We start from the raw sequence: 906,194 nt of genomic DNA, 5'->3' as shown, positions 1-906,194 counted from the left end.
AAATAAACTTTGTCTCTGTATAGTTTGTTTTAGATGTTATTGTAAATAACACTCTGGAAGTTAACTGTATATACTGCTTTAATGAGAATATGTTAGAGTGTTAAAAACAAAGGCAAATCCTCCTAGATGAGTCCTTGACTCCATGAGGTCTTGTTTAATAATAATAATAATAAAGGCAATGTTTTTATCACCGAAGCTGCATGTAATAGATCTACATGGCGGCATTAGAAAGGCTTGCAGGCTCTAAGTGTAAACATCTGTTAAGTCAGTCAGAAAGGTTTAAATAACTTTCTGATGGCCAGCAACTTACAATTAAAAGAAAGTGGAGGAGAACAAAAGGCGTGCCGAACTTGAAACTTAAGATGAAAGAATCATACCGATTCTTTGGGGGGGTTGCCAAACTTCATGCAAGGTCTCAGAGGAGGCATAATAAAAAGGAACTGAAGCAAACAGAAGGGGCTGCCCGGATCCAGAGATTGCTGCAGAAGTAGAGGGGGCCCAGTTCCAGAGATGTCCACAGAGAGACAGGAGAGGCTGCTCAGTTCCAGACGCTGTCAAAGAGGAGGCGCTCAGTTCCAGACATTGCTAAAGCTTCCCGGTCCCAGATGTTGCCGAAGAGAGACAGAGCTGCTCAGTTCCAGACATCATCAGAGAGCATCACAGATCCAGACATTGGTTGAGAGAGTTTTCCGCTTCCAGAAAGGAGCTTCTCGGTTTGAGACGTCGCTAGAGAGAGAGAGAGAAAAGACTTCTAGGCCACAGACAGGGCTTTCAAATTGCCAAAAGGAGGTCTCAAATGCCATAGAAGAGAAAAGTTTCCAGTCCAGAGAGGGATACTGATTGACAGTTGATGGCAGTTTCATTTTTTCTTGGAGGCGGCATTTTCAGTTTCTTAGAGGCGACAATTCAAGCTACTTGAGACGGCAGTCATCCAGGCATTTTCGGCGAGCCCAAGTAGAGGAGAAAAGGCAAGACAAATTTCCCGAAGTACCTTTACTCATAAGTTTTTCTTTTAACTGTGGGAGAATAACATTTTCCTGGATCTGTACGAGTCCTGCTACGCTCCCGATGAGATATAGCTGAAACCAAAATTCCAGATGAAGATCTGAGAGGAAAGAATTGCCATAGAACTTTTAGTGAAAGACTTTTGACTGATTGTGAGATACAGAGGCTTTGTAAGTTCAAAACTTTTATATAATTCCTCTTATAGTTGTATTAGAAAGACTTTTAAGATATATGTTTATTAATGTTAAGAAGTGTCCTTAAGAGAATCAATTGGCATGTTAGAAGTTGATATCAAATTTGTAAAGATAATTTAACAGAGAGAGATTTAGGTAACCTCTTTGCGAGTAAGCTTGGAGTTTAAAGTAAAATTTGTAAACTGAGAGTAGATGACTTTTTGTGTTAAAGAAAGTATTTAAAGTTGAAGAAAAAAAGGTTCTAAATTTTGATAAAGAGTTTTTATAGAAGGATAGAGAAAGCAATCTCCCTAATGTTTAAATTCGTGTACATTTCATAGTAATGTAAATAAATGTTATTTGACTTTCTTGTAAACATATCGCGTAATAATATAAAGAGAGATTCTGAAAGAGAGAGAGAGAGAGAGAAAGCACACACAGCTACATTAGAATAATGGAGAATAAAGTATAAAGTAAAGAAAAAATACATCACAAGTAATTAATAGAAATTACAAGTACATAAAGTTAAATAATAATAAAAGTTTACAATGTCGCAGGATAGCAACAGTAGATTAATAACAGTAGGCTACTGACAGTAGCACAGTGCAGACTATTGTCTCGTCTCTGTGTCGTGTTGTGTAATAATTTCTTGTGAGTATTAATATCTGCTTCTTTCACAGCGTCATGCTGTGAAAGAAGCAGATATTAATACTCACAACTTGATAAAAATTTAAAAAACAAAACTACTATTGATTGCCAGACTCAAAGCATGTATGTAATGGAAAAGAAACATTGGACGAGTGTTTTAGAACGCTTGATTGAAATTGTAAAATTCGTTGGTAGCCAAAATTTAGCTTTTCGCAGATCATCTGATAAATTATATGAAAGGAATAACGGCAATTTTTTAAAATTAGTCAAACTGTTTGCGAAGTTTGATCCCGTTATGGAAAAATCATGTTGAAAGGGCCCTACAACGAATACATTAGGGTACACTATTTGAGTAAAGACAGACAAAATGAAATATTGGAAACTTTAAGTAATGCAATCAGGGATGCAATTTTATTATCAATTCAAAAATCTAAATATTATTCCATAAATTTAGACTGCACACCTGATGCAAGTAAAACAGAACAAATGACCATTATTATTCTCTTTTTTTTCCCTGTGACAATGGAATTATCAAGATCAGGGAAAACTTTTTAGGTTTTGCAGATGTATCAGATTCCATAGGACGTGGTTTATGTACAACAATAATGGAAAAATGGAACATTCCCATTGAAGACATGCGAGGTCAAGGGTATGACAATGGGGCAAATATGAAAGGGAAAAAATATGGGCTCCAAAATTTGCTTTTGAACAAAAATCCTCGAGCTTTTTACATGCCATGTGCTGTTCATACTCTAAATTTAATCATTAACGATGCAGTGAATGCAGATACAATTAGTTTCTTTGCAATTATTCAAGAAATATACAATTTCTTTTCATTCTCTTATAAACGTTGGGCAATCCTTTTAAAGTTTGTAAAAAATTTAACATTGAAACAGCCATCAGAAAATGCGATGGGAAAGTAAAATTAATGCAATCCGCCCTCTACGATATCAGTTAGGAGAAATTTACGATGCACTTTTTGAAATTTTAAATAATGAGAATTTTAATAAAGAAACTCAACATGAAGCACAAACATTATTTGCTAAAATAAAGGACTACAAATTTATTTGCCCTTATAATTTGGCATGATTTACTTAGTCTTGAAGCATTTTACTCGCAGAATAAAGCCCATGAGTAAAATGCTTCAAGACAAAAATATGAACCTTACACTTGCTTTAGAATCTATCGAAAACTTTAAAATATTCTTACAAGAGTCAGGGCCGGCCTTCTCTATAAAGGGACCTGGGTGCAAGAAACCTTTTGGGCCCTAAAATATTTTTCAAAGATAAAAATTAAAGGATTCGAAATAAACGTATTGTAAAACCTCTTATATGCAAATGATTTTGGCACAGAAAAACCAAAAAAACACATTCGAAATATAATATGTTTCCGCAAATGTGTACCGACTGCGCCCACTCGATCGTGGGGCCCAGGTGCATTGCACCCCCCGAGATGGCCAGCCCTGACAAGAGTATCGATCAGTTACAAATTTTAAAGAAGTTCTAAAAACGGAAAAAGAGCTGAGGTGAAGAGGTTGATGGAGAACAAGAATTTAAAACTGGTACGGAAGTTCGACGACAATTTGACTACGAGCATCATGATGAAACGCCGAAATCGCCAGAAGATAAAGTTAGAATGAATGTGTTTTATACACTTCTAGACGTTGCAATGTGTTCGTTAATAGAACGTTTAGAACAACTAAAAACATATTATGATAACTTCAATTTATTGTATAGATTACTACAAATTAATAACGAAGATTTACGAAAAAATTGTGACGATTTAGAGATTCTCTTGAAGGACAGTGACAATAAAGACGTAAATGCAATAGAACTATATGACGAGTTATGTGCTTTCTGGGATATTTTTTGGAAGGTTAATTTAAATATTCAAAACCCTTTCGATATTCTTAATTTTATTGTGTCCAATAATTTATCTTTCCCTAACTTTTCAATTGCTTTAAGAATACTATTAACCTTACCTGTTAGTGTAGTGATCGGTGAATGTTCCTTTTCCAAGTTGAAATTGATTAAAACCTACTTAAGAACAAGTGTGTCACAAAAAAGGCTTGTTAGTTTGGCATTAATAGCTATTGAAAATGATATATGTGTGGAATTAGACGTTAAGACCATTATTTCTAATTTTGTGAATATGAAATCAGGAAATAAAATTTTTAAAAAAATGTCTAGTATATTTATGTAAATTAATTTATTTTCTGTTATTCTGTAAAGATTTTATTTTTTGAATACTTACATTAAATGTTCTAATTATTTCTGAATTCTTTTCTTATTTTCTCATCTATCTTGAGTTTCTTTTATATATTTTCCTAAAAGATAGTTCCACTTGTAAAAATTTTTTAATAATTTTTTTATAAGTTACTTTCAAATAATTAAAATTTTTATTATCGTAGAAGAACCACACACACCTGGATTGTTACAGGGGCGCTTAGATAGAAATTGCATGCGGGTGGCAAAGACCCTAGCACCGGCACTGTGTGTGTGTGTGTGTGTATATATATATATATATATATATATATATAACATTTATTGGTTCAAATATTTCACCATTTGTTACAAGGACATATTCCGAGAGCATATAATGAGGATAGTAAAAACAACATTTAAAATGTGACATGAGCAATGCATGACACACCATTCAAGTTTTTGTCAACTATATGAGAAATAGAACATCATTAGAGTTCAGAAGAACCAATGAGCGATCAATGAGTATCTAATACAAGGATTATGTATATGATAATATTCAGTCAGGGTTTTTTTCAGTCCTTATATTTTGCCATCCTTAATATTATTTATTAAAACACTTAAGGAATAAGTGTTTTGTTCTACACTTAAGGAGAAGTGTTTTTATTAAAACACTTATTTTTCAGCCATCCTTAATAATTCATTTGTGAAAAATACTGCTTTCAGATATGAGATTCCATGGTATTGAGAAGAGGGTATATTTGTCCTCATAGGATTTTTACCTAGTATCCACGTTTGGAATTGTTGAAATCATCAGCCTTGAAGAAGCCGTTAATTGAGAATTTATGTTTCTAGTCTAGTATGATTCTTCAAGTGAAGATAAATATCTTCACTTCAGTTTTTTTTATTCTTGGCATTTAAGTTTGAAAGCAGGCAGCTTCAAGTCTTGAGGAATCAGAGACAGGGATCACTTTGGCTTCCTTTTTCTGTTTCAGGTTTCTTTGCTTATAGATATAATTAGACGTGTATATTTTTCGGCCTAGAGTTCACAAACTCTAGGGTTCGTGAGGGCAATAAGAAAAAAAATATTATGAGAACAAGCATTATGAGCACCATAAGAAATATAAAAAAGTATAAGAATCAGGAAATAAAGGATCATCTGTTGGAAGATTTTAAATTAAGAAATGAATAATAATGCAGGGAATTGATGTGGATTGGAAAACTGCTAATAATTCATTCATGTCCAGCAGAACTAGAACATGAGGATGTGGTTTGAAGATTAGCATATACTAGGGTTAGTGGGACTACAAAAAAAAATAAATTCTAGTTTCCAGAAGTGTGTACTGGCATTGTGATATTAATGATATAAAGAAGGGAGTGCTAATTACTGTAGATGTTGTTGGGCATATTAATTGTTAAGGACTTTGTTATTAGTTATTTAACAATTTTGAAACAAAACAGACTAGTTCTACCAACTCCCACACTGGTGGCTTCTTCAGGTTTTGTACATAAAGAAATAAATAACAACAGATAATGTTAACACTGAATAAATCATTAGCCGAAACAAACGAATTCATATTAACACAGTTGCAATATTTTATGGCACAATGTCTGCTGTCACTCGGTAGAGTTTGCAGATAATTGTTGGAGAAATTATTGCCATTACCATTATTTAGGCCTCCAAGGTGTCCAAAGACTCATTGCAGGAGTTCCTTCCTAGGAAACAAAGTCTATCATACCACTCCTTAAACTCATTGACCGTTCTCGCTCTCACCACTCTTATCAGGCAATGCATTCCACGGTTCAACCACCCCTCCATGCAAAGAAACCACTTCTCACCCTCTTGCTTACAGTTTCCTTTCATAACTTCCAGGGATGGCCCCTTGTCATCACTCCTTCCTGCTGTTCAACAAGCGAAAGAACTCCCAGTGTCAACCCTATAACCACCTCTCAACAGTTTAAAAGTCTCAATCATATCACCTCTCCTTCTATCCACCAAACTCTGTAGTCCACATTCCCTTAGCCAATCCTCATAACTAACATTGTACAGTCCTAAAACTGTCTTTGTTATCTGCCTCTGCACCCTTTCCACAGTTAATTTATCTCCTTCAAATCCTGGGAACCAAATCTGAGAACAATAGTCTAAGTGCGGTCTGATTAGGGTCTTATACAATGGAATGATATTGCAGCAATCCTTTGTGTTACCTTCACCACCTTTGCAATATGTCCCTTGAATTTCAGGTTTCTATCAATCATCAACCCCTGATCTCTTTTCTTCCCTACTTCCTCCAGTATATCTTCTCCAATAGAGTATGCAGCATTCCATTGATGTGTCCCAAATCTCAAGACCTCACATTTTGCTGCACTGAACTGACCCCCCCCCCCATTCATTTTCCCATCTGTCTAGCTTATTCAAATGAATAAGAAATGAAATCTGATATGCCAAAAGGTATATGAAAGGAACAGTATGACAGGTGTAATGAAAGATTTTCAGATGTCATTTAAAATAAGTCATTGTTTTCTATTAAGAGAACATTGACTGAATAACTATCATAGATTCCCCCCCTGATTTGTCTAGAAAAGAAGTTTTCTCAGATTTTCTAAATAAGACATGGTGAAGCATCCCATTCAACAGGTTGATTAATAGTTAAAAGTATGGTAGGCCAGACAAAATTTTTCTTTTCTGTGCTACATCTACAACTGTTTTTTCTTTTGTACCTTGGAACCACGACTTGTCTGCCCTATAAGCAAGACAACATGAACATGGGCTGTAGATCTCTGGGTGCTTTTAGAAAGGGATCCAAGGAGACTATAAATGGTTTGAACTGTATTGAAAGCTATTCTCGTATATGATCTTTGAGAAAAGCGGCACTCTTAATAGATAGTTTACCAAGGTATGGAATAGAGATCAAATCTTTGTATTGGATGTTCTAGTGTTGGAATAATGCCTAACATTTTGAGAAGGATGGTGAAGGTGAAAGAGGTTTTCCTATAGCATTCATTGTGAATGCTATGGAAAGCCTCTAAAGAAACACAGGTGTCAGGACCTCCATGATTAGGACCTCAGAAAGGAAAGTTTACCACATTTTTCTAACTCTAACGTAAAATTACTATTAGGTTTAAACAAATTAGGAGAGTGAAGAGAATGCTGTAAGTTTGAAATAGTTTGCTATAGTGATTTTTTTTTTTTACCATACTGTTGTGTCTTTGGTGCTTTGTTCAGGACTTTTTAGTAGTTTGTTATAGTGAGAGTGAGTTCATATTATCAGTACTAAGAGAGTAAATGATGGACGTAAGAAAGAAGAAAGTAAGAGTAAAAAAGGTCAAAGGGTAAGTATCTATAGTAGTATGCTATATAAAATATATATATGTTACTGCTAAAGTGCAGAAATCAGTTATTCTACAGATTATCTAGGTATTGTGCAGATTAACTAGGGTGATCCGTTAACGTTCGGAAAATTGTTTCATTTCTCAAATTACCTAGGTAATCTGCAAATTACCTACTAGGCACTCGTTAAAGTGAAAATAAGATCTTTGCTGGAACAACAGCAACGTTTCTGTACGCTTAAATTACCATAATATTATTTATTTATTTTTCGACATCTAAAGAATCAAGTTAATACAATCGATCAACAAATTAGTTGATAGAATCAATCAATTAAAAAACTATAATACAAAGAATCAAACGGTTTAAAATATTATTACAATTAAGGAAATGAATTTGCAAAACATATGATAAAATTATGTTTACTTATTAAAAAAAACCAAACTAAAAGTAGAGGGAGAGGGGGGAAAGAGTAGGGAAAGGAAATGAGAGAAACAAACTTTTGAACTTTAACGATACGGAAGCCGTTAATGTGCACATTACCTTGATAAAATGCGGAAAACTCTTGATTCCGCAGGTTAACGGAGCAAATCAGTTAATCTGCAGATTAGCTAGATAATGTGCACATTAACGGCTTTCGAGCTTTAGCGGTAACGTGTGTGTGTGTGTTAAAGATACTAAGGAATTTTACGAATAAACTTTTCTCAAGTAAGCAAACAGACAAGTAAGTCAAGTTTGCACCTGAACATAGTTCAGGTCTGAGGCAACTCGTGGTAAAGGTGGAATAAGCTCTGTATATGTTAACATATAGTATACTCAAGGTAGAAAACTTTCTACACACACACACACACACACACACATGTTGGACCATAGGGAAAAACTTTACAGTCAGCTTTTGAGATAATTATGGCATGTTAGTTACCTCAAAAGAAGGCAATTACTACATCTCATCTGATTTTTGTACTCATATCTGATCACTGGAATTTGAAGAGGAAGAAGAGAGGGCACAAAGGCAGGTAACAAAAATGATATCAGAACTGTGGAATATTGGTTATGAGGATGCAATGGAATGGGTCATATAATCTACAGATCTGGTGTATGGGAGAAGAAAAGGTGATGGTACGATTAAGACATTGATAGGTATTTACAGTGGAAAATTTTTCATATGGTAGAAGGGGAAGGAACATGGACACAGAACTATCCCTAGAAGTTGTAAAAAGGAGTGGTAAGAGTTTGGCATAACGTTTTTTTAGCAAGGAGCATGGAATGCAGTGCTGAAGAGTGGAAGACAAAAGGAGCAGTATGACAGACTTTGTGTTATCTAAACCACAGTTTCCACAGTGAGTCTCATGACTCAGTGGAAATACCAAATAATCAAAATAGTAGGAAACCAGACTTAGTTATAATTAAGAATCAGGAAGGAATTTTAGGGATTGAAATCAGATAAAGGGTGGCAAAAACTAATGAGAACCATTTCAAAACCACTGAAATCAGATAAAGGGTGAAAAGTACAATTACCTGCATATCATAATTCTGTTATGGGTAACATATTTTTCCAGTATAAGAGGAGAGAAAAAAATGTGAATATAAATATAGAATCGCCAGGGATGGGGGGGGGGGAGAAAAAATGATAGATTTAATTCTAGATGTTGAGCAGAATTTTTAGACATATTTTCAATTAGTTACCAAATTGATTTTTGCCACAGGCAAGTAGCTTTTTTAACCCAGCAACTCCAATAAAATCAATCCAAGAACTTGCACTGTTTCAGACAGTAATACCACTTAGGATTTAGGAACACAGTGGTGGTATATGTCTGTCACATTCTCATCAGCTGCATAAAAAAATCATTAGGAGCAACTCTACTACCAATCAGAAGACACTTTCTGATACATAAGATTAGATACATGCTACCTACCAGTTTCCAAAAGTTGAGGCTAAAAGATTTTGGGCTACTCCATAGAATTGCATAATTTTGGAATTTAGAAGGCTGAGACAGAGAGTACAGTAGCTTTAACCACGCTACCGGCCAAGACTTCAAAGTTATCATGGATGCAAAGTGCGTATTAAAATTTTAATACCATTGATATTACATTGAAATATATGATGGATACGAAGCATATGTGGATGCGTATTTGATCCATAATGACCGGTAAGATGGTTAATTGTACCATCTTAGAAAAATTCACCAACTGTCAATGGGATGATAGAATATGTACTGTCAATTCACGATACATAGTGATGAAGCCATTATGAATCTTTGTATGCATACTATCTCTATCTAATATAATGGAGAAAATACTTTTTTTTAATATCTTTATTATATGGATGTTAATTATATGGTGCATATAATTTAATCATAAGAGAAGACAATCTGTATTGAAAACACAAGCTATTTCCTGTCCTCTAGGATAGGAGGAAATTCATTTAATTGGCTAAATGGATAACATCTCTACTATCCAACCAGCTGACTGCTTCTTCATATCCCACTTTGTGAAGTGATATTTGCTATTCTTTAAATATAGATGATTTTCATTGTCTGGCATGATTCCATCACGATGCATATTGGAGAACTTATCTAATTAACATTAGTAATTTGCTCTAGGTTTACAATCTTTTGTGTATGAAATATACATTACAAAAAGAAGAAGAAGAAAAAAAAAAATATATACACACACACACTGGTATCCAAAACCCAAGGACAAACACTATTTTTGAAGATTACAACTGCAAATTCAGATGAATCATCTTGTGACAAATTGTATAACTGACGATTTCAAGTAGAAAGTGGGTACATTCAAATTTTTGAATCATGCAGAAAGGAGTCACGTGGTAGCACTCAATAGGGCAAAAGGCTGTGTTAATCAAATTGTGTTTGAAGGAAGCTCTTGTCAAGGAATAAAGCTGCAAACTTGGATGTCTTGTAATGTCTCAAAGGTATCATCTAGATCAGTGTTTCTCAACCTGTGGTCTGTGACGATGGGACAGGTGGTCTGCAGGTAGACTAAATATATATTTTTTAATTATCCAAACAAAACAAATTAAAATTGAATAAGTATGCAAAAATTATTGAAATCAAATGGAGATTTAAAAAAAAAAAACTACAAATAGCATCAGAATGTTCAACAGCGGAGGCAATAAAACTATATTATTGTTCACTTCACCCCTCTTATTAGTCATCATTCTGCTGCTACAAATTTAGCAAAAATTATTTGGAATTCGGGTTTACTTGGTGTGGAGATGAAAACGAACAGAAACTTCAATGTTTTGTGTTATGAAGTGTTGTCGAACGAGTGCATGAAACCTGCGAAACTGATGACATTTATAAACTAAACATTGTCATGTGAAAAATAAGCCAGGTGAATTTTTTCAGCGACGCTTAGGGACATTAAATCATGGGAAAGATATAATTACGGCCATGGATTCCATTAATAGCAAGGCACTGGAAGCATCCTATCTCTTAAGTTTGCTAATAGCGAAAACAGGGAAACCTCATTCTATCAGGGGAAATTTACTACTTATAGTTATAAAAGATGTGGTAAAAACTATGTTTGGCAACAAGTTACTAAAAGATGTTGATTTGATTCCTCTTTCAAATGACACTGTAGATCAAAGAATTAATGATATGGCAGGTGACGTAGGATCTCAGTTAATAGAAAGAGTAAGAAGAGCCCTTATTATGCGTTACAAATTGATGGGACTAATGTTACAAATGATGCACAGTTAATATGCTATGTAAGATATGCGCGTGATAACATTCTGTTTTGTAGAACTATATCATCCCGAACAACTGGAGAAGAAATATTTCACACTCTCAATAATTACATAAAGGGATCCAGTGGGGAAAATGCATGGGCTTCTGTTAGGATGGAGCTAGCGCCCTTACAGGCAGGCATAGTGGGGTTCTTTTGTATGGTCAAGGAAGTAGCTCCAGATAAGAATTGGGTACATTGTTTCATACATAAGGAAGCGTTGGCCTCCAAAGGAATGCCACCAGAATTTAAAACTGTCCTATATAACGTTAAAAAACGTTTAATTTTCTTGACCAAAAAGTTCTGGAAAGACTTTTAATGGGATTAAATTGATCAAGTGCATATAATAAGTATGTTATACCAACTAAGGCTGTTGGCATCTTCAGGGCACCGTACATAACTGATATAAGGCACTAAAAAGTAAAAAGCTGTTACAAACTATAATCAACTGATTCCAATTATATTAAAGAACAGAGCGCATACAATACATGCATAGAGCGTGCATGATATCACTTGTTATTTAGGAACGTTCTATAGTTGGCACTATAATTCAGTTCTGGCGAGTTGAAGGATCTGATGAGGGTCTTCCAGATCACGGGCAAGATTAGTCCTTGGTTCCTGTTAAGGATTTGTATACAGCGAACAACTGTTGTGTCCTCCTTAAAAATTCTTTATTTTTAAAATTTTTTATTCTTAAAAATTGTTATTGACTTCACATAAGTGACATCAATAATAACAGAGAAGAAAAATCGGGGTTAGCTTTTCATTTCTCAAGAACGAACCATACCGTAGAGTGGGATAGAAGCACAATTCCTTACATGGAGGAGGACTTCCGCTCCCGAATTTTTAAGGAGGCCACAACAGTTGCCTGCTGCATACAAAACCTTAACAGGAAAACCAAGGACTAATCTTGTCCGTGATCTGGAAGACCCTTATCGGATCCTTCAACTCGCCAGAACTGAATTATAGTGTCAACTATAGAACGTTCCTAAATAACAAGTTATATCATGCATGCTCTATGCATGTATTGTACGCACTCTGTTCGTTGTTTAATATAATCGGAATTGGTTGATTATAGTTAACAGTTTTTACTTTTTAGTGCCTTACATGTTATGTACCCTGAAGATGCCAACAGCCTTAGTTGGTATAACATACAGGGTGTTCGGGATAAATTTGACAGTTTCGTAAGGAAAAAGAAAATCTTCTTTGTATCTATTAAATTTAATGAATTGACAAAAAAACATTACAGGCAGAGTTAATTACAATACTATCAACAAGATTTACTCAAAATAACCACCATTAGCATCGATCACAGCTTCAATTCTGCTTCGGAACCTCGAACAAGCTGATGCTACAGTCTCCCTGGGAAGGGCCGCAAAAACTGTTTTAATTTTATCCATTAACTGGGCTTTTGTATTACTGGAAGTGCGATTGGTGTCTTTTTCAACTGCGCCCCATACAAAATAATCCATGGGGTTAAGGTCTGGGGAGTTTGGAGGCCAAACATTTGGACTGGTGAAGTCGTAGAAATTTTCAGACAACCATTTTTGACTTTTCCCAGAGGTGTGGCAAGGGGCCGAATCCTGCTGCCATACATACGGCCTACCATTGGCTACCCTTGTTATCCAGGGCTTGACTACAGTTAGCAACTCCACGAACAAAGCCCGAATTCCAATGCCAGGGTTCTTCAACACCTGTTCCTGCAGATTTGCGAGGAATTCTGCTGTACGAACGCAATCAGATCGTCTGCTAGGGATCTTTCTTCTTGCTACATCCTCGTAGTCACCATTGCAAGTCTCTAGTTCATGCCTGATTGTTTTTACTGTATTCAGGGAGCATTGGGCAGCAGTCGTAATATCCTTATTTTGATGGCGGGCACGAATCATCATGATACAAGTTATTCTCTTCCATGATTCAGGTGGGTTCCAGCTATCCATCCTTTCTGACATCTTGTATATGAATGAAGAAGGGTCCAAACTTTTAAATGAAGAGAAGTGTGTGTTAATACATGTAACTTACGGAAAAATATAATTAATTATAAATATGTCAAATTTATCCCGAACACCCTGTAGTTGTTTATTATATGCACTTAATCAATATAATCCCATTAAGTCTGTCCTATACAACGCTGTCAAGCTAGTTCATTTTATTAAAGCACGCCCGTTAAATAACAGGTTATTTTCAGTACCCTGGGATGAAATGGGCAGTGAATATATACAACTTTTGCTTCATTCTGAAATTCGCTGGCTTTCCAGAAGCAAAAAAAACTGACAAGGTTATTGCAATTAAGGCACGAAGTTTTATTGTTTGTAAATTCTGATTTTGCATCACTCCTTGTTGACGAAGCATGATTATCAACACTATCGTATCTTTCAGACATTTTTTCGAAATTAAATGAACTACCCGTATATTATCGCGTATAATGCGAATAATTTATGGTAAAAAATACTACTTAAAGTTAGGGGTTCGCATTATATGCGGATCCTAAAAAATATAACACCTTATTAAACTTGCACACACAATACATATACTACCTAATGCCTATGCAACCAAATCTACTTGAATCACTCGCATTCGGCGACCGAGCGCGCATCGTAACTATGCATAAAGCCAGTAATGTAAGTAGCTTTATGCGCAGATACGATGCGCGCTCCGTCGCCGAATGATAGAGCACAGTTCATTTTAAATATTATTCGTTAAACAAAACTTGCCTGAAAATGAGCCAACAGAAACGTAATCGTTCATCTTTTGAAGCAGGATTTAAACTGCGTGTCGTGCACTTTGCAGAAGAACATAATAACAGTGTTGCTATGAGAGAATTTGGTGTAGCAGAGAGTAATATTAGACTTTGGCGTAAGCAAAAAGACAGTATTGAAAAAATCCCCAAAACGAAACGTGCCCGTCGTGGAGATGTAGCATCATTTCCAGAACTCGAAGAAGAGTTAAATGAATGGATTCTGACGCCACGACAAGATGGCATTATAGTAACAAGAAATGCAATTCTTTTTCGAGCTTTACAACTCAAGAATGGGAAATTCAAGGACATACCAGGTATTTCATCTTTTCTTGCTTCGCCTGGGTGGTGCAACAGATTTATGGAACACAAAGCATTAACATTACGACACCGAACAAAAATTGCCCAGAAGTTACCAAAGCAGCTTGAAGAAAAAGTGCAGTCCTTCCATAAATTTATCATAAAATTACGGAAGTGTCACAGATATGAACTTTTCCAAATTGGCAATATGGATGAGAAACCCATCTACTTAGATCTGCCTGGGAATCGAACAGTAAACTCAGTTGATGAAAAGGGTGTCTTCATGAAAAAACGCATTTTACCGTTGTTCTAGCATGCATGGCAGAACCAAATTGAAGCCAACAGTGATATTTAAAAGGAAGATAATTCCGACGCATATGAAATGTTTATTTTTGAAGTAAAATTCTAATACCAACATTCTGAAATGTTATTTTTCTTAGTTTTTCTGTTCACAGAATCGTCTATGACATTGTCCAAGTCTATTTCATCATTCAGTTTTATAGACAGTATGACAAGATTTTATAAACTCCAAAAAGGTGCCGCCTGGGGCAGATCCCCCCCCCCCAGCTACGTTTCTGTAACAGTGGTCTGTAGAATTCTTTTAGGCATTTTTCTGGTCCTTGAGCTTAGAAAGGTTGAGAAATGCTGATCTAGATGATTTCACGTGGGGGAAAAATTATTGGAAAGCTTGAAGAAGAACGCAGAATTACTGATATTGCCAGAGAGTTTGGAATCCCACATAGTGTTGTATACAGGCTCTGGGCAGCACTTCAAATCAAAGGAATGTGTTCCAGACGTTAGCTGAGAGATTTCCATCACTCTACCACAGAGAACGAATGATAGATTTTTGGTTATAACAGCAAAATATAATCAGTGCACCATGGTAGGTCAGCTTCATAGATATCCTAGATGAGCCTTTGACTCCATGAGGTCTTTAATAATAATAATATATCTCGACAAACTAGCAAGATCTTTGCAACAAGTAGGCCTGTACGTCCAAAAGCATATAGTCTGTATCCTTTTATCCACAGCTCATCATAGGGCATGTTGCTGGTGTTGTATCCATGAAATTAGACAAGATGCCAATGAGTTAATTTAAAGATGAAAATAATTTTAATCATTCATCCAATTCTAGATGACACTTGATCAGGGGGTGAAGGTGGTACTGTTTACCATTGCATGATTGCTCTTGAAAGGAATAGATATGGCAGTGCTAGGGTCATCGTGTGGAGAGGCATTATGCTGAATGGCGGCACCAAGCTACAGGTGCTGGAAAAAGGGACCATAACTAGTGAATGGTATTGCAATGAAGTTCTTCAACATCATTTTCATGGATGACTATGCCACACCATCGTACAAAAGCAGTGGAGATACCTCTGGAGAACGAGGATATTAATTGAATCGAGTGTCAGCATGCTCCCTAGATCTCAATCCATACAACATGTTTGGAATGCAATAAAGAGAGATGGATTGCTCCTCAAAATTCCTCTCTAGAAACCAAACGAGGAGTGGGCCAGTTTGCCTCAAGAACTTCAGAATCACTTCCTGCTTAGCATAGTACAACATTTTGAGAGCTGCATTACAGTTCAAGTTGGACATTCCGTACTGAAACATCTCTCTCTGCATAGTTTTCTGTAAGCATTGTACATTAATTCCTTAATTACATCCTTCAGAAATTTAACTTTTGCCAAAAAAAGCATTGCAATTTAAGGAAATAACGTCAATCTGTGGGTCTCAGAATTACTACTTAGAACATCGGCCGGGCAATGCCATAGATGCGAAAAATTTTGTCACGTCCAAAAGCTGTGCAAGGCTGACTATAGCTGTTTGAAATGTGATGAAAATCATCCAACCAACTCCTGGGCCTCATCATGCCTCTCACCCATTCGTCAACCCTTATCAATCGTACTGATCATCCTCCAACTCAAACTCTACAAATCAGGAAGGAAAGCTACTATTGAACAAAACTTACTCCAGTGCGCTGCGTTTCGAGAAATCGACATGCCATGAACAAATAGATCCCGACCAAACTGCAGTTATATAACCGCTTCACTAGCTATCATGCCACAAGATTTAGCAAATCCAGCCCATCACGGATTTCTGCAAGAAATCCATGATGGGCTGGACTCACTGTATTTTAACTACGCTTAGTAATAGATAGATCGAAATTCTACTAAAATCTCTCCTGATCACTGCTTGGAATGCGAACGGCCTCGTCAATAAAATCCTTGAACTGCAAGAACTCGCACCCAGATACAACGCATGTGTAATTTTAATCAGCGAGGAGCTTCTCAACCAGCAAACACTTCAAAATCACGAGGATACACTCTGTATAAAAATGATAGACGATTCAGAGGTGGTGATACTGTCATCTACATTAGAAACTACTTTAAACATGTTAAAATTACCACCAAACCAATAATATATAGAGATAACAGGCATTGAAGTATATAACAATGCTGGAAAACTTAAATCTATGCAGCCTAAACTTCACCGAGCAAAACTTTACTGATGACAGTTTTAGACTCCATCTTAGGTAGCACCGATCCTACTGTAATTACAGGTGATTTAAATGTCGCAATTAGAATGGAATGGCAAAACGACCAATAGAAATGGTCGTATACTGAACTTACATGAGGTTCAAGAGATGATGTTATGAATCTAATCATAGAAAAGAACACAGACAGGAAAAGACATAACACACGTACTCACTCCACAAAATCGAAAACTCCTTAACGAATTGACCAATCTAGTTACAGAAATCAAGAATGGGAAAACAAGCTAATATCTCTTAGTCCTGAAGATCACTCAATTTGGAAAATACTCTCCGAAGCAATCTGGAAAAGCAGTGTAGTCCAGCATATGAAAATATAACAGCCTCGTCTACAAAGTTCACCAGCATGTCAAATGCCCTTTAACATGTTCATTTCCAATCACGCGGGATGCGAGTTCTCACCAAAGGGCCGATCACGCATTATCGCGTTGACGTCGCTAACTAAATAAAAAAAAATTTGGCCACCACACGAAATTCCAATTTTCAGTTTGGCAATGAACGATATCACGCGATGCGAGTTCTCACCAGACGGCCAATCACGCGTTATCGCGTGGACGTCGCTAACTAAATAAAAAAAATATAAAAAAATTGGCCACCACACGAAATTCCAATTTTCAGCTTGGCAATGAAAGTGTTAAGACAACCCCAAAAGATCTGAGAACAGATGAACCCTACTTCTCCAGCAAAATTAATAAATATAATCAAACATCTCAACAACAAAAAAACACCAGGTCCAGACAGTATCAAAAACAAAATCAAACCACTCCCATGCAAAGCTATAGTGAATCTTGTCAACATCATAAAAGCAATAGTAAGAGCATAGTATTTTCCCGCAAAGTGTAAAATTGCCGACATTATTTTAGTACACAAACCTGGTAAAGATCCACAGTTTCCCCAACAGTACCGACCCATCAGCTTACTATTCAATCTATAAAAAATTACTGAAAAAAATCATTCTCTCCAGACTGAAAGAATCAACAGATAAATTAAACATCATTCCAAATGAACAATTTGGTTTCGGACGAAGTCACGGTACAGTTCAGAAAAACCATCGACTTGTTGACCATATTACAGGATACAAGTGGAAACAGCACACTGGTGCTGTATTCCTGACATTGCAAAGGCTTTTGACAACATTTGGCACCAAGGACTTCATTACAAACTCATTAAACACATTTACCATGTCTATTTAAATCATACTTCAGTAACATAACAATGTACGGGAAGATTTTGAGAGAGATGATTCCACCAAACATAATATTTTAGCTGGAGCTCCACAAGGCTCATTGCTGGCTTCGCTTTTGTTCTCGGTCTACATGGCAGATATCCCACAAAATCCTATGACGACTATCACAACTCTATACGCAAACGATACTGCAATATTTACAAGATTTCTCCGTCCTTAACTGGTAACCAGAAAAGTATAAGCCAGTATATAGCTACTCTGAAAAAAATGCTTCTCTGATTCGAGGCTTCAAGCAAATTCTCAAAAAAATCACAGCCATACTCTTCGCCAGAAGGCTAGTATCCCCCAAAGGAGATATCCAACTCTTTAATATTGAAATCCCATAGTAAACAGAAACTAAATATCTTGAGGTACAATTAGATAAAGGGCCACGATTCAGCAGTCATATCAAAATCATCTGTAGGAAAGTATCCAAAGCAATCTCTCAATATTACCCCATGATTTGGAAGTAGGGCCACGCCAGCGTGGCGCCCTACTTCAAAATCTAACATACTGAGACTACAGCGAATACTAAACGAATGTTTAAGGAAAATACTAGATGCCCAGTGACTCATCAGAAATAATCAGATTCACCATAATACCAATATTCCATATGTATCTTCTTTTCTTCACTTACTAGCAGTAAAGTTCCTCTCAAATGTGGCCATGCATCCAAATCAACTGATCAAACAAGCTACTGACTACAGTGAATTTGATCACTAAAAGTACAGAAGACCTAAGGCAATTCTACTATCCTCGGAGTATATTTAATCCAACAGCACCTTTGAGAGAGAGCTCAAAGCTCCCAAACTATTACTACTACCATGATTTCATACTCAGATAATGGGAAAGAGGAAAAGTGGTTCACCTGTTATATCAGTAATATTGTTGTATTTGAAGGAAGCTCTTTTTGTGAATAAATAAAGTAGTAAACTTGGACATCTTAAAGACATCTAGATGATTTCACGAAGGAATGAATTATTGGAAAGGTTGGAGAACACCGCAGAATTACTGATATTTCCAGAGGACTTGGAATCTCATATAGTGTTATATCCAGGATCTGTGCAGCGTTTCAAACCAATTAACTGTGTTCCAAAAGCTGGTTAAGAGGTCTCCCTCACTCTAGCACGGAGCATGAAGAGAGATATTTGGTTAAAATAGCAAAATCACCGTTTGTCTAGACAGATGTCTAGACAAATGGTGGGAAGACGTCTGCAACAAGTAGGCCCATTCGCCCGATAGCTTGCAATTTGCGGCCCTTCTGCCACAGCTCATCGTAAAGCACGTTTTCGGTGGCGGTGTATCCATGAGCACCCATACTCTACAGATAATAGTCGTTTGTCTTTCCTCCGATTCTTGATCGAGTTGGACATATTCCATACTGAAACACCCCCGCATTTTCCTGAAAGCACTGTATATTATATCCACAAGTCTCACATGGATACTCCATACCATCATGAGAATGTTCTCGAAAGGGATAGATACGGTTGTGCTGCAGCCATGGTGTTTGGTAGCATTACTTGGCGCTCGAAGTGCTGGAAAAAAGACCTATAACTAGTGAACGATATCGTAACAAAGATCTTCGACGTCATGTTCATGGATGGCAATGCCACACCATTGCATATGGTGAATTGAGATATTTCTGGAGACCTAGGATATCAATAGAATCGAATGACCAGCATGCTTCCCAGATTTCAACTACATAGAACACGATTGGGATAACAGACAGACGATTGCTGCTCAAATTTCCCTCCAGGAAACAAACTGGTGCTAAGCATAGAACGACGTCGAGATAGGCTGACCATATTTCCTTGAGACAAAAACGGGACAGAGGTTACATAATATTCTGTATTCATGAAAAAAAGTAAGTACTGCATTACTTTGCCCAGTATGTTTGATGATAAAACGTTGGTCATTATTGCTGCTGATTTGGTACATGCTGAAGAAAATTGTGGTTCATAAATTTTATTTATCACTGTTTATTAATCACTAGCAGTCATTTGTGCGAAAACTTTGGCCATGACGCACAGTATGATAAGCAACATGAGCTTCACTTGCTACAATTTTATCGTTTTCACTATCCTCACGTCTCTCCATAAACGAGCTAATGTTTTTAACTGAAGCCAGAGTCTTTTCAGCATCCTTATGTTTCTGGCTATGTAAATGTTGGTCGATGTCACTTCTACCTCCATGAGCAAGGGAAAAATGATATTAGAATGTTGGCATACCACTTTTGTTTCATCACTACACAGCTCGTTCAGTTTAATAAATTTGAATTCCTTCTGGAGATCATCATTCAAGATGCAGTTTCACCTCTTTGCCATTGCAAGGATAGAATTAAAGCTTTAAAAAATACGAAATTTAAACCAACCGCATTGAATAACAAAGCTCGGTTAGCTTAGAGGCAAAAAGAAAAAAAAAACACGTTACAGTAGAACAGACGCGCAATAAATAACTGCAGATATCGATATTTAGTATCGAACAATGCAACTCCATGGTTATACAAATTGCTGGTCTCCATGATATTGATATACAATTATAGGTTATGAATAATAATTTATGATTGACCAATATTAAAGTATATTTAGTTTTTATTAAAACGATGGGACAGCCGGGAAATATAAAAAAAAACGGTAGTCCAGTTCAAAACGGTACATACGTTCAGCCTACACCGAGAGCATCAGTTGTTAGACATATTCCATACTAAAACACCTCTGCATATTTTTCTATAAGCACTGTATATTAAATCCACAACTACGTGCTCAGGAAATAAGTAATATTTGCCAAAAAACGTATTGTAATTTAATTTGTGCGAAATTTATACCACATTTTGGTGTAATATAACTTACTATTATATACTGGCAATATTTGTCCACATTTGGCAGTAGTTATGAATTGCAGGTATAGACTTCTGTGGCTAATTGGTTCAAAAGATATAATTTCGGTGATTAGTGCGAAAACATTATGGAAATGTCAAGATTCCTACATCCACCAAAACCACCTCATCATTCTCTTAAAAAACCAGGAGTCTACAAAATCCATTGCTCTTGCGGGATTTGCTACGTAGGACAGACAGGAAGATCCAGAGAAATACGCATGGCTGAACACCAAAAAGACGTACAATACAAAAGAGAACAAAAAACGGGTCTTGCTTTCCATACCACTGCCACTGGACACAATGTACTCTGGCAAAAAACGACGATGTCACACAAAGAAAACAACAGTTATATAAGAAAATTTAAAGCTGCTGCTAATATGCTGAAAAAGCCAACCCAATGCAATAAAAATCAAGGTTTAATTCTCCATCAAGTGTGGTCAGCTCTAATAAAAAATCTACCTCAATCTGAGCTCGGACTGTATGCACGAGAACAAGTAACATCTTCCAGTATTGTTCAATATCAATAACGTTATATATCAGCATTCTGTTATTTGAGTTTATGAATAGCCAGACAGTTATGATTTGTATTTATTAATTCTCTTGTTTAAACTTTAAGTTATACTATTAACCCCTGAAGATGTAAATCCTATGATTTACGAAACTTGTCGGGAACTATTATTTCAGTATTTTGTATAACCGAATAATAAAAAATGTGGTGTAATCACTGAAATATATCTATTGAGTAGTTATGAAAATTTTTGATGTTTGCACACCACAGCGCTTGACCGCACGAAGGAAGACTTCTTGGTTTGTAATCTAGTTGGCGACTAGAGGAACTTTTTTAAAGCCTTTTTTCGACCGGTTCTCGAGTCAGTCAATCTCTGGCACGGGTAAGCGGGTTTTTTCTCCCAGAATCTGTTTTTCGTCCAGTAAACTCAAGAAAATAGATCGTGGAACCGACACTATCAGACATGAAATATATTGTTAGAGCGAGATGGCGGCACTTGTTGAGCCCTCTCTTCCTCTTCACTGCATGCCACTTAATTAGTGATAGCCTTGGGCCAGCTACCTCTGATTGGGTACCAGTGGAGACTGAACTGCCCGCTCAATCTCCAAAAGTTAGATAGAGCTAAAAAACTTGCCTTCTCCCTATACGGGAATAAAAAGGCATGAGGTGATTTTTTTGACAAGGGAAAATGTAGTTCGTCCTTAGCTTTTGCATACCAGTGTATTACACTAGAACATATTACATTTTAAACAGTGCAGATTTTCATAGCATGGAATGTTTTTGGCACCATAAATTAAACACGCCAAGAAATTATATTCTTGATTATATATATCCTTCATCCAATTGTAAGTGAACAAAATTTGCACATAAAGTAACATCACGACTGGGCAACTTGCATATAGATATAGAGGATAATGACTTCACATCACTTGCCTTAGTATCCTATAATGCAAAGCACCTATTCTTAGACATGTATGTTATGCATTATGGGAGGGTGTTACTACCCAGACCGGTTTCGACCTTTGAGGTCTCATCAGTGGGAGCCAGACCCAGATGTAATATCAAGGTTAAAGTAATGTAGAAGTCATTAGTTACTAGTGGAGTACCTCCAGGTTCGGTACTAGGACCACAACGCACTTTTTATTAATATCAATGACAGGGAAAAATTTAAGAGGGGATATTCAATTGTTTGCTGAAGATGCAAAACTGGAGAGAGCAAAAATTGACTGGCATTCTGGGCAAAGAATTGTCAATCTAATGTTGCAAAATGTAAGGTTTTGCATTTCAGGTTGTATATGGTGTATCATATTGATGGTATTGGATTGCAAGAAAAAAATGACTAGGGACTTGAGGATAATGGTGGACACAAAGAGTTGAAGTTCGGCGGGCATATTGCAAAAGTTGGGTAAATAGCTCAACGAATTACTTGCATATTAAAAAACATGCTAACAAGTAAAGATAAATTATTATACCTCTTTATAGGGATGAATTGGCTACCTCATGACTACTGCACACAGATTTGGACACCTTGGTTTCTGGGGGACCTGGAAATGATCAAGAGGAAGTTGGTGACAGATCTGTGGAATACTCCATACACGGATAGGTTGAAGGTTTCTGAGTTAGAAAGTTTGGATGGAGAAGAGGGGGACATGATAGAAATTTTTAAGGTATTAAATGGATTTTATAAAATTGATTCAAGTGAAAATTTTCAATATATGACAAACAGAGAACTAGGGGCCATCTGTGGAAGTTGTGTAAAAGTGTAGTGAGCAGGAGTGTGCTGACCAGATTTTTTGCATGGAGAATTTGCAGAATTGGTTGCGAGTTCCCTGCCTGTGAATGGATTCTTAGGATATGTGTGTATGACGGTTGATATGGATCTCCCACAATGCATCTCTGTACTCCAGGGAGATGAAGTAAAATAATAATGATAATATCTTTCAATATGCTGAGCACATCCTGTTCAGCTATTTTAATTCAAACATGTCTCTATCACATAAGCAACTGCAAAAATTGATTATTGAACTGATTATTTTTATAGTGCAATGAAGTCAGGCGTTGCTAAACTAGAAATGCAAGATGTCTTGCCTAACACACTCTTTCTCTTATTTTTATCCAAGTAACGAAAATGGAAAGGACATTCCATTGGAAGTGACAGCAGTTATTTTTTTAAAAAAGCAGACACGAGACTGCACGCTGTCACAAGGGATGCGAATATATATTATATATATTGTAAAATAGTTGAATGACTTAAACCGAGTTAGGTAAAAAAAAAAGAGGGGTTTAATAGTAAAACACGACTAGTTTTGGCTTATAACAGCCTTCATCAGGTAGCATTATAAAGAAAAGCACTAAACACCGAAGATTAAAAAAACTACGAACAATAGTCTCTATACATAATTAGCATGAAAACGTTGTATTTAAAGCTGTTCTTTCGTTTGTTGCATTGTCGGGAGAGTGCGTGCTTGCAGCATCATGTGAACGCCAGTACATGATTACGGCTGAATGACTATCTGGGAAGTTGTAGCTTAAGTTATTTAGATGTTCAGGGTCGAGGATGATTTCCTTAGATTCTACGATTTTTCTTTCCAATTCATCATGGCGACGAAAGATGTTAGCAGATCTGTCCCAGTGGACTGTATGACTTGGGTTTTCATCATTAGGATCAGCCGAGAAAAGGATATGGCTTGATAAGTCACTGGCTCGCTGTCTCTCTTGTAAGCAATGTCCCTCATGTGTTCCTCCATATGTAATTCGATAGATTTCTCCATCTGGCAAGAATAAGGAATATCATATTCACACCATATTTTGTACACACCAGGATATTTAAGATGATGACATGGTTTTGAGCGGCTTATTAGTATGTGTGTGTGTATATATACACACCCCATGAGCAAGGTGCATCGTACCATGTAACGAGTAGTTAACTGTTCGTAGCCTGTATAAATTGGAGGAATATGAAGCTCCCAAGTCAGTGCAAACATGTCCGGATGAAATGGCTGTGAGAAAGGAACTGATGGAGCATTGTGAAAGGATGCCATGTTGTAGGACTATCTCTTCAGAAAATTGACAAATTGGGCTATCGCAAGTGAACAATTAATATCATAATGTAAGATTTGTGAAGCGTTTGATAGAATTAAAAAAAAAATAGCAGTGAAGAGGCGGCCATTCATGGTCCCTAACACAATATATTTAATATCTGAAATAGTGTGGGTTCTACGGTCGATTTTCTTGAGTTTACTGGACGAAAAACCCGCTTGCCAGTGCCAGAGATCGACTAACTCTGGAACCGTCGGAAAAAAAAGGCTTAGAAAAATTTCCTCTAGTCGCCGACTAGATTCGAAACACCAAGTCTTCAATCGAGCAGTCAAGTGCCGTGGTATGCAAATGCCAAAGAATTTGTATAATGCTGTTAGACGGCATCTAAATGGTTTTCAGGTTAGGTGCATAGAGAGAAAGCTTTGTTCACCAAGCATACTTTATTGCAAATTCAGGAATACTTGGTGAAAGTAGGCGAGTTTGAAAGCAGGCATCCATGAGAGAAATGACGAAGTGTGGAATCTAGTCTCTCAAGCAAAAATATTGAATACGATAGTCAATTAAAGTTGGTTGGCAGGTCTACAGGAATACATCATGTTTTTACACTCTCTACCAATAATTATCCGGACACCGTTGTTATCTGAAGTTATGGAACATTCTAGGTTTATTAATATCATAAAAACTGGTGTACAGATAGCAGGAAGCAGTATTTCATCATAGCAGTTGAATACAGATGGTACGTAAACTCAATGACTTCGAGAGATGTCATTGCTGATCGGTCACTGACATTTGCAACACAGATGTTATTTTGTTCAGTTTTGAGAACAGAGGATACGCTGCCCATTGTTGTAATCGTCTTGCAGGCAATTTTTATGACAAGTCACAAAAATTGCCATGTTGCAGGCCTATCTCTTTGGCAAATTGTTGACAAATAAACAGGGTCACCTCCAGGTTAACAATTAGTGAACCATACTGAGATGGAAGTGCAGGGAGTCAACTGCAAGTGTGCTACCTGCAGTCGATGACTCTCCATACTCACCGAATGTGGCTGTAGGCTACAAAGGATAATATGTAAAAACCGCCATTCATCAGCTGACATATTGAATGCATGTTGAATGGACATTTACTGGAACATGAATTCGCACAATAAAAACATTCAGAACTAAGACTCAAATCACGGTACCAATGAAACATGCAATCCCCATATTACTTGAACCAGCATGCAGCATTGTCTTCAGCAGTGGTGCAAAGAGCGTGTACAGTGAGGCATGGAAGCTTGGAGAGATGAGTCACATTACACCCTCTACCAAGCAGATGGACAGGAGTGGATGTGGCAGATGTCTGGTGAACACCTCTTACCAGAGTGTGTAACCCCAACAATGAAATTTGGAGGTGGTGGTGGTGGTGGTGGTAGTGTGATGGTATATTACTGTTTTTCCTATTTTGGCCTTGGACATGTTTGTGGTGAAACAAACACTGAATGCTGAGAGGTATCTGAACATTTTGGATAATGCAATGCTTCCTACTGAACTGACCACTCTCTTTCAACAAAATGCCCCACCATGCCATACGGTTGCTAATGTAACTGTGTGGTTTGTGGACTGAACAAAAAACACTTTTCTGGCCTCCAAAGCCCTAATCTTGACCTATTGAACATCAGTAAGATGAACTGGAGCATTGGGTGAGGTCAAGAGATGTCTGCCTCACAACAGTCCAAGACCTCATTACATGTCTACAGGAAGAATGGTCCAAAATTCCCATAGATTGGTATTGTACACATGTAGAAAGTATGCTGTATAGGAATGCTGCAGTCATTCGCAGCAAAAGGAGGTTCTACATCTCAAGTAGTGTATCTTGAGATTATTGCACATATGGACTAGTCAGCCAGGTCTCCTGGCTTCAATACCTCCCCAAAATCTTGAGGGACTTTGGGCAGCTTTGTAGAAATAATGGTTGTTATTACCAAATGAGCTCCTAGACATCATTACATAAACAGCATGAAATAACGTTTGAGGACTGACCACATTCCTTATTGAAGAACTTTGATAATCTCATTGTCAATCATGTTTTTGACCATTTTCTTCATGTTTCTATTTGCTAATGAATTATAAACTATTTATTAACAATTTTTGTGGGTGTTTCTTTTACATCTAAAATCATGTTACTTTTCAGTGAATTGCACAAAAATTCATTACACAGTTTTTGAGTTATTGCGATTTTTCTCTCTGGTCCTTAATTTACGAAAATAGTGTATTAACAGTATCAGTAATTCAAAAACAAATCCAATGATTTTTTTAAATACAAATATAATATTTTCCCTACAATCTCACCCCTGAACATTGTGAGAACAGGAAATGATGACAAAAAAGAAATAAATAACATTTGAAAATTTATTTTTTAATCAATAAAAGCACTTTCAATTTATAAATAATTTTATTGTGTAAACATTGTCAAGAGCATATCTAAAACAACTCCTGGTAAACCAACATCATAAAGAAATATTATAAATGCCACTGTTAGCACCATCTCTTGATGAGGAACTGAATCAGTTATTTTTCCAATGAATTTTACTGATAAAAATGAAATGTCTTGAAAATATTGCTGAATGACAAACTAGTCTTAAAAGGTTAATACTTTTGTTTTAATTAGCATGTACCAAATGCTATTTGGTACATGCTAACTGCACAACAGTTGACTATTTTTGCTCAAAAAAGTTTTTTTTAAAGAAATACACCTGTACTAATAAATAAAACAAGTAAGGGTTTCTATGCAAGCTAAAAATTACATTATAACTTTTACAAAATTAAAAAAAAATCCTGAATCACGATTTTTTTAAGTCAATTATCTGAATATTTTATTTAAAGTCAAACTACAATACATTCTCTTCCAATCAGCAAACAGAGATGGAAATTAAATGCTAGTTTTTAACTCGTGATCCTGTGTAACCAGTGACAAAACAAACACACATATACATATATATATATATATACACATACATACATATATATACATATATATATATATATATATATATATAGAATAATAATAAAAGAACAGAATAAGAAAATCTTAATAATCTTAACAACTCACAGAAGACACCACCTTTCTATTAGGCTATAATCATACATTTCTTATGTGCTCGAGAATGTTTTTCCCCAAGAGATTAAAAAGACAGTGCACCATACAGTTCATATAACCTTCTTTAAGGTCAGGAATGAAACATTCATGAGGCACCTTTGTTAACTATTAAGTCCCAATATAATTTGTTATACAATACTCTCAACTACATATTTAAAATGTGTTACATGATTGGCCATTACTTATAAAATCAACTAATGATACACAATAATACGTGAATGCATATCTAGATAACAAAACAAAAATGGAATGTTAAGTTAACGATGCAGTACCATGGAAAATGATCAGAATGGACTACATTAAAAATGGCATTTTATATGGAATTCTGATGAGTTAACAATTTTTTTTCTCTTTTTTTTTTTTTTTGTACAGAACAGAAAATAAAGTCAGTAAAATCTAAAATCAAGAAGCTCAAAGGGCTCTGGTCCATTAAGTAGTGATAATAATTGATCAAGTAAAGGCAAATCAGTCACACAAGTCAAATTCAAGCTAATTTCATGTACATCAATAATAGCTGCTTTACAACAATAGTCCAACCATTTAACAATAAACTGAAAGATAAAAAATGCTTCTAAAAGACATACAGCAGAATAAGTAAAGACTAAAGAAAATGTCTATAATACATAAAACTTTAAAGAAGTCTTTTTTCTAAACCTAATAAGAAACTGACCATTATATTCGTAAATGCAAGACAAAGGCTCTATTTTCAGTATATGAAACAACTTCACTGGGTTTCTTTAAGGATTGTAAATAAAGTAATGCTCATCTTCAAGCAATTATGAAGGAATAGCAATCAAAACTTCACGTGGTCCTACATTCATTCTGTATCCTGAGTTTCCAAGAAATAGGGAAGGAATGTCTACCACAGCCAGCAGTCCCTCACCAAAAATAGTGGCAGGAATTCTTAGCAAAGCTACTATCAGTATACACACACAAATAAAACTGAATTAAAAAAAAAAAAAAAAAAAAAGAAAAGAAAAAAGAACTGCCTTGTACGCCGCTGTGTATTCTCAATTTTGCCATTACTTTTTTTTCAATGTGAAGAAACCTCTTTTTTTGTGCTCTTCTTTTTTCTCACCATCGCTCCGGGCTGGCAGTGTTTGTGATCGTGAAGGTCCTGATGAGCCTTCTTCACCAAACGTAGACTGAAGTTTTTGGATCCATGTATTCACCTCCTCCTGTAAATAGCAAATGAAAGGATATGAGAGAAATTTATTAAAAGAGCACTGAGAAACATGAAAACTACATATTGATTAAAATGTTATCAAATTATGAATGATATGCTGTAAATATATCATGACCTTTAAATGAGCATTGATTTTTTTGTACATTTTATACAATTTAAGATCACATTTCTTTCCTCACTCCTCAAACAACACATAGTAATAATATCTAGCGCATGAGTTTGAGGCCATCTGGTGTGAAGTGGAAGTGAACAGAATGAAACGTATGGTGGGTTGTGGTTACAGACCCAGGGTCATTTGTTGGCAGTGAAGAAATGCAGCATTGCCAAATTACCCTGATGGATATTAAACTAGTAATTATTATGAGTGGCTTAAGTTATCAGATTATCGATTGGGTAGCAGAAGAAACTCATGAACAAAGGAGAATTTATTGAGCTGGTGAGAAACAACTTTCTCAAACAGCTTGTGAAAAAAGCAACTCAAGAATAAAGAGTTCAGATTTGATCATAGTGCTGAAAGGTGTCTGAAACCATTACTTGAGTTAAGGAGGTGACTATTTCAACAGTAGTTGGTGGCAGTGATCATGCAGCACTGAACTGGGAAGTAGACTAGTCAGGACAGGCTACAAATCTGGAAATTATGATCAACTCAGGAAAATACTATTTTTGATCCATTGGTATCAGTTACTGAATGGAAAACTTAGAAAAAAGTATTTAAATGAGGCAGTATCTGAATGTGTGCTTATAAATCAAATAACAAATAGGCTGGGAGTGAAATGTATGTCCATCTTATTAAGCAAGAAATTTATAAGAAGAACACTATGTGGCAGGAATAGTGTGAGAATAAAAGTGAGAGGAGTTATGAAATGCATAACACAAATACAAAGCACAGGTCAAAAAAGTTAAAATTGTGCAAAAGACTAAATCTGAGTAGGAAAAGTAATTGGCCGTGCAGGGTATAGGCATTCTGAAAGAATTTTATCATTATACCACAAGTAAAACAAAGAATGAATGTGGGAAAAAAAATACCACTGAATGCAGATGGTATGAAGCTCTTGTGTATGAACATGGTACATAGTAGACGTGCACAAGAAAAAGATTGAAGATTTGTTGCAAAAGCTCGATAAGAATTTGACAATAGGAACAGATATACTACACACTGCTTTAATTATTTATAAGATATATTATTATTGTATGGGCACCTTCACGGAGTCTGAGGACTCATCACCCAAACTATCCGCACAATCTATCATCTCTCTCCTTGAAACCACTAACAAACAAAGCACTCACAACTGATTCAGGCAACCTATTCTATTCATTCACTATCAAGTGAAAATTCTAGTCCTCACACCCTTCCTAACAACAATCTTAAACAACTTTCAGGAATGACCTTGTCTTGTCCCATTAGCCAAGTACTGAAATATTTCCATTGTATTAATCCTATAAACTTCCTTAACTAACTTAAATGTTTCCATAATATCCCCCTGACCTTTTTTGCCTATCAACTAACTTTTGCAGCACAAACCCTCCTCATAGGGAGCATTCCATAAACCACTCACCATCTTGGTCACTCTCCTCCTCTGGATCCTCCCCACCACCTCTTAATCCTAAAGAAACCCAGGTGATAAGACCTGAGAATAGTCAAATATGGTCATATCTTCTTGTTGGTGTATTCCTCGAGAATATATAAGGAAGTTATCATTCTTCTTTATAAAGCCTTCATATGACCATATTTGAATACTGTTCTCAGGTCTTGTCACCTTGGTTTCTTTAGGATTAAGAGGTGGTGGGGAGGATCCAGAGAAGGAGAGTGACCAAGATGGTGAGTGGTTTATGGAATGCACCCTATAAAGAGGGTTTGTGTTGCAAAAGTTGGTTGATAGGAAAAAAAAGGTCAGGGGGATATTATGGAAACATTTAAGTTAGTTAAGGAAGTTTATAGGAAAGCCTATCTACAAGATAGGCTTTCATCAATGTTTTGCCCATACTGTCAGCCTATTTAAATCATCCTGAAAACTCTCTACATCACCTTGATTAACTGATACCCTACCCAAACTTTGCATCAGTTAACTGAATATCTCCTTTCAAATTATTTCCTGCATCATTTATGTCCAAGCACAGAGCCCTATGGAATGCCACATGCCTTCTCATGTATTCTGCAATACTTTTTGGTATCTGTCCATTAATCACACTTTTATTCATCTCACCAATTCCACATCCATCTCCATTTTTTGCAGTTTGCCTAACAGAGTTCCATATGGTAAGCTGTCAAATGCCTTTGCAAAAAAATCCAGTAGTATCATTGTGCAGCCATTTCCTTTATCCAACTAACCTGTCACTCTATTATAAAAAGTTAGTAGATTACTAAGCATAACCAACCCTTCACAAAGCCATGTTGCTCCTCATAGTGTATCCTATCATTATCCATCCATTCCAGGATGCTAACTGATCTACAATTTGCTACCACAGACTTAGATTCTCCTTTATGCAAAGGCATTATTTTGCCCTTCTTCCAGATCTTGGGACTTTGCCAGAGCTGAAACTTAAACAGCCAAGTCAAAGGCATTGCCAGTTGCCCTGCACATTCTCTTAAAACATGAGCCAATATTCATTCTAATACCAGACATGTACTTGCCTCTATTACCTCTCTACCACCAACAGTCATTAAGGTTATTCTTTCATAGTCATTCTTCCTTTTACTTGCCACATAGTGAAAGAACTCTTTAAGATTTCCTTTGACCAGCTAAGCTAGTTTCATCTTGTAATCTGATTTTGCTTTCCATACCATGCTGGTCACCTTTCTACTTATATATCCTCCACAGTATTTTCTTCTTCTTCTGCAGCTAATGTTAAATGATATTATTCACCCATTTAACTACCTATTATCTGACCCCCCCCTCCTCCTGACCTTAGGTAAACAGCATGATACTGCTTCCCCCCAGATACCCTATGAATTTCCCCACGTGCACTGTGAACATGCTTCCATTGAAGATCTATATACCATGATACTGTTTCAACTTGCAAATTTCACTTTTTCCTACTTACCAAGTTAAGTCAACATACCACTTTCTCAAATTAGATGCAATGTAGTTCATTTAGTTGTGGATATTTCTTCTGATCCTATAACAAGATCCAACACACTCGTATCCTAAGTCTTCTGCATGACATTCTGCTTAAATTAATTATCTTTCATTAATACATGAATCCCATTTCCTTCCTGCCACAATCTTTTCTCCTTCCAATCGATGTCTCAAAAGTTGAAGTTCCTTATAATAATTACTCAACTTGCACTCACTATATTTATCTGCTGATAAATGATGAACTCACCAGAAATGCTTTGGGAAGGAGTCATGGTTATAATACAGGATACAGCCAAGAAGTATCTTCGCGCAATAAGACGACCAAGGATATCAGATTCAGTGTGGGATCTAATCGAAAGAAGGCAGTTGGAAAAAACAGACACACAGGGAATAAAGAATTTAAGAGATTACACAGAGAAGTAAGAAGAGCCATCAAGCAGGACAAGAAAAAGTTTTATACTAATAAATGTGAAGAGATGGAGTTCCAGATGAGAAGGCACAATTATAAAAGGATGTTTCATGTAGTTTGTGACTTAAAGCACAAGTTTAAGCCGATATTGAATGTCATCAAAGGCACGAATGAAGTAGTAATAACAGAAGAACTGGAAATCGAAATAAGATAGAAAGAATACTGTGAGGAACTGTACAACAGAGAGGATAAAGAAAATTTGGAGGAGCCCCTCTCACCAGGAAAATTTCAATTTTTTCAGATGCCATGGTAAGAACAGTTAAACAGCTTAGTAGCAAATAAGACCCTGGGTGCATATGGAATCCCAGCAGAGTTAATTAAGGCTACAGAGGATGGAGGGATAAGAGTTTCTTATAGATTGATGACAACAATATGGGAGACAGGTTCATGGCCTACAGACTGGAAGATGTCGGTTTTCATACCGCTACATAAGAAAGGAAATATGAAGGATTGCAAGAACTATTAGTTTAATATCTCATGCAAGCAAGATTTTTATTAAAGATCATTCTAAATAAAATTGAGGTCAAAGTTGAGGCAGGGATGTCTGAGATCATAGAAAAGCATAAAGAATTTAGACTACCTATGGTAATATGTTTCATAGACAACTCAAAAGCTTTTGACTGTGTTCATCATGTGAAACTGTGGGAAGTAATGAAAAGAATGAGTTTTCCTCAACACATTATCAGGCTTATAGCTAACTTGTATAGGGAACAATATGCCATGGTAAGAACAGGTGTTGGATTAACTGATTGGCTTCAGATTGGAAAGGGAGTTAGGCAAGGATGTCTACTTTCTCCTCACTTGTTTAGTATATATGCTGAGGACATCATGCATGTAGCATTGGATGAGCTCAAAACAGGAATTAGGATAGGTGGCAGATCAACCAGTAATCTGAGGTATGCTGATACAGTACTCCTCTGTAATGACAAGTAACAATGAGGAAAAATTGGCGACAAATTTAATGAGATCAGTATGAACAAAGGACTTCAGCTCAATCCTAGCAGGACAAACATTATGGTTCTCAAAGGAAGCACAGACAGGGAAGCTCAGGGAAGAAACAAGTGTATCTTAACGGAGAAAGAATTGAGGAAATCAGCAAGTTCAAGTAACTGTGATCCATTATTAATGTAAAAAAATTGCTGTTCAGACAATGTCAAAAGAAGATTAGGAATGGCTAAAACAACAGTTAAAGATTTGTCTAAAATCTGGAAGAATGGATTTATCTACATGTTGAGGATTTTGGATGCAGCTGTTTTTCCAACAGTGACTTATGGATGTGAGACTTAAAACCTAAAGAAGTCTGATAGGAAAAGAATAGCTGCTTTTGAGATGTGGTGCTACAGAAGGCTATTGAGGATATCACATACTGAAAGATGACAAATGGATGGGTGCTAGAAATGATTAGCAGAACTTTAAAGCTCCTTAAAGATACTGACAGTAGAAAGTTGAAATACTTTGGACACACTGAAAGGATGGAAGGAGGACTTCTCAGAACAGTAATAGAAGGTAAAGGTAAAATTCCTAGAAAAAGAGGAAGGGAATAGAACGTCAATAAGATGGATGGATGGATGGCAGAGTGAGACATCACTGAGCATCTGAGTGACCATATGGCAGGGGTGTTCAGCCCGTTGATCGCGATCAACCGGTTGATGGTGGAGCGATTTTTGGTCGATCTCTTGTGTATTCCTCCTCACTTACAAATTTAATTAAAACATAATATTTTATTTATCATTATTTTGTACTATTTTTAATTCGCTTTAAGTGTATTGCTATTGTTTATTTTTTGTTAAAATTGTCAAATCAGTAATTTTCTTATTAGTCTGGTTAAATGAATTAATTTGGATCAGTGGAAGTCAAACAGCGAGGCGAGTGAATACGATTATAAGCAAAGTGTAAAAACTCGATTGTAGCTTCAATATTAAATATTCCAAAGCACGTTACATCGATTTTTTACTTTGGTTAAGTATCATGTGAATATTGTAAAAAAATAAACTTTGTTTGTCTCAGTATAGTTTGTATTAGACGTTTTTGTAAATAACTCTTTTGAAACTAACTGTATATACCGCTTTAATAAGAATAAACAAAGGCAATGTTTTTGTCGCCGAAGCTGTATACATGGTGGCATTAGAAAGACTGTTATTGAAACTTGTATGTATGAGAAAGGCTTGCAGGCTCTAAGTGTAAACATCTCTGAAGTCAGTCAGAAAGAGTTCAAACAACTTTCTGATGGCCGGCAACTTACAATCAAAAGAAAGTGGAGGAGAATAAAAGGTGTGCTGAACTTGAAACTTAAGCTGAAAGACTCATATCGATTCTTTGGGGGTTGCCAAACTTCATGAGAGTTCTCAGAGGAGGCCACCTGGTCCAGAGTTGCAGTCAGAGAGAGGAGTTTCCTGCTTCCAGAAAGGAGCTTCTCAGTTCGAGACATCGCCAGAGAGAGAGACTACTTCTAGGCCGTAGACAAGGTTTCAAATTGCCGAAAGGAAGAGTTCCAATTGCTGGAGAAAAGTTTCCAGGCTAGGTTAATGTCAGACATTCACCAGTGTGTTGCTTTTTCATTACAATTTGATGAATCAAACGACTTCACTGATATTGCTCAGTTAATGGTATTTATTCACATGGTATTTCAAGATTATTCAAGTAAAGAAGAACTTTTGAAAATTATACCATTATTGGGAAGGACTAGGGGAGAAGACATTTTTTCAGCATTTGATGAATTTGTGAAACAACACAAACTTCCACTTTTTAAACTTGTGTCTATTACTATTGATGGTGTTCCTGCAATGATAGGCAATAAATCAGGCTTCATTTCATTATGTAAAAATGATGACAAATATCCAGATTTTTTAACGTACCACTGTATTATTCACCAACAAGTACTGTGTAGTGAAAGATTAAACACAAAAGATGTTTTGGATATTACATTTAAAATTGTAAATTCTGTTCAAGGAAAAGCCCTGCAATGGCGGTTATTTAAATTACAGGCAGATGATGATAGGGAACTTCTGTTATACAATAATGTTCGCTGGCTCAGCAGAAGTCAATTTTTAGAAAGATTTCTTGTATTAATTAATGATATAAAAGTTTTTCTTGATGAAAAAGGAGATATTTATCCACAATTGAGTAATAAAAGTGGTTGTTACACTTATCATTTTAGTAGATTTCTGTAAGAAATTAAGCAATTTAAATTTAGAGTTACAAGGTAGAGATAAAAATTTAATTGAGATGTTAAGTTCAATAAAAACTTTCCAACAATACTTACTTTTATTAAAGAAAAATATAAATGACTGCAAATTTAGACATCTCCCATATTTATTAAAATTTTTTGAACAAAATCAAGAAATGCTTCGCTATGATTTAAAAGAATTTATTCGTGAAATAGAATTAGTTGAGGAAGAAATAAATTCAAGATTTAAAGATTTTAATAAAACTGAAATAACTGTATCTTTTATCAATAATCCATTTCAAGAAAACTTGAACTTCACAGAAATTTCAAATAAAATTAGTGGGCTGTTTGACATAAACCAAGCTGAAGTAGAACTTGAGATAATAAACATTCAGAATAGTTTACATTTAAAATCAATAAACAATGAAGTCATTTGTAAGTATGCACATGAAAAATTCCCAATATTAACTGATATTGCACGAAAAATTCTGTCGTGTTTTGGATCGACACACTTGTCAGAATCCGCTTTTTCAAATATGACCGTCATAAAAAATCAATTACGAAACCAAATTACAAATGATCATTTGGATGACTGTCTGCGATTGACCACTTCTTCATATCAACTTGACTATGAAAATATTGTGAGGTCCAAACAATGCCAAATTTCACATTAACTTTATTTATATTTTTTTTTTTAATCAATCAGCATTTGCTGTAACTTGTGAGTTTGTAATCAATCTGTTTTTTTTTTTTTAACTTTAGTTTTCCAAAATAGAGAAATAAATTTTTAAATACCCAAATAAAGTTTTTAGTTGTGGTATTTTTTTTAGTTGTTTATTTGTGCGTAATCAGATATCAGGTTCGGGGAACGTGATATATATAAGAGAGTAGATCGCCGAATAACTTTTTATAGAAAACAACTAGCAATGTTCCAACATGCATATACAGTAACCAATTTAACATTTGTATTCTGGTTTATCAATTATATTTAACAATTGTAAAGTTATCAAAAACATTAAATATGTATAATTAATTGTTAATAGGCTTTTGTTGTGTAACTTTCATAGACCACTATCCCTAATGATGTAAGTCTTACAATGTACGAAAGTTGTTAGGTTTTGATTGCTTATTTTTAATACACTCCTTATTTACATTATGTGGTCTGAATACCGAAAACTTCCCGCAAAGAAAGATTACTGATATGTTTTTTGAACAACTGGGGGATAGCTCAGTGTAAAATGCATATGGATGACTGTTCCAAAGCAAAGAGATAGAAGAAATGAAAAGGGAGGATGAGAAGTTGGCTTGGTATCGTGGAACTAGAAAGTGAAGGAATGCTGACTAGAAGATGCTTAGGTTTATTGGCTGGAGGGAAAGTGGTGAAACTGTGTCAGTGTGATAAGTGCAACAGCACTCATGAAAACACTTGTAGAAGAGAGTAATAAGAAAGAAACAATACACAAATGTGATAGTGATTGGAGTGAGTCTATGAGAGAAGGGATAGCTCAGTGTAAAATGCATATGGATGACTATTCCAAAGCAAAGAGATAGAAGAAATGAAAAGGGAGGATGAGAAGTTGGCTTGGTATCGTGGAACTAGAAAGTGAAGGAATGCTGCTGACTAGAAGATGCTTAGGTTTATTGGCTGGAGGGAAAGTGGTGAAACTGTGTCAGTGTGATAAGTGCAAAAGCACTCATGAAAACACTTGTAGAAGAGAGTAATAAGAGAGAAACAATACACAAATGCGATAGTGACTGGAGTATGTCTATGAGAGAAGGACAACCAATTAACTGGATTGTACACTAATAAAGAATAAAGCATTTCCAAAAAGTTTTTTTTTATGTACCACCCCAACAACATTCTAAGGTGGAGCACATCTGGAATTAATAGTGTTAGAAGTTGTAGAAGAGATTTCTTGAGCAGAAAACAACACCCGTTTTTTGAGGATAGAGGAAGCTACAGACAACATGTCCATTTTGCTATGAGAGGCTAGAGGATTTCAGTCAGTCCAAGGAGAAATACACTGGCTGGTTTCTAGAAATTGAGAACAAAGAAAAAAAAACATAATAATTCAAAAACTGTATGATATAAGATGTGAAAGAAACACCCAGAAATATTGTAAATAATTTAATTCATTAACAAATGGGAACATGAAGACAATGGTCAAAAACAAGAGGTCAAAATGAGATTGTCAAAAGTGCAGCAATACAGCACTCACAACAATGTTTCATACTGTTTATGTTATTGTGTCCAGGAGTTCAGATGGTAATAACAACCACTGCTCCTGCAAAGCTCTCCTATGTCCTTCAAGGTTTTGAGATAGGATGAGGGGGGGGGAAACAGCAACATCTATCTATATGTTAAACATATCTATCCCAGATATGCTCAACAGGATTAAAGTCAGGAGAATTGGCTGGCCAGTCCATATGTACGATAGTCTCTTCTTGAAAATGTTGGTCCACAAACTTCGTCATGTAGGATAAATGTCTTCTATCACACCTGTATAAGGATGAACATAGGGGTCCAGAAGTTTATCTCTGTAAGTTCCAGCATTCATGGTTTTGTTAGGAAGCGCATACAAGTTGATGATCCACCCAACGAGATGCATCTTCAAACCATTACACCATGTCCACCTTAAGTGTCCTTTCATGGATATTAGGGAGAGGATATGTGTCCCTGGTTCTCTCCAGAGTAGAGCATTTGGTATTGCTTTGTAGAGCAACAGAGACTTGTCTGTATACAACCAGTTGATGCGAAGACTGGCCCATTTCAAACATTTTCTCCAGTGGCAAGGGGGACAGGGACATGCACACTACTGTTCACCTAATACACAGACCATGTTACTGACGCTTTCTGTGCACAGGAAGCAGATACTAATGTATCTGAAGCCGTTCCTGTAGCTAATGCAAAGTAAGATCATAGCCGATTCAGGGTAGTACTCCTATTTTGAAGAGAACATAACAAAAAATATCAGTCACCCACTGCAGCTGTAGCCCATGGCTTCCTTCACTGTATCTCTGGAAAGCTATTTGTGACTGCTGCAATTGGTTCCACAATCTGCAAACCAATGAGAGTGCATACAACCATCTAGCCACCCCTGCCTGACTTCATCAGTTAAACGATGTCTTGCAGTCATATCCAAGAATTCTGCTATCACAAATTGTCTTGTTCTCACATTGAAGACACAAAATGGAAAGACACTGCAAAACACCTGTTTTCATGCTGTGGCTCATTTGCATGTACTTCTGATCTTCTTATCTTCCGTAGTCCTAAATGGACCATTGGGTCATTCATGGCTGGTAGGTGATATTCTTTGTTAGCCTTCTCCAATCATTTCAGTCTCTTGTTCTTGATGTCAGTTGAGAAAGGGAGGAATTTGTCCATTTTTTGATGTTATCAGTCTATTTTAATCGAGGTTGGCCCCTAACCCTTGATCCCGGAACGATTCCTTCTAGCGTTTGCTTTGGAATGCCATTAGTCCTTTCCACATGTACTTCTGATAGCACCCACTTATTGTATACAATAATTAGACTCAACATCACTTTTTATATAACATACTTGACTTTCACATGTTTTCCCCCTCCCAATTTATAGTAATTTTTGTCTTTTTTCCCTTAATTTATAGAAACCAGCATAAAATCCTAAAGTCAGAGGAATAAAATGAGAGGTAGGGGGCAAGGTGGAGGAACTTATCTAGTTATGAAACCTGAAACTATGTATAAAAGCTTACCTCATCTTTAGCTTGAAAAAGATATTCAGCACCATTAGAAAGTCTGGAAGAAAAGGTAAAAAAATTTTTCTCTCTCTTTCAAATTATAGGCAGGGTTCATTTTCAATTTTTTTCTTTTAAACATTATTTTAAGAAAATAATTTAAATATGCATATTTCAAGGACTTGACATTAAAGACAGCTAATATGTTAAAGAATTTATCCCCCCTTACTTTAGTCTGAAAACATGTTTTCTTTTAGTATAATCAATAGCAACTTCCACACTACCACCACGTAGTTTCACTGGAGACTCATTGCGATAGTAGGTCTCTGGTTCCTAAAAGTAAAATAATTTCATATATGACAAAGTAAGCTAACAATATTAAAATAAGTAAGAATTGTGAAATTTGAATATAGAGTGTTATGACATTATTATATATTACTAAACTGATTCAGATGATTATAGAATGTCAAAAGAAACAATCAGTGAGCGAGTTTTTATCAACATTCATAATTTTTTAACATCAAAATATTTTAAATTAAAGATACCAAGAAATTATATACTTGGTTTAATCCTTTATCCAAGTATAAGCAAAAAAGTTTGCGCCTGAACTATTTTCAGGACTGAGGCAATGCATGTAAAGAAGCTCATGACTTCACATCACTTGCCTTAGTATCCCATAATGCAAAGCACATCTCCTTACAGACATGTATGATGCTATGCATTATGGGAAGGGCCATCATCCAGACCGGTTTCGGCCTTTATTGAGGTTTCATCAGTAGGAGCCAGACCAGTCCACAAGGAGATGTGCTTTGCATTATGGGAAAGTAAGGTTAGTGATGTGAAATCATGAGCTTCTTTATATGAGTTGCCCCAGTCCTGAAAATAGTTCAGGCATAAACTTTTTTGCTTACACTTGGATACAGAATTAAACCAAGTATATAATTTTCTTAACAGTAAAAAGTGCCTTAGAAGACAGAAATATAACACCTGATAATATTGGAGTCTTGACATTTAACAGACTGATTTGGAGGAAAATTGTAGATAGGAAGTTAGCAATGATGTAAATTTTTGATGTAGTACTATCATATCCTGTACACCCCTTGAGGGTATATATCAGGAATTTGATGATATAATTTCTTGGTATCTTTAATTTATAGTATAACCAAGTGAAAAAACTTTCAACAACTTTCTCTAATCCAGAGTATTTTAATAATAAGGTGTGACAAATTTTGACAACTCATATATGAAATGATGAGTTCTGCACGACTTACCCTTAGTATCACTAAGGGTAAGTTGTGGGTAGTGACCCCTCCCATAATGCATAGCATTATACATGTCTGCACATCTCAGGAGATGTGCTTTGCATTATGGGATACTAAAGCAAGTGATGTGAAGTCATATCACCTTTAACACGAGTTGCCCCAGTCCTGAAAATACTTCAGGTGCAAACTTTGTTTGCTTACTTACACTTGGATAAAGGATTAAACCAAGTATATAATTTCTTGGTATCTTTAATTTATAATTGAAGTTTCATCTATGTCACCTGAATAGCCTTCACCCTAGAATCCAATTTACAATGGAAAAGGAAACTAATAATAGTCTGGCCTTTCTAGACACCTTGGTCACCAGCCTTTTTCATTATATAGAAAACTCACTCACACAGGCAGATACACATTCACAAATTTTCCCATCACCCCTCACTCTTAGCAATATGATGTCATAAAAACACTAACCCATAGAGCTTATAGCCTTTGTTTCAATGAGACTTCTCTTGAAACAGAACGCAATCATATATATATACCACACTTTTCTATCTAATGGTTACAGTTCCCACAATATCAAAAAAAAATAATCAGTCCTTTTCCCTGTCTGAAGCAAATCAGAAAAAATATCCAGAATCTTAAAGAAATACAATCTTTGCACTTTCGAGCCCTAATTAAAACTAGCTACCCTTATCTGCTGCACTAAAGACAAATTCTCTCCCCCCTCAGTTCTAGGTGTATACAGAGTTCCTTGTTCCTGCAAATTGGCCTACTAACGACAGACAGTAAAATCAGCTACCATCTGAAGTGAAGAACAAAAAATACATCTGTAGTCATGACTATGGTCAATCTGGCTTTGCAGGTCATGCTTTGGATACAGCTCACAGAATCAATTGGAAGAACACCATCATGCTCCATCACAGTAAATTTAGAAGAGAATGAAGTTTTTAGAATCTGCTGCTGCTCTTAAAAATCAGCCTAATTTAAATAAATATGGTTGCATAAACCTTCCCAAAATATGGGAAACGTTAATACTTCAAGATCATAGTTTTCTAGGTCACTGGCAGGTGTCCATAGAGGGAGTCTCACTTAGTTAGGCCTCTTGTCATTAGTTTATGTGTGTTATGCCTCATTTTGTACTCCTTGATATCTCTGTAACTGAAATGAAATGCTGCAAGCATTAAATACTATTTTTAATCCTATTAAACTTTTATTATGACTTAAGTGTGGGCACAAAATCTTATAAACCAGTTCAAAATTCAAAGCATTTTAAGATCTCTTAAAGGTTCTTGCAGAAAGGCTTATAATAGATCATAATGTGAAAAGCTGAGATTTTGAAGAATGAGTACTGTAGTGATTGCTAGCAATCCAAGAGATAAGTCAGGACTCACTGCACATACCTCTGCAGTAAACACAAAATGGACTGGTCTATGATTTTAATGACTTATCTTGAAAATGACTTCCTGTCTTATTATCATTTCATGAAATTAAAGTAGTATGAATGCATGGCAGCCTGAACAGAAACCAGGGTCTCGTTTCGTTTGAGTTTTGGAAATTACTTATATGGCTTTGTAGTGTGCTGGATCTATGTTATGCCAACCACATATGATCTATGAAAAACAACAAAGTGCATGGCAACAGATTCATCATGTGTTGAAACTGTTAAGTGTTAAAAAAAATCTTATCATTTTTTATAAGTTTTAGATATTTTTATGTTTGTGATTTCTGTTTTTTACACACAGATTTAACCTGATGTCATTAAAAAAAGGGAAACAGGTAGGTGTTTAGTTTAAATAAGTGAAAGAATTATGTCTTGATACACTGGTTTTCCTCATGAAAAAATTACTTCAAAACTAAATCTTTATTCACCACAACTTGTAGGCAAAACTTGAACATATAAAATTTGATTTAATCTTTACTCTACCAACTATAAGCAACTGAAAGAAAATTTCAGGCTTCTACATGGAATGGATTAGTTCACATGCTGGGAAATATTGATATCATATTTAATAATTAGATGAAAAATCACATTTAATATCAAACGATATTTTTACTAATTTCTCACCTGTTTATAATGTTTCTGATCCTTATAGAAGAATAATAAATTGCCACGCAACACAATATACAGTTTGTCCCAAGAGCTGAAATATAAATTGATATTTATATAAAAAATGCAGTTTATCAAAACCAAATGTCATACCTGATAAAATACTTTAGAAATTTTCAACACACATGAAATCAAGAAGAATCTATTTTACCGGTTAGTGGCTTTTTTAGTTGTTGACTCCCAGTCATGTTTCCTCACTATTGCACCTTCAAACTGAACTTCTTCTTCAGGAGAAGCTACTGTTGGACTTGGTTTTTCTGTGTACATGAAAAAAAAAAAAAAAAAAAAAAAAAAAGAAGTCTTTATTATTATTATTTTATTTCCAACTGTTTTTTCTTTGGCAAGATAAAGCTTTAATATCATGATATAAATTTCAGACAGATTAATTCTGAATTCCTTGAACATAATACTGATTCATATTATTAATTATATGGCAAACTCAGTGATCAAAGAAATAGATTCTTAAAGTGTTACATTCAATTTCTTTAAAAGCATCAAGTGATTGAATTTGTTATGACAGTTGACAACAAACTAGAAGTAGCAATACTGACAATAAAAACAAGTATATTTCAACAGCATTCTTTGACTCACGTGTAACATAATTTTGAATTGTTTTACCTAATTTGTTCACTAAGATGTTCAAATGAAATGAAAATTTATGACTAGAGTTTTAGATTCTAAATACCAAATTTAGATTCCATCTGGTCAGCCATACTTGAGGTATTATATCATGTACAGATGGAACAAAACAAATTTAATATGTTGTAATGAATTTTGTAAAATACAACTAAAATCATTGAAAAAATAAAATAAAGAAATATACATACTATAACTAAATTATACTTACACATAACTGTTTTGAAAGTTATATTTACAGAATTTATAAATAAATTTGGGTTTTAGGAATTTTCTAATGCTACAAATTATACTAATGTAAAGACAACAGTCAAATATTTGATACAATGGCAGCTCCTTGAGGACTCTTGGCATTCAATGTTCAACCAAGCTGTATGGCAAAACCAGCTTTTATAATGTGATATGTACTATTGGTGTCATATTATTGTGCAGAGTCTATTGAAATCTCTAATATGATGTGGTCAGCAATAGTACTATAAGGTACTCTGCTACCTCTCAAAATTGATATTTCAAAAAATGATTGATGTATCCTTTCATAGACACTTTCAACTTGTAGCAGTTAAATATATTTTTCAACTGAAAAAATTACAATGTTATAATAGAATTCTGAAGACTCAAGTTTTAGAACTTGATTTTGCAGCTCATTTTTGTTTTTTATTGTGCATCAAATTAAAAAATTATATCTTCTACATATGAAATTAAAGAGATCATTCTTTCAAGAAAAAAAAATGTATTATTTATGTTTACTACATGAGTAATTTTCTTACTGGCAAAAATTGTTTAATATTTTTTTAAAATAATAATTGTTTAATAATTTAAAAATAGATTATGTAAAAGTGGTGATTTTTATCTGTTTTTATTGGATTTTTCCCTTAGAAAATTAGTGTAGATTTTTATGGTTTTAATGTATTTAGTGTTTTATAACATATTTTTGTTATATATTGCGATAATAAATATAGTTTAACATGCCAAAAATGCACACGAAACATAACTCTAAGAAGAGCAGCAAAGTCGAGAACAAGAAGGCTTGCTCTGCTAAGGAAGTTACTGAAAATGAATTAATCTCCAAAATAAAATAGCCAAATTAAAGCAGGTTATCAGAGAGACAACACAGGAATTACAGAAAGTCGAGAGGTGTTTAAATGAACATAGAGAGGAAAGAAAATTAAGCAGCAAAATAAGAAACAAAGCACGGAATCAGGCAAGTCAGTAAGTAACATTGTTATTTACTGACTTACCTTTTTGTAAAAAGAAGGATGTTATATGGTATGTTATGACTACCATAAAACATATTGTAGATGAGTGAGTTATAACTTCGAGTTTCCAAGAGCAAAAATTAAAATCTAACACAAACTGTTCAAAAACAGAAAAGAAAAGTAAATGGGATAGTAATTGTAGTAGGTACTAATGACTTAACTAGTGATAAGTTCAGTATGAGAGAGAGAGAGGACATGAAAGGGTTGATGGAAGAAGCAAGAGTAAAGAATGAGAAAGTGAAAATAGTAAGTATATTACCTAGATATGATAAAAATGAATTAAGAAGAAGGGCTATGATGGCAAACAATTCGATGCATAGGCTGTATAGAAGGAATGGATGCAAGTTTTTGGATGTGTGGAGTGAGTTTGAGGGAAAATTAGATTTGTAGAGGGATGGCTTACACCTGCGTTTGATATCAGGAGTCTTGAAAAACTAATAACTGGCATGAGACCTAACATAGTCAGGAAAATTAAATTAGAATTGGAGGAATGGTGAGAATATGAGTGTAAATTTTGAAAACCAAAATTGTGCTAATGATGGGAATGGGCATTATCATGGAAATTATTACAAGGAGAGAATGATTTTGACTTTGTGTTCATTAGGTTCGAGAACCATCAAACATGTGCAAAGATGCCTGTGTGACAGACTACCGACAAGAGCATACAAAAGAACATGCAGGGAACTTATTGTGTCTGTACATGAATGCTAGGAGTATCAGAAACAAGGAGCAGAGTTTGTTGCCTTGGTCAATATGTTGGGACCTCAAATTGTAGGCATTAGCAAGACCTGGCTATCAGAATCAGACATACTAACTGGTCTTGATGGAAGTTCTGACACTTCAGGAGCAAACTTTGTTTGCTTACACTTGTATAAAGGATTAAACCAAATATATAATTACTAACTGGTATTGAGTGTAAAGAGTACAGCATTTTTAGAAAGGATAGGAGAGGAGGGGAAGTGCTGCTAATGATATCATATGACTTGAATCCTGTTAATGATGAGACCTGTGATTATAATACTAGTAATGGTATTTCACGTGTAAGTGAATTTGATGTCATCTGGTGTGACGTGGAATCTAACAAGATCAATTACATAGTGGAGTGTTGTTACAGACCTGGTGGATTGGTTACTAGTGGTGAAGAAATGCATCAATAGAGATAGAGAGATGATGGGTGAAAAAAGAGTAATCATAATGGGAGATTTTAACTGTCCAAATATGGATTGGGTAGAAGTAAAATTTTATGAGAAGAATAAAACTGAATTTATCAAGCTGTTGTGATACAACTTCCTCAAGCAGCATGTGACAGAAGGTGTTTAAGTTAAAGACAATAATTCTACCTCCAGTTAGTGACAGTGATCATGCAGTAATCGCTTGGGAAGTGGTTTATGTTTATGAATGTTCCATTCAGAAAAGGTTGCATGCTGAACTACAAAGCAGGAAATATTCAGTTATTTGCTGATGATGCAAAATTAGGTAGAGTAATAATTAATCAAGGCTATGTGGAGAGCTTACAGGATGATTTAAATAGGCTGTCAGTAGGGCAAAAGTTAATGGGCGTCAATTTAATGTCGAGAAATGTAAAGTTATGCATTTTGGATAAATAGATTACAAGCCTTGTATCACATTCATTACTCTGTACTCCAGGAAATAGATGAACCTAGAGATATAGGGGTAATAGACAGAGAGCTAAAGTTTAGAAGACATATTGCTAAGGTATCCCATAAGATTACTTTGGCTATTGAAGAACACATTAACAAGTAGAGATAAGGAACTAGCCATTCCCCTTTATAAGGTCTTGATACACCCACACCTGGATTACTGTGCTCAAGTCTAGTCCCCTGGGTTATTTGGGAATGATGAATCAGTGGAGAGGATTCAGAGGCGAATGACCAATATCGTGAGTGGCCTGTGGAATGTTTCCTATGAGGATAGATTGAAGGTGTGTGGATTGCAGAAGTTGGTTGAGAGGAGAAAGAGGGGTAATCATAGGAACATTTAAGTTGCTTAAAGGGTTTTATAGGATAGATGCAGGGGAAATGTTTCAGCACTTGGCTAGAGGGACCAAAATAAGGAGTCATTCCTGGAAGTTAAATAAAGGTGTGGTTAGTAGGGATGCGAGAACTAAATTTTTGGCTTGGAGAGTGGTGAATGAGTGAAATGGGTTGCCAGAGTCAGATGCGAGTGCTTTGTCTGTTAATGGGTGCAAGGAGATGTATGATAGATGTGGAAAGATTGAGTCTCCCGTGTTGAGTCTCTGGACCCCATGGAAGTGCCAATATAATAATAATAATATTGAGTTCATCGAAATGGTATAGACTGCTGGATGGGAAGAATATCGACCGTGCATGGGAAGCATTTAAAAAATACTTATATGACATATCAGAATGTGTCCTGAGAGTCGGAAGAATAAATAGGGTAGGAGTCAAATACATGGGTAATCTTATTAAGCATACGTATGAAACGGATGATGTGGAAGGAATACCGCGTGGTGAAAAAGGATGATGTCTGTTATGAAAATTACAAGCAGCAGGCTAGAATAGTCACAACTGTTCTACTGAAATCTAAGACTGAGTATGAAAAGAAATTGTCTTTGCGAGCTACAGACAACCCATAAGAATTCTATCTATATGCTGTAAGTAAAAGAGAAAATGAACATGAAAGAATAACTCTTCTGAATGCAGATGGTGTGAGAATGACAGATGCAGAAGAGGCTATTCAACTAATGAGTGCCCATTTTGCTAAAAGCTATCAACCTGGTGTATGTAACATTCACTGCTACCTCTTCACTGAATAAAGAAACTCAGGTATATGAAGTATTAGAGCTGTTGCACAAATTGAATAACAATTCAGAAGTAGGGACTGATGGAGTATCTGCACGGGTGTTAAAAGGGTGTTCAGCTGAACCGCTATTCCTTTGAGCAGGCTACATATTTTGAGTCTCAGAACAGGGAAGATTCTGCAGGAGAGGAAAGAATGTATGGTAATCTCATTCCACGAGGGTGGTGCAAAGACTGATGTATCCAACTATCAACCAATCAGTATCTCAGGAGAGGCATTGAAGATTTTCAAAATTGGTTAGGGCTTGCATTCAGAAATGGGTTGACAGAGAATATACTTTGCAATGAACAGCATGGGTATACTAAGGGAAGGTCATGTTTTAGCAACTTGCTCACATTATATAATAATGTTACCATAGAATTAGACAAGGGGAATAGATATACCATGATACTTTTGGATTTTGCTAAGGCTTTTGACAGAATACAGCATGGTAGACTATTGCATAAATTGGAGGATATGGGTTTGGATTATAAAATATTAGCATGGATAAGAGGATGCTGACTGACAGATATCAAAAAGTGGTATATATGGGATGTGAGTCTGCAAGATTTAAGGCAACTAGTGGTGTACCCCAAGGATCAGTTCTTGGTTATTCATTCTGTACATTAATGATATTGGGAACATCATCAGCAAATAGATACAGCTATTTGCTGATGATGCAAAGATAGTAGGGTAATCAGGAATGATGCTGATATGCAATACTTGCAGAATGATTTGAATAGGCTGGAATTGTGGGCATGGGGAAATGGGTGTCAGTTCACTGTCAGTAAATGCAAAGTCATGCACTTCAGCATGATTAGATATCCAATGTCATATTATATTGGTGGGATTATGCTAGAAAAAACTGATCAGGCTAGGGATCTTAGAAAGTTGGTAGACAGGAAGTTGAAGTTCAGGGGCAATGTGGCAAAGATTGGAAATACAACTCAAAAGATAATAGCAATGCTGAAATGAACTTTCATATGTAGAGAAGCCATTTTGCCTCTTTTCAAGGCCTTGATAAGACCTCACTTGATCAACATATTTTGCACTGGACTGGACTGGTCTCTGTTGTGATTCTGATACAGCGGAGAGAGAGTGCAAAGGAAAGTGTTAGGAATGGTATCAGGATTGTGGAATACTGATTATGAGGACAGATAGAGAATTTGTAGACTACAGAGACTAGCAAACAGGAGAAAGAGGGGAGATATGAATGAGACTTAGAAATTTCTGAAAGGGTCATACAAGATTACAGTTGATAGAATTTTTCATTTTATGGAGAGTTGGGAAAGGACAGGAGGGTATCCTTGGAAGCTGAGAATGAATGACTTTAAGAAGGGGACAAGGGCTAGATTTTTCTCTCATAGGGTGGTGCATGATTGGAATGGATTGCCATTGGATGTTGTGTGTGCAAGCAGTGTGAATGAATTCAAGAATAAGTATGATAGCTGGTGCGTGTAGTATATGGCCTTCCTCGATGAGTCCCTGACTCTCTGGAGGTCTGTCTTAATAATAATAATAATATGAAAACTTTTACGTTATGAGTTTAAATGTAAGCATACTGCATCCAGAGAAGTATGAATCCTGAAAAGTTAGAATGCTGTATGAAAAGCACTGCATTTGATCAGGTTATCAATACTTCGAATCTAAATCCAAACACTATCATGGCCAGCAACAAATTTTGAATATGTTCTTAAGACATTCTTATGCAAGAAAATGGTTGCTGAGGGAAGATCTGTAAAAGCAATATTTAATAATTATGATAAAATTTTTTTGGTAATTTGAACCAGCTATGCTAGAGGAGGATGAACATAGACAATGAAGAGAAGGAAATTAAAGGCACATACTAAACTAGCCAAAAAACATGGTTTCTCTAACATGAATTCTGTATATCTCTATAAGGCTACAGCAAATTGTTTTTAAGGGAAAAAACTATATTTCTGCTACAGTGATGACTTTCCATATCTCAAGACTGACAATGAACCAACTTGCTTAGGTTTAGATGACAAAGAAAGACATCAAGATTTTTTAAAGATTATAGGTTTTCCAATTCATCATGCAGTCTTTAGGTCTGCAAGTTTCAATATTTCAAATTGGTGAAAATAGATGTAGTCTACTACACAAACAAATATATCCTTCTCATCTACTTGCTCACTTTTCTTGCTTTATCTTGAGGTGTATCTATAGTTATTACACAAGTGTGTAATATCTATAGTTATTACACAAGTGTTCCTATTGGTGATCATTAAGGTTTATTAATGATCACCAATAGGAACATGGTTTATTAAGGGTGCAAATTAAACCCATAATAAACTATGTATGTGTGTGGAATAAACAGCATCAGAAATGTATTGAACCAATGTTTATATACCTTTGTTTTAAATTTCACCTTCAAATCAACAATGAATTTTGAACTCAGATATGAGGTGATGTGCTGCAGATATGGCATATGAGAATAACTGCAACATGTATAAATAAATCTACCTATTTATGTAGATAGATTGTAATATAAAATTATTTATATATAGTAAACATTAATAATTAATATTACTAAGTTAATGCAACAAAACTATCAACAAACCAATGCATGCAGGTCCAATCACAGTTGTTGATGTAATACAAAATACATGTCAGCACACTTTTTTTTAAAGACTATGCCAGGTAACTGGGTGAAATGTAGTTGGAGAAAGATGGGAAAGAGAAATGAACTCTGCAAGTTGAGTAGGCATATTTAATGAATTCAGTTTTTTGCTGAGTATTCAGGTGTTTGCTGATAACACAGAACTGAGGAGGAGGACAACAATTAATAAAGGTGATCTAGAGAACCTGTAGGATGATTTAAATAAATTGGCAATGTGAGGCAAGGATAACGATTATCATTTTAATGTGGTAAAATGTAAGTTTATAACTTTGGATTGAAAATATTATGCACTGCATATTACACTGATGATACGTGACTGATGAAACTAAGGATTTGGGAACAGAGGCAGACAGAGTTGAATTTCAGTGAAATGATGCCAATGGAAGTACCTACTGAAAAGAAAAAGAAGAGACAGACCATCTAAGGCAAAGTAGTTGGATCGGTAATCATTCTCTCACACTCATTCACTTTTGAACTGTATCAAAAAATGTTAGGAAACTTTTTTGGTTCAAAATTAATTTGAGATGCTCCACCAATTTTTGGTGGATCATCTCAAATGTGACAGTAGTATTCTAAGGTTGGGTGGACTTATATATACAAAGTTAGTAGCTGGATAGGTGAAAAGTAATGTCGACTGGAAAAAAGTATACCAAGTTTTTGGAGGGTAAGGGATCTGTAGATATGTTTGTGTATCTCTTAAATTATGTAACATGCATAATAATTAATTCTATGCACATCAGCATAGAAGCCTTAAGATCTAGGTATTATGTGCATATGCTTCAAGGAAATCTCCAGGGTAAATTCCTAAGATCATCACTTTATATGTGATGACATTCAATCTCGATCTGGAATTTGTAAAGCACCCAGATATTCAGAAAATGGCTTGCTGATTATTTTCAGTAAGGAAAATAACTAATGGTTGTAAATCAAGCTTATCTCAAACTTGTTTTTTTTTCTAAGTAAGGCTGAAGGTGACATAAAATGTATGTCTTATTTCAGTAATGTAGTAATGGCATAAATACTTGTAAACAGTTTACAGTTTTATTTTTAGTTTTTCCTACAGAGCAAGAGCATTTAATTTTGATGCTCATTTTTTTTTTAAGTAAATTTTGACTGTTATACAGTATTATATTTTTATTTTTCAGTATATGATTTTCTATGTCTTTTTATCTGTTTAGGGGTTTAATGAAATCATTCTGATCAAATTACTAGTTCTGCCCCCCCCCCCTTTTATTGTCACACACTAATCTCCCCCCTCCCCACCTTTAGTAAGCACTGTTCAAAATGGATTGTGTTTGTTTAGATATTTTTAGGCCATAAGCACAAGAGCATATTCCAGCCTCTATCTCCCATCCTAAGCTCATGTGTAAATATACAATAATAGAACCAGTAAACATTTTTTTTTTATGTCAAAATATTTTTCTTTAGAATTTTTGACTCAGTAACATTATTCATTCATAATTTCATTTTAATATATTTTATTTTTCAATGTTCAAAACTTCAGAGTATTTAATTTTTGTTCTACAAATGTACTTTACAAATAATTTTTAATGACCTTCATTAAAGGGAAATGACTACTCTTCTTCAGCGTTACTCACTGATAAAATAAATCCTCTAATGCATTTTATTCCCAAAGGGAATATGCAGTCCTTCTTTAACTATCTTTTTAACATAAGGTCTCCACCATTCTGCAATCACAGACAGCTGAGCTCAAAGCTATCAATGAATCACACTATCAAGATTTTTAGGATAAGCGTATGGTCCTAAAATTCTTAAACTTTTTAATTCTCTAAAAGACATCAGTTCTTAAGCTAAGTTAGTTGTGTATTTTGTGAACATTTATTCAAGTAAAATACTATTAGTAGGTGGTCGATGACATAATAAGTAGATGGAGGATTTAAGTAGTCTAGATGGTGAATTGTGTTGCAGTGAGTCCTTGGACTCCTTAGAAATCTGATATACTAAGTAAAATATACACTACTTTAATTATTTATGAGATATATTATTATTGTATGGGCACCTCCATGGAATCTGAAGATTCATCATCCAAACTATTCAGACAATCTATCATACCTTTCCTTGAACCCATTAACAGACAAAAGTGCTCACAACTAACAATGGCAACATATTCCATTCATTCGCAACTCTCCAAGCGAAAAATCCAATCGCACACTGTACACATCTTGTATGAATACAGGTGTGGATATTCTGCATCCTCTAGCCAAGTGCTGAAACATTTCCACAGCATCAATCCTATAAAACCCTTTAAGTAATTTAAATGTTTCTATCATATCTCCCCCCTCCCCAACTTTTTTCTCTCTGTAGTTCACATCCCTCAATCTATCTTCATAGGGAACATTCCACAGACCACTCATCATCTTGGTCACTTGCCTCTGAATCCACTCCACCCCCCCCACCACCACCAGAAACCCAGGAGATCAGACCTGAGCACAGAAATCTAGATGTGGACATATCTAAGCCTTATAAAGAGGAATAATAACATCCTTATCTCTACCATCTATCAACAGCCAAGTAATCTTATGAGCTACTTTAGCAATATGTCCTCTACACTTCAACTCTCTGTCTACCAACATCCCTAAATTCATCTATTTCCTAGAGTATAGTTCCATCAATCTGGTACTGTAATCGATTTATCCCCGAATGCATAACTTTACATTTCTCCATATTAAAATGACATCCATTATCCTTTGCCCATACTTATTCAAATCATCCTGCAAGCTCTCCAATCGTTTTGATTAGCTATTACTCTTCATTTTATATATTTTTATATCTTTATTGTAATGCATACTGTATTGTGAAATACTGATAATATGAAACTGACTAAAAAGTGATGTAAATCATTTACAGTGTACGTGTCTGGTGTTAGGTTTACTGTTGTCAACATCTCAACATAGCAACTCTGAAACCAAAAGTAAGTTCTTTATTGTGTGGAAGATTTTAGATGCAAGAAAATATTGAAGAAAAGTTAAAAATAATGTTTTAGATAAGTTACAAGAAGTTTTTTCCTCTAAGCAAAGATACATAGGGACAGTGATATCAGTAAGCATTGGACTAAGGAACCTATATGACATCATGCAGTGTATACTAACTGAAGCACAAGAGAACACTAACAAATAACAGCTGGGAGAAGACAGCATAGAATGAGGGAAAAAGAAAGTTTGATGTTGTCGAGTAATAGGAATCGGGTGGGACTTTCCATAAAATTAATGAATAAAATGGAAGTTCTATTAAGAATTGCACTGACATACAGCCTGTTTCATCAATTAAAACAAAGAAAAGAAACACCTTTAAAGTAATTCTTTTCTTGTTTCTTTAACTGACAAAAGCTTGAAATTTGTAATGGATTAATATAGTGTCATTTTGGATTATGTTTTTCGCATTATGAGTTTAATTATGTAAATTAGTTAAGCTAAATACACAGTTTTACTTATTACACAGTTTACGTTAAATGAAAGTATGTAAGTGAATGAATTATTATTAATTTATAGTGGAATGGACTTGTCTCTACATGTGGTCCCCAACTTCCACAGATTTATACTTGCATTTATTCTAAAAAGGCCACGCAACAAATACAAATTATAAAAGTTTTACTTACCACACATATATTACTCATATGCTGCATAACAGCAGTGATCTACCGACAGACATTATGCAGTGCATGTGTACACTTTCCTTACTGTTTAAACATGGATGTACTGTGTATTTGTATTTGCACGCTTTAACAATTTTCAGTGTTTGGTGCACTCAGAGGATAAAGGAACACAAGCATAAAAAGTGAATCTATGCATAAATGCACCAAAATTGATCTAAAGATGAAAATTGTAAAGAATAAAATAATTATATGGTACTTGTCTGATAACTATCTTTTAAGAAATTCTGTACCAGGTGCATAATGCTGCCACATATTTAGAAGTTGATTTCTGTGTCATGGCAAGCATTACAAACATCTTTACCATAAGTTACCCTTGCTGTGTGTGTATGCAACACTACTGAATGTGATGCTTATTCAGGATGAAAATTTTTGGATGATGCTGGTAAAGAATATGAAGGGGGACAAAGCCAAGGAGGATGCTGGATCCTAATGCCTCATGGTCTTAAAAGTAAAAACAAATACATACCTTACATACTAAAAGTATGCAAGAACATTACATACTTTCAGTATGTTATTGAAAGCTTTATGAAAAGAAACAGGCCACTGTTCAGTCATCTCTTCATAATTTCATGTGGAAAGTCAAACAACCAAATTATTATTTTTTCCTATCATCTTATACCATTTATATTCATTATATTCTTGCATTAATAATTACATATTAAAATATGTGTGTGTGTATCCTGTGAATAAACTAAGAAATAACCTTTAAAATATGTTAATGCATATGTTAATAAATAAATTAAAATCATCAAAATAAATTAATAAATTAAAATCAGAGTACTGATGAAGCCCTTTGGTTGGAAAAACCCGGTGAGTTAACTAGTCTCATGGAGACCGGAGGGATCTTTTCCCTCCCTAAAACTCAGGTTTTTTGGTATCTCTCAGATACAATTTACTATCAAATATCACTTTCACATTCCACTCTATCATTCTCATCATCGGACTCGAGTAACAAAATTGCTGAATCTCTTCAACATCTGATGGATTATCCAATCAATGTATTTTTCCAGGCATTTTCAGCAGTAAATAAAAAAACAACTAAACCAATACCATACTGACATTGGAGGTCGTGGTATCTCTCAGATACAATTTCTATGAACTATCGCACACCTTTACATAACATGTGTTAAACCAAAACTGACCAGATAAACAGGGTGAAATATCACTCGTAATATATGCATGCGCAACTACTCATGACTCCAAGCTGTACACTGGATATGTGCAAGAATATTTATATTAAACAATATAAATTGTATCTGTCAGATCAGCGCGACCTCCGCAGGGTTAACCATAAAGAAGCGTCATGATACAACATGATAAAATGTCATGCTGGATAAGGCATCACATGAATAAACAAGACTGCCACAGCATTTTGCCAGTAATTATGGCAAATGCTGTAGAACAAATTTACTATTTACAGCTATTAGAACAAATTCACTCTCAGTAGAACTAATGCTAGGCATACCAATGTGAGAAGTATTAACTGTTAGAAGAATTAGAAAGTATCATGTTGACATAATTTGCATAACTGAAACTAAGAAAGTTAAAAATAGTAAATAAGAAAAATAAGACATTTGAGGAAATATAATCAGCAAAAGGAAGGAGTAATGGTAGTATCCAATGCTAAACACACAGATAAACTTCTTGAATGGTAAGCGGTTTCAGGATTTGACGTCGACAAATTCCAACACAGGAAATTAGGCACTGAAATATTTGCGCCTATGGTTCCACAGAAGGTTCTACTAAAGAAGAAGAGTTTTACAGATGATTGGAGAAGGCAGATAACAAAGAAGAGTTCTGGTTTTGATTCAGGACTACTTATTACTAACATGTTTCAACATGTGCAGTAATGTATAATAAATTTAGTTTAATCCTTTATCCAAGTGTGAGCAAACAAAGTTTGCGCCTGAAAGTATCTTCAGGACTGGGTTAAGGTGGTACACACCAGGGCAACTCGTTGCAAAGGTGGAGCAAGCTACCAACACTCCTATCCTAATATCTCCCATAATGCAAAACACATCTCCTTGCGGATATGTCTATTGTTATGCATTAAGGGAAGGGCCACTACCCAGACCGGTTTCGACCTTTATTGAGGTCTCTTCAGTGGGAGCCAGGCCCAAGTCGAGATATCGACTTGGGCCTGGCTGGTCGAGATAGTTTTGCATTATAGGAGATACTAGGATAGGAGTGTTGGTAGCTTGCTCCACCTTTGCAACGAGTTGCCCTGGTGTGTACCACCTTAACCCAGTCCTGAAGATACTTTCAGGCGCAAACTTTGTTTGCTCACACTTGGATAAAGGATTAAACTAAATTTATTATACTCTAACCAAGTGGAAAATAAACTTTCAACATCTTTCTCTAAATCCAGAGTAATTTATTAAAAAAGGGTGGCACACCAATTGGCAATTCCTATAGGTGGAGATGACCTGCAAATGCTTCGGCCTGATATCTCGACTTGGGCCTGGCTCCCACTGAAGAGACCTCAATAAAGGTCGAAACCGGTCTGGGTAGTGGCCCTTCCCTTAATGCATAACAATAGACATATCCGCAAGGAGATGTGTTTTGCATTATAGGAGATACTAGGATAGGAGTGTTGGTAGCTTGCTCCACCTTTGCAACGAGTTGCCCTGGTGTGTACCACCTTAACCCAGTCCTGAAGATACTTTCAGGCGCAAACTTTGTTTGCTCACACTTGGATAAAGGATTAAACTAAATTTATTATACTCTAACCAAGTGGAAAATAAACTTTCAACATGTGCAGTAATGTAGTTTACTGCATGTACAGCTCAAGTATTTGTTGCAGATATAACGTTGTCTGATAAGATGGCAGAAGATCCCACTAGTTCCTCCATTTTGAGCTGTGAGTTCGATGAGCACTGTTGATAGACAACAGGAGGAGTGGACAATTACAGTGACCTGCTGAAAGAAAAGCTGCATACTGACATGCATGATTGCTACGGTGGAATTGTGTTTGATGGCATCTGAGCTATGTTGTAAAAGCTCTAGAAAGCGTCAACCAGAGTTTTATATAAAAAGATCATATAACAGTTTGTCGTGTGTCGTAAAGCTTCTCCCATTATGGAAGAAAAATAGTTGGACATGTGGAATGGTCTGGCAGGGATTTTAATTTTGTTGCAGATAACAAAGACAGCTGTTCTTTGTATTTATTCTGAGGCAGATGATCAAAAAATACATGGAAGGACAAACGCTACTACATGTCATTTTATAAATCTAGAGAAAGCATATGATGCAGTACCTAGAAAAGAGATATGGAGGAGTCTAAGAGAAAAGAAAGTACCAGAAAAATATGTTAGAGTGATACAGGAAATGTGCAAGCAACAGGAGCTGTTTGGGAATAACCGAGAGTTTTGAAGTAACAGTTGGTTTACATCAGGGATCAGAACTCAGTCCTTTTCTCTTTAATCCAGTATAAATGCTGCAAGTCAGAGAGAGAGATAGCACCTTGGAGTAAGTTATATGCAGACAATATTGTACTGCGCATGGAAACAAGAGAGGAAGTGGAACAAACACTGATAAGATGAAACAGAGTATTAGAAGAAAGAGGACTGAGAGTTAACAGAAGAAAAACTGAATATCTGGTGTGTGTGGTCCAAATGTTGACACTTGAAGAAGGTGTAGTGTTGAATAGAGAGGTCATCAAAAAAGTAGATAAATTCAAATATCTGGGTTCAGTAGTGGATAGTAAAGGTGAAGTGGAAAGGGAAGTCATAACAGAATTCAGGCAGAATGGAAGAACTGGAAAGAAATGTCAAGAATTTTGTGCGATAGAAAAGTTCCAGTGAAAGTGAAAGGAAAAATATACAGAATGGTAATGAGACCTAGGTTCAGTAAAGATCTCTTCTTGCATGGGAAACCAGGGCCTGGGACATAGAAATCCAAGAGGAGAAAGATTAATATAGTTCTACGAAGAAAACAATCTGGTAATAGCAAATACTTTATTTAGCCACCCTCCTAGAAGACTTTACACAGGGAAAAGTCCCGGAAACATCAGTAGGAACCAGATTGACAATATAATGATTAAAAAAAGATTCCGGAATAACATCTTACAAGTCAAAACATACCTAGGGGCTAATATTGGATCAGACCACAACCCTGTGGTCATTAAAGCAGCAATAAAATTAAAGAAACAATGAAACCTCTAAACATAGAGAAAAATATGATCCTGGCTCCCTTAAAATTCAAGAAATACAAGATAAACTTGTAAAGGAAATGGCACAATCCATTGCTATTAATGTTCCTGATCCTGCCAAGTATCCTTACCCTAAAGATGAGATTGAGGATAGATGGTAGAAATTTAAAGAGGGCAGTAAAACAGTTCCCAAATTTGTGAAGAAAATGAGTAAACCCTGGATGATGATAAGATACCGAAAATTATGGAGGAAAGAAAGAAACACAAAAATCGTCCTGAATACAAGAACTTAAACAAGGAGATCAGGAAAGAATGAAAGAATTGCAAAAGAACTATGGCAACAAATGCAAGGAAATTGAAGTTCTCCGGTTTTGTGCTTTTTGACAAAAAGCACAAAACCAGAGAACTTCATGAAAAAGTTAGGGAGCTAACTAAGAAATCTTGCAAAAGGGCAGGCTCTCATTACATTGAACATACCAAGTGGAAACATCCTAATGGAGAAAGACAAAATAAGGGATAGATGGATAGAGTATTCAAAGGAACTCTAAGATAAGCCAATGAAGATTTTCCATTCTTCATTGGCTTATCTATTCTACATGACAGAATAGATAAGCCAATGCAAGAAGATTTAGAGGGGCATACTATTCTTACCTGGGAAGTAACAAATGCTATTAGGAAACTGAAACCAGGAAAAGCTCTAGGAATGGACGGAATTATGGCAGAATATCTAAAGGCTTTAGATGATAAGGCTATAAGATCACTCACTGACATATGTAACAAAATATACGAAACTGGACACCTGCCAAAAAATTTTAGGCACTCAACATTCCTACCAATACCTAAAAAATCGAAGACTATCAAATGTGAAGAATACAGAACAATCAGTCTGATAGCAAAAGTTATGTTATATATTATCCTAGAAAGAAATAAACATAAAATCAAAATGAAAATTAATGAAACACAATCTGGTTTCCAGGAAAATAAAGAAACTAGAGAAAGACTCTTCAACATTAGAACTATTATAGAAAGATATCTAGAGAAGCAGAAAGAAGTCTTCTTCTTCTTCTGCAGCTTTTCCCGCTTAAGTAGAGTCGCTGTTTGTAGCGAGTCGCCTCCACAACCTCCTGTCTTGGGTTGTAGCCCCATCCAAGTTCTTCATCCTCAAGTCCTCCTTCAACCATCTCCTCCATCTCTTCTTTGGCCGCCTGCGCTTCCTCCTCCCCTGCATATCCATCTGCATGACCTTTCTTCCAACATACTCTTCCTCCCTCCTAATCACAGGACCAAACCATCTCAACCTTGCCTCCTGTATCTTTGCTCCTAAGTTCGTAACTTTCACTGTTCCCCTTACATAGTCATTTCTCAGACAATCCTTTTTGGTCATACTGCACATCCACCTAAGAATTCTGCATTCTCATCTCTGCTACCTCCATCCTGCTGATGTTATTTTTCCTCAGGGCCACAGTTTCCATAGCATACGTCATAGCTGGTCTCACTACTGTCCTGTAGATTTTGCCTTTTAGATTGATCGGCACCCTCTTATTGACTAGCACTCCAGCCATCTCTCTCTCTCCAGTTCTTCCATCCTGCTTGTATCTTGCATCCCACTTTCTTCTCAGTCTCACCATCCTCTTTCATTGGTGAACCTAAGTATCTAAAGTCACTGACCTTCCTGATGACATTTCCTTCCAGCTCCAGATCTGTCTCCTGGCTGCCATCCACTTTGCAACACATATACTCTGTCTTACTTCTGCTCAGTTTCATACCTCTCTCTTCCAGTACTTTTTTCCAACTTTCCAGTTTAACTGCCACTTCTCTTGATTCTGCACACAGCATGATGTCATCTGCATACAACATAGTCCAAGGCGTGTCTTCTCTCACCCCCCCCCCCCCTCCGTCAGTCACCATCTCAATATTAAACAGGAATGGATTTAATGCTGACCATTGATGCAAGCCAACAGTAACTGGAAAAATTTCTGTCTCTCCCAGGCAGGTCCGAACTCTTGTCTTCACATTTCTGTACGTCTCCTGCACCAGCCTGACATATTTCTCCAGCACTTTCTTCTCCTTCAGACACCTCCGGACTTCCTGCCTTGGCACTGTATCATATGCTTTCTCCAGATCAATAAATACCAGATGTAGCTCCTCTTGCTTCTTTCGAAACTTTTCCATCATCTGTCATAACCCAAAGATAGCATCTGTCGTTGATCGACCAGACATGATGCCAAATTGTTCCATTGCAGTCTCCACCTCCTTCCTCCTCAGTCTTCCATCAAAAACACTCTCTAGGATTTTCATTGTGTGGGACATCAACTTTATTCCTCTGTAATTCTTACAGTCTTGTGCATCCCATTTACTCTTGTAGATGGTGACAAGAGTACTTTCCCTCCATTCCTCGGGTATATTTTCCTGTTGACAAACTTTTATTAACAGGTCCCACAGCAGGTCAATTCCCTCTTACCCCAGTACCTTCCATGCCTCCACTGGGATCCTGTCAGGGCCCACCGATTTTCCATTCTTCATCCTCTTTATGGCCTCCTTCACTTCCACTCTACTAATGTTCTGCACCATCCCCCTCATAAGGCTCCCCATCTTCTCTGTGAGTCCTTACATTTTCTCCATTCAAAAACCCTTCAAAGTATATTCTCCATCTGTTTCTTATATCCACATCCCTCATTAATACCCTTCCTCCTGAGTCTTTGATCTGCCTCACATATACGATGTCCTTTGATGCCTTATTTCTACATTTTGCCAATCCATAAATCTTTCTCTGTCCTTCCTTTGTTTCTAATTGATCATAAAGATTTTGATATGCCATGGCCTTTGCCTGTGCAACAACTCTCCTGGATTCTCACTTTTTCTCTCTGTCCTCTTCCCCTCTTGACTAGTCCCACTTCTGCTTTGGCTTCCTCTTAGCCGTCACTGCTTCTTGTACATTATTATTCCACCACCAACCCTCCTTCTGCTCTCTAATCTTTCTGGATGTTTCATCAAGCACCTCAATGGCACAGCTTAGAATTGCTTTTGAATTATGTCTCCACCAATCTTGTACACTTTCTAGTCCATCCGAAATCCTCTCTAAAACGGTTCCTCACACTCTCTTCTTTTAAGTGAAACCACTTAATTGTCTTCCTCCCATGGCTTCCAAAGGTTCTTATCTTCGACTTTATTTTAAAGTCTGCACATAGCAGCTGGTATTGCTGTGCCACTTGATCTGTTGGAATTGCCTTACAATTTGTTACCGCCTTAAGATGTTTTCTTCTAGTCAAAATGTAGTCAATCTGTGTTATTGCCACTTCTAAATGTTATCAAATGCTCTTACAGAAAAATGAGTTCATAACTGCCAGATCAAACGTTACTGCAAAGTCCAAAATCCTCTCTCTTTCCTGGTTCATCATTCCCACTCCATGGCCACCATGCACCTTTTCACAGTCCCTATTCTGTCTCCCTATGTGTCCGTTCAAGTCTCTTCTGACAATCACCATCTTTCTTCCAGTTCCCTGATTTCTTCATCTAGTACATTCCAGAATTCATTATTCTCTTCTGCTGTACAACCAACTTGTGGGGCATATACACATAAGATGACCAGTAGCTCTTCTCCAAGACCCAGTTTCATTCACATGATCCTGTCATTCCTCCTACCCAGTTCCAGAACTTCACCCTTAATTCTGCCAACACCACAATTCCGACACCATTTCTTTCCTCTTTATTCGCTCCAGAGTAGAACAATTTATACCTGTCTCCTAGTTCCTTCGCCTTTTCCCCCTTCCACCTTGTCTCCTGCATGCATAAAATGTCCAACTTCCTCATCATGTCTGCCACCTCTCTTCCCCTTCCAGTCATTCTTCCAACATTCCCACTCGCAACATTCTCTCCACTTGCTGGGCTCGCTTCTTTAACCGCACCTGCCTTTGATGTGGTAGCCCTCATCCACTTCTCACAGCTGTAGGGCGATGTGGCTGCGAGTCACTTAAGAAGTATGCCCTAGCCCTTGTATCACTTTCTTTTCGACTTAGTTGATCATAGCTAAAGACATTAGAACTATTATAGAAAGATATCTGGAGAAGCAGAAAGAAAGTCTACTTATGTTTTATTGACTACACAAAGGCCTTTGACAATATACAACATGAACAACTAATCAAATGCATCATAAATTTAGGAGTAGATGGTAAAGATACCAGATTACTGATAAATCTATATTGGGAGCAAACTGCCTCAATAAAAATATCAGGAAAAATCTCGGAGGAATTCCCAGTAAAGAAGGGTGTCAGACAAGGCTGTGTTCTTTCTCCTATATTGTTTAACTTCTATACTGAAAATATCTTCCAGCAATTAGAAGAATTTAAAGGAGTCAGCACAGGAGGAAGGAATATAAACAACTTAAGATATGCGGATGATACAGTACTACTAGCTGAAAATAAAAAAGATCTTCAAAACCTACTGGATGAGATGCTGAAGCTAAGTGAAAAATATGGACTTAATTTCAACTTAAAAAAACATGCTGGTAAGAAGAGAAAATACCCTATATAAATATTAAGATCAAGTAGAGAGTTATATATATTTGGGTCGACTAATTACAGAGAATGGAAAGTGTGATAAGGAAATATTAAGAAGAATAGAAATTGCTAGATCAACCTTCATTAGCATGAAAAACATTCTAACCTCAAGGGAAATTCACACAAAAACAAGAATTAGCCTGTCCAAATGCTACCTATGTCAACACTGCTACGTGGAGCAGAAATCTAGACAATATCAAAATATTGTGAAAATAAACTAAAAGTCTTTGAGATGTGGATCTTCAGAAGAATTCTTAGAGTCCCATGGACTGCCAAAAAAAATAATTTAGAAATATTAGAGATGAATGAAGAAGATAGCATCTGTTGAAAACCATTAAGAAAAGTAAAACCACCTATCTTGGTCACATACTAAGGCATGAATCCCTACAAAAAACACTTCTAGAAGGAATGATACAAGGGAAAAGAAGAAGAGGAAGACAAAGAACAGAATTGGATGGGAAATATTAAGGACTGGACCTTTTTGTCCTATGAAGAATGCAAAAAGAAGCACAAAACCATACATGGTGGAAGCTCATGGCAGTCAACCTCCTGGAAGGAAATGACATCTGATAAGAGAAGACAATGAGACCTACAATGTTATATGATGAATGGAGACAGTGAATATGAAGAAGTCCAATGAAAGCAAGATTAGTGCTACAGAAATGAGGATGCTTCGATGGCTGTGTGGAGTAACAAGGAAAGATCAGGCGAGGAATGAACATGTCAGAGGTACTGTAAAAGTGGCTGCAATTACAAACAAAATATGAGAAGTGTGATTAAGATGATATGGATATGTAATGAGGCAAAATGAAAAACATGATGGACGAAGTATCATGAAGATGGAAATACGAGGAGGAGGAAGAAGAAAAAGAGGAAGACCAAAGAGGTGGAATGATAATGTAGAAGATCTGAAGGAGAAAAACCTGAACAAAGATGCAGTCTACAATAGAAACCAGTGGAGAAAACTCATCAGAAACAGCGACTCCATATTGAAATGGGAGCAGCCGAAGAAGAAGAAAAAGAAGATAATAAAGACAGCTGGTGATGAAGTAACAAAGGTGATTTGTTTGCCTCAACATACGGACTAGGAATAGGTGACATCAGAAATGCACCAGTTGCAATTCTGATGGCTTGATAGCAAATAGGGTCTAGCCATCGCAGTGTACTACTTTTCCTGGCAGATGCAGACTTGAAACATGTAGTCAAGTTTTGATCTTATCAATGCTTTGTACAAGTGAAGCAAAGAACATCTGTCAGCACCCCAGTGGGTGGAAGATAGCGTGTGTAAAATGTTTATTGTTTTAGCTAGTCTTGTAACGACACGTGAGGGAGGAAATTGAATTTGTTGTCAAATATCAGTCCCAAGGACTAGGCTTCTGGTGCAATTGAGATTAGTGATTTTCCTAGATGGAGTTCTGTGCAAGGATGATGACCATGCCAGTGGCAAAAGTGCACACAAACTGTCTTCTGCTGTAAAAATCTGAAGCTATTTGTAATTGCCCATTTTGAGAAATGGTTAACGGCTTGTTGTAGTTGGCTTTCTATTCATGCACTCATATTACAAGAATGATAGTAGATGGTGAAGTCATCCACAAAGAGGGTATTACTTTGTGAATGACTTCACAAAGTAATACCCTTTGTAGGTAACGAGTTGACCTACCTTGATTGCAAAGCACATGACACTTAAAACAGAACCTTGCAGGACTCACTCCTCATGGCTATAGGGAGGAGAAAGGGCAGTTCCCACTCAGATTCCCTCTAAGACCAAAATTATGTAAGCCCTTCAAATATTCCAATCTCCAAGCAGTGTCACATGTTTTTTCCATATCAGCAGAAAAGTAAACCAATACCAGATGATCAGCAGTAGAATGATATCTTCAGAAGCCATTAGAATGCCAATAACAACAGTTGAATAGCATTTAAACAAAGCGGCTTTCATTTCTTGTTTCGTGGGAAGTTTTTAGTATTGAGACCACCATATTATAATAAAAATAAGGAGATTAATAAAAAAATAAGCAATTAAAAACCCGTTTCGTACATCATAAGATTTACATAATCTGGGGTAGTGCATAAGTTTTATACAACGAAAGCTTATTAACAATTAATTACACATATTACATGTTTATGATACCTTCCCAACTTTTAAGTATAATTGATAAACTAGAATACAAATGTTAAATTTATTACTGTATGTTTGATAGAACATTGCTAGTTGTTGCTATCACATTCTGTGGTATGATGTGTGCCATATCCTAGGTCCATGACAGTTAAATTTTTGCAATAAATATCTTTTACAATAAATATCGAGATGTAGGAATCTTGATATTTATTGTAAAAGTAAAAGTAAAAAAAGCCACTTTTATGTTGTATTCACAGAGCAATGCAGCCACTTTATCTCTGACATTCTTGAAATCTTGTTTAAGTAAGGGAGTTGCAGGAGATGTATTAAGAATTTTTCTGATCATCTTGGGTTCAAAACCACGAAGTGCAATTCTTCATTCCTTTTAATTGATGTGCTTGATATATTGTATACCCTGTCTTGTAAAGTTTTAATTATGCCTATCTTTCGCAATGGATGGTGGCGTGAAGTGGCATTTAAAAATTTTCCCGTTGTGGTAGGTTTTCTGTATATGGAGAAGGATAACCTTTTTTCCTCTGTGTTTACTTCGACAAGGATGTCAAGGAAAGATTATTTTTTGTGCTGTTCTAGTTCAAGAGTGAATTTTATATTAGGATGCAAGTTGTTTAGATAATCTTTGAAAGCAATCAACTCATCCACCGTTCCTGACCAAATGATGAAAATATCATCGATGTAACATAATCAAATTTTTTCTGATAGGTTTTTAAGCAGTAGTTTCAAAATTTTCCATAAACAGGTTGGCTAAGGTGGGAGAAAGGGGGTAACCCATGGCAAGTTGCTAAGATGTCTGAAAGTACTATATTTATATCTTTTCAATAAAATGTAAACTATTTTTTACAAATGATTATGTTTTTCCTATTGACAGATATTTTGCTAAGTTGTTGGGGAAACTTGTCAGGTTTTTAACTGCTTATTTTTTTATTAAACTCCTTATATTTATGTTATAGTGTGGTACCAAAAACCTCCCACAGAAATTTGCATGTATAGCAGTGCAGTTTGAAGAATACTGGATTTATTGTTTTTCTGCTTTTTGAGGGAAGGGCAAGGAACCTAGGGGGAGAGGAAGATGCTGCTGATGATTTTGCAAATATTTCCAAACATGTTGGCAATTGCTGTTGGATTAGTAATTATGCAATCATTGAAAGTTTATTTTTCACTTGGTTAGACTATAATAAATTTAGTTTAATCATTTATCCAAGTGTGAGCAAACAAAGTTTGCGCTTGAAAGTATCTTCAGGACTGGGGTAAGGTAGTACAACAACGGGCAACTTGCTGCAAAGGTGGAGCAAGCTAACATCACTCCTATCTCAGTAGCTCCCATAATGCAAAACACATCTCCTTGCAGTTATGTATAATGTTATGCATTAAGGGAAGGGCCACTACCCAGAAGTGGGAGCCAGGCCCAAAAGTGGAAATACCAGATAGAAGCAATAGCGAGGTCATCTTGACCTATAGGAGTTGCCAAAAGGTGTGCCACCTTTTTATTAAGTTACTCTGGATTTAGAGAAAGATGTTGAAAGTTTATTTTTCACTTGGTTACACTATAATAAATTTAGTTTAATCCTTTATTCAAGTGTGAGCAAACAAAGTTTGCACCTGAAAGTATCTTCAGGACTGGGATAAGGTAGTACAACACCGGGCAACCCGTTGCAAAGGTGGAGCAATTTAATAAAAATTTAATAATTTAATAAAAAGGTGGCACACCTTTTGGCAACTCCTACAGGTAAAGATGACCTCGCTATTGCTTCTGCCTGGTATCTCCACTTTTGAGCCTGGCTCCCACTGAAGAGACCTCAATCAAGGTTGAAACTAGTCTGAGTAGTGGCCCTTCCCTTAATGCATTACATTATACATATCTGCAAGATGTGAGAGATACTGAGATAGGAGTGATGTTAGCTTGCTCCACCTTTGTAACGAGTTGCCCGGTGTTGTACTACCTTACCCAAGTCCTGAAGATACTTTCCGGTGCAAACTTTGTTTGCTCACACTTGGATAAAGGATTAAACTAAATTTATTATGCAATCATTGTGTTCAATGATTCTCAGACTTCTTTAGTGCTGGTATGATAGATGTATATTGGATCCAGGATTCTTTTTGGCTCTGATGCTATATGAATCCTGCTTGGGCATGTTTGAAATCAATTAAGTTTGTTGCAGTGGGGTATCTTGAAAAAATACCACAAGCTTTGTTCTAAGCTTCTCTGATTGCCATACAATCGACATTCCATCCTAACTTAGGGGAAAAAAAGATACTGACTAGATGTTTTAACAATTGCAGTCGTGGCAGCTTGTATAATACATTGTCACATGATTCACTTCATTGCTGATGGAAGAAGCACTCGCCATTGAATCAAATTCTTCTAATGATGAAAAGGTGAGCCAGTCAGCTTGCTCAATTTTCCTTCTGATATCTGTGATGGAATGCATGATTGCCCATGCAGGAAGGTAGATATCAGAGGAAAGTGATCACTTCTAAATAAATTTTCATCACTATTCCACCTGAAGAGTTGGAAAAGGGAGGATGAGCAGATAGTTAAGCCCATGGCAGTGAATGTTTGGGTAGGGATATGGAAAACATTGTTGCTTCTTGTGTTTAGGAGGGAGAGTTTGTTGATGTCAAGCATATGCACAGTTGTCTGAGCATAATTCTTCCTCTGATGTTTGTTCAAGTACTACACCAAAGAGTGCTGTGTTTATTTAAATCACCCACTAAAAGTAAATGGGTGGCAACTGCAATATGACATCATCAAGGTTATCTTGAGAGATCTGTTCTGTCCTTATAAATGTTGGTAGTATTTTGTAACATTGGATAATCTCTCAGCTTTGGGTATGTTTCTTGCAGGCAGAGGCATATTGGTTTATACTTCTGCAAGAGGAACTTGATGCCACTGATGTTTTGTTGAAACACACAGCAATTCCATTACAGGAATGTTTTCATTATTATTATTATTTTGGTGGTATCATCTGGATTCCTACACCAAGTACTTTTGCTTTCATTAGCCTTGGATTTTTTGCTTTTTATAGAGAATTGAGGATGGCCAGTAGCCATCCTCAATTCTCTATAAAACGTTATACTTCATCAGGAAAAATATCTAAGACATCGTTATATTGTACTCCTTTTAGGAAACTAGGTAAGTGAATTATTTTACTTTCAAGGTGAACAGAGGTATTCATGCCATCTGAAGATAGCCCATCTACTACAGGGTCTTAAGACATGTCTTTGATCCTCTGTGGTGCATGTGGTCCATAACACCAACTGGTTTTCCTCTTCCAGTTGTACAGCTCCTGCAGGCAGAGATGCTGAAATATTTACCATCACCAACGACCTTACACAAATAGTTCACAAGCTGACCAGAATACCAGATAACCCAAATCACTCTCCAAATACCATAGATCTCTTCCTTACCAATGACCCTCTAAATATATAGTGAATCTACGTAGTGAGCCCCCTGAGTAATTCTGACCATAACCTTGTGCTCACCTGCACAAGAGTAGTCTGGCATTATAACAGTGCCAAATCGGACAGCCTCTGAGACTACTATACTTCATTCCCTTGGTTGGGCTATTGTTTGCAGTCTTCCAATCCAAACATATGCACCGAACACATCACCAAAGTAATCCTCACTGGCATGATAACATACATTCCTCACACCAGTCTGAAATGCCGTCCCTTCCAAACCCTGGCTCCCCAAAAGATGTGCCAAGGCTCTACTAATGAAAAACCAGGCATACCACAACTGGCTCAAATTAAGAACTCCATCCTCCTTCAGTGCTTATACTGAAGCCCGAAACAGATGCAAAAATTTATCAATGATTCCAAAACAGAATTTGAACGGGCAAAAAGCAGGAAACTTGCAGCCTGTCCTAGTGGCAGCCATGCCTTTTGGTCTCTTGCAAAGCAATTGGTCGCAACTTTTGCCCTACACTACTCCCGCCCCTATCATACCCAGGATGATAGGGGGTGGGAGTAGTGTTCTGTGGGTGATGGCTCAATTGCGACATCACCCACAAAAAAAGCTAATCTCCTGGCTTCACACTTTGCATGCAATGCATGCATAACAGACAATGGCAAATGCTCCCCCAGTCATTCTAGCTGCCCAATATACAATGCCCCCCCCCCCCCACTGTATCCTTTTGCCAGAAAGAGATCATAAACCTGTTGTCAAAATTAGACAAAAAAAAAAAAAAGCCCCTGGCCCTGATGGCATTCCTCCAATTATCCTGAAGGTCTGTGCAGCAGAACTGACTCCTATCCTATGCCACCTGTACACACTATCTTACTCCACTGGTATATATACCAAAGCCTGGAAAGTGGCTTTGGTATATATACCAAACCCTTTGGTATATATTCAACCCATTCCCAAAAAGGGAGACAAATTGCTGTCATCTAACTACCGCCCTATCTCACTCACCTCAATCGTATCTAAAGTGACGGAGAAAAACCATCAATTCTCAACTACTACTGTACCTTGAAGGTACCCAGCTATTAAGTGACCACCAGTATGGATTCCACTGATGCCAATCAAACAGGTGACCTGCTCTCATATATCACCCATCTCTGGACATATACCATGGAAAAATTTGCCAAATCCCAAGTAGTTGCACTCAATATCTCTAAAGCCTTTGACCGGGTCTGGCACAAAGGCTTATAAGCAAACTTCCATAATTTGGACTGTCTCAGGACTTCTGCAGTGGACTGCCAGCTTCCTGTCCGGATGCACACTATGTGTAATGGTAGATGGCTCCCTATCCTCCCACTATCCAACTAATGCTGGGTCTCACAAAGTTCAGTTCTCTCACTGACCCTCTTCCTTTTATACATCAATGAACTATTTCAGTTGACCTCCAACCCAATACACAGATTTGCAGATGACAGCACATTGCACTCCTCCCATTCATTTGATAAACCTTATCCTACACAACTTGCTTCAACCCACAGAACATCAACCACAACTTCTCTAAATGCAGACCTCCAAAACATCCTCCGATGGGGCTCAGATAACCTCGTCAACTTCAACGCTAGTAAAACCCAGGTCTGTCTTATTTCCCACAAAAAACCATTTTCCCACAGTATTATTTTTGATAACACTCAAATTCTCAGACAAGATGAAATTTCTCTTCTTGGAATTACCATGACATCAGGCCTCTCCTGGCATAAACACATCACAACCGTTGCATCCTCAGCTTCCAAAAAATTAGGCTTTCTCTTTCACTCAAGACGTTACTTCACTTCAAAACAACTGTTAACTTTATACAAATCGCAAATCCGCCCAGCAATTGAATACTGTTCTCATATTTGGAGTGGGGATCCTAAAAGCCCCCTCAAAATGCTTGACTCAATACAGAGGAGAGCAATTAGACTGATAAATAATCCATCTCTTACTGACCCACTCCCCCCACTTTCACATAGACGTTTGGTCACTGCAATTTATATATTCTACAAATATTTTCATGGAAAATGCTCATCTGAAACAACATCAATAATTCTCCCACTCTGTAGTAAGTTGGAACATGTACAGCCGCCTCCCAAAATCCCTTCATAGTACATCTTGAAACCCACAGAACAAGTTTCTTTTCCTCCTCCTTCATCTCTGCTACTGTGGTACTGTGGAACAGTCTTCCCCTTGAGGTATTTCCCAAGGAATACAATATACAGTCTTTCATATCAAATGTTAACAAGTTCCTCCTTTCCCATCCCACTACCCATATACAGTACTAAAGTACTATAGGTTGACCAGCCAACTTCTCGTATATGGGCCCGACATAAAAAAAAATGTTCGTATCTTTTTTATTAGTGAATTTTTGTGTAGCAGGACCATCTTTGGCATGTCCTCAGGAGTGAATTGATACTAACTGTTCTCCTTCATTTGCTCAAAAGAGATGGAAAGCAGGAATTATCATTCAGAGATGTTATAATTGTTTGAAAGCAGTATCAACATGCAGCCTTGGATCCCATTGACTTTTTTTTTTTTTTACAGCTGCCTTCTTGGTGTAAGAGAGCTTACCAGACATTGCTGCTACTTTTATGGTATGTCTCTTCACCTCCTTATAAGTGATGCATTGCACTGTTTTTATTTTCTGTTTCTCTTCATCCTTCCACTTTTGGCATGCTTGAGAACAAGTTAGATAGTCTCCCTCATAATCAGGACATTTTAGTGTTTTGCTCTTGCAATATTTGTTTTCATGGTTTTTACTGCTACAGAAGGCACACATGGCAGTGTCAATATAGGCAGTTTGAGAAAAACCATCATTTTGACATTTAAAGCAGCAAAAAGAGTTTGGAATGTAGAGCCTTACTAGGCAGTTGAGATAGCCCACTTTTGAGAGGTGTTGGTGGTTTTGGTGTTAAATGTGAAGATGATGTTCCTAGTGAGAACCAGGTGACCATCCCCTACATATAAGTACTCTCCTCAAGACTGTCACTCCCTGATCTTTCATTTTGGAGCAGATCTCTTTGGTATGTTGAGGAGATACCACTCTGATATTATGCCTCTGGAAAAGTGTAGTTTTGTGCATGTGTGTGTGTGTGTGTGTGTGTGTGTGTAGGTACCATAACTGGTGTTTCTCCCAACAAATGTTAAGCAAAGTAACTTTTCTGATTGTCTCTTAGTTGATGCTTCGATAAGTATATCTCCTGAATGCTTCTTTACAGACGAACATCTTGCCAACTCTTCCAGACCCTTCTGGATGAAGGAGGGTGACATTTTCCAAGAGAACACTCCCCTCTTGAATGTATTATTAAAAAAAGTGAGTATTTACTAAGCTAATAAGCCGAAAGGCTTATTAGCTTAGTAAATACTGGCTTAGTATTAGCTTGGCTAATACTAAGCCAGTACTAAGCCATGCATGACTAATGCATGGCTTAGCTTAGTATTTTACTGGCGAATTTGTTAATTAAGAGGGAGATGTTAAATCCCGTTTTATTTTATAGCCGGGTACAAAACTCGGGTCGAAATCCATCGACATCCACAGAGTTTCAATGCCAAAAAATAAAACGGGATTTAACATCTCCCTCTTAATTAAAGTGAATATTTATTGCATCTTCTGATGTTTTCTACTTCTTATTCTGACCTAACCCTAACCTTATTCTGACCTAACCTCTAACCATGTCGCCATGTTTCCATGGCGACATGGTTAGGGCTTGTGAAGGCCCCCCCCCGATAAACAAGTGGATGAAGAAGTATTCATTCTCAGGAAGATTTTATATCAGCACTAGAGCTCCCCACCACCACAGAACCACACACGGATGTTAACTCTCTGCCAAGCAGTGACTGCACTCAAGAGTGGAACGTTAGGGCTACCCCAGATGCTATATGAGCATCACAGCAGGCCTTGAACACTATTCCTAGGTCATGGGGAGGGGGGGGGGAAGAAGATCCCTTGATCCTTGCAGGCAAGTCCACTAGCTAAATGATCCTGGTCAGACCACCCAGGGCTGCTTGTCTTGCCAAAGCAGTGTGAGACTATCAGGATTCCTCTTTCTGGATGTTCAGAGGTCACACTGCATGGCAAACATGGTAACAAGATGTCAGATCCCAGTGATGGTGGTCTGTAAAACAGGATAATAATAAAGACTTGGGAGAAGTAGAGCAAAGAATATAAGAGAAAAGCATTGATAAAGAATAAGAACAAAAAAGGCCGGCTTACTATCAATTAATGGCAAGATGAACTACTTCCAAACATCTGAGTCCAACTGCCAGATATATGCATATCACAGTTTCAAACCAGTGAGTGCATTAGTGACTCAGGAAATATAAATCAGAAACATGAAAAGGACTCACCCTATAAAATTTCAATTCACAGAACTGAAAGGGAAGGGGGCTGTGTCTTTCAGTGCACCATACATACCAAAGAACTATACTTATAAGAAAAAACAAACTAGAAATTCTAGTTACAACTGCTACAAGCCAGATCTTGCTTTACACTGAATATGTCTCAGTTCTCTAGCAAATTACAGGTTTTTGCTATTAAAAATTTCATGCATGTCACTAAAGCTTCTTCTGTGGCAGGAAATCTAAAAGTTTATAATAATTTTCTCCTTGCATCCAGCGCTTTTTTTTATAGCTCAATGAGACATCCCTGTTCCAAAACTGTCAGTGAATGTCTAAGCATATTTTCTTTTTTTAATCTCCTGCTTACTATTTAATTACCTACTTTCACCAACCAAGTGGGGAGTAATGTATGACAACTGGCTGACACACATATCATAATTTACGCTTCTGCATTAATAGCAATAAATCTAATTAAATGATATTTTTATTTTTGCTATGGTTGCTACCTTTGCCAGCATATGGCACTATAAGTTTTAAATTATGGATGGGTCATTATTGCATTTTTATATTATAATAAAAAGAGATGCTACATGTTTGTTTTCCACAATTATTAATATCTGGTAAATTCCAAAATCAGCAGTAAATTTTAATTTTATTTAATCTCTGAACCATGTTTAGCCATTTCTACTTAAAATTTGTTTTAATACATTTTTAATTATTTAAATTTATTTATTTACACTTTCTTTAACCATTTCATAAAAATAGGAAGGAGAGAATTAATGATAAATCGATGCACAGAGTTTGGGAATTCGGGTAGTTTATAAATTATGCACAATATTTTTAATGGGCATATATCCAATTCCTAACAAGTTTCAAAAATGGACTGACAATATTCACTAACCCAACAGGAGTGGATGGATGGATGCCTTGATTTTTCAAAAAACATACATAAATATCTATAAGCATATGTCTATTTAAAGTATTTATGCATAACATGCATTTCAGCTTGTCAAACCTAACCAATTTATGATATAATATGGTATTACATAGTTATCAAAAACTGATTTAGAGGAGAAAAAAAAATCTAGAGGTACACAAGTATTTATTTTTAAGTTGTTCCCACTCAAGAAAGGTTATTTGCAAACCTACAGTATGAGTAAATATGACAAATGAAGGAGACAGGGTTTTTGGTCACTGAAATACTCTGACTGACTTGATGAAAATTTGAGTTACAAAAGTTTGACATCTTTTAAAGACCTATAAATTTATTTAAAGAATCTAGAAATATGTACAAATAAAACCAACAATTAAAAAATAAACATAAGAAAATCATATTGCCTATCTCACAAAATATCATCCATTATAAAACAACAACAACTAAATAACAATGAAAATCAAATAAGCAAGAAATCCACGATAGATGTAAATAAATTTTTACATACCAATAAAATACATTGCCTCTGCTTCTTCTGTTACTGGAGATTTCTTCTTTCTCCAACTACTGAAAGGAGACTTGGAACGAGAACGCCTCTTTTTCTTGTCCTTCTCAGGGGACGGTGCTTTTAAAGAGCATGCAGGTTATTGTCACATGCAGCAAGTTAAGTAAAGAAAACTACCTACCATATTCCTTACCTTTTATTCCCTGTTTCAAATACTGGTATAATATAAGCCCAAATTATCATACTAGGTGTCCCATAAGTCTGTAGCAAATGAAAACTTGATTACAGTTAAATCTCCTTACAGTAAACTTACAGGGACCAAAGGAATGGGTTGTTATAGTGGAGATGCTCTAGTTAATTTCATTCAGAATAGCACTGTCAATATTCTTTAGAAAAGCAATGATGTTATGGGGCTTTAGTTAGGACTTTTTCAAAGTTTTATATAGTGGGAGCCGAGTCATTTAGAAAAATTAAGAGGGAAAAGTTACGAATTATATATTTCCTATTTCAAGTGTTGGAATTATTTACCTGAGATAAGCCATTATGGTGATACATACTTCATATATCAACAGTAAAAATTTGGCAACAGGGCCAAGTTTAACAGTATTACAACTGATATAATTTTTATAGTGATATGTCGAAAGCATACTGCCATAATGGCTCATCCTAAGTTTAAAAAAATCCCACCAACGAGATTTGGTTTGTGATTTGGGACAATATTTTCTTCTTGCATTTTCTTTATCTACCAAATAACCAAGTTCTTAAACAGCACCAGATTTAAGGGACATCATTTTCAAGATGCAGACTAATTAACTAAATATAGGTCAATTTCACTAAACTAAAAGTAACTAAAAAAGAGAGTGAAACTAAAATAAACTAAAAAAGACAGCACAGCACCTGTCTGTTATGCTCCACTATGAATGAACATAATGATTAAAAAAAAAAAAAGCTTGTACATTATCCTAAAGTCTTGGATGATAGTTACAAACCTAGAGTTCATGATTATGTAATTCATGTAAATTAGTAACTGCAAATCAGGTTTATAATAATCTGATTTTAAACCAAAGTCTTTAAAGAGTCCTAGGTTTAAAAAAATTCCACCAATTAAACAGGCAATATGGGGAAAGCAAAACTATCTTTAAAACCAAGGGCTTTGCTTTTCTGAGAAAGAGAGAGAGAGAAATTAATGAATGTGTGTGTGTGTGGGGGGGGGGGGGGAATGGAAACCCAATAAGAACCAGGCTTACAAACCTGTCTCATAGTAGGCACAGGATTTAAAAGAAGAAAGTAACCAACAAATTTAGTTTTACAAGACAATCATTTTGTCTGTTCTTGGGCTAATTCATGGTTTTTTGCTGAACCTCCTCTTTTGCCAATACAATTGATTCTGTGAATTGTATTAGATGATTTGTGGTTTGTCTGGAGGGCATGGTGTAGTAAACTGTTGTAATGTAAATATTTTACACATTATTGATGTTCCTTACTGCTGCTGCACAATCAACTATGGAGAATTTAAGATACATAAGATGAAATATTTACATAATAAAAAAAGTTATTTACTGTGGCATACATGCTATTCTATAGTTACAGAGAATTTAGATTTCACAACATTATTATTTATTATTATTTTATTACGTAACACCTCCAGGGAATCCTAAGACTCATCGAGGGAGGGACACCTACTCCACAGCTCTACGTCTCCACCAACTGCATCTATCTTCATCATCTACAACAACGCCATCTACTGCCCATCATCAACACTATTTTCACAGAGAATAACAAATCCATGCCCATGGCGGCATTCGAACCCACAGCCTTCTGGCTGGAGAGCGGATACGCTAACCACTTGACCAACCAAGCCAGCTAAAAAAAATTTGCGACAGCCGAGAATCGAACCTGGGTCAACTGCTTGGAAGGCAGCTATGCTAACCACTATACCATTGTTACAACATCTAGTAGGAAAAGCTGGAACCTTCTTAGAAAACTGGGGGCAGCCTCTATGACTACACCTCAAAAATATCAAATCACAGCAAATAGTATAGCTATGTGCTTACTGGAAACTAAAAATAAAAAATAAAGCCCAGCAAAAACTCCAAAAGAAAAATAAGACTCTGAGGAGCATATTAGCCTCAAGTCAAGAATAATCTCACTGATCAGATCACAACAGAAGAAGCATTAAAATTAACTAAAAATAGCCATGCCCTGGTGTTGATGGTATCCTTCCAGAGTTTCTAAAATTCTGGAAGAATGTGCATGGGCTAGCTTGCAGCACTTTATTCCACAATAATTCAATCTGGCAAACTTTCCAAAAAGAATAAAAATCCTGGCCATTTTAAAACCTGGAAAACAGCTTGATGATCCAAAGAACTTCTGATCTATTTCTTTTCTTTGCACTTTATACAAACTTTTTGAAAGAGTGATCCTCAGAAGAATTACTCCCATCTTGGAAAATACTTTATCACCTGAACAGGAGGGTTTCAGACCTGGACGAGACTGTTGTAACCAGGTCCTCTCAATTGAAAAAGCATTCGAGGAAAACCAGAAAACAGGAGCTGTCTTCATAGATCTTACAACTACCTATGATACTGTATGGAAAAAAGGACCTGTATTTAACAAGAAAATATCCTCCAATGCAAAAAAAAAAAAAAATAATCTTCTAAACTCAATGCTTTCAAATTGTAAATTCCATGTGCTTGGTGCAAGAAAAAGCAGTAAGTACAAGATTCTCCAAAATGGCCTCCCCAGAGACTGGTCTTGTCCCCAGCTCTATTCAATGTATTTAATGTTTATATATCAGACTTACCTTCTATAGATTCCAAAAGTTCATGTATACTGACGACCTAGCTATCATTAGTGATAAGTCTATTTTGGCAAAGTGGAGAAATCCCTTGACAATGATCTAATTTAACTGGAAAGTATTTCAACTCCTGGTACCTAAGACCTAATCCAACAAAAACTGTCTCATCTATGTTCCACCTGCTCAATTCTAAAGCTAACTGCAGACTAAATCTTAATTTCTGTAATAAAGTCATAAACCATGAAGATTATCCAAAATATCTAGGAGTCACCCAAGACAGAACTCTCACCTACAAAAAGCATATACAACAACTGGGAAATAAGACTGAAGCTAGAAACAATATTATCACTAAACTGACTGGAACTGGCGGGATACAGAGACTTCACGCATAGGGTGTCTGCCCTGGCTTTGGTCTTCTCAACAGCAAAGTACTGTGTCCCAGTCTGGAGTAGAAGCATTCACACCAGGTTAACAGATATAAAAATGAACCAAACCCCACATATTATCTCAGGTATTCTGAAATCAACTCCTCTACCATGGCTTCCTGTCTGAGCAAATGTCACCCCCGCCAGATCTTAGGACTGCAACTTTGAAAAATATAAAAAAACTCAAATCTGATTCTCTACGACCAGGCTCAAATATATTAAACAATCCACCACAAACCTGACTCAGAGCACATACTTCCTTTTGATCTGAGGGACAGTTATTGGAAATTCACATTACTCCTCAGGAGGAATCACTGGAACAATTCTAGCATTAACACGTTCGCTGCCAACTACGAGTATACTCGTAGTTGGTATATGAGCCTCACAAGCCAACTACGGATATACTCGTATGTTGAGTACCGACCTCCTATGCCAAGAACGAGTCAACCCGTAATTTGTAAATTAAATTACGAATGGTACACTTTAAAACAATTTTCCACGCACGATGGTGGTTTTTCTTGGCACACAGAATAATAATGTTTCCCGTCATTTATTTATGCGCTACGAGATTACTCATAGTTGGCATATGAAACAAAATTCTGTCTGATAAGCCGGCTACAAGATTGCTCGTACTGACCTTGAAGAAGTGAAAGTGCTTGGCATGCGGTAACAAACTATGCCCAAGGAGCGTGGCAGCGAACATGTTAACAATTGATCGCTTATTGAAGATCCCTATTCTAAGACTCCTGGATTTGATATGCCATGCAAACAATGGTTCTTCTTAAACAGGATAAGGACGGGCCATGGAAGATGTAAATATCTACTTCATGAATGGAAAATTGCCAATCAGCCATATTGTGAATGCTCTGCAAACCATGCCTCATATAGTGGATTATGGGGAGGAAATGTAGCAAAACACTTATTTCTTTAAATTTCCCATTTCCTGGGGGAATAGCAAAATTACATCAGGCTACAAAGGGAGCAGTGCAAAGGTTGTCCAATTTAAAACTTGATTTGTAATAGATGTAAACAGCCCTATTTTCTGTATTTAACCATACGAACAAATAACTAAATACAGGCATCCCTCAATTAACGCGGTTAATTAATCCCTCGATGTTACCATGTATATCAAAATCGCATTAATCAATGGTAAAAATTACAATTCATCCATGATCGATTACTATTAATAATTTGTTTTATATGGTACTCATTTAGGAAAGAAAAAAATGAATGCAAAGTAAATGTTTAATAAATACTTGTACCTACATTATTTACTGCAATTATTTTATCAAAAGAAATTATCAAGAGTCATTTGAACAGTTTTAGTTTTTTTCTTATCAGCATAAATTCTACGATAACAAGCAAAATGACTCTCTAGACCTGGGCAAACAAGCAATAAAACAAAGAAAAAACACTGCAAATATAATACATGATGGTACAAATTAAGTGGATATTGAATCCAACATTATCTCATAGCTGAATATAGAAACTACAAGAGTTTCGTGTCAAATATATAAAAACTAAAAGTTTTGGCAGATACAAGCATAAGCAACCTTATGGGTAACTCGTAGTAAAGGTGATGCAAGCTCCAGATCCCTTTCCTTAGTATTTTCTATAATGTAAAGCACATCTCCTAGAGGATATATATGATAAATAAGCCTTTGGCTCTCTATTTCAGTAATACATAATAGTTTATTTTCAGTTACAATCTAGAAATTATTGAATTAAAAAAAAAATCCTACTAAACCATACTATACTGACATCGGAGGTCGCAGTATCTCTCAGATACAATTTACTGTCAAATATCACAAACCTTTATATAACGTGTTAAACCAAACTGACAGCAAAAAAACAGTGCGGAATATCACTCGTAACATATGAATGCACAGTTACTCAAGATCTCCAAACTATATACTGAATTGTGTAAGAATATTTATATTAAATATTTTGCATGCATCTGTCAGATCAGCTGCGAGCTCAGCAGGGTTAAAGGTGCGTTAATTAAAACTCTTGCCGCGTATATCAAGGGATTGCCACAATTAATTTTGCAGCGTTAATCAAATCCTGCGTTAATATATTTTTAAAAAAAGTTTTATACTCTGATTTCATGGGAATATTTTCACATTATAAATGTTCTTTAGTGGAATTTTTTTGATAAATCAAGGGATTCCAAAGATTTATTTATTAATACGGCACTCACATTTAAAATATTATATGAACAGGTTATTAGAAGTTTAAAAATACAATTCAGAATTAATTTCTTCTTCTTCAGTTGATAATTCACTTTATTATAGTTTTTTTCCCTTATTATTATTATTTACATGAGTACTTCATGGAGTCATGAGAGATTGCAGGAGGCGCACACTATCCATTAACACAATACTTATCATACATCTCAAACTTATTCACTGTTGGGATGCTCACAACCAAATCTGGCAATTCATTCCACTCATTCACCACTCTCCAAGTAAATAACCTAGTCCGCACACCCTTACTAACCACAGTCTTAGATAACTTCCAAGCATAACCTCTTGTTCCCCCCCCCCCCCCTGCTCCCCACATATTGAAAAATTTCTTTTTTGTGTAAAGTTTATAGAATTCCTTTAGTAACTTAAGTTTTTATCATATCCTCCCATCTCTGTTTGTCAGCTAAACCCACAGACCTTCAATCTATTCTCACAGAAAACATTCCACAGACCTGTCATGAGCTTGGTCATTTGTCTCTATATCCTCTCTCTTTCACCTCCCAGTCTGCTAGAAATGCAGGTTACCAAATCTGTGCACAGTAGTCAACATGCAGCCAAATCATAGCCTTATAAAAAGGGATAATAACTTTCCTATCTTTACTTGTCAATGTGTTCTTCAACATCCAAGTAATCCTCTGAGCTATTTTACAACTCCTGCTATATGTTCTCTGAATTTCAAATCTCTATCCCCCATCAACCCCCAGATCCCTAGCCCCATCAATATGATACAAAAGATGTCATATTTTCATCCCGAAGTGTATTGCCTTACATTTCACAACATTAAATTGAAATTCTGTTGTCTTTTACCCATATTGCCAATTTATTTAAATCATTCTGCAGGATAGCTACATCACCTTTATCAACTATTGCCTTTCCCAGTTTTGCATCATCTGAATATCCCTGAACAACTGAATATCCCATCTTAAATCTTCTGCAATAACTTTAATGTACTAATTAAAGAGTAGTGATCCTAGTACAGAGACTTGGAGCATTTTACTAGTCACCCTCATTTGTCTTGATTCCACTCAACATACACTACACTCTGATGTCTATCAGCCACTCTCCTCCTATTCATACCACAGCCTCATATTCATTCCCATTTGCTCCAACTTCTGTAATAGTTTTCCATGAAGTATCATTGTGCAGCTATTTCCTTTATCCAATTCTGCTGTCACCTTATTATAAAAATGTGAATAAATTACTGAGGTGGGACCTACCTTTTACAAAGCCATGCTGCTTCCCCTAATGAAAAATCATATTCTTATGCACCCATTCCTGAATTTTACTTTTAACCAACTTAAATATATAAACATGAAAGGAATCCTGAAATTTCGAGATGACAAAACCTCAATGCAAGAGTATATACATAAAAAAAATCCACAAGATATTATACTTAAAAATATAGGCTGTTGATATTTAGTATTAATGCCAAGAAAACTAGATTGTCCCATTCCCTACTTTAATAATACTGTTAATACAAAAAAAAAATTAATTTAGATATTTGTTTCATATGCCTAACTAAAAAAGAAATAAATGTACGTAGTATATTCTGAGCCAATTTATTAAGCCACACAATAACTAAAAAATAATTTTTTTTTTCTCTACAAATTATTTTAAATTATTTATACATTATTTTAAAATATACTTACTGCTAGGAGCCGACTTAGATTCCTGAAGAGAAGATGAAAAACTCTCCAATGGTGCTGTTTAAATTAAGATATAAATTAAAGTGATATTTGCCTTGATAATAAGAGTTTAACACTTTTACAGAAAGAGGTAGTACAGTACTACTTGAAAGAAAATGCAGTACTATAATTACATATATAGACAAAACACAGCAAAACAGTTCTAATCCTTGCCTACATTTAGATCAATGATAATTTGGCTTAACCATATTTCTTATTGAAAATGTTATTAAGTGAAATTTTACTATAATAATAAATACTAGATGAAGAAAAATAAATTATTCCATAATTTTTCTAGCTGAAATAAAAAAAAAAAAAGAAAAAAGGTAGTTATGTACGTAGTTGAATAAAAGAAGGAAAAACAATAATTACAATTATTTATTAATTAAAAAAAAATGTATGCAATGCCATGCTATACACTAGCATTGATGTTAAAGGTGCTCAGCAGGCTGGTTATATTACAAAATGAACCTCTACCATAAACTGCAAAAGAAATAAATTCAAATTTTTATATTCAGGAAGACTTTTCCTGCAATACATAAAACATCAAGAAAACTGTTCACACCAATATGATTTTATTTTCAATAATAAATCCAAGACAATTTTTTTTAAAACCTAAAACAGCCTCAAATTTTGCACTTGAAACATGCAGATTTCAAAAATATGCAAAAACAGTTCCATCTGTTTGTTCAGTGCAATACCCATGCCAAACACGATTCATGTATAAAAATGAACAACCAACAACTTTTTTTTTCTGCTAGAATCTCCTGCATTTTTGTATTATGCCTTCATGATAAGAAGCGAATTCCTTGTCAGATAAACACATATAAATATTTATTTTATTTTGTGCATGTGTGTGACTTCTGCTCATAAAAGATCATCATAAACCTATAACATACCAGTGCTATAGGTTTACAATTTCCTTAAATTTAAAAAATATTTTTATTTTATTTTAATTTACATAATCTGGAAAGCCTGCTCTAAAGACCAAACATGAAACTTTTTCAAGCCACTTCAAGGCCACCAATGAGCAAGGTGGTGATGATCACAGACACACAACAGTGACAAATTTATCTCCCAGCTGAAGGCATTCATAAACATCCATGCTCACCACCGTGAGCATGGATGTGAACATGTTATAGGATAAGTGCTTCCTCGGAACTTCAACCCAACGGTCAAATATACTTGGTCTACTCCACTAAGATGCATTATGAGACTGAAGTATGCTTGTTGCCATGGTTCGGCCTCACTTATACAATGCATTGTTTGCATGTTAAGTTTGTATATAGTTTCCTGATGAAATCAATCTGACTTTGTTGAAATATCAGAAATATTAATTGCCTTAAAAATACTGTTACAAACAGCCAACATGTAAGCCTTATCACCAGACTAACATTAAGGATAATGGGGAAAGATTACTGCAATATAAGATCACCAAGGTAGTTAACACCAGGTGGTAGACAGATGTGGCACACTGTAATAAGAAGTTGTATGAGAGGCAAATGGCAGTTGTTTATATGTCAATACTCATTGGAATGGGATACGGATGGTCAAAATGATGGCGGCTCATCTTTGGGTAGACCCATGCACTATCTTATGGATGATGATACTCTGTAATGAAAGATCAAAGCAGATTCGAAAAAAAAAAAAAAATCCCATGCAGACAAAAGCACACTGGTTTATGCTTCTGTCTGATATCATCAATGCTTTGGAAGTATCCACAACAATTCCACTATAGGAATGTATCAATTATTTATATTTTGTGGATCTATCTGGCTTCTAGTTTTGATTTTATGAGGTTTTGCATTTGTCCATCCCAGATTTTTCCTTTTATGGAAAAAATTGTGAACAGTCAGCATCCTTATTTCCTTTTCTCAGGATCAAAGAGGACATAATCAAACTGAACCCTGAGCCAGATACTGAACATCTTAAGTATTTTGGATTCTTCTACTTTTCTGAGATATCTGGAGGGGTTTCTCTGATTTGAGGTGCACATGCTATTATTATTATTTTTATAACTACAGAATTTTCATGCAGAGGAATAATTTTTTAATGTAGTCACCTCTTAATCGATCATGATTAAATTATGCAAATTCAATATAACATGTGGCAACCATATTTATGGAAAGTGCCATGAGAGACCAGTAAGACAGCTCATTATTTTTTCATTTTGTCTGGGTGAAGATCGCCGAATGGGGTCATCTATAGGAAATGCTTTTTTTCTTTTCTTTTGTGCTTATTTTTACTTATTTTGTGTTTATTATTACCCTTAGCTATTAAGCATCCTCACAGTTCTAGTGGAAGTGTTGGTCAATACTCGAGGAAATCAATTTTGCTTGAAGTGAAACTCATCATCATCATCATTATCAAATTCCTGCCATGCACCCTCAAGGGGTTTACAGGATATGATAATACTAGATGAAAAAATTACATCATTACTAACTTCCTATCTACAATTTTCCTCCAAATCAGTCTGTTACCTATCAAGACTCCAACATTATCATATCTTATATTCCTATCGTCTAAGGTACTTTTTACCGTACCAATCCACCTATATCTTGGTCTTCCTCTGGGTCTTTTTCCTGCCGACCTGGCAGAGAACACTTGTTTTGCTAATCTTTCCTCTCCCATTCTGTTTAAGTGACCATACCACCTGAGATTAGCTCTGCTAACGCATTCCTGGATGCTGACAATGTCAAGTTATTTTCTAATATCCTAGTTTTTAATATGATATTGCCATTGATGCCATCTATTCATGCCCCTAATCTTTCTCAGGACTCTCATATCTGCAGTCTCTAGTCTTTGGTCAAGTGTTTTACTTCTGACCTAGCTCTCAGAACCATAAGTTAAAATTGGTTTGAACACTATCTTTTACACAGCTAATTTCTCCCTTATTCTATATAAATTTATTCAGTTGACTTCCTACCATACCAGCTTTGTTGATTCTGTTGTCTATTTCCATATTTAATTTACCATCTTCACTAAAAATCGTGCCTAAGTAGCTGGAATGTTTCATTACACTTGTTCTATAGGTACTCCATTCACAACACAGTTGATATTTTCATTGTCTTTGTCTTGTTATTGCTGACCTTCATATCATATCTATTACAACAGTTATTCAATTTAGTCAGGGAATCCTGCAGACTTGTAGCAGATTTATTTAGAAGTATAACATCGTCTGCATAAAGCAAAGAGCTGACATTAACATCTCCAATTTTGATATCAGGTTTAATACCACTTTCCTTCATAATGTGATCCATATAGATAATGAATAACAGAGGGGATAATGCACATCCTTGTCTGACACCAGATTTAACATTAAACCATCCTCCTGTACTTCCTTCAATTCTGACTTACAACTGAAATAAAGATTAACTATTCCTTGATATAATGGCAGATTGACACCATATAAATGTAGCATATTGAATAACTTCTCTCAGATCTACAAAACTTAAATACAGTTCTTTGTTATATCCCCATGATTTCTCAACTGTTTGTTGTAAACTGAAAATCTGATCCTGACAACCTTTATTTGGCTGAATGTAGCTTGTTCTTCACCAAGCTTCTCTTCCACAATCCTTCTCTACTGCTTCTCAAGTATACTTGCATAAATCTAACCAGGAACACTCAGTAGGGAAATATCTATATAATTCTCACATTCAGTTTTATTTCCCTTTTTTATATATGGGTACTATGAGAGCTCCACTCCAATCATCGGGAATTCGTCCCTCTGTCAGGCCTTCTGAACTATGCAGTGCAGTCACTGTAAGACTTTTATAACCGCCATATTTAAGCATTTCTTGTCAAATATCATCTACTCCTGCTGCCTTTCCACATTTCAGGACTTTGATGCTTTTTCTACTTCAAGCATGGATATGTATTCCTGACTGCATGTCTAGTGAGTATTTTTCACCACTGTGCTATCACTGCTTGTTTCATTTAGCAATTTTTCGGAGTAATTACTCCATACTTCAAGGTTATCTTTTTCTCCAGTTTTCATGTCACCTTTATCATCTCTAATTCCTTTTATGGCACTCTTTCCTCCATTTCTGAGCTTCTTCAACAACCTCCAGAATATCTTGCAACCTTCTTGATATGACTTCCCATGACTTTTGTTTAGTTTTCTTACATTTGCTCTGTATTCTCTAAGAGTACAAGCTGACTTATTTGCCAGGAACGTTTGATATGCTTTTTTCTTTTCCTTCCCTGCCACTTTCACTACCTGTGTCCATCATGGAGTTCTGATTTTTCTATCCTTGCACACAACCTCACCCAATGCCTCTCTGGTTGAATAAATCATGCAGGATTTGCCACCGAATCTCCAAGGTTTGGTTCCTGTTCTCAAATTCTTTCATTTTTTTTCTTGAAGAATGTTATTTAAGTCTACAGTTCACATCTGATAGCAGCTCAATTTTTATTCGCCTTAAAACTTTCTTTCATGTTTCTTTTCATATGAAATTCAATTTTATCCTGATCAAGACTAAATGGTGATCAGTTCCAATTTCAAATCCTCTGTACACTCTGTATCCTGCACCAGTGAGAAAACATGAAAATCAACAATAACATAGTCAATGAGACTTTTCTTATTGATTGCCTCTTTTCTCCATGTCAATTTACGCACATTTTTATTTAGGAACATTATGTTAGTAATAACTGGTCCATGTCCTGAGCAGAAATACAACAGGTATTTGCCATTATTATTAGCTTTGCTCTTTTCTCCAAATTTTCCCAAAATATTTTTGTATGTCTCACAATCATTTCCTACTCCGCTATTTAGATCCCCAACAAGGACCAACTTTTCCTTTTTCATTGTGTCAGTTGCTTTCTCTAAAACCTCAAAAATTCTTCCACTTCTACCTTAGTAGAACCTTCTGTGGGACTATAGGCACAAATCAGTCTCATTGTCCAGTTTCCCCATTCTGATATTTGCCCACATCACTCTACTCGAGACTGCCTGCCATTCAAGAAGATTAGCCTCATATTTAGTGTTGAATACTATGGCTACTCCTTCTTTTCCTTGATTGTCATTGCCTGAATATAACATTTTGTATTTACTGCGCAGAAAGATCCAGTATCCAGCTAGATACTTAACAGGGTGCACCACAAGAAGATGAGGATTGGACATTAGGTCAGAAGCCCTGATAGGTTCTCTGCATTCCTTTAAAGACTATGTGGCGGTCTCCTCTCAGTTATATAGCTTTGATCCTTAAGCGCCCCTGAAATGAGAATGGAAGTGTTTAAGTGCTACAAATGAAGCAAGAGCACAGCATACATCAAACATGCTCTAAGTCTGACAGAGAATAAATTATGTACTATTTGAAATAGTGCTCATGAAGCCACTGTATTTTCAAGAGTGAAACCACAATCACTATTCGCAATTTCTTAGATCCATTCTACTGAAAAGCAAACAAAATCATTATGTTCAGCGATGATGTAATGTAACTGTGAGAAGGTGGGAGAGAGTCATGTATATCAATGTTGCCAAAGACACTTTTTTTTTTTTTTTAATAATGTCTTCTCAGCCTTAAGAGGATTTTATGCCAGATATTGTGATAATCTCTGTAGGATGGAAAGACTCAAAAGTCTTTCTCATCCTACCACCTTTGACATGTCTAGAGAAAGCTAGATGGTTTTTCTCACAATTGATGTATTTGGATGTTTTTCCATGTGCAGGACTTTGTTTTCATGCTTTTTACTAGTACACACAGTACAGATGGGAGTCATAACAGGCAGTTTGAGCATGATAGTATTATTGCACTTGATGCATCTCAAAGGATTTGGAAAGCAAAACCTGCAGATAGAGAAGATGACAGAAAGTGCTTTTACAGATGCTGGACATTTGGGAGTGTTAAGTGTAAGAATGATACTACTGGCTGATATAAGATTACCATTCTCATGCACCAGGATTATCTGATGGTTTGTCACTGTTTGATGTTGCAATTCAAAGCAAATCTCCTAATCTTGAACATTGGAAGTGATCCCATTCAATATCACTCCTCCATATTTTATGGAAGATAACTGTCATTAATATTCTACCAATAGATGCTGCAACAGGGACTTGATCGGAATGCTTCTGCGTTGTTGTTTTGACTAATGTAACAATTGAGTGCAATTTTTTTAAAGATTTTGGGGAACCTACCTATGTTTCTAACACCTTTCTGGATAAAAGGAGATTACATTTTTGCAACAAGAAAGAATAGTATATTAGTAAGCATCTCAGAAGTTTGGACATTAAAATCTAACAAGTAATGACTGTATACAAAAGTGGACCTAGGGACAAAAGTGGACTACAAGATGGCACTAACAAAGTCTTGGAATATATCCCTGGACTGGAGGAGAGGGAGTTTGGAGCAATACTGAACCACCACTGATCCTTTTAGGGAAGCCTGAGTCATCTGAACTTAACTATGTCATCCAGGTCCAACTACATGACTTATGGTTTATTGGTGCAAGGACAGCAAAGATCATACTGAACCATATCAAAGATTACAGCAGTACACAAGGTGCTAATTAACAGTCATAAAGGAATAAATAAGCAAATAATATGTTATGTACAAAAAAAAGTTATGCAATGCAGCACCTACATATAAATAGAATTTATAATCAAATGTATTTGTATGAATTAATTCTTTGTAAAAAGTTAAAAATGTCATGCAATTTGTTCAAGTCTGATAACATTCAGCTGAGTGTACAAGTATATGACTCAGCCATGTTGCATTTTTTGCACATAGGGTAGAGTCATCAGCCCTCAATAAATATGAATGTGTAAGATAACTATGACCTCTGTGGAGCCTAGCAAGAACAACTTCCTCTATTTTGTTACTACATTGACTAGACTGGCAATGATAAATTCCAGGCTTAATTTCTTGAAATCTGTCAGTGCTTCCTGCCATGATCACTGCCATTAAGTAATTAGCTTTTTCTTGAAAGTTTTTTCACTTGGTTATATTATAAATTAAAGATGCCGAGGAATTATATTCTTGGTTTCATCCTTTATTGAAGCGTAAGCAAACAAAGTTTGTGTGTGAAGTAACTTCACAACTTGACTACTTGTATATAGTCAACTTGTGAAGTTACTAACGACTTTACATCAATTGCCTTAGTATCCTGTAATGCAATGCACATATCCTTACGAACATGTATAATGCTATGCATTATTGGGAAAAACCACTACCCAGACATACCGTCAGTTGTATGAAAAAAAAAGAAACAGAATGTCCACCAAACTATGTTAGCTCAATTCTTTGTTAAGAAGTAGAATAATAAATTTATATTCTGAATATTTTTTATTGCCTTGCAGTTTCATGGTTTCCCTTTAACTAGGCCCCGAGACATACTCTAATTCTTTTATAAAAAAAATTAAGGGTCAAAAAAGAAATTTGAGAAATAAATTATAATTTTTCCCATAGGTTAAAATATTTGATAAGTGCATTTTCAATTAAAACACCCAGACATACCGTCAGTTGTATGAAAAAAAAAAGAAACAGAATGGCCACCAAACTATGTTAGCTGAATTCTTTGTTAAGAAGTAGAATAATAAATTTATATTCTGAATATTTTTTATTGCCTTGCAGTTTCATGGTTTCCCTTTAACTAGGCCCCGAGACATACTCTAATTCTTTTATAAAAAAAATTAAGGGTCAAAAAAGAAATTTGAGAAATAAATTATACTTTTTCCCATAGGTTATAATATTTGATAAGTGCATTTTCAATTAAAACACCCGTTCTAAAGAATGCATTAATCAAGGGGATTGCTGTACTGCATGTACTATCATAGTATGTGTTTCCCAAAAACTTCAATCTCCAGCTCAACACGCTTCTTTCTCAATTCTTATCAATTAAAGTACCTCACATATTAATAATAAATTTATATTCTGAATATTTTTTATTGCCTTGCAGTTTCATGGTTTCCCTTTAACTAGGCCCCGAGACATACTCTAATTCTTTTATAAAAAAAATTAAGGGTCAAAAAAGAAATTTGAGAAATAAATTATACTTTTTCCCATAGGTTATAATATTTGATAAGTGCATTTTCAATTAAAACACCCGTTCTAAAGAATGCATTAATCAAGGGGATTGCTGTACTGCATGTACTATCATAGTATGTGTTTCCCAAAAACTTCAATCTCCAGCTCAACACGCTTCTTTCTCAATTCTTATCAATTAAAGTACCTCACATACAGTACTGATGTGCTATAGGCTCTTGTCATGTGTAGGATATTAAAAAAAAAAAAAAAAAAAAAAAAAAAAAAAAAAAAAAAAATGAAGAGTTCACATTATTATAAACAATTTTCCTAGAATTAGTCTGTTATTTGTCAGGTCGAAATATTCTCAGATCTTATACTTATGTCTCCATCTAAATCATTGGGTTTTTCTCTTGGGTTTTTTCCTGCCAACCTGGAATTAAACAACTACTTTCATAATCTTTCCTCTTCCATTTGTTTAGATGACCATATCACACATGATTAGCTCTGGTGATCACACAAGTTCTTTCCTTGTCTTTATTTTTAATATGATTCTATACTCATCTGTCCCCAAGAACTCCAATATCTGTGGTCTCTATATTTTTTAAATATTTTTTTTTTTTTAACCCAGCTCATTTGAACATGCTGCTGCTATTTTAGTGTTCTAGCTAATAACTTTCTCATTCCAGATAAATTTATTCAACTGCCTCACCAACATACCAGCTTTTCTCATTCTATTTTTTTTACCTAATTTTCCATCTTCATTAAAAATTATGCAGATGAAATGTTTCACTACAGGTTTCTCATTTGGTATGTAGTTGATCTGGTAATGTGTCCAGTGGATGACTGGACACTGATTTTCATTCATGTTGATATTAAGAAGCAAATATTTCAGCTTTGTCACCAACACAAATGCACACTGTGTCACATCATCAGGAAATAATGTGAATAAAGTAAAAACTAGAAAGCAAGTAATAATAGTTAACAGTTCTAGTGAAAAATATTTGAAAATGTTTAAACATGGAAAGCGTGCATTCACTATTATGCTGGCTGACTAGTTCGTGGGTTGCTGTATACTACTGGTAGATACAAGTGTGTCTTGTTGGATTAAGGAAGATCAGACTTGATATAAAATCATCCTTTGTTTTGGTTACACTGTAGATGATGCTTCACCATTTCAGCTGATTCTTTGAACACCCTTGAGTAAAAACAGTAATCAATGTGGAGCATTCCAGTTTGTTGCTATTCTACCTGGTGTTTTGTTTCTGTTATGAGGCCAGCCCTGATTTTTACTTTCTTTCATTCTTAATGCCCTTGAAGTGTTCCAATCAGCATATCTCACCAGAGCTACCAGTCTGTCCTATGTAGTGTAGATCACAATTGCAACTGATCTCATTTTTTTTTTTTTTTTTTTTTAAATGGTAAATGTGGAGGTTTAGGAGGGTTCAGGTTTTTTGTTCACTAATGTAGAAGGCAACTTTTAAGTTTTGCTAGCGAAGCAATCGTGCTACTTTATCTGTGATTGATTGTGTGTATATATATATATATATATATATATATATATATATGGAAGCACCACTGATCCTTAGTATTCCTGGTTTTGTTTGTTCTTCTGGTTGTTTTGGAAGTTGAAACAATTTTTTTTTTTTTTTTTTCTAATGTTCTGTTGTACCAATTTTTTGGAAAGACAGAATTAAGATAATGCAGCTTTTGGTTTCTTTTATCTATGTTAGTGGAAATTCTGTAGGTTCAATCACATAAGTAATGGATCATGTCTATTTTTTATGCTGGGTGGTGATGAGAAGTTGCATGTAAGTAACATCCTGTGTTAGGTGGTTTCGTGTAGACTGAGAAGTTGAGTGCATTTTGTTCTGATATCTAAACTAGTCTATCTAAAAACAGTCAAGACCTATTTCTTTATTCTAATTCAACTGTGAATTTAATCCTCCAAAACAATCACAGATAAAATAGTGAGAGTGCTTTGCTAACAAAACTTAAAAGCTGCCTTCTACCCAAATAACAAAATCTCCGAACACCAGAGGCATATCGCTAAAGTAGCCAGGATATCTCACAGGATTACTTAATTATTGAAGAACACACTAAGAAGCAGAGAAAATGGAGTTATCAGTTGTCTTTATAAAGCCATAATACAACCACATCTGGATTACTGTGCTCAGGTCTGGTCACCTAGGTTTCTTGGGGATGAAGAAGTGGTGGAGTTAAGGATCAAGAGGTGAGTGACCAAGATGGTGAATGGTCAGTGGAGTGCTTCCTATAAGGATAGACCGAGGGTTTGTAAATTGAATTTATAAAGTTGGTTGATAGATGAAAAAAGGGGGGATATGAGAGAAACATTTAAGTTACTTAAAGGATTTTATAGGACTGATGCAGGGGAAGTGTTTCAGCACGCAGCTAGAAGGAGCAGAAAAAGAGGTCATCCCTGGAAATTGTTTAAGAGTGTGGTTGGAATATGAATGGAATGGGTTACCTGAGGTTGTGAGTGCTTTGTCTGTTAAAGTTTTCCAGGAGAGGTACAATAGATATTGTATTTGTGGTTTGAGTCTCCCACAATGAGTCTTAGGACTCTATGGAGGTGTCCATGCAATAATAATAACTTTATTGAATACAAATTGTACCCTTGTGTCTGAAGCAGATGTGATAGCTCAAGTAATGAGTGCTAAACTTTGCCAACATTTATCAACCTAGTGTATGTAACTAGTGACAGGACTACCATTGCCTTCTATGAAAAAATAGAAGTGCATGAGAATGAGTTTCTAAAGCTGTAGCATAACCTGGATAATGATTCAACATAAAAGACAGATAAGATATTAGCATGTATGCTAAAGAAATATTCAGATGAACTGCCTAGGCCCATGACAAGTTCGTATAATTTGAGTCTTAGCTCAGGAAAGATCCCGCAGGACTGGAAAGAATGTATGATAATCTCATTGCACAAGGGTGGTGAGAATACTAATGTGTCTGACTGTCGACCTATCAGTATCTCTGGAGTGATTGTAAAAATTTTAGAAAAGTTGGTAAGAACTTGCATACAGTAACAGGTAGACAAACAAGCTATACTTTGCAAGGAACAGCAAAGGTTTACTAAAGGGAGGTCATGCCTGAGCCATTTGCTAATATTTTATAATTATGTTTGTGTGAGTTGAATAAAGAGAATGGATACACTATGATACTGATGGACTTTGCTAAGGCCATACCACATTAAAGGATGTTGTATAAACTAAAGAATATGGGGTTGGAATATGAACTATTGGTTTGGATAAGTGGGTGGCTGACAAATATAAAATGACCAGCAGTGTGCTCTCAAGATCAGTCGTTGAACCATTGTTCTTTAATCTATATAATAATGATATTAGAAAGGGACTGATAAGCGTCTTCAGTTGTTTGCTGATAATGCAAGATAGGCAGAGCAATCAGAGATGCCACTAATATACAGATTTACAGGGTCATTTGAATAGGCAGAAGTGTGGGCAAACAATAATGCCTGTCAATTCTACATCATTAGGTGTAAAGTTATGCACTTTGGAATGATGCAATATCCAACTGCACATCATATTGGTGGGATTATGCTTGGAGTAAGTGACAAGGCTAGAGATCTTGGAGTTATGGTGGATAGAAAGTTATAGTTCGAAGGTCATATAACAAAAACTGTAAATACAACTCAGAGAATAATCATGATGTTGAAATGAACAGTGATATGTAAGGATATGGAAGTTATTTTGTCCGTTTTACTAGGCCTTGATATGACTGCATCTTAACTACTATGCAAAGATTTTGGATCTCCTGGATCCAAAGAGATAACGATGATGTGAAAGGCTGCAAAGAAGAAGAGTACAAAGATAACATTGGGATTATGGAATGTAGATTATGAGTAGAGAATGAGAGTATGTGGGCTGCAGACACTGGTAGACAGGAGAAAGAAGGGAGATATGACAGAGATCTATAAACTTTTGAGAGGGTGTTATAAAATATCAATTGATAGAATTTTTCATTATATGGAAGGTGGGAGGACAAGGGGGTATTCATATTAAGCTTGTGTGGTTAAGAAGGAGAGAGAGAGCGTTAGATTTTTCTCTCACAGAACCACCAGTGAGTGGAACAATTTGCCTATATTGATATGGATTCATGATTGTATTCCTCATGAATATTTTCTACAACTGTTCTGTCATCACTTCTTTCATTTAATAACCCTACAAAGTAATTACTCTAGACATCTAATATACACCGTTTCTTCAGTTTTCATGTCATGTCTTTTAAAGTACTCTTTCCTCCATTTCTAAGCTTTTTTTTTTTGCCTCAAGAACACTTTTCTTTCTTTGCCTGTATTCTTACAAAAGTTCTCATGACTTGTTTAGCTAATTTTACACACGGCTTTGTTTTCTTACATTTTTCTCTGCACTCTCTCTCTCTCTCTCAGAGTACAAGCTTTTATTGCTAGAAACTTTTGATAGACTTCTTCTTTTCCATCACTGCTGTGTCCATCATGGAGTTCTAATTTTCCTTTCCTTGCAGACAACTTCACATTTCTCTCTCTGATTGAAACAATGTTTTCAGAGTCGTCTCTGAGGTTTTATTATTATTTTGATACTCTCCTTTTCTTGAATAATATTACAGTGCTCCCGTAAGATTGGTGATTTTTTATTTTGATTGATTGAATGTTTTTCTTATATTAATTGCTGTATCTTTAGAATATTACTGCAGTTTTTTTTTAGTGGATTTAACAATATAAATGTGGAATTAATGTTAGTTTAAGACAGTCATTTTTTTTAAAAAAAATATGGCACTAAAACTCTCATCAAAACAAAGTGGTCTTAAAAGCACAAGTTAATGCAAGCAATAGTGAAGAAAACCTTGTCCCCCTGAGCAGAAGCATAGCAACATTAATGTTGTTAATATAAGTGAAGACAACTTGATATTTGAAGTATTCTGATTAAAACAAATTATTAGACAATGGACCAGAGAATCAGAAAAGTCAAAAAGGATTTAAATAAACTTAGACAGGATATGAAAAATAATCAGAACAAGAAGAGATAAGAAAATACTGAAGATGATGGTAATAATAACAAGTCAATTATAACATAAGAAAAAAGAAGTAATATGGTATGATGATTCAATTATAAAATTTGAATTTGCTAATGGAGTGAATATTTAAAGTAGATGGTACTGCTGGTTGAAGCTAATGATTTAAGTAGCAACAAATATAGCATGAGAAAGGATATGAAACAGCTGTTGGAAGTGAGAAAGAAAACTGACAGAGTGAAAATATTTGATTTATTACTGATATATGACAGTACCAAGTTGAGGAGGAGGGCTATGATAGCTAATGGGTCAATGTGCAGGCTGCATAGAAGAAAGGGGGGTGCGAGTTTTTGGATCTGTGAAGCAATTTTGGTAGAAGAAAAAAATTGTATAAGAGAGATGGCCTGTACTGAAATGGATTTTGCATCAGGAGCCTGTAGAAATTACTTAATGAGCTTAGACCTAATGCACAGAGTCATGGAAACTAGATCATCATGGGAAGAAGATGAGAATGTGTGTATAAGTTCAGCTATGGTATGCAAATGTGATAATGATATGAATATCATTGAGCATGGTTATGTATCTGGTGAAGGGATGGAAATGTATGCTTCAGGGTTGGAGTTTTTGAGCATCTCTGAACAGGGAAAAGAAAAAGTTGCCTAATTGTGCCAAGCACACTGCAGATATAAATATCAGAAAGAGCTCAAATGGTAACTTGTTGTCTATATACAAATGCCAAGAGCATGAAACAAAGGGGTTCAGTTTGTTGCTTTTACAAATACATTGTGGTCTAAGACTGTTGACATTAGTGAAGGCCAGGCTGGCTGTCAGAGTCAGATATTTTATTAACTGGGATTGAGTGTAAAGGATATAGTATTTTTAAGAAGGATAGAACAGACAGAAAGGAGAGGTGTATGTATGTATTACTAATGCTATCTGATGATTTGAGTCCAGTTAGAGCAGAAATGCCTGAAAGCAATAACAGTAATAATGTTCCACGTAGTGGTGAGTTTGAGGCTATCTGGTGTGAAGTGGAGGGCTAACGGTACAACATATGATGAGGTGTTGCTACAGACCTGGTTCAGATGCTGGGAATGATGAATTGCAGTGCCAAATTGCCCTTGTGTTTCTAAATGAGTAATCATTATGTGTGACTTAAATTATCTGAACACTGACTGGGCAACAGAGCAAAGGCATAAGAATGAAGAAGAATTTATTGAACTGTTGTGAGAAAACTTTCTCAAGTAACATGAGGTCAAAGAGTATTAGATTTGATCACAGCATCAGAGGTTTCAGTTAAGAATGTGACTGTTTTGCCACCAGTTGGTAACAGTGATCATGCTGTTCTGACTGATGTTCCAGTTAGGATAGGGTGTATGTTAAATTAAAAACCTGAAAATTATGACAAACTCAAGAGAGTACTATCATTCATCCCATGGTATCAATTACTGAATGAGAAAATGTCAGCAATGCATGGGAAGCTTTGAAAAGGTACTTAAAGGAGACAGTATCTGAATGTGTCCCTAGAGTTGGAAGAACAAATAGGGTGGGAGTGGAATGGAGGTGCAACCCTATTAAGCAAGAGATCCGTAAGGAAATGATGTGGAAGGAATACTGTGCAAAGAGTTATGAATTACATAAAGTGCAGGCCCAAATCATGATATGAATATTGTATGAAAAGCTAAATCAGAGGACAAAAGAAAATTAGCTGTGTAGATTAAAGACAACCCAAAAGAATTTTATCACTATGCTGCAAGTAAAAGAATGTGGAAGAATACCTTTATTGAATGTAGATGGTACACTAGTGTCAGAAGCAGATGAGATTGTTCAATAACGAGTGCTTGCTTCACTAAGATCTATCAACCAGGTGGATCTAACATAGTGCACAGCACTACATCTCTATCAGATGAAGACAACTTCATCTGATAAAGATGCAGAAATGCATGAGAATGAGGTTCAAGAACTGTTGCTTAATCTGGATAAGAAGAGGGAAAGATGGCATATCAGCATGTAGACTAAAGCAATGTCCAGCCGAATTATCTGGGCCCTTGACATGTTTGTATAATTTGAGTCTCAGCTCAACAGGAATGGAAAGAATGTATGACAGTTCTGTTATACAAGGATGATACGAGAACTGACTTCTCTAACTACAGACCTATATGCATCTCTGAAGTGATGGTGAAGATTTTAAAAGTTGGTAAGAACTTGCATATAGAAACAGACTGTCAGACAAGCTGTACTCCGCAAGAACAACGTGGGTTTACTAAAAAGAGGTCGTGTTTTAGCAATTTGTTCATATAAATGTTAAAACTGAGTTGGATAAAAGCAGGATACATTATGATTCTGTTAAGACTTTGCTAAGGCATATGATCAAATATGACATGAAAGGCTAGTGCACTAGCCTTTCATGTGGTATTCTATCAGATTGACAGACAGGTATCAGAAAGTAGTATATGGTGGGTGTGAATCTACCAGATTTAATGTGGCCAGTGGTGTACTCCAGGGATCATTCCTTGGTTCATTGTTGTTCAATAATACATTAATGATATCAGCAAGGATCTGACAGGAGATATTCAATGTTAACTGAGGATTCAGAAATAGACAGGGCAATAAAATATGTTACTGATATTCAGCACTTACAGAATGATGTGAATAGGCTGGAAATATTGGAAAATGATAATAGTTATCAATTCAGTCTTAGCAAAGGTAAAGTTATGCATGTTGCTGCATAACTTGGTGCAACTGGGGTGTGCTAGGGATGTGGGAGTTATGGAGGATAGGAATTTAAAGTTCAAAGGTCACATAGCAAAAACAGCAAATATAACCCAGAGGATAATTGGAATGCTGAAATGAACATTGAAAGGTAAAGATAAGAAAGTCATTTTGTCTCTTTACAAAGCCTTGATAAGACCATGCTGGACTACTGGTGCAGCTTTGGTCTCCTGGGTTTGCAGGAGATAAAGAAGATATGAAAAGTTTGCAAAGAATAGTTACAAAGATTATATCTGGATTATGGAATGCAGATTATGAGAACAGATTGAGAAAATGTGGACTGTAGATAGTGGGAAGCAGGAGCAAAAGGTGTGATATAAAAGAACTTACATTATATAAGTTAATAAGCTTCTGAACTGGTGTTATAGGATATCATCTGATGAAATTTTTCATTATATTGAAGGTGGGGAGAGAGAACATGAAGAATGTTCATGGAAGTTAAATGTGTGTATGGTAAGGGGTAAGAGCTAGATTTTCCTCTTATAGAACAGTGAGTGAATGGAACAGTTTGCCAGTTGTAGTGAATGCATCTGGTGTGAATGACTTTAAAAGAACATGCAACAGGTGATGTTTGGCCTCCCCTGATGAGTCTGACTTCCTTGAGGTCTCAGATAATAATAATCATAAATAACAATATAATTAGCAGCTTTCAGAGGTATCTAAACTACACCTCTGAAAACTGCTCGATTTTGATGCTTTTTAAAACTTTCTTACATGTTTTTCAATATGATGTTCAATTTCATTGTGCTCAAAGCTAAATGGTAGGATCAATTTTCCAAACATTTAACTCCAAATCTATTCAAGTACAATTTATCACCAATATGCAAGTCCTTCCATCAAATTCACTCAATGTATTCAAGCTGCACAGCCCATGCATTGTCTTATTTGTGATTATGCTCCTTCTCAATTCATCTCTATCATATTGGCTCATCAACTGGAAAAGTCTATAGTTCGATTCTCATGATGATCTTTTTATGGACTTTTCAAACTGAAAGTGAGTTCACTGCTCTCATACAGAGGCAGCAGAGTTTTTTTGCCTGGGAAATTGTGTTTTTGATCCCACACACAGGCAAATCCACCAGTTTACAGATGCAAGCAATTAACAGACAAAAATACAATTAGTGGATGATAGATGGCACTGTGTATAGTGGATTATGAAGTGAGTGTAGACAGTGTAAAGTGCTGCTCTCATAAAGAGTCCTTGGACTCTATGAATTACATTCATAGGTTCCTCTGCCAAGGAACCTATGAATGTAAAGTGCATGTTATAATCATTACATCAGAGTCTCTTTTACTACCTCTTTCACTTCCCCTCTCTGCATCCCAATGGCCTCATTAACATTCTTAATCTGTGCAGCCAACAAACAAATGATCATAATAATATCATGCTTTCATCAAGCACTCCTCTTATCATAGAATCATCATATGAATATATCTGCTTACCCCCCCCCTCCTTTGCTTTTTCATACTGGTCTCTCTTCCCTCTCACTTCTTTTTTTTTTCCATTTCTCTGCTATACCATTTAGATGTTTCTCCAGATATTCAAAAGTTTCAAATTTTGTCTTATGAAAGACTGCATAAAATAGTCAACCATTTCTTTCTTTACTACCTTGTCATTTTTTTCATTTTCCACTGCTTAATTCATGCTATTATTCATACATTGTTCATCTTTACTCATTTCTACCAATGTATTTTCACTGACGATCTTATTCACATCAGTAAACAACTTCTTTTCCCCTAAATACTAAACAAGCAAACTCAACTGCACACATACTCATGAAAGCAGGAAACCACTAGAAATGAACCTAATATTGTTTATTTTCAACAACAAACTTATCGTTAAGATTTGTGATTTTCTCATCTCATCTTGTTCCTTTTACCCTCTTTACCTTGCGGTGTCGAGGGTTTATTAATCATCGGACCTCAAACCGTTCACAGGATAAGGTGGTCAAGCCCTATGCCCTGTAGTGTTGAGTTCTCAAGGCCGGTTTTGCCTGAAAAACCCCAGGATAAACTGAGGTAAAAACCTCACTATCCATGCCCAAAACTGGCTAACTTGGCTATGGCTGAGGAAGATCCTTCAGCTCCTCACGTCACCGACGGGAATCAAACCTAGGACACTCCTTCCTCAGACATATGGTTGCAAAATGCACAGCCACTAGGCTAATTTTCTGTCACTACTAAATGAATCATTGCTTACTAGTGTCATAGTTTAATTATTAGGTTTACGATTTTTAAAGCCTAAAAAATTATGTGAAGTGCAATTTTAGTTCTAATGAATTTAAACAGGAAAGAAATGGAAAGGCTGGAAGCATCATTCCTCTCAGCGCTGAAAAGGCAAACAAAAAATATGAACAAACATTGCAAATTAAAAAAAAAAAAAAAACTATGAATAGGAAATTCCAGTCACAAAGTGATAAATAAGCAAAAGCAGTATTCAATGCTAATGATATTAAAGCTAACAGAAGAAAAACAATGAAATGGAAATAAGTAAAAGTGGTAACTCAATGCAAATAAAATTAATGCTAGCAGAAGGAACACAATTTGTTAAAAAAATAGAAATAAAACACTTGGTAAGCACCAGTCTAAGAAAATGAAGATCAGATATAACTTGCATAAAGATAACAAGGTAATAATGAATAAAGATAATAATGAACATGTAAAACTTCTTTCAATTTATAGTATGAATTGTTTCTAAGTCAGAAATAGATAACATTAACACATTATAGTCTATAATTAAAGTTCCTTTTTTTATGTCTAAAGATTTTTATTTGTTCTTTCCTTCTGTTAGAATTTTGCTTTTTATGTTCTTGTTAAGTTAGTTACATTTCAAATAATACACACTATAAGAATTTTACAAATAAAGTAGTGAATAGAAATCTCATTAAATATAAATCATAACTATTTTTCCAGACTGACAGGTGACAAAAACAGCTGAACTTACATTTCAAACATATAGTCCACTAAATTTTTTTACTTCATTTTAATGAAAATATACAGGCATTTCCCCCTCCTTTGAGACTAACAGTTTTTATCAAGACAAATATCAGCAGTGAACAGGCAAAATCAGTATAAAATATTAGTAAGCCATGCAAGGTTAATCAGCAAAAAATACTTATGCCTTACCTTTTGATTAAGAAGATGCTATCTGTACTAGAAGCCTAGTCCCAGTCATGAGTGCCAATGCATATTAGTATACTACATATCCAATTCACTATCTGAAACACACTCATATAAAACACTTTTCAAAAGAACCACAACCAAGATATGATACATAAACATAACACCAATACCATTAGAACCAGATACTTGACTCTTTCACTCCAGAATCTAACTATCTGATATAAGAATATAATGAAGCAGGAACAGTGGTTAGTTCGGAAGATATTAATCCATGTAACATCATGTTATGTAAGTATTCTAAATTTTCCTGTTCAATGATGCAAGATATTTATGATTAATAAAATATTATTGTATAGGCATTGTCAATGAAGGTTTCTAATTGAGAGGAATACTTTCCAGGTGGAACAGATCTGCAAGGTCATCCCATATGAAAGCATAAGTGGAGGGAGCTGCATACATTTGATATTGATGAAAGACAGTTTTTCTGTTACACAAGCCTTTAGAGAGAGGGAGAGAGAAGAAAAAAAAAAAAAAGCCCCCCCCCCCCATTAATTGCAGTGGCCATTTATTTGGAAGATCCATTTTTGAATTTTCATAATTTTAAGGAATTTTAAAATTAATCATTTTAAAATCGGTTTAAGATTGTTGTATTTCTGATTTTTTGCTACCATTTTAATGCTCATGATGTGCATGTACATTTTGACTTCTTATTTGCATTTCCAGGAGAATAATCTCCCCCCCCCCCACCAAGATAGCAGCTCTTTTCCTGCTCTCCTCCCCCATTTTGTATACTATTCTATAGGCCAGTGGTCTCAAACTGGCAGCTCGTGGGCCGTATCTTTAATGATTTCTTTTCTAAAAATGAATGTTTCTAACAACCTGCAGGGATTAAAACAGAAAAAATTCAAACTTCTAAATATTTTATGACAGCTTTAAACAAAAGTAAAACTTATTACTACAATTCTTTGTACCATGTTTCTATCATCAAATGTTGGAAACACTGAATGGAAGTTACTTGTCACGCAGCCATTTTAAGCTGTGTGACAATGTCAATAAGTTACAGGTTACCATTGCAATATGATAGTGTGTTAATAAAAAGTTATCTCAATAACTTATATTTTTTTTGCCCATAACAATGTCTGAATTTAAAGTTAAAAAAGAAAAATAGCTCAAGAAGGCAGAACTTTTCAAGAAAAATGGGAGAAGGCATATTTCTTTGTGAAAGTAAATAATATTCCAACATGTTTGATATGTAGACAAAGTGTCACCATGGTGAAAGAATAGAGACCTTAAAATGCCATTATGAAATAAACCATAAGAACTGTGATAAATATACAGAAAAGATGCATGATGACAAACTTAAAGATTTAAAAAATTAACTGAAGTTTCAACAGAGGATATTTTTGGGTGTTGTCACAACAAGTAATAGTGCTGTTAAATGTAGTTATGCCATAAGTGAAAAAATTGCTTGTGCTTTGAAAACTTTTACTGATGGAGAATATTAAAAATTATTCCACTCATGGATAAAAGATTCTAGATTAAATGGAAATACTTCATATTGCAACATAAAACAAAAAAGCAGATATTGACATGTTAGTAGAGGAAAAGATGTCAGGTTTCAGGATCAAAATCAAATTAAAAAAAGGACTCGTAGATAAAAATCTTTATTTTTATAAGTCAAAATTATGGCATTTAAATCATTTTCTTAAAGTATAAATAAAATGTACTTGAACTTATTAATTTTCTAAAATTGTTATATTTTAAAATTTTTTAAATAAAAATGGTTATAAATTTAAAATTTAAATGATGGTGTAACTGTTTACGTAAGTCGTAAAGGCCTGGCAACAAAAGGGCCTTTGTTAGAGCTTTTCTTTTTTTAGTTTATGTTTTGGTTCACAGAATAATATTGAATATGGCCAGCATCTGATATACATCTAATTGACTGATCCTTCGCTGCACTTGAGACCCCTGCTATAGGTTAAATCAAGAAGTCTGATTTTTTTGTATATTTTATGTATACATGTAGTGGAATATGTAAGTAAAAAATTATCTTGATTAAAGCCTTTCTATGGGAAAAAAAAATGATTATTATTGCATAGGCACCACCATGGAGTCCAAAGACTCATCGTGGGAGATTAACTAGCAACATAATATCTATCATGCCCCTACTTAAAACTATTCACAGATAAAACATTCATAACTGAATTCAGCGTAGACAGCCTTTTGAAAAAAAACAGAGGTTGTTGCATTTTTCAGTGCACCTAGTGCATCTGCTTATCAGTAGATAATTATCTTCTGATAATTTCTCAAAAGGATAACTTGTCTGTTTCAATCTCCATGGTAAATTTAATACGAGGATGTAAGGAATTGATTTTGGCTAAAAAGGAAGGGTAAGGAATCTCTGTTGTGAGGCCACACTGAAAAGATGTCATCTATATATCTAACCCAAAAGGATGGTTTAGGGAATATAGATAAAACAGGACGTCTTCTAGATGTTCCAAATAAAAGTTGGCTAAAGCAGGTGAAAGTGGACTTCCCATGGCCGTTCCTTCCACTTGGTTGTAGAATTTGTTTCGACACAAGAAATATCCAGGATGCATCACAAAATCGAATAATTTTACAATATCTTGTGGGAAGATGTCAGCAAGTAATTGTAAAGTCTCTTTGAGAGGTACATTAGTATATAGAGATTCTACATCGAAGCTCATCATAAGATCAGTAGGGTTGTAATGAGATATTCAATTTATTTAAGAAATCCAAAGAGTTTTTCAAAAAAAGAGCGTGATTTGCCTATATGATAGAAATGATAGAAAGGTTAAAAACACATTTTTCAAGACCTCCTAGATTTTATGGTCTACCAAAAATTCACAAGACAGACATTCCTCTCCGTCTTATAGTTGACTGTATTGATTCACCTACTTATTGCTAGCCAAATATTTAGCGAAATTATTGAAATCACATATAGGCAAATCATGCTCTTTTTTTGAAAAACTCTTCGGATTTCTTAAATAAATTAAATATCTCATTGCAACCTACTGATCTTATGGTGAGCTTCGATGTAGAATCTCTATATACTAATGTACCTCTCAAAGAGACTTTACAATTACTTGCTGGCATCTTCCCACACGATATTGTAAAATTATTCAATTTCGTGATGCACTATGGATATTTCTTGTGTCAAAACAAATTCTACAACCAAGTGGAAGGAACGGCCATGGGAAGTCCACTTTCACCTGCTTTAGCCAACTTTATTTGGAACATCTAGAAGACGTCCTATTTTCATCTGTATTCCCTCAACCACCCTTTTGGGTTAGATCTATAGACAACATCTTTTCAGTGTGGCCTCACAACAGAGATTCCTTACCTTCCTTTTTAGCCAAAATCAATTCCTTACATCCTCGTATTAAGTTTACCATGGAGATTGAAACAGACAACAATTTATCCTTTTTGGACATCCTCCTCATCTGCTCACCTTCAGGTATTCTGACAACAACAGCTTACAAAAAACCCACTTTTACTGGACGTTACATTCTCAAACAATTTGCCCATCATCCTTATCAAAAAACAGGAATCATAAAGTGTTTAATTCAACGAGCTAGAACTAATTGCTCAACTCCCCATGAATTACAGAAAGAACTTTCAACTATCAAACATCACATGAAATTAAATGCTTCTCCCAAAAAAAAACTACACATCTTTTCGATTCCTACAATCCAATCCAATCCAGAAAAACAAAGAATCAATATGCCGAGTTCCAATTCCATATATTTCCGGAATTTCAGAACCAATTTCAAGAATTCTGAAGAAATATGATTTAACAGCCACTTATATCCCTATTAACAAAATATCCATCTATTTCCTCTCTTTTATGGGATAGAGACAAGCCACAACATTCTCTCGTCCGAGACTCGCCTTCTACACAGATGTCACTATAAATTCGAATGCCTATTCAAAGAGAGTGCTGAGGGCTTACTTCAATTCCCTAACTTGAATTGAAATGACTGTATATCCTTGTCAAAAATATGGGAAAGTTTAATCTGGATAACACAGTAAAAAAAAAAATTTTTTTTTTTTTTAAATTGAGACCATTAATTCTTACATTAATCTAATGTTATCTTTAATTGAATTTATAAATTAAGATTGTTATATGAAATTTTGAATTAATACCTATAATTTATTCATCACTGATGAAATTTACCTCTCTTTAATGCTTAGCAATGTAACATCATGCAGCTCGTTCTACTTTTGAATGATCAATTGTTTGTATTCCACCTTGTAAAAACTGTTCCTATCAAGCCACTGAGGATAGTCTGTTAGTTTCAGACTGAAATATTTGGCAAACATTAAAATATTCTTGTGTTAACGTGTTTATAATTCTTAATTTAATGTCACAAGTGTCTCTCAAGAATAGAATTCTGTTCCTTTTTTTAATTGCTGAAAAATTCAAAATGTTCCCTTTTTTTTGTTTTGAAAATCTGGTCACCCTATTGTACACCCCTTCAGGGTATATAATAGGAAATTAGTGACGATCAATGATTACGGATTAAATTAGAATTCCTCTGTTTAGACATTTGGCCTTTTAAAAAAAAAAAAAAAAGAATTCATTCATTTATCTTTTACTAATCCATTTGCTATTGTCACATGGCATGCCATGGCACTTATGATCTTTAAAAAAATCATACTGATTGGGATAAATACTAAATATGCTGAAAATGCAAGAAAAAAAATTGTGTTTTTATTTTCAAAAGGCTGTCTAGGAGGAAGAGATGAAAATAACAGAACGAGGCCAATTTTGCTTTATAACCATCTATTAACAGTTAATCTTATAAAAAATTTAAAATTTTTATTTGCTCTCCTTCACGTAACTTTTTTTTTTCACTTCAAAGTTTACTGTTCTTAATTATTTTGCAAATTTTTAGGCACTTTTTCAAAGATGAAATGTCTGAATCAAGGTGATTTTGAGCATACATATTCCACTATGTGTATAAATGAACACAAACACACAATCAGATTAGTGGATTCATCCTAGGTCACCAGGGTACAGTACAGTACAAAATGGGGAAAAAGGACACTGAGAAAACCTAAAGTCTGAAAATGAAATCAAAAAGTGCCCATGAGCATTAAAACTCGACAGTAAAAAATCAGAAGTTAAACAATAAGAAAATCATGAAAATGAACTACGATCAATACTTCAAAAACACTGTTAAAATTCTGCAGATCTATTGAATATACATGGTCACCATAACAGGATGGAAGGAAAAATCTAGAAACAGTACCACTTTCATGCCAGATCAATTGTCACCTAGAATCGGAGGAAAGACTAACTGTTAAAATTCTGCAGATCTACTGAATATACATGGTCACCATAACAGGATGGAAGGAAAAATCTAGAAACAGTACCACTTTCATGCCAGATCAATTGTCACCTAGAATCGGAGGAAAGACTAAAATGACTCATCTGTAAAGAGAACATTAGCCTACTGGTGTATTGTCTAATTTTTATGGATACAATACAACTGAAAACATGCTCTACGATGAGCTGTGGATAAAAGGATGCAAGACTACAGGTCTACTTGTTGCACATGTCTTGCCCAAGTTTCTCGAGATATCCACATACCTGTGCTTAAATGGAACTGACTTGCAAGCTGACCTCCCTTGTTGCATTGATTACGTTTTGCTGTTATTACCAAAAATCTGTCTTTGTGCTCCATGGTAGACTGAGGGCGATCTCTTAGCAAACTTCTGGAACACATTCCAATGGCTGCCCAGAGCCTGGATGCAATGCTATGTGATATTCCAAACTTTCTGGCAATATCAGTAATTCTGTGGCCTTCTTCAACCTTTCCAATAATTCTTCAACATGTGAAATCAACTAGATGATGTCCTTGAGACATCATCTAGTCCAAGTACAAGATGTCCAAGTTTGCAACTTTATTCCTTCATGAAAAGACTTCCCTCAAACACAATATGCTTATCGTAGCCTTTTTTATCCTGTTGAGTGCCACCACGTGATCCCTTTTGCACTTGATTTGAAAGAAAGCAAGTACACATTCAAATTTTAAAATTTGAATGTGTACTTGCTTTCTACTCAAAATCACCAGTTATACAAATTGTCACAAGCTGATTCATCTTAATTTGTGGTTGATCTTCATAAATAGCATTCTTCCTTAGGTTTTGGATACCAGTGTATATATGAGAGAATCACTGCTGGTGTCTCGGTTTACCTGTTCATCTAATTGTTTCGGAGGTTGACGATGGATTTTTTTTTTTTTTATTAATGTTCTTCTGTAGCATTTTTTTTTTGTTAGGATTGAACTTGTGTATTGTAACTCTTAGTTCCTTTTTTCTAAGTTTGTGGAAATTCTGTAAGCCCCATTATGTAGGGATGATGTCCCATCGCCACCCTGTGCTAAAGGGATGTGATATGTAGGTAATGTCCCGAGTTCGTTGGCTTCCTATAGACTGAAAACCTGAGTGCGTTTTGTTTGAATACCTCAACTATCCAAAAACAGCAAAGTCTTATCTATAATTCAACAGTGAATTTACAAGGGCAAAGATTGTTGAGATAAGTGATGAAATCTTCTAATTCTAGCTAAACACTGTGTTTTCTAATTCTAGCTAATCCTTCATTTCCCAGGTTTTATCCTATATCACTTCTGTACTGGACACATGGCTAAAAGATGATGTAAACTAGATCCACAATTGTTTCTGATCCTGAAGTGTAACATGATATCCTTTGGTCTGAGCATATTTAAAAGTTATGAGATTTGATTCAGTAGGGTATTTCCAAAATATATACCCCAAGCTTTACCTTGATCTTTTTTTGGCTACTTGGCACTCAGGGTTTGATATTGAAATCAATATGGTTTTGGAAATGTGCAGTTGTCAATGCTTGAACAATAAAATCTGTTACCTATATTAACTGTGCTGTTCATAGATGTTTAAGTAACTGTCTCAAGATTAAATTTTATAAGGTGGGAAATGGTATTCCCAGTCAGCATAGTCAATTTTCCACCTGGGAATCTATGAAGGAGAACTAGTGAAGATATACTGAAAAACACAGGAAAGCAATTGATTCCATATATGTTTTCTTCAACATCCTACACAAACAGTGGAAGAATGAAATGTGAGCAAATTGAAAGATCTATTGCAGAAAATTAATGGATAAGCATATGAAAGAAGGTATTGTTGTCAATTATTAAGAACAGAGAGGATGTTATGATCAAGCATATGCTCAGCAATCCAAATGACAAACCAGCAGCAAGACAGAAGTAAAGAGCAATGGGATATTTCAGAATCTATGGATACATCTGCTAAGGAAGATGTATTCATAAATTTATCTACTGCTGGTCATCATCCATATACAGTTATTCTTCAAATTTATCAAATCAACTCCTTATGCTTTTATTCCATATTCCCTTGTTCTCTGAATTAGCCTGCTCTATAATCATTTCCTACAAGAACAGCAAACTACAACTGTTCAAGAAATACATTAACAGAATCCTTAATTATTTGCCTTTACAAAGCATCTGCTGCATTATAAGTTTTGCAATCTCTATTGCATGGAGTTGATATACTTTTTTTTTTTTTTTTGGTATTATGGATCTTTAAAAAATCTTGTTAAAGATATATAGGTATGTTAAAGAAAACTTAGCATCTTGACAACATATTTATCTAACATTTCCTCTAATAAGCATTGCATATAGTCATGCAACCCTGTCAAAAAAACACTAGTGCTATCATTTTCCCATTGCGAATACCTGCTTTAACAGTAATTCACCAACTGATTTCTGAATAAGTCTTCAATGCAAAGGGTTCCTTGGCTCAAAGTTAATATGCATAACAGTAACATGAACTATGCCATTAAAATGAAATTATGCTTTGTCACTGACTTACAAAATTTGATTCAGCTATAACTGTCATTTGCACATAACTCTCCAACTAGTGAAATTTTGTGCAGATGGAAATGATTTTTCATTTTTCCAGTATTAATGCAATAAACATGATTAAAATCCACCTCTTGAGCAATCTTTCTGGTCCTCTTAGGGTAATTAATTTCAGCTAAGTCTAACCTCTTTCATCAGTTGTGGCAAAAGAGCACGATCAGAGCAAGACCTATTTAAAAGAGATCCAGTTTTTCAAAACTTATTTATTTTGGCAAAATTTTTCATTTCACATTCTATCTAAGTGGCTACATCACCATTAGTTCAGCTCTGATGTGTCTCTCGCTCTCTCTGCTATACCTCACTTTATGAGCAGTATTTAGTCTTTGATTCAAGTTATTTCTAACTTTCTTATTCTAATCTTAGATCAATATATTAAAATTGGTTTGACCACTGCTTTGTATGCAGCTAGTTTGGAATTTCGTATCTCTCTCTCTCTCTTATTATTTTATTCAACTGACTCCTCATAATACCTTGCAATTTATCGACTTATTAAAAAAAAAGTTTACCTTAAATACTTTACTGTAAACCTACCTTCTAATACTTTAGTCTCTACTGGCATTTCCTCTCCATTTACAACAGGCTGTGGTTCTTTCTCAGGTGAAGATTCAACATCCACTCTGCCAGGAAAAATTATAGTTACTATATACCCCAATAAAAAATTAAAAGTAAAGTATCTATAACATAAGTAGTTACTGAATAGTAAACTGACCTTTCAACTGAAGATGGTTCTTCAGGTGGAGGTGGCTGTATTTGTGCTAACCTGGCTAATTCTTCTTGCCTTCTCCTTTCAGCTTCTTCCTCTTCCCTTTGGCGCATTTCTCTCAATTCAAACTAAAACACATACATACATATATCAAAAAAAAATTACCTAAAGATAGAATTATGATTTCTGCCAAAGATTTATAAGTTATTTGGAAACAAGTTTCAACAGAGGAGTTTCCTCTTCTACTGAATGAAAAATACTATTTGCTCTTTAACATGGTTCATGAATTGAACTCTGGAGGGGGGGGGGGGGTAATCATATATTCTCTACATATTTGGGGTGGGATTATCTTGGCATTGAAAAGTATTACAAGAAAGGATAATATATATACATTATTATTTTATAATAGTAGCAAAAAAATATGCTTGAAACTTCATCATACGTATCAAGGATTTAGGCTAGTATAGCCTGTTCTGGCCTTAGAAGTCATCATTGAATCATTTAAGAGGACGTCCTGGTTTTCTTTTTCCTAATGGCTTGTACTTTAAGGCTTGTTTTGGTAATCTTCCTGTTTTCATTCTTTGAACGTGTTCCATCCATCTATGTTTATATTTTTTAATTTTTTCAATTACTGGTTCTTGGTTTAATTCTTTCATAATATCTTTGTTTCTTTTGTGATCAAATAGGGTAAACTTTGCAGTTTTTCTCCTAAACTTCATTTCTGCTGTTGTTAATCTTTGTTTGTCTTTTTGTTTTATTGTCCAGATTTCGCTTCCATACATTAAGACCGGTAGGGCTAATGTATTGTATACTTTTAGCCTGGTTTGTTTTTGAACTAGGTTTGGTTTAAATATAGAGTTAATTACTCCTGTTATTTTTAAATATTTTGCAATTTTTATGTTTATATCTTTTTCATTTTCATAAGTGATCATACATCCTAGGTAGTTTAATGAATTCACCTGTTCTAAGATCTTGTTATCTAATACTATTTCAGTTCTTGCTGGATCTTGTCCTTTAAAGGCCATAGTTTTTGATTTTTCCGTTGATATTATCATTCCATAATCTTTGGATATCTCATTTAGATTTAAAATAGCTTTCTGTAAGTTATCTTCAGAATTTGTAATTATTATTTGGTCATCTGCAAAGAGGAGAGTGTTTAAGTTAACTGTAGGTGAAAGTTTAATTCCTTGATGTAAATTTTTACTCCATTTTATTAAAGTAGATATTAAAAAGAGTTGCTGAGAGGGGACATCCCTGTCGGACCCCTTGGTTTCTCTCTCTTGTATATGATAGCTCATGATTTAATCTTATTTGTATTTGATTATTTTCATATATATTTGTGACAGCTTTTAGGATATTGTTTGGTATTTGTCTTTCTTTTAATATGTTAAATAATATGTTTCTTTTAACTTTGTCAAATGCTTTTTCAAAGTCAATAAATGCAATATGTGTTTCTAAATTATATTCTCTTCTTTTCTCTATTATTAATTTTAGGCAGAAGGCTGGGTCTATACATGATCGTCCTTTTCTAAATCCATTTTGTACCTCTAGAATAAAGTTTTCGGAATATTTCATTAGTTTGTTATTTAAGATTCTGCTGTATATTTTGTAACATAAATTTAGTATACTGATACCTCTATAGTTTTTTAGGGTCATCTCTATTACCTTTCTTAAAGATAGGAATCACAATTGCTTTTTTCCATTCTATTGAGGGGATACCAGTTGAGTAAATTTTATTTAAAAATAATAAGAGTCTTCCTTTGAATCTTAAATTCAAAGGAAGACACGTATTAGTTTTGAAACTTAAAGTTTCAAAACTGACAGAGCATATGAGAATACAATCTTCAGAAAAAAAATGCCATCTTGGTATGGCGCTATGTAAAAGAGGAACTCTGTGTAGCAGTCCATACATTTTTCTTTTTATTAGAACTTTTAATAAGTATTAATTGCCTGAGAACTGCTCTGAAGTACTGGTGATAATCATAAGTCAGAATCACATTGGAAGAGAACTGGGCTGCATTTTAAATGTGAATGTCCTGCTATTCCCCACCCCCCATTCCTCTTTATCTGAGACAATTTCTATTTGCTCAGGAAGAGAAGCAGTGATATTTAAGATATACAGATTCAGTATTCCTTGTAATCACTTTTGATTTACCAGAGTGTACATAATTTTGTCTCAATCCAAAACAGTATGCCCACCTAAGTTTTTTTTAATAAGTTGGATGCAATGGTTTCAGTGATATGGATATAGTAATATCTTATATAGGGGAGTGAAAGGAACTTTATATGTTATATTGTTTTAAAATATATACTATTCTATTTCATTAATAAAGTAATAATGATTTTTCTTCTACAGAGAAATGTTCTATTAACTGGATCTCAGATGTAATTCAGATGCAGGAACAGTACAGAAAAAGCCATTAAAAATCATTGAAATATAACTGACAATCCATTGGACTGGAGAAAATGTTAATTTTTCTCAAGTTCAACACTAGTGAGGTCACCTTCCTTGGAGAGTTTGTTTTTCACAATTTCAACCTGGTTTTCTTTTTTGAACTGCATACCAAGCAGGTAAATATGCCAAGATATTTGCTATCACCAATGATTTTACACAAATTATTTACATGTCTACAAGAAATACCAGATAATCCTAATTACTCTTGATCTCTTTCTCCCTACTGACTCCTTTAACTACACTGTAGCTGTTGTTTGTTTTGTTTTAAAAACAAAACAAACATGGATGCTTATGACATATGTACCAACTTAGAAAAAAAAAAATCTTGCTGATAGTGTTGCCATCTATGGTCGATGCCGAGAACTTTTTAGACACACCTCGTGGTCTAAAAGGATCACCAAAGAGATGATCTTACTGATTTCTATGCCTCATTTCCTTGTTGGATTGATTACTGTTTTTGGTATTCTAATCCAAAAATTTACAGAAACATATCATTGAAGTAATTCTTATAGGAATGGAAACACTTTAAATTATTCTTTATTGTAATCTAAGCTTTGGTTCTCCAATAAGTGTGACAAGGCTGAAAAAGAAAAGAACCTGGCATACTGCAACTGGCCTTCATTGAGAGCTTTATATTCCTTTTCTGTTTACACCAAAGCTCCAAATGCAGGCAAGTTATCAACACATTCAAAACTGATTTCAAAACAGCTAAAAGCGAAAAACTTGCATCATATCTAAATTTTCATAATCTTTTCCTCAAAAACTAACCCAAAACCAAATGTTAAACAACCAAATCTTCCTAAAATTCACTTTCACATCCACTTGAGTAACATTCATGACACAAACACTAACATAAATGTTATCACTTACAGACATCAAACCTGATATCCTATGGCTGAATTCAAAATTGCAGTTACAGCAAACTAGAGTCCACATAAACTGTCCACAACACACTATATGATCCTTCTATCATAAGGGTAGCACTTGGGCCTTCATTGCAAGATATCCTGATTTTGACCTCCTCTGGCTTAAGGTTTTGGCACCCACAATTTCTTCACATTCCATTGGAATGTCATTTGTTAGAACATGATCCGGATCTGCCCAAAATCTGTTTAGATTCCAAATGCAAGTTCACCAAACCTGTTTCTCCTTGTTCTGCTTTATTCCATCTACCTCAGTTCTCTGAAACATCCTTCCTCATCAAGTGTTCCCCTCTTTGCTATGGAGCTGGATAAATTCAGCTCTCTCTCTGACTATATATATATATATATATATATATATATATGTATATCATTTCATTAGAATGGGTTCATCTCTTTTCTTCATTCATAAATTGAAGTGATATAAAGCATTCATTAATCGATAGTTTTGCATTTTGCAGAAAACTGTATTTGGGGGTGATTTGTTGCAAAAATTGCAACAACTACAGTTCCTGCATATGCAAAAGTTTTTTTATGATTATCCCATATCTGAAAGGTTGAAATATGAATGGACAGAAAGCAAGTTGAGGAGAAAGAAGAAACTTATTAATATTGGATTGCTGTAGACTACTTTTCAGGAAATACAATCTACAGGTTATTTGGAATCTATTCGTGTTTTCATTAAAATTTACTTGATACCTGTTCAGTATAGAAGAGGTGTTTGTCAATGTAGAGCTGGTAGTATATATGTACATATTGTAGGATTTGAAGAATCTCACAAACATGTGGCTGTATGATGGGAGTAGTCCACAGATGGCAAGTATTTGCCACTTTTAAGAGGGTAGTCTAAAAAGTTCTCGGCATCGACCATAGATGGCTACACTATCGGCAAGATTTTTTTATTTATTTTTTCTAAGTTGGTACATATGTCATAAGCATCGATGTGAAATTGCAAGTCATTCTATGAAGTAGTTTGTTTTATACAACTGTCTGAAGCAAAAGTGTTGTCTATCCTTTGAAAGGGATAAAGTTGAGTATCGTGCAGTTATAAAATTCTTTCTAAAGGAAGGTTTAATGGCAAAAGAAATTCATTTGAAGTTCATAAAAGTTTATGGGCACTCTTCTCCTTCATTTTTGAAAATGAAGAAATGGGCTGCCGAGTTTAAACATGGTCATACCAGCCTTGAACATGATCCATGTGAAGGACGTCCAAAAAGTTTAACAACACCAGAAATCATTCATCAAGTGCATGATATAGTATTGGATGACTGCTGAGTCAAAGTGCTTGAAATTGCTGAGATATAGGCATTTCAAAAGAATGTGTAGGATACATTTTGCATGAAGAATTGCAAATCAAAAAGCTTTGTGCAACACAGGTTACTTGCTCACAGCACATCAAAAGTGCACTGGCATGAAAATCTCTGAACATTACTTGGAGCATTTTAACAAGAATAAAACTGATTTGTGCACTGATTTATTACTATGGATGAGACTTGGATTCACCATTACACACCAGAATCCAAACAGCAGTCAAAACAGTGGACAGAAGCCAGTTGTTCAGCGTCATAGAAGACAAAGTCAGTTCCATCAGCAGGAAAGGTCATGGCATCGGTGTTTGGGATGCTAAAGGCATTTTGTTTATTAATTATCTTGAAAAGGGTAAAACAATAACTGGGGAATATTATTCCAATCTTTTAACCAGACTAGATGAAAAAATTCATGAGAAAAGACTCGGTTTGCAAAAGAAAAAAAATCATCTTTCATTAGGACAATGCACCTGCCCACAAAAGTGTTTTGGCAATGGGAAAATTAAGGAATCTGCACTATGAATTGTTGGAACATCCATCCTATTTCCCAGATTTAGCTCCTTCTGACTTCTATCTCTTCCCAAAACTAAAACTCTTCCTCACTGGTCAGTGTTTTTCTTTGAATCAAGAGGTGATTGCAGCTATAGATCTTACTTTTGCAGATCTTACTGAGAACCACTACAGGGATGGGATAATAGTGCTGGAGCATTGTTGGAATAAATGCATTAGTCTTAAGGGAGATTATGTTGAAAAATAAAAATAATTTTGAAATCATAAATCCCTTTTTTCATTGTTAGGCCGAGAACTTTTCAGACCACCCTCGTATATATTTAGCATTGAAAATGTCCTCCCTGAAAATCTCCCTCTTGTTGTAAGCAGCAGCTGCTTTTGACAATGCAGTGTTTGATCTAAATATTCAGTGTTGAGAAATGGGTGAACATAAGTTCAGTATAGAATGTATTTTCACCAACTATTTTGACATACCAAGCATACTTTTTGATAAAATAGTTTGTTCTGTGGAGAAAAGAATGCAGGAACATCAACCATTATCTGGCTTGACAAACTGAAGATTAGGGAATGTGTCAGGCATAAAATCCTCTAGAACAAATACAAAATTTCACACAAGAGAATTTACAAATATGAAAATTATACAAAGTTTTGGTGTGGACTACAATGATGGATGAGTGTTTTCACAAAGTCTGGGAAACTTATTTTTGTAAGAAACATTCATTTCTTGTTTTATTTAATCAATTCAAACTTTCACAAAGGATTCTAACAGGCATTTGTCATTACAACATTCTTGCACATAGCATTTGTTCTGGGATGGATAGACTTCATTTTCTTGCTCATAATGAAGATTAGATGTGGGATCTATTTCAAAATATGTTAAGGCTTAAGTGCTGGGAAGAACTCATGTGGAAAATGATGTACTAAAGAGTACACCGTCCCCAATGTCTGAGGCACATCAGAAAAAATAGGCAGAATCATAAAGAAATACAACCTTTGCATAGCTTTCAAGCCCCACATGAAACTACTATCCTTATCTACTTTAGTTGGCTCCTAAGGACGAACTCCTTTCTTTTTCTCAGTTCCTGGTTCCTGCAAGTTGGCCAACTATGGACAGACAGGAAAACTGACCACCATCTGTATAGAAGAACATAAAAAATACATTTGCAGTTATGACTATGGTCAATTGGGCCTTGTAATGTGGAAAAAAGAATGCAGGAACATCAACCATTATCTGGCTTGACAAACTGAAGATTAGGGAATGTGTCAGACATAAAATGCTCTTTGGATATAACTCCTGGAAATGGATAATCACATTCCATCACAGCAAACTTCATTTAGAACAGAAAGACTGTTTTTAGAATCTGCATGTGCTTGCAAAAACCAGCCTAATTTCAATAAATATAATTGCATAAAGCTTCCCAAAATATAGGAAATAATAATACTTCGAGATACCAGTTTATACCCTAGGCCACCAACAGGTGTCCATAGAGGATGTCCCACCTAGTTAGGACTTCTCTTTAGTCTCCATGTTTCACTTCGTTTTGTGTTACAAGTCACATTATGTATTCCCTGATGTCCCACCTAGTTAGGACTTCTCTTTAGTCTCCATGTTTCACTTCGTTTTGTGTTACAAGTCACATTATGTCTCTGTGAATGAGACAAAATACTGGAAGAATTAAATAGTATTTTTAACTCTTTCTCAGTGCTGATTCACTTCATTAAGCCTTCAACATGAGTATCTCAAAATATTTATGCCATATTATAATCAATATTAAACTACATTTTTATTCTAGTATGTATGTCCCGGAACATGTATCGTTAAAAACACGATTGTATATTAATTTGATGTTGTGACTAATTTTTCCTATTTTCATGGAAATTTAAAAGCTGCTATACATCATACCAGGCTTATATTTTCTATTTCTACATTTAAATATTTAGCTGAAAATGAGTTAGTTGATATCATAGGAAGGCTGAAGAGGTCTATTTCAATCTCCCCATCTGCAAAAAGAGGAAAACTGAATGAAGAATGTCATTATCAACAAATTCCTGATATGTACTCTCAAGTGGTGTACAGGATATGATAGTACTGCATGAAAAACTTACACCATAACTACCTTCCTATCTGCAATTTTCTTCCAAATCAATCTGTAACCTGTCAAGACTCCAACATTGTCAAATCTTATATTTCTATCGTCTAAGGCACTTTGTACCATATCAATCCACCTATATCTTGATCCTCCTCTGGGTCTTTTTCCTGCCAACCTGGCAGAGAAAACTTGTTTTGCTAATCTTTCCTTGCCCATTCTGTTTAAGTGACCATACCACCTGAGATTAGCTCTGCTAATGCATTCCTAGATGCCGACAATGTCAAGTTCTTTCCTAATATCCTCATTTTTAATATCATATTGCCATTGATGCCATCTGTTCATGCCACTAATCTTTCTCAGGTCTCTCATATTTGTAGTCTCTAGTCTTTGGTCAAGTGTTTTACTTCTGACTCAGCTCTCAGATCCATAAATTAAAACTGGTTTGAACACTGTCTTGTATACAGCTAATTTAGTGTTCCGACTAATTTCTTTCTTATTCCATATGAATTTATTCAATTGACTTCCTACCATACCAGCTTTGTTGATTCTGTTGTCCATTTCCATATTTAATTTACCATCTTCACTAAAAATCGTGCCTAAGTAGCTGAAATGTTTTACTTGTTCCACAGGTTCCCCGTTCACAACACAGTTGACATTTTCAACAATTCTACCTATTTTCATTGTCTTTGTCTTTTTATTGCTGACCTTCATACCATATCTATTACAACAGAGAAAACTTGTTTTGCTCTTTCCTCACCCATTCTGTTTAAGTGACCATACCACCTGAGATTAGCTCTGATAATACATTCCTAGATACTAACAATGTCAAGTTCTTTTCTAATATCCTAGTTTTTAATATGATATTGAATTGATGCCATTTGTTTACCCCCCAATTTTTCTCAGGACTTTCATGCCTGTGATTCTCTAGCCTTTGTTCAAGTGTTTTATTTCTAACCCAGCTCTCAGATCCATAAGTTAAAATTGGTTTGAACACTGTCTTGTATAGAGCTAATTTAGTCTGTTTGACTAATTTCTCTCTTATTCCATATAAATTTATTCAGTTGACTTCTACCACACCAGCTTTATTAATTCTGTTATCTATTTCCATATTTAATTTACCATCTTCACAAAAAATCGTGCCTAAGTAGATGAAATGTTTTACTTGTTCTATAGGTTCTCCATTCACAATGCAGCTGATATTTTCAATGTCTATGTCTTGTTATTGCTGACCTTCATACCAATCTATTACACAATTTATTCAATTGAGTCAGGGAGTCTTGCAGACTTGTAGCAGATTTCTTTAGAAGTATAACATCAACTGCATAGAGCAAAGAGCTGAGATTAACATCTCCAATTTTAATATCAGGTTTAATACCACTTTCCTTCATAATGTGATCCATATAGATAATAAATAATACAGGGGATAAGGTACATCCTTATCTGACACCAGATTTAATATTAAACCATCTTCCTGTACTACCTTCAATTCTAACTGCTGACTTATAATTCAAAGACTAAGTATTGCTTGATATAATACTCCATTGACACCATATAACTGCAGCACTTTGAACAGTTTCTCTCTTAAAACCCTGTCATATGCCTTTTGCAGATCTACAAAACTTACATATAGATCTTTGTTATATTGCCATGATTTATCAACTATTTAGTAACATGAAAATTTGATCCTGACAGCCTCTATTTGGCCTGAATCCAGCTTGTTCTTTACCAAGATTCCCTTCCAGAATCCTTCTCAACTGTTTCTCAAGTATACTTGAATAAATCTTACCAGAAACGCTCAGTAGGGAAATACCTCTGTAATTCTCACATTCAGTTTTATTTCCCTTTTTATATATGGGTACTATGAGAGCTCTTCTCCAATCATCGGGAATTCATCCCTCTGTCCAGGCTTTCTGAACTATGCAGTGCAGGCACTGTAAGACTTTTATACCTCCATACTTCAGCATTTCTGGTCGAATATCATCTACTCCTGCTGCCTTTCCACATTTCCACAGTTTTATTTCCCTTTTTATATATGGGTACTATGAGAGCTCTTCTCCAATCATCGGGAATTCATCCCTCTGTCCAGGCTTTCTGAACTATGCAGTGCAGGCACTGTAAGACTTTTATACCTCCATACTTCAGCATTTCTGGTCGAATATCATCTACTCCTGCTGCCTTTCCACATTTCAGGCTTCTGATGGCTTTTTCTACTTCAAGTATTATTATTATTATTATTATTATTTCGGGCGGCTCCAGGGGTCCTTAGACTCACTGAGGGAGGCCCTAAACATCATGTCTACACAAGTATACGACATTCTCACAGTATCTATCATACCTTGCCTTGAACTCGCTCACCGTCATAGCGCCCACAATAGACTGGCAGCTTATTCCACTCATTTACCACTCTAAAAGTAAAGAACCCAGCTCTAACACCCCTGCTAACCACACTCTTGTCCAGCTTCCATAGGTGTCCCCTAGTTCTCCCACCACCAGTCCTGATCTCAAAAATATCCTCTGAATTAATCCTATAGAATCCCTTTAGCAATTTGAATGTCTCAATCTTATCTCCCCTCCTCTGCCTATCAACTAGTTTCTGCAACCCACAAATCTTCAACCTGTTCTCATATGGTTCATTCCATAGACCTGCTATCATCTTAGTCACTTGCCTCTGGATCCTCTCCACCTTCTCCCCATCAAGAAGGAACCGAGGTGACCAAATCTGGGCACAGTAGTCGAGATGAGGTCTTATCAAGGCTCGGTACAGAGGTACAATAACTTGCTTCTCTCTGCTCAAGGTATTTTTCAACAACCAAGTGAGTTGATGAGCTGATTTAGCTACTTTTGCAATGTGCCCCCTAAACTTCATCTCCCTATCCACCAACACCCCCAAGTCCCTGGCCTCATCAATCTCCTGGAGTACAGTTCCACCAATGTGGTATACTGCTGCTAATCTTTTCACCCCAAAATGCATAACCTTACATTTTGTCACATTAAATTGATATCCATTCTCCTTAGCCCAGAACTCCAATCTATCCAAGTCATCCTGCAAGATTTTGACATCTGCATTCACTATCACCCTACCCAACTTTGCATCATCAGCGAACAAATGAACTGTTCAACCTTCCCTATATCGTTAATGAACAGTTTAAACAGCAGTGGTCCGAGAACAGAACCCTGCGGCACACCACTAGTCACAGGCCGTCTTTTGGACTCTACTCCTGAATAAACTACTCTTTGATATCTCTCCATCAACCACCCACCTATCCATCTCACCAACCCTATATCCATTCCCATATGTTGTAGTTTGCAGATTAGAATTCCATGTGGTATCCTGTCAAACGCGTTTGCCAGGTCCAGCAGTATCACTGTAACCCCATTACCCTTATCCAGTTCAGCCGTCACCTTGTTATAAAACTTGAGCAAGTTACTGAGGCATGATCTACCTGTTAAATTGTGAATGAAACTATGTTGTGTAATTTATTTTTTTTCATTCACATTTAACATTGCATGATTTGTATAAAAACTATTTATTATTCCTTAATTTAGGATTACTATTTAAATATTTATTCTAAACTTAACCTACTATTAATTTATTAAGCAATAATATGTGCAAAATTTATGATAACTAAAATATATATGATGTAACGAAAAGTATTATTATAATTAATTCTATACGTAATGAAAAAGCTGATTAAATAGCTCAATTATTCTGTTTATTCTTATTTGTGAAAATGTAACGTTATGTAATCACTCATGTAGTAGTAGAGCATTGTATTACATTAGCGAAATGTTTGCATTCATTTGTTGTCATGGAGACGCATGAAATAAACAAGCACGAGTCAAATAGAGCGTGACCTTCGGACTGAAAGGAGAGAAAAGAGATGGAAGATTTTTAATTAGAGAGAAGAGAGGAAGTTTTTGCGGAGCGGGAAGGAAGGTAGGATACAAGCAAAGGAAGTGGAAGAAAATTATAAGTTCTCTAGGGCAGAAATTCATGAGAATAGTGTTTAGAAGTGAGCCAAAACGTAGTGAATCATATACTTAGCTGCAAGAGAAATCAGCTGTGTTGTAAAGGAAAATTAATGCCATAACCGGATAAATAAAGAACTGGACATTCAATGGAAAATTCTGATTAGTTCCAGTTAGTCTAGGATTACGTCTTAATTCTATGTTGCCCAGAGAAGAATTATATTGAAATTAACTAGTTTGAGAAAAGTAAACAAGGAGAATTATCAGTGCCTTATTGATGTTTTTTTTTTTTAGAGTAGTGAAGCGCGATTAACAGTAGTTCAGTTAAATCGTTGGAGAAATTTTATTAATGTGTTCTGCTAACGTAAATAAGTTAATTCATAAGTGTGCTCACAATTATTTGATGTATTGAAGATTGTATCTGGTAAGAGTAGTCATACTTGTTTGTTTATTCTAACATTAACATATCTTCGAAGTTCAAAGTCCGAAATAAGATTGCTTGGAATATTGTCTACCTTGATTAGTGCTTCCTGTGAATTTAAACATTAAGTACAGCTGATAGATATTTGGAGACTGTTTAAATAAGAAGTTTCGTTTTACTAACTTGAGTTAAGAAAGCTTGTGATTTTGAAACTGTGAATTGTATGTGAAAGTTTAGAACATTGAATTGGCATGAGTGACTTAGCAAGATGTATTAAGTTGATTGTATTGTTTCATTTTTAAGCAGAATTCTTGTATTTGTTATATATATATCATATATTAAATGTTTTATTTTGTTAATCTAAATATTGTGTTTGCCTGAATTCCTTTTTATTGCACCATTCATAAATATTCGAATCTTGCAGGAACCCCAAGTGGAATAGTAAATAATTCAGCCTAATAAATGAGGAGACTGCTAACTTGATTAAAAATTGATCCTACTATTTTATATAGACTAATCTAAAAATAGGGTGGCGCAGTATAATTATAAATTTCCCTACTTTTGGATCGGTGATCAATTTGCAATTAGTTGTTATATTGATAAGAGTGACTTGAACCAAGATGGCGGATTTAGAACATAACATGAAAATAGAACGTCATGACATACCCTTTCCAGTCTCTGCACACCAAGTCAATTTAAATGCAGGCCATCCATCTTGTATGCATCCATCTTAAATGCAGGCCATCCATCCTTTCGCCCATCAAACTCATTCCACACGTCCACGAATTCCACACCACACCTTCTGCATAACCTACGCATAATGTCATTTGCGATTATGGCCCTCCTCCTAAACTCCTCTCTGTCATACCACGGCAACAGACTCACCATTCTAACTCTGTAACTCTTTCGCTACCTTTAACAATACTTTCAAGTCCTCTCTCATAAAAAATTTATCACCTTTCAATTCATTCGTACCTGCCACAACTATTAATTCTCTCACCCCCTGTTTTTGCACTCTAATACTCTCACTTACATCCTTAAATTTCGCACCCAGTAAGTATGATTTAGTTACACTCCCATCTATTACTCCTCTTAATAACGAGTCACCATACAACACTCTTTCCTTCATTTCAGAAACTCTCACACTCTTACGCTGTTTATTTATGATAGCCGAATCACCCTGGAAAGAGTTTTGCAGGTGCTCTAATTGCCGCTGTGCATTTTGTATCACAGCATGCAACCTAGCGATCTCACTTCCTACAAATAATTCCTCATTTTTTTTATCATTCAAACCATTTTCTCTCTCTGTATAGTTGCTTTCACTCTTTCTTTGATCACCGCTCTCATTGCCATCTTGTACATCGCAATTCCCTATCAAGCCACTATTTTCACTCACATTCTGGCTTTCTTCAACCATAACTGTTTCACAACCTGACACATACTTCAACTCCTCACTTTGCTTACACTTTCTGCACATTCTCCCACCACTATCACTTTCAATCCAAACTCCAGCCTCATTCGGGAATGCATACATCCCACGCACATCACAATGAACAAACTCTCTCACATTATAGTTTTTGAACAATGGCGTCGTATTTTTGGACGCCATTATCTTACGTCGCATTGGCGCCATATTCAAATCAATGAAACGTATCGTTAAATACTAAATTAAATAACTGAATTCACACCAAAATCACACAGACACAACAAGCTACCAAAATTAGACAATATTACGTTATGATTTTAACCTATATTCTAATTCTAATTTTCACTCAAAATTATACTTAGCTTTCGGGAGCTCTCTGAAAGCATGCCTGGTCAGTTTTTTTTTTTTTTTTTTTTTTTTTTTTTTTTTTTTTTTTTTTTTTAAATCACTGTTCTATCATCACTGCTTGTTTCATTTAGCAATTTTTAGAAGTAATTACTCCATACTTCAAGGATATCTTTTTCTCCAGTTTTCACGTCAACTTTATCATCTCTAATTCCTTTTACAACACTCTTTCCTCCATTTCTGAGCTTTTTCAACAGCCTCCAGAACATTTTGCCACCTCCTTGATATTTATTTTCTATTTTTTTACCAAAGTCTTCCCATGACTTTTCATTAGGAAATTAAATTCACCTCTCAATTAAAGACAATCACAAACATCCATGCCCACAGTGGATTCGAACCTGTGACCTGTTAGTTGGAGAGCAGGTATGCTAACCACTAAGTCAATCAGGACAGCATTTAACTTAACCTATCTTGGTTGCTCTCTTGGCTATTCCGTAATCCTGGCATCAAACACTTTTGATGTTTGATGAAATTTGCTAACTTTTCCTCTCCCATTCTGTTTCAACCATACTACTTTAGATTAACTCTGTTCACACATTCTAAATGCTAACAATGTCAAGTTTTTTCCTATCTCAACTGTTTTATTTTTAACTTAGCCCTCAGGTTTATAAGTTAAAATTGGTTTGAATAATATCATGTATATGTATATAGCTAATTCAGTGTTTTGACTAATTTAATCTCTCTCTTATTCCATATTAAATTTATTTAGTTAACTCATCCACCCATCATCAACCAACTTTGCTTATTCTATTGTTTGTTTCTATATGCAATTTGCCAGTACTAAATAGCTTAAAGCTTTTATTGAAGCTTGAAGCTATTTAGTAGTGATGGGTTTTCCATGGGGGGGGTGTGTGATTTTCATAGATTTGTTGCAACAGGCATTCAATTTAGTTTTAAGAAATCCATCTTGCAGATTTGTACTGGATTTATTTAGGAGTGTGACATCTGCATAAATTTGGTGCCACTTTGCACCATAAAGACATATAAGAATAGAGCACCTTGTATGCACACCTGATTTTTATATCAAATCATCTTGTATCTCTTTCAATTTTGTCAACTTGCAACATAAATATAGACTATGTATTGCTATATATTGCTCTGTACACCACATAATTGTAGTACTAAAAGCAGCTTTTTTTTTGGCATCTTTTTCAGTCATAGAGACAAATCCTTGTAATATTCCCATGATTTCTCAACTATCTACCTTAAATGGAAAATCTGATCCTGATAACTCTTATTTGATTGGAAAATAAGCTTGTTATTCTCAAGTTTCTCTTCCACAGTTCTTCTTCTCAGCCTCTTTTGAAGCATTTTCAGCAATGTTATGTGATTTAGTAGAGAAATTCCTCTGTAATTCTCATTGTTTTCTTTCCCTTTTTTATAGATGAGTACTATGAGAGTGCTAATCCAATCATCCAGAATTTGATATTCTGACTAGGCTTTTTGAATAACACAGTGCAGCTACTATAAATCTGTGGCTTTTCACATTTACTGTTATGTACTTCTGACTGCAATTCTCTGGAATATTTTCTATCACTATTGTGTCACTTCTTGTTTCATTTAACAATCTTTTGAAATAATTATATCAGACATCTAAAATATCTTTATCTTCAGTTTTTATGTCACATTTGCCATCTCTGATTCCTTTTAAGGGGTGCTTAAGGGTCAAAGCTGTATAACTGAGAGGAGACCTCCACATAGCCTTTAAAGGTTAAAGGAATGCGGAGAACCGACCAGGGCTTCTGACCTAATGTCCAATCCATACCTTCTCGTGGTGTACCCTGTTGGGTATCTACTTGGATACTGAGCGAACGAGGATGGGCTGGCAATTTGGGATTTAGCCGACCAAATTGTATGCTTATTGGTTAAACCAAAATAAAAAATGATGGTACAACATGACAAAATTTCATGCCGGCTGGGGCATCGCTCGGTTAAACAAGCTCCCCAGTGTTTTTGCCAGGGAACCAGGGCGAACAGCAAAAAGTCAGCTACTGGAACAAATCTGAAAACAAACCCCAACTCAACATCACCAAAGTTAAAGATCGGCACTATCAACATAAGAAGCCTGAATGGCAAAGAAATGGAGCTAGCTGAGGAATTAGATAAGTACCAGATTGACATAATAGGGGTGACAAACAAAAAAGACAAAAACTGGTGAGATCTTTCTGAGCAATAAATACAAAATGTTATATTCAGACAATGACAATCAAGTAAAAGAAGGGGTAGCCTTAGTATTCAATGCAAAATACGAGGCTAATCTTCTTGAATAGCAGTCAGTCTCAAGTAGAGTAATGTGGGCAAATATGAGAATGGGGAACTGAACAATGAGACTTATTTGTGCCTATGGTCCCACAGAAGGTTCTACTAAAGTAGAAGTGGAGGAATTTTTTGAGGCTTTAGAAAAAGCAACTGACAAAATGAAAAAGGAAAAGTTGGTCCTTGTTGGGGATCTAAATAGCAGAGTAGGAAATGATTGTGAGACATACAAAAATATTTTGGAAAAATTTGGAGAAAAGAGCAAAGCTAATACTAATGGCAAATACCTGTTGGATTTCTGCTCAGGACATGGACTGGTTATTACTAACACCATGTTTCAACATAAAATTGTGCACAAATTCACATCGAGAGAAGAGGCAAGGAATAAGAAAAGTCTCATTGACTATATTATTGTTGATAGTGATGTTTTCTCCCTAGTGCAGGACACCAGAGTGTACACAGGATTTGAAATTGGAAGTGATCACTATTTAGTCTTGAGCAGGATAAAATTGAATTTCATATTGAAAAGAATAACATGTAAGAAAGTTTTAAAGTGAATAAAAGTTGAGCAGCTCTCAGATGTGAACTGTAGACTAAAATACACAAAGATCATTCAAGAAAAAATGAAAACGTTGGAGAACAGGAATCAAACCTTGGAGATTCAGTGGCAAACTCTGAAGAAAACATCGATTGATTCTGCCCGAGAGGCATGCGGTGAGGTTGTCTGCAAGGATAAAAAAATCGGAACTGGTGGACACAGGAAGTTAAAGAGGCAGTGAAGGAAAAGAAGAAAGCATATCAAAAGTTCCTGTCAAATAAGTCAGCTTGTGCTCTTAGAGAATATAGAGCCAAATGCAAAAGTGCTAAACACTGTGTAAAACTAGCTAAACGAAAGTCATGTGAGGACTTTGGCAAGAATATAGAAAATAAATATCAAGAAGGTGGCAAAATATTCTGGAGGTTGTTGAAGAAGCTTAGGAATGGAGGAAAGAGTGCCGTAAAAGGAGTTAGAGATGATAATGGTGACATGAAAAAGGGAGAAAAAGATATATTTGAAGTATGGAGTAATTACTTTGAAAATTTGCTAAATGAAACAAGCAGTGATGACAGCACAGTGATAAACAACACTGACCAGGCATGCAGTCGGGAATACATATCCACACTTGAAGTAGAAAAAGCCATCGAAGGCTTGAAATGTGGAAAAGCAGCTGGAGTAGATGATATTCGACCAGAAATGCTGAAGTATGGTGGTATAAGAGTCTTACAATGGCTGCACTGCATAGTTCAGAAAGCCTGGACAGAGGGACGAATTCCCAATGATTGGAGAAGAGCTCTCATAGTACCCACATATAAAAAGTGAAATAAAACTGAATGTGAGAATTACAGAGGTATTTCCCTACTGAGTGTTCCTGGCAAGATCTATGCAAGTATACTTGAGAAACGATTGAGAAGAATTGTGGAAGAAAAGCTTGGTGAAGAACAAGCTGGATTCAGGCCAAATAGAGGCTGTCAGGATCAGATCTTCACTTTACAACAAATAGTCAAGAAAGCATGGGAATATAACAGAGATCTGTATTTAAGTTTTGTCGATTTGGAAAAGGCATATGACAATGTGCCAAGAGAGAAGCTATTCAATACGCTACAGTTATATGGTGTCAATGGGACATTATATCAAGCAATACTTAGTCTTTGAGTTGTAAGTCAGCAGTTAGAATTGAAGGAAGTACAGGAAGATGGTTTAATGTTAAATCTGGTGTGAGACAAGGATGTACATTATCCACTCTGTTATTCATTATCTATATGGATCACATTATGAAGGAAAGTGGTATTAAACATGATATCAAAATTGGAGATGTTAATGTCAGCTCTTTGCTTTATGCGGATGATGTTATATTTCTAAATAAATCTGCTACAAATCTGCAAGATACCCTGACTAAACTGAATAACTGTTGTAATAGATATGGTATGAAGGGTGAGCATTAAAAAGACAAAGACAATGAAAATAGGTAGGATTGTTGAAAATGTCAACTGTGTTGTGAACGGGGAACATGTGGAACAAGTAAAACATTTCAGCCACTTAGGCATGATTTTTACTGAAGGTGGTAAATTAAATATCGAAATAGACTACAGAATCTACAAAGCTGGTATGGTAGGAAATCAATTGAATAAATTCATATGGAATAAGAGAGAAATTAGTCGGAACACTAAATTAGCTGTATATAAGACAGTGTTCAAACCAGTTTTAACTTATGGATCTGAGAGCTGGGTCAAAAGTAAAACACTTGACCAAAGACTAGAGACTGCAGATATGAGAGTCCTGAGAAGGATTAGAAGCATGAACAGATGGCATCAATGGCAATATCATATTAAAAACGAGGATATTAGGAAAGAACTTGACATTGTCAGCATCCAGGAATGCGTTAGCTGAGCTAATCTCAGGTGGTGTGGTCACTTAAACAGAATGGGATTAACAAAACAAGTGTTTTCTGCCAGGTTGGCTGGGAAACGACCCAGAGGAAGACCAGGATATAGGTGGATTGATACGGTACGAAGTGCCTTAGATGATAGAAATATAAGATCTAATAATGTTGGAGTCTTGATAAGTAATAGGCTGATTTGGAGGAAAATTGTAGATAGGAAGTTAGTAATGATGTAAATTTTTCATGTAGTACTATCGTATCCTGTACACTCCCCCCCATTGAGGGTACATGTCAGGAATTTGATGATCTTGGAAGAGGGTATTAGTAATTATTAGTCCATGTCCTGAACAGAAATCTAGAAGATGCTTACATTATTATGAAATATGTTCTTTTCTCTGAATTTTTTTCAAAATATTTCTGTTTATATGGTTTTCTTTCATACTTCACTGTTTAAGTCTCTAACAGGGGACCGACTTTTATTCATACCAGCTGTCTTCTGTAATGACTAGAAAAATTCTTCCACTTTTTCGTGAGAAGAACTTCCTGTGGGACCACAGGCACAAGTCTCACTGTCCCATTCCCCATTTTGATGTTTCCCCATGCTATTCAAGATTTACTGTGTTTAGCATTGAACACCATAGCTGCCTCTTCCATTCACTGATTACTGTTCAGAATATAACATCTTGTGGTTGTTATTTAGAAGAATCTTACTTATTTTTGTCTTGATTTAGATAAATGAAATCAATAATGACAATTACTGATAATTCTCCAGTTCTTTTCTGTCAATACACCTTACATTGATTACCTAGATTTAATTCTACTGAGGTTAAGCTTGAGTTTGTTTTAGTGGCTGGCTTTTCAGTTTGCCTTGGTTCTGCAATGAAAACATCAGAATACTTTAAGTGGGCAATGCCCAAGCCATTCTTTGTTCAATTCAATATCTAATTCTTAGTAAACCTACTAATATCTTGGCTTCTGCTGCTACTAGAATGATACTTTCTACAATTCTTAATGGAAGATCTGGGTGAAGAGAGCATTTTCTGCAGAAGTGTACACATGCTTGTTTGTGTTGAAAACCTGAATCCATTATTAAGAGCCCATGAATAAACATGATCAACTGATTTTTGAAGTTGTCTTTTAATTACTCTCATGTTACAAGAGTGACAATAAATACTGAAATCATCAATATATATAGCATTACCAGGAAAGCACTGTTCACAGCAAAGAATGTCACACTTGGAGCTATGGAGGAACACCCACTTCTTGATGATATGACTGAGATAGAATACTTCCAACTTGGACAAGGAAGACTCAGCTAGATAACATTTTAATAAATACAGGATGGTGTCCTCAGAGATCTAGGTTAAAGAGATCTTTTAATATGCCATATCTCCAGGCTGTCATAAGCTTCATCCATGTCAAAGAAAACTGAAACCAGATGTTCTTGTTTCAGGAATGCATCTCTTACATACAAGTTTCTACATGGACCAAATAGTTCAAAGTTAAATTATGTCTACGAAAACCATATCGTGTACTAGTGAGAAGATCAATGCTTTCTAAATACCAGAAGTCTGGTAAGAGCAAAGGTCGATAATTATTTGCTTGTGTTGGATTCTTTTCTAGTTTTGGGACAGCAAGGACAACTGACTAATGCTAATCAACTCTTCCTCTGTAAGTATTCTGTTGTTTATTAAGAGAAGGAGAATCATGGAAGATGTTTTATCAGTTCATAATGGATGCCACCAGGACCCTGCAATGGGGCAGGACAATGAAAGTCTTTTAACTGTCACACCATCTCAGTTATTTTTTAGTAATTCCTTAACAAATGGCTGATTGTATGGCTGAAGCCCACTGGTAGAAAATTTTATCTGCTTTTTCTCTTGTTGCTCTTTCAATATTAAATATTCAGGGCGATATGAAGCTGTTGCAGAGATGCTGCAAAATTTTCTCCCAAAATGTTTTCAATAGTTTTGGGATCAGCAACAACACATCCACTGTGCTACAGAGTAGACAAATGGTATGTTCTAAAATCTACCTTTCATTTCTGAATTTTATCCCATACAATTTTAGCACTAGTTGTTTGACTAATTGGATCTAAACTGGTTTTCCTATTATGTCTCACATACTGTACTTTGGCCTGATAGTGTGTAAAAGATATTAAGTCTATGTGTTGGGGTATCTATGAAATATAGTGTCTTGATCTTTTTTGACTGCTTGGCATTCTGGGTTCCCTGAGGCTTTGGACAGATTAGAAATCAAGGAGATATTTATAAAATTCAGGCTGTTGCTGTCTGGATTATTAAAGTAAATTAGCACCTCATCATGAAATACTAGTGCTCTCTTTCCTAGATATTCAGCTAAAATGAAATTCATCAGTGAATGGAACGATACAGCTGAATTCCTTGTACTTTGGGGTATTCCACATAATATTTCTGCCATTTGGTAGAAAATGCAATTACTATACATGCGATCTTCCTTTCTCAGAGGAATCTGAAAATAACATGAATTTAGATCAAGCTTTGAAAATGAATGAGCTATGTCAAAACTCATTAACCATTAATCAATCTTATACAATGGAAAGTCAATTGGATTCATAACCTTATTCACTGCTCTAAGATGAATAATAAGTTTTCATTTGGCTTTTGAATTAGAAGAAGATTTATCCAAAGATACCTGCCTTTTTATGTCTCATATCCAAATTTCACAGACTAAAAGATTGTAAGCTAATGGACACATTCGAATTTCTTCACAGCGAATGTTTACAAAACCAACCAGAAGCAAGAAATAACAGGAGCCACCAATCGCCTGCAGGTAACAGTAATGTAGTTAACCCATCCAACCACGCCTTAAACAAAGATGAACTCTCGCTACTCAGTTTAAATTTTGCCGTAGCACCCAGATTGATGAACAAACCGGATTTTATTTGTAATATTGAGAGGCTTAAGATTCATCCCAAATAACATAGCAGACAAAATACGTTTAGAAACCGCCAACATTTTAAATATAAATCATAAGAAAACAATAACAAGCAACTTAACAAAACACGAATCAACAACGGTGAAATCGTTAAAATCAAATTCGAACATCGTAATAACTAGAGCTGATAAAGGAAGTGCCACCATTATTCTAAACTGAACCACTTATTGGCAGGGTTGTTAACTACGACCCAACCAATAGAATAAAAAAAGAAAACAGAAAAATTACTTAAATCAATTACTACATGGCCCAAAGATACAGTCAAAAAATTACTTCCGCACTATGCTCGTTCCCTGAGAATTTACAGTATACCAAAGATACACAAGCAGAACACACCACTCCGGCCGAAAGTATAGACAGCCCCAATTATCACCTAGCCAAGAAATTAGCGGCAACACTCAATGAGTTGGTAGTTCATTCCCCCTACTATATCAGAAACAAACAACACTTCATAAACATAATCAAAGACATTACATTAGAAAAAGATGATTTATTGGTCAGTTTTTACATCTCTGCACTCTTTACAAATGTCCCAATCAATGACACAATCCTTCTTTTACAGAACAAATTCCCTCCAGATATCATGGCGCTCTTTGCGCATGTATTATGTTTTGATTATTTTGCATGGCACAATGCTTTCTACCTACAAAAAGAAGGCACAGCTATGGGCTTGCCATTATCCTCCCCATATTGCTTTTTATATGGAACATTTTGAGCAACATGCTCTAGATTCCTCTCCTTTAAAACCCAAAATCTGGCTTAGATACGTTGACAATGTTTTCACGATCTGGTCCCATGGCTGCCAGACACTTTCCTTAGCCACCTAAACAAACAACACAAATGCATACAGTTCACAATTGAGATTGAAAAATAGAACACACTTCTGTTTCTAGATACACTTGTCACATGTCTTCCTTCACCGTGTACCAGAAACTGACACATATTGGGTGTCATTAATACTCCAACAAACAGGGCTTTGAAGATATCTGCTCCAATAAACAAGCACTGAAAGACGAATTTAAAGTTATCAGCAATACTTTTCTAAAAAATGGTTACAGCCAAAACACTATTAACAAAATTCTCTACAAGACCTCAATAAAAAACAAAGATAAACCAGACTACAAAAAAAACTATAACCATTCCTTACATTAAATGGACATCAGATAAAATAAACAGAATACTACAGAAGCACAACCTCAAAGCCACCTTTAAACCTACTGCAAAATTAAAAAGCTTACTCAACTCATCCAAAGACCCACTCCCTCCGCTAGCCCACCCTGGAGTATACCGTATTTATTGCACCTGTAATCTATAATATATATATAAGGGAAACAAGATGCACAATTCCTATCAGACAAAAGGAACATAAATGACACATTAAATATAATAACTATGGTGAAGCTGCCTTTCTGATCATGCCCAGAACACTTTACATAGAACCGACTGGAAGAGCACCAGTTGTTTACATCACACCAAAACATGGTATGAACGCAAATTTAAGGAAGCCTGTGAGATTCTTATCAACCATCCCAATCTGAACAATAATGATGGTCTAAAAATCCCAAGCATATGGAAGGCACATATTCTACCCATGGAACCTTTCTCCCTAAGAGTTAACTATAAACAGGACTGTAAGTAATCCAGAATCCTAAATCTAATATAACAATAGTAATGTTAAAAATAGGACATCATTGTTACTGTAAGAAAACTTTATAAGAAAGAATGTTTCTCTCATGTTATCTTAAATAGAATTTAGCTTTGATGTAGTTTCTAAATAATTAATTAATTTGTAATTTTAGTGCAGGTGGCTACTTTGAACCTGATTCGCCAAGATAATGGATGACTTTCCTGTTGTCACAGATACTTACATTTTCTTGTGCAATTCTTTAGTTGAACTTTAGTCATTGGCTACTAAGGTTATCATATTTCTGAAAGGTGGCATATTTTCTAAGTTAGTGTGAAGATTTAATTTAATGTGTTTGTGATTTTTTTTTTATGTTTTTACGTAATGTTGTGTAATAATGTTGATTCATTTGTTATTTTAAGTGGTGTTTGTAATGGCTTCAAGAGGTTGCAAAAATTCACCTAACAAAGAGGATACATCAAATACCCATGCTTTTGTGCAAGTGGGACAGCCGAGATCGAGAGCAACATTGCATCAAGAAGGAATGGCCAGAAAGAGTCACATTAGAACCCGGAAGTAAAATGTGTAAAGTAAGTAATTAAAGATTAATCTTTAGTACATACTTTATATTTCGTTGTCATGTCTTTTTCCTTCAAAGCTTCTTTTTGAACTTTTTCTGTGAAATTCTTTTCCCAGGTTGTCTCTGTGCAACACCCATTAATGGTCTACCATCATGTTGACATTCCACCTGCCCTGATACCTTCTTTCCATCTTCTTGATGTCTTGGTAGAATCGCTCTCCTTGCTCTTCGCTGACAGTTCCCAGATTCTCAGGAAATAGTCTAAATGAGAGTTGAGAAAGTGCACTTTTAAGTTCATGAGCATCCCAAATCCTTGAATTTCTGTAACATGTCTTCCACAATCATTTTATAGATTTCATCACCTCTTTCAAAGCTTTCCATGCTTCTTTTTCAACAGTTGCCATTTTTTCTTCAAACAGTTTATCCTTCATAAGTTTCCTGATGTCTGGACTGATAAAAATACCTTCTTTCAATTTTGCTGTAGATAATCCCGTAAATTTTGCACAGATGTATTTAAAACACTCTCGTTCTTTCGACAAACCCTCGACAAATTGCTTCATCAATCCCAGCTTAATGAGAAGTGGGGGTAAAAGGATTTTTTCCGAAGAAACCCCTTGGTCCCCCCCCCTCCCCTGGGCTACTGAATTAGAAACCATTATGCAGGTACACGTGAAAGTCTCTTATGCAGCATATATGCAAAATAATTAGTCATGTGTGTCACCATAGTAAACTATTTCAGAATGCTGCTGGTCAGTAATCATCAATACAGTTAATCGCAATGGGAAAAAGAAAGGATCTTTTGGAGTTTGATAAAGAACTAATTGTGGGTGCCTGTCTGCCTGGGGCCACGATTTTGAAAATAGCAGAACTGACTAGTTTCTCAAATGGTTAAGATATCCCAGGTATTTAATCAGTGGAAAAATAATAACATTGGTTGTCTAGGAGGCATAACTATGGTCTTAAGAAAGTCTATCAGGAACAAGATCACCATCGCCTGAGAAGGCTCGTACAGACAAACAGAAGTTTTTGTGTGCAGCAATTGACTGAAGCATTTAATAAAGGCTGTTTCCAACCAATATCTCATTGAACTATGTGCAGGGAATTGAAGAGGATCAGTATTGGTTATATAGAAACCACTGATTTCTGCAAAGAACTGGGAGGTTCATCTATAGTGGCATCAGGAACACCATGACTGCACATTGGAAAACCAGAAAAGTCATGGTCTGATGAGTCAACAATACACCTTGTTCTGTACTGATGGCAATCAGAGAGTTTAACAGGAACCCCATGAAGCAATGAACCCAGCTTGCCTTATAAACACAACTCAAAGTTCTGGAGGTGAAATGATGGCATGGGGCATGTTGGTACAGAACCAGCCCTCTGATATTGCTGGAAGGTTGAGTGTCTTCCAAAAAATATCTGAACATTGTTGCTGATCAAGTCCATCCTGCAATGTTGACTTTTTATCCACCAGGTGATGGTTATTTCATGGAAAACAATGCTACTGTCCATCATGCATGGGACATGTTAGAAAAACAGATCTGGGGGCAAAGTCCTCTTCCATCAAATCTGAGACAGCTAAAGGTAAACACCTGGTATGTTGAAGACATATATGCAATCCAACACCTCGTAATATCTATGCCAAACCACATATGTGCTGTAATTTGGGCTAAAGGAACTCTAAAATGGTATTAAATAAAAGTTTCTAATTCAGTGGACAGTATGTGTATATTAGATCTTGTCATAAGAGTCAACAGATATCAGGATTTTCTCACTTGCACTTGACACATAGTACTAATATACTTATGGGTTCTTTGATTTCTCATGTATGAGATCAGCATAACACACACACACACACACACACACACACACACACACACACACACACACACACACACAGAGCTATCTGTGTGTGTTAATTGCATTAATTTTAACATATATAATGAACTGTGTTTATTGCCCATTGATGCATGCAATTCATCAGCTAAGTAATCTATACAAATTCATGTTTTTCACATGAAGATAAAAAGTTCAATAAGTATTTCCTCTTTTATATAAACCTTTCTTTTTAAAGATTTTTTATTCTTTCTGTTTAATTTCTATTAGTAAAAGAATGAAACCTTCTCAGTATGCAGATTTCTCTAAGTTCATGTTTATATTTAAAACAGTTCCATATCTAATGTTGTAGTAAGTCTCAAGTTTTTCAGTTGGTAAAGTGAATGCTCAGCTTTATAAAGTAAAATAATTATGGCATATACATATCTAAGATAATTTTGGAAGATATGTGTCAAATAAAATTGGAACATTTTATAGGTTTATAAATGTGGAAATAATGGTATAAAAATATAATATTCAATAAAGTGACAATACATAATCTTGGAATTTGACAAGTTTCACCAGCAAGTGAGTACACTATTTTCTGAAGAATAAAGCTACAAGGTTGAAGTATATACTCAAATTCACGATTTAAACAAGAACTACCTGAACTACTATTAAAACTGATTGTAATTACCGTTGTGAGACGTTCTAAAGCAGCAAATCGTTCCTCTTGTGCAGCAGCTGATTTTTCGAATGCTTCATGCTTTTTAAGTAACTGCTCAACATCATCTATTGTGTGCTATGAATAAATAAACACACACACATACATACATACATATATATATATATATATATAAAAACACACACACAGTATATGCACACATACAGACATCAGTAAACATTCTTTCATAAACTTTTAATCTCTTACACTCAATTTTCAACATAACAAAATCTTAAAATCGAAAAGAATTGCTTATTATGAGGAATTTTATTTTTGAGTAACATTACTGATGTCATTTTAGTAGCAATTTTTTAGTGGCTTGTTCGAGTAAATGGATTCACTATAATGGTGTGTTATTATGAAGGTTGAGTTAACTGTATCACAAAATTTGTATCATGTATTATATGATTATAAATGATTCTATCAAGCCATTATTACTTCAATGGCTAAATGTAATAATAATAATGAAACTTAAATATATATGCATCTTAAAATACATTACAGTATGTCTCCTCTAGCAAAATGAAATATAAAACTTATGCTGGAATGGGGAGGAGGGAAAGGACTAAGAAATTCTTTTGTAATGATGACAACTGGAACTGATCCTATATTAAAAATGAAAGCTTAATATAATCTGTACATTTATTTTAATTGTTTAGCATATGGGGGAAATACAAGAATTTGTTGAGCAAAACTATATAGAGACTGACAGCTCAGTTAACCAGTCAACGGCACTGTCTGCTGGGAATAAAGGCAAATTACTGAGGCCTACAGGAAAGTAGTGTAAGGGGCAGTCAGTGATATAATGTATAGTCTGCATGGCACGCACACACACAAAGGGTGACTAAAATTCCCCACAGATGTAGTAAGTGGGCAAAGTGGCTTTGTCCAGTCCTAAATCTGTTTAGCTGATGTCAGAGGTGTCGAGGTAGATTGAGTCCTGGAGATTTGATGGTTGGATCTGTGATCAGGTACTTGCTTGCAGTTCATTTTAGAGTCTTCTCCACCAGTCCTATGAATCATCATCATCTGGTAATTTCACAAGCCATATGGGAGATCTGAAGCAAGGTTGCATGTGGAGGTGAAGAGATATTTTGATAAATATGAAGATATGTTATTTCTGATTGTCATTATTTCTTTGATGATAGATTCTCTTCTGAAGCATGGAGGAGTGATATGGGGAAGAACAGGTAACCATGGGAGAGGAGTAGATCATAAGGTACCAGAAATGTTCTCAATGTTATGTTAAGCTATGTGTCTACAATTCATGTGGTGACTTCGGCTTCAAGCTGGTGAACAATACTTGACAACAGGGAAGACTAGAGCCAGGGCTACTTTTCTAAGATTTGAGGCAATAAAACCCCAAGTTGTTCCTGTCAGCTTGTTTATGATGTTGTTCCTGGCAGATATCTTCAACTTAGTTTTTACCAAATGTTTTCAGTAAGTTAGACTATGTTCGACTGTGACACCAAAGTAACAATCTGTACATATAAAATATTGAAGTGATATAGCATGCAGTATTCATAAAAAAACTGAACACATACCAAAAATAGGGGAATTGTGTGTATACTAAGATGATAATTATAGTATACTACAGATTCAAAAAATTCAACAGGACTGCATAAGATTTGAAATATTGAATAGAACATGCAAACCATGGTAAAAGAGCACTGCTATGGGTATTTTGAAACTCAATACAAACATCACAGAAGGAGAGGAGGGAGACAGACAGTATAATCATAGTTATCATTCTGATGATATTCTTTTTTCATTATTTTAATATGAAAGAAAAGAAAGATAAAGAAACATTTGTTCTTCATGAGCATGAAGATGAACTGTGAAGGGGAAGTGAAGAGCTGCTACACGTATTAATAGATTTATTTTCATGGATAATGATGAACAATGTCTATAGAAATATTTGTAGGAAATGCAAACAGCAAAAACTGAATAATATGTGTGTGAAAGAATGGGGAGTGAATCACACAGATATTCAGTTTTTGCTGTTTGCATTTTGATGGATCAATGATCAGCCTAAATTACTCCCTTTTGTAGTGATTCAAGTATTTATAGGAAGCTCTTAGGAGTGCACTACCAGAAATTTGCATTATTCAATAGTTGGAGAGATCTGTATAGGGATAAAAGCCATTCAGAGATGCCTTGAGCAAAAGAGAAAATGCAATTTTTCTGGATGACAGGAAGGCAATGTATAATATGTTTAGTCTAAGAGAGAGTAAGTCCAAGAACAGAAATCTCATCTTAGTCTACAGATTTGGAAGTTGTTAAAGTAAGATGATGGAAGAAAAGGATTTTTTTGTAAGAAATAAACCAGAGCTGAGTTTTATCATAACTCTAGAATGACTTGGAGAATTTAAAACTGTAAAACCCTTTAAAATGATGTTGTTAAATATTATATGAGAAAATAAAAATCCACATCAGGTAGTGTGATCCAGAGGGGAAAAATACAAGAAATTAATGAACAAAACTATATAAGATTGAGAGTTCAGTCAACCAACTGATACACTATTTGAGAGTAAGTGCAAGCTCCTATGGCCTCCAGGAAAGGAGTGAAGGCAGTTATGAGTGGTATAATGCATAGTCTGCATACACAGTGACGTGTGCAAATGGGTGACTGTGAAATTCTCCACAGATTCAATAAGTGAGCACAGCAGGCTTTCCTGGTCCTAAATCTGTTTAGCTACCTTCAAAGGTGTTGAGAGAGATTGAGTCCTGGAGGTTTGATGGTTGGATCTGTGATCAGTTACTCTGAAGTTCATTTCAGAATCTTCTCCAATAGTGCTGGGGGATATCATCTGTTATTTTCACAAGACAGATCTGCAATCTGGAGATAAGATCGCAAGTTTGAGGTAGGGAGATATCTTGATGTATGGAAAGCTTGATGTTATTTTATTTATTTTTCTGATAGTAGCTTTTCTCTTTTGAAGCATGGAGAGTGATGTGATAAAGGAGAAGCAACCATAGGAAAAGAGCAGACCTTAAGGTATCAGAGATAGTTCTCACTGTTATGTTGATCTGTGTCCATGAAAGTTGTGTGGTGACTTTGGCTCCAAGGATATGTACTGTATTGATGGAGCTGTACTTCAGGAAGTGGACGAGATTCAGGATCTTGGAGTGATGATGGACAGTGGACTGAAGTTCTGAGGGCGCATCACACGTGTTACAAAGACTGCACATCATATTACTGCTATGATAAAAAATACATTAACATGTAGGAATAAGAAGGTAGTAGTGCCTCTATATGGACTATTGTGCTTAGATTTGGTCACCTAGTTTTTATTATGATGTGGAAACACTAAAAAGGGTCCAAAGATAAATAACCAGTGATATCAGGACTCTGGAGTGTTCAACAGCAATATAAAGCACAAGCAAGAAGGTGAGTGGTATGGTAAAACAATGAAATTAAAGATGCCAAAAAATTATATTCTTGATTTAATCATTTTTTTGCCCTGTCCTGAAAATACTTCAGATGCAAATTTTATTTGTTTACACTTAGATAAAGGATTAAATCAAGAATATAATTTCTTGGCATCTTTAATTTATGAGAGGAGGTGCTCAGCACATTGAAAAATATCATTGTGAATACAGCAGATAGCATCAGTCCATGAGAATGTGCAAGAAAACTAGCAGTGCCCCTGACAAAATTGTTTAATCTAAGTCTCAGCTCTGGCCAAGGGAGTGAAACCCTGGAGCCACCTTTATATAGTTCCATTATATAAAGGTGGCTCCAAGACAGAAAAATTACAGACCAATAGTATCTCTGGAGTATTGGTTAAGGTATTGGAAAAGTTACTTAAAGGTGAAATTCAAGAATGTGTGGAGAGAAATATGATACTCTATGCTCCTGCCATAGTGATTGATTCAAATATTATAATAAAGTGACACTGAAATTGGATAAAGAAAATCGTTACTCCATTGTACTATTAGACTTTGCAAAAGCATTTGGCCGAATACCACATAAAAAGCTATTATGTAAGTTGGAGCAAATGGGAATAAATATGAAACTGGTGGCATGGATAGGAGGATGGTTGATAGATGCCAAGATATTTGGTGGAGTAGAATCTAGACCATAGGTTTCCAAACTTTTTCAGGCCACCACCCACTTTGCAAGACATAAATTTTGTACCCCCCCATTATAACAGTTTTCCACGTTCAAGCCGTTTGATATTTTTGACGTAAATAGCAACTAATGATACATTACTGCTTATGCCATTAAATTTCTAAAAAGAAGTGACCAATATGTGCTTCATCTTGAACAAAGTTATTGCTATACCGATTTTGGTGAAATGTAGCCCATATGTAAAGATTGTAAAATGTATGCTCGAATAACATTATGCACACTTTCATCTTCACGGTTTAAATATGAAAATGTGGAATACAATTAAGAGATTGCATTGCATTAGTAAGAATCTTATTGTAATAATTAAAACACCATTAAATATATTACAAAATTGTTTATTTCTAACTTATAAAGTAAAAATACAAAGCAAAAATAACAAATTAATGTGAAGTTTCATACAATGGTTTAAATATGAAAATTCAGTATACATATTAAGAGATTGCATTACATTAGTATATAAATGAATTAGATGGTTTATTTCGAACTTACAAAGTAAAAATACAAACAACAAATAAATTAATGTGAAGGATGAGCCTGGTGCATTTTTAAAAGTTTGTTAATATCGGGTTCAACTTTCGTTAAAAACAGTCGTAAATCACCACGCTCAGTTATATGCAATTGGTTCCTTTTCTTAGATAGTAAATTCACTACAGCACTAAACCCACGCTCAGCCAAATAAGAAGATGGAAATGCAATTAAAAATTTCTGCACTATTTCCCATAATCAAGGGTACAGTGTCGGTATTGATTTTTGAAGCGAGAACTCTTGGTATCCAGTTTTGAATTTTATTTTTAGTTCTTCATTTGTTGCGAGTTTTACGAGTTCCACTTCTAAATTTGATGATCCATGCTTACATGTGAGAAAGGATCTAGAACCCAATTTGGTATATTCATGTTTAGAATATCCTTGAATCGCTCATTGAAATCAGCATGGAGAACCTCCAAGTGTTGGCAGTATGTAAGTAAATCTTCCTTTTTGAGAGACACTGCTGATAAATTTGAAAAGTGGCTGTATTCCCCTCGGCCCACTTGAACAGAAGAAGTTTCCCTACAAAAGCGGCAATAACGTTTTTTGTTTTAATTAAATTCAATTCATCACCTTGTAGTTGTAGATTGACTTCATTAAATATTTTATAGAGGTCTGTCAAATAAGCGATGTCATTTTTGGATGTAACCAGGTTGGCCCGCAATCCGTCGTCTCTGTTTTCTAGGAACTCTAGTACTGAATCAAACAAATTGTAAAATCGATTCAGACAAATATCTTTTGAAAGCCAGTGAACTTCTGTGTGAAGCAGCAAATGATTGAAATCTTCATCATTTTTCACTACAAAGTTGGCTAAACAATCTGTCACTCAATGAATTGCTTTTAATCTTGTTGACTACTCTAATAACGTAATGAAGCGACGTGTGCAGGCGTTCACTTAAATTTTTCGCAACCAAATGTTGACGATGAAGAACACAATGTATAGCGATTACATTTGGTACTGCTTGTTTCAAATGCGCTATGAAACCCTTGTGGTGCCCTGTCATTGCTGGAGGACCATCAGTAGCAGCAGACAAAATATTACAAATAGGAATGTCTTTCTCTTGAAAAACTTATTCATGATACATAGATTCTCCCTTTGTATCTGCTTCCAAGTTTTTAGCAAATAATAATTCTTGACAAACTTTTTCTTCTTTTATGAATCGTACGTATGATAAGAGTAGTGGTTCATTATTTGGGAGAGTTGATTCATCGAGTTGAATGGAAAATTGGCATGTGTTCAAATAATCGCACAATGATTTTTCAACGTCTTCAGCCATTTCATCAATTCTTCTTTGCACTGAATTATTGCTCAAAGGAATTTCCTGATGATATCCGACGCTGGCTTATGAAGCACAATGTTTATTACTTCTTTTACTGCCAGTAAGATTAATTCATCACCAATTGTGTGTGGTTTTCCCGCTTTTGTGATTAATAATGAAATATTATAAGAAGCTTGAATCCGTCATTATCTTGTTTAGTGGACGACGTAAAAAGTTTTGACATAGTTAGACGTTTAAAATATTTTTCTTCTAGTACTTGAAAATAGGACAAATCTTTATCCTTTTTGTCAGCATGCATTTTAGTCAAATGCTCTTGTAGCCTAGAAGGCTTCATTGCTTCATTTGAAAACACTTTTTGGCAAATCAAGCACATGAGTAATAACTGGTTTGTAGGAGACTGAATAAAACCATATTTCAAATACTCAATACTATACTGTAGACATTTCTTCTTATATTCAGACATAATGAAGTAATAAAATTTGCTAAAATATTCACAAAATAAAATATTTAATTTACACTTTGTATGACTCCACTTATCTATCACACTTTCGACTGATGATTGCTGGCAAAGCACACAAAAAATAATGAAACCTATTCCTAAACCACTGCTAGTCCGAATCGACTTGCATGCATTGACTTGTTTGCGATACCATCGTACTCATGCTTTGAACAAGTCACTGCAAGCACCCATATTCCTGTCAGAACATGCTGAATTGAGTGAATTACCTACGTAATAGTTGACCGACATACTACTAGTTAAGACTCGTCTGTTGCGTGGATAGACTAAAGCCTGTATGGCACGATCAATTTTTACAATGGCAAAAAATGAATAAATTTTTTAAGTATATAAAAAATAGAAGTTAAAATATCCTGTATGACACTTTCAATTTTTTATTTTGCACGCAAGCGCATTTTGTTTGTCCAACCACGACATTATCTGAATAATTATAAATAATAATTAATAAGTAAAATAATTACACAAGACATAAACAACAAACCTACAAAATATAACCACAGAAAACAGTATAATAAGTTTCGAATAATATTTGCTTTGTTTTTTCCTCTAGTTAGTAATATAAGTTAGTACTAACTAGGCTAACTAAAATTTACGATTTTATTTCTTTCTTGCCATTATTATTTTTATTCATAATATTAATTTATATAAAATATGGTTTATTTTTGTACAAATCAATTAGAAAAGTGGTTTTATATATTTTATATATATTTTGAAATGAAATATAACGAATATATTTGCTACTGTAAACATAACCTATTATACACACATATACACATGCTCTATTTTCTCATTGACATAGAAAATTGACATCTATTTCTATCTGACATGGTAAATTTTCAAATGATTAAATAATTGAAATAGAAAATTGATAAAAAAATTTATTGTGTAAGACGGGCATAAGATGAATTAAAATGCAATATTTAAATTTTAAATATTATCTAATCGCAAAATCACGAAAATAATTAATTTTTAAATATATATTATTAATTTCTTCTATAAAGAGCCACCGCCCCCTAGACTGCCCCCAAATGCTTCTGATCCCACTATAGCCCCCCCCCCCCTAGAAGACTTCAGCGCCCACTTTGGGAACCTATGATCTAGACGAATGAGGATGATGTGGGAGTATCTCAAGGGCCACTGCTGTTTAATTTGCATATTAATGATATAGGGAATGATTTAAGAGAGAGATATTTAGTTGTTTGCCAATGATCCAAAACTGGAGAGGGCAGTAGTCAATATCCTGCAGAATGATTTGAATCAATTGTAGTGTGGGCAAAGGATAATGATTGTCAATTTAATATCGACAAATCTGGTGTCATGCACTTCAGGACAAAAAGATTACATACTGTGTATCCTGCTGATGGTACTGGAATTTCAGAAAACCAATGGGGCTGATGGTGGACAGAGGGTTTATTATAAAAGTTGGCAAAATAGTTGAAATGATTACTTGAATGTTGAAGAACACACTGATAAGTCTATGATTTGGCTGCATCTTGACTATTATGATTCGGTCACCTTGGTGGTAGACAGGATACAAAGATGAGTGACCAAGCAGGTTATAAGTGTGTGGAATGCTTCCTGTGAGGATAAATTGAAGGTGTGTGGGTTGCAGAGTTTAGCAGAGGTAGAAGAAAGGGAATTATAGACACTTAAGTTACTAAAGGGGATCTATAACAATGACACAAAAGAAATTCTATACATGATGAGCAGGGAGGGAACAAGGAGTCAACTCTGGATGCTATGTAAGAATGTGGTCAGTAAGGACGTGCAATCTAGATTTTTGCTTGGAGAATGCTGAATGAGTGGAATGGATTGCCAGAGGTAGCTGTGAGCACCCTGACAGTGAATGAATTCCTATCATATGACATGAATACATATCATACATAGTGTAGGCCTCCTGTGATGAGTTTTCTGACTCCATGGAGATACATAATAATTATACTTTCATGCCATATTGACCAATTATAGTATTGGTCAATATGGCATGTTATTGTTATATATCTTAAGAAAACCATAAATTCTTAGGGAACAGGTGTAATGGTGTTAAATTAGATATACCAAGAAATTATATTATATTCTTGTTAAATCTTCTTGAGAGTGGCAAATTTTTTTTTTTTTTTTTTTTTTTTTTTTTTTTTAAACAGCAGACGATAGCCATGAATCAACGCTAATTAAATAATTCTATGCTTTTCTTTTTAGTCTTCTGGTTAGTTGTTGGATTAAATTTAACAAGTTGATGTGTTTTGTTCTCAGATGTATTAATTCAATTTTTGTAGGTATATTGACAAGTTTGAAACAACAGGTAGCACTAATTTTTATCTGTAATCACATTATCATGATTTGAAAGCTGCCAGTTCTGTTTTGTTGAGGATGCTAGTTGCTGCTTTGGTATTATTTATAATGTTAGAAGTTTCTAACTGAGTTACCGAAAGAAGCAAAAAAGAAGCGAGAGAGAGTGAACATTGTAATTTGCCTGCCATGCTATGATAGAGGTGAACTGAGAAGGCACTGATAGCAAATAAAATGATGTCGAATCTGTAAATAGACCTATGGTCTGAATTTTACGGACAGAAGAACTGCATAATGTTGATGGACTTACTCTGCACTTAATGGATGCAGAGTAAGTTGTCTAGAGACAGCTTGGTCTCCAAGAGTGCAGAAGCACAAAGGCAAGGAAACTAAAGCAATTAGAGTGGATGAATTCAAGTTAGAGGGGTGCAGTTAGTAAGGGTGTGAGGACTAGATTTTTTGTTTGCAGAGTGAATGAATGAATGGAATGGATTGCCAGTGTTGAGTGCTCGGTCTGTTAACGGTTCAAGGATAGGTATGACATTGTGTAGATGGTCTGGATCTCCCAGAATGAGTCTTCGGACCACATGGGATGTCTGTACAATAATAAAATGAGTTGGGGGAGAAATTTTATTTCTTTTGTATGGGATACATAAAATTCAATTTTTAAACTGTTCTTGGCAAAGTTTAAGTCATAGAGCACCTGCTTTACGACTCTCCATCTCCACCACTCCACCAACCGCAACTACCTTCATCATCTATCGCCAACCACTATTTTCACAGACAATCACAAACATCCATGCCCATGGCGGGATTCAAACCTGCAGCCTTTTGGCTGGAGAGTGGATGCACTAATCACTCGGCCAACCAGGCTGGAAATTTTTCATATTGATATGGCTGTTCACTGCAGGTAGTTGATTGTTTCCCTTACATGTTTGTAGATAGCTGCTTCTAGATTCATTCACTAGTAAAGAGATATTCAAATTTATTACATTTGTATGCTGTCAGTTTAAATCTTGTTTCAGTTTGTAAAAATGGCTATAAGATTTTGTTTAATTTTGTTTTTTGCAGTATAAAAAAAATACTGTGAAACATCCATAATAAAAGTTGTTCATTCCTGTGGTCCTTATGCATTTGTTTTAGTGAGAGCCAACTGTATATTATATGTGGTCTCTTAATTTCAACCTGATGTGAAAAGATCCATAGGTTTTTCAATTAGAAACTGAAATTTCAACTGATTATTCTGCATCATTCATCTAGCTTTTTCCAGTTATGTGCTCTTTGACTCATTTCTCAAAGGTCGTGGTATTTGAGCCATATCACATCAGATAGTTTCTAACTTAGAATCTCCTCTAGATAATCTTCTTTGGCTAAAAATCCCTGCATCAATCTATCAAAATCATACACTCTCTCTTTTGCTTGCTTAATGTTCACAACTCCAAATAATTTTTCTTCTCCAACTGCATTGATTCAACAAGCAGAGATGCAAAGGTATGTGACATTACTAATGATCTCACAGAAACTGTTCACATGCTTAACTGATACATTTAACTATCAAATACTAGATCTCTTCTTCACTAGTGAAGAAGAGAAGTCAAGTATACTGTGGATATTGATTATCCCATACCATCTTCCCTTTCATGTAAAGCTCATGACAGGTCACAGTCAAGTAACTTGGTTTTTAATAAATCTGCTTGCTTAGTTATCTAGAGTAGTTGCTCTAGATATCACTAAAGCAACTAATCATACTTATCACAAAAGCCTATTAAATAAGCTTCCATCATACAGACTGTCTTCTACAAGTGGGTTATCAGCTTTTTCTCTAGTTGCATGTGATGGTGTACAAATCTTTCTTCTTCAAATTTTTTTAAAACTAATGCCAGGGTTAGACTAAATTCTCTGACATCCAGTCCTTTGTTTTGCGAATCACAGCACACTGCAGTTCTCTTCCTACTTTGATAAACCTTACACTATACAAATCAACAAAATATCTACAATATTCAGAATTATAACACTAAATTTTGATCTCTACACCATTCTTTAATGGTCTGATATGGATACGTGGACACTGTTATCACTCATAGTGCTCTTTAATTACATTTTGAGATAATAATTACTAACTAAATTTATTTAGTTAATAAATTATTATGCTACTGTTTCACCTTTGCCACCACGGCATCTTCGTGGCCACAAAGAAATACAACAAATTCACCCCATTATTTTTAAAACATATATTCGGTTTCCGCTGTTTGCATTGATTATAATAAATCTTTCCAGAGCAAGTGTTCATTATGATGAACACTTGTCCTCCCTCATAGATCAACTCTAAACTCACAACAACAATTTTTTCTTCCCCTTCACTTTGTCTTTAGGTGATAGATGATTTTCGTTACCCAGTGAAAGGACAACCATATTTACTTCAGGCCTGAAGCAGGAAGACTGGGTTAGTTAAGCTTAGCAAAACTACAGTATTAAAAACTGCATGATCCGTATATGATCTTTTCATGGATGAAAGTCACATTAAAAAACTGACTATACTGTACATGTAAAAGAGTAATGAACTAGAGATGGATGGGTCATTAAATAACTGACCTGCTCTTTTCAATATGAATCAATAATTTTTAGAAAATTTCTAGAAGTGCTGCTCCAAATATCCCTATGGTGTTCCCTCTTCTCATACAGTAAAAATCTGATTTTTACTGTATGAGAAGAGGGAAGAATCTAAGGAATATTTGGAGCAGCAGACAAACACTCTTCATATCACCTTGAAACATTGTATACTTATTTTCGTTTACATTTACTGAAGTTATTACTTCTTAGCAATTCTTCTAGTATACTTGCGTAACTCTTGCCAGGAATAATCGGTAGAAAAATACTTCTGTAATTCTCATATTCAGTTTTATTTTCATTTTTTCAGATGGATTCTATAAGAGCTCTACTCCTATCGTCCAAAATCTGGCAGGTCTTCTGAATTATACAGTGCAGCAACTATAAAACCTTTATACCTCCATATATGAGCATTTTCTAGTTGAATTTCATCTACTCCAGGTGCCTTTGCACGTTTCTGGTATTTAATGACTTTTTCTATTTTCAAGCGTTGATATGTATTCCTGATTGCATGCCTGCTGCGTGTTTTCTACCACGAAGTGTCATTGCTTGTTTCATCTTTCAGAGTATTTCAGAGTAATTTAATTCAGAGATCAAGATATATCAAGAATATCTTGATCTCCAGTTTTCTGTCACTTTTATCATCTCTTATCCTTTAACAGTACTTTTTTCTTCTGTTTTTAAGCTTTTTCAATAACCTCCAGAATATTTTGACACCTTCCTGATATTTATTTTCAATGTTCTTACCAAAGTTTTCGCATGACTTTTGTTTGGCTTGTTTCAGGTGCATTCGTGTTTTTTTTTTTTTTTTTTTAACATTCTATGCATTCTCTAAGAGCACACAATGATATACAAGAGTGGTTCAATGAGTTTCTGGCCTGACTAACTTTTAGAGGTGATAGAAAGAAAACAAGTGTGTCAATTTTCAACATAATCTCCCTTTACTTGAACACACTTTTCACATCTTTGAATTAACATTTCTATGCACATAAAAAAATAGTCTGCACCTTCGTCTGCAAAATGGCCTAAAACTACATCTTTCACTTCATTGTCATCTGCAAAATTTTCTTTCTCAAAGGTCTTTCTTCAGTTTTGAGAAGAGGTGGTAATTACTGGGTGCTAGATTTAGGCTTAGAGTTCAATCTCCAAAAATCCACAGCCCTCCACTGCAGCCTCTGCAACAATAGCCATATGGACTAGACCAGTGATGGCGAACCTATGACACATGTCAGCACCGACACACCTTGGATGTTGAAAAATATTGGTATTCTGATGAAAAAACTGCGATAAATCGTGTAAGATTGCTCTCAGTTAAGGCAAAGGTAGGTTTCAGTTCATTGAAAGAATTATATTTTATAGTTAGCCTATTTCTATTTTATTTTGTAGTTAGAGCTAAAGCTCTTCTAATAATTTTCTCTTCTACATACTCTTGTGAAACTATTTTCTGCCTTAAATAATATCAAATCAAAAGGGAGAAATAGACTGAGCAATGATATGAGCGCTGCCTGTGTAGCATTAAAAAGTACACAATATAGCCCTTCTATAAAGCAACTTTCTTCCAGTACTCAGCAACAGAAATGTCATTAAATGTAATGTAAGTTTGTAATTTTACTTTATTAAATTAATTGTATAATATGAATTCATAGATTTTATATCAATATCAATATCATATTAAGCTATTTATTTATTAAATAAATAAATAGCTTAATATGATATGTATAAGTCACCATCTATGATTATGTAGTTAAATTTATATAAATAGCAATATGATATGTATAAGTCATCAATGATTATGTAGTTAAATTTATAATGCATGTATGCAAGTGGCACATCAACAACATCAATATTTAAAAAAAAAGATGTTTGACACACCTGGGTAAAAAGGTTCGCTATCACTGGACTAGACTATTGTTGTGAACCAGGCAAACACCATGACTCAGCGTTCATTGTCTCTTCTCCTTTATGCCATCACACAGTTTGTGCAGGAGTGAAGCATAACATTCTGCATTTACAGTGGTATTCCTTTCCTTTCCTTGAAGTCAATCAAGAGAATTCCCCTAGCAATCCCAAAAAATTGTTGCTATGATCTTCTTGGCAGACTTGGCGGTGCTTCAACTGGTTTGTGTCACTCCATGGATTCCCTTTTGGAAAGAGAATCATGGTTTCATCCCCAGTTACAATGGATTCCAGCATTCTCTCTGATTTCATAAGCAAAGCTCTAAAAACTTTCAGGAACAGGTCACATGATGCACTTTCTGAAATGAAGAGAGAAGTTGGGGCACCCACCTTGCACTGACCTTCATCACGTGAAGCTTCTCATGAATGATGTGAAAGATGGTTGTTATAGAAAGTCCCAACCTTGCTGAGATTTCTTTGAGCATCTGTCATTGAGCAGTTCCTACTCAACAAGAGAGACATTTTGCTCAGTCATCACTTTCACAGGCCCACCATTAGGAGCCCATTCCTTGATGGCAGAATATGAAGAAGCTTCCTTATAAACACCATCCAATTGCTGTTTGATAGCACTTAGAGAAAGCTCTTCTTCGGTGAAAAACTATCACAGTGCAGTAATCAATTTTTAACATTACAGCCATTTAGCGTACCACATGTTAGACAAACGAGTGCCTCCAACTAAATGACGCAGGTGGAGAGTTGAAACTGGTACTAAGCTCCACACAGAATGGTGCTATCTGTCATGCATGGCATTTTAAAATTGGCTCGAATTTAGTATGTCATGCCAGACATACTGACTTCACCATGGAGTTCTGATTTGTCTCTCCTTCCAGACAACTTCACTACATGTCTCTCTGGCTGAATCAATCGATGTTTACTTCAGCATTTGCCACCAAATCTCCAGGGTTTGGTTCCTGTTTTCAATCTCTTTCATTTTTTCTTGAATAATATTTGTGTTTACTTTGGAGTTCATATCTGAAAACTGTTCATCTTTAATTTGTTTTAAAACTTTCTTACATACTCTTCTTTTCAGTATGAAATTCAATTTTATCTTGCTCAAAACTAAATGGTGATCACTTCCAATTTCAAATCCTCTGTATGCTCTAATGTCCTGAACCAATGGGAATACATTGCTATCAACTATAACATAGCCAATGAAACTTTTTATTTCTTGCATCTTCACTCTATGAATTTGGACATTTTTTAATGTTGGAACATAGTGTTAATAATAACTAGTCCATGTCCTGAGCAGAAATCCAGCAGGTACTTCTCCAAATTTAAAAAACATAGCATTAGTAATAACTAGTAAATGTCCTGAGCAGATACCTCTCCAAATTAAAAAAAAAAAAAAAAAAAAAAAAAAAAAAAAAAAAAAAAAAAAAAAAACATTTCTGTATATCTAATAATCATTTCCTACTCTGCTGTTTAGATCTCTAATAAAGACTAACTTTTCCTTTTTCGTTGTGTCAGCTCCCTTCTCAAATGCCTCAAAAAATTCCTCCATTTCTTCCCTAGTAAAACCTTCCGTGGTACCCGAGGCACAAATAAGTCCCATTGTCCAGTTCTGCATTCTGATATTTGCCCACATTACTCTATTTGATGTTGCATGCCATTCAAGAAGATTGTCTTCATGTTTAATGTTGAATGCTATAGCTACTCCTTCTTGTTCATTATGACTGAATATAACATCTCGTATTTGTTATTTAAAAGGATCTCTCATGTTTTTGTCTTCTTTGTTTCACCTATTATGCTGATTATATCAGTTCCACTTCTTTTTCATTGATGACTAATGCTACAAATCTTGAATTTTGCTAATTTTGAGTTGGAGTTTATCCAGTAACTGACTTTTCACTATTCATCCTCATTCCCTGACAAAAAACAGTAGGAGTCTTGTTTAACTGGAAATGAAATTCTATCATGTTTTGTTATCATTTTATTCTGGTTTAAGACAATAAGAATACAATCCCAAATTTCCAGCCCATCCTTGTTTGTTCAGTATTCAGGTAGATATTTATAAATGGAGTGCACCACAAGAAGGTGAGGATTAGACAACATCAGGTTAGAAACCCAAGTTAGTTCTCCACATTCCATGAAAGGCTACATGGAGGTCCATCCCAGTTACTGAGCTCTGATCTATAAGCACTCCAGATATACTAAAGGATGACTGAAATGACTGGCAGTATGGTCCAAGGATCAGAGCAGCCAATTAAATGGCCACTTTAATGTCTCTTGTGATCTCTTCTTGCCAATACAATTTGGCAAGAGACAGAAGTGAGTCTCACAGTGTTGAGCGTTTTCAACACAAATATAAGTTAAAACACCAAAATGTTTGTCTGAGCATATGTTACATCATGTGATAATTAAATGTAATCATGATTTATGATTTTCCCCCCTTTTTTTAGAAACTAATTAAAAACTTACATTAAGAAATTATTTCAATATTTCAGGAATTTTATTCATAATTATAATTTGTAAACCCTTTTGTTATATGTATGTATATATATATATACTGAGTGAAGAAGCAATATTTTGTTTCATTTTTACTGATGATCACTATCCAAAGTTTATCGATAAATATGCTAAGGTATTTTTGCTATGCAAGGCTTATTTAATAAAAGTTAAACTTCATGTATCTGTTTCAGTTATGCATTTGGTAATTTAATCAGGTGCAGATTTTCTCATTTAACACTACATATTATTAGGTATCACAGACTAACATAATGCACTACCAGATAAAGGATAAGATAATATATATACATACATACATACACCATATAACTATATATACATTTTATCATTCTACACTAAAAAAAAAAAAAAAAAAAAAAAAAAAAAAAAAAAAAAAAAAAAAAAAAAAAAAAAACTTACTCCCATTTCTCTACTTAACAGATAAGGTTCTTGAGCAAGAAGCCATGCCTCAGCAACAGCAGCATCTCTAGCAAATTGATAGACTTCCAAAACTGGGAAAAAAAAAGAATAAGTAAAAATGGATAAATTTACGCTTTGTACTTATGAATATACAGAATGATAAACTTGGAACGACAAACAAAGAACTGTAAGTCTTTGTCCCTTCTCACTTCAAGTTTTGTTTAAGAATTGCCTGTTTAATCAAGTTTACAAGTTATTGCTTCCCATTCAAAATAACCATGTACAAATTGACTCAAACTAGTTAGCACAGCTGTCTTCTCTCAAATGTCAGACTCAGTTACTTCTATGGCCAACAAGAAACAAAAGTCCCACATTGAAAATTTATTATATTACAAAATGTATTCAAAATATGTCAAAAGGATATAACAGACAATTTTCAAGACTAAAAAATAAAATTCACTGCTTTCCATTTAAAAATGTTGGGAGATAAAATTATATTCATGTTTTCATCTCTTATCCAAGCATGAGTAAAAAATTTGTATATGGAGACAGGTAACTTGATATAAAATTACTCTAGTATTCCAGATCACACAGAAAATTTCCTTTGGAAGTATTATTCCTTTGTTATTCCTAACTAATAATGGATTTTGCCATTTTTTATCTTGTTGCTAGAATACCATGCCTACTGCTGAGATTATATCACTTATTATGAATATCTTTCTCTATGGCAGCATAATTAGCAATCGTTAAATCGATGCTTTTCGATGTTTTATGCTTAATTAGTTGTTTACTTAAATCTATCCTTTCTTACCTAAAACCTTATACAATCAAAATCCTACCGGCTGCCCTATTGTTATATATTCACCTTTCGTTATTTATTCTTTCTTCTCTTACTTTAATTTTATTCTTATATCTAGGATTGTTTCCTCTTCGGATACTGGCGAATTTATATTTTGCTGCGCCAGCCAGTATCCTATAGTAGAAAAGATCCTTACTCAGGGAAACAATACTAGATTCTTAGCTTTCTTACACAATATCCTATTTAAACTGCCGTATAGATTCAGATTATTGCAGTTGTGACCTAAATCTATATTTATATTCACTCTCTAAATCCTTCCCGCCAAAATAGGTTCTATTTTTATAAGTAGTAAGTTGGAATTGTAATCAGGCATGATTCAGGCTCAGGTAAATACGACATGTTTATTGGAATATCTAAAACACAATACAAAATTCATATACTCAATTATGCTCAATACTAAATAAAACTCGAACTAAGAGATTAACACATTCTAAACTAATTAAATCTTATAAGGCATGCTAAACACAGTAATTGCACATTGGGATATAGATAGCAATTGATATGAAGTTAAGCTAAATTCCTTTCAGTAGTATTACTCGTAAGAGAAAACTAACAAACATTCTAATGTCACTAAGATGCTAAATTCTACTATTCTTATTGCATTAAGTTAATCCTATCACATACAAAATTACAAAAGATCTCTTCCAAACAATTTTTCTTACTCTCAAAGGAGGTTAACTTTCTAAATAGAGACTGTCCACAGAGTTCTTTAGAATACAGTTCTTAATTTCACATTCGTAAACAATCTTCTCTCTTCTAATGAACTTTCACACAAAATTAGAGTAATTGCACCTTACCGAGCTTTTTCCGCATCGTTCTACACCACGTGTATGTCTGGATACTTCTCATCTATTGGCTGTCCATAGGCCAATGTAGGGGTTACGTTATCTTCATTCCTTCTGCCGAAAACGGACTCAAATCTTTGCGTTTCAGGAACAGTTCGATGGGACTTTTCAGCGACGGCTTGATTCTGGTAGGACTGGAATTTTTACCTTCAGCTTTGCATGGAATCCTACTTCATTTTAAGAACGCTCACAGTCCGACATCTTATCACAGACTTCACCCCCCCCACGCGAAACCGATACTGGCTCAACCCCTTATATTCTTCTATAGAGTGCCCTCTTTTCTCAGTCTCCTTTTTTGCACACGGCCCTTATCTTTTCACCCCTTTGGGTTCATCCTTCGTTTTACGACGCTGTTATACTTGGATTCACAGAATACATGGCAACGTAATTTTCCGAGTAGGCTATAGCCGCTAGTGTTACGCTGTACATGTGCAGCTTTATGCCTTCCAAGAATTATTATTTAACAACTTTTTAGATGACTCACAGTAAATTTTACATAGCTTAAGTGAGGCTTAAATTTAAATCAGATTATCTCTCTTTTCGGACATACTTAAAAATGAAATCTTAATATAATCACATCAGCTTAAATATAAGGCACTTGAAATAAAGAATACAAACTTTACATAAAGTGAAGAAGTTTCACTTTTAATTACAGCTGATGTGCAGGTATTTTTCTTTGTCAGCAAGTTTTATATGTTAGATTCCAAATGAATGATTTCTTTCCAAGCTTCCTTCATTTAGGATCTAACACAATGGAATTATTTAATCACTGTGCTTAAAAATTCTGCTACAGACCAATACTTTTTTTTAAAACCATTTTTGGTTATAGGCTTCTCCATTTCGCTCTGTCAAAAGACTATCACCTGCCACCATTCTCCAACCATCTCCACTAGGTCATCCCTATCTTTTCCCTGAAGTATTCCTTCATATGGTGTCACCAAAGGATAATTGTCATTGTCCAGTGATCATTTTTATTCATGAGATATGGCCTGTCCAATAATTTTTTTCTTCATGCACATCCATTTCTATTTTAAAATCTCTTCTATATCCATCATCTTTGTTTCTTATATTTCATCCACTTGAAGTTTAATATTTAACAGCATTCTCCATCTTGCATTCAGATTTTCTCATTTTTTCTACTATTTTTTGATGTTACTGGCTTTGCCTCTGATCCCCATCTCATAACTGGGATTACAAAATGGCTGAAAATTAAATTAAGGATGCCAAGAAATTGCATCCTTGTTTAACCTTTTATCGAAGTTTAAGCAAACAAAGTTCACATATTAAGTATCCTCACGACTGGGATACTTGTATACAGAGGCTAATGACTTCACATTAATTGCCTTAATATCCCAGAATGCAAAGCACACATCCTCCAGGGTCTAATGAATGTGAAGTCATTAGAATCTATATACAAGTAGTTAGTTGTGAAGATACTTTGCGTGCAAACTTTGCTTGCTTACATTTAACTTTGACCAGATCTCGCTTGAACTATCGTGTGTGTCTGGTCTCCTAGTTTCTATGGTGATTCTGATATAGTGGGGAGAGCGAGTGCAATGAAAAGTTTAAAAATGATATCAGGATTGTGGAATACAGATTATGAAGACAGGTTAAGAATTTGTGGACTGCTAACAGGAGTAACAGGGGTAACATTGATCATACCACTGATTGTTAATATGACTGATCCAGCTTCCTTTAATGCCTAAAGTTCAAAACAGCTACAAGCAAATTATCAACACAATCAAAATTGATTTTGACAGGACTGAAATCTAGATGGGTAAAATGCAAATAGACCACTAAATGAAAGATCTTCACTGCCTAATGGAACATTACCTTACTTACTGGAGGCTTAAAGTGGATAATACTGGTTTCCAGAGCAGAAACTACTATTTTCCCCTCTCTTGGATATGTTACACATACTACTAGATTTAGAACCTCTCCAGATCAGGGGTACAGCACTAAAGCTGTATTCATTAATGGGAGCGTACTGGGCAAGCATATACAGAATACTAAGTATTAGTATTCAGCTAGATTAATGTTCTGACTAATTTCCCCTCTTATTCCATATAAATTTATCCAGTTGACTTCCAACTATACTATCTTTGCCAATTCTGTTGTCTAATTTCTGTCAGAAGCATCCATGTGAAATGATATTTCACATGGATGCTTCTGACAGATGTATCAACTTAGAAAAAAAAAAAATCTTGCCGATAGTGTTGCCATCTATGGTCGAGGCTGAGAACTTTTCAGACCACCCTCATACTTGGATAAAGGATGAAAACAAGAAATTAATTTTTTGGTATGTTTAATTTATAATATACCCAAGTGAAAAATTTGTAAGCATATATTATAAAGTGATAAGTGGATTAGGACTGATGTACAAATGCTGTCACAATGGAGTACAACCAACTATGTTCTGAACTATGCTTTGCTAAGTATAGTGGCATGAAGCATATAGCCATGTGAAACAAGGATCAGATTTACCCCACATAAATAGTTTTTATATATAAAATGAAATTAAAAACTTTCCTGATAATCAAATAAAACAAAAATAGCACTTGATGTTTGAAACTTAGCAATTTCACAATAAATACTTAGGAAAATAGAAAACAGGAAACAGCTTACCAAAACTTAAAGAAAATTATTAATTTTTATTTTTAGTTATTTTTCAAAATAAAATAAAAATAAAGAAAATGAATGATTAAAAAATGCCCTAAATAAAATACTTACTCAACTGCAGGTGCTCCCATCTTTCTTCCCACCGGTTCATCATACATGTGCGTTGCATCGTTAAAGAGTATAATTTCTCTTTGATCTACAAAAATATTTACCCAACCACTACAACATTAAAACTGTGTAAAAAAAAATAACTGCTAATGAAAATACAATTAAAATAGTGAAACATGTCTGAGGAACTCAAAAATGGTTTGTTAAATGAAATTATGCATAATATCATTTACAAATATTCAAAATAAAAGTACAAATTTAATGTCTTTTTGTTTATCAATTATTACATGACATTATATGGTATCACAAGAATAAACTGTTATGTCGGAAGGGGGGGCATTATAAATACATACTGTCTACAGCTTATTACTGATGTTTTTAATTATGAAATTTCATCAATTCTTGTTTCTAAGTTTACCTTATTATATTCCTATAAAAATGCCTCAATGAATTAAAAAATTTTTTTTAAATTTCATATCAATCCCCATAGCATGATTGGGCATGTTTAATAAAGTAACACTTTTCACATTTTTTTTTTTTTTTTTTGTTATAATTTGAGCCACAAATGTCTTTCTTCTTGAATCAAAGAAAATTTTTTAAATTATTAGCAGCCATAAATCTGTCATTAGAAATGTTGTGATCAAGCATTATGATGATGACAGTAAACAATGAAAAGAAAAGTTGACTGAATATAATAGCTACAAGACATAGAAGCGATGGTTTCTCCCGATCTCATGGAACTATTAATAATTTCTATGTTTTGTTACCCAGAAATCTATAAAGGAAGTCAAGCCCCTAAAATATGTTAAATAAGAGGCAATACGCAGATCTCAATATAAAATCACACCTATTATAAAAGTTCCATTCTGAGATGACTATTGTACCAAAGGTAGCCAGTGTTTCTACAAAAAATCTAACTTTTGGAGACTGAGTGGGCAGTTCAATCTTCACTGCAGCCAATCAGAGATAGCTGGCCCAAGGCTATCTCTGAGTTAATCGCCATGCAGTGAAGAGATGGATAATGAATGCCATCCATCTCGTGGTCCCCAAACCTAACACAATATTTATGTCTGAAAATAGTGCGGGTTCGATGGTCAATTTTCTTGAGTTTACGAATCGAAAAACCCGATTGCCTGTGCCAGAGATTGACCTAGGGAACCGGTTGAAAAAGGCTTAGAAAATGATTCTCTAGTTGTGCAGTAGACTTGAAGTCTTCATTAGCGCGGTCAAGTGCCATGGAGTGCAAACATCACTTCCACTGAGCTACACGGGCTCTGTCAGTGCTTCTAAATGATGATATTTAAATAACTGAAAATTTTGCTTTAATCTATAAGCATTAAACCCACTTAACGGTCTTTAAGTGGTTTCAGTCTGGTGATGATTTTTATAATGATGGATATATACTCCCAAATAACCATATATTTACTAAAATAAGTTTTAATGCTAATACACTAATCTTCATTAATAAATAGGAAGACACCTTTTTGTTGCTGTTGCTTTTGTTCTAAATTGAGCTGGCTGACATTCATAACTGAACAGCTTGCAGATTATCACTTCATGTACCACTTTTCTTTTATGAAAAACACTTTTGTTTAGTTATTGCTATGCTCCCCTACTTTCTTTTATAGTGCAGTGGTATTCAACTTAGGCATTTTGTCATAAGCTTCTGGCAACAAGTTTTTTTTTTACTTCAATCTTGGTATCACTTCTAGGTCTCGCTCCCACTTCCTGTAAGGATATGTACTTTATATTATGGAATACCAAGGCAAGTTATGTGAAATCATTAGCCTCTATATATGAGTTGCTCAGTCACGAAGTTACTTCACATGCAAACTTTGTTTGCTTATATATCGATAAAGGATTAAACCAAGAATATAATTTCTTGGCATCTTTATGGTATAACCAAGTGTAAAAACTTTCAACATTCATTTGATGGGTGGCCCTAGTCAAATATCTTAAACTTTTCATAAATTAATGATGAATTACTTTGTTAAGGTAATCTCACAGAGTTGCTTAAGAGTCAAAGACAACTAATGCATTATCTCCATAACCTGTAAGAAATGTGAGGTGCTAGTTTCTGATCTGAAATTTCTATGGTCCTCACTTTTCAGTGGTATTACCAATCACATATCTGTTTGGATTGATGAATGAAAGAAGAAAATCTGACAATTTGGTATTTGGTTAACCAAACTATATTCTGTACTTGAAACTACTACACATTATGATGTTAACACAGATATCCTGCCAGTGGTGGAACTACCAGGTTTCACATTTTCACCCAAGAATTTTATATGTGAACTAGGACAAACAATGGGAAGTCAGACATTCAACTGAATTCAAGATAGGCATCGTCAATAGAAAAGAGGGTGGAGGTAGCAGCAGAATTACAAAAATTCTATGCTAGCATTACCAAGGAAACCAAGTAGAAAAGGTTTTTCTAAATAATAAGTATAAAAGAATTTATTCAAGAAATAGGAGGAAGCAGCTGTAACATTCAACTCTAAACAAGAGGATAAATTTCTTAAATGGGAAATTAGATAATGCAAATTATATGTACCTATGGTGTAGGTAGAAAAGTGGAGGAACTTTCAGAGAAGATCAGAAAAGACAGCTGAATAAAGATGAAACACAGACTTACTGTTTAGTCATTACTAACATACTCCAATAAAACATGTATACATTTATAGAGAGAGAGAGAGAGAGAGAGAGAGAATGTATAAAATGAGAATCTTACTAATTGCAATATATGAAGAAAAGAAGACTAACTGATTCAGCCAGGAAAGCATATGGTGAAGTTACATGAAATAATGAGAACTATGTGATGGACACATGAAGTTAAAAAAAAGAAGTGCATTAAAAAAAAAAAACAATTCCTGGCCAGAAAATCAGTATATGACCATAATGAATTTACAGAAAAATGGCACTGAGGAAAATAATACACATGCAAGAAAACTGATTTATACAGAGACACAATAAATTATATTGTGTCTCTGTTTAAATTATAAATAAAAAATAATGTAATCCCAGAAAGTTTTAATCTAATTAAAAATGCTATTTTTGGAAATCAGCTTATTATTTATAGGTGATTGTTGGAATGACTGAGAGCTGATAAAATTAAATAAGTAACTTCCAAATGTCATGCTAATTCAATAAAGCCATGCATTCTATTAAGAACAACACTGACCAAAACAAAGTTGAGCTGCAGTCCATGACATGATTACAGTAGAACATATGTTAAATTGCATTTATTTCTTTATAAACACACCTTTCCCAAAAGACACCATAGTGTATAGTCATAAGCAAAATTTTGTTGAGCACTAAAAACAGTTCCGCACGAGACATGGGTATGCCATAAATGTGTTAATATATATATATATGAAATTCAGTTAAAATTCTAAAAATACAAGGGTGGTCTGAAAAGCTCTCAGCCTAACAATAAAAAAATGAATTTATAATTTCAAAATTATTTTTATTTTTCAAGTTAATCTCCCTTAAGACTAATGCATTTATTCCAGCGATGCTCCAGTAACACGATCCCATCCATGTAATGGTTCTTGGTAAGATCTGAAAAGCACCCCCCCCCCCCTCTACAGCTGCAATCATCTCTTGATTTGAAGAAAAAAGCTGACCAGAGAGGAAGAGTTTTTGTTTTGGGAAGAGATAGAAGTCAGAAGGAGCCAAATCTGGGGAATAGAGTGGATGTTCCAACAATTCATAGTGCAGACTCCTTAATTTTCTCATTGCCAAAACACTTTTGTGGGCAGGTGCATTGTCCTGATGATGAAAGATGATTTTTTTCTTCTGCAAACCTGGTCTTTTCTCAAGAATTTTTTTATCTGGTTTGGTTAAAAGATCGAAATAATATTCCCTGGTTGTTTTACCCTTTTCAAAATAATTAATAAACAAAATGCCTTTAGCAACCCAAAATACCGATGCCATGACCTTTCCGGCTGATGGAACTGACTTTGTCTTCTTTGGTGCTGAACAACCGGCTTCTGTCCATTGTTTTGACTGTTGTTTGGATTCTGGTGTGTAATAGTGAATCCAAGTCTCATCCATAGTAATAAATCAATGCACAAAATCATTTATTCTTGTTAAAATGCTCCAAGTAATGTTCAGAGATTTTCATGCGAGTGCATTTTTGATCTGCTGTAAGCAAGTGTGGCAATTGTTCATGCAAAATATATCCTACACGTTCTTTTGAAATGCCTATAGTCTCAGCAATTTCATGCACTTTGACTCACCAGTCATCCAATACCATATCATGCACTTGATCAATGAATTCTAGTGTTGTTACACTTTTTGGACGTCCTTCATGTGGATCATGTTCAAGACTGCTACGGCCACGTTTAAATGAGGCAGCCATTTCTTAATTGTCGAAAACGAAGGAGAAGAGTGCCCATAAACTTTTATGAACTTCGAATGAATTTCTTTTGGCGTTAAACCTTCTTTTACAAAGAATTTTATAACCGCATGATACTCAATTTTATCCATTTCAAGGGATACAGACAACACTTTTGCTTCAGATAGATGTACCAACTTAGGGAAAAAAAATCTTGCCAATAGTGTTGCCATCTATGGTCGAGGCCAAGAACTTTTCAGACCATCCTCGTGTGTGTGTGTGTGTGTGTGTGTGTGTGTGTGTGTGTGTGTGTGTGTGTGTGTGTGTGTGTGTGTGTGTGTGTATATATATATATAAAGTTTTATGTAGAAAATATCTTAAGACAGTGAAAAATGCAAATTTCATTAAATAACTAAGCTTATTTGAATAACAGATAAGTTAAAAAAAAAATCACTGAATATTACACATTTTTAAATGTATTGCATCATTCAAGTATGTCATCTGTCACTATTAATAATGGTTCTGGTACTCCACACAGTTGCACACTGCTCCCCCCCCTCCCTCCCTCCAAAAAAAAAGAAACACTGCTAGTATATATTCATACCTTGATAATGGATAGGATTCAATTAAAATCAATCAAAAGTTTGATTATGACTCTGATCAAACAACTGAATAAAGGCAAAGCAAGGAAGATAGATGTGCACTCCATTCCGCAGAAGATAAAGTGCAGAGGATATTCAATGCACTTTTCTCCGCTGTCGAATATTTGCAAGAAATGGTCTTAAGAAGCTGGCTTCTGTTCTTGCTGGGATAACAGTTTGTCCTATCCTTAATTCTGGACCTGGGTGAAGAGTGTATTTTCAGTAGAAGTGTACACAATTTTTATCCTAGAAAACTCAACCCTATTATTATTAAAAGCCCATGAAGGAAGTTGCCTTTCAATGACCTTCATGTTACAAGAATGACTGTAAATTGTGAAGTCATCAACACAGAGAGCAATGCCTACTCTAACAAAAAGTTTTCACCGATTGAGTTTATTTTGACATCAAAGAGTGTCACAATTAAGACAGAGACATGGGAAACTACTAGATCCTTGGTGATAAGAGTGCAATAACATGCTTCTTAATTAGAAGACTTGGCCAGAAAGAAAGAAAAAAGGAAGACATCCCTGAGACTTAGAATATAGAGGTCTTTTAATATGCAACATCCCCCCCCCCCATTTGTGTCCTAAACTTTTTTTTTCTTTTTTTCATGGCAAAGAAAATTGAAACTACATATTCTTCTTTTAGGAAAGTCTCTCATATATATTTCTGAATGAACCCAATAGTTCAATGTTGAACAGTGCTTATGAAAGTTCTTGGAGAGAAGGGCACTGCTTTCTAAATACTAGAGAAATGTGGCTCTACAATTTTCTCCAATATCTTGCACATAAATCTGGTCAGAGTGATAGGTTGATAACTGTTTCCTTGTTTAGGATCTTTTCTTGCTTTTTGTGATGGCATTGACAATTTGCTTATACTCTGAATTTGGAAAGACCTCCTCAATAAGTTTTCTGTTGTAAGTTAGAGAAGGAACTCCATAGATGTTTTATCATCTTATAATGGATGTCACCAGACCTCCATTATGAGATAATAAACTGCACTGCACTGTTATGTACTCTTTAATAAAAATACTCTTTTTAGTTCCTCAATGAATGGCTGATTATATGGCTCTAATCCAGTTATAGAAGTTGAACAGTTGTCCTTTCAAGATGTTGCTGATAGCCTAGTAAATTTATCTTTCCCCTAAAGTTTCTGCAGCTGCCATGGGTTCAGCAACAACATACATTACATTGTAGCTGGCTTTGGTTCTAGAAGGTTTAAAAGCTATGAAATTTCATGTAGTTGGTATCTATAAAATACGCCACGTCTTGATCTTTTTTTTGGCTGTTTAGTACTCACGGTTCTACCATGGCTTTGAGAGAGAGAAATCTTGGATGTTGTGGAAACCATAACTATGTTTTTGGAATTGCAGTTGTTGATAGACAATACAATATACAGGTAACCCTCGTATAACGAGGTCTAAAATTGTAGTAACCCTTGTTGAATGCGGTACTTATACAACACGGTCTACAAATTGTAGTAACCCTTTATCTTTTCATATGTTTTTCACCGCGCGACTTAAAAATCAAATTTTATCTTCGTAAATTTGTGTCTGCCTGTATCCTGCATGCAATTATAAGTAGCAAATTTATATTAAGGGAAATACCCTTTAGCACGCACGTACCTCAATTGTTTACTGTATAAAACGTTTATTGTTGAAAATTGTCCTCGTTTGTGTCAGGAAAGTGCATTAAAAATCATAAGTGTGTTCATCTCAAGCTGAGCACTTTTTTTTCTGGTGAGTTACATACAATATGTAATGGCTATAAACTGCAACGAAAGGGAAAACCAACATTGAAAACACAAAAATTAATTTCTCTCGAAGAAAAATATTCAAAATCTTGGATTGGTTGAAAAACCAGGATTTTTTGTCTTTCAATGTAGGGACTTTGAATTTAAATGAATCAATAATTCGAATAATCAAACAAAATGAACATAAAATCCGAGAAAGTGTTTATTGCTGGGTCAATTGATAAGCGCAAAGCGTGTTGCTCGTGTAAGCAATATTCTAATGGAAAAATGGAGAAATCTCTAATGATTTCAATAGAAGATTGCCTGAAAAGAATATTCCTATGGATGGAAATCTTATTAAACAAAAAACTCCCAAAGTTTATAAACATTTATAGTGCAGACCAGGTGTTCAATGAGGATGAATCCGGGTTGGAAAAAAGTGCAAAAACGCATCTATATTTCGAAAAATGAAAGATCAGCTCCTGGATTCAAAATTTCCAAAGATAGAATTACTCTACTGTTTTGTAGTAATGCATCAGGTGATTACATGACAAAACCAGTGTTTATTAGCCAATCCTCAAATCCTCGAAGTATGAAAGATTAAAATATGCACTATTTTATTTTGCCTAAAACAGTTATGCATTATGTACAATGAAGTTTAAGTACAATTTGTAATTTTTAAACTTTTATACTATGTATTTGTTTCATAGTTTATATGTTTTCTTAACTTACCTGAATTAAATAAAAATATATTTTTGTTGGATATGTCATTGTTTATATAATTTAAAAAAAAAAAAAAACGATTTCATAACATAACCTTACTTTTTCTATGTGATCTGAGACTCGCATAACGCGATTTATATAACACGGCATTTCTGCAAAACCTAACATCCACATTATAAGAGGGTTACCTGTATTACATACATCATTGTTTCCATGATAGGTATTTAGGTGACTCCTGCAGCATTAAATCATATAAGATGGGAAAATAAATGTATTCAAGTCACCTGATAAATTTTCCACTTAGAAGATCATATAGGAGGGCATCATTCCTGTGAAGATATACTGCAAAACACAGAGAAATGACTGTTTCCATAAATACAAATTCCAGGAGGACTAGAAAAAGTTTGTTACAGCATAAGGTTTGTTAAATTATGCTTGCTAAGAAATCATTCTTATTTAATTCTCTACCCAAGTGTACAAACAAAGATACTACATGTACTAATTTGATGGCAATTAATTTCATAACTAAGCGGGAAAAAACTTTCTATGCCAGGTTTGTTATAGTGAATTTAGGAGGGAAAAAGAATCTTCCCCCCCTCCAGCACATACATTCACTTTTCATTCCCAGGAAATAAAGGATATAACAGGAAACAGAACAGGAAATTGTGCACTGAATGACAGAACACAAGCAAGTATTGGCAGGAACCATGCATAAAGCACACAAAACAGCATGAAAGAGACAATTACATGTCGATTTGTTTGCCCTATGTACAGTTCCTAAAATTCTTTTTGTTCTGTCTTCAGTATGTGATTAACATTAAAATTTCAAAATGTTATCTAAATTAATGCCACTTAAAGTGAATATATATTTATTTCATAGTGAACTAAACACATGTGCAGTCTGTACCATTAAAATCAAAAATAATCTGAAACTTCTCATAGAAAGGCTTAGACGTTGTTATATGCTTATTAAATAACTTAAGGAATTTACAACGTACAAAGGATATAAATTAAATTAAACTTTAATCGATATAAGTTAAGGGATATTACATCCCATATTGTTTCTTAGCCGAACAGGAAACTCAAAGAGTTTCATGCAGTGTTGCACTGCCAAATGGATCAGTTGTACTATCCAGGTATTTGCTTACGCTTGGAATCGCCAAACTTTATAAATTGAAGCCTTTGGCTCTTCATATTATCTTTAATCTATATTTCCAATATTTCATACCATCTTCACAGGAACTTAAAATAAAGACACGTGCACGCAGGCAATACACACAGTAAATGAGGATGAAGCAGGAAGCTATTGTTTCTCCTAAAAGTCTTGATGGTACCCCTAGCGGGCTATGTAGTATTCTTGGCCGTTGGGCTGAAGGTCTTCTGATGTAAATCTCCCAAATTTGGGGCAGTCTCATGCAACCAAATTTCTTGAGGTTTGACATGTTTCTTAGGGTTGAGGCTGATTCCATGAATGGCCTTTCAAATTTGAATTTACTACAGTGTATTACCGTGGCTTTTTTCCACCGTGTTCTGTGGCGTGTATCCAGAGCATGGTCTGCAAGACCATAGTGGCTGTACTGGTGAAACTGGATGTAGTCCTTGTGTTCTGAAATTCGCTGTCCTGCCTGTTTGGCCAAAGTAGGACAGCTTATAGCTGCAAGGGACCTGGTATACATCAGGTAGGTCTAGGGGAAGTGGTTGGTCTTTAGTGGAGCGGATAAGGGAAGCCAATTTTCTATATGGTCTGTAACACAAGGTCGTCACGTTTTTTTAGGATTTTGGTAATTTTTTCTGAGGTGCCTCGGATGTAGGGAATGGTGATGGATTTAGAGTAATCCTTGTTGTGAAGGGGGGGGGGGTTACTGATTTCAATATTTTTTGGACTTTTTTGGGCTGTAGCCATTGGCTGAGAAAGTGTTGAGGATGTGGTTTAGTTCTGTAGTTAGGGCACTGTCATTTGAACAGATAAGTTTAGCCCTGTTGTGTGTCTTAATAACTGCATATTGTTGTGAGGGGGGGAGGGATTGTTGGTGAATGTATCAGCCTGTATGGGTGGGTTTTCTATAAACTGAGAAAACCAAGGTTCCATCAGGCTGGTAGGTGACTAGTGTCTAAGAAAGGGAGGCTGTTGTTTTTCTCTTTTTCTAGAGTGAACTTGATTCTGGATGTTGGTTGTTTAAGTGAGTAAAGAAGGAGAGGAGTGTATCAGAGCCATGTGGCCAAATAGCGAATACATCATCAATGTAGCGGAGCCATATGGTTGGTTTTTGTGGGGCAGAGTTTAAAGATTTCTTTTTTGAATGTCTTTCAAATGCGATTCAGATGTTAAATTTGATCGGAATACTGTTTTGTATACGGCTAGTGTTTCGACTAATTTTTCTTATTCCATATAAAATTATTCAGTTAACTCTCTACCATACACGTTTTAATAATTCAGTTATCTATTTTCATATTTATTTTGCCATTTGCATTAAAAATGCACCTAAAACTGCTCATACAGAATGCATTTTTAATGTTTATTATTATGTGACCTCTAAGGGGTCCAAAGACTCATCGAGGGAGGGCACCTACTCTACAACTCTCCATCTCCACCACTCAAATCCACCAACTATAGCGAACTCTCATCATCTATACCAATTCCATCTACTGGCCACCACCACTAGTATTTTCACAGACAATCACAAACATCCATGCCCACAGCCTTTTGACTGGAGAATAGATATGCCAACCACTCGGACAACCAGGATGGCAATGTTGCTACCTATTTTCACACTTTTTGTCTTTTTATTGCTCTTTCATAACAAATTATCACAGCGGTTATTCAATTTAATTAAGGAATCCTGCAAGTTGGAAGTGGATTTATTTAAGAGTGTAACGTAACATACACTGCTTGGACCTAGTCAATAGACACTCCATGGGCAAGGTGCATAGTGCAATGCAAACAGTCATGTGTTTGTAGCCAGTATAAGTGGAGGAATATGATGCTTCCAAGTCAGTGCAACTGTGTCTGGGTGAAATGGCTGCAATTCATGGAGTTTGAAAGAGGTGTTGTGATAGGATGCAATGTTGTAGGCCTATCTGTTCAGTAAACTGTTTTACAAATTGGGCCAGTCCAGGTCATCAAATCAGGGCAAGCCCTAATTTAACAGCAGTGATACCATACTGAGATGGAAGCTCAGGGAACCAACTGCAGTGGACAATCCACAACATTCACTGAATGTGACTGTAGGGTGCCTATGAAGTATAATATGTAAAAGCTGCATTCATCAGCTGACACACTGAATGTGGAGTTCCAGGCATTGGTGCAATAGAGTGTATAGTGGGATGCAGAAGCTCAGAAAGCTGTGTTATGGAGCCCAATCATGCTACACCCTCAACCAAGCAGATGGATGGGTGTAGCAAATGCCTGGTGAATTGCTCTTACCAGTGTGCTGAGCAACCACAACTATGAAATTCAGATGTGGCAGTGTGATGGTATGGTCCTGCTTTTTCTGGTTTGGCCTCAGACCTCTGTGGTGCCACAAACATTGAACCCTGAGAGGAATCTGAACATTTTGGACAATGCACCGTATCAAAAGGCTGCTGCTGAAACTGCATGGGTTGTAGATATGAACATTACCACTCTTGATTGACCTCTACAGAGCCCTAATCTCTCAATCCCATCATACATATGTGGGATGAAATGGAGCATTGTCAGGTGAGGTCAAGGGACATCTGTCCTACAACAGTCCAGGGCCTCATTACATAAACACATTGATCACTATTGTATGCATGTGTGGAAAGTATGCCCTGTAGGATTGCTGCATTGCAGTAAAAGGAGTTCCCACATCTTATTAAGTTGGGCACTATGGCTGTTTGTTTCTCACACTATGGTGTCCAGTCACTTTTTTTTTTTTTTACCAAGTGTGTATCTGCATAAAATAAGAGTACAGTTGAATATCTTCAGCTTTGATATGAAGCCTAATGCCACTTTTCTTCATAATATGATCCATATAGATGAAGAATTGTGGAGTTAGTGTGCATCCTTGTCTCACACCTGATTTAACACAACAATATCAGGCAATGTTTCTTTCATGAAAATTTCAGTAAAATCTTACTTGTAAAATTAGTATTTATGAACTGTCTTAATGAAAAGCAAATCTCAAATGCAATTCAAACGAATTCCAAGTTTTATATATATATATATATATATATACACACATCTTCATTAAAAAAAATTCACTCCTTTTCATAAAATGTTTTTGTTTCTGCATCCAATGACTGCATTAGAAACAGCTGCTACCACATATTTTCTGCAACTGAAATGAAGAGAATGTGAGGACAATATATTTAGTTAGATGTTGTGTTTTGTGTTGCAATAAACTTTGTTTCCTGCATGTGCAGTATAGTGTCTGTGGGAAGGTGTTTTTTATTATGCAGATATTTTTTTTTTTATTATGCAGATATTTTTATTTCAATTGTCCTAATAAGTTTATAGTGCATAAACCAATACATGAGAGGTTGGTTAATCAACCTATACTACATTAGTACAGTGTATGAGTAATGTGTTGGGAAAGGAGAAACTTGTTTACGTTTGAAAAAGCCTGTATGTTGTATTCCTTGGGAAACACATTGGGGGGGGGGGGGGAGACTGTTCCGCAACATAGCAGGGATGAAGGAGAAGGTAAAGAAACTTGTTCTGTGGGTTTCAAAGTGTACTGTAAGGGATGTTGGGAGGCAGCTGCATATGCTCCAATGGACTTAGTGCTGAGTTGGGGAATCTTTGATACTATTTCAGATAAACATTAGCCATGGAAATATTTATAGAATACACATAATCTAATTGCTCTCCTCTATATTAAATCAAGCATTTTAGGGGAGCTCTTAGGGGGGCTCCACTCCAAATGTGAGAGCAGTATTCAATAGTTGGGTGGATTATTCAGTAATACATTAAAACTACTTGTTTTTCTGTCATCTGCAGTACAGTGTCCGTTGGGTAGGAGTGTTTTTCACTATATGAAAACATTTTCATTGCAGTATTCGGAAAGAAGACAGTGAGTAAAAATATATTTCTGAATAAAAATGAATTATTCTATATTTTATACACATTTTGTAAGAAGAAGACTGTGTCTGGATCTTCAACAAATACTAACATATGTGAGATATCTATGAATGATAAGATAGAGAGCAACTGACAAAAAACCCAAGTGATGAAGGCAAAATTTCCAGCAGGTAGATAATTCTGATGATGATTATCACAATTGTCTTTTATATTCAGAAAGTAGTTCCTAATCTGATGAAGAAATCCGCATTAGAAAGTGAGGTATCTAATTGTGAAAAACAGACATAAATACATATAACAAGCACAATAATTGTACGAGATAATTTGCTGTTCCACTGACCCAGAAAGTATTCCTGCATTGCTTAGATGGATCATCTAATTGACATCATTAGTTCATCCCCCCCCCCCCCCACCACCACACACACACAGCTAGGTTATTAAGCTACCAATGGATACCACTGTTGTTTATCATTGGTTAGTTATATCCTGATAAGTTTAATTATGCCCGTAATAAATGCAAATATGTCTAGAGGTCACAAGGACCACACATAATTTGTCCCACCTCTGCAACTTATTGGGCATACACATATATATAATACCAAAACTATTATTAGTAATTCATTTGCATCTAATGAAAGTATTTCTATTTACACATGTTCTTTATATCATTTACATCTGTCTGCCAATCATTTCGTTGGTTCTCATATTGACATCTTTTAGTGATTTCAATACCAAAGAAATATAGGATTCTCCTTAATTATTTGTTTCTAACATATCCTGCAACCAATGCATTCCTTCTTCCTCTCAGATTTAGTTATATTTGAATAATTCATCATGAGGTGTGGCACATCTGCTGATACATGAACTGGAAGTAAAAGAAAACAACTCACTATCTGACGATTAGGTCACAGTCAGTCCATGAAGTTTCTTCTTGCCTCAACATGAACATGTTAACAACCAATTATCTTCTTTCCCCCCTTTTAATCCTGTCAACTTACAACTGAAATACAAACAAAGTACTGTTCAATATATTGCCCTATTTATACTATATAATTTTAACATTTTGAACAACCTTTCCATTGGAAACATGTCATATGCCTTTTCCAGATCTACAAAACTTAAATAAGATCCTTGGTGTATTCCCATTATTTCTGAACTATTTGTCTTAAAATGAAAATATGATCTTGTATGTTTAACTTCTGGTTTAGACCATATTACACAAATAGTAGAACTCCTTGAAAACTCTACTAATTTCATGAGTCAACAGGTTTACTTCATCCAAAATTATATACTGTACTTAATTTAATCCTTTATTCAAGGATTATTTTATTTTCTTGGTATCTTTAATTTATAGTACAAGTGAAAAACTTTCAACAACTATCTATCTCTAATCCAGAGTATTATAATAATAAGGTGTGACACCTTTTGGCAACTCGTATATGAAAATATGACTTCTGCATTACTTCAACCTTGGTATCACCTCTGGGTCGGGCTCCCACTGATGAGACCTCAATGAAGGTTGAAACCTGTCTCGGTAGTGACCCTTTCCATAATGCATAGCATTATACATGTCTGCAAGGAGATGTGCTTTGCATTATGGGATACTAAGGCAAGTGATGTGAAGTCACACCAGGTGCAAACTTTGTTTGCTTGCACTTGGATAAAGGATTAAACCAAGTATATAATTTCTTGGTATCTTTAATTTATAGTATAACCAAGTGAAAAACTTTCAACAACTAAAAATCTCTAGAATTGAGTTTCTTAACAGATTTTGGGGATCCAGCAAATCCATTTGAACTCCTACCACTGGATAAACAAGAGAGACATTTTCTCAATTAGACATCCACCTCTGTTGCATGTGTGAATAAAAATGATATCTTTTTAGGTGTCCCAGATTTTTTTATTCTTTGTTTCAGATGATGTGTCAGTGATTTCTATAATGGGTTGAAACTTTGAATGGCCTTTACAATGAAATAAAATAACCATACTTAAATTGAAGGAAGATTCAACAAGAGCTCCCCATCCACTACAGACCCACACATGGATAACCACTATCAGGCCAGCAATGATTACACTCAGAAATGGAATGATACATCTGACAGAGCAGAGCAAGTCCATGAACCACAGAGTAGGACACTTACTACAATGTCATCAATCCCTCCACTAGCCAAATTATTATGGGTAGTCAAGACAGGCAGTCCTGTATAATTACTACACAGGACTGCCTGTCTTGTTGAAGCAGGGGGTCAAAGCAGTGATTGCATGCAGGCTACCAAGATTCCTGGATATTCATGAGTCACAATACATGGCAAACATGGTGGCAAAGCATTGGATCATATGATGGTAGTCTGGAAGATAGAGTAAAACAGGAGAAGTAGATCAAAGAATATAGGAAGAGAACAGGCACAGATAAAAAATGAAAAGGGCCAGTATCAACACTGGGAGATCCCTTCCAATACAGCTGTTCTGTATGGAGCAGTTTATTAAAAAAAGATTAAGAGATTGCATAAAAAAACATTGTATTTGTTATAAGTGAGTCCTGTATTGAGAAAGTAGGAGCTGGCAAGTCATTACTTGGCTGACAATGTTTAAATTGTGAAGAATATCAATTTGACCGTGAAGTTAGCAATATCATAAGAGCAGGAGTAATACAAAACCACAAATAATGGTAGTATCACTTCTAAACTACAGCAAATCCTTGCCTATTTAATCTTAGTTCATTTTCTACAAGTTTTTTTTTTTTTTGGTAAATGCTACAACTTTAGGTTTATGTACAAACAGCAAAGTTATTTCAACAAACAATAGCTGTTGACACACTTTTACATATGCTATTCAAAAGCAAATATTGCAGGATGTGAGAGGATTTTCAGTATCCAGTGTTATTAACTAAACTTTGCTAACTAGAGGCTTGAAACAACATGGTAAAATGTTTGGAAGGGTTCCAAGTTTATCCAACCTGCAATAGAAATGTACTATTAACTTCCCATGAGACTGCAATAAAAACACTCACTCCAAATGTAATTAAGAATTACTTATTCAATAAGGTTAAAAAACGTAAACTGCTACATTAATAGATGAAAAAATCAGATCAGTTAAAATATACAGGCAAATGTGTAATTACCTCAACGGAAGCATAATGATTCCTTTCTAGCAATTCTTTACCTAAGTTTATACAAGCAGCTAAATTGTCTTCTCTTGCATCTATTTCTGCTTTTAAACTCTGGTGATTGTTCATTAATAATTCCACACCTGACACATCCCTAAGTAAGGAAAATAAATGTATTCATAAAAAAATAACTTCTGAACTAATCAGGAAATACTGCACTGAAATTTCACTATTACTATAAATTATACTAGTCTTGAAAATTTTCATGATGAATCTACTGAAGCCCTTCCTATCCTCAAATGCTTTTTATTCCTAAAGGAAGTAGGCAGAGTTCTTTAAGACAACTTTCTGAAAGAAACAACTTTCTTTCAGAAAGTTGTCTTAAAACATTGTTTAAAAAACAATGGGCAGCTAGTTGCCAAACTTGGATGAATGGATGTCACTAATAGCTTAGCCCATGGTTATTACTGATGATTTAATAGGCATTGGAGAGAGAGTATGACCGACCAATCATGACCTTGAATTCTAATGGATATATATTACTCACTGAATGGCATGAGTTCTCTGGTCAATTTTGAATAGAAGGGTTAAAAACCCAAGATTCTGAAAAAATCCTGCTTGCCTCTGAAAAAGATATCTACTCAATGAATGGCTTAAAAAAATACAAGTCAATGACTAGAAACAAACCTATAACAGTCTTTTTTCTTACAGTCTAGCATGATGGAAGCAGAGCTATTTGCAAAACTCACATAGGAACCTCTAGCATAAGCCTTAAAATAAGTTTATGGGATTATTGTTTAAAGAATAATTGACAAGTAAAATACACTGACTCTTGGTCAATTGAATTCACAGAGACCAAAGGAACAGTTTGCTAATTCATTTAATATGGAAATGATATGTGTTCAGGGATTTGTGGTAGTATCATTTTAATAGTGAGTGAATTCAAAGTAGTTGTCTTTACTATAGTTAAGTTATTTAAGGATATGAGTGATTTTTAATAATGTTATACTTAATTTTGATTTAAGATTCTAATCATAATACATATAGCATGTTATAAAGATCATAAAATCAACAGATATGCATCATTAGTAAAAAAAAGTGTGGTACAATCAGGAACTAAGAGGGAGTATATCCTCAACAGTCATCTGTTGTTGTCCCCATTTAGCCACTGTATAAGAAGAGATGACAACTGAGAGTACAACTACAACATCAGCAGCTGTGGTAGGCACTGCAACATCACAGGACACTAGTAGCTGGTCTCATACAAAGGAAGCAGGGTTTACCTCCCAGAAAACAGGCAAACTGGCCATCAGAACGCATGCAATTAACAGACATAGCACGTGGCTTCATAGCCTGAGTTGCTTCAGCAGTAAACCCAAAATCACAAACCAACTGGGCACTAGAAGACTAGAAAGCCACATGAGAAACCAAGGGAAGGGCTTGGTTTTCTGAGATTTTCTCTCGTGACTGTTCTGGTTCCAGCCATCATTCTCCATTCGAAGTCACGATTTTTCCAATTAATCAAACACATGAACACAGATATGGCTTATTCAGAGTCCAATGGCAATCGCATCATAATCATGTGTTACAGATGAATTCAAGTTTTCTTAACTATCATTCAGTTATATCTTTAGCATTATAAGACATGGATGTGAAATGCATGCTATTCTTCATGTATTATTTATGTGATAATCCAATACACTCACGACATAAGATAACTCATCATCATCAAATTTCCGACATGTACCCTCAAGGGGGTATACAGGATATGATAGTACCACATGAAAAATTTACATCATTTCTAACTTCCTATCTACAATTTTCCTCCAAATCAATCTGTTACCTGTCAAGACTCCAACATTGTCAGATCTTATATTTCTATCACTTATTACTGTATCAATACAGATATATCTTGCCTCTGGGTCTTTTTCCTGCCAACCTGGCAGAGAACACCTATTTGCTAATCCTTCCTCTCCCGTCCTGTTTAAGTGACCATACTACTTGAGATTAGCTCTGCCAACACATCCTGGATGCTAACGATGTCAAGCGCTTTTCTAATATCCTTGTTTTTAATATGATATTGCCATTGATGCCATCTGTTCACACATCTATTCGAGGGGTGGGCAAACTGCAATTCACTAGCCGCATGCGGCTCCGGAGACAATATTTGTTTTCATTGCCATTTTTTCTAAACTTTTATATTAATAATCTATAGTAGTATAGTATGTAGTAGTAGTATAGTATATACAATATTACAATATTTTATTTCGAAAATGCTTTAAAGATAAGAAAAAAACATATTTTGAAACTTGACAATTTTAGCTTTTAAATGGTACTGCCAAAAGGGTTGTTAATGTGGATTTTATTATCATATTTGGTTGGTAAAAAGTGTTTTGACATTTTATGGCCTGTGTCGCTCCCACCAAAATTAGTTTCAAAAGTGACTACTATAATAGCTGCATTACCCACCGCCTCTGTTGCCTGGAATCTGCATCATCACTCTTCATGCAGTACATGCAAGTCACGAACTTGTGGTGGTAGTGGAATAACTAGTGAATTTTAGTTTAGATAAGTACTTTTCTGATTAATAAATAATTAAGATTGATTTTAGTGAGTTATAAAACCCTTGTTTAAAATGACTGAGCAACAGAAGATTATAAAACGGAAATATGAACAAGAAATGACAGTGTTTGACCAACAATGGGAGAACAATTTTAACTGAAATAATACGAAGGATTGTTTCAATACTGTTTCAGTAAACTGAAACAATATGAAGGAAACTTAGAAACACTTTATAATGATTTCGAGAATTGTTTGAGAAACTAAAAAAGTTAAAGTCATGTTTTGAATTTCTTGTGAATCCTTTTCTGATTGATGTCATCAACGATGGATGTCCTGTTGTTGCACCTTTTACTGCGGATAGAGACAGAGCTTATTGAGCTGCAGGAAGATGTGGATTTGTAGCTAGTACATAAAAGCTCATCTGTAACTGACTTTTGGAAACAAATCCCAGAATCAGTGTATCTCAATTTTCAGAAAACTGGTTTCCAACTACTCTCTGTTTTTTAGGACAACTTACTGCTGTGAATCTCTCTCTCTTCTCTGTAAAGAAATTTGTCAAATCAAAACATCGTGCTATCCTAACTAATAGCCACCTCACTGAGCTTCTTAGAAAAGCTTTGACATCCTACCAGCCAGATTTTAAACTACAAACTGCACAAATGAAGACACAATCAAAGCCTTCAACGAGTAGAGATTAGACATATTCTTCATTGGTGAGTAGGACTACTACAGAGATGCATTTTTTATTATTTATAAATACAATTTTAAAATAATATTTTCTGCGGCTCTTATTACCAAAAAACTTGCCCACCCCTGATCTAATCTTTCTCAGGACTCTCATATCTGTAGTCTCCAGTCTTTGGTCAAGTGTTTTACTTCTAACCCAGCTCTCAGATCCATAAGTTAAAATTGGTTTAAACACTGTCTTGTATATAGCTAATTTAGTGTTCAGACTAATTTCTCTCTTATTCTATATAAATTTATTCAGTTGACTTCCAACCATACCAGCCTTGTTGATTCTGTTGTCTATTTCTGTATTTAATTAACCATCTTCACTAAAAATCATACCTAAGTAGCTGAAATGTTTTACTTGTTCTATAAGTTCTCCAATCACAGTGCAGTTGATATTTTAAATGTTTCTGCCCATTTTCATTGTGTTTGTCTTTTTAATGCTGACCTTCATACCATGTTTATTACAACAGTTATTCAATTTAGTCAGCATAAATTCAACTTTTCTTTATAATGTGATCCATATAGATAATAAATAACAGAGGCGATAATGTACATCCTTGTCTGACACCAGATTTAACATTAAACCATCTTCCTGTACTTCCTAACTGCTGACTTACAACTCAAATAAAGACTAAATATTGCTTGATATAATGCGCCACTGACACCATACAACTGTAGCATTTTGAATAGCTTCTCTCTTGGCACCTTGTCGTATGCTTTTTCCAGATCTACAAAACTTAAATAACGATTTCCATGACTTCTCAACTATTTGCTGTAAAGTGAAAATCTGATCCTGACAGCCACTATTTGGCCTCAATCCAGCTTGTTCTTAACCAAGCTTTTCTTCCACAATCCTTCTCAACCGTTTCTCAAGTATTCTGACATAAATCTTACCAGGAACACTCAGTACAGAAATACCTCTGTAATTCTCACATTCAGTTTTATTTCTTTTTATATATGGCTACTATGTGAGCTCTACTTCAATCATCTGGAATTTGTCCTCTCTCCAGACCTCCTGAACTATGCAGTGCAGCCACCATAAGACTTTTATACCTCCATACTTGAGCATTTCTGGTCAAATATCATCTAATCCAGCTGCCTTTCCACATTTCAGGCTTTTGATGGCTTTTTCCAACTTCAAGTATGGATTATGTATTAATTATTGCATGCCTGGTCAGTGTTTTTTTACCACTGTTCTGTCACTGATTGTTTCATTTAGTAAGTTTTCGAAGTAATTACTCCATTTGTAACTCCTTTTACAGCACTCTTTCCTCCATTTCTGAGCTTCTTCCACAACATCCAGAATATTTTGCCACCTTCTTGATATTTATTTTCTATGTTCTTCCCAAAGTCTTCCCATAACTTTTGTTTAGCTAGTTTTACCGATCAGGGTTTCTCACCTAATGTCCAATCCTCGCCTTCTCGTGGTGCACCCTGTTAGGTGTACCACAAGATATTCAGTACCTGGATACTGAATGAACGAGGATGGTTTGGCAATTTGGAATTTAGCTGACCAAATTGTATTCTTATTGGCTTAAACTACAATACAAAATGATGGTACAACATAGGATAACTGGATTACCTTATTGCCAAAGCTATGTTCTAAGACAGTATTCAGTCAAATGGTGAAGACTATTTAAAGCCAGATAAGAAGATTGCATTTTTTCTATGACTTCATGAAATGTTCTACCAAAATTTAATGAAAATGTCTACATATTTTTGACAAATACTTTTGTGCACTTGCCAGAAAATGCTGCTCTGTGTCTGAAAGCAATAAATTCATCAATTATTTTATCATGTCACTAAGAGTTAATACCATTTTGTAAAATTCACTGGCCTAGGGTGGCCAAGTGATTAGTATATTTCTCTCCAATTAACAGGTTGTAATTCCTGTCATGGAGAGCTGTGATTGTCTTTAGGTGGGAGAAGAACTTCGCTGATTGGTGTGAGACCAGTGTCCTACTTATTGGAGGTATGAAGCAGCTTGTAAATGTTTTAGTCTGTTTCCAGACTCTGTAAAAAATAAAGAAAAAGACAAAAAATATAAAATTAATCTTCTCCTCAACCAACTGGTTGTTGGATAACATAGGATAATGACAGTGGTCTTCTGTTTTGTAGATTTAATATGACTGTTTGGTAACTTTGTCCATTTTGATGTCACTTATGTATTTATTGGGTTATTGATCTCCCTCCATCATTCTCTCAATGAAATGTCATATCGCAGTATTTCTCTTTTTTGTTTTTAAAATTCCTCTTTATTTATGACTCTTTCTGTCCTCACAACTTCAGAATTTATAACCAACACCACATTTCGAATACTAAGTCTTGATTTGTCTCTTGTAAGAGTCCACATCTCTGATCTGTAAAGGGCCACATTCTAGACAAAGCTTTTAATAGTGCATCTTTTTTTCTCAGTGGCATATTCTTTGAAGTTAATAATGTTCTTTTCTTATTAAATACCTTTTTTTTTTTTTTTGCTTGCATTTGTTATTAAGCATTTCCTAGGTAGGTAAATTCTTTTACTTGCATTAATCTTTTCTCTATTAATGAGTTTTATAATTTGCTCTCCATCACTGGTACATTTCATTACTTTCGTTTTTTTTCTCATTGATTTTCATCCTGTAAGATGAAAAGTGATTCTTATAGTTCTTTATTTTCAGTTATTAATCCGATATTGTCTGGAAAGCTGTGTTCTGTCACTGCACACACTGTGCAAAGGATGCAGTTTGTGGCATACTGGGAAGAGTAGCACACTGAGCAGTACAGCCCATGAATGCATAATGGAAGTGGATAAAAATTGTTATTTATGCTTTTGTCGTTTTTTTTCCTTCTTACGCACACAGAAAAATTACTACATCTCTTTTCGAAATTTTTAGAATTCTCCAGTTGCGTACATTTGACTGATCAATTTAAATGATTCACCTTTTGCTTCTTTAGCTAGTGCTTGTAGAATTTCTCCTAAGATTTGGTCCATTCCTGGTGTCTTATATTGTTTCAATTCTTTTAGAACCTTATAAAATTCTAACTTTAAGAGAGGAGGGCCTTTCTCATATTTTTTAGGCGATTTATCTTTGATGCATAACATTGATCCTTGATTTATTTCATCTTCAATTAGCACTTTTATCCTTATTTTTCATCATACTCAATATCTTTATTTTTCTGAAATATTTTTGTATATCTCTGTATGCCTGTTTAAGTCGTATCTCTATTTATCTTTATTTCTATTACCTTGCACATTGGTTCAATCCATTCTTCTGCTTTCTTGGCTTCTCTGTTCACCGTGTTTCTATACTCTGCTTGATTTACTTTTTTGTGCTTTGTGTCATTAGCTCTATCATTTCTTCAGCAACTTTTATTTACTTCTCTCTTTAGATTCCCATTTTTGCACTTATTTCATTTCCATGTAGCTTTTGAGATTTATTAATTTGTCTCTTTCTTCTCTAAAGTCTTAATAGGAGTTTTAATATTTTTAATTTTTGTATAGTTTATTTATAAGTAATTTTTTAAATCGTAATTGACTTATTATGCTTAGGATATGGTTGCCATTAGCATCTACTCCAGAGTAACTTTTACATAAGTTTACCTGTAATTACAATTTTTTTTTTTTTTTTAGTACACATGTATCTTCTTTTTGGGTGTTTAAATAGAGTATCTATTATGATTAAACTGTTCATAGTGAAGAATGTATGGAGACACGTGTAGGAGTAATTATTTTACTTGCACTCACAACTGACTTTGGCAACCAATTCCACCCCATTCACAGCTTTCCAAGAAAAAAATCTAGTCCTCACATGCCCTACTAACCATACCCCATACCTTTATTCAACTTCCAGGGATGACCCCCCCCCTTGTTCTGGTCCCTCTAGCCAAGTACTGAAATATTTCCCCTGCATCTATCCTATAAAACTCTTTAAACAACTTAAATGTTTGAAAGTTTTTGAAAGTTTCACCTTACCCCAGTCCTGAAGATACTTTCAGGTGCAAACTTTGTTTACTCACACTTGGATAAAGGATTAAACTAAATTTATTATAAGTTAAATGTTTACCTTCTTTTTCTCCTATCAACCAACTTCTGAATTCCACATACCTTCAATCTATCCTCATAGGGAACATTACACAAGCCACCCACTATCTTGATCACTCACCTCTGAATCCTTTCCACTGCTTCCTCATCCCCCAAGAAACCCAGGGGACCAGACTTGGGTACAGTAATCCAGATGTGGGCATAATCAAGGCCTTATAAAGAGGAATAACAACTTCCTTATCTCTACTTGTTAATGTGTTCTTCAATAGTCAAGTAATCTTGTGGGCTACCTCAGCAACCTTAGCAATATGTCCTCTAAACTTTAACTCTGCCTACCCCGTCCCTCCAAATATCTAGCTTCACCGGTGTTGTTATGAAAATAATGCTCGACATTTCGACCTCTGTATTGAGGTCATCATTAGGAAAACATACATACATATGACGGACACAAACTACATGACAATACAAAAAAGCAAGATAAATCTAAATACTTTGTTAATCATTTACCCTAGCCTGACCTCTGGTGAAAAATAAATAAATAAATAAATGAAATATATACAAAAATATAAATTAATTAACAAAATAAATGTTTATACATATCAGTATAATCATATACAGATGACAGAAAAAATAAATCTTTACATAAATAAAAATAAAGTTTTATAGCAGAACTACATTAAACATCTCTACAGTCTTCTTATATTTCTTGTATTGGGGTTCAGCCATCATGTATAGCATGCATGTTTTGCATGCTATACAGGTTGCAGATGGGTCCTGCATATTCTTGGAATTACTAATCCATCATTCTTGTTTAGATTCAGAGGATGTTTCAAGCATCTCACATGCTTCCTTACAAATCAGGTTTTGGTGCAGTGTAGGGACTTAGTGCCTTCCCAGTGGATTCTATGACATGTTTGAAGTGCATGTCTGATAGGCCTGTTTTAACATAGTGGAGGAATTTAATGTGGCATTTCTGTTCATCTTTTCTTATTGGGATGGTGAGCCCTGTTTCCCCTATGTAGGGTAGGTTGTAGGTCCAATGAATTTTGTAAATCCCTGAGTGAGCAAAGGTAGGGAAGGAGATATTTAGAAGAACTGAGTACGAGGAGTTACCCAAAAATATCCAAATTTATATATATATATTTTTTTATTTTACTAAAATTTATAATACCATATTCTAGTCTCCTTCAAAGTACTCTCTATGTGAATCAATGCACTTGTCTCAACTGCATTGACTTTTTTTTTCATCGCTGGAAACAATTCTGGAACTGTTCAACTGGAATATTGTTTATGGTCTCCAGTGACTTTTCTTTCACTTTGTCCACATCAACAAATCACTGTTCGTTGATGGTTTTCTTTATCTGTGGGAATAAAATCGCATGGAGAGAGCTCAGGTGAGTGGGGAACAACAGCCATGTTGCTTTTCGTGAAGAACTGTTGGACAGATAAGGCCATGCAAGCTGAGCATTGTCGTGGTGCAGCAACCAATCTCCACTACTCCACATTTCTGGCTGTTTTCATTGCACACTATCATGCAGTCTTCTCAAAATGCTGAGATAAAAATGTTGGTGAACTCTCTGTCCAGGAGAAACACATTTTTTGCATGCCATTCTATTAACATTAAAAAAAAAAATAAAAAATAAAAAAAATTCTTGGGTCTCAGTCAATTCGCATGTTTCCCATTGGCTTGATGCTTGTTTTGTTTCTGGATCATAACCATAGCACCAAGACTCATCCCAAGTCACAATTTTTTAAAGAAAGTTATGGTCATTAAGAACTTGCTCTCTCAAATTGTGGCAAATGAGATACAAAGTTAGCAGACACGTTTCATTTGCAAATCTTATGTTAAAACTCGGTGGCATGAACTCCATGACAAATTCGTTTCTTTAGAAACTTGCTCAATGGTCTTTCAACAATCTTCATTGATTGCCTGGAAAACCTTAATGTTTTCATCATTTCTACTTGTCAAAGGTCAGCTAGATCATGGTTTCTACTGACATACCTCCATTTTTGAAATGAGAAAACCACTTGTAGATCTGCATTTTATCTAAAGTGTCATCCTTAGACTTGCTGAGACATAACAATAGTTTTGGCTGCAGCTTTACTCAAAAGTAAACAAAATTTCACACACATACACACACACACACTCTGTTCCTTATGGTCAGCTACCACAAAATTGCCAAGCTTGCTTGTAAGCACTAACAAAAAAGCAGCCATGACAATGAACTAGTTCACACAAGATAATTCCACTTGCCAGACTGGTGTGGAAAACTGCACACTCACGATGCTGGTGGCATCACTCACAACTAGAAAATGAGACAATGCATGTATGCCAAGTTTAGATTCTGATTATTTTTGGGTACCCACTCGTATACTTTTTAATTATGAAGGAGGCTTGAAAGTTGCCTTACTGTAGAGGATCTTATGAACTATTTTTTTTGTTGTAGCCATTTAATACAAAGTTGGCTAATAATTTCATATACTTTGTTCAGTGCCTGCTCATTGGAGCAAATTGTTAGGGCTCTATGTTTGAGGGTGCTGATGATCCCTAGTTTTTGTGTTGGATGGTGGTATGAATTTTTATGTATGTATTGGCCTGTGTGTGTGTGTGTGTGTGTGTAGGTTTGCAGTAGACCATGAATAGAAGGCAGCCTGAGGGAAGATGTATGACAAGTGTGTCTAGAAAAGGAAGAAAGTTATTGTTTTCAATCTCGATGGTAAATTGGATATGTTTATATTGTTTGTTCAGGTGGCTTAGAATGTATTTAATGTTTTGCTGCTATGGGAGCAAATAGAAAAAATATCAACGTATATGAGCCAGACTTTGGGCTTACTGAATCTAGAGCTCATTGTTCGAAGTCTTCTATGTAAAAGTTAGCTTGGGAGTTGGGGGGAGCCCCCCAAGTAGATATTATTTTGCCACATGAAATACCCAGAGCAAAGAACATAGGCAATGAGGACTGTGATATCGGGTGGAAATATGTTCTGTATGAGAAGATTAGTATCATTCATTGAGAAATTAGTGAAAAGGGCAGCTTTGTAAAAACTGACTAATAAATCTTCATTGCTGGGTGCGATGTTTTTAATTTTATTGATGAAGTGTTGTGTATTATTTATGTAAGAGAGGAAATGATCTAGATTTCAAGGAAATTACCAATTCCTTAAGTGTAGGGGGGAAAAAAAATAAAAAAAATCCATGATGAATATCCTGAATGATGAATGATTCAGGATGAATATCCTGAATAACAGAATTATTATTATTATTATATAACACCTCCAGGGAGTCCAAAGACTCATCAAGGGAGGGCACCTACTAAACCATTCTCCATCTCCACCAATCCACCAACTGCAACTACCTTCATCATCTACACCAACACCATCTACTACCGACAATCATCACTAGTATTTTCACAGACAATCATATACATCCATGCCCACGTCAGGATTCGAACCCACAGCCTTTTGGCTGGAGAGTGGATACGCTAACCACTCATCCAACCAGGCTGGGAGAATGATGAATATCCTGACATCAATAGAAACAAGCAAAAAAGAAACTAGATTTAGAATGATTAAATACATTATTTGGTCTACTTTTTTCTATGGAGCAGAAAAATGGACAATATTCAAAGAAGACAGTAGAAGAATTGATGCTTTTGAGGTATGGATGTACAGAAGAAATGAAATTTTGGAAACGATATATACTAAAATGGAACTGATAAAGAACACTAAACCATTCATATATATAAAAGACAATTTCAAACCAATTTTAACTTAGGAATTTGAGAGGTGGGTTAAAAATAACAATGAATGATCAAAAACTGGAGGCCTCAGATATTAGTTCAGAAAAAGATTAGGGGAATGAACAGATGGTATCAATGGCAGAATCATATTATAAATGAGAATATTATTATTATCATCATTACGGGCAACTCCAAGGAGTCAATAGACTCATCAAGGGAAGCCCTAACATCATGTCAAGAACAACTATTCAACATTCACACAGTATCTATCATACCTTGCCTTGAACTCATTCACAGTCATGGCACCCACAACAGACTCTGGCAGCTTATTCCACTCATTCACCACTCTCCAAATAAAAAACCTAGCTCTAACACCCTTCTTAACCACACTCTTGCCCAGCTTCCATGTATGGCCCCTAGTCCTCCCACCACCAGTCCTATTCTCAAAAATATCTTATGGATTAATCTTATAGAAACCCTTCAGTGATTTGAATCTCAATCATATCACCCCTTTTCTGCCTATCAACCAATTTCTGCAACCCACAAATCTTCAACCTGTTCTCATAAGGTTCACTCCATAGACCTGTTATCATCTTGGTCACTCGTCTCTGAATCCTCTCCACCTCCTCCCCATCAAGAAGAAACCCTGCACCCATATCTGAGCACAAATGGTGTCTTATCAAGGCTCGATACAGAGGAACAATAACCTGTTTGTCTCTGCTTGTTAAAGTATTTTTCAGCAACCAAGTGATTTGATGAGCTGATTTAGCCACTTTTGCGATGTGCCCCCTAAACTTCAACTCCCTATCCACCAACACTTCCAAATCCCTGGCCTCGTCAATCTCCTGGAGTACAGTTCTACCAATGTGATATACTGCTGCTAATCTTTTCACCCCAAATGCATAACCTTACACTTTGCCACATTAAATTGACATCCATTCTCCTTAGCCCAGTCCTCCAAACTATCCAAATCATTCTGCAAAATTTTGACATCCTGTGCACTCACTATTGCTCTACTCAACTTTGCATCATCAGCAAACAAATGAACACTTCCTTTCAGATCCTTTCTTATATCGTTAATGAACAAATTGAACAGTAGTGGTCCAAGAACAGAACACTGCGGCACACCACTAGTCACAGGCCGTCTTTTGGACTCTACTCCTGAATAAACCACTCTCTGATATCTCTCCATCAACCACCCTCCTATCCATCTCACCAACCCTATATCCACCCCCATATGCTGCAGTTTACTGATTAGAATTCCATGTGGTATCCTGTCAAAGGCCTTAGCAAGGTCATGTAGAATCACTGTAAACCCATTACCCTTATCCAGTTCAGCTATCACTGTTATAAAATGTGAGCAAGTTACTGAGGCATGATCTACCCTTCACAAAACCATGCTGTCCCACATACAGTATCCCATTTTCATCTATCCAATCCTGTATTTTCCTCTTGACTATTTTCTCCAAGACCTTGACAACGATTCCTGATATGCTGATCAGTCGGTAATTTACAACAGCTGTCTTGGAACCTCCTTTATGCAGTGGAACAATTCCCCCTCACCCTCTGACTAACCCAGACCCGAGACTCAAATTAAACAAAATGGTCAAGGGCACTGACAATTCTTTAGCCACTTCACGTACGACACGAAGCTGGTATACCATCCCATCCCACAGATGTTGACATTGAGGTTTTGTAATAAACTATTCACCTCCATTTCATTCACCACAATTCCTGCATAAGCTATTGATTCATTCATTCCTGCAATGCCTCCACCTGGATGAGATACTCTTGCAAAGTGCTCGCTCAGTAATTCCACTATATCAACTGATTCGGTTACCTCCCTACCATCAGAATTCTTTAAAATCAAACCAATTTTAACTTAATTAGGATAATATTAGGAGGGAAGTTGACATTGTCAGCAACATAAGTTTTTTTGTTTTTTGTTTTGCAAGAATGACAGGAAATTGACACACAATGTTTTATAATATTGGTATCTAACAGATAATATGGAGGAGAACTGTTGATAAAAAATTAACAATGATATACCACTAGGATAATATTCTGTACACCTACTGAGGATACTATCAGGAATTTAATGATAAGAATTAACTACATTTTAAAATGCCGGAATGAATGATTTAAGTATTCTTAAAAGGTATTCCATATCCTTTTATTGAACTCCAATAAATAGAAGTTTATTGAACTCCTCAAAGGCAAGTATAATAATGAATCTGTAAGTGCGTGCACGCGCGCGTACACACACACACACACACACACAGCTTTTCCTTGAACATAACAAAGAATTCAAATTTCTGGATGCAGAGGAGGCAATAACTGTGATATGTTTGTGCCAAGGGAGATTTGAGTTTAGAGTTACCCCAAGAAGGTAAATTAATCTTGTATAGAGATTTAGGTATTGTCAAGGGTAAGACTGGAAGAAAAGGGCTCCTTTTTTTTTGGTGGGGAAATAATGCAGAGCTGTGTGCTTACAAGGTTTTCCGAACCCTATCGATGAATGTTTTCCATCCACCCATTTACTCATTGGAAAAAATTCACTCCTTTTCATGGCGATGTTCTACACCAGTCCTTGTCAAGTGGTGAAGAACATCTCATCGAAGGCATTTCCTCTTTTTTCCAGGAACTTTACCTTCTACTACTGTTTTGAGAAGTCTTCCTTCCATCTTTTCAATGTGCCCAAAGTACAGTCATGGAACAGAAACCTCGACTTACGTCAAGGTTCTGTTCCATCAGGAAGGAAATAAGTCAATTCGGATGCAAGTTGATACATTAAATCAACAGAGTTATATGGGTTAGGGACTTAACAGTAATAAGTACTGTCATTTTAATTTTTAAACCTTATTATAAAACTGTATTGTGTGTTACTGCCACTATAAAACAGGAGAATAATCACCCAAATCTTCCTCCACAATCACACTTTCATTACCTTCCCTATGTGAAGGACCACACTGCAGCTCTTCTGGTGTAATCTTTAACCCTTTTTTTTTGATGAAAATGTCCAATGTGCTTTGATTATTCCTCTTTTTCTTTTCATCATATGTTTATAGCAAACAAACATATCATGTAGTTTCCTTTCTATTAATAAGTAGCGTTCAACATTGGGATCCATGTCTTCAACCATTTTGAGAACATCGCTAACTGTAGAGAACATTTCTGCAAGATCCTTCACTGTGAACTGAATGAACTTAACTACTTCTCCTTGTTTCTCTTTTTCCTCTTCCTCTTCTGCAACATGTTGTTCCTCCAGTTCGACCAATTCTTCATTGGTCAACTCTTCAGGGGCACTTCCTATGAGTTGAACTATGTTGTCATCATTCACTTTGAGATTCAGACAATGTTTGCTAGTCCCACTATTTCTTCACTCAATTTACAAACGTCGTCATTTTTTTTCAAAACTTCCAAAATCGTGCACAAACCTTTTTAATGCCTTTTTTTTTTTTTTTTTGCATATGCCACTCATACATTGAGAGATCACTTAGTCCCAAACTAAAGCAATATTTTTAATAGTATGATAAATACTGAATACTTTTCAAAATTATATGAGTCTGGTCGTTTCCTTCATTAGCAGAAATGGCTTGTGAAAAAGTTCTCCATAGATGATTTAAACACTGCAAGACCTCCCTGATCCATTGGTTGGATCAATGAAGTAGTGTTTGGAGGGAGAAACATGACCTTGAACTTGGTGAAGATCACCGATATAAGACTGATGACCTGGAGCATTATCTACAATTAATAAAATTTTAAATTCTACATTTTCTTTTATAGAATAGCTTTCCATTTCACTCGCATAACAGTTGATTAAGGCATCTGCAAACAATTTTTGAGTCGTCCATGACTTCTTATTGCTCTGCTAATGAACTGGAAGAGTATGCTTCCTAATGTTTTTGAAGGCTCATGAATTATCACTGTGCCATATCACAAATGGTTTCAGTTTATATGCTGCCACATTACCCCCTAGCAGAATCGTAACACGGTCTTTAAGAGCTTTGAAACCAGGCATAGATTTTAGCTTTTTGTGATGAATTGTCTGCTAGGGCATTTTTTTTCCAAAACAAAGAGGTCTCATCCATATGAAATATTTGCTGTGGCAAATAATTTTCCTCCATAATAATTTTATCCAATTTCTCTACAAATTCCTTGGCAGCCTTCTCATCTGAACTTGTGTATTCACCATACATTTTCACATTATGCAGTGCAAAACATTGCTTGTATGTCATGAACCAACTGGAAGAAGCGTTGAATTTGTAGTCGCAATCAGGCCCTGCTTTCTCCCTCAACATGTTGGAGACTTAGTGCCTTAGCAGTTATGGTCATAGTGCTGCTAAGCAGCATGCACTTTTGGTTCAGATCCACTACATGATAGAAGTAGCTTTTCCAATCACTGATAGGACCTTGTCATTGCTTTGTCACTATTGTCAATTTAATGGAAGCAAATCCTTTCACAGCCTCTAAGATTTTATCCTTATTTTTCAAAATGGTCATCACTATAGAATGAGACCATCCGAAATCATGTGTGATCACACTGACTGACTTACCAGCTACATGTTGATTTATAACTTGCAACTTCGTTTCAAGATCAATTGCTCGCCTCTTTTTCTGTGATTCTTCACTAGGTTTTTTAATTGGGCATGTAGGGCCCCATGTTGTACAAAATATCGCGAAATGATTAACGATAAATACACAAATAACATATTTTTCAAACACAAAATCAACAGAGGAACTGTTGAAGCCAAGTGCGGACTGCCAAGAGAGGTTGCCGCTGAATGTGCTGTTGCCACTGCATTATTGCTAAATAAAACCCTTTTTACTCTACGCTAGCTTGCATCTTGTTCAAAAGTATAGTCAAACATGTTATTTATTCCCTTATGGGATCACAGACGTATCTTTGAAAGGATGTAACTCGAACAGATGTAAGTCGAGGGATGACTTTATTTCAGCTTTCTTTTAAGGAGCCTTAAAGTTTTGTCAATCTTTTCTAGCACCCATCCATTTGACTGCTTTTGAGTATATGATATCCTCAACATCTTTCTGTAACACCACATCTCAAAAGCAACTATCCTTTTCCTACGGACTTCTTTAGGTTCCAAGTCTTACATCCATAAGTAACTGTTGGAAAAACAGCAAAACCAGAATTTTCTAAGCAAAAGTCATGGAAAGACTTTGGTAATAACATAGAAAATCAGGAAGGTGGCAAAGTATTCTGGAGGTTATTGAAAAAGCATAGAAATGGAGGAAAGAGTAATGTAAAAGGAATCAGAGAGGATAAAGGTGACATGGAAACTGGAGATAAAGATATCCTTGATATATGGAGTAAATATTTCATATATCTTTGACAGCATGTGGGAGAAAACACTCAACAGGAATGCCATCTAGAATATATATGTGTACTTGAAGCAGAAAAAGCTATCACAAACCTGAAATGTGGAAAGGTAGCTGGCAGATGATATTCGACCAGAAATGCTCAAATATGGTGGTATAAAAATTTTACAGAGGCTACACTGCATAATTCAGAAGGCCTGGTCAGAGTGTTGAATTCCAAATTGGAGTAGAGAGCATAGTACCCATCTATAAAAAAAAAAGAAAAAGGGAATAAAGCTGAATGAGAGAATTACAGAAGAATTTCTCTACTGAATGTTCCTGGTAAGATTTATGCAGGTATATATGAGAAATGGCTAAGAGAAATTGTGGAAGGGAAGATTGCTGAAGGACAAACCAAACAGAAGTTGTAAGGATCAGATTTTCACCTTAGTAGTTGAGAAATCGTGGGTATATAACAAGGATATGTATTTAAGTTTTGTAGATTGAGAAAAGGCGTATGAGAAGGCACCAAGAGAAAAGCTGTTTAGAATGCTTCAGATATATGGTGTAAATGGGAGACACTATATCATACAATACTTAACCTACATTTCAGTTGTAAATAAGCAGTTAGAATTGAAGAAGGTACAGGGAGAAGGTTTGATGTTAAATCAGGTGTGAGACAAGGGTGTACATTATCTCCATTGTTATTCATCATCTATATGGATCACACTATGAAGGAAAGTTGTATTAAATCTGATATCAAAATTGAGGATGTTAATCTCAGCTCTTTACTTTATGCAGATGATGTGATACATCTAAGTAAATACAGTACAAGTCTGCAGGATTTACCGAGTAAACTGAATAACTATTGTAATAAATTTGGAATGAAAATCAGCATCAAAAAGACAACGACAATGAAAACCTCAACTGTATTCTGAATGGTGAACCTAAAGAACAAGTGTCCGCGTGGTTAGCCTAGTGGCTATGTGCTTCGCAACCATATGCCTGGGGAAGGAGTGTCCTAGGTTCGATTTCCGTTGGAGACGTGAGGAGCTTAAGGATCTTCCTCAGCCATAGCCAAGTAAGCCGGTCTTGGGCACGAGCAGCAGGTCCCCCCCCCCCCAGTTTATCTGAGGTTTTTCATCCCACAAACAGTCAAACTGGCCCTGTGCACACACACTGATATAGACAGGAATATTGCACTTAGGGGATGCAGCAGAGGAGTGGCAAACCAGCTGCATTAATACGCCAGTAACCACCTCATTAGATGGGGACTCAACCCATCCTAGACAGATGAGAAAGGACAGGACAGATAGAACAAGTAAAACATTTCAGATATTTGAGAAAATTTTTTAATGAAGATGGCAAATTATATTTGAAAATAGACAGCACAATTAGGAAAGCTGGTATGTTACAAAGTGAACTAAATAAATTTAAGTGGAATAAGAAAAATTAGTATAAACTCTACACTAGCTGTATATAAGACAGTAAGTATAAGAGTTTTAGCTCATGGATCTGAGAGCTGGGTTAGAAATATAACTCTTGATATCAAAGACTGAAAATCCTGAGAAAGATTAGGCATCTTAATAGATGGTATCAGTGGTAGTATCACATATAAAAATGATGATATTAGGAAAGAGCAATGTTAGCATTCAGGAATGTGTTAGCAGAGCCAATCTCAGGTGGCATGGCAACTTAAACAGAATGGGGGAGGAAAGGTTAGTAAAACAAGTATTCTCGGCTAGGATGGCAGAAAAAAGAAAAATCAAGAATAAGACCAAGATCTAGGTGGATTGATATAATAAAAAAGTACTTTATAAGACAGAAATATAACTAATGATATTGTAATATTGACTGATAACAGATTAATTTGGAGGAGAATTGTCGATAGGAAGTTGGTAATGATGAAACTTTTTCATGTAGTACTATCATAATATCCTCTACACCCTACTGGGGATATATGTCAGGAATCTGATGATGATGATAGAATGAGGTCGAGTCATTTTTAGCCAACAGAGTCAAAACTGAGAGATTCCAGGTTGAATACTCTTTGGTGGATTACCAGAATGAATATATATATGTATATATATATGCACAAATCCCACCTCTAAAGCAAAAGCAGTCAAAGAGCATGTAGTTGGGAAAGTAGAGATGAACTGTTTTTGAGTAGGTTGAGATTTGAGTGTTTGTCAGGAAAAGTATACAAGGTTTTGCATACTGGAGGCCAAAGTAACAGCATTAATGTCAGAACTGAGACCACAAGTATTTCAAAAATCGATTTGGAAAGTTGTGTGAAGTTTGGTGTTAACACGTTCGCTGCCAACTACCAGTATACTCGTAGTTGGTAAACTAGCTACACAAGCCAGCTACGAGTATATTCGTATGACGCTTACCACCGGCAACGAGATTACTGTACTGACCTTGAAGAAATGAAAATGCTTGGCTTGTGGAGCTAGCATCAAAACTGTGTATTCCCATAGATGGTATATGCTCTGCACAAGCCAACTACGAGTATATTCGTATGATGCTAAACGCTGGCAACGAGATTACCGTACTGACCTCGAAGAAATGAAATTGCTTAGCGTATGGGAACAGACTATGCCAAAGTAGCGTGGCAGCGAACATGTTAACCACACAAGTTCCTTATGCAGTCTGTTTTGGTTCAGGTTTCCACACTGGTTATTTGCATAATAATTTGATTTTCTCACTAGTTTTCTTTCTTTATCATTGAACTGTCCATGCTTTGTCCCCACTTTGATGTTTCTCTTCCAGCTTTTGTGACAGTCATCTCTGCTCCTACTGCAGACAGGTCAGATCTGGCTGGACTTGTACATGTGATAAGGGGCTGTTGGCTTTTGACTGATTGTTCACGGACGGTATGAATGCAGATCTACTCGTTGGGGGGGTATCACAAGTCAGTTTTATCAAGAGCGAAAAGTTCGTTCCATCTCTCTGTGCAATCATGGGACCAAAGCAGCACCACCTGACAATTTTCTTGAGGTCAAAACCCTTAAAATGCATAAATCTTACCAGGGAAATGTCTGTGTAATTCTCGCATTTAGTTTCAGGAGTATAACATCTCCAGTTTTTAAATCAGGTTTAATAGCACTCTTCTTCTTAATGTGATCACTATATATGATGAATAACAGTAGAGATAATGTGCACTCTAGTCTTACACGTTATTTAAAATCAAACCACCTCCCTAAACCTCATCCTATTCTAACTGCAGACTTACAACTAAAATATAGACTCATAATGCCCATATAATGTTCCATTTACACCATATAACTGAAGTGTTTAGAACACCTTTTCTGTTGCCACCTTGTCATATGCTCTTCCTAGATATACAAAACTGAAATACAGATTCTTGTTATATTCCTACGATTTCTCAATTAATTGTGAAACAGAGGTTGTCTGATATTGACAATCTCTGTTTGGCAAGAACCCAGCTTGTTCTTCTCCAAGCTTCCCTTCCACAATTTTTCTGAAGTATACATACCTACATAAATCTTGCCAGGAGCAATTAGTAGGGAAATTCCTGTGTAATTTTCACATTTAGTTTTATTTCTCTTTTTACAGATGGGTTCCATTAGAGCTCAACTCACCGATGAATTATGCATTGAAGCCACTGTAAAAATTTATACCTTCATATTTGGGCATTTCTGTTCGATTATCATCTATCCTAGCTGTCTTTCTACATTTCAGGTTTTTGATGGCTACTTCAAGTATTGATATATATATATATATATATATTCCATATTATATTTTCGTTGAGTGTTTTCTATCACCGTGTCACGTTTTCTATTACTATTTTTTTTTTCATTTAGCAATCTTTCAAAATAATCCCTCCAGTCACCTGCAAAATACACGAGAAATCTCCATCACGCAAAATGAAAGTGACAATTTTTTCCTCTTTGCTATAGAACAGTAATTTTCAACCTTTTTCATTATATGGAACACCTAGACTAATTATTAAAATTCTAAAATATATTCTTTTAATTTTTTGACGATCTGGCAAAAATAGGCATTTTGATTGATTTACACACACACACAAGGCATTAATAATAATAATTACTTATCCTTTTTGCTCCAAAAAATTTAAACCATCTTTTTGACATTTTGAGTAAGAAAAACAATACTCAAAATTATTTTTTCAAATGAATATTAAATGCTGAAAAAAAGAGAGCCAAAAGGCTTCACTTTGGCGATGCAAAATTATTAAAATTAAGTGGATATTGAATTCAACATTATTTCAAAGTCAAATAGAGAAACTACAAGAGTTTCATGTCGAATATATATAGAAACTATAAAATTAATAACGGAAAAAAATAACGTACAAAGATTATTTAATAGTATAATTTTTCCTGTGTGTCACAGGCATCTTCAATACATTAAGCTCAAATGAAACAATAACTGACAATTCCAAAAAGTGCCACCTAAGTGGCTGGTGTAAGATAACTAAAAAGGTCAATAAATTTCCTAAAAAAAATAATACAAAAGACTAGCTGATTTGTAAAGTACCATCTCCCATAAAGGGGATAGATGTAAGCTGTCAGATCTGTTTAAGTTAGATCGGATCCTACCCGGAGTCAATTGAAGAGACTTAATTCTCTTATAGATAATGTATCTATATGGAATGAAGATCAAAAGAAAAAACTTAAAACCTTCTTTGGTCATCCACCTAGATTGTATGGTCTTCCAAAAGTTCATAAACCAGGCATTCCGTTAAGACCAGTTGTAGATGGTATAGGTTGCCCCACTTACAAATTCTCAAAATTTTTATCAAATTTACTCTCCTCTTCAACTAGAAGAACTGATACTTATATAAAAAATACTTTGGATTTCAAAAATAAAATTTCAGATCTTCATTTGGACGTTTCTGATATCATGATCAGTTTAGATGTTGTTTCTTTATTTACAAATGTGCCTTTTTCGGAAAGCATTGAATTACTACAACAGGAATTTCCTTCAGACATTGTAAACGTATTTGATTTTGACTGGTTATTTTTCCTTGAAAAATAAGTTGTATCAATAAATTGAAGGAACAGCAACGGGTAATCCTCTTTCTCCTGCTATCTCCAATTTCTTTATGGAACATTTTAAACAACGTATCTTTGACAACCTTTCTCCCAGACCTACTCATTGGTTCAGATATGTCGATGACATTTTTGCTGTATGGAATGGCTCTTCTGATGAACTTCAACAATTTCTCACTAAGTTAAATGCATTTCATCCTAGGATCAAGTTTACCCTAGAAGTAGAATCAAATAAGCAGTTAGCCTTTTTAGATCTTCTAATTCTTCGCCAACCAGATGGTAACCTACATTTCTCAGTTTATAGAAAGAAGACTCATACAGGCCATCATATCCATGCGGAATCTCATCACCATTCCAGTCAAAAGGCAGGAACTATTATAACACTAGTTCATCGGGTCTACTCCTTTTGTTCTTCAGACGATCTTTTACAGAAAGAACTACAATATATAACTTCTTCCTTTCTATCTAATGGTTATAAGAATTACTTCATTAAAAGAACTTTGAGTAGTTTTAATATGTCTTCCTCTTCAAACACAGAAGAAATAACGCGCATTCCTATCCCTTATGTACAAGCCATCAGTGAACGTATAGCAAAAGTTTTAAAACCATTGAATATTTTTGTTGACTTTCGACCGTTTAGAAAAATCTCCACCTTTCTCGCTTCTCCTAAGGACAAGAGGACAAGCTTCCACATCTTAATCATCCAGGTGTCTACCAGATTCCGTGCTCTTGTGGATTATCTTATTTTGGACAAACGGGAAGATCTGCCGCTATTCGGCTAGAAGCACACCAATCTTATACTGAATACTTTAAACCTGAAAAGTCTGGACTTGCAGAACATGCCATCTTCACTAGACACAGAGTTCATTGGAGAAAAACAAGAGCTCTTCACAAAAGTCAGTTTCTCATGGAACGGCTTTAGAAAGAAACATGTGAACCTCTACATCATTCTCCTAACTTAAACAGATCCGACGGCTTACATCTATCCCCTTTATGGGAGATAGTACTTTACAAATCAGCTAATCTTTCCTAACTTTTTATTGTATTAATTATTATTTATTTATTTATTTATTTATTATTATTATTTTTTTTTTGGAAATTTATTGACCTTTTTAGTTATCTTACACCAGCTACTTAGCTGGTGTTTTTTGGAATTGTCAGTTATTGTTTAATTTGAGCTTAATGTACTGAAGATGCCTGTGACACACAGGCAAAAATTATACTATTAAATAATCTTTGTACGTGAGTTTTTTCCGTTATTAATTTTGTATCGATATGTCTACTCACGGTATACCTCTTTTAAAACTTAGAACCTATAAAAGTTTCGGCAGATCCAAGCATAGGCAAAACCTTTCATGACAGGGGCAACTTGTAGTAAAGGTGGAGTAAGATCTGATCACTATCCTTAGTATTTCCATATTTCCAATAATGTAAAACACATCTCCTAGCAAAAATGTATGATGTTACATTGGGGGGGTCACTATCCAGACGGGTTTCGACCTTTGTTGAGGTCTAGTCAGTGGGAGCCAGGCCCAGATGTAAATACTCAAGTTGAAGTGATGTAAAACTTATATACTTGGTAATAAGCATAGGCAAACCTGTCAGGAAAGGTTTGCCTACGCTTGGATCTGCAGAAACTTTTATAATTTCTATATATATATATTCGGCACGAAACTCTTCTGTAGTTTCTCTATTCGGCTTTGAAATGATGTTGAATTCAATATCCACTTAATTTGAATAATTTTGCATCACCGAAGTGAAGCCTTTTGGCTCTCTTTTTTTAGTAATTCTTGGTGCCTTTTGTGATCTGACACCTTTTTTGGCAACTCGTATGATAAAGTATATAAGTTCTGCATCACTTCAACCTGAGTATTTACATCTGGGTCTGGCTTCCACTGAATTCAATATACACTTAATTTGAATATTAAATGTATTAAATAATATACATACTTGCAGTTAATTTTAATGAGATATCTGAGCTTGATGTTGTTTCAGAATGTCTTTTGTGCGAGGTCAAATTTTAGACAGGCATACTCTTAAATCATCTTCCAAGGCTTCCAGCCATGATCTATTTTGTTCTTAATAACATTCATTGCGGAAAAGCTTGATTCGTACAAATATGATGTGGAGAATGGAAGAAGTACCGTATTTTCCGGTGTATAAGACGCACCCAAGAAATTTAATACAATTTTCTGGAAAAATCCTAAACTTTAAAGTATGATTTAAAAAAAAAAAAAATGGATAAAATAATAGGTAATTTTTAATAGTAAACTGACCTTTTAGAAACTGCAAAACCCACGTCACTGTCATCTGACTCTTCTCTATCATCATTAATTTCTTCTTCCTCTTGTTCTTCATCATCATCTTCATATAAGAAATGATCTTCACTTCCATCAAGGGCGTTGCTAATTCCACATTTCAAGAAAGATTTAACAAGAAAGATTTTTGTTGAAATGGCAATGCCATTTTGCCGATTTTCTTGCACCCATTTCAAAACTTCGGTCTCTAGTTCTGGCCACCTCACAATTTTTCCACGTTCCGCGCGCTTTTCATTACGCAAATTGTACAAAATCTCCTTCTGACCACGCCAAGTTCTAATCATTTTTTCTGTAAGTGGAGGTCCAAAATGTCTTTCAACTTCCCTATTCCCGTGTTCTTCTGCATATTTTACAACCTGCAATTTGTAACTTGAAGTATATGAATGTCGCCTGTTTTTTTCCATCACTAAAATCTATGGGGAAATATCAAACTGAACACAAAATATCTCAACACGTTAATTCAATACTGATAAACATCGGTAACTGATTACTCGGATAAGATATTATGAAACTTGAATAGGGCTTCCCCGTTCTTAGCGAATGATGCGCTAGAAGTCACGTGAAGGTCACACATCAATTTGATTGCACCATTAACCACCTACAAAGATCTTGGAACATAAAGGGAGTGCGTATGACTTTGAAAAGAGGAAACAATCTTTACCTTCATTATATAAGACGCACCCCATTTTTAAGATGAATTTTTAAGGTAAAAAAGTGCGTCTTATACACCGGAAAATATGGTACTTCTATTGATCTTTTGGTAATATTGGGAAATTCACTTCTTAGAGATAATCAAAACGAAGTAGTATCTATTGTTGAATGTTTTAGTTTTAAACCTCTGTCATTTCTTTTCTGCTAATTCATCCTCTTCTGTAATCTTTAAATTTCCCAATTTACAAGCACTTAAGATAAACGGATCTCTTATCCAATTGAAGGATGTTTAGCATATGTGAAGCAAGGGAAAATATTTTTCAATATTTGTATTTAGTAATCTTAAGGTTTGTAAAATTAGATCTCTTAGATTTTCATTCAGTTTGCACTTTTTCATTAGTTCAAACATATTTACTGCATTTTCTTTTCTGATTCTTTCTTCCCAAAACATTAGTTGTTCCTTGAATGCATTAATTTTGTCAGTGGAAGTAAGGATGTTTTCACAGTCTCCTTGCATACTTTTATTAAGTGTATTTAAAGATTGAGATAAATCAGCAAGAAATGCAACCTTACACCATCAAAGCTCATTGCTAAGAAAATCTGATAACTCAGATTGTTGAGTTGACAAAAAAATTAGAATTTCCTCTTTTAGTTCATAAAATCTTGATAAAACTCGTATGGGGGATAACCATCTCACTTCTGTATGTATTAACAACTGCGTGTAAGAAGCTTCCATTGAGGAGCATAGTGCTGCAAACAATCTTGATTGTAAGCCTGGCTTTTATATAATTGACGATTTTGATAGTCTCATCTAGTACTTTTTAAAGCTCAGGTACCAATGATTTTGACGCTAGTACTTCTCTGTGGAGAAAACAATGTGTAAAAATAATTCTAGTGAGATAGTGTAACAAATCCTTTTATATTTCCTTGAGCAGGCATCATCCATGCAAATACTGATGCAAGAATCTCAAGACAAGTTATGGCAATTAAAGTAATTATCGACAACATCAAAAATATCTTGGCCCTTCGTTGTTTCCAGGAATGGTCAACAAAATAACAACTATTCTATAATATTAATTTAATAAGCCGAAAGGCTATTTGGGCCTGCTGATAGTTTTTTTCGGCATGAAACTCTATGGATTTCGATCCGAGTTTCGTACCTGGCTATTAAAAACATAAAGAGAGTTTCCATCCCCCTTTCTATTATTCTATAATATCTTCCTTATAAATAAATCTACTGAAGGCCAGAAGTTGAGCTTTACCAGTTACATCAGTTGATTCATCCAACAGAATAGCAAACATATCTGCTTCTTTAATGGGAGATAGCACTTGCAACTCAACATCTTTGGCCAAATCCTGAATACGTCGATAAACGGCATTATCTGACATAGGAATTTTTAAAATGTCCTTTTCATATTCCTCACCAAATCACTGATTGCAAACATGATATTAACAATTTTACAGCATGCTGGCAGAATTACAGATTCTGCAATTGTGTGAGATTTCATTTTTTAGCAACAATTTCTGCGAATGCATAACTGGCTTCTTGGGCTTTTTCAAACACAGTTACAAATTTAGTCCATCTTTTTGCTTGAATAGTTTTATCCGGTACAAGTCTTAAAATATTCAGCTGGTTTTTCACTCAAGTGAGAATGTTTAGATTGTAAATGTCTTTTTAATTTACTTGGAACCATAGCATTGTTTGCTAATTTTTCGCCACAAACTACGCATGTAGGACGTGGCGGATCTTCTTGGCTGGAAATAAAGCCAAATGACAAATAATTTTTGTCGTAATCGCGAACATTAGTTTTTAATTTAGTTTTAGAAGAACCAGTACTAGATATGGTATCAGCTGCTGATGTGCTGGGCAAAACTAACTTCACTTTCTTCTTTCTTTCTTTCGACGTACTAGCTTCAATTTCTTCATTGTCTTCAAATTTTCGTTTTTTATTACAAATTTATCCATGTTAAAGGAATACTATTGAATAAAATTAACTGAATGAAAAAAAAAAAATAAATAAATAAATAAATAAAAGAACTCTTACTAGTTACCTTAAAAATAAAAGAATTAAATGAAATTATTTGTGAACACACTTATCTAAAGATTAAGGCTAATTAACACACAATTTTAAACCGATTCACCAACCATAAGTTTCATACAATATAAATAAGGGAGCTTCAGGTGCGGATGGAAGACCAGACACTAATAAATATATGCCCAAATTACAACATTTATATACACTAGCCCATAAGTTTGATGCTGCTGACTTAGGTTTCCCTTATACAGTGGCACTGTTTTTTTTTTTTTTTTTCCCCCGGGCGCAAGTCGAGGGATGACTCTATTTAGACATATTAGATATGTTTGACACTTTTTTGAAGAAAGATATAGATCAAGACAAGTACAAGACTAGTATAAAGAAAATTTCAAATGCAAGAGCTGAACGCTCATTTTCACTGTTGAAACGAATAAAAAATTATTTAAGAAGCAACTTGCACCAAAATAAAACAAGTGACCTATCGTTATTATGGATTGAATCAGATGTAATGGACTAGATTAATTATGATGTTCTTTCAATTAACTTGTTTTCACAAATCTCGCGGCACACTGGTTGAAAATTGTGCTATAGAAGATCATCATAGAACACATACAGTATTATAAAATATGTGTAAGATGGGTGCTAAAAATGTCACTGATCACAAAATGCATGCACAGTGGCAGCATTTTGTTTTGTGAATGGTATCATAATGAAGGAGACACATTTTTGAACTACATAGCGACAAAAGATGAAACCTGGATTTCTCGCTTGATACCAGAGAGTAAGCAGTAATCAATGCAACAGCAACAGCATAGTAGATCTCAAAAGGCATAGAAATTCTTCCTGAACGAAAACACACACACACACTTTTTTCTCCCCCCATATGGAGCCTATAAAATTTTCATGACAATTTTAAAGTTTCTTTAATCTACTCTTAATAGAAAAATATTATTATTTATTAGCAAAGATCTCTAGGGAATCAGGACTCATTGCTACATATCACTCACACAAGCTGTCCTATCTTTTCTTGAACTCATTTCCACTACTTACACTCACTGCTTCCAAAGGAAAGCCATTCCAATCGTGCCCTTTCCTATGAGAGAAAAATCTAGCTCTCACCCCTTCTTGACTACATTCATTCTCAACTTCAAGGGATATCCTGTTGTTCTTTATCAATGCTCCATAAGATGAAAATTCCAATATGACCCTTTCAAAAGTTTGAAAGTCTCTATGAAACACTCTTTCTCCTGTTAGTGTCTGCAATCAACAACTTCCCGATGTCATGATCTACATTCCGTAGTCTGAATATCATTAACACACTCCTTTGCATCTGCTTCACCTTGAAACTAAGCGACCAGATCTATGACCAGAAGAAGGATCGAAAGACACAAAGTAAAAATATATCAGCATCCATTGATTTTGAAAGAATTTAGTTGAAATAATATCTCATAATTTATTTAGCTTTATATATACAGTTGGTCCAAGATCTACAAAGGCCATCCCATTAACACATTCACTGAATACCACATTACTCCTGTAATCCATACACAAGGATTGGCTTTAAGGACAAATTATTTAAGATACTTTTACTCAGGCTACTGCACTGTACTAAGAATACAGATGAAACATGGAATGAAGTGACTGCAGAATGTATGAATGGTGTTTGGAACAAGCTGCTGAAAATGTATTTAGATTTAAAAATTGAGACAAGTAGAAGACATTAGAAACAGATGCCACGTTACATTAATTTATTATTTATTTTTGTAGAATTTTCAGTTATGTGTCGATTTCAATATAATAGGAACAGATAAACATAAAAATAAACAACAGTTAAATTGAAAGTGCATGATATTACATGCACTATACATGTACTGATACATTTTAGGGAATAAAATAAAAATAAAATAAATTTCAAAACCACAAATGCATAGATGGTACACCATGATGAGATTTCACAGTGGCTGGGACTTCACACAAGGTCCTCACTGTTTTCATCACGAAACAACGGTAAACAGTGAAAAGAAAGTCAGCTATTGGAACAAACTCAAACTCAGCATCTAAAAGAAGAAGAAGAATAAACCCCAAAACAAAAGATAGGAACCATAATTATAAGGAGTAGGAAAGGAAATCGAATTTGCAATAAAACTGGAAAAGTACCAGGTGGACATAATTAGCATTAGTGAGACATATAAGACAACAACAGGTGAGATCTTATTAATAATAAGTATCAGATGTTACATTCAGGCAATAATGATCAAGGAAAAGAAGGAGAAGTGATAGCATTCAATACTAAACATGATGACAAACTTCTTGATTGAAAGACAGTTCCAAGTAGAGTTATGTGGGGAAACTTCAAAATGGGGAAATGGACAATGAAACTTATTGTGTCTATGGACCCACAGAAAGTTCTTCTAAGGAAGATGTGGAGGAATTTTTCATTCGCTTTTCAATCATTAGAACAGGCAGATGACAAAGAAAATGGAAAAAGTCCCTGATGGAGATCTGAACTGCAGTGTAGGAAATGAATCCCACAAAGCATATAGGAACATTTTCGGAAAGTTTCAAGAAAAGGGCAAAGCTAATAATAATTAAGTACAGCCAATTCTCCATTTACATGGTGGATTGGTTCCAGAAAAATTTGTGCAAATGAAAACCGTATAAAAAAGAATACAGTGCATATGAAAAAAAAAATAGAAGAATGGTTCCAGATGTGAAAACCAGATATGAACAATAAGTTATTTTCACACAAAACATATATACAGGCATCTCTTAAAGAAAATAGTGTGTCACTAATAAAACAGAAATTCGACAAGGTCCAAATATACCCACACATATGGTTATCAGTTAAATTTTATTCGCCATCACTTTCTGACAATAGCCACATTCTTTTGTGTGAGGGTGGAATTAAATCATTTCCATCACTTGAAACACTTTGGCCATCCTGTTCATACAGCAATGGTGAAAAAAGTTTTCTTCAGTAAAAGAAATTAAATGAGCACTAATTTCCAATAATTCTGAAGGTTGATTTTTTTTTTTTTATACCACGAACTCTGTAATTAATCGTAGAGATCCTGTTTTGACTAGATCTTTATAATTCTTCATATCGCACCATATGACTTCAGTTCACGTTTAAGCTGTTCAGCTCATTCAGTATTTGGAAGAAAATGACTTTGCAATTTACTAGCCATTTGAAGCCCTTCTTTAATTAATCCTGCAGTGAGTAGAATCTCTTCATCATCATTATTTTTTCTTTTTCATTGAGATTCTCAAAGACACCTTCTATTATTTCGTCATCACTAACAGCCTTGTCAACCATCAATTCTTCAATATCTGCAGACAAAAAATAATCAAATCCTTCTCCACAACCAGTATGTGCTAATCTGATGATGTTGGGATATTCAGTTGTATGCAAAGATAGTTTTTCTTTTTCACACATTCTCATCAAGTAGCTTTCCAGTATGCATTTAAAGTTGATAGGTTCAATTCTGATAATGCGAACTTAGCAAGATTGATGCAATCCAAAATAGAAAATTTCCTCCTCACGTCAATAATTCTCAGTAAATTATCCTTATCTAGTTTATCCAAAATGTATTGGAATCTTCTTCTTATGTAGTAAGTTTTGAAGGTAGCGATCACACCCTGGTCAATACATACAATATCCGTAATACAACCCTGGTTGTATTACGGATATTGTATTAGGTGGCAGAAAACAAAATTCTACATTCGGGTGTTCTAAAACAGGATGGACAGGCACATTGTCTATAATCAATAAAACTTTAATGTCCAGATTTTTTTCCATCAAATAACGTTTAATTTCTGGAACAAAACATTGATGGGAGCATTCATTCAAAATATATTTTGTAACCCAACCTTTTTTGTTTGCCTTCCAGTGCACTTGTAACGAGTTAAAATCCGCACCTTTCATTGCCTGTGGCCTTAGGAATCGATCAATGAGTAATGGTTTTACTATACGATCTCTTGAAGCATTGCTGCAAAATAATAGTGTCACACGATCCTCAGCCACCAACACTTTTTTGTGATATCACTATAAGTTCTACTTGGCATTTGTCAACATTCTGTAACATAGAGTAAACCCTGATATTTAAAACACCATGGGGATTCTCCAAAATTCAAGTTTAAGTACATATGTACCATACTAGGAAATGATAATTATAATGGAAATACCCTTTTTAACAGAACTGAATTCAAAGAGAAATTTTAAAGTGCCATTTGAACAGTGTTAAATCAAAATATACAGTCTAAAAAGAGAATTGCTTTTGTTTTCTAAACCATGTTATTTCGAAATCGTGTAAAAAAAAAAAAAAGAAAAAGAAAAAAAAAGTTGTGTAAAAAGAGAATTAGCTGTATTTGTGGGATTTTGCTCAAGACATGGACTAGTCATTACTAACATCATTTTCCAAATAAAGATGTGCACAAGTTCACTTGAGAAGAAACAAGAAAAACGAAAACCTCACTGACTATGTAATTGTTGATGGTGATATCTTCATGCTGGTTCAGGATATAAGAGTGGACAGAAGATTTGAAATTGGAAATAACCATTACTTAGTGCTAATCAAGATAAAAATGAATATTGCATTGAAAAAAATAGTATGTAAGAAAGTTTTTAAAAGAATTAAAGTTGAGCAGCTCTTAAAGGTAAACTATAGAACTGACTACTACACAAAAATTATTGATGAAAAAAATGAAAGATTGAAAAAAGAATCAAATCTTCAAGTCTCAGTGACAAACTCTGAAGAAGATGCTATTCAGCTAGGAAGGTATGTGGTGAAGTAGTCTGCAAAGAGAGAAAAATAAGAACCTCATGGTGGATACAAGAAGTTAAAGAAGCAGTCCTGGAAAAGAAGAAAGCATACCAAAACGTTGGCAGATGCCTTAAAAGCACTTAAAAGAATACAGAGAAAAATATAAGAGAGCTAAGATACATGTAAAATAGCTAAACAAAAGCCATGAGAAGACTTCGGTTGGAATATAAAAAAATAAATATCAGGAAGGTAGCAAAATATTCTGGAGGCTATTTAAAAACCTTAGAAATAGAGGGAAAAGTGCCATAAAAAGAAACAAAGATGATAAAGGTAATATGAAAACTGAAGATAAGGATATCCTAGATGTCTGGAATAATTACTTCGTCAGAAGGCAAATTCCAGATGATTGCAGTAGAGCTCTCACAGTGAGAAAAAAAGATAATAAAGCTGAATGTGAGAATTAAAGAGGAATTTCTCTACTTAGTATTCCAGGCAAGATTCATGCAAACATACTTGAGAAGTTGAAAAAGATTGTGAAAGAGAAACCTGAGAAGAACAAGCTGCATTCAGGCCAAACAGAGGTTATCAGGATCAGATTTTCACTTTATGACAAATAGTTGAGATATGGGAATAGTCATATTCCCATGATTTGAACATAAGGATCTGTACACAAGTTCTGTAGATCTGATAAAGGATTATGACAAAGTGCACAGAGAAAAAAGCTTTTCAAAACACTACAATTATATGGGGTGAATGGAACATTATACAGAACAATACACAGTCTATATTTAAGTTGTCAATCAGCAGTTAGAATTGAAGGAAATACAGGAAGATGGTTTGATGTAAAATCAGGGGTAAGACAAGGAAGCACATTATCTCCACTCTTATTCATCATCTGTATGGATCACATTATGAAAGAAAGTAGTGTTAGGCCTGATATTTGAATTGGACATGTCAAACTTAGTTCTTTGCTTTATGCAGATGTTGATGATGTACTCCTAAACACATATAGTTCATGTCTCCAGGATTCTAAAACTAAATTCAATGATCAATTCAAAAACAAAAATCAATTAGCTGCAAGAAATTGGTATGAAAATCAGCAATAAAAAGACAAACTATGAAAATAGGGAGGGGCATAGAAAACTTCAGCTGCATTCTGATATCCTATAGAAGAAGTAAATTATTTCAGCTATTTATGCACAATTTTTAGTGAAGATGGCAAGTTAAATCTGGAAATAGATAACAAAATAAGCAAAGCTGGTATGATGGATAGTCACCTGAATAAGTTTATATGGAATAAGAGGGAAATTAGTAAATAAAATACTAAACTAGCAGTATACAAGACAGTGTTCAAATCAGTTTTAAGTTATGGAACTGAGAGTTGGGATAGAAATAAAGCACTTAATCAAGGATCACAGTCCACAGACATGAGAATTTTCAGAAAAATTAGGAGAGTGAACCGATGATATCAATGGCAGAATCAAATTAAAAATGAAGATATTAGAAAGGAACTTGACGTTGTTAGCAGAACTAATTTAAGGTGCTATTGGCCACTTAAATAGAATGGGCGAGGAAAGATTAGCAAAACATGTGTTTTTTGAAGCCAAGATCGTAGGAAAGAGACACAGAAAAAGACCATAGTGGTGGTGGGGGATTGATTCAATCACAAAATTCCATTCATACTTAGAAGTAGGAATGGAATGTTAGATATGACAATACTGGAGTAGTCACAAGTAACAGACTAATTGAGGAAAACTGTTGATAGGAGATTAATAATAATGTAAACCTAATCATGTAGGGTTGTCAAAGTAATAATATGAACACTCCTTGAGCATATATATCAGAAAATTGATGATGTAATTTCAAATTTAAATAATTAATTATAATTTTTATATGACACAAGAGTGATGAATATTATTCAGGATAACTTCCCAAATCTGACAAAGTTTAGTGCAATTATTTTTGTTGAGGGTTAGTACTGCAATGCTTAACAGACAAAGTGTGGCGAGCAGAACCAGATTTATCAGGCTCTTTCAGTAAAATATATTCTTGAAGACAAATTTGAGCAAAACAATCAGTCTGTTCACAATAACAGAGGCTGCAAGAACAAGGGATTCTGTAAAATCCAGTATAAAAGAGAGAGATGAGGATATTTGTCTCTTGGAGAGATAAGGAACTGGACGAATATAGATTTGTAGGTCAATCTTGGGAATAAAATGTTATTTTATTCTTTGAAATCTATTAATATAGATTTATCCTTCTACAGTTGATAGCACATATAATATGATATGGTTTCAATTTAACTGTTGATTTTTATGTTGAATTGAAACTGTATTCAAATGTAGTGTATTGAAAATGGCCACGAAACAGTCAAATCTGCAAAAATAAATAATAAATTAACATAAGTAGCATCCATATTTATTTATTGTTATTCTAATGCTGAAATATATTCAAACATTCACGGGATTCAACAACTTACAAGAGAATGGTGCCAGTTAAAAAAGATGGAGTTGGAGGTTGACAGTAAAGATGCAGAGCAGTTAGTGGCTGCTATGGAAGATGAACTCTCAAATGAAGACCTTATTTAAGTATAGAGCACTGCAGAAGAAGAGAATAGAGAAAAAAAAAGCCAAGTTCCCAAAAAAGTTTACAGTGAAAAATATTGGCTGCATTTGCCTCTGTTAATAGACATTTTAGTTATTTAAGGAAATGGACCCTAACATGGAGAGATTTATGAAAGTAGACAGAATGATGCAAGCTGCAGTCACTTGCTACAGAGAAATTTATGGAGAAAAGAAATGGCATACTGTGTAGTCTGAGTTGGATGTAATATACAAATTTTAAAAGAAGCCCACATCTGCTGTCCCTTCACCCCTTTGAAGATGACACAAGACCTTCTGCAAGTTATGCATCTAGTGAACCATCCTCAAAATGCTGTGTTGAAATTTCTGAATTTGAAGAATTGATTGTTGATCATCTACCTCCCCTATCTTCTCCAATAACACACACAGAGTAATTCTTAGCAGATTTGAATATGACAGTAAATATTCAGAGTGGGAAATATGATAAAATATTACAAGTTTTTAATAAATACCTGGGTTTTTCTGAAGTGTTCATTTGTCTAACGACATCATCAATCCAAAGCACTAAATCACGAACCATATTGAGGAATCTGAAGAGATCACTTGTATCAGCTAATTTGTAGCGACGAGCTTCACATAAACTAAGAAGTGTTTTCCAAGCACCGACAACTTCAGCTTCACGGTTAGTGATTTCTTTGGCCTTATCACCAGCATAAGCAGTCTGAAGATCATCCGATTCTTCTTGTATTTGCTGAACCTGAAAATAGTATCACATTAAAACAAAAGTATAACTAATTGCATGCATTCTTCAACATCTGTATAGCACTAAAAATGTAAAATAATAACAAAACTTATGTTTTCCTCTTTTATATTAATTATATTAGATAATCTTTTAAAACTTATATATGTCAATCAAATAAACCTTTCCAAAAACAAGTAACAGAGATAAACATAGCAAATTAATTTGAAAAATTTCATTTATGTTTAACAAGATGTTTAATTTACTTTCCCCCAACTTTCCTTAGCTGTCTGTCTACTGCTCAGAATATGTGAAAATACCTTAAAAATTTAAAACTGTACAATTCCGACATAGACGATGTCATTCTCTAAAATTTGCAAGCGACTAATCAAATTACAGTAATCATTAAATTATTCTCTGACCAATTTGCTGCTATAAATTCAACTACCAAAATATAAACCAAAAAGAAACAGTTCTGAAAAGATATGGTGTAAGAGTGGAACATGTCAGTACTTCCAACAAGTTGCTGGGATAGAGCAATAAGGGTCAAAGCTATATAACTGAGAGGAGACCTCCACATAACCTTCAAAGGAAGGCGGAGAACCGACCAGGGCTTCTGACCTAATGTCCAATCCTCACCTTCTCGTGGAGCATCCTGTCAGGTATCTACCTGGATACCGAATAGACAAGGATGGGATGGCAATTTGGGAGTTAGCCGACCAAATTGTATTCTTATTGGCTTAAACCAAAATTTCAAATGATGGTAGAACATGACAGAATTTCATGCTGGCTGGGGCGTTGCCCGGTTAAACAAGGACCCTGTTGTTTTCACCAGGGAACCAGGGCAAACAGCGAAAATTCAGCTACTGAAACAAATCTGAAAGCACACCCCATCACCAGAGTTAAAGATTGGTACCATCAACAAAAGAAGCCTGAATGGCAAAGAAATGGAGCTAGCTGAAGAATTAGATAAGTACCAGATCGACATAATAGGAGTGACTGAAACAAAAAAGACAAAAACTGGTGAGATCTTTCTGAGCAAAAAATACAAAATGTTATATTCAGGAAATGACAATCAAGGAAAAGAAGGAGTAGCCATAGTACTCAACACTAAATACGAAGCTAATCTTCTTGAATGGCAGGAAGTCTCAAGTAGAGTGATGTGGGCAAATATGAGAATGGGGAACTGGACAATGAGATTGATTTGTGCCTATAGTCCCACAGAAGGTTCTACTGTTGGATCCTACTTGTTCTTAATCTATACCTTGGATCCGACATGATTACAATTACGATGTGCTTAACTAATTGATAAGTTGTGAGTTGATTTCTAATTCAAATATAGAGAAAATTTATATTTAAAGACTGCGCCACTCTATATCTGAATTAGTTCAAGAATTGAAGAAAAATCAACCTTCAACTATTTCTCCTTAAAATATATACTGGCCGAGTATATTTGACTTACTTAATTTACCCGCTTTGGTTCGAATATCTTATGAATGGTGCAGTAAAAGAGATTCAGGCAAAATACAACTTTAGATAAACAAAAACAAACATTTAATTTAGAATCACAAATTATACACATAAGTTCAAAATCATTAATTAAGATATTACAAATGCTGTAGCTCTTCTGATAATACAGTCATACAAACTCAGGCATTGGTCAGTTATCTGAAATACAGTCTTCACACAGTTCACTTAACACTTAATAAAGCTTAATGTCATAAAATTCCTTAGTGATCATTCACATTAACATCTCATAGTTTTTTTTTAGTTTCAAATACAATTTATTGGTGGCAATACTTTTTCACAAGCTTACATTTTGAAATCTACGCTTTAGCTAACCTCTGCAACAGTTACTGTTAGTATAGGGATATTCTAGGAAGAAACACACTCATATCTCTGCATAGGAACATTAATGGTTGGAATATTCTTATCAACAATTTTCCTTCTTCATATACTTATGTGCGAACACTTTTTGTAACTGTATACACTTTAATCAATTAACGGCACTCATTTAAAAAAAAATCTTCTTAGAAATAACTGGATTAATTAACGGTCACAATACACACAATCAATCATTCTTGCATAGATCAAACCGCTTGCACTACATTTGACATCACTTAACTAATTCAGTGTTCTACCAACAACTCTTGTACTAAGGTAACACACAATAATTGCTTAACTTGAAGTTTAATATGCACAGTTGCCTACTCCTTCGATATCAATTTAATCCTTTAGGTACCATAATTCTTAACACTGCTATCATTAAACTCAACTTTGTTGCCTCTAATTATTCTCTAGTTACTTCATGCTATGCTTCAAGTTTCCGTGTGTCCTTGAAAGGTCGGCTCTGAAACTAAATCTCAACTCAAGTATTGCTAGTCTATTTAGTAGTCACTCAGCTGTTTTCCATAGCTATAATTGTTATTCTACAACTTATTAGTTAACTGCCTCTCGACTAGTAGACTTTATTTAGCTGCTTGAGTGACTTGCCGACTCGCTATTATCGCACTGTGATTCCCGAATGCTCCGATTTCAACCTAATGCCAATCTCTCTCCTATAAATCTCTAATGCTCCTAATTTCCGCGTTCATTGCTTTTTATATTCATTCTTCCTGCCTAAATTCTTCTCGTGATTTCTTTCTAAACTCTTTTCAAGAAACCTCATGTGGTGTTCCAAAACGTGCTCGCTCACTTACATATGTTTCCATGACAACAAAACAAAATATAATAAAATTGAGCTATTACATAACGTTAAACTTTACAAACAGGAATAAAGAGAGAATATTTACAATTCAAATAATGCACAGTTAAATTATCAAATACAAGTTCTTATAATATTAACATAATAATAATTAAAATAGCTTAAAAATATTTAATACAGTCTTTTCATTATTAATACATATATCTTTGATTAAATAATTAAATATTAGACAAAATTAAGGTAGTTATATGAATATTAAATTGTAAAATAAGTTGTTTACATTAAATAATATTTACACAAGTCTTGCTTGGTATATGGTATATTATGTTAAATGTGAATGAGAAAAAAAAATATATATACCAAACAATTTCATTCACAGTTTAATACTACTAAGGTAGAAGTGGAGGAATTTTTGAGGTTTTAGAGAAAGCAACTGACACAATGAAAAAGGAAAAGTTGGTCCTTGTTAGGGATCTAAATAGCAGAGTAGAAAATGACTGTCACACATACAAAAATATTGTGGGAAAATTTGGAGAAAAGAGCAAAGCTAATAATAATGGCAAATACCTGTTGGATTTCTGCTCAGGACATGGACTGGTTATTACTAACACAATGTTCCAACATAAAAATGTGCACAAATTCACACGGAGAGAAGAGGCAAAGAATAAGAAAAGTCTCATTGACTGTGTTATTGTTGATAGTGATGTTTTCACACTGGTGCAGGACACAGGATTTGAAATTGGAAGTGATCACCATTTAGTCTTGAGCAGGATAAAATTGAATTTCGTATTGAAAAGAATAACATGCAAGAAAGTTTTAAAGAGAATAAAAGTTGAGCAGCTCTCAGATGTGAACTGTAGACTAAAATACACAAATATTATTTAAGAAAAAATGAAAGAGTTTGAGAACAGGAACCAAACTTTGGAGATTCAGTGGCAAGTCCTAAAGAAAACACTGATTGATTCAGCCAGAGAGGCATGTGGTGAGGTTGTTTGCAAGGATAGAAAAATCAGAACTCCATGGCGGACACAGGAAGTTAAAGAGGCAGTGAAGGAAAAGAAGAAAGCATATCAAAAGATCCTGCAAATAAGTCAGTTGTGCTCTTAGAGAATACAGAAACAAATGTAAGCGCCCTTATTAAGCAGCACCTCACGGTGCTGCTTAATAAGGGCACTCACTCAGCCGTATTATGGCAACAAGATATTTTACAAAAATACAGCGCTTAGTTAACAAATAAAAAGCCGCCATTTCCCATTGACAGTTAAATATCTGCTTATTATATTTTATTAATAAAAAAATTAGTCATACATACTAAAAGTAAACATTTTCGAACCCACTTATTCGATACTTAAGGAATCAACCCATAAAGTATTATACGATGTGAATTTCATAAACTTTAATAGTCCATATATAAATATATATCTATTAAATTATATTATGCATGAATTCTCCTACTCAAACTGCGGGTTTCTATCTCCCCAAATTTCACACTTGAGCGATAATTCGCTTCCTGCAATAAACAATACGCTATCCCTAACAGCCATTATACTGCAGAAACACTAAAACCAATTAGTTTTATCATGTCACTGGATAAGGTTCACAGACATCATTTGCAGACTAATATATATTTCTCAACAAATAGTGCAATTACAGACAAGTGGGAATATAAAAACTACTAATGAATGACATATTCCCTCTAACTGAAACTGCTATATACAGCAGGTGCAACATATGGTTTTGCTTGACACTACCCTGTCATGAACATGTTAAAACTAAGAAATATATAGTGAATGCATTTCAGATATTATGGAAATCGGTTTAAGAGAATTAGCATTTCAATTCAATTGTCAGCTTGTTTTGTTTGGGTAGCTCGATCTTTTGTTAATACTGCACCAATCATATGCACTTCTTAATAGTGGCTTTTTCTCTATTATACTGGCCTACAATTGCGCACATCTTTCACTTCTCATTAGTAATTTGAGAAGGATTGTTCATTACGTATCTCAAGTCTTAAATTACTGGTAATTTTTGCTTGATATAATGGGAAAGAAGATGACTCCATTTGGGTAGTTAACTGATTGCACACAAGGAAACCGCTCTTGAGGACAGAAGAAGTGATGGAGAATAGAAGATTCTTGGTAAGTCATACCCATTTTCAGTTTTTTTTTTTCTGAAAACTTTAGTTTCTGAAAATTCCCACATATATCTCGCAGCAAGATTTTTTAGCTTTAATTTTGGGAAAAAGTGCGAGTTATAGTCGAGTAAATACGGTAATTTTTTTAGCTTTCAAATTGTTAAGTATGAATCATTGGTTAAAGACTGGATTTATAAAACGCACAAAAGAGAGCAATATAGCAGATATAGAAATAAACAATTTCACTCCTCTCATTGATGATAAATTATTTATATTAAGTAAAAATGATTAGTATCTTTATAAATTTTGTTCTATTAAAAATAAATCATGTTTTTTTTTATTTAATGTACATCTAAATTCAAATAAAACACAGTTACAATGAAATATATTTTTATTTATTTATTTATTATTATTATTATTTTGATAAGGGTATTTTGAAAAGGTACTTGGTAATAATGAAAATTAAAGAAGGGTACACGGATATCTGGAGTTTCAGAAACACTGATCTATCCAAAAATATTTAGTCTGAAACATAAATGTACATTACGATGTTTGTTTTCTTAAATTCCGCTTCGAATCTGAATAGACGAAATAGCGTCTATCCAAACACACACATTTTTTTCGGAGTCATTTCAATTTTGAATGTGAAACATATTGAGTGTATTGTGTATTCTGTGTTTTGGACAATGGACAATTTGACTTTGAATTTAATTGTGTACTTATTTTTAGAATTTTGATAGACAAATAATATTTTAAAGATAATAGTTTATAAATTATAAACATATTAATCAGCTGAGGGAGCTTAGCTAAAAATCCCGTATATATGTGGGATAGACTATCGGCGCATCAGGCTGATGCGGCTTGAATTAAATTAATAAACATAGGTTATTTATGAGCTATAAAACCCTTTAGATGAGCTTTGTTTACACATACTGCAATTGGCCCTTTCTTGATAATTTTTGGTGTATTTTTGCATCATTTCATTTTGCGCATTACACTAACAGTGTTACTGTGCAGTTGCCTTTTGTTTTATAGAATATATTTATGGTTGTTTAGTAAATTTTTTGTGAATTTGGATTATTATTCATGTAAAGTAAGTATATCTATTATATTTTTGCTAAGTTTGAAAATCAGTTAAATTGTTTAATTTTAGTTAATTATCTTATTTTGATAATTACAAAACAAAACAAAAGATTTTTATGTTATGTTGGGTAGACGTCTAGAAAATATATAATTTTCAATAAGAGATTTATTTATATATTTGTTCTTGTTCTGGTTGGAAGACATTGGGGGTTGGGGTCCTTTTACTGATTTCTTTAATAAATAATTTTAATATTCTAGAAATTTCTTAATTATTAAACAATTACCAGAATGTAAAAAATATTAAATAAATATCACTGAGAAATCAATCTGTGGCTAATATCTCTACATGTTAATTTTCAAAAAATACCTAAAATGTAAGCATATTTATTATTCAAAACATCTGAAAAATGAAATAATAGTCGGTTAAGGGGTTAAAAAATAAGTTGAAGGGAAAATTTCAGAAATTATTATTTATTTTGGTGGACAACTTTTAACGCTCTTCTTATTTTAAACTCTAACCAAGTGTGTTAACCCTTAGATGTCGAAAAAAAAAGCCAAAGAAGTTATCTGGTGTACAAAACAGGAAAAGACGATTGCAGCAAGTACAACTGGAACATAAACTGGCTGGATCGCTGAATAAATTTTTTTAACTTCAGGACCACATAAAAAACGAAGAACAGAAAGTTCTAACGAAGCAAGTACTCCAGGTAGCTCTACTCCAGAAAAAGAGAGGACACAAGGTAACTATGAAGAAACAAATGTTACATGCGAAAATGAAACTGGACTGTCTACAGAAGTTGCAGCAGAAGAAATATTGGATTCCGATTCAGCGAAACACGAAACTTCAAATTTTAATGTTAATGATCCAGGTACTTGGCTGAATCATAACTACCAAAGTTAGTGATTGTTTAGTTGAGCATTGCCCGCGTCAAGTAGTTAATAAAGAATTTCCCAAAGATGAATCTGGCCGCAAGTTTTCCGATTCATACTATCATCAAACTTTAGCAAATGGAGAAAAACTTTTACGAAGTTATTTAGTTTATTCAGAATCGCGAAATTCGGTTTTCCCAACTTTACTAATGAATATGGTTGTAACGATTGGCAACATTTGAGTCATATACTAAAAATACACGAGACAAGTTCCACGCACATTAAAAACTGTTCAAAATACAGCAAACTTAAAATGTCGTTGATTAAGAAATGCACTATTGATTGCACACAACAAAGATTATATACGAAACTGAGAAAAAATATTGACAATCTGTTATAGAACGGTTAATCTACATAATACAATAATTATCAAGACAGTGTATAGCTTTTAGAGGTTCTTCACAAAAACTTTTTGAAAATGATAACGGCAATTTTTTGAAGTTAGTAGAAACTGTCGCTAAATTTGATTCGATAATGGCAGAACACTTGCATCACATCCAAACATCACAAAAAAGGAACATTGCTCATTATTTAGGTGATAAAATACAAAATGAAATCATCCGTATAATTTCTGAAGCTATAAAACAAAAAATTTTAGAAATGGTTAAAGAAGCGAAATATTATTCATTAATTCTTGACACTACTCCTGATATAAGCCACACAGAACAATTATCTATTGTTATTAGATTTGTTAATCAAAATAAAGATACAAACATAGCAGAAATTCATGAACATTTTTTGGGTTTTCAATCTGTAGAAGATACCACTGGGCAAGGACTATTTAAAATTATTGAATATTAACATTTCGGATTTACGCGGCCAAGCTTATGACAACGGTTCAAATATGCGAGGCAAACATAATGGACTGCAGAAAAAAATCCTTGAAATAAATTCAAGGGCTTTTTTTATTCCGTGTGCTGCTCATTCATTAAATTTGGTAGTTAATGATGAAGCTAAGATATATTGTGAAACTGTAAATTTTTTTGGGATAATACAGGAATTATATAATTATTTTTCAATATCTGTGAAACGTTGGGCTATATTAAAAAAACATATTCGTGTTTTAAATTTGAAACCACTTTCTGCTACTAGGTGGGAAAGTAGAGTAGAAGCAATAAAGCCACTTAAAAATAATATCAAGGAAATTTACCAGGTTCTTTTTGATATTACGGAAGATGAAACTAAAGATATCGATTCTAGAGTTCAGGCAGACAACTTAATTTCAAAGATTTATTCGTTTACATTTATTTGCTCTGTTCATGTTTGGTATGAAATCTTAAGTCTCGTAAATGTTGCAAGCAAAATAATGCAGAATCCGACATTTGATATAGGAAAAATTACAGAAAATCTTGATTATGTTATACAAGAATTAAATACTTGCCGAACAGACCAATATTTTGAAAATATTATTAGAACTGCAAAAGAAGTAGCAAGCAATCTTAATATTGATCCTATTTTTCCAGACATTTGCAAAAGAACAAAAATAAAAAAAGTTTGGTTACAAAGTATCAGATGAGACAATGCATGATCCTAAACAAAATTTTAAAATAATTTTTTTCTTTGCGATTTTAGACACAACAATAATTTCAGGCACGGAAAGATTCATGCTCTTAAAACAACATAGCGAAGACTTCAAAGTTATAAGAGACATTAGCAAATTAAAAGATTGGAGCGATGAAGATTTAATGAAACATTGTAAAGATTTGCACTTAAAACTGAGCTACAATCAAGATTCCAACAATCGCGATATTGATGGTATGACTTTATTTGAGGAATTAAAAACTTTGCAATGTTTTATTAAAAAAGAGTCTGCTCCTCAGGATGTTTTAAATTATATATACGAAAATAAATTACCCGACACGTTTCCGAATACTGTGATTGTGATGCGTATTTATTTAACATTACCAATATCCGTAGCATCAGGGGAAAGAAGTTTTTCAAAACTGAAACTAATAAAAAATTATTTGCGGTCAACAATGTCTTGAGAGCTTATAATGGATTTATCAATTATATCAATTGAAAATAATTTGTTTATATATATATATATATATATATATTCTGTTGTATTTATATATTAAGGAATAAACATTTTTGAAAATGTTTATTATTAAAAATTTCTTATTTATGAATTTCAGCGATTACAATGTTCTACTACTGTTAAATAAAATTTATTTTTATATATGCATATAAACTGTTTTGTACTTTTAACAAAATTAAATTTTTTGCAAAATTTTTCATGGAAACTTATTTTATGGGGGCACTGAAAAACGTTTTGCACAAGGGCGCCTCCTACCCATGGCACGGCACTGCATAGCACTTCAGTCATATCTCTTTCCAGTTCCTCCAACCTGCTTATATCCTGCATCCCACTTCCTTCTCAGAACCTCCATCTTCTTCCACTGTTGAACCTAAGTATCTAAAGTCTCTCACCTTCCTGATGACATTTCATTCCAGCTCCATATCTGTATCCTGCCGCCGTCCACTTTGCAACACATATACTCTGTCTTGCTTCTGCTCAGTCTCATACCTCTCTCTTCCAGTACTTTCCTCCATTTTTCCAGTTTAGCTGCCACAAAGTGGCAGCTAAACTGGAAAAATGGAGAGAGGCATGAGACTGAAAAAATGGAGAGAGGCATGAGACTCAGCATCTACATATAGCATAGTCCAAGGAGCGTCTTCTCTCACCTCCTCCGTCACCACCTCCATCACAATATTAAACAGGAATGGACTTAATGCTGACCCTTGATGCAAGCCAACTGTTACGTGAAAACTTTCTGTCTGTCCCAGACAGGTCCGAACTCTTGTCTTCACATTTCCGTGCATCTCCTGCACCAACCTGACATATTTCTCCAGTACCTTCTTCTCCTTCAGACACCTCCAGACTTCTTGCCTTGGCACTCTATCATATACTTTCTCCAGATGTAGCTCTCGTTGTTTCTCTCAAAACTTTTCCATCATCTGCCGTAACCCAAAGATAGCATCTGTCATTGATCTACCATTTATGAAGCCAAATTGTTTCTCTCCACCTTCTTCCTCAATCTTCCATCAAGAACCCATTCTAGGATTTTGATTGTGTGGGACATCAACTTTATTCCTCTGTAATTCTTACAGTCTTGTGCATCCCCTTTACCCTTGTAGATGGGAACAAGAATACTTTCCCTCCATTCCTCGGGTATATTTTCTGTTGGCAAACTTTCATAAACAGGGCCCACAGAGGTCAATTCCCTCTTCCCCTAGTGCCTTCCATGCCTCCACTGGAATCCTGTCTGGTCCCACCGATTTTCCATTCTTCACCTTCTTCATGGCCTCCTTCACTTCCACTCTACTGATGTTCTGCACCATCCCCTAAGAAGGCTTCCCCATCTTCTCTGTGATTCCTAGCATTTTCCTCGTTCAAAAGTCCCTCAAAGTATATTCTTCATCTGTTTCTTATGTCCATATCCCCCCATAATACTCTTCTTTCAGCATCTTTGATCTGCCTCACATGTAAGATGTTCTTTGCTGCTTTGTTTCTACATTTTGCTACTTGGTAAATTTTCTCTGTCCTTCCTTTGTTTCTAATTGATCATACAGATCTTGATATGCCATGGCCTTTGCCACAACTCTCATGGCTTCTTGCTTTCTCTGTCTGTACACCTCTCTGTCCTCTTCCACTCTTGACTTCCACTCATCCCACTTCTGCTTTGCCTTCCTCTTAGCTGTCACTGCTTCTTGTACATTATTATTCCACCACCAACCCTCCTCCTGCTCTCTAATCTTTCCAGATGCCTCACAGAGTATCCCGATTGCACAGCTCAGGATTACTTTTGAATTATGTTTCCACCAATCTTGTACACTTTCCACTCCATCCGAAATCCTCTCTCACACCCTCTCCCTAAAACGATTCCTCACACTCTCTTCTTTTAAGCGAAGCCACTTAATTGTCTTCATCCCATGGCTTCCAGAGGTTCTTATCTTCAATCTTATTTTAAAGTCTGCACACAGCAGTCAGTGTTGCTGTGCCACTTGATCTGTTGGAATTACCTTACAATTTGTCACTTAAGATGTTTTCTTCTAGTCAAAATGTAGTCAATTTGTGAACTGTTGTTACCACTTCTAAATGTTATCAAATGTACTTCCCTCTTGCAGAAAAATGATGCTAGGGGTGCTGAAGGATTAGAAATATTTAACTGGAGAACTCTCCATAGCATGTAAGGAACATGAACTGGTAAGGGATTATGACTGATGCCCAATTCTCACCCCTTCCTGTAATACATCCATTATTCATATGTTCAGTATCCACCTGGATACTAAACACATGAGAATGAATTGACAATTTGAGACATAGGTGATCAAACTGAATTCTTTATTTGCATAAATTCTACCCAATATGATGATAAAAGATGAATAAATCATAATGGCTGGGGATGTCAGCTGGTTGAATAAAGATCAAGACAAACTGTGGAATTTTACTGGAAACACCAAAATCAACAGAATTGAAGACAGGCTTCATTAACATTACAAACACCAATGAAAAAGATGAGAGCTGACAGAAGAATTACAGAAGTCATCAATAAATGGTGTTACAAAGATGAAGAGTAAAAAAAAAGTGCAATATTTCTAAATAATAGACCTATTATATTTGGAAAAATAGTAATCAGGGTAAGGAAGGAGTAAATATAGTATTTTACAACAAACATGAAGATAAAGTGCTTGGATTGCATACAATTTCAAGTAAAAGAGAGTGGGCAAATTTAAAATGGAACAATGAACAAGACTTATTTTGTGTTTACGATCAAATAGAAGGTATGACCACATGTGTGTGTGTGGGAGGGGGGGGGGGACATAGAATAGAATTCTTTGAGTTAATACAGAGGAGGGGACAAACAAAAAAGAAAAGCCATTATAGCTGAGGACCTAAATAGCACAGCAGGAAACAAATTTCACAAATACAGAAATAGTTTGCAAAAAAATTGAGGAAACTGCACGTCATTCTTTATCTTTCTGAGAACCCAAGAGCACTGACGAACATCATTAAATCTCAACTTCCAGTAAATGTTAAGAATTGTAATCAAAAGGCATAGGTAAAATTTTTCATGATTAGTTGTGAATTATTTTATTATTATTATCACATGGGTACTTCCATGGAGTCCAGAGACTAATTGTGAAGACCCAAACTATTCATACAATATCTACTGCACCTCTTCTTGAATCCATTAACAACAAAGCACTCACAACTGATACTGGTAAACCATTTCATTCATTCACCACTCTCCAAAAATAGTCCTTACACTCTTCTAACCACATATTTACCCAATTTCCAGGGATGACCCCTTGTCCTGTTTACTCTAGCCAAGCGCTGAAATATTTCCATTGTATTAAATCCATAAATTCCTTTAAGTAACTTGACCCATCTTCCTCCCCCATCAACCAACTTCTGCAACCACAAACCCTTAATCTATTCCTCACAGGGAGCATTCCATAGACCATAGCCCCCCCTCTACACCACTTCCTCATCCCCAAGAAACCCAGGTAATCAGACCTGAACACAGTAATCCTGATATGGTCATATCAATAACAAGTTAATCTTGTGCGCTACCCCGGCTCCCTTAGCGATATGCTTGCCCTCTAAACTTCATACCAGGAGCACAGTCCCCTCAATGTGGTACACAGCTTGTAATCTGTTTATTCCAAAATGCATACCTTTACACTTTTTCACATTAAACTGACATCCGGTATGCTGTGTCCCTACTATCACAGCCAATGTAAATCATCTTGTAAGCTCTCGACATTATTTTGATTAACTATTACCCTATTTAATTTTGTTGATCTGCAAACAACTGAATGTCTCCCTTTAAATTATTTCCTGTATGATTTATATACAAATTAAACAGTAGTAATCCTACCAAAGAACCTTGTGGCACACCACTGGTCACTCACTTTCTACAGGATTCTGCTATTCCATTTACTAATTTTTGATATCTTTCATCACCCACCCTTATATCCATAACCAGTTTTACAACCATCCACATTTGTTCCAGTTTTTGTAACAGAGTTCCACATGGTATCCTGCTGAGCACCTATGCAAAATCCAGCAGTATCATTGTATAGCCATTCGCTTTATCCAACTTGGATGTCACTATCATAAAAATCCAACAGAATAGCAATATTGTCACACTGAGAACCTACTAAAGAAGGTTTTACTATCTATCAATAATGCATCAGCTCTTAACTTATAACTGTAATATTCCACAGGATATACACAAGTCAAATTTTTGTCCCCTGAATACCACCACATCATTAATTTAATTATTAGATTAAATTAGATTAGTTATTAGAAACTGAAGAAGCCAAGCTAGGATTAAAATTCTGAAAGTCATAACATCAGCTATAATACTTTGTCTTGTCAGCTGGAAATCCCATGTTAGCAGCATGGAAAATATGGTCCCAAATTGTGCCTAATTTTGATGGGTTAGGATCCAGCCACCAAAAGTAAACCAGACACAGAAGTGCCATGACAGTTTTAATCAATTTTTTTGTGCCTTGAAATGATATAAGATGATGCAGAGATCACAAAAGAACTCACAATGCAAAATATGAAGGAAATTGTTGATAATGCACTGAAACTGAATTCATTATTGCCTTCATTTGATATGATTCTGACCATGACAGAGTATTCAAGACTTGTTTAGGAATTCTTTTTCATATTTAGCCATATGCATTTATCCAGAATCAGATGTTGAAACTAATACATGAAAAGTGATTATTTATTTATTGAGAACACGATTTACTCCTCCCCACCTTCAGAGGAAGGTAAAGAACCCTAATAGGTTCTTTACCTTCTTTTGGGATGCTTAAGCATCCCAAAATATTTACCTCTTTGTTGCAGACCAATGACATCAGGAGAGTGGGAAACTTCTTTGACTTTCTCTCTTCAAAAATAAGCAATTCCATCCCTAAAGCAACCATGAAAATGATTGAAGAACATCATCAAGGAGTAAAACTCAAATTCATTTACAAGGAATGCTCTCTCTGCCCATTTCACGGAAGGTATAGCACTGTTCAATAACTTGATGAACTGTGATTTCATTATATGGGCTGTGTTTTGCTTTAAAACAGGATCCCAAAGAAAATATTTTTTCAATAAATTTATTTTTTTATAAATCTCCACTCTCTCTCTCTCTCTCTCTATTTTTTTTAATTAGAATGTAACAGATATTTGTGATTATGTGAATGTGTTAATCTTTTTACTTTTAGAGATTTACAAAAAAGACATTTCACATTTAAATTTTCGGTCATTTTTTATTTTTTTTTAAAGCCAAAGCATAATTTAGTATTTAACATATTTTCATGAAAAAGGACATCCCCCCTCTCCATATAATCTTTAGTAGAACACTATCAATATATGGTATTATTATAATAGTAACATAAAGGGATATTTAGATAATTTTATAGGAAGAGGGAAAACAGTCCATATTTTTCAACATTGTAGGAAAGTAGCATTAAACCTAAGATCGAAATCAGGGATATTTAACTCAACTCTTTATCGTACACAGATGATATGTTGTATATAAATTCGGTACAAGCTCTTTAGGACTAAGTAAACCAAAAAAACTGATGCAACAAATTTAGTATGAAAATCTGCAATTAAAAAGCATCCAGGAAAACAAGCAGAACAATAAAAACATTTTAGCCACTCAGGCACAGTTTTTAGTGAAGAGGGTAAATTAAATCTAAAAATAGACAACAGAATAAGCAAAACTGGCATGGTATGGAGTCAACTGAACAAAACACAAAACTTGCAGTAAATTTTCAAACCACTTTTAACTTATGTACAGAGAGCTAAGTTAAATGAACATTTAATCAATTTACAGCAGACCACATATATGACAGTTCTGAGAAAAGTTAGGAAAGCAAATAGATAGCACCACTGGCAGAACCATATAGAAATAAAGGTATTAGCAAATTTCTAAAGTATAATAGTGTATCCATCTTGTTTGACCCAAATGTTACATTATCATCAAATGTGTTTACTCAAACTTGATCTTCTCTTAGTAAACCCATGTTCATTGCAAAGTATAGATTCTTTGTGTCAATCCATTTCTTTATCTGAGCTCTTATCAACTTTTCCAAAATCTTCAACACCACTCAAGAGGTACTGATAATAGCTTTGCAAAGATGGAGGAATATGATGCTCTCAAGTCAGTGCCACCATGGAAGCTCAGGGAGTCAACTGCAAGTGTTACCTGCAACAGACAACCCATCACACTTATCAAATGTAACCGTCGTTATCTTTCGTAACACCCTACATAATACCCTAATATATTATAATATGTAAAAACTGCCATTCATCAGCCAACACCTATTGAATGTTGAGTTCCAGGCATCGACTAGAACAGAAATCTGCACAAAAACATTCAGAACCAAGGCTCACAACATGAGTTTCCATAGTAGGACTGCAATATGCAAGCCCACATTACCCAAACCACCATGCAGCATCATCTTCAGTGGTGCAAAGAGTGTGTACGATGGGACATAGAAGCTTGGAAGGCTGTGTTTTCAAGTGATGAATCACACTACACCCTACACATTACAGATGGATGGGTGTGGCAGATGTCCAGTGAATGTCTCTTACCAGAGTGTGTAACCCAGTTGTGAAATTCGGAGGTGGCAGTGTGATGGTATGGTCCTGTGTTTCTGGTTTGGCATCAGACCTCTGTTTGTAGTGCCATGAACATTGAACTCTAAGGGGGTATCTGAACATTCTGGACAATGCAATGCTTCAACTGTGGTGTATTCCTCCAGAAATGATCCAGTGCATTGTCAATCAACAAGACACTGCACTGTGTCATAAGACTGCTGCTGTAACTGTAACCACATGAATGTCACCACACTTCACTGGCTTCCAGAGAGCCATGATCATAATCCTATTGAACATTTGTGGGATGAACTGGAGCACTGGGTGAGATCAAGGGACATCCACCCCACAACAGTTCAGGACCTCATTACATGCCTACAGGAAGAATGGCCCAAAATTCCCACTGAATGCTATTGCATGTCCCGTAAAATTGCTGTGGTCATCAAAGCGAAAGGAAGTCCTACACCTTATTAAGGTGGACACCATGGCTGTTTGTTCCTCATACTGTAGTGTCCATTGACTTCTTTCCAAGCAGTGCATATCAGTCTTTGCTCCACTTCTTTGGAATCTTCCCGGTACTGAGACTCAAAGCATATGGCCAGTTTAAAGGCAAAGCAAGGACAAAGACAAAGCAAAGCTTTAGTACCCCTCCTCTTACACATGAGTTTCTTCATCCAATGTAGAAGTAGCAGTGAGATTCATATTGCACATGCCAAGTTGATAGCTCATAACATGGGCACTCATTAGTAGAACAATCTCTTCTGAATCTTCCACCCACATAACATCTGCATACTGTAGTTATTCTTTCACATTCATTTTTTCTTATACTTGCAGCATAACAACAGATTTCTTTTTGGGTTGTATTCAGCTTCCAGAGCCAGTTTACTTTCATACTTGTACTCAGCTTTCCTTATTATCCTTCTAATTCTCTTATCCTATGCCTTATAATTTTCTTACCTGATGACATCCTTTTGCACACTGATCCACAGCATATTTTTCTGAAATTCTTAAAAATATGCTTTAGAAGCATGTTTCAGAATCTCTTGCTTAATAAGAGATATGTATTTTCACTCCTACCCTATTTATTCTTCAAATTCTAGAGACACATTCTGATATTGCATCATTTCATTATTTTTAGTGCTTCTTATGCAGTGCTGATATCTTTTCCATCGAACAAGCTTTTGGGTGTGAGTGGGTGGGGGATTTGTATAAGAAAGCAAACATACATTGTTATCAACAGACTGTGAACCACAACAGCTACTATATTCTCTTTTTAAAGAGGATATAATTGCTTATTTCCATATCTTAGAATGGTCCTGAGCATTTTGTGGTCAACTACTTTCTACAATGACTTAGAACAAGTACGGTGGTAGCAGGGTTTTTCATCCCGCACACATACAAATCGGCCTTCAGAACACACGCAATTTACAGACAAAAATTACTGTTGTTGGTGATGGGTGATAGATGGCGTTGATGGTAGTAGTGTCATAGTTGGAGAATTAAATTGCAGTGAAGAGGATTAGATGTATTTAGCGAAGTAGAGTAGTGTGTACCCTCCCATAATGAGTCCTTGGACTCCCTGGAGGTGTCGCGTAATAATAATAATATCTTCAAATAGATAATTTTTACTGCCTCACACGAGACCACCATATCCTACATAATGAAGTCCTGAAGTAGCTTGAAAATGGACTATGAATTGGTTTCTGGATTATATAATCTTCAGCTTGCTCAAAGAAATAAAATAATATAAACAGCTTCCATCCTTTTTTGAAGTAACAGAGTCTTTTTTAATTTTTTTTTTCCTCCATGCTGAAGACATCAAATGACATTTGAATATTCATGGAAGTGTGACTGTAGAACTGATTTTGTTGAAATAATCCATAAATAAAATTCTAGAATAAATTTCAAAGGATGATCGGTTAATGAACATAATCCGTTCAAAGACGATGTTCGCTACCTGAATTGTTCGTTAACCGATCATCGATTTACCATAGATTTTTATGGGAATTTGATTAATTTGTTCTGGAGACCCAAAAAAATAAATAAAAAATTATATAATTTCTTACTACGTTTATTATTTATTTATAATATTTATTATAAATAAATAATAAATATTTATAATATTTATAATATAATATTAAATATTTATAATAACAATACATACATACATACACAGTCTTGTATTTTCATCAGTCATGTTTTTTTTTTCCCGTTTGTGAGGCATTAAATCTGTCCGATGTCAATTGCTTTTCTATCCTCTTCAGGATTTTTCAGAAGTGATTAATAGCATTGTCGTTGTAGAGATCCCCAAGCCTATTGACCTCAACCTGGTTTGGGTGCCATTCTAATTACATCCTCCCACTTCTTCAAAAGATCTTTAATAGCAGATGTTGACATTGGTCCTCTTTCGTCTTCTTCTTTTTCAGAAGAAAACACATCTCACTGAGTTTCTTGGTGTTCTTCTGTTGTCAGATCATTTTCATGTTCCATTATGAGCTCTTCAATGTCATCTTCATTCACCTCCGTTTCAAGATCTCTAGCAGTTGTCACAATTTCATCCATAATTTCAGGGACATCATCTCAGTCTGCCTGAATGCAGGATAAACACAACTTTTGCCAAGCAGAATTCAACTATCGTTGAGTTACTTCTGACCACGCCTTTTGAATGAGCTGGATAGCTTCAAGAATATCAAATTTTTCTTTCCAAAACGTTTTTAATGTCATCGTTGAGGAGAACTGACATGCTTCAAAACACTGACGAAACAGCACGCAAGTGTACAATTTCTTGAAACCCACAATAACCTCCTGATCGATTGGCTGAATCAACAAAGTGGTATTTGGAGGCAGAAACTGAACTGTCAGCCAGGGAAAGTCTTCCAGCAAATTATCTTCAAGGTCTTTTGGACAATGCACAAGGACAATGTCCTCTTGCATTGTCCAATAGCAACAGTGCTTTCAATGGCAATTCACTGGTCTGAAGGTAATCCTTGATGCTTGGGGCACAAACTTTAAACAGCCCTTCTTTGAAAAGAATCTGCATGACCCATGCCCCTTTCATTTGATCTCCACATCACTGGCAGTCTTTCTTTAATTATGGAATTTTTGTTAAATGCTCTAGGGTTCTCAGAGTGATAGACAAGAAGCAGTTTAAACTTCATATCACCACTAGTGTTAGCTCCCAAAAGTAAGTCAATCGGTCTTTCATGGGTTTATGCCCCGGAATATTTTTCTCTTTTGTCATGTAGGTACAGTTCGGCATGCGCTTCCAAAATAAATCAGTTTCATCACAACTGAAAATTTGTTGTGGTCAATATCCTTCTTTTTTTAATGAATTCTTGAAATTTGAGACAGAACTTCTCAGCTTCTTCTTTATCTGCACTAGCAGACTCACTGTGCATTACCACATGTTAATGCCAGATCTCCTTCTAAACTTTGCAAACCATCCATGTATCTCTTCATGTGACGAATGTGGAGTTTGTTTCTTCAGTTCTTCAAAAATTTCTCTAGCCTTCTCTTGAATGATAGTCATACTAGTTACATCTCTTTTCATTTCCCTTTCTTTTATCCAAACTAAAAGCAATCTCTCCATTTTTTCATGGATGGCACATCATTGTTTCTCAGATGTGATTTTTGTTACTCCTTTAGCTGCTTGAGTCTTCTTGATTATATCTTTCTTAGCTAAGATTGTGCCTATTGTAGACCTGTTCAAGCCATACTGCCTAGCAACATCAGCCATCTTCTACCCACTCTCTACCTTGGCTATTATCTCTTGCTTGGTTTCTATGGTGAGCACAGTTCTTGACACTCCACTCTTTTTAGGCCCATAATATTATCAGTTTTTTTTTTTTTTTTTAAATAAAAATTCAGAGAACAGAAATCAACTAGCGCACAAAAAGGTTATGTATACAACTGTCAAAGTCTCGTTCCAGAAACCATTCATAGATGGAAGTAAAATACAGTTCTACAAATCTTACACACAGCGTCACTTCTTCTTGTGTTTGATCTGTGAGGTGTTCGTTATCCGAACATAAAATTCTTTCGCGAAAGTGTTCGTTGTCCGATTTGTTCACAGTTCAAAATGTTCTTTAACCGATCACCTACTGTACTTATTAAATTCAATGCAATATCTACTCCCATTAAAAAAAGAGAAAGCATTTTATAGCGCCTACATACATCATGTCTTATGTTCATAAGACATAAGACATGATGTATGTCTTATGTTCATATTTCAATGTCAGATGTTATATTCATGGTTTGTGGACCTTTAGCAAAATGGGATAGGAACAACTTGGGATTTAGCAGTGTCAAAGTAACCAGCTATCTAATAACAACATATTTTTCATATAAAATCAGTATACAGTGAACTCTCACTATAACAAACTCATAGGATCCACAGGAATTATTTGTTCATGTAGACAGACTGCTATAATAAATTCCCTCTAGAACAGCTTTATACTCAGAGCAGTGGTTTTCAAACTGTGGGGCACTCTCCCTCAGTGGATGAGACTTTTTTTTTTTTTTTTTTTGGGGGGGGGGGGGCACAAAGCAATTGTCAGCATTATTGTTTATTTTTGAACACAACTCCCACATGTACTCAATATTCTATCCACTTATTTTAATTTAATATAGCATTAAAAACATTTAAAAACACTTGAAATGCTTAATATACTAATTTAGAAATTTGCAAGTTTAATTTTTAGAATAAATATCTATGTCTGCTATTTTACTTTTAGTATGGTTTGAACTATAATTGTATAACATCAAAAAAGCTGCAAGAACATCTTAGTTTTACCAGAATAAAATATACATGCTAAGAAACAATTGATGAGTATTGTGTTATGTAAAGTTGGGAGGGGGAGAAGAATTTTTTAGGAGGGGAAAAAGGGGAAGGGTTTTCTTTAAGAAGTTTGAAAATCACTAGCCTAGAGCACTCTAGTCAGTAGTTTTTTTTTTTTTTTTTGGTAGACTGTTAAAGTGAGTGTTATACACATTCATACTTACTGCAGTTCCCAATGTTTGAAGATCATTTTCATAATTCACATGTTTCCTCTGCAAGTTAGACACACTAAGTGCATCTCTTCCTAGTTCGTCTGACATTGAATTTTGCTTTTCCTGTACATAAAAGAAAAATCAATTCTTAATATATATTAGATTGTATCAGCTTTAAGTATCATGTTTCATGCATGTATTAAATTACTCATTATAGTCTTAGCTGTTTTTAAACATTTTTTACTAAGCTAGGTTAAATCCTATCTTCATATTCTCCTGTATCTGCCAGTTGCATGTTGTTTTGAGGGGGAAAGGCCCAGTATCAAGAAGGGAAAAACTTTGCTATCATACAGAGACTGACAAACTCACCTTCACATGAGGAGCCCTTATACTGGATTTCTTAAGAGAATAGAAATCATGATTATTTTTAGCCAAACGACACACCATTCTAACAATGGTGCCTATTACTGTTATAAAAAAAATAAAAAAAAAAACATTTCAAAGGGGTCATAGGATACAGTCTGTTGGCAGATAAAATAGAGCTGTTAGACAAATATGACCCTCAAGGCCAAAAGTATACTGACAAAAAAAAAAAAGTAATTTCCATCATTGTAGCTAATTTCCTGAGGATGGTCAATTTACATAACTAATATTCATTAAAACAATTTTGGTAATGACATGAGACACAGTAACAGCTGAAATATATTTTGAAAGGTACAGAAGTTTATAAAGAGAGGAAGCAGACAGAGTGAGCTATAGATAAAAAAGACTTAAGGATACTAAAAACCAAATGAAGGAAAGTAGATCAAGACACCTAATACACATCTGGATATCTCATTTACAACTTGAAACAATTTTCTCTCTTCAGCTTTCTTTATCAGTGCAATGTCAGAGTTTCTTCCCCTATCAATGTAATGAATTGATAGAGGAAAAAACTTTCTCTAATCAATTTCCCATCCAATCTAATCAATAGTCTGCTGATAGCACACCCCATTCATATCCTTGACTGATAAACCTTGACTGAAAAGTATTCAATTACTCCAATCTTTGACATTTTTCATGACCAACGATTTAAATTATCTCATTCCTTAAAGGGGGTGAAGGCAATTTAGTGAACTTAAATGTATGCTAGAACACAGTTTTCTTCTCTATTATAAAAAATGTAAATAAAAAGAAATTAATAAAATTCTTGTCTCTCTTTATACATTTGATTATACTCAGCTGCTCAGAGAAGATCAGATTTATCTTTGAAGTGATACTTTCTAGCCTTTCCTGGCACAAATATACAACATCCAAAGCCCCCTCAGTCACCAAAAAACTTAATGTCTGTTACTTCTCAAGAAATGCACTTCACGATACTCTCCAGAAAAAATCAATTTGGTTAATTAATGACCTTTTTCTTACTGACTCACTTCAATCACTGCTTCCCAAATGATTTATTTCATTTATGCTTTATGCCTATTCATAACTTATTTTAATGGCATTACAACACCAAACAAAAGTAATTTATAAAAGGATGTTTATTAAATGGAAGAAAATAGAAGACTATTTTTAGCATCAGCAATGGTAATGAAGTATCATAACCTTAACAAGTTTAGTTGCATTAATCTGTCAAAAACTGGGAGAGTGTCATTTTAAGATCAACTCCTACTCAACTGTAATACATCTTTTATTCAACATTAGAGGATGCCAACTTAGGTCTTTAGATTTTTTTGTGCATTACATTTGAATTGTTTCACTTACTGACTGTTACATGTTCTGGCACAAACTGTAACATGTCATTTTGCTCTGAAGATGGTTAGTTTGAAATTCAGCAAAATTTAAGCCAATTAATAAATCCTTTTATAAATTAGTTTTGTTTGGTGTTGTAAGACTGTTAAAATATGTCATGAATAACATCCAATACCTAAGTTTGTTAATTTGATTGCTTTACACCTATTCTACAGGTAATCCCATTAATGCTGTTCCAATGAATTGGCATCTATCACTACTCTGATTTCTTTTTGTGGTCCAAATACAACCATAGCTGTTTCACAAATGACACTGATTCCACACATAACACTAATGTACCACAGTCATCCTTTCATGTGAAGTGGGACAGATATAAATTAAAAAACAAAAAAAAACTATAGAATTAAGAGTAACATTCTAAAAATATATATATATATAAAATGAATGAAGGTAATTTAGTATAGATCAATTGAAACTATGTGAAGTTAAGATTTATTGTGCATGCTAGATAAAATTAAAGATGGAGGAAAGGAGAGAAAATAGCATCAAAGAGTAAACCCTATTTTGTATAGCTATCACATCATAATAGTATGGAAATTATTAAAAAAAAAGAAGCCCTTTTAGGCTATCTTCTCTTCTCCCTTTCCCCAAAATGCAAGATAAGAGAAGAATATAACAATATATTTAATAAGATATTTTGCATCTCACTATAATTCCAATAAAATAAAAATATGAATGCCAGGAAGATTTGATTTTAATCTTCCATTAAGTAATAGTTTTAATTATTCTTTTAATTACTGTTATTCATTTGTTCACTTATAAATGTAAATAATTTGTTACTTAAATATGAGTTTATTTAGAAAAGATTTTAAATCCTATTACAGCATTAAAAAAATTGCGTGTATATAAGTTCATGTAACTTACACACACACACACTTACCAGAATACGCCCATATAGATCTTTGCAATCATGGAAGAACTTATATAACTGCCAAGAGGCTGCCAGCATTTGAGAACGGGTTTCAATTAATTCAAGTAAATCTGCCCAAGAATCATTGACTGTATCTTTCCATTCAGCAATAGTTGCACTGTCTGAATGTCCTATGGCAATCAACTGATCTGCACTGCTGTTCACAACTGCTACTCTTTCTGTGCCAGTCATCTCAGTATCTTGAGCAAATGCTTTAAACCTTTCACGAAGCATCTATGTAGAAAACACATTAATTTAAAATTTTAATTATAACCTTAAACCACCAATCCATGCATGATGGCATCTCCAAAACAGATAACATCAAATTCACAAAAGAATAATACATTATTATTTATATGAAGCAAAAAAAAAGCAATGGTCAAAAACTGATTTATTTTTTTATTTATTTCTTTGACAAAATTAAGTACTCCGAATAAATTTTAAGATGCTGATTACAAAAATAATGTTGATATTTTCCAGCCATTTCTAAATGATATCATTCTAATTTCATTTTTTTAATCTTGATCTATAATTGATGGCATATTTTTTCCAAAATCAACAATGGCCACAAAATATATCATTCATAAAAATTTCATATATTCTATTTAAGCATAATTTAGAATCAGATGACTATTTCAAAAATTGTGAATATTTAAGTACAACTAAGACTAACAGATTTTCAAATTTTATCATAAGAATGAAAGCATATACTGTGTGTCACACTTGACAATAATGAAAAAGAAAAGAAAATTGAAGGAGAAATTCCTGTAAAGAAAATCATAATTAAAACTGTTCATCAAAAAAGTCACTTTAAATCCAGTGATGAAACCACTTCATTAATCTTTTCTCCAATATGGAAGGAAGTTGGTAGTGTTCGTTGAGAGCTCCTGATAAGATAAGTGTCATTTTAAGTTATCATTGACAGATTTACTTGAATATTACGTAGTTTTGTTTGCTTTGCGTATCTTAGTGTGTCTGTTTGTGTGTTTTTGGTGTTTCAATTATTAATTTGATAAAGTACGATAGAAGCGAGTATGGCTCCTGTAAGAAGGAAAATGGCGGCTAGTAATAATGGTTCGCCATCTTTATTCAATAACCGTAATATAAAGGAGATTATTCAGTGTATTATCTGTGAAATGTATGCTTTGCGGAGTGCGGCTGGCATATGGTTAGATGATAATAAAGGAGTGAATGTGTGTAGAAAATGTAAAAAAAATGAGGAATTAAAGTGTATTTCAGGTCGTGAATGTGATATTTTTGTCAAACTTCAGAATGAAGAAAATGCCTATTTCTTGTCATATCATTTATAATGATATGACAAGAAATGGCAAGGTTGTACCAGAGAACTGTGAGGGCGTGAATATAGAAAGTGTGAATGATGGTATTAATACAGAGCAAATTAATGGTTTAACAGAAAATAAAAAAGATGAGATAGATGCTATGAGTGAGATCGTGTTGTTGAGAGGAGCGACACAAAGAGCAAAGTGGCAGCTAGAACATATGAACAAAAGTCTAATGGGTGTACCAGCCAATAATAAAAAGTATGATAGGAAAAATATGAGTGTGAACTTAAATAAAATGAAGGAGAGAGTGCTGTATGGAGATGCATTAGTACGAGGTGTGTTAGTAGAGGATTTGACAAAATCGTACCAACCTGGTGCGACAATCAAGGACATAACTGAGTCTATTAGAGAGCAAAAGGAAAGGGTGAGAGAGTTAGGATGATTAGTCTTTTGCTGCGGTATGACAGTGAAGTGTTTAAAAGGAGGGCCATAATTGCAAATGACTTTATGCGTGGGTTATGTATGACGAGTGGTGTGGAATTTGTGGACGTGTGGAATGAGTTCGATGGGCGAAAGGATCTATATAAGATGGATGGCTTGCATTTGAATGGATTCGGTGTAAGGAGACTTGAAAAAGTGTTGTTGAATGAAGTAGATGTGCAGAATCAGGGAAACTAGATTTATTAAGGGGGGGGGGGGGAGGAGTAGATATGCAGACCTTAGGGAGGCAGTTGAGTGTATGAAAGTATAATATGCCCGAGCGAGTATGAAGGACAACAAATCAGAATGGGATAGTTAGTATAAGGCATCAAGGTAGGGATGGGGCTAATGGGGGGTCTGAAATTCATGTACACTAATGCTAGGAGTATTAGGAACAAGAAGGAAGAATTTCTGGCCATGATTGGTATTTCCAGACCACAGGTTATTGGCATTAGTGAAACATGGCTGACTGTAGATGATATAGCTAGTGGGATTGAATGTGATGGGTATAGTGTGTTCAGGAATGACAGAGAGAATAAAATAGAGAAAAGAGCACATTTGAGGCCATTTGGTGTGAGATTGTGGCTAGCAGAACAAAATATACAATTAGGTGCTGCTATAGACCAGGTGATGGAAAAGATGGTGGAGATAGTATGCACAAGCAAATAGAAGAAATGAGTGGAAGGAGGGAAATTATTATGGGAGATTTCAACTATGGTCGCATTGATTGGAGTGAGGAGAGAACACATGGGAGGAAGGAATTGGATTTTATGCGGTTATTATGGGATAACTATCTGCGACAGCATGTAATGGAAAATACTAGGGGTCAGAGAGTGCTTGATCTAGTAATTGCATCTGAGGATTTCGCTGTAACAAATATGACCACATTGCCACCAATTGGTGAGAGTGATCATAGGGTCTTGACTTGGGAGGTGGCTAAAGGTGTGGAATTTATAATTAAGACAGGGTACATGTGGAATTATCGGGCTGGAAAGTATGACAAGCTTAGGAGTTTGATTAGTTCAGTGCCATGGCATGTACAACTGCAAGGCTAGAAGTTAATAGTGCATGGGAGGCAGTTAAGAAGTGTTTGCATGAAGCAATGGCTGACTGTATACCTAGAGACCGAATAATAAATCAAGTAGAGGTTAAATGGATGAATAACACCATTAAGCTTGAGCTGCAAAAAAAGAAACAACTATGGGGGGGAATTTAAGGAGAAAGGTGACCGGCAGGCAGGCACATGAACAGTATAAAGTGCAGGCCAGAAGGGTAACGAGTGTGGTAAGAAAAGCAAAAAAGGATTACGAAAAAACATTGGCCATGCAGGCTAAAGAGAATCTTAAACAGTTTTTTCGATAAGAATGATTTTAAAGAATGCCTATGGTAGGGAGGTAACTGAATCAGTTGATATAGTTGAGTTACTGAGTGAGCACTTTGCAAGAATATATCATCCAGGTAGTGACATCGCAGAAATGAATGAACCAATAGATTATACAGGAATTGTGGTGAATGAAGTGGAGGTGAGTAGTCTATTGCATAACCCCAATGTCAATACATCTGTGGGATTGGATGGTATACCAGCTCGTGTCGTACGTGAAGAGCGGCTAAAGAATTGTCAGTACCCTTGACCATTTTGTTTGAGTCTCGGGTCTGGGTTAGTCCCGAGGGGGTGGAAAGAGGGGAAAATAGTTCCACTGCATAAAAGAGGTTTCAAGACTGCTGTTGTAAATTACCGACCGATTAGCATATCAGGAATCGTTGTCAAGGTCTTGGAGAAATTAGTCAAGAAAAGAATACAGGATTGGATAGATGAAAATTGGATATTGTATGGGGGACAACATGGTTTTGTGAAGGGTAGATCATGCCTCAGTAATTTGCTCACGTTTTATAACACAGTGATGGCTGAAATGGATAAGGGTAATGGATTTACAGTGATTCTACTGGACCTTACAAAGGCCTTTGACAGGATACCACATGGAATTCTAATCAGTAAACTGGAGCAGATGGGGATGGATATAGGGTTGGTGAGATGGATAGGAGGGTGGTTGATGGAGAGATACCAGAGAGTGGTTTATTCAGGAGTTGAGTCCAAAAGACGGCTTGTGACTAATGGTGTACCGCAGGGCTCTGTTCTTGGACCACTACTTTTCAATTTGTTCATCAATGATATAGGAAAGGATCTGAGAGGAAGTGTTCACTTGTTTGCTGATGATGCAAAGTTGGGTAGAGCAATTGTGAGTGCACAGGATGTCAAAATTTTACAGGATGATTTGGACAGTTTGGAGGACTGGGCTAGGGAAAATGGATGTCAATTTAATGTGGCAAAGTGTAATGTTATGCATTTTGGGTGAAAAGAATAGCAGCAGTATATCACACTGATGGAACCGTACTCCAGGAAATTGATGAGGCCAGGGATTTGGGAGTGTTGGTGGATAGGGAATTGAAGTTTAGGGGGCACATTGCAAAAGTGGCTAAATCAGCTCATCAAATCACTTGGCTTCTGAAAAATACTTTAACAAGCAGAGACAAACAAGTTATTGTTCCTCTGTATCGAGCCTTGATAAAACCCCCATCTAGACTACTGTGCCCAGATATGGGCACCAGGGTTTCTTCTTGATGGGGAGGAGGTGGAGAGGATCCAGAGACGAGTGACCAAGTTGATAGCAGGTCTGTGGAATGAACCTTATGAGAACAGGTTGAAGATTTGTGTGTTGCAAAAATTGGTCGATAGGCAGAAAAGGGGTGATATGATTGAGATTCAAATTACTGAAGGGTTTCTATAAGATTAATCCAGAAGATATTTTTGAGAATAGGACTGGTGGTGGGAGGACTAGGGGCCATAGACGGAAGCTGGGCGCAAGAATGCGGGTAGCAGGGATGTTAGAGCTGGGTTTTTTACTTGGAGAGTGGTGAATGAGTGGAATAAGCTGCCAGAGTCTGTTGTGAGTGCTACGACCATGAATGAGTTCAAGGCGAGGTATGATAGATACCGTGTGAATGTCGAATAGTTGTTCTTGACATGATGTTAGGGCCTCCCTCGATGAGCCTGTAGACTCCTTGGAGTTGTCCAGAATAATAATAATAACTCCTGTGCACTTCATAGTGAGAAATGGGATAAAGTGATAATATCTATGTTGTTTAAGAGAAGCGCATCAAGAGAAAGCATAGAGGAGAGTGACTCCATATAGTCATAATATTACCGAGAAAATGTTTATTTCAAAGAGGAGAAAAAATAAACAGCAGTTAACTCCAAATTGTAAAAGCTTAAATGAATTTTAAAAGCATACTTTGGTATCATATTGTTTCAAAACAAGAAACATTTTATATTCTATTAAAAGAAGGTTTCATTAGTCAAAATATACATTTGGCTCAGAAGAGTTTAGAAGGCAAATTTTTCTTTTAAAAATATTTGAGGAAAACTGCATTTTGTTTGCATTCATAATCTATTCATTTTGCAAGAAGCTTTATAAAAAAAATGCATTTGATCTAAGAGTATGGACAAAAACGTCAATGTAGATTAAAAAAATACCTCAAGGGTATCTTTAATTCTAATAAATCTCTCAGAATCAAACCATGGAATATTGATTAATCTATATTAATGCTCTGCTGATACACTTAGATGAAATAATACAAAAGATAAATATCAGATAGCAACATAGAAGACAATATCAGGAAGACAGCAAAATGTTCTGGAGGTTATTAAAAAAGCTTAGAAATGAAATAAAATATTAAGGAATCAAAGATGATCAAGGTAACATGACAAGAAAACTGAAGACATTCCAGATATTTGCAGAAATTACTTGACAATAATGTTAAATAAAACAAGCAGTGTAGAAATTATTCAAGAGGTATGCAAACAGGAATACTTATCAATGATTGAGTTAGAAAAAGCTATCGAAAGCCTGAAATTAATGGCAACTAGAAGATATTTGACCAAATATGCAAAAATATGAAGATATAAAAGTTTTGGAGGCTATACTGCAAAATTCAGAAGGCCTAGTCCAAAGGTTGTTTGGGCTAGACAATTGGAAAAGGAGAATAAAGCTGAATGTGAAAATTACAGAGGAATTTTTCTATTAATTGTTCCAGATAAGACATATGCAAGTAAATTTAAAGAAGAGACTAGGAAACATAGTGGAAGAGAAATTAGGAGAAGAAGCTAGATTTAGGCCACATAGAGGTTGTCAAAATCAGATTTTCATTTACAACAAATAATTGAGAAATCATCAGAATTTAAAAAGGATCTGTACTTGAGTATCTATGTAATTTAAAAAAAAAAAAATTCTATACATATGATATTCCAGTTCTAACGAGCATAAACTGGAAAAAGGACACAATGAGGTGCTAAGAGAAAAACTTTTCAAAACACTATAATTATATTGGGTAATGGAACATTATACAGAACAATACATAGTCTTATATTTAATTTGTATGTCAGCAGTTAGAATTGAAAAAAATACATGGAGATGGTTAGATGTAAAGTGAGTGTAAGACAAGAGTGCACACTATCTTCACTCTTTATAGATGATGAATAAGAGTGGAGATACTGTGCATCCTTATCTTACACCTAACCTACTTTGTGTATTTCTGTGAATTCATTATCTCCACTCTAATTAATCATCTCTATGGATCATAATACAAAGGAAAGTAGCATTAAACCCAATATTAGATATGGGAGATATCAAACAAATTTAGTTCTTGGCTTTATTCAGATGATGTACTACTCATATTGATATGAGTAGTACATCATCTGTACAACTCAAATAGAGACTATGTATCGCTTCATATAATGTCCCATTTACACCTTATAACTGGAGAGTTTTGAACAGCTTTCCTCTTGGTGCCTTATCAAATTCAGTGGACATCTGTGTGAAGGGGTATCCAATGCATGGTCTGGTATCCTGACTTGCCATAGTAATAGCAGCAAATATATTTTTTTATGTTCTTCCAGGTGGATGTTAACTGATCTTCCTGTTCACCCATAGTAGGCCAAGTCACAGGGAACTTCATACACTCCAGGGTGTGCTAGAGGGTGAAGTTTATCCTTAGGTGAGCAGATCAGAGTTCATAGTTTAACATGAGGTTTGAAGGCCATGTTTCATCAGTACTTTGGCTATCTTTTCTGATGATTTCTATTCCCTATGTCACAGTACCTGTGACATAGGGAATAGAAATGGTAATGTTGTGTTCCTGTGTATTAGGGGGAGGGAGAAGTAATGGGGCTATGGAGTATTTTTATCTCTATTTTGTAGGGATTGTAGCCGCTGGCCAAGAACGTATGGCACAGATATTTGAGTTCTGTGGACAGAGCTATATCATTAGAACAAATGGCTTTTGCTCTGTGTGTAAGTGTCTTTAAAATGAGCCAGAAGTTTTATTTCTGAACCAGCTCTTAGATCCATAAGTTAAAATTGGTTTGAACACTGTCGTCTATACTGCTAGTTTAGTGTATTGACTAATATCTCTCTTATTCCATATAAATTTATTCAGCTCACTTCCTACCATACCAGCTTTCCTAATTCTGCTGTCTGTTTTCAAATTTGCCATCTTCACTAAAAATTGTTCCTAAATAGCTGAAATGGTTTACGTGTTCTGTAGGCTCACCATTCAGAATACAGTTCAGGTTTTCAATGTTTTTGCCTGTTTTCATTGTTTTTATATTTTTAATGTGATTTTATAAATTTATTACAGCAGTTATTCAATTTGGTCAGGGAATCCAGCAGAATTGTCCTGAATTTATTTAGGCGTATAACATCTATATAAAGAGCTAAAACATCACCTATATATAAAGAGCTGATATTTCCAATTTTGATATCAGATTTAATACAACTTTAATTCATAATGTGATCCATATAGATGATGGATAACAGTGGAGATAATGTACACTCTTTGTCTCAACACCTAATTTAACATCAAACCATCTCCTTGTATCTACTTCAGTTCTAACATCACAATAAATATTTGATATACAACTCAAATAGAGACTATGTATCGCTTCATATAATGTCCCATTTAAACCTTATAACTGGAGAGTTTTGAACAGCTTTCCTCTTGGTGCCTTATCATATGCCTTTTCCAGATCTACTAAATGTAAATACAGATCCTTATTATATTCTGATCCTGAAAATTTGAAATCTGATCCTGACAACCTCTGCTTGGTCTGAACCCAGCTTGCTCTTCTACAAGCTTTTCATTCATAATTTTTCTTATCTGTTTCTCAAGAATACTTGCATAAATCTTACCAGGAACACTCAGAAGAGATATTTGTGTGTTGAGGCTTAAGTGCTGTGAGGACATCATGTTGGAGACTTAATGGAATATTTACAGCACTGGGAAAGGATTAAAACTAATTTTAATGCTTCCAATAATTCGTATCAGTCTCTGAGACCTCTTCATAGATTACAAATAACTTTTGTAACAACACACTCAAATACCATACAATACTAAGTGAAACATGTAGGTGGCAAAGTGGGATCTCTGATAATTAATGTTTCTCAAATTTTGGGAAATTTTATGCAATCTATTTATTTAAATTCGGCTGATTTCTGAGTGGCACCACAGATTCCAAAAACCGTCTTTCTTTTCTGAATTTACTATGGTAGAGCATGGTGGCTTTTATCCAGGAGAGAATAATCTCAATTTTTCGATTACATTTCGTGGCATTATCCTTATTCGCAATGATGATGATGATGATACTTCTCTTCAAAAAGATCTCACCATACCCTACATCTGTGGCACATCATAAAAAATGGACAGGTCCTTAAAAAGGTACAACCACCACACAGCTTTTAAGCCCCACAGTAAACTTACTATCCTTATCCATTCCACCAAAAATCAGCTCCCTCCTCTCTCAGTGCCAGGAGTATATAGAGTACCCTGTTCATGCAAGCTGGCTTACTTGGGAAGGACAGACAGGCAGGCAGATCAGCAACCATCTGTTTAGTAGAACACAAATCATACATCTGCAATCATGACTATGTCAATCTGGCCTTGCAGACCATGTTTTGGAAACAACCCACAGGATCCTCCTAGAGAAAACCACCATGCTCCACTACAGTAATTAAAAAAAAAAAAAAAAAGAAAGACTTTTTAGAATCTGCAGTGGTACTCAGAAATCAATAGAATTTAAATGTGGTTGCATAAAACTTCCAAAATTTGGGAAACATCAATTATCAGAGATCCCACTTTACATCCTAGGCCACCTATAAATGCCCATAGAGGGTGCACCACGTTGTTACAAAAGTTATTTGCAATCCCTGAAGATGTCTCACTGACCGAGACAAAATATTGGAAGCATTAAAATTAGTTTTAATCCTTTCCCAGTGCTGTAAAGAGAAATTCCTCTGAAATTCTTGCATTCAGTTTTATTTTTGTTTTTTATAGATGGGTCTATGAGCACTCTAATCCAATCATCTGAAATTCAACACTCTGACAAGGATTTCAGAATTATACAGTGTAGCCACTGTAAAACTTTTATGCTTCCATATTTTAGCATTTCTGGTCGGATATCATCTACTCCAGCTGCCATTCCTGTGCAGTGTTTTCTACCACCATGCTGTCACTGCTTGTTTAATTTAGCAATCTTTCAGAGTAATTACTCCATGCATCAAGTATATCTTTATCTTCCATTTTGATGTCTCCTTTATCATCTCTAAATTTTTTTTTACAATACTCTTTCCTCCATTTCTAAGTTTTTTTTCAATAGCCTCTAGAATATTTTTACCACTTCCTTGATATTTATTTTCTATGTTCTTAACAAAGTCTTCCCATGACTTTTGTTTAGCTAATTTTACAATGCTTTGCTTTCTTACATTTTTCTCTGTATTGCCTAAGAGCACAAGATAACTTACTTGCCAGGAACTTTCGATATGCTTTCTTCTCCTCCTTGACTGCCTCACCACATGCCTCTCTGGCTGAATCAAAGTTTTTGTTAGAATTTACCACTGAATCTCCAACGTTTGGTTCTTTTTTCAAACTCTTTCATTTTTTCTTGAATAATGTTTGTGTATTTGAATCTACAGTTCACACCTGATAGCTGTTCAACTTTGATTTGTTTCAAAACTCACACACACACACACACACACACACACACACACACACACACACACACACACACACACACACACACACACACACACACACACACACTCCTTTTCAATATGAAGTGCAATTTTATCCTGCTCAACACTAAATAGTGATCTATTCCTATTTCAAATCCTCTGTATACTCGTGTTCTGAACCAGTGAGAAAACAGCAGCTGGCAATAACGTAGTCAATGAGACTTTTCTTAGTTCTTGCATCTTGTCTCCATGTGAATTTGTGCACATTTTTATGTTGGAATATGGTGTTAGTAATAAATAGTTCACGTTCTGAGCAGAAATCCAGCAGATACTTATCATTATTATTAGCTTTGCTCTTTTCTCCATATCTTCCCAAAATACTCCTATATATCTGGTTATCAAATTAATGATTACCAGATATATACACAAATCAAGGATTAAACCAAGAAATTATATTCTTGGTTTAATCCTTTATCCATGTGTAAGCAAACAAGAATCTGCACATGAAATAACTTTACAACCGGGCTACTTTTATATAGAGGCTAATGACTTCATATCAATAACCTTATTAGTAAACATTAAAACAAATGTCTGGTAATCATTTCCCACTCTGCTGTTTATATCTCCAACAAGGACCAACTTTTCATTTTTGTTGTGTCAGCTGCCTTCTCCAATGCCTCAAAAAATTCCTCCAAACTTCAGTAGAACCAATTCTGATATTAACCCACATCACTCCACACAAATTCTATTATGTTGTACCATCATTTTGAGTTATGGTTTAAGCCAATAAGAATACAATTTGGTTGGCTAATTCCCAAATTGTCAGCGCATCTTCATTCATTTAGTATGTAGGTAGATACCCAACAAGGTACATCATGAAAAGGTGAGGAGTGGACATTAGGTCAGAAGCCCTCATCAGTTCTCTGCATTCCATTAAAGGTCACGTGGAGGTCTCCTCCCATTTATCCAGCTTTGACTCTTAAGCATCCCCTTCATGTTATTTATTAATTACAAATATTTCATTTTTCACATTATAAATCATAATCAGGTGAGTTGAAGAACAATAATGGAAATCTGAATATAAATAAACAGAAAAATAAAACATTCATTACCCCAGATCCTTTTAAACATGCAGTTATGTAGAAGAAGCTAAAACACTGTTGGGATACATGTGTGAAGATTGTGTGCATGCATGTGCACACACATGAATGATTTAATAAACTGAAGATAACAATTTCCCAAACTTTTAGAATAGAAAGGCAGTCATTTATGATTTAAGTTAGGCAATGGGAGTAGGACTTTAGCACTTCTTTTGAATCAATGTGGAAATTTATAAGTAGGGTTATGCAAATGGCAGTACTATCCAATTTTTAACCCACTCCCCAATAGTGTTTTACTTTAGCTACTATGTGCCTGTATGTTCAAAAGGATTGTAAAATATCCTTTTGAATTGTAATGTAATGCATGCATTTCTCTATTATTCTGCATTCAAATTTCCATTACTGTCCTTCAGCTTGCACTGCTTATGTTTTATGAGTAAAATGGAATATCTGTGAATAATAATAATAATAATAATAATAATAATAATATGTAGAGTGTTTTTTACATTTGGTATATTATATGGTAAAGATACCAAGAAATTATATACTTTGTTTTAATCCTTATTTTTTTTTTTCCAAGGAAGCAAAACAATGTTTTGCACTGAAATATATTTGCATCTGAGTTACTTGTATACAGAGACTAATGACTTCCTATTACTTGTTTTGCTTCTTTGGGAAAAAAGGATTAAAACCAAGTATATAATTTCTTGGTATCTTTAACAAACACACACACACACTGTGTGTGTGTGTGTGTGTGTGTGTGTGTGTGTGTGTGTGTGTGTGTGTGTGTGTGTGTGTGTGTGTGTGTGTGTGTGTGTGGACTATGTTTTGTACATTAATGGATGATAATCCATAAATGTACAAGATAAGCTCAAAGTCACTCCAAAAAAACATTTGCACTAGGTAATAAATAAATACAGCATAATGTAACAAGTAATACTACTAAGAGGCAACAGGCTTTATGTTGGACTTAAGCAGGGCTTGCTAGAATTCGGTCTAATTTCGAATAATCATTATTATTGCTATGTAAGACCTCCAGGAAGTCAAGGACTCATTAAGGGATGCATACACCACCCACAGGTCATACCTTCTCTTAAACTCATTCACACTAGATGCATTCACTACTTCAACAGGCAAAATGTTTCACTCACTCACTGCTCTGTTAGAGAAAAATTAGCTTTTATCCCTTTCTTAACTATGAACAAAACTAAGTTCTGTCGATGCTACCCACCACCATCGCTCTACCTTTCATATGTAATGAAATATTTCCTCAGCCTATATCCTATAATATCCATTAAGAAGTTTATAGACTTCTATCACGTCATCTTTCTTTCACCTGAGATTGCAGTCCATATACTCTCAATCAGTCTATAATCCCAATATAATCTTTGTATATTATTATTATTATTACCTGACACCTCCAGGGAGTCCATGGACTCATTAAGGGAGGGCACTTGCTCTACAACGAACCGCATCTACACCACCATAATCTATAGCTCACCACCAGTCTTTTCACAGACAATCACAAACATCCATGCCCACAGCAAGATTAGAACCTGCACCCTTCTGACTGGAAAGCAGATATGCTAACCACTCAGCCAGCTACTATACATTGAATATGCAGATATATTATATAATATGCATATATTATACAAAGATTATATATGTACACCCTTTCCTCAGCTTCTTTCCCTTTCGCAGTAGATCAAACCTGCAAACAGAGTAGTCCAGATGCTGCCTCTAGCCTCATTTTCTTGTAGCATAATCTAATCAATATAATATGCAGTTGGAAATCTCATGTCAAAGTATATAACTTTCCACTTATTAACACTGATCTGATAGGCATTATCATTTCCCACGTGTACTTCTAAAATGAGTTTTCAGAAGCACTTTTGTCATAATGAATATACTTTTAGCATATAAACACAATAAATGCTAATATTTTATTTACAAATAATTCGGCTTGAAACTAACAAGTCATCCTCAGTAAGAACAGTTGAATAAGATAGAATACTAACAAGAGATTTTTTTACAAAAAATATTATATTGGTATTTTGATTTAGTCATATGTTAGATGCAAAGATAATATATTTTTTTTTTTTTTAAATAATTCATTTGGCATTCGAAACCTTGTTCAACCATTCCTACAGTGTGGATGGCTTGTTAATTTCAAGCTGAAATATTTGTAAATAAAATATCATTATTGTTTCTTGTGTTTTCGTATTAAAAATACACACCACCCTTGGCTGCCCTGCCTATCTTTGCATCATCAGCAAATAATTAAACACATCCTGTCAAGATCCTTCCAATACCAATAATGGTCCAGGGACTGATCCCTACTAGTCACTTTAAATTTGGTAGATTCACATCCATTATATACCACTTTCTGATATATGTCCATTAATCATCACATATCCAAGTGAAGAATTTATACAGCAATCCCTCGATTAATGCACTCTTTAAAACATGCACACTAATCGAATATAATAACCTATGGGAAAAAAGTATAATTCGTTCCTCAAATTTCTTTTTTGACCCTTAATTTTTTATTTTTTTATATAAAAGAATTAGGGTACATCTCAAGGCCTAGTTAAAGGAAAACAATGACGCTGAAAGTCAATAAAACATATTCAGAATACAAATCTATTATTCTACTTCTTAACAAAGAATTGAGCTAACATAGTTTGGCAGGCATTCTGTTTCTTTTTTTCATACAACTGACGGCATGGCCCTATTGCTTCTTGTACTACTTCTGCAAATTTTACTGCTTCTCTCTTCATCAGGATCAGCCTCTAAGCATTGCTGCTTAAAACTTCGATTGTACGAAAAATATTTTCATATTGTTTCTGTGAAATCTTTTTGGGCTTGTCAGTAATTAACTTTCTTCATATTCTTCAGGATATTCCCGGTATCTAAATTTAGCAGGTCGGAATCACTAAATTTCTCAGAATGAGATTTAATTAACTTAGATTCATTTGAAAAGTCACTAAAATTATTCGCACAATGTGGAAGAATGTGCTTCCAAACGGCTCACATATTGCTAGTAGTAATTTCATTTGACTTTGCGACTTTATAGCCAGGATGAGATTTCTCTGATTTGGCCAGAAAAGTCTTGGAAGGCATTCACTATTCCAAAAAGGCCGGTTTCATCGACATTAAACATTTGTTGCTCAGAATAGCCCCCCCCCCACGCCCTCTTCTTCCACAGTTTTCTTCAAAATCTCTGGATAATTTGCGGCCACCTCCTTATTTGCACTTGCAGCTGCTCATGTGATTAAACATTATGTAGGCTATTTCTCTTTTTTGAAATGCTCAAACTAACCAGTACTGGCATGGAATTCTTCTTTTCCATCATTGATAGCCCATTCTTTCAAGGTTGCAAAGAGACTTAATGCTTTTGATTTAATAAGGTCAGTGCTTAGTGGGATCCAGTTTTGGCTACAATCTTATAGTTGATTCTCAATGAAATTACTTTTCGAATAATTTTCTTTTTTTTTCTCTCACTAATTCTTTTACTCATGATTAAAGGTTGTCGGAAAATATTTTTAAAATAAAAAAATAAGGAAGACAACTACAAAGGAGGCATGAGATATGATCAGTAAAATGGTATTGTAATTAGCAGATGACATACATTTTGGCAGTAAAATAGGAACATACTGTAGTGTACATGGAAACAGTGTAGTATGCCATTAAAAAATAACTTTGTAAAAGTTATTTTTTAATGGCATACTAGTAGTAATTTCATTTGACTTTTGACATTTGAAGCCTTTGGCTCTTCATATAATTAATAAAACTTTGTAAAATGTTTTAAATCGGTAACTAAATTATTTCATCCTGGAGAGTGATTTTTTTAAAATAGTTAGCCATAAAAAAATGTATAGATAGAAAATTTTAAAAATCTGTAACATTTATTTTTAAGATGTATATAGGCCCACTAATCGAATTTGGGTATAGAAAAATAATAACACACTAATCGGAGGTGCATTAATCGAGGGATTGCTGTACTCTAATCCCATATTCTCCAGTTCATGCAACAGCCTTTCATGTGATATTCTATTAAATGCCTTAGCAAAGTCCAACAGTATCACAGCATTTAAAAACTTTCATGGCTTACACATGTAACAAAAAATATATAGAACTGTATTCAATAAGATTTCATCCAAAACATTCTGAAATTATATATGAAAAGCCAAGCTAATTTTGATAATGCAGTGCCACATTTTTAAAATTATCCAACTACGTTATAGAGATGCTACATAAATGGGATTATATTAATATATATATCATCATCAAATTCCTGCCATGTACCCTCAAGGGGTGTATAGGATATGATAGTACTATATGAAAAATTTACATTGTTACTAACTTCCTATCTACAATTTTCCTCCAAATCAGTCTGTTACTTGTCAAGACTCCAACATTATCTTATATTTCTATCGTCTAAGGCACTTTGTATCGTATCAATTCACCTATATTTTGGTCTTCTTCTGGGTAGTTTTCCTACCAGAGAACACTTGTTTTGCTAAGCTTTCCATGCCCATTCTATTAATTTGACATTTTGCGTGCCACGCTTGCTCACAGCAGATCAAAAACACATTTGCATAAAAATCTCTGAACAATGCTTGGAGCATTTAACAAGAAGTGCCAAAGTAGGTTCTATCAGCAGGAAAGATCATGGCATCGGTGTTTTGGGATGCTAAAGGCAATTTGTTTATTAATTATCTTGAAAAGGGTAAAACAATAACTGGGGAATATTATTCCAATCTCTTAATCAAACTAGACGAAAAAATTCATGAGAAAAGACCTGGTTTGCAGAAGAAAAAATCATCTTTCATCAGGACAATGCACCTCCCCACAAAGGTGTTTTGGCAATGTTAAGGGATCTGCACAATGAATTGTTGGAACATCCACCCTATTCCCCATATTTGGCTCCCTCTGACTTCTATCTCTTCCCAAAACTAAAACTTTTCCTCGCTGGTGAGCATTTTTCTTTGAATCAAGAGGCGATTGCAGCTGTAGAGGGATATTTTGCAGATCTTACTGAGAACCACTACAGGGACAGGATAATGGCGCTTTAGCATCACTAGAATAAATGTATTAGTCTTAAGGGAGATTATGTTGAAAAATAAAAATTTTGAAATTATAAATTAGTTTTTTCATTGTTAGGCCGAGAATTTTTCAGACCACCCTTGTACATGTCAGATGTATTTATTAGCTTTACTCATATTTTGAGATCAAATGTCTAGAACAATTAAACATCTTATTAGAAACCTACATGAAATTTTAATCCAATTTTAAAACAATTTGTGAGTGATTAATAAAATTTACACAGAAACTCTTACAACATGTTGTGTGATGATTGAAGGAGAGTGGACTTCATGAGAAAACAATGATCACTGGTTTCAATAAAAATGAGTTGTTGCAAAGAAAATGGCCATCAGTGGAAGATAATGTTGTATAGTTTGAACCAGGCAAGAAGAAAAAGAGCTATTTATGAAAACAAGAATGACTCAAAGTCCACTATAACTGATATTTCCAATTTGTAACTGAAAAATGAAGTGCTGAGTATATAAATGTATAATTAATATGGAAATTAGATTTTATTTATAATATGTACATAACCTTAAATATAAAGAGCCAATAGGCTTCATTTCGGCGATATAAACATTATTTAAATTAAGGGGATATTAAATCCCACATTGTTTTAAAACCGAATAAGAAACTCAAAGATTGGAATCAGAGAGTTTCATGCCGAATATAGTAAACTATAAAAGTATTGGCGATTACTAGCGTGAGCTAATGCAAGTAGTCCTAGTACGTAGTTCAATCTTGGGCAACTCGCAGCAAAGTAAGGTAAAGTTCTGATGGCTATTCTTGGTATTTTCCATAATGTAAAAACACATTTCCTAGGAAATGTATGCTGTTATTACATTATGGTGGGAGGTCACTATCAAGACCGGTTTCAGCCTTTTTTGAGGCTTCATCAGTGAGTAGCTAGACCAAATAGATACCAAAGGGTATAGCGAAAAGAACTTATATACTCTGCAATCCGAGTTGTCAAAAAGGTGCAACCATTAAGTTACTTAAATATAAAAAGCCAACAGGCTTCATTTCGGCGATATAAACATTATTTAAATTAAGGGAATATTAAATCCCACATTGTTTTAAAACCGAATAAGAAACTCAAAGATTGGAATCAGAGAGTTTCATGCCGAATATAGTAAACTATAAAAGTATCACTGATTACTAGCGTGAGCTAATGCAAGTAGTCCTAGTACGTAGTACAATCTCGGGCAACTCGCAGCAAAGGAGGTAAAGCTACTAGCTACTCACTGATGAAGCCTCAAAAAAGACTGAAACTGGTCTAGGTAGTGACCTCCCACCATAATGTAATAACAGCATACATTTCCTAGGAAATGGGTTTTTACATTATGGAAAATACCAAGAACAGCGATCAGAACTTTACCACCTTTGCTGCGAGCTCACGCTAGTAATCGCCGATACTTTTATAGTTCACTATATTCGGCATGAAACTCTCTGATTCCAATTTTTGAGTTTCTTATTCGGTTTTAAAACAATGTGGGTATTTAATATCCTCTTAATTTAAATAATGTACATAATCATTATTTATAATTTAATATAATAACAGCTCATCAACAACTAGCTTTATTATTCAATAAAAATAACTACAACATTTATGTCAGGTATTGACATTGTACTGACTAATTTACCACTCACAGATTTAAGTTATTTTAGTGCCAATTATATAAGCTTCATCCCAATTTTAGACAGTCAATTTCAGAACAAAGTGAAATTGATATAAAAAAAAAAAAAAAAATTAGATCTCAAAGAAATCTTGCTCCTGTCCATTTTAGGAGTATATAAAAAATTAAAACGAACACAACGTAAACAAAACTTACAGTGACATGCTCATAGTCTTGACCAAGTTCTTGGGAGCTAGCAACCACTTCTCTCTCAGCAATCCACTGCAAGAGATCGTCAACTTCACGGTTCAGTGAGAATAATTTCAATGCCTCATCCAATTTTCCTCTGCGTTCAAGAGCTAGATCCTTCAAACCTGCATATAATTTATCTACTTGGGATTGACGAACTGCTATCTGATCACTAAAAAAAAAAAAAAGTTAATTTTGTTCATTAAAATATTTTAGTAAAGAACATTAAAATCGATAACTATGAGCCAAGGAAAGCAACACAAGTAGGAACTAAGAAATGAAGGCAATGTATGATTATTAACAAAACTGCATTAAAAAACCTATTTTCCTCCCTCATCCTCAAGCGTGAAACCCTGTTAAATGCCTTAGCACAATCCAGAAAGACTGTGAAATATCCATTTTTCCTTATCCGACTCTACAGTCACTTTGTTAACAAACTTTATTATAAAACATGAGGAAATTTCTAAAGCAAGATCTTGATTTAACAAAACCATGCTGTTCTCTATGAGTATCAAAGTGCTATCAATTCATCTCAGGATGAATATCCTAATTAGCTTAAATGAATACTCGAGATACAAACTGGGTGCTTTTATCCTAGCTTCACCCTTGTATAATAGATATATGCTGGTTTTCCTGTCACTCATTAGGAACTTGTCTTGTGAAGTACAGTCTTTTCTGTTACAAAACATGGTTTTGTTCATGTGCTGCAGATAAACAGTGGGGAAATCACCAACATGCAAGATCATGTTAGCTCATACGTAACTTTTCACAAGATGATTATGATTTGTGCTAGTGAGTAATACCAGGTGAATGTAAATGTTGAAACTAATACACAAACCTCATCTCTCTCTCTCTTATACCTGTTTCTCCATCTCTGTTGCATTACAAGTGGATATCATGCTATCCTCCTGAGTTTCAGCAATTTTCTTGATAAAAGCCTTTAATACAGCATCCCAAACATGAATAAAGAGTTTGGTATAGAGGAGAAGCATGAAATAATATAATAAACTGTTCTGAAAGAAATGAGAGGATGTGTAACACTGTGAGAGAAAGACCAAAAGAATCCATATTGTGCACGATCAGAGACAATGCTACAGAAATAAAAGAAACTGCTTACGAGGAACAACTACAAGTGATGGAATATTGATTACAACAAGGCCTTTAGGATTAAAAGAAATGGAAATATTGTTGAGTGTATGTAGATTGATAAACAAAAAAATAATCAGGAAAAAGCTGTCTCACAATTAAAGATAAAGCATTAGCTCTAAATTAGCTCTGAATACTTAAGAAACGTCTCCTTTGAGAATTTAAGATTTGTCTAAAACTGTGTAGCTTTTTCATTGGATTTTTTTTTTTTTTTTTTTTTGGATGGTATGCAACAATATGGCATATCGATACCTTTATTGACAGTGACATGTAATGTGTAGATGTGGTACATTTAGAAATTTGTAATATTCACTAATATGTTTACAAGTTTCTCTAGTATTCAAATTAACTTAGTTATTTAATGAAATATGAATTCTTCATTACATCTAATGTTAAGATATTTGCTATATAAAACATTTTTTATCCCTTCATTCATAGTCACACGTTGATCAGCATTCATTCTTAAAAATTATGGAAACAACTACTGTGTTATAGCAGAACTTCAGTTTAATATAAACCAAAATAATCACTCCAAAATAATAACAGGACCTTAACTTTTGATGTATTAAGATTGCCCCCCCCCCCCCAGCAGAGGTGAGGGCAGTAGTGTTAACTTGGCCAAATTACCGTGACTTTAGCATACCATGTAGATTGTGACGTAGCTTGTTTCTTCGTATATATGTGTATACTCCATATGATGATCTTGATATGAAGGTTGAAATGTCAAGGATTATTTGTTTATGCTAAACTGAAATTTTACTATAACATGGTAGTTCTTTCTATAATTTTTTAATAATGAAAACATTTTTTATATTTGCTACGCAATCTTGTACGTACCATATATAAAAAATGTTTTATACCGTAACATTAATCATAATAATGTAATAATATTACCTATTATTACAATATATAATAATTAAAAAATTATATTACATATTTTTTTTAGGCCTGTGTAGCTCAGTGAAGTGGCATTTGCATCCTCTGTGCTAGGCAAACTGAAGATAGACTTATGTTTCAGTCTAGTTGTCGATTAGAGGAACTTTTTCTAAGCCTTTCTTCAACCAGTTCCAAGTTAATCAATCTCTGGCATTGGCAAGCAAGCTTTTTCTCCCAGAAAATCATGGTTATCATCCCTTAAACTTTCATCACTCAAGAAAATTGACCATAGAACCTACACTATTTCTAACAATAATATATTGTGTTAGGAACCAAGAGATGGCAGCACTTGTTTGCCAGTCTCTTCATTGGCTGCCACTTGTAATTAGTGATAGTCTTGGGCCAGGTATCTCGGACTGGCTACTGGTGATGATTAAACCTCTAGTTGGTCTCCAAAGAGCGATAGTGCTAAAATGGCCTCACCTGCTCCCTCTAAAAGAATAAAAGGCGGTAGCTGATTTGATTTTTTTTATATTATTTTATTGAATTATATTATTATTATTATTAAAATTATATATAAAAATGTTTATTTTTCAGATATAATTGTAGAATTATATGTGAAACTTTGTGCAACTCTAGATCTAGCACAACCAAAAGAACAGGCAGGCTTTTGAAGGGGTACAATGGACCATATTCAAGTTGTACAGCAGATTATTGAACAGTGCAATGAATATCAATTACCACTATGACTTGGTTATATCAACTATGAGAAAGCCTTTGATTAACTTAAAATTTGTGCAATACTTAAAGCATTACGAAAAACAAGTAGAAGAGCCATACATCAGGATCATCAAATCAGCATACACCGATGCCACAGCTGCAATTAATTTCAGTGGGAACATCTCTACCGTGGAAACACAGAGGTATAAGACAGGATGACACAATCTCTCCAAAATTATTCTTCACAGCGTACCTAGAAGAAATATTCAAACTTCTTGATTGGGAAGGGAAAGGTCTGAAGATAAATTAAAGATATTTAAGCCATTTACACTTTGCAGATGACATAGTTATCTTTACTTCAACTGCACATGAATTACAGACTTGCATCCATGAACTCCAAATTGCTAGAAAAACAGCTGGCTTAAAGATAAACCTAGAGAAGACCCAAGTTATGTTCAATAGCTATGTCCAACCAGAAATAATAAAAATCAATAATGATGAAATTAAACAAGTAGATCATTACATTTAATTAGGACAACATATATCAATGGAGCAAAATATCTTGGACGAAATTAAAAGGCACACGATGCTTGGAGGTGTAAAGCATTTGGAAAATTACACTCAATATTCAAAAGCAACCATTATGCCTGAAGAGAAAAGTTTTTAACCAGTGTATTCTTCCTATATTAACATATGGCTGTGAAACATGGACACTAAATGCAAAGGAAATTCAGAAATTCAGAACAACACAATTTACTACGGAAAGCAGTATGCTTGGTATTACAAGACTGGATCACAAAAGGAATACGTGGATAAGAAACCAAACCAAAGTCGCTGACATCATAGGAAGAGTAAAACAGCTGAAGTGGCAATAGACTGGGCATACTGCTCGAAGACAAGATCAACAATGGACAAAAGAAGTACTAGATTGGATTCCACGAGAGGAAAAACGACCACGACACTGACCTAAATTATGGTGGATTGATAATATCATCAGATTTACAGGAGTGACATGGAAAAGGAGAGCCATGGACAGACAGTTTTGGAGTAATCTTGGAAAGGCCTTCATCCAGCAGTGGATCAACAACCGCTAAGAATGATGATGAATTGTAAAATAAATTTATGCTTAATAAACTGTGTATTATATACTTTATTTGTTATTCGAGTTCCAAAAACATCACACTTCTCTCTCCTCAACTTATTCATTGGCGTGTAGCTGAGCTGTTGATAGCGGACTTCTATTTTGTGCCATTAATTTGACTATTTAGTAGATTTGTCCATTTTTGATGTCAATCGTGTATTGAGTTTTTGGTATTTGTCTACCAGGTCTTCCCTCTACCATTCCCTCAATCAAATTTGTAGTCTAGCCTGAGTGTTGTAATAGGTGTCCTATCATATTATTTCTCCTTTTTTTCTAATGTATGTAGTATGTCTCTTTTTTCTTCTGCCTTGATTAACTTCTCCATTTGTAACTCTTTCCGCAATGCAATCTTCAGCATTCAATACCACATCTCAAATGCTAGAAGTCTTGATTTGTCTCTTTTTTTGGAGATTATGTCTCTGATCCATAGAGGGCCACACTCCTTAATAAAGTGCTTGTTTTTCTTTTCTCAATGATATATTCTTGGATGTTAATAGTGTTCTTTACTTGCGAAATGCCTGTTTTGCTTTGCCCATGAAGTAACCTCACAACTCGGCTACTTGTATAATAGAAGCTAATGCAATTACTAAGGTAACTGATGTGAAGTCATTAGCCTCTATATACAAGTAGCCCAGTTGTGAAGTTACTTCATGTCAAACTTTATTTGCTTGGATAAAGGATGAAATGGAATATAATTTCTTAGCATCTTTTATTTATAGTATAACCAAGTGAAACACCTTTCAACATCTATCTGTAATCCACAGTATTTTAGGAATAAGGTGTGACACCTTTTGGCTATTTGTATATGGAAATATGACTTCTGCATTACTTCAACTTTGGTATCACATCTGGGTCTGGCTTCCACTGATGAAACCTCTGGTGAGATAGGAAAACTGATAGCCTTTGGCTTTATTTGGCTTCACATCAGTTACCTTAGTAATTGATGTGAAGAATTTGGCTATTTGTATATGGAAATATGACTTCTGCATTACTTCAACTTTGGTATCGCATCTGGGTCTGGCTTCCACTGATGAAACCTCTGGTGAAATAGGAAAACTGATAGCCTTTGGCTTTATTTGGCTTCACATCAATTACTAAGGTAACTGATGTGAAGTCATTAGCCTCTATATACAAGTAGCCCAGTTGCGAAGTTACTTCATGTCAGACTTTGTTTGCTTGGATAAAGGATGAAATGAAGAATATAATTTCTTAGCATCTTTTATTTATAGTATAACCAAGTGAAACAACTTTCAACATCTATCTGTAATCCACAGTATTTTAGTAATAAGGTGTGACACCTTTTGGCTATTTGTATATGGAAATATGACTTCTGCATTACTTCAACTTTGGTATCACATCTGGGTCTGGCTTTCCCTGATGAAACCTCTGGTGAAATAGGAAAACTGATAGCCTTTGGCTTTATGATAATATAAAAGAGCTGAGGCCTTTTCTCTATCTCTCATACTATCTACCTGTATTTTCTTTCTCCTAATACTCAAGCTCTCTTGCACCCCTATACTACTACTCTAGGCCTATGATGACCAAACCATTACTTTTTCACCTCAATAAAAGTCAAAACTAGTCTGGGTAGTGGCCCTTCTCATATTGCACAGTATTATACTTGTCTGCAAGGATATGTGCTTTGCATTATGGGATACTAAGTCATCTGATATGAACCCATTAGCCTCTATATAAAGTAGCCCAGTCATGAAATTATTTCATGCGCAAACTTTGTTTGCACATGAAATAATTTGGATAAATTATTTCATGAATAAAATTTTATTGTAACTAAGATTTGCCTTATTTTGGACATATCAGCCATTCCATTTAAAACATATCTCAGAATAATAATCTTCTATCCAATTGATAAAATGTCATCTCACCTTGAAGAAGAGAATTAACAGGAGTAACAAGAGGATACTTTGGAATGATGCAAAGTTGCTACATAGAAGCATCTATAGGTTGGAATGTCTCTTTAAAGAAAAAGCAGCGGGCTCTTTTATATCATCCCAAACTCAATGATGGACAAACAACGACCACAATTTGGGAAATTTATTAGCAAATGAATTATATAATTTTATAGGATCCTAATAGTGTGATAGTTTACAACTGAATTTTCCTTGTTTATTTTTCCTACAAGTCCTTGATATACAGTCAAAATTATCTCCAGTTTAACAGCATAATCTCAGTAAAATATCTTTATCATCTTTGTGCTTTCTTTTATTTCAATGCACTACCTACAGTTATTGCTCCATCAAAAAATTCATTGAAAGATAAGGATGCATTTGTGTCATATTCTATCATTTCCAAAATATCGTTTTGCTTTCAAGAGATATGATTATATTCAAAGGTAAATTAATAAAAATTGAAAGAGTTAGCCAGTTTCTGAAATCTGAATAAAATTTAAAACATAGACAACCCATAGCATAATTAATGACTAGTGTATTTGTTTAAGACCAGTAATATACATGCATAAATAAGTTTTTAGATTAAGATAGTAAATAACAGTACTCCTTGAACTATGCTTGAATAGAAGATTAAAATAAAAATTTCAATGTTAAGATAAATTCATAAAAATAATGTCACACAAAGACGAATACACAATCCAAATAAAAACTGCATGTAGTTGAGTTTTAAAAACAGTATATAATTATATATATTGTTGGAATGTTTGAATTCAATGAGCAATGAAATATATTGAAAGTAATTCAATATATTTCATTATAATTATATAACATGATTATATAATTATATAACATGATTATCAGATATGTATGGAAGAGGGAGATTACAGGAACAAATTACATACCTTTCAGGATGTTCTTCTGATATCAGTTGCTTAGCGGTTTCTCCTAATAGCCTTACTGTATCCGCATAATCTTCAACAGCATTTTCCAAAGTTTCATGCTTTTTCATCAAATTTTGAGCAGATATTTCATCCTTACCACGGTCCTCTACCATCATATACAACTCTTGTTCACTCATCCACGCTTCTGCTTCAGAAGTATCAAAGTAATACTGAAAGAGGGATCAAAATACTTACATAAGAATTTCTTGTCATTAGTCACTTGTGATTAGTGAAATTCTAAATAATGCAATTTAAAAATAATGCGGTTCAAAACTTTATTATATGATCTATAATGACAGCTGACCACTGTATGACCCTGGAAAAAATAAATAAGTCTAATGTATAACTTTTAATATACTGCTCAAAACAATTAGGGGATATTCTTGTTGTTATTCTTGTTAAAATTATTTCATGCTAAAATGTATAATTTGTTAAATTTGTAATAAATATCAATTATTTAAACAATATCTCATCAATTACACCCTATCCATAAGTAAGAAATATTTATTCATGTATAAAGTAACCAATAGTTATAATTATTGGCAGAAATTTATAATTCTCTGACAGAAAATAAAATATCCCCTAATTGTTTTGAGCAGTGTATTATGCATACTATGAATAATCCAAGACTAATCAATGGCATTTTGAAATATATGAATATTTAGTGTAAATGCAGAGGCTTATTTTTTCAGTATAAATTAATTTCTCATATCACAGGAGAATGAAGCAAGGAATGAAAGAAGATAAAAACAATGTTTAAAGAACAGTGTGTGTGCATGAGAGAGAGAGAGAGAAAGGGAGATGGCAAATTGGGGATCTGACAGTACAGAAAGAATGATGCAGAACATGGAAGTCAAGGGGGGAAAAAAAAATGTAAGCAAGATAAAGGAAAAGCAAAGCACTAATTTTATGCAGGCATAATATAGCCACAACTGTGCCCAAGTTTGACCTGGATTACTAAATCCAGAATTTAGTAACCCAGGCCAAATATAATGATAATTTACTACATGAGTCTTATAGGATTGATGCGGACAAGTGTCGACACAGAACAAGAAGGGATCAACCAAGGAGTCACTCTGGTCTGGCTTATTTAGATTTACAGCCGAACTAACTAAGATTATAAGGCCAGTGTATTATGTAAGTTAATTGCAAATTGCATGTTCTAATGGCTGGTTTGCCTGTTCTGGGGATGTAAACTTGAGTTTCCTGAAGAAAAAACCCTCTACCTCCATATGAGAACGGCTAACTCACTTCAGTTGAAAAGCCCTAATAAAGGTTCTTAGCATCCTAGATGGGATTCAAACCCAGGTCTTTCCAACCAAAGGGCATCGTTGAAACCACCTGGAATCACTACAGAAATTGTATAAGACTGTGGTTAGTAAGGATGTGAAGAATCGATTTTTTTTTTTTTTTTTTTTTTTTTTTTTTTTTTTTTTTTGCTTGGAGAGTAGTGAATAACTCATTAGAAGTGATTATGAGATTGCTTTGACAGTGAATAAATTTAAGGAGAAAAATGATACACATTGTGCAAATAATGATTAACTGAGGGCATCCTATGATGAATTTTCAGACTTGGAGATGCCCATGTAATAACAACAACATAAATTTAACTTTCAGCAATCCCTTGATTAATGCGCCTAATGCAATCTTTAAAACAGGCACATTAATCAAATATAATAACCTATATGAAAAAGTATAATTCTTTCCTCAATTTTTTTTTTATAATTTTTTTTTTTTTTATAAAAGAATTAGAGTATATCTCAGGGCCTAGGCTAAAGGAAAACAATGAAGCTGAAAATCAATAAAACATATTCAGAATATAAATTTATTATTCTACTTAAAAAAGAATTGAGCTAGCGTAAATTGGTGAGCATTCTGTTTCTTTTTTCATACAACTGACAGTATGGCCCTATTGGCTCTTCAACTCTTCTGGAAATTTTACTGCTTCGCTCTTCATCAGGATCAGCCTCTAAGCATTGCTGCTTAAAACTTCGATTGTACGAAAAATATTTTCATATTGTTTCTGTGAAATCGCTTGTCAGTGATTAAATTTTCTCCATATTCTTCAGGATCTTTCCACTGTGCATCTAAATTTAGCAGGTTGGAATCACTCAATTTCTCAGAATGAGATTTAATTAACTTAGATTCATTTGAAAAGCCTCTAAAATCATTTGCACAATGTGGAAGAATGTGCTTCCAAATGGCTCGCATATTGCTAGCAGTAATTTCATTCGGCTTTGCAACTTTATAACAAGACTGAGATTTTTTTCTGATTTGGCCAGAGTATTGGAAGGCATTCGCTTCCAAAGATGGCCAGTTTCATTGACATTAAATATTTGTTGGTCACAATACCTCCCCCCCTCCCCCACACACACACACAATTTTCTTCATAATCTCCAGATAATTTGCGGCAACCTCCTTATCTGCAGTTGTGGCTGCGACTGCGATTAGAACATAAAGTAAGCTATTTCTTTTTTTGAGACGCTCAAACCACCCAGCACTAGTGTGGAATTCTTCTTTTCCATCACTGATAGCCTTTTCTTTCAAGGTTGCAAAAGAGACTTAATGCTTTTGATTTAATAATGTCATTGCTTAGCAGGATCCGTTTTGGTTACAATCTTCGATCAATATAGAAAGAAGTCTCTCTAATTCAATCATTATAATACTTTGATTTTGAGTGGTCTGCATGCATGATGAACTTGAAGCAGCCTTACCGTTCTCTTTGTATTCAGCAGCTTTGCTTAAAATTGCTCTTATAGTTGATTCGCCTATTTTGTTCTCGTCCTACTCATGATGAAAGGTTGAGAAAATATTTTAAAATAAAAAAGTAAGGAAAACAACTGCAATGGAGGCATGAGAAATTACATCAAAATGCTATGTAATTAGCAGACGACATAAATTTTGTCCGTAAATTTGGAACATATTGTACACAGAAATAATGTAGTATGTCATTAAAAATAACTTTGTAAAATGTTTTATAAATCGGTAACTAAATTATTTCATCCTGGTGAGTGATTTTTTTAAATAGTTAGCCATAAAAAATGTATAGATAGAAAATTTTTAAAATCTCTATCATTTATTTTAACAATGTATATAGGCGCACTAATCGAATTTGGGTATAGAAAAAAAAATGATGCACTAATCGAGGGATTGCTGTATATATATTATTATTGTCGTTGTATGGGTGTCTCCATGGAGTCCGAAGACTCACCGTGGGCCACCCAATCTATCATACTTCTCCTTGAACCTATTAACAGACAAAGCACTCACAACTGACTCTAGCAACCCATTCCTTATGCAAGGGATTTATTTTACCTTCTTTCCACTCCCTTGTAACTCTACCAGAGCTGAGACTTAAAAAGCCTAGTCAAAAGGCATTGTAGTACCCTTGCACATTCATGCAAAACCAAAGCTGATATCCAATATAATCCCACAGCTGGATTTATATTGCGTAAATGATATTCAAACCCAGATCTTTCCAATCAAAGGGTATCTTCAAACCGACTGGAGTCACTCCAGAAATTGTGTAAGACTGTGGTTAGTAAGGATGTGAAGAACTAGATTTTTTTCTTGGAAGTAGTGAATGACTTGCCACTTGTCATTAGTAAGCACAGCTAATCTCAGGTGGTATGGTCACTTAAACAGAATGGGAAAGGAAAGATTAGCAAAACAAGTGTTCCTTGCCAGGCTGGTAGGAAAAAGTGTCTTAGAAGACAGAAATATAAAACTTGATAATATTGAAATGTTGACACACAACAGGTTAATTTGGAAGAAATTTGTTGATAGGACATTATTAATGATGCAACTTTTTCATGCAGTGCTATCATAATATCCATTACATCCAACTGAAGGTATAAGTCAGGAATTGGATGCTGGTGTGTCATCTTCTTCCACATATTACTCAATTTGTTATTAATGAAGAAATTTGTTAAAATTCAATACTGATTTTCAAATATACATTCAGTACATTAAAACCAAATGATGAAAGGCATGCAGATTTGAATCGATTCCAGTATATGAATTCATATAAATATATATTATTATTATTATACAGGCACTTCCATGGAGTCCGAAGAGTCATCATGGGAGACTCAAATTATTCACACAATCTATCATATCTCTCCTTGAACCCATTAACAGACAAAGCACTCACTAGCAACCCACTCATTCACAACTCTCCAAGAAAAAAATCTAGTCCTCACACCCCAACCAGGGATGACCTTTGGTTCTGACCGCTCTAGTCAAGTGCTGAAACATTATACCTCTTTTTTTCTCCTATCAACCAACATCTGCAATCCACACACCCTCAACCTATCCTCATATAGAACATTCCACAGACCATTCACTATGTTGGTTGCTTGCCCTCTGAATCTTCTCTGGCCCTTCTCATCTCCAAGAAACCCAGGAGACCAGACCTGAGCAGCGTAATCCAGATGTGAATGTATTAAGGCCTTATAGAGAGGAATAACAAATTCTTTATCTCTACTTGTTAATGTGTTCAATAGCCAGGTGATCTTATGAGCTACCTTAGCAATTTATCCTGTAAACTTTAACTCTCCATTTACCAACAACTCTAAATCTCTAACTTCATCTATTTTCTGGAGTACAGTTCCATCAATGTGATACACAGCTTGTAATCTGCAAAATGGCACCCATTAGCTTTTTCCCATACTGACAGTCTATTTCCTATATCATTTATGTACAAATTAAATAGAGTGGTCCGAACTGAATCTTACAGCAGACTACAACCATGTTAGGAATGATTATTTTAATTTCCCGACGTTTCTACCTTCATATGAAGGTCATCATCTGGAGTACACACACACACAAAGACAAGCTACATTACATTTCTAACAGTGAGTCAAAGTGACAATGATTTGATCAACCGTTATTCTACTGGCTAACCTCTAATGAGAAAGAAAGAAAAAAAAACTATATTCTATTCTATTCATCAAAGCTATATTCTATTTATATCATCATTCATATAGAATAGCTTTAATACAACGAAGTAGTAGCCTAATCCATAATTTAGCAAGAGTGTTATATTAGTGTTACGATACTGGATTGCTTACAGTCCTAATTACGATAAATTCTTAAACCAAAAGGTTAAGTGGGTAGAATATGTGCCATCCATATTCTTGGGATTGGATAAGAATTTCACAGGCCTTCTTAAATTACGCTCACCACGTTTTGGTGTTAAAAACAGGTGCCTTTCCAGTCATTTCTATATAGAGTATATAGGGTATGATTAAAAAAGGCCAGTACCACAGCTATTAAATTTAATATACTATTTATGATCCTTTTTTCTGATAAGAATTGTATATAGGGTATATTACAGGTGCAATGAATACAGTATACGAGGTGTGGCTATTAAACAACGAGATAAGGTGGGCTGTAAATCCTGTATTCACAGCAGTGCACCGTAAATAACCTTGAAAGTTCTAGAAGCAGTTGAGATAAGCATTGTTCGCTGTTGCTCATAGTTGGTCTGTAGGCAGTTATAAAAGAAACACGTGTGAAGTCACTTGGCCGGAATAATGTTTAACGTTAAACTCGATCAGGACATTAATCTCAAATTCCTTGTGAAATTGAAGAAATCGCTGATTGAGTGTTTGAAACTGTACAGTGATAATGTAATGTTGCATGAATGTTTGAATGGCACAAACGCTTTGCTGAAGGTCGAGAAAATGTTGAAGATGACGAGACCGGGTCGCCCTGTCACGGCAGCAACCAAACAAAACCTTGTGAAAATTAATGAAATTGCCCACAACAATAGCTGATTAAGCATTCGGATGATAGCAAACATGGTGAACATTGATAAGGAGACTGTACGACAAATTTTGCATGAGCAATTGAACATGAACAAAGTCTGAGCCAAAATCGTTCCCAAAAACTTGAGTCAGGAGCAGCAAGACATCCGGAAACAAATTTGCACCGACATCATGGAATAGCTGACAACAGAGCCAGACTTGCAGGAGAAGATCATCACATGTGATGAGAAGTGGATTTTCCAGTATGATCCAGAAAAAGAGACAATTGATGCACTGGAAATCTCCCACATCACTGAGAATGAAAAAAGTAAGAATGAGCAAGTCAAAACTGAAGGCAATGCTGATCGTTTTTTTTTGTTATGAATGATGTGGTAACAGTTGAATGGGTACCAGAGGGTCAGACAGTTAACCAACATCTTTACCTTGAGGTTCTGCCAAGCTGTGAGAATGAGTGAGGAAGAAGAGACCCTGATCTGTGGACGAACAATGCTTGGATTCTCCATCAGTATAACGCTCCAGCCCACGGAGAACTGTCTGTAAAGCAGTATCTGGCTGATAAGAAGATTCCCAGTGTTGGACCATCCACATTACTCGCCGGACTTAGCTCCATGCAACTTTTACCTTTTTCCAAAGTTGAAATCTTCATTGAAGGGCACCTGTTTTCAGTCGGTGGATGAGATAAAGGAGAAAACAGCAGCGTTACTGAAGCAGATAACACCTGCTTCAGTAGCGCTGCTTCCAACAATGGAAAATTCATATGCAATGGTGTATAGATAGAGGAGTGGGGTATGTTGAAGGGGGATAACAATTAAGTTGTACATTTTTGCAACCAGTCTCGTTATTTAATAGCCACACCTAGTACTCCAGGGTGAGCCAGTGGAGGAAGTGGATCCTTGAATGAGTTGAATAAGATTTTTAATTTTGAAGGAGGTTTAAAGGTGGCATTAAGGTTGTATTCTGTTTATTTTATCTGATCTACCTTTAATGTATGGTATGGCTGCAGTTTTATTGTAACCTGGTTTGTTCATAATCCACTCCTACCATTGTTACCCTACATTAACCATTGTTCTGATTTGTGTAACAAGTTCCATATGGTATTCTGTCAAATGCCTTTGTAAAATCAAGCAGTATCACTGTGTAGCCATTTCCTTCACCCAACTCAGCTGTTACTCTATTATAAAGTCAGTAAATTACTAAGGCATGACCAACCATTCACAAAGCCAAGTTGCCTCTCATACAATATCATATTCTTATCCATCCATTCTTGACTTCTCTTTTTGACCAATTTTCCGGTAGTTTTATCATCACACCTGAGATACTGATTGGGCTATTATTTGCTACTGCACTTTTAGAACCTCTCTTATGTAATGGAATTATTTTGCCCTCTTTCCATCCCCTTGGAAGGAACTCCATCAGAGCTGAGACTTAAATTAAAGAGCTTACTCAGAGGCATTGTCAATTCACTTGCACATTCACCCAAGCTGATATCCTATATCTAACTCAACAGCTGTATTTACATTGAGATTCTGAAATATCCTATGAATCTCCAATTCATCGACCTGTTCCCACATCAGTCTCTGTCACATATGTTACAGCAGTAACCTCACTTGGATGATATACCCTTGCAAAATTGGTCACTCAACTCAATTTACCTGTCACCATCAGTACTCATTAAGGTTAATTTTCCATGGTCATTCTCCTTCTTACTTGCCACGTAACAAAAGAACTTTTTGGGATTTCCTTTGGCCTGTTTGGCTATATTCTTCTTGCACCCTGATTTTGCCTTCTTTATGATGCTAATCACCGTTCTTGTCTGAACCTTGTACTGTTCATGATTGTTTTTCTAGTCACCATTCTCCTTATATAATCTCCACAGCATTTTTTTCTTCTGCACTTATCTAACTCCTACCTGATTAACCCTTCTTATCTCAGCTATAAAATTTAATACTGCTTCCTCTAGATCAGTGCTTCCCAAACTTCTGGATATCAGGGCCCCCTTTGGAAAAATTCAAATATTTCACGCCCCGCCCCCTCGAAAAAAATCGCAATATAGACATATATTATATTATTATAATATTTATTGTATTTATATTCAACACAAAAAAAAAAGTGAATATTGCAAAAATCAAATGCAAATAATATATTTTTAGCATCTTACATACACATTTCACATGGCATATTATCTCATATTTTTATATAGATAGATGCATATATTGTTATTGTACATTTGCAGCACAAGCACATGAAACGTAAAACGATTAATAATAAAGAAAGAATTAAAAACATAAAAGAAGTTTAATAACAATTTAATGTGATGGATGTGTTTCAATACTGCTATACCAATATTAGGTGAAATATTTGAAACTGCAATTCTTAGATTTCTGCTTTGAAATGAAACTTATATGAATAAGCATATATTTACTAATATTCATTAAGCGGCGAAATATGCAAGAAGCAAAATTTGTGAACCCGCACCTGTGTGTGATTTTTTTCCCATTAAAATATAAAACATAACAAAAATGAAATAGTAAAAATTAAATACGTTTCTTCTAAGATAAAAAAAAAAAAATCTACTTAGTCTTAAAAGATTTGAAATTCGTTTTCATTATTTCACGCCTCCAAGTCGGCCACAGTTTGGTAAGCGCTGCTCTAGATGACCTTAACTATCTCTCCACTATCTCCCATGCACTGCTAAGATCCTTCCCTTGCTGTGTTTTATGCCAGGGCACAGATTCAAGCTTCCTCCTAAGCTTGCTATAATCACCTGTGTTGTAGTTCCAAATACCCCCTCCTTGACAGAATATTCCTCATATTGTACAATCTCCCAAGTCAAGACTGTATGTCTTCCAGATCATCCATGACTTTGCCTATAGCAAAGTCACAGATTGTCCTCTGGCATACATCAGCAACCAACTGTATATTTTGTCTTACTGGCCTTGATCTCATATCTGACTGCTTCAAATGAACAGTCCCCCTCCTGCCTATCTGCTATTATTTTTGGCTGCAATTCATCCATTATCATTAGCAGTACCCCTTCCCCATCCTATCTTCTGTATCTACTCTGATAATACTAAACCCTTCACATTCCTTCCCTGTAAGTACATCATCTGCTGTTTGTCTAGTCTCACTAATGCCTATAATTTTTGGCAAGGTTGGACTAATCAATGCTAAACCCCCCCCCCCCCTCTCGTTCCTGATACTTCTGGCATTATTATATAGAAACTGAGGCATCCCTTTAGGATTTAAATCACCCTTACTTATATAAACAAGGAAATTTAAAAAGAACTGATTTTCTTGAGTTTCACTTAAAATATGCACAATATGATACAACTTCTGAAAGAGACTCAGAATAAGTAAATCATTCTAGTAACTGCTAACCACCTTATGCAATATGTAAATATTTTGTGACAGTGATATCAATGAGGTTAAAATTATGTTAAAATAATTCAGCTAAAATGATATTATAATGATTTACTTATTCTGTTTCTAAACTTTCATTATTAAAATCACACAATCTAAAGAAATTTAGATATTTTATTTATTTTTTACTTTGCTACAACACAGAGAATAGTAAAACATCACAATAATTTGACTTACTTGCTGAGCCTTCTCAGATTCTTCCAGCTTATTCTTTCTGAAGTCAATTGCTTTCTTCAGATCTGTCCACATTTCCCTCAGTTCATTTATTAACCTTCTGAATTCTTCTGCATCTTCATGATCCTCATCAATTAATTTCTGTCCATCTTCACAAACACTAATTATCCTTGGTTCATGATTATCGATCTCTGTTCGCAGAGACTGCAAATGAATTAGGAAAAATATTTTGGATTTTTGAATACAGGTAAGAAAAAATTTTAAAAGATTAAAATTCTCCAAGTATAATGATTGAATAAAAAATGCAGATGACAGTTTCAGAGGTCAAATGAGAAGCCTGCACTTTGCTGATGGATTCCCACTACAGTACAGGAGTTTGTGAAACTTAATAGATAGCAGATGATTGCTAATGAGCTACAAGCCTTCAAACCTTTCAAGGGTGCAATTGACAATTACTGTTATTTTTATTTTTAAAATTTTTAGTAATTTGCTACAGTAAGTGTCCACTTATTGTAATTATCTGAGATAAAAAAAAGTTACTGCAAGTGAATTTCATGATCGATAAGCATAAAAAATAATGCCCCACCCTAATTCACTTTTTTCTTAAGTTCACTAAATGATGAGTTTTGGTATTCAAATCTGTAAACTCTTCTGCATCATGCTTCCTTTTTTTTTTTTTTTTTGTGAATGACTGATAACTAGGTTATTAACTCACTAATTCAAATAATTATGCAGAATCACTAAAATTTGCTTTTAATAATGCAAATTGTCAAATATTCTGAAATCCCAAAACAGCCAGGACATATATGCTTATACGTATATTATCTGTCCAACAACTTGACTTCTGCACAACAAATGACGACAATGCTTTATTGTTTTTTTTTTTTTTTTTTTTTTCAATTTGGTACTACTACTAGTATGGCATATCTTACAAATCAAAAACAAATCAGACTAATTGGCAAGCTTGAAAAAATACACTGAGTCATGACATCCTGTTGGTTCAGTGCTTTACTATCACAAGTATGCACTTGTCACTACTTGTTTAAAATTTTTCTTTTGAAGGTGTGGAAAAAATTGAGTGTTACAGAAAATCATGTTGAAGCAGATTTGATTATTTTAAATGTATTCCATAAGAAAAGTTATAGTAAGGCAGCAGATATCATAGTAAGAGTATACCTATTGTAATGAATGAATTTTTGCTGACTGACTTTTTTTTTAAAAAAAAATTCATATCAGTCAAGCAACAGCAACAAGGAAAAAAACACCAATTTCTATATTATATCTGATTAAATTCAAGCTTTTCAATGTAGATACAGTAGACACCGCTTATTTGTGATCACTTTGAGACAGTCGCTTTTTGATAGCAATAACTGGCTGATAACAATAAGCAAAGGATATAAAAAATTGCATCATTTATTTCAATTTATTGTTATGAGCATTATTTAATTTATTGTTATAAACAACTATTTAATAAGCAACAACATAAAATTTATTTTAAAAACTTATCTAGTGTTGTCTTGTGTCTTTGAATATAGCAGTTCATGGATAAATTGCTCATACTAAATGCCTTTCAAAGCTTGTCGCACTCTGCTGCATGCCGCAATGAAGTATTCATAGAGCTTCTTGCATCTGGGCATTGATTGGAGGAGCTTCTAAAATTTGTTCTTCTATACTTGTATTAGGTTCTCTTTTTTCTATTAATTTAAAGTTCTCATTGGAAGCAGCATAACATATTTCTGACACTGTCATTGTAGCCACCACTTCAGCATTCTTATCAATATCCAACCAATTTTAAAATTCTTCTTTTGACATAACGTCTGGGGTTTCATCAAAAATTTCACTTGTAAGATATTCAAATTCTTTGGAAGAAAGAATTTCAGAGTTTGTCTTAAAAAATTCACCTTTTTGGAAGCAGTTTTCAATAGTCTTCTCTGAGACTTGCTTCCATGACATTGCTACCAAATGCAATGCATCAAGAAGGGAAATCTTTTTTGCACTTGCATCAGATTGGATTGCTGTTTTAAATAATCAAGTTCAGCTATAATTCTCGCACAAACTTCCCAACGATAATAAGCTTTAAAAGCTCGTATGATGCCTTGGTCACATGGTTGAATTAACGATGTAGTGTTCGAAGGAAAGAAAATTACTCTGATGTTCTTTAACAACAAATTATTTGTGTGTGTAAGTGCAGTTGTCTACTAACAAGACAATTTTTTGCTTTAAGATCCCACTTAACTAATCAATTGTTGAAAATGTCATTAGTCATCCAAGCATTTGCACTAGCAGGCAAACTTTTGACACCTTTAAAACACCGAGGGTTTTTACTTTTTCCGATCATTAGAAGCTCACCTTTCATATTAGCACAACAAATAACTATCACTTGCTCTTTTGGAGATTTAAATCCTTTAGTACTTTCATTTTTAAATAAATAAGTATGCTCAGGCATTGCACAAAAATAGAGTCCTGTTTCGTCTGCATTGTAAATATCCCCAGAAGAATATTCAGCAATAATTTTTGGCCACTCGGTCTTAATCCACGCATCAGCTGATAAAAAATCAGCACTTTTTTCTTCACCATGAATATGCTTGTACACAATATCCTCTCACTTTTTTCCACCTGTTAAACCATTCATCAGTTGTGGTGAAATTTTTTTTGACCATTGAAATTTGCAAGTTCTGCTTTTTGATGCATCAAAGGTCCATTAATTGAAGCATTCTTTTCACGAACATTACTAAATCAAATTTTTAATGCTGATTCAACTTGAGTATCCTTACCAGATCAGCTCTCTTCTGATCCATTCTCATTACTAAGTGATGAAGTTTCAATGTTTGACCTGTTTTTTAAGATTTTACACAAGAGTAGTTGTGAAAATTTTAAATGTACAGCATCACTACACTGACTCATTTTGGGCAACTTATCATAGCACTCCAAAATTCTTTGCTTTTTTTGAAAAGATAAATCTTTACATTTTTTACTTGCTCCTGCCATAATGCTAAGGGCTGTTTTAACAAGCACTTAAAAGTCAAATTCACTTACTGAAAGAGAGCATGAAAATAAACTCAAAAAATCACAATTGACTGTATTTATATCCCTCTGCATTTGCCTGGAAGATTTATGGAAGATTAAAATTAAAAAAAATTAAGATTGCCCACCTGCATTTGCCTGGAAGATATAAGACATGTGAAAGAATAAGATTAAAGGAAGATTAACAAAAAAAAGTCAAATTTTGATGATTGTTCTCCTGATTAATCTGAGATGCAAAAGGCTAAACATTTGAGGATTTTGATAACAATAACCATCATTTTTTATTTATTTTGGTTTAACCAATAAGAATACAATTTGGTCGGCTAAATCCCAAATTGCCAGCCCATCCTCGTTCGTTCAGTATCAAAGTAGATACCCAGCAGGGTGCACCACGAGAAGGTGAGGATTGGACATTAGGTCAGAAGCCCTGGTCGGTTCTCCGCATTCCTTTAAAGGCTATGTGGAGGTCTCCTCTCAGTTATACAGCTTTGACCCTTAAGCACCCCTACAGAGGTATTTCCCTACTGAGTGTTCCCTACTAACTACAGAGGTATTTCCCTACTGAGTGTTCCTGACAAGATCTATGCAAGTATACTTGAGAAACGGTTGAGAAGAATTGTGGAAGAAAAGCTTGGTGAAGAACAAGCTGGATTCAGGCCAAATAGAAGCTGTCAGGATCAGATCTTCACTTCACGACAAATAGTCGAGAAAGCATGGGAATATAACAAAGATCTGTATTTAAGTTTTGTCGATTTGGAAAAGGCATATGACAAGGTGCCAAGAGAGAAGCTATTCAATACGCTGCAGTTATATGGTGTCAATGGGGCATTATATCAAGCAATACTTAGTCTTTATTTGAGTTGTGAGTCAGCAGTTAGAATTAAAGGAAGTACAGGAAGATGGTTTAATGTTAAATCTGGTGTGAGACAAGGATGTACATTATCCCCTCTATTATTCATTATCTATATGGATCACATTATGAAGGAAAGTGGTATTAAACCTGATATCAAAACTGGAGATGTTAATGTCAGGTCTTTGCTTTATGCGGATGATGTTATACTTCTAAATAAATCCGCTACAAGTCTGCACGATTCTCTGACTAAATTGAATAGCTGTTGTAATATATATGGTATGAAGGTCAACAATAAAAAGACAAAGACAATGAAAATAGGCAGAATCATTGAAAATGTCAACTGTGTTGTGAATGGAGAACCTGTGGAACAAGTAAAACATTTCAGCTACTTAGGCACAATTTTTACTGAAGATGGTAAACTAAATATAGAAATAGACAACAGAATCAGCAAAGCTGGTATCGTGGGAAGTCAATTGAATAAATTCATATGGAATAAGAAAGAAATTAGTCGGAACACTAAATTAGCTGTATACAAGACTGTGTTCAAACCAATTTTAACTTATGGATCTAAGAGCTGGGTCAGAAGTAAAACTTGACCAAAGACTAGAGACCGCAGATATGAGAGTCCTGAGAAAGATTAGAGGCGTGAACAGATGGCATCAATGGCAATATCATATTAAAAATGAGGATATTAGGAATGACATTGTCAGCATCCAGGAATGCGTTAGCAGAGCTAATCTCAGATGGTATGGTCACTTAAATAGAATGGGAGAGGAAAGATTAGCAAAACAAGTGTTCTCTGTCAGGTTGGCAGGAAAACGACCCAGAGGAAGACCAAGATATAGGTGGATTGATACGGTACAAAGTGCCTTAGACGATAGAAATATAAGATCTGATAATGTTGGAGTCTTGACAAGTAACAAACTGATTTGGAGGAAAATTGTAGATAGGAAGTTAGTAATGATGTAATTTTTTCATGTAGTACTGTCATATCCTGTACACCCCTTGAGGGTACATGGCAGGAATTTGATGATGATGATGATGATAACAATAACTAGAGCTTCGATTATAATAGATGGACTATTTTTAATTCATTTTAAATGGTGTGTTTCGGGACTGACTGATTTTGATAACAAGAGCCGACTGATAATATTATTCATGATCACAATAAGCGAATTCTACTGTACTTCATTCATAAGTTGAAATTAACAGAGAAACTAATGATCTGTTAACATTTTGCACATGACAGTTTCTCCATGTGTATACCGCTGGTGGGTTTATGTTTATGTCAAGTATGTACTTCTCGTGTCTGCACGATTAGTCTAGTGGCTATGTGCTTTGCAACCATATGCCTGGGGAAGGAGTGTCCTAGGTTCGATTCCATCGGAGACGTGAGGAGATGAAGGATCTTCCTCAGCCATAGCCAAGTTAGCCAGTCTTGGGGGTGGACAGTAGGGTTTTTTCCCCAGTTTATCCTGGGGTTTTTCATCCCGCAAAGCAGGCAAACCGGCCTTATGAACTCAACACTACGGACATAGGATACAGTGGGGGACATAGTGCCGACAACTTATCCTGTGAACGGTTTGAGGTCGAATGATTAACAAACCCTCGACACCACAAGGTAAAAGAGGGTAAAAGGAAGATGAGATGAGATGTACTTCTCGCTACTCATTGTATCGAATTTCAAAATATATCAAAATCATGGTGAAGCAGATTTTATTATTATTATTTTTAAATGTATTCCATAAGAAAAATTATAGTATGGCAGATATCGTAGTATGAATGTACCTATTGTGTTACTAAAAAGCATAAATTTTTGCTATTTTTTTTTTTTAAATTCACTATCAGTAAAACAACAAAAAGAAACTGATTTCGATATTATAACTTATTAAATTCAAACTTTTCGATGCAGATACTTCATTCATAAGATGGAATTAACAGAGAAACTAATGATCTGTTAGCAAGTTTGGACTGGACAGTTTCTCCACATGTGTAAACTGCTGGCAGGAAATAGCTTCAGTGTATGTATGCTGTGTTGGGTAGTCGCATTTTCACAATCCTTATACGGCATGTTAGTTGCAACTTGTTTGGCATAATTTTACTTATAAAATTGGCATTTGTGAAGTGTCCTGATGAAACTGAATATATCAAATGAAGTAGAACTGTTTTCAATTTATATATATTTTTTCATATTCATCTTTTTCTTCTTCTTTCTCTCTTCCATCATTTATGCGGATGATCATAACTATTTCCACTTTTGTGTGTCCCTGGAGAGTCCGAACAATTATCCAGTTTAGTGTGGCTCATTGTGATTTGGTTTTCAAACAACTTTCCTCTTTTATTTTGTCTATCCATCTAATTCTCTGGGCTGCCCTTTGGATCTTTTACCATCCTTTGCCATATTACAGAGCTTTAGTTGGTAATCTATCTGTTCCCATGGCCAAACTATCACAGTCTTCTTTCTTGGATTTTGTCTATTATTGTTATTTCTTGTTTTAGTCATTTCCTAATATCTTCGTTTCTTAGTCCATACAGCAGAGATACTCCAAGTGATCTTAGCCAACCCATTTCAGTAGTTAATAATTTTTTCTCTTCAGCCTTTTTTGAGATTCCAGCATTCACTTCCATAGAGAAGTATTGGAAGGACCATTGTCTCAAAGATTTTTACTTTTGTTACTTGCTTGATGTCTCTTGACTTCATAATTTATTAAGTCGTCCAAAAGTTTGGGATGCTTGACTGATTTGTCTGTTTATATCTTTTGTAATTTCACCATTGTACTCAATTACTACTCTGAAGTAGGTGAAGTTTTCTACTCTAGATTCTTAGTATCAATTTTAATTTTCAGATTTGTGTTTCTTTTTCCTATTTGTATAATTTTTGTTTTGTCTATATTTAGGTTTGATCCAAATTTTATACATTCTTCCTTTATTTTATCAGAAAGTCATTGTAGATCTTCCTCCATGCTTGCAAGTAATGCAATGTCATCTGCAAATTTTAAATTTGTTATATTTTTCTCATATATTTTGATTCTGGAGTCTTCTTTGTTTAAGGCTTTACTAGTTGCTTCTTCCAGTGTAAGATTGAACAGGTCCAGTGACAAATTGCATTCCAGTCTTACTCCACTCTCTGTGTGGAACCAGTTGGTTAAGGCATCCTCCACTCGTACTGCACCTTCAGATTTCTCATATAGATTCTTTATTATTCTTATAGTTTTGTTGGGATTTCCAAATTTTTTCTTAGTTTCCCATAGTTCTCTTCTACAGATTGAATCAAATGCCTGACAAAAGTTTATGAAAGTTATATGGCAACTGTGGTTGTACTCTAGTATCTTTTCTATTAGTTGTGTTAAGGTGAATAGTTGATCAATTGTGCTTCGTCCTGGTCTTAGTTCTATATATGGCTTAATTTGTTTTTGGAGTACTTTCGTAAAAACCTTACTTGGAATATTGAGGAGACTAATGCCTCCTGTAATTAATGCATTCTATTTAACTCCTTTTATAGGGGTTATATAACTGATTTGGTCCAATCAGTAGGTAGTGCTTCATTTTTGTAGATCCTTTCAAATAATGTTTTTAATAGTTCCAAAAGTTGTTCCTTTCCTGCTTTTAAGAATTCCGTGTATATTTGATCAATACCAGGACTTTTCCTAGTTTTAAGTTATCTATGCTGTGTGCTATTATTTCTTTGGTATAGATATTTGTTTCCTTTTCCATTTCAGTGACTGGAGTAGTAATATCCTGAGAGCTGTTTTTATTATGTAAATCTCTAAAGTATTCTTCTTTTTTAAGTCTTTTTTTTTTACTTTCAATCAGTTGTACCTCTTCGTTTTGATCATTATTTTTGTTGCCCGTATCTTACTAATTTGGTCTGTTTGTTTATATAATCCATGGAGGTTACTTTTTTTTTTTTTTTTGATAGCTTCTCCGCCATTTTGCATTTTTCTTCTAACCAGCTTAACTAGTTTTCTAATTTCTCTGGTTAATCTATTATATTCATTTCTGTTATAGTTTTGTTTTAATTTCATGCTTTTCCATTGATCGCTTAACCTTTTGTACTTCATTCGAGATTGAACTTTCTCTTTCTCTGTGTAATGTATTGTATTTTCGGCCAATTTTAATATTATTTCCTATAATTTGCACCAATGTTATTCATCTTTTTGCTTTAGATAAATTGTGTGCTTTCTGTATTCAATGACTACATTATAAAGAGCTTTTATATGCATTTTCTCAAACTGAAATTTGAAAGAATATGTTTGGACAAATATGTTTAGTTAGCTGCTTTGTTTAGTACTATAATAAATCTGTTTTGTTACATGCTGCATGCAACAAAACAGGAGTCTTGTGGAAGGGAGTATTTTTCATTATGAGCGTCATTCTAGTTGTCACTAATTGCACTCATCGTTGCTAAATATAGTACATGGACTGTAAATGTCTCTGTACTGTATTTAGCGATAAACAAAGCTATTCGTTTTTCCTTCCTTCTGCAGCATAGTGTGTTGAGTTTGCAATGTTTTTCATGGTATAGGAGCATTTTTATTCCAGTCTTCAGAAAGAGACATAGTAAAAATTTATCTATTCATGAAATAAAAATAAATACTTCTATGCATTATAAGAAGTGGTTGATCTACAATTAAATACTAGTATTGGTATGTTACAAAGAGTAGCTAATAGGCAGAAAAGAGGGAATTAAGGGATTTTTTTTACAGTAGATGCTAATACAATTTACGGGCTAGCAATATGGAACTTAAACAACCAAATTGTATTCTTTATTGATTTAAACCACAAATACATATGATGGTACAACAATGATATTTCATGCCAACTGGGGAGTCACCCAGTTAAACAAGGCCCCCACTGTTTTTTTCATGGAACTAGAGCAAACAGTGAAACGTCAGCTACTGGAACAAGCTCCAACTCAACATCTAGAATAAGAAGAATAAACCAAAGTTAAAAGAACTGAAGATAGGAACCATCAATATAAGGAGTATTAATAGAAAGGATATCGAACTGGCAGAAGAACTAGAAAGGTACTACATGGACATAATTAGCATTAGTGAGACAAAGATGACAAAAACATGTGAGATCTTACTAAATAACAAGTATAGGATATTACAATCAGGAAATAATGATCAAGGAAAGGAAGGAGTAGAGATAACATTCAAGACCAAACATGAAGATAAAAATCCTGATTGGAAGGTAGTTTCAAGAGAGTGATGTTGGTACACATCAAAATGGGGAAATGAACAGTGAAACTTATTTGTGTCTACTGTCCCACAGAAAGTACTCCTAAGGAAGATGTGAAGGAATTTTTTTTTTTTTAGTCATTATAATAGGCAGCTGACATAAAGGAAATGGAAAAAGTGGTCCTTATAAGCAGTGGAGTAGGAAATGAATCCCACCAGGCATATAGGAATATTTTGGGAAAATTTTGAGAAAATAGCAAAACTAATAATAATGGTATTTGTTGGATTTCTGCTCAAAACAGTCATTACTAACAACATGTTCCAACATAAAGATATGCACAAGTTCACATGGAGAGAAGACAAGAAATGAGAAAAGCCTCATTGACTATCTCATTGTTGATAGTGATATCGCCATGTTGGTTCAGGATACAAGAGTGTACAGAGGATTTGAAATTGGAAGTGAACACTACTTTACTAAGCAGGATGAAAATGGATATCACATTAAAAAGAACAGTATGTAAGAAAATTTTAAAAAAGAATTAAAGCTGAGCAGCTTTTAAAGGTAAGTTGTAGACTCGACTATACAAACAGCATTGAAGAAAAAATGGAACAGAGTTTGAAAATAAGAACCATATCTTGAAGTCTCAGTGGTAAACTTTGAAGAAAATATTGATTCAGCTAGGGAGACAAATGACTAAGTTGTCTGCAAGGATAGAAATATAAAAAATGCTATTGGGGATGCATTACTTAAAGAAGAAAGCATGCCAAAAGTTCTGAGCAAATAAGTTGGCAGATGCCCTAAAAGAATACAGAGAAACACATAAGAGAGCTAAGCTATGTGAGAAAGTAGCTAAAAGAAAAGTCATGGGAAAACTTCATTAAGAATACAGAAGGTAAATATCTAGAACTTGGCAAAATGTTCTGCAGGCTATTGAAGAAACTTAAAAATTGAGGAAAGAGTACTGTAAAAGGAATCAAAGATAATAAAGATGATATGAAAACCGAAAATAAGGATATCCCAGATGTCTGGAATAATTACTTTGAAATTTGAAATATACACAGTTAAGCAAACCAAGCAGTGACAGAACCATACTAGAACATTTTCAATAGGAATGCAAAGAGGAGTACATATCCATACTAAAGGTAGAAAAATACATCAAAAACCTGAAATGTGAAAATGCAGCTGGAGTAGATATATTCAAACTAGAAATCCTCAAGTATGGAGGTATAAAAGTTCTGCAATGGCTATACCGCATAATTCAGAGGACTTGGTCAGAAGTTTGAATATCCAGTGAATGGAGTAGAGATCTCGTAGTACCCATCTATATAAAAAAAGGAAATAAAGCTGCATGCGAGAATTATGGAAGAATTTCTTTACTAAGTTTTCCAGGTAAGATTTATGCAAGTATACTTGAAAAAAGGTTGAGAAAGATTATGGAAAAAATACTTGGATAAAAACAGTAGGGTGCAGGTCAAATAGAGGTTGTCAAGATCAGATTTTCATTTTAAGACAAATAGTTGAGAAATCATGGAAATATGAAAAGAAACTGTAGTTAAGTTTTGTGGATCTGGAAAAGGCATACGATGAGGTGCCGAGAGAAAAACTTTTCAAGATACTACGATTACGTGTGTTGAATGGAATATTAGACAAAGCAATATATAGTCTATATTTAAGTTGTTAAGTCAGTATTCAGAATTGAAAGAAATACAGGAAGACGAACAGATGTACGAGGGTGGTCTGAAAAGTTCTCAGCCTTAACTATAGATGGCAATACTATCAGCACGATTTTTTTTTTCTAAGTTGGTACATGTCATAAGCATCCATGTGAAATTGCAAGTCATTCTATCAAGTAGTTAGTTTTATACAGCTGTCTGAAACAAAAGTGTTGTCTATATCCCTTGAAATGGATAAAATTGAGTATCGTGCAGTTATAAAATTCTTTGTAAAAGAAGGTTTAAAGACAAAAGAAATTCATTCTAAGTTCATAAACATTTATGGGTACTCTTCTCCTTTGTTTTCGACAATTAAGAAATGGTCTGAAGTTTAAACGTGGCTGTACCATGTTTATCAGCCTTGAAGACATCTTCAATGACAGCCTTGAAGATGACCCACATGAAGGATGTCCAAAAAGTGTAACAACACCAGAAACCATTGATCAAGTGCACAACATAGTATCAGATGCCCGACGAGTCAAAGTGAGTGAAATTGCTGAGACTACAGGCATTTCAAAAGAATGTATAGGATATATTTTGCATGAAGAATTGCAAATGAAAAAACTTTGCACAAGATGGGTGCCACGCTTCCTCACAGCAGATCAAAAATGCACTCGCATGAAATCTCTGAACAGTGCTTGGAGTGTTTTAACAAGAATAAAATTGATTTTGTGTGTTGATTTATTACTATGGATGAGACTTGGATTCACCATTACACACCAGAATTCAAACAGCAGTCAAAACAGTGGACAGAAGCCAGCTGTTCAGCTCCAAAGAAGATAAAGTCAGTTCCATCAAAAGGAGAGGTCATGACATCGGTGTTTTGGGATGCTAAAGGCATTTTGTTTATTAATTATTTTGAAAAGGGTAAAACAATAACTGGGGAATATTATTCCGATCTTTAAACCAGACTAGATGAAAAAATTCATGAGAAAAGACCCAGTTTGCAGAAGAAAAAAATCATCTTTCATCAGGACAATGCATGTCCTGCCCACAAAGGTGTTTTGGCAATGGGAAAATTAAGGAATCTGCACTATGAATTGTCGGAACATCCACCCTATTCCCCAGATTTGGCTCCCTCTGGCTTCTATCTCTTCCCAAAACTAAAAGTCTTTTTCGCTGTTCAGTGTTTTTCTTCAAATCAAGAGGGAATTGCAGCTGTAGAGGAGTATTTTGCAGATCTTACAGAGAACCACTACAGGGATGGGATAATAGCGCTGGAATAAATGTATTAGTCTTAAGGCAGATTATGTTGAAAAATAAAAAATAATTTCGAAATTATAAATTCGTTTTTTCATTGTTAGGCCAAGAACTTTTCAAACCACCCTTGTAAAATACAGGGCAAAACAAGGATGCATATTTTCTCCATTCTTATTAGACATCTATATGGTTCACATTATGAAAGAAAGTGGCATTTGGCCTGATATTAGAATTGGAGATGTCAAACTTAGCTCTTTGCTTTATGCAGATGATGATGTTCTCTTAAATACATTTAGTGCAAGTCTCCAGAATTCTCTAACTAAATTCAATGACAGTTGTAACAAATTTGGCATGAAAATCAGCAATAAAAAGGCAAATATTATGAAAAATGCAGGAGCATAGAAAACTTTAGCTGAATTCTGAATGAAGATTCTATAGAACGAGTAAAATACATGAGCTATAAGGCATAGCTTTTAGTGAAGATGGCAGGTTAAATTCGGAAGTAGACAATGGAATATGCAAAGCTGATATGGCAGGCAGCTAGCTGAATAACTTTATATGTAATAAGAGAGAAATTACCCAAAAAACCATACTAATAGTATACAAGACAGTGTTCAAACCAGTTTTAAGTTATGGATCTGAGAGTTGGGTTAGAAATAAAGCACTTGATCCAAGACTAGAGACCACAGATATCAGGTTCTGAGAAAAATTATGGGAGTGAACCAATGACATAATCATATTAAAAACAAAAAAAGGACCTTGACATTGTTAGCATTCAAGAATGTGTCAGCAGAGCTAACCTAAGGTGGTATTGCCACTTATATAAAATGGGTGAAGAAAGGTTAGAAAAACAGGTGTTTGATGCCAAGATGGCAGGAATAAGACCTATGAGGAAGAGCAAGGTCTAGGTGGATTGAATCAGTGAGAAGTACCTTAGAAGCACAAAACGTTAGATACAATATTACAGTACTCAGAAGTAATTAATTGATTAGGAGAAAAATTATTGATGGGAGATAATAATAATGTAAACTGAATCATGTAGTGCTGTCATAGTAACCTGAACATCCCTTAGAGGTAAATAATCAGAAATTGATGATGGTGATGACGAGAGAGAGAGCAAAGGCCAATATTGAAAGTTGTGTATGAGCATAGTTAGCAAGGGAGGAGAAAATTTTTTTTTTTAACTTGCAGATTGGTTTGCCTTGTTTCCCCTATGTATGGTATGTTACATGTGCAATCTATTTTGTAAACCCCTGGGTGGGCTAAGTGTGGCAGGGGATCCTTGGAAGAACTGAGTAGGTGCCTTAATTTTGTCGGGGGTTTAAAGGTGGTTTTGATTTTGTATTTCTGTAGTGTTCTGTCTATTTTTTCTGAAATGCCTCTAACATATGGTATAGCAAAAGCATTCTTGAAATCTTTTTTGTTATTAGTGGTATCTTTGTGGAGGATCTTGTGAATGGTTTTTATACTGTATCCATTTTTTTTATAAATGGCTGGTTTGATGATCTCATATTCATGGTAAAGAGCTTGTTCATTTGAACAAGTGGTTTGAGCCCTGTGTTTAAGGGTATTTATGAGCCCTAGTTTTTGTGTTGGGTGGTGATAAGAAGTTTTGTGTATGTACTGGCCTGTGTGTGTATAGGTTTGCAGTAAACTGAGAAGGAGAGACAGCCTGAAGGAAGACGTGTGAAAAGTGTGTCTAGGAACGGAAGAGAGTTGTTTTTTTCAATTTCAATGGTGAATTGGATGCATTTGTGTTGTTTGTTCAGGTGGCTAAGGAATGTATCTAGTGCTTGGCAGCTAAGGGGCCAAATGGCGAAAATATCCACCTGAACAAACAAACGCATCCAATTCACCATCGAAATTGAAAAAAACAACTCTCTTCCATTCCTAGACACACTTGTCCCACCACGTCTTCCTTCAGGCTGTCTCTCCTTCTCAGTTTACCGCAAACCTATACACACAGGCCAGTATATACACAAAACTTCTTATCACCACCCAACACAAAAACTAGGAGTCATAAGCACCCTTAAACACAGAGCTCAAACCATTTGTTCAAATGAACAAGCTCTTAACCATGAATATGAGACCATCAAACATACCTTTATAAAAAATGGATACAGTATAAAAACCATTCACAAGATCCTCCACAAAGATACCACTAATAACAAAAAAGATTTCAAGAATGCTTTTGCTATACCATATGTTAGAGGCATTTCAGAAAAAATAGACAGAACACTACAGAAATACAAAATCAAAACCACCTTTAAACCCCTGACAAAATTAAGACACCTACTCAGTTCTTCCAAGGATCCCCTGCCACATTTAGCCCACCCAGGGGTTTACAAAATAGATTGCACATGTAACATACCATACATAGGGGAAACAGGGCAAACAATCCCAATCAGAAAGGATGAACACAAACGTCACATAAAATACCTCCATTTTGGAAAACCGGCCTTTCTGACTACGCACTCCAAACATACCACAGAATTTACTGGAAAGGTACCAAGTCCCTACACTGCACCAAAACCTGGTTCGAGTGGAAATTCAAGGAAGCATGTGAAATGCTCAAACATGATCTGAATCTGAATAAGAATGATGGTCTAACAATTCCAAGAATGTGGAGGACCCATCTACAACCTTCATAGCAACCACGAAGAAAAATCTCAATATAAGAAGACTTGAAGTGTTTTTTTTTTGTTTGTTTTTTTCCTCCTGAACATTCAATAGCAACCTGTACTGTACAAATCCAGAAGATAATTGTAATATAACAATATACACTGTATAATTCCAGAAGAATCCTAGTATGTGAGGACTTTAGCAGAGTTTATTGTAGTTTTTATTTAATTTAATTTTTTTTTTTTCACTAGAGGGCAGGCTAAGAAAAAAGATTAGTTAACAATGTAGATGTAATTTACTTGTATAGAGTGCAACAGCATGTAGCTTGTTCTTATACACATGTATCCTTCTGAAGATGACCTCAATACAGGGGTCGAAACGTAAAGTCATTATTTTATTATTAATCAGTAAAATAATCTTTTCAACACGCGTGTTTGTGATTCATAAATATGAATGACTTCCGTAATAATAATTGTTTAGTAGTATTTTACTTATATATAAGTAAATATAAAAAACTTATATGAAAATAAATACTTTCTTGAGATAAATTTCTGCTCACATCAATAAATGATTTATTTTTGTGTAAGTTACCCAGAGTGAGCTATATTCATGTCATCTTATGTTACTATTTTGAAAATAATCTTATATGCTTTTGCCTTCAATTTGGTATTGAAAAATTCATGTTAATAGGTACAGTCATAAAGTTATTCAATGAATCATATATAATTACATATTCAAGAATGTCTGGTTCATCACAACCCTTAAATCTTGCAGTAAACTATCACGTATTAACTGGAATGGCTAGTCTGACAAATAAGAGGGTGTGTACATAATTATTAGGCACGTATTCGCAAGAATCAAAAATAATATGCCATCATTGGTGCAATTAGCATAATCACTTCACCATGTGAGTATGCTGCTGAAATAATAATGGTCCATTAAGTTCTGGCTGAAATATTTGTGATAATAAAAATTATTATTCTTTATTCTTGTGAGTAGGTGTATCTAATAATCATTATTATGTCATGAGTGCTATTAAAAACTTGGTTATGACCTAATTTACAGAAGTAGATGAACAGTTAAGTTCTGAGGCTTGAGACCTGCTATATATACGATGTATTAACCATGTTAAAAATCAGGGAGATTCCAAACCTGAACTGCATTAATTAGCTGTTTCCAATCCCCCCCCCACAATTTTATATATATTATTTATATATTAATGATGCACTTAAAGATTTCAGCAGTTTGATAGCATCATCCCTGTCATACAACATTATCATGAGTATTATAAGCTGTTAGATGAGTCGACTTTTTATTCTCCACAAACAGCTAATTGCATTGAGGAAACGAAACATTCATAATAATAAGTTATGATTATATGATACATGTGTCTAGTATAATAATGAAGATGGTTTATGTTATTTGATGGCACTATGAATGGTTGCGATTATAAAGTAAACAGTATGGAGAGACAGCACAAAGCAAAAAAATCTCACAAATAAGTGGGACTCCTTCAGTGAATCCTTGGGCTACATGGAGTGCTCAAATAATGTTTCTAGAGAGAGAGTACAAAACAGAAATTCCAGCCAAACCAACTGCAAGCATAATTTGCTGGCAAATGTTCAGACTGAAAAAAATTTTTTTTCCTTATCTCCCACAAAAGCAATATCCCATAATGGATATAAAAATTCTGTTGATTTCAAGAAAAAGAAAGTGAAAACATAATTTCTAAAAATAATGTACTCATAATAAACTTTGATGTTAGTTACATCTCTATTTACTAAGATTCCTTTGAGAGAAGCCTTAATACTGTTAGTGAAACATTTCCCTTGAGACATTACAAATAATTCAACATCACTGTTTATTTTGGTTATTGCACTGAACTACACATAAACAGATATCTATGACTTTCATTTCCACCTCTTTTAGCAAATTACAGGGGAGTGTGAACAAAAAATGTTTTTTTTCTGTTTTCCACAGTCCTACATGATTTGCAGAGGACATGTATGTATGTACATATACCAACCACTGAATTAGAAACTTATTTAATACCATTTTGGACCTCCTTTAGCCTGAATTACAGCATATATGTATTTTGTCACAGATTCCACAAAGTACTGGATGGTATCTATGTCTATGACATAGATGCAATCACTGTTTGGTGAATACCATACCAGGCATTAACCAGACATTTTAAATGGCTCAGATTTGATGGACAGGGACTTTGCTCCCTGATCTGTTTTTCTATCATGTCCGAGACATTCTCAATGGGGTTCAGATCTGGGCTTTGTGATGGTCAGGGAAGATAATGGAAGTCACTGTCATGCTTACTGAACCACTGCTGAACAATTATTATGCAATGGACAATAACATTGCTGTCCATGAAACAACTGTCATGACTGGACTTGATTGACAACAATTATCAGATATTCTTTGGAGGATACCTGACCTTCCAGCAATATCAGGGGACCCATTCTGTATGAACAGAATATGCCCCACACCATGACTCTAGAACTTTGGACTTAATTTTAAATATCAGTAAAACAAAAGTGATGTCTTCTGGAAATTTGGGATGAATTTATGATCAGGTGAGATAACATAGAAGTTTGAAAATGAAATTAAGAAGGCTAGTTATAGGGAAAAAAAAGCTATGCTGAACTTTTACAAAAATTATGAAAGAGCTGTTACTAAGACCCATGAAGTTGTGTTTACAAGACAGCTGAGTTCATTGCTTCATGGGATTCCCACCAAACTCTCTGCCTATCATCAGTACAGAAAAGGTGTACCATGACTTGTTGGACTACATGCTTTTTTTTTTCCCCCAGTTTTCCAGTGTCCAGTCCCAGTGGGACACTACCTGAACCAAGGAGGTTTTGTCCATACAAGCTTTCTCAGATGACAGCAATCTTGTTCCTGACAGACTTCTTAGAACCACAGTTATGCTTGTTAGACAAGCAATGTGGGCTATTTTTCCACTGATTAAATGCTTGGGATATCTCACCTTTTTAGAAACCAGCCAGCTCTGCTGTTTTCAAAATAGTGGCTCCAGCCAGACGAGTACCCACAATAAGCCCTTTATCAGACTCCAAAAGATCCTTTGTTTTTCCCATTGGGATCAACACTACTGACAATTACTGACCAGCAGCATTCTTAAATAGTTGCCTAGAATGTGATGCACACGACCAAGTATTTTGCATATATGCTGTAAATGACGTTTACATCTACATAAAGTTTTCTAATTCAGTAGTCAGTATGTGTAGTAGAACTCTGTGACAACGTTTGCAATATGCTCCTAACACATAAAAGACTTGGATTCATTCTTGAAAAAAAAAGAATAAGCTGCATTAATCTAAGAACCAAATGGTAAGCAGTTTAAGTTTAGAAAAAATCTACTCATACCAGAAATTATATCCATAAAGACTCTTATATATATTCAATCTCAAAAGCTGAGGGGAACTGAAACCTGATTGACAGAACTGAATTTATTTAAAAAAAAAAAAAAATTTTTTTTAAAAAAATAGCTGATCATGTTGTTATAAACAGAAGTAAATAGAAGAACACCAAAATACACTGCAAAAGTAAATTCAGCTGCAAAAAAACTGCTCAAATAAAATGTTGAGGTTTTATTTCTTCAAGATGACATGTAACAAGACTGCAAAATAATGGCTAGCAAGCATTCGTCCACTGTATTCATTTTAATTCTGTAGCAATGCTGTTATGTTATACCCTCCCACACACTTCCTAGTAATTGCTACTGCAAAATGCTAACAAAATTTCGAATCACAGTCCACCCTCACTACCATAAAATTTCAGGCACCACATAAATAGCCTGTTACAGTAGATAGTTGCTGCAGTAAATTTCTTTTATAATAACATTGTTCCCATGGGAATATTGTACATGAGTAAATTTAATACTCTTCCCGTGGGAAGAGTATTGAATCTACCAAAAAAGTAGCTTTTTCGGTAGATTGTTAGTGTCAGAATCAAATGTTAAAATATAATAATAAAATTTACTTTAAAAGTATTTATGACTTTAGAATTAAAAATTAAGTAGTATCAATTTCCAATTTTGTAAAGAAGTTACCTGGTTTTTCTTTTTTAGAATTTGGACACTAAACAAACTATTTCCATAATCAGAAGAAGATGCAAGAGGTATTTTTTCCAAAATCCACAATTTTTCATCTTCAACATCTCTCTGAAATTGATAAGCTTCTTTTTTCTTCAGCAGCTGAGCTTTACGTTCTAGGAGAGGAGCTTGCAATCTCTGAAATCTAATTATATGAAATTATTACACTGAATACAGTACACCTGAATATATATTTTTTATGCATGAGTGTATGATATGTGTGGACATGCATAAACAATGATATACACATTAGGCTTTTAAAAAGTATGCACATTCATAATGAGTCATCATTTATATGAACAGTATAAACAGATGTTACAGAATTATAAGTAATAAAAAACTGTTATTTGGGATGACTATCATCTTGAGTAACTTTTGACCCCTAAAATTCAACTCTGTTGACCATCACTCCTCAGTCTCATCAACCACTTATTTCCATCAATGTAATATTCAGTCTATAATGTCCAAATTGCATATGCCTGCACTTGGCAAGCATTGAACTGACACTCATTATCATTAGCCCATATCAGCAGACCATTCAAATCATCCCACAGATATTGTATCAGAACCCCCCCCACCCCCAAGCTTTTGTCATCAATGGCAAACAATTGGTTTCACTCTTCAGACATTTTCACCATGATTAATATGCAAGTCGAACAGCAAGTCAAGAGTCCTAAAGTATAATATATCAACTTCATACTCTTGTTCTCCATATAATTTTTTTTTTTAATACTAATTGTCTAAATTCAAAATGAAGCTGGAAGAAGTGAAAAACATTCTCTATACTTTTGTTTAAATGCTGACTATTTTTGTTTTGCAGAAATTCTTTACATGTTACACTTTCTTAAGGAAAACTTTAAGACATAGAACAAATGAGCATATTAAAAAGATGGCAAATTCGATCAATGCATATGATACTATCAAAAAACTAGAATAAAACACACTAAACAGGATCAAAAAGTTAGAGACAACTTTAATAAATTCCTAAACCCTGATATCCTAATATATTAAAGACAATTTGGAATGAAATGGTCTATCATGATGTCAGAAAGTCTAATAATTTAATTCAACTTAAGAAAAATATGGAAAACAGGTTAAAAAGTTGATCTGGCTAGATCATTTGTTACCAATAAGTCAAAAAAAACAAACAAAAAAAAAACGTGATTATTATTTCAAATAATTTATAAAGACACATATTATATTATAGCTGCAGAACAAAATGTTGCAGAGAATATATAAAGAGAAAGGTGATCAGCATGGCAAAGGAAGGCAAAATCAGATTATGAGAAGAATCTAACTGGGCAGGCCAAAGGAAATACCAGAGTTCTTTAGTTGTGTGGCAAGTAAGAGGAAGAACAACTATGGAAAATTAAGCTTAATGAGTAATAATGATTACAAGGTGACAGAAGCAAATAAAATAGTCTAGTTACTGAGTGACCACTTTGCAAGGATATATCATCCTAGTGAGGTTACTGCTTTAACATATGTAACACTTTACATATGTTAAAGCAGTAACCTCAGAAGAACCTTGGAGGTTCTTAGGATATTGCAGAATCTCAATGTAAATACAGCTATGGAATTAGATGGAATATATCGCTGGAGTTTGATTTGAAGAATATGCAAGGGAACTGGCAATATCTTTGACTAGGCTCTTTAATTTAAGTCTCAGTCTGATAGAGTTCCAAGGGAGTTGAAAGAGGACAAAATATTTCCCTTTCATAAGATTCTAAGATTGCAGCAGCAAATTATAGAATAGTCAATATCTCAGGCATGGTGGCAACAGTACTGGAAAAATTGGTCAGAGAATTCAAGAATGACTGGATAAAGATATGATACTGTATGAGGGGCAACATGGCTTTGTAAATTTTTGGTCATGCCTTAGTAATTTACTAACTTCTTATAATAGCTATTTTTATAAAGCTGTTATAGAGTAACAGCTGAGGTGAATAAAGGAAATGGCTACACAGTGATACTGTGAATTTTGCAAACGCATTTGACAGAATACTACATGGAACCCTGTTATACAAACTAGAACAAATGGCGATGGATATGACACTGGTTAAGTGTATAAGAGGGTAGCTGCTGGACAGATATCAAAAAGTGGTATACGAAGGAGAGTCGAGGTGAAAACAGGTTACTATTGGTGTGCCGCAAGGTTTGGTGATGGAACTATTCCTGTTTAATTTGTGCACAAATGATACAGGAAATAACCTCAAAAGAAATATTCAGTTGTTTGCTGATGATGCGAAATTAGGTAGATGTGAAGAGCTTGCAGGATAATTTAAATAGGCTGTCGGTATGGGAAAAAGATAATGGGTGTCAATTTAATGTGGAGAAATGTAAAGTTATGCATTTTGAAATAAACAAATTACAAGCTGTGCACCATATTGATGGGACTGTACTCCAGGATATAGATGAAGCTAGGATTTTAAGGGGTGGAGTAGTGAGAGTGTTGAAGTTTCGAGGACACATTGCTGTTGAAGAATACACGAACAAGTAGAGATAAGGAAACTGTTATTCTTCTTACACAAATTGATATGCCCATATATGGATTACTGTGCTCAAGTCTGGTCTGCTTGGGTTTCTTGGGGATGAGGAAATGGTTGCAGAAGATTCAGAAGCAAGTGACCAAGATGGTGAGTGATCTGTTGAAAGCTCCCTATCTGAGGGTGTGTGGTTTGCAGAAGTTGGTTGATAGGAGAAAAAGAGGGGATATGATAGAAACATTTAAATTGCTTCAAGGATTTTATAGGATTGATGGAGGGGAAATGTCTCAGCAGTTGGCTGGAGGGGCCAGAACAAGGGGGTATCTCTGGAAGTTGAATAAAGGTGTGGTTAGTAGGAGTGTGAGGGCTAGATTTTTTTGCTTGAAGAGTTGTGATGAATAGAAATGGTTGCCAGAGTTAGTTGCGAGTGCGTTTTCATAATAAATGGCATTTTCTTAATGGTTTCAAGGAGAGGTATGATAGGTTGTGTGGATAGTCTGGATCTCCTTCTATGAGTCTTTGGACTCCATGGAGGTGCCCCTACAATAATGATAATAATAATATATGCATATTCTCAGTAACAATTGAAACTATTAACTACATTTTGTTTTACTGATTACTTCTGTATCTCCTGGATTACAAGTTGCAAAGTGAAAGCTTTAGAATTGCTTTTTATGCTTTGGCCAAATATTTTATTTATATATAAATATATATCGGATGTGCTGAAGTTCGATTTGGCTTAAGCACTGAATATTTGGTTGAAGTATACTGAATTAAATTTTATAAAGAAATGTTTTTTTTTTTGGGGGGGGGGGGAATACACCCATTAAAAATTTATCAAATTTTAAGTGAATGTATTTTTTTTTTTTTTTGTTCTAAACATTTCTTTATAAAATTTAATTGTGCTTTGGCCAAATATTCAGCATTTCACTAAAATTGCAGAAGTATTATTACACATTAAAAAATGTGTAATAATACTTCACCTAATCATTTGATTATAAATAAATAAATACAGACTTATAGAAGCTTGAAAGTTTTGAAAACTGACTGGAATGTTTATGACAAAGTTCATAAACATTGGAGTTGCCTCAGCTTGCACTACTATTAAAGACACAAGTGGAGTTGAGGCATCTGCATATTTGTTTTTTATTAGCTCTTTTGATTAAGGCTTCTCTGGCCTGACAGCTGTCTGATCTCCATTGATTCTCAATGGAGATCATGGAGAAACCTTAAAATGACAAGAACCTTCATTCAGTACCATAGCAAATCTGTTTCAGAGAATTGTATTTTTTGTAAGGTGAACAGCAATTGGTCCTTAACATATTCATGTTGAGCAATCGTAGCTTTATCGCTGTCACCCTAATTAACTGATGAGGTGATAGAAAACACTGTGCCCCCAGATACTTGCATTTCAGCAACATGCTACATATTGTGACATTTTTTTTAATCGTAACCAAATCTGTGTAGAAGGGTGTGTGTGTGGATGTTTGAGGATGATATTTGTTTGAGGATGTATTAGAAAACAATAATGAATTTAAAAAAAAGAACGTTGTGATCATTTTGCAAAGGTATCATCCGGGTTGAGATTTCATAGTCACTGATGTGACAGATGCAAATTAAAATTGAACTAGAAAAACAGGAGGTGTTCAGTATATTGAAAAATATCAATGTGAACACAGCAGTAAGACTGGATGGCATCAGCTCATGTACTACACAACCGTGCAAGAGAAATTGCATTGCCTCTGATGAAATTCTTCAGTCTTAGCTCTAGTGCATGGTTCAAGGGGAGTGGAAAGAGGGGTAAGATATTCCATTGCATAAAGATGGCTCCAAAACAGAAGTAGCAAACTACAGACCAATTAATATATCACGAGTGATTATTAAAGTATTGGAAAAGTTGATTTAAGGTAAAATCCAACAGTGGGTGGATGGGAATAAATTTTTTTTTTTATAGTGAGCAGCACGGCTTTGTAAAGCGTAGATTCTGTCTTTGTATTTTATTCACATTTTATAATAAATGTGACAGCAGAATTGGATAAAAGAAATGGCTGTACCATGACACTGCTGGGATTTGCAAAGGCATGTGACAGAATGGAATCACGAATAGTAATAAAAAATTATGGAAGGTCCCTAAGTCAGCAAAGAATAATAAAATCCCTGGAGAATATGGTATATTAATAGAATACATAAAATCAGGAGGTTCACATTTTCATAAGGTCATACTAGATTTTACCATTTCTAATTTTCATCTGCATACATCAAGTTTGTAAACTATAAAAAATTATTTATATAATATTAAATGTAACTATGTGTAAAAGTTAAAAAACTTAAAATAAACAGTACTGCCAAGGAGTCACTAATAATTTCATTTGAAGACTCATCGCGGGAGACCCAATCTATCATACCTCTCTTTGAACCCAGCAACAAACAAAGCACTCACAACTGACTGTGGCAACCCATTCCACTAATCAGCTCTCCAAGCAAAAAATCTAGTCCTCACACTCCTACTGACCACACATCTATTCAACTTCCAGGGATGACCCCTTGTTCTGGTTCCTTCAGCCAAGTGCTGAAACATTTCCCCTGTTATCTATCCTATAAAATACTTTGAGCAGTTTAAATGTTTTTATCATATTACCTCTTTTCCTTCTATCAATCAACTTCTGAAATCCACACACACCTTCAATCTATTCTCATAGGGAACATTCAACAGGTCACTGCCCTCTGAATCCTCTCCACCACTTCCTCATTCCCAAGAAACCCATGGGAGCAGACTTGAGTACAATAATTCAGATGTGGATGTAGCAAGGCCTTATACACACATGGACAAAGAAATTAGCACACCTGGAAGAAAACATGGTACAACAGCGAAACTAAGCAAATAGCTAGAGTGCAGGGTGATATGCAAATGAACCAAGTTTGGTGCGATTGCACATGGCCACACACACTCTGTGGTGGCACCGCAAGCACGAACTGGTAGCATTATAAAGCCGCCGTGTAGTCGATAGCCAATAAAAGCAAAAAGCACCGGCCGACGCAAGATAGAGTACAGAGCGACAATAATGCCAGGTAGACACCAGAGACGTTGATTTAAGCAACTTACGGACTTTGACAGAGGCATGATCATCAGCCTGAAAACCGGAGGGTAGTCAGCGTGCCGTATAGGCGTTCACATGAACCATTCTGATCATACGGACTGACAGTGTTGGGAGCTGTGGACATGTTCCGGCACTGCCAAACGGCAGAGCGGCACCGGTCGGATCATGCGGCAAGCAAGGAGGGATCTCATGGTGACCCAGTACACTGTACAGGCAGATGTAGGAGCTCCTGTGTGCCCACAAACCATTTCCCGACACCTCGCAGAGGCGAATCTACGATCCCAGTGCCCCTTATGTGTACTCCCATTAACACCGCAACATCGCTGACTCCGTTTGCAGTGTTGCCAGGCGAGAGCAATGTGGAATGCCACAGACTGGTGCCATGTGGTCTTCAGCGATGAGTGCCGCTTCGTCTTGGGGACAGATGATTATCGTGTCCGGGTGTGGAGGGCACCTGGTCAAGGACACAATCCTGACCTTGTTATCGAGCGCCACACCTCCCACACAGCAGGCATTATGGTCTGGGGGGAGCAACAAACAAAAGGGACGACATCCTATGGCCCCACGTTCTCCCATTCCTGGCTGGGATACCAGGAGCGCTATACCAGCAGGATAATGTCCGCCCGCACATGGCTCGGGTTGCCCAGGTCTGCCTACGTTGTGTACAGACACTTCCATGGCCTGCCCGCTCCCCGGACTTGTCCCCTATCGAGCATGTTTGGGAGAAGCTGAAACGCCAGCTCCCACCGTGCCGCAACATCCAGGATTTGGAGCACAGCGTCCAACATGTGTGGGCCAGTCTGTCACAGGACAAAATCAGGCGTCTGTTCGTCACCATGCCGGACCATATTGCAGCATGTAACGTTGCACGAGGCGGTGCAATGCGCTATTGATGATGACCGGATTGCATACCACAGATACCTTTGTAATTGCCCTCAGCTCTGTTTTTGCCATCATGTGCATCACTCACCGGTATCATTACACCAATAAAATTTCAGCTGAATCCTATGCTTCCTTCTTGGTGCACTAATTTCTTTCTCCGTGTGTGTATAAAGAGGAATGGCAACTTATCTCTACTTATTAATGTGCTCTTCAAGAGCTAAGTAATCTTATGGGCTACCTTAACAATATGTCCTCTAAATTTTAACTCTGTCTACCACCACCCCTAAAAGCTCTAGCTTTATCTATTTCCTGGAGTACAGTGCCATGAATATGATACACAGCTTGAAATCTATTTATCGCAAAATGCATAACTTTACATTTCTCAACATTAAACTGACACCCATTAACTTCTGCCCATACTGACAGCCTGTTTAAATCGTCCTGTAAGCTCTCCACATAGCCTTGATTAACTATTACTCTACCAAATTTCACATCTTCAGCAAACACCTGAATTTCCTTTCAGATTATTTCCTATATCATTTATTTACAAATTAAACAGCAATTGTTCCAGCACTGAACCTTGTGGCACACCTGTTTTGCCTCTATTCTGCTCCACCATATACCATCTTTTGATATCTGTCCAGCAACCACCCTCTTATCCATTTAACTGGTGTCATATCCATCCCCATTTGTTCTAATTTGTGTAACAGAGTTCCACATGGTATTCTGTCAAATGGCTTTGCAAAATCCAGCAGCATCATTGTGTAGCCATTTCCTTCAACTAACTCAACTGTTACTCATCATCATCATCATCATCAAATTCCTGTACTACATGAAAAATTTACATCATTACTAACTTCCTATCTACAATTTTCTTCCAAATCAGTCTGTTACTTGTCAAGACTCCAACATTACATGACCTTATAAGGGTCAAAGCTGTATAACTGAGAGGAGACCTCCACATAGCCTTTAAAGGAATGCAGAGAACCGACCAGGGCTTCTGATCTAATGTCCAATCCTCACCTTCTCGTGGTGCACCCTGTTGGGTATCTACTTTGATACTGAACGAACGAGGATGGGCTGGCAATTTGGGATTTAGCCGACCAAATTGTATTCTTATTGGTTAAACCAAAATAAAAAATGATGGTACGACATGACAAAATTTCATGCCGGCTGGGGCGTCGCCCGGTTAAACAAGGCCCCCGTTGTTTTCGCCAGGGAACCAGGGCGAACAGCAAAAAGTCAGCTACTGGAACAAATCTGAAAACAAACCCCAACTCAACATCACCAGAGTTAAAGATCGGTACTATCAACGTAAGAAGCCTGAATGGCAAAGAAATGGAGCTAGCTGAGGAATTAGATAAGTACCAGATCGACATAATAGGGGTGACTGAAACAAAAAAGACCAAAACTGGTGAGATCTTTCTGAGCAATAAATACAAAATGTTATATTCAGGCAATGACAATCAAGGAAAAGAAGGAGTAGACATAGTATTCAACACAAAATACGAGGCTAATCTTCTTGAATGGCAGTCAGTCTCAAGTAGAGTAATGTGGGCAAATATGAGAATGGGGAACTGGACAATGAGACTTATTTGTGCCTATGGTCCCACAGAAGGTTCTACTAAGGTAGAAGTGGAGGAATTTTTTGAGGCTTTCGAAAAAGCAACTGACACAATGAAAAAGGAAAAGTTGGTCCTTGTTGGGGATCTAAATAGTAGAGTAGGAAATGATTGTGAGACATACAAAAATATTTTGGGAAAATTTGGAGAAAAGAGCAAAGCTAATAATAATGGCAAATATCTGTTGGATTTCTGCTCAGGACATGGACTGGTTATTACTAACACCATGTTCCAACATAAAAATGTGCACAAATTCACATGGAGAGAAGAGGCAAGGAATAAGAAAAGTCTCATTGACTATGTTATTGTTGATAGTGATGTTTTCTCCCTGGTGCAGGACAGGATTTGAAATTGGAAGTGATCACTATTTAGTCTTGAGCAGGATAAAATTGAATTTCATATTGAAAAGAATAACATGTAAGAAAGTTTTAAAGCGAATAAAAGTCGAGCAGCTCTCAGATGTGAACTGTAGACTAAAAGACAGAAATATTATTGAAAAGAAAATGAAAGAGTTTGAGAACAGGAATCAAACCTTGGAGATTCAGTGGCAAACTCTGAAGGAAACATTGATTGATTCTGCCAGAGAGGCATGTGGTGAGGTTGTGTGCAAGGATAAAAAAATCAGAACTCCCTGGTGGACACAGGAAGTTAAAGAGGCAGTGAAGGAAAAGAAGAAAGCATATCAAAAGTTCCTGGCAAATAAGTCAGCTTTTACTCTTACAGAATACAGAGACAAATGTAGGAAAGCTAAACAGTGTGTAAAACTAGCTAAACAAAAGTCATGGGAGGACTTTGGCAAGAATATAGAAAATAAATATCAAGAAGGTGGCAAAATATTCTGGAGGTTGTTGAAGAAACTTAGGAATGGAGGAAAGAGTGCTGTAAAAGGAATTAGAGATGATAAAGGTGAAATGAAAACAGGAGAAAAAGATATCCTTGAAGTATGGAGTAATTACTTTGAAAAACTGCTAAATGAAACAAGCAGTGATGACAGCACAGTGATAAAAAACACTGACCAGGCCTGCAGTCAGGAATACATATCCATACTTGAAGTAGAAAAAGCCATCAAAGGCTTGAAATGTGGAAAGGCAGCAGGAGTAGATGATATTCGACCAGAAATGCTGAAGTATGGTGGTATAAGAGTCTTACAGTGGCTGCACTGCATAGTTCAGAAAGCCTGGACAGAGGGACGAATTCCCGATGATTGGAGTAGAGCTCTCATAGTACCCATACATAAAAAGGGAAATAAAACTGAATGTGAGAATTACAGAGGTATTTCCCTACTGAGTGTTCCTGGCAAGATCTATGCAAGTATACTTGAGAAACGGTTGAGAAGAATTGTGGAAGAAAAGCTTCGTGAAGAACAAGCTGGATTCAGGCCAAATAGAGGCTGTCAGGATCAGATCTTCACTTTACGACAAATAGTCGAGAAAGCATGGGAATATAACAAAGATCTGTATTTAAGTTTTGTCGATTTGGAAAAGGCATATGACAAGGTGCCAAGAGAGAAGCTATTCAACACGCTGCAGTTATATGGTGTCAATGGGGCATTATATCAAGCAATACTTAGTCTTTATTTGAGTTGTGAGTCAGCAGTTAGAATTGAAGGAAGTACAGGAAGATGGTTTAATGTTAAATCTGGTGTGAGACAAGGATGTACATTATCCCCTCTATTATTCATTATCTATATGGATCACATTATGAAGGAAAGTGGTATTAAACCTGATATCAAAACTGGAGATGTTAATGTCAGGTCTTTGCTTTATGCGGATGATGTTATACTTCTAAATAAATCCGCTACAAGTCTGCACGATTCTCTGACTAAATTGAATAGCTGTTGTAATAGATATGGTATGAAGGTCAACAATAAAAAGACAAAGACAATGAAAATAGGCAGAATCATTGAAAATGTCAACTGTGTTGTGAATGGAGAACCTGTGGAACAAGTAAAACATTTCAGCTACTTAGGCACAATTTTTACTGAAGATGGTAAACTAAATATAGAAATAGACAACAGAATCAGCAAAGCTGGTATCGTGGGAAGTCAATTGAATAAATTCATATGGAATAAGAAAGAAATTAGTCGGAACACTAAATTAGCTGTATACAAGACTGTGTTCAAACCAATTTTAATTTATGGATCTGAGAGCTGGGTCAGAAGTAAAACACTTGACCAAAGACTAGAGACCGCAGAAATGAGAGTCCTGAGAAAGATTAGAGGCGTGAACAGATGGCATCAATGGCAATATCATATTAAAAATGAGGATATTAGGAAAGAAGTTGACATTGTCAGCATCCAGGAATGCGTTAGCAGAGCTAATCTCAGATGGTATGGTCACTTAAATAGAATGGGAGAGGAAAGATTAGCAAAACAAGTGTTCTCTGCCAGGTTGGCAGGAAAACGACCCAGAGGAAGACCAAGATATAGATGGATTGATACCGTGCAAAGTACACTATTTGTCGTAAAGTGAAGATCTGATCCTGACAGCCTCTATTTGACCTGAATCCAGCTTGTTCTTCACCAAGCTATTCTTCTCAACCGTTTCTCAAGTATACTTGCATATATCTTACCAGGAACACTCAGTAGGGATATACCTCTGTAATTCTCACATTCAGTTTTATTTCTCTTTTTATATATGGGTACTATGAGAGCTCTACTCCAATTGTCTGGAATTCGTCCCTCTGTCCAGGCATTCTGAACTATGCAGTGCAGCCACTGTAAGACTTTTATACCACCATACGTCAGCATTTCTGGTCAAATATCATCTACTCCTGCTGCCTTTCCACATTTCAAGCCTTTGATGGCTTTTTCTACTTCAAGTATGGATATGTATTCCTGACTGCATGCCTGGTCAGTGTTTTTTATCACTGTCCTGTCATCACTGCTTGTTTCATTTAGCAAATTTTCAAACTAATTACTCCATACTTCAAGGATGTCTTTTTCTCCCATTTTCATGTCACCTTTATCATCTGTAACTCCTTTTACAGCACTTTTTTCTCCATTCCTAAGCTTCTTCAACAATCTCCAGAATATTTTGCCACCTTCTTGATATTTATTTTCTATATTCTTGCCAAAGTCCTCCCATGACTTTTGTTTAGCTTTCTTACATTTGTCTCTGTATTCTCTAAGAGCACAAGCTGACTTATTTGCCAGGAACTTTTGATATGCTTTCTTCTTTTCCTTCACTGCCTCTTTAACTTCCTGTGTCCACCATTGAGTTCTAATTTTTCTATTCTTGCAGACAACTTCACCACATGCCTCTCTAGCTGAATCAATCAGGGTTTTTTCCAAGGCTTGCCACTGAATCTCCAAGGTTTAGTTCCTATTCTCAAACTCTTTCATTTTTCCTTTAATAATCTTTGTGTATTTTAGTCTACAGTTCACATCTGAGAGCTGCTCAACTTTTATTCGCTTTAAAACTTTCTTACATGTTCTTCTTTTCAATATGAAATTCAATTTTATCCTGCTCAAGACTAAATAGTGATCACTTCCAATTTCAAATCCTCTGTACACTCTGATGTTGCACCAGGGAGAAAACATCACTATCAACAATAACATAGTCAACGAGACTTTTCTTATTCCTTGCCTCTTCTCTTCATGTGAATTTGTGCACATTTTTATGTTGGAATATGGTGTTAGTAATAACCAGTCCATATCCTTAGCAGAAATCCAACAGGTATTTCCATTATTATTAGCTTTGCTCTTTTCTCCAAATTTTCCCAAAACATTTTTGTATGTCTGACAATCACTTCCTACTCTGCTATTTAGATCCCTAACAAGGACCAACTTTTCCTTTTTCATTGTGTCAGTAGCTTTCTCTAGAGCCTCAAAAAATTCTTCCACTTCTACCTTAGTAGAACTTTCTGCGGGATCATACTCTATTATAAAAAATTAGCTTCACCAAGCCATGTTGACTCTCATCCAGTATCATATTTTTAACTACCCATTCTTGAATTCTCTTTTTTACCAATTTTTCTAGTACCTTTACAGCAATCTACCTAAGCAACCAGGCCACCACACCTGAGATACTGATTTATCTATAATTTGCTACTTTAGTCTTAGAACCTTCCTTATGCAAAGGAATTATTTTGCCACCTTTGCACTCCCTTGAAAATCTACCAGAGCCAAGACAAACTGTCTAGTCAAAGATATTGCCAGTTCCCTTGTGCATTTTTGCCGAACCCTAGCTGATATCCCATCTAATTCCACAGCTGTATTTACATTGAGATTCTGCAATATCCTAAGAACCTCCAATTCTTCCACCTCTGTTCTTGCATTAGTGTCTGTCACATAGGTTAAAGCAGTACCCTCACTAGGAAGATATATGCCTGCAAAGTGGTATCTCAACTCACTCAACAAAGTGGTCAGTTGTTACAGTAACTCAACTATTTTATCCACTTCTGTCTCCTGATGACCATCATAACTCATTAAGATTAATCTTCCATATTCATTCTTCCTCTTACTTGCCATACAACAAAAGAACTCTTTGAGATTTCCTTTGGCCTGCTTGGTGTAGATTCTTCTCATAATTTGATTTTGGCATGCTAGTCACCTTTCTTTTTATATACTCTCCACAGCATTTTCTTCTTCTGCAGCTTGTGCTTAATGAGATTACTCATCCATCTAAATCCTACCCGATTAACCCTCCTTACCCTAGGTATAAAATTTAATACTGCTTTGTCTAGATGACCCATAACTACATCCCATGCACTACTAACATCCTCACCATGCAGTGTATTATGCCATATTACAGATTTAAGCTTCTTCCTAAGCATGTCACAAATACCCCTTCTTGATAGAATATTCCTCATGTTTTACAATTTCCCAAGTCAAGACCACATGGTCACTTTCACCATCTAGAGACAATGTTGTCACCTAGGTTATGGATAGCTCTTCTGATCAGGTTCAATACTCTCCCATCCCTAGTCCCCTCCACCACATGCTGCATTAAGCAATTATCTCTCAGCGGGTGTAATATAACAAAATATATTACAAAGAATCCAAGATAAAGAAATAAACAAACAGAAGAATCACACAAAAACAAAGCATTTTGGCTGTATAAAGATTATCTCTTTTCAGATTTACTGTATGCTTATAAATGCTATTTAATATATGCATTATTCCAGTGTTTACCTATGAAGTGACACATGGGCCTTGGAGAGATGAATGCTCCAGATAACAAGGAAGGACAGAATTACAAATAATAGAATTAGGGGGTGACTGGAGTAGTGGATATTATGAAATACTGTGAAGCATGTAAATAGAGATTGGCAGGCCATATTAGCAGACTGACAGATGAAAGTGAACGCCACTAATGAATGAGTGGATACAAAGTGAAAAAGGAAAAGTTGCCAAAGAACAAAATTGAGGGATCTACACAGATTTCATATGAGATGATGGACATTAGCTAAAGACAGAAGGAATTGGAACGTTAAGGGGGGGGGGGGTGCCTATATTCAGAAGTGGATGGAAACTGGATAACGAAGAAGATAGAAAAATGACTATCAAACCATGTGATCAACACCCTCCATTCAGTAAAATGTATATAAGCGTAAAGAGATATTTTAGAAGTTAACTATTTTGGCGATCAGTATATGTGCTACAGATTTTTTCTGACTGAAAGAAGTTTGGCTACAAAGAATCAGCGATTTGGAATAAAATCACCTTTGCTGAAAGCAATAACAAAACCACAACCCCTCTAACCAGAACATCAAACCTTGCTTGTATATTTTGTGGTCTTATTCAATTCTGTATTGTGCTTTTAGAATCAGATATTGATTGCTCTTTTAATAATGCTGTTAGAAAATTAGCTATTACAATGAAAATTTTACTGATTTATCTTTTGATACATGACTTTAATAAATTAAAGATACCAAGAAATTATATACTTGGTTTAAAGAGCCTGTGTAGCTCAGTGGAAGTGGTGTTTGCAATCCTCAGCACTAAACCGCCCGAAGATAGACTTCAAGTTCAAGTCAAATCGCCGACTAGAGGAACTTTTAATTAAACCAAGTATATAATTTGTTGGTTTCTTTAATTTATAATATAACCAAGTGAAAAACTTTCAACTACATGACTTCAATATTTATGTATCTTGTTATAAATCACTTTCCACTAAAGGAAAAAAAATAAAAAACAACAACAAACCTTTCTTCAACACATGATTTTTTTGACTTGATTTCTTCTGTCTTATCAGGATCCATCTTTTCCAAATGTTCTGCTTGACTCTGTAATTCTGTAACCTGTTGTGCCTTTATTCCCATTTGGGTTTCTATCATCTATATAAAAATTTTATGTTTCAATATATTCCGTTGGCGGACATAAAAGATAGATTTCACAAATTAATTTTTAAAAGCACTATCTCCTTGTCATGAATCTTAATATTAATATTTCTAAAGATTAGTATGTTTGTATATCTGTTTAAGATTGGCTCGTTCATCATCAGTTGAAGAGCATATAAAGGTTCCTTGTGCCCTGGATGGGATTCAAACCAGGTCTTTCCAAATGAAGGGTAAAACAATGTCTATTTACCATCTAAAGACATCCCCAAATATCCATGACAAAAAAAAAAATAAATAAATAAATAAATAAATAAAATACAAACAAATTCTGTAGACTACAAATAAGGCTAACCACATCAGCTATCAGATGGTGAAAGTTCAGTGCAAACACAAAAATTAGAATATTAAGTTTATATACAGTACAAAATTCCATCATGATGACTACTTAAGCATTTTATCAGGTGACTTCATATACTTTGCTTCCTCACTATGATTGGCAACCTTTAGGAGAAGGTTGCCAATCAAAAATTACATCTCCCATTACTCTTCTTGCTTACACACATAACATCTTTAAAAGCTTGTCTAGCTATGCTAGTCCCTTTTATTTTCTTGTAAAATTCTGAGAAATGAAGTAGCCAGAGTGGATGACGAAATTTAAGAGATAAACAATATATGCAGGAAAGTTCTCAAATTAACTGTAATATTTCAATGGACAGCAATGCTTATGTCTAAGTTTCAGATAAATTAGGTGGGGGTTTTGAAATAGAGAATCTGTACCTGCCACTTTGAAATGAAGACAGCTGTCTAAAGGAATATTACATAGATGCTTATTTATTGTAAGGAGGGAAAATTCAATAAATAAAATCAATAAATCAATGAACCATTTTAGGCAAAATGACAAAATCAGGACATTTGGATCAGGCATTTATTTCTTCTGTAGAGAGAGATTGTCCAAAAATATTAATTATTATATCAATAACAATTTTATCACGGTCTCTAACAATAGAAAATATGTATAGTCGTAAAAAAATTATCTTTTAGAAGATGCTGTAGATATAACTTTAGAACATTGCACAACTCTGGAGATAAATTATATTGTGATTAATTCATCATGAGTTGACTGGATATTTCTATTTATTAAAGCTAGGTATTTTTTGGCCTCAACATTAAAATTAAGACTTGTTTTGTCTGAATACCAAGACTTTCTCACAAAGATCAATGGTGATCAATCCATGCATATGATTTAATCCCAAAATTGAAAATGCATTTCCTTCCTAAACCTACTTACAATTTGTCAATCAGATGGCTGCTTTAAGTTTTCTGTTTTTAGGAAAAAAGAAAAATTGACACTGGATTTCACATCTAGTTTCACATCCTGGTCACACATCATCCTTGTCAAAAATTTAATGCCATTAGATCTCTTATTCATCAAACTCACTTTTTCTGTGCTCTAATGAGGTATTACTAACACAAGAAATACAATTTTCAAAACCATCGTCTTGTCTAACAGCTACACTGGGTCTTTTCTAAACAAGGTCATTAACACCTTGTTATTAACAGTTTCTCCATCAACATTCTCCCAAATAATCATTTAATTCCATTTGTCTCAGAGTGGCATTTTGCCTTCTTTTTAAGCTCCACAGGACAACTTCCTCCTTTAGCCTACAATGGTATCTATCAAATGTCTTGCAGTCGTAGTTTATCATACTTGAGCCAAATCAACAGATCTGTGGATGTTCATGATGAAGAACATCTACACTATATTAGATTCCATAAGATAGAACAATCTGGACTTGGTGAACATGCCATCTCCTCCAAACATAGGACGTAGTGGATAAAAAAAAAAAAAAAAAAAGATGTAAAACCTTGCTCCTTTGCCCCAATCTGAATAGATATGATGCTTAGGACTGTTATTTTTTAAATAGTCCTCAATAATTAACTTTTTCATTTATTTTTTTTCCTATGGTATAAATACGAATTTTGTTATTTTGTGGAGTTGCAACTCAAGATAGACACAAGTCTCCTGATGGAAGGCCAATAACAACAACATATATAAAAATATTGTTAGAACTTAAGAGCAGTTTGGACCATTCTACTCTATCTTATTCATGTGAGGTTAACAAGTTCTCATTGTTCAGTCTGTTATGTTATTTATGCCTTGTTTAATTTGGAATTCATACTGGTGATATCCTTACTTGGGTAAAAGTTTTATGTTATTAAAACATTCTAACAAGCGTTATATATAATTAGTTTTTTAAATTATACAAAGAAATGTTACTGGAGAAAAGAAATGAAAGAAACTGAAAAGAAGAACCAATCTTGAAGATGTAAAATTGAAAGTAAACAAGGATTTAACCAGGAATCCATCTGCAAATATACAAAAATCAGAACTTTGCAGTGGATCTCAAGGAATAAGTGCAGTCCATGCTATGAAGAAAAGTTATTGCAAGTTCCTGGCATGCAAGTTTGCCTATGCTCTTTGAGGATAGAGAGAAAAATGCAAGAAAGCTATATGTAAAATTAAACATCACAGGAAGAATATAAATATCAAGAAGGTGGCAAAATTTTGGTTTAAATGTAAAAATGTTACTGATTTATTTATTTATTTATTTTAATCTTTTGTTACATGGCTATTCAGATGTTAGAAAGGAAGCAAAGAATAAAGGAATTAGAGATGTTTACCATCTGATTCCTTGATATAATAACTTGCAAGGTAATGCAAAAACTACAAATAAGAGTGTCAAGTTATGCTAGATGTACAGAGTAGTTAATTTTAAAGATTGTTAAAGAAGAAAAGAAATCACAGAATACTGGTATAAAATCTCAAGCAGAATGCAATCGTGGATACAAAATCAGTACCTCAGGTAGAAAGATTGGAGTCAAACTTTTATGTACCTATCTATGAAAGGTGACATAAACTGAACATGAGAACAGGAACAGTTGTGGGAGAGAAACTTGGAGGGGAGTAGGTTGTTGTATTCAGAAGAATAGGATATATGTTAGGATTAGTTTTTTTTTTTTTTTTTTAAGACAAATAACTGAGAAAATCAAGGAATCTAACAAGGAATGGAATCTAATAAGGTTCTATATATCTAGAAACAGCACAGATGCGATGCCTTGAGAAAAGCTGTTTACCCTGACACAAAACTCCGGGCATTCATATAGGGACTTGATGGCAATTAATAGTTGGCCATCCACTCCACACTCCTGTACTACTTGCCAAAGCTTATACCGAGGAACCTGGTCATATGCCTTCTCCAACTCCACAAAACATGTGTAGACATTCTTGGCATATTCCCAAGATTTCTCAAAGACCTGCCTAAAAAGTGAAGATTTGGTCAGTTGTTCTTCTACCAGGACGAAAGTCACATTGTTCTTCCTGGAACTTTGACTCAACTATGCTCCTGCACCTTCTTTCCAAAAACCTAGCATATACATTTTTGAAAATTATGGAGACAACTACCGTATTTGAATAAAAGCTTTAATTTAATATAACTAAAATCTACATTCAATGTTTCGAGCTTTATGTCAAGGTCATCTTCTGGAGCATACAACTATACACAGAAAACAAGCTACACTACAATCAAACTGGTTTGTTAAAGACACTGACCAACTGCTACAACAATTGTTGGACTGACCTCTGGTGGGAAAAAAAAAATACATCAACGCTCGAGTCCTATTATTAGTGTTATCTGTTGGTTGTAGAAATACATTGGGCACAACAACAAGTATCTATTTACATATATTAACATCATGTACATTCCAGCCAGTTGGTATGGAATGGTTTCTAATACTAGCTGAAGATTGGCTAGAGTCCTGACTTATGCTGGATCTTATATATTAGGTAGGATGAATGTGTGCCATCCAGATCCTTGGAATTTTCATGCCATCTTTGTTGATATTTGGGTGGTTTATCAGGATTTCGCAGGCTTCCTTAAATTTCCTTTCTTACCAGGTTTTTGTGCAGTGTAAAAAGCAGGTGCTTTTCCAGTTGATTTGGTGTAAGGTGTTGAGTGCGTGGTCTGAGAGGCCTGCTTCACCATAATGGTTATATTTAATGCGTCTAATGTGTTCTTTCTTGTGTATAGGGATTGTCCATCCTGTTTCACCAATTTACGGTAAGTTACAGGTGCAGCAGATGCAATAGACTCCAGGATGGCAGAACAATAGAGCAGCATCAAAAGGATAAGGATAATGAAGAACCCATAAATGGGAAGCTTCATATCGATGACATAAATGAAGAAAAATTAGCATGTGAAATTTCAAGATTAAAAGGAATTATTTGAAACCAACCATGGAGTTGGAGAAAGCAGAGAAAAAGTTTATAGAAATAAGACAGGAAAAGAAAATAAGGAGAACAATAACAGGAACTGAATAACAAGATTAACAAGGTAAGTCATTAAAATTATAAGAAAAGAGATTACATAGTATGGCGATTCAATGATTAAATTTACACTTGATGCAGTCACTATATCAAGAGTCTGAGGTGCTAAAATAAAGGATATCAACAAAAGCAATAGACAAAAAGAAAAGAAAAAGAGATGGTACTGCTTGTCAGAACTATGATTAAAGTAGTGATAAATATATAGTATGAAAGGCTTGATGGAATGAGTGAAAAAGTAAAAATGGTTAGTTTATTACTGTGACAAGATAGTAATGAGTTAAGAAGGTTTGTTTTGATAGCAAATGATTCAATGCACAGGCTATGTAGAAAAAATGGGTGTGAGTTTTTGGATGTATGGAGTGAGTTTGATGGTATAAATGACTTGCATAAGAGAGAGAGAGATGGCCTACACTTGAATGGATTTGGCATCAGGTGACTAGAGAAATTATTTATTGGAATGAGACCTAATGCAGAAAGTCATGGAAACCAGATCATCTTGGAAGGAAGCAGGGGATGTGTATGTAATTAGCTAAAAAGTGCAGATGTAATAGTGACACAAATGTCAGTGAGCAAGGTTTTGAATCTGCTCAAGAGATCGACAATGCTTTGGATTCAGGCATTTTGAGTGGGAGGGCAAAGAGAAAGTTGCCCAACTGAGCTAAGCAGACAGCAATATAAAAAAGTATAAGAAAAAGTTAGGAGGTAACTTGTTATGTTTATATACAAATGCAAAGAGCATTAGAAACAAAGTTGAGTTAAATGCTTTGGCAAATAACTTGTGGCCTAAAATTGTTTGCATTAGTGAAACCTGGCTCTCAGAGTCGGATGTAGTAACTGGAGTTGATTGTAAAGGGTATAGTATTTTTAGGAATGATGTAAGAGACAGGAGAGGAGGGAGAGTAATACTAATATTGGATGACTTGAGTACAATTAAAACAGAAACTTGAAAACAATAATGGTCATAATGCCCTATGTAGCAATAAGTTTGAGGCTATCTCCTGTGAAGTGGAGGCTAAGAAGAAGAAATATATGGTTGGGTATCACTATAGATCTGGTGGTTCATTTGCTGGGGATTAGGAAATGCATCACTAAATTATTCTGATGGGTACTAAAGGAATAATTGTTATGGGTGACTTAAATTATCTGAATGTTGATTGGGTAGCAGAGAAAACTTATGACAAGAATGAAGAATTTATTGAACCACTGCAAGACAACATTCTCAAGCAGTATGTGAAAAAAGCAACTCAAGGACAAAGAGTGTAAGATTTGATCATAGTATCAGAGGGTCTTAAGGATTTGACTATTTTGCCACCATTTCATGGCAGTGATCATTCTATACTAACTTACAAAGCACACCAACTATATGGATGTTAAAATCAGGACAGGTTACATGCAGAAAATGTTCGATACTATCTTTGGTTCCATTAACCAAAGATAGTATTGTTCTGTTACTAAATGGGAAGGATATCAGCAATGCATGGAAAGCTTTGAAAATATGTTTCAGTGATGCAGTATCTGAATATGTCCATAGAATTTTGAGAATAAATAGGATGGAAGTGAAATGGATGTGCCATTTCATTAAACAAACATTAATTAAACATTGTTTAATGTTCAAATGAACATTAACATGTAAGGATATTGAAGTAATTTTGCCTCACTACAAGGCCTTGATATGACTGTACCTGGACAACTGTAAGCAGATCTGGTTTCCTGGGTTCCAAAGCAATAAAGAAGCTGTGGAAAGGCTGCAAAAAAGAGCTATATATAGGGATTATCAAATGTAGACTACAACAGTAGACTGAGCATATGTGGACGGCAGACACCAGTAGACAAGAGAAAGAGGGGCAACATGACAGATGTGTATAAACTTTTGACAGGGCATTACAGAATATTGATTGATAAAATTTTTCACTATATAGAAGGTGGGGAGAGGACAATAAGGCATTCATTTAAGTTGGTGTGTGGTTAGGAAAGGGATGAGAGCTAGATTTTTCTCTCTCACTACTTCAACAGTCTGCCTGTTGAAGTAGTGAGTGCATCTAGCGTCAATGAATTTAAGAGAAGGTATGACATATGGCCTCCCTCAATGAGTACTTGACTCCCTGGAGGTCTAATAATAATAATAATAATAATATGAGGTCTGTTCATAAAGTTCCAGTACAATTATTATTAGGGAGAAACTCGGCATGCTAGCACACTGTAAATATGTATGAGTGTTGTTTGAAAAGTTTGGTAAATTTCCAATAGACAGCAACACAGTTCATTCATTCATACCAGTGTCGGCATGTATCATCTTCTTCATGACCTATGGCAAAATTTTAGCCACGTGCAATGCATAGTTCTCGTTTGGCAAACATTTAAAATGACCGTGTTCACATATTTCATGAAAATGGAGGAAAAACGAGTTTCATGCAGTGAAAACACATTTTATTTGAAGTGGTGGATGACCGTGCAGATCAAGGCCAAGTTAGATGCAGTTCATGGGGACTCTGCACCAGCATTAAAGATTATTTATTATTGGATAAATGAGTTTAAACGTGGTCATAAGTCCATCGAAGATGAAGCACGCTTCAGACGTCCAAATGGGGTCACTATGAAGCAAATGATTGACAGAATCCATGGTATCATTATGGAAGACTGCCAAGTGAAAGTGCGTGAGATTGCTGAGATTGTGGGCATCTCAACTGAAAGGGTGAATAATATTCTGCACGAAAAATTGCACATGAAAAGCAGTTTGTGTGATGGGTGCCGCAATTGTTAACTGTCAATCAAAAATTCATGTGAAAAGACATTTCAATGCAGTGTTTGATGATGTTTAATTGCAATTCACAGGATTTTTTGTGTCGATTCGTGACTGTAGATGAAACTTGGATTCACCACTACACACCTGAGTCCAAACAGCAGTCAAAACAGTGGACAATGCCTGGTGAAAGAGCATCAAAAAAAACAAAGACTGTTTTGTCAGCTGGGAAGGTGTTGGCCACCACTATTTTTTCGGATTCCCAAGGAATTATCATGATAGACTATTTGGAAAAAGGTAAGGCAATAATATAAGTCTATTATGCGTCATTGTTGGACCATTTAAAAGAAGAACTGAAGAAAAAATGGCCAAGGTTGGGCACAAAAAAAAGTGTTCTTTCATCTAGACAATGTACCGTCCCACAAATCAGCCATACTGCATGAATTGAGGTTTGAATTGGCTCCACATCCACCGTATTCTCCGGACTTGGCCCAGTGTGACTTCTTGTTCCCAAACTTAAAAATTTGGTTCAGTGGGAAAAACGTTTCTTCGAACGAGGATGTCATCAAGGTTGTCAATGACTATTTTGCACAATATGACAAATCGTACTTTTTAGATGGGATGAAAAAATTGGAAACTCACTGTACCAATGTGTAGACCTCAATGGAGACTATGTTGAGAAATAAAGGTGATTTTTTCCAAAAAATTTTTAACTTATTTTTTACCAAACCTTTCCAACAACCATCACATACAGACACATCCTAACATGCCAAACAAGCCTGAAATAAACTCACCTCAGTCACTTGAAATGCTTTGATTAACGAACATGACTTTTTTTTTTTTTTTCTTTTTTATTGAGTTCCACATGTCATGTATTAATGAGCAATATATGTGCATCAAGGTTTGCATTAACTTTGGCAAAATAGCCACAGACACTTATCAAATGCATAAAACAGCTTTTGGAGGTAATGCCTTAAACTGCTTAAAGACATTCAAGTGGTGCTGAAAAGGTTTAAAGATGGTTGAACTTATTGAAGATGACGCTCACACTATACAACCAGCAACACCCCAATCCCACTCAACATTTGGTGGCTTACATTTGTAAAAAGTTGTACATCAATGTGATGATGTACATTTGTTGTACATCATCAACAAATTACTGTTTGAGAATTAGTCTGTGAAATAGAAATCTCAGTAGTATCCTCCCACCAAATTCTGATGGAAGATTTGGAAATCAGGAAGATTACTGCAAGGTTTGTGTTAAGACTGCTAGTTTCTAGCTTAAAAAGAATGTCAGTTGTACCACAACCACACCCTATTCACCAGATTTGGTCTTGTGTGACTTTTTATTCCCTAAGCTTAAATTTTATACTAAATGGATGAAGGCTTCAAAGGCATAAATGAAATTAAATAGAATGGATAAATCCACTCAGTCATTCCCTTAGAATAGTTCTTCCAGAGACACTTCTGAAGGGGGGGGGGATGCTGGGAAGAACACTGTATTAAAGCAGGAGGAGAACATTTTTAAGGGGATATGTTCCCATAGCTCATAAACGTTTGTATATATTTTAAATAAATTATGTCCCAGAATATACTGAATAGGCCTCATATATGTTGTAATGAATAATATATAACATAATACAGCCAGCAACTTTTATCACCCTCATAACTGGTAGCTTTTGGTTACCAGTAACACAAAATGCAAAGAAGTACAATGATACAATAAAAAATAGTTTACAATATAAGTCATGGAAAACAAACCATTGAACAAGAGAGTCAAAGGTTTGAACTTGGTTTACTAGATCAGTGATCCACTCATCGATAACTGGAGTATTACAACATCTGATATGTAACTTAGTTTTCCAAATAATATTCAGATTTATACAGAAAAGTAAGATTACAAGGCTGCTCAAAAGACAGGTAGAGAAAACAGAAGAATTATTTCAGATGACAAGCAGCAAAAGATTGCATTATCTAAATATAATGAAATATGTTTTAGTTGGGTACCACTGTTAATAGGTGCAAACTAAAAACATCTAGCAGATAGATGCAGTAATACTAATAATTATAATAAAGCAGTTGCTTTATGAAGTTGAAAACTTTTTAGTATGCTTTAAATCATTAAAAAAAAAAAAAAACAACTGCACACACACACACATATATAATATGCATAGGCAAACTATTAAATAATTTTATATTAAACATTAGATGACAATGAAATATCATCATACCTGTTGTTTCTGCAGAATCATATTTACACTTGTTAAATCTTGACCTGTTTCTGCTGTCAGAACTTGGTTTTCTAGATCAGTGATCCACTCATCAATATCATCACAAGTCTGGTCATACAGTGCTTGTCTGTTAGCATCAAACAAGTTCTCACCTTTCTGTGAAGTTGTTTGTTCTAATGCTTCAAACTGTTGAGAAAGTTCCTCCAATCGGGGCTCGATTATTGGAGACAATTCTGGCTTTTCTTCTATTAATTTAGAGCCACCCTAATAAAATAAAAAAAAATTTTACAAAAAAGTTGAAAAGAAACAAATGCAATTTAAATTGAATAAATTAACTAAATCATAATCAAACTGCATATTTTTCTAAAATGCTTAATAAAACCTAGACAATAATTACAAATCTAAGAGACAGATTAATCTAATTTGTATTTTGCTTACTTATGTATCAGCAAAAATAAAAATTTTAGTTTATTTTTTTTAAACATAACTTTTAGGTCTGTTTTCTGTTTATCTTAAAGGCAGTTTCAGATAAAAATAGTTTAAGTTAAAGCAGCAGAGGTTTATCTGATCAGTCACAACGTTTCTATTTTTAGGTGTTCTTTATCACAAGACAACACAGGTCAAATGTTTTTTCTCTGATTATATTAACCTTCGGAATGACTCAAAATATGATGGAACAGGAAGAAGTTATGGATGACAATTATTAATTTCACCACATAAAACAGAATTTTCATAAGAAAACACGTAGGTTTTAGTTTCCTGTGATCCTCAGAAAATGTATGCAAAGTGTGCATTATGAAAATAGTACAGGAGAGTGAATCAAAAATGAAATGTTAATATTCAGTAATTCACTAAATTTTGTATTGTTAAAAATATATTGAATTTTTGGACCAGGAATTGTCATTACTAGCTGCCTGTTCACATGCTGAGAATACAAGTGGAAGAAAAAAACAACAACATAGTTGATATTGTTGGTAGTGACCATTATATTCAAAGTCATAAAAGAATTGGCATTTCTCCTTTCAGCTGTGAACTGCAGTTTCAATAATACTATTACTGTTAGATTACAAATGAACCAATTAATAAGACTGGTTGGTTGGAAATTACAACTGAAGTCACTAAAGCTGTTGAAAATGTCAATTTAACTAAATGCTCTCTGGCTGATTTGTCTCTTCTGTGTGTGTGTGTGTGTGTGTGTGTGTGTGTGTGTGTGTGTGGTTGGGGTGAATCCCCATCACCTCTGCATGTGCTAGCTGATTCAACTTGAGTTGAAAATCATTGCAAAACATTCTTAGTGTTCTTAACATGATTCAAACACCCAAATTCAAGAGCAAATGCAATTGCACTGAAGGTGCTGGTTGAAAACAAGGAAAGGCAAATCGCAGGGATTAAATGGCTGAATCTGAATTAAATTGCATAATATGCTATGCGATGTTCTCAATAAGTATAAAAAGCAGACTAGGAAAGTTAAAAAACTAAACTTACCCCTCCCGCTTAGATTTTTGAACACGGCATTCAGACAATGAGTTAAAATATAATACCCTGTTTTTGGGATATGACAGGAAGATATCTTTAATATACTTTACTCTTGCTATAGCAAACATCATTAAAACTTACTTGTCAGCAAGGAAGTTTTAGAAACCAAAAAGTCTCAAACAGTCCCAACACAACTCTTTTAGCTACAATGCTAATATAGAAGGATTCAACTACAGCAAACTATTTAATATTACAAACTATTCCTGTTGTAGCTACAAGCTTAGTATAATGAAATTCATTTTGATAAATTATGGAGACTACTAATATTAAGAATAATTAGTTTTAATTTTTATTTCCTGATGTTTCTACATTCATATTAAGGTCATCATCTGGAGGGAGGGAGGGAGAGAGAAAGAGTACAAAGTTACATTACAGTACAAACAGTATACTAAAGTGAAAATGATTAGATCAACCATTATTCTACTAGCCTCACCTCAAATTCTATTCTATTCTATATCTCTAGTGGGAAAAAAACACACATCAAAGTTATATATTATATTTTATATCATCATCAGAGAACAAATTCATATCTTTCAATACAGCAATAGTGGTAAAATTATCAATAATTTAACATGTGTAGTGTTTAAGAAGTGTAGTGTTTGTTATATTAAGCTAAGATCCTGGAGTACTATACTCCTAATTATAATTTATAATGAACTCTTAGAACAAAAGGTTATGTGGGTGAATGTGCACCATCTATAAGGTTATGATTAGGAAGATTGATTAAAATTTACAGTCCTTAAATTTACTCTCATACTAAGTATTGCTGTGATTGTATTGTAGTAGATTTTCATGGAATTTTGTACACATTTCTCTTAGAAATAATACACAGGAAATGCCAGAATCTTTCTAGATCCATTTTGTTCTTTGGTGATCTTTCCTTTTCTTGGTATATTTGAGTTATTTTTGAATTTTTTTTTTTTTTTTCCATCTGTTAATCTGCTAATATGGCCAATCCATCCATCCATTCATTCATTGGACATCAACAGATGCCGGGTGATGTGTCACACTGGTGCTCACTATGTGGTCCCATCCACCCATCTCATTGACAGTCTACCACCTTCCTCTTTTTCCAGGAACTTTACCTTCTGACTGTCCTGAGAAGTCCTCCTTTCATCCTTTCAATGTGTCCAAAGTATTCTTCTGACAGTATCCTAAAGGAACTTTGCTCTCTCAATGACATGGGAGAATATATTATTAAATGCCATATTTAAGTATATGAATAGCATAGGTCTCATCTCGCTGCAGTTTTTGTTCTTTTTTTTTTTTTTTTTATTTGTGTGTATGCATTTTCTTAGGTTGCTTTAAATAGAAAATAAAAATTCTAAAAAAAAACATTGCCACTACACAAAGTCCATGTTAATATGAATGGATTTTTACAAGACAATGAATTTGAAAAATCTGAGCAAAAGACATAGGCCTATCACCCAAATCTCGAATTCCCCCCCCTCCAAAATTCTATTCTATATCTACATCTTTTCACATTTGATTTCTAACCCATCTAACAGTGTGGCAAATTCAAGGATTTTAAGATTTCATGTAATAACTTTTCCAAAGAAATATGAAATAGAACCTTTACAAAAGTACATTTTCATTTGACCATAGAAACTATACTGTAAAGTAATCCATTATACACATTAGCCCTGATGTTTAATGATTTCTGTCTGGTTTTCAAATGATATATGTATTTAAATGATATTTTCAAATCAGCCTCTCATCACACAACGGGCTACTCCAGTTGTGTGATGGACAAGTACTCCAAACTTGTCACTTTTGATGAGTTTCATGATTGGTAATCAGTAATAATTGTCACTGCTCTTTTTGTCCTATGACAGTACCTGTGTTAAAAATGGATAACTAAATTATACTGCATTTAGTTTATTACTACCTAGAAAAATGGAATCTTACTTGAAATTATATAATTATTTTTTGGTATAGTACTATTTTTTTTTTTAATTAAAAATTGAAACCAGGTTCTTGGAGAATAGAAGGAGAGTAAGATAGTACTGGTGCATAAGGTGGCAGTAAAAAAGAGGCATTAAACTATATGCCTGTTTGTATTTCTTCTGTAGTTAAGAAATACAAAATAGATGAGGGCAATATTATGTATGCAGGCCAGTAAGGATTTGTTAAAGGGCACTCTTCTTTTAGTAATCTGGTAACCTTTTCTAATAGAGTAACAAGAGAAATGAATGAGGGTAAGGCATATGCTGGCTTTTTTTTCTTTTAAACACAAAAGCATTTGACAAAGAGTCTGCGTATGTTAGTGGAAGTGGTGTTTGCACTACTCAGTGCTATACTGCTCAAAAAAAGAGCATCGCGAGTTTGATTTTTTTTTTTGCAAGTCTTTTTTCAGCCGATTCCTGAGTTAGTCGATCTCTAGCATAGGCAAGTGGGTTTTTTTCCCCAGAAACTCAGGATTTTCATTCTGTAAACTCAAGAAAATTGAACGTAGAGGCCACACTATTTCAGACATTAAAAATATTGTCTCAGGGACCATGAAATTGTGCCACTTGTTAGCTCTCTCTTCATGCGTGCCACTTAAATTAGTGATGACCTTGAGCTAGCTATCTCTTGTTACCAGTGGAGATTGAAATGCCCACTCACTCTCCAAAAGTTAGATAGGGCTAAAACGGCCTTGCCTATTCCCTAAGAGGGAATAAAAAGTGTTAGCTGATGACGATGCCTATTTTCATTGTCTTTGTATTGTTATTGCTGATTTTCATACCAAACCTATTACAACAGTTATTCAATTTAGTCAGGGAATCCTGCAGACTTGTATTGGATTTATTTAAAAGTATAACATCATCTGCATTAAGTAAAGAGATGAGATTAACATCTCCAATTTTGATATCAGGTTTAATACTGCTTTCCTTCATAATGTGATCCCAACAGATAATGAATAACAGAGGGGATAATGTACATCCTTGTCTGACACCAGATTTAACATCAAACCATCTTCCTGTACTTTGTTCAATTCTAACTGCTGATTTTCAACTCATCAACTCAAATATAGACTAAGTATTGCTTGACATAATGTCTAATTGACACCATATAACTGAGCATTTTGAATAGCTTTTCTCTTGGCAGCTTGTCATATGTCTTTTGCAGGTCTACAAAACTTAAAGTGACCATACCATTGGAGATCAGCTGTGCTAACATATTCCTGAATATAAGGCAAGTTATTGTTGTTATTATTATTATTATTATTTTGACACCTCCAGGGAGTCCAAAGACTCATCGAGGGAGAGTGTGCCGACAGCATCGAACGATTGGCCCCCTTCCAACTACTAACCGCGCTCAAACTTACCTAACTGAGCTATTAGTAGCAGAGGCTCTACCAATCGACCAACCTTTGCCGGCAAAGTTCTTTCCTGATATCCTCAATTTTAATATGATACTAACATTAATGCAATCTGTTCACTCCATAAATCTTTTTCGGAACTCTCATATCTGTGGTCTCCAATCTTTGATCAAGTGTTTCATTTCTAACGCATCTGTAAGTTAAAAATTTTGAGCACTGTCTTGTATACAGCAAACTTAGTGTCTTGACTAAAATCTTTTTTATCCCATACAAATTTATTCAGCTGATTTCTTACCATACCAGATTAATTAACTCTGTTGTATATTTCCATATTTAATTGGAAATCTTCACTAAAAATTCTTCCTAAATAGCAGAAATATTTTGCTTGTTCTATAGGTTTTTCATTCAGGATGCATTTGATGTTCTCAATGTTTCTACCTGTTTTCACTGTCTGTCATTTTCCTGCTGATTTTCACACAAAATTTATTAAAACAATTATTTCATTTAGTTAGTCAATCCTGCAGACTTGTATTGGATTTATTTAAAAATATAACATCATCTGCATAATGCAATGAGCTGAGATTAACACCTCGAATTTTGTTCATCATTAATTTCATAAGATGTACTGTCAATAGGTGTTGAAGCTACTATCACGGCACTACATGATTAAGTTTACATTATGACTAATCTCCTATCAACATTTTCCTCCAAATTATTCTATTTCTTTTCACCACTCCAAAATGATCTGTCATATCCAACACTTCTGAATGAATCAATCCACTTAGGTTTTCCTCTGGGTCTTTTTTCCTGCCTTCGTAGCATCTAGCATCTGTTTTACTAAACTTTCCTCTCCCAAACATCCTGCTCACACATTCTTGAATGCTTACCATGTCAAGTTCCTTTCTAATATATTCGTTTTTAATGATTCTGTCATCAATGCCATCTGTTTACTCCCTTATTTTTCTCAGAACTGTCATACCCATGGTCACTAATCTTTGTTCAAGCACTTTATTTCTGACCAAGTGCTCTGATCCATAATTTAAACTTGTTTGAAAACTGTCTTCTATACTACTAGTTTAGTGTTTAGGGCAATTTCTCTTATTCCACATAAATTTATTTAGCTGGATATCCACCATGCCAGCTTTGCTTATTCTGTTATCTATTTCCTGATTTAACCTGTCATCTTCACTAAAAACTGTACCTAAACAGCTAAACATTTCTGTGTTCCTTCCTATTTTTACAGTTTTGTCTTTTTATTGCTGATTTTCATGCCAAATTTACAGCTGTTATTCAATTTAGTTAGAGTATTCTGCAGACTTGCACTGGAGGTATTTGGGAGTACAACATCATCTGCATAAAGCAAAGATCTTAAATTCTGATATCAGCCTTAATGCCACTTTATTTTATAATGTGATTCACAATATCTCCACTCTTATTCATCATCTATATGAATCACATCATGAAAAAAAAAACTGTGCCTGATTTTCACATCAAACTATCTTCCTATGTTTGCTGCAATTCTAGCTGCTGACTTACCACTTAAATATAGACTGTGTACTGCTCTGTGTAATGTTCAATTCACTCCACACAATTGTAGTGTTTTAAAAAGCTTTTAAAATTCCCCTGGGCACCTTGTCACATGAGTCCAAGTACAAATGTTCAGTTTCTTATCATGATGTTCTTTACAGATGCATTACCTAGAAAGTACGACCCATCTCACCTCCCATTACATTTTATCATTTGAGATAAAGTGCCCATTTTAACCATGACTGCTATGACCTTCAATTCTGGCCATCTCCATTTCTTTAACAGCAGTAGGGATATATTTAGTCAATCCATCCTTCCATGCTGACCAGACATCTTAGAATACAAGCCTACACAGTAAGTCAAATATGTGGGAGAGAAAACAGACTTCCACTACCCAAGTTTAAAAAAAAATATTAAAATAGGAAGGATTCACGCATAGTCCTTAAAGTATTTAAGGACTATGCGTGACCATTTTCTTCTTGACCATTTAGCATGATCAAGAAGAAAAGAAACAAAGAAGAGGTTAATTCATTGATTTGGGATTTTATGGTGCAAGGACAGCAAATATCATACTGCACCAGGACATAGCTAACAGCACTACACAGGATGTTGATAGGGAAATAATTAAATAGTTACAAGGACATAAATTAGTGAATAAAAAATAAAATAATATACATAAATTAGTGAATAAAAAATAAAAATGTACCAAGTTATAAGAAGATAAATGAGTAAATAAAATATATGTACAAAGTTTGGTATCAACATATGAACAAATCCATAATCAAATGTCTTTGAATAAATAAATGTTTTGTAAAAATTTAAAAACATCATACAATCTGTCCAAGTGTACAGGACTCAGTCAGATAAGTAAAAATATGTCATTAGCCTCTCGGGAAAAGCTTGCACTCCACCAAATATGACAAAAGGTAAGATGCTGTTGCATTTACCATGCATAGGTGGATCATCAGCCCTCATTAAAATAAGAATGTCTGAGATGACTATGACCTATACAGCCACCTACATTGACTAGACTGCTGGTGCTTAATCTCGTGCAGTTTGTTAGTTAGTGCTTTCTGCCAGGAGTATTGCCAATAGGCAATTAACATTAATTTTATAACTTGTGTGTAGTCAGTATAAGGAACCATCATACAACATGGCGAAAAAGTATCAGCTGATGTAGCAGCTGCAGCTGCAATACCATTTCCGATAATTCCAATGTGGCTGGGAATCCAACACAACCGAAGATTGAAATTAAAGGTCTTTATTTTGTACAAGAGTCGAAGCACTGGATGTGGATTATACACCGAAAGGAGACAGCATGTAAAGAACTCAAAGAGTCTGTATAAATTATACATTTCTGGTAGGAGTTGTCTTTGATATGTGCAAGTGTGAAATGAATGGCATGCAAATCTTCTGTATAGTTATTGCAATCCTGTGTGTAAGCCTGCCATGCTTGCCACATAGAGAAAAGACTAGTCCATGTAGGATGATCTGAAAGGGACTTTATTTTTAGAGCATAAGGGACAAATGTTTTCAATAAGTGATAAAAGGATTCCTTTGATTTAAAAAAGCAGTGAATGGATGATGTACAAAAAACACCAGTAGCTAACTGGATTCCCTGATGATGGATCAGGTTTAACCTCCAGAGCGTGCTCTCTCTCTTGCAGAACTGTAAACCAAGGACCCATAGTTACGCTTTGAACATACAAGTGCACAATAAATGCATAGCAAGGAACATCAAACAGCACCCCATTCTGTAGAGAATCGAGTGTGGAGGATGTTCAATGGCTTTTTTGCACTCATCCCAAAGATGTGTAAAGAAAGTTTTCTTTACACATTTCTATCAAAAATAAGTCAAATTTGGATTCTTCAACTATGGGGATAACAGTTTGTCCCATTCTGAAATCAGGATATAGGTGGAGAGTACATTTCTGGCAGAAGTGTACAGAGATGAGTTTTTCTGGCAGATAACCTAAACCCATGATGAAACATGATCAATTGCTTGCTGATATTGTCTTTCAATGATTCACATATGGCAAGGGTGGTAGTAAATTGTGAAATCACTGACATGGAGAAAACTAACTTCTGTAGGAGGAAGCTGTTCAGTAACTGAGTTTACATTAACAGCTAAGAGGTTCACAGCCTTGAGGAACCCCCCCCCCCCCTCTTCTTGATGATATGACCAAAGTAACATGCTTACCAGTTGGTCTTGGAAGACATGGCTGGTTATAAAGTTCTTAATAAAAACACAAAGATACTTCCCCCCCCCCCCCCAAACACACACACACTAAGATTAAAGAGGTCTTAAGTTAAGGGGATAAATCCCTCATTATTTTAAAGCCGGATAAGAAACTTGGAGATCGAAATCTAAGAATTTCATGCCGAAGAACTATCGGCGAGTCCAAGTGTAAGACAACACCTGGGTAATAACAACACTAGGGAAATTCGGAGCAAAGGTGGAGCAAGATCCATCACTATCCTTAATATTTTCTCATAATGTAAAATGCAGCTCCTAGGAGATGTATTACTGTTTTACATTATGAAGAGAGTCACTACCCAGACCGGTTTCGACCTTTATTGAGGTCTCATTAGTGAGTAGGTAGACTTGGAATACCAAGGTTTAAGTGAACCGAACTTACATATACCCCTACTAACGAATTGCCACACCGGTGTACCCATATATTATTATTACTATGATAAAGAGCCAAGAGGCTATTTTTCCGGCGGCGTAAATTAAGTTAAGGGGATAATAAATCCCTCATTATTTTAAAGCCGGATATGAAACTCGAATTTTTTTAATGGAAAGAATGTCAATTCCGGAGTATTTTAGCAGTCTTAGAGTTGAACACAGTGTTGTAGCATTCAGGAACAATCTCAGCTTTTGAACCTTTATAATCATTAACTCCAAACAGGGGGAAGATGAAAACCCAAGTAGTACCAGAGAAGGTCTGGACATGTATGATTAGTTTGCAATATTTTATGGATTTTTGAAGCTGTATTGCTTAAATAGCAGAATTTTAAGACTGGAAGTACAAATCCTCCATGCTTTGTTGATAGTTGAAGAAATTTCTTTTTAACTTCTTGGTATCGGCGAGACCAAAAAAATTGCAGAGGTTTACTATATAATTGCTTTTCTTCAGCTTTTGTGATGTCTGTAATATTTATTATGTACAATTGAGCAGGAAAGATTATGGTTTTGAGTACTATGACTTTAGAAGAAAAGGAGAGCAGCCCTATTTTCCAGTCTTCTAACATTTCCAAGTTCTTGTATATAAGTTCTTGGGCTGGTAATATTGGGTAAGTGGAGAATGGAATTCCAAGTATAATGATGGGTTCTCTTTTTGGGGTTAGTCCAAAAGGAATGTCTCCAAGATCCCACTTTCCATAAACTTTTAATTTTTTCTTGTTTGCATTAATAATTAATCTGCTGCTTTTGCTGAATTTTTCCAAAATATATATATATGGAATCATTATCCTTCAAAGTTCCCACTACATCATCAGCATATACTAATACCTTATTTTCCTGTTTAGTTGAAGGAACTGTTATTCCTCGCACAGCATGTGTATTTGTTGACTTGTTGTAAGAAAGGTTCAAGGACCAATGCAAAGAGCAGTGGACTGAGAGGGCACCTTACTTGACTCCTTTTTGAATTTTTACTGGGTCTGACAGGAACCCATTAACTTGGAGGCAGGTGGTTGAATTAACATAGGCTCCTTTAATAACAAATAGCATTTTTTTACTTACACAAATTTGCTGGAGGATGTGGAATAGAAAGGGATGCTGAACATTATTGAATACTTGAGTAAGGTCTACTGATAGCACTGCCATCGACTGCTTTTTCATGTTAACTAAGCGGATTAGATCACGTAGCAGAAATATATTAAATTCTACTGCTCGACCTGGTAATGATAATGTGGAAAAATATCTTGTAGTCAGTATTAGATAGAGAAATAGTTCTCCAGCTGCTGATTAAGGTGTGAACGCTATTAGGTTTAGGAATAAGGACAGTATGGCTTGCTACAAATTCACTTGGTATGTGTCCTGATGTGAGAAAGGAATTAAATAGTGTAACTAGAATGGGAAGAATAAAATCCCAGGCCTCACAATAAAGTTCTATCCCCAGACCATCAGGCCCTGGGGATTTTCTTGTCTGGCATTCTTTATAGGCTGTGGTAACTTTAGATGCTGCAATGGGGATGTCAAGCCCATCTTGGATATGAACAGGAAAGCCATTAATGTTGCAAGAGTTATAATTTCCAACAGTACTATTATCTTCAAACAGATTTTTGTAGTGTTTATGAAAGGAGTCAAGGATGTCTTTAGTGGTAGACATGTCTTCTCCATTAACACAGATTTCAGTGATAGTCCTCTCTTTGCGAAATTTTGTAAATTGTCTATTGAAGAATGCAGCTGAAAGGCTATCTGCTAAGTGCTGTTGTACTCTTATCTTAAAATTTCTTTCTTCTACTTGTTTTTGCCTTTCCAGTTCTATCTCTATGTTAATGTTTCTAATGATGTTGCTACATTCTATACCATCATGTTGGTTTGTTACAAACCAACTTCTCTCTTTATACAGATCTTTAAACGTTTTCCTTTTGAGGAAAGCCTGTTTCTTTCCCCATTCCATCATATTCTGCTTGTTTGAATTTTAACCACATATCCAAATTCCAGGTAACATTATTCCAATTCAAACAGACGGTCTGGAATTTAGTTGAAAAGATCAACGGAAAATTCGACCTTTATTGAGGTCTCATCAGTGGGAGCCAGACCCAAAAGTGATACTAAAGTTGAAGTGCCAAAGTCAGAATTTCTTATACAAGTAGCCAAAAATGTGTCACACCTTATTATTAAGATATTCTGGATTAGAGATAGTTGTTGGAAGTTTATCCACTTGGTTATACTACAATATAAATTAAAGCTAACAAGAAATTATATACTTGGTTTAATCCTTTATCCAAGTGTAAGCAAACAAAGTATGCACCTGAAGTATTTTCAGGACTGGGGCAACTCGTATATAGAAGCTGATGACTCCACATCACTTGCACTTTACTAAGGCAAGTGATGTGAAGTCACTTGCCTTAGTAAAGGCAAGGTCTGGTAGTGACCCTTCCCATAATGCATAGCATTATACCTACCTGTAAGGATATGTGCTTTGCATTATGGGATACAAAGGCAAGTGGTGTGAAGTCATCAACTTCTATATACGAGTTGCCCCAGTCCTGAAAACACTTCAGGCATAAACTTTGTTTGCTCGCACTTGCATAAAAGATTAAACCAAGTATATAATTTCTTGATATCTTTAATTTATATTTAATGCAGGATTGTTTTTGACTGTGATGTCTCACATAATGTGTTTTTGTCTGAGCATGTTTAAAAGCTATTAAGTTTGTTGTGATAGGATATCTACCTACAAGATAGAGCATATTGTAGATATCTATCTTGATCTTTTTTTGGCTACTTGGCACTCTTGGTTCCACCATGGCTTTGGACAGAGTGGAAATCGGTGTGATTTTTTTTTTTTTTTTTGAATTACTGAGGTGGCTGAATGGACGATAATCTCTGACATGCTTCACTGCTTCATTAATAGATGTTTGGCTGATTGCTTCAGGATAAAATTTTGCAAGATGAAAAAACGTATTCCAGTCAGCCTGGAATGCACTAGCCTGATCCATTTTCCACGTGGGCATCTGTGTAGGAGGACATGGTTCCTTTGAAGACATACTGCTGATAAGAGGAAAATGATAACTTCCATAAGATATATGTGAAGTTGCCCAGTCCTGAAATTACTTCAGGTGCAAACTTTGTTAACTTACACTTGGATAAAGGATTAAACCAGGAGTATCATTTCTTGATATCTTTAATTTACCTATTATTTAGGCTTTGTAGATGGTTTCCAGGAGATTGTGGACTTGTCCTTATCAATTTGTATTTCTCATTAGATTTTTTTATTGGATATTTGATATTGGATATGTATTGGATATTTTTCTAGAGGAAGTATGGACGACCAGTGTCCATCTCTTCCTCTAGAAAAATATCCAATACATCTTCAGATGTGTGTCAGGATCACTAGGCAAGTTCAAGTTGCTTTCAATGGATACTGAAGTATCCATTTTTTCTATGGAAGTGTCTTGGCGGTTTGTCTTCAGACGATAACTTGAAGTAATTTTTTTTTTTTTTTTTTTTTTTTTTTTTTTTTACATACAAGTTGGTTCTTATTGAAAGGAACTATTTTCAGATTGGGATCATACATTGTGGGATTAATGTGCTCAACAGAGAAACACTCACAATTATAAAGTTTTGGTATGGTGAAATTATCAAATGGTGGAATAGACATAAGAGTTTCAGTTGCTGTTGATATCTTCTTAATTTTTACCTTCCCAGCATAAGAGGATCCCAGAGTAGGTGTGGTGGTGGCTAATTTTTGTTTCCTTTTTTCATCCTGATATGAAATGTTTTCTTCTGTTTTTATTTTTGTATTTCTTTCTCATATTTCTACTTCTGACATTCACATGAGTACACTGGATGATCTCCCTGAAAATTTATACGATTAGCTTTCTGGACGGAGCAAGATTGGTTTATCATTTACTAATACTAAGGACACAAGTGGCAGATTCACAACAGGCAGTTTGGGCATGTCCATATTACTGGCATTTGATGCATCTTAGTGGATTAGGTATGTACAGTCTAACAGGACAACTGAGATACCTGCTTTAACAGATGTTGTAGGCTTAGTAGTATCAAAGGTAAAAAAAAAAAAAAAGAAGTATGGCATGTCCCACATCAGATACTTGAGTTCACCTTTCCCATCTTCACTAAAATGAGTCTGATAAACTAATAAAAATATAAAAAACAATGGCATCTAGTTAACAAGATGAATTTTTTTATTATAACATGATGTATACATATGATCAGATTATATTAGAAGGTAACGAAGAAGACAATATTTAAAAATATATTTAGATATTGTCTAAATATTAAAAATATTTAGACGATATTTAAAGACAATATATAAAAAATGATAGGTGAAGGAGGGGTGATATGATTGAGACATTCAAATTACTGAAGGGTTTCTATAAGATTGATCCAGAAGATATTTTTGAAAATATGACTGGTGGTGGGAGGACTAGGGGCCATGCATGGAAGCTGGGCAAGGGCGTGGTTGACAAGGGAGTTAGAGCTAGGTTTTTTACTTGAAGAGTGGTGAATGAGTGGAATAAGCTTCCAGAATCTGTTGTGGGTGCTACGACTGTGAATGAGTTCAAGGCAAGGTATGATAGATACTGTGTCAATGTCGAATAGTTGTTCTTGACATGATGTTAAGGCCTCCCTCAATGAGTCTGTTGACTCCTTGGAGTTGTCCGAAACAATAATGATAATAATAAAAATCAGTGGTTTTTTTTTTTTTTTTATATATATATATAACTCTCATCCATGAAAATTCATAAAATCTGTAATACACTGGCACTTGCTGGGCTATGGATCCTATTATTTTATTTTTATGCAGTCTGAAAACCCTGCTCTAGAAAACATCATCATCATCATCAAATTCCTGCCATGTACCCTCAAGGGGTGTACAGGATATGACAGTACTACATGAAAAAATTACATCATTACTAACTTCCTATCTACAATTTTCCTCCAAATCAGTCTGTTACTTGTCAAGACTCCAACATTATCAGATCTTATATTTCTATCGTCTAAGGCACTTTGTACCGTATCAATCCATCTATATCTTGGTCTTCCTCTGGGTCGTTTTCCTGCCAACCTGGCAGAGAACACTTCTTTTGCTAATCTTTCCTCTCCCATTCTATTTAAGTGACCATACCATCTGAGATTAGCTCTGCTAACGCATTCCTGGATGCTGACAATGTCAACTTCTTTCCTAATATCCTCATTTTTAATATGATATTGCCATTGATGCCATCTGTTCACGCCTCTAATCTTTCTCAGGACTCTCATATCTGCGGTCTCTAGTCTTTGGTCAAGTGTTTTACTTCTGACCCAGCTCTCAGATCCATAAGTTAAAATTGGTTTGAACACAGTCTTGTATACAGCTAATTTAGTGTTCCGACTAATTTCTTTCTTATTCCATATGAATTTATTCAATTGACTTCCCACGATACCAGCTTTGCTGATTCTGTTGTCTATTTCTATATTTAGTTTACCATCTTCAGTAAAAATTGTGCCTAAGTAGCTGAAATGTTTTACTTGTTCCACAGGTTCTCCATTCACAACACAGTTGACATTTTCCATGATTCTGCCTATTTTCATTGTCTTTGTCTTTTTATTGCTGACCTTCATACCATATCTATTACAACAGCTATTCAATTTAGTCAGAGAATCTTGCAGACTTGTAGCGGATTTATTTAGAAGTATAACATCATCCGCATAAAGCAAAGGGCTGACATTAACATCTCCAATTTTGATATCAGGTTTAATACCACATTCCTTCATAATGTGATCCATATAGATAATGAATAACAGAGGGGATAATGTACATCCTTGTCTCACACCAGATTTAACATTAAACCATCTTCCTGTACTTCCTTCAATTCTAACTGCTGACTCACAACTCAAATAAAGACTAAGTATTGCTTGATATAATGCCCCATTGACACCATATAACTGCAGCATATTGAATAGCTTCTCTCTTGGCACCTTGTCATATGCCTTTTCCAAATCGACAAAACTTAAATACAGATCTTTGTTATATTCCCATGCTTTCTCGACTATTTGTCGTAAAGTGAAGATCTGATCCTGACAGCCTCTATTTGGCCTGAATCCAGCTTGTTCTTCACCAAGCTTTTCTTCCACAATTCTTCTCAACCGTTTCTCAAGTATACTTGCATAGATCTTGCCAGGAACACTCAGTAGGGAAATACCTCTGTAATTCTCACATTCAGTTTTATTTCCCTTTTTATGTATGGGTACTATGAGAGCTCTACTCCAATCATCGGGAATTCGTCCCTCTGTCCAGGCTTTCTGAACTATGCAGTGCAGCCACTGTAAGACTCTTATACCACCATACTTCAGCATTTCTGGTCGAATATCATCTACTCCTGCTGCCTTTCCACATTTCAAGCCTTTGATGGCTTTTTCTACTTCAAGTATGGATATGTATTCCTGACTGCATGCCTGGTCAGTGTTTTTTATCACTGTGCTGTCATCACTGCTTGTTTCATTTAGCAGTTTTTCAAAGTAATTACTCCATACTTCAAGGATATCTTTTTCTCCTGTTTTCATTTCACCTTTATCATCTCTAATTCCTTTTACAGCACTCTTTCCTCCATTCCTAAGCTTCTTCAACAACCTCCAGAATATTTTGCCACCTTCTTGATATTTATTTTCTATATTCTTGCCAAAGTCCTCCCATGACTTTTGTTTAGCTAGTTTTACACACTGTTTAGCTTTCTTACATTTGTCTCTGTATTCTGTAAGAGTAAAAGCTGACTTATTTGCCAGGAACTTTTGATATGCTTTCTTCTTTTCCTTCACTGCCTCTTTAACTTCCTGTGTCCACCAGGGAGTTCTGATTTTTTTATCTTTGCACACAACCTCACTACATGCCTCTCTGGCAGAATCAATCAATGTTTCCTTCAGAGTTTGCCACTGAATCTCCAAGGTTTGATTCCTGTTCTCAAACTCTTTCATTTTCTTTTCAATAATATTTCTGTATTTTAGTCTACAGTTTACATCTGAGAGCTGCTCAACTTTTATTCGCTTTAAAACTTTCTTACATGTTATTCTTTTCAATATGAAATTCAATTTTATCCTGCTCAAGACCTTCTCAATTCCCCCCCCCCCTGTATAAGACTCCCCATGTATAAGACGAACCTTACTTTTTCGAACCCAAAATTAAGAAATCAATATTTTAAACATAAAACAGAACACATTTGATATTTTTTTAAATATTCAAAGTATATTTAGTAATTAGGTAATATTTTTAAGATATATACTAAGAAATTATTCATCACTCTCAGTTCTGAGCATATCATTTTCTTCATCACTATTAGTGCTTGAGTCTCTAATCAAATTGTCTCTCTGAAGTTCTATTTCCATGTGTTCTTTTGCATAATTGATGACTTTTAACTTGAATTTTGAAGAATGTGACAAGAGTTTTTTCCCCGAACATTTTTATGGGCTAGTGCTCAAAATATTGTTAATGCATTAACTTACCCCGCCAATGAATTGCAGATGTATGAATGCTTTCAGAGTTCTGATTGGTTTATTCAGAATCAGCCAATAATGACACCACTCGACAGAGTTAACAAAGGCTAGATTTGTGAAAGCCTGTTCACGGAGATAAGGTACCGGCAGTTTCGCCATGGCAACCATGGGTCTCTCAACCGGTTACCCCACCACCCATGTATAAGACGACCCTCAATTTTTGGTCTAAAAATCTTAGAAAAAAAGTATCGTCTTATACACAGAAAAATATGGTAAGTCCTTGATTTCTGTTTTAACTACCATGTGAGAGAAAACTACTTTGCCAGACACTTTGGAGTAATGAAACAGGAAGCCGTATATACAACAAAAACTAGAAAGGAGTAACCAGAAAATATCCAGACTTAGTGAAGGAATAAAAATCACACATTTTTCAATGCAGTTCAGAAATATGAAAAATTAGTTATAACAAACTTAAAATTACTTACCTGTTCCACTTCATACAGTCTGTTTTTATTAGAAGCTACTTCGGCAGCAAAAGCTTGATGACGCATCCACTTACTATGAATTGTTTTAGCACTGCGATATGTTTCATCTTGAGCAATAATATATTTTTCTTGAATCCATTCTGATAACTATAAAAAAGGCAATTTTCATTCCTGAATACTGATTTCAATACAACAAGCAAACTGCAATTAAAGTATTCACCAGGATGATATGAAAAGCAAATTTCAAAAATTTAATTAATGTTCCAAATATCACTATCTTTACAAAAATTATATAAAAAGTTCATTCTTTCTTTGACTATTCAAATACTAAAATAAAACTATCATATCCCTCTGTAAAATACATTTGACTTAATGCAGGTGATTAAACAAAAAAAAGCTTTTTTTTTTCCTTTCTTTTTTTTTTTTTTTAAAATCAACCCTTAAGTGCTTAACATATTTACAGAATTATTAAGAAAAATAACTACAATTATTAAAACTATCATTTATTAATACAAATGCTGAGAAGCAGACAATTATTTAAAAGTAACTAATTATAGTGTTTTCACTGCATTCTTACAATTCACTTTCTTGTTTTTCTCTTCTAACATCAAGTAGCAAGCATGAAAGACTGGTTAGTTGGATTATGATTTATATTTATTTACAATACACAAGGTAATAAAAAATAATAAATTAGTAAATAACATGTTATGAACAAAATGTTTTAATGTGTAATTTTTAATGATAAAAAATTAAAAATTACACATCTACACATATATATATATAGCAATTTATGATTAAATGTGTTTGTATAAATGAATTCATTGTAAAAAAGTTAAAAACTCAATGCAATTTGAGTCTGATAAGATCTGACCAGAGAGAATATAGATCAGGAGTGAAATTTTTACTGATCTACTATTTCAAGTGAAGTGCAAGCACTCTACCAGAATATAGCAAATGATAAGATGAGTGGCACACTGTTTACCCATTGATAGGTCATCAGTCCTCAAATGATAAGAATATGTAAGATGACTTGTGTCCTCCTATGCAGAGCCTAGCAAGAACAACTTTCTCTCTTGCTGATTAGACTGTGAATGTTTAATTTCAGGCTTAGTCTCATGAAATTCTCCCATGCTTCTTGCCACAATAACTGTCATTAATTAACTCTGATCTTATTAAATGTTTGTAGTCTATATACGAGATTGACGAACAGTGCAAGGAAAAGTATGGACTAACCTAGCAGCTACACCTGCAGTCTAATTCCCTTGATTCCAAGGGAATTAGACTGCAGGTGTAGCTGTTGCTGGGGATCCAGCACAATTGAATATCAAAATTAAGGACCCTCAATTTTATATAACTCTTGTTTAGGTATACAGTGCAAGCTGAATGGCATGCATCTCGGTAGTATAATTACTGTATTCATGGTGGATCAGAGTGCATAATAATGTGGACAGGAAACACAGCACAACCAACAGAATACAAAATCTCAGTCTATTAGTAGAGACAGGTAAGAAATCATGTTTTTTTAGAGAAACATGTGCCATAACTCTATAGAATATGTCCATGAAAACACAAGGTAAAAGTATTATTTATCAAACAATATATTCTTTATTTAAATAATAAATAAATAACGATATATTCTTTTTTAAACATACAAGTAAATCTCCTAACAAATAATCTATGTACAGTCAAAATGCCTTGCTTCCTTATGTGATTCTTCTATTTATTATCTATTTTTCCCCCCCATAAAACTAACTTTCTGAGGCAAACATAATCATCCACAATTTCAAAAGGATTATCTACAAATTTTAGTTTAATCTAATCTGAATTTTTCACAAGTTTTGTTTCAGTATGTTAATTTCATATCATGTTTCCTTCTTTCATTGTTAAGGTCATTTACATTTTCTGAGTTTCTTCCTCTGAATGATCCACTGTCAAAAGGTGTCTACAGAAGTCATGGTGTGTTGGAGAGAAAATCATTTCTGGTTAAATGCCAGAGAATCCTAGCATTTATCATTTTCTCCAATATCTCATAAAGCTACCTGGTCAGAGTGACAGCCAATAACTGGTTGCTTATGTTGAAACTTTTTCTAGTTTTGGGATGGCAATGACTATTGACTTATGCCATGAATCTGTTAACTTCAGCTTTCAGTTGTTAAAAGTCATTTTCACTTGGTTATAAATTAAATTAAAGATACCAAGAATTACATTCTTGTTTAATACTTTATCCAAGTATATAGAAGTTAAAGACTTCACATTAATTGTCTTAGCATCCCATAATGCACAGCATTATACACACCAGAAAGGATGTGTGATTTGCATTTTGGGATACTAAGGCAATTAACGTGAAGCCATTAGCTTCTGTATATAAGCAGTCTAGTCATGAAGATGCTTCATGTGCAAACTTTGTTTGCTCATACTTGGATAAAGAATTAATCAGGAATATAATTTCTTGGCATCTTTAATTTATAACAAGTGTAAACATTTTTCAACACCTAGCTTTAATCGAGAGTATTTCAATAATAAGGTGTCAAACCTTTTCACTATTTGGATATAGAAAATATGTAATGCCCACATTACTTCAACCTTGGTACCTCTTCTAGGTCTGGCTCCCACTAATGATATTTAATAATGTTTGCTCTTTGGGGTTGCTTGTTTGCTTTCTGGAGAGCAGAGCAGTTCTGCTTTGGTGGTAGGTTTTTGCTTGCCACTGAGTGGAGCCACGATGAGTGACGAGTTTAGGAGTGATAATTTTGGGTCACTCCGTGAGATTTAGAGTGATCTTGTTGATCACTCAAAATTTTTGGGAGAGGTACCCCTGTACCTTAACAGTTCCCTCAATGAGGGTCAACACCATCTGGGTAGTGGCCCTTCCCATAGTGCATACGATTATACATACCTGAATATACATTCCATGTGAAGAATCCTCATGATCAGAATATTTGTAAGTAGTGGTTGATGACTTCCCAATTGGATCAAAAGGATTAAACAAGAATATAATTTGCTTCCTAACCAAGTGAAAAACATTTCAACAACTGTTTGGAGAAGGTTTAAAGATTATGAAATTTTTTGATTGCTTAGCTCTCAATATTCCACCATACCTTTGGATGTTGGGAAAATCGAGATTTGGAATTGCAGTAGTTGGTTGAGGACCTTTTTCTCATTATGGGAAGGATCACTAACCAAAGTGGTTTCAACCTTTATTGAGGTCTCATCAGTGGGAGAAAGACCCAGAAGATAATACATCAAGGTTGAATTAATGCAAAAGCCATATATATATATATATATATATATATATGTGGCGATTAGTTTTTACTCGGTTGTTATACATTTCAAAAAATAGATTTAATGACTCCAAGATTTTTAATGTATTTATCATTAAAATCTTTATATGTTATCTCGGTCTTGGAGTCATTAAATCTATTTTTTGAAATATATATATATATATATATATATATATAAGTAGAAAAAAAGGTGTATTACCTTATTATTGAAATTCTCTGGATTAGAGATATAAAATGTTATTTTTTAGTTGGTTGAAAATTAAACTTGCCAAAAAGAGAGGGTGTTTCTCCAGGCTCTCTCTATTAAGTGTGACACTCTTTGCTACCAAAGTTAATTCAACCATTGAAGAGCTTCTGCCCAGAGTAGGCAATGCTTTTTGTGTTGGTGACCTCACAATTTATGATCACTCATGTAATATGGGGGTAACAGAAAGACAACTTCAACAAGCAAATGATTGCATTTCTTCATGGGCACTTAGCAATGGGTTCAGGTTTTCAGCAGAAAGAGTGTGTGTGTGTGTGTGTGTGTGTGTATACACCTCTGCCAAAACTGTGTACACTTCACCCAGATCCTGATTTAAGAATGAGACAAAATATTCCAGCAACACTAGAGGCCAAGTTCTTGGGATTCGTATTTAGCAGAAATCTTCCTTTCACACATTTGTCATATTTGATGAAAAGTGCAAAAGAGCAATGAATATCTTTCACACTCAATCTTCTGCAGAATGCAGTGCAAATCGATGTTTCTTTCTCCACCTTTATTGTGTACTTATACAGTTAAAGAGTTTATGGATCCCGAGTATACAGTTCAGCAAAGGTGAGGGCACTCCAATGGTGGGACTCCATCATCAGGCTATATGAACAACTACTTATGCATTTCATGCATCACATGTTCGGTCTTTCTGTCAAAACAAAGACACACATGTTGCTTTGATAAAAACAACTGGCTCTTAACTATGCCCTAAAATTAGTCTATTCCAGAACATCCAATATGGAGTAGTATTTTTTCTCTATGTTGGGAAGCTCAATATTATACACATCAGACTGACTTATGTCCCTTTGGTGTGCAAGTAAGAGATTATGCACGCTATCAGCATAAATGTTCACAATATTACCAGCACTGCACGTTATATCATTCCTCCGTGGCAGGTTTACAACCTCTCACTCTATTTCTGAACACGAGGACTACATGCAGTTCTACTAATACAGCCACTCAAGACTTGCTAACCATGCTTTGGACACCCTCCACAGGATACGCTAGAAAAAGGCTGCTCTCTTACACCACAGTAAATATAAATATAAAAGGCTATTCCTCGAATCTGCTTCAGCTCTGAAAAACTTCCCAAACCTCAATAAATTTGTGCACATGAGATATGCCCAAAATTGGAAAGCATTCATCCTAAGATCTTCAGCCCAATAGCCAAGACTACCCAATTTAGCCCACTAGGAGGGCACCGTTTAGGACTCTAGACCCAATTTGGTTAGCTTTGTTCAGCCTCATTTGTCCAATGTTGATCCTTGATGATGGCAATGTAATGTTGCCGAAATATAGGAAAGTATTAATTAAAGTTTTTATAATTAATATTTTAGTATATGCTGTTGTTTCCTGAAAAATAATAGTTATGAGTAACCAACACATAAGCCTATTTACCAGAAGTATTAAATATCTAGTTTGCAGAATTCTCATTTCTTTCACAACAGCATTTTAATAAATTAAGAAGTTTTATGACTAAAAAGAAAACATAGAACATAGGAATTTATTAATTTTTACCGAAATAAATAAATGACACTGACTAGTTGAACCACCTAAAGGAGAACTGGTGGCTACTTCAGAGCTAGACACATCAAAACAGATATAAACACAAAGGTTATGAAGTTGATTAAATGCTGAAAACTCATTATAATGCAAATAGGCAAGTTCATGCTAGACAGAAAATGAAAAAGCAATGTGGCAAGCTTTAGTTGGAATTTCATTAGCGACAGAAGGTGATTGTTGGTAAAATTTAAATCTCTAATAAGTGAAATATTTAATGAGATATTTCCATATATCGCTTAGTGTCAGTCCTTCATTTTTATTCAGTAATTCTTACAAATGAATGACTGCAATTTAGAAGTTTTCTTCTAAATAAGGCATAACTGAAAGGTTCCAATCAACTCATGGTTGGTATTAGAAGTTTGGCTGGCTAAACCAGACCAGTCTTTTTTTTCATGATCAATATCTGCAACATGCTCCTCCTTTCTCACCTCAAATCCACAGTTGTGCCTCTCCTATATACCCCCACACTACATGAGAATGGAATCATATACATTCTCAGGTATTTGTAGAAAGGCGTGCTATCCTTAGGTCACCTCAGGAGGTTACGAACAGTTCAAATTGGTATAAAAGGTACTCTGATGTTCTTTGAAAAGAGATGCTATTTCAACTGATAAAACTTCCAACATGTGGTATTGTGATGGAGTCTCTGTATTGGATATTCTGGTTATTGGAAGTCGATAGAAATAAAATTTATATCAACTGTTTTCTTGGAATAGTCACTGAGAACAAAGAAATTAGAGAAAGTCTGGAGTTCTGTCTTGAGTTAGTCATCATTTTGTATAACAGAAACTGCCCTATTCTTTAGTGTGTGGATTATGCCTAATATTTGAGAAGGATGGTGAAGAGATGAGGGAGAAAGATAAGCTCCTGTATGCGACGGTATATGATACACATCAAGCGTAACACCAATTTCAGGCAATTTAGTAATAAGACCATCAAGGAAAGGGAGTTTCCCATCTTTTTTCAAGCTCTAATATAAATTTAACAGTAGGTTTGTAAGAGTATAAATAACGTAAAAATTGTTGGAGGCCATGCGTAACAAATAATGAAGATGTCATCGACATATCTCCAACATACTGTTGGTTTTATACCCATTTTTGTTAGGAAAGTCTTTCCAGAATTCTCCATGATAAGGTCACTACAGGAGGAGAGAGAGGGAGAGGCTACCAATTTTTTTTTTTTTTTTTCATTACCCGTGTGCTGTCATCTACAATTAGTTTTTGTTAAACAGCTTCCATCTTCCCTCCTCTGTGTGTGTTTACATGCGTACGTACACACACACACACCATAAGTGTGATGAAATAGTAGCACGTAATATGATCCTTACAGAAATCTTCCACTCAGTTTCTTCACAGACACTGCTTTCAGCTACGAAGTGAAATACCTGTCCAATTTTTTATGCTGTCTATCCAGTTTATTCTGCCTCTATATCAAGTTCCTGGAATAAGTCCTTCAAGAACTTGCATTTGATCTGCTGATACAACCAAGCCGCATGAACTGTTTCCTTTAAATCTTAGTTATGATGTTATCTCTTGAAATGGCAAAAACACTAATTCTTTGTCTTGCTTCAAAATTTGTGAAGTGTCAGTGTATGGTATCTTTAGAATGGAATCATCTACAGCACCTCATTTAAAATACTAGCAACCTCTTTTCATCATCTTTTAGGAGGGTCCATGTTACATTTCTGATTTTTGTAATTTTTGTTCTAATATTTTGTCTTGATCTGTTATCTTTATTGAAGATATTGCCTAGGTATTTAAACTGATCAAAGTCTATTAGTGTATCCTCAAGTAGAGTTGGTAAGGTAGGAAGTCAGCTGAATAGATTTATATGGAATAAGAAAGAAATTAAATAAAACACTAAATTAAATGAATAAAGACAGTTTCAAACCAATTTTAACTTAGAGATCTGAGAGCTGGGATCAAAATGATGAAAGAGTGGAAATGTCTGATATGACAGTTCTGAGAAAGATTAGTAGTGAATAGATGGCATCAATGGCAGTATCACATTGCTAACATTCAAGAATGTGTTAGTGGAGCTAATCTCAGGTGGTATGGTTACTTAAATAGAATGGGAGAGGAAAGATTAGCAAAACAAGTTCTTTGCCAGGTTGGCAAGAAAAGACCCAAATGAAGACCAAGATGTAGATGGATTGATACAATAAAAAGTGCCTTGAAAGACAGAAATATAAGTTCTGATAACATTGGAATTTTGACAGATAACAGATTAATTTGGAGGAAAATTGCTAATCAGAAGTTGTTAATGGTGTAACTTTTTCATGTAGTACTATCATAATAATCCTGTACACAACCTGCACGTACCTATCAGGAATTTGATGATGATGAAAAAGATGTGTGCTTTGCATTATGTAATACAAAGGCAAATAATATGAAATCATTAGCCTCTGCACACAAGTAGCTTAGTCATGAATGTACTTCATGTGAAAACTTTGTTTGCATATACTTTGATAAAGGATAAACCAAGAATATGATTTCTTGGTAAAAACAGACCATTAAAAAGAAAGTTATTAACATAACTATGAAAAAATAGGGAAAGCATATGATAATGATACACTTCAAATGAGGGTTGAGCCAAAAGAACTGAAATATATATTAAAAAGCTTAGTTGTAATTGATTATCATATCATTTATTTTATGGTATGAACAACATTAAGAGAGGGGGGGGGGAATAAATTCATGTATTGAACTTACTAACATATCACTATATCTTCAGAGCACAATTTATAACTATGATAGGCACTAAACTAAATATTAGAAACAATTCAAAACTGTAACTGGAACAGAACTAAGGTTTTCAAATGGCACCTTCTATGGGCTAGATAAATAACCATAAAACTTAATTTGGAGGCTATCTGGCTATCTCAGAATGACTGCCTCCAAAATCTTTGGCAAATTAATGCAACCATGTTTGTTGAGGTTGTGGGAGTGCTTCATACCAGATGCTGATTCTAAACAGTCTTTTTAACTTGTAGCAACTTTTGTGTAATTCTGATGTTTCCTTCCATTTAATCCTAGGTTAAGGAGTATCCAGAGCACGGTTTATTAGTGACAACTTTTGTGTTCAAAGTGGATGTTAACTGAGCTACCAGTCTGTCCAAATTAGGCAAAATTGCAGTCACACGGAACTTTATACACTCCAGGATGCACAAGAGGAAAGTTGATTTTTAGTAGAGCAGATAAAGGAAGCTAGCTGCATATGTGGTTTAAAAGCAGCATGGGTTTCATATTTGAAGAGAACTTTAGCTATTTTTTCCAATGTGCTCTTAACATATGGAATGGGAATAGTTTTGCTGTGATCCTGTGTGTTGGCTGTAAGAGGGATGGGATGCATTGAGTATTTTATTTATTTTACAGGCTGTAGCCATTTGCTGAAAAGGTGCTGCAAGGGTCTTTAAGCTCAATTTCAAGGGCTGTGCCATTTGAATAAATAGCTGTGAAGGACTATTACGAATAATCAACAACACCTAAGTCTTTCATGTATATACAAATTCTGCATGGAAAAGAGGTGCATGCGAAGCATGTGATTTAGGCAAATGGAAACTAAAATTGGCAAGACAACTCAATTGGTTTGTGCTCCTTAATAGATGCTAAGACATCGACACTATTCTTAATTGTCTAAAATTAAGACAGAAATTCGATGCAGAAAAAGCTAGAAGTATTTATATCCAGACAAGCTCAGCCATTATCTGAGAAATTTTCACATGTTTCTTTATAAAGGCGTTCCATGAGGAACCGACTTTTGTGAAGGACTCTTGTCTTTCTCCAATGAACTCTATGTCTAGTGAAGATGGCATGTTCTGAAAAGTCCAACTTTTCAGGTTTAAAGTATTCAATATAAGATTGGTGTTCTTCTAGCCGAATAGAGGCAGATCTTCCTGTTTGTCCGAAATAAGATTCTGTGCTCTTGTGGATTATCTTATTTCGGACAAACAGGAAGATTTGCCTCTACTCGGCTAGAGGAACACCAATCTTATATTGAATACTTTAAACCTGAAAAGTCTGGACATGCAGAACATGCCATCTTCACTAGACATAGAGTTCATTGGAGAAAGACAAGAGTCCTTCACAAAAGTCGATTCCTCATGGAACGCCTTTATAAAGAAACATGTGAAACTTTACTTCATTCTCCTAACTGAAACAGATCTGATGGCTTACGTCTATCCCCTTTGTGGGAGATAGCACTTTATAAATCAGCTAATCTTTCATAACTTTTTATTGTATAATTTTTTTTTTTTTTTTTGTTAGGAAATTTATTGACCTTTTTAGTTATCTTACACTAGCTACTTAGGTGGCGCTTTTTGGAATTGTCAGTTATTGTTTAATTTTGAGCTTAAAATGTACTGAAGATGCCTGTGACACACAGGCGAAAATGATACTATTAAATAATCTTTGTACGTGAGTTTTCCGTTATTAATTTTGTATTCATTAAGTATGAAAGTAGTTTTGTGATAGTTGATTTCTGCAGGGGCATAGACTTCTGTGGCTAATTGGTTCAAAAGATATATTTTGGTGATTACACCACATATTTTTATTATTCAGTTATATAAAACACTGAAATAATAGTTCCCGACAAGTTTCGTAAATCGTAGGATTTACATCTTCAGGGGGTAAATAGTATAACTTAAAGTTTAAACAAGAGAATTAATAAATACAAATCATAACTGTCTGGCTATTCATAAAACTCAAATAACAGAATGCAGAATTATAACATTATTGATGTTGAACAATACTGGACGATGTCACGTGTTCTTGTTCTCTACAATCCAAGCTCAGATTAAGGTAGATTTTTTATTAGAGCCGACCACACTTGATGGAGAATTAAACCTTGATTTTTATTGCATTGGGTTGGGTTTTTAGCATATTAGCAGCTTCTTTAAATTTTCTTATATAACTGTTGTTTTCTTTGTATGACATCGTCGTTTTTTGCCAGAGTACATTGTGTCCAGTGGAAGTGGTATGGAAAGCAAGACCCATTTTTTTGTTCTCTTTTGTATTGTACGTCTTTTTGGTGATCAGTCATGCGTATTTCTCCAGATCTTCCTGTCTGTCCTACGTAGCAAATCCCACAAGAGCAATGGATTTTGTATACTCCTGGTTTTTTAAGAGGATGATGAGGTGGTTTTAGTGGATGTAGGAATCTTGACATTTTTTCCATAGGAAGGAAGGCTACTTTTATGTTGTGTTTGTTCGTTAATTTGGCTAGCTTATCTGTAACATTTTTGATATAAGGAAGCGAGATTGCGTTTTTGTAATCCTGTTTTATTGTGTTGTTAGTTGGAGGCATTTTAAGGATTCTCTTGATGGTTTTTGTTTCATATCCATTCTGTTGGAGGATTTGTGTTAAGTATTTTAGTTTTCTTCATTATATCTTTCTTGTGTGCTGGAGATATAGCATGCTCTGTCTCAAAGAGTTTTAATTAAGCTTATTTTTTGTGAAGGATGGTGGTGTGATGTTGCATTTAGAAATCTTCCAGTGTTTGTTGGCTTCCTATATACTGAGAAGGAGAGTTTACTTTCTTCATTAACTTCTAATAGAATATCCAGAAAAGGAAGTTTTTTTATTTTTTTCTTGTTCTAAAGTGAATTTTATGGTGTTGTACAAATTGTTGCGATAATCTTTGAAATTGATAAGTTCATCTGTTGTTCCACTGAATATGATGAAAATATTGTCCACATAGCATAGCCATATTTTTGGTTTTTTATGGTAATTTCTTAAAAGCATTGTTTTCAAATTTTTCCATAAATAGGTTTGTTAATACCAGTGATAATGATGAACCCATGGCCAGTCCTCCTTTTTGTTCCCAGATTCTATTTTTATAGGTGAAAAAAGTATTGTTTATACAATGTTTAAAAAGATTCAAGATGTCTGGAGGGAAAAGGTCTTCTAGGAGATTCAAAATTTCTTGTCCCGGGACGTTTGTAAACAAGCTGATAATGTTGAGACTTGCTAAGATGTCTGTTGGACCAATATATATATATATATATATCTTTCACTTTTTCTATGAAATGTTTACTATTTTTTATGAAGGAAGATGTTTTTCCTATATGTTGTGAGATCATGTTGGTGAGGTATTTCGCCAAGTTGGAAGTTGGTGAATCTCTTCCATCTACTATTGGTCTTAAAGGTATATCTGTCTTATGGATCTTTGGAACACCATATATTCTTGGTATCAAAGGATGTTTTGATTGTAAGTTAAGTTCTTCCGTTCAGAAAGGCACTTTTTTTTTTATTAGATCATTTGTTTTTTTGTTTTTTTTGTGTGTAGGCCAAGTCGGGTCTCTGTCTATGGGTTTGTAGGTGCTGGTATCTTCCAGGAGACTTTTCATTTTGTTATCATATTCTGTAGCATTTAAAACGACAGTTGCATTGCCTTTATCCGCTTTTATTATGACAATATTTTTGTCATCTTTTAACTTTTTAAGGCAAACGTATTCATTGTAAGGTAGATTCCTACGAGGTAATCTGCTTTTTAATAGTAAAGCTGTACTTTCTATACGGATAAGATCTGCCGTGTTGTCCGGTAGATTTCTAATTCCTTTTTCTATTTGTGCTATGATATCAATTTTTGGAAGGAAACGTGGAGGTTAAGGCAAAGTTAAAACTCTTAAGTAAAAGATTATTCTCCTCTTTTGTTAGGACTCTCGAAGAAAGATAATAACTACTTTTGAATGATCTAGTTGTTTTTTTTTATGTATTTCCTTCTTCTGAAGGAGTACGTTGAACTTATGAATTAATGTATGTTTCTTCTGTTCTGAGATCGCTATTGCTTTGTTAAATGTAACACTATCGATGTTGTTCCATAGGTAGGATAAGTTTTAAAAGAGGTAAACCGTGAGTAGACATAACTATACAAATAGATAACGGAAAAACTCACGTAGAAATATTATTTAATAGTATAATTTTCGCCTGTGTGTCACAGGCATCTTCAGTACAATTAGGCACAAAAATTAAACACTAACTGACAATTCCAAAAAGCGCCACCTAAGTAGCTGGTGTAAGATAACTAAAAAGGTCAATAACTTTCCTAAAAAAAAAAAAAAAAAAAAAAAAAAAAAAAAAAAAAAAAAAAAAATTAATACAATAAAAAGTTAGGAAAGATTAGCTGATTTGTAAAGTACTAGCTCCCATAAAGGGGATAGACGTAAGCCGTCGGATCTGTTTAAGTTAGGAGAATGAAGTAGAGTTTCACATGCTTCTTTATAAAGGCGTTCCATGAGAAACTGACTTTTGTGAAGAACTCTTGTCTTTCTCCAATGAACTCTGTGTCTAGTGAAGATGGCATGTTCTGCAAGTCCAGACTTTTCAGGTTTAAAGTATTCAATATAAGATTGGTGTTCTTCTAGCCGAATGGAGGCAGATCTTCCCGTTTGTCCGAAATAACATAATCCACAAGAGCACGGAATCTGGTAGACACCTGGATGATTAAGATGTGGAAGCTTGTCCTTTGGAGAAGCGAGAAAGGTGGAGATTTTTCTAAACGGTCGAAAGGCAACAAAAATATTCAGTGGTTTTAAAAATTTTTGCTATACGTTCACTGATGCCTTGTATATAAGGGATGGTAATGCGCGTTATTTCCTCTGTGTTTGAAGAGGGAGACATATTAAATCTACTCAAAGTTCTTTTAATGAAGCAATTCTTATAGCCATTAGATAGAAAGGAAGAAGTTATATATCGTATTTCTTTCTGTAAAAGATCGTCTGTAGAACAAAAGGAGTGGGCCCGATGAACCAGTGTTTTAATAGTTCCTGCCTTTTGACTGGGATGGTGATGAGATTCCGCATGGATATAGTGGCCTGTATGAGTCTTCTTTCTATAAACTGAGAAATGTAGGTTACCATCTGGTTGGCGAAGAATTAGAAGATCTAAAAAGGCTAACTGCTTATTTGATTCTACTTCTAGGGTAAACTTGATCCTAGGATGAAATGCGTTTAACTTATTGAGAAATTGTTGAAGTTCATCAGAAGAGCCATTCCATACAGCAAAAATGTCATTGACATATCTGAACCAATGAGTAGGTCTGGGAGAAATATTGTCAAAGATACGTTGTTCAAAATGTTCCATAAAGAAATTAGAGATAGCAGGAGAGAGAGGATTACCCATTGCTGTTCCTTCAATTTGTTGATACAACTTATTTTTAAAAGAAAAATAACCAGAATTTATTACAAAAACAAATAAGTTTACAATGTCTGAAGGAAATTCCTGTTGTAGTAATTCAATAATTCAATAAAATAAAATTTCAGATCTTCATTTGGACGTTTCTGATATCATGATCAGTTTAGATGTTGTTTCTTTATTTACAAATGTGCCTCTTTCGGAAAGTATTGAATTACTACAACAAGAATTTCCTTCAGACATTGTAAACTTATTTGATTTTGTAATAAATTCTGGTTATTTTTCTTTTAAAAATAAGTTGTATCAACAAATTGAAGGAACAGCAATGGGTAATCCTCTCTCTCCTGCTATCTCTAATTTCTTTATGGAACATTTTGAACAACGTATCTTTGACAATATTTCTCCCAGACCTACTCATTGGTTCAGATATGTCAATGACATTTTTGCTGTATGGAATGGCTCTTCTGATGAACTTCAACAATTTCTCAATAAGTTAAACGCATTTCATCCTAGGATCAAGTTTACCCTAGAAGTAGAATCAAATAAGCAGTTAGCCTTTTTAGATCTTCTAATTCTTTGCCAACCAGATGGTAACCTACATTTCTCAGTTTATAGAAAGAAGACTCATACAGGCCACTATATCCATGCGGAATCTCATCACCATCCCAGTCAAAAGGCAGGAACTATTAAAACACTGGTTCATCGGGCCCACTCCTTTTGTTCTACAGACGATCTTTTACAGAAAGAACTACAATATATAACTTCTTCCTTTCTATCTAATGGTTATAAGAATTACTTCATTAAAAGAACTTTGAGTAGTTTTAATATGTCTCCCTCTTCAAACACAGAGGAAATAATGCGCATTACCATCCCTTATATACAAGGCATCAGTGAACGTATAGCAAAAATTTTTAAAACCACTGAATATTTTTGTTGCCTTTCGACCGTTTAGAAAAATCTCCACCTTTCTCGCTTCTCCAAAGGACAAGCTTCCACATCTTAATCATCCAGGTGTCTACCAGATTCCGTGCTCTTGTGGATTATGTTATTTCGGACAAACGGGAAGATCTGCCTCCATTCGGCTAGAAGAACACCAATCTTATATTGAATACTTTAAACCTGAAAAGTCTGGACTTGCAGAACATGCCATCTTCACTAGACACAGAGTTCATTGGAGAAAGACAAGAGTTCTTCACAAAAGTCAGTTTCTCATGGAACGCCTTTATAAAGAAGCATGTGAAACTCTACTTCATTCTCCTAACTTAAACAGATCCGACGGCTTACGTCTATCCCCTTTATGGGAGCTAGTACTTTACAAATCAGCTAATCTTTCCTAACTTTTTATTGTATTAATTTTTTTTTTTTTTTTTTTTTTTTTTTTTTAGGAAAGTTATTGACCTTTTTAGTTATCTTACACCAGCTACTTAGGTGGCGCTTTTTGGAATTGTCAGTTAGTGTTTAATTTTTGTGCCTAATTGTACTGAAGATGCCTGTGACACACAGGCGAAAATTATACTATTAAATAATATTTCTACGTGAGTTTTTCCGTTATTTATTTGTATAGGTAGGATGAAAGAGATGTGGCCAGTTCATTATGAAGAGAAAAAGTGTTATTACTAATTAATGCTAATTCAGCTCTAGTGACTGTAATTCTTTCTCTTAGAAAAGCTAGTTCCATTTTATGATAAATTCTGGAGGCCTTGTTTGTGTGGAATATGCGTTTGCTTTTGATGAATTTTGGGATGACTTCGTTATCTCTGCATCGGATGAGGAAAATTTGACGATAAACGAAATTGAGATGTTTAATGCGTAGTTTCTCTAGTTGTATAACTTTATGCCAAAAGTGCTCACCATAAGTTTGTAATTGCAGGTGTAGACTTCTGTGGCTAATTGGTTCAAAAGATATATTTTGGTGATTACACCACATTTTTTTATTATTCAGTTATATAAAACACTAAAATAATAGTTGATTTCTTTTTGAAGTTCATTTAGGTCATCAAGAAGAGAGCAAGCTCCATGTCCCAAGGTAGAAATTATTCCAAGTTTTTGGGGAGGGAAGTGATGGGATTGACTATGAAGATATCTGTTGGTATGTGTAGGCTTTCTATACATCGAAATTTAGGATAGAACTAAGCATCAACAGGTTAGTCTTTCTAAACCGTTGCAAATTCCACACTGTCTTTCCTAAATTTATATCCTTTAAAGAGAATATAACAACAGAACGTGCAAGGAGAGTCTATCATAAAGCTAAACTAGACCTACTGGTTGAAAGAATCTGTGATACAAAACGTACTCTCTCTTTTCTGTTCACCAAAAAAAGAACTTTAGCTCAAATACTAGAAGAAACTTTAGATAATGAACGGTGTTCATATCTTTAATATGAACTGTGAATCTCAAGCAGTCCAAATACAATATGATAACAAAGTAAATCTTATTAGAAAATTTGAAACATTAAAAAGAGTACAAAATAATAGAAACTTCTCAAAACCCCACATCAACTTTGATGTGGGGTTTTGAGAAGTTTTGACAAAGTCGTAATTAACAAATCTTCTCACATACTTTCACACAAAGAAAAAAGCATCCTTAGTAGATGTCTAAATTTTATTCCTTCTCCAAAATTTATCCCAAAAGAATCACTCCTTACCAAAATAGAAAAAGCTACTTCATTCCTCCCTTCACAAGATGCAAAACTTCTGTGTATTGAATCCATCTTTATTATCAATAATGCAAAACCACCCGCAGATAACATTATTTCGACAGAACGTAAAGCAATTAAGAGTTTAAAAAATAACAGAGATATAATTATTCTTCCTGCAGACAAAGGCAATGCAACAGTTATCCTCAACTCTGAAGATTACCAAAATAAGATGCTTGAATTACTACAAAGTGATACCTAATCAATACTTGAGAGCGATCCAACTCGAGAACTTCAAAATCATACCAATAACTTATTAAAAACTGCCACTGAACTGTCTCGAAACATTCGCCTGTCTCTATGCTCTCTCCATCCTCTTATTCCGTTCATATATGGAGTTCCAAAAATCCATAAGGAAAACATCCCACTACATCCCATTGTGGAAGGTATTGATTCTCCGATGTACAAACTTTCTAAACATCTTGCAAAATACCTCAAATGTTTTTCAGGCAAGTCTTCATCCTTTATCAATAACACAGTGGACTTTGTTTCATACATTAAGGATGTGACAGTTAATGAAGATGAAATCATGGTTAGTTTCGACATAATTTCCTTGTTCACTAATATCCCAACAGATGAAGTCATAACATTACTCAAAGACAAGTTATCCAAAAAAATGTTGGCCTTATTTACCCATTGCATCAAGTCCGGTTACTTTAGAATCCAAGATACTATATACAAGCAAAATCATGGTTTGGCGATGAGTAATCCTTTACTTGGCGATGAGTAATCCTTTACAAATATTTACTTGGAAGATTTTGAAGCCAAGGCTATCTCTTCCTTTGCTTTAACACCTAAAGTGTGGAAACGTTATGTGGATGACATTTTCCTCATTTGGAGCCATGGACATGATCCCCTAATGGATTTCCTGGAACATCTCAATAGTCGACATCCAAGTATAAAGTTCACAGCAGAGCTTGAAACTGATAGTTCCCTGCCTTTTCTAGATGTAAAACTGACCCGCTCTTCTGGTAAACTTAAAATTTAGATGTATAGAAAGCCTACACATACCAACAGATATCTTCATAGTCAGTCCCATCACTTCCCTCCCCAAAAACTTGGAATAATTTCTACCTTGGGACATAGAGCTCGCTCTCTTTTTGATGACCCAAATGAACTTAAAAAAAAAAAAAAAAAAAAAAAAAAAAAAAAAAAAAAAATCAACTATCTCAAAACTACTTTCATACTTAATGGATATTCTGAAAGAATTATTGAAAAATTCCTTCTTAATCCTCCTAGTCATCACACAAAAGAAATAAATACATTTAAAGGCAATATATCTATTCCTTACATAAGTTCAGTTTCACAAAAATTAGCCAAGGTTCTAAGAAAATACAGTATCAGAACTTTGTTCACTCCACTTCCAAAAATCCACTCCTTAATAAGCTATCCAAAACCTTGTCGTCATCATCTTAAATATCCTGGTGTGTACAAAATATGGTGATTGTGATATTCCTTATTTTAGCCAGACAAACAAATCTATTGAATTACGTATGGAGGAACACATGAGGGACATTGCTTACAAGAGACAGAGAGCCAGTGCCTTATCAAGCCATATCCTTTTCTCGGCTGATCCTAATGATGAAAACCCAAGTCATACAGTCCGCTGGGACAGACCTACTAACATCTTTCATTGCCATGATGAATTGGAGAGAAAAATCATAGAATCTAGGGAAATCATCCTCAACCCTGAACATCTAAATAATAACTTGAGCTACAACCTCCCAGATAGTCATTCAGCTGTAATCATGTACTGGCGTTCACGTGATGCTGCAAGCATGCACTCTCCCAACAATGCAACAAACGAAAGAACAGCTTTAAATACAACTACAACGTTTTCATGCTAATTATGTATAGAGACTCTCTATGTTGTTTGTAGTTTTTTTAATCTTCAGTGTTTAGTGTTTTTCTTTTATTTTATAATGTTACCTGATGAAGGTTGTTATAAGCTGAAACTAGTCGTGTTTTACTATTAAACCCGCTTTTTTTTTACCTAACTCTCAGTTTAAGTCATTCAACTCTATTTTACAATATATATATATATATATATATAAACTGCTGTGTGGAACTTTGATGAGTTTCCCACATTTTATCCACTAGCTAACTTCTATATACATTTTGAAAACCTAGCACTCAACAGCTATACTCAAACCAGTGGTCGGGTTGAAAGTTTATTTTTCACTTGGTTAGACTATAATAAATTTAATTTAATCCTTTATCCAAATGTGAGCAAACAAAGTTTGTGCCTGAAAGTATCTTCAGGACTGGGGTAAGGTGGTACAACACCGGACAACTCGTTGCAAAGGTGGAGCAAGCTAACATCACTCCTATCTCAGTATCTCCCATAATGGATAAAGGATTAAACTAAATTTATTACAGTGGTCGGGTTGCACTATGCTGATGATATGTTTGCTATTTGGCTCTCACAGCCCAAACACAGTGGATGCATTTTTGTTGCCTCTTATCAGCCAGCATCCTAACATGAAAGAAAAAGAAGATAACTGTTTCTCCTTTCTAGATACACTAGTGGCAAGACAAGACTTGGGCTAATGCTCATTATTCTTTTCTGTTTGTCAAATATTTAGTTCAATGCTTGTGTGCTTATCACAGTTATAATCTGTGCTCTGAAGATGATTGGTAGAAAACCAGCAAAATATTAACAAGTTCAAAAAATGTATTTATTTCCTCTCTTAGTGTTGTATATACCGTGAAGCAAGATTATGAAAAAGAAATTGAAAATTTTTTTAGCGACAATCAACCAGAAGTAAACTGTTTTCTTGAAGAAAATTTTGTTTTGAAACAAACTCATTTAGTGGACATTTTTGAAAAGCTCAAAACAAATCAATAAGGTAAGTAAATTCAGAGAGAAAGATGTTGTGGCTGTGCATTCATTAAAAACTGATCTATGGCTAACAAACAGGGATAAAAATAGGAATAACATTTGTGATGTTTTTTTATTTGAAAAACACAATTTATTTCAAAATATGTTTACTCTGATAAATTATGGAGACTACTAGCATGTTAAGAATAATTAACTTAATTTCCTGAAATTTCAAGCTTCATATTAAGGTCATCATCTGGAGTATACACATATACATACATACAAGTTAAATTACAATTAAAACAGTATGCCAGAGTTATACAAATGTGATCAATCATTATTCTACTGGCCTGACATCTGATAGAAATAATAAAAAAAAAAGACATATTACACATGCTTGCAAATACTGACACAAAAACTCTTACCACCACCCAACAAAAACTAGGAGTCATTAACACACTAAAAAACAGGACTTCAAAGGTTTGCTCCATTGAGCACTTAAGCATGAATTAAAAATTATCAGGGATACTTTCTGATAAAATGGCTACAGCAAAAATACTATGAACAAAATTCTATTAAAAAAAACTGCATCTAATAATAATAAAAATAAACTAGATTGCAATAAATTGTAGCCATTCCATACATTACAGGGATATCAGACAAAATACACAGAATACTACCCAAATACAACCTTAATTCGATTCTTAAACTTGCAAAATTAAACAACTTATTTAATTCCTCCAAGGATCCACTTGCTTTCCTTGTCCACCCTGGAGTATATCATATTCAATATACTACCTGTAACCCACCTGATAATGATGAAATTGAATGTACAATTCCTATCCATAATAAGGAACATAAATGGCACATTAAATTTAATAACTATGGTAAATCTAGACTTTTTGATCATGCCATGGATACTCTATATAAAATTAACTGAAAAGGCACTGTTTATTACATCATACCAAAATTTGACACGAGTGCAAAATTTAAAGAGGCAAGAAATTCTAATTCTGGCCATGTAAAAAATAGGATATAGCTTTGATGTAGGTTTCCCTTGGGCCCCCCTCCCTCACTAGAGATCACAGGCCAATAGAATAACAGCTGATTATATTAGTGCCACTTCAGCATACTGTTAAAATAATGTAGTATGTGTGCGTGCGTGCGTGCGTGTGTGTGTACTTCCGATGATGACCTTAATGTGAAGGTCAAAACATCAGAAAATTAAAGTAATTATCCTTAACACAGTAGAAGAAGTCTCTATATATCAAACGAATGCTGATCACTCCCCTTAAAAGAAAGGATTTCGAAATATGAATGGATAAGGAATTCATTTTCTGTGGACAAACAGAATATATATAATGGCATTGATCTATTTCTGATAAATAAAACCCATAGACTTGTAGTGATGGTACACTGACACAAATATTCAATCCTAAATTTTACTCAGTTTTGGTTATATGAAGGAAAAAAAAAGAAAGAAAGAAAGAAATTAGCTCTGCTAACACATTCCAGAATGCTAATAATGTTAAATTCTTTCCTAATATTCTCATTTTTAATATGATACTTTGTTAAATAGCATGGATGCATGTGTTTATTCACCTAATCTTTCTCAGATATCTCATATAGGTGATTTCAAGTTGATCAAGTTTTATTTCAAAGCCAGGACTCAGATCCATAAGTTAAAACTGATTTAAATACCGTCTTGTATATAGCTAGTTTAGTGTGTGTTTTGACACATTTCTCTCTTGTTCCATATAAATTCATTCAGTTGACTTCTGGCCATACCAGCTATGTTAATTCAGTTGACTATTTCAATATGTAATTTACCATCTTCACTAAAAATTGTGCCTAAACAGCAGAAATTTTACTTCTTCTATAGGTTGTTTCTCCATTCAGGATACAGTTGATATTTTCATGCTCCTACATCTTTTTAATACTGATATTCATACCAAATTTATTACAGCAATTATTCAACTAAATCAGGAAATTCTTCATACATGTATAAGGCTTATCGAACAGTATAACATCATCTGCATAAAGAAAAGAGTTGAGATGAATATCTCAATTTTGACATCGGTGATGAAGAATAGTGGAGATAATGAATGTGCACTCATGTGTCTGACACCTGATTTATCATCCAAATATCTTTCTGTATCTCCTTCCATTCTAACTACTAACTTAGAACTTGAATATAGATTATGTGTTGTTCAATGTGATGTTTTGAAAAGATTTTCTCTGAGCACCGTGCCATATGTCTTTTCTAGATCTACAAAACTTATATACAGATCCTTGTTATATTCCCATGATTTCTCAACTACTTCTCTTGAAGTGAAAATATGATTGTGACAACCTCTATTTGGCCAGAATCTAGTTTATTCTTCTCCAAGCTTCCCTTCCACAATTTTTCTGTCTGTTCTCATGCATGCTTGGATAATCCTCATCTCAAACATTCAATAAGGAAATTCCTGTGTGTTTCTCATTCAGTTTTATTTCTGTTTTTACAGATAAGATCTCTACTCCAATCAGTTATTTTTTATCTGTTTAATTTGTCCATCACAAAAATCACGAAATTCTTCAGTTCAACTGAATACAAATATGTATTTTAAATATTTAAGTTGATTATTTTATGAAAATCACCAATCTGTATTGAGTGGGTTGGAGTGGATCTTTTTTATTTCTGTGAAATAAAATTTGGAAACCAAAGTACTGTTTCAGCATAGATGAATCATGTGTATGTTCAACATCTATCCTTCATTTTCCCAACTTCACCCCCATACCACTTTTGACTAGTTGTATGGTTGACAGGTGATGTAATCAGCATTGAAAACGGCTTCCGACTCCAATGTTTAATGCATCATGATTTGGCAGGGGATCTATCAAATACATCCCATGCTCTGTTTTGATTTAGCTGCTCGATACTGAGGATTCTGCCATAGTTTTAGACAGAGTGGAAATGGGGAAGTTTTAGAAATGCAGTTGTCACTGCCTGGAAAATACTGTCTGTTAGATACACTGCTGTTTGGCTGACTGTTTCAGTATTAAACTCTTCAATTGACAGTCAGTCAGCCTGGTCAATTTCCACCTTGGCATCCATTTACTGTGAGGAAATATTGAAAAGCACAGGAAAGTGATTATTCCATATAAGTTTGCAATGAAATAGTGAGAAGATGATGAGGAGAGAGGGGATGTCACATTAACTGCAGAATATGAATGGGTCAGCATATGAAAGAAGGTATTGCTCACAATCATTCAGAAAAAAGATACATCATTATTGTGATGTATATGATCAATCCAGTCTCTCCCAGTGGTTTCATTCTCACTACTTCACAGAGTATTGTACCCATTAAGTCACCTATAAGAATACTTAGAAGCAGTTGCAATATGCAATAATCAAGGTTTGCCACACTTAATTCAGAACCTGGTGGTAGGTATATGAAATATACAATAATAATAAATCCCACTGATGAATGGATACAGCTTCTGGAGCAGTGTTATTCAAAAATATTGAAAATGGATATGACTGTCCACAAAGATAAGAATAATAGTAGAACAGAAATATGAATAACAGTAAAATGCCTTAAGGTGGAATCCTGACTGGGTTTTAAATATGTCTCCAATATATAGACAGACAGACACACACATGTTTGTGTTTTGGCAAAAATGCCTTGGTATCTGATATTCTGACAGAATCCACAAGAGTTCTTATTCAGAAGTATAAATGGATAGAAATCTAAAGAAAAAGACTAATAAAATATTATGTGTGGAGTGTTGTCCTCTATGCGGCTGAAACTCGGACACTGAAGAAAGAAGAAATCAAGATTTTGGAAAGCTTTGAGATGTGGATTTGGAGATGGATGGAAAAAATCAAATGGACAGATAAAATAACTAATGAAGAGGTCTTAAAAATGAGTAGAAGAAGAAAAAAGTCTGTTAAAGAAGATAAAAAGAAGAAAGGGAAACTGGATTGGACATATTCTGGGAGAAAATGGAATCATCAGAGATGCCATTGAAGGAAAAATAGAAGGAAAAAGAGTTTTTCTTACAGAGGAAGAGTAAGGAAAACAATGCTATATGACATGCTGAATGGAGACAGGTACACAACCTTGAAAGAGAAGGCTCAGAACAGAAGAGAGTGGAGGGAATGTTTTTGCTACTAAAAGAAGAACCTGCTCATTTGCAGAATATTTAAGAAGATATGGTCTACTACAAATGATACAAACTGGAGGGAAAATTGTAAGATTTTTCAGCTCATAAAATGCATTATGTTTCAAAATGAACCTGGAAAATAACAATTTCAGAACTGAAAGTGAAAAACTTATTTTTTTTGCACTGTCATGTATAGACATAAATAATGTACTACAGATATTATTCATAGGAGCTACAGATATCACATACAATTTGTTTTAGTACTTTCAACATATTGATCTAGCTGTTCATGTAAGACATTAAAAGTGCATCTGCTTATGGGTAAAACCTACCTCATCACAGTTTTGCAAAAACTGATGAAGCATAACTTGATCCTTCAGTTTTTCTAATAATTCTTCTGCTCGGACATGATTAGCATTACGCCTGCAATTTTAAACAGATTTTCTTCTATGAATTATCAACGCAAAATGAAGTTATAATTTTACATTTTTATAATCTGAATGATATTTAGAATAGTAACAGGCTAGTAAAAAACTAGTAATGTATTTTTAAAAATATCTTTAAAATAAAGTATAAAGCAATAAAATTTTCATATTAAAATTAATCAAAACTATTGATAAAAACAAAAATAGCTATCATTAATCATTTACAGCTTTCAACACACACAAATCACATGAATAACATGCATACAGCAACACTCAATGCTTGAGACATCCCCTTTTTGCTTTCATGCATACCCTAAGTCTGTGAGGCCTCATATTGATACGTTTTACATATATCGATGGTGGCATGTAATGTTCGACAGAAACACTGCCGCTACTCACTCCAAATCCACCTTCAGGCTGGTGGTGCTGGAGTGTTGTTTCTTGAATGCTATTCACTTAAACACCGACCACAATTTTAAGTCCAACAGATTCACGTGGAGACTTCCAAACAGCAAATCATATAGTGATATGTGGCCAGGTTTTACATCTTCCATCGCTGCTAATCATACTTCCTAGATATTTAAATGTCTTTACTTGATTCAATTTTTCCCCATTTATCTCTGTGTAAGGTTTGATCCTTTTCTCACAGAAATACAACTTTGATACCCCTGATATGTCACTCCCCTACCAAACCATCACTGATGCAAGGTGATGACCTCTCTGAATCCTGGGTGCTATGACACATGCTTTGTGACTATCCGGGGCATATACCTGATCATTTTGGCAGTTAAATGACACTTCAATGTGAAACCTTTATCTGTGAAGAAGATATCTCTGTGTCTGTTGTTCACATCCACCAGAGAAGTGGCTTTGATTTTATCACATTCTGCTGCATTAGTTGTGGTGTTATGGGTTAATAGTCCAATAAACAAACATCCTACTCTCCCAAGTGTTTTTAGCATGTTGAAAATAACAGATGGTGGCATTCCAACTTTATGAAATGCTATTACAGCTACATGGTTCTCATAATATCTCCACTACATGTTAGCCAGCACAGCTAGACAATTCGCTCTCTACTGACAAACATGTGAATGTTGCTGTGCATAACACCACTAACAGAATGGCTCGTGCAATTCTGTGTGTGTGTGTGTGGGGGGGGGTAACAGTATTTATGGCAAGGATGACCTACTAACGGAATTAACCACAATATCCAGAGAACTTTCTTTAAATGGTTACCCAAAAAGACTCTATAACAAGATTCTCTTTACTGATATACCACATCGACAACGTGATGACGTCCAATACATCAGTACAATTACGATTCCTTTTGTCAGCAACCTTTCCAAAAAATTAGCTAACCTTTTAAAACCACATAAGATCAGAGTGGCATTCAAACCAATCAACACTATTCGGAAATTTTTAAGATCAACGAAAGATCCTCACCCATTCTACAAGTACTCTGGAGTATATAATATACCTTGCTCATGTGGTAATAATTATGTAGGTCAGACCTCTAGAAGCTTTGAAACGAGAAAGAAAGAACACACAGGATATGTCAGAAATAACAGACAAGACATTTCAGGCCTTTCATGCCACTTTGCCTCTACTAACCATCACATTGAGTGGGATAAGAGCCTTATGCCATACACAGAAGATAACTACCATTCAAGAACCTTTAAAGAAGCAGCTACAGTCGCCCGTAAAACTGAAAACCTAAACAAGAATCAAGGTCTAATTTTACCAGAAATTTGGAAAACTTTTATCAGATCATTAAACATCAAAGAAATGAACTTTCATAACAATTACGTCATGAGCCATAACGAATAAATCACGTTAACGAGACACGCACATTGTCACGCACAATACCAATTTTTTGTATGAATTAGAACCATCAGTTATAACCTAGTCTGTAAACTTCATTTTAGCTTACTAGTTTGTATTCCCTGAGGATGCCAATAGAAAAAGATTGGCGAAACATGTAGGAGGATAAAATAAAGCTACTTGACAAAGATTATATAAAAAAAGTGTAATAGTCTTATGAATAATTGTCAAGAAAAAATTCAACACACAAATGAATTATTTAAGTACAGCTGACTCTCAGTAGAAAGAATTTTTTAGTGAGTAAAAATTAATATTTGAGTGATAATGAATGAGTGAATATTTGTTATAGTGGAAAAGGATTCATTTACTATAATGAATTTCCTTTAAATCAAAATTAATACCATTAGGCTTCGGCTGGGACTTTTCAGTTATGAGGTTATAATTTTACATTTTTCATTATAATGGTGTTTGCTATAGTTACAGGGAAAATGCCAAAAAATAGTGTGGACACCAAATTTAATATAGGAATCTCAGAGTTTGTTTAGAAACAAAAGTTGATTAAAAATTGAAATCTACTGATGAAATTCTAAAAATGGCATGCCATATTAAAAATGCAGGTATTAGAAAAAAATCTTCAATAGTATGTTCATTTAATATTTTAGAAATTTCATTTAGTAATATTTAATAACTTGAGCTTTTATGTCTGGGAATATTTTGTGAAATTTATTATTTTTTTTAAATGTCTACTACTCACGAAAGATTATTTGCAACCTACAATGCAAACATACTGTGGGTGGGATAAAGTTTGTTTAATCATTTATTTATTTATTTTACATTGAGTTGAATTTTCTTCAGTGATCCTGGAACTGATTTCTTGGTGTTTGCCTTAGTGTTGTAGATTTGTTATTATGTTAATCTGGCATTCTTGTATGTACAGCAATTAGAAACAAAATGGAATGTAGGTGTATATGTAGAGGATCAATAGGATAAGTGAGCAGGTGTGAGTTGCACATTATGTTTCCAATGCAATGTAATGTACAAGTTCTATAAATGAGAGTAGGAAACATGGAATAAATGATTTAAGACCAAGGATGGAAGGTGATGAAAGCGTAAGTTGGTGATAGTGGACAGAAGGGTGAGCAAAAAATAAAAACGCATATACTGGTATGAAAGAGTGTGATTAGTGGCACGGAAGTCTGCGATTGATAAAAAAAAAAAAAAAACATGCAAGTGAACATGAATGAAAAAGAAAGTATGAGTGCTGAAATGCAAGAAAGCATGTGTGGTGAAAATGATGCAAGAATTGAAAGTTCAAATGACAAAGATAAAGTGTATAGAGATTGAAATAAAATTATTCTTAGATGCAAATGGAAGAGATTAAAAGCATCAAAAAAAAAAAAAAAAAACTGGAAAAGAGGTGTAACAAATGATTCAGTACTGTATGGAGACTCCCTTTATTAGATGGATGACAAATGAGAGGGTGTACAAAGTATGCTTTCCAGGAAGGAGAAGAAGCAAGTGAGACGGTGGAAATGAAGAGTAAGCAAACAAAACAGTTGGTGGTGATGATCTGAGGAACAATTGAATGTTGGCAATGGTAGCAAAAGTTTGTCATTACAATTTTGAAAAGTTGTAATGACACACTTTTATTGAAGATTCCAAAACAAATTCCACTGAAAATCATTCATGGGAAATAAGTTGGTATATGTCTATGGATAAATGGAAGAACAAATCTAACCAGCGTTTAAGAATTTTGAAAAATATGCAACAGATACAGAAGAGTAAGTTCTAATCACATTAGAGAGACACGAATAATATTAGCAAAGTATGTTATATACACACACCATTTTCAGAAAGTCCACAAAACACCTACCTTTCACTAATATTTTCAGCTTTCTTATTAATCTTATCAGCAGCAAAATGATTCTCATCGCACAAACGGTGGGCGAGTTGGACAACGGCATTAATTTTTTCATCATTTGCTTCCATGGTAGCAAGGAATGTTTCATGCTTCCTTATTAGCTCTTCAGCTTGTTCCAAATTAGTCTAAATCAGTTAAAAAAATAAAAAAACAAACATCCTAATTAAGTATATTATTAAGAGGTAAAAATAATACTTTCTCAATATAATATGGCATTTTTTTTTTTTCAGGACATGAGATCACACTTAAAAAATTAGAGAATTAAATCAATTTATTTTTCAAATTTCTCAATGAAACACCTATTTATAACAATTCCTACATCATTATCATCATCAAATTTCTGCCATGTACCCTCAAGGGGTGTACAAGATATGATAGTACAACATGAAAAAAATTTACATCACTACTAACTTCCTAACTACAATTTTCCTCTAAATCAGTCTGTTACTTGTCAAGACTCCAACATTACCAGATCTTATATTTCTATCGTCTAAGGCACTTTGTACCATATCAGTCCACCTATGTCTTGGTCTTCCTCTGGGTCGTTTTGCTGCCAACCTGGCCGAGAACACTTGTTTTGCTAATCTTTCTTCACCCATTCTGTTTAAGTGACCATACCACCTGAGATTAGCTCTGCTATCACATTCCTGGATGCTGTTAAGTAATTACTCCATACTTCAAGGATATCTTTTTCTCCTGTTTTCATGTCACCTTTATCATCTCTAACTCCTTTTACAGCATTCTTTCCTCCATTCCTAAGTTTCTTCAACAACCTCCAGAATATTTTGCCACCTTCTTGATATTTATTTTCTATATTCTTGCCAAAGTCCTCCCATGACTTTTGTTTAGCTGGTTTTACACAGTGTTTAGAATTCTTGCATTTGTCTCTGTATTCTCTAAGAGCACACGCTGACTTATTTGACAGGAACTTTTGATATGCTTTCTTCTTTTCCTTCACTGCTTCTTTAACTTCCTGTGTCCACCAGGGAGTTCTGAATTTTTATCCTTGCAGACAACCTCACCACATGCCTCTCTGGCTGAATCAATCAATGTTTTCTTCAGAGTTTACCACTGAATCTCCAAAGTTTGATTCCTGTTCTCAAACTCTTTCATTTTTTCTTCAATAATCTTTGTGTATTTTAGTCTACAGTTCACATCTGAGAGCTGCTCAACTTTTATTCACTTTAAAACTTTCCTACATGTTATTCTTTTCAATGTAAAATTCAATTTTATCCTGCTCAAGATTAAATAGTGATCACTTCCAATTTCAAATCCTCTGTACACTCTGGTGTCCTGCAACAGGGAGAAAACATCACTATCAACAATAACAATGCCTTTGAGAAAAATAATTTTAATTCACAAATAATTTAAAATACCAACACAATATTCTCTATTTTATGGAAGAGCTTTTGATCATGATAAAATTAATCATCCTTTGCTTCCATTAACTTAATTTTGCTGATGCAAGAAACAATATATTTGAATATACAGAATTATTTAGAACAAAAGCACTCAGTTACAACTCTTATTAATTTACAAAATATGAATAATAGTAGGTGTACTAATTGTAATGCATGCACACCCACACAAATCATTGCATATGATAGGTCTCAAGACCTGTAACACAAGCATACCATGTATGGGTAGTAGTGATTAGAGAGAAGAAAATAAGTTTCAGTTTGTACGCATTATGGAATATGGTATGAAAATGGCTGTTCCAAAGGGGAGAGGTAAATGGAATGAAGGAAGAGAATGAGAAGGTACGCTCGTGAGTATGGAGTAGAACAGTATATGGTTAACAGCAGCTGCCCATGTTCATACAAGATTAGAGAGAAGTGGAGGAATAGGGTAGCCACTACAGTGGTCAAACATCCATGGAAATATCTAAGTGTATAAAAATGTGGAATTTCTTCATTGAGCAAACAGCTCTCTTCTACATACCACCCAGCATTCTGAGGATGGATTTTTGTGTGCCATTCTAGATTTGAGAACAATATTCTAGGGTTGGGTGGGTTTCATATTTATAAAGCATTAGGAGATGGGCAGAAGAAAAGTAATATTTAAAGAAAAAAAAAAGTTTTTGGAAGCTGAAGAGAATATGGAGATGTTATGTTTATGCAAGGATAGGCTAGACATGAAACTAAGTCCAGGAAGAAAAAAAACTTACACTGCCTGGAAAGAAATGCTCAATGGGCAAAGTGCATCATGCCATGTAACAAATCACTTGTTTGTAGACAGTATAAATTGGAGGAATATACTACTCCCAGGTCAGTGCAACTGTGTCAGGGTGAAATGGCTGTTAGAAGGAAACTGATGGAGTTTGAAAGAGGATGCCATTGTGATTGGATGCCATTTGCAGGCCTATCTGTTCAGCAAACTGTTGACAAATTGGGCCATCCCAGGCCAACAATCAGTGATACCATACTGAGATGGAAGTGTAGGGAGTCAACTGCAAGTTCTAGCCACAGTGAATAACCCACCACATTCACTGAACCTATGGTCACTGTGAGGTGCTACAAAAAATAACATGTAAAAACCACCATTCAGTGGCCAACACGTTGAACGCAGAGTTCTAGGCAATGACTGGAACACGAGTCTGCACAAAAAATATTCATAACTGAGGCTAACAGCATGAGTTTTCATTGTAGGACCACAATATTACCTGCAAGCCCCCACATTACCCGAACTAACATGCATCGTCATCTTCAAGGGTTCAAAGAGCATGTAAAGTGAGACAGGAATGCTATGTTATGGAGCAAAGAATCACACAACACCCTCCACCAAGCAGAGAGGGAGAGGTGAATGTGGCATCTGCCACATCCACAGTCATATCTGAACATTCTGGACAATGCAACATGTCATAATGCTGCTGCTGAAACTGTGTGGTTTGTGGATATGAACGTCAAAACACTTGAGCGGCCTCAACAGAATCCTTATCTTTGTTGAGAGGCTTATATGCTGGTTAAACATGATAACTAATATTTAAGGAATTGACAACGTATACTAGAAATATAGATTAAATAAACTTTAATATATACTTTCCGATATTTCGGCGAACGTCACGTTGCCATCTTCTTGGGAACTTACTAAAAGACACGTGCACACAAGTACTAATAACAGCAAATGAGACTGAAGCTAGGAAGCTAGCGTTTCCTAAAGTCCTGATGGTGCCCCCTGGCGGGCTATATTGGTAGTTCTTGGCCTTTGGGCTGAAGTTCTTCTGATAAAAGTTTCCCAAATTTGGGGCAGTTTCATGCATCCAAATTTGTTGAGGTTTGGCATGTTCCTAAGGGCCGAGGCTGATTCCATGAATAGTCTTTCATACTTGAACTTGCTGCGGTGTATTACTGTGGCTTTCTTCCATCTTATTCTGTGGAGAGTATCCAGAGCGTGCTCTGCAAGCCCAGAGTGGCTGTACTGGTAAAATCGGATGTAATCCTTGTGTTCTGAGATTCTGATATTTGCTGTCCTGCCTGTTTGGCCAAAGTAGGACAGTTTACAGCTGCAAGGGACCTGGTATACACCAGGTAGGTCTAGGGGAAGTGGTTGGTCTTTGGTGGAGCGGATAAGGGATGCCAGTTTTTTATGTGGTCTGTAACAAGTGGTCAAGTCATGTTTTTTTAGGATTTTATTGATTTTTCCGAGGTGCCTCTGATGTAGGGAATAGTGATAGATTTAGAGTAATCTTTTTTGTGAAGGGGAGGGGGTGGTGGGTTGTGGATAACTGGGTTAAGTATTTTTTGGATTTTTTGGAGGGGGTAGCTGTTGGCTGAGAAAGTGTCACGGATGTGACTTAGTTCAGTGGTTAGGGCTTGATCATTAGAACAGATTATTTTTGCCCTGTTGAATAATGTTTTAATAACTCCATATTGTTGTGAGGGGGGGGGGGGGGGGATTGTTGGTGAATGTATCTGCCTGTATGGGTGGGTTTTCTATAAACTGAGAAAACCAAGGTTCCATCAGGTTGGCGGGTGACTAGTGTGTCTAGGAAGGGGAGGTTATTGTTTTCCTCTTTTTCCAGGGTGAATTTGATTCTAGGGTGTTGGTTGTTCAAGTGTGTTAGGAAGGAGAGGAGTGAATCTGGGCCATGTGGCCAAATAGCGAAAACATCATCAACCTAGCGAAGCCATATGGTAGGTTTTTGTGGGGCTGAGTTTAAGGCTTTTTCTTCAAACATCTCCATGAAGAAGTTGGCCAAGGGTGGGGAAAGTGGTGAACCCATGGCTGTCCCCTCTATCTGTTTGTAGAATTTTTTCTGCCAAACGAAATAGCCTGAGTTCATTGTAAACTGAAATAGGGCTGAGATATCAGGAGGAAATTTAGCTTGGATTAGCTCTAAGGTTTCTTTGAGGGGGACATTCGTGAATAGGGAGGAGACATCAAAACTGACCATTATGTCATTATGTTGGAGTGTAAGGTTTTCTATACTGGCTTTGAAGTGGGCTGCGTTTTTTATGTGTGATGGTGTATTGCCAGTATAGTGTGAGAGCGCTTTGGCTAAATGCTTGGCTAGTTTGTAAGTGGGGGAATCAATGCCATCCACTATGGGACGTAATGGCACATTTTCTTTGTGTATTTTTGGGAGCCCATATATGCGGGGGGGTCTAGAGTTATAGGGTTTTAGTCTGTTGGTAATCTCCACAGGCCAAGAAGTGACCTTCTTAAGGAGCCTATGGAGTTTTCTAATTTGTGAGTTGGTGGGATTGTAATACACCACAGCAAGTTCAAGTATGAAAGACTATTCATGGAATCAGCCTCGGCCCTTAGGAACATGCCAAACCTCAACAAATTTGGATGCATGAAACTGCCCCAAATTTGGGAAACTTTTATCAGAAGAACTTCAGCCCAAAGGCCAAGAACTACCAATATAGCCTGCCAGGGGGCACCATCAGGACTTTAGGAAACGCTAGCTTCCTAGCTTCAGTCTCATTTGCTGTTATTAGTATTTGTGTGCACGTGTCTTTTAGTAAGTTCCCAAGAAGATGGCAACGTGACGTTCGCCGAAATATCGGAAAGTATATATTAAAGTTTATTTAATCTATATTTCTAGTATACGCTGTCAATTCCTTAAATATTAGTTATCAAGAATCCTTATCTGAAACTTACTAAACATCTGTGAGATGAACTGGAGCGATAAGTGAGGTCAGAGGATGTCTGACCCACAACATTCCAGGACCTCACACTACATGCCTACAGGAAGAATGGTCCAAAATTCTCATGGATTGCTGCAGCCATCACAGCAAAAGGAGATCCTACATCTGATTGAAGTAAGCACCGTGGCTGTTTGTTGTCATACTATGGCATCCATTGACTTCTTTCCAAACAGTGTACATAATGTAATCTTGTAATATTGAAAAATAATGTAATCTTTGCTTCGTGAGCAAGATGTAATTAAAAGCGAGGGAGAGTAAGGCGTGGTCTTTCTTTTGTGAAATAAGGTAGTATAATGATTTGGAAACATTAAAATTTACTAACTTTTTTTAAGCTCGCTAAAATGGCTAAATTATCTGTGTTTAAACCAACTGACCATAGAAGATTTTGAAGCTTGAATCATCTAAATACTACAAGGTTTTGTGAAGGACAGAAGACGGAGTGCACTGTCATCAACAAAGGTATGAGTAGGACTGGATGTTAGTGAGAAAGGATATCATGTATAGGAAAGAGTGTAGGTGAAAGCACAGAGCCATGGGATAGTCTGGCATCAAGGGAAATATGACATGTGAGGGAACCAACTATTACAAGAAATGAACACTCACAAAGAAGAGGAGGGAGATCATAACATGGTAACTTAAAAAGGAGGCCATAATATCAGACTTGACCAATGGCTTTGGAAATACGAGTGAACACATGAAATTCTCCAAATCTTCCTGTGTCAGGCAAGGTTAGCAAGGGGGCCTGCCAGAGAACAAGAATTAATACTGGTGATTAATGAACCAATGGAATCTCTAGATAGTGAAGAGATGTTGTTGATGACCTCAATCTGGAATGTCAGTTTGATGGTCGAATTTTATCTCCCTTTTCAGGAACTTCCTGGATAAAAGTCTGGATAAGTCCTACATGCAGGACAACTTGTAAAGATGATGCACAACAAACCTTAGTTCTGGAGCACATGCTCTTAATACAAATGAATGGATACGGTCTTGATCAGAAGACTTACTAATGTCAAGGTTATTCAGTATTTTTTTATGTCCTTCTGACAAAAGATAGGAAGAGGCATACCTAGTGGTTCGTAGAATAGGGAGATATTTTTTTTTGGTCATCTAAATAAGAGTTAAAGGAGAAGAATGATGTCAAAGGACTGACTTATTTCTGGGAGATGTTGCCCTTGTTCCATCAAGAGAGAGAGAGAGAGATGGAAGCATGATAAGACAGAAATTCTGCCCAACAGCCTTGACAATAGACCAGGAGGAAAGCTAATATACAGTAATACCTAGACTTACGTGAATCCGGAGTTATGCGGTTTCTTATATGTACGTATTCCTGTCCCGCTTCACCGCTAGTTGTATCTTTCCAGTGCCAGACGCATTCGCTAGTGTCACACATGCTGTTAACAAGCACTGACAAGTTTTGTGCAGTCTCCATTCATACACGATTTTTATAGTCTACAAACCTTGCGATTGTTTAATGTTATGTTCTTGATAAAAATTTTATCACAAAATATAATAATGTTGTCCAAAAGACAACATTATTTTTCTTCTACAGCTAGCAAGAAAAGAAAAACATTGACTTTGGAAACAAAACTCAACATTATTAAGGATTTTGAAGGCGGAATGAAAATTTGTGAGCTAGCAAAGAAGTTCGATCTACAGGAATCTACAGTAAGAACAATCATAAAAGATAAAGAAAGAATTCTCGTTGCTGTGAAAAATACCCAATCATTGAATTCAAGCACAATTCGTAAAGATTTAGAAGTCGACAGTGAAGATGTCAGCGAGCAGTTAGACTCACATAACAAGGAGCTTACATTTCACGAGCTCATAGAGATGTGTGAGCAAAGTGCTACTGAAGAGACCGAAACCTCAGATCCAGTTCTACCAGAAAAGCACATGATAATTGCAAAATTAACAGGTCTCAGCTTAATTAAGAAAGGTTTACAGATTTTGGAAGACATAGATTCTAACGAGGAACGAATTGTAGCCACAAGGTAAGGAATAAAAAAATCATTGGCTTGCTATGAAGAAATTTTGCATGACAAGAAAAAGACATTATGCAGTCAGATGAATCTATTAGATTTTATGAAACCATCGACATCGAAATAACTTTCTTTTTTTTTATGTACGAAAAACTACAATTATGATTATATTTCTTAAAAAATATAGGTGTTTTTGTAAATCTTTGGTCCCAATTAACTAATATTTTGTATGTTTGTGTATATAAATAACATGCAAAATTATACCTCGAGTTATGTGAATTTGACTTAAGCACTTTTTATTGGTCCCACCTACCACGTAACTTCAGGGTTTTTTACTGTACTGGCCTTACAAAGTTTTTAGATTGGTTGATCCCCCCAGTTGTTCAGGCTGCAGTGTATTCTAAGTGAGAAGCTGGAGATTTTAGCTTGAGTAATTGAAATGCATGCTGAATTTTAGCTTGGATTTCTTTGGCACATATGTTGGAAAACCAAGGCTCAAATGAGCATCAGGGATTTTGAACGAAAAGGGAAAGAAAAGCATTCATCCCATCACGAATTTCAGTTATTAGATCAAAGCAAGTGCTTAGGTTAGGAGACCACAAACAATAATCAAACCAAGAAAAGTTGCATAAAAATCCAGTCGTTTCAATTGGCACTTTGCAATGCCATAGGAAATGATTGATTGCCTGAGAGAAGGATCGTCTGTAGAAAAAGAAACATGAATAAAGTTATGGTCACAACTGCCAAGTTAAGAAAGGGCCAGGATACTGGATAATGTTGAAGATCATCTGGAATTTTCATAAGTGGGTTAACAATTCATCATCATCATCATCAAATTCCTGTAATGTACCCTCAAGGAGTGTTCAGGATATGACAGTACTACATGAAAAAATTACATCATTACTAACTTCCTATCTACAATTTTCCTCCAAATCAGTCTGTTACTTGTCAAGACTCCAACATTATCAGATCTTATATTTCTATCGTCTAAGGCACTTTGTAGCCTATCAATCCACCTATATCTTGGTCTTCCTCTGGGTCGTTTTCCTGCCAAAATGGCAGAGAACACTTGTTTTGCTAATCTTTCCTCTCCCATTCTATTTAAGTGACCACCTGAGATTAGCTCTGCTAATGCATTCCTTGATGCTGACAATGTCAAGTTCTTTCCTAATATCCTCATTTTTAATACGATATTGCCATTGATGCCATCTGTTCACGCCTCTAATCTTTCTCAGGACTCTCATATCTGCGGTCTCTAGTCTTTGGTCAAGTGTTTTACTTCTGACCCAGCTCTCAGATCCATAAGTTAAAACTGGTTCAAACACTGTCTTGTATACAGCTAATTTAGTGTTCCGAATAATTTCTCTCTTATTCCATATGAATTTATTCAATTGACTTACAACCATACCAGCTTTGCTGATTCTGTTGTCTATTTCTATATATAATTTACCATCTTCAGTAAAAATTATGCCTAAGTAGCTGAAATGTTTTACTTGTTCCACAGGTTCTCCATTCACAACACAGTTGACATTTTCAACGATTCTGCCTATTTTCATTGTCATTGTCTTTTTATTGCTGACCTTCATACCATATCTATTACAACAGCTATTCAATTTAGTCAGAGAATCTTGCAGACTTGTAGCGGATTTATTTAGAAGTATAACATCATCCGCATAAAGCAAAGAGCTGACATTAACATCTCCAATTTTGATATCAGGTTTAATACCACTTTCCTTCATAATGTGATCCATATAGATAATGAATAACAGAGGGGATAATGTACATCCTTGTCTCACACCAGATTCAACATTAAACCATCTTCCTGTACTTCCTTCAATTATAACTGCTGATTTACAACTCAAATAAAGACTAAGTATTGCTTGATATAATGTCCCATTGACACCATATAACTGCAGCGTATTGAATAGCTTCTCTCTTGGCACCTTGTCATATGCCTTTTCCAAATCGACAAAACTTAAATACAGATCTTTGTTATATTCCCATGCTTTCTCGACTATTTGTCGTAAAGTGAAGATCTGATCCTGACAGCCTCTAATTGGCCTGAATCCAGCTTGTTCTTCACCAAGCTTTTCTTCCACAATTCTTCTCAACCGTTTCTCAAGTATACTAGCATAGATCTTGCCAGGAACACTCAGTAGGGAAATACCTCTGTAATTCTCACATTCAGTTTTATTTCCCTTTTTATATATGGGTACTATGAGAGCTCTACTCCAATCATCAGGAATTCGTCACTCTGTCCAGGCTTTCTGAACTATGCAGTGCAGCCACTGTAAGACTTTTATACCACCATACTTCAGCATTTCTGGTCAAATATCATCTACTCCTGCTGGCTTTCCACATTTCAAGCCTTTGATGGCTTTTCTACTTCAAGAATGGATATGTATTCCTGACTGCATGCCTGGTCAGTGTTTTTTTATCACTGTGCTGTCATCACTGCTTGTTTCATTTAGCAGTTTTTCGAAGTAATTACTCCATACTTCAAGGATATCTTTTTCTCCTGTTTTCATGTCACCTATATCATCTCTAACTCCTTTTACAGAACTATTTCCTCCATTCCTAAGTTTCTTCAACAACCTCCAGAATATTTTGCCACCTTCTTGATATTTATTTTCTATATTCTTGCCAAAGTCCTCCCATGACTTTTGTTTAGCTAGTTTTACACACTGTTTAGCTTTCTTACATTTGTCTCTGTATTCTGTAAGAGTAAAAGCTGACTTATTTGCCAGGAACTTTTGATATGCTTTCTTCTTTTCCTTCACTGCCTCTTTAACTTCCTGTGTCCACCAGGGAGTTCTGATTTTTTTATCCTTGCACACAACCTCACCACATGCCTCTCTGGCAGAAGCAATCAATGTTTTCTTCAGAGTTTGCCACTGAATCTCTAAGGTTTGATTCCTGTTCTCAAACTCTTTCATTTTCTTTTCAATAATATTTCTGTATTTTAGTCTACAGTTCACATCTGAGCGCTGCTCAACTTTTATTCGCTTTAAAACTTTCTTACATGTTATTCTTTTCAATATGAAATTCAATTTTATCCTGCTCAAGACTATCCTGCACCAGGGAGAAAACATCACTATCAACAATAACATAGATCAATGAGATTTTCTTATTTCTAGCCTCTTCTCTCCATGTGAATTTGTGCACATTTTTATGTTGGAACATGGTGTTAGTAATAACCAGTCCATGTCCTGAGCAGAAATCCAACAGATATTTGCCATTATTATTAGCTTTGCTCTTTTCTCCTAATTTTCCCAAAATATTTTTGTATGTCTCACAATCATTTCCTACTCTGCTATTTAGATCCCCAACAAGGACCAACTTTTCCTTTTTCATTGTGTCAGTTGCTTTTTCTAAAGCCTCAAAAAATTCCTCCACTTCTACCTTAGTAGAACCTTCTGTGGGACCATAGGCACAAATAAGTCTCATTGTCCAGTTCCCCATTCTCATATTTGCCCACATTACTCTACTTGAGACTGACTGCCATTCAAGAAGATTAGCCTTGTATTTTGTGTTGAATACTATGGCTACTCCTTCTTTTCCTTGATTGTCATTGCCTGAATATAACATTTTGTATTTATTGCTCAGAACGATCTCACCAGTTTTGGTCTTTTTTGTTTCAGTCACCCCTATTATGTCGATCTGGTACTTATCTAATTCCTCAGCTAGCTCCATTTCTTTGCCATTCAGGCTTCTTATGTTGATAGTACCGATCTTTAACTCTGGTGATGTTGAGTTGGGGTTTGTTTTCAGATTTGTTCCAGTAGCTGACTTTTCGCTGTTCGCCCTGGTTCCCTGGCGAAAACATCGGGGGCCTTGTTTAACCGGGTGACGCCCCAGCCGGCATGAAATTTTGTCATGTTGTACCATCATTTTTTATTTTGGTTTAACCAATAAGAATACAATTTGGTCGGCTAAATCCCAAATTGCCAACCCATCCTCGTTCATTCAGTATCAAAGTAGATACCCAACATGGTGCACCACGAGAAGGTGAGGATTGGACATTAGGCCAGAAGCCCTGGTCGGTTCTCCGCATTCCTTTAAAGGCTATGTGGAGGTCTCCTTTCAGTTATACAGCTTTGACCCTTAAGCACCCCGGGTTAACAATTTGACAAGTCATATAATTTTAAGGTTTCCTTGATTGTTCATTAAATCTCCTAAAAATATCTATATGTAAAAGAAATGAGTTAAGTGCTGACAAAGCAGGAGGCTTATTATAATTCTGAAGTGCAATACAGGTATTATTATTATTATTATTTTTTTTTTTTTAGAGTAGTATTGGTATTTATGATTTGATGGCATTGCTGTTTGGTACAGAACAATGCCAGAAAAGCAGCTATTTCTAAATTGTAAATAACTTCCAAATTTATACCTACTTTTTTCTATATTAGAAAACTATATATTAGACATATAGGATATTTAACACGTTCATTGCCAAGCTGAAAATTGGTATTTCGTGTGGTGGCCAAATTTTTTTTACTTGATAGCGACGTCCACGCGATGACGCATGATCGGCCATTTGGTGAGAACTCGCAGCATGCGATATCGCGTGATTGGCAATGTATGTGATATTTGAGACTTTATTTGTAGGACGTGAGACTTATTTTTGGAAGAAGGTAAACTTACAAATAATTGGTCAAAGGTTTAATGATGTAATATGAAGTGCTGTCAGAGGCATTTTACTTTCTACCCCCTCCCCCCCTCCTCTCTAACAATATCTCAATTTATTTCAAATGCTCAAAAATACCCAGACAAGCTTAAGCAACAAAAAAATAAATAAATAAATACTATATTCCAATGCTGTTATTTGTTTCTAACTGAAATTGACAATATGACAATTAAAACACTACATGGAAACAAAGTATTATTACCACAAAGACAGCCCCAACACATACTCTAGAATACATTCACTGACACAGCACTTAACAGTCTCTATTATAAATTTATCTATTATATTATAAAATTAAACCCATTCCACTAATTTAGTACTCTACAAAAAAACTGGTTCTTAGCCCTAACTCACCAAATTTCCATATATGAACTCTCACATTCTATTCCCCCCCACCTTCTCTTCGACTTATCCAAAACTTCAACCCACAAACCCTTGATCAGATGTCTCGGAATCAGTGGAAGTATTCCACAGATCACTTGTCTCTGGTTCCTCCACACAACCTCATCTACAAGCAACACATGTGACTGACCTGCATATAGCAAACCATACATATTGATATGGCTGTCTCAAAGTCTTAAAAGCCTGTAACTCTTTCATTAGAAAATGCATAGCCTGACACTCTTCCACATGACACTGGTTAATCTTTTACCAACACTTTTAGGCCTACTTAAATCATTCTGCAAAATCACTACGTCCCTGTGGTGACTAAAAGTAGTTACAGAAATAAATAATGTAAGGTAGGGCAAGTAGATTTATTAAAAACATCAGACAAACTTCATCATGTTTTGCTGTCAATTAGATAACAACATCATCAAGAAAAATGAATTTATTTATTTTTTAAAATAAATCTATGAGCCTAAACCTTGCATTATCTATTTCTTAACATTCTATGTTACCTTGATTAACTGCTGTGTGATCCAATTTTGCTGTTAATGGATAATACCATTAACCTCTTAAAAATTTTCCAGAATATATTTGGGGGTACATAATTTCTTGAAGTTTAATTGTCTTGTATTTCTTTTCTCTAATTTTAATTATTTTAATTACAAGTGAAAAGTTCTCAGCCTTGACCATAGATGATATCACTATCGGCAAGATTTTTTTTCTAAGTGAAATTTCCATGTGAAATTGCAAGTCATTCTATCAAGCAGTTTGTTTTATACAGCTAGCAAAAGTGCTGCCTGTATCCCTTGAAATGGATAAATTTGAGTATCATGTGGTTATAAAATTCTTTGTAAAAGAAGGTTTAACAGCAAAAGAAATTCATTCGAAGTTCATAAAGGTTTATGTGCACTCTTCTCCTTTGTTTTCGACAATTGAGAAATGGGCTGCTGAGTTTAAACGTGGCGGAACCAGCCTTGAAGATGATCCATGTGAAGAACTTCCAAAAAGTGTAACACCATCAGAAATCATTGATCAATTGCACGTATGGCATTGGATGACTGGCTAGTCAAAGTGCATGAAATTGCTGAGACTATAGGCATTTCAAAAGAATGTGTAGGATATATTTTGCATGAAGAATTGCATATGAAAAAGCTTCGAGCAAGATGGGTGCTGTGCTTGTTCACAGGAGATCAAAAATGCACTCGCATGAACATCTCCGAACTGATTAGAGTGTTTTAACAAGAATAAAACTGATTTTATGTGTCTTATTATTACAAATAATGAGACTTGGATTCACCATTACACACCAGACCCCAAACAACAGTCAAAACAGTGGCCAGAAGCTGGTTGTTCAGTGCCAAAGAAGACAAAGTCGGTTCTCTCAGCAGGAAAGGTCATGACATCGGTGTTTTGGAATGCTAAAGGCATTTTGTTTATTAATTATCTTGAAAAGGGTAAAACAATAACCAGGGAATATTATTTCGATCTTTTAACCAGACTAGACAAAAAAATTCATGACAAAAGACCCAATTTGCAGATGAAAAAAAAAATTATCTTTCATCAGGACAACGCACCTGCCCACAAAAGTGTTTTGGCAATGGGAATATTAAGGGATCTGCACTATGAATTGTTGGAACATCCACCCTGTTCCCAAGATTTGGTTCCTTTGACTTCAATCTCTTCCGAAAACTAAAACTCTTCCTTGCTGGTCAGCGTTTTTCTTCGAATGAAGAGATGATTGTAGCTGTACAGGGGTATTCTGCAGTTCTTACTGAGAACCACTACAGGGATGGGATAATGGCACTGGAGCATCACTGAAATAATGTATTAGTCTTGAGGGAGATTATGTTGAAAAATAAAAATCATTTTAAAATTATAAATTCGTTTTTTTCATTGTTAGGCTGAGAACTTTTCAGACTACCCTTGTACTGTGTGTTTTGGATGGGGCTTAAGATGGATTCAGATTTTTATTGGTGGTGGCAGTAGTGTCACACATGGGAGATGAGTGGGTGGGACAAAAGAAAAATATTGATGTTATTCATGTGAACACAGAGAGAGATCTTGTGATTACAGTTATTTTCTTCACATTTATTTAAATTTATAATTCCAAAAAATGGACTTTGATAGTGATGAAGAACACCTTTTATCTGAAGATGAAGAATATAATTTGAGCCCCTTCAGAAGATGAATGCTCTGAATTCTAGTTTTTCAGAAGAAAATTTTCATATTTTTTTATGACAAATTAGTTGAAGAAACAAATTGTTATGCTACTCAAAAGAACATCAGAGATTGAATGGAATCTTAACTGCAGTGATGAAATAAGTCTTCTTTGCAATAACAATACCACAAGGACTTGTTTAAAAATGTAACTAACTACTAGATAAAGTATCTACTTGATGAGGAAGCTCCTCATTGATATCCCATTATTTCTAAACTGCATGTCATTGTAAAGGAGTGGGCTCTTGAAGTGTGTGTGTAATTTTCAAATCATTATGACTATGTCCCTGATGTTCACCCAAAACAAATTTTTCCAACATGCGAATGCTATTATGAAAATATTCAAATCACTGATTAATCTATACTGTCGTGTGACCACTGATGATGACTACTTGAAGTCTCAATTTATAAAGATTTTCTTGTTTGGGTGCAATATATTCCACTGCAAAGAGCTAGATTTGGATTTTATATACTATGTAAATCAGAGTCAGTTTGGTCTATAAAGGATATGTTTCATAAATTGTTGACTTTCATGAAACCTCGAACGTGTAGAAAAGCTTATGTGTTTGTCGTACATGTTGATTAATTTTGACGGTATATATATCAGAACACAGAATGATAAGTAAATAATTATTTATTGGCTTATTGCTGATATTTCACTGGTGTTATAACCAGCATCTTCAGAGCACAAAACACAATTTCTTACAGTACACGAGACTATAACAACACAGTGTAACAATGGTACTAGTTAGAAACAATTGTAGCAATAACACAAAGACTAAAGTCCTAATTAGTTATGTCTTAGGATGGTATCCTAAGACATAACTAGTATCTGCTTTTTTTTTTTTTTTTAATCAGCCTAATTTGAATAAGTATGGTTGCAAAAAACTTCTTTGCACCACTTTCAAGCCCCATTTAAAACTAACCACCTTATCTGCTCCAAAGACAAACTCCATCACCTCTGAGTTCCAGATGTATATAGAGTTCCTTCTTCATGCAACTGGCCTATTATGGATAAACAGGAAGATCAGCTACCATCGAAATGAAGAATATAAAAAAATATATCTTCAGTTGTAACTATAGTCAACCTGGTTTTGTAAGAACATGCTTTGGATACAGCTCATAGAACAAATTGAAAAAAAGACCATCATTCTCCATCACAGTAAATTTAGAAGAGAAAGACCATTTCTAGAATCTGCTGCTGCTCTTAAAAATCAGCCTAATTGAATAAATATGGTTGCATAAAACTTTCCCAAAATATGAGAAACACTAATACTTTGAGATGCCAGTTTACATCCTAGACCACTAACAGGTGTCTATAGAGGATGCTCCATGTAGTTAGAACTCTAGCCTTTAGCCCACATATTTCAGTTAGTTTTGTGCTGCCTTTGTGTGTGTGTGTGTTACATCTCATTTTCCTGATGATGTCTCTTTATTTGAGATGAAATACTGGAAGCATTGAGTACTATTTCTAATATCGTTTTTCAGTGCTGTTTCATTCCATTAAACTTCTATCATGCGATTTTCAACCATTTCCACAGTAAACATGGCTGCAATGCAATGGATCCCAGTGATCATGGTCTGGAGGGTAGGAAAGTAAAAAAGGTTCAGTCAAAAGAGAAGCACAAAACAGGAAGAAAAGTCTTGATAAAAGAGGAAGAAAGAAAAGTGCTGTACCAACACTGGGAAGTTCCCTACAACTTGAACAAATGCCTCCAAGTGGAAGGGCGTTATGCAGTTCAAATATGTATCTAATGTCATAATTGTTTACTGAAAAATCACACAAATTTAATTCTAAGAATATTTGCTTAAAACATGTATAATTCAAGATAATAGTCATTCAAGGGTATATTTGAATAGAGTGCTATATACATTTTATTGTATGTAGGACATTATTGAAAATGAGAGAAACAGCATACATGCATTTAATTGTATGTATGCTGTTCCTCTCATTTTGGTAAAAATAAATAAAATATTTTTCTATTCATGGTTATACAATTAAAAATGATTACTTCAGTATTACTTCACTGATTATATATGAATATATCAATAATACATAAATTATTTCACATCAAAACTTACAGGAGTTTCATCTTTTGAAAGATAATGCTCTTGCTGATTAAGAAGAACTTCAGCCTGTTTAGCATCTCTCAAAAACATCTGCAAGTTCAGACTCTGAGAGAGCAACTGTTGCCGGTTCTCCCACATCTGATGGAGTTCTGTCCAGCCATCCTGCAGGGCTCGTAAACGCTATGCAGAAAAAAAAAAATTAAAATGAAATTTTTATGAGTATTTTTTTAAAATTTTTGGTTATATATTTCTATAAATAATAGAAAATAATTTCAAAATGTAAATAATCTTATTTAGTCATATGTAAATTTTGTATTAAATGCATTTAACTGTAAAGATCCACATAGAAATTACTAAAGAAACTCTTAGTACCTCATTGTTGGTTTTGTCTTTCATCCAACCTTATATTTGCTAGTTGTTGGTTGACTCCACATTCAAACAAAGAAATTTTTTTATTATACTGCGCCACTCTATGTTTGAAATCACACAATATTGTGAAGGAATCAAGCATCAAACAGCACAACAATAACGTGAACTTACTATAGGCCGAAATTTTCTTACTTATACATAGGGTTTCCCGCAAGATTCGTATTTTAATGAGCGGTGCAATGAAACTGAAATTAGGCAAGTACAAGAATCAAGTTAAACAAGATATTTAATTCTCTCACAAAATTATTCTTACATAAGAAACAAGAACTCTATTAAGATCAATACAATTAGAAAATAATTTATGCATTCTATAAAGTATTTAGATTCTACTCAGCTGAGTGCATCATTTACTGCTAGAACATATAAGGCGTCCACAATTCTCATCCATTAGGATTTCAACTTAGTTTCACCTTAAACAACAACAAATATTCAGCAAAACACTTAAAAAGTAATTCTTTTTAGTCTCATAGAATAACCACAAACTTCAATTTTATCAAACACTTAGCTGGTATCATCAATATCTATCAGAGGATTAAAATAGTTCTTAAAAGGCTCAGTCTTGAATTTACATATACATAGTGAGATAACACATTCAAACACGAACTAATTCTTCAATGAAGTTTCTCACATTAGTTCCACAAGGAAAATGTTTTATAATATCACTCATTCAAGCCTGACTAGCTCCAACAACACGAAATCTGACCATGTTCTCCGGACACAAGCAACACTATCATGCGTTAGTTATAGAATAGATATTCTTACTGGTATGATTATCATAGCTTGCACATTATGGAAAACTCTTGCAACATTTCTAGGCACTCGATAATCTTCCACTATAGGCAACACAAAACTTATAGTATTCCTGAGTTCAATAACTTATTTGTTAAGACTGGAAAATGTATTTTCTTGCTCGTAATAACTTATCTTATGATAAATCTCGATCATATTATTATCCTTTCACTTGGGTAAATTTCTTTACAAGGTGGCAGGAAACTATAAATAAATATGAGTTCGAAGTAAGATTCATTAAAATAGGAACAAGTTTCCGAATCTTTGTTACGTCATACGATCCCACGTGAGATCACATCTCACGACCTTCCCACACTCTCTCCAATTTCCTTCTGGTTCCTTCTTCCTATATCTCATAAATCCTCTCTCTCTCTCTCTCTCTCTTTCCTGCCCAAACTTGTTTTCTCTGCTCTTTCAGTTTACAACCAAATTCCCACGTGATTGTTGTACATTTCCCAACACTATGGCACGCCCTATCTCAAAATAACTTAGTTTTCTGACAGCAGCCAATCAAATCACATTAGCAGAGTCCCTTAGAAATACTTTCACTTTTAGTAACAACAAATAAAATGCATATATTACAATTCGCTTAGGATACATTTACAAGTTAATATAAAGAATTTATATAAGATAAATAACTAAAAAAAAATTCATTCTTCATTATGTACTGCTCTCATTTTCATTATTTCTTTTACCAACTTGGCACATCACCAACAGGAATAATCATGTTATTCTTGGGTATTTATCATCAAAGATCATTGGCCACTAGAGGGCCAGACGGTCGGTCGTATTTTCAAGGAGCTCCCAAAAGCTAAGTATAATTTTGAATGAAAATTAGAATACAGGTTAAAATCATAACGTAATATTGTCTAATTTTGGTAGCTTGTTGTGTCTGTGTGATTTTGGTGCGAATTCCGTTATTTAAGTCATTATTTAACAATATGTTTCATAGATTTGAATATGGCGGCAATGCAACATAAGATAATGGCGTCCAAAAATACGACGGCATTGTTCAAAAACTATAATGCGAGAGAATTTGTCCAGTGTGATGTGTGTGGAATGTATGCATTCCCGAATGAGGCTGGAGTTTAGATTGAAAGTTATAGTGGTGGGAGAATGTGCAGAAAGTGTAAGCAAAGTGAGGAGTTGAAGTATGTGTCAGGTTGTGAGACAGTTATGGTTGAAGAAAGCCAGAATGTGAGTGAAAACAGTAGCTTGATAGGGAATTGCGATGTACAAGATGGCAATGAGAGCGGTGATCAAAGAAAGAGTGAAAGCAACTATACAGAGAGAGAAAATGGTTTGAATGATAAAAAAAAAAAGAGGAATTATTTGTAGGAAGTTAGATTGCTAGGTTGCGCGCAGTGATACAAAATGCGCAGCGGCAATTAGAGCACTTGCAAAACTCTTTCCAGAGTGATTCGGCTATCATAAATAAACAGTATAAGAGTGGGAGAGTTTCTGAAATGAAGGAAAGAGTGTTGTATGGTGACTCGTTATTAAGAGGAGTGATAGATGGGAGTGTAACCAAATCGTACTTACCGGGTGCAAAATTTAAGGATGTAAGTGAGAGTATTAGAGTGCAAAAACAGAGGGTGAAAGAATTAATAATTGTGGCGGGTACGAATGAATTGAAAGGTGATAAATTTTTTATGAGAGAGGACTTGAAAGTATTGTTAATCGTAGCGAAAGAAAAGAGTGACAGAGTTAAAATGGTGAGTCTGTTGCCGCAGTATGACAGAGAGGAGTATAGAAGGAGGGCCATAATCGCAAATGATATTATGCGCAGGTCATGCAGACGGTGTGGTGTGGAATTCGTGGACGTGTGGAATGAGTTTGATGGGCGAAAGGAATCGTAGCGAAAGAAAAGAGTGACAGAGTTAAAATGGTGAGTCTGTTGCCGCGGTATGACAGAGAGGAGTATAGAAGGAGGGCCATAATCGCAAATGACATTATGCACAGGTTATGCAGACGGTGTGGTGTGGAATTCGTGGACGTGTGGAATGAGTTTGATGGGCGAAAGGACTTATACAAGATGGATGGCCTGCATTTGAATGGACTTGGTGTGCGGAGACAGGAAAAAGTGTTGCTGAACGAAGTGAAAATGGATGTGCAGAACCAGGGAAACTAGAACTATCAAGGAGGGGGGGGGGGAGTGGATATGCCAACTTCAGTGAGACAGTTGAGTGTATAAATGTATATAATGTACCTGAGCCAGTACTAAGGACAAAAAATGGGAATGGGGCATTTAGAATAACGCATCAAGATAGAGGTGGGACAAAGGGATCACTGCATTTCATGTATACTAATGCCAGGAGTATTAGGAACAAGAAGGAAGAATTTTTGTCCTTGATTGGCTCTTCCTGGCCACGGGTTATTGGCATTAGTGAAACATGGCTGACGGAAGATGATATAGTTAGTGGGATAGAATGTGTAGGTTATAGTGTGTTTAGAAGGGACAGAGAGAAGTGGAGGTGAATAGTCTATTACAGAACCCTAATGTGAATACATCTGTGGGATTGGATGGTATACTGGCACGGGTCTTGCGTGAAGCGGCTAAGGAATTATCAGTGCCCTAACCCAGCTCTCAGATCTATAAGTTAAAATTGGTTTGAACACTGTCTTGTATACAGCTAATTTAGTGTTTTGACTTAATTTCCTTCTTATTCCAAATAAATGTATGCAGTTGACTTCCTACCATACCAGCTTTTTTGATTCTGTTCTCTATTTCCATATTTAATTTACCATATTCACTAAAAATCATGCCTGAGTAGCTGAAATGTTTTACTTGTTCTATAGGTTCTCCATTCACAATGCAGTTGACATTTTCAATGTTTCTATTTTCATTGTCACGGTGTTGTAATACCTTCATACCATATCTATTACAACAGCTATTCAATTTAGTCAGGGAATCTTGCAGACTTGTACAGGATTTATTTAGAAGTATAACATCATCCGCATACAGTAAGGAGCTGAGATTAACATTTTGAATTTTGACATCAGGTTTAATACCACTTTTCTTCATAATGTGATCCATATACAGCTAATTCTATTTTTACATGGCTTTTTTTACACGATTTCGAAATAATACGGTTTACAAAACAAAAGCAATTCTATTTTTACACAGCATATTTTGATTTAACACGGTTCAAATGGTGCTTATTTTTAAAATTTCTATTTGAATTCAGTTGTGTTAAAAAGGGTATTTCTATTACAATTATCATTTCCTTGTACTATACATATGTACTTAAACTTGAATTTTGGGGAAACCCTCTCAATGTTTTAAATATCAGGGATTACTCTAAGCTACAGAATGTAGACAAATGCCAAGTAGAACTTATATAGCAAAATCACAAAAAAGTGTTGGTGGCTTTAAACCAGCTAAGTATTGTGTGATCTACTACTTTTCAGCAATGCTTCATTATGATTGTATATTAAAACCATTACTCATTAATCAATCTATAAGATGGCAGACAATGAAAGGTGTGGGTTTTAACATGTTCCAAGTGCACTAGAAGGCAAACAAAATAGGTTGGGTTACAAAAGAAATTTTTAATGAATGAACATCATTAACAACAATAACATAGTCAATGAGACTTTTCTTATTTCTTGTCTCTTCTCTCCATGTGAATTTGTGCACATTTTAATGTTGGAACATTGTGTTAGTAATTACCAGTCCATGTCCAGCGCAGAAATCCAACAGGCAGTTGCCATCATTATTAGCTGTGCTCTTTTCTCCAAATTTTCCAAAAATATTTTAATATGTCTGACAATCATTTCCTACTCTGCTATTCAGATCCCCAACAAGGACCAACTTTTGATTTTTCATAGTGCCAGTTGCTTTCTCTAAAGCCTCAAAAAATTCCTCCACTTCTACCTTAGTAGAAGTTCTGTGGGACCATAAGCAGAAATAAGTCTCATTGTCCAGTTCCCTATTCTGATATTTCCTCACACATCACTCTTCTTGATACAGCCTGCCATTGAAGAAGATTAGCCTCGTAATTAGTGTTGAATACTATAGCTATTTCTTCTTTTCCTTTATTGTCATTGCCTGATAACATTTTGAATTTATTGCTGAGAAAGATCTCACCAGTTTTTGTCTTTTTTGTTTCAGTCACCACTATTATGCCAATCTGGTCCTTACCCAATTCCTCAGCAAGTTCCATTTCTTTGCCATTCAGGCTTCTTATCTTGATAATACCAATCTTAAACTCTAGTAATGTTGAGTTGGGGTGCGTTTCAGAATTAGTTCCAGTAACTGATGTTTCACTGTTTGCCCTAGTTCCCAGGTGAAAAACAACAGATGGCTTATGTAACTGGGCAAGGCACTAGTCAGAATGAAATCCTGGTTTGTTGTACTATCATTTTATTGTGGTTTAAGCCAATAAAAATACAATCTTCTAAACCCCAAATTGCCAGCCCTTCCTCGTTTGTTCAGCATTCAGGTAGATACCTAACAGGGTGCGGCATGAAAAGGTGAGGATTGGGCATTAGGTCAGAAGTCCTGGTCGGTTCTCCGCATTCCTTTAAAGGCTATGTGGGGTCTCCCCACAGTTACAGCTTTGAACCTTAAGCATTATTTTATAATTCTTTATTTTACTTATTTTTGATTTGCTTTCATTTATATATGAAACTTAAAATTTGGTTATTCGTGCTCTGCTGTTGCTATCTAATTTCCCATCATCCTTTTTTTTCCTTTCTCCTTCTTTTATAATAAAGTAATTCAATTATTGAATGGATACCTCAATTACAAAGTACCCTAAATTTTTTCTTTGTGGAAAAAACGTAAGATATTTTGGTTTTTGATTAATACTGTACTTTTGGACTATTACAATAAGTATCTGAGGGAAAAAAAGCCATACTCACCACAAAAAACAAATTAAATTTTGATATGAAATAAAATCAGCAATTGCAAAAGAATGTATTCATGCATTAATTTTTTTGTTAATAAAGCTTACTTTCTTTTGGACAAGTGTTTTAAGAAATTTGAGCACTGTTGCTCTTTTTCATCAATTAAATCAAATCAAATGTAAATCAAAATGTATTCGTACTTTTAGGATGCTAATCAAAACAGTGATGAAAGAAACATTTCTTTTATTGCATTTCACGTTTACCACGTAGCTCCTATTAGAAAGATGATAAATTTTGTGCAACATCTTTTGACTTAAATAATATTCATAATGGGGTGTTAAGTTCAAAGCTGTATAACTGAGAGCAGACCTCCACATAGCCTTTCGAGGAATACAGAGAACTGACCAGAACTACTGAACTAATGTCCAATCCTCACCTTGTCGTAGCGCATCATATCAGGTATCTACCTGGATACTAAGTGAACAAGGATGGGCTGGCAATTTGGGATTTAGTTGAACAAACTGTATTCTTATTAGTTTAAACAATAATCGTACAACACGACAGAATTTCATGCTGGCTGGGTCATCGCCCAGTTAAACAAGACCCCCCCCCCGCTATTTTTGTCAGGGGAGCAGGGCAAACAGTGAAAAGTCAGCTACTGGCACAAATCCTAAAACACACCACCCAGCTAAACATCACCAGAGTCCAAGATCAGTACTATTAACGTAAAAAGCATCAATGGCAAAGAAATGGAACTGAGGAATTGGATAAGTACCAGATTGACATAATAGGGGTGACTGAAACAAAAAAGACAAAAACCGGAGAGATCTTTCTCAGCAATAAATACAAAATGATATATTCAGTCAACAACAATCAAGGAAAAGAAAGAATAGCTATAGTATTCAACATTAATTATGAGGGTAATCTTCTTCAATGGCAGGCAGCATCAAGTAGAGTGATGTGGGCAAATATCAGAATGTGGAACTGGACAATGAGACTTATTTGTGCCTATGGTCCCAGAGAATGTTCTACTAAGTTAGAAGTGGAGGAAGTTGAGGCTTTAGGGAAAGCAAATGACACAATGAAAAATCAAAAGTTGGTCCTTGTTGAGGATCTGAATAGCAGAGTAGGAAATGATTGTCACACATACAAAAATATTTCGGGAAAATTTGGAGAAAAGAAAAAAGCTGATAATAATGGCAAACACCTGTTGGATTTCTGTTCAGCCCATGGACTGGTTACTACTAACACAATGTTCCAACATAAAAATACTGCACAAATTCACATCAAGAGGAGAGACAAGGAATAAAAAATGTCTCATTGTCTATATTATTGTTAATAGTGATGTTTTTTTCTCCCTGGTGCAGGACAATAGAGTGTAGTATAGAAGATTTGAAATTGGAACTCATCACCATTTAGTCTTGAGGCAGGATAAAACTGAATTTCTTATTGAAAAGAAGTACATGTAAGAAAGTTTTAAAGCGAAAAAAGTTGAGCAGCTCTCAGATGTGAACTGTAGACTAAAATACACAAACATTATTGAAGAAAAATGAGTTTGAGAACAGCAACCAAACCTTCGAGATTCAGTAGCAAGCCCAGACGAAAACACTGACTGATTCACCCAGAGACACATGTAGTGAGGCTGTCTGCAAGGATAGAAAAATCAGAACTCCATGGTGGACACAGGAAGTTAAAGAGGCAGTGAAGGAAAAGAAGAAAGCATATCAAAAGTTCCTGGTAAATAAGTCAGCTTGTGCACTTAGAGAATACAGAGATAAATGTAAGGAAGCTAAACAAAAGTCATGGGAAGACTTTGGTAAGAGCATAAAAAATAATATATCAAGAAGTGGCAAAATATTCTGAGGTCGTTGAAGAAGCTCAGAAATGGAGGAATGCTTAAAAGGAATTAGAGATGATAAAGGTGACATGAAAACTGGAGAAAAAGATATCCTTGATGTATGGAGTAATTACTTCCAAAAATTGCTAAATGAAGCAATCAATGACAGCACATTGGTAAAAAAAAAAAAAAAACACTCAACAGGCATACAATCAGCAATACATATCCATACTTGAAGTAGAAAAAGCCATCAAAAGCCTGAAATGTGTTAAGGCAGCAGGAGTAGATGATGTTCGACCAGAAATGCTCAAGTATGGAGGTATAAAATCTCACAGTAGCTGCACTGCATAATTAGGAAGGCCAGGACAGAGGGAGGAATTCGACATGATTGGAATAGAGCTCTCGTAGTACCCATATATAAAAATGGAAATAAAACTGAATGAGAAAATTTCAGAGTTATTTCCCTATTGAGTGTTCCTTGTAAGATTTATGCAAGTATATTTGAGAAGGATTGTGGAAGGGAAGCTTGTTGAAGAATAAATTGGAATGAGGTCAAACAGAGGCTGTCGAGATCATATTTTCACTTTTCAACAAGTAGTTGAGAAATCATGGAAATATAACAAAGATCTCTAAGTTTTGTAGATCTGGAAAATGCATATCACAGGGTGCCAATAGAGAAGCTATTCAAAACACTACAGTTGTATGGTTTCAATGGGGCATTATATCAAGCAATACTTAGTCTTTAGTTCAGTTGTAAGTCAGCAGTTAGAATTGAAGGAAGTACAGGAAGATGGTTAAATGTTAAATCTGGTGTCAGACAAGGATGTACATTATCCCCCCCTCTGTTATTCATTATCTATATGGATCACATTATGAAGGAAAGTAGTATTAAACATGATATCAAAACTGGACATGTTAATCTTAGCTCTTTGCTTTATGCGGACAATGTTATACTTCTAAATAAATCTGCTACAAGTCTGCAAGATTCCCTGATTAAATTGAATAGCTGTTGTAATAGATATGGTATGAATGTCAGCAATTACAAGACAAAGGCAATGAAAATAGGCAGAATCATTGAAAATGTCAACTGCGTCACTAAATTATCTGTATACAAGTGTTCAAACCAATTTTAGTTTATAGATCTGAGAGCTGGGTTAGAAAAAAAAAACACTTGACCAAAGATTAGAGACCATGGATATCAAAGTCCTGAGAAAGTTTATTAGAGTGAACAGATGGCATCAATAGCAATATCATATTAAAAATGAGGATATTAGGAAAGAACTTGATATCGTTAGCATCCAGGAATGTGTTAACAGAGCTAATCTCAGGTGGTATGGTCACTTAAACAGAATGGGAGAGGAAAGATTAGCAAAACAAGTGTTCTCTGCCAGGTTGGCAGGGAAAAGACTTAGAGGAAGACCAAGATATAAGTGGGTTGATATGCTAAAAAGTGCCTTAGAAGATAGAAATATAAGATCTGATAATGTTGGAGTCTTGACAGGTAACAGATTGATTTGAAGGAAAATTGAAAATAGAAAGTTAGTAATGATCTAAGTTTTTCATGTGGTACTATCATATCCTGTACATCCCTTGAAGATACATGTCAGTAATTTGATGATGATGATATTGATATTTCATCTTTATGAGTGGAAGATACAAATGGTTACAGATTTAATTAGTAAAATATACTGCTGCCTCTTGAATTCCAAAATTGTATAATACAAATGGAAATAAATGAGTGCAATATATATCGGGAAACATTCCAATGGTATGGTAATATTATAACAAAGAAATGTCTTCTTTGAGGATGATGGCTGTACACAAGATATGTAAAATAAACTGGCAATGTATGCCTAATCTCTCTGTCTATCGTCATTCTACTAATACATTAGTTCCCAACCAGTGGTACACCTACCCCCAGGAGAATGTGCTGGGCCGTTCAGGGGTACACAAAAAATAATCACTAATGACAGAAAAATATCACCATCATTATTCCTATAGAGGATTTAGGCCTAGAGTGGTCTGTTCTGGGGTGCTTAAGGGTCAAAGCTGTATAACTGAGAGAAGACCTCTGTAATATTTTCTTACTCTTGTTTGTTATAATTTTCTACTTGTTTATATTATCGTTAGGTATCATATGTCGCACTTTCAATTCTAGGTCCCCAATTAATCTAATGAAGAGTGTGCAAAGTTTGGAACACAAATGGATTGCCTTTGGGTAGTGCCAATTCCTTTGTTTCGTGTCTGGTGTTAATCCCTTTTCGGATTTAGGAAAAATTTATATTATGATGCTGTGCCATCCGAAATCCTAGACAAGAAAATAACTCAATATCAGAGAACACTCAGAATTGTACACTATTAACTAATTGCTTGATAAGTTCGTTAAGTACTTAAATCTAACAAAACCTATATTTCATTGCAGTCGTAGCTACTCTTATGTCTTAGCTTCTGCATTGGTTCTGACTCTTATGAGCAGTACAAAGAGATCAAAATCAGGCAAGTTGTTAGATTAATAAAAAAGAAAGACATTTATTCATCAAATCAGATATATTACAGATAACAACAATTACTAGCTTAGAATCACAACTATCCTTCAGATTGAGTTCAATTAATTAAATGATACAAACTCACCCTTAACATTTTATAACATACCTCAAAATCTCAATTGAAACTAGATTAGAGCTTCAGCTGGTAGCTAAACATTCCAATCAGTAATCAGACTGGAGACTAATGAATTAACGGACTGAGTACACCATACAGCATTAACATTTCCTACATAACCTTTTTTTTTAGAACATACGGTTCCCCCTTTTTCTCCTTGTTTAAGCCCTAGAGTCCTTTCATTTAATGAAACTTGAATAACTAGAAAGTTCCTTGCACGAACGTGAATTATCCCTCTTAGTACAAAAGCATAATAGAACAAAATTTAACATTACCAAGGCTTTAGAAATACTTGGCCTTCTCCTAATCTGTCTTTGGAGTGTTTTCGTCTCGTTGACCATGCATCTGCTTGATTTCATCTGAAAGAATTAACTGGTGGGATTGGACACGACTCGCCTCCTTCGAGGTAAGCTACTCTAGCTTGCCGCTATCAGATCAAGTGGTGCAGCATAGCTTGTCAGTCTGCGCAGTATCTTCCGCAGGGCCAAGGTCTGTACTCGCTGAACTACTGCTTGACTGATGGGCTGCCCAACAACATGTCCGCACATTCCTGCAACTTCTTCTTCTACGCGTTATTCCCGCTTCCTATGCAGGGTCCGCGCCCCAGCTCAATATCACCAGAACTGAAGATCGGTACTATCAACCTATGAAGCAAGGTAAGCTAGAAATAATAAAGATGGAAATGGAGTGCAAGAAGCAAGAGAGATATCTTCCTTACTAAGGAAAAAGATGGCTAGGTATGTATTGGGTTATAATCCAGTGAGTGACAGAATCATTTCTCTCAGAGTGAGTGGACATCCAATGAATATGACCATCATTCAGGTTTATGCATCTACTACAGAGGCATCTGAAGAAGACATTGTAGAATTTTATAGCAAGTTACAAGAAGTGATAGATGCAACACCAAAGCGAGATTTATGGCTACTTATTGGAGATTGGAATGCAAAAGTGGGAGAGAGTGAGGAACAAGGAATAACAGGTCCTTTTGGTTTAGGTATTCATAACACTGCAGGGAACAGACTAGTTGAGTTTTGTGCAGAGAATTTTTGTTTGTTGCTAAACACCCGCTATAAACAGCACAAAAGAAGATTGTACACATGGATATCACCTGATGAACAACACAGAAATCAAATTGACTATATACTTGGATAAAGAAGATGGAGAAGTGCAATTCAGTCTCCCAAGACTTTTCCAGGTGCAGACTGTGGAACAGACCATCAGTTATTAGTGGCTACATGTGAAATTACGGAAACTGAAAACAACACAAATGTCTATCAGATGTGATCTTGGAAACATACCAGCTGAATACAATATTAGCATACAGAACAGATTCAACACACTCAATTTGTGTGAAAGAGAACCAGATGAACTATGGGAAGAGATTAAGGATATAATTACAACAGAAGCAAAGAAGAATATTCCAACAGTTTGTAAGAAAAAGAAGTCCAAATGGCTGTCAGAAGATGCCATCAAAACTGCTCAGGAAAGGAGGAAAATAAAGGCCACAGGAAATTTGCAAGAAGTACGGCATTTGAATGCAGAGTTTCAATGACAAGCCAGAAGAGACAAGGAAAAATACTTTAACCAGGAATGCCAACAAATAGATGACCAAAACAAGAAAGGAAAAACAAAGGATCTTTTCAAAATGATCAGAGAACTAACAGGGAAGCTTAGTGCCAAGGTGACAATATTGAAAAGTAAACACAAAGGATATCTTACAGAAGCTGCAGACATCAAAGAAAGATGGAAAGAGTATACAGAAGCCCTTTACAGAAAGGACTCTAAAATTACTGAGAAATTTGATGAGCAGGATTATACACAAGAGCCAGTACCATTGGAGAGTGAAGTGAGGTGGGCACTGCAACAGCTATCCAGTAAGAAAGCACCAGGAGGAGATAGAATACCTATTGAGCTGCTCAAAGCCCTTGGAGAAAAGGCAGTTAAAATTTTAACAGCTCTATGTCAGCGAATTTGGATCACAACTACATGGCCTAGGGAATGGAAAAAAATCAGTTTATATACCTTTATTGAAGAAAGTGGATGCAAGAGAGTGCGAAAATTACAGAACTATAGCACTGATTTCTCATGCAAGTAAAGTCTTATTTAAGATAATTCAGAAAAGACTGGAACCATTCATGAAAAGAGAAATGCCAGATGAACAGGCAGGATTTCGAAAAGGCAGAGGAACAAGAGATCAGATCACCAATGTGAGATGGATAATAGAAAGAGCACAGGAATATCACAAGAATGTCTACCTTTGTTTCCTTGACTATAGCAAGGCTTTTGACTCTGTAGATCATGTGAAACTGTGGAATGTGTTAAGAACAATGGGAGTCCCAAAGCAATTCATTATCCTTCTGAGGAGTCTTTATTATGAACAAGAAGCTGCTGTCCGAACAGATCTTGGAGAAACTGAGTATTTCACAATAGGTAAAGGGGTGCGACAATGATGTATTTTATCTCCGTACCTGTTTAACTTGTACAGCGAATACATTTTAAGAATGGCAGGACTGGAGGAGTCTCCAGTTGGAATTAAAATTGGTGGAAAAAATATTAATTTGAGATATGCAGATGATACCACCTTGCTAGCAGAATGCAAAGAAGATTTGAAGGAACTTATCATGAAAGTTAAAGAAGAAAGTGCTAAATATGGTCTTAAACTTAACCTCAAAAAGAAAAGTTATGGCAACATATGAACTTAATGATTTTGAAGTAGATGGAGAGAAAATGGAAGCAGTTAACAATTTTGTGTTCCTAGGATCGCGAATTGATAAAGATGGTTATTTTACCGAAGATTATTACTCGGAAAAAAGCAATGACAAATTTAAGCAAGATCTATAAAGATAAAGTTATTAGTCTCACAACAAAAATCAGAATCGTGAAAGCAATGGTATTCCCTGTGGTGCTGTATGGATGTGAAAGTTGGGCCTGAGAAAAAGTGAAAGAAGATAGATGCATTTGAATTATGGGTTTGGAGACGCTTACTAAGAATACCATGGACTGCAAAGCAAACCAATAAATCAGTGATAGACAGAATAAAGTCAGATTGCTCCCTTGAAGCTATGATCAACAAGCAAAAATTGTTATACTTTGGAAATATTATGCGAGCAAATGACAGTGTGGAGATGATGATGCTTGCTAAAGTTGATAGAAGCAGGAGAAGAGGAAGACCAAGAATTAGATGGGTGGATGGATGAAGTTAAGGAAGTAACTGGGGTGCGCTTGGAGGTTTTGAAAGACATGGTCAGGGACACATCGGAATGGAGAATGTATGTTCGTGGAGTGGCCAGGAGTCGAAAACGACTCGATGGATCATAACAACAACAAACTATCAACATAAGAAGCCTGAATGGCAAAGAAATGGAGCTAGCTGAGCAATTAGATAAGTACCAGATCGACATGATAGGGGTGACTGAAACAAAAAAGACCAAAACTGGTGAGATCATGCTGAGCAATAAATACAAAATGTTATATTCAGGCAATGACAATCAAGGAAAAGAAGGAGTAGCCATAGTATTCAATACTAAATACGAGGCTAATCTTCTTGAATAAGAGTCAATTTCAAGTAGAGTGATGTGGGCAAATATCAGGATGGGGAACTGCACGAGACTTATTTGTGCCTATGGTCCCACAGAAGGTTCTCCTAAGGTAGAAGTCGAGAAATTTTTTGAGGCCTTAGAAAAAGCAACTGACACAATGAAAAATGAAAGGTTGGTTTCCTGTTGGGGATCTAAATAGCAGAGTAAGAAATGATTGTCAGACATACAAAAATATTTTGGGAAAATTTGGAGAAAAGAGCAAAGCTAATAATGATGGCAAATACTTGTTGAATTTCTATTGGAATACATGGAGAGAAGAGGCAAGGAATAAGAAAAGTCTCATCAATTATGTTATTGTTGATAGTGATGTTTTCTCTCTGGTGCAGGACACTAGAGTGTGTACAAGGATTTGAAATTGGAAGTGATCACTATTTAGTCTTGTGCAGGATAAAATTGAATTTCATATTGAAAAGAAGAACATGAAAGAAAGTTTTAAAATGAATAAAGTTAAGCAGCTCTCAAATGTGAACTGTAGACTAAAATATACAAACATTATTCAACAAAAAAATGAAAGAGTTTGAGAACAGGAATCAAACCTTGGAGATTCAGTGGCAAGCTCTGAAGAAAACATTGACTGATTCTGCCAGAGACAAGTGATGAGGTTGTCTGCAAGGATAGAAAAATCAGAACTCCTTGGTGGATATAGAAAATTAAAGAGGCATTGAAGGAAAAGAAGAAAGCATATCAAAAGTTTCTGGCAAAAGCTTGTGCTCTTAGAGAATACAGAGACAAATGTAAGAAAGCTAAACATTGTGTAAAACTAGCTAAACAAAAGTCATGGGAAGACTTTCATAAGAACACAGAAAATAAATATCAAGAAGGTGGCAAGATATCTGGAGATTGTTGAAGAAGTTCAGAAATGGAGGAAAGAGTGCTGTAAAAGGAATTAGAGATGATAAAGGTCATATGAAAACTGGAGAAAAAGATATCCTTGAAGTATGGAGTAATTACTTCAAAAAAATTGCTAAATGAAACTAGCAGTGATGACGGCACAGTGATAAAAAAACACTGACCAGGCATGCAATCAGGAATACATATCCATGCTTGAAGTAGAAAAAGCCATCAAAAGTCTGAAATGTGGAAAGGCAGCTGAAATAGATGATATTAGACCAGAAATGCTCAAGTATGGAAGTATAAAAGTTTTAAAGTAGCTACGCTGCATAGTTCAGACCTGGACAGAAGGACGAATTCCAGATGATTGGAGTAGAGCTCTCATAGTACCCATTTATAAAAAGGGAAATAAAACTGATTGTGCGAATTACAGAGGAATTTCTCTACTGAGTGTTCCTGGTAAGATTTATGCAAGTATACTTGAGAAATGGTTGCGAAGGATTGTGGAAGAGAAGCCTGGTGAGGAACAAGCTGGATTCAGGAAAAATAGAGGCTGTCAGGATCAGATATTCACTTTGCGACAAATAGTTGAAAAGTCATGGGAATATAACAAAGATCTGTATTTAAGATTTGTAGATCTGGAAAAAGCATATGACAAGGTGCCAAGAGAGAAGCTATTCAAAATGCTTTTTTTTTTTTTATTATTATTATCCCATGGTATTATTACACCAGATCATAGAGGTCGAGTTCATGTATTTTATACAGAACCTTTTCTGGGTTGTTATAGAGTTCACATTTGGAAATGTTCATACAGTTTAGCAAATGCATTGGTGATGCTTCCTCGATGTTACAGATTTTGCAGGTGGGGAAAACTTTTATGCCATTGCTAAACTTGATTGGTCTTGTGTGGCGGTCTTGAGGCGACAGATCATGGTAGTGGCACTGTGATTAAACTTGGAGTTGATGGTAGCTCCTGGATTTTCTGCTAAGTACCAGCGGTGAGTCATGTCCTGAAGAATTGTTCTTTTTATGTTTTCTTTTTGGGGGGTTTTAAAAAGATCGAAATCTGTGGTATCACTTGATGTTGCAGTCATTTTTGCTAATTTATCTGCAGTTTCATTACCCTTTAATCCCACATGGGATGGGATCCATTGGAAGATTATTTTGGAATCCTTATGTAGTTTATGTTTTTTGCTATGTCTCTAAGTATTTCTTGATGGTTAGTGTAGCAGTTCTTAATAGCTTGAAGGGCTGCTAAGGAATCTGCGAAAAAAATAAACTCCTTCGGGTTTTGTTTGTCCAAATATTGCAGTGCTGTGTTAATTACTATTAATTCTGCATGGGATGAGTTGCATCCAATACTGTCAGTTGTTTTTAGTTCCATATTATGAGAGCCATAGATGAGTATGCCACTCCCAGAATTGCCATTTGGATTTTTGGAGCCATCTGTGTAGATCTTTATTGAGTCAGGTCCATATTTCTTATTTTTGAAAGGGCTAATGATCTCAAGATTTAAGGGTTTTCTAGGTTTTTTTTTCTCATGTTTCCCTATTTCAGAGTTGATAACTATATTTTTCCTGTCTTGATTTAAAGGAAGTGCTGGGTAGTCGGCTATTTTATTGGGACAATCCAAGGGAATTTTATTTTCTATGATTTCATGCATTGCTGATTTTTTCTTTATTCTGTTTGTTGGTTACCAGTTCTTAAAAAGTTCACTTGTTCTATGATGTGCAAGGTTGGCTCTTTTTTCTACAAATTTGGTAAGATTTTCTTGCAGCCTAATTTTTAAAGGAACAAGGTTGGATTCGAATTCAGCTATTTTTCCAGGAGTTGTATTCCTTAGTCCACATGTGATTTTAGCTGCATATTTCTGAATTTTTATAAACTTGTCTAAACTGGTTTGTGACGTTTGCATCCTGATAGGCGAAGCATATTCCATTATGGTACGGATAATAGAGGTATATGTGACTTTTAAGGTTTTAGCATCGGCTCCCCACTCTTTACCTGAGATACTTTTCATGATATTTAGTCTTCTTTTTGCTCTGACTGCAACATTGTTGATATGTTTATTGAAGCTTAGCGAAGGATCCAGAGCAACTCCAAGGTATTTGGGGTTTTCATTAAATGTAATTAGTTGACTGTTTAGCTTAATCTTTGGCCTCAACTTTCTGAGGTGGTTATTAATAAAAAAAACACAGATTTCTGATTTAGTATGGTTAATTTTGATTTTTTGGTTTTCACAGTATGTAGCTAAATTTTCAATGGCTTTGTTTAAGTGGCCTTCTGCTGTTTCTAGGTTGTTGTGAGTTGAGAATAGGACCAAATCGTCAGCAAACATAGCTATCTTTGTTTCTTTATTTATATTTTTATCTAAGTCATTTAAGTAGATGGAAAAAAGGAGTGAGCTCAAAATGCTACCTTGCAGGAGTCCCTGTCTTATTTTCACTTTCTTGGAAAAGGTATTATTTATTTTAACTCGAATTGTTCTATTTCTTAGAAAGTCAAAGATCCAGTTAAGAGCTTTCCCTTCTATTCCAATATGACAAAGTTTGGAAAAGAGTTTCTGCCTCCACACCTTGTCAAAGGCATTGCTAAAATCTATAAAAGCTGCAATGGTGGATTTGGTAGGTTTGGTCTGGAAGTCATCTTGAATTGTCTGGGTTAAGTAGAAAAGTTGATCAGTTGTTGAGTGATTTCTTCTAAAGGCAGCCTGAAAATGTGGTGGTATACTATTTTTGTTTAGATAGTAATTCAAGCGTTGGAGTATCATTTTTTCCATTAATTTGCCTGGAATTGAAGTCAGTGAAATTGGTCTATAACTTCCTGGTTGGTCTTGCGGTTTGTTAGGCTTTAAGATTGGTATGACTGTGGCTGTCTTCCAGTCTTGGAACTTTTCCTTGTTTTAGGCTATTGTTGTATAGGTGAAGTAGCCAAACTAGGGCTAGGGAAGGAAGATGTTTGATCATAATTCCTTGTATGTTATCTGGTCCACATGATTTATTTATATCTAGTCTCTCCAAGGCATCTCCCAATTCAGAGATTGTAAATGGAGACAAATTCAAAACGCTACAGTTGTATAGTATCAGTAGATCATTATATCTAGCAATACTTAGCCTTTATTTGAGTTGTAAGTCAGCAGTTAGAATTGGAGGGAGTACAAGGAGATAGTTTAATGTTAAATCTAGTGTCAGACAAGGATGTACATCATCACCTCTGTTATTCATTATCTATATGGATTACATTATGAAGGAAAGTGGTATTAAACCTGATATCAAAATTGGAGATGTTAATGTCAGCTCCTTGCTTTACAGATGATGTTATACTTCTAAATAAATCTGCTACAAGGATGCAAGATTCCCTGAATAAATTGAATAACTAAATAAAGGGGGATAAAAATCCCTTATTGTTTTTCAGCCAGTATGCGAAACTAAGATCGAAAACTACGATCTTTTACCCCCCTTTACTTATCAACCTCGCCAGAAAAAATAGCCGTTTGGCTTTTCATGGTACTTATAAATTGAATAACTGTTGTGATAGATATGGGATGAAGGTCAGTAATAACAAGACAAAGATAATGAAAATAGGCAGAAGCATTGAAAATATCAGCATTGTGAATGGAGAACCTATAGAACAAGTAAAACATTTCAGCTACTTATGCACGATTTTTAGTAAAGATGGTAAATTAAATATGGAACTAGACAACAAAATCAACAAAGCTGGTATGGTAGGAAGTCAACTGAATAAATTTATATGGAATAAGAGAGAAATCAGTCAAAACACTAAATTAGCTATATACAAGACAGTGTGTACAAACACTTTTTAACTTTTGGATCTGAGAGCTGGGTCAGAAGTAAAACACTTGACCAAAGACTAGAGACCGCAGATATGAGAGTCCTGAGAAAGATTAGGGGCGTGAACAGATGACATCAATGGTAATATCATATTAAAAATGAGGATATTAGGAAAGAACTTGACATTGTCAGCATCCAGGAATGTGTTAGCAGAGCTAATTTCAGGTGGTATGGTCACTTAAACAGAATGGGCGAGGAAAGATTAGCCAAACAAGTGTTCTCTGCCAGGTTGGCAGGAAAAAGACCCAGAGGAAGACCAAGATATAGGTGGATTGATACAGTAAAAAGTGCCTTAGAAGATAGATATATGAATATAAGATCTGACAATTTTGTAGCTTTGACAGGTAACAGACTGATTTGACAGAAAATTGTAGGCAGGAAGTTAGTAATGATGTAAATTTTAAATGTAGTACTATCATATCCTGTACATTTCTTGAGGGTAAATGTCAGGAATTTGATGAATAAGAGGGCATCCTGGTTTTCTTTTTCTTAACGGCTTGTACTTTACGGCTGGTTTTGGTAATCTGTCTATTTTCATTCATTGAACGTGTTCAATCCATTTATGTCTATATTTTTTTAATTTTTTCCATTATTGATTCTTGGTTTAATTCTTTCATAATTTCTTCGTTTCTTTGTGATCAAATAGAGTATACTTTGCAGTTTTTCTCATAAACTTCATTTTAGTTGTTTTTAATCTTTGTTTGTCTTTTTGTTTTATTGTCCAGATTTCACTTCTATACAATAAGACTGGCAGGGCTAATGTACTGTATACTTTTAGTCTGGCTTGTTTTTTTAACTAGGTTTGATATAAATATAGAGTTAATTACACCTGTCATTTTTAAATATTTTGCAATTTTTAGGTTTATATATTTTTCATTTTCATGTGTAATCATACAGCCTAGGTAGTTAAATGAATTCACCTGTTCTATAATATTGTATTTACTGTTTTAGTTCTTATTGGTTCTTGTCTTTTAATGGCCATAGTTTTTGATTTTTCTGTTGATATTATCATTCCATAATCTTTGGCTATCTCATTTAGATTTAAAATAGCTTTCTGTAAATTATCTTCAGAATTTGTAATTATTATTTGGTCATTGGCAAAATGGAAAGTGTTGACGTTCACAGTGGGAGAAAGTTTAATACCTTAATGGAAATTTTTATTCCATTTAGGTAGATATAAAAAGAGTTGCTGAGAGTAGACATCCTTTTCGGACTCCTTGATTTATCTCTCTCGTATATGATAGCTCACGATTTAATCTTATTTGAATTTGATTATTTTCATATATATTTATGATAGCTTTTAGAATATTATTTAGTATTTGTTTTTCTTTTAATATGTTAAATAAAATGCTTCTTTTAACTTTATCAAATGCTTTTTCGAAGTCAATAAATGTAATATGTGTTTCTAAATTGTATTCTCTTTTTTTCTCTATTATTAATTTTAGGCAAAAGGCCAGGTCTACACATAATCGTCCTTTACTAAATCCATTCTGTACTTCTAAAATAAAGTTTTTGGAATATTTCATTAGTTTGCTATTTAAAATTCTGCTATATATTTTGTAACAGGAATTTAGTATACTTATACCTTTATAGTTTTTAGGGTCATCTCTACTGCCATTTTTAAAGATAGGAATCACAATTGCTTTTTTCCATTCTATTGGGAGGTTACCAGTGGAATAGATATTATTTAAAAATAATAGGAGTCTTTCTTTGAACCTTGGTCCTGCATATTTATATAGTTCTGAACCTAGCATATCTTCCCCAGGTGATTTTCCATTTCTTGTTTCTTTCAGGCTGATTTCTAATTCTTCTTTAGTTATTTCCTTTTAATCATCATCAAATTCCTGCCATTTACCCTCAAGGGGGGGGGTACAGGTGGTATGGTCACTTAAACAGAATGGGAGAGGAAAGATTAGCAAACCAAGTGTTTTCTGCCAGGTTGGCAGGGAAAAATTTACATCATTACTAACTTCCTATCTACAATTTTCCTCCAAATCAGCCTATTACTTGTCAAGACTCCAATATTATTAGATCTTATATTTCTATCATCTAAGGCACTTTGTACCTTATCAATCCACCTATATCCTGGTGTTCCTCTGGGTCATTTCCCTGCCAACATGGCAGAAAACACTTGTTTTTCTAATCTTTCCTCTCCCATTCTGTTTAAGTGACCATACCACCTGAGATTAGCTCTGCTAACGCATTCCTGGATGCTGACGATGTCAAGTTCTTTCCTAATATCCTTGTTTTTAATATGATATTGCCATTGATGTCATCTGTTCACACCTCTAATCTTTCTCAGGAATCTCATATCTGCGGCCTCTAGTCTTTGGTCAAGTGTTTTACTTCTGACCCAGCTCTCAGATCCATAAGTTAAAACTGGTTTGAACACTGTCCTTTTGATTTTCATTAAATGTTTGCCAGTTATCTTTTTTTAAAATATTTATCTTTCCAGAATTCTGTGTTGAAATTTGGCAGAAAAACAAGTAAAGTAAAGAATTTTACATTAAGATAGGCACTGGACAAAAGTGTCAGTATTTTAAAACATCTATTTTAAAAACAAGGGGTACAAATTATACAAATGGGTTTAAAAGGGGTACATAAGTGGAAAAAAGGCTGGGAACCACTGTACTAATAGATTAGATGTTCAACTAATCTATGAAATCTGCAACAGTTTTTTCTTTATTTGGATGTTTTTATACAACACTTCATTCAAACCCTGGTAACTGATGCAGTAATGACTTGTACACTGAACTTAATATTGAGCAGTTAAAAAGACCACAGGAAAATTTGTTTATAAAAAAGAATGCTGTTGACCTGCTATAGAAGACAATTATAACAAACTCACCCACTATAATGAAAATTACATAGGCACAATTCTATTTTACAGATTAATTCACTAAATAAAAGTAATTACAAGTTTTGTTAAAGCAGATGAGTTTGTCATAGTAGATAAGTGTTATATTGGTGTCTGCTACAGCAGGTCAACTGTGTTTCTTAATCCAATGAAAACAAAACATTAAATATTAAATGAACTGTAACTATTTTTCTTGACTGAGCAATCTTTCTTTGTTAAAATTCCAATGTCACTACAAATTACAGCAGGTCAGTAGAAACTGAGAGGTGGATTTATGGAGATTTGAGCTTATATACATAACTTCAATTTGAATTTATGTGATTAACAAAATTTGGAAAAATCTCAGCAAACTGGTGAGCAAAAATCAGCTAATCTAATGACCCATCCCCCACGCAATGATTGTGTGATCTGCCTAACATTCAACCTCTTTTTATTTTATTTTTTTTTTTTTTAAGCTTGTCATGCAGATCTTACATTGAATACAGCATTCATGGATTTCATTTGTAATTTTATTTTAATAGTATTTCATAGAAATTTAATTAAAAGGGGCATATAATTATGTACATTTAATAAAATTATCAGTGTAAATGAATTATTAATAGACTATTAGTGTAAATTAATAATAATGTGTTCATCATAAAAATTATTTTATTCTAACTACCATGTTAGAGTAAAACTTCAGTTTCACATAAACCAAAATATTTACTTGACATTTCGACCTTCACATTGAGATCATCATCTGGAGTATACACAGTATACATATATACAAAGAAACAAGCTGCATTACAATCTACATGGTATGCTTTGGTTACAAAAATAAATTAAGCTAGAGTGAGCAACATGCTCACACAAAAGTTATTCATATAAATATATATATAAATTAAAATAAAACAGTATAGATGGTGGCCAATAAAAGCTGAAAAAATTGTATAGAGTCCTAACGTCAGGGTGTGCTGGAAAACTTGAAGAACTAAGTGGGTTGAATGTGTGCCATCCAAATTCTTGGGATTTTTATGCCACAATTATTGCTAAGATTAGCTTAATCAAAATTTCATAGGCTTCTTTAAATTTCCATTCCTATGAAGTTTTTGTATGATGTCAAGAACATGTACTCTTCCAATCAATTTAGTGTATAGGTGTTAAGACTGTGATCTGAGAGGCCTGCTTCATCAAAATTGTTTTGGTGAAGTAGGCCTCTCACAGATCACAAGTGGCATTAAGATTAGGTGTAAAATTCAATTAATTTTTTCTGATAATCCTTTAATGTAGGGGATAGTTATGGTTTTACTGTAATCTATATTATATGAATTTTTTTAAGAAGTTTACTGATAGTATTTTTGCTATAGCCATCATTTATAAATGTATTGCTAATAATTTGTAATTCTTGTTTAAGAGCTTGTTCATTAAGGCAAATTGTTATAGCTCTGTTTTTGAGGGTTTTAATGATTCCAAGTTTTTGGGAGGATGGTGATAGGAGTTAGCATGTATATATTTGCCAGTATGTATAGACTTGCTGTAAACACTGAATAACAGACTGCCTAAGGGAAGACGTGTGACCAGTGTATCCAGGAAAGAAAGCGAGTTCTGATTTTTAATTTCAATAGTAATTATATGCACTCATTGTTTTCAGGCGGCTAAGGAAAGTGTTTAATTTGGCAGCTGTGTGACCAGATAACAAAAAAATGTCCTCAACGTATATAAGCCAAACTGTAAGTTTTAAAGTAATGGAATCTAGAGCACTTTGCTCAAAAGCTTCCATATAAAAGTTATCAAATGGGGGTGTGAGCTCATAGCCATATCTTCTTTTTTGTAGGTAAAAATTATTTTGCCACATGAAGTAAAGTAACTGGAATGTAGCATGTGGGCAAAGAGGGATGGATCAATGTCAGGCAGAAATTTCTGTTCTATAAGAGAAGAATTGTGTCACTGATTGGGACATTTGTGAAAAGGGCAGAAAGGTCAAATCTGAGTGATAAATCATCTTTGTGGAGTATTATGTTTTTAATTTTGTTTATGAAGTGTTGTGTGTTCTTTATATAGAAGGGGTGGGTGACCTACCAATTTCTTGAGTGTTGGCACTAAATTTTGGCTAGGTGATAATTTAGGCTGCCTATACCCTCAACTATCAACCAAAGTGGAATGTTATGTTTGTGGGCCTTGGGAACAACACATTCTGGGAGAACAGGTGTAATGGGGTAATAATTTTTTTAACAGTGTCTGATGGCCAAGAATTGATAAGGCTTAAGTAATTTCACAGTTTTATTCTTAATCCTGTTAGTCAGATTATAGTTTGGAAGATAAGTGTTGCTATTGGAGACTAGTTAATTCTGATAAATGTAAGTTGATCTGTTATCTGGCCACCAAACACCTTCCTCAGTTACCTGAACAAACAACATGAGCACATAAAATTTACTCCTGAAATTGAAAATCAGAACTTGCTTCCTTTCCTAGATACACTGGTCACACATCTTCCCTCATGCAGTCTATCCTTCACTGTTTACCACAGCCCAACACATAGCAGCCAATATATACATGCTAACTCATATCACCACCCTTCGGAAAAACTTGGAATCATTAACACCCTCAAAAACAGAGCTATAACAATTTGCTCTAATGAACAAGCTCTTAAACAAGAATTACAAATTATTAGCAATACATCTTTTTTATGTTAATGACCTTGTTTAAAAAAGCCTCACTGAAGCTGTTAGACAAGAAGGCAGTTCTGATACAATGTATTTCCAGTGTTAATAATATCTCAGCAGAGGTCACAGAACAAGATTTAATAGTGCTCAACTTTTGGGTAGGATGGCAGTGTGACTTACAGATACAAAGTAAAACTGAAGCTCTCACTGGCTGATGAAGTACAAAGGAAGTAACTGAGTTTCCTTTTTAATTTCAAGAGCAAACTGTATGTGTGGATAAACACTGCTGATCATTAGGAGAGATTCTACAAATTAATTTGTGAAGATAGGAGAAGATGACTACCCACAGCAGTCATTTTACAAATTTTAATCTTCTAGTAAAATTTGTTCTAAAAAAGTGAAATAGTCCAAGTGGATGATAAAATCGAAGAGACGAAAACTATCTGTGCAAAAGTATTGTTGGAGTAACTAATTTTCATCATCATGTAATCGACATTAATGATAACAAAGACAATATTAAGAATGATTAAGAGGTCATGTGAGCAAAGTTTTGAGATTTTTTCTCCCTTTAAAATGGAGACTGTACATGATAAGGATATGGGCTTACCTATGAAACATGTTAGTAAATCAGATACTTTGTAACAAGGCAAACCTTAGTAGCTGAAAGGTAGTAATGGGTTAGCTGCTTTATGAATTTTCAGACACTATACAATCTAAGAGAGTAGGCCACAATAGTATTCAAATTTCTTTTTGGTTTCTTCATTCCAAATGGTAAGTCATCAATTATTTGTTTAGTCTATTAAATGTATTAGAAGGTGGATCACCGCAATCAGAAAGAGGGCGATACCATTAAAGTTTGTTTTACAATATTATTTTCTATCTTGAATCAAAATTGCTGTACCCTTATCAGTCTGAGTAACAAATCCAGTGAAAGCTTGCTGCATTGACCCAATCTGAAAAGATCTGATGGGCTTAATTAAGTTCCAGATAAAACAGATTAGTGATGGAGGTTTCTTATAGAGAAATTGCACTGCTTCAAAATTAACTTTAATTCATATACTTAATTTTTAATTTAAATGTCTATTTACATTTTATTTAATCAATTTATATATTTGATATCAATTTATATATTGAACATCAACTAGTATCTTTAGCATTATATAATACATGTGAGTTCTAAAATCTACAAGAAGATTAAAAGATAAGATTTAAAAAAGACACAATGTGGCCATACCTCTCTGAGAAACATATACTGTGGGTCAGTCTGATCTTGTGTTACTTTCTCACCATACTCCATCATACTGTTATAATCTTCAGTATAATTATCAATTTCCTCTCTTATTTGCTGATGCTGACTAAGCAACTTCTCTGCTTCAGCAAGATTTGATGGAATGTCTTCAGAAGCAACATCTGTTTGAGTCTTTGTAAGCCACATCTGGAAATGATCCAAGTCACGAAGAAAACGATGGAGGTCGCCAGCTTCTTCTAGTTTGGCATCACGATCTTTGAGCTAATACAAAAGAGAAAAATTCTTGCACATCACAAACCGTCAACAAAACCTGTTTTTTTTTGTTTTTTTTTTTGGTGAAGTATAATTAAATAAACACTGAATACAATATAAAATCATTATCAATAGATAATGCTCTCAGAGAAGATAAAAAAAAACAACTTAAAACCACAAAAAAATGAAATTAGCATTTTTTTTCTTAAAAATGTGAACAATTTTGTTCAGTATTAAGTCTATTGAACACTCTTATGCAACAGTCCTGAAAATATCTAGAGATCAGCTGGGTTGGTTGATTGATTTGTTGTTTTATGGTACAGGCACAGCATAGGTCATACTGCACCAGGATAGGTTACAGAAGTACACAGGAAATATTAGGTATTATTAATCTCCATTTGACTATTTCCTAACAGTCAAATGGAGATAGTCAAATCAGGAAATAGTCAAAAGGAGATAAACCAGTAAATAAGATAAAATGTATGCACAAAGTGTGAAGTATCCATATGTATTAATAAACAGATATCTACACTAAGTACTAATAAGCAGTTATAAGGAGCGATAAAATAAAGTAGATATAAAAAATAGGGTATCTATACCTTAAAAGTATTAATAAATACTTCTCTATACAAGGTATTAATCAACACCTACATATATAAGATACTAAAAAAGTTATAAGAATATAAATTAAGGATATGCTAACCACTCAGCCAGCCTGGCTGGCCGAGTGGTTAGCATATCTGCTCTCCAGCAGAAAGGCTGCGGGTTCGAAACCCATTGTGGGTATGGATGTTTGTGATTGTCTTTGGAAATACTAGTGGTGGTGGTCAGTGGTAGATGGTGTTGGTGTAGTTGTGGTCAGTTGGCAGATTGAGTGGCGGAGACAGAGTCGTAGAGCAGATGCCCTCCCTCAATGAGTCTTTGGACTCACTGGAGCTGTCTAATAATAATAATAACAATAAATGATTAAACAAAATGTATATACAGGTTTAGTATCTACAATATGGTATCTAAATATAAAAATTTATAATCAAATGTGACTGAATAAATTAATTCTTTTTAAGAATTTAAAAATGCCATCTAATTTGTCCAAGTCTGGTAACATCTGCCTGAGAGAATAGAGCTCAGTCAGATAAGAAAAATATCACTCCTCTCTTATCTGAAGTGCTGGCACTCCACCAGAATATGACAATAGTAAGACAGGTGTTGCATTTCTCACACATAGGTGGGTCATCAGCCCTCAGTAAATAAGAGTGTGTAAAATTACTGTGACCTATGCAGAACCTAGCAGAGAACAAATTCCTCTGTTCGAACTCTGTGAAGCCTAGACTATCATAACTTAATTTCATGTTTCATTTTGTAGAACTTATTAATCTCTCTGTTCCAAGATAGCTACCACTGGGATAGGAGTTTTTGTCTGATATCTGCCGATAATCTGTGTATAGTATAGGCAGATGATGCTGGATGTTTAAGAAACAAGCTACCATAACTGTTGCAGTATCTGCAGCCTTGTTTCCCTTAATCCCAACATGGCTTGAAATTCAACATAAGCAAACAACAGTGCAGCTTCTGTAACTGAAAGAAGTGTTCAATTCAAAAGAGTACCGGATGTTGCTGTAGCTCTACACTTATTATTGCATAGAAGAACTTTGTGTGTCTGAATATATTATGCACCTTTGGAAGCGATGAAATCTAATGTATTTTAATGCAAACTCTATCGCATACAGCTCTGCTGTAATGTTGCTACACTGCAGTGGGGTCTGTGTGGATATAACAGTGTCTGGAAAGACAGCAGAATATCCCACTAGGTCCTCTAATTTTTACCCATCTCTCGGAGCCACAAAATCAGTGTTCAGTTCTATGAGCTTTGAAGAGCTGCTGATAGATGACAGGATGAGCGAAATTTCTGGTAGCTTGCTGAAAGAAAAGCTAAATGCTGGCAAGTAAGATTGCCTGCTAGAAGTGAAATTGACAGTGTCTGAGCTATGTTATCTTGCCACAATTTCAAGAGCTTTTAGGAGAGTTTTCATCTGCAAAATCAAAAGGTTTTATGGCAGTCTGTGAAGTGTTGTAGAGATTCTTGACAATCAGAGATTCAATTCTGATGGCTTGCTGGTGAATAGGGTTTAGCCAGTACAGTGTACTCTCCCTGGCTGAAGTATTGCCTTATGACCCATAATCAAGTTTTGATCTTATCAGTGCTCTGTTCAATCGAAGCATAGAACATCTAATGGGTAGAAGATAGGGAGCATAGAATGTTCATTGCTTTATGGCACTTGTCATTTAACTCAGCACTTCCCAAACTGTGGGCCGCGGCCCCCTTGGGGGCTGTAGGTTTTGTTGAGGGGGCAGTGAAATAATGAAAACAAATTTAAAATCTTTTAAGACTAAGTAGATTTTTTTTATCTTAAAAGAAACGTATTTAATTTTTATTATTTATTATTTCTTTTTGATATTTTTTATATTTTAATGGGAAAAAATTACAAATTGTTGCGGGTTCACAAATTTTGCTTCTGCGTATTTCTGCGCTTAATGAATATTAGTAAATATATGCTTATTCATATAAGTTTCATTTCAAAGCCGAAATCTAAGAATTGCAGTTTCAAAAATTTTACCTGATATTGACTTTTTGTGTAGCAATACTGAAACACATCCATCACATTAAATTATTAAACTTCTTTTATGTTTTTAATTCTTTCTTTATTTCTAATAACTTATGTTTCATGCGGTTGTACTGCAAATGTACAATAACAATATATCTATCTATATAAAAATATGAGATAATGTGCCATGTCAAATGTGTATGTAAAATGCTAAAAATATAATATTTGAATTTGAATTTTGCAGTATTCGCTGTGTATGTTTTGTATTGAATATAAATACAATAAATATTTTAATAATATATGTCTATATTACGATTTTTTTCGAGGGGGGGGGGGGCGTGAAATAATTTAATTTTTCCAAAGGGGGGCCTGAAATCCAGAAGTTTGGGAAGCACTGATTTAACTGACATATATGAGGGAGGAAAGTGAGTTTACTATCAAATATCAGTCCCAAGAACTTGGCTTGTGGATAATCTTGATGAAGACTCTGCCTGCAGCAGAAATGCACACAAACTGTCTTCTGCTGAGAAAATGTAAATACAGAAATACACTTTTATTAATACAGACCAGTATTTTACAAATAAACATTTATTAAAACCTACCAGTTTCGCCAGCAAACTGTCTGGGCTTTTTCAAGGTATTACGGAGATATGAAAGTAAATGCAAATTAATTTGCATTTACTTTCATATCTCCGTAATACCTTGAAAAAGCCCAGACAGTTTGCTGGCGAAACTGGTAGGTTTTAATAAATGTTTATTTGTAAAATACTGGTCTGTATTAATAAAAGTGTATTTCTATCTATAAAAACGACCAAAAATGTATACCTTGAAAATGTAAATACATTTGATAGAGCCCATTTTGAGGGATAGTCAATGTCTTGCTACAGCTGTGATTCTGTGACTTTCGTATCACATGAATGATAGATGGTAATATCTTCCACATATATGGCATTACTTACTGCTGGAGGAAGTTGTTCTGTTATTGAGTTGACCTTGATTGCAAAAAGTGTGATACTTAGAACAGAACCTCGTAGGACTCCCTTCTCTTGATTATATGGGCAGGAGAGGGCAGTATCCACCTGGACTTGGAAGATTTGGTTGGATAACAAGTTTTTGATAAAAAGAGGGAGATTTTCAAATGATAAATTGAGGGAGAAGTCTGAAATTATGTATATCTTTCAATATTCCAAATCTCCAAGCAGTGTCATATGCTTTTTCCATATCTAAAAAAACTGATACTAGATGTTCATGTTTTAGAAAAGTATCTCTAATGGATGCCTCCAGCCAGACAAGATGATCAGTGGTAAAGTGATATTTTCAGAAGTCAGATTGTGTTCTGGATAAAAGGTTGTTTCTGCTCCAGAAATCATAAAAGACAAGAGTTAACAATTCATTCCAGAATCTTGCATAAGCAGCTGGTCAGTGCAATCAGATGGTATTTATTTGTGAATTTTGGATCCTAATGACACCACACACACACACACATGAAAGGTCCCAAGACCTATAACACAACAGTGTCATATGCAGGCAAGTGATTAAGGAGAAAGTAGTAATTGTTAACATGCTTAAGAAGTTAGGGTTGTTGGAGAAAACAGTATGAGGAGGGCAGATTATTACAGAGGTGGATGCAGTGGTGTAGCTAGAGCTTTTGCTGCCCGGGCGGTCCATGAGTTTGCCATCCCTCTCAATACACACCAAAAATACTATAAAACAGTCAAAACAACGTATAGGGAAATAAATTCTAATTGCAGGAGTAGGTTTCTGTGGATTAGCAGTTCATAAGAAAGATTCTGGTAATTGGACCACATGTTTATTAAGATGAATAACAATAAAAAACAAACCCAACAAGTTTCGTAAGTCGTTTGACTTACATCTTCAGGGGTCAAAGGTAACTAAAAGTTTAAACACAAGAAATGAGAAATTACTCAAAATAGTTCATTCTATGCAGTTGTGGCCGTCTAACTGTTCATTAAATTAAATATCCGAATGCAGATTCAGTGCAATGCTAAGTTTGAAACAATGCTGGATGCTGTCACGTTCTGTTGTTTACGTTCAAGTTGTCCGAGGTCTAACTTGGGTATATTTTTTATCAATGCTAACCAAACTTGGTGTAGAATTAGGCCGGGTTTTTGTTGCATTGTGTTGGAATTCTCAGCATGCTTGCAGCATCTTTAAATTTCCTTATGTAACAATTTTTTTCAATGTAAGAAATGTTTGTTTTTTTTGCCAGAGTACATTATGGCCAGTGGAAGTTATATGGTATGCTAGGCCTGATTTGTGTTCTCTTCTTTTTTGCATGTCTTTTTGGTGTTCGTTCATGCGAATTTCCCCTTATCTTCCCGTCTGGCCTACGTGTTAAATTTTTGAATGTCTGAAGGTCCTATGCATATATCCTTTACTTTCTCAATAATTTACTTTCTCTGCAATCAAAACACCCATTAGTTCCAAGAATATATGGTGTACCACAATAAATTTGAAACAGTATTGTTTCAAACTTAGCATTGCACTGAATCTGCATTCGGATATTTAATTTAATGAACAGTTAGATGGCCACAAATGCATAGAATGAACTATTTTGAGTAATTTCTCATTTCTTGTGTTTAAACTTTTAGTTACCTTTGACCTCTGAAGATGCAAGTCAAATGACTTATGAAACTTGTCGGGTTTGGTTTTAAATGTTATTTATCTTAATAAACATGTGGTCTAATTACCGGAATCTTTCTTATGAAATTAAAACACTGGTGATTTTTTAAATAAAACTTTAATTCCAACATTCTAAAATGTTATTTTTCTTGCTTTTTTGTTTGTAAAATCGTTGATGACATTGTCAAAGTCTATTTCATCACTCAGTTGCTGTTCTATAGAGTATGGCAAGATTTCGTAAACGAAATTCTTACTGTAGATCTTAGGTAATTCTTAATCAATTTTAATTTAGAAAAACTCCTCTCACAACTAGCAACACTTACAGCAATTGTCAGGAAAATTCGCAATAGTATTACAATATTTGGAACTGAGTTCTTGAGACTACATTTCAGAATAAACTCCAAAAGTTCAAGGGGACCGTCTTTCCACGTCTCTGTTTCGTCTTGCGTAGCAGCAAACAGAGATAAAACTCTGAAGTCTTTTTCTCTCAACGAGGAACCCTGCTTATTAATGTCATCGTGATCATGATTTAGTTGACATTCGTATTTACCATTTAAAAGATTCAATGGAGTAAGGAACAGGGCCTACTCTAGAAATTTGTCACCCCCGTGCAATAGCATATTTTGCCGCCCCTTCCCTTTTAAAAAAAACTCTTTTAATGACGTTTTAAAGCCATGATGTTAAGCTAGTCTTCAACATGCCTGATTGTAAATTCTAAATAGTAGCATTAGCTAATGAAAATTCATAAGTTAATGAAAAATGATGATAACATATATATATATATATATATATATATATTTTTTTTTTTTTTTTTTTTTTTTTTTTTTTTTTTTTTTTTTTTTTTACAGAAAGAGAGAGACAATTAACTCTTTAATGGTGGAATTTCGTTCTGAAAATGTGCATCTGCATGGGTAATTAAAATCAAGCGAAGATGAGTGTACTCGTCAAATGCAGAGTAAATGCAATTTTGCCATCTCAAAAAACTTGTCGTCCCATGCAAATGCACGTGTTGCACCGTCGGTAGAGCATGCCTAGCAAGGAAGGCATAATTTTCAGCAAGAAGATGAAGCTGTTGAAATGACATGGTGATTTCTTGGATCACTCCAAGTGAAAAAAAAAAAAAACAATTCTCTCCTCAACTCAGTTTCGTATTATAATTCAGTATCTCATGATTCTTCACCTGCCATCAGTTTCTTCTTTCTACACCGACGATCCATGACTATCCACAGATCATTACAAACGTCTTTGGCATAAGCTACTGAATTGTTAACTAGTTCATCCCTATTTTCAGTTAAAAATACTTTTAAAGCCTCGAGTTTTATGTCACATTGATGAAAAACAAAAATGCATTTTTGCAAATGTGCTGACTGTGGTGACACTATTGAGACGCAGCTGACGCGGTATAGGCAATAAACAAATAAAGCAATCGCTGTGCCATGTATTTTATTGTTTTATTTTTAAGAATTTCAATTATAGTGTAATAGGAAATGTAACCGTTTTGTTATATTTATATTTTATTTATTTTAGTTGTAAGTATAGTTGTTAAAATTAATTATTAAGTAATAAAAATTACTAAGTTAGCATAAATAAAAAAAATCGTTGAAAAATAAAATTGTGTCTCATGTGAAAACTCCCAAAAAAAAAGTGCCGCTCAGGGCAGACAACCCCCTTCCGCATCCCCCCTCCCCAGCTAAGCCACTGTGTGGATGGAATGAAGGGAGATGAGAAGTTTTTTCAGTATGTTTGGAGTTAGACAGTGTCCTGTGGCTACTATATAATTAGAAGGTGGAGGAATGGAAGTGGTCATTTCAGCAGAGAAACACCCATGAAAGAACCTACAAAGAAGGCATAATGTGGAAAGAGTACCTAAAAGAAAGTGACTGAAGGGAGTATGAGATGGGTTACCTATTAAGTGAATTGTCCTCTTCAGCATATCATCAGGAATTCTTAGGGAAATTCTGAGACTTAATAAAGTGTTAGAGCAGGAGAGAAGTAATTTTTTGAATGAAAAACAAATATAAAGTAGTTTAGAGGCTAAGGAGGCTACTGATGTCATATGTTTATGCAGGACAATTAGGATATGACAGTCAGCACAAGAAGAAACTGACCTTGAAAAGAATGTGAACGGTATCAAAAATAAGCTTGAATGAAGTTGGATCTTTCTTGCAGGTAAACACAGGACTGATTTAAAAAGCAATGAAATCCATCAATCTGTCTTCACACCACTTGACAATGGTAAGGAGATCAGTATTTAAGTCACTGATTATGGAACATCTTGAGGCTTTGACATCTGAGTACTACAGAGTTTCTTGAATGAAATGAGGAAAGGAAAGTACTATCATCAGCAAAACTGTGAATAGGATTTGAAGTTAGAGAGAGAAGATCAATGATGTAAAGGAGGAAGAGCATGGGTGAGAGTATAGTGCCCTAGGATACTCCAGCATTGATAAAGACATATGATGAGAGGAAGTCATCCACTATGACATGTAGCAAACATCCAGAGATGAAGCTGACAATCCAATCATAAAAAGTAGGAGGCAGATCATGAGGCAGCTTGTTCAGAAGGCCTTAATGCCCAGACACAGTAATGTCTTTGAGATAGCGAGCAACCACATGGGTTTCTCCAAATCTTTCCATGGTGTATAAAGGTGGGTAAGATTAGCGAGGAGGTCTGGTGTAGAATGAGAATGGCAACATAATCAATACTGGTAACCACTAATTAACTGATGGATCTCCAAATGAAGAAGCTAGTTGTTGTTGACCTTCTCCATCACTCTTGAGAGTACTGAGATGAGAGTAATGGAATAATAAGTTTGGTGGCTGACTTTCATTTTTTTTAGGTATAAGCTAGATAAAAGCTTGCTTCCATGTTGTTGGGTAGATGCCAGATAAATATGACAGCTTATATATGTAATACAGGATGTGTGTTAATTCTGGAGTATAAGTTCTGAGCACTACTGGTGGAATACCATCTAGACGAGGAGATTTATTAGTATTGAGATTAATCAGGATTTTTCTTATGAAAGAACCAAGGAGGCTTACAATAAACAATGTGTGGTGGAGGAGATTATTGGCCTTGGTTGTCTAAACAAGAGTTGGGGAAAAAGACATACCTTATCCTTGGGTAATGTTACCATGGTACCAACAGGATGGGAGAGAGGTGGGGAAAAAAAAGAAAAAAAAACACATAGCAAGGGACCAGAAGGCAAGCTTATTGCATTTCCTAAGAATGGAATTGTTGGAACCTTTATTTTACACCTGTTAGGGGCTGTAGTGTATGTAAGCTGTTCTTCCTGATTTAAACCACTGAACATATGCTATGTATTTATATGCAAAGGCAATTTTTTTTTTTTTTTATGGAAACAAAGCTTGGATGAGGGTTGAGGGTTTGCAGTGGAGTGGGGAATGAAGGGTCTTATTCTAGTGAGGATTATTTTAATTATTAATTCAGTGCAGATAATGGACTAGGACAGTGAAAACAGTAATGGAAAAGAGATCTACAAATTCTGTAAAAGTTCATTCCAGTTGGCACCATTGTAGCATCTGAGGCTGAGACTGAGCCACTAACCTTTTAACCACTAACAGAGAGAAATGTGGGAGTGATGATGGACAGTGTTTAGAGGATACATTGCTAAAATTGAAAGAGCATCACAAAGGATTATGGCAATAATCATGAGGGCATTGACATGCAGAAGCAAAATTTTAGGTTACAATTTCCTTGTATGATCAATAAGGTATTGATTGATCGACTGCATATGGACTACTGTAACCTGCACATTTGGTTGCCTGGTTTTAATCAAGGATGAGGATGTACTGGAAAGATCTATGGAATGTTGAATATGAGTAAAGATTGAGAAAATGCAACTTTGAGAAAGTTGTGAATAGGAGACAGGACACAACTAAGACATACAAGTTAGTAAGAGATTGTTACCAGATTAATGTGCAGGAGATTTTTCATAGAGTAGAAGTAGACAAGAGTAAAATAAGAGGTCATTCCTGGGATGGTGTATAAAGGAAGGTGTGAACAGGGGACTGAGAAGTGGGTTCTTTGCATGGAGAGTGGAATGCATTGCATGAACCTGTGGTGAGTGCAGAAATTGTAAATGGATTTAAGGTACCGTTCAATCAACTCTTTGCATGAGAGAGAGAAGAGTGTGCACATCCTCCAATAATTCCTTTAACATTATGGAGGTGCAATGATAATAGCATGCTATATAAATTTATTCAGATAGCTCTCTGCCATATCAGATTATCATATTGCCTATTTCCATATGTAATTTGCAATCTTTTCTAAAAACTGTGCATAAATAACTGAAATATTTTATTTGTTCTGTAAGTTCTCCATACAGGATGCAACTGCAGTTCTCTGCAAATTTTCACACATTTAATATTTTTATTGCTGATTTTCATAACCAATTTATTACAATGTTGTTGCTATTCAATTAAGAGATTTCCAGAGACGTTCAGTGATTTATTTAGGAGTATATGATCTATATCAGTGACAGCTCGTGGCTTGAAATCGTGGGGGTGCTGCAACATTCGAAATATACATACACACTGTAAGTACAGTGTATATGTGTTTGGATAAAATATCAAAATTATGGGGGTGCTTAAGGGTCAAAGCTGTATAACTGAGAGGAGACCTCCACATAGTCTTTAAAGGAATGTGGAGAACCGACCAGGGCTTCTGACCAAATGTCCAATCCTCACCTTGGTGCACCCTGTTGGGTATCTACCTGGATACCGAACGAACGAGGATGGGCTGCAAATTTGGGATTTAGCCGACCAAATTGTATTCTTATTGGATTAAACCAATATACAAATGATGGTACAACATGACAAAATTTCATGCCGGCTGGGGCGTCGCCCGGTTAAACAAGGCCCGGTTGTTTTTGCCAGGGAACCAGGGCAAAGCGAACAGCCAGCTACTGGAACTAATCTGAAAACACACCCCAACAAAACATCACCAGAGTTTAAGATCAGTACTGTCAACATAAGAAGCCTGAATGGCAAAGAAATGGAGCTAGCTAAAGAATTAGATAAGTACCAGATCGACATAATAGGGGTGACTGAAACAAAAAAGACAAAATCTGGTGAGATCTATCTGAGCAATAAATACAAGATGTTATATTCAGGCAATGACAATAATGGAAAAGAAGGAGTAGCCTTAGTATTCAACACAAAATACGAGGCTAATCTTCTTGAATGGCAGGCAGTCTCAAGTAGAGTGATGTGGACAAATATGAGAATGGGGGAATTGGACAATGAGACTTATTTGTGCGTTCTACTAAGGTAGAAGTGGAGAAATTTTTTGAGGCTTTAGAGAAAGCAACTGACAGAATGAAAAATGAAAAGTTGGTCCTTGTTGGGGATCTAAATAGCAGAGTAGAAAATGACTGTCACACATACAAAAATATTGTGGGAAAATTTGGAGAAAAGAGCAAAGCTAATAATAATGGCAAATACCTGTTGGATTTCTGCTCAGGACATGGACTGGTTATTACTAACACCATGTTCCAACATAAAAATGTGCACAAATTCACATGGAGAGAAGAGGCTAGGAATAAGAAAAGTCTCATTGACTATGTTACTGTTGATAGTGATGTCTTCTTCCTGGTGCAGGACACCAGAGTGTACAGAGGATTTGAAATTGGAAGTGATCACTATTTAGTCTTGAGCAGAATAAAATTTAATTTAATATTGAAAAGAACATGTAGGAAAGTTTTAAAGCGAATAAAAGTTAAGCAGTTCTCAGATGTAAACTGTAGACTAAAATACACAAAGATTATTGAAGAAAAAATAAAAGAGTTTGAGAACAGGAACCAAACCTTGGAGATTCAGTGTCAAGCCTTGAAGAAAACCCTAATTGATTCAGCCAGAGAGGCATGTGGTGAGGTTGTCTTCAAGGATAGAAAAATCAGAACTCCCTGTTTGACACAGGAAGTTAAGAGGGTGAAGGAAAAGAAGAAAGCATATCAAAAGATCCTGGCAAATAAGTCAGCTTGTGCTCTTAGGGAATATAGAAACAAATGTAAGAAAGCGAAACACTGTGTAAAACTAGCTAAACAAAAGTCATGGGAGGACTTTGGCAAGAACACAGAAAATAAATATCAAGAAGGTGGTAAGATATTCTGGAGGTTGTTGAAGAAGCTTAAAAATGGAGGAAAGAGTGCTGTAAATGGAATTAGAGATGATAAAGGTGACATGAAAACAGGAGAAAAGGATATCCTTGAAGTATGGAGTAATTAAAAGTTTATTTTTCACTAGGTAGACTATAATAAATTTAGTTTAATCCTTTATCCCAGTGAGAGCAAACAAAGTTTGCACCTGGAAATATCTTCAAGACTGAATATAGTGCTGTAATATTTTACCTGGATAAGTAGTACAACACCAGGCAACTCGTAGCAAAGGTGGAGCAAGCTACCAACACTCCTATTCCAGTATCTCCCATAATGCAAAACACGTCTCCTTGTGGATATGTATACTGTTATGCATTAAGGGATTAAAAAAAAAAAAAGGTGGCAAACCTTTTAGCAACTCCAATATGTAAAGATGACCTTGTTACTGCCTGGTATCTCCAACTCTGGGATTGGCTCCCATTGAAGAGACCTCAATAAAGATCGAAACTAGTCTGGGTAGTGGCCAATCCCTTAATGCATAACAGTATACATATCCACAAGGAGATGTGTTTTGCATTATGGGAGATACTGGGATAGGAGTGTTGGTAGCTTGCTCCACGTTTGCTACGAGTTGCTTGGTGTTGTACTGCTTAATCAAGTAAGATAGTACAACACTATATTCAGTCCTGATGATATTTTCAGGTGCAAACTTTGTTTGCTCTCACTGGGATAAAGGATCAAACTAAATTTATTATGGAGTAATTACTCCTACAATACATATCCATACTTGAAGTAGAAAAAGTCATCAAAGGCTTAAAATGTGGAAAGGCAGCAGGAGTAGATGATATTCGACCAGAAATGCTGAAGTATGGTGGTATAAAAGTCTTACAGGGGCTGCACTGTATAGTTCAGAAAGCCTGGACAGAGGGATGAATTCCCGATGATTGGAGTAGAGCATTAATAGTACCAATATATAAAAAAAGGAAATAAAACTGAATGTGAGAATTACATAGGTATTTCCCTACTGAGTGTTCCTGGCAAGATCTATGCAAGTATACTTGAAGCTGGATTCAGGCCAAATAGAGGCTGTCAGGATCAGATCTCCACTTTACGACAAATAGTTGAGAAAGCATGGGAATATAACAAAGATCTGTATTTAAGTTTTGTTGATCTGGAAAAGGCATACGACAAGGTGCCGAGAGAGAAGCAATTCAATACGCTACAGTTATATGGTGTAAATGGGGCATTATATCAAGCACTTCTTAGTCTTTATTTAAGTTGTAAGTCAGCAGTTAGAATTAAAGGAAGTACAGGAAGATGGTTTAATGTTAAATCTGGTGTGAGGCAAGGATGTACATTATCCCCTCTATTATTCATTATCTATATGGATCACATTATGAAGGAAAGTGGTATTAAACATGATATCATAATTGGAGATGTTAATGTCAGCTCTTTGCTTTATACGGATGATGTTATACTTCTAAATAAATCCGCTACAAGTTTCAAAGATTCCCTGATTAAATTGAATAACTGTTGTAATAGGTATGGTATGAAGATCAGCAATAAAAAGACAAAGACAATGAAAATAATTAGAATCGTTGAAAATGTGAATTGTGTTGTGAACGGAAAACCTGTGGAACAAGTAAAACATTTCAGCTACTTAGGCATGATTTTTACTGAAGATGATAAATTAAATATGGAAATAGACAACAGAATCAACAAAGCTGGCATGGTAGGAAGTCAACTGAATAAATTTATATAGAATAAGAGAGAAATTAGTGAAAACACTAAATTAGCTGTATACAAGACAGTGTTCAAACCAGTTTTAACCTATGGATCTGAGAGCTGGGTCAGAAGTAAAACACTTGACCAAAGACTAGAGACTGCAGGTATGAGAGTACTGAGAAAGATTAAAGGGGTAAACAGATGGCATCAATGGCAATATCATATTAAAATTGAGGATATTAGGAAAGAACTTGACATTGTCGGCATCCAGGAATACGTTAGCAGAACTAATCTCAGGTGGTATGGTCACTTAAACAGAATGGGCGAGGAAAGATTAGCAAAACAAGTGTTCTCTGCCAGGTCAGTAAGAAAACGAGCCAGAGGAAGACCAAGAAATAGGCGGATTGATACGGTACAAAGTGCCTTAGACGATAGAAATATAAGATCTGATAATATTCGAGTCTTGACAAGTAACAGACTAATTTAGAGAAAAATTGTAGATAGGAAGTTATTGATGATGTAAATTTTTCATGTAGTACTATCATATCCTGTACACCCCTTGAGGATACACATCAGGAATTTGATGATGATGGTCAAACTTATGGTAAAAATTTAAAAAAAAATTAAATATGAAAAAAATTGTTTATTATCGATAAAATTATAAAGTTGGGTATAATTCAAAATTACTTAAAAATAAAATATATTCTTCTTGTTATGTTTCATGAAAAAATATTGTTTATCATCAATAAAATTATACAGTTTAGTATAATTCAAAATTACTTTAAAATAAAATCCATTCTCATAACCCCGATAATATTCTAAAATAAAAACTATAACAAATGTTATGTCTTTAATTGTAATGTCCAAATATTTAAAGAGATGAAGTAAACACGATAAACACTACAAAAGGTGCTACTGCTGGTGCGAACTGCATATAAACAACAGTGGAGCTGCGCAACGGACAGTGCCGCATTACGTTCATAGCTTGCATCTCACTATGATGTGAATACGCTTGAGTGCTTAGCAATATGACACTGTGGTAAACACAGTGCTGCTGTCTTTCGCCCTCCTAAGTGCTACAAGATGGATTTTTATTATTTTTTTTATACTAAATAAGAGAATTGTATAGTATTGTTGATTATAAAATTAAATATTACAAGCAAATATAAATAAATTAATAAATATATTTATATATCGAGAAAAATTTGCGGTGCTGCAGTTCCGCAGTGCTTATGCATGAGTTGCCCCTGATCTATATTAAGCAAATCGCTAAGTTTCATATCTCTGATTTTAATATCAGATTTAATGTCATTGTCTTTCAAAATGCAATCCATATAGATTATGTTAAAAGATTGGAGATAGTGTGCACCCTTGAAAACATTCTGATTTTACATCAAACCATTTTTCTGTACCTCCTTCAATTCTAATTGCTGCTGACTTACAACTTAAATATAGACTTTGTATTGCTCCATATAATATTCAATTTACTCCATATAACTGTAGCATTATGAAAAGGCTTTACACTTGATATTTGCCTTTTCCAGATTTACAAACTTAAAACAGATTCTTGTCATATTCCCATGATTTCTCAACTATTTCTCATAAAGTGAAAATCTGATCTTGACAACCTCTTTTTATCCTGAACCTGCTTTTCTCTCCAAGCCCTTTTCCCAAGTGTACATGAATAAATCTTACCTGGAATAATTAGTAGAGAAATTTCTATGTAATTCTCACATTTGTTTTTTTTTTTTCTTCTTTTTTTAGACATAAGCACTGCGAGAGGTCTACTCCAATCTCTGGCATTTGACAATGACCATATCTTCTAAATCACGTAGTAATAGCCACTGTAATAATTTTATACCTCTATAAGTCAGCATTTCTGGTCGAATATCATCTACTCCAGCTGCCTTTCCATACTTTTTGCCAGAGAGATGGAAATTGATGTCAAAGTTGGAACTAAAATCAAATCAATTAGTGAAGTGGATATCCAAGTCTTTGCTAGGGTTGTCCTTTACTTCATGTAAGCTATTTTCCACTGCTTGTCTTTTCATAGTTATTGTTCAATGCAAATAGAAATTAGAAAGAATGGAATATATGGTAACAGATTTTTTGCTAAGCTACAGACATGGAGAACTTAGTCTAACTCTTCTGCTAATGTCTTGACAGCATTCTAAATTTCACCTTCTTCTTCACCTTTGTCTATGTAGATCATTGGGGCACTATAAAGGTAGCAATCCTAATGTACTCTTTCCAGATTTTTGTCTTGGGATCTCCTTAATTTAACCAGAAGTCAAGCCCTACAGTGCTATTTTAGGTAAATTATCTTATCTAACCACATAGTCTAGCCAACGAAGCTATTTCTGACATATTTTAGTGATGATATTTTCTTGAGTTCTAGCAATGGAAAAGATTTTCTATCTAACTTGATATTTGTTATGTGTGCAGTGTATGGAATCTTCAAACATTTCCTGTAGCACTTCATCTCGAAGTGCTAAATAGTCTTTTCCCATCTTCCTTTAGTAATGTCCAACTCTCACATCCATACAGTTAACAAGTTAACTACATGGCATCCTTGTCAACTCTGTCTTACTATATAAGACAGAGTTAACAAGGGCATCAATGAGATAGTCTTGTAGAGAGCTGTATTTTATCATCATAACAAAGTGGTTGTCACCTCTGAAGGACAATAGTTGCTTTAGCAATGAATGCTTTAATATCATGATTAGACTGGCATCCCTATGTTGTAGGCTTCCCAAGTAGGTTAATCTTTCTACTTCTTCCAATTTTTCATCATTAACTGAAATATCAATAATCACTAAGTGCCTTAGAAATTTTGTCTGTTAATTCTTGTGACTGATGTTCATTTTCTACTATTAGATAAAGGTCAATGGTGAATTTGAGATCAATGATTGATTTTCCACCAACTGTAATTCCAATACCACTATTTTCCAAGGCTAAGTTTATTATATATTCCAAATATAGGTTAAAAAGTACTGGTAAAAGTATGCAGCCTTGATGCACACCTCTTCCGATTTGAAAGCTTGCTACAGATGCCATCAATTTCTATTAACATATCAAAGGAACAGTAATACTCGAACAAAGGCTTATATGCTGGTTATACATAATTATTAATTTACTTAAAGAATTCACAACATACAATAGAATATAAATTAAATTAAACTTTAATATATATTTCCAATATTTCGGCAACGTCATTGCCATTTTCAAAGGAACTTAAAATACAGACATGTGCATGCAGGCACTACATACAGTAAATGAGGACGAAGCAGGAAGCTATCTTTTCTCCTAAAAGTCCTGATGGTGCCCCCTAGCTGGCTATGTAGGTATTCTTGGCCATTGGGCTGAAGGTCTCATGATGTATGTCTTCCAAATTTGGAGCAGTCTCATGCAACCAAATTTGCTGAGGTTTGGCAAGTTTCTTAGGGCTGAGGCTGATTCCATGAAAAGTCTTTCAATGAACTTGTTACGGTGTATTATTGTGGCTTTCTTCCACCATATTCTGTGGCATGTATCCAGAGCATGGTCTGCAAGACCAGAGTGGCTATACTGGTGAAAACAGATGTAGTCCTTGTGTTCTGAAATTCTGATATTCGCTGTCCTGCTTGTTTAGCCAAAGTAGGACAGCTAACAGCTGCAAGGGTAGGTCTAGGAGAAGTGGATAAGGGATGCCAATTTTCTATATGTTCTCTAACAAGAGGTCAAGTCATGTTTTCTTAAGATTTTGGTAATTTTTTCCGAGGTGCCTCTGATGTAGGGAATGGTGATGGATTTGTGTGGTTTACTGGTTTCAATATTTTTTGGATTTTTTTCTGGGGGGGGGGTAGCCATTGGCTGCGAAAGTGTTGAGGATGTGATTTAGATTTAGTTCAGTGGTTAGGGCATTGTCATTTGAACAGATCAGTTTAGCCCTGTTGTGTAGTGTCTTAACTCCGTACTGTTGTGATGAGGGTGCGGTGGGTGTGGGGGGGGATTGTTGGTGAATGTATCTGCCTGTATAGGTGGGTTTTCTATAAACAGAGAAAACCAAGGTTCCATCAGGCTGGCAAGTAACTAGTGTGTCTAGGAAAGGGAGGCTGTTGTTTTCCTCTTTCTCCATGGTGAACTTGATTCTGGGGTGTTGGTTGTTTCAGTGTGTTAAGAAGAAGAGTGTGTCAGAGCCATGTGGCCAAATAGCAAACACATCATCAACGTAGCGAAGCCATTATATGGTTGGTTTTTGTGGGGCAGAGTTTAAGGCTTTCTCTTCAAAAGTCTCCATAAAGAAGTTGGCCAAGGGTGGGAGAGTAGTGAACCCATGGCTGTCCCCTCTATTTGTTGGTAGAATTTTCTCTGCCAAACGAAATAGCCTGAGTGTTCATTGTGAAGTGAAATAGGGCTGTAATTTAGCTTGGATTAGCTCTAATGTTTCCTTGAGTGGAACATTTGTGAATAAGGAGGAGACATCAAAACTGACTATTATGTCAGTATGTTGGAGTGTAAGGTTATCTATACTGGCTTTAAAGTGGGCTGAGTTTTTTATGTGATGGTGTGTTGCCAGTATAGTGTGTGAGCGCTTTGGCCAAATGTTTAGCTAATTTGTATGTGAAGGAATCAATGCCATCCACTATGGGACGTAATTGCACATTTATTTTATGTATTTTTGGGAGTCCATATATACGGGGGGGGGGGGGGGGAAGAGATATAGAGTTAAATTGTTTTAATTTATCAGTAACTTCCACAGGCAAAGAAGTGACCTTCTTAAGGAGCCTATGGAGTTTTCTAATTTGTGAGCTGGTGGGATTGTATTCAATGGGGAGGTAAGTAGCACGATCTAATAATAGAGCATTACCCTTACCTCTGTAGTCCGTTTGGTTGATTACTACGGTGACGTTCCTCTCATCCGCTCTGGTGATTACTATTTCTTTGTTTTTCTTCAATTCCTGCAGAGCTTTACATTCACTATTGGATAGGTTGGTTTTTGGTGGTCTTGCTTATGATTGTCTTGCTTGCTTGATTGTGAATACAATCCCACCAACTCGCAAATTAGAAAATTCCACAGGCTCCTTAAGAAGGTCACTTCTTGGCCTGTGGAAGTTACTGACAAATTAAAACCGTTTAACTCTATACCCCCCCCCCCCCCATAGATGGACTCCCAAAAATACATAAAGAAAATGTGTCATTACGTCCCATAGTGGAAGGCATTGATTCCCCCAGATACAAATTAGCTAAACATTTGGCCAAAGCGCTCACATCTGGCAACACACCATGACATATAAAATACTCAGCCCACTTCAAAGCCAGCATAGAAAACCTTACACTCCAACATACTGACATAATGATCAGTTTTGATGTCTCCATCTTATTCACAAATGTTCTAATCAAAGAAACATTAGAGCTAATCCAAGCTAAATTTCCTCCCGATATCTCAGTCTCAGCCCTATTTCACTTCACAATAAACTCAGGCTTTTCGTTTGGCAGGGAAAATTCTACAAAAAAATAGAGGGTACAGCCATGGGTTCACCACTCTCCCACCCTTGGCCAACTTCTTTATGGAGACTTTTGAAGAGAAAGCCTTAAACTCTGCCCCACTAAATCTAACCATATGGCTTTGCTATGTTGATGACGTGTTCGCTATTTGACCACATGGCTCTGACACACTCCTCTTCTTCTTAACACACACAAACAACCAACATCCCGGAATCATGTTCACCCTGGAGAAAGAGGAAAACAACAGCCTCACAGCCTCCCTTTCCTAGACATACCAGTCACCTGCCAGCCTGATGGAACCTTGGTTTATATTTGGTTTAATTTATATTCTATTGTACTTGTGAATTCCTTGTCAATTAATAAAAAAAGGAACAGTAGAGAGTTTTAATTAGGCATACGATTTTATTATCTGTTCCATATTTGAATTGAAGGTCTTTTCTATATCTATCAAATTGTAATGAAGTATTTTATTATGCTCAATATTTTTTCTCCAATGAGATATATTTTAAATAAGTAATCTATTGTAGTTGTTTTTACAAAATCTTGCTCGGTTCTCTATTTTCCTCCCAATCCTAGGGAGTAAGATTTTTAGGAAAATTTTGCGTAGATGGCTGATTAGACTGATAGGTCTATAACTGCTACATTTTTTACTATTATTGATATAGAAATCAGAAAAGAGGTACACCAATCTTTAAGCCATGATTCATTGTTTTACACACACATAGACAAATGTTGAGCAGGGCATCTATGATAAGTTCTCTCCCTGCTTTCAGTAGTCTTGAAGTTATTCCATGCTTGGCTATTTTCCCACCTTCAAATTATGAACTGCTGATTCTACTTCTCTTAAATTAAGCAAGCCTTCTTCATCCAATGTCATTTATATTATGTTTTCAAGGTTTTGATATTTAAGACCACTGAGAAAAGATTAGCTGAGTAATCATGACAATGCTGCAAGATTCACCTACTCAGAACTAATTTATAAAACACTTGGCATAATAGTGGCACCAATATTATTCATTAGATGACCTGGAATTCTAGCAGTAGGCTTTTGTCCAGTATACTATCTAGCAGTCAGTAAGAGAATTAATTGTTTTAAAGCTATACCTCTGAAAAGAAATGCCAGGTCTATCCATCACTATGTGCAAACTAGAAGATATGGAAAGAGTAAGTAAAGCAAATCTTTGCTCGGAAATCCAATTGATTTTTGGCTGTTTCATGCTTCAGATAAGCAAAACAGTGGAATGTATCAGAAAATGGAACTCCTCTATCACCTAGTCATTCGTCTCTGGTATCAAAAGATTTGGCCTTACATCTGATGAGTATGGATAACATACTTATCAAAAAAAGACTGCAGATCTTGATATCATTTCTGCCAGCATTTTAGACTTTCAGGCCTTAACCTAGAACTGTAAATTATGCATTCTTTCTTGGCTATTTCAAGAAGAATATTTATTTTTCATATTAACCCTTTAACTGCTACGGTTAAGTTAACTCGCGATCGGAAAAAATGGTGACTTTGCTACGATCGAGTTAACTCAATTGAAGTTTATTTGACTTGGATTTCTGTCCTTGTATGACATCTAAAGAGAAAAATTTGAACTGGTGCAACTAATCATATTAAGCACCACCATAGCGCAATTGGAAGAACGGCGGTACACTGCGCCATTCGACTGGAAAAGGCCTAAGTTCGATTCTCGTCGTGATGGGAGGAATTTTTATATATGGACTTTTTCAATTGAAGGTGAGTTAGTCAATCTCATATGGAGGTAGCAGGGTTTTTCTTCCAGAAACTTGGGTTTTTCATCCCGCATACAGACAAATCAGCCCTTCAGAACACATGCAATTTACAGACAAAAATTACTAGTTGTGTTGGAGGTCGGTAGACGGCGTGAATTGTGTCCTTCAGATGAAGATCCTTGTAGTCTACATAAATTAATGTAATTTGCTTAATCAAATGGACGCCCCCTTGATTATGCAAATTTTATAAAACACTATTATTGCCATTTTTGTGACTGAACAAGTGCATATCAAGAATGTATGAAGCTGTCCGGACTTCTTACTTCAGTAAGAATTTTAATTGATTTTATTTGTAAATTTTTTGCAAAATTAATTTAGCACATGGGACAATGTCAGTAGAATATAAAATCAGGCAGTTAAAGGGTTAAGCAGAAGAATAATAATAATAATGTCATAATTTTTAACTAGAATTGTTTTAAAATGCAATTAAATTTTATTTGAACAAACATATTAGAATTTGTTTCATATGCAACTTGTTGAAACATCACCTGTTTCACAGCATCATTTATTAATGATCCCTATAATGTATTTTTCCACCTGGTATATGTAAGAACCAATTGTTATCATGAAAACATGGAAGCATAGCATAATATATCTTAAGTAATGAAACACAAAAACTATTATATATAGATAAGTACACAGTCTAGCCATAAATACTGATACAACTTGAACAGCACATAAACCTTTAATCTATCAGTAAATCATTTACAGCTTTCAGCAAATGCAACCTGCATATATAATGTGCATATAGCAGAACTCAATGTTTGATTTGTCCCTTGCTTTTTGTCTTCATGCATGCCTAAACTCTGTGAGGCCATATATTGATGCCAACATGCACAACATCCAATGGAAATGCCGCACTGATAACTACAAATCAACCCAGGCTGGCGATGTTGGGTTGTCATTACTTGCCAGTTACTCTCTTAAGCTCCAACAACAATTTGAAGTCCAACAGATTCTGATCAAGACTTCTAGATGGCCAATCAAATGGTGATATGTGGTGAGGCAATTCGCCTCAAACAACTGTTGTGGTCCTCACCTTGTGTTCAGGAGCTCAATCCTGTTAGAAGGTTCACTGCCTATGAAACAAGATGTTGTTCAGGGGCCATACCACAGGTTCCGGCACAGAATCTTGATAGACTTTTGTGAAGACTCTCCTTTTTGCAGAAATTCAACTTGGATACCCCTTGATACATCACCCCTAACACCAAATCATACTGATTCAGGGTGATGACGTCTTTGAAGCCTGCATGCTATGGCACATAGTGTGAAACCATCCAGGACACATACCAATTGTTTTGGCTGTTAAATGACTCTTCTTCTTTCACTATGCGTTATTCCCGCTTCCTATGCATGGTCTGTATGTTACTTAGATGAAACTTTCTTGTTAGTACCACTCCCAACCGACCCGTCGCCTAGCCTGCCACTGGGGGAGGGATATATTTTTGACTGTAGCAGCGTATATTCACGGGGACCGGTTTGCGGGATGAAAAACGCTAGCTAAATTGGTGAGAAAAACCCTACTGCCCACGCCCAAGACCGGCTAACTTGGCTATGGCTGAGGAAGATCCTCAAATTCCTCACGTCTGCGACGGGAATCGAACCTAGGACACTCCTTCCCCAGTCATATGGTTGCGAAGCGCAAAGCCACTAGGTAACTGCGCGAACTAGCTGTTAAATGACTCTCCAATAGTGAAAAAAATCTCATCTGTGAGTGTGTGTGTGGGGGAGAAGGGGTGGTTCTTTTTGTCTGTTGTTTACATTTCTCCAGAGAAGTGCCTTTGATTTAATCTCCCTCTGCTGCATAAGTCATAGTGTTAGGAAGTGTACAGTAGAACAACAATAAGCTCTCAACCCTAGATCATCAGTTAGCACATGTGATATTGTTCTCTGCAAAATGTTCATCTCTCTCTCTTGTGACATCACTTCGTGTTCTGACAGAATTATGGCAGAGGCATGCCTTCACAACAATCATAAGCTGTTGCATCCTAATGCAGCATGGTTGACCTGTTCTTTGCAGCCAGATATGTCTACTGTATCATTATAATGGTTAATAGTCTGATACACAAACATACTACTGATCCCGAGTGTTTTCAGTGCGTTGAAAATAGCAGGTGGCTGCATTCCAACCTTGTGAAGTGCTATTGTAGCTACAAGGTTCTCAGAATCCCCCCCCCAACGCAGCTAAAGAACTCTCTCTCTCTACTAATAAACACAAGAACATTGGCGGCACACAGAGTCGCTAATAGAATCGTGTTCATAAAAATTCTGTGGGCACCACTAGGGTGTGCAGAAGTTGTAACAATATTTATGGCAAGACTATGTATATATGGAATAAAATTTTAATTATAAATAAGAATTATTATCAAAAAAGAGAAGCAGTGAGTGCAAAAGGTTCCTAGAATTTTTCAGCCTACCCTTGAAAAATTCAGGGAACTTTTCACTTATCAGACAAGCTTGCAACTGAATGAGGTTTGCAATGAATGAAAAAAAAAAAAATTGATGAAATATTTCTCCACATCCCAGACATTCTCTGCCATATCTGGATACAGAGAACAATCATCAGCTGAGTCACTGTTTTCAACTGTGTCATTTCCTGTTATTAACAGCTATCTAATAATGTTAAAATTCCTAAAGATGAAAATTTTTCACATACCAATTGTGTTAGTTGTTCCCAAACTGTTTTTATTTGCAGAATTCTTTCCTGAATGGCTTCTGCCTCCTGAAAATAGTCAAAGATTAAAAGATCAATACCAAATTCTATTAGTTTTTATATAGTCACATTATAAAATTGTCATATGCACAAATAACTACAGGATCATTTGAATTCCTGTTTCAAATTAGACACATATTGCAAACTCTTATAAATATTCTGTAATGATGTGTCATTATTGTAAAAAAATATACATACCAGAAACTTAAAATATGGAGGTAAATCTACAAACTAGATTACATTACTTTCAACACAACATATGACTTTCATAATAAATCGAAAATTTATAATATATACACCAAACAGTATAACTGCAAGGCATCAGTTTGTACATAACTCCATTTCTTTTTAATTGTTTTGACTCTAAATTATATATTTAGTTTAATCCTTTATCCAAATGTAAGCAAACGAAGTTTGCACCTGAAGTATCTTCAGGACTTGGGCAACTCGTGGCAAAGGTGGACTGAGTTCTCATCAGTTTCCTTAGTATCCTATATTGCAAAGCATATCTCCTTGCAAACATGTATAATGCTATACATTATGGGAAGGGTCAATACCAAGACTCTAGATTAGAGAAAGATGTTGGAAGTTTGTTCCCCTTGGTTAGACTATAAATTATATATTTAGTTTAATCCTTTATCCAAGTGTGAGCAAACAAAGTTTGCACCTGAAGTATCTTCAGGACTGGGGCACCTTGTGGGAAAGGTGGACTGAGTTCTCATCACCTTCCTTAGTAAATTTTGTGCAAACTTTGTTCGCTTACACTTGGATAAAGGATTAAACTAAATATATAATTTATAGTCTAACCAAGTGAAAAAAACTTCCAACATCTTTCTTTAATCCAGAGTAATTTAATAATAAGGTGTGACACCTTTTGGCAACTGGCATATGGAAATGAATTCTGCATTGCTTCAACCTTGGTATCACCTCTGGGTCTTACTCCCACTGAAGAGACCTCAATAAAAGTCGAAACCAGTCTGGGTAGTGACCCTTCCCATAATGCATAGCATTATACATGTTCATAAGGAGATGTGCTTTACATTATGAGATACTAAGGAAAGTGATGAGAACGCAATCCACCTTTGCCACGAGTTTCCCCAGACCTGAAGATACTTCAAAGTGCAAACTTTGTTTGCTTACACTTGGATAAAGGATTAAACTAAATATATAATTTATAGTCTAACCAAGTGAAAAAAAACTTCCATGTTTTCACTTTGTTTGCATTTCATTATGCACAAAAAAACCTGCACAAATTTACTTGGAGAGAAGAGACAAGAAATAAGAAAAGTCTCATTGACTATGTTATTGTTGATAGTGATGATTTTAAAGGCTATTTGGCTTAAACCACAATGTAAAATGATGATGGTACAACATAACAGAATTTCATGATGGCTAGGGAGTCACCCGGTCAAACAAGGTCCCGCATTGTTTTCACCAGGGAACCAGGGCAAACAGTGAAAAGTCAACTATTGGAAAAAATCCTGAAATATGTACCAACTCAACATCACTACAGTTCAAGATCGGAATTATCGACATAAGAAGCCTGAATGGCAAAGAAATGGAGCTAGCTGAGGAATTAAATAAGTACCAGATCGACATAATAGGAGTGACTGTAACAAAAAAAACAAAAACTGGTGAGATCTGTCTAAGAAATAAATATAAAATGATATATTCAAGCAATGACATTCAAGGGAAAAGCAGGAGTAGCCATAGTATTCAACACTAAATACGAAGATAATCTCCTTGAATGGCAGGCAGTCTCAAGTAGAGGGATATGGGCAAATATCAAAATGGGGAACCGGACAATGAGATTTATTTGTGCCTATGGTCTCACAGAAGGTTCTACTAAAGCAGAAGTGAAAGAATTTTTTGAGGCTTTAGAGAAAGCAACTGAAACAATGAAAAAGGAAAAGTTGATCCTTGTTGGGATCTGAATAGCAGAGTAAGAAATGATTGCCAGACATATTAAAATATTTTGGGAAAATTTGGAGAAAAGAGCACAGCTAATAATGATGGCAACTGCCTGTTGGATTTCTGCGGTGCACATGGACTGGTAATTACTAACACCAACATAAAAATGTGCAGAAATTAACATAGAGAGAAAAGGCAAGGAATAAGAAATGTCTCATTGACCATGTTATTGTTAACAGTGATCTTTTCTCCCTGGTGCAGGACACTAGAGTGTACAGAGTATTTGAAATTGGATAGTGATCACTATTCGGTTCTGAAAAAACAATTTTTTATCGAAAAGAAGAACATGTAAGAAAGTTTTAAAGCAAATGAAAATTGAGCAGCTCTCAGATGTGACCTGTACACTAAAACACACAAATATTATCACAAAAAAATGAAAGAGTTTGAGAACAGGAACCAAACTTTGGAGATTCAATGGGAAATCTTGAAGAAAACATTGATTGATTCAGCAAGAGAGCATCTGGTGAGATTGTCTGCAAGGGTAGAAAAATCAGAACTCCATGGTGGACACAGGAAGTTAAAGAAGCAGTGAAGGAAAAGAAGTAAGCCTATTGCAAGTTCGTAATGAATAAGTCAGCATGTGCTCTTAGAGAATACAGAGACAAATGTAAGAAAGCTAAACACTGTGTAAAACTAGCTAAACAAAAGTCATGGGAGGACTTTGGTAAGAACATAAAAAATAAATATCAAGAAGGTGGAAAGATAAGCTGGAGGTTGTGGAAGAAGCTCAGAAATATAGGAAAGAGTGCTATAAAAGAAATTAGAGATGATAAAGATGACACGAAAACTGGATAAAAGATATCCTTGGTGTATTGATTAATCACTTCGAAAAATTGCTCAATGAAACAATCAGTGACAGCACAGTGGTAAAAAACACTGACTAGACATGCAATCAGGAATACATATCCATACTTGAAGTTGAAAAAGCCATCAAAAGCCTGAAATGTGGAAAGGCAGCAGGAGTAGATGAAGTTCGACTAGAAATGCTCAAGTATGGAGGTATAAACTCTTACAGTAGCTGCACTGCATAATTCAGAAGGCCTGGACAGAAGGAGGAATTCCACATGAATGGAATAGAGCTCTCGCAGTACCCATATATAAAAAGGGAAATAAAACTGAATGGGAAAATTACAGAGGAATTTCTCTACTGAGTGTTCCTGGTAAAATTTATGCAAGCATATTTGAGAAACAGTTAAGAAGGATTGTGGAAAGGGAAGCTTGGTGACAAACAAGCTGGATTCAAGCCAAATAGAGATTGTCAAGATCAGATTTCCAGTTTACAACAAACAGTTGAGAAATCATGGGAATATAACAAAGATTTGTATTTAAGTTTTATAAATCTGGAAAAGGCATATGACAAGATACCAAGAGAAAAGCTATTCAAAACACTACAGCTGTATGGTGTCAATGTAGCATTATATCAAGCAATACTTAGTCTTTATTTGAGTTGTAAGTCAGCAGTTATAATTGAAGGAAGTACAGGAAGATGGTTTAATGTTGAATCTGGTGTCAGACAAGATGTACATTATCCTCTCTGTTAATTCATTATCTATATGGATCATATTATGAAGGAAATTGTTATTAAACCTGATATCAAAACTGGAGATGTTAATCTCAGCTCTTTGCTTTATGCGGACGATGTTATACTTCTAAATAAATCGGCTACAAGTATGCAAGATTCCTTGACTACATTGAATAACTGTTGTACTAGATATGGCATGAAGGTCAGCAATAACAAGACAAAGATAATGAAAATAGGTAGAATCGTTGAAAATGTCAACTACGTTGTGAACGGATAACCTGTGGAACAAATAAAACATTTTAGGTACTTTGGCACAATTTTTAGTGAAGGTGGTAAATTAAATATAGAAATAGACAACAGAATCAACAAAGCTGGTATGGTAGGAAGTCAACTGAATAAATTTATATGGAATAAGAGAAAAATTCATTAAAACACTAAATTAGCCGTATAAAAGAATAACCAATTTTAACTTATGGATCTGAGAGTTAGGCGCATGAACAGATGGCATCAATGGCAATATCATATAAAAAACGAGGATATTAGGAAAGAACTTGCCATCGTTAGCTTCCAGGAGTGCATTATCAGAGCTAATCTGAGTTGGTCATCATCAAATTCCTGACGTGTACCCTCAAGGGGTGTACAGGATATGATAGTACTACATGAAAAATTTACATCATTACTAACTTCCTATCTATAATTTTCCTCCAAATCAGTCTGTTACTTGTCAAGACCCCAACATTATTAGATCTTATATTTCTATCATCTAAGGGACTTTGTACCGTATCAATCCACCTATATCTTGATCTTCCTCTGGGTCATTTTCCTGCCATCTATTGGCTTATTGGCTTAAACCAATATACAAAATGATGGTATCTGAGGTGGTATGGTCACTTAAACAGAATGGGAGAGGAAAGATTAGCAAAACAAAGTTTTCTCTGCAGGTCGGCAAGAAAAAGACCCAGAGGAAGATCAAGATATATGTGGATTGATATGGTACAAAGTGCCTTAGACAGTAGAAATATAAGATCCAATAATGTTGGAGTATTGACAAGTAGCAGACTGATTTGGAGGAAAATTGTAGATAGGAAGTCAGTAACGATGTAAATTTTTCATGTAGTACTATCATATGCTGTACATCCTTTGAGGGTACATGGCAGGAATTTGATAATGATGATGGAAACAGAAACAATGCTAAGCACTTTTGTGAGAATTGCAAAGAGTCTTCAGCAATGTTGTTATATATCTAATAATCATGACAGATCATAAATAGGTTGAGCCCCTAAGAAGAAAAATTATAAACTGAGGTGTGATATTTGATTTGAATCAGTATGATAGATACAAAAGAAATATCACTGGCATGGTTGGCTAAGTTAGTTAGCATAACCAGTATATTCAACCAACAGGCTGCTAGTTTGAATTCAGCTGTTGACATGGATACTTACGAATGTTAAGAAGATAATTTTCACTGCATCGTGTGAGACCACTACTCTACTTACTGAAGCAGCATCTATGTTTGGTCTCTAGAGCAAAATTTCAGGATTATTTTTAAAAAAACTCACTTGCTGTACTAATCTACTACATATGTACAACCCTTTCATGGTTGAAAGGACCAAAAAATGAAAAATAAAAATAAATAAATAAAGTAAAATGACATAAATAAATAACAGGCTACTCTGGTTGGCTGAATGAATATCACATTTTCTCTCTCTCTCCAAACAGCAGGATGGAAATTTCGACCCCACTGTGAATTGCAAATGCTTGTGATCATTAGTGTGAGACTAGTTTATCTGGATGCCTGAAATGGCTTGTAAGGTCTCAGAAACAAGGGGGTTTCCAGATTATCTAACCCAAAGTCCATCCACATTACTGACAGAATGATAGCTTGGAGTCTTTTGTAGGTGTAAACACAAATGATCATTCTTGTTTATCACAAGCAACAATGATCACTAGTTACACAAAATCATGAAGAATGTATTGTAAATAATAATATAAAATAATGTAAATAAATAATATATTTTAAAGTCACAAAACCTCACTAATGCACTACTGTTAGCATCTCTAATATTTTATGGAATACAACATACAAAACATATTCATCTGTTCTACATGCAAGTGTTAGATGTTAATGTTACATTAATGCATATAAGACAACTTAATCTTTTTAAATATTTTATAGCATCTATGTATATTTATTAGAGAAGTAAAATGAAAATCAGCTTAGCAAGCAAGAATGAGATCTACTATACCATCTACTCTCACTATATGAAATTCATGGGTACCACACAAATAGTTTGTTTTAGGGATAATTTACTACAGTAAATTTTCTTTAGAACAGCACTGTGCTGAGGAAACTCTCATAAATTATACTTGACAAGAAATTATAGTCGATCTGGTTGGCTGAGTGGTTAGCATATCTGATCTTCAGTCAAGAGGCTGCAGGTTCAAATTCCACCATGGACATTTTGTGATTTCATATGGATGTTTGTGATTTTCCCTATGTGTGGAAAGAGAATCTGCATCCCTAACACTTTTTCTAGCAGATGACTTCACTCCCAAACTCCATGGGGTACAGGAGGGACTATATGGCATCCAGTGATGCCAAATGTGAATAACTAAGAAATTATAATTCTTGTTTTAATCTTTACTAAAGTGTTACAGAGACTATTGACAGTATCAAGTTGCCTTAATATCCCATAATGCCCAGCATTTAATGCCCTTTTATATAGTGTATAATGTCATGCATTACAAAAGGAATCACTACTAGACCATTTTTAACCTTAAAGGAAGTGTGTGTGTGGGGGGGGGGGGGGAGAGTATCATAGTTGTAGAGTAGTAGTTGGAAAAAAAATTTTTTTAGAATCAGCAGCAAATTAAAAAAAAAAAACCAACCTAATCTAAATAAATATGGTTGTGTTAAACTTTTCAAGATTTGGGAAACTTTAATCCTTAAGCTTCCCACCCAACAGCTATGACTAGATGTTAGGTGGGAAGCCTAAGGATTAAATAAAGAATGAATGTGAAAAAATAACTCATGAACGCAAATGGTATGCAAGTGGCAGAGGCAGAAGAGACTGTTCCACTACTGAGTGTCCATTTTGCTAAAAACTATCAATGTGGTGCATGCAACGTGGAGTTTAAAGCTAACTCTACACTGGAGTAAGTGTTATATAAAATGTTCGGTATTCTATATTATCCTACTTTGTTTTTATTTACTTATTTGGAATGGATGACCTTAACTCGGCTGCCGCCGCCATCTATCTATTTCTACTATATCTTATTTCCCATGATCTATAGTCTAACAAATTTATTTGTTTTATGACTGCGCCAGTTAGACCATATATTGAATGTGAGATTATAAGATCTTAAATCAAAGACAAAGCAGATATCGTTTATATTCCCCACTTATATATCCTTACTTGAAACTAATCCTGGCTTAATTATAAATACCATAAACTTTATCTTATGAAGGTTCGAATTTTTTAGGATAGTGCATTGACAGAATCAATCCAATGTGTTGTTCACAAATCAATTAAGTCAAAAGGAAATATTTACAGAATGATTCACATATGTAAACAATGTCGCTACAATTCTCTTGATAGTCTCAATTCTTTCTAATCTAACCTTAGTTCTAAGCTAATTCACAATCTAGCATAACATTAACTGAATATAAGGCATACCTTGTTTAAGCCTAATTCAATATTAATATACATTATCTCATAAACACTTGACATACATGCTAGTTCAGTATTATAACTACTTACAATTCTCGTTCAGAACTGTCTTTCACGGTAACTTTTGTTTGCACTTAAGTCTTTCTCTTGTCTTTCTTTCTGTCTACCGCCTTGTTCCTGATTTTCCCGCTAATTTCTTCATTGTCCGAGTTGCCTATTATTCCTTGCTGTACAGGACGCTTACCTTGGCAGTAATGTACAGCTCTTTCCTTTCAAGATGATCGACACAATATTTCTCACGTGGCGATGGACCCAAGCAGAAGACTCAGAACCCAGGATGCTTCTCTTTTGATTTCTGACAGCAAACCTAGCATGCCGGTGTACCCAAGTAAGAGAAGGTTTGAGAACCCTAAGACAAACTTCCTTCTGTTTCAATTCCTAACAATAACCTCACGTGACTGTGGACCCAGGTAAGAGAAGGCTTAGAAAACCCGAAGACAAATTTCCACCTCGACGACCTGCCTTATATACGCTTGGACTTTCCTTGTGTGCATGCATGTGTCTCTCGAAAATGATCATGTATTGACCTTCAGACATGCTAATGTCATTCTTCGCATGTCTTTGGAATTCTCTATCCATGGCAATTCTTAGAATTCTTCACTATTTTTATAATTAGACTTACTGATTTAACATGAGTTAATATCGTTACATGATGATGTCATGAACCACATTTAACAAAGGTTTATTACAAGATTCTAATCTAATCCTGTGGCCTCCTCTTTTAAGAGGGTTGCAGCTGATGAACAGTCCACTTCCATGCCTCTCTATCTCTTGCTTCTGTAAGACGCTTGTCCGTCCAGTCTTTGATGCTATCTTTCCATTGCAGTTGGGGTCTTCCTCTCCTTCCCTCCACCATCACCTGCAATATTATTCTGGGGATCTCTCCAGAAGAACCTCTCATCAAATGTCCTGCAAACGGTACTTTTCTTCTTTGGATATATACAGTCCCTTTCACCTTGAATCTCTTAAGAACTTTTTAAGAATTTTTTTCATTGCTCACTCTTTCAGTCCAGCTGATACGATCCATAAAAATGATATGTGACATTTTTCTCAAGCACCACATTTCAAATGCATTCAATCGGTCACTCATCTCCTTATTGATCCAGGACTCGCATCCATACGTCCCCACACTCCAGATCATTGTCTTGAGGATTCTTGCTTTTAACTGTTTGTTCAGATTTCAGATTTCAGTTCAGATTTTTGATATATTTGGAAAAATGCTGCTTTTGCTTTTTTAATTCTGTTTTTAATTTCATAATTAGATCTATTGTCATCTGTTATCCAACTCCCAAGGTATTCAAAACTTTTTACATTCTCTATTCTTTGTCCATTCAAAGTGATTTCCATCCCATCATTTCCTTTCCATGAAATCTTCATCACTTTTGTCTTCTGAACATTTATTTTCATTTTATATCTCTCGTTTCCACTGTTCAGTCTATTCAAAATTCTTTGCAAACCTTTCTCTGTTTTGCTCATAAGTACAATATCATCTGCATATCTTATATTATTTATCAGATGTCCATTTATCTTTATTCCATCCTTCAGATTTTCCAAGGCTTCCCTCATCATCCATTCAGTATAGACATTAAAAAGGAGTGAGGACATCCTACACCCTTCCCTCACATCCTATCTTATGGGGATCCATTCAGTATCCTCTCCTTCAAATCTAACCCTTGTTTCTTAAAAATTATCAGAACAACAGTCTGATAATTTTTTCATCTATTCCTATTTTATGCACAATATCAAATAAAACGGAGTGATTAACATTATTGAAAGCTTTTTTGTAATCCACAAAGCATAGATATAAATCTTTATTGCAGTCGATAATACTTTCTCCCAATTACAAGATTATTACAGAAATTAATCTTTAAGTACATTCTCCTAAACAAAAAAACGTAAAAACGAACATAAGTTAGAAAGTCACATATCCTGAGAAATTTTACAAAAGAAACTCAGGTGTATAAGGAGGTACTAGAGCTGCTGCATAAACTGAATATGAATCCTGCAATAGTGACTAACTGAATATCAGTACTAATGCTTAAAGAGATCTCAGATGAACTGGCTGTTCCTTTGACCTAGCTGTATAATTTGAGTAATAGCACACAGAAGATGCTATAGGAGTGGAAAGAACATGATAATCCCATTGCACAAGGGAGAGGATAAAGACTGGTGTAACAACTATAGACCTATCAGTGTCTGTGGAATGGATTTTGGCAAAGTTGTTAAGAACTTGCATACAGAAATGGATTCACAGAGAATCTGTACTCTGCAATGTACAGCATGGATTTACTAAGGGAAAGTCATGTTTTATCAACTTGCTTGCATTTTATAATGATGTTACTGTTGAGTTAGACAAATGGAATGAATACATCATAAAAGATTGTTAAAGATGATATCAGGACATCATGTTGGAGGTTTAACGGAATATTTTCAGCACTGGGAAAGGATTAAAACTAATTTTAATGCTTCCAATATTTTGTCTGTCACTGAGACATCTTCAGGGATTACAAATAACTAATATTATTAATAAATACAAATACAAATAAGACTACAATACATTATAGAGGAATAGCAACTTCCTTATCTCTACATGTTAATGTGTTCTTCAACAGCCAAGTAATCTTATGGGCTACCCTAGCAACCCTTAGTCCTGTAAACTTTATCTCTCTGTCTACTACCTGTAAATCTCTAGCTTCATCTATTTCCTGAAGTACAGTTCCATCACTGCAGTACACAGCATCTAGTCTATTATCCCAAAATGCATAATTTTACATTTCTCCACATTAAACTGACACACATTATCTTTTGCTCATACTCACAGTCTATTTAAATTGCTCTGCAAGCTCTCCACACTCTCCACATTGCCTTGATTAACTGTTACTCTACCTAATCCTGCATCATCAGCAAACAACTGAATATTTCCTTTCAGGTTATTTCCTAAATCATTTATGTACAAATTAAACAGTAATGGTTTCAGAACTGAACCTTGTGGCACACCACTAGTCAGTTGTTTTTGCCTTGATTCTGCCCCTCCATAAAAAAGAAACTATAAAATAAATCAGCTAACACCTTTTATTCCCTTATAGGGAGTAGGCGAGGCCTTTATACCCTATCTAACTTTTGGAGACTGAGTGGGCAGTTCAATCTCCACCAGTAGCCAATTAAACAACTATTTAAACACATTAAAAAGCACTCAAAGAAGTGGTCCTTAATGGAACTACTGCCAAATTTATTGAAATCCTTGTAGGAAATTGCCAAAATCATGAGTTCAAAGTGTTGTTTTAATTTCAGAAGTATTCTGAACTATTACAACTCTGAAAGTTCATATGAAGATGACTTTTTCTTGGAATAGGGACAATGAAAAAATTTCTCTGTAATGAAATTAACAGAAAATATTATATTACAGGTATCCCATCGATTTTCTGGTAACAGATGGTCTAGCACCTCCTTTAGTGCAGACAAAATTATGAGAACACGCTTAAAATTCCTGCAAGCACCTGTTCACCTAGTTCATTACCACTACACATTCGCTTAAATAATTAAGCACATTCTCACTTGATTGGTGTCAGTGCAACTGTAGTGAAGGATGGCTTTATAGGTTTAAAAAGTATAATGGAATTTCTGTCCATAAAATTTGTTGTGAAAAATGGTCTACAGCCAAAGAGCTATCCAATATGTGGATGAATTTGGCAAATTTATAGCCTGATGAGAGCCTCAGTCCCAGCATGTGTATTAATGTTGATAAAGCTGCATTATATTTGCATTGCATACTGCAAAGAATATTAACAGCAGAGGGTGAAGAAAGGCCTGCAGAATTCAGACAATGTAAGGATAGAATTACTATCCTAGGATGCTCAAACGAATTCAGCAGGCAGGGAGGTACAGATATAAGTCACCGGTAGTAGTAAAAACTAAATTAGACCCTTGGACATGCACTTAAATTTACTGTAAGTTACAGTGCAAAAAATTGGATGGATTGTCACAGAGATTATGTTACAATAGTTCAAAGACACTAAAGCTCTATCTCACTGCACATCTGTAAGTCTTTTGCAAAATGGCAAAAATCTCATTCTTGACAACTATTCAACTTACTCTAGAACTGAACTTCTGTGTAATAAATGCATTTATGCAGTGTGTTTACCACCAACTGTACATTCATTACTAACCCCAAGACCAAGGAATGTTATACTCTGTGAAGGTTTAGTATTGCTCACTTTTAATGAAATATTTGTCAGATGTAAATGTTGCAAGCTTGTAGATATATTTATTGAAGAATTTAAGATGAAATAAGTGCTTTGGTTCCTTGCTAATGACTGGGAGAAAGTGTAGGTATCAACAGTAAAGAAATGCTCTAACATATATGCTGGCCTATCTTGGCATTTGATAATTCTCCTGATGAAAACATTGGTAATGATTTTACAGGATTTAATGTTTAAATAAATTATAATACAGAAATTAACTCACGTAAAATATTATTTATTAGTATAATTTTCGCCTGAGTATCAAATGCATCTTCGGTACAAAGCTAACTGAACAATAACTGACAATTTGAAAAGGCTCCACCTAAGTAGCTAATGTAAGATAACTAAAAAAGGTCATTAAATTAGCAGATAAAATCTTTGCACCACTTTGAAGTCATGTGCATAAAACAGCATTCTCCTCAGTACAAACTCTATCCTTTTGACCCATTTAGGAGTGTTTAGTGGGTTCACAACTTAGCCCTACTATGCACAGACTGGAAGCACTGGTAACATCCACCATAAAAAACAGCACTATCAATATGACCATTTGAGATTAGCAGATGCCCAGTCCTTCAGACAGGATTAAATGGAAGGAAATTAGTGCTACATAGAAAACATTATGAATCTGAAATACTATTTTTTTTTTTAGTCAGAATCAGCAATTAAATCCTCAGATATTGATATTTCGGACTGCTGATAAACAGTTACATTAATTATTACCAATAATTAGGAAATGATCATTTCAATATCACCTATAACTCAACTATTGTATACTTCAAACCCAGCACTAGATGGTATCATCATGAGAGGATACTGGTTTTTTTGTCTATTTAAATTTTGAACTATTTTTTGCAGTCAATAAACTGTTAGAACCTTGCGTTCTATAATAGCTTTTTTTTTGTGTGTGTGTGAGAGAGAGAGAGAGAGAGATGCTGCTGTGAAATCCAGAAATACTGGCATAGCATAATAAAGGATCACATTCATTTTGTTCTTGTGGTGTTGAAAGTCCATGTCATATGAAACAGAGGAGACAAATGGTGCCAAATAATATTCCTGCTAATGTCAGCTGGACAAAAAGATTTATCCCCTTGTCAGTTAGGAAAAAGATGGGTCTACATGCTATCATATTAATTTTATTATAATTAATTATAATTTATGAATTTTACTATAAATTAAAAAATAATTACATACACCAAAGCAAAAATGCTGTTTAAAAAATAATAATAATTGATCAAAAAGCCTCTACCTCAGGATGCTCATTTTGAATCTTTTCAGCTTCTTGTTCCAGTGAATCCAGCTAAAATAAATCATTTTAATAATAATAAACCCAAGCTATTTCTAATATAACACATGGAAAAGGACAATACTAATTTACAAAATTTACTTCATTTTCATTTAAAGTAATATACAAATGTACTGCAAATTACTCATCTCCTAAAAATATTTTATGAAATAAAATGTAATTTTTATTATTAAAATAATAAACAAATGAAGTACAACTGATATGTAAACAGATAATTATATGCTGGTAGGTGGTCAATCCTAGAGTCTAATGGTATAAATAATTTAGAATTTACATAAAATGATATTTAAAATATCTTGGCTGTAGTTATTAATTTTTTCAGGGTAGAAATATTTTAAATACTAAACATAAAAGTATAGATAAATAAAAATATCAATCATGAAATATATTAGTACAGTTTAAAGATAACATAAGTATTACAACTGTTGTAATCTTAACTGAATCAATAGGGTTCGGTTCAAGGAAGTTGCTACACATCTAAACACTTTAGTTCAGATGTATAACAACAATTTTAAAAATATGCACAGCTCAATCACCAAACAGAATGCTCTTTGGAAGGAAAGATCTGAGTAAGAATTCATCTAGAATAAAAGAAACCTTTATAAACAAGTTTTTAGTTGCAAGAGACCAGTCTCATATGGAGGTGGAAGGAAAGGATTTTGTTCCCAGAAACTTAGATTTATAATTCATTCCAAAGAACTGCAATTAGCAAACACAGCAAATAGGGTGAATCACTCACCTTATCTCAAAATTGAGTAGGATCATATGAAGTCAAGTTACTTGGCTGTGACAGGCCATTGTTTATTTTTAATTGCCCTGATGTTTATGTTGCTGATCTAATTTTTTTTATAGGGCATAACATATATTCTAGTAGTAAGACTTATACGTTGGTTAGACCTAACTGGTAATTAATTTACGGAATTAACAACGCAGATAAAGTATATTAATTAAAGATAACTTTAATGAATCACTTCTATATTTTTGTGGGGCGGAGTTTAAGGCTTTCTCTTCAAATGTCTCCATAAAGAAATTGGCCAAGGGTGGGGAAAGTGGAAAGTGGGGAAAGTGGTGAAAATTGTCTGACGTTCCTAAAACGCTGCCGGGATAACAAAGTGATCCCCAACTGTGTCAAATTGAAGCACCGTTTTACTTCCGAGAAAGCTCTACGCATTTATAACCGCACTAGCTTCGCCCTGTTAAGAGAACAAATTACCGCGACGCGCGTTCTCCTTGCCGACGAAAACAAAACCTTACGGGCGCTAGAGGAAGAGCTTTCTAACACACTCGGCCTTGATCTATGGTCTATACTTCATGACATCTCATGCACATCAGCAAGAAAGGAATTCGAAAAAATACGTAGTCGGCACGTGAAAAAATACGAAAACCTGACAAAGACTTCTACTTCTGTACCCCAGCCATCACTTAACACAGTAGTCAACCTCTCGTCGGCAGTTTTAAAGCCTGAAGTACTCACCGCACTTTCACGTGGTCACAATTTCGCCATAGCTCCTAAAAGGATACCTGCTGAAGAAATCATGATCCAAATAGAGCGTGGAATTCGCAACCTGCCTAACCATATCACCAACAACGTGAGACTGGATGTAGTCGGTGTTCTCACTAAAGCCAAACCTCCAAAATCCAACTTATCCAAAAACGAATATACAGCCCTACAAGAATTAAAAAACAACAAAAAAATAGTAATCACCAAAGCTGATAAGGGAAGCGCCACTGTGGTACTCAATCAAAAAGACTACAAAGGTAAACTAAATTCTTTAATACGAGACCGTACTACTTACCTCCCCTATTACCTATATAATCCGACCAGCTCTCAGATTAGAACTATCCACAGACTCCTTAAGAAAGTCACTTCTTGGCCTGTGGAAGTCACCAACAAATTTAAACCTTATAACTCTAGATCCCCCCGATTATATGGACTCCCAAAAATACATAAACAAAATGTGCCATGGCTTCCCATAGTGGATGGCATTGATTCCCCCACATATAAATTAGCCAAACATTTAGCCAAAACGCTCACACACTACACTGGCAACACACCATCACACATAAAAAACTCAGCCCACTTTAAAGCCAGTATAGAAAACCTCACACTCCAACACATTGACATAATGGTCAGTTTTGACGTCTCCTCCCTATTCACTAATGTCCCACTCAAACAAAACCCTTGAGCTCATCCAAGCCAAGTTTCCTCCCGATATCTCAGCCCTATTTCAGTTCACAATGAACTCAGGCTATTTCGTTTGGCAAGGAAAGTTCTACAAACAGATAGAGGGGACAGCCATGGGTTCACCACTTTCCCCACCCTTGGCCAATTTCTTTATGGAGACATTTGAAGAGAAATCCTTAAACTCCGCCCCACAAAAACCCACTATTTGGCTTTGTTATGTGGATGATGTGTTTGCTATTTGGCCACATGGCTCAGACACACTCCACTCCTTCCTAACACACTTAAACAACCAACATCCCAGAGTCCAATTCACCTTAGAAAAAGAGGAAAACAACACCCTCCCCTTCCTAGACACTTTAATCACCCACCAGCTTGATGGATCTTTGGTTTTCTCTGTTTACAGAAAACCCACCCACACTGGCAGATACATTCACCAGCAATCCCCCCCCTCACACAACAATATGGGGTGATAAAAACACTATATAACAGGGCAAAATTAATCTGCTCAGATGACAAGGCCTTGACTATGGAACTAAACCACATCCTCAACACTTTCTTAGCCAATGGCTATAACCCCAAAAAAAATCCAAAAAATACTAAAACCTGTAAACCACAACCCCCCTCCACAATAAAGACTACACCAAGTCTATCACTATCCCCTACATCCAGGGCACCTCTGAAAAAATAACTAATATCCTCAAAAAATATGACCTTACTTCCTGTTACAGACCATATAAAAAGTTGGCATCCCTTATCCGCTCTACCAAAGACCAACCACTTCCCCTAGACCTACCTGGTGTATACCAGGTCCCTTGCAGCTGCAAATTGTCCTACTTTGGCCAAACAGGCAGAACAACAAATATCAGGATTTCAGAACACCAAGACTACATGCCGCTCTGGGCTGGCAGACCATGCCTTAGATACCCACCATAAAATTCGTTGGAAGAAAACAAAAATAATCCATCGCAGCAAGTTTAAATATGAAAGATTATTCAAAGAATCTTCAGCAGCTCTAAAAAACGTTCCTAACCTCAAAAAATTTGGGTGCATGAAACTGCCCCAAATTTGGGAGACTTTCATTATGAGAACTTCAGCCCAACTGCCAAGACTACCAAACTAGCCCGCAAGAGGGCACCATTAGGACTTTAGGAACAAAATTAGTTTCTTACTTTCTTCCTCATTTGCTTTGTTAGTTCCTTAGTGCACATACCATATCTTTTGTTCCTGAAGATGGCAATGTGACATTGCCGAAATATAGAAGTGATTCATTAAAGTTATCTTTAATTAATATACTTTATATGCGTTGTTAATTCCGTAAATTAATTACCAGTTAGGCATAACATATACATTGTATCTGTCAAATCAGAAAAAATCTGCCTGGATGCATAATGCTCAGGGAGATTACTATTAATATATAATGATTGTACTAATTAAAATAATCAGGAAAGTTGATTAAGACATCATGAATGAGTGAATGAACAATACTCATACATAGGCATATGATCACTGCTCTATGGGAAGGAATGTATGAGATGAGATGAATATGACCTAAATGGAGATGAACAAACACAACTTCCTTTCTATGAACTCTGCATTAACTCTGATTTGAATAAAGTTTAACTTCAGGATTAATCTGGCAAAGCTTGTTGTTCTATGCCCTGTTTGCCACTTGGATATTAATTTCAGTATTCTAATCTGTCTGTGATCTGTGTATAGGATAAGAGAATAATGTTATCGTTATTCAATGTTATCAAGACGCAAACTTGACTTGTTTGTCTGTTTGCTTAATTGGGAAAATGGAGTAAAACCAGGTTTAAAATAGCTTGGTATCTTTAACATTTATTATACCCAAGGTAAAATACTTTCTACATTTATATCTCCTCCTGAGATTTTTATTTAATAAGACCTTATGGTAACTTGTTCAGGTAAAAAAGCTCTGTATTACTAAAATCTTGATATTTCTAGCCTGGCTCCCACTGATGAGACCTCAATAAAGGTCAAAACCGGTCTGGATAGTGGCCCCTTGCCTTTAATACAAAGCATCATACATCTCCTCCAGGAGATGTGCTTTGCATTAAGGGTAAATATTAAGATTAGTGATCAGAGCTTATTCTACTTTTACCATGAGTTGCCTTGGTCTTGCACTACGTGCAGGATCAGCTAGACTTGCAACACTTGCAGGTGCAAACTTGACTTGTTTGTCTGTTTGCTTACTTGGGAAAATGGAGTAAAACCAGTAAAACCAGGTTTAAAATAGCTTGGTATCTTTAACATATATATGTAAATTCATCCTTATTCATGGACAATAAATGACGGGAAATGAAGCAAACTACAAGTTTTAGTTTTCTGAAGTGTAAAACTGAAGGTAAGGGACCAGAAAATATTAAAAACACAGGAGTTCTATTGTGCCATCAACTAAAAACAATCAAGACAAATGGCTCAAGGAATTCAAGTGATCATGCTACAAAAACGAAGTTGCATTCTGTAATGTATAGAAAATCTTCTGACAAACTGCCGACAGAAACTCTACTTTACTACAAGCTTTTTGAGGCCTTTTTTTTAAAGTGGAGATTTAGATTTCATGGCACATTTGATTTTCACAAAAAAAAAAAATAAAAATAAAAATAAAAGCTGTGACACGGACTTACAGACTGCAACACCAACTGCTTTCCAAAAGACGATGTATTCTAAAATGTTTAAACACCTGCAGTGCTTTTTTCATACAACTGATTATAAAGCTAAATAAAATAAACCATTTACTATTTTCAAAAAGTTATTGGCCCATTAGTAGAACAGTATTAAAATGACATATAATGTAAAGAATTTGTCGATTACTTCTGATGTTGTTAAACAAAAATTAGCTGAGAAAAATGAAAATGAAATCAGTCTCCATTAGTGAATCCTCTTCTAGATACTTCATATATCTCAAATGAGAAAATCATCCATTATGAGATGCATAAATAAAAATCAGAAGCATTTGTTTACATAATTTCTCTCCAAAACTCAGCTGCATGTACTTTGATAGATGCGAGAGAGTAGAGTGACATGAACAAGTTCTTCTTGTCACTAAAGACTAGTAATTGATTATCAGGCAGTGGAGCCAAAGGAGCCTGTATCATACTGCTGAAAACACAATAGGGCAGTAGACAAAATTAAAGAAACATGCCAGATCTCAAATTTTATTGCATGTAATTTGAATTTACTTTTTTTAAATTCAATACCAGATCTTTTTGTTGCTGAAATTTAAACGATGGTTACACAGGCAATATTAACAAAAGTATTTGGACACCTTATTTACTACCATCATGCAAATTTCAGATCCTACCAAGTGTGAATATTCAGGGATATTCAGGAAGTGTCTCCGTAAGTCTAGTAATAAAATGTGGGTGTGCTGTGTGTTTTACACTGTACTTGATGTCATGATGCCATGTTCAGCTGATCTAACAGACTTCCATACATGGAGATGGTATTTGGATGTCGCATCAGTGGTCTTTCTGTCCTTGACACTGCTACCCATCTCAGCATACTGAAATACACCACTGTTTATGTCATTCATAAATGGAAAGTTGATGGTGCATTTGTGGAGTTCTATTGTGTGGAGTAGTTCGGTACATTGAAATATCATGAGGAAAGAGCATTACATAAGATTTCTAGGGAATCCCTGAACCCATTCACAGTTTCATGATCACAGTTAGTAGTGATAATGCACTTTGTCACTACTAATATGTAAACCAAGAGTTACATAATGATAATGAACTGAACTGTATATAAATTTCGGTGTAAATACTCTTCCTTTGTGAAATTATAGGAAACATGATAAATTGTGTTATTTAAATTAAAATTACTTTTATTATTAATGGTAATATGACAATTATGTCTTGCTGTTTGACTTTGAGGCAATTTTTACCTTACCAGTTGATTAATTGGTTATATAAGTTAGAGTTGTAATGTCAACTTTCTTAACCAATTTCAACTTGAATAAGTCTGTACTGTCATAAAATTACACAGCCTTGCCATAAATACTGTTACAACTTCTGCACATCACCACACAGCCCACAGAATTGCATGAGCCTGATTCCATTAGTGGCACTTTGCACAGCCAACATGTGTGTTTATCAAGAGAGAGGTATCTAGCTGTACAGGTTAACATGCAGTGGGGAGATTATGAGAATCGTGTACCTGTGTTGGCACTTCACAAGGTTGGAATGCAATCCTGTTATTTTCAACACACTAAAAACACTCAGGATCAGTGTGATCATCGTGCTTATGGATATTAACTGTTATAATGCTACAGTAGAAGATGCATCTGACCACAAAAAACAGGTCAACCATGCTGTGTAAGATTACAACCTGTGAGGACTGTGAAGGCACGCCTCCACCATAACCCTGTGAGAATGTGGAAAGTGATGTTGTGAGAGATGAATGTTTAGAATTGAACAATATCATTTGTACTAACCAATGACCTGGGGGAGGTGAGAGTCTATCATCATTCTACTGGACACTTCCTAACACCACAACTTATGCAGCAGACGGTGATAAAATCACTTCTCTGGAGGTATGCAAACAACAGATACTGAGATATACTCTTCACAGATGAGAAGATGTTCACCACTGACGAGTCGTTTAACTGCCATAAAGATCAGATGTGTGACCTAGTTGGTCACACAGCACATACCATAGCACCCAGGACTCAGAGAGGTCATCACCCCTGCATTCATATGATTTGGTGTGTGTGGGGGGGGGGGGGGCATTTCAAGGAGTACCAAGTTGCATTTCTGTGAGAAAGGTATCGAGACCCCCCCCCCCACAAAAATGCATCAAGATACCATGCCAGAACTGGTGGTACAGCCCATGACCAACATGTTTCATGGTAGGCAGTGAATCTTCCAACAGGACTCAGTTCCTGTACACAAGGTGAAAACCACACAACACTCATTGCAGGCGAATGTGCCTGACTGCATATCGCTCATTGGTCATAAGGAAGTCCCAATCTGAATCTGTTGGACTTCAAATTGTGGTTGGAGCTTGAGAGAGTAGACTGCAAGAAACAAGATCCCAGCAATGCCAGGCTGAAGGTGGATTTGGAGAGAGCAGAGGCAGCATTTCTGTTGAATCTTGTGCATGCCACCATTGAAATATGGCCTCACAGACTTCAGCGTGCGTGAAGGCAAAAGGGAAATATTTTGAACATTGAGTGCCGCTATATGTATGTTATATACAGTAAAACCCCTTTCTTACACTTTTCAGGGGACTGATGGAAAAAAGTGCAAATCGCAGGAAATGTAAAAAAAGATTAAAAAAGGCTAAAAGATGACTTACTGCTAGTATGTGAGTCTACATGCTAGATTACAAAATTTAATAACTGAAAATAAATGAATTTACAATGTACTTACATTTATCTATTTAAAAAAATCTTTAATTGTTGATTGTTTTTGCTTTTCGTTTTTTTTTTTTTTTTTTTTTGACTTAGCACCAGATTGCTTTGCATTGAGTTCAATGCTTGACCTGTTTTTTTCTATCGTGTTCAAAGTGGACACAGACAGTCCAAGATCTTATGCTAAATGCACACGTGTTCCGGCATGCCAATTTACACGTTGCAGAATTGCCATCTTTTCTTCTACCGAAATACATTTTCTGTCTTTTTTTCTCCATGTTACTAACATGGATAATCCACCACCGCAACTTGAAAGCAACTTTCACACGCACTAAATTACGTTGCAGAAATTCTGCAATATTAATTCGTACTGTGATGGAAAAATCACGGTATCGCTCATCACTACAGTACTGCTGCATGCGCGCAAGTCACCGTGATGGCGGAAGCGAAACTACAGCCGAAAGCAACGCCACCTGAGAACAGAAAAGCGCAGATTTCTGCTGAAATTGCTTCGAAAATCGGTATTGCCACCGAGAAAAAAAACGCAAATCACGGGAAATAACGGCATGTCAAATTGTTAATGGCGGGAAAACAATACAACGTGAGAATAAGCCTTAAGACGGGACCAACAGAAAATGACGTAAATGGCAGAAAAACGTAAATTGCGGGAATGTAAAAAGGGGTTTTTTACTGTATGTGGTTTGTATGTGCTGAAAGCTGTAAATGATTTATTGATAGATTAAAGGTTTATGTGCTGTTCAAATTGTAACAGTATTTATGGCTAGATAGGTATAATGTATTAGAGGTATTATCCTATATTTTCTGAAGAAAAAAAATTATGGTTACCTTGGCTTGTATGGCTGCAAGATCTCTTTCCATACCACTTAGTCGTCTTTGAAGGGTCATAATTCCAGTCAGATCATTTCCCAGTTCTTCAGTTGCTTGAAGAAGTTTTGTTTTTTCTTCAATCCATGTCTAAAACAAAATTAATGTTATAATAGTCACATTCCTCAGAATTCATTTATATTAAATAAATATAAATTCTCACATAAGGAAATAATCTCATACAACCTGAGATTGTTTCCTTGACTATAGTAAGGTTTTTGACTCTGTAGATCAATGTTTCTCAAAGTGTGGTACGAGTACCCCGCCCCCCCCACGGTATGAGGCAATTGTCAGCTATGCATCATTAATGCATGGAATCATTACCAAGAAGAAAAAAAAAAAAAAAAAAAGAATTAATTTAAACGTATATATTAAATTATACATATTGAGGGGGAAAAATATTACACACACCCACACACACACATATGAAAGAATGATCATTAACTCGGTTAACATACATATTTTTTAAAAAGAATTGAATGAACCCAGATTTAAGTAAAAAGGTTTTAATATAAAAACACGACTAGTTTCGGCTCATAACAGCCTTCATCAGGTGACATTATAAAAGAAAGAAAAAAGAAAAAACACTAAAACACTGACACTTAAATAAACTATGAACATCATAGAGAGTCTCTATACATAACTGACATTAAATTGTTGTGGTTGTATTTAAAGCTGTTCTTACATTTGTTGTATTGTTGGGAAAGTACGTGCTAGTAGCATCTCGTGAACGCCAGTACATGATTACGGCTGAATGACTATCTGGGAGGTTGTAGCTCAAGTTATTATTTAGATGAACAGGATTGAAGATGCTTTCCCTAGATTCTACAATTTTTCTCTCTAGTTCATCATTGCAATGGAAAATGTTAGTAGATTTTTCCCAGCAGACTTTGTGACTTTGGCTTTCATCATTAGGATTAGCCGAGAAAATGATATGACTTGATAATGCACTGGCTCGCTGTCTCTTGTAAGTAATGTCCCTCATGTGTTCTTCCATATGCAATTCAACAGATTTGTCTGTATGCCCAAAATAAGGAATATCACAATCACACAATATTTTATATACACCAGGGTATTTGAGATGATGATGATGACAAGTTTTTGGGTGGCTTATTAAGAAACGGATCTTTGGAAGTAGAGTGAACAAGGTTCTGATATTGTATTTTCCTAGAACTTTTGCTAATTTATGTGAAACTGTACTTATGTAAGGAATAGATATATTGCCTTTGAATCTATTTGTTTCTTCTGAAAGATGTCTAGGAGGATTAAGAAGGAATCTTTCAATGATTATCTTGGAATATCCATTAACTTTGAAAGAAGTTTTGAGATGGTTTATTTCTGTAAGAAGTTCATATGGGTCATCCAGAAGAGAACGGGCTCTATGTCCCAAGGTGGAAATTATTCCAAGCTTATGAGGAGGGAGGTGATGGGACTGACTATGCAGATATCTGTTGGTATGTGTGGGCTTTCTATATATTGATATTTTGAGTTTACCAGAAGAGCTTACAAGAGACAGCGAGCCAGTGCATTATCAAGTCATATCCTTTTCTCGGCTAATCCTAATGATGAAAGCCAAAGTCAGAAAGTCTGCTGGGGAAAATCTACTAACATCTTCCGTTGCAATGATGAACTAGAGAGAAAAATCATAGAATCTAGGGAAATCATCTTCAATCCTGTTCATCTAAATAATAACTTGAGCTACAACCTCCCAGATAGTCATTAAGCTGTAATCATGTACGGCGTTCACTTTCCCAACAATACAACAAATGAAAGATCAGCTTTAAATACAACCACAACGATTTAATGTCAATTATGTATAGAGATTCTCTATGATGTTCATAGTTTATTTAAGCTTCAGTGTTTTAGTGTTTTCTTTCTTTTTTCTTTCTTTTATAATGTCACCTGATGAAGGCTGTTACAAGCCGAAACTAGTCCTGTTTTTATATTAAAACCTTTTTACTTAAATCTCGGTTCTAGTCATTCAATTCTTTTTTTTTTAAAAAAAAAAAAAAAAAATATATATATATATATATATATATTAAATTATATTACATACGAATTCTTCTACTCAAACTGTGAGTTACTATTGCCCCTATGTTCATGTCAGGGAGATAATAACTCGTCCGCCGTAACAGCTACTACACTGCAGATGCATGAAAAACAAGTAGTTTTATTATGTCCCTGAATAAAGTACAGAAACATTTACAGGCTGTGTAATATATATTTCTCGACAAATAGTGCAATTAGAGAATTGGGATAAAAACGGCACTAACTAATGAATCATATGTCCCGTCCCACAGAAACTGCTTTATAGACCAAAGCAAAACCATATGACACCACCCCGTTGTGTTAAAACTAAGAAATATATAGTGAATGTGTTTCAGATATTAAACAATTCGGTTGAAGAGAATTAACATTTCAACTCAATTGTTGAAATGAGAGCCAACTCAATTGTCGGCTTGCTTTTGTCTTTAGGTTGCACGATCTTTTGTTAATACCGCACCAATCATATGCAAGTCTTCATAGCTGCTCTATCTCTACCAGCCCACCATTGCTGTCTGCTTTGCACTCTGCTTTCACTTCTCATTAGTCATTTGTGAAGGATTGTTCATTACGTATCTCAAGTCTTGTAAATTACTGGTAATTTTTGAATGAAATAATGGAAAGAATATGAGTTATCTGGTTAGATTATTTGACGATGCACAAAAGGAAACTGCTCTCGAGGCCGGAAGTAGGGACGGCGAATAGGAGCTTCTTGGTAAGTCATACCCATTTTCAGTTTTTTTTTTTCCTGAAAACTTTAGTGCCCGCATATATCTTGTACCACAATTTTTTTGCTTTAAATAGGGGGGGAGGGGGGGGATTCGAGTAATATTTGAATCCGCTAATATTTTTAGCTTTCAAATCCTTAAGTATGAATCATTGGTTAAAGACTAGATTTATAAAACACATAAAAGAGAGCTATATAGCAGATACAAGTAGCTGTAAGCAACATGAAAACGTTGATATTGTATCCCTCTCACTGATGATGAATTATTTAAATTAAGTAAACATTTATAGTATCTTTATAAATTTTGTTCTAAAATAATTTTGTAAAAAATAAATCTTTTTTTTTTTGTTTACATGTACATTTAAATTCAAATAAAATAGACATTTACGATGAAATATACTTTTTTATTTATTTATTATTTTGATAAGGAGTACTTGGAAATAATGAAAATTTAAGAAGGGGTACACTGATATCCGAGGTTTGAGAAACACTGCTGTAGATCATGCGAAACTGTGGAATGTGTTAAGAACAATGGGAGTACCAGAGCATTTTGTTATCTTTCTGAGGAATCTTTATTATGAACAAGAAGCTACTGTCCTAACAGATCTTGGAGAAACTAGGTAAAGGGTTGCAACAAAGATGTATTTTATCTCCGTACCTGTTTAACTTGTACAGCGAATACATTTTAAGAATGGCAGGACTGGAGGAGTCTCCAGTTGGAATTAAAATTGGTGGAAAAAATATTAATAATTTGAGATATGCAGATGATACCACCTTGCTAGCAGAATGCAAAGAATATTTGAAGGAACTTATCATGAAAGTTAAAGAAGAAAGTGCTCAATATGGTCTTAAACTTAGCCTCAAAAACACAAAAGTTATGGCAACATGTGAACTTAATGATTTTGAAGTAGATGGGGAGAAAATGGAAGTAATTAACAATTTTGTGCTCCTAGGATCCAGAATTGATAAAGATGGGTATTGTACTGAAGACGTTAGAAGATTATTATTACTTGGAAAGAAAGCTATGACAAATTTAAGCAAGATCTTTAAAGATAAAGATATTAGCCTTGCAACAAAAATCAGAATCGTGAAAGCAATGATATTCCCTGTGGTACTGTATGGATGTGAAAGTTGGACCCTGAGAAACAATGAAAGAAGGAAGATATTTTCATCTGAATTCTGGGTTTGGAGATGCTTACTAAGAATACCATGGACTGCAAAGCAAACCAATAAATCAGTGATAGACAGAATAAAGGCAGATTGCTCGCTCGAAGTAATGATCATCAAGCAAAAATTGTCATACTTCAGATATATTATACAAGCAGGAGAAGACCAAGAATTAGATGGGTGGATGGAGTTGAAGCAATTGGAATGTGCTTGGAAATTCTGAAAGATATGGCTAGGTACAGATCTGAATGGAGAGCGTATGTTCATAGAATCACCAGGAGTCAAAAATGACTCAATGGAACATAACATACACACCACCTGAGATTAACTTACTTAAAAAAATAAAATAAAAAAATAATAATAATAAATTATTTCTAGAGACAGTCAATTTTCAATAAGGAAAGGAAAGGATCACTTTTAGTTTTATGATACATGTAAACTTTTACTAGTATAATGTTAATGCATTATTTCTTGTAATTAGAAATTTCTTTAGTAGTGTTTAAAAAGGAAATCTTTGTATAGTTACAGCCAGTTGCAAACTGGTTAATTGAGATATTTATTATTATCAAACTGGTAAAAAGGACTCACTTCAAATTTAGTTTATTTTGATAACTTAAAAAAATTGAGAGCAAAAAAAAAATACAAGGGTGTGCTGAAAAGTTGTGATAATCACCATCATGAAGGAAATGAGGTAGAACCATGTAACTAGCACATTATTTTCCCATGAAGTATTATGCACTTGTTACAACACTGCTGCATCATTTGCAATCTTCTGAGAAAAAGTCTTTCCCTAGTTGCACAAATCAGACCTTGGCGGCAGATATCACTTCATCATCTGTGGTAAATTTTGTTCCCTTCAAAGTTTAAATTTGGGAATAGGAAATAACTAGATGGTGCCAGGTATGGTGAATACGGTGGGTGAAGAAGACATTGAAAGCCCAAGTTGTGTATTGTCTGTTGGGTTTCATGAGCAGTGTGTATTGTCCTGCAAAAGCAACACGTTGCTACTCGATTTCCCTTCAGGACCACCTTCAATTCCTTCAGAGCTGTTGAACAAACTGCTACTAACAGTTTCACGTTTTTTGAGGTGAAAACTTGGTAAGGATTACACCATCCATATTCCAAAAGACAATCGTAAGAACCTTCACTGCTGAATTTCAGGTTCAGAATGTCTTTGGTCATGGATAACCTTCGTGTTTCCACTCCATTGACTGTTGTTTGGTCTCTGGGTCATAGTGATGAAGCCATGTTTCATCAGTAGTCACAATACGAGCCAAAAATTTGCAACTGATCCAAAATCCCTTGAGATGACAGCACACATACACTCACTCACTCTCTCTCTCCTTCATTCAAACATTTGCGGACCCAGATTGATGAGAGCTTCTGCATATCCAGATGTTGAAGGATAATGACCCCAACTCATTCCCTGGATATCCACAGAGTCTTTGCAATATTTGTGGCTGGTATTCGTCTATCATCAAGGATCATGGCATGCACTTCATCAATGTTTTTGGGTGTGATCGCTGTGGAAGGTCTTCCTCATCTGGGACATCTGTTGTCTCAAGATGCCCAGTTTTAAACTTGGCCAGTCATCAGGCAACTGTTGGATATACTGGGACACAGCATATCTGCAACAGTGTGGGACCCTAAAGTCCCACACAAAGTTTGGTGAATCTCAATTGTGGACATTTCTTGAAGTATGAAAAACTTGATGACAGCCCACACCTCTGTCTTTCAATTTCTTCAAAACCTCTGACATGTCTTCTTATATATCCTAAAAGAAAAAGAACAAATTATTACAATTTGATGAAACATGGGATGAAACGAAGAGGAAGTTCAAAGAGAGAGAGAGAGAGAGACAATAGAACAGCTGCTCAAGAATACCTTATGAAAATTGGAAGTTGAGGGGAGAAATATAGTTTAAAGGAAGGGACATTTCTTAAGTGAAAAAAAGTGGAAAACAGGGTTATAAGTGAAACAAAGTTGTCTCAAAATTAAGAGAAGGATTGTTCTACCAAAGGAAGCTAAGTTAGAGAGGAAATAAAAGTGATAAGAATTATATACCTTCTCCCAAAGCAAATGGCAGCTTCTTTTGATACATTATGAAGGAACTTGTTCTAGTCACACTCCAAACTCAAAATAAGGAAAAAGTTCCCACAAGGAAAAAAAAAAAACAAAACAAAAAAAAAAACTCAAAGTTATCTTTATATTCCAAATTTAAAAAAAAAAAAGGCACGTTGTTTCTTAAAAAAAGTTACACGTTTTTTTTTCTTTTGTTTGCAAAGAAAAATCATTAAATGAACTATTAAAAACTATATCAACCATATCATCACTTTAGATTGAGTTAACTTTCTAAATGAAAGTCTTGTCCACGCGGTTAGCCTTGTGGCTTTGTGCTTCGCAATCATATGCCTGTGGAATCAGTGTCCTAGGTTTGATTCCCGTCGACAACATGAGGAGCTTAAGGATCTTCCTCAGCCATAGCCAAGTTAGTTGGTCTTGGACGTGACCAGCAGGGCTATTTCCACCAGTTTATCTGGGATTTTTCATCCCACAAGCAGACAAACTGGCTCCTGTGAACACACAGGATACAGTCATAGGATATAGTATGGCAAGGGTAATGGGAAACCACCTTGCTCATAGTCATTTCCCTAGATGATGGCATATACAGCTGCCCCTAAACAGCTATATATGCCGAAAGGCTATAACCAAAACAACATGAAAGTCTTAACATTTTTTATAAAACATTATGTATGCATGTGTTTGGAGGGTTGCTGTTGTTGTTAGCCTAAATGTCCCACTATAGGGCAAAGGTCTCCCCAAACCTCTCCCACTCTCTCCTTTCCTGGAACACTCTTGTCCATGTGACACCTAGCCATCTTGCGATGTCATCTCTCCATCTTTTTCTGTCTTCCAGGATTTCTGAATCCTCCTCTCGGCTACTGCTCTGTTGCTCTCTTTGACCATCTATTACCTTGATATCTTGCCAAGTGGGCTGCCCAATTCCATTTTGATTTCCTAGCTCACCAAATGATGTATTTTATTTTTGATAGGTATCTAAGTCCTCCTTCCTTATTCTATCTAAACTCGACTCCAAGTAAACTCCTCACCATTGCTCTTTGACAAACCTGCTTTTTTGCCTGTGTAGTGGTTAATGTCCAAGTCAAGTCTGGGAACCATAAGTTGGTAGGACACTCATATCTAATAATTTTCTTTTTAGACAATGGGGAGGTCTCCTTTCACCCAATGCTTCATTCTCCAGTAGCTCTTCCAAGCAGTGTTGATTCTGCACTGGATTTCAAGGTGAAAGTGATTTGATATGGAGATCATTTCTCTTAACTATTTATAGTTCTCTATGTACTAGTATTTTCAACATCAATGAAAATATGTTCGTGATTTGTCAATATTTTTGTTTTATGATAGTTTATTGTAGATTTATTTCCTTGCTTTTTTATACTTAATTCATTAATCATCAGATTACGTTGGAAGTCATCTTCAGCCAACACAATGGCATCATCTGCAAAACGCAATTGTTTAACATCTTCTCCTGAATATTAATACCATAATCATCCCAATCCAGATCCCAGAAAATGGCTTTGAGGGCCGCTGTAAAAGGTTTGGGAGCAATGCGATCACCATGTTTCATGCCTCTCCATTCTAAAGAAGTCGCCACTTCCCTCCAACCTCATAGATGCCTCACTATTTTGATAAATGGTTTGAAATAGCTGGATATATTTTCTCTTGATTCCCATGTCTTTCAAAGCACAGAAAGGAGGGAAATGGTCTATGGAATCAAATGCTTTGCTATAGCAATGAAGGCCATATATTAAGGTTTATTGTATTCTAAATATTTTTCTACTATTTGATTAACTGTATGTGGATGGTCGTATTGTAGAATTTTTTCCCTCTGAAACCTGCTTGTTCATACTGCTGTTCAGAGTCCAGATGGTCACAAACATGATAAGAAAATAACATTTATTAACTTATTTGCTGATATTTCGCTGGCATTATATCCAGCATCTTCAGAGCACAAAAACAGTTTGTTACAGTACAAGAAACAACAATTTGGTTTAACAGTGGGAGTAGTTTTCAAAAATAAAAAATGTACCAGACAACGCAAGGAACTAAAGTCCTAATTAGGAGCCACTTATGTTGGAAAATGAGAGAAAACAAATATTGTTTTCTTCTAACTGATCCAAGGCATGGTTCGCTAGATCCAACTTACCATAACGATAGTGCTGGATGTATTTTTTATGGTCATCAAGGAAGATGTCAACAGTTCCTTCTGTCTGTCTGTAGTAAGTCTGGTCACAAGAACAGGGTAATTCACAAACTCCTGGCTGTGAAAGAGAAGAGGAGTAGTCCTTAGGTGAACTGATGAGAGTTGCCAATTTCACATAAGATTTAAATACAGTGCATGGCTGATATTTATTGAGCACTGTAGATATCATTTCAGATGTGCCCAGAATGTATGGGATGGTAACGGTTTTCCAGAAGTCTTGTGTGGTAGGCAATGGACAGGATTTCTGGGAGCATTCAGTATTTTTTCTATCCTATGGAGATTATAGCCATTGTCCAAGAAAGTGCGAAGTAAGCGAGTGAGTTCAGCAGTAAAGGATTGTCATTGGAACAAACAGCTCTAGTTCTGTGAGATAGTGTTTTTAGGATATATACTGTTGAGCTGGATAATAGTGTGACTGTTTGTGCAAATATTTCCCCTGTACGTGTGGGTTTTCTATAAACAAAAAGATAAGGAACCATCTGGAAGTCGTGTGATTAGTGTATCCAGTAAGGACTAACAATCATTAGCTTCCAATTCCATTGTGAACTGGATTTTAGGGTGTTGGCTATTTAAATGCACTAAAAATGTAACCATCATGTCTGTACCATGTGGCCAAATAGCAAACACATCAGCAGCACAGAACAGCCAAACCACTGGTTTGAAAGTGGTTATATTCATGGCTAGCTTTTCCAAATGTTCTATGTAGAAATTGGCTAAAAGGGAGGGGGGGAGCCCATTACTGTCCCATCTAGTTGTTTGTATATCTTTCTTTTCCATGTAACATAACCTGCATATACTGTAAATTTAAATAGTTTAGAAATATCAGAGGGAGAAATGTGACTTTAGTAAATCAAGGGTTTCAAATTAATGGTACATTTGTGTGATATCAAAACCAATCATTGTGTCTAGACTTTTTAAGATATGGTTTTCTAAAGTACTTTTTAAGTGAACAGAATTTTTAACAAGGAGGGAGAATTATTTATGAGATTGGCAAGTAATTCGGCTAAATGCTGGAACGGTTGGCCGAGTGGTAAGTGTATCTGCTCTCCAGCTAAAAAAGTTACGGGTTCAAATCTCACTGTGGGCATGGATGTTTGTGAAAATACTAGAGGTGGTGGGCGGTAGATGGACTTGGTGTAGCTGTGGTTCGTTGTAGTTGGTGGATTGAGTGGTGGAGCCCCTCCCTCGATAAGTCTTTGGACTCCCTGGAGGTGTCACATAATGATAATAAATGTTTAGCAAGTTTGTATGTGGGACTGTTTATACTATCCACATTAGGGCATAGGGGTGTACCTTGTTTGCAAATTTTAGGTGCTTCATATATTCTGGGTGCTTTAACATGAAAAGGCTGGAGTTTGTAAACTGTTTCTTTTGGCCAGGAAGTGGCTTTTTTCAATATTCTGCAAACTTCATTCTTTTGAGAGTTAGTGAGATCATGATCTATAATTTGGTATGTAGACTGGTCTTGTCAAAGTATGTGCATTTTGCTTTCATATTCAGCTAAATTCATCACCACAGTTGCATTACCTTTGTCTACTTTAGTTATGACAATATGGTTATTACTGTATTTCTTTTAAAGCACTGATTTCCTTTTGTGGAATATATATATATACGGGGTGCTTAAGAGTCAAAGCTGTATAAGTGACAGGAGACCTCCACATAGCCTTTAAAGGAGTGCGGAGAACAGACCAGGGCTTCTGACCTAATGTCCGCCCCCTCACCTTCTCGTGGTGCATCCTGCTGGATATCTACTTGGATACTGAACGAAAGAGGATGGGCTGGCAATTTGGGATTTAGCCAACCAAATTGTATTCTTATTGGCTTAAACCAATATACAAAATGATGGTACAACATGACAAAATTCCATGCTGGCAGGGACGTCGTCTGGTTAAACAAGGTCCCTGTTGTTTTCGCCAGGGAACCAGGGCAAACAGTAAAAAGTCAGCCACTGGAACAAATCTGAAAGCACACCCCAACTCAACATCACCAGAGTTAAAGATTGGTACTATCAACATAAGAAGCCTGAGGCAAAGAAATGGAGCTAGCTAAAGAATTAGATAAGTACAGGATCGATAATAGGGGTGACTGAAACAAAAAAGACAAAAACTTGTGAGATCTTTCTGAGCAATAAATACAAAATGTTATGTTCAGGAAATGATCATCAAGGAAAAGAAGGAGTAGCCATAGTATTCAACACAAAATGCAAGGCTAATCTTCTTGAATGGCAGGCAGTCTCAAGTAGAGTGATGTGGGCTAATATCAGAATGGGGAATTGGACAATGAGACTTATTTGTGCCTATGGTCCCATAGAAGGTTCTCCTAAGGTAGAAGTGGAGGAATTTTTTGATGCTTTAGAAAAAGCAACTGACACAATGAAAAAGGAAAAGTTGGTCCTTGTTGGGAATCTAAATAGCAGAGTAGGAAATGATTGTCAGACATACAAAAATATTTTGGGAAAATCTGGAGAAAAGTTCTTGCCCTAACAATGAAAAAATGACTATAATTTCAAAATTATTTTTATTTTTCAACATAATCTCCCTTAAGACTAATCCAGTCATCCCTCGACTTACGTTGGAGTTCCGTTCCATCTGGCAGGACGTAAGTCAGTATATTAAATCAACAAAGTTATAGGGGTTAGGGACTTAACCGTAATAAGCATACTGTCCATTTAATTTTTAAACCTTATTATAAACTGTACTGTGCGTTACAGCCACTAAAAAACTGGAGAATAATCACCCAAATCTTCCTACACAATCACATGTTCATTATTACCTTCTTATAAGAGCCGCAGCGCTGTCCTTCGCATACAGAAGGTAATGCGAAGGACAGCGCCGCGGCTCTTATGGAAAACCTTTGTAATTTTTTGATAAAAATATCCAATGTGCTTTGCTTACTCCTATCTTCTTTTCATCGTAAATTTGTTTATAGCAAGCAAACACATCATGTACTTTTCTTTCTATAAGTAGCGTTCAACATTGGGATCCATGTCTTCGACCTATTTTGAGAACATTGCTAACTGCAGAGAACAAGATCCTTCACAGTGAAATGTTTACTACCTCTTCCTGTTTTTCTTTTCCCTCTTCTGCAACACGTTGTTCCTCCAGTTCGAGCAATTCTTTGTTGATCAACTCTTCAGGGGAACTTTCTATAAGTTCAGATATTTCTCATCACTCACTTCAAGATTCAGATTGCTTACTAGGCCCACTATTTCTTCACTCACTTTACAAAGGTCTTAATTTTTTTCAAAACTTCCGAAACTTGCACAAACATTTTTAATGTATTTTTCCATATGCCACTGATACATTGAAAGGTCACTTCGTCCCAAGCCACAACAATATTTTCAATAGCATGATAAATATTGAATACTTTCTAGAATTGCATGAGAGTCCGATCATTTCTATCAGTGGCAGAAATGGCTTGTGAAAAAGTTTTCCGTAGATAACAAGCCTTAAACATTGCAAAAACTCCCTGATCAATCAGTTGATCCAATGAAATAGTGTTTGGATAGAGAAAACATGACCTTCATTTTTGGGTGAAGATCACCAATGTAAGGTGGATGACCTGGAGCATTATATAGAATTAATAAAATTTTAAATTCTACATTTTCTTTCACACAATAGCTTTCCATTTCACTCGCATAAAGTTGACTAAGGCATTCTCAAACAATTTTTGATTCATCCATGACTTCTTTTGCTCTGATAATGAACTGGAAGAGTATGCTTCCTAATGATTTTGAACGTTTGTGGATTCTCACTGTGCCATATCACAAACGGTTGCAGTTTATATCCAGCCACATTACTCCCTAACAGAATCGTAATACCATCGTTAAGAACTTTGAAACTAAACACATATTTTAGATTTTATTGGATGAATGTCTGTTCGGGCATTTTCTTCCGAAAAAAGGCGGTCTCATCCATATTAAATATTTATTGTGGTAAATAATTTTCTTTCATAATAATTTTATCCAATTTCTCCACGAACTCCTTGGTAGCCTACTCATTGGCACTTGTAGATTTACCATACATTTTCACATTATGCAGCGCTAAATGCTGCTTGAATCTCTTGAACCAACCGAAAGAACCGTTGAATTTGTAGTCGTAATCAGGCCCTGCTTTCTCCTTCAACATGTTGAAGACACTTGGTTCCTTAGCAGTTATGGTCAGAGTGCTAAGGGGTATGCGCTTTTGGTTCAGGTCCAATCAAAAAAGCGTTGAATTCATACTCGTAATCAGGTTCTGCTTTCTCTCTCATGCTTCTCCAAGTAGTAAAATCTTTTAATTTCAAAACAAAAAGAAAAACATTGAAACTATATTCCAAATTAATCTTGCACACATGTGGTTGCAAGATTAATTAGGAATTAATCTTGCAATTAGTGTTAAGTTACATATGAGATTTCATAAGTTACATATGATATCTCACATGTAACTTAACCCAATAACCATTTGTCCATAAGAGATTGAATCTTCAAATACCTCATAACCAAAATAAAAATCTTTAGTTTACAAATAACACAAATATATATATATATATATATATATACAACATCAAATCAATTACTTAACTATGCAAGTGCCAATGTATTCTGCAAACTACAATTTCAAACATGAAAAATGCTTTTGCTGCACAGCCTTCCTTCAATTATATAAGCCAACCGTTATTCTCCTATATGGACAGAACTGCTAGAATTTCAGTTTCTTGCTTTATATATAAACATTTTCTTTCTTGAATTCATACAGAATAAAGACTAACACGGAAACTGCGCCCTATGTCACAGCAACATACGTCACTTTCTTCTTGCATTCTGAATTGCAGAATGCTAAAAAAACATATCTTCTCTTCATCCAAAACTTTTGTATCTTCAGTTTTTATATGAAAATCATTAAAAATCACTTACCAGACTGAGAATCCTAAATAAACTAACTTTATTGGACCCATTTCTATAAGAGTTATATTCAGGCAATGACAATCAAGGAAAAGAAGGAGTAGCCATAGTATTCAACACAAAATACGAGGCTAATCTTCTTGAATGGCAGTCAGTCTCAAGTAGAGTAAAGTGGGCAAATATGAGAATGGGGAACTGGACAATGAGACTTATTTGTGCCTATGGTCCCACAGAAGGTTCTACTAAGGTAGAAGTGGAGGAATTTTTTTGAGGCTTTAGAAAAAGCAACTGACAAAATGAAAAAGGAAAAGTTGGTCCTTGTTGGGGATCTAAATAGCAGAGTAGGAAATGATTGTGAGACATACAAAAATATTTTTGAAAAATTTGGAGAAAAGAGCAAAGCTAGTAATAATGGCAAATATCTGTTGGATTTCTGCTCAGGAAATGGACTGGTTATTACTAACACCATGTTCCAACATAAAAATGTGCACGAATTCACATGGAGAGAAGAGGCAAGGAATAAGAAAAGTCTCTTGACTATGTTATTATTGATAGTGAGGTTTTCTCCCTGGTGCAGGAAACCAGAGTGTACAGAGGATTTGAAATTGGAAGCGACCACTATTTAGTCTTGAACAGGATAAAATTGAATTTCATATTGAAAAGAATGACATGTAAGAAAGTTTTAAAACGAATAAAAGTTGAGCAGCTCTCAGATGTGAACTGTAGACTAAAATACACAAAGATTATTGAAGAAAAAATGAAAGAGTCTGAGAACAGGAATCAAACCTTGGAGATTCAGTGGCAAACTCTGAAGAAAACATTGACTGATTCTGCCAGAGAGGCATGTCGCGAGGTTGTCTGCAAGGATAAAAAAATCAGAACTCCCTGGTGGACAAAGGAAGTTAAAGAAGCAGTGAAGGAAAAGAAGAAAGCATATCAAAAGTTCCTGGCAAATAAGTCAGCTTGTGCTCTTAGAGAATACAGAGACAAATGCACGAATGCTAAACATTGTGTAAAACTAGCTAAACAAAAGTCATGGGAGGACTTTGGCAAGAATATAGAAAATAAATATCAAGAAGGTGGCAAAATATTCTGGAGGTTGTTGAAGAAGCTTAGGAATGGAGGAAAGAGTGCTGTAAAAGGAGTTAGAAATGATAAAGGTGACATGAAAACGGAAGAAAAAGATATCCTAGAAGTATGGAGTAATTACTTTGAAAAACTGTTAAATGAAACAATCAGTGATGACAGCACAGTGGTAAAAAACACTGACCAGGCATGCAGTCAGGAATCCATATCCATACTTGAAGAAGAAAAAGCCATCAAAGGCTTGAAATGTGGAAAGGCAGCAGGAGTAGATGATATTCGACCAGAAATGCTGAAATATGGTGGGATAAGAGTCTTACAGTGGCTGCACTGCATAATTCAGAAAGCCTGGACAGAGGGACGAATTCCCGATGATTGAAGTAGAGCTCTCATAGTACCCATATATAAAAAGGGAAATAAAACTGAATTTGAGAATTATAAAAGTATTTCCCTACTGAGTGTTCCTGGCAAAATCTATCCAAGTATACTTGAGAAACGGTTGAGAAGAATTGTGGAAGAAAAGCCTGGTGAAGAACAAGCTGGATTCAGGCCAAATAGAGGCTGTCAGGATCAGATCTTCACTTTACGACAAATAGTCGAGAAAGCATGGGAATATAACAGAGATCTGTATTTATGTTTTGTCAATTTGTAAAAGGCATATGACAAGGTGCCAAGAGAGAGAGAGAGAGAGAAGCTATTCAATACGCTACAGTTATATGGTGTCAATGGGGCATTATATCAAGCAATATTTAGTCTTTATTTGAGTTGTAAGTCAGCAGTTAGAATTGAAGGAAGTACAGGAAGATGGTTTAATGTTAAATCTGGTGTGAGACAAAGATGTACATTATCCCCTCTGTTATTCATTATCTATATGGATCACATTATGAAGGAAAGTGGTATTAAACATGATATCAAAATTGGAGATGTTAATGTCAGCTCTTTGCTTTATGCGGATGATATTATACTTCTAAATAAATCCGCTACAAGTCTGCAGGATTCTCTGACTAAATTGAGTAGATGTTGTAATAGATATGGTATGAAAGTCAGCAATAAAAAGACAAAGACAATGAAAATAGGCAGAATCATTGAAAATGTCAACTGTTGTGAATGGAGAACCTGTGGAACAAGTGAAACATTTCAGCTACTTAGGCACGCTTTTTACTGAAGATGGTAATTTAAATACAGAAATAGACAACAGAATCAGCAAAGCTGGTACGGTAGGAAGTCAATTGAATAAATTCATATGGAATAAGAGAGAAATTTGTCAGAACACTAAATTAGCTGTATACAAGACAGTATTCAAACCAGTTTTAACTTATGGATCTGAGAGCTGGGTCAGAAGTAAAACACTTGACCAAAGACTAGAGACTGCAGATATGAGAGCCCTGAGAAAGATCATAGGCATGAACAGATGGCATCAATGGCAGTATCATATTAAAAATGAGGATATTAGGAAAGAACTTGACATTGTAAAAATCCAGGAATGCATTAGCAGAGCTAATCTCAGGTGGTATGGTCACTTAAACAGAATGGGCGAAGAAAGATTAGCAAAACAAGTGTTCTCTGCCAGGTTGGTAGCAAAACGACCCAGAGGAAGACCAAGATATAGGTGGATTGATATGGTATAAAGTGCCTTAGATGATAGAAACATAAGATCTGATAATGCTGGAGTCTTGACAACTAATAGACTGATTTGGAGGAAAATTGTAGATAGGAAGTTAGTAATGATGTATTTTTTTTCATGTAGTACTATCATATCCTGACACCCCTTGAGGGTACATGGCAGGAATTTGATGATGATGATTTCTATAAGAACTGGAAATCAATAATGTTTATTTCAGCTTGTTCACATCATCCAAAAGAAAATATTTAAATAACTACTTTATAAAATGTCTTCTTACTAACTTTCTTGACTTTAAAATAAATTCATTTTTACATTTTTTTTTAAATTTATGGTATATCAGTATTTTAATACACATATCCTACAGGCAGATATTTTTCCACTATCCTTCCCCCATCAACAATATGGTATAATAAAAATTCTAACCAACAGAGCCAACAATCTTTGTTCCAGTGAGGCCTCTCTTGCAGAAGGCATATTTGCCATACTTTCCTGTCTAATGGATACAGTTCCTACAGTTAAAAAAAAAAACCCTTAATACTTCCCCCACTCCTCGACCTGTTTCAGAACGATGATTTTAGCAATCGTTCTCTATATCTAGGGCACATATGAAAAAAATAGCCAGAATTTGAAAAAAATTAGCCAGTGTATTGCCTTCAAGGACCAGCTTCCTCACACAGTTCCTGCTATACAGAGTTCCCTGATCCTGCATGCTGGCCTACTAAAGCTAGATTTGAAGATTAACCACTATCTGAATTGAAAAAACATACAAAATACAATTGTAATCATGACTATAAACAGTCAGATTCAACAGTCCATGCTTTAGATACTGCACAAAGAATCAAATGGGAAAAAACACCATGATCCAGTAGAAGTGAAACTTCTGGAGCTGGTTTATAAATCTATTGATACTTCTACAGCCTCTTTAGATCTCAAAACACAGCAGACCTTTCTGCACACACATCCAGGTGTTAATAGAATTCTATGTTCTTGTGGGCTACCTCACAAAGGTGAGATATACAAAAGTTTCAAAAGCAGAAAGAAGGAAAACCTCGTGATGACATGGCATACTATCATTAAATGGAATACAGCCACCATGCAATATCCAGAGAAAAACTTCCTTTCATGTTGAATCCAAGACTCTGTTGTTGTCATCCACCTCATGAGGCTCCCTCAAGAGAAATCAGGGATTCATCTTAAATGATGTCCAGAAGTTATTCATCAGATCTCTCAACATACTTGAATTTAACTTTTCCATACATGCTTTCAAAGTATGCTCCCCCTCCCCTAATTTTTAGCACAATGTTATAACAGGACCCTGGATATTTTCTTTATCTTTAGATATTTTCATAAAGAAAACAATAAATCTCTTTTAAAAAAATCTCTTTAGAAATCAGCAAACCTTTAAACTCCAGCTAATTAATTAATGGAAAGTTATGTTACATTTTATATGTAAATCATTATGATACCGAAATTAAGTCTGGAATTAACTCACGTAAATTATTATACTCAGGCGAAAATTATACTAATAAATAATAATTTACGTGAGTTAATTCTGATATTATAATTATTTAAAAATGCCTACTCATGGTAATCCTTATTGAAACATTACATTTTATATCTGAAATCACCAAAGCTAACAATATATATATATATATATATATATATATATATATATATATAAAAGCTTGAATTGATTATAAAACCATTCAGATAATTCACGTGCTTAAGTTTACTTAAGCACTTGAATTATCTTTCTTAATTTACTTATGCACTTGAACTAAGTAACTTCAAGTTACTTAGTTTTTATACTAAGTAACTGTGTATAAGACAGTGTTTACACCAATTTTAACTTACAGATCTGAGAGCTAAGTTAGAAATAAAACAAGTGATGAAAGTCTGAACACTACAGATGGAGTTTTGAAAAAAGATTTAAGGATTGAACAGATGACATCAATGGGAGAACAATTAAGAATGCTGAGAAAGCAGCTTACCAATGTTAGCATTCATGAACATGTGAGCAAAGCCAATCCCATGTGGTATGGTCACAACAGAATGGAAAGAAAATATTGGCAAAACAGACATTTGATACCAAGATGAGTGGGAAAAGATCCAGAGAAAAACTAAGATCTAGGTAGACTGATGCAGTTAGAAGTGCCTTAGATGACCAAAATATAAGATCTAATAATATTAGTGTTATGGAAGATAACTAATTTTGAGGAAAACTGTCAACAGGAAGTTATTAAGCATGTAAACTTTTCGTGTAGTACTATCATTGTAACCTGTACATCTGAGAGTACATACCAGACATGAAGTTTTTATATAAATAAAAGGAATCTAGGTTACTACATCACAAATGAAGTTTCCCGATAAATCAAGTTAGCTATATACTGAGTTAGCAGTATGCAATAAAGCTGTTTATGTCCTTCCAAATGATAACCGAATAATTAGCTTCTAATTTCACATGGCAGTAGATTTTATTAACGGTAAGATCAAGTCACCTTAAGAGCTTACTTCAACAGTCTAAAACTGCAACAACTAGTCTATGATAACCTATGATAACAGGATGTGGTCTAGCAGGTGATGCATGGAGAAAGGTTGGTGTGCAGTGTATATGCATAAAGAGAGGTTATAACTTTGCTTTTATTAGAATAGTATATTTTTTTGTTACTTTGTTTATTAAAATAATAAGTCCTCTAATGTGTAAATGGTTGTGATCAAAAATGTGAGTGTTCTAGAGAATGAAAAGAAGAACACACAAGGAAGTGAACAAAATATGAATGATGAACTAGTGCATCATTGATACTAACTGAGCTGTCGTGGGTCTTTGATGAGACCTGTGATGGGTCTTTGGACTCCATGGAGATGCCTGTGCAGTAGTAGTAGTAATAATAATAATAATGCAACACAGAGTCTAAATATAAGCTCTTTAAAATGATCCTAACACAGGGCTCAAGAATAGGAGGGTCAATTTTAATTAAAGCAAACTGATGTCTGCTACATGAACTACAGGGTGTTCGGGATAAATTTGACATATTTATAATCAATTATATTTTTCCGTAAGTTACATGTATTAACACACACTTCTCTTCATTTAAAAGTTTGGACCCTTCTTCATTCATATACAAGATGTCAGAAAGGATGGATAGCTGGAACCCACCTGAATCATGGAAGAGAATAACTTGTATCATGATGATTCGTGCCCGCCATCAAAATAAGGATATTACGACTGTTGCCCAATGCTCCCTGAATACAGTAAAAACAATCAGGCATGAACTAGAGACTTGCAATGGTGACTACGAGGATGTAGCAAGAAGAAAGATCCCTAGCAGACGATCTGATTGCGTTCGTACAGCAGAATTCCTCGCAAATCTGCAGGAACAGGTGTTGAAGAACCCTGGCATTGGAATTCGGGCTTTGTTCGTGGAGTTGCTAACTGTAGTCAAGCCCTGGATAACAAGGGTAGCCAATGGTAGGCCGTATGTATGGCAGCAGGATTCGGCCCCTTGCCACACCTCTGGGAAAAGTCAAAAATGGTTGTCTGAAAATTTCTACGACTTCACCAGTCCAAATGTTTGGCCTCCAAACTCCCCAGACCTTAACCCCATGGATTATTTTGTATGGGGCGCAGTTGAAAAAGACACCAATCGCACTTCCAGTAATACAAAAGCCCAGTTAATGGATAAAATTAAAACAGTTTTTGCGGCCCTTCCCAGGGAGACTGTAGCATCAGCTTGTTCGAGGTTCCGAAGCAGAATTGAAGCTGTGATCGATGCTAATGGTGGTTATTTTGAGTAAATCTTGTTGATAGTATTGTAATTAACTCTGCCTGTAATGTTTTTTTGTCAATTCATTAAATTTAATAGATACAAAGAAGATTTTCTTTTTCCTTACGAAACTGTCAAATTTATCCCGAACACCCTGTATATCTGCAAATGAACAAGATGTATGGTAAACCAGGGATCCTCTTACAAGTGAATTTTCAATTTACAACAATTTCAAAGGATTACTTCATAAATATAAAATATTGTTATATTCACACTGTATATTAAAGATCATATATATTTTTGAAAACTTTGAAACTCTGATATGTGTTTACCTCAATTTATCCAATATAAATACAAATTTTATGTTTCAGTAGGCATATTACTTAAAATTATAACTGAATTAACTCACGTAAAATATTATTTCATTAGTAGAATTTTCGCCTGAGTATTACAGGCATCTTCAGTATATGTAAAAAGCTAATTAAATAATAACTGACAATAATCAAAAGGTGCCACCTTTGTAAGATAATAAAAAAGGTCATTAAATTTCCTAACTTATTTAAAATAATAATAATAAATAAAATAAAAATAAATAATATATATATATATATATATATATATATATACACACACACACACACACACACACAAATTAAATTATTAAATACAAATTAATTTTCATAACTTTTTTAATTTGTGTATATACATATATATATATATATATATTTATTTATTTCACAATCAACTAATAAATAATCATTCATCTATTGTTCTCTATCTTTCAAAACATATAGTGATTAAGTGTCACACATTTTCTTCAATAATATTTGTTGATTTCTGAGACCACTCCTTAGTAACCTCCTGAATACACAAAAGACCAGTTCTTTTTCTAGTTTTGTAGACTTCTGCTAATATTCTTCATCAGTTAGTCTTTGATTTTCCTCTATTGTTTGCCCTTTAAGATCCTTTTAAGTCTTTTCAGCTTATTTGCAAACTATCTTTGTTTACTCCAAAACAATATTTGTATGATTTTCTTGAACCTCTTATTTTAATGTGAAATCATTTCCCTTCTACTGGGAACTAAACGAATTGCCATTTCAAATCCTCTACATAATTAGAAACTGCAAATAAATCTGAAGGTATCTTTATTAGCAATAATACAATTGCAACACTTTATTTGTTTTGACATATACATATGCAAGAAACGTTTACCAAAACATTATTTTAAGATATACAATGATAACTGCATATGTATCACTTTGATTAAAAAAAAAAAAAAAAAAACATCATTTTTACCTTTACAGGTGAAACTGGAGATCAAAATGTGAAAAAGTACTTATTTTATACTATGCAAAATATTTATAATTTCAAAAAATTTAAAAATAAATAAATAATAATAATAATAATATACAGTACTTACAATTGTTTCTCTACATTCAACATGGAATGTTTGAACTCCATGGGCTGAGTTGATTTCTTCCCGTTTACGTTCAGCTAATTCCCGCAAAGTCGCCCATCTATATACAGAGAAGGATAACACATTAATGTATACAATTCATGCCCACACAAAGTCATAAGCTGTGAAAGTTAATAACAAGGAGAAAAGCTCTCTATATACATGTCTGCTATTACAGTCATCAGCCATCACAAGCTCTTGATTTCATTCATACCATCTGTAAATGCACTAATTCCAACATTGATGGATACCATCTAATTCTCTCCCTATCCTCATAAAATCAAAAATTCCATTTCTTGATATCTTGTATGACCCTTTCAGAAGTTTAGAGGTCTCTATGTCACACTTTTCTGTCAGTAGTGCCTGCTGTCCACAAATTCTTAATTCCTCAATCTACATTCCACAGGTTCTAATATCATATTTAACTCTTATCAGACCCTTCTCCACTGTATCTGAATTACACCAGAAATAAGACTAGACCCTATGCACAATAGCCCAGGCAAGAACTTATAAAGAAGCAAGATTACTTCCTTAAATATCAATGTTTATTTTAGCATTGAAATACGATCCATATCAGTTTATACTAGTATAATCACACAATATAATGTGCCACAGGATCTCATCACCCCAAAGCGTATAACTTTATATTTATAATATTAAACATTTTCACATGTCCACAATAACAGCCTATTAAAATCATTCTGCAAGTACTCTATATCAGTGGCATTCCTGATTACCTTAGCTATCTTTGAATAATCAGCAAATAGGTGTATGTTTAGAGTCAAATCTTTCTCAACATTATTAATGTAAATGAGGGAATAGCAATAGACCAGAGTACAGCAGTGGTCACTTTAACTGGTACAAAGATGAAGGATATTAGCCAAGTTGTTAGTCTGCAGAAGGGAGAAGTGAAAGGATTAATAGTTTTAGCTGGCACAAATGATTTGAAAGGTGAGAAATATGCAATGAGAAGATATGAAACAGTTGCTAATAGAAATGAAGAGTAAGAAAGTAAAGATTGTGAGTATGCTACATCAGCATCTCAGGACTTAAGTGAGCAGAAGGGACATGATTGTGAATGACAAAACGGTGCAGGAGCAATGGTAGGCAATTTATAGATGTAAGAAGTGAATCTGATAGACAAAATACTATGCATATGCCTGATGGTCTGCATTTGAATGAATCTGGAGTTACTTCTAGTTTGCCTGATCAGTCAGAGGCTGGAAGTGCAAAATCAGGCAACTAGAAGTATTGGGGGGGGGGGGGGGGGGTCAGCCATCTCTGAGAGAAATGTTTGTGTGTGTTATGCTGAATGCAATTTCACAGGTTTCAAATGGGTTGGATCCACAGAGATGTTGGAACGTATGTACACAAATGCCAGACATATCACTAGAGGAGTTTTGGCACTGGTTAGCTCGACTTTGCCAAAAATTATAGCCATCAGGGAGACCTCGTTGACGGAAAATGAAATAGCTACAGGAATAGATGCAAGGGAAGGATGTTAGTAGTGCATGGGAGATAGTTAAGGAGCATCAAGAAGCAATATCACATTGTATACCCAAGGTCAGGAGGATAAATCAGGTAGAAGTTAGATGGATGAATAGTATCACTGAAAAAAAAAAAAGTTGTGGAAAGTATATTAAGGAGAAAAGTGACCAGCAAGAGTAATAACATTAACCAGGAAGGATAGCCTTAATGAGTACTGATGGTCACAAGGTAACAGAAGGAGATAAAATAGTTGAGCAACTAAGTGACCAATTTGCAAGGATATATCACCCAAGTGAGATTACTAAAATGACATATGTGACAGGGACAGGTGTGAGAACAAGGTGGATGAATTGGATATTCTTAGGATATTGCAGAACTTCAATGTAAATACAGCTGTGGGATCAGATGGGACATCAGCACAGGTTATGTGAGAATATGCAAGGGAACTGGCAATGCCTCTAACTCGGTTCTTTTAAGTCTCGGCTCTGGAGAGTTCCAAGGAGTTGGAAAGAGAGCAAAATAATTCCCTTGCATAAGAGAGGTTCTAACACCGCAATAGCAAATTATTGACCAATCAATCTCTCAGGTATGGTGGGAAAAGTTCTGGAAAAATTGGTCAAATCAAAAAGAGAATTCAAGAATGGGTGGATAAAAATATGATACTGTATGAGGGGCAACATGGCTTTGTGAAGGATCAATCATGCCTTAGTAATTTGCTATCTTTTCATAATGGAGTAACAGCTGAGTTGGATAAAGGAAATGGTTATACGGTGATTCTGCAAAGGCATTTGACAGAATACCACATGGAACTCTGTTACCCAAATTAGAACAAGTGGGGATGGATATGACACCGGTTAAGTTGATAAGAGGGTAGCTGCTGGATAGACATCAAAAAGTGCTATATGAAGGGGCAGAATCCATGAGAAAAAAGATGACTAGTGGTGTGCCACAAGGTTCAGTGATGGGACAATTGCTGTTTAATTTGTACATAAATGATATAGGAAATAACTTGAATGGAAATATTCAGTTGTTTGTATGATGCGAAATTAGGTAGAGTAACAGTTAATTAAGGCAATGTGGAGTGCTTGCAGGATGATTTAAATAGGTTGTCAGTATGGGGCAAGAGATAATGGATGTCAGTTTAATATGGAGAAATGTAAAGTTATGCATTTTGGGATAAAGAGATTACAAGCTATGTATCACATTCATGGCACTGTATGCCACGAAGAGAGTTAATGAAGTCCATAAGATTACTTGGCTATTAAAGAACAGATTAACAAGTAGAGTTAAGAAAGTTGTTATTCCCCTTTTATAAGGCCATGATATATCCATATCTGGATTACTGTGCTCAAGTCTGGTCTCCTGGGTCTCCTAGGATATCGAAGCGGTGGAGAAGCCCTTTTTCCAGCCCTTTTATATCAACCCTATCGGCACCCTTCTGCAATACTTAATTTTCACCCAATACGCTATTTTCTTGTACTCGTGGGTCTTGCCTTTCCGCAGTGTCTTCCAAGAAGACTTCGGTGCACCACGTACCCTACACATACATGACCGCTTCAGGCATCTCACTAATCACGGTGTCTTGCCCGCGTACTTTGAACTTGGGTTACTAGTTGGTTATATACAATTCACAAACTTTTGATCATTGCTAACAGACAAGATATACATTATTTTCATTGTTAATATACAGTTTAGTAGGAACTTCACATGTGAATACTCACAAAAATTGTACTAATCATGTTATCTTAAAGTTTTACAGGCTATTTACAATTATACCAAAATACAAGCATTTCTCTTTTTTGTGCTTAAGCTTGTTAAACTATGAATGAAACATTCCTTAGTGAATTGTATTCATTCACAATTTAACAACATGATATCCATATACACCTCCGAATCAAAGAAATTAGAATAATAATCAAAGAAAATGTGTCGAATGATTTGCAATTCTAATTTATTGCATATAAAATAATTACTACCAAATATGAATTAGTATAATTAAATCTATGTACTCTGTACATTATATAATCATGTAAACACATAAATATGTAATATACATTATAAGTTATTTGAAAACATTTACAAAATCAGAATAATTTTTAATGTGTTTCAAAATATTAGAATATTTCAAGTTTTTCCAATTGGTTTTAAGGAGAGAATAGAAATAGTATATATTTCAGTAGCTAAGGGACTGACTTGTGCATGAGGAATCGTTTGTGCATGGATTTCAGTTAATTATTTGCTAAATATGGGTCGAATGGGTGACATATCAGAAGCTATCATAAGGCATCTCTACACACAAAGGCCAAACTCAACAGGTTTATAGCATAGCTAAGGTGTTGAAATGTTCTCAAGTAAACGTGAGTAGAGTATTGAGACAGTATTCTAATAACCAGAATTTTCAAAATAATCGCTGGAATAGCAGTCAAAATGTAATAATTACATCAAAAGATGAGAGGAGATTGAAGAAAATCATGAAGAAAAACTGCTTCCAAAGTGTAAGATATTTTCACGGGAGACGGATAGAACTAGGTGCGGATGTGCCTAAATCTATGACATTGAGACAACTTCACAAATGGGGTTTTAAATTGTTATGTCATCGTCGTAGGTAATATTTACTTAATTACTAATCTGGTGTCTTGCCCACGTACTTTGACCTTATAATCTCAGATGGTTATATGCAATTTACACAGTAATTCTTTTATATCAATTCTAACAGAAAACATGTATATAACAAATTCATTGTCTAACATACAATTTAGTATAATAAATTTAGTTTAATCCTTTATCCAAGCGTGAGCAAACAAAGTCTGCGCCTGGCAGTATCTTCAGAACTGGGGTAAGGTGGTACAACACCAGGCTACTTGTTGCAAAGGTGGAGCAAGTTAACATCACTCCTATCTCAGTATCTCCCATAATGCATAACATTATACATCTCCTTGCAGATATGTATAATGTTATGCATTAAGGGAAGGACAACTACCCAGACTAGTTTTGACCTTTATTGAGGTCTCTTCAGTGGGAGCCAGGCCCAAGTGGAGATACCAGGCAGAAGTATTAGCAAGGTCATCTCTACCTATAGTAGTTGCCAAATGGTGTGCCACCTTTTTATTAAATTACTCTGGATTTAGAGAAAGATGTTGAAAGTTTATTTTTCACTTGATTAGACTATAATAAATTTAGTCTAATCCTTTATCCAAGTGTGAGCAAACAAAGTTTGCACCTGAAAGTATCTTCAGGACTGGCATAAGGTGGTACAACACCAGGCAACTCATTGCAAAGGTCATTTCTATGATCTTGCTAATACTTCTGCCTGGAATCTCCACTTGGGCCTGGCTCCCACTGAAGAGACCTCAATAAAGGTTGAAACTAGTCTGGATAGTGGCCCTTCCCTTAATGCATAACACTATACATATCCACAAGGGTGTGTTTTGCATTATGGGAGATACTGAGATAGGAGTGATGTTTTTCTTGCTCCACCTTTGCAACGAGTTGCCCGGTGTTGTATCACCTTACCCAAGTCCTGAAGATACTTTCAGGTGCAAACTTTGTTTGCTCACACTTGGATAAGGATTAAACTAAAGTTATTATAGTCTAACGAAATGAAAAATAAACTTTCATCAATACAATTTAGTAGGTATTTAACACAGGAATATTCACAAGTTTTACACTAATTACGATATCCAATATTTGTCAGGCTATATACAACTTATACTAAAATACAAGCATATCCTTTTCAAGGGTTTTAACTTGTCAAATTATGACTGAAACATTCCTTAGTGAATTGTATTCATTCTTCACAATTTAACAAAGGGTCCCCCTCCCTTTTAAAAAAAAATTTCTACAAATTTTTTTTTTTCTTTGTGTTCTCCCTTTCAATTCCAGGGAAGAGTCTTCGGCTTGAATAAATCCGTCTTTCAAATTGCCTTTAGCCATGACTATATTTTCAGAATTCGTTCCTTCTGTTTTTTTCTCTCACATCATGCTGTGAACTCCTCTGATTATAAAAGTAACATGTATTACTATGTTCTTTTTTTTTTTTTTTTTTTTTTTTTTTGTGAAATGCTCTGAATACGATTTATTTCCTGGAGTGGGTTCGCCCGGCCGTTGTGTCTTGGTCTTAAATTGTACCTAGCTTGTCCTGACTCTCCAATCCCATTGTTAAGGGAATGTTTCTCTCCTCTAATTTTGATTATTAATGTTTGTTCATTCAGGTGTCCTGTTCCAGTGTAGTCTCTATGCCAATTGTATCTGGTGCAATGATACAATGATAAAATACATCCAAAAGAGGATTCTCCTCTCCTCCCTGATGGCCATCTCTCCTTTTCCTACATGTTGTAGGCTTCGTGCTATCCTTTCTTCTTGGATAAGTGTTCCCTGCACGAGTGTTCCACTTTCTTCTCCACACGCCTTCCAACGAAACCCCTTGACACACTTACCTGTCTGATCTGGTTTTATATAATTTCAATCTGTTTGAGTGCACTATTAAAGTTTTTCCCTGTTTAGTCCTCTCCTTTATTCTATAGGTCACCAGAGAAAATTTTTCTTCGATCTCATAAGGCCCAGCCGCACTCTTTCCAAACTTTCCTCCTTTCTGGTTGACAGAATATTGTTCTAGCAAGACAAGATTACCTGGTTTTAGATCCTTATATTTTCTCAACTTGTTGGCATAAGTTCTCGCCCATTTTGACTACCAACTCATATGCTATATTATTATCCATGATTAGGTTATTTAGGTAATCATCTATGTCAGGGAATCCAGAGCTTACCCGGTAGTTCTTGAAATCATTAGGGAAAAGAGGCTCGAAGCCATAAAGGACAACAGCAGGGACTTCCCTAATGGCAGTATGCAGAGTGGTCCTGCATACAAATAAGATGTGCGATAAGTAGGTATCCCAGTTTGACACCTGGCTATCTGCTAATTTGGATAGGATAAGTTTCAGTGTCCGGTTTATCCTCTCACACATCCCGTTCCCCTGAGGGTGATAAGGGGTGGTGAACAACTTTTTTATTCTCAACAACTTGCACAGCTGTAGCATGACTTCAGCTGTGAAGTTAGAGCCTTGATCTAAGAGGAGGATTTGGGGTGTTCCATACCTGGAGATAATGAGCACGAAAAATTTATCTGCTACAGTTCTTGCAGTCTGATCCTTAATTGCCACAGCCTCTGGATATCGGGAGAACATGTCTACAATTACTAATATATACCTATTGCCCTTCTTGGTGATAGGGAGCAGGCCTACAATATCCATGGCTAGTGCCTGAAACGGGCACGTGGGAATTGGGAATGACTGGAGTGGGGCCTTACCTATAATGCTGGACTTTTGTTGGCATAAGTGGCAGGAAGACACATATGACTCAACACCCCCCCCCCCATTCCTTTCCATATATATCTGTCCCACACTCTATTCTACGTCTATGTGACGTAGAATAGAGTGTGGGACAGATGACGCGTTAGATCAGGATCATGAAATGTGTGGAGTACCCAGGGAATCATGATTTCTGGAACTAGGATCTTATCCTTCCACCTCCCTGTAACAGCCTGCCTTGATAGTAAAACACCGTCCTGGTCTATGTACAAAGTGATGGAAGGAATGTGTGTCCGAGGACTTCTCTCCTTTTAAGACCTTCATATACATCCCTCCCCCACTACACACACATTGGATCCCTTTTTTGCTCTTCTATTATACGAGGTTTGTCCCAGACTTGGTATTTAAGAGGTGTGCTCTTTATCTTGTCTAACTCTTCTGCCTTAAGTATGGAGTTGATTACTTCTCCACCTGAGCTAACACTCTCATCAGGTCCAGAGATCTCAACAGATAATCTGCAACTACGTTGGCTGAGCCAGGAATGTAGTTTACCTCTAGGTTGAATTCCTGCATCTCTAATGCCCACCGGATAATCCTCTGATTCTAATCCTTGATGGAAGAGATAAATGACAGAGGCTTGTGGTCAGAACGCAGGTTGTCTGTTGCCCTAACAGCATATACCTGAACTTTCTAAGGGCATAAACGATGGCGAGTGCTTCCTTCTCAATTACGGAGTAGTTTCTCTCTGATGATGAAAGCTTTCTACTGACGAATGCAATGAGCTTAAAGCCTTCCCCCTCCCTCTGCTCTACAACCGAGGCAATCGTATCGTTGGAGGCATCTGCTGAGAGAAAAAACGTTTGACCAAGCCTAGGATAGGTCAGCACCAGGGATCTGGTCAAAGCCAAATTTACAAGTTGATGCACTCGCTGTTGTTCCCCCCCCCCCCACACACACACACACCACCACTCGAACTTTACCCCTTTTTTGTTAGCCTAACTATGAGCTCCATTAATTTGGAGCATTCGGGAATGATCCAATATTAACTTCCTATGTTCCTAATGATCCAATATTAAATGATCCAAATTAACTTCCTATAGAAGTTAATCATGCCCAAATACCTCTGGACCTGTTTTACAGTAGTGGGGATCCTTGCCTTTAATATAGCAGTCACATTGGTTTTTGTGGGTGTTATTCCAGCTTCATTCACAATGTGCCCAAAATATTCCACTTTCCTGAGGAAAAACTGACACTTCAAGCACTTTAGGGAAAGTTCGACCCTGTTTAGTCTTTCCATAACTCCCATCAGTAATCTACTGTGCTCCTTAATGCAACATGAGTAGACCAGGAGATTGTCCTGGAAGCATATAACTCGTCTTCCTAACATGTCAGATAGGATAGAGTACATTAGACACTGGAAACTCATGGCTGAGTTCCTGGCCCCTCGGGGAAGTCGACACAGTTGATACTTTTGCCATTTCATAGTGAAGGCAAAGTACTTCCCATCTTCCTCTCTTAGAGGAATCTGGAAGTAGCCAGAGTTCAAGTCTAATTTTGAGAAATATTTAGCTCTTTCCAGGCCGGTCAATAAGTCCTCAGTCTTGCATCCTGGAAAATCAATAGGTTTGGTGACCTTGTTTACCTCTCTGAAGTCTAGAACAAACCTTAACCCACCATTTGGTTTTTCTACTAAGATGAATGGACTGTTCCAACTAGAAATGGATCGTTCAATAATGCCCACCTTCTCGTACTCTAGTAATAACTTTTAAAGTTTGTCCATATGTTTGAGGGGTGTTTGATACTGTTTGACATATACTGGTACATCGGATGTAATTTGAACGGTATGCTGTACCTTGTTGGTGCAGGAAAGAGAGCTGATCTCCTCTGTGAACACTCTTTCAAGTTAGTGATAGAACACTAACTTGAAAAATTCTTTGAATTGAATCCTTTCCTGCTCTGAGCTTGGTAACTTAATGGCACCTTGTACTAACTTATCCTTCGACATACTCGAGTCATCATTATGATCCTTCAATTCAATTTCCATAGCCTCCTTCACCTCACCAGCATGCCTTATTCTGAATTCTGGCCTGAACTTCTTTCCACATAGAGATAGTGTCTTACTAGCGAAGTCGCACATAAATCAATGCTTCTCCAGAAAATCAAGGCCTAGCATGACTTGATTACTAGTGTCTGCTCGGGGAGGACCAGCATTTCATGCGAGATGTTTACCGGGAAGCATGGTATAGATTTTTACTTTGACTTTCAATACTGAGAGGAGCTCAACCTTTGCGATTCCCATGATCTTTACAGGGTTGCACAATTTGGTGAAGTAGTTAGGTGTTCGTAGTCCGGAATTCCTTGATTAATGGCATTAGAATCACAGATACATGAGCCCCGGTGTCAAACAAGAAGTTGCAGGGGATTTCCTCAATAAAACCTTCCACCAGAGACAAGGGCAACCTTCCCTCTACCTCTGCCACCGATACAGTTTGCATTCTCTACCCCTTTTGTTTACTTGAGCTCCTCTTTTCGGGTGACTCACTGGCGACCAGTAGGTCTCCCCCCTTTTACACTTGTTTTGGAGAGATTCGAAATTTCCAATCCCATTCCCTGTCCATCACATTTTGAAGGGTGGATTCCCTTCCTCACATTATGTTTCTGCAGATTTACTGCTTCTCTTCATCATGCACTGATGGTACTTGAATGACTTCAGGAGATCAGAACCTACATTAGAGATGGACTTGTTCTCAGAACCCACAAGGAGGGGGAACATGAGCCCCTGATCCCTTCTGTAATTGTAGCCTCAAAGAGGAGGCGTGAGCCATCTCTTCCACTATTCTCTCTCTCTCTCTCTCTCTCTCTAGGTTGTAACATCCATCCAAGTCTCTCGCCCCCTTTTTATAAATGACCCCTCTCAATTCATCACACAACCCAATCCTAAATTGCTGGAATGCTGTCCACTCCAGATGGGTCCTTTCCTCTGGGGATGAGGTTCTCATGGATCGAGTAATGGACAGTACTCTGTTTAGATAACTAGTTACACTTTCGCCTTCTTCCTGTAAGCATCCCTACAATTCCCACAAGGTTTCGGGGCCCCCTTTTTTCTTTGAATACTTAGAGATTAGTATCTCTTTAAATTTTTGATATTCCAGGGTCTCTTTTAGAACAGGGGAGGAGTATGGGAAGGTTTTGGCCTTCCCTACCAGCTTACTGCAGAGTAGCACCAGTAGCTGAAAGTCTGTCCATCCTCCAGCCTTTCTTAGCTCTTCAATATAGCAAAAGAACGTTATGACGTCGTCCGTCTCTTCCCCCAAAAATTGTGGGAACACATGTTGTGGATTTATATACCTAAAGAACTCTGTATCATTCATTCCTGAACTACTAGTAGGAGTGGACATGCTTATACCTGAGTTTACAATGTACTACACTAGAAAATATTCAAATTACTCAAAATTTAACCTTTGCTCTTCAAATGTCCAGTCAGAATCTGAAATCCACTCATTGTGAACTTTTTAAGATTTCAATTTAATAGTACAATCACATCCTGCCAACTGCACCATTTATTATAATGTCGTCATCATAGGTAATATTTACTTAATATGGCTTAACTCCTTTAATTAACTATCTCTTGAATAATTTGTCCTATCTCAACAGTACCTATAACGTGTCTGTCTTTGTATTATTATTATATACTTCAGCCCCTTAGATTATCACGTGCGCGACTGATCTACAAAGGGATTGTCTCAAGGTTAAGCCAACTCTTTGGTAACAAAACTTCTGAAGTTAACTTCTCTTAAGGTTCTGGGAAAATTTATTTGTTCTGCTGCACCACCCAGAACCCAAGAAGTGAACCTATAATTAAGACCACAACTGTAAACCATGTTTGCAGTCGTGGTCTTAACAATTATCTCCTGCTTAGATCCGAATAATTTATGAGCGGTGCATCGGATACTTAGACCCAGGCAACTAAATTAATAAGAGCAAAAGGTTTATTTAACATAATGATCATCATACAGAATAAAGAACTTTCAATTATCACTGTACTACTAAATTACAAAGTAAAATTAATCAATACATCACACAGTAATTAATACTACAAAAACAATATGTTCAAAGCTCGCATTCTTAGATTATAAAACCAATAATGACTTTTAGGTGTTAATCAAGCTGTCTGGATTAGACATCTCTACAGCTCTTAAACATAGCTAGCAAATAACACAAGTACAAATATAATACATAGCACATATTGCTCACCGACTACGATTAAAATACCACAGTTCTGTTCTTAATTTTAGATAGAGTCTCAAAACTTTATGAAGGTCTATGATTCTTAAGTTACAATTACCTTCCTCTCACACATTACTTGATTAAAGGTTTACTATACCGAACTCGAGGATTCCTCATGCTTGTCCTTTCGATTCTTGGATTCCTTTCCTTCCAAACATTTTTTCCCCCTCTATGTTAAGGCTAAAATTCCTGTCAGCTTAGGATGGTCCTCATGGAGTCTGCATACCGATCATCTATGCCTAGAATATTCTTAGAAAGAGGCAATTCTGCATCCATAAGGCATGCTACCTGGCCACTATCTTTTCGGGAATTGCCCGTTGCTTCGAAAATCCACAAATCCCTCTAATCACGACCCGACACCTCCGACTTCTGCCGAGAGAGAACAGAGACTCCAGACAAAAAGTCTCCTGGGGGGTTTTTCCAGTCCTTTTATAACAACCCCTACCGGGACTCCTTGTAACCCAAAATTTTCACCCAACACATTATTCCTTTGCACTTGTGGGTCTTGCCTTTTCGTTGCATCTTCCCCAAAAACTTAGGTCACCACGTGCCATATGCGCACGTGACCACTTGAGGCAACTTACTAATCCGGTGTCTTGCCCACGTACTTTGACCTTATAATCTCAGTTGGTTATATGCAATTTACACAGTAATTATTTAATAACAATTCTAACAGAAAACATGTATATAACAAATTCATTGTCTAACATACAATTTAGTAGATATTTACACAGAAATATTCACAAGTTTTACACTAATTACGGTATCCAATATTTGTGAGGCTATATACAACTTATACTAAAATACAAGCATATCCTTTTCAAGGGTTTTAACTTGTCAAATTATGAATGAAACATTCCTTAGTGAATTGTATTCATTCACAATTTAACAAATTCATGGGTTCCTAAGATGAAACCACTTATGACTTCCAAGCAAAAGGCAACTAGAGTGTAATAGCAGAGACTGTTGTGGGGTCAAAAGGACTGGAAAAAGGTACTTTTTAGTGATGAAAATATCTTTTGTGTGTCCCATGGTCATCAAGAGATGTTTCGCATCTTAAGCAAGAAGCATTTGATAAAGAATGCATGAAGCGTTCAGTGAAATTTGAAATTTCTGTCATAAATGAGTCATGGGCTTGTATGACCGCAGCGTGTCCAGGTAGACTGTGTATTGTGTATGAAAGAGTCAATTCCAAAGCATACTAAGAAATTTTTAAGCACTTTATGTTACAGGCATTGGAAGATTTATGTGATGGCGATTTCCTTTTTCAGCAAGATTCTGCTTCTTGTCACACTTGCAAGAAAACTACTAGATGGCTCAAAGAAAGGCAAATGAATGTAATTCCTTGGCAAGCAAAATAATCAGATTTAAACCTCACTGGGAATTTGTGAGGAATTATGAAGAAATGTCTTCGAGAAGTTGCCCCAAGAAATAAAAACATGAGCTTGTTTCTAGTCATCAGACTATATGGGCATGTTTTGATAAAAAAAAAAAAAAAAAAGACTATGAACTGCTAGTAAATAATGTGCCTACATTTACGAATGGTCATAAATGCTAAGGAGGATCATGTGGTTTACCTTTGACTGTAATTTTTGTGCATTTATTTTCGCATTATTCTAATATATTGAACCACGTTAAAAATTATTCTAATTTTGTGAATGTTTTCAAACAGGTTTTCTTATGTATATTACATTTTTATGTTATATAATCTACAAAGCATGTAGATTTAGTGATGCTAATTCACATTTGGTAACAATTATTTTCTATGCAATAAATTAGAATTGCAAATCATTCAACACATTTTCTTCGATTATTCTAATGTTTTTGATTCAGAGGTGTATAATAATAATAATAGCTTTTGCAGCCTCGCACTCTTCATTATTTGTCAGTAAGCCATCCCCCTATCCAAGATAATCACTTACACTCCAATCCCATATCCTGCAATTTATGCAACAGTTTTAAATGCACAATCCTGTCATTTGCTTTTATGAGAGTAGAATGATTAATGCACTGGATATGGGGAATAAGAAGGCAAAAGTTGGTAGTGATATTAGACATGAATGATTTGGTTGGTAACAAGGAGAATATAAGAATGGACATCATAAGGTTGTTGAGGAGAGTAAAAGATAACAGTGTGGTAGGATGGGCCGTCAGTGTATTGCCCTCGTATTGTAAAATAACTTATAATTTTTATTTGGTATTTTATTATTATTTTATATACTGCTACACAGAGCTAATGCATTTCCTTTATGTTTCTAACACATGCTGAATTAACGCCCCCAACCCCTTAATGCCTTGCCTTAAATCTTATCGTATAAGTGACTTTAATTCTAATTGTCGCCAGCTATATGTCTACGATTCATTCAGTCCCTTATGCTCTTCGGATTGGCAAATTTATTAGATTTTTGACTGCGCCAGCCAGACTGAATTCCCAAAAATGAGGGATTGAAATGTTGAATAACGGCAAAGGCTCGTAACTTAAACAGAAGTTTCTAATTATCTTAACACATAAGATAGTTGTGACAATTTCCTATCATCACACATGTTCATGATTTTTTTTGAGATAGTGCATTGACGAGTATCAGATCAGTGCGTTGTTTACAAGTCATTTATTCTAACCAAGACTTGCATGTACATTTGAGACAAATAATTAGTTATGGCTACTGGATTATCATACACTATATGATACAATACTATACAATACACTACCAGACACAGTATTTTACATAATTAAGACAACACTTAATTCATACGTTTACACAGTTGCATATATCCGTAGCACAAGAGTATCAACATATTACAGTTACTCACAGGTCTTCTTTCACAAACAGTCCGTTGTATTCAGTGAAAGTTCTGTTGGGACATCTCGTTACTCTATCTTGATTAGGACGTTTCTTATTCTCTCTAGGACATCACGGAAATACATCTCATCCTTGATGATGGCACTGTGAATTCTGAATGATGTCAGTTCCTTTCTCTATCTCTGTAGTCAATAACTAGAAGCTGTTCTATCAGGAAAGAGACCTGGGCTTCATCTGCAAGACCTTTCCATGGTTCCCGGCCACAGGTGCTGGTGGTCGTGGAGAAACATGACAACTTCTGTACTTCGGAACTTCTCAACTCCAGGTAATTCAGGTGAACCTTTGTGAACCCTAGTGAATGTCATTTCCTACTCACCAGGTCACTTAAATATCCTTTCCTGTTCTTTGTTTTTACCTCCACAATTTCTGTGCCTATCCTCAGGCGTGTCAACGTCACTTTTGTGTGCTTCTACCAAAGTCTTGGTTCTTGATGATTTTCAACTTTTGCAAGTCTCTGCAACCTTTTCCCTCTGAGAGTTTCTTTTGTTATTTACTAATCTGGTCAATGTTTTGCTGACTCATTACTCTAACAAAAGAATCATTCTCTTCCTTTGTGTTGATCACAATAGTTTTACAGGTAATTTTAAATCATGCATACACTATACATTATAACTAATTTTTCATTTATACCTTACATCAACTTTACATTATATCTTCTGTAATATTTTGCTTTAAGACCCTTGTAAAACTGAGCTTGATAAGTTATAAAATAACTTCTTGTGCAAGATTTTACAGTATGATAGTAATGAACTCAAATAATGAGCAAAGATTATGGAATACTAACAGAATTATGTGAAAAGAAAGGAATTCCTATGAATTCATTAAGATTAATTTCTTAACAAATTCCTATGAATTCATTAATCCCTTAACGTACCAATTAAAAATCAGAAACTGGTCGTTTTTCTAGCAATTTTTTGGCCGAGTTTTGGGCAAGGGTGATTTGCTGGATCAAATTCATCATTATTTGAAAAATAATGATGAATTTGTGCAAACACAAATAAAATAGCTGATACACGGTGTTGGCAATTTTTCTCGGCTGACAGGAAATAGGCACAAGATTGTCTAGCATCTGTATTTGGTTGTATTTATATGTGAAATCAAAATTCAAAATCAATTTTGGTGCAATAAACAAAAAATATGTCACAGACATCTTTGTATGTTAAGGGGTTAAGAGCAAAGCTAATAATAATGGCAAATATCTGTTGGATTTCTGATTGGAACATGGACTGGTTTTTATTACCAACACCATGTTCCAACATAAAAATGCACACAAATTCACACGGAGAGAAGAGGCAAGGAATAACAAAAGTCTCATTCACTATGTTATTGTTGATAGTGATGTTTTCTCCCTGGTGCAGGACACTAGAGTGTATAGAGGATTTGAAATTGGAAGTGATCACTATTTAGTCTTGAGCAGGACAAAATTGAATTTCATATTGAAAAGAATAACATGTAAGAAAGTTTTAAAGCGAATAAAAGTTGGGCAGCTCTCAGATGTGAACTGTAGACTAAAATACACAAAGATTATTGAAAAAAATGAAGGGGTTTGGAAACAGGAACCATACTTTGGAGATTCAGTGGCAAGCCTTGAAGAACACCCTGATTGATTCAGCCAGAGAGACATGTGGTGAGGTTATCTGCAAGGATAGAAAAATCAAAACTGAATGGTGGACACATGAAGTTAAAGAGGCAGTGAAGGAAAAGAACAAAGCACATCAAAAGTTCCTGGCAAATAAGTCAGCTTGTGCACTTAGAGAATACAGAGACAAATGTAAGAAAGCGAAACTGTGTGTAAAACTAGCTAAACAAAAGTCATGGGAAGACTTTCATAAGAACATAGAAAATAAATATCAAGAAGGTGGAAAGATATTCTGCAGATTGTTCAAGAAGCTTAAAAATGGAGGAAAGAGGACTGTAAAAGGAGTTAGAGATGATAATGGTGACATGAAAACAGGAGAAAAAGATATCTTTGAAGAATGGAGTAATTACTTCGAAAAATTGCTAAATGAAACAAGCAGTAATAGCACAGTGCTAAAAAAACACTCAACAGGCATACAGTCAGGAATACATATCCACACTTGAAGTAGAAAAAGCCATCAAAAGCTTGAAATGTGGAAAGGCAGCTGGAGTAGATGATATTCGACCAGAAATGCTGAAGTATGGTGGTATAAAAGTCTTACAGTGGCTGCACTGCAGGATTAGTTCAGAAGGCCTGTCCAGGCCTTCTGAACTAATCCTGCATTGGAGTAAGTACTCCTGATTGGAGTAAAGCTCTCATAGTATCCATATATAAAAAGGGAAATAAAACTGAATGTGAGAATTACAGAGGTATTTCCCTACTGAGTGTTCCTAGCAAGATCTATGCAAGTATACTTGAGAAACAGTTGAGAAGAATTGGGGAAGAAAAGCTTGGTGAAGAACAAGCTGGATTCAGGCCAAATAGAGGCTGTCAGGATCAGATCTTCACTTTACGACATATAGTGGAGAAATCATGGGAGTATAACAAAGATCTGTATTTAAGTTTTGTCGATCTGGAAAAGGCATATGACAAGGTGCCAAGAGAGAAGCTATGCAATACACTACAGTTATATAGTGTCAATGGGGCATTATATCAAGCAATACTTAGTCTTTATTTGAGTTGTAAGTCAGCAGTTAGAATTGAAAGAAGTACAGGAAGATGGTTTAATGTTAAATCCGGTGTGAGACAAGGATGTACATTATTCCCTCTGTTATTCATTATCTATATGGATCACATTATGAAGGAAAATGGTATTAAACATGATATCAGAATTGGAGATGTTAATGTCAGCTCTTTGCTTTATGCGGATGATGTTATACTTCTAAATAAATCCGCTACAAGTCTGCAAGATTCTCTGACTAAATTGAATAGCTGTTGTAATAGATATGGTATGAAGGTCAGCAATAAAAAGACAAAGACAATGAAAATAGGCAGAATCATTGAAAATGTCAACTGTGTTGTGAATGGAGAACCTGTGGAACAAGTAAAACATTTCAGCCACTTAGGCACAATTTTTACTGAAGATGGTAAATTAAATATGGAAATAGACAACACAATCAACAAAGCTGGTATGGTAGGAAAGCAAGTGAATAAATTCATATGGAGTAAGAGAGAAATTAGTCGTAACACTAAATTAGCTGTATACAGGACGGTGTTCAAACCAGTTTTAACTTGTGGATCTGAGAGCTGGGTCAGAAGTAAAACACTTGACCAAAGACTAGAGATCACAGATATGAGAGTGATTATAGGCATGAACAGATAGCATCAATGGCAGTATCATATTAAAAATGAGGATATTAGGAAAGAACTTGACATTGTCAACATCCAGGAATGCGTTAGCAGAGCTAATCTCAGGTGGTTTGGTCACTTAAACAGAATGGGCGAAGAAAGATTAGCAAAAGAAGTGTTCTCTGCCAGGTTGGCAGGAAAACGACCCAGAGGAAGATCAAGATATGGGTGGATTGATACAATACAAAGTGCCTTAGACAATAGAAATATAAGATCCGATAATGTTGGAGTCTTGACAAGTAACAGACTGATTTGGAGGAAAATTGTACATAGGAAGTTAGTAACAATGTAAATTTTTCATGTAATACTATCATATCCTGTACACCATTTGAGGGTACATGTCAGGAATTTGATGATGATGAATTTTTTGGATTGAACTTTTACAGAGGTTGTAAATATAGTAAATATAATAATACTACACGTTCCGATACTGATTGTAAACCCATACGAGTATCTGGCAAAAACGAGTAACACTGAATTTGTTCATAAAGATATCAAGTTAGTATAAATATTCAAGGTTGTAAAGTTTGTGTAAATACAGGAGTGATATTGTAAAAATAGCCAAGTGTTGAAGTAGTATACATTGTAGTTATAATAATTTATTTAAAATAAAGAGCCAATAGGCTTCATTTCGGTGATGTAAACATTATTTAAATTAAGGAAATATTAAATCCCACATTGTTTTAAAACCGAATAAGAAACTCAAAGATCGGAATCAAAGAGTTTCATGCCGAATATAGTAACTATAAAAGTATTGGCGACTACTAGCGTAAGCTAAAGCACGTAGTTCAAGTACGTAGTACAAACTAGGGCAACTCGTAGCAAAGGTGGGTAAGGCTCTGATCGCTATTCTTAGTATTTCCCATAATGTAAAACACATCTCCTAGGAGATATATGATGTTATACATTATGATGGGAGGTTACTACCCAGACCGGTTTCGATCTTTGAGATCTCATCAGTGAGTAGCTAGACCAAGTATAATACTAAAGGTACCTCCCACCATAATGTATAACATCATATATCTCATAAGAGATGTGTTTTACATAATGGGAAATACTAAGAATAGCGATCATAGCTTTACCCACCTTTGCTATGAGTTGCCCTAGTTTGTACTACATACTTGAACTATGTGCTTTAGCTTACATTAGTAATTGCCGATACTTTTTATAGTTACTATATTCGGCATGAAACTCTTTGATTCCGATCTTTAAGTTTTTTATTCAGTGTTAAAACAAAGCGGGATTTAATATCCCCATAATTTAAATAGTAATTATAATATATTGTAAGTATATATGTCTGGGACTTGAAAGCAAACAATAGCACTGAAGGTCATATGAACAAGGATGTTTTCCTGCCTACATCGAAGGTCAAGATTGCCGACATCAGAGTGATTACAGGATGTTCGGGGGTCTCCGACCCTGAAACACAGAACTCCCAAAAAAACATATATAGGAGGTCTGAAGAACAGGATTCTCTCTCGCTTTCTCATAGTCCTCTAGCTGTAGTCCATAGGTCCAATTGGACTCATCAGTATGCAACCCGTGGGAAATGGGGGAGCACAGGAGAAGCATTGAAAGTTTCCGTGATGTGTAGCAAGTAAGGAAACTTGCCTCGTGCACTGAAAGCAGAACGGCTTTGTTCAACCTAGTCCCTTCGGCAAAGATGTCCCGCTGTTCCCACAAGTGAATTACAGAAGGATGGCTACTAAGCACCGAACGAGGAAATCCAGTCAGCAAAAACAACAAAGGATCTCATGTGCTGATAGGACTATATGTGTTACTAAGGACCTGTGAGTAGATTTTTTGTATTAATAGTTAAGTGCAGAAGGAGATAATGAGTCCACTGGAGATAGTGTTACTAGGCTAATAATATTGTCATAGTTGGCAAGGTTTGAAATCGAATGTTAGCATAACATAAGTTAGGAATAGTGACAGCCAGATTTGTAGAATATGAGAATCTCCTCTCACTGTAAATGGCAAGCTTAATAATGTTAGACAGTAATTAAAATTCAAGATAAGATTAATAGAGAAGTTGTTTGAAAAGTGTATAATAGTGTAGAATTATCTTAATTTACAATAAATGTGTTTTGTTCACTTAATTGAGACTATCGCCTGATCTTTGTACAATGCACTGCCTTGCAAAAACTCCGAACCTGTATGCTAAGAATTTGGGGAATTGCAATGACTGTTAATTACAGCAGTTGCAATTAGACCACGTTGCAATAAGTCATTGCAAACAGCCCACAATTAGATTCGGCTATATCCTAAAGGTGCTATGACATATCTCCAATGCTTTATGTGAAGAACTCAGGTGCTACAGTCATAAATAAAATAAATTTTCCTTATTTCTTGTAGCATAGGAGATAGTTATCTGTACTCATAAATTGGCCTCATTTACAAGCATATTCAGCAGCAGTGTCACCGTTTTGTAGGAACTTTAAAGTTTAAGTGGTAAGAAAAAGGGATAGAAGAATTATTTTAAGAAGGAACATCAACTTAACTAAGTTCATGTGATATGACTATTAATCAGCGTATAGCTAGGACACAGTTTAATAAGTTAAAAGGGCCACACGATAAATAAGACACACAAGAACAAAACAAAGGGCATAGATCAAAAGGGAAGAAGCAAAAGGAGAACACACATACTCAAATAACAAATATACAGAGATATAACAGCATATTCCTGAATATCATGGATACCAAAAAAGTATACGTCCTCTGATAGCATCACCTGAGTTGAAAACTTTTGATCCAGAATCAACACCATCCTATACAATTTTAAGAAATATTAGTAAAACTTGACACGGGAGCTCAATAATTTATGTACAAATAGAAAAAAAAAAATTATCTAATGTTTACATAGTTTGCAAACACAATTTACCACCTCACAAATAAGTGCAGCATGTGAAAATGTAACTTATTCTGTTGCTCTCACCCCCACCCCCACACACACACACCAAGTTCAAAAGAACATGCTGTGTCAAATGCAGAACATTTCAAGGTAGTGGCACACATTTTACCAGTGACCTAATAAAAGTAGAATCACTGTTGTTAAGGAAACATTAGATTACACTGCATCCATCAAAAAGAAAACTATATAGAAAAAGAGATTCTTTTGAAAAAGAATTAAGATAATTCTTGTTTTGAATAATAAAAGTAATATCATATGTATGCAAGTTATTACCTAAAGTGATACTAACTTTTGATTTAGCTGATTCTGCTTGGCTAATATATCCTCAGAATTTGTATGTTCAACATGTAAAAGTTGGCGAGCTAACTGATTGACAACTGCAACTCGTGAGGCATTGGCATTCATTTCTTGTTCAAATCCTTCAAAGCGGTGTTTCATTACTTCAATGTCTTCCATATCTCTGCTCATCACCATTGTTTCCAACATTTTTTCCTAACATGATGAAAGAAATTACTAGCAAATATAAAAATAACTATACATATTTAACAATATTAAATTATATTTTGTAGAAAAGAAAAATATTATTTGCAAAAAAAATTCAACTGATTCTAATACACTACTGTTTAAAAAGCAAAATAATTACACAATAATACAACAGTATAGTATTCAAAAATTAACAAAGATACTTACTTTCTCTTCAATCCACTGTTCCACACCATCTGCCTCATTAAATAATTTATAAAGAGAAAGGGCATCTAAAAGACGCTGCTTGCGAAGTTTTGCCAATTCTAAAAGATCTTTATAGCGTCTATCAATACTGGAAAGTCGTTCCAGAACTTCAGGTGCTTCACGGTCCTGTAATTATAACCACCAGAATGATCGGTTGGTTGATTTGAGGTTTTATGGCATGAGGACAGATAAGGTCATACTGCAAAATGATACAGGTTATAGCAGTACACTGGGAATGAATTAATAAATAATTATAAGGAGATAAATGAATAAGATAAATGTACAAAGTGTTGATAAGTATCTGCATATAAAAGGTATTAATAAAGAGTTATAAGAAGAGAAAGAATATGTACAAAAAATAGAGCACCTATATATTAAAGGTATTAAGAAATAGTTATAAGAAGATAAATGAGTAAATAAAATGCATATCTCCAATGCCTTTAATATATTAAAGGTATTAAGAAACAGTTATAAGAAGATAAATGAGTAAATAAAATGCACATCTCCAATGCAGTATATACATATAAACAAAGTCATAATCAAATGTGTTTGAATAAATTAATTCTTCATAAAAATTTTAAAACATCATTCTATTTGTCCTAGTCTGATAAAATCTAGCAGTATAGGGCTCACCCAACTAAGTAAAAATGTCATTGCACTCTTGTGAGAAGTGCAGGCGCTCCACCAGAATATGACTACTAATTGCATGACAGGTGTTGCATTTTGTGAACCATCTACTTTTGTAGATTACCAAAGCTTAATGAAAGTTTAATCTAATGCAATTTGTTTGTCAGTGCTTCCTGCCAATGGGCAATTAACTTTGATTTTAAAAATTGTTTGTAGTCAGCAAATGGTATGTCAAAAAAAAGTATGTGCAATTCTGCAATATCATTTCTCTTAATTTCAGTGTGGCTGGGAATCCAACACAGCCAAACACTAAAATCAAGGGTCTTTTACTTTGTACAAAAGTTGTCACACCTCACCAAGCAGTGGATATGGATTAAACACCAGAGAGGAGATAGCATATAAAAAAACTCAGTCAGTATAAATTACACATTTTTGGTAGGAGTTTTCTTTTATATGCAGCAGTGCAAGCTGAATGGCATATAAAATTATGGCAATCAAGTTGGATCTGGTTGGATATAGTAGTATTAGGAAACACAGCAGTACAGCCAATCGAGATCTCTGATCCTGAACCATCAGTATAGTTGGGCAAGAAATCGAAGTGGGCTGTTCTGTGTGCATTGAACAATTCAAGACAGACAGATGAGGGTGTATGAGACTTCTGTAGTTGACACAGTGAGAGGTTGTATGATGTGATGCAAGCCTTCCATGGAGGAATTCTGTTTTGTATGGTGCGAGTAATTTTGGAAACATTCAGGCTAATAGCTTCCATAGCCTCTTTAATGCACATACCAAAAGGATGAATGGCAGTCAGGCAAGCATAATATCATTGGGACCTCCCAATGTAGAGAGACTAGTCTGTGTAGGATCATCTGGAAGGGACTTTATCTTTAGGGCATAATAAAAACACAAATATCTTCTACTAAGTGATAGAGGGAGATTCATTAGATTCAACATAAAGACTTTGAATGGGTGATGTACAAAAAGCACTGGCAGCTATTCTGATACCCTGATCATGGATAGGGTCCAAACACCTGTGTGCTCTACTTTGCTGAACCGTAAACCCAGGATCTGTAATAGTTTCTCGTAATCATAAACTATGACCATACAAGTGTGCAATAAATGCAGAGCAAGGAACATTGATCAGTACCCTGTTTTGTGGAGCAGCGGTTCTTAACCTGGGTGCTGTGAATGCTGAGGGGGCAATAAGCATTATAATACTAATATAATATAATAATACAAATATAATAAAAGCAAAAAAATTCTGTATATTTAATCTAGCAGCCCTATTTATATTTTGTTTGGCAACACATTCAGAATACTGTATATTTGGCAATACTGTTCAAATTTATTCGCTACTTATTTTTTTGAATTTTTACATTGAAAGTTAAGTAATTGCGCTACTTTTTGGTCTGAATTTTCTACATTGAAAATAATTAATTTGGGCTATTTTTTTTTTAGAAGAGTCCGCTACTTTCATAAGCTTTATCTGCTACTTTTCCTATCACCTATCTGACAACCCTGGTTTGCAAATTAAATCTAGCCTGTGGTATCGTGTGGCACACTTCATTGATATTGTGTAGCATTGTAGCCCATTAAAATGAGTGGGGAAAAAAAGTATCATCAATATTCAAGTGAATATTAAAAATATGGAGTTATTCTGTCTATAAATAATGAGAAGTTACAAATGTGCTTAATATGTGAAAAAAACTTTCTCAAATGAAGGAATGGAGACTTCAAGAATAATTGAGCACTTAAAAACAAAGCATCCAAATAAAGCAAATAAGGATGTGGAGTACTTTCGCAAATTAAAGACTAAATTTAAGACTTGTCCTTGACTTAAAAGGTTGGTTGCAAAACAAAGTAACCAACAAGAGAAGGGACTTTTTGTATCTTGCAATCTTTTAAAATTAATTGCCAAATGCGGAAAGCCACATACTATTATCGAAACCTCATTTAACTGGCAATAAATGAACTTTTAGATACGATGATTTGACAAGGTAAAAGTAACGTGACGTCGTCAATTCCTCTCAGCAATAATTCAGTATCAAGAAGAATTGACAAAATGGCAAAGGACACTGAAAAAACTTTATGATTTAAAAACCATATAATTTTCTTTGCAACTCCAAGAGACAATTTTATGAAAACAAAGCTTTGTTAATGGCCTATGTGAGTTATATAATTAATGAAGAAATAACGAAGAAAAAGAGTTTCTATTTGCTGAACAACAGAAAATTGAAAACAAAAAGTTCTACAACTTTTAAGGTTATTAAAGACTTTTTTAATGCTAAAAACATTCCTCTCACAAATATTATTGCATGTGCAACTGATGGAGCACAAGCTATGATTAGTAGTCGTCACTGTGGATTTATAGCACATTTAAAAGAATCAGTTCCAAATATCTCTACAGTTCACTGCATTCTTCATAGACAGCACTTAACTGCAGCAGTAAACTACATGAGACTTTGGATGATGTTATTAAAGCAGTGAAGAAAATAAAAGCCCAGTCATTGAATACCCATATTTTTTGGGAACTCTGCCACGAAAATGAAGAAGAATTTGAGCGTCTTTTGCTTCACACTGAAGTTAGATGGCTCGCAAATGGAAACTGTCTGTGGCGCTTTAATGATCTCTACAATACTGTTTTGGAACTTCTTAATTCAAGTGATGAGAACATGTGTAAAGTTCTAAAAAAGGAAAAGGTTAATATTGCATATCTTTCCGATATTTTCACCAAATTAAATGAGGGTTAATATCAAATTGCAGGAAGCAGCATGAATCTTATTACAGCAAAGGAATTATAAATGCTTTTGTCAGCAAATTAACATTCAGCAAGCAGAGAATTGCAAGACGAGATTTTCTGCAGTTCCCAAGTCCACCAACAATAGATGATTTAATATTAGTTACAGATTCAGATTGTTAATGTTCCCATCTTCTAACACTGAAAGGTGACTTGATGATCAGATTTAAAGACTTTGATGGACATAAAATACCCGATTGGGTCATAAATCCATTTCTTTCTGATGGCACTTCTGTTCATCCCAATTTGTGTGAAGAATTTATTGACTTAAAAAATAATTTTGAAGCTCAAGTATAATTTCAAAGCATGGATATGAAAGACTCTGACCAAACATGTAATGCACGTATCCTCGTCTTTGGCAAGAAATAAAATTAATGCTCATTGCTTTTCCTTCTTCATACTTGTTCGAGAAAGGACTGAGCATCGTGTTGCTATTGTTAGCTAAGCAGCAAAATAGACTGCAAATAAGTGAAAAAGGAGACTTGAGACTTCATTTATCAAACACTGAACCTGATATTGAAAAATTAGCAGTATTTCATCAGGTTGAGGGTAGCCATCTTTTTTAAGAAAAATTAATTTGTATCGAAGTAATTATTTTTTAATTAACTATCAGCTCAAATATGTTGAGGGTAATTTAGGTTTGCCTAATAATATATTATAATTATCTTATTGAGTCATTAACCTAGTGTAAAACTGATCAGGGGGACACCAGGCCATACAAATAGTTGAAAGGGGGCACCAGGCAAAAAAAAGGTAAAGAACCACTTGAATGCCTTTATGACTTATCCCCAAAGATGATGAATGTGTGTAAAGAATTTGGAAGTTTCTTCCACCTTAGTATCACCACCTCTGGGTCTGGCTCCAGCTGACGAGACCTCAATAAAGGTCTAAAGCAGTCTGGGTAGTGGCCCTTCCCTTAATGCATAGTATTATACATGTCTGCAAGGAGATGTGCTTTGCACTATGGGAGATACTAAGACAAGTGATGAGAGCTTAGTCCACCTTTACCATCAGTTGCCTCAGTCCTGAAGATACTTCAGGCACAAACTTTGTTTGCTTACACTTGGATAAAAGATTAAACTAAATTTATTATAGTGTGTAGAGAATGTTAGCTTTCTGTGAAAGATGAGTCGCTAGAACTTGGGTGCTACTGGGATAATAGTTTAAGCCATCTTAAATCAGGTTTGGGGTGAAGAGTGCATTTCTGGCAGAAGTGTACACAAACAGATTTTTCTGCAGACAATCTGAAACCTTGGCAAAGAGTGCATGAAGAGACATGATCAATGGCTTGTTGAAGTTGTCTTTCAATGATCCTCATATTTCAGGAATGACAGTAAATTGTGAGGTCATCAACATAAAGGCAACTGCCGAGAGTGGGAGGAAGCTGTTCAAGTAACTGAGTTCAGAAAGACTCTTATTATTTTTAAAAGAAAGACTTATTTTTAAATAAAATTTATTCAACTGGTATCCCCCAATAGAATGAAAAAAAAAGCAATTGTGATTCCTATCTTTAAAAAAGGTAATAGAGATGACCCTAAAAACTATAGAGGTATCAGTATACTAAATTCCTGTTACAAAATATATAGCAGAATCTTAAATAGCAAACTAATGAAATATTCTGATTTAGAAAAGGACGATCATATATAGACCCGGCCTTTTGCCTAAAATTAATAATAGAGAAAAGAAGAGAATACAATTTAGAAACACATATTGCATTTATTGACTTTGAAAAAGCATTTGACAAAGTTAAAAGAAACATATTATTTAACTTATTAAAAGAAAGACAAATACCAAATAATATCCTAAAAGCTATCACAAGTATATATATGAAAATAATCAAATACAAATAAGATTAAATCACGAGCTATCATATACGAGAGAGATAAACCAAGGGGTCTGACAGGGATGTCCTCTCTCAGCAACTCTTTTTAATATCTACTTAAATGAAATAATAATAAAATGGAGTAAAAATTTACATCAAGGAATAAAACTTTCTCCTATAGTAAACTTAAACACTCTTCTCTTTGCGGACGACCAAATAATAATTACAAATTCTGAAGATAACTTACATAAAGCTATTTTAGATCTAAATAAAATAGCCAAAGATTATGGTATAATAATATCAACAGAAAAATCAAAAACTATGGCCTTTAAAGGGCAAGATCCAGCAAGAACTAAAAGAGTAATAGATAACAAGATCTTAGAACAGATGAATTCATTTAACTACCTAGGATGCATGATCACATATGAAAATGAAAAAGATATAAACATAAAAATTGCAAAATATTTAAAAATAACAGGTGTAATTAACTCTATATTTAAACCAAACCTAGTTCAAAAACAAATCAGACCAAAAGTATACAATACATTAGCCCTACCAGTCTTAATATATGGAAGTGAAATCTGGACAATAAAACAAAAAAACAAACAAAGATTAACAACAGCAGAAATGAAGTTTATGAGAAAAACTGCAAAGTATACCTTATTTGATCACAAAAGAAACGAAGATATTATGAAAGAATTAAACCAAGAACCAGTAATTGAAAAAATTAAAAAATATAAACATAGATGGATGGAACACGTTCAAAGAATGAAAACAGAAAGATTACCAAAACAAGCCTTAAAGTACAAGCCATTAGGAAAAAGAAAACCAGGTGTCTTCTTAAACGATTCAACGATGACTTCTAAAGCAGGAACAGGCCAGGCTAGGCCTAAATCCTTGATATGCATGATGATGATCAACATAAAGGCCGAGAGTGGGAGGAAGCTGTTCAAGTAACTGAGTTCACTTTAATAGTGAAGAGGGTCAACACTTATAAGAGAACCTAAGGAATGTCCTCTTCTTGATGATATGGTTGAGGTAATGTAAATTTACACTTAAAAGACTAGAATCAATAGAAACTTTTTAATAAAAACAGGCAGGTGTCCCTTACCAAGATTAAACAGGTCTTTTGATATGCCATTTTCCCAGTCTATGTCATAAGCTTTTTTTCACGTCGAAAAATACAGAAACCATACGTTCTTGTTTCAGGAAAGCATCTCTTATACGTGTTTCTAAATGGACCAAATGGTCTAAGTTGATTTTTGTCTACAAAAGTTGCATTGTTTGTTGGAAACAAGTTTGTTACTCTCAGTACCAGAGAAGCCCCATTTATTATTTTTTTCCAAGACCTTGCAAAAACAGCTAGTCAGAGCAATTAAATGATAATTGGTGGAATGTGATGAATCTTGGCCTGGTTTTGGAAGAGCAATGACAACTGGCTTATGTCAAGAGTCTGGTAATTCTACCTCTGTAAATATTCTGTTGTGTAGTAAGAGAAGAAGATTTACAGAAGATGATGGAAGCTGTGTTATTATCCCATAATATATTTTATCAAGGCCTACTGCACTAGGATGAGAGAGAAGAAGAGCTCTTTCAAGTTCCTCCTTAACAAATGGCTCTATCTCCTTGGTACAAAAGCTTAGCTACTGTTTCTCTTGTTGCTTTTCAATATTAAAAAAAAAAAAAAATCAGGATATGAAGTAGCCAGCATTTTCTCCAAAAGCGCATATGTGATAACTTTGGGATCAGTAACTGTTACAATCTCACATTGCATTTCATTGCAATATGAGATTATCAACAATATATCCATTATGTTCCAAGCAAACAGATGCTCAGTTGCGTTTCATTAATCGACGATGTAAATTGGATCTAAAATTGTTTTTGACTTTGTCATCTAACATAATGTGCTCTGGCCCAAGCATGTTTAAATGCTATTAAGTTTGTTGTGGTAGAGTATCTACTGAGTATATATCTTCATTGGCTGGTTGGAACTCTGGGTTCTACCAAGGCTATCGTTAGACTGGAAATTGGGATGTTGATTTTGGAATTGCTGAAGTTACTGCATGGGCAATACAATCTGTTACCTACTTCACTGCTCACTTGATAGGTGTTTGGCTAACTGCTTCAGTATTACGTTTTGCAAGATTGGAAAATGTATTCCTATCAGCCTCATCCATTTTTCCACATGGACATTTGCATAGGATGCCATGGTTTTGATTTTGTTAGTATCAGTGCCAATAATCGCTTCTGTATGTTTTCTTTGATATCTCATGTGAGCAGTGAAAAAATGGCAGGAGAGCAGATTGTAAGATTGATTGCAGAATAAGACCAGGTAGGCATATGGAAAACGGTATTTACTCTGTTATTAATAAGGAGAGGTCATGGTTGTTGAGTATTTGCTCAGTGATACAACCTTGTCTATTCATCTTGGCACTACCCTGCAGAGGGTTGCATCCGTAAAATCATCCATTAGGAGTATGGGGTGAGACAGTTGCAATATGAGATTATCAAGTTCCATTTCATTTAGTTCATAACCCATTGGTAAATATACTGAGCATACCATGATAAAAACGCCACATCATATAGTCAAATTGCTACCGTTTCCAGAGCAGCGTTAAGCTGGATGTAATGGAAAGGAGTATGTCTGCCCACAAGACATACTGCTCAGAGCAGAGCAGCAGAGACCATCTCCAGATCTGTCATTGCATACAACAGTGATAATCCTGAAAGTAGGCTGCTTCATTGAGTTTTGAATATTTCCTGCAGACAAAAACAATGTGTTTCTGCAGCAGGAAGTTGATATCATCAATATTCTGGTGAAACACACAACAATTCCATCATAAAAATTTTTCTATTGTTTAAGCTTCATAGACTTGTCTGGTTTCCAGGAGGTTGAGGACTTGCCTGTGAAGAGTTTATAATTCTCATTCAATTTTGGGAAATATGGATGACAATTGTCCATCTCTTCCTTTGGAAAAAAACCCAATATATCATCAGGGTGTCAGGATCACTGAGTAAGTTCAAGTTACTTTCAGTGGATATTGAAGTATCCATCTTTTCTGTGGACGGGTCTGGTGGTTTGTCCTTCAGTGATAAAATTGCCATAATGTTTTCATAAGTGGGTTCTCATCAAATTGAAATATTTTGGGAGTTGTTTCTGGAGTGAGATCATACATTGTGCAAATAATGTGCTCAACAGAGAAGTAGCCACAGTCATAAACTACAAGTATGGTGAAATTATCAGATGGTCGAATAGACATACAATTTTGAGATGCTGTTGACCTTTTCAGATGAGGAAGGCCTCTCCCTATAGGAATGAATGGAGGACTTTGGGAGAGGCCTTCCTCCATCAGTGGACAGAAAATGGATGATGATGATGATATGCTAGCAAACGAGAGAGAGAGAAAGAAGTGCGAGATGATAGACCTTGAAACTTTGGAAGGAAGATGAAGGGGAGGAGATGAAAGGGCATTTGTGGAAGCTGAGAATGAATGCAGTCATCAAGAAGGCATGAGAGCAAGATTTTTTTTTAGATTTTTCTTATAGAACAATGCCTAATAGAATGGTCTTTGGAAGTAGTATGTGAATGAATTGAAAATATGACAATTAGTGTGGTCGCTAGTCCATAAATTCTCAATATGACCTCATAATCTACACTCCAGAGTCCCATTATCATCTCTAGCATTATCCTTTGGCCCTTTTCTATTTACCCACATCATCTAAGAAACCAGAAGACCAAATATGCATGCACAATTGTCCAAATAAGGTAGCAAGGCTTTGTGAAGAAGCAAAAATGCCTTCGTTGTGCTTACATGTCAATTATCCTCTTAGTTGCATTTGTAATTTTCAAAAAAACACTACTGGATATCTCATCACCCCAAAGTGCACAAATTTACATTTACTACCACCAAACTAACAGCCATTTTCAAGTGCTCACAATCAGCATATTCGAATCATTGAAACTTTGATTATGAGACTTTGGTCCCATAATCAATTTTTGATCTAATCACATTCCTGATTACTGTGCCGGCCTAATTATCAGCAAACAACAAATGTATGTCTCCTGTTAAATCCTTCTTAATGTCATTAAATTAAAGATTGAATAATAACAGACCAATGAGGGATGCCTAAGGTACACCGCTGGTTCCTCTAAATCTTGCAGACTCATGCCTTTCCCAAACACCACTTTCTGATATTTTTGTAATTCATCCATCCTGCTTATCCAAGCTAATAATTTAATAATCTAATCATATATCTCCCAACTTATGAAACAGCCTTCCATCCTGTCAAAATGTCAGCAAAGTCCAAATGTAGCATGGTGTATCCAATTACTTCTAACTTAACCATAACATTATTGTAATATGTGACCAAGTTATTCAAACATGACCTTCCCTTAGTAAATGCATGTCATTTATTTGCAAAATATAGATTCTCTGACAAAGTCCATTTCTGTATGTAAGCTCATATTGACTTTACCAAAATGTTCATCACCAAACCAGAGATACATATAAGTCAATATGATGGGTGGAATGTTTGGGTAGTGTGCAGAAAGAAAAGCTGCATGGTGATGTGTGTATATATATATATGTCTCTGAGATAGTGTATTTAGTGGTGTGTCTGCTAGATTGTTATGCCAATATCTAGCTAGAATTTCTAAGAGATCTTTTGTTTACACATGATAGTCTGTTAAGTGTTGTACAGATTCCCCCCATCTTGGGCACAAAAAAAAAATTATATTGGTCTGGCAGGGAGTTCTCATAGCATATAGTAGAAACAGCTGTTGACATCGAAGTGATCAGGATGGTTCATTTGCTGCAATGTAGCTAGGGATTAGTGAAGTCCAAAATGCTCCAGATGAAATTCTTATGGATTAATGATGAATAAGGTACAACCATCATAAGTTACTATGTCTGTGTCAGAGACATAGACTTTGGTCCAATAATCGATTTTTGATCTAATTAGTGCATGAGACAATCAAAGCAAAAAATGTCTATCAGCAATTAAATAGGTGGAAGACAGGGTGTAAAACATGAATACTGCTATATGGCACTTACCTCATAATTGCTGTATGTAAACAGTTTATCAAACATGAGTCCCAAGAATTTGAATCTAGTGGAAGTCAGATTAAAGTTTGTTCTAGGCTGAATTCGGGGTCAGGATGAAGACCATGTATGGGGCAAAAATGCATAGAGTCTGTTTTTGCTGTGAAAATCTAAACCTATTTGCATGCACCAAGATGGTCAACGGCTTGTTACAGCTGTCTTTCTATGATCCTCATATTACATGAATGACAAAAGATGGTAAAGTCAACCACATAAAGGGCATTACTCACAATGGGAGAAACTGTTCGGTTATCAAGTTAACCTTAATTGCAAAAAAAAGAATGATTGTTAAAACTGAACTTCATGAGATTCCATTCAGACTTGAAAGATTTAGTTTGATAAAAAGTTCTTGATGAAGTCTGACAGGTAAAGGATAGTTGCTTTTGAGATGTGGTGCTACAGGAGAGTGTTGAGGATCTCATATACTGAAAAAGAGACAAACAGATTGGTGCCAGAAATGATTGGTAGAATTTTATTACTTTAAACAATACTTTTATATTTTTGAATAATTTCAATTACAATACTTTGAACACAATGAAAGAATGGAAACAGGACCTCAAAACAGTAATAGAAGGCAAAGTCCCTGGTGAAAGAGGAACGAGTAGACCCTCGATGAGATGGAGTGACTGGTCTTCAGAGAGTTGAAGCTTCCAGAAAAGCATACAATAGAACCGAATGGCTAGGACTAGTGTAGTACATCACATAGGAGTGGAGTGACCATATGGCATCTGATGATGTCAAATGGGCTTTCAGATGGATGAAGAGAGGAAGATTCCCTCTGAAACCAAAGGTATGTAGATCTTTCAATATTCTAGTTGCATTTTTGGAAAGCATTTGAAATAGATGCTTTCAGAAGAACTAGCTGATCAGTTGTTGAATAATATTCATGGAAGCCAGACTGCTTTTTGGAAAAAAAGGTTCTCTCAAAAAAGCATAAAACATGAGAGTTAACCATTTTACCCAGAATCTTGTACAAGATTCTGTGTAATCTGGTGAGAGCAATTGGCCAATCTCATAATAGATGTTATCTGGTCCAAAAGCAGTTGGGCAGCATTTAAGCAAAGCAACTCTCATTTATTCTTTTGTGAACAGGCTGCTGTATTCTTCAGTACTGCTTGAAGAGAAAAGATAATTTGCTTTTCTGCTTTGCATTTTTGGGCAAAGAACTTGGGGAGATATAAGAAGATACTGCTGGTGTTTTACCAAAAATCTCCCAAAGTATCAACAATTGCTTTTGGGTCAGCAACTATGCATCCATTATGTTCAAGGATGGAGAGAAAGTAGGTGGTGCATCTAGCCTTCATTTTCCAGATTTGTCCCAGACTTCTGAACTGTTAGTTGCCCTTGTTAGGGAATGTGTATTAGATCCAGGATTCCTTTTGTCTGCGATGATAGATATATCTTGCCCAGGTTCACACAGGGCTGCAAGCAATAAGATTTATTGTTGTGGGGTATCTACAGAAAATACCCCAAGCTTACCTCTGTGCTTCCTTAGCTGCTGTGCAATCAAAGTTCCATGATGGTTTATGGAAACATGAAACTGACTGATTGTTTTGAGAATATGGTTAGAAAAGCCTCACCTACTCCCAAAAGGGAATAAAAAAAAGTTGTTAGATTTTCTTTTTCTTTTTGAAATAAATAAAATCTCTCTCTCTAACCATTTCAGGGTTCAAATTGCACCTTGGGCATAGACATTTGTAAAAGCACTCTGGACAGGATTGTATAACTCCTTGAGTTTATAAAGGCTTTTCTTAAAAAAAAAAAAAAAAACCTTATCTTCAGTTTTTTTGTCACCTTTATAGATTTCTTTCACCTATACTATAGAAGAGTACTGTAAGAGGAATCTGAAATTCCTTTTACAGTATCCTGTTAGAGGATTCTACAGTATCCATTCCTCCATTTCTAAGTTGTTGTTGTTTTTTTTCAATAGCTGACAGAAGATTTCATGGCCTGAAATTAAGAGTCATCTATATTGTTCCCAAAGTATTCCAGCAACTTTTGGGTAGCTACTTTTCACACAGCTTTTTTACAATTATCTTTACATTTTCTAAGATCTGGTTCTTTTAAAGCTTGTTATGATGCCACGTAATTTAATTAATCAGAATTAGACCACTATCCAGGGAATAAAGGACTCATTGAGGAAGACAATAAATCACCCAAACCAGCTGTCATATTTTCCCATAAATTCATTCATACTAGATGTACTCACTACCCCTAAAGGCAAACTATTCCACTCACTCACTGCTCTATGAGAAAAAATCTAGCTCTTATCTTGACTATGAATAAACTTAACTTCCATGGATGTCCCCATGTTCTCTCCCCACCTTCCACCATATAAGGAAAAATTTCATCAGACGATATCCTATAACACCATTTAACAGTTTATAACCCTCTATCATATCACCTTCTCTTTCTCCTGTTAACTAGACTGTAATCCACATACTCGCAATCTTCTTCTGCAGCTTGTCCCCTTAAGTAGGGTCACTGTTTTTAGTGAGTCTCCTCCACATCCTCCTGTCTTGGACTGTAATCACATCCGAGTTCTTCATCCTCAAATACACCAGCTCCCTCCATCACTTCTTTAGCTGCCCGTGCTTCCTCACCCCCTGCACATCCATCAGCATGACCTTTCTTCCCACATACTCATCCTTCCTCCTCATCATATGATCAAACCATCTCAACCTTGCCTCCCGTATCTTCGCTCCTAAGTTCGTAACTTTCACCATTCCCCTTACATAGCCATTTCTCGGACAATCCTTTTTGGTCACACCACACATCCATCTAAGCATTCTCATCTCCGCTACCTCCATCCTGCTGATGTTATTTTTCCTCAAGGCCATGGTTTCCATAGCATAAGTCATAGCTGGTCTCGCTACTGTCCTGTAGACTTTGCCTTTTAGATTGATCGGCACCCTCTTATCCCACAGCACTCCAGCCATCCTGCTTGTATCCTGCATCCCACTTCCTTCTCAGCCTCTGCATCCTCTTTCACTGAAATTAAGAATCTAAAGTCCCTAACCTTCCTGATGACATTCCCTTCCAGATCTGTCTCTTGGCTGCCATCCACTTTGCAACACATATACTCTGTCTTACTTCTGCTCGGTCTCATACCTTTCTCTCTTCCAGTACTTTCCTCCATCTTTCTAGTATAGTTGCCACTTCTTCTCTTGATTCTGCACACAGCACGATGTCATCTGCATACAACATTGTCCAATGCATGTCTTTTCTCACCTCCTCCGTCACCGCCTCCATCACGATATTAAACAGGAATGGACTTAATGCTGATCCCTGAGGCAAGCCAACTGTCACTTGAAACTTTCTGTCTCTCCCAGGCAGGTCCGAACTCGTCTTCACATTTCTGTACATCTCCTGACAAAACTTGACATATTTCTCTAGTACCTTCTTTTCCCTCGGACACCTCCAGACTTCTTGCCGAGGCAAGAAGTTTGGAGGTGTCTGAGGGAAAAGTATGCTTTTTTTCCAAATCAATAAACACTAAAAATTGTATGCTTTCTCCAGATCAATAAACACCAGATGTAGTTCCCATTGTTACCCTTGAAACTTTTCCATCATTTGCTGTAACCCAAAGATAGCATTTGTCGTTGACTGACCAGGCATGAAGTCAAATTGCTCCTTTGCAATCTCCACCTCCTTCCTGTCTTCCATCAAGAACCCTTTCTAGGATTTTCATTGTGTGGGACATCAACTTTATTCCTCTGTAATTCTTTCAGTCTTGTGCATTCCCTTTACCCTTGTAGACAGGGACAAAAGTAATTTCCATTCACTCCTCAGGTATATTTTCCTACTGGCAAACTTTTATGAACAGGTCTCACAGCAATTCCCTCTTCCTCCAGTGTATTCCATGCCTGAACTGGGATACTGTCAGGGCCCACCAATTTACCATTCTTCATCCTCTTTATGGCCTCCTTCACTTCCACTCTACTTGTTCTGCACCATCCCCTCATAAGGCTGCCCATCTACTCTGCGAGTCCTTGTATTTTCCTCATTCAAAAAGCCCTTCAAAGTATATTCTCCATCTGTTTCTTATATCTACATCCCTCCATAATACTCTTCCTCCAGAGTCATTGATCTGCTTCACATGTAAGATTTCCTTTTATGCCTTATTTCTACATTTTGCCAATCGATAAATTTTTCTCGGCCCTTCCTTTGTTTCTAACTGATCATAAAGATTTTGATGTGCCATGGCCTTCACCTGCACAACAACTCTCTTGGCATCTCACTTTCTCTCTCTGTCCTCTTCCACTCTCGACTCATCCCACTTCTGCTTCGCCTTCCTCTTAGCTGTCACTGCTTCTGGTACATTATTATTCCACCACCAACCCTCCTTCTGCTCTCTAATCTTTCCAGATGTTTCACAAAGCACCCCGATTGCACAGCTCAGAATTGCTTTTGAATTATGTCTCCACTAATCTTGTACACTTTCTGGTCAATCCAAAATCCTGTCTAACACCCTCTCCCTAAAACAGTTCCTCACACTCTCTTCTTTTAAGTGAAACCACTTAATTGTCTTCATCCCATGGCTTCCAAAGGTTCTTATCTTCAACCTTATTTTTAAAGTCAGCACACAGCAGCCAGTGTTGCTGCACCACTTGATCTGTTGGGATTACCTTACAATTTGTTACTTCCTTAAGATGTTTTCTTCTAGTCAAAATGTAGTCAATCTGTGAGCTATTGTTACCACTTCTAAATGTTATCAAACATTCTTCCATCTTGCAGAAAAATGAGTTCACAATTGCCAGCTCAAATGCTATTGCGAAGTCAACAATCCTCTCTACTTCCTGGTTCATCATCCCCACTTCATGGCCACCATGCATTCTTTCACAGTCCCCTATTCTGTCTTCCTACGTGTCTGTTCAAGTCTCCACCGACAATCACCATCTCATTTTCTTCCGGTTCCCTCATTTCTTCATCTAGCACATTCCAGAACTCATCTTTCTCCTCTGCTGTACAGTCAACTTGCAAGGCATATACACATAAGACGACCACTTGCTCTTCTCCAAGACCCAGTTTCATTTGCATGATTCTGTCGCTCCTACCCACTTCCACCCTTTATTCTGCCACACACCACAATTCCGACACCATTTCTTTCCACTTTATTCACTCCAGGGTAGAACAATTTATACCTCTTCCAGCAGTTCCTTTGCATTTTCCCCTTTCCACCTTGTCTCCTGCACACGTAAAATGTCCAACTTCCTCTTCCTCATCATGTCTGCCATCTTTCTTCCCCCCTTCTATTCATGCTTCCAAACATTCAACGTTCCACTTGCAACATTCTTGCCACCCGCTAGGCTCGCCTCTTTAACTGCATTTGTCCTTGATGTGGTAGCCCTCATCCACTTCTCACAGCTATAGGGCGATGTAGCTGTGCATCACCTAAGGGGGTACGCCCTAGCCCTTGTATCACTTTTTTTCAACTCATTTGATCATAGCTAGAACTGGCAGTGATGTTCTACGACCAGATGCCTTTCCTGACATCAACCCTCGTCATTTATCCGGGCTTGGGACTGGCATCTATTGATGCTGGCTTTTCCCTTTCTGTGGTAGAATAAGACGAAATGACATAGCAAAATAGGAAATATTCACCCCCTAGCCCTCAATTACTCTAATAGCATTGGAGAAGAGAAGAAAGAATCAAAGAAAGAAGTGGAGTATCCAGTCTACAGATAACATAAGAGATGTATATTACATGAAGTAAGGCATGGTCCAGCATCAGGTACCTTGGGCTTGCCATGCCCATACTCACTAAAGTGAGCCCTTGAGGCATATACTCGCAATCTGTCCTCATAATCTAAATCCCATAATCTGGATATAATCTTTTTAACTCTTCTTTACATCCTTTCCACAGCTTCTTTATACATTGGAATCCAGGAGACCAAATCTGCACACAATGATCCAGGTGTTGTCTTATCAAAGCCCTATAAAGAGGCAAAATTACTTCCTTATCCTTAGAGTCAAGGTTCGCTTCAACATCACAATTAAACTCTGAATTGTATTTGAAACTTTTGCTATGTGACCATTGAACTTCAAATTCCTATCCTCCAAAATGCCAAGATCCCTTGCCTCCTCAGTTACTAGTAGCATAACCCTGCATAACCATAACATAATATGCCACTGTGCCAAAGTACATAACTTTACACTTACTAACATTAAACTGATAGCATTTTCGTTTGCCCAAATATCAGCAGCATCCATGATTGCCCTGCCTATCTTTACATCATCGGCAAACAATTGCACATCTGATGTTAGACCCTGCCTGATGTCATTAATGTACAGATTGAGCAATAATGGCCCAAGGACTGAAACCTGGAGTACACCACTGGTCACCTTAAATCTGGCAGATTCACACACACACTCTATACCACTTTTTGATATCTGTCTATCAACCATCCCCCCGATCCAAGTCAAGAGTTCATATTCCAATTCCATATTCTCCAATTTATGCAACAGCCTTTCATGTGGTATCCTATCAAATAGGATGTTGGATTTTGCTAAGGCAAAGTCAAAGATTATCATAGAGTGTATCCATTCCCTTTATCCAACTCAGCTGTAACATTGTTATAAAATATGAACAAATTGCTAAAACATGACTTTCCTTTAGTAAACCCATGCTGCTCCTTGCACAGTAGAGTTTGTTTGTCTACCCATTTCAGTATGTAAGTTCTTACCAACTTCTCTAAAATCTTCGCTACCACATCAGAAATACTAATAGGTTAAGTTAGACACATCAGTTTTTGAACCAGCCTTGTAACAATGGAACTATCATACATTTCTTCTATTCCTGTGCTATCATTCCTGAGCTGAGACTCAAGTTACACAAACAGATTTAAACAAAAATATCACCACAGTATATTGCAAGCTAGTTTAAATGTTGATATACTCAATATGTTGGAATGGCTAGAAACAACATTTTCTCAAAAACATCCACAACACAGCTGTCATACTCCAACACAATAAATGCAATTAAGAAAAATTATTATCTTCAATTACCATATCCCAGTGTTTCTCAACGTGTGGAGTACGCTCCACAGGGGGGAAATTTGAATATTTTGGGAGCAATTAGAAAATGTACATGCACATATTTATATTTATATTATACTTTTCAGAACTTGGCTGACTGTTATGCTAGAGGGCGCGCATCAAAATCTTTGAGACATTGAGGTGGAGCATGATCCAAAAAACGTTGAGAAACACTGCTATATCCTTTTAAATATTTCCAGCATATTTAAAATCAGAATACAACCACAGTTCAATAAACAATTTATATTGTATTCACATAACACTTTTATTTTCAAAAAAGTCAATAAAGAAGCTTTACCATTTCACCAAGACTTGATGCTTGTTGGTGTAAGGCATCAATAGTATTGGCATAGTTCTTTAATTCATCTGTAACATCCTATATAAACAATATAACAGAACAAATTAAAATATAAGTTAACATATGGAAAAAAAACTTTTGATGAAAATAAAAACATAGGAAAGCAAATAAAGTTATATATATAAAAAATTATAAAAACTAGTGGAAATGTACTGAAAATGCAACAGTTTCCTGAAGAAAAATAACATAAAAATGTTCAGAAACTAGGTTTCATGTTGCTCCTGATTTAAAACAATAATAAAAAAATAGCAAATCTTGTTGGGAGAAGAACTGTCTTTATTACAAGCAACAGACTACAAAATTTAATAAAATATAAAACCACAATATATAAGACCGACGTTTCACTATGGCACAATGTAATTTACAAGTTTAACTGCTAATTAGGATGCAATACCTGATATAATGGAGACTTTTTTTTTTTTTAAGTCTAATTTTTTGGAACATTACAGATACTGCAAACAGAATATTTACATTCTACCAATAAAAGGAAACACACAAAATTATGCCAGTAATATCAATACCCTCTCCCCTTACTGAAATATCATTCCAAGCAATGCAATCTAAACAAGCCTCTGAAACTGAAAAAGTTACCACCACTGATCAAGAAAACAAAACCAAAGTATATAATCAGCCTTGCACTGTTTACCATCTAATGATGATTCTCCTTAAAACAGCCAGCACATCAGCATGTTGCTGATCCTATGTATACTTTATTAGTATTTGTTCCTTCTTTTTTTTGTCTCGTTAATTTTTAGTTTTCAAAAATTTTAGTTCTGAGATTTTTAACTCTTCATCTTTCAAAATTTATAGACCATTTGATTCATTTTCTTCCTTGTTTACCAATTTATTTGTTTTCATTTTCAACTATTAAATACATATATTCATTTAGCTCCAAATATCTTGTCATCTCTACCTTCTAAAATAGACATACAACTTGGTATGTCCTTTTAAGTAACTCTTTTAATATAAGTGAAATATTTTATATTAGTCATTTCACTCATTTGAGAATGCATCCAGGGTGAGACAGATGAACAAAATATATCTGGTTGCTTTTATATGTTTGGGATGCTAAGGAAGATGGAGATATAATACATCAGCAAATTAGTCCAAGCAGAGGACAAGTAATTATTAAGTGTGACTTCAATTACAGAGCCTCAAGTTTGAAAGAAGAGATAGAAGATAGGGTAAAGGGGTCTGCATGGTTAGGAAGGTAATCATTGAAATGTGGGTTTTTGAAATTTCAATTAATAGGTACATGCAAAACTAGAGAGAAGGTGATTACGACAAACTTGGGAAGAAGACCGGGACAGTAGCAGAGCATAAGGAACAATAAGGAAATGAAATTAACAGTGCATAGAGAATGAAAGAATATTTTGACAGAAGTATCCATTATCCTTACAGCAGATAAATCAGGTACAAGAAAAATGGATTATTAGCACCAGCATATACAGAAGCTTAAAAAGTTGTGGAATGCATATAAGGAAGAAGAAATACAAATTTGCATTTCTTCTTCCTTATGCAATTGGCAAGCTAACGAGCACAGGCAAGAAGAGTGACAAGTATAGTAAGAAGGGCTAAATGCAATTGATAGGAAATTAGCCAAGCAGGCCAAATGAAATCCAAAATGGTTCTTTATTATGCAGTCGTAAAAAGAAAGTTTGATTATGAAAGAATAACTGTAATGAATACAGACAAGGAAGCAATAAGCAAAAGAAATAGTTGAAGTACTGGATGATCAAGCATGTATCATCTGGATAAAGATAATGCAGTGACTGATGTGTAAATAGAATAGAGGTTTGTTATTATGTCTGTTAATTGCATGTGTTCTAATGGCCAGTTTGCCTGGGTGAGAATATGATACTATATTGGGAGAGGGGGGGGTCCAGTTTAGTGAAAGGTAGGTTGTACATTAGTGAAGGTGAGAAAATGGCTACACCATGATACTGTTGGATTTTGCAAAGGCATTTGACAAGAATACTGTAGAAAAGTATATATCATCAGCTTTGGCCAAGATGATGACATCTTGCTCTCTAATCTATATGAATGTCTTTAAGACAGTAGGATGCAAGGCCCTACTGTCTTAAAGAGAGCTGAAGTGGCTTAAAAAAGTTCAAAATGTAAATGGTTTCTGGAGTAATATTTCCGGATTAACTCTTGGCAAACATGGTATTAATACTATGGTATTATAGGATAGAAGTCTTTTGTGATGATATTCTTATATAAAATGGGCAGTGATACAAATCTGGAAATATGGACAAGAGATGGCTGATAGACAGTAGTAATAGTACTAGTATGTATGTAGAATAATCAAGGTGACAGATGAGTAATTGTGTGTCCTGACTATAATTGAACTACTACTGCTGCTTAATTTGCACATGTTGCAAGGAATGATTTGGGATGCCTGGGAGGAGGGGTGCCAAGACAATTGCTGAAGATGCTAAACTAGGAAAGGCAATAGTTAACAAAAGTAATGTGGGGATTGTGCAGGATATTTTAAAAACATTGATGGTATGGGCAAAGAAAATGGTTGCCAGTTTTACATAGCAAAAAGGTTTTGTACTTTGGACTGAAAATATTACCATTGTCTTACACTGATGAGACTGCACTACAAAAAAATTTATTAAGTTAGCAATTCAGAGGTGATGATGATGGATAGGTAGCTGACAGAGATCAAAGAATTGCTTAGATGCTGAAAATACTGACAAGTAGAGATAAGGAAGTTATTAGTCCTCTTTATGCATAGATTTAGTCCTCTGATTTCTCAGGGATGAGGAAGTGGTGAGAAAAACTAGCAGCAGATAAATAAGATGATGAAAGGTCTGCAGAATGCTCTGTATAAGAAGAAACTGGTTTATGAGTTACAAAATTTAGCCAATAGGCAGAGAAGAGGAAATGGCAAACACAAGTTAATAAGGGAGTTTCCTAAAATGCAGAATAAATTTTTTAATACATGAGAGAAAATAGCAAGGAAGTCATCCCTAAACTAAGTAAAAGCATGGTTAGCAAGGATATAAAACTAGTTACCAATGACAGCATTGGGTACATGTCAGTAAATGGGTTTAAGAAGAGGTGGAATCAGAATTTTATGAATAATGGTTAGTGCAGGCCTCTCACAATAAATCTTTGGATGTCATGGAAATGCCGGATGATAATAAATATCATGAACAAGTAAAATGTTTTTCAGATTACTAGGAAAACTCAGAGGAAAGAGAATGACAAAAAGGACACAGAGATTATAAAGGTGATATAAAACCTGAAAATAAGGACATTTTGAATATCAGAAGTAATTACTTTGGAAACATATTAGATGAGAAAAATCATAGAAGAACATAAGAAAATACCCAGGAGAAATGCAATCAGGAGTAAATAACAAAATTTTTGACAGAAAGAGTCAGAATTTGCCAGTGGCTATATTGCATAATTCAAACAGATTGATCACAAGTTTAAATCTAAGATGAATGTAGTAAATCACTCATTTCAATTTATAAGGAAAATAAAACAGACTGTGAGAATGTTACCTGGTTGGTCTAGTAGTTAGCATTCTTGCACACCAACCAATAGCATGCATGTTTGAATCCTGCCATTGACGTGGATGTTTGTGATTGTCTTTAGGTGGAAGGTGAAGTGTGGATCTATGTTTGCAGTGTATTAGACCACTGTCCTGCTAAATGATAGTTTAAAGTAGCTTATAAAATTTCTATGTTTTGTCTTGAGAATAGTGTTTCCAGATTATGTAAAAAATAAATGTGTCAAAAAAACGTGTCCTCTGACTGCAACTCTATTTTTACATTAAAAATAAAATAAAATGTAATGAAGTGATCATATATATTGCCTACCATTGTTGTGCTTTTGGCAATAATGATCTTTGAAATATGGAGTAGAGATTGCAGATGGTGATGAACAGTATGTTATTAGTGATAGGTAAAATAGTAAGATGGAGCTCCATTGAGTTTTAAAACTTAAAACAGATATGAATAAAGCAGTTAAAAGTGTAAAAATAATAAGATAGTATTAAAAGATTAGAATAAATCTAGTAATGAATGACGTGATATGATTAGAAAATACACAATAGAACTTGAAAATTTTTAAAAGGAAAAATAATAAAAGATCAAAAACTAGAATGTGAAATCATCATCAGAAAAAAAATTCATAGTGTGTATTATGTAGGCTATGTCGTTGCTGTTAAGATATTTGATTGGTTGAAATCTTTTTGTTCTTGGGGAGTTGCCAAAAAAATTGCATATAATGTAGGGGCAGTGGACATTGTTGCAATATGTCTTTATTTCAATGGCTTCTGTTATTCTTAACTTTATTTCATTTTTCTGAAAGCTAAGAATGGTTACTTTGCCAGCTTATGAAATGTGGTCGTATTCTATTGCATGTGCTGCTATTTCTGTAGTTGGGGCTTTTGGAGTTTGGTTGATTTGTTTCTTGGCCTAAAAGACAAAATTGATATATTCATAATTAAAAAAACTCTTGTCACAAATAAAATGCCCACCTACCACCTTTGAGCAAATCAAAATACATAAAGAAAGTTACTCCATATGCCAAATCTTATCTTACAAAAACATCACAATGTCTACTTTATTTAAATTTCTTGCTAATTTATTAAAACCACTAATGAAAATATCAGAGTAGTTCACGATGAAAAAATACAGGCCTTTTTTGAGAGAATTAAAAATCTATGCTCTCCTCCCAATAATATTCGCATATTATTTGATACTACTTCATTATACACTAATGCTGATCACCAACAGCAAAAAACTTTCAACCAACCAAAATACCTTAACAGCATTGACTCAGTCTACATAATATACACTACGAAATTTTCTTCTTTTATCCTGATGACGGTTTCCCCAAAATGGCCATACTTCACACTGTAAATCGATTTCATCTTTCATCATATATTTTATATTTCACTTTCAAGGCTTTTAGATTCTTATCCTTTACAGTTTTTAATCTTTTATTATTTTTCATTGTTAAATTTTACAAGTTTTATAGTGTAGTTACTAATCATATCACATCATCCATTATCAGACTTATTCTCATCTTTTAATAGTATCCCATTATTTTTATGCTTTTAACTCCTTTATTCATATCTGTTTTAAGTTTTAAAACTCAGTGGAGCTCCACCTTACTATTTTACCTATCACTAATATCATACTTGTTCATCACCATCTGCAATCTCTACTCCATATTTCAAAGATCATTATTGCGAAAAGCACAACAATGGTATACAATAATATAAGATCACTTCATTCAATTTTTATTTTATTTTTAATTAAAAAATAGAGGTGCAGTCAAAAGACACATTCTGATCTAGGATGCTCCATAACACAAAAGCTTTGCTTGCCTCTTTATATCCAAGACAAATTTAATAAACAGAAAGGAAGACTAGCAATGGACTCTTGATTGAGATGCTGTAGCAAACTTGCTTAGAGAGCAATTTGAGAAAGAGGTCTCAGAGCCCACAGAACATGACCTCAAATGTGGCTATGGTATGTTGGTATTTTCCTCATTTATCCTGGCTCTACTAACCAACTACAGAAATTCCTGAGTCGCCTAAACAACATTCATCCACCAATCAAATTTACTCTTAGATTAGAAACTAATAAATATTTACCTTATTAGATATACTCAAAGATATCCGAGCAAAACAAACTCAACTATTCAGTAAATAGGAAGCAGACTGACATGGGAAGAGAACTGCACACCAAATTCCATCACCATCCAGTGCAATAAACTTGCATTATATGAATCCTGCAATACAAAGCACACAAAACCTCCAGCAGTAGACAAAAAAGGAAATCAAGAGCTAGAATACCTCAGTTCCATCCTACTATCAAAGTATGTCTACAACTGAAGACTGACTAATAGAATATTATGTCATCCTCTATGCCACCAAATGAACTAGAAAAACAAGATTAATGAGAGCAGTAATTCTCCCCTACATTTGGTCAGTCACAAGTCACAGGCAAGATTAAAGTTACCTTTCTCACACTTCTTCCCACTAGATTTCAAGTCTTCTTAGCTTCAAAACCTCCACCTCCACACATCTAAAGAAACCTATCATTTATAAGATCATCTGTACTTGCAGTTGTGGTACACAGGACAGAACATAGAGAAAAAAACATGTCAGACATAGAAAAAAAAAAAAAACAGAAACAACTCAGAATTGGTAACACACACACACACACACACACAAAAAAATCCAAGCATGAAGTAATCTGGCAATGAACTGAAATGTTCTATGTAGATTACGATTTCCCAACCAACAACCGCAATGAGTCTTCAGACTCCAGGGGAGGCGTGAAAGTTAGCCTTCTTTTTTAAAAATTTAACACTGTGAATATTACCTGTTCATAGCTTAAAACTGTTTTATTCGTTATCTCATAAACTTGTGAAACAGTTATTTCATGAAATTAGATAAGTATTAAAATTTTTACTAATTTCTTTTATGTGGTTTCCATACTGGGATTATATTAGTTCATCTCCTACTATCACAGAAGTCATTGAAATGAGGGTAGTCATAATTTAATGGTATATCAGTGTAAACATTCTTAATTTACAAGTGACTAGTTAAAACTGATGGATGATTTTTTGGTGTTAAATCAGGTAAAACAGAGTTGCACCTCATTTCCAACACTGAATTATTGTGAGCAAATTACTGTACTGTAATATCTAACATTAAATTTAATGACAAAACAAATATCATACCCACTATTTTACTATACGTAAAGAATGTCAATCTGCCATTATAATATAAATTTGAATTTTCTATATTCATTAACCAAACTAAACAGCTGTGGCAAATATAGAATGAAAAATAAGAGAATAAAAGAAATAAGGGTAAAAAACAAGACGACAGCAGTATTATGTTGGAAATTTCAAGGCTTTGCCAAGTGTATGGCATCCTACTATACAAGAGTTAAGATGGCAGCAAAGGGATGCGATGTGAAGAAGTAAAGGAAGTATCAAGGAAGTAAATAAAAAACATTTAGGGAACATACAGTGATTCCACAAATGGGAAGGGAGGTACCAAAAGCAACAAAAGCCTTTCCTTGGAGCAAAGATTTGTAATATGACTAAAGCAATATGTATGCAAGGAGAACAAGTGGCTGATATGAATGTGTTGACATGTATATAGGCCAAAGTGCTAGTTTAAGCTCATCTTCAGATTTCATGAAATGAAAACAGCACAATGAAATAATTAAACACAGGCTTAAATGAGCTATGATTATGCAGGCCAAAAAGAATAATCTGAAAGGAGATTCATTGACTGATTGATTTTGGGTTTTTGGCACAAAGACAGCAAAGGTCATACTGTGCCAGGACATGGGTTACAGCAGTAGTATACACGGTGTTAGTAGGTAAATAAATAATTACAAGGAGATAAAATAGTGTATAGTATGTACAAAGTTATTAGAATGTAAATGATTAAATAAAATGTATGTACAAAGTTTAGTATTTACAGTGTGGTATCTACATATATACAAATTCATAATCAAATGTCTTTGAATAATTTAATGTTTTTTTTTTAAATCTAAAAATGTTATGCAATCTGTCTGAGTGTATAAGGTTCAGCCAGATAAGCAAAATTGTAATTTCTCTCTTGTATGAAGCACTTGCACTCCACCAGAATATGACTAATGGTAAGACAGGTGTTGCCCACACATAGGTGGGTCATCAGCCCTCAGTAAATGTGAAAGATGATTGTTACCTATGCAGAGCCTGGCAAGAACAACTTCCTCTCTTCTGTTCCTATGTTGACTAGTAGACTGTCAGTACTTAATGTCATAATTTGTTTGTCAGTGTTTCCTGCCATAAGTATTTCTATTGTGCAATTAACTTTGACTTTATAACTTGTGTGTAGTTAATATAAGGGACTGTTGAATAGTAGGTTGAGAAAGTATGAGCTGATTTAGCAGATGCATCAACGATGTCATTTCCCTTAATTCCAATGTGGCTGGAAATCCAACATAACCGAACATCGAAATTAAGGGTCCTTATTTTGTGCAAGAGATGGAGCACTTTAAGCACTTATTTATTTACGCATATGGCTTTGTGAAACTGGCAAGTGAAATGTACAATCACAATATCCAGAAACAAATGATGAAAAACTTAACATGTAAAATTTCATTACATAAAATGTACAAACTGCTTTCCAAGTCTTCCTTTTGTAAAAAAAAAAAAAGCAACAGTAATTACAACTACAGGTCAATGTCTAGCTGGAAAGCCAATCCAAGGCCTCATCCGGCATCTTGTGGATGTCCTGTAGGCCACCACCGTGAAATTGGCGCCTTGGGCAGTCATATACAATATGAGTAATCGTCTTAGCCACGGGAGAACAATGACAATAAAGGACCAACGGCCCCCATTTATGTAGTTGGTAGCCACATCTGTCCTGGTTAGTTCTTATCCTCTTGATTGATGACCAAATCTTCCTAGGAAGAGCAAACCCTTGTGGATGTCCTGTAGGCCACCACCGTGAAATTGGCGCCTTGGGCAGTCATATACAATATGAGTAATCGTCTTAGCCACGGGAGAACAATGACAATAAAGGACCAACGGCCCCCATTTATGTAGTTGGTAGCCACATCTGTCCTGGTTAGTTCTTATCCTCTTCATTGATGACCAAATCTTCCTGGGAAGAGCAAAACCCAGTAAAAGATCCCTGTGCTCTGCAAAACCCAGCAGAGCACAAAGATCTTCTACCAGGAAGCTGTTTGTTGGGGGATTGTTGGACCAGTATTCTCTCCACATCTCAGTTGTTGACAGCAGGGCAGCTGAAGAGAGTTTGTCCATGGACCAGAGAGGCTTTCTAGATTTTAGGCAAAGACCAGGTGGATTTATGAGAGTCTGGTGCAGGGGCAGGAGTGAGTTGCTCACTGCTTTATTAAATTCTTTAATCGAGGCTTGTCTTTTCCATATGTTTGGTGGAGCAATGTTAGATAGGACAGGCAGCCAGGAGAGAGGGGTGCTTCTCACTGTCCCACTAACTGTGCACATGGCAGAGTTCAGCTGGGCGTCTATAATGTTAGTGTGTGCACTTCTTTCCCAGACAGGGGCACAATATTCTGCTGCAGAGAATGAGTGGGCTAGTGCAAATGACCTTAGGACTTCTGCACCACAACCAAACGATCTTTTGCTATCGCATACTAGTACAGTTGGCCCTGATAACATCCATCATGAGATAATAAAACAACTACCATCATCTTCTGTAGATCTCCTTCTCTTTCTATGCAACAGAATATTTATAGAGGAAGAGTTTCCAGACTTTTGGCATAAGTTCATTGTCATTGCAATGACAATGAACTTATGCAACAAACTTCTTTCCAACACAGAGTGTAGCGTTTGTAGATATCACTCAACCTTGGACCAGTTAGTCTGTTTAGAAACATATATGAGAGATGATTTTCTGAAATTAAGAACGTATAGTTTGAGTGTTGTTTTACATCGAATAAGCCTATGACACAGACTGGAGATATGGAATATTAAAGGAACTGTTTAATTTTGGTCTGAGGGAGTACTTTCCTGTTTTTATTAAGAACCTTTTCTCCAGCCATGTGCTCCAAATCTGAGTGGTAGCACGTCATCTTGACCATATCATCAAGAAGTGGGTGGGGCTCCTCAAGGCTCTGTCTTTAGTGTGACCCCTCTTTGCTATTAAAGTGAACTCAGTTACTGAACCGCTTCCTCCCACAGTTGGCAATTGTCTTTATGTCATTGATTTCACAATTTACTATCACTCCTGCAATATGCAGGTCACTGAAAGACAACTTTCACAAGTAATCGATCGTGTCTCTTCATGGACTCTTTGTCGTGGGTTCAGGTTATCTGCTGATAAAACCATCTGTGTACACTTCTGCTAGAAACTGACTTTCTTCACCCCGATCTTAATTTAAGAATGGGACAAGTTAGTATCCCTGTAGTTCCAGAGACAAACTTTTTGGGACTCATCTTTAATAGAAAGCTCACTTTTTTTTTTACACACATTCATCATCTTCGAGATAAGTGCAAAAAAAAAAAAAAAAAAGCATTGAACATCCTCCACACTCTATCGTCTACTGAATGAAGTACTAATCAAGGTTCTTTGCTCCGCAGTTATCGTGCACTTACACATTCAAAGCATGATTGATTACAGGTCTCAGGTTGACAGTTCTACAAGGAAGAGCATACTTTAGTGGTTGGACTCAGTCCATCATTAAGGTATCCAATTAGCTACTAGGGCTTTTCACATAGCACCTGTTCAAAGCCTTTATGTTGAATCAAAGGAACCCCTTAACCCCTCTATCACTTAAAAGAAAACATTTCTGTGTTAATTATTCCCTAAATATAAAGTCCTTTCCAGATGATCTTACACACACTAGTCTCTTTCTTCATTAGGAGGTACAATATCACACACGTCAGATTACCATTCATCCTTTTGGTGTGTACATTAAAGAGGCTATAGAAGCTATTAGCATGAATGTTCACAACATTACCTGTATCAAATAAAACAGCATTCCTCCATGGCAGTCTTGCACTCCATTCTGCAACCTCTCACTTTGTCAACTACAGAAGTCTCATACACCCTCACCTGTCTACCTTCAAGTGTTCAATGTACACAGAGCAGTCCACTCTGATTTCTTGCTCATCTATACTGATGGTTCAAGAAACAGAGATCTCTGTTGGCTTTGCTGCTGTGTTCCCAAACATTACAATCTCTAAGCAGATTCCACTCGATTGCAGTAACTATACAGCAGAATTGCATGTTATTCAGCTTGTGCTTATCAAAGAAGACTCCTTTCAGAAGTGTATAATTTATACAGACTCTTTGAGTTCTTTATAGACTGTCTCCTCTCCTTTGTATAATCCACATCCAGTGCTTGAAGTAAGTGGTCCAGGAGGACCACTTACTTCAAGCACTGGTTGTGGATTTTCAAGCACTTCAAGCACACGAGGCTCACCAAAAATACCTTGGAGTGAGCCTGGACAAAAGCCTTACCTATAAAAGGCGCATCACCAACCTATCCAACAAAATTAAAATGAGAAACAATATCATTTCAAGGCTTGCTGTAACAACTTTAGCAGCAACTTAATTGCAGCTAAAGAGAAACTCTAACTTTCTCTTTAGCAGCAATTAAGCTACAGAAGTTTAATTGCTGTTTCTCTTGCTGAACTTTCAATATTAAAAATTTAGGAGCATATGAATGAGTTGCTGAGATTCTGGAAAAGTTTTCCCTCAAAGTGTCTGCAATAGCTTTGGGATCAGCAATAATACACCCATCATGATCCAAGGTAGACAACTGGTGTGTTTTGTATCTACCTTTCATTTTTCGGATTTTATCCCAGACAGTTTTTGCAGTGGTCGTTTGATTAATAGATAGTGTAAATTGGATCCAAGATTGTTTTTGATTCTGATGTTTCAAATGACCTGCTTAGGTGCGAACATATTTAAATGCTCTTAAACTTGTTGAGGGTAAGGAATCTACAAAACATACCCCATGATCTATCTTGATCTATTTTGGCTGATTGGCACTCTTGGTTCCACCAAGGCTTTGGGTAGAGTGGAAATTGAGATAATGTTTTTGGAACTGTTGTAGTTGCTGCATACACAATACAATGTTACACAATTCACTGCTTCATTAAAGGGTGTTTGGCTAACAGTTTCAATATTAAATTTCACAACAGGGAAAATGTATTCCAGTCAGCCTGGTCCATTTTCTACATGGGCATCTCGGTAGGAGGGCATGGTTCATATGAAGACATAAGATATATGTTTTCATCAACATCTTATGTTAGCAGTGGAAAAATGGAAGGGTAGCATATTGTAAGATATGCTACCCTTCTTGTCGAATAAGAGTACGTAGGCATGTGGAAGTAGGTATTTTTTTCCATTATTAATAAGGAAAGGGTCATGGTTCTCACGAATTTGCTAATACAACCTCATCTATTCATGTTGAGTGAATAGATGAGGTTGTGAACTATTCCACAATGTTAAGTTCATTGAAGTCACCCATTAAAAGTATGGTTTGAGGCAGTTGCATTATGATAGTGAGTTCTGTTTCATTTAGTTCAGAACCTGGTGGTAAATATATTGAGCAAACTGTGATTAGATACCCCACACACACAGGCGAATCACTACTGCTTCCCCAGCAGTGTTAATCAGAACATCAAGGAATGGAGTATGACTATCTTCAAGAAAAGCTACTCCACCATGTGTGCAGGGCCACCTCCTGTCATTGCACACAAGAGTGATATTCCTGATGGTAGGATCCTCACTGGATTTTAAATAAGTTTCCTGTAGACAAAAATAAAAAGGTTTGTATTTCTGCAGCAGGTGCTTAATATCATCAATATTCTGGTGAAATCCAGAATATTGATGATATTCTGGAAAGTCGAAACAATATTGCAAAGATAAAATTTTGCAAAGTCTAAACAATAGGAAAATTTCTACAATGGAATTGTAGAAATTTTCCTATTGTTTAGACTTTGCAGGTTTGTCTGGTTTCCAGGAGGTCGAGGACTTGCACTTATTGGATTCATATTTCTTATTACATTTTGTGATTGACAAGTGTCCATCTCGTCCTCTTGAAAAATATCCAATACATCACTGGATGTGTCAGGATCACCAGATAAGTTCAGCTTTCAGTGGATACTTTAGTATCCATTTTTTCTACGGAAGGTCTGTTCAGTCAGTATACTATACTGACTGAACTACAGAGGCTCTACCAGACAGATGGAGAAACTGTTTGGTAAAGAATGGTCATTCTCTCCCACCAGTTGCAGAGAATGACCATGTGGTTTTGATTGGAAGATGAATAGACATGCAGGAGTATCAAAGAGATAGGAATGTATGTGGAATTATAAGGTAGGTGATTATAATAATCGTAGATATCAACTCAGGGAAGTTTCATGGAAGGAGGAATTGGAAGGCACAATTTGGTGTAAAGTGGATGACAAACAATATTAAAGATGAACTGCATGTGAAAAAGAGGCTATGGAAGAGATATAAGAAGATAGGTGAAGAGCAGATGCATGAAGAATATAAGACAGGCCAGGAGAGTGGTAAGGAAGGAGAAACTGGAATATGAGAAGAGATTGGCACTAAGACTCAAAGAAAATCCTAGGGAATTTTTTAGCTATGTGGCCAGTGGCAGAGAAACGATTGTGGAACATTACAGGATAAAAATGGGAATAGAGTGACTAATGCAGAGGACATAGTGGAGTTGTTCAATGAGCACTTTATTGGAGTATTTCATCCTGGAGGAGGTTTTAATACTAGAGGGATAGGGCAAGTTCAGGGTTTAGAGGTGCAAGAGGAAAGAGTGTTCCAAATACCGGGTACTCTGGATAACAGCAAAGCTTGGATTGGATGGTTTTTCACCACGGGTTTTGAGAGAATGTGCTAAAGAACTGACAGCTCCGTTGACCTGGCTTTTCAATAAAAGTCTGGCTATGGGAGAGGTACCCAGGGAATGGAAGGAAGGTAAGATAGTGCCGCTGCATAAGGGCAGTAGCAGACTGGAAGTGTCTAATTATAGGCCTGTTTGTGTGTCATCAGTAGTTGTTAAGGTCTTGGAGAAATTAGTGAGGGACTATATACAGCATTGGACAGATGAGGGTAATGTTATCTGTGAGAATCAACATGGATTTGTTAAGGGGCACTCTTGCTTTAGTAATATGATTGCCTTTTATAATAAAGTGATAAGAGCAGTTGATGAGGAAAGGCACATGCTGCCATTTTTTTTGATGTTGCAAAGGCGTTTGACAGGGTGTCACATGATAAGCTGATATTTAAGTTGCAGCACATGGGTTTAAATGTCGGGTTAGTCAAATGGATTCAGGATTGGCTGACTGATTATCAGAGAGTTGTGTATAGTGAGGCAATATCAAGGAAGCAGAAGGTTACAAGTGGGGTTCCACAGGGTTCAGTAATGGGACCTGTATTGTTCAACCTTTATATCAATGATATTGTCAATGGATTGCAAGGGACACTCAGTTGTTTGCAGATGATGTGAAGCTGGGAAGGGTTATCAGTAATAGTGCAGATGCAGCACAGCCCTGCAAGAGGATTTGAATAAACTAGCAATGGGCAAATGAATGGGGGTGTCGGTTCAATGCAGCAAAATGTAAAGTCTTGAAGTTTGGGATTTATCGATGGAAGGATGCATACTTGATTGGAGGAGCTGTACTGGAGGAGGTAGGGAGATGAGATATGGAGGTGATGATTATTATTCTTGTTGAGAGGCTTATACGCTGGTTAAACATGATAACTAATATTTAAGGAATTGACAGCGTATACTAGAAATATAGATTAAATAAACTTTAATATATACTTTCCGATATTTCGGCGAACGTCACGTTGCCATCTTCTTGGGAGCTTACTACAAAGACACGTGCACACAAGTACTAATAACAGCAAATGAGACTGAAGCTAGGAAGCTGGTGTTTTCCTAAAGTCCTGATGGTGCCCCCTGGCAGGCTATATTGGTAGTTCTTGGCCTTTGGGCTGAAGTTCTTCTGATAAAAGTTTCCCAAATTTGGGGCGGTCTCATGCATCCAAATTTGTTGAGGTTTGGCACGAGACATCATGTAGGACCGCAGTTCCCTAGCCGACATAAACAGAGCTATTTCAATGCTAGAAAATGAGCCTTCACTTACGCTGAATCACGAGCTTTGGTCGGTCCTACATGACGTCTCGTGTACGGCAGCTAAAAAAGAATTTGAACGAGTACGGAGCCGACATATCAACAAGTTTGATAAATTAATAAAGAACTCTGCGTCAAAACCTAAACTACAAACCAACACTGTTGTTAACCTTTCATCAGCTACCTTAAAGATAGAAGCACTCCACGCTCTGTCACATGGTCACAACTTCGCCATTGCTCCTAAGAAATTACCGGCCGAGGAATTAATGATCCAAATTGAACGCGGGATTCGCCAACTTCCAAACCACATCGCCAACGATATTAGATTGGATGTAGCCTGTGTTCTCAATAAAGCAAAACCTCCAAAATCCAACATATCCATTAGCGAATACAAGGCACTACAAGAATTGAAGAGAAACAAAAAAATAGTGATCACCAAAGCGGATAAGGGGAACGCCACTGTGGTACTCAATCTTAAAGACTACACAGGTAAGCTCAAGGCTTTATTATTAGATCGTTCCACTTACCTCCCCATTGATTACAATCCCACCAACTCACAAATTAGAAAACTCCATAGGCTCCTTAAGAAGGTCACTTCTTGGCCTGTGGAGATTACCAACAGACTAAAACCCTATAACTCTAGACCCCCCCCCCCCACATATATGGGCTCCCAAAAATACACAAAGAAAATGTGCCATACATCCCATAGTGGATGGCATTGATTCCTCCACTTACAAACTAGCCAAGCATTTAGCCAAAGCGCTCTCACACTATACTGGCAATACACCATCACACATAAAAAACTCAGCCCACTTCAACGCCAGTATAGAAAACCTTACACTCCAACATAATGACATAATGGTCAGTTTTGATGTCTCCTCCCTATTCACAAATGTCCCGCTCAAAGAAACCTTAGAGCTAATCCAAGCTAAATTTCCTCCCGATATCTCAGCCCTATTTCAGTTTACAATGAACTCAGGCTATTTCGTTTGGCAGAAAAAATTCTACAAACAGATAGAGGGGACAGCCATGGGTTCATCACTTTCCCCACCCTTGGCCAACTTCTTCATGGAGACGTTTGAAGAGAAAGCCTTAAACTCAGCCCCACAAAAACCTACCATATGGCTTCGCTACGTTGATGATGTTTTCGCTATTTGACCACATGGCCCGGATTCACTCCTCTCCTTCCTAACACACTTAAACAACCAACACCCTAGAATCAAATTCACCCTGGAAAAAGAGGAAAACAATAACCTCCCCTTCCTAGACAAACTAGTCACCCGCCAACCTGATGGAACCTTGGTTTTCTCAGTTTATAGAAAACCCACCCATACAGGCAGATACATTCACCAACAATCCCACCCACCCCCTCACAACAATATGGAGTTATTAAAACATTATTCAACAGGGCAAAAATAATCTATTCTAATGATCAAGCCCTAACCACTGAACTAAATCACATCCGTGACACTTTCTCAGCCAACGGCTACCCCCTCCAAAAAATCCAAAAAATACTTAACCCAGTTATCCACAACCCACCACCCCCTCCCCTTCACAAAAAAGATTACTCTAAATCCATCACCATTCCCTACATCCGAGGCACCTCGGAAAAAATCAATAAAATCTTAAAAAAACATGACTTGACCACTTGTTACAGACCACATAGAAAACTGGCATCCTTATCCGCTCCACCAAAGACCAACCACTTCCCCTAGACCTACCTGGTGTATACCAGGTCCCTTGCAGCTGTAAACTGTCCTACTTTGGCCAAACAGGCAGGACAGCAAATATCAGAATCTCAGAACACAAGGATTACATCCGATTTCACCAGTACAGCCACTCTGGGCTTGCAGACCACGCTCTGGATACTCGCCACAGAATAAGATGGAAGAAAGCCACAGTAATACACCAGAGCAAGTTCAAGTATGAAAGATTATTCATGGAATCAGCCTTGGCCCTTAGGAACATGCCAAACCTCAACAAATTTGGATGCATGAGACCGCCCCAAATTTGGGAAACTTTTATCAGAAGAACTTCAGCCCAAAGGCCAAGAACTACCAATATAGCCCGCCAGGGGGCACCATCGGGACTTTAGGAAAACGCTAGCTTCCTAGCTTCAGTCTCATTTGCTGTTATTAGTACTTGTGTGCACGTCTTTGTAGTAAGTTTCCAAGAATGTGACAACGTGACGTTCGCCGAAATATCGGAAAGTATATATTAAAGTTTATTTAATCTATATTTCTAGTATACACTGTCAATTCCTTAAATATTAGTTATTATGAGGTGATGATTAATAGAAAACTGAAATTCAGGGAGCATATTGCAAACATGGTGAGGGCAACTCAGAGGATTGCTGCAATACTGAGAAGGACGCTGACCTACAGAGATAAAAGAGTTATCATTTTGTTGTATAAGACTCTGATCAGACCACACTTAGATTATTGTTCTTGATTTGGTCATTTGAAGGGGATAAATTGACTATGGAAAGGGTACAGAGGCAGATAACAATGATGGTTTCAGGACTGTACAATATGAGTTATGAGGATCGACTGAGAGAATGTGGGCTGCAGAGTTTGGTGGATAGACGAAGGAGAGGTGATATGATCAAGACTTTTAAACTGTTGAGAGGCAGTTACAGGGTAGACATCGGAGAGTTCTTTCACTTGGTGGAACGGCAGGAAGGAGCGATCACAAGAGGCCATCCCTGGAAGTTACGAAAGGAGGCTGTGCGCAAGAGGGTGAGGAGTGGTTTCTTTACGTGAAGAGTGGTTGAACCTTGGAATGCATTGCCTGAGAGAGAGTGGTTGGAGCGGGAATGGTCGATGGGTCCAAGGAGTGGTATGATCAACTTAGTGTTTCCTAAAAACGACCTCCCACGATGAGTCCTTTGACTCCATGTAGGACTGGATAATAATATTATATATCATAAATTATACTATATTATGAATCCATTGATTAGCCAGATAAGATAGAAACTTAAGTTTCCATTTTATCTTATCTGGCTAATCAATGGATTAATAATATCCATATAATTCATAACTTACCATGCCAGACTAAAGCCTATTTGACTCTACATTTCAATAATTAATTTATGCATTTACCAAGAGTCATTTATGAGTAATACAACTTTCCAAACATAAGACTGCTGGGGTACTGAAGTGAGTGTTTTTGTCCTCTTTAGATTTCAGCCTTGCCTCTGATGAGAACCAACAATTTGAAACAGCTGTCAGGCCATTGAAACCTCCTAAGCACTAATAAAAGGTAGCTATATGGCTCCTTTGAAGAATCCATATCTTTTAAGTAATGCCAACCCTAGACAATTCCTATGCCAAAGGTTATATTCTCATAAATTCTCTCTCGTAAATTTCAAAACTTTTTAATTTTCTGTCTTATTTGACTGTAACATTAACAAATTAATAATATCTATATAATTAATAATTTACTATGGCAGATTGAAGTCTCTTTGGCTCTTCATTTCAATAACATTATAGACCAAGATGAAAAGCCAAACGGCTATTTTTTTCTGGCGAGGTTGATAAGTTAAGGGGATAAAAATCCCTTATTGTTTTTCAGCCAGTAAGCGAAACTAAGATCGAAAACTGCGATCTGTAATGTTTCATGCCGACGAACTGTCGGCGTATCCAAACGTAAGTGACCACTTGGTAGTGCCACACCACGGCAACTCGTTGCAAAGGTGGAGCAAGCTCCCTCAACGTTCTTGATATTTTCTCATAATGTAAAACACACAGCTCTTAGGAGATGTAGTACTGTTTTACATTATGAGGAGAGGTCACTACCCAGACCGGTTTCAACCTTTTTTGAGGTCTCATCAGTGAGTAGCTAGACCTAGAATATCAGAGTTTAAGTGAAAAGAACGTACATATACTTTTGCTATACGATTGCTAGAAAGGTGTGTCACTATATTATATTACAACATAATAACTGTGAGGGATCTTGCTCCACCTTTGCAATGAGTTGGCGTGGTGTGGCACTACCAAGTGGTCACTTACGCTTGGATACGCCGACAGTTCGTCGGCATGAAACGTTACAGATCGTAGTTTTCGATCTTAGTTCGCTTACTGGCTGAAAAACAATAAGGGATTTTTATCCCCTTAACTTATCAACCTCGCCAGAAAAAAATAGCCGTTTGGCTTTTCATCTTAGTTATACTATGTTATAATATAATATAATATAGTGACACACCTTTCTGGCAATCGTATAGCAAAAGTATATGTAAGTTCTTTTCACTTAAACTCTGATATTCAAGGTCTAGCTACTCACTTATGAGACCTCAAAACAGGTTGAATCCGGTCTTAGTTTTCGATCTTAGTTTCGCTTACTGGCTGAAAAACAATAAGGGATTTTTATCCCCTTAACTTAATATTATAGACCATTAGTATCTCTGGAAACAAAGCATTTTGGCTGTATAAAGATTACCTCTTGGAAGATTTACCTGTATGCCTAAAAAGAAAGCTCTTGAACATATGCACCATTCCATGGGTGTTTACCTATAGAAATAAGACACGAGCAATGAATAAAAAAACATAAAGATGGGTTGCGTGTGGCCTAAACAGCCTTGGACAAAAAAAAAAAAAAAGGGAAAGCATAAGAAATACTAAAATTATAGAGATGACTGGAATAGAAGATACTGTGAAGTGTTGTAAAGCATTTAAATGGAGATAGGCAGGCAATCTACTAATATAGACTATATTAGTAGAATGCCAGATAAAAGTGGACAAAATTAAGCACTGAGTGAGTAAATAAAATACACTAAGAGAAGTCAAGGTTGCCAAAGAACAAGATAAAGGGATGATTTCCAAAGGTTTAGCATGAGGTGGTGGACACTGGCTAAAGACAACTGGAAAGCAAGGGAGAGACAACGTCCAACAGTGGATGGAATGAGGCTAAAGAAGTAGCTCTTGTGTGGTCATCAAGGTCTGGAATTACATCCAAAGGCAAGTGTAGTAAAGAATAGGAGGGCAGGTTTTTGTTAAAGTAGGTCTTGCTTTAGCAATCTACTCATGTTCTTTAAGCAAAGACATGAGTAGATTGCTTAAAGTCGCTGTGCTAAGACATCTTGCCAGATGCAAAGTGACTGATTGGCAGGGTAACAATTGATGCACCACAGGGCTGTATTGGGCAATTGTTCTTTAATAATTTAATGATATTGGGGAGGGTCTTGAATGTGATATCCATTTATTTGTCAATGATATTAAGACAGAGTGATAATGAATACAAATGATACAGAATGCATCAAGGCTGATTTAAAAAAACTGGTTATATGGGCAAAGGACAATGAATATCCTTATACTTGGCAACATCAGTCTGATGTTGTCAAGTATAAGGATATGCATGTTGGACAGAGATGCAAACAGAATACAGGTATCCCGCGATTAACACTGTTAATTAATCCCTCGATATTACCGTGTATATCAAAATTGCGTTAATCAAATCTAATAATCAATGGTAAAAATTACAATTCGTCCGTGATCGATTATTGTATTAATCGTTTATATGGTACTAATTCGTAATATGGTAAATAAAAAAATAAACTCTTTTAGGAAAGATAAAAAATGAATGCAAAGTAAATGTTTAATAAATACTTGTACCTACATTATTTACTGCAATTTTTTTTTATCAAAAGAGGTTATCAAGAGTAGTTTGAACAGTTTCAGTTTTTTTCTTATCGGCATAAATTCTACAATAACACGCAAAATGACTCTCCAGACCTCGGCAAACAAGCTATAAAACATAAAGGGAAAACCCTGCAAATATAATACATGATGGTACAAATTAAGTTAATATTGAATCTAACATTATTTCATAGGCGAATATAGAAACTAAAAGAGTTTCGTGCCGAATATATAGAAAACTAAAAGTTTCAGCGGATGCAAGCATAAGCAACCTTATGAGCAACTCATAGTAAAGGTGGAGTAAGCTCCAGACCTCTTTCCTTAGTATTTTCCAAAATGTAAAGCACATCTCCTAGAGGACAATTGATAAATAAGCCTTTGGCTCTCTATTTCAGTAATACATATGGTTTATTTATTTTCAGTTACAATCTAGAAATTATTGAACAAAGAAAAAAAAAACTAAGCCATACTATACTGACATCGGAGGTCCCGGTATCTCTCAGATATAATTTACTGTCAAACAACATAAACTTTTACATAACATGCGTTAAACCAAACTCACAGCAAAAAAACAGGAATATCACTTGTCATAAGCACACACAGCTAGTCATGACCTCCAAGCTATACACTGAATTGTGTAAGAATATTTATATTAAACCTTTTGCATGTATCTATCAGATCAGCTACGAGCTCCGCAGGGTTAAAGGCACGTTAATCAAAACTCGTCGTGTATATCAAGGGATTGCCGCAATTAATTTCGGCGTGTTAATCAAATCCCACGTTAAGCAAAAACGCGTTAAGCGGGGGATACCTGTATTATAGAATATTGCAGAGAATGTAGAATCGAAATGAATTTAATTCAATATTGCATACTGAATATAGAATATTCATATTACAAGCAGAATATCGTATTAATGGGACATTTGCTGGAAGCAGTCAATGGAGCTAGAGATTAAGGGATAATGGAAGGAACATGTTGAAGATGGTAACCACAAAAGAAAGATCTGGCTTAGCCAGCCATACTTAAGTAACAATTTTTCAGCATTTAATCAACTTCATGACCTTTGTATCTATATTTGTTTTGTTGTGTCTGGCCTTGAAAAAGCCATTAGCTCTCTTTTAGGTGGTGAAAATAGTCTACATAGTTTATTTATTTAGGTTAACAACTAATAAATTTCTGTGCTCTATGTATCATTTTTAGTCATAAAACTTTCTTTCATTAAAATCCAAAATCCAAATGTTCAATTATTAAAAACATACATACAGTACTGTTTGAATTAATTAAAAAGCAATTTTTCATTTCGGAGCCAATAATATCTAGAAAAAAGTGAAAGTAAAAAAATCAAAGATGCAAAGCAAAAGCATTTCCTTGGATATAAAACTGTAAATTTTAAGGCAATTAATAAGAGCAGGTGAATGTCAAGTTGATACAGGTTTCTTTAAACTTAGCAATGTCTACTACTATCAGAAGAATCATGAAAAATGCAGATAAAATAAGATCATTTGCAACTATGAGCTCAAAATTTTAGTAACAAAGATAATTCATGAAGCCATATTCTTGAAGAAATGTGAAAAAAAAAAGTCTTTATAACTAAGATGAAAAGCCAAACGGCTATTTTTTTTCTGGCGAGGTTGATATATATAAGTTAAGGGGATAAAAATCATTTACTGGCTGAAAAACAATAAGGGATTTTTATTCCCTTAACTTATAAAAAGCCTTTATATTTGCATGGATGGTCAAACTCTATGTAACATGACAGTAAGTCAATAATAATGGAAAACAAACATTTTTACACATATTCAAGAAGAAACAAGAGAAATGTCAGAATCATTGATAGCTAGCAGAGGCCGGTCGGATGAGTTTAAAAAACATAACAACCTTATATAGCAAACGTATCATTGGAAAAGTGGCAAGTTCAGATACAAAAGCAGCTCTGGAAATTCCTGTAACTCTGAAAGCCATCATCAAGTGAGGCAATTATCCTTCTAACTTATTTTTAATGTGGATGAAATAGACATTTTCTGGAAAAGGATGCCTTCTAGTACTTTTATCTCTTGCAAAGAAAAACTTGCACCTGACTTCAAGACCAGAAAAGAGGCAATGAAACAGTTCACTACATTAAATGTGGCCAATGCTTGTATATTATTCTAAGGATGAAATGAATTTTAAAATGAAGTCTAACAGTGATTTGGGAATCAAACAAAAAAGCATGGACCATGATAGACATTTTTGAAAACTGCTATTGTGAAAAGTACAAAACAGAAACAAAACAATTCTTATTGCTCCAAGCCAACACCAATAATCTCAATGAACTTAAAATCTGTATTCCTGCTGAAGTGGTTTTTAATCCACCTAACACCATTTCATCAATGCAACCTATGGACTGGGGATTATTATCATATTTTAAGAATATGCTTAAGGATCAAAACTGAGAGGAGACCTCCACATCGCCTTTAAAGAAATGCTGAGAACCGACTAGGGCTTCTGACCTAATGTCCAATCCTCACCTTCTCGTGGTGCACCCTGTTGGGTATCTACCGGGATACTGAACGAACGAGGATGGGCTGGCAATTTGGGATTTAGCTGACCAAATTGTAATTCTTATTGGCTTAAACCAAATTATAAAATGATGGTACAACATGACAAAATTTCATGCCGGCTGGGGCATCGCTCAGTTAAACAAGGCCCTCCGTTGTTTTCACCAGGGAACCAGGGTGAACAGCGAAAAATCAGCTACTGGAACAAATCCGAAAAACACCCCAACTCAACATCACCAGAGTTAAAGATCGGTACTATCAACCTAAGACGCCTGAATGGCAAAGAAATGGAGCTAGCTGAGGAATTAGATATGTACCAGATTGATGTAATAGGAGTGACTGAAACAAAAAAGACAAAAACTGGTGAGATCTTTCTGAGCAATAAATACAAAATATTATATTCAAGCAATGACAATCAAGGAAAAGAAGGGGGTAGTCATATTATTCAACACTAAATACGAGGCTAATCTTCTTGAATGGCAGGCAGTCTCAAATAGAGTGATGTGGGCAAATATAAGAATGAGGAAATGGACAATGAGACTTATTTGTGCCTATGGTCCCACAGAAGGTTCTACTAAGTTAGAAGTGGAGGAATTTTTTAATACTTTAGAGAAAGCATCTGACACAATGAAAAAGGAAAAGTTGGTCCTTGGGGATCTAAATAGCAGAGTAGGAAATGATTGTCAGACATACAAAAATATATTGGGAAAATTTGGAGAAAAGAGCAAAACTAATAATCATGGCAAATGTTTTTTGGATTTCTGCTCAGGATATGGACTGGTTATTACTAACACCATGTTCCAACATAAAAATGTGCACAAATTCACATCAAGGGAAGAGGCAAGGAATAAGAAAAGTCTCATTGACTATGTTATTGTTGATAGTGATGCTTTCTCCCTGGTGCAGGACACCAGAGTGAAAAGAGGATTTGAAATTGGAAGTGATCGCTATTTAGTCTTGAGCAGGATAAAATTGAATTTCATATTGAAAAGAATAACATGTAAGAAAGTTTTAAAGCAAATAAAAGTTGAGCAGCTCTCAGATGTGAACTGTAGACTAAAATACACAAAGATTATTGAAGAAGAAATGAAAGATTTTGAGAAAAGGAATCAAACCTTGGAGATTCAGTGGCAAACTCTAAAGAAAACATTGATTGATTCTGCCAGAGAGGCATGTGGTGAGGTTGTCTGCAAGGATAAAAAAATCAGAACTCCCTAGTGGATACAGGAAGTGAAAGAGGCAGTGAAGGAAAAGAAGAAAGTATATCAAAAGTTCCTGGCAAATAAGTCAGCTTTTACTCTTACAGAATACAGAGAAAATGTAAGAAAGCTAAACAGTGTGTAAAACTAGCTAAACAAAAGTCATGGGATGACTTTGGCAAGAACATAGAAAATAAATATCAAGAAAGTGGCAAAATATTTTGGAGGTTATTGAAGAAGCTTAGAAATGGAGAAAAGAGTATTATCAAAGGAGTGAGAGATGATAAAGGTGACATGAAAACAGGAGAAAAAGATATCTTTGAAGTATGGAGTAATTACTTTGAGAAATTGCTAAATGAAACAAGCAGTAATAGCACAGTGCTAAAAAAACACTCAACAGGCATACAGTCAAGAATACATATCCACACTTGAAGTAGAAAAAGCCATCAAAGGCTTGAAATGTGGAAAGGCAGCTGGAGTAGATGATATTCGACCAGAAATGCTGAAGTATGGTGGTATAAAAGTCTTCCAGTGGCTGCACTGCATAGTTCAGAAGGCCCTGGAGAGGATGAATTCCTGTTATTGGAGTAGAGCTCTCATAGTATCCATATATAAAAAGGGAAATAAAACTGAATGTGCGAATTACAGAGGTATTTCCCTACTGAGAGTTCCTGGTAAGATATATGCAAGTATGCTTGAGAAACGGTTGAGAAGAATTGTAGAAGAAAAGCTTGGTGAAGAACAAACAGATTTCCGGCAAAATAGAGCCTGTCAGAATCAGATCTTCACTTTACGATATGATAAGGTGCCAAGAGAGAAGCTATTCAATATGCTACAGTTATATGGTGTTAATGGAACGTTATATCAAGCAATACTTAGTCTTTATTTGAGTTGTAAGTCAGCAGTTAGAATTGAAAGAAGTACAGGAAGATGGTTTAATGTTAAATCTGGTGTGAGATAAGGATGTACATTATCTCCTCTGTTATTCATTATCTATATGGGTCACATTATGAAGGAAAGTGGTATTAAACATGATATCAGAATTGCAGGCGTCAATGTCAACTCTTTGCTTTATGCGGATGATGTTATACTTTTAAATAAATCTGCTGAAAGTTTGCAAGGTTCGCTGACTAAATTGAATAACTTTTGTAATAGGTATGGTATGAAGGTCAGCAATAAAAAGACAAAGACAATGAAAATAGGCAGAATTGTTGAAAATGTCAACTGCATTGTGAATGGAGAACCTGTGGAACAAGTGAAACATTTCACCTACTTAGGCACGATTTTTAGTGAAGATGGTAAATTAAATATGGAAATAGACAACAAAATCAATAAATCTGGTAGAGTAGGAAGTCAATTGAATAAATTCATGGGGAATAAGAGAGAAATTAGTCAGAACACTAAATTAGCTGTATACAAGACAGTGTTCAAACCAGTTTTAACTTATGGATCTGAGAGCTGGGTCAGAAGTAAAACACTTGACCAAAGACTAGAGACCACAGATATGAGAGTCCTGAGAAAGATTAGAGTCGTGAACAGATGGCATCAATGGCAGTATCATATTAAAAATGAGGATATTAGGAAAGAACTTGACATTGTAAAAATCCAGGAATGCGTTAGCATAGCTAATCTCAGGTGATATGGTCACTTAAACAGAATGCGCAAAGAAAGATTATCAAAACAAGTGTTCTCTGCCAGGATGGCAGGAAAACGACCCAGAGGAAGACCAAGATATAGGTGGATTGATACGGTTCAAAGTGCCTTAGACGATAGAAATATAAGATCTGATAACGTTGGAGTCTTGACAAGTAACAGACTGATTTGGAGGAAAATTATAGATAGGAAGTTAGTAGTGATGTAAATTTTTCATGTAGTACTATCATATCCTGTACACCACTTGAGGGTACATGGCAGGAATTTGATGATGATGAAGAAGAATACACTCTACAACTCACATTCAAGCAACTTATAGAGAAAACAAATGACAAAGATAAACAATCCAATAGGTATTGTTCTGAAGCTATAGTATGTTAAACTGTATATTATGAACGCCACAGCAAAATAGCCTTTCCATAGCTATTATGATTCATGAAAAATTGATGGGGGGGGGGGGGAGAGAAAGGAACAGGAATGAAATAATCTATTAGCTAAAATTTATAACTTGATGTTTTGCCAGCTCTAGCTAGAATTATTAAAGGAGCTTTGTAGACTCAGTAAAGACTAAGCACTCAGAAAAGACTAAACTTAAAATGACTTCCAGAACAAGATTAGTTAAGTGTATGGAGGAGGAGAACAGTGCACTATGCAATGATATTCAGATATTACTGCTTATAGGCAAATAGGGCAGTGCACCAAAATTTATGTAGAATTACACCGTCATTTATATTACAGTTTATTGGATTCTGAGGCACATGAGCTAATTCTAGGAACAGTCTTTATGGATTAAACTGTGTAGTAGCTCTGCTTTTTTTTCCAGCTGATGAAATGGTCTTCATTCAAGGTATGTCACGCGAGTCCACTTTTTTTGGTTGCCCATGTCAAATATATTTTAATGTTCTTTTCTTCTTACTATGGTGGTCTGTCCTGTCTATTCAAAGTACTGGATCCCACATTAACAGAGGATACTGCAGACACCAGGGTAGGAGAGAGGATCCTATTGGTTCTTAATTTGTCTTAGTAAAGTGGAGAATTCGTCCAGTGGTTAGTAAACTGTTCTGATTTTTTGTTGTTTCAGGAGCAAGCCAAGTTTATCTGTTGTGCTTTTAATGTAGAGTAGGGATATGGTGTGTGCATGCAGTCTGGTCGGGAGGAGGGGAAGATTGTTTTTTTTTTGTAACTGTTATGTTCATAAAGTGTAAGTAGAACCTGTTATCCCAGATACAGTGTAGGTTCTGGGCATGAAATTCACTCTCTCCTGGAAGCTAAAAATTTGAAAATTCCAAGTTACTCAGCGGGATGGTGATGTGAAATGGCATGAGAGAGAGAGAGCATGCATGTGGGCGCTTCTAAAAGACTGAACACGAGGGGGGGAGGGGGCAATCCAAATGACTTGTAACTAAGGTAACATAAAAGCTCCTCCATTTTCCTCCTTCAACAATGTAATTTGGAGATGAATGTTGTTGAGGAATTTTAAAAAGTTAGAAAGAAACCATATGGCCAAATGACAAAGGCATCATCTATGTACCTTAGCCATACTCTGGGCTTGGGAGAAGAGTGGTGAGATGGGGGTATTCAAATAATTCCATGTATAATTTTACAATGTGGTGAAACTGGAGCACACTGCTATATCTTCACTTCTTTAACTCATAGTTTGCCATCTGTATCAAGATGCCAACTATGAGTATCTTGTATCTTATTTTTTATACTCAATATTGTTGCAGCCTACCTGATAATTTGTTGCAGATGCAAGCATTTCAAATAGAGGTAAAGAGAAGATTGGCATACAATGTAACTATAGGGAAATCAAACTAAATACTTTTTACAAATGAATAAATAAGAGGAATAACACAATAGATTTGTAAAATAAACACAAAAAATTCCAACATGGGAGTTGTACTAGTATGTTTACAGAGCTTGCTTGTTTATATTACAAGGTAAAGGCATCAATATATACAACTCAGGGCGAGATATGTCATAGTCATTTACACAATCTTGCCATAAATACTGTCACAACTTCTGCACACACCTGTAATGCAAACAGAATTGTGTGAACAGTTCCATTAGTGGTGCCATGCACAGACAACATTCACGTGTTTATCAGTAGAGAGAGCTGATCACTGTGCAACACTAAAAGAAAAGACTAAAAAAGAAAGGAAAAAGAGAGAGGTCTAGATTTTATATCCAGAGTTTAGGAGACTAATTCTTCTATAATTTTCAGATATTAGTATCACCCTTTGTGTGTATAGGAATAACTATTGCCTTTTGCCAGTCTTTTGGTGGTAGTTAACCATTCCATATTTTATTTATTAGTTTAAGGAAACTAATTTTGAGGTTTAGACCTGCATATTTGATTAATGCATTATTTAACCCATCTTCACCTGGTGTTTTATGGTTTCTACAACTTTTTAGAATAGTTTCTAACTCATTTATTGATATGGGATCCAAGAGTGTCTCTTGTTGAATTTTACTGTTTCAAAATCTTTATTATGAGTCCCAAGGTTTATATACTAACTACCCTATCTAGAAACTTGCTAAATATTTGACAGGAAGCTATTCTCCTGCTTTACACAAGGCTTTGATTTGACATCTGGAAAACTCTATCCTTCAGTCCCTTCTTGATAGCATTCATTCTCAACTTCCAAGGATACCCTCCATAAAATGAAAAATTCTATCTACTGAAATTTTGTATAATCCTTTCAGAAGTTTGCATGTCTCCATCATATCACCAATGTTTCTCCTGTGTGCTAGTGTCTGTTGCCAACAAATTCTCAATCTGTTTTCATAATCGGTAATCCACAATCCTGATATCATTTTAACATTCTCCTTTGCACTCTCTCCACTTATCAGAATCACCATGGAAACCAGGACACTGAACCTGCAAACAATAGTCCAAGTGAGATCTTATAAAGAGGGAAATGACTTCCTTATCTTTACATGTCAAGGTTTGTTTCACCATTGCGTTTATTCTCCGAGTTGTATTTACAATCTTTGCTAATGTTACACCCTGATATCTTGAGAATATAGAATTCTCAGCTATCATGGTGTAACATGAAGAGCAAATAAAAAAAAAAACCCTGCAATAAACAAATAGCTAATTTAAATGAATTATTTAAAAGAAAAAGAAATATCCTTGCATCCAATAAAATGTATAAAACATAAAGGTATTTGTTGAACTAGCAAGCAAAAGAAAGAATATATTAATGTTGTAATATGATATAAAAGAGAAAAATTTAAATAAATAAGACAGAAAAGGATTAGTCATAAGAGATGGTATGTGAGAGGCTAGAGATTAAAATATTAAGTGAATACATAGAAAAATTTTGGAAAGGGGATTAAGTTAGAGGCTAGCGGAAGAAAAACAACAGACTATCGCTCAATCGCTCAAGGCCGATTCCCGGATTGAGACATCGTTTGGCTCGCCGACCAAAGGACGTTTGGCAAAAAAAAAAACACCACCCTAATTGGTCGGTGAAGTAAAAACAAGTAGGGGACGGAGAAAAGAAGTTAAAGAGGATGCTGTTAGGAGAGCAAGTATAAAAGGGTTGGAACCCCCCCCCCACTCCAGAAGGCTTTTTGGTTTTTGTTTTGGTTCTGTTCCCAAGGAGGTCTCTACTAGCTCCGTGGCATAGGTTTCACGCGGTTTTCCTGAGTGGAGATTGGGGTTATATCTCCGTCGTCACAACATGGAAACAAAAGTGAGCGGGATTTCGATTCTGGATTTCCTATGCAAGAAGTGAAGAATGCCATAGAGTCAAAGAAAAGGAAACATATTCTTTATGTTTCAACTTCAGTGACAACCACGAGAAAGGGAAAGCTATAAAGATATCGACATCCACGTCGCGAGTCGCACAGCCGTCATATAGATGATTCAAAGTGTGTCCTGAATTACGAAAGTTTAAGACCGTGTAAGCATAGTTCAACTCCAAAAGGAACGTAGGAGTAGCAGATTATCGGAGAGGTTATACCAAGCTAGTTCAATCAGAAGAAGGTAAAGGCCCATATGAAAAACTCAAGAAAGAAAGGTACTGTAAAATATATCTAATGTTAACTAAAATTTGTCTGTAATAAGTATCATTATTCTAATACGGAACTGTTGAAGTGACCAAGGAAAATTTATACTAGGACTTTAGTATCTGACAGAATATATTAAAAGTAAGCTGGCTAGTGTTAATGTTATGTGAATAATTAAGTGTCCTGAGAATTTTGCATGTCTATTGTAATGTATAGGAAAATTAAAATGTCATAGTTGTGTGTTAGTGCAGAAAAAGGTTTAGTTAATCTACTTAAGTTTGAATAGTTAAATAGTGTGAATTAATCTTATTTGTCCATGTCAAGTGAATTTATGTGTTTAATTGTTATGGCGGCATGATCGTAATACTCATTATAGGATCATAGCCTAATTACTTGTAATAAGCTAATGTTAGTTTGTAAGTATTTAGTTTAGAATTAAATTGAGTAATCACAAAAATTGAATTGTACCATGTTAAGGAATTAATAAACCTTTGTTCAATGATAAAAGAGTTGTCTGAAATTGCTGTGCAATGCACCACCTGAAAAAAACGAACCTAATCACGCAGGAAATTAATGAGTAAAGAAACGAGATAAAGTGTCACGACTGCAACATTGTTTCACTTTCAGATATATTTTAGTTCTTTCTCCTTGTTTTTGTATATAATATCTCAAACTAAATATCCCAAAAGGCGCAGTATAAATACAAATATTAGGGGCACTAAGGGGAGAAATAACTTAAGTATTAGTAAATTTTTTGGTGATATCTCGTGCGTAGATAATAGTTGAACATAGCTAAGCAGAGTTTCTCTAATTGGAAAAAAAATCATAAATTGGGACACAACATAAATGGTGCAGTCGACAGGATGTAGTTTAGCTAATTAAATCTTAATTACAAGCTATTCACAACAAGTTGGTTTTGGTAGCAGATCAGACAACTGAGAGGTAGAAGTTTAGTTACGTTTTGTTGAGAATTTTAGAGAGTTAACTAGTGTAAATTGGATGCAAGTGTGACGGAACCCTCCAGTAGTTTAAGCATGGATAACAGCGAATTCTTTCGTTACAATACCCTCAATCAAACCTTCTACCAAAGGCAGGGGCAATTTGCTTTTCACCTCTGCTAAAGACACCGTTTGCATTCGTATTTCTTCTCCCTTCACTGAATCATCTCTCTCAATTGAACTACCGACAATCGCAACTATACTTCTCTCATTCTTAGTTGACCCAGAATGCCCCAAGCTCTTTATCTCACTTTTTAACTCCTTTCGTAGTTGTTCCCTCAGAGGAAGAGGCCCACATGAAATGGTTAACCTTTCAACAGTTCAGAATCGGATTATGTGATCGATTAAGAGAAGTAATATTTAAGAAAGGAGCTCAGGACCTAGACTCGTGTTTTAGCCTGGCCAGAAAAAGAGAGAGAATTTTGGATGAAATGGAGCAAGCCTCTTCTCTGAGGGAACAACTACGAAAGGAGTTAAAAAGTGAGTTAAAGAGCTTGGGGCATTCTGGGTCAACTAAGAATGAGAGAAGAGTATAGTTGCGATTGTCAGTAGTTCAATTGAGAGAGATGATTCAGTGAAGGGAGAAGAAATAAGGATGCAAACTGTGTCTTTAGCAGAGGTGAAAGGCAAATTGCCCCTGCCTTTGGTAGAAGGTTTGATTGAGGGTATACCCTGCAAACTCGTTTGATACTGGGGCTCACATATCGGTAATCCCAGAAAGTTTGGTTGAGGCATTTCAGGATGTAACCTCTAATAGTTTTACTAAACTAAGTCAACCCATTAAGATCATGGGAATTGCAAAAGTTGAGCTTTCCTCAGTCTTGAAAGTGAAGGCCAGGATTTCCATACCTTGCTTCCCTATCACTGTCACTCATGAGATGCTAGTCTTACCCAAGGTTGCAGACACTAGCAACCAAGTCATACTGGGTATTGATTTCTTAGAAAATTATAACTTTATGTGTGATTTTGCAAATGGAACACTGTCCCTATGTGGAAAAGAGTGTAAGCCACAGTGCAGAATGCAACATCATGTAGGGAAGAGCAAAGCCTTGAAGGATTGGGAAAGGGAGTCTAGCATGTGGAGGAATAAGCTGATCCAAGATAGCATTAAGAACTTAAGTTCTGAACAGGAAAGGATACACATGGAGTTCTTTAAGTCTGTATTCCACACGTATCCAAAAGTGTTCACAGAGGAGATCAGCTCGCTTTCTTGTACTAACCTGGTTCAACATGCTGTTAAAATCAATTCTGATGTGCCCATATATGTGAGACAATATCAGACCCCCACTAAAGCACATGGACACACTCAAGAAATTACTCTTAGAATACGAGAAAGCTGGAATTATTGAAAAGTCAAATTCTAGATGGAATAGCCCATTTATTTTAGTAGAAAAGCCTAATGGTGGGTTAAGGTTTGTACTGGACCCGAGAGAAATCAATAAGGTCACTATATCCATAGATTTTCCCATGTGCAAGATTGAGGACTTGTTGATTGGCCTGGAGGGAGCTAAGTACTTCTCCAAACTAGATCTGAACTCTGGCTATTTCCAAATTCCTTTGAGAGAGGAGGACAGAAAATACTTTGCCTTCACCACAAGATGGCAGAAGTATCAGCTGTGTCGACTACCTCAGGGAGCCAGGAACTCAGCCATGGGTTTTCAGAGCCTGATGAATTCTGTGCTATCTGATATGCTGGGAGAAGGGGTTATCTGTTTCCAGGATGATCTTCTGGTTTACTCATCCTGCGTTGAGGAGCATAAGAGACTATTAATAGGGGTCATGGAAAGACTTAACAGAGCTCAGTTATCCCTAAAGTGTTCCAAATGCCAATTTTTTCTCAAGGAGGTAGAGTATTTAGGTCACGTGGTAAATGAACGTGGTATAACACCCACAGAGGAAAATGTGATTGCCATATTGAAGGCAAGAACTCCCTCAACTATAAGGCAAGTAAGGAGGTATTTGGGAATGATCAACTTTTACAGGAAATTCATTCCCGAATGCTCCAAACTGATGGAACCTATAGTCAAACTCACAAAGAAAGGAAAAAGATTCGAGTGGGGAAACGAACAGCAGATTGCTCATCAACGCTTAAACCTGGTTCTAAGTCGCCTGTTCTGACTTATCCCAAACTGGGAAAGGATTTTTATCTCTCCGCTGATGCTTCCAATGATACAATCGCCTCCGTTATAGAGCAGAAAGAGGAAGAGGGGTTTGGACCAATCGCCTTTATCAGTAGGAAACTTTCATCTTCCGAGATAAATTACTCAGTAATAGAAAAGGAAGCCCTTGCTATTGTTTATGCATTAAGAAAGTTCAGGTATATGTTATTAGGAGAACATCTTAACTTGCGTTCTGATCACAAACCATTGTCGTTTATATCCTCAATGAAGGACAAAAATCAGAGAATCATTAGGTGGGCTCTGGAGAGGCAAGAATTTGATTTGGAAATAAAATACATCCCTGGCTCAGCAAACGTGGTCGCTGACTATCTATCCAGATCTCTGGATGTTGCACATGATAGTGATCTCAATCCTAGTGAAGAGGTGATTTTCCCTATATATAGAGAAAAAGGGGGAGGAAAAAGTGGAATCAATTCTTTAGAAATAACTTAAGTATTAGTAAAAATTTGGTGATATCTCATGCATAGATAATAGAAGAACATAAATAAGAGGAAATTACTAGATAGAATAAAAATCATAAATTGGGACACAACACTATATGACTCCTGAACTTCAACTTCCTATCTACTAAAACTCCAAGATCCCTAGCCTCATCAGTTTCTTCTAGCCAATATAATACAACATCGGATATCTTATCACCATGACCTTACATTTATTAACACACTGCAAACACAGATTTTCACATGCCAACAATTCCAGCCTATTCAAATCATTCTGCAAATAATGCATATCGGCAGCAGTCTTGTTTACCCTACCTATCTTTGCATCATCAGTAAATAGCTGTATGTCGCATGTCAAATCCTTCCCAATGTCATTAATGTGCAGATTAATTAACAATGGACCAAAGACTGATCCTTGTGGAATACAACTCTTTATCTTGAAAATTGCAGATTCACACATTCCATAATGACTTTTTGTTATGTCAGTAAGCCATCCTCTTATCTATGCTAGTTTATAATCCAATCCCATATCATCCAGAAGTATAATCTATCCTTTCCCCTTCTCTAACTCAATGGTAACATTATTACAGAAGGTCAGCAAGTTGCCAAAACATGACCTTTCCTTGGTAAATAAATGCTGTTCGTTGCAATATAGAGATTCTCTATCAACCCATTCTGAATGTGAGTCCTAACCCACATTTCCAAAATCTTCACCACCACTCTTGAGATACTGACTGGTTGATATGGGTGACTCATACAGAAGAGATAGTGCAACTAATGAGTAACCATTTCGCTAAAAGCCATCAACCTGGTATATGCAACATTGAACTCACCAGATACATCAGTCTTTGCAACATCCTTATGCAATAAAATTACCATGCATTGTTTACACTCCTGTGTAATCTTCCCTGTTCTGAGACTCAAATTATATAGCCTGGTAAAAAAAACAGCCAGTTCAGCTGAACACTATTTTAGCATCCATATTGATATCCCAGAAGTTCATGTTGCAGAATTCTTCTTCAGTTTGTGCAACAGCGCTATTACTTTCTTCTCATACACCTGAGTTTTTTCATACAGTGAAGAGATAGTGGTGAGTTCCATGATGCACATACCAGGTTGATAACTTGTAGCAAAATGGGTACTCATTAGTTGAACAATCTCTTCAGTATCAGTCACCTGCATTCAATACAGTTATTCTTTCATATTCAGTCTTTCTGTTACTCAGAGCGTAACTTGTTTCGTGACTTCCATCCCTGGAAGTTACGAAAGGAAACTGTGAGCAAAAGGGTGAGGAGTGGTTTCTTTGCATGCAGGGTAGTTGAACCATGGAATGCATTGCCTGGTAAAGTGGTGAGAGCGAGAATGGTCAATGAGTTTAAGGAGTGGTATGAAAGACTTCATGTTTCTAAGGACGGATCTCACACTATGAGCTTTGATAGACTTTGTGTTTCATAGGAAGGACCTCCCACGATGAGACTTTTGACTCCTTGGAGGTCTGAATAATAATAATAATTGTAATTATTATTAGGGGCAACTCCAGGGAGTCATTAGACTCATCGAGGGAGGCCCCAAATCATATTCATCACAACTATTCGACATTCATACAGTATCTATCATACCACACCTTAAACTCATTCACTGTCACAGCATCCACCACAGACTCTGGCAGCCCATTCCACTCATTCACCACTCTAAAAGTAAAGAACCCAGCTCTAACATCTTTACTAACCACACTTTTGCCCAGTTTCCATGGATGTCCCCTAGTCCTCCCACAACCAGCCCTGTTCTCAAAAATATCTTCTGAATTAATTTTCTAGAAACCCTTTAGTAATTTGAATGTCTCCATCATATCTCCCATCCTCTGCCTATCGACCAATTTTTGCAACCCACAAATCCTCAACCTGTTCTCATAAGGTTCATTCCACAGACCTGCTATCATCTTTGTCACGTGCCTCTGGATCCTCTCAACCTCCTCCCCATCAAGAAGAAACCTAGGTGACCAAAGCTGGGCACAGTAGTCAAGATGGGGCCTTATCAAGGCTCGATACAGAGGAACAATAACCTGCTTGTCTCTGCTTGTTAAAGTATTCTTCAGCAACCAAGTGATTTGATGAGCTGGTTTGGCCACTTTTGCAATGTGCCCCCCTAAATTTCAACTCCTTATCCACCAACACTCCTAAATCTCGTGCATCATCAATTTCCTGGAGTACAGTTCCACCAATGAAGTAAACTGCTGCTAATCTTTTCAACCCAAAATGTATAACCTTACATTTTGCCACATTAAATTGACATCCATTCTCCTTAGCCCAGATCTCCAATCTATCCAAATCATCTTGCAAAATTTTGACATCATCTGCATTCACTATTGACCTACCCAACTTTGCATCATCCACATAATTCTCGTAGAAAGGCTTATACGTTGGTTGCACATGATTACTAAATATATTAAAGTTTATTTTAATTTATATTTCAGTATACGTTGTGAATTCCTTAAGTTATTTAGTAATAATAATTGTAGTATAACAAAAGAATATTTTTGGGTTTGATTTAACTTGCAGAGCCAGTTTCTTTTCATTTATAGTTTTTTGTACAACACTTGTGACTTTTCTGGCCTGCTGCTTACAATTATCATAACTGACATCTTTTCATTTATTTATTCTTCAAAATCTAGGGCCACATTCTGATATTGCATCATTTAAGTATTTTTTAAACACTTACCATGCACTGTCGATATCCTTCCCATCCAATAACTGATACCATGGTACAGAATCCCGCATACTCATCAGGTGGTCATAATTTCCTGCTTTGTAGTTCATCATGTAACCTGCTCTGAATGGATCATTCATAAACTTAGCCACTTCCCAAGTGAGTACCACATGATCACTGTCACCATCCAAAGGCAAGATTAGTTATGTCTTTAACTGAACTCCCCCCGACACTATAATAAGATCTAACACTCTTTGACCAAGAGTTCTTTCTGCCACATGCTGCTTGACCTTTGCAATTGTTGCAATGAAGCTGTCTCGCAACAACTCAATAAATACAGTTTCATTCTTCTCATGAGATTTTACCTACCTAATCAATATCTGGATAATTAAAGTGTCATATTACAATTACTCTTCTCACACCCACTGTCTTTATTTGGTGATGCATTTTCCATCAATAGTAACTGATCCACAGGTCTGTAAAAACACCCTACTACATATCTGCTCTTGTGAGACTCCACCTCACACCAAATGTCTTTAAACTCACTGCCACAAGAAAAACTGTTGCCAGGATTGTAGTAGTAAGTCTCAACTCTAACTGGGTTGAAGTCATCTGATTACCAACATCTCCCCCCCCCACACACACACACACACCTCCTCTTGAAAAATACTCTGCCCTTTGCACCAGATACCAGTTAGTATGTCTGCTTCTGATAGCCAGGTCTCACTAATGCATACATGGTTAATATATGCATTAGTGAGACCTTGTTGCCATGGTTAATATATTGGGATCTGAGATCCCAATATATTAACCATGGCAACAAGCTACTCCTTTGCTTCCGATACTACTAGCATTCATGAACAGACATAAGTTACCTGCATGACACTTCAATATCATGCAGATCTCTGTTCTTATCTAGTTTCTTACTTATAAAGACATCTTTACACATGCTTAATAAGTCCGAACTGGAAGAACACAGAATTGCTCTCTCTACATAATGATTTCCATAATAATAACTATTCTCATCATTAACACAGTTACCTAACATTGTTGCTCTTACACATATATTCTCATGATTTCTCCCATCATAATTCATTTTCCCTGACTCTCTGTGTTAGGTCTCATACATGCAGCATGCTGCATGAGGAACTTCCAATGGTCATGATCCTCTGCCACCAAGCTCAGGTGTACTGGTGGGACTCTCAAACGTGTCCACCCAAGGTTTTGGATATAATCTATCCAGCGAGTCCTTGGCCTTCCACATGGCCTCCCACCCTCTGGCTTGGCAAAGAGGGCCTGCTGGAGGAGCCTTTCTTGTTGCATTCTGACAAGGGACCCGTACAAATGTAACTGATCTCTCAACACGGAGAAGCAACGGTTGAGTATTGAGTGTTTCCCGAATTGCAGAGCTTCTGACTCTGTCGAGTCTTGTCAGCCCCACAACCCCTCAAAGGAACCTCATTTCAGCCGCTTGGATTTGTGTCCGCATTCTTTCAGTCATTACACAACTCTCATGACCATAGTGAGGATGGGGACATAGACTGTATTGAAGACAGCCAGCTTTGCCTTCTGGCTTAACACCCGCTTCAATACTACTGAACGGCTAAGCTCCCGCAATATTGCGCTTACTGAGCCAATCTGAGTATCGAGCTCTACATCCCACTTTCTATCACTCGTGAATATGGACCCAAGGTATTTAAACTTCTCCACCTGCCTCAGTGGGACTCCACTCACATGTAGAGTGCACTGGGATGGTTGTCTTGAGACCACAAATGTTTCAGTTTTGGCCGCACTGATCTTCATTCCAGCTTCTGCACAAACCTGTCCAGGGTCTGCTGGAGGTCATCTATGGAGGAGCTAAGCAGAACTAGGTCATCTGCAAAAAGCAGACGTCCAATGCTACGTCTTCCAATTCTGACACACTCACTGCCTTGGCTGTGCCTATCAATCCAGTCCATAAATATTATGAAAAGGAGGGGTGATAGAACACACCCTTGGCAGAGGCCAACAGAGACTGTGAAAGGTTTAGACTTTGTGCTGTTTACCCTGACACAAAACTCCGGGCATTCATACAGGGACTTGATGGCAGCTAATAGTTGGCCATCCACTCCACACTCCTGTACCACTTGTCAAAGCTTATCCCAAGGAACCCAGTCATATGCCTTCTCCAAGTCCACAAAACATGTGTAGACATTCTTGGCATATTCCCAAGATTTCTCAAAGACTTGCCTTAAAGTGAAGATTTGGTCAGTTGTGCTTCTACCAGGACGAAAGCCATATTGTTCTTCTTGGAACTTTGACTCAACTATGCTCCTGCACCTTCTTTCCAAGTACCTAGCATATACTTTCCCAGGCAGGCTGAGCAGAGAGATGCCACGATAGTTGCTGCAATTTCTCTGGTCTCCCTTCTTGAAGACTGGTATCATTATACCTGTCTGCCATTGCTTTGGTGCGCGCCCAGATATCCAAGCAGCCTGACACACTGGAGTCATCCAAAGAACGGCATCTTGATTTAAGGCTTTTAGCATTTCTGGCCGAATTTCATCATCACCAGCAGCCTTGCCCGATTTTAGTGATTTTATTGATAAATAGACCTCTTCAGCTGAGGGACTAGTCATCCTGATCTGCACCTCTTGGATGTCCACAACTGCTGGGACACCTGGGTTAAGAAGGCTCTCAAAGTATTCCCTCCATCTGTGGAGGATATCATTCTCAGTTGTCAAAGTGCCTTAACTGTGCCATCAGAGGCCTTAACTGTGCACGATTTCTTCCCTTGAAGGCAGCGGATGGTCTGCCAGAATACTTTGTTTGCATTTGCATAGGATGAGTCTAATCTTTCTCCAAAGGATTCCCAAGCTTTCTGCTTTGCTGTCATTACTGCCTCAGCAGCAGCTTTTTGTGCCTCAGTGTACCGGAAAAGCATCTCAGGTGACCTGACCCTAAGCTATGTTAGGTAGGCCTCCTTTTTTGCCCGGACAGCTTAGGTTGGGTTAGGTTTCATATCAATTAATAATTTTTCAAGACTCCTGATGCCAAACACATTCAAGTGCAGGCCAGCTCTCCTATACAAATCCATTCTTTCCTCAAACGAACTCTACATATTCAAAAACTTGTATCCAATCCTTCTGCACAGCTATGCATCAAATGATTTGTCATCATAGCCGTTCTTTGTAATTCATTTCCATCATATCTAGATAATGAATTACAAAGAACGGCTATGATGGCAAATGATTTGATGCATAGACTAACAATTTTTACATTCTCACTCTTCACTCATGCTTTTTTCAACAACCTTTTCATATCCTCTCATACTTAATTTATCACTAGTTAAGTTGTTGGTATCTACCATAATTATGACTTCTTTTGCCTTTCTTTCCTATTTTTAAATTGCTTGCACTATATTTTTAATTTTTGCTCCAGGAAAACTTGACATTATAACCTGCTCATCAATGGCATGTTTTATGATAGTCACCATACCAAATAACATCCTTTTTTTACAATAAGCTTTACTTACCTAATTTTCATTTATTAAATTATTATTTTCATTTATTAAAAGGAATTTAAAGAATCTGGAAGGCAGATGATTGAAAAGTAATACATTTCTCACTTTATTTAACTACTAGTTTCTTGTACCACACCATCATTACAGATGTGGTACAAGACTGCAATTGCAACAATGTCAATTTTAAGAAATTATAAACTTCTTATAAGAAATTTATAAGAATTATAAGAAATACATCTTAGGGGGCTCACCAAATTCTAGGTCTAAATTGCAGAAAACATGAGAGATGAAATGAAGGAAAGAAGCATATTTATCAGTTCCAGGATGGCAAAACAAAATATGCATAGCTAGTCAGAAATTTTGTTATATCATTAAAGTGCAGATATCATGCAATTTTCAATTCAGATGAATCACTATGCATTGTGTGGATTCATTTTTATTTGGCGGTGTGTGTGTGTGTGGTATCCTTAGCAATGGTAGGTGTGTGAGAGAAGATTAAAAACCCCCATGATAAAGCATATCAATTTCAATTTTTAAGGAATAACAAAATACACGTGGAGTTCATCATGTCACACTAATTCCCTGCTATATACAATTTCTAAATAATTCCACCACCCTACAGTAACCATAAAATCATGTTATAACTGAATAAGTTCCTTTGCCTAAATGAAGTTACTTACACACCGTGGTTGTAAATAAACAATCAACTTCATTTATATTCTGGAAAATGGCACTTATGTGATAAATATAAATTTTAATAACAAATGTTATTATAATTTTAATATATAATAAAAAATTTTATTATATACCAAAAATTGTACTAGGAATTATAAAATGGGTATTGAAATTATCTTAACAAATGAATTGACTTACTTTGTGTTTTTTAAGAAGAGATTGTACATTAGCTTCATCTCGCCCAACATCTTCACTAGATACTAAACGAAGAGCATCCAACATCCATGTATCAACATCATCTGCATCTGCAAAAAACTTTAATAACCATACATTAATTAAAAATTAGAATTCAACAATATAAACAGAATTAATTACATTTCTAATTACCAGAATTCATATCATATAATTATTATAGGCAATTCAGGTGCACATTAACTGATGAAATCTGAATGTATTACAAAGCAAAAAAAAAAAAAAGAAGTTTGAACACAGTACTGATAGAGCCAGGTAAAGAGAGTTCTTAACCAGCATCATTATGCTGGTTAAGAATTCTCTTACTAACTCACTAACTCATGAAACCTCACCAGCCTAGTTGGCCAAATGGTAAGTGTATAGAACGGGCTGCATTTTGAAACCCACCATAGGCATGGGTGTTTGTGATTGTCTTTGAGTGGTTGATGAATTTCATTGCCTGGGATGGGACCACCACACCACTTATTGGAAGACTTGAAATAGTTCAATGTTTGTTCTCTATAGCAGGATTCTTATGCTATGTTAAAACATTTAAAAAAAAGTTTATATATATATATAGAGAGAGAGAGCCTCCACAGCTCAGTCAGTATGAAAGAGGCCCTTTGGTCGGAAAGACCTGGGTTCGATTTCCATCAGTGACATGAGGAACCTTTATCTGGTCTCTTTCGACTAAAGGCGAGTTAACCAGTCTAATACAGAGGTGGAGGATTTTTTCTCCTGGTAACTTGAGTTTTTTTTTATCTCTCAAAAGAAGCAAATCAGTTTGTGAACACACACACACAGCTACAGTCATAAAATATACTACAACAAGGAAGGCAAAGGCAACCTTGCTCATAATCATCTCCCTAGTTCATCATCATCACCCTCACCAGCCATATGACTGAGGGAATAGGATATATATATATATATATATATATATAAAATTCATAAAAATAGAAAACAATATGTGTAGGTCTGCAAATAACCTTTGCAGATAATCTCTGTTTGAAAAGAAAAAAGAAAAAAAATTTCTAAAATTTTAAGTTCACATGCAGTTAACAAATTAGCTAATTCAGCCATTATTCCAAACAAGCAGGTACTGTCAACAGACTAAAAAACAGTATTTAAGCTACAATCTGCTAATTTATGAGTATGAGAAATATTTGAAACCCAGTAAAATTCAAAAACCAGCTACCACCGAATACTCCCAGATTTGAGACTTTGTAGAGCATTTTTAAAATGTATAAAGGAGTTAAATAAGAAAGTACTGTTATTTTTATTAGTGTGTAATAATTTTTTGACATGTGATAGACACTGGCTTAAACCTGCATTATGATCAAGAACATAATATTCTTGAATGCGAAAATTCACAGGTGTCTATATGAATTTCCTCATAAGAAATATAATCAGCTCTCACTATCACAGACACTGTTGTTTAAGAGAGGCTTGTGCCATGAGATGTTTCTTATAATTAACACAAAAAACACAAGTAATAACTAATACTATTTATATAAGGCCATATATTTCAGCCTGAATATTACAGGCCATTCTCAGTGACAATAACAGTTAATTACCAAGTAGAATGCAAATAATGGATTGATATGAAAAAGTCAGAGCCGCATGATGTTATACTTATGCAATTGAATAATTAAGGAAATATTGTAATATTCATAATTCATTAACTACTTAAAAAAAGAAAAGAAAATATTGATGTAATTATAAAAGACAGAGGTAGTCATTTCAATTAAGTTCAGACAGTGAAGTAAGGTCTCAGTGCTTTCTTTCAACAATCATTCAAATTTATACCGATATTGATGAAGTGAGCATGTTTCAGACCATAGAATGTTGGGGCTGTACCTATTCCATGCTGTGCCAAGCCAGATTTTACAGATTTACTGTAAAATCTGGATTGGCACCATTTATCCAAAGTAAGAACGATGACAGTCACAAGGAACTTGGTAGACTCCAGGAAGAGTAAGATGAGACCATTTGTCTTTTGAAGATGGAAACCATGCTGATAATTCATTAAGCAAAGTAGCCACGAAATTGTATATCTTAAAGATTCCATAAATATAAGGAATTGGACCTCAACGTACTGTTTCCTTATTTGAGCCAGGATTATAGGAATTAAAAAGCTGCTGTCCTTTCTGAGAAACCTGAAAGGACAACATTTTAGATACAGAAATACTTTGCTGTTTAAGAATTCCTGCTGTAATAGTTGAGGTGTAAAACAAATAGTATGAGCATGTCACAAAAGTTCTATAAATCCAGTCTTCAATGATGGATGGCAAGCTGATTGTTGTTGAATGTAGTGTCCAGTGAAAGTAGGCTTTCGATAAACTGAAGCAATTAATTCACCTGATGATGAGCAAAGGAGTAAAATATCTAAAAAGGACAATTTCTTGTCTTTTTCCATTTCCATAATAAATTTAATCTGTGGATGTAGACTGTTTACATTATATATTAGTGTTCTTGTATTCTCTTTTCTACAGAGAACCCAGTATGTCCAAATTAAGAATGATGACAGTCACAAGGAACCTGGTAGACACCAGGAAGAGCTAGAGAAGCAAGAGGAAAAAGAATGAATTTGAAAGAATAACTCTACTGTATGCAGATGGTATGTGGATGACTGATGCAGAAGTGATTGTTCAACTAATGAGCAGCCATTTTGATAAAAGCTATCAACCTGGTATATGCAACATTGAACCCACCGCTACCTCTTCACCATATGGAGGAAACTCGTGTGAATGAGAAGGAAGTACTAGAGCTGTTGCAAAAATTGAATAAGAATTCTGCAATAGGAACTGATGGGCTATCAACACAGATGCTAAAAGAGTATTCAACTGAACTGGCTATTCCCTTCACCAGGCTATATAATTTGAGTCGCAGAACAGGGAAGATGCCACAGGAGTGGAAAGAATGTATGGTAATCCCATTGCACAAGAGTGGTGCAAAGACCACCAACTATCGACCAATCAGTATCTCGGAAGTGGTGGTGAAGATTTTGGAAAAGTTGATAAGGGCTAGTATTCAGAAATGGGTTGACAGAGAATCTCTACTTTGCAATGAACAAATTGGTTTACTAGGGAAGGTCATGTTTTAGCAACTTGCTCACATTCTATAATAAAGTTACCACTGAACTGGAGGAGGGAAATGGATAGGCGATGATGCTTTTGGATTTTGCTAAGGCTTGACAGAATACAGCATGGAAGACTGTTGCATAAATTGGAGAATATGGGTTTGGATTATAAAATATTAGTGTGGATAAGAGGATGGCTGACTGACAGATATCAAAAAGTGGTATATGGGGGGGGGGGGAGAGAGAATCTACAAGATTTAAGGTAACTAGTGGTGTACCACAAAGATCAGTCCTTGGTCCACAGTTATTCAAACATTAATGACATTGAGAAGGATCTGATAGACAACATACAACTATTTGCCGATCACACAAAAGATAGGTAGGGTAATCAGGAATGCAGCTGATATGCAATACTTGCAGAATGACTTTGCACTTTGGTATAATTAGATATCCAACGTCAAATTGAATTGGTGAGATTATGCTAGAAGAAACTGACAAGGCTCGAGATCTTGGTGTTTTAGCAGATAGAAAATTGAATTCAGTGGTCATATAGCAAAAATTGTAAATACAACTTAGAGAACAATGGCAATGCTGAAATGAACCTTGACATGTAAAGAAAAGGAAGTCATTTTGCCTCTATACAAGGCCTTGATAAGATCTCACTTGGACTACTGCACACAGGTATGGTCTCCTAGCTTCTGCACTGATTCTGATACAGTGGAGAGAATGCAAAGGAGAGTGTCAAAAACGATATCAGGATTATGGAATACTAATTATGAACACAGATTGAGAATTTGTAGGTTGCAGACACCAGCAAACAGGAGAAAGAGAGGTGATATGACTGAAACTTACTTAATTTTGAAAGAGTTATACAGAATTTCAGTAGATGGAATATTTCATTTTATGGAAGGTGGGAAAAGGATATGCAGGCATCCATGGAAGGTGAGAATGGATGCTGTTAAGAAGGGGGTTAAGACTAGATTTTTCTCTCATACAGTAATGTGTAACTGGAATGGACTGCTGTTGGATGTTGTGTATACAAGTAGCATGAACGAATTCAAGAACAGGTGTGACAGCTGGTGTGAAAATTATAGCCTCCCTCGATGAGTTCTAGACTCCCTGGAGGTCTCTCAATAATAATAATATAAAAAAGTAGGTAATTCATCTTCATTATGTGGCCAGATAGCAAAAACTTCATCTATATAATGAACTCAAAATGAAGGATGAGGGTATATAGATAAGAAAAGGATGTCATCTAAATGTTCTAAATAAAAGTTAACAAGGGTGGGGAAGGGCAGACTTCCCACTGCAGTTTCTTCAACTTAACTGTACAAGTTATTCAGACATATAATACATCCAGTGTATAACAAAGTCAAACAACTTGATTATATCCTGTGGAAATGCTTACAAAAGTAGATGTGATATATCCTCAAGAGGAATATTTGTGAAGAGTGATTCTATATCAAAGCTAGCCATTATATCAGATGGACTGTAGGGAAACATTTTTCAGTTTATCTAGAAAATCGGAAGGATTTTTTATGACGTGCTAAGATTTGGCTATTCAATAAGTAGATGAATCTATGCAGACATCCCTCTTCTTCCAATGGTCGACTGGATTAATGGGTGGAAGCAACAATTTTTTTTTCTATTTTTTTTTTTTTTTGTTTATCAATTTTATAAACAGATATTTTTGTATTTTTAATTTATTTTTTACATAGTGCAGAAACCTTGCTTTAGAGGCCAAACATGAAACTTATTCAAGCCACTTCAGGCCTCCAATAGGATGGTCTCACACCAAGCAACAAAATTCATCTCCCACCTAAAAATTTGATGAACACGAAATGAACACTCTTTCAAAATATTTCCATCTATAAATGTGTAAAATTAAATCTATCTTAAATGATTTTTAAAGCTTATCTAGTATTTTAAACGTAATTTCTGGTAATTTAGATCAAGATATACATTATGCATTAAAAATTTCAAGTGGAATGCAAACAAGAGTACATATCAAAAAAGTCGTAAAAAAACTTTGAATGCGAAAAGACAGCTGGAGTAGATGATATTCAACAAGAAATGCATAAGTATGGAGGTACAAAAGGTTTGCAGATAATTCAGAAAGCCTGATATTTTCAGAAAAAATTTATGAACACTAGTATTACAAATGCTAGTGTTCATAAATATATTAAAAAGGATTCTGATAATTTAAAATGGTTCTGTAATGTGCCTACTGTTCTGCATGGGCACATATTCTTGTCTCCAAAGTGACTGAATCAACACTTGAATTTATACTTAATATGCATAGGATTTAAGGATTTAACATTATCTCAGCAGACTTCCATATTTTTGTTTCTACTCTATTGTACGTGTGTAGAGGCTTAAGTGCTGTGAGGACATCATGTTGGAGGCTTAATGGATTTTTTACAACACTCAAAAAGAATTAAAATAGAATTTAATACTTCCTATATTTCGTCCCAGTCACTAGGACATCTACGGGGATTACAAAAACAATTAATGTAACATATACACAAATAACAAACAATACTAAGCCCAACCGCGTGGGTGACACTAAAGTCCTATCTAGGTAGAGCGCCCTCTAAGGGCAATGGTAGGTGGCCTGGAATGTAAGGTGGGAACTCTGGTAATGAGTGTTTCCCAAATCTTCGGAAGCTTAATGCAACCGTATTTATTGAGATTTGGTTGGTTTTTGAGAGCTGCTGCTGCTTCTAAGAAAAGTCTCTCTTTCTTGAATTTGCTGTGGTGGAGCATGGTGGTTTTCTTCCATGATACCCTGTGGGTGGTGTCCAAAACATGGTCAGCCAAGCCTGAATGGCCATAGTTGTGTTTGAAGATGTAAGACTTGTGTTCCTCTAGACGGATGGATGCTGATCTGCCTGTCTGTCCAAAGTACGCCAGCTTACAGGAACAGGGTACTTTGTAAACTCCAGGCAGAGAGAGAGGAGGGAGCTGATCTTTCGTAGAACGGATAAGCCCCACCGCAAACTTGCTACCCTTATCCGTTCTACGAAAGATCAGCTCCCTCCTCTCTCTCTCTGCCTGGAGTTTACAAAGTACTCTGTTCCTGTAAGCTGGTGTACTTTGGAGAGACAGGCAGATCAGCATCCATCCGTCTAGAGGAACACAAGTCTTACATCTTCAAACACAACTATGGCCATTCAGGCTTGGCTGACCATGTTTTGGACACCACCCACAGGGTATCATGGAAGAAAACCACCATGCTCCACCACAGCAAATTCAAAAAAGAGAGACTTTTCTTAGAAGCAGCAGCAGCTCTCAAAAACCAACCAAATCTCAATAAATACGGTTGCATTAAGCTTCCAAAGATTTGGGAAACACTCATCACCAGAGTTCCCACCTTACATTCCAGGCCACCTACTACTGCCCTTAGAGGGCGCTCTACCTAGATAGGACTTTAGTGTCACCCACGTGGTTGGGCTTAGTATTGTTTGTTATTTGTGTATATGTTACATTAATTGTTTTTGTAATCCCCGTAATGTCCTAGTGACTAGGACGAAATATAGGAAGTATTACATTCTATTTTAATTCTTTTTGAGTGTTGTAAAACATCCATTAAGCCTCCAACATGATGCTCTATTGTAGAAATAGTGCAGGATTTTAGCTTAAAATTAACGTTTATTACTGTAGTTATCATGCTTTGTTCATTGTTTTATCTTCATGCTAATTCATCACAACGCTATAATATTAGGGCATCATATCATCATATTAGGCATCACTCCAGTTAGATGTAACACACATCCAACTGTGAAGAAACTAAAAGACATTTTTATTTAAGTTGATTTTCTATCAAACTAGCCAGCACCATCAGAGAAAGCAACTTCCTTCATCAAATTACAATCCTGCTAAGTCTAAACATGTTATAAAATCCCTACTTTTATTACGTGCAGTGTGGTTTAATATGCCATACCATGACCATATAGAAAAATCGGTTTGATAGTAAAGCAAAGAGCATGTTAAAGTGCCAAAAACTTGAAGCCACTACTTTCAACATGTGCTTGGTTGTGCTTGGATCAAAATACATTTTAAAAATTATGCACTCATTCTGGAAAGCCTCCTCATTTATACAGTCTTCCAAAAATCCATAAAGATTGCCCAGTAAGATCCATTATGAATTATACAGACTCTCTAGACTGCTAAGTTTCTTTCATGTCAGCTGCCCATATTCGACAATCCAGACATTCATCAAGAATTTCACACATTTTCTTGAAAAAAAAAATGTTTTTTTTTCAAGAAAATAAAAAAAAAAAACATTTTTTTTTCATTTGGAGGCACCCTCCCTCCAAGTTCTGTTGTTTTGAAACGTCCAACAAATTGTTATCTTATGAAGGCAAACGCGTTTTTGGATGTGAGACGTTTCAAATTTCGGATTATCAGCTTAACAGCTCAAAACAATGAAGAGACAAAAAACATTTCAAATTTTGGCTTATTAGCTTAACGTGGCTCAAAACAATGAAGAGACAAAAAACGTGACATAAAAACGTTTCAAATTTCGGCTTAATCTTTTTATATATATAGAGTGGATATACGAGGTGGTATCAAAAAGTTTCGAGACTAGCTCTGTTTATGAGAAATTACTTTATCTACCTACGTTTACACACTATCACCTTCAAAATAGTCCCCTTGCATAGCAATACAGTGCTCCCAGCATTCCTACCACTTCTGGAATGTGTCCTGGAAGTCTTCTTTTCGAAGAGTGTCAAGCACCTCCTGCGATTCACGCTGGACCTCTGCAATGGTGTCAAAACGGCGACCTCTGAGCTGGATTTTCATCTTCAGGAAGAGGGCAAAGTCCGCAAGAACCAAACTTGGCGAGTAGGATGGGTGCAGAAGTGAGATCATTTGTTTCTGGTGAGAAACTCACGTACGAGGAGAGCTCAGTGACAGGGTGCATTGTCATTGTGGAGCATCCAGTTTTTCGCGAACCACAGATCTGGTTGCTTTTGCCGAATGTCCTCCATCAGAAGCCTTAAAATCTGGCAGTACAACTTGCTATTGGCGGTCTGGCCCCTGGGGACGAATTCTTGATATACAATGCCGAAAAAGACTATAAGCATGCACTTGGTCAAGCAGCTGACCTGCCTTGCCTTTTTCGGTCATGAAGATGATGGGCTCTTCCACTGTGAGGACTGTTGCTTTATCTCAAGGTCGTACCCATACACCCAAGTTTCGTTACCGGTAATGATCCTCGACATGAAGGGTCATCCACGGCACGCTGATGGAGTTCTTGGCAGATTTTGATGCAGTGTTCCTTCTGCTCCTGGTTCAGCAGCCTGGGAACAAACTTGGCAGCAACACGCAGCATGTTCAAATCACACGAGGATTGCCTGGATTGTTCCGTATGACACACCGACAATGGCAGCAATGTTGTGGAGTGTTCTCTGACGATCCTCATGCATAACTTGCCGAATGGTTTCAACATTTTCAGGGGTTGAGCTCGTTGAAGGTCTTCCTGATCTCTTGTCATCTTCCAATAATGTTCTTCCATTCTTGAAGCACACGAGCCACTCAAAACACCTCAAACGACTTATTGCAGCATCGCCATAAACTTGCCGAATCATGTCAAACATCTCTATGGCAGATTTGCCCAGTTTCATGCAGAATTTCATGTTCACTCTTTGTTCTAACTTGCTGTCCATAATGAAATCGCAGACATGGTAACGCATGTGGTCAGAATAGCACCAGTTGCACAGCTCCCAATGTACACAGGATGATGTCTTTTGGCACACTGACTTTTGAAGGTCGGTGCTCCCTGTGATTGTGTGCAGCCTTGTGCTGTCATCTGTTGACGTGTTACAAAACTAGTCTTGAAACATTTTGATACTACCTCGTATATACACAATTAAAAAAGTTAGGCAAGATTAGCTGGTTTAAAAAGTACTATCTCCCACAAAGGGGATAAACATAGACCTATTTAAGTTAGGAGAGTGAAGTAAAGTTTCGCATATTTCTTTATAAAGCCATTCCATGAGGAACCGACTTTTGTGAGGGACTCAAAACCCGAACAGTCTGGGACTTGCATATTCAAACTAGACAGAGTTCATTAGAACAAGACAAGAGTCCTTCACAAAAGTTGGTTCCTCATGGAACAGCTTTATAAAGCAACATGTAAAACTTTACTTCACTCTCTTAACTTAAACAGATCCGATGATCTACATCTATCCCCCTTTGTAGGAGGATGGTACTTTTTAAATTAGCTAATCTTTCCTAACTTTTTTAATTGTGTGTGTGTGTAATTTATTTATTTGTTTTTTTTTAAAATAAGTTAGGAAATTTAATGACCTTTTTAGTTATCTTACATTAGCTACTTAGGTGGTGCCTTTTGGAATTGTCAGTTTAAAGTTAATGTTTGGCTTTTTACATGTACTGAAAATGCCAGTGAAACTCAGGCAAAAATTCTACTAATAAATAATATTTTACGTGAGTTAATTCCGTTATTATAATTTTAATTAACATGTCTACTCAATGTATCTCCTTACTGAAACAAAGCCTCCATTGTTTTTGTCGTTGATGAAAACAATGAAAGCAAACAGTAAAAAGTCAGCTACTGCAACAAATTCCAACTCAAAATCAGCAGAATTCAATACTGGCACCATCAATATCAACAGAAAATAAATGGAACTGGCAGAAGAACTGGATAAAGTATCAGAGTGACATAACAGATATTACTGAAACCAAGAACATAAAAGAAGAGATTTTTCTAATCAACAAATACAAGATATTACAATCAAGCAATAATGATCATGAAAAAAAGTAGTAGCTACATTATTAAACACTAAATATGAGATAATAATCTTGAATGGCAAGCAATATCCAGTAAAGCAGTGTGGTCAAATATCAGAATAGGAAATTGGACGATGAGAATTATTTGTGCTTATGATCCCACAGAAGATTTCACTAAGGAAGTGGAGAAATTTTTCAAAACATTAGAGACAGCAGCTGACAAAAAGAAAAAGCTAGTCGTTATAGATATAAACAGCAGGGTAGGAAATGATCACAAGACACAGAAATGTTTCAGAAAATTTGGAGAAAAGAGCAAAGTTAACAATAATGGTAAGTATCTACTAAATTTCAATTCTGGATATTATTATTGTTATTATTGTTATTTAAGGGATCTCCATGGAGTCCAGAGACATCATGGGAGAGACCCAAATCAAACCATCTCACAAATCCTATCATACCTCTCCTTGAATTCATTCACCGTCAGGGAACTCAGAGCCAATTCTGGCATTCCTTTCCACTTACCCACCACTCTTCATGCAAAAAATCTGGTCAACACATCCCTACTAACCACACTCTTATACAATTTCCACGGATGGCCCCCTAGTTCTCTGACGATTTATCATATATTGAAAAAGTTTGCTTGCATCAATTTCATGAAACCCCTTTAATATCTTAAAAGTTTCTATAATGCCCCCCGCCCCTTCTGCCTAATAACTAAACTCTGTAACCCACAAACCTTCAACCTATCCTTGTATGGAGTATTCCACAGACCTGTCACTATCTTGATCACTCGTCTCTGAATATTTTCGACCACCTTCTGGTACCCAAGATCTGTGCACAGTAGTCGAGATGTGGCTGAATCATAGCATCATAAAAAGGGATAACATCCTTATCTTTACTTGTTAGCATGTTTTTCAATGTCCAAGTAATTCGTTGAGCTATTTTACCAACTTTTGCACTTTGTCCACTGGACTTTAACTCTTTGTCCACTGTCATACCCAAGTCCCTAGCCTCATTAATTTCCTGCAAACCAATACTGTCAATCTGATACACCATATGCAACTTTTTCAACCCGAATTTGCATAACCTTACATTTTGCATTAAACTGACAATCATTATCCTTTGCCCACAATGCCAATTTATTTAAATCATCCTACAGGATATCTACAGAGGATACCTTTATCAATTATTGCTCTCTGCAGTTTCACATCATCAAACAACTGAATATCCCCCCCCCCTCTTAAATCTTTCCCTATATCACTGATATACAAATTAAAGAGTAGCAAGCCCTAGTACTGAATCCTGAGGTACTCCACTAATCATATCATTCTCCTAGACTCCACTCTACCACATACTACTTTCTGGCGTTTGTCCCTGACATTCCCCTATCCATGCTACTAGCCTCATATCCATTCTCATCCTCTCCAGTTTTTGTAATAGTTTTCCATGTGGTATTCTGTCAAATGCTTTGGCAAAGTCGAGCAGTATCATAGTGCAGCCATTACCTTTATCCAATTCTGCTGCTTTATTTTAAAATGTGAATAAGTTACTAAGACAGAACCTTTACAAAGCCATGCTGTCCACCATAAAGTATCGCATCCCTATCCACCCACTGTTGTATTTTACCTTTCACCAACTTTTCCAATACTTTTAACAACCACTCTTGGTATATTGATTGGTCTGTAGTTTGCTACCTCTGTCTTGCATCTACTTTTATACAATGGTACTATCTTTCCACTCCCTTGGAACCATGCCAGAGATGTAACTACATTGAACAATGTCAGAGGCAATGCCAATTTTCTTGCACATTCACATAGTATATGAGATGATATGCCATCCAGTCCCACTGCTGTGTTCATATTCATATTTTTTAATATACTCAACACCTCCTGTTGATCTATCTCAATGCTGATGTGTGTGTGCATCTCTTTAAATTTGCATAAGTGCACTCAGCAATTCAACTATTTCTTTTGGTTAAGTCATCTTCCTACCATGAGCATTGTTTAAAGTCATTCTACCATAGGCATTTTCCCTCTTACTTGCAACATAATGAAAAAACTCTTTTGGTTTTACCTTGGCCTGATTGCATAATTCTCTGTCATAGTCTGATTTGGCCTTCCTTACCATACTATTGCCCATCCTGCTTACACTTTGTACTGTTCATGAGTATGCTGTTCACTTTTTTCTTTATATTTCCTCCACAATGTTTTATTTTTTTTGCAGCCCTTGCTTTATATCCCTACTCATCCACTTAATTCCAACTTAGTTTATCCTCCTGACCTTGGGTATGCAGTCTGATACTGCTACTCTCAAGCAATCTCTGACCACTTGCCATGCGCTAATGACATTCTTTCCTTGTAGCTTCTTAAGCCATGGCACCATTCCAAGATGACTCCCAAGTCTGTCATAATCACCAGTCTTGTAGATGATCATAAACTCCCCTTCTTCACAGAGAACTCCACGTGTTTGGCAACTTCCCAGAACAAGACTGTATGGTCACTCTCCTCCAATTGGAGGCAAAGTGCCTAACTTGGTTACTGATACATCTTCTGATGCTCCTATCAGATCCAACACCCTCAAACCCCTTGTTTGTAATTATCATGTAATTCATGTAATTATCCCTAAGCAACTGTATAAATCCCACTTCCATTTTGCCGGGCCCCCTTCAATCAATGTCCCCATAGTTACAGTCTACCATAATAATTGTTCAGCCTACACTCATTACCTTTCACCAACTTTTATGGATAAGTCATTACTAATGCCATGTTCCAACATAAAGATGTGCACAAATTCACCTTGAGAGATGACACAAGAAATACAAAAAGTCTCAGTGACTATGAGAGTGTAGATAGTGACACAAGGAGATGCAACACATAAGGAAAGACTCTGTGACTATGTCATTGCTGATACTGATATCATAATGTTAGTTTAGGACACAAGAGTATACAGAGGATTTGAAATAGGGAGTGATAACCATTTAGTTTTCAGCAGTATAAAATTGAATATCATACAGAAAACAAAGAGTTTTAAAAAGAATCAAAGTTGAGCAGGTTTCAGAGATGAACTGTTGACTCAAATACACAAATTTTACATAAGCAAAAATGAAATAAGAGGAAAATGGAAAAAGAAACAAGATTCAAAAATTGAAAAAGATTTGAAATGTGAAAGATTTGGGTGACATATATTTTAAAAAGTTCTTGGTACTTCATGAATCTATTCTAGACTGTGATAGAGTCATAAGAATCGCAGCATGAAATTCTTTGGATTTGATGCTGAAGATATCAATTATTTACACTGAAAAAAAGCAAATATTAATATTTAAAAATGCTATTATGGATATTTTATAATTTTATAAAGAAAGTGAAACTTTCATGTTAATAAAAGTAAATAAAAGATTAAAGTGCTACTGGAATCAATCAATACAAAATCTAGTCAGATTTGTAATCTAATTTAGAAATAATTTTTAAAAAAAATTAAGTTATTTTCAATTATTTTTATTTCAATAAATGGACTTTGCTATCACTTTCAGGAACTAAGTCTTAAAAAGAATGAAAGTTGAGCAGCTTTCATAGGTGAATTGCAGACTCAAATACACAAACATTACACAAGAAAAAATGAGTTTAAAAATAAGATCCAAACCTTGGAAATTCACTGGCACACCCTGAAAAACTGATTCAACCACAGAGGCATGCAGCAAGGTTGTCTTCATGGAAAGAAAACCAGAACTCCATGTTAGACTCAGGAAGTTAAAGAAGCAATCAAGGAAAAGAAGAAAGTGCATTGAAAGTTTCTGGCAAGTAAATCACAGTATGTGCTATATAAAGAATATCGAGAAAAATGTAGGAAAGCAAGCGATATGAAAAACTTGCTAAACAAGTCATGGGAAGACTGTTAAGAACATAAAAAAAATAAACATAAGAAAGTGACAAAATATTCTAGAGATTATCAAGAAAAGTTAAAAATGGAGAAAAGAGTACTGAAGAAAGGAATCAAAGATGATACAGGTGACATCTTCTTTTTCTTTGAGTGCCATCTCCTATCAGAAGTCTGTGACCACCTTGTCAAATTTTGGGCAATCCTCAGCCACTCTGAACAATCTGATGTCTACCAGCCAAGATTTTCTTTGTCTTCCTTGTCCTCTTCTTCTTCCATTTATCTTCCCTTTTATAATCAATTGAAGTATCTTATATTTTTTTGCAAAGTAGGTGACCAAGATAAGCAGTTTGTCTTCTTTTTATGGTATCTAAAAGTTAGTGATTTTCCCATTTGTTCCAGTATTTCCTGATTGGACGTTTTTGCTGTCCATGGGATTTTGAACATTTGTCTGTATAACCACATCTCAAAGGTTTCAAATTTTTTATTGATGTTGTCTTCAAAGTCAAAGTTTCTGCACCATACAGATCACACATAGCATTTAACCATGCATACTCTAAGCTCTAAATTTAAATTGCTGTTACACAGTGTTGATTTCATCAGGAGAAAATGTTTTCTTGTCATTTCAATTCTATTTTATTTTATTTCTTTCTGGACTGCATTCTTCATTTAACCAGCATCCGAGATATAAAAATTGAATATAAAAATATTCCGAATTTCAAAATAATTCCTACTCTGAAAGATTACTAAATGAAACAAGTGCATGGTGGTAAAAAACACTCAAGAACAATACAATCAGGAGTACATGCCAATACAATACTAGATAAAAAGCGATAAAAAACCTGAAATATGGAAATGCAGCTGGAGTAGATAATATTCAACTAGAAATGCTCAAATACAGAGGTGTAAAGGTTTTACTGTGGCTACACTGTAAAATTCAAGAATGATCACAGGGCTAAATTCCAGATGACTGAAGTAGAACTTTCATAGTACTCATCTATTAAAAAATAAATAAATAAATAAAAAAACAGAGAAATATGGAAGAATTTTCACTTTGAGACAAAAAGTTGAGAAATTATCGAAATAAAAGAATACTTATCTAAGTTTTGTAGACTGGAAAAGGCATGTGGAGAAAAGCTGTTTAAAATGCTACAATTATATGGTGTAAATAGGCCATTATATCAATCAATACATAACCTATGTTTGAGTTGTAGGTTACCAGTTGGAGCTGAAGATGGTACAGGAAGATCGCCTCATGTTAAATGAGGGAGAAGGATACACCTGGTATATTATCGCCATTGTTATTCATCACCTGGATCTCAATACGAAGTGGCATTAAATTTGATATTAAAATGAAAGATGTTAATCTCAGCTCTTTACTTTATGCAGATGATGTCATCATTCTAAATTCAGTACAAGTCTGCAGGATTCCCTGACTAAACTGCTAAATTAGCTGCTATAATAAATTTGGTATGAAATGCAGCAATAAAAAGACAAAGACAATGAAAATGGCAGAAACACTGAAAATATCAACTACATCATGAACGAGAACCTACAGAACAAATAAAACATTTCAGCTAATTAGGCACAATTTTTGGTGAAGATGGAAAATTAAATATGACAGCAGAATTAGAAAAGCTGTTATGGTAGGAGGTGAACCAAACAAGTGTATATGGAATAAGAGAAAAATTAGTCAAAACACTAAGCTATCAGTACACAAGAGTGTGTGTTCAAAAATGTTAACTTATGGATGTAAGAGCTATGTTAGAAATGATCAATCAAAAGGCATGAGACCACAGATATGAGAGTTCTGAGAAATATTAGGAGTATGAACTAACAGCAGAATTATATTAAAAGTGAAATATTAGGAAATAACTTGACATTATTAGCATCATTCAGGGGATGTGTATATAGAGCTAATCTCTGGTGGTATATAGTCATTTAAACAGAATGAGAGAGGAAAAATTAGCTAAGCAGATGTCTGATGTCTGCACGGTTAGCCGAGTGGCTATGCACTTCACAACCATATGCTTGGGAAAGGAGTGTCCTGGATTTGATGAGCTCAGGATCATTCTCAGACATAACCAAGTTAGCCAGTCTTGGGTGTGGACTGCAGGGTTTTTCTCCCCAAAGAAGAAGGTGCCTGATGTAAAGATAGCAGAAGAAAGACCAGAGAGTCTACCGAGATCTAGGTAGACTGATGCAGTTAAGTACCTTAGAAGACCAAAATATAAGATCTGACAATATTGGATTCCTGACAGATAGCAGACTAATTTGGAGAAAAATTGTTGAAAAGAAGTTAGTTTTGATGTAAACTTTTTGTGTAGTACTATCATAGTATCCTGTACATCCCCTGTGGGTTCATATAGGGAATTTTATGATGATAATTAAAATACTTATCTTAATGCATAATTCTCCATAAAGAATACTTTTAAGAAAATTAAAATACTATTTCTTTGTGGATAAAGGAAGACATAACCCATCTTCTACATATCTTATGAAATACTCTCATAACCAGATACTTATTATCATGCAAGAAAATCAGAGTTCAAAAGACATTGACTGATACATGTGAAGAATCCTATTGATCCCTGTCATTCAACAGTAGATGCAGTCTATCACTTTCTACCATATGTTCACAACACCTAAGTTTCAAAAACTGAAAGTTTGTTCTAATTTTAATTGTATGAAAAATTTATTCTAGCAAATTATGATATAGGGTTCATAAAATATTTCTTGTCATTCTGAAATTAGATGTTAAGATGTATACTACAAATTGTATTTAACTAGAATGGAACTCCTCCTCAACATGGTATGAGTATGTTTTAACCACATTAATAAGTATAAATTACTAAAAACAAGTTGGTAAGGAAAATAAATTTTATATATTAGGAGTATGAAGTTTTAGACATACCTGGATTTTTTGGAAATGAAGACAGAGTTATATTTGGTATGGTTGATGGAAGTTTTTCACTTGGCTATGCTACCAATTATATATTTGGTTTAATCCTTTATCCAAGTGTAAGCAACCAAAGTTTGCGCCTGAAGTATTTTCAGGACTGGGGCAACTCGTGGTATAAGTTCTGATCACTTGCCTTAGTATCCCATAATGCAAAGTTCTCCTTGCAGACATGTATAATGCTATGCATTAAGGGAAGGGTCACTATCCAGATGGTTTCGACCTTTATTGAGGTCTCGTCAGTGGGAGCCAGACCCAGAGGTGGTGATACTAAGCTGGAAGTAATGCAGAAGTCATATCACCATATACCATTTGCCAAAAGGTGTCAGCACTTTATTATTAACACCTTTTGGCAACTAGTATATAGTGATATGACTTCTGCATTACTTCACCACCTCTGGGTCTGGCTTCCACTGATGAGACCTCAATAAAGGTCGAAACCATCTGGATAGTGACCCTTCCCTTAATGCATAGCATTATACATGTCTGCAAGGAGATGTGCTTTGCATTATGTGATACTAAGGCAAGTGATCAGAACTTATACCACCTTTACCATGAGTTGCCCCAGTCCTAAAATTACTTCAGGTGCAAACATCATTTGCTTACACTTGGATAAAGGATTAAACCAAATATATATTTAGTATGGAATTTGATAATGATGTCAAAAACAGTATTAAATGTTTAATAACATGAAATGACAAGAGTGAAGATATAAATAAATAAAAATGATAAAAGACAACTTAAAAATTAAGAATTTAAAAAGAAAAAGGATAGAAAAAATTAAAAACCTGTAAGAATGCATGACAAGCCACTCTTGTCATTTCGTGTTATTAAACATTTAATACTGTTTTAATTCTTCTTCCTCCTCTTCTTTTCACTTTTACCCTCTCTCCAACAGCAGAGAAGGTGAAAACTTGCTATGAGCTTCTGAAACTTTGCTGTAAGCTTGTTATGAGGTTAGCAGAATAAGGAGTTAAAGGAAATTGGGCTGATTTGAGAGTAACAGGAAGCAATTTATTCTATTTAGCCATGAAGCCAAGATGATATAGGATATTTTGGTAGTAATAGTGTATTGGTCAGTTCTTATAACAATTGCATTCAAAGCAACATAACTGGCTATTATCCTGGAAATCAATAATGGAGTCTTCTCAATTTGATGGATATGTTTTTTTTGTCCCCCCCCCCCATGGTAACATTTTTGTTTATATTGTTTTGATTTTTTTTTTTTTTTTTTTTTTTTTTTTTTGGTTATAGGAAAAAAAAAGGGATATAGGAAAATCACAACATGGTAACATTAAATTACATGAGATTTTTAAAAACAGGTGGTGCATCCAATGTAAGAAATGTTGCAGCCAGATTGGCAGTTAAATTTATGTACATTGTGCCATAATAATATGGTGTGGATATGGTTCTATGTTTTAATAAGTTCTATAGTTCATTGTTAATGGTAAAAACAATTTTGTACTTTGAATAGTTAAAAATGTTAATTGCTTTGTAAATAAGCTTTAATGTATACATCTTGATCCTAGCTTTTATTAAATACACATGCTTTTTATTTTGAATACTTCTTGACAACAGTGATAGCAGTAATTTCTTTGGCAACTACCGAAGAAATTAGTATTATCTTAATTAGAAGTTTCCAGTCTGATTGATCATTTTGTTATGAATGAACTTCAACTTTCTAATTATCAATCCTTCTTCCAACCGTTAATTGAATCTACTCCCTTCATTCTTCGACATATATATTTTATGGGATATATAAGAACTTATTGCTCCTGATTACTGATATTCTCCAATAGAAAAATGAAACAGTAAGCTGAATACTAATAAATATTAGTGCACTGTTGCAAAAGAGTATTTTAATTTTACCTTTGAGTAATATCATCTCTATAAAAGACAAGATTTCAATATGTTAATCGCTGATCTTACAAATAACACACACACACACACACACACACACACACACACACACACACACACACAAATGGTAATCTACTGTTTATCTGACCTTCAAAACAATGACCCTTCAATTATCTGACTCTTGCATGACAAACAATGATGTCTGGTCAGCACCATGTAATTGATCTTCAATTATCAGAATGATAAATCGCCTTCCTGATATAGTCGATTACTGTGTATGTACAATTAATGGTGAAGTTATTTTAATAAAATCAGTCACTACTTTAGAAGATAATCGTAACCTAAGTGAAGTGATACCTTTGTAGACCAAATGAATGAATGAATTATGTGTTACTCACCATGGACATTAAGCCTACTGCCAGTAAGTTCACTTTCCTTCCAAAATGAATTACTTTAAAAATTATGAAATGAACTACATGAGTTAAAACTGTTCTAAACTTATGAAATTACAAAATAGTTAATTTACTAATTAAGTTAATTTGCACACAAATTATCTGCTTCTTTTTTACAACTGAAATAGTTCTCTTGGAGAGAAAATTCATAATATGATAACTAGTTGCAATATGACTATAATTCAACAGCAGGCATAACAGAAAAAAAAAACCTAAAATGTTATTTTATGTGATTTAATTTTAAAAAATTTCATTTCAATACCTGATGATAATCCACAGCTTCAGCCAACCTTTGACTTCGAAGGGCTTGTAGTTCCTTCAAATGATCCCACATGCTATCCACTTCATTAATTCTATGTCTGATGCGGTCTGCACCAAAATGTTGAGCAGATATAAGATCTTGTCCAATCTGCATTACATCCTGCAACTGCTGCTCATGACTTGCAATTTCATCTTCCATGGCCTAGAAATTAGAAGCCCATATTAGCAACAAATTCAGAAACATAATAAATTTTTTTTTTTTCTGAACTATAATATCTTTGTTGTCAAAAAGAAGTATTATGGTTGTGTAGAAGTGGATATTAAGATAACAGTCCCCCAAATTTTTGGCAAATTAATGCAACCATACTTGTTCAAGGTTAGCAGAATATGCTTCATAACCATTAATGCTTTTAAGGCACAGTTTTCCTGTTTTCTCACTAAAAAGAACTTATTTATTTACCACAAGACCAGATCTCTCATCTTGGAGTGATTCTCACTCCTACTTTTTCATAGCATAATTACATCACTTGCACAGCATCTTCAGCTCAAGTAAACTTGGCATACTTTTCACTCAAGACATCGCTTCTCTCAAGCCTTTCTTACTCTATACAAGTCTCAAATCTGCCAAACCTTGGAATACTGCTCTCGTATTTGGGGTGGTGAAGGTAAAACTAAAAATTCTTGATGCAGTCCTGAAGAGAGCAATTCAACAGATTGAAGACCTCTCTCTCATAGACTCTATTCAGTTGCTGTCTCAAAGACAATCAGTTTCTGCATTGTCTCTCTCGTCTACAGATATTTCCAGTCACTTTTCAACAGAACTGGTATCTATTATGCCCACCCCACCACCCCATTTCTGCTAAATCTACAGGAACACGAGCAACAGTTACCCAACATCCTTTTACACTCGAACTGCAAACTCAATGAGACTGTTACTCCCAGTCATCTTTCATTCCATCCACCTCGGTTCTGTAAAACATCCTTCCCCAGAAAGTATTTCCCAATGACTACAGCTACAGATCTACAAGAAGAATGTCAACAGATTATACCTGGCTCTTGACCACAACGCACTTAGCATTTATTTGCTACAGGTCGTGTGACTTCTCGTGTGTAGGAGTGGAAAAAAGTTGGGTGATTACTTGGATGATGAAAAACACATCAACAAGCAAAGATAGCAAGATTATTATCTTGCTATTCTCTCTTCTACAGATATTTCCACAGTCACTTTTCAACAGAACTGGTATCTATTATGCCCACCCCATTTCTGCAAACTAAGAGATCGAGCAACAGTTACTCAACATCCTTTTACACTCAAACTGCAAACTAAGAGATCAAAGCTATGATTTGACTGCACTTTGACTACTGTGCACAGATTTGTTCATTTGGCTTTCTTGGGGATCAAGAGGTGGAGGAGGGGATGCAGAGATGTATAACCAAGTTGGTGACAAGTCTATGCAATGCTCCCTATGAGTATAGAGAGCATTCTGCCCAGACATCTTTCATTTAGAAGCTGGGCAGGTTGCAAAGTTTAGTTGATGGGCAGAAAAGGGAGGACATGATGCAACTTATAAGATACTAAAGGAGGTTCTATAAGATTGACACAAAACAAATTTTTCAGTATACATGAGAGAGAGAGTACTAGCTGTCACCGCTGAAAATTGTGTAAGAGTATGGTAAGTGTGAGTGAACTAGATATTTTGGTTGGAGAGCAGCAATGGATTGTCAGAAATGGTTGTAAATGCTCTGACAGTTGATAAGACCCACACTAACCTTTACTGTGTGTATAAAGATTAGTGTGGATCTCTTAAAATAAATCTGCTGACTCCATGGAGATACCCATATAATAATACTAACTGTAAAATAATGAATCCATTTTGTATGCTGTTACATGCTGGTTTATCCTGAATTCACTACCCCAATTTTTTTAAAGTTTACTATATTAGTTAACAAGATTTCAGTGCTTTTATCTGTGTCTTAAATATAAATTACGATTTAAACTTTTATCAATTTAGAAGTCCAAAAACAAAACTGGTAGTGTTCCTGAATTAATATTTTTTTTTTTCCACTTTTTTTTAAAATATGAATATACTAAATATGAAATATACTAGAAATATGTAATATACAGGGTGGTCCAAAATAAACCTACCAAATTTAATGCTATATTATTATGACTTTAGCTCCTCCAAAGTCTTTAGATTGTTCTGATACATTCTTTTATGAAACGCAAAGAGCCTGATGGCTATAATGAGTCGGTCAAGTTTTTTTCTAATTATATCAGCTAATTGCAGAGAAAATTGGATTTAAACACACACACACACACACACACACACACACACACACACACACACACACACACACACAGGGTGGCTCAAAATGTACCTACCAAGTTTAAATCCAATTTTTTTTGGCCAGTTCTGGAGTTATTGGAGTTATATATTTGCCTGATCCGAGGACTGACGAAGGAAACTATAGTTAGTAATCCTGGAGCTCAAGAAACTAACTGTAGAATACTACATCAGATAACAATACAAGTTAAGAGTTTGGGATCAAAAGATGGTGGCACTTGTCTACCTTAATTTTGAAGTGAAGTCTCAAAATCCATGATGGCCATAAACTCAATCTTCCTGATAGTTCAGGACACAATTGCATAAAACTAGCTAAACAAAACACCATGGAAAGACTTTGGTGAGAATATAGAAAATAAATATCAGGACGATGACAAAATATTCTGAAGGCTATTTAAAAAAAGCTTACAAATGGAAGAAAAAGTACTGGAAAAGGAATTAGAGATGACAAAAGTGACATGAAAACTGACAATAAAAATATTTCACTTGTCTGAAATAAATACTTAGAAAGATTGCTAAATGAAATGAGCAGTGACAGCATAGTAGTAGAAAACACTCAACAGGAATGCAATCAGAAATACATATTGATACCTGAAGTAGAAAAAGCCATCAAAAACCTGCAAAGTGGAAAGTCATCTAGAGTAGATGATATCTGAACCAGGAATGCTCAAATATAGATGCATAAAAGTTTGACATTGACTACACTTCATAATTCAGATAGCCTGGTCAGAGGTTCAAATTCCAGATGATGGGAGTAAAACTCTCATTGAATGCATCTATAAAAAGGGAAATAAAACTGAATGTGAGAATTACAGAGATATTTCTTACAGAGATAAGTCTTACCTGGAACACCCTACTGGATGTTTCAGGTGAGATTTATGTAAATATACTTGAAAAATAGCTAAGAAAAATTGTGGAAGGAAAGTTTGGAGAAGAACAGGCTAGATTTAGGCCAAAATAGTAGATGACAGAATCAAATTTCACTTTAAGACAGATAATTGAGAAATCATGAAAATATAACAAGGCCCTATATTTAAGTTTTGCAGATTTGAAAAGGCATATGATAAGGTGCCAAAAGAAATGTTCGAAATGCTAACGTTATATGGAGTAAATAGGACATTATACTAAGCAATACTTAGTCTATATTTGAGTTGTTAGTCAGCAGTTAGAATTGAAGTACAAGATAGTTTGATGTTAACCCAGGTGTACTACAAGAGGGCACATTATCTCCACTGTTATTCATTATCAATATGGATCACATTAAGAAGAAAAGTGGCATTAACCCAACTCTGCCTGAAGGTGGTTACTATGAGTAGTGATCACTGCAGCCAGTCCCAAGCCTGGATGAAGGAGGAGGATTGTGCATTGGGTTGGCAACCCAATCACATAAAAAATTTGTTGCTACGAAACTGATACAAACGAAACCTCTGAAAAGTACTCAATGGCAACCAACCTGGAATGGAAAAAAGCATATGATTGGATTACGAAATAGACAGAAAAATAAGAATAAAATAAGGAGAAGAGATATCAAAATGGCAACATCGAATGTAAGGACAATGAAACAAATAGGAAAGATGAATGAAGTTGCTAATGAAATGCTGAAATAAAATAGACCTCATTGCACTACAAGAAATGCGATGGCAAGGACAGGGGAGAATTGATTAACAGCATTATAGTGTTATTTATAGTGGTCCCAATGAACGAACTAGTCAGCTCTTTCCTTATTTCCTTGCTTTCATAGTAAGCAAGGAAAAGTATGTTAGAATACAAAGCCATTAGTGACCAAATATGCAAAATAAGATTAAAAGGGAAATTTAGAAACATTACTGTCATTTCAGCTCATGCACCAACTGAGGAGAAAGAAGAAATTGATAAAGATCGATTTTATGAGCAACTTGAAGAAGTTTGTTGCAAGACACAAAGGTATGATATTCTATTAATCATAGAAGACTTTAACGCTAAGATTGGGAGAGATGAAAATCAAACGCAAGTGGCAGGAATATTTACATTACATGACAAAAACAATGAAAATGGTGATTTACTGATGCAATTTGCAATCAGAAACAAATTATTCATAAGAAGCACATTGTTTGCACATAAAACAATTCACCTGGGAACTTGGAGGATACCAGGCATGAACGAAGTAAACCAGATTGATCATGTTTAGTCTCAAGATATCAATTTCTCCTCTGTCATTTATGTCAGGAGCTGTAGAGGTCCTAATTGTGACAGCGATCATTACCTCGTGAAAATGATTATAAGAGAAAGATTATCAAATATGATAAAGATGACAAAAAAGAAGGCTGGGTTATGGGACATCGATAAACTTAGTAATGATGTAAAGGAAGCTAAGAAATACCAAGATAACTTGAAAACTAAATTAAATAAAACTGAAAATAACATAGCTGATAGATTCAATAGTATTGATGGAAAATGGAATAGAGTAGAAAATATGATTAAAGAAGCAGCTGCTGAAATGAAAGGTGAAAAGAAAAGAACTCATAATGAAAAATGGTTTGATGAAGAATGTGATGCAGCTATAAAAGAGAAGAACAGAGCCAGAGCACAAATGACAGCTAAACACTAAAAGTAATTGGGAGAGATAAACGAACTTAGAAGAAAAGCAAATAATATACTAAAAAAAAAAAAAAGATAATGTTCATTCCATAATCATTTTCTTTTTTTTTAGTATATTATTTGCTTTTCTTCTAAGTTAAAAGAAATAGAACAACTTAATTACTAATTATATGAAGAGCCAAAGGCTTCAATATTCAAGGATTCTATATTCGGCATGAATGAGTTTCTTATTCGGCTATGAAACAATATGAGATGTAATATCCCTTAACTTAAATAATTAGAACAACTTAATACTCAAAATGAAAGTAGAAAATTTTATGCTGCCGTCCAAAAAATGAAAAAAGGATTTCAACCAAGAATTAGTGGATGTAAAGATAAGAAAGAAACTTTATTAGGAGAGGAAAATAAAATAGTAGAGATAGAGATGGGCAGAATATTTTAAGGATTTATTAAATAGAGAAGAAAATGGGGAAAATATTCAATTAGAAACAAGAAAGCACATTGATGTAGAAGAGAATACCCTTATAAAACCACCGAACTAGTGAAACTGAAGCTAAAATACAAAAATTGAGAAATAATAAAGCACCAGGAGAAGATAATATAGTTGCAGAATTACTGAAACATGGATGGGATACAATATGTTTTGTACTACAGGATATATTTTCACACAATCTGGTCCAAGGAAGAAATGCCAGACAGTTGGAATGTTGGCATAATCTGTCCTATTTATAAAAAAAGGAGATCAATTTGACTGTAGTAACTACAAGGGTATTACGTTACTTAATGTAGTATATAAAATTCTTATATCCATAATAAATGACAGGCTTAAAGAAATTACAGAAAAGAAAATAGGAGAATATTAGTGTGGATTTAGATCAAACAGAAGTACCTTTGAGCATGCAATAGACCTACATATGTTATTTATAGACTTCAACAAGCATTTGACAGTCTAAACAGAGATAGTCTGCAAAACGCTATGAAAGAATTGGAGATACTACCAAAATTAATTAGATTAGTAATGATGACCATGAAGACCCCTTCGAATTTAATAAAGGCGTAAAACAAGGAGATGCGCTATCAACAACATTATTTATTATAGTGAATAATATATGCACGTAAACACAAGAAAGATATTTAATTAACCAAATATTTCAGTCTGGAAATAGCAGACCATCTTCAGTGGCACTACAGAAACAGTTTTAAAAAAAAAATATATATATATATACAAGGTGGAATAATAAAACAATAGATCATTTAAAAATAGAACAAGCCGTGTGATGTTATATCACTAAGTATTAAAGGGAATATTTTTAAGCAGAGACATGATTGAAATAAAGATATTAATTAATAATATTAAATAACATAAAATTAATATGAATTAATGAGTAATCCTGATTAGACTTTCCCAGATATTTGATATAGATATACAGTCATTCCGATTCAGTTAGGACAATGGAATAAGGCCTCTACACTTTCTTTGAATAAACGTTCAAATTTATAACAGGATCTATGTAAGAAGCGACTTTTTGACCAAAGGATGCTTTATTATAGTTTCGATCACGTGCTGAGCCAATCAAGATTTTTCAAGTTTGTTGTGATGAATGGAGGATTGATGTTCTTGGATTCTTTTTTTCAAGAGAACATCCAGTTTGTCCAAAATAGGAGAGATCACAGTTGCAGGGATTTGATAAACTCCAGGAAGAGATATAGTTGAGCGTTTGTCTTTAGGAGAAGGAAAATAGGAAGATAATTTGTTAATAGGTGAATACGTAGCTGTTAACTCATATTTCTTCAGAATTCTTGTGATAGGCTCTGAAATCCTGGAAATGTAAGGAATTGGAACTCGACGTAGTGAATCTTCGTTGTTTTGTGATGGATTATAAGAATCGAGAAGATGTCATGTACTCTTTTTGGAAAAACCATCGAGTTTCATGTGTTGTTGGATAGTAGAAAGCTCTTTCTGTAGAAAATTAGAAGTAGAACAATTAGTTTTGGCTCTTCTGATTAGACATTTTATGATTCCTGTTTTTTTGACAAGGATGATGGGCTGATTCTTTAAGAATATAAAGACCTGTGAACGTTGGTTTTCGGTAAACTGTAGTTATAAGAGTATTTGAAGGTGACCGAATGAGGAAAACATCTAAAAAAGATAACTGGTTTTCGGTAAACTGTAGTTGTAAGAGTATTTGAAGGTGTCCGAATGAGGAAAACATCTAAAAAAGATAACTGGTTGTTTTCTTCCATTTTCATAGTAAACTTTATATGATGATGTAAGGAATTGATATTGTTTAAAAAAGAAGGTGTGCTCGAAGGGGTGCTTAAGGGTCAAAGCTGTATAACTGAGAGGAGACCTCCACATAGCCTTTAAAGGAATGCAGAGAACCGACCAGGGTTTCTCACCTAATGTCCAATCCTCACCTTCTCGTAGTGCACCCTGTTGGGTATCTACTTTGATACTGAACGAACGAGGATGGGCTGGCAATTTGGGATTTAGCCGACCAAATTGTATTCTTATTGGTTAAACCAAAATAAAAAATGATGGTACAACATGACAAAATTTCATGTCAGCTGGGGCGTCGCCCGGTTAAACAAGGCCCCCGTTGTTTTCGCCAGGGAACCAGGGCGAACAGCGAAAAGTCAGCTACTGGAACAAATCTGAAAACAAACCCCAACTCAACATCACCAGAGATAAAGATCGGTACTATCAATGTAAGAAGCCTGAATGGCAAAGAAATGGAGCTAGCTGAGGAATTAGATAAGTACCAGATCGACATAATAGGGGTGACTGAAACAAAAAAGATCAAAACTGGTGAGATCTTTCTGAGCAATAAATACAAAATGTTATATTCAGGAAATTACAATCAAGGAAAAGAAGGAGTAGCCATAGTATTCAACACAAAATACGAGGCTAATCTTCTTGAATGGCAGTCAGTCTCAAGTAGAGTAATGTGGGCAAATATGAGAATGGGGAACTGGACAATGAGACTTATTTGTGCCTATGGTCCCACAGAAGGTTCTACTAAGGTAGAAGTGGAGGAATTTTTTGAGGCTTTAGAAAAAGCAACTGACACAATGAAAAAGGAAAAGTTGGTCCTTGTTGGGAATCTAAATAGTAGAGTAGGAAATGATTGTGAGACATACAAAAATATTTTGGGAAAATTTGGAGAAAAGAGCAAAGCTAATAATAATGGCAAATATCTGTTGGATTTCTGCTCAGGACATGGACTGGTTATTACTAACACCATGTTCCAACATAAAAATGTGCACAAATTCACATGGAGAGAAGAGGCTAGGAATAAGAAAAGTCTCATTGACTATGTTATTGTTGATAGTGATGTTTTCTCCCTGGTGCAGGACACCAGAGTGTACAGAGGATTTGAAATTGGAAATGATCACTATTTAGTCTTGAGCAGGATAAAATTGAATTTCATATTGAAAAGAATAACATGTAAGAAAGTTTTAAAGCGAATAAAAGTTGAGCAGCTCTCAGATGTGAACTGTAGACTAAAATACAGAAATATTATTGAAAAGAAAATGAAAGAGTTTGAGAACATGAATCAAACCTTGGAGATTCAGTGGCAAACTCTGAAGAAAACATTGATTGATTCTGCCAGAGAGGCATGTGGTGAGGTTGTGTGCAAGGATAAAAAAATCAGAACTTCCTGGTGGACACAGGAAGTTAAAGAGGCAGTGAAGGAAAAGAAGAAAGCATATCAAAAGTTCCTGGCAAATAAGTCAGCTTTTACTCTTACAGAATACAGAGACAAATGTAAGAAAGCTAAACAGTGTGTAAAATTAGCTAAACAAAAGTCATGGGAGAACTTTGGCAAGAATATAGAAAATAAATATCAAGAAGGTGGCAAAATATTCTGGAGGTTGTTGAAGAAGCTTAGGAATGGAGGAAAGAGTGCTGTAAAAGGAATTAGAGATGATAAAGGCGAAATGAAAACAGGAGAAAAAGATATCCTTGAAGTATGGAGTAATTACTTTGAAAAACTGCTAAATGAAACAAGCAGTGATTGACATCACAGTGATAAAAAACACTGACCAGGCATGCAGTCAGGAATACATATCCATACTTGAAGTAGAAAAAGCCATCAAAGGCTTGAAATGTGGAAAGGCAGCAGGAGTAGATGATATTCGACCAGAAATGCTGAAGTATGGTGGTATAAGAGTCTTACAGTGGCTGCACTGCATAGTTCAGAAAGCCTGGACAGAGGGACAAATTCCCGATGATTGGAGTAGAGCTCTCATAGTACCCATATATATAAAGGGAAATAAAACTGAATGTGCGAATTACAGAGGTATTTCCCTACTGAGAGTTCCTGGTAAGATATATGCAAGTATGCTTGAGAAACGGTTGAGAAGAATTGTAGAAGAAAAGCTTGGTGAAGAACAAACAGATTTCCGGCAAAATAGAGCCTGTCAGGATCAGATCTTCACTTTATGACAAATGGTGGAGAAATCATGGGAATATAACAAAGATCTCTATTTGAGTTTTGTAGATCTGGAAAAAGCATATGATAAGGTGCCAAGAGAGAAGCTATTCAATGCGCTACAGTTATATGGTGTCAATTGGGCATTATATCAAGCAATACTTAGTCTTTATTTGAGTTGTGAGTCAGCAGTTAGAATTGAAGGAAGTACAGGAAGATGGTTTAATGTTAAATCTGGTGTGAGACAAGGATGTACATTATCCCCTCTGTTATTCATTATCTATATGGATCACATTATGAAGGAATGTGGTATTAAACCTGATATCAAAATTGGAGATGTTAATGTCAGCTTTTTGCTTTATGCGGATGATGTTATACTTCTAAATAAATCCGCTACAAGTCTGCAAGATTCTCTGACTAAATTGAATAACTGTTGTAATAGATATGGTATGAAGGTCAGCAATAAAAAGACAAAGACAATGAAAATAGGCAGAATCATTGAAAATGTCAACTGTGTTGTGAATGGAAAACCTGTGGAACAAGTAAATCATTTCAGCTACTTAGGCAGAAATTTTAGTGAAGATGGTAAATTAAATATGGTAATAGACAACAGAATCAACAAAGCTGGTATGGTAGGAAGTCAATTGAATAAATTCATATGGAATAAGAGAGAAATTAGTCTTCACACTAAATTTGCTGTATACAAGCCAGTGTTCAAACCAGTTTTAACTTATGGATCTGATAGCTGGGTCAGAAGTAAAACACTTGACCAAAGACTAGAGATCACAGATATGAGAATCCTGAGAAAGATTATAGGCGTGAACAGATGACATCAATGGCAATATCATATTAAAAACGAGGATATTAGGAAAGAACTTGACATTGTCAGCATCCAGGAATGCATTAGCAGAGCTAATCTCAGGTGGTCACTTAAATAGAATGGGAGAGGAAAGATTAGCAAAACAAGTGTTCTCTGCCAGGTTGGCAGGAAAACGACCCAGAGGAAGACCAAGATATAGGTGGATTGATACGGTACAAAGTGCCCTAGACGATAGAAATATAAGATCTGATAATGTTGGAGTCTTGACAAGTAACAGACTGATTTGGAGGAAAATTGCAGATAGGAAGTTAGTAATGATGTAATTTTTTCATGTAGTACTGTCATATCCTGTACACCCCTTGAGGGTACATGGCAGGAATTTGATGATGATGATGATGATGAAAAAAGAAGGTAAGGAGTCTTTGTTGTGCCGCCATACAGTAAAGATGTCATCTATATATCTTACCCAAAAGGATGGTTGAGGGAAAATAGATGAGAAGATGACTTTTTCTAGATGTTCTAAATAAAAGTTGGCTAAAGCAGGAGAGAGAGGACTTCCCATAGCCATTCCTTCTACTTGGCTGTAAAATTTGTTTTGACATATTAAATATCCAGAGTGTATTATGAAATCTAATAGTTTTATAATGTCTTCCGGAAAGATGTCAGCAAGTAATTTTAAAGTCTCCTTGAGAGGTACATTTGTATATAAAGATTCTATATCAAAGCTCACCATAAGATCTGTAGGTTGCAATGAGACATTTTTAAATTTTTCTAAGAAATCTGAGGAGTTTTTTAAGAAAGGAACTAAAGTTGCCTATGTGAGATTTCTATAATTCAGCTAGATATTTAGCTATACGGTAAGTAGGAGAATCAATACAATCTACTATTGGACGAAGAGGAAAGTCAATCTTATGTATTTTAGGAAGACCATAAAATCTAGGAGGTCTTGCAAAATGAGCTTTAAGTCTTTCAATTGTGTCTCTATCTAAACTGATGACTTCATCTAAGAGAGAATTTAATTTCTTTAGTTGTCTGTTGGTTGGATTATAATCAAGTTCTTGATATGTGGAGCGATCTCGAAGTAAAAGAGAAAGTTTTCTTCTGTAATTTGCTGAGTCCATAACTACTGTTGCTTTCCCCTTGTCAGCTTTGGTGATAATGAGGTGATTATTTTTTCTCAAGGACTGTAAAGATTTCATTTCAGAAAGAGATATGTTGGAAGGAGGAAATTTGGCCTTAAGTAGAGAAGAAGTGACTTCTAGGCGAAGAGCATTAGCTTTATCACTAGTTAGATGACTGAGATTCCGTTCAATGTTAACTAGGAAATCTAAATATGATCTTATTAGGAACAATAGAAAAAATATGTCCTTTTGAGAGGATGAGGGTTTCGCTATCAGTTAGAGGACATCCGGATATATTGACAATCCAATTATCTGGAGTTTTGAAAGGCTTGAATTGTTTAGATGAAAGAGCTTCATATTTTCGGTTTAGATGTTGACTTAGCTTATTATATGTTCGTTGAGTAGAACATTTAGCCACATTTAGAACTATGTGTGAAAGATGTGGATCCAAGTTTGTGGAAATATAGGTGCGAAGATCAGAAATTGATGACTGTGAATAGCAAGATCACGTTTAGCAGCTTTAAGTTGGTTATGGATTAAGGATAAACTGGTGTTCTGGTAAATATCATCATTATTATTATTATTATTTATTTATTATTATTTGTTTTTTAAACTGTTCTTGTAGTGCCACTGAAGATGGTCTGCTATTTCCAGACCGAAATATTTGGTTCATTAAATATCTTTCTTGTGTTTATGTGCATATGTTATTCAGTCTTTATGTCACAAGTATCCTTAAAACATTAAATTATTTATTATAGTTTTACATTATGAGATTAAAGATTTAGATCAAAGGGGAACAATTTTTAATAAATCAAGTCAATTATGTGCTAATGCTGATGATATAGTCATCATGTCAAGGACTAAGAAACAGTTAACTGAAGTATATAATGAACTGGAAAGAAAAACCAATGACATGGGATTAGAGATCAATGTAAATAAAACTAAATATATGGTGATGTCAATTTCAGAAATAAGAAGAAAACCACGAAATCTACAAATTGGACAGAAAATTTTTGAAGGGGTGACCAGATTGAAGTATCTAGAAGATATTGTAGAGAATGGGGCCAATCAACTATAGCAATTAAAGAACGTATTCAAACTGGTAATAAAGCATATTATTCAAATATGAACATGCTTAAAAGCAAGCTAATAAGCAGAAATACTAAAATACTTATATATAAAACACTCATTAGACCCGTGGTTACATATGGAAGTGAAGCGTGAACTCTTAGTGAAAAAGACCAAGACAATTTGAGGAAATTTGAAAGGAAGATTATAAGAAGAATTTATGGACCTGTTGAAGAAAACATGTATGGAGAATACAGTACAACAAAGAAATTAGTCATATACTAAAAGAAGAAGATATTGTTAGGTTCATAAAAGCACAGAGATTGCAATGGTTAGGGTCATGTAGAGAGAGAGAGAATGGAAGACTTCCGTATGCCAAGAAGAATACTGAGAGAGAGTGAGAGAGAAGATGTATGCAACAAGGAAAAAAGGAAGATCAAGATTAAGATGGATTGATAACATAATCCAAGACTTGACTACTATGAAAGTGAAAGGCTGGGAAAGACTAGTCAAGGATAGAAGATTGTGGAGTCAAGTTGTACAGGAGGCTAAGGCTCACAACAGGCTGTAATGCCAGATGGTATGGTATGGTGGCATTAACCCTGATAACAAAATTTTAGATGCTAATCTTAGTTCTTTACTTTATGCAGATGACGCTTTACTTCTAAATAACATCATTACAAGTACAAGTCCATGGGATTTTCTGATTAAATTGGATAACTATCATAATAAATTTGGCATGAAAATTAGGAATAAAAAGACAATGAAAATAGGCAGAAAAATTTAAAACGTCAACTTCATCCTGCGTAGAGAATCTATAGAAAAAGTAAAATATTTCAGCTATTAAGTACAAGTTTTAGTGAAGATGGCAAATTAAAAATGAAAATAGATAACATTATAAGCAAGACTGGCATGGTGGAGAGACAGATAAATAAATTTATATGAAATAAGAAATTAGTCAAAACACTAAATGAGCTGCATACAAGACAGTGTTCAAAACCAGTTTTAAGCTATGGATCTGAGAGTTGGGTTAGATATAAAGCACTTTATCAAAGACAAGAGACCAGAGATATGAGAGCTCTGAGAAAAATAGAAGTGAACAGATGGCATCAGTGGCAGAATCATATTAGAAAAGAACTTGACATTGTTAGCATTCAACAATATGTGAGCAGAGCTAACCTAAGGTGGTAAGGCTATTTAAACAGAATGGCAGAGGAAATTTTAGCAAAGTAGATGTTTGATGCCAAGATAACAAAGAGACCCAGAGGAAAACCAAGATCGAGCTAGACTGATTCAGTCAGAAGTGCCTGTGGAAAGAATGACAGTATTCATATTGGAGATCACTTTGTCTCCAAGAAGTGAAGTAGTTGGCTGTTGATAACCTTTTTTTCATTATTTTTGAGAGTATTGAAGTTATGGCAACAGTCTGATGGTTGACTTTTATTTCCTTTTTTTGGAAAGTGGCTGGATAAAAGCTTACTCCTGAACTGTGGGATAGATGCCATATTGAAGGGATGGTGCAAATTAGTGTAAGTTCTGGGGCAAAAACTCTTAAAGCAAGTGAAGGTTATTCATCAAAAAACAAATTTTTTTTATTTGTTTTTTGATGAATTTTTTTGTTTCTTCTAATTATCAAAAAACAAAGTTTCTTTCTTCTTCTTGACCACACAAGGCATGGCACTGATGTGCTATAGGTTCTATAACATCGTGTCGTGTGAGGGACTGGATTAAAAAAAAAAAAAAAAAAGGAATAAAATGTCCAATTCCTGCGAGGTGTTGTTTCTTCTGATCTTCACAATTTCACTTGGAAACATTAAATTCCTTAATTAATCGTTTTGTCCTGTAATTCTGTAGCATACACATATTCCAAAATAGAATATTATGATCAGCACTTATGGATGGTTCCATAACCTAAAAGTTCACATGATGGTTGCTTACTGAATACAATCAGGCATTTGTTCTTTGCTAGCAAGAACTGATTTAACAATATCAAAATCCAACCAAATTCCTGTTCTGCAACAAATCCCTGAGGGACTGAACTGTTAAGTTACCACATGAAATTTATGTGTAAACAGGATGTGTGAGACTGCTTAATCCATTACAAGATCTATGTATAATTCTCTAAAGGAGGATTCTGTATTGCCCACACACACACACAGTTGCAACACAATCTAGATTTTACATTCTATTCTGAGGAGATATTCAATACAAAAATTAAACAATTGAATGACAAAATCAGAATTATGTTTAAGTTATTTTTGTAATGTGTGGCTGATTGACAGGTAAGTTTAACCATACAGCTGATTCTCACTATTGAAAACTCCTAAGGACCACAAGAATTCTGGTGGTAGTTGTCTATAATGAATTTCCTTCAGCATTGCAATCTACTTACTTACTTTAGTTGGTATGTATCAGTGGTTTGTTAGTGAACACATCCATTATAATGATGCTTGCTATAGTGACAGGTGACTGTAAAGAATCTTTAATATGATTTCTATATATATATATATATATACATATACACACACACACACACACACACACACACACACACACAATGATTATTATTATTGACAATCACAGAAGAATAATTCTGCAAAATAATTTCAAGCAATTTTAAATTTTTCAAGCAATATTGTACATGGCAAAGATTTAAATCATTAAGAAGCAATATGTTCTTACTTTATTTTTACTGATTAAAAGATGTACAGTAGTAAGGTCATGACCAATGTCAACAGATGAAAGAATTTGCTCTTTTTCTTTAATCCATGCTTCTTCTTCAGTCATATCCCAATAGAACTGCCAGAGTTTACGAGATTCTTCCAATCTGCTACGCCTTTCTAATGCCAGCTGCACCAACTCAGAATACGCTGCTTCCAACTGATGAATGCGTTCCATTATTACTTTTGGATCGCTAGGATGATAACCTGGGATAGCACAATATTTGGTTAATTCATTTGAAAATTAATACATGACAAGATATAAGAACACAGGTTGGAAACAGAAAAATGATCCTCGTGTAATTTTGAGGATTTAAAAAAAAGCATTATGTTGTGGGGGAAGAGGGGAGGAGTTTGACAAATTTCAAAGAGAAGAACTAAACTGATTACACACCCACTAGCACAATCTGATTAAAAGTTCATCAGTTTAGCAATGAAGCTTTGTTGTGAACATAACAAAAGCACTTATGACTATGAGGCTAGCACATCAACTCTGTCAATTGAATAAGTTTGTCCACTTTCCAGTGATAAATCAGAGTTTCTGGAAAAACAACAACTATGCACTGCCTATGACACCATCTAAGATACTTGCAAGTGAAACATGTAATAAGATTATTCTACAAAGAAAGAAAAAAATTATAATTCTATGGCAGACTCCAGAAGTCCTGAAAATGAAGAAATCACATTAAAAATTTTAGACAAATAAATCAGTATATAATTTTTGAGAACACAGAGCAAAATATGCAAGAAAGCAAAATTACCTCAACAAGTAGCTGAATAGAAATCATGGAAAGAACCATATATTATTTCTGAAATTTTTATTTATGACACACCACTTTTTTTAATTAGGCAATATAATAGCAATCTAAATTTGTTTAGGAGCATCCCTTTTGTTAAACTTGTTAGCTTTCGACCAGTAGTTTTGTGATTAAAATATAAAAATACTGAACATGCAGTCAAGTAATTCTACAAATTAAAATAAAAAAATATATTTTAATTAAAACATGACGTGTGCAAAAGGTAAAAATTCCCTTTATTCTTCAACTGTCATTCTTAAAAAATGTTAATACTGAAAGTGAATTTAAACATGTTGAAATGGTAGGCTAATAAATAAATAAGAACACTAGAACCTGACCAATCAATATAAATGAATAAATATAAATGAAAACTGAGAAACAATAAACTGTGAATGACTAAAAACATGCAAGATTGACATATGAAATTTATTTTGGAATAAAACCACTTTAATAACTTAAATGCGTCTATCGTCACCTCTTTTTTGTCCATCAGCTAATTTTTTTTGAAGTCCACAAGACTGGCAATCTATTCTCATAGGGAGCATTCCATAGAGCTGCCACAACCTTTGTCGCTTGCATCTGGACCCTGTCCACTATTCCCATGGGATCCAAGTGTCCAGATGTGGCCTTATTAAAGCCTTATATAAGGGAATAATAACCTCTCTATCCCTACTTGTTAATGTTCTTCAACCACCACCACATAATCTCATGTGCTGTTTTGGTTACCTTCTATGCCTTCAAAACTTCAACTCCCTGTCCACAATCACCCCCAAAGTCACTGGCCTCCTCAGTTTGGTGCAGTTCAGTACCATCAATACAGTACACAGCTTGTGATCTCATCCCAAGTGCATCGCATTACACTTGGCCCCATTAACATGGCAGCCATTTTGTCATTATTATTATTATTATGGGCAAGACATACCTTTGTCCATACTGTAACTCTTCCATACTGTAACCCTTCTTAAATTTGTCTTCCTGTAGGATCTTTGCATCACCTTCATTTATCACTGCTCTTCCAAGTTTAGCATCAGCAAAAAACTGAATATTTCCAATCAAATCATTTCCTATATCACTGATATATACAAATTAAACAACAGAGAACCAAGTACTGAGTCCTGTGGTACACCACTGGTCACTTGCCTTCTTCTGAACTCAACTGCTCCATAAAAACTCTTTGATATCTGTCTGTCAGCCACCCCCTAATCCAAACCACCAGAATAATATCCATCCCCATTTGCTCCAATTTATGCAACAGAGTTAAGTTCCATATGAAATCTTGTCAAATGCTTTTGCAAAGTCTAGAAATATCACTGAGTAACCATTATCCAACTCCATTATCACTTAATAATAAAAAGAGCAAAATCACTAAGGCAAGCCTACCCTTTACAAAACCATGTTGTCACTTATTAGAGTATCATATTCCTATCCACCCTGAATCGTCTTTCACCTTCTCCAATATCTTAACCACCACTCCTGAGATGCATGCTGATTGGCATATAATTTGCTACTTCTGTCTTGGAGCCTCCTTTATGCAGTAGAACTATTTTTGTCCTCTTTCAACTCCATTGGCATCTTCCTGGTACCAAGGCTTAATTGTTAAATAACTTGGTCAGAAGAGTTGATAATTCCCTAGCACATTCTCATAATACACAGACTGATATTAGATGACTGTGACAGCCATCTAATCCCATGGGTGTGTTGATATTGAGGTTCTGCAATATTTTAACTGCCTCCACATCAGTTCTCAGATGGTACATCCTCTACCAAATGCTCACTCAGTAATTCAACTATTTCGTTTGGTTCTGTTACCTACTCACCATCAGCACTTTTTCAAGTCACTCTTCCTTTTCTTGCCACGTAGTGAAAGAACTCTTTAAGAATTTTTTTGGCCTCATCAGCTAGCTTTCTCTCATAATTAACTTTGGCCTTCCTTACCATACAGGTCACCCCTTCTTGCCTGGTCCTATACTGCATGTTGATCACCTTGTTCTTTATAATCGCTCCACAATCTTTTCTTTTCTTGTACAACCTCTGCTTAATGAAGCTATTCATCCATTAGCTCCTACATGATTTATCCTTCTGACTCTGGGTATACGTTCTGATACTGTTTTCTTCAAACACCGCTTTACCACCTCCAATGTACCCACAACATCTTGTCCCTTCAAATTCTGATGCCATGGCACTACTGAAAACTGTCTCTTAGACTGTCATAATCACCTGCTTTGTAATTACTCATATATCCATTCTCAACAGAGAATTCTGCTGCCCAGCAATCTCCAAGGTCAAGACTATGATCACCTTCTTCAAGCAGAGGCAATGTAGCTAGATTGGTTAGTGTTAAGTTCTCTAATGCAATCAGATCCACTCTTGTACCTAGTGTTCCCTCCATTACATGTTGCCTCAGGTAATTATTTCTAAGCAGCTATATAAATTCTATTTCCTACCCAGCCTCTCCATTCCTCCCCGCCAATTTATGTCCCCATAGTTGAAATCTCCCAAATAATTACTTGAACGACACTTTTCTCAAGACTCATCATGCTAATTTGCAAGCGCATGTCATCTACATTCCCTTTATACTCCCTGGATTATAGCAGCAATAAATTATGTATTCAGTACTTTTACATGCACTAGCAACTCTTTCATGTCTTCTCACATACCACACTTGTCACTTGCTAAATCATTTATACCAGCCAAAATAAACATCTCTTTCAGCTTAACTCTCTACATCCTTATAACATCACTGACATTCTTAATCTCAGCATAAGGAAAGCACGATTTCATCACACTCTCCTCAAGGACTCCTCTTATCAATGAATCACCATACAAAATTTGATCTTTATTCAAGGTTTTGCTTTTTTATACTCTAGTTTCCCTATCCTTATTTTTGCTTCACAACTCTTCCTCTGCTGTTAGTTCAGGACACAACACTCCCACAGAGTGTTGTGTCCCTTTAAATCCCCAATTAAAAGGAAGGATAGTAACTTAAACATGATTTCGTCAGGGTCATTTTGGGAGTACCTGCAGCAAGAAGTAAGATACAGCATATTGTTATAAGAGATCCAACTGAATGTTGAAAGGCAACTGCCTCTACATTTGTATTAAATGGGACTTGCTGAGAGGAGGTATGGTTGCCAACAAGGATGGTGACCCCTCTGTGGACAGATCCATTAGGGCTACCCTGATGCCATACCAGCAACAGCAAACCTTGGGTCCAGTCACCAGACCCTGCCAGTATCAGTTAGCAGAGCGATCAAGGACACTCATCTTGCTGAAGCAGAAGCCAAAATACCATGAACTACTAGATTCCCACTTTCCATATATCCACGGATTGCACATTACAGCAACATGTTGGATCCCAATGATGGTGGTCGGGAAAATAGAATAGTAAAAAAGACTCAGGAGAAGTAGAGCAAAGTATTCAGGAAGCATAGAAAAAAAAACAAAAATGAAAAGGGCTAATACCATCAGTGATAGGTCTTCTCCACCATGAAAAAGTGTCTCACATGGAAGGGGGCAGAGGGGCCAATACACCCTTTCCAAAATATTCAGCTAAGACAGAATTCAATGGTGACTGAAATTACATAGCTGAATTTCTTGCATTTTGAGGTATTCTACATAATTGATGTTTCTGCCATTAGTAGAGAATGTAAAATATTATGTCTTCTTTTCTCAAGTGAATTCAGACCATGGTTTGAAAAGTAACATGCTTCGTAAAAATTCACTAATAACTCTTTGATCTTGCACAAAGAAAAGTCAGCAGGTTTAATAACCTTATTTACTGATCTTAAGATGAATCTTAAATTTCCATTTTGCTTCTGAACTAGGAGAAAAGGACTGTTGACTTCTCAATGACTTGCCTTTTCATAATCAAGCAGTAACTTCTGAAAATCTGACACTATGTAACATAAAATGGAGTATAACTGAATGTTCTATTTGTTTTGTGCATGTCGTTGAAATAATGTCTTCTGAGAATATTAAAATATTTAAATATAAAAAATATTAAAATGCTATTTCTGTTATAATATACATGAAAAAATATCTCAGGTTCTACATAAATACTAACACTTGTTTTTGTTCTTCCTCAAGATAAGAAATATTAGCTATCATTCTACCAATCACTTGTTGAATCATTAAATAATTATCTTCAGTTTCATCTTAAAGAGAAATATCAAAGGTTTTTCCATTTGGTTATACTATAAATTAAAGATGCCAAGAAATTATATTCTTGATTTAATCCTTTATCCATTTGATAACAAATATTTTATCGATTTGATTTGAACATTTGATAACATTTAGGAGTGGTAACAACAGTTCACAAATTGACTACATTTTGACTAGAAGAAAACATCTTAAGGTTGTGACAAATTGTAAAGTAATTCCAACAGATCAAGTAGCACAGCAACACCGACTGCTGTGTGCAGACTTTAAAATAAGATAGAAGATAAGAACCTCTGGATGTCATGGGATGAAGACAATTAAGTGGTTTCGCTTAAAAGAGGAGAGTGTGAGGAATCGTTTTAGGGAAGGGGTGTTAGAGTGGATTTCAGAAGGACTGGAAAGTGTACAGGATTGGTAGAAACATAATTCAAAAGTAATCCTGAGCTGTGCAATCGAGGTGCTTGGTGAGACATTTGGAAAGATTAGAGAGCAGAAGGAGGGTTGGTGGTAGAATAATAATGTACAAGTGGCAGTGACAGATAAGAGGAAGGCAAAGCAGAAGTGGGATGAGTCAAGAGTGGAAGAGGACAGAGAGGTGTACAGAGAGAGAGAGAAAGCAAGAAGCCAAGAGCGTTGTGGCACAGGCGAAGGTCATGGCATATCAAGATCATCTGTATGATCAATTAGAAACAAAGGAATGACAGAGAAAAATTTACCAACTAGCGAAATGTAGAAATAAAGCAGCAAAGGACATCTTACACGTGAGGCAGATCAAAGATGCTGAAGGAAGAGTATTATGGAGGGATGTGGACATAAGAAACAGATGGAGGATATACTTTGAGGGACTTTTGAATGAGGAAAATGTAAGGACTCACAGAGAAGATGGGCAGCCTTCTGAGGGAATGGTGCAAAACATCAGTAAAGTGGAAGTGACGGAGGCCATGAAGAGTATGAGGAATGGAAAATCGGTGGGCCCCGACAGGATTCAGTGGAAGCATGGAAGGCACTGGGGGAAGAGGGAATTGACCTGCTCTGGGACCTGTTCATGAAAGTTTGCCAACAGAAAATATACCCAAGGAATGGAGGGAGAGTACTCTTGTCCCCATCTACAAGGGCAAAGGGGGATGCACAAGACTCTAAAAATTACAGAGGAATAAAGTTGATGTCCCACACAATGAAAATCCTAGAAAGGGTTCTTGATGGAAGATTGAGGAAGGAGGTGGAGATTGTAAAGGAACAATTTGGCTTCATGCCTGGTAGATCAACAACAGATACTATCTTTGGGTTACGGCAGATGATGGAAAAGTTTCGAGAGAAACAACGGGAGCTACATCTGGCATTTATTGATCTGGAGAAAGCATACAATAGAGTGCCAAAGCAAGAAGTCTGGAGGTGTCTGAGGGAGAAGAAGGTTCCGGAGAACCTTCAGGTTGGTGCAGGAGATGTACAGAAATGTGAAGACAAGTGTTCGGACCTGTCTGGGACAGACAAAGTTTTCAGGTAACAGTTGGCTTGCATCAAGGGTCAGCATTAAGTCCATTTCTGTTTATTATTGTGATGGAGGTGGTGACGGAGGAGGTGATAGAAGATACGCCTTGGACAATGTTGTATACAGATGACATCTTGCTGTGTGCAGATTCAAGAGAAGAAGCAGGAACTAAACTGGAAAGATGGAGAAAAGTACTGGAAGAGAGAAGTATGAGACTGAGTAGAAGTAAGACAGAGTATATGTGTTGCACAGTGGGTGGCGGACAGGAAACAGATCTGGAGCTGGAAGGAAATGTCATCAGGAAGGTGAGGGACTTTAGATACTTAGGTTCAACAGCGGAAGAAGATGGAGGAGCTGAGAAGGAAGTGGGATGCAGGATACAAGCGGGTTGGAGGAACTGGAGGGAGATGGCTGGAGTGTTATGCGATAAGAGGGTGCCAATCAATCTGAAAGGCAAAATCTATAGGACAGTAGTGAGGCCAGCTATGACGTATGCTATAGAAACTGTGGCCATGAGGAAAAATAACATCGGTAGGATGGAAGTAGCAGAGATGAGAATGCTTAGGTGGATGTGCAGTGTGACCAGAAAGGTTCGTCTGAGAAATGACTATGTGAGGGGAACAGTGAAAGTTACGAACTTAGGAGCGAAGATACAGGAGGCAAGGTTCAGATGGTTTGGTCATGTGATGAGGAGGGAGGACGAATATGTGGGAAAAAGGGTCATGCAGATGGATGTGCACGGAAGGAAGAAGTGTGGGCGGCCAAAGAAGAGATGGAGGGAGCTGGTAGAAGAGGACTTGAGGATGAAGAACTTGGATGTGGTGACAGCCCAAGACAGGAGGATGTGGAGGAGACTCATCATCAACAGTGACCCCACTTAAGTGGGAGAAGCTGCAGAAGAAGAAGAATCCTTTATCCAATTTTTTTTTTTTTTTTTTTTTGACAGACACAAACTTTGTTTGCTTACATTTGAATAAAGGATTAAACCAAGAATATAATTTCTTGGCATCTTTAATTTATAGTATAACCAAGTGGGAAGACCCACATCTATCTCTAATCCAGAATATTTCAGTAATAAGGTGCGACACGTTTTGGCTACTTCTATATGGAAAAATGACTTCTGCATTACTTCAACCTTAGTATCACTTCTGGATCTGTCTCCCGCTAATGAAACCGGTCAGGGTAGTGACTCTTCCCTTAATTCTTATACATGTCCATAAGGATATGTGCTTTGCATTATGGGATACTAAGGCAATTGATGTGACGTCATTAGCTTCTGCCTATGAGTTGCCCAATCCTGAAATTAATTCAGGTGCAAACTTTGTTTACTTACACTTGGATAAAGGATCAAAACAATGAACACAATTTCTTGGCATCTTTAATTTACAGAAATATCAAAAACATGACTCTCTTCAGCTTGGCTAAAGGATTAATTCATTATCAGAAATTAGTCCTGTAGCTCTAATCAGAAACATACTCCAAACCACGTAACATTACAGTTGAATTTATATAATCACAAGCAAACCATATTTCTAAAGAAATTCAGTTCCTATTGAAGAAATTAGTTCCCTTGTGTCACCTAGCATTGCACCGAAGCAATGCCAGGCAACACAAGCAACTGGTGATTTACTATGAGGAAAACAAGAAATAGAAATGTATGCCATTTACAAGCTTGATAGCACACAACTCTGAGTCAAACATTCCCTAAAATTTTAATGGTTAACTCAGTTCATGCACATCACCAAAGATATGATTCCTTATTCTAGCAAAAAAGAGTCGAAATGATTAAGAAGATATATACATCTGTGTTAGCTGAGGATCTTTGCAGGCAAAGGTATTAACTTGAGCATAATTCTAAATATTACATTTAAAAAAAAAAAAAAGAAAGAAAGAAAAGAAGGAATATATATCAAATCTCCATTTACCTGGATCATGGTGATGTCAAATTCCCTCTTAGGAGAATTCCAGAGAGCTTCTTTCCATGCAGAAGGAAAACTCCCTCTTCTATTCATGCAATTTCTTATATAATGACCAGATATTCCACAATGGAAAATTTTGTGATTTTCTTCTATCAGGATAACTATTCTAATTTGTAAGGTTTACAAATCGACTGGACTAAAGAGAGCTATATAGTACAAAGTAAATCCAGACTCTCCAAAATCAACTTATTGCCACTTACAAACTTCAGTAATATTAAGTTCAGCAATTGTGTCATCTCAATTAGTTTATGCATTTTCGTTATGCAAACTCTTATCTACTCCCTTTGTAATAGTGGATATGGCTGCATACTACATAACAGCGCATACAGGTATAAAGGGAAGCACATGGTCTTGAAATCTTCATAGACAAACATTAACAGTAAAATGAGCTGTACTGAAGAGCTCAGTGATTATTGAGGTGGCACAATCATAGGAGTCCACCTTTGGAACAACTCAATGCAGGAAATTTCTGCCCTGCTGCAGTTGCCACAATCAAATGTAAGTGATGTTATTGTAGGAAACCCTAGGAGCAAAAACAGCACAGTCGTGATCTGGTAGGCCATATAAAATCACAGTGTGGAGGATCACCAAGTGCTGAAGCACAGTGTGAAAAAATTGCCTGTCGTTGTTGAAACACTTGCTATCGAGTTCTAAAATGCTTCCACAAGCGATGCCAGCACTACAACTGTTCATAATGCTGAAAAATATGTAAGTGCACAGCCACACACACACATAAGCCTAACATCAGCAAAGGCAATGTGAAGCATCTGGCGGTGTAGTGTAGAGCTTGCCAGCATTGGACTCTTTGGAGCAGTGGAAATGCATTCTCTGGAGTGATGAAATGCACTTCATGATCTGATAGTCCAACTGCGAAGTTTGGTAGAGGAAGTATCATAGTCTGGAAATGTTTTTCAGAGTTGAGGCTGGCACCTATGCCATGAATCATAGGTGCCATTGTTTAGATTATGCTTATCCACAATTTGCATGATAATACATTTTATTAATCATGGGTGAAGCATCTTCACATTTATTCTTAATTCTTTTACATTTGTACAAGGTCAGATGCAGCAAATTTTTATTGTGTAATGGATGATAACTGAGTATAATATACTGTAGAGATGATAAAAGAACACATATTGGTTCTGGAGGACATCTCGTGAGTACAACTGATGGAATTCCATCAGGACCAAAAGTCTTTCTGTATTCAGGTTGTTCAGTATTCTTCTGATGTCTTTCTGGTTAAAAACCACAGGAGGTATGTGATGCAATGTTCCAGTAAAGAAGTTGGAGATTTGCCTTGATCATCTAAGCAGGAGTTGGATAAGAAGAATAATATCACTAGGTGAGTTTTTCTTCAGGTGATACTGCAATATTACTGTTCAAGTGAGAAAGAGGAGAAAGCACAGATGGGCAAAAGTTGCAATCAACAATTTTTGTGAGGGACCAGAAGGCAACTACCATTGGCACTAGTGGAGAGTTTCTACCTTTAGTTCTTTCAAAATCACACTGTTAATGAACCCAAAGTTTTGTTTCAAGCCACTTATGATGAGTAGTTTTTTTTTTCTTGAGCAAGCCTGACACACAATTTGGGAAACCATGTGGCATGGAAATTTTGAACAGAGTGGAGAAGTGAAAGCCTTCATTCCAACATGGAAAATTTCTGTAACAAGATCACTACAAGTATCTGGATCTGTAGAATGGAAACAGCAGTCAGAATATAGAAAGGAGGAATAAAAGTCTTGAAGATCTTTCTGCTTCGCAACATAGTGGCCTTGTAGCATCTGCACTGATATCTCATCAGTCCTAATTGCTAAATTCTTATTCAATTTGTGCAACAGTTCTAATACCTCCTCCTCCTCCTCATACACCTGAATGTCTTCATCCACCGAAGAGGTAGCAGTGAGCTCAATGTTGCATAAACCAGGTTGAATGCTTTTAGCAAAATGGATACTCAGTTGAACAACCTCTTCTACATTGTCCCTCACACCATCTGCATTCAGTAGTTATTCTTTCATATTTGTTCTTTATTTTACTTGCAACATAATGATAGAATTCTTTGAGGTTGTCCTTAACTCACAGAGCCAATTTCTTTTCATACTCAGACTTAGCTTTCTATACAACAGTTGTGACTCTTCTGGCATGCTGCTTATAATTTTCTTAAAGAACATCATCCTTATTAATATTATTATAATACAGGTACCTCCATGGAGTCCAAAGACTCACTGTGGGAGACCCAATCTATCATACCTCTCCTTGAACCCATTAACAGAAAAAGCACTCCCAACTGATACCGACTTTGGCAACCCACTCATTCACCACTCTCCAAGCAAAAAAATTTAGTCCTCACAACCCTACTGACCACACCTTTATTCAACTTCCAGGGATGACCCCTGGTTCTGGTCCCTCTAGCCAAATGATGAAACATTTCCCCTGCATCTATCCTATAAAATCCTTTAAGTAACTTAAATGTTTCTAACATATCCCCCTCTTTTTCTCCTATCAACCAACTTCTGTAATCCACACACCTTCAATCTATCCTCATAGTGCATATTCCACAGGCCACTAACCATCTTGTTCAACTTGCATCTGAATCCTCTCTACAGTTTCCATATCCCCAAGAAACCTAGGGGAGCAGACTGGAGCACAGTAATCCAGATGTGGGTGTATCAATGCCTTATAAAGAGGAATTACAACTTCCTTATCTATATTTGTTAATGTGTTCTTCACTAGCCAAGTAATCTTATGTGCTACCTTAGCAATATGTCCTCTAAACTTTAACTCTCTGTCTACCACCACCCCTAAATCTCTAGCTTCATCTATTTCCTGGAGACATACAGTGCCATCAATGTGATAAACGGCTTGTAATCTATTCATCCCAAATTGCATAACTTTACATTTCTTGACACTAAACTGACACCCACTATCTTTTGCCCATACTGACAGCTTATTTAAATCATCCTGTAAGCTCTTCACAACAACTGAATATTTCCTTTCAGGTTATTTCCTATATCATTTATGTACAAATTAAACAGCAATGGTCCCAACACTAGTGATCTGCTTTCGCCTCAATTCTTCCCCTCCATATACCACTTTTTGATATCTGTCCAGCAGCCACCCTCTTAGCCACTAAACCAGTGTCAAATTCATCCCCATTTGTTCTAATTTGTGTAACAGTATTTCATGTGGTATTCTGTCAAATGCCTTTGCAAAATCCTGCAGTATCATGTGTAGCCATTTCCTTGAACCAACTCAGCTGTTACTCTATTATAAAAAGTTAGTAAATTACTAAGGCATGACCATCCCTTCACAAAGCCATGTTGACCCTCAGTACAGTATCATATTTTTATATACCCATTCTTGAATTTTCTTTTTTACCAATTTTTCTAATACTTTTACCACCACACCTGAGATACTGATTGGGCTATAATTTGCTCATGTAGTCATAGAACCTCCCTTTTGCCCTCTTTCCACTCCCTTGGAACTCTACCAGAGCTGAGACTTAAATTAAACAGCTTAGTCAAAGGCATTGCCAGTTCTCCTGTACATTCTTGCAAAACTCTATTGATATCCCATCTAATCCCACAGCTGTATTTACATTGAGATTCTGCAATATCATAAGGACCTCCAATTCATCCACCTCTATTCCAAACATTAGTGTCGGTCTCATAGGTAAAAGCAGTAACTTCAGTAGGAAGTTTTATGCTTGCAAAGTGGTCACTCAGTAACTCAACTATTTTATCTGCTTCCATCTCCTCATGACCATCATCACTCATTAATGTTCATCTTCCATAGTCATTCTTCCTCTTACTTGCCACATGACAAAAGAACTCTGGGATTTCCTTCAGCCTGCTCAGCTAAATTCTTCTCATAATCTGATTTTGCCTTCTTTGCCATTCTGGTATCCTTTCTTGCCTGGGCCTTGTACTGTTCATGAGTTTGCTGGTCACCTTTCTCTTTATATACCTTCCACAGCATTTTCTTCTTCTGCAGCTCATGCTTAATGATATTACTCATCCATCTAACTCCCACCAGAGGTATACAATTTAATACTACTTCCACTAGATGACCCTAAACTGTATCCCATGCACTACTAACATCCTTAACCTGCAGTGTTTTATGCCACGGTACAGATTTAAGCTTCTTCCTAAGAATCTCATAATCACCTGCCTTATAGTTTCACAAAACCCCTTCTCGATAGAATATTCCTCATGTTTTATAATTTCCCAAGCTAAGACCACATGGTCACTTTCATCAATTGGAGACAATGTTGTCAAACTTGGTTATCAATAGCTCTTCTGATCCTATGATTAGGTTCAATACTCTTCCATTCCTAGTCTCCTCCATCACATACTGCCTTGAGTAATTATCTTTCCACAGGTGTATGAAGACATTCATTCCAGTCTATATCTCCATAGTTAAAGTCCCCCATTGACCTGTACTCATTGTACTAATTTGGCAATGCAAATGTCTTCCAGTACTGTTGATAGAGATAGAGAAGACTATCTTCCATGAAAATACTAAACCCTTCACATTCAATCCTTGTAGCCATAGCCAAGTTAGCCGGTCTTGGGAGTGGACACATTTTTTCCCCCCTAGTTTATCTGGGGTTTTTTCATCCCGCAAGCAGGCAAACCGGCCCCCGTGAACACACAGGTTACAGTCAAAATACTTAATCCCTCATTAGGAGGGCTCAACCAGTCCTAAGGGCAATCGAGGATAGGGCAGAACCTCACACGAATAAAAAAAAACTGCATCATCTGCTGTTAGCCAAGTCTCACTAATACCTATAACTTTTGGTGAGGTTGCACTAATCAAAGCCAAAAACTCGTTACACTTATTCCTGATACTTCTAGCATTAGTATATAAAAATGGCAACATTCCTTTATTTCCCAACCAACCTTTTCGATAATTTTGCTTGAGAGAGATTAGATTCCTCACTTGGTCATTCTCATACTCACTTGTTTCATGGTCGCCTTCACACAAACTCGCTTGCTTCCACCCTAATAGCTTAGGTTTTCCTGAATTTGTATGTCAGCATGCTCAGAGAACAAAGCTCTATCCATACATTCAACTCCAATTGTACAAATCCTTCTTTCCATCAAAAGAGACCTGTGGTCTCTTTGATGGATCTAAAAATTCTACATCATTTCTTTCGCACAATCTATGTATAGACTCATTGGCTATCAGTGCCCACCTCCTCCTCCTCAATTCACCTCTATCATAGCTTGGTAGGAGACTTACAATCTTCACCTCGCTCTTTAGTTTTGCCTCTTCTAACAACTCCTTTACATTCTCCCTCATAGAATACTTCTTGCCACTCAAAACATTGGTACCAACCAAGACAATCATTTCCTTCAACTTACTTTTAAGCATCCAGATTGCATGGCTAATATCGTGAATTTTTGCACCCAGGAAACATGATTTTGAAATACTTTCATTAAGTAGTCCCCTGATTATTGAGTCTCCATACATAATTTTCTCCTTTACTTGTTTTTCTTGTTTGTTTGGTCGGTCTTTGTTATTCTTTTGGACCACCTGCTTCTTTCTTTTTTCAACCCTGCTTAACTCTTGCTGCTTCTGCAGTTTTCCAATTTCGTACTTTTTCCTATGAAGGATGACATTTAAACACACTATTTCCTTATTGATATCCATTTCTTTCATATCTATTTCACACAGCTGCATGTTCGATATTATTAATATAATTTTCCATCTTACCATTGGTATTTGTTGCATCCAGACACTCATTTTCAAAACACTTAATATATACTCTCTCTCCAGTTCCAACTTCCTTCTACATATTCTTTAATTTTCTCGATGCATACATTTCGCATACACTGCACTGAATAATATCCCACACATTCAAATTGCCGGACAATGCGGTCTTTCCCGCCACTGTTCGTCGTGTTGGCACCATGCCGAAAATATTACAATAAAAATGCTATATATATATTAATACTCAAACTATGAAAGTGTACACTAATACACTGTAATACTCTAATTTTCTGATGAAAAAACACAACAAAAGAGAAAATAATCGCCAATTTCACACAAGCGCTAAATTACTCAACCACGCTAAGATTACACATCCATTTCACTCTAACCCAATTTATTCTAGAACTCTTAGTACACATTCTGATATTGCATCATTTAAGTATTTTTTAAATGCTTGCCATGCAGTGTTGATATTCTTCCCATCCAGCAACCGATACCACTGTACTGAATCCAGTATACTCCAGTGCTTCCCAAACTATGGGCCATGGCCTCCCTTGGGGGCAGTAGGTTTTGTTGAGGAGGCCATGAAATAATGAAAACAAATTTAAAATCTTTTAAGACTAAGTAGATTTTTTTTTATCTTAAAAGAAACATATTTAATTTTTATTATTTATTATTTCTTTTTTATATTTTAATGGAAAAAAATCACATATTGGTGTTGTTTCACAAATTTTGCTTCCTGTGTATTTCAGCACTTAATGAATATTAGTAAATATATGCTTATTGATATAAATTTCATTTCAAAGAAGAAATCTAAGAATTGCAGATTCAAATATTTCAACTGATTTTGGTGTAGCAGTATTGAAACAGATCCATCACATTAAATCATTATTAAACTTTTTTTATGTTTTTAATTCTATCAAACTTTATCAGATTCTTTATCACTATCAAACAATCCACCAAGTCTGTAACAACACCACACTATGTATTTGATCTTGTTAGATTCCACCTCACACCAGATGTCTTCAAACTCACTGCCACACAAAAATCTGTTACTAGTATTAAAACCATAGGTCTCAACACTAACTGGATTCAAGTTATCTGATATCATTGGCAGCATGTCTCCTATCCTGTCTATCCTTCCTCTTCTTCTTTAACCTTCTGGTTCTGTCCACTGCTGGACGAAGGTCTCCCCCATGATTTTCCATATCACTCAGTTTTCTGCCTCTCCCATCCATCTTACTCTTTCAATTTGTTCCAGTTCATCCCTCCACCTTCTTCTCAGTCTTCCTCTCTGTCTTGCTCCATTCATTGGTCTCTACTCTGTTGTTTTTCTAGTCCATCCCCTGTCACTGCATCTGGCAATATGGCCAGCCCATCTCCACTTAGCCTGTTTAATGTATTTTACAATATCCATGACACCTATTTGAGATCTTATCCAGGTATTTGTCTTCCTATCTCTCAATGTTATTTTTAGCATACTTCTCTCCTTTTCGATGTGTTGTTCTCAGCTTTTTGTTTAGGGCTTCTGTTAAAGTTCATGTTTCTCCTCAGTATGTTAAGACAGGAAGTATGCACTGGTCGAAAGCTTTCCTTTTTAGACTCGTAGGAATGTCACTTCTGAATGTCTTTCATTTTCCCCATACGCCATCCATCCAAGGTGAATTCTTCATTCAATCTCTTTTCTTTGGCAATCCTCAAAGGATAACAATTGGCCCAAATATACATATGAAGTAACTTGTTCTATTTCATTGTTTTCAACTTTGACAGTTCTATGGTTCATATATTTATTCATCATTATTTTTATTTTTCTCTATTTATTTTTAATCCAATTACTCTGGAGGCTTCATTTAGCTGATTTAGCCTTTCTTCCAGATCTTCAAGATTGTCTGCTATTAGGATAATATCTGCAAATTTCAGATGATGCAGCCTTTCTCCATTTATGTTTATTCCTTTTGTTTCCCAATCAAGGCTTCTAAAGACTTCCTCTAGAGCAGCTGTAAATAATTTGGGAGATATGGTGTGGCCTTGCCAAATGCCTTTTTGTATAGGGAACTTTTCACTGATTTTATATAATTTAATTACAGAATTTGCATTATTGTAAATATGTTTTAGTGTTTCAATATATGGTTTCTCAGTTCCCTGGGTTTCAAGCACTTTTAGTGTTGCAGATGTTTTAACTGAATCAAATGCTTTTTCGTAGTCTTTATAGGCCAGACATAAGGGTTTATTGTATTCAATTGACTTTTCAATGAACTGTCTTAATGTGTGAATATGGTCCAAAAAAAGTATTGTAATTCTTTCTAAATCCAGCTTGTTCACAGGATTGCATTCCCTCTAGTTTAGATTTTATTCTATTATTTATAATTTTTGTGAAGACTTTATATATGGTGGGGAGTAGGCTTATGGGTCTGTAGTTTTTAATTTCTTCCTTATTGCCTTTTTTAAAATCAATATTAGAAGAGAATTGTTCCAATTTTTTGGAATTTTTCTCTGTTTTATACATTTATTAAAGAGTTTAGTCAGCTGTTTGATAACAGGGCTTCCTCCCAGTTTTAAGAAGTCTACCATAATGCCATCTTCTCCTGGGGCAATTCCATTCTTCATTTCCTGCAGTGCCATTTCCACTTCACCTTGTAAGATCTCAGGGGCACCATATTCTTCCTCACTCGAGTTATCCATAGATGATTCTTGGTGTAAATCTAGGTCTTTGTCTTCACCGAGTTCAGTATAAAATTCCTGAATTCCTTTGATTATTGCATCTCAATTTTTTAAGTTCACCATTTTTTCCTCTTATTTCCCTTGTTTCAACTGATAATGTTCAGCTTAGGACCTTAATATTACTATTTTTCTATTGTTTCTTTAATTTTCCTAGTATTGTACGATTTAATTTCATGTTTCATCCTTTTACATATAGTTTTACAAATTTATGCATATTCTATTTTATTGGTGTTATTCAAATCTCTTTTCATATCTCTTCTTTTCTTCATCAGATGTAAGGTTTCCTGTCTTAGGTTTTCCTCTCTTTGATGCCTTTTTACATGCACAATTCAAGATAGATTTTGTTAACACTTCATTAGAATCATCGATGGTAGTAACTGTGTTTATCTTTTTTAGTTCATTTTTGAGTGATTCTCTATAACAGCTTTTATTGTGGTAGAAGTTTTGTAGATTTACTAAATTGGACTTTTTTCTTATGAGCTTATTTTGTTCCCATTTTTTGTTGACAAAAAACTATATTCTTTACATTCGATACCAGTTAATATGTCTGATTCTGATAGCCATATCTTACTGATGCCTATAATCTGAGCTCTCAACACACTGACCAAGGCAAAAACTACCTATCTGTTTCTGATACTCCTAACATTTGTGTACAGGCATAAGTTATCTACACGTTCTTTTGTATACTCTTGTCTGTAGTCTGCGTGACAGCTGGACAACTTGCAGATCTCCGATCTTCTCTCGTGCCTTATATATACAGAAATCTTTGCACACATTTGATGGGTCCAAACTAGATGAACACAAAATCAAAATTATCCTCTACACGTAATCATTTCCATGATAATCAATGATATTAACCATTCCTGATAATATTAACACGGTTGCATAACATTGTCACTCTTACACACAGATTTTCACCATTCCTCCCATTATAATTTACTTTCCCAGACTATATGTCAGGTTTTATACCAATCATTAGTTTTTCAAGACCCCAGATACCAATCACATCCAAGTGTAGGCCATCCCTCTTATACAAATCCAATCTTCTCTGAAACTCACCCACATCCAAAAACTCACATCCATTCCTTCTGCATAGCATATGCAATGAATTTTATCATTATAGCCTTTCTTCTTAATTCATAATACAATAGGACCCCCATATCTGCAGTCAACCCCGGTCTGAAGATATTAACATACGAAAGGTCAACTTACGAAACTTTCATAGTCTCTACAAACATTCGGCTTTGAAATAATGTTGGATCTAATATCCACTTTTTCTTATGTAATTTTACATCGCAGAAATGAAACCATATGGCTCTTTCTTTTAGTAATAGACAGTTTGGCTGATCGCAGAGATTGTCCAACACAAGGGCAACTCATTGCAAAGGTGGAGAAAGCTACACCCATCTGAGATTGCTAAGATTCCATTCACTTTCAGATAACTTTATTACAGTATGCTGTTATAATTGTTCTGTTTTATTATTAGTTATTGTTGTTAATCTATTACTGTGCATAATTTATAAATTAAACTTTGTCATAGGTATTTATGTATAGGAAAAAACAGTATATATAGGTTCGCTACTATCGGTGGTTTCAGGTATCCATGGAAGACGATGGAACCAAACCCCACGGATGGGTGGGGGGGGGGGGGCACTACTGTACTTATCTTTTTCACTTTCGTACTCTTCATTAAGATATTAAATTCTTTACAATTATGATCTCATTTACTTTTCTTTTCTGTTTTTGAATTGCATGCACTATATTTCTAATTTTTACTACAGGAAAATTTAATGTTGTAGCTTGCTCATCAAACAAAAGCTAACTCTCGATTTTTAGTAATTATCATCATAGAAGGCATTGTGATTGCAGAATTTCTTTGTTATGCACATTTAACCTTTCCAAATTAAGTATCAAAACTTAATAATCTGTTTGAATTTAAATACTTGTACAGCTTATATTCTTTTATTTCCTCCTTTGCTAAAGTATACATCTATAAGTTTTTTCATTCATATTTAAATAACCATTGAATTACTTATTTTCTCCCAGAATCATATAAGTATATACATATATTTATATATCTGATTTAAATGTATGTGTGTGTGAACACACACAAAATTTTCAACAATGATACATATCATCTGGTAGTAAAAAATAATTCTGATGGTGTAAAAAATACAATTTGTGCTGCAAGTATTATTTATGTCATCAGAATTTTATATAGCTGTATAACTGAGAGGAGACCTCCACATAGCCTTTAAAGGAATGCGGAGAACCGACTAGGGCTTCTGACCTAATGTCCAATCCTCACCTTCTCGTGGTGCACCCTGTTGGGTATCTACTTGGATACTGAATGAACAAGGATGGGCTGGCAATTTGGGATTTAGCCGACCAAATTGTATTCTTACTGGTTAAACCAAAATAAAAAATGATGGTACAACATGATAAAATTTCATGCCGGCTGGGGCATTGCCCAGTTAAACAAGGCCCCATTGTTTTCGCCAGGAAACCAGGGCGAACAGCGAAAAGTCAGCTACTGGAACAAATCCCAACTCAACATCACCAGAGTTAAAGATCGGTAGTACTATCAACGTAAGAAGCCTGAATGGCAAAGAAATGGAACTAGCTGAGGAATTAGATAAGTACCAGATCAGCATAATAGGGGTGACTGAAACAAAAAAAGACCAAAACTGGTGAGATCTTTCTGAGCAATAAATACAAAATGTTATATTCAGGCAATGACAATCAAGGAAAAGAAGGAGTAGCCATAGTATTCAACACAAAATACGAGGCTAATCTTCTTGAATGGCAGTCGGTCTCAAGTAGAGTAATGTGGGCAAATATGAGAATGGGTAACTGGACAATGAGACTTATTTGTGCCTATGGTCACACAGAAAGTTCTACTAAGGTAGAAGTGGAGGAATTTTTTGAAGCTTTAGAAAAAGCAACTGACAGCATGAAAAATGAAAAGTTGGTCCTTATTGGGGATCTAAATAGCAGAGTAAGAAATGATTGTCAGACATACAAAAATATTTTGGGAAAATTTGGAGAAAAGAGCCAAGCTAATAATAATGGCAAATATCTGTTGGATTTCTGCTCAGGACATGGACTGGTCATTACTAACGCCATGTTCCGACATAAAAATGTGCACAAATTCACATGGAGAGAAGAGGCTAGGAATAAGTAAAGTCTCATTGACTATGTTATTGTTGATAGTGATGTTTTCTCCCTGGTGCAGGACACCAGAGTGTACAGAGGATTTGAAATTGGAAGTGATCACTATTTAGTCTTGAGCAAGATAAAATTGAATTTCATTTTGAAAAGAATAACATGTAAGAAAGTTTTAAAGCGAATAAAAGTTGAGCAGCTCTCATATGTGAACTGTATACTGAAATACACAAAGATTATTGAAGAAAAAATGAAAGAGTTTGAGAACAGGAATCAAACCTTGGAGATTCAGTGGCAAACTCTGAAGAAAACCCTGATTGATTCTGCCAGAAAGGCATGTGGTGAGGTTGTCTGTAAGGATAAAAAAATCAGAACTCCCTGGTGGACACAGGAAGTTAAAGAGGCAGTGAAGGAAAAGAAAAAAAGCATATCAAAAGTCCGTGTCTAATAAGTCAGCTTGTGCTCTTAGAGAATATAGAGACAAATGCAAGAATGCTAAACACTGTGTATAACTAGCTAAACAAAAGTCATGGGAGGACTTTGGCAAGAATATAGAAAATAAATATCAAGAAGGTGGCAAAATATTCTGAAGGTTATTGAAGAAGCTTAGGAATGGAGGAAAGAGTGCTGTAAAAGGAGTTAGAGATGATAAAGGTGACATGAAAATGGGAGAAAAAGATATCCTTGAAGTACGGAGTAATTACTTTGAAAAACTTCTAAATGAAACAGGCAGTAATGACGGCATAGTGGTAAAAAAACACTGACCAGGCATGCAGTCAGGAATACATATCCATACTTGAAGTAGAAAAAGCCATCAAAGGCTTGAAATGTGGAAAGGCAGCAGGAGTAGATGATATTCGACCAGAAATGCTGAAGTATGGTGGTATAAGAGTCTTACAGTGGCTGCACTGCATAGTTCAGAAAGCCTGAACAGAGGGACGAATCCCTGATGATTGAAGTAGAGCTCTCATAGTACCCATATATAAAAAAGGGAAATAAAACTGAATGTGAGAATTACAGAGGTATTTCCCTACAGAGTGTTCCTGGCAAGATCTATGCAAGTATACTTGAGAAACGGTTGAGAAGAATTGTGGAAGAAAAGCTTGGTGAAGAACAAGCTGGATTCAGGCCAAATAGAGGCTGTCAGGATCAGATCTTCACTTTACGACAAATAGTCGAGAAAGCATGGGAATATAACAAAGATCTGTATTTAAGTTTTGTCGATTTGGAAAAGGCATATGACAAGGTGCCAAGAGAGAAGTTATTCAATACGCTGCAGTTATATGGTGTCAATGGGGCATTATATCAAGCAATACTTAGTCTTTATTTGGGTTGTAAGTCAGCAGTTAGAATTGAAGGAAGTACAGGAAGATGGTTTAATGTTAAATCTGGTGTGAGACAAGGATGTACATTATCCTCTCTGTTATTCATTATCTATATGGATCACATTATGAAGGAAAGAGGTATTAAACATGATATCAAAATTGGAGATGTTAATGTCAGCTCTTTGCTTTATGCGGATGATGTTATACTTCTAAATAAATCCACTACAAGTCTGCAAGATTCTCTGACTAAATTGAATAACTGTTGTAATAGATATGGTATGAAGGTCAGCAATAAAAAGACAAAGACAATGAAAATAGGCAGAATCATTGAAAATGTCAACTGTGTTGTGAATGGAAAACCTGTGGAACAAGTAAATCATTTCAGCTACTTAGGCAGAAATTTTAGTGAAGATGGTAAATTAAATATGGTAATAGACAACAGAATCAACAAAGCTGGTATGGTAGGAAGTCAATTGAATAAATTCATATGGAATAAGAGAGAAATTAGTCTTCACACTAAATTTGCTGTATACAAGACAGTGTTCAAACAGTTTTAACTTATGGATCTGATAGCTGGGTCAGAAGTAAAACACTTGACCAAAGACTAGAGATCACAGATATGAGAGTCCTGAGAAAGATTATAGGCGTGAACAGATGACATCAATGGCAATATCATATTAAAAACGAGGATATTAGGAAAGAACTTGACATTGTCAGCATCCAGGAATGCATTAACAGAGCTAATCTCAGGTGGTATGGTCACTTAAACAGAATGGGAGAGGAAAGATTAGCAAAACAAGTGCTCTTTGCCAGGTTGGCAGGAAAACGACCCAGAGGAAGACCAAGATATAGGTGGATTGATACGGTACAAAGTGCCTTAGATGATAGAAATATAAGATCTGATAATGTTGGAGTCTTGACAAGTAACAGACTGATTTGGAGGAAAATTGTAGATAGGAAATTAATAATGATGTAATTTTTTTCATGTAGTACTATCATATCCTGTACACCCCTTGAGGGTACATAGCAGGAATTTGGTGATGATGATGATGAATTTTATATAAAATGTTCATATGGAACATCTACCACACATAAGAACTTTTGTTTCTTTACGTTTAAGCATTTGAAATGATAAACTGGAAATTAATTTGTGATTTTCCGTACAGCAAGCAAATGCAGAGTTGATCCATAAGAAAGAGTACAACTTAAGTTGCATTATTTATGCCATTTAAATTATTTCAATTGCCTCTGTAGTACAGATGGATAACATGTATCTTTGTTGAAAAGCCTTTATAAAATGGACTTTATAAAGACTCAAGAAGTATCAATTCTACTGGAACTAATTAAAGGCAAGTTTTGTGTGATGGTGGTGGCAGCAGTGAGGATTTTTTGAGGAAACTTACTATGTTTTTGTGTAAGAGGAGAAGAATAATCATAACTGAAAAACATATAATTTCTAACAGCTCATTACTTGAATAGATAGAGACATACAAGACTGCAGAAGAAGTATATCTACCTTTACAAATTATAAATATAAGATCAAACATGCACATGCACACATACATGCATGTGCACCAGAGTGTGTGTGTGTGTGTGTGTGTGTTATAATAATAATAAAAAGCATTTATGTGAGTAAGTAATTGCTATTTACCTTGTTCTGGATCGCCTGCAATAAACTTCTGTGAATGTTGCACAACAACTTTCACTCTTTCTCCTAGTACATTTATATCTGCTTCAACAAGACTATGTTTCTGCAAAAGATCTTCCACTCCCATCAAGTGTTTTCCATAGTCTTCTGAAAGTAGTCGAGCCTAGAAATATAATATTAAGCTGTAGTATTGGAAAATCATTATCATCACTGTCACTGGATGCATGAGAGATCACACAAGATAGATCACACAAGAGATCACACCTATCATACTTCTCCTTAAATTCTTTTAAGCCAATGCATTCACCCATCATTGCATGCTACATTAAAAAAATTTCTCACTCTTCTTCAACTTCTAAGAAGGCATCATGTTCCTCTACATTCTCATTCAAAATCCCCCTTTGTGTCTAAGATCTCTAATATGCCTTCTTCAACTTCTAAGAAGGCATCATGTTCCTCTACATTCTCATTCAAAATCCCCTTTGTGTCTAAGAATACACCCACTAATGTATTCTATCTTATTCCAATTTTCTCATTCAGTCATGCGACTTGCATTCTCTTAATTTATCCTCATACATAATATTATATAGTTCCAACTATGCTAATTACTAAGTAACCTCCTAACACTTCTCAAACTGAAAATTCAGAAATTAAAATTCAGAAAGTCTGAATGGTAGTATAAATGCAATGAGAAAGATGTTCTAGATATGTCCAAATCAAAGCTTTTAGGTAGCTTTAATTAGATCAGTGTTTCTCAAACTTTTCTGGCCAAGGACCCTAGTCTCCATACCCAACCCATTGAAATTGTCATATTTTGCCACTAGAGATGAGTCTTTATATACCATCCTCAGTGCAAAATTGTGGGGTTGTTGGAATTGTAAAAATAATCATAATTAAAATTCTGAATATTTTTACGAATTGTTTATGTTAAAATGTTTATTAGTTTTAGTTTCATAACACGCATTGTCAGCACTTGCGATGTGCCCGTTATTGAAATTGTTTTGTCAAAAATGATATGTAAAGAAGTTAAAAAATTGATGTACTTACCAGATTTGATATTTGTATTACTTACAGGAATTTTATTGTAATTTAAAATATTAAGTTTTGTGTTTTTATGAAGACATTCTCTCTTTTCGCTAACAGAGACAACGTGTCAGCCATTATTTATACCTAACTTCTTGCTTACCAGTTTCATGGAGTGCGCATGCTCGCGAAGTTTGATGTGTGATTGACAGCTGACAAGTTCGGTATCGAAGCAACGAGAGAATAAACAAGATAGTGTTCGGAAGGAATTTAGAACACAGGCTGGCAGATATTTAGATTAGGAGGAACTTAAGTTTTTATGTGACAGTCGGAGGATAATTAATAGTATATTCCGCAAAAAGGAATCGTGGAACTATTAAGTTTAAAGTGGAATAAGTATTGACAAATAAAAGGGAAATATTGCTATAGGCGTTTTAAAAGGAATATTAGAAGAAATGCTAATTGGAAGATTTATAGGAGATTCCGAAAAGGAAATCATAGAACTGTAAGTTTTTTTTTTCAAATTTGGAAGAGTTAAGACTGTCAATAAGCATTTAGTGAATAAAAGAAGAATTTGCTATTTACAATCTAAAGGAATGTTCGAGAAAGCTCTGATTAAGAAGTTTCATCTGTATTAAGGATGCCGGATCTGACTATTATTTCTACTGAAGAAAAGAAACAGAATTAAGTTCGGAAAAATTAATGTGTGCTACATAAGTGATGAGAAAGGATCCTGTGAAAATGAAAAATAAAGTCATATATCTTTGGAAAAGGGCCTTGACAGAGAAAGAAACTGGCTATGAACATTTTGTGATTGTGCAAACAAAGTGTTTAGTCTAGTCTTAAGTGTAAGTTTATTTTAAAAGGCCTTGGATCCAATTAAATTTGTAGTAAGTTACGTAAAGTTGTTTGAAGTGTATATATATTGTTTCTGTTTTATTAAATGTTTATTTTGTATTTTGGTCTTGAGTCAGTGATTATTTGGATTCTGAAAGAAAGAGTTAAGATCATTGCACCAATTGGAGTGAACCCTTGTGCATATAATAACATATAGGTACACTCAGAATAAAAAAGTAATTGTTAGAAACAGAGATCATCTCTATGGTAGGATTAATATTAAGATAATATCTATGAATATCCTGGAATATAAAAATCCCCACCAATTATTAACAGAATGACATACACAACCTTAATATTTTTCAATGAAAAATTAAGGGGAAGAAAATTAGGATAGAATGTCTCAGCACATTTTCTTAGCATATCATGATGACACTGTGGCGATGTTACATACCAGTATACATTCGTGTGTTGAGATATCTATGGTTAAATGAACTATGTAAAATAACTTTAATTAATAGGATTTTTAATATATCATATTCTAAACTATATCTGAAAATTTACAAACTACGATAAAAATTATATATATTTTTGTAATAAAATTCTCTCTCTCAGCCCCAGGAAAAACCACACAGCCCACTAGTGTGGGCCACAGGCCTTGTTTTGAGAAATGTTGGATTAGGCCATATCCACATATTTTCATCCTTATTATTATTGTAAAAATCGTTGAACTATAATTTCCAGTTTGCAGCAATTTTCAACTTCCTGCCTCCTCACTTTTTTTGTGTTGTTCTTGTGCCATTAACATATAATGACCCCCACCCTATATACAGTAGTAAGCCTCCAGGGATCAAAAGAGCAGGTTAAAGTGGAAATACAGGATATCATAAGACTAAATGAAGAACTTACATCATTACTAACTTCCTATCAACAATTTTCCTCCAAATCAATCTGTTACCTGTCAAGACTCCAACATTATCAGATCTTAGGTTTCAGTCTTCTAAGGCACTTTTTACTGTATCAATCCACTTATATCTTGGTCTTCCTCTGGGTCTTTTGCCTGACAACCTGGTAGAGAATACTTGGTCTGCTAATATTTCCTCTCATATTCTGTTTAAGCAACCATACCACCTGAGATTAGCTCTGACACATTCCTAGATGGTATCAATGTCAAGTTCTTTCTTAATATCCTCATTTTTAATATGATATTGTCATTCATACCATTTGTTCTGCCCCTAATCTTTCTCAGAACTCTCGTATTCATCTGCGGTTTCTAGTTTTAGGTCAAGTGTTTGATCTCTAACCCAGCTCTCGGATCCATAACTTAAAATTGGTTTGAACACTGTATTGTATTCAGCTAATTTAGTGTTTTGCCTAATTTCACTGTTATTCCATATAAATTTATTCAGTTGACTTCATACCAGCTTTATTAATTCTGTTGTCTATTTTAACTTACCATCTTCACTAAATATTGTGCCTAAGTAACTAAAATGTTTTACTTGTTCTGTAGGTTCTCCATTCACGATGCAGTTGATATTTTCAATGTTTCTACTTATTTTCGTTGTCTTTGTCTTGTTATTGCTGGTTTTCATACCAAATTTATTACAACGGTTATTCAATTCAGTCAGAGAAGTTTGCAGACTATACTGGATTTATTTAAAAGTATAACATCATCTGCATGAAATAGAGAACTGAGATTAACATCTCCAATTTTGATATCAGCTCTAATAATACATTCCTTCATAACTGATCCATATAGATAATGAATAACAGAGAGGATAATATACATCCTTCACTGACACCACATTTAATATCAAACTATCTTCCTGTACTTCCTTCAATTTTAACTGCTGACTTACAACTCAAACAGAGACTGTATTGCTTGATATAATGCGCCACTAAATCCATATAACTATAGCATTTTGAATAGCTTTACTCTTAGCACCTTGTCATATGCCATTTGCGGGTCTACAAAACTTAAATATAGATCTTTGTTATCTCTTCGATTTCTCAACTATTTGTCATAAAGTGAAAATCTGATGTTGATAGCCTCTATTTGAGCCTGAATCCGGCTTATTCTTCACCAAGTTTCCCTTCCACAATCCTTCTCAACCGTTTCTCAAGTATATACTAGTGGCCAAAATTGTGGAAACCTTTTGGAAAAAGTGTATTTCTGAAATTTGATGGCTCATAACACCACTTTTTTTTGGAATAAAATCATAAAATTATATATCAATGGAAAGATAATTTAATCAAGAATGTAATGCAACAACTTTTATGAAGGATTTTTTATTAGAACAGCAGTTATAAAGAAGAAAAGTGAAACACATAGAAAAAATGAGATATACAAAAATTCTCACAACGTGAGTTAATACTTAGTTGGGTAACCTTTAGCGTTAATTACGGCCTTACAATGCCTTCCCATGGAGTGAACCAAGTTTTTTTAGTTCTACAGCTGTTATAATGTGAAACCAAGATTGAATTATTGCTTCTATAAATTGGGTTTTATTGGTGGGTTGCGTCTGACTAATAAGTTTCTTTAGTTGGCTCCAAAGATTTTCAATTGGGTTAAGTTATGGACTATTCCCAGGCCATTCCAGCAGTGAAATATGATTATCTTGAAACCACTTTTTGCACACATCAGCAACATGACATGGAGCTGAATCTTGTTGAAATATAAATGCTTCATTATCTTGAAAAAGATCACGTGCGAAAGGCTTCAGTTTGGCATCAAGTATTTCATTTATGTATTTTTGAGCATTTATATTCCCAATAATCACGAAAATTCTGCCAACACCTTTTGATTCCATACAACTCCAGATCATAACACTAAGTGGGTGTTTCAAGGTAGGTGTAATGCAATCAGGATGCAAATCTTCTCCGATTCTTCTCCTTATATATTTTATGCCATCACTACCAAACAGGGAGATTTTGTTCTCATCACTCCAAATAACACTGTATCATTGTTCCGCTGTCCAGTTAACATGGGTTTTAGCCCAGTTTAATCTTTTCGACCTTTGTTTGAGAGATAAAAATGGCTTTTTTCATGGAATTCTAGCATTTAGACCAAATTCCTGCAGTCTGTGCCGAACAGTCCTTGCACTCAACTTCACATTGTATTGCACCATTTCATCTTGTATACACCCAGATGATTTTCTTCTGTCACGTAGGCACAGTCTCTCAATTCGTCTATCATCACTTGCTGTTGTGCACCTTTTCCTGCCTTTACCAGTCTGGTTTTGTAGTGAATGAGTCTGCTTACACCACTTCAAAAATTTAGAAATGTCACCTTTGGTTAAGTTTCCACAATTTTTCTTCTAATTTCTTCATAACTGTAGCCTTGTTCACTTAATAGTACTATTTTACATCACTTTCTCGGTGACCAGTCAACGTTTTGCGCTATTTCTTTAATTTTATTACATTTTACAAGCTCACTAAATGAAAGAACACAAAAAACCAAAACAACTTGATAGCAATCGCATCAATAGCTGAATCCTACTGTGACCTTATTGGCTCATTGCCAAAACAAGATGACACCCAATTGGATCTCTAAACACTCAAGCTCATTGTCTACATTCAAATGAAGGAAAGGTACTTCATATCAACCTAAGCAAGTTGTGCTTCTTTTTTCTGGTTACTTGGCTATAACTTTTCATAGAATCTCACAACACATTCCATTGATATATAATTTTTTTGGTATCTCATCTCATCTTCTTTATACCCTCTTTTACCTTGCGGTGTCGAGGGTCCATTGATCATCGGACCTCAATCCATTTACAGGATAAGGTGGTCAGCCCTATGCCCCGGTATATCCTATGGCCTGTAGTGTTAAGTTCTCAAGGCCAGTTTGCCTGCTTTGCGGGATGAAAAACTCCAGAATAAACTGAGGAAAAAACCCTGCTGTCCACGCCCAAGACTGGCTAACTTGGCTATGGCTGAGGAAGATCCTTCAGCTCCTCACGTCACCGACGGGAATCGAACCTAGGACACTCCTTCCCCAGGCATATGGTTGCGAAGAGCATAGCCACTAGGCTAACCGCGCGGACTGGTATTACACCAAAAAAATTATATATCAATGGAATGTGTTGCGAGACTTCACACCTAAAAACTACACTTTTTCCAAAAGGTTACCAAAATTTTGGCCATATACTTGCATAAATCATTCCAGGAACACTCAGTAGGGAAATATCTATGTTCTCTAATTCTTACATTCAGTTTTATTCCCTTTTTGTATATGGATACTTAATAGAAAAACGTGAGAAATTTGCATAGAGAATGCAAATTTCTCACCAAATTGTCAAGTACCAGGAATAGATGAAATGCAATCTGAAATAATTTACAAAAACTAGAGAAAGGAATGGCCAAAATACCATATTTACTCAAATATAACTTGCACTTTTTTCCCAAAAATTAAAGTTAAAAAATCATGGTGCTAGATATATGCAGGAATTTTCGGAAACTAAAATTTTTCAGGAAAAAATTTAATTTACATTTATAATTAAATTCTCAATATTCATAATAAATTATAATAGCTCACATTATTAATAAACTGAATGCATTTAAATTTTGATTATCAATTTTATTTACACGATCAGCCACTTGATATCATCAAGAGATGAATCTGAATCCTTACCTACAATGCTTCTGTAATTAAACAGTTTCATTACTGCTTGTCCTTTTATCAATTCGGAATCATAAGATCACCATTATTAAAAAAAAAGTTGAAAATGGGTTTTACTAACCAAGAATCTCCTATTTGCAATTGCTACTTCCTGTCTTGAAAGTGGTTTACTCATGTGTGCTACCAAGGTCATTAGAGATGCCGGTTTTTAAAAAACACTAGCCAATTATTTCTGGTGAAATCATTCCCTGAGCTCTCAAAACCCAGTTGCACAACGGTTCTAATGATGGTCTCTTAATCTTCTCTGCCAGAGTCAGGTCGTAACTGTCAGTTGCCATCCACTCCTTGTAGGAATTTCATACATAGTTATTAAATGGTTTGTTCACCGATGCATCCAAGGGCTGGAGACAAAGTGTAAGTCCACCAGGAATAATGGCCACATCGATCTTCACATCCAAAAGTTGTTTTGCTATTTCAGGTCCTAAGCGTCTGAGGAAACTATCCCCCCCCACACACACACAAGGAGAGCCAGGCATCGAAATAAGACCAGGCATCGAAATAAAAAAAGGGTGAATGGACACTGTAGTGTCCATTCACCCTTTTTCTTAAACTCTTACATGAATTAGTGGAAAATTTCCCCTTTGGCATTGTTTTATATTTGAATATTACATAAGGAGGCAACTTTCTTCCATCTCCAGTAATTGTGAGGATGATAATGCATCGCTGCTTTTCACTTCCAGTTGTGCACATTATCTCAATGCTCTCACTCCCACATTTCCATGGATGCTTCCATCTCTATGAATATGATTGGTGCAGTTTTAAAAAAAGATCTTGCAACTCTCCAACAAAGGCACGCTGATGATTGTTGAGTTGAAATGCTGATTCTCTTCAAATGAATTCCAAAATATCTGAAACTGCCATAACATTCACTATCTATGTCTTAAAGTTTTAAACTTTTTCCATGTGCGAGGTATATGCGAACCTCTTTAATTTCTTTTTTCATAAACTAAAATCGTGGGTGTGAGATATACGTGAAAGCGAGTATTCGAGTAAATATGATAATACTGCAGGTGGATAAAGAGTTTGTGAAAACTATCTGATGTGGAAAAAAAATGTGTTAATTATATAAACAAAATTAATAACCTCTGTTATAAAAGATTGTACACCAATTAATATTCAAATAGCATCAAAAAATTTTGTTTCATTAGTTTTTTCATTACCTTTATCTCCTCCATACAATCCAAAATATATATCATTTCCTGGAAATTCTGCTGTAAAGCTAGTGAAAACTCTAGTCTACTACGTCTGGCACGAAGCAATTCCAACAGATAATTCCACAATCTTAATACATTGTCTTTCCTAAAAGAAAAATATTTCACATTTTAATATTAAGTTATTACATAAAGAACTTTATGTAATTAATTACATGTAAAAAATAATTATTGTATCCCTCACAAACCTTGCATTTATCCTTTCAATATCATGATAGTTTTCAGTTTCTAAATCTTGGGCAACTGCTACTACTGCTTGAACTCTTTCTTCATATGCATAAATATCAGTTTCTATTGCTTCATGTTTCTTAGCTGCTGCTTCCACAGAGGCCAAATCAGAACCAAAATTGTCTTGAGACACTAATCGCTGGTTTTCACTAAGCCATGTTTCACGCATGCCTGCTTTACGATCAAACTGAGCTGCAAGCTGCTCCAATTTTTCTTGCCTTGAAAAAAAAAAAAAAAAAAAAAAAAATTATGTAACATTAGTATTTTTTCTCAATGAATAATTCTTAAAAAATAATATTCAGTATGAAGTATTAGTGGTGAGCAGTAAATTTTATGAAGAGTGCAGACACACAATTACAAAATTTTTTTGAAATTGAACAGCTATCTTACCTAATTAGTTCTTCACGTAATGCCAATTCTCTTTCATGTTCTGACTTTTCTAATCTTTCCCAAGCCTTATTTATATCAGATATCATTTTGCCTTCTTTTGGTAAATATGGTTTCTGATTGTTAGCCCTCATTTTACTTTGTACAGTAAACAGAAGTACCTCCAAATCACCTTTTTCAACAAACCTGAAAGAATAAAAATTAAATTGACTAAATAAAAAAAATCTACTCTATAATATAAAATGATAAGCCTTTTTCTGTAACGTTTTTATCAAGTTATTTTGAAACTTTATGAAACTCAGGAGCTACCCGAGTGTCGAGTCTTCAAAATTCAAGGAGAACTAGCCTACCAGTAAGCAACTTGGGGGGGGGGGGGGGGATCCCCCTTTCGCGTCATCAGAATTCAAGGTGAACCAGCCTACCAGTCTGGAACTTGGAGGGTTGGGCACTGGGGGGTACCCCTTTCCCCTTTTGAGCCATTTGAATTCAAGGAGAACTGGCCTACCAGTGAGCAACAACTGGGGGGGGGGGGGGCACTGCAGGCGCCGGGGGGGATAGAATCCCCTTCCAAGTTTTCAAAATTCGAGCCATCTGAATTTAAGGAGAACCGGTCTGCCAGTCAGGAACTCGGGGGGGGGGGGGGGGGGGGGGACCACTTTTGAAGATTCGACACTCACGGGGGCTACCCTGAGTGTCAAGTCTTCAAAATTCAAGGAGAACTAGCCTACCAGTCCGGAACTCGGGGGTTGGGCATCGTAGGCGCCAGAGCCCCCTATCGAAAAATATTTTAAATTATTTATTTATAAAAGTCTTGTTAATTATTATTGGTAACTTTTTTTTTCAAGATAAGATTCTTTTCATATGTTTTTAAAATTTTAAGCAAATGTAAAAATAAATGTATACCTAAACCAACATGTTTTTCCTGAAATTTCAGTATTTAAATAAGATAATAAATTGTATTCCATAAATGAAATACAACAAACTAACTTTCAAAGGCATTCTCACTGTACAATTATTGAATATTATTTACAACTCAATTAAATAAGAAAACAATACTTACTTGGGAGGCTTTTCTACTGTTCGATATGTACTGAAAGCAGCTAACTGTTGTTGTACTCCAATAAGTGAATTAACAAAATTTCTGTCTGACAAAGCAAGTATTGTCTGTTCTATCCATAGTAACAATTCTGAGGTTAAGGTCTCATATTCTTCAATCATCTGGTCATTTTCCATTGCCTGTCCAACAACCTAATTAACAAAACATTAATAAATTACACATCAAAGCAAAACAAAACCTCTCTGCAACTAGACAAAGGAGAATTATTTTAAATTTGAAAACAATACTATGCAATTTTTGTACAAAGCAAAACCAGCTATCTAAGCAATTCAGAAAGCCACTCGGCCAGCCTGGCTGGCTGAGTGGTTAGCGTATCCACTCTCCAACCAAAAGGCTGTGGGTTCAAATCCCGTCGTGGGCATGGATGTTTGCAATTGTCTGTGAAATTACTAGTGGTGGTGGTCGGCGGTAGATGGCGTTGGTGGATTGAGTGGTGGAGACAGAGCTGTAGAGTAGGTGCCCTGCCTTGATGAGTCTTTGGACTCCCTAGAGGTGTCAAATAATAATAATAATTTTCAAACATACTATATGTAATGACAGGCTAAGGTACTGGCCATTATTCATAGCAGTACTTCATTGTATAAACACCACCAAAAAAATAAAATAAATAATTTCAGTTACTACTAATTTCACTGGAATTCTAAGGATCATGTACAAAACACAAATTACAACAGAACAGACAGCATTCAATGGGTAGATGAAGAAATGATTTAAATTGTACCTAATATCCAATTAAGGTGCCCTCTAGAAGCCAAATGAAAATGAAGTTAATTCTGAGAACTCAGATTAAATGTGGGCTTAGAATGACTATTTTTTCCCACATCTTTGGCAAATTAATGAAGTTAGGAGAATGTTTCATAATTAATGCTGATTCAAAAAAAAAAGTTGCTACAAAGACTGTCTTCTTTCATTTAATCCTGTGAAGGGTATCCAGAGCACAGTCTACCAGTGCTAACTTACCATATCAAGTCATGAATGCAGTCTTTGCATTCAAAGCAGATGTTCACATATCTACAAGTGTCCAAAGTTGGTTGTGTAGCAGAAATATAGAAATTTATATACTCCAGAATGGGAAAGAGGATAAAGCTGATCTTTTGTAAAACAGATGAAGTCTGCTGGCTGGATGTGTGATTTAAAAGTGGTGCAAAGATTATACTTATAAAGGACTTCAGCTATCCTTTTGCAAGAGCTGGCTCAGTAGAACAAAGGGCATGGTGTTTAAGTATTCTGAGGATGCTATACTTCCAAAATTAATAATATTATGACTGCTTATGCAATTATCTTCCAGTGTGTGTGTATGTAGATTTCCTATAAACAAAAGAAGATAATGAACCATTCAGTAGCCATGTAGCTAGCTAGTGTCTAGGATAGGGAGACACTAGCTAGTGTGTCTTCCTTTATATATAACAGTGGTTGATTTATAAATATATATTTTTACCTCCCCCTATGAAGTGCATTTTTGGATGAACTCAAAATGTATTTAAGAAAGAGCATGTGAATACATGCTCTCTCTTACTCCTCTTGGAACAATATTGGAAGTGATGTGCAACATTTAGCCTTTTCTTAGACATACTAACTAAATCTTCCTACTGATGAGGCTTATTTTCACAAACAGAACTCTGGAGACCCTGGTGAGTTTTGATGGCATAAAGGACCTCCTTTAGTTGGAAGAAATGCAAATAATTGATGACACATCACCTTGCTTACTAGAGCATGAAGTGTTTGATAACATGGTTACTTTACAGGGCAATGCCTAAGAATATTAAAGCTTCCTCCCTCTTATTACCTACTTGCCATGCAGACCTTTCAAAGGCATGTCAATCATACTGTGGAGACCCAGAGTCTCTTCAATTTGAGGCAGTAAAGTGGTTCCATAAGCCAAGCACCAGATAGTACATAGCACCTTAATCTGATAGTAATGCATCAGGAGGCTAGACAACTAGCTAATGTAATCCTGCTGCCATTCACTCTGACTGATGGTGACCAAAATTTCAAGTGTACTGGTAATTAGCACCACTCAAACTACATTATAGCTAGGATACTGCACACTTTGTATGAGGGATGTCCACAATTATAACTCAGCAATGTATGTCCCTATTCTACAGTAACAAAAAATAATTGATAGATTCCTATATTAAAAAAAAAAAAAATTAATAAAAATCCAAACCAAAAATATCCAGATATAACCAATTTCTCATCAAAACCTCAACTTACAACCACAGCTACCATTGTGCATTCTGATTTTCTCCACCACAAGGATAGTATTTGTGATTTAGTGTACTCTTACATTCTGTGCAGAGATGACAAACCTACACCTCCACTCTTTTTGATCCCCCATGGCTCAGTTTCCTTGTTTCTTTCTGTTGCATTCTTTGGTGTTTCTATTGCTTTCAAAATTCTGATTAATCACTCTCATCTTCTGAATTTTTATCCATAAAAGCTTGAATTTCTACAATTAACCACTCAAAATATCATTTTTCTTGTATTTTTCTTGTGAAATTTGAACATTTCTTGAATTCATTTGTATAGTTCGCCCACCGATTTGAGGTCCCTCGACACTTCTGCGCATCTCAGAAAAAGAAGAATCCATTCCGATAATAGGGTAATCAGTCCGTATAGTGGGATGAGTTGTTTATTATTACCAGTCGGAAAATTAACTTCTCTTTTATGATTATTGTAGTTAACTATGTTGCTTGTATAACAGTTGGAAAATTTTACCTATAAAGCATGTGATTTTGCGTGTTGGCGACCAATTCGGACGTCCTTCATTTTTTTCTCCCCTTCAGCATGAATCGACTATTCTTGGAAAGATGCGAAGCAGGGACCTGGAAATGGTGGGCGAACTATATCAGGAGCGTGGAAAAATTACTTATTGGGATGAGACATAATGCAGAGAGTGAAAGGAGGAATAGGAAAATGTGAGTGAAAGTTCAGCTATAGTATGCAAATGTGATAAAGATATGAATGGCTTTGAACATGGTTATGCAAATAGCGAAGGGATGGAAATATATGCTTTGGGTTCAGACCTTCTGAGTATGTCTAGGGAGGGAAAAGAGAAAGTTCTACAACAGGCTAAACAGATTGCACATATCAAATTATAAGAATAGGCCAAGTAGCAATTTGTTATGTCTATATACTAATGCCAGGAGCATCAAAAACAAAGGGTTGACCCCTTCTGTTTCTGATGTTCATTGCTTTATTGAATATCTTGTGGCCTAAGATTGTTGGCATTAGTAAAACCTGGCTATCAGAATCAAGGAGGGGGAGTACTACTAATGATATCAGATGACTTGAGTCTAGTTAGGGTAAAAACGTAAGAAAACAACGATGGTAATAATGTCCCATGCAGCAATGAGTTTGAGGCTATCAGATGTGAAGTGGAGGCTAACAGAATGAAATATCCAGAGGCTCAGTTGCAGGAGGATGGTAAAATGAATCACCAATTTAGCCTCATGAATACTAAACAAGTGATCATTATGGGTGACTTTAATTATCCAAACATTGATTGGGTGGAAGAGAAATCTCATGATAAGAATGAAGAGAAATTTATTGCATTGTTGCAAGACAACTTTCATGTGAAGGAACTTGAGGTCAAGGGGTGGGGGTGTTAGGCTTGTTCATAGTGTCAGAAGATATCTCTTAAGAATATGACTATTTTAGTTGATGATAGTGATCATGCCGTGCTTCCTTCAGATGTTCCAATTAGAATAAGACACATGCTGAACTATAAAGCGAAATTATGATCTATTCTCCTAAATTGATCATAATTTCAACTGGTACCTTTGGTCCCATGGTACCAGGTAACGAATGGTAAAAATGTCAGCAATGAATGGGAAGAAGGAAAAAGTGCTCCTTTTTCCTCTTTATAAGCACCTGGACTATTGTGCAAAGATTTTGTCTCCCAGCTGTGGAAAGAGTGCAAAGAAGAGTTACAAAGATTATATCAGGATTATGGGATTTAGATTATGAGGACAGCTTGCGAGTGTGGATCAGACCGGTTAACAGAAAAAAGAGAAGGTGATATAAACTTCCGAATGGTTGTATATTGTCTGATAAAATTTTATGTTATAAGGAAGGTGGTGTAAAATCGTGTACACAAGGAAATTTATGCAAAACGCCTTATATACCGATTTTACTGGTAAACAACAAGATTCCAATAAAAATACTTGTGATTTAATAGTGTAAAATTTTATGTTTAATGAATTGGAATTAATAAATTGTGAATAACTGAATACTGTAGCCTACTAATGTTTTGTATTAGAACAAAGGAAAATAAGTGTAAAATAATTTGTGTCTAAAAGAATCCTCTAGTCAGCAATAATTCCAAATGAATTATGTTATTAAATTATGACCTGGGGCAACTACCATCACGAAGTTCAACATTGCACGGGGGTTTCCCATCTTAATGCAACGACCGGAAAAGGTGGTGGGTGCAGAACACCAAAATACCCAGGGGACGACAACGTAAGCAAACCCAAGGTCATCGGAGCCATATAAATAGAGGGTTGCTGTGGCGGATCAGGGCTTTTCTCTTTCGGGTTATTCATCTCGCTAGTCATGCATGCGGTGCTGGTCCCATTCTTGGGTCAGCGAGAGGTTACGAAGTCACGCGGAGTTCCGACCGCAGATTACGATGTGCGTGATGGCAGCGGAGCTTTGCTAACATTGGGGGAGATGATTTGTAATCGCCATCAGAGTCCTGCATTCCAGACAGAAAATGCCAAGAGAGCGACATGACTAATATTAGCAGGTTTAAAAGAAATTTGATGCCGTGTTTACATGCCACCTAGTTCCTGATGTTCGCTGATAATAAAGAGGGATCTCACAAGCCCCAGAAAAGGTACCCGAGTTCAGTGCTAAAGACGAACGGTAACCGAAAGAGATGATTTCAACGATCATTCAGAGAAGTCCAGATTTATGTTCAAGTAAGATCTTTCCATTGTTTAACTTGAGAAAAGGATTGTGACGGTGTTTAAGGGTTTTGTTTAGATAGGATACTCGAGGACTTTAGGCCTAATGCTGATATTTGAATTGTTTTATCTTATGTGAGAGAAAGCCTAGTTTATAGATTTAGATAATCTTGTGTTTAGTGTTGTAGCTATTGCATAAACTTGCAAATGTTTATCAGAGGATGATTTAAGAACATCTAGGTTATTGTTTTAGACACGTGGTCCTACTAGAAGTAATTATGTTGAGGGATTAAATGTAAATGTAATTTTGAGTTGTTATTTGAAGCATAGAAGCTAAATCTATTTGGAACTTATAATTGACCCTTTGTACATGTTATTAGTGATGAATAAATTCTTGTTTAAATAACCTGCCTGATTCATATTTCCAATGCACTACTCATTAAACTCAAATCTGTGTGCCTTAAGATAGATATTTCCAAGACTGTATATTACAAGGGTTAAACTGCTAGATTTATTTGTAATTGAGAGAGGAAGGTTCCGTGTTTTTCTTTGGAGGGAGATTCACCTCCCATCCATATATTTTGGTGGCGCAGCTAGAAATCAAACAAATTTTCTAAAATTCTGTTTAGAATAAACACTGGTAGATCACACACAAAGAGGTTGGCTCCAGCCTGAGGTGATTTCTTTGTTCTGTGAGATTTGCACACGTGAGCTTCAATATTTGCAGCCAAACAGATAAGAGAGTAATCAAAGTTAAGATGATAAGTTTAAATGAGATAACGTAGATTTACAAAGGCACAGTAAGCGACAAGATTTAATAATAGACTTAACAAGAAATGAATAGTATAAGATTTAATAGGATAAGTAATTAGTAATAACAAACATAGAAATTAAGATAAACACATGTTGTTACAGTGGGGAGAGAACACAGATGCATCCATGAAACCATGGAAGTTAAGTTTGTTTGCAGTCAAGAAAGGGGTAAAAGCTAGGTTTTCTCTCAGTACAGTGAGTAAGTGAGTGGAATAGTTTGCCTTTAGAGGTGGCTTGCCTTGAGTGAATCTAGTGTGAATGAGTTTAAGGGGATAGTTGGTTTGGGAAATGTATAGACTCCCTCAATAAGTCCTTGCCTCCCTGGAGGTCTCAGATAATACAAGGAAGGGGATGTGTGGAAAGTTCTGATACAAAAATTAGAACAAAAATTAATTAATTTTATGTCTTCTTATATATCCTAAAAGAAAAAGAACAAATTGTTATAATTTGATGAAACATGGGGATTAAAAGGTTTTAAGATAGAGCTTTCATCTAGAACTAAATATTATTTTTGTTCTAGATGTTTATCAGAACTTTCCAGGACTACCCCCTTCCTTGTAATAATAATAATAATATTTTCACTTATCCAGATAAAAGAGATGCTAAAATACCTCTTGGTAGCAATGACTTAAAACAAACTGTCCAGAAGAATACCAGTTAACTTGCACAACACTGCTTTGGTAGCAACTATTTCCCAACAGACTGGAAAATACTGTCATAGTAAACACTATTATAATAAATTATCAAAAAGTTCTGACCAAAGCACAAGAGATGTAATAATACACTAAAAGAAATTCACTATAGAAAACTACTCAATATAACAAGCTATAGTCAAACTTTGTTGTAAGAACAAGGAAATAAGATAATGGCTGTAGTGAGCAAAAATGCCATAATGATTTTAATTTACACATACTCCCATGCAACCTCACTTATATAATGAGCATATTACACAGATATACTGTACAAATTTTGGTAACTATGCGCAAACATTTTTAATTGCTCAGGTAGTTCTTTCTTGGAGTACCCATTCTTGTAATAGACAAAAAATGAAAGGAGTGACTTAGCTTTTATGACCATCTGTATCAGATTATGGGCAGGTTTTTAGGCTAATCTTGTCCTTGGAGATGATCCCCTCACTACCTACCTCTCCAGTGTCTAGTCTCTAGCCCTCCTCCCTCACTTTAACAAAATAATGCCATAACTGTAAAATCAGTTAAAAACAAACTCTTCTGTCAAAATCATGTCTGCTAACAGAAAGGGTTTCTTGGCTTGCAAAAAGGTCAAAATTATCTTATGAGTTAGAACGTGGTGCAAAAAATGTTGAAGTGTGTAAAAAGTTTTCTTTGTCCTCTTCAACAGTATCAACATTGTGGAAGAATAAAGATGTTTACATATTGGTACTGGAACACAACATAACTGAAACAAAAAAAAATTTAGAAAGTGTGAGAACACAAATGTCGATGAAGCACTGCTTCAATGGTTCACTACACAAAGATTCTTAATGGATGGCCCGATCCTGAAGGCTCAAGTAGAAAAATTTACTACATAATTTGGACATGATAATTTTGTAACAATGGCTGGCTGAATAAATTTAAAAACTGGCATAGCATCACTGTGTTAGTTTTTAAAAATACTAATTGAAATCATATTTATTATTAATTGTATGGTTTTCAAATTATTGAAAAATAAACTGTTTAATATTAAATGTATTGTAGTTTATACAAGGATATGCATACAAATAATATCTAGGTATTTAAATATTATTTTCTCTCTCTAATACTTTTTTTTTAATCTTTTCTGAATTAAGAAAAAAAAAGGTAGATTTAAATCACTGATATAGTGAGTAATGGTCATAACAAGGAAATTTTGTTGGTCCTGTAGTGCTCATTATTACCAAATTTGACTGTATTTCTGTCATTCCTAAGAGTCTGTGATGTACAGTAAGAGAGTGAACTATATATTCTGCTTGATAATAACTCATCCTTGTTGTCATCCAACTTTATCTAATAACAACAAAAAAAAAAAAAAAAAGCCACATACAAAAAAGGCAAAATACAGAAAGCTTACCTGATACTCAACTGGCATAGTGTCCCTTGCCAAGGACAGTAGGCACAACTTCAGCCCCTCTGGGTTTCCACTCCTCTATCTCACTCGCTTATACAATTACCAGAAAAAACATCATAACAACATAAAGACTGTTAAATTGTGAATGAAGGATTTTATGATTATTAATATTTCATTCATGATTTAACATGAATTCCATATCCTGAGCTAATTTTGCTCCTAAGTAAATTCTAATTTAAATACTCACTGTTATTTTTTTATTGAAATAAAAAAATTTTAATTTTTTTTTGTTATTTATTCTGTATAAATTCTTTATATAACTTGTAAATGTATCCTAAGTGAACTGTAATATATGCATTTTATTTGTTGTTACGGAAAGTGAAAGTAATTCTAACGGACTCTGCTAATGCGATTTGTTTGGTTGCTGTCAGAAAACTAAGTTATTTTTAGATGGTGCGTGCCTTAGCACTGGGGAACTGTATAACGATTACGTGAGAATTTTCGTTGTAAACTGAACGAGTGGGAAAAAAAAAAACAAGTTTGGGCAGGAAAAAGGAAGGAGAGAGAGGTGATATAGGAAAAAACAGCCAGAGGAAAAATGGAAGAGAGTGTAGGAAGGTCATGAGATGTGATTTAACCTGGGATCGTACGACATAATAAAGATTTGGAAACTTGTTCCAATTTTAATGGATCTTACTTCGAACTCATATTTATTTATAGTTTCCTGACATCTAGTAAAGGAATTTATCCGAGTGAAAGGATAATAATATGATCGAAATTTATCGTAAGATAAGTTATTATGAGCAAGAAAATACATTTTCCAGTCTTAACAAATCCTGAGTTCAATAACAAATTAGTTATTGAACTCAGGAATACCATAAGTTTTGTGTTGCCTATAGTGGAAGATTATTGAGTGCCTAGGAATGACAGAAATACAGTCAAATTTGGTAATAATGAGCACTACAGGACCAACAAAATTTCCTTGTTATAACCATTACTCACTATATCAGTGATTTAAATCAACCTTCTTTTTTTCTTTTAAGTGTTGTAAGAGTTTTCCATAATGTGCAAGCTATGATGATCATACCAGTAAGAATATCTATTCTATAACTAACGTGTAATAATGTTACTTGTGTCCAGAGAACTTGGTCAAATTTCATGTTGCTGGAGCCAGTTAGTCAAGCTTTAATGAGTGATATTATAAAACGCTGTGAAATTAATGTGAGAAACTTCATTGAAGAATTAGTTCGTGTTTGAATGTGTTATCTCAATACATATATGTAAAATCAAGAATGAGACTTTTAAGAACTATTTTAATCCTCGAATAAATATTGATGATGCTTGTTAAGTGCTTAATAAATTGAAGTTTACGAATATTTCACTGAGACTAAAGAGAACTAACTTTTGAATATTTTGCTGAATATTGGTATTGTTTAAATTGAAACTAAGTTGAAATCCTAATGGATATGAATTGTGAAAGTCATATATATATAAGTTCTAGCAGTAAATGATGCACTTAGCTGAGTAGAATCTTAATACTTTATTGAATATATAAATCATTCTCTAATTGCATTGATCTTAATAGAGTTCTTGTTTCTCATGTAAGAATAATTTTGTGAGAGAATTAAATATCTTGTTTAACTTGATTCTTGTGCTTGCCTAATTTCCGTTTCATTGCACCACTCATTAAAATACGAATCTTGCGAGAAACCATAAACATAGTTAAGAAATTATCGGCCTACAGTGCTATTTGATGCTTGATTCCTTCACTATAATTGCATAATTTCAAACATAGAGTGGCGCAGTATAATAAAAATTTTCTTTGTGTTTGAATGTGGGATCAATCAACAGCTAACAAATATAAGATTGGACGAAAGACAGACACAACAAGACAAAGCTGACTTCATTGAATCAATCTTGTCTTCAACTCCAGGATAGATGACTTAACATAATGACTTTTACTGCATGAAGAATACTGATGGTTCCCTCTTTGGTATTTAGCCAGAAAAACCAAAGAAGCTCGAGAATCTTGAGTAACTTACATATCAACAAATTTTCTGGTTTTATTCATTGATAAATTATGCCTAAAATTTGTGCTTTGGAACTAACCCATTCTGTAGTTTATGCACTTTGGTTCTCATCTCTCCCCAAATGTGGATACAAGCCTATATTTAATCAATTCTTTAACCTCTCTAATGGCCGTGGTGGTGGATGAAATAGTGAGACCAACTTGCACTTCTTATCCATGTTATTCAATAGGTGTTACAGAATTGTATCTAAATTTATCTGGACGTATATATACGTCCTGGCCGGTTGGGGTATTAAAAAATCCACTATCAAATTATCATTTCATTAGCCTAATCTTAATTCTCTCAAAAGTAATGGAGAAGATGAGCAACAACTAATGTTAATTCTGGAGCATCACTTAGAGGCCTAGCTGTATACCAGCAAACAACTCCCAGTGTGGATTCTGCTCCTCTCAATCTAAAGAAGCTCATTTACTTCCCCTTCACAAAGTTAAAGGCTATTTGGAGTTATGGCCACAGCAACTAAGGTTGAGGGCAGCATATATCTGTTAACTACTGTATGTGTGTTATTCTAACCAATTCTGTCTATTTTGCAGGAGTGAAAAAACCTGTCAGCTCCATTTGAAACAGGCTAATTCATCTTCAACTGAAAAGCTCTTCTAAAGGAAAGTTCTTTGTATCCTATAGAAGATATGACCCCAGGACTTCTAACCAAAGGGCATCAATACCAACTGAGAACATTTCCAAGACATTTAATTGGCTCTGGCATTGGAAGAGGATTACTCACAAACTACTATCTTATGGTCTAGTTTCTGCCCTTTGTAATTATGTGACAAGCCTCTCCAGTAATATGCTATACAAGTAATAATGGCAGATGGTTTTCTGTCTTTAGATTTCACAACTAATGCCAGAGTGCTCCTGGGCTTCACACTGTCATCTATTACTCTATGCATGGAAAGAGGAGTGAAATCCTCTTCCTCCCCTGCATGAATGAACTTCTGTATTAACATCAAATTCTATCCAAAGATTGCTGATGACTATGACCCTACATAGAGCTTCTCTATGAATCATGCAATGTATCCAAATACATTGTGGGGATTTTTCCCTCACAAGGGTTTGTAAACTTTTAAACCTTCCATTCCTCTTCTTCATTTGATGAACACTGTCCAAATATTCAAAGCTTAATGATCTCCTTGCCATTCTTGAGTGAGTGAGGTGAAGGTAACCATGTTAACTTCACTGCTACTAAAACAGTCTTGTCCTTCTCCCAAAACAAAATTTCACTTCACTTTCCCTTAGTTTAGATAATACCCATATCTCTAGATATCAGATTTCTCATCCTGCACTGACTTAACCCTTCCTGGCACAAACATATTACATCCATAGTCAATCAAGCCTCTAAAACACTTGGTCTGCTTTTCTACTATGGCTAATACTACATAAATCCCAATTCCTCAAACTATTGTTCTCCCACCAGAAATTCGTCCTAAATATGAAAGATGCTATTCAAATGAAAATCCAGTTAACAGATAACCCATCCTTATCTCTTTCAATTTCCAGTCACTTTCTCAGACATTCTGTTTGACTTGCATGTTTTATATAGCTACTTCCATGGGCACTGTTCTATCAAACTAGCTTGTATTGTTCCTCCAGTTTTCTCTGGACCCAAATAAACATGAGTGGCTGGTCAGTTAGTACTAAGTTAGCTGAGAAATTAGATTTTATCTGCCACACTGAAAGAGATACTACCCACCATTTAAAATTCCTCTCCCACCAATATAGCTGATTAGAACATTATCATCATATTAAGTTAAAATAAACCACTAGCTATCAATTTAACCAAAATGGAAATAACAGCCCTAAAGTCTTTGAAAACTAACAAAGACATCATTGTTACCAAACCACAAAGACAATGCTACTACCATTCTTGACCAAATGGCCTATCTAGAAAAAATTAACCTATTGGTATCTGACAACAACACATACCAATTTTGGTCAACTACAATCCAATAAACAGTATTACTGAAGTGTCGACATTTCTCCGACACTGAAACTATTAAAAAGCTGTTACAGTATTATGCCTGTGACTCTAGAATTTATGGTCTTCCAAAAATGCACAAAAATAGCATACCATTATGATGATTAATTGAAGGAATCGAGAGCCTCATTTATCACTAAACCAAGAAATCAGCACTCAAGTAGATCATTCCCCCCCCCCCTACATAAAAAAAAGCACAATACTCCACAAACAAAATTAAGAATGTCACACTTAAGCTAGAGAAAACTGGACTTTAATAGTCATGAAATAACCACAGTCAATAAAATTAGCCTCCTAGTTTTACCACTAAAAACCATGTGGCTTCTTCTGGATAAATACAGAAAAAATAATAAACATAAAATTGATGACTATAAACAAAGCACTATAAAACAATGTTTGTAGGATATAATGGAAACACATGGAATGGGAGAGGTAGCATGAATCAGCTGTTGTCCAGCATCGTTTATAGGTGGTTTACTTAAAAATTGAAATCTAGTGTCTGAAACAATCTGATGAAATATTTCCAAATGTCATGTAAGATCATTCACTGCTTCTTATTAAGCATACCACATGATAGGATGACCAAGGCAGATTCTTTTATCTTACGAAAGATGAAGTTGTCTCTTAAGCAGGGCTTTATGCTCTTTTTCCAATGACAATCTTTATACTCTTGTTCCAATTAATATCATGGTTTGGGGGGGAGGGTGAAAAATTAAGTCAGAGTTGTCTTCTCTGCTGTGAGCAACATGTTCATTGTCTTATCTCACTTTCTAGTTCTGAAGTATATTTAATTTTTTGATGGAATGAGTTGATTGAGGTAAGAAAACTGTTCAAAGCAGTTTTCACAAATGTTCCAATCAATGATGTGGTTCTTCTCCTACAGAACAACGTTCCTCTTTTCTTTCAAATCAGAAATTGTTTCAATGAAAATATCAACATGCCTCCACCAGACTGAAGGTTTAAGATTTATTGACACTAAAAATCTTTTCTTTTTTTCTTTTCAAAAATGTCCACGAATAGGTTGGCACATGGTGGAGACAGTAGGCTGCCAAAGGCAGCCCCCTCTCCACCAAGTGCCAACCTATTTTTCAGCAAACCCTCTACAAACAATACTGGACAACAACTGATTCATGTCATATTTCCATTATTTATTTTGTAACAATTCCTACAAGCTTGCTTAGCAGTGTTTACAGTTGACAATTTTAAGGTTTTTTTTTTTTTTTTTTTTACCTATATTTATCCAGAAGAAGCCACAAGGTTTTTAGTGGCAAAACCAGTAGTTCAATTTTATTTACTACAATTATTTTATGACAATTATAAGCCAGTTTTCTACAGTTTATACTTCACTGGTTAAAAGTCTCCTGTCAAAAATGTCAGACTTAATAACAAAGATTTATTAGTCAAGTCAGCTTTGATGAAACTGTCCTTTTCACAAATGTTCCAATCAATGACTTAGTTCTTCTCCTACAGAACAACTTTCCTCTTTGTCCCTGTATTTTGCTCCAGTTATTAAGTGCAACAAAATAATTTCTATCCACAAAAAGGAGGTATAGCCAGGGGCTCACCATTTTCCCCTGCTACAAAGCTAATTTTTATATGGAAGACTGAGCAATGAACTGTAGATTCGGTCAGCCTAAAACCCAAAGTTTTGCTCTCGATGTTGAAGATATATTTGCATTTCACTCCAATGGCCACCAAACTTTGAACACATTCCTAAATCACCTGAACAAACAACACAAATGCATCCAATTTACCAAGATTAGGTTGCCTTTCCTTTGTGGTCTACCATAAACCTACACGCACCTGCATGCGAACACACACAGAGAGAGAGAGAGAGACACTCATACAACCATTCAACAAAAATTAGGGGTCAGCATCCTCAAAAATAAAACCTCAACAATTTGATCTGATGAACAGGCTCTAAAGAAAAAGTATCAAATAACACACAAAACCTTAATAAAGGATGACCAAAACATAAAAACAATCAACAGGATCCTTCACAACTATATTCTACTAAAGATAAAAAAGATTGTCACCAATAATGCCATACCCATTCCATAAATTAGAAGAATATCTGAAAAAACCAGACAGAACACTGCAAAAATACAATATCAAGGCAACATCCGAACCACTAACAAATTTAAAGCCTACTCAGCTCCACTAAAGATCTCCTTGCCTACCCTGGTGTATACAAAATCCAGTGCACCACCTGTAATTTATCCTACATAGAAAAAACAGGACATATGAAAAAAAAACAGGAAAGGAAGAATATGATACATCAAATTTCTTCATTATGGAAAAACAGGTCTTTCCAATCAAGCACTTCAAATATGACAAAAAAAATTGAATGGAAAGGCAGCCAAGTTCATATGGTACATAAGAAAATTCAAAGAAGCTTGATGCAGATTCATCATCCCAATCTCAAACAAAACGATTTAACAATTCCAAGAGTCTGTAATGACTATGGTCTGACCACAGATGCAAACCTTTTGACACTTCTGCACATGGTGAATCCATTCTGATAATAGGGTAATCAACGTGTTGCATGGGATGAGTGTTTATTGTTATACATCAGAAATTAGCTTTTCTTTTATGAAATTCTAGTTTTTAATGTATTAACTATTTTGCTTGTACAGCACTTGGAAAATTTTACGTAATAAAGCATGTGATTTCGCATGTTAATGGCAAATTCCTACATCACCTTTCTCCCCTTCAACATGAATGGACGCTTCTTGGCAATCTGCCAGCCAGGGATCTGGCATCTGTGGTCGAACAATATCTTCAACCATTATGGCAAATAAGTATAGAGCAACAGGATGTTGAATTATGTAGTGTAATTGCTACTGTAAAACTTTTATAACTCCATACTTAAGCATTGCTAGTCGAATATATCTACTCCAGTTGCCTTTCCACATTTCAAGTTTTGATGGCTTTTCTACCTCAAGTATGTACTCCTCTTTGCATTTCTCTTGAAACTTTTCTAGTATGGTTCTGTCACTGCTTGGTTCATTTAAGTCTTTCAAAGCAATTATTTCAGACATCTAAAATATCCTTATCTTTCCTTACCTTTATCATCTTTGACTCTTTTTACAATACTCTATCTTCCATTTCTGATCTTCAACAGCCTCCAGAAAATTTTGCTGCCTCCCTGATGCTTATTTTCCATACTTTTACTAAAGTCTTCCCATGACTTTTGTTTAGCAACTTTTACACATAGCTTAGCTCTCTTACATTGTTCTCTGTATTCTTTTAGAGAATCTGCTGACTTATTTACTAGGAACTTTTGGTATGGGTTTCTTCTTTTCCAAGATTGCTTTTTTAACTTCTTTTGTCCACCATTGTGTTCATATTTTCTGTCCTTGTAGACAACTTTGACACATACCTCCCTAGCTGAATCCATTAATGTTTTCTTCAGAGTTTGCCATAGAGATTCCAAGATTTGGTTCTTGTTTTCAAATGGCTTCAACTTTTCTTCAATAATGTTTTCATCATTTAACTGTTATTAAAAATTCACTTGTTCAGTGTAAATGCTTTTATTTACAGTGTAAATGTAAATTGAATTAAAAATGAACATGCTACAAAAAAGATATCTGAAATGCACAATGATAATTGAAAATTTTTATATCACACTCTCTTTCACAGCTAAAAAGAAAAAAAAATCACTAATTACTTAATTTCAAATGCTTGAAAGACTAAACATTTGTTTGGAAACATTTGGAAATCAAAGGAAAAACTGAAAAACTACTTCATTGAAACAAAAGCATTTAATGAAACTATTTATTGACACAAAAATAATATAAAAACAAAAGAATAAAATGTATAAAATTCACTATTGAATACACTAGTTACACTTACGGGAACATACCAGTATTGCAAAATATACCGAGAAACTAATTAAAACTAAACAATAACAATGAATCTAAAAATTAATGGCTTCCTTGGGTCTGTGTTGCAGAGCAAAGCTTTTCATACGATGGTGATACATTGGAAATAGACATTCTTAGTTCCCTTTCTATATTTAACTGAGATCTATATTTTGTTTTTAAGGCAGCCACTGAAGAAAACCCAATTTCACAAAGATAAGATGTTGGAAATGGCAAAAGCGCATGAAAGTTCTTGACTTTAGTGCAGAAAATTCATCATCATCAAACACCAGCCCAAAATTCAAACAGTGATTTAGAAGCAAATTGTCTTTTGATTTCGCCACTTGATGCGAGTCTGTAAATTGTTCCTCTTCTTCAATTGAGAAACCTTCAGGGGTAATTCGAAATGGGTTTCTAATCCACTCATATACATTGCCATTATGTTGTCATCAGTTTCTAAAATTCATCAACAATGTTAAATGATTTTCAATAGTTGCAAATAAAACTTTGATGGGTTTGATAAATTCATCCACATTTGCAAACATTTCTCATTTTTGTTGCTTACCTTTTTGTTCTATAACTAGTTTTTTTTTTTACAGAAAGCATTAACTTCGTCACTCATCTCTAAGATAAGTGTATTTTTTCCTTGGAGTTGCAGGTTTAATATATTTAGTTTCGTGAATATGTCAACCAAGTAGCTCAATTTCATCACAAATAAGTGGTCTCTAAACTTCTGTGCTTCCTCGTGATTTTCCTCTTTCAAGAAGATTGCTATTTCGTCTCTTAATTCGTTCACACGTTGTAAACATTTTCCCTGTGATAGCCATTGTGTCTCACAGAAAAATAGTAACAATGAATGTTCCACTCCAGCCATGTCTTTGCAAAGTTCAGAAAACAGTCTTGATTTTAAGGATCTCATTTTTATATAATTCACCATGGTTATAACTGCTGTTAACAGAATGTCTAGACCAGGACACATTTCCTTTGCAGCAAGAGCTTCTCTATGAATCATGCAATGTGTCCAAATACATTGTGGGGATTTTTCCCTCACAAGGGTTTGTAAACTTTTAAACCTTCCAGACATAACTCGAGCACCATCAGTGCAAATTCCAATACAGTCTTTCAACTGTATGTTTGCCTTGCATATAAAATCATCCAATATTTTGAACAATTTAGGTGCTGTGATTCTTCTATCCAACTCTTCAACTGCTAATAATCCATCACAAAATCGAACATAAGAAATTAAATGGCAATCCTTGTTGCTAGTCAAGCTGAAAACTGAGAATAACTGATCACAAAGTTTAGACAACAGTTGTTGCTGCATATCTTCACATAGATCACCAATTCGCTGAGCAACAGTATCATTTGATAGAGGTTTGAACTCTAGTTGTTTAGTAAAACTTTCTCCAAGCATAGTTTCCACAATATCAATCACAGCTGGCAGAATTAGGTTTTCTCCGATAGTGTGGGGCTTTTTGAAAATAGATATTTTATATGCAACTTGTGAGAAGCTAGTAAAGCTTTTTCATTTACAAACAAAGCTTTATTAATGCTATATTTTTGCTTTTCAAAACACTTTTGGCAGCAGTCTTCTCGAAGTTTTTAACATACTCCTTATGAAGTGTTTCCAAATGTCTTTTAAGTTTATTCGGTTTCCTGCTATCAGCTACCAAAATTTTCGAACAAACAACATACTGTAGTCTTTCTTCATCATTTACTTCGGTCTTTGTAAAACCAAAATCTAAATATTCTGCTGCATACTTTCTTGATTTTACTTTCAGAGTGATATTCTGCGAACATGAATTTGTTGACATCAATGCTCCACAGCTGTCAGATGCCAGCTTACATCCAGTTAAAAATTTATCAATTTTTCTACTAGAAAAGATTGTTTTTATACAGTGTATTACAGTCGTTGCAAACAGGAGCAAAATAACAGCGACCATCAACTTCTCACTGTTGGTCACTGTTGTGGTGTTACTGCTGTCTTGCCATTTCAAGTCTTATTTATACTAGCAGAAACATTTCCAGAACATTCAAGACTTCCCATAATGAAATCGCAAATGTTTCCGAAAGGCCAATATGATTCAATGGTCTGTGCAGTGATGCCAGATCTATATAATTTTTGAAAGATTTGAAGATGTATTTAAATTTGTATGAATATTGAAAAATTTTAAGTGATTCCTAATTTTTTGTTTGTTTGTTTTGTTAACTTTTATGGGTTTTGTCAGTGTCTCAACACAAGAATTACAAGGGGAGAAGATGGGGAGGGGAGGGGACACAAAAACTAATATTAAAAAATCGGGCACACATGAAAGAAGGTTGAGAAACATTGGTTTAAAGTGTACCCACCATAAATGCATACTAACAGATCACACACACAAAAAAAAAATGATCTCACTTTGGATAGCATATAGCATTCTATTTTCTGTATTCAATATGGACAGCAGAATGTATTTCCAAATCATGAGAAAAAGGATTTTTTAAGAACTTTATAAACACACAACTTATAAATGCTAATCACTCAGGCTGAAACTCACAGACAAACTACTAGGTAAACATGGGAATTAAATTAAAATAAATAATTAAACTAAATATTTATATGCCATTTCACCAGCTCAAGCCAGCATTATCTAGTCACTTGAATGATACAGTCACTAACAAGGATGCAGCAGGAAGGAGTTCTGTCCCTTGAAGAGATCTTCTGTAATTACCACTGATAGGAAGATAAGACAGTGCTTTTAAAAAAATGTGTACAATTATACCATCGTTTCTATTGCAGTTATTATGGATAGATTTCTTTAGATCAGTGTTTCTCAACCTGTGGTCCGTGGACCACAGGTAGTCCACAGGCAGACTTAAATTAAATATATAAAGGTATATATTTTAATTATCCAAACAAAACAAATTAAAATTGAATAAGTAAACTGAAATAAAATGGATACTTAAAAAAAAAAAAAAAAAAACCAAATAGCGGCAGAATGATGAGTAATAAAAGAGGGATGAAGTGAACAACAATAGGTTTTATTGCTTCCACCTTCCCTTGCTGTTTTGTCAAATTTGCAAAACATGTAAACATGTGTTATCCACATTTCAACCAATTGCTTGTTGTTTATTGAATTTATTATTGAGGGTTTTCCTCCTTCAACCAAGACTCAGAAAAGTGGCTTGGAACTAGGAATTTTAAAAGAAAAGCAAATGAAACAGGTGATACTAACCCTAATTGTGATACAAGTGTATCACATGGCGAGTAAATGGCACCAAATAAACAAATGGAGAGTTAATCTGATACTATTAAAATAGAAGAAACAAGCAGTTCAAAGAAAAAACACAGTAGGAAATATAACAGTTCATATTTGGAATTAAGGTTTACTTGGTGTGGAGATGAAAGTGAACAGAAACCTCAATGTGTTTTGTGTTATGAAGTGTTGAACGAGTGCATGAAACCTGCAAAACTCCGATGACATTTAGAAACTAAACACTGTGATGTCAAAAATAAACCAATTGAATTTTTTCAGCAATGCTTAGGGACATTAAATCATGGGAAAGATATAGTTTCACCAATGGGTTCGATTAATAGCAAGGCAGTGGAAGCATCCCATCCCTTAAATTTGCGCATAGCAAAAACAGGGAAACCTCATTCTATCGGGAAAAATTTACTACTTCCAGTTATAAAAGATGTGGTAAAAACTATGTTTGGCAACAAGTTACTAAAAGATGTTGATTTGATTCCTTTTTCAAATGAGGCTGTCGGTCGCAGAATTAATGATATGGCAGGTGACGGTAGAATCTCAGTTACTTGAAAGAGTTAAGAAGAGCCCTATTATGCGTTACAAATAGACGAGACTACTGATGTTACAAATGATGAGCAGTTAATATGCTACATAAGATAACAACATTGATGACAATATTCTGTTTTATAGAAGTTTGTCATCCCAAACTGAAGAAGAAATATTTCACACTCTCAATAATTACATAATACACAAAGTGGGGAAAATGCATGGACTTCTGTTCAGATGGAGCTCACGCTCTTACAGGCAGGCATAGTGGGGGTTGTTTCTAAAGTCAAGGACGTAGCTCCAGATATGAACTGGGTACATTGTTTCATACATAGGGAAGCATTAGTCTCCAAAGGAATGCCACCAGAATTTAAAACTGTGCTATATGACACTGTAAAGCTAGTTAATTTTATTAAGGCTCGAATGTTAAATAAGAGGTTATTTTCAGTACTCTGCGATGAAATGGGCAGTGAATATATACAACTTTTGCTTCATTCTGAAATTTGCTGGCTTTCCAGGGACAAAGTACTAACACAGTTATTCCAATTAAGGCACAAAGTTTAATTGTTTTAAATTAACATAATTCTGATTTTACATCACTCCTTGTTCTTTCAGCCATTTTTTTCAAAATTAAATGAACTAAACCTTTCCCTTCAGGGAAATTCTTTAACTATTCTTGATGCCTAAGACAAAATAAAGGCTTTGAGAAAAAAACTGGTGTTATGTAAAAGACAGACAATTTATACCTTTTCCAATATTGGAATCCATTTTTAATGGAAAATTATATTTTTGTTGATTCTAAGTTTCTGGAAAGGTTTTTGTGACCACCTCAAAACTCTGAGAATTTTGACACATATTTTCTGAATAACTTTTATAAGAAATTTCTGAGTTTGCGATCCATTTCAGGCTAACAGTCAGGAGAACAACCACTCATCATCAAAAAAAGAGCAGATAATTGAGCTTTCAAGTGACAGTGGACTTAAAATGCAATTCCGCGATCTTGGTTTGGCTCGATTCTGGATCTTGCCTTCAGTGAGCAGTGAATTTCCCGAATTATCTGAAGTAGTATTGAAAATCATCATGCAGTTTTTTTTTACAACCTATCTTTGTGAGAAAGGATTTTCATCACTCTTTCAAATAAAAACAAAATACAGAAATCATCTTAGTGTGTGTGTGTGTGTGTGTGCTGATCTTTGACTGAAGTTGACCATATTGAGCAAGATATCCAGCAACTCTGCAAGGGCTGAAAGCTCAACCATCTTATTAAACATAAGTAGTAACATAATTATATCATATTAATTATTTGTTTAATAAGAATTAAAGCTTTATTCAATGTTGTTACACTTTTAATCATTTACTTCCAATTTAATTATGTTTCCATATGTATTCAAAACATGCTTTTAGATTTATGTTATAAGTGGCACAGTTTTCCCCAAATATTGGTAATCCCCACATAGGTTTTTAAAAAAAATTACATAACTTAGTGGTCCATAGAATTGTTTTAGGCATTTTACTGGTTCTAGGGCTTAGAAAGGTTGAGAAACACTGATTTAGATGCTTAACAATACAGCAGCCACCTTCATATCAGTTTCACTTATAAAAATGAAACTGTAAACTCCCTCTCATAGAAAAACAAGTAATACCAACATGCTGCTTCACATCATCACCCTGCTCAAAAAACTAGGAATTTTCAAAACTTTCCCCCTATGACAGAACAAATTTCATTCACTGGACTATCATTGTAAGAGAAACAACAGGCTGTTTATATCATTCAAAAAAAAAAAAAAGGATACAAGAAAACCCTTAATAAATTCCTTAAAAAGAATAACAACAAAACTCCCACTTCCCCAAAGAAGATTATATGCACATGTTATTCCTACCTTAATCAGTGGCACAACCTTTTGAAAAAGCCATGGAATCTGAAGAATCTACAAACCACAGTTTTTACATTCCTAAGACAATGAGGTTCAATTCTTCTTCCCAGGTGTTTAGAGCATTCCTTCCCAATATGGTATGCAGTATTTTGAACAGATAAGACAGACTACCTTAAAAGAAAGGAACATAAAATATAGATATAGTTCAGGAAACCAATAAATGGATCAGCACAAAATGATTCGAAAAATATCACTTCATCATGTTGTGCTGATCCATTTATTGGGTTCTTGTACCACATCTATATTTTATGTTCCTTTCTTTTAAGGTAGTCTGTCTTATCTGTTCAAGATACTGCATACCATATTAGGAGAGAATGCTCTAAATGTCTGGGAAGAAAAATGAAACCTGATTGTCTTAGGAATGTAGAAACTGTGGTTCGCAGACTTTTCAGATTCTATGAAAAAGCCAAAATTACTACGCAATTCACATTTCCAATTTCAGATTGTTCTTAGAAACAGTTTTTTATAAAAATCTAATAACTGAAACGGAATGCTTAAGGGTCAAAGCTGTATAACTCAGAGGAAACCTCCACATAGCCTTTAAAGGAATGCAGAGAACTGACCAGGGCTTCTGACCTAATGTCCAATCCTCACCTTCTCGTGGTGCACCATCTTGGGTATCTACTGGATGCTGAATGCAAAAGGATGGGCTGGCAATTTGGGATTTAGTCGACCAAATTGTATTCTTATTGGTTAAACCAAAATAAAAAATCATGGTACAACATGACAAAATTTCATTCCGGCTGGGAGGTCACCCAGTTAAACAAGGCCCCCATTCGCCAGGGAAACAGGGCAAACAGCGAAAAGTCAGCTACTGGAACAAATCTGAAAACACACCCCAACTCGACATCACCAGAGTTAAAGATCGGTACTATCAACGTAAGAAGCCTGAATTGCAAAGAAATGGAGCTAGCTGAGGAATTAGATAAGTACCAGATCGCTATAATAGGGGTGAGTGAAACAAAAAAAAGACAAAAACTATCTTTTTGTCTTTTTGATCTTTCTGAGCAATAAATACAAAATGTTATAATCGGGAAATGACAATCAAGGAAAAGAAGGAGTAGCCATAGTATTCAACACGAAATACGAGGCTAATCATCTTGAATGGCAGTCAGTCTCAAGTAGAGTGATGTGGGCAAATATGAGAATGGAGAACTGGAGAATGAGATTTATTTGTGTCTGTGGTCCCACAGAAGGTTCTACTAAGGTAGAAGTGGAGGAATTTTTTGATGCTCTAGAAAAAGCAATTGACACAATGAAAAAGGAAAAGTTAGTCCTTGTTGGGAATCTGAACAGCAGAGTAGGAAATGATTGTCAGACATTCAAAAATATTTGGGAAAAATTTGGAGAAAAAAGAAAAGCTAATAATCATGGCAAATATCTGTTGGATTTCTGCTCAGGACATGGACTAGTAATTACTAACATGTTCCAACATAAAAATGTGCACAAATTCACATGGAGAGAAGAGGCTAGGAATAAGAAAAGTCTCATTGACTATGTTATTGTTGATAGTGATGTTTTCTCCCTGGTGCAGGCCACCAGAGAATACAGAGGATTTGAAATTGGAAGTGATCACTATTTAGTCTTGAGCAGGATAAAATTGGATTTCATATTGAAAAGAATGACATATAAGAAAGTTTTAAAGCGAATAAAAGCTGAGCAGTTCTCAGATGTGAACTGTAGACTAACATACACAAAGATTACTGAAGAAAAAATGAAAGAGTTTGAGAACAGGAACCAAACCTTGGAGAAATTAGTGGCAAACCTTGAAGAAAACCCTGACTGATTCAGCCAAAGAGGCATGTGGTGAAGTTCTCTGCAAGGATAGAAAAATTAGAACTCCATGTTAGACACAAGAAGTTAAAGAGGCAGTGAAGGAAAAGAAGAAAGCATATCAAAAGTTCCTGCCAAATAAGTCAGCTTGTGCTCTTAGAGAAGACAGAGGCAAATGCAAGAATGCTAAACACTGTGTAAAACTAGCTAAACAAAAGTCATGGTAGGACTTTGGCAAGAATATAGAAAATAAATATCAAGAAGATGGCAAAATATTCTGGAGGTTGTTGAAGAAGCTTAGGAATGGAGGAAAGAGTGCTGTAAAAGGAGTTAGAGATGATAAAGGTGACATGAAAATGGAAGAAAAAGATATCCTTGAAGTATGGAGTAATTACTTCGAGAAACTATTAATGAAACAAGCAGTGATAGTACAGTGTTAAAAAACACTCAACAGCCATACAGTCAGGAATACATATCCATAATTGAAGTAGAAAAAGCCATCAAAGGCTTGAAATGTGGAAAGGCAACAGGAGTAGATGATATTCGACCACAAATGCTGAAGAATGGTGGTATAAGAGTTTTACAGTGGCTGCACTGCATAATTCAGAAAGCCTGGACAGAGGAACGAATCCCTGATGATTGGAGTAGAGCTCTCATAGTACCCATATATATAAAAAGAGAAATAAAACTGAATGTGAGAATTACAGAGGTATTTCCCTACAGAGTGTTCCTGGCAAGATCTATGCAAGTATACTTGAGAAACAGTTGAGAAGAATTGTGGAAGGAAAGCTTGGTGAAGAACAAGCTGGATTCAGTCCAAATAGAGGGTGTCAGGAACAGATCTTCACTTTACGACAAATAGTCGAGAGAGCATGAGAATATAACAAAGATCTGTATTTAAGTTTTGTCGATTTGGAAAAAGCATATGAAAAGGTACCAAGAGAGAAGCCATTCAATACGCTACAGTTATATATTGTCAAAGGGGCATTATATCAAGCAATACTTTGTCTTTATTTGAGTTGTAAGTCAGTAGTTAGAATTGAATGAAGTACAGGAAGATGGTTTAATGTTAAATCTGGTGTGAGACAAGGATGTACATTATCCCCTCTGTTATTCATTATCTATATGGATCACATTATGAAGGAAAGTGGTAGTAAACATGATATCAAAATTGGAGATGTTAATGTCAGCTCTTTGCTTTATGCGGATGATGTTATACTTCTAAATAAATCCGCTACAAGTCTGCAAGATTCTCTGACTAAATTGAATAACAGTTGTAACAGTTATGGTATGAAGGTCAGCAATAAAAAGACAAAGACAATGAAAATAGGCAGAATCGTTGAAAATGTCAACTGCGTCGTGAACAGAGAACCTGTGGAACAAGTAAAACATTTCAGCTACTTAGGCACAATTTTTACTGAAGATGGTAAATTAAATATAGAAATAGATAACAGAATCAGCAAAGCTGGTATGGTGGGAAGTAAACTGAATAAATTCATATGGAATAAGACAGAAATTAGTCGGAACACTAAATTAGCTGTAAAAGACAGTGTTCAAACCAGTTTTAACTTATGGATCTGAGAGCTGGGTCAGAAGTAAAACACTTGACCAAAGACTAGAGACCGCAGATATGAGAGTCCTGAGAAAGATTAGAGGCGTGAACAGATGGCATCAATGGCAATATCATATTAAAAACGAGGATATTAGGAAAGAACTTGACATTGTCAGCATCCAGGAATGCGTCAGCATAGCTAATCTCAGGTGGTATGGTCACTTAAACAGAATGAGCAAAGAAAGATTAGCAAAACAAGTGTTCTCTGCCAGGTTGGCAGCAAAATGACCCAGAGAAAGACCAAGATATAGGTGGATTGATACGGTACAAAGTGCCTTATATGACAGAAATATAAGATCTGATAATGTTGGAGTCTTGACAAGTAACAGACTGATTTGGAGGAAAATTGTAGATAGCAAGTTAGTAATGATTTAAGTTTTTTCATGTAGTACTATCATATCCTGTACACCCCTTGAGAGTACATGGCAGGAATTTGATGATGATCATGAATAACTGAAACAGAATTGATGGCATTCTACACAAATTTTGAAGTACTGCCTTATTTTCCCATCAACAGTAATTACAGAAAATCGCAGTGAGGACACAACTCTTGCCTCTAGCTTCCTTGCACACATAACCATCCTTGGTCTGCAGGTCATTTTGTCTTTGGTGAAGGTGTATCATTTGAGTGTCTAAATGATGCTAACATCAGATGGGTAAAATACCAGCACAAACATATTGTCTAGTTAGCAAATCATTTATTTTAATTATATTTTATCCAAAAATTTTCAAATTAGTGAAGTTAACAGTTGAAAACTTCATCATCATCAAATTCCTGCCATGTACCCTCAAGGGGTGCACAGGATATGACAGTACTACATGAAAAAATTACATCATTACTAACTTCCTATCTATAACTTTCCTCCAAATCAGTCTGTTACTTGTCAAGACTCCAACATTATCAGATCTTATATTTCTATTGTCTAAGGCACTTTGTACCGTATCAATCCACCTATATCTTGGTCTTTCTCTGGGTCGTTTTCCTGCCAACCTGGCAGATAACACTTGTTTTGCTACTCTATCCTCTCTCATTCTATTTAAGTGACCATACCACGTGAGTTAGCTATGCTAATGCATTCCTGGATGCTGACAATGTCAAGTTCTTTCCTAATATCCTCATTTTTAATATGATATTGCCATTGATGCCATCTGTTCACGCCTCTAATCTTTCTCAGAACTCTCATATCTGCGGTCTCTAGTCTTTGGTCAAGTGTTTTACTTCTGACCCAGCTCTCAGATCCATAAGTTAAAACTGGTTTGAACACTGTCTTGTATACAGCTAATTTAGTGTTCCGACTAATTTCTCTCTCATTCCATATGAATTTATTCAACTGACTTCCCACCATACCAGCTTTGCTGATTCTGTTGTCTATTTCTATATTTAATTTACCATCTTCAGTAAAAATTGTGCCTAAGTAGCTGAAATGTTTTACTTGTTCCACAGGTTCTCCATTCACAACACATTGACATTTGCAATGATTCTGCCTATTTTCATTGTCTTTGTCTTTCTATTGCTGACCTTCATACCATATCTATTACAACAGCTATTCAATTTAGTCAGAGAATCTTGCAGACTTGTAGCGGATTTATTTATGCATAAAGCAAAGCGTTGACATTAACATCTCCAATTTTGATATCAGGTTTAATACCACTTTCCTTCATAATGTGATCCATATAGATAATGAATAACAGAGGGGATAGTGTACATCCTTGTCTGACACCAGATTTAACATTAAACCATCTTCCTGTACTTCCTTCAATTGTAACTGCTGACTTACAACTCAAATAAAGACTAAGTATTGCTTGATATAATGCCCCATTGACACCATATAACTGCAGCATATTGAATAGCTTCTCTCTTGGCACCTTGTCATATGCCTTTTCCAAATGGGCAAAACTTAAATACAGATCTTTGTAATATTCTCATGCTTTCTCGACTATTTGTCGTAAAGTGAAGATCTGATTCTGACAGCCTCTGTTTGGCCCGAATCCAGCTTCACTAGGCTTTTCTTCCACAATTCTTCTCAACCGTTTCTCAAGTATACTTGCATAGATCTTGCCAGGAACACTCAGTAGGGAAATACCTCTGTAATATTCACATTCAGTTTTATTTCCCTTTTTATATATGGGTACTATGAGAGCTCTACTTCAATTATCGGGAATTCGTCCCTCTGTCCAGGCTTTCTGAACCATGCAGTGCAGCCACTGTAAGACTTTCATACCACCATACCTCAGCATTTCTCGTCAAATATCATCTACTCCTGCTGCCTTTCCACATTTCAAGCCTTTGATGGCTTTTTCTACTTCAAGTATGGCTATGTATTCCTGACTGAATGCCGGGTCAGTGTTTTTTATCACTGTGCTATCATCACTGCTTGTTTCATTTAGCAGTTTTTCAAAGTAATTACTCCATACTTCAAGGATATCTTTTACTCCTGTTTTCATGTCACCTTTTTCATCTCTAACTCCTTTTACAGCACTCTTTCCTCCATTCCTAAGCTTCTTCAACAACCTCCAGAATATTTTGCCACCTTCTTGATATTTATTTTCTATATTCTTGCCAAAGTGCTCCCATGACTTTTGTTTAGCTAGTTTTACACACTGTTTAGCTTTCTTACATTTGTCTCTGTATTCTGTAAGAGTAAAAGCTGACTTATTTGGCAGGAACTTTTGATATGCTTTCTTCTTTTCCTTCACTGCCTCTTTAACTTCCTGTGTTCACCAGGGAGTTCTGATTTTTTTATCCTTGCACACAACCTCACCACATGCCTCTCTGGAAGAATCAATCAATGTTTTCTTCAGAGTTTGCTACTGAATCTCCATGGTTTGATTCCTGTTCTCAAACTCTTTCATTTTCTTTTCAATAATATTTCTGTATTTTAGTCTACAGTTCACATCTGAGAGCTGCTCAACTTTTATTCGCTTTAAAACTTTCTTACATGTTATTCTTTTCAATATGAAATTCAATTTTATCCTGCTCAAGACTAAATAGTGATCACTTCCAATTTCAAATCCTCTGTACACTCTGGTGTCCTGCACCAGGGAGAAAACATCAACAATAACATAGTCAATGAGACTTTTCTTATTCCTAGCCTCTTCTCTCCATGTGAATTTGTGCACATTTTTATGTTGGAACATGGTGTTAGTAATTACTAGTCCATGTCCTGAGCAGAAATCCAACAGATATTTGCCATTATTATTAGCTTGGCTCTTTTCTCCAAATTTTCCCAAAATATTTTTGTATGTCTCACAATCATTTCCTACTCTGCTATTTAGATCTCCAACAAGGACGAACTTTTCCCTTTTTATTGTGTCAGTTGCTTTTTCTAGAGCATCAAAAAATTCCTCCACTTCTACATTAGTAGAACCTTCTGTGGGACAATAGGCACAAATAAGTCTCATTGTCCAATTCCCCATTCTCATATTTGCCCACATTACTCTACTTGAGACTGACTGCCATTCAAGAAGATTAGCCTCGTATTTTGTATTGAATAGTATGGCTACTCCTTCTTTTCCTTAATTGTCATTGCCTGAATATGACATTTTGTATTTATTGCTCAGAAAGATCTCACCAGTTTTGATCTTTTTTTGTTTCAGTCACCCCTATTATGCTGATCTGGTACTTATCTAATTCCTCAGCTAGCTCCATTTCTTTGCCATCAAGGCTTCTTACGTTGATAGTACCGATCTTCAATTCTGGTGATATCGTGTTGGGGTTTGTTTTCAGATTTGTTCCAGTAGCTGACTTTTTGCTGTTCGCCCTGGTTCCCTGGCGAAAACAACGGGCGCCTTGTTTAACCGAGCGACGCCCCAGCCGGCATGAAATTTTGTCATGTTGTACCATCATTTTTTATTTTGGTTTAACCAATAAGAATACAATTTGGTCGGCTAAATCCCAAATTGCCAGCCCATCCTCGTTCGTTCAGTATCAAAGTAGATACCCAACAGGGTGCACCATGAGAAGGTGAGGATTGGACATTAGGTCAGAAGCCCTGGTCAGTTCTCCGCATTCCTTTAAAGGCTATGTGGAGGTCTCCTCTTACTTATACAGCTTTGACCCTTAAGCACCCCCAGTTGAAAACTTGAATATGGAAATTCAGATTTCTTATAAATACCTATACCTATTATGTGGTTATCTATTTCTTAGCTTATTACTCCCCCTCACAATAATATTCTTCCCCTTGATCTTGTCTGATGATTCAGTTTTTATCTCCAAGTTAAATCCATAATTTACATATTTTCCTCTAAATTAAATATGTGTATGTTCTAACAATAATCTATTTTAAGAAATGAGCAATTCTAGTTTTATGACATTCATCTAGTCCATATAAATTTAATAACCAATAATACAAAGATCACATTAAATGGTTTTTTTCTTAAAATTAAGTAACTCTTTACCTTTCCTATTCTTCTGCCTTGCACAGTTTCGGCTTTTAACTTGGAAAAGTAGTGGTAATATGTAACAACATAAGTAATGATTGATTTTTCATCAGGTGATTCAACATAAACATCTGTAAATATTCACAACTGTTACTTACAAAATAAGTATAATAATATTATATATCTAATACTAAAAAAATCATTTACCTAACGTAAATGCCATTCACTTTGACCATTTTAATTTTAATTTGTTATTTTACTTAATTCAAAATGGATTCAATTTCGCCAGTCACAAAACATAGTTTCGCATTCAGTTGATTTATTCTGAAATATGCTGAATTTTGAACTGAATACAAACTACACTACCACACTGACCATTTAACTCTGATTAGGCTATAGCAGAAGGAGGTGGGGAATGGGGGTGGGGATTTAACTAGACACAGATTGGAAGGAGAAATTAAGACAGGAAGGAAATGGAATTTATTCACTTTCTAAGAAATAATTACTTGAAACAGAATGTGATGGTGAGGACTTTGGGTTTGAGAGCATTGGATCTGGTCACAGGATGGGAAGATCAGTCTATAATCAATGTGGCCACACTGTCTATAATTGTGGGGAAGGGATCATGTGGTCTTGACTTGGGAAGTTGCAAAACATATGGAAATTTCAGTTAAGAGTAGGGTATACTGTGGAACTATAGGGCAAGCAATCATGACAAGCTCTGAAGGCAGCTTGAAGCAGTGTCATGGCATAATCTTCAAGAGAAAGGTAATAAGTAAGCTTACAGTACAAGGCTCAGGCAAATAAGATAACTACACCATGATAAGGAAGGTAAAATCAGATTCTGAGAAAAAAAATTACTAAGCAGGACAAAGGAAATTCCAAAGGGTTCTTTCACTATATGGAAATTAAAAGAAATAATGACTATGAAAAAAAAATTTAATGAGTACTGATGGTAGCAAGCTGACAGAAGTAGACAAAATAGTTGAGTTACAAAATAGTGAACAGAGATATAATAGGAACTGATGCGAGAATAGAAGTTGGTGAATCTTAAGCACTAAAGATATTGCAGAATATCAATGCAAACAAGGCAATGGATTAGATGGAATATTAGCTTGCATATGAGAATGCACAAAGAAATTGGTATTGCCTGTGACTAGTGAACAAAGAATCAATGGCGGTTCTTCCTATTGACTAAGACAAACCTTTTGATAATTTCAGGACCTATTTTCCCACATCTTAAAGCAAACAGGGATGAGAAAACTACTCCCAATAATCAGAAATTCATATAGCAACATATCCACATCATTTAATAAATGGGTTTGTCAGAAAATGGGATCAAATTTACCCTACATCCTCAGAGTCAAGATTTTTCCCTAAGACCCTGCTGCTTGCATTGATCTTAGAGCAGTTTCTACAAAAAGTGGATAATCCCTATACAATGTGAGGAATACTATCCTGTAAACCTTACAAGAGATCAAAACACTAGCTTATGCAGATGATGCCATGGGCACACCTTAAAAGAGACAATACCATATATTTTTTGGCATCTCAGAACAGTTCACCCAAATCAATGGACTAGCCATCAATGCAAAGCCAAACTGAAAATGCATGGAAATTGGACCTACAGAGAAATTCGTCACCATTTTAGAAATGTCACTCTCATCCTCACCATATTAGAAACGTCATTCTCTAGGTCAGTATTTTCCAAACTTTTTTGACCATGTCCCACAATAAGAAATACATTTTTGTATTACGATCCAGTACACACACACACTAAACTAAAACACAAGTTACAAAACGATATGTGCCCTTTTACATAATGAAATAAAAACAAAATGTAACAAAATTAATATCAAATAAAATTTTAACATTTAAATACAAAATAGAAAACTCAAACAAGACAAAAACAGAAAGGGCAATGAAGTTGAAAAACGTCGCACTCAATAATGTGCTGTTTTAAGGATACTTGGGACATAAGATTGAATGATATATTCACGTAAACACAAGAAAGATATTTATTTAACCAAATATTTCAGTCTGGAAATAGCAGACCATCTTCAGTGGTATTACAAGAACAGTTTAAAAAAATACAAGCTAGAATACTAACAATAGATCGTTAAAAATAGAACCCACCGCGTGATGTTATATAGCTAAGTATGAAACAGAATATTTTGAAGTAGAAACAAGATTGGTAAAAAAAAATCATAAAAAAAACAAAATAATAATGAGTAATCTTGATTAGACTTTCCCAGATTTTTGATATAGATATACAGTCATTACGATTCAGGTTGGGACGATGGAGCAAGGCCTCCACACTTTCCTTGAACAAACATTCGAACCTATAACGGGATCTATGTAAGAGGCGAGTCCGGGACCAAAAGATGCTGTGGTCAGTTTCAATCCCGTGTTGAGCCAATCCAGGCTTTTCAAGTTTGTTGTGAAGAATGGAGGATTGATGTTCTTGGATTCTTTTTTCAAGAGAACGTCCAGTCTGTCCAAAATAGGAGAGATCACAGTTGCAAGGAATTTGATAAACTCCAGGAAGAGATAAAGTTGAGCATTTGTCTTGAGGAGAAGGAAAATGAGAAGACAATTTGTTAATAGGTGAATATGTAGTTGTTAAATCATATTTCTTTAAAATTCTTGCGATAGGTTCTGAAATACCGGAGATATAAGGAATAGGTACTCAACGTATTGAAACTTTGTTGTTTTGTGGAGGATTATAAGAATTGAGAAGATGTTGAGTACTTTTTTCAGAAAAGCCACTGAGTTTCATGTGTTGTTGGATAGTAGAAAGTTCTTTCTGTAGATAATCAAAAGTAGAACAATTAGCTTTGGCTCTTCTAATGAGGCATTTTATAATTCCTGTTTTTTGACATGGATGATGGGCTGATTCTTTAAGAATATAACGACCTGTGAACATTGGTTTCCTGTATACTGTAGTTGTAAGAATATTTGAAGGTGACCGGATGAAGAGAATGCCTAAAAAAAAAAAAAAAGATAACTGGCTGTTTTCTTCTATTTCCATAGTATATTTTATACGATGATGCAAGGAATTAATACTGCTTAAAAAAGAAGGTAAAGAGTTTTTGCTGTGAGGCCAAATGTTAAAGATGTCATCTATATATCTTACCCAAAAAGATGGTTGAGGGGAAAATAGATGAGAAGAGGACTTTTTCTAAATGGTCGAAATAAAAGTCGGCTAAAGCTGGAGAAAGAGGACTTCCCATGGCCGTTCCTTCTACTTGGCTGTAAAATTTGTTTTGACATACAAAATATCCAGAATGTATTACAAAATCGAATAGTTTTATAATGTCTTGAGGAAAGATGTCAGCAAGTAATTTTAAAGTTTTCTTATATAGAACGATATAGAATCTTTATATACCAATGTACCTCTCAAGGCGTGGAGGCCTTGCTCCATCGTCCCAACCTGAATCGTAATGACTGTATATCTATATCAAAAATCTGGGAAAGTCTAATCAAGATTACTCATTAATTTTTTTTTTTTCAATCATGTTTCCACTTCAAAATATTCCGTTTCATACTTGATGATATAACATCAGGCGCCGTGTTCTATTTTTAACGATCTATTGTTAGTATTCTAGCTTGTATTTTTTTTAAACTGTTCTTGTAATACCACTGAAGATGGTCTGCTATTTCCAGACCGAAATATTTGGTTAAATAAATATCTTTCTTGTGTTTACGTGAATATATCACCCAATAATGTGCTTTTCGAAAATGTACTAATAATTCTTAACAGACAATGTTTTCAGTCTAATGGAAATTTTTAAAATACTTATGAACATTTCTGTAAGCATGGTGTCCATTTGTGTTTTACAGTAAGATTTGGAAACTTGTATAAAATCAAATCAAATCAAATTGTTTTAGAGCTATAAAATCTGTGAGATCCAGTCTGATATTTTCTATTCTATTTCATTAAGGAAAAAAAATGCTGGTTAAGAACCACTGGACTGATTTCACGTCCCACTAATGGGTCGGTACCCACATTTTGAAAAACAATGCTATAATTATCCTTTCTGCCAATGCTGGGATTAGTGGAGGATCACTGGCATGCCAGTGGAATGGAAAACAGCACTATTTTCCTTCATAACCAAAACAATAATAGTAAAAACTAATTTTTCCCACCCTACTGTATGAGGGTGGTCTGAAAAGTGTTCGGCCTCGACCATAGTTTGCCCTTTCTTTTCTGTATAAATTTCTCTGTAGCAAGCAGTCACAGCTTGCATCATTCTGACTACTTTGCTAAATCTCTCCATGTTGGATTCATTTCCTCAAACAAGCAAACTGCCTTATTAACAGAGGAGCATCTACCAGTTTGTTTACTGTAAACTTTTTCGTGGGGTTGGCTTCTTGTTCTCCTCTATCTCTTCATCTTCTGCAACTTTCTGTGCATCTAGCTCTGTGAGGTCTTCATATCTGAGAGCTCTTCTTCCACGAACTGCTCCACATCTTCATCGTTAATCTCTTTAACTGGCAGCATTATCTTTTCACCAACACAAATTCACAATCTGTGAATGTATGTTCATACATTCACAGATTGTGACAATCTGTGAATGTATGAACATATTTTCAGCAGCTTCTTCCAAACATTGTTCATACAATTTGCTGCCACTTCACTCTATGCCGAACATAGATTCTTTGTATGATGCAAGATATTATGTTCCTACCAGAAGTGTGTGAAGGGTTTCTCACCTCCTTAGTAGTAGCGATAACCCAAGAAAAATTTTCTTAATTAAATGCCTGAAAGGCAGCAACAACGCTCTGGTCCATAGCTTGCAGGAGTAAAAGGGTATACAGTGAATATGTTAATGGTAGATGGCATCATCAACATGAGTAATTATGAGGGTGGTCTGAAAAGTTCTAGGTCCCGACCATAGATGGCAACACTATCAGCAAGAATTTTTTTTTTTTTTTTCTAAGTTGGTACGTCTGTTATAAACATCCATGAGAAATTGCAAGTCATTCTATCAAGTAGTTTGTTTTATACAACTGTCTGAAGCAAAAGTGTTGTCAGTATCTCTTTAAATGGATAAATTTGAATATCGTGCGTTATAAAATTCTTTGTAAAAGAAGGTTTAACGCCAAAGGAAATTCATTCAGAGTTCATAAAAGTTTATGGGCACTCTTCTCCTTTGTTTTTGACAATTAAGAAATGGGATGAAGTTAAAACGTGGCCATACCAGCCTTGAAGATGATCCACGTGAAGAATGTCCAAAAAGTGTAATAACAACACCAGAAATCATTGATCAAGTGCACAACATGGCATTGGATGACCGGCGAGTCAAAGTGAGTGAAACTGCTGAGACTACAGGCATTTCAAAAGAACGTGTAGGATATTATTTTGCACGAAGAATTGCAAATGAAAAAACTATGTGCAAGATGGGTGCCACGCCAGATCAAAAATGCACTTGCATGAAAAATCTCTGAACAGTGCTTGGAGTGTTTTAACAAGAATAAAACCGATTTTGTGCATCGATTTATTACTGTGGATGAGACTTGGATTCACCATTACACACACACCAGAATCCAAACAGCAGTCAAAACAATGGACAGAAGCCAGCTGTTCAATGCCAAAGAAGATAAAGTCTGTTCCATCAGAAGGAAAGGTCATGGCATCGGTGTTTTGGGATGCTAAAGGCATTTTGTTTATTAATTATTTTGAAAAGGGTAAAACAATAACCAGGGAATATTATTCCGATCTTTTAACCAGACTAGATGAAAAAATTCATGAGAAAAGACCCAGTTTGCAGAAGGAAAAAAATCATCTTCCATCAGGATAATGCACCTGCCCACAAAGGTGTTTTGGCAATGGGAAAATTAAGAGATCTGCACTATGAATTGTTGAAACATCCACTGTATTTCCCCAGATTTGGCTCCCTCTGACTTCTATCTCTTCCCAAAACTAAAACTCTTTCTCGCTGGTCAGCATTTTTCTTCGAATCAAGAGGTGATTGCAGCTGTAGAAGGGTATTTTGCAGATCTTACTGAGAACCACTACAGGGACAGGATAATATCGCTGGAATAAATTATGGAGATTATGTTGAAAAATAAAAATAATTTTGAAATTATAAATCCGTTTTTTCATTGTTAGACCGAGAACTCTTCAGGCCAGCTTTGTACTTTAACATTTCTGATATAACAAAAGCAGAAGAGCAACAATTATAGAAATTCTTTTAGAGTGAGCAATACAAAGGTCAAAAAAATTTCCAGAATCAGCTGAAACAAGAGGATTTTGGCTACCATTTCTCAAATTCCAATATGTAAGTAACACAACCTGCAGAAACCATCTGTGTTACTTTTTTAAAATCCAAGTATTTGAAACATCAAGGATTAGCAATGGGCAGCCCCCTCTCTCCAATACTAGCCAACATCTTTTTCGAGGACTTCAAACAAAAAGCAATCGCCTCTTCTACATTTAAGACAAAAAAATTTGGCTTAGATATGTTGAAGACATATTCCTTATCTGGAAACATGGTATTGACAATCTTCACACTTTTTTAAATCACTTAAACGACTTCCACCAAGACATCAAATTAACTACGGAGATTGAAGAAAATGGATCTCTACCTTTTCTGGACGTAAAACTTACTAAGACATCTGACTCCATAAAAATCTCAATCTTTAGAAAACCTATACACACAGACAGATACCTGCATGCATCCTCACATCACTATCCGGCACAGAAGATGAGTATCATCTCAACTCGACCATATCGTGCCAGATCTGTACTGTCGGATGAAGAACTAAAAAAATGCTAAAACATCTTAAAAGGACCTTCAAAAACAATGACTACTATTCAAAAACTATCAATAAACACTATGCCACCGTCAACGAAACAACACAGAAACACAGGACGACCCTCAAAGGTTATATCTCCTTGCCATACATCAGCAAGCTCTCCAAGAAACTAAGAAGAATTATGGGAAAGTTTAACATAAAAATGTGCTTCTCTACTCTTCCCAAACGAAGATCAAGTTTAAGCAAATACAAACAAGCTCACAACCATCTACAATTCCCAATTATGTACAAAATCACATGCGACTGCGGAAAACCATACTATGGCCAACGGAAAAATCCATCCTCCTACGTCTCGAAGAACACTGAAGAGACATTGCTTACAAAAGAACCAGAACTAGTGCCCTCTCAAGACATGTCCTGTTTTCAGTAAACACAAATAATGAAGGCCGCATACATGAGATAAACTGGACAACAACTTCAAACCTTCACATATGCCAGAATGAGGTAGAACGCCACATAGTCGAGTCTAAAGAAATTGTCATGGACCCTCTCCACATAAACAGTAACCTCAGCTACAATTTGCCAGACTCATTCAGCTCTTCTGTCAGATATTGGTGCACTCTTGAAGCCACAGGTGCAAAGGTGTCTAACAACAGAACTTTAACTCGGACCGTAGCTCCAGTTTCAAAGTTATAGTCGAATAACTGTGGTTTATAGTCGAATTTATAGTATTATAGTGACTCAATGTTTCTTTATAGTGTTTTTTATTGGCTTTCTATGTTCTCTCAAGCCTGAAGAAGTCGGCCACTCCAATGTTGCATAATTAAATTAAAAACATGTTGCATAATTAATAAATTTAATTGTTTGTTCTAATTCTCAGATCTCAGTCAGTACAAAAAACTATTTTCATATATATACACACTAAATTTCTGCTTATACAAATATCAGCAGCAACAAAGTTAGAATCTTCTGTTAGAAATAGTCACATCTAACTGCCAACAATGATTTTCTATTTGAAAAATCTTAAAATTCCACAGGTACCCCACAGTTCTCCTAGTTGGAGAACAGAATATGGAAAACTTTACTATTTAGTGCTGTTTACACATAGAAAACAGCATTAAATTACAGATCCAGTGTGCAATATTTGTTATAAAGTGACACACTCTAGAACAAACAGTTTTCAGCTATCCTCTCTGAGAAAATTTGGATAAGATTATGTAACATTCAACAAACACCTAATATTACTACAGTAAGTAGAGTCAATAAATCATGATATGTATATAGTCAATGAAATGAAGTATCACATTTGGAAAGTCAGGAAAAGATATCCTACTAACAACCAAAATCTCGACATAATAATGTATTGACATAGCCTAAGAAAATTCTTTTGTTCAGTATGCAGATTTACTTAAAGTGAAAAATAGTAAGAGACATCAAATTCCAGCAGAAGTGGTGCACCCTATCCTATGCACAATCAGACAGGGGGAAATCAAATTGTCATCTTCCATTTTGAAAATTCATTTTTCTGTCTACCAAGGTTGTCTAATCAAAGTGATGAACAGACAACAAACCCAGGCAGAAAATGACTAAATCAAGGCAAGTCAGTCTAGAAAAGACCAGTCACCTGGGTGCAAGCTATCCCCATGTTTCCAAGTCTTTTTTCTAGGAGTAAAGCAAGAAAATCTAAGGAAAGAGAAAGTGAAAATAGTTTCTGATTATAAGATCAATAAAAGGTGCTGAGGCATCATTCATTCTCTCCTATTATCACTATATTGCTAGTTTCATACTGCTGGACTCTCTCTTGCCTGCCTCTATTTAAATTCCTTCATGCATATGATGAATGAGTGAATGAGTTCAAAGAGAAGTGTGCATTATGTGAATAATGGTTAGAGTTAAATGTAAGAATAATGGAACTCTCCAGGGCACTTCTATAGTCTTTCAGCTCCATGTTAATGTCTATAATAATTAAAATAATTTAAATAGAAATCGTTATTATATTCCGATGATGTCACATTTTCATCATTAAATAAAAAAACCAGTCTTGGCAACCAGTATTTCACCTGAAGTCAGCTTGTTCTATACAGGTTTTCCTTGCATTTTTTTTTTAACCAACCTATTCTCTAAACCATTCATGAAACATAACTAGAGAAATTGCTTGATAATCTAGTTTTATTACCCCCCCCCCTTTTTGTTATAAATTTTATAACTTCAGTCATCTGAGCTTTGAAACTACTTTGAAACTACTATATTATCATATTTCAAGTCTAATAGCAGAAATCTACTTTAGTTGTGTTTCTTGCATTTAAATTTTGGGCTTTGTTTCCCGCCCACCTTAAGTATTGATATATTTCTGAATATGGATTTTTTCTACTACTTTTCTATTATTTATTACTTTGTTACTCCAGACATCCAAAATTTCATGAATATCATGTTCTTCCTATTGTAGTACTGTTGTATTCAATTTTAAGCAGTCTTAGCAAATACGAAAATATTTCTCCTTTCATGATGCTATTCTGTATTCCTTCTAAAATCCTCCATTAGTTTTAATATAGAAAAGGATCTTGAATTGCATAATAAATACAAATAAACACAAAGTTAAAAAAAAAAAAAGAGGAATTAATAATGTACTACATTAATTACTTAGAATCTAGAATCCTTGTGTGAGTGTTGATTAAACTTTGGAATGGGAATTAAGACTAAGGGGAGAAGTGTAATTTCAAGAAAGCTAACTTGGCGCATGTAATATGAGAGTTTAAAAGTCGTAACTGCGATATATTATTTAATGGAAATGACATGAAAAATACTCTGCATAAGTCTAAATTTATTCCAAGAAGTAAAATGCATAATAAATCTTGAGCTAACTGACTAAATAAATCAAAATTCAGAAAGATATATATATATATAAAACATAGGGAAAGTATACAGATATGATAAATTACTTACTATGCATGATAGAGATAATGAATTGAGGTTAAAGAAATATAAAGCAAAATCTGAATTGCAACTAGCCAAAAATGCTATAAAAATTTGAGTTACAAATCAAAAGCCAAACTAAAAGCAAGCTAAAAATATGCAAAAAAAAGGAATATAAGAAAGCATTGCCAACACCTCAAGAACAATTCTGACTGTTTCGGCTATGGTTTTCAGAAAAAAATAAAAATAAGTATTTTGCAAGTGAATATGTGAAGAGTCAGTGGAAAAAACAGTCAGGCAAGGTTTACCAACATGACATATACAGAAGGAGAAAATTGTTGCTATCTTAAATGATTTGACAATTGATAAGTTCAGAAGTAGGAGGAATATATCTGCTTTGGTGGCAAGCAAATATTATAGTAATATTAATCATTTTTATCATATTTTATGAACAGCTAAGACTGGAATTAGTTCAGACTAGAAATATGTAAATCATCCAATTCATAATTAGCAAGCCTGGTTAGCCAAGTGGTTAGCATATCCGCTCTCCAGCCAAAAGGCCGTGGGTTCGAATTGTACTGTGGGCATGGATGTTTGTGATTGTCTGTGGAAATGCTAGTGGTTGTGGTGATGGGCAATAGATGGCGTTGGTGTAATTGCAGTTCGCTGTAGTTGGTGGATTGAGTGGAAGATGGAGAGGTAGAGTAGGTGCCCTCCCTCGATGAGTCTTTGGACTCCCTGGAGGTGTCATGTAATAATAATAATGGAGGTTCACTGCATGAAGAATCACAGATTAGTTAGTCTTATGTGTCAGACAGGATAATTAAAAAAAACTAATTAGGAATTGTATCCCAAATGCCCTCAACAGGGATAACTTGCTGAGTAGGGGAAGATTGATTATAACAAACTAGATTTTTTATGAAGATATGAAGAAAAAGAACAAACATAAGCTGTAAAATGATTTCCTCTGGATTTCCGCAAAAACTCCTGATAGTATTCCACATGATACGTAATTAAAATATACCATATATTTAAAGATTATAGTTAGAAAACTAGTTAAAGATTATACGTTGGAAAATTGGTTACAAATTAGAGACAAGTAGTAGTGTTTGTGAGTATTCCAAGGAGAGAGAAGCTTAATGTTCAAAAGCAGTTAGAAGCAAGGTATTCCAGTTTATTTCATTTTAGATTAAAGGCCCTTGTTTAAAAGAGTCATCTCTTACTATAGCAAACTAACAGGGACCATAAGAATACTTTGTTATAGTGAAAAGTTTGCTAAAATGAATTTTTTAGCATAGCATTGTACCTGAATAGCTTTGGTCAAGACTTCTCAGCAGTTTTTTATAGTGACTGAGCATGTTAGCAGTACTAGCTATAGTGAGTGTCAAATGTATTCAATAAATAATTTAGGCACAAATATTTAGAGTAAAATTTCCTTCTTTGCTAATGTGTATCTGACAACTGTTCAGATAACTTCAAATTCTTTATGGGATGACCTTAAAAGACAGGAAGAGTGGACAGGGAAGCGATGTTTAAAATTCACTGTGAATAAATTCATGTACTATTGTTTGGAATGTGTGTTTTGTATTTCACAAATTTGTTCACATGCAACTGATAATGGGAATAAAATTATCAAAACACAAAATCATTTAAGGTCACATGCAATTTTTTTCCCAACATTACTATGCTCTGCAATGCTGAGTAACCACAGGTGAACATGAAAGGCACCCAGCTGATAAACAGCGCTCCAAGGAGGAATACCACATGCACACACACCACAGTATATCCTACCCACATGTGATACTCTACAGGTTCATAAAACACTCTTCTCCTGAGCGCATGTATTGATTAGAACAAGGACTAAAGAAATATTTATTAAGAATTTAAGGTGTTTAAAACTATGGTAAAATTTTTATTGGGTTTGTTATTATTACTTTAATTTATTTTAGTGCATAGTATTACTTATGAGACTGTACAGGTTTTAAGTGTTCTGCCTGCAACTCTATTTTCCCCATAAGCTCTGATATTTTTATTGCATAAAATTCTAACATTACTTTAACACAGGCATTAGAGTAATGAACAAAGAGATTTGATTAATTGATCTGATGGTGAATTCAACCAGTAGGTCTTAGAAGACTATCATTTTAATTAAAAGATTTGCTTGCAAGAGAAAGAAAGTTTTGAAGCTGTTAAACAAGTTTCTGGTCAGGCTGATATTGGACTGCACATTTTAAATAGCAGCAAGAGAATTTTAGATATTCAGAAAATATTCTCTAACATTGTGGGATTATATAGCAACAGTTGGTTATTTGTCAACTTGAATTTGTGTAACAGAAGACAAAAAGGAGATTTAATTGCAGATAGCACTGTATCCATTGGGCTTTAGTCAGGACTTTTTGGTAGTTTGTTATAGATATAGTGTGTTATGTGTTTACTATAGTAAGAGATCTAACTAATAAGTACAGGACATAAAACAGAGCAGGAATTCATTACACTTTGCTGAACAGGTTCTTCTAACAGTATAAAAGATAACAAAGAGTAAACAAATATACAAAGTTAATTTTTTGAATGGTAGACCTGAAACACACACACACACTCTATGTGTGTGTGTGTGTGTGAGAGAGAGAGAGAGAGAGAGTATTCAGCAAGTTTATTGAAGCAGTAAATTTATATCACTTTAAGAAAGAATTAGAAAGTGGTTATGGCTTGGCTAAAGTTAATTAAAAATTCATGATATGTGATTAAGAGAACCTTCTATAGCTCAGTCAGTTTCAGCAATGTCCTTTAGTAAGAAAGGCCTGGGTTTGAATCCCATCTAGGATACAAAGAACCTATGTAAGGGCTTTTCAACTGAAGTGGGAAAACGTTTTTTTCCCAACCAAACCTCAGGTTTTTTTTCATTCTGCAAAAGAGGCAAGTGGCTAGAAGAACACATAGAACTGACAATCATAATGCACTATGCAGATGGGATTAACCACCCATCAGAGTGGTTTCAAAGAAGCCAAGTTACTTGGCCATGACATGCCAACAAGATTAGCATGCAAAGGATGGGATATATTATTATGATTAATTTAGCATGCTTCAACATATGTGTATGTTGAAACATGTAGAAATATATATGAAAGATTCCTATCTATCCTATCCCAATGGCTTTAACAGGCCTTTAAGGCCCACAACCTTCCAAGCATGCTCGAATTTCGTAACCACAGTACGAAGATAGGATGGTCAATCCTATGCCTCTAAGTATTCCTGGCTGTATCCCTGTGTGTTCACGGGGACGGTTTGCCTGCTTGCGGGATGAAAAACACCAGATAAACTGACAGAAAAAACCCTACTGCCCGCACCCAAGACCGGCTAACTTGGCTATGCCTGAGGAAGATCCTCAAGTTCCTCACGTCTTCGACGGGAATCAAACCTGGGACACTCCTTCCCCAGGCATATGGTTGAGAGGCGCAAGGAAACTAGGCTAACCACGTGGTCATGAAAGATTGGATTCTAAAAATTAACCCAGCAATGAATTAAGAGTCTCAGAGTATGAAGCTGGTGTTTTTTCTAGGTGCATGGTCTCAGAGAGGAAGAGATACCAGATACTTCACACATATATGGTAATAATTCCATGCACCATGAAAGTATAAATTAAACTTGGATATTCGTGACTTTATATTTTGCCTCTGTAAACAGACAATTATCTGTGGAAGATTAATGATGACAGAAACAATAAAACTGAATTTTAACATTCTACGATCTTGCTTTTCTATGTTGAAACACTGTGTTTGGTCACCAACCACTGGAATTAAAGAAAAGTAGCTCACAAATAAGTTGATCATCACTACACTAGTGGCCAAAATTGTGGAAACCTTTTTGCAAAAGGTTTCCACAATTTATTTTTGTATTTCAAAAATTTCATCAAACTTCAAAAATACAATGTATTTTTAAAGTTTGATGGCTCATAACACCACTTTTTATTGTGTAATACCACAAAATTATATATATCAATGGAAAGATAATTTAATCAAGAATGTAATGCAACGAAGTATGTCCAATTATCTGTATTCCATGAAAAGTTATAGCCAAATAACCAGAAGAAGCACAACTTGCTTAGGTTGATATGAAGTAGCTTTCCTTCATTTGAATATAGCCAATGAGTATAAGTGTTTAGAGAGCCAATCAGGTGTCATCTTGTTTTGGCAATGAGCCAATAAGGTCACAGTAGGATACATGACTATTGATGTCATGTATTGGAACTGAATAATTTGTCAGTGTGTTATGTGATTGCTATCAAGTTGGTTGGTTTTTTTTGTTCTTTCATTTAGTGAGCTTGTAAAATGTAATAAAATTAAAGAAATGGTGCAAAGAGTTGACCGGTCACCCAGAAAGCGATGTAAAATCGCTAGTGAAGTGAGATCGCTAGGCTGCGCGCAGTGATACAAGATGCGCAGCGGCAATTAGAGCACCTGCAAAACTCTTTCCAGAGTGATTCGGCTAACGGAAATAAACAGCGTGGGCGAGTTTCCGAAATGAAGGAGAGAGTATTGTATGGTGACTAGTTATTAAGAGGAGTAATAGATGGGAGTGTAACTAAATCGTACTTGCCGGGTGCGAAATTTAAGGATGTAAGTGAGAGCATTAGAGTGCAAAAACAGAGGGTGAAAGAAATAACAATTGTGGCTGGTACGAATGAATTGAAAGGTGATAAATTTTTTATGAGAGAGGACTTGAAAGTATTGTTAAAGGTAGCGAAAGAAAAGAGTGACAGAGTTAGAATGGTGAGTCTGTTACCGCGGTATGACAGAGAGGAGTTTAGAAGGAGGGCCATAATCGCGAATGATATTATGCGCAGGTTATGCGGACGGTGTGGTGTGGAATTTGTGGATGTGTGGAATGAGTTTGATGGGCGAAAGGACTTATACAAGATGGATGGACTGCATTTGAATGGACTTGGTGTGCGGAGACTGGAAAAAGTGTTGCTGAATGAAGTGAAAATGGATGTGCAGAACCAGGGAAACTAGAACTACCAAGGAGGGGGGGAAGTGGATATCCAGACATCAGTGAGACAGTTGAGTGTAAAAATGTATATAATGTACCTGAGCCAGCAATAAGGACAAAAAATGGGAATGGGATATTTAGAATAACGCATCAAGATAGGGGTGGGACAAAGGGAACACTGCAATTCATGTATACTAATGCCAGGAGTATTAGGAACAAGAAGGAAGAATTTTTGGCCTTGATTGGCTCTTCCTGGCCACAGGTTATTGGCATTAGTGAATCATGGCTGACGGAAGATGATATAGTTAGTGGGATAGAATGTGTAGGTTATAGTATGTTTAGGAGGGACAGAGAGAATAAAATTGGGGGAGGGGTGTTATTGATGATAGCTGATGAACTGCAGCCAAGGAGAATTGAAGTATTGCAGGATAGTGAAAGGAGCTCATTTGAGGCTATTTGGTGTGAGATTGATACTGGCAGAATAAAATATACAGTTGGGTGCTGCTATAGACCAGGTGATGGAATAGATGGTGGAGATGGTATGCATAAACAAATTGATGAAATGAGTGGAAGGAGGGTAATTATTATGGGGGATTTCAACTATGGTAACATTGATTGGAAGGAGGAGAGGACACATGTGAGGAAGGAAATGGATTTTATTCAATTATTAAGGGATAACTATCTGAAACAGCATGTAATTGAAAATACTAGGGGTGTGAGAGTGCTTGACCTGGTAATAGTATCTGAGAATTTGACTGTAACGAATATGACCATGTTGCCACCTATTGGTGAGAGTGATCATAAGGTCTTGGACCTGGGAGGTGGCTAAAGGTGTGAAATTTGTGATTAAGACAGGGCATATGTGGAATTACTGTGCTGGCAAGTATGACAAGCTTAGGAGATTGCTTGGATCAGTGCCATGGCATGTACAACTGCAAGGGCTGGACGTCGATAGAGCATGGGAAGTGATCAAAGAGCATTTACAAGAGGTTATGGCTGATTGTATACCTAAGGTCCGAATAGTGAAACAAGGAGGGGTTAAATGGATGAATAACACCATTAAGCTTGAGCTGCAAAAAAAGAAACAACTATGGAGGGAATTTAAAGAAAGGGGTGACCTGCAGGCACACGAACGGTATAAAGTACAGGCTAGAAGGGTAACGAGTGTGGTAAAAACAGCAAAAGCCGATTATGAAAGGAAACTAGCTATGCAAGCAAAAGAGAATCCCAAACAGTTCTTTCAATATGCTGCAAGCAAGAGAAAAACTGTACATGGCAAAATGATTTTAAGGAATGACGATGGTAAAGAGTTCACTGAACCAGTCGATATAGTGGAGTTACTGAGCGCGCACTTTGCAACAGTATATCATCCAGGTGGTGACGTTGAAAAAATGAAGGAACCATTAGTTTATATGGGAATTGTGATGAATGAAGTGGAGGTGAATAGTCTATTACAGAACCTTAATGTGAATACATCTGTGGGATTGGATGGTATACCGGCACGGGTCTTGCATGAAGCGGCTAATGAATTATCAGTGCCCTTGACCATGTTGTTTAATCTGAGTCTCAGGTCTGGCTTAGTCCCGAAGGCATGGAAAGAGGGGAAAATAGTTCCACTGCATAAAGGAGGATCCAAGACTATGGTTGCAAATTACCGACCGATCAGCATATCAGGAGTCGTTGTCAAGGTCTTGGAGAAAGTAGTCAAGGAAAAAATACAGGAATGGATTGATGAAAATGAGATACTGTACAGAGGACAGCATGGCTTTGTGAAGGGTAGATCATGCCTCAGTAACTTGCTCAAGTTTTATAACAGGGTGACGGCTGAACTGGATAAGGGAAATGGGTTTACAGTGATACTGCTGGACCTGGCAAAGGCGTTTGACAGGATACCACATGGAATTCTAATCCGTAAACTACAACATATGGGAATGGATATAGGGTTGGTGAGATGGATAGCTGGGTGGTTGATGGAGAGATATCAAAGAGTAGTTTATTCAGGAGTAGAGTCCAAAAAACGGCCTGTGACTAGTGGTGTGCCACAGGGTTCTGTTCTTGGACCACTGCTGTTTAATCTGTTCATTAACGATATAGGGAATGGTCTAAGTGGGACAGTTCATTTGTTCGCTGATGATGCAAAGTTGGGTAGGGCGATAGTAAAAGCAGAAGATGTCAAAGTCTTGCAAGATGACTTAGATAGATTGGAGTTCTGGACTAAGGAGAATGGATGTCAATTTAATGTGACAAAATGTAAGGTTATGCATTTCGGAGTGAAAAGATTAGCAGCAGTATACCACATTGGTGGAACTGTACTCCAAGAGATTGATGAGGCCAGGGACTTGGGAGTGTTGGTGGATAGGGAGATGAAGTTTAGGGGGCACATTGCGAAAGTAGCTAAATCAGCTCATCAACTCACTTGGTTGTTGAAAAATACCTTGACGAGCAGAGAAAAACAAGTTATTGTACCTCTCTACCGAGCCCTGATAAGACCTCATCTCGACTACTGTGCCCAGATTTGGTCACCTCGGTTCCTTCTTGATGGGGAGGAGGTTGAGAGGATCCAGAGGCGAGTGACTAACATGATAGCAGGTCTATGGAATGCACCATATGAGAACAGGTTGAAGATTTGTGGGTTGCAGAAGCTAGTTGATAGGCGAAAGAGGGGAGATATGATTGAGACATTCAAATTGCTAAAAGGATTCTATAGGATTAATTCAGATGATATTTTTGAGATCAGGACTGGTGGTGGGAGAACTAGGGGACACCCATGGAAGCTGGGCAAGAGCGTGGTTAGCAGGGGTGTTAGAGCTGGGTTCTTTACTTTTAGAGTGGTAAATGAGTGGAATAAGCTGCCAGAGTCTGTTGTGGTGCTATGACAGTGAGCGAGTTCAAGGCAAGGTATGACAGATACTGTAAGAATGTTGAACAGCTGTGTGAACATGATGTTTAGGGCCTCCCTCGATGAGTCTAAGGACTCCTGGAGTAGCCGGTGGTAATAATAATAATAAAAATAATAATAATAATAAAATAGTATTATTAAGTGAACAAGGCTACAGTTATGAAGAAAGTAGAAGAAATATTGATGGAAACTTAACCAAAGGTGGCATTTCTAAATTTCTGAAGCAGTATAAGGAGACTCAGTCACTACAAAATCAGACTGGTAGAGGCAGGAAAAGGTGCACAACAGCAAGTGATGATAGAAGAATTGAGAGACTGAGCCTACGTGACAGAAGAAAATCATCTGGGTGTATACAAGATGAAATGGTGCAATACAATGTGAAGTTGAGTGCAAGGACTGTTCGGCACAGACTGCAGGAATTTGGTCTAAATGCTAGAATTACATGAAAAAAGCCATTTTTATCTCTCAAACAAAGGTTGAAAAGAATAAACTGGGCTAAAACCCATGTTAACTGGACAGTGGAACAATGATACGGTGTTATTTGGAATGATGGGAACAAAATCTCCATGTCTGGTAGTGATGGTATAAAATACGTAAGGAGAAGAATTGGAGAAGATTTGCATCCTGATTGCATTACACCTACCATGAAACACCCACTTACTGTTATGATCTGGGGTTGTATGACATCAAAAGGTGTGGGCAGAATTTGCGTGATTAATGGGAATATAAATGCTCAAAAATACATAAATGAAATACTTGAGCCCAAACTGAAGCCTTTCGCACGTGATCTTTTTCAAGATAATGAAGCATTTATATTTCAACAAGATTCAGCTCCATGTCATGTTGCTGCTTTGTGCAAAATTTGGTTTCAAGATAATCATATTCAATGGCCTGGGAATGTCCCAGAACTTAACCCAATCGAAAATCTATGGAGCCGACTAAAGAAACTTGTTAGTCAGAAGCAATCCACCAATAAAACCCAATTAATAGAAGCAATAATTCAATCTTGGTTTCACATTATAACAGCTGCAGAACTAAAAAACTTTGTTCACTCCATGGGAAGGCATTGTAAGGCCGTAATTAACGCTAAAGGTTACCCAACTAAGTATTAACTCAGATTGTGAGAATTTTTGTATATCTCATTTTTTCTACGTGTTTCACTTTTCTTCTTTAAAAATCCTGATTACATTATTGATTAAATTATCTTTCCATTGATATATAATTTTATGGTATTACGCCAAAAAAAGCGGTGTTATGAGCCATCAAACCTCAGAAATACACTTTTTCCAAAAGGTTTCCACCATTTTGGCCACTAATGTAGTTTACAACTTCAACATCTGTGATATTAAAAAAGAATAGACAAAATTAGTATGGATGTGGATGTTTTATTTTATTTTATAAAACTGTTCTTTAAATTTTGAATTCCTCTTTGACTGTTAAGAAACTTATTTAACACTTTTTTTCCTAACAGTGTTGTGAAGCATGCATACAGAAAGCAAAGTAAACAATGATGTGTGCATGAATATATATATTTTAAAAAACTCTAATGAACTATTCTTTTAACTTATAATTAAAAACAAACAAGTGAAAATACCTTCTGGATCCAGCAGTCTTGTAAGGCCTAAATCCTGTTCGGCAACAGTAAATGCATTGTTTAAATTATAAATGGCATTTGATTTCGACAATTTTTCATATTGTATAAGTTCTGGTCTGAAAATAGAAAAATAAAACAAGCTGATAATTAGCATCATAACCACAGGGAGATCAAAAGTAGGTGAAGTGTACAATTTTAATGAGAGAACCTATACAGAGAATTATCACCCTTAACAATAAATTCCTTGTTCATAACCTGTATGCTCTCTCTCATTTATTATCTTTCATCATTATAGCAAACTCACTTTAAAAACTTACTACAAATCAGTAAGGTGGCCATTTTACAAAAATTCAAGTGAGCAAACCTTCCATTCACCCCCCCAGCCACGAGTTCATCATTCTAAGTTGACCTAGTCAAGTGCCAGGAACAAAAATTCTGTTTAAAAAGGTTTTTTTTTTTTTTTTTTTTTTTTTTTTTTTTTTTTTTTTTTTCAGTCATTTCTTATTAGGAAAGTATTTTAAAATACAGCAGCTAAATTTCTGAGCAAATGAAACTTTATTCTAAATTATTAAATGCATATCACATGTTATTCAGAATATTTCTAAATAAAAAAAAAATACATATATATATATATATATATGCTGGCCTGGTTGGCAGAGTGGTTAGTGTACTTGCTCTCCAGCCAAAAGGCTGCGGGTTCGAATCCCGTTGTGGGCATGGATGTTTGTGATTGTCTATGAAAACAGTGGTAGTGATCGGCGGTAGATGGCATTGGTGTAGTTGAAGGTAGTTGCGGTTGGTGAATTGGTGGAGATGGAAAGCTGTAGAATAGATGCCCTCCCTCAAAGAGTCTTTGGACGGAGGTGTCTAATAATAATAATAATATATATATAAACTAAAATAAAGTAAAATTATTCAAAATTACGTGGATATTGAATACCACATTATTTCTTAGCCGAATAAGAAACTCAAAGATAGGAAATCTAATCTAAGAGTTTCATGTCGAATATAGAAAACTATATAAAGATCGGCAAGTCCAAGCGTAAGCCAACACCTGGTAGTGCAATGCTAGGACAACTCGTAGTAAAGGTGGAGTAAGCTCCGATCACTGTTCTTAGTATTTTCCCATAATGTAAAACACAGCTCTTAGGAGATGTATTACTGTTCTACATTATGAGAGGAGGTCACTACCCAGACCGGTTTCGACCTTTTTTGACACTCACTGATGACTAGGTCTACCTACTCATTAGTGAGTAGGTAGACCTAGATGTAATACTAAGGTTTCAATGGTCAGAACTTATATCTTTACTGATATAAACTGATACTAAAAATACTTTAGTCATTTTAAATGTTTATATGTATTCAGACATATTCTCATACTTGACTGATTTTCATTACGCTTAGTTAGCTCTATACATTATATATATGCTGCATATCTCCTCTACATGAACATAGGTTTCAGAAGCTGAATTCATGATATCAAAAGTGAAAATACCAACTTTTAAAGTAAAAGCTAAGCAGTATGATTAATGGAACTTCCTTTATGTTACTAGCCCCTGCAGGCTAAGAATGAAGGGTCATTTATTAACAGGAAAAAAAAATGATGAACTAAAGTAAAATAGACATACTGGATAATATGAAGATCAGGATGATGGTGATATTCAGAATTTAAAATAAGTCAAAAATTGTAAGACTAGAAAACAATATGAAAAGTGAAACCAAACACATGAGTAAAGATATCCAAAAGTAGGACTAAAACCATAAATAAAATAAAACTGAGAAAGCAATAAGATTAGTACAGATAATCAGCCAGTGGTATAAACAGTAACTGTATGAATTAATGTTGAAATGGATTTAAAAGGTATTGATACGAACACAGATTGATAATTAAATAACTATTTATTAACTTAAAAGTTAATATTACGCTGGTATTATATCCAGCATCTTCAGAGCACACAAACAAAGTTTGTTACAAATGTGAGACAACCACAATCCGGTATAACAGTGGGGCTAGTATAAGTATTTGCAGCGTGCAACACAAGACTAAAGTCCTAATACGGTGCCATCCAAGTTTTAAAAAAAAAAAAAACAAGAAGACCGGTCAACATCAAATTACAGATCGAGATACCACCAACTCACAAAAGAATAAGGTGTGCAAATTATTGAACAAAGTCACTTCCTGGCCAAAAGAAACGGTCAACAAACTCGAACCTTTTCATGTTAAAACACCCAGAATATTTGGAGCTCCAAAAATTTCACAAACAAGGTACACCTTTACACCCTATTGTAGATAATATAAACAGTCCCAAATATAAACCAGCTAAACATTTAACCAAACTACTAGCCACTTGCACGAACAATTCTCCCTCTTTTGTTAAAAATTCTACCCACCTAAAAAGTATTTTAGAAAACCACACCTTAAATAGTTCAGCCCTAATGGTGAGTTTTGATATCACCTCATTATTCACTAATGTACCATTGACTGAAACACTTAACTTACTAAATTCACAATTTCCCCCTGATATATTTCAGCTATTTAAATTCACAGTACAGGAAGGTTATTTTACATGGAAAGGGAAAATATACAAACAATTAGATGGCACAGCCATGGGATCCCCCCCCCCTTTAGTCAACTTCTACATAGAACATCTAGAAAAAAGCTAGCTATCAACACAGCCCCTCTCAAACCTAGTCTCTGGCTACGCTATGTTGATGATGTGTTTGCTATTTGGCCCCATGGCCCAGACACATTGAATACATTTTTAGTGCATCTAAATAGCCAGCACTCTAAAATTCCACTTTACAATGGAAAGAGAAGCCAATGACTGCCTGCCCTTCCTGGACACGCTGATCACACGTCTTCCAGAAGGTTCCTTATCATTTTCGGTTTATAGAAAAGGTACACATACAGGGAGATGTTTACACAAACAATCACACCATCACCCTTCTCAACAATATGGTATCTTAAAAACACTAACCCATAGAGCTAGAGCAATCTGTTCCAATGGCATTGCTCTCACTGCTGAACTTTCTCACCTGCATCACACCTTCCTAACCAATGGCTATAATCCCCATAAGATAGATAAAATACTAAATGCTACCCAGAAATCTCTCCCACTATCTACCACAGAAGACTACAACAAAACAATCACCATCCCATACATTAAAGGCACATCTAAAAAGATATCTAGGGTGCTTAACAAACACCAAACTGCACACCGTATTTAAACTTTATGTGAAATTGGCAACCCTCATCCATTCACCTAAGAACAGATTCACTCCTTTATCACATCCAGGAGTATATGAAGTGCTCTGTTCTTGTCATCGAGCCTACTATGGACAGACAGGAAAAACTGTGGACATCTGCCTCAGTGAACATAAAAAATATATCCGGCACTTTCGCTATGACAAGTCGGGTCTGGCAGACTATGCTTTGGATACCCCGGAACACAGGATCAATTGGGAAAAAAACGAAAGTACTGCATAGAAGATTCTACAAGTCAGAAAAGTTGTTCTCCTGGAATCAACAAAGAAGCCTTAAAACATAGTCCAAACCTTAACAAGTATGGCTGTATAAACCTACCAAAGATTTCGGAGACGGTCACCCTGAGACCAAATTAATATTTATTTATTTTTATTTTATTTTTTTCAAAACTTTTAACTACTGTTTTTTTTTTGTGTGTGTGTGTTTGTGTGTGTTCTGAAGATGTTGGATATAATACCAACAAAATATTAGCTTTTAGTTAATAAATAGTTATTTTCTTATCAATCTGCATTCGCATCAATACTGTTTAAATCCAATTCAACATGTGTGACAAACACATAAGCCTATCAACATGTATGAATTAATGAACTGTGCTAATAACACAATGTTTTTATATAATAAGGCTGAAAAAAAAAAGAGGGGGGAATGCAAGAAATTTTCTATATTTATGGGTTAGTGGTATACTTCAGTATTAATATTATGATGATCAGATCTAATTAGGATCAACTTCATATTTAGGATAAGAAGTTCATATTTAACACAAAATTATAAACTGTGGCTAAAGTGTTTAAAGAATTGTTCTCATTATATGAAACTTGCTTTTCAGAATATTCTTAATAGCAAAACCATCACGGAGAGTAGTGTCATTTTTATTTTTTTGCAAAAAAAAAAATTAGACTAACTTATCACTGTTCATTTCTTTGAGATAAAAATGGCATAAAAATAGTAATTTATTTATTATATGGGGTTTCCCCACATGAATAAATGAACCAGGAATTGAAAATGATTGTCCAGTCATGCTATGTGAAGTGGCCAAACAGTTCCCCAGCAGTTGGTAATGTACAGTCTATGTTTTTATAAGCAATTGTGTATAAGAAGAAAGTTTGTAATTATAGGAAGGACTCTAGAGATAATATTCCTTTTATAATAGAGTGATTATGAAATTTTAGTGAAAGAATTATTGTAAGAGCATGTGGGACTAAATTAGAAATTCAATTAGCAAATGTCCTTTAGTAATGAAGAGTATAGAAGAGTATGTTTGATCTATCAAGTAGAAGTTGTAAACTATATATGAAGTTCTTTGGTTTGCATGTTATGATAAAGATAGAGAGGTTAAATAATTAATGCTTATTCCTTAGAAATTGTAGACTGCTTTATTAGTGTATATTCTTAAAGTGTAAGATGCTTCAATAGTAATTAAATGTTTTGCTTTTTAAGTTTAACTGGTGCCTTGCCTGATTTTCTCCTCTATTGCGCTTTCTCATAAAATTCAGACCACAGTGGGAGATTAATTAATAGAGAGGCTATGACTGCATAAATAAGTTATAGTGAAATAAGATAGTATGCTAAACTGTGTTCTGGTTCCTTGATTCTGCACTATTTGTTAATCTAGGATTCAGGGTGGCGTAGGATAATAGAAATTTTCACTGAATCCGAAAAAGGAATCAGATCCAGTATTGAACAAAGGGATTGGTATTGACATTAGCAATCCCTTTGTCCTTAAACCACTAGCATCGTTCTTATAGGTAAAGATCGGCCCAGAGAGAATATTGTGACTATTAGAGTGATTTAAGTATTAGAGATAAATTCATTAAGTACAAGCGTATCTAGACGAAAATTTTAGAGAACAAAGAAGAATAAGTAAGACTTTACAATGACACAGAAAATTTTACAAGAGTATCTAAGGTCTTGCCTAGTAGGCTGAAGTTCCAACCCATCTGATCAGATTGGGATGAATTAGGATCAAAATCCCCTATACTTGTAATCACGAAGATCAGATAAAACGTACAGGCCATAGAGCCAATTGCCATAATGGGCACTGTAATTATTCAAATAAAACATTTCAATCTTATCAGAAGGATCATCCAGACTTACTCTGTCCCAGGACATCTGTATCAGATAAGAAAGATGAGATCAAAACAAAAAAAGGCCAAACAACATTTCAATAAAAGATTGACTGATTTGGAGTTTTATGGCACAAGGACAGTAAAAGTCATACTGCGTCAGGACATTGGTTACATCAGTACACAGGGTATTGGTAAGTAAATAAATAGTTACATGGAGAAAAAATAGTGAATCATAAAAAATTTATGTACAAAGTTATTAGAATATTGAATAAAATGTATGTACAAAGTTCAGTATTTACAATGCAGCATGTACCAATGTCCAATTTGTCCAAATCCAATGTCTTTGAATAACTTAATGTTTTTTTAAAATCTAAAAACGTGTATTCTGTCCAAGTCTGATAACATTTGGCTGAGTGTATAAGGCTTGGCCAGAGAAGTAAAAATGTAATTTCTCACCTGTGTAAAGCACTCACACTACGTAACTAATGGAAAGATGGGTGTTGCATTTCCCACACATAAGTAGGTCATCAAGCCTTTAGTAAATAAGAATGTGCGAGATGACTGTGGGCTATGTGCAGCCTAGCAAAAACAACTTCCTTTCTTCTATTCCTATGTTGACCAGACTGCCGGTGCTCAATGTCAGGCCTAATCTCATGTAATTTGTTCATCAGTGCTTCCTGCCATGAGGATTGCCATTGTGCAATTAACTTTGATTTTATAACCTGTGAGGAGTCAGTATCAGGGACCAATGAATAGGAGGGTTGCAAAAGTACGAGCTGATTTAGCAGCTGCATCTAGGATGTCATTTCCCTTAATTCCAACGTAGTTGGGAATCCAACACAACCAAACATGAAAAATAACGGTCTTTATTTTTGTACAAGAGTTGAAGAACTTTGCCAAGCACTGGATATGGATTACACATGAGAGAAGAGATAGCCTGTAAAGAACTCAAAGAGGCTGTATAAATTATACATCCACTGCCCAAAAAGAAACCGAACTTTTCGAAAAGAGAAGAAACTAGTGGCACCACCTGTTGTATCTTTTTGTTGTCGAAAGAAGCAACCTTCGTTAGTGTTGTGTCAGCTGTTTGTGACATTTGTTTAATTACAAGGCAAGTTATAGTGCCAAGAGTAACTGTGTTTTGACAAACAGTTTGAACACGAGTTTCAAACAGAGCTGCGATTGACTTTTGTGTTAAAATTGGTAAACGTTTTACCGAAACACATCAAATGCTTCAAAAAGCACATAGTGATGAATGCTTATCCCGTACTCAAGTTTACGAGTGGTTTAAATGATTTCAAAGTGGTTGCGAGATGCTTGAAGAAAAAAAAAAGCATCATCATTATCATCAAATTCCTGCCATGTACCTTGAATGGGTGTAAAGGATATGATACTGCTACATGAAAAATTTATATCATTACTAACTTCCTACCTACAATTTTCCTCCAAATCAGTCTGTTACTTGTCAAAATTCCAACATTATCAGATCTTATATTTCTATCGTCTAAAGCACTTTGTACAGTATCGATTCATCTATATCTTGGTCATCCTATGGGTCGTTTTCCTGCAAACCTGGCAGAGAACACGTGTTTTGTTAATCTTTCCTCGCCCATTCTATTCAGGTGACCATACCACTTGAGATTAGCTTCGTTAACACATTCCTGGATGCTGACAATGTCAAGTTCTTTCCTAATATCCTCATTTTTAATATGATATTGCCATTGATGCCATCTGTTTACACATGTAATCTTTCTCAGTACTCTCACATCTGCAGTCTTTAGTCTTCGGTCAAGTGTTTTACTTCTTACCCAGCTCTAAGATTCATAGGTTAAAACTGGTTTGAACACTGTCTTGTATACAGCTAATTTAGTGTTCCGACTAATTTCTCTCTTATTCCATATGAATTTATTCAATTGACTTCCTACCATACCAGCTTTGTTGATTCTGTTGTCTATTTCCATATATTTAATTTACCATCTTCACTAAAAATCGTGCCTAAGTAGCTAAAATATTTTACTTGTTCCACAGGTTCACTGTTCACAACGCAGTTGACATTTTCAACTATTCTGCCTATTTTCATCGTCTTTGTCTTGCTGACCTTCATACCATATCTATTACAACAGTTATTTAATTTAGTCAGCGAATCTTGCAAACTCATAGTGGATTTATTTAGAAGTATAACATCATCCTCATAAAGCAAAGAGCTGACATTAACATCTCCAATTTTCATATATCATGTTTAATGCCACTTTCCTTCATAATGTGATCCATATAGATAATGAATAACAGAGGGGATAATACACATCCTTGTCTGACACCAGATTTAACATTAAACCATCTTCCTGTACTTTCTTCAATTCTAACTGCTGACTTACAACTCAAAGACCAAGTATTGCTTGATATAATGCCCCATTGACACCATATAACTGTAGCATATTGATTTGCTTCTCTCTTGACGCCTTGTCATATGCCTTTTCCAGATCGACAAAACTTAAATATAGATCTTTGTTATATTCCCATGCTTTCTCAACTATTTGTCGTAAAGTGAAGATCTGATCCTGACAGCCTCTATTTGGCCTGAATCCAGCTTGTCCTTCACCAAGTTTTTCTTCCACAATTCTTCTCACATGTTTCTCAAGTATACTTGCATATATCTTACCAGGAACACTCAGTAATTAAATGCCCCTGTATTTCTCACATTCAGTTGTATTTCTCTTTTTATATATGGGTAATATGAGAGCTCTACTCCAATCATCGGGAATACCTCTGTCCAGGCTTTCTGAACTATGCACTGCAGCCACTGTAAACCTTTTATACCACCATACTTCAGCATTTCTGGTCAAATAACATCTACTCCTGCTGCCTTTCCACATTTAAATCTTTGATGGCGTTTTCTACTTCAAGTATGGCTGATGAGTGTTTTTTTACCACTGTACTATCACTGCTTGTTTCATTTAGAAATTTTTCAAAGTAGATACTCCATACTTCAAGGATATATTTTTCTCCCGTTTTCATGTCACCTTTATCATCTCTAACTCCTTTTATAGCACTCTTTCCTCCATTTCTAAGCTTCTTCAACAACCTCTAGAATATTTTACCACCTTCTTGATATTTATTTTCTATGTTCTTGAAAAGTCCTCCCATGACTTTTGTTCAGCTAGTTTTACATAGTGTATAGCTTTCTTACATTTGTCTCTGTATTCTCTAAGAGCACAAGCTGACTTATTTGCCAGAAACTTTTGACATGCTTTCTTCTTTTCCTTCACTGCCTCTTTAACTTCCTGTGTCTACCATGGAGTTCTGATTTTTCTATCCGTGCAGACAAACTCATCACATGCCTCTCTGGCTGAATCAATCAGTGTTTTCTTCAAGGTCTGCCAGTGAATCTCCAAGGTTTCGTTGCTGTTCTCAAACTCTTTCATTTTTTCTTCAATAATCTTTGTGTATTTTAGTCTACAGTTCACATCTGAAAGCTGTTCAACTTTTATTCGCTTTAAAACTTTCTTACATGTTATTCTTTTCAATATGAAATTCAATTTTATCCTGCTCAAGACTAAATAGTGATCACTTCCAATTTCAAATCCTCTGTATACTCTGGTGTCCTGCACCAGGAAGAAGACATCACTATCAACCATAACATAGTCAATGAGAGTTTTCTTATTCCTTGCCTCTTCTCCCCATGTGAATTTGTGCACATTTTTATGTTGGAACATGCTGATCATAATAACCAGTCCATGTCCTGAGCAGAAATCCAACAGGTATTTGCCATTATTATTAGCTTTGCTCTTTTCTCCAAATTTTCCCAAAATATTTTTGTATATCTGACAATGATTTCCTACTCTGCTATTTAGATCCGCAATAAGGAACAACTTTTCATTTTTCATTGTGTCAGCTGCTTTCTCTAAAGCATCAAAAAATTCCTCCACTACCATTGCACAAATAAGTCTCATTGTCCAGTTCCTCATTCTCATATTTGCTCACATCACTCTACTTGAGACTGACTGCTATTCAAGAAGATTAGCCTCGTATTTTGTGTTGAATACTATGGCTACTCCTTCTTTTCCTTGATTGTCATTGCCTGAATATAACATTTTGTATTTATTGCTCAGAAAGATCTCATCAGTTTTTGTCTTTTTTTGTTTCAGTCACCCCTATTATGTCGATCTGGTACTTATCTAATTCCTCAGCTAGCTCCATTTCTTTGCCATTCAGGTTTCTTATGTTGATAGTACCAATCTTTAACTCTGGTGATGTTGAGTTGGGGTGTGTTTTCAGATTTGTTCCAGTAGCTGACTTTTCGCTGTTTGCCCTAGTTCCCTGGCGAAAACAATGGGGGCCTTGTTTAACTGGGAGACATCCCAGCCAGCATGAAATTTTGTCATGTTGTACCATCATTTTTTATTTTGATTTAACCAATAAGAATACAATTTGGTCGGCTAAATCCCAAGTTGCCTGCCCATCCTCGTTCGTTCAATATCCAGGAAGATACCCAACAGGGTGCACCATGAGAAGGTGAGGATTGGACATTAAGTCAGAAGCCCTGGTCGGTTTTCCACATTTCTTTAAAGGCTATGTGGAGGTCTCCTCTCAGTTATCTAGCTTTCACCCTTAAACACCCCCTTAAGTAACAAAAAGCAGGGCCATCCAAAAACTGGACTGAGTGAAGTTAACATCCAAAAAGCACATGATTTCATCAAAGAAAACCAAATCGTTCGTGAGATTGATTGTAGATGAATTGGGGATTCCAAAATCAACTGTGCACAGCATTTTGACTGATAGTTTGGGCCTTTGTAAATTGAATTCGCGATATGTTCCCAACAAGTTGACCGATGACCAAAAATGCATCGAATTGAACACTGCAAGGCCCTCATTAAAACGGTTTCGAACTTCCTTGAAATGATCGTTACTGGTGACAAAACATGGTGTATTTTTGAGTATGAGCCCAAAACAAAGTGCCAGAGTGCTGAAGGAGACCACCAGAAGAGGACATCCGAAAAAAAGTTGCTTGGAGAAGTCAAAAGTAAAGACAATGCTATAGTATGATTCCAAGGGCCACAAGAATTCGTTTCGCCTAGCCAAAAGGTCAATGGTATGTTTTATCTCGAAGTTTTGAAGCAATTGATAGCGAGAATTCGTCGCATATGGTATGAATATCATAATGCAGGCAGCTGGTCACTTTTGCACGATAATGTACCATCTAATCATTCGAACATTGTGAGATAGTTTTTGAGTAAAAACCAAGTTTGTATGTTGGATCACTTACCGTATTCACCTGATTTAGCACCTTGTGACTTCTTTCTCTTGCCCCGATTTCATTTGCCAATAAAAGGAAAGCGATACGACACCTTTAAAAATGTTCAAGCGGCAGTAACCACGATCCTCAACAGTATCCCAAAAACTGCTTTGGGATAACGAATCATTTAACGAATTAATTGACCGTGCCAAACACTGTATCGAAGCTGAGGGAGAGTATACTGATTGAAATAAATGATACGAATAATTATAATTGGTCTGTGTTTTATTTACTATCAAAAGTTTGGTTTATTTTGGACAGAGGCTGTACATTTCTGGTAGGAGTACTCTTTGATATGCACAGATGCAACCTGAATGGCATGCAATGCCATTCAGGTTGCATCTGTGCATATCAAAGAGTACTCCTGTCACTCCCAATCTTTCAGCTCTGAACATATCTCCTTAATAGGGACAGCTAGGAGATCTCACACTGAGATCACTCCTCTACAGGAATTGAGTGTTTTATGGGGTGTAACTGTTATTTTACACATTTAGCTTTCTTGGCGTAGAGCAGGATTTGTTAACATGCTCTATATACACGCCATACAGTTTGGACACGTCCATATTTCTGGCATTTGAAGCATCTTAGTAGATTAGGAATGTAAGTCAAACAGGACAATTGAAATACCCTGCTTTAACAGATGTTGGAGGCTTAGGAGTATCAAATGTAAAGATGTTTCTGGTTGGAACCAGGTGACCATCCCTACAGATCATGATGTGCCTCTTACCTGTCACTCCCAATCTTTCAGCTCTGAACATATCTCCTTAATAGGGACAGCTAGGAGATCTCACACTGGGATCACTCCTCTACAGGAATTGAGTGTTTTATGGGGTGTAACTGTTATAGGCATTCCACTCATTGATTTTGCTCTGAGTAGTTGTTCTGGGAGATCTTGTCAGTTCTTCTGAATGAAGAAGGGTGACAATTTCTCTATTGACTTTTCACCTGCTACATAGATGATTAGAAAAACTGGTGCATTATCACATGCCTTGTTTCTTGCTTCTGTTGTTGAAAGGTGTATCAATAGTGTCAATAAAAGGTTGGGGCTTTCTCGTATGGGATTGGTGAATTCCTGACATTCCACTCCTGAGTGCACTCATTGCTTGCTGGAGAGAGAGAGAGGAATGTCAGGAATTCACCAATCCCATACGAGCACCATAGCAAGCCTTGGGCCCCCTGTCACCAGAACATGGGAAAGGAGACACTGCAACACCCTTAATCCTTGCAGGCAAGTCTGCTATCTGAATGATCCTGGTCAGGTCATTCAGATAGTGGGACTGCCCATCTTGTCAAAGCAGGAGCCATAATAGTGCAAGACTACCAGGATCCCCCTTTCCAAATGTCTACGGGTCGCGCCACACAGCAAACACAGTGGCAAGACATTGGATCCCAGTAATGGTGGTCTGGAAGAAGGATAGTAAAAAAAGACTCAGGAAAAGTAGAGGGAAGAATACATGAAGCAAAGCAAAGAAAAAGAGGAAAAATGAAAAGGGACAGTACCATCACTGGGAAGTCCCCTCCACTATGAACAGGTGCCTCACGTGGAGGGGACAATAGAAGAATATTCATTAACACTTATAGGTTGTAGATCTCTTCAAGGTGAAATCCAATTGGGAGAGCTATTGAGTGAGTGAGAGAGAGAGAAAATGGCAAAATGAAATAAGATGTGATCGGACTCTCATAAGTGCAAAGAGGGGGAGCATCTAATTAAATTACAGAATGGACATTTATTATACACTGCAACTGTGATAATTCCATTGATGACATAGGTTTTTCCAAGACATAAAAAATTAAAAGATAATATAATCTACATGAAAGAAATATCAACCTGAATAGCAGAAATAGGCATATAATAAATAAAAGACATCAAATTAAAATTGTACAAGTGTATGCCCTAACTGGAGATCACTCAGATGAAGGAATCAAAGAATTTTATACCAAAGTAGAAAAATCTTAAAATTACATTAATGAATTTTATATCACTATCATGAGCAGTTTAAATGCAAAAGATGAAAACAATAAATAGAGGAATAAGACAAGAAGATGCAATATCTCCCAAACTCTTTATTCCTCTTCTTCTTTCACTATGCCTTATCCCATGTTAAACGGGGTCAGTGCACCGATCTTTAACCTTCCTCTTCCAAGTTCTCTGGTCCAGGGCAACCTTCGGACTTCATCCTTTCTCCATAAGATCCTCTGTCACCTTATCCCTCCACCTGAGCTTGGGCCTGCCTCTTTTCCTCCTTCCCTCCAACTCCATATACTCCACTCGTTTACCAACATACTCCTCACCCTTCCTCTCTACATGTCCAAACCACCTCAGCTAACTTTCTTGTATCTTCTTGCCAATTGGTCCCACCTTAACCGTCCATCTGATGTAGTCATTCCTTATCCTGTCCTTCTTTGTCACACCACTCATCCATCTACATCCGCATCTCTGCTACCTCCATCTTCCTCTCCTGTGCCTTGGTTATAGGTCACGTCTCCGCACCATGCAGCATCGCCAGCCTCACCACCATCTTATACAGCTTTCCTTTCCTCTTACAACTCACTCTCTTGTCACACAGGACCCCACTCATCTTCCTCCAATTCATCCAACCGCATGTTATTCAGTGCTGTATTTCCTCATCCAAGTCATCATTCCTCTCAATAACCGACCCAAGGTACTTGAATTTCTTCCCTGAAATTAGCCTTTCACCCTGGAGTTGTATGGCCATATCCTCGTCACTCCCCGCTGACATATATTCAGTCTTCACCCGGCTAATTCTCATGCCTCTCTCCTCCAATGCCTTTCTCCACTCTTCCAGGGTATTTTCAAGCTTCTCTCGGGATGATTTGCATAGAACAATGTCGTCGGCAAACAGCATACTCCATGGTGCCTCCCTTCTTGACATCCTCCACTAGTACATCCATGACCAGGTCAAAGAGGTAGGGGCTCAGAGCTGACCCTTGGTGTAGCCCTACGACAATGGGGAACCCTTCTGTCATGTCGACACTAGACCTGACCTGAGTTTCTGTTCCCCCATACATTTCCTTCACCAACCTCACGTACTTCTCCGACCGCCCCCCCTTTCTTCCTCATACACCTCCATACCTCCTGCCTGGCCACTCTGTTGTATGCTTTTTCCAGGTCTATAAACACCAGTGCAGATCCACTTGCATCTCTCTATATTTCTCTGTCAATCGCCTTAGCGCAAATATCGCATCCGTTGTCCCTCTTCCTGGCATAAATCCAAACTGCTCCTCACCAATTTTCATTTCCTGCCGTATCCTTCCTTCAATTACTCTTTCCCATATCTTCAATGTGTGTGACATCAGCTTGATCCCTCTATAGTTGCCACAGTCTTGAACATCTCCTCTTCCTTTGTAGATTGGGACGAGAATACTTTTCCTCCATTCCTCTGGTATCTTTTCCTGTTGGGCTATTTTCCTCATCAGATCACATAACATATCCACACCCTCACTGCCCAAACTTTTCCACACTTCCCCAGGTATCTGGTCTGCCCCCCCACAGCCTTTCCATTCTTCATTTTTCTTAGTACCCAATCCACTTCCTCTCTACTTATGTCTTGCACTGGTCTCTCGTTTGCCTCTCCATCCTCACACCTCTTTCTCGGATTCTCCTCATTTAGTAGTTTACGGAAATATTCTTTCCATCTTCCTCTGATTTTGTCCTCCTCTTGTAATACTACTCCTGAGGCATCCTTTATCTGCTTGACTGATCCTATGTCTTTCGAGGCCTTATCTCTGGCTTTCGCTATTCTAAACAACTGAGCTTCACCACCATTTCTCTCCAGTTCTTCATAAAGCTCATCAACTGCCCTCGCTTTCACCCTTGCCACAGTTCTCTTTGCATTTTTCTTCACTGATCTATATGCCTCCTTGTCGGCTCTAGTTCCAGTCATGTCCCATTTTTTCTTTGCCTCTTTCTTTTCCTTGATCTCCAACTGCACCTCCTCATTCCACCACCATGCCTCCTTATCCTCAGGCAGTCCCCTTCCTGATGTTATACCAAGCACCTCTTCTCCAATTTTTCTAATATTCCGACTATTAATGTCCCACCATTCTTCCACATCCTCTGGTAACTTCATTTCTTTCAATACCTTTTCTTTAAACTTATTCCTTGGGCCTTCCTCTTCCAATTTCCACCACTTTATTCTCCTCTGTATCTGCCACTTCCGTCTATTCTTCTTTTCCCCTTTTACATCACAGTCTACCACAACATAAACCTGTGCTGTGCCGCTACACTTTCTCCATTAATCATTTTACAGTTTTTCACCTCCTTCAGATGTTTCCTACGGCATAATATAGTCGATCTGACTCATTCTATCTGCATTAAATGAAAGTTTTCATGACTGAACTGGAAGAATAAAGCAATTAAAATTAATGGAAAGATTCTAACTTATCTATGTTTTGCTGATGATATAGTTCTCTTAGCAGAAAATGCAAGACCTAGAAATAAAATTAAAAGAATTAACTGAAGTCCAGTAAAATTGGATTGAAAATGAATTAAAAAAAAAAAAAAAGTAATGATGAATGACAATTTAACACCAAAAAGAATTATACTGGAAGGTAGAGAAGTGGATAGGGTAGATTCATATGTTTATCTCAGACAAATTATAAAAATTAAAGATGGAAAAAGAAAAAATAAAAAGAAGGATGCAAATGAAAGATATCTTCAAAGGTGATATTTCGATTAGTTTGAACAAGAAAGCATTCACTCAGTACGTCTTACTTGTGAAACCAGGAACTTAACTCAAAATATGATTCACAGATTGAAAGTTATCCAGAGAAGAACAGAAAGGAACAAGCTTGGTGTGCCACTTAAAGACAAGATACCCTCTCATTTGATAAGATCGAGAGCAGGTGTAAAGACATTAACATTATACATTCAAAATGGAGATAGGCTGGACACATCACAAGATATAATAATGCAAGATAGCCTAAATTATTGACAGAATGGAGACCTATGGATAATAGTCGACAAAGGGAAAGACCAAGGAAGAGAGATGGCAAGATGAAACTGACAGGACTGCTATAATGCAGTGGATGAGAAAAGCAGAAAATAGAATGGAATGGAGAAAATTGGAGAAGACCTTAAACCAGCAGTGGACTGATCCAGGTTACAGAAGAAGCTATGTTATGAGTGAGTGACAATGAATAACAAAAACATGAATGCTAGTTAATAAAGTCAGTTAACCGTGCAATAAGAAAGATGAATATGTAGGGTGGCCTGTAAGTCATGGAATATTCTGTAGAAAGGGCCAGTGGAAAGCATTTATTATTATTATTGTTACGTGACACCTCCAAGGAGTCCAAAGACTCGTCGAGAGAGGGCACCTACTTTACAACTCTCCGTCTTCACCACTCAATCCATCAACTAGAACAAACTGCAACTATTATCATCCACACCAATGCCATCTACCACCCACCACCACTAGTATTTTCACAGACAATCACAAACATCCATGCCCACTGAGGAATTCGAACCCCCAGCCTTTTGACTGGAGAGTGGACACACTAACCACTCAGCCAACCAGGCCAGCAAAACCACATCACATTTACCTGGTTTTTCATAACTAATAAAGAAAAAAAAAAATCTGGTGATGTTGAAAAACTTATGCAGTTGCTTCACAAAGATGGGCCCTTTCAATGGTTCGTTTCATGACTTATGGAATATTCTGGACCATCCTGTATTTTATGTCAAATATATACATCAAAATGATATCTGTGTATTTTTATGCAATGAGTATGAAACAATGTAACTTTTGAATCACCAGCAGAGTTTATAATTCGAGAAAACAGGTAAATTTTTTCGATATTACATTACATTAATAATGTAAATGTTTACATTATTACGAGTTTCAATTTATCTGTCCCATACTAAATTTTAATACATTTCCTTCTTCTGCCTTTTACCATCATTGTCTGTTGTTGCTACTTTTATCCTTAGCCAAGTAATTCAATTAAAAAATAATAATAAAAAACTTGATGCTTTATTTAGCTTCTCTAAACAATCGTCAAGTAGACTTAAACCTACCCACAAATGTTTTTTTTTTTCAATTTTTGCATGTTTTATTATAATTGTCATCATCACCAGACCTTAATAGCCAAAAGACTAATTTCAGAAGATCCCATTTTCACATGACTCATCATACTATGCCTGAAATGTATTCACTGTCTCCACACACACACACACACACACACACACAAAAAGCCTGGTCCTCAACTTCCTAGCTTCCAGGGATGGAAGCTAGCTTCCAGGGATGGCTTCTTCTTCACCCCATCCCCCAATCTCCATGCATTCTATGATCTGGTAATAACCAACATTACCAACTTATAAGAATCAATCGTTTCTCCCACCACCTCATCCTCCCATCCACTATACTCTTCAATTTGCATTTGCAATTTGCAATCCGTCTTCAAACTCAATATTCCAGACTAGAAACCACCTCAGTCAATTGTTTCCAGACCCTTTTCAACATTTTATCTTTTGAAAAACAGGTGACCAAATCTGTGAACAGTAATCCATATGAGGCTGATCAAATCCTTACACAAATGAATCAAATTCTTTCTACGTCAGTGTCCTCTGCATCACTGTTATAATCTGCTGTGCTGTCCTCACAGTACCAGATTCAGATCAGATCTGGATCCACATAATGATCCAGATCCCTCAATCTTTTCCAAATTCTTCTAAGATAGCCAACCAATCTTAAAATCTGCATTCCATCTCTGCTTCCAAAATTTTAAAACCATATTTTGCAACACTGAACTAGCGACTCACTCACCCATTTGCCCAATCTATTCAAGTCCTCTTGCAAAACTACAGAATCTGTTCTAATTCTCATAATTCATCCCTAACTTTGTATCATTTGCAAATAACTCTATAACAGCATTCAAATCTTTTCCAATATTATTAACACACCAGATAAACAGCAATATGTCCAAAAATAGACCCTTGGGGCATGCCACTAGCAACTTTCCTCTGCAAGGATATAGTTTACCCATACAGGTCTTGCTGATACCTATCTCTAATCTGGCATATGAGTTAAGTCATGTTGTTCATCAAAGAGAATACTGCTGTTCTGAATACGGTTCTGAATCTTGGTCCTCACTAACCTAGCATTTTAACCACAACTCCAGATAAACAGAGGCATATAATTTGAAGCCTTAATCCTATCTCCTCCCGCTGGCAACTCGTAGTTGCCCTTTGGCAACTCGTATAGGTAAATATGACTTCTCCATTACTTTTGTCTTAGTATAACCACCTCTGGGTCTGGCTCGCACTGAAGAGATTTCAATAAAGTCGAAACCGGTCTGGGTAGTGGCCCTTCCCTTAATGCATAGCATTATACATGCCTGCAAGGAGATGAGCTTTGCATTATAGGGGATACTAAGGCAAGTAATGAGAACTTATACCACCTTTACCATGAGTTGCTTCAGGCACAAACTTTGTTTGCTAACACTTGGATAAAGGATAAAACCCAATATATAATTAGTAGCATAGCCAAGTGAAAAAACTTCCATAGAATTATTTTTATTTTCAACATAATCTCCCTTAAGACTAATACATTTATTCCAGTGATGCTCCAGCCATTATCTCATCCCTGTAATGATTCTCAGTAAGATCTGCAAAATACCCCTCTACAGCTGCAATCACCTCTTGATTTGAAGAAAAATGCTGACCAGCAAGAAAGAGTTTTAATTTTGGGAAGAGATAGAAGTCAGAGGGAGCCAAATCTGGGGAATAGGGTGGATGTTCCAACAATTCATAGTGCAGATCCCTTAATTTTCCCATTGCCAAAACATCTTTGTGGGCAGGTGCATTGTCCTGATGAAAGATGATTTTTTTCTTCTGCAAACCGGATCTTTTCTCACGAATTTTTTCGTGTCTAGTTAAAAGATCGGAATAATATTCCCTGGTTATTGTTTTACCCTTTTCAAGATAATTAATAAACAAAAGCATCCCAAAACACCGATGCCATGACCTTTCCTGCTGATGGAACCAACTTTGTCATTGGCTTCTGTCCACTGATTTGACTGCTTTGAAACCAAGCGCCTCAACATCAAACATTAACTTATCTAAAAGTGTGAAAATTATGTTAAAAATTATGTGTAAAACAATTTTTTTGTTACTATAGTGCCAATATTGATAAAACTGCAGTATTATGTTAATATATTTTTATTTTAAAAAATTCGCAATTTAACGGACTTTCGATTTAAGACACCCTTAGCCCCTATTAGTCCGTTAAATCGAGGGTTTACTGTATATATACAGTTTCTATACTTGGTCAAACTTACTAAAGGCCTAATAAACTTATAAACTTGAGGATAAAAGACATTCTCAATGAAGGCAGAATTCTGTAAGAGCTCACAACTAACAACAAAGTTACACTTAATTAGAAGAAACACACGTATAAACCACAGTGAAAATTATTTAATTGTAAATATTTCATCCTAAGTATCTTAGGACATCATCAGTACAGTATTTAAACAAAAATTAGGAATAACATACAGTTAGGGCGCATGATTACAATAGAATCTCATGAAAACGTGCATAACGTGCTAAAGTAGTACAAAAAAAAAAAAAAAAAAAAAAAAAAACCTTAATTATTTAACACAGTTTTGTATGATAATTTCCCATACTTTAGGAATAGTAAGAACGTCGTTGCAGTTTAGGTTTGGTCTGTGTAGTAGGGCTTCAGAACTTTCTTTGTATAAACGTTCATGTTTAAATAAAGATCTATGTAAAAGTTTAGCCTTTTCCCAATGGATCCTATGGTTTGGATTTTCAATTCCGTGTCGAGAGAGGCCTGATTTCTGCGGTTTAAGAAGACGAATGTGGTCTTGATGTTCCGAGATGCGTTTCTGAACAGACCTACCTATCTGTCCAAAGTAAGATAATTTGCATGAGCATGGAATCTCATAAACACCAGGTAACATCAAGGGTGAGAATTTGTCCTTAGGAGAAGGTAATAAGTTGTAAATTTAGTTGATAGGTTTGTAAGTAGTGGCAAAATTGTATTTCTTCATAATTTTAGAAAGACGTTCTGGGATGCCTTTAACATAAGGTATGGGAATCCTATGCACTTCTTCCTGTCTGGTTTGATGTATGCAGAAGTGACTGATGATTTTTTGAGTTGTTTTGGGATTATATCCATTTAGGATGGCTGTATTTTTGATAACTTCTAATTCCTGGTTTAAAGATTCTTCAGAGGAGCAGAATTTGTGTGCTCTGGAAACTAGTGATTTAATAATGCCAGATTTCTGAGATGGATGATGAGCAGAAGAATTGTGAACGTAGCAACCGAGAATGTAGGCTTGCGAAAGACAGAAGTGGCGATGGAACCGTCTTCTTTTCTTTTGATGTGTAAATCCAAAAAAGAGATACCCTGTGGAGATTCTTTTTCTAACGTAAAGTTGATGCGATGATGAAGAAGTTACACTTGAATAATACCAAAGGAGGAGCCACTGCAAAGGTCATACCAGCAAGACTTGGGGGTCCCTGTCAATCAAGGGGGAGGTAGGATACTTACTGCAACACAATGGACTCTTGCAAGCAAGCCCAATAACCAAATGATCCCTGATGGTATATCCAGAAGGCCCTATCTTGTATCAAAGCAAGGGTCAAAGTTATGTGAAACTACACTACCAGGATCTTTTCTGGACATCCATAGGTTGAGAATGCATAGCCAACAATGGCACTTGTTTAAAATAATAGATCTCTGGTTAAAAGGATGGTTAAAAAAAAAACTCAGGAGAAGTAGAGTGAAAAATACAAGAAACGAATACACAAAGATAAAAAAAAAAATGAAAAGAGCCAGTATTATCACTGGGAGTTCCCCTTTATTACAAAGAGGTGCCTCACATGGAGGAGAAGAGGAAAGGATGAAGCTTTTTTCTCTCCCTCCACCTGCAATATCATATCCTATCTCTCCTCTAAACACCAAATTGTAGGACCCATATTTCTTCAATCTATCCTTCTAATCGACATTCCATAGACCTGATATCAGCTGGACCATCTCTGGATTATCCCCCATCTCCATTCCTGTAAAAGTCAAGTAACTATCTGAGCATGGAAGTTTACATGTGGTCTTATCTTATAAAGAGGAAGAATGCCTTTTATTCCCTGCAAGTCTGTTTCTACTCCTAAGCATCGATATGGCCTTCAAATTTCATCTCTCTCACACACACAAAATAAATTTCCATCAAGATAATATTCAGCATGCAATATCTGTTCCAAAATACATAATGTTGAACCACCTGGCTACACTGAAATGAGTCATCTGCTCATTCGTGATGCATGGGCAAATGATTTCTTCCTAAGTTGCTACATTGATAAACAACTGAATATCACCCACTATCATTAATATGAACAGTAAAAGCCAAAAGGAAAGAACCCTGGGAAATGCCACTAGTCTCCTGAATACTCTTCTTCTTCTTCTTGGTTATATAAACTAAAATCTATAAGGTGTAAACTTATATAACAACTTTTCATGAGTGTATTGTATTTTGTAAAACCAAACCCAATTGCAAAATCCAGTCCTGTTCAATTCAGTTATCACTTTACCATAACAAAAGCAGCAAAATGCTGAAGGTACAACCTAACCTTAATAAAGCCATGCTATTCTCTATAGATAATCATATCTCCGCACAACCATTCCTGAATACAGGACCTGACCAGCTTCCCCAGCATTGTAATTACCATTCCAGCAATACTAAGAAGTCTGCTATTAGTTGCATGTGTCCTGGCACTACTTTTAGGCATTTAAACTATCGTGGTTTCCTTTTACAACCTGGAGATTCAAGAGATTGTTCAGACTTGAATCTAACAGGTTAGTAGCATTGTTGATGGTCCTGCAACTCCCTTTATGCACATTAAAAATGCTGACAGTTTATCCAACAATGCCACTGGGTGTGCATCAAGTTCTTATAACAATTTTAACACCTTTAACTCATTATTTGATTTAGACCAACTGCAGTGTCCCAACATGGATGTATATTCTAGAAAATGACTGCTTAACAGTTTGACTATCTCTATCACATCCATTTTTTTTAATGTAAATCTGACCCATGAAAGATAGTACACCAATCATACATTTAGTACCATGTGAAGACTAAAGGTTAAATAATCATGGAATTTTGTCAAGCCATTTCAGGCATCCAGTTAGAAAGGTGGTGGTCTCAGAATGGATGATGGAATACCACCCCCTTCCCCAATTCTACAAACATTTACATATGCTTATGCTCAGTGGAATTTAAACCATGATCGATTTGTTGGAAAGTAGATATAATACCTACTTGACCAACTGGCATCCTGTATCGACGAAGATTACTGTCCAGAATCATTCTTCCTTTGATTTGCCACATATTGAGCTTCTTAGAATTTCCATTAGCTCACTCTGCAAACTTCTCATAATTAGACTTTTCTTTTTTTTCACCATGGTAAGTCAGTTGTACTTTATTGGCCTCCTCACTTCATCCAATATCTGCACCACGATGTTTTCTTTTTTACAACAGCTCCTCATTCATCCTTTTTCTTTCTTTTTTTAACTCATATTTCATTTATCTTCCTAATCCCGGAAATACAATCTGATATTACTTCTTTCAGACACTTTTCATTACAACAAAATGCTAGTGACTCAAATATGCAGCAACTACTCATGTCAAGACATTAAGCCATTTTGTAATTTATCAATAATCCTATCATGGTTTCATATAGCCCATTTTTACTGTAGCTTCTATATATAAAATTCTCAGTATTATATCATTCTTCACAAGTGGAAGCTTGTGAAGAATGAGATATATAGATACAAATGCTATCACCAACTTGTACATGAATGCCTTCCATCAGATGCATTCTGAAATGTTTGGCCCTCAAATACACTAACAACACTTTCCTGTTTTTGGAAGAAATCCAACCATACTCATTAAGCTAAGCTATGTATGCAGTTTAATAATCAGAAACAAAGTTAGAAAGAATTAAAGTTAGAAAAGTCTAATTTAAATTACATTATATTCAAAAGAAAATTTTGAACTTCCACCTCAATGCTATTTTACAAACTAAAGCTAAATATAGCAAACTCAGAGGAAATAAAAAGAGTAGTTTGTTATAGTTAATTTCTTTCAGAATTAACTATAACAAAACTATAACTGAAATTTAAACAAAGATGATATTTAAATTTCAGTGGGACTTTTTTAGCATATTATGCTGAGTTTGAATGAGTAGTATTTAATATAGTGAGAATTGAATATCATATAAAGTTGAATACAGCCATTAAATAAAGATTTTAGCTGAAACATTAAGATTTCTGCATAAAATCATTTCTTAATAATTTCTACTCAAACACACAAATATTATAAAAAACATAAAATATATATCTTAATTCCTACCTGTGCTTATGTATCAGAGCATTAAATGCTAACCCATCTCTCCAACTAGTAGTGAAATTCCTAATATTCACATTAGGATAACCTGCAGTCTTCATTTGGCACCATAAAAGCAATGCATCTTTTGCAGATTTTGTCTCTTGGTTATCAACTTCTTCAATTGTAATATCCTGAATCTACAAAGAAAATAGGAAAAACATAATTGCTGCTATTATTAACAATATGCTATTAACAATGAGAGCTGGGTTGGAAATAAAACACTATCAAACACTGAAAATCAAAGATATGAGAGGTCTGAAAGAAAAAAAAAGATTAGGAGATGAGTGAACAGATGGCATCATTGCCATATTAAAAACAAAGATAATAGGAAAAAATTTGAGATTTTCTCTCTCTCACACACACACATCTGTGGGTATGTGTGTGCGAGAGAGAAAGCAGATCACTCCCACATATCTTATCTCTTACATCTTCTTCAGAATTTCCTCATTAATCGCATACTCTGCATTCCATTCTTGCCTACCAAATTTCAAGACCTTACAGTTTGCAAAATTCAGCTGAAACACCACTCATTTGCCTACTCACCCAGTCTAGTGAGATTCTCATATTAGAGGCTTAATAGAGTGAAACAACACTGAGAAAGGATTAAAAATAATATTTTATTTCTTCCAATAGTCCATCTTAGTCATTGAGATATCATCAGGGAGTATAATATGAGACTTATAACACACACGCACAAAGGCAACACAAAACAAAGTGAGATACGTGGACAAAAGACTAGAGTCCTAACAAGGAGAGTAATCCTCTGTGGGCACCTGTTTGCAGACTAGGATGTAAACTGGGATCTCAAGGTATTAGTGTTTCCCATAATTTGGAAATTCTTATGCAATCATATATTTATTCAAATGAGGCTCATTTTTGAAAGCAACTACAGTTTCTAAAAACAGACTTTCTAAATCATAGAATCAAATTGATTCTATGAGCCATATCTAAAGCATGGTCTGCAAGGCCTGATTGACCATAGCCATGATTGCAGATATATTTTTTATGTTCTTCCATGCCAGTGATGTCTGATCATTCCTGTCTGTCCACTTATACTTCTGTCTGTCCTCCTTAGTAAAACAGATAAAGGTGAATAGTTTCAAGTGGAACTTGACAGCCATGTAGAGGTTGCATTTCTTTAAGATTCTGGCTATTTTTTCTGGTGCCTCAAAGGAAATAATAATAAGGTTAAGGACTGGGAATGGATTGGTTATTTTTTTTAATACCGTGGAAACTGTAACCATTAGATAAGGTGAATATGATTAAGTTCTTCTGCAAGATATGCCTCATTGGAACAAAGGTTATAGGCTCTATTGGTTAGTGTTTTAATAATACCATATTGTTGAAAGGAGTGGGAAAAAAGTTTGTGAATGTATGTCTGTATGAGTGAGTTTCCTGTATACTGAGAAGGACAGGCTATCATTATGTAGCCGTATTACCAAAGATGTGTAAAAAAAGCCAGACTATTATTAGTTTCCTTTCCCATAGTAAATTATATTCCAGGTGAAGACTACTGAAGTGAGAGAGGAAAGAGTAATGTGTCTGGGCCATGAGGCCAAATAGAGAACACATTATCTACATATCTTAGCCAGATAGGTTTGAGAGGGCTGAGTCAAGAGCTTGTTCTTCGAAATATTCCATAAAAAAATTGGCAAAGGGAGAACCCATAGATGTACTCTGTATCTGTTTATAAATTTTGCTCTTCCAAGAGAAATATCCAGAATGGATAGCAAAGGAAAAGATATCTGTGATATTGGCCAGAAGGGGAGAAGAAACCAACGTAGTCATTGGCTCATTACAGTAAGAACTCTCAGCTATTCTCATCATTAAAGTCTGTTTCATTTCTTTTGATATTTCAGAAGCCTCTGCTCAAAAAGAAAACTTAAAAATAAAAAATAAACATATCAACAAGTACAACAGGCTTGGATTCTAAACCCATGCTTCAACTTCATTCTCTCAATACTACAGCTAATGTGTTATCAAAAAGGATTAGGAAAGCTACCATCAGCATCCTACAGCCACAATTTTGCTACTGGACCAAAACAAGAATTGGCATTTGACCTAATGTTCAACATTATATGCAATATTCTTAACTTGGCTGAAAATAGCTAACAATATTAGGCTTGGCATTACTAGCATTCTTTCTAGATCTTTGCCACCTAAAACAAATCTCAGTGGCCTCAAGAAACTACACAAAGATAACATTATAGTCATCACTAGAGCTGATAAGGAAAGCACTGCTGTTATTCTTAATGCCAGTGAATACAACAGAAAAACTGATATTCTTAGAGACTGCTCCACTTACTGATCTTGTAATTACAAACCCACTAAATTTCAGATCAAAAAACGTTTTAATTTTAAATAATTTTAATAATTATAATTAAATAATAATTTTAAATTAATTTTAATGCAATATGTAGTGGAGTAATATATTATGGAATGAAAATTAACATAAGAAAAACAAAGGTAATGAAAATAGCAAGGAAAGAGGCAAATATGGATATCAGAATAAATGGGGAAAAATTGAATCAAGTAAAGACATTTAAATATCTAGGAAGCGTGATTTGCAGTGATGGAAGATGTAAAAGTGACGTAAAAGCAAGAATAGCAATGGGAAAAGATGCCTTTAATAGAAAATGGAATTTATTCAGAAGTATAAATGGATAGAAACCTAAAGAAAAAGACTAATAAAATATTATGTGTGGAGTGTTGTCCTCTATGCGGCTGAAACTCGGACACTGAAGAAAGAAGAAATCAAGATTTTGGAAAGCTTTGAGATGTGGATTTGGAGATGGATGGAAAAAATCAAATGGGCAGATAAAATAACTAATGAAAAGGTCTTAAAAAGAGTAGAAGAAGAAAGAAGTCTGTTAAGGAGGATAAAAAGAAGAAAGGGAAACTGGATTAGACATATTCTTAAAGAGAATGGAATCATCAGAGAGATGCCATTGAAGGAAAAATAGACAGAAAAAGACCCAGAGGAAGAGTAAGGAAAACAATGCTAGATGACATGCTGAATGGATACAGGTTTCCATTCTGTTCTGAGCCTTCTCTTTCAAGGTTGTGTACAGGTACACAACCTTGAAAGAGAAGGCTCAGAACAGAAGAGAGTGGAAGGAAAGTTTTTGCTACTAAGAGAAGAACCTGCTCAATTGCAGAATACTCATATAGTGACAGAGACCAAAGAGCACAAGCAGGTATGATTTGGATTCATAATTTCTTTTTCAAACAGTTAAAATATTATAAATCATGGAATGAACAAATAATAGAAGTTAGAATAGACAGAGGTTATTTAACAATAACTGGTTTATATGCCCCAGAAGAAGGAAGAAAGATGATAATATTGAATTTTATAATCAATTACAAAATATACAAAAATGATTATGTAATATTAGAAGGAGACTTAAATGCAAGAATTGGAAACACGAAAATTAATAATATAGGAATATACAGGTAACCCTCGTATAACACGGATGTTAGGTTCCATAGAAATGGTGTGTTATATAAATTGCATTATGCGAGACTCAGATCACATAGAAAAAGTAGGGTTAGGTTCCGAAATCGTTTTTTTTTAAGATTATATAAACCATGACATATCCAACAAAAATATATTTTTATTTAATTTAGGTAATTCATGCAAGTTAAGAAAACACAAACTATGAAACAAATACATAGTATAAAATTATAAAAAATTATAAACTGTACGTAAACTTCATTGTACATAACACAAACGTTTTAGGCAAAATAAAATAAAGTGTATATTTCAATCGTCATCACTCTCTTCAACACTAACATTTCGTAGATGTTCTTTATTTACGAGTGGCCAGACGTCGTTATCACCTGAAATCTCTTGGACATCATTTGTATAATTCTCATTGCATACTTAAGCAGATTTAGTTATCAAGAAGTCAGTAATAAAACCTTCCTTACTACTATGCTGCAATTTTTTTTATTAAGTTCATAATATGTAGCTAAACAAATATCCAGTTCAAAAGAAAGATTCTGGTATTGCGACCACATGTTTATTAAGATAAATAAAAATAAGCAAACCTGATAAGTTTAGTATGTCGTTTCACTTACATCTTCAGGGGTTAAAGGTAACTAAAAGTTCAAAACACAACAAATAAGAAATTACTCAAAATAGTCCATTCTATGATGTTATGGCCGTCTAACAGTTCATTAAATTAAAAAATCCAAATGCAGAATCTGTGCATGCTAAGTTTCAACGATGCTGGATGTTGTCACGTTCTGTTGTATATGTTCACACTGTCCGAGGTCTGACTTAGGCATATTTTTTATCAATGCTGACCAAACTTGGTGTAGAATTAGTCCCTGATTTTTGTTGCATTGCATTGGAATTCTAAGCATAATTGCAGCTTCTTTAAATTTCCTTGTGAAACAGTTTTTTTCATTCCAGAGTACATTATGGCCAGTGAAAGTTGTGCGGGATGCTAGGACTGATTTGTGTTCTCTCCATTTTTGCACGTCTTTTTGATGTTCGTTCATATGAATTTCTCCTGATCTTCACATCTGGCCTACGTAGCAGATGCAACAGAAACGATGAATTTTATATACACCTGGTTTTTTTAAAGGGTGATGTGGAGATTTTGGGGGATGTAGAAATCTTGATATTTTTTCTAGCAGAAGAAAAAGCAACTTTAATGTTATGTTTGCTTAGTAATTTGGCCAATTTGTCTGTAACATTCTTGATGTATGGTAGCGTGATTGCATTCTTGAAATCTTGCTTTTGTGAGATGCTTGTAGGAGGTGTGTTGACGATTTTCTTGATTATCTTAGGTTTAAATCTTTTTTTTTTTTTTTTTTTTTTTGAGGATCTGTGTTAAATAAAGTAATTCTTCATTTCTCTTTTTTTCTGTGCTGGAAATATTGTAAGCTCTATTCCTCAAGGTTTTTATTAAACTTATTTTTTGTCTGGGGTGGTGGTGTGAGGCCGCATTAAGAAATCTTCCTGTGTTGGTGGGTTTTCTATAAATGGAAAAAGATAATCTATCTTTTTTCATTGATTTCTATTAAAATATCAAGAAAATTAAGTTTTTTATGTTCTTCCTGCTCCAAGGTGAATTTTATGTTGTTGTGTAGATTATTAAGATAATCTTTAAAAGCAGTGTTCTTGGCCATATGCGGCCTCACACCACCACCACCCCAGGCAAAAAATAAGTTTAATAAAAACCCTGAGGGATAGAGCTTACAATATTTCCAGCACAGAAAAAATCGAAATGAAGAATTACATTATTTAACACAGATCCTCAAAAAAAAAAAAAATGGTTTTGAACCTAAGATAATGAAATTCTGAACACACACCTCCTGCAAGCATCTCACAAAAGCAAGATTTCAAGAACGCAATCACGCTACCATACATCAAGAATGTTACAGACCAATTGGCCCAATTACTAAGCAAACATAACATTAAAGTTATTAAAGTTGCATTTTTTCTGCTAGAAAAAATATCAAGATTTCTACATCCCCCAAAACCTCCACATCACCCTTTAAAAAAACCAGGTGTACATAAAATTCATTGTTCCTGTGGCATCTGCTACGTAGGCTAGACGGGAAGATCAGGAGAAATTCATATGAACGAACACCAAAAAGACGTTCAAAAAAGGAGAGCACACAAATCAGGTCTAGCATCCCACACAACTTCCACCGGCCATAATGTACTTTGGCATAAAACGAACATGTCTTATATTGAAAAAACACTGTTTCACAAGGAAATTTAAAGAAGCTGCAAATATGCTTAAAATTCCAACACAATGCAACAAAAACCAGGGCCTAATTCTACACCAAGTTTGGTCAGCATTGATAAAAAATATACCTAAGTTAGACCTCGGACAGTGTGAACGTAAACAACAGAATGTGACAACATCCAGCATCGTTGAAACTTAGCATGCACAGATTCTGCATTCAGATTTTTTTAATTTAATGACCAGTTAGACGCCATAACATCATAGAATGGACTATTTTGAGTAATTTCTCATTTGTTGTGTTTTAAACTTTTAGTTACCTTTAACCCCTGAAGATGTAAGTGAAACGACATATGAAACTTGTCGGATTTGTTTCTTTTTATTTATCTTAATAAACATGTGGTCGCAATACCAGAATCTTTCTTTTGAACTGCTAAACCACAGAAACCTATGCCTACAAATATCCAGTTGTCTTATGAATTTTCCGGAGCGCTCCATTGAGAGATCATAATCCATAAAATAACTTTCTTGCCAAGTTCAATCCTTCTGCTAATTTCTTTAAACTGAATTCTTTAATGGCATCATCGCAATCAGAATCTTCAGCAGAACTTTCCCTGCCATTTGGTTTGACGTCATCTATTAATTGTACCTCATTTAAATCTATTTCCCCATCAATTAATTCACTAATTTCATTTCCAACCATATCGCAAAAACGCTCTAAGTGTCTATTACCATAAAAAAATTTTTTTTTACATAAAAAAAGCATATTGTATGTAACTCACCAAAAAATAAAGTGCTCAGCTTGAGAGTAACACACTTATGATTTTTAATGTGCTTTCCTGGGCAGAAAATGAAGACAATTTTCAACAATAAACACTTTATATGGTAAACAATTGATGTACATGTGTGCTAAAGGGTATTTCCCCTAATATAAATTTGCTACTTATAACTACATGCGTGATACAAGCAGACACAAATTTAACGAAGATAAAATTTGATTTTGAAGTCACGCGTTGAAAAATATATGAAAAGATAAAGGGTTACTACAGTTTGTAGACCATCTTATATCGAAATCGCATTGTATAAGTACTGCGTTAAACAAGGGATACTACAATTTGTAGACTGCATTTTATCGAAACCGCATTATACGAGGTTTACCTGTATAAAGAACATACTCTAAATAGGAATGGTAAAAAATTGATCAACTTTGTAGTTTATAATAACCTTAAATAATGAATTCTTTCTATAAACATAAAGACATACATAAATATACTTGGGCAGCAAGAGAATGAAAATCAATATTAGATTACTTTAATTTAAATGAAAAGACAAAGTTTTCTTTAGATGTTAGCGTCCACAGAGGACATGAAATAAGTGGTGACCACTTTGTTAAAATAGAATTAAGATTACCACCTAAATGGCTACAAATAACAAGAGCAGAAAGGAAATTTAAAATATTTTCTTTTTTTTTTTTTTATAACTAGATTATTAATTGACACAAAAATACAATGGCTATATGAACGAAGAATTAACCCAATATTTAGATAAAATAAAACAAAATGAAGAAATAGAAAGGCTTAATATAAAAATGATACTAAACATAGCAAATGAAAGCTTAGGAAAGATCAAAAAAATTCAATAAAAAGAAAAAAAAAATGAAAATATGGGATGATACAATCAAAGAAATAATCAAAATGAAAAAAAGAAACATATCATAAATGGTTAGGCAGTAAAAGATTAGAAAATGATATAGAATATAAACGAATAAGAGTCATAGCTAAAAGAGAAGTCAGAAAAAGGCAGAGAATCATGAAACAAATTTGTTTCTAATTTAGAAAACATGATTTATATAAAATAAGACCCAATGTATATTAAGATTTGGAGTAAAATTAAACACTGAATACAGAATTGTAGACAGATAAATATTTTAAAACAGATAACTGGGAAACATTTAATGAAAATGAAAAGGAAATAACTAAAGAAGAATTAGAAATCAGCCTGAAAGAAACATGAAATGGAAAATCACCCTAGAGAAGGTTCAGAATTATATAAATATGCAGGAATAAGGTTTAAACAAAGGCTTATTATTAAATAAATAAAATTATTAAATTTTATATTAATAAAATTAAAAAAATAATAATTTTATATAAAATCTATTCAACAATATAATAAATAAAATCTATTTATTATACAGTGGTATCTCGCTAATCCGAACTAATAAAAACCGTACTCGTTCGGATTAGCGAAAAGTTCGGATTATCAAATTCCCCCACCCCCCAAGAGACAACAATAACTAGACAAAAATAATCAGATTCTAATGGTACATCAATTTAATTCCATAAATAAATGAAGTAACTGATAGAAAAAAAAGCTACTGTACTATAATGTGAAACTTAAAAAATAATACAATACACAAGTTTATTTTAGTAAAATATTTAGTTTGTATGTACCTATGTTGTTGAGGATTCTGATTTAATAAAATTGCATAGTTCAATACATAACTTAATTTGTGTAAAAGATATCACTTTCTTGTACACAACATAAAAGTTTTTTTTTTATTTCTTTATAAAAGAGTCACTTGAAGCTAAACGTTCTTCAAATGCTTCTTCTGGGAGCTGCATTAGCAACAAAACTTTGTGGAATGGCGTATCATTCTGCTTAGCCCATTCTATACACATATTAAAACTGTCAACTGCCTCTTCATGTTTTACTTTTTTTTTTTTTTTTAGAGTTCTTTATTGTCATCATCGTCTTCTAATTCATTCTGTAGCGTCATATTTATAATTTCAGCATCTGATTTGATTTAGAATTCACTTTCGGTTCTACCTGTAATCCATTCCGTAACATCTCTGTTTGTGAAATTTCAACATCTGGATTTATATTTTTAGCTAAATTATGCACGTTTTGAATTTCCTCTTTTTGTGTATCACCGTAGTTATCTTGGTAAATTCTAGAAGGCTACAGTTTATTCCTTGACGCTCGAATTGCTTCAGGTTCGACGGCTTCCCAAGCAGTAACAACTGAGAATGCTACATTCTTTTTTATTGATGTGATAAAGTCATAATTTTGGGAAATTACATTTAAAAGCAGTTTGGATTACTGGAGGGTTCGGATTAGCGAGATACCACTGTATATAAATAAAATCTATTCAACAAGTAAACCCACCAGTAGAATGGAAAAAGGAATAGTGATCCCCATCTTTAAAAAAGGTAGTAGAGATGAATAATGAATAGAAAAATCAAAAATGATGGTCTTTAAAGGACAAGATCCAATAAGAACTAAAATAGAAATAAAAAGATTTTACAACAGGTGAATTCATTTAACTACTTAGGATGTATGATTACATACGAAAAAGATATAAATCTAAAATTGCAAAATATTTAAAAATAACAGGTGTAATTAACTCTATATTTAAACCTAACCTAGTTCAAAAACCAACTAGACTAATAGTATACAACACATTAGCCCCTACCAGTCCTATTGTATGGAAGTGAAATCTGGACAATAAAACAAAAAGACAAAGATTAATAAAAGCTGAAATGAAGTTTATGGGAAAAACTGCAAAGTATACTCTATTCGATCACAAAAAAAAAAATGAAATTATGAAAGAATTAAACCAGGAATCAGTAATAGAAAAAATATAAAAATATATAAACATAAATGGATGGAACACGTTGAAAGAATGAAAACAGAAAGATTACCAAAACAATTAAATTACAAGCCATTAGGAAAAAGAAAACCAGGACATCCTCTAAACAGATTCAATGATGACTTCTAAGACCGGAACAGGTCGCTCTAGGCCTAAATTCTTGAAAAGTGCAATGATGATGACGATGAGAAAATTAAAGTGTGCTCAAAAACAAAAAAGTTTCTTTCTGGCCTCATGAAACTCAAACGCTTCAGTTTTTGTCCTCCCACCTGGATATAGCAAATCCTCGTACTCCTCCCTCCCCACTGGTCATACCACATCCTATATAATAAACTATCCATTTTAAAACTTCCATTGAAAATTTAATGTTAAACGATACCAATATATTGGTTAGCTCTGATATAACCTCACTATTCACCAACATTATGGCACCTTATCTTTTTCTTCTTTCACATCTGTCAGATGACAGATTGAGTCCCCTATAAAGAAATCTTTGCCATCTGGCTCTATCTCTGGCTATATCTGTCATCTCTCCAAAGCTGGGCAATTGGGACCTTTCCTTCAAAGACTGTAGCCAATGACTGTATCTAATAATATATTTGTAATCAATGAGGACATTCTCTGGATATGTCCAAATTATCTTAATTGTTATTTAAGAATTATAGCTTAATTATAGCTTAATTATAGCTTATTATTTGCCTATTAATTAATTACAGAATAACAGAAATCCTAATTACTGAATTATGTATAATTTAATTTGTATTTGACTTGGCCATTTGTTTATTCTGAGTTTTATTTATTACCAATGGATCTTATTTATTTTTCTTCAGAATTTCATTTCGAATGCTCTGATTTTCTGTATGTCTTTTTCATCGAGTCTCTATGTCTTGGCTCCATATGTTGCTGTAGACAGAAGGAATCTCTATTGGCTCTCCCTTCTCATCTTTCCACTTGCCATTTTTTTAATCTGGCATGTCCATTTACATAATTATAGGATTTTGAACATTTTTTTTTCTTTCTCTTCACATCTTTTCATATGCCTCCAATTTTAAGTCTTAAAGTAGTAATCTCATCCTGGCATGCCTATTTGGCTTAAACCACCCAGCTTGTTGTTCTCCAAGCTTTCCTTCTAAGATTTTTTTGGTCCTCTTCCCAAGAATAACTTGCATAAATCTTATCTAGAATACTCAGCAGGGAAATTGCACCAATTCAATAACTCAGTTTTAATTTTCTTTTTTTTTTTTTTATAGATGGTACTATGATAGCTTTACTTCAAATATCTGAAATTCAACCTTCTGACCAGGCTTCAAAATTATGGTCAAATATTCTCCAGCTGCCTTTCCACATTTCAAACTTCCAATAGCTTTTTCAATCTCAAGTAATTATGCACTCCTCACTGTATTCTTGAGTACTGTCTATCACGGTTTTGTCGTTGCTTATTTATTTAATAAACTTTCAAACTAATTACTCTAGACATCCCGAATATATTTGCCTTCAGCTTAAAATTGCATTTATCATCTCTGAGTTCTTTTACATACACTTTCTCCGTTTCTTATTTGTCTTTCATCATCTTACCAAAGTCTTCCCATGACTTTTGTTTAGCTACTTCTTCCACATAGCTTTGTTAGTTTTGTCTATGTTCTTTTAGAGCACATGTTAATTTACTTACTAAAAGCTTCCAATACACTTTTACTTTTCTATGATTGCTTCTTTCAGTCTACTATGAAGTATGGATTTATTTATCCTTGCATTAACTTCAACATATGCCTTCCAGGCAGCATTAATGTGTTCTTCAGATATTGCTATTCAACTTTGGGGTCTTGTTTTCATTTTTGATCCAATAATATTTGCATATCTAAGTTGAAAGCTCATCTCAGAAAGTTGCTTAATTTTTTTTAAAAACTTTTGTACATATATTTCTTTTGAATATGATACTTATTTTTATCCTGCTTACAACTAGGAAACCCATATTTGTAAACCAATATATATTTTTATATCTGGAACCAATGTGAACCTATCAACAGTAATACGAGGGTGGTCTGAAAAGTTCTCAGCCTCGACCATAAATGGTAACACTATCTGCAAGAGATTTTTTTCTAAGTTGGTACATCTGTCATAAGTATCCATGTGAAATTGCAAGCCGATAGAGTAGTTTGGTTTATACAGCTGTCTGAAGCAAAAATGTTGTCTCTATATCTTGAAATGGATAAAATTGAGTATCGTCTGTTGATAAAATTCTTTAAAAGAAGGTTTAAAGCCAAAAGAAATTCATTCGAAGTTCATAAAAGTTAATGGGCACTCTTCTCCTTCATTTTTGACAATTAAGAAATGGGATGAAGTTTAAACACGGCCATAATAGCCTTGAAGATGATCCACATGAAGGACGTCCAAAATGTGTAACAACACAGAAATAATCAATCAAGGGCATGATATGGTATTGGATGACTGGCGAGTCAAAGTGCATGAAACTGCTGAGACTATAGGCATTTCAAAAGAACATGTAGAATATATTTCGCATGAAGAATTGCATATGAAAAAGCTTTGCTCAAGATGGGTTCTGCACTTCCTCACAGCAGATCAAAAACGCACTTGCATGAAAATCTCTGAACGCTGCTTGGAGCATTTTAACAAGAATAAAATTGATTTTGTGAGTCAATTTATTACTATGGATAAGACTTGGATTCACCATTACACACCAGAATCCAAACAGCAGTAAAACAGTGGACAGAAGCTGGGTGTTCAGTGCCAAAGAAGACAAACTCACTTCCATCAGCAGGAAAGGTCATCGCATCGGTGTTTTGGGAAGATAAAGGCATTTTGCTTATTAATTATCTTGTAAAGGGTAAAACAATAATGAGGGAATATTATTCCGATCTTTTAACCAGACACGAAAAAATTCGTGAGAAAAGACCTGGTTTGCAGAAGAAAAAAATCATCTTTCATCAGGACAATGCACCTGCCCACAAAGGTGTTTTGGCAATGGGAAAATTAAGGGATCTGCACAATGAATTGGAACATTCACCGTATTTCCCCAGATTTGGCTCCCTTTGACATCTATCTCTTCCCAAAACTAAAACTCTTTCTCGCTGGTCAGCGTTTTTCTTCGAATCAAGAGGTGATTGCAGCTGTAGAGTGGGTATTTTGCAGATCTTACTGAGAACCACTGTAGGGATGAGATAATGGTGCTGGAGCATCGCTGGAATAAATGTATTAGTCTTAAGGGAGATTATGTTGAAAAATAAAAATAATTTTGAAATTATAAATTTATTTTTTCATTGTTAAACCGAGAACTTTTCAGACCAACCTCGTATACTGCAATAATAAGACTTATTTCTTGTGTGTTCGGTCCATGTGAATTTCTGCATATTTATGTTGGAACATGGTGTCTGTAATAACTACTCCATTTCTTGAATAGAAATGAAGCAGGTACTTACTATTATCAGCCATTTTCTCCAACTTTTCCTGAAACCTTTCAATATGTATGGTATTCATTTCTGGCTTTTCTTTTTTTTTCATTGTACTACTACTTTTCTTTTATGCCATCTACCTTCTCTAATGAAAAAAAAAAGAAAAGTCATATTAAAACCTTCTGTATAAAACCATATGCACAAATAAATCTGATTCTTCAATTTCCCATTTTGAAATCTGTTCAGAACATGCTATTTGCAAGTGGCTGAACATTCTATCTGTTTATCTTCATGTTTAATGTTGAATACTATAGCTACTACTTCCTTTTCCTGATCACCGTTTCCTGAATATAGCATTTTGAAATGGTTATTTAGAAGAACCTTAACTATTTTAATTTTCTTCATTTCAGTAACATCAATTATGTCAACATGATGCTTCTGATGCTGACAGAGCTTATTCTTCAATAATGCTGATGAATTTGTACCAGTAGTCAACTTTTCACTGTTCATCCTGGTTCTTTGATGAAAACATGTCTTATTTAAGTGAGCAATGACCCCCCCCCCCAACCACCACCAGCCAGCATATAATATTTCCTATCTTTTACCATTATTCTTGTTTCTGGTTTAAGCCAGTACAGGAACATAGTTTGGGCCTAAACTGCCAGCACACCCTCATCCATTCAATATCCAATTGGACACCTATTAAATGGACAAACCATAAGGTGAGAATCAGACATTGGCTCAGGAAATCCTGGACGATTTCCAGGCTATGGGGAAATCCTCTCTTTTGGCAAAGATTCCAAATTTATCAATAAATAATTATTATTTCCTATATTTTTCCAAAGTTAAATTGGCATCATTAGAGAACTATACACAATTATTCTGTTCAAATCCACTAAGTGATACAATTTAGGATGACGTGTTTCTTCATATTATCTTTTCTTTTAATAGATAATACAACTATTAAAAGATAATATAAGATAGATAATATAACTATCTAATTATCTCATTCTTAAAATTATCATTAAGCACAACAATCAAATGTATAAACCGAAACACTATAAAAATAATCACATCACCTGACAATACATTATCCTAAAAAAATACAAGGCCATTATTTGTACATAAAGCTTTTACTACTGAAATCAATTGTCAATGCACTTTAAGCAATGGCTAACCCCTATAAAAGAGACATACTACATCCCTGACCACACACCTTCCATAACATGTAAAAATATGACAACTATTCTCATCTTTCTCTCTCTCACACACACACACAGTACATTTGAAAAAAATAGCCAAAGAATTTTGATGTAGCTTGTGTTCCAGTGTACCTGAGTATATCCCCATAAATACTGTTACAACTTGAAAGCACATAAACCTTTAATCGATCAATAAATCATTTACAGCCTTTCAGCACATACAAACAACATGTATAATGTGCATATAACAGAACTCAATGTTTGAAATGCCCCCCCTTTTGCTTTCAAGAACACAAGTCTGTGAGGCTAAATATCAATAATAGCACACACAACATCCAACAAGAAAGCTGCCAGTGCTCACTTCAAATCCACCTTCAGGCTGGCAATGCTGGGGTACTGTTTCTTGCAGGCTGCTCTCTCTCAAGCTCTGACCACAATTTGAAATCCCTGAGATTCAAATCAGAACTTCCAGATGGCCAATCAGATGGTGATATGTGATCAAGCACATTCAACTCCAACCACTGTTGTCTGGTCCTTGCCTTGCATGTAGGAGCCGAGTACTGTTGGAAACACCACTGCCTGCCATGAAACAAGATGTTCTGAGGTCGTACCAAAGTTCCAGCATGGTGTCTTGATACGCTTTGGCTGAAGTTTTGATCCCTTTCTCACAGAAATGCAAATCTTATATCATCTGATACACCCCCCCCACACACACACACCAAACCATCACTGATGTGGGGCGATGACCTTTCTCAATACTAGGTGTATGGCACATGCTTCGCAATTATAAATATCTTGATTTCATGTGCTGTGTTTTGTAGGTTAAATAACTCTCCAATGGCAAAAATCTCTTCCTTTGTGAAAAGGATATCTCCGTGTCTTGTTTGCATACTGCAGGAGAAGTATCTTTACCCCTGCTGCATACATTGTGGTGTTAGGGAGTGTCCCCCGGTCATCAGTTAGTACATGTGACATCATTCTCTGCAAAATGTTCATCTCCTGCAACATCACTTTCTATGTTCTCAAAGGATTACAGCATGCCTTCACAACCCTCACAAGCTGTTGCATCCTAATGCAGCATGGTCAACTTGTTTTTTGGCAGCTAGATATGTCTACTGTATCATTATGATGGTTAATAGTCTGATACACAAATATCCTACTGATCCCAAGTGTTTTTAGCAAATTGAAAATAACAGGTGGCTGCAATTCAACCTTGTGAAGTGCAATTTCGGCTACATAGTTCTCATGATCTCCCCACTGCATGTTAACCCATACAGCTAGACCTCTCTCTCTCTCTCTCGCTATATATATATATACACACACACACACACACACTGATAAACGCAAGAATGTTGTCTGCACACAGCACCACTAATGGAAATGGGATCACACAATTCTGTGGCAGCACGTGGGTGTGCAGAGGTTGTAACAGTATTTAGGGCAAGACTGTGTATATGTACATATATTTTTTCATGATGACCTTGATATAAAGGTCAAAATGTTGAGTATTATTTTATTCTACAGTGTTCTAACATGGTAATCTATCTCTACAATTCTATGAATTGTGGAGATAGATTACAACGAATGTTGATCACTATGCAACTATGAAAGAAAAGTGCTGGAAGAACAAATTTACTGTATCAGTTAGGAATAGCTCTCTTAATAAATCAGCTGTCCTTTATCTAATCCTGTGTGAAGAGACTTATCATATAGGCTAACATGATGTCAGTCGTTTTCTAAAATTAGATCTTTAATTTTTTTCTATGAAATGCCTAGTTTTTTTTTGTTTTTTTTTTCACATTAAAAGTTTTTCTAACTTGTGATACCAAAATTTGGATAAGTACCTGGCTAGATCACAAGTCAATGAATTCCTACCATTCACAATATAATGGGTGTTAATGGCATACTTTATTTACTCACGTTAGGCTGTTTGTAATAGGTGGTAGGATCTGGTGATTAGAATATAATCAGTCTTTCTCTTTTTCTTCTGGCTTTATGCAAAGATCACTGATCAGTTTATTAGTTCTGTTATATGCTTTCCTTGTGGGATCTTCTAGAATTTCATAGTTGTTTCTATCGTCAACAATTGTGACATTTTTGTCATATGTGCTTCTTTCTTTCTTTATCACACCAGAAATAATGCTTTTAATATACACTCTGCCCAATACTGTGTGATGGATGGAGTGTATATTTCTGAAGGCTATGCTTCAGTTTTTATAATGCTGTTTGATGGGAGTTGTGCACATAACAATGAAGAAATCGGAATACATAAAAATTCTAACATATTTCTGAAGTCTTCATAGACCTTTCTCAATGTTAGCCACAACTTCTTTGGGAATATGGTGTCAATGCAAAGTTAAATCCTTTGGATGGAATGTTGTATTCTGCATCTGTGAGATGTTTTATACAGAAGTTAGCCCCTTCGTCAGGTAAAAAGAGGATTACATGGCTATGCAGAAATAAAAAAGAGAGTCACCAACAGAGAGAACTGGAAGGACATGGTACTGCACCCTCTCACTGAGGAAGCTACATGAAGAAGAAGAAACCACTTCATCAACTGACAGATGTTCAGTACATTATCCTTTTCTTGTATTGTCTCCCCCCCTCATTTTTAGATGAATATATCTTTTAGCTAACCTTAGCTCTATCAGAACTTAGAGAAATTAAAATATACCAAGGAATTTGGAAATAGATTAGAGAAAGAATTTGAGGAAACAAGTTTTGTCAAAACTGAAGATCCAGAAAAGAAATGGGAACAAGTTAAAGAGAAAATAAAGAAGATTGCAGAAGAAATTGGATATGTAAGAGCTAAAAGAATAAAAAAACCTTGGATAACTACTAAGATGATTTCTCTGATGGAAGAAAGAAGAAAATAGAAAAATAAAGACACCTCAGAAGGGAAAATACAATATAGAACCCTGAATGACAAATTGAGAAGAGAAGCAGAAAGAAGTAGAGAAGATTAGCTTAAAAAACAATATGAAGAAATGGAAAATTATGAGAGAGTGAGAAGGTATGATCTTTTATATGAAAAAGAGAAGCATGAATCACAAGAGAAATGGAATTCGAGCTAGATACATAGAAAATAAGAATGGAGAAATCATAACTGAAGAAGATAAAATCCTAATGAGATGGAAGGAATACATTGAAGATCTATATGACAAGGAAAATAGACCAAATGAGTTGCCATTAGAAGATATAAAGAAGGTAAATGAAGATGATTTAGGCCCAGAGATTTTGAAGACAGAAGTAAAAATGGCGATTAAAGAACTAAAATGTGAAAAGGCAGAAGGAATACATGAAATACTTGCAGAATTCCAGAAACAACTTCAGAAGAAAGGAACTGAAGAAAAAACCAAAATACTAAATTGAATTTATAAAAAAGGATTTTAGAACAATAAGCCTCATTTCCCATATATCAAAAATACTTATGAGAATCTTAACACAAAGAATTGCATCTAAAGTGGAAAATTTTCCACTTTAGATGCAAAGGGTAGGGGAACAAGAGATGTGATTGGACTGTTAAGAATAGTAAGTGAAAGAAGTCTGGAAGTGAAGCAGTTAACATCTGTTATATAGATTTTGAAAAAACTTTTGACTTTGTAAAATGGGATAAGATGGTAGAAGTAATGGAAAAGATTGGTATAGATTGAAAAGACAGAAGGCTAATTATTTCACTATATATGGGACAAACTGCCATTATCATTGGATGAGGAGTAAGACAAGCTGTTCTCTGTCACCAATTTTGTTTAACATGTATTCTGAAACAATGTTTAAAGAAGCACTGGAGAATTCGGAAAAAGGAATAAAGATTGGAGGTAGACAGATATTTGCAATAAGATACGCAGATGACAAGGCATTGTTATCAAATACTGAAACAGGACTATAACATCTGTTGAAAACAGATTACTGGAATCTCTGTATCAATAATGGAATGAAAATTAACAACAGAAAAACAAAGGTAATGAAAATAGAAAGGAAAGAGGCAAATATGGATATCAGAATAAATGGGGGAAAATTGAATCAAGTAAAGACATTTAAATATCTAGGAAGCGTGATTTGCAGTGTAATTATCATCATCTATGGAAGATGTAAAAGTGACATAAAAGCAAGAATAGCGATGGGAAGAGATGCCTTTAATAGAAAATGGAATTTAATCAGAAGTAAAATGGATAGAAAGCTAAAGAAAAGACTAATAAAATGTTATGTGTGGAGGTGTTGCCCTCTATGCAGCTGAAACTGGGACATTGAAGAAAGAAGGAATTAAGATTTTGGAAAGCTTTGAGATGTGGATTTGGAGAAGGATGGAAAAAAATCAAATGGACAGATAAAATAACTAATGAAGAGGTCATAAAAAGAGTAGAAGAAGAAAGAAGTCTGTAAGGAGGATAAAAAGAAGCAAAAGAAACTGGATCAGACAAATTCTGAGAGGGAATGGAATCATCAGAGATGCCATAGAAGGAAAAATAGATGGAAAAAGACCCAGAGGAAGAGTAAGGAAAACAATACTTGATGTCATGCTGAATGGAAACAGGTACACAACCTTGAAAGAGAAGGCTCAGAACAGAAGAGAGTTGAAGCAATCATGTATGATATCTACAATATCATACATGATTGCTGGTAAGCCAAAAGATAATGGTGAGTGAATATTATTAAGTTTGCTTTCCAACATCAAAATGCCAGACTAGACTGAATTGAAAAGTCCATATTGTGGGTCCTGTGTCCTAGTTTTGACTTGAGTTCAAGTCTTTTTTCAACCCCAGACCCATATCATAATGTTCCTTGCAACTGCAGTATGGAGACATTTTCTGAAATGCATGGATAAGTAACTGGGCTAGATCAGTATAGTAATAAGTATAGTAATGCCATTTTTATATACCAAGAATTATCTATGCAAAATTTAAATAATTTTAATGAAACAAGAAAGCAATATTAAAATTTATACCATAAAAGGAAACAATTAATTCCAACTTTAACAGCAGGATTGTTCTTCAAATACAAACCTTAAAGACTTTCTCCGCAATAAATTTTTATATAAAACTTTAATAAACTGTAATTAATTATAAATAACTATACCTGAAAACGAAGAATAATAGTCCAGATTAAACCAAGTGTCAATCGAGGACTTCCATCTACAACATCATGAGAACCCAAGTTTTCTAAGTGAACTCTCTGATCTTTAAGAAACTGGAGGGCTTTTTCTACATTTTCTAGGCAATGAATTCTCATTTTTCCCTTAGTTGGCCTTGGCTATAAAATAATAAAACCAATAATTAATTAAATATACTATTCTCTGTTCAAACATTTTATTTAGAAATTTCTATAGAGCATATTTATCAAAATGAAAAGAAATGCTTTTGCACTAAGTTTTATTAAATCAAATATCCCATGAGCCCGTTGAATTTGGTAGTACAAAATTGCTCAATGCATTATTATCAACAAGTTACATCTGAACTCTTATTGATGCTTGTCAATAGATATTTAGTTCACAAAATAGGATATTCAAAGATCACTACCAAACAGGTAAAAAAAAAAAAGCAGATATAATAGAAAGATTACAAAGAGGAGGAGGAGAAGCAGAGAAGCAAACTTTTAAGTTCTGAAAGTTGAGATATTATTGATAAAGATTTATTAATGCAAAAGCAGTGATTTTATGTACTGTTTTCTGAATGCTGTGTTGAAAAAATCTGTATTTAACATTTAACCTTAATTGACTTGAATATAACTAAATGTCTTATGGAAACATCTGGTGAACAATAATGCTTGAAAAAAACTATTTAGCACTGAAAGAGAAACTAAAATTTCTTAAAATCTCCTATATATATTTTGTTCACTGTAACATGAGCATCAGTCAGGAAAAGATCAAAATAATTGGTTGCAATATTCAAATTATTAACACAAGAATAATACAAACAGCAATCTCAGTCATAGCTGAATGAACAGAAGAAAACATTAACGTTCAAGGGAACCAGGTAAAGTTGCATAATTCAAATTTAATTATTATTTTTACAGCTATTTTGCCTGCTTTTGTTTAGGAGTGCCCCTTTGTAATATCATTGGCTTTTTACTCAAGAATTCTTAGGGCATTTCAGATGTATTTTAGAGACAAATATATGTAGCATAGTATTAGAAAATTCTCACACCTTTTCTTGGATGTTGTTGCCTGTCTTCTCTCTGCAGTGTGCATACTTGTGCTGTTTTGGTGTTGAAAGGAGAGTGGGGGGGGGGGGGGGGGCCTTAGGCAATATGGGAGAATTAATTTGAAAATTCCCGTTTTTTTTTATATAATACCAGGGGGACTCTGCCCCCTGATGCCTATGGCACCCCCCCCCCACACACACACTCCCCTTTCCACACCAAAACAGCAGAAGTATGCACACTCCAGAAACAGGCAACGACATCCAAAAAAAGGCATGCGCGAATTTTCTTCTACTATACTATATATATTTGTCTCTAAAATACATCTGAAATGCCCTAAGAATTCTTGAGTAAAAAGCCAATGATATTAAAAAGGGGTGCTCCTAAACAAAAGCAGGCAAAATAGCCATAAAAATAATAGTTTTAAGAGGAGTAACATGAGTTTTTCCCAGAAATAATACCTATATTCAAATTTAATCTTAAAAAAATATTTTAAAAAAATAAACAAATTAAAAATAATATAAAAAATGTTCAAGAACAGTTTATGACAATTACTTCCCAAAACTTGGAGACATACATAAGAGTCTATATGATTAAGATTATGGTGATGATGTAGTGTTTAACACGTTTCGAGGAACAGATGGTCAAATTTAAATCTACTAAAATGTAACATTTTTGTCTGATCCCAATGAACTATGTCTAGTGTTGATGTGAGAAGCAAGGCCTGGACCATCTGATTCTAGAAATGTTACATAATCTTGGTATTCTTGGATTCTGATCAAAAAATACCAAGTGAGGATTCACTGGCCAAACCAACTCTTATATCAAAAACAGTTTTGACTTCAAGCAAAAAAAAAAACCAAAGATATTCGTTCATTGGCTGGACGTTGAAATTATGGTTTCTTTTAATGTGGCTTCTCTATTTACAAATGTAGCTCTGCAAGAAACTCTTCAATTTTTACTGGATAATTATTTCCCTGGGAACATTCTTAAATTGTTTAAATTTACTATCAATACAAGATATTTCACATGGCAGAATAAATTGTATAAGCAAATAAAAGGAACAGCCATTTGTAGTTCTATCTCACTTGCTTTCGCTGATTACTTCATGGAGCATTTGGAAAGTCAACTTTTTAACACCATTTTTCTTCAAGCTCGTGTTTTGCTATGTTTTGTTGATATACAGTCTAGTCACACACTCTGAAACAGAATTACTTCAGTTTCTGAACAAAATAAACTCCTTCTACACCCACATCAAGTTCACTATTGAAGGTGAATCTAACTAGTCCACATTCCTGAATACCTTAAAAATCTGTACCTCTACAGGCAATATTGAATTTTCCATCTACAGGAAGACATCCTTCACTGGCAGTATATCCATCCAGCTTCAGGTCATCATCCTTCACAAAACACAGGTATTATCAAAAATCGTGTATGCAAAACATGCACAATTTGTTTCTTGGACTCCCTTTCTATGAAAAGAATTAAATAAAATAGGAATCACACTGTCATCTAATGAATATAAAGAAACCACCATCGAGAAAATAACCAATAATTATCATCCTTCCACCAGAGTACAATGTGATTTTAAGAGGATTTCCACAGCTTATCTTAAAGGGACTGCTGAACAAACAGAAAGGATTCTCCACAAATAAATAAATTCAAAACCAGCATGGAAGTCATCTTCTTTTCTACCATTTATTAAAAACTGCCTCCACTATCCTTACCTGGTGTTTATCAAGAATGCTGTTCATGTAAGCTTTGCTATTTTGAAAAGACTGGCCATTCTGCTAAGATCAGAATCGTGCACAAAGATTACATAAGATTTCTAGAACTAGAGGGGTCAGGCCTTGCTTCTCATGCCAATCGACATAATCAGAATTCAATGGGATCAAATACTTTCTTGGCCAATAACTCCTATAAAACAGATAAAATACTACAAGCCGTCCTTATTCCCCCCCCCCCCTCCAAACATGACAAAAAAAATACCACTATTCATATTCCATATATTTGAGGTACATCGGAAAACATAGCCAAGGTACTAATAAAACATAACCTTCACACCACATTCCAATTACAATGTCAAATTAACAATTCTGATCCGCTCTACTCACGACAAACTCCATCCTCTAGCACATCCTGGAGCATATGAATTTTTATGTTAAACTTGTCATGTGAGACTTTTAGAAAGATACTGAAAATTTTTCAGTTTTCAGTGTCTTTTAATGGATCTTCTTGTCTGTCCATAAATATCTTTAATTCCTTTAAAGGGAATTAAAGGCATGCAGGAAGTCAACAGCACAATCAGCTTAGTTCTACTCAGTAATTACCTACAGCTGAGAAAGGAAGTGTAGTTAATTATTCCTTGTGGTTTCCAGTTAGATAACTGTATATTTTTTATAAACTGACATTCATGTTTATCCTTCTTGATAACTCAAAACAACATTGAGGATATTTTGTACACATCATTTTTAAACTGAGATGAGATAAGTTAAAAAGTATTAAAGACAGTAAGTAAATCTTCCCCTTCCAAATTTATACAGGATAGGTAACTCTCGTATAATGCGGTACATAGACAACGCGGTTTCAATATAACACGGTTTACAAATTGTAGTGACCCTTGTTGAACACGGTATTTATATAATGCGGTTTCGATATAAGACGGTCTACCAACTGTAGTAACCCTTTATCTTTTCATATAGTTTTCAACGTGCAACTTAAACATATTTTATCTTTGTTAAATTTGCATCTGCCCGTATCGCACATGTAGTTATAAGTAGCAAATTTATATCAGAAAATATCCTTTAGCACGCATGTACCTCAACTGTTTACCATATAAAGTATTTATTGTTGAAAATTGTCTTCATTTTCTGCCAGGAAAGCACATTAAAAATCATGAGTGTGTTAATCTCAAGCTGAGCACTTTATTTTTTTTGGTGAGTTGCATACAATATGTAATGCTTTTTTTATGTAAAAAAAAATATTTTTATGGTAATGGCCACTTAGAGCGCTTTTGCGATATGGTTGAAAATAAAATTAGTGAATTAATTGATGGGGAAATAGATTTAAATGAGAGGGAACTGGTACAATTAATAGATGACATCGAACCAAATGGCGGGGAAAGTACCTGCCAAAGATTCTGATTGTGATGAATCCGTTAAAGAATTCAGTTTAAAGAAATTAGCAGAAGGATTGAGCTTGGCAAGGAAGTTATTTTATGGATAATGATCTCTCAATGGAGTGCTCTGGAAAATTGAAGAGACAATTGGATATTTGTTTAGCTCCGTATTATGAACTTTATAAAAAATTGCAGCATAGTGGTAAGCAAGATCTTATTACTGACTTCTTGATAACTAAAACAACCGAAGTATGCAATGAGAATTATACTAATGGTGTCCAAGAGATTTCAAGTGACGACGTCGGCCACTCATAAATAAAGAACATCTACGAAGTGTTAGTTTTGCAGAGAGTGATGACGATTAAAATATGCACTTTATTTTATTTAGCCTAAAACATTTATGTGTTATGTGCAATGAAGTTTACGTACAATTAATATTTTTTTATAATTTTATACTATGTATTTGTTTCACAGTTTATTTGTTTTCTTAACTTACATGAATTACCTGAATTAAATAAAAATATATTTGTTACGATGTCATTGTTTATATAATCTTAAAAAAATAAATGATTTCGGAACCTAACCCTACTTTTTCTATGTGATCTGAGTCTCGCATAACGCGATTTATATAACGTGGCATTTTTGTGTAACCTAACATCCACGTTATATGAGGGTTACCTGTATTTAAATCTCAGAAATTAAGGATTAAACTGAAGTATAAATAAAATGTTTTTTTATTAATAAAGTAATTTTTATAAAAATTTGCTAATTGTTTAATAATACTGTGTTACCACAACACCTACTGGAATACCTGTCATATGCCACTGGCTGGATTATTATTATTCCGGTCTGGGGTCTTTCCCCAGAGGCAAGCTACATGCCACCGGACAGGTCCCCAGGTTGCGAATCGGGGAGTGACCACCAGAGATGGCAATACTAACAGGACGTGGTGGGTTAGTGGACAACTAACCCACCACGTCCTGTTAGTATTGCCGCTTCTTGTCCGAATAGCCAATAAGCAGTTCCGGACAAGAAGCGGCAATACTAACAGGACGTGGTGGGTTAGTGGACAACTCCACTAACTCTACAAAATGCCATAGAAGTCTAATGACGGTACTGCATCAAGACGAGCTGAGGCTGCCCTAAGCCTAAACATAACTTATATGCTCCTTCTTACATCTCTCCCGAGCTCTTCAAGGAAGACAGGATTTGTCAGATAAGTGTCGATGTGCTGACAATAAAAAGAAAATACGATTGAAATCTGATGCCAAAGAACAAGAGAAAAGACTCATGCCGGCTCGGACGTCACCTGGTCAAACAAGGTTTGCATCCCCAATTGAGCAATCAGGGTTGGATCGAAAAATCAGCTACTGAAAACAAAGACAAAAAAATAAAACTCTGATATTGATTTGGACCACTGCTTAGTGATTGTGAATATAAGACTAAAGCTGAAACAACAATACAAAGGAAAGTTTCAAAAGGCTAGAGTCTCAAGACTAAATGAAGACAGGCTAAGAACAGCATATCAAAACATACTGGAAACTAAGCTTAAGACTACAAGTGAAAAACAAAATATAATCACAAGAACAGAACGACTCACTACTACAGTACTAAAAAAAAAGAAGTAGAGGAAGTAATTCCTGAAAAAGAGAAGATCAATAAGAAATGGATAACTCAGGAAACCCTGAAATTGGTACAAGAGAAAAGAGAACTGAAACTTAAAAGAGAGAATTCAGAGGCAGCAGACCAGTTATATTGTCAAAAATGCATATAGTACAGAAAGCAACAAGATCTGATAAAGCCAAATGGCTGGAAGACCAATGCAAAGACATTGAACAGTACTATGAAGAACACAAAACTAGAGAGATAAGAAATGTCAATAGAATGTGGGAAACAAGATCAGTAGCAGTCAAAGATGAAGATGGTCAAGTATTGATGGACAAGACTGAAATCATACACAGATGGACAAGATATTGAAGTGAACTATATAAAAATCAACTAAATAATACTGCAACAGAAGTAATCAAAGAACTAAAAGCAATCTCTCCACCAGCAGAGATCTTTTAAAATGACATCTTGAAAGAGGAGGCGAATAAGGCTATAAAACATCTCAAAAACAACAAGAGTCCTGGAAACAACATAATAGGTGAGATGCTAAAATATGGGGAAGAATTGGTTGTAAAAGAAATGCATAAACTATGTAATGAAATATGGAGATCAGAGTATGCCCCTGAAGAGTGGAAAAAATCGGTCTTGGTTGTTCTTCATAAGAAAGACAGTGCTTTAGATTGCACCAATTACAGAACTATTGCACTAATGAGTCATCTTGGCAAAGTGCTGATGGATATACTTACAGAATGCCTGAAGGGTCACAGAGGAACATCTTCCTGATGAGCAAGCCAGATTTCGAAAAGATCAAAGTAGAGTGCAACAAATACTCGCACTAAGACTAATAGTAGAGAAAGCTAGAAGAAAGAACAAAAAAGATATACTGTTGTTTCGTGGATCTCCAAAAAGCATTTGATAATATGGTGTGGACAATAAATTGATCTGCCTGTTGAAAGATATAAACAGCCAAGAACAAGCAACAGTCAGGATAGCAGGTGTGACTGAAGATTGGTTTGCTACTAGTCAAGGCACAAGGCAAGGGGATGCAATATCACCAACCATCCTCATCACACATCTGGGAAGGACACTAGATAAGATCAAAGAAGAAGGTGGAGGCATTTCAATAAATGGAATGAGAATAAACTATCTCTGCTTTGCAGATGACATCATCCTGATTGAAGAAGATGCAACAAGGCTGGAAAGGACACTGCAAACATATACACAGAAGGAAAAAGATATGGGCTAAATGTCAATTTTGAAAAAACTAAAACAATGATATTCAGACAGGAAGGAATTACTGAACAAAGTTACCATTGAAGGATTTCAACTGGAAAATGTGGAACACTTCACACATCTTGAATGCCACATGATGCATGACTTGGACCCAAAAAAAAAGAGGTAAAAATTAGAATAGTCAGAGCAACAGCTATCTTTAAAGCCATGGACAAAATATGGAAGAGCTGAGCTATAATGATGCACACTAAACTGTGCATTGTGGAAACCTGTATCTTCAGCAGCATGCTCTATGGATGTGAGGCCTGGGTACTCCTGAGAGAATCTGAAAGGAGGATATTGGCATTAGAGAGGAAGTGCTATAGAAAGATATTGAGGATAAGCTGGATCCAGAAAGTGAACGATGAGGAAATCTATAGATGAATACAACCAAAAGAAAACCTGATACAGAAAATAATCAAAAGGAAACTACGTCTATTTGGCCATATATGTAGAATGAATGATGAGAGAAAATTAAAACCGTTGCTGTTTGGAATGATTGATGGAAAGAACAAAAGAGGAAGACCAAACAGAGAATGGGGTGGTTACATTGTCAAATGATGAGGAAACTCTATACACAAACTGAGTCATCATGCACAAAATAGAATGCAGTGGAAAAATCTTATCAAGATGGCATCAGACACCTACGGGCATTGAACCCATGGTTGTTGTTGTATTATTATTACACGGATATCCCCCATGGAGTCATAAAACTCATTGTGGGAGATCCATACTAAACTTAATACACACACAGTGCCTACCATATCTTTCCTTAAACTCATTCACTGTCAGGGCACACACAAATAATTCTTGCAACCCATTCCACTCATTCAATACTCTCCTAGCAAAAAATCTAGTCTGCACACCCTTACTAATCACATTCTTACGTAACTTCCACAGATGATCCCTAGTTCCCTGACGATTTGTGATACATATTGAAAAATTTCCTTTGTATCAGTTTTATAAAACCTCTTTAATATCTTAAAAGTTTCTATCATGTCCTCTCTTCTAAAGCTATCAACTAAACTTTGTAACCCACATGCTTTCAACCTATCCTCCTAGGGAGAATTCCACAGACCTGTCAACTGCTTGATCACTTGTCTCTCTGAATCCTCTGTACCACATCCTGATCTCCAAGAAAACCAGGAGACCAAATCTGTGCAAACAGTCTAGATGTAGCAAAATCACTCTTATAAAGAGGGATACTAGTTTCCCTATCTTTACTTGTCAATATGTTGTTCAGCATCCAAGTAATCATCTGAGCTATATTGCAAAGCCTTGCACAATACGTTCTCTGAATTTCAAATCTCTATCCACCCTCAACCCAGATCTCTAGCCTCATCAATATCCTACAATCCAGTATCATCAATGTGATACGCAGTATGTAGCCTTTTCAACCTGAAGTGTGTAACCTTACATTTTGTAACATTAAATACCTGCCCACAATGCCAATTTATTAAATAATCCTACTAATTATCTATTAAATAGGATATACTACATCATCTTTATTAACTATTGCCCTCTCTAGTTTTGCATCATCAGCAAACAAGTGAATATTATTAGCAACTCCGAGGAGTCCTTAGACTCATCGAGGGAGGCCCTAAACATCATATCAAGAACTATCCAACATTTGCACAGTATCTATCATACTTTGCTTTTAACTCATCCACAGTCATGGCACCCACAACAGACAGGCAACCTATTCCATTCATTCATTCACTACTCTCCAAGCAGAAAACCAAGCAAAAATTTCCTCCGAATTAATCTTGTAAAAACCCCTTTAGTAATTTGTATGTCTCAATCATATCCCTTGTAACCCACAAATCTTCAACCTGTTCTCATAAAATTCATTCCATAGACCAGCTACCATATTGGTTATTCACTTCTATATCCGGTCCACCTCCTCCTCATCACCAAGAAACCTTGGTGTCCAGATCTGCACACAGTAGTCAAGATGGTTCCTCGTTATCAAGTGATCTTTCCCACAAGTGATCTACTGAACTGCTTTAACCACTTTTGCTATGTGTCCTCTAAACTTTAACTCTCTCCACTAACACAAGTCTCTGGCTTCAATTTCCTGGAGTGCAGTTCCACCAATGTAGTATACAGCTGGTAATCTTTTTGCCCCAAAATGCATAATCTTACACTTTTCCACATTACAGTGACTGACATCCATTCTCCTTTGCCCAGTATATCCCTCCCACTTACACACACACACACACACACACCTAAATTCTTTCCCTTATATCATTAAAATACAAATTAAATAGTGGCCAGAATATAGAACTGTGAAGCATTCCACTAGTTACCCTCATTCTCCTAGATTCCACTCCACCATAAACTATTATATCTCTAGTATCTGTCCGTCTGTCAGCTACTCCCTATCCATGTTACCAGCTTCATATCCATTTCATATGCATGTGACCAACTCTGAGCACAGTAATTCAGATGTGGATATATCAAGGCTTTATAAAGAGGAATTATAACTTCCTTATGTCTGCTTGTTAGTGTGTGTGCTCTTCAATAACCAAAAGTAATCCTCTGAGCTAACTTGGCAACTTTAGATAGACAGCTGAACTTCAGCTCTCTCTGCCTACAAACACCTCCAAATCCCTAGTATGATCGATTACTTGGAGTACAATTCCATTAATGTGATATGATACATGTAAAATTTTTAACCCAAAATGCATAGCTTTACACTTTTCCACATTAAATTGATATCCATTATGTTTTGTTCATACTGTCAACCTATTTAAATCATCTTGCAAGCTGTCTACCATCACCTTGATTAACTATTACTCTATCCAATGGTGCATCATTAGCAAACAATTGAATATTTCACTTCAAGTTATTTCTTATATCATTTAAGTACAAATTAAACAGCAGAGGTACAAGCACAGTCTAAGCAAAGGTGACTGCTAGTCACCTGCTTTCTTCTGGATTCTGCTTCTCCATATACTACTTTTTTGATACCTGTCCATCAGCCACCCAATCATCAGTTTCATATTCAGTCCCATTTGTTTCAGTCTGGGTAAATGTCAAATGCCTTTGCAAAATACAGCAGTATCATTATGTAGCCATTCCCTTTACCCAACTGTTGTCACTCTATTGTTAAAAGTTAATAAGTTCTTATTTCATGACTGACCCTTCTCAAAGGCATTATGCTTCTCATATCTACACATTCCTGAATTCTGTCCTTGACAACTTTTACCACCATTCTCAAGTTAATGATTGATCTGAAATTTGCTACTGCAGTCTTAGAGTCTCCTTTATTCAGGGGAATTATTTCCCCCTCCTGTCACTTCCTTGGGATTTTAGCAGAGTTGGGACTTAAATTAAACAGCTAGTCAGAGCTGTTTAATTTGACACATTCTTAGCACATTTCCTGACTTAGCACATTCTTCTGATATACAAGCTGATATCCCATCTAATTCCATGGCTGTATTTGTATTGACATTCTGCAAAATCCTAAGTACTTCCAATTCATCAACATCTGTTCTCACATGAGTCCACATCACAGCAATATCCTCACTTGGATGATATACCCTTGCAGAGTGGTCAATGTAACTCAACTATTTCATCTGCTTCTGTCATCTCACTACCATCAGACCTCATTAAAGTAATTCTCCTATAGTTATTCTTCTTCGTACTTGCTACATAACAAAAGCACTCTGGGAGTTTCATTGGCCTGCTCTGCCAATTTCTTCTGATAATCAGATTTAGCCATTCATACAATGCAGACTACCTTTCATGCCTGAGCCTGGTACTATTTGTGAGTTTGCTGATCAACTTCTCCTTAGATAACTGTATAATATTTTCATTTCTTGCAGCTCCTGCCTAATGATGCTACTGATTTATCTAACTCTTATCTAATTTATCCTCCTGACTTTGGGTATACAGTCTGATATTTGCTTTTTTTTTCAGATATCCCTTGACTACCCCCCCCCATACATTGCTAACATCCTTCCATTGAAGATTTTTATGCCACAGCACTGTTTCTAGCTCTCTATCATAATCACATCAACCTTGGTCACAGACAGATCCTCTGATCCTATGACCAGGTCCAACACTCTCATATCCAGAGTCCCCTCCATCACACAGCACTTCAAGTAATTATCTCACAGTAGGTGCATAAATTCCATGTCCATCCGGCCACATGGTTTTACCTATCTTCAATCTACACCTTCAATTAAGAATCCCTCTACAGTCGAAGTCCCCCATAATAATTAATTACTTGACTTGCACTCATGCTGATTTGCTGATGCATGTCTTCCACACATCATCCCGGCATATAGCAGCAATGAGCTGCTATATTCTATCCTGTTAACCCACAATCTCACATCATACTACCATTTGTGTGCCTCTATCCTCTTTTTTTTGGATGCAGTTCACATGCTATCAGCAATACCCCTTCCAAACAAGTCTGCAATCCATATCGAAATAAACAAACATTTTTCCGAAAATAAACTTTAATTATATTTAAATAAACAATGTTTTTAAAAACAAAAAAAAATTTAATTTTTTATAAAAACACAATATTTTTCCTATTCATTCGTCTTTGGACGATGATATATCCAGACACTTCCGTTCTGGCGTGAAGTTAATGTTCAATGTTGAGGTGCTTGGTTTGAAAAAACTATCAAGTTTTTTTTTTTTAACTTTTGAATTCTGCTGTTTTTTTATAATTAACTTCCTAAAATTACGAAAATGTGTGTAATAAAGCTGAATTTCGTTATTTGAGATGAAATGTCAATAAATGTTATTAGATCGTCCAGATGTGATATAATCTGATAATTTAACATTTTGACGTGTTGTTTCTTCTTCCTCATTATCTTCACTCCCATCCTCATCTTCCAAGGCCATAACTTCATCTGCTATTTCATTTTCAGTCATGATATGATATATCCAAGATCACCTTCATCTTCTTCTAACCACTGTAAAACATCTTCCTCAGCTACTTCCTCCCCACCAATATTCTGTATTGTCCTGCAGTAATCACTAACCTCTAGCCCTTCTAAATCCAAGTCTGCATTTTCATCATCAAGTAAATTCTTCGAACCATTCTTCAATGTTTGAATTTTCACTTCTTTCCATGCTAGTTCAAAATTAAAAATTGCAGATTTTAAACTGTAACTTTTTAAGTTTAGTGAAGTACACAGACCTCTTGTATCTTCTTCATTGTCCTCATCCTGAAATACAACCATTATTTCACCTAAAAACTTTTTTTTGTGGTATATTCATTTGGTTGCCAGAATTATCCCTAGTCCATGGGCTGGATAAGTAATGTTGTATTATTTGGAAAAAACATACATCTAAATTTGCCATTTCCTGAATTTTCAGATGGATGAGCGGGAGCATTGTCTAAAAGCAATAAACATTTCGCATCTTCCAGTGGTATTCCAAGCTCTTTGACTTGAAATTTCCTGACTGCAGGTACAAATTCTTTAAAAAACCAGTCCTGAAAAATGTTCGAGTTGAACCATGCCTTTTTAGTTATAATACGAAACGGTGTTGTGTCCTGAATAGTCAGAAATTGAAAATTAAAATTTAATTTATTCAGGAACAACCACCTTTAATTGTAGTCAGAGAAATGTTGTGTTTTGGCATGGAATTTGAAGTGTACATTATAAATTAAAGCAAAACTGAAAACGTGTTTAGTTTAAGAAATGCGAGACTTAACAAGTTTGGTACAGAGTAAAATAAAGGGATTCATTTAAGGTTATTATTTAATTAGAGTACCCCATTCTATGTATTGTGTGGAAGCAAGTTGAGTGTAAGCTATAGTCCAAAGGTCAAACTTTAGCCGTCCAATACAACGTATGGCCTAAGGGAAGGAGAATTTATTGGGAAAGCGAAGCTAGAACGCTTTCTCAGAAGAACACCATGCACAAGTGAATGAATGCAGCATGGTAAACAATGTAGCTAAGCGCAAGAATCTCCGAGAAAGAGAGGGGAAAATATAAGGGTCAAGCTCCCCCCACACACGAGACTTTTTTTCTTTTGGTTCCTGGTTCCAGCACTCTTGGATGTTGGCTCTCCGTCTCCGCCAACGGGATGATTCCGGGTTGGCCGTAGAAGTCATGAAAGGCTTATCGAGGTTCGCAAGGTAAGGCTAGCTATCTCTTCATAGCAAATTAGCTAAGCTGTATTGTGTAACCGACAATAAAGATGTGTTCGTGTGGTTCCAGAGAGAGACCAGAGTGGCACACCGCCTTATCGTCCCGGAGAACCTGATCGTGCTGCTATCGTATGTGACCCGAAGAACGGTAACCCACAACAGTGCCTTGATGTCCGGACAAGGCTGAAGACAGAACAGAAAGTCATTCCATGGGATGGTAACGTAGAATGTTAAAGTATCTGATTTCCAATTAAAGATATGAGAGACTTTATAGGTTAATTTGTGAATGGACAAGTTGTAGAGAACTTTAGTAATTATCCCATTTGGCAGTAACCTATCTCTGTTTGAAGGTCTCCCTAGAAGGGATCTGTATGTGAAATAACTTAGATGTGTTGTGAGATATGATTAGTGACCCTAGAGTGATTAATGTTTTATGGTGTTAGTATTGATATCAGAAATTGCTAGGAAGGTGATTAAGTTAACCATGTACCTTATATTCTTCATGTGTATCTCTTAAGCTTTAATAAATATGTTTTATATCATTTGGTTGAATCCAGTTGACTATATGAATTCAAATTGCCACTCATAAAATTACTAACGAACCTAGCAGGAGGGACATATGAATATAGTTTGATCTTTCAAGTCACGACTGCATGTAAAACTAAGAGAAGTGAGAATAGTTAGATCAGTGTTTGAGATTTTATTACTATGTATTATTCTGAGATAGCCACCTTGGATAAGAATCTTATCTATCCTCTGTATTGGCTGGTGCAGCAAAAAAATAAATTCGTCAATATTTAACAGGCGGACTGTCTCAGAGGACAAAAATCTTAGGGCCTTGTCCCATACATAGACAAAGCCCTAATGAACGAAAGGATTACACGTAACAAAATTTGGGAAAGGCCTGAATCATAGTTTGTTTAAGAAAAGGAGAGTGATAGCTGATTTATTTAACTTATTGGAAAACTACTATAGAAGCCGGATAGGAAATAACTGTATGGGAGAGTGTAGCGAACAGTGGTAAAGTCATTAATAACGATAGAAATATATAAAGAAGAAGATCGAACAATAACAATTGGTGCAAATGACAGGACTTGATTGAGTAACGTTTTAGGTAAGAAGGATAGATTAAGTAAACAACTATATTAAATCATCGATATAACCATAGACGACGATACAACAATGGGCAGATGATTCATTATATTTTTTAAAACTGTAGGTTTACAAGATTTGCCAACAATTACGGGTGTCAGTTTATGCAATCCATCAGCATTAGCACAGAGCAGCACCAAGAACCTATCCTTTCTGGTTTTTCTTCCAGGTGTCAATTTTTCATATTTTGAGTGTGTTTGTATGTGTTTTCTGGCACAGAACGTCAGATCAAACCAGTTTCATCAGCATTATAAATATGAGACTGTAATAGCATTTCGTTATTCATAAGTTCTATTAATTTTTGCCTAAATGGTTCAATATCTTCTGTTGGAACACTTGAAGCTTCACCGTAAATTCGTTTGTTCATAATTCCATGCTTTTTGTGAAAGTGTCAAAGCAATCCATCGCTTGCTTTGAATAGTGTGTTCATTTGATTTGCTAATTTAATTGCTGCAGATTTCAATTCAACTGCCCGAACTGGAACCCCACAAAAATGTTGCTGTGCATACCACTTCAACAATACTTCAACTGAAGTTTCATGTGCCAATTTCATATATTTTCGGGGATTGGTGTTTTCACCTAAATCACATATTATCACAATTTTTTTTTAATTTTGTCTTTGTTATTTTTAATGTTGATACAGTTTGCTTTTTATGCCATATTGCTCACATATACGAGACACAGATACTCCCGAATCCAACTTTTGTATGACTTCTAATTTTTGATTTAACATTAAATTAACTCTTTTCCGTTTGTCCATATTTTAAGGTTAGGGTTACAAAGATGTGTTTAACCATTCATACATATATAATTTTAAATCTATATTGAATAGGTCTATAAAATGCGTATGTACATAAACCATTGTTTATGTTCACCGCGAGTAAACAAATGCACACTGCTATGAGTGGCTTAGCACACACACTGGAACATCGGCCGGCACGCGTTAAAACTGCCACAGAAAGTCACGCTACGTGACAAAAGAACCAATTACAGCGCGATTGGTGTGATCACGTGCTAATCATTCGCTGAACATGTTTTATGAGTGGTGACTCATTTATGTTGCCTAAATTACTAGTCTTTTTCCAACATATGATGGCCTATTTGCCAAAATTTGTAAAAAAAAAATAACAGGAAATTAATAACAAAAAATAAGCTGTTAATTTAATTATAAGCAAATCTTGGTTAAAAGCATTTTAAAATTAACAGGGTGTTAATTTTCACGTGACATACAGACTGAAATTTTGTCCATTAAATCGATGGTTTACTGTACTTATAACTTTCACCAAGGTTGCACTAACCAATGCCAAAAACACCATCCCCTTATTCTTGGTACTTCAAGCATTAGCATATATATATATTATTATTATTAACACCAGACCTCGAACTCCATGAAGTACAAAGACTCATCGTGGGAGGCAAACACTCTTACACACAAATCCCATCAAACCTGCCTTAAACTCATTCAACATATCTGCATTCACCACAATGCCAGATAATGCATTTCACTTGCCAACCACTTTCCATGCAAAGAACCTGTTCCTTATGTCCCTGCTCACACCCTCATTATACAGCTTCCAGGGATGTCTCCTTGTTTTATCCCCTGCTCTCTCATTCTAAGAAATATTTCTTCCACATTAACCCTTTACCAACTTAAATGTCACAATCAAATCCCCTCTCTTCCTCCTATTCACAAGGCTTTGCAAACTGCATTCCCTAAATCTGTCCTCATATCCCACATCCCAAAGACCAGTTACGACCTTAGTCATTCTTCTCTGGACCTTTTCCAATATATCCTCAACGCTATGAAAACCAGGAGACATCTGTGCACAATAATCCATATGAGACCTGATCAAAGCCTATAACAGAACTAGAACCTCTTTATTTCTACAAGTTAAGGTCCTCTGCATCAGCGCTATAATCTGATGCGATGTGTTCACAACTTCTGCAATGCGACCTGTGAACTTCAGATCCTTGTCTACCACCACTCCAAAGTCTCTTTATCTTCTTCAACTTCCTCCTTTTTCCCAACAATTTCTCCAACATGTATATACAGTACTTTTTCAGAACTTTACACTTTGCAACATTGAACTGACAATTTCATACTGTTGTCCATTCATCAAGTTCTCATGTAAGGCCAAACATCCGATTGATTCCTGATCACTTTCCCAAGTTTTGCATCATCCGCAAACAGTTGTATGTCACTATACCTATACCAATATCATTAATATACAGATTAAATAACAATGGTCCCAAAACTGACCCTTGTGGCACACCACTAGTGACATTCCTCTTTGGAGATAGTTCCCACCTTACACAGCTTGCTCATACCTAACTGATAGCTAGTCGACTCACTAGTCTGTTATCTAATTGCATCTACTTCAGTTTATTGCCAACTTATGATGTGTGGCGATCTATCAAAAGCTTGTGCAAAATCTATGTATACTATATCTGATACCTTAACTACACAGGTATACAGATTGGAATATAATTTGTTGCCTTATCCTTATCACTGCCTTTATGAAGTGGAATAATTTTTCCTTCCTTTTTACTCCTTGAGACTTGTGCTGTTGCAAGACTCTTGTTAAACAGATGGATTAAGGCTGATGTTAACTACTTGGAACATTCCCTTAAACATGTGTCATCAAGTCCTATTGCCTTTCTAGCTTACTTAACTCCTCATCTATCTCTTGCTCATTTGCCATTTAGTCTTCTCTCGTTTCATATTCTATACTTGAACTTCTGATTTCACACTGATGATGATGATGCAACTGTTTATGTAGATATCTCCCAGTGTGTGTGTGTGTGTGTGTGTGTTGGCCTTCTATAATTGGAAAAAGACAGTGAACCATCTAAAAGGTGAGTGACTATTGTTTCAAGAAAAGAAGAAAAGGCAAACAGTTATTTGATTATTTTTCTAATGTCAAGTGAATTTTGGGATGTTGACTGTTAAGTTACAAAGGAATTCAAATTGTCCTGCCCATAGTACCCAATGGCAACCATATTATCCTCAAAGTGCTCCATAAAAATCTGCCACCTTCTGTAGCCAATAACATTCATTTAGAACATACCAAGTATCCTAACCAAATCTAAACCATTTAAAAACAATATGCCACAGAAAGAAATAGCTACCTTAAAAAGTTATATAAGAATAAAAATAATGATTATTAAAGCCAATAAGGGTAATGCTACTGCATTAACCTTATTCGGTTTAATAAGGAAAGAAACATGGGAAGAACAAGAGAATTTCAGAAGGAAGTATTCATCTTTTACTGCTTATGAAAAAAGCTTTTGATTGAATGAATCACAACAGACTGTAGATTATAATGAGATTATAATGGCAATACGTGAGAATTTATTCTCTTGATAAGAGAGCTGTATGACAACCAAGAAGCGTCAGTAAAAACAGTCTTTGGAGAAACAGACAATGTTTGAGTGGAAACAAAGACCCAGCTGGAATTAAGATTAGTGGCAGAAAAATAATTTAAGATATGCAGATGACACAACCCTCATAGCAGATACTAAGGAAGATCTGGAGTGGTTGATTCTATTGGTTAAGAGGGAAAGTAACAAAGCTGGGCTTAATTTAAACATCAGCAAATAACAAAAGTGGTGGCTTCTGGCAATTTAGATGAATTTATTATTATTATTATTATTACGGGTATCTCCATGGAGTCAGTAGACTCATCGCGGGAGACCCAAACTAGCAAAACAATATCTGTCATATCTCTTCTTGAATTCATTTACAGATGAAGAGCTCACAACAAAGTCAGGCAATGAATTCCACTCATTCACCACCCTCCAGGCAAAAAACCTTGTTCTGACACCTTTGTTAACCACACTCTTCTTTAATTTCCAGAGATGACCTCTTGTTCTTCCATCACTATCACACAGCTGAAACATTTCCCCTGCATCAATCCTATAAAAACCTTTTAGTAATTTGAATGTTTCTATCATATCCCCTCTTCTTCGCCTATCAGCCAATCTCTGCAATCCACAAGCTCTCAATCTATCAATGTAGGGAGCATTTTTTATATCACTCACCAACTTGGTCACTCTTCTCTGAACCCTCTCCACAGCCTCCTCATCTCCAAGGAATCCAGGTGACCAGACCTGAGCACAGTAATCCAAATGTGGAAGTATCAATGCTTTATAAAGGGGAATAATAACCTCTTTATCTCTGGATGTCAGTGTGTTCCTCAACAACCAAGTAATCCTATGTGCAATCTTGGACACCTTAGCAATGTGTCCTCTGAACTTCATCTCCTTATCTACCAATACCCCTAAGTCCCTAGCCTCATCAATCTCTTGGAGTACCTTTCCATCTATGTAGTACACAGCTGGTAATCTTTTAATCCCAAAATGCAAGACTTTACACTTTTCCACATTGAACTGACATCCATTTTCTTTTGCCCATTTTACCAGCTTATTTAAATCCTCCTGCAAACTTTCAACATCAGCTTGATTTTTTATTGCACTACACAACTTTGCATCATCAGCAAACAACTGAATATCTCCCTTTAAGCCGTTTCCTATATCATTTATATACAAATTAAACAACATTGGCCCAAGCACAGAGCCCTGAGGCACACCACTGGTCACCTGCCTCATTCTGGACTCGGCTCCTCCATACACCACCTTATGGTATCTCTCCCTGAGCCATTCTCCTATCCATATCACCAATTTAATATCCATTCCCATCTGCTCCAATTTGCGTAACAGTGTTCTATGGGGTATCCTGTCAAAAGCCTTAGCAAAATCCAGAAGTACCACTGTGTAGCCAGTTCCTTTGTATGATTGAAGGAAATAAAATAGAGGTCATTGAAAGTTATGATTTACTGGAGTCCAGAATAAGAAATGATGATAACATGAAGACAAAATTAAAAGGATAGCCATGGGGAAAAAAGTTATGTTAAACCTGACAAAAATTATGAAAGACAGAGATGTTAGTAAGGCCACAAAAGTTAGAATTGTCAAAGCAATGATATTTCCAGTAGTGATGTATGCATGTGAAAGCAAGATTATTAAGAAGGAAGAGAGAAAGTGAATTGATTCATTTGAATTATGGAGGAGAGTATTAAAAATCCCATGGACTGCAAGAATGACCAATAAGAAAGTTTTAGAGCGCATAAAGACAAAATGCTCCTTGGAGGCAATGATTGTTAAACAGAAGTTGATGTACTTTGGACACATTATGTGGACAGATGAATCTTTGGAAAAGGCAGTTGTGTTAGGAAAGGGAATGAGAAGAGGAAGGCCACAAAAGAGTTGATGGACAACATAGAAGTGCATACCAACTTGAACTTACAACCACTGGAAGAAAGGACAAGAGCCTGAGTGAGATAAAGAGCCCTTGTTCACAAAATTACTAAGAATCGAAAAAGACTGGATGGCATATAACAACTGTTAGCATAAGAAAAAAAAAAAGAAAAAAAAAAGAAAAAAAATGCAGGATTTCCTAGATGCCAATTTATTTACCAAATCAAAGATCAAACTTCACTATGTCTCAAAAGAAAAGAGTACATAAATTATTGAAAAAAAAAAAGTTGCTTCTTGTCCCAAAGAAATCATTAACAAATCAAAACCTGTTGATATTAAACAACCCCATATTTATGGAGCACCTAAAATCCATAAATTCAATACTCCCCTATGCCCTATAGTTCATAGTGCAGACAGACCAACTTACAAAGTTGTTCAACAGTTAGCTAAGTCACTTGCTTTCCCCTCCTACTCCTTACTGGTAACCAGTGGTTAAATTCTAAACGAATAAGCTCTGGGTTCCTTAAAATAAGGATCATAAATGTGAGACTATTACTAGATTGATGCAACAATTTTTTAAATTTTATTTATTTATTTATTTATTCATTCATTCTGGTGGAGTTAAAGTCATCAGGCTTTAACTAGTGAAATGTACAGGAAAGTGCACAAAAATATCAAGGCTGCTTACCCTTAGTTAACAGTTGCAGGAGGTCTACAATAGTAATAGTTTCCACAAGGCTTCCTTCGATTTGTCTGTCTCTGCATCAAGTCTCTTTTTACAATAAGCAAGGGCACTGTTTCTTCCTTGGGACATCCAGCGTTTAACATATGGAAAAAGATCCCACTGGGAAATTGACAGACCACAACTATTTACTGTCAGCAAAGATAAGATATTTTCAACCACGAGCGCATTTCTTGTCGGTGTCAAAATATCGTTCATAATGCTGAATTGCCACTCGCACTCTGCATTGCTCACTGGTATTGTTTCAACACACACTTCAGAAGTTTCTTCATGGTGCTGACATGATTATCTCCACTGTGCTTAAAATCCCAATAAGTTGAATGACCTAACGATAACACAGAAAAAACAAAATTTTTCAATTATTGTTCACCAGTCCATGGCAATATCATCTGGCTAATACTCAGGTAAAACTACTGTCATCATTTCTGAGTACTTTGTGTTCTTATCTGTCATGCACCAACTTGTCAAATATGTGATTATACTCTCATAAAATTGTCCTTTTTTTATTTCCATCGTGTTGTTCTTACCCCAAAACACTTTCAAGACTCCTTTGAATTGATTTGCTTCTACAGCTTTCTAAACTTCCCTCCAGTAAATACCTCTTCTCTCTCTTTGTGACCTTTAAATACTTCTCTTGTTTTGTGCAGGAGTTGGTTTGCTCTAGGTAACATCACACTGTTTTTTCAAAGATTCCGAGAGGCTAGAAAGCTCAGATAACGCATCCATCATTATTCCTAAATTGTTTATGAATTACGTTTCTTCAAATTTACCGGCTAGCCCTTGAAATGTTGCTCTTTCTTTACTATCTTGATTTCCATCATGAGCTGCATATGTAAAGAAACTGTGCAATGATGCATAGTTATTCTAAATAGAATTCACAACCCAAAAACTTAATGCAACCTAACGAGTAGACATCTTTTCCACTTTGGTGAGACTGCAGAACAACTGTTCTGCACATTTCCTTAGTTCATGTAAGTGCTTTGGAGATATACTAAAAGTTGAGTATACCTTATCAAGAAACACCACAAAATGATTTTTTGTCATAACATCTTTCATTGAATCATGCAAATGCAGGTTCTAAGCGATAATTTATACAGTGCCATGTTAAAATTGTTGGAAAATCTTCTTTCATCAATGTTGCCAAACCTGCTCATTTCCCTAGCATAACTGAAGCCCCATCCATACATAATCCAATTAGAATTTCCTGCAGAACTTCTTTTTTCAGACCGTGCTTTTCAAGATACTTCATAAGTGAGTTCTTGATGTCCATTGCATTGGTGCTTTCTAATCGAATTAAGTCAAAGAATAGTGTTGTAACATCACCACCATTTATTGTACCCGGTATGTACACTATCAGAACAGTCTGGTTATGGATGTACTTCCATCCAGAATAGTAGAAATTTTGGTTCTATGATTTATAATGCTGTCTGCAATTTTATGTTTCATTTGTTTTGCAATATGATTCACTATCTCAGTGCATGTCGCATTACTATGTAAAACACACCTCGCATCTAGCCCATTAAGAATCTGAAAATCAATTAATTTTGGATGATCTACAAAAGGACGATTATGCTTGGCAAAACACATGGCATGTGATTTTGTGAGCTAATTCTTCTACAATGTGTAGCAATGAATTCACTTTTACTTCTAATAATTGCTTCTAAATTTTCTTTTGGAGTTGCTTTTGTTGACATTGTTTAGACCCTTCCCCTTTAATACGTATTAATCCATTTATCCACTCAGATGCTTAGTGAATACTGTGATGTGAAGAACTTGTGCCTAGGGTCTGTACCTCTGCACATGTTATACACCCCAAACCTCCATCCTTACAAAATGACTAACTGTATTTACCTTTAATTCTATCCACTGGTCGATATCTAGCAAGTCGGCAAATCTTTCCTTTCATTCAACATATTAATATTATTGCATTGAAACTGATGATAATCCTGTGTTTCTGTGGATTCATTACAGACTTCTTTCTCTTCAAAATCTATATACAAACTGTAATTGCAAACTCATTTTGTATTATCACTGTCATCCGAGCTATTTTTCCATTTAAAGAAGGTACCAATGTACTTATCCATAGTTGAAATAGTAGGTCTACATAAACACAAAAATATTACATGATTTTCTTTGTGCTTCTCACAACCACAAGCTTTGATAAACAACTGCCATTATGCTGTTCTATTGTTGGTTACTAACAGTTGCCAACTAGAAAAGACAAAATATTGCTACGAGTCTGTCAAAATTCTGCTACACTACGCTGCAATAATGTTTACTTGTCAATCATTGCAAGATAACGCATTACAGGAAGCTCCAAACCTCCCCGTCCCTTTCATCACGTGTTCATTATCAGGCGACTGTTGATACTGACTTTACATACACATTCAAAACTGAAAACAATTGTTGAATAATAACACAATAATGTAGGCATAATTACTGTAAAGGGAGAAAAGTCACAAAACAGAAAAATTCCGGGTCTGAGCCCAGTGCATAAAAAAGATCCAGGGCCGGGCCCCAGCTGAATTTAACCACTGCTGGTACTCAACCTTTATAAAAACATTGTTCATTTCAAATCACTCCTGAAAAATCACATCCCTAAGGATTCATAATGGATAGTTTCGATATTACTTCCTAATTTACCAATAGCAGACATTCTTGATTTAATAAAGTAACTTCCTCCTAATATCTTGGAATTACTCAAATTTACAAAGCATGCAGGTTACTTTTCTTAGCAAGAAAAAAACAAACTATAAGGCTACCCAACCCTTCAGCAAACTTTTTTTTTTCAATGGAAACTTGGAGACTAGTGGATGAAAGAAAAAAAAAAAAAAGCCTGAAATTATGTGTAAGAAATATTCCCCAAAAGGAAAATGAACTTAAAGACAAATATAAGATTATAAATAAAAAAAAGTTAAGAGAAGTGCTAGAAAAGATAAAATAACAATTGTTTGAAGAACTAGCATTGAGGGCAAAACAAGCTACAGACAAGTATATAGAGCTGCACAGTATTATAAGAAGACATGCAAAATGAATGTCCCAGTGAAGGATCTCAATGGAAAAATTCAAGTCACAACAGAAGAACAATTGGAAAGGTGGAGACAATGTTTTAGTCAAATCTTGAACAACAGCAGTGACAGAATACAAACAGAATTTTAAAAAAAAAGGTAGTAGATGGATTAAAAACTGATACCAGCCCACCATCTAAATTGGAGATTAAAAAAAAAAAAAAGCTATTAAAGAAATGAAAAATGGGAAAGCAGCAGGACATGATGGTATCACAGCAGAGGTTCTACAGTTTGACACGGCAACAATCACAGATATGCTCTACCCACTATTCCAAGATATCCGGGGAAAATACCTAGGGATTGGAATACCATTATCCTTGTATTCCAATCCCTAGGGAAGGGAAAAAATACTAAAGAAAGGAGATTTGGGAAACTATAATAAGTGGAGGAGCATAAACCTGCTATGTGTCATTAGCAAAATTTTCTGCAAAATTATTCTTTCATAATCTTTAATATTCTAGATGAGGGCATGAGAAGAGAGCAGTCTGGTTTTAGGCCAAATAGATCAGGTATAGACTAGATTAACACCTTAAGAATAATAATCGAACAGCTGGGTGAATTTAACTCTACTTTATATTTGCTGTTTATGGATTAGAAAAAGCCTTCATGTGTGAAATGCACTTCAAAATACAGGAATGCCATAGATGATAATAAACCTCATACAGGAAGGATGTAACAAATTCCAATGCCAAGTGCTGAATGATGGATATTTGTCACAACCCTTTCGAAGTGTATATGCTATCTCCCTTATTATTTATACTGATACTAGATGAAGTTCTAGAACAGACAGCAATGAAACATGCCAAAGAATATCATAGAAAATAAAGAGAACTTTGGGTGATCTAGACCCTTGTTCTTCAACCTGTGGTCCGCAGAAATTTCCTAGTGGTCTGCCAAAAATTTTCCCCAATCATGTAGCGGCTACATGATTCGGATGCTACATAGATGCAGGGCAAGCAGGACGCTGCACACGACAATGTAGCACCGGAAGTATAGGCGAAGCGTGCAGTCTTCAAATGCCAGTATTGCATCAGCTCGCCTGTCGACAACATATCACAAAAATTCTTATTTTATCGCGCTCATCCGTATTGTTTTGTAATATTGTGATGTGGTATTTCAGAAAACAAGTTCTTTCTTTCGTAAAATTTGAAACCGTACAAAATGGAGACAAAAAAAGTCAAACAGCAAAACCTTTTAACCTTCTTTAGTAGAGTCAAGGACAATATTCAGGAGAAAAGTAGTGATGATACCAAAAGTATGGCAAGTACTAGTGCTTCAAGTTTAGAAGAAACAAAGAAAAGCAACACAAACCAAAAAAAGAAAAGGAAACTTTGTTAGCGTTTCGACAAGGACTATTTAAAGCTTGGTTTCATTGTAGCCCCCTGGCAGTGAACTATCACCATGGCCTTTGTGTGCAGTATGTCCCGAAATTCTGTCAAACGACACTATGAAACCTTCCTAACTTGCTCGTCATTTGCATTTGAAGCATAGAGATTTTACTGATAAGCCACTGGACTTTTTTCAAAGATTACATGACCAGATGAAAAGTCAGAAAAGTGAAATGAAAATGATGACGACTAGTGACAAGTCGCTGCTTCGAGTGTCTTATTTAGTTGCTCTTCAAATAGCTAAAATGAAAAAACTGTTTACTATTGGTGAAGAGTTAGTAAAGCCTTGCATCTTAGATGTCGTACAAGAAATTTTGAGTACTGAAGCCACTAAAACATGGAGACTATATCGATTTTGGACACCACCATTTAAAGGAGAATTGTTGATATGGCCACTGATATTGAAAAGTAAGTTGTAGAGGGGATAAAGAAATCAAGATATTTCACGATTAAACTCGAATCCTACTTTGCTTCGTGAGGTATAATGAAGATGAAGACTTAAGGGAAGAACTTCTTTGTTGCCTTGACTTACCTGGACGGACCACTAGTTCAGAGATATTTGATGCTCTTGATGGATATTTTCAAGCGCAGGGCTTAGACTGGAGCAAATGCGTCGGAGTGTGTACAGACAGTGCTGCGAACATGACTGCACGTCGCTCAGAAGTAGTTGCAAAAATAAAGGAAGTTGCGCATCCAGAAGTTTTATCCACTCACTGTATGATCCACCGGGAGCACCTAGCAGCAAAGAAGCTTTCTACTGAACTAAACACTGTGATGAATGACGTGGTGAAGATCATTAATGAAATTTGTAATCGAGCTATGAACTGCAGGCTATTCACGTCACTGTGTTAGAGTATGGATTCACACCACCAACATCTCCTTCTCCATGCAGAAGTGAGGTGGTGATTGAGAGGAAGGGATCCTGCACGCTTTTTCGAACTGAGGGAAGAAATAAAGCAGTTTCTGCAAGAGCGAAAATCTGACCCAGTAGTCTTTGTTGAATGAGGAATGGATGGCTAAGCTTGCAAATATGGCAGACATATTTAGCCTTCTTAAGAAACTTAATATTTCTCTTCAGGGGTCTTGTACAAATACTTTTACACTGAGAAATAAAATGGATGCGTTCAAAAAGAAGCTGGTTCTTTGGGATAGTCACATACAAGAGAAAAATATAGAAATATTTCCACTTTTGGGAGAATTTTTGATTGCTGCTGATGTCAACAAGAAAGTCATAATCAACATAATAAGTCAACATTTAAGGGCGTTAGCTGAAAACTTTAATAATTATTTCCCTGAAAATGAGGATCCTTGCAAAGGTAACCCCTCTGGATTAATAATCCCTTCTTGGAAGATATAAAATCATGCGCACTTGATTCTCGTGAAAAAGAAAAGCTGATCAAGTTGTCTTCTGATGTCACTCTGGTGTCCAGACATAAAATGCAATCAGTCTCAATTTTGGATAGCACTCGAAAAAGAATATCCATCTCCGAGTTATGAGGCTATCAAATTGTTGGTCATTTTTTCGACTTCCAATTTGCGTGAAAAGACTTTTTCAGCCATGTTAGTAATAAAAAGCAAACAGAGAAATCGAATGGATGTTATTGCAGTGCTTCATCTATTAGACACAACACTCCAGCGACGTATATCAAATTTTCTAACCTCTAAGCAGCAGCAGATGTCACAGTAACTAAAAATTGTAATTTTATAACATTGGATTTAATAAATAAAATACAATCTAAATTGGTTTATGTTTCTGTCTTAGCCGTCAGCTGGTTTGCGAACTATTTCTCCTATTTTCCCTGGTCTGCAGGTGTAAAAAGGTTGAAGAACGCTGATCTAAACTATGCAGATGATATGTCTAATTGCTCACAGATATGCATATATTCAAAACAAACTAACCACATTACAAGAAGAATCACTGAAAGTCAGTTTGAAAATAAATACAAACAAAACAAAAGAAATGAGAATCATTGTAAACAACAAAGCACAAAGTGCAACTGAAAATGGAAAAATCAAAATTATTTTACATATCTCGACAGCATTTTATCTGCAGATAGAGAAGCAACTAGAGATGTTGAAACATCATCATCAATTTCCTGACATGTACCCTCAATGGGTGTACAGGATATGATAGCACTACCTGAAAAATTTACGTCATTACTAACTTCCTAACTACAATTTTCCTCAAAAATCAGTCTTACTTCTCAAGACTCCAACATTATCAGATCTTATATTTCTATCGTCTAAGGCACTTTGTACCGTATCAATCCACCTATATCTTAGTCTTCCTCTGGGTTGTTTTCCTGCCAACCTGGCAGAGAACACTTGTTTTACTAATCTTTCCTCACCCATTCCGTTCAAGTGACCATACCACCTGAGATTAGCTCTGTTACCGCATTCCTGGATGCAGACAATGTCAAGTTCTTTCCTAATATCCTCGTTTTTTAATAAGATATTACCATTGATGCCATCTGTTCATGGCTCTAATCTGTCTCAGGACTCTCATATCTGCGGTCTCTGACCCAGCTCTCAGATCCATGAATTTATTCAATTGACTTCCTACCAAACCAGCTATGTTGATTCTGTTGTCTATTTCCATATTTAATTTACCATCTTCACTAAAAATCATGCCTAAGTAGCTGAAATGTTTTACTTGTTCCACAGGTCCTCCATTCACGACACAGTTGACATTTTCAATGATTCTGTCAATTTTCATTGTCTTTGTCTTTTTATTGCTGACCTTCATACCATATCTATTACAACAGCTATTCAATTTAGTCAGAGAATCTTGCAGACTTGTAGTGGATTTATTCAGAAGTATAACATCATCCACATAAAGCAAAGAGCTGACATTAACATCTCCAATTATGATATCATGTTTAATACCACTTTCCTTCATAATGTGATCCATATAGATAATGAATAACAGAGGGGGATAATGTACATCCTTGTCTCACACCAGATTTAACATTAAACCATCTTCCTGTACTTCCTTCAATTCTAACTGCTGACTTACAACTCAAATAAAGACTAAGTATTGCTTGATATAATGCCCCATTCACACCATATAACTGTAGCATATTGAATAGCTTCTCTCTTGGCACCTTGCCTTTTCCAGATTGACAAAACTTAAATACAGATCTTGTTATATTCCCATGCTTTCTCAACTAATTGTCGTAAAATGAAGATCTGATCCTGACAGCCTCTATTTGGACTGATCCCAGCTAGTTCTTCATCAATTTATCTGGGCATAAATCTTGCTCGAAACACTCAGTAGGGAAATACCTCTGTAATTCTCACATTCAGTTTTATTTCCCTTTTTATATATGGGTACTATTAGAGCTCTACTCCAATCATCGGGAATTCGTCCTTCTGTCCAGGCTTTCTGAACTATGCAGTGCAGCCACTGTAAGACTTTTATACCACCATATTTCAGCATTTCTGGTCGAATATCATCTACTCCTGCTGCCTTTCCACATTTCAAGCCTTTGATGGCTTTTTCTACTTCAAGTATGGATATGTATTCCTGACTGTGTGCCTGCTGAGTGTTTTTTTACCACTGTGCTGTCAACACTGCTTGTTTCATTTAGCAATTTTTCAAAGTAATTACTCCATACTTCAAGGATATCTTTTTTTTCACACATTTTCATGTCACCTTTATCATCTCTAACTCCTTCTACAGCACTCTTTCCTCCATTCCTAAGCTTCTTCAACAACCTACAGAATATCTTACCACCTTCTTGATATTTATTTTCTATGTTCTTGCCAAAGTCCTCCCATGACATTTGTTTAGCTAATTTTACAGTGTTTGGCATTCTTGCATTTGTCTGTGTATTCTCTTAGAGCACAAGCTGACTTATTTGCCAGGAACTTTGGATATGCTTTCTTCTTTTCCTTCACTGCCTCTTTGAGTTCCTGTGTCCACCATGGAGGTCTGATTTTTCCATCCTTGCAGACAACCTCACAACATGCCTCTCTGGCTGAATCAATCAGGGTTTTCTTCAAGGCTTGCCACTGAATCTCCAAAGTTTGGTTCCTGTTCTCAAACTCTTTCATTTTTTCTTCAATAATCTTTGTGTATTTTAGTCATGCTTTCTCATTTGAGAGCATCTGAGAGCTGCTCAACTTTTATTTGCTTTAAAACTTTCTTACATGTTATTCTTTTCAATATGAAATTCAATTTTATCCTGCTCAAGACTAAATAGTGATCGCTTCCAATTTCAAATCCTCTGTAGATGTTGACATAAGAATTCAAAAGACAAGAAGTGCATATGCTAAACTTAGTAGAGTATGGAAAATGAAAAATATTGCCACAGATACAAGATTAAAAATATGTAATGCATGTATTAAATGAGTTCTTTTCTATGGATGCCAAATGTGGCTGGTTTCAAAGGAAATACAAAGAAAATTACAAACATTCATATGTCTGCAGAGCATAGTTCGAATTTGGTGGCCACAAATTATTACTAACAAAAAACCGCTTGAAAAGAACAAATCAGCAAAAAACTCACCTTGAAATCAGAAAACGAAAATTTAGATGGATTAGAAATAACTTAAAACACACCTAGAACGGAATCTGCAAGGAAAGAGAAAGCCTGGCTTTTGTTAGAAACTGACCAGTCAGGGGTCGCTTATAGGTGTTGGTTTACTAGATAAGAGGTTGAAGTTCAGAGGATAACTGCAATGCATTGATATGTAAGAATAACAAAGTGATTTTGCCTGTTTACAAGGCTTTGATACATCCTCATCTCACTCTTTTGTGCATATCTGTTCTCCTGGTTTCTAAGGTGATGCAGGTACAGTAGAAAGGTGCAAAGGAGAATGATGAAGGTAAGAGTGACCTGTAGATATGATAAATCTACAAACTTCTCAAAGGTCATACAGAATACTATCAGATGGATTTTTCATTTTATGGAAGACGGGAAAGAAAACGAGGTCATCCATGGTGATAATGAATGCAGTCAAGAAAGGCACAAGAGCTATTTTTTTTCTCATAGAGTAGTGCATGACTGAAATGCTTGCCTTTGGAGACTGAGTGCAGGTAGCAAGAATAAATTTGAGAGAAGGTATGATATGGTGTGAGTGATATGCACTCCCCTCTCCAATGAGTCCCTAACTCCCTAAAAGTCTTGTGTAATAATAATACCAAAAGCATTATATCAAAGAGTTCTGTTAACTATTTAGTTAGTGATCACTGCTAGATAATTAAAACAAAAAAAAACAGTATTAGTGATGGCTAATATATCAAATAGGAGCTGAAATTAATACATAGAGTCCTGAAGTCAGTTTTTGCTGAGGAACTTAAAAGCATAAGTTATGTGGGCTGAATGCGTGCCAATAATATTCTTGGGATGTTAAGGCCACAATTATTGTTTAGATTAGTATGCTTGATCAAAATTTCACAAGCCTTCCTATTATGATGAATGTCCATTGCAGAGTTCAAATCCATAGCCTGTTAGTTGACAGCAGGCATGCTAACCAATCAGCCAACCAGATTGGCATTTTTAAATCAAATAAATGTGCTCTACTTCTTAATATTAGCAAAATGGAGTTGTTTTTTTCTCTGATATTTATACTCAGTAAATTTTACATGGTCATGGTGAGAGAAATAAGAGGATATTATCCCATCTATATACAGCCATTTTTAAGAATATAAATGTTTAGTTCTATGCAGAAAATAATACAAAATACATGCCCATAATCAGTGTAGTAACAAGTCTCGTGAGTCTGGGCATTTTTCCGTCTTGAATAATTAATGTTTTGAACACTTCTTCAAAATGCAGCTAAAAAATGATATTACTGGAAGCAAAAAATAAATCAAGTACTCAGTACTGAAAAACAAAATTAAAAACTGCTCATCTTATTACATTTTTCAATAAATGTCAAGAACTTGGGAAATAATGGCAATATTAAAGCACAAGCTGTGTGAAATGCTGAACTTTGCTTATAAAATGGCCCTTAACCTTCTATCCAGCAAACACAAATCAAAACTATAATTTTTACACTAACCTCCATTGTGATATGTGTATTTGGATTTACCATTTAAAGTATAGCAATACAAGTGAATGGATTAAAGTAGAGTTGGCTATTGTGTGTTTTAAGAGAGGATAGTATTTTGGACATGGTATTTCCCCTCCCTTTACATAGTTAAGTCTTGTTATGTCGACTGTTTTATTGTTACAGCTGCTATGAATGATTCTTTATGTCGACTGGTTAGTTGTTACGTCAGCTGTGCCATTGTTATGGCGTCACTTTTCTGTTATTTCTCTATCCTAAATCCCTGTCGTACCTACTAAGCCTGAAATCTCTAACCTATCTCCCTGGGGCCATTTCTCCTTTCGGAACTCTGACAAAATTTGTTTGATATAGCTGCGCCAGCCAGAGTCCTAGTACAGAAGAATTCTTGTACAAAGAAACCTTCCCAGAGTTCAAGTATTACCTAATCTTGTTAAAGTATTAAGTGCCTATAGAAACTTCAACATTGCAGTCATGGCCTATAACTTTCTTTAATTTCCCTTATTCACAGGTTTGAACTTTAACGAGTGGTCAAATCAGTCTCATGCTCAGACAAACTCAGGCTTACATAGAAAAAACATGTTTATTAATTATCAAATTACATACAATAAACTTCCACACATCAAAGGTATGTCATATCAAAATTCTAATTCACTAGCTAAGCAACAGGGAACATTCTAATTATCAAATACTCTATTTACATCTCTAAGTTAAGTAAGTACACATTCATCATAAAACACTAGTTCAAAATTCTAAGTAAAACTAGCTAACAAAGATCAATTCACATTCAACTAAGTGTTGTATACTCTCTGGCTTTCAGACTATGTTTAACACGTTACTGAGCACAAAATCACTTAAAAGTTCTCTTTCTTCTCAATTAGAAATCTGCTCTTCTCTCTTTGCCCCAATACTAATTGTTACAAGAATAAGGAATTTACTGTACATTACCAGTGTTCTGAGAGGATATTGCATTTCTTTCGTCCGTCCTTTGTAGTCAGATGTCTTTTTGCTTTATCGAGTCGTGTCCATGTGGAGGTTACGCTGAACGACGCAAATCGCCATTCCTTCCACTTTTCCGCACAAACGCTCATCTACCAGATCGATATCGTCATCTCGGCCATCCTTTTTGGGGAATTTTTCGGGTTCGAGGTTATATCGTAGTGTGTAGTGTTCGTGCAAGCTCCTGATAAGTATTATTTTCAGTTATCATTGCTAAAATTACTTAATATTGCGTAGTTTGTTTGCCTTGCATATTTTAGTGCATCTGTTTGTGTGTTTTTGGTGTGTTATAACTTATAATTTGATAAAACACGTTGCAAATAAGTATGGCACCTGTACGAAGGAAAATGGCGGCCAGTAATGATGGTTCGCCATCTCTATCAAAGAACGGCAGTATAAAAGAGATGATTCAGTGTACTAACTGTGAAATGTACGCTTTGCGGAGTGCAGTTGGAGTGTGGTTAGATGATAATAAAGGATTGAATGTGTGTAGAAAATGTAGGGAGAATGAGGAATTGAAGTGTATCTCAGATCATGAGTGTGATATTTTTGTCAAACTTGAGAATGAAGAAAATAGGGATATGACAAGAAACGGCAAGGTTGTACATGAGAATTGTGAGAGTGTGAATGTAGAAAGTGTGAATGATAGTATTAATGGTTTCTCAGAGAATAAAAAAGATGAGATAGATGCATTGAGTGAGATCGCGTTGTTGAATGGTGCGATAGAAAGGGCACAACAGCAGCTACAGTGCATGAACAAAAGTCGACTGAATGAACCAACCAATAATAAAAGGTATGACAGGAAAAATAGACGTATGAACGTGAACATGAACAAAATGAAGGATAGAGTGCTGTATGGAGACTTGTTAGTACGAGGTGTGTTAGAAGAGGATTTGACAAAATCGTACCAACCTGCTGCGACCATAAAAGATGTAACTGAGTCTATTAGAGAGCAAAAGGAAAGGGTGAAAGATATGATTGTTGTGGCAGGTATGAATGATTTGAAAGGAGATAAATGGAAATGATAGAAGACCTGAATGAATTGTTTGAGGTAGCAAAAGAAAAGAGTGAGAGAGTTAGAATGATTAGTCTTTTGCCACGGTATGACAGTGAAATGTTAAAAAGGAGGGCCATAATTGCGAATGACTTTATGCGTGGGTTATGTATGGCGAGTGATGTGGAATTTGTGGACGTGTGGAGTGAGTTTGATAGGAGAAAGGATCTATATAAGATGGATGGCTTGCATTTGAATGGTTACGGTGTAAGAAGGCTTGAGAAAGTGTTGCTGAATGTAGTGGATGTGCAAATTCAGGGAAACTAGATTTGTCAAGGGGGGGGGGGTAGATATACAGTCCTTAGGGAGGCAGTTGAATGTAAGAATGAATATAATATGCCAGAGCAAATAAGGACAACAAATCAGAGTGGGATAGTTAATATAAGGCATCAAGGTAGGGTTGGGGCTAACGGGGGTCTTAAATTCATGTACTTAAATTCTTGTTCCTAATACTAGGAGTATTAGGAACAAGAAGGAAGAGTTTTAGCCATGATTGGCACTTCCAGACCACAGGTTATTGGTATTAGTGAAACATAGCTGACTGTAGATGATATAGCCAGTGGGATTGAATGTGATGGGTATAGTGTGTTCAGGAATGACAGAGAGAATAAAATGGGGGGAGGAGTATTGTTGATGATGGCTGATGAGCTACAGCCAAGGAGAATAGAAGTTGAATTGCAGGATAGAGAAAAGAGCACATTTGAGGCCATTTGGTGTGAGATTGTGGCTAGCAGAACTAAATATACAATTGGGTGCTGCTATAGACCAGGTGATGGAAAAGATGGTGGTGACAGTATGCACAAGCAAATAGAAGAAATGAGTGGAAGGAGGGTGATTATTATGGGAGATTTCAACTATGGTCGCATTGATTGGAGTGAGGAGAGGACACACGGGAGGAAGGAATTGGATTTAATGCGGTTATTAAGGGATAACTATCTGCGACAGCATGTAATGGAAAATACCAAGGGTCAGAGAGTGCTTGACCTAGTAATTACATCTGAGGATTTGGCTGTAACAAATATGACCACATTGCCACCAATCGGTGAGAGTGATCATAGGGTCTTGACTTAGGAGGTGGCTAAAGGTGTAGAATTTTCAATTAAGACAGGGTACATGTGGAATTATCGAACTGGAAAGTATGACAAGCTTAGGAGTTTGATTGGTTCAGTACCATGGCATGTACAACTGCAAGGACTAAAAGTTAACAGTGCATGGGAGGTAGTTAAGAAGTGCTTGCATGAAGCAATGGCTGACTGTATACCTAGAATCCTAATAATAAATCAAGCAGGGGTTAAATGGATGAATAACACCATTAAGCTTGAGCAGCAAAAAAAAAAAAAGAAACAACTATGGAGAGAATTTAAGGAGAAAGGTGACCGGCAGGCACATGAACGGTATAAAGCGCAGGCCAGAAGGGTGACGAGGGTGGTAAGAAAAGCAAAAAAGGATTACAAAAGACATTGGCAGGCTAAAGGGAATCCTAAACAGTTTTTTAGATATGTAGCAAGTAAAAGGAAAAATGTACATGGCAGAATGATTTTAAAGAATGCCGATGGTAGGGAGGTAACTGAATCAGTTGAGATAGTTGAGTTACTGAGTGAGCACCTTGCAAGAATATATCATTCAGGTGGTGGCATTGCAGAAACGAATAAACCAGTAGATTATACAGGAATTGTGGTGAATGAAGTGGAGGTGAGTAGTCTATTGCATAACCTCAATGTCAATACATCTTTGGGATTGGATGGTATACCAGCAGCTAAAGAATTGTCAGTACCCTTGACCATTTTGTTTAATTCGAGTCTTGGGTCTGGGTTAGTCCCGAGCGGGTGGAAAGAGGGGAAAATAGTTCCACTGCATAAAGGTGGTTCGAAGACTGTTGTTGTAAATTACCGACCGATTAGCATATCAGGAATCATTGTCAAGGTCTTAGAGAAATTAGTCAAGAAAAGAATACAGGATTGGATAGATGAAAATGGAATATTGTATGGGGGACAACATGGTTTTGTGAAGGGTAGATCATGCCTCAGTAACTTGCTCACGTTTTATAACACAGTGACGGCTGAACTGGATAGGGGTAATGGGTTTACAGTGATACTACTGGACCTTGCCAAGGCCTTTGATGGGATACCACATGGAACCCTAATCAATAAACTGGAGCAGATGGGGATAGATATAGGGTTGGTGAGATGGATAGGAGGGTGGTTGAAGGAGAGATACCAGAGAGTGGTTTATGCAGGAGTGGAGTCTAAAAGATGGCTTGTGACTAGTGGTGTGCTGCAGGGCTCTGTTCTTGGACCACTGCTTTTCAATTTTTCATCAATGATATTGGAAAGGATTTGAGAGGAAGTGTTCACTTGTTTGCTGATGATGCAAAGTTCGGTAGAGCAATTGTGAGTGCACAGGATGTCAGAATTTTACACGATGATTTGGATAGTTTGGAGGACTGGGCTAGGAAAAATGGATGTGAATTTAATGTGGCAAAGTGTAAGGTTATGCACTTTGGGGTGAAAAGAATAGCAGCAGTATATCGCATTGGTGGAACCGTACTCCAGGAGATTGATGACGTCAGGGATTTGGGAGTGTTGGTGGATAGGGAGTTGAAGTTTAGGGGGGCACATTGCAAAAGTGACTAAAACAGCTCACCAAATCACTTGGCTTCTGAAAAATACTTTAACATGCAGAGACAAACAAGTTGTTGTTCCTCTGTATCGAGCCTTGATAAGACCCCATCTTGACTTCTGTGCCCAGTTATGGGCACCAGGGTTTCTTCGTGATGGGGAGGAAGTGGAGAGGGTCCAGAGACGAGTGACCAAGATGATAGCAGGTCTGTGGAATGAACTTTATGAGAATAGGTTGAAGATTTGTGGGTTGCAGAAATTGGACGATAGGCAAAGGAGGGGTGATATGATTGAGACATTCAAATTACTGAAGGGTTTTTATAAGATTGATCCAGAAGATATTTTTGAAAATATGACTGGTGGTGGGAGGACTAGGGGCCATGCATGGAAGCTGGGCAAGAGCGTGGTTGACAAGGGTGTTATAGCTAGGTTTTTTACTTGGAAAGTGGTGAATGAGTGGAATAGGCTTCCAGAGTCTGTTGTGGGTGCTACTACTGTGAATGAGTTCAAGGCAAGGTATGATAGATGCTGTGTGAATGTTGAATAGTTGTTCTTGACATGATGTTAGGGCCTCCCTCGATGAGTCTGTCGACTCCTTGTTGTTTCCCGGAACAATAATAATAATAACTTTTCCACTGTCTGGCATCAGTAAAGTTTTACCAATGGCCCTAGTTGATGTCTGCCATCCGCTCACGTATAGCATGCCCGACTCCTTCAGATAGCAACCAGGAAGGAGATTACTTCCAGTGCTGTCGATCGGTCAGTACTCTGCTTGACCACACAAGAAAACAGGAACAGAAAAAACGGGGGGGGGGGGGGGGTTTCAAACCCGAGTGAACTCAACTCGCTTTTCATTCTTCTTTGTAGCGCCCTCTTTTCGTATTGGAAGATCTCTCATTGTGCTCTCCTATTCGCCCCTACGCGATTGCATCACACTTCTGCTCCTTGATGAGCGCTCATTTCACCGAACGCGAGTTCAGCTCACCTTCCACGAACGCTTCCGTTGTGGGCGTTATGTCATCGTAGGCAGCTAGCTAGTAACCTTTGAACCTTTGTTTGCACTTAGATTTACATTCTTACACAGAGTATAATTTTGACATCAATAACTTTAACAATATAATTCTACTTAGACATACAATTTTCTCCTCAACTTTACTTCTTTCTAAGGTAATTGTAACAGGTTTTCTTTTATATTTTGCATTCTTAACTAATAGTACAAGTATTTCTAGCTCAGAATTGTGTTCCTTGTTAAATCTTGAATGATTGACTCTTTTGTTGAAAGAGTCCCCATTCAAGATCTAACAGTCTATTTTATGTCTATTGGCATAGCTTCTCAGGTTCCAACAAATATTACTACTGCATTCCTCATGGCATAATATGCAATAAAAATAATACAGTAGGTGAGAGAAAAAATTTCTGCTAGTTTCAATAAGTGTAATTTATTACTTAATGCAACGATGAGTTGACCATTTCTTTGAAAATCATTATCAAAGCCTAATAAAAGTCTTTGGGAAAAACGTTTTTTCTTATGTTTAATTTTATTTTGAAATTCAAATGTAAAACTTTCAGTTTCATTTACAAAAAACTGTATGTAACACTTACCAGCCTTTCACCAGACAATATTTCTAATAACTTCATAAGCATTTTCCCATCTCTGAGATCAGTATACAAATCTGTAATACGGCAGTTTGCTCTAACAAGATGAGAGTTGACCCACTTACAAAATGTTTTCTTTTGCACAGCTTCTCTTTCATCTGCAATAAGAGGGGGAGCGGATGTTTAAGGGGTGCAATACTAGGTAATTTCTTTTGACACTTTTAGAAATATCTATAAGACAAAACTTAAATCATCAATGATCAAGTGACAACACAACAAGCTAAATACCAATTACATTATTGTGTGGATACTTTACTTAACTCAAGATACTTTATTTTTTGACTGAAGTTAAAATATGAACCAATTAAAAATTAAATGTTATAATTATATTTGAATAAAATGAATTAAAAACAAATGCAATTACATGTAATATTAAATACATAATTTATATAATATAAAAAGATATATAATAATATCATTCTGACTTTTAGTGGAACCTGTGGCATAGTAATTAAATAATAAAGCAACACATAAAAAATCCATAAAGAAGGCTGTCCTGTACACCCTATCGTAAATTGCATTGATTCTCCAACTTATCTGAATGCAAAAGTATTATCGCGTTCCTTAAGAGCTCTCACTGGTCATTCCAGATCCTATATAAAAACTCAACAGATTTTCTTGAAAAAAATCAAGGATATTAAAATTACAGATTCTGAAATATTAGTCAGTTTTGACATCATTTCTCTGTTCAACAATATCCCATTAACCGACACGGTCAATTCTTTATATGAAGATTACCCTCCAGATATCACAAGGATATTCGATATGTGTCATCCACTCAGGTTTTCAGTTGGAAAAACAAAATCTACAAACAAATTGAAGGTACTGCCATGGGTAGCCCTCTGTTTCCACCTTTGGCAAACTACTATTTGAAACAATTCGAAGATACTATGTTCTCATCCATTGATCCTCAACCATTTCTTTGGTACCGTTACGTCGATGATGTTTTTGCTGTTTGGCCACACACTGAAGATGAACTTTCCACTTTTCTATAACCTTCACCCACGCATCCAATTCACTATGGAAAAAGAAAACTTTGGTACCTTACCATTTTTGGATATCCTCCTTACTAGAACGTCTTCTGCAAGTATAAGCGTCTTTCGAAAACCCACATTTACTGGCAGATACATTCACAAAAAGTCTGCACACCACGTGTCTCAAAAATTTGGCATTCTTAAATCTCTAATTCATAGAGCACATAAAATTTGCTCTTCACCAATAATCTTACAACAAGAACTTTTCATCATTAAAAAGTTAATGGAATCAAATGATTACAACTCCAATCAAATCCAACAGATACTTGACTCTTATATTCCAACACCTACAGTTTCTTCAACAGTCCGCAGAGTTCCTATTCCGTACATTCCAGGAATCTCAGAACCTATAGGTAGAATTCTGAAAAAGTATCAATTGATTCCAACATATATTCCTATCAACAAAATTTTTTCTTTATTACCTTCTACAAAGGATAAACTGTCTTCTCTATCTTTGGCTGGCGTTTACCAAATACCATGCGAATGCGATGTCTCTTATTTTGGACAAACTGGCGATTCTTTGGAAAAAATAATAAAAGAACATCACTATTATACCGATTATAACAAACCTCTGAAGTCTGGTCTGGTGCAGCACAGTATTGACTCTACTCAGTGTCCAGTGGGATATAGCAGTTCTCCTCAGAGATGCAGATTCAAATATGAATGCTTATTCAAAGGAAGTTGTGAAACTATCTTACACAACTGTATGTCTCTCTCTCAAAGATCTGAGAGGCTTTTATATTATGTAAAAAACCATTTATCTTAATAGATTAAATTTGTTATTTCTATTATTTCCTAGCACGTGGTAACAATTGGATTTTAATAGGTGATCCACCGAACGTTTTGCTTGTATTCCATTCCAATTACTGTTACAGACACTGAGGATGTACTATCAATTTTAGTACAAAATATCTGTCAATTTACTAATTAAAGATATCACTGTGGTTTTTGTGTTGCTTTATTATTTAATAATATCATTGTATAGTGGATAGCCACAAACAGCAGTACTCTTTCATTTGGGTATAAATTAAAATAAAAATGCTAAGAAATTATATTCTTGTTTGAGCCTTTATCCAAATGTAAGCAAACAAAGTTGGCACATGAAGTATCTAGTAGCTAGCTAGTGATCACTGCCATATTACTTTTCTAATAACTTCATAAGCATTTTCTCATCTCTGAGATTGGTATACAAATCTGCAATATAGCAGTTTGCTTTAAAATGAGAGTTGACCCACTTAAGAAATGTTTTCTTTTACAGAGCTTCTCTTTAATCTGTAATAAGAGTTTTAAAAAAAAAAAATGTTCAAGGGGTACAAATGCAATACTGGATATTTTGAGAATCAAATGTAACACTTTCGGTTTCATTTATAAAAACTATAACACTTACCAGCCTTTCACCAGGCAATATTTCTAATAACTTCATAAGCCTTTTCCCATCTCTGAGGTCAGTATTCAAATTCTGTGAAGTCATCAGCTTCTAAATACAAGTAGCCCAGTCATGAAGATACTACACACACAAACTTTATTCACTTACACTTGGATAAAGAATTAAGCAAGAATATAATTTCTCGGCATTTTTTATTTAATTTATAACCAAGTGAAAAACACTTTCTGCAACTAGCTCTAATCAGGAGTATTTTACTAGTAAGGTATCACACTTTTCACTACTTGGATATGGGAAATATGACGTTTGCACATGAAGAAACTTCATGTGCAAACTTTGTTTGCTTACACTTGGATAAAGGATTAAACAGGAATATAATTTCTTGGCATCTTTAATTTAATTTAAAGTGCTATACAAAACCAACTTATTCATTGGTACCATAATGACAAAAGAAGCAGGTCATGATAACTTTCTAAAGTGGAGTAGTAGATACTACCTTGTAAGTATAACGTTCCAGTTTAAGATCCTTTACTTTCCAAATGCCACAGTACAGAACAACACATGCAAGTGTAAGGATAAAGGAAAAGCCAATGTTGAATGGAGAATCAGATTATTATTATTATTATTATACAGGTATCTCCGTGGAGTCAGAAGACCCACTGCAAGAGAAACACACTAACCTATATATGCTTAAATTCATTCACTGTCAGGACACTCACAACTACTCAGACAACCCATTCAACAATCAATTCTTATTCAACACTCTCCAAGGTGGGAGAGGGGCTAATCCACACACCCCTTACTAACCACACTCTTATGACTTACAGGGATGACCCATTTAATCTTTTATATTTAATAATAATGTAAGTAAAATAAAGATTGTCATTTGTTTCAATCATGCCACAATATTACAGACATTCATTTATATTGCAATATTTTGCAAGCTTGAGCAATGTTTATGCAATTAGAATACAAGCCTCAAAAAATATGTAAGCTAGGACCACATGCTATTACAATCAGCAGGATTATTAAAGTTCATTAAAGTTACAAACATTATAAATGCTTAATTGAGAATAATTCTATTATTATCTCTCTCTCTCTCTATTTATCGTGTACCAGGTGCCAAGAGAGAAGTGCCAAGAGAGAAGCTATTCAATACACTGCAGTTATATGGTGTCAATGGGGCATTATATCAAGCAATACTTAGTCTTTATTTGAGTTGTGAGTCAGCAGTTAGAATTGAAGGAAGTACAGGAAGATGGTTTAATGTTAAATCTGGTGTGAGACAAGGATGTACGTTATCCCCTCTGTTATTCATTATATATATGGATCACATTATGAAGGAATGTGGCATTAAACCTGATATCAAAATTGGAGATGTTAATGTCAGCTCTTTGCTTTATGCGGATGATGTTATACTTCTAAATAAATCCGCTACAAGTCTGCAAGATTCTCTGACTAAATTGAATAGCTGTTGTAATAGATATGGTATGAAGGTCAGCAATAAAAAGACAAAGACAATGAAAATAGGCAGAATCATTGAAAATGTCAACTGTGTTGTGAATGGAGAACCGGTGGAACAAGTAAAACATTTCAGCTACTTAGGCACAATTTTTACTGAAGATGGTAAACTAAATATAGAAATAGACAACAGAATCAGCAAAGCTGGTATGGTGGGAAGTCAATTGAATAAATTCATATGGAATAAGAAAGAAATTAGTCGGAACACTAAATTAGCTGTATACAAGACTGTGTTCAAACCAATTTTAACTTATGGATCTGAAAGCTGGGTCAGAAGTAAAACACTTGACCAAAGACTAGAGACCGCAGATATGAGAGTCCTGAGAAAGATTAGAGGCGTGAACAGATGGCATCAATGGCAATATTATATTAAAAATGAGGATATTAGGAAAGAACTTGACATTGTCAGCATCCAGGAATGCGTTAGCAGAGCTAATCTCAGATGGTATGGTCACTTAAATAGAATGGGAGAGGAAAGATTAGCAAAACAAGTGTTCTCTGCCAGGTTGGCAGGAAAACGACCCAGAGGAAGACCAAGATATAGGTGGATTGATACGGTACAAAGTGCCTTAGACGATAGAAATATAAGATCTGATAATGTTGGAGTCTTGACAAGTAACAGACTGATTTGGAGGAAAATTGTGGATAGGAAGTTAGTAATGATGTAATTTTTTCATGTAGTACTGTCATATCCTGTACACCCCTTGAGGGTACATGGCAGGAATTTGATGATGATGATGATGATGAGAATAATTCTATTATTATCTCTCTCTCTCTCTATTTATCGTGTACTGAAAAACTGCTTCTGTGTCCCCTTTAGCAACTAAGAAGTTTTATCATGTGCCCTCTTTTCTACTTATTAATCAATCTGTGCAATACTTCAGGGAGCATTTCACACACACTTGTCACAAGCTTCATTACTCAAATCAGGATCCTCCCTCTAACACCTCCTGATCCCCAAGTAAGGGGGACCGAATCTATGTCCTCCCTATTTCTCCAAACATCCTTATCTCGACTTTTATGTTTCTCAATAACCAAGTAATCCTTTGAAGTATTTTGCCAACTTTTGCAGTATATCCCCTGAACTCCACATCTCTGTCCACCATCATCCCGATATTCCGAACTTCAATTTTGTACAAGTTAGTACAATCAGTATTATTATTTATTTATTTATCATCATCAAATTCCTAACATGTATATTCAAGGGGTGTACAAGTTATTATGGTAGTACTACAAGAAAAACTTACAACATTACTAATTTCCTATCAACAATTTTCCTCCAAATCAATTTGTTATCTGTCAGAACTAACATTATCATAAATTTAGTTTAATCCTTTATCCAAGTGTAAGCAAACAAAGTTTGCGCCTAAAGTATCTTCAGGACTAACACAACTCGTAGTAAAGGACCAAGCTCTCATCACTCCTTGCCTCAGTATCTCCCATAATGCAAAGCACATCTCTTTGCAGACATGAATAATGCTATGCATTAAGGGAAGTGCCACTACTCAGACCAGTTTCGACCTTTACTGAAGTCTTGTCAGTGGGAGCCAGACCCAGAAGTGGTGATACTAAGGCAGAAGCAATGGAGAGGTCATATTTACCTATACGAGCTGTCACCTGGTACCACCTTATTATTAAATTACTCTGGATTTAGAGAAAGATGTTGGAAGTTTATTTTGCACTTGGTTAGACTATAATAAATTTAGTTTAATCCTTTATCCAAGTGTAAGCAAACAAAGTATGTACCTGAAGTATCTTCAGGACTGAGGCAACTGGTAGTAAAGGTGGACCTAGCTCTCATCACTCCTTGTCTCAGTATCTCTCATAATGCAAAGCACATCTCCTTGCAGACATGTATAATGCTATGCATTAAGGGAAGGGCCACTACCCAGACCGGTGTTGATCTTTATTGAGGTCTCGTCAGTGGGAGCCAGACCCAGAATTGGTGATACTAAGGCAGAAGCAATGGAGAGGTCATATTTACTTACACGAGTTGTCAAAAGGTGAACCACCTTATTATTAAATTACTCTGGATTTAGAGAAAGATGTTGGAAGTTTTGGTTACACTTGGTTAGACTATAATATATTTAGTTTAATCCTTTATCCAAGTGTAAGCAAACCAAGTTTGCGAGTTGCCAAAAGGTGGTACACACTTTCAATCACACTTTGTGGTGTGAGATTGAAACTAGCAGAACAAAATATACAGTAGGGTGCTGCTATAGACCAGGTGATGGAATATATGGCGGTGATAGTATGCATAAGCAAATAGAAGAAATGAGTGGAAGAGGATAATTATTATTAGAGATTTCAACTATAGTAACATTGATTGGAAGAAGGAGAGGACACATGGGAGGAAGGAATTGGATTTTATGCAGTTATTAAGGGATAACTATCTGCGACGGCATGTAATGGAAAATACTAGGGATCAGAGAGAGCTTGACCTGGTAATTGCAGCTGTAACGAATATGAAAACGTTGCCACCAATTGGTGACAGTGATCATGAGGTCTTGACTTGGGAGGTGGCTAAAGGTGTGGAATTTACAATTAAGACAGGGTACATATGAAATTATCGGGCTGGTAAGTATGACAAGCTTAGGAGATTGATTGGTACAGTGCCATGGCATGTAAAACTGCAAGGGCTAGACGTTGACAGTGCATGGGAGGCAGTTAAGAAGTGTTTGCATGAAGCAATGGCTGACTGTATACCTAGAGTCTGAATAATAAATCAAGTAGGAGTTAAATGGATGAATAACACCATTAAGCTTGAGCTGAAAAAAAAAAAAAAAAAAACTATGGAGGGAATTTAAGGAGAAAGGTGGGCACACGAACAGCATAAAGCCAGGCCAGAAGGGTAACGAGTGTGGCAAGAAAAGCAAAAAAGGATTACGAAAGAACATTGGCCATGCAGGCTAAAGAGAATCCTAAACAGTTTTTTCGATATGTTGCAAGTAAAAGAAACAATGTATATGGCAGAATGATTTTAAAGAATGCCAATGGTAAGGAGGTAACTGAATCAGTTGATATAGTTGAATTACTGAGCGAGCACTTTGAAAGAGTATACCATCCATGTGGTGACATTGCAGAAATGAATGTACCAGTAGATTATACGGGAATTGTGGTGAATGAAGTGGAGGTGAGTAGTCTATTGCATAACCTCAATGTCAATACATCTGTTGGATTGGATGGTATACCAGCTCGTGTTGTACGAAAAGCAGCTAAAGAATTGTCAGTACCCTTGACCATTTTGTTTAATTTGAGTCTCGGGTCTGGGTTAGTCCCGATGGAGGTGGAAAGAGGGGAAAATAGTTCCACTGCATAAAGGTGGTTCCAAGACTACTGTTGTAAATTACCGACCGATTAGCATATCAGGAATCGTTGTCAAGGTCTTGGAGAAAATAGTCAAGAGAAGAATACATTGGATAGATGAAAATGGGATACTGTATGGGGGACAACATGGTTTTGTGAAGGGTAGATCATGCCTCAGTAACTTGCTCACATTTTATAACACAGTGATGGCTGAAGTGGATAAGGGTAATGGGTTTACAGTGATTCTACTGGACCTTGCCAAGGCCTTTGACAGGATACCACATGGAACTTAAATCAGTAAACTGGAGCAGATGGGGATGGATATAGGGTTGGTGAGATGGATAGGAGGGTGGTTGGTGGAGAGATACCAGAGAGTGGTTTATTCAGGAGTGGAGTCCAAAAGACGGCTTGTGACTAGTGGTGTGCAACAGGGTTCTGTTCTTGGACTACTACTTTTCAATTTGTTCATTAACGATATAGGAAAGGATCTGAGAGGAAGTGTTCACTTGTTTGCTGATGATGCAAAGTTGGGTAGGGTAATTGTGAGTGCACAGGATGTCAAAATTTTGCAGGATGATTTGGATAGTTTGGAGGACTGGGCTAGGGAAAATGGATGTCAATTTAATGTGGCAAAGTGTAAGGTTATGCATTTTGGAGTGAAAAGATTAGCAGCAGTATATCACATTGGTGGAACCCAGGAGATTGATGAGGCAAGGGATTTGGGAGTGTTGGTGGATAGGGAGTTGAAGTTTAGGGGGCACATTGCAAAAGTGACTAAATCAGCTCATCAAATCACTTGGTTACTGAAAAATACTTTAACAAGCAGAGACAAACAAGTTATTGTTCCTCTATATCGAGCCCTGATAAGACCCCATCTGGACTACTGTACCCAGATATGGGCACCAGGGTTTCTTCTTGATGGGGGGGGGGGGGGGTGGAGAGGATCCAGAGACAAGTGACAAAGATGGTGGCAGGTCTGTGGAATCAACCTTATGAGAGCAGATTGAAGATTTGTGGGTAGCAAAAATTGGTTGATAGGCAGAAAAGGGGTGATATGATTGAGACATTCAAATTCCTGAAGGGTTTCTATAAGATTAATCCAGATATTTTTGAGAATAGGACTGGTGGTGGGAGGACTAGGGTCCATACATGGAAGCTGGGCAAGAATGTGATTAACAAGGGTGTTAGAGCTAGGTTTTTTACTTGGAGAGTGGTAAATGAGTAGAATATGCTGCCAGAGTCTGTTGTGGGTGCTATGACCGTGAATGAGTTCAAGGCGAAGTATGATAGATACTGTGTGAATGTCAAATAGTTGTTCTTGACATGATGTTAGGGCCTCCCTTGATGAGTCTGTCGACTCCTTGGAGTTGCCCGAAATAATAATAATATTAGTATTATGGGAGATACTGAAACAAGGAGTGCTGAGTCCACCTTTACTACGAGTTGCCTCAGTCCTGAAGATACTTCAGGTGCAAACTTTGTTTGCTTACACTTGGATAAAGGATTAAACTAAATTTATTATAGTCTAACCAAGTGGAAAATAAACTTCTAACATTATCAGATCTTATATTTCTGCTTTCTAAGACAATTTTTACTGTATCAATCCACCTAAATCTTTGTCTTCCTCTTGGTGATTATTTTATCAACCTGGCATAGAACACTTGTTTTTGCTATTCTTTCCCATCCCATTCTGTTTAAGTGACCATACCACCTGAGATTAATTCTGCTAACATATTCCTAGATGGTAACAATGTCAAGTTCTTTCCTAATATCCTCATTTTTAATATGATATTGCCATTGATACCATCTGTTCCGTCCCCTAATCTTTCTCAGAACTCTCGTATTCATCTGTGGTATCTAGTCTTAGGTGAAGTGTTTTATTTCTAACCTAGCTCTTAGATCCATAATTTAAAATTGATTTGAACAGTGTGTTGTATACAGTTAATTTAGTGTTTTGACTAATTTCTCTCTTATTCCATATAAATTTATTAATTTGACTTCCTACCATACCAGTGTTACGTCCTTACTTTTCCTTTTATTTCCTTTCTATATCTTGCGCTGCTAGTCTATCTTTAATTTCGTCTAATATATTACTTTATTCTTACTAATTTATCTCTATTTGTCTAAGTCACTTGATATAATGTTCTTTCTCCCCTTTTTTCTACTATATACCCTTAAATAAAATATTTACTTATTAATATTTGCACAGCTATCTTAATTTTTTTCACACATGCAAATAAAAAGTTTATTTCCTAACAAGTATTCTTTCCATTAGTTCTTTGCAGTCTCATTGGCCTGTTTATATCTTATGTTTTATCTAATCACACAACAATCTAATAGAGTTCACCCAATAAGTATTAATAAAATTTATTTTTTTCACTGTGCTAATGAAAAAAATAAATTGGATAGATGGGATTCTTACCCAGGGCAACCTTCTCAGAGTGATGCATGAAAATTAGATCGAATTTAATCCTGTCCCTCCGTTTTCTTATTTTTTCCTCACAGTCGTGGCTCATTTTAGGAGTTTATATACAAGGGTTTAACCCGCTTAGTTCGTTAGTATTTTATGAGCGGTGGTTTTGAATTCATAAGACAAAAGCAGATTAGGCAGATACTTGAATGAAACATTTTAATAAGCTTGAGGAATTATGCAAATATACATTATAGACATATTATTAGGAATGCTCTCAAGGTAAATCAAGGGCTCAAATTTCAATACACTAGACATACATACAAATTTGCATTGACCACTATTACAAGCATCTATAGCATAATTCCATAGGCTAATATCATACCATCCTAATACACATGGTCATGAATTAACACAATAACACATTCCATACATTAAGTTTAGCTCGTTCAGAGATATTCTTGGCCTCGTAGGGCAAATAAATCTTATCACAATCTTGGCCCGTACTAAGTCATAGGCTATTCTTACAGTTCCTTAATTTTAATCCATTACAAAATACTTTCTTAGGGATCACACTCTTCTATAGCTGGAAATAGGAATTCAAAAGTCTACCTTACCGACTCTGATCTAAATTTCTTTGACCTTCTTCCTGCCTTGTCCAGTCATCAAGACCATTTGTTTTAGTTTCCTATGAGGATATCTCCAGACGGACTGTACGAGTGGGATCTCAGCGAGAAAGATTGGAGGTGGCACGGTAACATCGCCTTGACCGGACTGAATCCATTTGGTTCCCTCCGTCGCACGACAACGCACAGCTATCCTAGTCCAAGGATATAGCTTGGCCCATTCCTAATGCTGCGACAGATGAACCAAATGCCTTCCACGACTAGCCAGGAACTTCTCCAACAGCGAACTCAACCACTATCCGCAAGATCTGGAACCAGAAATCCAAGAAAAAAAGCCAGGAATGGTGCTTGCATGGCCTTTTTGTTTAATTTTCTCCTCTCGGTATTTCTCGATCCTCGCAATGCGAGGCAACGCGGTCACGTGTGTTTACATCAATCTCCTTAGCTCCCTCAATTTAGTCGCACGTGTACCTGATTTCTCTTCCTGGAAGGCACTTTGGTTTTTCTTTCCAGTACTTCTTTCACTCCTTTCTTATGCATAATACAGGACGGCAAAGGTGACCCTTGAACCCTGACTCACAGGCATAGCTATTTTAGTAGGGGTTCTTAAGTGAATTTGCCAGCTTACATTGATCTCTACATCTGGCCCTCACTTAATACAGATTATTTTTAACAGCTCTTTATACAATTTTATACTATTCCTAAATTTTTAATTGATTTGCATTTACAAACAGCTTACACTTATTCTGTTGCCAACGTTCCATATTCTCTGCCTAAGTTGTATTAAAGTTGTGACCTGAATATTTTATAATAAACATTTCTTAGCCTTTTCAGGACACAACACCAGCTTTGTGATTCTGTTGTGTATTTCCATATTTAATTTACCATCTTCACTAAAAATTGTGCCTAAGTAGATGAAATGTTTTACTTGTTCTACAGGTTCTCAATTCATGATGCAGTTGATATTTTCAATGTTTCTGCCTATTTTCATCGTCTTTTTCTTGTGATTTCTGATATTATTTATTTATTTATTATTAAGAGACCTTCAGGGAGTCAGGGACTCATCAAGTGAGGCCACATGCTACACGTACTAGCTGTTATACCTGTTCTTGAATTCATTCACACTGCTTCCACAAACAACACCCAATGGCAATCCATTCCAATCATGCACCACTCTGAGAGAGAAAAATTAGTATTGCACAATCTAGATCTCATCTTCTTGGTGGCATTTGCTCTCAGCTTCCAAGGATACCCTCTCACATTTTCCAAATCCTCCAATAAAATGAAAAATTTCATCAACTGAAATCCTATATGACCGTTTCAGAAGTCAATCATATCACCTCTTTCTCCTGTTTGCTAGTGCCTATAGTCTATAAATTTTCAATCTGTCTTCATAATCAGTATTCCACAATCCTGATATCATTTTTAACACTCTCTTTCACTCTCTCTCCACTGTATCAGAATCACAGCGCAAACCAGGAGATCAAACCTGCGTGCAATAGTTCAAGTTAGGTCTTATAAAAGCCTGGTAAAAAGGCAAAATGACATCCTTATCTTTACATGTCGAAGTTCGTTTCAGCATAGCAATTCATCTTTTGAGTTGTATTTGTAATCTTTGCTACATGGCCCCTGAACTTCAACTTCCTATCTACTAACACTCCATGATCCCTAGCCTCATCAGTTTTTTTTTAGCATAATCTCACCAAATATGACATTGGATATCTAATCACACTAAAAGGGAATGACTTTACATTTACTGACATTGTACTGACATCCATTTTATTCCATGCCCACAATCCCAGCCTATTCAAATCATTCTGTAAGTACTGCACATGAGCAGCATTCCAGATTACCTTACCTATCTTTGCATCATCAGCAAATAGTTGTATGTCACCAGAAAAATCCTTCTAAATATCATTAATGTACAGATTGACTGACCCTTGTGGTACACCAATGATTACCTTAAATTTTGCAGACTCACATCCCTTTTTGATATCTGTCACCATCCTCTTATCCAGGCTAATGTTTTATAATACAATTCTATATTCTCCAATTTATGTAACAGTCTTTCAATTTGTATTCTGTCAAAAGCCTTAGCAAAATTCAAAGCATCATGGTGTAACCATTCTACTTGTCTAGCTCAATGGTAACATTATTATAGAATGTGAGAAAGTTGCTAAAACATGACCTTCCCTTAGTAAACCCATGCTGTTCGTTGCAAAGTAGAAATTCTCTGTCGACCCATTTCTGAATGCAAGCCCTAATCAACTTTTCCAAAATCTTCACAATCACTCCTGAGATACTGATTAGTCAATAGTTAAATACATTGGTCTTTGCACCACCCTAGTGCAATGGGATTACCAATATATTCTTTCCACTCCTGCAGGATCTTCCTTGTTCTGAGGCTCAAATTATATACCCTGATCAAAGTAATAGCCAGATGAACGCTCTTTTAGCATCTGAGCTTATATCCCATCAGTCCCTATTGCTGAATTCTTATTCAGTTTGTGTAACAACTCTAATACCACCTCCTCATACACCAGAGTTTCATCATCCAGTGAAGAGGTAGCAGTGAGCTAAATGTTGCATATACCAGGTTGATTGCTTTTAGCAAAACAGGTACTCATTAGGTAAACAACTTCTGCATCTGTTACCCTCACACCATCTGCATGCAGTAGAAAAATTCTTTCAAATTTGTTCTTTCTTTTACTTGCAGCATAACGATAGAATTCTTTGAGGTTGTCTTTAAGCCTGTAGAGCCAGTTTCTTTTCATACAGACTTAGCTGTCTGTACCACAATAGTTGTGACTCTTCTGACATGCTGCTTATAATTTTCATAACTGACATCATCCTTATGCACAGAGTATTCCTTCCACATCATCCTTTTCTTACAAATCTCTTGCTTGATAAGATTATACATCCATTTCACTCCTACCTAATTTATTCTTCAAACTCTTGGTACACATTCTGATGTGTCCCAGGAGTTCAAAGTTCCCATCATTGAAGTATTTTTTTAAATGCTTCCCATGCAATGTCAATATTCTTCCCATCCAGCAACTGATACCACTGCGCTGAACCCAGTGTACTCCTCAGTTGGTCATAATTTCCTGCTTTTAGTTCAGCATGTGTAGTTCATCTTTTCTGAATGGAACTTTCATAAACTTAGCCACACCCAAAGTGAGTACAGAATGATCACTGTACAAAATGGAGGCACAATAGTTGTCTTTAACTGAAAGACCTCTGATACTATAATAGAATCTAACACTCTTTGACTTCAAGTTCCTTTTGTCATATGCTGCTTGAGGAAGTTGTCTAAACAGCCCAATAAATTCCATCATGAAAATTATGGAAACAACTACTGCATTAGAGTAAAACTTTAGTTTATTATAAACCAAAATAAACACTCACCATTTCAACCTTCATATTAAAGTCATCGTCTGGAGTATACACATATATACAAAGAAACAAGCTGCACTACAATCTACATGGTATGCTAAAGTTCCTGATCAACCATTAAAACTATTGGCCTGATTTTCACTTTCTGGTGAAAGAAAAAAAAAACCTTGCTACATCAAAGCTAGAGTCATGTTATCTGTTGTTATTATCTATTAGGTTACAAAATTAAATTAAGCTGGAGAGCAACATGCTCACATAAACTAAAAAAAAAATTACTTATATAAGTATACATATAAATTACAACAAAACCAGTATGGATAGTAGCCAATAAAAATTGCTTAGAGTCCTGAAGTCAGGGTTTACTGGAAAACTAAGTGGGCTGAATGTGTGCCATCCAAATTCTTGGGATTTTTATGCAACCATTATTGTTAAGATTAGAGTGGTTAATCAACATTTCACAGGCTTCTTTAAATTTCTGTTCATACCAGGTTTTTGTATGATGTCAAGAACAAGTACTTTTCCAATCAATTTGGTATAGTGTGTTAAGAGCATGATATACACTACACCAAATTTGATCAAAATTTGAAATTTTGATTAACCACCCTAATCATATCAGTTAATATGTCTGATTCCAATAACCTCGGATAGGCATTAGGTCTCACTAATGCCTACAATCTGAGGTCCCAACATATTGTTTGCTGATGATGTGAAATTAGGTTAATTTCGCATCATCAGCAAACAATAATCAAGGCGATGTGGAGAGCTTGCAGGATGATTTAAATACGCTGTCAGTATGGGCAAATGTTAATGGGTATTATTATTATTATTTGACATGTTTCCAGGGAGTCTAAAGACTCATCAACGAAGAGCAGTTGCTCTACAACTCTGTCTCCACCACTCAATCCACCAACGCCATCAATCGCTGACCACCACCATTAGTTTTTCCACAGACAATCACAAACATCCATGCCCACGGTGGGATTCGAACCCGCAGCCTTTTGGCTGGAGAGCAACGAGTTGCCCTTAAAAGGTGTTGTACCACCTTACCCCAGTCCTGAAGATACTTTCAGGCGCAAACTTTGTTTGCTCACACTTGGATAAAGGATTAAACTAAATTTATTATACTCTAACCAAGTAAAAAATAAACTTTCAAGATATGCTAACCACTCGGCCAACCAGTTTAATGTCGAGAAATGTAAAGTTATGCACTTTGGGATAAACAGATTACAAGCCGCTTATCGCCTTGATGGCACTGTAATCCAGGAAATAGATGAAGCTAGAGATTTAGGGGTGGTAGACAGAGTTAAAGTTTAGAGGACATATTGCTAAGGTAGTACATAAGATTACTTGGCTAGTAAAGAACACATTAACAAGTAGAAATAAGGAAGTTGTAATTCCTCTTTATAAAGCCTTGATATGCCCACATCTGGATTACTGTGCTCAAGTCTGGTTCCCTGGGTTTCTTGGGTATGTGGAAGCAGTGGAAAGGATTCAGAGACGAGTGATCAAGATGGTGAGTGGCATGTGGAATGTGTCCTATGAGGATAGATTGAGGGTGTGTGGATTGCAGAAAAGTTGGTTGATAGGAGAAAAAGAGAGGATACAATAGAAACATTTAAGTTGCTTAAAAGGGTTTTATAAAATAAATGCAGGGGAAATGTTTTGGCATTTGGCAAGAAGGACCAGAACAAGGGGTCATCCCCTGGAAGTTGAATAGAGGTGTGGTTAGTAGGAATGTGAGAACTAGAATTTTTGCTTGGAGAGTGGTGAAGGGGTTGCCACAGTCAGTTGTGAGTGCGTTTTCTGTTAATGGGTTCAAGGAGAGGCATGATAGATTGTGTGGATAGTTGGGTCTCCCATGATGGGTCTTTGAAGTCTATGGAGGTACCCGTATAATAAAATTTAAAAAAAAAAATTAAAATTAAATTGACCAAGGTAACAAACTCTACCCCTTTGTTTCTGAAACTCCTAGCATTCAAGTACAGACATAAGCTACCTGCATGCTCTTTTGTATACTCTTTTGAGTTGTATTTGCAATCTTTGCTACATGGCCGCTGAACTTCAACTTCCTATCTACTAACATTCCAAGTCCCTAGCCTGATCACTTTATTCTAGCATAATATACAGTAGATAATATTTTTATTCTAAAGTGTATAACCTTACACTTTGCAACATTAAATTAATAAATCATTATTCTTTGCCTACACTGCCAATTTATCTATTAACAGAATTTATTAATATTTATTAAATCATCCTACAGGATGTCTACATCAGCTTTTATCAACTACTGCTCTCTCCCAGATTTTCATAATCAACAAGCAATAAATATCCTCCTTAAATCATTCTCTATATCAGGCATGGCCAACTTAATTCTATACGAGGGCCAATATATGATGAATGGTAGTGTCACGGGCTGCACACTTTTAGACAGAACTTAAATAAAAATAAACGCTGCATTTTTTCAAGGCAATAGTTATATGTATTGAATTATTATATTTGTTAAATCATTTTACTACTGAGAGAACAATATAAAATACTTGATTGATTTAAACATAAGTTGTTAAATTAAATTTAATTACATATTTCTGTTTTTTTTTTTTTTTTTTTTTTTTTTTTTTTTTTTTTTTTTTACATGTAACACAACTTAATGAGAACACTGTGGGCGTTCGTGTGCAGCAACAAGTTCATCAAAGTCTATTTTCAACGATGATGATAATATTCGTAATAAATCCTGAAGATGGTCATCAGTCAGTCGGCTTCTTTGTGATGATTTAACCGCTCTCATAGTTGAGAAAGTGCATTCACATATGTATGTGCTTCCAAATATAGATGCAATTCTCAAGCTGAAATCACTCAATGCAGAATATTTTTCCCTTGGTACCAGTTTCCAAAAGGCGATGCTTATCTCCACCCTTGACTGGAAAAAGGGATCACTTTTGAAGGTCACACAACTCCAATTGAATGCTGCTCTGAAATGTCACATTTCATTGGGTTGTTAAATAATGTCAGTTGTGGCCACATGTCACCGAAGTCAGAAAATCGCTTACTGAATTGCTCCAAAAGTTGGCCTAACATTGGCACAGAAAACTTGAAGTCAAAAGTCAATATCATGGCTCTCCTCCAACTCTCTGCAAGAAGGGAAATGTACCAAGTTTCCTCTGACTAGGGTGAATTTAAAAACCTTCAGTCGACTTATGAACCCATCTAGGTGTCCAACTAAATCTGAGATTGTTTGGTTACATCCCTGTAACTTCACATTGAGTTCATTCATGTGGTGTGTGATGTCTGTTAGAAAGGCAAGTAAGCTGTTAAAATGAGGATCACATAGTTTTGTGATTAGTTCTTTGTTTGTCTTCTCATGGTCCTCTAAAAACTGTTTTATTCCCTTTCTCAAAGAAAAAATCCGTTTCAAACAGTTCCCCTCTGCTTATCCAACGTACTTCTGTGTACAACACTAAATGGTCATATTCTGCTTCCATTTCTGTTAGAAAAGAAAGAAACTTGCGGTGTGTCAAGGCCCGATTTCTGCCCTTAATACACTCGCACACTTCATTACAGTTTTCATAACTTCCTCTATCTCCAGAATTTTACCACCCCAGAGCCTCCTGATGTATAATGCAGTGCAATACAGGGCAATTGATTCCAGCCTTCCTTAGTAGGCAACTAAGCCTGTTTGAGTACCACGCATTGATTTGGTGCCATCTGTCACAATAAGTGAGATTGTTGATGTCGCCAGTACCATTTACAACCTTCATAACTGCATCATAAATGTCTCGACCTTTGGCTGTGTTATGCAATGACTCTAATGCTAGTAGCTCTTCATTAATAACAAAGTCTTTGGAAACAGTTCGAATGAAAATTAGAAGTTGAGCTGTATCTGTTCTGTCAGTTGATTCATCCAGAGCCAATGAGAAGTAAGCTGAATCTGTAATAACACTTTTTAATTTATTTAATATGTGAGAACCTATTTCCTCGACTCTTTTGTTACAGTTTATTTTGGTAGTGGAGCACTTTCAAACTCACTGGCAATTTTATCTTCCACAAATGCACGTGCCATTTTCACAGAACAGTGTTTTACAAATTCACCATCAGATAATGATTTTTTTGCTATTTTTGCACTTACAACAACCGATGCCAAGAGCGAGCTTTTTTGTATTGATGTTAGTTTAGTAAAAATAGATTTTTGAGCACTAACCTTTCTCTTCAAATTACGTACGATTTTAGTATGTACTTGTCCAACGTATTCTTGGTATTTAGCGGCATGGTGCTGTATGTAGTGGCGTTTGAGGTTATATTCCTTGTGCACAGACAATACTTGCAAACACACAAGGCACTGTGGTTTGTTGTCGTTACTGTTTATAAACAGAAATTCATTTTCCTATTTCTCCTGAAATGACTTGTTTTCTTCACAGATCTTACATTTCTTACTCATAGTACACAAAGGCTGAAGTAACTGACCAGGGGACACAAACTGCAACAACAACATTGTTAACTGTGAAACAGAGTCTCTGAAACTGATCACTGTAACCAGAGCAGACCAAGTGACTTTCAATGATGCATTACTCTGGAGCGCATAGAAATCTAATGCTCCTACAGAGAAGCAGTAGATTTTATAAATTGAGTAATCTTTTTAAAGCCATTTTGATTCCGTGTTGAGAAAATAAATTGTTTCTGTCATCAGAAATAATGAATATAATTAATATATCAATCAGAAAATCTGCGAAACTAATAGCTAAATTGATAATACATATAATTTAACATAGTTTTTATCTGCCATGGGTCACATAAAATCATGTTACGGGCTGCATGCGGCCTGCTGTTGACCACCTATGCTCTATATCATTACATACAAATTAAAGAATAGTAGCCTTAGTACAGAACCATGGGGCACTCCACTAGTTATCCTCATTCTCCTGGATACCATTCCACCACAGAAAACTCTGGCACCTGTCTGTCAGCCAGCAAAACCCCCTCCATCCATGCTACCAGCTTTACAACCATTCCTATTTGTTCCAACTTATATAAGTTTTCCATGCAGTGTTCAGTCAAATGCCTTTTGAAAGGTCCAGTAGTATCCTGGTTTCAACCTTTATTGAGGTCTCATCAGTGGGAGCCAGACCCAGAGGTGCATTACATGTAAAGTATTACATATAAATCTGCATTACATATAAAATAATGAAGAAGTCATATTTCCATATACGAGTTACCAAAAGGTGTCACACATTATTATTATAATACTCTATATTAGAGATAGTAGCTGTTGAAACTTTTTCCACTTGGTTCCACCATAAATTAAAGATACCAAGAAATTATATACTTGGTTTAATCCTTTATCCAAGTGTAAGCAAACAAAGTTTGTGCCTGAAGTATTTTCAGGACTGGGGCAACTCGTGGTAAAGGTGGTATGACTTCACATCACTTGCTTTAGTATCTCATAATGCAAAGTACAATTCCTTGTAGACATATATAATGCTAAGTTCAGTCTGGCTCCCACGGATGAGACCTCAATAAAGGTCGAAACCAGTCTGGGAAGTGACCTTTCCCATAATGCTTAGCATTATACATGTCCGCAAGAAAATGTGAAGTCATACCGCCTTTACCACGAGTTGCCCCAGTCCTGAAAATACTTCAGGACTGGGGCAACTTTGTTTGCTTACACTTGGATAAAGGATTAAACCAAGTATATAATTTCTTGGTATCTTTAATTTATAGTATAACCAAGTAGAAAAACTTTCAACAACTACGCAGTCTACTGTCTATTCTGTGTATCTACCATTCATCCACTGTATACTGCTGCCATTTGTTAATCATGATTTTCTAGACAATTTGACTACTGATTGCATTAATACATTAACTGGGTTATATTTAGAAGTAGTGAATTTTTACAAAAAGAAATGCTAAAAAAAATAAAGGAAGTAAAAAATAATAACAAGAAATTAAGTATTGCCAGCAGGTAAAAAATCTTTTTTGTGCTGACCTTCGCATATGGTATTTCAACTTGGCCTTCCAAAAGAGCATCTGAGCCACAATATATAAATAAATCTGACAAGTCGCATATTTCATGATAATCCAATATTACAATAAATTATTATTTATTGTAATATTGAAAGAAAAATTTACAAAAATAAAATCACATAACTTCTAACCTGAGTCATTAAATCAATTCACTCTGGAAAGTGTCAGTTCTTGCTGTTTCTGGCTTCAATACATTGCTATGGCAACTAAAGCTGATGTATAAATGCCACTAACTGATGTTATACATAAAACCACTATTTTCAAATAAATTAATGATTTGATAATATGTCAGCTAAAAATATCTGCCAGTAATCATACTACATCCTAAAATCTCCAACATTATTGTACTATTTTTTTTTAGTTGCTGACTAAAAAAAAAAGCACTGCTATGATAACACTACAGTTAATGTACGAATATTCCTATCAGATATTATAAATAAAATCAGTGTTTAAAAATATGATATATACTTGCCACTATTTATAGCATTGTATCCCAAAATCACTAAAATATATTTATGCAAGATTACCTTCAAACAACACAGAATGTCTGCATTTTCCTGAAGTGCAAGTGCAAAAAACATTCATTTTTAAATTTTAGGCCCATTCATTTTACCCAGATATACTCATTCACCACTAAGAAAAGTAGAATCAAAAGCAGGTACTATAAGCACTTTACCTTTATAGCACTGGATCTTCAGCTCTATTTTACTATTCATTTTACTAACAAAATGTACAATACAAAATAGCAAATATACACATCACTACTTTTTTTTTAATCATTTTAAAGCATAACTGATATTCCAACGTCATCCATGAGACTACAGAATAAAGTTCTTAACATTTTGAACAATCACAGCATCACTACAGGCACACCCAACATTATTACTTCTCCTCCCCCACCCCACCTCCATGATGAACAGGAAGTGGAAGTCCTCTTCCTTTCCCTTGCATGACCTAAACACCAAATCCTGAACAGATACAATACAGGTAAGGTAATAGACTGGGGATCCCAGATTACATAACATAATGACCTTTTGGCCAGCATAAATTTACTCATGAAGTCTGAAGTATGTGGGAGAGGTAAATAGATGACTGGGAAAGTTCACAAAAGATAATTATCCTATACTGTATAGTATACTTAATGTCACTAACTGTTAAGTGATTTTAGTTTTTCTGAAAATTTGAGACAGTTTTCCCTTGTGCTTTCATAACAATATCAAGATCAAAATGTATACAACATTTCTATACTATTATAAGTTCAGTTAGTTTATTATGATTACATTTTTTTTTTCCAAATTCTATACTATTATAAGTTCAGTTAGTTTATTATGATTACATTTTTTTTTTCCAAAATATACATAAACTCCACACACACAATATGTTATAAACCCTATATAACATCAGTGCCATGTGCAGGCAAAAAGTTAAGGAGAAAGAAATTTATTAATGTATTTTTTTTTTAATGCGGAGGTGTTTGGGAAAAAAACAGTGTGAAAAGGATGTTATAAAAAAAAAAAAAAAAAAAGGAGACAGAATGAAGGATGAGAAGTCAGTCCAATGGATTTGAAGGAGGACAGTAAATGGATGCTGATTAGCAGTTGTTTACAGACTTAAAGTGAAAAAATAGTGGCCAATTAAACAGAAGTATCCAGGAAAATACCTAGAGGCACAGGGAAGAAATAAAATCTATGAAAAAGTAAGAAGAGTAAATTTTGAGAAGGGTGTCATCACTCTTCTGTATAACATAAGCATTTTTTCATGATGTATCAAAATCTTCCCCTAACATGAAAAAAGTATTCAAAGACTGGCCACAATTGGGATTTATGGAGTGTTGTCTGTTATTTTCAGCTCCACTAATCTGAGGAACTCAGGCCAAGTAGGCTATGAATGTAATATGCTAGTACTAAGAAAGACAAGAGGCAGATCTAGAGATCCACCTCAAGTAAAGGTTTTAGAAGTGATTATCAAAGATATAAGAAGTTTAAATGAAACAAGCCCTTGCTTGCTCAAATAAGATAGGACTGTGTTGTGGTAGCAATACATTCACAAGGTTATCTTAACCCAATGAAGATAAGCAAAGAGATAAAAGTTTGGAATGATTGTACTAACATGTTACAATGAAAATATTGTATTCCTGTTCAAATGAAAACCTCTGTTCACAGAAAATGAAATAAGTTTTAATATCTTCATTAAACAAAAATTGATTTATTTGTAATAAAATCCCTCCATACTGCTGCTGGAAGAATGACAGGAGAATGTGTTCCCCTGAATGAAAAGGTGTAAGTTTAATTCTAATCAAGAAAAGAAGAATCAACATGTAGTTTTTTTTCTTCCAATTGAAGGTGTATTAGTCAATTTTAGTTTTTATGAAAATTTGAGACAGTTTTCTCAACCCTTGTGCTTTCATAACAATATCAAGATCAAAATGTATACAATATTTCTATACTATTATAAATTCAGTTAGTTTATTATAATTACATTTTTTTTTTTTTTTTCAAAATATACATCAACTCCACACGAGTAAATCTCATCTTTTCATTCTGTAGACAGCATATCACCAGAGAATACATGCAATTAACAGAAAATATTATTACTGGGCAGTTGTAAAATTCGATGTAGCTTGGAAATACCAAAGCGCTTTACATCGATTTTTACAGAGGTCAAGTCTCATGAGATTGTTACAAAAATAATCTTGTATGTCTCTATATATTTTATGATAAATATTAATGTAAATAATCCTATGGGAATTGAATGTACTTACTGCTTTAACAAAAATTTCTAGAATGTCAAAAACAAAGGCAATGCTTTGCCACCGGAACTTTGTATAATAGTTCTGTATAAAGGCATAAGAAAGTTGTTTGCAATTTAAGTGTATGAGAAAGTTGTTTGTGAGTTCTGCGTATAAACACCTTCAAAGTCAGTGTCAAAGAGATAGGCAACGTTCAGACAAGTTTCCGCTGCCCGACAAGATAGGATTAAAGGCGTGCACAGAGGAGAAGAAAGAACAGGTCGGTCTTAACAGAAGATCAAGGAGAAGTGCCGAATTCTTCGGGGGGGGTTACAATCGTGCAAGGTCCGGCAGAACGTGAAATAAAAAGGGTCTGAGCTGAACATCAGAGTCGGCAGTTAGAGGCAGAAGAGTCGGGCGTTATCAGATTCGGTAGAAGCAGAAAGGTCGGCAGTTAGAGGCAGAAGTTCCGGGAGTAGGATCCAGAGGACCAGATGTTATGCCGAACCCACACCAGAGGAGAAGAATAGGAATGATGAGAGAACAGCCGATGTAAATACCCGAGGCAGTTTCGGTTGGATGTCATTGCAGCGGGAAATCTACCTAAGCTTTTCGAGTACCAGAAAATTGCAGTTCAAAACCCTCCAAAATACCCCTGAAGCAAAATTCTCTAGACAGAAGCCTAAGGCCTGAGATGAAAGGAAAAGCGTAGGGACTTTAGTGCAAGACCTTTGAATGAGTGTTCAACACAGAGCCTCTGTAAGTTTGTTCCATATTTTGTTGTACATTCCTTTTTGTAATCTAGGAGATAGATGGATTGATAAGAAATAGTAATAAGAAGTGTCTATGAGAGTCCTCTGATTTGTTAACAATTGGAATACTATTTATGAGATAACTTGGCATAACTGGCTAACTTCTATGTGAGTAAATTAGTTTCAATAATTTGATTTAATAAGCGGAGAAGTAATTGAGATATTATATTGTATAGTTATTTAGTATAAAGGTGGATAAACATACTACGTAACAGAATAAGTAAGAAAGGTTACGAAAGCAAAAGAGCACTGCTAATTAGAATAAAGATATTACAATATAGGCAAACAGCATTTCATTACAACAGTATTCGTTACACAGTAGAGGAGACAATTTGGGGATGGTGGATTAAGTAGTGCTGGAAGTTTTATACTTGGTTGCAAGGCAAATTATATTTGATAAGAAATTATATTCTCGTTTATCCATTACCCAAGTGTAAGCAAACAAAGTTTGCAGGTGAAGGATCTTCATAACTAGGCTACTTGTATATAGAGGCTCTAGACTTCAACTTCATCTCAATTGCCTTCATATCCCATAATACAAAGCACACTTCCTTTCAAGACATGTATATTGTAATGCATTATGGGAAGAGTCACTAACTCTGGTTTCAACCTTTATTGAGGTTTCATCAGTAGAAGCCAGATCCAGAAAGACATCAATGATAAATTAGTGAAGAACTAATATTATTCATATTATTACGGGTGACTCCAGGGAGTCCTTAGACTCATCGAGGGAGGCCCTAAACATCATGTCCACACAACTATACGACATTCTCACAGTATCTATCATACCTTGCCTTGAACTCACTCACTCACTCACCGTCATAGCACCCACAATGGACTCTGGCAGCTTATTCCACTCATTTACCACTCTAAAAGTAAAGAACCCAGCTCTAACAACCCTGCTAACCACACTCTTGCCCAGCTTCCATAGGTATCCCCTAGTTCTCCTAACGGCAGTCCTGATCTCAAAAATATCCTCTGAATTAATTCTGTACAAACCCTTTAGCAATTTGAAAGTCTCAATCATCATCAAATTCCTGCCATGTACCCTCAAGTGGTGTACAGGATATGGTAGTACTACATGAAAAAAATTACATCATTACTAACTTCCTATCTACAATTTTCCCCCAAATCAGTCTGTTACTTGTCAAGACTCAAACATTATCAGATCTTATATTTCTACTGTCTAAGGCACTTTGTACCATATCAATCCACCTATATCTTGGTCTTCCTCTGGGTCGTTTTGCTGCCAACCTGGCAGAGAACACTTGTTTTGCTAATCCTTCTTCGCCCATTCTGTTTAAGTGGCCATACCACCTGAGATTAGCTCTGCTAATGCATTCCTGGATGTTGACAATGTCAAGTTCTTTCCTAATATCCTTGTTTTTTAATATGATATTGCCATTGATGCCATCTATTCACGCCTATAATCTTTCTCAGGACTCTCATATCTGTGGTCTCTAGTCTTTGGTCAAAGTGTTTTACTTCTGACCCAGCTCTCAGATCCATAAGTTAAAACTGGTTTGAACACTGTCTTGTATACAGCTAATTTAGTGTTCCGACTAATTTCTTTCTTATTCCATATGAATTTATTCAATTGACTTCCTACCATACCAGCTTTGCTGATTCTGTTGTCTATTTCCATATTTAATTTACCATCTTCACTAAAAATCGTGGCTAAGTAGCTGAAATGTTTTACTTATTCCACAAGTTCTCCATTCACAACACAGTTGACATTTTCAATGATTCTACCTATTTTCATTGTCTTTGTATTGCTGACCTTCATACCATATCTATTACAACAGCTATTTAATTTAATCAGAGAATCTGCAGACTTGTAGCGGATTTATTTAGAAGTATAACATCATCCGTATAAAGCAAAGAGCTGACATTAACATCTCTAATTTTGATATCATGTTTCATACCACTTTCCTTCATAATGTGATCCATATAGATAATGAATAACAGAGGGGGATAATGTACATCCTTGTCTTACACCAGATTTAACATTAAACCATCTTCTTGTACTTTCTTCAATTCTAACTGCTGACTTACAACTCAAATAAAGACTAAGTATTGCTTGATATAATGCCCCATTGACACCATATAACTGTAGCATATTGAATAGCTTCTCTCTTGGCACCTTATCATATGCCTTTTCCAAATCGACAAAACTAAAATACAGATCTCTGTTATATTCCCATACTTTCTTGACTATTTGTCGTAAAGTGAAGATCTGATCCTGACAGCCTCTATTTGGCCTGAATCCAGCTTGTTCTTCACCAACCTTTTCTTCCACAATTCTTCTCAACCGTTTCTCAAGTATACTTGCATAGATCTTGCCAGGAACACTCAGTAGGGAAATACCTCTGTAATTCTCACATTCAGTTTTATTTCCCTTTTTATATATGGGTACTATGAGAGCTCTACTCCAATCATCAGGAATTTGTCCTTATGTCCAGGCTTTCTGAACTATGCAGTGCAGCCACTGTAAGACTCTTATGCCACCATACTTCAGCATTTCTGGTCGAATATCGTCTACTCCTGCTGCCTTTCCACATTTTAAGCCTTTGATGGCTTTTTCTACTTCAAGTATGGATATGTATTCCTGACGGCATGCCTGGGCAGTGTTTTTTACCACTGTGCTGTCATCGCTGCTTGTTTCATTTAGCAGTTTTTCAAAGTAATTACTCCATACTTTAAGGATATCTTTTTCTCCTGTTTTCATGTCACCTTTATCATCTCTAACTCCTTTTACAGAACTCTTACCTCCATTACTAAACTTCTTCAACAACCTCCAGGATATTTTGTCACCTTCTTGATATTTATTTTCTATATTCTTGCCAAAGTCCTCCCATGACTTTTGTTTAGCTAGTTTTATGCAGTGTTTAGATTTCTTACATTTGTCTCTGTATTCTGTAAGAGTAAAAGCTGACTTATTTGCCAGGAACTTTTGATATGCTTTCTTCTTTTCCTTCACTGCCTCTTTAACTTCCTGTGTCCACCAGGGAGTTCTGATTTTTTTTATCCTTGCAGACAACCTCATCACATGCCTCTCTGGCAGAATCAATCAATGTCTTCTTCAGAGTTTGCCACTGAATCTCGAAGGTTTGATTCCTGTTCTCAAACTCTTTCATTTTTTCTTCAATAATCTTTGTGTATTTTAGTCTACAGTTCACATCTGAGAGCTACTCAACTTTTATTTGCTTTAAAACTTTCTTACAAGTTATTCTTTTCATGAAATTCAGCAGAAATCCGACAGATATTTGCCATTATTATTAGCTTTGCTCTTTTATCCAAATTTTCCCAAAATATTTTTGTATGTCTCACAATCATTTCCTACTCTGCTATTCAGATCCCCAACAAGGACTAACTTTTCCTTTTACATTGTGTCAGTTGCATTTTCTAAAGCCTCAAAAAATTCCTCCACTTCTACCTTAGTAGAACCTTCTGTGGGACCATAGGCACAAATAAGTCTCATTGTCGAATTCCCCATTCTCATATTTGTCCACATTACTCTACTTGAGACTGACTGCCATTCAAGAAGATTAGCCACGTATTTTGTCTTGAATACTATGACTACTCCTTTTCCTTGATTGTCATTGCCTGAATATAACATTTTGTATTTATTGCTCAGAAAGATCTCACTAGTTTTTGTCTTTTTTGTTTCAGTCACCCCTATTATGTCGATCTGGTACTTATCTAATTCCTCAGCTAGCTCCATTTCTTTGCCATTCAGGCTTCTTATGTTGATAGTACTGATCTTTAACTCTGGTGATGTTGAGTTGGGGTTTGTTTTCAGATTTGTTCCAGTAGCTGACTTTTCGCTGTTTGCCCTGGTTCCCTGGCGAAAACAACAGGGGACCTTGTTTAACCGGGCAATGCCCCAGCCAGCATGAAATTTTGTCATGTTGTACCATCATTTTTTATTTTGGTTTAACCAATAAAAATACAATTTGGTCGGCTAAATCCTAAATTGACTGTCTTAATAATATCTTCCCTTTTCTACCTATCAACTAATTTCTGCAACCCACAATTCTTCAACCTGTTCTCATAAGGTTCATTCCATAGACCTGCTATCATCTTGGTCACTCGCCTCTGGTTCCTCTCCACCTCTTCCCAATCAAGAAGAAACCTAGGTGACCAAATCTGGGCACAGTAGTCGAGATGAGGTCTTATCAAGTCTCGGTGCAGAGGTACAATAACTTGCTTGGCTCTGCTCGTCAAAGTATTTTTCAACAACCAAGTGAGTTGATGAGCTGATTTAGCCACTTCATATACAAGAAGCAAAAGTGTACCTTATTACTGAAATACTCTGGATCAAAGAAATTATAACCTTGTTTAATACTTACACTTCATTATACTTGAGAAAAGGATTAAATAAGAATATAAGTAAGATAAATAAGAATAAGGATACTGATGTGAAGTCAAAAGCATCTATATACAAGTAGCCAAGTCACAAAGATACATTATGTACATTGCTTGGAAAGAAGTCAATGGACATCATAGTGTAAGTAACAAACAGCCATGGCACCAGCTTAATAAGATGTAGGACCTCCTTTCATTGCAAAGATTGCAACAATCCTACAGAGCATACTTTCCAAAAGCATATGATAGTGATCAACTGGAATTTTGGACTATTCTTCCTGTAGGAACGTAATGGGCTCCTGAACTGTTGTACAATGGATGTCTGTTGACATCTCCCAATGCTCCAGTTCATCCCACAGATAGTCAACAGGGTTGAGATCAGTGCTCTCCAGATGCGAGCTAAGTTTGGTGGTGTGCATGTCCACAAACCACGCAGTTACAGCAGCAGCCTTATGACACGGTGCACTGTCTTACAGAAAGGGGCAATGGTCAGTTTCATAGAAATACCACAAAGTAGGAAGCATTGCATTGTCCAGAATATTCATATACCTTGCAGAAGTATCTGAACCTCCAATACCTGGAGATTCATGGCACCACAAAGAAGGATCCAAAGTCAAACCAGTAAAAATAGGACCAAACCATCACACCCCACCTCTGAATTTTATAGTTGGAGTTATGCACTCAGGTAAAAAATCATTCACCGGGCATCCACCACACCCATCCATCTACTCAGTAGAGGGTGAAGTTTTCCAAGCTTCAACGTCCCACTGTATTCACACTCTTTGAACCACTGAAGATGACACTGGTTTCTTGGTTTGGATAATGTGGGACTTGCATACTGCAGTCCTACCATGAAAATCCATGTTTGTTCTGAATGTTTTTGTGTAGATTTGTGTTCCAGTCAATACTCGGAACTCCACATCCAACGTTGGCCGACAAATGGTGGCTTTTACATATTATCCTTCGTAGCACTCTATGGACACATTCAGTGAGTGTGGTGGGTCGTCCATTGCAGGTAGCACTTGCAGTTGACTCCCTGCACTTCCATCTCAGTATGGTATCACTGATTATTGACCTAGGATAGCCCAATTTGTCAACAATTTGCTGAACAGATAGTCATGTAACATGGCATCCTATCACAACACCTCTTTCAAACTTTGTCAGTTCCCTTCTTACAGCCATTTCATTAATACACAGTTGCACATTGACTTGGGAGCATTATATTCCTCCAATTTATACTGGATACAAACACGTGACTCTTTACATTGTATGATGCACCTTGCCCATGGGGATGTCTGTTGACTTCTTTTCAAGCAATGTATATAAACTGTTCGCTTACATTTGGGTAAAGGATTAAACAAGAATATAATTTCTTAGCAAGTATAATTTACTAAGTGGTGCTGATGGTGAGCGGTGAGCTATAAGGGGCTCGTGCGAGCCCTTTGTTAAATTTTTCTCAAATTTGCGAGCCCCTTGTTCTTGTTTAATAATCTTGTAGAACTAGAAAATACCACCGCAGAATGTATACATGCTACTATAATTGCTATTTTAAATTCATATGGATTTGCTGATAACTATTTAAAAAATTATCTCTTTGCATTTTGTTCTGATGGAGCTAGTGTAATGTTAGGAAACAAATCAGTTGTTGCAATCAAACTTCTACAAAAATTTCCCAACATTGTGATTTGGCAATATGTAGCTCATCATTTACAATTAGAATTAGATGATTCAATAAAAAACATTAAAGAAATAAATCAATTTGAAATATTTATGGATAAATTATATGCTTTTTATCAATCATCAAAAAATCAACAAGAATTAAATACGATTGCAAAAAACCTTGGTATCGAAATTTTAAAGATCGGCTGTGTGTTTGGACCACGATGGGCAGTTTGTGAACGGCTCTTGCTGTATGGAGAAATTACCCAGCTTTATGCAAGCATTTTGCATCGAATGATAAATATAAGGGCTTTTTAAACTGACTTCTCAATTTGGAAATTTTAAAAGATCTAGCATTAATGATTGATATCCTAGAGGAATTATCCTATCTGTCAGAAGCTCTACAAAGTCGCAAAATAAGTATTATAAGGGGGGTAAGTTAGCATTTTTTTTTCTTTTCTTTTTTTTTTTTTTTTTTTGCTCAACGATGTGAACCCTTTGTTAAAATTTCCATAGCTCACCACTGGTTGTACCATAATCCCATTCATAATGCAATGCCTTATCAATGGGATTATCATACATTTTTTCTACTTCCCTATATGGATTTTTCCCTGGTATGAGACTTACTATGCACACAACAGCCTGGTCCATGCTTATATCCATCAATCCCTATTGCTGAATTCATATTCACTTCATTCAGTAGCATCTCCTCATCATACACCTGAGTTTCTTTCTCCACTGTAGAGGTACCTTGAGCTCAATGTTTCACACACCAGGTTGATAGCTTTAAGCCAAATAAGCACCTAATTAGTTAACAATAACAGTCACTTCTGCATCTGCAACCCTGCATACCATCTGAATCAATGAGTTATTCTTTCACATTCATTCTTTCTTTTACTTGCAACAAATGATAGAACTCTTTTGAGTTGTCTGTAGCTTGGAGAGCCAGTTTCATTTCTTACTCACACTTAGCTTTCATTCTGTTAATGCAACAGCGATGTTTTTTGTTCGTTTTTTTTAATACTTGCCATGTATTGCTGAAATCCATCACATCTAGCAACCAATACCATGGATTAGACCCTATATTAATAACTGGATATAATCATCATATGATACCCAGCCATTCACTCCAGAGCACAGAAGTAAGCTCATATTCAGCTGATCCCAACATAGATGTGCCTACCATCAAACTAGAGAAGATTAACAGCCAACTTCAACACCTGTCACTATCTACTAATTCATGATTACCGATATGAATTCCTTACCTGCACGTACACCTCTGAATATGTGCCAGAAAAAGCTTTAGAAAAACCTGTACTGGTACATTTAACGTTTCCAAGGCATTTCATAGGGTTTGGCAGCAATGCCTTTTCAGGAAATTTTATATGATCTGCCTTTCACCCTTCGCAATTCGATTACCAGTTCAGGTATGTAATAGAACGCGTATAATAGAATGCATGTAATAGAACATGTCTTCTTTCCATATTTTTCTCCAGTTCCTCAGAGCTCACACCCTCTATTCTTCATATCATAAACTGATCTGTCAATGACCTTAAATCCCATTCATAGTTTTGTTGATGATAGTACTCACAGTTCTCATAAGACAAATCTGCAGCACTCAAACATCTCAAGCTTCAGAAATATCTCCTACAACCAGTGTCTATACTGATATCCACATTGTTCTCCAAAGGGATGATGATAACCTCATCAATTTCAATTCCAAGAAACAATTTTGTCTTTTTTTGTTCCCAATAAAGAGCTTAGTTCTTCTCCTCTTACCTTTAATAATGCTCGGCTTAATAGAAAAGTTAACATCTTTCTTTCTTTCTCTCTCGGACTGAGACATACTCTAGTTTTTCCTAGAGAAACTACCTGTGAAACAGTTTTACTGTTTCACAGGTAGTGGTAGTTATTATTACTATTATACAGGCACCTCCATGGAGTCCGAAGACTCATTGCAGGAGATCCAATCTATCTATCTACACAATCATACCTTTTCTTGAACCCATTAACAGACCAACTGACTCTGGCAACCCATTCCACTCATTCACAACTCTCCAAGCAAAAAATCTAGTCCTCACACCTCTACTAACCACACCTTTATTCAACTTCCAGTGATGACCACTTGTTCTGGTCCCCTCAGCCAAGTGCTAAATCATTTCCCCTGCATCAATAATGTAAAACCCTTCAAGAAACTTAAATATTTCTATCATATCACCTTTTTTTCTCATATCAACTAACTTCTACAATCCGCACTCCCTCAATCTATCCTCATATGGAACATTCCACAGTCCACTCACCATATTGGTCACTTGTCTCTGATTCCTCTCCATTGCTTCCTCATCCCCAAGAAACCCCCATGGAACTAGACTTGAGCACAGTAGTCCAGATGTGGGCCTATCAAGGTCTTATAAAGAGGAATAACAACTTCCTTATTTCTACATGTTAATGTGTTCTTCAATAGTCAAGTAATCTTATGGGCTATCCTAGCAACCCTTAGCCCTCTAAACTTTAATTAAACTCTACAATTACCATTTAGAATATGTCCTCTAAACTTTACCACTACCCCTAAATCTCTAGAATTCCACGATATCTTTTGAAGAATCTCTAGAATGTTTCCATAATATCTCTTCAACAGATATTTCCATGGGTGCTGTTGAGAAGAAATGACATACATTATATTTCCACCATTCCTGCTAAACCTAATACTGCAAGTAACAGTTCGCCACCAACTATCTACACTTGAATTGCTAACCCAGAAAACCTGCTAATCCCATTCATCTTTCACCCATCTAACCGCTGTTATCTGGAGCAGCCATCCCTATTAAGTATTCTTCACAGAATACAACCTTCAAGTGTAGATAGATGTTCACAACCAATACTGCACTGATTTGCTACTGCAGCAACACAAAAAAATAATTTTCTTCACCATGTTGAAATTTTCTTCTCAAAAGCATAAGTTACATAGTAGTCAGTGATATCCACTACTCCCATGTATAAGTTATATTCACAAACAGCAACTGATTTTTCAACTTCACTGTCAATCCATTTCTCATCAATTTTGTTTCTTCAAGTAACCGCCTATGTTTTGTTATCATAGTAAGTGCTCAGTGTACAAACTAATCTTTTATCTTTCAAAGCTATCATTGACATTTTACTAATCTTCATTAAAATTATTTCACCTTGCTTCATTTTCTTTACTACATTCACTACACACAATCTACAGTCACAATCATTTTTTGATTTCATCTGTTCTGAAAGCCCTTTTCTTGTTGTCATGTCAGCAAAATTAATACCAAGGTTATATAGTTCAAATGCCAATTGCAGACTTGTGTAGTACCTGTCTGTAAAAATGTATGTCCCTGTTCCTCCTCCAGGAGAATTAAGATATTTGGTCACCAGGTGCAAAATAATCCTGCTTGTGAAAAGTAAAATCGGGTCTTACCAGATTGGTTATAGTTTGTGCATCAAAGTACAGTTCCAACGCATACCCATTTCTTGAGTCAGCCAACACAAACACTTTTATTCCCCGCTTAGTTGGTTTGTCCTTGTTATATATTTTAAATGAAACATGTCCCTTGAAACCTACAGTGCTTTCATCCAAGTTACATTTGCTTGTTAGGAATAAAAATTTTTGAAACCTTTCTCTAAATAATATATTAATTTTTTTTTTTTATTCTCCTAGTGTTGCTTGAAACCAAATTAACTGGTTTACCATTATCTGGTATATCAACATGAAGGTTCCAAAAATTTGAAGAAACCTCTCTCTATTGAATACTTCATTGAAAAAAGGATGATCGTCCAACTAGTTTGAACTAAAATAATCCTTGATTTTAGGTTTAAGGCCACGTTAAGTAACACAACCAAAAATGCCTTTAATTCTGCACTAGTGACATGATTTCCAAAAGACGACCAAATATTTAATTTCGTAAAAGGCATATTTCTTTTTACTTTGTCACTATACAATGTGGTCTATGAAATCATCAGAAAAAAACAATGCTAGAATCAGTGCAGTTGCAGGGTGATTCACTCTCAGTGGCTGGTGTCATGGATTCAAAAGGAATGGAATTTCATCAAGTCTGTCATCTGCATCAGACCATGCTGTCCAGATATTATCACCCTGTCTATTGCTATTTTTATTCTGTTCCATGTCATCGTCGGGGTCTAAATCATCTTCAGAATAATTATCCTCAGATTCATTGCAAGTGCATTCATCCTCTGAATCGCTAAAATCGCTTTCGCTAACAATCCTATACTATTTCTTCAATTTCTTCATCTTCCAATTTATCCATCTTGCACAAACAATGAATACCTGAATACACAGTATCCCTGTCAAGGAAGCACAAGCCACACCATGCTAGGAAAACACTGCTCAGAATGACTAGTATGAAACTCTGTCCTTCAAAGCACACTGTGGGATTTTTGAGCTAGTTCTTACCTTTAAATGCCACCATAAAAGAAACATCATCTCTCAGATGGCCTACATGTTACACAAGAATTTGCATGCACCATCTGGGAGATGCCATTCAATCTGTAGGCCATGACGAAGACATGACAACTAAGTTTAATAAGTCTTACAAAAGAACAAGTTCCAAGAAAGTGGAAAGAAAGTAAAATTGTTCCACTGCATAAAGGTGGTGAAAAGGCTGTGAGTAATAATTTGTGAGTACAGAAATGGGTTGAATTGGTCCAGAGAAGATTCAGCAGTCTTCTCTGTAGTTGCCAGCATAGGTTTTTGTTAAGAGAAGATCATATTTTACTAATATACTATAACAAGGTGACAAATGTCTAGGACAAGGGAGATGTGCACATAGTATACTTAGATTTCACAAAAGCTTTTGATCGAATGCCACACAACAAGCTGTTAAATAAACTAAGAAATGGGATTGGATAAGCGACTAGTGAGTTGGATCAGTGGTGAGCTGTCAGATAGGTATCAGAAAGTTGTATGTGGGGATGCAACATTGCAAAGGAGGTTCACTAGTGGTATGCCACAGGGGTTTGTATTGAGGCCACTGTTGTTCAATTTGTATATTAATGTTATGGCCATACAAGACTTGAATAGATTGTATGAATGGGCAGGTGAGTGGAACTTTCAGCTCAATGTTGCAAAGATCTGGGAGAGGTGGTGGACAAAGGATCTGAAATTCAGGGGCCACATTGCACAAGTTGTAAAGCCATCACATCAGATAATGACAATAACGCAAAATATGCTGACATGCAAAAATAAAGAGGTTATGATTCCATTGTATAGGGCCTTGATAAGGCCTCATATGGATTATTGCGCAAAAATTTGGTCACCAGGTTTTCATGGTGACGAGGATATATTAGAAAGGGTCTAGAGAAGATTCATAAAGGTGGTCAGTGGTCTTTGAAATGTGGAATATGAAGACAGATTGAAAGAATGTAAATTGCAAAGTATCAAGAATAGGAGGAGGAATATGATTGAGATATATAAGTTAGTCAGGGGTTGCTATCAGGTTGAAATGGGAGAAATTTTTCATAGAATGGGGAAAGTAGATACAACAAAAGGCCAGCCCTGGAAACTGTATAAAGAGGGTGTGAGCAGAGGAGTGAGGAGTACGTTCTTTGCATGGAGAGTGGCTGATGGGTGAAATGCATTGTCTGAGTGTGTTGAGAACTAGACACTCTGAATCAGTTTAAGGCACAGTTAGATGAGCTTTCTGTGTGATAGTATGCAACTTCCACAGTGAGTCTGACTTCAAGGAAAGGCAGATGTTAAAAATATTAATACTCTAAATACAATATTTAAAGAAAAATACTAAATGATGGGCAAAAGAGCTTAATAATATCAATCTTCAAGAAAGGAGACAAGCGAATTCACAGAACGGAAGAATATATCTTCTGTTGTTCATTTTAATGTTGTGCTCCGCACTACATTAAAATTAAGCACAAAAATAATTGAAAATACAATAAATAATTTAACTAAATTATTAGATACGCAACAAGGATTTAGGAAAAATAGATCAACAACAGATGGAATAGTTATCAATTTCCCAATATGTATATCAAAGGGGTGTCCACGCACGGTTAGCCTAGTGGCTTTGCGCTTCACAACCATATGCCTGGGGAAGGAGTGTTCCAGGTTCGATTCCCATCAAAGACGTGAGGAACTTGAGGATCTTCCTCAGCCAAGTTAGCCGGTCTTGGTTGCAGGCAGTAGGGTTTTTTTCCGCCAGTTTATCTGGCATTTTTCATCCCGCAAGCAAGCAAACCAGCCCCGTGAACATATGCTGCTACAGTCAAAAATATATCCCCCCAGCGGCAGGCCAGGCGACAGGTCAGTTGGGAGACTAACAAGAAGTCGCATCTAAGTAACACGTGGACCCTGCATAGGAAGCAGGAATAACGTGTAGTGAAAGAAGAAGTACATCAAAGGGATGTTGGTGGTTACTATCACAGCACTACTTGACCAAGTTTACATTATTATTAATCTATCAACAATTTTCCTCCAAATCAATCTATTACTTGTGAGCACTTCAATATTGTCATATCTAACAATTCATTCTCGTAGAAAGGCTTAAACGTTGATTATACAAGCTTACTAAATAACTTAAGGAAATTACAACGTACAATAGAATATACATTAAATTAAACTTTAATATATTTCCAATATTTCGGCAAGGTCACATTGCCATCTTCAAAGGAACTTACAATAAAGACACGTGCATGCAGGCACTAAACACAGTAAATGAGAAACGAAGCAAGGAAGCTATGGTTTTCCTAAAAGTCCTGATGGTGCCCCCTAGCAGGTTATATAGATATTCTTGGCTGTTGGGATAATAGTCTCCTGATGTAAGCTAATGCCCCAAATTTGGGACAGTCTCATGCAACCAAATTTGTTGAGGTTTGGCATGTTTCTTAGGGCTGAGGCCGATTCCGTGAATAGTCTTTCAAATTTGAACTTGCTGCAGTGTATTATTGTGGCTTTCTTCCACCGTATTCTGTGGCATGTATCCAGAGCATGGTCTGCAAGACCAGAGTGGCAGTACTGGTGAAACCGGATGTAGTCCTTGTGTTCTGAAATTCTGATATTCACTGTCCTGCCTGTTTGGCCAAAGTAGGATAACTTATAGCTGCACGGGTCCTGGTATACACCAGGTAGGTCTAGGGGGAGTGGTTGGTCTTTAGTGGAGCAGATAAGGAATGCTAATTTTCTATATGGTCTGTAACAAGAGGTCAAGTCATGTTTTTTTTAGGATTTTGGTAATTTTTTCCAAGGTGCCTCGGATGTAGGGAATGGTGATGGATTTAGACTACATAGCCTGCTAGGGAGCACCATCAGGACTTTTAGGAAAAACCTTAGCTTCCTCACTTCATTTCTCATTTACTGTGTTTAGTGCCTGCATGCACATGTTTTTATTGCAAGTTCCTTTGAAGATGGTAATGTGACGTTGCCGAAATATTAGAAATATATTAGTTTAATTTAATGTATATTCTATTGTACGTTGTAATTTCCTTAAGTTATTTACTAACATTTCATGCTTCTAAGCCACTTCCGACTTTTATGGCATCGCATAAAATGAAGTAAAGAGCAAGCAAAAAAGATAGTACAATATCTGGATGTCTCAACAACCACCTCATCTGGAATAATAAGAACACAAGCAAAGAAACAAAAATAAGAATCTATAAAGGAGTAATCAGACCAGTGCTGACATATGCAGAGGAAACACACACATAAACTACAAAAATTAGACAAATCAACGAAACTACTGAGATGAAAACAAAGAAAAATTGAAAATGCAATGATATTAAACAAAATCTGTAACTCACAAATCAAATAAAAATGTAAAATACAACCAATAAATGACCGGATCCAAAAACAGAAAGAAGAATGGAACGATCGTATAGAAAGAATGCAGGATACCAAAGGGAAAAAAGAAATAGAGAAACACCAAGGAAAAGATGTCAGGATGGTTTTTGAAAACAGAGGCACTATAAGCATTTGTGCTTAACAATGAAAAGAAGAATTACAGAGGAGAGAAAATGCAAGAGATTAGAAGAAAAGTAGAAATTGAAAATCAACCTTCAAAAGAATGAAGAACATACCAACACTGAGGGGGGGGGGAAGATTATGTGACACGTCCAAGGAGTCCAAAGACTCATCGAGAGAGAGAGAGTGTGCCAACAGCATCAAACGATTAATCCCTTCCAACTACTAACCACACTCAAACTTGCTTAACTTTTTGTATAAGCCATTAGTAGCAGAGGCTCTACCAACCAACCAACCTTTGCTATGCATTATTTGGTCTACTTTTCTCTATGGAGCAGAAACAGACAATAAATAAAGAAGTAATAAATAAAGAAATAAACAACTGATGCATTGGAGATGTGTATGTACAGAAGAGCATTGAAGATCTTACGGATTCAGAACAGAAATGAAGGGGTTTTGGAAATTATGGGTACTAAAATGAAAATAACAAAGAACAAATAAAGAAAACATCATATTGTGATAATAAGAATATTACACTTTTTTTGACGTCCAATACATCAGTACTATTACGATTCCATTTGTCAGCAGCATTTCCAAAAAATTAGCTAACCTTCTAAAACCACATAATATCAGAGTAGCATTCAAGCCAATCAACACTATTTGGAAATTTTTAAGATCACCAAAAGATCCTCATCCATTCTACAAGTACTCTGGAGTATATAATATACCTTGCTCATGCGGTATTAATTATGTAGGTCAGACCTCTAGAAGCTTTGAAACGAGAAAGAAAGAACACATAGGATATGTCAGAAACAACAGACAAGACATTTCAGGCCTTTCTTGCCACTACTAACCACACGTTGAGTGGGATAAGAGCCTCATGCCCTATATAGAAGATAACTACCATTCAAGAACCTTCAAGGAAGCAGCTACAGTCGCCCGTAAAACTGAAAACCTAAACAAGAATCAAGGTCTAACCTTACCAGAAATTTGGAAAGCTTTAATCAGATCATTTAACATCAAAGAAATGAACTTTCATAACAATTACATCATGAGCCATAACGAATAAATCACGTTCCCGAGACACGCGCATTGCCTCGTTCAATACTAATTTTTTGTATGAATTAGAACCATCAGTCATAACCTAGTCTCTTACCTTCATTTAGCTTACTAGTTTGTATTCCCTGAAGATGCCGATAGAAAAAAATTGGCGAAACATGTAGGATTATAAAAGCTACTTGACGAACATTAAAAAAAGTGTAATATTCTTATAAATAAGTCAAGAAAAAATTCAACACATCATATTGTGACATTTTCTTGTGATATTGTGAGGCACTATCACAATTACACAGCTTTGCTGATGATAGTATACTCCATTCATTCAACAAACCATGTAGTGCTCAGATATCTTAAGTTCAAGATCTGCAACCCCCACCTTCAATCTTTATACTATCATCAATAGGGGCAAAGATTATTATTATTATTACAGGCATCTCCATGGAGTCAGTAGACTCATCGTGGGAGACCCAAACTATCAAAACAATATCTATCATATCTCTTCTTCAATTCATTTACAGACGAAGAGCTCACAACTGAGTCAGGCAATGCATTCCACTCGTTCACCACCCTCCAGGCAAAAAACCTCATTCTCACACCCTTGTTAACCACACTTTCCTTAATTTCCAGGGATGACCTCTTGTTCTTCCATCACTATCAAGCGGCTGAAATATTTCCCCCGCATCAATCTTATAAAAACCTTTTGGTAATTTAAATGTTTCTATCATATCCCCCTCTTCTCTGCCTATCAACCAACCTCTCAATCTATCAATGTATGGAGCATTTTTTACATCGCTCACCAACCCTTTCCACAACCTCCTCATCTTCAAGGAATCCAGGTGACCAGACTTGAGCACAGTAATCCAAATGTGGAAGGATCAATGCCTTATAGAGGGGAATAATAACCTCTTTATCTCTGGATGTTAGTGTGTTCTTCAATAACCAAGTAATCCTATGTGCAATCTTAGACACCTTCGCAATGCATCTTCTGAACTTCATCTCCCTATCCACCAACACCCCCTAAGTCCCTCGCCTCATCAATCTCTTGGAGTACCGTTCCATCAATGTAGTACATGGCTGGTAATCTTTTAATCCCAAAATGCATAACTTTACACTTTTCCACATTGAACTGACATCCATTACCTTTTGCCCATTTTGCCAGCTTATTTAAAACATTCTGCAAACTCTCAACATCAGCTTGATTTTTTATTGTGCTACCCAACTTTGCATCATCATCAAACAACTGAATATCTCCCTTTAAGACATTTCCTATATCATTTATGTACAAATTAAACAACAATGGCCCAAGCACAGAGTCCTGAGGCACACCACTGGTCACCTGCCTCATCCTGGACACATACACATACACCACTTTCTGGAATCTCTACCTGAGCCATTCTCTTATCCATATCACCAGTTTAGTATCCATCCCCATCTGCTCCAATTTGTGCAACAGTATTTCATGGGGTATCTTGTCAAAAGCCTTAGCAAAATCCAGAAGTACCTGTGTAGCCATTTCCTTTGTCCAACTCAGATATCATTCTATTATAAAAAAGTTAATAAATTGCTAAGGCAGGATCGACCTTTAACAAAACCATGCTGGCCCCTATAGAGTATCATATACTGATCTACCCATTCTTGGATTTTGTCTTTAATCAACTTTTCCAATACTTTTACCATGACTCCCGAGATGGTGATTGGTCTGTAATTAACTACCGCAGTTTTAGAGCCACCTTTATGCAAAGGAACTACTTTGCCTTCCTTCCACTCCCTAGGGACCATACCAGAGTTCAAACTTAAGTAAAATAACCAAGTAAGAGGTGCTGACAATTCCTTTGCACATTCACGCAACACATGAGCTGATATTCCATCTAAACCTACAGCAGTGTTTGCATTTAAATGCATCATCATCAAATTCCTGCCATGTACCCTCAAGGGGGGGGGGGGAGATGTACAGGATATGATAGTACTACATGAAAAAAATTACATCATTACTAACTTCCTATCTATAATTTTCCTCCAAATCAGTCTGTTACTTGTCAAGACTCCAACATTATCAGATCTTATATTTCTATCGTCTAAGGCACTTTGTATCGTATCAATCCACCTATATCTTGGTCTTCCTCTGGGTCGTTTTGCTAATCTTTCTTCGCCCATTCTGTTTAGGTGACCATAGCACCTGAGATTAGCTCTGCTAACGCATTCCTGGATGTTGACAATGTCAAGTTCTTTCCTAATATCCTCGTTTTTAATATGATATTGCCATTGATGCCATCTGTTCATGCCTATAATCTTTCTCAGGACTCTCATATCTGCGGTCTCTAGTCTTTGGTCAAGTGTTTTACTTCTGACCCAGCTCTCAGATCCATAAGTTAAAACTGGTTTGAACACTGTCTTGTATACAGCTAATTTAGTGTTCCGACTAATTTCTCTCTTATTCCATATGAATTTATTCAATGGACTTCCTACCATACCAGCTTTGCTGATTCTGTTGTCTATTTCTATATTTAATTTACCATCTTTAGTAAAAATCGTGCCTAAGTAGCTGAAATGTTTCACTTGTTCCACAGGTTCTCCATTCACAACACAGTTGACATTTTCAATGATTCTGCCTGTTTTCATTGTCTTTGTCTTTTTAATGCTGACCTTCATACCATATCTATTACAACAGCTATTCAATTTAGTCAGAGAATCTTGCAGACTTGTAGCGAATTTATTTAGAAGTATAACATCATCCGCATAAAGCAAAGAGCTGACATTAACATCTCCAATTTTGATATCATGTTTAATATCACTTTCCTTCATAATGTGATCCATATAGATAATGAATAACAGAGGGGATAATGTACATCCCTGTCTCACACCAGATTTAACACTTACATTTTTTGCAATATATTTAATACCTCTGATTTCTTAATTTCAATTATCACATTAGTTATTGCTACAGGTACAGAGATATCCTCACTTGGGTGATAGACTTTTGAAAAGTGATCAATCAGTAACTCGACTATTACATCTGAATTTGTCACCTCAATACCATCAGCACCCACTAAAGTTATCCTTCCGAAGTCATTCTTCCTTTTACTTGCCACATAGCAGAAGAACTCTTTAGGATTACCCTTGATCTCCTTGTCTAAGGTCTTCTCATAATCTGATTTAGCTTTTCTTACTATGCTGGCAACCTTCCTAGCTTGAGCTTGTACTTCTCATGGGTGCACTGATCACCTTCCTCCTTGTAAATTCTCCATAACATTTTCTGTTTTGCAGATCAAGCTTGATAATACTACTCATCCATCTAACGCCTACCTTGTTTGTCTTCCTGACAATGGGGATACTTTCTGATACCCACTGATTTTATCCCATACACTGCTAACATCTTTCCCCTACAATATGCTCTGCCATGGGACAGCTGTAAGCTCACTCCAAAGCTTGTTATAACTGCCTAACCTGTAGTTCCATAAAAACCCCTTAAGAGAGAAATCCACAAATTTTGCACCCTCCGAAGTCATTACCACATGATCGCTCTCACTAATTGGAGGTAACGAGGACGCCTTACTTATGAATATCTCGTCTGAACCAATGACCAGGTCCAACACTCTCACACCACATGTCCCTTCAGTTATGTGCTGTTTCAAGTAATTATCTCTTAGAAGATGTGTGAATTCCATTTCCTTTTTGCCACGATATTTCCTCCTTCCAATTGATATCACCATAATTAAAATCCCCCATAATAATCACTAACCCTGCACTCGTTGCCATAATTTGCTGATGCATGAATTCAATATCACCCCCTGTACCCCCTGGCATATAGTAGCAACCAACTGTATATTTGGTTGTGTTAGTAATTATTTCACACCAGACCGCCTCAAATGAACTATCATTCACGTGTCTATCCTCTTGATATACTACTTTCTTTGGCTGCAAGTCATCAGCTATCATCAACAGTACTCCTCCTGTTCTATCTTCTCTATCCTCCCTGAAAATACTGTACCCATTACATTCAATTCCAGTAACCACATCTTCTGCTGACACCCAAGTTTCATTAATGCCTACAACTTTTGGTGAGATTGCACTGACAAATGCCAAAAATTCTTCCCTCTTATTTCAAATGCTTCTTGCATTAGTATACAAAAATTGCAGATTCCCTTTACTTCTTGTACCAGCTTTTAGAATTGATATACATGTCACTAATTTCAGTAGTCCCATCCAATTTTTATCCACTCTATTCTGCAATTTATTCCACGAATAAGGATCAACAAATATACAATCACTGCATAAGTTTCTTCCTCTTATATTCAACTTTTTCAATTTTAGTTTCCTTGCCCAATTACTTCAACTTGTTCAGAAAACAGCAACTTCTTCAATCGCTTATTACTTCATGTTTAGATGCAACCCATCTCTTGCATACAGCTGTCTTTTGCCTTCAAACACACTCCAGACATCAACAAATTCCAGACCGCTTTTTTTGCACATCTTGCAATCGTATCATTCGTTATCATCGCTCATCTATTTAACTCATAATTATCAAAACAAGGCAGCACATACACACTATCCTCCCTTTCACACTTTTCTTCTGAATCACGATATCTAACAACGTTCTTAAATCTTTTGCTACCTGATTAATACTACCACACTCAGGATATTTGTACTCACCATAACTATCACCTTTTCTGCATCATGCCCTCTCTTTATTGCTAAAGCCACTCTCTCTCTATTGTTCCACCAGCCAAGCATTCCTCAAGCATACTGCTCTCCATACTCTTAATCATAGAATCACCATATACTGTATCACTCATAACTTCAATCAAGTCCAAACAAGCGTCACTCATGGCCTCATTTTCTACAATATTCAGCATGACTCTCCAAGTTTCATTACTTTCCCTCAACGCTCTTTTACTTACTCCCTCACTTTCATGACATCTTGTTTCTTCTAGATCTCTTGTGCTTTCATTCTGTTGACTCCCAATTACTCCCATACTATTTATTACTATATCAATCACCAAAGACTCTCCCATACTTAATCCTGTTCTAGTTACTTCAGCTAAAGTAATCTCTATAGTCCTAATTTCTCTATTCAACACATTTAACTCAGTTTTAATTTCCAGAACCCCCTTACTGAGCACTTCCAATTCCTCTTGCAGAAGGTGAAGGTCACTTTTCATTTACTCGAACTCCTGCGAAAGCTCTTCCACTACGGTCCCGATGTCTGCTTCCATTCCTAATCACTCAGTCTATCCCGACACTTCTCACATACGTCAAAGTTTTCATTCTTCTCATTTAGCCAAACATTCCACAGATCCTTCACATTCTTTGGCGCATACATCTAGCAGTTTCTGCAACACATCTTGGGAAAAATCCAAGTCCAGACTTTCGTATAGAAGTCCTCCGAGCATCCAACAAGAGATGTACGTCTCTTGTTGGACACCATCTTTAGGCGTTGACGTAATGAAACAAACAGCAGCGAAAACACAATATATACAACAGAGTTTCAAACAATAACATTACTGAAGGACACTTGTTACAAGTTACTTGTTATACCAATGGATCATCAGACACCAATATGATTAATGGAGGTGCTGGTGCTCTCCTACTTCCGAAAGGTGAAAAAATTTCAATAGAAGTTGGATCTGGGAGAATTCTTCCAATTTTACCAGCAGACTCTATGCAATAAATAAAGCACCCAAAGCCTGCTTAAAATTATCATCATCTCAACAATCAGAGGGAATTATAATTGACAGTGACTCAAGATCAGATATGGAGGCAATCAAAAATTGCAATGCCAAACTCACCCAAGATATCCATAAACTCTTGAACTAACTGAAGTGTTTGGGAAAAAGCTGCATTTTACAATGGATTCCTGCTGGTGTAGACATTGATTATAATGAAGCAGTTGATAAATTAGCAAAAGATGTCAGAGAACTCCAAGAAACTGACATAACTCTAGCTGATGCTAACACACTAGCAAAATCTAAACTAATTCCACTAAAATCAGGAATACGACCAAATTCCCAAAATTAATGTTGACAGAAAGACCTCCACAATGACAGCAAGACTCCGAACAGGACATCTTAGAGGAATGAAGATCAATACAGATGGTACAAGAACATATAGAAACTGCAATAACTGTCCTAATACTGAACTGACACCCACTCACATTTTCACCTGTCCAGCAATTACAGCAGCCTTTGCAAGCAATAGATCCTAATCCTGAACAACAACTCTATACGAACAAAATCATCGACATAGCCAAAGCAGTTCAAAGAGTACATGGAAATATCTAAGACTCCTCCAAGGACAAGACAACAACATCATCAGTGAGAGCCAGATCCAGAAGGTATACCAAAGTTGAAGTAATGCAGAAGTCATATTTCCCATATACAAGTAGTGAAAAGGTTTATTACCTTATTATTAAATTACCCCAGATCAGAAATATACATTGAAAGTTTTTCCATTTTTTATACTATAAATTAAAGATGATAAGAAATTATATTTGTAGTTGAATCCTTTCTCCAAGTGTAAGCAAGGAAGAATTCATGATAACATGCTAATAACAGAATCACATTAATTTAAATGTCCTTGTTTGTAAATCTTTAAAATGTTAAAGGACTTTTAGAAAAAAAATTGCAAGACTACTTCAACAGATTGACTAACAAGTCTCTTTCCATCCAGTTCACTAACTTATACCTATCTCTTCAAAAGACAAATATCCTCCTCTTTCTTATTCTGAAATTTACAGAATCCCCTGCTCTTGCAGCTCATGTTATTATGGACAGACTGGTTGTTCTGCACAAATTCATCCTGCACTATAATAAATTTAGTTTAATCCTTTATCCAAGTGTGAGCTAACAACGTATGCACCTGAAAATATCTTCAGGACTGAGGCAAGGTGGTGCCTCTGTTGGCAACTCGTAGCAAAGGTGGACCAAGCTCTCATCTCTCCTTGTCTCAGTGTCTCCCACAATGCAAAGCACATCTCCTTGCAGACATGCATAATGTTATGCATTGAGGAAAGGGCCACTTCCCAGACCGGTTTCGACTTTTATTGAGGTCTCGTCAGTGGGAGGCAGACCCAGAAGTGGTGACACTAAGGCAGAAGCAATGGAGAGGTCATATTTACCTATACGAGTTGCCAACCGTTGCACCACCTTATTATTAAATTACTCTGAATTTAGAGAAAGATGTTAGAAGTTTATTTTGCACTTCATTAGAATATAATAAATTTAGTTTAATCCTTTATCCAAGTGTGAGCAAACAAAGTTTGCACCTGAAAATATCTTCAGGACTGAGGCAAGGTGGTGCATCAGTTGGCAACTCGTAGCAAAGGTGGAGCAAGTCCTCATTACTCCTTGTCTTGATATCTCCCACCATGCAAAGCACATCTCCTTGCGAACATGTATAATGATGCATTGAGGGAAGGGCCACTACCCAGACCGGTTTCAACCTTTATTGAGGTCTCATCAGTGGGAGGCAGACCCAGAAGTGATGACACAAAGGCAGAAGCAATGGAGAGGTCATATTTACCTATGGGTAGTGGCCCTTCCCTCAATGCATAGCATGATACGTATCTGCAAGGAGTTGTGCTTTGTATGGTGGGAGATACTGAAACAAGGAGTGATGAGAGCTTGGTCCACGTTTGCTATGAGTTGCCAACAGAGGCACCACCTTGTCTCAGTCCTGAAGATATTTTCAGGCACAAAGTTTGTTTGTTCACACTTGGATAAAGGATTAAACTAAATTTATTATAATCTAACCAAGTGTAAAATAAACTTCCTACATCTTTCTCTAAATCCAGAGTAATTTAATAATAAGTGGTATACCGGTTGGCAACGCGTACAGGTAAATATGACTTCTCCATTGCTTCTGCCTTAGTGTCACCACTTCTGGGTCTGCCTGCCTTCCACTGACGAGACCTCAATAAAAGTCGAAACCGGTGTGGGTAGTGATCCTTCCCTTAATGCATAGCATTATACATGTTCGCAAGGAGATGTGCTTTGCATGGTGGGAGATGCTGAGACAAGGAGTGATGAGAGCTTGGTCCACCTTTGCTACAAGTTGCCAACAGATGCACCACCTTGACTCAGTCCTGAAGATATTTTCAGGTGCAAACTTTGTTTGCTCACACTTGGATAAAGGATTAAACTAAATTTATTATAGTCTAACCAAGTGCAAAATTAACTTCCAACATCTTTCTCTAAATCCAGAGTAATTTAATAATAAGGTGGTACCAGGTGACAGCTCGTATAGGTAAATATGACCTCTCCATTGCTTCTGCCTTAGTGTCACCACTTCTGGGTCTGCCTCCCACTGACGAGACCTCAATAAAGGTCAAAACTGGTCAGGGTAGTGGTCCTTCCCTTAATGCATAGCATTATACATGTCCGCAAAGAGATGTACTTTGCATGGTGGGAGATGCTGAGACAAGGAGTGATGAGAGCTTGGTCCACCTTTGCTACGAGCTGCCAACAGATGTACCACCTTGCCTCAGTCCTGAAGATATTTTCAGGTGCAATCTTTGTTTGCTCACACTTGGATAAAGGATTAAACTAAATTTATTATAGTCTAACCAAGTGCAAAATAAACTTCCAACATCTTTCTCTAAATCTAGAGAATAATAAGCTTACAAAATTAATAACAGAAAAAACTCACGTACAAAGATTATTTAATAGTATAATTTTCGCCTGTGTGTCACAGGCATCTTCAGTACATTAAGCTCAAATTAAACAATAACTGACAATTCCAAAAAGCACCACCTAAGTAGCTGGTGTAACATAACTATAGACGGCTTACGTCTATCCCCTTTATGGGAGATAGTACTTTACAAATCAGCTCATCTTTCCTAACTTTTTATTGTACTGATTTTTTTTTTTTAAGGAAAGTTATTGACCTTTTTAGTTATCTTACACCAGCTACTTAGGTGGCACTTTTTGGAATTGTCAGTTATTGTTTAATTTGAGCTTAATGTACTGAAGATGCCTGTGACACACAGCCGAAAATTATACTATTAAATAATCTTTGTACGTGAGTTTTTTCCATTATTAATTTTGTATCGATATGTCTGCTCACGGTATACCTCTTTTAAAACTTAATAATAAGGTGGTACTGGGTGACAGCTCGTATAGGTAAATATGACCTCTCCATTGCTTCTGCCTTAGTGTCACCACTTCTGGGTCTGCCTCCCACTGATGAGATCTCAATAAAGATCAAAACCGGTCAGGGTAGTGGTCCTTCCCTTAATGCATAGCATTATACATGTTTGCAAGGAGATGTGCTTTGCATGGTGGGAGATGCTGAGACAAGGAGTGATGAGAGCTTGGTCCACCTTTGCTACGAGTTGTCAACAGATGTACCACCTTGCCTCAGTCCTGAAGATATTTTCAGGTGCAAACTTCGTTTGCTCACACTTGGATAAAGGATTAAACTAAATTTATTATAGTCTAACCAAGTGCAAAATAATCTTCCATCATCCTGCACAAAGAACATCCAGAATACATATTACTAATATAACCTAACAAATCCAGTTTAGCAAGCCGCAGATTATCTACGAAGCATAGTATTTGGTGGAACAAAACCAAAGTATTACACATCAGTTATTTTCTTTTGGAAAGACTGTACAAAGAAAGCTGTGAAGCACACATCCACAACCCAAACCTGAACAAAACCGATTGCCTAAAACTTTCTCAATTTTGGGAAGTTATACTGACTAATACTCACCACATGTTTCTTAACTTGTAATTAATTTATTGTTTATATTTTAAAATAATTTATTAACTAAATTACTTTTAGTTAATATGCTTTCACTTTCAATTGGATTGCTCTTTTATGTTTTCCTATAACTGTATTGACAATGACTATGAAACTTAGCCAAAAATTTACAAATAAAGACATTTAAATTGACATAAGTGAATCCATTATTAATATGTTATGGTGAAACATAAATGTTTACCTCAAAAATCCCAATACTTTTCTTCATAATTTGTAATTTAAGTACATCAATTCTAAAAAAAGTTGGATGTTTTTCTTAATGGTCTAACAATAAAAAAATAAAAATTTTAAATTAAAAAAAATGCACAGAGACTAATTCTAGGAATTAACTGATGCATTGCTGTTATAATCTAAAAACAAGGTGCTATCCTCCCCTCCCCCCCAAGGTTCATCCTGTATTTTGGACTCTGCATACATTTAAGATACCACTGGTGAAATTGTCATAGTAACTCACCAGCCAACGCTTTAATTCGAGATCTTTCAAAGAGCCGTGAAGAACTGTTACCCCCATCATATTCATAATCTTCTAGCTCCTGCTGTGTTCCTGAATCCCACCGGACTGCTACTGATATATCTGTTGTCATTACTGCTTAATTTTATCTGAAGAATGAAAAGATGATTTGTATCTTAAGTTTTATATAAATTAAAACAGTATAACTTAATATAAACATAAATACAAAATTACAATCATTTCTCAAGCTAAATTCAAATGAATAAGAAATAAGTTATATAAAACAGTGGACAAATCATTACATGTAAGAATCTCAAAATGCCTAGCAATAATTCTGAAATTCATTATGACCTAAGTAATCCACATACCAAGAATTCATTTTGTGAAATGTAATGAATGAATTTCACAAAATGAATAGCCAAATTCATTTTGTGTAAACTTGTTGACTGACAGGTGCACAATATATGTTAACCACCTTACCAGCCATTAAAGATCAAATATGCATCCTCGAAAGATTCGTATCCATCATAAATTTTAATGTAATATCAATTGTATTATAATTTTAATGTGCACTTCGCATCCATGGTAATGTGGACGTATATATACGTCCTGGCCAGTAGCGTGGTTAAAGAGCACAATCTGAAAAATATAGTAAAAAAAGTATGAAGTATCAGATCACATTAAATAAACCAACTAATAATATTTAAATAAAATCTCATCAAAAATATGATTCATCATAATTATAATCCAACAGAACATTTCCTTTTAAGATTTCAATCAACATATAAATCTTTTCTCAAATAAACTAAATTCCTCTATGGGCTTTCAAATCTTTAAAAAAACAATTTGTAAATCTGAATGCTCTGTTATTTATTTTCATATTACCATTTTATTTATAGTTGTTTTATTTGTTACTAGATAACACAACAGTAAGAAGCAAGAGAAAGGAGTGGACCATGTTTGCTGATGGATATAGTACTCTGTGCCAAGAACAAAAACTGAAACACTGGAGAAAGGCAATACAAGAAACAGCTAATAATACATTTGTATAATGCCTTTCTACATTATACTAATGCAATAAAAAGAAACAGCTTACATAGCTCAGTCAATTTCGATGATAGTCTTTGTTTGGAAAGACCCGAGTTTGAATACTCTCTAGGATGTGAGAACCTGTTTTAGGACTTTTCAGCTGGGGGCAAGTCAACCAGCCTCATACAGAGGTAGGTTTTAATTTGCTCTCATATGCAGTTTTTTTTCACTCCTGGAAGCTCAGGTTTTTCATCGTATGAAACAGGCAAACCAGTCAAACATGATATACAGACATAAGAAACTATAGGAATAAGGATTAAGTACCTTATTTCATCATATCTGGTTTCGAAATTCTGCATTAGCCAGTATGGGTATACACACATAAGTGTAATATAGAACAATAAAAAGAAAAGGTTTAAATAAATGGGACCAGTGTTGGAAGGTGGAGAAGTAAAAAAGTGAACAGCAAAGTGTATGCAGAATGGAATAATTAGAGGAAAAAACATGTCTTCGCAATAAAGGCGGCCTAAATGAAAAGAATAAATTCTATAGCTTTAAGATAAACACTGCAGTGCTGACAGTTTGTCAAAATAAACACACACACACAGATACACACACACACACACCCCTCCGAATCAAAAAATTAGAATAATCAAAGAGAATGTGTTGAATGATTTGCAATTCTAATTATTGCAAAGAAAATAATTATTACCAAAAATGAATTAGAAAAATCTAAATCTACATACTTTGTAGATTATATAACCATGTAAACATATAAAAATGGTGAAGGGGAGTGTGAGGAGCAGATTTTTTTACATAGAGAATTGTCAGTGAATGGAATGCAATTACCAGAATATGTTGTTAATGATGGGAGTTTTAAGGATTTTAAGATTCAGTATGATAGATATGTTGTCAGTTGAATGAACCTCCCATGATGATTCTGCCAACTCCATGGATAGTATAATATTAATAATTATGATGATCAACATAAGGCACTTTTGTTTGTTTGTTGCTAAACTACTTGATGGCCTGTATTAGTTGTATTTGATGCCAAACCTGATTTATGCTGGCTTCTTTTATCATCTTTTATGTGTTCAGATATGAGGATCTCTCCCAACCTGCCTGTCCAGCCTACATAGCAAATGCTACAAGAGCAATGAATTGCATAAATGCCTGGTTTTATTATGAGATAATATTGAGGTTTGGTGGATGTAAGAACATGGAGATTTTATGCAATGGTAAAAAAAAAAGCCCCCTCACAGAACAACATTGCCACTTTGTAACATTCTTGGTGTAAGATAGCATTACATTTTTAAAATCTTGTTCAAGTAAAGGAGCTGTCAGAAGATTAAGAATTTTCTTAATTGTCTTAGGTTCGTAACTGCTTATTTTCTTTTAAACTGATTTATTTTTATCCTTCAATAACTCCAAACAGTGTTGATATTTTGTGTACACTTTTTTAAATTGAGAATATGATGTCATGTTAAAGACTGTTAAGGATGACAAAAAGAAAAAAAAGTCTGCCACTTTCAAATTTACATAGTATTTGCATCTCTGAAAAGAAGGATTGAGATGAAGTATAAATAGAACTTTTTTTTTATTAATAAAGTATATTTTTATACAAATTTGGTGTTTCTTTTTTTAATAATGTTTATCACAGCATACCTACCATATACCCCTGTGGGGGAGGGGTATACAGCTTAAAGTGAAGAAAGATATTTTCAAAGACATTTGATTGCATCTAGCATCGTGGCCCTCTTACTTATAATGCTATTTTACAAATAGCATTATCAAGAACAAATGCAATACAAATGCAGTGTTAACCAGAGTTGCAATGCATGATAAATAATTAAGCATGGACATCCTAAGGTGAAAACAAAACTGTTACCATTTGAACAAAATTGATTATCTCTTTCAGAAAAGCAACCTTCAATGGTAAACTAAATATTTCTGCATATAATAGTGACTGCCATATTCTTAGTAATCTCACCCTATTTCATCTTTCAAGAACCTTGGCAACCTCAAGATAGATCATAATTTTGATTTTTCACTATGCTCGGTGCTCAAGTAGTTGATGATCTTCATTAAATGCTTGTAAAGTAAGGCCTGATTTGGTGGATGGTAGCTCTTTATATAACTCTTTGTGTTCTTTTGAGAAGACAAATGCTGTTCTAGTAGCTTTATGGATTCAACCCTGAATACCCAAAGAAAAGATCTAAGACGGATACGGTCTTAGATGTTTAAACATTTTGTCCATACATTTGTGCAGATTAATGCACTTAATGTGCTTAATTCTTCTTGTAATGCTGCACTAGAAGTAATGATTTCTTTGGCCATGTTTATCCAGTGTCAATGAGATCAATGTTCAGTGAAAGACAATGTGATGTGGCATAAAGGCCATAAAAGAGACAGAAAGGATGTGCTACAAGTCCAGAATGTCCTTTGTAAACAGACAATGTGCCACAGTTATCACAAGCACAGATCACTATATATTTGTCAAGTAATTAAATAACAGAAATACAGTAGATTCTGGTTAATTGACACAGCCATTTTATTGGGACAAGTCTGGAAGAACAAAAACAAAATGAGAATATAACAAGAATTTGCTTTATTTATTTGGGACACAAAGCCATAGAACATGTAACACTGTTATGCTGTTCAAATGTCAGGAACTAGTAAACAAAAGATGTTATTATTGGAAAAAGGGCCAGGCCTCAATGCTTTCAAGGATTAGAAAGGAGAGTTTACAGTAATTTCAGTACCACATGAACAATTGTGTAGGTAATCTGAAATGTTTAAGAATTGACTTATGAATTGGGACATGGAATTACATGAAAATTGAGAAAAATTTTAGTGATTCTTGACAAATGCTAAGAAGGTAAGTGCAAAAGTGAATCTTTTACAAGCCATACAGTTTATAGCCAGTAGTTGGAGAAGAATAAGCAACATGACCATTCAAAATTGCTTTGCTCACTGTGATTTTAAGAATTCAAACATGGATATGCCAGATGTGGCCAACAGTATTTGCATCCAATGATGGTTGTCATCACTGCTATACTAAAAATGAAGATTATCATCTGACCTTCATGGAGTCAAAGGACTCATCACAGGAGATCTATACTCGAATCTTTAGAGGTACCTGTGACATAATAATTAATAATGGAACACGTATAGACCACAGTAATAACTTTAATTAAATAAAGGTACAAATATTTCGTACTGAAAGTAACAGTACATCCTCAGTGTAGAACAAACAGTTAAAGGAATGGAATACAAAGTAAAGAACAGTCGGTGGATCACCAATTAAACTGTTGCCGTGTGCCAGAAGATTAATTACTAAAATATTATTAAATAATTCTTTAGAGTTAATTATTTCATTGATGGTTACATAAAGTAAGAGTCTCCCAAACTTTTGGGAGAGAGAGACAGTCATTTCGATTTAAATTTGGCCGATGTAAGAGGGCTTCGCGACTTTCTTTAAAAAGGCGTTCATATTTAAACCTACATCTGTGGAGAAGACAAGCTTTATCCCACTGGATATTATGATTAGTATCAATGCTATGTTGTGCTAGACCAGACTTATGTTTCATGTATTCGATATAATATTGATGCTCCTTCATTCTTTTTTCAAGATGTCTGGAATCTGGTAAACACCAGCCAATGATAGAGGCGACAGTTTGTCTCTTGTAGATGGCAACAAGTGAGAAATTTTGTTGATGGGAATGAGATGATACTTCTTCAAAATTCTGCCTATAGGTTCTGAGATGCCTGAAATGTAAGGGATTGAAACTCTGCGGTCTGTTGAAGAATCTTGAACATCCTCCTTACATGCACTGGTACTTTCAAATGGTACTTTGTCTACAAGTGTCTATCGAAAACCTACTTTTACTAGCAGATACATTCATCAAAGGTCTGCTCATCACACCTCTCAAAAAACTGGTATTCTCAAATCTTTAATTAATAGAGCACATAAAGTGTGCTCCTCTCCATCAACCTTACAACAAGAACTTTTCACTATAAAAAAGTTAATAGAATCGAATGGTTAAAACCCTAATCAAATCCAACAGATAATTGACTCCTATGTTCCAACACCTCAAGATTCTTCAACAGACCACAGAGTTCCAATCCCTTACATTTCAGGCATCTCAGAAGCTATAGGCAGAATTTTGAAAAAGTATCATCTTATTCCCACATATTTTCCTATCAACAAAATTTCTCACTTGTTGCCATCTACAAACTATCACCTCTATCATTGGCTGGTGTTTACCAGATTCCGTGTGAATGCAATTTATCCTATTTTGGACAAACAGGCCGTTCTGTGGAAAAAAAAGAATGAAGACCATCAATATTATATTGAATACATGAAACCTCATTAGTCTGGTCTAGAACAACATAGCATTAACACTAATCATAATATCCAGTGGGATAAAGCTTGTCTTCTCCACAGATGTAGGTTTAAATATGAATGCCTTTTTAAAAAAAGTTGTGAAGCCCTCTTACATCGGCCGAATTTAAATCAAAATGACTGTCTCTATCTCCCAAAAGTTTGGGAGACTCTTATTTTATGTAAAACCATCAATGAAATAATTATATTTAAAGAATTATTTAATAATATTTTAGTAATTAATCTTCTGGCACATGGCAACAATTTAATTGGTGATCCACTGACTGTTCTTTACTTTGTATTCCATTCCTTTAACTGTTTGTTTCTACACTGAGGATGTACTGTTACTTTCAGTACGAAATATTTGTACCTTTATTTAATTAAAGTTATTACTATGGTCTATACGTGTTCCATTATTAATTAGTAGATCTATACTCTCTCATGAAAAAAGATCAAGCCCAGTCTTGAATCTATTCACAGTTTCCGAACTCATCACACTTTCAGACAATGGATTCCCACCTATCACTCTCCATGCAAAGAACACATGATCACACTCTCCTTATATATCCTTCTGGTGATGGCCTCTTGTTCTTCCCTTGTCTTCCTCTCTGATAACAACCTTCTCTTTACAGGCTCTGCAATTTACATTCCCTCAATCTTTCTTTCTTTCTCTCTCTCTCTCTCTCTCTCTCTCTCTCTCTCTCTCTCTCTCTCTCTCCCCCCTTATATCTGGCATTCCACAGATCTGATGCTGACTTGGTAAACCTTCTCTAGACCCTCTCCAACATCCTCATTTCCTTGAAATCCAGGTGACCAAATCTGCACGAAGTAGTCCATATGGCCTGATCCAAGACTTATACAAGGGAACCATAACTTCCTTGCTTTTGCATGTCAGTGTCTTCCTCATTGTTGCCATAATCCATTGTGAAGACTTCAGCAAGTCTTCCTTCCTTAAACTTAAAGTCTCTGGCCACCACTCCCAGATTTTGAGGAGAAAACTGAAGCTAAACTTCAGAGAATATTAGAATAAAATGAAAGTGATGAGGATTACACTCCAGAGCTTAACAAGTGATTACCTGGGATGCTAGAAAATTTACTATTGGAATATGACTATTTCATTTAGGAAGGCAATATTATATCTGGCCGATTTTGTTTAATTGTAATAATAAAAAAAAGATAGGCTATGTTTGATTAATTCATATAATGTCATTAACTGCTAAGAACTGAATGTGTGTTTAATATGTATACAAATGAAATTTTTATGGTAAATATTTTACTTTAATTAAAGCTAGTTGTTTAAATTTATCTACAAGTCAGTAATTTTGCTATACAATAAATGAATAACTTGTATTTTGTCTTATGCACATAAACCTTCTAAATGCTTGCCGTGCAACTTCATTTAATTGGGACAGCTGCTTAATTAGGCCAAATTATGCTACCCCCAATGTGGCAATTAACTGGAATCCATTGTATCTAAAATCTTATGTATATACGAATAAAGTAAAAAAAAAAAAAAAAAAGTGCATGCGGTATACAGTTTAAAATGGAGAATGATATTTCTTAGGCACTTGATAGAGTCTGCATTGTGGCCTTCTTACCAAACTAGATTTTTACAACTAGCATTACAAATGTGGTGATTCAATGACAGTGGGTTGCAACATGATCAGTAATTAGACATGCACTTTATTTTTAATCTTACTTCAAGTGTTTTATGTAAAATGAACATCACTGATAAACTGAAGCATAACAATGGATTCTTCACTACATTCCAGAGCTACTAGAAGACTGCACTACCATTTAAAGTAAGAAATCCCACAAATGCTACCCACAAAAAAAAAACATCCATTCTTTGGATAGAAAAAAAAAATGGACATTGAAAACCAAATAAAACAGTTTTTCACATGAGCACCAAGACTACAAAAGACCACCAAAAAATGTCCTCTTAAGATATAGTCAGTAAAATCTTTTTTTTTTTAATGCAGATCCCACCAACAAAGGGTTTTTGTAAACATATAGTACATTCGTACCATGAGTGGGCTAAGGATTTTTTTTCCCCTAATTTTATTAATTTTATATTTTTTACACTCTGAAAACCTCACTGTAGAAAGCAAACATGGAACTTTTTCAAGCCACTTCAGGCCTCCAATAAGTGGGTGGTGGTTTCATACCTGGTGATGAAGTTCATCTCCTACCTAAAAGACAATCACAAACATCCATGTCCATGGTAAGATTCAAATCTGCAAGATGTTGGTTGGAGAACTGATACATTAACCATTCGGCCAATCAGGCTGATTGCAAATAACACGTAGTTATCCTTATGCTAAGCATTTGGCAAGATTTTTTTTTTTTTTTTTTTTTTTTTTTTTTTTTTTTTTCCCCAACCATTTTAGGACTTTAGTACAATCAGGCTATGACCATCTATCATCTATACAAACTCATGATCCCATATTAGCAATGTGCATTTTCTGTAATATTTGCTTGTGTCAATTCGGTTCGTACTAATGGTGTTCTCAATGCTTGTGAGAAAATTTTATAATAAAGTTTATGTAAGTCATTTGTTGTTTATTATTTTTAAAACAAGTACTTATGTTTCTTATGGCAGCATGGCTTTGTAAAAGGTAGGTCCTGTCTTAGTAACTTATTCACATTTTATAATAAAGTGACTGCAGAATTAGATAAAGGTAATGGTTACACCATGATGCTGCTTGACTTTGCCAAGGAATTTGACAGACTACCACAACGTAAAACTATTACAAAAACTGGAGCAAATGATATGATAATGAATATGAGGATAGTAGCATGGATGGATTGTGGGGGGGGGATGCTGATGGACAGACACCAGAGAGTAGTGTACGGTGGAATGGAGCCTAGTAGAATGATGGTGACTAGTGGAGTACCTCAGGGTTCGGTGCTAGGGCCACTACTTTTTAATTTGCATATCACTGACATAGGGAAAGATTTAAGAAGGGATACTCAGCTGTTTGCTGATGATGTAAAATTGGAACAGAGAAATAGTTGATAAACATGATGCATATATCCTGCAGGGTGATTTAAATAAATTGGCATTGTGTGCAAAGGATAAAGATTGTCAATTTAATGTGCAAAATGTAAGGTTATGCAATTTGGGTTGAAAAGGTTGTATATGGTGTATTATGTTGATGTACTGGTTTGCAGGAAATTGATGAGGCTAGGGACAGGGATAATGATGAACAAATAGTTGAAGTTCAGAGGGCATATTGCAAAAGTTGGTAAAATCGCTCAATGAATTATTGGATGTGAAAAACATGCTAACAAGTAAAGATAAGGAAGTTTTATAACCCCTTTTTATAAGGCTATGATTCAGCCACATCTTGACTAGTGCACACAGATTTGGTCACCTGAGTTTCTTGGGGACCAGGAGGTGGTCAAAAAGATTCAGAAACGAGTAACCAAGATGGTGACAGGTTTGTGGAATACTCGTAACGAGGATAGGTTGGAGGTTTGTGGGTTACAAAGTTTAGTTGGTATGCAGAAAAAAGCAGACATGATAGAAACTTTTAAGATATTACAGGGATTTTATAAAATTGATACAAGTGAAATTTTTCAATATATGACAAATAGTCAGAGAATTAGGGGCCATCTGTGAAGTTGTGTAAGAGTGAGGTTGAGGATCTGATTTTTTGCATGGAGTGATGAGTTAGTGGAATGGATTTCCAGAATTGGTTGCGAGTTACCTGACAGTGAATGAATTCAAGGAGAGGTATAATAGGATTTGTGTGTATGATGGTTGATTTGGGTCTCCCGCAATGAGTCTCTGGACTCCATGGAGATGCCATAAAATAATAATTATTAGAAATAGAATTTTGGTATGGATCCTACATAAACTCTAGTCACTTTAAAACTGTCATTAATGATGTGGGGCATGACTCTGATATATGGTACTCCTGAAAATACCATTTAATGTTCTTTTGAACAAACAAGTTCTGTGACACAGGCATCCCCCTATATCAGGACTGTATGTTTAAGTCATAATTATCAGGAATTTAGAAAATATAACTCAAACAGGCATTTATTGGTTTGATGCCTGTTCTTTATTCAAACAAATAAAATGAATAAAATAAAATAATAATGACTGCTACATTACCTCACTTCAATTTCTTATATTCAATAAAAATTGAAGCATAACAAACAGGATCTTCACTTGACTCCAACTGTTAAATTATGAAGGCACTGAGACATCTGCTTCAACAATACCTGATTGAAACAAAGTACAGCTTGGATTGTGCTGATATGGACTCCTTGGGTACCTCGTCCAAAATTAAGTTTCCAGCCCCAAATTAAATTCAGGTTTGAATTAAGCCTGGTTGGCCAAATAGTTAACATATTTGCTCTCCAACCAATAAGCAGCAAATTCAAATCCCATCATGGGCATGCTGTTTGTGATTATCTTTAGGTGAGAGATGAATTTCATCACCTAGTGTGAGACCTACACCCTGATTATTAGAGGCCTTAAGTAGCTAGAAAAAGTTCCACATCGGTCTCTACAGGGTTTCTGAACTATGTAAAAAATAAAAATAAAATAAAATAAAATAAAAAATTATTAAAAAATCCTCAGCTTTCCACTGTGCTAATGTATTACTACCACAATAAGTTTAAAACTTTTCATGGGTAACAGAGATAAAATACCTTGGTCATCATGTATACAAAAAGATATATTTGTGCCATATCACATTGTTATCCTTCACAAAGATATATATATATATCATTAGGATACTTGTCATATGTGCTCATAGAAATTCCTACTTCCAATATAGTATATAACAAGAGGAAAGACACATTAATTACCTTAAAAAAAAACTATTCAAAGCTATAGAGACTATTTCTATAAACATCTACAAGACAGTAATACCTGCTTTCCTTTCCTTGGGTATACAAGGATCAAGTACAAATGTGACTCCCCCCCCCCTCTACATCAGTGAAATTAGAAGAACAGCCTTTACCATTCAAAAGACCAAATAAATAGCTACAATCTAAAGTCAGCCTTGTCTCAAACTATAATGAAGACTGCAACAATTTCTGCAGCACTAAGCTAATACACAGATCACAATTCCCATTTGAAGGATGGGAATTATGACTATATATTAGCTTAGAGCCTTGGCAACCTTAAAAAACCATCTTGAGACCGCTAAGTTACTGAAACACCCCTATAATATAAACAAATATGGGATTAACACCATGCAGAAAGATTCAAACCCTAGACTGCATTCCTGTGTCACCTCTCCAAAAAAGCCAATAACAGCATCGCATTTTTTTTGTCCATCCTTTGGAAACATTAACTAATGACTGCACCATTGCAGCTCTGACTATCAGTGTATACACATTGTATATACTTACTCTTGATAAACCAGTGAAATGCCAAGTTGCTTATACTTTGATTTAATAAATCATTAAATGTTTTATATACTCACTTTACTTCTATGTAGATTCAGGTCAGATATCAACAAATATTTTTATAAACTGATGTATAAGCCTTTCAACAAGAATTTTTATAAACTATAACAGTCTATATGACAAGCACATGAATACAGCTTTATTTTTGCATACACTATTCACTGGAATTCATGAAAAATGTTTTGTTGGAATTTGGCATCAGTAATGATTATCCAGTGTCCAGAGCAGAAATTTAACAGACTGTTACCAGTATTATCAGTCCTGTCCTTTTCTCAAAATTTTCCCAAAAGACTTTTGTGCTTCTGGGATTCATTATCATAGTTATTTGAATTTAGAGCTGAAGCAACTAAGGCTATGAAACCAACATATCATGTCAAAGTTGTGTGTGTGTTCTTCAGGCTGGCAGTGAGATGAAAAATCTGGGATTCATTTTCTACTCTACTATTTAAGTTTCCAACAAGAATCATTTTTTGATGTCAGCTGTCCTTCCTAATAACACACACACACACACATACACACACACACACACACGCACACAAATGTCCACTACTACTTCCTTCAAACTTTCAGTGAGATCAATGGCACAAGTAAGTCTCAACATGTTTCTATTTTGAAATTTGCTTATGTTACTCTGCTTGAAGCTGATTACAATTCAAGAATATTATCCTCATGTTTAGCATTAAATAATATAGCTACTCAATCCTTTTAAGTAATCCCTGTAAGGATAAATCATCTAAATAAATAATTAATCCCATCCAATTTCACACAGGCATGTGCGCGCACGCACACACACACACTTAACTAGAAGATGAGAAAGAAAGAAAAAATTCCAACAGCCATTTTTTTTGTTTTTATGAAATTATTACTATATAGTTTTAAGAAAGATATTTATTCAGCAGAATACTGCTATCCTAAAAATAAAAATGTCAAACTCAACATTTTGAATTACTGAGATGAAATATTTCACTGACAAACTTACTGGTCCAGAACATATAAACTAGTAACAATTTAAAATATGTAGAAAAAAAAGTGGGAGTAGCCACCTACATAAGTAGTTACTTATAGCTATGACATAACCAGCCCAACCAAACCTGTTGTACATTTCCTCCAACTACAGTGGTAATAAAGAGATGCAAAGGAATTTGAATATTTAGGTAAATCATATCCTTAATTGGCAAAGAAGGTTACAAGCATATCAAGTATTTAATTGTTCAATGGTCATAACAAAAACTCTAAAGAGAACAAAGTTACATGAATTTTGCCAACCAGGAAGAAAAGGATTTATCACATAAACAAAAATTCAATTTAATTCAATTAAAAGATTATTTCTCAAAATTTTATGAAAAATAAACCAATTAAAGTGAATTTATTTTAGTTAAGTCCCTTATGCTGTAATAATTTATGAACAAAGACAGTGAAATAAAATGAATGTTATATAAGACATTTAATTAAACAGAGACAATGCTATGACCGTAACAGTGGCAACACAACCTTGAACACTGAATAAAACTTTTTCCATAATAAAAACTGTAAAAAAAAGGTTCTTAATCATTACTTTTGGGGGGTTTTTTAACCATTACTTTTTTTTACCCTCTAAATCAGAAATCAAATCACAAATACCAGAGTGTGCTTGTGTGTACTGCATTTTCAAACAAAATACTTCGAAAAGATGGAGGTGGGAAAGGAGAAAAAGAAAGAAAATTTCCTGAAAAAATGGGTGTGTGGGTGGGTTCCATTCCCTATTCAAACTATAATTCAAACCTTAAAGTTTCCAGATTGCACAAAGAAACCCTATTTTTTTTTTCAATTAAAACTTTTTGATCTGTAGTGATGATTAATTTATGATCGACTACATCACAGATTAAAAGATGAATTATTCACATCAAATTATAATACAAACTATGGTAGTTTGCATATAAAAATTAACATCTATCCAAACAAATGAATCTGTAATGCCTACTATGGTAGGTACTACATATTCATTTGTAGTACCTACTGTAGTTATTAATAATGATGACACAAGAATTGTGTCATCATTCTCTCTCTCTCTCTCTCTCTCTCTTCCCTCCCCCTCTCTCTCATCCATCTGAAAAATGGGTTTAGTTCCTTTTGAATAAATATTGGCTTGAAAACCTAGAGATCTGAGTTATATTAGGGGAGGAGAGTCATTCTAGGACTAAAGATCAAAGATATGAGAGTTCTAAGAAAAAATTAGTGAAGAGATGGCATCAGTGGAAGACCCATATTAAAAGTCAAAATATTAGAAAAGAGAATGATATCAGTAATCAAGAATGTGTGAGCAGAGTTAATCTAAGGCATTATATAGTGATTGCTGTTTGAATTATGGCCAAAGCAGCTAAGGCTATGAGGCTTAAATATGCAATTAATTAGCTGCATATTTCTGGTTGCTGTACATAAGATAGCAGGTATGGCGAGTCACTTAAAAAAAATATAAAAAAAAGTTGGCAAAACTGGTGTTTGATGTCAGGGCAGGAAAAATGCTGAGAGAAAGACCAATACATAGGTGGATTGATACTGTCAGTAAATCCACTGAAGACCAAAACAAGTTCTGGAAATATCAGAGAAGTGACGAATAACAGATTAATTTGGAAAAAAATTGTTCACAGGAAGCTAGTAATAATGTAAACTTTGTTACCATAATTAAAACAATGCTTCAGAATCAGACATTGTGGGAGATCTCACCTCAGTGATCAACATATCAATGTTGAATTATAAATTCATTCACACTTTTAGCATTCACAAAATATTCCAATCACCTGCTACTATACATGCAAAAAATCTACTACATTCCTCTCTTTACACAACTTCCAGAGATGACCTCTATCATATGAATTTCTCAAGTTTTTAAGGGATAAATACCTTAAGTAGCACTTAACAGATGCTACACGGAATCAAGTGTCTTGGATTTGATTATCTCATCAGAAGATATTATTGTAAATGAAGTGTCACATCTTACTCCAGTTGGCAAAAGTGATCACAAAATATCATTTTGTGATCACTTTTGCTCCTTTTGATCCACTTACTCCTGTAGCTACATGGATGTAGGAGTAAGGAGTAAGTGGAGTAGACAGTTACAGCTGACTGCTTGAACAGTAACAGCAAGACAGCGGGCAAAAGTGGCGATGAGTTAGTGATGTTCATGGGTAAGACAGCATGTGCACATGATGGTGAGCTAGCAGCAGTGAGCAGGAAGACAGCAGACGTGCAAGGTAGTGAAAATAAGATTTGTGTAAATGGTATTGTAAAAATAAATTGAAAATATGAAAGCAGAGTTGGTAAAGATGAGGCAAGAGGATAAATGTATGAAGAATAAACTCAGGAGAATTATGGATTTACGCGGGAATGTGAGGAAAATTGGAACAAAAGATTTGAAAGAAATATTGAATGATTTGAGAGTGGCAATGTATGGAGATTCAATAATAAGAGGTGTTGCGAGTGAAAAGTTGCACAACGTCTGTTTTTCAAAAGGTAAAATGAGCAGGGTGGATAAAGCATTGGATAAGAGAAGCACACGAGCGAAAGAGTTTGGTAGCAGGAGTTGGAACAAATGATATGAATAGCACCAACAAGAATATAAGGAGGGATGTCATGAGGCTGTTAAGGAGAATGAAAGATAGCAGAGTGGTAGGTAAGGTAGTCAGCATGCTGCCCAGGTATAATAATGATAAGTGGAGAAGGCAAGCAAAGATTTTGAATGGTACACCAGCATAGTGTGAGAAGAAAGGAGTTTTGTGAAGTGGGATGAGTTTGAGAGGCAAAATAGCAGTATAAAAGCGATAGCAATATAGTGCGAGTCTGTTGGAGAAACTGTTGCTGCAAGAGAAAATGATTTTTATTTTGTGTGCAAACTACAGAAAATGTAAGAGCATACATATAAATTATTAAAAGCATACATTTAAAGAAATAGACATTAAAAGAATAGGGATTAAAAGACAAAGTCACTTGCATAAAATATCCAAAAACATAAAATGTCAGATTTCCCTCATTCAGCGATTAATATACAGTGGAACCTCAGTTGTCGAACATAATTTGTTCCTAAAGGCTGTTCGGAAACCGATTTTTCAGAAGGTAAAATGAGCAGGGTGGATAAAGCATTGGATAAGAGAAGCACACGAGCAAAAGAGTTGGTAGTGGGAGTTGGAACAAATGATATGAATAGCACCAACAAGATGTCATGAGGCTGTAAAAGAGAATGAAAGATAGCAGAGTGGTAGTTAAGGTAGTCAGCATGCTGCCCAGGTATAATAATGATAAGTGGAGAAGGCAAGCAAAGATTTTGAATGGTACACCAGCATAGCTGTGTGAGAAGAAAGGCGTTCATTTTGTGAAGTGGGATGAGTTTGAGAGGCAAAATAGTAGCATAAAAGAGATAGGCTACATTTCAATGGATGTGGTGTGAGTCTGTTGGAGAAACTGTTGCTGCAAGATAAAATGATTTTTATTTTGTGTGCGAACTACAGAAAATGTAAGAGCATATACATATAAATGATTAAAAGCATACATTTAAAGAAATAGACATTAAAAGAATAGGGATTAAAAGACAAAATCACTTGCATAAAATATCCAAAAACATAAAATGTCAGATTTCACTCATTCAGCGATTAATATACAGTGGAACCTCAGTTGTCGAACATAATTTGTTCCTAAAGGCTGTTCGGAAACCGATTTGTTTGAAAACAAACCATTTTCCCATAAGAATTAATGTAAAATGGAATAATCCATTCCCTAACCCTAGATTTAAACCTTTACAACAGTATTTCATGTATAAAATCGATACAAAAACAAGGAAAATGCATAAAATCTTGCACAAAAAGAATAAACACAATAAATAGAAAAAAATATAGACGAAAAAGAGTGATATCTTTCCACAAAACTTTGCATCTCACCCCATTTCACACACATTTCGTTGATCAAAGAACTAGGAATCTCCTCCTTTTTTTCCTCTGTCTCTGAAGACATTTCTTCAACCACCATCTTTTGCTGCTCCTTCTAAAGGTGTTCCAGTTCTTCCGTGGTGAGCTCATTCCTGTGGTCCCCCACATCATCACTGTCTTTTGCCCAGAGACACATCATCATCATCATCAACAACAGCAACATACTCAGCCTCAAAGCCCTCAATGTCTCTGTCTGCTACACAGTCTGGCCACAATTTCCTCCAGGCCAAGTTTATGGCCCTGTAAGTCACTTGCACCCAGGCTATGTCAAGGATACTTAAGCAATGGAGGATGTTGAAGTGATTTTCCAGAATTCTTTGAGTGTTAATTCTGCATCAGAAGTCATTTCAAAACACCTTTGAAACAGTGCTTTGGTGTAGAGTTTCTTAAAGTTCAAAATGACCTGCTGGTCCATGGGCTGGAATGAGGAGTAATGTTAAGGGGAAGGAACTTCACAATGATAAAATCAAACTCCTCCACCAACTCATCCTCCAAGTCTGGAGGGCGAGCTTCTTGTCCATCACAAGAAGGCATTTTAATGTTGTTGTTTTTTTTTTCTTGAAGGTATTTTCTCACACTTGAGACAAAGACTTCATGGATCCACTCAACAAAAATTGCCTGGTTACCCACATCTTACTATTAGCCCTCCACATAACAGACAATTTGCTTTTCATCACATTATTTTTCATAAACACCCTCAGATTCTCTGAGTGGTACACAAGCAATTGCTTGACCTTGAAATCCCCATTGCATTTCAATATAGCAAGAGTCAGCCTATCCTTCATTGGCTTGTGTCCTAACAATATTTTTCCTCCTGAGTGATGTAGGTCCTCCTTGGCAATTTTTTTCCAAAATAGTCCGGTTTCATAACAGTTGAACACATGTTCGGGAAGAAAACCCTCAGCATTTGTATAGTCATTAAATTCTTGCACATATTTCTCAGCAGCTTCCTGGTTCGAACTCTAAGCCTCCCCCACAATATGTATGCCACCTCCTCTTAAATATCTCATACCACCCTCTACTAGCTTTGAACACATCAGTTCAAACCACTTGTACCAGGTTTTTTTTTTTTTTTAACAGGTCATCATGTAATTGTCTCGCTTTTCACAAATTACAACCTCAAAAACACTATCACCAGCTAACTGTTTCTTGTTTATCCAAATCAGCAACAATTTTTCCACTTCTTCAATCATCTGTGATCTTTTGTTTAGTAAGAACTGTCACTCCTTTTGCAACATTAGCTCCCTTGATCGCCTCTTTACGTTTAAGTATTGTACAGCTCGTTGATTTCACCATGCCAAACTGCATAGCAACATCCAAGACACAAATGCCATTTTCATGTTTGGATAAAATTTCTTTTTTCACCTCTATAGTGGTTCTAACAACTTTTCTTTTCGCTTTGCTGCTATCACTATCCTTCTCCGGTCCCATGGTGGCTTATTTAATAATAATATATTAAAAAAAAACAACTAAACACAAAGAAAATCAAGAAAAGGCACTGCAGATTTGAGCAGGTGTCTGCACTGAGAGGAGGCTATGATGTAACTGATGCTCTTCCGCCGTACATCTCAGCCTGCGGATCATGTGATTGCCAGTTTGCCTGTTTGGAAACCGGTGCATTTTTAATTCGGAATATATGTTCAGGAACAGATTTGTTTGAAGTGAGAGTCGTTCGACAACCGACATTCCACTGTACTTTAAAGCTGTTTCATTACACTACATTAAATCTTCTCAGGTACATATATTATTAATGTCTATTAAGCCGCATTGCAGAAGATGATTGAAGTGAATGAAAGACCTGAGGAAGCAAGAGGTGTTATGGAAGAGTAAGGTAGAGTAACAATTTTCATGCAGTGTCTCCATCCAGGGAGACACTACTTGAAAAGCATAGATGATGATTTCAGGAGTATATGTGTAAGTGAGAAAGAAAGGATTAAGATAGTCAAAGATGTGGGGGGGTGACATTTAGGTCTGGGAAGGGATGTAATATCAGTGATGATAGACAGGAATGAACAGGAGTGGAGTCATATCCAAAAAGTGGGGTCAGTGGAACTTATTATTGAAACAGAAATCAGCCAGTGTGTATGTATATAAATGCTAGAAAGTATTCAAAACAAGCAGAATAAAGATGGATGGATATGCAGTCTTTCATGAAGACAGACAAAGCAAAAAAAAGGGAGAAGGAATGTTACTGATGATGGAAGAGAAGTTTGTGCCCACCTAGGGTGGAATTCATTAATCAAAATGAAATTTTGATTAATCACCCTAATCTTAACAATAATGGTGGCATACAAATCCAAAGAATTTGGATGGCACACAATCATCACACTTAGTTTTCCAACAAACCCTGACTTTAGGACTCTAAGTAAATTCTCAGCTTTTATTAGCCACTATCCATACCACTTTGTTGCAATTTATATGTATATTGTATGCCCACAGTTCACAGAACCAGGGCTGGCAGATTGTCAAGAAGAGTCTATTCATGTTGAAGGGGAGAAATAAATAAGGCTATGTACGAATTCATCACCAACACACGAAATCACACGCTTTATACATAAAAGTTTCCAACTTTTGTACAAGCAAAATAGTCACCACTTTAAAAACTAAGATGCTCATAAAAGAAAGCTAATTTTCCGACCTGTAATAATAAACAAACCCATCCCACAAGACAGATTGATTACCCTATTATCAGAATGGATTCTTCTTCTATCATGCGTCTGTAGGCGTACAGTACTCATAAAAGTAATTTTTTTTATTATTATTTTCTGTATGAACATGTTACTCTCAGCTTAATTTAATTTTGTAACCTAATGCATAATAATAACAACAGGACTCTAGCTTTGATGTAGTAAGATTTTTTTTTTCACCAGAAGTCAGGCCAATAGTTTTAACGGTTGATCAGTAACTTTAGCATACCATGTAGATTGTAGCGGAGCTTGTTTCTGTGTGTGTGTGTGTGTGTGTGTGTGTGTGTGTGTGTGTGTGTGTGTGTGTGTGTGTGTGTGTGTGTGTGTGTGTGTGTGTGTGTGTGCTCCAGATGATGACCTTAATGTGAAGGTCGAAACATCCAGTGTTTATTTTGGTATATATTAAACTAAAGTTTTACTCTAACACTTTCATAATGTATTCTGATCACCGCGTAAGTACGAAAGAAAGGACATGATAGTACTACATGAAAAATTTACATCATTAACTTCCTATCTAAAATTTTCCTCCAAATCAATCTATTACCTGTCAAGATTCCAACATTATCAGATCTTATATTTCTATCTTCTAAGGCACTTTTTACCATATCAATCCACCTATATCTTGGTCTTCCATTGGATCTTTTTCCTGCCAACTTGGCAGAGAACTTGTTTTGCTAATCTTTCCTCTCCCATTTTGCTTAAGCAACCATACTACCTGAGATTAGCTCTCCTAACACATTCCTGGATGCTGACAACGTCAAGTTCTTTCCTAATATCCTTGTTTTTAATATGATATTGCCACTGATGCCATGTGTTGACGCACCTAATCTTTCTCAGGATTCTCATAACTGTGGTCTTTGGCCAAGTGCTTTATTTCTAACACAGTTTTCAGATCCATAAGTTAAAATTGGTTTGAACACTGTCTTGTATACAGCTAATTTTGTTTTGACTAATTTCTCTCTTATTCCATATAAATTTATTTAGTTGACTTCCTACCATACCAGCTTTGTTGACTGTGATGTCTATTTCCATATTTAATTTACCATCACTAAAAATTGTGACTATGTAGCTGAAATGTTTTTCTTGTTCTCCATTCAAAATACAGTTGATATTTTCTGCCTATTTTCATTGTCTTCTTGTTGCTGACCTTCATACCATATCTATTACAACAGTTATTCAATTTAATCAAGGAAAGTTGCAGACTTGTAGCAGATTTATTTAGATGTATAACATCATCTACATAAAGCAAAGAGCTGACATTAACATCTTTAATTTTGATATCTGGTTTAATAATGTGATCCACATAGATAATGAATTTTAGCAAAATGTCACCACAACACAGCAGATTATGACAATTTTTTTTATATAACAAAACCTGTGGTGAATTCATCACTAAAAACACACATACTAACCACAGTAATGACTATTTAATTCGTAAATATTTCATCCCAAGTATCTTGGGACATCATCAGTACAGTAGTTCAAACAATACTAGGAATAAGATAGTTAGGGCACATGATTACAATGGAATCTCAATATGCGTGCAGTAATGTGTTATAGAAGTAAATTATGACAATGATACAGGGAATACTGACATGTAAGGATGTTGTAATTTCACTGTATAAGACTTTGAATAGGCTGCATCTGGTTGTCTGGTTTTCAAAAGGATGACGAGATTTGGAAAGCATTCAGAGATGATTGACTAAGTTGGTTTCTGGTCTCTGGCATATGAGGACTGATTGAGAGAATGCAAATTAGAGAGCCTAGTGGATAGAAGGAAGAGGTGAGACATGAGCAAGACAAGTTGAAAAGGGGTAATTACCATATTAACGTGGATGAGGTTTTTCATGGAACATCTGGAGACGGGGAGAACGAGAGGCCATCCCTGAAAGTTGTATAATGTGGATATGAGCAAGGGAGTGATGAGTAGAATTTCTGCATTTGAGTGGTGGATGATTGGAATGCATTGCCTCAGAGTGTGGCGAGCGAAGGGACAGTGCTTGCATTTAAATTGAGGTATGATAAGCTGTACATGTGAGAATGGGAACTCCCATGATGAGTCTCCTGACTTCATGTAAGTCTGTTGATGATGATAATATATCACCTCTTCTCTGCAATTTAAATTAATTTACATTTCCTCAACGTCTCTCTCCATATCCAACATTCTACAATCTTGGTACTTTTTAGTCATTCAGTCACTTGCTTCTAAACCCTTTCTAATGTTCCCATATCACAATGAAAACCAGGTGGTCATACCTAGTTTTCATGATATATATATACACGAACAACAGTCAATATATGGTCTAACATGCCTAATTATACAGTACCATAACTACTTCCTTGTCACTACTTATCAATGTGCTCCTTATCATAAGCAGCAATGTGCTGGTAGTCTTTGTGATGCTTGCAATACACCATCTAAACTTCAGATGTCAACAACACTCCAGAACCCAAGTCCCATCTGCCTTTTGAAGCATAGTTCCAACAATATGATATGCTGCACAGAGTAGAGATACTTTATATCTCTGCTTTTCAAATTATAGCACCTTAAACTCAATGTCAAAACTGGAAACCTACTAATTTATCCAAGCTAAAAGTATTCAAATCTTCCTTGAGAAAATTATCATCCCTTACGACTCTCTCCAACTTTGCATCATCGACAAACAACAGAAGATGCCTATTAAATCATATGATATATCATTAATAAAAGAAGTTAAAGCAATAGGGGTTCAAGGTAACTTCTTAAAAGTATACACCACACACAACATACATAAGTTGCTGTTATTGTTGTTCAAAGAGCCAATCTCATCCATCTAACCCAGTGGTTCTCAAACTGGGTGCCGCAAGTATGCCACATGGGTGCCACGAAATTTTGAATTGTTTATTTGAAAAAAGCAAAATATTCAATTGCCACAAATAACTAATCAAAAACAAAAAAATTATATATTTTGATTTTAATGGATGACGCGTATATAAAAATTATTTTTTGTATCACTCTTATATTATATCCTGGGATTTCATTAGATCACCGCGTGTCGTAGTAACTAGATATGTGACGGCACATAAATACTGGAGAAAATGAACTAATGAATGGTTAGTTGTCCTGCTGTCTGTTTTAGTATTTCTCTGTTCAGTGTGACAAGTATTATACATAATCATTTCCCTTAAACAAAAATCATGAGTCTTTTGTCATCGGTGAGAATAAACTTCATTTATTCTCACCGATGACAAAATAAAGGCGTTAAATTCAGTAAGTAGAGGTTTTCTTATTGTTATATATTCCAACTATAACGAGAGACATCGTAAACAAATGTTTTTCCTTTTTCCATCCGGGAAAAAAAAAATTATTTACTTGAAATAAATTTTAAAATAAAATATTCAAGTTACATATGCCCTTCAAAATCATGAATAGTTTTTTCCTTTAAAAAAAAAAAGAAGTGAAGATTCTGACGATCAAGAAATGTCTACTTGTAGCAAAGCTAACGAACCAATTCGCACTAATAAATTATCAAAAACTGATACCTGCATTAATGAAGATTTGACTATTTTTAATGTTCAGCAACAAAAAAGCACTAATGAAACGACAGAAACAGAAAGAATAAGTTCATGTAAAAAAGGAACAATGAAAAAGAATGTAAAAACTCATTTATAACAAGAGAGCTATCTAAAAATGGGATTTAAGTGGTGTGGTGATAAATTAATTCCCAGACCTAAGTGTATTTTTTGTGTGGTTTGGTTCTATCAAATGAGACTACGGTTCCTAGCAAATTATTGCGACATTTCTCAACAAAACATGACAACTTGTCAAATAAAAATCCTGAATATTTCAAAGAGTTAATAAGATTACAAGAAAAACGTAAAAAAGTAAAAGTTTTGTAAGAAAGTTTACAATTTCCGACCGAGTTCAAGAGGCGAGTTATTTAGTCGCTGAAATAATTGCAATGGAAATGAAGCCTCATACCATCGGCAAAACCTTGATTCGTCCGGCCTGTTCAGCAATTGTGAGAACAATTTTTGGTACTGAGGTAGAAGAAGAAATAAAGAAGATTCCATTATCAAATGATACTATGAGTAGACATTAATGATCTGTCAGTTGATATTGAAAAGTCAGTTATAACCAAAATAATCGAATCAAAATTTTTCAGTTTGCAGTTAGATGAGTCAACTGATATCGGTGGTAAAGCACACTTACTTGTTTTTACTCGATTCATTGAAGATGATAATATTATCGAAGAATTTCTATGCTGCAAGGAATTAAAAAAAACTACGACGGGAAAAGATGTTTTTGATATAACGAACACATATTTTAATACAAATGGTCTATCTTGGAAAACTTGTATGGGTATATGTACAGATGGTGCACCTTCTATGGTTGGAATTACAAAAGGGTTTGTTTCCTTTGCTAGAAAAGAAAATGAGAACATTATAACAACTCATTGCTTCATTCATCGTGAATCATTGGTGGCAAAGACAATAGGCTTGGAATTAAAAAGTGTATTAGAAGAAATCATTCAGATGGTTAATTATATCAAGGCCAGACCATTAAAATCTAGAATGTTTGCAGGACTATGTGAAGAGATGCAATCTCATTACAAGAATCTTCTTCTTCAAACCGAAGTAAGATGGCTTTCAAAAGGTATTGGATCATTTTTTTGAACTTAAAGAAGAAATATTAATGTTTTTCCAAAACGAAGACAAACCAGAATTCTATAAATTATTACAAGATGATTTTTGGTGTTCCAAACTAGCCTATTTAACAGACATATTCGATCATCTGAACAAGCTGAACTCCAACGTGCAAGGAAGAAATCAGAATATTTTGACATCTACAGATAAAATTAAAGCTTTTAAAGATACAATAAAATTGTGGAAGATAAAATTAAGCACCAACAATGTAGAAATGTTCCTTAAAGTTGCCTCCGGCAAATGTAAGAACACTGATCTGCAAAAGCTTATTTACAGTCATTTAACATCGTTAGAAGAAAAAATTGACCATTATTTTCCAGACATTTCAGTCAATTTATACGATTGGATTCGAAATCCATTTGTAGAGTCAACTGATTGAAGATTGAAGCATTCAGAAATGTGTCTGAATTCATTTTGGATAACAACTATGAAGGAGTACCCCAATATAGGATTCAAAGCACTTAACATCTTATGCGTGTGAACTGAGTTTTTCTGCACTCGTAAATATTAAAACAAAGAAGAGAGAAAGACTAAAGGTCCTTGAAAATGAGATGAGAATATCTCTCTCAAAAACAAGGCCAAATATCAAAGAAATATGCAAACAACACCAGGCACATATTTCACATTAAGTTCATATTTTATTATCTGAACCTTTATAATAGCTTTTGCTTTGTATGTTTTTGGGCTGTTTGAAAATAAACCAATTTAGTTTAAATAAAATCTGTTTTCTTTTAAACATGCTTTCCTTCGTATCTTTAGTATCTGTAATATCAATTTATTTATGGGTTATATATGCGAGTCTTTCAGAATCAATTAATCGGCACTTTACTCTCTATAAAAAGCAAATAATACTAGGGGTGCTGTGAAATTTATTTATTGATTTTTAGTGTGCCACCAGACAAAAAAGTTTGAGAACCACTGATCTAAACCAATCTCTTATCCTCATCACCTCCAGCTTGTACAGTAACTTGTCATCTAATAATTATCAAATGCCTTTGCCAAGTCCAAGAATTACAATGTATATGAATCTCCCTTATACTAAAGTAAGAAAACCTGAACATCCCAAACTGATTATAACCATCAAAGAATTCTACCTCTATCAACCCAATCCTGTATTCTATTTCTGATTATCTCTCCAATAACTGAATTGCAACTGCAGATATAGACCAATCTATAACTGAAAACTTCTATCTTAAAACTATGCTTGTGCAATGTCACCATTTTTGTCATCTTTTCACTCTTGGACAGCTTCCTACTTATCAGTAAGATGCTAATTAAACCAGTGCAAAGTAGAGCTAACGTTCACACATTCCTTAAAAAGACATGGGAATATGTCATCATTCCCACAGCCTTAACATTATTGTTACTATTATTACGTGACACCACCAGGGAATCCAAGGACTCATCAAGGGAGGGCACTCTACTTCACTAAATACATCTTGCTCTCTCTCCACTACTACTTAATTCTCCTCTACGACATTACTACCATCAACACCATCTACTATTCATCATCATCATCAACAGTATTTTTTTGTTTGTAAATTGCATGTTCTAACACCACAAGGGAGTCCAAGGACTCATCAAGGGAGAGCACTCTACTTCACTAAATACATCTCACTCTCTCCACTACTACTCAATTCTCCTCTACAACATTACTACCATCAACGCCATCATCATCACCACCACCACCAACAACAGTATTTTTTGTTTGTAAATTGAATGTTCTGAAGGCCAAATTGTCTGTGCACGGGATGAAAAACCTGAGTTCCTGGGAGAAAAAAACCTGCTATTCCTCATAAGAGATTGGCTAACTCATGTTCAAATGAAAAAGCCCATATAAGGATTCCCCTCATCACGATGAGAATCAAACCCAGGTCTTTTCCAATAGAAGGCTGCAATTAACAACTAGCCCAACAACCTTTATTTTGCTTTTATAGCAGATTCATACTGTGTGCATAAAGGATATTTTTTATTAATTATATATTAATAAATAACTATATACTAATTATTATTATTATATAATAAATTAATATATAATAATAAATTAAATGATTAAATATATAATAATATATCTTAATTATATAATATGTGCCTCTGTAGCACAACTGGAAGAACAACAGGACATTGTGGCCTTCGATTGGAAAAGACCCAATTCATCGTGACAAGAGGAGTGTTTATATGAGTTTTTTTTCAATTGAAGGGGAGTTAGCTGATCTCATACAGAGGGAGCAGGATTTTTTCCTCCTGGAAACTCAGGTTTTCCATCCAGCATACAGGCAAATCAGCCATAAGAATATGTGCAATTTACAGACAAAATACTATTGTTGTTGTCGTTGGTAATAGATGGCATTCTGCATGGTTGGAGAATTAAGTAGTAGAGATAGTGAATTGTGTGAAATTGGAGGATTAGTATCAGAATAGACAGTGAGATATGTGTACTGGTGTAACATAGAGTACTGTCCCACAATGAGTCCTTGGAGATGTCAAGTAATAATAATAATATATATATATATTTGGTATCATATTTATTTTTTACACAGTCCAGAAACCCTGCTGTAGAGACCAAAGTTGGAACTACTTTTCAAGCCACTTCAGGCCTCCAACGAGTGGGGTGTAGTCTCACACCAGGTGATGAAATTCATCTTGCATCTAAAGACAATCATAAACATCCATGCCTATGGCAGGATTCAAACTCAGTCTGTCAGGTGGAGAATGGATATGCTAAACACTCAGCCAATATGATATAATTCTGATTCTTTCACCTATAATTTCCAAACTCAAGAGTAAATTTTATCATTTGCTTCCACTCAACGAGTTGTACAGCATCAATTATCCCAGCATGACACACCTTGGCAAAGCATTCACTAAACTGATTTCACTACATCCTTTGCTATGGTCACCCTACTACCAGAACTATCTAACAGTGATATCCATTTCTAATTATTATTATTATTATTGTACCTACTCCATAATATCTTTTCCTACACACTGCTTGCCTGATTTCACTGTTTTCATCCATTTCATTCCCACTATTAAATCATTGAACTCTTGGTATACAGATGCATCCTACTCAATTCCAATGGTCTGTCAACCTCTTTATCCCACAGTTCAATTCATGTTATTATTTATTTATCTATTTAGCATATGGTCAGTCAGGATGGCCAAGTGGTCTAAGGAGGCAGACTTAAGATCTGGTCCTCGTTCATACCCCACTCCTGACAAAAGAAGAAGATTTTTTAGAGCCTGTGTAGCTCAGTAGAAGTGGCGTTTGCACTCTACAGTGCTTGACAGCACGACAAAAGACGTTCGAATCTAGTCACTGGCTAGAGGAACTTTTTCTAAGCCTTTTCTCGACCAGTTCCAGAGTTAGTCGATCTCTGGCACGGGCTAGCTGGTTTTTCCTCCCGTAAACTCAAGAAAATCAGCTGTCAAACCCACACTATTTTCAGACATTAAATATATTGTGTTAGGGTTAAGGACCACCAGATGGCAGCACTTGCTAGCCGCCTTCTTTGCTGCGTGCCGATTAATTAGTGATAGCCTTGGGCCAGCTATCTCTGATTGGCTACCAGTGGAGATTGAACTGCCCACTCAGTCTCTAAAAGTTAGACAGGGCTTAAAAACGGCCTCGCCTACTCCCTATATGGGAACAAAAAAGGCGTTAGCTGATTTTTTTTTTTTTTATTTAGCGTATGATGTACAGGTCTCAGGTTAATACATACAAATTGCATAAAACAGCATAAAAACAATTGTAAAAATCATACTAAAAGGGGTACACCAGGTTGAAATGATTAAACATCAAACTTAAGAATCAGGAGTCAAAGCTTAATCCTTAAATCCCGAATCCACTCCAGGGATTCTGGGGTCAGTTTAAAAAAGGTCCTGTTTAGAACCTGAGAATGAGTAGATAGGGCACTCAAGCATAATGTGATTGATGGTCTGGATCCCTCTTTCGCATTCACAATTTGGAGTATCGGACCAGCTCCATTTATGCAAGAGATGCTTACATCTTCCATGTCCTGTTTTGATCCGATTTAAAGTGGTCCAGACACGTCTAGGGAGATTGAAGCCCTCCAGACGAGATGTAGGGTTTGAAATGGGAATTTGAAGATTGGAGGTACGTTGAAACCAATACTCTCCCCATGACTTGCATAGGTCGAAGTTCTGGTCGTTTATTTGTATTGCATTCCTCCAGGCAGGGTGCCTGGATTTCAGTCTTTGTGAAGTATGGAAGGAAATGTCTTGCTAGATAGGCAAAGAACTGTTTCCAATTATTTTTGTCCATAATTTGCTTAAGGCTTGGGTCCTACGGGGTGAGGGAGGTGCTATATTACTGAGAGTTGGGAGCCAGTGGCCATGAGTAGATCTTGAAGCTCCAGAGATTATCCTCGTAGTTTGATTCAGCTGGACATCGACTAAAGAAGCATGTGTGCAGTTCAGCCACACAGGAGCACAACACTCTGCTGTAGAATAGACCAAAGACAGTGCGGTAGTACGTAGTGTGTTGGCATCAGCACCCCAAGAAGTACCAGCAAGTTTATGCATTATATTATTACAAGTTTTTAATTTTCCAGCAATATTTTCTAGATTATAATTAAATGTCAAACTTCTGTCCAGAGTAACTCCTAGGTATTTTGGATGATTGTTAAATTTCACCTGTTTATTTCTAAAGTAAACTTTTGGGATATAGTTGGTCTGGATGAAAGGAAGCTACTTCAGTTTTGTTCAGGTTAGGTTGTAATCGCCATAGTCTAAAGTATTTATCAAGTACAACCAGATCTTTAGTTAAGGTGTTGTCAGCTTTTTGAAATGTTGAATATTGAGTTGCAATGGCAATATCGTCAGCATACATGAATCTCCGTGATGCTGTCTATGGGATATCACTTATAAGTTAAAGGGCAATGGGACAAGAACTGAACCCTGAGGTAGGTCATTTTTATTCTTAAAGAATTTACTTTTAGATTCATTGAGAGATACTTGTATCCATCTGTCTGCTAGTATTTGATTAATTAGGTTGGCTAGTTTTGGTGATAGGATAGTTTCTGGGAATTTTAAGATAAGACCCTCTCCACACTGTGTCATAGACAGCACAGAGGTCTAAGAATACCACTAGTGTTTTCAATTATTTTCCATAACCATTCTCTATAAAGGTTGTCAAGGCCAGTACTTGATCACAACAACTTCTGTCAGGTTTGAAGCCAGCCTGTTCCTGTGGAGTTCTGTTATGTATACTTGAAGAAATTCTGTTGTATAGCATTCTTTCGAGAAGTTTCAGGCAGATGATTAACAAGGCGTTGGAAGCAATTGTAGGGTCTTTGCCAGGTTTTAAGACAGCAATGATTTTAAATCTTTTAAAACTTGATAGAAGTATGCCAGAGTCCATGATATTATTATACATGGCAGTAAGCCATTTAATAGTTTTTGGTCTACAGTTCTTAATGAATTCAGGGTACTATCGAGTCCAGCCACCTTCCCAGTCCTCAATGAGTTAACTGCCTGGGTAAGTTACTGGGAAGTGAAAGCCTGAGATAGTGATGATGGTGGTGGAAGATCTGTTTTAAGATTTTTTAGTTTTTGTTTCACCTCTCTCGTAGCTACTCTATCTTGTGGATATTTAGTCATCGAGACTATATGCTTTGCAATGTTTTGGATCTAATTCATGTTATTAATACTGGTTGACTATGGAGCTTCCCATAACTGCCTGCCTTGTAAATCTACATATATCCTCCACTTGATAGTAACACTCCCATGGTTGACCACCAAAACCAGTACATCATGATCACACTCTCATCAACTGGTGAAAAAGTTGATATCTCATTTCACAACCACATAATGTGGGAGTATCACCAAATTTAACACTAAAGCCATCATCACACATAACTTCCATCACAGTTAAGACAGTTTTCCCTTGTAAGCTCAACAAATTCACTCTCCTTGTTAACATACACTACCTCCTATTCCAATCCATATTTCTATAATTAAAATCACACATTAGAATCACCTTTTACATGTCCAACCAACTGTCTAACATTTCACAATCAGTGTCCTCTTCATATTCTCAATTCTATAAAAGTAGCCAATTAGATATACTATTTATTAATTTCAACCTCAGACCAAACAATCTTAAAATATTCAGTTGGATGACATTATACTTCTAAATAAATCCAATACAAGTCTGCAGGATTCCCTGAGTAAATTGATCAACTGCTGTGATAAATTTGATAAGAAAATCAGCAATAAAAAAAAGACAAAGACAATGAAAATAAGCAGAAACAATGAAAACATGAACTGCATTCTGAACGAAGAATGTTATAGAACAAGTAAAACATTTTAGCTATTTGGGCACAATTTTTAGTAAAGATGGCAAATTAAATATGGAAATAGATGGCAGAATTAGTAAAGCTGGCATGATAAAAAGTCAACTAAATAAATTTATATGAAATAAAAGACTGGTCGGTTGGTTTATTGGTCTAAGGACAGCAAAAGTCATAGGCTACAGCAGTACACAAAGCATCAATAAATAGTCAGGGATATATTAATAAATAGTATGTATGTACAAAAATTAAGTAAAGCAATGCAGTAATTCCATATGAATAAAATTTATAATAAAATGTGTTGGTATAAATTAATTCTTTATAAAAAATTAAAAACTCCATGCAATTTGTCTGAGTGTAATAACATCTCCCTGAGTGTATATCGCTCGGATAGATAGTAAAATCTTCATGGCTCTCTCATGTGAAGTGCTGACACTACCAAAAAATGTGGAATTTCATACAATGATAAAACAGACAAATGGAGGGATCCTAGAAATGATCAGTAGAACTTTGATTCTTCTTAAGTGCACTGACAGAAGAAAGCTGAAATACTTTGAACACAGAAGGAATTTAAGGCAGACTTTTCAAAACATTAACAAAATATAAAGTTATTATTATTATCATCATCCAGGCCTCCATGGAATCAAAATGTGGGAAGAAAACACAAAGTTTATCATACCATTTCGTTTTTAGAAAACACAAAATTTATCATACCACTCCTTGAACCCAACCACACTCTCAGGCAATGCATTCCAAGGTTCAACCACCCTCCACACAAAGAAACCACTCCTCGCTCTCTTGCGCACAGTCTCCTTTCGTAACTTCCAGGGATGGCCCCTTGTCATCGCTCCTTCCTGCCGTTCCACCAAGTGAAAGAACTCTCCAATGTCTACCCTGTAACTGCCTCTCAACAGTTTAAAAGTTTCGATCATATCACCTTTCCTTCTTCTATCCACCAAACTCTGCAGTCCACATTCCCTCAGTCAATCCTCATAACTCATACTGTACAGTCCTGAAACCATCTTTGTTATCCGCTTCTGTACCCTTTCCACAGTCAATTTATCCCCTTCAAATCCTGGGAACCAAATCTGAGAACAATAGTCCTTTCTTAGATCCAAGTTTTGTAGGAAAATGTGTATGATACACATGAAAAATATAAGTGTGGTCTGATCAGAGTCTTATACAATGGAATGATAACTCTTATCTCTGCAGGTCAGCGTCCTTCTTAGTATTGCAGCAATCCTCTGAGTTACCCTCACCACCTTTGTAATATACTCCCTGATTTCTCAATAAAGTTCCTGGGGAAAAAGGGAAGAGGTAGTCCCACACAAAATGAGATGGATCATATTATGTCTAAAGTGACTAGAGAGCTGAGGCCTCAACAAAAGCCCACAATAGGACCATCTGGAAAGCATTTGTGTAACATCACTGAAGTCCAGACAACTTTAGGACAGATAAAAAGAACTGATGATCTTGCCAAGATATATGTATCCTCTGTGCATCATGCTGAAGTATACTGTCCGAGATTAATGACAATTTCACTTGGTTATACTATAAATTAAAGATGCCAAGATATTATATACAGACTTGGTTTCATCCTTTATCCAAGTGAAAGCAAACAAAGTTTGCACCTTAAGTATTTTCAGGACTAGGGCAACTCGTATAAGGAAGCTAAAACTTCACATCAATTGCCTTCATATGGGATACTAAGGCAAGTGATGTGAAGTCTTAGCTTCCTTATACGAGTTGCCCTAGTCCTGAAAATACTCAGGTGCAAACTTTGTTTGCTTACACTTGGATAAAGGATTAAACCAAATATATAATTTCTTGGTATCTTTAATTTAAACCAAGTACATAATTTCTTGGCATCTTCAATTTATTTTCCAGTTGTGATTTCATTCAGGGGTGTGCCGACAATATGTGCAATGTGTGAGACACACACAGGAGCCAGGATAGTAAAGGTGCCAAAGATTTCAGGCGAGGAGGAAATATTTTAAAAAAATATTATTCATTAATTATATCAAAATAAATTACATTTTTGTTTAAATTTTTATTATATTTTATAGATTTGTCTTAAACAAATTATTTATGATCACTTATTTGTTATTATTCCTTAAATCGTATTTTATTCTGATCCTAGTTCTATCAAGTAGTTTAGAGTAAACAAGTAAAAACTTGAACTTGCGTGAGTTGACTGTTTACAGGATGACGTGCATTTGAATTTGTTTAATCTTGTTCACACTCGCATTTGCTCTAAACATATATAAGAAAATCTGCTGCAGCTTTTAACTTTATTCTATATTCTGCTGTTATCAGCAGAATTTAGGCAACATCTTGCAATGTACCCGAATCATCACAATTTAAATCATTTGAACAATTACAAAAAATGGATAGAATTAATTACATCCTTAAAAAATAAAACTTGTATTGATCATTTGCAACAAACAGTTTTAGATAATGAAAGGAAACATTGGTATGAAGTAATAAAAAGAATAATTTTTGTAGTACAGTTTTTAGGCAAACAAAATCTAGCTCTTCGTCGTAAAAGTAATAAACTTTATGATCGTAACAATGGCAATTTTTTAAAATTGCATTGCGATGTTAGAAGAGTTTGATCCTTTTATATCGGAACACACGTGACGTGTTGCTAATGATCCTGACTTTAAAAATATGCCTTCCATTTAAAAATTTAAAATGAAATACTCATTTTATTGGCATCAAATATTAAAAATAACTCTTTTATAAAGTGTTTTTTATTGGGTGGAGGGGTATAGGGGCACCAACTAAAGTTTTGCACACAGGCGGACACTACTGGCCTGCCCCTGATTTCATTTCAGTCAAGATAATGATGTCTTCTGTATATTGCAGGAAATTTTTTGCTTGATTACAAAGTAAACTGAAAGAGACAAATTATAGTTTTAATCCTTTACACCATGTGACACATTATTGTACTATTTTATATGGAAATTCTGCACAGATTTGACCTCAACATCTTCCTGAGTGTGGAACCCACCAATGAGACCTCAATAAAGGTCAAAACTAGTTTGCATAGTGACCCTTTCCATAATGAAATCTGATAAATTAATCAAAAAAATAAAGTAGCCATATACAAGAGAGTATCTGAAGCAAATTTAACATATGGATCTGAAAGCTGGGTTAGAAATACGTTAATCAAGAACTGAAGACCACAGATGCAAGAGCTCCAAGAAAAATTAGAATAGCGAACAGAGTGTGTCAATGACAATTATATTAAAAATGAAGACAAACTTGGCTTTGTTAGCATTCAGGAATGTGTGAGTGAACTAATATCAAATGATCACTTAAATAGAATGGGAGAGGAAAGGTTAACAAATTGAAGCAGGCAAATTAAAGTTGCCAAGAAATTATACTCTTGTTTAATCCTTACAAGTATTAGCATGAGTATCTTCATGACTAGGCTACTTGTGTATAAAGGCTGATGACCTTACATCAATTGCCTTAGTATCCCACAATGCAAAGCACACTTCCTTTCAGATGCATTTTGCTATGCATTATAAGAAAAACTACTACTGAGACCAATTTCAACCTTTGAGATCTCATCAGTAAGAACGAGATTCAGAACAGTACTTGGTACTGTTCTGAATCTCGTTGAATTAATATGGACGTCCTATATTTTCAATATACAAGTAGCAAAAAGGTGTATCACATTATTATAAAAATACTCTGGATCAGTCCATAAGGAAGTGTGCTTTGCATTAATTGAATACTGAAACAACTGATGTAAGGTCAACAGCTTCTATATATAAATATCTAGTCATGTAGATACTTCACGTGCAAACTTTCTTTGCTTACACTTTGTATAATTTACTTTGTAACCAAGCAAAAAAAAAAAAAACTTTCTACAACCATCTCTGACCCTGAGTATTTTAATAATAAGGTGATACACCTTTTTGCTACTTGTATAGGCAAAATATATAACTTCTGCATTAATTCAACTTTCATATTTGAAAAAATCTGAGACAGCATGTAATTGAAAATACTAGGGGTGTGGGAGTGCTTGACCTGGTAATAGCATCTGAGAATTTGACTGTAATGAATATGACCATGTTGCCACCTATTGGTGAGAGTGATCATAAGGTCTTGACCTGGGAGGTGGCTAAAGGTGTGGAATTTTCGATTAAGACAGGGTATATGTGGAATTACCATGCTGGCAAGTATGACAAGCTTAGGAGATTGCTTAGATCAGTGCCATGGCATGTACAACTGCAAGGGCTGGACGTTGATAGAGCATGGGACGTGGTCAAGGAGCATTTACAGGAGGTTATGGCTGATTGTATACCTAGGGTCCGAATAGTAAAACAAGTAGGGGGGTTAAATGAATGAATAACACCATTAAGCTTGAGCTGCAAAAAAAGAAACAACTGTGGAGGGAATTTAAAGAAAGGGGTGACCTGCAGGCACATGAACGATATAAAGTGCAGGCCAGAAAGGTAACAAGTGTGGTAAAAAAAGCAAAAGCAGATTATGAAAGGAAACTAGCTTTGCAAGCAAAAGATAATCCAAAACAGTTCTTTCAATATGCTGAAAGCAAGAAAAAACTGTACATGGCAAAATGATTTTAAGGAATGACGATGGTAAGGAGGTCACTAAATCAGTCGATATAGTGGAGTTACTGAGCGCGCACTTTGCAAAAGCATATCATCCAGGTGGTGACATTGAAAAAGTGAAGGAACCATTAGTTTATACGGGAATAGTGATGAATGAAGTGGAGGTGACTAGTTTATTACAGAACCTTAATGTGAACACATCTGTGGGATTGGATGGTATACCGGCACGGGTCTTGCGTGAAGCAGCTAAAGAATTATCAATGCCCTTGACCATGTTGTTTAATCTGAGTCTCAGGTCTGGCTTAGTCCCGAAGGTGTGGAAAGAGGGGAAAATAGTTTCACTGCACAAAGGAGGATCCAAGACTACAGTTGCAAATTACCGACTGATCAGCATATCAGGAGTCGTTGTCAAGGTCTTAGAGAAAGTAGTCAAGGGAAAAATACAGGAATGGATCGATGAAAACGAGATACTGTACAGGGGACAGCATGGCTTTGTGAAGGGTAGATCATGCTTCAGTAACTTGCTCAAGTTTTATAACAAGGTGACGGCTGAACTGGATAAGGGAAATGGATTTACAGTGATACCGCTGGACCTGGCAAAGGTGTCTGACAGGATACCACATGGAATACTAATCCGTAAACTACAACATATGGGAATGGATATAGGGTTGGTGAGATGGATAGTGGTTGGTTGATGGAGAGATATCCAAGAGTAGTTTATTCAGGAGTAGAGTCCAAAAGACGGCCTGTGACTAGTGGTGTGCTGCAGGGTTCTGTTCTTGGACCACTGCTGTTTAATCTGTTCATTAACGATATAGGGAAGGATCTAAGTGGAACAATTCATTTGTTCGCTGATGATGCAAAGTTGGGTAGGGCAATAGTGAATGCAGAAGATGTCAAAGTCTTGCAGGATGACTTAGATAGATTGGAGTTCTGGGCTAAGGAGAATGGATGTCAATTTAATGTGACAAAATGTAAGGTTATGCATTTTGGGGTGAAAAGATTAGCAGCAGTATACCACATTGGTGGAACTGTACTCCAAGAGATTGATGAGGCCAGGGACTTGGGAGTGTTGGTGGATAAGGAAATGAAGTTTAGGGGACACACTGCAAAAGTAGCTAAATCAGCTCATCAACTCACTTGGTTGTTGAAAAATACCTTGATGAGCAGAGACAAGTAAGTTATTGTACCTCTGTACCGAGCCTTGATAAGACCTCATCTCGATTACTGTGCCCAGATTTGGTCACCTCGGTTCCTTCTTGATGGGGAGGAGGTGGAGAGGTTCCAGAGGCGAGTGACTAAGATGATAACAGGTCTATGGAATGAACCATATGAGAACAGGTTGAAGATTTGTGGGTTGCAGAAACTAGTTGATAGGCGGAGGGGGGGAGATATGATTGAGACATTCAAATTGCTAAAGGGATTCTATAGGATTAATTCAGAGGATATTTTTGAGATCAGGACTGGTGGTGGGAGAACTAGGCGACACCTATGGAAGCTGGGCAAGAGTGTGGTTAGCAGGGGTGTTAGAGCTGGGTTCTTTACTTTTAGAGTGGTAAATGAGTGGAATAAGCTGCCAGAGTCTGTTGTGGGTGCTATGACGGTGAACGAGTTCAAGACAAGGTATGATAGATACTGTGAGAATGTAATCGCATAGTTGTGTGGACATGATGTTTAGGGCCTCCCTCGATGAGTCTAAGGACTCCTGGAGTCGCCCGAAATAATAATAATAATAATAATAATAAAATGAAGATGGCAGCTCGCATGTTAGTGTTTTGTGTATTATTGATGGTGAATTGCGAATTTGATTGATATGTCTTTTAGCGATTTATGCTTTCGTGTCAAGTATTATGTTCACATGTATTGATCAAGCTTTTTGATTACGAAAAGTTTTTGTAAGTTACAGGTGAGTAAATACTTTAATTTCAATTTTTAGTTCCGTCAGAAACCATCTTCTAAGCCTAATCACAGGGTATACTAAACTATATATCATACTGCTGGAAAACAGATTGTGTCTACGGAATTTGCTATGGCAAAACCTCTGAACGAGACCATTTTCGAGGAGGTTTAAAATGAATTCCTCTGATTAGGAAAACTGCTGAGTGATAGTTGGCCGGGAAAAGTTAAGCTTTTTGACTCATTCCCACCCTCTGCAGTCAGAGAAGATAACTCGGACGATGCAAGCGAGGAGCTCATTACTTAGTTGCAGTCTCCCCCAGACTTTGATGAAGTTCGTGTGTGCAAAAAAGTGCAAAACCACTGACACAGACTCCCCTCATAGATTTTGGTATGGAAAAGGATACTACTCCCAGTTCCAATCCCTCAACCACCACGAAAGAGAGGGTTCCACCGATAGTCCTCCAGGAAAAGAAAAGATGGACACAATTAAAGTCCGGCACGATAAACTCACAGATACAGTATCTCTCAGCCAAGAACACTGATGATGATATAAAAATTCAGTCGGCTACTGTGACTGATTACAGGAAACTGACCAAAGTGTTAGACTCTAGCAATATTCAATACCACACCTTTTCTCTTAGTTCGGAGAAAAATCTGAAGGTAGTACTGCGAGGTGTCACGGAGGATATAACTAGATGAAATTGAGGCTGACCTCCACCACCAGGACCTGCCACCTATTAAGATCAGCAGAATGACTATAGCGGACAAATCCCCTATGCCTCTGGTCTTGGTGGAGATCCACAAAGCCTATAAGAACATCTATGATTTAACATCTGTTCGTGGACTCCGGATCATCCCAGAGCCACTCCATAAAAGGGCATCTACTGGTCAATGCAATAAATGCCAGAATTTTGGCCATGCTCAAAGACTCTGCAAGGCAGAGTATAAATGTCTGAAATGTGCTAAGAACCACCCCACTAACACCTGCGTCAAGCCAAAAACCACCTCGGCTAAATGTACCAACTGTGGTGGCCCTCATCCAGCAAACTATAAGGGATGTACTCAGCACCCAAAAAACAGAGGGATGGAGACAGCTAAACAGCCCTCTTCCTCTAGTAAAAGAACACCTGAGGCCCCTGTCCACAGCCTGAGACTCAGCAGCAACAGTTGGTGACTTTCAAAGACAGTGGAAGCCAAAGGAAAACAAGAAGTTATGCTGATGTGGCCGTACTAACAAACCAATATCAGAACAAAATCAGCCAATAGCACTTACTAATCTGACGGCAGTTATTACAGCCTCTTTCATGCTACAAGATTTCAGCCTGTCTAACCCTTCAGCAACCACCACTAAAAGATTCCTACAGGAAACACAGGCCATCCTCACAGCAATCATAAATGAATAAAAACAAACTCATTCCTGCCTCTCTTCAGATCATTGCATGGAATGCAAACGACTTAAGGAACAAAATTCTGGAGCTACAAGATTTCACTTACAGATACCAACCTGATATTATACTAATCAGTGAAACACACCTTAGACCCTCTGACAGTCCCAAAATACAGGGTTATCTCATGTACAGAAATGAAAGATCCAACTACAGAGGTGGTGGCACTGCCATCTTCATTAAAAATTACATTAAGCACCATTCTGTGAACAACCCACCAACCACTAACCTTGAAATTACAGGCATGGAAGTTTTCACCAGCTCTGCCGGCAGATTAAAGATCTATTCAGCTTACAATCCACCCTTAAAAACTCTGCTGCACACTGATCTAAATGCCATTTTAAGAGTTCGAGTACTCATTATTGCTGGAGATATAAACTCCAAGCACCCTGCCTGGAATAGTAGAATCACCAACAAGAATGGCTGCATCCTTTCCAACTACATAGGATCAAACTATGCTGTCGTGGCTGGACCTACCAAACCAACTCATCTCAGTACGTTTGGCACTGCTGACATCCTGGATATAGCTATCCTGCAAGACATTAAACTTCAGTAGAGCCTTAAATCACTAAACGAGTTGTCATCGGATCACAACCCAATTCTACTGCAACTGGGAGAACAAGAATACCTGTCTCCTCCCACTCACTCATACATATCGTGGGGCAGATTGTCTAAAGCACTTGCAGATCAAATTGGACCTGTCCCTCACATATGCACAGAAGATATGGAATCTGCAATGACTAGCCTCACCCAACAGAGTAAGTCTGCTATAACGGTTGCAACCTTCCACAAACCTGTTCCCAAGCCTGGTCGTTTGCCCGAGGATATTATGGACCTGATCAGAGAGAGAAGAACAGAGCTAGGAAGATATTTCGTAACACTCGCGCTCCTCAGGACAAAATAGTTCTTAATAGATTGAACGGGGCAGTGAGAGATGCACTTAAAACTCATAGAAACCAAGTTTGGGATGAAAAGTTAGCCTCTATCTCACCTATTGATCACTCTATCTGGGGGTTACTGAGAAACATCAGAAATAAAAACAGATCCCCCCATAATCTCTAACCAGGGCCTAGTTCACACAGATGTAGATAAGACAGAAGCCATAGTAAAGAATCTAGAGGTGCAGTGCACACCTTCATATAACAACTTAGATTTCAATCACTTATACAAAATCCACAGACAGGCAGGTCAGACACGTATTAAAACTCCCAGATACCAGTGCTGACCATATTGCACCCACATCACCTGTTGAATTATATGATATTATTAAGACTAAAGAACAATAAAGCTCCTGGACCGGACGGCATCTCGAATAGGGTGATCAAGCTGTTGCCTCGAAAAGCTGTAGTGCACCTGACCATTATAATAAATGCAATCTTAAGACTTCACTATTTTCCTTCCACCTGGAAACTGGCTGATGTAATCCCTATACATAAGCCAGGCAAGGACCCACACCTACTGCAAAATTATCATCCAAATCAGTCTCATCTCCAATCTGGGTAAGGTTGCAGAGAAGGTCATCCTCTCATGACTCCAAACCTCAGTAAATGACCTAAACATCCTCCCTAAAGAACAGTTTGGTTTTCTGCAACACCATAGTACTAACTAGCAAATCCACAGAATTGTGGAATACATCACCACCAACTATAACTGGTGCCAGTGCACAGGAGCTGTTTTCCTAGACCTATCCAAAGCATTTGACAAAATCTGGCATTTCAGACTTCCACACAAACTTATCTCAGCCGGTATCTCACTAAAAATGGTTCATCTAATCCATTCATATCTTCAGAATAGATCAATACAAGTCAAAATCAACGGTTCTACCTCCATTGCTGTTTTCTATATACACGTCAGGCATCCCACACAATCCGATGTCTTCCTTTTTGGCCCTGTATGTGGACGATACAGCAATACTAACCAGATCTCTCCGACTCCATTTCATTACCAGAAAGCTACAAGAAAACCTTCTAAAGCTGGAGGGTTGGTTCTCCAAACAGAGATTGGAAGTCAATCCCCAAAAAAAGCTCAGCCATTATTTTCTCGAAAAGACCAATATCTCCTGCAGGAGATGTGTGACTATTCAACACTAAAGTTCACTGGCGGACAGAAACAAAATACCTGGGTGAAATTCTCGACAAAAAGCTATCTTTCAACCAACACATCAAGTTTACGTGCGTAAAGGCATCTAAAGCCATTGCACAGATCTATCCGCTAATTAATAGAAATAGCAAGCTCAGCAACAGAATCAAATTGCAGTTATACCAGATGACGATTCGTCCTATAATCACCTATGCCTCTCCAGCCTGGAGCCACACCTCTAATACTAACATTATCAAAATACGAGTATAGAACAAGTGCTTGAGAATGATTCTGAACGCCCCATAGTATGTTAGAAACAATCGACTTCATAGAGATACAAATATTCCCTATATTTTCTCTTTCTCACAATCCTTAGCATCTAAGTTCTTCCTAAAGACGTCCATACACCCCCCAACGATTTAGTTCAACAAGCTGCAGCATACGAGGCAATGGACATATTCAAGCATAGAAGGCCAAAAGCTATATTACCCTCCTATAGCGATGCATAATCTCCATGCGCATTCAGGGCAAGCAAACTGCTCATAAATTTTACCCTCACTGTAACCGCAACAGATAGCGGGGAATATGAAAAGCATCTTGCTTCACCCCTAAAGACAAATGTCAATTGTCACTTTCATATTTCTAGATCTGACTTCCACTGATGACATGCCCTGGAAGATTCCATTCTGCAGGGAGGCCTTTCCACACTAGGCTTTGTTCGCTGCCATGCAGAACAGATGCTCAGAATGGTTTTTGTCTGCTGCTGCATAGAGCTGAAGCTTGGCATGGCAGAGGGAGCTTTGACTATGCAAGGCTGAGATCACTAATGAATTTTTGGAATCCTGAGGATAATGAACCAATGTCGTTGTTGAGTCCATTGAAGAGCTTCTAGATATGACCATGGAACTGTAGAACTGCTTTGGCAATCTGTTGAACTTTGATGGAGTAGAGCTTTTCTCTAGGGTTATTGTCAATTTTCTGTAGAGCAGCAGCAATTGCTCTACAGAAATTCTTGTCCAGCTCTACAATTGCTGGACAAGAAGATATGGGCAGGTTAGTTCAACTCCTGGACAGTTCTTGTGGGTACACAGCAACTGGGCGACAAGAAATATACATATCTGAAAAGAAGTGTGCTTTGCATAATGGAACAATGAGAAAACTGATGTGAAGTCACATCATGAAGATATCTCATGCACAAACTTTGTTTGCTACACTTGGGTAAAGGATTAAGGATAAAGATTAAGGTAAAAGATAAACAAAAATATAAATTTTTTGGCAAGTGCAATTTACTTTATAACCAAGTGAAAAAACTTTCTACAACTATCTCACTACAGCAAACACAATTATAACAAACTGCTAAGGGAAAAAAAAAAAAAAAAAAAAAAAAAAGCCTGAACCAAGCCTAATAGGTAAAATGTTATGTTAAAAAAAATTCACTATTACAAACTATCCAATGTAATTGGGTAGTTTGCTATAGTGTAATTTCATATGTAAAGTAATTATAATTAGGCAAATTATATTCTTGTTTTACTTCCATAAGCATAAGCAAACAAAGTTTACATATGAAGTACCTTCAAGACTAGGCTACTTGTACACAGATTTTGACTTCACATCAACTGCCTTAGTATCCTATAAGAACCATTTCCTTGCAGATGTGTATATATTATGCATGATGGAAAAGGTCACTACCCAGTTCAGTTTCAATCTTTACCAAGGCTCCCCAGGAAGATATCGAGGTTAAATCAATGCAGAAGTAATATTTCCCATACACAAATAGTAAAATGGTGTTTCACCATATTTTCAAAATACTCTGGAACAGCAATAGTTGTAGTTTTTTTTTCACTTGGTTATCAAGTAAGTTATAATAGACATATTATAGTTCCTATGGTTCCCTATGAGTTTATTATAGTTAACCAAGCAGAATCTAGGTTAAAATGGGAGATGTGCCACAAGGCTCTGTGCTACAACCACTAGTTTAATTTGTACATTAATGATATAGGAAATAATCTGAATGGAAACATTCAGTTGTTTGTTGATGATGCAAAATTGGGTAAAGTCAAACAAGGCAATGTGGAGGGCTTACATGATTTAAATAGGCTATTATAATGGGCAACAGATAATGGGTGTCAGTTTAATGTAGAAAAATAGAAAACTGTGCATTTTGGGATGAATAAATTACAAGCTGATGGAAATGTACTCCAGGAAATATTTGAAGCTACAAATTCAGGTTGGGAGGTGGTAGTAGACAGAGGGTTGAAGTTTAGAGGAAATATTGCTAAGGTCGCCCATAGGATTACTTGGCTACTGAAAAACACACTAACAAGCAGAGATAAAGAAGTTGCTATTTCTCTTGATATGTACACACCTGGATTACTGTCCTCAGGTCTAGTCACCTGGTTTCCTGGAGAGGAGGAAGTGGTAGAGGGGATACAGAGGCTAGGGACTAATGGTGAGTGGTGTGGAATGCTCCTTATGAGGGCAGAATGATGGTTTGTGGGTTGCAAAAGTTCATTGATAGGCAAAAATAGAGAGGATATGACAGAAACTATTATTATTACATAACACCTCCAATTACTCATTGAGGAAGAGCACTCTACAACTCTCCATCTCCACCATTTAATCCACCAACTACAACACAGAACTGCTACTACCATCATCATCCACACACAACACCATTACCTACTGGCCACCACCAATAGTATTTTTTGTCTGTAAATTGCATGTATTCTCAAGGCCGATTTGCCTAGATAGGATGAAAAACAATGTTACCTCTGTACAAGATCAGCTAACTCACCTTCAATGAAAAAAACCATATAATGATTCCTCTCATCACAAGAATCAAACTAAGGCCTTTTCTAACTGGGGTGCAATGTACCATTGTTCTTCCAATTGCACTACAGAGGCGCTTTAAGTTACTTAAAGAATTTTATAGGATTCATTCTAGAGAAATGTTTCAGCACAAGACATCATCTCTGGAGGTTGAGTAAGAGTGTGGTTATTAAAGGTAAGAGGACTAGATTTTTTTCTTGCAGAATAGTCAGTGAATGGAATGGGTTGCCAGAGTCAGTTGTGGATGCTATGTCTGTTAATGGATTCAAAGAGAGGTACACAGATAGTGTAGTTTGGGTCTCCCACAATGAGTCTTTGGACTCTGTGAAGGCATCTTAAGTGCACTCGTCCCCACATCCAATCACAGAGAAGTGCTATGTGATTGATCATAACAGTAGATCAAATTAGAGATATTTAAAATACTTCCTATTAATTATGATTGTTATCTTAAGGCTATGAAGAAACATCTCCAATATTTAAATAAACACCTCATGACATCCAGATATTAGTTAATTTCATAAAACACATTGAAAACTAAGTTCAGACATCAGTATCTTTAAATTTTAAATATTAAATCTGTAGTGGACAATTTAATCTAATTTCAGTGGTTATGGTTAAATGAATAAGCTCATTTTTTATCTTCATATGATAACCCCCTCACCCAAAAAAATGAAGGTTGAGTGAGGAAGTAATATTTTCGCAAGGAGGATGAATTGAGAGGCATCTCTGTTTCAAAAGTAGGGTGGTTTTTTTTTTTTTTAATTTAATAAACTATCAATAAAACATGTTGAATTCTATACTAAAAGATGCAAGCTAAATGCAACATTTTAATAATGTTACAATTGTCGTGACAAACTGAAAGATAAAGTTTAAATCTCACAGGAGTAATTGAGATGATGCTCTAAAAGGTCTTATCATTTGGATCATGACACTAGTAATTCACAACATACAGTTGCATAGAATAAAAAAAAAAATCTCAAATATATTAAGTACAATTCTCGTATGGTTCAGAAAGCAATCATTTGGGTAAAAATATACCCATATTAATTTTTAATAGTGTAATTTGAATCCCTACAAGACAGGTAAAAATATTACAGTGGACAAAAAAGTAACTGAAAATTTTACATCCTACATAGAAATTAGCGCAACTATAAAGGCTGCATCCCAAGTTAATAACAGGTTTACAATAAGCAAAACGTAATCAGTAAATAAATTACTGACACCATTTTTGCCAGGAAGTATAACCCACAATTCTTATGCAAGATTTAAGGCGATGTAAATATAACGCACATGAACTTACCTAACCCCACCCGAGTCATATACACTTCGCGTTTCCGACTTAATACACAATCGGAGAGCGTGTGAGAGTAGTTTACATTTGAAATACATCAGATCTTTACATAAATACATTTATATATTAATATCCAAAAAACGGTTTGCCGCTTCGAAGTCAGTGCCTCACCTTTTCTTTTCTTTTATTTATTTTTTTTTTCTTTTTGTCCTTCTGTGAAGTACCAGTTACACTGTAAAATGCAAACGCCGGTGTATGGCACAGAAAACTAATTTCGAAACCCCCACTGATACTACTGGACTTCGAAACTCACCGACAACGTCCCTTCCACTACATGCTGAGCATTTCAATTCATACAGCGGAGTGATAACTCTGCCCCACCCAGGAAAACGAAGGATGTCCTGCGGAAATTTCTAGCGTACAATGAAGTGAGGAAATATTCTCATTCTAATATTATCTCCGGTAATATATTCCTATCACACAAACAATAGTCAACAAAACTTCATACTGTCACTAGAACTATATTCAAAACGAAATGGCGAAATCCATCCTCATTGGACTAGACTATTGCAGTTAAGAATATAATATTCATTTTCTTCACAAAATAAAAAAAAAAACATAAAAATCTCAGAGATCATGCCTGTTTATATAACATAAAGTTAATTAACCTTTCATTTTATTGTTAGACACAAAAGAAAGTTTCCCTGCTTTTAAGCACATGTACTAAAAAACAACACACCATAATTAAGGACTAAAATATAGAATATATACTGTATTCACAGGTAGCGCTTCTGGTTTTCACAAAAGCAGAATATACACACCTAAAAAAATTCAAATAAAATTGAAGTTTCGCAAAAATAAATAAATGCGCGTTCATGAAACGCTTTATGATACTATGCGGTGTTCTCCTATTCATCATACTAGGACACACTTGTATGTATTTGTTATTTCATATTATCTTCCAGTTGGCATGTTAAATTCAAAGAACTATACGTCCAAGTGACTTGCATTAGTTAAGTTTTTGATTTTCACGTCCAATTAACTTGCTGACTTATTATTATTATTATTATTATTATTATTATTATTATTGATAGCCATACGAAAGGCTCTACTATGATATCGCTGCTCCCATTTTTATAGTTTTAAAGTGGTTCGAACTCCTGTTTTTAATTTAAAAGTGTTGCAAAGTAATTATATTTGTCACTTTGAAGACAGTGATATGTAATTCACAGAAATCAGCTAAGTAGAATCCAAATTTTCAGTCCTGAAAATTGAACACAGCGTGGACCGTGGTCACCAACTAACGAGGAACCAAGGACGTCGCCATCTCAACAGTCACACCATAGTTGCTCAAGGGAAGAAAGATGAATCATGAAGTGCAACAAGTGCCTGAAAGATCTATCATCCGACGGAAATCATATAACTTGAAGGAAATGCTTTAGGAATTTTTCATTTTACATGATCTGGCTTTTCAGAAACAACCTGGCAACCAAGGGCGTCCGCAGAAATTTTCCAGGGGGGGGGGGATCAAAGCTGGGAGACAAATAATTACATCAATAAATGTTTATTTAATTTTGGGGGTTTTTTTACAACTAGATCCCTAGGGGAAATTTCCCGCTTACCCCCCACTACAGACGACCATGCTGGCAACGTAAATCCATTGCAAAACGTGAGGTATAGAAAGTCCTCACGTTTGCTATACTACAGGGAGAACAAAGAAACACTGCCACCTACGGTGTAGCCGATTACACCGGAGGCAAAATCAGACGATGAACTGAACAGGCAAAAAAATACAGGTGTGACCTATAATTTGAATTCTTAAATATACTACAGTACCAGAAAACGGTTTAAAGGCTATAAGTGCCAGCAAAGTAGATCTTGACCAAGAACACTTTGATAAGCAGAATGAACAAATAACAAAAAATAAATAATTAACGAACATGAGGATTTTATTAAATATAATAATTTAGCAGGGGAAGAAGACATGCAAATGGTAAAATACATCAAAATTAGTGTTACAGTACTAACTGACAGGCAACTTAATTTGATGAAAGAGATCTCCTCCGAACTCCGTCAAGAACTTAATTCCCTAAATTTCTATAATTTGAATTCTTAAATATACTACTAGAGAACAGTTTAAAGACTATAAGTGCCAGCTAAGTAGATCTTGACCAAGAACACTTTGATAAGCAGAATGAGCAAATAACAAAAAAATAAAAATAAATTAACAAACATGAGGATTTTGTTAAATATAATAATTTAGCAGTGGAAGAAGACATGCAAACGGTAAAAGACATCAAAATTAGTGTTAAGGTACTAACTGACAGGCAATTTAATTTGATGAAAAAACCCTCGAACTCCTTCAAGAACTTAATTCCTTAAAACTATAATCAGCAACAATATAAGGAGGATCTGTCATAAATGGTCTTCCTGAAACTGAACCCAAAGAAAATCACAGAGACGTAGTTTTAAAGTTATGCCATGCAACTGACATCCTCCTACACATAACGACATTCAGACCATAAATTGCATTCCCAGGAAGAGCAAAAAACGAGGCTTACCACGATTCACAGCAGTCGTAGTTCGATTTACAAGCAAATCCACAAGAGACAATCTCATAAAAGCCAGCAGTTGCCAGAAAAAAGCAAATGCCAAGTACATGAATGCATCGCAAGACAATACACAAATCTTCCTATCTGAGTACTTAACACCATTCAACCAGAATCTGTAGTACCGAACAAGAAAAGAAAAAAAAAATGATAATTTTTTGTGGATCAGAGAAACCAAGATATTCTTGAGGAAGTCACAAACGTCAAAGTCGATACATATTAAAAGCTTGGAAGATATAGATAGGTTATCACAGTGAAAACAAAATACTCCTAATTAGAACAAAAGGAAGACCTCACCACCACAAAAAAAAAATGAATGTGAACTATCAGATGTATTATCACCAGATCATATCAGCAACTGTACTTTTGATTCACTCGATGCATGGAAACAACACAGTTCAAACCAGCAGACTCTCCATCCTGCATATTAACATCAGAAGCATCCGAAAACATTGGTCAATGTTGCAAGCTTATTTGAAGAATTACACCTGAGTTATTGATATAATGGTCCTAACATAATTATTCGTTACTAATGATGAAACAACTGCCTTCCAAATTCCAGGCTTTCAACAACATAGATCCTGCCGCCAAACAAAAAGAGGGAGTGGAATATTAATATTTATCGAACATAAATTAATAGCAAAGAAACTGTTTATTAGTTTGTGCATGGTGTATTTCTTTCAATCGAAATGATTAATACCACCAGTAGACAACATCCCTTAATACTAAATTAGTCTGACCATATTTCCTTCAGTGAGAGCCTGTGTAGCTCAGTAGAAGTGGCGTTTGCACTCTACAGCGCTTGACCGTACGACGAAAGCCGTTCGAATTTAGTCGCTAACTAGAGGAACTTTTTCTAAGCCTTTTCTCGACCGGTTCTAGAGTCAGTCAATCTCTGGCACGGGTTAGTGGGTTTTTCCTCCAGGAACCTCGGGTTTTTCGTCCCGTAAATTCAAGAAAATAGGCCGTCGAACCCACACTATTCTCGGACATTAAATATATTGTGTTAGGGGTAAGGACCACCAGATGGCAGCACTTACTAGCCGCCTTCTTCACTGAGAGCCGATTAATTAGTGATAGCCTTGGGCCAGCTATCCCTGATTGGCTACCAGCGGAGATTGAACTGCCCATTCAGTCTCCAAAAGTTAGATAGGGCTAAAAAACGGTCTCGCCTACCCCTATACTGGAACAAAAAAACGTTAGCTGATTTTAAAATATATATATATATATATATTTCCTTGAGACCAAAACGGTCTCAAGGAAATTCTGGGCTCTAAATTGTTTACAAGATTTTCAATGTTTATGGCTACTTCTGTAGCTGAAATATCTTTTTCAATTAAGCTGATGTATGTTTGGAATGTAGACATTTGAACTCTTGCAAATGACAACCACAATTTCAAACAGGGATCATCGAACAATTTTCACAACATAACAGGGCATTTTTTTAGAAAGAAAATGAGAAGGAAACCCATCAAACATGCTTAAAATTCTGTCAATTGATGGACCCTAGGACCAAAATCTTGTATTTCCATGCTCTGACAATTTAGTGTAATTGTTTCCTGTAAAGTCACAAAAGATTTTCACTTCTTCAACTCTGACTATGTATATATTGGTAAACAGTCGACAGCACACTAGAGACAATTGTGTATAATGTGTGCCTAACAACCAATACTGATAATCTGCCTCTTCAGTTCGGTTTCAAGTTTTTGCAACACATTATTTCTGTCAAGTCTTTTGTAACCACCAAAACTGGTGTTCGTGTTATCTGCACAAAGTAACAATTTTGTTTTGTAAAGCAAATTTGTCAATTACTTCCTTCAACACAGCACACTTTAGGTGGATGTTTAACTATGTAAGGAAATAAAGTATAATGTTGTCTTGATCACCACAATTTGGCAAAAAGCACCGCACAACGCATGGAAATGTTTGATGTATTTTTTTGTTTGAGGCATCTAAACTGACTATAATTTTTTTTTGTTTTATTCAAATTCTCTATTACTTCACCCAGTATGTATGGTGATAAAACGTTGGTAATTATTGCTTCTGATTTGGTACGTGCTGAAGAAAATTTTGGTTCATAAATTTTATTTATCAATGTCGACAAGCAATCATTTGCATGAAAACTTTGGATATGAATGTGAAATGGGTGTGAAAACGTGATGCACAGTAGGATAAGCATCAAGAGCGTCAATTGCAATATTATTACTTTCAGTATCACCATCACATCTCACCATAAACGAGCTGATGTTTTTAACTGAAGCCAGAGGCTTTTCAGCATCCTTTGTTTCTGATTACATAGATGTTTGATGTCTTCTGCCTCCATGAGCAACGGAAAAATGGACGTTACAATGTTGGCATACCACTTTTGTTCCATCACTACACAGATTGTCCAGTTTAATAAATTTGAATTCTTTCTGGAGATCGTCATTAAAACTGCACTTTCGCCTCTTTGACATTGCAGGGATAAACTTAAAATTAAAAAATAATAAGATTAAAACTTAAAAAATATATGAAATTTAAATTTCAACCACTGGCATTGAACAACAAGGCCACTAGTTAGCATACAGGCTAAACAAAACCTAACGCTACAGCAGAAGACGCCGCTTGTCTGAGACATGCAAGGTTGTTGCCAACATGTATTTTTTTTTTCTCTGAATAAATCACTGCAGATATCGATATTTAGAATCGAACAATGCGACTCCATGGTTATACAAATTACTAGTATCCCTGATATTGATATACGATTATAGATTATGAATAATAATTTATGGTTGACCAATATTAAAATATATTTATCATTTTTATGAAAAAATGGACAAAACTGACATTTTTATTAAAACGACGAGACGGCTGGGAAATATGAAAAAAATGGTACTGTCCCGTTCAAAACAGTACGTATGGTCACCCTATACTAAATGCTATTTACAGACCACCAAACCTAAACGTGATAATATTCTTGCACGAACTCAATTGCTGGCTTTCAGGCCAAGAATTATGCACAACTGAATACCTAATGATAATTGGTGATATAAGTATAAATATTGCAAAGGAATATCATAACAACACTGTACAATACCAACCATAACATCATGTACTAGAGAAGAAATAGTCGGAAATGCTATCACTGTTTCTATTCGAGCGCCACCGAATATTTACACTGCAGCAGTCATAAAATTCAAAATTAGCAGACTAAGACAATATCCATGCAATGCTCCATACATGAAAAGCAACACAAAAGAATAATAATAGACGAAGAAATAGTCAACAACGAAATAAGAAAAATTGACTGGAACCCCATGGCGTCACCAGATTCAATAGGTACCTTATACAACAACAACAATAAACATTCTCTGGATAAAATATATAAGAAAGCTGCAAGGAAAGTCTGAATTCGTTCAAAAACAATCCAAAATCCTTGTATAACGCAAAATATAATATGCGCATAAAGGTCATCCTATTTAAACAATTAAAGCGATATCCAAATAACGCAGCTTCAAAAACCGAATATTAGATAACAAGGAATCGCCTTATACGCAAATGAGAAATGCCAAAAGAAGCTACTACAGAGACAAATTAACCTCCGCAGAAAATAACATGAAACAAGCCTGCCATCTGATCGAAGATGCTATTTTGTGCTCCCAAAACCAACATCGCTCCTTAAACCATAAAACACAACTTCATGAAAGACACTAAATCCATTCAACAACTAGCAAATGACTTTAATCGATGCCTTAAGAGAACATAAAACTCTCAATACTAAGGAATTTGAAACGTCGGAGAGATGTATTTTTCGTAAGCTAACTCTCTGTCGATGCTTAAAAGTATTTACTAAAATAAAGAGCCAAAAGGATTCACTTCGGCGATGTAAATTTATGTGTTTTTGCTCTCTGAAGGTTTATGCCCAACCTCTGACAAAAACCAACCAATTTGACACATCTGTTAAGCCAGTGAAACCTTTTCAAAATGGACCAATAGGAGGAGAATTTATGGATGCTTAGGAATATCGATCATCTCTCCTATAAGGTCCAGCAAAGGCAACTCGTAAATATCGGCGAGTGTAAGCTCTGTGGTCAAATTTCATACGAAACTTTTATAGTTTCTATATTCGGCTTTGAAATAAAAATAAAAAATAAAAAAAAATAATGCTGGATTTAATATCCACTTAATTTTTACAGAGAAATATCTCTCCAATCTCAAAACGTGTTCCTCCAATTGGATCACAAGAAAAACAGACATAATGTTCCTAACCATAAAAGAAGCAGAACGTCTCTCTCTAATACAACAAATCAAAACAAACAAAATCCAAGGAATTTATGGTATAATACCTAAGGATATCAAGCCACAGGCAACTAGCCTAGGCCTTATCCTACTAAAATTAACAAATGAAATATTTAAACTCGGACAAATAGCAAGTATGTGGAAGATGGCCATAATCACACCCATATTAAAATATGGAAAAAATTTAATCAATAATTACAGATCCATAGCAACAATACCAATAATCAAATTATGGAGCAGATCGTACTAAGGAAACTCGATATATATATACAAAGAACTTTCATATTATCCCCGAAGCACAATATGGTATTCAGAAAAATAAGAGAACAACATCTCTCTTCGAAGATTTTACGGACGCAATTAATATCGCCTTAAATAAAAACAAAATTGTCAGTTAGTCTTTACCGATTTCACTAAGCATTTTGCACACTCACACATCAAACCTTATTAGAAAAGCAAAGGCATGTTGGATTAGCATCGGCGCAAAAGGTTTAGAAACTAGCTTCAAAATAGAAAACAGATCACACGAATCGGCTCAAACAGAAGTAAAGAGCTATAAGTAACCTATGCAGTGCCACAGGGAGCTGTTCTCTCCCCATCTTTATTCAACAATCATACACACGATATTAACCAGCTACCTCTCAAAGGCAAGATCTTCCAATATGCAGACGATACAGTTATAACATCCATCCATAATAATGCAAGCATAGCCCAAACAAATATGCAGCATGACATAAATCTGCTGATATTCACTGCCTCACCAAAAACTCCATACACCTAAATTCTGACAGGACAAAATTAATTATAATCAGAAATCCACGGAGTCATAATGTATATAACCATCCAATATCCTCTCTCCAACAAAAAATACACACAGAACAGTAAAACCACTACCATCACTCAGGTTGAAACAATACAATACCTCGGAATTAACTTCGATGCAGATATGAAATGGAATAGCCACATAAACCATCTACAAAACAAACTCTGAACAATAACTGGAAAACTCTACAGGATAAAGGTCATTCTTCCCAAACTACTGAAAATACTAATATACAGAGCCTTATGCAAAAATATACTAAGAAACGCTATAATAACGTATGCTTCTGCACATAGCTACAGCAGAAAATGATAAAACTGATCTTTTGGGAACAAAGAGACAATACCTGCTTTATATACACTACAATGTCACAACACAAAATACTGACATAAAAAAATTTATGTCACTATTTAGCTATGCTAAAATATTATTTCGATGCCATCTTTTACAATGAATTTTATAACCGCACGATACTCAATTTTATCCATCTCAAGGGTACAGACAACACTTTTGCTTCAGACAGCTGTATAAAGCAAACTACTTGATAGAATGACTTACAAATTCACATGGATGCTTATGACAGATGTACCAAGTCAGAAAAAAAATCTCTTGCCGATAGTTTTGCCATCTATGGTCGAGGGCGAGACCTTTTCAGACCACCCTCGCATATACCGAATTTTTGTCCGACATCCCTGTTATTTAACGTTATGGAACATTCCAGGATTCTTAATAACATGAAAGCTGGTGTACAGATAACTGGAAGCAGTACTTCATCGTAGCAGTTGAATACCGATGGTGGTGCAACACACGACGTGAACTCAGTGATTAAAGAGAGAGCTGTCATCATGGGTGTCACATTGGTAGCATGTCCATAAGTGCCACTGCTGCTCAGCTGGAGCATCCAAAATCAAGGGTTGGCGATGTAATCAACAAAGGGAGACCATCTAGCAAAACTAGTGCAGGAAAACACCCAGATCGGCCGCCGAAAATGACTGACACGGACAGGATGGTGTGAAAATTGGTGGCACGCAAAAACCAGCTACAATGGTCATAGGCCATTAGTGATGAGTTCCAGAGCACCAGTAACACCATGATAAGCACCATAATACTGGGTTTCCACTGAAGAGCAGCGACATACAAGCTGAACATCACAATAACGAACAAGGCGAATCGAGTGGCCTGATGCAAAGAGCGGTGAACTGGACAAATAACCACTGGAAAACGGTATTCTGAAGCGATGAATGAAGGTTCACCTCTTTCCAGTCTGCTGGCAGGGTGTGGATGTGAAGGCAGCCTAGAGACGCTTGTTACCACAGATTGTTGTAGCAATAGTAATGTTTCGTTGTGGAGAAGTAACAGTGCAGGGTACATTCAGCTGGTATGGAGTGGAACCACTTGTAGTTCTCAGTGGTTTCATGAAGGCAGCTCAGTTACATTGATATTCTAATTAATCAGGTGCTACCTACAGACACTGTGCAGTTTTTATTGAATGGACCCGTGTTACTCTCAAGACGACAATGCCCCATGCGACAAAGCTGCAGCTTTTATTGAATGATATTAAGATATGGATGTTAAACGACTGCCCTGGATGCGAAGTGCTGATCTGAACCTCATGGAACACCTGTTCAACGAATTGAAGCGCGTCGATTAAGTTCAAGAGCAGCACATCCTCGATCTCCCGCTGAACTCAGTGCTGATTTGATGGAAGAATGGAGACAAATTCCACGTGATTTGGGCTGCACATTGGTGAAAAGTCTCCCTGAAAGCGTGCATGAGGTGATGAAAACCAACGGTAGACATACCCGATATTCGGGTTCGCCTGATGGTATCAATTGTAAATTGCTAAAGTCTCCGGACAATTAACGGTAGATAGTGTTGTACAAATAAAGGTTTATGAAAATGACATGAACGAACACCTTTCAAGAATAAAATGATATATTTTGACATATGCAATCAACATTAGCATCAGTTCAACAAAGTTGATCACCCTTGATAATTCTTATCATATACAAACGTAAAAAGTCGAATAATAAAAATAATAATAATTGGGTTGAAATATAGTCGCCGACGAAAGGATCATTTTCTAAGCCTTTTTTCGACTTTTTTCTCCCAGAAACTTCAGTTTTTCTACTTCTAAACACAAGAAAATCGACTTGAACCCACACTATTTCCAGACATTAAAAATATTGCGTTAGAGTTATGGACCACGATATGGCAACACTTGTTAGCCATCTCTTCACTGCGTGCCGATTAAATTAGTGATAGCATTGGACCAGCTATCTCTGACTGGCTACCAGTGGAGATTCAACTGCCCACTGAGATCGAAAGAGTTAGATAGGGCTAAAATGGCCTTGCCCATTCCCTATGCAGTAATAAAAGGTATTAGCTGATGATTTATAATTATTATTTTTTTTTATTATTATTACCTCACACGCAAGATCTTCAAATACACAGATGATACAGCTATATTATGATTATGATGATTATTATTATTATTACGGGCAACTCCAGAGAGTCATTAGACTCATTGAGGGAGGCCTCAAATCATGTTCATCCCAACTATTCGACATTCACACGGTATCTATCATACCTGGCCTTAAACTCATTCACTGTCACAGCACCCACTACAGACTCTGGCAGCTTATTCCACTCATTCACCACTCAAAAAAGTAAAGATCCCAGCTCTAACACCCTTACTAATCACACTCTTGCCCAGCTTCCATGGATGTTCCCTAGTCGTCCCAACACCAGCCCTGTTCTGAAAAATATATTATGAATTAATTTTATAGAAACCCTTCTATAAAATTTCACCAGCCCTGTTCTGAAAAATATATTATGAATTAATTTTATAGAAACCCTTCAGTAATTTGAATCTCAATCATATCTCCCCTCCTCCACCTATCAACCAATTTCTGCAACCCACAAATCCTCAACCTGTTCTCAGACCTGCTATCATCTTGGTCACACTTCTCTGGATCCTTTCAACCTCCTCCCCATCAAGAAGAATGGTGACCGAATCTGGGTACAGTAGTCGAGATGGGGTCTTATCAAGGCTCGATACACAGGAACAACAACATGCTTGTCTCTTCTCGTCAACGTATTCTTCAGCATCCAAGTGATTTGTTGAGCTGATTTGGCCACTTTTGCAATGTTCCCCCTAAACTTCAACTCCTTATCCACCAACACTCTTAAATCTCTTGCCTCATCAATTTCCTGGAGTACAGTTCCACCAATGTAGTAAACTGCTGCTAATCTTTTCATCCCAAAATGTATAACCTTACATTTTACCACATTAAATTGACATCCATTCTCCTTAGCCCAGACCTCCAATCTATCCAAATCATCCCGCAAAATTTTGACATCGTCTGCATTCACTATTGCCCTACGCAACTTTGCATCATCCGCGAACAAATGAAGTGTTCCTCTCAGATCCTTTCCTATATCATTAATGGACAAATTAAACAGCAGTGGTCCAAGAACAGATCCTTGTGGCACACTGCTAGTCACAGGCCGTCTTTTGGACTCTACTCCTGAATAAACCACTCTCTGGTATCTCTCCTTCAACCACCCTCCTATCCATCTCACCAGCTCTATACCCATTCCCATATGCTGCATTTTACAGATTAGAATTCCATGTGATATCCTGTCAAAGGCCTTAGCAAGGTCCAGTAGAATCACTGTAAATCCATAACCCTTATCTAGTTCAGCCGTCAGTGTGTTATAATACGTGAGCAAGTTACTGAGGCATGATCTACCCTTCACAAAACCATGATGTCCCCAATACAATATCCCATTTTCATCTATCCAATCTTGTATTTTCCTCTTGACTATTTTCTCCAAGATCTTGATAACGATTCCTGTTATGCTGATTGGCTGGTAATTTTCAACAGCAGCCTTGGAAGCACCTTTATGCAGTGGAACTATTTTCCCCTCTTTCCGCCCCCTTGGGACTGACCCAGACCCCAGGGTTAAAATAAACAAAATGGTCAAGGGCACTGGCAATTCTTTAGCCGCTTCATGTACGACACGAGCTGGTATACCATCGAATCCCACAGATGTATTGACATTGAGGTTCTGTAATAGACTATTTACCTCTACTTCATCACAATTCCAGTATAAGCTGTTGGTGCTTTCATTCCTGCAATATCACCACCTGGATGATATACTCTTGCAATGTGCTCGCTCCGTAATTCCACTATATCGACTGATTCGGTTACCTCCCTACCCTCAGCATTTTTTAAAATCATTCTGCCGTGAACATTTTTCCTTTTACTTGCAACATATTGAAAAAACTGTTTGGGTTTCTCTTTAGCCTGCAAGGCCAATTATCTTTCATAATCTGCTTTTGATTTTCTTACCACCCTTGTTTCCTTTCTAGCTTGAGCTTTATACTATGCCTGCACCTGCTGGTCACGTTTCTCCTTAAATTCCCTCCACAATTGTTTCTTTTTGTGATGCTCAAGCTTAATAGTGTTATTCATCCATTTAATCCCTACTTGATTTATTATTCGGACCCTTGGTATACAGTCAACCATTGCCTCCTGCAAACACTTCTTAACCACCTCCCATGCACAATCAACATCCAGCCCTTGCAGTTTTACATGCCACCGCACTGAGCCAAGCACACTCCTAAGCTTGTCATACTTACCAGCCCGGTAATTCCACATGTACCCTGTCTTAATTGTAAATTCCACTCCTTTAGCCATCTCCCAAGACATGACGTTATGATCACTCTCACCAATAGGTGGCAACATGGTCATGTTCGTTACAGCCACATTCTCAGATGCGATTACTAGGTTAAGCACTCTCTGCCCCTAGTATTTTCCATTACATGCTGTCGCAGATAGTTGTCCCTTAATAACTGCATAAAATCCAATTTCTTCCTCCCATGTGCCCTCTCCTTCTTCCAGTCAATGTTACCATAATTGAAATCACCCATGATAATTACCCTCCTTCCGCTCATTTTTTTTCTATTTGCCTATGCATACTATCCCCACCATCTATTCCATCACCTGGTCTATAGCAGCACCAATTGTATATTTTGTTAGCTAGCCTCTATCTCACACCAAATAGACTCAAATGTGCTATTTTCTCTATCCATCCATAATATCCATCCATAGTAATGCAAGCATGGTCCAAACACATATGCAGCACGATATAAATCTGCTGAGTGACTGGTTCATCAAAATTTCCATACACCTAAACTCTGATAAGACAAAATTAATTATATTCAGAAATCCACAGAGTCAACCAGTTCATAATGTATATATAAATAAATAAATAAATAAATCAGCTAACGTCTTTTATTCCGTTATAGGGAGTAGGCGAGGCCTTTATTCCCTATCTAGCTTTTGGAGACTGAGTGGGCAGTTCAATCTCCACCGGTAGCCAATCAGAGATAGCTGGCCCATGTCTATCACTAATTATAGCAGCCACCGATGAATATCTTCTCCAGCATAAAAAAAACACACAGAACAGTCAGACCTCTACCATCACTCAGGTTGAAACAATATGATACCCTGGAATTTACTTCGATGCAGATTATGAACCTCAATAGCCACATATACCATCTACAAAACAAACTCCGAACAATAACTGGCAAACTCTACAGTAGGGGTTTCAACCTGGATATGGTCGCAGGCGCATTCGAGATTCGAAAGAGACTAGCAGGCACCCATTATTTTTTCTATGAAAATTTATACTTATCATATTGAATGATAACAATGAACAAACTAATTAACTATGAAAGTAGGATAAATACATATATATCATTTATTATACAATTAATTAAACCATCGCACAATAAGATAAAACATTTCTCTTTACTCTGGACAAAATAATAGTCTTCTTCCCGATCGTTGTTGAATTTATAGGTTCGTTGTTTTTTATTTGAATTAGCCATTTTGTGGAAAAAAAATTTTAAACACACGAGAAAACATGCAGGTGTACGCGGAAAGGGCACCCGAAACTTCTACATCCCAGATGTGCTAAATAGACTACCTTAGCAACTACAATAACCTGAAAAGAGCCTTAAGGGCATACTATGAACAGAAATATGCACCATACACACCTTACAAGAAACACAAAATATTAGCTCAGGCTTTCCAGGTCAGTGAGGCATCATGACATTCAAATTTATCGTGTGTGTGTGTGTGTGTGTGTGTGTGTGTGTGTGTGTGTGTGTGTGTGTGTGTGTGTGTGTGTGTGTGTGTGTGTGTGTGTGTGTGTGTGTGTGTGCATTTTCCTCCCAATAGTAACCCCACCGAGCCTGTGTAGCTCAGTGGATGTGGCGTTTGCCAACCACGGCGCTTGGCCGCACGAAGGAAGACTTGGTTTCGAGTCTAGTCGGCGAGTAGAGGAAATTTTCTAAGCCTTTTTTCGAGCGGTTCCCGAGTTAGTCGATCTCTGGCACGGGCAAGCAGGTTTTTCCTCCCGGAAACTCGGGTTTTTCGTCCTGTAAACTCAAGAAAATCGACGGTAGAACCCACATTATTTAAGACATTAAAATATATTGTGTTAGGGTTAGGGACCACGAGATGGCGGCACATTTGAGCCGTCTCTCTTCACTGAGTGCCTCTTAATTAGTGATAGCCTTGGGCCATCTATCTCTGATTGGTACCATACCATTGGAGATTGAACTGCCCACTCAGTCTCCAAAAGTTAGATAGGGCTAAATGGCCTCGCCTACTCCCCGTATACGGGAATAAAAAGGCGTTAGCTGATTTTTTTTTTTTTTTTAGTAACCCCACCAGGAGGAAATTTATTCCTACATGCTCCATTGCATACAGTGCATATATTACATGTAGCTCACAAGTACTGATTAACATTTATATTTATATATTTGTAACAATATTCATATCTATATTTATATTTTTATATCAATATTCATAATTGCATTTATATTTTTATATATCCATATATTAACACCATATAATTCACACACAATAGCAGCAATTTATGTTACATTACAAACACTGGAAGTTGATCTTATTGGCAAATTTAATTAATTCTGAGTAATACTTTTCGATAAGTCTCTGTTTTGATACTGCCCACTTGTCTCCAGAAGTGATGATATGTCGTATTAGGGGCATCCGGATGGAGTCCAGTAGCCGAACGTCGTAGAGTATGTGGTCAACAGTCTGCTGAAGGTGTGGAATACAAGTGCATAATGGCGATTCCAGGATATGGAATCTGTGTAAGTAGTGTCTTAGTTTTCCATGTCCCGTCAGTAGCGTAGTTAAACCTGGAGAAATGGCGTGTCTTTTCAGCCGGAGTCTGCTTCTGTTGCTTGGCAGGAATTCTTTTGTTGTTGATCCGTTTTTTTTTTATGTCTTCCATTCTTCTTTTCGAAAGTCTAGGGTTTTCTCTTCTGCCAGTGTTTTTATAGCAGATTTAGAGTACTTTTGGTAACTTGTTTCTAGCCGTTCGTTTCCAGCTGCTTCTTTAGCCAGCTAATCCGCTCTCTCGTTTCCTGCTACCCCAGTATGCGCGTTCACCCAGCAGAACTGAATTTCCAATCTCTCTAGAGTGAGATTCCAAAGCAGATTTCTGGTCTGTTCTATTAATGATATGATTGTTTTGGTTTTTTATGCCGTCTATAGTGCTTTTACTGTCACTGTAAATTGTTGCTGTCTTTTGATGAGATTTGCTGAGTTCTAATTCCCAGAGATATGTAAGTGACTGAACTATAGCAAGTTTTTCTACTTGGTTATTGGAACAGAGAGGATGCAGCCTAGAGCAGCTTTCTTGTATAATGGACTGTCTGTTGGCAATCAAAGAACAACTGCCGTTCCCTTCGGTTTTGCTGCCGTCAGTGTATATTTGAAAAGCGTCGCTTTCGGAGCTTTCCTTCTCCTTAATATATGTTCTCTTTGTTGGGTGAGACCACCTACTGAAGGGAAGCACGTGTTCGTAGTAATTTGGATCGATGTTGTAACTTTCATTATATCTTCCGGACGTGACGTCATATACAAGAAATAATTCTTGTGTTTTCAGGCATATCGGTGTTAGAGCTGTAATAACGCAAGCTGCCTCGAAAGATATTGTCCTGTATCCTTTAATTGTACGCATGGATATAAGGCGTTGAACTCTATTTAGCTTTTGTCTGTTTATCTTTGATTTTAGTGTATGTTTCCAGGCAGGTGCAGCATAAGATATCAGTGGTAGTATAGCACCGGTATACATCGTTTTCAGCGCTCGTTGGCCTAATCCCCATTTAATCCTTGCCGACTTAGGTAGGAGGTTTACTATTATTATTATTATTTGACACCTCCAGGGAGTCCAAAGACTCATAGAGGGAGAGTGTGCCAATAGCATCGAACGATTGGTCCCCTTCCAACTACTAACCTCGCTCAAACTTACTTAACTGAGCCATTAGTAGCAGAGGCTCTACCAATCGACCAACCTTTGCCAGCAATTTGTAAGCTTTTTTCGGCAACATATGAGATGTGCTTATTGAAGGTGAATCTTTCGTCTATTGTTACTCCTAGGTATTTTAGCTCACTGGCTACCTGGAGAACTTCTCCGATTAGGAAGACCGCTACAGGTTGTTTTGATTTTTTGCTTAAGATGTGGAGCACTTTAGACTTGGTGCTATTGAAGGTCACTTTCTTCTCGCGTGCCCACTCTGCAATTTTAAAGAGTTCTTCGTTGGCCGTTACTTCTAACTGTAAGCCGTCGCGTCCCCGAATCATTATCATCGGCGAAGGCTATGACTTTTGTTTCAGTGGTGAAAGGAAGTCTTAATAGTGAGTCGTATTGGATGTTCCAGAAACCTGGCCCACAGCATTAACCTTGAGGACAGCCTCGTTTGGCTGGCCACCACATCGAGTGAGATCAGTAGTACGTGTTTTTTTTTTTTTTTTTTTTTTTGCTGCAGACTGTATTCTGCGAACTCTTATCCTCCATAATTGCACGAACTGTGCTGGACTGAGGTCTGAATGCGTATTGATTGCTGCTTAATATGTTTCTTGAGTAGACATAGGGCATTATTCGGTTTATTAGAAGTTTTTCTAGTACCTCACCAGCAATGTTTATGAGACTGATTGGACTGTATTTGCTAATTGCGTCGAATGTTTCTTTTACTGGTTTGATTATGGGTATAATTTGTTAAAGGGTTAATTGAAGCGCTGTGGACGTACCTAACAAGAGCTCCTGATTCAGATAATATATTCTAGGAATAATTAATTATATATGCGTATTTGTTTGAGAAAGAGCGGCTGTAAACGTTGTGCGCTACCGGTATTATTAGTGTGGGGAATTTTTCTTACTTAAACTTAATTACGAAATCGTTATTATTAGAACTAGTAACCTGCAGGGGGAAAAAAAATGGCGGCGGCATTGTCATTCCATGATTTTAATTTAGATTTCAGTCGTTTCGTTAAGTGTGAGGTGTGTTATATGTATTTCTTCGATTACATAAATGATTTGTGGATGTTTACCACGGATGGAAGAAGGGTGTGTGTGCGAAGTGTGACCTGAATGAGGAACTGATGAATGCAAATATGAAATTGATGACAGAAAGTGTTAGTAACGATTGTGTCGCGAGTGCACGTTTGAAAGAGTAGGATGGTGAGAGAGAGAGGCGAAAAAATGTTAAAAAATCAGGAAAAAAGAAAAAGAGCGATTTGAAAACCGTAACGGATGTTAAAAGGAACGAAAGAGGCTAGAATGGCGGAAAGAAACGAAATTGAGAGAACGAATGAAGATAGAAATAGCGTGACGCAGAAATCCCAAGTGAAAAAAATCGAAAGTATAAATGATAGCGAAAAAAGAATAAATGATAGCGAAAAAAGAATGAATGATGGCGAAAGTTGGACGCATGTTGGACTGAAAGTACTGAAACAAAGAAAGATGAATGAGAGTAAAAGTGAGAAGAATGATAGAGAGAGTTGGACGCAAGTTAGTCCGAAAGTAAGGAAACAAAGAAATATAAATGAGAGTGAAAGCGAGAAGAATGATAGTGAAAGTTGGAAGTATGTTGGACCGAAAGTACGGAAACAAAGAAGGATGAATGAGAGGGAAAGTGAGAAGATGGGGGTCGAGAGTTAGAAAGTTAGAAAGATTTAATGATAGAGAGAATGTGTCGCGAGATTCGGAAAGTGAATTGGATTGGATGAGGCAAGAAATGAAATGGATGCGGAATGAAATTAAGAGAATTCAGGTCAAAACTATTAAAATAAATCATGATGGCATGAAAGAATTAACGAAAGATGAGCGAGTGGCGTTGTATGGCGACTCCATTATTAAAGGTGTGCTAGAGGATAAAATGCACAAGGTATGTTTTCCAGGCGGTAAAATGAGTAGAGTGATTGACGCATTGGATATGAGGCGGGAGCGAGCAAAAGAGTTAATTGTATTAATTGTACAAATGATTTGAGAGAGAACAAAGAGCATGTCAGAATGAATGTCAGGAGGCTGTTTGGAAAGATAAAAGAGAATAGTGTGACAGGAAGGGTTGTCAGTGTATTGCCTAGGTATGATTGTGGTAAAATGAGGCAAAGAGCAAGGATTATGAATGCTATTCTGGCTGAAATGTGTGAGGAGATGGGAGTACAGTTTGTTAGTGTGTGGAATGAGTTTGAGGGACGAAGTGAGCTGTATGGGAGCGATGGACTGCATTTGAGTGGTTATGGTGTGAGTCGCTTGGAGAGACGGCTGCCGGAAGGTAGAGAAGTGAATAGAGAGAATGAATCAGATCGAGAGGGAAGTGATGTGGAAGAGCAGGGGAGTAAGACAGGAGAGATTGAACAAGTGGAAATGACTGAGGGAAGTGAGTGGTATAAGTGTAGAAAATGAGAGAATGGGTGTGCATGAGGAGCAGGGAAACGGGGAGGCTCAGGGTGGACAGGAGTACACAGCGTGAGAAAGGCGGATGCTCCAAGGGGAGGTGAGAGCATGTGTAGGCAGGAAAGAAATGGGATGACCAGGGATCAAGAGGAAACAGATGAAATTGAAAAGGGTTCTAAAATGACGAAGCAGAAAGGGAAATGGCCCCGGTCCAGCATGGAGAGATCATATCGAGCGAGTGATATCAGTGGAACTAGCTGTAGATCCAGAAATGAGCTGTCGTGTTTGTATACCAATGCTAGAAGTATGAAACAAGGTGGATGAAATGGTTGCACTAATTGCGTCTGTTCACCCAAAGATTGTCGGAATGAGTGAGACATGGTTAGATGATGACGACATCCTGACAGGACAGAAATAGAGATGGAAGGGTATGATATGTTTCCTGAGGATAGAAGGGGTAAAAAGGGAGGAGGGGGTGATAGAAAAAATTGATGATAGAAAAAGAGTTATGTCCATACAAGGTAGAATTGCAAGAGGGAAATAGGGTCAGTGGTTTTGAGGCAGTATGGTGTGAGATAGAGGTGAATAGAATCAAATAGTTGGTGAGATATTGTTATAGACCTGATAATGTGGATGGTGGTGATAGTGAAATGTATAGTCAAATAAACCAATCAAGTAAGAAAAGGGTGATTATTATGGGTGATTTTTAATTATGGCAATATAGACTGGAATGAAGAGATAGCAACTGGAAGTAAAGAAAATTAGTTTCTTGAGTTTTTGAAGGATAATTACCTCATACAGTACGTAACAGACGGAACACGAGGATTAAGGGTCTTGGATTTGGTCATCTCAGCAGAGGATGTAATTATAAATGAGGTGTCAAATCATCCACCAATTGGTGAAAGTGACCATGAGGTGATTACCTGGGTGGTTGCCAGCAGTGCAAGAACCCCTTTGAAAAAAGGTAGCTGGAAAAGAGATCAATGCAGCTTGGGGGATTTTCAAAAACTATTTAGTAGATGCAATGTCTAAATGTATTCCAAGGGGGAGAAGATTAAATAAGATAGGTGTGAGATGGATGAATAAAGAGATTAAGCATGCGATACAGAGAAAAAGGGCATTGTGGAGGCAGCATATGAGAAGTGGAAGGAACCAATCTCATGAGGTCTACAAACACCAGGCAAGGAGGGTGACTTGGTTGGTGAGAGTAGCTAAAGAGAGGTATGAACAGCAGTTAGCTAATGAAGCCAAAACGAATCCTAGGGAGTTCTTTTGATATGTAGCCAGCAAAAGAAAGAATGATTATGGAAGGATGACATTGATTGGAGGAAATGGTATAAAGACAGCTGTTGCAGAATGTGTGGTGGAGATACTTAATGAGCAGTTCATAAAGATCTTTCAGTCTTGTGAATGTGACTTCATGGAGAGATTGAGAGCAGTTGATGATGGGGAAGGAGAGACTGACTGTAAGTGAGCAAGAGGTGTTTGGGCAGTTGAGTAAACTAGATGTAAATAAGGCTGTGGGACTTGATAATATACCACCGCATATGCTGTAGGAATATGCCAGAGAGTTGACACCTGCCTTGACATATTTTTTAATACGAGTCTTGCACTTCATCAAGTTCCTAGCACAATCTTGTCCTCCCTCCAAGTGGAAGGAGGGCAAGATTGTGCCACTTCATAAAGGAGGTGATCGAACTCAAGCATCAAACTATAGGCCTATCTCTGTGTCAAGTGTTGAGGTTAAGTTGTTGGAGAAGCTTGTGAGAACTAGGATCCAGAGTTGGGTTGACAACAATGGTATAATCTTTGATGAACAGAATGGATTTGCTAAAGGGAGGTCATGTTTTAATCATTTACTTACTTATTACAAGAAATTGACTGCTTCCGTGGATAGAGGAGAAGGATACACAATAATATACTTGGATTTCGCAAAAGCGTTTCATAGAGTACCTCATGATAAGTTGACAGTCAAACTACAGCAGATGGGGTTAGATATTAGATTAGTGCATTGGATTGGAGACTGGCTGTCTGATAGATATCAACAAGTTGTGTACTGGGGAGCGATATCCAGGAAAGGAAAGTCACTAGTGGTGTGCCTCTGGGGTCTGTTTTAGGGCCATTACTGTTTAACTTGTATATTAATGATATTGGTGAAGATTTGGATGGAGATATTCAGTTGTTTGCAGATGATGCAAAGTTGGGACGAACCATAAAGAGTAGTGAAGATGTTGTGGCCTTGCAAGAAGACTTGAATAAATTTAATGATTGGGAAAGCAAATGGGGATGCGAGTTCAATGTTGCAAAATGTAAGGTTTTATAATTTGGAAAACAAAGCTGGGATGCAGAATTTATGCTTGGTGAGAATATGTTGTTGGACGTAGAGGAAATAAGAGATCTCGGGGTGATAGTGAATAAGGATTTAAAATTTAGGGGACACATCGTCAAAATTGTGAATACAACACAATGACTTCTGGGAATGATATGGAGGACACTGACGTGTAGAAGTAGGGAGATTCTTGTTCCATTGAATAAGGCTTTGATTAGGTCACACATGGACTATTGTGCCCAGATTTGGTCACTGGGTTTTCAGAAAGATGAAGAGATGTTGGAAAGTGTCTAAATGCGAGTGATTAAGGTAGTTTCTGACCTCTGGAATGTTGAGTATGAGGAAAGATTGAGAAGATGTAATTTGCAGAGTCTGGTGGAGAGAAGAAAGAGGGGAAATGTGATAGAGACCTACAAGTTGGTAAGGGGTTGTTATAAGATCAATGGTGGAAAAGTTCTACAGATAATAGTGGGAGATCAGGGGAGAACCAGAGGTCATCCCTGGAAATTGTATAAAGGTGTGAGTAAGGGAGTGAGAGGCAGGTTTTTTTCGTGCAGAGTTGTGAATGATTGGAATGCCTTGCCTGAGAGTGTGGTGTCTGCAAAGAGTTTGAGTGTGTTTAAGACACGGTAAGATGAGATGTGTGTGTGATACAAGGACCTCCCAGATGAGTCTTTGTCTCCATCAGGTCTTGGGAAATAATAATAATAATATTGAGCGTTTCCATATTGAAGGAAATTGACCACTTTTTAGGCAATTGTTGTAAACTGTTTTATGAATTCGGGGAATTCTAGAAACGCTCTTAGGAGTCCAGGAGATTTTCTTGGATCAATTGATCTAAATATTGACTCGATTTCATTAGTTACAAATGAGTCGTCGTCAGGAAAGTCTATATCTGTTTCCATTCTCTGTCTAAGTTTTTTGGATTTCTTCATCTGTTGATTCATTGTCATTGGGAATAAACTTCTCTATCATAATAGCTGCAGTTTCTGCTAAGTTTTTCGAGTAGGTGCCGTCTGCTTTCTTGATAGTTGATAGTATAGATGTTGTTTTGTTCATGCTTGCTGCTAATTTATATATGCAATTCTAAGGATTCGATAGTGCTGAAACTGTACATACTTTTTTCCATGATTCTGTTTTGGCGTTTGTAATTTTGGACTGATAGCTGTATTTGGCATTATAGTAGTTCTGTCTTCTGCTCTCTCTTAAATCTTGGTTATTGTATGTTCTTTGGGATAGCAGTCTAAGTGCGTTGGCACGTTTTCTTAGGACTGTTAGTTCGTCATTCCACCAAGGTATTGATTTTCTTCCATCGATGTTTAGCTTTTTGGTTGTTCTGAGTGTTTGATCGCTGGACATTTTCAGCTGATGAAAGTGCAGAAGCAAGGAAGTCTATATCGGTTTGTGCTGATGCCCAGATGGCTAGGTTTTTGTCTAAGCTGATCTGTTTTTCGCTGTTCGCATTAAAGTGATGTTCTCAGATTAAGCGTGAAAATTTTCTTTTTAATGCTTGTATAAATTTCTCTAAGTTGGTTTTATTGGTGAAGTATTTGATGTTAATGCGATGATTTTTGTTGTCTATTTCGTTTAAATTCTTGTTACTGATAATGAAATTTATGATGCGATGGTCAGAACAGCTTTCCTCTTCTTCGTATTTCCATTCAGAAACCCGGGGTATAATAACTTTGTTTGCTATTGTTAGATCGGTGAAGCTGATTCGTCTGGTATTTTCGAATGATGGAGTGTTACGGTCATCTTTTAGCATGTGTAGGGAATTTGATGCTATGAACTCTTCCAAATTTTTACCTCTGTTGTTTGTGCTCTCGTTAAGCCATAAAACTGAATGGGTGTTGCTATCTATTCCCGTAATTAAGCCGTGGTTGATGGTAAAATTCATGATGTTGCCCATTTTTTATAAGTCATATTTTATGTCGGTGTGATAGTTTAGATACATACTTGCAGCAAAAGTTTTAATTCCTCTGTATGTAATTTCAGTAAGTACCGAGTTCTCGTTGCTGTGCTGAGAAATTAATATTGCCTCGACTTCAGGATTGACCACGAGTATTGCAGCTCACTTTCTTTCAGGTCCTTTGGAAAATATTTTAAAATTCCTTGGAAAGCCGCATATTTTGTTGTTGATGTTGTAGGGTTCTTGTATTAATGCCAGTCCTATATTTTTTCTATTTATGAGTTCTGTTTTAAGTTATTGACAGCCTTGATAGTGCGTTGTAGATTTATTTGAAGACATGCTAGGAAGCAGTGCTGGTTCTACAAGCTTTATTATTGCTTTCCATAATCTATGTTTTGAATTTTGAGCTGTTTGTGATAGTTGTATGTCGGGCAGTCTTTGTTTAATGCCATGTGCTTGCAGTCGTTTTTGGTTTTAGCATGCTTGTTGTGATTTTGGCAATTTATGCAATTTATCTCGGACTTATTTCGTGGGCACTCGCTGAACTTATGTTCTTTAGAGCAGAATGGACAGGTGGTTTCCCCCCTGCAGTCTCGTGTATAATGGTGAAGTTTGTTGCAGTTAAAGCATCTCAGAAGGCTTATAGTGTGCGCAATGGAAAATTCTCCATAGGATTTTGACACCGGTTTTCAACAGGTTGGTCCTCGGCGTTGGATCGACTTCTATAATTAAGTTTCTTTTGTTCGTTTTTTTTAATTGTCATGATAAATTTCTGTGTCATCTTTTTGTCGCCGATGAAGGGTTCTGCATACAGTGAGTTTATTGCGTTGTCCGTATCTATTTCACTGGGAATATCATATATTATCAGCCTTCGAAGATGTTTCTTACTGGGATTTGCTACTAATGTGTCTTTGAGTTCCTTAGATATTTCGTTGTGTAGCAAGTCTATACCGGTCTTTTCTTTAGATTCAATTAACACTCCTCTGTTATTAATACTTTTCATTTTTGTGATTCCGATTTTGATTTTTCTTCGGTCAATTTTTTCTTTTATAAGATTTTTGGTTTCTTCGCTGTTTAGTTGTGCTATCGGTTTGACTATTAATTTATAGTAATGATTGTTTTCGGATTCGTCTTTGTTTTTAGCATTAATTTTAACTACTTGCGAGTATAGCTGAGTTGGCTGAGCTAAGTTAGGCTGTCCCTGGTTGTTTGTAGTAGTCTGTTGTTCTATCAATGCTTTAGTTACATTTTTCATTTTATTAAATACCTTTGTTATTTTGCCCACTGCAGTTAATATATCTTTTTTTTTTTTAAATCATTCCTTAGATTGCCGCTTACTTTGGCAACGTTATGCAGCAGATCTAGGGCTTTCTCGAACTCTAATTCGATTCGTTCCGCCATCTTAATGTTACTTAAAGTTGTGTGAGTTATTGCTTTCCTATTGAAATGCTATGCTTTCTAGCGTACTTACAGTTTTTCTGCTTGTTCCTAGAAGTGACGCTTCCATTGAATTAGGCTTCAGAGGGTTGTTTCTTGTGTCCTTTGTACCTCACAGTGGCAACAGTTGGGAGGTGTGTGTGTTGTGGGGGGGAGGGGGGAGTTAACCCTTGCGTTGCAGCTAATCCTATTGTGACCTGTTTGAGATAGCTGAACAATAGATAGTCTGACCACAGCAGTATTCATTTCAAAAAGATGGAATAAAATTTCAGTCATACGCGCATAGAGCTATGAAACTGTAGAGTTAATTACTCACTGTTAGATAGAGCACTGTGAGAGCTATCGGTCGATACTAGATACATCGCGTTTTTCTATTCGATACCGCACAAAATCGAGGTAATCGATAGAGAGGAACAATAAGCAAGTTATTGTTCCTCTGTATCGAGCCTTGATAAGACCCCATCTTGACTACTGTGCCCAAATCTGGGGCCAGGGTTTCTTCTTGATGGGGAGGAGGTGGAGAGGATCCAGAGGCAAGTGACCAATATGACAGCAGGTCTATGGAATGAACCTTATAATAGGTTGAAGATTTGTGGGTTGCAGAAATTGGTTGATAGGCAGAAAAGGGGAGATATGATTGAGACATTCAAACTGCTGAAGGGTTTCTATAGGATTAATTCAGAGGATATTTTTGAGATCAGGACTGCTGGTGGTGGGAGGACTATGGGACATCTATGGAAGCTGGGCAAGAGTGTGGTTAGTAAGGGTGTTAGAGCTGGGTTCTTTACTTTTAGAGTGGTAAATGAGTGGAATAAGCTGCCAGAGTCTGTTGTGGGTGCTATGACAGTGAATGAGTTCAAGGCAAGGTATGATAGATACTGTGAAAAATGTCGAATAGTTGTGTGGACATGTTTAGGGCCTCCCTCGATGAGGCTAAGGACTTCTTGGAGTCGCCCGTAGTAATAATAATAATAATAATAATATCTCGACTATTCTCTGTTCTTAAACTTTAAGCCAGGTTAGTCAACTTAGATCTATTTCCTCTTGATTGATTGTCCTGTCATTCTAGCAAAAACACTTAATATGCTAATCTTTCTTTTTTCGATTGTTTATCTGCTCACGCATTCTACTCTGTAATAATGTTATTAGCTTTCTGACATCATTTCTTTTTAAAATATAATACTACAAATGATGCCATATATAAATCCCTAATATTGTTCGGAACGCTCCATATATGATCGATAGTCTTATTAACCGCTTTGACTTATGGATCTAATTATAGTTTTAGACATGTTTGCTAGTATAGTATTCTAGCTAATCTCTTCTTAATCTTCTAGTTGGATCAGTCAATTAAAAGTATTCTCTTTGTCTTCTCTACTGCATTTTTTCCCCCCGAAAGAGGTGAGATGAATTGCCATCCATAGCTCTCCACTCTGTTAATAATTAAGGCCTTTTAGTGTTGTAATACTTTGTGTCATGCATCTTATCTCTGCTTTATCATGTACCAGGTAATATGCTATATACTGTGATAAATTTAGTTCAATCCTTTATCCCAGTGAGAGCAAACAAAGTTCTCTCACTGGGATAAAGGATTAAACTAAATTTATCATAGTCTAACCTAGTGAAAAATAAACTTTCAACATGCTATATAATGTGTTTGTTCTTGATCACATCAGTTGAGAGTGTACCTTGTCTAAAGGTCATGTCCTTTTCCAAAACAAATCTGCATGACTCAATTTGAAAATTATACTGTTTGTAATATCCAGATATCACTTCCGGACATCACCACAAAAACGACACATTAATTGAAAATTTCTTCTTCAAACTGATTAATAATATAGTATACAGTATACAATAGTCCTTTGAAGACACCTCCAATTCAAAAATATCACTGAATCTTGTGGTATCGTTTTTATTTCTTTCGTTAGTCCATCTCAGAACCAACAGAAGAAATAAAAAGGATGTAACTGTATAATATATGGAATTATAATAAAAATGATGCAATTCATTATGGGTCATACTAAAAATCGTCAATTTTTTTATTTTACTTAGGTTTATCCTCAACTCAGTTTGACCATTAGCTAGCAACCTTAATTTAATTTCTATCATTTACTAAGTGAAACTAATTAAATGAAGGGGATATTAGATCCCACATTGTTTTAAAACTGAATAAGAAACTCAAAGATTGGAATCAGAGAGTTTCATGCCGAGTATAATATAAAAAAAAGTGCCCGTGTTTGTACTACGTTCTAGGACTACTTGCGTTCAGCTCACGCTAGTATTCGCCGATACTTTTATATAGTTTTTTATACTATATTCGGCATGAAACTCTCTGATTCCAATCTTTGAGTTTCTTATTCGGTTTTAAAACATTGTTGGATCTAATATCCCCTTTATTTAATTAATGTTTATATCGCCGAAATGAAGCCTGTTGGCTCTTTATATTTAAGTAACTTAATGGGTGCCCCTTTTTTGGACAACTCGTATAGCAGGGTATATAAGTTCTTTTCGCTATACCCTTTGGTATTAATAATTTAGTCTAGCTACTCACTGATGAAGCCTCAATAAAGGCTGAAACCGGTCTAGGTAGTGACCTCCCTACCATAATGTAATAACAGCATACATTTCCTAGGAAATGTGTTTTTACATTATGGAAAATACCAAAGAATAGCGATCAGAACTTTCTCCACCTTTGCAACGAGTTGCCCGTGTTTGTACTACGTTCTAGGACTACTTGCATTCAGCTCACGCTAGTATTCGCCGATACTTTTATAGTTTTTTATACTATGTTCGGCATGAAACTCTCTGATTCCAATCTTTGAGTTTCTTATTCGGTTTTAAAACAATGTGGGATCTAATATCCCCTTTATTTAATTAATGTTTATATCGCCGAAATGAAGCCTGTTGGCTCTTTATATTTAAGTAAGTGAACTATATTATCAGCACAATTATTTCTTACTTACGAAAGATGGTCACAAAAGAATTCTTGTAGATATTATTATTATTAAGAGAGTCTTCCAAGGGGTCAGGGACTCATTGAGGGAGGCCACATACTCATACACTATCATACTTATTCTTGAATTCATTCCACGTCCAACGGCAATCCATTCCAATCACGAGAGAAAAATCTGGCTCTCAGCTTCCAAGGATGCCCTCGTCCTTTCCCCACCCTCCATAAAATAAAAAAATTCCATCGGAAATCCTCAATCATATCACCCCTCTTTCTCCTGTTTGTTAGTATATGGAGTCTACAAATTCTCCATCAGTATTCCATAATCCTAATATCATTTTAACACTCTCCATTGCACTCTCTCCACTGTATCAGAATCACGATGAAAAACAGGAGACCAGACCAGCATACAATAGTGTGAGGTCTTATCAAGGCCTTGGAAGGAGACAAAATGACATCCTTATCTTTACATATTAACATTACATTATTTTACATTATTTGAAGTCGTACCAGCCGGGTGCGAACATAAAGGACGTCAGCGAATCTATTCGACTGCAAAAACAGAGGGTGAAAGAGATGATAATAGTGGCAGGAACGAATGATTTGAAAGAGGACAAAATGGAAATGATAGAGGATGTGAGGGAGTTGTTTGAGGTAGCAAAAGAGAAGAGTGAGAGAGTTAGGATGGTGAGTATCTTACCGCGGTATGACAGCGAAGTGTTTAGAAGGAGGGCCATAATTGCCAATGACTTTATGCGTGGGTTATGCATGGAGAGTGGTGTGGAATTTGTGGATGTGTGGAATGAGTTCGATGGGCGAAAGGACTTATATAAGATGGATGGGTTACATTTGAATGGAGTTGGTGTACGGAGACTTGAAAGAGTGTTGATGAATGATGTGGAAGTGGATGTACAGACTCAGGGAAACTAGATTTATTAAGAGGGGGGGAGTAGATATGCAGACTTTAGGGGGGGCAGTTAAGTGTATGAATGAGTATATTACGCCCGGGCGAGTACGACGGACAACAAATCAGAATGGGATAATTAGTATAAGGAATCAAAGTAGGGATGGGACAAATGGGCTTCTGCGATTCATGTACACTAATGCCAGGAGTATTAGGAACAAGAAGGAAGAGTTTTTGGCCATGGTTGGCACTTCCAGGCCACAGGTTGTCGGTATTAGTGAAACATGGCTGACAGAAGATGATAAAGCTAGTGGGATTGAATGCGATGGGTATAGCGTGTTCAGGAGTGACAGGGTGAATAAAAAGGGGGGAGGAGTGTTATTGATGATAGCTGATGAGCTTCAGCCAAGGAGTATAGAAGTTGAACTGCAGGATAGGGAAAAAAGCACATTTGAGGCTGTTTGGTGTGAGATACAATCTAGCAGAACAAAATATACAATTGGGTGCTGCTATAGACCGGGTGATGGAGTGGATGGTGGGAATAGTATGCATAAGCAAATAGAAGAAATGAATGGAAGGAGGGTAATTATTATGGGTGATTTCAATTATGGTAACATTGACTGGAAAGAGGAGAGGGCACATGGGAGGAAGGAATTGGATTTTATGCAGTTATTAAGGGACAACTATCTACGGCAACATGTATTGGAAAATACCAGGGGGCAGAGAGTGCTGGACCTAGTAATTGCAACTGAGAATGTAGTTGTAATGAACATGACCATGTTGCCACCAATTGGTGAGAGTGACCATAAGGTCATGACTTGGGAGGTGGCTAAAGGAGTCGAATTTACAATTAAGACAGGGTATATGTGGAATTACCGGGCTGGTAAGTATGACAAGCTTAGGTGTGTGCTTGGCTCAATGCCATGGCATGTAAAACTGCAAGGGCTGGATGTTGATGGTGCATGGGAGGTGGTTAAGAACTGTTTGCAGGAGGCAATGGTTGACTGTATACCAAGAGTCCGAATAATAAATCAGGTAGGGGTTAAATGGATGAATAACACTATTAAGCTTGAGCTGCAAAAAAAGAAACAATTGTGGAGGGAATTTAAGGAGAAGGGTGACCATCAGGTGCATGAACAGTATAAAGCTCAGGCCAGGATGGTAACAAGGGTGGTAAGAAAAGCAAAAGCAGATTACGAAAGGAAATTGGCCATGCAGGCTAAAGAGAATCCCAAACAGTTTTTTCAATATGTTGCAAGTAAAAGGAAAAATGCTCATGGTAGAATGATCTTAAAAAATGCTGAGGGTAGGGAGGTAACTGAATCAGTCGATGTTGTGGAATTACTGAGCGAGCACTTTGCAAGAGTATATCATCCAGGTGGTGGCTTTGCGTAAATGGAGGAACCAACAGCTTATACTGGAATTGTGATGAATGAGGTAGAGGTAACTAGTCTATTACAGAACCTCAATGTCAATACATCTGTGGGATTGGATGGTATACCAGCTCGTGTCGTACGTGAAGCGGCCAAAGAATTGTCAGTGCCCTTGACCATTATGTTTAATTTGAGCCTCAGGACTGGGTGTCCCAAGGGGGTGGAAAGAGGGGAAAATAGTTCCACTGCACAAAGGTGGTTCCAAGGCTGCTGTTGAAAATTACCGGCCAATCAGCATAACAGGAATCATTATCAAGGTCTTAGAGAAAATAGTCAAGAGGAAAATACAAGATTGGATAGAAGAAAATGGGATACTGTATCGGGGACAGCATGGTTTTGTGAAGGGTAGGTCATGCCTCAGTAACTTGCTCACGTATTATAACACAGTGACGGCTGAACTGGATAAGGGTAATGGGTTTACAGTGATTCTGCTGGACCTTGCTAAGGCCTTTGACAGGATACCACATGGAATTCTAATCAGTAAATTGCAGCATATGGGAATGGACATAGGGTTGGTGAGATGGATAGGAGGGTGGTTGACGGAGAGATATCAGAGAGTGGTTTACTCAGGAGTAGAGTCCACTAGACGGCCTGTGACTAGTGGTGTACCACAAGGATCTGTTCTTGGACCACTGCTGTTTAATTTGTTCATAAATGATATAGGAAAGGATCTGAGAGGAACAGTTCATTTGTTTGCGGATGATGCGAAGTTGGGTAGGGCAATAGTGAATGCAGATGACGTCAAAATTTTGCAGGATGATTTGGATAGATTGGAGGTCTGGGCTAGGGAGAATGGATGTCAATTTAATGTGGCAAAATGTAAGGTTATGCATTTTGGGGTGAAAAGATGGGAGGCAGTTTACTGCATTCGTGGAACCGTGCTCCAGGAAATTGATGAGGCACGAGATTTAGGAGTGTTGGTGGATAAGGAATTGAAATTTAGGGGACACATTGCAAAAGTGGCCAAATCAGCTCATCAAATCACTTGGTTGCTGAAGAATACGTTGACAAGCAGAGACAAGCAGGTTATTGTTCCTCTGTATCGAGCCTTGATAAGACCTCATCTCGACTACTGTGCTCAGATTTGGTCACCTATGTTTCTTCTTGATGGGGAGGAGGTGGAGAGGATCCAGAGGCGAGTGACCAAGATGATAGCAGGTCTGTGGAATGAACCGTATGAGAACAGGTTGAGGAATTGTGGGTTGCAAAAATTGGTTGATAGGCGGAGGAGGGGAGATATGATTGAGACATTCAAATTACTGAAGGGTTTCTATAAAATTAATTCAGAAGATATTTTTGAGAACAGGGCTGGTTGTGGGAGGACTAGGGGACATCCATGGAAACTGGGCAAAAGTGTGGTTAGTAAAGGTGTTAGAGCTGGGTTCTTTACTTTTAGAGTAGTGAATGAGTGGAATGCGCTCCCTGAGTCTGTGGTGGATGCTGTGACAGTGAATGAGTTTAAGGCGAGGTATGATAGATACTGTATGAATGTCGAATAGTTGTGATGAAAATGATTTGGGGCCTCCCTCGATGAGTCTAATGACTCCCTGGAGTTGCCCGTAATAATAATAATAATAATAATAATATTAAAATTCGTTTAAGCATTGCAATTATCTTTTGAATTGTATTTGCAATCTTTGCTACATGGCCCCTGAACTTCAACTTGCTATCTACTAACACTCCAAGATCTGTAGCCTGATCAGTTTCTTCTAGCATAATCCCACCAATATAAATATACCAATTTTAACTCATCACTAAACTACTAGGAATAAACCTAGTAGTTTATTACAATAAACTACTAGGTTTATTGGAATCAATATTACTAACAAGCAACTAAACAGCCATTTAATGGATTTTGTGTTTCGTCTCAGGTATAGGAACATCATCAGGGATAGAATCTTAATTTTTTTTTTTTTAAAGCACACACACACGCACACACAAAATTAAAACGAAATACGTGGAAAAAAGATTAAAATTGTATAAGAGATGCCCTGCATGGTGCTATTGGTTAGCCTTAGTTGGAGGCCTAAGAAGTAAAATTTTCCATATTTTGAGAAGTTTAATGCAACATTATTTATTAAGATTAGGTTTTTCAAAGTTAAGAAAAGTCTTTCAACTGTATATTGGTTTCGAAGCAAAGTAGGCTTTTTTTTTTTTTTTTCATTTGATTCTGGGCCAGGTATCCAAGTTATGGTCAGCTGAACATATTATTTGTGTTCTTTAAGGTGGGTGTTGGCAGATCTCCCAGTTTGACCATAATATAATTTGCAGAACAAGGAACTTTGTAAACACCTGGGATAGAAGAAAGAGTTAAGGGAGCAGAAAAAAAGGTAACCAGTTTCAGATGAGATTTGAAAGCAGTGCAGAAATTATATTTCTTTAGAGTTCTGGCTATTTTTTGTGAGGTCTCCAGACTATTCCCTATATCCCTAGTCCATATGTTGAAAGACTATTCCCTATATCCCCAGGATATAGGGAATAGTCTTTCAACATATGGACTAGGGATATATCCCCAGGATATAGGGAATAGTCTTTCAACATATGGACTAGCATTTCTGCAGTCCATATGTTGAAAGGGATGTTAGAAATAACTAATTTGTTCATCTTTTTGGCATCGTAGCCATTAGACAGCAAGGTATGGCAAATAATGGAGAGTTTAGCTGAAAGAGAATCACGGGTAGAACAGAGGTTGAATTCTTTCTTGACAAGGATTTTGTTAACACCATATTTTCGAGAGGGGTGGGGTGGGAAAATTTATGCATCTATCTACTTGTGTACATGTGTTTTCTATAAACTTAGAAAAAAATGGTGCCATTGGGCAGATGCATGATTAGAGTATCTAAATCTAGAAAGGACAGACTATTAATATTAATAACTTTTTTCTATGATGAAATGGATTCTGGGGTGCTAGCTGTTGAGGTGGAAGAGAAAGGAGGAGTCTAGTATGTCTGAGAAATGTGGTCAGAGAACACATAATCAATATATCTTATTCAGAAGTTAGAGCCTCTGTAGCTCATTCGGTATAGACGAAGCCCTTTGGTCAGAAAGCCCTGGGTGTGATTCCCGTCTATGACGCGAGAACCTTTATCGGTCTCTTTCGACTAAAGGTGAGTTAGCCGATCTCATATGGAGGTAGAGGGTTTTTCAGCTGGAAACTCAGGTTTTTCGTCCCTCAGAATAGGCAAACTCGGCCCTGTGAAGACACATGGATCTAGTCATAAAATATATAATATCTCATTAGGAAGGCTCAACCCATCCTAAGGGACAGAGGGAACCCCATACAAAATAAATAATTCATAAGTTTTGAGAAAGGTATTATCATCAAGGCCATTTTTCAAAATGTTCCATACAGAAATTGGCTAGAGGAGGATAGCCCATCGTTGTCTCCTATTTATATAATTCAAAAGAAGTAGCCAACACAGATGGCAAAATTGAAAAATCAATTATATCAGGGTGAAAGGTATTTTGTCAGTACACTAAAATGTGAGAAAGAGGGGTATTGATAATTAAAGAGATGACAAAGCTCACCCTGATAATTATTTAAAACTAAATTATGGATTAAATATTGAAATGAGAGATTTTTTATTATAAGACGAAGTATGACCAGTAAGTGGGGTTAAAGATTTAGCTGTTTGGCTAACTGAAAAAAAAAAAAAAAAACATGCACAAGTGGGATGTTGATGGTTATTAGGGCTGTGTATTTAATATTATTAGACTCCACCTCACACACTAGATGGCATCAAACTCACTGCCACATGAAAAAATTTTACTAATATTGCAGTCATACTTTCTAATGTAATTGGACTCAAATAAAAAGATATCATTAGCAACACACACTTCCACTCGTGTCCTGCCTATTCATCCTAAAAATAATGTACTCTTAATACTCAATACCATTTAATGAAATGGTTAATATTCAAAGCTTGAGCAAAACACAGTGGCAAGTGTTTTGGACACTGAAGATACTCTAGAAATGTTTGTGCCAAAAAAAGGCTAGGGGTTAAGTGTTGTCCCAATAAGAGGGATCATTGGGACTGAGTATTATCTAGAACTGAATATTGTAAAAAAGACAAAATTATGTCTTTAAGGCATTGAGTGCAACATTGTTTTCACTCCCATCAAAAAATGGAATGGATATCAGAGTTTAAGGCAATGAATAGAGAAGACCTTGAAGCTTAAGATGTTTTTGCACTGCAGTTTGTTATCAGCAAACTATGGATAGGATTTAAGAAGAGTGAGAAGATCATGTGAGAATGAGGATGGTTGAAATAAGATGCTTGAGGAACTAGTACTAATAGGAAAATCTGAAGAGAGAAAACTCTCTACCATTATATGCAGAAACAACTTGAGATGGTCTTTTTCTCTCCAGTTATATCATAAGATGGTCTTCCTTCTCCAGGAGAAGGAAGACCATGAGATGGCAATTTGCTAAGAAGCCCTTAATGCTAGATCTTATCAAATGCCTTAGAAATACCAAGTGCAATAGTGCAGGTTTCTCCAAAACTTTCGTGGCACGAGTTTGGAGATTGATGATTAAAGCAAAGAGATCTGCTATGGTTCTTGATAGGCAGAATCCACAATGTTGACCATGAATGACCTTTTCCATTACTTTATTCAATAGGTTGCATTGTCAAGATGATATCCAACTGGAAACAATCAAATATTATTATTATTACCCCAAGACCCCCATGAAGTTAAAGACTGATCTAGGAGGTCCTTTATCATACACACAGCTCATCATACCACGCCTTAATTAAACCCACTCAAATTCTCTGCAGACATCACACTCTCTGGCAAGGCATTCCAATCATTCACAACTATGCATGCAAAAAAAAAAACCTGCTTCTCACTCCCCTGCTCACACCCTCCTTATACAGCTTTCTGATAGATCAGAAAGATCTATCAGATCCTTATCCACTATCACCCGAAGATCTATTTCCTCCACCTCCGACAATATATACCCACCAAGCATAAATTCTACATATTATTATTACATGACACCTCCAGGGAGTCCAAGGACTCATTGAGGGAGAGCACCTAATCTACAACTCTGTCTTCACTACTCAACATCCACCAACTACAAATAACCACAACTACCCCAACTACTGCCCACTACCACCACTAGTGTTTCCACAGACAATCACAAATATCCATGACCATGGTGGGATTCGAACTTGCAGCCTTTTGGCTATAGAGCAGTTTTGGATTTTGGCTAACCACTCGGACAACCAGGCCGGCGTGATTCTTCACAAATATGTGAAATCTTGTCATCTAAAAAATCCATTTCGAGGAAAGTTACCATTTGAGGCAAGATTGTGCCACTTCATAGAGGTGATCGAACTCAAGCATCAAACTATAGGCCTATCTGTGTGTCAGGTGTTGTAGTTAAGTTGTTAGAGAAGCTTGTGAGAACTAGGATCCAGAGTTGGGTTGACAACAATGATATTATCTTTGATGGACAGCATGGATTTGCTAAAGGGAGGTCATGTTTTAGTCATTTACTTACTTATTACAATAAAGTGACTGCTTCCTTGGACAGAGGAGAAAGAAGGATACACAGTAATATACTTGGATTTCGCAAAGGCTTTTGATAGAGTATCTCATAAGTTTACAGTCAAACTAGAGCAGATGGGGTTGGATATTAGATTAAGGCATTGGATTGGAGACTGGCTATCTGATAGATATCAACAAGTTGTGTACGAGGGAGCGATATCCAGGAAAGGAAAGTCACTAGTGGTGTGTCTCGGGGGTCTGGTTTAGGGTCATTACTGTTTAACTTGTATATTAATGATATTGGTGAAGATTTGGATGGAGATATTCAGTTGTTTGCAGATGATGAAAAGTTGGGACGAACCATGAAGAGTAGTGAAGATGTTGGGGCCTTATGAGAAGACCTGAATAAATTGAGTGACTGGGCACGGAAATGGGGATGCGAGTTCAATGTTGCAAAATGTAAGGTTTTAAAATTTGGAAAACAAAGATGGGATGCAGAATTTATGCTTGGTGAGGATATATTGTTGGAGGTGAAGGAAATACAAGATCTGGGGATGATAGTGGATAAGGATCTAAAATTTAGGGGACAAATAGCCAAAATTGTGAAGATAACATAAAGGCTTCTGGGAATGATGCAGAGGACAATGACGTGTAGAAGTAGGGAGATTCTTGTTCCGTTGTATAAGGCTTTGATTAGGCCACACATGGACTATTCAATCTTTGTTTACCAAATTTTAAAACCTTACATTCCTAGTTTTCACAAGATTCTCCACCAACTTAACCACACTTGACACACAAAAGGCTATAATTTGATGCTTAACTTCTCTCACCACCCTTGTGAAGCAGCACAATCTTGTCCTCCTTCCACTCCTTAGGAACTTAACCGAGTGCAAGACTGATTAAAAAAACATGCCAAGCGAGATGTTAACTCCCTGGCACATTCCTTCAGAAAGCATGGTGATATGTTATCAAGTCTCACAGCTTTATTAACATCAAGTTTGACAATTCTCAATATACTGTTTGTTCACTTACAGTCTCTCCTCCCCATCATCGACTGCCCTCAATCTCTTCATGAAGTCACATTCACAAGAACGAAAGACCTTTATGAACTGCTCATTAAGTATCTGCACTATATCTTCCACAACAGTTGTTCTTATACCATTTTCTCCAATCAATGTCATCCTTCCATAATCATTCTTTTGTTTGCTGGCTACATATCGAAAGAACTCCCTAGGATTCTTTTTGGCTTCATTAGCTAACTGCTGCTCATACCTCCCTTTTGCTACCCTTACCAACCAAGTCACCTGCCTTGCCTGGTCTTTGTAATCCTCATGGAATTGGTTATTACCACTTCTCTTATGCTGACTCCATAATGACGTTTTTCTCTGTATGATATGCTTAATCTCTTCATTCATCCATTTCACACCTACCTTCTGACCCTCGGAATACATTTAGACATTGCTTCTACTGATAGTTCTTGAAATCCCCCCAAGCTACACTGATCTCTTTTCCAGCTAACTCCTCATTTCATGCTACACCAGCAAGCTGTCTTCTGAGCTCTTCATAATCACCATTCTTGTAGTTCCACATATACCCTTTTCTCACAGAGGTCCTCACACTGTTAGCAACCACCCAGGTAATAACTTCATGGTCACTCTCACCAACTGGAGGGTGATTTGACACCTCATTTATAATTACATCTTCTGATGAGATGATCAAATCCAAGATCCTCAAGTCCTTCAATTAAAATCACCCATAATGATCTTTTTTCTTATTTGCTTGGCTAATTTGATTATACATTTCATAGTCGTTACCATCCAACAAGTATTTTATTCTATTCACCTCTATCTCACACCATACTGCCTCAAAACCACCGGCACTATTCCCTTCTTGCATCTCTACTTTGTATGGATATAACTCTTTCTCTATCATCAATAGCACTTCCCCTCCCTTTTTACCCTTTCTATCTTCACAACACACATCATACCTTGTATATTCCTGTCAGGAAGTCATCCTCATCCAGTCATGTCTCACTTATTCCAACAATTTTTGGGTGAACAGACTCACTTAATGCAACCATTTCATTTGCCTTGATTTTATACCTCTGGCATTTGTATACAAACACAGCAGCTCATTCATGGATCTATAGCTAGTTCCACTAATACCACTCATTCGATGCGATTTCTCCATGCTCAAATCAAGTCATTTCCCTTTCTCCTTATTCATTTTAGAACCCTCTTCAAATCCAGCTGTTTCCTCTTGATCCCAGGTCATCCCCTTCCTTTATTGTCTACACATGCATTAACATTCTCATGGAACATCCACCTTTCTCACGCTATGTTCCCGTCCACCCTGAGCCTCTCCATTTCCCTGTCCATCTTGCACACCTGTTCTCTCATTCTCTATACTCATGCTACTCACTTCATTCATAACCACCTCTTCAATCTCTCCTGTTTTTCCACATCGCTTCCCACTTGATCAGATTCATTCTCTACACTCACTTCTCTACCTTCCAGCAGCAGTCTCCACAACTCACACTAAAACCGCTCAAATGCAGTCCATTACTCTTATACAGTTTACTTCATCCTTCAAACTCATTCCACACATTATCAAACTGCATTCCTTTCTCCTCACACATTTCCGCTAACATATCATTCATAATCCTTGCTCTCCGCCTCATCTCACTATTGACGTACCTAGGCAACACGGTTACTACCTTTCCTAATACCTTTCCATAAATATGAATGTATCAAAGTTTTATAGTCACTACACTACAATTAAGATAAGTCAAAATCAAGAAGCTTGCAGTAGAGCTTTCATAGCACAAATGTATAAAAAAAAAAAAGGAAAATAATCCCTCTCTGGGCTGAACCAAGATCAAATAGGACTTGTAAGCATCTGGTATTCAGTTTAACCTTTTCACAGCAAGTTCAAATTATCTTGAGTGGTTTAAAAATGGCATCTTTGCTGAGCTTGAGTATTCTCAAGCACACTTCTGCATATTAAAAAAAAAAAAAAAAAATCTCCACCAAAACAACTTTTAAACATGTTTAAATTTCATGAGCATGTAGAGGCATTATGAATATCATTCAGTTAAAGTTGAGTATCTGTAAAAAAATATTTCTACTGGTCCACATAGTAGAAGAAATCTTCTGTCCAATGTGTCATACGATCCTTGTCTCCTGCAGATAGTAAAAAATAGTGGGAAGTGTATATGCTGATCATAAGTCATGAAAATTGCCTAAAATCAGGATAGATAAACCAATCGATCAATAATGAAGCCCCAAGAATTACACGAGTAATTGACAGGTCAGACATGATTAGTAGTTCAGCGAAATGTTTTCATAAGGCCTTCAAATGGTACAGAAAGTACCATTCTGTTTTCACCTCCTGCTCATAATAGTTCTAAATTCTCACTGTACAAAGCAAATACAGAGAAAAACATATTTGAAGATTTTCAGCTGAGTCTCTTAACAGAAATTTTTGGCATCCTACACACAATGAAAGAAACCACTAAAATAGAATGTTTGCCACCCAGTGACCAATCCCCTAAACTAAAAGGAAGATGCTTCCCAATGCTGGTTCTTTTTAAACAAAAAAAAAAAAAAAAAAAAAAAAAAACTCAAGATATTGCAATGTGTCCAAATTAAAGAAAGGGGAGGAGCGTGACAAATATCAGGTGCCATATGTATTAACTGACTGTCTTGAAAACATATGATGGCTAAATTATGAAAGTATAAGGTGAGAGAGTGTTCTGAGTTGTATGAAATTACAGAACAAGATTTTTAGATTATTATTATTATTATTATTATTAAACAAGACCTCATGGAGTCAAAGACTCATCTAGGAGGTCCGTTTATCTCACACACATCTCATCATATCGGGTCTTAAACACATTCAAACTCCTTGCAGACACCACACTCTCAGGCAAGGCATTCCAATCATTCACAACTCTGCACGAAAAAAACCTGCCTCTCACTCCCCTACTCACACCCTCTTTATACAGTTTCCAGGGATGACCTCTGGTTCTCCCCTGATCTCCCACTATTCGCTGTAGAACTTCTCCACCATTGATCCTATAACAACCCCTTACCAACTTGTAGGTCTCTATCATATCTCCCCTCGTCCTTCTCTCCACTAGCCTCTGCAAATTACATCTTTTCAATCTTTCCTCATACTCGACATTCCAGAGGTCAGAAACAACCTTAGTCAGTCGCCTTTGGACCCTTTCCAACATCTCTTCATCCTTCTGAAAACCAGGTGACCAAATCTGGGCACAATAGTCCACGTGTCGCCTAATCAAAGCCTTATACAATGGAACAAGAATCTCCCTACTTCTACACGTCAGTGTCCTCCTCATCATTCCCAGAAGTCTTTGTGTTGTCTTCACAATTTTGGCGATGTGTCCCCTAAATTTTAGATCCTTATCCACTATCACTCCCAGATCTCTTATTTCCTCTACTTCCAACAATATATTCTCACCAAGCATAAATTCTGCATCCCATCTTTGTTTTCCAAATTTTAAAACCTTACATTTTGCAACATTGAACTCACATCCCCATTTGCTTGCCCAATCACTCAATTTATTCAAGTCTTCTTGCAAGGCCACAACATCTTCACTACTCTTTATGGTTCGTCCCAACTTTGCATCATCTGCAAACAACTGAATATCTCCATCCAAATCTTCGCCAATATCATTAATATACAAGTTAAATAGTAATGGCCCTAAAACAGATCCCTGAGGCACTCCACTAGTGACTTTCCTTTTCCTGGATATTGCACCTCCATACACAACTTGTTGATACCTATCAGATAGCCAGTCTCCAATCCAATGCACTAATCTAATATCCAACCCCATCTGCTCTAGTTTGACTGTCAACTTATGAGGTACTCTATCAAAAGCTTTTGCGAAATCCAAGTATATTACTGTGTATCCTTCTCCTCTGTCCAAGGAAGCAGTCACTTTATTGTAATAAGTAAGTAGATTACTAAAACACGACCTCCCTTTAGCAAATCCATGCTGTCCATCAAGATTATACCATTGTAGTCAACCCAACTCTGGATCCTAGTTCTCACAAGCTTCTCCAACAACTTAACCACAACACCTGACACACAGATAGGCCTATAGTTTGATGCTTGAGTTCGATCACCTCCTTTATGAAGTGGCACAATCTTGCCCTCCTTCCACTCTTTAGGGACTTGACCAAGTGCAAGACTCGTATTAAAAAAATATGTCAAGGCAGGTGTCAACTCTCTGGCACATTCCTTCAGAATACGCGGTGATATATTATCAAGTCCCACAGCCTTATTTACATCTAGTTTACTCAACTCCCCAAACACCTCTTGCTCACTTACAGTCAGTCTCTCCTCCCCATCATCAACTGCTCTCAATCTCTCCATGAAGTCACATTCACAAGATTGAAAGATCTTTATGAACTGCTCATTAAGTATCTCCACCACACATTCTGCAACAGCTGTCTTTATACCATTTCCTCCAATCAATGTCATCCTTCCATAATCATTCTTTCTTTTGCTGGCTACATATCGAAAGAACTCCCTAGGATTCTTTTTAGCTTCATTAGCTAACTGCTGTTCATACCTCTCTTTAGCTACTCTCACCAACCAAGTCACTCTCCTTGCCTGGTCTTTGTAGAACTCATGAAATTGGTTACTTCCACTTCTCTTATGCTGCCTCCACAATGCCCTTTTTCTCTGTATTGCATGCTTAATCTCTTTATTCATCCATCTCACACCTAACTTATTTAACCTTCTCACCCGTGGTATACATTTAGACATTGCATCCACTAAATATTTTTTGAAAATCCCCCAAGCTGCATTGATCTCTTTTCCAGCTAACTCCTCATTCCATGCTACACCTGCAAGCTGTCTCCTGAGCTCTTCATAATCACCCCCCTTGTAGTTCCACATATACCCTTTTTTCACAGGGGTCCTTGCACTGCTGGCAACCACCCAAGTAATCCAAGTAATCACCTCATGGTCACTTTCACCAACTGGTGGATGATTTGATACCTCATCGATAATTACATCCTCCGATGAGATGATCAAATCCAAGACCCTTAATCCTCGTGTGCCCTCTGTTACATACTGTCTGAGGTAGTTATCCCTCAAGAAACTCATTTTCTTTACTTCCAGTTGCTATCTCTTCATTCCAGTCTATATTGCCATAATTAAAATCACCCTTTTCTTATTTGCTTGGCTTATTTGACTATACATTTCACTATCACCACCATCCACATTACCAGGTCTATAACAACATCCCACCAAGTATTTGATTCTATTCACCTCTATCTCACACCATACTGCCTCAATAATTTTAGTTATGCTTTGAATTGAAAAATAAATAGCCTAAAGTTTTACTTTTAATTAAATTATAAAAGAAAATAAGTCGGTAAGTAGAGTTGGCTGGCTTCTGAATTCTCAGCAGCATAAAGGTTAAGACAGAAATAGTTGAGAAATTATGGAAATATAACAAGGATTTGTAAGTTTTATACATCCGGAAAGGTGCATGACATGATAGCAAGAGAATGGCTATTTAGAACAATACAATTATATGGTGTGAACAGGACATATCAAGCAATATATATATATATTCATTTTTAATATTAACTGACTTAAAACCCGGATTTTAAGTTAATATTTAAAATATTACGTTTTAAGTCAGTTAATATTAAAAATGAACATATCCCAACCTAGAGTTAATAGTAGTAGTCATATATATATACAGGGTGTTCGGGATAAATTTGACATAGTTATAATTAATTATATTTTTCCGTAAGTTACATGTATTAACACACACTTCTCTTCATTTAAAAGTTTGGACCCTTCTTCATTCATATACAAGATGTCAGAAAGGATGGATAGCTGGAACCCACCTGAATCATGGAAGAGAATAACTTGTATCATGATGATTCGTGCCCGCCATCAAAATAAGGATATTACGACTGCTGCCCAATGCTCCCTGAATACAGTAAAAACAATCAGGCATGAACTAGAGACTTGCAATGGTGACTACGAGGATGTAGCAAGAAGAAAGATCCCTAGCAGACGATCTGATTGCGTTCGTACAGCAGAATTCCTCGCAAATCTGCAGGAACAGGTGTTGAAGAACCCTGGCATTGGAATTCGGGCTTTGTTCGTGGAGTTGCTAACTGTAGTCAAGCCCTGGATAACAAGGGTAGCCAATGGTAGGCCGTATGTATGGCAGCAGGATTCGGCCCCTTGCCACACCTCTGGGAAAAGTCAAAAATGGTTGTCTGAAAATTTCTACGACTTCACCAGTCCAAATGTTTGGCCTCCAAACTCCCCAGACCTTAACCCCATGGATTATTTTGTATGGGGCGCAGTTGAAAAAGACACCAATCGCACTTCCAGTAATACAAAAGCCCAGTTAATGGATAAAATTAAAACAGTTTTTGCGGCCCTTCCCAGGGAGACTGTAGCATCAGCTTGTTCGAGGTTCCGAAGCAGAATTGAAGCTGTGATCGATGCTAATGGTGGTTATTTTGAGTAAATCTTGTTGATAGTATTGTAATTAACTCTGCCTGTAATGTTTTTTTGTCAATTCATTAAATTTAATAGATACAAAGAAGATTTTCTTTTTCCTTACGAAACTGTCAAATTTATCCCGAACACCCTGTATATATATATATATATAGTCCATGAGTTCTAAGTCAGCATTTGGTCTGATGTGAAATCAGGTCTGATAGAAGGGTACATACCATCCTCATTTCATTCATAGATAATGTTATGAAGGAAAAAGCATTAGGTTTGATATCAAAATTGGCAACAATGTTAATCTCATCTCTTTACATTATGCAGATAGTGTTACACTCTTAAATTTAATATAGGATTCCTTAACTAGATTGAATAACTGCTGTAACAAATAATTTTAACTTATGGATCTGAAAGCTGGGCTAGAAATAAAGCACATGATACATGACTGGAGATTACAGATATGAGTTCTAAGAAAGGGGTTCACTTTGGAGTGAAACAGATGGCATCAGTATCGTATTAAAAATAAAGATGTGAGGAAAGAACTTGATGTGACCACAGCTAATTTAAGGTGGTATGGTCATTTAAACAAAATGGGACAGGAAAAGTTAGCAAAACAGGTGTTCGATGGAAAGAAAAAGATCAAGAAGAAGACCAAAGATCTAAGTAAATTGATGAAGTTGATGTTGCTTAAAAGACTGAAATAGAAAGTCTGACAATATCAGAATGCTAATAGATAATTTGAGAGAAACTGACAACAGGAAGTGAGTAATAATAGAAACATTTCATGTAGTACTATCATAATCATCATGATATCATATGGTACAAATGCCATTGACAATATCTATATGGAAGATTTTGAAAAACGAGCCATAGACTCAGTCCCACTCAAACCTTCTATCTGGCTAAGATATGATGTGTTCTCTATTTGGCCACATGGCCCAGACACGTTAGACTCCTTCCTCAGTCATCTCAATAGTCTACATCCAAGAATCCAGTTCACTATGGAAAAGGAAAAGAACAATTGTTTATCCTTCCTAGACACCATAGTCACACACCTGCCTAATGATACACTTACCTTCACCATATACAGAAAACCCACACACACAGGCAGATACATTCACAAACTCTCCCACCACCACCACTCCTCTCAACAATATGGCATTATTAAAACTCTTACCAAGAGAGCCCACAATCTTTGTTCCAGTGGAACTGCCCTCACTACTGAGCTAAACCACATACACAGCACTTTCCTCTCCAACGGCTACAGCGATCACAGTATCAAAAAAATAATCAACTCCTCCCCCATTCCCCGTCCTTCTCGTCAATAAGATTTTAAAAATGCCATCACCATACCCTACATCCGTGGCACATCCGAAAAAATAGCCAAGATACTAAAACAGTACGACCTACACACAGCATACAAGCCCCACCGCAAACTTGCTACCCTTATCCATTCTATGAAAGATCAGCTCCCTCCTCTCTCTCTGCCTGGAGTTTACAAAGTACCCTGTTCCTGTAAGCTGGCATACTTTGGACAGACAGGCAGATCAGCATCCATCTGTCTAGAGGAACACAAGTCTTACATCTTCAAACACAACTATGGCCATTCAGGCTTGGCTGACCATGTTTTGGACACCACCCACAGGGTATCATGGAAAAAAACCACCATGCTCCACCACAGCAAATTCAAGAAAGAGAGACTTTTCTTAGAAGTAGCAGCTCTCAAAAACCAACCAAATCTCAATAAATACGGTTGCATTAAGATTCCGAAGATTTGGGAAACACTCATCACCACAGTTCCCACATTACATTCCAGGCCACCTACTACTGCCCTTAGAGGGCGCTCTACCTAGATAGAACTTCAGTGTCACCCACGTGGTTGGGCTTAGTATTGTTTGTTATTTGTGTATATGTTACATTAATTGTTTTTGTAATCCCCGTAGATGTCCTAGTGACTAGGACGAAATATAGGAAGTATTAAATTCTATTTTAATTCTTTTTGAGTGTTGTAAAAAATCCATTAAGCCTCCAACATGATCACTTCTCTTTCTTCTATCCACCAAACTCTGCAGTCCACATTCCCTCAGCCGATCCTCATAACTATCCTTGTACAGTCCTGAAACCATCTTTGTTATCCGTCTTTGTATCCTTTCTACAGTTAATTTATCCCCTTCAAATCTGAGAACAATAGTCTAAGCGTGGTCTGATCAGAGACTTATACAACGGAATGATAACCCTTTTATCTCTGCAGGTCAGTGTCCTTCTCATAATTGCAGCAATCCTCTGTGTTACCTTCACCACCTTTGCAATATGTTTCCTAAATTTCAGGTTTCTATCAATCATCAACCGCAGATCTCTTGTCTCCCCTACTTCCTTCAGTATAACTCCTCCCATAGAGAATGCAGCATCCAATCAATGTTTCCCAAACTTCGAGACCTTACATTTTGCTGCATTAAACTGACACCCCCATTCATTTGCCCATCCATCTAGCTTATTCAAATCCTCTTGCAGGGCTACCACATCTGCCCTATTACTAATAATCCTTCCCAGCTTTGCATCATCCGCAAACAACTGAATATCCCCTTGCAATGTCATTGATATAAAGGTTAAACAATATAGGTCCTAGTACTGAGCCCTGTTGGACCCCACTTGTAACCCTCTGCTTCCTTGAAACTGCTCCACCATACACAACTTTCTGATACCTATCAGACAGCCAATCCTGAATCCAGTTGACCAATCTGACATCCAGACCCATGTGCTGCAACTTAAATATCAGCTTATCATGTGGCACCCTGTCAAATGCCTTTGCTAAGTCTAAGAAAATTGCAGCATATGCCTTTCCCTCATCTAATGTTCTTGTAATTTTATTATAAAAGGCTAGCATATTGCTAAAACAAGAGCACCCTTTCACAAATCCATGTCGACTCTCACAGATAACATTACCCTCATCTGTCCAATGCTGTATACAGTCCCTCACTACTTTCTCCAAGACCTTACTAACTAATGATGACACACATGCAATGGCACTATCTTACCTTCCTTCCATTCCCTGGGCACCTTTCCTGGAGCCAGACTTTCAATGAAAAGTCAGGTCAAAGGCACTGTCAGTTCCCTAGCACATTCTCTCAAAACTCATGGTGAAATATCCATTCCCAAAGCTTTACTGACATCCAGAGTACTCAGTATCTGAAACACACTCTCTTCCTGTACCTCTAAACCTCAAACCAGCCCTATCCCTCTAGCATTAAAACTGACTCCTCTAGGATGAAATACTCCAATTAAGTATTCATTGAACAATTCCACTATGTCCTCTGCATCAGTCACTCTATTCCCATTTTTATCACACAATATCATTCTTCCACAGTCATTTCTCCTCTACCAGCCACATATCTAAAAAATTCCCTAGGATTTTCTTTGGATCTTAGGGCTAATCTCCTCTCATATTCCAGTTTCGTCTTCCTTACCATAGTAGTCACTCTTCTGGCCTGTCTTATACTCTTCATGCAGCTTCTCTTCTTCTGTCTCCTTATATCTCTTCCACAGCCTCTTTTTCGCATGCAATTCCTGTTTAATATTGTTTGCCATCCACTTTACTCCAAATTGTGTCCTCTTGTTCACTCATGGTATACAACTTACCATTGCTGCTAACAAATATTCTTTCATAATTTCCCATGCACTAATGATATCCCGGCCTTCCAATTCCTCCCTCCATGAAACTTCCCGAAGTTGATGTCTAAGACTATTATAATCACCTACTTTATAATTCCACATAAGTTCCCGTCTCATTGATACTCCTGCATGTCTATTCATTTTCCAAGTCAAAACCATATGGTCACTCTCTCCAACTGGTGGGAGAGATGTCATCTCAGTTATTATCAACTCTTCTGATGCTATAACCAAATCCAAAACTCTTGAACCTCTTGTTCCCTCTGTTACATGTTGCCTAAAACATTTGTCCCTCAAGAATTTTAGAAATTCCATTCCTCTATTGCTACATGCATCTTCCTCTCTCCAATTTATACTATTGTAGTTAAAATCTCCATAACAATCATTCTTCTTGCACTTGCCAAACTTAACTGTCTAAACTTCTCCTGGTCCCCATCCTCTGTGCTCTTGGGTCTGTAGCAACACCCAACTAAATATCCTGTCTTGCCTACCTCTACCTCACACCATATGCTCTCAAAATCATTTGTCTCACTTCCTTCCAAAGCCTCCACTCTTAGAGGACATACGTCATCACTTATCATAAGCAGTACCCCACCACCACGCTTTCCCCTCCTATCCTGACGAAAAATGCTGTACCCAGCGACTTCTATTCCTGTTATTATATCCACGTATGTCAACCACATCTCAGTGATCCCAATAACTTTTGGCCAGGCTGATGCTATCTGCACCACCAATTCCTCTCCCTTATTCCAGATACTCCTGGCATTAGTATAAAGCATATAAATGCCACTGTTTCTATACCCAGCATTATCCCCTCTAGACTCCACTGGGCTCAGTGTTACCTGATGTCTCCCTTCTCCCAAGTATCCATTCCCACAAGAGGCCACCCCTGCCATCATCCTCCCTGGGACACACTGACTCGTTGAGAACAGCAATCTCTCCAGATGCCTACGTCCTTTCTCATTCAAATATAAACGGTCTCTCGCATACAATTCCTCTCTTTCATTAAACGCACTCCAAGCATCCACATATACCAGTCCTCTTTTGTCACACATTCTCGCTATTATGCTATTCAATATCACTGCTCTTCTGCTCAGCTCATCATTATCATACCTAGGCAACATGCACACTATTTTTCCTCTCTCTGCCTTCTTCCGTACAGCCTCAAGCAAAAATCTTATATCTCTCGCTGCCCGACTTACATTACCACTCAAGTCATTTGTTCCTACCATCACAATCATCTCATCCACCCTTTCACCTCTCTTAATTGCCATAGCCACCCTTTCTATTGTTCCTCCTGGCAAACGCATCCTATCTTGAACACCACAGATCATTGAGTCGCCATACATTATACCTCTTACCATTCCCTCTCTCAATGAATGGATTGATTCTTACCATTCTCTCTCTCAATGAATGGAACTATGAATGGAAGATTCATAAACTTAGTCACGTCCCAAGTGAGTACTGCATGATCACTGTCTAGTCTAGTCAATGAATATGTAGAGATTCTGCAAATGACCTAAACAGACTGGCAGTATAGGCAAAAGTAAATGACTGCCACTTTAACAAGACTAGGTGTAAGGTGATGTATTTTGGGAAGAGATCTGTGTATAATACTGAGAGAGAGAAATGCAGGAAATTGATGAGGACAGGGATTTTTAAGTGTAATTGCAAGCATGGGTTGACAGAGGACATATTGCAAAGGTGACCAAAATAGTACAGTTGTTGAACATAGACAAGCAGGAATAGAGAAGTTATTCTATTTTAAAAGGCCATATCAACTACTGTACACAGATCTGGTCACTTGGATAATGTGGGGATGAAGCAGTGGTGGAGAGGATCCAGAGGCAAGTCTATGGAATGCTCTCTACAATAATAGATTGAATGTCTATGGGTTTCAAAAACTAGCTGATAGTACCCCCCCCCCCCCAAAAAAAACCGATAGATATCACACACGCATTTAAGTTATTAAAGGCATTTTATAGGATTGACACAAAAGACTAGGGAGGGGGGGATAAATCCTGGAAATTGTGTAAGAGTGTGGTTAGTAAGAGGACTAAGTTTTCTGCCTGAAGGGTTATGATGGATAAAATGGGTTGGGTTGCCAGAAGTGGGCGAGTGCTTTATCCATGAAAGAGTTCAAAGAGAAATACTGTAGATATTTTGTTGTGAATAATGGGTTTCCTGGAATGAGTCAGACTTCATGGAAATATCCATATATAATAATATGGCACATTAAGGTAATTTCAGTTGGTCTCATAGGTCTTCCTCATTTTTAGTAGTTCAGCAACTTGTTTAACGTGACATATATTGTTATATCTGTCATCTGCTCTCCAACCAATAGGTGGCAGGTTCAAATCGTGCAGTGGGTACAGATGTTTGTGGGAGATGAATATCACGCACTATGAAACTGCTGCCTTGCTTATTGAAGGACTAAAGCAGCTTGATAAAATTCCATGTTTGGTCTATAGAGAAGGGTTGCTGTACTATGTGAATAAAAAAAACTTAAATTCACCCATGGTAAGAATGTACTATATGTTTGCAAAAAATCAATAGATCCAACAACTCACTGTGGGAGGATATATATCCTTATTCTTCCACCATCTATCTCCTATCAATATTATTTTTTCTGTTTGTAAACTGCATGTGTTCTATGGCTGATTTGCCTGTATACAAGATGAAAATTGTTTCTGAGAGAACAAAAAAAAAACCCTGCTATTTTCCTTATGAGAATGGGCCAACTTATCTTCAATTGCAAATATCCATATGAAGATTACCCTCACCCAGATAAGAAGCAAACTCAGGTCTTTTTGAATTACAGGTAAAAATTTCCATCATTCTTTCAAATGCACCATGCAGGCACTTTGTGTACTGCTTGGAAAAAAAGTCAACAAACAATGTGAGGAACAGCCAAGTCATCCACCTTAATAAGATGTAAGCCTTCCTCTTTCACTGCAATGTCTGCAGCAATCCTACAGGGCATACTTTCCACAAGCGTACAATAGTGATCAATGGAAATTTTGGGCCATTCTTCCTGGGTATGTAATTAGGTCCTGGACTGTTATGGAATGGACATCCCTGGACCTCACCCGATTCTGCAGTTCATCCCACAGATGTTCAATAGGGGTTGATGGAGGCCAGTCAAATGTGGTTCATGTCCACAAGTCACGTAGTTATAGCAGCAGCAGCATGACATGATGCATTGTCTTCCTGAAAGAGAAGATGGAGAGTTCAATAGAAATGCAATGAAGTATGAAGCATTGCGTTGTCCAGAATGTTCAGATACCACGAGTTCAATGTTCATGGCAGATTTGTGATCTATCCAGAACTCTGCATTCAATGTTTTGGCTGATGAATGGCCATTTTTACACATCCTTCATGGCAACCTATGGTTACAATCAGCGAGTGTGGTGGGTCATCCACTGTGGGTAGCACTTGCAGATGACTCCCTGTGCTTCTGTTTCAGTATGGTATCTGATTGCTGACATTGGGAGGCACAATTTGTCAGCAATTTGCAGAACAGATGTCTGCAACATGGTATCCTATCACACCTCTTTTGAACTCCATCTGTTCCCTTCTCACAGCCCTTTCACCTGGACACAGTTCCACCGACTTGGGAACATTCCTCCAATTTATATTATATTAGCTACAAACATGTGATTTCTTACATAGCTCAATGCATTTTGCCCACTAACCTTCTTTCCAAGCAATGTATATGGGAGAAAGGAACTGTAGAATTGTGTTCTATTCAAAATAAATTCCGATTTAATATTTTGATAGCAATATTCCTTTTTTTTTTGATAGCAACTGTTTTAATTCTATTAATGATGTTTATTATTACAGGCACTTATTTTTTTCCATTAAGCAATAAAATAAATGTTAATATCACCATTTAAGTATCACCAATGTTGCCTATATTTTGTTTCAAGAAATTAAATCTGATTTTTATAAGTATTTTACCTTGGGTATAATAAATGTTAAGAATACCAAGCTAAACCTGGTTTTGCTCCATTTCCCAAGTAAGCAAACAGATAAACAAGTCAAGTTTGTGCCTGCACGTATTGGAAGTCTAGCTGACCCTCAAAGTAGTGCAAGTCAAGGCAACTCATGGTAAAAGTAGAATAAGCTCTGATCACTATTCTTAATATTTACCCTTAATGCACAGCCCATCCCTTGAGGAGATGTATGATGCTATGTATTAAAGGCAAGGGGCCACTGCCCAGACCAGTTTCAACCTTTACTGAGGTCTCATCAGTGGGAGCCAGGCTAAAAATACCAAGATTTTATGGTAACTTGTTCTGGTAAAATACTTATAAGCTCTGTATTACTAAAATCTTGGTATTTCTAGCACACCGATGAGACCTCAATAAAGGTCGAAACCGGTCTGGGTAGTGGCCCCTTGCCTTTAATACATAGCATCATACATCTCCTCAAGGAGATGGGCTGTGCATTAAGGGTAAATATTAAGAAGAGTGATCAGAAGTTATTCTACTTTTACCATGAGTTGCCTTGACTTGCACTACTTTGAGGATCAGCTAGACTTCAATACATGCAGGCACAAACTTGTTTGTCTGTTTGCTTACTTGGGAAATGGTGTAAAAACTAGGTTTAAAATAGCTTGGTATTCTTAACATATACATATATATATAGGGAGAGAGAGAATCAGCTTCATTCATCTAAAATAATATTTTAAATCACTTTTTATTTAAGCATAGAAATGGCATTACAACTAAAATATTTATAACAGCTAAACAGCTAATAATATTGCATTTTGATACATATTTAAAACATACACAAAGATAATGAAAGTCCTGTTTAACATTATATACCTATAAAATGCACGATGAAAGAAAGCCGAAATAAAAGTTACTTCTGCTAAGCAGTGAAAATTTGAAATATTTAATACACCAAACTGATGTAAATTCATTTACAATAGACTGCTAGGTGAAGATATACATCTCAATGACAAGATAAACTATTGTCACAACTACTCCAGTATTATAGTAATATTATGTTATAGGTAAATATCTACATCAACATGAATGTGTGAAAATATCAAGTAAATAACAAAGAAATAAATGTAGAAGAAAGCCAACATCAAACGTTAACAGACAGACATTTGTTCCCATTTTTACATGATGAATTTCAGTTTAATAAGTAAACACTGATCACCTAAGATTTTTTATTAGTATGATCTGTTTGAAGACTAAAATGGTATGTGAGCAAAAAAGGGTGTGTGTACACACACACACACACACACACAGTACAATTAATATCTTAACTATAAAGAAGTAATTCACTTTGACTTCACTCAGGAAATTCAGTTAAACTGAAAAAAATATTATTTTAATTTAACCTAAGTTTTGGTACAAAGAAAATTTATATTGAAAAAATGGTGTGTGTATGGGGGGGGGGGGTACATATACACAAACATTTTTCTCTCTCCCTAAAATGCTGCCAGCATCAAAAATCTTGGTTTTAACCTCAAAGTGTCACACTTAATACACAGGGTGGGGGTAAGCAGCTTACACAAATTCCTGTTATAGATTAACTGTTCATGTGTACTGACAATGATATAGAAAATATATTACATTATCAAAGACATTTTTGTTATTCCAATCATTACAAAGGAAACACACACGTATATGTGTGTATGGATATATATATATATATATATATATATATATATACACACACACATACATACATATACATATACACACATACATACATATACACACACACACATATACATATACACACACACACATATACATATATATATTTTGAAATTAATACTGACTGCAAACTAAATTTCATTAAGCAGGTTAAAGATATTACCATTTTCATGAAACACAGACCGTTTCTTTATCCTCATTATTTCTAAAATATATTTTTTAATAAGTACAGTAGGGAATAAAAAGATATTCCTATATGACTTTAGGCTTCATGAAATGTGAAAAATGGCTCAATTTTGATATTATACTTGACAAGAAATTATATTTTTGTTTTAATTCCTTTTGCATAAAGTATCTTCACAACTAGTTTACTTATATATAGACTGTTGATTTCCCTTCAATTGCCTTAATAACCCAAATGTAAAGCACACTTCCTTTCAGATGTGTATATCACTATGCATTAGGGGAGGGGGATCATAACCCAGACAGGTTCTGACCTTTATTGAAGTCTCTTCATGGAAGCCAGACCAAGGAAATACCTAGGTTAAATCAATGTAACCAAGTATAAACAAACTGCTTTCACTTGAGAAAGAATTAAAACAAGAACATAAATTCTTGTCAAGTATAATACACTTTATAACCAAGTGAAAAAAAGAAAAAAATTTCCGCATGGCTCAAGTTTATGGTCAGATTATATATTATAATGGGACTGTTTCTTTAAGTATTCAAAAAAAAAAAAAAAAAAATTTCTAATGTGTGGCATGATGGATTAAGAAATTTCTGGTTCACGTGATGTCAGTTACAAAGATTTGGAGCATCATTAAAAAAAAATCACAGTACAGAAATCATCACTTGATGATGAAAGAGGCATTCTTAATCAAATTTACTTCTGGGTGTATATATTCCATAGAGCCAATCCTGTTAACATGGCAAACTTTGCTAGGCAGAACCTCTACTTGCCTGTTTCAGGGAAACTAAGAGTTTCCTGCAATAATTTCTAGTATATAATTCTGTTCTTTCATAACAATGCAAATCTTTGAATTTATTTAAATACAAAATTAAAACAATTAAGCATTAAATTACTTGTCTTAAATGCTAATGAAAATCATAGCTCTTATGAATGTCATTTACTAATTACATGCTTCTCTCTAATGTTACTAAATAAAGATTTTGCAGTAATCTCAAATAAATGCATTAAATTTTAATACTCTGCTTTATCTTGTGTACTTTAAAACATAGGAGCAAAAATTAGTGACTTGAAAGCACATTCCAATAAATGTTTAAATAATTTGCGTTCCAAGTTAAATTCATAATTTAACTTGGAATGGAAATTCCAACAAACATTAAATTACAAGAAAACTATTACACAACTGAAAAAGAATATGTAAAAAAAAGGACCATAAAAATCATTATGGAACTAAATTAACATTTCAAGACTATTTTCCGTAAGAAAACAAAAAACATGGCTAATCGCATTCAAAAAAGAATGATACTTTTAATTCAGAATTTATAATAAACAAATTTATATGCCAGAGAAAAACATTTATTTTTGATCTTTTATAAGAAGGTCGATATTAGTAAAACTCGTCATACGACAATTATTTAAGATTCACAATTTATGTCATCACTAATAACCCAGTCATTAATATCTGAAAATATTGCTATAATTTCTTACAGAAATTAGTTTAAAACTAGAATTCACCCCACATTCTTATTACTAATCCTGAACATTTATATCTAAATCTCAAGAAGTTACTTTCATAATATATAAAATAGCAGTAGCTGCGTATTACACTATTAAATTTGTCAATCTTTTAATTCCACGACCTCCATCTCATTCTGATAAATGGGATCTGCACATACAATTTTTACCATTACCAACAAACGGAAATGTGATACTGAAATGTAACAATCTAACCTACAGCCATAAACAAGTATTATACTGTTCATTGATATTTTATGGTGTTAATATTCCTCACGAGTTCTTCCTCTTGTTTCACTTACATAAACAAAGACTTATATAAGTGAAAGAGTAAAATTACATCATTGACCACTAACAAGGATATCTCCACCCCCCCCCCCTCACAAAAAAAAATCGTTACTACTGTTTGGTCCCAAACAGAATGGACCATGCGAAATGCAGACTGCCCATGAAATATTCAATATATTCAATATTTGCATTCTGAACTTATATATATATATATATATATATATATATATATATATATTTAATGGTGATTCTGTCTTCGACGCAAAGCCCTTTGCTTATCAAATCTTAATTCCATTTCTTCTAAAACTTTAGGAGTATAGCGAACAACAAGTTTCACAGTACCTTGGGCAGCTTTTAGCAATTCAACGGCTTTCTCGTGATTTTCTCCTTCAACACTTACTCCATTCACTGAAAGCAATTGATCACCCCTTTTCAGACCTCCATGCCTGTCTGCTACTCCGCCAGGGATGATACGAGAAATATAAATTGGCGAATTCTGTTCACGCCCACCCATCACATTGAAGCCAAGTCCCTCATCAGTTTTTGGAAGCTCAACAACACGAGGATGTGCGTGCCCTTCGCTGGCTGCAAAAGCTGCAACAGTAGCCTTTGCAGTGGCACTTGCCCGAATATCAGGACTTCCAGAAATGTCAACCGTTTCATAAACATGTTCATAAACCTCCCTCACAGCATTACAAAAATCACTCTGAAGAACCTTCTGTAACGCAGCCAATTTTTGGTTAGGAACTTCCCCACTTTTCTGTAAGTTTTCCAATAACTCTATAGCACGTTTTACATCCTTCTCTAAGGTTAGTGGCTCAGCAACGGAAGCCATGCTTGCACGTTTCTTCTCTCAGAGCAGAAATATATGACTCGCAAACCCTAAAAAGTTTCGGAAACACCAAACAAAACGCAGGTGGGGGGGGGGGGAGACTTGAAGAAAGAAAACAGCACGATACACATATAAACCAAACCTTTATGGCGGAGAGTGATAACATCGCCCTCTTACGATTGAAATTAGAACATACCTAATATACTACTTGAAATCACGTCATATGATATTTAAAAAAAAAAAGAACACACTCCCTCTTTCAAAATTATTTTTCATTCAAACTATAGCAAATAAAAATTTGGGGAGTTATACTTCATGCAGGTGTTTCCACACTCTGCAGAGTTCTCTTTGCTACCTATTATACTCAAGGGTACATGGCGTAATAACATCTGGGATCATTGTTCCTTATTAATGAGAGGGAATGGAGGGTTTTCAACAGCTTGTAATCTAAATAGATTTCCTCTCTAAAAGTAAATAAATAAATAAATCTAATTTCCAGTTATTTTCTGAGCTTGACATGTTATACAAATGAACAGAACCGTTTTAATCTGTGTGTGTGTGTGTGTGTGTGTTTTGGGTAGTGGTAACAAATGTACTCCAAATGGCAGACATTGAATTTCAATGGGTACTGAAATATTTTTATTCGGAATTTTTCGTGTAGCTCTTAATATTAGATAAATAGAAAGTAACAAGGCTTTTATCATGATCAAGATCTCCATATATTCCAGCTAAAAAGCTAAAAATCAAGTTTTGCTAATTTAAAACATTATAGAAACAGTATTAGAAAGATTTTGATGGTATTGAAGGAAAATTCTGGAAACGAATTCAAGCTCAGAAAAAAAAAGTAGAAGAAGAAAAGGAAAGAATAAAACTAAAACACATTAGATTGGATTAATGAAAATATTATTTTAAAAATCTTTAAAAAATTTTCAAAATTTTCAACAAAAAAAACATAGAAATTAATAAGGATAATATTCCAAAGATAATCAAGTTTATGAAAAGGACAGCACAACTTTTGAAATAACAAGAAAAAAAAGATGTTGAAAAAACACTTAACGATCTTAAAAATAGAGAAAAGCCGGAATCGATTATTTATTTATTTATTCGTGTGAGAATAAAAATGGAACTTCGAGTTCCATTTTTGGAAAATCGAGTTTGGAAAATCAATGGAAAATCGAGTTTCATAAACAGGAATATAAAGAGATCTAAGTAATAATCGGAAATTTGAGAACGGTTAATGTAGCAGATGAATATTACTAAATAAGCCAGAGGAGATCGAAGGCATAGGATTCTAAATTAGCCATTATCTGATATGCAGTGTCAGATAATCTCACAAAGGCACAGGTGCCACCCTTTTAGCCAATAAACTAGTGAACTATATTATTGGGATATTGGAGACTGGGAGTAGTAGATATATGCTATTTGGATTTCCTTCAAGAGTAGGAGATCTAGTCTGGATGAGTGTAAGTGATGGTGAATGTCATTAGACTTGATGTTAATGCTACGTTTTAGTGACGTGGATGTGAAAATGAGTTTTTAATTAGAAGATTCTGGAATGGTTTACGTGTCGTGATTGGTTGCAACGTATTTTTTATTGGAATTAGTTTATGAGGGAGATTTTTTTTTCTCACAGTGTCACTGGCATTATTTGTAAGGATCATCATTAGTTTGTTCGTGGTTAGATTGAAGGATAGATCTTCCGTACGTCAGTCTTCTGTCTTTTCTGTTATTATTCAACACTACTCCTAACCCCTTAACTGAAACACGCCAACGAATTACTCATTAAATATTTTCACTATATCTTCAGCAGATATGACTCATATTCTATCTCCAGCAGCTAACGTGAGTGTTATATATTCACTCTTTCATCTCCTAGCAACAGAACGAGAATTTGTAAGGGTTTTACTTTACTGCTGCAGTCGATGTCTATTCATATCTCAATTTCTCTTACCTAATTACATTTGTCACATTCCTAGCCAGTACAAACTGACAGAGTGAGGAGTACACTGTTTCTTATATCTTCTCCATAACGCCTCTTTCTCAAAAGCTCTTGCATATCCTTGATTCATCTGTTTTATATTGCATATCCACCTAACCTTAGGAATTCAATTTTACATTGACATAAGTAACTGATTTCAGACCAAGTATACCAGACACTATTAATTTCTCTGTCCTTCAACTAATCAAGCCACTACACACATGACTAATCTGTTTAATATATATATATATATATATATATATATATATATATATATATATATATATATATATATGTTAAAGATACCAAGCAATTTTAAACCTGTTTTACTCCATTTCCCAAGTAAGCAAACAGACTAAAAGTCAAGTTTGCGCCTGCAATTGATGCAAGTCTAACTGATCCCACAGGTAGTGCAGGACCAGGACAACTCGTGGCAAAGGTGGAACAAGCTCCGATCACTAATCTTAATATTTACCCTTAATGCCAAAACACATCTCCAAGAAGGGGATGTATGATGTTTTGTATTAAAGGCAAGGGGCCACTACCCAGACCGGTTTCGACCTTTATTGAGGTCTCGTCAGTAGGAGCTAGGCTTAGAAATAGCAAGATTTAGTAGTACAGAGCTTGTAAGTATTTCGTCAAAACAAGTTACCATAAGGTGTTTTAACCTTATTAAATATATAAAAATCTCTGGAGGAGATATAAATGTAGAAAGTATTTTTACCTTGGGTATAAATATGTTAAAGATACCAAGCAATTTTAAACCTGGTTTTACTCCATTTCCCAAGTAAGCAAACAGACTAAAAGTCAAGTTTGCGCCTGCAATTGATGCAAGTCTAACTGATCCCACAGGTAGTGCAGGACCAGGACAACTCGTGGCAAAGGTGGAACAAGCTCCGATCACTAATCTTAATATTTACCCTTAATGCCAAAACACATCTCCAAGAAGGGGATGTATGATGTTTTGTATTAAAGGCAAGGGGCCCCTTATATATATATATATATATATATATATATATATATATATATATGCTTCCTCTAGATATCATCGTTTCCTAAATGTTTCCTACGACGGAACACTTCACAAATCCTGAAATTTTAACGGAATACCTTGGTTAGAGTCGAGAATCATCGGTCTTGTATTCAATGTACAGCTAAACGCACACTATCGCTGAAGCAGGCTGTATCGCATCGCAAAACTGTGACAGCGAACCCTATAGGCGTGCATCGCCGCAGCGCATGACATTGATGTTGCTTGTTACCGCACGTTTCTTAGAATAGATACCTCGTACTTCACTCGCGCTCGGAGGTGTCGATAACTGCTCGCGACTGAATCAAGGCCAGCGCGCGCTGGCCTTAATAGCACAATCCACACGCAAAGTGAGGAGCGCCATGATTTTCAAACATGTTCAAACTTGTCGCAGCATTTAAAACCATTTCAAGCTCATATTAATTTTTATGTTTTTTACAGAACAATTATTCACTTTCCGCGTTTCACTGTGTTCCGCGGAACACAATTTGGGTAACCCTGCTCTACATGAGTCTTAACTATATCCCATGCATTTCTAACATCCTCACCCTGCAGTATTTTATATCATAGCATAGATTTAAGCTTCTTCCTTAGCTTGTTATAATCACCTCTCTTGTCGTTTCACACATAACCCTTTTTGACAGGATGTTCCTGATGTTTCGCAATCTCCCAAGATCACATGGTCGCTTTCACGAATTGGACCTTGGTTATGAATAACTCTTCTAATCCTATGACCAGATCTGACACTCTACCACCCCTATCCCATGCTGCCTTAAGTAATTATCTCTTATGAGGTGTATATATTCTATTTCCTTCCTGCAATGTGATCTTTCTTCCTTCCAGTCTATATCTCCATAGTTGAAGTCTCCCATAATATTCACTCGGCCTTTACTCGTACTAATTTGGTGATGCATGTCTTCCAGATCATCTGTGGTACTCCCTGGTCTATAGCAACAACGGTGTATTTTGTATTACTATCCTTAATCTCACACCAGATTGCTTCAAATTAACAAGCACCCTTCTGCCTACCTCCTATTCTTTTTTGCTGCAATTCATCTGCTATCATCAGCAGTACTCTCCCATCTTATCTTTTCTATTTTCCCTGGAAATACTAACCCCCTTCACATTCAACCCCTGTAACTACATCATCTGGTTAGCAAAGTCTCACTAATGCCTATAACTTTTGGCATGGTTGCATTACCCAATACCAAAATTTCCTCCCTCTTGTTCCTGATACTAACATCCTCACCCTGCAGTGTTTTATATCATGCCACAGATTTAAGCTTCTTCCTGAGCTTAATATTTAAGCTCCTACCCAGCATTACTTCCTGAATTGACTACCCTATTCAATAGTTTTGCTTGAGTACCTAGATTCCTCACTCGGTCATTCTCACACTCACTTGCCTCGTGTGTGCCTTCACACAGGCTCACTTGCTTCCACTCGAAATGCTTAAGTTTTCCTGAATTTGCACTTCAACATGCTCAATGAGCAAAGCTCTCTCCAGACACCTAACACCAAAACTATTTAGATGCATTCCATCAGCATCGTATAAATCCTTCTTTCCATCACACACAGACCACAGTTCAACAAATTGTGTGCATCATTCTTCCTTCTGCATAATCTACGTATAGGTTCATTGGCTTCCAACGCCATCATCATGAGTTTGTCTCGAACACTGCATGGTAGGGGAATTACAATTTTCACCTTCTCGCACTTCAGTTTTGCTTCTTATAACTAGTCCTTTCCATCCTGATTATAGAATACTTTTCATCTTTCAAATCATTTGTACCAGAGAAGACAGTGATTTTTTCTACTTATCATTTTGCATCCGGATGGCGTGGCCAATATCGTGAATTTTTGCACCTTCGAAACATGATTTTATCAAACGTTCGTTAATTCTGCATCGTTGAGTCTCCGTACATAATTTTCTCCTTTACCTGGTTTTCTTGTTTGTTCGATCGGTCATTATTATTCCTCCAGACCACCTGCTTCCGTCTTTTTTCAGCTCTGCTAATCTCTTGCCGCTTCTGGAAGTTTGCGGTTTGTCCTATGAAAGATAACATTTAAGTGCGCTATTTCTTTATTAACGTACGTTTCTTTCCGTTCTATTTCCACAGCCGCATACTCGATATTAATAACACGTTTTTCCATCTTACCTTCGCTATTTCCTGCGTTCACGTTACCTGTCAGACCAGTGGCGGCTTGTACAAAAGCACTGCAACACTGTAGCACCCCCAAGGAAAAAATGAAATTTTGTTTGTGTTTATAAATAATAACAATGCTTACATTATATAAATGCAGTACATTGTTGTTTGTAGCACCCCCAAGGAAAAAAAAGAAAATTTGTTTGTGTTTATAAATAATAACAATGCTTACATTATATAAATGCAATACAACATGTTAAAGGTTACAACTTATGTTTTGACATTGATTGAATAGTTAATAATTGGAACACATTCAATTAATGCTTTAGATTACGAAACAAATCACTGCGATCTAACTCAGTGTCAGAATTATCAAATAAACAGTCATATTCGTTTGCACGTCTCATTGCACGTTTCAAGTGATTCCGCCACTGCCAGTGTGACCACATCTAGTACTTTCGTACTAGATCTAGTACTTTTTATAAATTTTTATTGTTCTTGTACGTTCACCAACAGATCTAGTACTTTCTTCCTTCCGAATAATAATAACAACAACAACAATATGAGAGTTAGCCATATGAGTTTAATATATTTCTTTTCTCCCACCTCCCCATATGTCACATTCGGTGACACAAGCATGATTTCTTTTTTTTTTCCCTTCTTACTGTTCGCTAACCTTCTCTTCCCCCACCTCCCGAACTCATACTCACGCAGTTCTACTGGTATTAGCTAATAAAAATATATTCTTTACTATTCAAACACCCCTCTCGCGTTATGAGATCACTACAGCAATGAAGAAAACAACTGGAATAACGAAATATTTTATATGAGTAACACCAGCTAGCTTAGTCGGGCTTTCTTCGACCAAGAGGAGAGGCTCTGGAACTGTCGACCTGGATAAGGGATAAGGGCTCACATCAGAATAGCTCTACTATTCTGATGTGAGCCCGACGTCTGCTCAGGCAGGTGTGGGGATACTCACAAGCCCCCAGCTGTCAGACTCTGTTGCTGAGTGGATCCCATTGGGGGGGGGGGTATGTGTTAAGGCTTCAGATGAAAAACCATGATTTGGCTGTGGTACAAGCCTATGCACCTAATCTGGAGTCAGAATACTCTGCCTTCCTAGAAGAAGTGGATGCTGCTTTTGACAGGGTGGCAGACATGGAATCAGTCCTGCTAATGGGTAACTTCAATGCACATGTTGGAACAGATGACCAGACATGGAGAGGTGTGGTTGGGAGGAACTACACCCCTGACCTTAACGCGAATGGGATGAAATTATTGGACTTCTGGTGTACTAACAGCTTGTCCATAATGAATACCTTCTTCCAGCACCGAGAAGTCCATAAGTATACCTGGTACAGGGATACACTAGATCAACGGTCTCTGATTGACTTTTTTATAGTCTCAGAAGACCTATTTTCCTCAGTGTTGGACGTTCGTGTGAGAAGAGGGGTAGAACTGTCAACTGACTACCACCATGTTGTGTGCACCCTACGGATTCAGAAACCAGATGCTACCATCAATGCTGGTAGTCCTAAGCAGCTATACGCTATACCGTGTGAAATGGGAGGCATTGGAAAATGAGGCTGTGAGGAAGAATTTTGCAGATGACATTTCTTCCAGTTCAAAGAGATTCCCAAGCATACTGCAGATGTTGAGGAGGAGTGGAAACTGTTCAGAACAGCTGTCACTGCCTCTGCACTCTCATGCTGTGGCAGAAAGCAGCTTGGCGTGGCAACGGGCAGTGAGAAAAGGACACCTTGATGGAACTAAGAAATCCAAAAAAAACTGTCTGGGCAAAAAAGGAGTCCAACCTAATATGGCTTAGGGTAAGGTCACCTGAGATGCGTTTGCGGCATGCTGAGGCACGAAAATCTGCTGCTGAGGCAGTAAAGACAGCAAAGCAGAAGGCTTGGGAATCTTTTGGAGAAAGATTAGACTCATCCCATGCAATTGCAAACAAAATATTCTGGCAGACCTTCCGCCGCCTTCGAGTGAGGAAATCGTGCACAGCAAGGGCAATTAAAGCCTCTGATGGTGCACTTTAACAACCGAGAAGGATATCCTCAACAGATGGAGGGAATACTTTGAGAGTTCTTAATCCGGGTGGCCCAGCAGTTGTGAACATCCAAGAGGTGCAGACCAAGGCTATGACTAGTCTTACAGCAGAAGAGGTCCATTTAGCAACAAAATCGCTAAAATCGGGTAAGGCTGCAGGTGATGATAAAATTCGGCCTGAAATGCTAAAAGCCTTAAATCGAGACGGTGTTCTCTGGCTGACTCGAGTGTGTCAGGCTGCTTGGATATCTGGGCGAGCACCAAAGCAATGGCAGACAGGCATAATAATACCAGTCTTCAAGAAGGGAGACCAGAAGGATTACAGTAACTATCGTGGCATCTCTCTGCCCAGCCTACCTTGGAAAGTGTATGCTAGGTGCTTGTAAAGACGGTGCGGGAGCATAGTCGAGTCAAAGTTCCAGGAAGAACAATGTCGCTTTCGTCCTGGTAGAAGCACAACTGACCAAATCTTCGCTTTAAGGCGTCTTTGGGAAATCTTGGGAATATGCCAAGAATATCTACAAATGTTTTGTAGACTTGGAGAAGGCACATGACCGGGTTCCTCGGGATAAGCTTTAGCAAGTAGTTCAGGAGTATGGAGTGGATGGCCAACTATTAGGTGACAGAACACACCTTTGGTGGAGGCCAAAGAAGACTGAAACTTTGTGCTGTTTACCCTGACACAAAACTCTGGGCATTCATACAGGGACTTGATGGCAGCTAATAGTTGGCCATCCACTCCATACTCCTGAACTACTTGCTAAAGCTTATCCCGAGGAACCCGGTCATGTGCCTTCTCCAAGTCTACAAAACATTTGTAGATATTCTTGGCATATTCCCAAGATTTCCCAAAGACGCCTTAAAGCGAAGATTTGGTCAGTTGTGCTTCTACCAGGACGAAAGCGACATTGTTCTTCCTGGAACTTTGACTCGACTATGCTCCCGCACCGTCTTTACAAGCACCTAGCATACACTTTCCAAGGTAGGCTGGGCAGAGAGATGCCACGATAGTTACTGTAATCCTTCTGGTCTCCCTTCTTGAAGACTGGTATTATTATGCCTGATGTTATTATATTAATCCTACATCAGATACTTCAATATCTGATGTAGGATTTTCCACACCATTGTGTATGTAATATCCGTTTGCTGATACTCTGCACATTCGTCATCTCCTGTTCCACAATAGCAGTTGCAACTTGTTGGTGATTGATTGGTTTGCATCCCCTGCCTACCTGCACTGCTAGAGTTCCAGTATATTCAAATCGACGAATCAGTTTTCGTAAGTTTGTTACGCTAATCGGTCCTTTTTGTAAATTTTTCATACGCCGAAAATCACGAAGACAAGCAGTGGCATTATTGTTCCGCTGATACTAGACTAACAAAGCACACTCACGTAAGGTAAAGCATCGAAAAGCAGTTCGTCAACGAATGATAAGAAATCTCACAGGCTTTCCTTTTATTGCATGGCTCACAAGAAACGCGATAATGCAAATTAATGCATTTTACTCGGTAAACAGCGCTAAAATTTCCCCCGTTTGGCGACTTTTGGTACTTTTTTTTCCCGTTAAATCGAATCCCCATGTTCCTCTGTGTACGTCTACCGAATATTGGTGTGTTTCGTCCAATACTTTACTCGCCAGAGGGCTCTGAACACGATATTATTTTATAATCACCCAGTATTTTGCATGAAGAATTGCACATGAAAAAGCTTTGTGCAAAGATGGCTGCTGTGCTTACAGCAGATCAAAAACACACTCGCATGCAAATCTCTGAAGTGCGTGGAACGTTTTAACAAGAATAAAACTGATTTTGTGCATTGATTTATTACTATGGATGAGACTTGGATTCACTATTACACACCAGAATCCAAACAGTGGACAGAAACCGGTTGTTCATCACCAAAGACGGTTCCATCAGCAGGAAAGGTAATGGCATCGGTGTTTTAGGATGCTAAAGGCATTTTGTTTATTAATCATCTTGAAAAGGGTAAAACAATAACCGGCGAATATTATCCCAATCATTTAACCAGACTAGATGAAAAAATTTGTGAGAAAAGACCCGGTCTGCAGAAGAAAAACTCATCTTTCATCAGGACAATGCACTTGCCCACAAGTGTTTTGGCAATGGGAAAATTAAGCGAATGCACTATGAATTGTTGGAACATCCACCCTATTCCCAAGATTTGGCTCCCTCTGCCTTCTATCTCTTCCCAAAATAAAACTCTTCCTTGCTGGTCAGAGTTTTTCTTCGAATCAACAGTTGATTGCAGCTGTAGAGGGGTATTTTGCAGATCTTACTAACTACCACCACAGGGATGAGATAATGGCACTGGAGTATTGCTGGAATAGATTATGTTGAAAAATAAAAATAAGTTTGAAATTATAAATTCGTTTTTCATTGTTGGTTGTCCAGAACTTTTCAGCCCGTCCTCGTATTTCCATTCCTGTGGAATCTTACCTGTTCTGAGACTCATATTAAACAGCCTGGTCAAATGGAACAGCCACAATTTAGCTCAACACTCATTATCACAAGCACTGATATCCCATCAGTCCGTTACTGAATTCTCATTCAGTTTGTGCAACAGCTCTAATATGTCATCCTCATACAACTGAATTTTCTTTAATTTTTCATTCAAAGGCAATGGATCTAACCTCTGGTGGCCTTAAGTTTTCTAAGACTTGCTTGTTTCTCAGGCATATCTGCCTGAATTTTGACGTCAATCCTATTTAGAATGATTTTTAATTATAATTGTGCTTGTATGAGATATTAAACTAATATCTCAACTTCGGCCTTAATCCTGTTTAGAATGATCTTTAATAAAAAATCTTACATGTATGAGATATTAAACTAATATAATTGAGGCCAAAGTTGAAGCAGAGATGCCTGAGAAAGAAGCACATTTTAGGAAAGATAAGGTAGGGTATACTAGTGGTCAGATCCTTTGCCTTAGACAGACTATAGATTTTAACATTTTTGCAATCCTTCACATCTCCCTTCTTATGCAGTGGTATGAAAACTGACTTCTTCGTCTTTAGACCATGATCCCATGTCCTTGTAATAAATCTATGAAACACTTATCTATCCATCCCCTGTAGTCTTAATTAACTCTGCTGGGATTCCATCTTTACCCAGACTAACTTGGGAACCAAAGACATGCTTAGAAAAAGTTCCTCCAGTCAGCGACTAGACTTTAACATCTCTTTTTAGGCGCCCTATCGCAGATGATACAAGTGCTACTTGCACTAAGCCACATATCCTTTTGTAATTGTTCCTCACCTGGAACTCTTATCTCCTCACATTTATTAGTATAAAATTTTTCCTTGTTGTGGCTGATGACTCTTCTAACTTCTCCATATAATTTCTTATATTTTTCAGTCTGTCTCTGTTTCTCCAACCGCCTTTTGATTAGATCTAATGTTGAATCTGTTATCCATAGGTCTTAAGTCTTCTAACTGGGCTGAGATACATCTTGCCTGTATCCTGTATTATAACCTTGACTCCTCCCGAAAGCATTTCAGGTAAGTTCTCACTAATCTCCAAAAGAGCATCCAACTGAATTAATGGTTCTTCTGTGATCCCATTAGGAATTACAGAAATTACTATGACATCCACACTAGGGAGAAGTGCCTGACTTCGGAAGGTTTTCTGAGTCGATCATACTTTGGTTCTTAGTAGCTGTTCTGTATAACAGTCTGCACATCAGAGATGCTTGTCTTCTGTCATTGGAGAGGTCTGGTGCCTTGACCTATCAATGTTAAATTTGCTAGTATAGGTCCATCGTGGGTATTTCTGTAAGCAGGTATGGATAATAACTAATCCATTAGCATAGTATTTGAACATTTTAGACAACACAATGCAATGGTTTTACTTTGTCGTTTCTATGGAACTGACTACTGTTTCTTTCAGCAAGGCAATGTACTAAGGCTGCTGCTGTAACTTTAGTTTGTGGACATGAATACCACCACACTTGACTGGCCTCTACAGAGCCTGATCTCAATCAAGAAACACAAAATGATCAAGTCAGTTTCTTTGGGATGACTCCAAATGTAAAGAGCTCAGCCTTGTGTAATGAGGGTTAATAGCTTCCTTATTCAGCATTCCTTTGTGCTTTTTAAAACTTCTTAGAGATATTAATCAAAAGAAAATATTCAGTAGTTCCTCTAACAGTCCATCTTCTACCATTTTAGTTACTTTCCTCTTTGATACCGACTGCACATCATGGACGTGCTTCTGTCATTTCTCCTCCCTCTTTCATATGTCATACTATTCTAAAACACTCATTTTATATACTGCCCTCAAATAATTTTCTATAGAGAAAATTAATCTTCAGGTAGAAAATTGTCATTTTATTTCTAGCAAATGAAATGTTCCCCACCTTTTTTTTTTTTGCTATTCATAATAGTCACATCATGAGAACATGACTATGAAATAACCTAAAATTCCCCTAACATAAAAATCTAACTTTCCTCCCTGAAGATCAACTAAAAAGAAAGCAGGTAATGATTGTTTGTTTTACTCCATATCACATCATTGTTGAGGTTTCTATGTTAATCAGAGATGAGTTATGACTCCTCCATTTCTGAACTTATCAGCTCATATCAAACAATTTACAAATCAGTTTCAAGTTCTACATTTATATACCCAAACTGACAATGTTGGAGTAATGCTCTGAAATGTTTCTTAAAGAATACAAACTGCAGATTGCTCTCTTTTTTTTTTTTTTACCCAAAATCCATTACCCATTTATTGTATTAGTGCATGGTTCAACTGCCTTTGGCATTTACAATCACTATTAAGAGCAATTACAGCATTCAAGTTTCTTCCCCTAATGATTCAGCTGAAGATATTGTTTGACATTTCTACAAGGAGGAAATACGTAAATACTCGATTAAAAGAGTAAAAATATTTTTGCACAGATAAAGGTTGGTCGATTGGTAGAGCCTCTGCTACTAATGGCTCAGTTAAGTAAGTTTGAGCACGGTTAGTAGTTGGAAGGGGACCAATTGTTTGATGCTGTTGGCACACTCTCCCTCGATGAGTCTTTGGACTCACTGGAGGTGTCAAATAATAATATTTTTAATCAATACTTAACAGAAAAGCAAGCTTTTATATATAAAAAAACACCATCTTATAATTAAGAGCATAACCTTTCACTAGTTTTCAAAAAAACTCATGCTGTAGCTGCAGGGTTTTTTCTCTTAGGGGTTCAGGTTTTTCATCCCACATGCAGGCAAATCAGTTAATAAAACATAATTTACAAACAAAAAAATACTTGTGAGTAGTAGATAATATTTTGTGTACAAGGCAGAAAATGTGACTGTTTGTGGATAGAGGATTTAGTATTTATGGCAGGTTGTATGGAGTGGAGTGCCCTTCCACAATGAGTTCTTGGTCTCTTTGGAGGTATCATGTAATAATAATAAACTTGACCATCATACACAAATTAGAAATGAAATATGAAAGCACATTAACCAAACAGCATACTAAGAAATTTATATACTTTAATGTTCTCTCCATACACAAATCTTGAAAATAGCTCAAACTCTTTACATGTGCAATCATTAATTAAACATTTAATTTGTCCAATGCAACAGCCAAAAACACATTAACAAAATTTCTTGGATATTTAACAAGTGGTAGTAAATTATATTCTTAACATTACAGTCCAGTTCATAACTGACATACATATCACAAGTAATGCTGCAGATAAATTTGAAAAAAAAAAAGTACATTACTCTGATAAAAGCTGCCTACTGACATCAAATTCATTTTTCAATCAACTAAATTTGTATTATTCAAAATATCCTAATATGGATATTTTAGAGCAAATTCTTAAAAATAGTCAGGAAAAAAAAAAAAAAAAAAAAAAAAAAAGGTGTGCACCCATTAACATAGGAATGAAAATTAACCATTCAGGTTACCAGTGACAAATAATGGAATATATACAAAAATGTAAAAAAGGACATCATGAATATAAACAAGGTAACACACACAGAAAATTCATCGAACTATGCTGATTAAATCCAGAATATCATGCACATTATTTTGGTAACAGCTATACAGAAACTGAACTTGTCTTTTGTCAGTAATATTCCAAGATTCAATGTTGTAAAATCATATTTTAAGCAAAGATACATGATCCGAATAGGTTGAAGTTTTCTAGGAGTGCATATTAACATGAAGTAAATGGGCCCACCTCTGTGAAGTGGTTGCTTGTTAGATTGAAATACTAGTGCTTTACAGGTGACTTGAAGTCATTTTATGGATAGGATTATGGGAAGGAATTCTTTTCTTCTCTTTTCTCTATTTACAAAACAGAAGCTGATCAGCAGGATTTTTTTATCCTTTATCCATAAAAAAATACCTTAATCACTGCCAAAGCAAAATATTAGAAAAGTGTTAAGGGAAACTACTCTGACCACATTCTTCTGATACTACACTAATCCTTTTGGAAGGTTATTGAAAAAAAAAACAAACTCCACTGGAACACTTAATTACACAATCTTGTGGCATTACAGGTATAATTAGTTCAAGGCTTATATAATATATATTTCATGGCAATGAAATACAAGGAATATTTTGTACTGGAGAAGATACAGATTGCAGTGGTCATGAAAATTTCAACAGATACCCACCCAAACAAATGTTAGCAATTTTTTTATATAACAATAAAAAATGAATAACATGAAATATAATTCAGATCAGTGCTTAGGATGAGTTGGTTAAAACAAATGTTACTAAGATTACATACATGGGTGGGTCTGATATATTTGCAGCACAAGCAAAAGGATATATTTGTTATAAATTGATAAAACTAAACACATATGTCTGCTGCAATTTTTATAGCTCTCTTGCAGATTTTTTAACACTCTTATCAGAAATGTACTTTTACTAGGTCTATCAGGTCAAGTAATCAATATTAATACAGTTGTACCCCCCCTCCCCTTTTTAACTGTACAGTTGTGATGTGTATAGTATTACAATTTCTAAAGACTTTGAACTAACTAATTTGCATGAATAATAACTCTTACAACTTCAAATGTTATATCTCAAAAGAATATAGATAGTTTACCCCTAATTGCATACAATTCAAAATTAGACACTAATTACACATTCTAGTGAAACATACTATTACACAGATTCCGGATATGGATAATCCATAGATTCAGAAAGCTAGTTTGAGCAATCACTTTCTATTTTTATTATACTGTATTTTCATATACATGTATGAACTATAAAATTTATAGAAATATAGTGACAGTTTAAAAAAAAAAAAGTCTAAGAAATCCTACTTTTAGTACTAATTCCACAGCTTCAGTAAATATACTTCGAAATAGTGAGTACAAGAAAAATTTCAAAATTAGCATTATCAACCTGAAATACTCATAACTTTCTCAGTTTACCATATTTCAAGTAAACATAAAAGTGTAGGAATTTATCTATTTATTTGTGTGTGTGTGTGTAGACTGGTTTACATACACGCACACACTTTCATATTCATAAAAAAAATCCAATAGATATGCAGTATCAAAGTGTTTTTCCACATTAGTCACAGTCCTATATAAACACATTTCTATATATATGTACACACATGAATGCACAAACACAATTCATTTAAAATTATTATTATTATAACAAACTTTCAGAGTTGGTTCCCTCATTGTAGGAAGTCTCATTTTTAATTATTATTCTGATAACAAAAAAAATATAATGAAAACTTTGATTGTTTATCTAATAAAATCTACCACAATAAGAAAGTTGTGGTTGTCATAAAATAAATCCATAGATATATTGAAACAGTATATTTTTGCTTGTTGCAGTAACAATTATTATAACTGAATGGGATTTACCTCCTTATCCATGTCCAAATCAAGTTCAGATAAATAAGTCTGCTGAAGCACACTTAAGAATGTCTTGAAACCTAAAGAAGTAAGAACACTGGCTTCAATATGAATTGCTACTTTAAGTATCTTACGTATGTGAGAGAACATTTTCTATTGAGACTGTGGTCCTGAGAAGGATTGAAAAATTCATCCAAAATGCAGAAAATTTCTTTAAAAAAAAATAATAAAGGAGAGTACATGTTCTCAAATAGCATGCCTTTCAAAGCAAATATTCAGTACAACTCACAGCAATGTCATCCTCTCAGTATGGATCAAGAATTCCAAACATAGCCCTAAGTGTGCTTAATTTAAGCAGATCTAAATATCTGTACTAGGTATGAACACAGGTAAGTAAATCCTCACCAGCAGTAATAAAAATTTAATAACTACTTAATAGTATAACAGTAAATGCAAACACTTATTCTAACTTTTAAATGCTAAACATTTTATATTTCTCTATAAGCAGTGTGTAATGATTCAAAAACCTGAAAAGATGCAGTGTGTTGGTTTACATCCATTTTTATTATTGACAAAAAAAGTTCAAATTTTTTTGTAAGAAACTCCAGTTAGACAAATTAGAAACACATTATGCTTTCTTTTTTTTTTTGACAAAAAAAAAAAGTAAATCCATATTCAATCGTGATTTTAATGGAAAATGATTTTTTCTCTACTTATTTATAATATATCTGTTTAGTGGATGTAGAAGAGGGAAGTGCAATCATTATGCTTTAAGAGAGTTAATTCATTAAGATCTTCCAAATTATTCAATAAAACAACTCAGAGAAATTGAAGTTTAAATTAAAACTGTGAACAAGCAACATAATACTAAGGCACAACAATCAGCATTACAAAATAGTGAAAACATTTAGGTGGAAATTTCTAGTATAATAATGTTCTAATGGGTACAATGAAACACATTTACTAACACCTGGGGAAAAAAAAAAATAATAATAATCAGAATCTGCTCACTGTGCTTATGAAACAAATCATTATTTATATTTTTAATCTTATAAACCAAATGACACAAAAATAAATGAATATAAATGGTGAAAGAACAGAAGTCTTTTTAAAGATTAAAAAAAAAGCAATATGCAAAGAATTATGTGGAATGGAAAAACTCTGCTGAATTATTCTGCTATCTTATTGCACATTTAAAATAATACTGTTCAGTAATACTAAGAATATTTTGTGAATATTTAATCCTCAAATATCAAAACAAACATTTATACAAAATACTTAAAAATTAAAAACAGTTAAACAACAGTAGTGTCGTGTGTAGGTAGGAGAGATGTGCTGAGTAGTGAAAGTCCACAATGAGTCCTTGGACTCCTTGGAGATGTCACATGCAATAATAATATATTAACAGTGTTAATTTCAGTTAATCAAAATAATATCAACTGGAGTAATCTGAATATCTATAGTAAATATTCAAAAAGTTGTACTGTAGCATCTTATCAAAAACTGCAGCTATCCAGTCACTAAACAAATTGCAAATTTTTCAAATGACTCAAAATCTTCCTAAAACAGCAAGATATTTTTCACAAATAAGAAAATACTGTTATAATTCAGTAAAAGTACACCGTCAAACTAAAAATCAGCCACTTAGTATGAATATCAGTATCACTAAAAATATAAATTTTAAATTTCTATTTATATTTCAATAGACATTATGCATATTAATACTGTATACTGAACATTCTCATATTTCAGTGATTTTAAAGCATGACAGCTATACCAATAACAAAGAATTTCAACTCCTGCTTCTGATTTAAAGCAAACTGCACATTTGCCATTTTTCAAGACTGACACTATCTACTTCTTAATTTGCACACTTAAAATTTTTTTTGCCATTTCACCATGAACAGTTTTATTTGTGACTTACTATATCATCAGTCAAGCACAGTTTTGCTAGTCATTTTGAATTCATGTTCTCAGCTGCTTTTATAGTAACTTGGTATCCAACTGATTTCTGTGAGTGTTCACACTGCAAAGCTCATTATTAGTGTAACAGTCATGGAGGTGACTAGTTTGTAGCATAAGTCAGAAATAACTTTCTAATGAGTGGGTGGATAACATGTGGCATAGTATAAACTAAACATTTTCTAAAAATCAGTCTGCATCTAAAAGTAATGCAACCAACAGTTTGAAATCCAAAGTAATTTAAAAAATGTAATTTCAAAAATATTTAAGCAGACAAAAAAAAGTTACGGGGTGCTTAAGGGTCAAAGCTGTATAACTGAGAGGAGACCTCCACATAGCCTTTAAATGAATGCGGAGAACCGACCAAGGCTTCTGACCTAATGTCCAATCCTCACCTTCTCATGGTGCACCCTGTTGGGTATCTACTTTGATACTGAACGAACGAGGATGGGCTGGCAATTTGGGATTTAGCCGACCAAATTATATTCTTATTGGTTAAACCAAAATAAAAAATGATGGTATGACATGACAAAATTTCATGCCGGCTGGGGCGTCGCCCGGTTAAACAAGGCCCCCGTTGTTTTCGCCAGGGAACCAGGGCGAACAGCGAAAAGTCAGCTACTGGAACAAATCTGAAAACAAACCCCAACTCAACATCACCAGAGTTAAAGATCGCTACTATCAAAGTAAGAAATGGAGCTAGCTGAGGAATTAGATAAGTACCAGATCGACATAATAGGGGTGATTGAAACAAAAAAGACCAAAACTGGTGAGATCTTTCTGCGCAATAAATACAAAATGTTATATTCAGGCAATGACAATCAAGGAAAAGAAGGAGTAGCCATAGTATTCAACACAAAATACGAGGCTAATCTTCTTGAATGGCAGTCAGTATCAAGTAGAGTAATGTGGGTAAATATGAGAATGGGTAACTGGACAATGAGACTTATTTGTGCTTATGGTCCCACAGAAGGTTCTACTAAGGTAGAAGTGGAGGAATTTTTTGAGGCTTTATAAAAAGCAACTGACACAATGAAAAATGAAACGTTGGTCCTTGTTGGGGATCTAAATAGCAGAGTAGGAAATTATTGCGAGACATACAAAAATATTTTGGAAAAATTTGGAGAAAAGAGCAAAGCTAATAATAATGGCAAATACCTGTTGGATTTTTGCTCAGGACATGGACTGGTTATTACTAACACCATGTTCCAACATAAAAATGTGCACAAATTCACATGGAGAGAAGAGGCTAGAAATAAGAAAAGTCTCATTGACTATGTTATTGTTGATAGTGATGTTTTCTCCCTAGTGCAGGACACCAGAGTATACAGAGGATTTGAAATTGGAAGTGATCACTATTTGGTCTTGAGCAGGATAAAATTGAATTTCACATTGAAAAGAATAACATGTAAGAAAGTTTTAAAGCGAATAAAAGTTGAGCAGCTCTCAGATCTGAACTGTAGACTAAAATACAGAAAGATTATTGAAAAGAAAATGAAAGAGTTTGAGAACAGGAATCAAATCTTGGAAATTCAGTGGCAAACTCTGAAGAAAACATTGATTAATTCTGCCAGAGAGGCATGTGGTGAGGTTGTGTGCAAGGATAAAAAAATCAGAACTCCCTGGTGGACACAGGAAGTTAAAGAGGCAGTGAAGGAAAAGAAGAAAGCATATCCAAAGATCCTGGCAAATAAGTCAGCTTTTACTCTTACAGAATACAGAGACAAATGTAAGAAAGCTAAACAGTGTGTAAAACTAGCTAAACAAAAGTCATTGGAGGAATTTGGCAAGATTATAGAAAATAAATATCAAGAAGATGGCAAAATATTCTGGAGGTTGTTGAAGAAGCTTAGGAATGGAGGAAAGAGTGCTGTAAAAGGAGTTAGAGATGATAAAGGTGACATGAAAACAGGAGAAAAAGATATCCTTGAAGTATGGAGTAATTACTTTGAAAAACTGCTAAATGAAACAAGCAGTGATGACAGCACAGTGATAAAAAACACTGACCAGGCATGCAGTCAGGAATACATATCCATACTTGAAGTAGAAAAAGCCATCAAAGGCTTGAAATGTGGAAAGGCAGCAGGAGTAGATGATATTCGACCAGAAATGCTGAAGTATGGTGGTATAAAAGTCTTACAGTAGCTGCACTGCATAGTTCAGAAAGCCTGGACAGAGGGACGAATTCCCGATGATTGGAGTAGAGCTCTCATAGTACCCATATATAAAAAGGGAAATAAAACTGAATATGAGAATTACAGAGGTATTTCCCTACTGAGTGGTCCTGGCAAGATTTATGCAAATATGCTTGAGAAACGGTTGAGAAGAGTTGTGGAAGAAAAGCTTGGTGAAGAACAAGCTGGATTCAGGCCAAATAGAGGCTGTCAGGATCAGATCTTCACTTTACGACAAATAGTCGAGAAAGCATGGAAATATAACAAAGATCTGTATTTAAGTTTTGTCGATTTGGAAAAGGCATATGACAAGGTGCCAAGAATAATGCTGCAGTTATATGGTGTCAATGGGGCATTATATCAAGCAATACTTAGTCTTTATTTGAGTTGTAAGTCAGCAGTTAGAATTGAAGGAAGTACAGGAAGATGGTTTAATGTTAAATCTGGTGTGAGACAAGGATGTACATTATTCCCTCTGTTATTCATTATCTATATGGATCACATTATGAAGGAAAGTGCTATTAAACCTGATAACAAAATTGGAGATGTTAATGTCAGCTCTTTGCTTTATGCGGATGATGTTATACTTCTAAATAAATCCGCTACAAGTCTGCAAGATTCTCTGACTAAATTGAATAGCTGTGGTATGAAGGTCAGCAATAAAAAAACAAAGACAATGAAAATAGGCAGAATCACTGAAAATGTCAACTGTGTTGTGAATGGAGAACCTGTGGAACAAGTAAAACATTTCAGCTACTTAGGCACGATTTTTACTGAAGATGGTAATTTAAATATAGAAATAGACAACAGAATCAGCAAAGCTGGTATGGTGGGAAGTCAATTGAATAAATTCATATGGAATAAGAGAGAAATTAGTAGGAACACTAAATTAGCTGTATACAAGACAGTGTTCAAACCAGTTTTAACTTATGGATCTGAGAGCTGGGTCAGAAGTAAAACACTTGACCAAAGACTAGAGACCGCAGATATGAGAGTCCTGAGAAAGATTAGAGGCATGAACAGATGGCATCAATGGCAATATCATATTAAAAATGAGGATATTAGAAAAGAACTTGATATTGTCAGCATCCAGGAATGCGTTAGCAGAGCTAATCTCAGGTGGTATGGTCACTTAAATAGAATGGGAGAGGAAAGATTAGCAAAACAAGTGTTCTCTGCCAAGTTGGCAGGAAAACGACCCAGAGGAAGACCAAGATATAGGTGGATTGATACGGTACAAAGTGCCTTAGACGATAGAAATATAAGATCTGATAATGTTGGAGTCTTGACAAGTAACAGACTGATTTGGAGGAAAATTGTAGATAGGAAGTTAATAATGATGTAATTTTTTCATGTAGTACTGTCATATCCTGTACACCCCTTGAGGGTGCATGGCAGGAATTTGATGATGATGATGAAAAAAAGTTACTTTTCTGATAATTATAAGTTATAAAGAAAGCTCAAATTTAACTCCAAACTCATGGCAAGAAATAAGTAGTCAAATGTTGGTATCTTTTAATCAATCCATAAATCCAAGTTCACCTTTTTCTTGTGCCTATCCCCGATCCCGAACCATGACATGTACGACCAATCAGACCCTTACACTCAAGTCATTTTAGATGGGTTGACTATTTCTCCATTATTCATATAGCTGTTCTTACCACATGTTTCTGAACTGGTTTATGTCCATTTGCAAGATGATAACTTTGCCAACTTTGCATCCTCACTTCACTAATGAAAACTGAATCCATGTCTTTTCCAACCAAAGGAGGATGACATCACATTGTTTTTCTGACTGCTCTTGTTTTTAGCTTTAATATGAATTAAATACAAATAATACAAGTATTTGGATAGGTCAAAAAGAAAAAACTGTTATTCTTTTCCACAACTTAACCACATATAGGTAAAACAAGTTAGGAAGTGTGTGTGTTAAGTACATGCAGACTCAATCAGCATTAAAATATTACTTAATGACAGGTACTTAAAAAACAAAAGGCAAGACCAGTGTGGGATTATGTTCACAGGTAGTTAACATCCAGAGAGTGATTATACTTCTAGTGTAGTAAAAAATGTATTCTAACATACATGTAAAGAAGTAGTTATTACTACTTCTTTACATGTATGTTAGAATACATTTAGAATACCCCCCCCCCCCGAGTTATGGGCTGTTAAGCCAGTAAGACAAAAAACGTGCCATAAAAACGTTTCAAATTTCAGCTTATCTTTTTATATATAGAGAGTAGATATATATATATATATATATATATATATATAAAAGCAGAATTTAGTGTTGTGAAATGCAAGCATAATAACTACCGTTATTGACAATTAGCAATGCTACAATAACAAAAAGAAGTTAAAAATTTTCTCATTTGAGAAATCAAAAGCTACAGTTTACAAAATGTTACTGGTAAGCATTTTATCATAAAATATCAGGATTGATTTAGCAAATTTTGATACCAATATAAAATGATGCAAGTCATCTCCACAAGGTATTTAAGACTTTTCTATTAAATGAAGACAGCGTTTTCTCTCTGGTCAATTTATGCAATGAATTAATAAGAATATCACAGTATATTGATAAATCTGTTTTTTATATATATATATCTATTTTTTTTATTTCTGTTTCCAACCAAAAATTTCCCTACAAGAATCCTACATGGTAAACAGAAAGGCAAGAGAAGAAAGGAAGTCTATCTATGTATATATAAAAGCAAAATGATGTAAACTACATTAGAAAACTAGAAATTACATTTTCAAGACAATTTTTTAAAAAATGTAATTTCTAGTTTCATAATGTAGTTTACATCAGATTACAGAATAACTCCAGCAATTTCCAATGAATTACTCAACTCTGTGTATAGCTGTATAAAAATAAATTAGATAATTCTTCGCACTCTCACATGTACAAAACTTTTTATAATCAATAACAAATTTGCAAAAAAAATTACCAAGGTAACACAATAAAATAACTCTTTGCAAATCTGTAGCATGTTATTGTCTGGTTACAAATTAATAAAAATATTTCAACTGTACTTTAAATCCTATAAATATTTGGATTATGAATTTAAACATGTTTCATTAATCATTAGGGTATTAGTGATTTACACTTCTGCATATTATGCAGTATTAACTAGCAACGTTTCTTTACACATGAAAAGAATAAAAATAAGTCCAGAATATTGTTTTAAAAGAGCAATGAGTATGTAAAAATTATTGTACATGCATTAATAACTACTTCGATTGTCATCATTTGGTTTTTTGCTTTATTATTATATCTCCTGAATACTGTTATTCTGGTAATGGAATGGATGCAATACGAAAAGAATACATTCTATTCAAATGACAGGTTATTTAGTAAAATTAAGTCATTTCTCCCTTCACAGTCAAAATGTGCTAAGAAAATGCAAAGAGAAGCATATTCCTATTATAGCATTAATATTAGAGCCTAAAGCTGCCATATCAGCCAGGATGTAGAGGGAGAGGGATAACAGCTGAATATACAATTACTAACATTGAATGATATAATCACGTAATCACAAGAAAGATATTTATTTAACCAAATATTTCGGTCTGGAAATAGCAGACCATCGTCGGTGGTATTACAAGAACAGTTTAAAAAATATACAAGCTAGAATACTAACAATAGATCGTTGAAATTAGAACATGCCGCGTGATGTTATATCACTAAGTATGAAACGAAATATTTTGAAGTAGAAACATGATTGAATTTGCTATTAAAAAAAAAAAAAAAAAAAAAAAAAAAAAAAAAAAAAAAAAAAAAAAAAAATTAATGAGTAATCTTGATTAGGCTTTCCCAGATTTTTGATATAGATATGCAGTCATTACGATTCAGGTTGGGATGATGGAGCAAGGCCTCCACGCTTTCCTTGAACAAACGTTCGAACCTGTAACGGGATCTATGTAAGAGGCGCGTCTTGGACCAAAGGATGCTGTGGTCAGTTTCAATCCCGTGTTGAGCCAAACCAGACTTTTCAGGTTTATTGTGAAGAATGGATGATTGATGTTCTTGGATTCTTTTTTCAAGAGAACGTCCAGTCTGTCCAAAGTAAGAGAGATCACAGTTGCAAGGAATTTGATAAACTCCAGGAAGAGATAAAGTTGAGCGTTTGTCTTTAGGAGAAGGAAAATGAGAAGACAATTTGTTAATAGGAGAATACGTAGCTGTTAAATCATATTTCTTCAAAATTCTTGCGATAGGTTCTGAAATACCGGAGATATAAGGAATAGGTACTCGACGTATTGAATCTTTGTTGTTTTGTGGAGGATTATAAGATGTAAGAAGACGTTGAATACTTTTTTCAGAAAAGCCATTGAGTTTCATGTGTTGCTGGATAGTAGAAAGTTCTTTCTGTAGATAATCAAAAGTAGAACAATTAGTTTTGGCTCTTTTGATGAGACATTTTATAATTCCTGTTTTATGACATGGATGATGGGCTGATTCTTTCAGAATATAACGACCTGTGAATGTTGGTTTCCTGTATACTGTGGTTGTAAGAATATTTGAAGATGATCGGATGAGGAGAACGTCTAAAAAAGATAACTGGTTGTTTTCTTCTAATTCCATAGTAAACTTTATGCGATGATGTAAGGAATTAATACTGTTTAAAAAGGAAGATAAAGTGTTTTTACTGTGAGGCCAAATAGCAAATATGTCATCTATATATCTTATCCAAAAAGATGGTAGAGGGAAACTAGATGTGAAGAGGACTTTTTCTAAATGTTCTAAATAAAAGTTGGCTAAAGCTGGAGAAAGAGGACTTCCCATGGCTGTTCCTTCTACTTGGCTATAAAATTTGTTTTGACATATGAAATAACCAGAATGTATAACGAAATCGAATAGTTTTATAATATCTTGAGGAAAGATGTCAGCAAGTAGTTTTAAAGTTTCCTTAAGAGGTACATTGGTGTATAAAGATTCTATATCAAAACTAACCATAAGATCTGTAGGTTGTAATGAGACATCTTTTAATTTTTCTAAGAAATCTGAGGAGTTTTTTAAAAAAGAACTCGAGTTGCCAATGTAAGATTTCAGTAATTTAGCTAGATATTTGGCTATACGGTAAGTAGGAGAATCAATGCAATCTACTATTGGACGAAGAGGATAGTCAATCTTATGGATTTTTGGAAGGCCATAAAATCTAGGAGGTCTTGCAAAATGAGTTTTAAGTCTTTCAATTAAGTATTCAACGTCTTCTTACATCTTATAATCCTCCACAAAACAACAAAGATTCAATACGTCGAGTACCTATTCCTTATATCTCCGGTATTTCAGAACCTATCGCAAGAATTTTGAAGAAATATGATTTAACAGCTACGTATTCTCCTATTAACAAATTGTCTTCTCATTTTCCTTCTCCTAAAGACAAACGCTCAACTTTATCTCTTCCTGGAGTTTATCAAATTCCTTGCAACTGTGATCTCTCTTACTTTGGACAGACTGGACGTTCTCTTGAAAAAAGAATCCAAGAACATCAATCATCCATTCTTCACAATAAACCTGAAAAGTCTGGTTTGGCTCAACACGGGATTGAAACTGACCACAGCATCCTTTGGTCCAAGACGCGCCTCTTACATAGATCCCGTTACAGGTTCGAACGTTTGTTCAAGGAAAGCGTGGAGGCCTTGCTCCATCATCCCAACCTGAATCGTAATGACTGCATATCTATATCAAAAATCTGGGAAAGCCTAATCAAGATTACTCATTAATTTTTTTTTTTTTTTTTTTTTTTTTTTTTTTTAATAGCAAATTCAATCATGTTTCTACTTCAAAATATTTCGTTTCATACTTAGTGATATAACATCACGCGGCATGTTCTAATTTCAACGATCTATTGTTAGTATTCTAGCTTGTATATTTTTTAAACTGTTCTTGTAATACCACCGACGATGGTCTGCTATTTCCAGACCGAAATATTTGGTTAAATAAATATCTTTCTTGTGATTACGTGATTATATCATTCAGTCTTATGTCGCAAGTATCCTTAAAACAACAAATTACTAACATTCAGATACTATTAATAATACCCAAATATTTTATAATAACATGGTAAAAAGCCTGGTTGTTAGAAGTGCATTGCAATTAAGTGGGCATTTACTATCTAAGTATCGCATAACTACACATGCCAATGAATACTATTCACTGATTCTTAATATTTAAAATTTCAAAAGGATTTTACTTATTCATATAAGGCATTTTATAGGCATACAAAGATTTAATTTCCAATATACATTTTTGAATTTATCATGTATAAAAGGAAATGCGACTCAAATAGTTTGCTTGCTGATTTACACACATTCATATGCAAATCAGGCTAAAATAATCTGATTTTAAAAATGGAAAATATTAGTAATTTCGTGTTAGTATAAAAAAAAAAAAAAAAAAAAAAAAAAAAAAAAACTATCTTAGAAAACGCACAAATAAATTTAATTTTTAAACTACTTCACTTAATCACTTAAACAGGTTCTATATTATTGAGATAACCATTTCTCATGATAGGATATGTATGCTATATTTTAGTATAATCTGGCTAAGATAACAGAATAAATTTATTAGTTATATATTTTAAGCATAATAATTCATAAAGGAAAAACAAAATTAAATAATCTGAAACATCAGTCAGTTCAAATTACCTCAGAGTTAATGACAGAAAGCATAAAACTTAAGACAATAATAACATATAAGAGAGATTTATGCTATCATCTAATCTGATGATTTTGTTCAGTACTAATAATGTTAACTTTAAATGAGGATATCTACTTCTACTTCAACAAAGGTTTTTCAGAAAGTGCTTTGCTATATCTCACAATTCCAAAACTGGCAGGATCTGAAGATACGACAGATGTTTTCTATGTAGCTTAGAAAACATTAAAACGCCTCCCTCAGCAGCTGAATATTTTTATATAAGCAATTCACTATTTCAAGGATAAAGTATTATACTAAACTAGGTCTATCATCAGACAATTGACTTTAAAAAAAAAAAGGGGAAGGGGCAAGCTACACATTTACAAAAGCAATAATCACCTAGATAAACAGATAAGGATATAGCAAACTACTGTAAAAAGAAAAGGAACTGTGGCTACATATGATTTGCCTAGAATCATGTCACTTCCTACTAGTATTTACCATTGTACAATCAAAGTGCAGAGTAAATTTTATGAAATGTAAAAACTCTCTTTTTTTGAAGCTAGCCAGTTTATTCCTGATAGTACTTCCTAATCACTTCTCTAGTGATTTTAAATGAGGTGGCCATTCTACATCTATCTAAAGAGCAACCATGCAGACCTGACAAAAGTTTTGTCAATCGTGTGAAGATTTCTATTAAATTATGGTAAACCAGCCCAAAACAATAACAGAATTAAGAAATGCTGTAAAAGAATGTAGGAGAAGAGGTCAATAGTGCATGGACATCTATTAAGCTACAGACTGTGAGAGGATTGCATGAATGCATATTAAAGAAATGTATGTAGTGGCTATTTTGAATGATAATATCCCAAAGGAGTGAAAACAGGGTAACATATCCAATGCACACAGGTGATGTCCAAATGGAGTCTATGAATTACAAGCCGGATGTATTTCTGAAATGGTATGCTACAATGTGAAATGATAATGTGAAAATAATAAGGAGAAAGGCAATGATGATGATAATAGTGTATGAGCAGTACAGAAAGTTATAAAAATGATTAAGCATAATAAGAAAGGCAAAATGAGATAGGAACCAGTTCTAATTTCATTGTGTGGAAACCAAAAGGAAGACTGTTTATGGAAGAATGACTATGATGAATACTGAGAATACTTAGGACAGTAACTGCAGCAGAAGTAGTAGAATTATAGAATAATCATTTTGTCAGCACATAAAAAAATCATACACACACACACACACACACATATATATATATAACATATAATATTATGATAATGTGCTAACTGATATTTTCTGGAGGAACCAGAAAAAGAACATAAAAGGAAGGTAAGACACAAGTGCTAAACTAGTACAAATTTTCAACATAGGGTGAGAGGATTGCGTTAATACATAATAAACAAATGTACGTAGTGGCTATTTTGAATGGCAATGAATTATAAGCCAGATGCATTTATGAAATGGTAATTGGAGAGACAACAATATCAAATTTAAATTTTATGGTATACACCAGAATCCCTTGACTTCAAGAATTCTATTGTATACTATATATAGCACTTTTGAGAATATCTAATGATGATGCCAACTTTTTTATTTTAATTTTGTGCTGACAATAATGGAGAACTGCATTTAAGAATTGAATCAATAGTATTTGTTTACACATACATTTCTTTAGAATAGAGAGAAATCAGAATTACAGATATCATCAATATCTGAAGTCAGCAGATTTGAACTTATGATTTCTATTTCACATTAGCTTTCATATATTACTGCATATATGTGCAACAGGAATGTGAGGAAAACATTTCAGCAATGGTTCTATTAAGTTCCTGAGTAATGATAATAAATGAACAGGAAAGACTTCATTATCATTTCAAATAATGTCAAGATAATTTAATATTACTTGAAATTATTTACTGATATTCAGTAATAGCTGACAAAATGATACATAAATATATCCCCTTTGCCATCTAGCTTTATTACAAAAAGTGGTCTAGTATATAAAAATAACAACAGTTATATAGAAAAATAATACCATACTATTTATTTTGTAGCTTTCTATATAATTGAACTCACTGGATTTTTCAGCATTTTCTATTTATAGAGAAATTTCAGTGTTTGCACTATACAAATTCCACACACACAGGTATCCCTTGATTAATGTGATTCATTAATCTCTTGATGTTACTACGTACATCAAAATCGTGTTAATCAAATATAATAATCAATGGTAAAAATTACAAAAATTTCTTTTTTCGTTTGAACAGTTTTAGTTTTTTTGCCTATCAGCATAAATTCTACGATAACAAGCAAAACGACTCTCTAGACCTCGGCAAAGAAGCATTCTTTGATTAACATCTGGATCCATATCCATTACTTGCTGCTTAAGCGATTCGAAACTGCGAAATATTCCATCCAGTTCTTTGATTGTTATCTCCTTTGGAACCTCATCTTCACATTCCATTTGTTCGTTGTCTTTATATGCACGTTGTTGTTCAATTTCAAGAAGATCATTGTCACTGAAATCTTTTGAATTTGAATCCAATAATTCTTTAACATCTTCTGCATCAACACCATCAAAACCAAGATCTTCACTAATTGAAACAATTTCTTCAACCACGTTGTTCACAGGATTTTGAAAACCACCTAAGTTATTAACGCATTCTGGCAAAAGGTTTTTCAAAACAGCTCTCATGCAGCTAGAAGACACTTGCTCCCACAAGTCATGAATGTTTTCAACTGCGTGTTTAATGTTAAAATTTTTCCAAATTCTTGGAGCATAATCGCATTTTCTTCCATTGTTGTTTCTACTGCCTTTGAGAATGTCTTTTTAAAAAAATAGGCTTTGAAAGTTGCAATGACGTCTATGTCCATGGGTTTTAGCAATGATATCGTATTTGGTGGAAAAAATAAAAATTCCACATTCTCACACAGATCATTAAGAGAATTTGGATGACCAGGTGCATTACCAAAAAGCAAAAGAGCTTTGAAAGCCAAGTTATTTCTCTTGCAATAAGCTTCAACTGCTGGACAAAAATAAGAGTTAAACCAATCTTCGAATAGGTTTTGGGTAATCCAAGCCTTCTGATTTGCCCACCAAATTACAGGCAAAGAGTTCTTGTTACATCCTTTTAAAGTCCTTCAGTTGAAATTAGAGCATGAAGTCATGCTCATGACTTTCTTTCTCTAGGCTAGGAAACACTCCTCGAGTCTTGAATATTTTTGCTTGGTAAATTTAATGTTTTAATTTTTTTTCCTATCAATTTTAAGATGCAAATTTTAATTAAAACTCTTGCCGCGTATATAAAGGGATTGTCGCAATTAATTTTGCTGAGTAAATCAAATCTCGCGTTAAGCAAGGGATACCTGTATGTATGTGTGTGTGTGTGTATTAAATCTTTCTGAAAATGGAAACAATTATTTTTCTGGCTTAAATTTTTTCAGAGGTACCTCAGATTTTGGCTGGTCAATGTAATAAAGTAAAATACAATAAAAATCTTCACATTTTTATTTAAGATTAAATTTGTACACAATACCCAAATTATATTCCCAATGAGCTAGCAATCATATCAAAATAATCACTAAGGTTCCTCTTTCAATATTAACAAGAACATTTAAAAAAAGTTCTAAAAATGCAATACATTACTTACTGGCAGCACTTAAAGATGCAATTTTAAATATGAATTAACTGGTATAATTTTTATTCTGTAAATCAATATTCAAAATTATTTTTCTTTCTTTCTTCTCTCATAATTAAACAAAAAGCTGATTTTGTTTTGTTTAATTTCATTTTTGGTTCTTCTGAAGCACTAGAGAATAACTTTTGATTATCACATGGTATATTCTGGTAATTGGACCACATTTTTTTAAAAAATTTTTTAATAAGCTATATAAAACACAATGAATTAATAAAAGACGCAACAAGTTTCGTAAGTCGTTTGACTTACATCTTCAGGGGTAAAAGGTAATTGAAAGTTAAAACAACAAAAGAGAGATTAACAGTTCATACTATACAGTTGTAGCCGTCTGACTATTCATAAAATTAAAAATCAGAAT

At 35.6% G+C, this 906,194-nt stretch overlaps 2 protein-coding genes across 5 annotated transcripts; both read right to left on the bottom strand.

The window, feature by feature from the left end:
• Nucleotides 1–26,621: 26,621 nt before the first annotated feature.
• On the bottom strand, nt 26,622–822,342 carry LOC150097387 (spectrin beta chain-like). 4 transcript variants are annotated; one of them, XM_090407783.1, is made up of 49 exons: nt 822,323–822,342; nt 778,044–778,189; nt 729,505–729,656; nt 692,433–692,606; nt 673,361–673,533; nt 650,344–650,459; nt 631,208–631,320; nt 601,943–602,130; nt 600,886–601,068; nt 600,456–600,713; nt 600,217–600,355; nt 592,519–592,678; nt 569,484–569,728; nt 554,436–554,636; nt 535,162–535,278; nt 494,730–494,807; nt 477,007–477,171; nt 476,606–476,808; nt 456,121–456,217; nt 435,090–435,218; nt 426,628–426,678; nt 413,860–413,925; nt 390,563–390,838; nt 364,994–365,161; nt 348,441–348,613; nt 344,654–344,744; nt 321,427–321,573; nt 304,407–304,670; nt 294,918–295,048; nt 280,640–280,826; nt 261,964–262,164; nt 252,557–252,765; nt 245,832–246,036; nt 227,956–228,219; nt 225,297–225,407; nt 204,601–204,845; nt 170,341–170,479; nt 154,745–154,829; nt 150,311–150,402; nt 134,110–134,214; nt 108,245–108,366; nt 108,067–108,152; nt 80,658–80,711; nt 73,544–73,660; nt 42,610–42,715; nt 42,417–42,492; nt 39,319–39,422; nt 39,108–39,150; nt 26,622–28,656 (listed from the first exon to the last, which is right to left on the bottom strand). In XM_090407783.1, exons 2-49 carry the CDS (start codon nt 778,171–778,173, stop codon nt 28,501–28,503), a joined length of 7,095 nt encoding a protein of 2,364 aa, XP_090263909.1. In that variant the 5' UTR covers nt 778,174–778,189; nt 822,323–822,342; the 3' UTR covers nt 26,622–28,500. The 4 variants fall into 4 exon arrangements, with proteins under 4 accessions (XP_090263909.1, XP_090263908.1, XP_090263910.1 ...); XM_090407782.1 differs by lacking the exon at nt 822,323–822,342 and adding an exon at nt 821,826–822,311; XM_090407784.1 differs by lacking the exons at nt 73,544–73,660; nt 822,323–822,342 and adding an exon at nt 821,826–822,312.
• A 50,120-nt stretch (nt 822,343–872,462) lies between these two features.
• Nucleotides 872,463–876,417, bottom strand: veli (L27 and PDZ_signaling domain-containing protein veli). Its single transcript, XM_090406740.1, has one exon. It carries the CDS (start codon nt 876,286–876,288, stop codon nt 875,692–875,694), a length of 597 nt encoding a protein of 198 aa, XP_090262866.1. The 5' UTR covers nt 876,289–876,417; the 3' UTR covers nt 872,463–875,691.
• Nucleotides 876,418–906,194: the final 29,777 nt, after the last annotated feature.

This window comes from Typopeltis vanoorti, chromosome 17, assembly GCF_054136105.1.
Source record: "Typopeltis vanoorti isolate ZY-2024b chromosome 17, IOZ_Tvanoo_1.0, whole genome shotgun sequence".
In the NCBI taxonomy this organism is placed as follows: Eukaryota; Metazoa; Arthropoda; class Arachnida; order Uropygi; family Thelyphonidae; genus Typopeltis; species Typopeltis vanoorti.
The sequence above is the reverse complement of the archived record's forward strand: the minus strand, read 5'-3'. Positions and strand labels throughout refer to the sequence as shown.

What these genes read in the sequence shown, in the direction of transcription:
- LOC150097387 (XM_090407783.1), bottom strand. Translation starts at nt 778,173, where the DNA reads ATGACAACAGATATATCAGTAGCAGTCCGGTGGGATTCAGGAACACAG. An exon ending in AAGACTGCTGGATCCAGAAG is followed by an intron (nt 631,321 to 650,343) that starts GTATTTTCACTT and finishes GAATATTTACAG; the next exon opens with ATGTTTATGTTGAATCACCT. An exon ending in TTCTAAAAAAGAAAAACCAG is followed by an intron (nt 262,165 to 280,639) that starts GTAACTTCTTTA and finishes ATTCATTTGCAG; the next exon opens with TCTCTGCGAACAGAGATCGA.
- veli (XM_090406740.1), bottom strand. Translation starts at nt 876,288, where the DNA reads ATGGCTTCCGTTGCTGAGCCACTAACCTTAGAGAAGGATGTAAAACGT.